The sequence below is a fragment of the Hordeum vulgare genome, chromosome 6H, assembly GCF_904849725.1.
Source record: "Hordeum vulgare subsp. vulgare chromosome 6H, MorexV3_pseudomolecules_assembly, whole genome shotgun sequence".
Classification (NCBI taxonomy): domain Eukaryota; kingdom Viridiplantae; phylum Streptophyta; class Magnoliopsida; order Poales; family Poaceae; genus Hordeum; species Hordeum vulgare.
Genome location: NC_058523.1, coordinates 322,935,084 through 324,088,516, shown reverse-complemented (window position 1 = coordinate 324,088,516; position 1,153,433 = coordinate 322,935,084). Strand labels below are relative to the sequence as shown.

The 1,153,433-nt window shown below is 44.8% G+C and overlaps 6 protein-coding genes across 31 annotated transcripts; 4 read left to right on the top strand and 2 right to left on the bottom strand.

Annotated features, from left to right (window-relative positions):
- Positions 1-76,909: 76,909 nt before the first annotated feature.
- On the top strand, positions 76,910-80,159 carry LOC123402893. The gene is given in 5 exon segments (XM_045096860.1): positions 76,910-77,206; positions 78,613-78,971; positions 79,277-79,611; positions 79,823-79,880; positions 79,883-80,159. Coding segments are annotated over 5 exon segments (879 nt in total). The 5' UTR covers positions 76,910-77,124; the 3' UTR covers positions 79,928-80,159.
- A 321,530-nt stretch (positions 80,160-401,689) lies between these two features.
- Positions 401,690-404,602, bottom strand: LOC123401534 (pentatricopeptide repeat-containing protein At4g14850-like). Its single transcript, XM_045095362.1, has one exon. It carries the CDS (start codon positions 404,497-404,499, stop codon positions 401,860-401,862), a length of 2,640 nt encoding a protein of 879 aa, XP_044951297.1. The 5' UTR covers positions 404,500-404,602; the 3' UTR covers positions 401,690-401,859.
- A 242,718-nt stretch (positions 404,603-647,320) lies between these two features.
- On the bottom strand, positions 647,321-652,387 carry LOC123404120. Of its 23 annotated transcripts, none has more exons than XR_006611648.1 (10): positions 652,060-652,387; positions 651,862-651,977; positions 651,691-651,758; positions 651,113-651,522; positions 650,681-650,766; positions 649,359-650,159; positions 649,150-649,245; positions 648,499-648,589; positions 648,125-648,412; positions 647,321-647,522 (listed from the first exon to the last, which is right to left on the bottom strand). XR_006611648.1 is itself a non-coding variant. In XM_045098044.1 (5 exons), the coding sequence occupies exons 1-4, from the start codon at positions 650,640-650,642 to the stop codon at positions 648,227-648,229; spliced, it is 393 nt and encodes a 130-aa protein (XP_044953979.1). In that variant the 5' UTR covers positions 650,643-650,672; the 3' UTR covers positions 647,321-647,522; position 648,226. The 23 variants fall into 23 exon arrangements, 1 of the variants encoding a protein (XP_044953979.1); XR_006611656.1 differs by having other exon boundaries at positions 651,113-651,306; XR_006611647.1 differs by having other exon boundaries at positions 651,113-651,306; positions 651,386-651,977.
- A 265,452-nt stretch (positions 652,388-917,839) lies between these two features.
- Positions 917,840-920,577, top strand: LOC123404300 (cysteine-rich and transmembrane domain-containing protein WIH2-like). Its single transcript, XM_045098225.1, has 3 exons — positions 917,840-917,974; positions 918,077-918,236; positions 920,283-920,577. The coding sequence occupies exons 1-3, from the start codon at positions 917,923-917,925 to the stop codon at positions 920,326-920,328; spliced, it is 258 nt and encodes an 85-aa protein (XP_044954160.1). The 5' UTR covers positions 917,840-917,922; the 3' UTR covers positions 920,329-920,577.
- A 220,152-nt stretch (positions 920,578-1,140,729) lies between these two features.
- On the top strand, positions 1,140,730-1,147,171 carry LOC123401073 (DNA mismatch repair protein PMS1). Of its 4 annotated transcripts, none has more exons than XM_045094789.1 (12): positions 1,140,732-1,141,074; positions 1,141,183-1,141,506; positions 1,141,633-1,142,856; positions 1,143,458-1,143,702; positions 1,143,785-1,143,911; positions 1,144,509-1,144,577; positions 1,144,695-1,144,768; positions 1,145,010-1,145,075; positions 1,145,842-1,145,945; positions 1,146,029-1,146,210; positions 1,146,404-1,146,503; positions 1,146,726-1,147,171. In XM_045094789.1, the coding sequence occupies exons 1-12, from the start codon at positions 1,140,853-1,140,855 to the stop codon at positions 1,146,734-1,146,736; spliced, it is 2,748 nt and encodes a 915-aa protein (XP_044950724.1). In that variant the 5' UTR covers positions 1,140,732-1,140,852; the 3' UTR covers positions 1,146,737-1,147,171. The 4 variants fall into 4 exon arrangements, with proteins under 4 accessions (XP_044950725.1, XP_044950726.1, XP_044950724.1 ...); XM_045094787.1 differs by having other exon boundaries at positions 1,140,733-1,141,074; positions 1,146,706-1,147,171; XM_045094790.1 differs by lacking the exons at positions 1,145,842-1,145,945; positions 1,146,029-1,146,210; positions 1,146,404-1,146,503; positions 1,146,726-1,147,171 and adding an exon at positions 1,145,532-1,145,819 and having other exon boundaries at positions 1,140,730-1,141,074.
- Positions 1,147,172-1,147,990: 819 nt separating this feature from the next.
- On the top strand, positions 1,147,991-1,149,472 carry LOC123404372 (probable leucine-rich repeat receptor-like protein kinase At1g35710). The gene has a single exon (XM_045098290.1). It carries the CDS (start codon positions 1,148,213-1,148,215, stop codon positions 1,148,765-1,148,767), a length of 555 nt encoding a protein of 184 aa, XP_044954225.1. The 5' UTR covers positions 1,147,991-1,148,212; the 3' UTR covers positions 1,148,768-1,149,472.
- Positions 1,149,473-1,153,433: the final 3,961 nt, after the last annotated feature.

The window sequence follows — 1,153,433 nt, the reverse complement described above, 5'->3', positions numbered from 1 at the left end:
TATATGGTGAATTATATATAAATATATTTCTTGTGTGTTTAGTAGCTAGGCAAGATGAGTGATCGTGCGTGGATGTACACCGATCACCCTAGTCAGAAAGAGATGACGAAAGAATGGTTTCTAAAAACCAAGGAGTTTGTGAAAGCCGCATTTGCAAATGGCCAGGAAACAAAGTGGTGGCCTTGTGCTGGATGCGACAACTATAAAAAGAGGACAGAGGCTGTAATACTTAAACACCTGCAGAGGAGGGGTTTCAAGCCTAACTATACGGTTTGGACATTTCATGCTGAGTCTATACTACGCACCAGAGCTAAGGTGGTTTGTCGTTGCACCGACGAGCATAGTACCGGTATCGAAGACATGGTGCAAGACATTGACGATGCTCGGGATTTGGAAGATGAGATGGAGGAATCTGCAAAGGCCTTCTATGAAATGTTGGAGTCTTCAAAACGTCCTCTCCACGAGCACACCGAGCTTTGTCAGATGGATGCCATTGCACAAGTAATGGCTCTGAAGGCTCAGTTCAACTTGGGAAGAGAATGATATGATGCGATGATGACACTATTTGGACGCTTTCTACCCAAAGGCCATGTCATGCCTACAAACCTGTACCAGTCGGACAAAATACTGCATGTACTTAAGATGCCCTATGAGAAGATAGATGCATGTGAGAAAGGACGTGTCTTATTTACGAAGGAGTATGCACACTTGGACTATTGTCCCAATTGGAGTCTTGCAGGTATCTTGTGGTAGACAACGGTACGGGTGAGAAGAGGCAAACCAAAATCACAGTTAGTGTTCTTTGGTATATGCGAATCATACCAAGGCTTCAACGTCTTTTCATGGTCAAAGAGACAGCCAAACAGATGACATGGCACAAATTGGGCAAAACAACCGAACTAGATGCGGATGGGAATAAGATGGCGGTACACACATCGGATGGGGAAGCATGGAAAAATTTCGATGGATTGCATCAGGATAAAGCGGTAGATCCAAGGAATCCTTGAGTGTGCGTCGCCACGGATGGTTTTAATCCCTTCGGCATGACGGCAACCCAATACAGTTGTTGGCCTGTATTTTTCATTCCACTCAATCTTCCCCCCCCCCCCGGTAGATTATGCAAAGAAAGAACATATTTCTGACATTGATAATTCCAGGGCCCAATTATCCGGGGAAGAATATGAATATGTACATGCAGCTGCTTAAGGATGAATTGCAAGAAGCTTGGGACAATGGTGTCAAGACATACGATGCCACTAGAAAAGAAAACTTCAAAATGCATGTGTGGTACATGTACTCTATGCATGACTTGTCGGCGTATGCACTATTGTCTGGATGGTGTGTGCATGGAAGGTTCCCGTGCCCCACATGCAAGGCAGCTCTTCAGTTTCATTGGTTGCAGGAGGGTCGGAAGTATTCTTGATTTGACTTACATAGGCAGTTCCTGGATCCTGACCATCAGTTCAGAAAAGACAAGAAGAAATTTACCAAAGGTAAAGTTGTCAAAAACTTGGCATCACCTGCGTTGACAGGCCAACATATCCTGGATCAGCTCAACGCCCTCGAGCCTGATCTAGAGTGTCCAGGGTATTTCAAGGGGTATAATTGAAAACACGCCTGGACTCACAAGCCATGCTTGTGGGATCTACCATACTTCAAAGACCTCCTTCTTCCACACAATATCAACATGACGCACACTGAAAAGAATATCGGAGAGGCTAATTTTGGTACATTGTTCGACATAGATGGGAAGACAAAGGATAATACTAAGGCTAGATTCGATCAAGAGACACTATGTCATAGACCGTTACAAAATATGCGAGAAGGCAAAGGAAAGCAGAAGTGGTCGAAGCCAAAGGCCTGGTTCAATCTTGGAAGGCCAGCTATGAGGGAAATTATCTTGTGGGTCAAAATGCACTTGATGTTCCCCGACGGGTATGCAGCAAATCTGAAGAGGGGAGCAAGTCTTGAAAAATTAAAACTTTGGTCTCAAGAGTCATGATTGGCACATATGGCTCGAACGGGTAATGTCGGTGATGTTACGTGGCTTTATTCCTGAGGATGAATGGCTAGTACTAGCGGAGCTGAGCTATTTCTTCCGTGTTCTTTGTGCGAAAGAATTGTCGCCTCGCATGGTAGATGACATAGAGGAGTTTGCACCGGAGTTGCTCTGCAAGTTAGAGAAGATCTTTCCGCCGGGCTTCTTTAATCCAATGCAGCATTTGGTTTTAGATTACCGACCGAGGCAAGATTGGGTGGGCCCGTGCAAAATCGTTGGTGCTATGCAACTCAGAGTATGAGCTTTGAACTGCTCTTATTCCCGGATATTTCATACAGCCGATACGTCGCCAAATTCTTGGATGGAGCGGTGATCCAAAATGATTCCGTCGAAGAGTATGAGCTTCTAACAAAGCATGGAGGCGGCTATCCCAGTTTCATCTCTTGGTTCAAACAAACGGTAATTATAAATAATGGACCATTTCATTTCTTGGTCTAACTTGTGGCTAATGCAACAATCGTTTTGTATTAAACTTGTAGGCTAATTCAGAGTCTATGGAAGCTGAATTGAGACAAGCCGCTAATGGTTTTGACTATAAGGTCCGTTCATTTGAGAAATACAGCATCAACGGGTATCTCTTTCATACCTTTGGCAAAGAGCTAACAATGCCCGACCTGAAATCTACAAACTGTTGTGTCTCTGCTATCGGCGAACGTGGTATCGAGTATTATGGAATAGTTGAAGCAATTTATGAACTTCAATTCTATGGTCAAAACCCACCAGACGTTGTAGTCTTCAAATGTTATTGGTTCCAACCGAAGGAGACTAGAAGGACTCATGAACATATAGGACTAGTCGAAATTAATCCAAACACCTATTTAGATGTTCCCGATGTCTATATTACAGCTCAACACGCGACCCAAGTTTTCTATCTACCGTGGGCATGCCAAACTGATAAGAATCTGGAAGGTTGGTATGTTGTTTATGAAGTGCAGCCACGTGTTAGACCACCTCCCCCAAATGAACAGGATTATGGACCTCACATTAACCTAGACACATATAATGGAGAATTCTTCCAAGAAACACGTCTTTCCAAGAATGTTTCAAGAACCGACGTGCTTCACCCCAGAACATGGAAGTAGACAGCGACAATGAATCCGACTTCATCCCTGAGCCGGAACCAGCAGAGCTGGAACTAGAAGAGGTTACTGATGTGGATGACCTGTTAATGCTTGACCGAATACAGAAAGGCCTTCCACAACTTCATGTCGTTGAACCCGATGAGCACGTCATTCATGAAGACATGCGTGATAGTGATGATGATGATGATGCATTTATTGATGATGATTATTAGTTTGTAAGATTCCCAACTTAAATTATATATGTACATATTATTATTCATGTCAGTTATTTAATTTTTTTATGTTGTACTAATATATTTTAATCTTTATCATGGCAGTTCAGCGGGTGTTGAAAGATGGTGGGCGCGGGTCCAGATCGCTCCTCGGGTTCTTCTTCGGCGGACCGCACGAGGGGTGGTACTTCCATTCCACCCCTATCTCTCCGTAGAGCCTTGGAAGACAGTCTGACGACACCACCCGCGGGTGCTTCTTCATCAGCGGCATTGCCCACTAGGAGAGGTGTTGGTCGGTTAGGGAAGAAGGGGAAGGGTACACAGAGAGGTAGTGACCGCGGAAGATGTAGGCGGACTGTTGCGCCGTCCTCGCCACCACCACCAGCTCATTCACCTGAGCACAGGACTACTATGGTGGACCCGTTTACGGAGGAGTCTACGGGGACTCCGGTCCAGGAGCCTCGGGTGCACGTGCATTCGGCCCATGAGACTCCAGTTCAGGATCAGCCTCGGGTCGAGATGCGTTCAGCCCACGAGACTCCGGTTCCTGAGGCTACGTCCCAGGAGACTCCTGCCACACAGGCTTCGGCCGACGTGGAGACGTTCGGATGGGGTGCTTGGCCGGATCAGACTGAGGTGCCGGATTGGACAGAGGGTCCGGGTGGCTATTCTATTGATGGTGGGGGTGAGTCTACGGATAGTGAGGGCGGCGTGCAGGTGGACGGAGCCACCGTGTACAAGCGTGGTAGTACATGTCTCTCGGTCGTGCCGGCTACCCGCGAGCAGAGGCCGGTGATTAAGCCTAAAGGGGATAGGTAAGTACATTTACTCTTCTTTAGCTTTTGCCTTGAAGTTTCTTCAAATATCTAATGTGTTGACCTTATCATCGTGCACGGGGTGGAAACACCATGGTGGAGTCCGCAAGCCGAACATCATCCTTGGTGTGCTTTGCCGGACAAATTTCCCGGGGTTTGTCACGTTGCCTGGTGAGGGTCAGGTTCCTACACTAGGATTTACCTGGGAGCACTACCAGGCTGCACAGGCCCCGCGGGAGGAGATTATAGATGGTGTCTTGTGCCACACGAGGGCCGAGATGGTGATCAATAGCTTTTGGGTAAATTATCCTTTTACACAATCTAAAATTAACAATATAACTAATTATTGTGCTAATCGATGTTGTCTCGTTAGATTGCAGACCTTGTATAGGTGTGAGGAGGGATATGAGGAGGAGGCGGCCAAGGTTCTCGAGGCCGAGCGTAGGCGGTTATTGTAGAACTTACGCCACGAGGCTCGGCCGCAGGCCATTCGGGACTACTACGACACGCGTGGTATTAAGAAGCAGAAGAAGGAGTGTCACGGAAAGTATCTCAAGAAGGAGCAGTACATGAAGGTAATTACCTATTCTTAAGGCCTTGTACGTAGTTTTCTTGATTTGATTCATAGGCGTTGCACTCAAAATTCTTTCTAATAACTTATAGGTGCCCCCGAGATGGTGTGTGGATAAGATGGATTGTTGGGAGGCGTTGGTGGATGAGTGGTGCACAGGCAACTGGCAAGCCGTCCACGACAATGCGAAGGATGGGCGTAGCAAAATGATTGGTGTGCCACACCATCAAGGCAGCGCCAACTTACTTCAGTTCGGACGAAACTGGGTATGTGGTTTGCTTCATGATTCATGCAATTCATTCTTCATGCTAGCACGAGCCCCTTACTAATACTTTGTTACTCTCTTTTAGGCGCATCACAATAAGACGGAGATGCCAGAGTTGTACGACCTTTATGGCATGGTCCATACTGCCTCCTACAAGAAGGCGAAGGCATTCTCTGAGTTTGACCTCGATGATCCAAATAACTTCACCAACATCTCATCCCACCACAAGCTCGTGAAATACAGGGACGTGGGGAAGGCTTGGAAAGGTGAGAACTTTAACCCGAGCCAGGAACCTTTGGATCCAGAGCTGGTGATGATATCTGGTGGTGGGAGGCCCCATGGATCGATAGCCATTGGAGATGGGATAATACGTTGTCCACTCACTCTCACGGAGATCAAGGCGCGCCAGTCGAGCTCCTGTCTTAAGATAACGCCTCGTCCACGGCCAGTCCATCTTGCCATCGAGGTTAGTTGTACGGACTCAGAAAACTTTCATCCATTTCATTGTGTGTGTGGCCATCGATCATTACTGTCGTAACAAGGAATGGTGTTGCAGGTTGCTCTTGAGAAAGAGAGAGCGGCAAACCAGGCTTCTCTTGAGAAAGAGAGATTGGCAAGCCATGCTGCTCTTCAGGCTGCTCTTGAGGAGAGGGACGGGACCACGGCTCGGTTGATTGAGGAGGAGAGGGCCCGAAATGAGGCGGGTCACCTGGCCATGTACGAGCTTATTATGGTAAGTTTCTTTTTCACATTAGCCAAATCATGTGTGTAATGTCTGTTTCATTACTAACTAATACGACCGACTCTTCAAAGCCAAATGTGCAGTCTATGTGCGAAAAGACCGGTCAAGCCCCTCCGCCGATGCACGTCTTCTCTACGATTGGCACAGTGAGTTTCATTTCAATGGTCATTATAAACTAGTATTAAAAATTGTGTGTCGTCATGCTAACGGAGACATTGCAAAATATCTTTTCTGCAGAATAACTCCCGAGCGGCATTGCATGACCCTTCTCCAGGGCAACCGTCTCCAAACAAAGCCACCGTAAGCAACCCTGGTGATTCTCCTCCTTGATCACCACGACGGTAAGTTTTCTCTAGTTCATTTATGACATAATTAGCTAGTTTAGCTCAAAAAGACATACTTAGCTAATTTAACTCCAAAATGACAAACTTAGCTAGTTTAGCTCTGAAAAGGCATACTTAGCTAATTTAGCTCCAAAATGACATAATTAGTCCATTTAGCTCAAAAAGACATACTTAGCTAATTTAGCTCAAAAAAGGAGTCCTACTTCTCCTCCTTCTTCTCCTTCTTCTTCTCGTTCTTCTTCTCCTCCTCTTTCTTCTCCTCTTTCATATTCTCCTTCCTTATTTTCCCTAACAATGACATAATTAGCCCATTTAGCTGCAACAAGACATACTTAGCTAATTTAGCTCCAAGAAGAGGACAAGAGGAGAATAAAGAGGAAAAATGAGAAGAAGAAGGAAGAAGAAGAAGAAGAGAAGAAGAAGGAGAAGGAGGAGAAGAAGGAGAAGGAGCCCCCCTTCTTCTCCTTCTTCTTCTCTCCACCTTCTTATCCTCCTCCTTCTTCTCCGTCTTCTTCTCTTCTTATTTTCTTCTTCTTCTCCTCATCCTCCTCCTTGTCCTTCTCCTCCTCCTACTCCTCCTCCTCCTTCTTCTTTTTCTTCTCCTTATTCTTGTCTTCTTGCTTCTTCTCTTTCTTCTTGTACGTAGCTTATTTTCCCCAACAAAGACATACTTAGCTAATTATCCTCCAAAATGACATAATTAGCTAAGTTAGGTAAAAACATCATAAGAACCTTGATTAGCTCATAACTTAGCTAATTTAGCTCCAAAATGGCATAAGAACCTTGGTTAGCTCATGAGTTTTATATACAAAGCTTGTTTTCCTCTAAAATGACATAATTAGCCCATTTAGATCCAAAAAGACATACTTAGATAATTTAGCTCCAAGAAGAGGAGAAGAGGAGACATTAAAATAAGGAAGAAGAAGAAGAGAAGAAGAAGGAGAAGGAGAAGGAGAACGAGTCCTACTTCTCCTCCTTCTTCTCCTTCTCCTTCTTATTCTTCTCCTCCTCTTTCTTCTCCTCTTTCATATTCTCATTACTTATTTTCCCCAACAATGACATAATTAGCCCATTTAGCTCCAAAAAGACATACTTAGCTAATTTAGCTCCAATAATAGGACAAGAGGAGAAGAAAGAGGAAAAATGAAAAGGAGAAGGAAGAAGAACAAGATGAGAAGAAGAAGAGAAGAAGAAGGAGAATAAGAACGAGAAGAAGGAAGAGAGAAGAAGAAGGAGAAGAAGGAGGGCTCCTTCTCCTTCTCCTTCTCCTCCTCCTCCTCCACCTTCTTCTTCTTTTTCTTCTCCTTCTTCTTCTCTTCTTTCTTCTTCTATTTATTCTTGTATATAGCTTATTTTCCCCAACAAAGCCATACTTAGCTAATTATCCTCCAAAATGACATAATTAGCTTAGTTAGGTAAAAACATCATAAGAACCTTGGTTATCTCATAACTTAGCTAATTTAGCTCTAAAATGACAAAATAAGCTCAAAATGGCATAAGAACCTTGGTTAGCTCATGAATATGATATACTTAGCTTGTTTTCCTCTAAAATGACATAATTAGCCCATTTAGCTCCAAAAAGACATACTTAGCTAATTTAGCTCCAAGAAGATGAGAAGAGGAGAAATGAAAAGAAGGAAGAAGAAGAAGAGAAGAAGAAGAGAAGAAGAAGGAGAAGAAGAAGGAGAAGGAGTCCTACTTCTCCTCCTCCTTCTTCTCCTTCTTCTTCTGCTCCTCCTCTTTCTTATCCTTTTAAAAATTCTCCTTACCTTATTTTCCCCAACAATGACATAATTAGCCCAATTAGGTCCAAAAATACATACTTAGCTCATTTAGCTCCAAGAAGAGGACAAGAGGAGAAGAAAGAGGAAAAATGAAAGAAGGAAGAAGAAGAAGAAGAGAACAAGGAGGAGAAGAAGGAGAAGGATCCCTCCTTCTTCTCCTTCTTCTTCTATCCTCCTTCTTCTCCTTCTTCTCTTCTTCTTTTCATATTCTCCTCCTCCTACTCCTTATCCTTCTCCTCCTCCTCCTCCTCCTCCTCCTTCTTCTTTTTCTTCTCCTTCTTCTTCTCTTCTTGCTTCTTCTCTTTCTTATTGTATGTATCTTATTTTCCCCAACAAAGACATGCTTAGATAATTATCCTCAAAAATGACATAATTAGCTTAGTTAGGTAAAAACATCATAAGAACCTTGATTAGCTCATAACTTAGCCCATTTAGCTCCAAAAAGACATAATAAGCTCAAAATGGCATAAGAACCTTGGTTAGCTCATGAATATTATATACTTAGCTTGTTTTCCTCTAAAATGACATAATTAGTCCATTTAGCTCCAAAAAGACATACTTAGGTAATTTAGCTCTAAGAAGAGGAGAAGAGGAGAAATGAAAAGAAGGAAGAAGAAGAAGAAGAGAAGAAGAAGGAGAGGAAGAAGGAGAAGGAGGAGAAGAAGGATAAGGAGTCCTACTTCTCCTCCTTCTCCCCCTTCTCCTTCTTCTTCTCCTTATTCTTCTTTTCTTCGTCTTCTTCTTCTCCTCTTTCATATTCTCCTTACCTTATTTTCCCCAACAATAACATAATTAACCCATTTAGCTCCAAAAACACATAATAAGCTCAAAATGGCATAAGAACCTTGGTTAGCTCATGAATATTATATACTTAGCTTGTTTTCCTCTAAAATGACATAATTAGCTTAGTTTGGTAAAAAAAATGGCATAAGAACCTTTGTTACCTCATAAATGTCAGATAGTTAGCTTATTTCCATCGAAATTGACATAATTAGCTTAGTTAGGTCAAAAATGGCATAATAACCTTGGTTAGCTCAAAAAGGTCATATACTTAGCTTATTTTCCTCCACAATGACATAATAAGCTCAAAAACGTCATATGTTGTTGTTGTTCTTCTTCTGACTTTCTTATTCCCATTTTGCAGATTGGATGTACTACATGCATGGAAGCTGGCATTGATGGAGTGCTTTAGTTCTAGTTTTCATTTGAGTTGATGAACAAGGTGGAACTATATGTATATGTATATCTGGATGAACAGTATATGTGGAACTATATGTATATGTATATATGGATGAATAGTATATGTGGAACTATATGTATATGTATATATATGGATGAAACTTTGTATATGTTGGTTCTTTCGATATATGGGATGTACATTGATGAACAAATGGCGTTGATGAACTTTATATCTATATCATATATGTGTTGTGACCTATATATCATATATGTGCTATGAATTATATATATAAGTGTTGTGAAATAACATAAGAAAACAAAACTGTGACAATATGGGCTCTTTGCCGTCTGCTAGCTGATGGCAAAGGCCTTTGCCATTAGGCAGCAGACGGCGAAGGTGCCACGTGGCACCCAACTGTGCAACCTGATGCAGCAACAACTAGCCCATATAGGCTCTTTGTCGTCCGCTACCATGTCTGGTAGACGGCATAGAGCCTGATGGAGGCATACAACATAGATCCTGAGGGAGGCACACGAAACATAGTATGAGGGAGGCATACGCAAAAGAGTGTGAGCAGTCGGCTGGGCAAACTGAGGGTTGGCCCATATAGGCAGATGGCAAAGCTAACGAAGAGAGGCACATGGCAAAGATGATGAGGGAGGCAGATGGCAAAGCCTCCGTTAGCCCTAATGGAGGCGTTGCCTGTCTGCTGCCGTCTAACGATGGTTGCCGTCTGCTCGGTACCAAAGGTTGATGGCAAAGGCCTTTGCCTTCCGCTTACGACAGACAGACAGCAAAGAAGGTGTTATGCCATCGAAAGTAGTCGTAGGAACTTTGCCGACATGAGGCATACGACAAAGACCTTTGCCGTCGGTGGAACACCTCTTTGCCGTTTGTTAGGGAAAACGCTAAAGTGTTTGATTCCTTTAGTGTAGGTATGGTGGACTCTCAAGGCAACAGTGGGTTAAAGGTGTTTGGATGCACAAGTAATATCTCTACTTGGTGCGGAAGTTTTTGGCTAATACGGGGTGGAAGCAAGCGACCCATGTTGAAGGATCTATAACCATATAACTTCTATTTGGAAATAAGCAAACATAACTCATTATGTTGTCTTCCTTCTCCAATATCAACTTCTTAACATATAATATTTTAATGAGTGCTCACAATCATAAAAGATGTCTAAGATAATATATTTATATGTGAACCTCTCTTTCTTTATTACTTCCTTTTAATTGCAACAACGACCAATAGCTTTCTTTGTCAACTCACAACAAATTTCAATCGACATACTTTTTATTTGTGAAGTCATCACTCCCCATAAGATCATTATATATACTCTTATCTTTTATTCTATATTTCTTTCTACTTCTATTTCTTAAGATCATAGCAAGCAAGCAAAGCCCTCAACTCAAAACTACTCTTTATTATATAACTCTTGGACTTGCTTACATAGGGGGAACATAAAGAAAAACTCAAAACTAGATCACACTAAAACTTTATTCTACTAGATCAAGGTATTACCAAAACGATCAAACGAAGAAAACAAAGAAAGTAAAAGATGTGATAGTGATACGATACCGGGGCAACTCCCCCAAGATTGGCACAAGCCAAGGGGAGTGCCCTATACCCATGTGTTCAGTTGTCTTTCTTCAGAGGTGGTGATGTTGGAGTTGTTGGTGGGGTTGGAAGCTTGTCCTCCATCTTCCAAGGCATGGGATCACCATTGTTAAAAAGATGAACGAGTCTCCGGGATCCTCAAATCTGCAGCCAAACTCATTTTTCGTAAATCTGTATTCATACTCACAGTTTTAGTTTTACAGGTCATAGATCTGGGCTTGGAGATGCTCGATTTTCTCGTAAAGCTTGAAGACGTGATCCCAGATGTTCTTGGCATCTAGCTTGCGCTTATGGGTAAACTTCACGGTCATCATGTGATTAGCATTGAGTCCTCGTTCCACCATCCCTTGGCACTTGAAGACTTGTTGCTCCATTGCTTCGAGCCTTGTCTCCACTCTTCCGGTCTTCTTTGTCCCCTCAACATCACGGATGTGCAGCACCCCAGCATGCATCTCAATAGTTTGAGGGTGTTGCAGCACCTCCACAAGGTAGGGGTTGATAACCCTCTCAAAGAACTTGTCCTTCAAAGCACTTGAAGACGTCATGTTGATGTAAATCTGCTGCAGAAACAACTCAAAATGAAAACAAGAGATATTATCGTGATATGAAGGTCAAAACCTTCGGGAGATTGTATAATGAATTTTTACTGCCCCAAAGGAGTACTCCACAAGAAAATGGAGTCTGAAGGGTACACGGGTTGGCCACAAGCCTACAAGGCGCGCCCCCTGGCTTGTCGCCTCTTCGTGAACTCTTCAGACTGCTTTGAATTTTCCTAATTTTTCGTAACACATACCTATTACTTTTTGGAGTTTGAAACTTTCTGATAGGTCTCCCTAATGTACTCCTCCAGAGTTAAGGTATTGATAATATTGGTTTCAACATTTATGGGAGTACCTAAGATATAATGCTTGATTCTTTGCCCATTTACCACCTTTGAATTTGTGCCTTCTGTGTTGTTGATCTTGATGGCACCAGAACGATATACTTCCTCGATAATGTAAGGCCCTTCCCATTTAAAGAGAAGTTTTCCTTCAAAAAATATTAAACGAGAGTTGTATAGCAAGACATGATCACCTACATTGAATTCACTCTTTTGTATCCTTCTATCATGACATCTCTTAACCTTTTCTTTAAACAACTTAGCATTCTCATAGGCTTGGGTTCTCCATTCATCAAGCGAGTTGATGTCAAATAACCTCTTCTCACTAGCAAGTTTGAAATCATAGTTAAGCTCTTTAATTGCCCAATAAGCTTTATGTTCTATCTCTAGAGGTAAATGACATGCTTTACCATAAACCATTCTATACGGAGACATTCCCTTAGGGCTTTTGTAAGCGGTTCTATAAGCCCATAACACGGCATCAAGTTTCTTAGACCAATTCTTTCTAGATCTATTAACGGTCTTTTGCAAGATCAATTTAATTTCCCTATTGCTAAATTATACTTGACCAATAGACTGAGGATGATAAGGAGATGCAATTCTATGATTAACATCATACCTAGCAAGCAATTTACAGAAACACCATGAATAAAGTGTGAACCACCATCTGTCATTCAATATCTAGGGACTCCAAATCTAGGGAAAATAACTTCTTTCGGCATTTTAATAGAAGTGTTATGATCGGCACTACTAGTTGGAATAGCTTCTACCCACTTAGTAACATAATCAACAGCAACTAGAATATGAGTATACCCATTGGACTTTGGAAAAGGTCCCATATAATCAAAACCCCAAACATCAAATGGTTCAATAACAAGAGAGTAATTCATAGGCATTTCCTGACGTCTACTAATATTATGAATTCTTTGACATTCATCAGAATACAAGACAAACTTACGAGCATCCTTGAAGAGAGTAGGCCAATAAAAATCATATTATAATACCTTGTGTGCAATTCTATCTCCAGCGTGGTGTCCTCCGTAGGCCTCGGAGTGACACTTGTGTAGGATCTGTCCGTGTTCATGCTGAGGTACACAATGTCTAATAATACCATGTACTCCTTCTTTATAAAGGTGTGGATCGTCCCAAAATCAATGTCTTAAATCATAGAAGAACTTTTTCTTTTGTTGGTATGTGAAACTAGGCGGTATAAATTTAGCAACAATGCAGTTAGCATAATTAGCATACCAAGGAGCACTGTGTGAAGCATTTATGACAACTAATTATTCATCAGGAAAGCTATCATCAATAGGTAGTGGGTAATCAAGAACATTCTCTAGTCTAGACAAGTTATCAGCTACGGTGTTATCAACAGCCTTTCTATCAATAATATGCAGATCATATTCTTGTAGCAGAAGAACCCATCTAATAAGTCTAGGTTTAGCATCTTTCTTTTCCGTAAGGTATTTAATAGAAGCATGATGAGTGTCAAAAGTTACTTTGGAATCAACAATATAAGGTCTATAACTTATCACAAGCAAACACAACTGCTAAAAATTCATTTTAAGTGGTAGCGTAGTTTCTTTGAGCACTCTCTAGAGTTTTACTAGCATCATAGATGACATTTAATTTCTTATCAACTCTTTGCCCTAGAACAACACCAACAACATAATCATTGGCATCACACATAATTTCAAAGGGTAGGTTCCAATCAAGTGGTTGAACAACAGGTGCAGTGATCAAGGTTCTCTTAAGAATTTCAAATGCTTCTACACAATCATCATCAAAAACGAATGGAACATCCTTTTGCAAAAGATTAGTGAGAGGCTTAGAAATCTTAGAGAAGTCTTTGCTAAACATCCTATAGAAACAAACATGACCAAGGGAACTTCTTATAACTTTGATTCTGTTGTACACGACATTTTTTCAATAGCATCAACTTTAGATTTATCAACTTCAATACCTCTTTCGGAGATTTTGTGTCCCAAGACAATGCCTTCATTAACCATCAAGTGGCACTTCTCCCAATTCAATACAAGATTATTTTCTTCACATCTCTGCAAAACTCAATCAAGGTTGCTCAAGCAATCATCAAAAGAAGTTCCGTAAATGGAAAAATCATCCATGAAAACCTCAACAATCTTTTCATAAAGGCAGAGAATATAGCCATCATACATCTTTGAAAGGTAGAAGGTGCATTGCATAAACCAAAATGCATACGTCTATAAGCAAAGGTACCGAAAGGGCAAGTAAAGGTGGTCTTCTTTTGATCCTCGTTTGAGACATGTATTTGAGAGAAACCAGAATAACCGTCTAGAAAGCAAAAATGTGTAAGTTTGGAGAGTCTTTCTAGCATTTGATCAATAAAAGGTAGCGAGTAGTGATGTTTCCTAGTAGCCTTATTTAATTTACTAAAATCTATTACCATTCTATATTCTATAACAATTCTTTGCTTGGTCAATTCATTTTTATCATTAGGAACAACGGTAATACCTCCCTTTTTAGGGACACAATGAATGGGACTAACCCATCTACTATCAGCAATAGGATAAATTATACCCTCCTCCATAAGCTTTAGTATTTAATTTCTTACCACTTCCTTCATTTTAGGATTTAATCGTCGTTGGTGATAAACAACTGGTGTAGCATCAGGCTCCATATTGATTTTGTGGTGACATAGAGTGGGACTAATGCCCTTAAGATCATCAAGAGTATATCCAATAGCGGCATGATGCTTCCTCAAAGTTTTCAATAATCTCTTTTCTTCATGCTCTGAAAGGATGAAAGCACAATTTCTCCCTAGGGTGGTTTTGATAATTGATCACAACATATGCATCATTGGACTAATGTGTTTTTCAAGTATATTTCAGAAAAGTTCAAAATATGCTATGGCTTAAGGTTTTTGTGGAGATGCCCCCTGATGCAAGAAAGGAATAATATTGGCTCAAGCTTCAAGCTAGAAGACTCTTCATTTTATATTTCTGAGAAATCACTTTTTGAGTCCATAGGAAAGCCAATACTATTAAAAGGGGGTGAGGTAGTAAAATGAACTAATTTCTCAAATGCTCAAAGTTAGCCACCAAAACACTCAGTTATTTTCCCCACATATCCACTCTGTGAAGTTCCACATTCACAAATTTGGTGCCACCAACATTTCCACATCGGACCCACTGTGTTTGAACCTCAGACAGAACCCTAGCTATTCCCACCAAATCGGTGCAACCGAAATTTCATCGGTGCTACCAAGTTTGGGTGAACAACATTCTATTGCCAAGATACTCAAAATCGGAATTTCTGAGTTTGAGTATAGGTGCACCCGAGTTTGGCCATCTCACCGTTAGTCACCTTTTCGGTGCCACCGAGTTGTATATATCGGTCTCATCGAGATTCAAAAGTTCACACCTTTAGTGCTAGTCGGTACCACCGAGTTTCCATCTTCGGTGTCACCGAGTTTGCTCTTTTGTGTGTAACGGTTGGATTTTGGCTGCTGCCTATATATACGCCTTTACCCACCTCTCATTCGTGGGAGAAGCACTCATAACACACACTTCATTTCCAGATCCATTTTCTGAGAGAGAACCACCTACTCATGTGTTGAGACCAAGATATTCCAATCCAATCATTTGAAACTTGACCTCTAGCCTCCGAGAAGTGCTTTTCAAGAAATCAACCTCTCCTAACCATGCATATTATGTGAGAGAGTGATTTGTGTCGAGGATACTATCTTTGGAAGCACAAGAGCAAGGAGTTCATTGATCTACCCCATCTATTACCTTTTGGAGGGTGGTGCCTCCTAGATTGGTTAGGTGTCGCTTGGGAGCCTCCTACTTTGTTCTGTGGAGTTGAACCAAGATGTTTGTAAGGGCAAGGATATCGCCTACTTCGTGAAGATCTACCGTGAGTAAGTCTAGTCCTCCATGGACGGAAGCCATGGTGGGATAGACAAGGCTGCTTCTTTGTGGACCCTCCCTGGACTCTCGCAGCCGTTACCCTCCGTGGGTTGAAGTCTCCACTAACATGGACGTACGATAGCGCCATCTATTGGAACCATGTGAAAAATCACTGTGTCAACCTCATGCGTCTGATCTCCCTACCTTACTCCTCTATTTACACTTGCATGTTTACTTTCCGCTGCTATACTATTAGAACCGCATGTGTAGGGTGTACTTGACTTGTTATAACTGTCGTAGCTGCCTCTCAAGTAAAATTGGGAAAAGGCAAAAAATTATCTTGTCAAGTGGTCTAATCACCCCCTCTAGACATACTTTAGATTCTACAAGTGGTATCAGAGCTATGGTCTCAATTTCATTGGTTTAGCAACCTAGGAGAGTATGGTATCTAGTGAGGGAAATTATCATCATAGAGGTCCTTACTTCGATGGCACTAATTTTTCTAGTTGGAAGCATAAAATGAAAATGCATATACTTGGTGTTAATCCTCATGTTTGGGCTGTTATTCGTGTTGGTGTGCAAGGTAACTTCTTTGGAGATGGGCATGAACTAGATCGTGATGCGATAGCTAATGAACTGAAGATGTTTCAACATAATTCTCAAGCCTGCGAGATCATCTTCAACTGCCTTTGCCCCGAAGAATTCAGCAAAATTAGTCGTCTTGAGAATGCAAAAGAAATTTGGGATACTTTGGTTGATATGCACGAAGGTACTGATTCTGTGAGAGTATCTAAGTTGGATGTGCTTCAAAGTTAACTTGACAAGTTCAAGATGAAGGTTGGCGAAGGAGTCGCTGAAATGTACTCTAGGCTAGCTCTCATCACCAATGAGATTGCCGGCTTAGGAAGCGAAGAGAAGACCGACAAATTCATCATCAAGAAGATACTTAGAGCTCTTGATGGCAAGTATGAAACAGTGTGCACATTGATCCAAATGATGCCAAATTACAAAGATCTCAAGCCAACTAAAGTCATTGGTAGGATTGTTGCTCATGATATGTGATACGTCTCCATCGTATCTACTTTTCCAAACTCTTTTGCCCTTGTTTTGGACTCTAATTTGCATGGTTTGAATGGAACTAACCCGGACTGACGCTGTTTTCACCAGAATTGCCATGGTGTTTTTTTTTTGTGCAGAAATAAAAGTTCTCGAAATAACCTGAAAACTTACGAGGATTTTTTGTGGAATATATAAAAATACTGGGGCAAGAATTACCCAAAGACACGGAGCCACGAGCCCAGGAGACGCGCTCCCCCCTAGGGCGTGCCTGGCAGGCTCGTGGGGCCCACGTGGCTCCGCAGCCTCCAACTCCAACTCTATATAGTCTCTCTCGCCCATAAAAAATCACGAGAGGAGAGTTCATCGCGTTTCACGATACGGAGCCGCCGCCACCACATGTTCTTCCTCGGGATGGCAGATCTGGAGTCCGTTCTGGGCTCCGGAGAGGGGAAATCGACGCTGTCGTCATCATCAACCATCCTCCATCGCCAATTCCATGATGCTCTCCATCGTTCATGAGTAATCTCATCGTAAGCTTGCTGGACGGTGATGGGTTGGATGAGATCTATCATGTAATCGAGTTAGTTTTGATGGGGTTTGATCCCTAGTATCCACTATGTTCTAAGATTGATGTTGCTACTACTTTGTTGTGCTTAATGCTTGTCACTAGGGCCCGAGTGCCATGATTTCAGATCTGAACCTAGTATGTTTTCATCAATATATGTGTGTTCTTGATCCTATCTTGCAAGTTGTAGTCACCTACTATGTGTTATGACCCGGCAACCCCGGAGTCACAATAGCCGGAATCACTCCCGGAGATGACCATAGTATGAGGAGTTCATGTATTCACTATGTGCTAATGCTTTGTTCCGGTTCTCTATTAAAAGGAGACCTTAATATCCCTTAGTTTCCATGAGGACCCCGCTGCCACGGGAGGGATGGACAAAGATGTCATGCAAGTTCTTTTCCATAAGCACGTATGACTAAATACGGAATACATGCCTAGATTACATTGACGAATTGGAGCTAGTTGCATATCACCCTATGTTATAACTGTTACATGATGAATGCCATCCGACATAATTATCCATCACCGATCCAATGCCTACGAGATTTTCCTATACTGGTCCTTGCTAAGTTACTTTACCGCTACTGCTGTCACAATTGCTATAAAAATTACTACTGCTATTGTTACTGTCGCTACTGTTACTATCATACTACTTTGCTACTAAAACTTTGCTGCACATACTAAGTCTTTTAGGTGTGGTTGAATTGACAACTCAACTGCTAATACTCGAGAGTATTCTTTGGCTCCCCTTGTGTCGAATCAATAAATTTGGGTTGAATACTCTACCCTCGAAAACTGTTGCAATCCCCTATACTTGTGAGTTATCAACACCTTTTTCTGGCGCCGTTGCCAGGGAGCATAGCTCTATTCTCTGACTCACTTGGGATTTATATATGTTGATCACTATGAGGAATCTGAGAGATCGAAAAACTAAAGTCTTGCCCTCAACTACGAGGAGAGGTAAGAAACTGCCATCTAGCTCTGCACTTGATTCACGTTCTGTTATGAGTAAATTTGCGACACCACCACCTATTAGTAATTCTGATATGTCGCATGTGCTTGATGATGCTACTTCTTCTATCCATGATGCTTATGATGATGCTTTGCTTGATAATGATATGCCACTGGGTGAATTTCTTGATGCACAAATTGCTAGAGTTACTATTGATTGTGATGATACTTCTGAAACTGATGAAATTATTGAAGTTGAACCTGCTGTGACACCTGTTAGACCTAGCTCTCCTAGAGAAGAATTGACTAATATACCTAGGGGTTATGTTATGGGGGGAGAGGTAGCTGAAGACTTTCTTGCTTGTAAGGATAGCTATGATCTTGAGAATTTATTACGCAAGTGGAAAGAAAAATCTCTGAATGCTAGAATGAAATATGATCCTAAGTTTTCTACTTCACCCATCTTTGTTAATGATACGGATTATGAATTCTCTGTTGATTCTGAGTTAATCACTTTGGTTGAATCTGATCCTTTTCATGGTTATGAATCTGAAACTGTTGTAGCACATCTTACTAAATTGAATGATATAGCCACCCTATTCACTAATGAGGAAAAAATTCGCTATTACTATATCCTTAAGTTGTTTTCTTTCTCACTAAAGGGTGATGCTAAAACTTGGTTTACTTCTCTTGCTCCTGGTTGTCTGGTAGTCCCCAGGATATGATATATCACTTCTCTAAGAAATATTTTCCTGCCCATAAGAAACAAGTTGCCTTGGAGGATATATATAACTTTGTGCAAATTGAAGAAGAGAGTCTCCCACAAGCTTGGGGGAGGCTTGTCGAGCTACTTAATGCTTTGCCTGATCACCCTCTTAAGAAAAATGAAATACTTGATATCTTTTATAATGGACTAACCGATGCTTCTAGGGACCACCTAGATAGTTGTGTTGGTTGTGTTTTCAGGGAACGAACTGTGGAACAAGCTGAAATTCTATTGAATAATATCTTGAGCAATGATAATGCTTGGTCTATTCCTGAACCACCTCCGAAGCCAACTCCGAAGAAAAGAGGTATTCTATTCCTCAGTCCTGAAGATATGCAAGAAGCCAAGAAATCTATGCAAGAGAAAGGTATTAAATCTGAAGATGTTAAGAAGCTACCACCTATTGAAGAAATACATGGTCTTGCTAACCCGAGATAGGGAGTAGAGGATGATGCCATGGCGGTCATCCTTGGAAGACCCTTTTTAAACACTGCAGGGGCTGTTATTGATTGCAACAAAAGCAATGTCACTTTCCATGTTAATGGTAATGAGCACATAGTGCACTTTCCGAACAAACAATATCGAGTTCATTGCATTAATGCTATTGAAAAATCCCCATCAATTATTATTGGAAGCTTTGAATTCCCTATACCTACTGTCAAGATGAAATATGATATACTTGTTATTGGGGATATGCACATCCCCGTTGAGGTAACCTAGTGATTATTCGAAAATTCTCCGGTTTTATGTGATTCGAAAAAAAGTTTGTCAAGGAGAGTTGATCAACCTCATTGACGGATTTCTTTTGATGACCATGAGATGGATGAATCTAGAAGTCACAACCTTCTATTCTCAACTCTTACTTTCTGTTGTTTAGTAGAAAATAATAAATATAGCATTATTTCCCTGTTTTCTACATTATCCGTTCAATAAAAAAATGACCTGAAAATAAAAGTTCTCCAAATGCCCTGAAATTCAAGTATGATTTTTTCTGGAATATTTAAGAATTTGTGAGATAGATAACTAGTCAGGGGGATGCACCAGGGGGCCACAAGCCCAGGAGGCGCGCCCACCCCCCTCGGCACGCCTGGCAGGCTCGTGGGTCCCACGTGGCCTCACTCCACTTATTCGAGCACCCATCTCCTTCGTCTACCTCCAGAAAAAATCATTCCACAACTCAAACCCATGTTCTTGCTCATTTTGCTGCATTTCTCGATCTCCTTGTGCAAAGCCCCATTCACCAAACTGTTTTGGGGAATTGTTCCTTGGTATGTGACTCATCCATTGATCCAATTAGTTTTTGTTCTAGTGCTTTATTCATTGCATATTATTGCTTCCTTGGTTACCCTGTTCTTGAGCTTTGCATATTAATCTTAGTTGGTCCCAAGTAGTTTTGATGCATGATATGGCCTCTAGGCACTTGTAGGAGTAGTTGCTATGAGTTTTGTTAAGCCTTGTTCACTTTCATTTTAAGTCACTAAAAATTTCAGAAATTTTCAGAGAAAGAAAAAGGAAAAAATGAGGAGGTTCCTAAGAGGCTCTTCAAGCCGTGACCCCAAGGAAGATGAAAATGAGAAGAAGAAACCCAAGTATCCGGTCCCCCGAGTTGCAGAAGTTCGAGCATGCGAGTGGCCAAGCGATGTGTTCTTACACGCCACCGGTCTTTATGAGGTTTTTTATTACTTGGTGGAGAACGCAGGCCTTACCGCATTTGTCGAAGATAAGTGTCCACATTACCTCCTCCTCACTAATACTTTCGTGCAAAGCTTTAATTTTTATCCGAGGAAGAGTCCTCCTATGGTTGAGTTCAAGTTATATGATATCCCCGAGCGCATGTCACTTCGGGATTTCTGCAATGTTTGCAATTTACTTATGTTAGGGATATTCATGAACCTCGTCCACGGGACTTGGAGGCTTTCATTGATACTATTGTTGTAGGAGAGGAGAGAGGGGTGTCTGGCGCTAGAGTTGCTAGTGTACATTTTCCCGTGCTTCGATATTTCTCATTATTCATGGGAAATGTTTGATTGGCCGAGGGAAAGCTGGGGCTCTTAGCTCCCTAGATCTTGCGGTTTTGCACGAAGCTCTTTATAATGATAGAACTTATAGCTTGGGCGCTATAGTGGCTCAACGGTTGAACACGAACAATACCAAAGGCGTTGTTTATGAAGGTATCTATGCTACACGTCTTGCTAATCATTTTGAGATACCTATTAGACTGTATGAGGAAGAAGAGATGCTTTTTCCTGAGAGATATTTTGATTATGATAGCATGGTTCGCCATGATTTTCTTGATAAAGATAATGATAAGAGGATGATTTATAACTTGGTATTTAGCCAGTGTACTCGTGAGACTATTACTTTGCCTGCTCCTTCTTTATTCAACCTTCATCTAGGCAGGTACATTATTATGCCCTCGGACATCCATGCATATTGGGGCATGGCGCCACCACACGCGCCCGTGCCCGAGCCACCAGTCCAGTACCAGACGCCAGTTTATCGGTGGGAGCCACAAGAGCTCACCCAGCAGTGGCACCCTCAGTACAGTCCGGAGTACCCCGGAGACGGTTACTTCCCTCCTTGGGAGTAGACCAACTTAGGCCGAAAGCCTAAGCTTGGGGTAGTACGTGTTTCTCACCGACTTTATATTCATGCTCACACATTCACTTTGATAGTCAGTGTTCACACTTTTCCATTGTATCATCCATGCTAGTTTACTTCTTTTTCTTGCATTCTTCTCGTGTGTTTGTTTAAAAATGAGAAAAACAAAAAAAATAGTTGTAAGTTTACTTCCAGCATGCTTAGTGGTAATTAAAAAGAAAACCCAAAAAGATTTCCCGTTCTTCTTTTGCTTGTTGGGAGCTTTCCCGTGTAAATAGTTTTCTTTTTCTTTGGGTCAAGGTAGAAGACCATGATTAAAATGATTAGTGGCTCTCATATGCATTATTGTTTATCTATCAGAGAGCCCGTATTACTTTGTCTTCTCCTCTGAGTTTGCTTGCAGATTCCAGCTTAGTTCAATGCACGAACACTCTTATTATTATTCACATCATTCGGTCATGCAAGTAAAAGGCAGTAATGACGATATATGATGAAGTGACTGAGCCTGGAAAAGCTGGTATGAACTCGACCTATTTTGTTTTTGTAAATATTACTAGCTCATCGTTCCTAATTCAGCATTGTTATGATAAAAACATGTTTGCAATGACAACTTAGAGATCATAGTTTCTGATGCCATGCTTAATTAGGTAGGAGCTTATAATGGTTTGTCTTGGATGCCAACATGAATTTCAAAATGATTATGATGTAGTATGATAGGATGGTATCCTCCTTTGAATGATTCAAGTGGCTTGACTTGGCACATGTTCACGCATGTAGTTGAAACAAAATCAACATAGCCTCTACGATATTCATGTTTATGGTGATTTATATCCTACTCATGCTTGCACTCAACATTGGTTAATTTCAATGCATATTGATGACTGTTGTCGCTCTCTAGTTGGTCGCTTCCCAGTCTTTTGCTATCCTTCACTTGTACTAAGCGGGAATACTGCTTGTGCATCCAGTTCCATAAACCCAAAGTTGTTCCATATGAGTCCACCATACCGACCTATATGCGGTATCTACCTGCCGTTCCAAGTAAATTTGCATGTGCCACTCTCTAAATCTTCAAATAACAGTCTGTTTTGTATGCCCGAACCGCTCATGTGGTGACAAGGGGCGGTCAGTATCTTCCATGCTAGGCATGTTATCCTCGATATGTGTTTATTCACTATCACTCACGAGAAAGGGGTCGGTAATCGAAATGCCCAGTTCCATGCTCAAATCACATCAAAAATATAATTGCAAACAAAACTCCCCCTGGATTGTTGTTGGTATGGATGGCACCCAAGGATTCAGCTAGTCGTGGAGTGTGATTAATCGGTGGTGGGGGAGTCAAAACTTTACTATTCTGTTTGGGAACCGCCTATAATATGTGTAGCATGGAAGATGGTGAAAACTCTTGGTCATCGCATTGACAATGAAAGCATGCCACCAAAATTATTTATCTCTGTTTGGAAAGCTTGAGCTCTGGCACCTCTACAAATCAATGCTTCCCTCTGCGAAGGGCCTATCTATTTACATTACTGTTGAGTCATCCTCTTCTTATAAAAGGCACCAATTAGAGAGCACCTCCGTCATTTTTATGCTTTGCTATTAATTGATATTGAGTATGACTGTGACTGGAACTTCTTTGCCATGAATTACAATGTTCAGTCAGCCCTTGGTCTTTGAAGGTGCTCTGCATTTATGTTTTGCGGTCTCGGAAAGGGCTAGCGAGATACCATTTGTTCATATTGTATCATGATTGTTTTGATTGAAGTGTTCCTGCTTGAAACTTATTATTATTGCTCGCTAGTTGATTATGCCATTGATATGAGTACACCAGGAGACCTAAATGTTATTTCTTATGTGGTTAGCTTATGATCTTGCTGAAAATCCAAATATGAGTTAGACATAATTACAACAACAAGATCAAACAGAGTTCGTCAAAGTTCTTCTTTTGTCTCTTTCAGTTTGTCAACCGAATTGCTTGAGGACAAGAAAGGCTTTAAGCTTGCGGGAGTCGATACGTCTCCATCGTATATACTTTTCCAAACCCTTTTGCCCTTGTTTTGGACTCTAATTTGCATGATTTGAATGGAACTAACCCGGACTGACGTTGTTTTCAGCAGAATTGCCATGGTGTTGTTTTTGTGCAGAAATAGAAGTTCTCGGAATGACCTGGAAACATACGAGGATTTTTTGTGGAATATATAAAAAATACTGGCGCAAGAATTACCCGAAGACACGGAGCCAGGGGCCCACGAGCCCAGGAGGCGCGCCCCCCTAGGGCACGCCTGGCCGACTAGTGGGGCCCACGTGGCTCCGCAGCCTCCAACTCCAACTCTATATAGTCGCTCTCTCCCAGAAAAAACCAGGAGAGGAGAGTTCATCGCATTTCACGATACGGAGCCGCCGCCGCCGCGTGTTCTTCCTCGGGAGGGCAGATCTAGAGTCCGTTCTGGGCTCCGGAGAGGGGAAATCGACGTTGTCGTCATCATCAACCATCCTCCATCGCCAATTCCATGATGCTCTCCATCGTTCGTGAGTAATCTCATCGTAGGCTTGCTGGACGGTGATGGGTTGGATGAGATCTATCATGTAATCGAGTTAGTTTTGATGGGGTTTGATCCCCAGTATCAACTATGTTCTAAGATTGATGTTGCTACTACTTTGCTATGCTTAATGCTTGTCACTAGGGCCCGAGTGCCATGATTTCAGATCTGAACCTATTATGTTTTCATCAATATATGTGTGTTCTTGATCCTATCTTGCAAGTTGTAGTCACCTACTATGTGTTATGACCCGGCAACCCCGGAGTGACAATAGTCGGAACCACTCCCGGAGATGACCATAGTATGAGGAGTTCATGTATTTACTATGTGTTAATGCTTTGTTCCGGTCCTCTATTAAAAGGAGACCTTAATATCCCTTAGTTTCCATTAGGACCCAGCTGCCATGGGAGGGATGGACAAAAGATGTCATGCAAGTTCTTTGCCATAAGCACGTATGACTAAATACGGAATACATGCCTACATTACATTGACGAATTGGAGCTAGATGCATATCACCCTATGTTATAACTGTTACATGATGAATGCCATCCGACATAATTATCCATCACCAATTCAATGCCTAGGAGCTTTTCCTATACTGGTCCTTGCTAAGTTACTTTACCGCTACTGCTGTCACAATTGCTATACAAATTACTACTTCTATTGTTACCACCGCTACCGTTACTATCATACTACTTTGCTACTAAAACTTTGTTGTAGATACTAAGTCTTTCAGATGTGGTTGAATTGACAAATCAACTACTCATACTCGAGAGTATTCTTTGGCCCCCCTTGTGTCGAATCAATAAATTTGGGTTGAATACTCTACCCTCGAAAATTGTTGCGATCCCCTATACTTGTGGGTTATCAATATGTCACTCAAGGACAAAGATGAGCTGCACGAAAAGTCAAGCGGTGCTTATAAAGCTTCATGTGATGCTGCCGCTACTTCAAAAGATAACCTTGTCACCGATGAAGATATAAGCCTCATGCTCAGAAAATTCAACGAGTTCTACAAGAGTAGAGGCAAAGATAGAAGCTCGAGTTCAAGACATGATGAGAAGCGTTCGTCGAGTCATGACCGAAACTGCTACAATTGTGGGAAGCACTACTCAAATGAGTGCTCGGCTCCCTACAAAATAAGAGAAGAGTCACCTCAAAGATGAAGCTCAAGAGATGAGTCACCTCGTAGAGAGAGAAGGAGTAGAAAGATCACTATGAACGAAGACACTCACGGAGAGGCAAGGAATCAAAGAAGAAGGACAAATACACCAAGAGCAGTTCAAGAAGAAGACATCAAGCTCACGTTGGTGAATGGGTCTCTGGATCCGAGTCTGATCACCACTCTGAGAGAAGCTATCACTCCAACTCCGACTATAGTCAAGATGAAGGTGTTGCCGGGATTACGCTTGTTTCCACAAACTCCTACGACTTATTTGATTCACCAAATGAGGGAGTCAGAAACTGCTTCATGGCTAAAGGCCCCAAGGTATTACATCCTGAGTATCTTGATTTCAATAGTGATGAGGATGACTTGTTAGGAGAAGATGACTTGCTTCTAGATAAAACTAGTGAATGCACTGAAAATGAACTTGCTATTTATCATGCTAGTCAAGAGAAATCGAATGATGATTGTCGTGGGTATAAGCCTGACAGTAGATGTGTAGGGTACGAAAAGGATGGGCAGAGCCTTAGCTACGGCGAGGTTGTATGAGTTCAGGCCCCCTCTGCAGTGGAGGTAATAGCCCTACGTCTCAGTGCTCAGGGAGCTTGTTGTCGAGTGGAAATATGGAATACAATGAGTTGCTAACCCCTCTACCAGCGGGGGAGGGTGGCTTATAAAGAATGCGCTACCCTCCACAACGGTTCCGGTACAGGGGTGGAGTAGTGGCGATTGAATGCATATGTTACAGGTAACGTATGCCCTAAATGCTAATAAATGCACCTGGAAACGTACGACCGTTTCCCTCCAGAGAGGTTACGATGTCCCGAGTGGTAGCCAGTCGGTTAGCTTGATATCCTCCGAATGCTAGTCTCCGACTGGATGGTCGAGGACCTGTTACCGACTGGATGATGGGGACTCCTTAATTCAGTCGGAACTGACTAAGGGCCTTGTCCTTTGTGAGGGGTAGTCCTTGGGTAGGACCTACATGACAGGCCTATGACCCTACCCTAGGACTATGACCCCATCATTAGTCCCCAAATGGATTGGGGTTGAAACGACGAAGCGGTGCTTGAAGTTTGGATCCGACAGGAACAGATTTGGCCTGGGCGTTGCTTGCCTCGATCCATTTTATCTTTTCTGACCAGCGATCCGAGTGGAAGTACTCGCGAAACAGACTGTCGGAAGCCGAGTGCTTCAGCGGCATCTTTTGACGCGACCGGTCAACTGACAGCGGCGGATTTTCCGGGATCTCAAATTTCGGGTTCCGCGCGCTCAGCGGGGATGACGCCATCACGCTCGAGTAGCGCCTGACGCCTCGATTCTCGCGCCTTCAACCTCTCCACTAATATCGCCGCGGTGGGTCGGGGGATAAGGTTTCGGGCCTACCTGCCAGCGACCCAGTCAGAACCCTACTTAAATCTCGGCGGCGAGGGTTCTTCGTTACGCTCGCCGAATCTCTTGCCTTCGCCTGCTCCGTCTCTCTCGCCACCTCCAGCGCCTCTACACTCCTCCCTCCTCCTTCCTCCCGCGGGTTCGCAGTTTCCGCCATGACCAAGGGTCAGACCAGCAAGATGGAGGCGAGGAAGAAGAAGGGGAAGGCGGCGGCTCCTGCTCAGCGGCGGCAGCGGCCGCTGCCGGCGGGGTGGATTCAAGGCGACTTCCTCCCCTCCACGGTGACGGAGGGGGATCTGCTGCAGCTGGTTGAGCACGGGATGATCGTGCACAAGTCTTGCAGGCTGCCGGCGGAGAACGAGGTCGAGCCGGCGCCCCGGGAGGGGGAGCGCGTCTTGCTGCTCAGCCACGTCTATCGAGGTTTCTCCTTGCCCCCGCATCCTTTCTTCAAGGGCATCATGAATCACTTAGGGGCACAACTTCACCACTTTCCCCCGAACGCCATTGCCCATCTCTCTACTTTTATAGTTCTGTGTGAGTGTTTCATTGGCTGTCCTCCCCATTGGGGGCTGTTCAAGCACATATTTTCTGCTAGATCCCAAACCATCAAACGACTCAGCCAGTCGGATGATAAAACACATCTTCTCCAGCTCTGCGGGGGCCTAGGTTTCCAGAAAAAGAGTCGGAGCAGTTATCCTGCCCTCCAGCTAAGTGAGTCGGTCAAGAACTGGCAGTCGACGTGGTTCTACTGCCAGGATATCGCCTGTCCGAATGCTTCGACAAGGCTGCCTCCCTTTAGCTTAGATCGGCCCGCCCCACCAAAGCAACTCGCACTCATGAGGGCGGAGAAGAACGACATCCCGCCTCTGGTCGGGGCGCTTGTAGATGTCATCAGGAGGGGGGTCACTGGCATAGACTTGCTGGAGGTCTTCCTCGGTCGGTGTATCCAACCCCTGCAGGCTCGCGACCACGCCATGTGGCATTATACGGGGCCCGAGGATTCCACTCGGACCAACGTTGTGGGCGTGATTGAGGAGAAGGTGACCTCGTGGGTGCTTCAGATCACAGGCCCCTGCGAGAATCCCAAAGGATCTCGGCGAGTGAAGCCTTTCTGCGCGGATAATCCTCCTCCGAATCAGGTGAGTGGCACTTGTCGAGTGCTCCTAACTATCTTAATCTTATCGTTTGCTTGAATCTCTGTGTGACGTCTGATGTCGCCGACTGAATTTTATGCAGGAGTGGACCAACTGGTTTTCTCCCGTCTCGAACGGGAACCCGGCCGAGGAGGAGGAAGGCAGCCAGGAAGGCAGCGTGGAGAGCGTTGAATATGTCTCCGGCAACGGGGAGTCGGAGGAAGAGACTAGCGAGGAAGAGGAGGAAGACGAAGAGCAGGACTCGCCGCCTCCGCAAACAGAGCATCGGACCAAGCACCAACACGAGCCTTCCGTTCCCTCGGCCCCTCCAGCATCTTCGAGTGCTCCGCCCACTGCCCCGGTGGTCCCGAGTGCTCGGAGCACCAAGAGGGTCAGGGATGCTACCGCTGAGCCTGCGGGTTAGGCTTCCTAGGCGGCCAAACCGAGTGGGTCCAAACCTCGGAAGGCTCTGCCGCGGATGAGGGTTGTTGTCCCCGTCACCTCCACGTAAGTGTATCGATCTTCTAATTTCTTCTGATATCCGTGTGAATTCCTGTTCCTTGGTCGAATGGATTTCACTCGACAGAGTCGCTACTTCTGCCACCTCTCCAGCGCGGCAGGAGGATGACCCATGGACACGGACAACGTCGTCTCGTCCCAGCCAGGTGCGTTGTAGTGACTTCGAGTGTTTTATTCTATCATAGGTTCTTCCTTTTTCTTTTTCTGAGATCTTGCGTCGTTCGGTCTATCAGGGGCGATTTGCGTGGACGAGGGCGATTAGGGGAGAGCTGAACAGGCTGCGGAGCCCGTTCTTGAGGCTGCTCCGCATGTTGCTGCTCTCGCCGCCGACGTGCCGCCGACTGAGGCGCTGCCGCTGACTGAACCGGCGCTGGTGGTTGAGGTGCCGACTGGAGCGGACCTTGGGATGCCTCAGGAACTTCCGACGATGCCAGGCTCGTCGAATGTCGAGTTCAACATCCAGCGTCTCCCGGAGGAGCAGGTGGGAGCAGCCAAGGGAGCCATGGTGCAGGCGGAGCTGATGGCTGGAGAAGCCAAGAGGGCCTACGACTCCGTCGCGTCCTTGTACTAGCGGAGCTTGGAGCTGCGGGATGATATCCGAGTAAGTGGGCTAGTAAGTATTTGCTTTTCTCTTGTAACCCACTGGGTGTTTTTGGATAGCATATGTTGTTTGCAATGGGTTCACTCTCAGTGAACCCAGTGGGTGTAGTCCCCGAGACTTCTGTCGAGTGCTTGCACCGGCAGTTGTCTCTATACATATTGTCTTTGTTTTGGTCAGGTCTGTAAATAACATGACTGAGTGCGAGTAGTAGTGGCACTCAGAGTGCACTTACTGTAAGAGTCCCCGAGAGTAATTTGTACTCAGGTCGGGTAGTATTGGCCTCGTAGGCATAGGTGGTAACATGCATCTCAATAGGGCGGGCCTGCTTGAGTTGCATGCGAGTGGGGTCACTCTTAGTGAACCCACTGGGTGTAGTCCCCGAGGCCGCTGTCGACTGCTTGCGTCGGCAGGGGTCTGAAGAACTTAGACTTTTGTTGTTGGATTTTCTTATTGTCCCTTGGTGTTTGCTGGCAGAAAACTTGTGAAATGGGAACAGCCTATGAGACTCTCAGGGCAGAGAAGAATCAGTTAGCTGGTGAGCTTGATGCGGCGCTGCTTGCAATAGCTGGCATGAAGGATGCTCTGGCGGGACGAGAGAAGTCATTGGAGCAGGCGCGTGAAGCGAAAAAGGTGTTGACTGAAGAAGTTGAAAAGATGGGGAAACAAAGGACTGCTCTGATGGGACAAATGGACATGCTGAACAAACGGTGCAGAGCACAGGAGAAATACGTCAGCGACTGGGCTCGGCAGATGATGACGCGTCTGGTTGGTAAGTCCTGCTTTTTCCGAGTGCTTGTGTTATGCGCGTCACACTCGGCGCTTATTGTTTGCTTGTCCTGTTGTCGCAGATTTTTGCTTTGACGCTGAAGCTGAAGCGGCTGATGTGGAGCGGTCGATTCTCGAGAACGTTCCATTCGGCGAGGACGCCAATCGGGATCTGCTCCGTGCGCACATCCGCGTGGGCAAAGTTGGTCCTTTCATCGGTCGACTGAGAGAAGTCGTCGGCCGAATCGACAAGGAGCTTTGGCCAGAAGATGAGTCGCGGCAGGAGATGGAGAACCTGATGACCCGACTGGAGGAGATTCCGAACCGAGTGCAGTCGTGGAAGAAATCTGCAGCTCGTTGTGGTGCAGATGTTGCTCTGTCTCTGGTCCGAGTCCATTGCAAGGAGGTGCGCGAGGAGAAACTGAAGACGTTGAAGGTCGCCAACACGAAGAAACTTCGATTTGAAGACTTCATGGAAACCTTCCTTGAAAGTGCCACCCGCATCGCCGACGGTATTGATCTGGACACGTTCGTAGAGCCCTCCAGTCCTGGTGTTAATCCAGATGATGCGTAAGAACATTTTTATCCTCGGTATGCCGAGTGTTTATCTGTAAGAAACTTTGGCCACTGCTGTTGGCCGTGACATTCTTGTTTTGGTGTGGGTAAGCTTGATCCACACCGAGCCACTATCTTTGGTTGAACTTTGAATCGAATCTTTTGCTCTTCTGTTGCAATTTTGACTCGAGTTTTGGTTTGGCGTTTCTTGGTGAAGCCAAAGGGAAACATTCGGAACATGTCAATTATCTTGACATCTGCATGAGCCTCATTGAGGGTCCGTGGAATTTCCGATTGGATCTGTATTATCACCGAGTTGTATTTCTGGATCGCAGCTAAGTCCCCGAGTGTGACGTTAAGTGTACACTCGGAGAAAGTTAATACTTAGGCGATTCTGAATCGCAACTAAGTCCCCGAGTGTGATGTTAAGTGCACACTCGGAGAAAGTTAATACTTAGGCGATTCTGGATCTAAGCTAAGCCTCCGAGTGTGACGTGAAGTGCACACTCGGAGAAGGTTAATACTTAGGCGATTCTGGATCGCAGCTAAGCCTCCGAGTGTGACGTGAAGTGCACACTCGGAGAAGGTTAATACTTAGGCGATTCTGGATCGCAGCTAAGTCCTCGAGTGTGACGTTAAGTTCATACTCGGAGAAAGTTAAAACTTAGGCGATTCTGGATCGCAGCTAAGCCTCCGAGTGTGACGTGAAGTGCACACTCGAAGAAGGTTAATACTTAGGCGATTATGGATCGCAGCTAAGTCCCCGAGTGTGACGTTAAGTGCACACTCGGAGAAAGTTAATACTTAGGCGATTCTGGATCGCAGCTAAGTCTCCGAGTGTGACGTGAAGTGCACACTCAGAGAAGGTTAATACTTAGGCGATTATGGATCGCATCTAAGTCTCCGAGTGTGACGTTAAGTGCACACTCGGAGAAGGTTAATACTTAGGCGATTCTGGATCACAGCTAAGTCCCCGACTGTGACGTTAAGTGCACACTCGGAGAAAGTTAATACTTAGGTGATTCTGGATCGCAGCTAAGCCTCCGAGTGTGACGTGAAGTTCACACTCGGAGAAGGTTAATACTTAGGCGATTCTGGATCACAGCTAAGTCCCCGAGTGTGACGTTAAGTGCACACTCAGAGAAAGTTAATACTTAGGCGATTCTGGATCGCAGCTAAGCCTCCGAGTGTGACGTGAAGTGCACACTCGGAGAAGGTTAATACTTAGGTGATTCTGGATCGCAGCTAAGCCCCCGAGTGTGACGTTAAGTGCACACTCGGAGAAGGTTAATACTTAGGCGATTCTGGATCGCAGCTAAGCCCCCGAGTGTGACGTGAAGTGCACACTCGGAGAAGGTTAATACTTAGGCGATTCTGGATCGCAGCTAAGCCCCCGAGTGTGACGTGAAGTGCACACTCGGAGAAGGTTAATACTTAGGCGATTCTGGATCGCAGCTAAGCCCCCGAGTGTGACGTGTAGTGCACACTCGGAGAAGGTTAATACTTAGGCGATTCTGGATCGCAGCTAAGTTTTTTTTTTGAGACCGGAGTCTGCGACCGCAAAAGAACTTTGAACCTGCAAAAAACTCAATCTGCTTTATATTATTTCACCAATACTTGTTCTTTACATTGCTTCAGCCGACGGTCACGTGTAGAAGCGTTTCAGGAGATCTCCGTTCCATGCTCGCGGCTCGTCTGTCTCCCTGTCGACGTTGTAGAGTCTGTATGCCCCATTGTTCAGCACCTTGGAGATGATGAAGGGTCCTTCCCAGGCAGGAGCCAACTTATGAGGTCTTTGCTGATCCACTCGGAGCACCAGGTCGCCTGCTTGGAACGTACGACTCCTGACGTGTCGCGCGTGAAAATGCCGCAGATCTTGTTGATAAATGGTTGAGTGAGTTAGTGCCATCTCGTGCTCCTCCTGTAAAAGATCCACTCCGTCTTGCCTTGCTTGTTCTGCTTCAGCTTCGAAGAAGAGTTCGACTCGTGGCGCATTGTGAAGCAAGTCACTCGGAAGGACCGCTTCTGCTCCATAAACAAGGAAGAACGGTGATCGCCCTGTAGGTCTGTTCAGGGTTGTGCGAAGTCCCCAAAGCACTGAAGGTAGCTCGGTAACCCAAGCGCCAGTGGCATGTCCTATGTCTGGCAGAAGTCGGGGCTTCAGACCTTGCAAGATAAGTCCGTTCGCCCGCTCTGCTTGTCCATTGGACTGCGGGTGCGCCACGGAAGCAAAATCCACTCGGATACCTTGGCTTGTACAGAATCCTTTGAATCTGTCCGAATTAAAGTTTGTCCCATTGTCCGTGATTATGCTGTGAGGTACACGGAATCTGAAGATGATGTCCCTGACAAACTTGACGGTTGTTGAGGCGTCGAGCTTCTTGATGGGCTTGGCTTCGATCCATTCCGTGAACTTGTCGACTGCCACCAATAGATATGTGTATCCACCTTGGCATGTCTTGAATGGGCCGACTGTATCTAATCCCCACACTGCAAATGGCCACACAAGAGGGATCGTCTTCAACGCAGACGTTGGCTTGTGGGACTTGTTGGAGTAGAACTGGCAGCCCTCACATCGGTCAACCATATCTTTAGCCATCTCCTTAGCCTGCAGCCAGAAGAAACCAGCCCTGAATGCCTTGGCGACGATTGCTCTCGAAGAAGCATGATGATCGCAGGTCCCCGAGTGAATATCCTCCAGAATCAGCTGCCCCTCCTCTAGGGAGATGCATCGTTGAAGAATGCGTGAGATACTTTCTTTGTACAGTTGGCCATCGATGACAGTGAATGACTTCGACCTTCGGACTATCTGCCTGGCCTGGACTTCGTCTTCTGGTAGTTCCTGCCTCAGGATATATGCAATGATCGGCACAGTCCAATCGGGGACGACAGAAAGAATCTCCATGACCAGATCAACCACAGCAGGTACATCGACTTCAGTCGGATCCGTTGAACTCTTCGGTTGTACCGGCTCCTCTGTAAAAGGATCTTCTTTGACTGAGGGAAGGTGGAGGTGCTCGAGGCAGACGTCACTCGGGACTGGTCTCCGAGTGGATCCGAGTTTTGCCAACTCATCCGCTGCTTGGTTCTTCAGCCTCGGAACATGGTGAAGTTCTAGACCTTCAAACTTCTTCTCAAGCTTCCTCACTGTATTGCAGTATGTAGTCATGGTGGGGTTCCTGACGTCCCACTCTTTCATCACTTGATTGACCACCAAATCCGAATCGCCGTAGACCATCAGGCGACGGACGCCGAGTGAGATGGCCATACTCAACCCGTAGAGGAGAGCTTCATACTCTGCCTCGTTGTTGGAGGAATTGAAGTGTATTTGTAGCACGTACTTGAGCTTGTCACCCTTTGGCGATATGATCACAACGCCAGCACCGGAGCCATTCAACATCTTGGACCCATCGAAGAACATTGTCCAATGGGCCGAGTAGATGTGGGTCGGTTGCTGTTGTTCTACCCATTCTGCTATGAAGTCGGCCAGGGCTTGAGACTTAATAGCCTTCTTGGCCTCGAACTTGATATCACAGTACAACATCTCCATCGCCCACTTCGCCACTCGGCCTGACGCGTCTAGATTGTGAAGAATTTCCGACAATTGAGCATCAGAAACGACACACACCGAGTGGTCTTGGAAATAATGGGCCACCTTCTTCGCAGTCATGTAAATCCCGTAGATAAGTTTCTGATAGTGGGGATACCTCTGCTTGGAAGGAGTCAGTACCTCGGAGACGTAGTACACTGGCCGCTGAACTTTGTATGCTTTGCCTTCTTCTTCTCGTTCAACTGTAAGAACAGTACTGACGACTTGATTTGTAGCTGCGATATACAGAAGAAGGGGCTCTTTACTGAGCGGAGCAGTAAGAACCGGCTGGGTGGAAAGTAGGACTTTGGGGTCGTCGAACGCGACTTGGGCTTCGTCTGTCCACTCGAAGGTATCTGATTTCTTCATGAGTCGATACAGAGGAAGCGCTTTCTCGCCGAGTCGACTGATGAACCTGCTCAAAGCCGCTAGGCAACCTGTGAGCCGTTGAACGTCGTGTATTCTGACTGGCCTCTCCATTCGGATGATGGTCCCGATCTTTTCGGGGTTAACATCGATCCCTCGTTCAGAAACGAAGAAACCGAGTAACTTTCCACTGGGAACGCCGAATGAACATTTGGCGGGGTTGAGCTTGATATCGTACCTATGAAGGTTGGCGAATGTTTCTGCCAAGTCAGTTAGCAGGTCGGAACCTTTGCATGACTTGACTACGATATCATCCATATACGCCTCCACATTCCGACCGATCTGGTCGAGGAGACATTTTTGGATCATGCGCATAAAGGTAGCTCCTGCATTCTTCAAACCGAATGGCATAGTGATGTAGCAGAAACACCCGAATGGGGTGATGAAGGTTGTTTTTAACTCATCGGGACCATGCAGACGGATCTGATGATAGCCCGAGTAGGCATCAAGAAATGACAGACGCTCGCAACCCGCAGTCGAATCGACAATTTGATCTATGCGGGGGAGCGGAAAATGATCTTTCGGGCAGACCTTATTGAGATGCTTGAAGTCGATGCACATTCGGAGCGACTTGTCCTTCTTGGGCACCATGACAACATTGGCGAGCCACTCGGAGTGGTGAACTTCGCGAATGAAGTTGGCCGCCAACAGCTTGGCCACCTCTTCCCCGATTGCCTTTCTCTTGTGCGCGGCGGACCAGCGCAGGCGCTCTCGGACAGGCCGAGCAGTGGAATCCACGTGCAGTCGGTGGTCAGCCAAGTCCCTGGGTACACCCGGCATGTCAGAGGGCTTCCATGCGAAGATGTCCCAGTTCTCACGGAGGAATTGGGTGAGCTCGGCTTCCTATTTAGGATCGAGAGTGGTGGAGATGTTCGTCGGGGTAGCAGTGGCGTCCGTCGGGTGGATGCTGACCTTCTTCGTCTCTCCCGCCGACTGGAATGCAGAATCTGAAGCTGGCTTCTTCGAGCGCATTAGGTCGGCGGGGTCGACTGTTTTCTTGTACTCGTCGAGCTCGAGGACGGCCATCTGCTGGTCGGTGATTCTTGATCCCTGCTGCAGGCACTCTTCGGCCCGCTGCCGATTGCCTGTGATGGTGATCACACCCTTCGGGCCTGGCATCTTCAGCTTCAGGTATACGTAACATGGACGGGCCATGAAACGCGCATACGCCGGGCGACCCAGAATCGCGTGATAAGCGCTCTGGAAGTCGACCACTTCGAACGTCAGCTTTTCCTTGCGGAAGTTCTTGTCGGAGCTGAAAACGACGTCCAACGCGATCTGGCCAAGTGACTTGGCCTTCCGTCCAGGGACGACTCCATGGAACTGCATGCTGCTCTCGTTGAGTTTGGACATCGGGATGCCCATCCCCTTGAGTGTGTCGGCGTACATGATGTTCAAGCCGCTGCCGCCATCCATGAGGACTTTGCGCAGTCGGACTCCTTCTACCACCAGGTCGACGACCAGAGCCTGTCTCCCCGGGGTGGGTACATGTGCTGGATGATCCGACTGGTCAAAGGTGATCGCAGTCTAAGACCATTTGAGGAACTTGGGGCTGGCAGGGGTGGCCATGTTCACCTCTCTGTTCACCAGCTTCAGTCGACTCTTCCTCTCGACGTCAGCAAAAATCATCAGGGTTGCATGGACTTGGGGGAACGGATCCTCCTTATCCTCCGCATCCTGTTCATGGTCCTTCTCACTCGGTTGCCCTTTGCTGAACCCCTGGATCAGGAGGCGACACTGTCGAGTGGTATGCTTCGCATATATGGGGTTGCCCTCTTCGTCCATCTTCGTATGAACCGGACATGGCTGGTCCAGGATGGGGTTATTGAACTGCTTCTTCTTGGGGGTGAACTGAGCCTTCCCTTTGCCCTTGAACTTGGCATTGGTTACGGCTGCAGCTTCTGCTTGCGGAGCTGTCGGAGCTTTCTGCTTCTGCTTCCGAGTGTTGTCCCCGTCTCCTTCAGCGACTATTTTGTGCTTGCTGCTTCGGATGCGGTCCTCTTCTTCGCCATTTCAATAGCGTGTCGCTATCTCCATCATCTTGCTCATGGAGATGTCGCCTGTTCGGCCAAACTTAAGGTATAGATCCCTGTACCGCACGCCTGCCTTGAAGGCGCAGACTGCTTGATGCTCGGTGACGTTCTCCACCGTGTGGTAGAGAGTTGTCCAACACTGGATGAAGTTGCGCAGGGGCTCATTCTGCTTCTGGACGCAGTGCTGGAGCTCCACGAGGCCAGCAGGGCGCTTGCACGTCCCTTCGAAGGTCCTGATGAACACCCGGGCCAGATCTGCCCAGCTGTAGATGCTTGAGGGGGCCAACTGGTTCAGCCACGCTCGCGCCGAGCCGTCGAGCATCAGAGGGAGGTGCTTCATGGCGACATGGTCGTCTCCTCCTCCGATCTGGACTACCACTCGGTAATCATCAAGCCACGTTTATGGCTTGGACTCCCCTGTAAACTTGTTAATTCCCGTCACCAATCTGAAGTTGGGAGGGATGTCAGCCGAACGGATGGCTCGACCGAAACACTCGGGACCAGAAACGATGGCCCTGCTTCCACTCGGACGGTCAATATCGCGACCATCGCGGTAGGCCCGGCCCCTGTCGACCCTCCGCTGGGCGATATGCCCCCTTGCGTCGGGCCTTGGGTCGTAAGTGTCACCGACTGAACGCCGATCATCATGATGTCGGGGCCCGTAGGGCCCACCCCGCGGAGGGGTGCGTGAACGGCGACGATCTTCGTGATTTATGGAACGGCTGCCTCCTCTGTGCCGCTGATGGGAACCTGGGCTGTGAACCGACCGATGCGTATTCGCATGAACAGAACTATTATAGATCCTGTTGTGCGACTGGGAGACCGCCGAATTCTGCTGCTGCGCCGTGTGCAACAGGGCTCGGATCTGCTCGATCCCTCTACCAGCCTCTGAATTAGTCGGCTGGAGGGAATCGGCTATCTTGGCAGCTGCAGCCAAGTTGAGGAGGGGTGTGCGGAACAGCTCCGCGTTGCTCCGCCGAGTGTGCCGACTGGCAGAACGGCGAGGTGGACGACGCGCGTCGGACGCTTCGCCGATCTCGTGCTCGTTCTGGCCAGCTTGACGGGGGTCTTCATGGGAATTGGCCATGTGTACTTCTGCTGCAGGCCCGCGACCCGCGTACTCGGAAGGAAACTCATTCGGAACCGAGCCCGAGCGCTGGGACGGCGGGGCAACCATAACTGACTCTAGAACCGCCACTTGTGAAGACGCGTTCTGGCGCGTCTGGGCATGTTGCACCCAACGCTGGAGCCGCGGACGGCGGGTCCGCTTGACGCGGCGCATGACGGTGGTGTAGGTCGACACCGGAACCGACTGCTGGAGAAGAAGAATGCCGCGGGCGCCGGCACGGAAGTGCGTAGCCCCGCGACGGGAAAGCGCCTCGACGTCGAGGGGCGCATCCCGAAGCCACGCCGAATCATCGACGATGAAGGAGAGAGCGCCAAAGAAGATCTGGTGACCCATGCTCGAATCCCCACCAGACGACATGACGAAAGGAAGTAGTCGCAAACTCGCCGGAAGTCGCTTAGACGCCTGCCCCACGGTGGGCGCCAACTGTCTTTGGTATAAGCCTGACAGTAGATGTGTAGGGTACGAAAAGGATGGGCACAGCCTTAGCTACGGCGAGGTTGTATGAGTTCAGGCCCCTCTGCGGTGGAGGTAATAGCCCTACGTCTCAGTGCTCAGGGAGCTTGTTGTCGAGTGGAAATATGGAATACAATGAGTTGCTAACCCCTCTACCAGCGGGGGAGGGTGGCTTATAAAGAGTGTGCTACCCTCCACAACGGTTTCGGTACAGGGGTGGAGTAGTGGCGTTTGAATGCATACGTTACAGGTAACGTATGCCCTAAATGCTAATAAATGCACCTGGAAACGTACGACCGTTTCCCTCCAGAGATGTTACGATGTACCGAGTGGTAGCCAGTCGGTTAGCTTGATATCCTCCGAATGCTAGTCTCCGACTGGATGGTCAAGGACCTGTTACCGACTGGATGATGGGGACTCCTTAATTCAGTCGGAACTGACTAAGGGCCTTGTCCTTTATGAGGGGTAGTCCTTGGGTAGGACCTACATGACAGGCCTAGGACCCTACCCTAGGACTATGACCCCATCAATGATGATAAGAAATAAATTGAACGACTAACTCAAGAATTAAAAACTCTTAAGTTAGCTCATGAGACTACTCTAGAAGATCATAGAGAGCTTGCAAGAACCCATGAGAAGCTACGCTTCGAGAAGCTCAACTTGGAGCAAGAGCATGAGTTCTTAAAAGCAATCAATGATGATCTTTGGAAGAAGAGTTCTTCTTATCTAGCCAAATGATTACTCTTGTCTAACTTTGTTCCACAAGTTAAACCTAGGAACACTAGTAACAAAGGCAAGAAGGATTCTTCATCTAGTAACAACAATGTTAAAGCTAAATCCAGTAATGTTGTTGCTAGTAACTCTATTGATTCCACTAACGATTCTCTTAGCCAAGTTACACTTGAGGAAGAAAATGATCTATTGAAAGGGATTATAGAGAGAGGTGTCTTCAAGAGTCTTGCCGGAAGTAAGAAATTTGACAAAATTGTGCGCAAGCAAGGAGGACATCGGAAGAAACAAGTCGTTGACTACTCCAACATCAAAGGAGATGTTTGGGAAGAAGATCCATATCCTACTCCTAGGTTTGTTCCCCAAGAAGAGAAGTGTGATTCCACTCCTTCCAAAGGAACGGTCTCACAAGATGGCCTTCTACCACAAGACCACAAAGGCAAGGGAAAGCTTCAAGATGACGTTGACCTTTTTAAAGAAGAACCCCAAGCCAAGGTCAAGTGGATTCCCAAGGATACTACTAGCTCTACCTCAACAAGTGCTACCACAACTCCAAGGATTCCCATCAATTTGGTGTGGATTCCCAAGAGGAAGAACTAGAAGTTCTTGAGGGGTGACTCTGCCAATGAAATTCACTGTTATTCATTTTAGCAAGAACTATATGCAATCAACCTCAACCATATGCATTAGTTCAAGGAGTCACACATTCCCTCAAAGGTAAGCAAGGAACAAGGTAATTAATGCATCTTTGGACATTATCCCATGTGTGGTTCGCTCCATGTTCATAGATATTCTTGCATATGTTCCTTTTGCTTTGGGACTAAACCATGTAGGTGAAAAGAGTATGAAAACAACAAGAATTGCTCCCAACTCAAGATGAACTTCATCAACATTGAGCATCCACCACTACTTCACCTACTGGAAGTCTTCTACGACAAAACCCAAGGTTAGTTGATCCCTCTTAGTGGGGATATCATATCAAGGGGGAGTTGTACTCTAAGACTTGAGTATAAGCATCTCCTAAGGATATGAACACATTAATGCTTATGTAAAAGTGGTAACCCCACTTGTGCTTAATGATGAGTATGACCTATGATCAAATATTCTTACTTGGCTCCTATGTCAATATACTCGTATATAGATGACTTTGTCATCGCCCAAGTGATTGATAGCTTCTAGGATGTTTGTGCATGTTCACCATGTTTTATTCATCATTCTTATTGTGTGAGCATGTTGGTCTGCATGTGTTTGATCATTCAAGGACATCCAATTGTTGTTATTTGGCTTTTGATTTATCTTTTGCCAATTGGATGGACAAGAATGTCTAGGACCCTTCTCTAGCTGTTTATGCAATCTCATCTCAAGTTCTATTCATGCTTCATCACAAAACTTGAACAGACACTTGTCGATCCCTCTGTGTGAAGGTGCACCCGGAGTTCCTATCGTTAAAGGCTGCCTTCCAAAACCTCTTTTAAAAACTCGGTGTGACCAACTCCACAAACTCGGCGCCACCGATTTTTCAAAGTTGATCAAGTTTTCGTATCTCGGTACCACTGAAATCGCCAACTCGGTTACACCGAGTTTCCTTGTCTACTGACAGCTAAGGAACTTGGTGGCACCGATTTTTCCAGCTCGGTGACACCGAGAGCGCACGGGTATATATATATCCGCGGACCGAATCTTTTGATTTCACTTTGTCAAAATGGTTCGTTCGCCAAACCCTCGCTGCCCCCAAGACCCCAGGTCATCGCCTTTGTTTCCCTGAGCGTCGCCGCCTCTGGGATTCACCTCGTCAACGCAATCTACTCCGTCGTCGTCGCCGAATCCGAACCACCACCGAGCTAGGGTATGGTTTGATTTCCTTTGCGTTTCCCCGTACGATTCTCATGCATTGGAATATTTATTCTGCATACCACTGTGTGCAAACCTCCTGTCCACCAGATGAATCCTTAGATTAGTAGAAGTAGGAAATTTCGGATTTTATCTGCCGCAGTATGCAACTCGGTGAGACCGAGTTTGTAAAATCGGTTCCATCGATTCTTGTTTTAGGGTTCCTGAGAAGCAACTCGGTGAGACCGAGCAGCTCTTTTCGGTGCCACGGAAAATGACTGCCATGTTTCTGTTAAGCGAGTAAGCTTTCGCGGTGACTCCGAAGATGCCAACTCGGTGCCACTGATTTACATCCTGCACAAGATCATACCCTAAGTTTCAGACTTCAGATTTTCAAAAATATCTGAATTTTATGATGCTCATCCATTCTGTCTTTCCTATATCCACTTCACAGGTTTTGCTATTTGCTGCTGAGTTTGTGCTTGCCTGTCAGATATGTCTGGTTCAAAAGATAGTCAAAATGACTTCAGAGAGGAGAGCGTAGAGATGGAATCAGGCACTAGTCCAGAGAAGTCTGCTTCAGACCCAAGTTCTCCCAGTTCTCATGGTTTTCCCAAGGCAGCCACCGGGCAAAGGAAGAAGCTGGTTTCTCATGAAGAGGACTCACATTTTATGCCAGAGGAAACTCCAGCTCCTTCAAAGGATCCAAGGAAGACTGTCAGGAAAGTAACTGCTACCCTTGCTGATCTGAGAGCACCTGAATATGCCAGGAAGAGCACAACACTTTCCAAGGATGTACGTGCCAAGAAGGCTGGTGTGAAGAGGCTGAGGAAGAGAACTGTTCATCTTGTTGGGAGAAAGACTTCAATGTATGAAGACCCAGAAGCTTCTGAGGAAGAAGCTCCTGAGGAGATCCGAGTTCCTCCCAGGAAGAAGAAGTTGATGCCTAATGCTATGAAATCTGCTCCTAAGCCTCCTACCAAAGCAAAGAAGGTTGTAGCTCCCAGAAGGAATACCAGAGACATACCTACAGCTGCCAAGAGCAAAGGTCCTGCATCCTGTGCCCATGCTGCAGAGGAGGAAGAAGATGAGAATGTACCAATTCTCAGGAAGCTTAGACCAACCTTGCCTATTCACAACGCTGCTCATCCAATAGCAGAAGATATGAAGAAGAGGAAGGATGTCGGACTAGAAAGTGGAGAGCTAATGATCCATATGCTGTCAGAAGAAGAACTGATGTTGATCCAAGGTTTCACACCAAGGAACAACAAGATTTTTATGAGACTGTCTTGTTTGACAAGAGTCCTGTTGTCAATGATATGAGGTATGTCGACTGGGAATATATCAAGGAAAATGAGAGTTTCTTTCCCCCTGTCCAAGAGAACTTCAAATTAGTGGACACTGAAAAGTTTGTTGGCAAATAGATGACCCCATGGAATGACGAGCTAATCATGCAATTCTATGCAACTGTTCATTTCTATGATGAATCTTTAGTCTGGATGACTCATGATCACAAGTATCAAGCCACAATTGATGAATGGGTTGTTACCATTGGTGCCCCCAAGTAGAAGATCAAGATGTAGATGTGTATGCAGAAGCGAAGCAGAGTCACAACTCAATGTCCAATATGTACAAGACAATTCCACACAAGTACTTGGCTAGTCACAAGATGCGTTCAATGTACTTTCTGCAAGCAGGCAATCCTACAACAAACACTATTTCGAGATACACCCTGATGCCTAAACCAGGAGACGAAAAGATGATTAGAGGACATTCCATCAACTTGCTGCACCTGCTAGACACTCATACTAGATTCAGAGTGATGGATTTGATAGTTGAGACTATCCGGAGAACTGTTGCGTATCAGAAGAGATCCTGTGGATATGCACCTTACATTCAAATGCTTATCAATGCCAAGCTAGGCCAGCATGCATATCTACTTGATTGTCCTTATCTACCTCTTTAGCCTGAATTTGAAGAAAATGATGTTGTCATGGATAACAATGATCCCAACTCAGCTGCAGCAAGAATGGCAGCACAGGAAGCACAGGCTGAAGCTGCTAGAAATAGGCCACCTCTAGTTCTACACCTCAAAACCCCAGGTGAGTGATATGTCCATTTTGCATCATATTTTCACGTTGATATTTATCGCTTCTTGGGCTGTTATTTCACTTCACGGTACAATTCTTATGCCTTTTCTCTCTTATTTTACAAGGTTTACATGAAGAGGGAGAATGCCGGCAACTGGAATTCTGGCCTGAAAGTGGAGCAAAGTTGAGATACCTATTCTGCGCAACTCCAAACGCCATAAAAATCGACGAGGAGTTTTTTCTGGATTTATAAAAATACTGGGCCGAAGAAGTGCCAGAGGGGCGCGTGCAGGTGGCCACAAACCTGCACAGCGCGGCCACCCCCCCCCCCCAGGTCACGTCATGAGGGCTTGTGGGCAGCCTGCTAGCCCACTGGCCCCCTCTTCTTCTATATGAAGGGTTTCGTCCAGAAAAAAATCAGAGAGGAGTTTTTTCATGGATTCGCCGCCGCCACGAGGCGGAACTTGAGCAGAACCAATCTAGAGCTCCGGCAGGACGATCCTGTTGGGGAAACTTCCCTCCCGGAGGGGGAAATCGTCGTCATCGTAATCACCAACACTCCTCTCATCAGAGGGGAATCTTCACCATCAACATCTTCATCAGCACCATCTCATCTCCAAACCCTAGTCCGTCACTTGTAACCAACCTCTGTCTCGCGACTCTGATTGGTACTTGTAAGGTTGCTAGTAGTGTTGATTACTCTTTGTAGTTGATGCTAGTTGGATTACTTGGTGGAAGAGTTTATGTTCAGATCCTTGATGCTACTCATTACCTCTCTGGTCATGAATATGATTATGCTTTGTGAGTAGTTACTTTTGTTCCTGAGGACATGGGATAAGTCATGCTAATAGTAGTCCTGTGAATTTGGTATTCGTTCGGTAATTTGATGTGTTGTATGTTGTTTTTCCTCTAGTGGTGTTATGTGAATGTCGACTACATAACACTTCACCATTATTTGGGCCTAGAGGAAGGCATTGGGAAGTAGTAAGTAGATGATGGGTTGCTAGCGTGACAGAAGCTTAAACCCTAGTTTATGTGTTGCTTCGTAAGGGGCTGATTTGGATCCACTAGTTTAATGCTATGGTTAGACTTTGTCTTAATTCTTCTTTCATAGTTGCGGATGCTTGCGAGAGGGGTTAATCATAAGTGCGATGCTTGTCCAAGTAAGGGCAGCACCCCAGCGCCAGTCCACCCACATATCAAACTATCAAAGTAACGAACGTGAATCATATGGACATTATGAAACTAGCATGACAGAAATTCCCGTGTGTCCTTGGGAGCGCTTTTCCTCCTATAAGACTTTGTCCAGGCTTTTCCCTTGCTACAAAAGGGATTGGGACACTTTGATGCACCGTTGCTACTTTTGTACTTGTTGCTTGCTACAAATCATCTCACTACACAATCACTTGTTACCAATAATTTTAGTGCTTGCAGATATTTCCTTGCTGAAAACCACTCGTCAGATCCTTTTGATCCTCATTGGGTTCGACACTCTTACTTATCGAAAGGACTACGATTGATCACTATACTTGTGGGTCATCAAGACTCGTTTCTAGCGCCGTTGCCGGGGAGTGAAGCGCCTTTGGTAAGTGGAACTTGGTAAGGAAAAATTGATATAGTGTGCTGAAATTTATTGTCACTTGTCACTATGGATACTAATCCTTGGAGGGGCTTGTTCGTGGTATCTTCACCTCGAACAGAAGCACAAAGAGTTTCTCCTCAACCTGCTGCACCTACTGAAAATATTTGCTTTGAATTTCCTTCGGGTATGCTTGAGAAACTGCTGGCTAATCCTTTTACACGAGATGGAACATCACATCGAGACTTGCATCTAATCTATGTAGATGAAGTTTGTGGTTTATTTAAGCTTGCAGGTTTGCCCGAGGATAAGGTCAAGAAGAAGGTCTTTCCTTTATCTTTGAAGGATAAGGCGTTGACATGGTATAGGCTATGTGATGATACTGGATCATGGGACTACAATCGGTTAAAATTGGAATTTCATCAAAAGTTTTATCCGATGCATTTAGTACATCGTGATCGAAATTATATTTATAACTTTTGGCCTCGTGACAGAGAAAGCATCGCTCAAGCTTGGGGGAGGCTTAAATCAATGCTATATTCATGCCCCAATCATGAGCTCTCGAGAGAAATTATCATTCAGAACTTCTACGCTCGGCTCTCTCATGATGATCGCACCATGCTTGATACTTCTTGTACCGGTTCTTTATGAAGAGAGATATTGACTTCAAATGGAATTTATTGGAGAGAATTAAACACAACTCTGAAGATTGGGAGCTTGAAGAAGGTAAGGAGTCAGGTATGAATTTCACGTTTGATTGCATTAAATCCTTTGTTGAGACAAATACTTTTTGTGACTTTAGCGCTAAGTATGGACTTGACTCTGAGATAGTAGCTTCATTGTGTGAATCATTTGCTGCTCATATTGATATCCCCAAAGAGAAGTGGTTTAAATATCATCCTCCTTTAGAAGTCAATGTAGTTAAACCCACTCCAGTTGAAGAGAAAGTCATTGCCTATAATGATCCTGTTGTTCCCAGTGCTTACATTGAGAAACCACCTTTCCCTGTTAGGATAAAGGATCATTCTAAAGCTTCAACTGTGATACGTAGAGGCTATATTAGAACACTTACACCCCCTAAGCAAATTAGAGTTGAACCTAGCATTGCTATTATCAAAGATCTTCTGTCTCACGATGTTGAGGGACATGATATTCACTTCTGTGAAGATGCTGCTAGAATTGCTAAACCTCACGCTAGAGACAAACATAGGCATGTTGTTGGCATGCCTGTGGTTTCTGTTAAGATAGGAGATCATTGTTATCATGGTTTATGTGACGTGGGTGCTAGTGTTAGTGCAATACCTCAATCCTTATACGATCAAATCAAAGACGAGATTGCACTTGTTGAGATAGAACCTATAGATGTCACTATTCAGCTTGCCAATAGAGATACTATCTGCCCTGTGGGAATTGTTAGGGATGTTCAAGTCTTGTGTGGTAAAACAAAGTATCCTGCTGATTTCCTCGTTCTTGCTAACGCACAAGATAGCTTTTGTCCCATCATATTTGGCAGACCCTTTCTCAATACTGTCAATGCTCATATTGATTGTGAGAAGCAAACTGTCACTGTTGGCTTTGAAGGTGTCTCACATGAGTTCAATTTCTCCAAGTTTGGTAGACAACCTCATGAAAAAGAGTTGCCTAGTAGGGATAAAACTATTGCCTTAGCTTCTATTGACGTGCCTCCTACTGATCCCTTAGAGCAATACTTGCTTGAGCATGAAAATGATATGCATATGGATGAAAGGGATGAAATAGATAGAGTTGTCTTAGAACAATATCCTATCCTTAAGAATAATCTGCCTATTGAACTGCTTGGGGATCCACCCCCACCAAAGGGTGATCGTGTGTTCGAGCTTAAACAGTTACCTGATACTCTTAAGTATGCTTATCTTGATGAAAAGGAGATATATCCTGTTATTATTAGTGCTAGCCTCTCAGAGCATGTAGAAAATAAGCTGCTATAGGATATACTCTTGATGATCTTAAGGGCATTAGTCCCACTCTATGCTAGCACAAGATTAAAACCAATCCTGATTTCAAACCAGTTGCTGATCATCAAAGGAGATTGAATCCTAAGATGAAAGAAGTAGTAAGAAAAGAAATACTAAAGCTCCTGGAAGCGGGTATTATCTATCATGTTGCTCATAGCGATTGGGTGAGTCCGGTGCATTGTGTCCCTAAGAAAGGAGGCATTACCGTTGTCCCTAACGATAAGGATAAATTGATCCCACAGAGGATTATTACTGGCTATAGGATGGTGATCGATTTTAGGAAATTGAATAAAGCCACTAGGAAAGATCATTAACCTTTGCCTTTTATCGACCAAATGCTAGAAAGATTGTCTAAACACACACACTTCTGCTTTCTAGACGGTTATTCTGGTTTTTCCCAAATACCAGTTGCACAATCTGATCAGGAGAAAACCACTTTCACCTGTCCTTTCGGTACCTTTGCTTATAGATGTATGCCTTTTGGCTTATGTAATGCACCTGCCACCTTTCAAAGATGTATGATGGCTATATTCTCTGACTTTTGTGAAAAGATTGTTGAGGTTTTCATGGATGACTTTTCCGTTTATGGGTCTTCTTTTGATGATTGCCTCAGCAACCTTGATCAAGTCTTACAGAGATGTAAAGACACCAATCTTGTCTTGAATTGGGAGAAGTGCCACTTTATGGTTAATGAAGGCATCCTCTTAGGACATAAAATTTCCGAAAGAGGTATTGAAGTCGATAAGGCTAAGGTTGATGCAATCGAGAAAATGTCATACCCCACAGATATCGAAGGTATAAGAAGTTTCCTTGGTCATGCTGGTTTCTATAGAAGGTTCATTAAAGACTTCTCTAAGATTTCTAGGCCTCTTACCAATCTCTTACAAAAGGATATTCCTTTTCTTTTTGACGATGATTGTGAGGAAGCCTTCGAAATACTTAAGAGGGCTTTGATAACTGCACCTATTGTTCAACCACCTGATTAGAACCTACCTTTTGAGATCATGTGTGATGCTAGCAATTATGCTGTTAGCGTTGTTCTAGGGCAAAGAGTCGATAAGAAGTTGAATGTTATTCACTACACTAGTAAAACTCTAGACAGTGCCCAGAGAAACTATGCTACTACGGAGAAGGAATTTTTAGCAGTCGTGTTTGCATGTGAAAAGTTCAGGTCTTACATAGTTGATTCCAAAGTCACTATTCACACTGATCATGCTGCTATTAAGTACCTCATGGAGAAGAAGGACGCTAAACCTAGACTTATCAGATTGGTTCTCTTGCTACAAGAATTTGATTTGCACGTTGTCGACAAAAAGGGTGCTAATAACCCAGTAGCAGATAACTTGTCTAGGTTGGAGAATGTTCTTGATGACCCACAACCTATTGATGATAGCTTTCCTGATGAGCAATTGAATGTCATCAATGCTTCACGTAGTGCATCGTGGTATGCTGATTATGCAAACTATATTGTTGCCAAATATATACCACCTAGTTTCACGTACCAGCAAAACAAGAAATTCTTCTTTGGCTTGAGACATTACTTTTGGGATGATCCTCACCTTTATAAGGAAGGAGTAGATGGTGTTATTAGACGTTGTGTTCCTGAACATGAACAGGGACAGATCCTACAGAAGTGTCACTCCGAGGCCTACGGAGGACACCATGCGGGAGATAGAACTGCACACAAGGTATTGCAATCAGGTTTCTATTGGCCCACTCTCTTCAAGGATGCCCGTAAGTTTGTCTTGTCTTGTGAAGAATGTCAAAGAATAGGTAATATTAGCAAACATCGGGAAATGCCTATGAACTATTCACTTGTCATTGAACCATTTGATGTTTGGGGCTTTGATTATATGGGACCTTTTCCAAAATCCAACGGGTATACTCATATCCTAGTTGTTGTTGATTACGTCACTAAGTGGGTAGAAGCTATCCCCACTAGTAGTGCTGATCACAACACCTCTGTCAGGATGCTGAAAGAAGTTATCTTCCCTAGATTTGGAGTCCCTAGATATCTAATGACCGACGGTGGTTCACATTTCATTCATGGTGCTTTCCATAAAACGCTTGCTAAGTACGATGTCAACCATAGAATTGCGTCTCCCTACCACCCTCAGTCGAGTTGTCAAGTAGAGCTAAGCAATAGATAGATTAAACTAATTCTGAAAAAGACTATCAACAGGTCTAGAAAGAATTGGTCTAAGAAGCTCGATTTCAAAGCTTATTGGGCAATCAAAGAGATCAACTTTGATTTCAAACTTGCCGGTGAGAAGAGGTTATTTGACATTATCTCGCTTGATGAATGGAGAACTCAGGCATATGAGAATGCCAAGTTGTTCAAAGAGAAGGTTAAGAGGTGGAATGATAAGAGGATACAAAAGCGTGAGTTCAATGTAGGTGATTATGTCTTGCTATATAACTCTCGTTTAAGATTCTTTGCAGGCAAGCTTCTCTCTAAATGGGAAGGTCCCTATGTTGTTGAGGAAGTATATCGTTCCGGTGCTATCAAGATCAACAACACGGAAGGTAATTGTCCGAGAGTTGTAAATGGTCAGAGAATCAAGCATTATATCTCAGGTACTCCCATAAATGTTGAAAGCAATATTATCAATACCATAACTCCAGAAGAATACCTAAGGGGTATTTATCAACCTGTTTCAGACTCCGAAAACGAAGAGGTATGTGATTCGGTAAGAAAACATAGTCCAAAACTTTTCCAGTAGGAAATTTTCTTCGTTTTGGAATATTTGAAAAAATACAAAAATTGGAAGTAGTCCGGAAAGTGCGCGAGGAGGCGACAAGCCTGCACGGCGCGGGCCCTCCCCCTCGCCGTGCCGTGAGGGCTTGTGGCCAGCTCGTGCGCCTCCCGGACTCCTTTTTTGTGCGGGGTACTCCTTCTGGTCTGAAAAAAATCATTATATATACTCCTGTTTGATCTGACCCCTGCATCACGCACATTTACTCTATTTTTCGTTTCGAGCCTGTTTCTGTTGCAGATCTAGATCGCTATGACTTCCCCAAAAGCTCTGAAGGACAAGATCTTCGAGAAGGTCATCAATCCCTACCTCACGGGAGTGCTGCAACACCCTCAATCCATCGAGCTGCGTGAGGGGATGTTGCACATCCGTGTTGAGGGGCCTAAGAAGACCGGAAGCATGGAGACGAGGCTCAAAGCAATGGAGCAACAAGTCTTCAAGTGCCAAGGGATGCTGGAGCGTGGACTCAACGCCAACCACATGATGATCACGGAGTTCACCAACAAGCACAGGATTGATGCCAATGACATTGGGAAGCACCTCTCCAGGCTCTATGACAGGATTGATCAACTCCAGGCCCAGATGTATGACCTGCAGAACCAAAACTGTGAGTGTGAGTATAGATTTAAATCAATATGGTTGGCTGCAGATTTGAGGATTCTGGAGACTCGTTCATCTTTCCATGATGGAGCACATATGCCTTGGAAGACGGAGGATCAAACTCATGTTGCAACAACTCCTCCACCGTCACCACCAAAGGAAGACAACTGAGCATTGGTATGGGCAATCCCCTTGGCTTGTGCCAAGCTTGGGGGAGTTGCCCGGTATCGTATCACCATCACATATTTTGCCTTTACCTTTGTTTTAGTTTGTTCCTTTTCAGTTTTCTTTTTCTCTAGTAGAATAAAAGTCTTAGTGTTTTAGTCTTGAGTTTTGCTTTGTGTCACCCCCGATGTATTCGATCTCGTGAGCCATATAATAAAGAGTGTCTTAGTTGAAGGGCTTTGCCTCTTTCCATGATCAAAAGAGTAAGAATAGAACAAAAGCATGAAAGATCATGTAATGATCTTATGGGAAGTGATGGCTTCACATATAAAAAGAATGAGGATTGAAACTTGTTGAGGGTAGGCAAACGTATACCTTGGTCATGGTTGCAATTAATAGGAAGTTATAAAGAAGGAGAGGTTCACATATAAATATATCATCTCCGGCACCATTTATGATTGTGAACACTCACTAAACTATAGCATGCCTAGAAGTAGATGTTGGACAAGGAAGACAACATAATGAATTGTGTTTGTTTGGCTCCGGACAATGTTATATGATTAGAGATCCCTTAGCATGTGACGCTTGCTTCCACCTCATATTAGCCAAAACTCCTGCACCAAGTAGAGATACTACTTGTGCATCCATAAACCTTCAAACCAGTTTTGCCATCAGTGTCCACCATACCTACCTATGGATTGAATAAGATCCCTCAAGTAAGTTGTCATCGGTGCAAGCAATAAAAATTGCTCTCTAATATGTATGATCTATTAGTGTGTGGAAAATAAGCTTTGTACGAACCTATGATGAGGAAGACATAAAAGCGACAGACTGCATAATAAAGTTCTTTATCACAGGAGGCAATATAAAGTGACGTTCCTCCACACTAAGAGGACACACATTGTAACGACTAAGATGCGGTCCTTTTCGATTTGGGGAACGAGGCCCCGAATTGGAAAGAAGCGCATCTAAGCATTTCGCAAGCACGGTAACATAGCACATACATAATAATAACTGAATGACAATAAGGGATTCAACTGTCATCACATTAATATATCAGAGTACATCACGCATCCAAACAAGGTAGGTTCTGCTACGGACTACAAAACATGAGAAATGACTATGCTACCCTGCATGATGTCCCATGATCACGACCACGCCTCAGTCTTCTGGATAGTTCACGTACAGGCGGTCGTTCTCCTCATCGTACTGCCACGCCAGCTGCGTGCCGTCGGGATCACCTGTCTCAGGGGTACCTGAACCTGTTGGTGTTGTGAAGGAATCTGTGAGCCACGGGGACTCAGCAATCTATGACCTCGGTGCCAGAACTAGTCAAGTTATTAGGTTGGAAAGGTGGAGTATTTAGGTTGCAGCATTATAAGCTTAATATGGTGGCAAACTTACGTAGAACTTGAATTGAAGGTGGTCTATTCTAGCGGTCGAAGATAGATGATCACTAAGTGATCCTGAACACCTACCTACGTCAATCATAACCCCACCGTGTTCCCGGTCGAAGAGAGATCTTCGAGGGGGACAGTCACGGTTACGCACATAGTTGGCAATTTTATTAGGTTATGTTTAAGTTAGGCACATAGTTGGCCCCTGCTGCAGGTCGACGTAGTGGAAGGAGATCACCGTGGTCGAGGCGATGGCGACCTCCTGGCCGTCGTTGAGGTCGCTCCTCGACCTCAGCGATGGCGGGAATGGAGTGCGGGGTTCTTCCCTGTGCTCCTGGACATGGCAGCCGTGCCGGACGACGTGGATGCAAGGGGGTAGACGCCGGCGATGCTCTCTCCTCTCTCTGATCTGAACTGCAGAGGCTTACCTTGGGGGAGAAGGAAGGAAGGAGGGGGATGGAGAGAGGTGGCGGCGCAGATGGGGAAGAGGGGGAACCCTAGAAGAGGGGGGCACGGACGCCACGTTATCTGGGGGGTGGTCCTCAACGTTTGAGCCCTCACGACGGCAGCACTCTCTCTGCAAGTTGACGGAAAGGAGGCACGCATGCAGACGGCGTCTGAAGGAGGAAGGAGGGACGCAGGAGTGGGCTTGGGGCGGGGAGAGGAGGAGTTGGGCCATGTTGTGCGGCATTAAGCCCAACAGAGGCGCCACATAAGAGGACACAACTTCCGTGGAGCCTTTTCTATTTACAGAAAGAACCAGAGAAGATATAAAGCATAGAAAAATATAGTGGGGATAAAATCAAACAAAAATACCCCCTGGTCATGGAAAAATATGACATATTTAAATAAATTGCAAAAGAAATATTTGGGGCAAATGAATATTTACAAAACAGCATTTGTTGCACTGTTTTGTGAATATTTGCACCACTAGCTCACCTATTTAAAACAGCAATTGCACTTCACAAAATCACCACAACGAAGGGCTAAAACAGGGACATTTTAAAAACAGGGTAGGAAGAAGTGAATCTTGAAGTTGAGAAGAAATTGAGAGGTAGGGAGGATAGTTTGAAACCTATGTAAATTACTATCACATGCATCACTCCACACAAGCTACAGATCACCAGCACATCATCACAAGATCACAAACACCACATGAAATAATATGACCACAATGCAACATCACAAAGACATGGGCATGATATGTTATGTCATGCATGCATGCAAGGAAGAAATACAAGGGATGTCACATGAAATCACATGCATGATAGCTCTCATGTCATTGAGAAGGTGGACCCACATGGGAAGGTTCCAAATAGGGAAGGTTACACACTTGGGGCATTACAAATTCTCCCAGACTACAAAGATCTCGCCTCGAGATCTACACCTGAAAAAATTCCAGAAATTCAGAATGGAGGTGATCCTCGCGTTCCCAAGTAGCCTCTTTATCGGAATGGTCTGACCACTGCACTTTGAGAAATTTGATAGTTGTTGCGGGTCTTGCGCTTAGTCGCCTCGAGAACCGGAACTAGATGCTCACGATAAGATAGGTCAGGCTGAAGGTCGATGTCTTGAAGATGAACAGTGCGCTCGGGGGTCTTGAAGCACCTCCGGAGCTGAGAAACATGGAACACATCATGGACATTTGCAAAGTTTGATGGGAGCTCGAGCTGGTACGCAAGGTCGCCTCTCTTGCCGACCACTCTGAACGGACCAACGAAACAAGGCGCAAGCTTGCCTTTAATGCCAAAGCGCTGCAGACCCTTCATAGGCGACACCTTGAGATAGACGAAGTCATCAAGCTCATAAGACATGTCACGGTGCTTGCAATCATAATAGCTCTTCTGACGGGACTGAGCTGCTCTGAGGTTGTCGCGAATGACCCGACACATCTCCTCAGCTTCTTCTATCAAATCATTCCCAAGGATCTGACGCTCGCTGGTCTCGAACCAGTTGAGCGGGGTACGAAACATCCCGCCATAGAGAATTTCAAACGGAGCCTTGCCAGAACTAGCTTGATAATTGTTGTTATATGAGAACTCCGCAAAAGGCAAACAATCCTCCCACTTCATGCCAAAAGAGATAACACAGGCTCTCAGTATATCCTCAAGGACTTGATTGACTCGCTCCACTTGACCACTAGTCTGAGGATGGAACGTTGTGCTGAAGCGGATCTTCGTGCCCATAGCAGACTGAAAAGAGTCCCAGAACTTGGAAGTGAAGATACTTCCGCGATCCGAAGAGATCATCATAGGCACGCCGTGCAAAGATACAATCCTGGAGGTGTACAACTCTGCAAGTTGCGCTGCTAAAATGGATTCCTTGACTCGAAGAAAATGAGCCACTTTACTCAACTTGTCGATGAGGACGAAGATGGCATCATTACCCTTCTTAGACTTCGGAAACCCGGTGACGAAATCCATCTCAATGTGATCGAACTTCCACTCGGGAATCGGCAAAGGCTGCAAAAGACCTGCTGGACGTTGATGCTCTGCTTTCACCCTTCGACATACATCACATTCATTTACGAACTCAGCAATCTCACGCTTCATACGAGTCCACCAAAAGGTATGTTTCAAGTCCTGGTACATCTTGGAGCTTCCAGGATGAATAGAGAGCAGAGAGTTATGAGCTTCTTCCATGATTACCTTTCTGAGATCACCTTTCGGGATGACAAGACGATCCTCGAAGAACAACGTGTCTCTGGCATCAACACTGAAGCACTTATACTTGGGAAGACTCTTTGCCACGCCAATCTTGCCTTTCTTTGCCATTGCATCAAGAAGTTGTGCTGCTCGGACCTGATCTTCCAAGGTAGGAGAGATCTGAAGGTTTGCAAGAAATCCCTGAGGTACTAACTGAAGGTTGAGCTTCCTGAAAGACTCACAAAGCTCAGGCTGGAGAGGTTGCAGAATCAGACTGTTGCAGTACGCCTTCCTGCTCAAGGCATCTGCCACGACATTAGCTTTGCCTGGCGTGTACTCAACACTTGGATTAAAATCCTGGAGCATTTCCACCCAACGTGTTTGCCGAAGATTCAGGTTAGGCTGAGTGAAGATGTACTTGAGACTCTTGTGATCGGTGAAAACTTCAACCTTACGTTCCAACAGGAGGTGTCTCCAAGTCATCAGAGCGTGTACCACAGCTGCTAGCTCAAGATCATGCACAGGATAGTTCTTCTCCGCTGGCTTCAACTGCCTGGAGGTATAAGCAACCACCTTCTTCTCTTGCATCAGAACTGCACCAAGACCCTGGAGAGAAGCGTCGCAGAACACCTGGTAAGGCTTGGAATCATCCGGAGGAACCAAGACTGGAGTGGACGTAAGCTTCTCTTTGAGTGTGTCGAAGGCCAACTGACACTCTGGAGACCAAGCATACTTAACACCGTTCTGAAGAAGACTTGAGAGCGGCTTCGCAATCTTGGAGAAGTTCTCAACGAACCTTCTGCAATAGCTTGCGAGGCCGAGAAAGCTTCGAAGCTGCTTCACATTCTGCGGAGGCTCGCATTCAACAATGGCCTGCACCTTGGACGGATCAACTTTGATGCCCTCGAGAGAGATAATGTGACCAAGATAGACGACTTCTTTTAGCCAGAACTCACACTTGGAAAACTTGGCATACAACTTTTACTCTCTCAGCTTATCAAGCACCAATCTGAGATGTTCTTCATGTTCTTCCTCAGTTTCAGAAAAGACCAGAATGTCGTCGAGATAGGGAAAGACAAAGTCATTCTTGAACGGAGAGAATATGTACTTCATCAATCGACAGAATGTCGGAGGAGCATTAGCCAGACCAAAAGAGATGACCGTACACTCATACAAGCCAAAACTAGTCCTGAAGGCAGTCTTCGGAATATCTTCTTCGCGAATGCGAATTTGATGATAGCCCATTCTGAGATCAAGCTTGGAGAAGACCTTAGCACCTTTCAACTGTTCGAACAACTCAGTTATGTTCGGAAGTGGATATTTGTTCCGGATTGTCTTCTTGTTCAATGGACGGTAATCGACGCACAGTTGGTCCATGCCATCCTTCTTCTTGACAAATAGAACACCACAGTCCCACGAAGACGAGCTCGGTCTGATCAGACCCAAACGCTTCTGCTCATCGAGTTGCCTCTTAAGTTCCTTCAACTCTTCTGGACCCAATTTGTATGGCCGTTTGCACACAGGCTCAGTGCCTGGCTCCAACTCAATCACAAATTCAACTTCTCAGTGCGGAGGCATGCCTGGCAGCTCTTCAGGAAACACATCTTCATATTCGTAGACCACTGGGACTTGCGAAATAGGATTAATCTCACCCTTTTCATTCAAAGAAAACAGACGGATTGTATCATCACGCGCCGCGAATATAATCACGTCCTCCGAAGAGTGGGTAAGCTTCACTTCTTTAGCTTCACAATCAATTGATGCCTTGTTCATGGCCAGCCAGTCCATACCAAGGATCAAGTCAATGTCGGAATTGCCCAAGACAATAGGAGATGGCAGAAAAGCATAAGCACACATCTTGACAAAAACATCTGAAACAACCCAACGAGAACTCATAAGCATACCCGAAGAAACAATGTCCAAAGACCTAGCCAACTCTTGAAGATGGAAATCATGCTTTGCCGCAAAAGTATATGACAAGAAAGAATGTGATGCCCCATAATCGAATAACACTTTAGCAGGAATATCGTTGACGAGGAGATTACCCATAATCACATCTGACAAGTTTTCTGCCTCAGCCGCTTTCACCATGTTGACTCGAGCTGATCTGGGGTTGAACTTGACAAGAGCATTACTTGGAGGTTTGCCTGGAGGAGGAGGCGGCAGACGGAGCTGAGAAGTACACTTGTTGGCATAATGACCCTTCTGACCACACTTGTGACAAGTAACATCTGTTGGCTGTCGGTACTGAGTCTGAGGAGGTCCTTGCTTCTGATGCTGGAATCTCTGCTGAAAGCCAGGGTTGGGTGGGTGGGAAGAACCACGGCCACCAGAATGCTTGAGCTGCTGCGAGTGCCGAGGAGGAGGAGGAGACACCCAAAACTTATGTTGCTTCTGAACCACCTGAGTAGAGGAAGAGCTGGAATCTCTGAAGTGCTTCTTAGAATTCTCCACCCTGAGCAAGGCTGCTTCTGCCCTGAGAGCAAGGTTGTATAACTTGTCGAACTCCTCAGGATCGTGCAAAGCAAGAGCTAACTGCAAATCTTCTTTCAAGCCACCTCTGAACTGATAAATCTTGCTCTTTTGATCAGGGATATCATGCAAGGTGTATCGGGCTAGCTCGTAGAACTGAATGTTGTACTTGTACACGGAATTGCCACCCTGCTTCAAACGCCTGAACTTCTCACACATCTCCTCCACAAAGCTGGAAGGAATTTAGTCGGACCTAAAGTCACGGCAGAACTCATCCCAAGTGATCACCCTAGCGCCTCTGGAGTCCTTCAGCTGTTGCCACCAGATAGAAGCCTGCCCTTTCAACTGGAATGTTGCAAATTTGACAAAATCCTCAGGACGAACATTGCTACACTCGAAATGCTTGTTCATATCATGGATCCAATCCTCGACATCAAATGGCTGGTCACAGGAAGTGAAAGTCTTCGGTTGATTCGACAGGACTCAGATTAGCAAACTGATTGCCACCATGCTGGAAATTGTCTTGCTGGTGGTTAGCTCTCTCTAACAACAACTGTAGCAGCATCTAAGTGTTTGCATTAGTAGCAGCCATCACCGCTTGCCAAGCCTCAGCAGGAGGAGGCGGCGGTGGAGGAGGATTCTCCGGAGGAGGAGGTGGTGGCGGCACATCCTCACGCCCTGGGTTCTGACGCGTTGGTGGAGCCATCCTGAAGACGGACAACACATTAGCCCACATAATAAATTGAAGATATAGTTGAATCAACATGACAGGAATATCTGAACAGGAATAAAGCAATTGCATTCGAACAAAATAGTAAGAATGCTTCCTGAAAGTGACGGCTGACAAAATTCTGATTAAGACCACTTCAAACAAGTATGAGCTAGAACTGCTCGAAACAAACATATGATCGAGATTTCATCCGATATCTTCATGGATAAAATCGCACGGGCTCGAATTTACAGTAGCCATCCTGTGCAAGGTAGTGCACACGACATACGAAGTATCCCCGAGTCGTAGCGAACTACAAGGACTCTTTAAGACACAACGACAACCGCTGTAAGACGACCGTGAACAAACACACCCACTGAACATCGAATCCCAACCTCAATCATACATCTGTAGGAAGATAGTCCTCTAAGATACTACTTGATATCCCAACTATGAATTCCCGAAATAACTGGTCATGCAATCTGGTACACGGATACAAGGAGTAATATCACACAACTCCTATACTAACCCGTCACCTGTATCACATCCGTCAACACACAACCAACATCTCGGGCCTTCATCTACAACAGATCCTCGTGATCACAACGATACCAAGTATTGCAGTACTCCTGAACAATCTGCACCAGTACTGGGGACATCGGGGTTATCTCGCCACTACCAGTATTGAAGCAATAACGAACGTCCTTCGTTCTTAGATATTCAGAAATCTGAATGATGGCGATGTGTGCAAGAATCCCTTGGAGCTCAACTCCCCGGAAGAAATCAAGGCAGACAGGAGGCCCCAAGACAGAACTCCATCACATCAAAATCATATAGATTTCACAAATACCCGCGTGATCCTAAAAAAAATTTGAGCGAGAAGAGGAGTAGAATTAAGAATTCCTAAGTCGGGAACCTCACCAGAGCGTGGAAGAGGAGAAAAAAGAATCCTACTCTTCGATATAACTAAGACTCAAAACATTTTACTAGACTCGACTCGGCCAAGTACGATCACACAAAGGCTCCTATGGTCGTAAGGCTCTCATTACCAACTTGTAACGACTAAGATGCGGTCCTTTCCGATCTGGGAAACGAGGCCCCGAATTGGAAAGAAGCGCATCTAAGCGTTTCGCAAGCACGGTAACATAGAACATACATAATAATAACTGAATGACAATAAGGTATTCAACTGTCATCACATTAATATATCAGAGTACATCACGCATCCAAACAAGGTAGTTCCGCTACGGACTACAAAACATGAGAAATGACTATGCTACCCTGCATGCTGTCCCATGATCACGACCACGCCTCAGTCTTCTGGATAGTTCACGTACAGGCGGTCGTTCTCCTCATCGTACTGCCACGCCAGCTGCGTGCCGTCGGGATCACCTGTCTCAGGGGTACCTGAACCTGTTGGTGTTGTGAAGGAATCTGTGAGCCACGGGGACTCAGCAATCTATGACCTCGGTGCCAGAACTAGTCAAGTTATTAGGTTGGAAAGGTGGAGTATTTAGGTTGCAGCATTCTAAGCTTAATATGGTGGCTAACTTACGTAGAACTTGAATTGAAGGTGGTCTATTCTAGCGGTCGAAGATAGATGATCACTAAGTGATCCTGAACACCTACCTACGTCAATCATAACCCCACCGTGTTCCCGATCGAAGAGAGATCTTCGAGGGGGACAGTCATGGTTACGCACACAGTTGGCAATTTTATTAGCTTATGTTTAAGTTATCTATTACCGGATGTTAACAAAATATTCCAAGTTGCCACATAACCGCGGGCATGGCTTTCCGAAAGATTAAACCCTGCAGGGGTGCTCCAACTAGTCCATCACAAACGTACACCAATGTTGGGTTGTTGATTAAATTCATCGGGGTAGCTATTCCCTATGCAGATTATTATTAAGTGATTAGAAAATTAACACCAATGTTGGGTCCTGCCAGACAAGTCTTAAAACTACGCATTTTATCGAGGGTGTCCCCATAACAACCCCGAGCGTGTTAGGAGCGATCAATATGGAATCAAACACCGGTAGCCGGTAACTATGGCGGCAATAACGGAACAAAGCTCCCAGCAAAAGGCTAGAACTTCCGTTATTTACCAAGTATATAGGTGCATAATTAAATAACAGATTTAACATAATGATATCAAGCTCATGTTATCACATGAGGCAAAGCACCAGCATCTAGCAACGCTAACATTAGTAGCTGAGCAAAGCCTACTTAGCCATTCAAGATTTGCTAGGAAGGGATAAGTGTTTGGGTTTCATGGCATATCAGGAGGGAATTATTTCAGTGGTAGGCAGCGAGCATATGCCAAGGAAACGTAATCTAGCATAACAAGTCTAGAGATGGAATCAAGGTCATATCATCTTGCCTGTGATATCCTCAGCCTGGAACGGTTCTTGATCGTCCTGCACGTACTCTCCTGAATCCACGTACTCGTTCTCCGATCCCGGTGCTACCCAACATAAGAATAACATCCAATGAACAACTGCACCTCAAGATGCAACAAGCACATGATGCATGAGATGAGTATGAGCATGCATCACTATTTCTTTGACTAGCACAAGCATGAGAAGTAAATTCATGTTCCTGGACAGAAATGCATCCTAAGATATCTTGACATGCATGAGAATGACATGATCAGATGATTCTCGTGAAAACGATGCAAAACCATATAAAGAACATAACAACCGGAGCTACGGATCAACGGAAATCAACAAAACAAGATATGAAGAGCTACGTGTCAGATTCATCACCACACACTCCAATGGCTCAACTCTAGTATTTCCAGGTAGCCAAGACATAAAACAACCCAACATGGATGTGGTGGAGCAAAGAAGAACACCACATCATCAACTAAGCACTCACACTCATCAAAACATCAAAACTACCCAATCTGCCATAAACTGCATCATAACACTTTGTGAGCTACATGCAAAGCACCTAGAGCCACCTAAACATGCCAAATAAGATATGTGGCTATAGCTATCCAAGAGTACTACAAGCACAAGCAAAATCTCACACAAAGGACTTAAACACAGAAAGTGACAAAGCTGCAAACTTGCCCAAAAATATCAGATATCAGGGACTTAGTGAAAATTCCAGATTCTCACTATCTGTTTATGCTCTGAAGCATTTTGACAGCAGCCAAAACAATATCTACAAGACTCCAAATGGAATGAAAATTTATAGGGAGCTAGACAAACATATCAGCTTCAACTTTCCAGTTTAAAGCTAAGCCTGAATCACAACACATTGACCTGCACAACCTCATCTACAAAGAAGAAAATATAAACAGATTCTCAGACTTAGTGGAAATCCCAGATTTTCACTAATCTGGAATTTCAGCCACATGCCTATTTTGATTGGGCACAACTTGCACATATGGATTCCTAAACATGAAATGAAACCAACATGTGGTAGAGGGGGTCACGCTCTGCTACCACAACCAAGAACCAAACACATGGGCACACCACAACTCATGGAACCAAGCTCTAAACATAGAACAAAATGAAATATGTCATCTCCAGAAAATGTTCCAAAGGCAAAAATGGCTTCACCAATGGATTCCTGGGATCTTTCTACCCCAAAAACATATATAAAACATATGCACTTGCTTGGAACAAGTGAGCACAAACTAGGAAGGAAAAACTACATAAAATCACATCTAGTGAATAGTGCATCACCACATGTGCTATTCACTAGAATAAAACCTACATAAGCATACACTCATGACCACAATATCAATGGTGCACATGAGGGGTAGACCTCATGCCTATGTGCCTTGTCACACCACCACATCACCTCAAGGACAAGCACAACTTATAAACACCTACACTAACAAAGAGAGTTTGCACACCCTCACATATGGGCATGTGATGGTGCACACTCACACATGCACCACAAAGGACCACTAATGAGTGCCATGACACCCACAAGGTGCACCCCCACACATGAATCTACACATGCTTACATACAACACCACCTACACATGCTAATATAGCATGCATCACTTGTGCAAACACACACACACCATAACTCTCATAAGATGCACTTACACATGAAACTCTAGTGCATCACACACAACAAAATACTATGCTTGCAATCCTAAAAGTATACAAACAACCTACAAATCCTCCTACCAAGTATATCTACACACACACAAGTGCATCACCAAGGGATCACAAAGCTAGCAAAAACTATAACACTCCCTTGCTGGTCTGAGAAGGAAAAAAATATGCTCTCATGTGCAAGCACACCACAAAGCTACAATGATCAGGGCTGCAAGAAATTAAAACATCAAAGGAAAAAAGAAACAAGGGAAAAAAAGGGGTAGGCACTAGGTTCGAACCCCAGACCTACTGGTTCTGCCCACAGGTGCAAACCACCCTGCTAGTGCCTTTGTGCTCGACAAAACAAAGCAGTCTAACAGGTTAAGTCACTCTGCTGCGCTTAACTACTGACGAAACAGAGAAAATAACAAAAGGGGGTCGAAGGGGAATCGAACCCACGACCTGGGTGCAACACACCTCACTTCTCCGCCACTACGCTATGCATACGGTTACTAACTGAACGGGGAAGTAAATCTAGGTAAACTAGCAACAACACCTGGTGCTCTGCTTGGCACACAAAGTCGCCGGCGACAAAAAGGACACCGGGCATGCACAGTTGCTGCTGCTGCGCCGCGCCAGGGAGACGTGTTGGGGAACGTCGCATGGGAAACAAAAAATTTCCTACGCGCACGAAGACCTATCATGGTGATGTCCATCTACGAGAGGGGATTTGCGATCTACGTACCCTTGTAGATCGCACAGCAAAAGCTTTAGTGTACGCGGTTGATGTAGTGGAACATCCTCACGTCCCTCGATCCGCCCCGCTAACCATCCCACGAACCGTCCCGCGATCCGTCCCACGATCCGCTCCGATCTAGTGTCGAACGGATGACACCTCCGCGTTCAGCACACGTACAGCTCGACGATGATCTCGGCCTTCTTGATCCAGCAAGAGAGACGGAGAGGTAGATGAGTTCTCCGGCAGCATGACGGCGCTCTGGAGGTTGGTGGTGATCTAATCTCAGCAAGGCTCCGCCCGAGCTCCGCAAAAACACGATCTAGAGGAAAAACCGTGGAGGTATGTGGTCGAGCTGCCGTGGCAAAAGTTGTCTCAAATCAACCCTAATAGCTCCATATATATAGGAGGAGGGGAGGGGAGGCTTGCCTTGAGGCTCAAGGAGCCCCAAGGGCTGCGCCACCAAGGATAGGAGGAGTCCTCCTCCAATCCTAGTCCAACTAGGATTGGAAGGTGGAGTCCTTCTCTTCCTTCCCACCTCCTTTTTTTCTTTTCTCTTTGATTTTCTATCTATGGCGCATAGGGCCTTCTTGGGCTGTCCCACCAGCCCACCAAGGGCTGGTGCGCCACCCCAAAGGCCTATGGGCTTCCCCGGGGTGGGCTGCCCCCCTCCGGTGAACATCCGGAACCCATTCGTCATTCCCGGTACATTCCCGGTAACTCCGAAAACCTTCCGGTAATCAAATGAGGTCATCCTATATATCAATATTCGTTTCCGGACCATTCCGGAAACCCTCGTGACGTCCGTGATCTCATCCGGGACTCCGAACAACATTCGGTAACCAACCATATAACTCAAATACGTATAAAACAACGTCGAACCTTAAGTGTGCAGACCCTGAGGGTTCGAGAACTATGTAGACATGACCCGAGTGACTCCTCGGTCAATATCCAATAGCGGGACCTGGATGCCCATATTGGATCCTACATATTCTACGAAGATCTTATCGTTTGAACCTCAGTGCCAAGGTTTCATATAATCCCGTATGTCATTCCCTTTGTCCTTCGGTATGTTACTTGCCCGAGATTCGATCGTCAGTATCCGCATACCTATTTCAATCTCGTTTACCGGCAAGTCTCTTTACTCGTTCCGTAATACAAGATCCCGCAACTTACACTAAGTCACATTGCTTGCAAGGCTTGTGTGTGATGTTGTATTACCGAGTGGGCCCCGAGATATCTCTCCGTCACACGGAGTGACAAATCCCAGTCTCGATCCATACTAACTCAACGAACATCTTCGGAGATACCTGTAGAGCGTCTTTGTAGTCACCCAGTTACGTTGTGACGTTTGATACACACAAAGCATTCCTCCGGTGTCAGTGAGTTATATGATCTCATGGTCATAGGAACAAATACTTGACACGCAGAAAACAGTAGCAACAAAATGACACGATCAACATGCTACGTCTATTAGTTTGGGTCTAGTCCATCACATGATTCTCCTAATGATGTGATCCCGTTATCAAGTGACAACACTTCCCTATGGTCAGGAAACCTTGACCATCTTTGATTAACGAGCTAGTCAACTAGAGGCTTACTAGGGACAGTGTTTTGTCTATGTATCCACACATGCACTGTGTTTCCAATCAATACAATTATAGCATGGATAATAAACAATTATCATGAACAAAGAAATATAATAATAACTAATTTATTATTGCCTCTAGGGCATATTTCCAACAAGACGATCCCCTACTTCTACTACTACGCCTCGCTAGCCTACACGCTGCCGCGCTACTACAGAGCACGCACCCAAGCACACACACAACTCATCACCACGCACGAACTACTTCCTGACAGAGAAAACTCCGGCGAGCCATAGTCGTTTTAGGTGAGGAGAAGGAGGGAGGAAGGAAGGAGGAGTTGTTCCTCACCTAGGGAAGGTAGAGGAGAAGCCGCACGGTGGAGGAGACCAGATCGGAGGGGAAGAAGACGATTGGAGGAAGCCCCTGCTGCAGGTCGACGTAGTGGAAGGAGATCATCGTAGCTGAGGCGATGGTGAGCTCCTGCCGTCGTTGAGGTCGCTCCTCGATGTCGGCAATGGCGGGAATGGAGTGCGGGGTTCTTTCCCGTGCTCCTGGACATGGCGGCCGTGCCGGACGACGTGGATGCAGGGGGGTAGACGCCGTCGATGCTCTCTCCTCTCTCTGATCTGAACTACAGAGGCTTACCTTGGGGGAGAAGGAAGGAAGGAGGGGGATGGAGAGAGGTGGCGGCGCAGATGGCGAAGAGGGGGAACCCTAGAAGAGGGGGCACAGACGCCACGTTATATGAGGGGTTGGTCCTCGACGTTAGAGCCCTCACGGCGGTAGCACTCTCTCTGCAAGTTGACGGAAAGGAGGCACGCGTGCAGACGGCGTCTGAAGGAGGAAGGAGGGACGCGGGAGTGGTCTTAGCGCGGGGAGAGGAGGAGTTGAGCCATGTTGTGCGGGAGTAAGCCCAACAGAGGCGCCACATAAGAGGACACAACTTCCGTGGAGCCTTTTCTATTTACAGAAAGAACCAGAGAAGATATAAAGCACAGAGAAATATACTGGGGATAAAATCAAACAAAAATACCCCTTGGTCATGGAAAAATATAACCTATTTAAATAAATTGCAAAAGGAATATTTGGGGCAAATGAATATTTACAAAACAGCATTTGTTGCACTGTTTTGTGAATATTTGCACCACTAGCTCACCTATTTAAAACAGCAATTGCACTTCACGAAATCACCACAACCAAGGGCTAAAACAGGGACATTTTAAAAATAGGGTAGGAAGAAGTGAATCTTGAAGTTGAGAAGAAATTGAGAGGGAGGGAGGATAATTTTAAACCTATGTAAATTATTATCACATGCATCACTCCACACAAGCCACACATCATCACAAGATCACAAACACCACATGAAATCATATGACCACAATGCAACATCACAAAGACATGGGCATGATATGTTATGTCATGCATGCATGCAAGGAAGAAATACAAGGGACATCACATGAAATCACATGCACGATAGCTCTCATGTCATTGACAAGGTGGACCCACATGGGAAGGTTCCAAATAGGGAAGGTTACACACTTGGGGCATTACACGCATCCAAACCTCAAAAGCGCATGACAACCTCTACTTCCCTCTGCGAAGGGCCTATCTTGTATCTTTACTTTTTGCCCTTGAAAGAGTCATGGTGATCTTCACCAATTCCCTATGTCGCCTTTATCTTGGCTAACGTCATATGCTTGGGAAAGATCTATATTCATATGTCAACTTGGAGGTGAGTATTCATGAATTATTATTGTTGACCTTACCCTTGAGGCAAGCAGTTGGGAGGCAAAACTGTAAGCCCCTATCTTTCTCTGTGTCCAGCTGAAACTTTGATCTCATGAGTACCACGTGAGTTGTAGCAATTGTAGAGAACGAAAGAATGATTGAGTATGTGGATTTTCTTTACAAGCTCTTATTTGACTCTTTCTGATGTTGTGATAAATTGCAATTGCTTCAATGACTAAAGGCTATCGATTGTTACTTCTCGGTAAGGTTCTTGATCCATGCTTTACTTTGTGAAGGAATTATCACTTCAGCATGATAGATTATATGTTGGTATTGTTGTTCTGATCATGATCATGATGCATGCATGTTCGTATCTTGTTTTGTCGACACCTCTCTCCCTAAACATGTGGACATATTTATTGATCTAGGCTTTCGCTTGAGGACAAGCGAGGTCTAAGCTTGGGGGAGTTGATACGTCCATTCTGCATCATGTTTTCATGTTGATATTTATCTCTTCTTGGGCTGTTATTTCACTTCACGGTACAATTCTTATGCCTTTTCTATGTTATTTTACAAGGTTTACATGAAGAGGGAGAATGCCAGCAACTGGAATTCTGGCCTGAAAGTGGAGCAAAGTTGAGATACCTATTCTGCGCAACTCCAAACGCCATAAAAATCAACGAGGATTTTTTTCCGGATTATAAAAAATACTGGGCCGAAGAAGTGCCAGAGGGGCGCGTGCAGGTGGCCACAAGCCTGCACGGCGCGACCACCCCCAGGCCGCGCCATGAGAACTTGTGGGCAACCTGCTGGCCCACTGGCCCCCCTCTTGTGCTATATGAAGGGTTTCGTCCAGAAAAACATCAGAGAGGAGCCTTTTCGTGGATTCGCCACCGCCACGAGGCGGAACTTGAGCAGAACCAATCTAGAGCTCCAGCAGGACGATCCTGCCGGGGAAACTCCCCCCCCCCCCCGGAGAGGGAAACCGTCGCCATCATCATCACCAACACTCCTCTCATTGGAGGGGACTCGTCACCATCAACATCTTCATCAGCACCATCTCATCTCCAAACCCTAGTTCATCACTTGTAACCAATCTCCGTCTCGCGGCCCAATTAGTAGTAAGGTTGCTAGTAGTGTTGATTACTCTTTGTAGTTGATGCTAGTTGGATTACTTGGTGGAAGAGTTTATGTTCAGATCCTTGATGCTACTCATTACCTCTCTGGTCATGAATAAGATTATGCTTTGTGAGTAGTTACTTTTGTTCCCGAGGACATCGGATAAGTCATGCTAGTAGTAGTCATGTGAATTTGGTATTCGTTCGGTAATTTGATGTGTTGTATGTTGTTTTTCCTCTAGTGGTGTTATGTGAACATGGACTACATAACACTTCACCATTATTTGGGCCTAAAGGAAGGCATTGGGAAGTAGTAAGTAGATGATGGGTTGCTAGAGTGACAGAAGATTAAACCCTAGTTTATGTGTTGCTTCGTAAGGGGCTGATTTGGATCCACCAGTTTAATGCTATTGTTAGACTTTGTCTTAATTCTTGTTTCGTAGTTGCGGATGCTTACGAGAGCGGTTAATCATAAGTGGGATGCTTGTCCAATTAAGGGGAGTACCCAAGCGCCGGTCCACCCACATATCAAACTATCAAAGTAACAAACGTGAATCATATGAACATGATGAAACTAGCATGACATAAATTCCCGTGTGTCCCCGGGAGCGCTTTTTCTCCTATAAGACTTTGTCCAGGCTTGTCCATTGCTACAAAAGGGATTGGGACACTTTGGTGCACCGTTGCTACTTTTGTTACTTGTTGCTTGCTACAAATCATCTCACTACACAATCACTTGTTACCAATAATTTTAGTGCTTGCAGATATTTCCTTGCTGAAAACCACTTGTGAGATCCTTCTGCTCCTCGTTGGGTTCGACACTCTTACTTATCGAAAGGACTACGATTGATCCCCTATACTTGTGGGTCATCACTGAGCAAATGACATTTCTGGTGAGCATTGTCCAAGGCATGGAGAAGAACATCCAATAGATCATGCAAAATCAGAAGAGTCTTGAGAGAGTCGTGGAGATATAATTCCACAACATGGATGTGAAGGTAACTGAGTTGACCACCATTTTTAGAACTCTTCAACATGAAGTTGACTCTATGGAGATTTCACGCTCAGAAGATGAATATTAATATGATGATGATGACGAGGATGAGCCTCCTCCTCCCACTACTACTAGGTTCAGCACCGGGCCTCAGTCAGCTGTTGTTCCAGCTCATGAGACAAGTCACACATCTTCAGCACAAGCTTCAGCACCTTTAGCACCAGCTCCATCTCAATCACCTCTAGTATCAACTCCTCCAGCTCTAGGGACATTAGTAGATGACTTCGCAGACGTTGTTCTATCGAATCCATCATCAGCTGCCCAGTGAGACGAGTAGTTATATACTTTTGAACTTTTTGGTAACTTGTTGCCAAAGGGGAAGAAAGGTATAGATCATAGACTTCATGTGAGAGAGAGCTTTTTACTTTATTTCCTCTCATTTGGTATTAAAAACTTTGGTTGTTGGATGACTTTATCCTATGTGTGTGATTGATCATACGCTTTATCCTATGTGATGCTACGATATCATCTCTTAGTTATCCTTGTGATGATCATTCACTTATCTTGTTGGTGTCATGTGCATTGCTATTATTTTCGCGCACCACCAAGATGTATGTCACATGGAAGAGTAACCCATTATCCTAATCGATTGTTCATTTGCATTGAAACGCAAATTTTAAATAATGCACAAATTTAGGGGGAGCTCTTACTTTTCACATACTTCTCAAAGTGTCGATGATAATCATTGATTATATCTTTTGTCGAAGCTTTGATCTATATGTTGTCATCAATTACCAAAAGGGGGAGATTGAAAGCACAATTGTTCCCTAGGGTGGTTTCGATAATTGATCACAACATATGCATCATTGGACTAATGTGTTTTCCAAGTATATTTCAGAAAAGTTCAAAAGATGCTATGGCTTAAGGTTCTTGTGGAGATGCCCCTTGATGCAAGAAAGGAATAATATTGGCTCAAGCTTCAAGCTAGAAGACTCTTCATTTTATATTTGTGAGAAATCACTTATTGAGTCCATAGGAAAGCCAATACAATTAAAAGGGGGTGAGGTAGTAAAATGAACTGATTGCTCAAATGCTCAAAGTTAGCCACCAAAACATTCAGTCATTTTTCCAACATATCCACTCTATCAAGTTCCACATTCACAAATTCGTTGACACCAACATTTCCACATCATACCCATTGAGTTTGAACCTCACACAAAACCCTAGCCATTCCCACCAAATCGGTGCAACCGAAACTGTCGGTGCTACCGAGTTTGGATGACCAACATTTTGTTGCCAAGATACACAAAATCGGAATTTGCGAGTTTGAGTATCGGTGCCACCGAGTTTGGCCATCTGATTGTTAGTCACCTTTTAGGTGCCACCGAGTTTCATATATCGGTCTCACCGAGATACAAAAGTTCACACCTTTAGTGCTAGTCAGTACCACCGAGTTTCCAACTTCGGTGTCACCGAGTTTGCTCTTTTGTGTGTAACGGTTGGACTTTGGCTGCTGCCTATATATACCCCTTCACCCACCTCTCATTGGTGGGAGAAGCACTCAGAACACACACTTCATTTCCAGATCCATTTTCTGAGATAGAACCACCTACTCATGTGTTGAGACCAAGATATTCTAATCCAATCATTTGAAACTTGATCTCTAGCCTCTTCGAAGTGCTTTCCACCAAATCAACCTCTCCTACCCATGCATATTCTGTGAGAGAGTGATTTGTGTTGAGCAGACTATCTTTAGAAGCACAAGAGCAAGGAGTTCATTGATCTACCCCATCTATTACCGTTTGGAGGGTGGTGCCTCCTAGATTGGTTAGGTGTTGCTTGGGAGATGCCTACTTCGCGTTGTGGAGTTGAACCAAGATGTTTGTAAGGGCAAGGAGATCGCCTACTTCGTGAAGATCTACCGTGAGTAAGGCTAGTCCTCCGTGGACGGAAGCCGTGGTGGGATAGACAAGGCCACTTATTTGTGGACCCTCCGTGGGTGGAGCCCACCGTGGACTCTTGCAGCCATTACCCTCCGTGGGTTGAAGTCTCCACTAACATGGACGTACGATAGTGCCACCTATCGGAACCATGCCAAAAATCGCCGTGTCAACCTCATGCGTTTGATCTCCCTACCTTACTCCTCTATTTACACTTGCATGTTTACTTTCCACTGCTATACTATTAGAACTGCATGTGGTAGGGTGTACTTGACTTGTTATAACCTATCGTAGCTGCCTCTCAAGTAAAATTGGGAAAAGGCAAAAATATCTTGTCAAGTAGTCTAATCACCCCCCCTGTAGACATACTTTCGATCCTACAAAGGTTAGCACTAATAATAACAGGATATATCTCTTTTTCATCAAGATAAGCATACTTCAGAGTATCAAGTAATTGTTTAAGCTCAAATACGGGATCGCCCTTGGGCGCAGGAGGATCCCCAAGTATTTCAATAGGAAGGTTGTGTTTTAAAATAGGCTGCTGATCAAACAAAATCTTATCTATTTCATTTCTTTCATTCATATGCATATCATTTTCATGATCTAGCAAATATTGTTCTAAGGGATTAGTAGGAGGCACAACGATAGAAGCGAGACCAATAACTTCATCTTGACTAGGCAATCTTTGTCATGGGGTTGTCTACGAAATTTAGAGAAATTGAACTCATGAGACACATCCCCAAAACTTATAGTAACCGTTTGCTTCTCACAATCAATCTTAGCATTAATAGTAGTCAATAAGGGTCTACCAAATATAATGGGACAAAAATCATCTTGTGGGGAACCAAGAACAAGAAAATCAGTAGGATACTTTATTTTACCACACAAGACTTCAACATCTCTAACAATCCCAATTGGTGCAATAGTATCTCTATTAGCAAGCTTGATGGTAACATCAATTTCTTCTAATTCAGCTCGTGCAATATCATTCATAATTTCTTGGTATAAGGTAAAGGGAATTGCACTCAAACTAGCACACACATCACATAAGTCGTGATAACAATGATCTCTTATTTTAACAGAAACAATAGGCACGCCAACAATATGTCTATATTTACCTTTAGTATCAGGTCTAGCAATTCTAGCAACTTCATCACAGAAATGAATGACATGCCCATCAATATTATCAACCAAGAGATCTTTAACCATAGCAATATTAGGTTCAAATTTAATTTGTTCAGGATGTATAGGTGATCTAGTACAACTCTTATGAACCACAGTTGAAGCTTTGGCATGTTCCTTTATTCTAACAGGAAAGGGTGGTTTCTCAATATAAGCAGTAGGAATAACAGGATTAGCATTATAAATAATAGTTTCTTCTTCAACTTTAATAGGTTCAACCATTTTAACTTCAGTGGGAGGATGATACTTAAACCACTTCTCCTTGGGGAGATCAACATGAGTAGCAAAAGATTCACATAATGAAGCTACTACCTCAGAGTCAAGTCCATATTTAGTGCTAAAATCACGAAAAGCATCGGTGTCTATAAAGGATTTAACACAATCAAACTTAAGGCTTATACCTGACTCATTACCTTCGTCGAGTTCCCAATATTCAGATTTGCGTTTAATTCTTTCCAATAAGTCCCATTTCAATTCAATATCTTTCTTCATAAAGGAACCAACACAAGAAGTATCGAGCATGGATTGATCATTACAAGAGAGCCGAGCATAAAAAAATATGAATAATAATTTCTTGCGGGAGATCATGATTGGGGCATGAATATAAAATTGACTTAAGCCTCCCCCAAGCTTGAGCAATTCTTTCTCCTTCACGAGGCCAAAAATTATATATATAATTCTGATCACAAATAACCACATGCATAGGATAAAACTTTTGATGAAATTTCAATTACAATCGATTGTAGTTCCATGATCTAATATCATCACAAAGCCTATACCACGTCAACACCTTCTCCTTCAAAGACAAAGGAAATACCTTCTTCTTGACATCATCCTCGGGCAGACTTACAAGCTTAAATAATCCACACACTTCATCCACATAGATTAGATGCAAATCAGGATGTAGTGTTACATCTCCTGCATAAGGATTAGCTAGCAGTTTTTCTATCATACCCGAAGGAATGTTATAATAAATATTTTTAGTAGGTGCAGCAGGTTGAGGAGCATCTCTGTGTGCTTCCGGTCGGGGTGAATATAGCCCGAACAAGCCCCTCAAAGGATTATTTTCCATAGTGACAAGTGACTGTCAATTTCAGCACAATATATAAATTTTTCCTTACCAAGTTCCAATCACCAAACGTGCTTCACTCCCCGGCAATGGCGCCAGAAAAGAGTCTTGATGACCACAAGTGTAGGGGATCTATCATAGTCCTTTTGATAAGTAAGAGTGTCAAACCCAACGAGGAGCAGAAGGAAATGACGAGTGGTTTTCAGTAAGGTATTCTCTCCAAGCACTGAAATTATCGGTAACAGGTAGTTTTGTGATAAGGTAATTCATAACGGGTAGCAAGTAACAAATGTAACAATGGTTTAGCAAAGTGGCCCAATCCTTTTGTAGCACAGGACAAGCCTGGACAAACTCTTATATAAAGCAAAGCGCTCTCGAGGACACATGGGAATTTTCGTCGAGCTAGTTTTCATCATGCTCATATGATTTGTGTTCGTTACTTTGATAATTTGGTATGTGTGTGGACTGGTGCTTGGGTACTGTCCTTACTTGGACAAACATCCCACTTATGATTAACATCTCTCGCGAGCATCCGCAACTACGAAAGAAGAATTAAGATAAATCTAACCATAGCATGAAACATATGGATCGAAATCAGCCCCTTACGAAGCAAAGCATAAACTAGGGTTTAAGCTTCTGTCACTCTAGCAACCCATCATCTACTTATTACTTCCCAATGCCTTCCCCTAGGCCCAAATAATGGTGAAGTGTCATGTAGTCAACGTTCACATGACATCACTAGAGGAGAGACAACATACATCTCATCAAAATATCGAACGAATACCAAATTCACATGATTACTTATAGCAAGACTTACCCCATGTCCCCAGGAACAAACGTAATTGCTCACAAAGCATATTCATGTTCATAATCAGAGGAGTATTAACAATCATTAAGGATCTGAACATATGATCTTCCACCAAGTAAACCAACTAGCATCAACTACAAGGAGTAATCAACACTACTAGCAACCCACAGGTACCGATCTGAGGTTTCGAGACAAAGATCGGATACAAGAGATGAACTAGGGTTTGGAGAGGAGATTGTGCTGATGAAGATGTTGATGGAGATTGACCCCTTTAGATGAGAGGATAGTTGGTGATGACGATGGCTTCAATTTCCCCCTCCGGGAGGGAAGTTTCCCCGACAGAATAGCTTCGTCGGAGCTCTAGATTGGTTTTGCCGAAGTTCCGCCTCGAGACAGCGGCGCTCACCCTGAAAGTTCTGATATGATTTTTTCGAGGTCAAAACCCTTCATATAGGAGTAGATGGGCACCGAAGGCCTACCAGGGGCCCACAAGCCTGCAGGGCGCACCCAGGGGGTAGGTTTAGCCCCTGGCTTGTGGCCACCTGGTGGGTCCCCTGATGTATTTCTTTCGCCCAATATTTATTATATATTCCAAAATAACTAGTTGTAAGTTTTCAGGAATTTTGGAGTTGTGCAGAATAGGTCTCCGAGATTTTCTCCTTTTTCGGTCCAGAAATCCATCTCCCGACATTCTCCCTCTTCATGTAAACCTTGTAAAATAAGAGAGAAAAGGCATAAGTATTGTACCATAATGTGTTTTAACAACCCATAGTGCAATAAATGTCGATATAAAAGCATGATGCAAAATGGATGTATCACACCTCCACTTTCTTCTAGCTTGACACTTGGCTTACTCGAACTCCGCTCGGAGACACCTACCCACACCTCTTCTCCCACTCCACATCACCTTATGTCGTGGCATCACAGGTCATGAATAACGGTTTTCTCACTACTCTGTGGAACCGCCTGACCAATGTTGCTTCTATAGAGCTTGCGTCTGTTTTGTCTTTGATGCAAGATGTTGCCACGAATGACGCGCCCGACAACAGGTTCCTCACCCATGGCTCCTCCTCCTTTAGGTGCGCCTACTCGTTGCTCTCCTCTGACCACAAGATCGATCTCAATGATAGCTACATCTGGAGATCCAAGGCACCTATAAAGGTCAAGATCTTCGGCTGGCTTCTCTGTCGGGACATGTTGAGCACGATGGCGAACTTACATCATAAGACCATTACCTCTCATACGGATTGTCCGCGGTGCGCTCTCACTCATGAGGACGCATTACACATCTCCATCCTTTGCCCATACGCGGTTCAGGTGTGGGCACTCCTAGGGCTACAACCCCCTCACTCCATCGACCGCCTTTGGGAGACTAGGACACCTGTCAGCCTCGATATCAACATTTGGCCTACCATTGCCCTCCCTATTCTCTGGAAGTTATGGGACTCCTAGAACGATCGGGTCTTCCGAAACGAGCTACACACACCACAAGTTACTCTTCGTAACATCATTTCAGACTTTTATGCTCTGGGTCTTAAAATTCAAGGACTCTATTAGTAGTGAGGTTGCATGTCTTAGCGCCTATAACTCTCCTCTCGTTGTAATCTATGATGTAACCTGCCCTCGGGCCTTTTGAGTAATATATTCAGGTGGGGACCCTCTCCGCCCTAGTGATTGTTCAAAAAAACAATAGCAGCAAAAATTCTGTTTCAGCACAACAACTAATAAAATTGCTAACTTATCATAGTAAGGGAAACCCTTGGCACATTATTAAGGAAAAACATTAAAAAATATTGGGATCTCGAACCTTATTGACATACAAAATGAAAAAGATAAATTATGGGATGCATCGCATAAGCCCTTTCTTTATAGCCACATGACCAGGCTCTTAATGATTCTTACATAAAATATGGATCGAATCATAAAAAGAGCATATATCAAATATTTAAATCTGACCCACTTATTGTGCTTACACGTCATATAGACAAACAAATTATTAGGATAAGCAATCCCTAGCATAGGCAAGAGAGAATAATACGACTTCAAAACATTCATCATGAAGATAGGTGATTTAGTACCATAGAGATTTCTATAACATTTTTCCTCATAATAAGTACATGTGGATCATAGCCAAACTTAATAATATAGCTATCACCTAAGACATTCTCCTCGTGATCCACATGCACATATATTTTATCACTCTCCAAAATAGGGGAATCGACATTAACTAAAGTCATGACCTCTCCAACCCCATTTTTATCAATATTGCAATCAGATTGAACAATGTCCGGAATATGGGATCACTAATACCTAAGTCATGATCTCTCCAAGCCCATTTTTAATAATATTATAATCATTGTGATCAAATATGGATTCATTGTAAGTCTCAAATAATTTTAAAATCCACAAGAAGTATCATACTTGTTTCGCCAAACATGATCATTATAATAAGTAGTAGGCATAACATATCCATTCTGAATAGTGCATACAGACATAGTGTCACCATGAACACCAAATGTGTCATTATTCAGAGTAACAAAGTATTTTCTCCCTAAGATTTTAGGTACCCACTCAATTTTTTTGAGCCGCAGACCGTAGAACAATTTAGTTACCCACTAAACATAAGAGAGACCATCAACATTTCCTTCGTCACAAAATTCATCATTATTATAAAGTTTACCATGTCTATTCCAACCATATCCTCATATTTTAGTGAACATAACCCAATATATTTTTCATAATTGGTTATTGGTTCTCTGTCGGTAATATTTTTGAAAATTTAGCAACGTTTATCATTTGCTTTCCGTGTGATTCAATAAGGTTGTTATGTGATATTTGGCAAGTGCACATAGTTTAGTTGTCAATTTTTTGAAGCAAGAATATCGATCCCACGTGGAGCACATGAAGTGGTCTTTGCTTCTTATTGAGGTTTATGGAGTTGCGTCTGCAAGTTAATCACTGTTCAAAGCAAGCGGAAATAGGAGTTTGAACACGGTGTGAATGAAAAGTGATTAGAAGCAAAGTGCAAGACAAAAAAGGAGGATAAATGGACACGATGCAATCAATAAAGTGAAGGTTCTTAGGCAGTTTGGATTTCCCACTAGCATGTATCTAAACATATGTGAATGCATTGTTCTATAGGTTCAGATAATTAAATCACCTTGCATCATTTTATAAGTGGGCGGAGCTTGATACAACATATGTGTTACGTGTGTAGCTCCATATCACACACACCACCATCATTCCTCCCTACAGAACATTACACTAATGATGATTAAGGTTCCTTGTGGACCCAATGAATGGTCGGTTCTCCGTTATTCCCTTATCTATTGCTCTAAGAAGGAAGGCAGGCTATTACTGCCACCTCTTTACCTCCACATCCAACCATCACAATAATAGCAATATCCTTCTAGGCGATAAAAGACAAATGATGAGCGGTCGACCTTACATAACATTCATGAAGAACATTAACTTAAAATGCAAAGGTTCATTCTATATCCTATTGGCGCTCAACACCTAAACATATTAGGGTTCCTCTATGTCTCAAAGAATAATGGTTTTACTTAGACATGTAGACAACACACATCAAAGGGATAATGATGGTAATCATGGATGATCAGTAAAAGTAATACACATACGAATTCTTATAGGGTTCAATATTACAAAGAGTTAAATATGGGGCGGTGTCGATGATGGTTGATATCAGGGTCCCTTTGATCGAGTGCATGGCGTAGCGGAGACCTTCTATCTATTTCCCCTCCGAAAATTCACGGCCTGAAGTTCTTGGTTATGGTAGAGTTTTTGATCTCTCTGGAGCTCTCCTTCACGATCTGAAGCTACCATAGTAAATACTCAACCAAGGGGAGGCGACGCCACCATGTACAGGCTGGCGCACTCATACTAGGCATCGTCTTCTCTCGTGGAAGCGCAATTACAGATATGCTTCATTTGATCACTACTTCATATTATAGGTTCAATCATGCCAATCAATGTGATTTGTAGTACGAGTGTTCTCCCTCGTATCAGTAGTCATACCACATGAAAAATTATCCAAAAGGAGTCAACTGTGGGGCTAGAGCTGTTTTTTAACATTGCCCCGCCTCCCTCCCTCCCTCCCTCTCGCTATCTCTATCTCGCTAATCCATCAAAACATCTAATTCCTCACCGGTTTTGTTCATTTGAGTTGAGAAGTCTTCTAGTGAGTAAGTTTCTTTCTAGATCCGTGATTTTTTTATCCATGGATATTTTCTCGCATTTTGGATTTAGGATAGTTTGGTATTTTTTCGATCCCACATTGATTTTAGACATTAGTATTCATAGTTCTCACGTCCAATTGTTCGTTTTTGGATGCATGAACTTTTTTGCCACATAAATTCATGGAATTTCATCGTTTTTCCAGAGAAGATGAATTGGATTTTTTGGCAAGAACAATGGGAAGGGCACCACAGAGGGAGCCTCGTGTGACTACTCCCGCAGCTCGTCCAAGCATCCATTTTTATGCAGGTTTAACCTTTCCAAATATTTTTTTTAAACATGGTTTTGAACATTTTTGAGTACGTGTTAATCATTTTTTTTTGTTGGCACAAAACATATTTTTAAACTATGTGAACAATTTTTACATTGTATAAGCATTTTTTATATGTCACAAACAAATGAAACGCGTGAACATGCTCTAAAGCGTAACATATATATTTAAATTGTATGGAACATTTTTTTAATTACACCACCATTTTTACATTGTATTTTAATTTTCAGAAATGCCACGTACTCCCTTCTTTTCTAAATATAAGTATTTTTAAAAATTTCACTAAAAGACTACATACGGATGTATATAGAGATACTTTAGAGTATGGATTTATTCATTTTGCTTCGTATGTAGTCCTTTAGTGAAATCTCTAAAAAGACTTATATTTAAGAACCGAGGAAGTACATTTTATTGAAATGCATAAAGATTTTTAAAATGTCACAAACCCGACATTTTTCTGATGCCGTGTACTGGGAGCGCTCCACGGGAGGGGGGAGGGGGACGTCATGCGTTATTGGACCGGCCCATCTACGTCGAGGGATTACGCAGAGCTGTTGACTTGGGTGTCTGGTCCGCAGTCCGCTAGCGGATCGATCCGTCCGACCACGGATTGATTCCCCTCCCTGGTCGCCTATCCGCTGACGGATCACGCCGGCTGGCCGCCCGCCCGCCCGCCCGCCGCCGCGAGACCCTGCCGGACTGCCGGTGGGCAGGTTTACTACGATGAGCCCTCCTCCGCCGTTGCGTCCGACTCCCACTTACAGCCTGCTTCTGCTGCTCTTCTTCTCGCTAACCGCATCGGCTGGTACGAGCAATCTCCCGCGCGCCTTCTCGTGATCCCATACGCTTATTCTTCTTTCCTTTGGTGTATTATATGTTGCTGTTAACGATGATATATGTGAGCTTTTTTAGTTATATCGCTGAGTGATTCTTGAATCTTGATGGGTTTTAGTGGATCCTTGGTGTGTTATGCGCTTAGTCGCTGGAATTGTTGTGTAGGTAGTTGGTCTCTCCGAATTTGTAGGTTTAATGAAGTTTGTGAGTTAAATCTTTATATTGCTGGAAAGTGGTTCAGAAATGACCATGATCTATGTGCATTTTAGGGCCGCATTCCCATCCATGACGAGCGATTGTATGAATTATCAGTTCATACAGCATAGGGCTGGAAGATCTGTTATCACCCATGTTTATATAACGTATAAATTTTGGGAAACTCTTACCTTCCACCGGCGGATCCAAATAAACTGTCCACCGCTTCCTCGTCCGTCGGATCTTACTCCATCTAACCCCGCGTCAAACGATTTTTGAAACTGGGGCACAGTTTCTGAAACTGGGCAGTTGTTTCAGAGAAACTGTCCAGTCCGTGCCTCCGCCCCGACGACCTCGCGTCGCCGGCCTGCCCCGCCGTGGTGCGCCGCCGCCGGCCGATCCTGCCGCCACCGGAGCCCCAGCCACCGGCGCTGGAGCCCCCAGCCATCGCCGTCGCGTTCCTGCCGCCGGCCGACTCGCGTCGGCCCTGCCTCCCCGCGCCAGACCGGATCCCGGCTGGGGTAGTGCTTCTGCAACCTGACTTTGTTTGCAAAAAATCCTGAAACTCGACCGTTGTTGCAAAAAATTCTTCCGTAAAAATACCTATGTTACAGATAGACGAAGAAAAAAAATTTCTGCAACAAGCAAATTGTTTCTGAAACTTGACCGTTGTTTCAGGAATTAACGGATTCAAAGTTTATTTCTTGCAACAAAGCGAAAGTTTCTGCAACTCGAGCGTCATTTCAGAAAATAACTACTGACCATGCGGCGGGATGCGGGCACGTTAGATCAAACGGCTGTTAGCTCGGGCATCCAACGGCTAGCTAGGTGACGGATTATTTTTAGAAATCATCCGGCGGACGCGTAACGTTCCCCATAAATTTTACAGTTAGAAGCATTGTTGTCCTATGCTTTACTAACGTCAGTTCTTGGCATTTCTGCTGATCACAAGACAGATGAACAAAGTACTTTCTGTGAACTCAGTAGCTTTAAGTTTTTGCTTGTATATGAGCCCTTTGGTTTTAGATTGAATGGGCGCTTCTTGGTAAGGTAGAATAGGAGGTTCGTCTTTATCTTGGTTGAATGAGGAAATGGGCATGAACCTATGTGATTTGCACCATGGGCAAACATTTCAAATTTATCTGATGTACAACTAATGTTGTTTAATTTCTTGCTCCACAGCACAACCAAAAGGGGTATGTGTTTCACCTGGCGGACGGTTCCCTGCTTTCTCATCTGAAGGCAAGCCTCCTGGAAAAGCGGCAAAGGGGCGCCGAGACCTAGCATTATGTAGGATATTCCGCCAGAACACATGTTGTGACGTTACACAGACATTTCCTGCCCTGCTTTCAGTGAGAAAGCTCTCGTCAACTGGCGAAGGCAGTGGAGAATGCCTTCATTTGTGGGAGTTGCTCGAGTGCTCAGTTTGTGATCCAAGGGTGGGTGTCAGGCCTGGACCTCCTGTTATATGTGCATCATTCTGTGACATGGTTTTCAAAGCTTGTTCGGAGGCATACTTCTCCATTGATATGAAAACACAGGTAAACACCCATTGCTGATGTTATGTGAGCGTGAGTTATGTCTCAACGGAAACTATCTGGATGTCAAAGCATTACTGTTGTGCAAGTACATGTGCAGTTGCCAGATTGAGCTTGATATTTTTCGTAGTCAGATCATAGCTTAGGCACTCATGTTTAATAAATTGCCATTCAGTACATTCTGAAATAGCTATTAATACTGCAGAAATTAGTTTTCCTTGTGTTTTTCGAAATCAGTTGTAGCTAACTTTTTTATCGGTATGATTTCTCAGCTTGATTACTGATATTCTCCCTTACGGTTATCCCAGGCCTTATCTCCTTGTGGTTTAGGTGACATCCTTTGTGGCAAAGCACATAAGTGGGTTTCTAACGGCACAGAGCTATGTCGCCTTGCTGGTTTCTCTGTGCAAGTTTCTGATGCCAGTCTCAGTGAAGTTGACGAAACCTTCTGCTATGGCGGGAAAGCAAGTTTGGATTCCATCTCTGATACATGGACGTCTTCAAAAGATCGACCAGCATTACATGGTATGCCCTCTTGGGATCTTGAAGATTTTCAGAGATGGGCAAAAGAAATGCCTGTTGGTGAAAGAATTTCGTGGGCAGTCGGAGGAATGGTTCTTACAGCAGGCCTTATTTTTATCAGGTATTTTTATATTTCCGTCGCACTTCTAAGTATTCTAGATTTTTTGGCTAGAAATATGTTTTGAAGCATTTTTTGATATGTGGAGAGAAATTAGATTTGTTTGTGCAGTCTTGCAATTTCCTGTCTAGATTGGTGCTGGGGTTCAACTGATTCCTGTTTGACATACCAATTGTTCTATGAACCTAAACTTTTCGTCATCTTTGATGTGCAGCAAAAGAGAGGGCTACAGCCGTCGTCGTAAGCAAGCTTCCGTCGCTCAAACTGTAAGAAAAAAATGGAATCGGGAGCTAACCCGCAGCAACTGAAGCGATGCTAGGAAGACATAGGCACCTGTAGCATTACTAATAGATGATCTCTTGGATTTGTATTTTTGCTGCTCTGTGGTTATATTCTAATCAACTATGAAAGATTGGTTGTTAGACTGTCTCCTCTCTATCCTGGTGCGTAGGCACAACCACCTTTTCTAAATGTTGTGTGAAAGAAAAGCTGGAGAGGTCTATGAATTGTGGTTGAGATTGTTTCTTAATGCAGTTTTTACTTTTGCTTTAGTATCTTTATATACTGTCAGAGTATTCGGAAATGAATTCTGCAGAGGTTACCCACAGATGTCTTTACTGGCGCCTAAATATTTGGCGCAAAGTCTGTCCATCTATTATAAGCACAGTGTTGACCGTAAATTATATAGTCAGTGATTTGTTCTTGTACGTCATGAAGAGTTGTTCATACAGTGTGTATGTGTTCATCAATTAGACAATGACAATGCGTAACGTTCTTTCTCAATGGTAGGCCGGGGGTTCTCTTCCCCTCCGTTTTGAATGGCGGCGGCGTTGACGTTGAGAATAATTGTTCTCCGATCCCAGCCACATCTTGATGGCGTCCTCTGCGACGATGTCGATGGATCGAAGGGATTTGTTTTCAGCCATTACTCATGTGTGGTGGAGGGTTTGTGTCTCATGGTTGACGAATCTGTCGGTCTTCTTCGACAACGTCGCCTGAGTACGACGGTTTCGAGACCTGAAGCATTCGGGGTTGTTCCCCGGCCGATATGCCACATAGATAAGTGTTCCGCTGTTCATGGCGGTCCTTTATTCGGTTCAGAAAGCTTCGATGCGATGTGGCGCCGACGGTCATATGGTTTGGGGCTAATATCTCGTCTACCCGTGACACAGACAATAAGCTTGGATTTAGTTCAGCAATCTCTCCCTTTAAGGACTTTGTTGTAATTTTTATTTTCTTGGGGTGGATATGCTGTTATTTCGGGACGGCTTTCCACTCTGTTCCGGTGCGTGTGCCACGAGCACTGTATGCTGGATATCTGCCTAATAAAAATGTGGTTACACCTCAAAAAAACTCCTTCAACAAACACACAATGATACCCCTTTCGTTCACAAATGTAAGATTTTTGGATATTTCAAGATGGACTACGCACAGACTGAAATGAGCGAACAAACACTAAACATATCTATACACATCCAATTCACAATTTTTTTACATCATCTTATATTTGTGAACGGAAGGAGTACTATATCTCGCGTGAGGAGTAATATTACAAGTATTCAGGTATAGAGGGAGTAGCAAACCAACCTATGGTTGGATGGTTAGAGGGACAACGCTATCCCCAACCTACCAGGGTTTAAGTCCTTGTGCTTGCATTATTCCTGGATTTATTTTAGAGATAATATGTCGGCTTAGTCTCTCGAAGGTGCTCATTAAAGGATCACTAGAAGGGATGTCTAGGGGGGTTTGAATATACTACATGACGAATTAAAGCCCCCTTTTCCAATTTTAATTGTTGACAGATTTTAGCATTTAGAACAAGTCATACACACCCTACACATACTGCAAGTCTACGAGTATAGCATCGGAAAGTAAAGACATGCATATGTAAAGTAAGGAGTAGAGTCTAGGAAGATCAAACGCAAAGATGGACACAGTGATTTTTGGCGTGGTTTCTATAGGTGGTGCTATCGTACGTCCACGTTGATGGAGACTTCAACCCACGGAGGGTAACGGCCGCACGAGTCCACGAAGGTCTCAACCCTAGAAGGGTCTACGGAGAAGCAACCTTGTCTATTCCATCACGTCTTACGTCCATGAAGGACTAGCCTCATTCGGGGTAGATCTTCACGAATTAGGCGATCTCTTTGCGTGTACAAACTTTTTGGTTCAACTCCACAACCGAGACCCAGTACCTACCCTTGGAGTTGTCTCCAAAAGTCACATACCTTTGTGGTCCACGGTTTGGTGTGATCTCATGAAACATGTCTTTATCTCCGGTCATGCGATCGGTGCATCCACTATCGAGTATCCACTCCTTTCCTCCGTCCATGTAGTCTCTAAGGTTCGCCATAAGACTCAGGCTCCTCATGGTCTTCTCATACTCGATGTCAAACTTCTCGTCTTCATCGTAGTAGTCTACTCCACATTGTCATCGTCAAATGGTGCATCTTCGTCCTAAGAATCAAGAGATTCGTTAGAATTTTGACCATAACAATGTTCAAGTTTATGAATGCGAATGACTTCAACAATGATGTTATTGATGGTAATGACATCTCCTTTACTACACATGAGGTCACGAAGCTCAAATAGAGAATTATCAAAGTTAGGACATTGGGCTTCATTTTATGAAAGACAATAGATTTTTGGAAAATGACATTAGTATTTTTCAAGGAGTAGTCGGGATATATTTTCTCCAAATCTTTCCAAAATGAGTAAGCACACTCAAAGTTCTTCATTTGATTAAGCACATTTCTTGGCAGTCCTCTAATGATGAGATTAACAGTTTTAAGATTGCCAAGCATATTAACTTCTTCATCATGATAAGGATGTAAGGGATCAATGGGAGGCACATAGGGATTTTCAACATATTTTCTCAAATGGAATTCATCGAATATAACAAGCATTTCACCTTTCCATTGACCATAGTACTCCCCACTGATAATAAACACTCTACAACTAAGATTCCCCAAACTAGACATATCCATCTTCCTCCAATGGTGATTAAACCAAGGCTATGGAGACAAAAGCACTCATACCAATTGAGGGATCACTAGAAGGGATGTCTAGAGGGGGGAGGGGTGAATAGACTACTTGAAAAATTAAAACCTAGCATTTTCCCAATTTTAATTGCTCGTAGATTTTAGCATTTAGAACAAGTCATACACACCCAAACATGCAAGTCTACAAGTATAACAGTGGAAAGTAAAGACATGCATATGTAAAGTAAGGAGTAGAGTCTAGGAAGATCAAACGCAAAGATGGACACGGTGATTTTTGGCGTGGCTCCGATAGGTGGTGCTATCATACGTTGATGTCGCTTGAACTACGTCGGTATTTCCCCAAAGAGGAAGGGATGATGCAGCACAACTACGGTAGGTATTTCCCTCAGTGATGAGACCAAGATTATCAAACCAGTAGGAGAACCACGCAACACTATGTAAATGGTACCTGCACACAAATAACAAATACTTGCAACCCAACATATAAGAGGGGTTGTCAATCCCTCTCGTGTAAAAAGATAGATGGATTTTTGGTAGATTGGATAAATAGATCTCGATGAAACGTGAAATAAAACAAGTAATAAAAAAGTGCAGCAGGGTATATTTGTGTGTTTGATAATATAGATCTGAAAGTAAAAGTTGCAAATAAAGGAAAAAACAAATAGCAATATAGATATGAAAGTATATGATAGGAAAATAGACTTGGGGACCGTAGATTTCACTAGTGGCTTCTCTCGAGAATAGCAAACGGTGGGTAAACAAATTACTATTGGGCAATTGATAGAAAGAGAATAATCATGACGATATCGAAGACAATGATCATGTATGTAGGCATCACATCCAAGATTAGTAGACCGACTCCTGCCTGCATCTACTACTATTACTCCTCACATCGACCGCTATCGAGCATGCATCTAGTGTATTAAGTTCATGGAAAAACGGAGTAATGCAATAAGAACGATGACAGGATGTAGACAAGATCTATTCATGTAGGAATAGACCCCATCTTTTTACCCTTAATAGCAATGATACATGCGTGCCTTGCTGCCCCTTCTGTCACTGGGAAAGGTGTGACGCCCTCGATTTAATCGTACGCTAATCATACACGCAAATGCATACGATCAAACTCAAGGACTCACAGAAAGATATCACAACACAACTCTAGACACAAATAAAACAATACAAGCTTCATATTACAAGCTTGTGGAAGACTCTCTTCTTGGAGTTGAGCAAAGTTGTATATTTCCTGCAAGGCAGCTTGCTTCTTATGGGCAGGGAAATATTTCTCACACAAGTAATAGACCATCTCCTGGGGAATACGCACACATACAGGAGCAAGAGAGGTGAATCAGGCTTTAGCATTATCCTTTAGAGAGAAAGGAAACAACTTAAGAATATAGTAGTGGCGGATCTTCTCCTCATTAGTGAAAAGGTTGGCTATTTCGGATAGTTTGGCAAGATGGGCTATGACCGTCTCAGACTCATAACCGTGAAAAGGATCAGATTCGACTAGAGAGATTATCTCAGGGTCGACAGAGAATTCATAATCCTTATCGGTGACAAAGATAGGCGAAGTGGCAAACTTCGGATCATTTGTCATCCTAACTTCCCGAGATTTTTCCTTCCACTTGAGAACTAATTTCTCAGCGTCATAGGCATCCTTGCACGCAAGAAAATCCTCAGCTATCTCTCGCTCCATAACGTAACCCTCAGGTATATCAAGCAATTCATATCTAGGAGAGCTAGGTCTAACATGAGCAAAAGCAGGTTCTATCTCAATAGTAACGGCAGTATCAGAAGCATCACGAGCATTGGCAGTAACTCTAGCAATATGAGCATCAAGGAGCGGTCCCAGTGGAACATCAGGCAAAGGAGTATCTCTAGCAGTATCAAGCATAGCATCATCACGCATAATAGTATCTCTAGCATCATCAGGCAAAGCAGTATCAAGCATAGCATCTCTAGCAGTATCAGGCATAGTATCAAGCATAGTATCAGGCATAGCATCATCAGACATAGTATCAAGCATAGCATCTCTAGCAGTATCAGGCATAGTATCAAGCATAACATCTCTAGCAGTAGTATCACAAGCATCATCAAGCACATGCGACATATCAAGATTTCTAGCAGGAGGTGATGTCGCAAACTTACTCATAACTGAAGGTGAATCAAGTGCAGAGCTAGATGGCAATTCCTTACCTCCCCTCATAGTTGAGGGCAAGACTTTGGTCTTCGGATCCTTCAGATTCTTCATAGTGATCAGCAGATATAAATCCCAAGTGACTCAGAGAATATAGCAATACCTCCCCAGAAAAGTGCTGACGTCAGCTGTGCTTCCCTGGCAATAGCTCCAGAAAAGTGCTGATCCTGCAATCTCTAGTGTTAGCTAGACGAATGCTTATAACAATTAACCTTCTCCTGCAACGGCACCAGAAGAATGCTGCTAGCACTCCCCGGCAATGAAACTAGAAGAATGTTGTTGATGGCCCATCAACGCGTGGGTTCGCAGCAGTTTTTGAGGGTAGAGTATTCGACCCAATTTGTAGGTACGCCAGTCAGGAGCTGAGAGTATACTCTCAAGTATTAGCAGATGAATTTGTCAGATTCAACCACACCTGAAAGATTAGTATCTGCAAGCACAATAGTAACAGCGAAGTAGCGGGTATCGGCAGTGTAACAAGCAATAGCAGTGGCAAGGAACATCAGTAGTGACAGCAGTAGCAAGTAGCAACAGTAGCAAGCAACAGTAGTAGCAACAGTAGCAGCAGAGCAAAACAAGTAACAACAGTAGCAGCAGTAGCAGCAGCAGAGCAAGACAAGTAACGACAGTAGCAACAGTAGTAGCAGCACAACAAGACAAGTAACGGAAGTAGCAACAGTAGTAGCAACAGAGCAAGACAAGTAACGACAGTAGCAACAGTAGGACAAACTCGTAGGCATTGGGTCGGTGATTTGTTTGGATGATATTCATCATGCAACATCTATAACACGGAGAGATATGTGGCTAGCTCCCGTTCGTCAATGTGATGTAGGCATGCATTCCGTGTGTCGTCATACGTGCTTAGGGAAAAGAACTTGCATGACATCTATTGTCCATCCCTCCCGTGGCAGCGGGGTCCAAAAGGAAACTACGGGAAATTAAGGTTCTCCTTTTAATAAAGAACCGGACCAACACATTAGCACTTGGTGAACTCATGAACTCCTCAAACTATGGTCATCACCGGGAGTGGTTCCGGTTATTGTCACTCCGGGGTTGCCGGATCATAACACATAGTAGGTAACTACAACTTGCAAGATCGGATCTAAAACACACATATGTTGGTGACAACATAATAATTTCACATCTGAATTCATGGCACTCGGGCCCTAGTGACAAGCATTAAGCATGGCAAAGTAGTAGCAACATCAAATCTCAAAACATAGTGGATACTAGGGATCAATCCCCATCAAAACTAACTCGATTACATGATAGATCTCATCCTACTCATCACCGTCCAGCGAGGCTACAAATAGATTACTCACGAACGATGAAGAGCTTCATGGAATTGGAGAGGGAAGAAGGTTGATGATGACGATAGCGACGATTTCCCCTCTCCGGAGCTCAAGACGGGCTCCAGATCTGCCCTCCAGATGAAGAACAGGTGGTGGTGGCGCCTCCGTATCGAAAACGCAACGAAAACTTCTCTTTTTATTTTTTCTGGGATGAAAGACAACTTATAGAGCTGGAGTTGGGGCCGGCAGAGGCCTGTGGGCCCCACAAGCCTGCCCACCGCCACCAGGGGGTGGTGGCGGAGCAGGGGCTTGTGGCCCATTGGCGCACCCCCTCAGGTGGATTCTGGCGCAGGTATTTTTGATATTTTCCAAAACTACTCCCCGTAAATTTTCAGGCCGTTTGGAGAACTTTGATTTCTGCACAAAAATAACACCAAGGCAATTCTGCTGAAAACAACGTCAGTCCAGGTTAGTTCCATTCAAATCATGCAAATTATAGTCCAAAACAAGGGCAAAAGAGTTTGGAAAAGTAGATACATTGGAGACGTATAAATGGTATACATGATAGGTCATCCAGTACATAACCATTTTGATAAAGAGGCAAGAAGAATCATGATGTTTACCAATACCATGCGGTCTGGATAATTGACCAGGAACAATTTAGCATTGTGCTTCCAATGTTCATGTTGAAATTTGAAGTACCACATCCGTGCTTCGGGGTAGCATCAACATGGTCATCAGGTAAAGGCCGGACCAATGGGTACACAAAGAGGATCCATGAGGAACAAATTATGAAATAAGTCATATAGTTTCCGCATGGTAGAATGGCTAACCTTACATACGAAGAATTTAGAACAATAGGTCCTGCGGCCCGGTGTGCCACACAACTCATCATTGTACCAGGTTACATAAAGACCAAAGTTATAATTATTAGGAAATGTTCCAACCATCATATCTGCCCAAGATTCAGATCTGATTGGTGTTCGGGCACCTCACGCTCAGGAGGTCTGAGAATAAAAAGGGTTCAACAAATTTTTACGAGATGATGATGCAAGATTCACGGGCCATGAACTAATCAAGTATTGGATCATGAGTTGGATTGTAAGACACAAGAACACAATGTCAAGACATTCGTGCCCACGTGGATTTCTTACAATACAATGCAACCGAGTTCTGATTTTGGAACCACCATCAAGGATATTAGGGTCCTTGAGTAAGCCTGGACTAGTTCTTATGAAGGAACTTCTTTTCCTTGATCAAATCAGCTAGTGGCTTGGCGTGCTAAAAGAAGTTATATGAAGTGAAGATAGAAAGTCTTCAAAACATATAACACCTCACACATGTGTGAATGATTTGGCATAACCTGAGAGGAAGCGAAACAAAACTTCCACATATTCACGGCGGCAAGAGTGCACGTGAACTTTGGGAAAAACACTTCTTCTATCAATATATCCTTCATGAGCTAGGCACAAGGATAATGCTTTCAAGAGCTTTATCGTGGAACATGGAGAAGTTGAGGGTGTGGCTGATGGGCTTAACAACAATCCCTCAAGATTTTGGTAGGGATGAATTTCCAATATGGAAAAGAACAAGGAGATAGCATTTGTCAGATCAAATGATATAATGATGTATGCTCAAGGAAACATCAACAATTAAGCATTGATTGAAGGGTGCACTCGGAAATATGGAATGAGTAGCACGACCAATTCTAGAATGGTGAGTCGACAACCAACACACCAAGAATGGAACAATCAGATGTTAGCCGCAAGGCAATAGGGTTGCCAGAAGCATTAGAATCACACATCAAGGTTCACTTGTTGGTATTCCGGTTTGAAACAACACGGGACCAAGAAATGAATGGTGATGGCGAGAAGTATTACTATATCAAGAATTCTTAAGACGTGTGCAATTTGCACGTCATTCTTGACATACCAGATAGTAATACTCCAAGGTAGAAGATAGCATAAGCTGAATTAGCAAGGAACTCAAAGGACAACACAAAACATGATCAAGTTTGTGTTGGAGGGAAGGCAAGAAAGGTTGTTGATGAAAACAAAAATCATCGAGGGGTAAGGATGGTATTTCTCATCATGCATTAGATTGATACCCTGAAGGATCCCAGAACGCTGATGATGATCACCAAACATTTGTCAATAAGTTTGATGAAGATGTAATCGATCAGCGATGACATCAAGCAAAGGAATGGTGAAGGGGAAGGTTGTCAGAACCATAGATAAGACCGCTAGCTTAGAATTGAGATTGCCTTTCAGGACAACCGACACAATGTGGAAATCTTGATGCAAACTCAGTGCACTGTTGGAAATGTGTACCATGGATGAAAGACATATTTAGCATGGTCAAGATTTAGCATGACGACGATGAAGTAGCCTAACAGCTTGGAAATACATGATTGAGTACAACTCATAAGCAAGGAAGATTACTAAGAGTTGTTGGATCGCAATGCGTACTCGATTCAGTTATCGATGTACTCGCGTGTCCAACAACTCAAACACGAGTAAACTGGAATTAATGAAAATACCATAGTTGATGAGGAGCTCACAATAAGTTATATAGCTCCGTGATATCCCCGAGCTACAAGGAATAATACTCGGAGGTAGATCAACATTAAGGCTTGGACCGATGTATTGATTTGAAGAAGACAAGTACTTTAAGTCATTTGAGGATGAAATCAAGGTAGGACAACATGGTCGGAACCACGATTGCAAAGGACAAGATCACATATACCATATTTAAACAACATAATGAATGATTATTGATACGAGAAGTTTCTATGATAGGATCAACATTGTTTCCATGCGCATGAACACAAAGTTCAAGGTCGACTCCCACTTCATCAATGCATCACCTGCCATTTACTCCTCGCCTTTGATCAGGTTGTAGCTTGAAAAGACTATCCATCAAAACACCAGAAGAGTAAGACTTAGGTTGTAGCTTGAAAACTCTTCGGGTCATATTGATTTAGGAAGGCATAGGTTCAACCCGTCGGGGCATCTTAGGAACATATATGAAAGGACGTGGATGGCACATTCAAGGCAAAAGTGAGTCACAATAGATGGTGATGTAGGATCCCTTGAAGCATCATTCAAGGCCACATTTTGTTCCATGGAGTGATGAATTTCCTCTACATTGTTAGCACAACAACTCGAGGAAATATATACATTTTTATCATGGCAACAAGATATAGGAAGCATATCATCATGAGATTTAGACAGGCAGTTTTTACATGATATGCACGGACTATCAACACAAGCATGTGAAACATTTAGAGTGCTCGAAGTGTTAACGCCCAAAGTTGAAGCATTGCAATAATATAGTGATGAAGGATCATCAACAATAAACCCACTATCATTATTGCAATGGTCACCACTACTCACCATATCATTACCTTGTGGCAATCCACATGTAGGTGAAATAGATGAAGTTGAGAAGACCACACGACCGGAGGTGGAGGGAGAACAATAATCCCTACAAATCTTGGACACACCATATTTATCTTGAAGCTTTGTCCACAACTCATGAGCATCCCGGAATGGCATGAGTTGAAATATAACTACATTGCTCAAACCATCAAAAAGCACATTAGAAGCTTGAGCATTGAGATAAGAGTTTTTCTCATCCTCTAAAGATATACTTTGAGAATCCTTTGGAGGAGAAAAACCCATATCTACAATTCGCTCTAAATTTGGGTCCATGACCCTAAAGTGATTAAGCATGCGAATTTCCCAAACATCAAAATTTGTGCCATCGAAACTAAGAGTGTCAGTGAATCCTAAACCCCTAGTCAACATCCTTACTCTCTAGGTGGTTAAACGTAATAAAGAGAGACCTAGCTCTGATACCAATTGAAAGGACGTGGATGTTGCCTAGAGGGGGGTGAATAGGCGCATTAAAATAATTACGGTTTAGGCTTGAACAAATGCGGAATAAAACTAACGTTTAATTTGTCAAGCACAAAACCTACAACAACTAGGCTCATCTATGTGCACCAACAACTTATGCTAAGCAAGATAAACAACTAAGTGATAGCAAGGTATATGACAATAAACAATATGGCTATCACAAAGTAAAGTGCATAAGTAAAGGGTTCGGGTAAGAGATAACCGAGGCACGTGGAGACGATGATGTCTCCCGAAGTTCACACCCTTGCGGATGCTAATACCCGTTGGTGCCGTGTGGAGGCACAATGCTCCCCAAGATGCCACTAAGGCCACCGTAATCTCCTCACACCCTCACACAATGCAAGATGCCGTGATTCCACTAAGGGACCCTTGAGGGCGGTCACCGAACCCGTACAAATGGCAAACCTTGGGGGCGGTCACCAAACCCTTACACGTGGCAACCCTTGGGGGAGGTTACCGGCACCCGTACAAATTGCTCGGGGCAATCTCCACAACATAATTGGAGACCCCGACGTTTGCCCGGAGCTTTACAGCACAATGATTGAGCTCCGAGACACCACCAAGCTTCTAGGACGCCAAAGCATCCACGAAGAACAATATCTAGGGTACGAAGTACCAAAGGTAATAAGCTTCTCAAACTTCACTTCCACGTATCACCGTGGAGAACTCAAACCGATGCAACTAATGCAATGACAAGAACACACGAAGTGGTCAAGTCCCTCACACTCAAATCCCTCCACAACAACAAAAGCTATGGAGAAATATGAGAGAAAGAACAAGGAGCTCACAAAGAACTCCAAGATCTAGATCCAAGGGGTTCCCCTCGCATAGAGGAGAAAGTGATTGGTGGAGATGTGGATCTAGATCTCCTCTCTCTTTTCCCTCAAGAACAAGCAAGAATCATTGGAGAGATTGAGAGTTAGCAAGCTCTAAGAAGGTCAACAATGGAGGTAGAACATGAGCTCAACGGATGGATAAGGCCAAGGGGGAAGAAGACACCCTTTATATAGTGGGGGAAGGAATCAGACCGTTACCCCCACTTACAGCCCGAGTCCAGCGGTACTACCGCTGGCTGCAGCGGTACTACCGCTGAGCCCATGGTAGCGTAGGGATACTACCGGGCCAACCACCGCCAAGAAAGTCTTCGCAAAAAGTCCGACAAAGTACAGCCGCAAAGAAGACGGTACTAAAGTCCTGGAGCGGTACTACCGCTGACCAGGGGCGGTACTACCGCTGGGACAGCGGTACTACCGCCAGCTCTAGCGGTACTACCGCTAGGGCCAGTGGTACTACCGCCAACTCTAGCGGTACTACCGCTAGGGCCAGCGGTACTACCGCTCGCCACTGAAACAACCATAACTTTCGCATACGAGCTCCGAATTGAGCAAACCCAAGCTTGTTGGATTCACGACAACAAGAGTTATCCAAACAGCGACTCTATGAATGAGTCCTCTATGAATGAAGAACCGGAAAAAACTCCAACACCGAAAACATCATAGTAGATGCATATGGACTCCGTTTTCGATGAACTCGAGCTTGTCATGAAGATGACCATAAGCTCTAAAACTCACAAAGAGAAACACCAAACAAGAACCAAGAAGTATGATGCAAGGATGCAAATGGTTTGAGCTCTCAACGAACGATACGATCAAGCTACTCACTTGAGAGCCCCCCTTGACAGTACAACAATCTATCCTAAACAGAAAACCTATCAAGGGCAAACCTATACCTTGCACCTCGTCCTCTTGAGCTAGATGATGATGATCTTGGCTTCCTCAAGATGGACCACCTTTCTTGATTGTGTTGGCTTGATGAAGACTAGTTGATTGCTCCCCCATACTCACTATGGGTGAGCCACTCTTCAGCATATCTTCACAAGTCCATTGTCACCACAATGGACGACAAGCTTCAAGCATGATATCTTCGTGCTGATCCACTTGAACTTGCACACCGCAATCTTGATGACGATCACCACTTGACGTCATCCTTCATGGGTTGTATGAGATCTTCCTCTAGACGCAAGCCCATGGAAACACACCTAACCCCCACATAGAACTCTCACAAAGACCATGGGTTAGTACACAAATACGTACTGGACAATGCTTACCATACCATGGGATCACTTCATCCCTCTCTGTACATCTTGTACGCTTTGTGTGTTGATCATCTTGATTTACTCTTTGTCTCACGATCTTGATCAACCTTGTGTCTCTATGACCATTCTTTGGATAATACCTTGAATACCACCTTGGTCATCATATAAACTCCTTGAACCCAACACATGGACTTCAAGAAGTGCATATGGACAAATCCTATAAATATAACTTAAGGCAACCATTAGTCCATAGGAATTGTCATCAATTACCAAAACCACATATGGAGATATATGCTCTAACAATATACCGCAAACTTCAAGAGTAATTAACACATGTTTGAAGAGCATGGCTGACCAGGGTATAGGTTACAACTTATCAGAAGGAGAAGACATAATTTACCACTGGTCTCATGTGTGAGGGGAAACCTATCACAAGAATTTTTGAAGGTGAAGATGTCGTCGGCTAATAACCCAACAATGTGTGTGACGGTCCACAAAAGATGTGATGTGAGTATCAGTACTCAATGAGGGGGGGGGGTAAAATGCAAGGCATTGGATTATAGAACATCTGAAAAATATGGACACTTAATTACCAAAGGAATTAGGATTCCCAGGTTGGTGTATCATAATCAGGTGGTTTGATCAAATACAAGAAAGTTTAAAGGACTTAGATGGACAACCAACCAAGTTGATTTGTCGAGAACCAACTCTGTTTGAAAGGACGTCTAAGCCGGAAAATAATTTATGAGTATCAACACATGATTGTGTGCATTCACACAAAGGTAGAATCGATAAGATCACAGGAAAATCACAAAGGATTTTAATGAATGGGGCTAGACATATGGATTTAACCATAACACAAGCATGTGAGAAAAGTTAAAAGCAATAGGCTACTGAGGATGCCGAAAGATCGAATAGTAATTTGAAGAACTTTCGAAACCCATGACAACTGATGACGGACGAATCCCCGATAAGATATTTCATTGCCTCTGATAAAACAAGAGCAATTGGAAAAGAAAGTATGGACCACATTTGTATGTCATCATCCATAGGGGTTGACGGAGGAAGGGAAATTGCAGAAGCGATGAGCACAAGTTCTCGAGAGAACATCGGAGAGTAACCTCGAGGTCTTCTGAGGAATCAAGCCATCGTCGGGAATTGTGGGATTCTCCGAGTGGAAGTATTTACGAGAACCTAGAGTTAGAGTTAGTAAAATCTTTAACCTGAAAGAGAAAAGAGAGTAGAACCCAGAGTATAGGAAAGGAGTAAAAGATACTAATACCACCCAATTGAGATGTGGGCCCACAAGCCACAACATCAGTGTTAGTAAAGTTTTTCAAACACTAGACTCAACTTCGGCCAAGGAGTTGGAAAGGGGGATAACTAGAGGCAGCCGGCTCTGATACGAACTTGTGACGCCCTGCTAATCATACACGCAAATGCGTACGATCAAACTCAAGGACTCATGGGAAGATATCGCAACACAACTCTAGACACAAATAAAACAATACAAGCTTCATATTACAAGCCAGGGGCGTGAAGGGCTAGAATACAGAAGCTCGGTAAACACACGAGTCAGCGGAAGCAACAAATATCTGAGTACAGACATTAAACATGGGGTGCCTTAGAGAAGGCTAGCACAAAAGATACAACGATCGAAAGAGGCGAGGCCTCCTGCCTGGGAACCTCCTAACTACTCCTGGTCTTCAGTGGCCTCCATGAAGAAGTCACCATTGGGATGGCAGTCGTCGGCAGGAAACTCCATCTCCTAGGCTCCAACATCTGGTCGGAGCAACGGATCAAGGGGCAAAGGGGGAGCAAAGCAATGGTGAGTACCCATCCAAAGTACTCGCAAGACTTACATCAGAACTATACTAAGTATCCAACAGTATCAAAGAAAGGCGGGTTTATATGTGGACTGTGTGCAGCAATGCGAGAAAGAAAGAGAAGGCCTAGTCCTATCGAAGACTAGCATCTTCAAGGGTCTTGTAGCAATAGACGAGAGTAGAGCAAGGTAACACAAATATAATAGTCATATTGTTGCAACAATATTAATATGAGGTCACGCCCAGAGATCCTTCCTCGACTCCCTGCGAGGAAGCAATCCCGGAGCAAATATTCTAGTTAAGTAACAGTTGTAGTTGTATAAGGTCAGGGCACAACTCCAAGTCATCCTGTAACCGTGGACATGGCTACCCAAATAGTTAATTTTCATCCCTGCAAGGGTGCACCAAATTTCCCGTCATGCTCGATAACACTCTGGCCGAACACACTTTTCTGGGTCATGCCCGGCCTCGGAATATCGACACATCGCAACCCCACCTAAGCTCAACAGAGAGGCCAAACCGCCGGTTTAAATCCTAAGCACAAAGGGGTCATGGGCCCACTTGCCCTCTGTGCTCCTGCACGATGCAAGGGCGGCCGATGTTAGTCCTAGCACCCCTTAATCACAAGCGCGATGCATCTCGTGACCACTCGGGCGCTCGTCGCTCCATTGTTGAGGTCTGAAGAGCTTCGGCTGATACCGTGACGTCGAGTACACATAATTCTTCCCGCGTAGCCGGTTAGTGTGGAAAGGTCTCCGACCAACCCAGATCAAATACCCAAATCCATTATCACTTTAATTATGTCATCGACACAAACACGCGAGAATCCACCCGCCTAACATCTATTCATCAAAGATCCCAGTAACATGGTCAAGTAAATGTGTGGTAGAAACATTAGGGGCAATCCGAGGTATCACCCTCTTTGGATTCCGGACGATGTATCCATCAAGGTGGACCTAGAGGAATCACCCTCGAGGGTCCCGCACTTGAGGGGTTGCCCGACAGAGGCATCATCAGGAATGGTGAAAGAGGAATCACCCTCGATAACCCCGTCCGACTAGCTATACTACAGAGATATTATCAGGAGTACTTCGCGAGGTGTCACCCTCGGTACCCGATAGTATCTCTATAGCGTCGTGCAACTAAGGGGGGGGGGTGTAAGTGCTGTGTCGGATCTGGCTCGTCGATCAGGGATCAAGACTCGATAATTAAGCGGGGCAACTAGACTAAGGGGTCAGAGGGGATGACTGCTCCACCTATACTAAATAGTTTAAAAGTGGGGTACTGAAAGTAGCAGTTCATCAAAATTAGGCTATGCATCAGATATAAGAGCTAACTACAACAGTAGCAAAATTCTAATGCAAGCATGAGGAAGAAAGAATAGGAGATATAGGGATGATCAAGGGGGTTTGCTTGCCTTGTTGCTCTGTGGCAAAGGGCTGGTCGTCAGGAGGGGATGATCTACCCATCAGCAGCGTCAGTCTCGGGGTTTACCGGTAAGAAGACGGGGGAGAAACAATAAATAACAGCAACAGGTGCAACACTAAGCATGACATGGCAATATGCAGACTAGGCATGAGCTAACGCAGTAACATCCGTCATAGATGGGTCGGGAAAATATCAGATGATATTTCCTCGGTCTTAGGCTACTACCGGTCAGACGAAAACGATGGAAAAGTTCCACATTTGCTATGCTAGGGACACGTGACACACAAATGGACGGCGTATCCTGGTTCGTCTCGTTGTGCTGATCAACTTTCATGTTGAATTTTTTTTGATCTGACTTACGGTTTATTTTATATTAATTTTCAAAGTTTATTAATATTTAGGAATTAAAAACAGATTTAATTAATTAGTAAATGCTATTATGACATCAACATGATGTCATGCTGACATCAGCAGTTGACAGGTCAAACTGACGAGTGGGTCCTTCGTGACATTGACACAGTTTATTAATTAAGGTTAAATATTAATTAATCAGATTAATTTAGTGGAGGACCCACGTGTCATACTCTAATAGGATAATTATTTATCTATATTAACAGATTACTAATTTATCTATTTAATTAATTAACTAATTAATTAAACAATATACCTAATTATTTACTTATTTATTTTATTAATAAAAACATATATTTATATTTATATTTATATTTATATTTATTTTTTTAGGAGGGACCCCACGTGTCATTTGGTTGGAGTGGTGGGGCCCTAGTGTCATTGGGACAACGAGCAAATACATTACATCTACACACATAAATTCATACATCCATATTTTCATGTTTACACACTCACATATAAATCTGCATACATTCACATACATATGCTTTCATACATACATATCCTATTTTATTTTATTTTCCTAACTTTCACTTTTCTCTTAACATCACACGAGGCAACTCCTCCTGTTCCTCGTGGTTAGCAGGAGGGAAATGGCGCCGGGGCAAGGTGGAGATCGCCGGAGGCCATGGTACGGGGCGCCGGAACGGAACCGCACGGGGGAAAGAAGGAAGGGGGTGGGAGGAGCCCGAGGAAGGCCTCACCGGCATTGATGGGAAGGCCCGGTGTAACAGGAGTTCCCAGGAAGGGGCGGAGGCGCGTGGTCACGGTGGGGAGGCCGATGCGTTGGTGGTGGTGGCCGGCGGGGTCGACCGGCGCAATGGACGAGGTGGATCCGGTGGCGAGCTGCGGTTGAGGTGGATCCGGTGAGGGGGGGCCGACGGGGTCAGTGGCGCGCGACGGAGGGGCGTGGCCGGCGGAGGGGGCCCCTGGTGGCGGCGGCCGGCGGTTGGGTTTCTGCAGGATGGGCCGCGCGGGGATCTGGCGAGGGAAGGGGTAGCGAGGGAAGGGGAGAGCGGCGGGCTTGGCTAGCGAGGCGAGCGTTGATACATCTCCATCGTATCTACTTTTCCAAACTCTTTTGCCCTTGTTTTGGACTCTAATTTGCATGATTTGAATGGAACTAACCTGGACTGACGCTGTTTTCAGCAGAATTGCCTTGGTGTTGTTTTTTTTGTGCAGAAATGAAAGTTCTCAGAACGTGCTGAAAATTGACGGAGAATATTTCTGGAAAATATGAAAAATACCTGCGCAAAGATCCACCGGAGGAGGTGGGCTAGTGGGCTACAAGCCCTGTAGCCGCCACCCCCTGGTGGCGGATGGCAAGCTTGTGGGGCCCACGTGGCTCTGCCGCCCCTAATCCAGCTCTATAAGTTCACTTTCGTCCCAGAAAAAATCATGAGAGAAGATTTCATCGCGTTTGCGATACGGAGGCGCCACCACTGTCACATCCCTGAAACCCTAACCAAGGTTTAGCATTGTGCTCATATCTTCTTTGCATTGCATCCAAGAAAATTGCAACAATATCAAAGTAAGTGGTGAAGGAAAACTCAAAAACCCTAGCCACTTCTCAAATTCAAAGGAATTATAAACTTATTCAAATCAATCAACCCAAAATGGTCTCAAGAAAAGTTCAACTTTTCTGATAATTCTTGAAAGCAAATAAGGAATGAAGAAAACCATTTTCTTAATACTTTTGGCATTTTAAATAATGCAAAAGACTACTGGTTTCAAGTTTGAAATTTGAATTCAAAATTATATAGCTTTCAAAAATGCTGAAAACTTTATGGGTGATTGGAAATATCCCAACTAACACCCTAGCATTTTTCAAACTATTTATAGTTTGATTGTGAAGCCAAAATAAATGGAAAACAATGTCAATAAATAAAACAGAAACAAAATAGAAGAAATAAGAGAAAGGAAGAGCTTACCTGCTATCTGTCGCCGGCCCAGCCCACGAGGGGCTCCCTGGTCATCTTCCTCCTCGTGCCAGTAGGCAGAGGGGAAGATGAGCACGGCGGCCAGCCCCGGCCACCTCCTGCCTGCCTGCTCGCCGCTGGAGGCCTCCAGGAGCGCCAGCGCGACGCCCCATGCCTTCTTCTCCTCCTCCTCCCCTCTGCCTTAACCCCTCCTCTCTCCCTCTCGTTCCCCTCCCCCTCTCGGATCTCTCTCTCCCAGGAGCTCCGGTCGCCGCCGATTCGTCGCCTCCCGGCCGTCCCCGACCCTGCAGTCAGCCTCAGAAGAACCGCCGTGAGCCCCTCTTCCCATTCCCCCTCTTCCCGAGGCCATTCCCCTCCTCTAACCCCGTTAGCCGCCGGAGCCCGATGGTCCTCGTCGCCGGCCATGTCGTTGCCGTCTTTGTGGTACCTCGTTCGCGAGACCGAGCTCAGAAATGAGCTCCTGGAGCTCTGTAGATGCCGTAGAGCCCCTCTCCCAGCTCGCTAGTGTCCCGCAACGCGACTCCCGACGATGCCCGAGCCGCAGCCGCCGCTGACCTCGTCGCCGGCGTGGATTCCGGTGACCACTAGGTCCAGCTCCTTCCCCCTTGGATGCGGTGCTTCGCTAGCTAGCCGTAGAACTAAACCACGCCCAAAACCGATGCCTGTAACGGGAGTTTGATCAACTCCGGCGAGAACTCGCCACTGTTATGGTCGTCGCCGGCGAAATTCCGGTGAGGTTCGACGTGGTCAGCCTAAATAACCCACTAACACCCCCCTAGCCGCTGACAGTGGGCCCCAGGGTGGGTCAAACCCCAGTTAGGGGCTGGTCAACTCAGGGATTAGCCCCTGGTCACTGACCAGTGGACCCCACTCATCAGGTTTGACCTGGCCCAGCCCCTGTTGACCAGAGACGTCACTATGACGCAATAAAGGATTTTCTAATATAAAAATAATTCCAGAAATGTCTAAAACTTCTAAAAAATCATAGAAAATAATCTGTAAGTCCAATGAAAATAATTTATATATGAAAAAGTATGAGAAAAATTGAAGGAATCTGAATATGTCATTTTCAAACATGTTTGAAAATGTTACTGAACCCAAACACATATATTAATGAATAAGTTAACTCCTATAAATACTTTCGATATGGAATTTGGAAATTATTTAAATTCCACTTCTAATGATATGATCAAACATTGTCCAAGTCACAAACCAGCAACCTAACATGTCATTTCCATGCATGATTAAAAGCAAGTTGATCTGAGCATCAGGTCGAATCAATTAAAATGGTATTCGAGAATACCTCGTTTGAAGTAATATTTGAATTTGATTCAAATCAACTTCAAACCTAATAAATGTTAGCCATAATAGTATACCACTTTGCATCCTCATGCCATGCTCATGCATCATCTTGTTGCATATGATTGTTATTGATTGTTGTCATTTCTTTCGGTAGGCTCCGCTCCTCCGGATTCCACCGAATATCCGACCGACGGATATTGTCCCTCCTCTGAGCAACAAGGCAAGCAACCATTTTGATCATCCCGATAAATCCCATGTTCTCGCTCCTGCACTTACTTATTGCATTAGGATCAAATGCTTCAAATGCTTTTGCCATGTTAGTTGAACCCACTTCCTTTGCATGACCTATCCTTGTCACAGTAAATAGCTGAACCTTGCAACCTAGCATACCTGGTAGTTGCTTGAGCCATGATGTGCCTTATCCTGCTATGCATGCTATGCTTAGAGTTGTGTATTGTCTGTCATCTGGGAGATGAACAGAATTGTGATAATGTGTTCAGTAAGTAAATGTTGTGTGTTGAACCTGATTTGGTAAAGGTACCGGTGAAAGGCTATGTAGGAGTACATGGCGGGTTGTTTCATTGGAACCGTCCTTAGGAACTGAGTTCCGTGTATGTAATCCAAGACGAGATACTACCACATGTTGGGCCCTGAAATATGACCCCGCTCGACTTATTAATCGCTTAGTACTCGGTCCAGGAGTTGCAAGTAGTTTCTGGTGTTTATAGTCATGCTGGAGGCCGTGCATAGCGCTGACCTGAGAGGTGGGCTGTGATGCGGTAGGCAGTGGCACGGTGTACCAAGTGGCACCCGGATGTTGGGCTTAGGAACCCTGCGCACATCATTTGGGGCCGTGGCGGAAACCTCGGCCGGACTTTCGTGCGGGTTACCCTCAGATAGGTGATAGACCTGGACTAGGTACTAGTGTGCTTAACGGTCGTGGCCGACTCCCTTGCTGGGCTTCCGCTTGAAGGTTGCTGAGGTTCATGACGTGCACATGGCGATAAGTGGCGAGGGCGTGTGTGACGAAGTACACCCCTGTAGGGTTACGATCTATTCGAATAGCCGCGTCCGCGGATATGGACTAGTTGGAGACATATGTTGTTCATAGATAACTTCAATGGCTACTCATAAAATTGTCAAGATAAGCGTGAGTGTCGTGGACGGCATTTCCGTATGGAGACAAAATGATTCCACGATGGAGTATTGTTGTGGTGTTAGTGGACTCGTGTGCGAGAAATCAAGTTGTCAAAAATTGTTTTAAAATGCAAGTTGTCTAGCCATGAGTCAAATGCTGGCTTTCTGCATGAAACCCCACAATTCCTTATAGATACATTGCATGAGTAGATAGTTATCCTAAAGTCTTGCTGAGTACCTCCGTACTCATGTTTGTTTAATAATTGTTGCAGAGGTTGTTAATGACCCTAATGGAGGGTTCTTCCTAGACATCGACGACGACAAGTAGCTGGTGTCCCAGGTACGATCTGGCCCTAGGTTGGGTCTGTAGTATAGTCAGGCCATGTGCCTTCTAGTCTCACCTGTCTGTACTTAGACAGTTTAATCACTTCCGCTGGCTTGTAACTGAATGACTGCTATGATGGGTCGTGAGACCCTTACTGTGTAATATTATGTGTGTGGCTCTTCCGAGCCTTTTAAATAAAGCTTGTATGTTTATGGTTATGTTGTGATGCCATCGATGTATCTATACATATCGGTATGCCATGCGTACGTGTGTCGTACTTGATATGTATGGGGTTCCATTACCTAGCCGTAAACTTTAGTAGCACTCCTTACAGGGAAATGCCCCTATGTGATCCAACGAGCCATGGTAGCTCGCTACTGCTCCGGACACATTGGTTGACCGGCGTGTGTCCTTCTTAGCTGCTGTGTCTGTTCCCTTTGGGGAAATGTCACGCGATGTAATGGAGTCCTTGTAGCTTGCTACGACTCGTCTACACACTACAGGAATCAGCTTCTTTGCCGTCTGCCATCACTGACGGCAAAGACAATACCCAGGACGGCAAAGGCAATATCACAGACGGCAAAGATTCTCACGGCCGGCTAAATTTCTGCGTCAGCCTACGACGGCATAGGACCTTCTTTGTCGTCTGCCGCACCAAAGCGGACGACAAAGCTCTTTGCTGTCAGCTTTCCCTAGGAGCAGTCGGCAAAGTGCTCGAGACGGCAGCCAACAGGCGTTGCCTCCGTTATGGGTTAACGGAGGCTTTGCCGTCTGCCTCCCCGTCCATCTTTGCCGTCTGCCTCCCCGTCCATCTTTGCCGTCTGCCTTCTCTTCCCCTCCCCTCCCCCTCCATCTTTGTCGTCTGCCTCCCCGTCCATCTTTGCCGTGTGCCTTCTCTTCCCCCCCTCCCCCCTCCACTCTTTGCCGTCTGCCTCCTCCTCCCCCCTCCCCTGTTCCCTCTTCTTTGCCGTCTGCCCACCCTGGAGGCTGACGGCAAAGAGACTACATAGACACCCCAGAGTGCACAGCTGGGTGCCATGTGGCACCTTTGCCGTCTGCCAGCTGATGGCACAGGTCTTTGCCATCAGCTGGCAGACGGCAAAGAGACCATATAGTTCCTATTTTTTCTGTTTTATATTATTTCACAACATATATATATATATATATATATATATATATTTGACAACACATTTATATAATTCACCACACATATATGATATATAGTTCACCACACATATACTTGCCAACACATATATATAATTCACCACACATATATGATTCACCAATGTACATCCCCATATATCCAAAGAACCAACATACCAAGTATTGCACTTTTTATCCATATATACATATACATATAGTTCGACATTGTTCATCAACTCAAATGAAAACTAGATGATATACATATAAAGTTCATCCATCGACATTGTTCAACTCCATGAATGCCAGCTTCCATGCATGTAGTATAGCCAATCTGCAAAAATGTGAATAAGAAAGTTAGAAGAAGAACAAAATATGATGTTTTTCAGCTAATTATGTCATTTTTAGCGGAAAACAAGCTAAGTATATGTGTGGTGAACTATATATCATTTGTTGGAGCTAAATTACCTAATTATGTCTTTTTTGAGAGAAATGTTCCAATTATGTCAATTTAGAGGAAACAAGCTAAGTATATAATATTACTGAGCGAACCAAGGTTCTTATGCCATTTTGAGCTTATTATGGTATTTTGGAGCTAAATGGGCTAATTATGTCATTGTTGCGGAAATTAAAGCAAGGATAATATGAAAGAGGAGAAGAAAGAGGAGTAGGAGGAGAAGAAGAAGAAATCAAGAAGAAGGAGGAGAAGGAGGAGAAGGAGGAGGAGGAGAAGGACTAGAAGGTCCTTGGCCTTCTCCACCTCCTCCTCCTTCTCCTTCTTCTCTTCTTCTTCTTCTTCTTCTTCTTCTTTCTTTTCATTTTTCCTATTTCTTCTCCTCTTCTCCTCTTGTTGGAGCTAAATTACCAAATTATGTCTTTTTTGAGCTAAATGGGCTAATTATCCCATTTTAGAGGAAAACAAGCTAAGTATATAATATTAATGAGCTAACCAAGGTTCTTATGCCATTTTGAGCTTATTATGGTATTTTGGAGCTAAATGGGCTAATTATGTCATTGTTGGGTTAATTAAAGCAAGGATAATATGAAAGAGGAGAAGAAAGAGGAGGAGGAGGAGAAGAAGAAGAAATCAAAAAGAAGGAGGAGAAGGAGGAGGAGGAGAAGGATAGAAGGTCCTTGGCCTTCTCCTCCTCCTCGTCCTCGTCCTCCTCCTCCTCCTCCTTCTCTTCTACTTCTTCTTCTTCTTCTTTCTTTTCATTTTGCCTATTTCTTCTCATCTTCTCCTCTTGTTGGAGCTAAATTACCTAATTATGTCTTTTTTGAGCTAAATGGGCTAATTATCCCGTTTTAGAGGAAAACAAGCTAAGTATATAATATTAATGAGCTAACCAAGGTTCTTATTCCATTTTGAGCTTATTATGGTATTTTGGAGCTAAATGGGCTAATTATGTCATTGTTGGGTTAAGTAAAGCAAGGATAATATGAAAGAGGAAAAGAAAGAGGAGGAGGAGGAGAAGAAGAAGAAATCAAGAATAATGAGGAGGAGGAGGAGAAGGATAGAAGGTCCTTGGCCTTCTCCTCATCCTCCTCCTCCTCCTCCTCCTCCTTCTCCTTCTTCTCTTCTTCTTCTTCTTCTTCTTCTTCTTCTTTCTTTTCATTTTGCCTATTTCTTGTCCTCTTATGCTCTTGTTGGAGCTAAATTACCTAATTATGTCTTTTTTGAGCTAAATGGGCTAATTATCCCATTTTAGAGGAAAACTAGCTAAGTATATAATATTACTCAGCTAACCAAGGTTCTTATGCCATTTTGAGCTTATTATGGTATTTTGGAGCTAAATGGGCTAATTATGTCATTGTTGCGGTAATTAAAGCAAGGATAATATGAAAGAGGAGAAGGAAGAGGAGGAGGAGGAGAAGAGGAAGAAATCAAGAAGAAGGAGGTGGAGGAGGAGAAGGCCTCCTTGGACTTCTCCTCCTCCTCCTCCTCGAGGCCTTCTCCTCCTCCTCTTCCTCCTCCTTCTTCTCTTCTTCTTCTTCTTCTTCTTCTTCTTCTTCTTCTTTCTTTTCATTTTGCCTATTTCTTCTCCTCTTCTCCTCTTGTTGGAGCTAAATTACCTAATTATGTCTTTTTTGAGCTAAATGGGCTAATTATCCCATTTTAGAGGAAAACAAGCTAAGTATATAATATTAATGAGCTAACCAAGGTTCTTATGCCATTTTGATATTATTATGGTATTTTGGAGCTAAATGGGCTAATTATGTCATTGTTGGGTTAACTAAAGCAAGGATAATATGAAAGAGGAGAAGAACGAGGAGGAGGAGGAGAAGAAGAAGAAATCAAGAAGAAGGAGGAGGAGGAGGAGAAGGAGGAGGAGGAGAAGGATAGAAGGTCCTTGGCCTTCTCCTCCTCCTCCTTCTCCTTCTTCTCTTCTTCTTCTTCTTCTTCTTCTTCTTCTTTCTTTTCATTTTGCCTATTTCTTGTCCGCTTCTTCTCTTGTTGGAGCTAAATTACCTAATTATGTCTTTTTTGAGCTAAATGGGCTAATTATCCCATTTTAGAGGAAAACTAGCTAAGTATATAATATTACTGAGCTAACCAAGGTTCTTATGCCATTTTGAGCTTATTATGGTATTTTGGAGCTAAATGGGCTAATTATGTCATTGTTGCGGTAATTAAAGCAAGGATAATATGAAAGAGGAGAAGGAAGAGGAGGAGGAGGAGAAGAAGAAGAAATCAAGAAGAAGGAGGAGGAGGAGGAGGAGGAGGAGGAGAAGGCCTCCTTGGCCTTCTCCTCCTCCTCCTCCTTCTTCTCTTCTTCTTCTTCTTCTTCTTCTTCTTCTTCTTCTTCTTTCTTTTCATTTTGCGTATTTCTTCTCCTCTTGTTGGAGCTAAATTACCTAATTATGTCTTTCTTGAGCTAAATGGGCTAATTATCCCATTTTAGAGGAAAACAAGCTAAGTATATAATATTACTGAGCTAACCAAGGTTCTTATGCCATTTTGAGCTTATTATTTTATTTTGGAGCTAAATAGGCTAATTATGTCATTGTTGGGTTAATTAAAGCAAGGATAATATGAAAGAGGAGAAGAAAGAGGAGGAGGAGTAGAATAAGAAGAAATCAAGAAGAAGGAGGAGGAGGAGGAGAAGGAGGAGGAGGAGAAGGATAGAAGGTCCTTGGCCTTCTCCTCCTCCTCCTCCTCCTCCTTCTCCTTCTTCTCTTCTTCTTCTTGTTCTTCTTTCTTTTCATTTTGCCTATTTCTTCTCCTCTTCTCCTCTTGTTGGAGCTAAATTACCTAATTATGTCTTTTTTGAGCTAACCAAGGTTCTTATGCCATTTTGAGCTTATTATGGTACTTTGGAGCTAAATGGACTAATTATGTCATTGTTGGGGAAATTAAAGCAAGGATAATATGAAAGAGGAGAAGAAAGAGGATGAGGAGGAGAATAAGAAGAAATCAAGGAGGAGAAGGAGGAGAAGGAGGAGGAGGAGAAGGACTAGAAGGTCCTTGGCCTTCTCCTCCTTCTCTTCCTCCTCCTCCTCCTCCTCCTCCTCCTCCTTCTCCTCCTTCTCCTTCTTCTCTTCTTCTTCTTCTTCTTATTTCTTTTCATTTTTCCTATTTCTTCTCCTCTTGTTGGAGCTAAATTACCTAATTATGTCTTCTTGGAGCTAAATGGGCTAATTATCTCATTTTAGAGGAAAACAAGCTAAGTTTGGAGGAGAAACTTACCGTAGTGGTCATCAAGGAGGAGAAACACCACGGTTGCTCGCGCCGGCTTTGTTTGGAGACGGTTGCCTTGGAGAAGGGTCGTGCGATGCCGCTCGGGAGTTATTCTGCAGAAAAGATATTTTGCAATGTCTCAGTTAGCATGATGACACTCAATTATTAATACTAGTTTATAATGAAACTCATCGTGCCAATCGAAGAGAAGACGGGCATCGGCGGAGGGACTTGACCGCTCTTCTCGCACATACCCTGAAGAGTGGGTCGTATTAGTTCGTATTGAAACAGACATTACACACATGATTTGGCTAATGTGAAAAAAGAACATACCAGAAAAATCTCGTACAGGGCCCGTTGACCCGCCTCATTCCGGGCCCTCTCCTCCTCAAGCAATCGTGTCGTGGTCTGGTCCCTCTCATCAAGAGCAGCCCGAAGAGCAGCCTGGCTTGCCAATCTCTCTTTCTCAAGAGCAGTCTGGTTTGCCGCTCTCTCTTTCTAAAGAGCAGCCTGAAACACCATTCCTCGTTACCACAGTAATGATCTATGGTGACACACATAATGAAATGGATGAAAGTGTTCTTAGTCCGTACAACTAACCTCGATGGCAAGTTCGAATGGCCGTGGACGAGACGTTATCTCAGGACATCTGCTCGACTGGTGCGCCTTGATCTCCGAAAGAGTGAGTGGACAACCTATTATCCCATCTCCAATGGCTATCGAGCCATGGGGCCTCCCGCCACTAGATATCATCACCAGCTCTGGATCCAAAGGTTCCTGGCTAGGGTTAAAGTCATCCCCTTTCGTAGCCTTCCCCGCGTCCCTGTATGCCACGAACTTCTGGTGGGATGATATGTTGGTGAAGTTATTGGGATCATCCAGGTCAGACTCAGAGAATGCCTTCGCCTTCTTGTACGAGGTAGTATGGGCCATGCCATAAAGGTCGTACAAGTGTGGCATCTCAGTCTTATTGTGATGCGCCTAAAAGAGAGGAACAAAATATTAGCATCAAGAATGAATTGCATGAATCATGAAGCAAATCACATACCCAGTTTCGTCCAAACTGAAGTAAGTTGGCGCTGCCTTGATGGTGTGGCACACCAACCATTTGGCGACGCCGATCCTTCACATTCTCGTGGATGGCTCGCCAGCTGCCTGTGCACCACTCATCAACCAACGCCTCCTAACAATCCATCTTATCCGCACACCATCTCGGGGGCACCTGTAAGTTATTAGAAATAATTTTCAGCGCTACGCCTATGAATGAAATCAAGAAAACTACGTAGAAGGACTTAAGAATAGGTAATTACCTTCATGTATTGCTCCTTCTTCAGAAACTTTGCGCGGCAATCCTTCTTCTCCTTCTTAATACCACGCGTGGCGTAGTAATCTCGAATAGCCTGCAGCCGAGCCTCGTGGCGCAAGTTCTGTAGTAACCGCCTACACCCGACCTCGAGAACCCTGGCCGCCTCCTCCTCATATCCATCCTCACACCTATAGAAGGTCTGCAATCAAACGTGAAAACACCGATTAGTACAATAATTAGCTATATTGTTAATTTTAGATTCTGTAAAAGGATAATTTACCCAAAAGCTCTTGATCACCATCTCGGCCCTCGTGTGGCACAAGACACCACCTATAATCTCCTCCGGCGAGGCCTGCGTAGCCTGGTAGTGCTCCCAGGTAAATCCTAGTGTAGGAACCTGACCCTCACCAGGCAACGTGACAAACCCCGGGAAATTTGTCCGGCAAAGCACACCAAGGACGGAGTTCGGCCTGCGGACTCCAAGAGGGTGTACCCATCCCCTGTAGTATGATAAGGTCAGCGCATTAGATATTTTAAAAAACTTGAAGGCAAAAGCTAAAAAAAGGGTAAATGTACTTACCTATCTCCTTCAGGTTTAATCACCGGCCTCTACTCGCGGGTAGCCGGGGCGACCGGGAGACGTGTACTACCACGCTTGTACACGGTGGCCCCGTCCACCTGCACATCGCCCTCACTATCCGTAAGCTCATCCCCGCCATCCCCGCCCCCTGAGCCACCCGAACCCTCGGTCCAATCCGGCAACTCGGTACGATCCGGCCAAGGCTCCCATCCGGGCCTCTCCACGTTAGGTGAAGCCTCCGGAACCGTAGTCTCCTCCGGCTGCTCCTGGGCCGAATGCACCTCGACCCGAGGCTGCTCCTGGACCGGAGTCTCATGGGACGAATGCCCGTGAACACCAGGCTCCTGGACCGGAGTCCCCGTAGCCTCCTCCGCAAACGGGTCAACCATACTAGTCCTATGCTCGGGTGAATGAGCTGGTGGTGGTGGCGAGGACGGCTCAACAGTCCTCCTGGATCTTCCGCGGCCACCACCTCTCCCTGTACCCTTCCCCTTCCTCCCTACCCGACCAACATCTCTCCCAGTGGGCAATGCCGCCGACGAAGAAGAACCCCCGGCTGGTGTCGAAAGACTGTCTGCCAAGGCTCTACGGAGAGATAGGGGTGGAAGGGAAGTACCACCCCTCATGCGGGGCGCCTGGGAAGAACCCGTCGAGCGCTCTGGACCCGCGCCCACCAACTTTCAACACCTGCCATGATAAAGATTAAAAGAAATTAGTACAACATAAAAAAATTGAATGACTAACATGAATAATAATATGTACATGAATAATAAAGATTAAAATATATATAATTTAAGTTGTGAATCTTACAAACTAATAATCATCATCAATAAATGCATCATCATCATCACTATCACGCATGTCTTCATGAATGACGTGCTCATCGGGTTCAACGGCGTGAAGTTGTGAAAGGCCTTCCTTTAATCGTTGAAGCATTGACAGGTCATCCGCATCAGTAACCTCTACGAGTTTTAGGTCTTCTGGTTACGGCTCAGGGCTGGAGTCGGATTCATTGTCGATGTCTACTTCCATGTTCTTGGATGAAGCACGACGGTTCTTGAAACGTTTCTTGGAAAGACGTGTTTCTTGGAAGAATTCTCCATCATATGTGTCTGGGTTAATGTGAGGTTCATAATCCTGTTCATTTGGGAGAGGTGGTCTGACATGTGGCGGCACTTCATAAACAACATACCAACCTTCCAGATTCTTATCCGTTTGGCATGCCCACGGTAGATAGAAAACTTGGGTCGCCTGTTGAGCCGTAATATAGACATCGGGAACATCTAAATGGGTGTTTGGATTGATTTCGACTAGTCCTATATGTTCATGAGTCCTTCTAGTCTTTTTCGGCTGGAACCAATAACATTTGAAGACTACGACGTTCGGTGGGTTTTCACCATAGAATTGAAGCTCATAAATTGCTTCAACTCTTCCATAATACTCGATAACACCTTCGCCGATAGCAGAGACACCACAATTTGTAGATTTCCGGCCAGGCATAGATAGCTCTTTGCCAAAGGTACGAAAGAGATACCCATTGATGTTGTATTTCTCAAATGAACGGACCTTATAGTCAAAACCATTAGCGACTTGTCTCAATTCGGCGTCCATAGACTCTGAATTAGCCTACAAGTTTAATACGAAACGGTTGTTGCATTAGCCGCAAGTTAGACCAAGAATGAAATTGTCCATTATTGATAATTACCGTTTGTTTGAACCAAGAGATGAAACCGGGATAGCCGCCTCCTGTCTTTGACAGAAGCTCATACTCTTCGACGGAATCATTTTCGATCACCGCTCCATCCGAGAATTTGATGACGTAACGGCTGTTTGAAATATCCGGGAATAAGAGCAGTTCAAATGAATTAGAAGTTACGGGAAAATGTGCAAAGAACTCAATCGATGTATGGCCGCACTTCTGTTAGGTTGTTGAAGATATACAACGAAATGTTCCGCCATTCTTCGATATCCAACGTTATTGGTTTTGAAGCACCGGCTAGTGCGAGCTTCCCTTTGAATAGGCTGAGGTTGGACCCACCTTTTTAGGGTCTCCATCATTGTGCCGAGGCTTCAGATTATGCAAATGATGATTTTTGGCTTCATAGTGTGCTGTCACAAAGTTTGCCACCTCCTCAGTAATGAATGCCTCAGCCATCGATGCTTCAATTCTACGCTTATTTTTACATTTAGCTCGAAGGGTCTTCTGCATCCTCTCAGTTGCATAGCACCAATGATCTTGCACGGGCCCACCCAATCTTGCCTCGGTCGGTAGATGTAAAATCAAATGCTGCATTGGATTAAAGAAGCCCGGTGGAAAGATCTTCTCTAACTTGCACAACAACTCCAGTGCAAACTCCTCCATGTCTTCTACCATGCCAGGCGACAATTATTTCGCACAAAGAACACAGAAGAAATTGCTCAGCTCTGCCAGTACTAGCCATTCATCCTCAGGAATAAAGCCACGTAACATCACCGGCATTACCCTCTCTAGCCATATGTGCCAATCATGACTCTTGAGACCAAAGATTTTTAATTTTTCAAGACTCGCTCCCCTCTTTAGATTCGCTGCATACCCATCGGGGAACATCAAGTGCATTTTGACCCACAAGATAATTTCCCTCATAGCTGGCCTTCCAAGATTGAACCAGGCCTTTGGCTTCGACCACTTCTGCTTTCCTTTGCCTTCTCGCATGTTTTGTAACGGTCTATGACATAGTGTCTCTTGATCAACTCTAGCCTTAATATTATCCTTTGTCTTCCCATCTATGTCAAACAATGTACCAAAAATAGCCTCTCCGATATTCTTTTCAGTGTGCATCATGTCGATATTGTGTGGAAGAAGGCAGATCCCAGAAGCATGGCTTGTGAGTCCAGGCGTGTTTTGAATTATACCCCTTGAAATACCCTGGACGCTCTGGGTCAGGCTCGAGGGCGTTTAACTGATCCAGGATCTGTTGGCCTGTGAACGCAGGTGGTGCCAAGTTTTTGACAACTTTACCTTTGGTAAAGTTCTTCTTGTCTTTTTTGAACTGATGGTCAGGATCCAGGAACTGTCTATGCAAGTCAAAGCAAGAATACTTCTGACCCTCCTACAACCAATGAAACTGAAGAGCTGCCTTGCATTGGGGGCACGGGAACCTTCCATGCATACACCATCCAGAGAATAGCGCATACGCCGGCAAGTCATGCATAGAGTACATGTACCACACATGCATTTTGAAGTTTTATATTCTAGCGGCATCGTATGTCTTGACCCCATTTCCCCAAGCTTGTTCCAATTCATCCTTAAGCGGTTGCAGGTACACATTCATATTCTTCCCCGGATAATTGGGCCCTGGAATTATCAACGTCAGAAATATGTTCTTTCTTTGCATAATCTGCTCGGGGGGGGGGGGGGAGATTGAGTGGAATGACAAATACAGGCCAACAACTGTATTGGGTTGCCGTCATGCCGAAGGGATTAAAACCATCCGTGGCGGCACAGACTCGAGGATTCCTTGGATCTGCCGCTTTATCCTGATGCAATCCATCGAAATGTTTCCACGCTTCCCCATCCGATGTGTGTACCATCATCTTATTCCCATCCGCATCTAGTTCGGTTCTTTTGCCCAATTTGTGCCATGTCATCTGTCTAGCTGTCTCTTCGACCATGAAAAGACGTTGAAGTCTTGGTACGATTGGCATATACCGAAGAACACTAACTGCGATTTTGGTCTGCCTCTTCTCACCCATACCGTTGTCTACCACAAGATACCTGCAAGACTCGCAATTGGGACAATAGTCCAAGTGTGCATACTCCTTCCTAAATAAGACACATCCTTTCTCACATGCATCTATCTTCTCATAGGGCATCTTAAGTACACGAAGTATTTTGTCCGACTGGTAGAGGTTTGCAAGCATGACATGGCCTTTGGGTAGGAAATGTCCAAATAGTGTCATCATCGCGTCGTAGCATTCTCTTCCCAAGTTGAACTGAGCCTTCAGAGCCATTACTTGTGCAATTGCATCCAGCTGACAGAGCTCAGTGTGCTCATGGAGAGGACGTTTTGAAGACTCCAACATTTCATAAAAGGCCTTTGCAGATTCCTCCATCTCATCTTCCGAATCCCGAGCATCATCAAAGTCTTGCACCATGTCTTCGATCCCGGTACCGTGCTCGTCCGTGCGACGACGGACCACCTCAGCTCTTGTGCGTTGTATAGACTCACCATGAAATGTCCACACCGTATAATTAGGCTTAAAACCCCTCCTCTGCAGGTGTTTAATCATTACAGCCTCTGTCGTCTTTTTATAGTTGTCGCATCTAGGACAGGGGCAATAGTTTCTTTCCTGGCCATTTGCGAATGCGGCTTTCACAAATTCCTTTGTTTTTAAAAACCATTCTTTCGTCATCTCTTTCTGACTAGGGTGACCGGTATACATCCACGCACGATCACTCATCTTGCGTAGCTACTAAAGACAGAAGAAATATATTTATATATAATTTAGCATTTATATTCATCGGTTAATCAGGTTCGCCATTTTTATTACGTCCAGGCAACCTACACGCTAATAGGTAAAGATAGGTCCTAATCCCACCCGAGTATGTGTAGATTGGGTTCGTTTTCCCATGCTCTGCTCCGGATCCAACACAAAATTTCGGTAGCACCTCCCCGTTGTTCTCCTGATACACGTCTCCGCAATAAACAGAGAGGATGTGCATCCGGAGAACAACAGGGAGGCACTGACGAAATTCTGCATCGGATCCAGAGCACAGCATACGGGAAAACGAACCCAATCTACACATACTCAGGCTGTCCATGGATAATGTTGGACAATTCAAAAGGATGGCGGTTATAAATATGCAAAGACATGCATATTTATAGATGTCGCCCTTTCGAACGGGAGACGCATACTGGTCACACATACTGATTAATTAATTGAATTACCTAAATCTAGAAAGTTTCATCCGGAAACCGAGCCACTGTAAATGAAGGGGCGGGGAGGAGATGAAATTTGTACTGACCCACGAATGCAGGGGCGGAGCTCGTACAACGCACGGGCAGGTCTTCGCACAACAGACCTCACAGCGACGAGACAACTATCACATGTAAATCCACCCGATCAACACAAATATTCCAATTATTTCATTTTAGAGGAAAACAAGCTAAGTATATAATATTACTGAGCTAACCAAGGTTCTTATGCCATTTTGAGATTATTATGGTATTTTGGAGCTAAATGGGCTAATTATTTCATTGTTGTGGAAAGTAAAGCAAGGATAATATGAAAGAGGAGAAGAAAGAGGAGGAGGAGGAGAAGAAGAAGAAGTCAAGAAGAAGGAGGAGAAGGAGGAGAAGGAGGAGGAGGAGAAGGACTAGAAGGTCCTTGGCCTTCTCCTCCTCCTCCTCCTCCTCCTTCTCCTTCTTTTCTTCTTCTTCTTCTTCTTCTTCTTCTTCTTCTTCTTTCTTTTCATTTTGCCTATTTCTTCTCCTCTTCTCCTCTTGTTGGAGCTAAATTACCTAATTATGTCTTTTTTGAGCTAAATGGGCTAATTATCCCATTTTAGAGGAAAACAAGCTAAGTATATAATATTAATGAGCTAACCAAGGTTCTTATGCCATTTTGAGCTTATTATGGTATTTTGGAGCTAAATGGGCTAATTATGTCATTGTTGGGTTAATTAAAGCAAGGATAATATGAAAGAGGAGAAGAAAGAGGAGGAGGAGGAGAAGAAGAAGAAATCAAGAAGAAGGAGGAGGAGGAGGAGAAGGAGGAGGAGGAGAAGGATAGAAGGTCCTTGGCCTTCTCCTCCTCCTCCTCCTCCTCCTCCTTCTCCTTCTTCTCTTCTTCTTCTTCTTCTTCTTCTTTCTTTTCATTTTGCCTATTTCTTCTCCTCTTCTCCTCTTATTGGAGCTAAATTACCTAATTATGTCTTTTTTGAGCTAAATGGGCTAATTATCCCATTTTAGAGGAAAACAAGCTAAATATATAATATTAATGAGCTAACCAAGGTTCTTATGCCATTTTGAGCTTATTATGGTATTTTGGAGCTAAATGGGTTAATTATGTTATTGTTGGGTTAATTACCCTGGTGCATGGACATGCACCTACCACGCAAAGTTCGCAGGTCCAGAAGTTGCCCTTTTGGTCCAGAGGACTTTCCAGGTTACCTATACTACTTTTCAGTTTATATAAAACTTTTCGATATTTTCTACATTTGAGGATGGCAATATTATTTAAGTTGTCCTGTTTTGCTCCGGTACCAATAAATATAGACGATACATTATTTTGACAGACTTGATTTCAACAAAAGAACATGTGATCTTCTTTGAAGTAGTCTTGAACCTAAGCAATAATGATGGGCGAATAAACTAACAGAATCTATCACTAAATCTACTAATTAACTAACAGAATCTACCACTAAAACTACTAATTAATTCCAAAAAACTAAATACCAAACATGTGATCTTCTTTTTGTCTTCTCCTCATCCTATTCTTCTTCTTCTTCTTCTTCTCCTCCTCCTCCTCTTCTCCTCTTCTCCTCCTCCTCCTCTTCTTCTTCTTCCTATTCTTTCTAGTAAGCTAACTAACTAACAAACCTAACAAACCAAGCTAACTACACCTATCGCTAAACCTAGATAGCAGTAGACAGCAAAAAAATAACAAAAACAGAATCTACCACTATAACAAAAACATAATCTACCACTAAGTAACTAAAAAATAATCTAGCTACCACTAAATACCAAACAATAAAAAATCAAATTCTTCTTCTTTTTTCTCTTCTTCTCCTTCTTGTTTTTTTCTTATTCTCTTTTTCTCTTCTTCTTCTCTTCTTCTTTACTTCTTCTCCTTCTTATTTTTTTCTTCTCTTCTTCTTCTTTTTCTTCTTCTTCTCCTTCTTATTTTTTTCTTCTCCTCTTCTTCTTCTTCTTCTTCTTCTTCTTCTTCTTTTTCTTCTCCTCCTCCTCCTCCTCCTACTCCTCTTCTTCTTCTCCTCTTCTTGTCCTCCTCCTCCTCCTCTTCTCCTCTTCTCCTCCTCCACCTAACTAACCAAGCTAACTAACTAACCTAACTAAAACTACTAACCTAACTAAATCTACCAATAAAACTACTAACAATAACAACTACTAAAACTACTAAAAAATAATAAAACTAGTAAAAAATAATGCGGGTGGGGGGTGGGGGTGGGGGTGTGGGGGCTCACCGAGAGGGGCGGCTGTGGAGGGTCCGGGGTGTTGGGGGTGGCGGGGCGGCGCCGAGGGCGCCAGGGACGGCGGCGCGACGGTGGTGGGGCAGCGGCAGCGAGGGCGAGGTGGGGGGAGAGAGAGAGGAGCGGCGGCGGGGGCGATAGGGGCGGCAGTGGGGCGCGACAGGGGCGATAGGGGTGGCGACGCGACGGGGGCGGCGGCGCGACGGTGGTCCTGGCGGCCGTTACAGAGAGAGGAGCGCGCGGGGTGGGGAGAGAGAGCGAGGGGCGCGCGGGGTGAGCCGTTACAGAGAGAGAGAGGGGCGGGGTGGGGGGGGGGGAGGAGCCGTTAATGGAGTTAGCGCTTTGTCGTCTGCCGGCGGACGGCAAAGAGTCTAGACTCTTTGCCGTCTGCCTCCGGACACTTTGCCGTCCGCTAGCAGTCGACAAAAGTCCGACTCCTGTTTGACCTAGCCACCCGGCGGTCAGGTGGGCCTATCTATATCTTTGCCGTGTGCCCCTGCACTATTTGCCGTCCGCTAGCAGACGACAAAGAGGTGACAGATGGCAAAAAGACTGTATGCCATCAGCCAGTACTGTGCCGTCTGTTTTGCTGAAGCTGACGTCAAAGACACTCTTTGCCGTCAGCTAGCAGACGGCAAAGACTAGGCAGATGGCAAAAAACTGTTTTCCAGTAGTGACATTCGCTGGTGACCGACACCTGCTTTGCTGGGTCATGTATGCGTGTCCCTGTGCGGAACTGCCACTTTGGTTTATGACTAGACATGTCGATCCGGGTTCTTTGTCATTGGAATGCTAGCGACACAATTGCATACGTAAGTCAAAAGGCGCAAACGGTCCCGGCTAAGGTAAGGCTACAACCGTGGGGTTAACCGTGCGTGAGACCGCAAAGGGATGCGATGTGTTACAGGCTGGAATCCTATGGCTTAGGATCGGGGTCCCGACAGCGTTGGTATCAGAGCCTGATTGACTGTAGGACTAGTAAGCCAAACTGGTCGAAGTTGAGTCTAGAATTGCTTTAGTTATATATAAGGGAATTGTTTGTGGAAGGGAACGTAAGACTCTTGTTCTCTTCTCAAGTTATTCTATTCTGGTCATGCTCGTCTTTTCTGCGGGAATTAAGGACTAGGTTACTCATCTTCTTCTAGGCTTGTGTTTCTGATCGGTAGATTATAAGACTACGGGTCGAGAGTTATATTGGGTTCCTTTTATCCCTAGGAAAAAGGAAGTAAGTTTGATGATCAGAGGATTGAACTTGATAGTTGAGTGGTTACACTATTCCCTTTTTGGGTTGTCTCAAAATTTGTTTTTGAGCATTTATAGCCGTCATGCTGCCCAATTTTTCATTCAGAGCTCTAATGCTTTTGCATTACTCTCTATTTTCAGATGCCTGACCGTCCTTCTCGTCAGGTGGTACGTCCGACTAGGTGCATTAATGTGCCGGGTCATACGGCCATGCTGGTCAGGGTGATGTCGGTGTGCGGTTACCGCTGGTACCCCAAGTACACAGTGGAAGAACAGTACCGAGACTTCAACCAGAGTCAGTATATCTGCACTGTTAGGGTATTTCCAAACTACCCAGGAGCTGAGGAGACAATCCATTGGTCATATGGATTGGGAGTCACTGTTGATATGGCAGTATAAGATGCTGCCTATTCAATGATGACCATTATGAGGGCGAGACATGCACTGCTGCAGAATTCAGAGTTCTGCTATGTTCCCGCCTCTCAGCCTGGTGAAGAGGGATACCTCAGCGGAGTCTATTTTGATTCCTCTATGGAGGATCCGCTACTACAGTCCACTGCTGAGATGCTAGAGAACAGAGACAGGGATGCTCGTGCTCTCCGCATCGAGCTTTATGCCACACGTGTCCGTCTGTGGACGGCTTTGACGCAGCTGGCACCGGTAGTCCAGACAGGGTACGGAGATATGGAGATGCTGAACCCTGTTAGGACCCATCTTCCGGCCCATGTTGACTGGCCAGCTATAGGATGAGTCACCCCTCTTCGGGGACCCCTACTACCACCAGTCAGGGGACCAAGGCCACATACGTGTCCTTATGGATCCCAGGGATCTCAGGCCAGAGTATTTCCTGATCCACAGGTTGAGCTTCCACGCCATGGAGGTAATCTCTATGAGATGTTCTATGCGGATGCCTGAGCTGTGAGTGGAAGGATAGTATGGTAGTAGCCGTACGTTCACAGTCCTGCGTGACTTATGAAGTATGCTTGAGATGTGGAATGAATTCCGGAGGCCTAGATAAATAATGTATAGGAAGCTTGTAAGCCTCTGATGAGTAGTTCATAATTTTAGTAGTTTGCTCTTTGGTTAAGGTTGTACTGAACTATGTAAGGGTGTGTATGAACCATGGTGTATATATAGCAGTTGCTTGTTACCATGTTGTTCGGATATTCATTTCCGCATTCCATGTGTTCAGTGCATTCTTAATCCATAGCTAGTATTGATAATGATATTGGGCTAAGCTATGAGTTTGTTTGTCAGGATGGTGTTCACCAGGTTGAACCATGCCCCTGCTCATGAGCAAGGCGAGGGTAGTCAAGCGTCGCAGGAAGACTTGCCTCACCCGCCCTCTCTGGCGAAAATTATGCTTGAGGCAGAGAGGACAAAAGGGAGACCAACCGACTGTTAGAGCGCATTGAGCAAAATACGGCTCGTCAGCCTAGGAATGCTGCAGTGTCCCTCAACGACTTTGTGAAGCTAAATCCTCCAAAGTTCCATCACTCCGTCGATCCCCTCGACGCTGATGACTGGCTGTGCAACATCTCACGCAAGATTCGCTCTACGAATGTTGCTGAGGTCTACAAGGTGACCTTCGCGGCGTATTTTCTGGAAGGACCCGCCAATCTCTGGTGGGAGAACTTTGAAGCTACGCGTCCTGCTGAACCAGCAGCCACATGGGCAGACTTCAGTGCAGCCTTCCGTCTGCACCATATTCCAGAGGGCCTGATGGACAGAAAGAGAGAGGAGTTCTGTGCATTCACCCAGGGAAAGTTGACCGTCGATGCCTATAGCCTCGAGTTCGGTAACCTTGCCCGCTATGCAATAGAGGAGGTGTCTACTGACGCCAAGAAGCAAGCAAGATTCCGTAAGGGTCTGAGCCTTGAGCTTCGTCGTGATCTGTGCCTCCACGAGTGTGCAAGCTTCCAAGCCCTGGTCAACAAGGCGATCAGTGCCGAGACTGGCCATACCGACTTTGAAGCCACAAGGAAGCACTCCCGTGACTTTGGCTCGTCATCTGGCTCCGCGTTTCCAAAATGTAGGCTGTGGGTTCCGAACAGTTCTCTGCCGCCAAGATACACTCCGAGGCCATCCTACGTGGCGCCTTGGACGAATCAGACCAACCCTCCAGCAAAAACTTATGGTGGTCTAGCTAGCAATGCTGCACCACATGCCAACCAAGTGATATGCTACAAGTGTGGAGAACCCGGGCACTATTCCCGTGAGTGTCCTCAGAATGTGGGTGCCAAGCAACCCGGAAAGTCCGTCGGGCAAAGCTTACTATGTGAAGCCAACTCCTGCACGTGGCCGTGTGAACTATGTCTCAGCAGAAGAAGCTGCAGAGGATCCCGACGTCATACTGGGTACGCTTCTTGTTAATCATCACCCAGCGTCTGTTCTCTTTGACACTGGGTCTTCTCATTCCTTCATTTCAGAAAGTTATGCACAGTTGCATAACATGTCTTTTTGTGATATGCCAATTCCATTGGTTGTCCAAACTCCTCGTAGTAAATGGCAAACCTCTAGGATAACCTATGACAATGAAATTCTAGTAGACAGGTGTCAGGCCGAAGATGCGACCCTATCCTCAATTTGGCACGAGGACCTCGTCAGGGATAGAAGCGCATCTCGTCGTGTCGCAAGAATGGATATCGTTACAAGTACATGTACTGAAAAGAAGAGACATATATAGAGTTGGCTTACACTCGCCACAAGCTACATCAGAGTCACATCAGTACATTACATAATCATCAAGAGTAAGAGCAGGGTCCGACTACGGACGAAAAAAACGACAAAAGAAGAACGACGTCCATCCTTGCTATCCCAGGCTGCCGGCCTGGAACCCAATCCTAGATCAATGAAGAAGAAGAAGAAGAAGCAAATCCAAATGTACAATCAACGCGCTCACGTCAAGTTACCTTTACATGTACCTGCAACTGGTGTTGTAGTAATCTGTGAGCTACAGGGGACTCAGCAATCTCATTTCCAAAGGTATCAAGACTAGCAAAGCTTATTAGGTGAGGCAAGGATAAGTGGTGAGGTTGCAGGAGCGGCTAAGCATATATTTGGTGGCTAACTTACGAGTATAAGAAATAAGAGGGGGAAGATCTACGCATAACGGACATGAACTATGATGATCAAATGAATGATCCTGAACACCTACCTACGTCAGACATTACCCCACCGTGTCCTCGATCGGAGAAAGAACTCACGAAAGAGACAGTCACGGTTACGCACACAGTTGGCATGTTTTAATTAAGTTAACTTCAAATTATCTAGAACCAGTGTTAAATAAAGTTTCCATGTTGCCACATAACCGTGGGCACGGCTTTCCGAAAGATTTAACCCTGCAGGGGTGCTCCAACTAGTCCATCACAAATTACCACAAGACGCATAGAAATCCTCCATCACGAAGCTCGCAATCTCGTCGGATTCCCTAGTGGAAAACCTCAACTCTCAGATTACCCAAAGCATCACCGGAATCCCGATGCACAAGATATTTCGTCAAAGGTAAAACTAACCCAGCAAGGCCGCCCGACGTGTCAACGATCCCGATAGGAGTCGCGTACCTCGTTCTCAGGACACGGCGGATGAGCTAGACGTCGGGATCGCTAAACCTCCGGGTGACCAGAGGGGCGCCGGACATCGCTCAGGTGGGGCTAACACTCATGAGGAGCACTAGCCCGGGGGTTGATTAAACTATCCTCAGGGCCCGGGAAGTCCCTATGCAATTTTATTTGGTGATTAGGCAAATGTAGTACCAAAGTTGGGCCTTGACAGACCAGCTTTAATCTAAAACGAATTATCAAGGGGGTCCCCATAACAACCCCGATCGTGTTAGGAGCGCTAATTTATGGAACATAACACCGGTAGCCGGAAACTAAGGGGGCAAAGGTGGAACAAAACACCAGGCTAGAAAGGCCGAGCCTTCCACCTTTTACCAAGTATATAGGTGCATTAAATTAAATATCATTTAATATGGTGTTATAACAAGGAACCCATGCTTTCACATGGAAGCATCTGCACCTACAACTAGCAACGCTATCAACAGGGTTAAGCAAGCGGTAACATAGCCAATCAGTGGTTTGCTAGGTTGAACATGTTGAAGGTTAACATGGCATTGTTGAGAGGCTGATATTTAACAGGTGATAGGCAACGAGACATAATCGATAGAAGCGATAAAACTAGCATGGCAATGATAGTAATGGTATCTGGGGAAATGGCCATCTTTCCTGAGATCCCGCTTGGAAGAAGAATGCCTCCGTGAAGCAGACGAACCGACGTAGTCGAACGGGTCCTCACAATCCGACACGCTTGCGGAACTCTATCGAGACGAAGCAAACCGGAAACACAAATCAACACACGGAATTCACCACACGATGCACAACACAAATGATGCATGAGCAGCTGGATACATGCACGTCACGGCATGACAATTCACGCAATCAAACACTACACATTAAGTGAAGTTCAATATGCAACGAGTTGCATATTGACGAAACTCCATGTTAATTATTTAGTTCTATCCCGATTAGGTACTCGACAATATTAAATGTGGTTAAACATGGCAAGTGGTGAAGCGTAATTAATCTACCTATCTAGGCATTTTAAATGAGGTCGGAAATGACATATAGCATCTCCGAGACGACCTCATATGTTAATTTACCATTCTATCCAGATTTTTTCTAATCACATTTTATGTTTGTAAAATGGCAAAACAAAGTGGTTCACGTGATTCTACTCGTCGTTCTGGCCCATTTACATATATGGCAGAACTTCAACGGAGCTACGGACAAATAGTTACAACCTAAACCGTTTCCAACAAGTCGACACGCAAATCTAAGCAAACAGCACACCTAACAGATCTAATTATGCATGAGAGTTGGTTTTTGTGCAACTACCGAAAATTCTAAGCAACTTACAAAATACTAGAGGTGCAAAAGAAAAGAAAAAAAATAATAAACAGAGACAAAATAATTCGGTGTATGGGATTTGACCGGAGGAGCTCTGCGTGGTAGTTTGCTGGGTTAACCAGCTCGGCTAGGCTAGTGCGTGTGCTATAGGCAACTCAATCACAGCTAAAGAAATAGCAACATGGCACACCAACGAGGCAACAAAAAAAATGAAATGAAAAGGTGTGCCCGTTGCGATTTGATCCCAGGGCTCCCAGGTGGAAGGAGAGGGCGCTAGCCACTGCAGTAAGTCATGTCCTCGTGCAGATACCAATGGAAACACTAAATGACATCTACATGGCAGACGAATCTAAGAAAATACCAGAGATTCAACCATGACGGGAGTTGCTTACAGCGGACAAACAAAGAGGCCCACGGCCATGGCGAGGCTGGCTGCGGGTGAAGGGAGTTGGGCCACCACACAGGTCTAGGGAGAGGCGTGAGGGAGAGGCAGAGGCATCATCCTCCTCTGCCCGAAATGCTCCTGAAATCCATGACGGGAGGGGGTTGGTTCATGTACTCAACCTCTGTACAAGATGAAGCACAGCAACGGCGCCATGGGCCTGATGCAGGCCTTCGGCGAGGCTGGGATGCAGAACTGGCGGATCTGGTCGGGGAGAACCCATACCTGGCGACAGGAGCTCGATCCGGTCCATGTCGACGACACGGGAAAAACTGCAGGCGGCGTCCATGACCATGGTGGTCTCTGTGTTGCTCCTGCAGAGACGAGGAGAGAGGTTGAGAGAAAAGGAGAGAAATAACTGGAGGGAAGGAGAGAGCATGGGGAAGGAGAGGGGCGGCCGGGCCTGCTGGAGGTCGTTGCCGGCGTCGAGGGCTCCGGCGAGGGGCGTCCAACGGCGTCCAGCTTTGGGCGCGAGGAGCAGGAGCGGACTCGGGCGGCACTCGGGGTTGGTCGTAGGGCGATGGGCGCTGGCCTGGCGGCGCACTTCTGCTGCTCGGTCTGGCCGAAGTGGTCGAAGGCCGCGGCGCGGCTGGCTGCTACTTCTACCGGTGCGGGCCACTGCGGTGAGCTCCGAGGAGACCGGCCGGCGAGGAGGAGCGAAGCAGTAGGTGCGGTGGGAGCTGGTGATTCGCTGGCTGCGGGGCTACGACTGTGGATAGAGCACTGGAGGCACGCGCGGGTGAGGGATCAAGTGGCTGGCTTGCTGTGGTTGGGCAGCTACGAAAATCAAGGGAGGTGGTCTCGAACTGGTTGGAAGAATGGATCGGGAGGGATCCCGAGGTAGGAGGGGACTGTCGGCGGGCGGATGGGACTTGGTAGGCTAGGGTCTAGGGTTTGCTCGGGCTTCGTATATAAATAGCGGGGTTTACTAGGTTTGAACCCTCCGATCTAAATCGTACGGTCGCGATTAAATAGGTTAGGGTATCCAATGGACAAACCGATGACGGTTTGCGGTAAAACGGGGTTGATCCGGACCCAACGGTCACGAGCGCCCGGTTCGGGTTCTGGGAGGTTTTCGAACTAGGCTGCGCGTATGGTCGGTGCACTGTGTAGAGGGGCTCAGTAGGGATGAGAGGGAAAACGGGAGGCACGGCAACGTGATTTAAAACACCAATATAACCGTTCGACGGTAGACCGAATACGGTGCGCTACGGTTGACTGTTCGGGTACTAGACGGACTCCGATTGCGACGAAACTTGACAGGCGGCCTACCTATATTAAAATAGCATCGCACGACAAATTCCAGCTCAATCGAAGAAAGTTTAACGCACACTTTAAAAACAGGGTTTTGACGGTGCCGCGGGCGCGTGCGTGTGTGAACGGGCTCAGAATGAACAACGACGAGAACCGGCAACTAACAAGGGATGCAAGTTTGAAAACTGGCGGCAACGGAACGCCGATGCAATGCTGATGATGCACATGATGCGATGATGAATGCGACTGACAAACGAACCACACGACGAAAAACGGAATAAAAGGGGAATCTTCTGGAACGTCGGCATCGGGTTGTCACAATAGGCTAGTTTTTCTAGCCTCATTGATAGCCCTGAAATCTTCGGATATAAATATCATCTTGGGTATGGACTGGATGTCAGCTCACTACGCCAAGATTGATACTCATTCTAGAAATGTTCAGCTTACCCATCCCTCGGGTGAGATAGTCAATGTCTCTACTCGAGTTGCCAAATGCCAACTCTATTCCCTAAATGCCAACCCTCGTCCGGAACTTGAAGACATCCCGATTGTCCGTGACTTCCCGGATGTTTTTCCAGAGGAACTGCCAGGAATTCCACCTGACAGAGATGTAGAGTTCGTGATAGATCTTGTTCCGGGAACTGTTCCAATAGCCAGAAGACCATATAAGATGGCACCCCTGGAGCTAGCCGAACTTAAGAAGCAACTAGATGAGGCCTTGAATAAAGGTTTCATTCGTCCTAGCTCTTCTCCTTGGGCTTGCCCCGTCCTCTTCGTCAAGAAGAAAGACGGAACAGATCGGATGGTTGTAGATTACCGACCAGTTAATCTGGTCACCATAAAGAACAAGTATCCGCTCCCCAGGATCAACGACCTGTATGATCAGCTCGCTGGATCCTCAGTCTTCTCAAAAATGGATTTGAGGTTGGGTTACCATCAAATCAAGATCCAGAACGGGGACATTCCAAAAACGGCCTTTGTTACTCGTTATGGCCAATACGAGTACACCGTCATGTCCTTCGGTTTAACCAATGCTCCAGCCACCTTCTCTCGTCTGATGAATTCAATCTTCATGGAGTATTTGGATAAATTCGTCGTGGTATACCTCGATGATATTCTCATTTACTCGAAGAACGAACAAGAACATGCCGAGCATATAAGGCTGGTATTGATGAAACTTCGAGAGCATCACCTTTATGCCAAGTTTTCAAAATGTGAAGTTTGGTTACTAGAAGTGACCTATCTAGGTCACGTAATCTCTGGTAAGGGTATTGCTGTCAATCCCGAGAGAGCTCAAGCCGTCCTTGATTGGACTCAACCTGAATCGGTTAAGCAAGTTAGGAGTTTTCTTGGTTTAGCGAGCTATTGTCGCCGCTTTGTCGAGAATTTCTCCAAGGTTGCAAAGCCTCTAACTGAACTCCTCAAGAAGGACAAAAAGTTCGAGTGGACACCACAGTGTGAGCATAGTTTCCAGGATCTGAAAAGACGCCTGACTTCCCCACCTGTGTTGCTACCACCAGATTTTTCTAAGGACTTTGTTATCTATTGCGACGCCTCGTGACAAGGATTAGGTTGCATTCTCATGCAAGATCGTCATGTGATTGCATACGCATCTCGACAGTTGCGTCCACATGAGGATAATTATCCCACACATGATCTTGAGCTTGCAGCTATAGTCCATGCACTAAAAACCTGGCGACATTACCTTCTGGGTAATCGTTGCGAAATATTCACTGATCACCAAAGTATGAAATATATCTTCACCCAACCGGATTTGAATCTCAGGCAAAGACGATGGGTTGAGTTGATCTCGGATTACGACTTAGGGATAACTTACACCCCGGGGAAGGCCAAATGTTATGGCCGATGCACTAAGTCGTAAATATTATTGTAACAATTTGATGCTACAACAAGGTGAACCACATCTCTATGAGGACTTTCAGAAGTTGAATCTTCATATTGTTCCTCAAGGATTCCTTTCTACCCTGGTGGCGAATCCTACCCTTAAGGATCAAATTATAGCTGGCCAGAAGCGTGACAAGGGTATATCACGGATGAAGGAGAATATTATTAGCGGAAACGCTAAGGAATTTTCCATGAATGATCAAGGTGTTGTGTTCTTCCAGAATCGTCTAGTGGTTCCTAAGAACCTACATCTAAGGCAGTTAATTCTTAAGGAGGCCCATGATTCTCCTCTCACCATTCATCCCGGAAGTACTAAGATGTATCAGGACCTACGGCAGAGGTTTTGGTGGACTAGGATGAAGAGAGAAATTGCTGAGTTCGTTGCTAACTGCGACGTTTGTCGTCGAGTTAAGGCAGAACATCAAAGGCCTCCTAGCACCCTTCAACCTTTAGCTATTCCTAAATGGAAATGGGATAAAGTTAGTATGGATTTCATTACCAGATTTCCCAAGACCAAGAAAGGAAATAATTCTATCTTTGTGGTCATTGACCGTCTCTCCAAAGTAGCTCATTTTCTTCCAGTTCGTGAGAGTATAACAGCTAGCCAGCTAGCAGAGTTATATCTCTCTCGAATAGTGTCTCTTCATGGTGTTCCCCTGGAGATTAACTCAGACCGTGGGAGTATCTTTACTTCTCGCTTCTGGGAAAGTTTTCAGAATGCCATGGGGACTCACTTATCTTTTAGCACTGCTTTCCATCCTCAATCAAGTGGTCAAGTAGAAAGAGTGAATCACATTCTAGAACATATGCTCCGAGCTTGTGTTATATCGTTCGGTATGAATTGGGAGAAGTGCCTTCCATTCGCCGAATTTGCTTATAACAATAGTTATCAATCAAGCTTGGGAAAGCCCCTTCTGAAGTTCTCTATGGACGAAGATGTCGAACACCTCTTAATTGGTCAGAAACCGGAGAGAGGCAACTCTTTGGCCCGGATATGATCCAGGATGCAGAAGAGCAAGTTAGCATTATTCGTGAAAAGTTGAGAACAGCCCAGTCTCGTCAAAAGAGCCAATATGATCGTCATCATAAGGCTGTGACCTTTGAAGTTGACGAGAAGGCTTACCTTCGGGTTACACCTTTGAAGGGTACCCATCGATTCGGTATCAAGGGCAAGTTGGCTCCTCGTTACATTGGTCCTTTTCGCATTCTTGCCAAACGAGGAGAAGTTGCCTACCAGTTGGAACTTCCTCCGCATCTTTCCAAGGTTCATGATGTCTTCCACGTCTCACAACTGAGGCGTTGCTTTTCGGATCCTATCCGTGAAGTGGACCACGAAATGCTTGATCTCCAAGATAACCTTTCTCATCGAGAATACCCTGTTCGTATTCTCGACCAAGCTGAGCGTACTACTAGACGTCGGAACATTAAGTTTCTTAAAGTTCAATGGTCAAATCATTCTGAGAAAGAGGCAACATGGGAAAGAGAGGATCGTCTTCGACAAGAGTATCCCGCGCTATTCCCGACGACTTCTAAATCTCGGGACGAGATTCTTTTGAGTGGGGGTGAGTTGTCACATCCCTGAAACCCTAACCAAGGTTTAGCATTGTGCTCATATCTTCTTTGCATTGCATCCAAGAAAATTGCAACAAGATCAAAGTAAGTGGTGAAGGAAAACTCAAAAACCCTAGCCACTTCTCAAATTCAAAGGAATTATAAACTTATTCAAATCAATGAACCCAAAATGGCCTCAAGAAAAGTTCAACTTTTGTGATAATTCTTGAAAGCAAATAAGCAATGAAGAAACCATTTTCTTAATACTTTTGACATTTTAAATAAATGCAAAAGACTACTGGTTTCAAGTTCTAAATTTGAATTCAAAATTATATAGCTTTCAAAAATGCTGAAAACTTTATGGGTGATTGGAAATATCCCAACTAACACCCCATCATTTTTCAAACTATTTATAGTTTGATTGTGAAGCCAAAATAAATGAAAACAATGTCAATAAATAAAACAGAAACAAAATAGAAGAAATAAGAGAAAGGAAGAGCTTACTTGCTATCTGTCGCCGGCCCAACCCACGAGGGGCTCCCTGGTCATCTTCCTCCTCCTGGCAGTAGGCAGAGGGGAAGATGAGCACGGCGGCCAGCCCCGGCCACCTCCTGCCTGCCTGCTCGCCGCTGGAGGCCTCCAGGAGCGCTAGCGCGACGCCCCGTGCCTTCTTCTCCTCCTCCTCCCCTCTGCATTATCCCCTCCTCTCTTCCTCTCGTTCCCCTCCCCCTCTCGGATCTCTCTCTCCCAGGAGCTCCGGTCGCCGCCGATTCGTCGCATCCCGGCCCTCCCCGACCCTGCCGTCAGCCTCAGAAGAACCGCCGTGAGCCCCTCTTCCCATTCCCCCTCTTCCCGAGGCCATTCCCCTCCTCTAACCCCGTTAGCCGCTGGAGCCTGAAGGTCCTCGTCGCCGGCCATGTCGTTGCCGTCGTTGTGGTACCTCGTTCGCGAGACCGAGCTCAAAAATGAGCTCCTGGAGCTTTGTAGATGCTGTAGAGCCCCTCTCCCAGCTCGCTAGTGTCCCGCAACGCCACTCCCGACGATGCCCGAGCTGCAGCCGCCGCTGACCTCATCGTCGGCGTGTATTCCAGTGACCACTTGGTCCAGCTCCTTCCCCTTTGGATGCTGTGCTTCGCTAGCTAGCCGTAGAACTAAACCACGCCCAAAACCGATGCCTATAACGCGAGTTTGATCAACTCCGGCGAGAACTCGACACTGTTATGGTCGTCGCCGGCGAAATTCCGGTGAGGTCCGACGTGGTCAGCCTAAATAACCCACTAACACCCCCTAGCCGCTGACAGTGGGCCCTAGGGTGGGTCAAACCCCAGTTAGGGGCTGGTCAACTGGGGGATTAGCCCCTGGTCACTGACCAGTGGACCCCAGTGGTCAGGTTTGACCTGGCCCAGCCCCTGTTGACCAGAGACGTCACTGTGACGGAATAAAGAATTTTCTAATAAAAAATAATTCCAAAAATGTCTAAAACTTCTAAAAAATCATAGAAAATAATCTGTAAGTCCAATGAAAATAATTTATATATGAAAAAGTATCAGAAAAATTCAAGGAATCTGAATATGTCATTTTCAAACATGTTTGAAAATGTTACTGAACCCAAACACATAGATTAATGAATAAGTTAACTCTTATAAATACTTTGGATATGGAATTTGGAAATTATTTAAATTCCACTTCAAATGATATGATCAAACATTGTCCAAGTCACAAACCAGCAACCTAACATGTCATTTCCATGCATGGTTAAAAGCAAGTTGATCTGAGCATCAGGTTGAATCAATTAAAATGGTATTCGAGAATACCTCGTTTGAAATGATATTTGAATTTGATTCCAATCAACTTCAAACCTAATAAATGTTAGCCATAATTGTATACCACTTTGCATCCTCATGCCATGCTCATGCATCATCTTGTTGCATATGATTGTTATTGATTGTTGTCATTTCTTTCGGTAGGCTCCGCTCCTCCGGATTCCACCGAATATCCGGCCGACGGATATTGTCCCTCCTCTGAGCAACAAGGCAAGCAACCATTTTGATCATCCCGATAAATCCCATGTTCTCGCTCCTGCACTTACTTATTGCATTAGGATCAAATGCTTCAAATGCTTTTGCCACGTTAGTTGAACCCACTGCCTTTGCATGACCTATCCTTGTCACAGTAAATAGCTCAACCTTGCAACCTAGCATACCTGGTAGTTGCTTGAGCCATGATGTGCCTTATCCTGCTATGCATGCTATGCTTAGAGTTGTGTATGGTCTGTCATATGGGAGATGAACAGAATTGTGAGAATGTGTTCAGTAAGTAAAGGTTGTGTGTTGAACCTGATTTGGTAAAGGTACCGGTGAAAGGCTATGTAGGAGTACATGGCGGGTTGTTTCATTGGAACCGTCCTTAGGAACTGAGTTCCGTGTATGTAATCCAAGACGACATACTACCACATGCCGGGCCTTGAAATATGACCTGCTCGACTTATTAATCGCTTAGTACTCGGTCCAGGAGTTGCAAGTAGTTTCTGGTGTTTATAGACATGCTGGAGGCTGTGCATAGCGCTGACCTGAGAGGTGGGCTGTGATGCGGTAGGCAGTGGCACGGTCTACCAAGTGGCACCCGGATGGTGGGCTTGGGAACCCTGCGCACATCGTTTGGGGCCGTGGCGGAAACCTCGGCCGGACTTTCATGCGGGTTACCCTCAGGTAGGCGATAGACCTGGACTAGGTACTAGTGTGGTTAACGGTCGTGGCCGACTCCCTCGGTGGGCTTTCGCTTGAAGGTTGCCGAGGTGCATGACGTGCACATGGCGATAAGTGGCGAGAGCGTGTATGACAAAGTACACCCCTGCAGGGTTATGATCTATTCGAATAGCCGCGTCCGCGGATACGGACTACTTGGAGACATATGTTGTTCATAGGTAACTTCAATGGCTACTCATAAAATTGTCAAGATAAGCGTGAGTGTCGTGGACGGCATTTCCGTATGGAGACAGAATGATTCCACGATGGAGTATTGTTGTGGTGTTAGTGAACTCGTGTGCGACAAATCAAGTTGTCAAAAATTGTTTTAAAATGCAAGTTGTCTAGCCATGAGTCAAATGCTGGCTTTCCGCATGAAACCCCACAATTCCTTATAGATACATTGCATGAGTAGATAGTTATCCTAAAGTCTTGCTGAGTACCTCCGTACTCATGTTTGTTTATTAATTGTTGCAGAGGTTTTTAATGACCCTAATGGAGGGTTCTTCCTAGACATCGACGACGACGAGTAGCTGGTGTCCCAGCTACGATCTGGCCCTAGGTTGGGTCTGTAGTATAGTCAGGCCATGTGCCTTCTAGTCTCACATGTCTGTACTCAGACAGTTTAATCACTTCTGCTCGCTTGTAACTGAATGACTGCTATGATGGGTCGTGAGACCCTTACTGTGTAATATTATGTGTGTGGCTCTTTCGAGCCTTTTAAATAAAGCTTGTATGTTTATGGTTATGTTGTGATGCCATCGATGTATCTATACATATCGGTATGCCATGCGTACGTGTGTCGTACTTGATATGTATGGGGTTCCATTACCTAGCCGTAAACTTTAGTAGCACTCCTTACAGGGAAATGCCCCTTTGTGATCCAACGAGCCATGGTAGCTCGCTACTGCTCCGGACACATTGATTGACCGGCGTGTGTCCTTCTTAGCTGCTGTGTCTGTCCCCTTTGAGGAAATGTCACGCGATGTAATGGAGTCCTTGTAGCTTGCTACGACTCGTCTACATTCGCTGGTGACCGACACCTGCTTTGCTGGGTCATGTATGCCTGTCCCTGTGCGGAACTGCCACTTTGGTTTATGACTAGACATGTCGATCCGGGTTCTTTGTCATTGGAATGCTAGTGACACAATTGCATACGAGAGTGAAAAGGCGCAAACGGTCCCGGCTAAGGTAAGGCTGCAGCCGTGGGGTTAACCGTGCGTGAGACCGCAAAGGGATGCGATGTGTTACACGCTGGAATCCTATGGCTTAGGATCGGGGTCCCGACAGCCACAACCTGTTCTTCATCTGGAGGGCAGATCTGGAGTCCGTTTTGGGCTCCGGAGAGGGGAAATCGTTGCCATCGTCATCATCAACCTTCTTCCCTCTCCAATTCCATGAAGCTCTTCGTCGTTCGTGAGTAATCTATTCGTAGGCTCGCTGGGCGGTGATGAGTAGGATGAGATCTATCATGTAATCGAGTTAGTTTTGATGGGGATTGATCCCTAGTATCCACTATGTTCTGAGATTGATGTTGCTACTACTTTGCCATGCTTAATGCTTGTCCCTAGGGCCCGAGTGCCATGATTTCAGATGTGAAATTATTATGTTTTCACCAATATATGTGTGTTTTAGATCCGATCTTGCAAGTTGTAGTTACCTACTATGTGTTATGATCCGGCAACCCCGGAGTGACAATAACCGGAACAACTCCCGGTGATGACCATAGTTTGAGGAGTTCATGTGTTCACCAAGTGCTAATGCGTTGGTCTGGTTCTTTATTAAAAGGAGAACCTTAACATCCTGTAGTTTCCTTTTGGACCCTGCTACCACGGGAGGGATGGCCAATAGATGTCATGCAAGTTCTTTTCCCTAAGCACGTATGACGACACACGGAATGCATGCCTACATCACATTGACGAACGGGAGCTAGCCACATATCTCTCCGTGTTATAACTGTTGCATGATGAATATCATCCAAACAAATCACCGACCCATTGCCTACGAGTTTGTCCTACTACTGCTGTTACTTGTCTTGCTCTGCTGCTACTGTTGCTACTACTGTCGCTTGCTACTGTTGCTACTTGCTACTGCTATCACTACTGCTGTTCCTTGACACTGCTATTACTCGTTACACTGCTGCTACCTGCTACAATTTTGATTCTCTGGTCGTTGACGGGAACAGACAATTTCCGTCAACGGAAAACTTGGCGCCATTGATACAATCGTTAGGAATAGTCTGCCATCAACAGATCGTTTCTGACACCGTTGTTATCATACTACTTTGCTGCTGACTCTTTGCTTGTAGATACTAATCTTTTAGGTGTGGTTGAATCTGAGAAATTCAGCTGCTAATACTCGAGAGTATTCTCTCACCTCCTGTTTGGCGATCAACAAATTTGGGTCGAATACTCTACCCTCGAAAACTGCTGTGACCCCACGCGCTGGTGGGCCATCAACAACATTCTTCTAGTTTCGATTGCCGGAGAGTGCTAGTAGCATTCTTCTGGTGCCGTTGCAGGGGAAGGTCTGCTGTCACGGAATCAACATTTTTCTGGCGCCGTTGCCAGGGAGGTATTGCTGTATTCTCTGATACACTTGGGATTTATATTTGCTGATCACTATGAAGAATCTGAAGGATCCAAAAACCAAAGTCTTGCCCTCAACTACGAGGGGAGGTAAGGAACTGCCATCTAGCTCTGCACTTGATTCAGCTTCAGTTATGAGTAAGTTTGCGACATCACCTCCTGCTAGAAATCTTGATATGTCGCATGTGCTTGATGATGCTTATGATACTGCTAGAGATGCTATTTTGCGTGATGATGCTATGCTTGATACCGCTAGAGATGCTATGCTTGATACTATGCCTAATGATGCCATGCTTGATACTGCTAGAGATGCTATGCCTGATGATGCTAGAGATGCTATTATGCCTGATGATGCCATGCTTGATATTGCTAGAGATACTACTTTGCCTGATGTTCCACTAGGGGTATTCCTTGATGCTCATATTGCTAGAGTTACTGCAATGCTCGTGATGCTTCTGAAACTGCCGATACTATTGAGATAGAACCTGCTTTTGCTCCTGTTAGATCTAGCTCTCCTAGATATGAATTGCCTGATATACCTGAGGGTTACGTTATGGAGGGAGAGATAGCTGAGGATTTTCTTGCGTGTAAGGATGCCTATGACGCTGAGAAATTACTTCTCAAGTGGAAGGAAAAATCTCTGAAAGCTAGGATGAAATACGACCCAAAGTTTGCCACTTTACCTATCTTTATCACCGATATGGATTATGAATTCTCTGTCGATCCTGAGATAATCTCTCTAGTCGAATCTGATCCTTTCCACGGTTATGAGTCTGAGACGGTCGTAGCCCATCTTACCAAACTACACGATATAGCCACCCTTTTCACTAGTGAGGAGAAGATCCGCTACTACTATATCCTTATGTTGTTTCCTTTCTCTCTAAAGGATGACGCTAAAGCCTGGTTCACTTCTCTTGCTCCTGGATGTGTGAGTAGTCCCCAGGATATGGTCTATTACTTCCGTGAGAAATATTTCCCTGCCCATAAGAAGCAAGCTGCCTTGCAGGAAATATACAACTTTGCTCAACTCCAAGAAGAGAGTCTCCCACAAGCTTGGGGGAGGCTCGTCCAGCTACAAAATGCTTTTCCTCATCACCCTCTTAAGAAGAACGAGATACTTGATATCTTCTATAACGGACCTACCGATGCCTCTAGAGACCACCTAGATAGTTGTGTCGGTTGTGTTTATAGGGAACGAACTGTAGAACAAGCTGAGACCCTACTGAAAAACATCTTGATCAACGATAATGCTTGGACTATTCCCGAACCACCTCCTAAGCCAACTCCAAAGAAAAGAGGTATTCTATTCCTTAGTCCTAAAGATATGCAAGAAGCCAAGAAATCTATGCAAGAGAAAGGCATTAGATCTGAAGATGTCAAAAATCTACCACCTATCGAAGAGATCCATGGTCTCGATAACCCGATACAAGTAGTAGAAGTGAATTCTCTGCGTAGGTTTGATGAGAGTGATATTCCTTTTGATAAACCTGCTAGCCTATGCTTTGATGAATTAGACAACTTTGTTGCCAAACAACAGAGTTTCAATGACTATGTTAGCATACATTTGGAAAAAAGTACTCGTATGCTTAGCCTTTAAGTGCTTGTGTAGACAGAAATGTCAATGATCTGAAGCTTCTGAGTAAACATGCCTCTATGATTACTACTCAGGTAGAACAAGTACTTAAAGCTCAGAATGACCTACTCAATGAATTAAATGACAACTCTGTCAGAGTCATTACTAGAGGAGGCAAAATGACTCAAGAACCTTTGTATCCTGAAGGTCATCCTAAGAGAGTTGATCAAGATTCTCAAGGAATTTATGCTGATACACCCAGTCATCCTAAGGAGAAGAAGAAGGATGATAGAAACCTACATGCCAGTTCACCAAATACTGTCACACCTGAAGAACCTAATGATATTTCTGCGTCTGATGCGGAAACACAATTTGGTGATGAACATGAACCTGGTGACAATATGGACAGTGATGTTCATAATAATGCTCAACCTAGCAACGATGAGGATGTGGAGATTGAACCTACGGTTAATCCTGATAACCCACAACCTAAGAGATATGATAAGAATGACTTCACTACTAGGAAGCATGGTAAAGAAAGGGAGCCTTGGGTTCAGAGATCTATGCCCTTTCCTCCTAAGCCATCCAAGAAAAAGGATGATGAGGATTTTGAGCGCTTCGTTGAGATGATAAGACCCATGTTTCTGCAGATGCGGTTAACTGATAGGCTCAAAATGTCTCCGTATGCTAAGTATATGAAAGATATCGTGACTAATAAACGGAAGATACCAGATCTTGAGATCTCCACCATGCTTGCCAACTACACTTTCAAAGGTGGAACTCCTAAGAAACTTGGTGATCCCGGAGTGCCCACTATACCTTGCTCCATTAAAGGAAACTACGTAAGAACTGCCTTATGTGACCTTGGAGCCAGTGTTAGTGTTATGTAGCTCTGTCTTTATCGTAGATTTGAATTGTATAAGTTGACACCCACTGGAATTTCTCTACAAATGGCCGACAAATCAACTACTTTCCCTATCGGCATTTGCGAGGATGTGCCTGTTGTGGTTGCTAACACCACTATCTTAACAGACTTTGTTATCTTGGATATTCCCGAGGACGATGCCATGGCTTTCATCCTCGGAAGACCCTTTTTAAAATGGCAGGGGCTGTTATAGATTGCAACAAAGGCAATGTCACTTTCCATGTCAACGGTAATGAGCACATAGTGCAGTTTCCGAAGAAACAATATCAAGTACATTGCATCAATGCTATCAAAAAAACTTCATCGATTCTTATTGGGAGCTTTGAATGCTCTATTCCTCGTGTCAAGATGAAGTATGATTTGCTTGTTGGGGAGATACATATCCCCATTAAGGTGACTTAGTGGCTATTCTAAAATTCTCCGTTCTCTCTTGCGATTCGAGAAGGTTTTGTCATGAGGACTTGATCAACCCCATTGACGGATTTCTTTCGATGACCATGAAATGGATGAATCAAAGAGTCACATACCTCTGTTTTGAGCTTTCATTTTCTATTGCTTAGAAGAAAAATGATAGATTTAGTTTAGTTTTTCCTGTTTTCTGTTTAAGCGTCCCGGAGAAAAATACCTCGAAAATAAAAGTTCTCCGATGGTCCTAAAAATTTAGTATGATTTTTTCTGGAATATTTGAAAATTATTGGGCCTAAGAGCTGGCCTGGGGGCCAGACCAGTGGGCCACAAGCCCTGCCACCGCCACCCCCTTGTGGCGGCTAGCAAGCTTGTGGGGCCCATAGGGACCCCCTCCACTCATTCCAGCACCCATCCTCTTCTTCCACCTCCAGAAAAAATTGTTTCACAGCTCAAACCCATGTTCTTGCTCATTTGGCTGTGATTTTCGATCTCCTTGCTCAAAGCACCATTCTCCGAACCGTTTTGGGGAAATTACTCCTTGGTAAGTGACTCCTCCATTGGTCCAATTAGTTTTTCCTCTAGTGCTTTATCCTTCGCGTATTCTTGCTACCTTGGTGACCCTGTTCTTGAGCTAGAAATGTTGATTTTAGCTGGTCCCAAGTAGTTTTAGCGCGTGATACGGTCTCTAGGAACTAGTAGGAGTAGTTGCTACAAGTTGGGTTAATTCTTACTCACTTTCCTTTCGAAGTCTCTAAAAATTTCAGAATTTTTTAGAGCTAGAAAAAGGAAAAGATGAGGAGGTTCTTGAGAGGCTCTTCAAGCCGTAACCCCAAGGAGGATGAGAAGAACCACCCCAAGTACATAGTCCCTCGAGTCACAGAAGTTCGAGCGTGCGAATGGCCAAGTGATGAATTTTTGCGCGCCGCTAGGCTTCATGAAGACTTTTATTACTTGGTGGAGAACGCAGGTCTTACTGCGTTCGTTGAAGATAAGTGCTCACAATACATCCTCCTCACCAATATTTTCGTTCAAAGCTTCAACTTTTATCCGAGGAAGAATCCTCCCATGGTTGAGTTCATGATGTACGATGTCCCCCAGTGCATGACGCTATAGGATTTTTGCAATGTATGCAAATTACCTTATGTTGGGGATATCCGTGACCCTCGTCCACGGGACTTGGAGGATTTCATTGGTGCTATTGCTGTTGGAGAGGAGAGAGGAGTGTCTCTCGCTAGAATTGCTAGCATACATTTTCCTGTGCTTCGGTACTTCTCACTATTTGTGGGAAAATGTTTGATTGGCTGTGGGAAGGCTGGATCACTTAGTTCTGCAGACCTTGCGGTTTTGCGTGAAGGCCTTTATAACGATAAGAATTATAGCCTAGGTGCTATAGTGGCCCAGCGGTTGAACACCAACCGTTCCAAGGGTGTCGTCTATGGAGGTATCTATGCTACCCGTCTTGCCAGACACTTTGAGATACCCATTAGACTGGGAGAGGAAGGAGAGATGCTTCTCCGTGAGAAATATCTGGATTATGACATCATGTTTCGCCATGATTTTCTGGATATAGATGCTACTAGACGGATGATTTATAACCTGGTATTTAGTCAGGGTACTCGACAGACTATTACTTTGCCTGCTCCTTCTTTGTTCGATCTTCATGCAGGCATGTACACTATTATGCCCTCGGACATCTACGCATATTGGGGCTTGGCCCAACCACAGGCGCCCATGCCCGAGCCGCCAGTCGAGTACCAGACGTCAGTTTATCAGTGGGAGCCAGAGGAGCTCACATAGCAGTGGCATCCATAATCTGCTCCGGAGTATCCTGGTGCTGGTTATTTCCCGCCATGGGAGTAGACCAACCTAGGCCAAAAGCCTAAGCTTGGGGGAGTACGTGTTTCTCACCGACTTTATATTCATGCTTATGCTTTCACTTTGTTAGCCGGTGTTTACACTTTGCCACTGTATTATCCATGCTAGTTTATTTTCGTTTTCTCGTTTTCTTGTTTTGTGTCCTTTTGAGAAACCCCAAAAAGATTTTTCTTTCTTATTTTTTGCTTGTTGGGAGTTTTCCCGTGTGAATAGTTTTCTTTTTTCTTTGGGTCAAGGTAGAAGATATTGGTTACAATGTTTAGTGGTTCTTGCATGCATACCTGTTTAGCTTTCAAAGAGCCATATTACTTTTTCTTCTCCTTTGTGTTTGCCTGCAGATTCAGCTTAGTCCAATGCACGAGTGCTCTTATTATTGTTCACATCGTTCGATCGTGCAAATGAAAGGCAATAATGATGATATATGATGAAGTGACTGAGACTGAAAAGTTGGTATGAACTCTATCTATTTTGTTTTTGTAAATATGGCTGGCTTGTCGATCCAGATTCAGCTTTATTGTGAGAGAACCATGTTTGCAATGACAACTTAGAGATCATAATTTCTGATGCCATGCTTAACTAGCTGAGAGTTTATAATGATTTGTCTTGAATGCCAACATAGATTTTGAGATGACTATGATGTAGTATGATAGGATGGTATTCTCCTTTGAATGATTCAAGTGGCTTGACTTGGCGCATGTTCATGCATGTAGTTGAAACAAAATCAACATAGCCTCTATGATGTTCGTGTTCATGGTGATTTATATCTTGTTCATGCTTGCATTCAATGTTAGTCAAACTCATTGCATCTTGATGACTGTTGTCGCTCTCTAGTTGGTCGCTTCCCAGTCCTTTGCTAGCCTTCACTTGTACTAAGCAGAATACTGCTTGTGCATCCACTTCCATAAACCCAATTTTTTTTCCATGAGAGTCCACCATACCTACCTATTTGCAGTATCTACCTGCCGTTCCAAGTAAATTTGCATGTGCCACTCTCTAAACCTTCAAGAAATAATCTCTTTTGCATGCCCGAACCGCTCATGTGGTGACAGAGGGCTATTGATATCTTTCATGCTAGGAGTGTTATCCTCGACATGTGTTTATTCACTGTCATTCATGAGAAAGGGGCCGGTAATTGGAATGCCCAGTTCCACGCTTAAATCGAAAACATAATTGTAAAACAAGACTCCCCCCGGATTGATGTTAGTATGGACGGTACCCGAGGATTCGGCTAGCCGTGGAGTGTGATTGATTGGTGGTGGGGGAGTTAAAACTTTACTTTTCTGTTTGGGAACCGCCTATAGCATGAGTAGCATGGAATATATTGAGAACTCTTGGTCATTGCGTTGACAATGAAAGCATGCCACCCAAAATTATTATCTCTGTTTTCAAAGCTTGAGCTCTGGCACCTCTGCAAATCAATGCTTCCCTCTGCGAAGGGCCTGTCTATTTATTTTCCCGTCGAGTCATCCTCTTCTTATATAAGCACCAATTAGAGAGCACCTATGTCATTCTTATGCTTTGCTTTTGACTGATATTGAGTATGACTATGACTGAATCTTCGTTGCTATGAATTACAATGTTTAGTGAGCCCTTGATCTTTGAAAGTGCTCTGCATTTATGTTTTGCAGTCTTAGAAAGAGCTAGCGAGATACCACTTATTCATATTGCTTCATGCTTGTTTTGATTGAAGTGTTGGTATCTGAAACTCATTATTATCTGCTCGTTAGCTGATTATGCCATTGATATTAGTTTACCGTGAGACCTTTGTGTCACTTGCTCATGTGCTTAACTTGTGATCTTGCTGAAATTCTGGTTATGAGTTAGACATAGTTGCAACAACAAGATCAAACAGAGTTTGTCAAAGTTTTTCTTTCTCTCTTAGTTTCTCAACTGAGGTTCTTGAGGACAAGCAAGGTTTTAAGCTTGGGGGAGTTGATACGTCTCCATCGTATCTACCTTTCCAAACTCTTTTGCCCTTGTTTTGGACTCTAATTTGCATGCTTTGAATGGAACTAACCTAGACTGACGCTGTTTTCAGCAGAATTGCCTTGGTGTTGTTTTTTTTTGTGAAGAAATGGAAGTTCTCAAAACATCCTGAAAATTTACGGAGAATATTTCTGGAAAATATGAAAAATACCTGCGCAAAGATCCACCGGAGGAGGTGGGCCAGTGGGCTACAAGCCCTGTAGCCGCCACCCACTGGTGGCGGATGGCAAGCTTGTGGGGCCCACGTGGCTCTGCCGCCCCCAATCTCAGCTCTATAAGTTCACTTTCGTCCCAGAAAAAATCAAGAGAGAAGATTTCGTCGCGTTTGCGATACGGAGGCGCCGCCACAACCTGTTCTTCATCTCGAGGGCAGATTTGGAGTCCGTTTTGGGCTCCGGAGAGGGGAAATCATCGCCATCGTCATCATCAACCTTCTTCCCTCTCTAATTCCATGATGTTCTTCGTCGTTCGTGAGTAATCTATTCGTAGGGTCGCTGGGCGGTGATGAGTAGGATGAGATCTATCATGTAATCGAGTTAGTTTTGATGGGGATTGATCCCTAGTATCCACTATGTTCAGAGATTGATGTTGCTACTACTTTGCCATGCTTAATGCTTGTCACTAGGGCCCGAGTGCCATGATTTCAGATCTAAAATTATTATGGTGTCACCAATATATGTGTGTTTTGGATCCGATCTTGCAAGTTGTAGTTACCTACTATGTGTTATGATCCGGCAACCCCGGAGTGACAATAACAGGAACCACTCCCGGTGATGACCATAGTTTGAGGAGTTCATGTGTTCACCAAGTGCTAATGCGTTGGTCCGGTTCTTCATTAAAAGGAGAACCTTAATATCCCATAGTTTCCTTTTGGACCCCGCTGCCACGGGAGGGATGGACAATAGATGTCATGCAAGTTCTTTTCCCTAAGCACGTATGACGACACACGGAATGCATGGCTACATCACATTGACGAACGGGATCTAGCCACATATCTCTCCGTGTTATAACTGTTGCATGATGAATATCATCCAAACAAATCACTGACCCCATTGCCTACGAGTTTGTCCTACTACTGCTGTTACTTGTCTTGCTCTGCTGCTACTGTTGCTACTACTGTCGCTTGCTACTGTTGCTACTTGCTACTGCTGTCACTACTGCTGTTCCTTGCCACTACTATTACTGGTTACACTGCTGCTACCTGCTACAATTTTGATTCGCTGGTCGTTGACGGGAACAGACAATTTCCGTCAACGGGCAACTTGGCGCCATTGTTACAATCGTTATGAATAGTCTGCCATCAACAGATCGTTTCTGACACCGTTGTTATCATACTACTTTGCTGCTGACTCTTTGCTTGTTGATACTAATGTTTCAGGTGTGGTTGGATCTGATAAATTCACCTGCTAATACTCGAGAGTATTCTCTCACCTCCTGTTTGGCGATCAACAAATTTGGGTCGAATACTCTACCCTCAAAAACTGCTGCGATCCCACGCGCTGGTGGGCCGTCAACAACATTCTTCTAGTTTCGATTGCCGGAGAGTGCTAGCAGCATTCTTCTCGTGTCATTGCAGGGGAAGGTCTGCTGTCAAAGAATCAAGCGTCGGTGGGGGGAACCACTCGCGTGGGAGATGGGGACGACGGGATACGGGGAAACGGGAGGAGAGGGTGACTGTACTGGGGCACTAGGGGGTTCGAGCGGGCTCCAGGGAGAGAGCGAGGCGATGGGATCGAGCAGGGGGGCTCGTGGGGGAAACGGACGAGGGGTTGGGTTCCTGCAGGAGGGAGGATGGGAACGAGGGCAGGGGGCCCTGTGGGGTAATGGGGGCGCTGACGAGGGAAAACCCCTTGTGGGTTCTAGCGGTGGTGGGAGGGATCTAGGAGGAGTGGGTGTGGTGATCTAGAGTTGGGGGGATTTTATATATCCCCCCGGTTACTGGGCTGGCGATGGGCCGGTTTAGGTGTGCCGGTCCACGTGGGCGGGGGGGGGGGGGGTCCTTTCTTTTTCTTTTTCTATTTGTTTTAGTTTTATTTTATCGTTTTTTATTTCAGTTTTAGATTTATCTTATTTCAGTGAAATTAAATCCCCTCAAAATTAATAATTCCTAAAGGACAGTTCTCATAGGTAATATCCGACAAACCCAAACATTTTTTTATTTGAAAAGTTTTATCGCTTGACTTTATTTATAATTTGAATTCGAATCGTTTTGAACTAATGCGAAATTAACAAAAGCAACCACTGTGACGTGGCACCATTATCATAGGTCTACTTAGTTTAATTGCCGAGGTTATTGTAGCAACAACTAAGGGTGTCACAAAAGGACACCGAAGATCAAACCCATCACAAAGAACCTCTTGCCATTTCAAGATAAATAGGTCAAGTTAGCCAAACAAAACCCGAATATTGGAGAATAAATACGAGGCTATAATAATCAAGAATGGATACTAAATTAAGGGAAATCTAGTCATAAACTCATAGTTCATCGGATCCCAACAAACACACCGCACAAAGTCATCAGATCAAATAGATCTCCAAGAGACCGTTACATTGAGAAACAAAGAGAGAAGAAGCTATCTAGGTACTGCATACGGACCCTTAGGTCCGAAGTGAACTACTCTCGCATCTTCGTAGAGGAATCAATGAGGATGATGAACCCCTCCGTGATCGTGTTCCCCTCCGTCGGATTGCCAGAAAAGGGCTCTAGATTGAATCTCGTGGTTCTGGAACTTGCGGTGATTGGAATATTTTTTCGTCTACTCCCCAAGGGCTTCTAGAATATCTGGGAATTTTTAGAGCGAAGAGGCGGTGCAGGAGGCCACCGAGGTGGGCATAACCCACGAGGGCGCGCCTGGGCTCCTCGACCCGCCGTGGTGGGTTGTGCTCCCCTCGGAGCACCCCTAGGTACTTCTGTGGCCCATCCTGTGTCTTTTGGCCCGGTAAAATTCTCCAAAAAGTTTTGCTGCATTTGGACTCTATTTGGTACTGATTTTCTGTGAAGTAAAAAACATACAAAAAACAACAACTGGCATTGGACACTATGTCAATATGTTAGTCCCAAAAAATGATATAAAGTTGCTATAAAATTATTGTAAAATATCCAAGAATGATAATATAACAACATGGAACAATAAAAAAAATTATATACATTGGAGACATATCAGCATCCCCAAGCTTAATTCCTGCTCATCCTCGAGTAGGTAAATGATAAAAACAGAATTTGTGATGTGGGATGCTGCCTAACATGTTCATCACATATTCTTCTCTTTATAGCATGGACATTTGGACTTTTATACTGTTCAAAGCAATAGTCTAGTTTTGACATAAAGACTTTAATACTCAATCATGTCATCAAGCAACCATTTCTTTCAAATATCAATACTAAAGCAAGTTATCCCTAGCCCATCATGCTCAATCATTGATCCATTCATGAATGACACTCGCATATTAGCTACAACCAATGCTCAAGTACGATCATAGTGCCCCTTAGTTGGTGCTTTATAAGATAAGATGGAGACTCAAATAAATAAAAATTTCATAAAGTAAATAGAAAGGCTCTTCATAGAGGGAAGTAGGGATTTGTAGAGGTGCCAGAGCTCAAAGCAAAAAATTATAGATAATTTTTTTTGGAGGTATACTTTTCCCGTCAATGAGAACGACTAAGAGTTCCCAATACTTTCCATGCTAGATACGTCATAGGCGGTTCCCAAACAGAAAATAAAGTTTATTCCTTTTTCCACCATTCTTTCACAATGCATGGCTACCTGTATCCATGGGTGCCTTCCATACCAACACTTTCCAAGGAATTTATTATTTGAGAACATAAAATAAATTTCATTCCATTTCGAGACTAGTCATCCCTATTACCGTCGTACTCTCGTGCAATGACAAGTGAATAAACACTCATCTTGAGAATAACACATCTAGCATGAACAAATATAGGCCACCCCTCACTGCCTCATGAGCGGTACAGGCACACAAAATAGGAGTTTATTTTGAATTTTAGAGATGGCACATACTAATTTGCCTAGAACGACAAGGAGATACCGAATATAGGTAGGTATGGTGGACTCATATGGCAAAACTGGGTTTAATGAGTGTGGATGCACAAGTAGTATTTCTACTTAGTACAAGTGAAGGCTAGCAAAAAGATTGAGAAGCAACCAACCAAGAAACGAAAAATCACATAAGCGAGCATTGAGCATAACTAACACCGAATAATGCACCATAAGTAGGATGTAATTTCACTGTATAATTATTGACTTTCGTGCTTGCATAGGGAATCGCAAACCTTAACGCCAATATTCTTACTAAAGCATAATTACTCATCAACATGACTCACATGTCACTATCATCATATCTCAAAACTATTACAAAGAATCATGTTTAATTTGTCCAATGATATTCATGAAGGTTTTTATTATATCCCTCTTGAATATCTATCACCTTGGGACTAGTTTCATATGTTGCAATTATTTTTGACAAGCTCAAACAAATTTAAGTGAAGAACATGAGCATAAAATTTCTATCTCTCAAGATAGTCTAAGTGAAGCATGAGAGAATTTATTCAAAAATAATAAAGCACACCGTGCTTAAAAAGATATAAGTGAAGCACTAGAGCAATTCCATAGCTCTAAAAAAATTAAGTGAAGCATAAAGAGCAATTCTAACAAATCATATCATAATTTTGCCTCTCTCAAATAGGTGTGTCCAGCTAGGATCATTGTGACATGATGGATTGCAATCAATATCAAGAACAATAAAATCTATGGGAACATAGTTCCTATTTGCAAGAATAAGAACATCATTGATTTCTTCTCAAATGCTTTTTAATAGTGGAATCCTCCAAGTGAAAATTAAGAGAACAATCTTCAATATTGGTAAGACCAAGCACATCACAAAGAGATTTAGGAATTGTGGAAACACTAGAACCCAAATCACATAAAGCATTGCACTCATAATTTTTGATCTTGATGTTAATGGAAGGTTCCCATTCACCATATAATTTTCTAGGACTTGAAACTTATAATTCCAACTTTTCTTCTAAAGCTTTCACCATGGCATCAACAATTTGTTAGGAAAAGCGTTGTTCTGATCATAGGCATGAGGTGAATTTATCATGAATTGCAACAAAGAAATACAATTAGTCAAAGATCAATTATCATATTTAAAGTCTTTGTAATCCAAAAGAGTGGGCACATCACTAGTTAAAGTGTTGACCTCTCCAAACCAACTTTGATCAATATTTTAAACAAGATGTTCACCCTCCGAATTATCGGGACGCCTTCTAGCTAAAGTTGATTCTTCTTCATGTTGGGGAATGTAGCATGGGAAACAAAAAATTACCTACGCACATTCAAGATCTATCCATGGTGATGACCATCTACTAGAGGAGAGATCGGAGCCACATACCTTTGTAGATCGCTGCTACCTCTTGAGCTTGTGTTGGTTTCTTCCCTTGAAGAGGAAATGGTGATGCAGCATAGTAGCAGTAAGTATTTCCCTCAGTTTGAGAACCAAGGTATCAATCGAGTAGGAGTATCATGTTGGGGAACGTCGCACGGGAAACAAAAAATTTCCTACGCACACGAAAACCTATCATGGTGATGTTCATCTACGAGGGGGATTTCAGATCTACGTACCCTTGTAGCTCGCACAACAGAAGCGTTAGTAAACGCGGTTGATGTAGTGGAACGTCCTCATGTCCCTCGATTCGCCCCGCGAACCGTCCCACGAACCGTCCAGCGATCCGTCCCACGATCCGCTCCGATCTAGTGCCGAACGGACGACACCTCCGCATTCAGCACACATACAGCTCGACGATGATCTCGGCCTTCTTGATCCAGCAAGAGAGACGGAGAGGTAGATGAGTTCTCCGGCAGCGTGACGGCGCTTCGGAGGTTGGTGGTGATCTAATCTCAGCAGGGCTCCGCCCGAGCTCCGCACAAACGCGATCTAGAGGAAAAACCGTGGAGGTATGTGGTCGGGCTGCCGTGGAAAAGTTGTCTCAAAACAGCCCTAAAACCTCCGTATATATAGGTGGGAGGGGAGGGGCCTTGCCTTTGGGCTCAAGAGGCCCCAAGGGGTTCGGCCGAAGGGGGGAGGAGGATTCCTCCTCCAATCCTAGTCCAACTAGGATTGGAAGGTGGAGTCCTTCCCTTCCTTCCCACTTCCCCCCTTTTTTTTCTTTTCTCTTTGATTTTCTTATCTCCTGCGCACGGGCCTCTCTGAGCTTGCCCACCAGCCCACTAAGGGCTGGTGTGGCACCCCTAAGGCCTATGGGCTTCCCCGGGGAGGGCTGCCCCCCGGTGAACATCCGGAACCCATTTGTCATTCCCGGTACATTCCCGGTAATTCCGAAAACCTTCCAGTAATCAGATGAGGTCATCCTATATATCAATCTTCGTCTTCGGACCATTCCGTAAACCCTCATGACGTCCGTGATCTCATCCGAGACTCCGAACAACATTCGGTAACCAACCATATAACTCAAATACGCATAAAACAACGTCGAACCTTAAGTTTGCAGACCCTGCGGGTTCGAGAACTATGTAGACATGACCCGAGGGACTCCTCGGTCAATATCCAATAGCGGGACCAGGATGCCCATATTGGATCCTACATATTCTACGAAGATCTTATCATTTGAACCTCAGTGCCAAGGATTCATATAATCCCGTATGTCATTCCCTTTGTCCTTCGGTATGTTACTTGCCCGAGATTCGATCGTCAGTATCCGCATACCTATTTCAATCTCGTTTACCGGCAAGTCTCTTTACTTGTTCCGTAATACAAGATTCCGCAACTTACACTAAGTCACATTGCTTGCAAGGCTTGTGTGTGATGTTGTATTACCGAGTGGGCCCCGAGATACCTCTCAGTCACACAGAGTGACAAATCCCAGTCTTTATCCATACTAACTCAACGGACACCTTCGGAGATACCTGTAGAGCATATTTATAGCCACCCAGTTACGTTGTGACGTTCGATACACACAAAGCATTCCTCCGGTGTCAGTGAGTTATATTATCTCATGGTCATAGGAATAAATACTTGACACGCAGAAAACAATAGCAACAAAATGACACGATCAACATGCTACGTCTATTAGTTTGGGTCTAGTCCATCACATGATTCTACCAATGATGTGATCTAGTTATCAAGCAACAACACCTTGTACATAGTCAGAAGACCCTGACTATCCTTGATCAACTGGCTAGCCAACTAGAGGCTTGCTAGGGACAGTGTTTTGTCTATGTATCCACACATGTATCTAAGTCTTCATTCAATACAATTATAGCATGGATAATAAACGATTATCTAGATACAGGAATTATAATAATAACTTATTTATCATTGCCTCTAGGGCATAATTCCAATAGTCTCCCACTTGCACTAGAGTCAATAATCTAGCCCTCACATCACCATGTGAATTACATTGTAATAAATCTAACACCCATACAGTTCTGGTGTTGATCATGCTTTGCCCGTGGAAGAGGTTTAGTAAGCGGGTCTGCTACATTCAGATCCATGTGCACTTTGCATATATTTACGTCCTTCCCTTTGACGTAGTCGCGGATGAGGTTGAAGCGTCGTTTGATGTGTCTGGTCTTCTTGTGAAACCGTGGTTCCTTTGCTAAGGCAATGGCACCAATGTTGTCATAGAACAAGGTTATTGGATTCAGTGCACTTGGCACTACGCCAAGATCCGTCATGAACTGCTTCATCCAGACACCCTCCTTAGCCGCTCCGAGGCAGCCATGTACTCCGCTTCACATGTAGAATCAGCTACAACACTTTGCTTGGAACTGCACCAGCTTACGGCACCCCCATTAAGAATAAATATGTATCCGGTCTGTGACTTAGAGTCGTCCGGATCTGTGTCAAAGCTTGCATCGACGTAACCTTTTACGGTGAGCTCTTCATCACATCCATACACGAGAAACATCTCCTTAGTCCTTTTCAGGTACTTGAGGATATTCTTGACCGCTGTCCAGTGATCCACTCCTGGATTACTCTGGAACCTACCTGCCATACTTATGGCCAGGCTAACGTCCGGTCTAGTGCACACCATGGCATACATGATAGAACCTATGGGTGAAGCATAGGGGACGGTGCTCATATGCTCTCTATCTTTATCAGTTGCTGGGCACTGAGTCTTACTGAATCTCGTACCTTGTAAAACTGGCAAGAAGCCCTTCTTGGACTGTTCCATTGTGAACCTCTTGAAAACTTTATCAAGGTATGTGCTTTGTGAAAGTCCTATCAAGCGTTTTGATCTATCCCTATAGATCTTAATGCCTAGAATGTAAGCAGCTTCTCCTAGGTCCTTCATAGAGAAACTTTTATTCAAGTAATCCTTTATGCTCTCCAAAAACTCCACGTTGTTTCCAATCAGCAATATGTCATCCATATATAATATTAGAAACGCCACAGAGCTCCCACTCACTTTCTTGTAAATACAAGATTCTCCAACCACTTGTATAAACCCAAATGCTTTGATCACCTCATCAAAGCGTTTATTCCAACTCCGAGATGCTTGCACCAGTCCATAAATGTATCGCTGGAGCTTGCATACTTTGTTAGCATTTTTAGGATCGACAAAACCTTCGGGTTGCATCATATACAACTCTTCCTTAAGGAAACCGTTAAGGAATGCCGTTTTGACATCCATCTGCTAGATTTCATAATCGAAAAATGCAGCTATTGCTAACATGATTCTGACTGACTTAAGCATCACTACGAGTGAGAACGTCTCATCGTAGTCAATTCCTTGAACTTGTGAAAAACCCTTTGCCACAAGTCGAGCTTTATAAACGGTCACATTACCGTCAGCGTCACTCTACTTCTCAAAGATCCATTTGTTCTGAATAGCCTTGCGGCCCTCAGGTAGTACTTCCAAAGTCCACACTTTGTTTTCATACATGGATCCTATCTCAGACTTCATGGCCTCCAGCCATTTGTTGGAATCCGGGCCCACCGTTGCTTCTTCATAATTCGCAGACTCACTGTTGTCTAACAACATAATTGATAAGACGGGATTACCGTACCACTCAGGATTAGTACGCGGTCTCGTCGACCTGCGAGGTTCGATAGGAACTTGATCCGGAGTTTCATGATCATCATCATTAACTTCCTCCTCAACCGGCATTGCAACGACAGGGGTTTCCCCTTGCCCTGCGCCACCATCCAGAGGGATGAGAGGTTCGACAACCTCATCAAGTTCTATCTTCCTCCCACTCAATTCTCTCGAGAGAAACTCCTTCTCGAAAAAAGCTCAGTTCTTAGCAACAAACACTTTGCCCTCAGATTTGAGATAGAAGGTGTACCCAACTATCTCTTTCGGGTAACCTATGAAGATGCACTGTTCCGCTTTGGGTTCCAGCTTTCCAGGCTAAAGCTTTTTGACATAAGCATCACATCCCCAAACTTTAAGAAACGACAACTTTGGTCTTTTGCCATACCACAGTTCGTATGGTGTCGTCTCAACGGATTTTGATGGTGCCCTATTTAAAGTGAATGCACCTCTTTCTAATGCATAACCCCAAAACGATAACGGCAGATCGGTAAGAGACATCATAGATCGCACCATCTCTAATAAAGTACGATTACGACGTTCGGACACACCATTACACTGTGGTGTTCCAGGCGGTGTCAACTGTGAAACAATTCCACATTGTCTTAAGTGAGCACCAAACTCGAAACTCAGATATTCACCCCCACGATCAGACCGTAGGAATTTGATCTTCTTGTTACGATGATTTTCAGCTTCACTCTGAAATTTCTTGAACTTTTCGAATGTTTCACACTTGTGCTTCATTAAGTAGACATAACCATATCTAATCAAATCATCACTGAATGTGAGAAAATAACGATATCCGCCGCGTGCCTCCACGCTCATCGGACCACACACATCGGTATGTATGATTTCGAACAAGTCACTTGCATGCTCCATTGTTCCGGAGAATGGAGTTTTAGTCATCTTGCCCATGAGGCATGGTTCGCACGTGTCAAGTGAATCAAAGTCAAGTGACTCCAAAAGTCCATCGTATGGAGTTTCTTCTTGCGCTTTACACCAATATGACCTAAGCGGCAGTGCCACAAAAACATGGCGCTATCATTTTTAACTCTAACTCTTTTGGTCTCAATGTTATGTATATGTGTATTATCACTATCAAGATTCAATATGAACAATCCTCTCACATTGGGTGCATGACCATAAAAGATATTACTCATAAAAATAGGACAACCATTATTCTCTGACTTAAACGAGTAACCGTCTCGCAATAAACAAGATCCGGATATAATGTTCATGCTTAATGTAGGCACTAAATAACAATTATTCAAGTTCATAACTAATCTTGATGGTAACTGAAGTGAAACTGTGCCGACGGCGATTGCATCAACCTTGGAACCATTTCCCACGCACATCGTCACTTCATCTTTCGCCAACCTTCGCCTATTCCGCATTTCCTGTTTCGAGTTGCAAATATGAGCAACAGAACCGGTATCGAATACCCAGGCACTACTACGAGAGCTGGTTAAGTACACATCAATAACATGTATATCAAATATACCTGATATTTCTTTGGCCGCCTTCTTATCATCGAGATACTTGGGGCAGTTGCGCTTCCAGTGACCCATACCCTTGCAATAATAGCACTCCGTTTCAGGCTTAGGTCCAGCTTTGGGTTTCTTCGTCGGATTGGCAACAGGTTTGCCGCTCTTCTTTGAATTACCCTTATTTCCTTTGCCATTTCTCTTGAAACTAGTGGTCTTATTCACCATCAACACTTGATGTTCTTTACGGAGTTCTGACTCTGGGACTTTCAGCATCGCGAACAACTCGCCGGGTGACTTGTTCATCCCTTGCATGTTGTAGTTCAACACTAAGCCCTTATAGCTTGGCGGCAGTGATTGAAGAATTCTGTTAGTGATAGCCTCTTGCGGGAGTTCAATCCCCAGCTCAGCTAGACGGTTTGAGTACCCAGACATTTTGAGCATGTGTTCACTGGCAGACGAATTCTCCTCCATCTTGCAAGCATAGAATTTATTGGAGGTCTCATACTCTCGATCCGGGCGTTCTTCTGAAAGATAAACTTCAACTCCTGGAACATCTCATATGCTACATGACGCTCAAAGCGATGTTGAAGTCCCGGTTCTAAGCCATACAAGACTGCACATTGAACTACTGAGTAGTCCTCCTTACGTGATAACCAAGCGTTCTTAACATCTTGGTCAGCCGTAGCGGGTGGTTCATCTCCTAGCGCAACATCAAGGACATAATCCTTCTTCCCAGCTTGTAGGATCAACTTAAGATTACGAGCCCAGTCTACGAAGTTGCTTCCATCTTCTTTCAACTTAGCTCTCTAGGAACGTATTAAAATTCAGGGTGACTATCGCGTGAGCCATGATCTACAACACAAATATATTCAAATTGGACTTAGACTATGTTCAATATAATTAGAGTTTAACTTAATCAAATTACTTGCTAAACTCCCACTCAAAAAGTACATCTCTCTAGTCATTTGAGTGGTTCATGATCCAATTCCACTAGTTCAAGTCCAATCATCACGTGAGTTGAGGATAGTTTCAGTGGTAAGCATCCCTATGCTAATCATATCAACTATATGATTCATGATCGACCTTTCGGTCTCATGTGTTCCGACGCCATGTCTGCACATGCTAGGCTCGCCAAGCTTAACCCGAGTGTTCCGCATGTGCAACTCTTTTGCACCCGTTGTATGTGAACGTTGAGTCTATCACACCCGATCATCACGTGGTGTCTCGAAACGACGAACTGTAGCAACGGTGCATAGTCGGGGAGAACACAATTTTGTCTTGAAATTTTAGTGAGAGATCACCTCATAATGCTACCGTCGTTCTAAGAAAAATAAGGTGCATAAAAGGATTAACATCACATGCAATTCATAAGTGACATGATATGGCCATCATCACATGCTTCTTGATCTCCATCGCCAAAGCACCGGCACGATCTTCTTTGTCACCGGTGCCACACCATGATCTCCATCAACGTGTCACCATCGGGGTTGTCGTACTACTCATGCTATTACTACTAAAGCTACATCCTAGAAATATAGTAAACGCATCGGCAAGCACAAACGTCAGTTTAAAGAGAACCCTATGGCTCCTGTCGGTTGTCGTACCATCGACGTGCAAGTTGATATTAACTATTACAACATGATCATCTCATACATCCAATATATCATATCACATCGGTGGCCATATCACATCACAAGCATACCCTGCAAAAACAAGTTAGACGTCCTCTAATTGTTGTTGCATGTTTTACGTGGTGACCATGGGTATCTAGTAGGATCGCATCTTACTTACGCAAACACCACAACGGAGATATATGTATTGCTATTTAACCTCATCCAAGGACCTCCTCGGTCAAATCCGATTCAACTAAAGTTGGAGAAACCGACACTCGCTAGTCATCTTTTAGCAACAGAGTTACTCGTAGCGATGAAACCAGTCTCTCGTAAGCGTACGAGTAAAGTCGGTCCGAGCCGCTTCGATCCAACAATACCGCGGAATCAAGAAAATACTAAGGAGAGCAGCAAATCGCACATCACCACCTACAAAACTTTGTGTTCCACTCGAGAAGACATCTACGCATGATACTAGCTCTGATACCACTGTTGGGGAACGTCGCATGGGAAACAAAATTTTTCCTACGCGCACGAAAACCTATCATGGTGATGTTCATCTACGAGGGGGATTTCAGATCTACGTACCCTTGTAGATCTTACAACAGAAGTGTTAGTAAACATGGTTGACGTAGTGGAACGTCCTCACGTCCCTCGATCCGCTCCGTGAACCGTCCCACGAACCGTCCCGCGATCCGTCCCACGATCCGCTCCGATCTAGTGCCGAACGGACGACACCTCCGCGTTCAGCACATGTACAGCTCGACGATGATCTCGGCCTTCTTGATCCAGCAAGAGAGATGGAGAGGTAGATGAGTTCTCTAGCAGCATGACGGCGCTCCGGAGGTTGGTGGTGATCTAATCTTAGCAGGGCTCTGCCCGAGCTCCGCAGAAACGCGATCTAGAGGAAAAACGATGGAGGTATGTGGTCGGGCTGCCGTGGAAAAGTTGTCTCAAATCAGCCCTAAAACCTCCATATATATAGGTGGGAGGGGAGGGGCCTTGCCTTGGGGCTCAAGAGGCCCCAAGGGGTTCGGCCGACTAGGATTGGAAGGTGGAGTCCTTCCCTTCCTTCCCACTTCCCCCTTTTTTTTCTTTTTCTTTTCTCTTTGATTTTCTTATCTACTGCGCACGGGCCTCTCTGGGCTTGATCACCAGACCACTAAGGTCTGGTGCGGCACCCCTAAGGCCTATGGGCTTCTCCGGGGTGGGCTGCCCCCCCGGTGAACATCCGGAACCCATTCGTCATTCCCGGTACATTCCCGGTAATTCCGAAAACCTTCCGTTAATCAAATGAGGTCATCCTATATATCAATCTTTGTCTCCGGACCATTCCAGAAACCCTCGTGACGTCCGTGATCTCATCCGGGACTCCGAACAACATTCGGTAACCAACCATATAACTCAAATACACATAAAACAACGTCGAACCTTAAGTGTGCAGACCCTGCGGGTTCGAGAACTATGTAGACATGACCCGAGGGAATCCTCGGACAATATCCAATAGCGGGACCTGGATGCCCATATTGGATCCTACATATTGTATGAAGATCTTATCCTTTGAACCTCAGTAACAAGGATTCATATAATCCCGTATGTCATTCCCTTTGTCCTTCGGTATGTTACTTGCCCGAGATTCGATCGTCAGTATCCGCATACCTATTTCAATCTCGTTTACCGGCAAGTCTCTTTACTCGTTCCGTAATACAAGATTCCGCAACTTACACTAAGTCACATTGCTTGCAAGGCTTGTGTGTGATGTTGTATTACCGAGTGGGCCCCGAGATACCTCTCCGTCACACGGAGTGACAAATCCCAGTCATCATCCATACTAACTCAACGGACACCTTCGGAGATACCTGTAGAGCATCTTTATAGCCACCGAGTTACGTTGCGACGTTTGATGCACACAAAGCATTCCTCCGGTGTCAGTGAGTTATATGATCTCATGGTCATAGGAATAAATACTTGACACGCAGAAAAAAGTAGCAACAAAATGATAGGATCAACATGCTACGTCTATTAGTTTGGGTCTAGTCCATCACATGATTCTCCCAATGATGTGATCCAGTTATCAAGCAACAACACCTTGTACATAGTCAGAAGACCCTGACTATCCTTGATTAACGGGCAAGCCAACTAGAGGCTTGCTAGGGACAGTGTTTTGTCTATGTATCCACACATGTATCTAAGTCTTGATTCAATACAATTATAGCATGGATAATAAACGATTATCTTGATATAGGAATTATAATAATAACTTATTTTCATTGCCTCTAGGGCATAATTCCAACATATCAAGGACGAAGCACCAATGTACCTGCGCAAAAACAGCAAACTTGCACCCAACGCTACAAAGGGGTTGTCAATCCATTCACGATTGATTGCAAGGTGAGATCTGAAGGCTGAAAATGCAACAAAGTAAAAGTGTAAGGCTGAAAATATGATGTGAAGTAGACCCGGGGGCCATAGTGTTCACTAGAGGCTTCTCTCAAGAAAGCAAATATTACGGTGGGTGAACGAATTACTGTCGAGCAATTGATAGAACCCCGCAAAGTCATGACGATATCTATGACAATGAACATACATATAGGCATAACGTCCGAGACAAGTAGACCGATACTTTCTGCATCTACTACTATTACTCCACACATCGACCGCTATCCAACATGCATCTAGTGTATTGAGTTCATAACGAACAGAGTAACGCCTTAAGCAAGATGACATGACGTAGAGGGATAAATTCATGCAATAGATATAAACCCAATCTTTTTACCCTTGATGGCAACAACACGATGTGTGCCTTGCTACCCCTTCTGTCACTGGGTGAGGTCACCACACGGTATGAACCCAAAACCAAGCACTTCTCCCATTGCAAGAATCATAGATCAAGTTGGCCAAACAAAACCCACAACTCGAAGAGAATTACAAGGATATGAAATCATGCATATAAGAGATCAGAAGAAACTCAAATAAGATTCAAAGACAATCTGATCATAAATCCACAATTCATCGGATCTCGAAAAACACACCGCAAAACAAGATTACATCGGATAGATCTCCATGAAGATTATGGAGAACTTTATATTGAAGATCCAAGAGAGAGAAGAAGCCATCTAGCTACTAGCTATGGACCAGAAGGTCTATGGTGAACTACTCACGCATCATCGGAGAGGCAATGGTGTTGATGAAGAAGCCCTCCGTATCCGAATCCCCCCTCCGGCAGGACACCAGAACGTGCCCCAGATGGGATCTAGCGGAGACAGAACCTTGCGGCGGCAGAAAAATATTTTCATGGATCTCTCCCGTGGTTTTGGATTTTTCGGGGATTTATAGGCGGAAGAAGTAGGGCAGACGAGCCACAGGGGGCTGATACGTCTCAAACGTATCTATAATTTTTGATGGTTTCACGCTGTTATCTTGTCAACTTTAGATGTTTTGTTTACCGTTTATATCTTTTTTGGGACTAACTTATTAATTCACTGCCAAGCGCCAGTTCCTGTTTTTCTGTGTTTTTGACTCTTTTCATATATGATTTTGGAACGGAGTCCAAACGGAATAAAATCCCCGAAATAAATTTTTCCAGAGCGGAAGAAGATCGGGAGGCTTGAGGGACAAGGCAGTGGGCCCACAAGGGGCCCACAAGCCCTGTTGCCGCGGCCTGGTGGGAGGCCGCGGCAACCAAGCTTGTGCCCCCTGGCACTCCCCTGCCCTAGGTCTTTGGCCTATAAATTCCCTAAAAATCCAGAAAAAATGAGGGAATCCAGAAAACACTTTTCCGCCGCCGCAAGCTTCTGTTTCTGCGAGATCTCATCTGGAGACCCTTCCCAGTGCCCTGCCGGAGGGGACTTTGGAGTTGGAGGGCTTCTTCATCAACATCATCGCCCCTCCAATGACTCGTGAGTAGTTCACTTCAGACCTACGGGCCCGTAGTTAGTAGCTAGATGGCTTCTTCCCTCTCTTGGATCTTCAATACAAAGTTCTCCATGATCTTCATGGAGATCTATCCGATGTAATCCTCTTTGGCGGTGTTTGTCGAGATCCGATGAATTGTGGATTTCTGATCAGATTATCTGTGATATATATTTGAGTCTTTGCTGATTTCTTATATGCATGATTTGATATCCTTGTAAGTCTCTCCGAGTCTTGGGTTTTGTTTGGCCAACTAGATCTATGATTCTTGCAATGGGAGAAGTGCTTGATTTTGGGTTCATACCGTGTGGTGACCTTTCCTAGTGACAGAAGGGGAAACAAGGCACACATTGTGTTGTTGGCACCAAGGGTAACAAGATGGGATTTTATCATAGGTATGAGATTGTCCATCTACATCATGTCATCTTGCTTAAGGTGTTACTGTGTTCTTTTGGACTTAATACACTAGATGCATGCTGGATAGCGGTCGACGTGTGGAGTAATAGTAGTAGATGCAGAAAGTGTCGGTCTACTTGTTTTGGACGTGATGCCTATAGATATAATCATTGCCATAGATAACGTCACGACTTTGCGTGGTTCTATCAATTGCTCGTCAGTAATTCGTTCACCCGCCGTCTACTTGCTTTCATCAGAGAAGCCACTAGTGAACACTATGGCCCCCGGGTCTATTCACACCTATCGTTTCCACTTTCTCTTTTACTTTGCTTTGTTTCTTTTTGCTTTCAGTTCTCACTTGGCAAACAATCTATAAGGGATTGACAACCCTGTAAGTGCATCTAGTGCCCCTTAGTGATTTTGGTGGTTTGAAGACTTATAGGTTAAGTATCTAATGTGTTTGTGAGTGTACACAGGATCTATAAGTCATTGAGGAGTTTGAGATATTTGAAGAATATCGACCCCTAAAAATGTATGTCTTCAGTTGAAGAAATTGGTCTGACGCTGAAGAAATGAATCGCGAGGAATCTGCGATGAAATTGATATTCCTCATGAAGATACTGATATCGAGAAGACCGGTGGTTCCTGAAGAAAATCATTGTGAAGAATTTGAAGCATGAAGATTTACACTTTCTGTTTTACCTTCTTCGCATTTGAGTAATAGGAACACCATACTATTAAAGGGGGTCGAAGTTACACTATGGAATGAATTTCCTCATGATGCTCTACCCAAGCCTAATCCTACCAAAAGCCTCAAGTGAGGAATATGAGTGACATGAGGACTCTCACAGTTGACGATTCCGACCGTTTCGATAAACACGCCAAGTCACTGGTCTTATCCACTCCAACGATCATATTATTTAAGGACATTAGTGTCAAATCATGTCGGGATGCTCCCAGGCTATAAATAGACACCCCCACAACCACTAGCTGGTTGGCTGCTCCGTTATAAACTGACACTTGTCAAAAGAGCAACCAAATTCCTCAGAGCCTTCGAGAGTAATTCATCAGTGAGGAAATACACCATACACCGAAACCACAAACCAAACCTAGTGATTGAGCATCACTGAAGAAGTTGTTCCTGTGTGGGACTGAAGCCTTTTACCTTTGAGGACCGTGCATCCTCCAGACGGTTAGGCGTCATGGTCTAGAGCTTTCCAGCAGTCAATTGTGGATCGCTGGGTGACCAAGTTTGTGAGGGTTTGGAAGTCTGCCCTGAAGACTTACCACGAGTGTTGGGCGAGGACTGTGTGTCCTTAGCTCAAGGAGAATACGATAGGGACTGTGTGTCCCGGGACTGGGTGTCCTTTGGTTTTAATACCAAGCCGCTCCAAACTAGATGTACGACTGTCGCAGCAGTTGGAACTGGGTCATCAACGACTGTCTTCACTAAGAAACGGGTTCTAATTCCTCAACTCTTTACTTTCCCCGTATTATGTGTTGATGACTTTCACTGTGAATGTTTGTAGAATTTCCTGAAGACATTCTCTGAATTTCCTCAACCTCAAATTCTTCACGTTATTTATTCCTCATCTGTATTCTGCGTGCCTGCTCACTGTGCAATCTGTTTTCACATTCTTCACTCTGAAAAACGGCTGTTGTGAAACTTTGCACTTCTGATCCTTTACTGCTTCCACTGTAAGTTAGTAATCAGTGAGTAATTTCCTCAAAAGTAATTTCCTCAGTGATGAAATTCTAAAAATCTCCTATTCACCCCCTCTAGTCGATATAACGCACTTTCAATTGGTATCAGAGCAAGGTACTCCCTTGTTCTGTGTGATTTTGGTTTAACCACCTGGAGTTTTAGTTGTGTCGACTGCAGGCATGTTTAAGGTGACTGCAGCATGTCCTACCTACGAAGGAAAGAACTTTCCCTTCTAGAAGAACAAAATGCAAATGCATCTACAAGCTATTGATAATGATCTCTGGTATATTGTGGAACATGGCGTCCCCATCATCTCTGCCAGTGTTTCTGCTGCTGATGTGAAGAAATTCAAGCAACTCGATTCTCAAGCGAAGAACATCATCTGTGGCCATCTGAGCCCAGGCCAGTTTGGTAGAGTAAGTGTTTTGGGCTCTGCAACACTGATCTCGGAGAGACTGTGCAAGGTAAATGAAGGAGTATCAACCCAGCGTGACTCTCGTGTTGATATTCTTCAAAATCTCTTCAATCGCTTCAAGAGACGTGAAAATGAAAGCTGCCAAGACACCTTTGATCGCCTCACTGACATATCAAATGGACTGCAAGTACTGGGAGCTCGAGACATCACTGATCACGAAGTTGTGAAGAAACTGCTGAGATCTTTGGGTTCTTCATTTGATACTTTAGTTCTGATGATTCAAGAAAGACCAGATTACAAGATGCTTGATCCAGCTGATATACTGAAAGGCTAAATACTCATGAATTCCAGCTAGAAGAAAAGAGAGATCTATATGGACCAAGCTATTCCAGACCACGTGCACTGAAGGCTAGAGCAATTTCCTTATCTAAAGACGAAGACACAGATGACAACATTTGTGACCCTGAAGAATTTGGACAGGAGCTTGCAATGCTCGTGAGGAAATTCCAGAGATTTACACAACGTGGCGAGTTCGGTAAATCTTCAAGAAGAGACATGAGGAAATCAGAATCTTCATCTGAGGACTACAAGAAACGAACCTCTCACAAGTGCAAGAAATCAGGTCATTACATTGCTGATTGTCCCCGTTGGGGAAAGGAATCAAAGAAGAAGAAATACAAGGATGACAGTTCTGATGACTCGAAGAAGAAGAAGAAATCTTCAAAATCCTCATCTTCAAAGCCCTCATCACACAAGAAGACTAGTTTCAGAAAGGCTCGGGCACTTATTGGCAAGGAAATGGACTCCGAGGCAGAATCAGAGGAATGTGATGAAGAAGAGGGTTCTGATGAAGACTCAGAATCCGGACAGGCTAGTCTTGCACTGGCAACCACTTTCGTCAGCAAGTCAATCTTCAACCTTGAAGAAAATGATAGCACCATCCGGACTGATGACTATGCTGATAACTTCGCTCCAACTTTTTGCTTCATGGCAAAAGGTTCAAAGGTACCAAATAATGCCTCCTCCTCTGATTCAAGTGACCGTGAACCTGATAATTATAAGAAACCCAGTTACAGTAAACTTGCTATCATTGCCACTAAACAACAAACTGCTCTGGAAAAGCTTCAGAAACTGCTAGATAAAAGTGATGATCTGTTGAATGATGAAATGAATCTTACCCAAATCCTCACAGAAGATGTGAAAAGTCTTCAGTCTAGATTTGATAATCTTCAGGATCGTTATGATACACTCCTCACTTATTATGAGAAGCTTTCCTATGAATTTCTTCAAAGGAAGCTTGACCTTAAGAAGCTGAGGCTGTCTCATGATGATCTTCGTATGGAAAATGATTCATTACTAGCTCAAGAGATCAGCGTTGGTCAAGTTGAATTTATTCCTCCATGTCTTAAATGCATTGAACGCGAAACTGCTAATTCCTCACTAGAATCATCAAATGCTACCATTGCTACAAATTCTTCAACTGCACCTGTTGTGTCTATTTCCTCACTTGAGGAAAACACAAATGTTACTCATGAAAATGCAGGGTTGAAGGAATTGTACGTGACAGGCATGTACAAAAGCCTCAAAGGACATCAAACCCTTTGTGATGTGCTCAAAAAGCAGATCTTGAACAAGAACCCGAGGAAAGAAGGAATTGCCTTTGAGAGGAAAGTAAATGCTGATGGATCTTATTGGAAACCTGAGCAGTATCCCAAAACCTCATGGGTTGCTGCTACTGGGCCTCCTTTTGATCCATCTAATCTAACTGGCTTTTCATGTGAACTATCCTAGTCCTAGGATGAGTCATTTGATTCCAACTATAAACTGTTCGAAAATCAATCTGGTGAAGTATTTGCTCGATATGTTGGAACTAACTGCAGGAATGGCCCTCCTCTGAGGAAAATCTGGGTTCCCAAAAGCTGTCTTGAAAATCTTCAGGTGAATGTCCTCATGACACCACCACTGAAGAATCTGAACCCTAGATCAAATTCCTCAGGAGGACCAAAGTCTTCAAGAGGATCAAAATCCTCAACTGATCAAAACTATGCTCGTACCCGTGCTTATGCTTCTAACATGCAGGGAAACTACAAGGAATATGAATATGAGCGTTACTCCTCAAATCATTATGTTCATAAATGCTCAAACCAGTTCTCTGCATATTCATATGAGTACTTTAATCCCCCTACTGCTAAGAGAAGTGCATTGGCCTCAATGCCACCTTTCTCATATGGTGCTCGCAGGATGATGAACGCTTTGCCACCCCTTCAGATGTGGGTGGTGAAGAAATCGAACTAATCACTTCTGCAAGTCAGGTCTCCAGATGAAAATCATCATTTGAAGAATTTGCTGGAGACCTGAGGAAATGCTTGATAGGACGCAAGCTAATGATTGATGAAATAGAAATATTTCACTCATCCTTACATTTCTGTTATGATGAAATTACTGATCTGATGAAATTAGTATCATATTCTTCAAATCTGAAGCATATGATATGGTAAGCTGTACTAATTCATCTGTAGGATGACAAACCCAAGCATACTGAGTGGGTTCTTGATAGTGGCTGCACACATCACATGACTGGTGATAAAAGCTTACTGATGAATATGCCACTAACTCCATCACCTCTGAAGCAAATCACATATGCTGACGAAGGTAAAAGCAAGGTATTGGGACTTGGCAAAGTGGCTATTTCCAAGGATAGGCATATGGACAAAGTGATGCTTGTTGAATCCCTTGGTTTTAACCTTATGTCAGTCTCAATGCTTTGTGATCTAGATATGATTGTTATCTTTGGTAGATATAGATGTCTAGATATGATTTGTACATTGTCGATTTCTCTACAGGTCCTCAACCAGCCACTTGCTTACTAGCAAAAACCTCAGAAGGATGGCTGTGGCACCAAAGACTAGGTCATGCAGGCATGAGGAATTTGCACACACTTGTGAAGAAGAAGCATGTCATCGACATCGAATCAGTCAAATTCCTGAAGGATCATCTCTGCGGTGCTTGTGAATCTGGGAAAATGACCAGATCCAAGCATCCCTCTAAAACCATCATGACCACTACACGTCCATTCGAATTGCTTCATATGGATTTATTTGGACCTACTCACTACGCCACACTAACCAATGCAGCATCTTTATATGGCTTCGTCATAGTTGATGATTATTCCAGATATACTTGGGTGCATATCATAGTGTATAAAACTGAAGTGCAGGAAATCTTCAAACAATTTTCTTCAAGGGCCTCGACGAACTTTGGCATCAAGATCAAACATATCAGGAGTGATAATGGAACCGAGTTCAAAAACACTGGTCTTGATGATTATCTTGATGAACTTGGTATTACTCACGAATTGTCTGCTCCTTATACTCCTCAGCAGAATGGTGTCGTCGAAAGGAAGAACATGACTCTGGTTGAAATGGCAAGAAATATGCTTGAAGAATATCAAACTCCTCGTCGCTTCTGGCCTGAAGCAATCAACACTGGATGTCATATCATCAACAGGGTATATCTTCACAAATTCCTCAAGAAAACCTCATATGAACTCCTCACTGACAAGAAACCCAATGTAAGTTATTTCAAAGTCTTCGGTGCAAAATGCTGGATTAGAGATCCTCACCATAGCTCAAAATTTGCACCTAAGGCACATGAAGGTTTTATGCTCGGTTATGGAAAGGACTCGCACACCTACAGAGTCTTCAACAACTATCACAACAAAGTTGTTGAGACTGTAGATGTGCGGTTCGATGAAACTAATGGCTCGCAAAGAGAGCAATTGCCTTCTGATCCAGATAAGCTGTCTCCTAAGGAAGCAATAAAGCTCAAGCCTACTGAAGACTTTCTCCCCACTGAGGAAATTGGTGAAGAAACGATTCCCATCGCTGATAAAAACCAAGAAGATGCTCCTGAGGAAATTGCACCAGCACCAATTCCTCAGCCCAGACAAAATCCTCAACCAGCTCATCCGAGGATAGCAAATGAAGTAGAACTTGACAAAATCCTCAACGACATCAACGCGCCAGGTCCTCTCACTCGCTCAAAAGCTTCACACTTAGTTAACTTTTGTGGGCACTTTTCCTTTGTATCCATCATAGAACCCTCAAAAGTTGCTGAGGCTTTTCTGGAACTGGAGTGGATCCAAGCTATGCAAGACGAACTTCTTCAATTCAAGCTGAATGACGTATGGGAGCTCGTCAGACGACCAGATCCTCGGAAGCACAACATCATCGGCACCAAGTGGATTTTCTGAAACAAGCAAGATGAGGACGGTCAAGTGGTGAGGAACAAGGCACGACTTGTAGCCCAAGGCTACACCCAGGTTGAAGGAATATATTTCGATGAAACTTTTGCACCTGTTGCTAGACTTGAAGCTATTTGAATATTACTTGCTTATGCTAATCATCATAACATCACCTTATATCAAATGGATGTGAAAAGTGCATTCCTCAATGGTAAGCTTGAGGAAGAAGTATATGTTGCTCAGCCTCCAGGTTTTGAGGATCCAAAGAATCCAGACAAAGTCTTCAGACTCAAAAAGGCTCTGTATGGCCTCAAGCAAGCCCCTCAGGCATGGTATGATACATTGAAGGAATTCCTCATGAAGAAAGGCTTCAAACCTGGTTCAATCGATCCAACTCTTTTCACAAAATCCTATGATAATGAGCTGTTTGTTTGTCAAATATATGTCGATGATATCATATTTGGCTGTACTGACAAAAGATAGAGTGATGAATTTGCCTACATGATGAGTGAAGAATATCAGATGTCCATGATGGGGGAGCTGAAATTCTTCTTAGGTCTTCAAATTCTTCAACAAAGCAATGGAATCTTCATATCACAGGAGAAATACCTCAAGGATGTTCTAAGGAAATTCGACATGCACGAATGCAAAGGTGCCAAGACTCCGATGCCTACCAACGGCCACCTCGGCACTGATGAAAATGGTAAACATTTCGATCAGCAGGTATACCGTTCTATGATTGGCTCCTTATTGTATCTATGTGCATCTAGGCCAGATATAATGCTTAGTGTTTGCATGTGTGCACGTTTTCAAGCAAAACCGAAGGAATCACACCATAAGGCTGTAAAACATATTCTTCGATACTTAGCTCACACACCAACACTAGGATTATGGTATCCCAAGGGCTCCAATGTTCATCTGGTAGGGTATTCTGATTCAGACTATGCTGGTGACCGTGTGGATCGCAAGTCAACTTTAGGCACATGCCATTTCCTCGGAAGATCACTAGTTTGCTGGTCCTCAAAGAAGCAGAACTGCGTATCACTCTCCACTGCTGAAGCTGAGTACATTGCTGCTGGTTCTTGCTGTGCTCAATTGCTATGGATGAAGCAAACCCTCAAGGACTACGGCATCAACATGAAGAATGTACCTCTCAACTGTGACAATGAGAGTGCTATCAAGATTGCATACAACCCGGTACAACACTCGAAGACCAAGCACATCCAGATTCATCATCATTTTCTTCGGGACCATGTACTCAAGGGCAATATCCTCATCGACTATGTGAAGACTGATGATCAACTGGTAGATATCTTCACTAAGCCCTTGGATGAGAAAAGGTTTTGCAAGTTGCGGTGTGAGCTAAATATCTTAGAATCTTCAAATGTTTTGTAAAAACATGCACACATCCTAACACTTATGCAAAGTTGATGACTTAGATGTGCAACACATGATGAATCGATTTTCTTCAACTTATGAAGAATGTCACCCTGAATGTGAAGAAATTAACGAAGAAATTGATTCTCACGGCCCTACGACAATTGTACACGGCGTCTGTAATCAACATTCTTATATGGTGGGTAACGCCACCGCCCAATGTGAAATTCCTCAAGTTGATTTTCTTCAAATGATCAATTTCCTCACAATGCGTTTTTCTTCAAAATAGCTGTTCTTCATTGTGATGATTTATTACAAAATCTTCAAAAACACTTGATGACTTTCATTTGACTAGATAGACTGTGATTTCTAGTCCTCAACAACATTCTCTTATTGCCATTTCTTCAAGTTGATGTTTCTGCTAAGTGAATGTGATCGGACCCTACTTTCCCTCTATGCTATACTTATCCAGTCTATTCAATTCTTCATATGCGTTCTACTTGAAACTTTGCTCAAAATCCTCAGTGCATCCTTGTCAGCTGATGATTTTGTAAGAAAATCCTCAAATCTTCAAAAATTGTTTCTTTAAAGACACAGTAACTGAACCCCCACTTCCCACGATCGGATAACCACGATCTCCACTATCTCCACCGCATCGTATGGGAGCTACACGTGTCCTGGGGAGACGTAGAGGCAGGGGCTATTTGGTCCGACATTCTCGCGCCAACAGTAAATTTTGGCTATAAATATGTCCTTATCCCCCTCGGCATCCTCTTCTTCGCCTCATCGCTCTCCTGCCACAGCACACTCCACCGAACCCTAGCGCCACAACTGGTAGTCTCGTCACTAGTGAGGAAGAGCTTCACTGCTTCGACTTCTCCATCGTCAGAACCACGCCGGAGTCGGACCATCTTCGTCCGCCGCCGCCGTAGACGTCCTCTGTCGCCGAGTTAGGGTGCATTGAACACTCGAACAAAGAGCCTCTCCACACACAACTTTTTGTGTTCTTCGTGCACACATTCCAGGGTAAATATATCCCATTTTTACAGCAAGTTAGATCTAAAATTTAACATCTTCTATGTGAAATCTGTTTTTCCTCAAGATACGATGCGCACTTGATTACTCAAACACTACCTATCACCACAATCATTGATGAACTATGCTAAGCATCTAAGATTATCACGAGATTCCTCAGTTGTGCAAATTTTCGGATCTGTACAACTCTGGAACCCAAGAACAATATGCTTAGGAAAATTCCTCAACCACTGGTTATATTCCTCAAACTGCCAAACTTTTTCATTTTCTTCAAATCTGAGAACGCATATGACCTCTCCAAATTCCTCGCAACTATACTCTGTTCACAGGTACACACATGTCAGCTGATGAATCTCTCGGTTCTCATCACATTAACTCATTTGCAGCGTTTCTGCAAGAAACTCTTCAAGGCTCATCAGAATCCTCAAGAGTTCAAAATCATCAGCAAAATCCTCAACTGAAGAAAATGGAGGAAGACAGAAAACAGAAGGGAGGAAAGAAACTTGAGAAAAACACAGCTGCTGATATCCCTGAGGACATTTACTTGGACTATTGCACGCCTGATGAAAATGAGACAATGGCCAAGAGAAAGATACGACTGCAGAAGATTGAACGCCGATGGGCGAAGGAATGGAAGAAGTACAGGTTTGTGACTCCCAAATACGCGAAGAAATTCGCTCTGAAGCCTCCTGGCAGAAGGGCCCCACTTGAGGATCATCAAGTAGCACATCCCTCAAGTCTCATGACCATTGATGACTATCCAGATGAAAAAGAAAAGCATCTGGCCAAGCTCAAGAAGCAGACAGAAGCTGCAGTGAGGAAATTTAATGAATCCTCAGCTGCTGCCTCAGGTGCTGCTAATTCCTCAGCTGCAGAAACCTCAGGCTCAGAAATCCCTCAAATGCAGTCCGTGCCATCAAAGCCAAGGGCTCCAAAGCCTCAAGAGAAGTCTGCTCAGGCTTCTGTCACAAAACCCTCAGCACCAAAACCCTCATTACCAAAACCTTCAACACAAAAACCATCAGCGCCAAAACCCCGAGTACCAATCTCCTCAGCACCAAAATCCTCAGCTCCACCTCCAAAGCCTCAAGAGAGACCAGTACAGAAGCAAGTCGTGAAACCTACGACCGCCAGCTCCAGCTCCTCACTCCCAGCTGCAACCAGCTCAGAGACAAAGTCTTCAACACCTCCTGCGAAGACTTTGGCAACTGCTGAATGTGCACCTCTGTCAAGCCCCAGCAAAATCAGCACAGTCCCGTCTGCATCAGAGGGAAGTGATGAATATGATGATGAAACACTGCAAGCCATCATCAGAAACAAGCAAGAAAGAGTAGCTCAAGCATCAGGCAGTGCCATTCCTCTGGCCATGGACCCCAAAGTCCTCCTTGACTACATCAATATCTGGTATGGGGACCCAAACACTCTTATTGATGACTTGAAGCTTCCGCCTGGCATCAGTCACATGGTGACCACTTTCATCAATGAAGCCAAGTGGAAAGAACAGCAGGCCAGGCAGGCCAAAGTTGCAAAGATCAAAAAGGAGAAATTCCTCAGGGAGAATCTCCTCAAATTGACTCCTGATGCACTGGTGACAACACAGGCAGAGCTGCAAAAATTGACTGACAAGTACGCCAAGCTGTCAGATCATAATAGCCTCAAGAGTTATTTCATCAAGCTGGCCACTAGTGCTGTTGATGACTACAACAAGAGAACCGCACCCCCAGCACCAACTCCTCAGCCCTTGATCGAGGAGCCAGCAGATGAATCTCCTCATGAGGAGGAAACTCCTCAAGCTGAGGAAATACACCAAGAGCGCCGTGTTGATGAACCGGCCATTGAAGAAATCATCATGGAAACTCCAACTGATGAACTTACTGCCACTCATGAGACTGCTCCTGTTCTAGCTGCTTCATCAAAGCAGGCTGATGACTCTGTTCCAGCTGGTTCCTCAATACCAGCTGAAGAAACTGTAGAGAGAACACCTTCACTAAAAGCTTCAACGATGAAGAAGATAATTCCGTCTGCATCAAACATGAAGAAAACAAGGGCTGCTGAAAAGTAAGCCAAGAAGAGAAAAGCCTCCTCAGCAGTAGAAAAAACAGAGGCAAACCGCCTCAAAGAAATTGAAGAAACTGTTCCTCTGGACCCGGTGCCCCTCAATGTTGCCCCTTCCTATGAGATGGTCGTCATTGATGACCCAGCTACGAAGGCAGATGAGGAAATGAAGGATGTCGCCCCTGAGGAACACACTGACGAGGAAATTCAGATAGACGATAGTTCTCAACCTCTCATTCCTTAGACAGAGAATGTTCAAGCATCAGCTGCACCAGCTGATGAAACTGCCTCTGCCACAAAGCCAGCTGAGGAAAAACAAGCTGAAAATCCTCAAGCTGATGAAATTCAACACTCTGAGCAGACTCCTCAAGATGAGGAACAGGCTGATCCAACTCCTTCAACTAAGAAAGAAGCAGAAATTCCTCAGCCTGAAGCTCAGCCAGAGCAAGCACCATCTCCTCAGCCTCAAGTATCAGCTGCTGAAATTCCTCACCCTGAGGAAAATGCTGAAGAAAATGCACCCGCCCAAGACACTGCATTCGTTGTGCTCAACCCAGAGACTTCTATTGTTGTCCCCCCCTATTCCTCAGCAAAATCTTCAGCCAGTTCAACGTCAGCCATTCTCCAAGCGTCCAAAGTTTCAGAAAGAAAATTTCTTTGAAGAACGCATGTACTTCATCGGAGAGAACCCTTATGACAAACCTCAAATGAGGCATCTGAAGTTTTGGACGAAACAAGATATTCCAGCACATGCATATTCCTCATGTTGAACTTGAAGCAATACCTTGCCTGGAGCCAGTCCTTAGTGTACTCCACGATGCAGGTTTGCTCCCAATGTGCTCAGACATATCAGACTGGAACAACGAGTTTATTCTTCAGTTATATGCCACTCTTCACATATATGGCAACCCTGAAGACATCAACACTTGGGTGTTTGGCTGGATGTCACAAAACACTCACTACAAGGCTCCTGCTTCTGAACTCCTTAGAGAACTGCCCATACCAATTCCCTCAGATGGGGCTGTGAAGCTTTATGGTGAGCGTGAGCTGCCAAATGGAATGATGGAAGTCCTCATGAAGCCTTTGGCTGAAGGCAAATCTTCAAGAACAACCTTCCTCGTTCACGAGCTCAAGTACACACCCCGGTCTGTCTACAGAATCCTGTGTAGTGTGCTCGCACCAATCAAAGGCCATGACGATGATGAAGATGTTGTAGGCCTCATGAAGAATATCCTCTTCAACATCATTCACGGTATTCCTATCAATATCCATGATTTCTTCTTGAGGACTTTTGCCGACAATGCCATGTGCCCCTTTGATCACAAGATATATGCCCCGTGGATCATGAGATTCATCAGGACAAGGACAGGCATCAACTTCCACGTTGATTTCCAAAACCACATGGGTTATATGCCTCCTATCTGGGTCAACAAGAAGACTTTCGAGCCCATTGAAGGAAAAGGAAAATCTGTGATTGAAGAAGGCAGCAGGCCTCTTGATGGCCAGTTCAAAGAGCCAGAAGCTTATTCTTCATGGGACGATACTGAGACTCGTCCAGCAAGCCCCGTTCCTCCTCGCATGCTGAATACCAGAGAACTCCTCCTCAGTCTTCACCAGAAGGTGGATCGCAACCACAAATGGGTCAAACGCCAGTTTTGTGCCATTGCGAAAACCCTCACTGAAACACAGAACTCTGTGAAGATTAACCATCACTATCTGCAGGAGGTTTTTGACCGCACCTGGGCTACACTTGCACATCTGAAGACTCAGACTGAGCTTGAAGAAATGGACTTTGAGCGAGACTTTGACTGGTCGTGGCCTCCCAAGAAGAAGTTCAGGCCCATTCCAGTGCCAGACCTTGAAAACAGCTCCTTTTCTTCATTCTGCACTGCTGAATCTGATGAAGAACAGCTTGATACTGCTACCGGCCCAAGGAAGAAGACTACTCCCAAGAAGCATCACGACTCTTCCTCAACCGCCAAGAAATGAAGTCTTTCGGGCGTTAGTCCTCAGTTTGTCCTTTTTTGTCACTTGATGACAAAGGGGGAGAAACTCGATAGTTAGTCTTCAAGCGGGATATTTTTGGGGCTTATAAACTATATTTAAGTTACAAACTCTTGGCTCTTCTGAAGTTTTTATGTAATGAGTTGTAACTTAAGCCCGATGGTACTCTGACGCTTTTGAACGTTTTTCTTCGCATGCTTATTCCTCAAGTTTTAATGCACGCATGCTGGAATTCGTCAGATACCATTTTCCATCATGCATCTTCATTTTCTTCATATGATATGTTATATGTATGCATGATTTACAAGACTCGGGGGGAGATCTCCATGATATAAATCATCAATGTGCATTTGCTGTGAAAAGCAAAATCCTCAAGATATGCACATCTTTAGGGGGAGTCTCTCTGAATCTTGTTTTCAAATTCCTCAAATGAGTATTTACACTTCATATTTTTGATCCCTGTTGAAGACTTAACCTAATTGTCATCAACCACCAAAAAGGGGGAGATTGTAAGTGCATCTAGTGCCCCTTAGTGATTTTGGTGGTTTGAAGACTTATAGGTTAAGTATCTAATGTGTTTCTGAGTGTACACAGGATCTATAAGTCATTGAGGAGTTTGAGATATTTGAAGAATATTGACCCCTAAAAATGTATGTCTTCAGTTGAAGAAATTGGTCTGATGCTGAAGAAATGAATCGCGAGGAATCTGCGATGAAATTGATATTCCTCATGAAGATACTGATATTGAGAAGACCGGTGGTTCCTGAAGAAAATCATTGTGAAGAATTTGAAGCATGAAGATTTACACTTTCTGTTCTACCTTCTTCGCATTTGAGTAATAGGAACACCGTACTGTTAAAGGGGGTCGAAGTTACACTATGGAATGAATTTCCTCATGATGCTCTACCCAAGCCTAATCCTACCAAAAGCCTCAAGTGAGGAATATGAGTGACATGAGGACTCTCACAGTTGAGAGATCCGACCGTTTCGATAAACACTCCAAGTCACTGGTCTTATCCACTCCAACGGTCATGTTATTTAAGGGCATTAGTGTCAAATCATGTCGGGATGCTCCCACGTTATAAATAGCCACCCCCACAACCACTAGCTGTTTGGTTGCTCCGTTATAAACTGACACTTGTCATAAGAGCAACCAAATTCCTCAGAGCCTTCGAGAGTAATTCATCAGTGAGGAAATACACCATACACCGAAACCACAAACCAAACCTAGTGATTGAGCATCACTGAAGAAGTTGTTCCTGTGTGGGACTGAAGCCTTTTACCTTTGAGGACTGTGCATCCTCCAGACGGTTAGGCGTCATGGTCTAGAGCTTTCCAGCAGTCAATTGTGGATCGCCGGGTGACCAAGTTTGTGAGGGTTTGGAAGTCTGCCCTGAAGACTTACCATGAGTGTTGGGCGAGGACTATGTGTCCTTAGCTCAAGGAGAATACGGTAGGGACTGTTTGTCCCGGGACTGGGTGTCCTTTGGTTTCAATACCAATCCGCTCCAAACCAGATGTACGACTGTCACAACAGTTGGAACTGGGTCATCAACGACTGTCTTCACTAAGAAACGGGTTCTAATTCCTCAACTCTTTACTTTCCCCGTATTATGTGTTAATGACTTTCACTGTGACTGTTTGTAGAATTTGCTGAAGACTTTCTCTGAATTTCCTCAACCTCAAATTCTTCACGTTAGTTATTCCTCATCTGTATTCTGCGTGCCTGCTCACTGTGCAATCTATTTTCACATTCTTCACTCTGAAAAACTACTGTTGTGAAACTTTGCACTTCTGATCCTTTACTGTTTCCGCTGTAAGTTAGTCATCAGTGAGGAATTTCCTCAGTGATGAAATTCTGAAAATCTCCTATTCACCCCCCTCTAGTCGATATAACACACTTTCAAACCCCTTCATAGCGTTGGGTGCAAGCTCCTTGTGTTTGTGCAGGTACTTGTGATAATCCTTCACTGGATCGATACCTTGGTTCTCAAAACTGAGGGAAATACTTACCACCGCTGTGCTACATCACCCTTTCCGCTTCGAGGGAACACCAACGCAAGGCTCCAAGGCCATGGGGGAATCCTTTGCATATTTGCCAAGGAAGTCCCTAAAGGCGTAGCCGTAGCAGAAGGATTCCTTGTGCCGTTGCTGAGGAGTATCAAGACAAGAATATTCTCTCGTCAGCACGCTTGTTTCTCGCGCCGTTGGAAGGTCTTTTGTTGCAGTAGCATAAGTATTTCTGGCGCCGTTGCCGGGGAAGGACAGATCTATCCAAGTAGGTCTCACAAACTCATCTCTTGCATTTACTTTTTTGCCAGTTGCCTCTCGTTTTCCTCTCCCCACTTCACATTTGCCGTTTTCATTTGCCTTTCTCCTTTGCCATTTTCTTTTGCCTTTTGCCTTTTTGCTATCTTCCTTTCCCGTTCTCTTTTTCCCGCTTCACTCGCTTACTTCCTGCTCGTTTGTGTGTGGGATAGTCCATCAATTGCTAGACCCACTACTCCAAACGATACCCCTGAGAACGAAGTTCTCAATTTCAGGCAAAATGAGGAAGAAAATTTAAAGGACGCTTGGTACCAGATTTGCAATGCTCAGAGTAGATCTACTCGTAATCAATCCACTACCGTTCTTCTTCGCAGTTTTTATGTTGGAATCTCTCCTTGGAATAGGTATATTCTTGATACCATCATAGGCGGGAATTTTTTGGGGAGCCATACTGTTGACTCCTATGGGGCTATCATGTATTTGGTAGGCTCAACCCCGCTCATGGTTAATGGAACTACTTTAACCTTGGAACACGTGATTCAAAGGCTTGACGCTGTTGAAAATAAAATTGCCACAGTTGAACTAATTGAGGGTTTGGATAGAAAGATCCACAATCAAATTACTCAGTACAGATCCAAAGTGGGAAATGTTTCGAAAAATTGAAGGGAGAAGGAACCCATAGTTAATAATTCCTCTAGAATTGGCAAACTAGAGGATGTCATAACCAACTTGGGTTCCGCTTTTGCCGCTGTGCAAAATACTCCAAATCTCACTCTCAAAAAGACCGTCAAGTCTGTTTTTGTTCCTAAAGCTAGTGGTGAATCATCCAATAAAGATGAAGATCTTAAGATGATAAATGATCCCACTACTTATGGTTTGAGCACCAAAGATGACTATACATGATTCCATCACCTTTTGCCTAGCTAAGGGCATTAAACAATAGCGCTTGTTGGGAGGCAACCCAACGAATCTATCCTTTTTCTTTCTGTTTTATGTTTTCCACACTTTCATAATTCTGTTATGATTGTGTTTTTTTGTGTTTCTTTTTGTGTTTGAGCCAAGCAAAGCCTTTATGACTAGTCTTGGTAATGGTTGTTTGATCCTGCTGTAAAAAGACAGAAACTTTTCACTCACGAGATGATTTTTCATTTTTATTCAGAAAGAGATTTTGAGTTGATTATTATTGCTGCTGGTTGATATGCTTTTTGCCTAGGCCGTCGTAAGTTTTCAAATTTTTTTAGGTACCAGAAGTATACGAAGTATATAGATTGCTACAGACTGGTCTGTTTTTGACAGATTCTGTTTTTGTTGAGTTGGTTGCTTGTTTTGATGAAACTATGGTTAGTATCGGGGGGTACTAGCCATGGAAAAGTGAGAATACAGTAGCCCATCATAAATATAGATAGAATTCAAGTTTTCTACAGTACCAAAAGAAGTGGTAGTTTGTTTTCTTGTGCTAATGTTATCATGAGTTTCTATTTAAGTTTTGTGTTGTGAAGTTTTCAAGTTTTGGGTGATGTTCTCATGGACAAAGAGACAAGGAGTGGAAAGAGCTCAAGCTTGGGGATGCCCAAGGCATCCCAAGCCAAATTCAAGGACACCAAAAAGCCTAAGCTTGGGGATGCCCCGGGAAGGCATCCCCTCTTTCGTCTTCAATCCATCGGTAACGTTACTTGGGGCTATATTTTTATTCACCACATGTTATGTGTTTTGCTTGGAGCGTCTTGTATCATAGGAGTCTTTTATTTTTGTTGTGTCACAATCATCCTTGCTGCACACCTAGAGAGAGAGACATGCACTCACCGTGATTTTGTCAAGCTTCACTTATATCCTTTGGTTAGACAATTCACCTCACATGTGCTTCACTTATATCTTTTGAGCTAGTTGATTTTGTTCTATGTGCTTCACTTATATCTTTTAGAGCACGACGGTGCGTGGCTTGGTAGTTTATATATGCTTTGAAAGTAGTCTCAAAAGGGGTAGTTATCCAAAGGGATATGAAAACTTTCACCTTCATGTGCATTGAATAGTTAGAGAAGTTTGATTCATCTCAATTAGTTTTGAGTTGTGGTTGTGGTAATATTGAAGTTATGCTAGTAAGGTGTTGTGGATCTAGAAATACTTGTGTTGAAGTTAGTGATTCCCGTAGCATGCACGTATGGTGAACCGCTGTGTGATGAAGTCTGAGCATGATTAGTCTATTGATTGTCATCCTTTGTGTGGCGGTCGGGATCGGGCGATGGTTTATACTTACCAACCCTTCCCCTAGGAGTATGCGTTGAATGCTTTGTGTCGATTACTAATAAAACTTTTGCAACAAGTATATGAGTTCTTCATGACTAATGTTGAGTCCATGGTTTAGATGCACTTTTCACCTTCCACAATCACTATCTTCTTAGTGCCGTGCAACTTTCGCTGGTGCACTAAACCCACCATTAGCCTCCCTCAAAACAGCCACCATACCTACCTACTATGGCTTTTTCAAAGTCATTCCGAGATATATTGCCATGCAACTACCACCATGACATGTGCCACCACGTGTACATGGTCACTGCATGATCGTAATATAGCTAGCATGATGTTTCCATTAATGTCCATGCCATGCTAGATCATTGTCACGGTACACTACCGAAGGCATTCCATATAGAGTCATCATTGGTCTAAGTTTTGAGTTGTAAGTGTGATGATCATCATTGAGAGATCATTGTCCCATGTGAGGAAATAAAAGAGGCCAGCGAAGCCCATATACAAAAAGAGGCCAAAGATGCCCACCAAAAAAAGAGGCCAAAGAGCCCATCCAAAAAATGAGAGAAAAAGAGAGAAGGGACAATGCTACCACCTTTCCACACTTGTGCATATTAAGCACCATGATCTTCATGATTGAGAGTCTCTCGTTTTTTAACCACCATATAGCTAGTGGGAAATTTTTCATTATATAACTTGGCTTGTATATTCCAATGATAGGCTTCCTCAAATTTGCCTTAGGTCTTCGTGAGCAAGCAAGTTGGATGCACACCCACTAGTTTTCTTTAAGAGCTTTCACATACTCTTAGCTCTAGTGCATCATTTGTATGGCAATCCCTACTCATTCACGTTGATATCTATTGATGAGCATCTCCATAACTCATTGATATGCCTAGTCAATGTGACCATCTTTTCCTTGTTTGTCTTGCAACCTCCACCACACTCCGCACCACTTATAGTGCTAAAACCATGGCTCACGCTCATGTATTGCGTGAGAGTTGAAAAAGTTTGAGAAAGTAAAGGTGTGAAAACAATTACTTGGCCAATACCGGGGTTGTGCATGATTTAAATTCGTTGTGCAATGATGATAGAGCATAGCCAGACTATATGATTTTGTAGGGATAACTTTCTTTTGGCCTTGTTATTTTGAAAGTTCATGATTACCTTGCTAGTTTGCTTGAATTATTATTGTTTCCACGTCAATAGCAAACTATTGTTTTGAATCTAATGGATCTGAACATTCACGTCACATAAGAGGAGTTACCAAGGACATCTATGTTAGGCAGCATGAAAGCATAAAAAATTCATTCTTTATCACTTCCCTACTCGAGGACGAGCAGGAGTTAAGCTTGGGGATGCTTGATACGTCTCAAACGTATCTATAATTTTTGATGGTTTCACGCTATTATCTTGTCAACTTTGGATGTTTTGTTTACCTTTTATATCTTTTTGGGGACTAACTTATTAATTCAGTGCCAAGCGCCAGTTCCTGTTTTTTCTGTGTTTTTGACTCTTTTTAGATCTGATTTTGGAACGGAGTCCAAACGGAATAAAATCCGCGAAATAATTTTTTCTAGAACGGAAGAAGACCGGGAGGCTTGAGGGCCAAGGGAGTGGGCCCACAAGCCCTGTTGCCGCGGCCTGGGGGGAGGCCGCGGCAACCAAGCTTGTGGCCCCCCTCGCACTCCCGTGCCCTAGGTCTTTGGCCTATAAATCCCTAAAAATCCAGAAAAAATGAGGGAATCCACGAAGACACTTTTCCGCTGACGCAAGCTTCCGTTTCCGCGAGATCTCATCTGGAGACCCTTCCCGGTGCCTTGCCGGAGGGGACTTTGGAGTTGGAGGGCTTCTTCATCAACATCATCGCCCCTCCAATGACTCATGAGTAGTTCACTTCAGACCTACGGGTCCGTAGTTAGTAGCTAGATGGCTTCTTCTCTCTCTTGGATCTTCAATACAAAGTTCTCCATGCTCTTTTTGGAGATCTATCCGATGTAATCCTCTTTGGCGGTGTGTTTGTCGAGATCCGATGAATTGTGGATTTGTGATCAGATTATCTATGAGATATATTTGAGTCTTTGCTGATTTCTTATATGCATGATTTGATATCCTTGTAAGTCTCTCCGAGTCTTGGGTTTTGTTTGGCGAACTAGATCTATGATTCTTGAAATGGGAGAAGTGCTGGGTATTGGGTTCATACCGTGTGGTGACCTTTCCCAGTGACAGAAGGGGCAGCAAGGCATGCATCGTGTTGTTGCCATCAAGGGTAACAAGATGGGATTTTATCGTAGATATGAGATTGTCCATCTACATCATGTCATCTTGTTTAAGGCGTTACTCTGTTCTTTTGGACTTAATACACTAGATGCATGCTAGATAGCGGTTGACGTGTGGAGTAACAGTAGTAGATGCATAAAGTATCGGTCTACTTGTTTTGGATGTGATGCCTATAGATATAATCATTGCCATAGACAACGTCACGACTTTGTGCGGTTCTATCAATTGCTCGACAGTAATTCGTTCACCCACCATCTACTTGCTTTCATGAGAGAAGCCACTAGTGAACACTACGGCCCCCGGGTCTATTCACACCTATCGTTTCCACTTCCGCTTTTACTTTGCTTTGTTTATTTTTTGCTTTCAGTTCTCACTTGGCAAACAATCTATAAGGGATTGACAACCCCTTCATAGCGTTGGGGGCAAGCTCTTTGTGTTTGTGCAGGTACTTGTGATAATCCTTCACTGGATCGATACCTTGGTTCTCAAAACTGAGGGAAATACTTACCGCTGCTGTGCTACATCACCCTTTCCGCTTCGAGGGAACACCAGCGCAAGGCTCCAAGGCCACGGGGGAATCCTTTGCATATTTGCCAAGGAAGTCCCTAAAGGCGTAGCCGTAGCAGAAGGATTCCTGGTGCCGTTGCTGAGGAGTACCAAGACAAGAATATTCTCCCGTCAGCACGCTTGTTTCTAGCACCGTTGGTAGGTCTTTTGTTGCAGTAGCAGGGGCCCACAAGCCTGCTAGGCGCGGCCCCCCCTGGCCATGCCTAGGGGGCTTGTAGCCTCCCCTGGTGGCCTCTGCCTTGGTTCTCACGCTCCCTGCGTATCTTCTGTTCCGGAAAAATATTTTCGGAGGTTTTATTCCGTTTGGATTCCGTTCAATATTCTCCTGTGAAAAGGGTCAAAAACACGGAAAATAACAGGAACTGGCACTTGGCACTGAGTTAATAAGTTAGTCCCAAAAAAGATATAAAAGGCATACACAACATCCAAAGTTTGACAAGATAATAGCATGGAACCATCAAAAATTATAGATACGTTGGAGACGTATCAATCGCTAAGCAGGAAGCGTTAAGAAACACGGTTGATGTAGTCTAACGTCTTTGCGATCCAAATCGCAAGCCGTCCCATGAACTTTCCGACCGGGTACCGAACAGACGACACCTCGCGTTCAGCACACGTGTAGCTTGATGACGTCTCCGCCTCCTTGATCCAACAAGAAAGGTCGGAGTGGTAGACGAGTTCCTCGGTAGCACGGCGGCGTGTTGGTGGTGGTGGAGTAGCTCTCCCGGCACGGCTTCGACAAGCTATACCGATAAAACTAGAGGTGGAGACGATCTAGAGGAAGAGGGAGAGGCTGCGCCGTGGCATAGGTGTGTTGCAGCCCTTCCTCTCCTCACATATATATAGGAGGAGGGGTGGAGGCCAACGGCCCATAGGGTTTCCCCTAGGGCTTGGGGTGGCGGCCAAGGTGGCTTGCCACCGAAGGAAATGGTGGCGCCACCCTTGGGTCTGCCCTCCATCTAGCCTTCGGCCGCATGAGCCTTAGTGGGAGGGGTGTCCAGCCCACCAGGGGCTGGTGTGCCTCCTCTCATAGCCCATGGGGCCCTCCAGGGCAGGTGGACCCTCCCGGTGGATCTTCAGAACACTTCCGGCACTCCCTTCACAAAAGCGGTAATACCTCGAAACTTTTCTGGAGCTCGAATACCAACTTCCTATATATCAATATTTACATACGGACCACTCCGGAGCTCCTCGTGACATCCATGACCTCATCCGGGGTCTCCAAACAACTTTCAGTTATCACCACACATCACTCATTAATACCAAATCGCCCCCTAACCTTAAGTGTGCAGACCGTGCGGTTCGAGAACTATGCAGACATGACGGAGGCAGTCTCCAGTCAATAACCAATAGTGGGACCTGGATGTCCATATTGGCTCCTACATATTCTATGAAGTTTTTTCGGTCGAACCACGATGTCAAGGATTCAATCAATCCCGTATTTTGTTTCCTTTGTCCATTGGTATGCTACTTGCCCGTGATTCGATCGTAGGTATCTGCATACCTAGTTCAATCTCGCTACCGGGAAGTCTCTTTACTCGTTACATAATACAAGATCACGTGACTAACTCCTTAGTCACATTGCTTGCAAGCTTCTTTTGATGTCGTATTACCGAGTGGTCCCTAGAGATACCTCTCCGTCATACAGAGTGCCAAATCCTAGTCTCGATCCACGCCAACCCAACAGACACCCTCGGAGATACCTGTAGAGCACCTTTATAGTCACCCAATTACATTGTGACGTTTGATACACACAAGGCATTCCTTTGTTGTTCGGGAGTTGCATGATCTCATGGTCATAGGAACATATACTTGACATGCAGAAAATAATAACAATAATCTGACATGATCATATGCTACGGTTATAGTTTGGGTTTGTCCATCACATTATTCTTCTAATGATGTGATCCCATTATCAAATGACAACTCATGTCTATGGCTAAGAAAACCCTGACCATCTTTGATCAACGAGCTAGTCCTTTAGAGGCTCAGTAGGGACAGTGTGTTGTCTATATATCCACACATGTATTTAGTTTCCAATCAATACAATTCTAGCATGGATAATAAAATATTATCATGAACAAGGAAATATAATAACAACAACTTTATTATTTCCTCTAGGGAATATTTCCAACACTTTAGTCCCTTTTTATTCAATTCTAACTTTACTAAACAAGGAATGAATAGAAGAAACACCAATCATTATAAGATTTTCATCATTTTTATGAAAGCAATCACTAGAAAATGCTTTTTCTAAGAATTCTCTTTTAGCCCTCAGCATAGCGGTTATTTTCTTACTTTCATCCATAGAAACATATAAAGCTTTAATTGATTCGTCAACCTTCGGCACAAAAATTTTCAACTTGCGATTTTCTACATCATTAGAAATTCTAACAATACTACTAGCCATATCATCAATCTTATTCAACTTTTCTTCTGTCGTAGCATTGAAAACCTTTTGAGTATTGATAAATTCTTTAATATTATTTTCAAGATGAGAGGGGTTCCTATTATTATTGTAAGAGGAATTACCATAGGAATTGGCCTAATTATTAGAGGAATTTCCAGGGAAAGGCCTAGGATTTAAATTACCTCTATAAGCATTGTTATTGAAATTTTTTCGCGAGATAAAATTCACATCTATGGCATCACTATTTTTATAAATCAAAGTAGATAAAGGCACATCATTAAGATCAATATGATCATTTTTATTAGCAACCAATTTCATAAGAGCATCAAGTTTTTCACTCAACGTGCTAATTTCTTCAATCGAATTAACTTTTTTACTAGTGGGTGCCCTTTCGGTATGCCGTTGTGAATAATTTGCCATGATATTATCTAGAAATTTAGTATATTCACACAAAGTAATTTCATAAAAGTACCACCTGCGACGGAATCTAAAAGATTTCTAGAAAAAAAATTCAACCCTGCATAAAATTATTGTATGATCATCCAAAGATTTAACCCATGAGTTGGGTAATTCCTTAGCATCAATTTCATTCTTTCCCAAGATTGTGCAATAGGTTCATGCTCAAGTTGCGTGAAATTAATGATCTGAGCTCTAAGGGAAATAATTTACGTGGGCGAAAAATACTTAGTAATAAAAGCATCTTTTCATTTATTCCAAGAACGATACTATTGCGAGGGCAATGATGAAAACCAAATTATAGCATGATCACGCAAATAAAATGAAAATAATTTCAACTTCACAATATCATTGTCCACATCTTTTTTCTTTTGCATATCACACAATTCTATGAATGTGTTTAGATGGGACGGGACATCCTAATTAGGAGTGCCGGAAAATTGCTCTTTCATAACAAGATTCAACAAAGTGGCAGTGATGTCATAAGATTCCGCACAAGCGGCGGGAGGAATTGGCATACTAATAAAATCATTGTTATTAGTATTAGAGATACTACACAACTTTGTGTTCTCTTGGGTCATCGTGACTACGCACTCAAGAACACAAGATAGATCTTACGAGAATACAACGAACGAAAAAGAGGGCGAATAAAACGACAAATTTTTGTGAAATGGGGGAGATGAAAACGAGAGGCAAATGGCAAATAATGTAAATTACAAGAATATGATATTTGTGATTATGAACCAGATAGATGTTGATGATGTCTCCTCGGCAACGGTGCAAGAAATTCCTTTTAATGTCGCTTGAACTACGTCGGTATTTCTCCAAAGAGGAAGCGATGATGCAGCACATCTACGGTAGGTATTTCCCTCAGTGATGAGACCAAGGTTATCAAACCAGTAGGAGAACCACGCAACTCTACGTAAATGGTACGTGCACACAAATAACAAATACTTGCTACCGATGTATAAGAGGGGTTGTCAATCCGTCTTGGGTAAAATGATAGACGGATTTGTGGTAGATTGGATAAATGGATGTCGATAAAACGCAAAATAAAAGAAGTAATAAAAAAGTGCATCAAGGTATTTTTGTGTTTTTGATAATAAAGATCTGAAACTACAAGTTGCAAATAAAGCAAAAAGCAAATAGCAATATAGATATGAAAATATATGATAGGAAAATAGACCCGGGGACTGTAGATTTCACTAGTGGATTCTCTTGAGAAATAGCAAACGATGGGTAAACAAATTACTACTGGGCAATTGATAGAAAAGCGAATAATCATGACGATATCCAAGACAATGATCATGTATGTCGGCATCACGTCCAAGATTAGTACACCGACTCCTGCCTGCATCTACTACTATTATTCCACACATCGACCGATATCCAACATGCATCTAGTGTATTAAATTCATGGAAAAATGGACTAATGCAATAAGAATGATGACATGATGTAGAAAAGATCTATTCATGTAGGGATAGACCCCATATTTTTATCCGTAATAGCAATGATACATGTGTGCCTTGCCGCCCCTTCTGTCACTGGGAAAGGACACCACAAGATCGAACCCATCACAAAGCACCTCTTCCCATTTCAAGATAAATAGATCAAGTTAGCCAAACAAAACCCGAATATCGAAGAAGAAATACGAGGCTATGATACGTCTCCATTGTATCTACTTTTCCGAACTCTTTTTCCCTTGTTTTGGACTCTAATTTGCATGATTTGAATGGAACTAACCTGGACTGACGCTGTTTTCAGCAGAATTGCCATGGTGTTGTTTTTGCGCATAAATAAAAGTTCTCGGAATGACCTGGAAATCTACGAGGAATTTTTCTGGAATATATAAAAAATACTAGCACAAGAATCAACTAGAGGGACGGAGGCAGGAGCTCACAAGCCCACCAGGCCCGCCCCCCTGGCCGGGGCTGGCACCCTTGTGAGCCCCTCGGAGCTCCGCCGGCCCCAATTCCATCTCTATATAACCTCTTTCGTCCGGAAAAAATCAGGGAGAAGAGTTCATCTCATTTTACGATACGGAGGCGCCGCCACCTCCCGTTCTTCATCTGGAGGGCAGATCTGGAGTCCGTTTTGGGCTCCGGAGAGGGGAGATCTTCTCCATCGTCATCATCAACCTTCCTTCATCGCCAATTCCATGATGCTCCTTACCGTTCGTGAGTAATCTCATCGTAGGCTTGCTGGACGGTGATGAGTTGGATGAGATCTATCATGTAATCGAGTTAGTTTTGACGGGGATTGATCCCTAGTATCCATTATGTTCTGAGATTGATGTTGCTACTACTTTGCCATGCTTAATGCTTGTCACTAGGGCCCGAGTGCCATGATTTCAGATCTGAACCTATTATGTTGTCGCCAATATATGTGTGTTTTAGATCCTATCTTGCAAGTTGTAGTCACCTACTATGTGTTATGACCCGGCAACCCCGGAGTGACAATACCCGGAACCACTCATGGAGATGACCATAGTATGAGGAGTTCATGTATTCACCAAGTGTTAATGCATTGGTCCGGTTCTTTATTAAAAGAAGAACCTTAATATCCCGTAGTTTCCATTGGGACCCCTCTGCCACGGGAGGGATGGACAATAGATGTCATGCAAGTTCTTTTCCCTAAGCACGTATGACTACATACAAAATACATGCCTACATTAGATTGACGAACGGGAGCTAGTTACTTATCTCTCTGTGTTATAACTGTTACATGATGAATCACATCCGGCATAATCATCCATCACCAATCCAATGCCTACGAGTTTTTCCTACTAGTCCTTGCTACGTTACTTTTCCGCTACTGTTGTCACTGCTGCTGCTGTTACTTTGTTGCTACTGCTGTTACTTTGCTGTTACTGGTTACTGTTGCTACTGCTTCTATCATACTACCTTGCTACTGATACTTTGCTGCAGACACTAAATCTTTCAGGTGTGGTTGAATTGACAACTCAACTGCTAATACTTGAGAATATTCTTTCGCTTCCCCTTGAGTCAAATCAATAAATTTGGGTTGAATTCTCTACCCTCGAAAACTGTTTTGATCCCCTATACTTGTGGGGTTATCAAGACCTTTTTCTGGCGTCGTTGCCGGGGAAGCACAACTATATTCTCTGAGTCACTTGGGATTTACGTTTGCTGGTCACTATGAGGAATCCGATAGATCCAAGAACTAAAGTATTGCCCTCAACTACGAGGACAGGTAAGGAACTGCCATCTAGCTCTGCACTTGATTCACCTTCAGTTATGAGTAAGTTTGCGACACCACCTCCTGCCAGAAATCTTGATATGTCGTCTGTGCTTGATGATGCTACTTCTGCTGCCCATGATGCTTATGATGATGCTATGCTTGATACTGCTTTGCCTGATGATGCTATGCTTGATACCGCTTTGCCTGATGCTATGCTCGATACTGCTTTCCCACTATGTGCATTCCTTGATGCTCAAATTGCTAGAGTTGCTGCTAGATGTGATGATACTTCTAAAACTGCTGATACTATTGAAGTAGAACCTGCTATTTTGCCTGCTAGAACTAGCTCTCCGATGAATTGCCTGATACGCCTGAGTGTTATGTTATGGAGGGAGAGATAGCTGAGGATTTTCTTGCGTGTAAGGATAGCTATGATGTTGAGAAACTACTACTCAAGTGGAAAGAAAAATCTCTGAACGATAGGATGAAATATGACCCGAAGTTTTCTACTTCGCCTATCTTTGTGACCGATAAGGATTATGACTTCTCTGTCGACCCTGAGTTAATCACTCTGGTCGAATCTGATCCTTTTCACGGTTATGAGTCTGAAACGGTTGTAGCCCATCTTACCAAACTGCATGATATAGCCACCCTATTCACTAGTGAGGAAAAGATCCGCCACTACTATATCCTCAAGCTGTTTCCTTTCTCACTAAAGGATGATGCTAAGACTTGGTTCACTTCTCTTGCTCCTGGTTGTGTGTGTAGCCCCCAGGATATGGTCTATTACTTCTCTGAAAAATATTTCCTTGCCCATAAGAAGCAAGCTGCCTTGTAGGAAATATACAACTTTGCTCAAGCTAGAGAAGAGAGTCTCCCACAAGCTTGGGGGAGGCTTGTCCAGCTACTGAATGCTTTGCCTGATCACCCTCTTGAGAAGAATGAAATACTTGATATCTTCTATAATGGACTTACCGATGCTTCTAAAGACCACCTAGATAGTTGTGCTGGTTGTGTTTTTAGGGAACGGACTGTAGAACAAGCTGAGATCCTATTTAATAACATCTTGTGCAATGAGAACGCTTGGACTATTCCCGAACCACCTCCTAAGCCAACTCCTAAGAAAAGAGGTATTCTATTCCTCAGTCCCGAAGATATGCAAGAAGGTAAGAAATCTATGCGAGAGAAAGGCATTAAATCTGAAGATGTCAAAAATCTACCACCTATCGAAGAGATCCATGGTCTCGATAACCCGATACAGGTAGTAGAAGTAAATTCTCTGCGTAGGTTTGATGAGAGTGATAGTCCTTTTGATAAACCTGCTAGCTTATGCCTGGATGAATTTGATAACTTTGTTGCCAAACAACCGAGTTTCAACGATTATGTTAGCAGACAATTGGAACAGAACGCTCGTATGCTTAGTCATTTAAGTGCTTGTGTGGACAGAAACGTCAATGATCTTAAGCTTCTGATTAAACATGCCTCTATGGTTACTACTCAAGTAGAACAAGTACTTAAAGCTGAGAATGACTTGCTCAATGAGTTGAATGACAATTCTGTCAAAGTCGTCACTAGAGGCGGTAGAATGACGCAGGAACCTTTGTATCCTGAGGGTCATCCGAAGAGAATTGAACAAGATTCTCAAGGAGTTAGCACTGATGCACCTAGTCATCCTAGAAATAAGAAGAAAGATGATAGGAACCTGCACGCTAGCAACCCAGATGCTGCTACACCTAAGAGTCCAAACGATGTCTCTGTTTCTGATGCTGAGACACAATCTGGTGATGAACATGAGCCTAATGATAATATCAATAGTAATGTCCATGTTGATGCTCAACCTAGCAATGATAAGGATGTGGAGATTGAACCTGTTGATCTTGATAACCCACAGCCTAAGAATAGAAGATATGATAAGAATGACTTTGCTGCTAGGAAGCATGGTAAAGAAAGGGAACCATGGGTTCAGAAACCCATGCCCTTTCCTCCCAAACCATTGAAGAAAAAGGATGATGAGGATTTTGAGCGCTTCGTTGAAATGATTAGACCTGTCTTCCTGCAAATGCGTTTGACAGATATGCTCAAAATGTCTCCGTATGCTAAGTACATGAAGGATATTGTGACTAATAAGAGGAGGATACCTGAGGTTGAGATTTGCACCATGCTTGCTAACTATACCTTCAAGGGTGGAACTCCCAAGAAACTAGGTGATCCCGGTGTTCCCACTATACCTTGCTCCATTAAAGGCAACTACGTTAGAACTGCTTTATGCGACCTTGGAGCCGGTGTTAGTGTTATGCCTCTCTCTCTTTATCGTAGACTTGAACTGGATAAGTTGACACCAACTGAAATCTCTCTGCAAATGGCCGACAAATCAACGGCTTTCCCTATCGGCATTTGCGAGGATGTGCCTGTCGTGATTGCCAATGTCACTATCTTAACATACTTTGTTATCTTGGATATTCCCGAGGTCGATGCCATGGCGGTCATCCTCGGAAGACCCTTTTTAAACACTGCAGGGGCTGTTATAGATTGCAACAAAGGCAATGTCACTTTTCATGTCAACGTTAATGAGCATACGGTGCACTTCTCAAAGAAACAATATCGAGTACATTTCATCAACGGTATCAAAAAAACTTCATCGATTCTTATTGGGAGCTTCGAATGCCCTATACCTCCTGTTAAGATGAAGTATGATTTGCTTGTTGGGGAGATACACATCCCCATTGAGGTGACCTAGTGACTATTCGAAAATTCTCAGTTCTCTTTTGCGATTCGAAAAGGTTTGTCGAGGAGACTTGATCAACCTAATTGACGGATTTCTTTCGATGACCATGAGACGGATGAATCGAGGAGTCACAAACCTCTGTTCCAAGATTTCACCTTCAGTTGCTTAGAAGAAAAATGATAGATTTAGTTTAGTTTTCCCTGTTTTCTGTTTTAACGTCCCGTCGAAAAGTACCCCGAAAATAGAAGTTCTCCGAACGTCATGAAAATCAAGTATGATTTTTTGAAAAATACTGAGACGAATAGCTAGTATGGGGGATGCGGTATTGGGTCACAAGCCTAGGAGGCCCGGCCACCCCCCTGGTCGGGGCTGGCAGGCTTGTGGGGCCCACATGCACCCCCTCCACTCATTCTAGCTCTCATCCTTTTCTCCTACCTCCAGAAAAAAATGATTTCGCAGCTCAAACCCGTATTCTTGCTCATCTTGCTGGGATTTTTGATCTCCTTGCTCAAAGCACCATTCTCCGAACTATTTTGGGGAAATTACTCCTTGGTAAGTGACTCCTCCATTGGTCCAATTAGTTTTTGCTCTAGTGCCTTCTACTTCGCGTATTTTTGCTGCCTTGGTGACCATGTTCTTGAGCTTTGCATGCTAATTTTAGCTGGTCCCAAGTAGTTTTGATGCGTAATATGGCCTCTAGGCACTTGTGGGAGTAGTTACTACGAGTTTAGTTGAGCCTTGTTCACTTTTCCTTTGAGTCACTGAAAATTTCACAAAAGGAAGATGTTCAGGAGAAACTATCATGGTGGTTCCCCAAGCAAGAGAGGTCCCCGTCTTGCGATTCGGGAGCCCGATCCTTACCAACCGAGGAACGCACCGGTACAACCATGTGAATGGCCTTCTGATGAATTCATGATTGAGGCAGGTTTCAAAGACGAGTTTGATACACTTGTTCACAATGTCGGACTCGAAGAATTCATCTCCGATAAATGTGAACAGTGTGTTACGCTCACTTCCTCTTTTGTTCGTAGATTCAAAATTTTAGTTGGCCGTAATACATCTGTACTGTTTGATCTCTATGACAATTCGTACACCATGGATTTAGAGGATTTCAATAGAATTTGCAAGATACCTATTTGGGGTAGTCTCAATGATCCTCCTAATTCTTCGGTTAGAGATTTTTTTTTTCTAGTATAACTGTGGGAGAAACTAGAGATATTTCGCAGGCTACCATGGGGAGCATTCATTTTCTTGCCTTGCATTACTTTGCCCTCTTCATAGGCAGATGCATGAATGGAAAGATTGATCATTGTCATCTCTGCGCACCAGACCTTAGTATTCTTAAGAGCGCAGTAACGGGTGATAGAAGCTTCAACGTGGGAGCTATAATAGCAAGGAGGCTGAATAATAATGCTAATGAAGGAGATTTCTTTGGTGGGATCTATGCCACTCGCATAGCGAATTTCCTTGGGTTACCCATCCGCGAAGGAGATCCCCTTCTCTATACAGCTTTCCTTGACCGCGTCGCTTTGACACGCTACTAGTTCCTTGAGAGGGATGATGAATCCCTCCTATACTGTTTAATATTTAACCGGCAACATGTTTTCCATATTACCCTTCCTGCTCCTGCGTTCTTTGACTTTCACGTAAAACAGACATATTACATAACCAGAGGAGTATGAGAGGGAGGCAAAGGCTGCTCGTCTTCGAGAGGCAGCTAATCAGGTAGTGGCTGCAGCGCTCCCTTATAACCCCCATTATGATTTCGGATATCGCTCGGACCATCCATGGGAGTAGACCAACTTAGGCCAAAATCCTAAGCTTGGGGGAGTACGTGTTTCTCACCGACTTTACATTCTTGCTTATGCTTTCACACTTTGCCACTGTATCATCCATGCTAGTTTACTTTATTTTTCTCGTTTTCTTTTCGTGTGTCTGTCTAGTTTCAGAAAACCCAAAAAGATTTTCTTGTTCTTCTTTTGCTTGTTGGGAGCTTTTCGTGTAAATAGTTTTCTTTTTCTTTGGGTCAAGGTAGAAGATCATGGTTACAATGTTTAGTGGCTCTCGCATGCATATCTGCTTACTTGTTAAAGAGCCCTATCATTTTGTCTTCTCCTTTGTGTTTGCCTGCAGATTCCAACGTAGTCCAATGCACGAGCACTCTTATTATTGTTCACATTGTTCGGTCGTGCAAGTGAAAGGCAATAATGACGATATATGATGAAGTGACTGAGCCTGGAAAAGCTGGTATGAACTCGATCTATTTTGTTTTTGTAAATATGACTAGCTCATTGTGCCTGATTCAGCTTTGTTGTGAGAGAAACATGTTTGCAATGACAACTTAGAGATTATAGTTGCTTATGCCATGCTTACTTAGCTAGGAGCTTATAATGGTTTGTCTTAGATGCCCACATGAATTTTGAGATGACTATGATGTAGTATGATAGGATGGTATCCTCCTTTGAATGATTCAAGTGGCTTGACTTGGCGCATGTTCGTGCATGTAGTTGAAACAAAATCAACATAGCCTCTATGATATTCATGTTCTTGGTGATTTATCTCCTACTCATGCTTGCACTCAGTGTTGGTTAATCTCAATGCATTTTGATGATTGTTGTCGCTCTCTAGTTGGTCGCTTCCCAGTCTTTTGCTAGCCTTCACTTGTACTAAGCGGGAATACTTCTTGTGCATCCACTTCCCTAAACCCAAAGTTGTTCCATATGAGTCCACCATACCTATCTATATGCGGTATCTACCTGCCGTTCCAAGTAAATTTCCATGTGCCACTCTCTAAATTTTCAAGAAATAATCTGTTTTGCATGGCCAAACCGCTCATGTGGTGACAGGGGGCTATCAGTATCTTCTATGCTAGGCGTGTTATCCTTGATATGTGTTTATTCACTATCATTCACGAGAAAGAGGGCGGTAATTGGAATGCCCAGTTCCATGCTCAAATCGAAAAGATAATTGCTAACAAAACTCCCCCTGGATTGATGTTGGTATGGACGACACCCGAGTATTCGGCTAGTCGTGGAGTGTGATTGATTGGTGGTGGGGGAGTCAAAACATTACTTTTCTGTTTGGGAACCTCTTATAGCATGTGTAGCGTGGAAGGAGAACTCTTAGTCATTGTGTTGACAATGAAAGAATGCCACCCAAAATTATTATCTCTGTTTTCAAAGCTTGAGCTCTGGCACCTCTGCAAATCAATGCTTCCCTCTGCGAAGGGCCTGTCTATTTATTTTCCTGTTGAGTCATCCTCCTCTTGAAAAAGAACCAATTAGAGAGCACCTCTGTCATTTTTATGCTTTGCTTTTAACTGTGTTGAGTATGAGTGTGACTGGATCTTCTTTGCCATGAATTACAATGTTTAGTCAGCCCTTGGTCTTTGAAGGTGCTGTGCATTTATGTTTTGTGGTCTCAGAAAGAGCTAGCGAGATACCATCTATTTGTGCTGCTTCATGATTGTTTTGATTGAAGTGTTGACATTTGAGGCTTATTATTATTTGCTCGCTAGTTGATTATGCCATTGATATGAGTTTACCGTGAGACCTAGATGTCGTTTGCTTATGTGGTTTAGTTGTGATCGTGCTGAAATTCTGGATATGAGTTAGACATAGTTGCAACAACAAGATCAAACAGAGTTCATCAAAGTTTTTCTTTTGTCTCTTTCAGTTTGTCAACTGAATTGCTTGAGGACAAGCAAGGCTTTAAGCTTGGGGGAGTTGATACGTCTCCGTCCTATCTACTTTTCCGAACTCTTTTGCCCTTGTTTTCGACTCTAATTTGCATGATTTGAATGGAACAAACCCGGACAAATGCTGTTTTCAGCAGAATTGCCATGGTGTTGTTTTTGCGCAGAAATAGAAGTTCTCGGAATGACCTGTTAATCTACGAGGAATTTTTCTGGAATATATAAAAAATACTGGCGCATGAATCAACTGGAGGGACGAAGCCAGGAGCTCACAAGCCCACCAGGCCCGTCCCCCTGGCCGGGGTTGGTAGGCTTGTGAGCCCCTCGGAGCTCCGCCGCCCCCAATTCCAGCTCTATATAAGCTCTTTCGTCCGGAAAAAATCAGGGAGAAGAGTTAATCGCGTTTTACGATACAGAGTTCATCAAAGAGGGGAGATCGTCGCCATCGTCATCATCAACCTTCCTTCATCGCCAATTCCATGATGCTCTTCACCGTTCGTGAGTAATCTCATCGTAGGCTTGCTAGATGGTGATGAGTTGGATGAGATCTATCATGTAATTGAGTTAGTTTTGACGGGGATTGATCCCTAGTATCCACTATGTTTTGAGATTGATGTTGCTACTACTTTGCCATGCTTAATGCTTGTCACTAGGGCCCGAGTGCCATGATTTCAGATCTGAACCTATTATGTTGTCGCTAATATATGTGTGTTTTAGATCCTATCTTGCAAGTTGTAGTCACCTACTATGTGTTATGACCCGGCAACCCCGGAGTGACAATAGCCGGAACCACTCCCGGAGATGACCATAGTATGAGGAGTTCGTGTATTCACCAAGTGTTAATGCATTGGTCCGGTTCTTTATTAAAAGGAGAACCTTAATATCCTGTAGTTTCCATTGGGACCCCACTGCCATGGGAGGGATGGACAATATATGTCATGCAAGTTCTTTTCCCTAAGCACGTATGACTACATACGGAATACATGCCTACATTATATTAACAAATGGGAGCTAGTTACTTATCTCTCTGTGTTATAACTGTTACATGATGAATCACATCCGGCATAATAATCCATCACCGATCCAATGCCTACGAGTTTTTCCTACTGGTCCTTGCTATGTTACTTTGCCGCTACTGCTGTCACTGCTGATGCTGGTACTCTGTTGCTACTGCTGTTACTTTGCTGTTACTGGTTACTATTTCTACTGCTGCTATCATACTACCTTGCTACTGATACTTTGCTGCAGACACTAAATCTTTCAGGTGTGGTTGAATTGACAACTCAACTCCTAATACTTGAGAATATTCTTTCGCTTCCCCTTGAGTCGAATCAATAAATTTGGGTTGAATACTCTACCCTCGAAAATTGTTGCGATCCCCTATACTTTTGGGTTTTCAGGTTATAATAATCAAGAATGGATATTAATTCAAGGCAAATCTGATTATGAACTCATAGTTCATCGGATCCCAACGAACACACCGCACAAAGTCATTACATGAAATAGATCTCCTATAGACCGTTGTATTGAGAAACAAAGAGACAAGAAGCCATTTAGATACTGCCTACGGACCCAGAGATCTGAAGTGAACTACTCACACATCATTGAAGAGGCACCAATCAGGATGATGAACCCCTCCGTGATTGTGTTCCCCTCTGACGGAGTGCCGAAAAGTGGACCTAGATTGGGTCTCGTGGTTTGGGAACTTGCGACGGCTGGAACAATTTTTCGTCTACTCCCCTAGGGTTTCTGGAGTATTTGGGTATTTATAGAGCGAAGAGGCGGTGCGGGAGGCCACTCAGGTGGGCACAACCCATGAGGGCGCGCCCTCATGGGTTGGGCTCCCCTCGGAGCACCCCATGTACTTCTTTGGCCCACCTTGTGTCTTCTGGCCCAGAAAAATTCAGCAAAAAGTTCTGCTGCATTTGGACTCCGTTTGTATTGATTTTGTGGGAAATAAAAAAGAGGCAAAAAACAGCAACTGGCACCGGGCACTATGTCAATAGGTTAGTCCGAAAAAATGATATAAAGTTGCTATAAAATGATAGTAAAACATCCAAGAATGATAATATAATAGCATGGAACAATCAAAAACTATAGATACGTTGGATACGTATCATACGTCCACGTTGATGGATACTTCAAACCATGGAGGGTAACGACCGCGCGAGTCCACTAAGGGCTCAACCCACGACGGGTCCACGGAGAAGCAACCTTGTCTATTCCATCAATGCTTACGTCCACGAAGGACTAGCCTCGTTCGGGGTAGATCTTCACGAAGTAGGCGACCTCCTTACCTATACAAACTTCTTGGTTCAACTCCACAACACGAATTAGGAGGCTCCCAAGCGACACCTAACCAATCTAGGAGGCACCACCCTCCAAAAGCTAATAGATGAGGTAGTACAATGAACTCCTTGCTCTTGTACTTGGAAACATAGTATCCTCAACACTCAATCACTCTCTCATAGATTTGGCTTGGGTAGAAGAGATTAATTGGGTGGAAAGCAACTTGGGGAGGCTAGAGATCAAGTTTCAAATGGTTGGATTGGAATATCTTTATCTCAACACATGAGTAGGTGGATCTCTCTCAAAAACATGGATATGGCAAGTGTATGTGTGTTGTGAGTACTTCATCTATGAATGGGAGGTGCTGAATGGGTATATATAGGCATCCCAAAAATCCAACCATTACAACATTATTTCCCAACTTGGTGAAACTAAGTAAAAATCGGTGCCACCAACTAGTGTAAAATGTGGCAACTTTTGTCTTTTTGGTGAGATCGATATATAAATCTCGGGGGTACCAATATGTGTGACCTAGGGTAGTTTCCAACTCTTAGTGCGACCCATTCCAAAACTCGGAATTTCTGATTCTTGAAAATGGCAAACCACAGAGTTGGTCAATGATTTTGGTGGCGCCGAAAGGAATGTTGGTGGCACCGAGATGCTAGGGTTTGGCATAGGTTGTGTCTCAGATGAAAATTGGTATGGACGAATGGAAAATCTTGGTGGCACCCATTTTGGATATTTAGGCTTTCGACATGTAATTTTGTGGGAGATTGGATGAGTATTTTTCGTTGTTATTTCTAAGTACTTGAGCAACGAGATCATCATAGTTACTTCATCCCCTTTTAATAGTATTGGCTTTCCTATGGAGTCAAATGTGATTTCTCATAAAATATAAAATGCAGAGTCTTGAAGCTTGAAGCTTGGTCAATCCTATTCCTTTCCTTCTTCTTCTTCTTCTTGGAAATTCTCCTCACAATCTTCTACCAACACTTCTTTGTTGACTATATCTGAAATAAGCTAGACAAAACTATTAGTCCAAGAGACAATGTATGTTGTCATGGATTATCAAAACCATCAAGGGAGCATATGCAATTTCAATCATCCCCTTTTTGGTAATTGATGACAACATACAATCAAAGCTTCAAATAGATATGGGCATAATAATATGATAGCTTTGAAAGATACATGACTAATACCAGCTCCCACTAAATGTGTGCAATCCCCTTTCAAGAGATGTTTGCTTTGGATTGCATGGGCACACATATAGTAGAAGGGAGAAGACAAGTCATGTGAATCTTGGCTGTATGCATCAAACATATGTGAATGAAATATTTCCATGATCAAGACTCACTCTTGCAAACAATATGTGCAAGAGACAAGAGATCGTCCTGAACAAGGATATGATGCATATATTTACCTTGAGGTTCTTGAGCATCTTAGAAGTAGGTGTACACTTGAGAAAATAATTGTTATGTAACACAAGAGTATTCTACTGTAAAGATGCAAAGAGCTTCAAAAGTACCAAGACATGGAAGACATATTGAAAATATGATTTGATAATAGATATGTCTCCAAGAATATTTAGAACTTTCTCCCCTAAGTATGAATAAGTAGTATTTCCTCTCCCCCTGAATCATAGCATGTAGATATTGGGAGTAGGTAGGGTGAGACAAGTTCAATCCAAAGTAGGCAATACAAAATGAAAATAAAAACTTTCTCCCCCTTAGGGTAAGCATAAGCTTAAATAACTCTATGATATCTCTCCCCCTAAAGGATTTCTCTTCCTTTTATATCTCTCCCCCTTAATGATATCTCCCCCGTATATGTGTAATATTTGATATATATACCCTTTGGTAGAGAATTTTAGAAGCTTTGATATATCTCCCCCTTTGGCATTAATTTCCAAAAATGTCAGAGGGTTTGGATTCCTTGAGAGTAAGGGGTCTTGGATTATTCTTCCTTTGATAAGTGTTCCTTGATTCTTCTCCCCGTTGAGTATAGATAAAGGTTCCTTGAAATATCTCCCCCTTTGTATGTGGGTAAGGGTTCCTTCAAATTTCCCCCCCTTTCTGTATGGATAAGGGTTCCTTGAAATTTCTCCCCCTTTTTGTTAGGGATAAGGGTTCCTTGAAATTTCTCCCCCTTTTTGTTAGGATAAGGGTTCTTTGAAATTTCTCCCCCTTTTTGTTAGGGATTCTAGATGTTTTCTCCCCCTTTGAGATCTTGAGATCTTTTGATGAAGGAATCCCACTTTGGCAAAAATGGAAATAATCTCTTAAGAACATAGGTAGTACTAAAAGTCAGAGTCTCTGAGGCAAAGTGGTTCGGTAGAACCTACAATGAGTTTTGAGCCTGTTGGATAAATTGGTTAGACCTATTTTTCCAGCTCGGAGAGGCCGGAGTTACAAATAGAAATTTGACTACTTCAGAAAATGGGGTTCCTTGGTAAACAAAATTTCTTTTTGGTCACTTTGTCAATAAAGGTTCTCAGATATTTTTCCAAAGCTCTCAAAGCGTATTCAAATGTTTCTCAAGGAATTTTCAAAAATATTTGCAAAGAATTTTCACATCTAGATGCGGATTGAATGGTTCCAGGAGTGTTTACAAAAAAATGAACCATACAAGACACTTCATCTAGATGTTGGGCCTTGACTAGGTGTAATGCCCTAGGTGAGATCCTATCCTTATTTGGCACGAGGGCCTCGACAGGGATAGAAGCGCATCTCATCGTTTTGCAAGAATGGATATCATTACAAGTACATGTACTGAAATGATGAGTATAAGGAGTTGGCTTACACTCGCCACAAGCTACATCAAGATCCCATCAATACATAAATATCCAGTCATCGTGAAGAAGAGCAGGGTCCATCTACGGACGAAAAGAAAAGATAAAGAACGATGTCCATCCTTGCTATCCCAGGCTGCCGGCCTGGAACCCATCCTAGATCGATGATGAAGAAGAAGAAACTCAAATAAGACAATCAACACGCTCACGTCAAAGTAACTCTTTACCTGTACTTGCAACTAGTGTTGAAGTAATCTGTGAGCTACAGGGGACTCAGCAATCTTATTTCCAAAGGTACCAAGACTAGCAAAGCTTAATGGGTGAGCTATGATAAAGTGGTGAGGCTACAACAAGCAACTAAGCATTTATTTGAGGTGGCTTGCCGGAGCTTGAGGAGGCCGGCTGCTGCCGGGAATGGAGCCCGCTCTACTCGATCCATCCAGCCCCGCCGGTTCCCCCTCGTCCGCGCCTAGATCCGGCAAGCCGCACCGCCTCGGACCCGTTCCCACCTCGCGCCTTTTGCCGGAGCCTCGCCTATGACCAGTCCTGCAACCCCGTCCGCCATGGACATGGTGCCTCAGCACCAGAAGGAGCAACCTGAGTCACAACAACAAAATGTACCGTATGATTTCTTCAATTTTAGATTTGTTCATCCAGCGACATGGTACGATTCTTCTAGCCAAGTACGCATTCTTTTATAGCAATTCAAGCCGTAGCCGAGCTCGCCAGCCATGCTATCACGCACCAGGGAGATCATGGGTTCGAGTCCCATGCACCCCTATTTTTGTTTGTGATATTTTACATATTGCACACATGCTTCACTTCGCAGGCATCCGCTCCTTGTCCACTATAACGGATCTAGGCTAGTGGCCAGCGCCACAGTATGCTACCCAGGCGACCAGGGATCGAATCCGTGGGAACCCTTTTATTTTTTTCGTTGTTTTGATCCTTATGTGGAGAATAGCTCATCCACTGCACATCATAGTTACCCTGCGCCCTTTGGACCTGTTGGACAATGCCCTGTTTCGGCCCGTTGTAGTTTTTTTCTACCACCTATGAATTTATCTTTTTTTGCTTGGAGATGCTTTATTTTAAAACGTTCGTATCTTTTAAACCGTGCGTCGGATCGAAATAAGTTAGATATCCATAATGACTAGAATTTTGCATAGATTAATATTTTCCAACTCTCATTCATATTTAGAACTGTTAGCTTTGCGGTTTGCTTCGTTTTTCCTGATGCCATGCTACTATTGGGGATCATATTAATTTCAAAAAAATTCCTACGCCATACAAGGATCTATCTATATGGAGAAACCAGCAACGAGTGAAGTAGTAGACCATATTCATACCTTTGAAGATCGCTAAGCGGAAGCATTACTATGAACGCGGTTGATGTAGTGGTACTCGCAGCGATTCCGATCGCGGTGGATTCCGATCTATGTGCCGAATCACGACACCTCCGCGTTCAATACACGTTCAGCCCAGTGACGTCTCCTCCTTATTGATCCAGCAAGTAGAGCAGAGAAGTTGAGGGAGAGCTCCGGTAGCATTACGGCGTGATGGCGGTGGAGCTATGTGGTTCCCCGGCAGGGCTTCGCGAAGCACTGCGGAGGAGGAAGAAGAGAGAGGTAGGGCTGCGCCTTGGGAGGGATCAATTGTGTGTCTCAAAAGGGCCAAAACCTGAAGTATATATAGGAGGAGGGAGAGGGATGGCTGCCTTGGCCCCTCCTCCAAGGAGGACGACCTTTGGCTGAACTAGGGGGAGAGTCCTCTTCCCACAAGGGAGGTGGACTCCCTTGGAAGGACTCTTCCTCCTTCCCCTTTAAGTCTTTTTGCCTTATCCCTTTATCCCTATGTGCATGGGACTTTAGGGAAGTCCTTGGACAGCCAAATAAGGGCCGGTACACCTCCTCTAACAGCCCATGAACCTCTTTGCTCGTCAAACCCCTTCCCGGGGGTCCTCCGGCACCATCCCAGCACTCCCGATACACTACCGATGAGCCCGAAACTTTTCCGATGACCAAAACAGGACTTACTATATATCAATATTTACCTCCGGACCATTCTGTAGCTACTCGTGACGTCCGGGATCTCATCCGAGACTACGAACAACCAGTAGAAATCACATACCATTCCCTTTACAACTCTAGCGTCGTTGAACCTTAAGTGTGTAGACCCTATGGGTTCGGGAGACATGCAGACATGACCGAGACATCTCTCCGGCCAATAACCAACATCGGGGTCTGGATATCCATGTTGGTTCCCACATGTTCCACGATGATCTCACCGAATGAACCACGATGTCAAGGATTCAATCAAACCAGTATGCAATTCCCTTTGTCTACCGGTATGATACTTGCCCGAGATTCGATCGTCGGTATCCCTATACCTTGTTCAATCTCGTTATTGGCAAGTCTATTTACTCGTTCCCTAACACATCATCCCGTGACTAACTCCTTAGTCACACTGAGCTCAATATGATGATGGATTACCGAGTGGGCCCACATATACCTCTCCGTCACACGGAGTGACAAATCCCAGTCTCGATTCGTACAACCCAACAGACACTTTCGGAGATACCCGTAGTGCGCCTTTATAATCACTCAGTTATGTTGTGACGTTTGATACACCCAAAGCACTCCTACGGTATCCGGGAGTTGCACAATCTCATGGTCTAAGGAAATGATACTTGACATTAGAAAAGCTTTAGCACACGAACAACACGATCTAGTGTTACGCTTAGGATTGGGTCTTGTCCATCACATCATTCCCCAATGATGCGATCCCGTTATCAACGACATCCAATGTCCATGATCAGGAAACCATGATCATCTATTGATCAACAAGCTAGCCAACTTGAGGCTCACTAGGGACACATTGTGATATATATATTCACACATGTATTACGATTTCCGGTTAATAAAATTATAGCATGTATAATATACAATTATCATGAATTGGAAATATAATAATAACAACTTTATTATTGCCTCTAGGGCATATTTCCAACAGTCTCCCACTTGCATTAGAGTCAATAATCTAGTTACATTGTGATGAATTGAACACGCATAGAGTCCTGATGCTGATCATGTTTTGCTCGTGGAAGAGGTTTAGTCAACGGGTGTGTGACATTAAGATCCGTGTGTACTTTACAAATATCTTTATCTCCATCCTGGATGTATGCACGAATGGAGTTGAAGCGGCGCTTGATGTGCTTGGTCTTCTTGTGAAACCTGGGGTCCTTTGCAATGGCAATAGCTCTAGTGTTGTTATAGAACAGAGTCATCGGGCCCGACACACATGGAATCACTTCTAGGCCGGTGATGAACTCCTTCATCCAGAATCCTTCCTGTGCTGCTTCTGAAGCACCTATGTACTCCGCTTCACATGTAGATGCTGCCATAACGCTTTGCTTGCAACTGCACCAGATAACTGCCACATTAATCAAAATATACATGTATCCGGTTTGTGACTTGGAGCCACCCAGATCTATGTCAAAGCTAGCATCGACGTAACCGTTTACGACGAGTTCTTCGGCACCTCCATAAACGAGAAACATATCTTTAGTACTTTTCAGGTACTTGAGGATGTTCTTGACCGCTTTCCAGTGATCCACTCCTGGATCACTCTGGTACCTCCCTACCAAACTTATGGCAAGGTTCACATCAGGTCTGGTACATAGCATGCCATACATGATAGAGCCTATGGCTGAAGCATAGAGGACGTTACTCATCTTTTCTCTATCTTCCGCCAGGGTCGGTCGTTGAGTCGCACTCAACATCACACCTTGTAATACAGGCAGAAACCCCTTCTTAGCCTTCTCCATATTGAACTTCTTCAATATCTTGTCAAGGTATGTGCTTTGTGAAAGACCTATGAGGCGTCTCGATCTATCTCTATAGATCTTGATGCCTAATATGTAAGCAGCTTCTCCAAGGTCCTTCATTGAAAAACTTTTATTCAAATAGGATCCTTTCCAATAGTTCTATATCATTTCCCATCAACAATATGTCATCCACATATAATATGAGAAATGCTACAGAGCTCCCACTCACTTTCTTGTAAATACAGGCTTCTCCATAAGTCTGTATAAACCCAAACGCTTTGATCACCTCATCAAAGCGAATGTTCCAACTCCGAGATGCTTGCAGCAGCCCATAGATGGAGCGCTGGAGCTTGCATACCTTGTTAGCATTGCTAGGATCGACAAAACCTTCCGGCTGTATCATATACAATTCTTCTTTAAGAAAGCCATTCAGGAATGCTGTTTTGACGTCCATTTGCCAGCTTTCATAATCATAGAATACGACAATTGCTAACATGATTCAAGTCGACTTCAGCATCGCTACGGGCGAGGAGGTCTCATCGTAGTCAATCCCTTGAACTTGTCGATAACCTTAGCGACAAGTCGAGCCTTATAGATGGTCACATTACCATCCGCGTCAGTCGTCTTCTTGAAGAACCATTAATTTTCTATGGCTCGCCGATCATCGGGAAAGTCCACCAAAGTCCATACTTTGTTTTCATACATGGATCCTATCTCGGATTTCATGGCCTCAAGACATTTGTTAGAATCTGGGCCCGCCATTGCTTCTTCATAATTCGAAGGTTCACTGTTGTCTAACAACATGATTTCCATGACAGGGTTGCCGTACCTCTGTGGTGTAGAATGTACCCTTGTCGACCTTCGGGGTTCAATAGCAACTTGATCCGAAGTTTCATGATGATCATCTTTAACTTCATCTCCAGCCGGTGCAGGCGCCTCAGAAACATTTTCTTGCCTTGCGCTACTCTTCTGCTTGAGAGGAGGTACAATTACCTCATCAAATTCTATTTTCCTCCCACTTATTTCTTTCGAGAGAAACTCTTTCTCTAGAAAGGATACGCTCCTAGAAACAAAGATCTTGCCTTCGGATCTAATATAGAAGGTGTACCCAATAGTTTCCTTAGGGTATCCCATGATGACACATTTTACCACTTTGGGTTCGAGCTTCTGTGGTTGAAGTTTCTTCACATAAGAATTAGCCCCAAACTTTCATAAACGACAACTTAGGTTTTCTTCCCAAACCATAATTCATACGGTGTCGTCTCAACGGATTTAGACGGTGCCCTACTTAAAGGGAATGCGGCAGTTTCCAATGCATATCCCCAAAATGATAGCGGTAAATCGGTAAGAGACATCATAGATCGTACCATATCCAATAGAGTGCGATTACGACGTTCAGACACACCGTTACGCTGCGGCGTGAGTTGTGAAACAATTCCACATTTTCTTAGGTGCGTTCCAAACTCGTCACTCAAATATTCTCCTCCACGATCAGATCGTAGAAACATTATTTTCTTGTCACATTGCTCCGCCGCATTCTGAAATTCCTTGAACTTTTCAAAGGTTTCAGACGTGTTCTTCATTAAGTAGACATATCCATATCTACGCAAATCATCAGTGAGGTTGAGAACATAACGATAGCCTCCGCGAGCTTCAACGCTCATTGGAACACATACATCGGTATGTATTATTTCTGATAAGTTGGTTGCTCGCTCCATTATTCCGGAGAATGGTGTCTTGGCTATCTTGCCCATGAGGCATGGCTCGCATGTGTCAAATGATTGAAAATCAAGAGACTCCAAAAGTCCATCAGTATGGAGTTTCTTTATGCGCTTTACACTGATATGACCAAGGCGGCAGTGCCACAAGTATGTGTGACTATCATTATCAACCTTACATCTTTTGGTACTCACACTATGAATATGTGTATCATCACGATCGAGATTCAGCAGGAATAAACCATTTACCAGTGGGGCATGACCATAAAACATACCACTCGTATAAATAGGACAACCATTATTCTCTGATTTAAATGAGTAGCCATCTTGCATCAAGCAAGATCCCGATACAATGTTCATGCTTAAAGCTGGTACTAAATAAAAATTATGAAGGTTTATAACTAATCTCGAAGGTAGATGTAGAGGTAGCATGCCAATGGCGATCACATTGACTTTGGAACCATTCCCGACGCGCATCATCACCTCGTCCTTAGCCAGCCTACGCTTGTTCCGTAGTTCGTGCTTAGAGTTGCAAATGTGAGCAACAACACCGTTATCAAATACCCAGAAGCTACTACGAGCGCTGGTAAGGTACACATCACTAACAAGTATATCACATATACCTTTGACGTTGTCGACCTTCTTGTCCGCTAAGTACTTGGGGAAATTCCAATTCCAGTGACCGGTTCCCTTGCAGTAATAGCACTCAGTCTGAGGCTTGGGTCCTTTCTTCTTTTCCCGGCAACTGGCTTACCGGGCACGGCAACTTCTTTGCCGTATTTCTTGAAGCTTTTCTTAACCTTGCCCTTCTTGAAACTGGTAGTCTTATTGACCATCAACACTTGATGCTCTTTCTTGATTTCTACCTCCGCAGATTTCAGCATTGAATACAACTCGGGAATAGTCTTTTTCATCCCTTGCATCTTGTAATTCATCACAAAGCCTTTATAGCTAGGTGGAAGCAACTGGAGGATTCTGTCCATCACCACATGATCTAGAAGTTCAACTCCCAGCTGTGTCAAGCGGTTGTGCAACCCAGACATTCTGAGTATGTGCTCACTGACAGAACTATTCTCCTCCATCTTACAGCTAAAGAACTTGTCGCAGACTTCATATCTCTCGACCAGGGCATGAGCTTGAAAAACAAGTTTCAGCTCCTTGAACATCTCATATGCTCCGTGATGCTCAAAATGCCTTTGGAGAGTAGTCATCACTCCGCGACTGCCACGCGTTCCTAACGTCTCGGTCTGCTGCGGGAATGGGAGGATCACCTAGCGGTATAGTAAGGACATGTGCCTTCTTGGCAAGATTGAGGATGAGCTTTAAGTTACGAGCCCAATCCGCATAGTTGCTCCCATCATCTTTGAGCTTGCTTTTCTCTAGGAACGCATTGAAGTTGAATGAGACATTTGCGTTGGCCATTTGATCTAAAATATTTGTAAAAACACTATTAGACTAAGTTCAGGATAATTAAGTTCATCTAATAAAATTACTAATGAACACCCACTTAGATTGACATCCCTCTAGTCATTCAAGTAACACATGATCCACGTCGACTAGCCCGTGTCCGATCATCACGTGAGTCGGACTAGAGATCAATGGTGAGCATCTCTATGCTAATCGTATCAAACATACGACTCATGTTCGTCCTTTTGGTCTCCCGTATTCGAGGCCATGTTTGTACATGGTAGGCTCGTCGAGTCAACCTAAGTGTTCTGCGTGTGTAAACTGGCTTACACCCGTTGTATGTGAACATTGGAATCTATCACACCTGATCAACACGTGGTGCTTCGAAACGACGAAACTTCTCAACGGTGCACACTTAGGGGAATACATATCTCGAAATTTTAATGAGGGGTCATCTTATCTTTGCTACCGTCGTTCTAAGCAATAAGATGTAAAACATGATAAACATCACATGCAATCATATAGTGACATGATATGGCCAATATCATCTTGCTCCTTGGATCACCATCTTCGGGGCACCATGATCATCATCGTCTCCGCATGACACCATGATCTCCATCATTGTGTCGTCGCGAAGTCGTCTCGCCAACTGTTACTTATACTACTATGGCTAACCGTTAGCGATAAAGTAAAGTAATCAACATGGCGTTGCATCTCATCCAATAAATTAAGACAACTCCTATGGCTCCTGCTGGTTGTCATACTCATCGACATGCAAGTCGTGAATCCTATTACAAGAACATGATCAATCTCATACATCACATATGTAACATCACATCCTTTTGGCCATATCACATCACATAGCATACCCAGCAAAAACAAGTTCGACGTCCTCTTATTGTTGTTGCAAGTTTTACGTGGCTGGTTAGGGTTTCTAGCAAGAACGTTTCTTACCTGCGTGATGGACACAACGTTGATATGTCAATGCTATTTACCCTTCATAAGGACCCTCTTCATCGAATCCGATCCGACTAAAGTGGGAGAGACAGACACCTGCTAGCCACCTTATGCACCAAGTGCATGTCAGGCAGTGGAACCAGTCTCACGTAAGAGTACGTGTAAAGTCGGTCCGGGCTGCTTCATCCCACGATGCCGCCGAATCAAGATAAGACTAGTAACGACAAGCAAATTGACAAATCAGTGCCCACAGCTTTTGTGTTCTACTCATGCATATAATCTACGCATAGAACCTTGGCTCGGATGCCACTATTGGGGATCATAGTAATTTCAAAAAAAATTCCTACGCCATACAAGCATGTATCTATGGCTCGGCACCCAGCAACGGTTGAAGTAGTGGAGCATATTCATACCTTTGAAGATCGCTAAGCGGAAACATTACTATGAATGCGGTTGATGGAGTCGTACTCGCAGCGATTCAGATTATGGTGGATTCCGATCTATGTGCCGAATCACAGCATCTCCGCGTTCAACACACATTTAGCCTGGTGACGTCTCCTCCTTCTTGATCCAGCAAGGAGAGAGGAGAAGTTTAGGGAGAGCTCCGGCAGCACGACGGCATGCTGGCGGTGGAGCTATGTGGTTCTCCGACAAGGCTTTGCCAAGCGCTGCGGAGGACGAAGAAGAGAGAGGTAGGGCTGCGCATTGGGAGAGAACAATTGTGTGTCTCAAAAGGGCCAAAGCCTCAAGTATATATAGGAGGACGGAGAGGGAGGGCTGCCTTGTGAAAGGATCGATATGGTTGACTAGAGGGGGGGTGAATAGGCAACGACCACTTTTTAATTAATCTCAGCAAGTTAAGGTAAACAACATATGGGTTCACAAATATTTCAACAATGGGGTGAACCCTAATGAAGCTAATAACGAGAGCTACTAAGACAAGTAAGAGATAGACGACAACATAAGCATACACAAAGTAAAGGTTAGAGCTAACCACAAGTGGAACCTATGGAGACGAGGATGTGTTACCGAAGTTACTTCCCTTTGACAGGAAGTACGTCTCCGTTGCAGCGGTGTGGAGGAACAATGCTCCCCAATAAGCCACTAAGGCCACCATATTCTCCTCACGCCCTCGCACGATGCAAGGTATCGTAATTCCACTATAGGTGCCCTTGAAGGCGGCGATCGAACCTTTACAAACAAGGTTGGGGCAAACTCCACACAAATCTTGGAGGCTCCCAACAAGACCAGAAGCTTCACCACAATGGAATGTGGCTTCGAGGTGACCTCAACCGTCTAGGATGCTCAAACACCCAAGAGTAACAAGATACGCAAGGGATTGGTGGGGGAATCAACTTTTCTCTAGGTGGAAGTGTGGATCTAGGCCTTCTCAACCAATCCCTAAAGAATCAACAAGTTTGATTGGCTAGGGAGAGAGATCGGGCACTTTTGAGCTTAGGGAGCAACAATGGAGCTTGGGAGGGTAAGAGATAGAGTTCCAAAGCTAGAAGAACCCTTTATATAGTGGGGGGAAATATCCAACCATTTTTCCCACTCTCAGCCCGAGTCTAGCGGTACTACCGCTGGATGCACAGTGGTAGTACCGCTGGGCCCCTGGTAGTGCATACGCACTACCACCGCCAAGAAAGTCTTCGCAAAAAGGTCCGTCCACGTACAACCGCTAGGCAGGCGGTACTGAGCTCCTGGAGCAGTACTACCGCTGACCAAGGGCGGTACTACCGCTGGCTACAGCAGTACTACCGCTAGGGCTAGCGGTACTACCGCTTGGCCCAGCGGTACTACCGCTTGGCCCAGCGGTACTACCGCTGGGGGACCATTTGCACAGAAGAGGGAAACACAAAGGCGGGAGCCACTCCAAAGATGCTGGCAAGGGGAAAATATGTGGAGTGTGCGCGTGCAAAGATTGATTCCACCCAAACCTTTCCACTACGTTTCCCCTCTTAATAGTACGGCTTTCCTATGACTCAAATAAAGAGAATCGTAGAGAACGCCGGCCTTCTGTTCCACGAACGAGGGGGCGAGTCATCTTGTGTCGTTGACGTGTGTTATCTGAAATCTTATTCACACACGGTTAGTCCTTTGCGGTACTGTCATCAATCACCAAAATTACTTAGGCATAAACTATGCCCCAACAATCTCCCCCTTTTTGGTGGATTGATGACAATACCGGATTTGCATAGAGAATAATATGAGAACTAAAAGATAGAGATATATGACAAAAAGGAGCATATGACTCACATCATATGATGGAAATAAATCTCTCACAAGTTCATGTCTCCCAAAAGATAGCAAAATAGAAGCAAACCAAGTTCGAAGCAAAACACGAAAGATAAGAAAAGCAAAGCAAAGTTCGACTCTCAAAGAAAATCCTAGACTCTCTCCCCTTTTGGCACAAGACACCAAAAAGGGGCACACCTAACGCCACAGGTGGTTACTCATCATTCTCAGCATCGCCAGACTCATCCGTACCCTCCGGATCGTCCTGCTCCTCCTCTTCCTCCTCAGCGCCAGACCACTGGTAACCTTGAGCCCGCATCCAAGTAGCCTCTGGAGTTATGTCGTCCTCTGATCCGCTGGAGATGTCAACTTCAAGAGTCCTTAGGACACGCTTGTGCCTCTGACGGTTCTCCTTCTGAGCCACGTGCGTCTGGTACTGGCCCTTAGCCTGCATACAGAAGAGAGTCTTCATCTTATCCTGCAGTTTGATGGCCCAAGATGGCATGGCAGAAGAGCGGGACTGAGAGGCGGTTCCTGTGTCAGCAACAATCTCTGTGTCAGTGTCCATGTGCTGAGAGGAAGTTGATGGGTTGGCCCATTTATCCTTGACGCGAAGCTTGACAGGATCGTGCACAATGTAGTCAGCCTGAATGTATAGCTCCTCCTGCGGATCGGTGTCTTGCCACTTCTGACGGATATAAGCAAACAGATAGGGCCTGTAGATGGGAACCTTGCGCATCATGATGCAGTTCCAGAGCTCAGTGACCATCACATCAGAAATATCAAGAGGGGCAGACTCCTTAGTCATAGCCTCCTCACAGAGCAGTAGCATCTCAGCCAGAGAGCCATGTACCTCGTCGAAGTTGCCAATGCGAGGAAAGAGGGTGTTGTGGAAGATCCGATGCATAATGTCCAGATGCCTGGGGAGCACACCTTTCTTCACATAGAGTTGCTGCAATCTGTCCTTGGCGGAAGCCCTATCAGTGGGAGCTTCGGGATGAGGACGCAACCCAAGTGGAGTGTCAGCGCCCTGGAAATCAACCTTGAGGAATGCCATGAATTCATGCCAGGTACCGGTCATGTTCTGAGTCCCAGTCATCCACACCATGGAGCGCTCGTCATCAGGCGAGAAGTGAACGGTGACATAGAACTGAGCAACAACATTGGGGTCAAAGTCTGTCTTGAAAGATATGGTATCCTTGATGCCCAGTTTGTCAATCAGAGAAAGAGCATCAAAAAAATAGTCCATGTTCCGCTGAAGGTGAGCCAGGTCAATCCACTAAACGGGGACAAAGTTCTTCTTGAAATGGTTGATGATATCACGGTAGATCCTGCAGTGATCCCTTGTCCACACATGCTCGACATTCTTGATCACAGCCCGCCCTTGGAGATAGTGGTTTTGGGTGCGGAACCGCAGAAAATCCTTAGGGGGCATGGTGCGGACGTTGATCCCCTTATCCTTGTGAGCGATCTTCTTGAATGCCTGCTTTTTGGGTTGCAGACCTGAAGTGGCGGAACCCTCTGGAGCCTCTGGATTGCGAAAATTCTAGGACTGTGTGTCCCGTGGGGGGTTCGAGCAGCGAGCACCACCTATGACACAAAACACACACCGAAAACGAGCGACAAAGAGGAGTCAAGACAATGAACAAGAAAAAACAGAAAAGGAAACACTCATTGCCAAGCACCCGAGAAGAGTACACAGAGAGTGCTCCTGGCGGTAGTACCGCTACCCCTGGCGGTAGTACCGCTGAGGTCCTGGCGGTAGTACCGCTGTGGTCCTAGCGGTAGTACCGCTACCCCTGGCGGTAGTACCGCTGTGGTTTGATTTTCAGATCTGTAATAAAAATAGACCCCATAGATATGGCTACAAGAATTTTACGAGGGACATGGGCTGTGTATGAACATTAAGAACTCCACCACAACCCTAATCACAAGAGGATCACAAGTACCATCTAAATAAGCACATGCCTAGTCAAGAGAGAGCAAGTTTTAGATCTAATCCAAACATAGTTCAAGTGCTTGATCTAAAACATGTAAATCCTAGGGCATGGCAAAATAAACAGCAAAGATTCATAGGACCTACACTCCCCTCAAATATCTCCTTCATGACATCCAAGAACAAGGCACAATATCAAAGACATGGATCCAAACCACCAATGCTCCTAACCCTAGAACAAGAACATCAACCAAGAGAAGAAGGAGAGGAGCTTTACCGGGGTCCATGGCACTTGGAGGAGGAAGGAGAAGTGAAGCAAACCCTCCAACTCAACGGAGAGAAGGAGCTCCACGTATAGAGATCGAAATAGGAGGAGTTCGGGGTTGGGGAGGGAGGAGCCGCGAGGAAGAAGAAAGAGGCAACAAAAAAACGGGCTCCCTCTCCTTTATATAGCCCAAGGGGTACGGGCCAGCGGTAGTACCGATGTGGTCCTGGCGGTAGTACCGCTGGCTGAAGCGGTAGTACCGCTGGGGTCCTGGCGAAAGTACCGCTCCCCCTGGCAGTAGTACCGCTCCCCCTGAGACAGCCCTAAAAATTTCCTAGTTAGGTCGTGGTAGATTGGGATCCTGGCGGTAGTACCGCTATCCCGAGCGGTAGTACCGCTCGGGTCCTGGCGGTAGTACCGCTACCCCTGGCGTAGTACCGCTGGGGTCCTGGCGGTAGTACCGCTACCCCTGGCGGTAGTACCGCTGCAAATGTCACAACGGGACCTAGGAGAAGAGAAGAACGTGGGCAAATGACAAGTAAGTGGAAAAAGAAGATAGCACCAGAAATATATACTGACTTGTCATTTTATGTCCTTTCTCCTATATGAGAGAAAGGTGGGGGGGGGGCGGTGGCCGAGGCCACCTATGTTTGAGACAAAGGTATGACACCGCGAAGAAATATCCTTGGGTTCATGACCAATGCTCGTCTTTGAAGCACAAGTGCCATTTGGCAATGGCTAAAGTGAAAGACTAGATCGATTTATGCATAATGGGGAGAGGAAAAGTTCATTGAGAGAACAACACTCCCCCTATGTCCATGCCTACATCTAGACCAAGATAGAATGCATAGTGAGGTGCAACATGCCTAGCTTCAATCTACATTACTTGAATCAATGATATTTAGCTCATGCCTTAACTCCCAGAACCTTGCTTCATCTAGAGGCTTAGTGAAAATATCTGCAAGTTGCTCTTCAGTGTGGATGAAGTGAACCTCAATATCACCTAGCTTGATATGTTCACGAATGAAGTGATGACGAATATCAATATGCTTGGTTTTGCTATGTTGCACTGGGTTGAGGCAAATCTTGATAGCACTTTGATTGTCACATAGAAGAGGCACATTGTCACAAGTGACACCGTTATCCTTTAAAGTTTGCCTCATCCATAGCAATTGTGCACAACAACTTGTAGCTGCCACATACTCAGCTTCGGTGGATGATAGAGAGACGCAATTCTGCTTCTTTGAAGACCAACTTACCAATGAGCGACCAAGGAATTGGCATCCTCCAGAAGTTGACTTCCTCTCCACACAATCTCCTGCCCAATCTGAGTCAGAATAGCCAACTAGATTGAAGTTTGCTCCTTTGGGATACCAAAGACCAAAGTTTGGGGTATGAGCCAAATATCGAAAGATTCGCTTAAGAACCATATAATGAATTTCTTTTGGTGCGGATTGAAACCGTGCACATATCCCTACACTCAACATAATATCCGATCTAGATGCACAAAGGTAAAGGAGGGATCCAATCATGGAGCGATATACCTTTTGATCCACTTCTTTACCATTGGGATCACTGTCAAGCTTGCATCTTGTTGGCATGGGGAACTTGACCGGTTTGACATCTTCGAGATCGAACCGTTTGAGCATGTCTTGAGTGTACTTGGCTTGTTTGATGAAGGTCCCTTCTAGGCCTTGTTTAATCTCGAACCCGAGGAAGAACTTCAACTCTCCCATCATGGACATCTCAAATTTCTCAGTCATTAGTGCAGCAAATTCTTCATTGAAGGAAATGTTAGGAGAGCCAAAGATAATATCATCAACATATAGTTGGCATATGAACAAATTCCCTTTAACCCTCTTAGTAAAAAGAGTGGGATCTGTCTTCCCAATTTTAAACCCACGATCTTGTAACAACTCAGTAAGATACTCATACCACGCACGTGGGGCTTGTTTAAGGCCATAAAGTGCCTTATTAAGTTTGTACACATGATTGGGGAGCTTGGGATGTTCCAATCTCGGGGGTTGTTTGACATAGACCAATTCATTTAAAGGACCATTAAGAAAGGCACTTTTCACATCCATTTGTTGTAATTTGAAGTTATGATGAGAAGCAAATGCAAGCAACATGCGAATAGATTCTAGACGAGCAACAGGGGCAAAGGTTTCACCGTAGTCGATACCCTCGACTTGGGAGTAGCCTTGAGCCACAAATCTTGCCTTGTTTCGAATCACAATCCCATTGGCATCTTGCTTGTTCTTGAATATCCATTTGGTCCCGATGACATTATGTTCCTCCGTTGGCCTAGGCACTAAATCCCAGACTTGGTTGCGCTCGAAGTTGTTAAGTTCTTCATGCATGGCCATAAGCCAATCCTCATCATCGAGCGCTTCCTATACCTGTTCAGGTTCACAATACGAAACAAACGCGTGATGCTCACAATAATTCCAAATCTGTTGACGGGTGGATACTCCCCTTTTCAAACTGCCAAGTACATTCTTCATAAGATGTGACTTGACTCTCAGCTTGTTTGCAATCTTGGCTGCTCGACGCTCCAAGAGTTCTTCATTGGATAACGGGGGAGCATCGACTTGTTTACTTTGCTTGCCCTCTCGTCTTGAGCCTCCCTTGGCACCGGTTATTGGTGCTGCAGAAGGGAATTGTGAGACAGTATCCTGATCATCTTGTCCTTCGACTTGAGCAGGTTCACTAGTTTGTTCTTGTATTTGTGGTTGCTCTTGATCTTGATCTTGTGCTTCTACTTGGTCTAGATCTCGTGGTTGCACTTGATTTTGATCATGAGCAGGTTCGGAGTCTTGGGAGAGTGCTTTAATATCATGAGACTCATCATCATTGTTGGGCAATTTATCTTGACCTTGAGCTTGTTCATTTTTGTTGAGAGTCTTCTCTTTGTTCATCGGAAGCGTGTGGGGTTTGTGGAGGTGATGGCTCCACTTGAGTAGAGCATTGTCCTTCTCCTTCGGCCACAAGGGGTTCCTCAATGGGAGTATTTGACCAATCCCCATTCTTCTTATGGCTTGGGGAGGAATTTCATCACCTACATCACAAAGACCACTTTGCTCCACTTGGGAGCCATTATTTTCATCAAACTCCACGTTACACGTCTCCTCAATGAGTCCGGTGGACTTGTTGAGGACATGGTAAGCATGAGAGTTTGTAGCATAACCAACAAAGATGCCCTCATGTGCTCTAGAATCAAATTTAGCTAAACGTGCACCATTCTTGAGAATGAAACACTTACAACCGAATACCCGGAAGTACTTGAGATTGGGTTTGTTTCCAGTTATAATCTCATATGGAGTCTTGTTCAAGCCTTTGCGGATATAGAGCCGATTGGATGCATGACATGCTGTGTTGATGGCCTCTGCCCAGAAGTTATATGGAGATTTGAATTCTGCCATCATTGTCCTTGCAGCGTCTATCAAGGTCCGATTCTTCCTTTCTTCCACGCCGTTTTGTTGAGGGGTATATGGTGCAGAATATTGGTGTTTTATTCCCTCATCACCTAGAAACTCATCCAAGGTGAAGTTCTTGAACTCGGTGCCGTTGTCACTTCTAATGATCAAGATCTTTGCTTCATGTTGACGTTGGGCTTCATTAGCAAAGTTGATGACAGTTTGTTGAGTTTCACTCTTCTTTTTGAAGAAATATACCCAGGTATATCTTGAGTATTCGTCAACAATCACCAAGCAATACTTTCTGCCTCCAAGACTATCAAATGATGGAGGGCCAAACAGATCCATATGGAGAAGCTCCAATGGCCTCTTAGTGTAGATAAGAGTCGTTGGACGATGAGCAGTTTCATGAATCTTTCCTTCAATGCAGGCACTGCAAACACGATCTTTAGCAAAACTCACATTTGTTAGTCCACGAATATGGTCCCCTGTGAGAAGACTTTGCAAAAATCTCATATTGACATGAGCTAAACGGCGATGCCAAAGCCAGCCCACATCAACTTTAGCCATTAAACGTGTCGCGGTCTTAGTGGGTCGCTTTGAGAAGTTCACCACATAAAGACCATTTTCGACATATCCAACATAGGCTACTTTAAGAGTCTTGCTCCTTAGGAGGACCACAGTATCAAGATTAAAGAAAGTGGAAAAACCCATAATTGCAAGTTGACGAACCGAAAGTAAATTGTAGGCAAGTGACTCAACAAGCATGACCTTCTCAATAGATAACTCTTGAGAGACGACCACCTTACCAAATCCCAATACCTTTGATGAGGATGCATCAGCGAATTGGACACGGGTGGGCATAGATGGAGAAGGATGCGCATCCACCACTAAGTCCTTGCTTCCGGTCATATGATTTGTTGCTCCACTATCGAGCAACCATGACACCCCACCGGAAGCAAACCCCTGCAATAGATCAAGGCTTGGTTTTAGGTACCCATTTTTTAATGGGTCCTTTCATGTTAGAGACAATGGTCTTAGGAACCCAGATAGCCCATTCAATATACTCATCGTAGGAACCAACAAATCTGGCATAAACATGCCCATCACTAGCACAACATAAGACATAAGAAGAATTGAGTTTGTCGGCTGTGTTAGTAGGAATGGTTTTGCCCTTCTTGAGGTTTCCATAGTCCACCTTGTTCCTGTTCACCTTCTGAGTCCCCTCACCCTCTTTGACAAAGATGTCCATGAGGGTAGGAGATCGTTTTTTCCTGTTCCTCCTTTACCCTTTTGACTTGGAGGTAAGTCCAAGTCCCTCCTTTCCTGCAACACCTTTTTGAGTGCTCAAGAGGTCGTTCAGGCTCTTCTCACCTTGTATGCATGCCACAAGGCCCTTCTAAAGTTTCTCCTTTAACTTGGCATTTTCCTCCACAAGATGTACATGCTCACAACATGGATTAGTTGCACAAGCATTATCAATTAACACAAAGGGAGGACAAGTAGAGATCTCCTTGGTAAGCTTTGCTTGGAGTTGATCATGAGACTCTTTCAGAGAGAAATGAACACCTTTCAAGATCTTGTGGGCCTTGTCGAGTGTGTCAAACTCCTCTTTGAGTCTGTCATGGCCAACCCCAAGAGCATACTTTTCAGACTTAAGCATACGAGTAAGAACAACATCATGATCGAGTTTCTTTTGCATTTTAGTGCAGTCATCATTATATGACTCCTCAAGAGCCAAACGAAGAGTGCGCTCCTTTTCTAGAGCAGTAAATAATTCAGCAATTTCATCGGCATAGTCACGACTGTGTCCCTGAAGCTCGGAGATGGTCTCCTCATGAGACTCAATGAGGTCAGAGGCCTCACCCAGTTGTTCGAAGAGAGCAACAAAGTGCTTCTTGGGTTCTCCCTTAATAGTGCACAGAAACTTGTGAAGATCATGCTCATTAAGTTCCCCAACATCACTATCATCAACACAATTTAACAATGAAGGAGCAGTAGCGATGTTGGTCTTAATGATGGGAGTTACCTGATTGATACCTTTTGCCATGAGGCACTTGGTGATGTGGTTCTCGTTGGGGGCGTTGAAGAGAGACACCTTCTGGGGAGAGGTAGTGGCAATAGCAACAGTTGCCGTTGCCACTGTATCATCATCATCATCATCATCGGAAGGGTACTCTTCAAGGGCCACCATCCCTTTTGGGTGGGGTTTCTTCACAAAGTTGTTCTTGATTGGAAATGATTTGGTTTTGTCTTTACGAATGAACTTGCCCCACAGTTATAACATGTCCTTACTCGTTGTTTGGGTTTGAAACCACTCGAGTTGTTCTTGGTGAAGGTGGGTCTTGAGTTCCTCTTGTTGCCCCAGAATTGCCTTGATGCCAAAGCCATGTGCTCATGATAGGCATACTTTGTGTCTTCAGGGCAGCTCTCCTCTTCCTCATCCTCTTCTTCTTCTTCAAGCATTGCTTTTGCTTTCAACGCAAGGTTGGGTGAAGTTGTCTTTGAGCGAACACGAGCAAGTGTATTGTCGGCTGTTTCATTCATGATTGACATTGCAATGAATTCATCCAACACCTCACTGGAAGACAAGGAGTGGAAGTCTGGCCGCTGGCGAATGACAGATGACATGGCTTTGTTGAAAGGCATGACGTATTTGAGAAACTTGTGCTTGACCCATGTATCATCCACATCCTTGCTCCCATGATCCTTGAGTGCCACAGCAATAGCAGTCACGCTCCGATAGAGATCACGAGGGTCCTTGTCTTCCTTCATCACAAACTCATCGGCCTTATTAAGTATCACTTCATAGTTGGATCGTTGAATGCTTGAGCTTCCCTTTTACAACACCATAATATGCTCCCAACAATCCTTGGCCAATTTGAAGGGACGCAAGTGAGGAAGATCTTCAGGTGGCACTAAGGACTGGAGAATAAACAAAGCGGAGTGATTGTATTGACTGTCTGCATCTTCTCTTGGAGTGAGGTTGCTTGGATCATGGGGATAATATCCTTGCTCGATGATTCTCCACAAGTTTGTTGAGCTGTGATTCAAATGAGACTTAATAGAAAATACCCAGTTAGCAAAGTCACCTTTTACAAGCTTAGGAGGAGGACCAACAGGATTAAGACGCGGTGCGGGAACGGATCCTCCATAGACCATGGGGGTGGAACTGAGGCATATGTTCCAGTCCCATCCTTTTTGTGAGATGAGGAAGGTCGCATACCTTTAGCCGCTTCCTTAGAGGAGTTGGCCTCCGAATCGGTGACAGTGGATTTAACCACTATAGCCGGTTCGGGTGGACTTTAAAAACCCTCAATTAACTCTTTAAGCATGGTCTTGACTTCGTTCGTCAAGGACGTCTTGAGGGCGGCCATAGCCGTATTCAAGTCGTCCCTTGTGACCGAAGTCAAGTCCATGGCCTCGGGTTGCCCATGGTTAATTCCCTCTTCGCCTTCCATACTCTTCGGGTGGTTAAACCCTTAATAAAGAGACGTGGCTCTGATACCAATTGAAAGGATTGATATGGTTGACTAGAGGGGGGTGAATAGGCAACGACCACTTTTTAATTAATCTTAGCAAGTTAAGGTAAACAACATATGGGTTCACAAATATTTCGACAATGGGGTGAACCCTAATGAAGCTAATAACGAGAGCTACTAAGACAAGTAAGAGATAGACGACAACATAAGCATACACAAAGTAAAGGTTAGAGCTAACCACAAGTGGAACCAATGGAGACGAGGATGTGTTACCGAAGTTCCTTCCCTTTGACAGGAAGTACGTCTCCGTTGGAGCGGTGTGGAGGCACAATGCTCCCCAATAAGCCACTAAGGACACCGTATTCTCCTCACGCCCTCGCACGATGCAAGGTACCGTGATTCCACTATAGGTGCCCTTGAAGGCGGCGACCGAACCTTTACAAACAAGTATGGGGCAAAATCCACACAAAGCTTGGAGGCTCCCAACAAGACCATGAAGCTTCACCACAATGGAATATGGCTTCGAGGTGACCACAACCGTCTAGGATGCTCAAACACCCAAGAGTAACAAGATCCGCAAGGGATTGGTGGGGGAATCAACTTTTCTCTTGGTGGAAGTGTGGCTCTAGGCGTTCTCAACCAATCCCTAAAGAATCAACAAGTTTGATTGGCTAGGGAAAGAGATCGGGCACTTGTGAGGTTAGGGAGCAACAATGGAGCTTGGGAGGGTAAGAGATAGAGTTCCACAGCTAGAAGAACCCTTTATATAGTGGGGGGAAAAATCCAAACATTTTTCCCACTCTCAGCCCGACTCTAGCGGTACTACCGCTAGCACTCCAGCGGTACTACCGCTGGCTGCAGCGGTACTACCGCGAGGCCCCTGGTAGTGTATACGCACTACCACCGCCAAGAAAGTCGTCGCAAAAAGGTCCATCCACGTACAACCGCTAGGCAGGCGGTACTGAGCTCCTGGAGCGGTACTACCGCTGACCAGGGGCGGTACTACCGCTGGCTGCAGCGGTACTACCGCTAGGGCTAGCGGTACTACAACTTGGCCCAGCGGTACTACCGCTGGGGGACCATTTGCACAGAAGAGGGAAACACAAAGGCAGGAGCCACTCCAAAGATGCTGGCAAGGGGAAAATATGTGAAGTGTGCGCGTGCAAAGATTGATTCCACCCAAACCTTTCCACTACGGTTCCCCTCTTAATAGTACGGCTTTCCTATGACTCAAATAAAGAGAATCGTAGAGAACGCCGGCCTTCTGTTCCACGAACGAGGGGGCGAGTCGTCTTGTGCCGTTGACGTGTGTTATCTGAAATCTTAATCACACACGGTTAGTCCTTTGCGGTACTGTCATCAATCACCAAAATTACTTAGGCATAAACTATGCCCCAAGACCTTGGCCCCTCCTCCAAGGAGAAGGAGCTTCGGCCGAACTAGGGGGAGAGTCCTCCTACAAGGGAGGTGGACTCCCTTGGAACGACTCTTCCTCCTTCCCCTTTAAGTCTTTTTGCCTTATCCCTTTATCCCTATGCGGATGGGACTTTAGGGAAGTCCTTGGACAGCCCAATAAGGGCTGGTCCACCTTCTATAACATCCCATGAACCTCTTTGGTCGACACACCCCTCCTGGGGGTCCTCCGGCACCCTCCCGGCACTCCCGGTACACTACCGATGAGCCCGAAACTTTTCCAATGACTAAAATAGGACTTCCGATATATCAATCTTTACCTGCGGACCATTCCGAAGCTCCTCGTGACGTCTGGGATCTCATCCGGGACTACTAACAACCTTCGGTCACCACATACCATTCCCTTTACAACTCTAGCATCATCGAACTTAAGTGTGTAGACCCTACGTGTTCAGGAGACATGCAGACATGACCGAGACATCTCTCCGGCCAATAAACAATAGCAGGGTTTGGATATCCATGTTGGTTCCCACATATCCCACGATGATATCATCTCATGAACCACGATGTCAAGAATTCAATCAATCCCATATGCAATTCCCTTTGTCTACCGGTATGATACTTGCCCAAGATTCGATCGTCGATATCCCTATTCCTTGTTCAATCTCATTACCGGCAAGTCTCATTACTCGTTCCGTAAGACATCATCCCATGACTAACTCCTTAGTCACACTAAGCTAAATATGATGATGGATTACCGAGTGGGTGTGGGGACCCCGACTAGCAAGTCGAGTTCGCCGTGCCCAGTGACCCCAAGGATCAATGTTCACTGAACACAGATACTGAATAATAGAGTCTTACATCCAAGTACCGAATTTATTACATCAACGACCAGAAGGTCGGGTTCAAGAGCGAGGCCTAAAGCCAAATTAAACTGATACATCGAGTACCGGAAACTCGTAAGGGCTAAGCGGTGCCCATGCCATCAAGCCTACACCGATAGGCATTCTGACTTGGAAGCATCCTAGATCGCAGGTTCGTCTCCGACGGCGTACTCATCGCCAAACTCTGGTCCTTCCATGTCTGGTCAATAATATAACCAGTGGCAAGCCAATGAGTACTTTGAATGTACTCGCAAACAGCCCATGATATGAACATTGATAGTGAAGAATAATAGTAACATGTATCTATGGTGGAATGCAGTTTGGTGGAATGATCAGGTATATGCAACAAGTTAAAGAACTACTCTTGAAGAACAAGTTACAGATATCAACATATGTGCTAAGGGTTGAACCATCCGGGTTTACCCTATATGCCAAGTCATTGGACTTGTCATATCCTCAATGTATTAATGAGCGCTAAACCATCCGGGTTTACCCTATATGCCAAGTCACCGAACTTGGTCGTATTATTACTCTCATAACAACACCTTTTTCACACCACACACACACACTTACACTTGGTTTATGCGGAAACGCTGGACGTAGATTAAGCAGCACCACCCAACGGTCCTTGACCGTGGACACGCTATTCGAATAGTTTACACTCTGCAGAGGTAGTACACTGGACCCACGAGAAACGGGAAATTTCTGTGTCATCCACAACTCACGGTATATCACATATACCCGAGGTAAGTACCCGATCATCATCTTTCCCCTGACGATACTAGACAAAGAGATCCACTCGATTGGTACCCAGCCCACATGTTGTACGTCTTACGAGCACCGACTCTGGACAGTATCAACCATGCGGGGACCAACAGTGTGCCTGGAACTCATAATAATGGCATAGTCGTCCTACCTGGCATGACCCCATCACGAGAGTGACACCGATCACTCCCGCCACTAGTAATGTGGCTCTTTGCTAGTACCGACCAGAGTAATCAACAAAGCCCCGTCCCATAAAGGGGTATCGTGGTCGTACTGGTAAGGTTGGGACGGTCGACACATCATAAATCTAATCCCATTTCCGAAACCACACTCACACAAAACACCGGTGGATCACTTCACCAAAAGTGATCACCAACTCATCATCACCCTTGGGCATTAGTGGCACCCGACGGGGTTTTCATAAACTCTTTATTTAACTCATCATCATGCTTGTGATAATATGCTCTATCTTTACTTGTCAACATGTATTAGCATGACCCTCAAGGGGTAGGTTCAAGCTCCATGCAATGATCTAACTCTACTAGTCAACATGACAGTAGCATGATCCTCATAAGTGGTAGGGTCAAGCTCATCATGTTTGTGCTCCGAGGAGCCAGATGAATAATATCAACATGCAAGTGCTTCGAAGAAGCCTTCGGTACCATCACATCAATGATGAACCGGCACTGTGATCTCATGCAACGGGAAAATACCAACTATACTAGCATGCAACAATGTTTGTGCTCAAGTCATGGTCAAAGGGCTGCTTGCCTTGGTCCGCTAGGTATCCGGGGTCTTCGAGGTCTTCCGCTCCGGATCCTCCGTCACTCGGTAACTCTACCGTCGAGAAAGGAATAAAAAAATAATAGCTCACACCAAACAGATCACAAGGTGCTTCTAAAAATGTTGCAAAGCTTGAATAAATTCTGTTTATTATTTTGGAAAATGTTTCCTATGGTTTTTATTAGCTAAGCATATATATTTAAAAGAAAACAGGAGAAAACAAATGCTTTTAATATCATTTTATTATACCAAAACAGGTTCTGTTTTTGATAAATGTCAAACTCTACAGAATCGATTACTACACATTTTTAGAAAATTGTTGGTGGAAGAATCATATTTTTCAACTCGCTAAATATTTTTAGAAAAATCAGTTAAGATCCAGGTAAAAAAATAAAAGAAAAAGGCCAGGGGGGAAACCCAGTCGTCCCAGCCAGTAGACCGGCCACCAGGCGCGCGCGGGCCAGGTTCAAACCTGACCTGCAGGCCCCTCGGGTCAGTGTCAGCGGCTGCGCGCGCTGGCTGCCCCAGGACACCGACAGGTGGGCTCCACCTCCAGCCAGAGAGGTGGAGACGGACGCCGGCGAGGCTACCGTTGCCCTCAGGCCAATCTAGGAGCGGGAATTGGTCCCTCGTTCCTCCGCCTACCTGCTCGTGGTCGGGACGTCACCGGAGGTGGTCTGGGTCGCCGGCGACGAGGTGATCGTGGCGGAAAGGTTTCGGGTTGGCGTCGAGCTAGTGGCTAGGGGCACGGATTCCCTCGGGGAAGTTGGGGGAAATGATCCTGGCGTCAAGGGGAGTGCAATGGGAGGTCGGGCGGCGCAGGAGCCGGCGTGTAGCCAGAGATCGACCGGAGCTCCGAGGCGGAGGGGCCTCGGTCGATCTCGAGCACCGGGGCTCTGCGATCTTGATTTGGCGGCTAGGGGGAGTCTAGTGGTTGTGCTGAAACTGCCTGGTGGGTGCTGGGGTGCCAGGGGGACCTATTTATAGGCCAGCGGCGGTGAGCCGACTCGGGCGCGCTAGTGACTCACCGTGGCGTGCGTGCGTGCACAGTGAGGTGCTGGCCGCGAAACCACGGGTTCGGGACGTGGTTTAGGACCTCCTGGTGCATCGGCCGTAGAGGGAAAGCGAGTGGGGTCGAGCCGCAGCGACCGTGCATGCTCGGCCGCGTCGGGCGCGCGCGGGCTCGCGTCGCTTGAGCTCTTGCGTGAGGAGAGGGGGCCCATGATGGTAGATTTGCATAGAATGGGTGCCGGGGAGCGTTTGGACATTACTAGGGGGGGTTGGAACTGGCCGGGGCGACGTCCCCTTGCTGGAGGTTCTCTGTAGCGCGTCCAGAGCGCGGTTTTGGCATGCCACAGCATGTTGGCGCGCTCTGGGGCCCTTTGGACGTGTCCTCCATGTCCTGAGTGTTGCTGGGAGTGTGCCTAGCCATTGTGTGTTAGTGGGAGCACGAGCTGGTCAAAGGAGGCAAGGAACACCAGTGTTGCCAGTACTGGCCTGCGGCTCAAATTGAAGATCTTGACACTAGTGCTTGGAGTTGGGGAGGGGCTGGTTGACTGGGTGCTCAAGGTGTTCTGGGGCTCTAACTCACCAAGTTTGGGGCTTTGACATTGGGTAAAACAGTGGCTAGGAGGGTTTTTAGCTTCCTGTCAGTAGGTGTTCGACCGTGATTTGGGGTGCTTCCACTCCACCACTGGAACTGAAACTTAACAGGTTTGGTCTTGGGGTAAAAACATGGGGTTCCACCAAATTTGAGCTCCATTGAACAAGTTTAGCTTTGTAAACTTGAAAATGCTTCAAAATGACCTGTACTGTCCTTTACAAAGGAAGTGTGGCCAAACAGAGTCTCACAAATCCCATCTTTGGTGTGGAGTCCTCATTTGGGGTGTCAAACACCTCTACAAAGTTTGAGCTCCATTGGAGAAACTTTGCAATGTAGAGTTGTTCCAACTCTTCTCTGGACAGAGAGGGTTTTGGGCTTATTAGGTGCACTTCCCCACCTTGGATCAAGGTGAGATTTATGTGAGCACCTAATATGGCTTGGGAGGGCTCCTGTAATTTTATGGGAATTTATTGAGATCATTTCCTTTGGAAACATCTCAAAAAGCTAAAACAGACAGAAATGGTTTTGAGGGTTTTACTCAAATATTATTAATATAAAATTGGGTTGAAAATCTTATATATGGAAAATATATGTCCTTCCGAGCTTCCATGAATTTACTCAGAATTTTCTAAGGCAGGAATGCAATTTTCCTTGTGGGAATACCATTCCTGGCCTTAGAAACAGACATAAATATAAAATAGGAAAATAATATTTTAAATCACCAATTAATGTTTTTAATGAATGAAAATAATATTTGGATCAGATCACCAAGTTTGGTTGGAAGTGCCACTTGGCTTCATGAGCTCGTAGTGTATCCCAACATGATGAAGGTGATCTTGATATAAAGGAAAAAGGATTTTCGAAGAGAGCAAAATAATAAGTTTTTCATGGGTTTGAGTCATCAAGCAAGCAAGAATTCACTCATACAAGGGCTAACATTGCACTGACAACATTATTTGAAAAAGTTTTAACAAGCTCTGATTTTTGCAACATAAAATACTTGTGATGAAAAACAGGGTGTGACAGACCTATCCCTCTTACAAGAATCTCGTCCCCGAGATTCATAAGCTAAGCGTTAAATAGCTCGGGAAATTCTGATCGGAGATAGTCTTCACGTTCCCACGTGGCTTCTGCTTCGGTATGGTTGCTCCAATGAACATTGAAAAACTTGATGGTGCGGCTTCTGGTGCAACGTTCGGCTTCATCCAAAATGTGGATTGGTTTCTCGCGGTAGGTAAGGTCCGGTTGAAGGTCAATAGCTTGCTGATCAATGTCTTGTAAAGATCGGGACGGTTCGGCACTTGTAAACACTTCCGGAACTTTGACACGTGAAACACGTTGTGCACGCCCGAAAGCTCAGGAGGTAGCTCCAACTGGTAAGCTACTTCCCCGCGCCTTGCCGTGATCTTGAAGGGTCCAATGAACCTGGGAGCTAGCTTCCCCTTGACATGGAAACGCTTGGTCCCCTTGAGAGGCATGACTCGCAAGTACACCTGGTCTCCGGGAACAAACTCCACATCTCTGCGACGAGGGTCCGCATAGCTCTTGTGCCTTGACTTAGCTGCCTCCAATTTCTCTCGGACAAGCTGAACCTTGTCCCTTGCTTCCTCCAGTGCTTCTGGTCTGAAAACTAGTCCTTCACCGGTTTCGGACCAATTGAGCGGGGTGCAGCACTTCCGCCCATATAACGCTTCGAATGGGGCCATCTGAAGACTGGACTGGTAGCTGTTGTTGTAAGAAAACTCAGCAAATGGCATGCAATCTTCCCACTTGGCACCATGAGCCAAAACACAGGCGCGGAGCATGTCCTCAAGTATCTGGTTTACCCTCTCGGTCTGTCCGCCCGTTTGCGGGTGGAAAGCTGTACTGAAGGAGAGTTTGGTTCTGAGAGCTTCTTGAAACTTCTTCCAGAATCTTGAGGTGAATTGCGGGCCGCGGTCGGACACGATCTCCTTGGGAACTCCATGGAGACTCACCACTCGATGAATGTAGAGACTGGCCAGCTGGCTGCCATCGTAGGTGGTGTTAACGTGGATGAAATGGGCCACCTTGGTCAAATAATCGACTATGACCCAAATGGAGTTATGACCCTTATTCGACCGGGGCAACCCGGTGATGAAGTCCATGCCGACTATATTCCACTTCCATTCCGGCACTTGAAGAGGTTGCAGCAATCCAGCAGGTCGCTGGTGTTCAGCCTTGACTCGCTGGCATACATCGCATTTAGCGACATAGGAGCCAATTTCCCTCTTCATGCCATGCCACCAGAATCGTTCTCGGAGGTCTTGGTACATCATGGTACCACCTGGATGGATAGAGTACGGTGTGTCATGAGCCTCTTGCAGGATCAAGTCCTTAAATTCGGCCTTGTTAGGTACGCATAAGCGCTTCCCGTACCACAGTACTCCTAGCTCATCAATCGAGAATCCTGGGGCTTTGCCTTCTCACACCTTCCTCTTGAGGCCTTCGATACTCTTGTGTCCCTTCTGGGCTTCCTTGATGTCATTTGCCAGAGTAGGCTTGACTTCGAGGTTGGCCAGCTATCCTGGTTCAACTATCTCAAGCCCGAAGCCTTCCATCTCTTCATACAAGATGGGTAACCTTTCCTTGAGCGCGACGTTCAAGGAGCCTGCCTTCCGGCTTAAGGCATCGGCTACCACGTTCGCCTTGCCGGGATGATATTGAATGCTGAGGTCGTAATCCTTGATTAACTCAAGCCATCTCCGCTGCTTCATATTCAGCTCCTTTTGGGTGAAGATATATTTCAGACTTTTGTGGTCTGTATATATCTCACATCGCTTCCCCAGAAGGTAATGTCGCCACGTCTTGAGAGCATGCACTACAGCTGCTAGCTCGAGATCATGGGTGGCGTAGTTCTCCTCATGCGGTCGCAGTTGCCGTGACAAGTACGCCACGACCCTGCCATCTTGCATCAGGACTCCACCGAGCCCGGTTCCAGAGGCATCACAATATATTACGAATTCCTTGTTGATGTCTGGGGTAGCCAATACCGGGGCGGTAGATAGCCTCTTCTTCAACTCCTGGAAACTTGCTTCACACACCGGTGTCCACTCAAACTTTCGGCCTTTCTTCAAGAGCTGAGTCATAGGTCGAGCGATGCTAGAGAAACCTTCTACAAACTTGCGGTAGTATCCCGCGAGCCCGAGGAAACTCCTGACATCCTTCATGTCCTTTGGTGATTCCCAGTTGGTCACTGTAGTAATCTTGGACTGATCTACGGCCAAACCGCTTGCCGTCAGGGTATGACCCAGAAATCCAACTTCGTTCAGCCAGAACTGACACTTGCTGAATTTGGCATAAAGCTGGTGCTCTCGAAGCTTTCCCAGAACTAACCTCAATACTGCTCCCGCGGTTTGAATTGCCATCTGTCCACGGAGTAGAGTGGGTTTTAAACCACACTTCTCCGCAAACCTTTGAGTAACAAAAGAATGTGAGGCACCACAATCGAACAACACTGTTGCTGGAGTTGAGTTGACGAGGAACATACCCAGAATGCAGTCCGGGTCTTCCTGCGCCTCTTCTGCAGTGATGTGATTGATCCGGCCCCTGCCATTGAACTGCTGGTTGCGGGGGGGCTGGTTCCTTCCAGGTGCACCTTGACCAGGGTTTGGTGCATTGGGACGCGGTGCGTCGGGCTTCTTGTTGGGGCACTGCCTGGAATAGTGCCTGGTCTGACCACACCCAAAGCAGGTGACCTGCCCCGGAGGGTTGGTCTTGACTCCACCGTTGTTCGGCGGGTTGACTACTGGCTTGGCTTGCTGCTGAGGCTGATAATTCTGGCGGAACACCGGGTGCTTGTACTGCTGCTGCTGAAAGTTGGGTCTTGCAGGTGCTGACTGTCATGGTCTTGGTCTTGCGCTACTGGGTCCTCCACTGCCTATAAGTTTGCGCTTGCGGGTGTCGTCCATCGCACGACGCTTGTCTTCCAGCATAAGCGCCTTGTTAACCAACTCGCTGAAAGTCTGGCAGTTGTAAACTACCAACTAGTATTGCAGGGACTGCTGTAACCCTTCCATGAAGCGTTCCACCTTAGCGGCCTCAGTGTTAACATCTTCGGGCGCGTACCTCGACAAGAGGTTAAACTTCTGGAGGTACTCCTTAACAGTTCCGTTGCCCTGCCTCAAGGCTCGGAATTCTCGCTTCTTAATGGTCATCAGTCCAGGTGGAATGTGAGCCGCGCGAAATCCTTCGTTGAACATCACCCAAGTGATGACTTGCCCTATCCGCATGATCTGGAATCCATCCCACCATGCCCTGGCGGTGCCTCCGAGACAGTGAGAAGCATAAAGGACCTTCTCTTGATCGTTGGTGCACTTGACCAACGCAAGGAGGTCTTCAATGGTGCGGATCCAGTCATCGGCGTCCAGTGGTTCAGTCGTCTCCGTGAATATGGGGGGCGTAGACCGCATGAACTCATAAAGAGTAGAGCGGCCACCGCCATTCCCATTCCGCGGCGGGTTGTCCACCAGGACTTGAGTCAGCTGTTGAATAGCGGCATTGCTGGCTTGACGCTCCTCCCAAAGAGCTTGAAGGAACTGAGCCATCGTCAAGTTCTCAGGAGGAGGTGTTGGCGGAAGGTCTCTAGGCTTCTCGTGGTGACCTCCAGCGTGAGCTTCTCCTTCGGTTCCCTGCGGCGTCCGTGAGGTGCCGAGGTTGCCGAAGGTGCTGTTGCGGGTTGCATTCACCATCCTGTCATAGAAACAGACAGGTCAAAATGCCACCTTGCTCGGGAATACAAGGATTCGTTCCTAGTAAGAAGGGGGGGGTCCAATACGTGCAAGTGCCGAGTTTTCAAAACCAAAGTTTTTGACAAACGGAAATTGCATTCATAAGAACTAGGTGATGTAGTCTCTTACAGGCTGCCTAAGGCAATATGTGACTTACATCATGCACACATACGTAAATTAGAAACGGATACATGGGTACCCTATGCTCGGGGTACTCCTAATTGCCTATGCTAAATCCTACGCGGCGGACTGCTCAGTCTCAAAGGCGGACTCAACAGGATCCTCAGCTTTGTCCTCGTCTTCATCAACATCTTCTTCCTTTATAGGAGTGGAAGAAAGAATCCGCACATCACAGCATCTCTTAGGCGAGGCGGCGAAGATCTCAGTGTACTCTTCCGCTATCAGGCGGCGACTCCGAAGAGGGACTGCCTGGATGGGTAACACACCACCCCTATTAGCAACAGCTGTCCTCCCTTCAGGTGCGCCTGCCTTCTTTACTTTGTGATTCTGCATCTTCTCAGTGTGGAGCAGGCCCTTGACTAGGTGCAGCTCTTGGCGAAGCTTGTCTGACTCCTTAACCAGGAAGTGCGTCAGGGTGTCCGACGAGAGGCTGAAGTAGGTCTGAAACCTTAATGGCATCCCATCCTCCGTGGCTGGGTTGAGTGTCCAACTCCCATCCACTGCTTCCTTAATGAAAGGTAGGTGATGAGTGACAGGCTCATTAGCCATCTCAGGGAGGATGCTGCAGAGACGCACGAGCGCCTCTCGTGCGGCCGTCTCCACTGCCAACATCAGCTCTCCCATCTGTGGTCCTTCGAAGAACCAACTAGACGGGGAGTCATTAGCCTTCACTATCACGTCCACATGATATTCCTTAGTGTCGGTGTTGACCCAGTGCTCGTGGTAGAGGAAGATGGGCGTGCGACGTACGTGGCACTTCTTGAGACAATCCACCAGGAGTAGTGGAAAGCCGGTCTCCAGAAGCGTCTCAGGTACGGCAGCCATCTACAAGGCATAGGAGAGAGGTCAGAAGGTTGTATGTGCAAAAGTTTGTGCAAGGCTGGCGTCCTAACGTTCTCGGCTAACGTCCATGCTATCTAAGGCTTCCTATCATCAGGATGGCTCTGATACCAGTTCTGTGGGGACCGCGACTAGCAAGTCGAGTTCGCCGTGCCAGTGACCCCAAGGATCGATGTTCACTGAACACAGATACTGAATAATAGAGTCTTACATCCAAGTACCGAATTTATTACATCAACGACCAGAAGGTCGGGTTCAAGAGCGAGGCCTAAAGCCAAATTAAACAGATACATCGAGTAGCTGAAACTCGTAAGGGCTAAGCGGTGCCCATGCCATCAAGCCAACACCGACAGGCATTCTGACTTGGAAGCATCCTAGATCGCAGGTTCGTCTCCGACGACGTACTCGTCGCCAAACTCCGGTCCTTCCATGTGTGGTCAATAATATAACCAGTGGCAAGCCAATGAGTACTTTGAATGAACTCGCAAACAGCCCATGATATGAACATTGATAGTGAAGAATAATAGTAACATGTATCTATGGTGGAATGCAATTTGGTGGAATGATCAGGTATATGCAACAAGTTAAAGAACTACTCTTGAAGAACAGGTTACAGATATCAACATATCTGCTAAGGGTTGAACCATCCGGGTTCACCCTATATGCCAAGTCATTGGACTTGTCATATCCTCAATGTATTAATGAGGGCTAAACCATCCTGGTTTACCCTATATGCCAAGTCACCGAACTTTATCGTATTATTACTCTCATAACAACACGTTTTTAACACCACACACACACACTTACACTTGGTTTATGTGGAAACGCTGGATGTAGTTTAAGTAGCACCACCCAACTGTCCTTGACCGTGGACACGACTATTCGAATAGTTTCCACTCTGCAGAGGTAGTACGCTGGACCCACGAGAAACGGGAAACTTCCGTGTCATCCACGACTCGTGGTATATCACATATACCCGAGGTAAGTACCTGATCATCATCTTTCCCCTGACAATACTAGACAAAGAGGTCCACTCGATTGGTACCCAGCCCACATGTTGTACGTCTTACGAGCACCGACTCTAGACAGTATCAACCATGCGGGGACCAACAGTGTGCCTGGAACTCATAATAATGGCATAGTCGTCCTACCTGGCACGACCCCATCACGAGAGTGACACCGATCACTGCCGTCACTAGTAATGTGGCTCTTTGCTAGTACCGACCAGAGTAATCAACAAATCCCCGTCCCATAAAGGGGTATCGTGGTCGTACTGGTAAGCTTGGGACAGTCGACACATCATAAATCTAATCCCATTTCCGAAACCACACTCACACAAAACACCAGTGCATCACTTCACCAAAAGTGATCACTAACTCATCATCACCCTCGGGCATTAGTGGCACCCGACGGGGTTTTCATAAACTCTTTATTTAACTCATCATCATGCTTGTGATAATATGCTCTATCTTTACTTGTCAACATGTATTAGCATGACACTCAAGGGGTAGGTTCAAGCTCCATGCAATGATCTAACTCTACTAGTCAACATGACAGTAGCATGATCCTCATAAGTGGTAGGGTCAAGCTCATCATGTTTGTGCTCCGAGGAGCCACATGAATAACATCAACATGCAAGTGCTTCGAAGAAGCCTTCGGTACCATCACATCAATGATGAACCGGCACTGTGATCTCATGCAACGGGAAAATACCAACTATACTAGCATGCAACAATGTTTGTGCTCAAGTCATGGTCAAAGGGTTGCTTGACTTGGTCAGCTAGGTATCCGGGGTCTTCGAGGTCTACCGCTCCGGATCCTCCGTCACTCGGTAACTCTATCGTCGGGAAAGGAATAAATAAATAATAGCTCACATCAAACAATTCAGAAGGTGCTTTTAAAAATGTTGCAAAGCTTGAATAAATTCAGTTTATTATTTTGGAAATGTTTCCTATGGTTTTTATTAGCTAAGCATATTTATTTAAAAGCAAACATGAGCAAACAAATGCTTTTAATATCATTTTATTATACCAAAACAGATTCTGTTTTTGATAAATGTCAAACTCTACAGAATCAATTACTACACATTTTTAGAAAATTGTTGGTGGAAGAATCATATTTTTCTACTGGCTAAATATTTTTATAAAAATCATTTAAGATGCAGGTAAAAAAAATAAAAGAAAAAGGCCAGGGGGGAGACCCAGTCGGCCCAGCCAGCTGACCGGCCACCAGGCGCGCGCGGGCCAGGTTCAAACCTGACCTGCGGGCCCCTGGGGTCAGTGTCAGCGGCTGCGCGCGCTGGCTGACCCAGGACACCGACAGGTGTGCTCCACCTGTCGGGTCCTTCTCCTACATCCAGCCAGAGAGGTGGAGACGGATGCCGGCGAGGCTACCGTTGCCCTCAGGCCAATCTAGGAGCGGGAATGGGTCCATCGTTCCTCCGCCTACCTGCTCGTGGTCGGGACGTCACTGGAGGTGGTCTGGGTCTCCGGCGATGAGGTGATCGTGGCGGAAAGGTTTCGGGTTGGCTTCGAGCTAGTGGCTAGGGGCACGGATTCGCTCGGGGAAGTTGGGGGAAATGATCCTAGCGTCAAGGGGAGTGCAATGGGAGGTCGGGCGGCGCAGGAGCCGGTGTGTAGCCGGAGATTGACCGGAGCTCCGAGGCGGAGGGGCCTCGGTCGATCTCGTGCACTGGGGCTCTGCGAGCTCGATTGGGCTGCTAGGGGGAGTCTAGTGGTTGTGCTGAAGCTGCCTGGTGGGTGCTGGGGTGCCGGGGGGACCTATTTATAGGCCAGCGGCGGTGAGCCGACTCGGGCGCGCCGGTGACTCAAGCGCGCACAGTGAGGTGCTGGCCGTGAAACCACGGGTTCGGGACGTGGTTTAGGACCTCCTGGTGCAGCGACCGTGCATGCTCGGTCGCGTCGGGCACACGCGGGCACGCGTCGCCTGAGCTCTTGCACGAGGAGAGGGGGCCCCTGATGGTAGCTTTGCATAGAGTGGGTGTCGGGGGAGCGTTTGGACATTACTCGGGGGGTTGGAACTGGCCGGGGCGACGTCCCCTTGCTGGAGGTTCTCTGTAGTGCATCCAGAGCGCGGTTTTGGCATGCCACGGCATGCTGGCGCGTTCTAGGGCCCTTTGGACGTGTCCTCCATGTCCTGAGTGTTGCTGGGAGTGTGCCTAGCCGTTGTGTGTTAGTGGGAGCACGAGCTGGTCAAAGGAGACAAGGAATACGAGTGTTGCCAGTACTGGCCTGCGGCTCAAATTGAAGATCTTGACAATAGTGCTTGGAGTTGGGGAGGGGCTGGTTGACTGGGTGCTCAGGGTGTTCTGGGGCTCTAACTCACCAAGTTTGGGGCTTTGACATTGGGTAAAACAGTGGCTAGGAGGGTTTTTACCTTCCTGTCAGTAGGTGTTCGACAGTGATTTGGGGTGCTTCCACTCCACCACCGGAACTGAAACTTAACAGGTTTGGTCTTGGGGTTAAAACATGGGGTTCCACCAAATTTGAGCTCCATTGAACAAGTTTAGCTTTGTAAACTTGAAAATGCTTCAAAATGACCAGTACTGTCCTTTACAAAGGAAGTGTGGCCAAACAGAGTCTCACAAATCCCTTCTTTGGTGTGGAGTCCTCATTTGGGGTGCCAAACACCTCTGCAAAGTTTCAGCTCCATTGGAGAAACTTTGCAATGTAGAGCTGTTCCAACTCTTCTCTGGACAGAGAGGGTTTTGGGCTCATTAGGTGCACTTCCCCCACCTTGGATCAAGGTGAGATTTTATGTGAGCACCTAATATGGCTTGGGAGGGCTCCTGTAATTTTATGGGAATTTATTGAGATCATTTCCTTTGGAAACATCTAAAAAAGCTAAAACAAACAGAAATGGTTTTCAGGATTTTACTCAAATATTATTAATATAAAATAGGGTTGAAAATCTTATATATGGAAAATATATGTCCTTCTGAGCTTCCATGAATTTACTCAGAATTTTCTAAGGCAGGAAAGCAATTTTCCTTGTGGGAATATCATTCCTGGCCTTAGAAACAGACATAAATATAAAATAGGAAAAAAATATTTTAAATCACCAATTAATGTTTTTAATGAATAAAAATAATATTTGGATCAGATCACCAACTTTGGTTGGAAGTGCCACCTGCTTCATGAGCTGGTAGTGTATCCCAACATGATGAAGGTGATCTTGATATAAAGGAAAAAGGGTTTTTGAAGAGAGCAAAATAATAAGTTTTTCATGGGTTTGAGTCATCAAGCAAGCCAGCATTCACTCATACAAGGGCTGACATTGCACTCACAACATTATTTGAAAAAAATTTAACAAGCTCTGATTTTTGCAACATAAAATACTTGTGATGAAAAACAGGGTGTGATAGTGGGCCCAGAGATACCTCTCCGTCGCACGGAGTGATCCAAGTCTTGATTCGTACAACCCAACAGACACTTTTGGAGATACCCGTAGTGTAACTTTATAATCACCCAGTTACGTTGTGATGTTTGATACACCCAAAGCACTCCTACGGTATCCGGGAGTTGCACAATCTCATGGTCTAAGGAAATGATACTTGACATTAGAAAAACTTTAGCAGACGGACAACACGATCTAGTGCTACGCTTAGGATTGGGTCTTGTCCATCACATCATTCCCCAATGATGTGATCCCGTTATCAACGACATCCAATGTCCATGATCAGGAAACCATGATCATCTATTGATCAACGAGCTAGCCAACTAGAGGCTCACTAGGGACACATTGTGATCTATATATTCACACATGTATTACGGTTTCCGGTTAATACACTTATAGCATGAATAATAGACAATTATCATGAACAGGAAATATAATAATAACAACTTTATTATTGCCTCTAGGGAAAATTTCCAGCAGCTAAAATGGTTTAATTCGTAGCTAGTTAACCGTAGCTCCGTTGGAGATGAGCTATATATGTAAACCGAGTAGAATGTCGTTAAACAAAGTTTCCAAGTTTGCCACATAACCGCGGGCACAATACCCCTGTAGGGTTAACTCTTTTGGAAAGCCGTGCCCGCAGTGATGTCGAAAACTTGGAAACTTTGTTTAACGACATTCTACTCGGTTTACATATATAGCTCATCTCCAACGGAGCTACAGTTAACTAGCTACGAATTAAACCGTTTTAGCATGGCATCACGCAAAACGAAGCAAACTGCAAGGCTAACAGTTTTAAATATGCATGAGAGTTTGAAAATATTAATATACGTGAAATTCTCGTCATTTTACATATCTAACTTATTTCAATCTAACCCACGGTTTAAAATATACGTTCGTTTTAAAATAATGCATCTCCATGAAAAAATAGATAAATTCGTAGGTGGTAGAAAAAAAACTACAACGAGCCGAAACAGGGCACGGTCCAGCAGGTCCAAAGGGCGCATGGTAACGATGATGTGCACTGGGTGAGCTATTCTCCTCATAAAGATCGAAACAAAAAAAGGGCTCCCACGAATTCAATCCCTGGTCGCCTCGGTAGCATAGTGTGGCGCTGACCAGTAGGCTAGATCCGTTATCGCGGCCAAGGAGCGGCACAGGAAAAGTGAAACGTGTGTGCAATATGTAAAATATCACAAACAAAAACAGGGGTGCGTGGGACTCGAACCCAGGATCTCCATGGTGTGGGGTAGCTTGGCTGGCTAGCTGGGCTACGGCTTGAATTGCGATAAAAGAATGCAGGCTTAGCTATAATAAGCATACCCTCTCGCTAGGTGAACAAATCTGAAATCGAAGAAATCAGACGGTACGTTCTGTTGGTGTGACTCACATTGCTCGATCTGGTGCTCAGGAACCATGGCCATGGTGGACGGGGTTGGAGGACTGGTCATAGGCGAGGCTTCAGCAAAGGGCGCAAGGCAGGAACGAGTCCGAGGCGACGCAGCTTGCCGGATCTAGGCATGGACGAGGCGGAACCGGCAGGGCTGGATGGATCCGGCAGAGCGGGCTCCATTCCCGGCGGCGGCCGGCGTGCTGGAGCTTCGGCGAGCCCCAGCCATGGCGGCGCCAGGGTACCTGTGGGTGGGAGAGAGAGACCCGATGAGGTGGAGGGCAGAAGAGAGAGGAAGAGGGTGAGGAGCAGGGGAGCTCTGGTCTGGGGCTGCGGTGGTCCGACGAGCCTCCGATGGCCGGCCGACAGTGTTCCGATGGCTAGCTGGCACGGGCGATCTGGGGAGATCGGGCTCCACCATGGTTGTGGGCGTGGCTGCGATACACCGTGGTCGCCCGGACGTGTCTGGTTTGACCGAGGACATTTCCGGTAGGTGGGGATTTGGGCGATTTTGGTCCTTTGGATGGATATCCAATGGTCCAGATCTGACCCAGAGATGGATTTCGCGAGAGAAAGGAGGTGGAGCTACCAGGTGGGTTCTTTGAGGGGGTTGGCTGCAAATTTGGCTAGGGGAAACCCTAGTGAAATGATGGAGCTCTCTCCATGGGGGTAGTTCTTATATAGGTTTTGGTCTATGGTGGGACGGACCTCGTCCGTCCGATCGCGATCCAACGACCACAAACGGAGTAAGTCGCTAGATGGGTCTAATGGGTTGTGTAGTTGGGCTATGTAGGGATGAGAGGGAAATAGTGCGGCTCGTGACAAAGTTTTTTTAAAACACCGAACGTCTAACAATTAAACCGGCGAAATTTGGCAGGCGGCCTAGCTACATCAAAATAAGACCACACGCCAAGTTTCAACCCAATCCGAGACAATTCTATACACATTTGAAAAAAAGATGAAACGATGTCGTAGGCGCGTGCGTGTGTGTTTGGTCTCAAAATGGTCAACGACGAAAATGGAGAGAACCAACAACTAATAACGGATGCAAGTTTTGAAAATTGGCGGGAACGGAGTGCAGATGCAATGCAGATGATGCGCATGATGCGATGATGAGTACGACAAACAAATAATAACACGGCTATAACGGAATAAAGGTGAATCTTCTGGAGCGTCGGTCTCGGGCTATTACAACTCTCCTACACTAACAAGAGATCTCGCCTCGAGATCTAAGAATGAAGGGGGAAGAGGAAGAGAAAGAAGAGGTAAAACTTATTTGCTTCTGTGGCAAACGAGTGAAACCAACGGTCCTTGAAGGTTGCATGGCATGAAGAATGGCATGAGGCACAAGCAAGAATTCAAACAAAATTTCGACAACATTTCGGTAGGAAATAGAGGCAACAATTTTGATAAGATGGAACGATCTTGAGAAGATTCACAACTAACTAACTAAATTGAATAAGCAAGGAGAGAACATGATCTTGATAGAACAAGATGATAGATTGAAGAGAGCAACATCACCACAACTCCGGAACAAGATAATAGAAACTAGATCTTTGAGAAGAATAGAATGAAGAAGAAGATGACAATTTCCATCACAATTGAATTTGGCAAGCATCCTTGCAGGAAGAATAGAACGGAGTTGTTGGAAAGCCAACAATGAAAAGAACAAGCTTGTAGTGGACTTATGAAAACCATCCCAAAATAATGAGGTGACAGCCACCCACTATCAGAAACAAGAATTGATTGGATGCAGCAAGAAAGGAAAAACTTCTTACACCAAGAGGATATATTGAGAACTTGGATCAATGATAATCACCATAATAGCAACAATCCTTAGGAAAAGCTTTAGGTGAAGTCTAACCCAAGATAGCTAAATGAAGAAACCATGGGTTGAAATATCTCATGATTAAAGAATTAGTAGGTTTAAATATCTCATTCTTGAAACAACTTCTCTTCGAGACTCCTCCACTAACAAGAATGCTATAACACCACCACAAAGGATAAAGGATGAAGAATTGCACTTTTAAATGTAATATAAAGAATACTTGAGGTACTACCACAAGAATCTTGAAGAACACGTGAGAATGAATAGATAATGATCCGCCTAACAAAAAGCTTCAACAAGGCATCGGAATAAACGAAAAAGTTGATGAGGTTGCGCACCTCGAAATAATTGAAAGGTTTGAAAACAAGAAACTTCTGAGATATCTACAACACTCTGGATAGAATAAAGAGGGATGAATAAACAAGAGAGGCTTGAATTGAATCCACCGGAAAAGAGAACAAGAATGAAAAAAAGATGAACTCAGAACTCCTGAGAATCTTCACAATGAATCACCGGATACGACACAGAAGAGAAGATAGCAGAAGCCACCATGAATTAAACTACACTTGGATGAGAATTGAATCACAGAAGAAAAGGGCGGGAGGGCGGGGTAAAACAAAGAAAACTTGGGGCAGATGTGACGAACTTCCGGAAGAAATGAGAGATTGATCTTGCAATGTTGGAGAGGATTGAATTGACTTGAATAGAAGCACACTGGTTGAAAATAATTGGCATGACAACTCTGGTTGACAAGAATTGATAAGACAATTTGATTGTAAAAGAATTAGCATTCCCATACAAATATGGGAACAAATCGTGGAAAGATATGAATTCACCACTTGACATCGAAGCAACTCGAATTACCATACTCCAACAAAACAAAGGATGAGGCTTACTAAACAAGCTAGAACAAAATCATGGCACATATTCCATTCGATATTTTCATGGATAGGATCGCACGGGGTCGACCGTACATTGGATTGTCATATGGAAATGACGCTCGTATATGCTACCTAGGCGTAGCGAACTATAGGGCTTGTCGAAGCATACTGATGACATATATCGAGACTGTCCTCTGTAAAAACGACCGTGAACAAACGAAACCACTAGATGCCGAACCCCAACCTAACATCATGCATCTGTTGGAAGATTGTCCTATAAGTAACTACTTGAATTCCCACCTAAGAACTCCCAAAATTTCTAGTCATGCAATCGAGTCCACGGATACAAGGAGAAAATTTCACTCAACTCCTAGCAATAACACTAACCCGTCCAGTGTATCACATCCGTCAACACATAACCAGAATCTCAGAAACTCATCTATCTCAGACCCTCCTAATCACAACAATACCAAGTATGGTAGTACATCCAAACTCTCTCCACCAGTACTGGGATGCAGGACTCCTCTCGCCACTACTAGTATTGAAGCAATTTAGAACATCTTCCGTCCCGAGATACTAAGAAATCTGAATGATAAAGATGTGCTTAAGAATCCCATGGAGCTCAACTCCCCGAAAGAAATCAAGTCAGACACGAGGCACCAAGACAGAACTCCGTCACATCGACATCATATAGATTCCAAAAATATAAGCGTGATCTAAATTTTTTAAGTGAGAAGAGGAGTAGAATTAAAATTCGTATGTCAAGATACCTCACCAGAGCATAGAAGAGGAGAAAAAGAATCATACTCTCTGATATATAACTAGTCTCAAAGCAGTTTTTCACTAGACTCGACTCAGCCAAGTTCGATCAATCAAGGGTCTCCTAGGTCAGTACTGCTCTGATACCAACTTGTCATGATGAGGTGCATTTCTATCCATGTCGAGGCCCTCACGCCAAAATAAGGATAGGACCACATCTTGGGCGTGACACTAGGTCACCAATATTAGAGTATATTGACTTGAGGAGCCAAGCATGAATGCTTGATCATAGGTCAGACTCACCGTTAAGCACAAAATGGGGTTGCCATTTTTTGTTAAGCATTTTAATGTATTCATATCACTTGAGTTGCTTTGCCTCATGACTTGGTGTAAAGCTTTATCAAGGATATGAGTACATATCTTCGAATGTTGTTGATGACATGGCATGTAGGTGAACTCGTTGTGGATGCTCAATGTTGATGAAGATCATCTTGAGTTAGGAGCTATCTGATAACCCACAAGTATACGTGATCGCGACAGTCTTCACGGGTAATATTTCACCATAATTTATTGATTTGACACAAGGGGGGCCAAAGAATATTTATTGGACTTGAGAGTTGAGTTGTCGATTGAATCGCGCGTGGGATATCTCTCTGCAACAAGGATTTAGTAGCACACCAAGTGATAGTAGTAACAGTAACAATGATAGCAACAATTTTGGTAAGAGTAGTAACAGTAGCAATTGAGTAGGAAGTTACTTAGCAAGATTCAATATATGTAAAGCATAGGCATGTGGATTGGTGATGGATAATGATTTAGATGACATAGATCATGTAACAGTTACACACTAGGGCGGCACAAAACTATCTCCAATTCATCAATATAATATAGGCATGTATTTCGTACATAGTCATACGTGCTTGTGATAAGAACTTGCATGACATCTTTTATCCTACCCTCCCATGGAAGCAGGGTCCTATTGAAAACTTAGGGATATTAAGGCCTCCTTTTAATAGAGAACCGGAACAAAGCATTAACACATAGTGAATACATGAACTCCTCAAACTATCGCAATCACCGGAAAGAATCGCAATTATTGTCACCTTGGGGTATGCGGATGAGAACACATAATATGTAACTCCAACTTGCAAGGTAGGATCCAAATCACTCTTAAGGTTCAGATCTGAAATCATGGCACTCGGGCCGTAGTCACAAGCATTAAGCATAGCAAAGCCATAGCAACATCAATCTGAGAACACAGTGGACACTAGGGTTCAAGCCTTATCAAACTTAAGTCGATTACATGGTTAATCTCATCCAATCCCACCACCATCCAACAATGCTACAAAGGAATTAACCACTCCCAGTGGTGAGCATCATGGTGGTGTTGATGGTGAAGGGTTGGTGATGACAACAACGACGAACCCCCCTCTCCGGAGCGCCAAACGAACACCAGATCAACCCTCCTAAGGAAGAATAGGAAGTGGCTTATGACCCACAAGTATAGGGATAAATCATAGTCCTTTAGATAAGTAAGAGTGTCGAAGCCAAGGAGGATTAGAAGGAAATGACAAGCATTTTCAAGCAAGGTAATTTCTGCATGCACTAAAATAGCGGCAACAAGTTGTTTGATAGCAAGATAATTGTAACAAGTAACGAGTAGTAATAGTAATAGTAAGTGCAGCAAGGTAGCCCAATCCTTTTGTGGAAAAGGACAGACTCGAATAGTTCCTTATATTAGGCAAAATGTTCTTGAGGGCACACGGGAATTTCATCTAGTCACTTTCGTCATGTTGGATTAATTCACGTTCGGTACTCTGATTATTTGATATGTGGGTGGACCTCTGCTTGGATGGAGTTCTTACTTGAAAAAACCTACCACTTACGATTAACCTCCTCGCAAGCATACGCGACTATGAGAAAGGTATTAAGAATAAATTCTAACCATATCTTTAAACATAGGGATCCAAATTAGCCCCTTATGAAATAGCGCATAAACTAGGTTTAAGTTTCTGTCACTCTCGCAACCCATCATCTAATAACTACTCCACAATGCATTCCCTTAGGCCCAAAGATGGTGAACGGTCATGTAGTCGATGTTTAGATCATCTAATAACTACACCACTAAGGGAATCACAACAATCATACCATCAAAGTATCGAACGAATATCAACTTCACATTTGTACTTGCAATATGAGTTGTCCTGTGGCCTCAAGAACAAAAGTAACTACTCACAAGTGATGAAAATGCTCATGATCAGTAGGGTATTAAATAGCATATTGGATCTGAATATACGATCTTCCACCAAATAAACCATAAAGCATGAACTACAAGATGTAATCAACATATTAGTCACCCCGAGTTATGAATCTGGGGTTCTGGTACAAGATTGAGCACAAGAGATGAACGCGGGTTTTGAGAGGAGATGGTGCTGTTGAAGATGTTGATGAATATTAGCCTCCCCAAGATGAGAGGTTTGTTGGTGATGACGATGGCCTCGATTTCCCCCTCCGGGAGGGAAGTTCCCCCGAGGAAATCGCTTCGCCGGAGGGCAAAAGTGCTCCTGCCCAATTTCCACCTCGAGACGACAGTGCTCCGTCCCGAAAGTCCTCTCTTTCTTTGTTCTAGGTTAAAACTGAATATATACGAGAAGACGGTCGTAAGAAGTGGGCCGGGTGGCCCACTACCACCAGGGCGAACTAGGGGGGCTGGCGCACCCTCGCGCCTAGTGGGCACTAGTCTTCCCCCTATCGTACTTCTTTTTTTCCAGTATTTCTTATTCACTCCCAAAATATTCTGTGTGAAGTTTCAGCCCATTTGGAAATGTGCAGAACAGGTATCTCTGATATAGATTTTTCAGGTCCAGAATTGCATCTGCTCGCATTCTCCCTCTTTGTGTAAACCTTGCATATTATCACAGAAAAGGCATTAGAATTACTCCATAAAGTGATATAATGCATAAAAACACTATAAATAACAGTAGCAAAGCATGATGCAAAATGGACGTATCAATGGCGGCGGATCCATCTCGTAAAACACGATGAAAACTTCTCTTTGACTTTTTATCCGAAGATGTGATTTTATAGGACTGGAATTAGGGTCGGTGGAGCCACGTGGGCCCCTCAAGTCATTAGGGCGCGACCTAGGTGTGTCCTGTTGGCTTGTTGAAAGGACATGGATGTCGCCTAGAGGGGGGCGATGAATAGGCGCTTTAAAATAATTAAGGTTTAGGCTTGAACAAATGCGGAATAAAACTAACGTTTAATTTGTCAAGCCCAAAACCTACAAACAACTAGGCTCACCTATGTGCACCAACAACTTATGCTAAGCAAGATAAACAACTAAGTGATAGCAAGATATATTACAATAAACAATATGTCTATCACAAAGTAAAGTGCATAAGTAAAAGGTTCGGGTAAGAGATAGCCGAGGCACGGTGAGACGATGATGTATCTCGAAGTTCACACCCTTGCGGATGCTAATCTCCGTTGGAGCGGTGTGGAGGCACAATGCTCCCCAAGATGCCGCTAAAGCCACCGTAATCTCCTCACGCCCTCGCACAATGCAAGATGCCGTGACTCCACTAAGGGACCCTTGAGGGCGGTCACCGAACCCGTACAAATGGCAGACCTTGGGGACGGTCACCGAACCCGTACACGTGGCAACCCTTGGGGGCGGTTACCGGTACCCGTACAAATTGCTCAGGGCAATCTCCACAACCTAATTGGAGACCCTGACGCTTGCCCGGAGCTTCACACCACAATGATTGAGCTCCGAGACACCACCAAGCTTCTAGGATGCCAAAGCATCCACGAAGAACAATATCTAGGGTACTAAGTACCAAAGGCAATAAGCTTCTCAACTTCTCACTTCCACGTATCACCGTGGAGAACTCAAACCGATGCAACTAATGCAATGGTAAGAACACACGAAGTGGTCAAGTCCCTCACACTCAAATCCCTCCACAACAACGAAAGCTATGGAGAAATATGAGAGGAAGAAAAAGGAGCTCACAAAGAACTCCAAGATCTAGATCCAAGGGGTTCCCCTCACATAGAGGAGAAAGTGATTGGTGGAGATGTGGATCTAGATCTCCTCTCTCTTTTCCCTCAAGAACAAGCAAGAATCATTGGAGGGATTGAGAGTTAGCAAGCTCTAAGAATGTCAACAATGGAGGTAGAACAAGAGCTCAACAGATGGATAAGACCAAGGGGGAAGAAGACCCCCTTTATATAGTGGGGGAAGGAATCAGACCGTTACCCCCACTTATAGCTCGAGCCCAGCGGTACTACCGCTGGCTCCAGCGGTACTACCGCCGACCCTCCATCGGTACTACCGCTGGCTGCAGCGGTACTATCGCTGACTGTCCAGCGGTACAACCGCTGGCTGGAGCGGTACTACCGTTGAGCCCATGGTAGCGCAAAGATACTACCGGGCCAACCACCGCCAAGAAAGTCTTCGCAAAAAGTCTGACGTAGTACAATCGCAAAGATGACGGTACTAAAGTCGTGGAGCGGTACTACCGCTGACCAAAGGTGGTACTACCGCTGGGCCAACGGTACTACCGCCAGCTCTAACGGTACTACCGCTGGGCCAGCGGTACTACCGCCAGCTCTAACGGTACTACCGCTAGGGCCAGCGGTACTACCGCCAGCTCTAGCGGTACTACCGCTAGGGCCAGCGGTACTACCGCTCGCCACTGAAACAGCCATAACTTTCGCATACGAGCTCCGAATCGAGAAAACCCAAGCTTGATGGATTTAGGACGACAAGAGCAATCCTACACCGAATGAAAATGCCAATGATCTAGAGATGTGAGACCTCTATGAATGAAGAACTGGCAAAAACTCCAACATAAAAAACATCATAGTAGTTGCATATGGACTCCATTTTCGATGAACTCGAGCTTGTCATGAAGATGACCATAAGCTCTAAAACTCACAAAGAGAAACACCAAATAAGAACCAAGAAGTATGATGCAAGGATGCAAATGGTTTGAGCTCTCAACGAACGATACGATCAAGCTAATCACTTGAGAGCCCCCCTTGACAGTACAACATTCTATCCTAAACAGAAAACCTATCAAGGGCAAACCTGTACCTTGCACCTCGACCTCTTGAGCTAGATGATGATGATCTTGGCTTCCTCAAGATGGACCACCTTTCTTGATTGCGTTGGCTTGATGAAGACTAGTTGATTGCTCCCCATACTCACTATGGGTGAACCACTCTTAGGCATACCTTCACAAGTACATTGCCACCACAATGGACGACAAGCTTCAAGCACAATATATTCGTGCTGATCCTCTTGAACTTGCACACCGCAATCTTGATGACGATCACCACTTGACGTCATCCTTCATGGGTTGTATGAGATCTTCCTTTTGAAGCAAGGCCATGGAAACACACCTAACCCACACATAGAACTCTCACGAAGACCATGGGTTAGAACACAAACACGTAATGGAAAATGCTTACCATACCATGGGATCACTTGATCCCTCTCGGTACATCTTGTACGCTTTGTCTGTTGATCATCTTGATTTACTCTTTGTATGAGATCTTGATCAACCTTGTGTGTCTATGACCATTCTTTGGATAATACCTTGAATACCATCTTGGTCATCCTATAAACTCCTTGAACCCAACAGATGGACTTCAAGAAGTGCCTATGGACAAATCCTATAAATATAACATAAGGCAACCATTAGTCCATAGGAATTGTCATCAATTACCAAAACCACATATGGAGATATATGCTCTAACACTTGTGCCCCTGGCAACCTTACTCCGATAGATCTTTGCTCCATAATTCATCATAAACCTGAGAAATAATTCAAAAAAGTTTTGTGCAACTCTGAGAACTTTTATTTCTGCACAAAAGTAAAACCTACGCAGTTCTCCTCAAAACAGCGTCAGTCCGGGTTAGTTCATCTAAATCATACAAATTAGAGATCAAAACAATCATGATATAATATGGTGACATGGTACCTCGCTATCCCTTTCTCTGACCGCAAAACATAAATGCAGAGCACCTCTGAGGTTCAAGAAGCGACTAAACATTACAATTCAGAATAGAAAAGGTCCAGTTCATGCTCACATCCAACATTAACTTGACTCAATGTATCAGAACGACAATAGTGCTCTCCGGTCTGGTGCTTTTAGTAAGAGGATGATGACTCAACATAAAAGTAAATAGATAGGCCCTTCGCAGAGGGAAGCACTGATTTGCGGAGGTATCAGAGCTCAAGTTTTAAAGCAGGATTGAAAAGATAGTTTCTGAGTGGGTTTCTTTACTGTCAAGGTTACAACAAAGGTTTTTAGTATCTTCCATGCTAAACTCATTATTGGTGGTCCCCAAACAAAATTGTAAAGTTTATTCCTATCCATCATTCATACACAACCATGGCTAGTCGAATTCATGGGTGCCCTCCAACATATCAACTTTCCCAAGGAGTTTTGTTTTAATTTAATTTTGATTATGCGTGACTGGGCATCCTTTTTACCAACCTCTCTCATGCATTGACAGCGAATAAACGCCCGGTTTGAGAATAAATTACATAGCATGGAAGATATTGATTGCCCCGTCGCTCCATGGGCAGTACGAGTGCACGAAAGAGATGTTTGTTTGAATATTTAGAGGTGGCACATGAAAATTTACTTGGAACGACATGGTAATACCACATATAGGTAGGTATGGTGGACTCAGGTGGAATAACCGGGTTCAGGGTTTTGGATGCACAAGCAACATTTCCGCTTAGTACATGTTAATGCTATCTATAGATTGTGAAGCGACCAGCTAGGGAGCAACAACGGTCATGAACATTCATTGTAAATAGCATGAGTAGGGTACAAACACTCTGAATTTAAATGTCATGAAGGATGCATTAGTTTTGAATCAACTACATGTTTGCACATGGGCCAAGTCAAGCCTCTTGAATTACTCAAAGGGAAATACCATACTACCATACCACATCATAACTATTTTAATGCATGTTCACACACAAGATAAATCATTATCAACTCCTAGCTATTCAAGCATGACATGAAAACTATGATCTCTAATTGTCATCATAAACATGTTCGCTCATGATATACTGAATCAAGATCAAATGGGCCAACATATTTACAAAAATGAAAAACAAGAAGAGTTCATACTCGTTTCCTTTGCCATGATCACTTCATCAAATAACGTCATTATTGCCTTTCACTTCCATGACCGAATGATGTGATAATAATAAAAGTGGAAGGGTGCCGTGGACTAAGTTGGAATCTGTAGGGCAGTTTCATACAAAGTAAAATACAAGGTAATATTGGCCGATTATTATGTTGACGATAAAGCATAGAGGAGCCACTCAACATTCTCATCGTGGTCTTCTCCTTTCATAACTCAACAAAAAGGAAAACAAATTTAGAGAAACACAATGAAATATTTTTGGAGTTTTTGTTTTTCTTAAGCAAGCAAAATTAACTAAGGGAAAACAAGAACAAGAAAACTATTTACATGGGAAAGCTCCCAACATGCAAGAGGAAACCTTTTTTGGTTTTCTTTTTAATATTATAGCTAATTAAACGGAAAAAGAAAACCAAAAAGAAACGAGAAATATTTTTGGGTTTCCAAAGTTTTTCAAACAAACAAGAGGAAAGCAGAAAATTAAAGCTAACATGTTTACACAATTAAAGAGGATGAACACCAATAATTTGTATGAAGTGTGTGAACATGAATGTAATGTCCGTGAGAAATACATACTCCCCAAGCTTAGACATTTGCCTACCTTCGTGACCACTAGGGGTAATAACCATCAGGTCCAGGAAAGTGTTCCTATGGCGTCACCTAAGCATCCTAATCTCGGGCCTCAATGTCTACAGCCGCAAAAATACCACGGTATGCAATTATGTGTTCGGGCATGATGGTATATCCGTTCCTGGCATGGAAGTCAAACAAAGAGGGTGCTGACAACATAATAATATCGCGAGTGTTCTTGATGTATACTAAGTTATAGTGGGTGCCCTGCAATAGCTCAGTTTCCGCAGTGAATTGATGGTCTAACATAGATTGGTGGTCGAGATAAACCTGAGGCAACAAGTAATAAGTAGGTCGTATGGCAAGATAAATAAGCTTTACAAAGCACGTGCCATAAACATCATGATGAATCTTGCCCTTAGTTTGGCTAATATGTAAGCGGTACGCGACAATAGCTCGTAGGTTGTGAGTGTTATCAGTAAAAAGTGTGCAGTGCAAAATAGCCATGGTTGGTGTAGTGAGACTACCACCCTACTCGATAGCAGTTAGGCATTTTCCTATAAACACAGAGAAATAGTGCACAGAAGAAAAATGCAAACTAGTGGACATGGCTTTTGATACGCCCCTAGTTTCCCACACAGTTAAAGTGAGGCGGAAATCCTCAAATTCCTTAGGCTTAGGCTCGTGTATCCCCTATTAGAGGGGAGCAAGAAAATCTCACAAAATTCATCTAAAGGCAATTCAAAGCTTGTTGCATAGAGAGCAAAGCGTACTTTGGGGGCACTAGGTGTGTTTAATAAGTGAAAGTTTTGCAAGAAGGAATTTGTAAGGAGATAGTATTGCTCAACCTCATCCGCGAAGAAGTTGGCCAGCCCGACATTTGCAACAAATTGCATGAATTATTTATAGAAACCAGCTCCACTCATGAAAGGTGTATGTGGCCATTCACAAGGCCTAACATCCACGTTGCGAAAAATGTTGACATCGTGATCTTGAGTCCTCCCAGCAGGTCCCTTGGGGCTACGGCTAGAAGAACCTTTCCTTAATAAATTCATTCTCCTAAGCACAAATTTCTTAAATTTTTGAGCTAGAAATTTATGTCAATAAAACTTTATGATATTGATAGCAACTACTCATATGGATACTTAAAGGCTATATCAAGCATTCATACTACTTGGAACTCAAAGAATCTAACATGCAAGTTCATTTTGTACAGCACCAAGTGAAGCAATTTATAAAAAATATAAAACACTATAGAAAAACTAATTGGAGGGATGGAGGAGTCACATACCAAGGAACAATTTCCTCAAATCAGTTTCGGAAGCGGAGTTCCGAGCAAAGAGATCAAAAATTTCAATCATCGGGATGATCTGAGCTAGAGGAAGAACATGTTAGAGAAATAGCTAAGGAATTTTTCCTGGAGGTAGAGGATAATCTGAGACAAAGGGATAAGGCAAGGGGGCCTATGGACCCCACAAGCCATTACGGCGTGACCTCGGGGGCGCCCTGTTGGCTTGTGGCCCACAGGTGCGTCTCCATGCTGTTATTGTTGTGCCAAAGATTCTAGTTTATTCGAGAAAAAAACATGTTAAGAATTTTGTAACAATCTAGAACTTTTTATTTTTGGGTCATTTTTTATTGCACGGGAAAAATCTATAAACACGAAAAGTCAAACTAATTTCTCTTTCTTAACTATAATAACACAGAACAAACTTGTGATATAGAGATTTGTTAATACTTAATTGATTAATCACATGTCTTTAGAAAAGGATCCATTAATAAGGTTGATCAAGTCTTATTAATAATCATTTCTGGTTAACATGAAACCGGGGAATTTTTTGTATATCACTAGGTTACCTGAGTGGGTAATTAGGATATACCCGGATCTTCTAATTTCTTAGGTATTCCACCATTAAAAGAATAATTAGCAATCATGGTACTGATTCGTCGATTTTGCATCATGTTTCACTATTGTTATTCATAGTGTTTTTATGCATTATACCACTTTATGGAGCAATTCTAATGCCTTTTCTCTCATGTTGTGCAGATCTCCAAATGGGCTGAAACTTAGAGACCTATTGTGCACATCTCCAAATGTTTACACCAAGAGGGAGAATGTCGGCAGATGGAATTCTGGACCTGAAAAAGCTACCTCAAAGACACCTATTGTGCACATCTCCAAATGGGCTGAAACTTCACGAGGAATTTTTATGGAATAAATAATAAATATTGGAAGAAAGAAGTACCAGAGGGGTGCTACCAGCTGCCCACTAGGCACCAGGCCGCGCTAGTCCCCCTAGCATGCCCTCGTGGATAGTGGGCTACCGAGCCCACTTCTGGGGACCATCTTTTGGTATATATTCACGTTTTACCTGAAAAATAAGGAGAGGACTTTCGGGACGGAGCGCCACCTTCTAGAGGTAGAACTAGGACAGGTGCACTTTCGCCCTCTGGTGGAGCGATTCCGCGGGGGAAACTTCCCTCCCGGAGGGGGAAATCAAAGACATCATCATCACCAATAATCCTCTCAACTTGGGGAGGCCAATCTTCATCAACATCTTCAACATCAACATCTCCTCTCAAAACCATAGTTCATCTCTTGTGCTCAATCTTGTACCAAAACCTCAGATTGGTACGTGGGGGTGACTAGTAGTGTTGAATACATATTGTAGTTGATACTTTATGGTTTATTTTGTGGAAGATCATATGTTCTGATCCAATATGCTATTTAATACCTATCTTATCATGAGCATGTTTATCACTTGTGATTAGTTACTTTTGTTCTTGAGGCCAAGGGAGAAGTCATGTTGCTAGTAGTCATCTGAAGTTGATATCCGTTCGATATTTTGTTGGTATGAATGTTGTGATTCCCTTAGTGGTGTTATGTGAACGTTGATTACATAACACTTCACCATATTTGGGACTAAGGAAATGTATTGTGAAGTAGTTATTAGATGATGGGTTGCGAGAGTGACAGAAACTTAAAACCTAGTTTATGCGCTATTACGTAAGGGGCTGATTTGGAACTGTATGTTTAATGCTATGGTTAGAATTTATTCTTAATACTTTTCTCATAGTTGCACATGCTTATGGGAGTTTTAATCATAAGTGGGAGGCTTGTTCAAGTAAGAACGGGATCCTAGCACCAATCCACCACATATCAAATGATCAAAGTACCGAATGCAAATTAACCCGACATGACGAAAGTGATTAGATGAAATTACCATGTGCCCACAAGAACGCTTTGCCTATTATGAGAAACTATTCCAGCCTGTCCTTTGCCACAAAAATCAGGGTGTGCAAAACCGAACCAAAAACCAAAAGCCGAACCAAAAAACCAAACCGAACCAAAATTTCGGGGTTTTCAGGCTCCACGTTCGATTTTAGTTTCCAAATATGGAAACCGTATAAAATTCTTGTTTTTTAGTTAGAAATCGAATAGTTTTCGGTTAAACCAAAATAACCGATGTTTTCTTCACTCTGTGTTAAACAACCAAAGATATGAGCTGTTCGTTCCCATCACCCCTCCTTTTATAGACATCAAGCCATCTCACTGTTGCTTGCTCCGCGAGGTGTGACTAAATGCTCAGCATGGCTAGCGCACGAGGTGGAGGCTGGTGCATGGGCCTGGCTGCGTGGCCCTGGGCTGCCTAGCACTAGTAAGTTGTAGTGCACGACGTGGAGGTCATCGCTTGGAGAGCTCCTATTTAGCCCAAGCTTTTATGCAGTGTTGTATGTATCATGGCATATATTTTTTTCATGTAAAAAAACCTTGAGTCTACCACCTGTGGCACTCTTTCCCTATTGTTTGTCCGCAAAATTTCTAGTCGTACATACATCTCATGCAACGTTTCATCGATCATATATATGCCTCGATCTGGCACATGCATATGGTATACTATATGCCACCAAATCATGTATGGCATATAAGAATTTAATCTACATAAACAATACACAAAAGAAAAAACTAACCTATATACACAGATTAAATCATGCGATAAAAAGGTTATGTGTAGTTCAAAAATTCACGTCAACTTTGGTTATTTTGGTTATTACAAAAACTGAACCGAAATTAAATGGTTACTACCGAAACGAGCTGTATCTATGTATAAAATCGTATAAACCAAAAAACGTATAAACTGAATCAAATAAAACCAAAAAAACCGAATGCACAGGCCGACACAAAAGAATTGGGCTACCTTGCTACACTTAATGTTACTATTGCTACTCGTTACTTGTTACAGTTATCTTGCTATCAAACAACTTGTACCTCTATTTAAGTGCTTGCAGAAATTACCTTGCTGAAAACAGCTTGTCATTTCCTTCTGCTCCTCGTTGGGTTCGACACTCTTACTTATTGAAAGCACTATGATTGATCCCCTATACTTGTGACTCATCAAGACACTTTTCTGGCGCCGTTGCCGGGGAGTGAAGCTCCTTTGGTAAGGCAAAATTTATATTACGTGCTGAAATTTACTATCACTAGTCACTATGGAAAGTAATCCTTTGAGGGGTTTGTTTGGGGTATTTTCACCTTTATTGGAAATACCAAGAGTTGTCCTTCAACCTACTAAACCTACTGAAAATATTTATTATGAAATTCCTTCAGGTATGATAGAGAAACTTCTAGCTAATCCTTACGAAGGAGATCAAACAAAACATCCAGATACGCACCTAATCTATGTGGATGAAGTTTGTGGATTATTTAAGCTTGCAGTTTTATTCGAACATGAAGCCAGGAAGAAGGTTTTCCCTTTATCTTTGGGGGAAGAGCATTGACATGGTATAGGGTATGTGATGACACATGATCTTGGAACTGGAATCGATTGCAATTGGAGTTTCACCAAAGTTTTATCCTATGCATCTTGTTCACCGTGATCAGAATTTTATCTACAATTGTTGTCCTCGTGAAGGAGAAAGTATCGCTCTAGATTGGGGGAGGCTTAAGTCAATGTTATATTAATACCCCTATTATGAGCTCTGAGAGAAATTATTATTCAGAACTTTTATGCTCGATTTCCTCGTAATGATCAACTAATGCTTGGTACTTCTTGTTCTGGTTCTTTTATGAAGAAGACTATTGAAGTAGGTGGGATCTTTTGGAAAGAATTTAATGCAACTCTGAAGATTGGGAACTCGACAAAGGTAAAGAGTCACAGAAAAACTTGAGTTTAATTGTGTCAAATCTTTTACGAATACCGATGCTTTCAATGATTTTAGTACTAAATATGGACTTTACTCTGAGATAGTAGCCTTATTTTGTGAAACCTTTGCTACTCATGTTGATCTCACTAAATAGAAATGGTTTAAATATCATCCACCTTTTAAAGAAGAAAAAATGAAGAACCAATTAAAGTTTAGGATGAGACTACCATTTAGAATGTTGACCTAGTTGTGCCTACTTCTTATATTGAGAAACCACATTTCCATGTTAGAATAAAGGAACATGCTAAAGCTTCAACCATGGCTAACAAAAGTTATGTTAGAACAACCAAACCCTCTTAGCAAATCAAGGTAGAACCTAGTATTGCTATGTTTAAAGATATCTTGGTCGGTAATATTGATGGGCATGTTATTTATTTCTGTGATGAAGTTGCTACAATTGCCAAACCTAACACTAAAGATAAAAATAGACCCGTTGTTGGCATCCATGTTGTCGTAGTCAAAATAGAATATCATTGTTACCATGGTTTATGTTATAAGGGTGCTAATGTTAGGGCTATTCCGTTTACCTTTGTGTCATCCTCGACTTTTGCTACAGTAATGATTGTAATCAAGCGACAATGATCCCGCGCTAATGATGCCACGACATCGTGGATTATATCAGTGTTCTCATGTTCGTCAAAATTCGAGCTTTGAGATTAAGTCAAACGAGAAAAGAATTCGGTTGTGGATTATATCAATGTTCTCATGTTGGTCGAAACCGAATCAAAATTCGAGCTTTGAGATTAAGTCAAACGAGAAAAGAATTCGGTTGTTGAGATAAGAATGTCACGGTAGTTATAAAGATTCCCTAGCGGATTATAATATCAAATCGGGCACTTTTGGAATTATTGATAATCCCAATATATTTAAGAGAGAAGCTTTAAACAAAATAAGTAAAAGAAATATAGTAAATGAAAAGAAATAAATAAAAAGAAAGAATTAAAAGTATAAATAATAAATTATAAAATAAAGTAAATAAAATTAGAATAATAAAATAAATTAGAAATAATATTAAAAACAAAGTATTTAAAAAAAAGACAAAAGGAGAGCCACTAGCCCAACTGGGCCTGGTGGCCTAGCCGGCCAGGCCATAGCCACTCGTGGGGGGGAAACCGTAGCGAACCCCCCCACCCCGCTCCCCAGCTGCCGCCGCCAGGGGCTCCCGCCCCTCGGTCCCCACCAGCCCTCGAGGGGGTCCCTACCCCAGCGCCCCCACGTGTCCCCAAGCCCGACACCTCCCGCTCGGCCCCCCCACCCCACCGATGGCTCCCCACCAAACCCCACCGAGAGGCTCCCTCCCTCTCCTCTCGGTAACCCACCTCCCTGCTCCCCACGACCCCCCCGCCTCCCACCTCTCATTCTCTCCCTCCCGTCTCACCTACCCAGCCCGATCCACCCACCTACCACCGACGCCCCGCGAGCCCCCCAGATCCCCACTCCACCGCCGTCCCTCCCGTCGGGCCCCCTGCCGCCCGTCCCTCCCGTCGGATACCTCTCGCCCGACCCCGGATATTTTCAACATGAAAGTTGATCAGCAGAACAAGACGAACCCGGATACACGGTCCATTCGTGTGTCACGCGTACCTAGCATAGCAAACGTGGAACATTTCCATCATTTCCAGTCTGACCGGTAGTAGCCCGAGACCCGGAAAATATCGTCAGATATTCTTCCGACCCGTCTATGACGGATGTTGCTGCGTTACCTCATGTCTAGCCTGCATCTTGCCATGTCATGCATTGTGTTGCACCGTTGCTATTATTTATTGTTTCTTCCCCCTCTTCTTACCGGTAGACCTCGAGACTGATGCTGCTGCCGGGTACATCTATGACCCTGCGAATCAGTCCTTTGCCGCAGAGCAGCAAGGCAAGCAAACCCCCCTTGATCATTCCTATATCGCCTATGTCTTTCTTCCTACTGCTTGCATTAGTATTTTGCTACTGTTGTAGTTAGCTCCTATATCTGACGCATAGCCTATTTTTGATTAACTGCTACTTTTAGTCGTGTACCTTTAATATGCTTAGTATAGGTGGAGTAGTCATCCCCTCTGACCCCGTAGTCCAGTTGCCCCGCTTGTTTTCAAATCTCGATCCCTGATCGACGAGCCAGACCCGACACATCAGATACACCCCCCTTAGTTGTACGAGCTACAGAGATACTATCGGGTACCGAGGGTGACACCTCGCTAAGTACTCCTGATGATATCTCTGTAGTATAGCTAGTCGGTCGTGGTTACCGAGGTTGATTCCTCTTTCACCATTCCCGACGACGCCTCTGTCGTGCAACCCCTCAAGTGTAGGACCCCCAAGGGTGATTCCTCTAAGCCCACCTTGACGGATACATCGTTCGGAATCCAACGAGGGTGATACCTCGGATTCCCCCGATGTTACAACCACACAATTACTCGACCATGTTACTGGGATCATGGGTGATTAGTTGTAAGACAGGTGGATTCCCGCGAGACTGTGTTGATGGCTTAATTAAAATGTTAATGGACTTGGGTGTTTGATCTGGGTTGGTCAGAGACCTTTTCGCACTAACCGTCTACGTGGGAAGAATTATGGGTACTTGGCGTCGCGGTATCAGCCGAAGCTTTTCAGATGTCAGCAATGTAGTGGCGCGCGCCCGAGTGGTCCCGAGATGCATCGCGCTTGTGATTAAGGGATGCTAGGACTGACGTCGGCCGCCCACACCATGTGCAGGAGCGCGAAGGGGAACTAGGACCACGAACCCTTTGCTCTTAGGAGTTAGGACGGCGGGCTGGCCTCTCTGATTAGTCTTAGGTGGGGCTGCGACGTGTCGATATTCCGAGGCCGGGCAGGACCCAGAAAAGTGTGTCCGGCCAAAGTGTTATCGAGCATGACGGGACATGTGGTGCACCCCTGCAGGGATGAAAATTAACTACTCGAATAGCCGTGTCCACGGTTACAGGACGACTTGGAGTTGTGCCCTAATCTTATAAAACTACAATTGTTACTTAACTGGAATTAGTTTGCCTCGGGATTGCTTCCTTGCAGGGAGTCGAGGGAGGATCTTTGGGCGTGACCTCACTTTAATAATGCTGCAACAATATAAATATTAATATTTTACCTCTGCTGTACTCTCGTCTATTGCTGCAAGACCCTGAAGATGCTAGTGTTCGATAGGACTAGGCCTTCTCTCTCTTTTCTCGCATTGCTGTAGACAGTCCACATATAAACCCCCCCTTCTTTGATACTGATGCATACTTAGAATAGATCTGATGTAAGACTTACGAGTACTTTGGACGAGTACTCACCGCTGCTTTGCTCCCCCCTTGTCCCCTTGATCCGTTTGCTGCGACCAGATGATGGATCCCAGTAGATGGAGGTCCCCGCCGACAACGACTGCTCCCCTGATGGTGCCTACTACTACGTGGAGGCCACTGATGATCAGGAGTAGTTAGGAGGTTCCCAGGCAGGAGGCCTCGCCTCGTTTGATCGTTGTATCTTTTGTGCTAGCCTTCTCTAAGGCACCCCATGTTTTATGTCTGTACTCAGATATTTGTTGCTTCCGCTGACTCGTGTGTTTATCGAGCTTCCGTATTCTAGCCCTCGAGGCCCCTGGCTTGTAATATGAAGCTGATTTTATTTTTGTGTGTCTAGAGTTGTGTTGTGATATCATCCGGTGAGTCCTTGGGTTTGATCGTACGCATTTGCGTGTATGATTAGCGTACGATTAAACCGAGGGCGTCACAACCTTATATCAAGAAATTATGCATGAGATAGCACCCGCTGAAATAGAAGACATAGATGTTACTATTGAACTCGCTAATAAAGACACCATCGCACCACTTGGTATTTTTAGAGATGTTGAAGTCTTGTGTCGAAAAGTAAAATACCCGACTGATTTTCTAGTACTTGGCTCACCACAAGATGATTTTTGTCCCATAATATTTGGTAGACCCTTCTTGAACACAATCAATGCTCAACTAGATTGCAAAAACAAAACTGCTCGTGTTAATTTTGGTGGTATGCCTCGTGAGTTTAATTTCTCTAAGTTCAGTAGGTAACTCCATGATAAAGAATTTCCTAGTAAAGATGAAGTAATTGGTATTGCTTCTAGTGACATGCCTCCTACTGATCCATTAGGACAATATTTGCTAGACCATAAAAATGATATGCATATGCGTGAAAGAAATGAAATAGCTAAAATGTTCTTTGAACAACAACCTATCCTTAAACACAACTTGCCTGTTGAAACTCTAGGAAGTCCTCCTCCTCCAAAGGGTTATCCTATGTTTGAATTAAAGCAATTACCTGACACTTTGAAATATACTTATCTTGATGAAAAGAACATATGTCTTGTTATTATGAGTGCTAACCTTACAGAGCACGAAGAAAAAATATTGTTAAAAACTTTAAGGAAGCTTGGGTATACTCTTGATGATCTTAAGGGCATAAGCCCCACTCTATGTCAGCACAAGATTAGTATGGAACCAGATGCTAAACCCATTGTTGATCACCAATGAAGATTGAATCCCAATATGAAAGAAGTTGTAAGAAATGAAATATTAAAGCTTCTCAAAGTAGGTATAATTTATCCAATAGCTGATAGTAGATGGGTAAGTCCGGTTTATTGTGTTCCTAAGAAAGGAGATACTACAGTTGTTCCTAATGACAAAAATTAAGCTACTAGAAAAGATCAATATCCTTTACCTTTCATAGACCAAATGCTAGAAAGATTATCAAAGCAAACCTATTTTTGTTTTCTAGATGGTTATTCTTGTTTTTCTCGACTACCTGTGTCACGACCTCATCAAGATAAAACCACCTTTACTTGTCATTTTGGAGCCTATACTTATAGACGTACGCCTTTTGGATTATGCAATGCACATACGACCTTTCAAATATGCATGACTGCTATATTCTCTGACTTTTGTGAAAAGATTGTTGAGGGTTTCATGGATGATTTTTCGTTTATGGAATTTATTTTGATGACTATTTAAGCAACCTTGATCGAATTTTGCAGAGACGTGAGCAAACTAACCTTTTCTTGAATTGGGAGAAGTGCCACATTATGGTAATTGAAGGTATTGTCTTGGGTCATAAAATTTCCGAACGAGGTATTGAGGTGGATAAGGCTAAAGTTGATGCAATTAAGAAGATGCCAAGTCCTAAAGATATTAAAGGTACCCGTAATTTCCTTGGTCATGCTGGTTTCTATAGGAGGTTTATTAAAGACTTATCTAAGATTTCTAGATCTCTTACTAATTTATTACAGAAGAATGTTCCTTTCGTATTTGATGATGATTGTGTAGAAGCCTCTGAAACACTTAAGAAAGCCTTAACTTCTACACCTACTGTTCAACTACCTGATTGGAACTTTCCTTTTGAAATTATGTGTGATGCTAGTGATTATGTTTTTGGTGTTGTTCTAGGACGAAGATTTGATAAGAAATTAAATGTTATCCTTTATTCTAGTAAAACTCTAGACATTGCCCAGAGAAATTATGCTACTACTAAAAAAGAATGGATTTTTATTTTTGTGCCCCTCGTTCGTTAGTTCTACTCATTCATCCCCACGCTCTTAACTTTTGCTCACTTTTCCCCCACTCCCTTGCCCGAAACCCTCAGAGTTAGTCACAGCGGACGTTGCCATCGGGTCAATGGCTTGACCGTTAACTCTGACTAGTGGGGACGCATAGGGCGGAGTACACATCTTGACCGTTACATGGTAACCGGTGGGGCCGCAAAACTGACACTCACCTGAATCAGATCCAGTCGCTTCCGCGCCGCCCCATCCGTCGCAGACGTTGTGCCCCCGCCGCCGTCGTGCCGCCTCCGCCGCACTCTTGCCGCCTCCGCCGCAGTTGTGCCGCCTCCACCGCATCTACCCTCTCTGCCCATCTAGGATTAGGAAGCGATGTCGGGGGGCACCCCGTCCGGCCCATCGACCGTGGAGATGATTGGGTCGAATCACAGGCTGATAATTCATGGATTCCACCTGGGTAAGCATCGTTTTCCTCTCAAATTGATTAGGAGATCCGTAAATTTGGCTGTATTTGACCACCGTTGGAGTGAATCAACGCAATTTATCTGAAAATTTTAGGCCTAACTGTGCCCTTTATCTTATTTCAAACGAATAGGGTTGAACCTGCACTTGCTTTTCGGCTGGCGGTTAGAATTGAAACTAGCGAGATGCATGGAACTAAATCGTATGCGACTTCTGGATTTTTCTATCCTAAAGTGGTAGAAACCACCGTTTCGTTCAGAGATTTCCGCGAGGCACTATGTTGTGAGTATCCGTGGAGCCCTGCCGATGCTGTTGAACTGAGATATTTCGATAGTACTAAGCAGAGATTTCTCCCATTAACCTATGATGAGCATCTGAGATTGCTATTTAGTTTGAATGCTGACACCGTTTTAGTAAAATCCATATCGGTGAGCTTCAGGCACGCAAAAAACGTATCTCGAAGGGTGTTCAGACATCATCTGTCTCTGCTAATAGCGAGCTTCTTCGCACTCCTTGTATGTCGAGACCAAGTAAACCTAGTAGTTTTGAGAGCCACAACATGTCGGCTGTCGCTAATTCTGCCAGTTCTCCTCTTCCTTCTACACCTGATGTAGAAGTAGATGCGGAGCTTGACGAGGAAGTGCCTCTAAATGATGATGAGGATGAGATTCTATTCCCTGAACTGGTAGATAGAGTCAGTCAACAGGTAGTGGAAGATGAATATGCAGAGGAGCCTAGCAGCCATGCTAGATTTGATGACACTGATGATGAAGAGAGGGAGGAGAACATCGACTCCTTAGTTTTACAAGAATATGATGGTGACGACATGCCAACAATTGATTGGAATAGGGGGAATCCTGACCTTACTCCAGGAACCGTATTCGAATCGATGGAGGACTATCATAATGCAATGACTACATATTGCATTATCACTGAAAACTCTTATGAGGTTGATAGGAGTGAGCCAGGAAGATTCACTGTTCATTGCCCTTATGATAGGTGTAGGTGGAGGTTGCATGCATCTACTATGCGAAAGAGCAAATTGATCCAAGTAGTACAACTCAATATTAATTGTACAGTTTCTTAATTGTATTTGACATCATTTTCCATTTTGTTTCAGATAAAAAGCAACCCACACGGGCACACTTGCCCACCTGGAGGGGGAGGGGAAAGGCCAAATCTAAGCTTGCAAAGACTAGGTGGGTGGCAGATGCAATCTTGGATTGGGTGAGGGAAACACCAACAATTGGTCCAAAAACACTCCATGGGAAACTATTTGAGAAGTACAAGATTAATGTACAATACATGAAGATTTTCTATGCTAAGGAAAGGGCTCTTGATAGGATTAATGGTCCATGGAATGAGAGTTTTGAGTTTCTTTACACCTTCAAAGCTGAAGTGGAGACGGCTAGTCCAGGTAGTGTTGTAGAGATTGACAAGCATACAGTTAAGTACAAATTAAAAGGGAAGACAATAGAGAAGGAGTGCTTCAGGAGGGCTTTTGTTTGTTTCAAGGCTTGCTGGAAGGGGTTTCTGAATGGTTGTAGGCCCTATTTGGCTATCGATGCGACTGCTTTGAATGGAAGATAGAGAGGCCAGCTAGCAGCAGCTTCTGCAGTTGATGGACACAACTGGCTATTCCCAGTTTCATTTGGTGTGTTGGCGGTAGAGAGTGAGGAGAGTTGGGTCTGGTTTCTGCAGCACTTGCGCAACATTATAGGTACACCCTCAGGTTCAGTTATACACACAGATGCTTGCAAGGGTTTCGAAACTACAGTAGAAATTGTATTCCCTGGAGTGGAACATAGGAATGTATGCGGCACCTAGCGCATAATTTTAAAAAGAAATTCAAAGGTATGATCACATCATACACATGCAGCTTGAGGAAGCATGATCACCATTTGAGAGTGTTGTATGCTCATAACCCTTTGGTGAAGGAGTACATGGATGAACATCATGGAAAGCTGTGGTCAAGAAGCAAATTCAATGAAATCTGCAAAGTAGACTATGTGACCAATAACCTCGTTGATTGTTTCAATGCAAAGTTCAAGTCAGTGAAAGGGCATTTGTTGTGGCAAGCATTTGATAAGATCAGGCAGATGATCATGGTAAAGATGGCTCTTCATAAAAGAATTGCAGAAACACAATAAATTGGCCATCTTATGCTCCCATCTCTGATTAAGGCATTGCATGCCAAGGCAAGAGGACTAAGAATGAAATGCATTCGACCGTCGACATACGAGGCTGAGGTAACATACACTAATAGTAACAATAGGGAATGGAGATATCGAGTGAACCTTGCAACCAATGAATATTTCTCTGTTGCCAAATTTAGGGCTGCTTATGCTGAAAATGTGCCTGCACTCTTGGGAAAAGACCAATGGAACATAGTAGACCCAGGGTTCAAACTCCATTCTCCTGTACTGACTAGACCACCAGGAAGACCAAGGAAAAACATGATAAGAGCTGGTGAAGAGGGTCGTGTAAAAAACAGCGTAAGTGCAAAAGATGTGGTATCTTAGGGCATATTGCTAGGCCTTGTACCAATCCAGTTGATGCATCATTTGGAGAAGAGGCACAATGGACAACAGCAAATGCAGAGGAGAATGCAGCAAGTTTAGAGAATGAAGCAACTCAAGTAGCTATAAGAGAGGAGGAAGTTATTTTGTCTATAAGAGAGAAAAGATCTAGAGAGTAAGAAACTTCGGTTGAACCATTATGTGATGCGGAATTTGAAACCATGGCTTACGAAGGTTTTGAAGCTATAAGAGAGGAGGAAGTTATTTTGTCTGAAGTTCCTTTAAAGATTAGTGAGCCCACAAATGACCGTCAACTGGTCATCACTTGCTCGACCAGTCAAAGCTCAACAAAACCGCCACCACCAGAAGTGAAGATCAAAAGCAACAAGACAAAGCTTTCAAAAGCACAAAATATCCCAGCCAGGGAAACCAGAAGCAAGACGGTTAACCCATCCCAGAACACAAGGAGCAAGGCTCATATGTGTGAAGGTTTTTTCATGAAAATGTCCATAGACAAAGTTTATGATTTTTGGTTGGGAACATGTCACACAAGACAACATTGTGCGCATGTTTCATATCTTTTTGATTTTTTTTAAATTAATAGTGCTCATTTTACCTCGATCGTGCCATTAGGGTTTTTCATGAAAATGACCATAGACCAAGTTTAGTATTTTTCCTCGTTAGTGTGTCTTATGAAACAACGAACGACGAAGGTTTCATATTTTTCCGATTTTTTTTAATTAGTCATGCTCAGTCAAAGCTTTCATAACCCCGTTGACCAGCTCAAAACCCCTCTAAACACCGCGGGGTTTCGCCTAACCCTAGCTCCCAACGTCAGCCGTCCGATCATACCCTAGCTCCAAGCGACAACCCTCATATGTGGTCTTCTAGAAGTAATTTCGAGGGTAGGCTGCGAGCATGCTCCGCGCCGTTGGATCACATGGACGGCTCCACATCGTTGGATCGTGGGGCGATCCGCGGGACTTGTTGGTTGTGCCTCCCCTTTCTTCGGGTACCTCCTCCTCTGCTTCTTCTTCTCCGACGACGAGAGTAGCCACTCCTCTGCTTCTTCCTCTCCGGCGACTTTGGGCGATATGTCGAGCTCCACTTCAGCCACCTGCCCCTTGTGGCCCCAGTATGGTCCACTTCCGTTGGAGCGATGTCCTGACTGCCCACGTAGCGGACCACTGATATGGTTGACTTCGAAGGAGGTCAAGAATGGCAACTATGTGCGCTAGTTCGTGAAATGCGAGAGCAAGCCAGAGGGGCAGGTTAGACCTCATGAGTTTTCTTCTAATTTATTTTTCTATTTGCTTTTAATTCTTTTTCCATCTGGGATTTAGGGTTCATGTTTTCATTTCAGATCGTGAAGAAATGCACACATTTTGAATGGCTGGATGACTACATTAAGCGGATTCAATTCAATGGGGCCCCAACCCGGGAGCTCAATCTGCCGTCGGCAACGACGAATTTGGTCTCTGAAAGTGTTGCTTTGACAGTTGTGGATGCAGACATGACGGGGGAAATAAAGAAGATGAACAAGAACTTGAAGCAGATGATTCAATTGAACAAGCAGGAGAATCTGATAGCTTTAGGATTTTATCCCTTTTATTTTTGTGTAGTTGCTCTACGATTTGCTTACTTGTTGGTCATCACTCGTTAGAGATGTTATTAGTGTGGTGTCATGTGCTCTAGGATTTGGTTAAATTTGTGGATCATGTGCTTTATGCTCTATGTTGCTTAATTTTTGGATCATGTCAGTTTAGGGTACCCGTCAGTTTCCTCACTTTTGTACACTTTCAGTTTCTTCAGTTTCATTGCGTTGAGTGTCATTGCGTCTGGTTGGGCCGTCTCATTGCGTTGAAACTAAGCTCTGGTTGGGCCGTCTTATTGCATTGAGTGTCGAAGGCCCACGCGCTGGCTCTGTTTTTTCCTTGATTATTACCATGGTAAATCCATTTATTTCCATTCCGAACAAAAATAGTGCATGATGGTAAATCGATTTATTGTTGGACTTGCACATGTCAAATTTATTTGTACTCCACATATCATGGCAATTTCCTTTTGTATATTGCCTACGTCACAACAATTTCATTTTTTGACTGCGGGTATTATAAACAAGTTTTTGTTGCAAGAAAAATATTGTATACACGATATTTTTTGTTTTTTATTAAGAACATGTCACACTTAATTATGTAGATCATGATATCCATCTGAAACCATGTCTAAAATAAAGTTCGGTGTCACCATTAGCCAGTGCGTACACCATATCAATTGACCGATATCTCACGTACTCCATAACATAAAAAGTAGCAACCACAGCATACTTATTACAGGGTACCCTAAACTATTCAAAAATTAGCTTGTTTTTGTTCATACAATATAAGGAATAGGGCCACCAACAATTCAAAAAAATTAGCTTTTCTTCTTCTTCTTTTCAACATCAACATGGCTCATTTTTCTAGCTTTAGTTTCCTTTTTGACACTTCAACTACTCAATTATCCGCGCGTTTGAAAACTTGACCCTACTCTAAATGGGCGAAAACTTGCTGCTTTCATTGAGGAATGCAGAAGGGCTCATGTACGACACCATATCCATCTAGCAATTTATCTCATGTCAAATAAGATAGAAATAGCAAGCAAAAACACTGATAACCAATGACATATCAAATAGGGATTGAAATATATAGCAAGCATAACCAAGTTCATGGTACAACCAACGACATAATTAAGTTAAATATATATAAAATATAGAAAGCCCTAACACCCTAGGGCAAGACCGGGACCGTGACTTCATCACCATCTTCACTGCGCCTTCTCTTCACTGCTCCCTCTCCATGTCGTCCTGGCCGATGTAGTAGGGGAGGCTGTGCATACTACCGCGGGTGGGGAAGATGCAGTCGAAGTTTGTGTAGATGTTGTGGGTTGTGAATACGATGAATTCACATCCACAACAAAAAACCTTGCCGAGGAGGTAAGACACATTAAAAATATTGGTGAAGGTGACGGTGAGCCCTATCGGTGGAGTCCTGGAGATTGGACCCACATCGTCGAGTTGAAACATCACCGGCGAGCCCGCTGGGAGGTGGGCGAAGCCCGCACGGAGGAACCACTCGGCAAACCCCCTTGAACCCCTCCAGCGTGAGATCGACCACACGCGGAGCATCCTCTCCACGACGACGCCAGGCGAATACAGTCTATCTAGCACGGTCGGTGGGAGCTCGAAGGTGGGGCCGTTGTACTGCATCCTCGCCTCGCTTTGAGAGTGCTCTGGGTTTGGGGGCGGCGCAAATGGATGTGTGGAGAATAGGTGGAGGGGTGGTGGTTTAAATAGGGAGCGGGGATGGGAAGGGGAGTGGCACCGGCCGTGCTTTGGATTTGCTATGTTCAAACGAGCCGCGTCGATCGAAATGCCACTTTAATTGCCAACAGGTTTTAATTTCCAAGTTGAATAGATGCGAGTGTATCGAAAAGTGTGAAACAATGCTCTCTACATTGAGGAGACATGCATGGGAGATGATACGAACCAGCAGGAGCAACCATCCGTGCGTCCGTGGCGGCTCACGTGAAAAAGAGGCCGGTCAGCGTCCGTGGCGTCTCGTGTGAAAAAGAGGCCAGTCAGCACATCGTGGCGGCGGGCAGCGGTGCATGCAGGTAGGCTAGCAACGTGCATGCATGCAGGCTAGCTGGACATGTCGTGCATGCATAAGAGGCTTCTGTCGTTGCGGCGCGCGCACGACCCAATTCTAACCACGGCTCAACGGGCTAACTGCGGCACCATCCGTCGCGACCCCACTCATCAGGTCCAACGGACGACACAGTCAGCGTGGACCCACTCGTCAGAGTTAACGGTCAAAGCACTGACCCGACGGCATCCACCGTTTGTGACCAGTTGTGAGGGTTTCGGCCAAGGGAGTGAGGAAAAGTGAGCAAAATTTAAGAGCATGGGGATGAATGATTAGAGCTAACGAACCAGGGGCACAGAAATAAAAATCCCCAAAAAGAATTCTTACTAGTTGTATTTGCTTGTGATAAATTCAGATCTTACATTGTTCATTCTAAAGTAATTGTTCACACTGATGATGCTGCTATAAATATCTTATGGAAAAGAAAGATGCGAGACCTAGATTTATTAGGTGGGTTCTTTTGCTACAAGAATTTGATTTGCATATCATTGATAGGAAAGGAGTTGAGAACCCCGTCGTTGATAACTTATCTAGGTTAGGAAATGTTCTTGATGACCCACTATGTATTGACGATAGTTTCCCCAATGAACAACTAGTTGTGGTAAATGTTTCTCATAACACACCGTGGTTTGATGATTATGCTAATTACATTGTTGCTAAATACATAACACCTAGTTTCCCCTATCAGGAAAATAAAAAAATTCTTCTTTGATTTAAGACAGTACTTTTGGGATGACCCACATCTTTATAAAGAGGGAGTAGATGGTGTTATTATACGTTGTATACCTGCACATGAACATGAACAAATCATTCGGAAGTGTCACTCCAAGGTTAATGGAGGACACCATGCGGGAGATAGAACAACACACATGGTATTTCAGTCTGAATTTAATTGGCCTACTCTTTTCAAAGATGCTCGTAAGTATGTCCTTTCTTGTGATGAATCTCAAAGAATTGGTAATATTGGTAGACGTCAAGAAATGCCTATGAATTATTTACTTCTTATTGAACCATTTGATGTTTGGGGATTTGATTATATGAGGACTTCTCCTTCCTCTAATGGGTATACACATATTTTGGTTGCTGTTGATTAAGTCACTAAGTGGGTAGAAGCTATTCCAACGAATAGTGTTGATCATAACACCTCTATTAAAATGCTTAAGGAAGTTATTTTCACACGTTTTGGAGTCCCTAGATACTTAATGAATGGTGGTGGTTCACATTTTATTCATGGTGCTTTTTGTAAGTTGCTTGCTAGATATGATGTTAACCATAGAATTACATGCCCCTATCATCCTCAATCCAGTGGTCAAGTAGAATTAACCAATAGATAAATAAAATCAATATTGCAAAAGACTGTCAATAGGCCCCGAAAGAACTGGTCTAAGAAATTAAATGATGCATTGTGGGCCTACAGTACAGCTTATAAAAATCCTATGGGTATGTATCCTTATAAAATGGTTTATGGAGAAACATGCCATTTACCTCTTGAGTTAGAACATAAAGCTTATTGGGTAATTAAAGAATTCAACTATGATTTCAAACTTGCTGGTGAAAAGAGGTTATTTGATATTAGCTCATTAAATGAATGGAGAACCCAATCTTATGAAAATGCCAAACTATTGAAAGAAAAAGTTAAAAGATGGCATGAAAAAACAATCCGAAAGCTAGAATTCAAAGTTGGTGAATATGTTCTATTGTACAATTCCCATCTTAGATTTTTTGCAGGAAAACTTCTTTCCAAATGGAAAGGACCATATATCATCAAAGAAGTTTATCGGTGTGGAGCTATTAAGATCAATAATCCCAAACGCTTAAAAGAAAGAGGTATGTAGTACTGTAAGTAAAATGACTCCAAAAAATCCGCAAAAATACTTTTTGTTAGTTTTGAAATATTACAAAAATTAGGAAATTGATAAATACACGGGAAGGCAACCCAGGTGCCCACTAGGTACTAGGGCGCGCTAGGTGGGCTCACGCGCCCTCGTGGACAATGTGCCCCTCGGGAACCTTCTTGGCCCCGTTTTATTGTAGGACAAGTATTTCCTTGTATAAAAATTCTTCATATATATCTCCCGATGATTTGACCCCGGTACCACGGAGAAATGCTTTCTTCTTGTTTCATGTTGCTTTTCCAGGCAAATATGAGAATATGTCATCTCAAGATTTAGAGGGAGAGAGTTATGGTGTTGATAACATCGCAAACCCTAAGGTCTACGAAGAGGTAGATCACTACAGCTGGACTATGGAGGAGGAGAAAGACGAAGATATGAAGGAAGCAAATGCAGATAGCTCCAAGGAAGAGTAAGATCGACAACCTCAACCCAGAGATATGCACGTGGAATTCAATGGACAAGCCTTCCGAGCAAGTACAAACCTAAGATCCATATTATCCCTTACCTTTTTCTGCACAAAAGCAAAGCGACATTACGTGAAAATATATTAAAGCTAGAATTGGAGAATGAGGATCTGAGGGAGGATAGCTTTAGCCTCAAACGCAAGTTGGAGAAGAAAAATGCACCACCACCTTCATCTTCCTCACCAAAGGAGGAGACGAGTATGGGCACTCCCCTTGGCTTGTGCCAAACTTGGGGGAAGTGCGCCGGTATCATATCCCCATCACTCTTATTATCTTTATCCATCTTAGTGTGATATTTAGTTATTTTTTGATTTAGTCAAATAAAATTTAGTTCGATCTATCTTTTCGAGTTCTAGTTTCGTGATCTATCTATCTATGTAATCGTGTGAGAGTTATATATCATAGTTTAGTTTGAGTTGTTACTTCTTTACTTTCTTGTTGCAATCAAAATAATGTAAAATGATGAAAAATATGATAATCTAATATTATAGTAAGTAGTGACATCACATAAGGAAAAGCATAAGTGGTAAAATTTGTTAAAGGTTGACAAACATAGGATTGGTCGGTGATGGAAGACGTGAAAGAATTAATAAGGAAGAGAAAATTAACATGAAAAATACACTATCCTTGACGTCTTTTGTGATTGTGAGCCCCCATTAATTATAGTGTGCCAGAACTATTGACGTTGGACAAGGAAGACAATGTAATGATTCATGTTTGTTCACATTCACATAGAAGTTATATTGTTATATATCTTCTAAGATGTGGTGCTTTCCCAATATCTTTGCTAGCCAAAACTCCGCACTAAGTACATATACTACTAGTGCATCCAAAACCTTAAACCCAAATCCATATTTTAAGAGTCCACCATACCTACCGATGGTTTTAGTAAGATCCTTCAAGTAAGTTGTCATCGGTGCACAAGTCAATAAAATTTGCTTCTGAACGTGTTCGATCATTTAGTGTAAGGAAAATTAAGCATTGTACGAACTTGTGATGGCGATAATAAAAGCTATAAAATACGTAATAAAGGTTGCCATTGCTACGTCTCCAACATATCTATAATTTTTGATGGTTCCATGCTATTATCTTGTCAAAGTTTGGAGGTTTTCTATGCCTTTTATATCTTTTTTGGGACTAACTTATTAACTCAGTGCCAAGTGCCAGTTCTAGTTTTTCCTAGTTTTTGACCCTTTTCAGAGGAGAATATTAAACGGAGTCCAAACGGAATAAAACTTCCGAAAAGATTTTTTCCGGAACAGAAGATACGCAAGGGCGTGAGAACCAAGGCAGAGGCCACTAGGGGAGTCCACAAGCCCCCTAGGCGTGGCCAGGGGGCCCCGCGCCTAGAAGGCTTGTGGGCCCCCTGTGGATCGTCTGCCCTACTTCTTGCACCTATAAATCCCCGAAAAATCCAAAAGCACGGGAGAGATCCACGAAAATACTTTTCCGCCGCCACAAGCTTCTGTCTCCGCGAGATCCCATCTGGGCATGCTCTGGTGCCCTGCCGGACCGGGGATTCAAATACAGAGGGCTTCTACATCAACACATTGCCTCTCCGATGATGCGTGAGTAGTTCACCATAGACCTTCGGGTCCATAGCTAGTAGATAGATGGCTTCTTCTCTCTCTTGGATGTTAAATACAAAGTTCTCCATGATCTTCATGGAGATTTATCGGATGTAATCTTCTTTTGCGGTATGTTTGTCGAGATCCGATGAATTGTGGATTTATGATCAGATTATCTATGAATCTTATTTGAGTTTCTTCTAATCTCTTATATGCATAATTTCATATCCTTGTAATTCTCTCCAAGTTTTGGGTTTTGTTTGGCCAACTTCATCTATGATTCTTGTAATGGGAGAATTGCTTGGTTTTGGGTTCATACCGTGCGGTGACCTCACCTAGTGACAGAAGGGGTAGTGAGGCACGCATCGTGGTGTTGCCGTCAAGGTTAAAAAGAAGGGGTTTATATCTATTGCATGAATTTATCCCTCTACATCATGTCATCTTCCTTAAGGCGTTATTCTCTTCGTCATGAACTCAATACACTAGATGCATGTTGGATAGCGGTCAATGTGTGGAGTAATAGTAGTAGATGCGGACAATATTGGTCTACTTGTCTCGGACGTGATGCCTATATGTCTGATCATTGCCTTAGATATCGTCATGACTTTGCACGGTTATATTAATTGCTCGACAGTCGACAGTAATTCGTTCACCCACCGTAATATTTGCTATCTTGAGAGAAGCCTCTAGTGAACACTATGCCCCGTGTCTACTTCACATCATATTTTCAGGCTTACACGTTTACTTTGTTGCACTTTCCACCTTCAGATCTCACCTTGCATTCAGTCTTGAAGGGATTGACAACCCCTTTGTAGCGTTGTGCGCAAGCTCGTTTGTGTTTGCACAGGTACTCTGGACACTTGGCTTGATTCTCCTACTGGATTGATACCTTGGTTCTCAAAACTGAGGGAAATACTTACTCCTACTGTGCTGCATCACCCTTTCCTCTTCAAGGGAAAAACCAACACAAGCTCAAGAGGTAGCAAGAAGAATATATGGCGCCGTTGCAGGGGAGGATCAAGTCAAGAATAGTCTCCCGTCAACGAATCAATTTCTGACACCGGGGATTATTCTAAGTGAAGCTTATCCAAGTAAGTGTCACAAACTCATCTCTTGCTTTTACTTTTTTGCCTCTCGTTTTCCTCTCCCCCACTTCAGAAAAACAAAAATTTACAAAAATATTTGCCTTTTTCATTCGCCGTTTTCTTTCGCTTGCTTTCTGTTCGCTTGTGTGCTTGTCTGCTTGCTGAAGTCACCATGAATGAAAACACTAAACTTTGTGACTTCTCAAAGACTAATAATAATGATTTTATTAGTACTCCGATTGCTCCCGCCACTAGTGCGGAATCATATGAAATCAATGCTGCTTTGCTGAATCTTGTTATGAAAGAGCAATTCTTCGGCCTTCCTAGTGAAGATGCCGCATCCCATCTTAATACCTTCATTGAGCTTTGCGATATGCAAAAGAAGAAATATGTGGATAATGATGTGATTAAATTGAAGCTATTTCCATTCTCATTGCGAGGTCGAGCGAAAACTTGGTTTTCTTCTTTGCCCAAAAATATTATTGATTCTTGGAACAAGTGCAAAGATGCTTATATACCCAAGTATTTTCCGCCGGCTAAGATTATCTCTCTCCGTAATGATATCATTAATTTTAAGAAACTAGATCATGAACATGTTGCACAATCTTGGGAGAGAATGAAATTGACGATTAGAAATTTTCCCGCTCATGGCTTGAGTCTTTGGATGATTATACAAATCTTCTACGGTGGTTTGAATTTCGCTTCTAGAAATATCTTGGACTCCGCCTCCGGTAGAACGTTCATGGAAATCACATTAGGAGAAGCCACAAAACTCCTAGACAATATCATGACAAACTATTCTCAGTGGCACACTGAAAGGTCCTACTAGTAAAAAGGTACACGCTATAGAAGAAATTAACTCATTGAGTGCTAAGATGATGAGTTAATGAAATTTTTTGCTAGTAAAGGTGCTCCTTTAGATCCGAATGATATGCCCTTGTCTTCCTTGATTGAGAGTAGCAATGAGATCTTGGACGTTAATTTTGTTGGTAGGAATAATTTTGGCAACAACAATGCTTTTAGAGGAAACTATATTCCAAGGCCTTTTCCTAATAATCCCTCTAATAACTTTGGCAACTCCTACAACAATGCTCATGGAAATTACAATAAATTACCCTCTGATCTAGAGAGTAATATCAAAGAGTTTATCAACTCGCAAAAGATTTTCAATGTGTCCATAGAGGAAAAACTACTCAAAATTGATGATTTGGCTAGGAGCGTTGATAGAATGTCTATTGATATCGATGCTTTAAAAGCTACATGTGCTCCTCCCAAAATCAACATGGATGAAACTTTGAAAGCTATGCGTGTTTCCATGAATGAGATTAAAGAAATAACCCCCCAAATTCGTGCTAGACATGAATGGCTTAAAAGGTGTGTTCTCGTGATGAGAATCACGAAGATCTTAAAGTGCTTGGTGTGACTCCCATTGAATCCTTGTTTTCTAGTGTCAAACCTAATGATGATAGGGCTTGATATGAATCCACCTTGGTTGAAAAACTCCCCAATGATTCGTAGTCTATCTATCTTGATGCTAAAAGCATTGAAAGTGGAGTAGAAGATATCAAAACTTTGAGTAGTAATGAAACTACTACTTTGGATTTCAAGGAATTCAATTATGATAGTTGCTCCTTGATTGAATGCATTTCCTTGATGCAATCCATGCTAAACTCTCCACACGCTTATAGGCAAAACAAGGCCTTTACCGATCATATCATCGATTCTATGATAAAATCTCTTGAAGAGAAACTTGAGTTGGAAGTTTCTATTCCTAGAAAGCTTCATGATGAGTGGGAACCTACTATCAAAATCAAGATAAAAAACTATGAATGCAATACTTTGTGTGATTTGGGTGCTAGTGTTTCCGCGATTCCAAAGTCTTTATGTGATGTTCTAGGCTTTAATGAGATTGAGGAGTGCTCTCTTAGTTTGCATCTTGCGGATTCTACTGTCAAGAAACCCATGGGAAGGATCGATGATGTTCTTATTATTGCAAATAGGAACTATGTACCCGTAGATTTCATTGTGCTTGATATTGATTGCAATCCTACATGTCCTATCATTCTTGGTAGACCTTTCCTAAGGACTATTGGTGCTATCATCGATATGAAGGAAGGGAATATTAGATTTCAATTTCCTTTAAAGAAGGGCATGGAGCATTTTCCTAGAAAGAAAATAAGATTGCCTTATGAATCCATGATGAGGGCTACTTATGGTTTGAGCACCAAAGACGACGATACGTGATTCTATCACCTTATGCCTAGCTAAGGGCGTTAAATAATAGCACTTGTTGGGAGGCAACCCAATGAATTCATCTTTGCTTTTTGCTTTCTGTTTTGTTGCGTCCACACCATCATAATTCTGTTATTATTGTGTCTTTTGTGTTTCTTTTTGTGTTTGAGCCAAGTAAAACCTTTATGACTAGTTTGGTGATGGTTGTTTGATCCTGCTGGAAAAAGACAGAAACTTTTCGCTCACGAAATTATTTTTCATTTTTATCCAGAAAGAGCTTTTGAGTTGATTCTTTTTGCTGCTGGTTGATATGCCATTTTCCCAAACTTTCGTAATGTTCCAGAATTTTTGAGATACCAGAAGTATACGAAGTGTACAGATTTCTACAAACTGGTATGTTTTTGACAGATTCTGTTTTTGTTGTGTTGATTGCTTGTTTTGATGAAACTATGGATAGTATCGGGGGTACTAGCCATGTAAAAGTGAGAATACAGTAATCTAACACCAATATAAATAGAAATCAAGTTTGCTACAGTACCTCAAGAGGTGGTAGTTTATTTTCTTGTGCTAATGATATCACGAGTTTCTGTTTAAGTTTTGTGTTGTCAAGTTTTCAAGTTTTGGGTGATGTTCTCATGGACAAAGGGATAAAGAGTGGAAAGAGCTCAAGCTTGGGGATGCCCAAGGCATCCCAAGCCAAATTCAAGGACACCAAAAAGCCTAATCTTGGGGATGCCCCGGGAAGGCATCCCCTCCTTCGTCTTCAATCCATCGGCAAGATTACTTGGAGCTATATTTTGATTCACCACATGATATGTGTTTTGCTTGGAGCATCTTGTATCGTAGGAGTCTTTTCTTTTTGTTGTGTCACAATCATCCTTGCTGCACACCTTTTGAGAGAGACATGCACTCATCGTGAATTTGCTAGAATACTCGTTGAGCTTCGCTTATATCTTTTGAGTTAGGCAATTTAGCTCACATGTGCTTCACTTATATCTTTTGAGCTAGAAATTTTTGCTCTTGTGCTTCACTTAGTTCTTTTAGAGCACGACAGTGTCATATTTTGGAGAAATAAGAACTCTCGATCTTCACTTATATCTTTTTGAGAGTGATCTCTCTGAGTAACTTGGTAGTTGGCTTGTGCTATGAAAGTAGTCCCAAAGATGATAGGTACCCAAAGAGGATACAATGAAACTTCCATCTTCATGTGCATTGATTAGAAAGAGAAGTTTGATTCCTCTCAATTAGTTTTGAGACGTGCATTTGGTAATATTAGGAGTTATGTTAGTGGGGTGTTGTGAATCTAGAAATACTTGTGTTGAAGTTAGTGATTCCCGTAACATGCACGTATGGTGAACCGCTATGTTAGGAAGTCGGAGCATAATTGATCTATTGATTGTCATCCTTTGTGTTGCGGTCGGGATCACGTGATGGTTAACACCTACCAACCCTTACCCTAGGAGTATGCGTTTAGCACTTTGTTTCGATTACTAATAAAAACTTTCACAATAAGTATGTGAGTTCTTCATGACTAATGTGAGTCCATGGTATAGATGCACTTTCACCTTCCACCTTTGCTAGCCTCTCTAGTGCCGCGTAGTTTTCGCTGGTGCACAAACCCACCATATGCCATCCTCAAAACAGCCACCATACCTACCTACTATGGCATTTTCATAGCCATTCCAAGATATATTGCCATGCAACTCCCACCATTCCGTCTCATGATATGTGCCCTCACTTTCATATTGCCATTGCATGATCGTAAGATAGCTAGCGAGATGTTTCAATGTCATACGCCAAGCTAGATTGTTGCACATCCCGGTACACTACCAGAGGCATTTCCTACAAGAGTCATCATCGCATTGAGCTGTGAGTAAATTAAAGTGTGATGATCATCACTATTAGAGCATTGTCCCATGTGAGGAAATAGAAAACAAAGGCCAAAGTTGCCCACAAAAAAAATATGGAAAGAGGCCAAAGAGCCCAAACAAAAAAAGAAGAAACAAAGAGATAAAAAGAGAGAACGGACAATGCTATTATCTTTTCCACACTTATGCTTCATAATAGCACCATGTTCTTCATGATTGAGAGCCTCTTGTTTTGTCACCACCGTATGCTAGTGGGAATCTTCATTATATAACTTGGCTTGTATATTCCAATGATGGGCTTCCTCAAAATTGCCCTAGGTCTTCGTGAGCAAGCAAGTTGGATGCACACCCACTAGTTCTCCTTTTGAGCTTTCACATACTTATAGCTCTAAGTGCATCCATTGCATGGTAATCCCTACTCTTTCACATTGATATCTACTGATGGGCATCTCCATACCCCTTTGATACGCCGAGTCGATGTGACCATCTCCTCCTTTTTGTCTCACAACCTCCACCACACTCTATTCCACCTATAGTGTTATATCCATGGCTCACGCTCATGTATTGTGTGAGAGTTGAAAAAGGTTTTGAGAAAGTAAGAGTGCGAAAACAATTACTTGGCAAATACCGGGGTTGTGCATGATTTAAATTAGTTGTGTGGGGATGATGGAGCATAGCCAAACTGTATGATTTTGTAGGGATAACTTTCTTTGGCCTTGTTATTTCGAAAATTCATGATTACCTTGCTAGTTTGCTTGAAGTATTATTGTTTTCATGTCAATAGCAAACTATTGTTTTGAATCTTATAGATCTGAACATTCATGTCACATGAAAGAAGTTACAAAGGACAAATATGCTAGGTAGCATTCCACATCAAAAATTCAGTCTTTATCACTTCCCTACTCGAGGACGAGCAGGAGTTAAGCTTGGGGATGCTTGCTACGTCTCCAACGTATCTATAATTTTTTATGGTTCCATGCTATTATCTTGTCAAACTTTGGATGTTTTGTATGCCTTTTATATCTTTTTTGGGACTAACTTATTAACTCAGTGCCAAGTGCCAGTTCCTGTTTTTTCCGTGTTTTTGACCCTTTTCAGAGGAGAATATTAAACGGAGTCCAAACAGAATAAAACTTCCGAAAAGATTTTTTCCGGAATAGAAGATACGCAGGGGGCGTGAGAACCAAGGCAGAGGCCACCAAGGGAGGCCACAAGCCCCCTAGGCGCGGCTAGGGGGGGCCGCGCTTAGCAGGCTTGTGGGCCCCCTGTGGCCCGTATGCCCTACTTCTTCCGCCTATAAATCCCCGAAAAATCCAAAACCATGGGAGAGATCCACGAAAATACTTTTCCGCCGCCGCAAGCTTCTGTCTCCGCGAGATCCCATCTGGGGCACGTTCTGGTGCCCTGCCGGAGGGGGATTCGGATACGGAGGGCTTCTTCATCAACACCATTGCCTCTCCGATGATGCGTGAGTAGTTTACCATAGACCTTCGGGTCCATAGCTAGTAGCTAGATGGCCTCTTCTCTCTCTTGGATCTTCAATACAAAGTTCTCCCTGATCTTCATGGAGATCTATCTGATGTAATCTTCTTTTGCGGTTTGTTTTTCGAGATCCGACGAATTGTGGATTTATGATCAGATTATCTATGAATCTTATTTGAGTTTCTTCAGATCTCTTATATGCATGATTTCATATCCTTGTAATTCTCTCCGAGTTGTGGGTTTAGTTTGGCCAACTTGATCTATGATTCTTGCAATGGGAGAAGTGCTTGGTTTTGGGCTCATACCGTGCGCTGACCTCACCCAGTGACAGAAGGGGTAGTGAGGCACGCATCGTGTTGTTGCCATCAAGGGTAAAAAGATGAGGTTTATATCTATTGCATGAATTTATCCCTCTACATCATGTCATCTTGCTTAAGGTGTTAATCTGTTCGTCATGAACTCAATACACTAGATGCATGCTGGATAGCGGTCGATGTGTGGAGTAATAGTAGTAGATGGAGACAGTATCGGTCTACTTGTCTCGGACGTGATGCCTATAAATATGATCATTGCCTTAGATATCGTCATGACTTTGCGCGGTTCTATCAATTGCTCGACAATAATTCGTTCACCCACCGTAATATTTGCTATCTTGAGAGAAGCCTCTAGTGAACACTATGGCCCCCGGGTCTACTTCACATCATATTTTCAGCCGTACACGTTTACTTTGTTGCACTTTCCACCTTCAGGTCTCACCTTGAAATCAATCGTGAAGGGATTGACAACCCCTTTGTAGCGTTGGGTGCAAGCTCGTTTGTGTTTGCGCAGGTACTCTGGACACTTGGCTTGATTCTCCTACTGGATTGATACCTTGGTTCTCAAAACTGTGGGAAATACTTACTGCTACTGTGCTGCATCACCCTTTCCTCTTCAAGGGAAAAACCAACGCAAGCTCAAGAGCTAGCAGCCATCATAAGGGTCAATATAACGTAACATTCCTTTGCACTAAGGGATTTGGCATACAACCAAAAAGCGCATGACAATGTCTGCTTCCCTCTGTGAAGGGCCTATCTTTTACTTTTATGTATTTACATTTATGCAAGAGTCAAAGTATTCTTCTCTAGTCCTTTTTATTTTCTCTTTTGCAAGCATCATGTGGTGGGGTAATATCTAGCCATATATATCTAGTTGAATGTGTGTGGTCATGAGTTATTATTGTTGACATCATCCTTAAGGTGCATATGTTGGGAGGCGACACTTTAAGCCCCTATCTTTCTATGTGTCCGGTTGAAACTGTTTGCTCATATGTATGCGATGAGTGTTAGCAATCATAGAAGACTAAATGATGGTTGAATATGTAGACTTGGTTAAAAGCTCCGAAATGTGACCCTTCCTAAAAATGTGATGAATTGTGTTGCAAAGTTGACTGAAAAATAGTTTGTTAGTTTTCAATAGAGTTTATGCTTCATACTTCGATGTTGTCATGAATTGTTACTTCTTTATGATCAAAATTCAGTGATGAAGTATTTTACAAAGTTCATTTGTTTTTATAGTAATGAGCATGGTGATACTATGTCCGTATTTTTTATCGACGCCTCTCTCTCCAAGCATGTGGTCATGATTTTCGTTATCGGCTTTCGCTTGAGGATAAGCGAGGTCTAAGCATGGGGGAGTTGATACGTCCATTTTGCATGTTCTTCTACAGTTATTTATAGTGTTTTTATGCATTATACCACTTTATGGAGTACTTCTAATGCCTTTTCTCTCATAATATGCAAGGTTTACACCAAGAGGGAGAATGCCGGTAGATGGAATTCTGGACCTGGAAAAGCTACGTCGGAGATACCTGTTCTACACATCTCCAAATGAGCTGAAACTTCATGAGGAATGTTTATGGAATAAATAAGAAATAATGGAATAAAGAAGTACCAGAGGGGGGCTGCCTGGTGCCCACTAGGCACCAGGCCGCGCCAGCCACCCTAAAGTGCCCTGGTAGGTAGTGGGCCACCCGGCCACTTCTAGCGACCATCTTCTGGTATATATTCATGTTTGACATGGAAAAATTAAGGAGAGGACTTTCGGGAGAGAGCACCGCCGTCTCGAGGTGGAACTTGGGTAGGAGCACTTCTGCCCTTCGGTAGAGCGATTCCGCCGAGGGAACTTCCCTCCCGGAAGGGGAAATTGAGGCCATCGTCATCACCAAGAACACTCTCATCTTGGGCAGGCCAATCTTCACCAACCTCTTCAACAACACCATCTCCTCTAAAAACCCTAGTTCATCTCTTGTGCTGAATCCTGTACCGGAACCTTGGATTGGTACCTGGGGGTGACTAGTAATGTTTATTACATCTTGTAGTTGATGCTTTATAGTTTGTTTGTTGCAAGATCACATGTTCAGTTCCAATATGCTACTTAATACATCTCTAATCACGAGCATGTTTATCACTTGTGAGTAGTTACTTTTGTTCTTGAGGCCACGGGAGAAGTCATGTTGCAAGTAGTCATGTGAAGTTGATACTCGTTCAATATTTTGATGATATGAATGTTGTGATTCCCTTAATGGTCTTATGTGAACGTTGACTACATAACACTTCACCATCTTTGGGCCTAAGGTAATGCTTTGTGGACTAGTGATTAGATGATTGTAAGTGCATCTAGTGCCCTTAGTCATTTTGATGGTTTGAAGACTTATAGGTTAAGTATCTAAGGTGTTCATGAGTGTACACAGGATCTATAAGTCGCTGAGGAGTTTGAATTATACGATGAACATTGACCCCTAAAAATGTATATCTTCGGCTGAAAATTGGTCCGAAGCTGAAGATTTGGATCGCGAAGAAATTGCGATGAAATTGATATTCCTCATGAAGATATTGAAGATAAGGAATTCGGTGTGTCCTGAAGATAAAACGATCCAAAGACTTTGAAGCGTGAAGATTTATTCTTTCTGTTTCATTTTCTGCACTCTCGAGTCATAGGAACACCGTACTGTTAAAGGCGTCGAGGTAACACTACAGAATGAATTTCCTCATGACGCTCAACCCAAGCCTAATCCTACCAAAATCCTCAAGTGAGGAATATGAGAGACATGAGGACTCTCACAGTTGAGGGTCCCAACCGTTGCCGCAATTCACACCACATCACCGATCTTATCCACACCAACTGTCATAATATTTAAGGGCATTCATGTCAAATCATGTTGGGATGCTCCCAGGATATAAATAGCCGCCCCCACAACCATTAGCTGGTTGGGTGCTCCGCAAGAAACCCAAGTTCTCCACAGAGTTTGAGAGTAAATCATCAGTGAGGAAATACCCCAAACACCAAACCACAAACCAAAAACCAAGTGATTGAGCATCACTTAAGAATTTGTTCCTATGTGGAACTGAAGCCTTTTACCTTTGAGGACTGCATCCTCCAGACGGTTAGGTGTCATGGTCTAGTGCAACCCAGCTATCAATTGTGGATTGCCGGGTGACCAAGTTTGTGAGGGTTTGGAAGTCTGCCCTGAAGACTTACCACGAGTGTTGGGCGAGGACTGTGTGTCCTTAGCTCAAGGAGAATACGGTGGAGATTGTGTGTCACGGGACTCTGTGTCTTTTGGTATCAATACCAAGCCGCTCCAAACCAGACGTACAATTATCACATCAGTTGGAACTAGGTCATCAACCACTGTCTTCACTGTGATACGGGTTCTATTTCTTCAACTCTTTCAATTCCTCAATATTGTATGTTGAAGATTTTCATTGTCACTGTTTGAAGAATTTGCTAAAGACTTTCTTTGAATTTCCTCAACCCCAAGTTCTTTAATCGAGTTAATCCTCACCTGCTTACTCTGTGCCTGCGTACTATGCAAACTGTTTTTCATATTCCTCATCTTGAAAACTGCTGTAATGATACTTTGCACCCCTGATCCTTTGTTGTTTCTGCTGCAAGTTATTCATCAGTGAGTAATTTCATCAAAAGGAATTTCCTCAGTGATGAGATTCTAAAAATCTCCTATTCACCCCGCCTCTAGTCGATGTAATGCACTTTCAATTGGGATCAGAGCAAGGTACTCCCTTGTTCTGTGTGATTTTGGTTCCACGAATCTCAATGACCAAGAAAAGAATTCCTAATTAGTCTGGAAAAGATTCGTAGAATATGAGCATGCGCACCCGACTTCTTCCTTTTATGCTGAAACTAGCCGCCGGGGGAAAAGAACCACCTGGAGTTTTAGTTATGTCGGTTGCAGGCATGATCAAGGTTACTCCAGGATGTCCTACTTTCGAAGGAAAGGACTTTCCCTTCTGGAAGACCAAGATGTCAATGCATCTACAAGCTATTGACAATGATCTCTGGTATATTGTGGAACACGGTGTTCCCTTCATCACTGCTACAATCTCTACCACTGATGTGAAGAAATTCAAGCAACTTGATTCTCAAGCGAAGAATATCATTTGTGGCCATCTGAGCAAAAGTCAGTATGGCAGAGTGAGTGCTTTGGGCTCACCAAAACTAATCTGGGAAAGTTTGTCCAAAGTCAATGAAGGAGTATCAACTCAGCGTGACTCTCGTGTTGATGTTCTTCTCAATCTCTTAAATCGCTTCAAGAGTCTTTACAATGAAAGCTGCCAAGATACCTTTGATCGCCTCACTGACATATCAAATGATCATAAAGAACTGGGGCCTCGAGACATTACTGACCAAGAAGTTGTGAAGAAACTGCTAAGATCTTTGGATTCATCATTTGATACACTCGTTCTGATGATTCAAGAAAGACCAGACTACAAGATGCTTGATCCTGCTGATATACTCGAAAGACTAAATACTCATGAAATCCAACACGAAGAAAAGAGGGATCTATATGGACCAGGCTATTCTAGACCTCATGCACCGAAGGCCAAAGCAATTTCCTCATCTGAAGAAGAAGACTCGGATTGCAGCATTGGTGATCCCGAAGAACTTGGACATGAGCTTGCAATGCTCGTGAGGAAATTCTAGAAGTTTACAAGACATGGTCAGTTTGGTAAATCTTCAAGAAGAGATATGAGGAAACCAGAATCTTCATCAGAGGACTACAAGAAAAGAACCTGCCACAAATGCAAGAAATCAGGTCACTATATTGCGGATTGTCCTCGTTGGATGAAGGAATCAAAGAAGAAGAAATACAAAGATGAAAGTTCTGATGACTCGAAGAAAAATAAGAAATCTTCAAAATCCTCATCCTCAAAGTCCTCATCGCACAAGAAGACTAGTTTCAGAAAGGCTCGGGCACTTATTGGCAAGGAAATGGATTCTGAGGCAGAATCTGAGGAATGTGATGAAGAGGAGGGTTCTGAAGAAGACTCAGAATCTGGTGTGGCTAGTATTGCACTGGCTACCACATTCGTTAGCAAGTCAATCTTAAACCTTGAAGAAAACGACAACGCCATCTACACTGATGACTATGCTGATGACCTCTCTCCAACCTATTGCTTCATGGCAAAAGGTTCAAAGGTACCGAATGACACTTCCTCCTCTGATTCAAGTGACTGTGAACCTGATGATATAAAAAAACCTAGTTACAGTGAACTTGCCAACATTGCAACTAAACAACAAACTGTCCTTGAAAAGCTTCAGAAACTGCTAGACAGAAGCGATGACCTGTTGAACGATGAATTGAATCTTACCCAAATCCTAAGTGAAGATATGAAAAGTCTTCAGTCTAGATTTGATAATCTTCAAGATCGTCATGGCACACTCTTGGCTGATCATGAGAAACTTTCCTATGAATTTCTTCAAAGGAAACTTGATCTTGAGAAGCTGAGGATGTCTCATGATGATCTTCGAATGGAAAATGATTCATTACTTTCTCAATAGATCAATGCTGCTCAGGTTGAATTCATTCCACCATGTCTCAAATGCATCGAACATGAAACTGTCAATTCTTCACCAGAATCATCAAATGCTTCTATTGCTACAAATTCTTCAACTGCTCATGTGGTATCAAATTCCTCACTTGAGGAAACCACAATTGTCATTGACCAAAATGCAGGGCTGAAGGAACTGTATGTGACAGGCATGTACAAAAGTCTCAAGGGCATCAAACCCTTTGCGATGTGCTCAAAAAACAGATTTTGAACAGGAACCCGAGGAAAGAAGGAATGGCCTTTGAAAGGAAAATGAATGCTGATGGATCATACTTGAAACCTGAGCAGTATCCCAAAACCTCATGGGTTGCTGCTAAAGGGCCTCATGTTGATCCATCCAATCTAACAGGCTTTGCATGTGAATTATCCTATTCCTCAGATGAGTCATTTGACTCCAACTATAAACTATTCAGAAATCAATCTGGTGAAGTATTTGCTCAATATGTTGGAACTAATTGCAGGAATGGACCACCCCTGAGGAAAATCTGGGTCCCCAAAAGTTGCCTTGAAAATCTTCACGTGAATGTCCTCATGACACCACCTGTGAAGAATCTGAACCCCAGATCAAATTCCTCAGGAGGACTAATTTCTTCAAGAGGATCAAAATCCTCAACTGGTCAAAACTATGCTCGTACTCATTCTAATGCTTCTCATATGCAGGGAAATTACAAGGGATATGAATATGAGCATTATACCTCAAATCATTATGTTCATAAATCCTCAAAGAACTTCTCTACCTATTCATTTGAGTACTCTAACCCCCCCTACTATGAAGAGAAGTGCATTAGCTTCAATGCCTCCTTTCTCATATGGTTCTCGCAGGATGATGAACTCTTTGCCACCTCTTCAGATGTGGGTGGTGAAGAAATTGAACTAATCACTTCTGCAGGTGAGGTCTCCAGATGAAAATCATCCTCTGAAGAAATTGCTGGAGACCCGACGAAAATGCTTGATTGGACGCAAGCTAACATTGATGAAATGATAAACATTTCACACATCCTCAAATCTAATGTTTATGATGAAATTTCTATCTGATGAAATTGATATCATATTCTTCAAGTCTGAAGCATATGAGATGGTAAGTTGTACTAATTCATATGCAGGATGACAAACCCAAGAGTAGTGAGTGGGTTCTTGATAGTGGCTGCACACACCACATGACTGGTGACAAAAGCTTGTTGATGAATATGCCACTGACTCCATCACCACTGTAGCAAATCACTTATGCTGACAAAGGTAAAAGCAAGGTATTGGTACTTGGCAAAGTGGCTATTTCCAAGGACAGGCACATGGACAAAGTGATGCTTGTTGAATCCCTTGGGTTTAACCTCATGCCAGTCTCAATGCTTTATGATCTTGATATGCTTGTTATCTTTGGAAAATATAGATGTGTTGTCATTATGGAATCTGACAGATCCAAAGTCTTTGAAGGTGTTAGAAGAGGGGATTTGTACATTGTTGATTTCTCTACCGGTCCTCAACCAGCCACTTGCTTATTAGCAAAAACCTCAGAAGGTTGTCAATGGCATCGAAGACTTGGTCATGCAGGCATGAGGAACTTTCACACGTTGGCGAAGAAGAAGCATGTCATTGGCATCGAATCTATCAAATTCCTCAAGGACCACCACTGCGGTGCTTGTGAGTCTAGAAAAATGACCAGATCCAAACACCCCTCGAAGACTACCATGACTACTACTCGTCCATTTGAATTGCTTCACATGGATCTATTTGGACCTACTAAATATGCCACTCTAACAAATTCAGCATCTTTATACGTCTTTGTCATAGTTGATGATGATTCCAGATATACTTGGGTGCATATCATTCTGTATAAAACTGAAGTGCATGAAGTCTTCAAACGAATTTCCTCAAGGGCCTCGACGAACTTCGGCGTCAAGATCAAACACATCACGAGTGGTAATGGGACAGAATTCAAAGACACTGGTCTTGATGAATTTCGTATTACTCACGAATTGTCTGCTCCTTATAGTCCTCAGCAGAATGGCGGTGTCGAAAGAAACAACATGACTCTGGTTGAGATGGCACAAACCATGCTTGAAGAATATCAGACTCCTCGTCGTTTCCGGCCTGAAGCAATCAACACTGCTTGCCATATCATCAATAGGGTATATCTTCACAAATTCTTCAAGAAAACCTCATATGAACTCCTCACTGACAAGAAACCCAATGTAAGTTATTTCAAAGTCTTTGGTGCAAAATGCTGGATTAGAGATCCTCACCATAGCTCAAAGTTTGCACCTAAAGCACATGAGAGTTTTATGCTCGGTTATGGAAAAGACTCGCACACCTACAGAGTCTTCAATAACTATCACAACAAGGTTGTTGAATCTGTAGATGTGTAGTTCGATGAAACTAATGGCTTGCAAAGAGAGCAATTGCCTCCTGATCTAGATAAATTGTCTCCTGGGGAAGCAATCAAGCTCAAATCCAATGAAGACTTTGTTCCCACTCAGGAAATTGCTGAAGAAATCACTCCCAGCACTGATGAAAATCAAGAAGATGCTCCTGAGGAAATTGCTCCAGAACAAATTCCTCAGCCTAGACGAAGTCCTCAACCAGCTCATCCGAGGATTGCAAATGAAGTAGAACTTGAGAAAATCCTCGATGACATCAACGCGCCAGGTCCTCTCACTCACTCAAAAGCTCCACACTTAGTTAACTTTTGTGGGCAGTCTTCTTTTGTGTCTATCATAGAATCTTCAAAAGTTGCTGAGGCCTTCATTGAACCTGAGTGGATTCAAGCCATGCAAGATGAACTTCTTCAATTCAAGCTAAATAATGTATGGGAGCTCGTCAAACGACGAGATCCTGGCAAGCACAATATCATCGGCACCAAGTGGATTTTCCGAAACAAGCAAGCTGAGGATGGTCAAGTGGTGAGGAATAAGGCACGACTTGTAGCCCAAGGCTACACACACGTTTAAGGAATTGATTTCGCTGAAACTTTTGCACCTATTGCTAGACTTGAAGCAATTCGAATACTATTTGCTTATGCTAATCATCATAACATTATCTTATATCAAATGGATGTGAAAAATTCATTGCTCAATGGTAAGCTTGAGGAAGAAGTATATGTTGCTCAGCCCCCAGGTTTTGAGGATCCAAAGAATCTAGACAAAGTCTTCAGACTCAAAAAGGCACTCTATGGCCTCAAGCAAGCCCCTTGGGCATGGTATGATACATTGAATGAATTCCTCATGAAGAAAGGCTTCAAACCTGGTTCACTCGATCCAATTCTTTTCACAAAATCCTATGACAATGAACTATTTGTGTGTCAGATATATGTTGATGACATCATATTTGGCTGTACTGACCAACATTATAGTGATGAATTTGCTTACATGATGAGCGAATAATATTAGATGTCTATGATGGGGGAGTTGAAATTCTACTTAGGTCTTCAAATTCGTCAACAACGCAATGGGATCTTCATATCACAGGAGAAATACCTCAAGGATGTTCTGAGGAAATTTGACATGCATGAGTGCAAAGGCGCCAATACTCCCATGCCTACCAATGGCCACCTCTGCACTAACGAAAATGGTAAAGAATTCGATCAGCATGTATATCGCGCAATGATTGGTCTTTACTGTATTTATGTGCATCTAGGCCAGCTATAATGCTTAGTGTTTGCATGTGTGCATGTTTTCAAGCAAAACCAAAGGAATCACACCATAAGACTGTGAAGCATATTCTTTTATACTTACCTTACACACCAACACTAGGATTATGGTACCCCAAGGGCTCAAATCTTCATCTTGTAGGATATTCTGATTCTGACTACGCTGGTGACCATGTGGATCGCAAGTCAACTTCTCGCACTTGTCATTTCCTCGGAAGATCATTAGTCTGCTGGTCCTCAAAGAAGCAGAACTGCGTTTCTCTCTCCGCTACCGAAGATGAGTACATAGCTGCTGGATCATGTTGTGCTCAATTGTTATGGATGAAGCAAACCCTCAAGGTCTACGACATCAACATGAAGAATGTGGCTCTCTACTGCGACAATGAGAGTGCAATCAAGATTGCATACAACCCAGTACAACAATCGAAGACTAAGCACATCCAGATTCGTCATCATTTTCTTCGGGGTCATGTCCTCAAGGGCAATATCATCATCGACCATGTGAAGACTGACGATCAACTAGCTGATATCTTCACTAAGCCCTTGGATGAGAAAAGGTTTTGCAAGTTGCGGTGTGAGCTAAATATCTTAGAATCTTCAAATGTTTTGTAAAAACATGCACACATCCTAACACTTATGCAAAATTGATAACTTAGATGTGCAACACATGAAGAATCGATTTTCATCAATCAATGAAGAATATCACTCTTAGTGTGAGGAAATCAATGAAGAATCTGGTTCTCACGGCCCTACGACAATTGTATGCGGCGCTTGAAATCATCATTCTTATACGGTGGGTCACGCCACCACCCAACTTTGAAATTCTTCAAGCTGTTCTTCTTCAAAGTTGAAATTCATCAACCTGACGCTTTGTCACAAAATCCTCAAGTTTGTCAAAATCTTCAAAATCCTCACAATACTTGTGATTTTCATTTGCCTATATATATATATATATATATATATATATATATATATATACATACAAGGACTTCAAAGTCCTCAACAACATTCACTTATAGCTATTTCTTCAATTTGATATTTCATCTAAGTGAATGTGATCGGACCCTAATCCCCGCTATGCTATACTCACCCAGTCTATTCAATTCTTCATATGCGTTCTACTCGAAAATTTGTTTAAAATCCTCACTGTGTCCTTGTCAGGTGAGGATTTTGCAATGAAATCCTCAAATTTTCAAAAATGATTTTTATATTGTTAGTTAGTAACTGAACCCCACTTCCCACGATCAGATAAGCACGATCTCCACTGCTTTAATCTCAGGCTACACGTGTCATGCGGAGACGAATGGGCAAGGGTAGTTCGTTCCAAAAGTTACGGCCGGACCATTTTCACCTCAGATATAAATACTTCCTTACCCCTTCTATCCAAACTCTTCGTTCTCTCGACCTTCTCTCCGCCTCAAGAAAAACCTAGCGCCACCTCTAGAAATCTCGTCGCCGGCGAGGAACAGCTTCACTCCCTCGACCTCTCCGTCGCTGGACTCACACTGGAAGTGGAACATTTACATCCGCCGCCGCCGTAGCCGTCTTCTTCCACCAAGTTAGGGTGCAACAGACTCGAACCGAAGAGCATCTTACTGTTACTGTCTCTATTCTTTGTGCTCGCCATATAGGGTAATTAAAACCCTATTTTAGTGTCCCTTTCGATCTACTATTTTACCTTAGATTCGAGAAACCTTTTTTTCCTCAGTGTCTATTAGCTTCGCACACTCTATTCCTCAAAACTCTTGATGAATTTCACTAAGCCACTAAAATTGTTCACGTGATTCCTCAATTGTGCAAATTTTCGAACCTGCACAACTCTGGAACTCAAGATCAGAGTGCTTAGACAAATTCCTCAACTTTTAAAATTTTAATTTCTTCAAATCTAAGAACGCATATGACCTCTCTAAATTCCTCGCACCTATACTCTGTTCACAGGTACAAAATGTCAGCTGATGAATCTCTAGGTTATCATCAACTTAACTCATTTGCAGCATTCCTCGAAGAAACTTTGCGAGTGTGATCAGAATCCTCAAGAGTCCAAATTCCTCAGCAAAAGCCTTAGCTGAAGAAAATGGAAGATGACAGAAAGAAAAAGGGTGGAAAGAAACTTGAACAAAACACTGCAATTGATATCCCTGAGGATATATACCTTGACTATTGTATGCCTGATGAGCAAGAACCTATGGCAAAAAGGAAAATCAAGCTTCAAAGGATATAACGAGGTGGACTAAGGAATGGAAGGAATATCGCTTCGTTACTCCCAAGTATGCAAAGAAATTCGCCTTCAAGCCACCTTGCAAAAGGACTCCTCTTGGTGATCCTCAGGTAGCACATCCCTCAAGCATCAAAACTATTAATGATTACCCTGAGGAGAAAGACAAACACTGTCTAAACTTCAGAAGAAAGCAGAAGCTGCAGTGAGGAAATTCAATGAAGAATCTGCTGCTGCCACTACAACCACCTCTTCTGCTGCTGAAGCTTCTGGTACAACTACTCCTCAAGTAAAGTCTGTGCCAGAGAAACCAAAGGCTTCAAAGCCTAAAGAGCAATTGCCTCAGAAGGCTGCACCTGCGCCAAAACCCTCAACAGCTACACAAGCCTCAAAGCCTAAACACAAGCAGATTGTCAAGCAACAGCTTGCTCACTCCAACTCTTCTGTACCATCTGCCACGAGCTCAGAGACAAAGTCTTCACCAACACCATTGACGACTAAAATGACTACTGAAGGGGCATCAGGCCCAGCCCAAGCATAGTCATCAACGTTCCTTCTGCATTAGAAGGAAGTGATGAATTTGATGATGAAACTTTTCAAGCCATCATCAGAAACAAGCAGGAAAGAGTTGCGCAAGCTTCAGGAAGTGCTATTCATCTTGCCATGGATCCAAAGGTTCTGCTAGACTACATCAATGTCTGGTATGATGATCCAAACACACCCATTGATGACTTGAAGCTTCCCCCAGGTATCAGCCAAATGGTGGCCACATTCATCAATGAGGCCAAATAGAAAGAGACGCAAGCCAACCAAGCAAAGGCTGCAAAACTGAAGAAGGAGAAATTCCTCAGGCAGAATCTCCTCAACTTGACGCCTGAAGATCTTGTGTCTACCCAGGCTGAACTGAAGACTTTGACTCACAAGTACACGAAACTATCTAATCGTCAAAGTCTCAAGTCAAATTTCAAGTTTGCAACTAATGTAGTTGATGAATATAACAAGAAGGCTGCTCCTCCAGCAAAACCAAAGCAGCCTCAGCCCAGCTATTCTGTTCAGCTAACTAAGGAAGATGAAGAAGAAGAACCTCCTGCTGAGGAAATGCCTCAAGATAGTCGAGCTGATGAATCTGTAATTGAGGAAATACCTCAAGACACTCCAGTTGATGAATCTACTCCAGCTGAGGAACCTGCCAGGACTGATACTGTACCAGCTCCTGAAGAGAAAATTCCTTCACCTCAATCCTAAAAGGTGAAGGAGATGGTTCCATCTGCATCAGACGTGAAGAAAACCAAGGATGCTGAGAAAGAAGCAAAGAAAAGAAAAGATTACTTGACCCCAGAATCATCAGAGACCAAGCGCCTCAAGACACTTGATGAAACTGCTCCAGTAGATGTTGTGCCTCTGAAGGTAGCTCCATCATATACATTGATTCCCTTCGGAATTGACTATGTCATTCCTGAAGAAGATGAGGGAATTCTGATTGATGAGGAAATAAAAGATGTTGATTCTGAAGAAACCATGGATGAGGAAATTCAAATTGATGATATTCCTCAGTCCTTCATTCCTCACAAGACGTCTGATGAACCTGCTCAAGGATCAGCTGCAAGAGCTGACGATTTTGCCTCCTCCACCAAGACAATTCCTCAACCCGAGGAAAAATCCTCAACCTGAGCAAAAACCCTCAACCTGAAGAAAGTCCTCAACCTGAGGAACAGGCTGAAGAAAATGCTCTTGCACCCAATACTGAAACTGCTATTGTTGTGGTCAACTCTGAAATAGCAATGATAGTATCTCCTCTAGAAAAGCAGCATAATCTTCAACCAATTTAAAATCAGCCTTTTTCAAAGAGGCCAAAGTTTCAGAAGGAAGAATTCTATGAAGAACGGATTTATTTCATCGGCGACAATCCATATGACAAGCTTCGCATCAGGCATAGGAAGTTTTGGACAAGGACACATCTCAACTACTATGCCTCTGTGATCTGTCGGACAAACAAAATATTTCAGCATAGGCATATTCCTCATGTTGAGATTGAATAAATTCCTTGCTTCACCCCAGTCCCCAATGTTCTTCATGAAGCCGGACTGCTGCCTCTCTGCACTGATATCAGTGATTGGAACAGTGATATAGTTCTTCAATTTTATGCTACTTTGCACATCTCTGGAGACCCGAAGGATATCAACACTTGGGTGCTGAACTGGATCACTCGACACAAATATTACAAATCTCCTGCCACTGAGTTGCTGCGAGTGCTTCCAGTTTCAATTCCTTCAGAACAAGCTGTGCTGATGTATGATGAACGGGAGTTGCCCAACAAGCTGATGGAATCCTCATGAAGCCTTTGGCCAAGGATCAACCTCCAAGAACGACCTTTCTGGTTCAAGACTTGAAGTATTAATCAAGGGCTGTCTACAGGATCCTGTGCAGTGTCACTGCTCCAATCAAAGGCCATGATGATGAAGAAGATGTCATAGGCATCATGAAGAATATCCTCTTCAACATCATCCATGGCATAGCAATAAAACTTCACGACTTCTTCGTGAGGACTCTGGCTGACAATGCTATGTCACCCTTTGACCTGAAGATTTACGCTCCATAGATCATGAGATTCATCAGACGCAGGTCAGGCATCAACTATCATCTTGATTTCAGCAGTCACATTGGATATCTGCCTCCTATTAGAGTCAACAAGAATACTTTTGAGCCTGTTGAAGGAAAAGGAAAATCTGTCATCGATGAAGGAAGTCGGCCACTTCATGGCCAGTTTCGCGATCCAGAAGCATATTCTTCATGGGATGACACTGAAACTCAGGAGCCGCCTAGCCCAGTTGCCCCAAGGATAATGACTAACAGAGAACTAATCCTCAGTCTTCATCAGAAGGTCGATCGGAATAACAAATGGATAAAACGTCAATTCAGTGCCATTGTGAAAACCCTCAACGAGACCCAGAATGAAGTGAAGAAAAATCACTACTATCTTCATGAGGTTTTTGATTGCACCTGGGCCACTCTGGCTCATCTGAAGACTCAAAAAGAACTTGATGAATTGGAGTTTACTCAGGACTTCGACTGGTCGTGGCCTCCCAAGGAGAAATTCAAGCCAATTCCAGCTCCAGACCTTGAGGACAGTTCCTTTTCTTCATTCCGCACTGCAGAATCTGATGAAGAACCAGAAGACACTGCCACTGGCTTAAGGAGGAAGCCCGTCGTCAAGAATCCTCACACGTCTTCTTCATCAGCCAAGAAGTGAAAGTCTACACGGGGCGTTAGTCCTCAGTTTTGTCCCTTTTCGTCACTTGATGACAAAGGGGGAGAAATCTGAGAGTTAGTCTTCACGCGGGATATATTTTGGGGCTTATGAACTTCATTAAGTTACAAACTCTTGGTTCTTCTGAAGTGTTTTATGTAATGAGTTGTAACTTAAGCCCAATGGTACTCTGACGCTTTTGAACATTTTTTCGCATGCTTATTCCTCAAAATATTAATGCACGCATACTGGAATTCGTGAGATACCATTTCTCATCATGCATTCTCAAATTCTTCATTTTATATGTCACATATATGCATGATACAGAGGGAGATTTCCATGATATAAATCATCAATGTGCATTTGTTGTGAAAAGCAAAATCCTCAAAATATGCACATCTTCACGGGGAGTCTGTGAGTATCTTGATTTAAAATTCCTCAAACTGAGTATTTACACTTCATATTTTTATCCTCGTTGAAAACTTAACCTAATTGTCACCAACCACCAAAAAGGGGGAGATTGTAAGTGCATCTAGTGCCCTTAGTGATTTTGGTGGTTTGCAGACTTATAGGTTAAGTATCTAATGTGTTCATGAGTGTACACAGGATCTATAAGTCACTAAGGAGTTTGAATTATACGATGAATATCGACCCCTAGAAATGTATATCTTCGGTTGAAGAAATTGGTCTGATGCTGAAGATTTGGATTGCGAAGAATTTGCGATGAAATTGATATTCCCCATGAAGATATTGAAGATGAGGAATTCGGTGTGTCCTGAAGATAAAACGATCCGAAGACTTTGAAGCGTGAAGATTTATTCTTTCTGTTTCATTTTCTTCACTCTTGAGTCATAGGAACACCATACTGTTAAAGGGGGGCGAGGTAACACTATGGAATGAATTTCCTCATGATGCTCAACCCAAGCCTAATCCTACCAAAAATCCTCAAGTGAGGAATATGAGAGACATGAGGACTCTCACAGTTGAGGGTCCCGACCGTTGCCGCAATTCGCTCCACATCACCGATCTTATCCACACCAATGCTTATAATATTTAAGGGCATTCATGTCAAATCATGTCGGGATGCTCCCAGGCTATAAATAGTCGCCCCCACAACCATTACCTGGTTGGCTGCTCCGCAAGAAACTGACACTTGTCATTTAGAGTAAGCCAAATTCCTGAGAGAGTTCGAGAGTAAATCATCAGTGAGTAAATACCCCCAACACCAAACCACAAACCAAAAACCAAGTGATTGAGCATCACTTAAGAATTTGTTCCTGTGTGGAACTGAAGCCTTTTACCTTTGAGCATTGTGCATCCTCCAGACGGTTAGGCATCATGGTCTAGTGAAATCCAACAGTCAATTGTGGATCGCCGGATGACCAAGTTTGTGAGGGTTTGGAAGTCTGTCCTGAAGACTTCCCACGAGTGTTGGGCGAGGACTGTGTGTCCTTAGCTCAAGGAGAATACGGTAGAGACTGTGTGTCACGGGACTCTGTGTCTTTTGGTATCAATACCAAGCCGCTCCAAACTAGACGTACAACTGTCACAGTAGTTGGAACTTGGTCATCAACCACTGTCTTCACTGTGATACGGGTTCTATTTCTTCAACTCTTTCAATTCCTCAATATTGTATGTTGAAGATTTTCATTGTCACTGTTTGAAGAATTTGCTAAAGACTTTCTATGAATTTCCTCAACCCCAAGTTCTTTATTCGAGTTAATACTCACCTGCATACTCTGTGCCTGTGTATTGTGCAAACTGTTTTTCATATTCCTCATCTTGAAAACTGCTGTAGTGATACTTTGCACCCCTGATCCTTTATTGTTTCCACTGCAAGTTATTCATCAGTGAGGAATCTTCTCAAAAGGAATTTCCTCAATGATGAGATTCTAAAAATCTCCTATTCACCCTGCCTCTAGTCGATATAACGCACTTTCAATTGGTATCACAGCAAGGTACTCCCTTGTTCTGTGTGATTTTGGTTTAACCACCTGGAGTTTTAGTTATGTCGAATGCACGCGTGATGAAGGTTACTGCAGGATGTTCTACTTTCGAAGGAAAGGACTTTCCCTTCTGGAAGACCAATATGCACATGCATCTACAAGCTCTTGACAATGATCTCTGGTATATTGTGGAACATGGTGTTCCCTCCATCACCGCTACTGTCTCTACCGCTGATGTGAAGAAATTCAAGCAACTTGATTCTCAAGCAAAGAATATCATTTGTGTCCATCTGAGAAAAGGTCAGGATGGCAGAGTGAGTGCTTTAGGCTCAGCAAAGGTCAATTGGAACTAGGTCATCAACCACTCTCTTGACCGTGATACGGGTTCTATTTCTTCAACTCTTTCAATTCCTCAATATTGTATGTTGAAGATTTTAATTCTCACTATTTGAAGAATTTGTTGAAGACTTTCTACGAATTTCCTCAACCCTAAATTCTTAACTTGAGTTAATCCTCACCTGCTTACTCTGTGTCTGCGTACTGTGCAAACTGTTTTCATATTCCTCATCTTGAAAATTGTTGTAGTGATACTTTGCACCCCTCATCCTTTGCTTTTTCCGCTGCAAGTTATTCACGAGTGAGGAATTTCCTCAAAAGGAATTTCCTCAGTGATCAAATTCTAAAAATCTCCAATTCACCCCCTCTAGTCGATATAACGCACTTTCAGCGAGTTTGGTAATGCATTGTGGACTAGTTATTAGATGATGGGTTGCGAGAGTGACAGAAACTTAAACCCCAGTTTATGCGCTATTCCGTAAGGGGCTGATTTGGATCCATATGTTTGATGCAATGGTTAGAATTTATTCTTAATACTTTTCTCATAGTTGCGGATCCTTGCGGGAGGGTTATACTTTAGTGGGAGGCTTATTCAATTAAGAACAACACCCAAGCATCGGTCCACCCACATATCAAATTATCAAAACACCGAACGTGAATTAACCCGACATGACGAAAGTGACTAGATGAAATTCCCGTGTGCCCTAAAGAATGTTTTGCCTATTATAAAGAACCGATTTGGCCTATCATTTGCCACAAAAGGATTGGGCTACCTTGCTGCAGGCAATTTTATTATTGCTACTCGTTACTTGTTATAATTATCTTGCTATCAAACAACTTGTTACTGCTATCTCAGTGCTTTAATAAATTACCTTGCTAAAAATTGCTTGTCATTTCCTTCAGCTCCTTGTTCGGTTCGACACTCTGACTGGTCAAAGGATTACGATTGATCCCCTATATTTATGGGTCATCAGGTCGAAATTTCAGTGTCAGGTATATTTCTTTTGTTGGTAATAATATCCTTCATATACATTGCATAGAGAGGCATTTTCATTATATCAATCAAGTGTGTGTGCAAAAAGACAGGTCTAATCATTTCAGCAAAGCATTTAAAATCTTTAGCGTCCCTACTTTCACAAGTCTTTTAAGGTAATGGCATGGGTTTTTGAACCCCTGGTTCTCTTTCCCTCCCAAGTTTTCAAGCAACAAAGTCTCTCTTATCATAACGTTTATTTTTAGGAGGTGGGTTATCAAGACCATCATCAGGTTCTATCTCCACATCATTATTAGGTTCCTTATTACTACCTCGTGGATTTCTACATGAACATCATTACTATCATTATCATTATCACCAAGTTCATGTTCAATACCAGATTGCGTCTCAACATCAGGAATAGAAACATCATTGTGATTCTCAGCAGATTTCTCAATATCTGGTTCACCACGAGCATGCAAAGTCCTATCATTTTTATTTTTATTTTTCTTCCTAGTGGTACTATGTGTATCATCATTAATTCTTTGAGAATCCTATTCTATTCTTTTAGGGTGACCTTCAGGGTAAAGAGGTTCCGGAGTCATTCTACCTCCTCTATTAATTACTCTAAGATCATGATCATTCATATTATTATTATTCATTTCAGCAAGCAAATCATTTTGTTAGTTAGCTACATAATCTTGTTGGGTCTGATCCATAGAGGCATGTTTACCTAGACCTTTCACATCATTAGAAATTCTAAACATCAAGTGACTTAAACGGTCTATCATCATGGCATTATTTCTCAATTGATCCTTAACATAGTTATTGAAGTGCTCTTGCTTAACAATGTAATTGTCAAATTCATCCATGCATTGATCAAGAGTCTTAGCATAAGGTATATCATTTTCAGTAAAGGAACGGAGAGAGTTCACCTCTACTACCTGTGTCGGGGTATCAAGTCCATGTATTTCTTCAATCAGTGGGAATTTCTTGACATCCTCAATTTTAATACCTTTCTCTTTCATAGATGTTTTTGCTTCTTGTGTATTATCATGGTTGAGGAATATAATACCTCTCTTCTTTTGAATAGGTTTCGACAATGGTCCAGGGAGTGTCCAGTCATCGACATTTCGTAATATATTATTTAATAAATCTTCTTCTTGTAGAACGGTTCTTTCCCTGAAAACACAACCAACACAACTATCTTGGAAATCCCTAGAAACATCTATTAGTCCATTATATAAGATATCCAGAATTTCATTCTTCTTAAGAGGACAATTAGGAAAAGCTCTGAGTAACAAGAGAAGCCTCCCGCAAGCTTGAGAGAGATTATCTTCTTTAATTTGCACAAAGTTAAATATTTCTTGTAAAGCATATTGTTTCTTGTGAGCAGGAAAATATATTTCAGAGAAGTAATAAAGCATATCCTCGAGACTACGCATACAACTAGGAGCAAGAGAAATGAACCATTCCTTGGCGTGGCCTTTCAGCGAGAAAGAAAAAATCTTAAGGATATAATAGTAGCGCATCTTTTCATCATTGCTAAACAAGGCAGCAATATCATTCAGTTTCATAAGGTGTTCGAACACAGTTCCATTTTCATAGCCATGGAAAGGATCGTACTCTACTATAGGAATTAGTTTAGGGTCTATAGAGAATTCATAGTCCTTATCAGTGATAAATAGAGGATAAGTAGAAAATTTAGGATCATGTTTCATTTTCTCCATCATAAATTTTTCTTTTAGTTTGCATAGTAATATTTTCACATCATCTCTATTTTCATAGACAAAAAAATCCCTAGCTACTCCACCATCCATAACATAACCTTCAGGTACATAAGGCAATTCATATCTATTAGGAGGACGAGGTGTAGAAGGTGATTCAAAGTTTTCATGAGTTTCAACATATTCAAGTTCTCTAGCTCTAGCAATATGAGCATCAAGTAATTCACCCAGTGGCACAGTTGTAGTTTCAACATGTGTAGGAATAGTATCATGATTAATTTTAGAAGTAGCATCATCAAGTTCATGTGACATATCAGGACAGTAAACGAGTGGTTGTGTAACAAGCTGATTCAAAACAGTAGGTGAATCAAAAGCAGAGCTAGATGGCAGATCCTTACCTCCTTCGTGCGAGAGGGGACGATCTTAGTTTGATTATCTTTTAGATTCCTCATAGTGGCAATTGGATATCCTCAAGTCAACACAATAAATAAAGCTATGCTCCCCGACAACGGCGCGAGAAAAAGGTCTTGGTAACCCACAAGTATAGGGGATCATGACAGTCTTCATGGGTAGCATTTCACCTTAATTATTCATTCGACATAAGGGGAGCCAAATAATATCTACTGGCCTTGCCAGTTGAGTTGTCAATTCAACCGCACCTGTAATATCTCTCTACATCAAGGATTTAGTATCACAACAAACGATAGTAGTAACAGTAAAGTGATAGAAGCAATTTTGGTAATAGTAGTAACAGTAACAATTGAGTAGAAGGTGTGATAGTAGTAGAAACAATAGTAACTTAGAAAGATACAATATATGTAAAGCATATGCGAGTGGATCGGTGATGGATAATGATTTAGATGGCATTGATCATGTAACAGATACACACTAGGGCGACACAGAACTAGCTCCTATTCATCAATATAAGAACTTGAATGACATCTTTTGTCCTACCCTCCCGTGGCAACGGGGTCCTATTGGAAACTTAGGTATATTAAGGTCTCCATTTAATAGAGAACCAGAACAAAGCATTAACATATAGTGAATACATGAACTCCTCAAACTACGACAATCACGTGAAAGAATCCCAATTAATGTCACCTTGGGGCATGCAGATCAAGACACGTAATAGGTAACTACAACTTGTAAGATAGGATTAAAATCACTCTTATATTCACGAAAACATAATAGGTTGAGATATAAAATCATGGCACTCGGGACCTAGTGACAAGCATTAAGCATAGCAAAGTCATAGAAACATTAGTCTCAGAACATAATGGATACTAGGGATCAAGCCCTGTCGAACTTAACTCGGTTACATGGTCAATCTCATCCAATACCACCACCAACTAGCAAGACTACAAAGGAATTACTCACTCCCGGCGGTGAGCATCATGGTGGTGTTGATGGAGAAGGGTTGGTGATGACGACGATGACAAATCCCCATCTCCGGAGCCCCAAATAGACTCCACATCAGCCCTCCGGAGGAAGAACAGGAGGTGGTGATGGCTCCGTCCCGTAGAACATGATGAAAACTTCTCATTGATTTGTTCTCTAAAGATGTGATTTTGTAGGACCAGAATTAGGGTCGGAGGAGCCACATGGGCCCCACAAACCATCACTGCGCGACCTGTGGAGGGGGGTTGTTGGCTTGTGGCCCCCTCGCAACCTTTATCCGGCAGATCTTTGCTCCATAATTCATCATAAATCCCAGAAATAATTCACAAAAAGTTTAGTCCAATTCTGAGAACTTTTATTTATGCACAAAATAACACCAAGGTAGTTCTGCTGAAAACAATGTTAGTCCGGGTTAGTTTCATTCAAATCATGCAAATTAGAGGTGAAAACCAATGTTTGGGAAAGTAGATACGTTGGACACGTATCACTATCCTTGTCATTTTGGTTTACTTTTCACCTACATAGGTGTGACGCTCTCGATTTGATCATACACTAATCGTACACGCAAATGCGTACGACCAAGCTCGAGGATTCACGGGAAGATATCACAACACAGCTCTAGACACAAATAAAACATATAAGCTTCATATTACAAGCCATGGGCCTCGAGGGCTAGAATACAAAAGCTCTATAAACACACGAGTCAGCGGAAGCAACAAATATCTGAGTACAGACATGTAACATGATAATTCCTTAGAGAAGGCTAGCACAAAAGATCCAACGATCGAACGAGGTGAGGCCTCCTGCTTGGGAACCTCCTAAACTATTCTTGATCGTCAGCGGCCTCCACGTAGTAGTAGGCATCATCGGGGTAGAAGTCGTCATCGGCGAGATACGCCATCTCCTGGGTTCCATCATCTGGTCACAACAGTCGTATCAAGGGGAAAAGGGTGAGCAAAGCAACGGTGAGCAAAGTACTCGCGAGACTGAGATCAGAACTATGCTAAGTTTGCATCAATATCAAAGGAAATGGGTTTTATGTGGACTGAGTGCAGCAATGCGAGAATAGAGAGAGGGGACTAGTCCTATCGAAGGCTAGCATCTTCAGGGGTCTTGTAGCAATGGACGAGTGTAGAGAAAGTAACACAGATATAATCATATTGTTGTAGCAATTTTAATATGAGGTCAAGCCCAAAGATCCTTCCTCGACTCCCTGCGAGAAAGTAATCCCAGAGCAAACATTCGAGTTAAGTAATAGTTGTAGTTGTATAAGATCGGGGCACCACTCCAAATCGTCCTGTAACCATGGACACGGCTATTCGAAAAGTTAATTTCCATCCTTGCAGGGGTGCACCACAGTACTCAACACGCTTGATAAAATCTGGCCGGACACACTTTCCTGGGTCATGCCTGGCCTTGGAAACTCAATACGTCGCAACCCTACCTTGGCTCAACAGAGAGGCCAGCCCACCGGTCTAAATCCTAAGCGTGCAAGGTCATGGGCCCATCACCCTTTGCACTCGTGTACGATGTGAGGGCGGTTGATGTCAGTCCTGGTACCTCTTATACAAGAACGATGCTTATTCGGGCCACTCGGGCGCACGCCGCTCCATTGCTAACGTTTGAAGAGCTTCGGCTGATACCACGACGTCGAGTACCCATAACTTCTTCCACGTGAAGGTTAGTGCAAAAAGGTCTCCCGACCAACTCAGATCAAATACCCAAATCCATTAGCATTTTAATTAACTCATTGAAACATTCATGCGGGAATCCACCCGCAACACACCATCCATCAATGTCCCAGTAACAAGGTCAAGTAACTGTCTGGCTATAACATCACAGGAATCCGAGGTATCACCCTCGATGGATTCCGAATTATGTAACCGTCAAGGTGGCCAGGGAGGAATCACCCTCGTTGGACCACTCTTGATGGGTGGTACGACAGAGTCGTTATCGAAGTGGCAAAGGAGGAATCATCCTCCAAGAACGACCGCCGATTAATTACACTACAGAGCTAACATCAGGAGTACGTATCGAGGTGTCACCCTTGGTACTTGATAGTAGCCCTGCAACGTCGTACAACAAGGGGTGTGTGAAGTGATGTGTCGGGTCTTGGCTCATCGATCAGATGATCGAGACTTGACGATAGAGCGGGGGCAACTAGACTAAGAGGGGCAAAGGGGATGATTGCTCCACCTATACTAAATGGTTTAAAGGTGCAGTAAACTAAAGTAGCAGTTTATCAAAAATAGGATATGCATTAGATATAGGAGGTATCTTCAACCATAGCAAAATTCTAATGCAAGCATTAGGGAGAAAAAAATAGGCGATACAGGAATGATCAAGGGGGGGCGATATAGCAAAATTCGGATAAAAGAAAAGGGTTGGCCGCCAGGAGGGTAGTTGTACCCGACAACAGCGTCAGTCTCGAGGTCTATCGATAAGAAGAGGGGGAGAAACAATAAATATAATGCACAGATGCCACACGATGCATGACATGGCAATATGCAGGGCTAGGCATGAGCTAACGCAGTATCATCCGTCACAGACGGATTGAGAAAATATCTAACGATATTTCCCGGGTCTCTGGCTACTAGCTGACACGCGAAACAGAGGGAAAAGTTTCATGTTCGTTATGATAGAGACGTGTGATAGACGAGCGGATATTGTATTCGGGTTCGTCTCATTTTTCTGATCAACTTTCATGTACAAATTATTTTCATACGGATTACGAATTACTTTATATTAATTTTTAAAATTTTATTTATTAAATAAGAATTAACAAATTTAATTAAACTCAACAATTATAAATTACATCAGCATGATTTCACTATGACATCAACAGTCAATAGTCTTGTTGACTGGTCAACTATGACCACTGGGTCCCATTCGTCATACTCACATTTTTAATTAGGGTTAATTAGCATTAATCATATTTAATTAGGCAGGATTGGCCCCACGTGTCATACCCCGCTTTAATCTTAACATACTGTTGATAGTAGCTAATTACTCAAATGAAGTTAGTTAATTAACTAATTAATTGATTGATTGATTGATTGATTTTATATTAATATTTTTATATATTCTTTTTTTGTTATGCATAGGGGCGTGGGGCCCAATGTCATTCTCTCACGGGGGGATTAACCAGTGGGGGGGGTTAATTCCCACTATGAAGGGAGGGTCGGCCGGATCAGGCCGAGGCTAGCCGGGAGCAACCAAGGCCGTGGCTAGTGGCTCCGGGCGAGAACAGAACCGGCGTGGTGCAGCGGCGGTGGCCGTGGGTGGCGTGTGGCGGAGGGCGTTAGCAGGGACAAGCAGGGCGCCGGAGCATGCGCGGGCATGTGGAGCATGCGCGCATGGCGGCTAGAGGAGCCGATGGGGGGCTACCATGCGAGCTGGTGCACGACAGTAGCGGCGGGCGGGGGGTTTGCCGGAGGGGAGAGTGCGGCGAGGGAAAAAGGGAGGAAGGGGGGCCTCAACACCGGTCGCAGGGGATGCCGAGGCTCCGTGGAGCCCGTGAGGTAGAGGAGTGGCCGGCGACGGTGGGGGTGAGAAGGACCAGTGAGGGGGGCGCCGGCGGGGTGGCACCGGCCGGTGCTGGCACGGGCAGCGGGAGGCCATCGGGATGAAGAGGCGCGGGGTGAGGAGGGCGCCATCGGGGAGGGATGAAGACGGTGCGTCGGGGTGGCGACGTCCAACGATGGTCGGTGGGGGCGGCACCGGTTGGAGAGGGGGGCGCCGGCGGTGGAGGTGCAACGGTGGCGAGGGGGCACCAGCGTCGACGGGTCGGCCCCTATCCAATTTGGATCGGGAGGGGAGGGGAGGGGAAAGTGGGGGTGCATGGGGAGTGGGGAGGGAGTGGGGTATCGGTGGGGGGCATAGCCCCGGGGTGGGTGATATGTCCATTTTGCATCATGCTTTCATGTTGATATTTATCGCTTTATGGGCTGTTATTATACTTCGTGGAACCTTACTTATGCCTTTTCTCTCTTATTTTGCAAGGTTTAATTGAAGAGGGAGAATACCGGCAGCTGGAAGTCTGGACTTTAAAAGGAGAAAGTCTGAGTGCTCTATTCTACGCAACTCCAAATGCCCTGAAAATCAACATGGATTTTTTTTGGATTTTATAAAAAATATTGGGCGAAAGAAGTGTCAGAGGGGAGCAACCAGGGGCCCACAAGCCTGGTTGCCGCGGCCTACCCCCTGGCCGCGGCAACAGGGCTTGTGGTTACCCTGGCAGCCCACTGGCCCCCCCTCTTTTTCTATACGAAGGGTTCGTTCCAGAAAAAATCATTGGGGAGCTTTTTCATGGTTTCGCCGCCGCCACGAGGCGGAACTTTAGCAGATCCAATCTAGAGCTCCGGCAGGACGATCCTGCCGGGGAAACTTCCCTCCCGCAGGGGGAAATCATCGCCTTCGTCATCACCAACACACCTCTCGTCGGAGGGGAGGCATCTTCATCAACATCTTCATCAGCACCATCTCCTCTCCAATCCCTAGTTCATCTCTTGTAACTAATCTCCGTCTCTCGACTCCGATTGGTACTTGTAAGGTTGCTAGTAGTGTTGATTACTATTTGTAGTTGATGCTAGTTGGATTACTTGGTGGAAGAGTTTATGTTCAGATCCTTGATGCTATTCATTACACCTCTGATCATGATTATGATTATGCTTTGTGAGTAGTTACTTTTGTTCCTGAGGACATGGGATAGGTCATGCTAATAATAGTCATGTGAGTTTGGTATTCGTTCGGTATTTTGATATGTTGTATGTTGTCTTTTCCTCTAGTGGTGTTATGTGAATGTCGACTAGATAACACTTCACCATATTTGGGCCTAGAGGAAGGCATTGTGGAGTAGTAAGTAGATGATGGGTTGCTGGAGTGACAAAAGCTTAAACCCCAGTCTATGCGTTGCTTCGTAAGGGGCTGATTGGGATCCACTAGTTTAATGCTATGGTTAGACGTTGTCTTAATCCTTCTTTCGTAGTTGAGGATGCTTGCGAGAGGGGTTAATCATAAGTGGGATGCTTGTCCAAGTAAGGGCAGTACCCAAGCGCCGGTCCACCCACATATCAAACTATCAAAGTAACGAACGCGAATCATATGAACATGATGAAACTAGCATGACAGAAATTCCCGTGTTTCCTCGGGAGCGTTTTTCCTCTTATAAGACTTTGTTCAGGCTTGTCCCTTTCTACAAAAGGGACTGGGCCACTTGCTGCACCGTTGCTACTACTTGTTACTTGTTACTTTACGCTTGGTACGTTTCACCTCACTACACCATCACTTGTTACCGCTACTTCCAGTGCTTGCAGTTATTACCTTGCTGAAAACCGTTTATCAGAGCCTTCTCCTCCTCGTTAGGTTCGACACTCTTACTTACCGAAAGGACTACGATTGATCCCCTATACTTGTGGGTCATCAAGACTATTTTCTGGCGCCGTTGCCGGGGAGGTAAGCGCCTTTGGTAAGTGGAATTTGGTAAGGGAACATTCATATACTGTGCTGAAATTTATTGTCACTTGTCACTATGGAAACTGTTCCTTTGAGGAGTTTGTTCGGGGTATCTCCACCACAAACGGAAGCACGAGGAGTTGTTCCTCAACCTGAGGTACCTACTGAAAATATCTTGTATGAAATCCCTTCGGGTATGCTTGAGAAACTGCTGGCTAATCCTTTTACAGGAGATGGATCTTCACATCCAGACTTGCATCTAATCTATGTAGATGAAGTTTGTGGTTTATTTAAGCTTGCAGGTTTGCCCGAGGATGAGGTAAATAAGAAAGTCTTTCCTTTATCTTTGAAGGGTAAGGCGTTGACATGGTATAGGCTATGTGATGATACTGGATCATGGGACTACAATCGGTTGAAATTGGAATTTCATCAAAATTTCTATCCTATGAATTTAGTACATCGTGATCGGAATTATATTTATAACTTTTGGCCTCGTGACAAGGAAACCATAGCTCAAGCTTGGGGAGGCTTAAATCAATGCTATATTCGTGCCCCAATCATGAGCTCTCGAGAGAAATTATCACTCAAAACTTTTATGCTCGGCTTTCTCATGAAGATCGTACCATGCTTGACACTTCTTGTACTGGTTATTTTATGAAGAAGGATATTGACCACAAGTGGAATTTATTGGAAAGAATCAAACGTAACTCTGAAGATTGGGAGCTGGAGGAAGGTAAGGAGTCAGGTATGAATTTCCAGTTTGATTGCGTTAAATCTTTGGTTGAGACAAACACTTCTAGAGATTTTAGCGCTAAGTATGGACTTGACTCTAAGATAGTAGCTTCTCTTTGTGAATATTTTGCTGCTCATGTTAATCTTCCCAAAGAGAAGTGGTTTAAATATCATCCTCCTGTAGAAAGCAACATAGCCAAAACCAATATATTTGAGGAGAAGGTCATTGCTTTTAGTGATCCTGTTGTTCCTTGTGCTTACACTGAGAAACCACCATACCCAGCTAGAATAAAGGATTATTGTAAAGCTCCAACTGTGATACGTAGAGGTTACATTAGACCACTTGCACCCCGTGAGGAAATTAGAGTCGAACCTAGTGTTGCTATTATCAAAGATCTCTTAGCCGAAGACATCGATGGGCATGTTATCAAATTCTGTGAGGACTCCGCTAGAATTGCTAAACCTCACGCAAAAGACAAATACGGACCTTTAGTTGGCTTGCCCGTTGTTTCTGTCAGGATAGGAGACCACTGTTACCACGGTTTATGTGATATGGGTGCTAGTGTTAGTGCAATAACCCGTTCCCTATATGATGAAATCAAAGATGAGATTGCACCTGCTGAGTTAGAACCCATTGATGTCACTATTACGCTAGCTAATAGAGACACTATCTGCCCTGTGGGAATTGTGAGAGACGTAGAAGTCCTGTGTGGTAAGAAGAAGTATCCTACTGATTTCCTCGTCCTTGGTACTACACAAGCTAACTTTTGTCCCATCATATTTGGTAGACCCTTTCTCAACACTGTCAATGCTCACGTTGATTGCATTAAACAGACTGTCACAGTTAGTTTCAAAGGTGTGTCTCATGAATTTAACTTCTCCAAGTTTGGAAGACAACCTCATGAAAAAGAGTCGTCTGGTAGGGATGAAATCATTGATCTTGCCTCTATTGTCGTGCCTCCTACAGATCCTTTAGAGCAATATCTGCTTGAGCATGAAAATGATATGCATATGGAAGAAAGAGATGAGATAGATAAAATTGTCTCAAAATAATATCCTATTCTCAAGAACCAAAGGGTAATCATGTGTTCGAGCTGAAACAGTTACCAGATACTCTTAAGTATGCTTATCTTGATGAGAAGGAGATATATCCTGTTGTTATTAGTGCTCACCTCTCGGATCACGAAGACAAGAAGTTATTAAAAACTTTGAGGAAGCACCGTGAGGCTATTGGATATACTCTTGATGATCTTAAGGGTATCAGTCCCACTCTATGTCAGCACAAGATTAAAACCGATCCTGATTCTAAGCCAGTTGTTGATCATCAACGGAGATTAAATCCGAGGATGAAACAGGTTGTGAGAAAAGAAATATTAAAGCTTCTTGAAGAAGGAATCATCTATCATGTTGCTCATATTGATTGGGTAAGCCCAGTACATTGGGTACCTAAGAAGGGAGGTATTACCGTCGTTCCTAATGATAAGGATGAACTAATCCCGCTGAGGATTATTACTGGCTATAGGATGGTGATAGACTTCCGAAAACTGAACAAGGCAACTAGTAAAGACCATTATCCTTTGCCGTTTATTGACCAGATGCTAGAAAGGCTATCTAAACACACACACTTCTGCTTTCTAGATGGTTATTCAGGTTTGTCGCAAATACGTGTTGCACAATCTGATCAAGAGAAAACCACCTACACATGCCCCTTCGATACCTATGCTTATAGATGCATGCCTTTTGGCTTGTGCAATGCACCAGCCACCTTTCAACGATGTATGATGGCTATATTCTCTGACTTTTGTGAAAAGATTGTTGAGGTTTTCATGGCTCATTTCTCCGTCTATGGTTCTTCCTTTGATGATTGCCTCAGCAACCTTGATCGAGTCTTACAGAGATGCAAAGATACCAACCTTGTCTTGAACCGGGAGAAGTGCCACTTCATGGTTAATGAAGGCATCGTCTTAGGACACAAAATCTCTGAGAAAGGCATTGAAGTTGATAAGGCTAAGGTTGATGCAATTGAGAAAATGCCTTGCCCCACAGATATCAGAGGTATACGAAGTTTCCTAGGTCATGCTGGTTTCTATAGAAGGTTCATTAAAGACTTCTATAAGATTTCTAGGCCTCTTACCAACCTTTTGCAGAAGGATGTTCCTTTTGTTTTTGATGAGAATTGTGAGGAAGCTTTCGAAATACTTAAGAAGGCCTTGATAACCGCACCTATTGTTCAACCACCTGATTGGAATTTGCCCTTTGAAATCATGTGCGATGCTAGTGATTATGCCGTTTGTGCTGTTCTAGGACAAGGAGTTTACAAGAAGTTGAATGTCATTCACTACGCTAGTAAAACTCTAGACAGTGCCCAAAGAAACTATGCCACTACGGAGAAGGAGTTTTTAGCAGTCGTGTTTGCATGTGAAAAGTTCAGATCTTATATAGTTGACTCCAAAGTCACTATTCACTCTGATCATGCTGCTATTAAGTACCTCATGGAGAAGAAGGACGCTAAGCCTAGGCTAATCAAATGGGTTCTCCTACTACAGGAATTTGATCTGCATGTCGTTGACCGAAAGGGTGCTGATAACCCTGTAGCAGATAATTTGTCTAGGCTGGAGAATGTCCTTGATGACCCACGACCTATTGATGATAGCTTTCCTGATGAGCAATTGAATGTCATCCGCACTTCACATAGTGCACCATGGTATTCTGATTAGGCAAACTATATCGTAGCCAAATACATACCACCCAGTTTCACCTACCAGCAAAAGAAGAAATTCTTCCTTGATTTGAGACACTACTTTTGGGATGATCCTCACCTATATAAGGAAGGAGTAGATGGTGTTATTAGACGTTGTGTGCCTAAACATGAACGGGGACAGATCCTGCAGAAGTGTCATTCCGAGGATTACGGAGGACACCATGCTGGAGACAGAACTGCTCATAAGGTATTGTAATCAGGTTTCTATTGGCCCCCTCTCTTCAAGGATGCCCATAAGTTTGTCTTGTCTTGTAACGAATGCCACTGAATAGGGAACATCAGTAAGCGTCAGGAAATGCCAATGAACTGTGCACTTGTCATTGAACCATTTGATGTCTGGGGCTTTGATTATATGGGACCCTTCCCGAGTTCCAATGGGTACACTCACATCTTAGTTGCTGTGGATTATGTCACTAAGTGGGTAGAGGCTATCCCCACTAAGAATTCTGATCACCACACCTCTATTAAGATGCTTAAAGAAGTCATTTTCCCAAGATTTGGAGTCCCTAGATACATGATGACTGATGGCGGTTCACACTTCATTCATGGTGTTTTCCGCAAGATGCTCGCTAAGTACGATGTCAACCATAGAGTTGCATCTCCTTATCATCCTCAGTCTAGTGGTCAAGTGGAGTTGAGTAATAGGGAGATCAAATTGATCTTACAAAAGACCGTCAATAGATCTCGGAAGAATTGGTCTAGCAAACTTGACGATGCGCTATGGGCTTATAGGACTGCTTATAAGAATCGCATGGGCATGTCGTCGTATAAAAAGGTTTACGGTAAGGCATGTCATTTACCTCTTGAGCTGGAACACAAAGCTTATTGGGCAATCAAAGAGCTCAACTTTGATTTCAAACTTGCCGGTGAGAAACGGTTGTTTGATATCAGCTCATTAGATGAATGGAGGGCCCACGCATATGAGAATGCCAAGTTGTTCAAGGAAAAGGTTAAGAGATGGAACGATAAAATAGTACCAAAACGAGAGTTCAATGTAGGTGACTATGTCCTACTATACAATTCTCGTTTGAGATTCTTCGCAGGCAAGCTCCTCTCTAAATGGGAACGTCCCTACGTTGTCGAGGAAGTATATCGTTCGGGTGCCATCAAAATCAATAACACGGGAGGCAATTTTCCTAGAGTGGTAAACGGGCAAAGAATCAAGCATTATATCTCTGGTACTCCCATAAATGTTGAGACCAATATCATAAATATCATAACTCCAGAGGAGTACATAAGGGATGTTTATCAGCCTGTTTCAGACCCTGAAAACCAAGAAGTATCTGTTTCAGGAAGTAATTGGACTCCCAGACTTTTCCAATAGAAAATTTACTCCGTTTTGGAATTTATGGAAAATTAGAAAAATAAAAAGCAATCCGGAGAGCGCACGAGGCGGCCACAAGCTTGGTTGCCGCGGCCTCCCCCTGGCTTGTGGGCAGCTTGTGTGCCTCCCGGACTCCGTTTTCTTGCGGAGCACTCCTTCTGGTCCAGAAAAAATCAATATATATTCGCCCGAAGGTTTTGATCTCCGTATCACGCGGTCTTCCTCTGTTTTCGTTTCGAGCCTGTTTCTGTGGCAGATCTAGATCATCATGACTTCCCCAAACGCTCCTAAAGACAAGATCTTCGAGAAGGTCATCAATCCCTACCTCACGGACGTGCTGAAACACCCCCAATCTATCAAGATGAGCGAGCGGATGTTGCACATACGTGATGTTGAGGGTCCTAAGAAGACCATAAGCATGGAGAAGAGGCTCGAAGCAATGGAGCAACAAGTCTTCAAGTGCCAAGGGATGGTGGAACGTGGACTCAACGCCAACCACACGATGATCACAGAGTTCACCAGCAATCACAAGATGGATACCATTGACATTGGGAAGCACCTCTCCAGGCTCTATGACAGGGTTGATCAACTCCAGGGCCAGATCTATGACCTGCAGAACCAAAACTGTGAGTATAAGTATAGATTTAAATCAATACGGTTGGCTGCAGATTTGTGCATTCCGGCGACTCGTTCATCCTGCCATGATGGAGCACCTATGCCTTGGAAGACAGAGGATCAGACTACTCCAACAACACCACCACCATCACCACCAAAGGAAGACAACTAAAGCATTGGTATGGGCAATCCCCTTGGCTTTTGCCAAGCTTGGGGAGTTGCCCTCGTATCGTATCACCTTTATATCTTTTGCTTTTACCTTTGTTTTAGTTCTTTCCTTTTCAGTTTTATTTCTTCTCTTAGTGGAATAAGTCTTTAGCATTTAGTTTGAGTCTTTTGCCTTGTGTCTCCCCCGATGTATTCGAGCTTGCGATCTATATAATAAAGAGTATCTTAGTCAAGGGCTTTGTTTTGTGCCGTGATCAAAAGTATGAAAAGAACGATAGCATGAAAGATCATGAGATGATCTTATGGGAAGTGATAGCTTCACATATAACAAGTATGATGACTGAAACTTGTTGAGAGTAGACCAACATAGACCTCGGTCATTGTTGCAATTAATAAGAAGTAATAAGGAAAGAGAGGTTCACATATAAATATATCATCTTAGACACTTTCTATAATTGTGAGCACTCACCAAACTATTACATGCCTAGAAGTAGATGTTGGACAAGGAAGACAACATAATGAATTGTATTTGCTTAGTTCCGAACAATGTTATATGATTAAAGATCCCTTAGCATGTGACGATTGCTTCCACCTCATATTAGCCAAAACTCCCGCACCAAGTAGAGATACTACTTGTGCATCCATAAACCTTCAACCCAGTTTTGCCTTGAGTGTCCACCATACCTACTTACGGATTGAATAAGATCCCTCAAGTAAGTTGTCATCGGTGCAAGCAATAAAAAATTGCTCTCTAATATGTATGATATATTAGTGTGTGGAAAATAAGCTTTGTACGAACCTATGATGAGGAAGACATAAAAGCGACAGACTGCATAATAAAGTTCTTTATCATAGGAGGCAATATAAAGTGACGTTCCTCTGCACTAAGAGGACACGCATCCAAACCTCAAAAGCGCATGACAACCTCTGCTTCCCTCTGTGAAGGGCCTATCATGTACCTTTACTTTTTTCCCTTGAAAGAGTCATGGTGATCTTCGCCAATTACTTACTTAGCCTTTTTCTTGGTGAACGTCATATGCTTGCGAAAGATCTATATTCATATATCAACTTGGAGCTGAGTACTTATGCTTTATTATGGTTGACTTACCCTTGAGGTAAATGGTTGGGAGGCAAACTATAAGCCCCTATCTTTCTCTGTGTCCAACAGAAACTTCAATACCATGAGTACCACGTGAGTTGTAGCAATTTTGGAAAACAAAAGAGATGATTGAGTATGTGGATTTGCCTTACAAGCTCTTATTGGACTCTTTCTGATAATATGATAAATTGCAATTGTTTCAATGACTATGGACTGTTGTTGGCTACTTCTTGGTAAGGTTTTTGTTTCATACTTTGCTTTGTGAAGGAATTGTTACTTTCCCATAAGAATTTCTTTGATGCATTGTTGTTCTATGTGTGATCATGATACCCCCTTGTCCGTATTTTGTTTTATCGACACCTTCATCCCAAAACATGTGGACATGTTTTGGGTCTTGGTTTTCGCTTGAGGACAAGCGAGGTCTAAGCTTGGGGGAGTTGATACGTCCATTTTGCATCATGCTTTCATGTTGATATTTATCGCTTTATGGGCTGTTATTATGCTTTGTGGAACCTTACTTATGCCTTTTCTCTCTTATTTTGCAAGGTTTATTTGAAGAGGGAGAATACCGGCACCTCGAATTCTGGACTGAAAAAGGAGCAAGTCTGAGTGCTCAATTCTGCGCAACTCCAAATGCCCTGAAAATCAACGTGGATTTTTTTGGATTTTATAAAAAATATTGGGCGAAAGAAGTGTCGGAGGGGAGCAACCAGGGGCCCACAAGCCTAGTTGCCACGGCCTACCCCTGGCCGCGGCAACAGGGCTTCTGGGCACCCTCGCGGCCCACTGGCCCCCCTCTTTTGCTATATGAAGGGTTTCGTTCCAGAAAAAAATCATTGGGGAGTTGTTTCGTGGTTTCGCCGCCGCCACAAGGCGGAACTTGAGCAAATCCAATCTAGAGCTCTGGCAGGACGATCCTGCCGGGGAAACTGCCCTCCCGGAGGGGGAAATCATCGCCTTCGTCATCACCAACACTCCTCTCGTCGGAGGGGACTCGTCACCATCAACATCTTCATCAGCACCATCTCACCTCCAAGACAAAGGCAAAATAAGGAATTGGTGAAGATCACCATGACTCTTTCAAGGGCGAAAAGTAAAGGTACAAGATAGGCCGTTCGCAGAGGGAAGAAGAGGTTGTCATGCGCTCTTGAGGTTTGGATGCGTGTCCTCTTAGTGTGGAGGAACGTCACTTTGTATTGCCCCCTGTGATAAAGAACTTTATTATGCAGTTTGTCGCTTTTATGTCTTCCTCATCACAGGTTTGTACAAAGCTTATTTTCCACACACTAATAGATCATACATATTAGAGAGCAATTTTTTTTGCTTGCACCGATGACAACTTACTTGAGGGATCTTATTCAATTCATAGGTAGGTATGGTGGACTCTCATGGCTAAACTAGGTTGAAGGTTTATGGATGCACAAGTAGTATCTCTACTTGGTGCGGGAGTTTTGGCTAATATGAGGTGGAAGCAATCGTCACATGCTAATGGATCTCTAATCATATAACATTGTTCGGAGCCAAGCAAACACAATTCATTATGTTGTCTTCCTTGTCCAACATCTACTTCTAGGCATGCAATAGTTTAGTGAGTGTTCACAATCGTAGATGGTGTAAGAGATGATATATTTATATGTGAACCTCTCCTTCTTTATCACTTCCTATTAATTGCAACAATGACCAAGGTCTACGTTTTCCTACCCTCAACAAGTTTCAATCCTCATTCTTTTTATATGTGAAGCCATCACTTCCCATAACATCATTACATGATCTTTCATGCTTTTGTTCTATTCTCACTCTTTTGATCATGGCAAGAGGCAAAGCCCTTCAACTAAGACACTCTTTATTATATGGCTCACGAGCAAGAATACATTGGGGTGACACAAAGCAAAACTCAAGACTAAAACACTAAGACTTTTACTCTACTAGAAAAAGAGAAAACTGAAAAGGAAAACTAAAACAAAGGTAAAGGCAAAAGATGTGATGGTGATACGATACCGGGGAAATCCCCCAACCTTGGCACAAGCCAAGGGGATTGCCCATACCCATGTTTAGTTGTCTTCCTTTGGTGGTTGTGGAGGAGTTGTTGCAACATGAGTTTGATCCTCCACCTTCCAAGGCATAGGTGCTCCATCATGGAAAGATGAACGAGTCTCCGGAATCCTCAAATCTGCAGCCAACCGTATTGATTTAAATCTATACTCATACTCACAGTTTTGGTTCTGCAGGTCATAGATCTGGCCCTGGAGTTGATCAATCCTATCATAGAGCCTAGAGAGGTGCTTCCCAATGTCATTGGCATCAATCCTGTGCTTTATGGTGAACTCCATGATCATCATGTGGTTGGCGTTGAGTCCACGCTCCACCATCCCTGGGCACTTTAAGACTGGTTGCTCCATTGCTTCGAGCCTCGTCTCCATGCTTCCAGTCTTCTTAGGCCCCTCAACATCACGGATGTGCAACATCCCCTCAAGCATCTCGATAGATTGAGGGTGTTGCAGCACTCCCGTGAGGTAGGGATTGATGACCTTCTCGAAGATCTTGTCCTTCGGAGCTTTTGGGGAAGTCATAGCGATCTAGATCTTCAACAGAAACACGCTCGACACGAAAAACAGAGGAAATCTGCGTGATGCAGGGGTCAGACCAAACGGGAGTATATATAATGATTTTTTCCAGACCAGGAGGAGTACCCTGCACGAAAACGGAGTCCGGGAGGCGCATGAGGTGGCCTCAAGCCCTCACGACGCGGCCAGGGGGTGGGCCTGCACCGTGCAGGCTTGTCGCCTCCTCGCGCACTTTCCGGACTACTTCCATTTTTTGTATTTTTTCAAATATTCCAAAACGGAGAAAATTTCCTACTGGAAAAGTTTTGGACTGTGTTTTCTTACCGAATCACATACCTCTTCGTTTTTGGAGTCTGAAACAAGCTGAAAAATATCCCTTCGGTATTCTTCCGGAGTTATGGTATTGATGATATTGCTATCAACATTTATGGGAGTACCTAAAATATAATGCTTGATTCTCTGCCCATTTACAACTCTCGAACAATTACCTTCCGTGTTGTTGATCTTGATAGCACCGGAACGATATACTTCCTCAACAACATAGGGACCTTCCCATTTAGAGAGAAGCGTGCCTGCAAAGAATCTTAAATGAGAGTTATATAGCATGACATAATCACCTACATTGAACTCACGCTTTTGTATCCTCTTATCATGCCACCTCTTAACCTTAGCTTTGAACATCTTGGCATTCTCATATGCCTGAGTTCTCCACTCATCAAGCAAGCTAATGTCAAATAACCTCTTCTCACCGGCAAGTTTGAAATCAAAGTTGAGCTCTTTGATTGCCCAATAAGCTTTATGCTCTAGCTCAAGAGGTAAATGACATGCTTTACCGTACACCATTTTGTACGGAGACATGCCCATGGGATTCTCATAGACAGTTCTATAAGCCCATAGTGCATCATCGAGCTTCTTAGACCAATTCTTTCTAGACCTGTTGACAGTCTTTTGCAGAATTAGTTTAATGTCTCTGTTTCTTAGCTCTACTTGACCACTGGACTGAGGGTGATAGGGAGACACAATTCTATGGTTGACATCGTACTTAGCAAGCGTTTTACGGAAAGCACCATGAATGAAGTGTGATCCACCGTCGGTCATTAGATATCTAGGGACTCCAAATCTAGGGAAGATAACTTCTTTCAGCATCATGATAGAGGTGTTGTGATCAGCACTACTAGTGGGGATAGCTTCTACCCACTTAGTGACGTAATCAACAACAACAAAGATATGTGTATACCCGTTGGATTTTGGAAAAGGTCCCATATAATCAAAGCCCCACACATGAAATGGTTCAATGACAAGTGAATAGTTCATAGGCATTTCCTGACGTTTGCTAATATTACCTATTCTTTGACATTCGTCACAAGACAAGACAAACTTACGGGCATCCTTGAAGAACGTGGGCCAATAGAAACCTAATTGCAATACCTTGTGTGCAGTTCTATCTCCCGCATGGTGTCCTCCGTAGGCCTCGGAGTGACACTTCTGTAGGATCTGTCCCTGTTCATGTTTAGGTACACAACATCTAATAACACCATCCACTCCTTCCTTATAAAGATGAGGATCATCCCAAAAGTAGTGTCTCAAGTCAAAGAAAAATCTCTTCTTTTGCTGGTACGTGAAACTAGGTGGCATGTATTTGGCAATGATATAGTTTGCATAATCAGCATACCACGGTGCACTACGTGAAGCATTGATGACATTCAGTTGCTCATCGGGAAAGCTATCATTAATAGGTTGTGGCTCATCAAGAACGTTCTCCAACCTAGACAAGTTATCTGCTACGGGCTTATCAGCACCCTTTCTATCGACAACGTGCAAATCAAATTCTTTTAGCAAGAGAACCCATCTGATAAGTATAGGTTTAGCGTCCTTCTTCTCCATGAGGTACTTAATAGCAGCATGATCAGTGTGAATAGTGACTTTGGAATCAACTATGTAAGACCTGAACTTTTCACATGCAAACACGACTGCTAAAAATTCCTTCTCCGTAGTTGCATAGTTTCTCTGGGCACTGTCTAGAGTTTTACTAGCATAGTGAATAACATTCAACTTATTATCGACTCTTTGCCCTAGAACAGCACCAACAGCATAATCACTAGCATCACACATGATCTCAAAAGGTAAGTTCCAATCAGGTGGTTGAACAATAGGTGCATTTATCAAAGCCCTCTTAAGTATTTCGAAGGCTTCCTCACAATCGTTGTCAAAAACAAAAGGAATATGCGTTTGCAAGAGATTGGTAAGAGGCCTAGAAATCTTAGAGAGTCTTTAATGAACCTTCTATAGAAACCAGCATGACCAAGGAAACTTCTTATACCTTTGATATCTGTGGGGTATGGCATTTTCTCGATTGCATCAACCTTAGCCTTATCGACTTCAATACCCCTTTCGGAAATTTTATGTCCTAAGACGATGCCTTCATTAACCATAAAGTGGAACTTCTCCCAATTCAAGACAAGATTGGTGTCTTTACATCTCTGCAAGACTCGATCAAGGTTGCTGAGGCAATCATCAAAGGAAGACCCGTAAACGGAGAAGTCATCCATGAAAACCTCGACAATCTTTTCATAAAAGTCAGAGAATATAGCCATCATACATCTTTGAAAAGTGGCAGGTGCATTACATAAGCCAAAAGGCATACGTCTGTAAGCAAAGATACCGAAAGGGCAGGTGAAAGTGGTTTTCTCCTGATCAGATTGTGCAACTGGTATTTGGGAGAAACCAGAATAACCGTCTAGAAAGCAGAAGTGTTTGTATGTGTTTAGACAGCCTTTCTAGCATTTGATCGATAAAAGGCAAAGTGTAATGATCTTTCCTAGTGGCTTTATTCGGCTTTCTAAAATCAAGCATCATCCTATAACCAGTAATAATCCTCTGTGGGATCAATTCATCCTTATCATTAGGGACAACGGTAATGCCTCCCTTCTTAGGGACGCAATGCACCGAACTCACCCAATTGCTATGAGCAACATGATAGATAATACCTTCTTCTAGGAGCTTTAGTATTTATTTTCTTACTACTTCTTTCATCTTAGGATTCAATCTCCTTTGATGATGAGCAACTGGTTTGAAATCAGCATCAGTTTTGATCTTGTGCTGGCATATACTAGGACTAATGCCCTTAAGATCATCAAGAGTATCTCCAATAGCAGCACGGTGCTTCCTCAGAGTTTTTAGTAACTTATTTTCTTCATGCTCTGAGAGGCTAGCACTAATAATGACAGGATATATCTCCTTTTCATCAAGATAGGCATACTTAAGAGTATCAGGCAACTGTTTAAGCTCGAACACAGATCACCCTTTGGTGGAGGTGGATCCCCAAGCAGTTCAACAGGCAGATTGTTCTTAAGGGTAGGATATTGTTCTAAGACAACTCTATCTATCTCATCCCTTTCATCCATATGCATATCATTTTCATGCTCAAGAAAGTATTGCTCTAAGGGATCAGTAGGAGGCACGACAATAGAAGCTAAGGCAATAGTTTCATCCTTACTAGGCAACTCCTTTTCATGAGGTTGTCTACCAAACTTAGAGAAATTGAACTCATGTGACACACCTTCAAAGCCAACAGTGACAGTTTGCTTCTCACAATCAATATGAGCATTGACAGTATTGAGGAAGGGTCTGCCAAATATGACGGGACAAAAGCTATCTTGTGCGGTAGCAAGAATGAGGAAATCAGGAGGATACTTCGTTTTACCACACAAGACTTCAACATCCCTAACAATTCCCACAAGGCAGATAGTATCTCTATTGGCAAGCTGAATAGTGACATCTATAGGTTGTATCTCAACAGGTGCAATCTCATCTTTGATTTCACCGTATAAGGATTGAGGTATTGCACTAACACTAGCACCCACGTCACATAAACCATGATAACAATGATATCCTATCTTAACAGAAACCACAAGCATGCCAACTACAGGCCTATGTTTGTCTCTAACGTGAGGTTTAGCAATTCTAGCAGCATCTTCACAAAAGTGAATATTATGTCCCTCAACTTCTTCAAACAGAAGATCTTTGATAATAGCAATGCTAGGTTCAACTCTAATTTCCTCAGAGGTATTAGGTGTTCTAATGTAGCCTCTACGTATCATAGTTGAAGCTTTAGAATGATCCTTTATCCTAACAGGGAAAGGTGGTTTCTCAATGTAAGCACTGGGAACAACATGATCATTATAGGCAATGAATTTCTCTTCAACTAGAGTGGGTTTAACTACATTGACTTCTAAAGGAGGATGAAATTTAAACCACTTCTCTTTGGGGAGATCAATATGAGCAGCAAAGGATTCACACAATGAAGCTATTATCTCAGAGTCAAGTCCATACTTAGCGCTAAAGTCACAAAAAGTATTTGTCTCAACAAAGGATTTAACGCAATCAAAAGTGAAATTCATACCTGACTCCTTACCTTCTTCAAGCTCCCAATCTTCAGAGTTGCATTTAATTCTCTCTAATAAATTCCATTTGAAGTCAATATCTCTCTTCATAAAAGAACCGGTACAAGAAGTATCAAGCATGGTGCGATCATCATGAGAAAGCCGAGCATAGAAGTTCTGAATGATAATTTCTCTCGAGAGCTCATGATTGGGGCATAAATATAGCATTTATTTAAGACTCCCCCAAGCTTGAGCGATTCCTGCTCTGTGACGAGGCCAAAAATTATAAATATAATTCCGATCACAATGTACTAAATGCATAGGATAAATTTTTTGATGAAATTCCAATTTCAACCGATTGTAGTCCCATGATCCAGTATCACATAGCCCATACCATGTCAACGCCTTATCCTTCAAAGATAAAGGAAAGACCTTATTGTTGACCTCATCCTTGGGCACACCTGCAAGCTTAAATAAACCACAAACTTCATCCACATAGATTATATGCAAGTCTGGATGTGATGTTCCGTCTCCTGTAAAAGGATTAGCTAGCCGTTTCTCAAGCATACCCGAAGGAAATTCAAAGCAAATATTTTTAGTAGGTGCAGCAAGTTGAGGAGCAACTCTTTGTGCTTCCGCTTGAGGTGAAGATACCCCGAACAAGCCCCTCAAAGGATTTGTATCCATAGTGACAAGTGACAACAAATTTTAGCACACCATATGAATGTTTCCTTACCAAGTTCCACTTACCAATGGCGCTTCACTCCCCGACAACGGCGCCAGAAAAGAGTCTTGATGACCCACAAGTATAGGGGAATAATCGTAGTTATTTCGATAAGTCAGAGTGTCGAACCCAACGAGGAGCAGAAGGATCTCACAAGTGGTTTTCGGCAAGGTAAAATATGCAGGCACTCAAATTGTCGGTAACAAGTGATTGTGTGGTGAGATGATTCGTCGCAAGCAACAAGTAACAAAAGTAGCAACGGTGCAGCAAAGTCTCCCAATCCCTTTTGTAGCAAGGGACAAGCCTGGACAAAGTCTTATAGGAGGAAAAACGCTCCCGAGGACACACGGGAATTTATGTCATGCTAGTTTTTATCATGTTCATATGATTCGCGTTCGTTACTTTGATAGTTTGATATGTGGGTGGACCGGCGCTTGGGTACTGCCCTTACTTGGACAAGCATCCCGCTTATGATTAACCCCTCTCGCAAGCATCCGCAACTATGAAAGAAGAATTAAGACAAAGTCTAACCATAGCATTAAACTAGTGGATCCAAATCAGCACCTTACGAAGCAACGCATAAACTAGGGTTTAAGCTTCTGTCACTCTAGCAACCCATCATCTACTTACTACTTCCCAATGCCTTCCTCTAGGCCCAAATAATGGTGAAGTGTTATGTAGTCGACGTTCACATAAAACCACTGGAGGAAAAACAATATACAACATATCAAATTACCGAACGAATACCAAATTCACATGACTACTATTAGCATGACTTATCCCATGTCCTGAGGAACAAAAGTAACTACTCACAAAGCATAATCATAATCATGATCAGAGAGGTAATGAGTAGCATCAAGGATCTGAACATAAACTCTTCCACCAAATAATCCAACTAGCATCACCTACAAAGAGTAATCAACACTACTAGCAACCTTACAAGTACCAACGGAGTCGCGGGATGGAGATTGGTTACATGATATGAACTAGGGTTTGGAGATGAGATGGTGCTGATGAAGATGTTGATGGTGATGAGTCCCCTCCGATGAGAGGAGTGCTGGTAATGACGATGGCGACGATTTCCCCCTCCGGGAGGGAAGTTTCCCCGGGAGGATCATCGTACCGGAGCTCTAGATTGGTTTTGCTCAAGTTCCGCCTCGTGGCGGCGGCGAAACCACGAAAAATCTCGTCCCTGATTTTTTCCTGGACGAAACCCTCCATATAGCAAAAGAGGGGGGGCAGTGCGCCAGTGGGCTGCCCACAAGCCCCCATGGCGCGGCCTGGGGGGTGGCTGCGCCGTGCAGGCTTGTGGGCACCCCCTAGTGCCCCTCCGGCACTTCTTCGGCCCACTATTTTTGATAAATCGGGAAAACAATCCCCATTGATTTTCACGAAGTTTGGAGTTGCGCAGAATAGGTATCTCAACTTTGCTCCACTTTCAGGCCAGAATTCGAGTTGCAGTATTCTCCCTCTTCATGTAAACCTTGCAAAATAAGAGAGAAAAGGCATAAGAATTGTACCGTGAAGTGAAATAACAGCCAAAGAAGCGATAAATATCAACATGAAAACATGATGCAAAATGGACGTATCAATACCATATGCCAAAGTTTGGTGTATGTATGAAGTATCTCACAATTCTTTTCACAACCTTTAGATGACACTCCTTAGGTTTTGCTTGATATCGGGCACACATGCAAACACTCAACATGATATCGAGACGGGTGGTACATATATATAGCAATGAACTGATCATTGATTGATAAAACTTTTGATCAACCAGTTTGTCCTCCTTGGTTAGGTCAACATGTCCACTAGTTGGCATGGGATTTTTCCTACCTTTGCACTCTCACATGTTGAACTTCTTGATTAAGTCCTTGGTATACTTGGTTTGAGAGATAACTGCACCTTCTCTCATTAGTTTGATTTGCAAACCAAGGAAGAATTTCAGCTCACACATCATGGACATCTCATACTTCTGGGACATCAAACTTCCAAACTTCTCTCTAAAATGTGGGTTAGTATATACAAAGATAATATCAACCACATAAATTTGGCACACAAATAGTTCACCATTAACTCTTTTAGTGAATAACGTTGCATCAATTTTACCAATTTCAAAACCCTTTTCAAATAGAAACTTCATTATTCATTTGTATCAAGCTCGAGGGGCTTGTTTAAGACTATATAAAACTTTACAAAGTTTATAAACATGATTAGGTTTCTTAGGGTTCACAAATCCAGGATGTTGTTTGACACAAACTTCTTCCTCAACTTCACCGTTTAGAAGAGCACTTTTGATATCCATTTGGTGAATAGTAATATGATGGTGATTTTCATAAGGGACAAGAATACGAATGGCTTCAAGTCTAGCAATGAGGGCATAAGTCTCACTGTAGGCCATACCATTGACTTGTGTGTAACCTTGATTTAAGAGACGTGCCTTGTTGCATACTACTTGTCCATCTTCATCTTGCTTGTTCCGAAATACCCATTTTGTACCAATGATGTTGTGCTCGTCCTTGAGTTTCCCCACGAGTGCCCAAACTTCATTCCTTCCGAGGTTGTCTAGCTCTTCGTGCATGGCATTCACCCAATCTGGGTCTTAAAGTGCTTCTTCTACCTTCATAGTCTCAATGCTAGAGATAAATTAGTAATGCTCAGAAAAGTTAGCTAAATGAGTTTTAGAGCGAGTGATTCTTACGGTTTGTATGTCACCGAAGATTTGATTCCGCGGATGATTCTTTTACACGTGTGCCCGAACTCCAGACAGAATTTTCCTGTTGGATGGCGGAGCTTCCTCATCATCATCTTATTCTTCATTGTCGTTCAAGGTGTCGTCTCCTTGAGGTGGTGGTGAATAAGGTTGAGGTGGATCATCATGATGTACTTCTTCCTGCTCTTCATCATTTCGTGTACCACTTGTGGATGCCTCCGTGTCTTTTTGTGGTTCGCCTTGCCGTGAAGTAGGAGGTTCCACTTGTGTTGATGAAGTACATTCCTTCACCTCCTTGGGATGAATATTGCCGATGGACACGTCTTGTATGTCTTCTGAAGGATCCTTATCTCCTACATCATTTGGAAATTGTTCGACTTTTGAACCATTAGATTCATCAAACTTCACATCTACCGTCTCTTCAACTTTTTGAGTGAAGTTGTTGTAGACACATAAGTGTGAGAGTTTGATCCGTAACCAATTAGGAAACCTTCATGAGATTTTGGAGCAAATTTAGAATGACGATGCTTATCAAGAATGTAGAACTTTGAGTCGAATACCCGAAAGTATCCAACTTGGGGATTGTTACCGATGAGTAGCTCATATGCCGATTTACCAAGCATCTTGTGTAGGTAGAGTGGTTTGTGGCATGCTAAGATATTTGCACGGCTTCTGCCCAAAAGTGTCTTGGCCTCTTGTATTCGTCAAGCATTGTTCTAGCCATCTCAATGAGAGTTCGGTTCTTCCTCTCAACAAATCCATTTTGTTGAGGTGTGTACGTTGCCGAAAACTCATCTAAGATACCCTCTTCGTCAAGAAAAGTATCCACATTTGTGTTCTTGAACTCTGATCTCTTGTTACTCCAAACTTTCTTGATCTTCACTTCAAACTGATTCTGGGCTTTTCGAGCGAAGTTCTTGAAGATCTTTTGTACCTGTGACTAGTCATCAAGAAAGAATACCCACGTATATCTGTAAAATCATCAACAATAACTATACCAAAAGAATTTCCACCGAGGCTCTTGTAAGCATTAGGACCAAAGAGATCCATGTGAAGCAGCTCGAGTGGACTTCTAGTAGTCATGATGTTCTTCACAGGATGACTTCCACCGACTTGTTTTCCTGCTTGACAAGCACTACAAAGTCTATGTTTGTCAAAGATAACATATTTAACACCTAGAATATGATCACCTTTGATAAGCGTGTCAAGATTACGCATACCAACATATCCTAGCCTTCTATGCCATAACCAAACTTTATAAGATTTCGCAATAAGACATGTACGAGGTTTGGATTTTTTAGTGAAATCAACAATGTATAGATTACCCCTATGAAAACTAGTAAAGACCATGTTATGATTATCTGAATGAAACACTTGGCAATCAACCTCCATAAATATAACATTGATACCAATATATGCTAATTTATATACGGAAAGAATATTGTAGCCAAGGGATTCAACAAGCATGACATTTTGAATGGAACTATCATGAGATATGGCACCTTACCGAGACCAAGTACCTTACCCTTGGAGTTGCCTCCAAAAGTCACATACCTTCGTGGTCCATGGTTTGGTGTAATCTCATGGAACATGTCTTTATCTCCGGTCATGTGATCGGTGCATCCATTGTCGAGAATACACTCCTTTCCTTCGTCCATGTAGTCTCTAAGGTTCGCCATAAGACTCGGCCTCCTCATGGTCTTCTCATACTCGATGTCAACCTTCCCGTCTTCATCATAGTAGCCGTGCTCCACATTGTCATCGTCAAATGGAGTATCCTCATCATAAGAATCAAGATATTCGTTAGAATTTTGACCATAACAATGTTCAAGTTTATGAATGTGTATGTCTTCAACAATAATGTTATTGATCGTAATGACATCTCCTTTAGCGCGCATGAGGTCACGAAGCTCAAATAGACAATTATGATAGTTAGGATCATTATGCTTCATTTTATGAAAGACAATAGATTTTTGGAAAATGGCACAATATTTTTCAAGAAGTAGTCGGGATATCTTTTCTCCAAATCTTTCCACAAAGAGTAAGCACACTCAAAGTTCTTCATTTTCTTAAGCACATTCTTGGCAGTACTCTAATGATGAGATTAACAGTTTTAAGATTGCCAAGGATATTAACTTCTTCATCATGAGAAGGATGTAAGGGGTCAATGGGAGGCACATATGGATTTTCAACATATTTCCTCAAATGGAATTCATCTAATATATCAAGCATTTCACCTTTCCATTGACCAAAGTACTCCCAATTGAGAATATGCACTCTAGAACTAAGATTCCCCAAACTAGACACATCCATCTTTCGTCAATGGTGATTAAACCAAGGCTATGGATACCAACGCCATCATACCAGTTGAGAGATCACTAGAAGTGATGTCTAGAAGTGGGTGAATAGACTACTTGACAAATTAAAACCTATCCTTCAATTTTAATTGTTGGCAGATTTTAGCATTTTGAACAAGCCATACACACCCAACACATGCAAGTCTATGATAAGTCCATTTTGCATCATGTTTTTCTATTCTCATTTATAGTGTTCTTATGCATTATACCACATTATGGAGTAATTCTAATGCCTTTTCTCTCATAATATGCAAGGTTTACACCAAGAGGGAGAATGCCGACAGATGGAATTTTGGACCTGAAAAAGCTACGTCACAAATACTTGTTCTGCACATATCCAAATGGGTTGAAACATCACGATGAATTTTTATGGAATAAATAAGAAATATTGGAGGAAAGAAGTACCATAGGGGGCTACCACATGGCCACTAGGCACTAGGGCGTGCCAGCTCCCGTGGCGCAGCCTTGTGGGTAATGGGCCACCCAGCCCACTTGTCACGACCATCTTCTGGTATATATTCACTGCTGCCATGAAAAATAGTCAGGAGAGGACTTTTGGTATGGAGTGTCGCCGTATGAAGGTGGAACTTGGGCCGGAGCACTTTTTCCCTCCAACCGAGCGATTCCGCTGCGGGAACTTCCCTCCCGGGGGGAATCGATGCCACCGTCATCACCAACAATCCTCTAGTCTTGGGGAGACCAATATTCATCAACATCTTCAACAGCATCGTATCCTCTCAAAACCCTAGTTCATCTCTTGTTCTCAATCTTCTACCGGAACCTCGGATTGGTACCTAGGGGTGACTAGTAGTGTTGATTACATCTTGTAGTTGATGCTTTGTAGTTTATTTGGTGGAAGATCATATGTTCAGATCCAATATGCTATTTAATTCCCCTTTGATCATGAGCATGTTTATCACTTGTGAGTAGTTACTTTTGATATTGAGGCCATGGGGGAAGTCATGTTGCAAGTAGTCATGTGAAGTTAATATTCGTTCGATATGTTGATGATATGAATTGTGTAATTCCCTTAGTGGTGTTATGTGAACGTCGACTATCTTTTGGCCTAAGGGAGTGCATTATGGAGTAGTTATTAGATGATAGGTTGCGAGAGTGACAGAAACTTAAACCTTAGTTTATGCGCTATTTCGTAAGGGGCCGATTTGGATCCCTATGTTTGATGCTATGGTTAGAATGTATTCTTTATACTTTTCTCGTAGTTGTAGATGCTTGCGGGAGGTTTAATTATAAATGGGAGGCTCGTTCAAGTAATAACAACACCCAAGCACCGGTCCACCCACATATCAAATTATCAAAGTACCGAATGAGAATTAACCCGACATGACGAAAGTAAGTGGATGAAATTACCGTGTGCCCTTAAGAACGCCTTGCTGATTATAAGAAACCGTTCCGACCTGTCCTTTGCCACAAAAGGATTGGGCTACCTTGTTGTATTTATTGGTACTATTGTTACTCGTTACTTGTTACAATTATCTTGCTATCAAACAACTTGCTACCGCTATTTCAGTGCTTGTTGCGATTACCTTGCTGAAAACCGCTTGTCATTTCCTTCTGCTCCTTGTTGGGTTCGACACTCTTAATTATCGAAAGGACTATGATTGATTCCCTATTCTTGTGGGTCATCTAGACTCTTTTCTCGTGCCGTTTCCGGGGAGTGAAGCACCTTTCGTAAGCAGAATTTGGTAAGGTAAAATTTATATTACGTGCTGAAACTTAGTGTCACTTGTCACTATGGAAAGTAATCTTTGAGGGGTTTGTTCGGGGTATATCCACCTCGATTGGAAAGACCAAGAGTTGTCCCTCAACCTACTGAACCAACTGAAAATGTTTAGTATTAAATTCCTTCAGGTATGATAGAGAAACTGCTAGCTAATTCTTATCCAGGAGATGGTACAGAACATCCCCATATGCACCTAATATATGTTGATGAAGTTTGTGGATTATTTAAGCTTGCAGTTTTATCAGAGATGAAGTTAAGAAGAAGGTTTTCACTTTAGCTTTGGGGGGAAAAGCATTGACATGGCATAGGCTATGTGATGATACAGGATCTTGGAACTGCAATCGATTGCAATTGGAGTTTAACCAAATTGCTCCTATGCATCTTGTTCATCATGATCATAGTTTTATTTATTATTTTTGGCCTCGTGAATGAGAAAGTATCGCTCTAGCTTGGGTGAGGCTTAATTCAATGTTATATTCGTGCCCCAATGATGAGCTCCAGAGAGAAATTATTATTCAGAATTTTTATGCTCTGCTTTCTCGTAATGATCAAACCATGCTCGATACTTCTTGTTCTAGTTCTTTTACGAAGAAGACTATTTAATTAAGGTGGGAACTTTTGGAAAGAATTAAATGCAACTCTGAAGATTGCGAACTCGACAAAGGTAAAGAGTCAGGTACACAACTTGAGTTTTATTGTGTTAAATCTTTTATGAATACCGACGCTTTCAATGATTCTAGCACTAAATATGGACTTGACCCTGAGATAGTAGCCTCATTTTGTGAAACCTTTGCTACTTATGTTGATCTCCCTAAATAGAAATGGTTTTAATATCATCCACCTATTAAATAAAAATTTGAATAACCAAACAAAATTGAGGATCAAACTATCGTTTACAATGTTGACCCAGTTGTGCCTACTGCTTATATTGAGAAACCACCTTTCCGTGTTAGGATAAAGGAACATTCTAAAGCTTCAAACATGGTCAACAACGTTATGTTAACCAAGCTTCTATTGGTTCTAGTCTTGATGATCTTAAGGGCATTAGTCCCACTCTCTATCAGCATAAGATTAATATGGAACCACATGCAAAACCCGTTATTGATCACCAAAAAAAGACTGAATCCCAAAATGAAAGAAGTGGTAAGAAATGAAATAGTAAAGCTTATGGAAGCAGCTATAATTTATCCCATAGATGATATTAGATGGTTAAATCATGTTCATTGTGTTCCTAAGAAAGGAGGTATTACTGTTGTTCCTAATGATAAAGTTGAACTCATTCCACAAAGAATTGTGACTGGCTATAGAATGGTAATTGATTTCAGAAAATTAAACAAAGATACTATAAAAGATCATTATCCTTTACCTTTCCTAGAACAAATGCTAGAAAGATTATCAAAGCACACACATTTTTGCTTTCTAGATGGTTATTCTGGTTTTTCTCAAATACCTGTGTCACAACCTGATCAAGAGAAAACCACATTTACTTGTCCTTTTGGAACCTATGCTTATAGACGTATGCATTTTGCAATATGCAATGCACGTGCTACTCTTCAAAGATGTATGACTACTATATTCTCTTATTTTGTGAAAATATTGTTGAGGTATTCATGGATGATTTTTCTGTTTATGAAACTTCTTTTTATAACTGCTTAAGCAACCTTGATCGAGTTTTGCACACATGTGAGAAAACTAACCTTGTCTTGAATTGGGAGAAGTTCCACTTTATGGTAAATGAAGGTTTTGTATTGGGTCATAAAATTTCCGGACGATGTATTGTGGTGCATAAAGCTAAAGTTCATGCAATTGAGAAGATGCCATGTCCTAAATATACTAAAGGTATTCGTAGTTTCCTTGGTCATGCTAGTTTCTATAGGAGGTTTATTAAAGACTTCTCTAAAATTTCTACACCACTTACCAATTTATTACAGAAGGATGTTCCTTTTGTTTTTGATGATGATTCCGTAGAAGCCTCTGAAACACATAAGAAAACCTTAACTTCTGCACCTATTGTCTAACCACCTGATTGGAACTTGCCTTTTGAAATTATGTGTGATGCTAGTCATTATGCTGTTGGTGCTTGTCACAACCCTAGAAATTGTTTGCTAATAGTTATTTAGTTGCATCTTTGAGCATCCATGCATCATGATAAGTCCAATTTTATTTGATATGGGGAGGGTCAAACCCTAGAACCGAATAAAAATTCAAATAGGTTCAACCAAAAATGTTTTCAATAAACCAAAGAGGCCTTTAAAAATATTCACCCTCTCTGATAAATGTTGGAAACAACATAACAGGGGTGATCTATTTTTTATCAACCTTTTCTAGAATTTTTTCCAAACTAGCAAACTTGCTGGAAATGAGCAATAACATAGTATAAATATTCTAGTAATTTCAAAAAAAATAGAAATTATTGTGGTGCCTAGATATAATATTTATAAACCCCACAAATTTATTTCAAGATTTTTGCCTTTAGGGTTTTTGCCCAAACAAATAATAACAAAAATAATAAATTGGAAAAGAAAACAAAAAATAAAAAAAGAGAGAAAGGAACCTCACCTATGTTGGGGAACGTCGCATGGGAAACAAAAATTTTCCTACGCGCACGAAGACCTATCATGGTGATGTCCATCTACGAGAGGGGATGAGTGATCTACGTACCCTTGTAGATCGTACAGCAGAAGCGATAAGAGATCGCGGTTGATGTAGTGGAACGTCCTCACGTCCCTCGATCCGCCCCGCGAACAATCCAGCGATCAGTCCCACGATCTAGTACCGAACGGACGGCACCTCCGCGTTCAGCACACGTACAGCTCGACGATGATCTCGGCCTTCTTGATCCAGCAAGAGAGACAGAGAGGTAGAAGAGTTCTCCGGCAGCGTGACGGCGCTCCGGAGGTTGGTGATGATCTTGTCTCAGCAGGGCTCCGCCCGAGCTCCGCAGAAACACGATCTAGAGGAAAAACTATGGAGGTATGTGATCGGGCAGCCGTGAGAAAGTCGTCTCAAATCTGCCCTAAAAGCCCCATATATATAGGAGGAGGGAGGGGGACCTTGCCTTGGGGTCCAAGGGATCCCCAAGGGGTCGGCCGAGCCAGGGGGGAGGACTCTCCCCCCCCAAACCGAGTCCTACTTGGTTTGGTGGGAGGGAGTCCTTCCCCCTTCCCACTTCTTCCTCTTTTTTTTTCTTCCTTTGATTTTTCTTCCTTGGCGCATAGGATTTGGTGGGCTGTCCCACCAGCCCACTAAGGGCTGGTGTGACCCCCCCAAATACCTATGGGCTTCCCCGGAGTGGGTTGCCCCCCTCCGGTGAACTCCTGGAACCCATTCGTCATTCCCGGTACATTCCCAGTAACTCCGAAAAACTTCCGGTAATCAAATGAGGTCATCCTATATATCAATCTTCGTTTCCGGACCATTCCGAAAACCCTCGTGACGTCCGTGATCTCATCCGGGACTCCGAACAACATTCGGTAACCAACCATATAACTCAAATACGCATAAAACAACGTCGAACCTTAAGTGTGCAGACCCTGCGGGTTCGAGAACTATGTAGACATGACCCGAGAGACTCCTCGGTCAATATCCAATAGCGGGACCTGGATGCCCATATTGGATCCTACATATTCTACGAAGATCTTATCGTTTGAACCTCAGTGCCAAGGATTCGTATAATCCCGTATGTCATTCCCTTTGTCCTTCGGTATGTTACTTGCCCGAGATTCGATCGTCAGTATCCGCATACCTATTTCAATCTCGTTTACCGGCAAGTCTCTTTACTCGTTCCGTAATACAAGATCCCGCAACTTACACTAAGTTACATTGCTTGCAAGGCTTATGTGTGATGTTGCATTACCGAGTGGGCCCCGAGATACCTCTCCGTCACACGGAGTGACAAATCCCAGTCTTGATCCATACTAACTCAACCAACACCTTCGGAGATACCTGTAGAGCATCTTTATAGTCACCCAGTTACGTTGCGACGTTTGATACACACAAAGCATTCCTCCGGTGTCAGTGAGTTATATGAGCTCATGGTCATAGGAATAAATACTTGACACGCAGAAAACAGTAGCAACAAAATGACACGATCAACATGCTACGTCTATTAGTTTGGGTCTAGTCCATCACGTGATTCTCCCAATGACGTGATCCAGTTATCAAGCAACAACACCTTGTTCATAATCAGAAGACACTGACTATCATTGATCAACTGGCTAGCCAACTAGAGGCATGCTAGGGACGGTGTTTTGTCTATGTATCCACACATGTAAATGAGTCTTCATTCAATACAATTATAGCATGGATAATAAACTATTATCTTGATACAGGAATTATAATAATAACAATACATTTATTATTGCCTCTAGGGCATAATTCCAACAGTCTCCCACTTGCACTAGAGTCAATAATCTAGCCCTCACATCACCATGTGAATTACATTGTAATAAATCTAACACCCATACAGTTCTGGTGTCGATCATGTTTTGGCCGTGGAAGAGGTTTAGTCAGCGGGTCTGCTACATTCAGATCCGTGTGCACTTTGCATATATTTACGTCCTCCTCCTCGACGTAGTCGCGGATGAGGTTGAAGCGTCGTTTGATGTGTCTGGTCTTCTTGTGAAACCTTGGTTCCTTTGCTAAGGCAATGGCACCAGTGTTGTCACAGAACAAGGTTATTGGATCCAGTGCACTTGGCACCACTCCAAGATCCGTCATGAACTGCTTCATCCAGACACCCTCCTTAGCCGCCTCCGAGGCAGCCATGTACTCCGCTTCACATGTAGAATCTGCTACGATGCTTTGCTTGGAACTGCACCAGCTTACTGCACCCCCATTAAGAATAAATACGTATCCGGTTTGCGACTTAGAGTCGTCCGGATCTGTGTCAAAGCTTGCATCGACGTAACCTTTTACGGCGAGCTCTTCGTCACCTCCATACACGAGAAACATCTCCTTAGTCCTTTTCAGGTACTTTAGGATATTCTTGACCGCTGTCGAGTGATCCACTCCTGGATTACTCTGGAACCTGCCTGCCATACTTATGGCCAGGCTAACATCCGGTCTAGTGCACAGCATCGCATACATGATAGAGCCTATGGCTGAAGCATAGGGGACGGAGCGCATATGCTCTCTATCTTCATCAGTTGCTGGGCACTGAGTCTTACTCAATCTCATACCTTGTAACACTGGCAAGAACCCTTTCTTGGACTGTTCCATTTTGAACCTCTTCAAAACTTTATCAAGGTATGTGCTTTGTGAAAGTCCTATCAGGCGTTTTGATCTATCCCTATAGATCTTAATGCCTAGAATGTAAGCAGCTTCTCCTAGGTCCTTCATAGAGAAACTTTTATTCAAGTAACCTTTTATGCTCTCCAAAAACTCTACGTTGTTTCCAATCAGTAATATGTCATCCACATATAATATTAGAAACGCCACAGAGCTCCCACTCACTTTCTTGTAAATACAAGATTCTCCAACCACTTGTATAAACCCAAATGCTTTGATCACCTCATCAAAGCGTTTGTTCCAACTCCGAGATGCTTGCACCAGTCCATAAATGGATCGCTGGAGCTTGCACACTTTGTCAGCATTTTTAGGATCGACAAAACCTTCGGGTTGCATCATATACAACTCTTCCTTAAGGAAAACCGTTAAGGAACGCCGTTTTGACATCCATCTGCCAAATTTCATAATCGAAAAATGCAGCTATTGCTAACATGATTCTGACGGATTTAAGCATCGCTACGGGAGAGAAAGTCTCATCGTAGTCAATTCCTGGAACTTGTGAAAAACCCTTTGCCACAAGTCGAGCTTTATAAACGGTCACATTACCGTCAGCGTCCGTCTTCTTCTTAAAGATCCATTTGTTCTGAATAGCCTTGCGGCCCTCAGGTAGTATCTCCAAAGTCCATACTTTGTTCTCATACATGGATCCTATCTCGGATTTCATGGCTTCTAGCCATTTGTTGGAATCTGGGCCCACCATTGCTTCTTCATAATTTGCAGGTTCATTGTTGTCTAACAACATGATTGTCAAGACGGGATTACCGTACCACTCTGGAGCAGCGCGTGATCTCGTCGACCTGCGTGGTTCAACAGAAACTTGAACTGGAGTTTCATGATCATCATCATTAACTTCCTCCTCAACCGGCGTCGCAATCACAGGGGTTTCCCCTTGCCCTGCGCCACCATCCAGAGGGATGAGAGGTTCGACAACCTCGTCAAGTTCTATCTTCCTCCCACTCAATTCTCTCGAGAGAAACTCCTTCTCGAGAAAAGTTCCGTTCTTAGCAACAAACACTTTGCCCTCGGATTTGAGATAGAAGGTGTACCCAACTGTCTCTTTTGGGTAGCCTATGAAGACGCACTTTTCCGCTTTGGGTTCCAGCTTTTCAGGCTGAAGCTTTTTGACATAAGCATCACATCCCCAAACTTAAAGAAACGACAACTTTGGCCTTTTGCCATACCACAGTTCGTATGGTGTCGTCTCAACGGATTTCGATGGTGCCCTATTTAAAGTGAATGCAGCTGTATCTAATGCATAACCCCAAAACGATAACGGCAAATCAGTAAGAGACATCATAGATCGCACCATTTCTAATAAAGTACGATTACGACGTTCGGACACACCATTACGCTGTGGTGTTCCAGGCGGTGTTAACTGCGAAACAATTCCACATTGTCTTAAGTGAGTACCAAACTCGAAACTCAGATATTCACCACCACGATCAGACCGTAGGAACTTGATCTTCTTGTTACGATGATTTTCTACTTCACTCTGAAATTGCTTGAACTTTTCAAATGTTTCAGACTTGTGCTTCATTAAGTAGACATAACCATATCTACTCAAATCGTCAGTGAAGGTGAGAAAATAACGATATCCGCCGCGTGCCTCCACGCTCATCGGACCACACACATCGGTATGTATGATTTCCAATAAGTCACTTGCACGCTCCATTGTTCCGGAGAACGGAGTTTTAGTCATCTTGCCCATGAGGCATGGTTCGCAAGTGTCAAGTGAATCAAAGTCAAGTGACTCCAAAAGTCCATTAGTATGGAGTTTCTTCATGCGCTTTACACCAATATGACCCAAGCGGCAGTGCCACAAAAATATGGCGCTATCATTGTTTACTCTAACTCTTTTGGTCTCAATGTTATGTATATGCGTATCGCTATCGAGATTCAATATGAACAATCCTCTCACATTCGGTGCATGACCATAAAAGATGTTACTCATAGAAATAGAACAACCATTATTCTCAGACTTAAAAGAGTAACCGTCTCGCAATAAACAAGATCCAGATATAATGTTCATGCTCAACGCAGGCACTAAATAACAATGATTTAAGTTCATCACTAATCCCGATGGTAGTTGAAGTGACACGGTGCCGACGGCGATTGCATCAACCTTGGAACCGTTTCCTACGCGCATCGTCACTTCGTCTTTCGCCAGCCTCCGTCTATTCCGCAGTTCCTGCTTCGAGTTGCAAATGTGAGCAACAGAACCGGTATCGAATACCCAGGCACTACTACGAGAGCTGGTTAAGTACACATCAATAACATGTATATCAAATATACCTGATTTTTCTTTGCCCGCCTTCTTATCTGCCAGATACTTGGGGCAATTGCGCTTCCAGTGACCCATACCCTTGCAATAGAAGCACTCTGTTTCAGGCTTAGGTCCAGCCTTGGGTTTCTTCGGCGGATTGGCAACAGGCTTGCCGCTCTTCTTCGAATTGCCCTTCTTGCCTTTGCCGTTTCTCTTGAAACTAGTGGTCTTGCTCACCATCAACACTTGATGTTCTTTACGGAGTTCAGACTCTGCGACTTTCAGCATCGCAAACAACTCGCCGGGAGACTTGTTCATCCCTTGCATGTTGTAGTTCAACACAAAGCCTTTATAGCTTGGCGGCAGTGATTGAAGGATTCTGTCAGTGATAGCTTCTTGCGGGAGTTCAATCCCCAGTTCAGCTAGACGGTTTGAGTACCCAGACATTTTGAGCACATGTTCACTGACAGACGAGTTTTCCTCCATCTTGCAAGCATAGAATTTATCGGAGGTCTCATACCTCTCGATCCGGGCGTTCTTCTGAAAAATGAACTTCAACTCCTGGAACATCTCAAATGCTCCATGACGCTCAAAGCGACGTTGAAGTCCCGGTTCTAAGCCATACAAGACTGCACATTGAACTATTGAGTAGTCCTCCTTACGCGCTAACCAAGCGTTCTTAACATCCTGATCAGCCGTAGCGGGTGGTTCATCTCCTAGCGCAGCATTAAGGACATAATCCTTCTTTCCAGCTTGTAAGATTAGCTTAAGATTACGAGCCCAGTCTACAAAGTTGCTTCCATCATCTTTCAACTTAGCTTTCTCTAGGAACGTATTAAAATTCAGGATGACACTTGCGTGAGCCATGATCTACAACACAAATATATTCAAAGTGGATTTAGACTATGTTCAAGATAATTAGAGTTCAACTTAATCAAATTATATGCTAAACTCCCACTCAAAAAGTACATCTCTCTAGTCATTTGAGTGGTTCATGATCCACTTACACTATCCCAAGTCCGATCATCACGTGAGTTGAGAATAGTTTCAGTGGTAAGCATCCCTATGCTAATCATATCGACTATATGATTCATGATCGACCTTTCGGTCTCATGTGTTCTGAGGCCATGTCTGCACATGCTAGGCTCGTCAAGCTTAACCCGAGTGTTCCGCGTGCGCAACTGTTTTGCACCCGTTGTATGTGAACGTTGAGTCTATCACACCCGATCATCACGTGGTGTCTCGAAACGACGAACTGTAGCAACGGTGCACAGTCGGGGAGAACACAATTTCGTCTTGAAATTTTAGTGAGAGATCACCTCATAATGCTACCGCCGTTCTAAGAAAAACAAGGTGCATAAAAGGATTAACATCACATGCAATTCATAAGTGACATGATATGGCCATCATCACGTGCTTCTTGATCTCCATCACCAAAGCACCGGCACGATCTTCTTGTCACCGGCGCCACACCATGATCTCCATCATCATGATCTCCATCAACGTGTCGCCATCGGGGTTGTCGTGCTACTTATGCTATCACTACTAAAGCTACATCCTAGCAAAATAGTAAACGCATCTGCAAGCACATATGTTAGTATAAAGACAACCCTATGGCTCCTGCCGGTTGCCGTACCATCGACGTGCAAGTCGATATTTCTATTACAACATGATCATCTCATACATCCAATATATCATATCACATCATTGGCCATATCACATCACAATCATACCCTGCAAAAACAAGTTAGACGTCCTCTAATTTTGTTCTTGCATGTTTTACGTGGTGACCAAGGGTATCTAGTAGGATCGCATCTTACTTACGCAAACACCACAACTTAGATGTATGAGTTGCTATTTATCCTCATCCAAGGACCTCCTCGGTCAAATCCGATTCAACTAAAGTTGGAGAAACCGTCACTTGCCAGTCATCTTTGAGCAAAGGGGGTTACTCGTAACGATGAAACCAGTCTCTCGTAAGCGTACGAGTAATGTCGGTCCAAGCCGCTTCAATCCAACAATACCGCGGAATCAAGAAAAGACTAAGGAGGGCAGCAAAACGCACATCACCGCCCACAAAACCTTTTGTGTTCTACTCGAGAAGACATCTACGCATGAACCTAGCTCTGATACCACTGTTGGGGAACGTCGCATGGGAAACAAAAATTTTCCTACGCGCACGAAGACCTATCATGGTGATGTCCATCTACGAGAGGGGATGAGTGATCTACGTACCCTTGTAGATCGTACAGCAGAAGCGATAAGAGATCGCGGTTGATGTAGTGGAACGTCCTCACGTCCCTCGATCCGCCCCGCGAACAATCCCGCGATCAGTCCCACGATCTAGTACCGAACGGACGGCACCTCCGCGTTCAGCACACGTACAGCTCGACGATGATCTCGGCCTTCTTGATCCAGCAAGAGAGACGAAGAGGTAGAAGATTTCTCCGGCAGTGTGACGGCGCTCCGGAGGTTGGTGATGATCTTGTCTCAGCAGGCCTCCGCCCGAGCTCCGCAGAAACACGATCTAGAGGAAAAACTATGGAGGTATGTGATCGGGCAGCCGTGAGAAAGTCGTCTCAAATCTGCCCTAAAAGCCCCATATATATAGGAGGAGGGAGGGGGACCTTGCCTTGGGGTCCAAGGGATCCCCAAGGGGTCGGCCGAGCCAGGGGGGAGGACTCTCCCCCCCCAAACCGAGTCCTACTTGGTTTGGTGGGAGGGAGTCCTTCCCCCTTCCCACTTCTTCCTCTTTTTTTTCTTCCTTTGATTTTTCTTCCTTGGCGCATAGGATTTGGTGGGCTGTCCCACCAGCCCACTAAGGGCTGGTGTGACCCCCCCAAATACCTATGGGCTTCCCCGGAGTGGGTTGCCCCCCTCCGGTGAACTCCCGGAACCCATTCGTCATTCCCGGTACATTCCCGGTAACTCCGAAAACCTTCCGGTAATCAAATGAGGTCATCCTATATATCAATCTTCGTTTCCGGACCATTCCGGAAACCCTCGTGACGTCTGTGATCTCATCCGGGACTCCGAACAACATTCGGTAACCAACCATATAACTCAAATACGCATAAAACAACGTCGAACCTTAAGTGTGCAGACCCTGCGGGTTCGAGAACTATGTAGACATGACCCGAGAGACTCCTCGGTCAATATCCAATAGCGGGACCTGGATGCCCATATTGGATCCTACATATTCTACGAAGATCTTATCGTTTGAACCTCAGTGCCAAGGATTCGTATAATCCCGTATGTCATTCCCTTTGTCCTTCGGTATGTTACTTGCCCGAGATTCGATCGTCAGTATCCGCATACCTATTTCAATCTCGTTTACCGGCAAGTCTCTTTACTCGTTCTGTAATACAAGATCCCGCAACTTACACTAAGTTACATTGCTTGCAAGGCTTATGTGTGATGTTGCATTACCGAGTGGGCCCCGAGATACCTCTCCGTCACACGGAGTGACAAATCCCAGTCTTGATCCATACTAACTCAACCAACACCTTCGGAGATACCTGTAGAGCATCTTTATAGTCACCCAGTTACGTTGCGACGTTTGATACACACAAAGCATCTCCGGTGTCAGTGAGTTATATGAGCTCATGGTCATAGGAATAAATACTTGACACGCAGAAAACAGTAGCAACAAAATGACACGATCAACATGCTACGTCTATTAGTTTGGGTCTAGTCCATCACGTGATTCTCCCAATGACGTGATCCAGTTATCAAGCAACAACACCTTGTTCATAATCAGAAGACACTGACTATCATTGATCAACTGGCTAGCCAACTAGAGGCATGCTAGGGACGGTGTTTTGTCTATGTATCCACACATGTAAATGAGTCTTCATTCAATACGATTATAGCATGGATAATAAACTATTATCTTGATACAGGAATTATAATAATAACTATACATTTATTATTGCCTCTAGGGCATAATTCCAACAACCTAGGCTTACCTCAAGTTTCGGCCCAGCCCACTAGGGGCACAAGCATCTTCTTCCTCCTGCGAGAAGGCACATGAGAAGCTCGCCACGGTGTCGAGGCCTCGAGCCACGCCGGCAACAGCCTGTTTGCTTCCCCAAGCCAGCGTGACAGCGGGGATAGACTCCTCACAGCCATTGAGATTGATTTGACCCATCCATTCCTCCCCCTCTTCTCTCTGTCACCCGCTCTCCACCATGGTTGAGCGCCATCATCACCGACGCAATTGCATACGTGGCCACTGTGCTCCCTTCATCCTCTCACCATGTCCAGACGCAGAATCGCATCGTCATAGTCGTCCCCAACGAGCCACCCGAACCTGGACAAGCCGCCATGCCAAATTCATCGTCGTCTTCAACCTCGGGGTCGTCGATCATCCCCGTCAAATTCGTCGGCTCCCGAGCATCCCCGGCCACCCCCTAAGCTCCAGAAGACCCCCCGTCAGCACCTGGTCCTTTTCCCCTTGCATCCCCGTCGATTTCATCCTCTAGGGCATAGGGCAACCATGGCGGGAGACCACCGTCGCTCGGGGTTGACGTCGGCATCACTCCGGTCACCTTTTATCCACCCCCACCGTGCGCAACGACCTCACGGGCGAGCCTAAGTGCTATAGGTGCAAATAAATCATTGATCTAGACACCCGAGCGATGATTCCAATGTCGACCGAACTGCGGTTGGCGCGTTTGTCGTTGACATCGTCGTTCTGGACCACCCCCAGCCGTTCTGTCAGCACCGTTGGATACGGCCAAGCACTAGCTTCCCAACAGCACCAACCGCACCCCAAACGGATGGTCGTAGCGTGTCTGGTGTTGCCGGCGTTGAGCCGTCGGTGGCTTTGACTCTTTTGACCAGGGGTTTGACTCCCTTGAGTCACACACACGTGGGGTTGGCCCTGGTTAATGAAGAAGTTAGCTGTTAGTTTTTATAACTAGCTTAACTAACCTAATGACCCACTGACTAATGGGCCCACGGTCTATTAAATATTAGTTAGTTTAAAATTAATCTTGTTTGTTACCCACACGTCAGGTTTGACCTAGACCCAGCCTGTTGACCTGCTGAGGTCACTCTGCATCATGCTAATGCAATAATGGCTTCCTGGAATTAAAATAAATCAGAAGATGATTTATGAATTTCAGAAAATACTTCAAATTTCTAAAAATCATAGAAAATAAACTATAACTCGGATGAAAATATATTATATATGAAAAATTATCAAACAAATGCAAGGAATCTGTTTATGCCATGTTCATGCGTGTTTGAACAAGTTAACATCACCAAGTAGGGAAAATGATGGTTAGGAAAATTTGATAAATAGTTTGGAGTTGGAATTTGATGCCTATTTGAGTTCCACTTCAATTAATATGACCAAACATTGAGCTAGGTAAATTCAGTATCTTAACATGCCATATCATACATCACGTTTGCTGCATTGCATTGATGTGCTCCTTTCTTGTTTTGTCGGTTTTGCTCCTTGGTAGACAATGGTTCTGATGTTGTGATCGTTGACACCAATGAAGACTCATTGCTATCTTCTGAACCGTCGGGCAAGCAACTCCCACTGGAACGTACTGATATAAATCCACACTCTCGCTCCTGCTCTCTTTTACTGCATTAGGACAACAACGATTCAACTGTTACATGTTCCGGTAGTTGAACCCATTCCTCTGCATGACCTGTTTTTGCCGCAGTAAATAGTTGAAACCACCTAGCATGAGTAGCAACTGCTTGAGCCTTGTTGTGCTTACTCATCCATGCTTGCTTATTGTGCCTGCTATGCTTAGAGTTGTGTCGTGTCTGATCCATGTGGACGATGAATCAGAATGGAACTGGTCATGTCCTACTGTGTGAGAGTGAAGTGTGTGAATCCGATTTGGTAAAGGTAGCGATGAGAGGCCTTGTAGGAGTACATGGAGGATTGTCTCATTGGGACCGTCCTTAAGAACTGAGTTCCATGTATGTTATTCAAGACAAGATACTACCATGCATTGGGACCTGAAATATGACCCCTCTCGGCTTATTAATCGCCTAGATCTGTGTCCAGGAGTCGCAACTAGTTTCTGGTGTTTGTAGGAAAAGTGTTGGCGGCCGTGTTTAGCTCTACTCGATGAGGTAGGCTTCAGAGCGGTAGATACACACTAGCACGGTGTACCAAGTGACACCCGGATGGTGGGCTTGTCGAACCGTGCGCACATCGTTTGAGGCCGTTAAGGAAACTTCGGCCGGACTTCCATGCGGGTTCAGTCTCAAATAGGCAATAAACCTAGACTGGGGTTTTGTGTGGTTAACGGTCGTGGCCGACACTCACGCCAGTGCTTCCGCTTGAAGGTTGCCGAGATGCATGATCTGCACATGGTGATAAGTGGTGAGAGTGTGTGTGAAGAAGTATACCCCTACAGGGTGAATTAATCTGTTTGAATTGCCGCGTCCTCGGATATGGACTACTTGGAAACATTATATGGTACATAGACAACTTGAAATGGATACCCTAAAACATGCAAGATAAGTGTGCGTGCTATGGATGGCCTTCTCGTAGGGAGACGAGAGTGGATCCATAGTGGTGTATCGATTTGGTAAATATGTGGTCTCGTGTGCGCTACCCCACCTCAAAGAAAGTGTTCATGGTCATAGTACAGGTTAGCCAAGAGTCAAAGCTGGCCTGCTGCAATTGAACTCCACAACCCCTTTGTTGACAATGATGCATATGTAGATAGTTCTGATGTAAGTCTTCTTGAGTACCTTTGTAATCACGATTGCTTAATTATGTTTTTGCAGAGGAGACCTTAATCTCATTAAAGGTTTCTACACGATCAGATTGCCGTTGACTGGAATAGCTTGGGAATCCTGGACAGAGGTCTGGCTCCTTTGGCACGTTCATTGTAACTTTTCAGGCTCTTCCAGCTGTTTTGAGTAGATGTCCGTACCCAGACATGATGTGATTCCGCTTGATGCTTGTATGACTTGATTGTTGGGTCATGTAACCCCTGTTTATAATATCACCCTACGTTGACTCTTATGAGTTTTTAATAAATGCTTGAGTCGTAGAGTTGTGTTGTGATGCCATGTTGTATCTACACATATCGTACATATTGTGTGCATGATTTGAAATACATTGTGTGTGTGGGATTTGACACATAGTCGTATGCCTTTAGTAGTTTTTTTTATAGGTAAATGCCTCTTTGTGCTTCCACCGAGCCTTGGTAGCTTGCTACAGCTCCGGACACATTGATTGATCGGCATGTATCATTCTTTGTTGTTGTGTCTGTCCCCTCGGGGAAATTTCACGCGGTGTAATGGAGTCCCTGTAGCTTGCGACAACTCGCCTACACACATTGTTGACTGACACCTGCTTTTCTGGGTTATGTATGCATGTCCATGTACGGATGTGCCACTTGTGTTTATAACTAGTCATGTTGACCCAGGTTCTTTGTCGTTCGAATGCTAGTGACACAACCATGTACGTGAGCCAAAAGACGCAAATGGTCCTGGCCAAGGAAAGGTGGCAGCCGTGGAGTTTACCGTGTGTGAGGCCGCAAAGTGATGTGATGTGTTACATGTTGGGTTCTTATGACTTAGGGTCGGGGTCCCAACAGCTTTGGTATCAAAGCTTGACTGCCTGTAGGACTACCAAGCCAAACTGGTCGATGTTGAGTCTAGAACTGCTTTAGTTATATAAAGGAATTGATTGTGGAAGGGGACGTAAGGCTCTTTTACTCCTTTCCTTGTGTCATTCTTATTCTGAGTCGCCCTCTTCTTTACTCCGCGGGGTTTAAAAATTAGGCTTTCTCATCTATCTATCATGATGACGAGTTACTATGCTAGAGACTTATATGAAAGTTGTGGTATTCCTGGATCGATGTCTCCATAGGAATTCATTATTATGTTGTTAGTTTTCATGAAGGTTGCCTCATATTTCATGCTCGCACAACCATTATGTTGTGTGAATTATCCAAGGGTTATAAAATCTGATGCAATTGCAAATTCTTTCCTCCTATTCTCAATGTCTTTTTGGCCACACAAAGCAGACCAATTTTTGTGTTGAGGTACTTTGGTACCTCGACATATCATTGAAGTATTAGGAAACCATGTTACCTCGGAAAACCACCCAATAGTCTAGTTGTGTTTTCTGTTTCCAGTGTGATAATTCTGGCCTCATTATCGAAAACATCCCTTGATGTTATTTAGTTAGTAGGTATTTTATTTTTGGCCTCGTTCCTTTAGGATGATTAGTAACCTTGTTCTAGTCTTTGAGGTCTGTGGTATATCATTCTTCCAATACCATGAGCTAACATGACAGAAGTTCTTCGTGAACCAAATGATCATAATAAGAGTGCTTCTATTGAGTTCTATATTTCATATTGTGATTCTGCCAATCCAACCTTTCAGCATGGGTGATCCAGACGAATTATGTTGAACTTGTTTGACGTATACCACCTATGCATCTACAACTCAGGAAAAATGAGGTCCTCTTCAGTTGTCCCTATTCAATTGTATACTGACCTTAATCTATCAGTGGATAGTCAAGAGTAGTTCTGCATTCGTGTTCCTCGATGCCTAATATTCTTGTGGTCTGTAGAGCCCTTCTATTTTAGAATGACTCGGAGAAGAAAACTCCAGTACCTCATCCATTTCTTGGATTGGGTCAAAGCAGTTGTATTCCGCAGATCAAAATGCCAATCGAGCTTTTGTTTTGTTCTACCTTGGAGTATTACCCTCTTATGTCAAGAATGTTTTGAGAATTGCACCATCTCTTACAAACTCTTGATGTAGTGATACTTCTCACCATCATTATTCATTCCTCGGTCTCCGTGTTGGTTGTAACCAGAATATCGACAAGTGAAATATGATGTGTGAAATCAATACTTCTAGCAATCCTATTGATTGGAAGTTAATGGACAATAGTTCCATTCTTAGTGTGTTGGTTATTGAATCACCATTCTGAGATTGGTCGTGCTACCTAGTCCAACTTTCATGGTGCACTCTTTGATCAATGAGTTAGGATTGTGTCAATCCTTCAGCGTGTTGATCATATCATCTTGCCCTGCAAAGCGAGATTGTTCTCCAGCTTAATAACATATCGATGGTATGTGATTTTTTCAATATCTTCTCAGAAATATTACCAGGTTATTTCTTGACTGTTATGTTGATCTCGTGATCAAGTTGGTTCTCCTATAAACCACCCCTTCTCCTAGGATTTGTGTTGGATACCCCGAGCTAGTTAGTTAAGCTAAACAACAACTTGGAGAGTTGGAAGATAAAAGCTTTGCCTAACTTAGTTCATTTTAAAGGGATATCTTGTGTGTGATTGTCTGTGTTGAAGAAAGATGATATTCTCATCGATTGATTCTTCTGGTCAGTTGTTGCACCTATCGTCTTGTCAAATCTTTGATTTGAGTGTGGGCTATCGTCAAATCAAAACCAGAACCAAAGATCTTCTTAATGGTGTCTTACTCGTGGTTGTTTTCCTCAAACGTACACTATTATATCTTTTGGTGTGGACAATGCTACCACATTGTTCACGTAGTAGTGAAATTTCCTTTATAAATAGAAACCTTGAGGAACTGTTGTTGAGCCCATCGATAACATTGTTTATCCTCCCCATGATTTGTTGAACATCAAGCTAGTGTTGGAAACTTTCATAGGAACTATTTTTATGTCTAGTACATGAAGTATATGTTAGGTGTAAGAAGTGACTTCCTCTAATTCATGTGCATTTGATGCAAGTTGCCGCCGTGAATTCGAGAAAAGTTATTTTGCTTCCTCTGGAATCATCTCAAGTCATTCACGCACGTGCGAAGTATTCTATGCTTTGATAGACTGATCATCTCCACTCCATATGTAATTCCTAGCACACCAAACCACTGATTGATTTGTTCAAGGAAAATAAGTTAAGTGTTATTCCCAAAGGGCCCAGACGGACTTGCACATGGCTTCGTTATCCGCAATGATGGTTCCCACCCAGAACTCGGTAGTGTTTTATTGTGAGCTCTCCATATGACCACAATTGTCTTGGACACTGTGTTCATGTGGGTCTTGCAATCCATCTCATGTTTTGGAATTGGCTTCCGCAATTCGCTTTCTAAGAATCCTGCAACGTTATCTCGTCGATTGTGTTGCAAACCTTCTCTTTCAGACATGCTGAGTCTGAAACATTCTATCACCAACCAGATCTGAATCTCAGGCAGACATGATGGTTGGAACATTTCCCAGGAATTATAATATCAGTCTGTGTGTAATCCGGTAAAGTGATGTCATGGCTTACACACCTAGCCGAAAGACCTATTGTTATAATATCTTATATCAGCAACCCTAGCCACCTCCCCATGAGGATTTCTTATGACTTAGTTCAGAAGTAGTTCCTCATGGACTCCATTTGAGCCCCAACGTCCGACCTATACTCGATGTTCTAGATATAAAGCATTACCTCTAATTGGGTTGTGCTAGTAAATCAAGGAGAACATTAGAAGCGGAGTGTTAACTGTCTCTCGGTCGATCATCCAGATTTTGTTCCTTGGCATAGTTAAGGTGAAATATGAGCAAGTCATGTCTTCCTTTGCATCTGCATCCTCCATCGCTATTCATCATGGTAGTATGATGTGTTGCTAGGATCCTTGGCAGGGATGTTGGTAAACCTTGATGAATATGGAAATTCTCAAGTTCTTGAGACCATGCTCAGACTGTGAGTTATATCCTCGGTAACAATTGGAATGTTCCTTCCATTTTCCGAGTTGCTCTATAACTCTAACTTTATTTTCCAAGTTGAGTATGTCATATCTCTAAACTCCTTCAAACGATCATTTGTGAATTGCCTTACCCTGGTATGAGGAGTTTCAATGATCTCTGTATGAAAAGTAATTCTTTTTGCCACTTAAGGGAATAACTCTACGAGTCACCTTCCTAAGGTGCCCCGTTATGGTATGAAGGGCAACACAATCCTCGCTACTTTGAAACCTCGTTACCATATACTTAAGCGTGGAATTGTTGCCTACAAATTGAACCTCTGTCAGATGCCTCATTTCCTCATTCATGTCATGTGTTTTGTGTTTCAGCTCAAGGGACATTCATATGTCTCGTTCCATGAGATGATCTTGAGTTGTTCGATCTTCATAAAGATCGATTTCCGTAGAGCTTTATTCCACCTTTGTCGTGGTGTTCTGGTGAAGATCTCAAAGGTAAAGATGTCAAGGCCAACATGATGAAACGAATCAAAATCTTCGAGAAGGGCAATTGGATTGTGAAGATTGTGATGGCTAGTGCCTCCTCCGTCCCCTTACCCTACGCGTGAATCTCGAGAAGAGATTCTCGTTTAGTGGGGGTGAGTTGTCACAGCCCTAGAAATTGTTTGCTAATAGTTATTTAGTTGCATCTTTGAGCATCCATGCATCATGACAAATCCAATTTAATTTGAAATGGGGAGGATCAAACCCAAGAACAAAATAAGAATTCAAATAGGTTCAACCAAAATTGTTTTCAATAAACCAAACATGCCATTAAAAATGTTCACCCTCTCTCATAAATGTTGGAAACAACATAACAGGGTAGACCTATTTTTTATCAACCTTTTCTGGAATTTTTTCCAAACCAACAAAGTTGCTGGAAATGAACAATAACATACTATAAATATTCTAGTTATTTCAAAATTTGTATAAATTCTTGTGGGGCCTAGATATAATATTTATAAACCCCATAAATTTATTTCAGGATTTTTGCCTTTAGGGCTTTTTCCAAATAAATAATAATAGAAATAATAAATTGGAAAAGAAAACAAAACAGAAAAAAGAGAAAAGAACCTCACCTAGGCTTACGTGGAGTTTTGGCCGAGCCCACCAGGGGCACAGGCGTCTTCTTCCTCCTGCCAGAAGGCAGAGGAGAAGCTCGCCATGGTGACGAGGCCTCGAGCCATGCCAGCAGCACCATGTCTGCTTCCCATGTCAGCGTGATGGTGGGGATTGATACGTCCATTTTGCATCATGTTTTCATGTTGATATTTATCGCTTCTTGGGTTGTTATTTCACTTCACGGTACAATTCTTATGCCTTTTCTCTCTTATTTTGCAAGGTTTAGATGAAGAGGGACAATGCCGGCAACTGGAATTTTGGCTTGAAAGTGGAGCAAAGTTGAGATACCTATTCTGCGCAACTCCAAACGCCGTAAAAATCAATGAGGATTTTTTTCCCGATTTATCAAAAATACTGGGCCGAAGAAGTGCCAAAGGGGGGCGTGCAGGTGGCCATAAGCCTACACAGCGCGGCCACCCCCGAGGCCGCGCCATGAGGGCTTGTGGGAACCATGCGGGCCCACTTGCCCCCCTCTTTTGCTATATGAAGGGTTTCGTCCAGAAAAAAAAATCAAGGAGGAGCTTTTTCGTGGTTTCGCCGCCGCCATGAGGCGGAACTTGAGCAGAACCAATCTAGAGCTCCGGCAGGACGATCCTGCCGGGGAAACTTCCCTCGGGGAGGGGGAAATCGTCGCCATCGTCATCACCAACACTCCTCTCGTGGGAGGGGACTCATCACCATCAACATCTTCATCAGCACCATCTCATCTCCAAACCCTAGTTCATCACTTGTAACCAATCTCCGTCTCGCGACTCCGATTGGTACTTGTAAGGTTGCTAGTACTGTTGATAACTCTTTGTAGTTGATGCTAGTTGGATTATTTGGTGGAAGAGTTTATGTTCAGATCCTTGATGCTACTCATTACCTCTATGGTCATGAATATGATTATGCTTTGTGAGTAGTTACTTTTGTTACTGAGGACATGGGATAAGTCATGCTAATAGTAGTCATGTTAATTTGGTATTCGTTCGGTAATTTGATATGTTGTATGTTGTTTTTCCTCTAGTGGTGTTATGTGAACATCGACTACATAACACTTCACCATTATTTGGGCCTAGAGGAAGGCATTGGGAAGTAGTAAGTAGATGATGGGTTGCTTGAGTGACGGAAGCTTAAACCCTAGTTTATGTGTTGCTTCGTAAGGGGCTGATTTGGATCCACTAGTTTAATGCTATGGTTAGACTTTGTCTTAATTCTTCTTTCGTAGTTGCGGATGCTTGCGAGAGGGGTTAATCATAAGTGGGATGCTTGTCCAAGTAAGGGCAGCACCCAAGCGTCGGTCCACCCACATATCAAACTATCAAAGTAACGAACGCGAATCATATGAACATGATGAAAACTAGCATGACAGAAATTCCCGTGTGTCCTCGGGAGTGTTTTTCCTCCTATAAGACTTTGTCCAGGCTTGTCCCTTGCTACAAAAGGGATTGGGACACTTTCCTGCACCGTTGCTACTTTTGTTACTTGTTGCTTGCTACGAATCATCTCACCACACAATCACTTGTTACCGACAATTTCAGTGCCTGCAGATTTTACCTTGCTAAAAACCACTTGTGAGATCCTTCTGCTCCTCGTTGGGTTCGACACTCTTACTTATCGAAAGGACTACGGTTGATCCCCTATACTTGTGGGTCATCAGGGATAGACTCCTCAGAGCCATCCAGGTCGATTTGACCCATCCATTCCTCCCCCTCTTCTGTCTATCGGCCGCTCTCCACCATGGCCGAGCGCCATCGTCGCCGACGTTGTCGCAGCCACGTCCACCGTGCTCCCCTCATCCTCTCTCATGTCCAGATGCAAAACCGCATCGTCATAGTCGTCCACAATGAGCCAGCCAAGCCCAGACAAGACGCCACACCAGATTCATCATCGTCTTCAACCTTGGGTCCGCCGGTCATCCCCGTCAAATTCGTCGGCTCTCGAGCATCCCCGGCCATCCCGTAAGCTCCAGAACACCCCAAGTGAGCACCTGGTCCTTTCCCCCTTGCCTCCCCATCGATTTCATCCTCTAGCGCGTATGCCACCATGGTCAGAGACTACTGTCGCTCGGGGTTGATGTCGGCATCACTCCAGTGACCTTTTGTCCACCCCACCGTGCGCAACAACCTCGCGGGCGACCCTAGGTGCTATAGGTGCAAAGAAAACACCGATCTAGCCACCCCAGGGATTATTCCGACTTCGACCGAACTCCGGTCGCCGGGTTTGTCGTCAACGTCGTCATTCCGGAACACCCCCAGCCGTTCTGTGAGCACCGTTGGATGTGGCCGAGCACCAGCTTCCCAACAGCACAAACCGCGCCCCAAACGGATGGCCGTAGCGATTTTCCGATGAGCTCCGCCGTGTGTGGTGTCTCCGGCGTTGAGCCGCCAGTGGCTTTGACTCTTTTGACCATGGTTTGACTCCCCTGAATCACAAACACGTGGGGTCAGCCCTGGTTAATTAACAAGTTCGCTGTTAGTTTTAATAACTAGATTAACTAACCTAATGACCCACTAACTAATGGGCCCACACTCTATTAAATATTAGTTAGTTTAAAATTAATCTTGTTTGTTACCCTAAGCCACATACATGTGGACCCCACACGTCAGGTTGGACCTGGACCCAGCCTGTTGACCTGCTGAGGTCACCCTGACATCATGCTAACACAATAATGGCTTCCTGGAATTAAAATAAATCACGAAATGATTTATGAATTTCAGAAAATACTTAAAACTTCTAAAATCATAGAAAATAAACTATAACTCGGATGAAAATAAATTATATATGAAAAATTATCAGAAAAATGCAAGTAATCTATTTATGCCATGTTCATGCATGTTTGAACAAGTTAACATCACCCAGTAGGGAAAATGATGGTTAGGACAATTTGATAAATAGTTTGGAGTTGGAATTTGATGCTTATTTGAATTCCACTTCAATTTTTATGACCAAACATTGAGCTAGGTAAATTCAATATCTTAACATGCCATATCATACATCACGTTTGCTGCATTGGATTGAATGTGCTCCTTTCTTGTTTTGTCGGTTTTGCTCCTCGGTAGACGATGGTTCTGATGTTGTGATCATTGACACTAATGAAGACTCATTGCTATCTTCAGAACTGTCACGTGAACAACCCCCCCCCCCTTGAGCATACTGATATAAACCCACACTCTCGCTCTTGCTCTCTTTTACTGCGTTAGGACAACAACGATTCAACGGTTACATGTTATGGTACTTGAACCCATTCCTCTGCATGACCTTTTTTGCCACAGTAAATAGTTGAAACCACTTAGCATGAGTAGCAACTGCTTGAGCCTTGTTGTGTTAATCATACATGCTTGCTTACTGTGCTTACTATGCTTAGAGTTGTGTCGGGTCTAATCCATCTAGACAATGAATCGAAATGGCTATGTTCATGTCCTACTGTGTGAGAGTAAAGTGTGTGAATCCAATTTGGTAAAAGTAGCGATGAGAGGCCATGTAGGAGTACATGGTGGGTTGTCTCATTAGGACCATCCTTAAGAACTGAGTTCCGTGTATGTTATCCAAGACAAGATACTACCATGCATTGGGCCCTGAAATATGACCCCCTCTCGGCTTATTAATGGCCTAGATATCTGCCCAAGAGTCGCAACTAGTTTCTGGTGTTTGTAGGAAAAGTATTGGCAGCCATGTTTAGCACTGCCCGACGGGGTAGGCTTCAGTGCGGTAGATACATGTAACATCCCAATTTTCCTAATTGGGAATGTTTTACATTGTGGCTAAGCATCTATGCATATTGATTGAAATAAAGTTGGCATTTGAATTCTTTCGACTTTTGATTTTGCATTTCCATTTTTCCTCACACGAGAAATGTCGGGAAAATAATCTCTTGCACGCAAGAGAGAGAGAGCGGAGGAAAATGACCCTCCAAAGTGCGGGGCATTTTTGAAATATTTGGAGCCAAGAAATCCAAAGTTTTATCGTGAGAATATTTGCAAAAAGAAATAAAGCATTTAGGGGATTTTCTGAAGAAAAAAAACATTTTTTAAAAGTTTTTATTTTTGCTTTGGAAAAATGTTAATCGAGTAGAGGATATCTTTCTGATTTTTTGGTATATAATACCCCATATTAAAAAAAAATTTGTTTCCTTTTTATTCCTTTTTAATTTCTGTTTTGGAAAAAGACTAAAATAGGAAAGCGTTTTTTTAAAGGAAACCGTCTGGGAAGAAGCAGCCCGGGAAGCCCACTATGAGCACGAACTGGAAGTGAAGGACTTTCTGGAGAGGATCGAGAAGCTGAAGACTCGAGTTGCATACCTGGAGGAGGAAATGGACATGGGCGAGAACCTTCATCCCAAAGGTGACGTAGCCCCCTTGATCAGCAATGACGAGGACTATGAAGAAAGCTCCACCCAAGGACCCATCACCATGCTTTTCTGAGGAGGACACTTAGACTAGACCACCAAATTTATTTTATCGTTAAACGTTTTAGGCCGATGTTTAGGATTATCGAATTTTGTATCCCTGTGTGAACCTTTGTGATGGTATTGAATAAAATGTGTGGTCTGATACTTGTTTGTTGCATTTCATATGGTAGTGTAATTACTCTTAGACCATTGTTCTTTGCTAATCTCACCCCTCTACAAACATCAGATGCCTCCAAGACGCGCCCCTACTTCCAACTTTCCGCCGGAACTCACCCAGTTGATTCAGCAACAGAATACCCTGATGCGGCTGATCATCCAGAACCAGAACAATAACAACAACCGTCATCCACCCCAGGCCGACAATCTCACCCGTTTCCTGAGGTTAAACCCTCCAACTTTCTCCAGCAGCATTGAGCCCATTGTGGCAGATGATTGGCTCCGCAAGATGGAGCGTGAACTTATCACTGCTGGTTGTACTGAAGCTGAGAAGGTGCGCTTTGCCGCGCATCAACTTGAAGGCCCTGCAGCTGCATGGTGGGAGAACTACACCACCACATACCCCATTGCTGGAGTCACTTGGGAGCAGTTCAAGCAAGCCTTCCGTATCGCACATGTCTCAGCTGGTGCTATGAGTCTGAAGAAGCGTGAGTTTCGAAACTTACGCCAGGGGAATCGCTCTGTAGCTCAGTATGTCGATGAATTCAGCATACTCGCCCGTTATGCACCTGGAGATGTGGCCGATGATGCGGCCAAGCAGGAAAAATTCTTGGAAGGACTCAATGATGAGCTGAGCATTCAGCTGACTGTAGCCACCTTCAACAACTACCAGGAGCTGGTGGATAAGGCCCTCATCTTGGAGGGGAAACACCAGCAGATGGAGAACCGCAAGCGGAAGTATGGGATTGGAAAGTTCAACTCCGGCACTCAGCAGAAGCCTCGCTACACCCCTTATTCAGGGAATACCGGGACTGGATCCGGTAAGTTTGGAGGACACGTCCAGCATAACCACCCAGTGCACAACCATGGAGGCCACCACCATGGAGGAAATGGGAACCACCGCAACAACAGCAACTTCAAAAATGGCGGTACTGGCACTCAGCAGCATTCAGCTCCAGCTCAGAAGGATCTGAATCACATCACCTGCTTCAAGTGTCAGAAGACGGGACACTATGCCACTGAATGTCCCCGGAACAAGCAGGGAAATGGGAACGGCAACGACAACTCTGCAGCGAAGAAGCCCAATCTTTTCCTCGAGCTCAGGTGAATCACATTGATGTTGAAGAGGTCTATGATCACCCCGATACTTGGTTGGTATGTTTTTGCTAAATTCACGTCCAGTATTGGTACTTTTTGATTCTGGTGCAACGCCTTCATTCATATCAAGGGTAGTTGTGGAAAAGTATAGTTTGCCAACTAGAACCCTCAGCCAGCCTATTAAGGTAAGTTCCCCAGGAGGCATGATGACAGCCGGGATAGGATGCCATGCTTTGAGTCTCAACATCGGGAACCATAATTTTCCCACCGACCTCATCGTATTAGAGTCCCAGGGATTGGATGTAATCCTAGGCATGGATTGGTTGGCCAAGTATGAAGGGAATATTGATTGTGCCCTTAAGTCTATTTTGCTCACCACCCCCGAGCAGAAGCGGATTAAGTACGTGTCTCAGCGCCCGACACGGAGTAAACGAGTAAACTCTCTCACGGGAGTAGTCCAGGAGGAAGTACCGATTGTACAGGAATACCCAGATGTATTTCCGGAGGAATTGCCGGGCATGCCACCTGATAGAGAGATTGAGTTCTTGATTGAGCTATTACCCAGAACAGCCCCGATATCCAAGAGACCCTATCGGATGCCCGCAAATGACTTGGTAGAAATCAAGAAGAAAATTAAGGAGTTGTTGGACAAAGGGTATATTCGCCCAAGTTCTTCACCTTGGGGAGCCCCAGTGCTCTTGGTTGAAAAGAAGGATAAGTCCTTGAGGATGGTTGTCGATTATCGTGCATTGAACGAGGTGACCATCAAGAACAAGTACCCCTTGCCGATGATCAATGATCTGTTTGATCAGTTAGTTGGAGCCCGAATATTCTCCAAGATCGATCTTCGATCCGGGTATCAGCAGTTGAAGATTCGTGAACAGGATATACCCAAGACAGCCTTCACCACTCGGTACGGCTTGTATGAGTACACAGTCATGTCATTTGGACTGACTAATGCTCCGGCATATTTTATGAATCTGATGAACAAGGTATTTATGGAATACTTGGACAAGTTTGTCGTGGTGTTCATCGATGACATACTGATATTCTCCAAGAACGAAGAGGAACACAAGGAACATCTGCGTCTAGTTCTGGAGAAGCTTCGAGAGCATAAGCTGTATGCCAAGTTTAGCAAATGTGAGTTTTGGTTGAAGGAAGTCGGATTCCTCGGACACGTCATCTCGGGAGAAGGAATAGCAGTGGACCCTGCCAAGGTCGCAGCAGTCACCGAATGGGTAGCACCCACTTCAGTCAAGGAGATCCGCAGTTTCCTCGGACTTGCCGGATATTACCGGAGGTTCATTGAGAATTTCTCAAAGATCGCCAAGCGCATGACAGAGTTGTTGAAGAAGGAATCCAAGTATGTTTGGACTGAGGAATGTGAAATCAGTTTTCAAGAGTTGAAGAAACGTCTGGCTACAGCGCTAGTGCTGATATTGCCGAACATTCGGAAGGATTTCCAGGTTTACTGTAACGCTTCTCGTCTAGGACTCGGAGGAGTGCTCATGCAAGAAGGTAAAGTTGTAGCCTATGCATCCAGACAGCTCAGACCCCATGAGTTGAATTATGCCACGCATGACTTGGAACTAGCAGCCGTAGTGCACGCTCTCAAGACCTGGAGACATTTCCTGATCGGAAATAGTTGTGATGTATACACGGATCACAAGAGGCTGAAATATATCTTCACGCAGAAGGAGTTGAACCTCAGACAGAGGCGATGGCTAGAGTTGATCAAGGACTATGACATGAGATTGCATTATCACCCAGGCAAGGCAAATGTTGTAGCCGATGCGTTGAGCCGCAAGAGTTATGTGAACACACTCATAGCAGGAGGATTACCCCAGGAGTTAGCCGATGACCTCCGAGAGCTCAAATTGGAAATAGTTCCAAGAGGATTTGTTACCACACTGGAAATTCAGTCCACTTTGACAGAAAAGATCCGCGAGGCACAGAAATCAGATAGGGGGATAGCTTTGATTAAGCAGAAAATGACAGACGGGAAGGCTAAAGGTTTTCGTGAGGATGAACACGGAACTTTATGGTTTGAGGATCGCATTTATGTGCCCAATGATCCCGAACTCAGGAAGTTGATACTTCAGGAGGCCCATGATTCCCCGTACTCGATACACCCCGGCAACACCAAGATGTATCTGGATCTGAAAGAAAGTTTCTGGTGGACAGGAATGAAGAAAGACATTGCCGAGTTCGTAGCAATATGCGATGTTTGTCAGCGAGTAAAAGCCAAGCATCAGAAGCCAGCAGGTTTGCTCCAACCTCTGCCGATACCCGAGTGGAAATGGGAAAAGCTTGGTATGGACTTCATCACAGGATTACCCAGGACCCGTTCTGGCTATGATTCTATTTGGGTTGTGGTCGATCGTTTGACCAAGGTAGCTCACTTCATTCCTGTGAAGACTACTTACACGAGTGCCAAGCTGGCCAAGATATATATGACCAGGATCGTATGTCTGCACGGAGTACCAAAGAGAATTGTGTCAGATAGAGGGACTCAGTTCACGTCAAAATTTTGGCACCAACTGCATGAAACCTTGGGAACGAGATTGGAGTTCAATACAGCTTTTCACCCACAGACCGATGGACAGACCGAGAGAGTCAATCAGATTCTGGAGGACATGTTGAGAGCTTGCGCACTAGACTATGGGTCTAGTTGGGATGAAAATTTGCCTTATGCCGAGTTCTCATACAACAACAGCTACCAGACCAGTCTGAAGATGGCCCCTTTCGAAGCTCTATACGGAAGGAGGTGCAGGACACCGTTGATGTGGGATGGATTTGGAGACCGACAACTTTTTGGTCCCGACCTTATCCAAGATTCTGAAGAGAAGGTCAAGCTTATTCGTGACCGACTCTAGATAGCTCAGTCCAGGCAGAAAGGTTATGCTGACAGCAAACGCAAGGAAGTAACGTACGAAGTGGGAGACCGAGCATATCTTCGGGTGTCTCCACTTTGAGGAATCAAGAGATTCGGTGTGAAAGGAAAGTTAGCACCCCGATTCATTGGCCCCAACAAAATTCTTGAGCGTAGAGGCGAAGTTGCATATAAACTAGAACTGCTGGAAGGATTGTCTGGAGTTCATGATGTCTTCCATGTTTCCCAGTTGAAGAAATGCCACGTTGAGATGGCGGATGTTCCGTTGAGAGATACAGTGCCCCTAGAGGCCATACAGCTTGACAGTGATCTGACGTATGAGGAGAAACCCGTCAGGATTGTCGAGACTGCCAACAGAGTTACCCGCAGCAAGATCATCAAGTTCTGCAAGGTGTTGTGGAGCCATCACACCGAGGAAGAAGCCACCTGGGAACGAGAAGAGGATCTTCGTCGAGACCACCCGCACCTATTTTCTAGCCAACCCGAATCTCGAGGGCGAGATTCATCTTAAGGTGGGTAGGTTTGTAACATCCCAATTTTCCTAATTGGGAATGTTCTACATTGTAGCTAAGCATCTATGCATATTGATTGAAATAAAGTTGGCATTTGAATTCTTTCGACTTTTGATTTTGCATTTCCATTTTTCCTCACACGAGAAATGCCGGGAAAATACTCTCTTGCACGCAAGAGAGAGAGCGGAGGAAAATGACCCTCCAAAGTGCGGGGAATTTTTGAATATTTGGAGCCAAGAAATCCAAAGTTTTATCGTGAGAATATTTGCAAAAAGAAATAAAGCATTTAGGGGATTTTCTGGAAAAAAAAACCTTTTTTAAAAGTTTTTATTTTTGCTTTGGAAAAATGTTAATCGAGTAGAGGATATTTTTCTGATTTTTTTGGTATATAATACCCCATATTAAATATTTTATTTGTTTCCTTTTTATTCCTTTTTAATTTCTGTTTTGGAAAAAGACTAAAATAGGAAAGCGTTTTTTTAAAAAGGAAACCGACTGGGCGCATCTTAGCTGTGGGCCGAAATCCCCCAGAGGCCGGGATCCGAGATCCCTAAGGATCGGCCGACCGACCCGAGCGCCTATCTCTCCCTCTCACTGCGAGTGGGGCCCCCCTGGCCGAAACCCACCCCAGCTCAGCCATCTCCTTCCTCCTCTCGCCTCCCCCCTTTCCAAAAATCGAGCCCGAGCCCGAGCCTCCCAGGATCGCCGGGATCTCCCCGGATCCCCCTGTCCCTTCCGCCCCGAGCGCCCCACCCCGCCTATAAGTACTGCCCCGGTCCCCCGCACTCCGTTCCACCCGCCGCCGCAGTGCCCAAGCTCAGCCCCATCGCCCCTTGCTGCCCTCGCCGGAGCACACGAGCCGGCCACCGTTGGCCGCTCACCGCACCACCTCTGGCCACCCCGACACCGCCCCGACGCCACCATCGCGCTCGCCACCCTCGCCCGCACCCTCTGGAGCTCTCGCCGCCGCCGGAGACCCTCTACAGCGCCGTCCCCGTGCACGCCCGAGCCGCCGCCGCCGTCAAGCTCCTGCCGGAGTTTATCTCCACGCCGGTGAGTTTCCCATCCCTCCTCCACCATTGGATCCTACACGTACGTGCTAGATTAGAAGTAGTTACCCTTTCGGTTTAGCTAAGAAAACCGCTCGGTTTTTTTATTTACTTAACTATTAGCCGAAGCGGGTTCTTGATAGGCTTCGGCCATTTGCTCCTAACACCAGCAACACACACCCCGCAGCCATTCACAGAGCGCCACGTGTACCCCCTGTCCGTTAGCAGTTGTTTTCTTTTTTCTGTCTAGTTCCCAAAACAGAATAGTTTCAGTTTTCTTTTGACCATAGCTTTTGATACCGAAGTCCAATGATGTTGATTCTTGTTCCAGTAGATCGAAATTTTTCTGTAGTTTTTAAAAACATGTAATTTGTATATTTTTGAATTTTCAAATTTAAATTAGACCAGATTTAGTTTAAACCTTGTTTTTCCTATTCCAGGAGTTTAAAAAATGATTTTGAGTTGAATCTTTCTGCTACTGCTTCCTAGTGATTATACCTTACTGTGGTAGAAGTTTCAAAAAAATTCAAATAATTTTACTTGGGTTTTTAACAGAAACAAGTTTCTGCCTTAGTAACGTGTTTTGAATTTTTTTCACTTAGGCCATAGCAAACTTTTACTTGTCATGTTATTTTTACTTGTTGTTTGATTGTAGTGCTTATGGTGTGTATTTGTTTGTATCAGTAGATCACCCGGAGTGCGAAGCTTGTTACTTAGAAGCGCTCGATCAAGACAACTATCATCAAGGCAAGTCATTTTGATCATGCTATTTCCTATGTTTTCGATGCATAGTAGTTTCACCTTTCTTTGCCCATTTGCATGCTGCTTAGGTACTTGGAAATTTTAGTATAGTTTGTAGTATCATGTGGTAGGCACAAAACAACCCCGATACTTGGCCCCGGGAAGACAAATTTCTTATTGCTATGCCTGAGTAGACGGGTCTTCGGTTGAGTGCATAACACGAGAGCTGCGAGGTTGATTAAATAATCAAGACCGGTTAAGACAAGATTTTCAAGACCTCGGACGCAAATGCAACTCTGGGTGAAGGACGGTTGATCGGCTCCCTGGAGAACCCAGTGGATGACCCGGGATGCTGGAGAGGCCATGACATCCTGCGGAAAGCTTCACCAAGGCTCGAAGGGACGGACGGAGACTTCAAGACCCAAGGCTTACCTGCACAGCCACAAGTCATTATGGGCTCTGGCTTGGTTGGACAATGCGGCGACTCTGGACAGGCGGTGCTAGCAGATGTAGAAGAACGGTAGGAATGGATGGGCACCGACAGGGATTCAGAGGGACCCGTTGAAAGACCATGTTTTGATCATCCGGTCTTCAAACACCCTGAAGTGCGAGGACATACACGGAGGCGATCAAATCTTGTGGGGAACGTGTGCAAAACTCTGCAGAGTGCCCAACCTAATCGATTAGCCGTGTCCACGGTCATGGACGACTTGAGCCGAAGGCATTGAAATTCCCCTGAACTCTCGACACAACTTAATAATGATGTGGGTGTTAACAACAACTCGGGTACGAGAATTGGTTGGCGGAACCATCTCGTTAACAACAAACAATGTAGTAATATTTTGTTTTCAGCCCCTCTTGTTGTAGGATAAAATTGGCTTTATGCAAAACTTATAGCCCCACCTGCCAAATATGCATGTAGAGATAGTTTATTATTATATTTACCCCTCTCTTTGATGACTTGCCGGCATATTCAATATGCTGACCTACACGGCTGCCACGTATCAGGTTGCAGAGTACTTTTCCGACCAGGAGTGAGGCTACGATCTACGCTCAGCGACATGCCCTGGAGTCGGATGGACTCGTCTACCTGATGCTTACGCTAGTCTTCGTTAGATATCTCATGAGATGGCCTTCAGCCACTTTATTGTAATCCTTTATTGTAATAAAGTACTCATTATGAGATTTCGATTAATAAAGCTGTGTGATTGAACTCTTGATATATTCATTGATGTACTGAGTGTGTACCAGCATGATCTTGGGATGGTACGGAAACACCAGAGGCTTGACTCGTCTTGAGTCGGGACGCTACAGAAATGGTATTAGAGCACACGCTGACCATAGGACGTAACCTCTAGGAATGCTAAAGCCTTAGGAAGAAAACTATTTTCTTATGTCTAAAATCTTCTATTTCCTCTTCTGATCATTTCTGACTTCTCTCCGATTTTCCAATGTTTTAGATGGCCACCTTCATCCCCGTTAAGTTCACGGAGTTTTGCTAGCCCGACGCCACTATGCCTTTCCGAAAGGAGCTGGTACAGATCACCAAGGACTTGAGGATTGCTCTGCCGACTATCACAGGGAAGCCGACTTCGTCTTACCCGGAGGATTCACGCTACAGGATCGAGGTGCACGTTCCCGGAAGGACATTCGAGCCGCGCACTGAGCCGGTGGATTTCAAGTTCATCGCACCCAACTGGATTCTCGGAAGGGACATGGCGGTCCATTGTGCACTCGGACGTATCAAGGAAGTGTACAAAGGCTGCCCTATTTCACCAGACCTATTCACGGTATCCCGGAGAAGCGAAGACGGAGAAATCATCTCAAGCAACACCAAGGACGCTCTCCTGTCTTATGCCCACACCTTGGAGAAGCACAGCGGGACTCTGGAGCACCGTGTGATCAAGGACGCCAGGAAGATCAAGCAACTGTCGCTCCGCGAACTCGAACTTGAAGAAGCAGCCCGGGAAGCCCACTATGAGCACGAACTGGAAGTGAAGGACTTTCTGGAGAGGATCGAGAAGCTGAAGACTCGAGTTGCATACCTGGAGGAGGAACTGGACATGGGCGAGAACCTTCATCCCGAAGGTGACGTAGCCCCCTTGATCAGCAATGACGAGGACTATGAAGAAAGCTCCACCCAAGGACCCATCACCATGCTTTTCTGAGGAGGACACTTAGACTAGACCACCAAATTTATTTTATTGTTAAACGTTTTAGGCCGATGTTTAGGATTATCGAATTTTGTATCCCTGTGTGAACCTTTGTGATGGTATTGAATAAAATGTGTGGTCTGATACTTGTTTGTTGCATTTCATATGGGTAGTGTAGTTACTCTTAGACCATTGTTCTTTGCTAATCTCACCCCTCTACAAACATCAGATACCTCCGAGACGCGCCCCTACTTCCAACTTTCCGCCGGAACTCACCCAGTTGATTCAGCAACAGAATACCCTGATGCAGCTGATCATCCAGAACCAGAACAATAACAACAACCGTCATCCACCCCAGGCCGACAATCTCACCCATTTCCTGAGGTTAAACCCTCCAACTTTCTCCAGCAGCATTGAGCCCATTGTGGCAGATGATTGGCTCCGCAAGATGGAGCGTGAACTTATCACTGCTGGTTGTACTGAAGCTGAGAAGGTGCGCTTTGCCGCGCATCAACTTGAAGGCCCTGCAGCTGCATGGTGGGAGAACTACACCACCACATACCCCATTGCTGGAGTCACTTGGGAGCAGTTCAAGCAAGCCTTCCGTATCGCACATGTCTCAGCTGGTGCTATGAGTCTGAAGAAGCGTGAGTTTCGAAACTTACGCCAGGGGAATCGCTCTGTAGCTCAGTATGTCGATGAATTCAGCATACTCGCCCGTTATGCACCTGGAGATGTGGCCGATGATGCGGCCAAGCAGGAAAAATTCTTGGAAGGACTCAATGATGAGCTGAGCATTCAGCTGACTGTAGCCACCTTCAACAACTACCAGGAGCTGGTGGATAAGGCCCTCATCTTGGAGGGGAAACACCAGCAGATGGAGAACCGCAAACGGAAGTATGGGATTGGAAAGTTCAACTCCGGCACTCAGCAGAAGCCTCGCTACACCCCCTATTCAGGGAATACCGGGACTGGATCCGGTAACTTTGGAGGACACGTCCAGCATAACCACCCAGTGCACAACCATGGAGGCCACCACCATGGAGGAAATGGGAACCACCGCAACAACAGCAACTTCAAGAATGGCGGTACTGGCACTCAGCAGCATTCAGCTCCAGCTCAGAAGGATCTGAATCACATCACCTGCTTCAAGTGTCAGAAGACGGGACACTATGCCACTGAATGTCCCCGGAACAAGCAGGGAAATGGGAACGGCAACGACAACTCTGCAGCGAAGAAGCCCAATCTTTTCCTCGAGCTCAGGTGAATCACATTGATGTTGAAGAGGTCTATGATCACCCCGATACTTGGTTGGTATGTTTTTGCTAAATTCACGTCCAGTATTGGTACTTTTTGATTCTGGTGCAACGCCTTCATTCATATCAAGGGTAGTTGTGGAAAAGTATAGTTTGCCAACTAGAACCCTCAGCCAGCCTATTAAGGTAAGTTCCCCAGGAGGCATGATGACAGCCGGGATAGGATGCCATGCTTTGAGTCTCAACATCGGGAACCATAATTTTCCCACCGACCTCATCGTATTAGAGTCCCAGGGATTGGATGTAATCCTAGGCATGGATTGGTTGGCCAAGTATGAAGGGAATATTGATTGTGCCCTTAAGTCTATTTTGCTCACCACCCCCGAGCAGAAGCGGATTAAGTACGTGTCTCAGCGCCCGACACGGAGTAAACGAGTAAACTCTCTCACGGGAGTAGTCCAGGAGGAAGTACCGATTGTACAGGAATACCCAGATGTATTTCCGGAGGAATTGCCGGGCATGCCACCTGATAGAGAGATTGAGTTCTTGATTGAGCTATTACCCGGAACAGCCCCGATATCCAAGAGACCCTATCGGATGCCCGCAAATGACTTGGTAGAAATCAAGAAGAAAATTAAGGAGTTGTTGGACAAAGGGTATATTCGCCCAAGTTCTTCACCTTGGGGAGCCCCAGTGCTCTTGGTTGAAAAGAAGGATAAGTCCTTGAGGATGGTTGTCGATTATCGTGCATTGAACGAGGTGACCATCAAGAACAAGTACCCCTTGCCGATGATCAATGATCTGTTTGATCAGTTAGTTGGAGCCCGAATATTCTCCAAGATCGATCTTCGATCCGGGTATCAGCAGTTGAAGATTCGTGAACAGGATATACCCAAGACAGCCTTCACCACTCGGTACGGCTTGTATGAGTACACAGTCATGTCATTTGGACTGACTAATGCTCCGGCATATTTTATGAATCTGATGAACAAGGTATTTATGGAATACTTGGACAAGTTTGTCGGGGTGTTCATCGATGACATACTGATATTCTCCAAGAACGAAGAGGAACACAAGGAACATCTGCGTCTAGTTCTGGAGAAGCTTCGAGAGCATAAGCTGTATGCCAAGTTTAGCAAATGTGAGTTTTGGTTGAAGGAAGTCGGATTCCTCGGACACGTCATCTCGGGAGAAGGAATAGCAGTGGACCCTGCCAAGGTCGCAGCAGTCACCGAATGGGTAGCACCCACTTCAGTCAAGGAGATCCGCAGTTTCCTCGGACTTGCCGGATATTACCGGAGGTTCATTGAGTATTTCTCAAAGATCGCCAAGCCCATGACAGAGTTGTTGAAGAAGGAATCCAAGTATGTTTGGACTGAGGAATGTGAAATCAGTTTTCAAGAGTTGAAGAAACGTCTGGCTACAGCGCTAGTGCTGATATTGCCGAACATTCGGAAGGATTTCCAGGTTTACTGTAACGCTTCTCGTCTAGGACTCGGAGGAGTGCTCATGCAAGAAGGTAAAGTTGTAGCCTATGCATCCAGACAGCTCAGACCCCATGAGTTGAATTATGCCACGCATGACTTGGAACTAGCAGCCATAGTGCACGCTCTCAAGACCTGGAGACATTTCCTGATCGGAAATAGTTGTGATGTATACACGGATCACAAGAGGCTGAAATATATCTTCACGCAGAAGGAGTTGAACCTCAGACAGAGGCGATGGCTAGAGTTGATCAAGGACTATGACATGAGATTGCATTATCACCCAGGCAAGGCAAATGTTGTAGCTGATGCGTTGAGCCGCAAGAGTTATGTGAACACACTCATAGCAGGAGGATTACCCCAGGAGTTAGCCGATGACCTCCGAGAGCTCAAATTGGAAATAGTTCCAAGAGGATTTGTTACCACACTGGAAATTCAGTCCACTTGACAGAAAAGATCCGCGAGGCACAGAAATCAGACAGGGGGATAGCTGAGATTAAGCAGAAAATGACAGACGGGAAGGCTAAAGGTTTTCGTGAGGATGAACATGGAACTTTATGGTTTGAGGATCGCATTTATGTGCCCAATGATCCCGAACTCAGGAAGTAGATACTTCAGGAGGCCCATGATTCCCCGTACTCGATACACCCCGGCAACACCAAGATGTATCTGGATCTGAAAGAAAGTTTCTGGTGGACAGGAATGAAGAAAGACATCGCCGAGTTCGTAGCAATATGCGATGTTTGTCAGCGAGTAAAAGCCGAGCATCAGAAGCCAGCAGGTTTGCTCCAACCTCTACCGATACCAGAGTGGAAATGGGAAAAGCTTGGTATGGACTTCATCACAGGATTACCCAGGACCCGTTCTGGCTATGATTCTATTTGGGTTGTGGTCGATCGTTTGACCAAGGTAGCTCACTTCATTCCTGTGAAGACTACTTACACGAGTGCCAAGCTGGCCAAGATATATATGACCAGGATCGTATGTCTGCACGGAGTACCGAAGAGCATTGTGTCAGATAGAGGGACTCAGTTCACGTCAAAATTTTGGCACCAACTTCATGAAACCTTGGGAACGAGATTGGAGTTCAGTAGAGCTTTTCACCCACAGACCGATGGACAGACCGAGAGAGTCAATCAGATTCTGGAGGACATGTTGAGAGCTTGCGCACTAGACTATGGGTCTAGTTGGGATGAAAATTTGCCTTATGCCGAGTTCTCATACAACAACAGCTACCAGACCAGTCTGAAGATGGCCCCTTTCGAAGCTCTATACGGAAGGAGGTGCAGGACACCGTTGATGTGGGATGGAGTTGGAGACCGACAACTTTTTGGTCCCGACCTTATCCAAGATTCTGAAGAGAAGGTCAAGCTTATTCGTGACCGACTCAAGATAGCTCAGTCCAGGCAGAAAGGTTATGCTGACAGCAAACGCAAGGAAGTAACGTACGAAGTGGGAGACCGAGCATATCTTCGGGTGTCTCCACTTCGAGGAATCAAGAGATTCGGTGTGAAAGGAAAGTTAGCACCCCGATTCATTGGCCCCAACAAAATTCTTGAGCGTAGAGGCGAAGTTGCATATAAACTAGAACTGCTGGAAGGATTGTCCGGAGTTCATGATGTCTTCCATGTTTCCCAGTTGAAGAAATGCCACGCTGAGATGGCGGATGTTCCGTTGAGAGATACAGTGCCCCTAGAGGCCATACAGCTTGACAGTGATCTGACGTATGAGGAGAAACCCGTCAGGATTGTCGAGACTGCCAACAGAGTTACCCGCAGCAAGATCATCAAGTTCTGCAAGGTGTTGTGGAGCCATCACACCGAGGAAGAAGCCACCTGGGAACGAGAAGAGGATCTTCGTCGAGACCACCCGCACCTATTTTCTAGCCAACCCGAATCTCGAGGGCGAGATTCATCCTAAGGTGGGTAGGTTTGTAACATCCCAATTTTCCTAATTGGGAATGTTTTACATTGTAGCTAAGCATCTATGCATATTGATTGAAATAAAGTTGGCATTTGAATTCTTTCGACTTTTGATTTTGCATTTCCATTTTTCCTCACACGAGAAATGCCGGGAAAATACTCTCTTGCACGCAAGAGAGAGAGCGGAGGAAAATGACCCTCCAAAGTGCGGGGCATTTTTGAAATATTTGGAGCCAAGAAATCCAAAGTTTTATCGTGAGAATATTTGCAAAAAGAAATAAAGCATTTAGGGGATTTTCTGGAAAAAAAAACCTTTTTTAAAAGTTTTTATTTTTGCTTTGGAAAAATGTTAATCGAGTAGAGGATATTTTTCTGATTTTTTTGGTATATAATACCCCATATTAAATATTTTATTTGTTTCCTTTTTATTCCTTTTTAATTTCTGTTTTGGAAAAAAAATAAAATAGGAAAGCGTTTTTTTAAAAGGAAACCGACTGGGCGCATCTTAGCTGTGGGCTGAAATCCCCCAGAGGCCGGGATCCGAGATCCCTAAGGATCGGCCGACCGACCCGAGCGCCTATCTCTCCCTCTCACTGCGAGCGGGGCCCCCCTGGCTGAAACCCACCCCAGCTCGGCCATCTCCTTCCTCCTCTCGCCTCTCCCCTTTCCAAAAATCGAGCCCGAGCCCGAGCCTCCCAGGATCGCCGGGATCTCCCCGGATCCCCCTGTCCCTTCCGCCCCGAGCGCCCCACCCCGCCTATAAGTACTGCCCCGGTCCCCCGCACTCCGTTCCACCCGCCGCCGCAGCGCCCAAGCTCCGCCCCATCGCCCCTTGCTGCCCTCGCCGGAGCACACGAGCCGGCCACCTTTGGCCGCTCACCGCACCACCTCCGGCCACCCCGACACCGCCCCGACGCCACCATCGCGCTCGCCGCCCTCGCCCGCACCCTGTGGAGCTCTCGCCGCCGCCGGAGACCCTCTGCAGCTCCGTCCCCGCCCATGCCCGAGCCGCCGCCACCGTCAAGCTCCTGCCGGAGTTCATCTCCACGCCGGTGAGTTTCCATCCCTCCTCCACCATTGGATCCTACACGTACGTGCTAGATTAGAAGTAGTTACCCTTTCGGTTTAGCTAAGAAAACCGCTCGGTTTTTTTATTTACTTAACTATTAGCCGAAGCGGGTTCTTGATAGGCTTCGGACGTTTGCTCCTAACACCAGCAACACACACCCCGCAGCCATTCACAGAGCGCCACGTGTACCCCCTGTCCGTTAGCAGTTGTTTTCTTTTTTCTGTCTAGTTCCCAAAACAGAATAGTTTCAGTTTTGTTTTGAACATAGCTTTTGATACCGAAGTCCAATGATGTTGATTCTTGTTCCAGTAGATCCCATATTTTCTGTAGTTTTTAAAAACATGTAATTTGTCTATGTTTGAATTTTCAAATTTAAATTAGACCAGATTTAGTTTAAACCTTGTTTTTCCTATTCCAGGAGTTTAAAAAATGATTTTGAGTTGATTCTTTTTGCTACTGCTTCCTAGTGATTATATCTTACTGCGGTAGAAGTTTCAAAAAAATTCAAATACTTTTACTTGGGTTTTTAACAGAAACAAGTTTCTTCCTTAGTAACGTGTATTGAATTTTTTTCACTTAGGCCATAGCAAACTTTTACTTGTCATGTTATTTTTACTTGTTGTTTGATTGTAGTGCTTATGGTGTGTATTTGTTTGTATCGGTAGATCACCCGGAGTGCGAAGCTTGTTACTTAGAAGCGCTCGATCAAGACAACTATCATCAAGGCAAGTCATTTTGATCATGCTATTTCCTATGTTTTCGATGCATAGTAGTTTCACCTTTCTTTGCCCATTTGCATGCTGCTTAGGTACTTGGAAATTTTAGTATAGTTTGTAGTATCATGTGGTAGGCACAAAACAACCCCGATACTTGGCCCCGGGAAGACAAATTTCTTATTGCTATGCCTGAGTAGACGGGTCTTCGGTTGAGTGCATAACACGAGAGCTGCGAGGTTGATTAAATAATCAAGACCGGTTAAGACAAGATTTTCAAGACCTCGGACGCAAATGCAACTCTGGGTGAAGGACGGTTGATCGGCTCCCTGGAGAACCCAGTGGATGACCCGGGATGCTGGAGAGGCCATGACATCCTGCGGAAAGCTTCACCAAGGCTCGAAGGGACGGACGGAGACTTCAAGACCCAAGGCTTACCTGCACAGCCACAAGTCATTATGGGCTCTGGCTTGGTTGGACAATGCGGCGACTCTGGACAGGCGGTGCTAGCAGAAGAACGGTAGGAATGGATGGGCACCGACAGGGATTCAGAGGGACCCGTTGAAAGACCATGTTTTGATCATCTGGTCTTCAAACACCCTGAAGTGCGAGGACATACACGGAGGCGATCAAATCTTGTGGGGAACGTGTGCAAAACTCTGCAGAGTGCCCAACCTAATCGATTAGCCGTGTCCACGGTCATGGACGACTTGAGCCGAAGGCATTGAAATTCCCCTGAACTCCCGACACAACTTAATAATGATGTGGGTGTTAACAACAACTCGGGTACGAGAATTGGTTGGCGGAACCATCTCGTTAACAACAAACAATGTAGTAATATTTTTCTTTCAGCCCCTCTTGTTGTAGGATAAAATTGGCTTTATGCAAAACTTATAGCCCCACCTGCCAAATATGCATGTAGAGATAGTTTATTATTATTTTTACCCCTCTCTTTGATGACTTGCCGGCATATTCAATATGCTGACCTACACGGCTGCAACGTATCAGGTTGCAGAGTACTTTTCCGACCAGGAGTGAGGCTACGATCTACGCTCAGCGACATGCCCTGGAGTCGGATGGACTCGTCTACCTGATGCTTCCGCTAGTCTTCGTTAGATATGTCATGAGATGGCCTTCAGCCACTTTATTGTAATCCTTTATTGTAATAAAGTACTCATTATGAGATTTCGATTAATAAAGTTGTGTGATTGAACTCTTGATATATTCATTGATGTACTGAGTGTGTGCCAGCATGATCTTGGGATGGTACGGAAACACCAGAGGCTTGACTCGTCTTGAGTCGGGACGCTACAATACACAGTGGCACAGTGTACCAAGTGGCACCCGGATGGTGGGCTTGTGGAACCCTGCGCACATCATTTGAGGCCGTTAGGGAAACTTCGGCTGGACTTCCTTGCGGGTTCAGCCTCAAATAGGCGATAAACCTGGACTAGGGTCTTGTGTAGTTAACGGTCGTGGCCGACACCCATGCCAGTGCTTCCGCTTGAAGGTTGCCAAGATACATGATGTGCACATGGTGATAAGTGGTGAGAGCGTGTGTGAAGAAGTATACCCATGCGGGGTGAATTAATGTGTTTGAATAGCCGCGTCCTCGGATATGGACTACTTGGAAACATTATGTGGTACATAGACAACTTGAAATGGATACTCTAAAACATGCAAGATAAGTGTGAGTGCTATGGATGGCCTTCTCGTAGGGAGACGAGAGTGGATCCATAGTGGTGTATCGATTTGGTGAATGTGTGGACTCGTGTGCGCTACCCCACCTCAAAGAAAGTGTTTGTGGTCGTAGTACAGGTTAGCCAAGAGTAAAATCTGGCTTGCTGCAATTAAACTCCACAACCCATTTGTTGACAATGATGCATATGTAGATAGTTCCGATGTAAGTCTTGCTGAGTACCCTTGTACTCATGGTTGCTGAATTATGTTTTTGCAGAGGAGACCTTAGTCTCATTAAAGGTTTCTATGCGATGAGTTTGTCATTGACCGGAATAGATTGGGAATCCCAGATAGAGGTCTGGCTCCTTTGGTAGGGTCCTTATAGCTTTTCAGGCTCTTCCAGTTGTTTTTAGTAGATGCATGTACTGAGACATGTTGTGCTTCCGCTTGATGCTTGTATGACTTGCGTGTTGGGTCATGTGACCCTTGTTTGTAATATCACGCTACGTTGACTCTTATGAGTGTTCAATAAATGCTTGAGTCGTAGAGTTGTGTTGTGATGCCATGTTGTATCTACACATATCGTGCATGTTGTGTGTATGATTTGAAATACATTGTATGCATTGGATTCGACACCTACCTATATGCCTTTAGTAGCTGTCTTTACGGGAAATGCCTCTTTGTTCTTTCACCAAGCCTTGGTAGCTTCCTACTGCTCCGGACACGTTGATTGTCCGACATGTATCCTTCTTTGTTGCTGTGTGTGTCCCCTTGGGGAAATTTCATGCGGTGTAATGGAGTCCATGTAGCTTGCTACAACTCATCTACACACGTTGTTGACCGACACCTGCTTTGCTGGGTTATGTATGCATGTACCTCTACAGATGTGCCACTTGGGTTTATAACTAGTCATGTCGACCCGGGTTCTTTGTCGTTCGAATGTTAGAGACACAACCATATACGTGAGCCAAAAGATGCGAACGGTCCCGGCCAAGGTAAGGTGGGAGCCGTGGAGTTTACCGTGTGTGAGGCCGCAAAGTGATGTGATGTGCTACATGCTCGGTTCTTATGACTTAGGATCGGGGTCCCGACAGTGTTGTTCTAGGATAAAGAGTTGATAAGAAATTAAATGTTATCCATTATTCTAGTAAAACTCTAGACAATATTGCTACCTCTTGAGCTTGCGTTGGTTTTTCCATGAAGAGGAAAGGGGGATGCAGTGAATTAGATAAGTATTTCCCTCAGTTTGTTGAGAACCAAGGTATCAATCCAGTAGGAGGAACAAGCAAGGCCCCAATAGTAGTTCCTACACAAATAATCAAACACTTGCACCCAATGCTATAAAGGGGTTTTCAATCCCTTCAAAGTTATTTGCAAGGATGAGATGTGATAGAGATAGATATAAAAGATTGCGGAAACAAAAGTAAATAAATTGCAGCAAAGTATTTTTGGTATTTTTGGTTTATGGATCTGAAAATATAATATGGAGAATAGACCCGGAGGCCATAGATTTCACTAGAGGCGTCTCTCATAAAAGAAAATAATATGATGGGTGAACAAATTACTGTCGAGCAATTGATAGAAAAGCAAAGAATTATGAAGATATCTAAGGCAATGATTATGCATATATGCATCACGTCCGTAAAGTCGACCGGAACAGTTCTGCATCTACTACTATTATTCCACACATCAATCGACTCTTGCGTGCATCTAGAGTATTAAGTTCATGAAGAACAAAGTAACACATATAGACGGATAAACTCAAGCAATGTGATGAGAACCCCATCTTTTTATCCTCGATGGAAACAATACAATACGTGCCTCGCTACCCCTACTTTGTCACTGGGTGAGGACACCGCAAGATAGAACCAAAAATTAAACACTTCTCCCATTGCAAGAATTACCAATCTAGTTGGCCAAACCAAACCAATATTTCGAAGAGACTTGCAAAGATATGAAAGCATGCAGATAAGAATTTAGAAGGGACTCAAATAATATTTATATATAATCTAAAAATAAACTCACAATTCATCGGATCTCAACAAACGCACTACAAAATATTATTACATCGGATAGATCTTCATGAAGATCATGAAGAACATGGTATTGAAGATCAGAGAGAGAGGAGAAGCCATCTAGCTACTAGCTATGGACCCGGAGGTCTGTGTTGAACTACTCAAACATCATTGGAGGGGCAATGGAGTTGATGTAGATGCCCTCCGTGATCAATTTCCTCTCAGGCAGATTACCGGAAAAGGCTCCCACTTTGGATCTCTCGGGAAGAGAGGCTCCCGACGGTGTAAAAGTATTTCCGTGGCTCTTTTTGGCGATACGGGGATATTTGGGAATTTATAGGCCAAAGAATAGGGTTAGAAGACCTGCAAGGGGCCCACAAGCCAGGGGCACGGCCACCCCCCACGGCGTGCCCTACAGGCGTGTGGCCTCCCGACAGATGCCCTGCCCCCTACTCCAAGAATCCTAGGTGTCTTCCGGTCCAAGTACAATCTTTCCGGAGATTTTTTTCCATTTGGACTCCGTTTAATATTCCATATCCGCAATACTCAAAAACGTGGAAAAAATAGAAACTGGCACTTGGATCTAGATTAATAGGTTAGTCCCAAAAATAATATAAAACAACATATTAATGCATATAAAGCATCCAAAACAGATAATATAATAGCATGGCACAATCAAAAATTATAGATAGGTTGGAGACGTATCAAGTGCCAAGAGAAATTATGATACCACTAAAAAAAATCTTAGCAGTTGTATTTGCTTGTGATAAATGCAGATGTTACATTGTTGATTCTAAAGTTATTGTTCACAGTGATAATGTTGCTATTAAATATCTTATGGAAAAGAAAGATGCTAAGCCAGACTTATTAGGTGGGCTCTTTTGTTACAAGAATTAGATTTGCATATCATAGATAGGAAAGGAGCTGAGAACCCCGTAGCTGATAATTTGTCTAGGTTAGAAAATGTTCTTGATGACCCACTACCTTTTGATGATAGATTTAGTGATGAACAACTAGATGTGGTCAATATTTCTCAAACACACTGTGGTTTGCTAATTATGCTAATTACATTGTAGCTATAGACATACCACCTAGTTTCACCTATCAGCAAAAGAAAAAAAATTCTTCTTTGATCTAACAAATTAATTTTGGGATGACCCACATCTTTACAAAGAGGGAGTAGATGTTATTATTAGACGTTGTATACGTGAGCATGAACAGGAACAAATCCTTCACAAGTGTCACTCCGAGGCTTATGGAGGACACCATGCGGGAGATAGAACTGCACACAAGGTATTACAGTCTATATTTTATTGGCCTACTCTTTTCAAAGATGCTTGTAAGTGTGTCCTTCCTTGTGATGAATGTCAAAGAATTGGTAATATTAGTAGACGTCAAGAAATTTCTATAAATTATTCACTTATTATTGAACCATTTGATGTTTGGGGATTTGATTATATGGGACTGATATACGTCCATTTTGCATCATGTTTTCCTACTATTATTTATAATGTTTTTATGCATAATAATGCTCTTGGGAGTATTTCTAATGCATTTTATCTCATAATATACAAGGTTTTCACAAAAGGGAGAAATACTGGGAGCTGGAAATCTGGACCTCAAAAAGCTACTAAAGTTACCTTTCTACACAACTCCAAATGAGATGAAACTTGACGGAGATTTTTTGAAGAATATATAAAAATACTAGAGCAAAGAGCTACCGGAGGGGGCCACCTGGTGAGAACAAGACACCAGGGCGCTGGAGGCCCCTCAGGTGTGACCTGGTGGGTGGTGCTCAGCCTGGCCCACCTCCGGTGCCCCCTTCTGGTATATATTTGGTTTTGACCTAAAAATATAGGGGGTGACTTTCGGGAGGATGCACCGTCGTCTCGAGGCGGGACTTGGGAAGGAGCACTTTTGCCCTCCGGCGGAGCGATTTCGCCGGGGGAACTTCCCTCGTGGAGGGGGAAATCATCATTATCGTCATCACCAACAACCCTCTCATTTTTGGGAGGCCAATCGTCATCAACATCTTCAAAAGAACCTTCTCCACTCACACCCTAGTCCATCTGTTCTGTTCAATCTTTGCACCAGACACTTAGCTTCTTGCTTTTGAAGGGCTAGTAGTGTTGATTACATCTGGTAGTTGATTACTATATGGTTTATTTGGTGGAAGACAAAATGTTCATATCCTTTATGAAAATGAATACTCCTCTTATCTTGAGCATGTTTATCTTTTGTGAGTAGTTACTTTTGTTCTTGAGGCCACGGGAGAATTCATGCTGCAAGTACTCATGTGAATGTGATATGTGTTCAATATTTTGATGGTATGTATGTCGTGATTCCCTTAGTGGTGTCATGTGAACATCGACTAAATGACACTTCACCATATCTGGACTAAGAGAATGCATTGTGGAGCAGTTATTATATGATGGGTTGCTAGAGTGGCAGAAGCTTAAACCCTAGTTTGTGCGCTACTTCATAAGGGACCGATTTGGATCCAACAGTTTAATACTATGGTTAGATATTTATCTTAATACTTTTCTCATAGTTGCGGATGCTTGCGAGGGAGTTAATCATAAGTAGGAGGTTTTTTCAAGTAATAACAACACCTAAGTACCGGTCCACCCACATATCAAACTATCAAAGTATCGAACATGAATCTAGCTATCATGGTGAAAGTGACTAGATGAAATTACCGTGTGCCGTCAAGAACGCGTTGCCTATTATAAGAAACCACTTTGGCCTGTCCTTTTCCACAAAAGGTTTGGGCTACCTTGTTGCACTTATTGTTACTCTTGGTACTAGTTACTTGTTACATCTATCTTGCTATCAAACAACTTGTTACCGCTATTTCAGTTCTTGCAAAATTACCTCGTTGAAAACCACTTGTCATTTCCTTCTGCTCCTCGTTGGGTTTGACACTCTTACTTATCAAAAGGACTACGATTGATCCCCTGTACTTGTGGGTCATTACGACTCTTTTTTGGCGCCGTTGACGGGGAGTGAAGCGCCCTTGGTAAGTGGAAATCAGTAAGGAAAATTTATTGCTACCTGCTGAAATTTATTGTCACTTGCTAATATGGAAATTAACCCTTTGAGGGGTTTGTTCAGGGTATCTTCATCTCGACCGGAAGCACAATTAGCTGCACCTGAACCTAGTGCACCTACTGAAAATATTAGTTATGAAATTCCTTCAGGTGTGATAGAACAACTGCTAGCTAATCCTTATGTGGGATATGGAACTGAACATCCTCATAAGCACTTGATATATGTGTATAAAATTTGTGGATTATTTAAGCTTGCAGGTCTACCTGGAGATGATGTTAATAGGAAGGTTTTCCCTTTATCTTTAAAGGGAAAATCATTGGCATGGTATAGGCTATGTAATGATATTTGATCATGGAACTGGAATTGATTTCAAATGGAATTTCATCAAAAAAATTATCCTATGCAACTAGTTCATCGTGATCAAAATTATATATATAATTTTTGGCCTCGTGAAGGAGAAAGTATCACTCTATCACGGGGAGGCTTAAATCAATGTTATATCCATTCCCAAATCATGAGCTCTCTAGAGAAATTATTATTCAAAACTTTTATGCTCAGCTTCCTCGCAATAATCTAACCATGCTCGACGCTTCTTGTACTGGTTCTTTTATGAAGCAGACTATTGAATTCAGGTGGGATCTCTTAGAAAGAATTAAAAGCAACTCTGAATATTGGGAACTCGATAAAGGTAAAGAGTCACATATTAAGCTTAATTATGATTATGTTAAATCTTTTACGAATACCGATGCTTTTCAAAAGATTAGCACTAAGTATGGACTTGACTCTGAGATAGTAGCCTCTTTTTGTGAATCATTTGCTACGCATGTTGATCTCCCTAAGGAGAAGTGGTTTAAATATCATCCCCATATTAAAGAATAAATTAAATAACCAATAATATTCAAAGAATAAACTATCATTTATAATGTTGACCAAGTTGTCCCTACCGCTTACATTGAAAACCCTCCTTTTCGTGTTAAGATAAAAGAACATGTTAACGTTTCAACTGTGGTTCACAAAAGTGATATAAAGCACCTAAACCTTCTGAAAAACTTAAGGTAGAACCTAATGTTGTTATGGTTAAAGATCTCTTGGAAGAAAATATTGATGGGCATGTTTTCTACTTCTGTGGTGAAACTGCTAGAATTGCTAACCCGGATGGGAAAGATAAACATAGACTAGTTGTTGGCATGCCTGTCGTTTCAGTTAATAGGAGTCCATTGTTACAATCGTTTATGTGATATAGGTGCTAGCGTAAGTGTTATTCCCTTTACTTTGTGTCAAAAAACTATGGATGAAATAGCACCCGCTGAAATAGAAGACATAGATGTTACTATTCAACATGCTAACAGAGACACCATCGCACCACTTGGGATTGTTAGAGATGTTGAAGTTTTGTGTGGGAAAACAAAATATCCTACTTATTTTCTTGTTCTTGGTTCCCCAAAAGATGATTTTTGTCCCATTATCTTTCGTAGACCTTTCTTGAACACCGTTACTGCTACTATAGGTTGTCATAAACAAACTGTCGGTGTTAATTTTGGTGGTGATTCTCATGAGTTTAATTTTTTAAAGTTTAATAGAAAACATCATAGAAAAGAATTGCCTAATAACGATGAGATAATTGGTCTTACTTCTATTGTCGTGCCTCCTACTGATCCTTTAGAATAATATTTGCTGGACCATGAAAATGATATGCATATGCATGAAAGAAATGAAATAGATAACTTCTTCTTTGAACAACAACCTCTACTGAAACACAATTTGCCTATTGAAACTCTAGAAGGTCCTCCTCCACTTAAAGGTGATCCTGTGTTTGAATTGAAACAATTGCCTGATACTTTGAAATATGCTTATCTTCATGAAAATAAGATATATCGTGTTATTATTAGTGCTAACCTTTTAGAACATGAAGAAGAAAGATTATTGAAAGTTCTGAAGAAGCACCGAGCTGCTATTGGATATACTCTTGATGACCTTAATGGCATTAGTCCCACTCTTTGTCAGCACAAGATTAATATGGAACCTGATGCTAAACCCGTTGTTGATCACCAACGTCGGTTGAATCCTAAAATGAAAGAACTGGTAAGAACTGAAATATTAAAGACTCCGGAAGCAGGTATAATCTATCCCATAGCTGATAGTAGATGGGTAAGGCCCGTTCATTGTGTCCCTAGGAAAGGAGGTATTACTTTTGTTCCTAATGATAAGAATGAACATATTTCACAAAGAATTGTCACTGTCTATAGAATGGTAATTGATTTCAAAAAATTAAACAAAGCAACTAGAAAGGATCATTACCCTCTACCTTTTATCGATGAAATGCTATAAAGACTCTCTAAGCACACACATTTTTGCTTCCTAGAGGGATATTCGGGTTTCTCTCAAATACCAGTTTCACAATGCCTTTTGGTTTATGCAATGCACGTGCTACCTTTCAAAGATGTATGACTGATTTATTCTCTGATTTTTGTGAAAAGATTGTTGAGGTTTTCATGGATGATTGTTCTGTTTATGGAACTTCTTTTGATGATTGCTTGAGCAACCATGATCGAGTTTTGCAAAGATGTGAGCAAACTAATCTTGTCTTGAATTGGGAGAAGTGCCACTTTATGGTTAATGAAGGTATTCTCTTGGGTCATAAAATTCCGGAATGAGGCATTGGGGTGGATAAAGCTAAAGTTGATGCATTTGAGAAAATGTTGTGTCCTAAAGATATCAAAGGTATTCATAGTTTCCTTGGTCATGCTGGTTTCTATAGGAGGTTTCTTAAAGACTTGTCTAAAATTTCTAAGCCTCTTACAAATCTTTTACAAAAGGATGTTCCATTTGTTTTTTATGATGATTGTGTAGAAGCCTTTGAAACACTTAAGAAAGTCTTGACCACTGCACCCATTGTTCAACCACGTGACTGGAACTTGCCTTTTGAAATTATGTGTGATGCTAGTGACTATTATGTTGATGCTATTCTAGGACAAAGAGTTGATAAAAAATTAGATGTCATCCATTATGCTAGTCAAACTCTAGATAGTGCTCAAAGGAATTGTGCTACCACTCGAAAGGAATTTTCAGCAGTTGTGCTTGTTTCTGATAAATTAAGATCTTATATTGTTGATTCCCAAGTAATTGTTCACACCGATCATGCTGCTGTAAAATATCTTATGAAAAAGAAATATGATAAACCTAGACTCATTAGCTAGGTTCTCTTGCTACAAGAATTTGATTTACACATCACTGATAGGAAAGGAGTTGAGAACCCCGTTGCTGATAACTTTTCTAGGTTAGAAAATGTTCTTGATGACCCACTGCCTATTGATTATAGTTTCCCCGATGAAACATTAGTTGCAATAAATGTTTCTCACAACACACCTTGGTATGCTTATTATGCTAATTTTATTATTGCCAAATATATACCACCTAGTTTCACATACCAACAAAAGAAAAAGTTCTTCTGTGATTTAAGACATTACTTTTGGGATGACCCACATCTTTATAATGAAGGAGTAGATGGTATTATTAGATGTTGTGTACCCAAGCATGAACAGGAAAAAATCCTATGGAAATTTCACTCTGAAGCTTATGGAGGACATCATGCGGGAGATAGAACTGCTCACAAGGTATTGCAATCTGGTTTTTGTTGGCCTACTCTCGTCAAGGATACCCGTAAGTTTGTTTTATCTTCTGACGAATGTCACAGAGTTGGTAATATCGGTAAGGGTTAAGAAATTCCTATGAATTATTCACTTTTTGTTAAACCATTTGATGTTTGCGGTTTTGATTATATGGGACCGTTTCCTTCCTCTAATGGGTATACTCATATTTTGGTTGATGTTGATTATGTTACTAAGTGGGTAGAGGCTATTCCAACTAGTAGTGTTGATCATAGCACTTCCATTAAAATGCTCAAAGAAGTTATTTTCCCTTGGTTTTGAGTCCCTAGATATCTAATGACAAATGGTGGTCCACACTTTATTCATGGTGCCTTCTGTAAAATGCTTGCTAAGTATGATGTTAACCATATAATTGCATCACCCTATCATCCTCAATATAGTGGACAAGTTGAACTTAGCAATAGGGAAATAAAATTGATATTACAAAAAACTATCAATAGGTCTAAAAAATATTTGTCTAAGAAATTAGATGATGCAATTTGGGCCTATAGAAGAGCTTATAAAAATCCTATGGGTATGTCTCCCTATAAAATTCTCTATGGTAAAGCTTGTCATTTGCCTCTTGAGTTAGAACACAAACCATTCTGGGCAATCCAAGAACTCAACTATGATTTCAAACTTGCCGGTGAAAAGAGGTTATTTGATATTAGCTTGCTAGATGAATGGAGAACCCAAGCTTATGAAAATGCCAAACTATTTAAAGAATAAGTTAAAAGATGGCATGATAAAAGAATTCAAAAGCGGGAGTTTAAAGTGGGAGAATATGTTCTTTTTGTACAACTCTGGTTTCAGATTATTTGCAGGAAAACTTCTCTCTAAATGGGAAGGACCTTATATCATCGAAGAAGTTTATCGTTCTGGTGCTATCAAAATAAATAATGTCAGAAGTACTATGTAATAGCCTGGCTTATTAGGAATGATATACTACTTTATATCAATAAGGAATTCCTTCTTTCTCGGGAGCCCATTCGAACAAAACTCCCAGGTTAAGCATGCTCGGCTTGGAGTAGTTCTATGATGGTTGACCGATCGGGAAGTTGATCCCGGGTGTGCATGAGTGAGCACAAAGTGCGCAGAAAAGACTAGTATTGATATGTGGGGCCAATCTACATCCCGCCAGGAGTAACGACCCTCGGCAGCTGTGTCCGGGGCGTTACAAGTTGGTATCAAAGTCGGCCCTCGTGGTTACACGGATGTTTGCGGACAGGTGTGCGGTCTTGTTGTTCATGATGTTTGTGACCCGTCGTGGCACACGACATGGCACATGTAGTGGACTGGATGCACAAACGTTTGTGCCAAGAGGGAACGCTCCTGTGGACCGACGAGGACGTGGTTCCTCTGAGTGGTGGTGTATGTGATAGCCTAGCTTATTAGGAATGATAGACTAGTCATATGAATAAGGAATTCCTTCTTTTCTCGGAGCCCATTCGAACAGAACTCCAGCTTGGAGTAGTTCTAGGATGGGTGACCGGCTGGGAAGTTGATCCTGGGTGCGCATGATGAGTGAGGACAAAGTGCGCACAAAAGACTAGTATTGATATGTGGGGCGAGTCTAGATCCCGCCAGGAATGACGACCGTCGGCGGGTGTGTCCGGGGCGTTACATACTAACCCGAAGGTGGTCAATGGTCAAAGAATTAAATACTATATCTCAGGTATGCCCATTAATCCACAAAAATATATTTTATCAATTTTGGAATATATCTCAGGTACCTGAAGAGGGCACAACACACCAGGGTGCACCAGGCACCTCAGGTGCGCCCAGGTGGGTGGTGCCCACCTCGGACACCGTCCCGACTCCTTTTCCCCCTCGTTATGCTTGTTTATCAAGATAAAAAAATCTATATATGCTCCCCGACCATATTGATCACAATACCGTAAAGAAATCTCCTTTTATTCTTCCTTGCTATTTTCTACCAGATCTAGATCACCATGGCTCCTTCAAGCTCCTCCAAGGACAAGTTCTTCAAGAAGGTCATCAACCTGTATCTGCGGGAGGTGATGTAGCACCCTCAATCCATTGAGATGCGTGAGGGGGTGCTCCACCTCTGAGACGTCCAGGGACCTAAGGGGAAGGGAACCATGGATGATAGACTCGAAGCTATGGAACACGAGATCTTCAAGTGCAAGGGGATGGTGGAACGTGGACTCAATGCTAATCACCTCATGATAGCGGACTTCACCCGTGATCTCAAGGTGGATGGTAAATCCATGAAGGACATCGTCTTCACGTTCAACGAGAAAATCAACTTTCTGCAAGACCAAATCTATGATCTCCAAAACCAAGTCTTTGAATATGAGACAAGGTTCAAAGGTCTGAGTTTGGTTGCTAGGTGCAGGATTCCCGGGACCCTCTCTTCCTCTAATGATGGCGAGCCACTACATGGAAACCGTAGGAAAAACCTACTACCTCATCACCACCACTTTCATCATCTTCACCACCCAAGGAGGATTGAGTATCGGGTATGGGCACTCCCCTTGGCTTGAGCCAAGCTTGGGGGAGGTTCCCCGGTATCGTATAACACCACTATCTTTATTTTTATCTACTTTAGTTTGATCCTTAGTTTTCCTACGATTTAGTTAAATAATTTTTTTAGTTGGATCCTTTCTTTTCGAGTGTTTGCTTAGTGATCTATCTTTGTAATCGTGTGTGAGATATAATAAAGTTAGTTCAAGTTTTGCCTTCTTTAGTTCTATATTGCAATCAAAGTAAAGGAGAGTAAATAAATGAATAAGATCATATACTAGCCTTATGTCGAGTAATGTCATTACATAAGTAAGAGTATAAGTAGTAAAATCTATTGGAGACTGACAAACATAGCATTGATCAATAATCTAACTCATGAAAAATTTAATAAGGGAAGAGAAGATTCACAAGCAAATATACTATCTTAGACATCTTTTATGGTTGTGAGCCCCCATCAAAATATTATATGCCAAAACGGTTGACGTTGGACAAGGAAGACAGCGTAATGATTTATGCTTGCTTATATTCACATAGAATTTATGTTGTCATGGATCCTTTAACATGTGGCGCTTGCTTAATATACTTTCTAGCCAAAAATTCCACACTAAGTAGAGATACTACTTGTGCATCCAAAACCCCTTAAACCCAAATCTTATTCCAAAGAGTCCACCATACCTACATATGGATTGAGTAAGATCCTTCAAGTTAGTTGTCGTCGGTGCAATAAGGCAATAGAAATTGCTTCTAAATGTGTTGGATTGTTTAGTGTAAGATAAAATTGAGTAGTGTACGACCTTGTGATGGCAAAGTAATAAAAGCGATGGACTGCATAATAAAGGTTGCTATCATAAGGGGAAATATAGTGTAATGTTCTTTTGCATTAAGGGATTTAGCATACAAACAAATAAGCGCATGACAACCTCTGCTTCCCTCTACGAAGGGCCTATCTATTATTTTCATGTAAAGAGTAAAGTATTTTCTTCTATTCCTTTTTCTTCTCATATTTTCGCAAGCATCATGTGGTGAGGAAAGATCTAGGCACATATATCCAGTTGAATATGGGTGAGCATGAGTTATTATTGTTGACATCACCCTTGAGGTGAATACATTGGGAGGCGAAACTAAAAGCACCTACCTTTCTATGTATGTGGTTGAAACTTTTTTCTCATGTGTATGTGGTTGATAACCCACAAGTGTAGGGATCGCAACAGTTTTGCGGGTAAGTTAACCCAATTTATTGATTGGACACAAGGGGAGCCAAAGAATATTTATAAGCTTTAACAGTTGAGTTGTCAATTCAACTGCACCTGAAAGATACTTGCTTGGCAACGAAAAATTAGTACCAACGGTGATATGGAAGTGATGGTGGCAACGGAAATAAAAGTGGCAAAGCAACGAAAGTAAAACGGCGAAAGTAAAGCAACTTGTAACTAGCAGTATTAAAACACTGTATGCTAGGGAGATGGATGGTTGGTCATGGATGAGAGATATCATGTATTTCTCTTGGATCAAGGCACATAGAAAAGTAATGATCATATAGGCATATATCAAACATTAGGCATGTATCCCAAGGTAGTCGTGCGTTCTTGCAATAAGAACTTGCACAACATATTTTGTCCTACCATCCCTCTATCAACGGGGCCAAAAGGAACTTATGGAGATTAAGGTGCTCCTGTCAAAGAGCACCGGAACAAAGCATTAACAATCAATGGATACATGGGATCCTCAAATTATAATTTATCCCCTTTGGTGTCCCAAGTTGTCACTATTGGGATCGCCGGTTTCGGACTATAATAGGTGCATACTACTCATAGGTAGGATATATAACACAAATATATTCATGAAAACATAAGGTATTCAGATCTGAAATCATGGCACTTGGGCCCAAAGTGACAAGCATTAAGAGTAACGAGTAGTAGCAAAGATGATAAACACCATAGTAGATGATTAGCATCAAGTAATAACAGCACCTAAGCACCGGTCCACCCACATATCAAACTATCAAAGTATCGAACACGAATCAAGCTATCATGGTGAAAGTGACTAGATGAAATTCCCATGTGCCCTCAAGAATGCTTTGCCTATTATAAGAAACTACTTTGTCTTGTCCTTTTCCACAAAAGTATTTGGCTACCTTGCTGCACTTAATGTTACTCTTGCTACTAGTTACTTGTTACAACTATCTTGCTATCAAACAACTCGTTACCGCTATTTTCGTGCTTGCGGAAATTACCTCGTTGAAAACCACTTGTCATTCCCTTCTGGTCCTCGTTGGGTTCGACACCCTTACTTATCGAAAGGACTACGATTGATCCCCTATACTTGTGGGTCATCAGGGACCTTTTCCTTCCTCTAATGGGTATACATATATGTTGGTTGCAGTTGATTATGTCACTGAGTTGGTAGAAGTTATTCCAACGAGTAGTGCTGATTATAACACCTCTATTAAAATGATTCAGGAAGTTATTTTCCCACATTTTTGGAGTCCCTAGATACTTAATGACTGATGTTGGTTCACATTTTATTCATGCTGCTTTTCGTAAGTTGCTTGCTAGATATGATGTTAACCGTAGAATTGCATCTCCCTATCATCCTCAATCTAGTGGTGAAATAGAATGAACCAATAGAGAAATAAAATTAAATTGCTCTAAGAAATTAGATGATGCATGGTGGTCCTACAGAATAGCTTATAAAAATCCTATGGTTATGTCTCCTTATAAAATGGTTTATGGAAAAGCATATCATTTACCTCTTGAGTTATAACATAAAGCTTATTGGGAAATTAAAGAACTCAACTATGATTTCAAACTTGCCCGTGAAAAGAGATTATTTTATATTAGCTCATTAGATGAATGGAGAACCCAAGCTTATGAAAATGCCAAAATATTCAAATAAAAACTTAAAAGATGGCATGAAAAAAGCATCAAAAAGCGAGAATTAAAAGTTGGTGAATATGTTCTATTGTACAATTCTCCTCTTATATTTTTTGGAGGCAAACTTTCCTCCAAATGGTATGGACCATAAATCATCGAAGAACTTATCGGTCTGGAGCCATTAAGATCAATAATTCCGAATGCACTAACCCGAAGGTGGTCAATGGACAAAGAATAAAGCACTATATTTGAGGTACACCTATTAATGTTGAAACAAATACTATTCAAACCATGACACCAGAGGAATGCATAAACGAGACCTTTCAAAAAACTCCAAAACCCTTAAAATAAAGAGGTATGTGATACGGTAAGTAAATGGACTCCGAAAAATCCGCAAAAATATTTTTTGTTAGTTTTTGAATATTACAAAAATTAGAAAATTGATAAACACACGAGAAGGCAACCCAGGTGCCCACTAGGCACCAGGGCGCGCTAGTCCCACCATACGCACCCTCATGGATAGTGGGCCCCTTGGGGACCTTCCTGGCTCCATTTTCTTGTAGGACAAGTATTTCCCTATATAAAAATTCTTTGTATATATGTCCCGGTGATTTGACCCCAGCACCACGGAGAAATCATCTTCTCTTGTTTCGTGTTGCTTATAAAATTATATCATCTCAAGATTCAGAGGAGAGAGCTATGTCGCTGATTGCATCGCAAACCCTAAGGTCTATGGAGAGGTAGATCACTGCGGCTAGACTACGGAGGAGGAGGAAGATGAAGATATGAAGGAAGCAAAGGAGGATAGCTCCAAGGAAGAGGAAGATCCACAACCTCAACCCGAAGATATGCACGTGGAATTCAAAACGTCAAGCCTCCCTGACAAGTAGAAACCTAAGGTCCAATTAATCCCTTCGAGTTTTCTTCAGGAAAGCAAAGGGGCATTATGTGAAAAGATATTAAAGCTAGAATTGGAGAATGAGGATCTGAGGCAGGATATTTTTAGCCTCAAACGCAAGTTGGAGAAGAAAAATGCACCACCACCTTCATCTTCCTCTGTCAGATCCCTAGCTACCCTTTCATGATTAGCAAGATTGTGCTCATGTTTTATTCTTGCATTAAAAATGAATATAGAAACCAAAGATAAACCCTAGCAATTCCATATTCAACCCAATTCAAAATTGTGATAAATCAATGAACTCAAAATGGCCTTCATAAAAGTCCATCATTTTTTATAAATATTGGAAACAACAATTCAGGGTTGTAACTTATTTTCAAAAAACTTTTGGTATTTTATTTAAAACACAAAAGCCACTGGTACGTGGTTTTAAATATTTCACAAAATCATAAAATGCTGAATCTTTTATATGGGTTTGGATATAATTGAAATAACACCCCAGAATTATTTTCACTATTTTAGGAATAATGTGGAGCCAAAAATAAAATCAAACATATGTCAGAAAGGTTAAAACAGAAATCAGAAAAGAAAGAAAATGGAAAAATGCTTACCTGACGCTCACCTGCCCCAGCCCATCTCCTCCTCCCTGTCGTCTTCCTCGCGCGAGTCGGCAGCAGGAGGTGGCCGCCGCTTCCTCCGGCCCGGCCACGCACCTGAGTGCCTGCCTGGCCTCCCCGTCGCGCTGGCCGCGAAGGGATAAGCCTCCCACATCCATTCCGGCTCTCTCCCTCTCCTCATTCGCCCTCCTGCTCCCCTCTCTCTCGGCCGCCATTAGAGCCGAGCTTGAGCTCGAGTTTGCCGTCGTCTCTGGCCTCCGCAAGCCTCCCTGAGCATGTCGTTCTCTCCGCCTCGTCCAGCACGTTGTCCCCACCAAAGGAAGCGAGCTCTCGAGCCCTGCATCTCCAGGTCGTCCCCGAGCCCGCTCTCGACGTCTCTGCAACCCATGTGAGCTCAAGATGGTTTCCCCCTTCTTTTCCCCATCGATCCCGTGCCCTAGCGCCCGATTCCACCGGAGCCCGATGAGATGCGCCGTAGGAGCTCGTCGCCGGTGATGTTGCGATGATGGGTTGGTCCGTCCGAGACCACCATGAGCTTCAGTGCGTCATGTAGATGCTGTAGGAACCAATCCCCAACCCTATTTGCCTCTGTTTCGATGATCTTGATGTTGCGCAAGCTCCAGCAGCCGCCGAGCTCGTCGTCGGCGTCATCTCCAGCCGTTTCAACCCCTGAGACTAGCAAAAATGGACGCGCGGATGAGTGGTCGTTCTTCCAGTGCCATCCGCCGTCCCTGGAGCCACCGGCGGCTTAACGCCTGTGGGTTTGATCCCCAGCATCGGTGGGTTGACTCACCAAAGCCTATGACAGGTGGGGCCAGCCCCTGGCTAATTAAGTTTTAGTTAATAAAAATAATTAGTTAATTAAAACCCTAATCAGTCACTGACATGTGGGCCAGTCTCTGTTAATTAACTATTTAACTTAAAGTTTAATTAAAATTTAACCAGAGTCACTAACCAGTGGGTCCCACTTGTCAGGTTTGACTTCCAACGGCGAGAATGACCTGCTGATGCCATGCTGATGCAATAATATTATTTCTGTAAATTAAATAATTCCAGAATAAGTGCAAAACTTTGGAAATTCATGGAAAATTAAATATAACTCCAAATTTGACAAATAATATATGCAAATTGATCTGAAAAATTCAATGGACACAATGGTGCTATTTTCATGCATGACAAACAAAGTTATAAAACAGCATCAGGTCAAATCAATTAAATGAATTTGATAAATATATTACTTCAATTAATATTTGAATTTTGAATTCAAATCAGATTCATACTAAGGTTTGATAGCCACACTAGCTCATGCTACATTCCATTTCATACCATGATCATGCATCATATTGTTGCATATGAATGTTATTGATTGTCACTATTATTTCGGTAGGCTCTGCCCCTCCAGATACGTCCGAATATCCGACTCACGGATTTAATCCTTCTGCTAAGCAACAAGGCAAGCACTCTTTTGATCATCCCGATATAATCCCATGTTCTTGCTCCTGCTCCCACTTATTGCATTAAGAAAAATATTTCAAATGCTTTACTTCGGTAGCTGAACCTATTCCTTTGCATGACCTGTCATTGTCACAGTAAATAGCCAAACCTTGCAACCTAGCATACCTGGTAGTTGCTTGAGCCATGATGTGCCTTTTCCTGCTATGCCTAGAGTTGTGTCAGGTCTGTTTCATCTAGGTGATGAACAAGAATGGATGAATGTGTTCTAGTGACTAAGAATAAGTGTGGAACCTGATTTGGTAAAGGTACCGATGAAAGGCTATGTAGGAGTACATGGTGGGTTGTTTCATTAGAACCGTCCTTAGGAACTGAGTTTCGTGTATGTAATCCAAGACTATTTACTACCACATGTTGGGCCCTGAAATATGACCCCGGTCGACTTATTAATTTCCTAGTACTCGGTCCAGGAGTTGCAAGTAGTTTCTAGTGTTTATAGTCATGCTGGAGGCCGTGCATAGTGCTGACCTTAGAGGTAGGCTATGATGCGGTAGGCAGTGGCACGGTGTACCAAGTGGCACCCAGATGGTGGGCTTGGGAACCCTGCGCACATAGTTTGGGGCCGAGGCAGAAACCTCGGTCGGACTTCCGCGCGGGTTCACTCTCAAATAGGTGATAAACCTGGACTAGGTATTAACGTGGTTAACAGTCGTGGCCGACTCCCTCGCTGGGCTTCCGCTTGAATGTTATCGGGGTGCATGGCGTGCACATAGAGATAAGTGGCGAGAGCGTGTGTGAAGAAGTACACCCTTGTAGGGTTATGATCTATTCGAATAGTCGCGTCCGCGGATACGGACTACTTGGAGACATATGTTGTTCATAGATAACTTTAATGGCTACTCATAAAAGTATCAAGATAAGTATGAGTATCATGTATGGCATTTCCGTAGGGAGACGGAACGGAATCCATGATAGTGTATTCTTGTGGTGGTAGTGGACTCGTGTACGACTTACCAAAGTTGTTAAAACCATTTAAAATTATATTTTAGTCTAGCCAAGAGTCAAAGCTGGCTTGCTGCATGTAACCCCACAACCCCCTTTATTGATACATGTGCATGAGTAGATAGATCTGTTGTAAAGTCTTGTTGAATGCTCTTGTACTCATGTTTGCTTAATAAATGTTGCAAAGGATACCCACGAGCCAACATGTGGGTTCTATCTAGACATCGATGATGACGAGTAGCTGGTGTCCCAACTACGACCTGGCCCCTTTCAGAAGGGATCTGTAGATAGTCAGGCTTAATGCCTTTTTTCTTTCAACTGTGTGTACTCAGACAGCTTTAATGCTTCCACTTGGTTTCTTTGACTCTGCTTGTATGACTTGAGTGTCGGGTCATGAGACCCCTACCTGTATGAACATATTATGCAAGACTCTTTCGAGTCTTCTAAATAAATGTTGTGATGTTGTATGGTTATGTTGTGATACCATTGTTGTATCTATGCATATCAAGTATGTCATGCGTACGTGTGATGCACTGTGATATGTATGGGATTCGACACCTAGTTCTATGCCCTTAGTAGCTCTCTATACATAGAAATGCCCCTTTGTGTTTCCACCGAGCCTTGGTAGTTCACTACTACTCCGGACACATTGGTTGACCGGCATGTATCCTTCTTAGTTGTTGTGTCTGTCCCTATGGGGAAATGTCACGCGGTGTAATGGAGTCCTTGTAGCTTGCTACGACTCGTCTACACTCGCTGATGACCGACACCTGCTTTGCTAGGTTATGTATGCCTATCTCTGTACAGTCGAGCCACTTGAGTTTATGACTAGTTATGTCGACCCGGGTTCTTTGACATTGGAATGCTAGCGACACTAATGCATACGTGAGTCAAAAGGCGCAAACGGTCCCGGCTAAGGTAAGGGCAGCCGTGGGGTTAACCGTGCGTGAGACCGCAAAGGGATGCGATGTGTTACAGGCTGGATTCCTATGGCTTAGGATCGGGGTCCCGACATCCTCACCAAAGAAGGAGACTTGAGTACACGGGTATGGGCACTCCCCTTGGCTTGTGCCAAGCTTGGGGAGGTACCCTGGTATCGTATCACCATCACTCTTATTATATTTATCCATCTTAGTTCGATCTTCAGTTATTTCATGATTTAGTCAAATAAAAGTTTAATTCGGTCCATCTTGTTGAGTGCTAGTTTCGTGAGCTATCTATCTTTGTAATCGAGTGAGAGTTATACAAAAATGTTTAGTTTGAGTTTTTACTTCTTTACTTTCTTGTTGCAATCAAAATAAAGGAAAATAATGAAAAAGATCATAGGCTAACCTTATAGTAAGTAGTGACAACACATAAGGAAAAGTATAAGTGGTCAAATTTCTTGAAGGTTGACAAACATAGCATTGGTCGGTGATGCAACACATGAAAGAATTAAAAAGGGAAGAGAAGATTTACATGAAAATACACTATCCTTGACATATTTTGTGATTGTGAGCCCCCATTAATTATAGTGTGCCAAAATTGTTGATGTTGGACAAGGAAGAGAACGTAATGATTTATGTTTATTCATATTCACATAGAAGTAATATTTTTATAGATCCTCTAACTTGTGGTGCTTGCCCAATATCTTTGCTAGCCAAAACACCACACTAAGTAGGGATACTACTTGTGCATCCAAAACCTTAAACCCAAATCCATGTTTTAAGAGTCAACCATACCTACGTATGAATTGAGTAAGATCCTTCACGTAAGTTGTCATCGGTGCACAAGGCAATAAAAATGCTTCTAAACATGTTCGATCATTTAGTGTAAAGGAAATTAAGCATTGTACGAACTTGTGATGGCAATAATAAAACCGATAAAACGCATAATAAAGGCTGCCATCATAAGGGGAAATATAAAGTAGCATTCCTTTTCACTAAGGGATTTGGCATACAACCAAAAAGCGCATGACAACCTTTGCTTCCCTCTGTGAAAGGCCTATCTTTTACTTTTATGTATTCACTTTTATGCAAGATTCAAAGTATTCTTGTCTACTCCTTTTTATTTTATCTTTTGCAAGCATCAGGTGGTGGGGAAAGATCTAGGCATATATATTCAGTTGAATGTGGGTAGTCATGAGTTATTATTGTTGACATCACCCTTGAGGTGAATACGTTGGGAGGTGACACTTTAAGCCTCTATATTTATATGTGGTGAGTGTTAGCAATCATAGAATACTAAATGGTAGTTTAATATGTAGACTCTCTTAAAAGCTCCGATATGTGACACTTTGTGAAAATGTGATGAATTGTGTTGCAAAGTTGACTGAAAACATATTTTGTTAGTTTTGAATGGAGTTTATGCTTCATACTTTGATGTTGTGATGAATTGTTACTGGTTTATGAGAAGTTTTTATGATGAAAGTTATATGATGAAAATGTCGTGATGACGTGTTTCACAAAGTTTTATTTGTTGTTATAATAATGAGCATGATGCTACTATGTTCGTATTTTGTTTTTATTGACACCTCTCTCTCAAAGCATGTGGTCAACATTTTCGTTATCGCCTTTCGCTTCAGGACAAGCAAGATCTAAGCTTGCGGGAGTTGATAAATCCATTTTGCATCATGTTTTGCTATTATTATTTATAGTGTTCTTATGCATTATACCACTTAACGGAGTAATTCTAATGCCTTTTCTCCCAAAACATGCAAGGTTTACACCAAGAGGGAGAATGCCGGCAGATGGAATTCTGGACCTGAAAAAGCTACGTCAAAGATACCTATTCAGTACATCTCCAAAATGGTTTGAAACTTCACGAGGATTATTTTTGGAATAAATAAAAAATATTGGAAGAAACAAGTACCATAGGGGGCTGTCGCGTGGCCACTAGGCACTAGGGCACGCCAGCCCCCCTGGCGCGGCCTGGTGGGTAGTTGGTCACCCAGCGCACTTCTGGCGACCATCCTTTGGTATATATTCACTCTTGACCTGAAATAAATCAGGAGAGCACTATCGGGGAGGAGCGCCACTGTCTCGTGGCGGAACTTGGGCAAGAGCACTTACGCCCTCAAGCGGAGCAATTCCACCGGGGGAACTTCCGTCCTGGAGGGGGAAATCGAGGTCATCGTCATCACCAGCAACCCTCTCATCTTGGGGAGGCTAATATTCATCAACATCTTCAACAACACCATCTCCTCTCAAAACCCTAGTTCATTTCTTGTGCTCAATATTGTACCGGAACCTCAGATTGGTACATGGGGGTGACTAGTAGTGTTGATTACATCTTGTAGTTGATGCTTTGTGGTTTATTTGGTGGAAGAGCATATGTTCAGATCCAATATGCTATTTAGTACCTCTCTAATCATGAGCATGTTTATCACTTGTGAGTAGTTACTTTTGTTCTTGATGCCACGGGAGAAGTCATGTTGCAAGTAGTCATGTGAAGTTGATATTCGTTTGATATTTTGATGATATGAATGTTGTGATTCCCTTAGTGGTGTTATGTGAATGTCGAATACATAACACTTCACCATCTTTGGGCCTAAGGGAATGCATTATGGATTATTTATTAGATGATGGGTTGCGAGAGTGACACAAACTTAAACCCCAGTTTATGCGCTATTCCGTAGGGGGCTGATTTAGATCCATATGTTTAATGCTATGGTTAGAATTTATTCGTAACACTTTTCTCGTAGTTGCAGATGCTTGCGGGAGGGTTAATCATAAGTGGGAGGCTTGTTCAAGTAAGAACAGCACCCAAGCACCGGTCCATCCACATATCAAATTATCAAAGTACCGAACGTGAATTAATCCAACATGACGAAAGTGTCTAGATGAAATTCCCGTGTGCCCTTAAGAATGCCTTGCCTATTATAAGAAACTGTTTCGGTCTGTCCTTTTCCACAAAAGGATTGGGCTACCTTCCTGCACTTATTGTTACTATTGCTACTCGTTACTCGTTACAATTATCTTGCTATCAAACAACTTTCTACCGCTATTTCAGTGCTTGCACAAATTACCTTACTGAAAACCTGTGTCATTTCCTTCTGCTCCTCGTTGGGTTCGACACTCTTACTTACCGGAAGGACTACGATTGATCCCCTATACTTGTGGGTCATCAGTCTACAAGTATAACAGCGGAAAGTAAAGACATGCATATGTAAAGTAAGGACTAGAGTCTAGGAAGATCAAACGCAAATTTGGACACATTGATTTTTGGCGTGGCTCCAATAGATGGTGCTATTGTATGTCCACGTTGAGGGAGGCTTCAACTCATGAAGGGTAATGGCCGCGCGAGTTCACGGAGGGCTCAACCCATGAAGGGTCTATGGAGAATCAACCTTGTCTATTCCATCATGGCTTATGTCCACGAAGGACTTGACTGACTCGGGGTAAATCTTTACGAAGTAGGCGATCTCCTTGCGTGTACAAACTTCTTGGTTCAACTCACAACACGAAGTAGGCGATCTCCTTGCCTGTACAAACTTATTTGTTCAACTCACAACACGAAGTAAGCGATCCCCTTGCTTGTACAAACTTCTTGGTTCAACTCACAACACGAAGTAGGCGATCTCCTTGCCTGTACAAAATTCTTGGTTCAACTCACAACACGAAGTAGGTGATATCCTTGCCTATACAAACTTCTTGGTTCAACTCACAACACGAAGTAGGAGGATCCCAAGCGACACCTAACCAATCCAGGAGGCACCACCCTCCAAAAGGTAATAGATGCGGTAGTACGTTGAACTCCTTGCTCTTGTGCTTCAAAAGATAGTCTCCTCAACACTCAATCACTCTCATAGATTTGGCTTGGGTAGAAGAGATTGATTAGGTGGAAAGCAACTTGAGGTGGCTAGAGATAAAGTTTCAAATGGGTTGATTGGAATATCTTGATATCACCACATGAGTAGGTGTCTCTCTCTCAGAAAACTGGATACGGCAAGTGTATGTGTGTTCTGGGTGCTTCCTCTATGAATGAGAGGTGGCGGATGGATATATATAGGCATCCCCAAAACTCTAACCATTAAAACATTATTGCCCAACTCGGTGAAACCAACGTGAAACTCAGTGGCACCAACTAGTGCAAAATGAGGCAATTTTTGTCTTCTAAGTAAGACTAATATATAAATCTCGGTGGTACCGATATGGGTGACCTACGGAAATTTCCAAATCTTAGTGAGACCGATTCCAAAACTCAGGAATTTCGATTCTTGAAAATGGAAAACGAGGGAGTTGGTCACTAATTTCGGTGGCACCCTAGGGAATGTTGGTGGCACTAATATGCTAGTGTTTGGCATAGGTTCTCTCTTGGATGAAAATCGGTATGGCCGAATGGAGAATCTTGGTGGCACCAATTTTGGATATTTAGGCTTTGCACAGAGAATTTTGTGGGAGATTGGATGAGTATTTTTGGTGCCTATTGTATAGGGGATCAATCGTAGTTCTTTCGATAAGTAAAAGTGTCGAACCCAACGAGGAGCGGAAGGAAATGACAAGCGGTTGTCAGGAAGGTAATTTCAGCAAGCACTAAAACAGTAGTAACAAGTTGTTTGATTGCAAGATGATTTTAACATGTGATAAGTAGAAATAGTAACAATAGGTGGAGCAAGGTAGCCCAATCCTTTTGTGCCAAAGGACAGGCCAGAACAGTTTCTTATAATAGGGTGTCGGTGCACTAAAGACTGGGGTCTCTACTGCCCCAGACTTGTGCACGGGCGCAAAGAGCCCCTGAAGGCAGGACATGGCAGGACCTAGACAAGATGCACCCCCAAGATTACCAAGGCCCCGGCAAGCCTGCCTTGCCGGGAAGATAACCAAGGCCACGCCCATTTAGTGGGCGTGATGAACTCACCAAGTACAAGACCTCGGCAAGCCTCCCTTGCCGGGATGACAACCGAAGCCCCGGCAAGATCCCTTGCCGGGACGAGGACTCGAGGCCCCGGCAAGCCCCCCTTGCCGGGATGATAAGGCCAGGCATTGGAGGGCGACCGCCCTCGCTACAGTGGCACTGCCCCCAAGTTCCAGCGCATTCCGCGTGAGCCAGCACAGTGCCGACGTGTCGAAACACCTGGGCACGTGTCTTCACCAGCACATTGCTGACAAGGACAAGACGTGCATTTAATGCACCTGAGAGCGGTAGATGGATAAGCACCGCTCTAGGTTCACCGTGACTTCTCGTGAACCTACCACCGAGCACTGTAGGTGACCCCTTTGCCTATAAAAGGAGGCCCTTAGCTCATTCACAAGGGGTTAGACTCTTTGGACATTGGCCAGAAGACGGTTATCATCAGTCACTATAACAAACAACAAAACGCTTAATACAACCAGACGAGCATGACGTAGGGTTTTACGCGTAAGCGGTCCGAACCTGGGTAAAAAGGCTTGCCGGGTGTTGATCGTTAGCTCTACTCTTGACGTCGTCTTTTCCCGCCCTACGATCACAAGGGTTTCACGTTGATTCCCATAGGCGTCAACCTAGCATCACCGACATCTTCGGTGCGCCAGGTAGGGGGGAGGAGTTGTGCGTGAATCAGAGCAAGCTCAGCACCGGATTCTTCAAAGTTTGGGTGCTACGCCGCGTTCCCCCGGAAACGGGGTACCGCGGCAGACGCTCTGTTCTGCTACGGCTTCCCAAGGCTTGCGCGAGCGCGTTGCTGTGCAAGCGCAGGGCAGGGAGGCGGAGGCTCTAAGGGCGGCGCCGTCAGGCGGATGGGTCGCTCGGGGCCAACGCGCAGCTGTCGAGGGCATGCCTGGGCGCTTCACAGAGGCCTCGGCGCATATTCCAGCGGACGCACCTCCGTGGAGCGATGCATAGTCGTTGAGGATGCTCCACATGGTCCCGAAGCCCCGGCGCGCACTCCAGCGCGAGCGTTGCGCCCCTAAGAGCGTCGCATCATCGCCCAAAGACGCGCTCAGGGGCTCCCCAAGCACAGCCTAGCAAGATAAAAGCAAAGGGATTACACCCTGGCCGGCTTTTTCTCCAAACGACGATCACGAAGCGTCGGCAAGAAGTCTTTGACAGAGAAAAGGCCACCAGGAGCAGTAATTTCCTGCTTGCCGAGGACTCCGATGCCCCGGCAAAAGATTCAAGTGCCATGCAACCACGGTGTGAACAGATAAGTTTTTAAGTTTAAGATTCAGCTCTGAGGTAGATAGATTCTCTGTTTTTTTTCTTTTGAAAGTTTCCAATCTTTGTGTGCGGAGTTTGCACATATTGGGACTTTCCCAAAGTTCAGTGCACCTTGTCTTTGTTTCGAACTCATTCAAACGACCTGAACGGCCATAGAGCACCTTCAAATAGTTGTGAACCTGATCAACAGAGAAAGCGGCTACGTAGCACCCGATTTTGTCTCAAGTTGTGCTTGGTGATTTCCATGGTTGCACTGAACATGGCAAGGGGCCTTGCCGGTAGTTGCCGGCAAGCTCCCAGATTATGCAAAGGCGAATCATGCAAAGAACGAAATCAGAAAAAGGGGAAACAGTATTTTCATTCATTCGAATGGATACATTTGTCTTCACTTGCAAAGCATCGTTATCCTAACCTAAAGACTCTGTCTTTTGACAAGGATCGACCTACGCACAAGAATTGGAGTTCATGAAGACGAGGTGCATAAGGCCCGCGGTACATCCACGCTGGCTCCCCCAGTGTTGTACCAACGGAAGCGGGTTGGCCTCGTCAAGCCGCGAGAAGGGGGCGACGGATCCGGTTGAGATACCCCCCTCCGGGGCAGGGGAGAGGCGTAACCAGGCTGCATCATTGCAGGAGGCAATCAGTCCCAGCCGGGGGAATCGCCATGCGATTCAATTCCCCCGGGCTTGTGACTAGGCTGGGCACCGTCACCGCCACCTTCCCCTCATTGTCGTCGCTCGAAGCGGAGCTCTCAATGCTGCTCGAGCGACCTTCGCAGCAGCCGAGAAGCACATGTGGGGGCCCCTAAAGCAACATGGAGGACCGCCTCAGGAGCAAGCCCCGAGGAAGGCGGAGGCGTTGGAGTACCGCTCTGCCTCCCCCGGCCTCGGCCTCCACGACGTCTACGGCCCCTCGCCCTTCCTCCACTGTGGGCGCTCGGGCCGTCTTCCGCTGCGGCGCCCCCAGAAGTTGTGGCGTGATCCAAACGGGATACTCTCGCCGCCCTGGCGGCCGACGGTGGCCGACCCCGTCCCCTAACGATGGTTAGGGATGGGTTCCACCTGCAAACAGAAGAAGATTCTGAAGACCAAAGCTGAGGAGTTGGTCGATTCAAGAGGAGTTGGGTGAGCACAACCCCTCGCATACCCTCCCAATTTATAGGACGGGGCGGGGGGCTAGCCTCCCTTAGTCCAGAAGCCACCACCCTTCTCACCCAATCGCCCGAGCTCACGGGCAAACAGAGAACCACCCTAATGCACCAATGCATGCACGGGCGGGCCTAGCCACTACTACGCCTTTCAAGGCCACATATGCCACCTGTCCATTCATAACTATGCATGCCACGCGCATGGCAGAGACGTTTCAGGAGGCGGAGAGGCCAATCCGCGCATGACCTCCCACTTCGCGCATATGATGCACGGTGTGGGGAAAAGCAACTCCCAGCAGATCCAGCCATGAAGACCCGTGCACCTTTTTGGGCCTGGCCCAACAATGCTCCGCACGCGTGTGAGGCCCAGGCCCGGGGGCTCCTGTCGGTGCACTAAAGACTGGGGTCCCTAGTGCCCTAGACTTATGCATGGGCGCAAAGAGCCCCTGACGGCAGGACATAGCAGGACCCAGACAAGATGCACCCCCAAGATTACCAAGGCCTCGGCAAGCCTGCCTTGCCGGGAAGATAACCAAGGCCACGCCCATTTAGTGGGCGTGATGAACTCACCAAGTACAAGACCTCGGCAATCCTCCCTTGTTGGGATAACAACCGAAGCCCCCGACAAGCTCCCTTGCCGGGACGAGGACTCGAGGCCTCGGCAAGCCCCCCCCCCCCCTTGCCGGGATGATAGGGCCAGGCATTGGAGGGCGACCGCCCTTGCTACAGTGCCACCGCCCCCCAAGTTCCAGCGCATTCCGCGTGCGCCAGCGTAGTGCGCAGGTGTCGAAACACCTAGACACGTGTCTTCACCAGCACATTGCTGACAAGGGAAAGACATGCATTAATGCACCTAACAGTGGTAGATGGATAAGCATCGCTCTAGGTTCACTGTAACTTCTCGTGAACCTACCACCGAGCACTGTAGGTGACCCCTTTGCCTATAAAAGGAGGCCCTTAGCTCATTCACAAAGGGTTAGACTCTTTGGACATTGGCCAGAAGACGGTTATCATCAGTCACTGTAAGAAACAACAAAATTCTTAATACAACCAGACGAGCAGGACATAGGGTTTTACGCGTAAGCAGCCCGAACCTGGGTAAAAAGGCTTGTCGGGTGTTGATCGTTAGCTCTGCTCTTGACATCGTCTTTCCCTGCCCTACGATCACAAGGGTTTCACGTTGATTCCCATAGGTGTCGACCTAGCATCGCCAACATAGAGGAAGCGTTCTTGAGGGCACACGGGAATTTCATCTAGTCACTTTCATCATATTGGGTTAATTCACGTTTAGTACTTTGATAATATGATATGTGGGTGGACCGGTGCTTGGGTGTTGTTATTACTTGACCAAACCTCCCACTTATGATTAACCCTCCCTCAAGCATCTGCAACTACGAGAAAAGTATTAAAAATAAATTCTAACCATAGCATTAAACACATGGATCCAAATCAGCCCCTTAAGTAGTGCATAAACTGGGGTTTAAGTTTCCGTAACTCTCGCAACCCACCATCTAATTAATACTCAACAATGCATTCCCTTAGGCCCAAAGATGGTGAAGTGTTATGTAGTCGGTGTTCACATAACACCACTAAGGGAATCATAACATTCATATCATCAAAATATCGAACGAATATCAACTTCACATGACTACCTGCAACATGACTTCTCCCATGGCCTCAAGAACAAAAGTAACTACTCAAAAGTGATAAACATGCTCATGATCACAGAGGTATTAAATAGCATAGTGGATCTGAACATATTATCTTCCACCAAATAAACCATAAAGCATAAAATACAAGATGTAATCAACACTACTAGTCACACCCCAGGTATCAATCTGAGGTTCCGGTACAAGATTGAGCACAAGAGATGAACTAGTGTTTTGAGAGGAGATGGTGCTGATGAAGATGTTGATGAAGATTGGCCTGCCCAAGATGAGAGGGTTGTTGGTGATGATGATGGCCTCGATTTCCCCCTGTGGAATCGCTCCTTCGAATGGTAAAAGTGCTCCTGCCCAGGTTCTGCTTTGATACGGCGGCACTTCGTCCCGAAAGAACCCTCCTAATTTTTTCGGGTTAAAAGGGAATTTATACAAGAAGACGGTCGCCAGAAGTGGGCCAGGGGGCCACTAGACATCAGGTCGCGCCTGGGGGGCTGACGCGCCCTTGTGTTTAGTGGGCGTCCGGTAGCCCCTCCCCCCCCCCTCCCCGCTCCCCCCCCCCCACCCCCGCCCCCGATACTTCTTCCCTCTAGTATTTTTTATTTATTCCAAAATAAATCTCTGTAAAGTTTTAGCCCATTTGGAGATGTGTAGACTAGGTATCTATGACGTAGCTTTTTTAGGTCCATAATTCCATCTGCCGGCATTCTCCCTCTTGATGTAAACCTTGCATATTATGGGAGAAAAGTCCTTATAATTACTCCACCAAGTGGTCAAATGCATAAAAATACTACAAAAAACAGTAACAAAACACGATGCAAAATGGGCGTATCTACTCCCCAAGCTTAGACCTTGCTTGTCCTCAAGCGGAAGTCGATAACGAAAATCATGACCACATGCTTTGAGAGACAAGTGTCGATAAAAACAAAATACAGATATAGCATCATCATGCTCATTATCATAACAACAAACAAAACTTTATAAAATACTTCATCACAGCAATTTCATCATATAACTTTCATCTTAAAAGCTTCTTATAAACAAGTAGCAATTCATCACAATATCGAAGTACGAAGTATAAACTCTATTGAAAACTAAAAAACTATATTTTCAGTCAACTTTGCAATGCAAGTCATCATACTTTCAAGAAGGATCACATAGCAGAGCTTTTAAGCAAGTCTACATACTCAACCATCATTTAGTCTTCTATGCTTGCTAACACTCACTTCATACATATAAGCAAAAGGTTTCAATCGGACACATAGAAAGATAGGGTCTTATACTGTCCCCTCCCAACGTATTCACCTCAAGGGTGATGCCAACAATAATAACTCATGACCACCCACATTGAGCTGGATATATATGTCTAGATCTTTTCCCACCACATGATGCTTGCCAAAGAGGATATAAAAGGAGTAGAGGAAAATACTTTGAATCTTGCAGAAAATAAATACATAAAGGTAAAAGATAGGCCCTTCACAGAGGGAAGCAGAGCTTGTCATGCACTTTTTGGTTGTATGCTAAATCTCTTAGTGCAAAGCAATGTTACGTTATATTGCCCCTTGTGATGGCAACCTTTATTATGGAGTCCGTCACTTTTATTATTGCCATCACCAGTTTGTACAACGCTTAATTTCCCTTACACTAAATGATCAAACATGTTTAGAAGCATTTTTATTGCTTTGTGCACCAATTACAACTTACTTGAAGGATCTTACTCAATCCATAGGTAGGTATTGTGGACTCTTGAAACATGGATTTAGGTTCCAGGTTTTGGATGCACAAGTAGTATATGTACTTAGTGTAGAGTTTTGTCTAGCAAAGGTATTGAGAAAGCACCACATGTTAGAGGATATATAAATATATAACTTCCGTGTGAATGTGAACAAACATAAATCATTACGTCGTCTTCCTTGTCCAATGTCAACAATTTTGGCATATTATAATTAATGGGGGCTCATAATCATAAAAGGTGTCAAGGATAGTGTCTTTGCATGTAAATCTTCTCTTCCCTTATTAATTCTTTCATATGTTGCATCACCGACCAATGCTATGTGTGTCACCCTTCAACAAATTTTACCGCTTATACTTTTCCTTATGTAATGTCACCGCTTACTATAAGATTAGCATATGATCTTTTTCATTATTTTCCTTTATTTTGATTGCAGCAAGAAATTAAAGAAGCAAAACTCTAAATCATATAACTCTCACGTGATTACATAGGTAGATGGATCGATCACGAGACTAGCACTCAAAAGAAAAGGATCAAACTAAACTTTTATTTCACCGAATACAAAATAACTAAAGATCAAACTAAGATGGATAAAGATAATAAGAGTGATGGTGATACGATACTTGGGCACCTTCCCCCAAGCTTGGCACAAGCCAAGAGGAGTGCCATACCCGTGTACTCAGGTCTCTTTTTTGGTTGATGATGATGGTGGTGGAATCTTGGCAATGATGCCCTTCAAGATGTGATATTTCTCCTTGATCTTGTTAACTTGTTGTTTGAGGTCCATTATTTCCGTACATAGCTTTTCGGTGATAGTTAGAGCATCATGCACCCACAGATGTATCCTGGCTGTGGGGAAAAAGCAACACTCCTTTTCAAGTTATTGTAAGAGATGAACTTAGCATTAGGAGGTTTAACAAAATCTGGCAGGACTGAGCTCGTGAATTCCTCGTGCGAGCTATCAGATTGAAGGGGAGAAGCGAATTCCTTCTTGATAGTTTCTTTCGGTTCCTCTCTTTTCAGCTCCATCAATATGAATGAGGCATCTTCTTTTACGCGGTTGGAGGAGGGAGAAAACATGATGCTTGGCTTGATAGTTCTGACAGGAAAAACAACGCGAAAAGAACAGAGGAATTCTCCGTGGTACTAGGGTCAAACAATTGGTAGATATATATAGAGATTTTCTATACAAGCAAATACGTGTCCCATAAGAAAATGGAGCCAGGAAGGTTCCCGAGGGGCCCACTAGACATCACGCCACACCAGAGGGGGGGACTGGCGCACCCTGGTGCCTAGTGGGCACCTGGGTTGCTTTGCAATCTTTTTCTCAATTTCCTATTTTTCTAATATTCCAAAACTGACGGAATATATTTTTGCGGATTTTTCTAAGTCCGTTTACTTACCATATCACATATCTCTTCCTTTTAAGGGTTCTGGAAGGTCTCCTTAATGTGCTCTGATACGTCCATTTTGCATCATGTTTTCCTACTGTTATTTATGTTGTTTTATTGTATACTAATTATTTTTGGAGTAACTCTAATGCCTTTTCTCTCATAATATGCAAGGTATACACAAAGGGGGGGGAATTCTAGCAGCTGGAAATCTGGACCTGAAAAAGCTACGTCGGGCTACCTATTATGCACAACTCCAAATGAGCTGAAACTTTACGAGGAATGTTTATGGAATATTTGAGGAATATTCGAGCAAATAAGTACCAGAGGGGGCCCACTATGTGGGCACAACCCACCTTGGCGAGCCAGGGAGCCCAGGTGCGCCCCGGTGGGTTGTGCTCACCCAGGCCCACCTCTGGTGCCCCTCTTCTGGTATATAAGTCATTTTGACCTAGAAAAAAGGAGGAGAGGACTTTTGGGACGAAGCACCGCCGTCTTGAGGCAAAACTTGGGCAGGAGCACTTCTCCCATCCGGCGGAGCGATTCCTCCGGGGGAACTTCCCTCTCGGAGGGGGAAATCATCGTCATCATCATCACCAACAACTCTCCCATCTTGGGGAGGGCTATCTTCATCAACATCTTTAATAGCACCAACTCCTCTCAAACCCTAGTTCATCTCCTGTGTTCAATCTTTGTACCGGAACTATAGATTGGTGCTTGTGGGTGACTAGTAGTGTTGATTACATCTTGTAGTTGATTACTATATGGTTTATTTGGTGGAAGATTATATGTTCAGATCCATTATGCTATTTAATACCCTCTGATCTTGAGCATGATTATCATTTGTGAGTAGTTACTTTTGTTCTTGAGGTCATGGGAGAAATCATCTTGCAAGTAATCATGTGAACTTGATATGTGTTCGATATTTTGATGATATGTATGTTGTGATTCCCTTAGTGGTGTCATGTGAACGTCGATTACATGACACTTCACCATATTTGTGCCTAAGGGAATTCATTGTGGACTAGTTATTAGATAATGGGTTGCGAGAGTGACAGAAGCTTAAACCCTAGTTTATGCGCTATTCCGTAAGGGACTGATTGAATCCAAAAGTTTAATGCTATGGTTAGAATTTATTCTTAATACTTTTCTCGTAGTTGTGGATGCTTGACATAGGGTTAATCATAAGTAGGAGGTTTGTTCACAAACATCACCTAAGCACCGGTCCACCCACATACCAAATTATCAAAGTAGCGAACACGAATTAAGCCAACATGATGAAAGTGACTAGGTGAAATTCCCGTGTACCATCAAGAACACTTTGCTTATCATAAGAGACCGTTTTGGCCAGTCCTTTGCCTCAAAAGGATTGCGCTACCTTGCTGCACTTTTGTTACTACTATCGTTACTTGCTCGTTACAAATTATCTTGCTATCAAACTACTCCGCTACTTACAATTTTAGCACTCGCACACATTACCTTGCTGAAAACCACTTGTCATTTCCTTCTGCTCCTCGTTGGATTCGATACTCTTATCAAAAAAGGCTACAATTGACCCCAAATACTTGTGAGTCATCATGCTATTCCGGTGTCTTGGTTTGGATAACATTTGTTTCAACATTAATTGGTGTACCTGAAATATAGTGCTTTATTCTTTGTCCATTGGCAACCTTCGGATTAGTGCCTTCGGGGTTGTTGATATTAATAGCTACACACCAATAAACTTCTTCTATAATATATGGCCCTTCCCATTTGGAGAGAAGTTTTCCTACAAGAAATCTAAGATGAGAGTTGTACAATAGAACATATTAACCAACTTTGAATTCTCGCTTCCAGATTATTTTGTCATGCCATCTGCTAACCTTTTCATTTAATAGCTTAGTATTTCCATAAGCTTGGGTCCTCCGTTCATCTAGTGAGCTAATATCAAATAACCTCTTTTCACCAACAAGTTTGAAATCATAGTTGAGTTCTTTAATTGCCCAATAAGCTTTGTGTTCTAACTCAAGAGGAAAATGACATGCTTTTCCATAAACCATTTTATAAGGAGACATAACCATAGGAATTTTATAAGATGTTGTGTAGGCCCACGAGGCATCATCTAATTTCTTAGACCAATTCTTTCGGGACTTATTGACAGTCTTTTACAACATTAATTTTATTTCTCTATTGGTTCATTCTACTTGACCACTAGATTGAGGATGATAGGGAGATGCAATTCTATGGTTAACATCATATCTAGCAAGCAACTTACGAAAGCACCATGAATAAAATGTGAACCAGCATCAGTCATTAAGTATCTAGGGACTCCAAAATTCGGGAAAATAACTTCCTTAATCATTTTAATATAGGTGTTATGATCAACACTATTGGTTGGAATAGCTTCTACCCATTTAGTGACATAATCAACAACAACTAAAATATGTTTATACCCATTAGATGAAGGTAAAGGTCCCATATAATCAAATCCCCAATCATCAAATGGTTCAATAACAAGTGAATAATTCGTAGGGATTTCCTGAGATTACCAATTCTTTGACATTCATCACAAGGGAGGACAAACTTACGAGCATCTTTGAAAAGAGCAGGTCAATAAAATACAGACTGTAATACCTTGTGTGCAGTTCTATCTCACGCATGGTGTCCTCCATAAACCTTGGAGTGACAATTTTGAAGGATTTGTCCCTATTCATGCTCAGGTATACAACGTCTAATAATACCATCTACTCCCTCTTTATATAGATGTGGGTCATCCCAAAGTAATGTCTCGAATCAAAGAAGAATTTTATTTTTCTTTTGGTGATAGGTGAAACTAGGTGGTATGTATTTAGCAACAATGTAATTAGCATAATTAGCAAACCACGATGTGTTCTTAGAAACATTGACCATAGCTAATTGTTCTTAGGGAAACTATCATCAATAGGTAGTGGGTAATGAAGAACATTTTTTAACATAGACAAGTTATCAGCTACGGGGTTCTCATCTCCTTTCCTATCAATGATATGCAAATAAAATTCTTGTAGCAAAACAACCCACCTAATAAGCCTAGGTTTAGCATCTTTCTTTTCCAAAAGATATTTAATAGCAGCATGATCAATGTGAACTATTACTTTAGAATTAGCAATGTAAGATCTGAATTTATTACTAGAAATTACAACTACTAAGAATTCTTTTTCAGTGGTAGCATAATTTTTCTCGGCACTGTCTAGAGTTTTACTAGCATAATGGATACCATTTAATTTCTTATCAACTCTTTGTCCTAGAACAACACCAACATCGTAGTCACTAGCATCACACATAATTTCAAAAGACAAGTTCCAATCAGGTGGTTGAACAATAGGTGCAAAAGTAAAGGATTTTTAAGTGTTTCAAAGGCTTCTACACAATCATCATAAAAACGAAATGAACAGGGTCTAGAAATTTTAGAGAAGTATTTAATAAACCTCATATAGAAACCAGCATCACCAAGGAAACTACGGATACCTTTAATATCTTTAGGACATGGCATCTTCTCAATTGCATCAATTGTAGCCTTATCCACCTCAATACCCCATTCGGAAATTTTATGACCCAAGACAATACCTTAATTTACCATAAAGTGGCACTTCTCCCAATTCAAGACAATGTTAGTTTGCTCACATCTGTGCAAAACTCGATAAAGGTTTCTTAAGCAATCATCAAAAGAAGTTACGTAAATGGAAAAATCATCCATGAAGACCTCAATAATCTTTTCACAAAATCAGAGAATATAATAGTCATACATCTTTGAAAGGTAGCAGGTGGATTGCATAATCCAAAAGGCATACATCTATAAGCATAGCTTCCAAAAGGACAAGTAAAGGTGGTTTTCTCTTGATCAGGTTATGACACGGGTATTTGACAGAAACCAGAATAACCATCTAGAAATAAAAAAAAATGTGTGTGCTTCGATAATCTTTCTAGCATTTGGTCTATGAAAGGTAAAGTATAATGATATTTTATAGTAGCTTTGTTTAATTTTCTAAAATCAATTACCATTCTATAGCCAGTCACAATTCTTTGTGGAATTAGTTCATTTTTATCATTCGGAACAAGGTAAATACCTCCTTTCATAGTAACACAAAGAACGGGACTTACCCATCTACTATCAGCTATGGGATAAATTATACCTGCTTCCAGAAGCTTTCATGTTTCATTTCTTACCACTTCTTTCATTTTGGTGTTCAGTCTTCGTTGCTGATCAACAACGAGTTTAGAATATGGTTCCATATTAATCTTGTGCTGATAGAGAGTAGGACTAATGCCCTTAAGATCATCGAGACTATACCCAATAGCTGCTCGGTGCTTCCTTAAAAAAATTAGTAATCTTTCCTCTTCATGCTTTGTAAGGATAGCATTGATAATAACCTGATATATCTTATTTTCATCAAGATAAGCATATTTCAAAGTGTCGGGTAATTGCTTTAGTTCAAACACAGGATCACCCTTGGGTGGAGGAGGACCTCCTAGAGTTTCAACAAGCAAGTTGTGTTTAAGGATAGGCTTTTGCTCAAGGAACATATCATCTAGTTCATTTCTTTCACGCATATTCATATCGTTTTCATGGTCTAGCAAATATTGCTCTAATGGATTAGTAGGGGGAATGGCAATAGAAGCAAGACCAATTACTTCATCTTTACTATGCAATTCTTTATCATGGGGTTGCTTACTAAACTTGGAGAAATGAAACTCATGAGACATACGACCGAAATTAACACTCAGAGTTTCCTTTTTACAAACTATTTGAGCATTGATTGTGTTCAAGAAGGGTCTACCAATTATTATGGGACAAAAATTATCTTCTCGTGAGCTGAGTAATAGAAAATCAGTAGGGTATTTTACTTTTCCACACAAGACTTCAACATCTCTAACAATCCAAAGTGGTGTGATGTTGTCTCTATTAGCAAATTTGATAGTAACATATATGTCTTCTATTTCAGCGGGTGCTATCTCATGCATAATTTATTGATATAAGGTGAAAGTGATAGCACTAACACTAGCACCCATATCACATAAACCATGGTAGAAATGATCTCCTATTTTGAGTGAAACGACACGCATGCCAACCACAGGTCTATTCTTATCTTTAGTATGAGGTTTGGCAATTCTAGTAGCTTCATTACAGAAATGAAAAGCGTGCCATATTTTCTACCAAGAGATCTTTAACCATAGTAGTACTAGGTTCTACCTTGATTTGCTCAGAGGGTTTGGTTGTTCTAACATAACTTTTGTTAACCATAGTTGAAGCTCTAACATAAGAGGGAATGGTGGTTTCTCAATATAAGTAGTAGGCACAACTAGGTCAACATTGTAAAAGATAGTTTCATCCTCAACTTTAATTGGTTCTTCAACTTTTACTTTAATAGGTGAATGATATTTAAACCATTTATCTTTAGGGAGATCAACATGAGTAGCAAAGGTTTTACGGAATGAGGCTACTATCTCACAGTCAAGTCCATATTTAGTGCTAAAATCATTGAAAGCATCAGTATTCATAAAAGATTTAACACAATCAAACTTAAGTTTTATACCTGATTCTTTACCTTCGTCAAGTTACCAATCTTGAGAGTTAAGTTTAATTCTTTCCAAAATATCCCACCTGAATTCAATAGTCTTCTTCATAAGAGAACCAGAACAAGAAGTATCGAGCATGGTTTGATCATTATGAGAAAGCCGAGCATAGAAGTTCTGAATAATAATTTCTCTTGAGAGCTCATGATTGGGGCATGAATATAACATTGAAGTCAGCCTCCCCCAAGCTAGAGCTATACTTCCTCCTTCATGAGGCCAAAAATTATAGATAAAATTCCAATCACAATGAGCAAGATGCATAAGATAAGTTTTTTGGTGAAACTCCAATTGCAATCGATTCCAGTTCCAAGATCATATATCATCACATAGACTATACCATGTCATGTCTTTCCTCCCAAAGATAAAGGGAAAACCTTATTCTTGACTTCATCTCCAGATAAACCTGCAAGCTTAAATTATCCATAAACTTCATCCACATGGCTTAGACGCACATCCGTATGTTTTGTTCCATCTCCTACATAACGATTAGCTAGCAGTTTCTCTATCATACCCGACGGAATTTCATAATAAATATATTTAGTAGGTTTAGTAAGTTGAGGGAGAACTCTTTGTTTATTCGGTTGAGGTGAAGATACCCCGAACAAACCCCTCAAAGGATTACTTTCCATAGTGACAAGTAACAGCAAATTTCAACACGTAATATAAATTTTCTCATACCAAATTCCGCTAAACAAAGGCGCTTCAATCCCCGGCGACGGCGCCAGAAAAGAGTCTTGATGACCCACAAGTATAGGGGATCAATCATAGTCCTTTCGATAAGTAAGAGTGTCAAACCAAACAAGGAGCGGAAGGAAATGACAAGCGGTTTTTTCCAACGTAATTTCTACAAGCACTGAAACAATGGTAACAAGTTGTTTGATAGCAAGATAATTGTAACATGTGACACATAGCAATAGTAAAAATAGGTGCAGCAAGGTAGCCCAATCCTTTTGTGGAAAAGGACAAGTTGGAACAGTTTCTTATAATAGGCAAAGCGTTCTTGAGGGCACACGGGAATTTCATCTAGTGACTTTCATCATGTTTGCTTAATTCGCGTTCTATACTTTGATAATTTGTTATGTGGGTGGACCGGTGCTTGGGTGCTTTTCTTACTTGAACAAACCTCCCAGTTATGATTAACCCTCCCGCAAGCATCCGCAACTAGGAGAAAAGTATTAAGAATAAAATCTAACCATAACATTAAACATAGGGATCCAAATCAGCCCCTTAAGGAGTAGTGCATAAACTGGGGTTTAAGTTTCTGTCACTCTCGCAACCCACCATCTAATTACTAGTCCACAATGCATTCCCTTAAGCCCAAAGATGGTGAAGTGTTATGTAGTCGACGTTCAGATAACACCACTAAGGGAATCACAACATTCATATCATCAAAATATCAAACGAATATCAACTTCACATGACTACTTGCAACATGACTTCTCTTGTGGCCTCAAGAACAAAAGTAACTACTCACAAGTGATAAACATGATCATGATGAGAGAGGTATTAAATAGCATATTGGATCTGAACATATGAAATTCCACCAAATAAACCATATTCAACTACAAGATGTAATCAACACTACTAGTCACACCCGAGGTACAAATCCGAGGTTCCCGTACAAGATTGAGCACAAGAGATAAACTAGGGTTTTGAGAGGAGATGGTGTTGATGAAGATTGGCCTCCCCAAGATGAGAGAGTTGTTGGTGATGACGATGGAGTTGATTTCCCTCTTCGGGGGGGGATTTATTACAAGAAGATGGTCGCCAAAGGTGGGCGAGGGGGTCCACTAGACATCAGGCCGCGCATGGGGGTGGGGGGGCTGGCGTGCCCTGGTGTCTAGTGGACGCCCGGTAGCCCCTCCCCCTCGTACTTCTTCGCTCCAGTATTATTTTTATTCCAAAATAAATCTTCGTAAAGTTTCATCCCATTTGGCGATGTGCAGAATAGGTATCTCTGACATAGCTTTTTCACGTCCAGAATTCCATTTGCCTACATTCTCCCTCTAGATATAAACCTTGCATATTATGAGAGAAAAGGCATTAGAATTACTCCACCAAGTGGAAAATGCATAAAAACACTATAAAAATAGTAACAAAACGTGATGCAAAATGGACGTATCAGCTATCTCTAAGCACTTAACCAACCAAAACATCATAGTTACTTCATCCCCTTTTAGTACTATTGGCTTTTCTATGGTCTCAAATGTGATTTCTCACAAAATATAAAATACAGAGTCTTGAAGCTTGAAGCTTGCCCAACCCGATTCCTTTCCTTCTTCTTCTTCTTCTTGGAAATTCTCCTCACAATATTTTGCCAACACTTGTGTGTGGACTATATCTGAAATAAGCTAGATAAACTATTAGTCCAAGAGACAATGTATGTTGTCATGGATTATCAAAAACCATCAAGGGAGCATATGTGCTTTCAATCTCTCCTTTTTTGGTAATTGATGACAACATAAAATCAAAGTTTCAAATAGATATGGTCATAAGAATATGACATCTTTGAAAGATACATGACTAATACAAGCTCTCTCTAAATGTGTGCAATCCCAAAATGAGAGGAAAATTAGCCTTTTGACCCCCCCCCACCACCACCATCACAATAGTTTTTGTGTAGCTCCACCACTGCCTAGTACAAGCGTCGTATATCATGAAGAGTTCGTCAAACAGTGTGTGTGTTCATCTTTTTTGGAAATAGCAGTTATCCCGCATTCATTAAGAAGAAAAGAGTTGCTCAACTAATTTGGGAAAATCAAGAGAAAACCAGATTGCCCAATTAATTATGGAGAACACAACGAAAACCATCACAAGCACTCAGCAGCACACATAAAAAAGCCCATGCACACCACTACAAAGAGGGCCTCGACGAGACAGCCCGCACGCGTCATCATCATCACTCCTCCCCTAAAGGCGTCATCGCCATCCCTACACTATGAACAAACGATTCTGACTCCGCCATAGGCGATCGTCAACTCAACCCACACTGTAGCAGACACGTGAAGCTCCATGAAGATCTATGCCAAAATCTCAGCCACCGGCGACCAAACAATGCAACTCCGACTCTGACGAAGAACTCAATAGGACAAAACTAGGTATGGCTGGCGCCACGAGAGATTGCCGAACGACTACGTGCAGCCAGTCATCGTACACCATAGGGCCCTGCTGCCACAACTTTGACTCCATAGCAACAAACAAACAGAGACATTATCCTGGACACGCCGAAGAAGTGCCGACTACGACAACCATTGCCGCGTCACCAACGCCACTCCCACCATCACCGTTGCCACAGAAACTTGGACGCCACAACCGCCATCAACCACCGGTCTCGCTTGCCCATGCCTGGCTCCAAGACGATGCCCCCAAGAGGGGAAACGACACCAAGGTGTCGTCATCATCCGATCATAAGATCAAGGGTTTCCCTCAAGAGGCCGAGATAGCCGAATCCACGTGAAAGGGATGCGTCAGTAAAATAGCGATGCCTTCAGGAAGGTCACGACGGCCACAGCCGCCGCCATCGCTTATCACGGCACAATGCCAAGACAAGGTCTTCACCCAGCTCATAGCCTCACACACCACCTCAGCTGCACATCATCCCTCACCGGCGTTAGTTAAGTAATGGAGCAATCACCACACCTTGTATTCCATCCCTCAAGGGGTATATATACAGTTACAGAGAGGTGAGGGAATCGTGGGGGGAGAGCTACAACGGATGTGAGCCGGGCATGCAGCGCATGCGATCGTGGAGGAGAAGGACTCGGGCAGGCTGTTAGCCACGCCGTGAGGATCCTGATGACGCATTCCAACACCCCCCCCCCCCCCCCCCCGCAGTCCGAACGTGAGGTTCGCGAACGTTAAGACTAGAGCGGAACTCGTCGAAGACGGATGTCGGGAGTCCTTTGGTGAAGACGTCGGAGAACTGAGAGCTCGTGGGAACGTGCTGGACACAAACTTCTCCCAGCGCCACGCGTTCACGAACAAAGTGTAAGTCGATCTCCATGTTCTTCGTCCGCTGGTGCTGCACCGGATTGCGAGACATGTACATGGCGCTGACGTTGTCGCAGTAGACGACGGTGGCGCGCGCAGGAGGCTGATGAAGCTCGCCGAGGAGTTGACGAAGCCAGGCGGACTCAGCAACAACGTTGGCCACAGCACGGTACTCGGCTTCAGCACTTGAGCGAGACACCGTGTTCTGCCGCGTCGAGGACCAAGTGAGCAGGTTGGGGCCGAGGAAGACGCAATGCCCGGACGTGGATTTCCTGGTGTCCGGGCAGCCCGCCCAGTCGGCATCCGAGTAGGCGATGAGCTCAGAGGCGGCGGAGCGGTGGATCAGCAGACCGAGGTGGGTGGTGCCACGAAGGTAGCGCAGGATGCGCTTGACGAGCTGGAAATGGGCGTCGCGGGGCGCATGCATGAACAAGCAGCATTGCTGGATGGCGTAGGAAAGGTCCGGCCGTGTGAGGGTGATGTACTGGAGAGCACCTACCAGGCTGCAGTAGAGCGTCGGGTCGTGGAAGAGGGGGGCGGAGTCGACGGAGAGCTTGGCGAGCATGTCGACCGGCGTGCCGATGGGCTTGGAGTTGAGCATGCCCGCTCGATCAAGGATCTCAAGAGCGTACTGCTCCTGAGAGAGAAAGAGCCCAGCCGACGTGGTCGTAACGTTGATGCCGAGGAAGTGGTGCAAGACGCCGAGATCCGTCATGGAGAACTCCGTGTGAAGCGACGCGTTGATGCGTTGGAGGAGGTCGGCGGAGCTCGCGGTGAGGATGATGTCGTCCACATACAGCAGCAGGTAGGCGAGGTGGTGTCCCTGCCGCAGGATGAACAGCGAGGAGTCCGAGCATGACGCCGTGAAGCCGAGAGCAAGCAGGTAGCTGGTGAAGCGCTAGAACCAGGCTCACGGCGCCTGCTTGAGGCCGTATAGGGAGCGGTTGAGGCGGCACACGCACGAAGGGCTGACGGCGTCGATGAAGTCGGAGGGCTGCTGGCTGTAGACGGTCTCGGCGAGGTGGCCATGAAGAAAGGCGTTCTTCACGTCCAACTGGTGGATGGGCCACGACCGGCCGGCGGTAATGCTCAACACGGTCCGGACCGTGGCCGGCTTGACGACGGGGCTGAAGGTTTCCCCGTAGTCGACGCCAGCCTGTTGTGTGAAGCCGCGAAGAACCCACCGCGCTTTGTAGCGAGCAAGCGTGCCGTCGGTGTTGAACTTATGCCGGAAGATCCATTTTCCGGTAACCACATTAGCACCTGCAGGACGGGACACCAAACACCACGTATCATTCCGCATTAGTGCATCATACTCCTCGCACATGGCGTTGTACCAGTTGGGGTCTTGGAGGGCCACGCGATAAGAGGAGGGAATGGGGCTGATGGTGGAGGCAGTGGTGTGGAGAGAGACGGGTTGTTTGGGTTGGGGCGAACCCTAACTTGGCCCTGGTGCACATGGTGTGGATGTTGGACGGTGGAGCTACCGGAACAGCGCGGGAAGGGAGCGACGTGGGCGCAGGCGGAGGCGGGCCAGCAGGCGGGGGCGGCTGGTGCATGGGGAGCGACGTGCACGCGGGGCTGCATGGGGGTGTAGCAGCGGAACCCGCGAAGGAGGGTGGACTCGGTGGTGGCGTGGGAATCGGGGTGGCGGGCCTGGCACGGGGGCTGGGTGGAAGCGGTCGGCACGGCGTGGTGAAATGCGGAGCGGGCGAGCTGGTTGGTGTGGACCGAGCAGGGCGGGAAGGAGCGGTAGCGGATCCGAGCTGCGCGGATCTCGGAGGGGATGCAGACGAGGTAGGTAGGGCGCGGCGTTCGGGGAGGATATTGGCCCCGGGATTTCCTGCGGCCAAGGGAGTGCGCGCAGGGGGTGTGGCAGGGAAATAGGGGAAAACAGTTTGTCAAACGTGACGTGGCGGGAGATGATGACGCACCGTGTGGAAAGGTCGAGGCAGCGATAGCCCTTATGTTCGAGAGCGTATCCGAGGAAGACACAACGAACGGCACGGGGGGCAAGTTTGTGAGGGCTGGTGGCGTATGTGTTTGGGAAAGAGAGGCACCCGAAGACTCGAAGATGGTCGTAGGTGGGATGGCGGCCGAGCAGGCGGAAAAAAGGTGTTTGGCGCTGGATAGCGGACGAGGGACGACGATTGATGACATGGGTGGCAGCGTGGAGAGCCTCAACCCAGAATTCGGGGGGAGGCGAGCGTGGATGAAGATGACCCGAAGGATGTCGTTTGTCGTACGAAGAAGGCGTTTTGCCTTGCCGTTCTGTGGGGATGTGTGTGGGCAAGAGAGCCAGAAGGAGACGCCATGGGAGGAGAAGAGAGAGCGTAAGGCCGTGGTGAGGAACTCACCCCCGTTGTCACATTGCATGCACTGAATAGTGACGTGAAATTGTGTTTGTACGTAGGCGAAGAAACGGGTGAGAACGGCGGAGGTGTCGGATTTTTGCCATAGGGGAAATGTCCACGAGTAGTGGGAGAAATCGTCGAGGAGCACAAGGTAATATTGAAACCCGAAAAAACTACACACGGGGGAGGTCCACAAATCACAATGAACTAATTGAAACGGTGTAGTGGTGACAGAATGAGAAGAAGAAAAGGGCAGTCGTGGCTGCTTGCCTAATTGACACGAGCTACAAACACGAGGGTTGGACGTGCCATTATTACATGAACGTAAGAAATCTTTAGCTAAAATGGAAATGGAGGCATTGCTAGGGTGGCGAAGGCGAAGGTGCCACAGGTTGCTGACGACGGAGAGAGCGTGTTGGACGCCGGAGTTGCCGAAGAATGGGTACAAGTCGCCATGGCTATTGGACCTCATCATGACGCGCCCCGTCGCTAGGTCCTTCACAGTGAAACCATAGGGGTCAAACTCAATTGTATAGAAGTTGTCAATGGTAAAACGGCAAACAGAAATGAGGTTGTGGATGATGGATGGTGTGACGAGGACGTCATTGAGTGTGAAGGAGGATAGTTTGGCGCGGCCGACATCGGTGATGGGGAGGCGAGACCCATCCCCAACGGTAATGCCCTGGGAGTGATGCACCAAGGGGGAAGAATAAGAGGTGAGGGTGGACGTCTTACCAGCTACGTGGGAGGAGGCGCCGGTGTCGAGGATCCAGTCGGGGGCGCCGCCGGCATGCTGTTGTTGTTGCATCGACAAGTTGTGGAGCGCGGCGTTGAGCTGGTGGTACTGCTCCCAGGAGGGGCCACCCGTGGCAGGCGGCGCGGCGACGGGGTACGCCTGGTGCGGTGGAGGTGGACGAGACCCGAGGACGCCGGCGGCGTTGGGCGCGGACCATGGTGCACGGAGGTGGTGTGGCTGGGGAGGGAATGGAGTGTCCCATGGGGCGAAGTAGCCCAGCCATGGGCGGGCGGGCGGAGCGGCAGCGGGAGCAGGAGCGCCACAGCCGCCCGTGTTGGAGACACCCGAAGAGGAGCCCGAGGAGCCACGGCCACCCCGCGGGTCGCCGGGGGTTGGGGAGGCCGGTGCCTTGCCCTTGTCGTTGGCGGGGGCGCCGGTGCGGTCGCTGCTGGCGTCAGGGGCGTGGCCGATGGTGAGCGCGGTCAGGGAGCCCGTGCCCTGCCCATCCAGGCGGGCCCGCTCGTTGGCAGAGAGCTCCTCCATGAGGAGCCGGGAGCGGGCCTGAATGAAGGACGGGAAGGGGTCCTGCATCGGAAGAAGGGTAGCCATGACCTAGAAACGGCGGCCGAGCCCACGAATGAGTTGGAGGGTGAGGGCGTGGTCGGAGATGGGGGCACCGACGTCACCGAGCGCGTCGATTAGCGCCTTGAGGCGTCGGCTGTACTCGGCGATGGAGAGGTCACCCTCCATCATGTTGCGGAACTCGGCCTCGAGGATGATGGCGCGCCCCGGTTGGTTGTCGTGGAAGAGCAGATGGAGTTGGACCCAGACGTCGCGGGCAGAGCTCTCGGGGGACATCACGACGTCCTGGAGGTCTTCGGCGACCACCTCGTACATCCAGAGGACGATGGTGATGTCGTCGTTGCGCCACACGGCGGTTTGTTGGAGCGGGGACGCAGCGACGTCGAGGTGGTGCTGGACGTTGTGGCGGCAACAGATGAAGTAGAACAGTTGGCGCCACTTGGAGTAGTTGCCGGTCTCCAGCTCGAGCTTGCGGGAAAAATGGTGAGAGATGGAGGCAGGGAGGCTGTTGGCGGTGGAGGGGCCGGCATCGGGTGTGGTGGCGCCTGGGGCGCCGAGGGTGAGGTGCGGGACCAGCTCGCTGCCGGCGGTACGCAAAGCCACCAGGGGAGGGACGAGCTCGCTGCCGGCGGTGCGCAGGGCCACCGCGGGAGGACGAAGGAGGGCGGCGCTGGGGGCTGCGACCGCCCCGAGGGTTGAGGAAGAGGGCTCGGCAAGGGGCTGCTTGCCCCGATCGGTGGTGGGGGGAGCGCGAGCGGGGATGGGGGCTGGAGGGGTGGCGAGACTAGCCGAGCGGGTGGCAGCAGGAGGAGTATGAAGATCAGCCGAGCGAGTGCGGCGCAGAAGATGATTCATGGCGGAAGCGGAGGATCGAAGAATCTGATACCAAGTTAAGTAATGGAGCAATCACCACACCTTGTATTCCATCCCTCAAGGGGTATATATACAGTTACAGAGAGATGAGGGAATCGTGGGGGGAGAGCTACAACGGACGTGAGCCGGGCATGCAGCGCATGCGATCGTGGAGGAGAAGGACTCGGGCAGGCTGTTAGCCACGCCGTGAGGATCCTGATGACGCGTTCCAACAACGTTAACAAGCCCACCAATCACCACCGCCAAACCACCCCGTCGACAAAGAGACTATCGTCATAGCCAACCGCACCTTGTGTAGTTCACCGACGACCAAACTCCTCTACGCCGCCACAGGCCTCTGAGCCGCGCTGACTGCGCTGCCCAGGCCCTCGTAGGAACACACCCAGAAGCAAAGCTATACTCTTTTGTAAAGATGTGAGATGTGACAGTCTGTTCACTTCACTAGTTGCAAGGAAATAGCAATTTCCGCAGCGCATTTGCAAACGGCTGCAACACTGTTTGTTTGGCATCGTAAAATAATTAATAACATGTGTCTGTGTGCATCACTCATACAGAGGCCGAGGGTCATTCCTACTTTTCGAAAAGAAAAAAAAAAACTCCATCTAGGCATGTAACTCCTCTATCCATCAGCCCTTAACAAGCTATAAGAAAAATCATGTGCAGAACCGTTTTTACCAATAATCACCGCAAGAACATGCCCCATCACTGAAATGATGGAACCTGTTGATGTCTCTGATAATAATCTCCCTTGAAACGATCTTTGAAATGAACTTGAACGCAACGTGGCAATCTCTGCATATGCGCAAGTTTTTCTTGACCCTAATGGGCGCCCCAGCTGGGGTGCTGATCAATGCGAACGCAACGGCCAGCCTCTCACTGTGATGAGAAAGAAGCAACTCCTTTTCGCTCTTGTCTACATCATGGAGATCGACCTCTAGATTCGGAACGTAACCAGCTTTGCTCATCAAATCTCCCAGTTCTTCTAGCTTTGCGTATATGTCCCTTGCCCTTGGGTGGCTCTTGTCACCCACAATGAAAGTATGCACCCTGTCCTTCAATTCGACCCAGCTCATGGCAGGCTCCTTCTTGACCTTACTATCTTTCATCAATTTTCTCACCTTCGCCACTTCATCCCACATGCCTGCAGATGCATACGTGTTTGCGAGCAACACATGTGTGCCCGACTTCTCTGGCTCCAGGACGAAGAGCTTTTCAGCTGCCAGCTTTCCCAGTTCTGGATCTCGGTGTACTCTTGAGGCTGCAAGTAGTGCCCCCCAAACTGCAGCATTGGCTTCAAACGGCATGCTGTTGACAAGCTCCATTGCATCATCTAGTTTACCGGCACGCCCAAGAAGATCAATCATGCACGAGTAATGCTCCTCCGTCCTGTCAATTCCAAACATCTCCTTCATTGAACTGAAGTATCCCTTGGCCTCATCAACAAGACCTGCATGGTTACAAGCACAGAGAACACTAGTCAGAGTGATGTGATTTGGAGCAATGCGCTCATCAACCATCCTGCGGAACACGTCTAATGCTCTCTTCCCATGCCCATGCTGTGCTAGCCCTCCGATCATCGCAGACCACGAGACAACTCCCTTGTCTGGCAGTCCGGAGAAGGCCAGATCTGCATCCTCTATGCTCCCGCACTTTGCATATGTGTACACAAGAGCGTTCCCTGCAAACACATCTGTCATGAATTTCCTCTTGATCAGGTGAGCATGCACTTGTTTCCCTTGCTCATATGCTGACAAGCTAGCACAAGCATTCAGGAGGCTACTTAGCACAAAGGGATCTGGCTCGAGACCCTTCCTTAGCATCTCCATGAACAACTTTATTGCATCCTCACCATGGTCACACTGCGAGAGTGCTGTGATCATTGATGTAAAAGCTATGATGTTATCAGAACTGTGTTCTTCAAACACTTTATTTGCATAACGGAGGCAATTGCACTTCCAATACGAATCAATAAGACCATTGACGACATGAGAATCAGAAAGGAATCCAATCTTCTCTGCAAGAGCATGAACCTGCGTTGTGTCACTGATTGCCTCCAAGCTTGCAGTTGACTTGAGAACAGCAGCCAGTGTCGTCCTATTGATGTCAGAACCTTCCTTTCTCATCCTGCAAAACAGAGACAGTGACTCGCCGTGGCATCCTCCATGAGAGCAACCTGAAATCAGTGCATTCCACAAAAGCAAATCCTTTCGAGGGATCCACTCGAACACCTTCCTCGCGTCATCCAAAAGACCATACTTTGCATACATATCCACAAGAGCAACACCGATATAGTCATCTGAATCCGCACAGGCTTTGATCATGAACCCATGAATTTGCCGGCCCAGAGCGAATGCCCCAGCACCAGCACCAGCGCAGGCCTTCAGGATGCTGGACAACGTGAACACGTTAGGCACCAGACCTGAAGACTTCATCTGCAGCAGCAGCTCCAGTGCATGCTGATCATGTCCATGAAGCACACACCCAGAAATGAAAGCATTCCACGAGACCACATCGGTCTTGGGTACCTTCCCAAAAACAAGAGCTGCCATATGGATGTCCCCAAGCTTCGAATACATGTCAACCAACGCATTGGCAGTGAAGACGTCCTTGTCATACCCCGTCCGTACCACCATGGCGTGCACCTTCCTGCCGGCTTCCAGATCCCTAGAGCCAGTGCAGGCATTCACGACACAGGAGAACCCAAACTCGTTCGGCCGTACCCCACTCCATACCATCTCACCAAACAGCTCGACGGCATCACTGCATCGGTCATTCTTGACGAAAGCCGACATCATGCCGTTCCAAGATACGGCGTTCCGGTCGCGGGCGGCCTCGTCGAACACCCTCCTCGCCTCGTCCACAAAGCCAAACCCACCGTACATGGCGACGAGCGCGTTGGCGACGAAGATGTCCCCGCTGAGCCCCGTGGACACGGCGACCGCGTGCACCTGCACGCCGAGCCCGGCGTCCGGCGCGCACTTGAGCACGATGGGGAGCGCGAACTCGTTGCAGCGGACGCCCCGCGCGCGCATGGCCCGGAACGCCGCGAGCGCCTCCCGGGGCAGCGCATTGTTGGAGTAGGCGGTTACGAGCGAGGACCAGGAGACGTGGCACGGGTCCGGGGTTTCGTCGAACACCCTGCGGGCGCTGCCGGGGAGGCGGCACTTAGAATAGAAGGAGAGGAGGTGGTTTCGGAAGGCGTGGAGGAGGCCGGACTTGAGGAGGTGGGCGTGGATGTGGGCTCCCAGGAACAGAGACTGCGTGGCGGCGTAGCGGGTGAGGAGCGGGCTGATGCTCTCCGGGCTTCTCATCGGAAAGGCATTCTGTTCTAACACACAGGGGCGCCGCCGCAGCGGGAAGGTTGAGGCACGGAGGGGGAGGGGTGTTGATGCATTATGGCCCGCGGTAGCAGCAGTCAAGTTCCTGTCTACAAAAGAGTAAAAGAGTAAGAGCAATTCCACCCGTGCTTCCCGAAAACTCGTTTTGTCCAAAATTTTCTGTTTGAATAACAGCAATTCCAACCGCGCTACCCGAAAACTTGTTTTGTCCAAAAATTTCTGTTTGAATTGATCCGGCAGATATTTATGTCTGTTTTTAAAATGGATCGACGTTTGTGTTTAACGTTGTCATGACCCATTTTAAAACAACGTGAAAAAATACACCATAACTATTTTTAAAATAAAAACTTTAATTAAACATTAATATCGATCTCAACGGCCCATGATAGTTCACAAGTCCATCAAATATAAATTAAACATAAAACTAAGGCGCGCTGTCTTAGACGTCCTCCTCCTCGTCGTCATCGGGAACAGTGAGGTCGATTAGCGTCGGCGTCGGGTCAGCCCAAGGGAATGTCGTCTCCCAGGCAGCGACGGCGTAGCCCGCCGCTGGCTGGACTCTGGAGCGGCGCTCCTCCTCCTCCGCCTCGGCCTCGCGCTCCAACTCCTCGAGTCGTCGCCCCTCAAGACCCTCCTTCGCTAGCTGCCATTGCCGCGAGTGCTCCAGGTAGAACTGCTCCTGCGTTGCGTCACCCGCAACCAGATGGGTGGTGCGATCACCCAATCATGCGCCACACCGTCCCACACGTACGTCTCCCCTACGGGAGGCCCGACTCGGACTTGGCTGGGTACGATGGGGCCAACGGAGGCACGACGCAGTCGTCGGTAGTGAAGAGCGTCATGGCCTCCGCAAGCCGCGCCTGGTAAGCCACCGCATCCTCCTTTGCGCCACTTTTCCTCGTCGCTCTCACAGAGGGCAGCCGTCAGCGCCTCCGGGTAGGCGGCCTCCGCCTTCTGGTCCTCGTCACGCACGACGAGGGGCGGCGGGGTGCCAGCCCGCACGTCGCGGACGCCGCGCCGACACTGGTCCTCGTGCTCAAACGCATATAAGACCTCCCAATCGGGAGAGTCTGTTGCATAGGCGGGGTTGAGCCATTTCTCAGGCATCAGCTGGTGCTGTCGGTGCCTCACCTCCTCTCCATGCGCCCACGTCGACCGCGGCACCCCGGCATTGGGATCCTCTCCGTATCCAAGTGCGAGTCATGTGGAAGCATGACGTCGGGGTAAAGGAGGGGGATGTGGTGCTCCCAATGCCACCTCGCCTAGTGCACTGGGACGTTTATCCGCTGCCGAGGCGAGCGGGAAGACGACGACGGGGGGAGAGCGCGCCAAGGGAGGGCGGGGTCCTTGCTGTTGTTGTTGCCCGAGCTTGAGCTTGAACCTACGCTTGAGAAGAACCCCACGGTGGCTAGGGTTTGTCGCCGGCGGGGGAGCACATGGGGTGGCTAGATGGGGATGGGTTCGGGAAGCGGATGAGGACGCCCCCTCCCGCATGCTCGGATTAAAAAAGGACGACCGCGGTCACTATCTGAAAAAAATGCGAGTGGTAGTTGGCCGGCCGCCATGTGGGGTCTCGGCGGGAACCGAGAGGACGCGCGGCGTGTCCGCTTCTTGTCCGCGACAACGCATTTCCACCCCAAATTTGGGCCTAAAATGGGTCCGTGCGGATGCGAAGCGGGCTCATTTTGGGAATGGGTCGGCGCGTTGGGCCATCAATTTTGTTCGCAACGACCCAAACAGATGGTGGCAGACGAAATGGGTTGCCCGGTTGGAGTTGCTCGCGACCCATTTCATTCACGCGCGTCCATTTGGGTCGTCGCGGACAGAAAACATGGCCCAAGGCGCCGATCCAAACGGACGCGCGTCCACTTTTTGTCCGCCCTTGACCCATTCCATGCCTATATTTGGGCCACCTTTGCATCGATGCGGATACACACCTCATCCGCGTGCTCTTTCCAGGGCCTGCCTGTCGGCGGCACAGTCTCTCCCTTTTTATCCCCTTCTCGACCCTTCATCGGCAAGTGCAAAAAACCTAGGCCGACGCCCATATTCCCGACCACCTTGCTCTCCAGCGCCCTCCCTTCTCCACACAACAACACATCCACCGCCGAGGGTGTGATACGTCTCCAACGTATCTATAATTTTTGATGGTTTCATGCTTTTATCTTGTCAAACTTTGGATGTTTTATATGCCTTTTATATCTTTTTGGGGACTAACCTATTAATTCAGTGCCAAGTGCCAGTTCCTGTTCTTTCCGTGTTTTTGACCCTTTTTCAGGCGGAGTCCAAACGGAACAATTCTTTCGCGATGATTTTTTATGGAAAATATCAAAAATACCGGAAGAAAAAGATACCGGAGAGGAGTCCCGAGGAAGCCACAAGCCCTGTCGGCACCCCCCAGGCCGCACCAACCAAGCTTGTGGGCCCCTCAGGGGCCCACTTGACGCAACTCCACCGCCATCTGGTCCTATAAATCCAGAAACCTCCAAAAAGAAACCTAGATCGGGAGTTCCTCCGCCGCAAACCTCTGTAGCCACCAAAAGCAAATCTGGAGCCCGTTCCAGCACCCTGCCGGAGGGGGAATCCATCTCCGGTGGCCATCTTCATCATCCCGGCGATCTCCATGACGAGGAGGGAGTAGTGCTCCCTCGGGGCTGAGGGTATGTACCAGTAGCTATGTGTTTGATCTCTCTCTCGTGTTCTTGAGATGTCTTGACCTCGATGTACCATGGGCTTTGCTACTATAGTTGGATCTTATAATGTTCTTCCCCCTCTCCCTCCTTGTAATGAATTGAGTTTCCCCTTTGGAGTTATCTTATCGGATTGAGTCTTTGAGAACACTTGATGTATGCCTTGCACGTGTCTATCTGCTGTGATCAACTTGCGGGTTTGTGACATTGGGAACCTATGCATATGGGTTAGCACACGTTTGATTCATGTGAGTACTCGATGTATGTTTTGGTGATAAACTTGCGGGTTCGTGACATTGGGAACCTATGCATAGGGGTTGGCACACGTTTTGACAATCCGGTAGAAACTTTGGAGGCACTCTTTGAAGTTCTATGTGTTGGTTGAATAGATGATTCTGAGATTATGTGATGCATATCGTATAATCATGCCCACGGATACTTGAGGTGACAATGGAGTATCTAGGTGACATTAGGGTCTTGGTTGATATGTATCTTAAGGTGTTATTCTAGTACGAACTCTATGATGGATCGAACGGAAAGAATAGCTTCGTGTTATTTTACTACGGACTCTTCAATAGATCGATCAGAAAGAATAACTTTGTGGTGGTTTTGTACCCGACAATAATCTCTTCGTTTGTTCCCCGCTATTAGTGACTTTGGAGTGACTCTTTGTTGCATGTTGAGGGCTAGTTATATGATCCAATTATGTTATCATTGTTGAGAGAACTTCACTAGTGAAAGTATGAACCCTAGGCCTTGTTTCCACGCATTGCAATACCGTTCGTGCTCACTTTTACCATTTGTTGCCTTGCTGTTTTTGTAATTTCAGATTAAAAAAACCTATATCTGCCATCCATATTGCACATGTATAACCATCTCTTCGCCGAACTAGTGCACCTATACAACTTACCATTGTATTAGGTGTGTTGGGGACACAAGAGACTCTTTGTTATTTGGTTGCAGGGTTGCTTGAGAGAGACCATCTTCATCCTACGCCTCCCGCGGATTGATAAACCATAGGTCACCCACTTGAGGGAAAATTGCTACTGTCCTACAACCCTCTGCACTTGGAGGCCCAACAACGTCTACAAGGAGAAGGTTGCGTAGTAGACATCAAGCTCTTTTCTGGCGCCGTTGCCGGGGAGGTTAGCTCTTGAAGGTATATCTTTAGATCTTGCAATCGAATCTTTTTGTTTCTTGTTCTTTCTCTAGATAACTACAAAAAAAATGGAATTGAGGATGCCTCATATGCTCCATCTTTTCAATGTCTTTCGTGAGCATGATGGGAAGGAAAATTGTGCTCAAGTGCTGAAAGAAGAATTACATAGAATGCTTGGCATAGAATATGTGAATGATGAGCATGATTGCAATGTTGTTAGCATGAATTCTTTGAATACCCATGATGCTAATGATATGCAAAGCCACAAGCTTGGGGATGCTATATTTGATAAAGATGATCTTTTTAGTACTTCCACTTTGAATGATCAAAATCATTTTGATGAAAGCATGCCCCCTATCTATGATGATTATTGTGAGGATACTTATGCTTTAAAGAAGAGGGATGATAAAACTTATCATACTCTCGAGAACCCCTTTGCTAAACCTTGCTTTTTCATTGTGGACACAATTTGTAGTGCTCAAGTCTTTTACGATACTCCCACTACTATTCTTGAGAATAGATTTCCTTATGTGGAGAGTAGTAAAATTCCTATGCTTGTAGATCATGAAAAGAAAGCCTTAGGTGCTAGTTATACTGTTGAATTCATTCATGATGCTACTGAAAATTACTATGAGAGAGGATCATATGCTTCTACTTATTGCAATAGTATCAAGCCTCCTCTCCATATGTTGAAATTTTTGAAGCTATGCTTGTTTTACCTTCCTATGCTAGTTGATTCTTGCTCCAATAAATTGTTTGATCACAAAATACCTATGCATAGGAAGTGGGTTAGACTTAAATGTGCTAGCCATTTGCTCCATGATGCTCTCGTTGTGTTTCAATCCATACCTTTTATGTGAGCATCATTGAAATCAATGCCTAGCTAAGGGCGTTAAACGATAGCGCTTGTTGGGAGGCAACCCAATGAATAAATTTTTCTTTGCTTTTTGCTTCCTGTTTTGTTTTCTCCACACCATCATAATTCTGTTATGATTGTGTCTTTTGTATTTCTTTTTGTGTTTGTGCCAAGCAAAACCGTTATGATTAGTCTTGGTGATGATTGTTTGATCATGCTGGAAAAAGACAGAAACTTTATGCTCACGAAAAGAATTTTCATTTTTATTATGTAAGAGCTTTTGAGTTTATTCTTTTTTCTGCTCATTTATATGCAATTTCTTCAGACCGTCGTAATTTTTCAGATTTTTTGAAGTACCAGAAGTATACGAAGTATACAGATTGCTATAGACTGGTCAGCTGTTAACAGATTCTGTTTTTGTTGAGTTGGTTGCTTATTTTGATGAAACTATGGATAGTATCGGAGGGTACTAGCCATGGAAAAATGAAAATACAGCAACCCAACACCAATATAAGTAGAATTTAAGTTTTCTACAGTACCTAAGGAAGTGGTGATTTGCTTTCTTATACTAATGATATCACGAGTTTCTGTTTAAGTTTTGTGTTGTGAAGTTTTCATGTTCTGGGTGAAGTTCTTATGGACAAAGAGATAAAGAGTGGCAAGAGCTCAAGCTTGGGGATGCCCAAGGCACCCCAAGTTGATTCAAGGATGCCGAAAAAGCCTAAGCTTGGGGATGCCCCGGGAATGCATCCCCTCTTTCGTCTTCAATCCATCGGTAATGTTACTTGGAGCTATATTTTTATTCACCACATGATATGTGTTTTGCTTGGAGCGTCTTGTATCGTAAGAGTCTTTTATTTTTTTGTCACAGTATTCCTTGCTGCACACCTAGAGATAGAGACATGCACTCACCGTGATTTTGTCGAGCTTCACTTATATCCTTTGAGTTAGGCAATTCAGCTCACATGTGTTTCACTTATATCTTTAGAGCTAGTTGATTTTGCTCTATGTGCTTCACTTATATCTTTTAGAGCACGGCGGTGCGTGGCTTGGTAGTTGTCTTATGCTATGAAAGTAGTCCCAAAAGTGGTAGTTATCCAAAGGGTTACGAAAACTTCCATCTTCTTGTGCATTGAGTAGAAAGAGAAGCTTGATTCCTCTCAATTAGTTTTGAGATGTGGTTGTGGTAATATTTTAAGTTATGATAGTATGGTGTTGTGAATCTAGAGATACTTGTGTTAAAGTTAGTGATTCCCGTAGCATGTACGTATGGTGAACCGCTATGTGATGAAGTTTGAGCATGATTAGTTTATTGATTGTCATCCTTTGTGTAGCGGTCGGGATCGCGCGATGGTTTATACCTACCAACCCTTCCCCTAGGAGTATGCGTTGAATGCTTTGTTTCGATTACTAATAAAACTTTTGCAACAAATATATGAGTTCTTCTTGACTAATGTTGAGTCCATGGTTTAGATGCACTTTCACCTTCCACCATCACTATCTTCTTTAGTACCGTGCAACTTTCGCCGGTACATAAACCTACCATATAGCCTCCCTCAAAACAGCCACCATACCTACCTACTATGGCATTTTCAAAGCCATTCCGAGATATATTGCCATGAAACTACCACCATGACATGTGCCACCACTTATACATTGCCATTGCATGATCATAAGATAGCTAGCATGATGTTTCCATTGATGTCTATGCCATGCTAGATCATTGTCACGGTACACTACCGAAGGCATTTCATATAGAGTCATCATTGTTCTAAGCTTTGAGCTTTGAGTAAATAAAAGTGTGATGATCATCATTATTAGAGCATTGTCCCATGTGAGGAAAAAAAAGAGGCCAAAGATGCCCACAAAAAAAGAGGCCAAAGAGCCCAAAATTAAAAAAAATGATGAGAGAAAAAGAGAGAAGGGAGAATGCTACTATCTCCTTTTCACACTTGTGCTTCATAATAAGCACCATGTTCTTCATGATTGAGAGCCTCTCATTTTGTCACCACCATATAACTAGTGGGAATTTTTGTTATATAACTTGGCTTGTATATTCCAATGATGGGCTTCCTCAAAATGGCCCTAGGTCTTCGTGAGCAAGCAAGTTGGATGCACACCCACTAGTTCTCCTTTTGAGCTTTCACATACTTATAGCTCTAGTGCATCTTTTGTATGGCATTCCCTACTCATTCACATTGATTTCTATTAAGGGGCATCTCCATAGCCTTTTTAATATGCCTAGTCAATGTGACCATCTTCCCCCTTTTTGTCTCCCAACCTCCACCACTCCAGTACACCTATAGTGCTATAACCATGGCTCACACTCATGTATTGCGTGAGAGTTGAAAAGGTTTGAGAAAGTAAAGGTGTGAAAACAATTACTTGGCCAATACCGAGGTTGTGCATGATTTCAATTCGTTGTGCAAGGATGATAGAGCATAGCTAGACTATATGATTTTGTAGGGATAACTTTCTTTTGGCCTTGTTATTTTGAAAGTTCATGATTACCTTGCTAGTTTGCTTGAAGTATTATTGTCTCCACATCAATAGCAAACTATTGTTTTGAATCTAACGGATCTGAACATTCATGTCACATAAGAGGAGTTACAAAGGACATCTATGCTAGGTAGCATGAAAGCATCAAAAATTCATTCTTTATCACTTCCCTACTCGAGGACGAGCAGGAGTTAAGCTTGGGGATGCTTGATACGTCTCCAACGTATCTATAATTTTTGATGGTTTCATGCTTTTATGTTGTCAAACTTTGGATGTTTTACATGCCTTTATATATTTTTTGGGACTAACCTATTAATTCAGTGCCAAGTACCAGTTCCTGTTCTTTCCGTGTTTTTGACCCTTTTTCAGGCGGAGTCCAGATGGAATAATTCTTTCGTGATGATTTTTTATGGAAAATATCAAAAATACCAGAAGAAAAAGATACCGGAGAGGGGTCCCGAGGAAGCCACAAGCCCTGTCGGCGCCCCCCAGGCCGCACCAACCAAGCTTGGGGGCCCCTCAGGGGCCCACTTGACGCAACTCCACCGCCATCTGGTCCTATAAATCCAGAAACCTCCAGAAAGAAACCTAGATCAGGAGTTCCGCCGCCGCAAGCCTCTGTAGCCACCAAAAACCAATCTGGAGCCTGTTCCAGCACCCTGCCGGAGGGGGAATCCATCTCCGGTGGCCATCTTCATCATCCGGGCGATCTCCATGACGAGGAGGGAGTAGTTCTTCCTCGGGGCTGAGGATATGTACCAGTAGCTATGTGTTTGATCTCTCTCTCGTGTTCTTGAGATGTCTTGATCTCCATGTACCATGGGCTTTGCTACTATAGTTGGATCTTACGATGTTGTTCCCCCTCTCCCTCTTGTAATGAATTGAGTTTCCCCTTTGGAGTTATCTTATCGGATTGAGTATTTGAGAACACTTGATGTATGTCTTGCACGTGTCTATCTGTTGTGATCAACTTGCGGGTTCGTGACATTGGGAACCTATGCATATGGGTTGGCACACGTTTGATTCATGTAAGTACTCGATGTATCTTTTGGTGATAAACTTGTGGGTTCGTGACATTGGGAACCTATGCATAGGGGTTGGCACACGTTTTGACTCTCCGGTAGAAACTTTGGGGGCACTCTTTGAAGTTCTATGTGTTGGTTGAATAGATGATTCTGAGATTATGTGATGCATATCGTATAATCATGCCCACGGATACTTGAGGTGACAATGGAGTATCTAGGTGACATTAGGGTCTTGGTTGATATGTATCTTAAGGTGTTATTCTAGTACGAACTCTATGATGGATCGAACGGAAGGAATAGCTTCGTCTTATTTTACTACGGACTCTTGAATAGATCGGTCAGAAAGAATAACTTTGTGGTGGTTTCGTACCCGACAATAATCTCTTCGTTTGTTCCCCACTATTAGTGACTTTGGAGTGACTCTTTGTTGCATGTTGAGGGCTAGTTATATGATCCAATTATGTTATCATTGTTGAGAGAACTTCACTAGTGAAAGTATGAACCCTAGGCCTTGTTTCCACGCATTGCAATACCGTTCGTGCTCACTTTTACCATTTGTTGCCTTGCTGTTTTTGTAATTTCAGATTACAAAAACCTATATCTGCCATCCATATTGCACTTGTATCACCATCTCTTCGCCGAACTAGTGCACCTATACAACTTACCATTGTATTAGGTGTGTTGGGGACACAAGAGACTCTTTGTTATTTGGTTTCAGGGTTTCTTGAGAGAGACCATCTTCATCCTACGCCTCCCGCGGATTGATAAACCTTAGGTCACCCACTTGAGGGAAAATTGCTACTGTCCTACAACCCTCTGCACTTGGAGGCCCAACAACGTCTACAAGGAGAAGGTTGCGTAGTAGACATCAGGGTGCCACCTTTGTTTGGTACGGAAGGCCTAGTGGTGGATCTGTGATGGCAACGTCGAGATTTGGCGCATCCTGCCGGTGGTATTTGGTGAATTCGGCCGGCGGCGGACTGCGCGTACCATGGATTGGCCGGGTACTAGTACACCTAGTATAGGCAATGGCACGGTGCCACATGCAGCCGCTCAATCCACCTCTAGCGGCCTAGATATGTACCATCGTTGGTCCGCCAGCAAAGCCACGCCCAATCGTTGCCCTTGTCGGCTCGTCGGCTCACCATTGTCATTCATAAAGTGGGATGACTGCTCGATGCAGGTCGTCTGATGCATTTCTTGGACGTCGGAACATCCCGGTTTTTTGTTCCTCACGTGCATCAATGACGAGGTATGGTTTTAGCATGGCCTTTTGCTATTAGAGTCCATGCGATTTTGGTAGCTTACTTGATCAATTTTTTGTGTAGGGCGGATGCAACTTTTGGTATTAAGAAGAAGAATACATCGATCTATGCATCTCATGAAATTTGCTAGATCTTTGTGCACTTCTAGCTAGAATTGAAGGTGCATATGAGAGTAAAGGAAGACCAAAGGGGAAGCAACGTCCAATTCTTTAAAACCAAAGAAGAAAGACGTTGTTAAGCTTCCACATATCAAGAACGAAGTCACAGAAAAGATCTTAGTCCAATTAGTAGGAGCAGTTATGGAAGTTGGACATCTTATAAAATGTCTAATTGTGGTTCTTGTTTTCTTTGGTTTTGTACTTGTAGCGAAGAATTGGTAAGAAAGTATGTATTGAAATGCAATTGGTGAAATAAAAATAACATGCAAATTCCTAAAAAATAATGTGTGATAAAAAATCGATGACGGTCGGTGATACGTCTCCAACGTATCTATAATTTTTTATTGTTCCATGCTACTATATTATCAACATGGGATGTTTTATATGCATTTATATGCTATTTTATATCATTTTTGGGACTAACCTATTAACTCAGTGCCCAGTGCCAGTTTTTGTTTTTTCCGTGTTTTTGACCTTTTTCAGATAAGAATATTAAACAGAGTCCAAACGGAATAAAACCTTCGAGATGATTTTTTCCATAACAGAAGGGATCCAGAAGACTTGAGAACCATGGCAGAGGGCCACAGAGGAGGCCACGAGCACCCTAGGTGCGCCCCCGGGGGGCGCGCCTAGCAGGCTCGTGGGCCCCCCGTGCCTCCTTTGCCCTACCTCTTTCGCCTATAAATTCCCTAAAATCCCCAAACCAACAGAGAGAGCCACGAAAATACTTTTCCGCTCCCGCAAGCTTCTGTTTCCGCGAGATCCCATCTGGGAACCGTTTTGGTGCCCTGCCAGGGGGGGGGGATTCTGACACGGAGGGCTTCTTCATCAACACCATTGCCTCTCCGATGATGCGTGAGTAGTTCACCACAGACCTTTGGGTCCATAGCTAGTAGCTAGATGGCTTCTTCTCTCTCTTGGATCTTCAATAAAAAGTTCTCCATGATCTTCATGGAGATCTATCCGATGTAGCTTTCTTTTGCGGTGTGTTTGTCGAGATCCGATGAATTGTGGATTTATGATCAGATTATCTATGAATATTATTTGATTCTCCTCTGATTTCTTATATGCATGATTTCTTATCCTTGTAATTCTCTTCGAGTTATGGGTTTCGTTTGGCCAACTTGATCTATAATTCTTGCAATGGGAGAAGTGCTTGGTTTTGGGTTCATACCGTGCGGTGTCCTCAACTAGTGACAGAAGGGGTAGCGAGGCACGCATCGTGTTGTTGCCATCAAGGGTAAAAAGATGGGGTTTATATCATATTGCATGAATTTATCCCTCTACATCATGTCATCTTGCTTAAGGCGTTACTCTGTTTGTTATGAACTTAATACACTAGATGCATGTCGGATAGCGGTCGATGTGTGGAGTAATAGTAGTAGATGCAGAAATTATCGGTCTACTTGTCTCGGACGTGATGCATATTTGTATGATGATTGCCTTAGATGTCGTCATGACCTTGCGCGATTCTATCAATTGCTCGACAGTAATTCGTTCACCCACCGTAATACTTGCTATCATGAGAGAAGCCTCTAGTGAACACTATCGCCCCCGGGTCTATTTTACACATTATATATTCAGATCTACATACAAAAATACCAAAAATACCTTGCTGCACTTTTATTTATTTATTTATATTTACCTATTATCTCTATCAGATCTCACTTTGCAAGTAATCGTAAAGGGATTGACAACCCCTTTATCGCGTTGGGTGCAAGTTTGTTTGTCTTTGCGCTGATGCCTTGGTGCCTCATCTTGATACTCCTACTGGATTGATACCTTGGTTTTCAAACTGAGGGAAATACTTATCTCTACTTTACTGCATCACCCTTTCCTCTTCAAGGGAAAAACCAACGCAAGCTCAAGAGGTAACAGGAAGAATTTCTGGCGCCTTTGCCGGGGAGTATTCAAGTGAAGCATATCTACCAAGTACCTATCACAAACTCACCTCTTGCATTTACGTTATTTTCCATTTTCCTCTCGTTTTCCTCTCCCCCACTTCTAAAACAAAATTCACAAAAATATTTCCCGTTCTTTATTTTGCCTTTTTCGTTCGCCCCTTTCTTCCGCTTACTTTCTGTTTGCTTGTGTGAGTTAGTCTCCTTATCCTTATGGCTAGTCCTATCGCTATGATCATTACTCCCGAGAGCGAGGTTCTTAACTTTAAATAAAATGAGGGAGAAAACTTAAAATATGCTTGGTATAGAATTTGCAATTCTCAGAATAGATCTACTCGTAAGCAATCTACTACCATTTTACTTCGCAATTTTTATGTGGGTATTTCCCCTTGTAATAGGTATGTTCTTGACACCATCGTAGGCGGAAATTTCTTGGGTAGCCATACCATTGATTCTTATGGTGCTTTAATGAATTTGGTAGGCTCACCCCCACTCATGGTTAATGGAACTACTTTAACTTTGGAATATGTGATGCGTAGGCTGATATTATTGAAAATAAAGTTGCTATGATAGAACCCATTGAAAATTTGGATAAAAAGATCCACAATCAAATCACTCAATATGGATCCAAGGTGGGAATGACTTTGAAAAATTTAAAGGAGAAGGAACCCATAGTTAACGAAAAACTAGATCATGCTTTTGCTAGAATTGGCAAACTAGAGGATGTTATAACCAACTTGGGTTCCGCTTTTGCTGCTGTTCACAACACTCCAAATTTTGCCCACAATAAGGACACTAAGCTTGTTTATGTTCCTAAAAACAATGGTGAACCATCTAGTAAGAGAGATGAAGATCCTAAAATGTTGAGTGTTCACCCAACCTATCTTGATATCTTAAAAAAACCTATCATGACTAATGATTATCTTTGTTGCCTATCTAGGAGTATAATTATTGATAAAATTAAAGAACTCCCTATTAATGATGATAGTATGAGTGGTTTGAGCACTAAATATGACAATACTTGATTCTATTGCCTTACGCCTAGCTAAGGGGGTTAAACAATAGCGCTTGTTGAGAGGCAACCCAATGAATAAATTTATTTTTGCTTTTTTACTTCCTGTTTTGTCGATTCCACACCATCATGATGTTGGAATTATGACCTAGAGGGAATGATAAATAAGTTATTATTATAATTCCTGTATCAAGATAATCGTTTATTATCCATTCTATAATTGTATTGAATGAAGACTTAGATACATGTGTGGGTACATAGACAAAACACTATCCCTAGCAAGCCTCTAGTTGGCTAGCCAGTTGGTCAAAGATAGTCAGGGTCTTCTGACTATGTACAAGGTGTTGTTGCTTGATAACTGGATCACATCATTGGGAGAATCATGTGATGGACTAGACCCAAACTAATAGATGTAGCATGTTGATCGTGTCATTTTGTTGCTACTGTTTTCTGCGTGTCAAGTATTTATTCCTATGACCATGAGATCATATAACTCACTAACACCGGAGGAATGCTTTGTGTGTATCAAACGTCACAATGTAACTGGGTGACTATAAAGATGCTCTATAGGTATCTCCGAAGGTGTCCGTTGAGTTAGTATGGATCAAGACCGGGATTTGTCACTCCGTGTGACGGAGAGGTATCTCAGGGCCCACTCGGTAATACAACATCACACACAAGCCTTGCAAGCAATGTGACTTATTGTAAGTCACGGGATCTTGTATTACGGAACGAGTAAAGAGATTTGCCGGTAAATGATATTGAAATAGGTATGCGGATACTGACGATCGAATCTCGGGCAAGTAACATACCGAAGGACAAAGGGAATGACATACGTGATTATATGAATCCTTGGCACTGAGGTTCAAAGGATAAGGTCTTCGTAGAATATGTAGGATCCAATATGGGCATCCAGGTCCCGCTATTGGCAATTGACCGAGGAGTCCCTCGGGTCATGTCTGCATAGTTCTCGAACCCGCACGGTCTGCACACTTAAGGTTCAACGTTGTTTTATGCGTATTTGAGTTATATGGTTGGTTACCGAATGTTGTTCGGAGTCCCGGATGAGATCACATACGTCACGAGGGTTTCCGGAATGGTACGGAAATGAAGATTGATATATAGGATGACCGAAAGTTTTCGGCATTACCGGGAATGTACCGGGAGTGACGAATGGGTTCCGCATGTTCACCGGGGGGGGGGGGGGGGGGCAGCCCACCCCGGGGAAGCCCATAGGGCTTAGGGGTGCCACACCAGCCCTTAGTGGGCTGGTGGGCAAGCCCAAGAAGGCCCCTGTGCAGGATAAGAGAAAATCAAAGAGAAAAAAAAGGGGAAGTGGGAAGGAAGGGAAGGACTCCACCTTCCAATGCTAGTTGGACTAGGATTGGAGGAGGATTCCTCCTCCCCCCCTTCGGCCGACCCCCTTGGGGCTCCTTGATCCTCAAGGCAAGGCCCCTCCCCTCCCTCCTATATATACTGAGGTTTTAGGGCTGATTTGAGACAACTTTGCCACGGCAGCCCGACCACATACGTCCACGGTTTTTCCTCTAGATCGCGTTTCTGCGGAGCTTGGGCGGAGCCCTGCTGAGATTAGGTCACCACCAACCTCTGGAGCGCTATAAATCTGCCGGAGAAATCATCTACCTCTCCGTCTCTCTTGCTGGATCAAGAAGGCCGAGATCATCGTCGAGCTGTACGTGTGCTGAATTCGGAGGTGCCGTCCGTTGGGCACTAGATCGGAGCGGATCGTGGGATGGATCGCGGGATGGTTCGTGGGACGGTTCGCGGGGCGGATCGAGGGACGTGAGGACGTTCCACTACATCAACCGCGTTTATTAAACGCTTCTGCTATGCGATCTACAGAGGTACATAGATCGGAAATCCCCCTCGTAGATGGACATCACCATGATAGGTCTTCGTGCGCGTAGGAAATTTTTTGTTTCCCTTGCGATGTTCCCCAACAGTGGCATCATGAGCTAGGTTCATGCGGAGATGTCATCTCGAGTAGAACACAAAAGTTTTTGTGGGCGGTGATGTGCGATTTGCTGTCCTCCTTAGTCTTTTCTTGATTCCGCGGTATTGTTGGATCGAAGCGGCTCGGACCGACATTACTCGTACGCTTACGAGAGACTGGTTTCATCGCTACGAGCAACCCCGTTGCTCAAAGATAACCGGCGAGTGTCGGTTTCTCCAACTTTAGTTGAATCGTATTTGACCGAGGAGGTCCTTGGATGAGGTTAAATAGCAATTCATATATCTCCGTTGTGGTGTTTGCGTAAGTAAGATGCGATCCTACTAGATACCCATGGTCACCACGTAAAACATGCAACAACAATTAGAGGACGTCTAACTTGTTTTTGCAGGGTATGCTTGTGATATGATATGGCCAACGATGTGATGTGATATATTGGATGTAGCGACCCGACTCAAGACGAGTCAAGCCTCTGGTGTTTGTACACTTCCTTGATACGTCCGAGTGCACAATGGACCGCCATGTCCCTTCCGAGAATCCAGTTGGGTGCGATGAACTTGAAATCCACCGGCTCAGTGTGCGGCTCGAATGTCCTTCCGGGAACGTGCACCTCGATCCTGTAGCGTGAATCCTCCGGGTAAGACGAAGTCGGCTTCCCTGTGATAGTCGGCAGAGCAATCCTCAAGTCCTTGGTGATCTGTACCAGCTCCTTTCCGAAAGGCATAGTGGCGTCGGGCTGGCAAAACTCCGTGAACTTAACGGGGATTAAGGTGGCCATCTAAAACATTGGAAAATCGGAGAGAAGTCAGAAATGATCAGAAGAGGAAATAGAAGATTTTAGACATAAGAAAATAGTTTTCTTCCTAAGGCTTTTCCATTCCTAGAGGTTACGTCCTATGGTCAGCGTGTGCTCTGATACCATTTCTCTAGCGTCCCGACTCAAGACGAGTCAAGCCTCTGGTGTTTCCGTACCATCCCAAGATCATGCTGGTACACACTCAGTACATAAATGAATATATCAAGAGTTCAATCACATAGCTTTATTAATCGAAATCTCATAATGAGTACTTTATTACAATAAAGGATTACAATAAAGTGGCTGAAGGCCATCTCATGAGATATCTAACGAAGACTAGCGGAAGCATCAGGTAGACGAGTCCATCCGACTCCAGGGCATGTCGCTGAGCGTAGATCGTAGCCTCACTCCTGGTCGGAAAAGTACTCTGCAACCTGATACGTTGCAGCCGTGTAGGTCAGCATATTGAATATGCTGGCAAGTCATCAAAGAGAGGGGTAAAAATAATAATAAACTATCTCTACATGCATATTTGGCAGGTGGGGCTATAAGTTTTGCATAAAGCCAATTTTATCCTACAACAAGAGGGGATGAAAGCAAAATATTACTATATTGTTTGTTGTTAACGAGATGGTTTCGCCAACCAATTCTCGTACCCGAGTTGTTGTTAACACCCACATCATTATTAAGTTGTGTCGAGAGTTCAGGGGAATTTCAATGCCTTCGGCTCAAGTCGTCCATGACCGTGGACACGGCTAATCGATTAGGTTGGGCACTCTGCAGAGTTTTGCACACGTTCCCCACAAGATTTGATCGCCTCCGTGTATGTCCTCGCACTTCAGGGTGTTTGAAGACCGGATGATCAAAACATGGTCTTTCAACGGGTCCCTCTGAATCCCTGTCGGTGCCCATCCATTCCTACCGTTCTTCTACATCTGCTAGCACCGCCTGTCCAGAGTCGCCGCGATGTCCAACCAAGCCAGAGCCCATAATGACTTGTGGCTGTGCAGGTAAGCCTTGGGTCTTGAAGTCTCCGTCCGTCCCTTCGAGCCTGGGTGAAGCTTTCCGCAGGATGTCATGGCCTCTCCAGCATCCCGGGTCATCCACTGGGTTCTCCAGGGAGCCGATCAACCGTCCTTCACCCAGAGTTGCATTTGCGTCCGAGGTCTTGAAAATCTTGTCTTAACCGGTCTTGATTATTTAATCAACCTCGCATCTCTCGTGTTATGCACTCAACCGAAGACCCGTCTACTCAGGCATAGCAATAAGAAATTTGTCATCCGGGGGCCAAGTATCGGGGTTGTTGTGTGCCTACCACATGATACTACAACCTATACTAAAATTTCCAAGTACCTAAGCAGCATGCAATTGGGCAAACAAAGGTGAAACTACCATGCATCGAAAAACATAGGAAATAGTATGATCAAAATGACTTGCCTTGATGATAGTTGTCTTGATCGAGCGCTTCTAAGTAACAAGCTTCACACTCCGGGTGATCTACCGATACAAACAAATACACACCATAAGCGCTACAATCAAACAACAAGTAAAAATAACATCACAAGTAAATAGTTGCTATGGCCTAAGTGAAAGAATTCACTATACGTCACTAAGGCAGAAACTTGTTTCTGTTAAAACCCCAAGTAAAATTATTTAAAATTTTTTAAAACTTATACCACAGTAAGATATAATCACTAGGAAGCAGTAGCAAAAAGAGTCAAATCAAAATCATTTTTTAAACTCCTGGAATAAGCAAAACAAGGTTTAAACTAAATCTGATCTAATTCAAATTTGGAAATTTCGAACATAGACAAATTATATGTTTTTAAAATCTACAGAAAAATTGGGATCTACTGGAAAAAGAATCAACCTCATTGGACTTCGGGATCAAAAGCTATGGTCAAAACAAAATTGAAACTTTTCTGTTTTTGGAACTAAACAGAAAAAAGAAAAACAGATGCTAACGGACGGGGGGGGGGGGGGGGGGTACACGTGGCGCTCACAGATTGGCTGTGGGGTGTGTGCTGCGGGTGTAAAGAGCAAACGGCCGAAATCTAATATAAACCGCTTCGGCTAAGTACTGTAAATAGAAAACCGAGCGGTTTTCTTAGCTAAACCGAAAGGGTAACTAGGATCTAATCTAGCGCGTACGTACACGATCCAACAGCTAACAGAGGGGTGGGGTGCTCACCGTGGGCTGCTCTACTCCGGCGAGGGCTTGACGGCGGCGGCGACTCGGGTGTGGATGGGGGAAGGCGCTCCAGAGGGTCTACGGCGGCGGAGAAAACTCCAGTCGATGCGGGAGAGGACGGTGGGCGCGTTGGTGGCGTCGGGGAGGTGTGGCGTGGGGCGTCAGGCGAGCAGGGGAAGCTCGGGGCTTCGGGTGGTGGCCAACTTTGGCGGTGCAGCAGGGGCGGCGGGGCGGAGCTTGGGCGGGGCGGCGACGGGGTGGAACGGGGCGTGGAGGGGTTGGGGGCCTCGGGCTTTATAGGGGAGAGGAGGGAGGCGCAGAGGGAAGGAGATCGGGAGGTCCGGCGAACTGGGAAAGAATCGGGCCAGAGAAAACGGAATGAAAGAGAGAAAAGGGAAGGAGGAAGAAGAAAGGTAGGGGCGACCGGCTCGAGGGGGGGGGGTGGTTTCGACCAGTGGGCCCGGGCGGTCAGCGAGAGGGGGGGGGGGCGACTGGGGATCGGTCGGCCGGCTCGAAGGGATTTCGGTCCCTGGTCAGGCGGGATTCGGCCCACAGGGCCTATCTGGCGCCGGCGGCGGTTTCCTTTAAAAAAACGTTTCCTATTTTTTGTCTTTTTCAGAAACATAAACTAAAACAAATAAAAAGGCAACGAACAAAAATAATTAATATAGAGTAATATATACCAATAAAATCAGAAAAATATCCTCTACTCGATTAACATTTTTCCAAGGCAAAAATAAAAACTTTTTAATTTTTTTTTCATGAAAATCCCCTAACTGCTTTATTTTCTTTTTGCAAATATTTTCGCGATAAAACCTTGGCTTTCTTGGCTCCAAATATTTCAGAGATGCCTCACATTTTGGAGGGTCATTTTCCTCCGCTCTCTCTCTTGCGTGCAAGAGATCATTTCCCGGCATTTCTCGTGTGAAAAAAATAGAAATGCAAAAAGGCAAAAGTCGAAAGAATTCAATTGCAAACTTTATTTCAATCAATATGCATAGATGCTTAGCTACAATGTAAAACATTCCCAATTAGGAAAATTGGGATGTTACATTGGATGTATGATATGATCATGTTGTAATAGTTAATATCGACTTGCATGTCGATGGTACGGCAACCTCCAGGAGCCATAGGGTTGTCTTTAAACTAATGTTTGTGCTTGCAGATGCGTTTACTATATTGCTAGGATGTAGCTTTAGTAGTAATAGCATGAGTAGCACGATAACCCCAATGGCGACACGTTCATGGAGATCATGGTGTGGCGCCGGTGACAGAAGATCGTGTCGGTGCTTTGGTGATGGAGATCAAGAAGCACGTGATGATGGCCATATCATGTCACTTATGAATTGCATGTGATGTTAATCCTTTTATGCACCTTATTTTGCTTAGAACGACGGTAGCATTATGAGGTGATCTCTCACGAAAATTTCAAGACGAAATTGTGTTCTCCCCGACTGTGCACCGTTGCTACAGTTCGTCGTTTCGAGACACCACGTGATGATCGGGTGTGATAGACTCAACGTTCACATACAACGGGTGCAAAACAGTTGCACACGCGGAACACTTGGGTTAATCTTGACGAGTCTAGCATGTCCAGACATGGCTCAGAACACATGAGGCCTAAAGGTCGATCATGAATCATATAGTTGATATGATTAGCATAGGGATGCTTACCACTGAAACTATCCTCAACTCACGTGATGATCGGACTTGAGCTAGTGGAATTGGATCATGAACCACTCAAATGACTAGAGAGATGTACTTTATGAGTGGGAGTTTAGCAAGTAATTTGATTAAGTTATACTCTAGTTATCTTGAACATAGTCTAAGTCCACTTTGAATATATTTGTGTTGTAGATCAATGGCTCACGCGACAGTCACCCTGAATTTTAATACGTTCCTAGAGAAAGCTAAGTTGAAAGATGATGGAAGCAACTTTGTAGACTCGGCTCGTAATCTTAAGTTGCTCCTGCAAGCTGGGAAGAAGGATTGTGTCCTTAATGCTGTGCTAGGAGATGAACCACCCGCTACGGCTGACCAAGATGTTAAGAAAGCTTGGTTAACACGTAAGGATGACTACTCAGTAGTTCAATGTGCAGTCTTGTATGGCTTAGAGCCAGGACTTCAACATCGCTTTGAGCATCATGGAGCATATGAGATGTTCCAGGAGTTGAAGTTTATCTTTCAGAAGAACGCCCGGATCGAGAGATATGAGACCTCCGATAAATTTTATGCTTGCAAGATGGAGCAGAATTTGTCTGTCAGTGAACATGTTCTCAAAATGTCTGGGTACTCAAACCGTCTAGCTGAGCTGGGGATTGAACTCCCGCAAGAAGCTATCACTGACAGAATTCTTCAATCACTGCCGCCAAGCTATAAGGGCTTTGTGTTGAACTATAACATGCAAGGGATGAACAAGTCACCTGGCGAGTTATTCGCGATGCTGAAAGTCGCAGAGTCAGAACTCCGTAAAGAGCATCAAGTGTTGATGGTGAATAAGACCACTAGTTTCAAGAGAAACGGCAAAGGAAAGAAGGGTAATTCGAAGAAGAGAGGCAAGCTTGTTGCCAATCCGACGAAGAAACGCAAAGCTGGACCTAAGCCTGAAACGGAGTGCTATTATTGCAAGGGTATGGGTCACTGGAAGCGCAACTGCCCCAAGTATCTGGCTGATAAGAAGGCGGCCAAAGAAAAATCAGGTATATTCGATATACATGTTATTGATGTGTACTTAACCATATCTCGTAGTAGTGCCTGGGTATTCAATACCGGTTCTGTTGCTCATATTTGCAACTCGAAATAGGAATTGCGGAATAAGCGAAGGCTGGCGAAGGATGAAGTGACGATGCGCGTGGGAAATGGTTCCAAGGTTGACGCAATCGCCGTCGGCATAGTTTCACTTCAGTTACCATCAGGATTAGTTATGAACTTAAATAATTGTTATTTAGTGCCTACATTAAGCATGAACATTATATCTAGATCTTGTTTATTGTGAGACGGTTACTCCTTTAACTCAGAGAATAATGGTTGTTCTATTTCTATGAGTAATATCTTTTATGGTCATGCACCCAATGTGAGAGGATTGTTCATATTAAATCTTGATAGTGATAATACACATATGCATAACATTGAGACCAAAGGAGTTAGAGTTAACAATGATAGCGCCATGTTTTTATGGCACTGCCGCTTAGGTCATATTGGTGTAAAGCGCATGAAGAAACTCCATACCGATGGACTTTTGGAGTCAGTTGACTTTGATTCACTTGACACATGCGAACCATGCCTCATGGGCAAGATGACTAAAACTCCGTTCTCCGAAACAATGGAGCGTGCAAGTGACTTGTTGGAAATCATACATACCGATGTGTGTGGTCCGACGAGTGTGGAGGCACGCGGCAGATATCGTTATTTTCTCACCTTCACTGACGATTTGAGTAGATATGGTTATGTCTACTTGATGAAACACAAGTCTGAAACATTTGAAAAGTTCAAACAATTTCAGAGTGAAGTTGAAAATCATCATAACAAGAAGATCAAGTTCCTACGGTCTGATCGTGGGGGTGAATATCTGAGTTTCGAGTTTGGTGCCCACTTAAGACAATGTGGAATTGTTTCACAGTTGACACCGCTTGGAACACCACAGCGTTATGGTGTGTCCGAACATCGTAATCGTACTTTATTAGAGATGGTGCGATCTATGATGTCTCTTACCGATTTGCCGTTATCGTTTTGGGGTTATGCATTAGAAACAACTACATTCACTTTAACTAGGGCACCATCAAATTCCATTGAGACGACACCATACGAACTGTGGTATGGCAAAAGACCAAAGTTGTCATTTCTTAAAGTTTGTGTTGTGATGCTTATGTCAAAAAGCTTCGGCCTGAAAAGTTGGAACCCAAAGCGGAAAAGTGCGTCTTCATAGGTTACCCAAAAGAGACAGTTGGATATACCTTCTATCTCAAATCCGAGGGCAAAGTGTTTGTTGCTAAGAACAAAGATTTTCTCGAGAAGGAGTTTCTCTCGAGAGAATTGAGTGGGAGGAAGATAGAATTTGATGAGGTTGTCGAACCTCTCATCCCTCTGGATGGTGGCGCAGGGCAAGGGGAAACCCCTGTTGTTGCGATGCCGGTTGAGGAGGAAGTTAATGATGATGATCATGAAACTCCATATCAAGTTCCTGTCGAACCTCGCAGGTCGACGAGACCGCGTACTACTCCAGAGTGGTACGGTAATCCCGTCTTATCAATTATGTTGTTGGACAACAATGAGCCTGCGAATTATGAGGAAGCAATGGTGGGCCCGGATTCCAACAAATGGCTGGAGGCTATGAAGTCCGAGATAGGATCTATGTATGAAAACAAAGTGTGGACTTTGGAAGTACTACCTGAAGGCCGCAAGGCTATTTAGAACAAATGGATCTTTAAGAAGAAGACAGACGCTGACGGTAATGTGACCGTTTATAAAGCTTGACTTGTGGCAAAGGGTTTTTCACAAGTTCAAGGGATTGACTACAATGAGACATTCTCACCCGTAGCGATGCTTAAGTCCGTCCGAATCATGTTAGCAATAGCTGCATTTTTCGATTATGAAATCTGGCAGATGGATGTCAAAACGGCGTTCCTTAACGGTTTCCTTAAGGAAGAGTTGTATATGATGCAACCCGAAGGTTTTGTCGATCCTAAAAATGCTAACAAAGTGTGCAAGCTCCAGCGATCCATTTATGGACTGGTGCAAGCATCTCGGAGTTGGAATAAATGCTTTGATGAGGTGATCAAAGCATTTGGGTTTATACAAGTGGTTGGAGAATCTCGTATTTACAAGAAACTGAGTGGGAGCTCTGTGGCGTTCCTAATACTATATGTGGATGACATAGTACTGATTGGAAACGGCGTGGAGTTTTTGGAGAGCATAAAGGATTAATTGAATAAAAGTTTCTTTATGAAGGACCTAGGAGAAGCTGCTTACATTCTAGGCATAAAGATCTATAGGGATAGATCAAAACACCTGATAGGACTTTCACAAAGCACATACCTTGATAAAGTTTTGAAGAGGTTCAAAATGGAACAGTCCAAGAAGGGGTTCTTGCCAGTTTTACAAGGTTCGAGATTGAGTAAGACTCAGTGCCCAACAACTGATAAAGATAGAGAGCATATGAGAACCGCCCCCTATGCTCCAGCCATAGGTTCTATCATGTATTCAATGTTGTGCACTAGACCGGACGTTAGCCTGGCCATAAGTATGGCAGGCAGGTTCCAGAGTAATCCAGGAGTGGATCACTGGCAGCGGTCAATAATATCCTGAAGTACCTGAAAAGGACCAAGGAGATGTTTCTCGTGTATGGAGGTGACGAAGAGCTCGCCGTAAAAGGTTACGTCGATGCAAGCTTTGACACAGATCCGGATGACTCTAAGTCGCAGACCGGATACGTATTTATCCTTAATGGGGGTGCGGTAAGGTGGTGCAGTTCCAAGCAAAGCATCGTAGCTGATTCTATATGTGAAGCGGAGTACATGGCTGCCTCGGAGGCAGCTAAGGAGGGTGTCTGGATGAAGCAGTTCATGACGGATCTTGGAGTGGTGCCGAGCGCATTGAATCTAATAACGTTGTTTTGTGACAACACGGGCGCCATTGCCTTAGCAAAGGAACCATGGTTTCACAAGAAGACCAGACACATCAAATGACGCTTCAACCTCATCCGCGACTACATCGAGGAGGAGGACGTGAATATATGCAAAGTGCACACGGATCTGAATGTAGCAGACCCGCTGACTAAACCTCTTCCACGGGCAAAGCATGATCAACACCAGAACTGTATGGGTGTTAGTTTAATTACAATATAATTTGCATGGTGATGTGAGGGCTAGATTATTGACTCTAGTGCAAGTGGGAGACTATTGGAATTATGCCCTAGAGGCAATGATAAATAAGTTATTATTATAATTCCTATATCAAGATAATCGTTTATTATCCATGCTATAATTGTATTGAATGAAGACTTAGATACATGTGTGGGTACATAGACAAAACACTGTCCTTAGCAAGCCTCTAGTTGGCTAGACAGTTGGTCAAAGATAGTCAGGGTCTTCTAACTTTGTACAAGGTGTCGTCGCTTGATAACTGGATCACATCATTGGGAGAATCATGTGATGGACTAGACCCAAACTAATAGACGTAGCATGTTGATCGTGTCATTTTGTTGCTACTGTTTTCTGCGTGTCAAGTATTTATTCCTATGACTATGAGATCATATAACTCACTGACACCGGAGGAATGCTTTGTGTGTATCAAGCGTCACAACGTAACTGGGTGACTATAAAGATGCTTTACAGGTATCTCCGAAGGTGTCTGTTGATTTAAATATGGATAAAGACTGGGATTTGTCACTCCGTGTGACAGAGAGGTATCTCGGGGCCCACTCGGTAATACAACATCACACACAAGCCTTGCAAGCAATGTGACTTATTGTAAGTCACGGGATCTTGTATTACGGAACGAGTAAAGAGACTTGCCGGTAAACGAGATTGAAATAGGTATGCCGATACTGACGATTGAATCTCGGGCAAGTAACATACCGAAGGACAAAGGGAATGGCATACGGGATTATATGAATCCTTGGCATTGAGGTTCAAACGATAAGATCTTCGTAGAATATGTAGGATCCAATATGGGCATCCAGGTCCCGCTATTGGATATTGACCGAGGAGTCCCTCGGGTCATGTCTGTAAAGTTCTCGAACCCGCAGGGTCTGCACACTTAAGGTTCGACGTTGTTTTATGCGTATTTGAGTTATATGGTTGGTTACCGAATGTTGTTCGTAGTCCCGGATGAGATCACAGACGTCACGAGGGTTTCCGGAATGGTCCGGAAACAAAGATTGATATATAGGATGACCTCATTTGATTACTGGAAAATTTTCGGCATTACCGGGAATGTACCGGGAGTGACGAATGGGTTCCGGATGTTCACCGGGGGGGGGGGGGGCAGCCAACCCCGGGGAAGCCCATAGGCCTTAGGGGTGCCGCACGATCCCTTAGTGGGCTGGTGGGCAAGCCCAAGAAGGCCCCTACGGAGGATAAGAGAAATCAAAGAGAAAAAAAGGGGAAGTGGGAAGGAAGGGAAGGATTCCACCTTCCAATCCTAGTTCGACTAGGATTGGAGGAGGATTCCTCCTCCCCCCCTTCGGCCGACCCCCTTGGGGCTCCTTGAGCCTCAAGGCAAGGCCCCTCCCCTCCCTCCTATATATACTGAGGTTTTAGGGCTGATTTGAGACAACTTTGCCACGGCAGCCCGACCACATACCTCCACGGTTTTTCCTGTAGATCGCGTTTCTGCGGAGCTCGGGCGGAGCCTTGCTGAGATTAGATCACCACCAACCTCCGGAGCACCGTCACGCTGCCGGAGAACTCATCTACCTCTCCGTCTCTCTTGCTGGATCGAGAAGGCCGAGATCATCGTCGAGCTATACGTGTGCTGAACGCGGAGGTGCCGTTCGTTCGGCACCAGATGGGAGCGGATCGTGGGACGGATCGCGGGACGGTTCGTGAGACGGTTCGCGGGGCGGATCGAGGGACGTTCGCGGGGCGGATCGAGGGACGTGAGGACGTTCCACTACATCAACCGCGTTTATTAAACACTTCTGTTGTGCGATCTACAAGGGTACGTAGATCGAAAATCCCCCTCGTAGATGGACATCACCATGATAGGTCTTCGTGCGCGTAGGAAATGTTTTGTTTCCCTTGCGATGTTCCCCAACACATGATTCAGTTATGATTGTGTTTTTATGTTTTAGTTGGTTTTTGTGCCAAGTAGAACCTTTATGATTAGTTTTGGTGATAGTTGTTTAATCATGGTGAAAAAGACAGAAACTTTGTGCTCACGAAATTATTTTTATTTCCTATTCATAAAGAGATTTTGAGTTGATCTTTTTGCTGCTGATTGGTATGAAAATTTCCCTAATTGTCATAATTTTCTCAGAATTGTTGGGATAGCAGAGATATACGAAATATACAAATTTTTACAGACTGTTCTTTTTTTGACAGATTCTGTTTTTGTTGTGTTGATTGCTTATTTTGATGAAACTATGGTTAGTATCGGGGGGTACGAGCCATGGAGAAGTGAGAATACAGTAATATAACATAAATCTAAATGGAAGCTAAGTTTAATACAATACCTAAAAGTTGGTGGTTTGTTTTCTTATGCTAATGATATCACGATTTTCTGTTTAAGTTTTGTGTTGTGAAGTTTTCAAGTTTTGGGTGATGTTCTTATGGACAATGGAATAAAGAGTGGAAAGAGCCTAAGCTTGGGGATTCCCAAGTCATCCCAAGCAAAATTCAAGGACACAAAAAAGCCTAAGCTTGGGGATGCCCCAGGAAGGCATCCCCTCTTTCGGCTTCAATCCATCGGTAACGTTACTTGGAGCTATATTTTTATTTACCACATGATATGTGTTTTGCTTGGAGCGTCGTGTATTATAGGAGTGTTTGCTTTTTGTTTTATCACAATCATCCTTGCTGCACACCTTTTGAGATGGACATGCACTCATTGTGAATTTGTTAGAATACTCAATGAGCTTCACTTATATCTTTTGAGTTAGGCAACTTAGCTCGCATGTGCTTCACTTATATCTTTTGAGCTAGATAATTTTGCTCTAGTGCTTCACTTAAATCTTTGTATAGCATGGCGGTGTCATATTTTGTAGAAATAAAAACTCTCAATCTTCACTTATATCATTTTGAGAGCGCTCTCTCTAAGTAACTTGGTAATTGGTGTGTGTTATGAAATTAGTCCTAAATATGATAGGCATCCAAAGAGGATATAATAAAAACTTTCATATTCAAGTGCATTGATTAGTAAGAGAAGTTTGATTCCTCACAATTAGTTTTGAGATAATATTAGAGTTATGATAGTAGGGTGTTGTGAATCTTGAAATACTTGTGTTAAGGTTAGTGATTCTCGTAGCATGCACGTATGGTGAACCGCTATGTTAGGAAGTTGGAGCATAATTGATTTATTGATTGTCATCGTTTGTGTGGCGGACGGGATCACACAATGGTTAACTCCTACCAACCCTTCCCCTAGGAGTAAGCGTTTAGCACTTTGTTTCGATTGCTAATAAAACTTTCGCAATAAGTATATGAGTTCTTCATGACTAATGTGAGTCCATGGTATAGATGCACTCTCACCCTTCCACCATTGCTAGCCTCTAGTGCTGCATAACTTTCGCCGGTGCACAAAACCACCATATACCTTCCTTAAAACAGCCACCATACCTACCTATTATGGCATTTTCATAGCCATTCCGAGATATATTGCTATGCAACTTCCACCGTTCCGTCTCATGACATGTGCCATCACTTTCATATTGCCATTGCATGATCGTAAGATAGCTAGCGAGATGTTTCAACGTCATACGCTAAGCTAGATCGTTGCACATCCCGGTACACTACCGGAGGCATTTCATATAGAGTCATTATTTTTCGAAGTATCGAGTTGTAAGTAAATAAAAGTGTGATGATCATCATTATTAGAGCATTGTCCCATGTGAGGAAATAATAAAAGAGGCCAGTGAAGCCCAAATAAAAAAAGAGGCCAAAGATGCCCACCAAAAAAATGGAAAAAATGAAATGAAAAAAATAGGCCAAAGAGGCCAAACAAAAAAAAGAGAAAAAGAGAGAAGGGACAATGCTACTATCTTTTTCCACACTTGTGCTTCAAAATAGCACCATGTTCTTCATGATAGAGAGTCTCTTGTTTTGTCATTTTCATATACTAGTGGGAATTTTCATTATATAACTTAGCTTGTATATTCCAATGATGGGCTTCCTCAAAATTTCCCTAGGTCTTCGTGAGCAAGCAAGTTGGGTGCACACCCACTAGTTTTTAGTTTTGAGCTTCCATACACTTATAGCTCTAGTGCATCCGTTGCGTGGAAATCCCTACTCATTCACATTGATATCTATTGATGGGCATCTCCATAACCCATTGATACACCGAGTCGATGTGACCATCTCTTCCTTTTTGCCTCACAGCCTCCACCACACTCTATTCCACCTATAGTTCTATATCTATAGTCACGCTCATGTATTGCATGAGAGTTGAAAAAGTTTGAGAAAGTAAGAGTGAGAAAACAATTACTTTTCCAATGCCGGGGTTGTGCATGATTTAAATTAGTTGTGTGGGGATGATGGAGCATAGCTAGACTATTTGATTTTGTAGGGATAACTTTGTTTGGCCTTGTTATTTCAAAAGTTCATGATTACTTTGCTAGTATGCTTGAAGTATTATTGTTTTCATGTCAATATTAAACTATTGTTTTGAATCTTATGGATCTGAACATTCATGCCACAATAAAGAAGTTACAAAGAACAAATATGTTAGGTAACATTCCACATCAAAAATTCGGTCTTTATCACTTCCCTACTCGAGGACGAGCAGGAGTTAAGCTTGGGGATGCTTGATACGTCTCCAACGTATCTATAATTTTTGATTGTTCCATGCTACTATATTATCAACTTGGGATGTTTTATATGCATTTATATTCTATTTTATATCATTTTTGGGACTAACCTATTAACTCAGTGACCAGTGCGAGTTTCTGTTTTTCCCGTGTTTTTGACCTTTTTCAGATAAGAATATTAAACGGAGTCCAAATGGAATAAAACCTTCAAGATGATTTTTTCCATAACAGAAGGGATCCAGAAGACTTGAGAGCCAAGGCAGAGGGCCACGGAGGAGGCCACAAGCCCCCTAGGCGCGCCCCAGGGGGGCGCCTAGCAGGCTCGTGGGCCCCCCGTGCCTTCTTTGCCCTACCTCTTTTGCCTATAAATTCCCTAAAATCCCCAAACCAACAGAGAGAGCCACGAAAATACTTTTCGCCACCGCAAGCTTCTATTTCCGCGAGATTCCATCTGGGGACCGTTCTGGTGCCCTGCCGGAGGGGGATTCGGACACGGAGGGATTCTTCATCAACATCATTGCCTCTCCGATGATGCGTGAGTAGTTCACCACAGACCTTCGGGTCCATAGCTAGTAGCTAGATGGCTTCTTCTATCTCTTGGATCTTCAATACAAAGTTCTCCATGATCTTCATGGAGATCTATCCGATGTAACTTTCTTTTGCGGTGTGTTTGTCGAGATTCGATGAATTGTGGATTTATGATCAAATTATCTATGAATATTATTTGAGCCTCCTCTGATTTCTTATATGCATGATTTCGTATGCTCGTAATTCTCTTCGAGTTATGGGTTTCGTTTGGCCAACTTGATCTATAATTCTTGCAATGGGAGAAGTGCTTGGTTTTGGGTTCATATCGTGTGGTGTCCTCACCTAGCGACAGAAGGGGTAGCGAGGCACGCATCATGTTGTTGCCATCAAGGGTAAACATATGGGGTTTATATCATATTGCATGAATTTATCCCTCTACATCATGTCATCTTGCTTAAGGCGTTACTCTGTTTGTTATGAACTTAATACACTAGATGCATGCTAGATAGAGATCGATGTGTGGAGTAATAGTAGTAGATGCAGAAAGTATTGGTCTACTTGTCTCGGACGTGATGCCTATATGTATGATCATTGCCTTAGATGTCGTCATGACCTTGCACGATTCTATCAATTGCTCGACAGTAATTCGTTCACCCACCGTAATACTTGCTATCATGAGAGAAGCCTCTAGTGAACACTATGGCCCCCGGGTCTATTTTACACATTATATATTCAGATCTACATACAAAAATTCCAACAATACCTTGCTGCACTTTTATTTATTTATTTATTTATTTATTTATTTATATTTACCTATTATCACTATCGGATCTCAGTTTGCAAGTAATCGTAAAGGGATTGACAACCCCTTGAACGCGTTGGGTGCAAGTTTGTTTGTCTTTGGCAGGTGCCTTGGTGCCTCATTTTGATACTCCTAGTGGATTGATACCTTGGTTCTCAAACTGAGGGAAATACTTATCTCTACTTTGCTGCATCTCCCTTTCCTCTTCAAGGGAAAAACCAACACAAGCTCAAGAAGTAGCAGTCGGCTGCGAGGACAAGATTTGGGTCGGCGTTTTGGGCGCATGGCCGACCCATTTGCAAAAGAGGACGGACATGCCGACGCAAATGGACAAAATGTGGACAAAGCGTGCGTCCATTTGGGTAGCGCGGTTGGAGTAGCTCTAAAATGCATCATAATTACTAAATTTCTTGGGGATGTCAGTTAAGTCTTATAACTTTAAAATTGTAGTTTTGGGTTATAAAACTATAGGAGGCATGTCAGTTTCGTCCTATTACTTTTTTAACACGTTCCCTTAGGGCCCGATTCATTAATTAAGATAAAAGAGAGTTGCCCGGTTAATTAACGAAAACCCAGGCGAAAACCGTCACAACCCCCCCTCACACACACAAGGCACCAACAACACACGCCGACCACGGGGCCACGCACCAGGCGAGCCGCCGGCTCCGTCACTCGCTGCTCTGGCATCCACACCGACCCCGAGACTGTGTACTAGGCGAGTCGCCTACTGTGCGGTCCGAGCAACTAGAGCCGTCACCCTACAACCAACTCCGGAGCCGTCACTCTGACTTACAGACAAAAACCCCACACACCGACCCCGAGGTCATGCCCCATGCGAGCCGCCAACTTCGTCACCCAAGCAACCGAACCAACACCCACCAATCATATCTAGACCTGCTACTCTGACATCAATGCTGACCCTGAGGCCACACATTGGGCTAGTCAACAACACTGCCAGCCACGTGACTAATGTTGCTAGCCCTCCATGACGACAATATCTGGAGCCGCCGCTCCGACTTCCACACCGGCCCCGGGGCCGTGTAGCACCCGATCCGATGGCTCTCCCAAACCAAGAACACTTCAGAATGATGCCTCCAAGAAGGACAGAAACACCAAAGCATCGCCATTGTCCGCTCCAGGAACCTGGAACAAGGGTTTCCCCAAAGTGCATGAGAGGAGGGTGTAGGCCCTCAAACAACGAGGCCTCCAAGAAGGTGTGTGGCGCCCACATGTGTCGTTGTCGTCAACTCTCGTCGGGGCCAGAGCAAGACTTTTGTCTCGAACAACCAAAGAAGCCCCCCTCCCTCAAATTATCACATGAGAGCCACCACCCGTCCGATCCACCACCCTTCATGTGAGCCCAGAGCCCACGGTCAGAACAACCCCGCCTCTGCAACCTGCACCACAGACGAAGCCACCCCATCACCACCGCAGTGCCAGAACTGGCTATGTCTCGTAATATCCGGCACGCCGCACAACAGGAACATCCGACCCACCAGCCAGCACTAAGCGTACCTGGTGAGACCGAGGGCGAACGCACTGCCGTAGAGGACTGACGCCCCGAGCTCCAGCCGTGGCGCTGCCCATATAACCACCATGACCACCAGTGTCGTAGAAGAAGTCCGGGGCTGCCACCCCGATGAATGGGTACCACAACCCTCCAAACACAGGGCTCTAGATCTGCGGCCCTCGAGTAGCACCACACCTCTGCACCATGGCCCGTGGCCGAAGCCTCCATCCATGCCCCATGACGCGCCCGGCCGAGGCATCACCGCTGCCGGAATGGAAGCACCACAGCATACCTCCACCTCACTAAAGCACATGTCCGCCATGAAATGGATCCGAGCGGACCAGCACCTTGCACACCTCCTGCTGTGCATCTCACCTAGCTCTCGAGCCACACCCGCAGCGCCCATGCAGTCGTTCCGCAGGAAGCCACCACGAACACGCTGACGTGTCGCCCCTCCCCTCCCTCCTCAGACCACCGGATCTGCGCCATCCCATGCCGGAGCCAAGTCATCCACTGTGGGATCCGCGCCCGCCTAACCCCGCGTGTCGCCATGCCAGATCTGCCCGCGCGCTGCACAAAGCTATTCCCTGGCACCTCCCTCCTTGGAACCAGGTCGTGATTCGTCGGCGGGCTCCTCGGGCAGCAACAAGGAGGAGCTAGGGGTGGGAGGAAGTGATGGTGGTGGAGGGGACCCCCGAGTCGCGAGAGAGAGGTGACACGGGGGTCGGGCGAGGGTCCTATTACTTTCAAACTGTAGTTTTAGGTCCCAAAATTATTGGAGGTGTGTTAGTGTAACGACTAAGATGCGGTCCTTTCCTATTTAGGGGACGATGCCCCAAAAGGGAAAGAAGCGCATCTAAGCGTTTCGCAAGCGAGATAACATAGCACATACATAATTTAAGACTGACAAATAGGGCATTCATTTGCCATCTCACATTGATAATATCAGAGTTACATCCACACATTTATTCAGACAAGGTAGTTCCGCTACGGACTACATAAAGCAAGGAAAAATCTATGATATCCTGCAAGCTCGCCCACGATCACGACCACGGCCTCAATGTTGGAATTATGCCCTAGAGGCAATAATAAATATAGTTATTATTATAATTCTTGTATCAAGATAATCGTTTATTATCCATGCTATAATTGTATTGAATGAAGACTCATTTACATGTGTGGATACATAGACAAAACACCGTCCCTAGCAAGCCTCTAGTTGGCTAGCAAGTTGATCAAAGATAGTCAGTGTCTTCTGATTATGAACAAGGTGTTGTTGCTTGATAACTGGATCACGTCATTAGGAGAATCACGTGATGGACTAGACCCAAACTAATAGACGTAGCATGTTGATCGTGTCATTTTGTTGCTACTGTTTTCTGCGTGTCAAGTATTTATTCCTATGACCATGAGATCATATAACTCATTGACACCGGAGGAATGCTTTATGTGTATCAAACGTCGCAACGTAACTGGGTGACTATAAAGATGCTCTACAGGTATCTCCAAAGGTGTTAGTTGAGTTAGTATGGATCAAGACTGGGATCTGTCACTCCGTGTGAACGGAGAGGTATCTCGGGGCCCACTCGGTAATACAACATCACACACAAGCCTTGCAAGCAATGTAACTTAGTGTAAGTTGCGGGATCTTGTATTACGGAACGAGTAAAGAGACTTGCCGGTAAACGAGATTGAAATAGGTATACGGATACTGACGATCGAATCTCAGGCAAGTAACATACCGAAGGACAAAGGGAATGACATACGGGATTATATCTGAATCCTTGGCACTGAGGTTCGAACCATAAGATCTTCGTAGAATATGTAGGATCCAATATGGGCATCCAGGTCCCGCTATTGGATATTGATCGAGGAGTCTCTCGGGTCATGTCTACATAGTTCTCGAACCTGCAGGGTCTGCACACTTAAGGTTCGACGTTGTTTTATGCGTATTTGAGTTATATGGTTGGTTACCGAATGTTGTTCGGAGTCCCGAATGAGATCACGGACGTCACGAGGGTTTCCGGAATAGTCCGGAAACGAAGATTGATATATAGGATGACCTCATTTGATTACCGGAAGGTTTTCGGAGTTACCGGGAATGTACCGGGAATGACGAATGGGTTCCGGGAGTTCACCGGGGGGGGGGGGGGGGCAACCCAACCCGGGGAAGCCCATAGGCCTTGAGGGTGGCACACCAGCCCTTAGTGGGCTGGTGGGACAGCCCAAAAGGGCTCTATGCGCCAAGAAGAGAAAATCAAGAGAAAAGAAAAAAACAAGAGGAGGAGGTGGGAAGGAAGGGGGACTCCCTCCCACCAAACCAAGTCCAACTCGGTTTGGGGGGGGAGTCCTCCCCCCTTGGACTCGGCCGACCCCCTTGGGGCTCCTTGAGCCCCAAGGCAAGGTCCCCCCTCTCCCACCTATATATACGGAGGTTTTAGGGCTGATTTGAGACGACTTTTCCACGGCAGCCCGACCACATACCTCCACGGTTTTTCCTCTAGATCGCGTTTCTGCGGAGCTCGGGCGGAGCCCTGCTGAGGCAAGGTCATCACCAACCTCCGGAGCGCCGTCACACTGCCGGAGAAGTCTTCTACCTCTCTGTCTCTCTTTCTGGATCAAGAAGGCCGAGATCATCGTCGAGCTGTACGTGTGCTGAACGCGGAGGTGCCGTCCGTTCGGTACTAGATCGTGGGACTGATCGCGGGATTGTTCGCGGGGCGGATCGAGGGACGTGAGGACGTTCCACTACATCAACCGTGTTCACTAACGCTTCTTCTGTACGATCTACAAGGGTACGTAGATCACTGATCCCCTCTTGTAGATGGACATCACCATGATAGGTCTTCGTGCGCGTAGGAAAATTTTTGTTTCCCATGCGACGTTCCCCAACAGTGGCATCATGAGCTAGGTTCATGCGTAGATGTCTTCTCGAGTAGAACACAAAAGTTTTTGTGGGCGGTGATGTGCGTGTGCGTTTTGCTGCCCTCCTTAGTCTTTTCTTGATTCCGCGGTATTGTTGGATTGAAGCGGCTTGGACCGACATTACTCGTATGCTTACGAGAGACTAGTTTCATCATTACGAGTAACTCCGTTGCTCAAAGATGACTGGCAAGTGTCGGTTTCTCCAACTTTAGTTGAATCGGATTTGACCGAGGAGGTCCTTGGATGAGGTTAAATAGCAACTCATATATCTCCGTTCTGGTGTTTGCGTAAGTAAGATGCGATCCTACTAGATACCCATGGTCACCACGTAAAACATGCAACAACAAAATTAGAGGACGTCTAACTTGTTTTTGCAGGGTATGCTTGTGATGTGATATGGCCAATGATGTGATGTGATATATTGGATGTATGAGATGATCATGTTGTAATAGAAATATCGACTTGCACGTCGATGGTACGGCAACCGGCAGGAGCCATAGGGTTGTCTTTATACTAACGTGTGTGCTTGCAGATGCGTTTACTATTTTGCTAGGATGTAGCTTTAGTAGTAATAGCATGAGTAGCACAACAAGCCCGATGGCAACACGTTGATGGAGATCATGGTGTGGCGCCGGTGACAAGAAGATCGTGCCGGTGCTTTGGTGATGGAGATCAAGAAGCACGTGATGATGGCCATATCATGTCACTTATGAATTGCATGTGATGTTAATCCTTTTATGCACCTTATTTTGCTTAGAACGACGGTAGCATTATGAGGTGATCTCTCACTAAAATTTCAAGATGAAATTGTGTTCTCCCCGACTGTGCACCGTTGCTACAGTTCGTCGTTTCGAGACATCACGTGATGATCGGGTGTGATAGACTCAACGTTCACATACAACGGGTGCAAAACAGTTGCGCACGCGGAACACTCGGGTTAAGCTTGACGAGCCTAGCATGTGCAGACATGGCCTCGGAACACATGAGACCGAAAGGTCGATCATGAATCATATAGATGATATGATTAGCATAGGGATGCTTACCACTGAAACTATACTCAACTCACGTGATGATCGGACTTGAGCTAGTGTAAGTAGATCATGAACCACTCAAATGACTAGAGAGATGTACTTTTTGAGTGGGAGTTTAGCGTATAATTTGATTAAGTTAAACTCTAATTATCTTGAACATTGTCTAAGTCCACTTTGAATATATTTGTGTTGTAGATCATGGCTCACGCGACAGTCATCCTGAATTTTAATACGTTCCTAGAGAAAGCTAAGTTGAAAGATGATGGAAGCAACTTTGTAGACTGCTCTCGTAATCTTAAGCTAATCTTACAAGCTGGGAAGAAGGATTATGTCCTTAATGCTGCGTTAGGAGATGAACCACCCGCTACGGCTGATCAGGATGTTAAGAACGCTTGGTTAGCACGTAAGGAGGACTACTCAATAGTTCAATGTGCAATCTTGTATGGCTTAGAACTGGGACTTCAACGTCGCTTTGAGCGCCATGGAGCATTTGACATGTTCCAGGAGTTGGAGTTTATCTTTCAGAAGAACGCCCGGATCGAGAGGTATGAGACCTCCGATAAATTCTATGCTTGCAAGATGGAGGAAAACTCATCTGTCAGTGAACATGTGCTCAAAATGTCTGGGTACTCAAACCGTCTAGCTGAGCTGGGGATTGAACTCCCGCAAGAAGCTATCACTGACAGAATCCTTCAATCACCGCCGCCAAGCTATAAAGGCTTTGTGTTGAACTACAACATGCAAGGGATGAACAAGTCTCCCGGCGAGTTGTTTGCGATGCTGAAAGTCGCAGAGTCTGAACTCCGTAAAGAGCATCTAGTGTTGATGGTGAATAAGACCACTAGTTTCAAGAGAAACGACAAAGGCAAGAAGGGCAATTCAAAGAAGAGCGGCAAGCCTGTTGCCAATCCGACGAAGAAACCCAAAGCTGGACCTAAGCCGGAAACGGAGTGTTACTATTGCAAGGGTATGGGTCACTGGAAGCGCAATTGCCCCAAGTATGCGGCAGATAAGAAGGCGGGCAAAGAAAAATCAGGTATATTTGATATACATGTTATTGATGTGTACTTAACCGGCTCTCGTAGTAGTGCCTGGGTATTCGATACCGGTTCTGTTGCTCATATTTGCAACTCGAAACAGGAACTGCAGAATAGGCGAAGGCTGGCGAAAGATGAAGTGACGATGCACGTAGGAAATGGTTCCAAGGTTGATGCAATCGCCGTCGGCACAGTGTCACTTTAGTTACCGCCAGGATTAGTGATGAACTTAAATCATTGTTATTTAGTGCCTGCGTTGAGCATGAACATTATATCTGGATCTTGTTTATTGCGAGACGGTTACTCTTTTAAGTCAGAGAATAATGGTTGTTCTATTTCTATGAGTAACATCTTTTATGGTCATGCACCGAATGTGAGAGGATTGTTCATATTGAATCTTGATAGCGATACACATATACATAACATTGAGACCAAAAGAGTTAGAGTTAACAATGATAGCGCCATATTTTGTGGCACTGCCGCTTAGGTCATATTGGTGTAAAGCGCATGAAGAAACTCCATGCTGATGGACTTTTGGAGTCACTTGACTTTGATTCACTTGACACGTGCGAACCATGCCTCATGGGCAAGATGACTAAGACTCCGTTCTCAGGAACAATGGAGCGTGCAAGTGACTTGATGGAAATCATACATACCGATGTGTGTGGTCCGATGAGCGTGGAGGCACGCGGCGGAAATCGTTATTTTCTCACCTTCACTGACGATTTAAGTAGATATGGTTATGTCTACTTGAGGAAGCACAAGTCTGAAACATTTGAAAAGTTCAAGCAATTTCAGAGTGAAGTGGAAAATCATCGTAACAAGAAGATCAAGTTCCTACGGTCTGATCGTGGGGGTGAATATCTGAGTTTCGAGTTTGGTGCTCACTTAAGACAATGTGGAATTTTTTCACAGTTAACACCGCCTGGAACACCACAGCGTAATGGTGTGTCCGAACGTCGTAATCGTACTCTATTAGAGATGATGCGATCTATGATGTCACTTACTGATTTACCGTTATCATTTTGGGGCTATGCATTAGAAACAGCTGCATTCACTTTAAATAGGGCACCATCAAAATCCGTTGAGATGACACCATACGAACTGTGGTATGGCAAAAGGCCAAAGTTGTCGTTTCTTAAAGTTTGGGGATGTGATGCTTATGTCAAAAAGCTTCAGCCTGAAAAGCTGGAACCCAAAGCGGAAAAGTGCGTCTTCATAGGTTACCCAAAAGAGACAGTTGGGTACACCTTCTATCTCAAATCTGAGGGCAAAGTGTTTGTTGCTAAAAACGGAGCTTTTCTCGAGAAGGAGTTTCTCTCGAGAGAATTGAGTGGGAGGAAGATAGAACTTGACGAGGTTGTCGAACCTCTCATCCCTCTGGATGGTGGCGCAGGGCAAGGGGAAACCTGTGTCATTGCGACGCTGGTTGAGGAGGAAGTTAATGATGATGATCATGAAACTCCAGTTCAAGTTTCTGTCGAACCACGCAGGTCGACGAGACCCCGTGCTGCTCCAGAGTGGTACGGTAATCCCGTCTTATCAATCATGTTGTTAGACAACAAAGAACCTGCGAATTATGAAGAAGCAATGGTGGGCCCAGATTCCAACAAATGGCTGGAAGCCATGAAGTCCGAGATAGGATGCATGTATGAGAACAAAGTGTGGACTTTGGAGGTACTGCCTGAGGGCCGCAAGGCCATTCAGAACAAATGGATCTTTAAGAGGAAGACGGACGCTGACGGTAATGTGACCGTTTATAAAGCTCGACTTGTGGCAAAGGGTTTTTCACAAGTTCAAGGAGTTGACTACGATGAGACTTTCTCACCCGTAGCGATGCTTAAGTCCGTCAGAATCATGTTAGCAATAGCTGCATTTTTCGATTATGAAATCTGGCAGATGGATGTCAAAACGGCGTTCCTTAACGGTTTCCTTAAGGAAGAGCTGTATATGATACAACCCAAAGGTTTTGTCGATCCTAAGAATGCTAACAAGGTGTGCAAGCTCCAGCGATCCATTTATGTACTGGTGCAAGCATCTCGGAGTTGGAACAAACGCTTTGATGAGGTGATCAAAGCATTTGGGTTTATACAAGTGGTTGGAGAATCTTGTATTTACAAGAAAGTGAGTGGGAGCTCTGTGGCGTTTCTAATATTATATGTGGATGACATATTACTGATTGGAAACAACGTAGAGTTTTTAGAGAGCATAAAGGATTACTTGAATAAAAGTTTCTCTATGAAGGACCTAGGAGAAGCTGCTTACATTCTAGGCATTAAAATCTATAGGGATAGATCAAACGCCTGATAGGACTTTCACAAAGCACATACCTTGATAAAGTTTTGAAAAGGTTCAAAATGGAACAGTCCAAGAAAGGGTTCTTGCCAGTTCTACAAGGTACGAGATTGAGTAAGACTCAGTGCCCAGCAACTGATGAAGATAGAGAGCATATGCGCTCCGTCCCCTATGCTTCAGCCATAGGTTCTATCATGTATGCGATGCTGTGCACTAGACCGGATGTTAGCCTGGCCATAAGTATGGCAGGTAGGTTCCAGAGTAATCCAGGAGTGGATCACTGGACAGCGGTCAAGAATATCCTGAAGTACCTGAAAAGGACTAAGGAGATGTTTCTCGTGTATGGAGGTGACGAAGAGCTCGCCGTAAAAGGTTATGTCGATGCAAGCTTTGACCCAGATCCGGACGACTCTAAGTCGCAAACCGGATACGTATTTATTCTTAATGGGGGTGCAGTAAGCTGGTGCAGTTCCAAGCAAAGCGTCGTAGCAGATTCTACATGTGAAGCGGAGTACATGGCTGCCTCGGAGGCGGCTAAGGAGGGTGTCTGGATGAAGCAGTTCATGACGGATCTTGGAGTGGTGCCAAGCGCACTGAATCCAATAACCTTGTTCGGTGACAACACTGGTGCCATTGCCTTAGCAAAGGAACCACGGTTTCACAAGAAGACCAAACACATCAAACGACGCTTCAACCTCATCCGCGACTACGTCGAGGGAGAGGACGTGAATATATGCAAAGTGCACACGGATCTGAATGTAGCGGACCCGCTGACTAAACCTCTTCCACGGCCAAAACATGATCAACACCAGAACTGTATGGGTGTTAGATTTATTACAATGTAATTCACATGGTGATGTGAGGGCTAGATTATTGACTCTAGTGCAAGTGGGAGACTGTTGGAATTATGCCCTAGAGGCAATAATAAATATAGTTATTATTATAATTCCTGTATCAAGATAATCGTTTATTATCCATGCTATAATTGTATTGAATGAAGACTCATTTACATGTGTGGATACATAGACAAAACACCGTCCCTAGCAAGCCTCTAGTTGGCTAGCCAGTTGATCAAAGATAGTGAGTGTCTTCTGATTATGAACAAGGTGTTGTTGCTTGATAACTGGATCACGTCATTAGGAGAATCACGTGATGGACTAGACCCAAACTAATAGACGTAGCATGTTGATCGTGTCATTTTGTTGCTACTGTTTTCTGCGTGTCAAGTATTTATTCCTATGACCATGAGATCATATAACTCACTGACACCGGAGGAATGCTTTGTGTGTATCAAACGTCGCAACGTAACTGGGTGACTATAAAGATGCTCTACAGGTATCTCCGAAGGTGTTAGTTGAGTTAGTATGGATCAAGACTGGGATTTGTCACTCCGTGTGAACGGAGAGGTATCTCGGGGCCCACTCGGTAATACAACATCACACACAAGCCATGCAAGCAATGTAACTTAGTGTAAGTTGCGGGATCTTGTATTATGGAACGAGTAAAGAGACTTGCCGGTAAACGAGATTGAAATAGGTATACGGATACTGACGATCGAATCTCGGGCAAGTAACATACCGAAGGACAAAGGGAATGACATACGGGATTATATATGAATCCTTGGCACTGAGGTTCAAACGATAAGATCTTCGTAGAATATGTAGGATCCAATATGGGCATCCAGGTCCCGCTATTGGATATTGACCGAGGAGTCTCTCGGGTCATGTCTACATAGTTCTCGAACCTGCAGGGTCTGCACACTTAAGGTTCGACGTTGTTTTATGCGTATTTGAGTTATATGGTTGGTTACCGAATGTTGTTCGGATTCCCGGATGAGATCACGGACGTCACGAGGGTTTCCGGAATAGTCCGGAAACGAAGATTGATATATAGGATGACCTCATTTGATTACCGAAAGGTTTTCGGAGTTACCGGGAATGTACCGGGAATGACGAATGGGTTCCGGGAGTTCACCGGGGGGGGGGGGGCAACCCACCCCGGGGAAGCCCATAGGCCTTGAGGGTGGCACACCAGCCCTTAGTGGGCTGGTGGGACAGCCCAAAAGGGCTCTATGCGCCAAGAAGAGAAAATCAAGAGAAAAAAAAAGAGGAGGAGGTGGGAAGGAAGGGGGACTCCCTCTCACCAAACCAAGTCCAACTCGGTTTGGGGGGGGAGTCCTCCCCCCTTGGACTCGGCCGCCCCCCTTGGGGCTCCTTGAGCCCCAAGGCAAGGTCCCCCCTCTCCCACCTATATATACGGAGGTTTTAGGGCTGATTTGAGACGACTTTTCCACGGCAGCCCGACCACATACCTCCACGGTTTTTCCTCTAGATCGCGTTTCTGCGGAGCTCGGGCGGAGCCCTGCTGAGACAAGGTCATCACCAACCTCCGGAGCGCGGTCACGCTGCCGGAGAACTCTTCTACCTCTCCGTCTCTTTTGCTGGATCAAGAAGGCCGAGATCATCGTCGAGCTGTACGTGTGCTGAACGCGGAGGTGCCGTCCGTTCGGTACTAGATCGTGGGACTGATCGCGGGATTGTTCGCGGGGCGGATCGAGGGACGTGAGGACGTTCCACTACATCAACCGCGTTCAGTAACGCTTCTGCTGTACAATCTACAAGGGTACGTAGATCACTCATCCCCTCTCGTAGATGGACATCACCATGATAGGTCTTCGTGCGCGTAGGAAAATTTTTGTTTCCCATGCGACGTTCCCCAACACTCAGTCTTCTGGATAGTTCACGTACATGCGGTCGTCTCCTCATCGTACTACCGCGCCAGCTGCGTGCCATCTGGATCACCTGTGTCGGGCGTACCTGTACCTGTTGGGGTGTTGTAGTAAACTGTGAGCCATGGGTACCCAGCAATCGATGACCTTGGTACTGAAACTAGTCAAGTTATTAGGTGAGGAAGGTATAGTGTTTAGGTTGCAACATCCTAAGCCTATATGGTGGCTAACTTACAAAGTTTAGAGTTATAGATGTGGTCTACGCGAGCGGTCGTAGACTAGGTGATCACTAAGTGATCCTGAACACCTACTTACGTCAAACATAACCCCACCATGTTCACGATCGAAGAGAGGTCTTCGAAGGGGACAATCACGGTTACGCACACAGTTGGCAGTTTTATTAGAGTTAGTTCAAGTTATCTATAACCGGATGTTAACAAATTATCCATGTTGCCACATAACCGCGTGCACGGCTTTTCGAAAGATTAAACCCTGTAGGGGTGCTCCAACTAGTCCATCACAAACGGTCACGGGCCGCAAAGTAATCCTCTATCACGAATCTCGTGATCTCGTCGGATTCCTTAGAGGAAAACCTCAACTTTGAGGAGACCCAAAGTTTCACCGGGATTCCTGTACGCAAGATATATCGCTAAGGTAAGACAAGACTAGCAGGACCTCCCGTCGTGTCGACGACCCCGATAAGAGCCACGTATCTCAGTCTCAGGACACGACGGATGAGCTAGACGTCGGGATGGCTAAACCACTAGGTGACCAGGGGGGCCCCGGACATCGCTCAGGTGGGACCAACACTCATGAGGAGCACTGGCCCAGGTTGTTGATTAAAATCCTCGGGGTAGCTATTCCCTATGCAAATTATTATTAGGTGATTAGCAAATTAAAACCAATATTGGGTCCTGCCGGACAAGCCTTAACACTCTACAATTTATCAAGGGGGTCCCCATAACAACCCCGAACGTGTTTGGAGCGATCAGTTATGTAAACAAACACCGGTAGCCGAAACTAAGGCGACAATAACGGAACAATTCACCCGGCAAAATGCTAGGACTTCCGTCATTTACCAAGTATATAGGTGCATTAATTAAATAGCAGTTGAACCATAATGATATCAAAATACTCATGTTATCACACGAGACAGCTGGCACCTGCAACTAGCACAACTATCATTAGAAGCTGAGCAAGCCTGCTTCGCCAAACAACATTAGCTAGGAGGGGAAGATGTTTGGGTTTCATGGAAATTTCAAGAGGCAATTATTTCAAGTGGTAGGAAGCAAGCATATATCGAAGGAAACGTGATTCTAAGCATAACAAAGCTTGATACGGTATCAAGGTCACGGTCATCTTGCCTGTGATGTCTTCAGCATGGAACTGCTCTTGTTCGTCCTGAACGTACTCTCCAGAATCCACGTACTCGCTCTCCGATCCCGGTGCTACCCAAGATAAAATAACAGCCAATGAACACCAACACAACATGATGCAACAAACACATGATGCATGAGATGAGAATGAAGCATGCATCTCTATTCTAGTCACTTGCATATGCATGAGAAGAGAAGATAAACTTCTGGACAAAACTTCACATTAAGCTATCTTGACATGCATGAAGATGGCATGAACAAGTGAATCACGATAAAACGATGCAAAAAACATATAAAGAACGTTGAGAACGGAGCTACGGATCAACCGAAATCTACAAAACAAGATACGGAATCCTACGGTTCAAATTCCACCACAAGCACACTCCAATGGCACTCTTCTGGTATTCCTAGGTTGCCACATGATCAAACAAACAAATATAGGTGGGGTGGTGCTTGGAATCAGACCACACCATCAACTATGCACTCACAAGCTTCAAAACAACAAAACTATGCAATCTGTCCTAAACAACATCATAGCAGTTTGTAAGCAACATGCAAAGTACCTACAACCACCCAAATGTGCCAAACAAGATATGTGGCAAAAGCCATTCAAAATCTCTACAAGCCTGAGCAAGAAGATAATACAAAGGAGTCACACACAAGAAGATCTACAGGCACTAACTTGGACAAAAATAACAGATTTCAGGGACTTAGTGAAAATCTCAGATTATCACCAGCTGCTTATGCTCTGAAGCATTTTGACAGCCTCCAAATTGATATCTACAGGAAGTGAAAGTGCATGAAATTTAACAGAGAGCTAGACAAACACAAAAGCTCCAACTCTCTAGTTGATGGCCTGGGCTGATTCCCAACACATGAGCTTTTGCAACCACTATAACAAGGGAAGAAAATAACAACAGTTTCTCAGACTTAGTGAAAATCCCAGATTTTCACAAAGCTGACAATTTCAGCCACATGTCAACTTTGACAAGGCACAACTTGCACATACAAACTCCTATGCATAAAAACAAGACTCCATGTTGTAGAGGGGTTCACCCACTACTGCCACATCAAGGATTCATCCTCATAGGCCCATCACACCAAATGTCACCAAGCTCTAAACATAACATCAAGACAGAAAAATGACAGTTTATGAAGTTGCTCCAAAGTGAAATCTGATTCCACCGGTGGATTCCGGGGATGATTCTACCCCAAAAGCATATATAATACAAGGGTACTTTCATGGAACAAATAGACACAAAGCTAACTCGAAAATCTACATGAAATCAACATAAGCATATACAATCATCATCACATGTGAAGAACACATATATGGCACCCCTACATCTACCTATGCACACACACAAGACCACACTCCACCAAACACAACTTGGTGGCAAGCATGAGATGTGAGCCCTCATGCTCAAGTTCTCATTTGCACTGATGCCCACACACACACATATGCATGAGCACCTACACACCTACACACATACACAAGAGGTGCACAAGAGGGGTGACCTCTTGCACATGTGCAAATGCCACCACAAGCACACACACACCCTTTCACTTAGGTGCACAAGTCACCCATGTGCACACACAACCATTACCACACATACACTCACTTACACTAGTGGACACACACACAAGCACATGCTCACAAAGTCCATGAGGTTGTGCAACTTGCACAAGTATGTCAGGGGGGGGGGGAGGTAACCACACACACATACACACATGCACAACTAGTGCATGTGCCCTCACACACACATACACACATAAGCACCCACCTACACATGCTTCCACTACACACACACAACACCAAGTACTTGCCCACACACACACATACATCTATACACACACACATATGCACTAGCTAAAAAGGGGGCACTTGCTTGCTGCTCAAGCAATGATCATAGCAACACAACTTAAACAGCCAAAGAAAGAAAATAAATAAAATAAATAAAAGGGGTGGTGCTTGGGATCGAACCCAGAACTCCCTCTTAACACAACCAGCACTGCACCACTACACTACTGCCCTCGGGCTCGACGGAGAGGGGAAGGGGAGCAGGAAATGCTTCCCTGTCGAGCTACTGTGCCACAAAACCAAGAAATAACAAAAGGGGCGCTCTGGTACTCGAACCCACGACCAACTACTGCGCCAAAACACCTCATACCACTCTGCTAGTCGAACGAAGCTTACTAGAGAAGGGGAGGTAACCCTCTTAGGTAAGCTTCTCTGCTACTTCTATAGAACACGGTGGCCGGAACAGGGGAAGATCGCCGGCGATGCTACGGCTCAAATTGAGCCGCGGCCACTCGCGGGGAGGAAGAGGGATGCACCAGGGATCCATTCCTGGCCCAAGCTCACCGAGAGGAGCACCACTCCAACACAATGACGATACTACGGCGGCCGGAACACAGAAGGCGACGACGGCACTGCTACGGTTCTAGCAGGGGCACTACGCGCAGGAATCGGGAAGGAGATCGGGGCTAGCTCACCTAGGAAACGTCGGGGATGCGCTTGTCGACAAAGCAACGGGAAGAAGAGGCGGGGCGGCACGACGACCTCTCCGGCTTGACGGAGCCGCCGCGGAGGGTGCGCCAGAGAGGAAGAACCTCTCTGCTAACGTCGGGAACGGGAAGGAGGTCGACGCTCCATGCCCGAGAACACCTCGGTCGCCACACAGACGCTGCTGGCGACGAGGAGGGAGGCCGGCGACGATCTCTCTAACGAACTGAACCTGACTTACCTGCTCTCTCTCTCTCTCTCTCAGATCTGCTCACAGGGAAGAAGAGGAGGTGGCGGCGGCGGCGAGGAGGAACCCTAGGGGAGGGCACGCACGCCGAGGGATATAAATAGGGGTCGAGGGGGTTTGCCTCGACGTCCGTGAAGCCACGGCATCGCCCTCTCCCTCGCTCTCTCTCTGAAACTCTGACGGAAAGCAGAACATGAGGAAGGAGACGACACCAACAGGAGAGGGACGTGGAAGTGGGCTACCGCGCGAGGGAAAAGCAATGCTGGGCCAGCGACGGGAGAAGGCCCACTCGGGTGGCGACAAATAGAAGAGAAGAAAAACCCTCTGGGTTTTTCCATTTAAACAAGCCACTGCAAAATAAAAACTCCTAGGGAAAACTATGGCTCCAAAAATAAAATAAAAATGACCCTAGTCATAAGGGAATTATGACCTATTTAAATAAAATGAAAAGAGAATTTTGGAGCAATTAAAATAATTACAAAACAAAATTAGTTGCTCTATTTTGTGGTTACAAACCCCATAACAGCAAAGTTTTAAAATTCCTAGACATAGCACCACAACCACCAGAAAATACCCTAAATGATCTACATTTTACAAACAGGTTTAGAGCAAGTAAAACTTGAACTTAAGAAAATAAATAACAAGAAGAGGTTTAGTTGAAACCTAGCTTTTGGATAAATAAGAAAAGTTGGAACCCAAGCTTGGCACATCACTTCACACACCACATACTCATCACAATCACACATAAAGATCAACACCACAACACACAAGCATGGAATGCATGCTATGGATGGCATGATGCAAGGGAAAACATGAAATAAGTCACATGAAATGACAAGTCCATATGCATAACATCAAGGATCCAAACATGGCAAGGTTCCAAATATGGCAATGTTGCACTTGGGGCATTACAGTTAGTTTAGTCTTAACTTCAGAAATGCAGTTTTTGGTCTGAAAACTATGTAAGTTTGTACATCTCAAGTCCAAAGCTTCCATGACGAGCATCCATGGTGCATTTTTTTGAAGGAGGCCCTTATATGTGTTTACTTCCTCAAAAATGGTTCATACATTTCCATGTTGCAGTGTATCTTGCAACCTGCAGGCCAACCAGCTACATGGCAATGAGTTGTAGGGCAGCCTCAGTGCGAGGTTCAACACGATCATCGGGGAAACGCCGAGCTACTCGGCGCGAAGGATGACATCCCTCTCGTAGGCGTGACCGCTGGGGACATCCCTCTCCTCAGTGCGGCCACAGGTGGGTAACAATTGGACATAGTCATTTTGCTACTATTACGTGAGGCAGAGATGACCGGTCTACCGTCCTTGTTGGAGCTCAAACCAACATGCCACTGATGTCCTCCGTACTATCTCCTTTGAACATTTTGTGTGTGGGAGAATACAAGGGCATGACCATGAGGCGAGGCAACACTCTAGGGGTTTCCTTCCATATTTACCTTCCATAAGTTAACCTGGTAGGTCCATTGGGCCAAAGTGGCAAAAACTCGATCATCTCCAAGCGATGAGTCGGTGGTTCAATGTTGGTCGTGCAAGCTTAGGACCTAAGATGAACAAACTTACATAGTTTTATTAACAAAACCAAAATTTTGAAGTTATAGGACTAAATTGACACACATCCAATAGTTTTAGGACCCAAAAATACAGTTTTGAAGTTATAGGACTAACAGACACACCTCCAATAGTTTTAGGACACAAAACTACCATTTTAAAGTTACAAGACTAAAGTGACACACTTCCAATAGTTTTAGGACTTATGATGCATTTTACTCTCTACACAATGCTTGTGTTTTTTAAGGTCCAAAAGCAAGTTTAATCACATAATTTCTTATAAAATTTGAAATCATTTTTTGGTATTTAATACTATTTAAATATAATGACAATTACATTGTTTTATCCGTATAATGGAACTCTCGTCGGTTTTGCTATTTGTCAAGCGCGTGATTTTGTTTGATGCGCCAATCGATTCCGTAGAGTACAAGGTTGAAGGCGAGGACGATGTGAGAAGCGACGACGACGAGCGTCAGCCATGCCAAGGTTGAGCCAGGACCTCGTGGAGCAGGAGACGACGACACGAGCCGCAACAAGTTGTGACGTCTTAGGTTGAGGCGAGGAAGAAACTTAATGGATGGTCGGGGTGTGTAGAGGGTTGATCATCACGTCAGGACTAGACTAATGTCTAGGGCGGTGGCCAGCACGACGATGGAGCAAGGTCGAGTGGGTGATGAGGTAGCAAGGGGGAGGAGGTATGCGGTTAGGCCTGGGTAGCCACAAGGGAGGAGGAGGAACCACCATGAGGAAGGAGGAGGAAGAAGAACATGTGGGAGAAATAAGATGAACAATGGCGGTGCGCTCCTAACCATTCGATATTAATCTGATGGCCTAAAATATAGGTGATTGGCACAATGAGTTTTTTCACGCACGTGGTGCATAGGTGCTCCCAACTTTCATTTTGCGGATACAACACTAGGCTCGTCTCTCCTTGCTTCTCTCCGTGGACACTCCGACCCTGTGCCCACCCTCAATCTCACACGTTGTCACTCCGGCCCTGGTACCCACTCTCTCGCGGTGCCATGTCCCATTCTCTTGTTGACTCCGCCATCTCGGATCTAGTCTCCTCCACCCTATCACAATCGTCATAACATCTGGTTTCCTGGTTAGGTCTCTCTAGTGCTTTGACCTCGCCCTCGTCCTCGACATTCTTCCATCAAGGCATGTCGTCGTCGCCCCTAGCCCAAGAGTTGGCACTTTGGATGGGAGGTGTGGATGGGGGGTTGCTACTTGTGAGTTGCATTGGGTTTTTCCCCGAAGAGGAAGGGTGAAACAATATAGTAGCAGTAAGTATTTACCTTAGTTGAGAACCAAGGTTTATCGAACCAATAGGAGAATCAAGGCAAATTCCCATCGCCAGCACCTACACAGAAAAAACCAAACGCTTGCACTCAATGCGGGCAAGAGGGTTGTCAATCCCCTTGGACTCGTTACTTGCAAGGATTAATTCTGATAGAGATAGATATATAAAAGTAAAAGTAATAAAAGGCATCGAGGTATTTAGGTTTTTAGCAAATTGATTAGGTAGACCTGAGGGCCCCAGTTTTAACTAGAGGTTTCTCTCTCAAAAGCAAAACATACGGTGGGTAGACAAATTACTGTTGGGCAATTGATAGAAAAGCGCATAGTTATGATGTTATTCACGGCAATGATCATGTATATGGACAACACGTTAATAAACATGTAGACCGAAACAATTCTGCATCTACTACTATTACTCCACCAATTGATCACTATTGAGCATGCATCTGTGGTATTAAGTTCATAACAAATGGAGTAATGCTTGGAGCAAGATGTAGACAAAGTAACACAAGCAATATGTTTAGACCGCGTTGTTTTATCATTAGTAGAAGGAAAACAAATATGTGTATAGTACCCTTCAGTCACTGGAATATAGAACACCGCATGATTGAACCTACTACAACACACAACTCGCATAGTAGATAAATAAATCTAGTTGGCCAAACAAAACAGGGTTGGAGAGAAATACGAAGATATAACAATCATGCATAATAGAATTCAGGTAAGACTCAATTACTTTCAATGAATAATCTGATCATAAATCCAGAATTCATCGGATCCCAACAAACACACTGCAAAAGAAGATTACATTGCATAGATCACCGCGAGAATTGTGGAGAACATGGTATTGAAGATCAAACAGAGATAAGGAACCATCTAGCTACTAGCTATTGTCACACCATGTGTTTGTACCACTTGGTATGACTTGAGCTATAAAAATTTGGACCAATTAAAACTTTTTGTGTGCTTGTGATGTTTGATTTGGTGGTTATATGCTTGAGTGCTAGATTGTGTTTTGAATCACAAAAATTCTCCTTCTCTCAAGACTCATCTCCTTGACCCAAACCTTTACCCATTTATCAAGCCATGTGTATAGGACATAAAACTAATTTTATAAAAAATATTATTACCAAAAAGGCATTTATTTAATTTAGGTTTTCAAAACCCCCTGAATTGAGGTTTGTAGTACAAGTCCTCAAATTAGGGAAGTTGTTTTGCCCCAAATATTTTATCTCGGTCCTATTATCAAAAGGACCTCCCCAAACCACAAAATAATTATTTTAAAGTTATTTTCCTATTTTAATTAAATACCTTTTTCTAAGGCCATAAATGGTCTTTTACAAGGGGAAATTATTTTAATGCTTTAAAAATATTTGGGAAAATTGATGGAAACTAAAGTGGACATATATTTTCCATATATAAGAGTTTCAACACATGATCATGTTCAAAATATTGGACAAAACCCTCCAAAACCCATTCTGCCTATTTCAAGCTGTTGAAATATTTCCATAGGAAATATTCTCAAATAATTCCAAGAAGATTCTAGCAAGTCACACATAATATATCAGGTGATCTTGATAAGTTTCATCTCAATACAAATTGATTTGATTCAAATTTTTTTTCCACAACCCTCTGTGTCCAGAACCAAATTTGAGCAACTCTACATTGCCGAGTTCTCCCAATTGATCCCAAACTTTTTGGGCATTCTCTAACCACCAAATAATGCCTCCACACCAAGTTGTGCATTAGGAGGAATGGTTTTGCATGGTTAGATATACAAAAACATGATTCTTTTTAATTTCTAGGGTTTACAAAGTTTACACTTTCAACTTTGCTCAAATGAGCTCAAACCTTGTGGTCCATCTCATTTTTACCCACCATTTAATCATGTTAATTATCACAGTAAGTGGGTAAAACTATCTTGCTAAAATCTACTTCAAACACCTTGTGCCAGATTGGTAAAAACCCACTTTTCACCTCTTCCTCCATTTTCCTTCGGGTGCAAATTTTATCACAGCCCCTACTGGTCACCAACCACCTCCAGTAGAAGCCCCAAGAAGCAGCTCCATGATTGAGGGGGTGGAATCCCCACTTTCACCCCCGTACAACCATCTCCTCTTCCTCTCTGAGCTTTCCCTCTCTCCTAGCCAGCAACCAAGGCATCCTATGGCCTTTTCGAGTAATTTACTCCCTCCTGCAGCTGTTGAACACAAGTGGTCACGCCACAATGCGTTAGTTGCATGCCCATGCCGGCCAAAAAGCCGCTCTAGAGCGTGCTATAGGACATGCCAAGGGTTGACCTCGCACCATGCCCGTGCCCCTGGCCACCTCGAGCCCTTCCCTTGTGCTAGTCGAGGCGCCTCAGCATCCGTGACACGCTGCCGTGTCGGGAGCCACCTCTTCCCCTCTCTCTCACCCTCTGTAGGACACACCCGATGCCGCCACTCTCGACCAATGCACGAGCTCGCATGCGCGCACCCGCCATCTCTCTCCTCTCTTCCCTCGGTCGTAGACCATTCCCAGGTGCACCCCCGGCACGAAGCAGAGCCCTCCCGTGGCTTCCAGCTTTGGCTGCGACCCCGTCGGTGCACGGGTCCATGGTGCACATGTCGTTCCTTATAAAATGGCCTCCCCGAGCTCTCAGTGCCCTCTCGATCCTCTCCCCACCTCCTAATCAAGCGCCAGCACCCTCCATTTTGTCCCAAGATCCCTCGATATCGAGATCGATCTCACTTCCACCGCGTCTGGACCGCCACCGTTCGACCAGTGTGAGCCTCATGTGCCTCCCCTTTCGATCGATCTGGAACCGCGAGAACTCCCTCACCCTTTGATCCATCTCTCCCGCTCGGATTACAACTCCACACGTCCATGATGACCTTGTCCCGATGCTCCTCGCGATGGTTTCTCATCGCCGACAATTCCCTGCCGCTCCCGCGACTCCTCTGACCACCATCCGAGCGGCGACTCCCTCCTAGTTCCATTCCCGTCTTCGGTTGCCCTTGTTATGCCTCCTAGCGTCACCGGTGAGCCCCGCCATCCTGTGGATGGAGGTTGACATCAACCCTGACATAGGCCCCCCCGCCTGTCAGCCTCTACCTTGCCCCGCCTCTCTCTCCCTCTCCGCTGACACCTAGGGTCCACGCGTCAGGTAAAAACTTGGCACGACGCGCGCGCCCGGCTCGGCTGGGTAGCTTCGGCTCTAGGCCGGCCCAGGTGCAGCCAGATTTGGCCCACGACACAGTGGCCCCTTTATTTTTCTTTTACTCACATTATTTCCAAAAATTGTCGAGGTTCAAAAACTTGTCCCAGTTTGATGATTCCAATTTCTAAAAAATTGTAATGTTCCACACTATTTATTGATGCCACTTGTGCATTATTTTGAAAATAATCTATGCGATGCCTTTATTTGAGGTACATTTACATTCCTCCCCCTAACTCTGGCCCGGCCTCATCTTTACCCCTAAAATAAAACAGGGCTCAACTTTGCCCCTCTTACGTCAAGTGCCATTATGGAAATACCCTTTTGTGCCATCTTTGTATGGTCAAACACCCTTGACCATGTTCAGGACGTTATTTGGACAATTTTGCCCGTGTGTGCTTATCTCACTTACCGGTGGGGCCCACCTCGATGAAAATAAAAATGAAAACATAACTCTCTCTCACCTCTCTTTCTTTCACTTACATGTGGGACTAACATATTAAAAATAAAAATAAACACCCTCACCCCTTCACTCCCTCTCCTTATGGATCGAGATTGAGAGAGCCGCTGCCAAGGACCAAACCCGATCCATGGCGTTGCACCCTCGCATGCGCCTCGTCGTCCCTATCCTCACGTCCTTACCAGATCTCCCTCCCACCCATAAGATCTGCATCCCTCGAGCAGGTTGACTTCCTACAGCGTGGCGTAGCCGGCGCGCACCCACGTAAACAGCGTGTGCATGGTAGAAAATGAATAGGGAGTGGCCGGAATGCTGCCTCCCTGACACCTCTAGCAGACGGCCCCTCACGGAGCGTCGAGCTGCCCCGGAACTCCGCCTCCCCCACAACATCAAACCGCACCTCGACCACCTTCGACGCCACCAACCAGCGCTACCGGTCACCGGGGACCATGGTTACCTCCTTGTTGTGCCCCAGGACCTGCAACAGCCCACACATCACCCTCACTTCCGATGGACCCTGTCAAGTGCAACCCCGCCTCGAAACTATACAGCACCACCGCATCTTGTTGCTCGGCTGAGCCGCTGCTACACGCGCCTGTGCCGGGCGCACCTCCGTCCATGGCTAGTACCTCATGCACTCCACTGCACCTACAACACCTGCTTGCCCGACTACACCGAAGTCTTGGCTCACAGCCATGGCGCCGTTAGCTACCGGCCATCCCAACAACAGAGAGAATTTTGCATTTTGCATTTTTACATTTATTTTATGTTTCTTTGTAGGCCCTACAAGTAAGTCAAAGGATAGAGGTGTGAGAGAGTTATGTTTTCATTTTTATTTTCATGGAGGTGGGTCCCACCCGTAAGTGAGATGGGTCACATAGGCAACGAGGGGTAAAAATGTCCACATAACAGCTCACTCACGGTCAAACCCCTTTGACTGGACAGAAACGACGTGGAGGGGTATTTTCACAACGCCATGTAACAGAAGAGAGGTATAGTTGAGCACTGATTTTTTAGGGGTAAATATGAGCTCGGGACAAAGTTAGGGGGGAAATGGAATTGGCCCTTTATTGAAAACACTGTTCTAAATATTAGTTGCGTTTGTTAGAATTCTTTTTTTACTTTTAAAACTTCAAAACCAAAACCTAATAATTTTTACAAAGCTAACATTCACCCTAGTATTTTACAAAAATGGTTTGACATTTTTAGGAGTGATTTATTTTCCATATTTTTGTCGTGGTCTTACTTTTCCCTATTATTATCAGGGCAATAGTTTGTGTTGTTGACAAGGGAGTTGGACAAGAAGACTTTGAAGACCTCAGAGACTTTGTTGAGCTAGGAAAGCAACCCCTTGAGCATGAATTGAAACCATTTTTATGCATGTCATATGGAACTTCACTTTGTTGCATTTTAATCATGTTGAATCACTGACCACTTTGGTGGGTTGTCTCTGATAACTCCTCATTGATACTTGAGCATGATCCTACCTTCCTATGAGGGCTGTGTGGGTGGGAAGTAGTTAGGATGCTATGTAGTTGCTACGCAGATGGGATGGGATTATGCATGGTGATGGAAATAATGATGTTTTCAAAGACTTTTCGAAAACCCGATTGGGTGCCACTAATGCCCGAGGGAGATGATGTCGAGCTAGGTAACCTTGAGAAAGAAGTGGTGTACCAAGGTAAGTGAGTGTTTGGTTTCGAAAACGGGTTAGCTTTAAGATTTGTCGACCGTTCCCAACCTTACATGTACAACCACGATACCCCTTATGGGATGGGGCTTTGCTGATTACTTTGGTTGATACTAGATCAGAGCTTGCATTACTAGTGGCAGGAGTGACGTGGTCACCCTTGATACGGGGTCGTGCCGGAAAGTATAATCATGGGTTGTTTTCACATACACCCGGCACACCGTTGTGTGCCCTCATGGATGATACTTGTGAGGTACATCATGACGGATAGCACCGATGAGTGGACTCTTGGTTAGTATCGTCATGGGAAAGGCATTGTTGGGGTGCTTACCTCGGGTACGAGAAATACCGCGAGATTGACATGGAAGTTTCCCGAGTCTTGTGGGTAAAGTGGGAAACCTCTATAGAGTGTAAAACTATTCGAATAGCCATGTGCATGGTCAAGGACAGTTGGGTGGTGGTACTTAAACGACGTCCATTATTGCAAAACTTGGTGAGTGTGTGTGTGGGTGGGTGTGCAAAAGATGATACGTGAGCTAAGTGAGATCACTTAACTCGATGATTGAATATGAGATGTTCAACCCCTGCTTACATTGATATTTGTAACTTGTTCCTATGGATATGTGCAACCCCATGATGCATGTTTTTTAAAAGTTATATTGATCATGTGATTGCACTAAAATTAGCTTTCTGCAACTTACCTATTTAGTCCTATATCATGCATTGTTATACCATTGTTCCAAAACATGGGTTGCTTGTGAGTACATTCAAAGTACTCTTCGGCTTGCCAGTGGTTATTTAATTGGCCAGGCATGGAAGAACAGTAATATGATAAAGAGTTCATTGGAGACCAACATGCGAACTAGGACGTTTCCCAGTCAGAATGTGTGTAGGGTTAAGGCTCATGGCATGGGTTCACGCTTTTGATCGGGATTTTCTACTGCTAGATTGTGTTGGTGTTTGGCCTTCATGGCCCTATCTATGTAAGACATAGCCATAATGGTCTTTATTTGTGTAAGACGGTATGTATGGATGTAAGACTCTTGTTATTCAACTTTTGTGTGTTCAGTGAGCATTGATCTCTGGGATCACTGTACACGTCCATTCGGTGATCACGACTTATGAGTCGGGGTCCCCATAGAGCTGGCATCAGATCCAAGTTGACTGTAGGAAGCCTTAGTTGGCATGGACATTAGTTACTCTAAAACCCCTTTGAAAAGCTATACCTAGTACCTATACTTAGGAGTTTTTGCACTTCTTACCTCTTCCACTCTATTTTTAAAACTTTACTAAGACCCTCCCCTTAAACCTTGTAGATGGATGTCGTACCCAAAGACCTGTTAGCATCCGGCTTTCCCCTACTCCTTGAGGATAGCTTGGAGAAGTGCGAGTTTCATCGACCACCCGTTTTCCTCTACCACGAGTAGTGGGTCGATGCACCACAAAGGAGTACCACGTTGATGTGGTCATGAAGGAAAACTACTCCCCGACGGGCTGGTTCTTTGAAGGACCACAAATGGAAACACTAGCATTGGCAATCGATATGGATGCATGGAAGACACTCATTCACCTTCGGGACCTCATCCCATAGATGGCCGACGAGCCGACTACTTTTGACCTTACTTTCACGAAGGATGATATTGGCGAGAGTTGGACATTGGTCCCATCCAAGGAGGATGGAACACCACCTAGATTACAGACCTATTTCAGCCTCTCTGCCGACAGTCTGGCTCATAACCTGATTAAGGAGTCCGTAAAGCCCCGAAAGAAACTTCACCACACTCGCGATCTACTTTGACTAGCTAAGACGAAGCCAGACATGATCAAGAAGGATGGAGCCCCAAGGGATGACTAGCTATCGCTTATAGAGGAGGAGTACTCCCAGCTAGACATGCACCCACACGTCATCGTCGCATGAGTGCGAAGGAGTACCATGCACTCTTCACCGACCCATCGATGAAGCATTGTCGGGATGGACCTCGGTTCTACGTCCCCCTCGACCAGAGACGATGCTTGTACACATGATGAGCAGGAGGAAGATCCAGAGGACTGTAAGTACAAGATCGAGCACTCTACCACTTGAGTCCGAGAACCCCTAGAGTAGGATAAGTCATGTCTCCCTCATGCGAAGTCAAATCCATGTAATGGTTCATATGAAACCTTGTGTGCTTGTTGCTTGTTTTATGGTTTGAGTTTTGATGCAAGCCATGCTTTTGCCTTAGGCAACATGTAAGCGACTACATTGCGTATCTTATCTTAATGTTATATGTTTGGTCCTTTGACCTTTGTTTGATCACACATGCACTATACCAACCCCCTTAGACGTGTTTCCTCTTGTTGCTTTTCCCTCTTGCCTATTCTAGTTGTTTGACTTGGCTGCTCCAAACAGGATGGTGACTACAACCCGCACCAGCACTTTTGACAACCCGAGTGCCGTGTAACTCTGGCCAGCAGCTGGGGGATGGTCGGTCTGCTCAAGATGGAGATCACTAGGAGCATCCACAAGGCGACATTCGCCCGCCACCACCTCCACTAGAGAACATGAACATAGCTCAGTTTCTCCAAGTTCTTCGGGAGGAACGCCAAGCCAACTCTGTCGCTATCCAGCAGATGGCTCAAGTCCTTGTGAACAACCAGCAGCAAGGCAGGAACGGTAATGGCGCTCCACTCTTTCGGAGTTCATGAGGAATTTGCCCCCAACCTTCACCGAGGCTGCTGAACCCCTGGATGCTAATGAATGGATGTGCACCATTGAGGACCTCCTTGCATTGGTCAACTGCAATGAGGATCTTGTAGGATCAAAAGTATGTCTAGAGGGGAGGTGATTAGACTACTTGACAAGATAAAAAACTTAGCCTTTTCCCAATTCTAAGTGTGGGCCAGTTCTAGCAACTATGACTAGTCAAGTACATACTACACATGCATACCTAAGAGTATTGCAGCGGAAAGTAAAACATGAAAGTGTAAAGTAGAGAGTAAGGTAGGGAGATCAAACACAAAGGTTGACACGATGTTTTTTGGCATGGTTTCGATAGGTGGCGCTATCGTACATCCATGTTAGTGGAGACTTGAACCCACGGAGGGTAATGGATGCGAGAGTCCATGGAGGGCTCCACCCAAAAGGGATCCACAAAGAAGCGGCCTTGTCTATTCTACCATGGCTTCCGTCCACACAGGATTAGCCTCACTCACGGTAGATCTTCACGAAGTAGTCGATCTCCTTGCCATTGCAAACATCTTGGTTCAACTACACAACATGAAGTAGGAGGCTCCCAAGCGACACCTAACCAATCTAGGAGGCACCACCCTCCAAAGGTAATAGATGTGGTAGAACGATGAACTCCTGGCTCTTGTGCTTCAAAAGATAGTCTCCTCAACACTCGATCACTCTCTCTCAGATTGGCATGGGTAGGAGAGATTGATTTTGTGTAAATCAACTTGGGGAGGCTATAAAGCAAGGTTCAAATGATTGCAGTGGAATCTCTTGATCTCAACACATGAGTAGGTGGCTCTCTCTCTGAGAAAATTGGATCTGGCAAGTGTAAGTGTGTTCTAAGTGCTTCCTATACGAATGAGAGGTAGGTGGAGGGGTATATATAGGCATACCCCAAAATCCAACCATTACAACATTATTTCCCAACTCGATGACACCGATATGAATCTAAGTGGTACCGAGTTGCACTAAATGTGGCAACTTTTGAATTCTCGATGAGACCGATATACGAATCTCGGTGGTACCGATACGATGACCTAGACTGATTTCCGAACTCGGTGAGACCGATTTCAAACTCGGAAATTCCAAAACTTGAAATCATCTCAACAGAATGTTGGTCACCAAATCTCGGTGGTGCCGATAGGAATGTTGGTTGTACGGAGATGCTGGGTTTGGCATATGATCTGTCTAAGTGTAAAATCGGTATGACCGAGTAGGAAATGTTGGTGGCACCGATTTTTCTTATGTGGCTTGGGACAAATATATTTTGTGGGAAAGTGGCTGAGTATTTTGGTGGCTATCTCTAAGCACTTTAGTAACCAATTCGTCATAATACATCATCCCCTTTTAATAGTATTGGTTTTCCTATGGACTCAAAGTGATTTCTCGCAAAGTATAAAATGAAAAGTCTTCTTGCTTGAAGCTTTAGCCAATCATATTCCTTCCTTGCCTCAAAGGGCATCTCCACACAATCCTATAGCCAAAGCATCTTTGAACTTTTTTGAAATGTACTTTAATAAACTCATTAGTCCAATGATGCATATGTTGTGATTAATTACCAAAACCACCTTAGGGAGCACTTGTGCTTTCAATCTCCCCTTTTTTGGTAATTGATGACAACATATAGATCAAAGCTTCAACAAAATATATATTCAATGATTAGCATCTACGCTTTGAGAGGTATGTGAAAAGCAAGAGCTTCCCCTAAATTTTTGCATTATTTTAAATTTGCGTTTGAATGCAAATGCACAATAGATTAGGATTATGGGTTACTCTTCCATGTCACATACAACTCGGTGGTGCACATAAATGATATGAATAAATAGCAATGCACATAACACCAAACAAGTAAGTGAATGATCATCATGTAGATAGCTCAAAGGTAATAACGTGGTAGCATCAAACAATCAAAGCGTATGATCAAACAAAAAGAAACAGATAAAGTCATCCAAAAGACTAAAAGTTTTGAAAAAACAAACGAGAGAAAATAAAGTGCAAAAGCTCTCTCTCTCTCTCTCAGCCCTATTGATCTATACACTTCTCCCCCTTTGGAAACAAGTACAAAATATTCAAAGGTCTAGTCGAAGCATCTCTCTGGGCATGATGTCCTGTGGTAGCAGATGTTGGAGTAGACAAGAGAGCTTTGACAAAGGCGTTGCTAGATGTCACTAGAACTGCAGGTGTAGACAGTGGAGGTGCTGGAGCTGGAGCTGAAGCTTGAGTTGATGATGATGGTCTTTCTTCTGGTAGTAGCACAACTGCTGACCTAGTCTGGGTCATGAACCGAGTGGTAGTATGAAGAGGCCAATCATCATCATCATCATCGTCATCATCATCATGTGAGCATAGAATCTTCACTAAGTCAACTTCATGCTGAAGATGCTCAACAGTGGTGGTCAACTTTGTTACCTTCATGTCCAGGTCATGGAATTTTGTCTCCATGATCCTCTCTAAACTCTTGTGGTTCAGCAAAATCTCTAAAATATTCTTCTCCATCCCTTGGATGGTGCTGACCAAGAAAGACATCTGTGTTGGGGAATGTCGCATGGGAAACAAAAATTTTCCTACGCGCACGAAGACCTATCATGGTGATGTCCATCTACGAGAGGGGATGTGTGATCTACGTACCCTTGTAGGCCGTACAGCAGAAGCGTTAGTGAACATGGTTGATGTAGTGGAACGTCCTCACGTCCCTCGATCCGCTCCGCGAGCCGTCCCGCGATCAGTCCCACGATCTAGTGCCGAACGGACGGCACCTCCGCGTTCAGCACACGTATAGCTCGACGATGATCTCGGCCTTCTTGATCCAGCAAGAGAGACGGAGAGGTAGAAGAGTTCTCCGGCAGCGTGATGGCGCTCCGGAGGTTGGTGATGATCTTGTCTCAGCAGGGCTCCGCCCGAGCTCCGCAGAAACGCGATCTAGAGGAAAAACCGTGGAGGTATGTGGTCGGGCTGCCATGGAAAAATCGTCTCAAATCAGCCCTAAAACCTCCGTATATATAGGGGGAAGAGGGGGAGCCTTGCCTTGGGGCTCAAGGAGCCCCAAGGGTGTCGGCTAAGCCAAGGGGGGAAGGTCTCCCCCCCAAACCGAGTCCAACTTGGTTTGGTGGGTGGAGTCCTTCTTCCCTTTCCCACCTCCTCCTTTTTTTCTTTTTCTTTGATTTTCTTCCTATGGCGCATAGGGCCTTGTTGGGCTGTCCCACCAGCCCACTAAGGGCTGGTGTGCCACCCCCAAGGCCTAAGGGCTTCCCCGGGGTGGGTTGCCCCCCCGGTGAACTCCCGGAACCCATTCGTCATTCCCGGTACATTCCCGGTAACTCCGAAAACCTTCCGGTAATCAAATGAGGTCATCCTATATATCAATCTTCGATTTCGGACCATTCCAGAAACCCTCGTGACGTCCGTGATCTCATCCAGGACTCCGAACAACATTCGGTAACCAACCATATAACTCAAATACGCATAAAACAACGTCGAACCTTAAGTGTGCAGACCCTGCGGGTTCGAGAACTATGTAGACATGACCCGAGAGACTCCTCGGTAATTGTCCAATAGCGGGACCTGGATGCCCATATTGGATCCTACATATTCTACGAAGATCTTATTGTTTGAACCTCAGTGCCAAGGATTCAAATAATCCCGTATGTCATTCCCTTTGTCCTTCGGTATGTTACTTGCCCGAGATTCGATCGTCAGTATCCGCATACCTATTTCAATCTCGTTTACCGACAAGTCTCTTTACTCGTTCCGTAATACAAGATCCCGCAATTTACACTAAGTCACATTGCTTGCAAGGCTTGTGTGTGATGTTGTATTACCGAGTGGGCCCCGAGATACCTCTCCGTCACACGGAGTGACAAATCCCAGTCTTGATCCATACTAACTCAATGAACACCTTCGGAGATACATGTAGAGCATCTTTATAGTCGCCTAGTTACGTTGCGACGTTTGATACACACAAAGTATTCCTCCGGTGTTAGTGAGTTATATGATCTCATGGTCATAGGAACAAATACTTGACACGCAGAAAACAGTAGCAACAAAATGACACGATGAACATGCTACGTCTATTAGTTTGGGTCTAGTCCATCACGTGATTCTCCTAATGACGTGATCCAGTTATCAAGCAACAACACCTTGTTCATAATCAGAAGACACTGACTATCTTTGATCAACTGGCTAGCCAACTAGAGGCTTGCTAGGGACAGTGTTTTGTCTATGTATCCACACATGTAAATGAGTCTTCATTCAATACAATTATAGCATGGATAATAAACGATTATCTTGATACAGGAATTATAATAATAACTATATTTTTTATTGTCACTAGGGCATAATGACAACAGTCTCCCACTTGCACTAGAGTCAATAATCTAGTCCTCACATCATCATGCGAATTACATTGTAATAAATCTAACACCCATACAGTTCTGGTGTTGATCATGCTTTGCCCGTGGAAGAGGTTTAGTCAGCGGGTCTGCTACATTCAGATCCGTGTGCACTTTGCATATATTTACGTCCTCTCCTTCGACGTAGTCGCGGATGAGGTTGAAGCGTCGTTTGATGTGTCTGGACTTCTTGTGAAACCGTGCTTCCTTAGCTAAGGCAATGGCACCCGTGTTGTCACAGAACAAGGTTATTGAATTCAGTGCGCTTGGCACCACTCCAAGATCCGTCATGAATTGCTTCATCCAGACACCCTCCTTAGCCGCCTCCGAGGTAGCCATGTACTCTGCTTCACATGTAGAATCTGCTACGATGCTTTGCTTGGAACTACACCAGCTTACCGCACCCCCATTAAGAATAAATACGTATCCGATTTGCGACTTAGAGTCGTCCGGATCTGTGTCAAAGCTTGCATCGACGTAACCTTTTACGGCGAGCTCTTCGTCACCTCCTTACACGAGAAACATCTCCTTAGTCCTTTTCAGGTACTTCAGGATATTCTTGACCGCTGTCCAGTGATCCACTCCTGGATTACTCTCGAACCTACCTGCCATACTTATGGCCAGGCTAACGTCCGGTCTAGTGCACAACATTGCATACATGATAGAACCTATGGCTGAAGCATAGGGGACGGAGCGCATATGCTCTCTATCCTCATCATTCACTGGGCACTGAGTCTTACTCAATCTCGTACCTTGTAAAACTGGCAAGAACCCTTTCTTGGACTGTTCCATTTTGAACCTCTTCAAAACTTTATCAAGGTATGTGCTTTGTGAAAGTCCTATCAGGCGTTTTGATCTATCCCTATAGATCTTAGTGCCTAGAATGTAAGCAGCTTCTCCTAGGTCCTTCATAGAGAAACTTTTATTCAAGTAATCCTTTATGCTCTCCAAAAACTCTACGCTGTTTCCAATCAGCAATATGTCATCCACATATAATATTAGAAACGCCACAGAGCTCCCACTCACTTTCTTGTAAATACAAGATTCTCCAACCACTTGTATAAACCCAAAAGCTTTGATCACCTCATCAAAGCGTTTGTTCCAACTCCGAGATGCTTGCACCAGTCCATAAATGGATCGCTGGAGCTTGCACACCTTGTTAGCATTCTTAGGATCGACAAAACCTTCGGGTTGCATCATATACAATTCTTCCTTAAGGAAACTGTTAAGGAACACCGTTTTGACATCCATCTGCCAGATTTCATAATCGAAAAATGCAGCTATTGCTAACATGATTCTGACGGACTTAAGCATCGCTAAGGGTGAGAATGTCTCATCGTAGTCAACTCCTTGAACTTGTGAAAAACCCTTTGCCACAAGTCGAGCTTTATAAACGGTCACATTGCCGTCAGCGTCCGTCTTCCTCTTAAAGATCCATTTGTTCTGAATAGCCTTGCGGCCCTCAGGCAGTACTTCCAAAGTCCATACTTTGTTCTCATACATGGATCCTATCTCGGACTTCATGGCTTCTAGCCATTTGTTGGAATCTGGGCCCACCATTGCTTATTCATAATTTCCAGGTTCATTGTTGTCCAACAACATGATTGATAATACGGGATTACCGTACCACTCTGGAGCAGCGCGTGGTCTCGTCGACCTGCGTGGTTCGACAGAAACTTGAACCGGAGTTTCATGATCATCATCATTAACTTCCTCCTCAACCGGCGTCGCAACAACAGAAGTTTCCCCTTGCCCTGCGCCACCATCCAGAGGGATGAGAGGTTTGACAACCTCGTCAAGTTCTATCTTCCTCCCACTCAATTCTCTCGAGAGAAACTCTTTCTCGAGAAAATCTCCGTTCTTAGCAACAAACACTTTGCCCTCGGATTTGAGATAGAAGGTGTACCCAAATGTTTCTTTTGGGTAACCTATGAAGATGCACTTTTCCGCTTTGGGTTCCAGCTTTTCAGGCTGAAGCTTTTTGACATAAGCATCACATCCCCAAACTTTAAGAAACGACAACTTTGGCCTTTTGCCATACCATAGTTCGTATGGTGTCGTCTCAATGGATTTTGATGGTGCCCTATTTAAAGTGAATGCAGCTGTTTCTAATGCATAACCCCAAAACGATAACGACAAATCGGTAAGAGACATCATAGATCGCACCATCTCTAATAAAGTACGATTACGACGTTCGGACACACCATTACGCTGTGGTGTTCCAGGCAGTGTCAACTGTGAAACAATTCCACATTGTCCTAAGTGAGCACCAAACTCGAAACTCAGATATTCACCCCCACGATCACACCGTAGGAACTTGATCTTCTTGTTACGATGATTTTCAACTTCACTCTGAAATTGCTTGAACTTTTCAAATGTTTCAGACTTGTGCTTCATTAAGTAGACATAACCATATCAACTCAAATCGTCAGTGAAGGTGAGAAAATAACGATATCCGCCGCGTGCCTCTACGCTCATCGGACCACACACATCGGCATGTATGATTTCCAACAAGTCACTTGCACGCTCCATTGTTCCGGAGAACGGAGTTTTAGTCATCTTGCCCATGAGGCATGGTTCGCACGTGTCAAGTGAATCAAAGTCAAGTGACTCCAAAATTCCATCGGCATGGAGTTTCTTCATGCGCTTTACACCAATATGACCTAAGCGGCAGTGCCACCAAAATATGGCGCTATCATTGTTAACTCTAACTCTTTTGATATCAATGTTATGTATCTGTGTATCGCTATCAAGATTCAATATGAACAATCCTCTCACATTGGGTGCATGACCATAAAAGATGTTACTCATAAAAATAGAACAACCATTATTCTCTGACTTAAAAGAGTAACCATCTCGCAATAAACAAGATCCAGATATAATGTTCATGCTCAACGCAAGCACTAAATAAAAATGATTCAAGTTCATAACTAATCCTGATGGTAACTGAAGTGAAACTGTGCTGACGGCGATTGCATCAACCTTGGAACCATTTCCTACGCGTATCGTCACTTCATCTTTCGCCAGCCTTCGTCTATTCCACAGTTCCTGTTCCGAGTTGCAAATATGAGCAAAAGAACCGGTATCGAATACCCAGGCACTACTATGAGAGCCGGTTAAGTACACATCAACAACATGTATATCAAATATACCTGATTTTTCTTTGGCCGCCTTCTTATCTGCCAGATACATGGGGTAATTGCGCTTCCAGTGACCCATACCCTTGCAATAGTAACACTCTGTTTCAGGCTTAGGTCCAGCTTTGGGTTTCTTCGTCGGATTGGCAACAGGCTTGCCGCTCTTATTTGAATTACCCTTCTTGCCTTTGCCGTTTCTCTTGAAACTAGTGGTCTTATTCACCATCAACACTTGATGCTCTTTACGGAGTTCAGACTCTGCGACTTTCAGCATCGCAAACAACTCGCTGGGAGACTTGTTCATCCCTTGCATGTTGTAGTTCAACACAAAGACTTTATGCTTGGCGACAGTGATTGAAGGATTCTGTCAGTGATAGCCTCTTGCGGGAGTTCAATCCCCAGCTCAGCTAGACGGTTTGAGTACCCAGACATTTTGAGCACATGTTCACTGACAGACGAGTTCTCCTCCATCTTGCAAGCATAGAATTTATCGGAGGTCTCATACCTCTCGATCCGGGTGTTCTCCTGAAAGATAAACTTCAACTCCGGGAACATCTCAAATGCTCCATGACGCTCAAAGCAACGTTGAAGTCCCGGTTCTAAGTCATACAAGACTGCACATTGAACTACTGAGTAGTCCTCCTTACGTGCTAACCAAGCGTTCTTAACATCCTGATCAGCCGTAGCGGGTGGTTCATCTCCTAGCGCAACATTAAGGACATAATCCTTCTTCCCAGCTTGTAAGATTAGCTTAAGATTACGAGCCCAGTCTACAAAGTTGCTTCCATCATCTTTCAACTTAGCTTTCTCTAGGAACGTATTAAAATTCAGGGTGACTGTCGCGTGAGCCATGATCTACAACACAAATATATTCAAAGTGGACTTATACTATGTTCAAGATAATTAGAGTTTAACTTAATCTAATTATTCGCTAAACTCCCACTCAAAAAGTACATCTCTCTAGTCATTTGAGTGGTTCATGATCCACTTACACTAGCTCAAGTCCGATCATCACATGAGTTGAGTATAGTTTCAGTGGTAAGCATCCCTATGCTAATCATATCATCTATATGATTCATGATCGACCTTTTGGTCTCATGTGTTCCGAGGCCATGTCTGCACATGCTAGGCTCGTCAAGCTTAACCCGAGTGTTCCGCGTGCACAACTGTTTTGCACCCGTTGTATGTGAACGTTCAGTCTATCACACCCGATCATCACGTGGTGTCTCGAAATGACGAACTATAGCAACGGTGCACAGTCGGGGAGAACACAATTTCGTCTTGAAATTTTAGTGAGAGATCACCTCATAATGCTACCGTCGTTCTAAGCAAAATAAGGTGCATAAAAGGATTAACATCACATGCAATTCATAAGTGACATGATATGGCCATCATCACGTGCTCCTGGATCTCCATCACCAAAGCATCGGCACGATCTTCTTGTCACCGGCGCCACACCATGATCTCCATCAACGTGTCGCCATCAGGGTTGTCATGCTACTCATGCTATTACTACTAAAGCTACATCCTAGCAAAATAGTAAACGCATCTGTAAGCATAAACGTTAGTATAAAGACAACCCTATGGCTCCTGCCGGTTGCCGTACCATCGACGTGCAAGTCGATATTATCTATTACAACATGATCATCTCATACATCCAATATATCACATCACATCGTTGGCCATATCACATCACAAGCATACCCTGCAAAAACAAGTTAGACGTCCTCTAATTTTGTTGTTGCATGTTTTACGTGGTGACCATGGGTATCTAGTAGGATCGCATCTTACTTACGCAAACACCACCACGGAGATATATGAGTTGCTATTTAATCTCATCCAAGGACCTCCTCGGTCAAATCCGATTCAACTAAAGTTGGAGAAACTGACACCTGCCAGTCATCTTTGAGCAACGGGGTTACTCGTAACGATGAAACCAGTCTCTCGTAAGCGTACGAGTAATGTCGGTCCAAGCCGCTTCAATCCATCAATACCGCGGAATCAAGAAAAGACTACGGAGGGCAGCAAAACGCACATCACCGCCCACAAAAACTTTTGTGTTCTACTCGAGAAGACATCTACGCATGAACCTAGCTCAGGATGCCACTGTTGGGGAACGTTGCATGGGAAACAAAAATTTTCCTACGCGCACGAAGACCTATCATGGTGATGTCCATCTACGAGAGGGGATGTGTGATCTACGTACCTTTGTAGGCCGTACAGCAGAAGCGTTAGTGAACGCGGTTGATGTAGTGGAACGTCCTCACGTCCCTCGATCCGCCCCGCGAACCGTCCCGCGATCAGTCCCACGATCTAGTGCCGAACGGACGGCACCTCCGCGTTCAGCACACGTATAGCTCGACGATGATCTCGGCCTTCTTGATCCAGCAAGAGAGACGGAGAGATAGAAGAGTTCTCCGGCAGCGTGATGGCGCTCCGGAGGTTGGTGATGATCTTGTCTCAGCAGGGCTCCGCCCGAGCTCCGCAGAAACGCGATCTAGAGGAAAAACCGTGGAGGTATGTGGTCGGGCTGCCGTGGAAAAATCGTCTCAAATCAGCCCTAAAACCTCCGTATATATAGGGGGAAGAGGGGGAGCCTTGCCTTGGGGCTCAAGGAGCCCCAAGGGGGTCGGCCGAGCCAAGGGGGGAAGGTCTCCCCCCCAAACCGAGTTCAACTACGTTTGGTGGGTGGAGTCCTTCTTCCCTTTCCCACCTCCTCCTTTTTTTTACTTTTCTCTTTGATTTTCTTCCTATGGCGCATAGGAACTTGTTGGGCTGTCCCACCAGCCCACTAAGGGCTGGTGTGCCACCCCCAAGGCCTATGGGCTTCCCTGGGGTGGGTTGCCCCCCCGGTGAACTCCCGGAACCCATTCGTCATTCCCGGTAACTCCGAAAACCTTCCGGTAATCAAATGAGGTCATCCTATATATCAATCTTCGTTTCCGGACCATTCCGGAAACCCTCGTGACGTCCGTGATCTCATCCGGGACTCTGAACAACATTCGGTAACCAACCATATAACTCAAATACGCATAAAACAACGTCGAACCTTAAGTGTGCAGACCCTGCGGGTTCGAGAACTATGTAGACATGACCCGAGAGACTCCTCGGTCAATATCCAATAGCGGGACCTGGATGCCCATATTGGATCCTACATATTCTACGAAGATCTTATCATTTGAACCTCAGTGCCAAGGATTCATATAATCCCGTATGTCATTCCCTTTGTCCTTCGATATGTTACTTGCCCGAGATTCGATCGTCAGTATCCGCATACCTATTTCAATCTTGTTTACCAGCAAGTCTCTTTACTCGTTCCGTAATACAAGATCCCACAACTTACACTAAGTCACATTGCTTGCAAGGCTTGTGTGTGATGTTGTATTACCGAGTGGGCCCCGAGATACCTCTCCGTCACACGGAGTGACAAATCCCAGTCTTGATCCATACTAACTCAACGAACACCTTCAGAGATACCTGTAGAGCATCTTTACAGTCACCCAATTACGTTGCGACGTTTGATACACACAAAGTATTCCTCCGGTGTTAGTGAGTTATATGATCTCATGATCATAGGAACAAATACTTGACACGCAGAAAACAGTAGCAACAAAATGACACGATCAACATGCTACGTCTATTAGTTTGGGTCTAGTCCATCACGTGATTCTCCTAATGACGTGATCCAGTTATCAAGCAACAACACCTTGTTCATAATCAGAAGACACTGACTATCTTTGATCAACTGGCTAGCCAACTAGAGGCTTGCTAGGGACAGTGTTTTGTCTATGTATCCACACATGTAAATGAGTCTTCATTCAATACAATTATAGCATGGATAATAAACGATTATCTTGATACAGGAATTATAATAATAACTATATTTATTATTGCCTCTAGGGAATAATGCCAACAATCTGTTCATCTCTAGTTTTGAGCTATGGTGATTGAGCTGGAACATTCCTAGCAGTTTCTGCAACTGCTGCCTCTGCTGCCTCTCTGGTTGTAGCTGAGCTGGGATGGGTATCATCCATCACAACTATATTGTCCTCAAACTATGGCTGAAGTCGCAAATGAGGACAATCAAGCTGATATGCATGATTGCCAATCTTGGCATTAATGAGCATACGAATGTATGAATCATATCTGCATGATCTATTTTGGTCTGCTGCAGTTCTCTTGACAGTCTCAACAATCAAATCTATCACCTTGAAGAGACTGTGGGTGTCTATATGACACCACATGTTGATGGAATAGCCTCTAATCATTTTGTCATCACCTGACTTGGGCATCAGGGTATGTCTCAAGATAGTGTTTGTAGTGGTTATCCCTGCTTGCAAGAAATAGATAGAGCCAAGCTTGTGAGACGGCAGATAGTCATTGGGCATTGGCTTGTACATATTAGCCATGGAGTTGTGATTCATCTTAGGATCTGAATACACATCCAAGTCTTCTTCATGTGCTTTTGGAGCACCAATGATAGTGGCCCATTCTTCAACTGTGGCTTCATATCTATGACCATCCGTCATCTAGACAATTGTGCCATCTGCATAGAAATGAACTATTGAGTAGAATTGCATAATCATCTCATCATTCCATGCAGTCGTATCTCTGCCAACAAACTCTTCAATGTCAACAAGATTAAAGTTTTCTCTCACATGGGGAAAGAAATCTTCATTGGCTTTGATGTATTCCTAGTCGACATATCTCATGTTGCTGACTGCTGAACTCTTGTCAAATAGAACTGTTTCATAGAAATCTTGTTGTTCCCTTGTGTGAAAGTGGGGATCAATGAAAGTTCTTCTCCTCACATCATAGGGATCAATGGCTCTCCACTTCCTCAACCCTTCATCTCTCCTCTTCTTCATGTCTTCAGCAATTGGATGAGCCTCATTGTGCAGTGGCAGATGAGGCCATAGCTTCATGAGAATAGGTGCATCATTTTCTTCTTCCTCTACACCAAAGGCTCTTGAAGCAATGCCTTTCTCTTTAACAACTACAGGTATGTCCTTTGTAGTCCTCTTGGGAGCTACATGCATCTTAGGAGCTTAAGGCTTTGGTGCAGATTCTTGGGCATGGCATCAACCATAAGCTTCTTATTCTTGGGAGGAGGGACCTCAACTGGTATCTCTTCCTCTTCATCATCAACATTAGCAGTTTCTGCTGGATCTTCATAAATGAGGTATGTCTACCAACAACATGAATAACCCTCTTCGTGGTTCTCTTCACACGTGGCTTCTTAGTAAACCTAGCCTCAGAAGGTTTGGTATACTCCTTCGTTAGTACCTTCGTGACAACACACTTCACTTTCTGCTTTTGGGGAGCAGGAACTTCAGGAACAAAATCACAATCTTCTTCATCAGAATTGAGCTTCTTCCTGGACACGGTGGCTTCCTTGCATGCCATGGGAGCTGGGGGTACCTGGATCAGAAGGGGTCCTCTCAGGACTAGTGTATGAATCAGACTCAACATTGGGCTCACTGTGGGGACACCGACTTACGAGTCGAGATCGTCGAATGAACGTGCTCAGTGATCCCACAGATCAATGCTCCCGGGCACACATATGTTGAATATTAATAGTCTTACATCCAAGTACTGAATTATTACAACACATGACCGAAGGGTCAAGTTCACAAGGCAGGCCCTATAAGGCCAAATCACACGGATACAACTAGTAGCGGAAATCCTAGGGCTAAGCGGGTGCCCATGCCATCAGCCTACACCAACAGGCATTCTGACTGGGAAGCGTCCAAGTTCGTAGGGCCGTCTCCGAAGACGTACTCTTCTCCAAACTCCGGTGCTTCCATGTCTGGTCAATAATATAACCAGTGGCAAGCCAATGAGTACTTTGAATGTACTCGCAAATAGCCCATGATATCAACAATGCAGTTGGTAGAATAACAAGTATACGCAGTTTGGTGGATAGCAACTTAACTGTAAATAAACATGATCATGTATGTGCAACATAAGCTAGATGTTATTTAGAAGAACAAGTTATAGATATCAATATATATCTGTTAAGGGCTGAACACTCGAGGTTCACCCGATATGCCAAGTCACCAAACTTGGTCATATCAACTCTTTAATTTTTAACACCATTAAACACACACACATACACACACACACACACTTGGTTTATGCGGAAACGACTGGATGTAGTTTAAGCAGCACCACCCAACTGTCCTTGACCATGGACACGGCTATTCGAATAGTTTTACATTCTGCAGAGGTTGTATGCTGGACCCACGAGATCCGGGAAACTTCCGTGTCAACCACGACTCACGGTATATAGGATACCTGAGATAAGTACTCGATCAATGCCTTTCTCCTGACGATACTAGACAAAGAGGTCCACTCGATTGGTGCCCAACCCACATGTTGTATGTCTTACGAGCATCTACTCTGGACAGTAGAAACCATGCGGGGACCAACAGTTTGCCTCGAACACGTAAAAACGGCATAGTCGCCCTACCTCGCACGACCCCATCACGCGAGTGACCACACATCACTCCCGCCACTAGTAATGTGGCTCTTTGCTAGCACCGGCCAGAGTAATCAACAAAGCCCCGTCCCATAAAGGGGTAACGTGGTTGCACATGTCAGGTTGGGACGGTCAACACATCATAAAACTATTCCCATTTCTGAAACAATACACACACAAAATACCCGGTGCACCACTTCACTAAAATTGGCCACCTAACTCATCATCACCCTCGGGCATTAGTGGCACCCGACGGGGTTTTCATAAACCTCTGATTTATACCAACATCATGCTCATGCTACTATGCTCAGCTCTACTTTTCAACATGATATTAGCATGATCCTCATAGGTGGTAGGGTCATGCTCAAAATGCAAGTGCTCCGGAGGAGCCATCGGCAACATCACTTCAATTATTTACCGATACTTATGATCACATGCAATGGAATATTTGTTCTAAGCATGCAATATGACATATGCTCAGACATGTTCAAAGGACCGCTTGCCTTGATCAGCTAAGTATCCGGGGTCTTCAAGTCCAATTCCTTCATCAAGCGTAGTTTCTATCGTCGTATTTAAATAAAAGCAATAAGTAGCCCACTCAAAAACAGATCACAAAATCACTTTAAAAATGTTGTTAAATTCTGATAAATCCATATTGTTATTTTAAAAATATTTGTCTCTGGCTTTAGTGAAAGGAATATTTTAAAAATCAATTTAACACAAACAAACTATTCCAAATAGCATTTTTAATTATTATAAAACAGGTAAGTTGTCCTAAAAATATGCCTAACAGTTCTATTAAATACTCCTCATTTTTAGAAATATAACAGTGGAAGAAACATTAATTTCCACTGGTTAAATCTTCTTATAAGAAACTTTTAAAACAGTGTTTAAAATAAAAAGGGAAATGGCAACAACCCTGGCCTGGCCCAGCCTGCCCAGGCGCGCGCGGCGTCAGGTTTGAACCTGACGCGCGGGCCCCTGCGGTGAGCGGCCGCGGGGAGCAAGGCACAGGAGGATGGGCTACTGATAGGTGGGGCACACCTGTCGGGGTCGTCTCCTACCTCTGGACAGAGAGGAGGAGGAGCACGCCGGCATGGCTACTGACGTCCTCAGGCCCTAACAACGACGGGAATGTGTCCGGCTCGTCGTCGCCTACCAGCTGGTGGTCGAGTCAACGACGGGGGGGTCCTGGTTTACCGGTGACGAGGTGGCCGTGGCGGATAGGTTTCAGCCAACGGTGGAGGTGGTGGATACGGGCACGAAATCACTCGGGGGGGGGGGGGAGAGGGGGGAAATGATCGCAGGGTCACGGGGAGTGTGTAGGTGGGCAGTGGGACGCGAGAACCGACGTGTAGCCGGAGATTGACCGGAGCTCTGAGGAGGAGGGGCCTCGGTCGATCTCAAGCACCGGGGCTGTGCTTGCTCAATGGGGTTGCTAGCGAGGTGATTGGGGTCTAGGTGGAGTGGAGTGAGGGGTGCTGGAGCGAGGGGGTGGTCTTATATAGGCCCGCGACGGTGCACCGGGCGGGAAGCTTCGGTGGTTTCACCGTGGCGTGGATGAGGGCACACAGAGAGGCTAGGGTCGAAACCCCGGTCTCGGGACGTGGTTTTGGACCTCCGAGCTCACTACGAGAGAGGGGGGAGTGAGGAGTGGCGTGCCTGCATGACCGTGTTCCTCTGGCCGCTACTGGTGCGAGCGGGCACGCGTCGCACCGGCTCTCAGCGCAAGAAAGGAGGGGCCCTGGGGGCTGCCTGATGTAGAGGAGCTGTCGAGGGAGAGGAGAGACACCGCGGGAGGCTGGAACTGGCCGAGGGAGTCGCCTCCACCTTGGTTGCTCTCTGTAGCGCGCATAGTGCATAGCTTTGGCACGCCACGGCATGCTGGCACGCTTTGGGGTGCCTTGGACGCGTTTGGCATATCCTGGGCCCTTGCTTGGAGATGCCTAGCCGTTTGAATCCCGTGGGAGCATCGGCTAGTCAAAGGAGGTGAGGAAACCAGATGTTGTCAGCCTTGGGCTGAAGCTTAGATTCGGGTTTTTGGATTATCTACTTAGAACCAGATAAGAGCCACTTGACTAGAGTTGGGCATTAATGCTGGCCACCTAATCTAGGAGTTTGAGAGCAAGGGAGTGGGTGTAGCTGGGGTTAAGAGGGGTTTTGCCCAACTGTCAGAAGGTGCTCGACATTGGTTTGGGGTGGTTGCACCCCACCTCTGGCTATGCAACTTAACAGGACTAGGTTTGGTGCAAAAACATGAGGCTACACCAAGTTTGGGCTCCATTGGACAAGTTTAGCTATGTAAACTTGAAATCACTCCTAAATGGCCAGATGTGTTGCTTCCAAAGGGAGTGTGGTCAAATCAAGTCCCACAAATCCCATTTTTGGCATGGAGTCCTCATTTGATGTACTAGGCACTCCTGCAATGTTTCAGCTCCATTGGACAAACTTTGCTATGTAGAGTTGCTCTAACTTCATACTGGACAGAAAGGGTTTTGGAATTATTTGGTGACCCTAACCACCTTGGATCAAGGTGAAACTTTATATGGGCACCAAATATGGCTTAGGGAGATCACTGGAATTTTCTAGGAATTTATTGAGAATATTTCCTTTGGAAATATTTCAAAAGCTCAAAACAGACATAATAGGTTTTCACAGTTTTACTCAATTATTTATAATATAAATAGGGGTTGAAAATCTTATGTATGGAAAATATATGTCCTCTGAGTATCTCCAAATTTTCTCCGATTTTTCTAAGACAGAAAAGTATTTTTCCATATAAGAATATCATTTCTGGCCTCAGAAATGGACATGCAAGTAAAATAGGAAAATAATTTATAAAATAATTATTTTATGGTTTTGGTAAACTAAAATAGTTTTAGAACCAAATCACGAACTTTGGGTAAGAGCACTCCTTGCTATCAAGGTCTTGTAGTGCAACCCAAGGCAGGGTTTTGAAATAACCAGAAATGAGGAAAGGGTTTTGAGAATTTTGAAGTTATGAAAAATATGATTTTGCTAATACACAACCAAGCATACAAGCATACAATGACAATCATGGCACTCACATCATTGATTTTGGAAAAGTTTTTATGAACTCAGATTTTTGAATTACAATAAAAGTGCAGTGAAAACAGGGTGTGACACTCAGTGAAGTTGTTCTTACTGTCATCAGAATCTGACATCTTGCAAAGACCATATACACAAGCTAACATACAGACTGACTGCCCCGTGAAAAGATATGAAGAACTTGAATAGATAAGCATCACAAAATTCCAGATATTTTGTCAAATTTGAACTCTCAAAATTTAGTTTTAACTTACAGGAAAATTGGATTTCGGTTCCACCGAGTTAAAAAATTCGGATCCACCGAGACACATGATCTCTTTCACACAAACTAGGCACCCCTTTTCAGTTTCACCTAAAAGAAGAACTTGGTTCCACCGAGACCATTCTCAGCAACCCTAAAACCAAAATCGGTACTACCGATTTTTCAACTCAGTGACACTGAGATTCAATCTCGCAGATTGTTAAACCTAAAATCTTCATTGCTCGCTATACTAAAGGATTTTTCTACTGGATAGAATACTTGCAATCGTGGATTGAAATAGACAGAACTTAATTTGCGCAATAATCAAAAGGGGATCGCAAAAAGTGATTGAATCCATACCCTAACTTGGTGTGGATCTGCTACGGCGGTGAAGACCGTCAGCGGCGAGAACTCCAATGGCGAGGGTGCACGTGAGGATCAAGATTGATGTCCACGGGACTACGACACGGTAGCAAGGGTTGCAGCGAGGCGACATTTGAAAGAATTTTTTCAACAGTCGAGTCCGCTGATATTTATATCCCCTCACTGTGGGTGACACCAAGTTGTAATTTTCGGTGCCACTGAGTTTCATAACTGTCAATTGACACAGAAACTTGGTGAGGCCGAAAAGCAAGAGTTGGTGGTATCGAGATGAATAAAACTGATCAACCCTAGGCTTTGGTGGGACCGGGATTTTGAGGTTGGTCACACTGAGATGTACTTTGGGAGGTTTTGCAATTGAGCCCTTGTCGAGATGGATCTCCGAGTGCTCCTCACACATTGTGTCGTGGTTTTGTCACGGCAGATGTCCTCGTAAAAGGACTTAAAGATGGAGCCATCGCACCTTGGTGGCGACTCAAAGGGGGTGAGCGAAAGCGAGACTCAGATTTACCCAGGTTCGGCCCCTCGTGAGGAGGTAAAAGCCTACGTCCTGCTTTGTGTAGATTAATGGTGGTTTCGATTACAAGGAGGGCGTAACTCGCCTGACCTAGCTCTCGATTCTCTCTAACTCGCTTGACCTTGCCCTGGGACTCGCCTTTATATACAGGTCGAGGCCCTAGGGTTCACAAAGTCCTGCCATCTTACTCTTGGCAACTTTCCTTATCTCTAAGTCGCCGTGTTCCCCACGATCAGGTGCTTCCTTGACGTTCCATCATCCACATGGTCTGTTTGAACCGCCCTACGACTCCTGGGCCACTAGACGCATAATCAAAGGTGAGTCGCCCCTTTGGTGACCCGGCCCATTAAGGGCGGGTTACCCACATGTAATATCCCCAACATTAGGCCCCAGATTGTTGTGAATTCATTCGTGTCAATAAACTCCCAATAATCTTGGGGCGACTCTCCTCATTTTCGGCCTTCGACAAACGTTGAGCCGCCACCCGTGGTACTTAACCTGAGTTGCCATACAGTATTAAAGGTTGTCGCCTCATCTCCTCGGCTCCAGTCCCAAAGCACTGTAACTGTTAGCGAATCTTTCGCCCATAATTGCTTATCCCGAAAATCTAGGCGCCATCATTGCATTTACTGACTTATCACCTCGATCTCCGCCTTGACAACCTCGTTTTCCGCTCCTGCCCTTTAAATAGTAAGAGAAATGGGGGGGGGGAGAGAAACCCCGTCACCAACCCCCATCTCATCTTCGTCTTCGTCTTCGTCTCCGCGCACCGACATCCCGACACTGTCTCCGAGCTCTAGTGCCCCGACGTCGTCCCCGGCTCCCGGAGTTTTTCCCCATCGACCGCGACTCTCCGGGCGCCAAGGAACACGAAGCCCCGGGCCTTCGTCCCCGGCAGTGATCTCCTGTTGATAGGTACACACCTTCCTCCTCTTAGGGCTAGACCAAGAACGCCATGACCGTAGCTTCCTTGCGAGCCAGCTCCATAACACGATGAACACCTCGACCTGTTTCAGATCTGTTCCCTGCTCCAGCGATTAGCTTTAGATGGCAACAAGCGCCGACCATTTTAATCACGTCCTCCTGCCAGTTCAAACCCATGTTCTGTTGAACAACACTGTAGTTGTACTATATGCATAATTCATCGCCATTACTTCAGGCGATATCCTCCTATTTTAATCTGTTCGTAGATCTATAATTTATCGCTTGTCTGTAGAAACATGTTTATTCATCTGTTTAGAATATCTCTAAGGGAAAGAACACTTTTGAGAGTCGCCTTTTAACTTCAGCCTTCATGGCGATTTAGTTTTATTACTGTAGCTAGGATGCTCTTTCTTCTAGTCTGGAGGGCGAGTTAGAACAACCCCCGAAGATATACTCGTAGATCGCCCAAATAACGGGCTGCAATGCACGTCAACTGTTTGGCGAGTTAACAAACCCTTTGCAAACACCATAGGCCCGTACCAGCGAGTTAGAATATTTTGGCGGGTTAACAAAACCTTTGTAAACACCATAGACCCATACCAGCGGGTTAGAATATACTCTAGTCTTTTACTGAGTCGCCCCGTACTCCATTTTTTGTAGTCATGGCTATTACGAGGTGTGATTGGTTGCCAACCAAAGTCAATGATGCCACGCTCGAGAAATACGTCAAGGCGGGTCTCCTTGATATTAAGGAAACTATTGGTTGGAGAACCGCCCCGGGCGAGTTGACTCCCAACCCCGCTCTAGGAGAAGTAGTGATCTTCACCGATTACCTTGAGCATGGATTCAAGGCGCCTGGGTCAAATTTTTTCCGGGATGTCCTGCACTTCCTCAACCTCCATCCTCAAGACCTAGGACCCAATTCCATCAGCAATTTATGCCAGTTCCAGGTCTTCTGTGAAGTGTACTTGCATAGAGAACCCATGATCCCCTTGTTCTGGAACTTCTTTCACCTAAACCGCTAGACCGAGTTCCCCAACGGTCCCAACCACGAGCTTGGAGGAGTTAACATCCAGAGATGCCGCGAGCGTGGATTCCTGACAGTCCTTGTGCCTAGCCATCCCAAAGGATGGGCCGAGTCATGGTTCTACTGCCAAAATACTTCTCCACCAGGCGAGAACCCTCTTCCGGGTTTCAGAGCAGACCGCTTGCCAATGGATTTCAAATTCCCTAACAATCTCACCAAAGAAGAAGAGTCGGAGTTCATCCCACTCTTGTCAGATGTGAAATTCCTGAACAACAACGGGCTCATCGGGATCGACCTGTTCTGCTGCTGGATAGAATGGAATATCCTTCCCTTGAGCCGCCGCGACGGGTTGATGTATGATTATGATGGCACTTTAGAGCATCCACAGCGCGCCAGTCGCCGCCAACTCTCACAGAGCAAAATCATCGGAGTTATTAAGAAACTGGCCGGCGAGTCTCTGGAAGAATGTGCCAAGATCGGCCTTAAAGGCTTCTGTCGTGCCAACCCGGTGCCACCAGTAAGAATCTAAGCCGCCACTTGTCTTGTTTATACTTAACAAACTTTGTGGTTTTAGACCTTCCTCTGTCTATCAGAAAACCGATGTGTTTTGGTGGAGGGGCCCAAAAACTGTCGCCCCAAAGTCCACCAAGGTGCCAACCAAGAAGAAGAAAACGGTGAGCAAGAAGAAAATTGCCACAAAAGATTCATCTTTTGTTGGCGACTCTCATGCAGACGAGGCACATTCTGAGGTAAGGCTTTTTTCCTTGTCCCTTCTTTGTATGTTCCGACTTAGGCTTATGCGATATATCCTTACATGTAGGGCGACGATGATGAGAGCAAGGATGATGCAGTCGAGGTAATTTCCATTTCTTCCGACTCACCTTCTTCTTCCCCTAGACCAGTCAGGCGGATCTGCAGAAAAGTGCCCATGTCTCATCCTCATGCTTATATGGACCCTGATTTCCTTTTGAAGAAAGCAAGATTCACCCCCTCTCGCAAAATCTATAGTCGCTCTGGGGACTTGATCACTGGACTCCCCGAGAAGACAACCAGTCGGAAACGGACCAGTGAGGTACATCTTTGTTTTGTTATATCTTTTGTCGTGTGAAATATAACCCGCCATTGTTGTGAACTTCAAGTCTTTGTCCTGTCAGACTTCTCCTCCCACATCTGGCGACTCATCCATCTCTGCTCTCCCACCGATGATTCGTGTACAAAGGTAAGTGTTCTTTCTTAACCCAAGCTTTCTAAACAATAACATGTGCTTTTAACCTTGGTTCTTTCGTCGCAGGGCATAAGCAAAGAGGAGAAAAGCCGGCGACTCTCCTTCTGCACACCAAACATATGATGCCTTAGGCACGGGCTCCTCTGTTCCTGAGGCTGAAGAGGAGCAAAAGGCGGCTTGCGACATTCCTGCAGGCAATATTCCCGATGCCCGGGATGACTCTCCCATCATTTTGAAGGAGAACGCTGGCCAGAGTAACCCGCCAAGCCCTCTCAAGGCGACCGACGATCCAGACGTCATGGTTACCGGCTTTTCCTACTCTACTCCCCCAACTGCCGTGCTCTCCAAACATACTTCAAAGGCAAGTCGCCTTTCCCCTGATGGCGATGCAGAACCCCTCAAACTCCCTCAATACGAGAAGCTGGAATTCGACTAGCTTTGCTCCGGCTTCACAAGTCACCTGGAGAAGGATTTTGAGCTGAACAAAAGCCTGCTCCGCCTTATGAGGACCAAACACGAGGTATGCAGATGTATCTTCCTATACTCATTAGCCTTCCAAGGGCCGGGTCATCTTTTGGAAGATGAGCTGGGTCTTGCATTAAAAAACTTCAACCTGTAGCCCCCAAGGGCCGGGTCATCTTTTTAGAAGATGAGCCGGGTCTTGCATTAAAAAAACTTCAACCTGTAACCCCCAAGGGCCGGGTCATGTTTTTTGAAGATGAGTCGGGTCTTGCATTAAAATACTTCAACCTGTAGCCCCCAAGGACCGGGTCATCTTTTCAGAAGATGATCCAGGTCTTGTATTAAAAAACTTCAACCTGTAGCCCCTAAGGGCTGGGTCATCTTTTCAGAAGATGAGCCGGGTCTTGTATTAAAAAACTTCAACCTGTAGCCCCCAAGGGCCGGGTCATCTTTTCAGAAGATGACCGGGTCTTGTATGTGGTATCACTTTTTGATAAAAAATCATACATTATCCCCCAAGTGTCAGGAGTATTGCTTGCATAAATTCTGAGACTTGTGTCCCCAAATATTATGTGCAGGAGTCTATGGCCCAGAGTGAGGCGGCAGTAGCCGATTTAAAGAAAAACTTGGCTGGTCAATAGGATGCTTACTCCGAGTTGGAGGCTAAATTCCGCTTGCTGCAGGCCGATTTAGAAAAAATGAAGGCTGACCAGAATTTTTTTGAGAAGAAAGACAATGCCGACCAAGCCACCATACTGAAGCACGCTGAGCAAGCAGAAGAGAAACTAGAAGCCGCCCAATAGGAGCTCACTGGCTTAAAAAAGCATGTTGTCCAATATGACAGTCGCCATGTTTGGTAAGCTTGATCATTGAACTCTTTTGACTAACGAGGTTGGGATGAAAAATTACCAAATACTTATGTCCCCTTTGCAGGTGCCCGAGCTGTCAATCTGCCAGACGACTGCCTGCTTAAATTGAGAGCCATGTACACCTTTGCTGAGCAGCTGTACACCGGAAGCGTGTTATCAATCAAGGCAGTGATGGGCAGTAAGGGACCAATAATGACCATCAAGCAAATGCTTGGCTTCTTGTCCATGTTGCCTCCTCAAATAGAAGAATTAAAGAGATCAGCCGCCCAAACGGGAGTGTTGAACACCGTGAGTAGGTGCCTAGCGTACGCCCCGGAGCTTAAAACCGAGGAAATAGTCGCCGGTTACCCTGAGCTAAAGGTCGATGGGTCAGAATTCACCGATGTGGATTATCAGCGGACCATCGTAGAATCTCACTATGCGGCGACTCAACTGGCGGCCAGTTTGGATCTGAAGAAGTATCAAGCCGCCTATGACGAAAACAAAAAGAAGGTGACGCCTCCTTCATATCAAATTGCTAGCCTGGTTCCCAGCCGCCCGAGGAATCCTTTTGATCTTGACTTGGACCTGTCTCACTTCCTGGCTGAGGAAGACGAGTTCATCGCCTTGTCCAAGTGTAATTGGAAGCTGGGCGACTTACGAATTGAAGGCGGAGAAAGCTCAAGGCAAGGCGACTCGGCGGCGGCCTGACTCGCCCAAGGATCCTTCCTTTGCTGGGGAATGATACCCATTCTCGCCGTGCGAGCCATGTAATTATCTTGCTAGTGTGTGTGTAACACCAATCATGCCGTATTGTCTTTTGGATATAACCATTTGTAGTCCTTGAATCCTATGCATGACTATCCTGCAACTTTTTCATAAACCAAGAAATGGCTCCAAATTTGTCCTGCTATGTTAGGAAAACAGTAGCTAATTTCAGCAAGTGCATGTCCAGGAGTAAACCAACCCCCTGGATCATGGCAAGAGATAAATCAGCCCCCGGGTTATGGGAAAATATGAACCAGGGCGAGTTATAATCAAAACCAGTTCAAAGGAAAAATTTATCGACTCAATGAGTTTCGATAGGATAAGACGAGTCTGCAAAACTCTAGTGCTACCCTTAGGAAGTTTTTTGCAAAAAAGCCTCATAGTTTTAGACCGGCTTATCAGGCACGAGTCAAGCTTCTATGAAGCAGGTTCAATGAACTGATGGTTTCTCTATTTTCCATGCAAGACTCTGGCCGGTACCCTTTATGTTTTAACCAAGACGAGTTCAGGGTCCAAATAACGGATTGACTCGCCTTGAGTACATAGGTCCATGTGGCGACTTGTTTAACACATAGTCCAGTATAACCATTTGTAATGCGGTAATTTTTCGCTAGCCAAGAGGGTATTCAGGCTGAATTCAATGAGTGGAAGCCCCCAAGTGACCTACGGTTTAGGAAGAAACCAGGCATAGGATTACAGAAGCGTATACGCTCTTACTGCAAAACGACTTGTGGACTAGTAGCCCCCAAGTAAACCGGTTTACTTCTCAAAAACCATATAAGGCGCCTATGTTTGAACCGTGCGACGTGGAAACTTTTGTCCTCTTTGGCTTACCAGTATCCAGTTTTGAAATAAGTGCAGCATGGCGAATTATGCTCTTTGATACTGATAGCGTCCATGTTTGGGCGACTTATAGAACAATAAAGACTCATGCTTTCAAAAGCTGAAACGGCAAAGGACCCCGAAATTTGTGGGTGCCGGCTTTATTTCTTTCATAATTAATGGATTACAAAAAACAAGATAAAAGAAAGAGAGGAATCTCATGGCTCTATGTATAGTAAGGCCGCAGATGGGCTATGTTCCAGGGGCGAGTTCTCTCAACCTTCGTGGTTGGCCGATCTGGACGAAGATCCATCAAATAGTATGAGCTGTTCCGAAGATTCTTGCTGACGACGAACGGTCCCTCCCATGGAGGTGACAGCTTGTGCATACCTGTATGATCTTGAATCAAACGGAGCACTAAGTCGCCTTCTTGGAAAGCTCGGCTCTTCACCCGACGGCTATGATAACGGCGTAAGTCCTGTTGGTGAATCACCGACCGTGACGCGGCCAAATCACGTTCCTTCTCCAAGGCGTCCAGCGAGTCTTGTCGCGCCGACTCATTGTCCTACTCCACGTAAGCGGCGACTCGCGGGGAATCATGTTTGATGTCACTTGGTAACACTGCCTCTGCCCCGTAGACCAGAAAGAAAGGAGTAAAACCCGTGGAGTGGTTTGGAGTCGTCCTGATACTCCACAGAACTAATGGCAACTCCTTGACCCAACATCCCGGCGTGCGTTCCAAAGGTACCATGAGTCAAGGCTTAATCCCTCGTAATATTTCCTGATTTGCCCTTTCTGCCTGTCCATTAGACTGGGGGTGCGCCATCGGGGAAACATCAAGTCGGATATGCTCTCGTGAGCAGAACTCTTGCATTGCACCTTTGGATAGGTTAGTACCATTGTCTATAATGATACTATGTGGATATCCGAACCGAAAAATTAGGTTCTTCAAGAATTTGATGGCTGTATCAGCATCACAACTGCTAACAGGTTCTGCTTCCACCCATTTGGTGAATTTGTCAACGGCCACCAACAGATGAGTCTTTTGATTAGAAGACATTTTGAAAGGGCCGACCATATCGAGCCCCCAGACTACAAATGGCCAAGTGATTGGTATCATCCGCAATTCCTGAGCCGGTACATGCATCTGACGTCCAAAGTTTTGGGAGCCATCACATCGGCGGACGATCTCCTCTGCGTATGCGTGAGCCGTCAACCAATAAAACCCATGCCTGAAGGCTTTAGAAACCAATGATCGGGATCCAGCATGATGACCACAGTCGCCCGCATGAATCTCATTGAGGATCATACATCCTTCCTCAGAACAAACACATCTTTGAAATACCTCTGAGGTGCTTCGCTTGTGTAACTCGCCATTGTGTATGACCATAGATTTGCACCGGAGGACAACTTGGCGAGCTAGCAGCTCGTCGGCAGGTAACTCGCCTCTGGTGAGATACGCCATGTAGGGAATCGCCTAGCCCGGAGTAGCGTGAAGAGCCGCCACGAGTTGAGATTCGGGGTCTGGTACCGCCAGGTCTTCTTCTGAAGGCAGTTTTACTGAAGGGTTATATAATATAGCCAAAAAGACATTGGGAGGAACCGGCTTACGCTGCGAACCAAGGCGGGAAAGAGCGCCCGCTGCTTCGTTAAGCCGTCGATCGATGTGATCCACTTGATAGCCACTGAAGTGACCCGCCACATTTGACACAGCCCGCCTGTAAGCCGCCATCAGAGGGTCTCGTGAATCCCAGGTGCCAGAAACCTGCTGCGCCACCAGATCGGAATCGCCCAAGCATCTCACTCTCGTGAGGTTCATCTCCTTGGCGAGTCACAAACCATGAAGCAGAGCTTCGTATTCTGCTGCATTGTTAGTACAGGGGAACATGAGTCGGAGGACATAGCAGAACTTGTCACCGTGAGGCGAAGTTATCACCACGCCAGCCCCCGAGCCTTCCAACTGTCTGGATCCGTCAAAATAGATGGTCCAATATGTAAGATCTGGTCTTTCCTCAGGGATTTGTAACTCTGTCCAATCATTGATGAAGTCCACGAGCGCTTGAGACTTGATAGCTCTCCGAGGCGTATACCGCACCTGATGGGGACCAAGCTTGATGGCCCATTTGGAAATCCGTCCAGTGGCCTCTCGGTTCTGTATGATGTCGCCGAGGGGGGCGGAGCTGACGACCGTGATCGGGTGTTCCTGAAAGTAATTTTTCAACTTTCGACTCGCCATGAATACCCCAAAAACAAATTTTTGCCAATGCGGGTAACGTTGCTTGGAGAGGGTAAGGACCTCGCCGATGAAGTACACCGGTCTTTGGACGGGGTATTCCATCCCTTCCTCCTTTCGCTCGACCACTACTGCCACGCTGACTGCTTTGGAGTTGGCCGCAATGTACAGGAGCATTGGTTCTTTGTCTCCCGGAGCCGCCAGCACTGGCGGGTTAGCTAATTGCCGCTTCAAGGCCTCGAAGGCGTCGTTGGCCTCATCTGTTCATATGAAACGATCGGTCTTCTTGAGCAGCTGGAAGAGAGGGATGGCCTTCTCCTCAAGGGGACTTGTGAAACGGCTCAAGGCCGCGATTTGACCCGCCATGCGCTGTACTTGGTTAATGTTGGCTGGCTTCCCAAGCGAAGTAGTTGCTTCAAGCTTCTCCGGGTTGGCCTCGATTCCTTGTTCTGACACCAAGAAACCCAATAGCTTCCCCGTCGGGACACCAAATACGCACTTGGTGGGGTTAAGCCTCATCTGGTAAACACGTAGGGTGTCGAATGTTTCTTTGAGATCCTCCAAAAGTGACTCCTTGCGGTGAGATCTGACCACGATGTCGTCCACGTAAGCGTGGATGTTACGGCTTATCTGGCTGTGCAAGCAGTTTTGAATGCAGCGATGGTAAGTCGCCCCCGCGCTCTTGAGCCCAAACGGCATGGGCACGTAATAGAAAGCTCCGAACGGGGTGATGAAGGATGTCTTCTCCTGATCCGCCACCGCCATTTTTATCTGGTGGTACCCTGAGTAAGCATCCAAGAAACACAGACGCTCGCAACCCACCGTCGAATCTATAATTTGATCAATGCGAGGAAGGGCGAAGGGATCCTTCGGGCAGGCTCTATTAAGGTCCGTGTAATCAATGCACATGTGGAAAGTGCCATTCTTCTTGAGTACCAGGACCGGGTTAGCTAGCCATTCTGGGTGAAAAACCTCGATGATGAACCCGGCGGCAAGGAGCCGGGCTACTTCTTCTCCAATCGCCTTACGACGTTCTTCGTTAAAACTGTGGAGGTATTGTCGTACCGGTTTAACTTTGGGGTCAGTATTGAGATGGTGCTCAGCAAATTCTCTCGGCACACCCGGCATGTCAGAAGGTTTCCATGCAAAGATGTCCCGATTCTCATAGATGAATTCGATGAGCGTGCTTTCCTATTTGGGGTCAAGACCCGCCCCAATAGTGAATTGCTTGGTGGAGTCGCCCGGCATAAAATCAATGACCTTGGTGTCGTCCGCTGGTTTGAACTTGAGGGGCGGCTCTGAATCGATATTTGGCCTTTTGAGTGGCGTCATGTCTGCCGGGTCGACGTGGGATTGGTGAAATTTAAGCTCCTCGGCCACGCAAGCTGACTCGGCATAGGCCGCATCTCCTTCTTCGCACTCTTGGGCTATTTTCCTGTCGCCGTGGACGGTGATGGGACCCTTGGGTCCAGGCATCTTGAGCTTGAGATAAACATAGCACGGGCAGGCCATGAACTTGGCATAAGCTGGTCGTCCAAACAACGCATGATAGGGGCTCTTGATATTGACTACCTCGTACAAGAGAGACTCGCTCCTGTAGTTCGTTTCCATGCCAAAGGCCACATTAAGCTTGATCCGCCCAATGGGGTACGCCGAGTTACCAGGCACAATACCATGGAAAACCATGGATTATGGCATCAGGTCCTTCTCGAGGAGGTTCATTCACCGGAAAGTGTCGAAGTACAGGATGTTGATGCTGCTACCCCCGTCCATAAGGACTTTGGAGAGGGTGTATCCTCCGACTTGGGGAGCCACGACCAGGACTAAGTCGCCAGGGTTGTCGACTCGGGGTGGATGGTCTTCCTGGCTCCATGTTATGGGTTGCTCTGACTAGTGAAGGTACCGAGGGAGTGCCGGCTCAGCTACGAAAGTTATGTGCTTTACCTTGTGATCCCGTTTACATGTGTTGGTGGTGAACACGTGGTACTGTCCGCTGTTCAACTGTTTGGGGTTATTTTGGAACCCGCCCCGGTCCTCCTGCCACTGGGGGTCTCCTTGCGGGGGGCGGGGGGGGGGGGGGGGGGTTGTTGGAATATTCCCGGTGGGTGGTACTGCTGGTTATGAACTTGGTATTGACCGGCATTGTGTTGCGACCCGCCCTGTGGTCCTTGGTTGGGGAAACCCCCGAATGTGACCTGTCGCGACCTGGACGCGCCGGGTTGCTCCTGCCGCTGGCCCTGCTCGCTGCCTTGACTCCTTTTGAGAGCCTTGGCCCGAAACTCTTGCATCACATAGCAATCCTCTCATGAGCGAGTCTCCTGTCCATCAGTCGTGGCGTGCTGCGGGCACAGGCCTTTAAGCATTTCATGGTAGTTACGCGGTTTCTTCCCACTTAAGCCCCCTTTCTTCTGACGCGGGTTTGCGTTGCCAGTATTAGTATTAGCAACAAATTCCATAGGACCTTCCTGTTGCCGCTTCTTGCCATGCCCGCCATGGTGGTTATTGCCCCGGTTCTGAAACTGGGATTGGCCTTTTTGTAACTCGCCCTTGCGGGCAACTCCAATCTTGTCGTCGCCCTCTCCAGGATCCTTGGTGTCATCCGACTCAGCGTATCTGGTAAGGGCGTCCATCAGTCGCCCATGTCCTGTACCTTTCGCTGAAGTCTCCCTAGTTTCAGCACAAGAGGCTCGTAATGGCAATTTTTCTCCAAGATCAACACCGCTTGAGCCGCCGAAATACCTTCCGTCGAATGAACGACTTCTGCAACTCGCCGGGTCCAGTGGTGAGATGACTCATCCGGCCGCTGAACGCAGTGCTGTAAGTCGACGATAGTCATCGGGTGCTTGCAGGTCCCTCTGAAGTTCTTGATGAAGCGCTCCTTCAGTTTCGCCCAAGTGTTGATGGAGTTGGGCGGTAGGTTTTTCAACCAGGTGTGTGCCGTCCCTTCGAGCATCATGGTGAAGTACTTCACGCAGACCGCCTCGCTAACGTCCAACATATCCATCGCGAGTTCATAGCTCTCGATCCATGACCCGGGCTCGAGATCCGGCGAGTAGTTGGGAACCTTCCTGGGCCCTTTGAAGTCCTTCGGCATGCGCTCGTGTCGCAAAGCCGGCGCGAGACATGATACTCCAATGTGTTTGCCCCCACCGTCCAGGGGCGCGGGCGACGGTGGTATGTAGGCCTGTTAGGCTTGACCCGCCACGACCGTTGGCTCCATGTGCCACGCGGCCCGCGCTACGTCCACAATATTCTGGGCTCGTGTGTCGGGCATCCCAAGCAGATCGTGTTGGGGGAGCCGCTGCGGCCCGCTAGTTACCGCGGGGAAATCCTCGTGGCGACTTCTGATGTGACTTGCCTGAGGCGTAGAGTGGAGCCGATCAAGGCTATGGGAATACTGCGCATGCTGAACCACGGCCGTTTTCAGCATCTCAATGGCATTTCTAGCTTCTATCTCGGCCGAGGTGTTTCCGTAAATCAGAAGAGATTCCAGGTGGCGGGTTGCAGCCAGCATGTTGTCGACGGGGTTTGAGAAGTGACCCCGCGGTGTCTGGAATCGAGTCGCGTGGGCGTCCATGGGCTGGACCAGCGGCAGATTGGGTGGTGGAATCGTTCGTCCCCTCGGGGCAGCTTGCAGAGGCCGATCAGGACCCGCCCCGAGAGTGCGCGGAGTGTCAAAGAGGCGAGTTGGGTGTAAGTCGGCCGAGACGCACCCACCATGTCTCCTTTGATGTACGGCGTCAGACGTGCGCTGCTGTATCCCAAGCCGCCAGCCTTCGGTGTTCAGCCAATCGGTATCTGCGGCGACCGCAGCTCGTTGTGTCTCGATCCTGGCGGCTTCTGCTTCCATGTCGCGTTGTGCTTTGGCCATTGCCTCCCGCAGTTAGGTTAGCTCGGCATTGACCGACTCCTGATTTTCAGATGTAACCGGGGTTGCCATAAGGCTGGCTATCTCCGCTGCTAGTTCCGTCATGGTTTGTGCTGGAGGCTTGGACGTTCCTCCGGTCTCATTGTGGCCAGTCGGATTCTGAGGAGGCTGGGCTGACCCTGCCATGTAGATGGCGATTTGCCGACGAGATCTCTCGAGGACTTCGAGATCCATCTCCAGTGATAGCCCCCCGAGTTGTCCTTCCTCAAGAGGGTGGATCGACGCCGTATCGCCCATGGATGACTCGCCATCGGAATTGACAGGGGTGATCTCCTCGCCCGCCTCTTCGTCTTGCGCGTCGCCTCCCTGCGTAAAGCCGACGAAAACCTGGCGGCTCTTGTTCTGCCATGTAACGGGGTGGACGTACCTGGCCGGCTCGACGATGTCGGTGGAGGCGTCTGGCTCAGGAACATGCGTCCCGATCATGCCGATGAAGATGTTGGTCTTGCCGAAGGGGACTTGATACATCCATTTTGAATCATGCTTTCATGTTGATATTTATCGCTTTATGGACTGTTATTATACTTTGTGGTACCATACTTATGCCTTTTCTCTCTTATTTTGCAAAGTTTATTTGAACAGGGAGAATACCAGTAGCTGGAATTCTAGACTGGAAAAGGAGCAAGTCTGAGTCCTCTATTCTTCGCAACTCCAAATGCCCTGAAAATCAACGTGGAATTTTTTGGGAATATATAAAAAATACTGGGTGAAAGAAGTGTCAGAGGGGAGCTGCCAGGGGCCCACAAGCTTGGTAGCCGCGGCCTACCCCCTGGCCGCGGCAACAGGGCTTGTGGGCACCCTGGTGGCCCACTGCCCCCCTCTTTTGCTATATGAAGGGTTTCGTCCGGAAAAAAATCAGGGTGGAGCTTTTTCATGGATTCTCCGCCGCCATGAGGCGGAACTTGAGCAGAACCAATCTAGAGCTCTGGCAGGACGATCCTGCCGGGGAAACTTCCTTCCCGGAGGGGGAAATCGTCGCCATCGTCATCACCAACACTCCTCTCATCAGAGGGGGAGTCATATTCATCAACATCTTCATCAGCACCATCTCCTCTCCAAACCCTAGTTTATATCTTGTAACCAATCTCCGTCTCGCGACTCCAATTGGTACTTGTAAGGTTGCTAGTAGTGTTGATTACTCTTCGTAGTTGATGCAAGTTGGATTACTTGGTGGAAGAGTTTATGTTCATGTCCTTGATGCTACTCATTACACCTCTGATCATGATTATGATTATGCTTTGTGAGTAGTTACTTTTGTTCCTGAGGACATGGGATAAGTCATGCTAATAGTAGTCATGTGAATTTGGTATTCGTTCGGTATTTTGATATGATGTATGTTGTATTTTCCTCTAGTGGTGTTATGTGAACGTTGACTACATAACACTTCACCATATTTGGGCCTAGAGGAAGACATTGGGGAGTAGTAAGTAGATGATGGGTTTCTAGAGTGACAGAAGCTTAAACCTCAGTCTATGCGTTGCTTCGTAAGGGGCTGATTTGGATCCACTAGTTTAATGCTATGGTTAGACGTTGTCTTAAATCTTCTTTCATAGTTGCGAATGCTTGCGAGAGGGGTTAATCATAAGTGGGATGCTTGTCCAAGTAAGGGCAGTACCCCAGCGCCGGTCCACCCACATATCGCACTATCAAAGTAACGAACGTGAATCATATGAACATGATGAAACTAGCATGACAGAAATTCCCGTGTGTCCTCGGGAGCGTTATTCCTCTTATAAGACTTTGTCCAGGCTTGTCCCTTGCTACAAAAGGGATTGGGCCACTTTTTTGCATTGTTGCTACTACTTGTTACTCATTACTTTTCACTTGCTACGTTTCACCTCACTCCACCATCACTTGTTACCGCTACTTTCAGTGCTTGCAGTTATTACCTTGGTGAAAACCGTTTATCAGAGCCTTCTGGTCCTCGTTGGGTTCGGCACTCTTACGTATCGAAAGGACTACGATTGATACCCTATAGTTGTGGGTCATCAAGACTCTGTTCTGGCGCCGTTGCCGGGGAGTGAAGCGCATTTGGTAAGTGGAATTTGGTAAGGAAACATTTATATACTATGCTGAAAATTATTGTCACTTGTGACTATGGAAACTGTTCCTTTGAGGAATTTGTTCGGGGTGTCTTCACCACGAACGGAAGCACGAGGGGTTGCTCCTCAACCTGAGGTACCTACCATAAATATCTTTTATGAAATTCCTTCGGGTATGCTTAAGAAACTGCTCGCTAATCCTTTTATAGGAGATGGATCATCACATCGAGACTTGCATCTAATCTATGTAGATGAAGTTTGTGGTTTATTTAAGCTTGCAGGTTTGCCTGAGGATGAGGTAAAGAAGAAAGTCTTTCCTTTATCTTTGAAGGATAAGGCGTTGACATGGTATAGGCTATGTGATGATACTGGATCATGGGACTACAATCGGTTGAAATTGGAATTTCATCAAAAGTTTTATCCTATGCATTTAGTACATCGTGATCGGAATTATATTTATAACTTTTGGCCTCGTGACAGGGAAAGAATAGCTCAATCTTGGGGGAGGCTTAAATCAATGCTATATTCATGCCCCAATCATGAGCTCTCGACAGAAATTATCACTCAAAACTTTTATCCTCGGCTTTCTCATGAACATCGTACCATGCTTGACACTTCTTGTACCGGTCCTTTTATGAAGAAGGATATTGACCACAAGTGGAATTTATTGGAATGAATCAAACGTAACTCTGAATATTGGGAGCTTGAAGAAGGTAAGGATTCAGGTATGAATTTCCAGTTTGATTGCGTTAAATCTTTTGTTGAAACAAACACTTCTAGAGATTTTAGCACTAAGTATGAACTTGACTCTGAGATAGTAGCTTCTCTATGTGAATCTTTTGCTGCTCATATTGATCTTCCCAAAGAGAAGTGGTTTAAGTATCATCCTCCTGTAGAAGTCAACATAGTTAAACCCAATCTAGTTGAAGAGAAAGTCATTGCCTTTAGTGATCCTATTGTTCCTTGTGCCTACGCTGAGAAACCATCTTACCCTGCTAGGAAAAAGGATTATTCTAAAGCTCCAACTGTGATATGTAGGGGTTACATTAGACCACTTGCACCCCCTGAGGAAATTAGAGTTGAACCTAGTGTTGCTATTATCAAAGATCTCTTAACCGAAGACATAGACGGGCATGTTATCAAATTCTGTGAGGACTCCGCTAGAATTGCTAAACCTCACGCGAAAGACAAATACGGACCTGTAGTTGGCCTGCCCATTGTTTCTGTCAAGATAGGAGATCACTGTTATCATGGTTTATGGGATATGGGTGCTAGTGTTAGTGCAATACCCCGGTCCCTATATGATGAAATCAAAGATGAGATTGCACCTGCTGAGTTAGAACCAGTGATGTCACTATTACGCTAGCTAATACAGACACTATCTGCCCTGTGGGAATTGTGAGAGACGTAGAAGTCCTGTGTGGTAAGACGAAGTATCCTACTGATTTCCCCGTCCTTGCTACTGCACAAGATAGCTTTTGTCCCATCATATTTGGTAGACCCTTTCTCAACACTGTCAATGCTCATATTGATTGCGTTGAACAAATTGTCACTGTTAGTTTCGAGGGTGTGTCTCATGAATTTAACTTCTCCAAGTTTGGAAGACAACCTCATGAAAAAGAGTCGTCTGGTAGGGATGAAATCATTGCTCTTGCCTCTATTGTCGTACCTCCTACGGATCCTTTAGAGCAATATCTACTTGAGCATGAAAATGATATGCATATGGATGAAAGAGATGAGATAGATAAAATTGTTTTAGAACAATATCCTATTCTCAAGAATAATCTGCCTGTTGAACTGCTTGGGGATCCTCCTCCACCAAAGGGTGATCCTGTGTTCGAGCTAAAACAGTTACTAGATACTCTTAAGTATGCCTATCTTGATGAGAAGGAGATATATCCTATTATTATTAGTGCTCACCTCTCGAATCACGAAGAGAAGAAGTTATTAAAAACTTTGAGGAAGCACCGTGCTGCTATTGGATATACTCTTGATGATCTTAAGGGTATTAGTCCCACTCTATGTCAGCACAAGATTAAAACCGATCCTGATTCTAAGCCAGTTGCTGATCATCAACGGAGATTAAATCCCAGGATGAAAGAGGTCGTGAGAAAAGAAATATTAAAGCTTCAGGAAGCAGGAATCATTTATCCTGTTGCTCATAGTGATTGGGTAGGTCCAGTACATTGTGTACCTAAGAAAGGAGGTATCACCGTCGTTCCTAATGATAAGAATGAACTAATACCACAGAGGATTATTACTGGCTATAGGATCGTGATAGACTTCCGGAAACTGAACAAGGCAACCAGGAAAGACCATTATCCTTTGTCGTTTATCGACCAAATGCTAGAAAGGCTATCTAAACACACACACTTCTACTTTCTAGACGGTTATTCAGGTTTCTCGCAAATACCTGCTGCACAATCTGATAAGGAGAAAACCACTTTCACCTGCCCCTTCAGTACCTTTGCTTATAGATGTATGCCTTTTGGCTTATGCAATGCACCTGCCACCTTTCAAAGATGTATGATGGCAATATTCTCTGACTTTTGTGAAAATATTGTTGAGGTTTTCATGGATGATTTCTTCGTTTATGGTTCTTCCTTTGACGATTGCCTCAGCAACCTTGATCGAGTCTTACAGAGATGCAAAGATACCAACCTCATCTTGAACTGGGAGAAGTGCCACTTCATGGTTAATGAAGTCATCGTCTTACGAGACAGAATCTCTGAGAAAGGCATTGAAGTTGACAAGGCTAAGGTTGATGCAATTGATAAAATGCCTTGCCCCACAGATATCAGAGGTATACGAAGTTTCCTCGGTCATGCTGGTTTCTATAGAAGGTTCATTAAAGACTTCTCTTAGATTTCTAGGCCTCTTACCAACCTCTTGCAGAAGGATGTTCCTTTTGTTTTTGATGAGGATTGTGAGGAAGCTTTCGAAATACTTAAGAAGGCCTTGATAGCCGCACCTATTGTTCAACCACCTGATTGGAACTTACCCTTTGAAATCATGTGCGATGCTAGTGATTACGCTGTTGGTGTTGTTCTAGGACAAAGAGTTGACAAGAAGTTGAATGTTATTCACTACGCTAGTAAAACTCTAGACAGTGCCCAGAGAAATTATGCTACTACGGAGAAGGAATTTTTAGAAGTCGTGTTTGCATGTGAAAAGTTCAGGTCTTATATAGTTGACTCCAAAGTCATTATTCACTCTGATCATGCTGCTATTAAGTACCTTATGGAGAAGAAGGACGCTAAACCTAGGCTAATTAGATGGGTTCTCCTGCTACAGGAATTTGATTTGCATGTTGTTGACCGAAAGGGTGCTGATAAGCCTGTAGCAGATAACTTGTCTAGGCTAGAGAATGTCCTTGATGACCCACGACCTATTGATGACACTTTCCTGATGAGCAACTGAATGTCATCCGTACTTCACATAGTGTACCGTGGTATGCTGATTACGCAAACTATACCGTAGCCAAATACATACCACCGAGTTTCACCTACCAGCAGAAGAAGAAATTCTTCTTTGATTTAAGACACTACTTTTGGGATGATCCTCACCTTTATAAGGAAGGAGTAGATGGTGTCATTAGACATTGTGTGCCTGAAAATGAACAGGGACAGATCCTGCAGAAGTGTCATTCCGAGGCCTACGGAGGACACCATGCTGGAGACAGAACTGCTCATAAGGTATTGCAATCAGGTTTCTATTGGGCCACTCTCTTCAAGGATGCCCGTAAGTTTGTCTTGTCTTGTGATGAATGCCAAAGAATAGGGAACATCAGTAAGTGTCAGGAAATGCCTATGAACTATTCACTTGTCACTGAACCATTTGATGTCTAGGGCTTTGATTATATGGGACCTTTCCCGAGTTCCAATGGGTACACTCATGATACATCTCAACCTTATCTATATTTTTTGATGGTTTCACGCTGTTATCTTGTCTTCTCTGTATGTTTTATGTACCTTTTTATATCTTTTTGGGGACTAATTTATTGATTCAGTGTCAAGTGTCAGTTCCTGTTTTTCCGTGTTTTTGACTCTTTTCAGATCTGATTTTGGAACGGAGTCCAAACGGAATTAAATCGCTGAAATGATTTTTTTCCCGAACGAAAGAAGACCAGGGAGCCTTTGGGCCAAGCCAGGTGGGCCCCAGGGAGCCCACAAGCTTGCACCACGCCACCAGGGGGGAGGCGGTGGTGGGCAAGCTTGTGGCTTCCCTGGCCACCTCCTGACCTAGGTTTTGCGCCTATATATTCCCAAATATTCCGCAAAAAATTAGGGGTGCCTCGAAAATACTTTTCCGCCGCCGCAAACTTCCGTTTCCGTGAGATCTCATCTGGAGACCCTTCCCGGCGCCCTGCCGGAGGGGCCTTTGGAGGTGGAGGGCTTCTTCATCATCATCATCGCCCCTCCAATGACTCGTGAGTAGTTCACTTCAGACCTACGGGTCCGTAGTTAGTAGCTAGATGGCTTCTTCTCTCTCTTGGATCTTCAATACCAAGTTCTCCATGATCTTCATGGAGATCTATCCGATGTAATCTTCTTTGGCTGTGTGTTTGTCGAGATCCGATGAATTGTGGACTTGTGATCATATTATCTATGATATATATTTGAGTCTTTGCTGGTTTCTTATATGCATGATTTGATATCCTTGTAAGTCTCTCCGAGTCTTGGGTTTTGTTTGGCCAACTAGATCTATGAATCTTGCAATGGGAGAAGTGCTTGGTTTTGGGTTCTGCCATGTGGTGACCTTTCCCAGTGACAGTAGGGGCAGCAAGGCACACATCAAGCAGTTGCCATCAAGGGTAAAAAGTTGGGGTTTTTATCATTGGTTTGAGAGTATCCCTCTACATCATGTCATCTTGCTTAAGGCGTTACTCTGTTCTTATGGACTTAATACACTAGATGCATGCTGGATAGCAGTCGACGTGTGGAGTAATAGTAGTAGATGCAGACAGTATCGGTCTACTTGTTTCGTACGTGATGCCTATAGAAATAATCATTGCATAGATATCGTCACGACTCTGCACAGTTCTATCAATTGCTCGAGAGTAATTTGTTCACCCACCGTCTACTTGCTTTCATGAGAGAAGCCACTAGTAAACACTATGGCCCCCGGGTCTATTCACATCCATCGTTTAAACCTCCGCTTTTACTTTGCTTTGTTACTTTGTTGATTTTAGTTCTCACTTGGCAAACAATCTATAAGGGATTGACAACCCCTTCATAGCGTTGGGTGCAAGCTTTTGTGTTTGTGCAAGATCTTGAGATACTCTTCCGCCGGATTGATACCTTGGTTCTCAAACTGAGGGAAATACTTACCGTCGCTGTGCTACATCACCCTTTCCGCTTCGAGGGAACACCAACGCATGGCTCCAAGGCCACGGGGGAAATCCTTTGCATACTTGTCTAGGAAGTCCCTTATGGCGTAGTCGCAGCTGAAGAATTCCTGGTGCCGTTGCTGAGGAGTATCAAGCAACACTCCTATTTCTGGCGCCGTTGGAAGGTCTTTTGTTGCAGTAGCAGAAGTATTTCTGGAGCCGTTGCCGGGGATACACAACAAACATCAGAAGTATTTCTGGCGCCGTTGCGGGGGAGGAGAAATCAAGATCTATCCAAGTAGGTCTCACAAACTCTTCTCTTGCATTTACTTTTGTTGCCAGTTGCCTCTCGTTTTCCTCTCCCCCACTTCACATTTGCCGTTTTCATTCGCCTTTCTCCTTCGTCGTTTTCTTTTGCCTTTTTGCCGTTTCCTTTTGCCGGTTTCCTTGCTTTCTTGTGTGCTTGTTTGTTTGTTGAAGACATCATGTCTGAAAACACCAAACTTTGCGACTTCTTGAGCACTAATAATAATGATTTTATTAGTACTCCGATTGCTCCCGCCACTAGTGCGGAATCGTATGAAATCAACGCAGCTTTGCTGAATCTTGTTTTGAAAGAGCAATTCTCTGGCCTTCCTAGCGAAGATGCCGCATCCCATATCAATACCTTCATTGAGCTTTGTGATATGCAAAAGAAAAGAGATGTGGATAATGACGTGATTAAGTTGAAACTTTTTCCTTTCTCGTTGCGAGATCGCGCAAAAACTTGGTTTTCTTCTTTGCCTAAAAATAGTATCGATTCTTGGGATAGGTGCAAAGATGCTTACATATCCAAGTATTTTCCGCCGGCTAAGATCATCTCCTTACGTAACGATATCATGAATTTCAGGCAACTTGATCATGAACACGTTGCACAATCTTTGGAGAGGATGAAGCTTATGATTAGAAATTGTCCCGCTCATGGCTTGAGTTTGTGGATGATTATACAAATCTTTTACGCTGGCTTGAATTTCGCTTCTCGCAATATCTTGGACTCCGCCTCAGGTGGAACGTTCATGGAAATCATGTTAGGAGATGCTACAAAACTCCTAGACAATATCATGACCAATTGCTCTCAGTGACACACTGAACGGTCGCCTGCTAGCAAAAAGGTGCACGCTATAGAAGAGATTAACTCGCTTAGCGCTAAGATGGACGAGTTGATGAATTTGCTTTCTAGTAGAAATGGTACCGTAGATCCTAATGACATGCCACTATCTTCTTTGATTGAGAGTCGCAATGCTAGTTTGGACGTGAATTTTGTTGGTAGGAACAAGGCAACAACAATGCTTTTAGAGGAAACTATGTTCCTAGGCCTTTTCCTAGTAAGTCCTCTAACACTTATGGCAATTCCTACGGCAACACTTATGGAAATCATAACAAATTACCCTCTGATCTAGAGAGTAATATCAAGGAGTTCATCAACTCTCAAAAGATTTTCAATGCGTCCATAGAGGAAAAACTACTCAAAATAGACGATTTGGCTAAGAGCCTTGATAGGATGTCTTGTGATATTGATGCTTTGAAAGTTAGATGCGCTCCTCCCAAGATCAACTTGGATGAAACTTTGAAAGCTATGCGTATCTCCATGAATGAGAGCAAAGAAAGAACCACCCAAATTCGTCCTAGACATGAATGGTTTAAAAGGGTGCGTTCTAGTGATGCCAATCACGAAGATCTTAAAGTGCTTGGTGTGTCTCATCTTGAATCTTTGTTTTCGCGTGTCAAACCTACTTAAGGAAGGTCTAGATATGAATCCACTTTGGTTGAAAAACGCCCCGATGATTCGGAGTCCACCTATCTTGATGATAAAGGTGTGGAGAGTGGAGTAGAAGAAGTCAAAATTTTGAGTAGTAATGAAACTCCCACTTTGGTTTCATGGAATTCAATTATGATAATTCCTCCTTGTTTGAATGCATTTATTTGATGCAATCCATTGCAAACTCTCCACATGCTTATAGCCAAAGCAAAGCCTTTACCGCGCATATCGTAGATGCTATGATGAAATATCTTGAAGAGAAGCTCGAACTAGAAGTCTCGATTCCTAGAAAACTTCATGATGAGTGGGAACCTACTATCAAAATCAAGATAAAAAACTATGAGTGCAATGCTTTGTGTGATTTGGGTGCTAGTGTTTCCGCGATTCCAAAGTCTTTATGTGATATTCTTGGTTTTCATGAGGTTGAAGTGTGTTCTCTTAATTTGCATCTTGCGGATTCTACTGTCAAGAAACCCACGGGAAGGATCGATGAAGTTCTTATTGTTGCAAATAAGAACTATGTACCCGTGGATTTCATTGTACGTGACATAGATTGCAATCCTTCATGTCCCATTATTCTTGGTAGACCTTTCCTAAGGACTATTGGTGCTATCATCGATATGAAGGAAGGGAATAATAGATTTCAATTTCCCTTAAAGAAGGGCATGGAGCACTTTCCTAGAAATAAAATAAGATTGCCTTATGAATCTATGATGAGGGCTACCTATGGTTTGAGCACCAAAGATGACTATACGTGATTCCATCACTTTCGCCTAGCTAAGGGCGTTAAAACAAAAACGCTTGTTGGGAGGCAACCCAACGAATCTATCCTTTTTCTTTCTGTTTTGTGTTTTCCACACTTTCATAATTCTGTTATGATTGTGTTTTTTGTGTTTCTTTTTACGTTTGTGCCAAGCAAAACCGTTATGATTAGTCTTGAGGATGATCGTTTGGTCATGCTGGGAAAGACAGAAACTTTCTGCTCACAAAAAGAATTTTCATTTTTTTTCTGTAAGAGATTCTGAGTTGATTCTTTTTGCTGATGATTTCTACGTAAAATCTTCAGACTTCCGTAATTTGTCAGAAACTTTGAAGTACTAGAGGTATACCAAACATACAGATTGCTACAGACTGGTCTTCTGTTAAAATATTCTGTTTTTGTTGTGTTGGTTGCTTATTTTGATGAAACTATGGATAGTATCGGGGGGTATTAGCCATGGAAGATTTAAAGTACAGTAACCCAACATCAGCACAAGTAGAATTTAAGTTTGCTACAGTACCTAAGGAAGTGGTGGTTTGCTTTCCTGTACTAATGTTATCACGAGTTTCTGTTTAAGTTTCGTGTTGTGAAGTTTTCAAGTTTTGGGTGAAGTTCTTATGGACAAAAATATAAAGAGTGGCAAGAGCTCAAGCTTGGGGATGCCCAAGGCACCCCAAGATATTCAAGGATGCCGTAAAAGCCTAAGCTTGGGGATGCCCCGGGAAGACATCCCCTCTTTCATCTTCAATCCATCGGTAACGTTACTTGGGGCTATATTTTTATTCACCACATGTTATGTGTTTTTGCTTGGAGCGTCTTGTATCATAGGAGTATTTTATTTTTGTTGTGTCACAATCATCCTTGCTGCACACCTAGAGAGAGAGACATGTACACGCCGTGATTTTGTCGATCTTCACTTATATCTTTTGGTAGACAATTCAGCTCACTTGTGCTTCACTTATATCTTTTGAGCTAGATACTTTTGCTCTTTGTGATTCACTTATATATTTTAGAGCACAGAGGTGCGTGGCTTGGTAGCTGATCTATGCTTTGAAAGTAGTCTCAAAAGGGGTAGTTATCCAAAGGGATACGAAAACTTCCTCCTTCATGTGCATTGAATAGTTAGAGAAGTTTGATTCATCTCAATTAGTTTTGAGTTGTGGTTATGGTAATATTGAAATCATGCTAGTAAGGTGTTGTGGATCTAGAAATACTTGTGTTGAAGTTAGTGATTCCCGTAGCATCCACGTATGGTGAACCACTATGTGCTGAAATCTGAGCATGATTAGTCTATTGATTGTCATCCTTTGCGTGACGGTCGGGATCGCACGATGGTTTATACCTACCAACCCTTCCCCTAGGAGTATGCGTTGAATGCTTTGTTTCGATTACTAATACAACTTTTGCAACAAGTATATGAGTTCTTCATGAGTAATGTTCATTCCATGGTTTAGATGCACTTTCGCCTTCCACCATCACTATCTTCTTAGTGCCGTGCAACTTTTGTCGGTGCACAAACCCACCATTAGCCTCCCTCAAAACAGCCACCATACCTACCTACTATGGCTTTTTCAAAGTCATTCCGAGATATATTGCCATGCAACTACTACCATGACATGTGCCACAACGTCTACATTGCCATTGCATGATCGTAAGATAGCTAGCATGATGTTTCCATTGATGTCTATGCCATGCTAGATCATCGCCACGGTACACTACCGAAGGCATTCCATATAAAGTCATAATTGCTCTAAGTTTTGAGTTGAAAGTTTGATGATCATCATTATTGGAGCATTGTCCCATGTGAGGAAATAAAAGAGGCCAAAGAAGCCCATAAAAAAGAGGCCAAAGAGCCCACCAAAAGAAAAGAGATAAAAAGAGAGAAGGGACAATGCTACCACTTTTTCCACACTTGTGCATATTAAAGCACCATGATCTTCATGATTGAGAGTCTCTCGTTTTGTCACCACCATATAGCTGGTGGGAAATTCTCATTATATAACTTGGCTTGTATATTCCAATGATAGGCTTCCTCAAAATTGCCTTAGGTCTTCGTGAGCAAGCAAGTTGGATGCACACCCACTAGTTTTCTTTAAGAGCTTTCACATACTTGTAGCTCTAGTGCATCATTTGTATGGAAATACCTACTCATTCATATTGATATCTATTGATGAGCATCTCCACAACTCATTGATACACCTTGTTAATGTGACTATCTTCTCCTTTTTGTCTTGCAACCACCACCACATTCCACACCATCTATAGTGCTATAACCATGGCTCACGCTCATGTATTGCGTGAGAGTTGAAAATGTTTGAGAAAGTAAAGGTGTGAAACAATAACTTGGCCAATACCGGGGTTGTGCATGATTTAAATTTGTCGTGCAATGATGATAGAGCATAGCCAGACTATATGCTTTTGTAGGGATAACTTTATTTTGGCCTAGTTATTTTCAAAGTTCATGATTACCTTGCTAGTTTACTTGAATTATTATTGTTTCCACGTCAATAACAAACTATTGTTTTGAATCTAATGGATCTGAACAATCATGTCACATAAGAGGAATTACAAAGGACACATATTCTAGGTAGCATGAAAGCATCAAAAATTCATTCTTATCACTTCCCTACTCGAGGACGAGCAGGAGTTAAGCTTGGGGATGCTTGATACGTCTCAAACGTATCTATAATTTTTGATGGTTTCAAGCTCTTATCTTGTCTTCTTTGTATGTTTTATGTACCTTTTTATATCTTTCTGGGGACTAACTTATTGATTCAATGCCAAGTGCCAGTTCCTGTTTTTCCGTGTTTTTGACTCTTTTCAGATCTGATTTTGGAACGGAGTCCAAACAGAATAAAATCCCCGAAATGATTTTTTCCCGAACGAAAGAAGACCAGGGAGCCTTTGGGCCAATCCAGGTGGGCCCTAGGGAGCCCACAAGCTTGCACAACGCCACCAGGGGGGAGGCGGCGGTGGGCAAGCTTGTGGCTTCCTTGGCCGCCTCCTGACCTAAGTTTTGCGCCTATATATTCCCAAATATTCCGCAAAAAATTAGGGGAGCCTCGAAAATACTTTTCCGCCGCCGCAAGATTCCGTTTCCGCGAAATCTCATCTGGAGACCCTTCCCGGCGCCCTGCCGGAGGGGACTTTGGAGGTGGAGGGCTTCTTCATCATCATCATCGCCCCTCCAATGACTCGTGAGTAGTTCACTTCAGACCTACGGGTCTGTAGTTAGTAGTTGGATGGCTTCTTCTCTCTCTTGGATCTTCAATACAAAGTTCTCCATGATCTTCATGGAGATCTATCCGATGTAATCTTCTTTGGCGGTGTGTTTGTCGAGATCCGATGAATTGTTGACTTGTGATCGGATTATCTATGATATATATTTGAGTCTTTGCTGATTTCTTATATGCATGATTTTATATCCTTGTAAGTCTCTCCGAGTCTTGGGTTTTGTTTGGCCAACTAGAACTATGATTCTTGCAATGGGAGAAGTGCTTGGTTTTGGGTTCTGCCATGTGGTGACCTTCCCCAATGACAGTAGGGGCAGCAAGGGACACATCAAGCAGTTGCCATCAAGGGTAAAAAGATGGGGTTTTTATCATTGGTTTGAGATTATGCCTCTACATCATGTCATCTTGCTTAAGGCGTTACTCTGTTCTTATGGATTTAATACACTAGATGCATGCTGGATAGCGGTCGACGTGTGGAGTAATAGTAGTAGATGCAGACAGTATCGGTCTACTTGTTTCGGAAGTGATGCCTATAGAAATAATCATTGCATAGATATCGTCACGACTCTGCATATTTCTATGAATTGCTCGATAGTAATTTGTTCACCCACCGTCTACTTGCTTTCATGAGAGAAGCCACTAGTACACACTACGGCCCCCGGGTCTATTCACATCCATCGTTTACACCTCCGCTTTTACTTTGCTTTGTTACTTTGTTGCTTTCAGTACTCACGTGGCAAACAATCTGTAAGGGGTTGACAACCCCTTCATTGCGTTGGGTGCAAGCTTTTGTGTTTGTGCAGGATCTTGAGATACTCTTCCGCTGGATTGATACCTTGGTTCTCAAACTGAGGGAAATACTTACCGTCTCTGTGCTACATCACCCTTTCCGCTTCGAGGGAACACCAACGCAAGGCTCCAAGGCCACGGGGGAAATCCTTTGCATACTTGCCTAGGAAGTCCCTTCAGGCGTAGCCGCATCTGAAGAATTCCTGGTGCCGTTGCTGAGGAGTATCAAGCAACACTCCTATTTCTGGCGCCGTTGGAAGGTCTTTTCTTGCAGTAGCAGAAGTATTTCTGGCGCCGTTGCTGGGGATACACAGCAAACATCAACTCACATCTTAGTTGCTGTGGATTACGTCACTAAGTGGGTAGAATCTATCCCCACTAGAAATGTTGATCAGCACACCTCTATTAAGATGCTTAAAGAAGTCATTTTCCCAAGATTTGGAGTCCCTAGATATCTGATGACTAATGGCGGTTCACACTTCATTCATGGTGTTTTCCGCAAGATGCTCGCTAAGTATGATGTAAACCATAGAGTTGCATCTCCTTATCATCCTCAGTCTAGTGGTCAAGTGAAGTTGAGTAATAGGGAGATCAAGTTGATCTAACAAAAGACTATCAATAGATCTCGAAAGAATTGGTCTAGCAAACTTGATGATGCACTATGGGCTTATAGGATTGCTTATAAGAATCCCATGGGCATGTCGCCGTATAAAATGGTTTACGGTAAGGCCTGTCATTTACCTCTTGAGCTGGAACACAAAGCTTATTGGGCAATCAAAGAGCTCAACTTCGATTTCAAACTTGCCGGTGAGAAGCGGTTGTTTGATATCAGCTCATTAGATGAATGGAGGGCCCAGACATATGAGAATGCCAAGTTGTTCAAGGAAAAGGTTAAGAGATGGCACGATAAAAGAATACAAAAATGAGAGTTCAATGTAGGTGATTATGTCCTGCTATACAATTCTCGCTTAAGATTCTTCGCAGGCAAGCTTCTCTCTAAATGGGAAGGTCCCTACGTTGTCGAGGAAGTATATCGTTCCGGTGCCATCAAAATCAATAACACGGAAGGTAATTTTCCTAGAGTGGTAAATGGGAAAAGAATCAAGCATTATATCTCTGGTACTCCCATAAATGTTGAGACCAATATCATCAATATCATAACTTCAGAGGAGTACATAAGGGATGTTTATCAGCCTGTTTCAGACCTTGAAAATGAAGAAGTATGTGTTTCGGTAAGTAATTGGACTCCGAAACTTTTCCAGTAGGAATTTTTCTCCGTTTTGGAATTTATGGAAAATAGAAAAATAAAAAGCAATCCGGAGAGCGCACGAGGCGGCCACAAGCTTGGTTGCCGCGGCCTCCCCCCTGGCCGCGGCAATAGGGCTTCTGGGCACCTCGTGTGCCTCCCGGACTCCGTTTTCTTGCGGAGCAATCCTTCTAGTCCAGAAAAAATCATTATATATACGCCCGAGGGTTTGGATCTCCGTATCACGTAGTTTTCCTCTGTTTTTGTTTCGAGCCTGTTTTCTGCCGCAGATCTAGGTCAAGATGCCTTCTCAGGATTCAGAGGGGGAGAGCTATGTGGCTGATTACCTTGCTAACCCCAAGGTCTATGGGGACATGGAACCATATGGCTGGACCATTGACGAGGAAGAGGACTATGATCCCAAGGGGAAGGAACAAACGAGTTCCGATGAAGAGGAGGCTCCTCTACCTCAACCTGGACGCACTCATGTGGAGTTCAAGAAGTCAAGCCTCCCTGACCAAAGGAAGAAGCCTAAGACCTTGTTTATCCCTTCTCCTTTCTTGCAGGAGAGTAAGCAGGAACTTTTCCATAGAGTGTTGAAGCTTGAGGAGGAAAATGACGATCTAAGGGAGGAGAACTTTATGCTCAAGTGGAAATTAGACAAGCTCAAGACTGCTTCAACAACTCCACCACCATCACCACCAAAGGGACACAACTAAGCATTGGTATGGGCAATCCCCTTGGCTTTTGCCAAGCTTGGGGGAGTTGCCCTGGTATCGTATCACCTTTATATCTTTTGCTTTTACCTTTGTTTTAGTTCTTTCCTTTTCAGTTTTTATTTCTTCTCTTAGTGGAATAAGTCTTTAGTGTTTAGTTTGAGTCTTTTGCCTTTTGTCTCCCCCGATGTATTCGAGCTTGCGAGCTATATAATAAAGAGTATCTTAGTCAAGGGCTTTGTTTTGTGCCGTGATCAAAAGTATGAAAAGAATCATAGCATGAAAGATCATGAGATGATCTTATGGAAAGTGATAGCTTCACATATAACAAGTATGATGATTGAAACTTGTTGAGAATAGACCAACATAGACCCCAGTCATTGTTGCAATTAATAAGAAGTAATAAGGAAAGAGAGGTTCACATATAAATATACCATGTTAGACACTTTCTATAATTGTGAGCACTCACCAAACTATTACATGCTTAGAAGTAGATGTTGGACAAGGAAGACAACATAATGAATTATGTTTTCTTGATTCCAAACAATGCTATATGAATAGAGATCCCTTAGCATGTGACGATTGCTTCCACCTCATATTAGCCAAAACTCCCGCACCAAGTAGAGATACTACTTGTGCATCATTAAACCTTCAACCCAGTTTTGCCATGAGTGTCCACCATACCTACCTATGGATTGAATAAGATCCCTCAAGTAAGTTGTCATCGGTGCAAGCAGTAAAAATTGCTCTCTAATATGTATGATCTATTAGTGTGTGGAAAATAAGCTTTATACGAACCTGTGACGAGGAATACATAAAAGTGACAAACTGCATAATAAAGTTCTTTATCACAGGAGGCAATATAAAGTGACGTTCCTCTGCACTAAGAGGACACGCATCCAAACCTCAAAAGCGCATGACAACCTCTGCTTCCCTCTACGAAGGGCCTATCTTGTACCTTTACTTTTTGCCCTTGAAAGAGTCATGGTGATCTTCACCAGTTCCCTCTTTTGCCTTTGTCTTGACTACCGTCATATGTTTGGGAAAGATCTATATTCATATGTCAACTTGGAGCTAAGTATTCAAGATTTATTATTGTTGACTTTACCCTTGAGGTAAATGGTTGGGAGGCAAAATTATAAGCCCCTATCTTTCTCTGTGTCCAACTGAAACTTTGATACCATGAGTACCACGTGAGTTGTAACAATTGTGGAAAACAAAAGAGATGATTGAGTATGTGGATTTCCTTTACAAGCTCTTATTTGACTCTTTCTGATGATATGATAATTTGCAATTGCTTCAATGACTATGGACTGTTGTTGGCTACTTCTCGGTAAGGTTTTTGTTTCATGCTTTGCTTTGTGAAGGAATTGTTACTTTCCCATAAGGATCTTTTTGATGTATTGCTGTTCTACGTGTGATCAGGATGCCCTCATGTCCGTAATATGTTTTATTGACACCTTCATCCCTAAACATGTGGACATGTTATGGGTCTTGGTTTTCGCTTGAGGACAAACGAGGTCTAAGCTTGGGGGAGTTGATACGTCCATTTTGCATCATGCTTTCATGTTGATATTTATCGCTTTATGGACTGTTATTATACTTTGTGGTACCATACTTATGCCTTTTCTCTCTTATTTTGCAAGGTTTATTTGAAGAGGGAGAATACCGGCAGCTGGAATTCTGGACTGGAAAAGGAGCAATTCTGAGTCCTGTATTCTGTGCAACTCCAAATGCCCTGAAAATCAACGTGGAATTTTTTGGGAATATATAAAAAATACTGGGCGAAAGAAGTGTCAGAGGGGAGCTGCCAGGGGCCCACAAGCCTGGTGGCCGCGGCCTACCCCCCTGGCCGTGGCAACATGGATTGTTGGCACCCTGGTGGCCCACTGGCCCCCCTCTATTGCTATACGAAGGGTTTTGTCCGGAAAAAATCAGGGTGGAGCTTTTTCGTGGATTCTCCGCCGCCACGAGGCGGAACTTGAGCAGAACCAATCTAGAGCTCCGGCAGGACGATCCTGCTGGGGAAACTTCCCTCCCGGAGGGGGAAATCATCGCCATCGTCATCACCAACACTCCTCTCGTTGGAGGGGAGTCATCTCCATCAACATATTCATCAGCACCATCTCGTCTCCAAACCCTAGTTCATCTTTTGTAACCAATCTCCGTCTCGCGACTCCAACTGGTACTTGTAAGGTTGCTAGTAGTGTTGATTACTGTTTGTAGTTGATGCTAGTTGGATTACTTGGTGGAAGAGTTTATGTTCAGATCCTTGATGCTACTCATTACACCTCTGATCATGATTATCATTATGCTTTTTTGAGTAGTTACTTTTGTTCCTGAGGACATGGTATAAGTCATGCTAATAGTAGTCATGTGAATTTGGTATTCGTTCGGTATTTTGATATGTTGTATGTTGTGTTTTCCTCTAGTGGTGTTATATGAACGTCGACTACATAACACTTCACCATATTTTGGCCTAGAGGAAGGCATTGAGGAGTAGTAAGTAGATGATGGGTTTCTAGAGTGACAGAAGCTTAAACCCCAGTCTATGCATTGCTTCGTAAGGGGCTGATTTGGATCCACTAGTTTAATGCTATGGTTAGACATTGTCTTAATTCTTATTTGTAGTTGCGGATGCTTGCGAGAGGGGTTAATCATAAGTGGGATGCTTGTCCAAGTAAGGGCAGTAACCAAGCGCCGGTCCACCCACATATCAAACTATCAAAGTAACGAACGCGAATCATATGAACATGATGAAACTAGCATGACAGAAATTCCCGTGTGTCCTCGGGAGCGTTTTTCCTCTTATAAGACTTTGTTCAGGCTTGTCCCTTGCTACAAAAGGGATTGGGCCACTTTGCTGCACCGTTGCTACTACTTTTTACTCGTTACTTTTCACTTGCTACGTTTCACCTCACTACACCATCACTTGTTACCGCTACTTTCAGTGCTTGCAGTTATTACCTTGCTGAAAACCGTTTATCAGAGCCTTCTGCTCCTCGTTGGGTTCGACACTCTTACTTACCGAAAGGACTACGATTGATCCCCTATACTTGTGGGTCATCAAGACTCGGTAGCCAGATTCGATGGAGTCGGCCTCAGATTCCCATAGCGAGTTGTCGACGTAGTACTTCCCGCAGCGGCTCTTAGTCATCATGCCGACCTCATAGCTTTCTAACCCTGATAGGACTCCCTTTGAGAACTCAACTCCACCATGCGCAAGCCCCAAGGTGGGCGCCAACTGTCGTGGTTTTGTCACGGCAGATGTCCTCATGAAAGGACTTAAAGATGGCGCCATCACACCTTGGTGGCGACTCAAAGGGGGTGAGCGAAAGCGAGACTCATATTTACCCAGGTTCGTCCACTCGTGAGGATGTAAAAGCCTACGTCCTGCTTTGTGTAGATTAATGGTGGTTTCGATTACAAGGAGGGCGTAACTCGCCTGACCTAGCTCTCGATTCTCTCTAACTCGCCTGACCTTTCCCTGGGACTCGCCTTTATATACAGGTCGAGGCCCTAGGGTTTACAAAGTCTCGCCATCCTACTCTTGGCAGCTTTCCTTATCTCTAAGTCACCGTGTTCCCCATGATCAGGTGCTTCCTTGACGTTCCATCATCCACATGGTCTGTTTGAACCACCCTACGACTCCTGGGCCACTAGACGCATAATCAAAGGTGAGTCGCGGCTTTGGTGACCCGGCCCACTAAGGGCAGGTTACCCACAGGTAATATCCCCAACACATTGTGTCCCTAAAGTGCTTGCTCAAATTTTGTGATGTAGCATGAATAGAATTTGAGAGGAGAAAGCAAAGATAGCTAGAGAAGGGTACTTTGTCATTCTTTTATATCCAATTGGCCAAATAGAAATGAAAGCCAAATAACAACAATTGGATATCCTCGAATGAGAAAAAATATGCATACCAACATGCTGGCACAATAAGATGTCAAACAAAACATGGTGAACATGCACAAACATTCTAGTATCGATCAAGCACTTTGGCAATGACGAAGTCATCTATATATGAGTATATTGACTTAGGAGCCAAGTAAGAAACTTGATCATAGGTCATTGATACGTCTCAAACGTATCTATAATTTTTGATGGTTTCACGCTGTTATCTTGTCTTCTTTGTATGTTTTATGTATCTTTTTATATCTTTTTTAGGGACTAACTTATTGATTCAGTGCCAAGTGCCAGTTCCTGTTTTTCCGTGTTTTTGACTCTTTTCAGATCTAATTTTGGAATGGAGTCCAAACGGAATAAAATCCCCGAAATGATTTTTTCCCAAACGAAAGAAGACCTTGGAGCCTTTGGGCCAAGCCAGGTGGGCCCCAGGGAGCCCACAAGCTTGCACCACGCCACCAGGGAGGGAGGAGTCGGTGGGCAAGCTTGTGGCTTCCCGGGCCACCTCCTGACCTAGGTTTTGCGCCTATATATTCCCAAATATTCCGCAAAAAATCAGGGGAGGCTCGAAAATACTTTTCTGCCGTCGCAAGCTTCCGTTTCCGTGAGATCTCATCTGGAGACCCTTCCCGGCGCCCTGCTGGAGGGGACTTTGGAGGTGGAGTGCTTCTTCATCATCATCATCGCCCCTCCAATGACTCGTGAGTAGTTCACTTCAGACCTACGGGTCCGTAGTTAGTAGCTAGATGGCTTCTTCTCTCTCTTGGATCTTCAATACAAAGTTCTCCATGATCTTCATGGAGATCTATCCGATGTAATCTTCTTTGGCGGTGTGTTTGTCGAGATCCGATGAATTGTGGACTTGTGATCTGATTATCTATGATATATATATGAGTGTTTGTTGATTTCTTATATGCATGATTTGATATCCTTGTAAGTTTCTCCGAGTCTTGGGTTTTGTTCGGCCAACTAGATCTATGATTCTTGCAATGGGAGAAGTGCTTTGTTTTGGGTTCTGCCATGTGGTGACCTTTCCCAGGGACAGTAGGGGCAGCAAGGAACACATCAAGCAGTTGCCATCAAGGGTAAAAAGATGGGGTTTTTATCATTGGTTTGAGATTATCCCTCTACATCATGTCATCTTGCTTAAGGCGTTACTCTGTTCTTATGGACTTAATACACTAGATGCATGCTGGATAGCGGTCGACGTGTGGAGTAATAGTAGTAGATGAAGAAAGTATCGGTCTACTTGTTTCGGACGTGATGCCTCTAGAAATAATCATTGCATAGATATTGTCACGACTCTGCACAGTTCTATCAATTGCTCGACACTAATTTGTTCACCCACCGTCTACTTGCTTTCATGAGAGAAGCCACTAGTAAACACTACGGCCCCCGGGTCTATTCACATCCATCGTTTACACCTCCGCTTTTACTTTGCTTTGTTACTTTGTTGCTTTCAGTTCTCACTTGGTAAACAATCTATAAGGGATTGACAACCCCTTCATAGCGTTGGGTGCAAGCTTTTGTGTTTGTGCAGGATCTTGAGATACTCTTCCGCCGGATTGATACCTTGGTTCTCACACTGAGGGAAATACTTACCGTCGCTGTGCTACATCACCCTTTTTGCTTCGAGGGAACACCAACGCAAGGCTCCAAGGCCATGGGGGAAATCCTTTGCATACTTGCCTAGGAAGTCCCTTAAGGCGTAGCCGCAGCTGAAAAATTCCTGGTGCCGTTGTTGAGAAGTATCAAGCAACACTCCTATTTCTGGCACCGTTGGAAGGTCTTTTGTTGCAGTAGCAGAAGTATTTCTAGTGCCGTTGCCGGGGATACACAGCAAACATCAGAAGTATTTCTGGCGCCGTTGCCGGGGAGGAGAAATCAAGATCTATCCAAGTGGGTCTCACAAAGTCTTCTCTTCCATTTACTTTTGTTGCCGGTTGCCTCTGTTTTGATCTCCCCCACTTCACATTTGCCTTTCTCGTTTGCCTTTTTCGTTTGCCTTTTTCGTTTTCCTTTTCGTTCTCCCTTTTCTCTCGCTTGATTTCTGTTCGCTTGTGTGCCATGTGCCTTCAATATGCTTGCATCTTCGCTTGCTGAAAATCTAGTGATATGGATCCTCATCCACTTGCTAGTCTCTTTATGAGACCCACTCGTGTGGAACAAATTGCTATTGAGTTGAGGGCAATTGACTATTTCTTTGGAGTTTTGCGTAAGATGCGTGAATCTAAAAATTGTGAGGAAGAAATTCATGAAGTGATTCACGAGGGCTCCTTGGATGAAAAGCATAATTGCAATGATTTCACTATAAATCCTATTAGTGAAAATCATGCTAAAATTATGCAAAACCCCAAGCTTGGGGATGCTAGTTTTGCATTGTCCACTACTTGTTGCAATAATCATGATTGGGGTGATGATCTTTCTTATTATCTTGAAAATTTGTTCAAACCTCATGATGAATATGATATTTGCAACAATACTGAAAGTGAGATTGGAGAAGTCGTGACTTTATTTGATGATAATCCCACTATTTTCGAAGAGCGTCAACTTTGCATGCATGTGGATCATGAAAAGAATATCCTATGGGATAGCTATATTGTTGAATTTGAATATGATCCCACATGTAATTTCTATGAGAGAGGAAAATATTTTGGTAGAAACTTTCATGTTACCAAATCACCTCTCGTGATGTTGAGATTGTTGTTGTCTCTTTCTTCTTCCTTGCATATGGCAACTATTGGTTGTCTTGACAATTTATTTTCCTATAAAATGCCTATGCATAGGAAGTATGTTAGATTTAGATGTGATTTTCACATGCTTTATGATGCTCTCGTTGTGCTTCAATGCTTGTCTTTTGCGTGAGCATCATTGAATGCCTAGCTAAGGGCGTTAAACAAAAGCTCTTGTTGGGAGGCAACCCAACGAATCTATCCTTTTTCCTTCTGTTTTGTGTTTTCCACACTTTCATAATTCTGTTATGATTGTGTTTTTTTGTGTTTCTTTTTCCGTTTGTGCCAAGCAAAACCGTTATGATTAGTCTTGAGGATGATCGTTTGGTCATGCTGGGAAAGACAGAAACTTTCTGCTCACGAAAGGAATTTTCATTTATTTTCTGTAAGAGATTTTGAGTTGATTCTTTTTGCTTCTGATTTATACACAAATTCTTCAGACGGTCACAATTTTTCAGAATTGTTGAAGTACCAGAGGTATACGAAACATACAGATTGCTACAGACTAGTCTGCTGTTAACAGATTCTGTTTTTGTTGTGTTGGTTGCTTATTTTGATGAAACTATGGACAGTATCGGCGGGTATTAGCCATGGAAGATTGAAAGTAAAGTAACCCAAAATCAGCACAAGTAGAATTTAAGTTTGCTACAGTACCTAAGGAAGTGGTGGATTGCTTTCTTGTACTAATGTTATCACGAGTTTCTGTTTAAGTTTCGTGTTGTGAAGTTTTCATGTTTTGGGTGAAGTTCTTATGGACAAAAAGATAAAGAGTGGCAAGAGCTCAAGCTTGGATATGCCCAAGGAACCCCAAGAGATTCAAGGGTGCCGTAAAAGCCAAAGCTTGGGGATGCCCCGGGAAGGCATCCCCTCTCTCGTCTTCAATCCATCGGTAATGTTACTTGGGGCTATATTTTTATTCACCACATGTTATGTGTTTTTTATTGGAGTGTCTTGTATCGTAGGAGTCTTTTATTTTTGTTGTGTCACAATCATCCTTGCTGCACACCTAGAGAGAGAGACATGCACACGCCGTGATTTTGTCGAGCTTCACTTATATCTTTTGGTAGACAATTCAGCTCACATGTGCTTCACTTATATCTTTTGAGCTAGATACTTTTTCTCTATGTGCTTCACTTCTATCTTTTAGAGCGCAGCGGTGCGTGGCTTGGTAGTTGATCTATGCTTTGAAAGTAGTCTCAAAAGGGGTAGTTATCCAAAGGGATACGAAAACTTCCTCCTTCATGTGCATTGAATAGTTAGAGAAGTTTGATTCATCTCAATTAGTTTTGAGTTGTGATTATGGTAATATTGAAATCATGCTAGTAAGGTGTTGTGGATCTAGAAATACTTGTGTTGAAGTTAGCGATTCCTGTAGCATGCATGTATGGTGAACCGCTATGTGATGAAATCTGAGCATGATTAGTCTGTTGATTGTCATCCTTTGCGTGGCGGTCGGGATCACGCGATGGTTTATACCTACCAACCCTTCCCCTAGGAGTATGTGTTGAATGCTTTGTTTCGATTACTAATAAAACTTTTTGCAACAAGTATATGAGTTCTTCATGACTAATGTTGAGTCCATGGTTTAGATGCACTTTCACCTTCCACCATCACTATCTTCTTAGCCTCCCTCAAAACAGCCACCATACCTACCTACTATGGCTTTTTCAAAGTCATTCCGAGATATATTGCCATGCAACTACCACCATGACGTGTGCCACCACGTCTATATTTCCATTGCATGATCGTAAGATAGCTAGCATGATGTTTCCATTGATGTCTATGCCATGCTAGATCATTGTCACGGTACACTACCGAAGGCATTCCATATAGAGTCATAATTGCTCTAAGTTTTGAGTTGAAAGTGTGATGATCATCATTATTGTAGCATTGTCCCATGTGAGGAAATAAAAGAGGCCAAAGAAGCCCATAAAAAGAGGCCAAAGATCCCACCAAAAAAAAGAGAGAAAAAGAGAGAAGGGACAATGCTACCACTTTTTCCACACTTGTGCATATTAAGCACCATGATCTTCATGATTGAGAGTCTCTCGTTTTGTCACCACCATATAGCTAGTGGGAAATTCTCATTATATAACTTGGCTTGTATATTCCAATGATAGGCTTCCTCAAAATTGCCTTAGGTCTTCATGAGCAAGCAAGTTGGATGCACACCCACTAGTTTTCTTTAAGAGCTTTCACATACTTGTAGCTCTACAATACAGGAATCACCTTCTTTGCCGTCTGCCATCACAAACGGCAAAGACAAATACCCGGACGGCAACGACAATCCCACAGACGGCAAAGATTGTCACGGCCGGCAAATTTTCTGCGTCAGCCTACGACGGCATAGGACCTTCTTTGCCGTCTGCCCCCCCAAAGCGGACGGCAAAGCTCTTTGCCGTCAGCTTTCCTGAGGAGCAGTCAGCAAAGAGTTTGGGACGGCAGCCGAGAGGCGTTCCCTCTGTTAGGGGTTAACGGAGCCTTTGTCGTCTGCCCTCTTGACTATCTTTGCCGTCTGCCCTCTTGACTATCTTTGCCGTCTGCCTCCTCGGCAATCTTTGCCGTCCGCCCCCTTGACTATCTTTGTCGTCTGTCGTGTCCTCCCCTCTCTCCACTTTTGTCTTCTGCCCCCTCCTCTGTGCCCTCTTCTTTGTCGTCTGCCCACCCAGCAGGCAGACGGCAAAGAGACTATATGGCCAGCTGCTACTGCCCAGGTTGCACAGCTGGGCGCCACGTGGCACCTTTGCCATCATCTGGCAGACGGCAAAGACCCTATATTGTCCCATTTTTATTTATTTTTTCTATTTCACATCACATATACATATAATTCAGAGCACATATATCATAAATAGATCACAACACATATATGATATACATATAAAGCTCATCAATGCCATTTGTTCATCAACGTACATCCCATATATAAAAAGAACCAACACATACGAAGTTTCATCCATATATACATACATATAGTTGCACATATATTGTTCATCAACACATTGTTCATCAACACATACAAAGAACCAACACATTGTTCATCAACTCAAATAAAAACGGAAACTAAAGCACTCCAACGCCAGCTTCCATGCATGTAGTACATCCAATCTGCAAATTGGGAATAAGAAAGTAAGTAGAAGAAGAACAACAACATATATATGACAAATAAGCTAAATTGAAGAAGAAAGAGAAGAAGCAATAAGAGAACAAGGAGAAGAAAAACAATAAGGAGGAGGAGGAGGAGGGGAAGGGGAAGGAGAAGGAGGAGGAGGAGAAGAAGAAAAAAGAAGAGAAGAAGAAGGAGAAGAAGGTGGAGAAGAAGGAGAGAAAAAGAAGGAGAAGAAGGAGGGCTCCTTCTCCTTCTCCTTCTTCTTCTCCTCCTTCTTCTCTTCTTCTCCTCCTCCTTCTTCTTCTTCTCCTCCTCCTCCTTATTCCTCTCCTTCTCCTTCTATTCTTCTTCTCTTCTTCTTCTTCTTCTTCTTCCTTCTCCTTCTTTTTGAGCTAAATATTCCAATTTTGTCATTTTAGAGGAAAACAAGCTAAGTATATAATATTCATGAGCTAACCAAGGTTCTTATGCCATTTTGAGCTTATTATGGTATTTTGGAGCTAAATGGGCTAATTATGTCATTGTTGGGTTAATTAAAGCAAGGATAATATGAAAGAGGAGAAGAAAGAGGAGGAGGAGGAGAAGAAGAAGAAATCAAGAAGAAGGAGGAGGAGGAGGAGAAGGAAGAGGAGGAGAAGGATAGAAGGTCCTTGGCCTTCTCCTCCTCCCCCTCCTCCTCCTCCTCCTCCTCCTCCTCCTCCTTCTTCTCTTCTTCTTCATCTCTTCTTCTTCTTTCTTTTCATTTTGCCTATTTCTTCTCCTCTTCTCCTCTTGTTGGAGCTAAATTACCTAATTATGTCTTTTTTGAGCTAAATGGGCTAATTATGTCATTTTAGAGAAAAACAAGCTAAGTATATAATATTCATGAGCTAACCAAGGTTCTTATGCCATTTTGAGCTTATTATGGTATTTTGGAGCTAAATGGGCTAATTATGTCATTGTTGGGTTAATTAAAGCAAGGATAATATGAAAGAGGAGAAGAAAGAGGAGGAGGAGGAGAACAAGAAGAAATCAAGAAGAAGGAGGAGGAGGAGGAGAAGGAGGAGGAGGAGAAGGATAGAAGGTCCTTGGCCTTCTCCTCCTCCTCCTCCTCCTTCTCTTCTTCTTCATCTCTTCTTCTTCTTTCTTTTCATTTTGCCTATTTCTTCTCCTCTTCTCCTCTTGTTGGAGCTAAATTACCTAATTATGTCTTTTTTGAGCTAAATGGGCTAATTATGTCATTTTAGAGAAAAACAAGCTAAGTATATAATATTCATGAGCTAACCAAGGTTCTTATGCCATTTTGAGCTTATTATGGTATTTTGGAGCTAAATGGGCTAATTATGTCATTGTTGGGTTAATTAAAGCAAGGATAATATGAAAGAGGAGAAGAAAGAGGAGGAGGAGGAGAAGAAGAAGAAATCAAGAAGAAGGAGGAGGAGGAGGAGAAGGAGGAGGAGGAGAAGGATAGAAGGTCCTTGGCCTTCTCCTCCTCCTCCTCCTCCTCCTCCTTCTTCTCTTCTTCTTCATCTCTTCTTCTTCTTTCTTTTCATTTTGCCTATTTCTTCTCCTCTTCTCCTCTTGTTGGAGCTAAATTACCTAATTATGTCTTTTTTGAGCTAAATGGGCTAATTATGTCATTTTAGAGAAAAACAAGCTAAGTATATAATATTTATGAGCTAACCAAGGTTCTTATGCCATTTTGAGCTTATTATGGTATTTTGGAGCAAAATGGGCTAATTATGTCATTGTTGGGTTAATTAAAGCAAGGATAATATGAAAGAGGAGAAGAAAGAGGAGGAGGAGGAGAAGAAGAAGAAATCAAGAAGGATGAGGAGGAGGAGGAGAAGGAGGAGGAGCAGAAGGATAGAAGGAGGAGGAGGAGAAGGATATTATCTTCTGTTGCCCGGCTCTCCAAGGAGCCGGAACCCTAGCCTCCGCCGCACCTAACCCTAGCCGCGACGGCGCCATCTCGCCGACGCGTCCGCTCCAGCCCTCGCTCCCCTGCTCCCTGCCCTTACAACCTACGCCGGAGGCCCGGTAGGAACCCTAGTCCTACCAATTTGGTATCCAGAGATTCCAGGCTGATCATGTCGCTACCTCCACCACCGCTGCCGCTCAACACCACCACCGCCCCACTGCCGCAAACCACCACCACCGCCCCGCCGCCGCTGCCGCTCACGTCCGGGACCGCTCCCTCGCCATTGTCGATCATCACCGTGGAGGAGCCGCTCCCCATACTCTCGCCCGAGGCGATATCGGGCACCCTGCGGGAGCTTGTCCAAGCGGTCCGAGGCATCAGCCTCTACCTCGCTGGGACCCAACCCCCGCCGCCGAGCGTCGCCCCCACTACCTAGGGGCCGCCGTCGCTGCCGTGGGCCACCCCGGCCTTCCAGCCACTCCACGGAGGGGCGCCGCCGCCACCGCCGCAGCTGCTGCTGCAGCACTACCACGCCGTGGGCACTCCCTGGCCGGTGTGGCCGGCCACCACCGCGCCGCTGGGGGGGCTGCCCCACCAGCGCTACCGGCCACCACGGCGCAGGCTCCGGCGCCGCACCAGCAGCCGTCGCCGCCATCGACAGCAGCACCTCCAGCGCCCAGAACCACCGGTCGGCCCCTGCACCAGGTGCAGTTCCCGTCATCGCCATCGCCAATTCCCGCTGTGGGCAGCCGGATCATCTTCGGGTCCGATCAATACCCCGGCACCGGAACACCCGGCGCCCTCTCTGTCGTTCGAGCGGTCCTCCAGCTCGGCGCCCTACGGCCCGGAGTTTCCCGACCCGGCATACGCGAGGCCACCGACATCCGCGGCTCCCGGACACGGCGGGCCGACATCTCCTCGGTTCGCTAAGCTGAACTTCACCACTTACGACGGTGCGGAAGACCCCCTCAACTGGCTCAACTAGTGCGAGAAGTTCTTTCGGGGGCAGCGGACGCTCGCGTCGGATCGCACCTGGCTCACGTCCTATCATCTCTGTGGTACTGCCCAGACTTGGTACTACGCCCTCGAGCAGGACGAGGGCGGCACGCAACCGTGGGACCGCTTTCGCAAGCTCTGCCTTCTCCGGTTTGGCCCCCCCATCTATGGCAGCCGACTGGCAGCCCTCGGCCGCTTACCGTTTACCTCAACGGTCCAGGACTACGCCAACCGATTCCAAGCCCTGGCATGCCACGCGCCAGGCATATCCGGGACTTCGACGCCTTCACGATGACATTCTGGCGGCTGGGACGCCAAATTGGCCTTGGCCTCCTCGTCCTCCTCCTCCTCCTCCTCCTCTTTATGTCTTTTTTGAGCTAAATTACCTAATTATGTCTTTTTTGAGCTAAATTACCTAATTATGTCTTCTTGGAGCTAAATTGGCTAATTATCTCATTTTAGAGGAAAACAAGCTAAGTTTGGAGGAGAAACTTACCGTAGTGGTCATCAAGGAGGAGAAACACCACGGTTGCTCGCGCCGGCTTCGTTTGGAGACGGTTGCCCTGGAGAAGGGTCGTGCGATGCCGCTCGGGAGTTATTCTGCAGAAAAGATATTTTGCAATGTCTCAGTTAGCATGATGACACTCAATTATTAATACTAGTTTATAATGAAACTCACCGTGCCAATCGAAGAGAAGACGGGCATCGGCGGAGGGACTTGACCGCTCTTCTCGCACAGACCCTAAAGAGTGGGTCGTATTAGTTAGTATTGAAACAGACATTACACACATGATTTGGCTAACGTGAAAAAAAAACATACCACAAAAAGCTCGTACAGGGCCCGTTGACCCGCCTCATTCCGGGCCCTCTCCTCCTCAAGCAATCGTGCCGTGCTCTGGTCCCTCTCATCAAGAGCAGCCTGAAGAGCAGCCTGGCTTGCCAATCTCTCTTTCTCAAGAGCAGCCTGGTTTGCCGCTCTCTCTTTCTGAAGAGCAGCCTGAAAAACCATTCCTCGTTACCACAGTAATGATCTATGGTGACACACATAACGAAATGGATGAAAGTGTTCTTAGTCCGTACAACTAACCTCGATGGCAAGTTCGACTGGCCGTGGAGGACGCGTTATCTTAGGACAGTTGCTCGACTGGCGCGCCTTGATCTCCGGAAGAGTGAGTGGACAACGTATTATCCCATCTCCAATGGCTATCGAGCCATGGGGCCTCCTGCCACGAGATATCATCACCAACTCTGGATCCAAAGGTTCCTGGCTAGGGTTAAAGTCATCCCCTTTCTTAGCCTTCCCCGCGTCCCTGTATGCCACGAGCTTCTGGTGGGATGATATGTTGGTGAAGTTACTGGGATCATCCAGGTCAGACTCAGAGAATGCCTTCGCCTTCTTGTACGAGGCAGTATGGGCCATGCCATAAACGTCGTACAAGTGTGGCATCTCAGTCTTATTATGACGCGCCTAAAAGAGAGGAACAAAATATTAGCATAAGAATGAATTGCATGAATCATGAAGCAAAGATCATACCCAGTTTCGTCCAAACTGAAGTAAGTTGGCGCTGCCTTGATGGTGTGGCACACCAACAATTTGGCTACGCCGATCCTTCGCATTATCGTGGACGGCTCGCCAGCTGCCTGTGCACCACTCATCAACCAACGCCTCCCAACAATCTATCTTATCCGCACACCATCTCGGGGGCACCTGTAAGTTATTAGAAAGAATTTTCAGTGCTACGCCTATGAATGAAATCAAGAAAACTACGTAGAAGGACTTAAGAATAGGTAATTACATTCATGTATTGCTCCTTCTTCAGAAACTTTCCGCGGCAATCCTTCTTCTCCTTCTTAATACCACGCGTGGCGTAGTAATTTCGAATAGCCTGTGGCCGAGCCTCGTGGCGCAAGTTCTGTAGTAACCGCCTACACTCGACCTCGAGAACCTTGGCCGCCGCCTCCTCATATCCATCCTCACACCTATAGAAGGTCTGCAATCAAACGTGAAAACACCGATTAGTACAATAATTAGGTATATGCTTAATTTTAGATTCTGTAAAAGGATAATTTACCCAAAAGCTCCTGATCACCATCTCGGCCCTCGTGTGGCACAAGACACCATCTATAATCTCCTCCTGCGGGGCCTGCGCAGCCTGGTAGTGCTCCCAGGTAAATCCTAGTGTAGGAACCTGACCCTCACCAGGCAACGTGACAAACCCCGGGAAATTTGTCCGGCAAAGCACATCAAGGACGGAGTTCGGCCTGCGGAATCCAAGAGGGTGTACCCATCCCCTGCAGTATGATAAGGTCAGCGCATTAGATATTTGAATAAACTTGAAGGCAAAAGCTAAAAAAAGGGTAAATGTACTTACCTATCTCCTTCAGGTTTAATCACCGGCCTCTGCTCGCGGGTAGCCGGGGCGACCGGGAGACGTGTACTACCACGCTTGTACACGGTAGCCGGGGTCCCGTCCACCTACACATCGCCCTCGCTATCCGTAAGCTCATCCCCGCCATCCCCGCCCCCTGAGCCACCCGGACCCTCGGTCCAATTCGGCAACTCGATACGATCCGGCCAAGGCTCCCATCCGGACCTCTCCACGTCGGGTGAAGCCTCTGGAACCGTAGTCTCCTCCGGCTGCTCCTGGGCCGAATGCACCTCGACCCGAGGCTGCTCCTGGACCGGAGTCTCATGGGACGAATGCCCGTGAACACCAGGCTCCTGGACCGGAGTCCCCGTAGCCTCCTCCACAAACGGGTCGACCATACTAGTCCTATGCTCGGGTGAATGAGCTGGTGGTGGTGGCGAGGACGGCTCAATAGTCCTCCTGGATCTTCCGCGGCCACCACCTCTCCCTGTACCCTTCCCCTTCTTCCCTACCCGACCAGCACCTCTACCAGCGGGCAATGCCGCCGACGAAGAAGAACCCCCGGCTGGTGTCGAAAGACTGTCTGCCAAGGCTCTACGGAGAGATAGGGGTGGAAGGGAAGTACCACCCCTCGTGCGGGGCGCCTGGGAAGAACCCGTCGAGCGCTCTCGACCCGCGCCCACCATCTTTCAACACCTGCCATGATAAAGATTAAAAGAAATTAGTACAACATAAAAAAAATTGAATGACTGACATGAATAATAATATGTACATGAATAATAAATATTAAAATATATATAATTTAAGTTGTGAATCTTACAAACTAATAATCATCATCAATAAATGCATCATCATCATCACTATCACGCATGTCTTCATGAATGACGTGCTCATCGGGTTCAACGGCGTGAAGTTGTGAAAGGCCTTCCTTTAATCGTTGAAGCATTGACAGGTCATCCACATCAGTAACCTCTACGAGTTCCAGGTCTTCTGGTTCCGGCTCAGGGCTGGAGTCGGATTCATTGTCGCTGTCTACTTCCATGTTCTTGGATGAAGCACGGCGGTTCTTGAAACGTTTCTTGGAAAGACGTGCTTCTTGGAAGAATTCTCCATCATATGTGTCTGGGTTAATGTGAGGTTCATAATCCTGTTCATTTGGGAGAGGTGGTCTGACATGTGGCGGCACTTCATAAACAACATACCAACCTTCCAGATTCTTATCCGTTTGGCATGCCCACGGTAGGTAGAAAACTTGGGTCGCCTGTTGAGCCGTAATATAGACATCGGGAACATCTAAATGGGTGTTTGGATTGATTTCGACTAGTCCTATATGTTCATGAGTCCTTCTAGTCTCCTTCGGCTGGAACCAATAACATTTGAAGACTACGACGTTCGGTGGGTTTTCACCATAGAATTGAAGTTCATAAATTGCTTCAACTCTTCCATAATACTCGATAACACCTTCGCCGATAGCAGAGACACCACAATTTTTAGATTTCCGGTCGGGCATAGATAGCTCTTTGCCAAAGGTAAGAAAGAGATACCCGTTGATGTTGTATTTCTCAAATGAACGGACCTTATAGTCAAAACCATTAGCTTCGACCACTTCTGCTTTCCTTTGCCTTCTCGCATGTTTTGTAACGGTCTATGACATAGTGTCTCTTGATCGACTCTAGCCTTAATATTATCCTTTGTCTTCCCATCTATGTCGAACAATGTACCAAAAATAGCCTCTCCGATATTCTTTTCAGTGTGCATCATGTCGATATTGTGTGGAAGAAGGAGGTCTTTGAAGTACGGCAGATCCCAGAAGCATGGCTTGTGAGTCCAGGCGTGTTTTGAATTATACCCCTTGAAATACCCTAGACCCTCTGGATCAGGCTCGAGGGCGTTTAACTGATCCAGGATCTGTTGGCCTGTGAACGCATGTGGTGCCATGTTTTTGACAACTTTACCTTTGGTAAAGTTCTTCTTGTCTTTTCTGAACTGATGGTCAGGATCCAGGAACTGTCTATGCAAGTCAAAGCAAGAATACTTCCGACCCTCCTTCAACCAATGAAACTGAAGAGCTGCCTTGCATTGGGGGCACGGGAACCTTCCATGCACACACCATCTAGAGAATAGCGCATACGCTTGCAAGTCATGCATAGAGTACATGTACCACACATGCATTTTGAAGTTTTCTTTTCTAGCGGCATCGTATGTCTTGACCCCATTTTCCCAAGCTTCTTCCAATTCATCCTTAAGCGGTTGCAGGTACACATTCATATTCTTCCCCGGATAATTGGGCCCTGGAATTATCAATGTCAGAAATATGTTCTTTCTTTGCATAATCTGCCCGGGGGGGAGATTCAGTGGAATGACAAATACAGGCCAACAACTGTATTGGGTTGCCGTCATGCCGAAGGGATTAAAACCATCCGTGGCGGCGTAGACTCGAGGATTCCTTGGATCTGCCGCTTTATCCTGATGCAATCCATCGAAATGTTTCCATGCTTCCCCATCCAATGTGTGTACCATCATCTTATTCCCATCTGCATCTAGTTCGGTTCTTTTGCCCAATTTGTGCCATGTCATCTGTCTGGCTCTCTCTTCGACCATGAAAAGACGTTGAAGTCTTGGTACGATTGGCATATACCGAAGAACACTAACTGCGATTTTGGTCTGCCTCTTCTCACCCATACCGTTGTCTACCACAGGATACCTGCAAGACTCGCAATTGGGACAATAGTCCAAGTGTGCATACTCCTTCCTAAATAAGACACATCCTTTCTCACATGCATCTATCTTCTCATAGGGCATCTTAAGTACACGAAGTATTTTGTCCGACTAGTACAGGTTTGCAGGCATGACATGGCCTTTGGGTAGGAAACGTCCAAATAGTGTCATCATCGCGTCGTAGCATTCTCTTCCCAAGTTGAACTGAGCCTTCAGAGCCATTACTTGTGGAATTGCATCCAGCTGACAGAGCTCGGTGTGCTCATGGAGAGGACGTTTTGAAGACTCCAACATTTCATAAAAGGCCTTTGCAGATTCCTCAATCTCATCTTCCGAATCCCGAGCATGATCAAAGTCTTGCACCATGTCTTCGATCCCAGTACCATGCTCGTCCGTGCGACGACGGACCACCTCAGCTCTTGTGCGTTGTATAGACTCACCATGAAATGTCCACACCGTATAATTAGGCTTAAAACCCCTCCTCTGCAGGTGTTTAATCATTACAGCCTCTGTCGTCTTTTTATAGTTGTCGCATCCAGGACAAGGGCAATAGTTTCTTTCCTGGCCATTTGCGAATGCGGCTTTCACAAATTCCTTTGTTTTTAAAAACCATTCTTTTGTCATCTCTTTCTGACTAGGGTGACCGGTATACATCCACGCACGATCACTCATCTTGCGTAGCTACTAAAGACAGAAGAAATATATTTATATATAATTTAGCATTTATATTCATCTTTCACCATTTTTATTATGTCCAGGCAACCTACACGCTAATAGGTAAAGATAGGTCCTAATCCCACCCGAGTATGTGTAGATTGGGTTCGTTTTCCCATGCTCTGCTCCGGATCCAACGCAAAATTTCGGCAGCACCTCCCCGCTGTTCTCCTGATACACGTCTCCGCAATAAACAGAGAGGATGTGCATCCGGAGAACAACAGGGAGGCACTGACGAAATTCCGCATCAGATCCAGAGCACATCATACGGGAAAACGAACCCAATCTAAAAATACTCGGGCTGTCTATGGATAATGTTGGACAATTCGAAAGGATGGCGGTTATAAATATGCAAAGACATGCATATTTATAGATGTCGCCCTTTCGAACGGGAGACGCATACTGGTCACGCATACTGATAAATTAATTGAATTACCTAAATCTAGAAAGTTGCATCCGGAAACCGAGCCACAGTAAATGAAGGGGCGGGGAGGAGATGAAATTTGTACTGACCCAGGAATGCAGGGGCGGAGCTTGTATAACGCACGGGCAGGTCTTCGCACAGCAGACCTCACAGCGACGAGACAACTATCACATGTAAATCCACCCGATCAACACAAATATTCCAATTATGTCATTTTAGAGGAAAACAAGCAAAGTATATAATATTCATGAGCTAACCAAGGTTCTTATGCCATTTTGAGCTTATTATGGTATTTTGGAGCTAAATGGGCTAATTATGTCATTGTTGGGTTAATTAAAGCAAGGATAATATGAAAGAGGAGTAGAAAGAGGAGGAGGAGGAGAAGAAGAAGAAATCAAGAAGGAGGAGGAGGAGGAGAAGGAGGAGGAGGAGAAGGATAGAAGGTCCTTGGCCTTCTCCTCCTCCTCCACCTCCTCCTACTCCTCTGTTATGACCGGCTTGGCCTATGGCCGGCGTAGGCCCATTGGGCGTTAATATTAGCGGCTTGGCCCGCAAGTTATCTTAGGTAAATTACTTTAGGAAAGTTATCTTACGCTCGATTATAAATACTAGTTGTAAGACATCAATTGAGATCAAGCAATAAAGATATTATCTTCTGTTTCCCGGCTCTCCAAGGAGCCGGAACCCTAGCCTCCGCCGCACCTAACCCTAGCCGCGACGGCGCCATCTCGCCGGCGCGTCCACTCCAGCCCTCGCTCCCCTCCTCCCTGCCCTTACAACCTACGCCGGAGGCCCGGTAGGAACCCTAGTCCTACCAATTTGGTATCCAGAGATTCCAGGCTGATCATGTCGCTCCCTCCACCACCGCCGCCGCTCAACACCACCACCGCCCCACTGCCGCAAACCACCGCCACCGCCCCGCTGGGACCCAACCCCCGCCGCCGAGCGTCGCCCCCACTACCTACGGGCCGCCGTCGCTGCCGTGGGCCACCCCGGCCTTCCAGCCACTCCACGGAGGGGCGCCGCCGCCGCAGCTGCTGCTGCAGCACTACCACGCCGCGGGCACTCCCTGGTCGGTGTGGCCGGCCACCACCGCGCCACTGGGGGGGCTGCCCCACCAGTCGCTACCGGCCACCACGGCGCAGGCTCCGGCGCCGCACCAGCAGCCGCCGCCGCCATCGACAGCAGCACCTCCAGTGCCCCGAACCACCGGTCGGCCCCTGCACCAGGTGCAGTTCCCGTCATCGCCATCGCCAATTCCCGCGTGGGCAGCCGGATCATCTTCGGGTCCGATCTATACCCAGGCACAGGCACTGCAGCAACCGCCCGGACGGGGCGGCCGCCAGCTCAGTCGACCCGTGCCGACCCTTCCAGCACCGGGCCGGCCTCCGCCAGCCGCAACAGCCGCACCTCCGGCCGCCACACGGACCTTCCACAGGTTGTCCCCGGCCGAGCAGCAGGAGCGTCGACGTCAGGGTCTCTGCTTTAACTGCGATGAGCCCTACACGCCGACACATGTCTGCCCCCGCCTCTTCTACTTGGAGACGGTCGACTACACCGAGGCGGACGAGACGAACGACGCACCAGACCCGGCCGCAGATTCTACGGCGACGGCCTGCATCGTCTCTCTCCACGCCCTCGCCGGCATCCGCCATGAGCGGACCATGTTGCTGCCCGTGACGATCCATGGCGAGCAGCTGGTCGCCCTGCTGGATACGGGCTCCACTCTTCTTATTCTTTTCTTATTTTCCTTTTGCCTTTTCCTTTTATTCCTTCTTATTTTCCTTCTTCTTCTTCTTCTTTTTATTCTTCTTCTCCTCCTCCTCCTCCTCTAGCTCTTCTTCTTCTTCTTCTCCTTTTTTCTTCTTCTACTTATTCTTCTTCTTCTACTTTTTCTTATTTTCTTCTACTAAACAGGAAACTAACCTAAGACTAAACATAAACCTAAGACTAAACATAAACCTAAACTAAAACTAAATCTAAACCTAAACCTAAACCTAAACTAAAACAAGATTGTGGTGGCAGAAACTAATTAAGGGATATGCAACACATAACAAGTTTCTGTCCAGTCCACTAGTACTTATCCAAAGTCAAAAAACATTGGTAGAAATCCATTGTTGGAGCTCACCTTGTGATTTGGGCGAGAGGAATCGGTCGAAGGGTTGCTGCTCCTGGCTCCGATGCTGGTCTCGGGAGTCAATGGCGTCCGGGTGACCTCGTCATTGCCATGGAGTTGCTGCTCCAAGCCGGTGGAGGGAGGAGTGCCGCTGAGCGAGGAGGGGGTCTGGCCGGTGATGGGAGGGCGAGGGCGGAGGGAGGACGGCGAGGAGGGCGAGGGCGAGGGTGCGGGCGGAGGGAGGACGGCGAGGAGGGCGAGGGCGAGGGTGCGGGCGGAGGGTGACGACGAGGGAGGCGGCAGCGCTCGCAGAGAGAGGGGGTGAGGTGGGGTGGGGGTGGCGTCGGCGGCGGCGGCGGTGGGGCGGCGGCGGCGCTGGGGGCCGGGGGCTGCTGCGACGGCGCTGAGGGGCTGAGGTGGCGCTGAGGGGAGAGCAGTGAGAGAGAGTGCGTGGGAGAGAGGAGAGAGGTGGGGCGCGCGGCGACCGTTAACGTTTGGGGGGTCCATCCCCTTTGTCGTCTGCCACTGATCCCCTTTGCCGTCTGCCACGGACGGCAAAGCTAGTTAGGCAGACGACAAAGGGGTGGGTGGGGCCGGGGTGGGATGGGGAGAGAGGAGGGGTGGGGTGGGATAGCTTTGCCGTCTGCCATCCCTACCTTTGCCGTCTTATTTTGCCATCAGCCTCGTCTTTACCGTCTGTTTTTTGCCAACACACGGTAAAGAGGTTCTTCGCCGTCTGCTGGCTGATGGCAAAGATTTGGCAGACGACAAATATAGGAATTCCAGTAGTGACTCCATTGCTATATTGGTACTGCATAGAGATTACCATTCATGCATAACTATGTGGGGACCCTTATCCGAAGTCAAAAAACATTGGTAGAAATCCATTGTTGGAGCTCACCTTGTGATTTGGGCGAGAGGAATCGGTCGAAGGGCTGCTGCTCCTGGCTCCGACGCTGGTCTCGGGAGTCAATGGCGTCCGGGTGACCTCGTCATTGCCATGGGGTTGCTGCTCCAAGACGGTGGAGGGAGGAGTGCCGCTGAGCAAGGAGGGGGTCTGGCCGGTGATGGGAGGGCGAGGGCGGAGGGAGGACGGCGAGGAGGGCGAGGGCGAGGGTGCGGGCGGAGGGAGGACAGCGAGGAGGGCGAGGGCGAGGGTGCGGGCGCAGGGTGACGACGAGGGAGGCAGCGGCGCTCGCAGAGAGAGGGGTGAGGTGGGGTGGGGGTGGCGTCGGCGGTGGGGCGGCGGCAGCGGTGGGGCGGCGGCGGCGCTGAGGGGCTGCGGCGACGCTGAGGGGAGAGCAGTGAGAGAGAGTGCGTGGGAGAGAGGAGAGAGGTGGGGCGCGCGGCGACCGTTAACGTTTGGGGGGTCCATCCCCTTTGCCGTCTGCCACTGATCCCCTTTGCCGTCTGCCACGGACGGCAAAGCTAGCCAGGCAGACGGCAAAGGGGTGGGTGGGGCCGGGGTGGGATGGGGAGAGAGGAGGGGTGGGGTGGGATAGCTTTGCCGTCTGCCATCCCTACCTTTGCCGTGTGTTGACAGACGACAAAGAGGTGGCTGATGGCAAATATGTATTTTGCCATCAGCCTCGTCTTTACCGTCTGTTTTTTGCCAACACATGGTAAAGAGGTTCTTCGCCGTCTGCTGGCTGATGGCAAAGATTTGGTAGACGACAAATATAGGAATTCCAGTAGTGCTAGTGCATCATTTCTATGGCAATCCCTACTCATTCACATTGATATCTATTGATGAGCATGTCCACAGCTCATTGATATTCCTAGTTAATGTGACTATCTTCTCCTTTTTGTCTTGCAACCACCACCACATTCCACACGATCTATAGTGCCATAACCATGGCTCACGCTCATGTATTGCGTGAGAGTTGAAAATGTTTGAGGAAGTAAAGGTGTGAAACAATTACTTGGCCAATACCGGGGTTGTGCATGATTTAAATTTGTCGTGCAATGACGATAGAGCATAGCCAGACTATATGCTTTTGTAGGGATAACTTTCTTTTGGCCTAGTTATTTTGAAAGTTCATGATTACCTTGCTAGTTTGCTTGAATTATTATTGTTTCCACATCAATAGCAAACTATTGTTTTGAATCTAATGGATCTGAACATTCACGTCACATAAGAGGAATTACAAAGGACACCTATGCTAGGTAGCATGAAAGCATCAAAAATTCATTCTTATCACTTCTCTACTTGAGGACGAGCAGGAGTTAAGCTTGGGGATGCTTGATACGTCTCAAACGTATCTATAACTTTTGATGGTTTCATGCTGTTATCTTGTCTTCTTTGTATGTTTTATGTATCTTTTAATATCTTTTTTGGGGACTAACTTATTGATTCAGTACCAAGTGCCAGTTCTGTTTTTCCGTGTTTTTGACTCTTTTCGGATCTGATTTTGGAACAGAGTCCAAATAGAATAAAATCCCCAAAATGATTTTTTTCCCGAACGAAAGAAGACCAGGGAGCCTTTGGGCCAAGCCAGCTGGGCCCCAGGGAGCCCACAAGCTTGCACCACGCCACCAGGGAGAGGCAGCGGTGGGCAATATTGTGGCTTCCTTGCCTGCCTCCTGGCCTAGGTTTTGCGCCTATATATTCCCAAATATTCCACAAAAAATCAGGGGAGCCTCGAAAATACTTTTCCGCCGCCGCAAGCTTCCGTTTCTGCGAGATCTCATCTGGAGACCCTTCCCGGCGCCCTGCCGGAGGGGCCTTTGGAGGTGGAGGGCTTCTTCATCATCATCATCGCCCCTCCAATGACTCGTGAGTAGTTCACTTCAGACCTACGGGTCCGTAGTTAGTAGCTAGATGGCTTCTTCTCTCTCTTGGATCTTCAATACAATGTTCTCCATGATCTTCATGGAGATCTATCCAATGTAATCTTCTTTGGCAGTGTGTTTGTTGAGATCCGATGAATTGTGGACTCGTGATCAGATTATCTATGATATATATTTGAGTCTTCGCTGATTTCTTATATGCATGATTTGATATCCTCGTAAGTCTCTCCGAGTCTTGGGTTTTGTTTGGCCAACTAGATCTATGATTCTTGCAATGGGAGAAGTGGTTGGTTTTGGATTCTGCCATGTGGTTTCCTTTCCCAGTGACAGTAGAGGCAGCAAGGCACATATCAAGCAGTTGCCATCAAGGGTAAGAAAATGGGGTTTTTATCATGGGTTTGAGATTATCCCTCTACATCATGTCATCTTGCTTAAGGTGTTACTCTATTCTTATGGACTTAATACACTAGATGCATGCTGGATAGCGGTCGACGTGTGGAGTAATAGTAGTAGATGCAGAAAGTATCGGTCTACTTGTTTCGGAGGTGATGCCTATAGAATAATCATTGCATAGATATCGTCACGACTCTGCACAGTTCTATCAATTGCTCGACAGTAATATGTTCACCCACCGTCTACTTGCTTTCATGAGAGAAGCCACTAGTAAACACTACGGCCCCCGGGTCTATTCACATCCATCGTTTACGCCTCCGCTTTTACTTTGCTTTGTTACTTTGTTGCTTTCAGTCCTCACTTGGCAAACAATCTATAAGGGATTGACAACCCCTTCATAGCGTTGGGTGCAAGCTTTTGTGTTTGTGCAGGATCTTGAGATACTCTTCCGCCGGATTGATACCTTGGTTCTCAAACTGAGGGAAATACTTACCATCGATGTGCTACATCACCCTTTCCGCTTCGAGGGAACACCAACGCAAGGCTCCAAGTCCACAGGGGAAATCCTTTGCATACTTGCCTAGGAAGTCCCTTAAGGCGTAGCCGCAGCTGAAGAATTGCTGGTGCCATTGATGAGGAGTATCAAGCAACACTCCTATTTCTGGCGCCATTGGAAGGTCTTTTGTTGCAGTAGCACAAGTATTTCTGGCGCCGTTGCCGGGGATACACAGCAAACATCAGTCATACTCATCAATTAAGCACAAGTGGGGTTACCACTTTTACATAATGCATTAATTTGTGCATATCTTTAAGAGACACTTGTACTCAAGTCTTATAGTAAAGATCCCCATAGATGTGACATCCCCCCTAAGAGGGATCAACTAACCTTGGGTTTTGTCGTAGGAGACTTCAAGTAGGTGAAGTAGTGGTGGATGCTCATTGTTGATGAAGATCATCCTGAGTTGGGAGGAATCCTTGTTGTTTCTTACTCTTTTCACCTACATGGCCTAGTCCCAAAGCAAAAGGAACAAATGCAAAGATATCTATGGATATGGAGTGAAATACATGGGAGGTGATGTTCAAAGATGCATTCATTACCTTGTCCCTTGCTCACCTTTGAGGGAATGTGTGACTCCTTGAACTAATGCATATTGTTGTACTTGATTGCATGTAGTTCTTGCCAAAATGAATAAGAGCGAATTTCATTGGCGGGGTCACCCCTCAAGAACTTTCTAGTTCTTCCTCTTGGGTATCCATATCAACTTAATGGGAATCCTTGGAGTTGTGGTAGCACTAGATGAGGTAGTACTAGAAGTGTCCTTGGGAACCCACTCGACCTTGGCTTGGGGTTCTTCCTCAAATGAGTCAATCTCCTCTTGAAGATTTCCCTTGCCCTTGTGGTCTTGTGGTAGAAGTCCATCTTGAGAGCTTGTTCCTTGGGAGGAGTAGGATCATACTTCTCCTCTTGAGGAACAAACTTGGGAATGGGATATGGACCTTATTCCCAAACATCTCCGTTGACGTTGAAGTAGACAATACCTTGCTCCTTTCGATGTCCTCCTTGCTGGCGCACAATTTCCTCGAATTGCTTACTACCGGCAAGACTCTTGAAGACACCTCTCTCTATAATTCCTTTCAATAAATTGTTTTCTTGCTCAAGTATAACTTGGCTACGAGAATCATTAGTGGAATGAAGAGAGCTACTAGCAACAATATCATTTGATCTTTTTTAAGCATTGTTATTACTAGATGAAGAAACTTTCTTGCCTTTGTTACTAGTGTTATTAGGTTTAACTTGTGGAACAAAAGTAGACAAGAGTAGTCAGTTGCCTAGATAAGAGGAACTCTTCTTTCGAAGATCATCATTGATTTCTTTTAGGAACTCATGCTCTTGCTCTAAATTTAGCTTCTCGAAGTGTAGCTTCTCATGAGTTCTTGCAAGCTCTCTATGATCTTCTAGAGTAGTTTCATGAGCTAACTTGAGAGTCTTTAATTCTTTAGTTAGTTGTTCAATCTCTTTCTTATCATCATCATTCGATTTATCTTGACTAGCATGATAGTTAGCAAGTTCATTTTGAGTGTTATCTCTAGTCTTATTAAAGAACAAGTCATCTTCTCCTAACAAGTCATCCTCATCACTATCGAAGTCAAAACACTCGGGGTGTGATACCTTGGGGACTTTTGCCATGAAGCAGTTTCCAATCCCTTCATTTGGTGAATCAAATAAGTCGTTGGAGTTGGAGGAAACAAGTGCAATGCCGGCAACACCTTCATCTTGACTGTAGTCAGAGTTGGAGTGTTAACTTCTCTCGGATTTGTTATGAGACTTGGATCCAGAAACCCATTTGCCAACACTAGCTTGATGTCTTATTCTTGAACTGCTCTTGGTGTACTTGTCCTTCTTCTCCAATTCTTTGCCTCTACGCTAGTGTCTTTGTTCATAATGATCTTCTCTACTCCTTCTCTCTCTGCGAGGTGACTCATATCTTGAGCTTCGTCTTATAGCTGAGTCTTCTCTTCGTTTGTGGGGAGCCGAGCACTATTGGAAAATTGCCCGGGATTTCCACAGTTGTAGTAGTTTCGGTCACGACTAGACGAACGCTTCTTATCATATCTTGATCTTGCGCTTCTCTCTTTGCATCTACTCTTGTAGAACTAGTTGAATTTTCTGACCATGAGGCTGATCTCTTCATTGGAAACAAGGTTGTCACTTGAAGTAGCGGGAGCATCGACTGAAGCTTTGCAAGCACCGCTTGACTTGTTGTGCAACTCATCTTTGTCCTTGAGTGACATTTCATGAGCAATAATCATTTTAGTGACTTTAGTAGGCTTGAGATCCTTGTAGTTTGACATTATTTGGATTAATGTGCACACGGTGTCGTATCATCCATCCAAAGTTGTAAGTATCTTCTTGATGATGAATTTGTCGGTCATCTCTTTGCTTCCTAAGCCGGAAATCTAATTTGTGATGAGAGCTAGCCTAGAATACATCCCAGCGACTCCTTTACCATCCTGCATCTTGAACTTGTCAAGCTAACTTTGAAGCACATCCAACTTAGATTCTGTGACAGAATCGGTACCTTTGTGCATATCAATCAAAGTATCCCAAATTTCCTTTGCATTCTCAAGGCGACTGATTTTGTTGAATTCTTCGGGACACACGCAGTTGAACAGGATATCATAGGCTTGAGCATTGAATTGCAACATCTTCAGTTCTTCTGATGTGGCATCATGATCCGGTTCTCTTCCTTCTCCAAAGAAATCACCTTGCACACCAACACGAACAACAACCCAAACGGGTGGATTATGACCAAGAATATGCATTTTCATTTTATGCTTCCAACTAGCAAAATTAGTGTCATCGAAATATGGACCTCTACGGTGATAATTTTCCACACTAGACGTCATACTTTCCTAGGTTGTGAAACCAATGCAATGGATACCAAAGCTCTGATACTACTTGTAGGATCGAAATTATGTCTAGAGGGGGGAGGAGGTGATTAGACTACTTGACAAGATAAAAAACTTAGTCTTTTCCCAATTTAATGTGTGGGCCAATTTTAGCAACTATGACTAGTCAAGTACACCCTACACATGCATATCTAAGAGTATTGCAGCGAAAAGTAAAACATGCAAGTGTAAAGTAGAGGGTAAGGTAGGGAGATCAAATGCAAAGGTTGACACCGCGATTTTTGGCATGGTTACGATAGGTGGCGCTATCATACGTCCATGTTAGTGGAAACTTGAACCCATGGAGGGTAACGGCTGCGAGAGTCCACTGAGGACTCCACCCACAAGGGGTCCATGAAGAAGCGGCCTTGTCTATTCCACCACGGCTTCCGTCCACACACGACTAGCCTCACTCACAGTAGATCTTCAGGAAGTAGACAATTTCCTTGCCCTTACAAACATCTGGGTTCAACTCCACAACACGAAGTAGGTGGCTCCCAAACGACAACTAACCAATCTAGGAGGCACCACCCTTCAAAAGGTAATAGATGTGGTAGAATGATTACTCCTTGCTCTAGTGCTTCAAAAGATAGTCTCCTCAACACTTAATCACACTCTCTCAGATTTGGCATGGGTAGGAGAGATTGATTTTGTGGAAAGCAACTTGGGAAGTCTAGAAATCAAGGTTCAAATGATTGAAATGGAATATCTTGATCTCAACACATGAGTAGGTGGCTTTCTTTCAGAAAAAATGGATCTGGAAGTGTAAGTGTGTTCTCTGTCCTTCCTCTACAAATAAGAGGTAGGTGGAGGGGTATATATAGGCATCCCCAAAATCCAACCGTTACAACATTATTTTCCAACTCAGTGATACCGAAATGAATTCTCTGTGAGACCGATATACGAATCTCGGTGGTACCGATACGATGACCTAGACTGGTTTCCAAACTCGATGAGACCGATTTCAAACTTGGAAGTTCCGAAACTAGAAATCATCTCAACAGAATGTTGGTCACCAAATCTCGGTGGCACCGATTGGAATGTTGGTTGTTCTGAGATGGTGGGTTTGGCATAGGATCTGTCTAAGTGTAAAATTGGTATGGCCGAGTAGGAAATGTTGGTGGCACCGATTTTGCTTATGTGGCTTGGGACAGCTATATTTTGTGGGAAAGTGGCTGAGTATTTTTGGTGGCTATCTCTAAGCACTTGAGCAACCAATTCATCATAATACCTCATCACCTTTTAATAGTATTGGCTTTCCTATGGACTCAAAGTGATTTCTCACAAAGTATAAAATCAAGAGTTTTCTTGCTTGAAGCTTTAGCCAATCTTATTCCTTCCTTGCATCAAAGGGGCATCTCCACACAATCCTATAACCAAAGCATCTTTGAATTTTTCTGAAATGTACTTGAATAAACTCATTAGTCCAATGATGTATATGTTGTGATTAATTACCAAAACCACCTTGGGGAGCAATATTGATTTCAGATTGTGATAAGGTTCTCTATGCCTCTCAATGCCTTGGCGGTACCGTCACTGCTTGGTTGGATGGATTCAAGGTCATGCAATGCAATCATGTGATCACCTGGGTGGATTTCAAGGAAGGATTCTGCACGACCCACATTCCTTCTGGGATTATGGCTCTCCGGAAGCAGGAATTTTGAGCGCTGAAGCAAGGAAGTGGCTCAGTCAAGGAGTACATGCAAAAGTGCAACCTCGTGCCGAGGTATGCACCTAAAGATGTTAGCACTGAGGCAGCCAAGATAGAATGCTTCATGGAAGGACTCGAGCAAGCCCTGCAATATCAGTGCTTGGTGTTCCTAATCCGTTGGTTTTCCCTCCAAGTGTAAAGTGTGATGTAGCAAAGCGATGGCAAGAATTCCCTCAGTTTGGAACAAAGGTATCCAACCAGTAGGAAGGTCGACGAGACTACGTAAGCAGTACCTGCACACAAATAACAAATCCTCGCAACCAAATGCGCGTAGGGGTTGTCAATCCCTCGTAGGTGTAGGATCAAAAGTATGTCTAGAAGGGCGGGTGAATAGACTACTTGACCAAATAAAAACTTAGCCTTTCCCAATATTAGATGTGGGCCAGTTTTAGCAATTATCATTAGTCAGCTCACCCTAAACATGCATGTCTTAGAGTATAGCACAAGAATGGAAAGACATGCAAATGTAATGTAGAGGGTAGGGAAGGAAGATCAAACGCAAAGGTTGACACGACGAGTTTTGGCGTGGTTCCAATAGGTGGCGCTATCTTACATCCACTTTCGTGGAAACTTCAACGCACGCAGGGTAATGGCTGCGAGAGTCCACGGAGGGCTCCACCCACAAGGGGTCCACGAAGAAGAGGCCTTGTCTATTCCACCATGGCTTACGTCCACACAGGACTAGACTCACTCACGGTAGATCTTCATGAAGTAGGAGATCTCCTTGCCCGTACAAAATCTTTGTTCAACTTCACAACACGAAGTAGGAGGCTCACAAGCCACACCTAGCCAATCTAGGCGGCACCACCCTCCAAAAGGTAATAGATGCGGTAGAACGATGATCTTCTTGCTCTTGTGCTTCAAAAGATAGTCTCCTCAACACCCAATCATTCTCTCACAGATTTGGCATGGGTAGGAGAGATTGTTTTTGTGGAAAGCAACCTGGGGAGGCTCAAGATCAAGTTTCAAATGGTTGGATTGGAATCTCTTGATCACAACACATGAGTAGGTGTCTCTCTCTCAGAAAAATGGATCTCGCAAGCGTTTGTGTGTTCTGAGTGCTTGGTCTGTGAATGAGAGGAGGAGGAGGAGGGGTATATATAGGCATCCCCCAAAATCCAATCGTTACAACATTATTGTCCATCTCGGTGACACTCAAATGAATTTTGGTGGTACTGAGTTGCACTAAATATGGCAAATTTTGAATTCTTGGTGAGACCGATATATGAATCTTGGTGGTACCGATACGATGACCTAAGGAAGTTTCCAAATCTCGATGAGAATGATTTCAAACTCGTAAATTCCGATTATTCAAATCTGCTCAACATAAAGTTTCTCACATGCTTTCTATGGCACCGATGTGAAACTTGGTGGTACCCAGAGATTAGGGTTTGGCAAAGGATCTGTCAGTAGGAAAATCGGTAGGGACGAGTGGGAAAACTTGGTGGCACCGATTTTGCTGTTCAGGCTTGGGATAGAGATACTTGTGAGAGGAATGGTGAGTATTTTTGGTGGCTATCTCTAAGCACTTGATCAACCAATTCATCATAATACCTCACCCTTTTAATAGTATTGGCTTTCCTATGGAATCAAAAGTGATTTCACACAAATGTAAAATGTAGAGTCCTGTTGGTTGAAGCTTGAGGAAATCCTATTCATTTCCTTGCATCAAGGGGTTTATCCTCATAATCCTTTAGCCAATGCATCATTGAACTTTTCTAAAATATACTTTGATAAGATCGTTAGTTCAATGATACATATGTTGTTATTAATTACCAAAACCACCTTAGAGAGCAATTGTACTTTCAATCTCCTCCTTTTTGGTAATTGATGACAACATACACATCAAAGCTTTGATAAAAGATATAATCAATGATTAGCATCGTCGCTTTGAGAAGTATGTGAAAATCAAGAGCTCCCCCTGAATTTGTGCATTATTTTAATTTTCATTTGAATGCAAATGCACAATCGATTGGGATCATGGGTCACTCTTCCATGTCACATACATCTTGGTGGTGCGCATAAATGATATGAATGAATAGTAATACACATGACACCAAACAAATAAGTGAATGATCATCATGTAGATAGATCAAAGGTATAACATAGTATCATAAACAATCAAAGTGTATGATCAAAGAGAAAAGTTGAAAGTCAACCAAAAGACCAAATTTTTTGTAAAACAAAATGAGAGCAAATAAAATGCAAATCTCTCTCTCTCTCTCTCTCTCTCGAAGCCCTAATTGATCTATACACTTCTCCCCCTTTGACAACAAATTACCAGAAAGTGCAAAGGTCTATAATTAAGTGTCACTCTGGGCTCGATCTCCTCTAGTGGCATTCGATGGTGTGGATAGGAGAGCATCGCCGAAGGCTTCTTCAGATGTCCCTCGAGCTAGAGGTGCACACACTAGAGGTGAAGGAGCTGGAGCTAAAGCTCAAGGTGCTGATGCTTGACCTGATGAAGTTGGTCTTGCTTCCGCATTGGCACAATTGCTAACCTAGACTACATCGTGAACTGAGTAGTTGTAGGAAGAGGCGGCTCTTCATCATCACTGCTGGAATGGGGAATCTGCATAGAATCAACTTCATGCTCGAGCTGCCAACAATGGTAGTCAACTCCGTCACTTTGACATCCACGTCATGGAATTTTGTTTCCGTGATCCTCTCAAGGTTCTTCTGGTTCAGCAAGATCTATGAGATTTTCTTCTCCATCCCTTGGATGATGATGACAAGAAAATACATCTTCTCCGTTATAGTTATGAGATGTGGATCTGGAACATCTCTGGCTGCCTCTGCTGCCTCACGCACTCAAGCTGAGCTGGGATGGCTGGGGTCCATCACAACTACATTGTCCTTGAAGTTTGGCTGAAGTGGCAGGTGCGGACGATCAAATTGATATGCATGCTTGCCAATCTTGGCATTAATAAGCATCTAAATATATGGTGCATACCCACAAGATGTCTTCTGAGCTGCAGCAGTCCTCCTAACAGTCCCTACTATCATGTCCATCATCTTATGATCCCCTGACTTAGCCATCAGGGTGTATCTCATAATGGTGTTTGTTGTAGGTAGTCTTGCTTGCAGAAAACAGTCATAGCCAAATTTGTGTGTCTTCACATACTGATGGGGCACTAGATTGTATATGTTTTCCATTGTGTTGTGATTCATCTTGGATTCTGAGTACACATCCAAATCTCCCTCTTGTGTCTTTGGGGCCCACTCATCTACGGTAGACTCATACCGGTAAACTTGCGTCATCCATACTATCCTTTCATTGGGATAAAAACGAGTAGTTGAAAAAAATTGCATGATCATCTCATCGTTTCAGGTTGTCATCTCTCTGCCAACAAAATCCTCAATGTCAACAAGGCTGAAATTCTCTCTCACATGAGGAAAGTAGTCCTCATTGGCCTTGATATAATCCTAATCAACATATCTCATGTCACTGACTGCTGGACTCTTGTCTAGCAACACTGTCTCATAAAAATCTTGTCGCTCCTTAGTGTGAAAACGAGGATCAACAACAGTTCTCCTCGTGATAGCATATGGATATATAGTCTTGCACTGCCTCAAACCTTGATCCCTTCTCTTCTCCATGTCTTCAACAATAGAATGAGAATCATTGTGAAATGGCAAGTGAGCTCTCAGTTTCATCAGCACAGATGCATCTTCTTCCTTCTATTGGGGAACGTTGCATGGGAAATAAAAAAATTCCTATCCTCACCAAGATGTATCTAGGATATGCACATCTACGAGAGGAGAGATTGAATCTACATACCCTTGTAGATCTCTAAGCGTAAGCGTTCAAGAAAGCGGTTGATGTAGTGGTACATCTTCGCGATCCGATCATGATCTGTCCCACGAAATCTCGATCAATTGCTGAAGGACGACACCTCCGCGTTCAACACACGTACAACTTGATGAATCCTTAACCTCCTCGATCTAGTGAGAGATGGTGAAGTAGCAGCCCGAGTCCTCTGATAGCACGACGACGTGGTGAGGAAATGGTGGTGACAGCTCAGCAGGGCTTCGTCGCATGAAGTTTAGAGGATAAGAACTACGAGGGAGAGGAGGAGCAGCGCCGTGGCAAGTTGTGGTATGGCTGCCCTCTCTACCCCTCTCTATATATAGGGAGGAGGGAGGAGGGAAGGCGACCTAGGGTTTCCCCTAGGGGCCGGCGTCCAAGGTGAGGCGGCGGTTAAGGTTGCGCTGGCCCCTCCTGAAAGCACAATTGCTCCCTAAGGTGGTTCTGGTAATTAATCACAACATATGCATCATTGGACTAATGAGTTTATTCAAATATATTTCAAAAAAATTCAAAGATGCTTTGTCTATAGGATTGTGTGGAGATGCACCTTCGATGCAAGGAAGGAATAGGATTGGCTCAAGCTTCAAGCAAGAACCCTACAGATTTTACACTTAGACTCATCCTATGCCAAACCCACCATCTCGGTACAACCAACATTCCTATTAGTTCCACCGAGATTGTGTGACCAACTTTCTATTGAGGAGATTTCTCGGGAATTCCGAGTTTGAAATCGGTCTCACCGAGATTTGGAAACCAGTCTAGGTCATCGTATCGGTACCACCAAGATTCCTATATTGGTCTCACCGATAATTCAAAAGTTGATGAATTAAGTGTAACTCAGTACCAGAGAGATTCATTTCGGTGTCACCGAGTTGGGAAACAATGTTGTAACAAATGTATTTTGGGGGATGCCTATATATACCCATTCACCTACCTCTCACTCGTAGGGAAGCGCTCGTAACACACTTAGACTTGCGAGATCCACTTTTCTGAGAGAGAGCCACCTACTCTTGTGTTGACATCAAGAGATTCCATTCCAACCATTGAACCTTGATTTCTAGCCTCCCCAAGTTGCTTTACACTAGATCAATCTCTCTTACCCTGCCATATGTGAGAGATAGTGATTGAGTATGAGGAGACTATCTTTTGAAGCACAATAGCAAGGAGTTCATCATTCTACCACATCTATTACCTTTTGGAGGGTGGTGCCTTCTAGATTGGTTAGGTGTCGCTTCAGAGCCTCCTACTTCGTGTTGTGGAGTTGAACCAAGATGTTTGTAAGGGCAAGGAGATCGCCTACTTCATCAAGATCTATCGTGAGTGAGGATAGTCCTGTGTGGATGGAAGCCGTGGTGGAATAGACAATGCCGCTTGTTTGTGGACCCCTTGTGGGTGGACCGTCCATGGATTCTCGCATCCGTTATCCTCCGTGGGTTGAAGTCTCCACTAACATGGACTTACAATAGCACCACCTATCGGAACCATGCCAAAAATTACCGTGTCAACCTTTGCATTTGATGTCCCTACCTTACCCTCTACTTTACAATTGCATGTTTTACTTTCCGCTGCTATACTCTTAGATGTGCGTGTGTAGGGTGTACTTGACTAGTCATAGTTGCTAAAACTGGCACACACTTAAAATTGCGAAAATGCTAAGTTTTATCTTGTGAAGTAGTCTAATCACCGCCCTCTAGACATACTTTGGATCCTACACGTCCCACTTGGGTGCCTTGCCACCCAAGTTGGGCTTGCCGATGCCCTAGGGTGAGGCCCCCTCCCTTTAGCCGAAGTGGGCTGAGGTTCCCCCTCTGCTTGGCCCATGAGGCCCCCAACAATTGCCGGAGCCTCTCGAAACTCCTTTCAGTATTCCAACACTTCCTCGACGTGCCCCGGAACACTTCCGGAGTCCGATGACTTTCATCCTATATATCAATCTTCACCTTCGGACCATTTAGGAGTTCCTTGCCACATCCGGGATCTCATCTGGGACTCTGAACAACCTCAGGTCACTATCACAATAACTCAATTATGCATATATTGTCACCGAACCTTAATTGTGTAGACCCTACGGGTTCGAGAACTATGTAGACATGAACGAGACACTGTCCGGTTAATAACCAATAGCGGGACCTGGATGCCCACATTAGTTCCTACATATTGTACGAAGATCTATATCGGTCGAACCTCGATGTCAAGGATTCAATCAATCATGTATACAATTCCTTTTGTCCATCGGAATGTTACTTGCCGGAGATTCGACCGTTGGTATCTCCATACCTAGTTCAATCTCGTTACCGACAAGTCTCTTTACTCATTACATAATACAAGATCCCATGACTAACTCATTAGTAACATTTCTTGCAAGCTTGTTGTGATGTTGTATTACCGAGTGGGCCCTGAGATACATCTTCGTCACACGGAGTGACAAATCCCAGTCTTGATCCATGCCAACTCAACATACACCCTCAAAGATACCTGTAGAGCACCTTTATAGTCACCCAGTTACGTTGCGACGTTTGATACACACAAGGAACTCCTCCGGTGTCAGTGAGTTGTATGATCTCATGGTCATAGGAATATATACTTGACATGGAGAATACAATAACAATAAACTGCCACGATCAAATGCTACATTCATAGTTTGGGTCTTGTGCATCACATCATTCTCCTAATGATGTGATCCCGTTATCAAATGAGAACTCATGTCTATGGCCAGGAAACCTTGACCATCTTTGATCAACGATCTAGTCCATTAGATACTCACTAGGGACAATGTGTTGTCTATGTATCCACACATGTATTTGAGTTTCCATTCAATACAACTCTAGCATGGATAATAAACGATTATCATCAATAAGGAAATATAATAATAACTACTTTATTATTGCCTCTAGGGCATATTTCCATTAGTCTCCCACTTGCACTAGAGTCAATAATCTAGATCACATCACTATGTGATTTACATTGTAATAAATCTAACACCCATACAGTTCTGGTGTTGATCATGCTTTGCTCGTGGAAGAGGATTAGTCACGGGACTGCAATATTCAGATCCGTGTGCACTTTGCAAATATTTATGTCCTCCTCCTTGATGTAATCGCGGATGGAATTGAAGCATCCCTTTATGTGTCTGGTCCTCTTGTGAAACCTTGGTTCCTTGGCTAGAGCAATGGCACTAGTGTTGTCACAGAACAGAGTCATTGGATCCAGTGCACTGGGCACAACTCCAAGATCTGTCATGGGTTCCTTCATCCACACATATTCTTTAGCCGCCTCCGAGGCAGCTATGTACTCCGCTTCACATCTAGAATCTGCTACCAGACTTTGCTTGGAACTGCACCAGCTTACTGCTCCCCCATTGAGAATAAATATGTATCCAGTTTGAGATTTAGAGTCATCCTGATCGGTGTCAAAGCTTGCATCGATGTAACCCTTTATGACGAGCTCTTGATCACCTCCATACATGAGAAACATTTCCTTAGTACTTTTCAGGTACTTCAGAATTTTCTTGACAGTTGTCCAGTGTTACATTCGTGGATCACTTTGAAACCTTGCCGCCATACTTATGGCAAGGCTGACATCAGGTCTTGTGCACAACATTGCATACATGATAGAGCCTATGACATAAGCATAGGGGACGACACTCATCTTTTCTCTATCTTCTGCAGTTATTGGACACTGAGTCTTACTCAACTTCACACCTTGCAATACATGAAAGAACCCTTTCTTGGTCTGATCCATTTTGAACTTGTTCAAAACTTTATGAAGGTACGTGCTGTGTGAAAGTCCTATCAAGCGTCTTGATCTATCTCTATAGACCTTGATGCCTAATATGAAAGAAGCTTCTCCTAGGTCCTTCATTGAAAAACTCTTATTCAATTCTTTTATGCTTCCCAAAAATTCTATATTGTTTCCAGTCAGCAATTTGTCATCCACATATAATATAAGAAACACTATAGATCTCCCATTCACTTTCTTGTAAATACAAGCTTCTAAATAAACTTGTGTAAACCCAAATGCCTTGATAACCTCATTACAACATTGATTCCAACTCCGAGATGCTTGCACCAGCCCATAAATGGGCCACTAGATCTTGCACAGCTTGTCAGCATTCTATGGATTGGCCAAACCTTCCGATTACATCATATACAACTCTTACTTAAGGAAACCATGAAGGAACGCTGATTTGACATCCATCTCCCAAATTTCATAATAAAAAATGCAGTTATTGCTAACATGATTCTGACGGATGTAAGCATCACTATGGGTGAGAAGTCTTATCATAGTCAATCCTTGAACTTGTGAAAAACCCTTTGCCACAAGTCGAGCTTTATAGACGGTGACATTACCGTTCGCGTCCGTCTTCTTCTTAAAGTTTCGTTTATTCTGAATGGCCTTTCGCCCTTTAGGTGATACTTCCAAAGTCCATACTTTGTTTTCATACATGGATCCTATCTCGGATTTCATGGCCTCTAACCATTTGTTTGAATCCGGGCCCACCATCGCTTCTCCATAGCTCGTAGGTTCATTGTTGTGCAACAACATGACTCTTAAGGCAGGGTTACCATACCGTTGAGGTGCAGTGCGTGCCCTTGTCGACCTATGAGGTTCGATTGCAACTTTATCCGAAGCTCCATGATCATCATCATTAGCTTCCTCTTCAATTGATGTAGGCTCAATAGAAACATTTTCTGTGTTGCTCTACTCTCTAGTTGAAGTAAAGGTTCAACAACCTCATCAAGTTCTATCTTCCTCCCACTGAATTCTTTTAAGAGAAACTCATTCTCAAGAAATGTTTTGTTCTTAGTGAGAAACACTTTGCCTTCGGATCTGAGATAGAAGGTATTGTAAGTGCATCTAGTGCCCCTTAGTGATTTTGGTGGTTTGAAGACTTATATGTTAAGTATCTAATGTGTTCTCGAGTGTACACAGGATCTATAAGTCGCTGAGGAGTTTGAAATATTCGATGAATATCGACCCCTAAAAATGTATATCTTCGGTTGAATAAATTGGTCTGAAGCTGAAGAATTGAATCGCGAAGAATCTACGATGAAATTGATATTCCTCATGAAGATATTGAAATTGAGGAATTTGGTCTGTCCTGAAGAAAATCATTCTAAAGACTGTGAAGCATGAAGATTTACTCTTTCTGTTTTGTTTTCTTCACACTTGAGTAATAGGAACACCGTACTGTTAAAGGGGGTCAAGGTAACACATTGGAATGAATTTCCTCATGATGCTCAACTCAAGCCTAATCCTACCAAAAGCCTCAAGTGAGGAATATGAGTGACATGAGGACTCTCACAGTTGAGGGTTCCGACCGTTTTGATAGCCACGCCACATCATTGGTCTTATCCACACCAACAATCATATTATTTAAGGGCATTAGTGTCAAATCATGTCGAGATGCTCCCAGACAATAAATAGCCGCCCCACAACCATTAGCTGGTTGGCTGCTCCGTTAGAAACTGACACTTGTCATAAGAGCAACCCAATTCCTCAGAGTCTTCGAGAGTAATTCATCAGTGAGGAAATACCTAAACACCAAACCACAAACCGAGAACCAAGTGATTGAGCATCACTTAAGAAGTTGTTCCTGTGTGGGACTGAATCCTTTTACCTTTGAGGACTGTGCATCCTCCAGACGGTTAGGCGTCATGGTCTAGAGCAATCCAGCAGTCAATTGTGGATCGCCGGGTGACCAAGTTTGTGAGGGTTTGGAAGTCTGCCCTGAAGACTTACCACGAGTGTTGGGCGAGGACTGTGTGTTCTTAGCCCAAGGAGAATACGGTAGGGACTGTGTGTCCCGAGACTGTGTGTCTTTTGGTTTCAATACCAAACCGCTCCAAACGAGATGTACAACTGTCACAACAGTTGGAACTGGATCATCAACTACTGTCTTTGCTGTGAAACGGGTTCTAATTCCTCAACTCTTTAGATTCCTCAGATTATGTGTTGATGATTTCCACTGTCACTGTTTGAAGAATTTGTTGAAGACTTTCTCTGAAATTCCTCAACCCCAAATTCTTCACGCTAGTTAATCCTCATCTGTTTTCTGTGTGCCTGCTTACTGTGCAATCTGCTTTCACATTCCTCATACTGAAAAACTGCTGTAGTGAAACTTTGCTCTCCTGATCCTTTACTGTTTCCACTGTAAGTTAGTCATCAGTGAGGAATTTCCTCAAAAATAATTTCCTCAGTGATGAAATTCTAAAAATCTCTTATTCACCCTCCCCCCTCTAGTCCATATAACGCACTTTCAATTGGTATCAGAGCAAGGTACTCCCTTGTTCTGTGTGATTTTGGTTTAACCACCTGGAGTTTTAGCTATGTCGACTGCAGGCATGATTAAGGTTACTGCAGCATGTCCTACTTTCAAAGGAAAGAACTTTCCCTTCTGGAAGACCAAGATGCAGATGCATCTACAAGCTATTGACAATGATCTCTGGTATATTGTGGAACATGGCGTCCCCATCATCTCTGCTAGTGTCTCTGCTATTGATGTGAAGAAATTCAAGCAACTTGATTCTCAAGCAAAGAATATCATCTGTGGCCATCTGAGCCCAGGCCAGTTTGGAAGAGCGAGTGCTTTGGGCTCAGCGACACTTATCTGGGAGAGACTGTGCATAGTAAATGAAGAAGTATCAACCCAACGTGATTCTCGTGTTGATGTTCTTTGCAATCTCTTCAATCGCTTCAAGAGGCTTGACAATGAAAGCTGCCAAGATACCTTTGATCGCCTCACTAACATATCAAATGAACTGCAAGCACTGGGACCTCGAGAAATTACTGATCACGAAGTTGTGAAGAAACTGCTAAGATCTTAGGATTCTTCATTTGATACTTTAGTCCTGATGATTCAAGAAAGACCAGACTACAAGATTCTTGATCCAGATGATATACTCGAAAGACTCAATACTCATGAATTCTAGCAAGAAGAAAAGAAAGATCTATATGGACCAAGCTATTCTAGACCACGTGCCCTGCAGGCTAGAGCAATTTCCTCATCTGAAGAAGAAGACTCGGATGATAGCATTGGTGACCCTGAAGAATTTGGACAGGAGCTTGCAATGCTCATGAGGAAATTCCAGAGGTTTACATGATGTGGCCAGTTCGGTAAATCTTCAAGAAGAGATACGAGGAAATCAGAATCTTCATCTGAGGACTACAAGAAAAGAACCTGCCACAAATGCAAGAAATCAGGTCACTACATTGCTGATTGTCCCCGTTGGGGAAAGGAATCAAAGAAGAAGAAATACAAGGATGACAGTTTTGATGACTCGAAGAAGAAGAAGAAATCTTCAAAATCCTCATCTTCAAAGCCCTCATCGCACAAGAAGACTAGTTTCAGTAAGGCTCGGGCACTTATTGGCAAGGAAATGGATTCCGAGGCAAAATCAGAGGAATGCGATGAAGAGGAGGGTTCTAATGAAGACTCAGAATTTGGTCAGGCCAGTCTTGCACTTGCAACCACTTTCGTCAGCAAGTCAATCTTCAACCTTGAAGAAGATGATAACACCATCCACACTGATGACTATGCTGATGACTTCGCTCCAACCTATTGCTTCATGCCAAAAGGTTCAAAGGTACCGAATGATTCTTCCTCCTCTGATTCAAGTGACTGTGAACCTGATGATTATAAAAAACCCAGTTACAGTAAACTTTCTATCATTGCCACTAAACAACAAACTGCCCTGGAAAAGCTTCAGAAACTGCTAGATAGAAGCGAAGATCTGTTGTATGATGAAATGAATCTTACCCAAATCCTCACTGAAGATGTGAAAAGTCTTCAGTCTAGATTTGATAGTCTTCAAGATCGTCATGATACACTCCTCGCTAATCATAAGAAACTTTCCTATGAATTTCTTTAAAGGAAGCTTGATCTAGAGAAGTTGAGGATTTCTCATGATGATCTTCGTATGGAAAATGATTCATTACTAGCTCAACAGATCAGCGCTGCTCAAGCTGAATACATTCCTCCATGCCTTAAATGCATTGAACGTGAAACTGCTAATTCTTCACCAGAATCATCAAATGCTTCTATTGCTACAAATTCTTCAACTGCTCCTGTAGTGTCAAATTCCTCACTTGAGGAAAACACACATGTCACTCATGAAAATGAAGGGCTGAAGGAATTGTATGTGACAGGCATATACAAAAGTCTTAAAGTACATAAAACCCTTTGTGATGTGCTCAAAAAGCAGATCTTGAACAGGAACCCGAGGAAAGAAGGAATTGCCTTTGAGAGGAAATTGAATGCTGATGGATCTTATTGGAAACCTGAGCAGTATCCCAAAACCTCATGGGTTGCTGCTACTGGGCCTCCTTTTGATCCACCCAATCTAACTGGTTTTTCATGTGAATTATCCTATCCCTCAGATGAGTCATTTGACTCCAACTATAAACAGTTCAAAAATCAAGCTGGTGAAGTATTTGCTCGATATGTTGGAACTAACTGCAGGAATTGCCCTCCCCTGAGGAAAATCTGGGTTCCCCAAAGTTGTCTTGAAAATCTTCAGGTGAATGTCCTCATGACACCACCAATGAAGAATTTGAACCCCAGATCAAATTCCTCAGGAGGACCAAAATCTTCAAGAGGATCAAAATCTTCAACTGGTCAAAACTATGCTCGTACCCGTACTAATGCTTCTAACATGCAGGGAAACTACAAGGAATATGAATATGAGCGTTACTCTTCAAATCATTATGTTCATAAATCCTCAAACTAGTTCTCTGCATATTCATATGAGTACTTTAGCCCCCCTACTGCTAAGAGAAGTGCGTTAGCTTCAATGCCTCCTTTCTCATATGGTGCTCGCAGGATGATGAATGCTTTACCACCCCTTCAGATGTGGGTGGTGAAGAAATTGAACTAATCACTTCTGCAGGACAGGTCTCCAGATGAAAATCATCATCTGAAGAATTTGCTGGAGACCTAAGGAAATGCTTGATAAGACGCAAGCTAATATTGATGACATAGAAATATTTCACACGTCCTTATAATCTTGGTATGATGATATTCCTATCTGATGAAATTGATATCATATTCTTCAAGTTTGAAGCATATGAGATGGTAAACTGTACTAATTCATCTGCAGGATGACAAACCCAAGAGTACTGAGTGGGGTCTTGATAGTGGCTGCACACATCACATGACTGGTGATAAAAGCCTGCTGATGAATATGCCACTAATTCCATCACCTCTGAAGCAAATCAAATATGCTGACAAAGGTAAAAGCAAGGTATTGGGACTTGGCAAAGTGGCTATTTCCAAGGATAGGCATATGAACAAAGTGATGCTTGTTGAATCCCTTGGATTTAACCTCATGCCAGTCTCGATGCTTTGTGATCTTGATATGATTGTTATCTTTGGTAGATATAGATGTGTTGTGATCATGGAATCTAACAAATCCAAAGTCTTCGAAGGTGTAAGAAGACGGGATTTGTACATTGTTGATTTCTCTACAGGTCCTCAACCAACCACTTGCTTACTAGCAAAAACCTCAGAAGGATGGCTGTGGCACAGAAGACTAGGTCATGCAGGCATGAGGAATTTGCACACGCTCACGAAGAAGAAGCATGTCATCGGCATCGAATCAGTCAAATTCCTCAAGGATCATCTCTGCGGTGCATGTGAATCTGGGAAAATGACCAGATCCAAGCATCCCTCGAAGATTATCATGACCACTACTCGTCCCTTTGAATTGCTTCATATGGATCTATTTGGACCTACTCACTATGACACACTAACAAATGCAGCATCTTTATATGGCTTCATCATAGTTGATGATTATTCCAGATATACATGTGTGCATATAATCTTATATAAAACTGAAGTGCAGGAAATCTTCAAACAATTTTCTTCAAGGGCCTCGACGAACTTCGGCATCAAGATGAAACATATCAGGAGTGATAATGGAACAGAGTTCAAAAACACTGGTCTTGATGATTATCTTGATGAACTTGGTATTACTCACGAATTATCTGCTCCTTATACTCCTCAACAGAACGGTGTCGTCGAAAGGAAGAACAGGACTCTGGTTGAGATGGCAAGAACCATGCTTGAAGAATATCTGACTCCTCGTTGCTTTTGGCCTGAAGCAATCAACACTGCATGCCATATCATCAACAGGGTATATCTTCACAAAATCCTCAAGAAAACCTCATATGAACTCCTCACTGATAAGAAACCCAATGTAAGTTATTTCAAAGTCTTCGGTGCAAAATGTTGGATTAGAGATCCTCACCATAGCTCAAAATTTGCACCTAAGGCACATGAGGGTTTTATGCTCGGTTATGGAAAGGACTCGCACACCTACAGAGTCTTCAACAACTATCACAACAAAGTTGTTGAGACTCTAGATGTGCGGTTCGATGAAACTAATGGCTCGCAAAGAGAGTAATTGCCTTCTGATCCAGATAAGTTGTCTCCTGCGGAAGCAATAAAGCTCAAACCTACTGAAGACATTGTTCTCATTGAGGACATTGATGAAGAAACCATCCCCATCACTGATGAAAATCAAGAAGGTGCTCCTGAGGAAATTGCTCTAGAACCACTTCCTCAGCCCAGACGATATCGTCAACCAGCTCATCCGAGGATTGCAAATGAAGTAGAACTTGACAAAATCCTCAATGACATCAACGGGCGAGGTCCTCTCACTCGCTCAAAAGCTTCACACTTAGTTAACTTTTGTGGGCATTTCTCATTTGTATCTATCACAGAACCCTCAAAAGTTGTTGAGGCTTTCCTGGAACCGGAGTGGATCCAAGCTATGCAAGACGAACTTCTTCAATTCAAGTTGAATGACGTATGGGAGCTCGTCAAACGACCAGATCCTCGCAAGCACAATATCATCGGAACCAAGTGGATTTTCCAAAACAAGCAAGATGAGGATGGTCAAGTGGTGAGGAATAAGGCACGACTTGTAGCCCAAGGCTACACTCAGGTTGAAGGAATAGATTTCGATGAAACTTTTGCACTTGTTGCTAGACTTGAAGCTATTCGAATACTACTTGCTTATGCTAATCATCATAACATCACCTTATATCAAATGGATGTGAAAAGTGCATTCCTCGATGGTAAGCTTGAGGAAGAAGTATATGTTGCTCAGCCCCCAGTTTTAACGATCCAAAGAATCCAGACAAAGTCTTCAGACTCAAAAAGGCGCTCTATGGTCTCAAGCAAGCCCCTCGGGCATGGTATGATACATTGAAGGAATTCCTCATGAAGAAAGGCTTCAAACCTGGTTCACTCGATCCAACTCTTTTCACTAAATCCTATGATAATGAGCTATTTGTGTGCCAGATATATGTCGATGATATTATATTTGGTTGTACTGACAAACGATACAGTGATGAATTTGCTTACATGCTGAGTGAAGAATATCATATGTCTATGATGGGGGAGCTGAAATTCTTCTTAGGTCTTCAAATTTGTCAACAACGCAATGGAATCTTCATATCCCAGGAGAAATACCTCAAGGATGTTCTGAGTAAATTCGACATGCATGAATGCAAAGGTGCCAAGACTCCAATGCCTACCAATGGCCATCTCTGCACTGACGAAAATGGTAAAGAATCCGATCAGCAGGTATATCGCTGATTGGCTCTTTATTGTATCTATGTGCATCTAGGCCAGATATAATGCTTAGTGTTTGCATGTGTGCACGTTTTCAAGAAAAACCGAAGGAATCACACCATAAGGCTGTGAAGCATATTCTTCGATACTTAGCTCACACAGCAACACTAGGATTATGGTACCCCAAGGGCTCAAATCTTCATCTGGTAGGGTATTCTGATTCTGACTATGCTGGTGACCGTGTGGATCGCAAGTCAACATCTGGCACATGCCATTTCCTCGGAAGATCACTAGTTTGCTGGTCCTCAAAGAAGCAGAACTGCGTATCACTCTCCACTACCAAAGCTGAGTACATTGTTGCTGGTTCATGTTGTGCTCAATTGTTGTGGATGATGCAAACCTTCAAGGACTACAGCATCAACATGAAGAACGTGCCTCTCTACTACGACAATGATAGTGCAATCAAGATTGCATACAACCCAGTACAGCACTCGAAGACCAAGCACATCCAGATTCGTCATCATTTTCTTTGGGACCATGTCCTCAAGGGCAATATCCTCATCGACCACGTGAAGACTGATGATCAACTGGCAGATATCTTCACTAAGCCCTTGGATGAGAGAAGGTTTTGCAAGTTGCGGTGTGAGCTAAATATCTTAGAATCTTCAAATGTTTTGTAAAAACATGCACACATCCTAACACTTATGCAAAATTGATGACTTAGATGTGCAACACACGGTGAATCGTTTTTGTTCAACTAATGAAGAATATCACTCTGAGTGTGAAGAAATCAACGAAGAAATTGATTCTCAGGGTCCTATGATAATTGTATGCGGCGTCTGTAATCAACATTCTTATATGGTGGGTCACGCCACCGCCCAACGTGAAATTCTTCAAGTTGATTTTCTTCAAAGTTCCATTTTCTCAAAATTTTATTTTCTTCAAAACAGTTGTTCTTCAAAATCATTTTTCTTCAAAACTGAATTTCATCATTGTGACGATTTATCACAAAAATCCTCAAGTTAGTCAAATCTTCAAAAACACTTGATGACTTTCCTTTACCTAGATAGACTGTGATTTCAAGTCCTCAACAACATTTTCTTATAGTTATTTCTTCAAGTTAATATTTCATCTAAGTGAATGTGATCGGACCCTACTTTCCCTCTATGCTATTCTCATCCAGTCTATTCAATTCTTCATATGCGTTCTACTTGAAACTTTGTTCGAAATCCTCACTGCGTCCTTGTGAGGTGATGATTTTGTAACAAAATCCTCAAATCTTCAAAAATATTTTTTTAACAGTAATTGAACCACACTTTCCTCATTCGGATAACCACGATCTCCACCGCTTTGCTCGTAAGCTACACGTGTCCTGCGGAGACGTAGAGGCAGGGGCTATTTGGTCCGATTTCTTCGCGCCAACAGTAACTACCTGGCTATAAATATGTCCCCATCCCCCTCGGTAAACACTTCTTCGCTCCATCGCTCTCCTGCTACAGCAAAGCTCCGAACCCTAGCGCCACCGCTGGAAGTCTCGACGCCGGCGAAGAAGAGCTTCACTGCCTTGACTTTTCCGTCGCCGAAACCACACCGGAGTCGGACCATCCTCGTCCGCCGCCGCCGTAGACGTCCTCTGCTGCCGGGTTAGGGCGCATTGGACACGCACCGAAAGAGCTTCTCCCTGCTACTCTTCTCTGTTCTTCATGCGCGCCATCTAGGGTAAAAAAAACCCTATTTTTACAGCAAGTTTGATCTACTATTTTACCTCTGTGATGTGAAATCTGTTTTTCTTCAAGAATCCATCCATTTCTTTTCCTCAAACACTGCCTATCACCACACTATTGAGGAACTTTACTAAGCTTCTAAGATTTTCACGAGATTCCTCAGTTGTGCGCATTTTCGACTCTGTACAACCCTGGAACCCAAGAACAGTATGCTTAGGCAAATTCCTCAACTACTGGTCAAATTCCTCAACTGTCAATTTTTTTCATTTTCTTCAAATCTAAGAACGCATATGACCTCTCCACATTCCTCGCAACTATACTCTGTTCACACGTACACACATGTCAGCTGATGAATCTCTCGGTTCTCATAAAATTAACTCATTTGCAGTGTTTCTTGAAGAAAATCTTCAAGTCTCATCAGAGTCCTCAAGAGTTCAATCTCATCAGCAAAATCCTCAGCTGAAGAAAATGGAGGATGACAGGAAGCAAAAGGGAGGCAAGAAACTTGAGCAGAATACAACCGTAGATATCCCTGAGGATCTATACCTGGATTACTACACTCTTGATGAAAATGAAACTATGCCCAAGAGAAAGATTCGGCTTCAGAAGATAGAACGCCGATGGGCTAAGGAGTGGAAGGAGTACAGATTTGTCACTCCCAAATATGCGAAGAAATTCGCTGTGAAGCCTCCTGACAAACGGGCTCCACTTGAGGATTATCAAGAAGCACATCCCTCAAGCCTCAAGATGCTTGATGATTATCCTGATGAAAAGGAAAAACACTTGGCAAAGCTCAAGAAGCAGGCAGAGGCTGCTGTGAGGAAATTCAACGAATCATCTGCTGTTGCATCAACTGCATCTACTTCCTCTGTTGCTGAGACCTCTCGTACGGCCATTCATCAACAAAAGTCTGTGCCACCAAAACCAAAGGCTACAAAGCCTCAAGAGAAACCAGCTCCGGCTCCAAAACCATCTGCGCGAAAACAATCAGCACCAAAATCCTCAGCACCACCACAGGCTTCAAAATATGAACAGAAGCCGGTAGTGAAGCCACTGCCCGCTACCTCCAGCTCCTCACTCCCAGCTACAACAAGCTCGGAGACAAAGTCTTCACCAACTCCTGTGAAGACTAAGGTGACTGCTGGGAGAGGAACAAGAACCAGCCCAAGCAAAATCATCACGGTCCCTTCTGCATCAGAGGGTGGTGATGAATTTGATGATGAAACTCTGCAAGCAATGATCATAAACAAGCAAGAGAGGGTAGCTCAAGCATCTGGCAGCTCCATTCCTCTGGCCATGGACCCGAAAGTCCTCCTCGACTACATCAATATCTGGTATGAGGACCCCAACAGTCCACTTGATGATTTGAAACTTCCCCCAGGCATCAGCCACATGGTGGCCACATTCATGAACGAGGCCAAGTGGAAGGAGCAGCAAGCTAAACATGCCAAGGTGGCTAAGCTCAAGAAGGAGAAATTCCTCAAGCAGAATCTCCTTAATCTGACGCCTGATGATCTTGTGTCAACACAGGCAGAGTTGAAGACTTTGACAGATAAGTACTCCAAGCTTTCTGACCGTCGAAGTCTCAAAAGCAATTTCATCAAACTTGCTACTGAAGCTGTTAATTACTACAACAAGAAAGCTGCCCCTCCAGTACCAACTCCTCAGCCTCTGATTGAAGAACCAGCTGATGAAAACTGCTCAAGCTGAGGAAATTCCTCAAGAAAGCCGTGTGGATGAACCGGCAATTGAGGAAATCATGACTGAAAATCCAGCTGATGAATCTGCTACAGCTGGTGAGACACACCCAGCTCCAGCCGCTGCTTCCAAGCCAGCTGATGAATCCCTTCCAGCTGCTGCTTCAAAGCCAACTGATGACTCTGCTCCAGCTGGTTCCTCAAAGCCAGCTGATCAATCTGCCGAGAAAACACCTTCACCAAAAGTTTCAAAGGTGAAGAAGATGACTCCGTCTGCATCAGACGTGAATAAGACAAGAGCTGCTGAAAAGGAAACCAAGAAGAGAAAGGCCTCTTCAGCAGAAGAACACACTGAGGCCAAGCGCCTCAAAGCACTTGAAGAAAATGCTCCACTGGATCCTGTACCACTCAACAACTCTCCGTCTTATGAAATGTTTACCTTCGCAAGCGAAGACCAGGAGCAAGGGCCTGATGAGGAAATGAAGGACGCTGCATCTGAGGAACATACTGATGAAGAAATTCGCATTGACGACAGTCCTCAGCCCTCCATTTCTCATGTAGAAACTGCACAAGGATCAGCTGCACCAGCTGATGAATCCGGCTCTGTCACCAAGCATGCTGAGGAAGAACAAAGTGAAAATCCTCAAGCTGATGAAATTCAGAGTCCTGAGCAAAATCCTCAACCTGAGGATCAGGCTGACCCAACTCCTCCTCCTGAGAAAGATCCTCAAACTGAGGCTCAGGATGAACCCATTCCTCCTCCGGAGCAAAATCCTCAACAGGATGCTCCAGTTGACGACATTCCTCAGCCTGAGGCTCAGCCAGATCACATTCCACAGCCTGAAGATCAGCCAGATCCCATTCCTCAGCCTGAAGCACAACAAGAGCATGTTCCTGAGCCTGAAGGTCAAGATGATGAAATTCCTCACCCTGAGGACCATGCTGAGGAAAATGCACCAGACCAGGACAATGCCTTCATCGTCCTCAATCCAGAGTCTGCAATTGTTGTCTCCCCTCAGGTCCAACAGCCAAACCTTCAGCCAATGCAGCGTCAGCCGCACTCAAGATGGCCAAAGTTTCAAAAGGAGGCCTTCTTTGAAGAACGCATTTTCTTCATCGGAGAAAATCCCTATGACAAGCCTCGCATCAGGTATCTGAAGTTTTGTGTGGAAGAAACAAGATTTTCCAACACAAGCATGTTCCTCATGTTGAGCTTGAAGAAATACCATGCCTGGTTCCAGTCCTCAACGTCCTTCATGAAGCTAGACTCCTCCCAATGTGCTCAGATATATGTGACTGGAACAGTGAGCTTATTCTTCAATTTTATGCCACTCTTCACGTATCTGGATATCCTGCAGATATCAACACCTGGGTGTTTGACTGGATGACGCAAAACACACACTACAAGGCTCCAGCCATTGAGCTCCTGCGTGAACTGCCAGTGTCAATTCCCTCAGAACAAGCCGTGAACCTTTATGATGAGCGTGAGCTGCGCAACGGGATGATGGAAGTCCTCATGAAGCCTTTGGCTAAAGGGCAACCACCGAGAAAAACCTTCCTCATCCATGAGCTCAAAAATGAACCAAGGACTGTTCACAGAATCCTCTGTAGCGTTCTTGCCCCGATCAAGGGACATGATGATGAAGAAGATGTCGTAGCCCTCATGAAGAATATCCTCTTCAACATCATTCATGGTATTCCTATCAACATCCATGATTTCTTCTTGAGGACTTTGGTCGACAATGCAATGTGTCCTTTTGACCACAAGATATATGCTCCATGGATCATGAGATTCATCACGACAAGGACAGGCATCAACTTTCCCGCTGATTGCAACAACCATGTTGGTTATATGCCTCCTATCAGGGTCAACAAGAAAACTTTCGAGCCTGTTGATGGAAAAGGCAAGTCTGTCATTGATGAAGGCCGTAGGTCCCTTGATGGCCAGTTCAGAGAGCCTGAACCATATTCTTCATGGGATGACACTGAGACTCTTCCTCCTAGCCTTGTTGCTCCTCGTGTGCTGAATACCAGAGAGCTTCTTCTCAGTCTTCACTAGAAGGTGGATCGAAATCACAAGTGGGTCAAACGCCAGTTCGGCGCCATTGTGAAAACCCACAATGAAATGCAGAATGCTGTGAAGCTCAACCATCATTATCTTCATGAGGTTTTTGATTGCACCTGGGCTACACTTGCTCATCTAAAGACTCCAGCTGAACTTGAAGAATTGGAGTTTGTGCGAGACTTTGACTGGTTGTGGCCACCAAAGAAGAAATTCAGACCAATTCCAGTTCCAGACCTTGAGGAAAGTTCTTTTTCTTCATTCCGCACTTCTGAATCTGATGAAGAACAACAAGACACTGCCACCGGTCCAAGTAAGAAGACTGCTCCCAAGAATCATCACGCATCTTCATCAACTGCCAAGGAGTGAAGTCTTCACGGGCGTTAGTCCTCAGTTTTTCCCTTTTTGTCACTTGATGACAAAGGGGGAGAAACTTGAGAGTTAGTCTTCAAGCGGGATATTTTGGGGCTTATGAACTATATTGAAGTTACAAACTCTTGGCTCTTCTGAAGTGTTTATGTAATGAGTTGTAACTTAAGCCCGATGGTACTCTGACGCTTTTGAACGTTTTTTCTTCGCATGCTTATTCCTCAAAACAATTCCCTTCGACCCGACGAGGGTCGAAGCCACTGATCGAGGGAAGGTGCCCTTCCCATAGAGCTCTAAAATTGGACAAAAGTAAAAAAAAATCAATTTTTTCGGAACCTTTCTAACGAAAGGAACTACTCTATCCCGAACAACGGTCGGTCGGTTTGGAAACCTCGACCTCCCTCTCTTCACACATTGTGCTCGTGGTATTTTAATGCACGCATGCTGGAATTCATCAGATACCATTTGTCATCATGCATCTTCAATTTCTCCATACTATATGTCATATGTATGCATGATTTACAAGACTCAGGGGGAGATCTCCATGATATAAATCATCAATGTGCATTCGCTGTGAAAAGAAAAATCCTCAAGATATGCACATCTTTAGGGGGAGTCTCTTTGAATCTTGTTTTCAAATTCCTCAAATGAGTATTTACACTTCATATTTTTATCCCTGTTGAAGATTTAACCTAATTGTCATCAACCACCAAAAAGGGGGAGATTGTAAGTGCATCTAGTGCCCCTTAGTGATTTTGGTGGTTTGAAGACTTATAGGTTAAGTATCTAATGTGTTCTCGAGTGTACAGAAGATTTATAAGTCGCTGAGGAGTTTGAAATATTCGATGAATATCGACCACTAAAAATGTATATCTTCGGTTGAAGAAATTGGTCTGAAGCTGAAGAATCGAATCGCGAAGAATCTGCAATGAAATTGATATTCCTCATGAAGATACTGAAATTGAGACATTCGGTGTGTCCTGAAGAAAATCATTCTGAAGACTGTGAAGCATGAAGATTTACTCTTTCTGTTTTGTTTTCTTCACACTTGAGTAATAGGAACACCGTACTGTTAAAGGGGGTCGAGGTAACACATTGGAATGAATTTCCTCATGATGCTCAACCCAAGCCTAATCCTACCAAAAGACTCAAGTGATGAATATGAGTGACATGAGGACTCTCATAGTTGAGGGTTCCGACAGTTTTGATAGCCACGCCACATCATTGGTCTTATCCACACCAACGGTCATATTATTTAAGGGCATTAGTGTCAAATCGTGTCGGGATGCTCCCATGCTATAAATAGCCTCCCCACAACCATTAGCTGGTTGGCTGCTCCGTTAGAAACTGACACTTGTCATAAGAGCAACCAAATTCCTCAGAGTCTTCAAGAGTAATTCATCAGTGAGGAAATACCCCAAACACCAAACCACAAACCGAGAACCAAGTGATCGAGCATCACTGAAGAAGTTGTTCCTGTGTGGGACTGAAGCCTTTTACCTTTGAGGACCGTGCATCCTCCAGACGGTTAGGCGTCATGGTCTAGAGCAATCCAGCAGTCAATTGTGGATCGCCAGGTGACCAAGTTTGTGAGGGTTTGGAAGTCTGCCCTGAAGACTTACCACGAGTGTTGGGCGAGGACTGTGTGTTCTTAGCCCAAGGAGAATACGGTAGGGACTTTGTGTCCCGAGACTGTGTGTCTTTTGGTTTCAATACCAAGCCGCTCCAAACCAGATGTACAACTGTCACAACAGTTGGAACTGGGTCATCAACTACTGCCTTCGCTGTGAAACGGGTTCTAATTCCTCAACTCTTTATATTCCTCAGATTATGTGTTGATGATTTCCACTGTCACTGTTTGAAGAATTTGCTGAAGACTTTCTCTGAAATTCCTCAACCCCAAATTCTTCACGCTAGTTAATCCTCATCTGTTTTCTGCGTGCCTGCTTACTGTGCAATCTGTTTTCACATTCCTCATACTGAAAAACTGCTGTAGTGAAACTTTGCACTCCCGATCCTTTACTGTTTCCGCTGTAAGTTAGTCATCAGTGAGGAATTTCCTCAAAAGGAATTTCCTCAGTGATGAAATTCTAAAAAACTCCTATTCACCCCCCTCTAGTCGATATAACGCACTTTCAGGTATACCCAATTGTCTCTTTTGGGTATGCTATGAAGATGCATTTCTTCGCTTTGGGTTCCAGCTTTTCTGGCTAAATCTTTTTGACATAAGCATTGCATCCCCAAACTTTAAGAAACGACAACTTTTATTTCTTGCCAAACTACACTTCATATGGTGTCGTCTCAACAGATTTAGATGGTGCCCTATTTAAATTGAATGCAACTGTCTCTAATGCATAACCCCAAAATGATAACGGCAAATCGGCAAGAGACATCATAGAATGCACCATATCCAATAAAGTATGATTACGATGTTCGGACACACCATTACATTGTGGTGTTCGAGGCGGTGTCAACTGTGAAACAATTCCACATTGTCTTAGTCGAGTGCCAAACTGATAAGTCAGATATTCTCCTCCTCGATCAGATTGTAGGAATCTAATCCTTTTGCTACGATGATTCTCAACTTCACTTTGAAATTGCTTGAAATTTCAAACATCCCAGACTTGTGTTTTATTAATTAAATATACCCATATCTACTTAAATCATCAGTGAAGGTGAGAAAATAACGATATCCTCCGCGTGCCTTAATGCTCATCAGACCGCACACATCAATATGTATGATTTCCAATAAGTCACTTGCCCGCTCCATTATTCCGGAAAACGGGGTCTTAGTCATCTTGCCCACGAGGCATGGTTCACATGTGTCATGTGATTAAAAATCAAGTGACTCCAGAAATCCATTAACATGGAGCTTCTTCATGCGTTTTACACCAATATGACCTAAGCGGAAGTGCCACAAGAAATTGGTACTATCATTATTAACTTTACATATTTTGGCATCAGTGTTATGAACATATGTGCTATCACCATCGAGATTCAACAAGAATAGACCCATCACATTGGGTGCATGACCATAAAATATATTACTCATATAAATAGAACAACCATTATTCTGTGATTTAAATGAGTAACTATCTTACAATAAACAAGATCCAATATAATGTTCATTCTCAACGCAAGCACTAAATAACAATTATTCAAGTTCATCACTAATCCCGATGGTAATCGAAGAGCGAGCGTGTCGACGGCGATCGCATCAAACCTTGGAACCATTTCCCATGTGCATCGTCACTTCGTCCTTCGCCAACCTCCATCTATTTCGTAGTTCCTACTTTCAGTTGCAAATGTGAGCAACCAAACCTGTAACATCCCAAATTTTGGAAAGTTAAAATAATTATTAGATTGTTTGTTTGTTTGCTTGAGTGTTTGAAACTTGTGTGAAATTTGAAACTTTTCAAAAACTTTTGAATGAGAGGGAATAAAATGACTTTCCCCATCTCCGATGAATTCAAATTCAATCTTTTAAAAGAAAAGAGAGAAGATGACATGACTTCTTCAACTATAAAGAATTTGAACGGAGTTTGCATTTGAATCCTTTCAAAATATTTGCCCTTGCTTCTATATTTTTCTTCCCCGAGAAAATGCCCCGACAAAATTCTTGCACGCAAGAAAGAGCGGAGGAAAATGACCCCCAAAAAACCAGGGCCATTCATTGAAATATTTTGAGCCAAGAAAAAACCAAAATTTAATTTGAGAAAATAATTGCAAAAAGAAATAATGCTTTTAGGGATTTTTTGGAAAAACATTTTTTTTAAGTTTTTATTTGGGCCATGGAAAAATGCCCATCATTTAGATTTTATATTTCTGATAATTTTAGTATATAGAAGCTCTATATTCCGAATTGATTTGATTTCCCTTTTATCATTTTAGTTTCCTGGTTTTGAAAAAGGAAAGAAATCGTGTTTAAATGGAAATAAATGGTGGCCCATTAAGACCTTTCCAAAAACTAGCCCAACAGGATCTTCTTGTTCCTCACGTTCTCCTTCCTCACATGAAACTTCCATAGCCATGGTGAGAGGAATCTCCACCTTCCCGATCTCCTTGATTCTTCCTTCTCCGAGCACCCCGAGCCCCTATAAATACTCCCCTCAACCTCCTCTCCCCATTTTCCCCATAGCCCAGCCCCTCCCCTCGTCGGAACGCAGCCCCCACCTCGCCGGAGTTCGCCTCCAACAGGAACTCGCCGGAGCTCCTACTGCTCCCTCCCGTCGCCCCCACGCCCCGCCGACGCCACCAACCTTCCGCCCGGGCCCTCCTCCATCACCTGGACCCCTCCACCGCCTCGGCCGGCCACCGGAGCAACCTTCCCGCCGTCTTCTCCAACTCCGGTGACTAACTCCGGTGAGATCCACGAAATCCCGTATGCAGTTTTTTCAGAAAATTGCAATCTTAGAAAATTCATATCTATTAGTGTGTAACTCCAAATTAGATGATTATTTTTGCGTTAGATCACAAATTTTATGCAGTTTATGTAGATATATGATTGGCCTATGTTTGGATTTATAAATATTGAGTTAGATCAGATTTGAATTAAAGCTTGTTTTACTTATTCCGGGAGTTTAAAAATAGCTTTTAATTTGATTCTTTTTGCTGCTGCTTCCTATTGATCATATCTTTCAGTAGTTTAAGTTTCAATTTTTTTAAAATATTTTTAATTGAGGTTTTTACCAAAACAGATTCTGTTTTAGTTCTTTTAGGATTATAGCTATTTCTTTTTCTATATTTGTTTTTAAATTAGTTTCTTTTATATTTGAGAAAGTTTATATTTGGTTTTCTGTTAGATAACAGTAGGTTCTCAACAAGTTTTTATTTTTATTTTATTTGTTATCATGAAATCAATTCTAGTTCCCTAATAACTTGCAATTGGTTTCTCCACTGTTTCAAATACCGTTTGGAAATACTTTCAAATAGTTTTGTGAAAAAAATACTTTATTTTATCTTAGTTAAATTTATATCTTAGTTCCTTGTTATTATTTTCTGTTAGACAAAAACTATTTAGTGTTTGACGTAGTAGAAGACTCCCTAGTCTTATTTAAAGTTTCTTTCGGATTCCTATTCGCTCTCTCTTTTGTTTTGATTGCTAGAATGATTGCTAGTATGAGTGCTTATCTGAATGATATGTTTGTTATATAGATTTCATCGGAGAGTGACGAGTAGTCTATCAAGTTATTTCTTGAGAAATTCTTCTTCGTCAACATCACCAGGCAAGTCACTTTGATCATACTATCACCTATGTTTTATGCATCGTAGTTCTACCATCCTATGCCCAAATTGCATGCTGCTTAGCTACTTGGAAATTTTAGTATAGATTGTAGTATCATGTGGTAGGCACACAACAACCCCGTTACTTGGCCCCGGGACGACAAATTTCATATTGCTATGCTTGAGTAGACGGGATTTCGGTTGAGTGCATAACACGAGTGATGCGAGGTTGATTAAATAATCAAGACCGGTTAAGACAAGATTTTCAAGACCTCGCACGCAATGCAACTCTGGGTGAAGGACAGTTGATCGGCTCCCTGGAGAACCCAGTGGATGACCCGGGATGCTGGAGAGGCCAAGACATCCTGCGGAAAGCTTCACCCAGGCTCAAAGAGACGGACGGATATTTTCAAGACCCAAGGCTTACCTGCACAACCACAAGTCATTATGGGCTCTGGCTTGGTTGGGCAACGTGGCGACTCTGGACAGGCGGTGCTAGCAGATGTAGAAGAACGGTAGGAATGGATGGGCACCGACAGGGATTCAAAGGGACCCGTTGAAAGACCATGTTTTGATCATCCGGTCTTCAAACACCCTGAAGTGCGAGGACATACTCGGAGACGATCAAATCTTGTGGGGAACGTGTGCAAAACTCTGCAGAGTACTCAAACCTAATCGATTAGCCGTGTCCACGGTCATGGACAACTTGAGCCAAAGGAACTGAAGTTATCTGGAATTCTCAACACCATTATAAATATTTGATGTGGGTATTATTGATAACCTGGGTATGGGAACTGGTTGGCGGAACCATCTCATTAACAACCAACAGCGTAGTAATATTTTGCTTTTAGCCCCTCTTGTTGTAGGAGAAAATTTGCTTTACGCTAAAACTTACAACACCACCTGCCATATATGCATGTAGAGATAGATGATTATATTTCCCCCCCCCCCTCTCATATGTGACTTGCCGGCATATTCAATATGCTGACCTACACGGCTGCAACGTCTTATGTTGCAGATATTTTTCTTCGACGAGTAAGAGTATGATTCAGGGTTACGGTCTACACTCAACTTGCCGTTGGTGTTTATTGGGACACCACTCCCTTGACTGCTTCCGCTGAAATATTTAAGGTATATATCAGTTTTACACTATTTACATGTGATTGCACTTTGATATATACATTGATGTACTGTGTGTGCTAGCATACTGATCCAGGGATGGCACAGAAACACACAGGCTTGACTCGTTTTGAGTCGGGTCGCTACAAAAATGGTATCAGAGCACATGTTGACTGTAGGACGTGACCCTAAAAACTGGAATTTCTTAGGATAGGATCTCTAAAAAAAATCTTATTTTCGAGAACACCTTTCACTTCTCATCTCTTCTGATTTCATCAAATGTTCCCTCTCACCTCAAATAGTTATACAATGCCCTTACCCCTTTGACCTCATGAAGAATCAACGGAGTTCTACTTCAAAGTAAAGAGGATTTCACCATGCATTTGATGAAATTGAGGCTACACCCATTGAAGACTCTCAAGACCCGAGGAACTCGAAGACCCTGAAGTGTTCGAATAATTATATGACCATTAGTAGTCCAAACCCCTGTTATATACCCACGTTAGATACGATGATTTGTGAGCCATCATTGGTGTGTGTTTTTCGACAGCCACAAATAAAACCTAGTCTCAAAAATATTGTTTGTATTGTGTGTATCTCCCTCTTTCCCTCTCTCTCTTACTCATCTCATCCCAAAAACGTTGGACCCAATAGATGGCATATGAAGCTAGACTTGTAATCTCTGGACCAATGACCCAGCTGGAAGTTGAAATATGCATTCAGAACATGGAGAACTACTTCGAGAGTAATTTCATTTCCAGGAAGTATGAAGTTGCACACGCTCTTCAGTACTTTACCCGAAGTGCTGCTATCTGGTGGAAAATGCATCATGCCATACAAGGATTTAGTGGAGCAGAAACCTGGGACGAATTCAAGAAGACTTTGTTAAGATCCTGACTTATTCAGAAGTGCTATGATAAGCCCGACGAAGAAGCCTTGTGTATGCAAGATCTATGGAGAAATAGGACACACCCAGGAAGAACAGAAGGATGGATGCCCTCATTGTGAAGAAAATCACCCAGCTGAGGAATGACCAACTAGTCAGGTGACTTGTTTCTTGTGTGAAGGAACCACCCACTACCCAGCTCAATGACACATTTACCCCAAGGTACAACAAGTTGTCCAGCAGCAGAAAGAAGCAATGAAGGAAACACTCAAGAAGAAGATTCTAGAAGAACCGGTGATGAACGAAAATATTGAAGACCCTGATGGACAAGGTCTAACCAGATTTTTCTCCAATGCATGCTACTCATGTGGAGAAGAAGGACATTATTCACAGGATTGCACGAAGGGAAGCCAAGGGTATCTGGGAAACCTCCCGACGGAAACAGTGGAGTTTGATCCACTTGAGATAGAAGAACTGGCCAAAATGAAGGAGTCCGGAAAGAAGAAAAAATACCCTCGGAAGAGCCAAATCTCTGCAGATATAGACCTGAGTCATGTCAGATGTTACAAGTGTATGGAATTTGGCCACCACAAATACATGTGCTCAGGAAGGAAGCCGGAAATCCAAGGAGCAAAAGCAAAAGCTAAGAAGCCTCGAGACTTGTCAGAACTCATTTGCTTTCGTTGCAAGGAAGCAGGACATTTTGCTAGCGATTATCCGCAAAGGAAGAAAGCTAGAATGGAGTAGTTAAGTTTTGACCAGGGCAATAAGTGTGATCCGAATCACTCTTGTTTTTCATGAGATCATGGAGTGAAATTTTTGTAACAGAAGTCCCTGAGATTGTAATAACATCATGAATAAATGGAATTTATTGTCTCATGATTGCCTATGTTGAAACTGTATGCGTTGTTTCTCTACGAGCAAAGATCTCTGAACATTATGAGGATATGAGAAAATATGGTCTATGCAGGCATGAGTATAATTCATTTTAAGTGTGGTAGTAATCGGTAAACCCACAGGATCCACTGAGTAGGAATGTACCATGATTACCAAGGAGACATATACATTCCTCTGAGTACCTATTTAGTCACACCTGCAGATGACAACTCTCTACGAGTCATTCCTCAAGGGCCCAGAAACGATCATGACCCTGACCAGTGATCATGATTACCCGAAAATCCTGAAGGACATGATGAAGCACATTCATCTTGAAGGAGATGTAGTCTACAAAGGCTACCCATTCATGGAAAGTGGAGTAGAACTTTGGTATGGGGAAGTACACCTCCACCATGTGAAAGGAGTTTGTCCAAAGACTATGGGGCAATACTTTTTCATTTCGCGTGTACCACGAGCAACCTTCTTTGATGTTGTTTGTGAAGCTGCCATGGAAGCCATACGTCAGATTGGAGAAATACTTGAACCAAGACTCCGTCATACCCAGGAATACCTGAGTGAGGTACGTGCGGAGATGATGGAGATGAAGCTCATGACCACCATGGTGAAGCAAAAGATGGATGATTTCAAGGAGCACCTCGGAAAGTTCGAGTGGAACTAAAGTACCTCCAAGAGAGACAGATGAATAAAGTTGGCAAAAATGTTTGACCATACCGAACAATGTGGATGGCAGCATTTGTAATAAATTACTTTTGAGTTAGAATTTTGAAGGAAGCAAGGATGTAATAAAGGATTGATTATGAAAGGAATATGATTTCTGGAAGAAGCTATGATGGATCAGCAAACGTTTTCTTAGGAGCATACGAAAACCTAAGAGTTGTGAAGATATGATAGATGTTTCGTTCAGGTTGCAGAACCAATGGATTATCCGAACTTCATTCGTGGACAAGAAAAATTCTGCAACGCTTGTGAGGATGCCCAAGTGTTAGAATGCGAGATTCGCTAAACCTTATACAGGGAAATGATTTGGGTGCGGAATGGATTGATCACCATGAAGACTTACTCTTATCATTTATCTTGCTATTCGGAATGGTAAATCTGAGAGACTTACCCATATTGAGAGACGACGCTCTTTGAAGCTTTTGTTTAAGCCTTAGAATGGTATGATGAAAGCCCCATGTACATGGCATTTGTTGTCATGCGTAGGAAATTTTACGGTGAGAATGAAACCAAGACCCCTCTCTCTGCAGGATAACCACAAATGGTAGACCACCATGAGAATCATCGATAGGTTATTTAGAATTGATCACGAGACTGTCAGTTAAGAAGACCAAGTAAAGGAACAAGCTTATATCAACAGAAGGACCCTCGTTTTAATGGAAACGTTATGAATATAGCGGAAGATATGAAGACTGTGAGGAGTCAGATGCAAAAAACACCAGAGGTTCGTTAAAATCTTAAGGGACTAGTAGCACTCATTTTAAATGTGGTAGCATCCCACTTTGCCGGAAGTTGGATTTGTTAGAAAACCCCCAAACCCTAACCTTTCTTTCTAGCCTCTTCGAATCTCGAGGACGAGATTCATTTTAAGTGTGGTAGGTTTGTAACATCCCAAATTTTGGAATGTTAAAATAATTATTAGATTGTTTGTTTGTTTGCTTGAGTGATTGAAACTTGTGTGAAATTTGAAACTTTTCAAAAACTTTTGAATGAGAGGGAATAAAATGACTTTCCCCATCTCCGATGAATTCAAATTCAATCTTTTAAAAGAAAAGAGAGAAGATGACATGACTTCTTCAACTATAAAGAATTTGAACGGAGTTTGCATTTGAATCCTTTCAAAATATTTGCCCTTGCTTCTATATTTTTCTTCCCCGAGAAAATGCCCCGACAAAATTTCTTGCACGCAAGAAAGAGCGGAGGAAAATGACCCCCCAAAAACCAGGGCCATTCATTGAAATATTTTGAGCCAAGAAAAAACCAAAATTTAATTTGAGAAAATAATTGCAAAAAGAAATAATGCTTTTAGGGATTTTTTGGAAAAACATTTTTTTTAAGTTTTTATTTGGGCCATGGAAAAATGCCCATCATTTAGATTTTATATTTCTGATAATTTTAGTATATAGAAACTCTATATTCCGAATTGATTTGATTTCCCTTTTATCATTTTAGTTTCCTAGTTTTGAAAAAGGAAAGAAATCGTGTTTAAATGGAAATAAATGGTGGCCCATTAAGACCTTTCCAAAAACTAGCCCAACAGGATCTTCTTGTTCCTCACGTTCTCCTTCCTCACATGAAACTTCCATAGCCATGGTGAGAGGAATCTCCACCTTCCCGATCTCCTTGCTTCTTCCTTCTACGAGCACCCCGAGCCCCTATAAATACTCCCCTCAACCTCCTCTCCCCATTTTCCCCATAGCCCAGCCCCTCCCCTCGTCGGAACGCAGCCCCCACCTCGCCGGAGTTCGCCTCCAACAGGAACTCGCCGGAGCTCCTGCTGCTCCCTCCCGTCGCCCCCACGCCCGCCGACGCCACCAACCTTCCGCCTGAGCCCTCCTCCATCACCTGGACCCCTCCACCGCCTCGGCCGGCCACCGGAGCAACCTTCCCGCCGTCTTCTCCAACTCCGGCGACTAACTCCGGTGAGATCCACGAAATCCCGTATTGCAGTTTTTTCAGAAAATTGCAATCTAGAAAATTCATATCTATTAGTGTGTAACTCCAAATTAGATGATTCTTTTTGCGTTGGATCACAAATTTTATGCAGTTTCTGTAGATATATAATTTGTCTATGTTTGGATTTATAAATATTGAGTTAGATCAGATTTGAATTACAGCTTGTTTTACTTATTCCGGGAGTTTAAAAATAGCTTTTAATTTGATTCTTTTTGCTGCTGCTTCCAATTGATCATATCTTTCAGTAGTTTAAGTTTCAATTTTTTTAAAATATTTTTATTTGGGGTTTTTACCAAAACAGATTCTGTTTTAGTTCTTTTAGGATTATAGCTATTTCTTTTTCTATATTTGTTTTTAAATTAGTTTCTTTTGTATTTGAGAAAGTTTATATTTGGTTTTATGTTAGATAACAGTAGGTTCTCAACAAGTTTTTATTTTTATTTTATTTGTTATCATGAAATCAATTCTAGTTCCCTAATAACTTGCAATTGGTTTCTCCACTGTTTCAAATACCGTTTGGAAATACTTTCAAATAGTTTTGTGAAGAAAAAAATACTTTATTTTATCTTAGTTAAATTTATATGTTAGTTCCTTGTTATTATTTTCTGTTAGACAAAAACTATTTAGTGTTTGACGTAGTAGAAGACTCCCTAGTCTTATTTAAAGTTTCTTTCGGATTCCTATTCGCTCTCTCTTTTGTTTTGATTGCTAGAATGATTGCTAGTATGAGTGCTTATGTGAATGATATGTTTGTTATATAGATTTCATCGGAGAGTGACGAGTAGTCTATCAAGTTATTTCTCGAGAAATTCTTCTTCGTCAACATCACCAGGCAAGTCACTTTGATCATACTATCACCTATGTTTTATGCATCGTAGTTCTACCATCCTATGCCCAAATTGCATGCTGCTTAGGTACTTGGAAATTTTAGTATAGATTGTAGTATCATGTGGTAGGCACAAAACAACCCCGTTACTTGGCCCCGGGACGACAAATTTCATATTGCTATGCTTGAGTAGACGGGATTTCAGTTGAGTGCATAACACGAGTGATGCAAGGTTGATTAAATAATCAAGACCGGTTAAGACAAGATTTTCAAGACCTCGCACGCAATGCAACTCTGGGTGAAGGACGGTTGATCGGCTCCCTGGAGAACCCAGTGGATGACCCGGGATGCTGGAGAGGCCATGACATCCTGCGGAAAGCTTCACCCAGGCTCAAAGAGACGGACGGATATTTTCAAGACCCAAGGCTTACCTGCACAGCCACAAGTCATTATGGGCTCTGGCTTGGTTGGACAACGTGGCGACTCTGGACAGGCGGTGCTAGCAGATGTAGAAGAACGGTAGGAATGGATGGGCACCGACAGGGATTCAGAGGGACCCGTTGAAAGACCATGTTTTGATCATCCAGTCTTCAAACACCCTAAAGTGCGAGGACATACTCGGAGGCGATCAAATCTTGTGGGGAACGTGTGCAAATCTTTGCAGAGTACTCAGACCTAATCGATTAGCCGTGTCCACGGTCATGGACAACTTAAGCCAAAGGAACTGAAGTTATCTAGAATTCTCAACACCATTATATATATTTGATGTGGGTATTATTGATAACCTGGGTATGAGAACTGGTTGGCGGAACCATCTCATTAACAACCAACAGCATAGTAATATTTTGCTTTTAGCCCCTCTTGTTGTAGGAGAAAATTTGCTTTACGCTAAAACTTACAACACCACCTGCCATATATGCATGTAGAGATAGATGATTATATTTTTCCCCCTCTCATATGTGACTTGCCGGCATATTCAATATGCTGACCTACACGGCTGCAACGTCTTATGTTGCAGATCTTTTTCTTCGACGAGTAAGAGTACGATTCAGGGTTACGGTCTACACTCAACTTGTCGTTGGTGTTTATTGGGACTCCACTCCCTTGACTGCTTCCGCTGAAATATTTAAGGTATATATCAGTTTTACACTATTTACATATGATTGCACTTTGATATATACATTGATGTAATGTGTGTGCCAGCATACTGATCCAGGGATGGCACAGAAACACAGAGGCTTGACTCGTTTTGAGTCGGGTCGCTACAAAACCGGTATCAAATACCCACGCACTACAGCGAGAGTTGGTAAGGTACACATCAATAACATGTATATCATATATACCTTGTTTGGTGTTGGCTGCCTTCTTGTCGGCCAGATACTTGGGGCAGTTCCGCTTCCAGTGACCAGTCCCCTTGCAATGAAAGCACTCAATTTCTGGCTTGGGTCCAGCCTTGGGTTTCTTCACGGGAGGGGCAACTACTTTGCCACTCTTCTTGGAATTACCCTTCTGACAGTTGCCATTTTTGCTGAAATTAGTGGTTTTATTGGCCATCAACACTTGATGCTCCTTTTGAATTTTTGACTCGGCGACTTTCAGCACCGCAAACAGCTCGGTGACTGATTTATTGATCCCTTGCATGTTATAGTTCTTCACAAAGCTTTTGTAGCTAGGCGGCACTAATTGAAGAACTCTGTCAATGATCGCCTCTGGCAGGAGAACAATTCCCAACTCAGCGAGACGGTTGGAATACCCACAGATTTTGAGTATCGGCTCACTGACAAACCTCTTCTCCTCCATCTTGCAAGCATAGAACTTATTGGAGGTTTCATACCTCTCGATCCGGGCATTCGTTTCAAAGATAAACTTAACCTCTTGGAACATCTCATATGCTCCATGATGTTCAAAACGTCTTTGAATTCCCGGTTCTAAGCCATACAAGATTGCACAGTGAACTATTGAGTAGTTATCCGAACGCGCCTGCCATACGTTCATAACGTCTTCAATCGCCGAGAGGATAGGTGCATCACCAAGTGGTGCATCAAGGACATAAGCCTTTTGGGAAACCGTGAGGACAATCCTCAGATTATGGGCCCAAACTACAAAGCTACTTCCGTCATCTTTCAACTTCGCTTTCTGAAAGTGCGTTATATCGACTACAGGGGGGTGAATAGGAGATTTTTAGAATTTCATCACTGAGGAAATTTGTTTTGACGAAATTCCTCACTAATGACTAACTTGTAGCGGAAACAGCAAAGGATCAGGGGTGCAAAGTATCACTACAACAGTTTTCAAGATGAGGAATATGTAAAACAGTTTGCATAGTACGCACGCACAGAGAAAGCAGGTGAGTATTAACTCGCGTGAAGAATTTGAGGTTGAGGAATTTTAGAGAAAGTCTTCAGCAAATTCTTCAAACAGTGACAACGAAAATCTTCAACATACAATATTGAGGAATTTAAAGAGTTGAAGATATAGAACCCGTATCATAGTGAAGACAATGGTTGATGACCCAGTTCCAACTGTTGTGATAGTTATACATCTGGTTTGGAGCAACTTGGTATTGAAACCAAAGGACACACAGTCCCGGGACACACAATCCCGGGACACACAGTCCCTATCATATTATCCTTGAGCTAAGGACACACAGTCCTCGCCCAACACTCGTGGAAAGTCTTCAGGGCAGACTTCCAAACCATCACAAACTTGGTCACCCGATGATCCACAATTGACTGCTGGATTGCTCTAGACCATGATGCCTAATCATTTGGAGGATGCACAATCCTCAAAGGTAAAAGTCTTCAGTCCCACACATGAACAAATTCTTCAGTGATGCTCAATCACTTGGTTTTTGGTTTGTGGTTTGGTGTTTGGGGTATTTCCTCACTGATGAATTACTATGAAAGACTCTGAGGAATTTGGGTTGCTCTAAATGACAAGTGTCAGTTTCTTGTGGAGCAGCCAACCCGCAAATGGTTGTGGGCGGCGGCTATTTATAGCCTGGGAGCATCCCGACATGATTTGACATTAATGCCCTTAAATAATATGACCGTTGGTGTGGACAAGATCGATGATGTGGCGCGAATTGCGACAACGGTCGGGACCCTCAACTGTGAGAGTCCTCATGTCTCTCTTATTCCTCACTTTAGGCTTTTGGTAGGATTAGGCTTGGGTTGAGCATCATGAGGAAATTCATTCCGAAGTGCTACCTCGACCCCCTTTAACAGTACGGTGTTCCTATGACTCAAGAGTGAAGAAAATGAAATAGAAAGAATGAATCTTCACGCTTCAAAGTCTTCAGACCGTTTTCCTTCAGGACACACCGTATTCCTCATCTTCAATATCTTTAGCCGAAGATATACATTTTTAGGGGTCGATATTCATCGTATATTTCAAACTCCTCAGCGACTTATAGATCATGTGTATACTCATGAACACATTAGATACTTAACCTATAAGTCTTCAAACCACCAAAATCACTAAGGGGCACTAGATGCTCTTACAATCTCCCCCTTTTTGGTGGTTTATGGCAATTAGGTCAAGGCTTAGACGGGGATAAAATGTGAAGTGTAAATACTCATTTGAGGAATTTTAAATCAAGATACATAGAGACTCCCCCTGAAGATGTGCATATCTTGAGGATTTTGCTTTTCACAGCAAAGGCAGATTGATGATTTATATCATGGATATCTCCCCCTCAGTCTTGTTAATCATGCATACATATGAAATATAACATGAAGAATAAGAATGCTTGATGAGAAATGGTATCTGATGAATTTCAGCATGCGTGCATTAATATTTTGAGGAATAAGCATGTGAAGAAAAACGTTCAAAAGCGTCAGAGTACCAACGGGCTTAAGTTACAACTCATTACATAAAAAACTTCCGAAGTACCAAGAGTTTGTAACTTAATAAATTCATAAGCCCAAAAATATATCCCACGTGAAGACTAACTCTTAGATTTCTCCCCCTTTGTCATCAAGTGATGAAAAGGAAAAAAATTGAGGACTAACGCCCCTTGAAGACTTTCACTTCTTGGCTGATGAAGAAGACGCGTGAGGATTCTAGGTGACGGGCATCCTCCTTGGGCCAGTGGTAGTGTCTTATTGTTCTTCATCAATTTCTGCAGTGCGGAATGTAGAAAAGGAGCTGTCCTCAAGATCTGGAACTGGAATTGGCTTGAATTTTCTCTTTGGAGGCCACGACCAGTTGAAGTCCTGAGTAAATTCCAATTCATCAAGTTCTTCTTGAGTCTTCAAATGAGCCAAAGTGGCCGAGGTGCGATCAAAAACCTCATGAAGATAGTAGTGATTTTTCTTCACTGCATTCTGAGTCTCATTGAGGGTTTGCACAATGGCACTGAATTGATGTTTGACCCATTTGTGATTACGATCGACCTTCTGATGAAGACTGAGGAGTAGTTCTCTGTTAGTCATCACCCTTGGGGCAACTGGGCTAGGCGACTCCTGAGTTTTAGTATCATCCCATGAAGAATACGCATGTGGTTCACGAAACTGGCCATCAAGGGGCCGACTACCTTCATAGATGACATATTTTCCTTTTCCATCAACAGGCTCAAAAGTTTTCTTGTTGACTCTGATAGGAGGCATATATCCAACGTGGTTGTTGAAATCAGCATGATAGTTGATGCTTGACCTGCGTCTGATGAATCTCATGATCCATGGAGCGTAAATCTTCAGGTCGAAGGGTGACATGGCATTGTCAGCCAGAGTCCTAAGGAAGAAGTCGTGATGGTTTATTGGGATGTCATGGATGATGTTGAAGAGGATATTCTTCATGATGCCTACAACATTTTCTTCATCATCATGGCCCTTGATTGGAGCGATGACACTGCACAGAATCCTGTAGACTGTCCTAGGTTCATACTTCAAGTCTTGAACCAGAAAAGTTGTTCTTGGAGATTGATCCTTGGCCAAAGGCTTCATGAGGACTTCCATCAGTTTGTTGGGCAACTCCCGTTCATCATACATCATCACAACATGTTCTGAGGGAATTGAGACCGGAAGCACTCGCAGCAGCTTAGTAGCAGGGGCTTTGTAATGTGTGTGCTGAGTCATCCAGTCCAGCACCCAAGTGTTGATATCATTCGGGTCTCCAGAGATGTGCAAAGTTGCATAAAATTGAAGAATGATATCACTGTTCCAATCACATATATTAGTGTAGAGAGGCAGCAGTCCGGCTTCATGAAGAACGTCGAGGACTGGGGCAAAGCAAGGAATTTCTTCCAACTCAACATGAGGAATATGCTTGTGCTGAAATATTTTGTTTCTTCCACACAGCACAGAGGCATAGTAGTTGAGCTAAGTCCTTGTCCAAAACTTCCTGTGCGTGTGCGAAGCTTGTCATATGGATTGTCGCTGATGAAATACATCTGTTCTTCATAGAATGCTTCCTTCTGAAACTTTGGCCTCTTTGAAAACGGCTGATTTTGCACTGGCTGAAGGTTATGCTGCTTTTGTTGAGGAGATACTATTATTGTTTTTTCAGTGTTGCCACAACAATAACAATTTTAGTATTGGGTGCAGGAGCATTTTCCTCAGGTTGAGGATTTTCTTCAGGATGAGGATATTCATGTGGTTTAGGATTTTCCTCAAGTAGAGGGTTTTGCTCCGGTTGAGGATTTTCCTCATGTTGAGGGTTTTGCTCTGGTTGAGGATTTTCCTCAGGTTGAGGATTTTCCTTGGGTTGAGCATGTTCCTCAACTTGAGGAATTTGCTTGGTGGAGGAGGCAAAATCTTCAGTTGTTGCAGTTGATCCTTAAGCATGTTCATCAGGCGTCTTGTGAGGAATGAAGGACCGAGGAATATCAACAATTTGAATTTCCTCATCCATGCTTTCATCTGAATCAGCGTCTTCCATTTCCTCATCAATCAGAATCTCCTCATCTTCTTCTGGAATGACATAGTCAATTCCGAAGGGGATCATAGTGTATGATGGAGCTATCTTCAGAGGCACAACATCTAGTGGAGCAGTTTCATCAAGTGTTTTGAGGCGCTTGTCCTCTGATGATTCTAGGGTTAAAGAAGCTTTTCTTTTCTTTGCTTCTTTCTCAGCAGTATTGGTTTTCTTCACGTCTCATGCAAATGGAACTATTTTCTTCACCTTTGAGGATTGAGGTGAAGGAATTCCCTTCAGGAGTTGGTGCAGTATCAGTCTTGGCAGTTTCCTTAGCTGAAGCATTTTCTTCGGCTGGAGCAGATTCATCACGTGGCACAAATTCATCACCTGGAATGTCCTTAGGTATTTCCTCAATTACCGGTTCATTAGCACGACTTTCTTGAGGCATTTCCTCAGCACGGGGTTCTTCTTCTTCATCTTCCTCAGTGAGCTGAACAGAATAGCTTGGCTCAGGCTGCTTTGGTTTTGCTGGAGGAGCAGCCTTCTTGTTGTATTCATCAACTGCATTAGTTGCAAACTTGATGAAATTGGACTTGTGACTTTGACGATCATATAGTTTGGTATACTTGTCGGTCAAAGTTTTCAGTTCAGCCTGGGTTGACACAAGATCATCAGGCGACAGGTTGAGGAGATTTCGCTTGAGGAATTTCTCCTTCTTCAGCTTTGGAGCCTTTGCTTGCTTGGCTTGCGTCTCTTTCCATTTGGCCTCATTTCTGAATGTGGCCACCATATGGCTGATACTAGGGGGAATCTTCAAGTCAATAATGGGTGTGTTAGGGTCATCATACCAGACATTGATGTAGTCCAACAGGACCTTTGGGTCCATGGCAAGAGGAATAGCGCTGCCTGAAGCTTGCACGACGCGTTCCATCTTGTTTGTGATGATGGCTTGAAGAATTTCATCATCAAATTCATCACTTCCTTCTGATGCAGAAGGGACTTTGATGACTTTGCTATGGCTGGGTCTGATGCCTCTTCCAGCAGTCATTTTTGTCTTCAATGGTGTTGGTGAACACTTTGTCTCTCAGCTCGTGGCAGATGGTACAGAGGAGCTGGAGTGAGCAAGCTGTTGCTTGAAAATCTGCTTGTGTTCAGGCTTTGAAGCCTGTGTAGCTGTTGAGGGTTTTGGCATAGGCGCAACCTTCTGAAGCAATTGCTATTTAGGCTTTGAAGCCTTTGGTTTCTGTGGCACAGACTTCACTTGCGGAATAGCTGTACCAGAAGCTTCAACAGTAGAAGAGGTGGCTGCAGTGGCAGCAACAGATTCCTCATTGAATTTCCTCACTGCAGCTTCTGCTTTCTTCTGGAGCTTAGACAAGTGTTTGTATTTCTCCTTAGGATAATCATCAATAGTTTTGATGCTTGAAGGATGTGCCACCTGATGATCCTCGAGAGGAGGCCTTTTGCCAGGTGGCTTGAGGGTGAATTTCTTTGCATAGTTTAGAGTGACGAAGCGATATTCCTTCCACTCTTTAGCCCACCTGCGTTCTATCTTTTGAACCCTGATTTTCCTTTTCGCCATAGGTTCTTGCTCATCTGGCGTACAATAGTCAAGGTATATATACTCAGGGATATCAATCACAATGTTTTGTTCAAGTTTGCTTTCTGTCATCTTCCATTTTCGTCAGCTGAGGCTTTTGCTGAGGAATTTGTACTCTTGAGGATTCTGATGACACTGGCAAAGTTTCTTCGAGGAATGCTGCAAATGAGTTAATTTGATGAGAACCTAGAGATTCATTAGCTGACATTTTTGTACGTATGAACAGAGGTCATATGCGTTCTCAGATTTGAAGAAATTGAATTTTTAAAAGTTGATGAATTTGACCAGTGGGTTGAGGAATTCGTCTAAGCACTCTGATCTTGGGTTCCAGAGTTGTACAGATTCGAAAATTAGCACAATTGAGGAATCACGTGAAGAATTTTCGTGGCTTAGTGAAATTCATCAAGTGTTTGAGGAATAGAGTGTGCGAAGCTGATAGATACTAAGGAAAAACGGTTTTCTCGAATCTAAGGTAAAATAGTAGATCGAAAGGGACAGTAAAAATAGGATTTTATTTACCCTATATGGCAAGCACGAAGAACAGAGAGAACAACACTAGATGCTCTTCGGTTCGAGTCCACTGCGCCCTAACTTGGCGGCAGAAGACGGCTACGACGGCGGCAGATGAAGATGGTCCGCGTCTGACGTGAGCTCGGCGATGGAGAGGCCGAGGCAGTGAAGCTGTTCCTCGCCGGCGACGAGATTTCTAGCGGTGGCGCTAGGTTTTTCTTGTGGTGGAGAGAAGGTCAAGAGAGAACGAAGAGTTTGGACAGAAGGGGTAAGGGCGTATTTATAGCTAAGGTGAAAACTGTCAGGCCGATACTTTCGGACCGAACTGCCCTTGCCCATTCGTCTCCACATGACACGTGTAACCAGAGTTTAAAGCGATGGAGATCGTGCTTATGTGATCGTGGGAAGTGGGGTTTAGTTATTGTGTAACAATATAAAAATCATTTTTGAAGATTTGAGGATTTCGTTGCAAAATCATCAGCTGACAAGGACACAGTGAGGATTTTCAACAAAGTTTCAAGTAGAACGCATATGAAGAACTGAATATACTGGGTGAGAATAGCATAGAGGGAAGTAGGGTCCGATCACATTCACTTATATGAAATATCAAATTGAAGAAATAGCTATAAGTGAATATTGTTGACGACTTTGAAATCACAGTCTATATATATATATATAGGCAAATGAAAATCATCAAGTGTTATGAAGATTTTGAAAAACTTGAGGATTTTGTGACAAACCGTCAGGTTGATGAATTTCAACTTTGAAGAAAAATAACTTGAGGTATTTCAAAGTTGGGTGGTGGCGTGACCCACCATATAAGAATGATGATTTCAGGCGCCAAGTATAATTGTCGTAGAGCTCTCAGAACCAAATTCTTCATTGATTTCCTCACACTAAGAGTGATATTCTTCGCTGGTTGAAGAAAATCGATTCTTCGTGTGTTGCACATCTAAGTCATCAATTTTGCATAAGTGTTAGGATGTGTGCATGTTTTTACAAAACATTTGAGGATTCTAAGATATTTATTTCACACCGCAACTTGCAAAACCTTTTCTCATCCAAGGGCTTAGTGAAGATATCAGCTAGTTGATCGTCAGTCTTCACATGGTCGATGATGATATTGCCCTTGAGGACATGGTCCCGAAGAAAATGATGATGAATCTGGATGTGCTTAGTCTTCAAGTGTTGTACTGGGTTGTATGCAATCTTGATTGCACTCTCATTGTCGCAATAGAGAGGCACATTCTTCATGTTGATGTCGTAGTCCTTGAGGGTTTGCTTCATCCATAGAAATTGAGCACAGCATGATCCAACAACAATGTACTCAGCTTTGGCAGTAGAGAGAGAAACACAGTTCTGCTTCTTTGAGGACCACCAGACTAATGATCTTAAAGGAAATGACAAGTGCCAGAAGTTGACTTACGATCCACATGGTCACCAGCATAGTCAGAATCAGAATATCCCACAAGATGAACATTTGAGCCCTTGGGGTACCATAATCCTAGTGTTGGTGTGTGAGCTAAGTATCGAAGAATATGCTTCACAACCTTATGGTGTGATTCCTTCGGATTTGCTTGAAAACCTGCACACATGCAAACACTAAGCATTATATCTGGCCTAGATGCACATAAATACAGTAAAGAGCCAATCATTGAGCGATATACCTACTGATCAAATTCTTTACCATTTTCGTCAGTGCACAGGTGGCCGTTGGTAGGCATGGGAGTCTTGGCGCCTTTGCATTCATGCATGTCAAATTTCCTTAGAACATCCTTGAGGTATTTCTCCTGTGATATGAATATGACATTGCATTGTTGACGAATTTGAAGACCTAAGAAGAATTTCAGCTCCCCCATCATAAACATATGATATTCTTCAATCATCATGTAAGAAAATTCATCACTGTAACTTTTGTCAGTACATCCAAATATGATGTTATCGGCACATATTTTGCACACAAATAGTTCATTGTCATAGGATTTTGTGAAAAGAGTTGGATCGAGTGAACCAGGTTTGAAGTCTTTTTTCATGAGGAATTCCTTCAATGTATCGTACCATGCCCGAGGGGCTTGCTTGAGACCATAGAGCGCCTTTTTGAGTCTGAAGACTTTGTGTGGATTCTTCAGATCCTCAAAACCTGGGGGCTGAGCAACATATACTTCATCCTCAAGCTTACCATTGAGGAATGCACTTTTCACATCCATTTGATATAAGCTAATGTTATGATGATTAGCATAAGCAAGTAGTATTCGAATAGCTTCAAGTCTAGCAATAGGTACAAAAGTTTCATCGAAATCAATTCCTTCAACCTGTGTGTAGCCTTGGGCTACAAGTCATGCCTTATTACTGACCACTTGGCCATCCTCATCTTGCTTGTTTCAGAAAATCCACTTGGTGTCGAGGATATTGTGCTTCCGAGGATCTGGTCGTTTGACGAGCTCCCACACGTCATTTAGCTTGAATCGAAGAAGTTCGTCTTGCATGGCTTGAATCCACTCAGGTTCCATGAAAGCCTCAGCAAGTTTTGAAGGTTCTATGATAGACACAAAAGAAGAATGCCCACAAAAGTTAACTAAGTGTGAAGCTTTTGAGCGAGTGAGAGGACCTCGCGCGTTGATGTCATCGAGGATTTTGTCAAGTTCTACTTCAGTTGCAATCCTTGGATGAGCTGGTTGAGGATTTCATCTGGGCTGAGGAATTTGTTCTGGAGCAATTTCCTCGGGAGCATCTTCTTGATTTTCATCAGTATTGGGAGTGATTTCTTCAGCAATTTCCTCAGTAGGAACAATGTCTTCAGTAGCTTTGTGCTTGATTGCTTTCTCAGGAGACAGCTTATCTGGATCAGGAGGCAATTGCTCTCTTTGCGAGCCATTAGTTTCATCAAACCGCACATCTATAGTTTCAACAACCTTGTTGTGATAGGTGTTGAAGACTCTGTAGGTGTGCGAGTCCTTTCCGTAACCAAGCATAAAACCCTCATGTGCCTTAGGTGCAAACTTTGAGCTTTGGTGAGGATCTCTAATCCAACATTTTGCACCGAAGACTTTGAGATAACTTACATTGCGTTTCTTGTCAATGAGGAATTCATATGAGGTTTTCTTGAGGAATTTGTGAAGATATACCCTGTTGATGATATGGCAAGCAGTGTTGATTGCTTCAGGCTAGAAACGACGAGGAGTCTGATATTCTTCAAGCATGGTCCGTGCCATTTCAACCAGGGTCCTGTTCTTTCTTTCGACGACGCCATTCTGCTGTGGAGTATAAGGAGCACACAATTCGTGAGTAATACCAAGTTCATCAAGATAATCATCAAGACGAGTGTTTTTGAATCATGTTCCACTATCACTCTTGATGTGTTTGATCTTGACGCCGAAGTTCGTCGAGGCCCTTGAGGAAAATCGTTTGAAGACTTCCTGCACTTCAGTTTTATACAGAATGATGTGCACCGAAGTGTATCTAGAATAATCATCAACTATGACAAAGCCATACAAATATGCTACATTTTTTAGAGTGGCATAATGAGTAGGTCCAAATAGATCCATGTGAAGCAATTCAAATGGACGAGTAGTCGTCATGATAGTCTTTGAGGGGTGTTTGGATCTGGTCATTTTTCCAGACTCACAAGCACCACAGAGGTGGTCCTTGAGGAATTTGACTGATTCGATGCTATATACATGCTTCTTCTTCGCCAACGTGTGCAAATTCCTCATGCCTGCATGACCAAGTCTTCGATGCCATAGCCACCCTTCTGAGGTTTTTGCTAGTAAGCATGTGGCTGGTTGAGGACCTGTAGAGAAATTAACAATGTACAAATCCCCTCTTCTAACAACTTCGAAGACTTTGGATCTGTTAGATTCCATGATGACAACACATCTATATTTTCCAAAGATAACAACCATATCAAGATCACAAAGCATTCAGACTGACATGAGGTTAAACCGAAGGGATTTAACAAGCATCACTTTGTCCATGTGCTTGTCCTTGGAAATAGCCACTTTGCCAAGTCCCAATACCTTGCTTTTACCTTTGTGAGCATAAGTGATTTGCTTCAGGGGTGATAAAGTCAGTGCCATATTCATCAGCAAGCTTTTGTAACCAGTCATGTGGTGTGTGTAGCCACTATCAAGAACCCACTCAGTACTCTTGGGTTTGTCATCCTGCAGAAGAATTAGTACAACTTACCATCTCATATGCTTCAGACTTGAAGAATATGATATCAATTTCATCAGATAGGAATTTCATCATAAACAGTAATTTTGTGGACGTGTGAAATGTTCTCATTTCATCAATGTTAGCTTGCGTCCTATCAAGCATTTTCCTCAGGTCTCCAGCAAATTCTTCAGATGATGATTTTCATCTGGAGACTTGTCCTGCGGAAGTGATTAGTTCAATTTCTTCACCACCCACATCTTAAGGGGTGGTAAAGAATTCATCATCCCGTGAGCACCATATGAGAAAGGGGGCATTGAAGCTAATACACTTCTCTTCACAGTAGGGGGTTAGAGTACTCAAATGAATAGGTAGAGAAGTTCTTTGAGGATTTATGAACATAATTATTTTAGGAATAATGCTCATATTCATATCCCTTGTAATTTCCCTGCATATCAGTAGCATTAGCACGAGTACGAGCATAGTTTTGACTAGTTGATGATTTTGATCCTCTTGAAGACTTTGGTCCTCCTGAGGAATTTGATTTGGGGTTCATATTCTTCATAGGTGGTTTCATGAGGACATTCACCTGAAGATTTTCAAGGCAACTTTTGGGGACCCAGATTTTCCTCAGGGGTGGTCCATTCCTGCAGTTAGTTCCAACATATCGAGCAAATACTTCACTAGATTGATTTTTGAACATTTTATAGTTGGAGTCAAATGACTCATCAAAGGAATAGGATAATTCGCATGAAAAGCCTGTTAGATTGGATGGATCAACAGGAGGCCCTTTAGCAGCAACCCATGAGGTTTTGGGATACTGCTCAGGTTTCCAGTATGATCCATTAGCATTCAATTTCCTCTCAAAGGCAATTCCTTCTTTCCTTGGGTTCCTATTCAAAATCTTCTTTTTGAGCACATCGCAAAGGGTTTGGTGCCCTTTGATACTTTTGTTCATGCCTCTTACATACAATTCCTTCAGTCCTGCATTTTCATGAGTAACATTTGTGGTTTCCTCAAGTGAGGAATTTGATACCACATGAGCAGTTGAAGAATTTGTAGCAATAGAAGCATTTGATGATTCTCGTGAAGAATTGGCAGATTCACGTTCGATGCATTTAAGACATGCAGGAATGAATTCAACATGAGTAGCACTGATCTGTTGAGCGAGTAATGAATCTTTTTCTATTCGAAGATCATTTATGAGACATCCTCAGCTTCTCAAGATCAATTTTCCTTCGAAGGAATTCATAGGAAAGTTTCTCATGGTCAGCGAGGAGTGTGCCATGAAGATCTTGAAGATTATGAAATCTGGACTAAAGACTTTTCATATCTTCAGTGAGCATTAGGGTAAGATTCATTTCATCATTCAACAGGTCATCACTTCTGTATAGCAGTTTCTGAAGCTGTTCAAGGGCAATTTGTTGTTTAGTTGCAATGATAGCAAGTTTACTGTAACTGGGTTTTTTTAATAATCATCAGGTTCACAGTCACTTGAATGAGAGGAGGAATCATCATTCGGTACCTTTGAACCTTTTTCCATGAAGCAATAGGTTGGAGCGATGTCATCAACATAGTCATCAGTGTGGATGGCGTTGTCATTTTCTTCAAGGTTGAAGATTGACTTGGTGACGAATGTGGTTGCTAGTGCAAGATTAGCCTGTCCAGATTCTGAGTCTTCTTGAGAACCCTCCTCTTCATCACATTCCTCAGATTCTGCCTTACAATCCATTTGCTTGCCAATAAGTGCCCGATCCTTTCTGAAACTTGTCTTCTTGTGCGATGAGGACTTTGAGGATGAGGATTTTGAAGATTTCTTCTTTTTCTTCGAGTTATCAGAACTTTCATCCTTGTATTTCTTCTTCTTAGATTCCGTCACCCAACGAGGATAGTCAGCAATATAGGGACCTGATTTTTTGCATTTGTGGTAGGTTCTTTTCTTGTAGTCGTCAGATGAAGATTTTGATTTCCTCATATCTCTTCTTGAAGATTTACCAAACTGGCCACGTCTTGGAAGCTTCTGGAATTTACTCACGAGCATTGCAAGCTCCTGTCCAAGTTCTTCAGGATCACTAATGCTGCAATCTGAGTCTTCTTCTTCAGATGAGGAAATTGCGTTCGCCTTCAGTGCACGACGTCTAGAATAGCTTGGTCCATATAGATCCCTCTTTTCTTCTTGTTGGAATTCATGAGTATTGAGTCTTTTGAGTATATCAGCAGGATGAAGCATCTTGTAGTCTGGTCTTTCTTGAATCATCAGAACCAAAGTATCAAATGAAGAATCCAAAGATCTTAGCAGTTTCTTCACAACTTCATGGTCAATAATGTCTCGAGCTCCCAGTGCTGGCAGTTCATTTGATATGTCAATGAGGCGATCGAAGGTATCTTGGTAGATTTCATTGTCAAGCCTCTTGAAGCGATTGAAGAGATTGCGAAGAACATCAGCACGAGAGTAACGCTTAGTTGTTACTCCTTCATTGACTTTGGACAACCTTTCCCAGATTAGTTTTGCTGAGCCCAAAGCACTCACTCTGCCATAGTGACCTTTTCTCAGATGGCCACAAATGATATTCTTCGCTTGAGAATCAAGTTGCTAGAATTTCTGCACATCAGCGGCACAGACAGTAGCAGTGATGAGAGGAACACCATGTTCCATAATATACCAGAGATCATTGTCAATAGCTTGTCGATGTATCTGCATCTTGGTCTTCCAGAAGGGAAAGTCCTTTCCTTGGAATGTAGGACATCCTGTAGTAACCTTGATCATGCTTGCATTCGACATAACTAAAACTCCAGGTGGTTAAACCAAAATCACACAGAACAAGGGAGTACCTTGCTCTGATACCAATTGAAAGTGCGTTATATTGCCTAGAGGGGGGTGAATAGGAGATTTTTAGAATTTCATCACTGAGGAAATTCCTTTTGAGGAAATTCCTCACTGGTAACTAACTTGCAGCGGACACAACAAAGGATAAGGGGTGAGAAGTATCACTACAACAATTTTCAAGATGAGGAATATGAAAAACAGTTTGCACAGTATGCAAGCACAAAGAAAGCAGGTGAGGATTAACTCGTGTGAAGAATTTGAGGTTGAGGAATTTCAGAGAAAGTCTTCAGCAAATTCTTCAAACAGTGACAATGAAAATCTTCAACATACAATATTGAGGAATTGAAAGAGTTGAAGAAATAGAACCCGTATCACAGTGAAGACAATGGTTGATGACCCAGTTCCAACTGCTGTGACAGTTGTACGTCTGGTTTGGAGCGGCTTGGTATTGAAACCAAAGGACACAAAGTCCCTACCGTATTATCCTTGAGCTAAGAACACACAGTCCTTGCCAAACACTCGTGGTAAGTCTTCAGGGCAGACTTCCAAACCCTCACAAACTTGGTCACCCGACAATCCACAATTGACTGCTGGATTGCTGTAGACCATGACGCCTAACCGTCTGGAGGATGCACAGTCCTCAAAGATAAAAGGCTTCAGTCCCACACAGGAACAAATTCTTCAGTGATGCTCAATCACTTGGTTTTTGGTTTGTGGTTTGGTGTTTGGGGTACTTCCTCACTGATGATTTACTCTAGAAGACTCTAAGGAATTTGGGTTGCTCTAAATGACAAGTGTCAGTTTCTCGCGGAGCAGCCAACCCACTAATGGTTGTGGGGGCGGCTATTTATAGCCTGGGAGCATCCCGACATGATTTGACATTAATGCCCTTAAATAATATGACCGTTGGTGTGGATAAGATCGGTGATGTGGCGCGAATTGCGGCAACGGTTGGGACCCTCAACTATGAGAGTCCTCATGCTTCTCTTATTCCTCACTTGAGGCTTTTGGTAGGATTAGGCTTGGGTTGAGAATCATGAGGAAATTCATTCCGAAGTGTTACCTCGACCCCCTTTAACAGTACGGTGTTCCTATGACTCAAGAGTACAGAAAATTGAACAGAAAGAATGAATATTCGCGCTTCAAAGTCTTCAGATCGTTTTTCTTCAGGACACACCAAATTCCTCATCTTCAATATCTTCATGAGGAATATCAATTTCATCACAATTTCTTCGCGATCAAAGTCTTCAGCAGAAGACCAATTTCTTCAGCCGAAGATATACATTTTTAGGGGTCGATATTCATCGTACATTTCAAACTCCTTAGCGACTTATAGATCATGTGTACACTCATGAACACATTAGATACTTAACCTATAAGTCTTAAAACCACCAAAATCACTAAGGGGCACTAGATGCACTTAAACTTTCTCTAGGAATGCATTAAAGTTTAGGGGTGCTACTGCGCGAGCCATTGATCTACAACATAAATTTGCAAAGATTACTTAGACTATTGTTCAAGGTAATGAGTTTAGTTAATCATATTACTAAAGAATCCCACTCAAATTGACATCCCTCTAGTCATTCGAGTGATACATGATCCAAATTCACCAACCCAAGTCCGATCATCACGTGAGATGAGGTGGTTTCAATGGTGAACATCTTCATGTTGATCATATCTACTATATGACTGATATTCGACTTTTCGGTCTCTTATGTTCCGAGGCCATGTCTGTACATGCTAGGCTCGTCAAGTTTAATCCAAGTGTTCCGCATGTGTAAAACTCTATTGCACCCGTTGTATGTGAGCGTAGAGTCTATCACACCCGATCATCGCGTGGTGCTTCGAAATGACGAACTTCCGCAATGGTACACACTAGGGGAGAACACAATTTTATCGTGCAATTTTTGTGAGGGTTCACCTTATAATGCTACCGTCGTCCTAAGCTAAACAAGGTGCATAAAAGGATTAACATCACATGCAAATCATAAGTGACATGATATGGCGATGATCTTGTGCTTTTGATCTCCATCTCCAAAGCAGCGGCATGATCACCATCGTCACCGGCACAACACCATGATATCCATCATCGTGTTGCCATCAAGGTTGTCGCGCCAACCATGCTTGTAATACTATTGCTACTGTTTAGTGATAAACTAAAGCATTACATAGAGCTTAATGATTGACACGCACGTCATACAATAATTAAAGACAACCCTATGGATCCTGCTGGTTGCTGTAGCATCGACAAGCAAGTCGATATTAACTATTAGAACATGATTATCTCATACATAAAATATATATCATCATGTATTTGTCCATATCATATCACATCATACCCTGCAAAAACAAGTTAGACGTCCTCTAATTTGTTGTTGCATGTTTTACGTGGCTGCTATGGGTATCTAGCAAGAGCGCTTCTTACCTAGGCAAAACCACAACGGTGATACGCAAGTTGTTATTTAACCTTCTAAAAGGACCGCCTTTGTCGAATCCAATTCAACTAAGATGGGAGAGACAGACACCCTCCAGCCATCTTATGCAACAAATTTACATGCCAGTCGATGGAACCGGTCTCTCGTATGTGGACGAGTAAAGTTGGCCTGGGCCGCTTCATCCCATAATACCGTTGAATCAAGAAAAGACTAAGGAGGGAATCAATCTGAATATCAAGGCCCACAAACTCCTTTATGTTCTACGCGTGATGTAATCTATGCATAGACCTAGCTCATGATGCCACTATTGGGGAACATTGCATGGGAAACAAAAAATTTCCTACGCTCACCAAGATCGATCTAGGAGATGCAAATCTACGAGAGGAGAGATTGATTCTACATACCCTTGTAGATTGCTAAGAACAAGCGTTCAAGAACGAGGTTGATGTAGTGGTACGTCTTCGTGATCCGATCACAATCCATCCCACGAACTCCTGATGAAGTGCCGAACGGATGCCACCTCCGTGTTCAACACACGTACATCTTGATGACGCCTTCACCTCCTTGATCCAACGAGCGATGGTGAAGTAGAAGCCTGAGTCCTCCGACACCACGACGACGTGGTGAGGTGATGGTGGTTGCAGCTCAACAAGGCTTCATCGTGGGATGTTTAGAGCACAAGAACTACGAGGGAGAGGAGGAGTGGTGCCGTGGCAAGTTGTGGTATGGCTAACCTCTCTCTCCAGCTCTATATATAGGGGGAATGGGGGAAGAGAGGCGCCCTAGGGTTTCCCCTAGGGGCCGATGGCCAAGGTGGGGTGGCGACTAGGGTTGGGGTGGCCGCTCCCACTTGGGTGCCTTGCCACCGAAGTTGGGCTGGCCGGCGCCCTAGGTTGAGGCCCCCTCCCTTCGACCAAAGTGTGCTGCAGTGCCCCCTCTACTTGGCCCATGAGCCCCCCGAACAATTGTCGGGGCCTCCCGAAACTCCTTCCCGCATTCCATCACTTCCTCGGTGTGCCCTAGAACACTCCCAGACTCCGATGACCTTCATCCTATATATCAATCTGCACCTCCGGAGCATTACGAAGTTCCACATCATGTATAGGATCTCATGTGGGACTCCGAACAACCTCTGGTCACCAACACAATGACTCAATTATGCTTATATCGTCACTAAACCTTAAGTGTGTATACCCTACGAGTTCTAGAACTATGTCGACATGACCGAGACACTCTTCGGTCAATAACCAATAGCGGGACCTGGATGCCCATATTGGTTCCTACAAATTCTATGAAGATCTATATCGGTCAAACCTCGATGTCAAGGATTCAATCAATCTCGTATACAATTCCCTTTGTCCATCGATATGTTACTTGCCCGAGATTGAATCCGTGGTATCTCCATACCTAGTTCAATCTCGTTATCGGAAAGTCTCTTTACTCGTTACGTAATACAAGATCCCATGACTAACTCTTTAGTCACATTGCTTGCAAGCTTGTTGTGATGTTGTATTACCGAGTGGGCCCTTAGATACCTCTCCATCACACGGAGTGATAAATCTCAGTCTTGATCCATGCCAACTCAACAGACACCCTTGGATATACCTGTAGAGCACCTTTATAGTCACCCAATTACGTTGCGACGTTTGATACACACAAGGTACTCCTACGGTGTCACCGATTTGTATGTTCTCATGGTCATAGGAATAGATACTTGACATCTAGAAACCAAAAGCAATAAACTGACATGATCATAGGCTACGTTCATAGTTTTGGGCTTGTACATCACATCATTCTCCTAATGATATGACCCCATTATCAAATCAGAACTCATGTCTATGGCCAGGAAACCTTGAGTATCTTTGATCAACGAGCTAGTCCATTAGAGGCTTACTAGGGACAAAGTGTTATCTATGTATCCACACATGTATTTGAGTTTCCATTCAATACAATTCTAGCATGGATAATAAACGATTATCACGAACAAGGAAATATAATAATAACTACTTTATTATTGCCTCTAGGGCATATTTCCAACACCTCCTCTACAACAAAGTCTCTTGACTCCAAGCCTTTGTTCTTCTCTACTGCAAGTGTATCCTTAGTAGTACTCCTGGGAGCTACTGGCTTCTTATGTGCTGAAGGTTTGGGTGCAGACTTCCTTGGCATAGCATCTTACATGAGGTTCTTCTTCTTAGCAGGAGGGGTGATGACCCACAAGTATAGGGGATCTATTATAGTCCTTTCGATAAGTAAGAGTGTTGAACCCAACGAGGAGCAGAAGGATCTGACAAGTGGTTTTCAGCAAGGTAATCTCTGCAAGCACTAAAATTATCGGTAATAGATAGTTGTGTGAAAAGATGATTCACAGCAAGTAGCAAGTAACAATAGTAACAACGGTGCAGCAAAGTGGCCCAATCCCTTTTGTAGCAAGGGACAAGCCTGGACACACTCTCATAGGAGAGCGCTCCCGAGGACACACATGGGAATTTCTGTCAAGCTAGTTTTCATCATGTTCATATGATTCGCGTTCGCTACTTTGATAGTTTGATATGTACATGGACATGTGATTGGGTCCTGCCCTTACGTGGACGAACATCCCACTTATGATTAACCCCTCTCGCAAGCATCCGCAACTATGAAAGAAGAATTAAGACAAAGTCTAACCATAGCATTAAACTAGTGGATCCAAATCAGCCCCTTACGAAGCAATGCATAAACTAGGGTTTAAGCTTCTGTCACTCTAGCAACCCATCATCTACTTACTACTTCCCAATGCCTTCCTCTAGGCCCAAATAATGGTGAGGTGTTATGTATTGGACCTTCACATAACACCACTAGAGGAAAAACAACATACAACGCATCAAAATATCGAACGAATACCAAATTCACATGACTACTTATAGCATGACTTATCCCATGTCGTCAGGAACAAAAGTGACTACTCACAAAGCATAATCATATTCATGACCAGATAGGTAATGAGCAGCATCAAGGATCTGAACATATAATCTTCCAGCAAGTAATCCAACTAGCATCCACTACAAAGAGTGATTAACACTACTAGCAACCTTACAAGTACCAATCGGATTCGCGAGACGGAGATTGGTTACAAGAGATGAACTAGGGTTTGGACATGAGATAGTGCTGATGAAGATGTTGATGGTGATGAGTCCCCTTCGATGAGAGGAGTGTTGGTGATGACGATGGCGATGATTTCCCCCTCCGGGAGGGAAGTTTCCCCGGCAGGACGACCCTGTCGGAGCTCTAGATTGGTTCTGCTCAAGTTCCGCCACGTGGCGGCGGTGATTCCTCCCGAGTAGAGTCAATGATTTGATCAATACAAGGGAGAGCGAAAGGGTCTTTTGGGCAGGCCTTGTTAAGGTGAGTGTAGTCAATGCACATGCGAAATGTGCCATTCTTCTTGAGGACCAAGACCGGGTTGGCCAACCACTCAGGGTGAAAAACCTCCACAGTGAACCCAACAGCCAAGAGCCGAGCTACCACTACCCCAATTGCTTTGCACCTCTCCTCGTTGAAAGGACAGAGGTACCGCCGAACCGTCTTCATCTTGGGATCTATATTAAGGTCGTGCTCAGCGAATTCTCTCGGTACACCTAGCATGTCAGAAGGTTTCCATGCAAAGATGTCCCAATTCTCACAGATGAATTCGATGAGCGCGATTTCCTATTTGGGATCCAGACCCATCCCAATAGTGAATTGCTTGGAAGAGTCGCCAGGTGTGAAATCAACCAGCTTAGTGTCATCTGTAGGTTTAAACTTAAGGAATACTGTCTATTGCAACATAATTTCTTTCAATACAGAAATGTGGGATCGAAAGTGATATAGATCGACCGTCTGATCAACCCATCCCATTTGTACTCATGTTTCAAGGCAATAGTATAAACTAGTAGTTTTAAAGTGAGGGTTGCATGAGGTTTCTCCGAGTCGTAATTTAAAACCGACCAATTTTTTGCTGCTTTGATGAACAATTCACCAAAGCACAATTATTTGACATATCTCAAGTTTTTTTCATGATAACTAGGAAGTAACCAAATATACACAATTATAGATCTGTGATGAAAAAACGGGTTTCTAACATTCAAAATTTCAAAACTAATTTGGTCTCGTTGTTAATTTAAATAGTTGAATCTTTATGGTTTTCATTTAAACAAAAGCGACATAATTATGTTGGACTGACTCTAGCGCGGTGGAACCCTTCATGGATTGTCTTTGAGCTCCTCGTCCTGGCGGCGGTGCTCCGCCTCCTCGCGCAAGCTCCGTTCGGCAATGGCGGCGTCGACCGCGTCGACATCGTCGCTCGCGTATTCTTCGGGACCGACGACGCCTCGTGCCGATGGTCGTACTTGTCCGTCTCGCAAACCCGTGGCGGCGGCAGGGGGATAGGGTTTCAACCCGTATCTGCCTCGTAAACCCGTAAATATACGGCTTTGAGGCTGAGGTTTGCGGGCCATGGTAAAAAAAATTATGGGTCGGACGAGCATACGGGCTCTGTTCTGGCCAGAAAATTGAATCGAGCCCATATACACACCGGAATTATACGGGTTCGTACATTATACCGTGTCACCCGTCCATGATTCTCGGATTTGGTGTTTTTTCACAACGATATAACTTTTTACAAAAAATAGTATTCCTTGTGTATCAACATAGATTTCTTAACCCTAAAAAAATAGGTTTCTCAGATTTATCAAAATATGGATGTAGCTGAACTAGAACATTCCCTCTAAAAATTATTACTTTTTTCAAAACAATAAAATTACTTTACCACCACTTAATTTAGGGCTTCCGCTATAACTTTTTAGTGTAGTTTGCGCCCAAAAAAATTAGCTTCCGCTAAAAGTTCCCACCAAACAAATAGCCTATATTTAACCCTCCCGCTAAATACCTTCCTAACAGATTATTACCCCGATTATTATTCTAAACCGCGTCTTACTGGGCGATTCGATCTGAGCTCTCCTCCGACGGCGTCATGACGGTGTCAACACAGTGAACCACGTTGGAGTCAACCGCAGGGGGAATGTCTCAGGTTGTTCTTTCCCCCGATCTCCTCCCATTCTAGAACAGAAATCTTTTGTGCGTCGCCCAGCGACAGCCAGCGCGTGCGGTTGCCATCGACGAGGAAGAATTCAATCACCTCTATCTCCGCCTCCACCACCGCGTGAGAGACATCAGAAATCCCCATCTCCTCCTCCCGAGTAGCAGCAGTATATGAATGGCTCCCATCCCCACATGATCCCCTCCACTCCACCAATCCAATTTCTCCTTCGCCTTGGGGGAGTAGGCAACAACAGAGAAATCCAACACGGGGGAGTAGCTATGGCAGCAATTTCTCTGCTCCATTAAAAATCCATCCCGTAGCTGCTTGTCCCTTTCCTCTGTCCAATTTCTCTGCTCCCTTACACCAGGTGGATTCTGCCTCACCCTCCCTCTCCTCGGCGCCCGCCGACGTAAACCATGTTTTCGTGTCCTCGGCCATGCTGCCGGCGGCAACGATGCAGTCTGCCGTCGGTGTCGGTGGAGTTTCCTTCTAGGCTGCAGGTGGGCGGCCGCCTTCCTAGCTCCAGCCGTCGCGGCCCTCGTCAACCGCTGAATTCAGTGGTCGGGAGTCACGGGAGAGATGGTGAGCACGCAACTTGAGAATGGATGTTCTGGTGCGTGGTGTTGAGGGTGATGACTACTTGGACCTGTTGACAGAGGTGTTCTGATGCTTTCCTCTGTTTTTTCCTGTGCTACATCTGAGGTTCAGTTGCTTTCCTCTCCATTTCTGGTGACTTGGTTATTTGATGAATATCCCTGATGGGATTTGTTATAGACTATCTCCAATATAGCAATAGCAGGATTGAGGTGCTTCATGTTTTAATTACTAGCAAATCGATGAACCTATTTATATTTGTTTCCCAGCTGCAGCAGCTGGTCGATGAACCTATTTATATACTAGCAAATGGTACATCCTTCGCATGTGAGAATGTACTCAATTTGCTAACTGATGATCTGCTCCATGCTCAGCTTCTAAGATACATGATCCTTAGTTATTAAAGAAAACTTATTACAACGACAAAAGCAACAGAAATTTTTACATACAGGAAGCCGCATCTTGCTGACTAAAAGTAATATGCAGCTGCACTGCTCAGGGAGACCATTTGGCAGAGGCACAATGCCAGTATTGTTCTAGAAGATAGCGGAAAAGGCATCGACTACTTTAGACTGTAGAAGTATAGATATTTATATACACGAAACAAACGGATTGTTTGTAGTACGTCTTAATCAGGCGGACGTAGCGTCAACGTGGATTGCTGTGTAGATTATGCAAGCTAGCATCTAGGATCAAAAGAAGACCATCGTAGATATTTTTTTGGTCATTTTTTATGCATACTTTAAGTATTGTGTTTCTTTCGATATTTTTTCAAATTATGATATTGCCTACAGAATGAGATAATGATGAATTCAACACAAGATCCTGCTGGTAGGAGATCGAGTACAATACAACGACAACTTGGTAATAACATTTATATTCACTTCAATTTATGCCATATCAGAGTAGGTAATTAACATTTTGTATGAACATGCAGTTAGGGATGCATCAGGTAATGTTCACACTTCAGATGAAAGAGATGATGCACATGACTCCTTTCTGCAAGGTACACGGCATCCTTAATTCTTAATCACTTATCTGAATGGTGCACATTGATAATGCTAAGTCCCTTAATTTTTTTGTGTTCAGTGAAGAAAGGATCTGTTCTACTAACAAGGATGGAAATTATAACAACTTATAAAAACCAACATGGACATCGGAGATCCGGTAAAAAGTTTATGGCATTTAGGCTATCTGTAACATTTGCTACAATGCAAAAAATCCTGGATTGCTTAATCTTGAAAAATATTAAACATTATACAGGAACTCAAGACCAATCTGACACTCCAGTGTCTGCTAATGACATGTGTGCACTAGAATAATGGCCATCCCATGCTTGCTGCAACCGTGCGCAACTACAGGATGGTACTTGCTTTAGTTTATATTTGTGTCATCATTTCTTACAATCTACTACCCAGTAATACAATAGTTCTTGTATGATGTGGGATGTAGAAGTTGGTGGACAGAAGAAGAAAGGGCGAGGTGTTCTAAAAGGTTTTAAAGCATCTAAGAAGCGTTTTGCCAATGGATCTGCAAAGCTAAATATTGCATTCTCTGAAAAATTGGGTGGTACAGTAGGAAAGAACTATCGTTCATTCAAGGATGACGTGGTAGTCATAGTGAAAAGAAAGTTACCACTCATTGGAGTAAGGAGGTGGTCGGAAATTCACCCTACCATACATCGACTCATTGTTGCAGATATGATAGTGCGTACAATCTTTTTCACATGTGTTATCTTACTTTACTATCTATAATGTAGTGCTTATGTATGTTCATTTGTTGTATGCTTTACAGGATAGATGGGATCTGGAAGATACACCTGACACAAAAGAAAAGGTACTCACAATTGCGAAAGAGCGATACAGAGGCTGGTGATCAACTCTAAGCTCCACTTACGAGGCATACAAAACAGATGCAGCTAGATTGGCTAATCTACCGGAAGATTTACAACCAGAAGAATGGGAATGGATGATTGAGTATTTTGGCACTGATTTAAAATTCCAGGTTATCTCTAAGAACACATTTTTTCTACTATGTGTTAAGATGAAATGGCTTTTTTGACTCGTTATATTTGGTTTTCATGAATTGATAGGAATGCAGCCAAAAGAACACCGATAACCGTAAGAAAGAGAAGACAGAACACAGAATTGGATCAAAATCTTACTCGCAAGTAAGTTTTGAGAAGGTATGAGTCTAACTAATTATTTATGCCTCGTTGCTAAACATGGTTTCATGATTCAATCTTCTCATTGTTATATCACTTGCAGAGAAACACGGAAACTGGAGAAGAGCCAGATTGTATTACTCTGTGGGAACTCACCCACACGAAGAATGGAACATGGTCTAACACAGAGTCACAAGATGTTTATGTGAGTACACTGACTTTTGATATTCTATAGATATTTAATGATGTGCATTCGACATGCTTCATCATCAGCTGGGGTTATTCATGTGTTGGATCGTGTTATTCTTGTTTCATCTTTTATAATGTTAAAATAATGCCATATTTATAATTGTTCTTTCCATTTTCAGGATAAAGCATGTGAAGAGGTTAAAAACAAAGAGACTGAAACTCAAGGTCCACTTTCAGATGAGCAAAGACACAATATTTTCCATACCACATACAAAGGCACTCTGCAATGCAAGTCATCATAGCCTCGTCGGTACGGATACATGGCCAAACCGTCAACTGGTTCTGAAAGGATTCATATCCATATTGAAGAGCAAGCTCGTGCTACAGCAGCCTTCTAGCAGCGAAACTCTGAGCTCAGCCACCAGATCAATGATTTACAATATCAACTACAAGCTGAGCGTGCAAACACATAAGAGATTATTAACTTGGAGCGCTCTGAGAGAGAACAACTTGAGGGGAAGTTAAAAGAAGAGCGTGCTGAAAGGGAAAGATTGTTGGAAGCGGAGCGAACATCAAGATTGAAATTTGAAAAAAACATGACAGCAAAGTTTGAAGAATTCAGCAAACAGATGGGAACCCAACAGGTGATTACATGCATATGCTTCAAACCGCTTAAGATTTATGTTGGTTACTTGCATTGTTAAAAGTGCACTTCTATTTACAGGTGTTTACGAACAGGATTGACAAAGAAAATAGTAATCCAAACTTCCAAAATACTCTTTTACAGAGACCTAGTCCTAATAAGGCTGGAGTTGCAAGGCCAACTGTTATTTCTTCAAATGCGCTCATACATGCTTGAACAAGAAATTCTCGAATGTTTAAAGCAATTGTAAGTCACAACTTTGCTTTCTCTTCATTTTCACCTACATTTTATACGTCATTGACCTTCATAATTATGTAGCTTCTTCTTGTTTTTTACCATGTGTTGTTGTTGCATCGAGTCACAACTTGATCAAAAACCGAATATGTGCTAGGTAGGACATGAACTTAACTAAAATTATACAATGAGTCACAACTTAAATAAATAGTGGAAGCCATACACTCTAGCGGAACACTCTCAGGAACGCAGTAACCCGAGTACCTTGTCTACTGGCCACATGGAAACTGGGACGCAGCTGTAGAATCAACCGTTTTTTTCTGCAGTTTGACTATCTGGTACAGTTACATGTGTAGGGTGGTCTCCTAAGTTCTGGAGTAAATATTCTTAGTCTTCCACCATTAGAAAATATAACCACACATCCCCTGCTATTTCGTACACACAAGTAAATATACAGTGTGATATATATAGGTAACTACTAATTGTATTTTGCCAGATTGTTTAATCAATACATCTGTCTCCACGGTTCACATATAATTGCAAATAAGATCTTGCAATATCTAAACATTACTTCACTGTGCAAGCAATTATATCAATTCGTGGAGATTCTGCTCATCGTCTTACCTCGATGATGCATGAAGAAATAGGATTCCCAATCTTCATAGAAACTAATGGTTACTTCAAGTCAACACCTTAATCAAGAATTAAATAGATAGTCAGGGCAGAAAGGAGACGTCGGAATTTTAATCATGGTCCACTAAAAAAGCATGTGAAAATAGGAATTTCAGGATCAAAATATGCTTATTAAAATTCATATATTTATCCTAACCTTGTCGGAAGAGATTCAGATTCAACAAGTAAGAAGCGAGAGGAATCAGATGAAGGAGTGCTACACGAGGCTTTTTTAGGGAGAGGTGTACGTAAATTTTTTTGTTTGACAAAAGAGGTAGGTACAACTATTCATACATGGAGTTATGCTACAGGTCTCTTGTCGTTGAAAAAGTAGACTTCCAGAACGATTGAGTGGTTTGATTGATACAACGTTATTAAGATTAACCAAGTGGACTCATAGTGTCCCCATCTCCTACTCCATCAAACGGATGTAGTTTAGTTCAGGTTTGAGCCTTGTCACATGTATTTTGAGTCTTTTTTTCCACCATGAGAGTAACATAAATTGTCGGGTTAAGATTGATCAATTATATAGATCAATGTTGTAATTAATTTTAGTGATGTCGGTTATTGTGGAGAGTCGTATGGTGCATCCAATTAGTAAATAGGAGATTTTGCATTATTGCAGTACCATCGATATGATTTTTGAGGTATGTTATACTAGGCTCATTAACTGGATTTTTTTTTTGATTTCTTGATTGCAGGGTCCAAATAATTAGCTGGACTGGAATCGAGATGACGGAGGATCCAAAAAACTACCTGGAGTAGACTCGAGACCACGCACAATTTAGTCTATGGCTGGGCCAGTTTCATTTGATGGTTTGCTATGAGAATTATGAGTTTTATGAATCTATTATATGTACGGTTTTGAATAGTGTAATTGAATGCCATATTTATTTTATGGTTGCAATTGGATATTACCACGACCCATTTTTGGTTGCCACATGTTTGCACAACGAATATTGAATGCCATATAGTGTTGTAATAGAGCACTTTATATTGTCGCAATAGCTTTGGCACCACAATTTTTCCCCATGATGCAATAACTGTGTGGCGCGACAAAGGCAAGTTTTGTTGAAATAGAGTATCACCACGAAAAGTTTACATTGTCGCAGTAGCTTGTTGCTACACACATGTTGACGGTGCGATAACTATTTGGTGCCACCAAGCTAAGTTTTGTTGAAATCCAGTATCATCACGAAATGTGTAAATTGTCGCAATAGTTTCTCGCTGCAAACATTTCATCCGCTGTGATACCTTTTTATCACCACCAACATGATTTTGTTGCAATTTCCTCTTACGACGAATGGAATATTTGTTGGGATATGTTAATGCCACAAGTGTAGTGGTTCGTGGCAAAATTCCTAACGCCACGAAAATAAGGATTGTTGCCATAGTTTGTTGCCACAATTTACTATTGCCACGAAAGAGTATGCGCCACGAAATGATCGTCGTTGTTATAGGTTCTTGCCACAAATGTCTATCGCCACGAACTATCAGGCGCGACAATGTTTGGCATGTTGCATTAAATCTATCTCCACAAATCAAATTGTGGCATCAGGTGAGTATTGCGACGGGGGAACATGTGGCAACTTCCCGCAATGGATGTTGCAATAGAACACTTTATTGCCACTATTGAGTTTTTGTGGCAATAACCTATTACCATGCGTCGAGTCGCAATACCAACGAATGTCGTTTTGTGGCAATAGGTACTTATCGCCACAAATCATCATGTATTGCGATGAACGATTTCTTTGCAATAGACCGAAATCCTTGTAGTGTGGGCTTCTTGAGCAGGGTCATGTCTGACGGGTCAACGTTGGCCTGATGAAACTTGAGTTCCTCAGCGACGCAAGCCGACTCAGCATAAGCGGCATGTCCTTCTTCGCACTCCTGAGCTATCTTCCGATCTCCACTTATCGTGATGATTCCCCTAGGGCCTGGCATCTTGAGCTTAAGGTAGACATAACACGGCCGGGCCCTGAAGCGGGCGTAAGCTGGCCAACCAAGGAGCGCATGATAAGGGCTCTTGATCTTGACCACCTCGAACATGAGAGACTCGCTCCTATAGTTAGACTCGGTGCCAAAAGCCACATTGAGTTTAATCCGTTCAACAGGATATGCTGACTTACCCGGGACGATGCCGTGGAAGACCATGGAGGAAGGCATCAAGTCACTTTCACAGAAATTTATTATTTGAAAGGTGTCATAGTATAGGATGTTGATACTGCTGCCACCATCCGTGAGGACTTTGGAGAGGGTATAGCCCCCACCTGTGATGCCACAACCAATGCCAATTTACTAGGGTTTTCGACCTGGGGCGGGTGGTCCTCTCTGCTTGAGGTAACTGGCTGCTCGGACCAGTTGAGATACCTGGGAAGCGCCGGCTCAGCTATGCTGAGGGTTCTATGCTTAACCTTCTTGTTGCTCTTGCAAGCATTGGTGGTAAACATGTGGTACTGCCCGCTATTCAACTCCTTGGGGTTGTTCTGGAAGCCACCGTTATCGTTTTGCTGCTGAGAGCCGCTCGGGTGAAGCTGCTGCTGAAAACCTCCCTACGTGTTATATTGGTGGCTACTCTGGACTGGGTACTTCCCACCGTTGGAGTGTGAACCGCCTTGTGGACCAGGGTTGGGAAAGCCACCAAATGGATTCCTGTGTGAGCCGCCCGATCCGAATTGGTCCAGGTGTCCACCACTACTCCCTCCTTGGTTGTTCTTGAGTGCCGCGGCATGAAACTCCTGCATCATATAGCAGTCTTCCCAAGAATGAGTGGCTGGACCCTCCGCTGTGGTATGTTGTGGGCAGGGGCCCTCGAGCATCTCGTGATAGTTGCTTGCCTTTTTCCCACTGAAGCCCTTTTCTTCTGATGCCGATTCCCGGTCCCGGTGTTAGTATTGGTGACGAAATCAGTGGCACCTTCCTACTGCCTCTTCTTACCTTGACTCGCGGGGTTGTAGTTACTTCGTCCCTGGGCCTGAGACTGGCTTTTGGATGATTCCCCTCTCCTGACATTGCCGATTTTCTCATCGTCCTCCTCGAGATCTTTGGTATCGTCTGGCTCAGCGTATATGGTTAGGATGTCCATCAACTCGCCCATATCCTGCACCTTCCGCTTGAGTCGACCAAACTTCAACACCAAGGGCTGGTAGTGACAATTTTTCTCCAAGATCAGCATGACCTGAGCCGCCGTGATACCATCGGATGAATGGATTACGTCTGCAACCCACCGCGTCCAATGATGGGCCGACTCATCTGCATGTTGGACACATTGCTGTAAGTCGACGATAGTCATTGGGCGCTTGCAGGTTGCTCTGAAGTTCTTGACAAAGAGTTCCTTCAACTCAGCCCAGGTGTTGATGGAGTTGGGCGGCAGATTCTTCAGCCAAGTGTGTGCTGTCCCTTCGAGCATCATTGTAAAGTACTTGGCACACACCGCGTCGCTAATATCGAGCATGTCCATCGCAAGCTCCTAAGTCTCAAACCACGCTCCTGACTCAAGGTCCGGCGTGTAGTTGGGAACCTTGCGCGGACCCTTAAAGTCCTTGGGCATACGTTCATTGCGGAGGGCGGGTGACAGACAAGGTATCCCTAGGTTCCTGCCTCCCGACTCACCGTGCACGGGGGAAGGCGGCACATAAGCCGGATAGCCTTGACCCACCGCGGCCACCACCTCCGTCAGGCGGGCGGCTCGTGCTGCATCCACGAGGTCCTGGGCACGGGTGTCTCGTAGCCCAGGCGGGTTTGGTATCTGGGTGTCGACACCGTTCACTGTTTCACACCGCGGGCGGGTCATCATGGCGACTCCTGGTATGACTTGCAAGAGGCGCGGAGTGCAGCCGATCACGACTATAAGAGTACTGCGCGTGTTGGACCACCGCCATTTTCAACATCTCGATGGCGTTCCTTGCCTCCACCTCAGCTAGAGAGTTTTCGTGGATGGGAAGAGACTCTAGGTTGCGGGTTGCAGCCAACACATTGTCAACGGGGTTAGAAAAGTGACCCTGCTGCGTCTGGAAGCGTGGTGGTTGGGCCGGCATCAGCTGAGGCGACTGTAGATTGGGCGGCAGCTGAGCTAGGTCGACCTTTTGCGTGACTCGCCATGGCTAGTTAGGTTCCATCCCAGGGGTATGTGTGTTGTCGAAGAGTCGAGTAAGGTTTAGATCAGCCGGTAGACGATTGCGATGCCTCCTCTGGTGGACCGCATCGGAAGTGCGCTGTTGTCGTTCAAGCCGCCATCCTTGAACCCTTAGCCGTTCTATCTCCGCGGCGATTTAGGCCTGTTGGCTCGCCATCCTAGTTGCCTCGACTTCGATCTCGTGCTGGATCTTGGCCATCTCCTCTCTCACTTTGCCAATTTGGTGTTGATCTCTTTCTGGTTCTTCGTGGTCACGACAACCGTTGTGAGTTTAGACATCTCTATCACTAGATCCGCCATGGCTTGAGCCGGAGTCTTTCCTAATCCGCTCGCTCCATTGTTGCCCGCGGCAGTCCGCTGAGCCGCCGCCGCTCCTGCCATGTAGATGTCGACTTGGCGATGGGGTTCTTGGAAATCCTCGGAAATCGCTGCCTCGGGCAATCCCGCAAGCCGCCCCGTGTGGACAGGGTAGATTGAATCTGTGTCACCGATGGACGACTCATCGTCCGAGTTGACAGGGGTGTTCCCCTGGATCACTGGCTCAATCGGTAGGTCGATCCCCTGCGTAAAACAAACAAAGGCGTGATGTGTCCTGACCTGACGTTTGGCGGGTTGGGCGAACCGGGCCGGCTCAACGATGTCGGTGAAGGTGTCCGGCTCAGGTACGGGAACCCCAAACTTGCCGATGATGACGTGGATCTTCCCGAAGGGGACCCTGTACCCATATTCGATTGAATCAGCGTCAGGCCCCTACTAGGAGTTGTCAATGTAGCATTTCCCGCGGCGACTCTTAGTCATGAGGCCGACTGAATACTCCCAAACCCTGGAAGGGATCCCTTTGAGAACTCAACTCCACCGCGTGCTAGCCTCACGGTGGGCACCAACTGTCGTGGTTTTGTCACGGCAGATGTCCTCGTGAAAGGACTTAGAGATGGAGCCATCGCACCTTGGTGGCGACTCAAAGGGGTTGAGCGGAAGCAAGACTCAGGTTTACCCAGGTTCGGCCCCTCCGATGGAGGTAAAAGCCTACGTCCTTCTTTGTGTATATTGATGGTGGAATCGATTACAAGGGTGTGTAACTCGCTTGACCTAGCCCTCTATGGATTGTAACTTAATCTTTCTACCCTAGAGACTCGCCTTTATATACAGGTTGAGGCCCTAGGTTTACAAGACTCCAGGTCACATCATAAACTGTGACATGATATATCTCTAAACCGTCGTGTCCCCCAAGTAAGGAAACTGTCTGGCTTGTCTCCCTCTTCATGGACCTTGAGTCGCCATCCGGGATCTTAGGCTCGGCCGGCTCTCTGCTGGAGATTGATACGTCTCCAACGTATCTATAAATTTTTAGGGTTCCATGCTATTATCTTGTCAAACTTTGGATGTTTTGTATGCCTTTTATATCTTTTTTGGGACTAACTTATTAACTCAGTGCCAAGTGCTAGTTCCTGTTTTTTCCGTGTTTTTGTCCCTTTTCACAGGAGGATTTTAAACAGTGTCCAAATGGAATAAAACTTCTGAAAAGATTTTTTCCGGAACAGAAGATACGCACCAGACTTGAGAACCAAGGAAGGGGCCCGCGCCTAGCAGGCTTGTGGGCCCCCCGTGGCTCATCTGCCCTACCTCTTCCGCCTATAAATTCATAAAAATTCCAAAACCGCGAGAGAGATCCACAAAAATACTTTTCCGCCACCGCAAGCTTCTGTCTCCGCAAGATCCCATCTGGGGCACATTCTGGTGCCCTGCCGGAGGGGGGATTCGGATACGGAGGGCTTCTTCATCAACACCATGACCTCTCCGATGATGCGTGAGTAGTTCACCATAGACCTTCGGGTCCATAGCTAGTAGCTAGATGGCTTCTTCTCTCTCTTGGATCTTCAATACAAAGTTCTCCATGATCTTCATGGAGATCTATCCGATGTAATCTTCTTTTGCGGTCTGTTTGTCGAGATCTGATGAATTGTGGATTTACGATCAGATTATCTATGAATCTTATTTGAGTTTCTTCTGATCTCTTATATGCATGATTTCATATCCTTGTAATTCTCTTCGAGTTGTGGGTTTTGTTTGCCCAACTTGATCTATGATTCTTGCAATGGGAGAAGTGCTTGGTTTTGGGTTCATACCGTGCGGTGACCTCACCCAGTGATAGAAGGGGTAGCGAGGCACGCATCGTGTTGTTGCCATCAAGGGTAAAAAGATGGGGTTTTCATCATTGGTTTGAGTTTATCCCTCTACATCATGTCATCTTGCTTAAGGCGTTACTCTGTTCGTCATGAACTCAATACACTAGATGCATGCTGGATAGCGGTCGATGTGTGGAGTAATAGTAGTAGATGCAGAAAGTATCGGTCTACTTGTCTCGGACGTGATGCCTATATGTATGATCATCGCCTTAGATATCGTCATAACTTTGTGCGGTTCTATCAATTTCTCGACAGTAATTTGTTCACCCACCGTATTATTTGCTATTTTGAGAGAAGCCTCTAGTGAACACTATGGCCCCCGGGTGTACTTCACACCATATTTTCAGCCTTACACTTTTACTTCGTTGCACTTTCCGCCTTCAGATCTCACTTTGCAATCAATCTTGAAGGGATTGACAACCCCTTTATAGCGTTAGGTGCAAGCTCTTTTGTGTTTGCGCAGGTACTCTGGACTTGGCACGATTCTCCTACTAGATTGATACCTTGGTTCTCAAACTAAGGGAAATACTTACTGCTCCTGTGCTGCATCACCCTTTCCTCTTCAAGGGAAAAACCAACGCAAGCTCAAGAGGCAGCACAAGGATTTCTAGCGTCGTTGCCGGGGAGTATCAAGTCAAGAAGCTCATCCAAGTAAGTGTCGCAAACTCATCTCTTGCATTTACTTTTTTTGCCTCTCGTTTGCCTCTTCCCCACATCTTAAAAACAAAAATTTACAAAAATATTTGCCTTTTTCATTTGCCCTTTTCTTTCGCTTGCTTTCTGTTTGCTTGTGTGCTATGTGCCTTCAATATGCTCGCATCTTCGCTTGCTGAAAATCTAGTGATATGGATCCTCACCCACTTGCTAATCTCTTTAAGAGATCCACTTATGTGGAACCAATTGCTAGTTAGTTGAGTGCACTTGACTTTATCTATGGAGTTTTGCTTGAGATGCGTGAATCTGAAAATCGTGATGAAGAAATTTATGAAATGATTCACGAGGGCTCCTTGCATTAAAAGCATGATTGCAATAATTTCATTATAAATTCTATTAATGACAATCATGCTAAAAATATGCAAAACCCTAAGCTTGGGGATATTAGTTTTGCTATGTCCACTACTTGTTGCAATGATCGTGATTGGGGTGATAATTTTTCTTATGATCTTGAAAATTTCTTTAAGCCTCATGATGAATTTCATATTTGCAATAATATTGAAAGTGGGATTCGAGAAGTCATGACTTTGGTTGATGATAATCCCACTATTTTTGAAGAGCGTCAACATTGCATATATGTGGATCAAGAAAATAATATCCTTTGTGATAGCTATATTGTTGAATTTGATTTTGATCCCACATGTAATTGCTATGAGAGAGGAAAATATTGTGGTAGAAACTTTCATGTTACCAAATTACCTCTCGTTATGTGAAGATTGCTATTGTCTCTTTCTTCTTCCTTGCATATGGTAACTATTGGTTGTCTTGACAATCTATTTTCCTATAAAATGCCTATGCATAGGAAGTATGTTAGACTTAGATGTGATTTTCACATGCTTTATGATGCTCTCGTTGTGCTTCAATTCTTGTCTTTTGTGTGAGCATCATTAAATTATCAATGCCTAACTAAGGGCGTTAAACAATAGCGCTTGTTGGGAGGCAACCCAATGAATTTATCTTTTTCTTTTTGTTTTGTTGCGTCCACACCATCATAATTCTGTTATGATTGTGTCTTTTATGTTTCTTTTTGTGTTTGAGCCAAGCAAAACCTTTATGAATATTCTTGGTGATGGTTGTTAGATCCTGCTGGAAAAAGACGGAAACTTTTCACTCACGAGATTATTTTTCATTTTTATTAAGAAAGAGCTTTTGAGTTGATTCTTTTTTCTGCTGGTTTATGTGCCTTTTGCCCAGGAATTCGTAATTTGTCAGAATTGTTGAGATACCATAAGTATACGAAGTATACAGATTGCTACAGACTGGTCTGTTTTTGACAGATTCTATTTTTTGTTGAGTTGGTTGCTTGTTTTGATGAAACTATGGATAGTATCGGGGGGTACTAGCCATGGAAAAGTGAGAATACAGTAATATAATACCAATATAAATAGAAATCAAGATTTCTACAGTACCTAAAGAGGTGGTAGTTTGTTTTCTTGTGCTAATGATATCACGAGTTTCTGTTTAAGTTTTGTGTTGTGAAGTTTTCAAGTTATGGGTGATGTTCTCATGGACAAAGGGATAAAGAGTGGAAAGAGCTCAAGCTTGGGGATGCCCAAGGAATCCCAAGCCAAATTCAAGGACACCAAAAATCCTAAGCTTGGGGATGCCCCGGGAAGGCATCCCCTCTTTCGTCTTCAATCCATCGGTAACATTACTTGGAGCTATATTTTTATTCACCACATGATATGTGTTTTGCTTGGAGCGTTTTGTATCGTATGAGTCTTTTATTTTTGTTGTGTCACAATCATCCTTGCTTCACACCTTTTGAGAGAGCCATGCACTCGTCGTGATTTTGCTGGAATGTTCATCGTGCTTCACTTATATCTTTGGAGCTAGATAATTTTTCTCTATGTGCTTCACTTAGATCTTTTAGAGCCCGGCGGTGCCTGACTTGGTAGTTGGTTTGTGCTATGAAAGTAGTCCCAAAGATGATAGGTACCCAAAGGGGATACAAAAACTTCCATCTTCATGTGCATTGAGTAGAAAGAGAAGTTTGATTCCTCTCAATCAGTTTTGAGACATGGATTTGGTAATATTAAGAGTTATGTTAGTAGGGTGTTGTGAATCTAGAAATACTTGTGTTGAAGTTAGTGATTCCCGTAAAATTCACGTATGGTGAACCGCTATGTTAGGAAGTCGGAGCATAATTGATCTATTGATTGTCATCCTTTGTGTTGCGGTAGGGATCGCGCGATGGTTAACACCTACCAACCCTTCCCCTAGGAGTATGCGTTTAACACTTTGTTTTGATTACTAATAAAAACTTTCGCAACAAGTGTGTGAGTTCTTCATGACTAATGTGAGTCCATGGTATAGATGCACTTTCACCTTCCACCATTGGTAGCCTCTCTAGTACCACGCAATTTTTGCCGGTGCACAAACCCACCATATGCCTTCCTCAAAACAACCACCATACCTACCTACTATGGAATTTTCATAGCCATTCCGAGATAATATTGCCATGCAACTCCCACCGTTCCGTCTCATGACTTGTGCCGTCACTCTTATATTGCCATTGCATGATCGTAAGATAGCTAGCGAGATGTTTCAACTTCATACGCTAAGCTAGATCGTTGCACATCCCGGTACATTGCCAGAGGCATTTCCTATAGAGTCATCATCGTTCTAAGCTTTGAGCTTTGAGTAAATAAAAGTGTGATGATCGTCATTATTAGAGCATTGTCCCATGTGAGGAAATTAAAAAAAAAAGCCAAAGTTGCCAAAAACAAGAGAGAAAAAGAGGCCCAAGATCCCAAACAAAAAAAAGAGAGAGAAAAAGAGAGAAGGGACAATGCTACTATGTCCTTTCCACACTTGTGCTTCATAATAAGCACCATGTTCTTCATTATTGAGAGCCTCTCGTTTTGTCACCACCATATACTAGTGGGAATCTTTATTTTATAACTTGGCTTGTAGATTCCAATGATGGGCTTCCTCAAAATTTCCCTAGGTCTTCGTGAGCAAGCAATTTGGATGCACACCCACTATTTCACCTTTTGAGCTTTCACATACTTATAGCGCTAGTGCATCCTTTGTATGGCAATCCCTACTCATTCACATTGATATCTATTAATGGGCATCTCCAAAGCCCTATGATACGCCGAGTCAATGTGACCATCTCCTCCTTTTTGTCTCACAACCACCACCACACTCTATTCCACCTATAGTGTTATATACATGGCTCACGCTCATGTATTGCGTGAGAGTTCAAAAAGGTTTGAGAAAGTAAGTGTGCGAAAACAATTACTTGGCCAATACCGGGGTTGTGCATGATTTAAATTAGTTGTGTGAGGATGATGGAGCATAGCCAGACTATATGATTTTGTAGGGATAACTTTCTTTGGCCTTGTTATTTCGAAAGTTCTTCATTACCTTGCTAATTTGCTTGAAGTATTATTGTTTTTATGTCAATAGCAAACTATTGTTTTGAATCTTACGGATCTGAACATTCATGTCACATGAAAGAAGTTACAAAGGACAACTATGCTAGGTAGAATTCCACATCAAAAATTCAGTCTTTATCACTTCCCTACTCGAGGACGAGCAGGAGTTAAGCTTGGGGATGCTTGATACGTCTCCAACCTATCTATAATTTTTCATGGTTCCATGCTATTATCTTGTCAAACTTTGGATGTTTTGTATGCCTTTTATATCTTTTTTGGGACTAACTAATTAACTTAGTGCCAAGTGCCAGTTCCTGTTTTTATCGTGTTTTTGACCCTTTTTAGAGGAGGATTTTAAACTGTGTCCAAACGGAATAAAACTTCTGAAAAGATTTTTTCCGGAACAAAAGATATGCACCGGACTTGAGAACGAAGGCAGGGGCCACCAGGGGACCCCACAAGCCCCCTAGGCGCGGCCATGGGGCCCGTGCCTAGCAGGCTTTTGGGCCCCCTCTAGCTCGTCTGCCCTACCTCTTCCGCCTATAAATTCAGAAAAAATCCAAAACTGCGAGAGAGATTAACGAAAATACATTTCCGCCGCCGCAAGCTTCTGTCTCCTCAAGATCCCATCCGGGGCATGTTCTGGTGCCCTGCCGAAGGGGGGATTCGGATACGGAGGGCTCCTTCATCAACACCATGACCTCTCCGATGATGCGTGAGTAGTTCACCATAGACCTTCGGGTCCATAGCTAGTAGCTAGATGGCTTCTTCTCTCTCTTGGATCTTCAATACAATGTTCTCCATGATCTTCATGGAGATCTATCCGATGTAATCTTCTTTTGCGGTGTGTTTGTCGAGATCCGATGAATTGTGGATTTATGATGAGATTATCTATGAATCTTATTTGAGTTTCTTCTAATCTCTTATATGCATGATTTCATATCCTTGTAATTCTCTTTGAGTTGTGGGTTTTGTTTAGCCAACTTGATCTATGATTCTTGCGATGGGAGAAGTGCTTGGTTTTGGGTTCATACCGTGCGGTGACCTCGCCCAATGACAGAAGGGGTAGCGAGGCACGCATCGTGTTGTTGCCATCAAGGGTAAAAAGATGGGGTTTTCATCATTGGTTTGAGTTTATCCCTCTACATCATGTCATCTTGCTTAAGGCATTACTCTATTCGTCATGAACTCAATACACTAGATGCATGCTGGATAGCGGTCGATGTGTGGAGTAATAGTAGTAGATGCAGAAAGTATTGGTCTACTTGTCTCGGACGTGATGCCTATATGTATGATCATTGCCTTCGATATCGTCATAACTTTGCGTGGTTCTATCAATTGCTCGACAGTAATTTGTTCACCCACCGTATCATTTGTTATTTTGAGAGAAGCCTCTAGTGAACACTATGGCCCCCGAATCTTCTTCACACCATATTTTCAGCCTTACACTTTTACTTCGTTGCACTTTCCGCCTTCAGATCTCACTTTGCAATCAATCTTGAAGGGATTGGCAACCCCTTTATAGCGTTGGGTGCAAGCTCTTTTGTGTTTGCGCAGGTACTCTGGACTTGGCGCGATTCTCCTACTGGAGTGATACCTTGGTCCTCAAACTGAGGGAAATACTTGTTGCTCCTGTGCTGCATCCCCTTTCCTCTTCAAGGGAAAAACAAACGCAAGCTCAAGCGGAAGCAGAGATCACCTCACCCCTTCTGGGTCCTGGGTCTAAGCCCAAGTTGATCATGATTGATGAGTCGCCATGAACATGACCCGACCCAATTGGGCGGGTTATACAGCGGGTAATATCCCCAACATGCCCCATCACTCGCAGGCCTACGGTCTTGAAGAAGAGTGGGGTGGGATGGTCTTCTGGGCGATGGCGATAACCTCCATGATGTGGTCTTCCCAGGTGTCGAAATCCCCTTGCGTCGATCGATGGCGGAGCATCTCGCTCGCCATCTGCAGCACGTCATGCGTGTCGAGGTCCCCCAAGTTGATGCAGCGCGTCGTGGATGCCGGGGGTGCCGCCCATCCGTCATGCGCCTATGTGGCGTGGGTGGTTGGGACGGTGGTGACGATGTTGACAATCTTTTATGAGTCGCCTCGTACCACAACACCAGTACACGCGCTTTTGGCCGCTATGGTATCTCGGTTGGAAGCCAGCTCGACGAGGCTCGAAGAAGCTTGTTGGGCGCCGGTCATCGGAACAACGGGGCTTAGGAATTTTGAAGCTCGGAGAAGACGTTGACACGCCCCCTACCTGGCGCGCCAAATGTTGGATTTTGGGCTCCGCAAAACCCTAGAAATTCGAACTCAGGGGCGTGTACGAAGATCTCTCGCGGGCTCGCCTTACCTAACTTGCTACTCGCTAGGGATGGTAGAGAACTCACTCGATGGTGAGGAAGACACATAACACAACAGTTTACCCAGGTTCGGGCCGCTGAGAAGCGTAATACCCTACTCCTGCTTTGGTGGATTTCCTCTCGTGGAGGTTGGTGGATGAACTGGTACCGTGTTCGAGGGCCTCCGGAGGCTGGGTGGCCTTTGTGTGGTGCCAGTGGGCGAATGAATGGATCCCCCCTATGAAGTAACCTACTCTCTATATATATAGTGGTGGCCCCGATCCTCTTGCCTTATCGTTTCGGGGGGAAGGGATCCCATAACGGCCAATTTACAAGGGGGACAGGGGAACATGCTTCCCCTGTCCAAAAGTAGTCTTCGCCTGTAAAGTGGTTACCAGTGCTGCAGGGACGGGTCCACGGATGACGCCTATCCTGCTGGCGGGAGGCGATGGCCTTGTTGCACCAGAAAGGAAACCTTTTGAAGATGCCTTGGGAACCCCGGTTCGTCCTTTCCCCCTTTGCATTAAAGGGGAAACTGCTCCGTCCTACTATGAGCTGCTCGCATGTCCTTTCTCGACGTCATCCTTGACTCCTAAGGTTGGGTCTCGCCTCGGAATATCCGCCGCTCCGGAGGGATCCTGATGGGGCCCCCTGCGGGTCTTCATGTTGTTCCTCCTCGTGAGGCTTTGCCCCTCACGAGGACCTTTCCTTAAGTGGTGTCGCACCCGATTGTGCATGCTTGATGAAGTGGGAAGCCATGGGCCGCAGGTAGGCAGGTCTGGATACCCCCATTCCCAGAACGCCGACATCTGAATACACATCCAAGTCTCCTTCTTGTGCTTTAGGAGCACCAATGATATTGGCCCCTTCGTCAACTGTGGCTTCACAATGGTGACCCTCAGTCATCCAAACAATTCTTCCATGAGAATAGAAGTGAGCGGTGGAATAGAATTGCATGATCATCTCATCATTCCATGGAGTCATCTCTTTGCCAACAAGATCTTCGATATCGACCATCCTGAAATTTTCTCTCACACGAGGAAAATAATCTTCATTGGATTTGATGTATTCCCTATCGACATATCTCATGTCGCTGAGTAGAGGACTCTTATCAAGAAAAATAGTCTCATAGAAAGCATGTTGCTCTTTTGTGTGAAAGCGGGGATCAACATCAGTTCTCCTTCTCACAGTATATGGATCAACAGATCTCCACTTCCTCAAACCTACATCCCTTCTCTTCTTCATGTCTTCAGTAGTTGGATGAGCCTCATTGTGGGATGGAAAATGAGGTCTCATCTTCATAAGAACAGGGGCATCCTCATCTTCTTCTGCAGCAAATTCGTTGGATGCAGAGCTTTTGTTTTTCTCACCTATGAGAATACCCCTTGTAGTCCCCTTGGGACCTACAAAATTCTTAGCCTCAGGTGTTGAAGGCTTTGGGGCAGACTTCTTAGGCATAGCATCAACCATCAGCTTTTTCTTCTTGGGAGAAGGAACCTCAGCTCGAATTTCTTCCTCCTCGTCGTCAACAGCTTCTGCTGGATCTGCATACATTGAGGTTGGACTCCCAACAACATTGATAGTTCTTTTTCTGGCTCTCTTCTAACCTGGTTTCTTTGCAAGCCTAGCTTCGGGAGCTCTAGTGTTAGAAGGTCTGGCATACTCCTTCCTCACAGTCTTCCTAACTGTGGTCTTTTCCTTCTGCTTTTGGGGAGCAGATTCTTTAGGGATGAAGTCACCATCTTGTTCATCAGAATTGATCTTCCTTCTGGACCTAGTAGCTGCCTTGGGCATGCCATGGGAGCTAGGAGTACCTGCATCAGAAGGTGTCCTCTCAGGACTAGTGCCTGAGTCCATTTCACAACTGTGCTCACTGAAGTTGTTCTCACTATCCTCTGAACCTGACATTCTGACAAGAACAAGCACACAAATAGACCAGCAGACAAGCACAAAAGCACACCCTGTAAAAAGATATAGCAGAGCTCGAATGGATAAGCATCACCAAATTGCAGAAGTTTTGTCAAATTTGAACTATGAAAAAGTTAATTTTAACATTGAGCAAAAGAAGATTTCGGTTCCACCGACTCATAAATTTCGAGCCACACAGATAGATATTCTGATTAACAAATACTAGGCACCCTTTTCGGTTACACCAAAAAGGAGAACTCGGTTCCATCGAGAACATTCTCAGTAACCCTAAAACCAAAATCGGTAACACCGAATCTTACAACTCGGTGACACCGAGATTCAATTTTGTGGACTGTTAACCCTACAAATTTCTTTACTCGCTAATCTAATCGAATTTTCAGCTAGGTAGAATCAGTGCAATAGTGGATAGAGAATTTCAGGATCTATTTGTGCAAGAATCAGGTTTGGAGTGCAAAAGGTATAGAATCCATACCCTAACTCGGTGAGGATTCACTACGGCGGCGACGCCAGTGAACATCCCGTCGGCGGCGAGGACTTAGGTGGCGAGGGCGCATGGGAGGATCAAGAAGACGTCGAGGGGACTAGGGCATGGCAGCGAGGAGGTGTGGTTGTTTGACGTTTGAAGTGATTTTCAATCTTTGGGTTCCGCGGATATATATATTTCCTTGCTGTCGATGACACCGATACGATATTTTCTGTGCCACTGAGTTCCACAACTATCAGCTCGGAGTGAAACTCGGCGAGGCCAAAAAGAAAAACTCGGTTGCACCGAGATGATAAAACTTGATCAACCCTTGGCTTCGGTGGGACCGATATTTTGAGGTTGGTCACACCGAAATGCACTTTTGGAGGTTTCGGAATTCTGCCCTCGTCATGACGGATCTCCGAGTGCTCCTCACAGAGAGTGTTCCTAAAGTGCTTGCTCAATTTTTTTGAAGAAGCATGAATAGAATTTGAGACGAGAAAGCACAGATAGCTAGAAAAAGCTAGTTAGGCATTCTTGTATATCCAATTGGACATATAAAATAGAAAGCCAAATAACAACAATTGGATATCCTCGAATGAGCAAAATATGCATACCAACAAGCTCACACAATAAGATGTCAAATAAATATGGTGGACATGCACAAACATTCTAGCATCTAGCAAGCAATTTGGCAATGATGAAGTCATCTATATATGAGTATATTGACTTAGGAGCCAAGTTAGAATAATTGATCATAGGTCATACTCATCAATTAAGCACAAGTGGGGTTACCACTTTTACATAATGCATTGATGTGTTCACATCATTTAGGAGATGCTTATACTCAAGTCTTTGAGGAAACCTCCCCCTAGATGTGACATCCCCCCTAAGACGGATCAACTAACCTTGGGTTTTGTTGTAGAACACTTCAAGTAGGTGTAGTAGTGGTGGATGCTCATTGTTGATGAAGATCATCTTGAATTGGGAGAAAGCCTTGTTGTTTCTTACTCTTCTCACCTATATGGGTTAGTCCAAAGATGCATTAATGCATCTTTGGACATACATGGGAGATGATGTCCAAAGATGCATTAATTACCTTGTCTCTTGCTCACCTTTGAGGGAAAATGTGACTCCTTGAACTGATGCATATGCTTGGAGTTGATTGCATATAGTTCTTGCCAAAATGAATAAGAGTGATTTTCATTGGCAGAGTCACCCCTCAAGAACTTTCTAGTTCTTCCTCTTGGGGACCCACATCACCTTGATGGGCATCCTTGGAGTTTTGGTAGCACTAGATGAGGTAGCACTATAAGTGTCCTTGGGAACCCACTCGACCTTGGCTTGAGGTTCTTCCTGAAATAAGTCAATCTCCTCTTGAATCTTTCCCTTGCCTTTTTGGTCTTGTGGTAGAAGGCCATCTTGAGAGCTTGTTCCCTTGGGAGGAATAGGATCATATTTCTCCTCTTGAGGAACAAAATTTGGAATGGGTATGGACCTTCTCACCAAACATCTCCGTTAACATTGAAGTAACCAACACCTTGCTTCTTCTGATGTCCTCCTTTCTTGCGCACAATTTCTTTGAATTGCTTAATTCTGACAAGACTCTTGAAGACACCTCTCTCTATAATCCCTTTCAATAAATCATTTTCCTGCTCAAGTGTAACTTGGATAAGAGAATCATTAGTGGAATCAAGAGAGCTACTAGCAACAACATCATTTGATCTAGCTTTATCATTGTTGTTACTATATGAAGAAACTTTCTTGCCTTTGTTACTAGTGTTCTTAGGTTTAACTTGTGGAAAAAAGTAGATAAGAGTAATCGGTTGGCTAGATAAGAAGATCTCTTCTTTCGAAGAGCATCATAGATTGCTTTTAGGAACTCATGCTCTTGATCTAATTTTAGCTTCTCGAAGAGTAGCTTCTCATGAGTTCTTGCAAGCTCTCTATGATCTTCTAGAGTAGTTTCATGAGCTAACATAAGACTATTTAATTCTTTAGTTAGTCGTTCAATCTCTTTCTTATCATCATCATTCGATTTCTCTTGACTAGCATGATTATTTTCAAGTTCATTTTCAATGTTATCACTAGTCTTATCAAAGAGAAAATCATCTTCCCTAACAAGTCATCCTCATCACTATCAAAGTCAAAGTACTCAGGGTGTGATAACTTGGGGCCTTTTATGATGAAGCAGTTTCCAATCCATTCATTTGGTGAATCAAATAAGTCACAGGAGTCGGAGGAAACGAGTGCAAGACCAGCAACACCTTCATCTTGATCGTAGTCGGAGTTGGAGTGATAACTTCTCTCAAATTGTTTGTCAGACTCGGAGCCGAAAACCCATTCACCAACGTGAGCTTCAGGTCTTCTTCTTGAGCTGCTCTTGGTATACTTGTCCTTCTTCACCGATTCTTTGCCTCTCCGGGAGTGTCTTCGTTCATAATGATCTTCTCTACTCGTTCTTTCTCTGAGAGGTCACTCATCTCTTGAGCTTCGTCTACTAGGTGACTCTTCTCTTCATTTGTGGGGGAGCCAAGCACTCTTTGGAATAGTGTCTGGGCTTTCCACAATTGTAGCAGTGTCCGTCACGACTAGACGAATCCTTCTCATTATATCTTGAGCTTGAGATTCTCTCTTTTCCTCTGCTCTTGTGAACTTGTTGAATTTTCTAACAATGTGGCTGATCTCTTAATAGGTAACAAGGTTGTCACTTGAAGTAGCGGGAGTGTCACTTGAAGCTTTGTAAGCACCACTTGACTTGTTGTGCAACTCATCTTTGTCCTTGAGTGACCTTTCATGAGCAACAATCCTTCCAATGACTTCAGTTGGCTTGAGATCCTTGTAGTTTGGCATCATTTGGATTAATGTGCACATGGTGTTGTATCTTCCATCCAAGACTCTAAGTATCTTCTTGATGATGAATTTGTCTATCATCTCGTCTCTTCCTAAGTTGGCAATCTCATTTGTGATGAGAGCTAGCCTAGAACACATCTCAGCAACTCCTTCACCATCCTTCATCTTGAACTTGTCAAGCTGACTCTGAAGCACATACAACTTAGATTCCCTTACAGAATCAGTACCTTCGTGCATATCAATCAAAATATCCCAAATTTCCTATGCATTCTCAAGGCGACTGATTTTCTTGAATTCTTAGGGACACAAGTAGTTGAATAGCATATCATAGGCTTGAGAATTGTATTGCAACATTTTCAGCTCATCCGTTGTAGCATCACGATCCGGTTCTTTTCCTTCTCCGAAGAAATCACCTTGCACACCAACACGAACAACAGCCCAAATGGCAGGATTATGACAAAGAATATGCATTTTCATCTTATGCTTCCAACTAGCAAAATTAGTGCCATCGAAATATGGACCTCTATGGTGATAATTTCCCTCACTAGACGACATACTCTCCTAGGTTGTGAAACAAATGCAATGGAGTCCAAAGCTCTGATACCACTTGTAATATCAAAAGTATGTCTAAAGGGGGGGGGTGATTAGACTACGTCACCAAATAAAAACTTAGCCTTTTAACAATTTTAGTTGTGGGTGAATTTTAGCAATTATAACTAGTCAAGTTCACACTACACATGCATATCTAAGAGTATAGTAGCAGAATGTAAAGACATGCAAATGTAATGTTGAGGGTAGGGAAGGAAGATCAAATGCAAAGGTTGACACGGTGCTTTTTGGCATGGTTCCGATAGGTGGCGCTATCGTACGTCCACATTAGTGGAGACTTCAACCCACAGAGAGTAAAGTCTGCGATAGTCCATGGAGGGCTCCACCACAAGAGGTCCACGAAGAAGCAACCTTGACTATTCCACCATGGCTTATGTCCACATATGATATCCACACTCATGGTAGATCTTCGAGAAATAGGAGATCTCCTTGGTCATACAAACTTCTTGGTTCAACTCGACTACACGAAGTAGGAAGGTCCCAAGTGACACTTAACCAATCTAGGAGGCACCACCCTCCAAAAGGTAATAGATGCGGTAGAACAATGAACTTCTTGCTCTTGTGCTTCAAAACATAGTCTCCTCAACACTCAATCACTCTCTCACAGATCTGTCATGGGTAGGACATATTGATTTTGTGGAAAGCAAATTTTGGAGGCTAGAAATCAAGTTTCAAATGGTTGGATTGGAATCTTTTGATCTCAACACATGAGTAGGTGGTTGTCTCTCAGAAAAATGGATCTAGCAAGTGTGTGTGTGTGTGTATTCTAAGTGCTTCCTCTGCGAATGAGAGGAGGTGGAGGGGTATATATTGGCATCCACCAAAATCCAACCGTTACAAAATTATTGCCCAACTCGGTGACACTAAAATGAATCTCGGTGGTTCCGAGTTCCACTAAATGTGGCAACTTTTGAACTCTCGGTGAGACCAATATAGGAATCTCGGTGGTACCGATACAATGACCTAGTGGAGTTTCCAAATCTCGGTGAGACCGGTTTCAAACTCAGATATTCTCGTTCTTGAAATATGCTCCACAGAAAGTTGGTCGCATGCTTTATGTGGCCCCGATGTGAAACTTGGTGCTACCCATAAATTAAGGTTAGGCAAAGGGTTTGTCAGTGGGAAAATCGGTATGGACGAGTGGGAAAACTTGGTGGTACCGATTTTGCTGTTTTGGCTTGGGACAAAGCTACTTGTGAGACAAATGTTGAGTATCTTTGGTGGTTATCTCGAAGCACTTGAGCAACCAATCCATCATAATACCTCACCCCTTTTTAATAATATTGGCTTTCCTATGGACTCTATAGTGATTTCTCACAAATTTAAAATGTAGAGTCATGTTGCTTGAAGCTTGATCCAATCCTATTCCTTTCCTTGCATCAAGGAGTTTCTCCTCACAACCCTTTAGCCAATGCATCTTTGAAATTTTTTCAAATATAATTGGATAATATCATTAGTTCAATGATACATATATTGTTATTAATTACCAAAACCACCTTACACTACCGGAATCAACTTCTTTGTCATGTGCCATAGCGGACGACAAAGGGCCACTCCACGAACGGCAAAGCCCTTTGTCGTCCGCTGGCAGACTAATAAATTTTTACCACTGCTTGCGTCGGTAAAGCACCTTCTTTCCCGTCTGCTAGCTTGCAGCGGATGGTAAAGAGCTTTGCCATCTGTCTTACATGACAAGCAGACGACAAAGTATTTAGACAGAAGCCGACTGGAACCTACTCCATTAGGTGGATAATGGAGTATTTGCCATCTACCCTTCATGGGGTCTTTGCCATCTGCCGTCGGGCCGCCCTTTGCCATTTTCCTTGTTGGGGATTTGTTGTCTACCTGGCGGAACTTTGCTGCCTGCTAGGTGGCCTCTCTTTGCTGTCTGCCAGGCGGCGGCCCTTTGTCGTCTACCGTGGGCTGTAGCAGAAGGAAAAGTGACCATATAGGTCACATGGCTGCCCCCAGGTTGCACAGGTAGGTGCCATGTGGCGCCTTTGCCGTCCACTAGCAGACGACAAAGCCCTTTGCCATCCAGTCGCAGAAGGCAAAATGCCTATATTGCCACTGTTTTGTTTGCTTTTTGTTATTTCCTTTCATTTTTAGAATACACATATGATATATATAATATCAAACATCATATAAAAAATACAACAAATAGGCTAGAATCACATTGTTCATCCATATATACACATAGTTTCAATCCTCATTTTGGAGAAGATGATTACAATACTTATCTTATCTCCATACATACACATACTTTTCACACTGTTCATCAATACAAATCAAAACAAAAAGTAAACAGTAGCAATCCATCAATGCTGGCTTCCATGAATGGCATTTTCCATGAAATGAATCAAATCTGCAAAATGGGAATAAGAAAGTTATAAGAAGAAGAATAATAAAACTAGAAGAAGAAGAAGAAGACTAGAAGAAGAAGAAGAAGAAGAAGAAGAGGAAGAGTAAGAAGATGATGATGATGAAGAAGAAGAAGAAGAAGAAGAAGGGGAAGAAGAAGAAGAAAGAGGAGAAGAAGAAGAAGAAGAAGAAGAAGAAGAAGAAGAAGAAGAAGGAGAAGAAGAAGAAGGAGAAGAAGGAGAAGAAGAAGGAGAAGAAGAGGGAGGAGGAGGATAAGGAGAATAAGAAAGAGGAGAAGAAGAAGGATGAGAAGAAGAAGGAGAAGAAGTAGTAGGAGGAGGAGAAGAAGAAGGAGGAGGAGGAGAAGAAAAAGGAGGATAAGAGGGAGAAGAAGAAGGATAATAAGAAGGAGGAGAAGAAGAAGAAGAAGAAGAAAGAGAAGATGATTACAATACTTATCTTATTTTGAGCTTATTATGTTATTTTAGAGGAATATAAGCTAAGTTATGAGCTAACCAAGGTTCTTGTGATATTTTTGACCTAACGAAGCTAATTATGCCATAAGTGAACTAAGTAAGCTAATTATGTCATTTTGGAGGATAATTATCTAAGTATGTATTTCTTGGGGGGAAATAGGCTAAGTATGCCGCACAACACTAGAGAAAACTTACCGGCGTTGTCATCCAGGATGTGAATCACCGGGGTTGCTCGGGGCGGGTTCACTTGGAGAAGGTTGCCTTGGAGAAGGGTTGTGCGCTGTGGCTCAAGAGTTATTCTGCACCAAATATATTTTGCAATGTCTCATCAGCATGATGCCACTCAAACGTTTATACTAGTACTAATGACCATTGAAATGAAACTCACCGTTCCAACCGCAGAACTGTCCGGCATCGACGGAGGGGTCTGACCGTTCTAGTGGCACATATACTGCACATTTGATTTTGAAGAGTCGGTCATATTAGTTAGTAAGGAAAAGAAAATTACTTGCATGATTTTTCTAAGGTAAAAAAGAAACTTACCACAAGGAGATCATACATGGCCCATTTAGCCGCCTCATTTCGTTCCCTCTCCTCCTCCAACAACCGAGTCGTGTTCTGCTCCGCGACACGAGCCGTCTCCGCTGCCACCTGACCCCTCTCCTCCAGAAGCTCCTGAATAGTACCATGGGTTGTCGCTCTCTCTTTGTGGAGTGGCCTACAAGACCACTCCTCGTTAGCATTGTAATCATCTATGGACACACATAGAATGAATGGATGAACATTTTCCGAGTCTGTATAACTAACCTCGATGGCGAGATTGACTAGCCGTGGACGAGGTCTTATCTCAGGACAGGAGCTTGTCTGGCGCGCCTTGATCTCCGGGAGATTGAGAGGACAATGTATCAGACCATCTCCAATGGCTATCGAGCCATGGGGCCTCCCTCCACCAGATATCATCACCAGCTCTAGATCCAAAAGTTCCTGGCTCGGGTTAAATTCCTCCTCTTCCCTCACCTTCCCCTCCTCAATGTATCTCATGAGCTTGTTGTGGGAGTTGATGTTGGTGAACTTCTCTGGATGATTGAGGTCAGACTCAGAGAATTCCTTGGCCTTTTGTAGGAGGCACTATGGGCCATGCCATAGAGGTCATACAACTCTAGCACCTTCATGTTATTGTGATGCGCCTAAAAGAGAGGAACAAATTATTAGTAAAGGGCTCAAGCTAGCATGAAGAATGAATTGCATGAATCATGAAGCAAACCACATACGAAGTTCTGTCTTAATTGAAATAAGTTAGCGTTGCCTTGATGGTGTGGCATACCAACCATTTGGGCATGCCGGTCCTTCGCATTGCCGTGGACGGCTCGCCATTGGCGTGTGCACCACTCATCCACGAACGCCTCCCAACAATCCATATTATCCAAACACACCATCTTAGGGGCACCTATAAGTTAGTAAGGAGAAATTTTAGTGCTACACCTACGAATCAAATCAAGAAAACTACGTACAAGGCCTTAAGAATAGGTAATTACCTTCATGTACTGCTCCTTCTTCAGATACTTCCGCGGCACAATTTATTGTCCTTATTAATACCAAGCATGGCATAGTAGTCTCAAATGTTGTGCGGCCGAGCCTCGTGTCATAAGTTCTCTAATATCCGCTTGCACTCAGCCTCGATAACCTTGCCTGCCGCCTCCTCATATCCCTCCTCACACCTGTAGAAGGTCTGCAATCAAACAAGACAACACCGATTAGTACAATAACTAGATATATTTTTAATTTTAGATTGTGTACAAGGAAAATTAACCAAAGCTGTTGATCACCATGTCGGCCCTGATGTGGCACAAGACACCATCAATAATCTCCTCCGACGGGGCCTGGGAAGACTGTAGTTCTCCCAGGTAAATCCTAGTGTAGGATCTCACCCTCACCGGGAAACATGAAAAACCCCAGGAAATTTGCCGGCAAATCACACCAAGGACGGTGTTCGCCTTGTGGACTCCAAGGGGGTGGTTCCAACCCCTGCAGTATGAAAAGGTCAACACATTAGATATTTGATGAAACTTGACGGCAAAAGGTACAAAAAGAGTAAATGCACTTACTTGTCCCCTTCAGGCTTAATCACTAGCCTCTGCTCACGGGTCGCCCGCACGAGCAGGAGACGTGTACTACCACATTGGTACACAATGACCCCCTCAACCACCTCGCCCCCACTATCAGTACACTCATCCCCGCCACCATCAGAATGGCCACCCGGTCCCTCGGTCTGATCTGGCCAGGTACCCCATCCATGTGGGCCGAAGCCTCAGGAACCGGAGTCTCATGGGCCGAATGCCCGTCGATCCGAGGCTCCTGGACCAGGGGATACATCATGGCCTCGAGTGAATGAGGTAGGGGTGGCAGCGAGGATAGCGTAGCAGTCTGCCTACCTCTCCCACGGCCACGTCCTGTAAGCTTTGCCTTCTTCCCTGCCCGACCTCCTCTCCTGGTGGGCAACGACACCGATAAAGAAGCAACCGCAGGTGTCCCCAGACTGTCTTCCAAGACTCTACAGAGAGATAGGGGTAGAATGGAAGTACCCCTCACGCGGGCTGCTGACAAAGAAATACTCGCCGAGCGATCTGGACCCGCGCCCACCATCTTTCAACACCTGCCATGATAAAGAGTAAAAGAAATTAGTACAACATAAAAAAAAATTGAATACCTCACATGAATAATAATATGTACATATATAATTTAAGTTGGGATGCATACAAATGAATAATAGTCGGGATCAATAAATGCATCATCATCATCACTATCACGCGCATCTTCACGAATGACCTGCTCATCGGGTTCACCAACGTCAACTTGTAGAAGGGCCTTCTGTAATCGGTCAAGCATTGATAGGTCATCCGCGACAGTAACCTCTTCTAGTTCGGGCTCTGCTAGTTCCGGCTCAGGGTGAAGTCGGATTCACTGTCGCTATCTACTTCCATGTTCTAGGGTGAAGTACAACGGTTCTTGAAACGTTTCTTGGAAAGACGTGTTTACTGGAAGAATTCTCCGTCATATGTGTCTGGGTTAATGTGAGGTTCATAATGCTCTTCATCTCGGGGTGGTCGTCTAGCATGTGGCGGCACTTCATAAACAACATCCCAACGATTCAGATTCTTATTAGTTTGGCAGGCCCACGGTAGATAGAAAACTTGGGTCGCCTGTTGAGCCATAATATAGACATCGGGAACATCTAAATGGGTGCTTTGATTGATTTCGACTAGCCCTATATGTTCATGATACTTTCTAGTCTCCTTCGGCTGGAACCAATAACATTTGAAGACTATGACATTTGTTGGGTTTTAACCATAGAATTGAAGTTCATAAATTGCTTCAACTCTTCCATAATACTTGGTACCTCCTTCGACGATAGCAGAGACACCAAAATTTATAGATGTCCAGTCAGGCATAGATAGCTCTTTGCCAAAGATATGAAAGCGATACCCGTTGATGTTGTATTTCTCAAATGAACAGACCTTATAATGAAAACCATTAGCGGCTTGTCTCAATTCAGCGTCCAGATACACTGAAATAGCCTACAAGTTTCATATGAAATTAGTGCTGCATTATCCGCAAATTTGACCATGAAATGTAATGGTTCATTATTGATAATCACCGTTTATTTGAACCAAGAGATGAAACGGGGATAGCCGCCTCCGTGCTTTGACAGAATCTCATACTCTTCGACGGAATCATTTTAGATCACTGCTCCATCCGAGAATTTGGCAATGTATCGATTGTATCAAATATCCGAGAATATGAGCAGTTCAAAGGAATTAGAATTTTTGGAAAAAAAAGTACCAAGAACTTACTCGATGTACGGCCGCACTTGTGTTAGGTTGTTGAAGATATACAATGAAATGGTCCGCCATTCTTTGACATACAACATTATTTGTTTCGAAGCACCGGCTAGTGTGAGCTTCCCTTTGAATAGGGTGAGGTTGGATCCACCTTTTTTAGGGTCACCATCATTGTACCGAGGCTTCGGATTATGCAAATGACGATTTTTGGCTTCGTAGTGTGCTGTCATGAAGTTTGCCACCTCCTCGATAATGAATGCCTCGGCCATCGATGCTTCAATTCTACGTTTATTTTTATATTTAGCTGAAAGCGTCTTCTTCATCCTCTCAGTTGCAAAGCACCAACGATTTTGCATGGCCCCACCCAATCTTGCCTCGGTTGGGAGATGTAAAATCAAATGCTGCATTGGATTAAAGAAGCCCGATGGAAAGATCTTCTCTAACTTGCAGAGCAACTCCAGCGCCAACTCCTCCATGTCATCTACCACACCACGCGACAGTTCTTTCGCACAAAGAACACAGAAGAAATAGCTTAGCTCTGCTAGTACTAGCCATTCATCCTCAGGAATAAAGCCACGTAACATCACCGACATTACCCGCTCAAGCCATATGTGCCAATCATAGCTCTTGAGACCAAGTATTTTCAATTTTTCAAGACTCGCTCCCCTCTTTAGATTCGTTGCATACCCATCGGGGAACAACAAGTGCATTTTGACCCACAAGATAATTTCCCTCATAGCTGGCCATCCAAGATTTAACCAGGCCTTTGGCTTCGACCAGTTCTGCTTTCGTTTCGATTGCCGCATGATTTGTAATGGTCTACGAAATATAGTCTCTTGATCGACTCTAGCCTTAGGATTATCATTTGACTTCCCTTTTATGTCGAACAATGTACCAAAATGCCTCTCCGATATTCTTTTCAGTGTGCATGATGTCGATGTTGTGTGGCAGAAGGAGATCTTTGAAGTAACACAAACCCCACAAGCATGTCCTGTGAGTCCAGGCATGTTCTCAATTATACCCCTTGAAATACCCCGGGTGCTCTGGATCAGGCTCTCGAGAGCATTTAAGCAATCCAGGATCTTTTGGCCTGTCAACGCACGTAGCGCCGAGTTTATGACAACTTTACCTTTGGTAAAGTTCTTCTTATCTTTTATGAACTGATGGTGAGGATCCAGGAATTGTCTATGCAAGATAAAGCAAGAATACTTCTGACCCGCCTGCAACCAATGAAATTGAAGAGGTGCCTTGCATGTGGGGCATGAGAACCTTCCATGCACACACCATCCAGGGAATAGTGCATAAGCATGCAAGTCATGCATCGAGTACATGTACCAAACATGCATTTTGAAATTTTCTTTTCTAGCGGTGTCGTATGTCTTGAACCCATTATCCCAAGCTTCTTGCAATTCATCCTTAAGTGGCTGCATGTAAACATTCATATTCTTCCCCTGATAGTTGGGCCCAGGAATTATCAACATCAGGAATATGTTCTTTCTTTGCATAATCTGTCCGGGCGGGAGATTGATTGGAATGAAAAATACAGGCCAAAAACTATATTGGGTTGGCGTCATACCAAAGGGATTGAACCCATCTGTGGCGACGCAGACTCGAGGATGCCTTGGATCTGCCGCTTTATCCGGATGTAATGCATCAAAGTCCTTCCATGCTTCCCCATCCGATGTGTGTACCGCCATCTTATTCCCATCTGCATCTAGTTCGGTTCTTTTTCACAATTTGTGCCATGTCATCTGTCTGGCTGTCTCTTTGACTATGAGAAGACGTTGAAGCATTGGTATGATTGGCATATACCAAAGAACATTAATTGATATTTGGTCTGGCTCTTCTCACCCGTACTGTTGTCTACCACAACATACGTGGAAGACTTGCAAATGGGACAATAGTTCAAGTCCGCACACTCAAGCCTCAATAAGGCACATCCTTTCTCACATGCATGTATCTTCTCATAAGGCATCTTATGTACACAAAGTATTTAGTCCGACTGGTACATGGCTGCACACATGACATGGCCTTTGGGTAGAAACCGTGCAAATAGTGTCATCGTCGTGTCGTAGCATTCCCTTCCCAAGTTGAATTGAGCCTTCAGAGCCATTACTTGTGCAATGGCATCCAGCTCACAAAGCTCAGTGCGCTCGTGGAGAGGACGTTTTGAAGACTCCAACATTTCATAGAAGGCCTTTGCAGATTCCTCAATCTCATCTTCCAAATCCCGAACATCATCAAAGTCTTGCACCATGTCTTCGATCCCGATACCAGCTCGTCGGTGCGACGACGAACCACCTCAGCTCTGGTGCGTTGGGAAGAATCACCATGAAACATCCACACCGTATAATCAGACTTAAAACCCCTCCTTCGCAGGTGTTTAATCATTATAGTCTATGTCCTCTTTGTATAGTTGTCGCACAAAGGACAGGGGCACCAGTTTGTTGTGTGGCCATTTGCAAATAAAGCTTTCAAAAACTCCTTGGTTTCTATAAACGATTTTTGGTCATCTCTTTCTGACTTGTGTGACCGATCTACATCCATACACGATCACTCATCTTGCCTAACTGCTAAGCATGTATGTTCATCAGTTAATCTAGTTTGCCAATTTTATTACGTCCATGCAACCTACACGCTAATAGGTAAAAATAGGTCCTAATCTCACCTGAGTATGTGTAGAGTGAGTATGTTCTCCTTGCTCTACCCCATTCGGAGATGAAATTTCGGCAACACCTCCATGCTGTTCTCCAAATACACGTCTCGGAAAAAAGGCGAGAGAATGTACATCCGGAGAACAACGGGGAGGCCCTGCCGAAATTTTGTCTTGGAATGGGGTAGAGCATGGAGAACATTTCCAATCTACACATCATCGGGCTGTCCATGGAAATTGTTGGACAATCCGATTGAGTTACGGTGATAAATATGCAACTGAATGCATATTTACCGATTCAACCCTTTCAAACGGGAGACGCCTAGGTTACGCGACTTAGCATGAAAATGAAATCTACTAACATGATTAATAGAGCGTAGGAGGTGAAGGTGGATTTGTAGCTCACCCTCAGCTGTAGAGGAAGTAGTCGAACAATGGCGAATCACGGGCCAACAACTTTGATGACGACGATGACTCCAAGAACAAGAAATAGCACAAAGCCGGCAAATTTTACCGCGGGAAATTTTTTAGGACATCACATCACATAAAGAACTGACAGTTCAAAATATGAAAAAAATCATATTGCTAATGACATCTCCTCCTCTTCTTCTTCTGCTGCTGCTTCTGCTTCTTCTTTCCTTCTCTTCTTCTTCTTCTTCTTTTTCTTCTCTTCTTCTTCTTCTTCTTCTTCTTTCCTTCTCATATTCTTCTTCTTCTTCTTCTTCTTCTTCTTCTTCTTACTCTTCTTTCTTCTCCTCTCCTCCTCCTCCTCTTCTTCTGCTCCCCCTCCTCCTCCTCCTCCTCCTCTTCTTCTTCTTCTTCTTCTTCTTCTTCTTCTTTTCCTTCTTCTACTTATTCTTATTTTCTTCTTCCTCTTTTTCTACTTCTTTTAATTATGACTAATTAATTAAACCTATCACTAATCTAACCTAATCTAATCTAATATAATCTAGCACAAAACCTAGCACTAAACTGCATATATAGTCTAACCTAACAATTAAACAGAAAAAAAGAAGAAAAACAAAAAAACTCACCTGAGGGCAGTGTGGCGCCGGAGCGGAAGGGTGCGGAGGTCGGGGCAGTGGGGGGGCCGGGGCGGTGGGGCGCCGGGCTGGCAGGGCGCGGGGGCGTCGGGGTAGCGCGGGCGACGGGGGCGCCAGGTCCGGCAAGGTGGTGTCGGTCGGGGCAAGGGCGCCGGTTGAGGGGAGGGGTGTCTGCGAGGAGGGGTGGCCGCGGGGAGGATGGCTGGCACAGGGAGGAGGTTCGGCGAGGGGTGGCCGGCTGCAGGGATCTACGATGGTGGTGGAGGAGAAGGGGATCTGTGGTGGTGGCGAGGGAGAGGTTGTGCGCACGGTGTGTGGTTGGAGAGCGAGGGGGAGAGTGGGGAGAGAGAGGGGGTGGGGCCAGGGGGAAACAGCCGTTAGAGGTAGCATCCTCTTTGCCGTCCGCTAGGCACGGCAAAGGATGTCGTCCTCTTTATCGTCAGTCTACCAGTTCTTTGCCGTCAGCTGGAGGACGACAAAGAACTGGCTGATGGTAAACATAATATTTTCTATAAGGCAGTTCTTTGTCGTCTCCCTTTCGGGTCTTTGCCGTCAGCTGGCTAATGAAAAAGAACACGCTAATGGAAAAGATAAGCTTTGCCATCAGCCAGTTCTTTGTCGTCTGTTTTTTCGAAGCTGATGGCAAAGACCTTCTTTGCCGTCAGCTGGCAGACGACAAAGAAATGCCGATGGAAAATCTCTCATTCCACTAGTGTTAGGGAGCAATTGTGCTTCAATGGGTAAGATAAAACGGAAAATAGATAGATTGATAGATGCAAATAAAGCAATGACAAATAACACACAACAACATATTTTCGGGTTTTTGAAAATACAGATCTAAAAATTAAAGAGAAAATCAATTGGAAACGCGAATAGCAAAATAGATCTTACAAATAGATTATGAGAAATAGGCTCAAGGGCCATAGGTTTCACTAGTGGCTTCTCTCGAGAAAATGCCATACAGTGAGTAAGCAAATTACTATTGGGCAATTGGTAGAAGAACAAATAATTATGACCATACCCAAGACAATGATCATGTGTATAGGCATCACGTACAAGACAAGTAGACCGACTCCTACGTGCATCTAGTACTATTACTCCACACATTGATCGCTATCCAACATGCATCTAGTGTATTAAGTTCATGGAGAAATCAAGTAATGCTATAAGAATGATGACATGATGTAGACAATATCTATTTATGTAGGAAAAGACCCCATTGTTTTCTCCTTAATAGAAATGATACATGTGTGTCATGTATCCTTCTGTCACCGAGATTGGGCACCGCAAGATCGAACTCATCAGAAAGCACCTCTTCCCATTGCAAGATAAAAAAGATTAAGATGGCCAAACAACACCCATATATCGAGGAAGAAATATGAGGCTATAATAATCAAGTATGGATATAATTTCATAGATCTGATCATAAACTCGCAGTTCATCGGATCCCAACATACACACCGCAAAAGAAAGAGTTACATCAAATATATCTCCAAGAGACTATTGTATTGAGAAGCAAACCGATAGAGAAAGCCATCTAGCTACCGCCTACAGACCCGGAGGTATTATACGAACTACTCACACATCATCGAAGGATCACCAATGAGGAGGATGAACCCCTTCGAGATCGTGTTCCCCTCCGGCAGGGTGCCATAAAGGTCTCTAGATTGGATTTCGGGGCTTCTGGAACTTGCGGCGGCTGAAATATTTTTTCATAAACTCCTCTCGAGTTTCTGGAATATGTGAGTATTTATGGAGTCAAGAGGCAGTGGGGGAGGTGCCCGAGGCCCCCACTACCCACCAGGGCGAGTCAGGGGCCCAGGGCGTGCCCTGGTGCCTAGTGGGCCACCTGGGCCTCCCCTGGTGAGCTTCCTTGGTTCTCATGTTTACTTCTTGTCCAAACAATGTCCAAAAACTTTTGTGGTATTTGGACTTCACCTCGTATTGATTTTCTACAAAGGAAAAAACAAGAAAAAAATAGCAACTAACACTGGGCACTATGTCAATAGGTTAGTCCCAAAAGATGATATAAAGTTGCTATAAAATGATTGTAAAACATCCAAGAATGATAATATGACAGCATGGAACAATCAAAAACTATAGATACGTTGGAGATGTATCAGCATCACCAAGCTTAATTCTTGCTCGTCCCCGAGTAGGTAAATGATAAAAACAGAATTTTTGATGTGGAATACTGCCTAATATGTTCATCATATTCTTTTCTTTATTGCATGGACATATGGACTTGTGGATATTTCAAAGCAATAGTATATAATTTTATATGATAACTTTAATACTCAAGTATATCAACAAGCAACCAAGTATTTCAAAATATCAACGCTAAAGAACACTATTCGTAGCCCATCATGCTCCATCATTGATCCATTCATGCAACACACGCAAATATTAGCTACATCCAATGTTCAAGTATGATAACAGTGTTCCATAGTTGGTGATTTATAAGAGAATATGGAGACTCCGATAAAAATAAAAACTGCATAAAGTAAACAGATAGGCCCTTCGCAGAGGGAAGCAGAGATTGTAGCGGTGCTAGAGCCCAAAACGAAAAAATTAAGAGATAAAATATTTTTGGTGGCATGCTTTTCCGGTCAATAAAAACGACTAAGAGTTCCCAATATCATTCATGCTAAACAAATCATAGGCAGTTCCCAAACGGAAAATAAAGTTTATTCCTTTTTCCACCATTCTTTCACACTCCACGGCTAGCCGCATCCGCGGGTACCGTCCATACCAACACATTCCAATGAATTTATAATTTGACATCATAAAATAAATTTTCTTTGCATTTTGGGACTGGGCATCCCAATTACCTCCATACTCTCGTCAAATGACAAGTGAATAAACACTCATCTTGAGAATGACCTATTTAACATGGAAGATACCAACCACCCCTTGCCGCTAAATGAGCGGTACTGGCACACAAAACATAAGCTTTTTTGAATATTAGGATTGGCACATACAAATTTACTTAGAACAACACGACACGACACTGAAATACCACATATAGGTAGGTTCGGTGGACCCATTTGGCACAACTTTGGGTTTAGGATTTGGATGCACAAGAAGAATTCCCGCTTAGTACAAGTGAACGCTAGCGAATAAAATGAGGAACGAAAACAATCATAAGCGAATATTAAAAATAACTAACACCAAATGATGCAACACAAGTAGGATGTAATTTCAAAGCATAATTATTGACTTCATGTGCATGCATCGGGAATCACAAACATTAACACCAATATTCTTAATAAAGCATAATTGCTTATCAATACAACTCACATATCACTATCTTCATATCGCAAAAATATTGCAAAATATCAAGTTTAACATCCAATGATCTTCGTGAAAGTTTTTGTTATATCTCCCCTGGATATCTATCACTTTGGTACCAATTTCATTTAAAGCAATTTTCCGTTTCTAATAACAAGCTCTCAAACAAATATAAGTGAAGAACGAGAGCACAAGTTTCTTTAAAATTTTCAAATCACAAGATAATATAAGTGAAGAAAGAGAGGATTTCTTTAAAGTTTCTACTAACTCCCAAAATAATCTAAGTGAAGCATGAGACAATATTTCTTCAAAATAAAAGCACCACCGTGCTCAAAAATATATAAGTGAAGCACTAGAGCAATTCCATGGCTCTAAAAAAATTGAAGTGAAGATAGAGAGCGATTCTAACAAATCATAGCATCATTTATCTCTCTCAAATAGGTGTCTCTAACAAGTATTATTATATAAAACTAACAAGAAAATAAAGGAAAGACTCATATAATACAAGACACTTCCAGCAAAATTCATGACATGTGACGAATAAAAATATAGCTCCAAGTAAAATTATCAATGGTCGATAGAAGAAAGAGGGCATGACTTCCTGGGATATCCAAACCTAGTTTCTTGTACTCTTTGGATATTACCTTGGGGTGCCATGGCTTATCCCCAAGCTTAGACTTTGTCACTCCTTATTCCTCCATTCATCGTGATCTCAGCCAAAACTTGAAAACTTCAATCACAGAAAACTCAACAAAACCTTTGTGTGATCCGTTATTATATAAAACCAATCTTAGCTATAAGTACTCTTGAAAACCCATTACAATTTTGTTTTTGCATTATACCTACTGTATTCTAAATTTACCGTGGCTTATGCCACCCAATACAATCCATACAGTCATCAAAATAAGCACATAACGCAAAGAAAACAGAATCTATAAAAAACAAAACAATTTGTGAAGACTCGAATTTTACTCATACTTCTATAACTCAAAAAATTCTAACCATTAGTAAAACATAGGAAATTTATATACAAATCTTGTGTAAGAAACTCAGACACTTTCGTCGCTTATGTGATTTTTTAAAATTCCCCTACTAGACGCAAAAGTTTTTGTTTTCCAACAAGATCAAAGCAACTATCACCCAACATGATCCTAAAGGCTTTACTTGGCACAAACACTAATTAAAACATGAAAACCATAATCATAACAGTAGAGTAATTTTGTAAACACTCAAGAATATAAAGAAAAAGTGAAAAATAAATTGTATTCATTGGGTTGCCTCCGAACAAGCTCTTTCTTTATAGCCATTAAGATAGGCTTGAGATTTTATTGATACTCACATGAAAGATAGTAGTTGAAACACAAAGAGAGCATGATGTAGCATAATACAAACACATTTATGTCTAACATACTTCCTATGAAGAGGCATTTAATACTAAAATATATTATAAAGAAAATAAATATCTAATATATGCATGGAAGAAGAAAGAAACAATAGCAATCTCAACATGAAGAGAGATAATTTACTATATTGATTATTACTATAACCATATTTCCCTCTCTCATAATAATTGTATGTAGGATCATATTCAAATTCAACAATATAGCTATGACATAAAATATTCTCTTCATGATCGACATGCATAAAAGTCTGATAATCTTCCAAGGTAGTGGGATTATCATTAACTAAAGTCATGACCACTCCAAACCCACTTTTACCAAAAATCTCACGAGATAGATAATTCTCCCAAATAGTGGGATCATTATTACCTAAAGTTGACACTCTCCCAAATCCACTTTCAATACTATTGCAAACATTATTATCAATATCATATTCATTAGGAGGATTAAATAAATTTTCAAGATAAGAAGAAGCATCACCCCCGTGATCATCTGGGTGAGTAGCGGACATGACAAAATTGTCATCCCATATCTTGTAGTTTTGCATATTATTAGCACAATTGACATTAATAGAGTTTATAATAACTTTATTGCAATCACGCTCTTCATTCAAGGAGATATCATGAATCACTTAATAAATTTATTATTTTAATACTTCATCACAATAATCACATTCACGATTTTTATGAAAAACTTCACAAAAACAATCAAGAGCACCCAATTCACTAGCAATTGGTTCAAGATAATTAGATCTTTTGAAAATATTAGCAATTTGATGAGGATCCATATGTCTTTACTTTTCCTGGTTATTTTTCTGTTTTCGAGTGTTGACATGAAGGCAATAGAAGCAAGCAAGCAAGGAAAAGGCAAACGAAAAGAAGTCAAAATAAAAAGGCAAACTTTGTGAAGTGGGGCAGAGGAAACCGAGAGGCACATGGCAAATAAAGTAATTTCAAGGAGATGAGATTTATGTGTAGGAACCTGATAGACCTTGACTTGATCTTCCCCGGCAACGGCGCGAGAAATCATGACTCCTCGTAGGTGTGTTGGTTCTCCCTCCAAGCTTAAAGGGTGATGTAGCACAACGACCACTAGTATTTCTCTCACTTAAGAAACCAATGTATCAACCTGGTAGGAAGGTAGACAAGACTATGTAAGCAACACTTGCACACAAATAGCAAATCCTCGCAACCCAATGCGTAGAGGGGTTGTCAATCCCTCATGGGAAAAGTAAGGATAGATTGATAAATGCAAATAAGAGTGATAGAAAGTAGAATGCAACAAGGTATTTTTGGGTTTTTGATAATATAGTGTGAAACTAGAAGAGCAAATAAAGTAGAGATTGCAAATAGATGATGTGAAGTAGATCCAGGGGCCGTAGGTTTCACTAGTGGCTTCTCTCGAGAAAATAGCAAATGATGGGTAAACAAATTACTGTCGGGCAATTGATTGAAGAGCAAATAATTATGACAATATTCAAGACAATCATCATGTATATAGGCATCATGTCCAAGACAAGTAGACTGACTTCTGCGTGCATGTACTTCTATTACTCCACACATAGACATCTATCCAACACCGCATCTAGTGTATTGAGTTCATGGTGAAGAGGAGTATTGCCTTAAGAATGATGACATGATGTAGACAAGATCTATTCATGTACGAATAGACCCCATCGTTTAATCCTTGATAGCAACAATACATGCTTGTCATGTCTCTTTTTCACACTTAGATTGAGCACCGCAAGATAGGACCCATCACAAAGAATCTCTTTCCATTGCAACATAAAATATCAAGTTGGCTAGACAAAACTAAATATCAGAGAAGAAATACGAGTCTATAATAATCAAGGATGAATATGTTTTCATAGATCTGATCATAAATTCACAATTCATCGGATCCCAACAAACACACCGCAAAAGAAACAATTACATCATATGGATCTCCAAGAGACCATTGTATTAAGAAAATAAACGAGAGAGAAAGCCATCTAGCTACTGCCTACGGACCGGTAGATCTGATATGAACTACTCACGCATCATGAGAGGATGGTGAACCCCTCCGTGATCGTGTTCCTTTTCGGAACAAAATCAATATTGGATTTCTTAGCTCAGGAACTTGCGGCGGCTGAAATGATTTTTCGTCGACTCCTCTAGGGTTTTCTGAATATTGGGGTATTTATAGAGCTCTAAGGTGGTGGAGAAGCTTCCTGCTGGCCCCATTAGACACAACGCCGCACGAGGATCCTCTAGCGCGCCCTGATGTCTAGTGGCCCCCTAGGCCTCGTCTGCTGCTCATTCTTGATTCCCAAGGTTCCTTTTGGTCCAAAAAAATCTCCGTAAAGTTTCATGGCAATTGGACGTCATTTGATATGGATATTCTGCGAAGGAAAACAACAACAAAAAACAACAACTCGCAGTAGGCACTATGTCAATAGGTTATTCCCAAAAGAATGATATATAATTGCTGTAAAATTATTAGAAAACATCCAAGAATGATAATATAACAACATTGAAGAATCAAAAATTATAGATACATTTAAGACATATCAGCATCCCCACGCTTAATTCCTACTCGTCCTTGAGTCGGTAAATGATATAAAGATAATTTTTGATTGTGTAATGCTCCCTCACATGTTCATCATATTCTTTTTCTTTCAACAAGGACATATATATGGACTTATAGATGAAGCAATGCAATAGTATATAATTTGATATGAATATTTGAATACTCAAGCATATCAACAAGCAACCAAGTATTTCAAAATATCAACGCTAAAGAACTTTATCCCTAGCCGATCATGCTCTAACATTGATTCATTCATGCAACACACTCAAATATTAACTACATCCAATGTTCAAGTGTGATAATGGTGTTCCTTAGTTGGGTCTTTATATGAGGAGATGTAGACTCAAATTAAAAATAAAAATTGCAAAAGTAAATATATAGGCTCTTCGCACAAGGAAGCATGGATTTGTAGAGGTGCCATAGCTCAAAGTGAAAAACTTAGAGATAACTTTTTTAGGGTGGCATGACTTTCCTATCAACGAGAACGACTAAGAGTTTCCAATATCCTCCATGATAAACAAATTATAGGCGGTTCCCAAACTTAAAGTAAAGTTTATTCCTTTTCCACAATTCTTTCACATTCCACGGCTAGCCGTATCAACGGGTGCCATCCATACCAACACTTTCCACGGAATTTATTATTTGACAACATAAAATATTTTTTCCTTTTGGGACTCGACATCCCAATTACTGCCATACTCTCATGCAATGAAAAGTGAATAAACACTCATCTTGAGAATAACCTATTTAACATGGAAGATACGGCCACCCCTCGCTGCTTCATGAGCGGTACAGGCACACAAAATAGAATTTTATTTTAAATATTAGAGTTGGCACTTGTAAATTTACTTGGAACGACGCTGAAATACCGCATATAGGTAGTTATCGTGGAATCATGTCGCACAACTTTGGGTTTAGGATTTGGATGCATAAGCAGTATTCCCGCTTAGTACAAATGAAGGCTAGCAAATCGATTGAGAAGCGCGCAACCAAGGAACAAAAATCATCATAAGTGAACATTAAACATAACTAATGTCGAATAATGCAACACAAGTAGGATGTAATTTCCTAGCATAATTATTGACTTCATGTGCATGCGTAGGGAATCACAAACCTTACTAATTTCATATCAACATAACTCACAACATAACTCACAATTATTCTTACTAAAGCACAATTACTCATCAACGTAACTCACATATTACTAATTTCATATCACAAAACTATTGCAAAGAATCAAGCTTAATATCCAATGATATTAATTAAAGTTTTTATTATATCTTTCGTGTACATTCATCACTTTGGAACTAATTTTTATTTAAAGCAAATTGCCAATGTATATAACAAGCTCTCAAACAAGTATAAGACAAGCACGAGAGCATATGTTTTTTAAAATTTTGAACTCTCAAAATTATATAACTAAAGCAAGAGAGGATTTATTCAAAATTTCAGCAACTCTCAAAATAATTTAAGTGAAGCATGAGAGTACATTTCTTCAAAATAAAAGCACCACCATGCTGAAAAAGATATAAGAGAAGTACTTGAGCAATTCAATGCCTCAAAAAAATTAAGTGAAGCATTAACAGCGATTCTAACAAATCATAGCTTAATTTAGCTCTCTCGAATGGGTGTGTCTAGTAAGGTTTGTTATGACAAACTAAATAGAAAATAAAGAAAATACACAAAGGATACAAGACTCTCCAAGAAAAACTAATGACATGTGACGAATAAATATCTTCCTCCAAGTAAAACTATCGATGGTTTCTAGAAGAAAGAGGGTATGCCTTCCGGGGCATCCCCAAGCTTAGCTGTTTGATACTCCTTAGATATTGCCTTGGGGTGCCATGGGGATTCCCCAAGCTCAGGGTTTTATCACTCCTTATTCAATCATCCATCGTGATCTCACTCAAAACTTGAAAAATTCAATCACACAAAACTCAACAAAAATTCGTGAGATCCATTAGTATAAGAAAAACTAAACTTTACTATAGGTACTGTTGAAAACCCATTCCAATTTTGTTTTTGCATTATATCTACTATATTCTAACTTCACCATGGCTTATGCCCCCCCCCCCCGATATACAACAAAATAGTATGTAAAGATTCAAAATTAACTTATACTTATGTAACTCCAAAAATTCTGAAAAATTAGCACAACATAGGGAATTTGTATATTAATCTTTTGTAAGAAAATTCAAAAACTTTTGACATTTCTGTTTTTTTAGGATTTTTTCTACTCGACACAAAAGTTTATGTTTTACAACACGATTAAAGCAACTATTACCCCACATGATCCCAAAGGATTTTCTTGATACAAACACTAAATAAAACACAAAAAAACACAATTATAATAGTAGCATAATTGTGTAAACACTCAAGAACCGAAAACGAAAGTGAAATTAAATTTAATTCATTGGGTTGCCTCACAACAAGCTCTTTCTTTATAGCCATTAAGATAGGTTGACATTTTATTGATGCTCACGTGAAAGATAGTAGTTGAAACACAAAGGGGGCATCATAGGAAACACACATTTAAGTATAACCTACTTACTATGCATAGGTATCTCAAAAGCAAAAAAATTATCAAGACAAGAAATATCTAACATATGCATGGAAGAAGAAACGAACAATGGCAATCTCAACATGAACAGAGATAATTTAGTAACATGGATATTTATATAACCGTATTCCCCTCTCTCATCATAATTACATGTAGGATCATATTCAAATTCAACAATACAGCTAACACATAAAATATTCTCTTCATGATCTACATGCATAGAAGTCTTACAATCTTCCAAGATAGTGGGATTAACATTAAATAAAGTCACGACCTCTCCAAACCCACTTTTATTGAAATAGTCACGAGATAGACAATTCTTAGAAATAATGGGATCATGATTAACTAAATTTTACACTCTTCCAAACCCACTTTCAATACTATTGCAAACATTATTATCAATATCATATTCATCATGGGGATTGAATAAATTTTCAAGATCACAAGAACCATCACCCCAATCATGATGACTACAATGAGTAGTGGACATGACAAACTTTCCATCCCCAAGCTTGTAGTTTTTCATATTATAAGCACAATTCACATTAATAGAATTATAATAACATCATTGCAATCAAGCTTTTCATTCAAGGAGGTATCATGAATAACTTTATAAATTTCTTCTTTTAACACTCAATCAGAATATTCAGATTCATGATTTTCTAGCAAAACTTCACAAAAATAATCAAGAGCACCCAACTCACTAGCAATTGGTTCAAGATAATTAGATCTTTTGAAAACATTAACAAGTGGATGAGGATCCATACATCTTTACTTTTCCTGGTTTTTTTCAGTTTTCGAGTGTTGACATGAAGGCAATATAAGGAAGCAAGCAAGAAATAGGCAAATGGAAAGAAGGTAAAAGATAAAAGAAAAATTTTGTGAAGTGGGGGAGAGGAAAAGGAGAGGCAACTGGCAAATAATGTAATTGCAAGGAGATGAGATCTATGTGTAGGAACCTCATAGATCTTGACTTGATCTTCCCCGTAAAACGGCGCGAGAAATCTTGACCCCTCACAGATGCGTTGGTTCTCCCTCCAGGCTTAAAGGGTGATGTAGCATAGAGACTACAAGTATTTCCCTCAGTTAAGAAACCAAGGTATGAATCCAGTAGGAAGCTCCACAAGACTATGTAAGCAACACGTGCACACAAATAAGAAATCCTCGCAACCCAACGCGTAGAGGGGTTGTCAATCCCTCGTGGGTAAGGTAACGATAGATTGAGAGATGCAAATAACTGTGATGTAGAAAATAGAACACATCATGCTATTTTCTGTTTTTTGATAATATAGATCCGAAAACAAAAGAGCAAATAAAGTAGAAACGCAAATAGCAAAGTTTCATGGCCCCATTAGACACGAGGCCACGCGAGGGGCCTCTTGTGCGCCTTGATGTCTAGTGGGCCCCTTGGGCCTCGTCTGCTGCTCATTCTTGATTCCCAAGTTTTCTTCTGTTCCAAAAAATATCCGTAAAGTTTCGTGGCAATTGGACCTCATTTGATATGGATTTTCTGTGAAGGAAAAAACAGCAGAAAACAACAACTGGCAGTAGGCACTATGTTAATAGGTTAGTCCCAAAAGAATGATATATAATTGTTGTAAAAGTATTATAAAACATTCAAGAATGATAATGTAACAACATGGAACAATCAAAAATTATAGATACATTGGATATATATTACATATAGGATTACATGTAGGATCATTTCTGTGATTTTTTATCGTATTAACATAGTAAAGTCTTGTATAGGATAATTTATTAACATGGATATTTATATAACCATATTTCCCTCTCTCGTAATAATTACATGTAAGATCATATTCAAATTTAACAATACAGGTAACAAATAAAATATTCTCTTCATGATCCCCATGCATAGAAGTCTACAATCTTCCCAGATAGTGGGATTAACATTAAATAAAGTCGCGACCTCTCCAAACCCAGTTTTATTGAAAAAATCACAAGATAGATAATTCTCAGAAATAAAGGGGGCATGATTACCTAAATTTGACACTCTTCCAAACCCACTTTCAATACTATTAGAAACATTATTATCAAAATCGTATTAACCATGAGGATTAAATAATTTTTCAAGATCACAAGAAGCATCACCCCAATCATGATGATTGCAATGAGTAGTGGACATGACAATCTTTCCATCCCCATGCTTGTAGTTTTTCATTTTATTAGCACAATTGACATTAGTTGAATTCATAATAACATCAGTGCAATCAAGATTTTCTTTCAAGGAGATATCATGAATAACTTTATAAATTTAGTCTTTTAACACTCCATCACAATATTCACATTCACGATTTTCTAGCAAAACTTCAAAGAAATAACCAAGAGCACCCAGCTCACTAGCAATTTGTTCAAGATAATTAGATCTTTTGAAAACATTAACAAGTGGATGAGGATCTATACATCTTTACGTTTCCTGTTTATTTTTCTATTTTCGAGTGTTGACATGAAGGCAACATAAGAAAACAAGCAAGAAAAATGCAAACGGAAAGAAGGAAAAATAAAAAGGAAAATTTTGTGAAGTTGGGGAGAGGAAAACGAGGGGCAAATGGCAAATAATGTAATTCCAAGGAGATGCGATTTATGTGTAGGAACCTCATAGATCTTGACTTGATCTTCCCCGGCAACGGCGCGAGAAATCTTGACTCCTCGCAGGTGTGTTGGTTCTCTTTCCATGCTTAAAGGGTGATGTAGCACAGCGCGCCAAGTATTTCCCTCAGTTATGAAACCAAAGTATCAATCGAGTAGGAAGATCCACAAGACTATGTAAGCAACACCTGCACACAAATAATAAATCCTCGCAACCCAACGCGTAGAGGGGTTGTCAATCCCTCTTGGGTAAAGTAAGGATAGATTGATAGATGCAAATAAGAGTGATATAGAAAATAGAACGCATCATGTTATTTTTGGGTTTTTTAGATAATATAGATCTGAAATCAAAAGAGCAAATAAAGTAGAACGGAAAATAGCAAAGCTGACATTGCAAATAGATGTTGTGAAGTAGACCCGAGGGCCATTGGTTTCACTAGTGACTTCTCTCGAGAAAATAGCAAACGATGGGTAGACAAATTACTATTGGGTAATTGATAGAAGGGAAAATAATTATGACGATACTAAAGACAATTATCATGTATATAGGCATCACGTCCAAGACAAGTAGACCGACTTCTGCCTGCATCTACTTCTATTACTCCACATCGACTGCTATGCAACATGCAGCTAGTGTATTGAGTTCATGGAGAAACGGAGTAATGCCTTAAGAACGATGACATGATGAAGACAAGATCTATTCATGTAGGAATAGACCCCATCATTTTATCCTTGATAGCAACGATACATGCATGTCATGTCTCTTTTTGTCACTAAGATTGAGCACTCCAAGATCGAACGCATCACAAACCACCTCTCCCGTTGCAAGATAAAAGATCAAGTTGGCCACACACATAAAACATATATTGGAGAAGAAATACGAGGCTATAATACTAAAGCATGAATATGTTTTCATAGACTAGATCATAAACTCACAATTCATCGGATCCCAACAAACACACCGCAAAAGAAAGAGTTACATCATATGGATCTCCAAGAGACCATTGTATTGAGAAACAAAACGAGAGACAAAGCCATATAGCTAATGCATATGGACCCGTAGGTCTGATATGAACTACTCGCGCATCATCGGAGGAGGACCAATGAGGATGTTGAACCCCTCCGTGATCGTGTGCCTCTTCGGACGGGCTCTAGATTGGATTTCGTGGCTCTGGAACTTGCAGCGGCTGAAACGATTTTTCATCGACTTCTCTAGGGTTTTCTGAATATTGGGGTGTTTATAGAGCTCACATGCGGTGGAGATGCTTTCTGAGGGCCCCACTAGACACCAGGCCACGCCAGGAGCCTCTAGCTCGCCTTGATGTCTAGTGGGACCCATGGACCTCGTATGTTACTCATTCCTGATTCCCAAGTTTCCTTATGGTCCAAAAAAATCTCCATAAAGTTTCGTGGCAATTGGACCTCCTTTGATATGGATTTTCTGCGAAGGAAAAAAACAGCGAAAAACAGCAACTAGCACTAGGCACTGTGTCAATAGTTTAGTCCTGAAAAATGATATAAAATTGCTATAAAATGATTATAAAACATCCAAGAATGATAATATAACAACATGGAACAACCAACAATTTTAGATACGTTGGAGACGTATCACTCCACCCTGGAACCAAGCTCCCTGCAACTAGCCCAACAATGGCAAAAGTCGTATGAATCACGTCACCTCTGAGGAAGCCCAAGAAGACCCGGATGTCATACTGGATATGTTCCTTGTGAACTCAACCCGAGCAACAGTTATGTTTGATTGTGGTGCTTCACATTCTTTTGTTACCCAAGAATTTGCACTAGAAAGTGGTATGAAGCCTACACCCCTCGGTAGTCATTTGATTGTGGTGCTTCACATTATGTTGTTACCCAAGAATTTGCACTAGAAAGTGGTATGAAGCCTATACCCCTCGGTAGTCATTTGATTGTACAAACCCCGGGTGCAGTATTAAGGTCCAAGATAGGATGTAAAGGAGTTAGGATTAACATCAACAGGGTAGACTTCCTAGTAGATATTATCATCATGAAGTTGCAAGGCTTGGATGTGACCCTTGGCATGGATTGGTTGACCAAGCACCAAGGCTTGCTAGACTGTGCCAATCGAAGTGTTACTGTGACCAATAGCTAGGGAGTTGAAGTCAAGTATGTTCCCAACCCTACCTCCGCTCAAACCCCGCAGGTCAATTGTTTGGCGGGAATTAAGTTGGATCAAGTGCCAGTGGTATGCGAATACTCAGATGTCTATCCTGATGAGCTGCCCGGAATGCCTCCTGACCATGAAATTGAGTTCATTATTCAGCTAATGCCCGGAGAAGGACCCATCTATAAGAAGCCCAATAGAATGGGATCCAAAGAGTTGGTTGAACTGAAGAAGCAACTAGCTGAGCAGCTCAGAAAAGGATTTATTTGCCCTACTGGCTCTCCTTGGGGATCACCTATTCTAGTTGTGTCAAAGAGGGACGAAACTATCCGACTCTATGTCGATAACTGTTCTGTCAATGAGGTCACAATAATGAACAAGTACCCACTCTGTCAGGCCCCTGCGACCGAGGGTACCCAGGCCCGTCGGCCTGTGGCCCCGAATGCGGCACAGCGGGATAAGCCTGGTTCGGCCCATCGACGAGCTTGCCAAGGAGGACCCTAGCGAGGTGAGCGTTTGAAGATCGTCACCTAGGACCTAGGGAGGGCACCCATCGTGAGGTTTTGCCCTGAGGCCCCCATGGAGCGAGCCCGCCGAAAGCGACTTGGCCGGGTCCCATGACCTAGGTCCTTCACGTGGGTGAGGAAGGCCATGCAGGTGGTACAGGCGTGGTTCCGAAGATTGCATACGGGAGGTTTTCCCCTTCCGTGCTAAGTAAGCTGGGACAGCTAGCATGCTCCCGAAGCAACCCCAAGGGTTTCCCGCTTGGTGCAAGGAGACTAAAGCCGGAGGCTCCACACGACGGAGGTCACCCATGAGCCCACCAGCGTATCATGAAGAGAAGCTTTTGCAGGCAAAGACCACCTTTGTCAGAGTGGACTGCAGTCCTGTCTCCTTTCAGAATCGTCGTTGTGCCAACCCTTCCAGCCAATGTTTTTCGAGGGAAGAGGACTATGACCAATATATAGGAGAGGCCCGACCTGCATAGAGGGGATCCAACCTCATCCTCGGGCTAGGGAAAGAACCCACATTTATACATGTCTTCCACCTCAAGCAATCCAAACACAATGAGGAGTAGGGTTTTACACCGCAAGGTGGCCCGAACCAGGGTACCTACCGTGTGATTTCAGTTCTTCTCCCTAGCTCGCGCTACCATAGAGCCGCTGTGAAGCCGTGAGGTAGAACAGGGTAGAAGAGCAAGTGCACCCCAGTGTTCAAACCTTTCCTTGGGACTGTGGAGCCCCGATTACGACATTTTTGCACGCCAGGTAGGGATGCATCGCCGCTCTCCCACTCCAGCTTCGACCCGGCTTTGCACGCTCCATGGTCGACACACGCTACGCGAGCCCCGGGGGTTTGGCGTCGGGTGGCCGCTACTGGCCCGCTGGCGTCGTGACCACCGCCACTGGCGACGCCTACGGGTAGCAAGGCCCGCTATGGCCCTGGGTGCGGCGGAACGGCTGCTCTACCGCGTCCCCCGCGGCGGACGCTGCGGCCGGTGTTTGCGTGGGAGATCTGAATGCCTCATGAAGAGTACGACGCTTGGATGGACCGCATCGCCGGGCACGTCGTCGTTGCGAGCAGGGCCTTGGCGCTCTTTGCCCCGGTTCCTCTCCTAGCGCCAGAAGCGGGGGGTCGTCCAGGAGCCGGGCAACCCTCACCACCCCATAGCAACCTGCATTGGTCTCAGCTAGGGAGGCTCGATCAAGACGCATCTGGCGTCGTGCTCTTGCTCCTCTAGGTTCCGGGTGGCCAGCTTGGGGCCCTGCCAGGCCCTGGCGTGGGCGCGACCGGAAAGGATAGCAGGGAGCTCTACGCTCATCACGATTGGCAAGCCCAAGACATCGGGAAGTGCTAAATGGGCGAACCTGCCCGAGAGATGCGTGCAGCCCGGCATCGGTCCCATGATTGCCTCCAAGGGCGAGGAAAACCCGCGGCAGGTGCTGGCGCCGCACGCCTCGCACCATCGACCAGCACGCGCTTCCCTCCGGCATAAGAGACCATGCCCGATGCTGTCGTCATGCCGGGCACGGGGGCTCCCGCCTGGGGACCGCCTGACCCACATGGAGGACCACCTCAAACCGCGAGCACGGAGCAGGATGCCGGGGGCATAGGGGATCATCGTTCCAGGCGTGGTGAATAGTAGACCATGAGAACGCAGGCGCTCCCGAGGGGTCGGGCCCCCGTGGGCCCTCGGTGCCTCACGAGTCGTCCTCGCGAGGTGCTGCATCTTTAGGGGCTAGTTTCCCTCCCCTTCCATCGAGGCAGGCCTCGACAATGCGCATCGTCAAGCGGCCCAATGCGTCCGCGGCAGCGTGACCGCCAGATGAGTTTTTGGGTTGCTTGACTTGGGCGGTACCTTGTACTTTGTCTCACCTCAAGTGAGCGTTTATCGAATATATAAAGGCTCAATTAACCTTCACTTGAGATTCTATAGTTTGTTTCGACTTCAAGCTTTCATGCTCCGACGCCACCGGGGGATGACGCGCTGCTACGACCTCCAGAGGAAGGATTGGTGGTGATGGACAAGACACGGCGTGTGTGCAGGATTCGTCCTCATAACACCGATAAATATAAGTGACTGAGCTCAGGCTCACGGGTTGTCCACCCGTGTTAGCCATCTCGCCAAGGTCCTTAGTGCCGCGCCCTCTCGACAAGTCGTCATGCGCGAGGCGAAGAAGACGCGACTTGGAGCTGGACTTGACCATTGTGGCTCCGCACGATGACCCTCTTGATGACGTGCTCCCTCGAGTACGTTGGGTGTGAATGATACTCATGCTTGGGCCTTGGGGACATGCAACTACGTTCCTAGGGGTACGTGGGGTGTGTACGACACTCATGTGAGTGCCTGAGGAGCACACCTGAAGATCGGGTTAGGAACTCCTGAGCCTTGTGCCTGGGGGGTCCGCTCGCTATCGTTGCTCGTGACCCTCTCACAAAAGAACGAGGGGGATGTAAAGGCTTGGGCCTCCTATGTGTAACCCCACGACGAGCCACGTCGTGGCCACGGTGGAGGGCCCTCCCACGTCCAAGTAGAAGTCCCTATGCTCCGCGCTAGCGGAATGACTGTTGAACCGCGCCTATGCCCACGTGTGGGGACCCCGACTTATGAGTCGTGATCACCAAATGAACGTGCTCAGTGATCCCAAAGATCAATGCTCACCGAACACACAAAAACTGAATAACAAGAGTCTTACATCCATACATACCATTTGATACAATAAATGACCATTGCGGTCAAGTCTTACATATATAGGGCCTTGAAGTCCAGCACACCAAACTTGACCAATAGCGGAGATATTGGTCGAAAGCGTGAACCCATGACATCAGCCTTAACCTACATGCATTCTGACTAGGAAGCATCCAAGCTCGCAGGAACGTCACCAAGTTACTCTTCACAATTTCCTATTCTCTCATACCTGGTCAAGAAATAACCAATGGCAAGCCAATGAGTACTTTGAATGTACTCGCAAACAGCCCATGATATCGACAATGCAGTTGGTACGATAATAAAATAATATGTAGGCCTTGCGGAAATCAAGCCTTAATTGAAACATGTGTATGGTCAAATTCTTGTATGGAAATGTATCATAAGCTAGATGGTCATCAAAAAACAGGTTACAGATATCAACATATCTGCAGAGGGCTGAACACTTCGGGTTCACCCTATACGCCAAGTCACCGAACTTGACCTTATCACCTCTTTCAGATAACACTTATGAACACACACACACACACACACACACTTGGTTTATGCAGAAACGACTGGATGTAGTTTAAGAAGGATTACCCTGGTGTCCTTGACCGCGGACACGGATATTTGAATAGTTTTACACTCTGCAGAGGTTGTACGATGTACCCACGAGATCCGGGAAACTTCCGTGTCATCCACGACTTGCGCTATATAACATACCCGAGGTAAGTTCCCGATCATTGGCTTTCCCCTGACGACACTAGACAAAGAGTCCACTCGATTGGTACCCAGCCCACATGATGTACGTCTTTTGAGCACCGACTCTAGACGTATAATCCATGCGGGGACCAACGGTGTGCCCGGAACACGTAAAAACGGCATAGTCCACCTACCTGGTATGACCCCGTCACGAGAGTCACCACATATCACTCCCGCCACTAGTAATGCAGGCTCTTTGCTAGCACCGACCAAAGTAATCAACAAAGCCCCGTCCCATAAAGGGGTATCATGGTCGCACATGTAAGGTTGGGACAGTCGACACATCATAAATCTAATCCCATTTCCGAAAGCACTCACACAAAACATTCGCGGTACACCACTTCTTTCACAAGTTGTCTCCTAACTCAACATCACCACCCTCAGGAATTAGTTGCACTCGACCGGGTTTTCGTAAAGCTTTTGATATCAACTATGTGTTACCATCATTATGCACATGCTCTTACTACGCGTAGGACTACTGTCTACTTGTCAACATATTATCAGTGTGACTCGCATTAATGATAGGGTCATTCTCAATGCAAGTGCTCTAGAGGAGCTATCGGAAACACCATGTTGGGTGCACCGATTAATCTTAACTATATGCATCGGAGTAGAGTAACCAATGTGTCATTCATAGAAGTATTTTCTTAGACATGGTCAAAGGGCTGCTTGCCTTTGCTCACATAAGTCCTCGGGGTCTTTGAGGTCTTGCAGTCCAACTTTGAGTACTCCGTCTACTCCATCAACTATCGTCGGAAACAAACACAGTAAGGCACACAACAAGCAAAAACAAAAGTGCTATATAAATAGGAGTTTTATTTTTCTTGGACCACTTTGGTCATAAGAAAAATACCTGAAGCTTCCTATAGGAGATTTGGACCATCGGGGATTTTTGAATGGATGAAAGGAGGAATAGGTGATTCTTTATGAAGCCTATAGAAAATATTCTGCTAAAAATGAGTGGAGGCACTCATTTTACAGAGCATGAATTTAGAAACATTTAGGAAGTTGTTTCACTCGATTTGGCTTCGGTATGAATATTCTAGGGATTTTGCAATATGGAATAAATAGGAATAGGCACTATTTACTTAATGCAACAGAAACAAGGCAGAGAAAAATGTTCACCTAGGCTAGGATATTAGGGAATGATTTAATATGTTTCTGGAAATTGGAATAAATCCATTTGGAGTTGATTTGAATCCTCTATAATTTTTGAAAGGTGGTGTTTAAAATATTCAAATGGGCATTTGAATATTAACCCCATTGAAAAGTCTTTTGAAAAAACGTGAATGCACATATACAGATAGGTCTTGATTTTAGGATCCTGTAGAAATTTGAATCATTAGTTTTGGAATATAAATGAATTGTTTATGGACTTTTGAAGTTTTTGATAAAAGAAAAAGAATGAAAAGAGGTTTACAAGGGGCTTATAGTGCGCACGGGCGCAGGAAACTCCTGGGTCGGGCCAGTGGCTCGGGCTGGCCAGGGAACGGCCAAGCCGAAGGTGCCCCTACTGGAATGCGTCTTGAGCGCTGGGAGGCACAAAATGCCGAAGGGCGCGTCCAGTTAAGTGGCGCGACCCACCTGGCTGCCTCATCGACCAGCTGACAAGTGGCGCCTGCTGGCCCTCTCCCTCTCCTTCCCTCTTCTTCCTTCTCTCGCCAGGAGCAGGAGAGCTCTGACCGTCGCGGGTTTCGGCGGCTCCGCGGCGCCGGCCGGTGAGCTGGGGGTTCCGGGAGGACACCCCACTGCGTGCCGCACCTAGGGACAGCCGAGAGGCCAAGGGGGCACCCCGAGCAAGCTGGACGACGGCAGGGGTAAGGGCGGCGCGGTTCCACTGGTGAGCTTGGATCGGTCATGGGAAAGAGCCCCTTATCTTTCCATGGCGTTGGGGGAGTCAAGGGGTCCCTTCGGAGGGGAGAGCCGAGGTGAGGGGGGCTGGCAAGCCCAGTTGCAGGGGAGGCCGAGGCGGCTCCATGGCGGCCATGGGAGGGAGGAGAGAGCTTGGGAGGAGAGCAGAGGCTTGAAGGGGAGGCCGTGAAGGTTGCTATGAGGGAGGAGAGAGTGAGGTTGAGCACGAGAGGGCTCGGGGGAAGGAGATATACGAGGGGAATGGTAGGAGAGCTCAGGAGAGCTTTGGATGCTCTGGGCACGGGAGAGCACGTGTGCCAGGGGGAGTTTGGAGGCGAGCTCGCGGCGGGGAGGGGGAGGACTAGTCAAAGGAGGCCCAACGGCACGCTGAGACATGCTGCAACAGCCGGACACGGCTTGGAGGAAGAATACAAGGTGCAGAGCACCATTTCTGCTCGCCAGGGAGGTGCTCACCACCCCACTACGTGTCCTTAGGCGTCCGTTGGCCAGGCCAAGGTGTGAGACATGCAGGGCATGCGTGTAGGAAGCTGATGATGGAGTTTGGCCTCGAATGGAGCTGATTTGAATTGGCTTTGACTGCAATTATTTTGCAAAAACAAACTTAAGGCTAACAATGAGGGGACTTACTAGAGATATGATGGGGTGAAACCATGTCCAGCACTCATAGGCATGGAAGGACTACAGTTCTGCAAAGTTTCACCTCACGGGGATGAGTTTCGCTAGTAGTTGCAGTTCAAAGCTACCATTCTACCATAAATCAAGTTTGAGATGTCTTGCTCATTTTTCCCACGTTAGCATGCTATATCTTGGTTTGAAATGGTGCATTAGCATGCTAGAGATGCCCTGGAAGAAAGTGGGGACTTTGGCTTAAGCAGAAGTATAGCAAGAGGGGTAAAAATGGTGCCGCGAAGGTAAAAATGAGAGATAGCAACATGGAGTCACACTCCAATAATTGACCAGTGGACCTGGCAAGGTTACTGGAGGTAAAAAGTAACTATAGAAAGTTGTGGTAAAAGTTTAAGCTCAAGGGAAATAGCGGAAGAGGCCAAAGTAGCAACTTTGGTAAATGCACACAAGGTGTTTGATGGATGTTAGGGCTACCAGATGGATTCCAATTGTTATGAAACTTAACAGGATCACATAATAGAAGAAAATAATCCAGAACACCAAATTTGGGATTTTTTGGAGAAAGTTTCCAATGTAGACTTGAAAAACCCATGAATTGGCCAGAAATGACTTTCTACCTACAAATCCAGAACTTGGTGTGGGCATTATTTGAGAACTAAAGCATGCCCAAAAAGTTTGTGATCAATTGGAGAAACTTTATAACACTACTAGGAAAAGGCCTGCTAGTGGCGCACTTGTTTTGGCTACTAATGGCGCACTACAGGTGCGCCACTAGCATCACGCCATTAGATATTTTTACTAATGGCGCACCACACGTACGCCATTTGTATCTGGTATACTAATGACGCACCAGGCAGTGCTCCATTAGTATAGCTCATGGTGCGCCATTAGTATGCCTCCCAGGGGGCCATATTTACCCATGTGCTCTGGCTTACTAATGGCGCACTAGTTGACGATGCGCCACTATTGTGCTTTTTGCAGTGCGCCACTAAAGTGCTGAGTGGTGCGCCACTAGTATGAATATCAGGTATTATTATTTTTTTCTTTTCTAATATTTGCACAGGTTACAAAACATATTACTGCACAGGTACACCATATCTACGCCAACATATAGTCTATCAAGGTACACCATACCTATGCGGACATATATTTACTTTGTCGATAGTTAAATTGTTGGTAAAATGATGTGCAGTCAAAACAATATATACTACCAGCTCTAAAAATATTCAACTATTATCCTCACACCCACAAGAAGGTTCAAGACAAACACATATTACACCATAATGAAAATATGTTTATAAACATGCACATACATTGAACGCAAGTTAACAAACAAATTAACCAAGAGGAAGCATAGTTTTGACCATCTTAACAATCATCTAGAACACACAAGTCACAAAAAGATAAGGACTATTGGTTACTATGAGAGACTTCAGATGGTCCAGAACACACAAGTTTGTATCTACATGCACAAAGTGCAAGCTCCAAAACACTCGAAACACCAAATGGTCTACAAGACAATAAGGTCCATGATTACAGGTTGGTTTGTCCATAAACGCTAGAGAGTCATCATGTCCATGTGCATCAATAGGTTGAGTACCTGAAAACATTTTGCACAAATTTGTCAAAAAAGTGGAACCAGATCAAGTTGTTAAAATCTCATATGCGTATTAAAAATATTCGATCAAAATATTATCATGATATCATAGTTAACAATATAGTTTCTGTAAAAGTTATAATCATCTCACATGCTATTATATAGAACTATGTTCTAGTGCTTGTAGTTTTATCAACAACTAGAGGACTCGTTGCGCCAATGGCGCAAAGGCTGAGTGTAATACAATTATTAGAAGAGTGTGCATTAACATATTGTTGTTCGAAAAGCACAGCTTATGATACTATATGCAGCAAGCAGGATTGTCATGGTTTCTTTTACATAAGATCGAAAATGATGCACTAAATCATGTAGGAAAGGATTCTTGTGATCTGTTTAGATTGGATAGACAATCATGCAGAGGCTTTTTGACGTGCACTTGAAGAGGAAATCATATACTTCTTTTATCATGGCCGTTTCAAAAGCATACCACACAACAGTCTAAGCAGCAAATAACCGATAGCTAAATGCACAGGATGGTCTTCGGTAATTACGTAAGATCTAAACGGATGAGAAATGCAGAATTCTTGGTAGGCATTTATACTAACATTAAGTTGTATAACAAGGGGCTTATGCAACTTTCTTATATTGAGTAGACGATCAGGTGCAGTCCTTGGAAGTCCATTTGAAGGCGAAAGTATATGCTTGCCCTATTTCATGTGTGCCTGACGGAAGAAGTTGCTCCAGCCTGTAGTGATGGTGGCCCTTTTGTCAACACCCTTGATAAAGCGGGATGTGACAGCGGTAGTTCCATCTCCAGTAGTGATTGGCAGTTCACCACGGCCAGGATCCATGTGTGGGAAAAGGGAACCCGTAGAAAAGGGAACGCTATTGTACTGAAAAAAATAGTTACGGTTAGTTACTGTATCATTTTATACCATGCTATTGTATGAAATTGGACAGAGTAATTGTAAAGGATTACCATTCTTTTGCCATCTATTTCAAATGTTTCTGTCATGTGGCACACGTAGTAGTGATCACGCATGGTGGTGTTGCGGATGATCTTTTGCAGTCTACAAACATTATGGTTGTAGAGCTTAACTGTGTTGCCCACACAATGTGGTGACTAAACTCATCTAAGTAGTGGATGCAAGGCTCACCTATGTTAAATTGTATAAAGTTATATCTTTTAGCAGTTTTGGCAATGGCAACCATTGTTTAGAATTATGGTATCAATAAGCATTCTATATGCACAAAGATAATTTCATTATTGGCCAAAGAGAAAACAAATATGTTTAAAATAGCATCCAGTATGACATGAACCATTTTGAATAACCTGGAGGCAAATATATCTAAACAAACAACATCCACCTTGATGACCTGATGCATAAGAAATGGCCTCTCAGAACCAATATCCATTCACACCAAATTCGTGTCACCTAATCTTTTTCTCACTTTTAACTTCAAACCAACACCGAAAACAATAATAGTCTAAAGAAAAATTAAATCAGACTCATTTGTTCATCGACACAGAAGTAAATAATTGACCTAATACTATATCTAACTAAAAGGACTAACTGTAATTAATTGTCTAGGCTGCTCATCAAAAGAAAGCTCTGCATAAGAAGCAGACCTTGCAAAAACTTGGGATTAATCAGGTGGATCTAAAACAAAACATGTCCTCATCTCCTCCTATAGTCCTGCTCCAACCCCTCGTGTATCTCGGCACCTACTTACGTTAAGATTACGCATTGCCTAAATAAGAATTTATATCACATACTGAATTAAGAATAAAAAGGACAAAAAAGGAAAAGGGAAGGTGATGTACATGAATGGACTCACCTACATGATTGTCGGTAGACCTTAATGGAGGCCGCTTGTTTACTTTTAAATTGAAGAATGACCATCATCACACCACACATATAACTAAAAAATCAGAATCAATACGCTTCAGCCTGTGCATTATATCCAACATTAAACGGAAGAGAGGGCCATGAAGAAACACAATAAAGGCAAATTAAATAGGAGAGGTTCTACTCTATGTGCATGGACAGTAAACGCAGTTCGAAAAACACAACATGTTGCAAAGTTCGTAACTAATGTCATACTGAAAGGCAACACTATTCCATTAGAACAAATTAGTACGGTGTGTATGAGAAAAACTGAAAGGCTACAACTTTCATAACTAATGTTTAATGCGACAAAGAACAGTTGGATCAAATCAAATAAATTTCTAGGTACTTATGTAGAAGCTTAAAAGTAATATGAGTGTTTAATTCATGCAATGACACTTGGACAGTGAACATAGCTTGCAACGCATAACACACCGCAAATTTCACTTGTTATCTGCCTCCTATAAGAGAGTAAATGAGAAATATGCATTGAATATTTGGGAAGAGAGTCATATTCCTTTTTATCTGTGTGCATTAGTACATTTTTCTATACATAATGGTCTCTAGTTCTCGCAATCAAGCAAAAGTGAGAAAATAACACAATGGAAGAAGCAGATAGGCTACCGCCTATGATTTTTTGGGTGTGGCTATTGTGAAAAAGGTTTTCAAAAATCATGTAGCTTTGACATTCAGTTGTTTTAGTGATGCCCAAAGTATATGATATAAAGTTTTGTGAATATCCAGTCCAACCCTGCAAGCGTTTTTAGGAACATGAGTTAGCTCGAAATGACATAATTTGATAAGGGATCTTACAATCCTCAAGTAATTCATTTACATGGTTTCCAAAATCGTGGGGTATTTCTAAAATACAGTCAATTAGAGCAGCTCACAGGCATCAATAACATCTATGTGTTGGCATCAGAAGCTATTTTAATGGGCAAAAAAATCACATGGACAAAGAAAAGCTATTTTCATACGGTAATGTAGAAGTTCTTATGAGACGAGGTCACAGAAGATTGGGCGTGTACATTCAAGCCAAGAGAAGTAACAAAAATACAGGAATATATTCATGTTAAATTCATGGCAGACACATAGATGATTAAATATGTCGAAGGCAGAAATAGATAGTAAACATCATAATATGCGTGTGTGGATAAAGCTGAACTAATTTGAGAGTGGCATTCCATGAAAAATAGACAAACCAGAGGTGCAGTAAATGAGGCTCGAATTCCATTACCAAATCAGCATACAAACGTAGAGAGGTTCTCTCACCTTAGAGAAACCAAACAAAGGTGCAGCAAAGGTTTGATGGCATTGTTGGAAATAAATAATCCACATGAGCACAACCAAGTTGATTTCTGTATAATATTCAAGAATAGAGTATTTACTCATTATCCATTAGCTTCAGAATCATCTTAATAAATATTCAAAAAAATCCTGGTAGGCAAACAATTTTAAGATTCAACATCTTTGTGTTGAGGCCAATAGGATATGAAAATTCCAATAATTTTTGGGAAATGGAAGATCAATGACTAAATTGACCAGAACAAATAATAGCCAGACAGGAACACGATTCCAAGAAAACACCAAGCTGTAGAAATTCCTTGGAGAATAACATAAGATACTGATTTGTTGCTCGGTATTGCCAAGGTAAAGTTAGATAGCAGTTAAATTCAAGTGCAGGAACTAAAGTAAAGCATTTACCTGAACTTCCTTTAGCTTATCGGCCAGGTTTGCTTCTAATGGATCACCATTTCACCACTAAGAAGAGAAAGTGTAGATAAAACATCCAGCCTCGACATATCAAATAGGATGGGTGCATGGGTTGTGCATGGGGTGCAATATATTTGAAAATATTAGCAGCGAGATGTTAAGCTCAACCGTTCTATATTATACAGCTGTAGAGAGAAAAATAAGTTAGTTTTACATGAGCACCGAGGAGTATAACTCGTCCACGAGATATCTTGATGGCAACACCTGCAGTACAATGCTTTGCCGCTTTGATTTCCTCACAAACAAACAAATAACCTCAGAGCTAGCTCCAACAGATTTACACTATGAAGAAAGCACACACACAAACTTCCTACTGACATCATTTGCAAAGACATGGACATCTGCATCAGGTTTAGCTTGACATTAAGTTAGACAAAGGTAACAAGTTAATTTCCAAACCAATATAACATCTAAGATATACACACTAAATCTAAACCATCTGTTCATCACAAAAAAATTAGGAGCCAGTAGCAAGGATGTCGACCATATCATCTACAGCGGCAACTCACAAGAGTCGGAGACACCTGTGCTAACAAGTTGAGAGGGGATTCCTCATGAACTTGAGGAACTTGCTCTCCTATCACCGACATCACACATGCATAAAAAATAAACGAAGAAGCATCAATGAGTGGCAAAGTGCAGGTAACAACAGTTAATGTAGAGTAGAAGCAAAACCAAACCTCCTTATATCCTAGGGCCGAAGATTTGGAGGGCTGCATCTCAGGTTCTCAAACAGAGAACAAAAGCAAGTAGAAACCAATCCAACCCAATCAATCCTCCCGCAGTAGAGAAGGAGCTGCCCGAAACCGAACACAAATCAGAGGAACAAATCCAATAGAGGGACAAATGCATGGAGGATAAGAGGGACGAGGGGGCACCTTGACGAGCTACGTGGCATCGGCGTCCCGAGAAGAAGCACATGGCTCCCTTGACGCGAACGCGAGGATCTTGTCGAGCAGGGCCGCCGCCTGGATCATCACTCCCCACCGTCGTCCTCTCCTTCGCTGCCACAAGACACCTCTCGCCTTTTTCCATTCCCCTCCGTTGGTCCGTGTCACCGGCCTCCTCCGCCATTCGCCCGAGATCCGCCATCTTCGCCTCGAACCGCCACTCGATCCAGCACGAGAGTCAGGGAAGAGAGAGAGGGCACGGAGGGGGAGCACCTGCATTTGAATGGGAGGTTGACCTTGTCGACGAGGAGGTCAGGAGAGGTGGCATCCTCCCCACCACTCATGGTCCTGCGAGGCGACAGGCAGATCTCCTCATGGTCCGCCCAAAGCGAAGGGGGAAGGGGATGTGCGGATGTGGATGCGGCGGCTAGCGTTTACCTTGAGGTCGAGGGGCTCCCCGGCACGCTTGAAGTAGACCTTGACGAGGAGGAGGCCCTCATCGTGCTTGCACACGACGGACTTGAGGAAGCGGCCGCGGCCGACGGGGTCGAGCAGCACGAGGTTGTAGGTGGAGGGAAGGTCGTGCAGGTAGTACTCCGTCGCCGACACCTGCGTCGTCCGCGTGATCTTGTTCCCCATAAGAGTCAGCCCCCTCTTCTCCCCGCCCGCGTCATCGCCGCGGGGGAGGGGCTCGCCGCTCGCTGGCGCGGGGGTTTTGCTTTTGCGGGCATCCTAGAGAGGTGCCCCATTAGTAACCCTGGTTACTAATCGCGCACCAGCTGGTGGTGCGTCATTAGTAGTTTTGCAAAAAAAATTATAGTAGTGGCGCACTAGGTGAGTGGTGCGCCATTACTAGTTAAACTAGTAATGGCACACTCTGCCCCGGTGCGCCATTAGTACTTTTGGAAGAAAAAAAAGTTTGTTAGTAGTGGCGCACCGAGTGTGTGGTGCGCCATTAGTGTCCATCACACTAATGGCGCTCCTGCACATGGTGCGCCACTGCTATATAGTAGTGGCGCACTACTTGTCTGGTGCGCCATCAGTGTCTATATTATATATAGTCCTTTTCCTAGTAGTGTAATGTAAAGTTTTCCAAAGTTAGAAATCACCACAGAAGGTCTTGAGGGGTTTGGGACAAGTTCTTCTATTCTCCTTTATGCACCACTTGGTGTGGATTCATTATTGGAGTATTAGAACATGTCCATCAAATTTGAGCACAAATGGAGACACTTGGCAATGTAGAGTTGCTCAAATTTGGATCTGGACAGATAGGGTTTTAGAATAATTAAGTGAATCAAATCAACTTGGATTGAGATGAAACTTGGCAAGATCATCACATATATCATATGTGACATGCTAGAATTTTACAGGAATTTATTAAGAATATTTCTTATAGAAGCATTTCAAAATCTTGAAATAGGCACGAAGGGTTTTGAATTGTGAACATGACCATGTGCTGAAACTCTTATATATGGAATATATATGTCCACTGAATTTCTGTAAATTTTCTCAAATATTTTGAAAGCAATAAAAATCACTTTCCTTCATTGGCCTCAGAGAAAGGTATTTAAATAAAATAGTAAATTAACTTTTAAAATAATAACACATGGCTTTTGGGAAGCCATTTTGATAATGGGATTTAAATAAATTATTTGATGCAATATAACTTCCCTAATTTGAGGACTTGTAGTACAAATCCCAACTCAGGGGTTTTGGAAAGCTTAAATCAAGGAAATGCTTTTTGGTGGAAATAATATTTGGTAAAAATAGTTTATGGTCCTATTCACATGGCATAATCATTAAGCAGGAGTTTTGGGCTAAGGAGGTAAGTCTGGAGAGTAACAGGAACATTGGATTCAAACAGAAGCAATAGACAAGCAAGCAACCATCACAAGCAATAAAAAAAATTGGTCCTAATTTTTGAGAAAAGCTAATTAGTCAGGGGAGTTAAAACACAGGGTGTTACAGACCTTACCCCCTTAATGAAATCTCGTCCTCGACATTTGTAGGCTAGGCATTGGAGAGATATAGAATTTTAAGTTGGAGGCAGTCTTCACATCACCATGTTGTTGTTCTAGGTCTTGAGGCTCTTGATGATACAAATTCGAATGCTCTGCTCGCCTTTGCCTGACCGTGAGCGGGTCCTGGCAATAAGTTAGGCTTGACTGAGGGTCGAGGGATTTGTGAACTAAGTTCGTGTAAGGTTCTGGCTTGCAAGTGCATTCCAAAGTCGGAATACGTAGCAAGATAGTGTGTCTGGGTTCTGCCTCAGGTTGCGCACATTGGTTAGTGACACCTGCATGTCTCGTGTTAGAACATAAGGTTCAAGGTCTTCGTGTAGCTCCCTGCCGATGGGGAATTCCTTGACTCCCTTAAGGCAGATCAGCTATGCTCGCATGTGGTCTTCATCCTCGAGGGTGTTGGAGTAGGTATTCGAAGGCTTCTCGTAAAAGGGTGTGGGTTGGGTCTTGCCCATGTGTCTAAGCTCCGAGACTCAGTGTTCGGAACAGGTTTCTCCACCTGGGAAGGTTTGAGAGGGGAACTAGGGCTCGGCAGGTGGGTGATTCACCTTTAGCAGGTTTTTACTATGATCCGCTTAGGACTATCGTCCTTGATTTGGACCAAGAAAAGGCTCAGTGGTTTCTCTTGTTGTCTAAAGGTTTCATCGTCTTGAATCGTCAAGGCTTCTTTACATCGTTGATGTAGTCGGTGCAGGATCGGTAGTTGACTTCTACTACTTTTCCTTCATTGTCGTGGTTTCCCTAACCATTGCGATTCTTCGTCTTGTGTTGGATAGGATAGTCTTCTGTCGGATTTCGGGATCCGCAAAACCCTAAAGATTCGAACTTAGGGGCGTGTACGAAGATCTCTCGCGGGATCGCCTCACCTAACTCGCTACTCGCTGGGGATGGCCGAGAACTCACTCGATGGTGAGGAAGACACAGAACACGGCAGTTTACCCAGGTTCAGGCCGCTGAGAAGTGTAATACCATACTCATGCTTTGGTGGATAGCCTCTCGTGGAGGTTGGTGGATGAACTAGTACAGTGTTCGAGGGACTCCGGAAGCCGGGTGGCCTTTGTGTGGTGCCACTGGGCGAATGAATGAATCCGACCCTATGAAGTAACCTACTCTCTCTATATATAGTGGTGTCCCTGGTCCTCTTACCTTATAGCTTCGGCGAGAAGGGATCCCACAACGACCCATTTTTTAGGGGGGGGGACAGGGAACATGCTTCGCCTGTCGACAAGTAGTCTTCTCCTGCAAAGTTGTTGTCAGCGCTGCAGGGACGGGTCCAGGGATCACGTCTGTCCAGTTGGCGGGCGGTGATGGCCTTGTTGCGCCAGAATGGAAACCTTTGGATGATGTCTTGGGAACCCGCGATCGTCCTTTCTCCCTTTCACTACTGGAATCCAGTAATTTGCCATCAGCCAGTTCTTTATCGTCTGCTGGCTGATGGCAAAGAAGATCTTTGCCGTCAGCTGACCTAAAGCGGACGGTAAAGGGCTCACTGATGGTAAACAGAATGTTTGCCATCGGCTAGGGCTTTGTCGTCTTCCTGCGGACGACAAAGAGACCTAGGGCAGACGGCAAAGAGGGCAGATGGGTCCCACTAGACCTTGGGCTTGGCCAGGTCCAACGGACGGGCTCTTTGCCGTCCGCTTGGCCTTTGCCATCCGCCGTGGGGCCCTTTGCCGTCCGGGGGCAGACGGCAAAGCTGACGTCCCTATAACGGTCGTCTCCCCCTAGCCCCTCGCTCCACTACCCCATTCCCCACTCTGTCTCTCTCTCCACCGTCCTGCGCGCCTCCCTCCTGCACCACCGGCGGCCGGCCACCCCTGCGCCGCCCCCTACGCCGACCCCTGCGCCACCCCCTGCGCCGCCCCCTCCCCTCACCTGCCCCGGCACCGCCCACTCCCCTCACCGGCTCCCTGCGCCACCCCCTGCGCCGCCCCCTCCCCTCACCTGCCCCGGCGCCGCCCCCTCCCCTCACCGGCTCCCTGCGCAGGCCCCTCCCCTCACCAGTTCCCGGCGACGCCCCTCCTCTCACCGGCCGTCCCCAACTTCGGTGAGTGCCTCCGGTACTCTATTTTTTCTGTTTTTTCTTTTAAATTAGATAGTTAATTTAGATAGTTAGTTTATTAGGTTACTACTAGTTTAGGTTAATTCGGTTAGTGAAAGATGAGAATAAAATGAATAAGAAGAGGAGGAGGAGAAGAAGAAAAGAAGAAGAAGAAGAAGAAGAAGAAGAAGAGGAATAAAAGGAAGAAGAAGAAGAAGAAGAAGAAGAAGAAGAGAAAGAAGAAGAAGAAGAAAAAGAGAAGAGTAGTAGAGGAGAGGAGGAGGAGGAGAAGAAGAAGAAGAAGAGGAGGAGGAGGAGGAGAAGAAAGAAGAGGAGAAAGGAAAAGAAGGAGCTATATTTTAGTTACTTAGTGATATAGATTCTGTTTTTGTTATTTTTTTGCTGTTTAGTGCTATATAGGTTTAGCGATAGGTTTAGTTAGCTTGGTTAGTTAGGTTAGTTAGTTAGTTAGCTTAATAGAAAGAAGAGGAAGAAGAAGAAGAGGAGGAGGAGGAGCAGAGGAGAAGAGGAGGAGGAGGAGGAGGAGGAGAAGAAGAAGAAGAAGAAGAAGAAGAAGAAGAAGAAGAAGAAGAAGAAGAAGAAGAAGACAATAATAAGGAGAAGAAGATAAGAAGAAGATAAGAAGAGAAGAAGAAGAGAAGAAGAAGAAGAGAAGAAGAGAAGAAGACATAATTAGCCCATTTAGCTCAAAAATGCCATAATAAGCTCAAAATGGCATAAGAACCTTGGTTAGCTCATGAATATTATATTCTTAGCTTGTTTTCCTCTAAAATGGCATAATTAGCCCATATAGCTCCAAAAAAACATAATTAGATCATTTAGCTCCAACAAGAGGAGAAGAGGAGAAGAAATAGGAAAAATGAAACAAAAGAAGAAGAAGAAGAAGAAGAGAAGAAGAGAAGAAAAATACCTTCTCCTCCTTCTTCTTGATTTCTTCTTCTTCTCCTCTTTCATATTATCCTTGCTTTAATTTCCCCAACAATGACATAATTAGCCCATTTATCTCCAAAATGCCATAGTAACCTCAAAATGGCATAAGAACCTTGGTTAGCTCATGAATATTATATACATAGTTTGTTTTCCTCTAAAATAACATAATTGGAATATTTGTGTTGATCGGGTGGATTTACATGTGATAGTTGTCTCGTTGCTGTGAGGTCTGCTGTGCGAAGACCTAGCCGTGCGTTGTACGAGCTCTGCCCCTGCATTCGTGGGTCAGTACAAATTTCATCTCCTCCCCGCCCCTTCATTTACCGTGGCTCGGTTTCCGGATGAAACTTTCTAGATTTAGGTAATTAAATTAATTTATCAGTATGCGTGACCAGTATGCGTCTCCCGTTAGAAAGGGCGACATCTATAAATATGCATGTCTTTGCATATTTGTAACCGCCATCCTTTCGAATTGTCCAACATTATCCATGGACAGCCCGAGTATGTGTAGATTGGGTTCGTTTTCCCGTATGTTGTGCTCTGGATCCGATGCGGAATTTCGTCAGTGCCTCCCTGTTGTTCTCCGGATGCACATCGTCTCTGTTTATTGCGGAGACGTGTATCAAGAGAACAGCGGGGAGGTGCTGCCGAAATTTTACGTTAGATCCGGAGGAGAGCATGGGAAAACGAACCCAATCTACACATACTCGGGTGGGATTAGGACCTATCTTTACCTATTAGCGTGTAGGTTGCCTGGACGTAATAAAAATGGCGAACCTGATTAACCAATGAATATAAATGATAAATTATATATAAATATATTTCTCCTATTTTTAGTAGCTATGCAAGATGAGTGATCGTGCGTGGATGTATACCGGTCACCCTAGTCAGAAAGAGATGATGAAAGAATGGTTTGTAAAAACAAAGGAATTTGTGAAAGCTGCATTCGCAAATGGCCAGGAAAGAAACTATTGCCCCTGTCCTGGATGCGACAACTATAAAAAGACGACAGAGGCTATAATGATTAAACACCTGCAGAGGAGGGGTTTTAAGCCTAATTATACTGTGTGGACATTTCATGGTGAGTCTATACAACGCACAAGAGCTGAGGTGGTCCGTCGTCGCATGGACGAGCATGGTACCGGGATCGAAGACATGGTGCAAGACTTTGATGATGCTTGGGATTCGGAAGATGAGATGGAGGAATTTGCAAAGGCCTTTTATGAAATGTTGGAGTCTTCAAAACGTCCTCTCCATGAGCACACTGAGCTCTGTCAGCTGGATGCAATTGCACAAGTAATGGCTCTGAAGGCTCAGTTCAACTTGGGAATAGAATGCTACGATGCGATGATGACACTATTTGGACGCTTCCTACCCAAATGCCATGTCATGCCTACAAACCTGTACGAGTCGGACAAAATACTTCGTGTATTTAAGATGCCCTATGAGAAGATAGATGCATGTGAGAAAGGATGTGTCTTATTTAGGAAGGAGTATGCACACTTGGACTATTGTCCCAATTGCGAGTCTTGCAGGTATCTTGTGGTAGACAACGGTTTGGGTGAGAAGAGGCAGACCAAAATCACAGTTAGTATTCTTCGGTATATGCCAATCGTACCAAGACTTCAACGTCTTTTCATGGTCGAAGAGACAGCCAGACAGATGACATGGCACAAATTGGGCAAAAGAACCGAACTAGATGTGGATGGGAATAAGATGATGGTACACACATCGGATGGGGAAGCGTGGAAACATTTTGATGGATTGCATCAGGATAAAGCGGCAGATCCAAGGAATCCTCGAGTCTACGCCGCCACGGATGGTTTTAATCCCTTCGGCATGAAGGCAACCAAATACAGTTGTTGACCTGTATTTGTCATTCCACTCAATCTCCCCCCCGGGCAGATTATGCAAAGAAAGAACATATTTTTGACGTTGATAATTCTAGGGCCCAATTATCCGGGGAAGAATATGAATGTGTACCTGCAACCGCTTAAGGATGAATTGGAAGAAGCTTGGGATAATGGGGTCAAGACATACGATGCCCCTAGAAAAGAAAACATCAAAATGCATGTGTGGTACATGTACTCTATGCATGACTTTCCAGCGTATGCGCTATTCTCTGGATGGTGTGTGCATGGAAGGTTCCCGTGCCCCCAATGCAAGGCAGCTCTTCAGTTTCATTGGTTGCAGGAGGGTCGGAAGTATTCTTGCTTTGACTTGCATAGACAGTTCCTGGACCCTGACCATCAGTTCAGAAAAGACAAGAAGAACTTTACCAAAGGTAAAGTTGTCAAAAACTTGGCACCACCTGCGTTCACAGGCCAACAGATCCTGGATCAGTTAAACGCCCTCGAGCCTGATCCAGAGCGTCCAGGGTATTTCAAGGGGTATAATTCAAAACACGCCTGGACTCACAAGACATGCTTCTGGGATCTGCCTTACTTCAAAGACCTCCTTCTTCCACACAATATCGACATGATGCACACTGAAAAGAATATCGGAGAGGCTATTTTTGGTACATCGTTTGAAATAGATGGGAAGACAAAGGATAATATTAAGGCTAGAGTCGATCAAGAGACACTATGTCATAGACCGTTACAAAACATGCGAGAAGGCAAAGGAAAGCAGAAGTGGTCGAAGCCAAAGGCCTGGTTCAATCTTGGAAGGACAGCTATGAGGGTATGCAGCGAATCTAAAGAGGGGAGCGAGTCTTGAAAAATTAAAAATCTTTAGTCTCAAGAGTCATGATTGGCACATATGGCTAGAGAGGGGTAATGCTGGTGATGTTACGTGGCTTTATTCCTGAGGATGAATGGCTAGTACTGGCAGAGCTGAGCTATTTCTTCCATGTTCTTTGTGCGAAATAATTGTTGCCTGGCGTGGTAGAAGACATGGAGGAGTTTGCACCGGAGTTGTTGTGCAAGTTAGAGAAGATCTTTCCACCGGGCTTCTTTAATCCAATGCAGCATTTGATTTTACATCTACCGACCGAGTTAAGATTGGGTGGGCCCGTGCAAGATCGTTGGTGCTATGCAACTGAGAGGATGCAGAAGACCCTTCGAGCTAAATGTAAAAATAAGCATAGAATTGAAGCATCGATGGCTGAGGCATTCATTACCGAGGAGGTGGCAAACTTTCTGACAGCACACTACGAAGCCAAAAATCATCATTTGCATAATCCGAAGCCTCGGCACGATGATGCAGACCCTAAAAAAGGTGGGTCCAACCTCAGCCTATTCAAAGGGAAGCTCGCACCAGCTGGTGCTTCAAAACCAATAACGTTGGATGTCGAAGAATGGCGGAACATTTCGTTGTATATCTTCAACAACCTAACAGAAGTGCAACCATACATCGAGTGAGTTCCCGGATATTTTCCCGTCCTCCTCTTTCTTCTTGATTTCTTCTTCTTCTCCTTGTCCTCCTCTTTCTTCTCCTCTTTCATATTATCCTTGCTTTAATTTCCCCAACAATGACATAATTAACCCATTTAGCTCCAAAATGCCATAATAAGCTAAAAATGGCATAAGAACCTTGGTTAGCTCATGTATATTATATTCTTAGCTTGTTTTCCGCTAAAATGACATAATTAGCTCAAAAACATCATATTTTGTTCCTCTTCTGACTTTCTTATTCACAATTTTGCAGATTGGATATACTACATGCATGGAAGCTGGCATTCATGGAGTTGAACAATGTCGATGGATGAACTTTATATGTATATCATCTAGTTTTCATTTGAGTTGATGAACAATGTCGAACTATATGTATATGTATATATGGATAAACAGTGCAATACTTTGTATGTTGGTTCTTTCGATATATGGGGATGTACATTGATTTATATGTATATCTTATATGTGTGGTGAATTATATATATGTGTTGGCAAGTATATGTGTGGTGAATTATATATCATATATGTGTGGTGAATTATATAAATGTGTTGTCAAATATATATATATATATGTGTGTGTGTGTGTGTGTGTGTGTGTGTGTGTGGTGTGAAATAATATAAAACAAAAAAACAGGTACTATATGGGCTCTTTGCCGTCTGCCAGCTGATGGCAAAGACCTGTGCCATCAGCTGGCAGATGGCAAAGGTGCCACATGGCACCCAACTGTGCATCCTGGGGTGTCTATATAGGCTCTTTGCCGTCTGCCTCCAGGGTGGGCAGACGGCAAAGAAGAGGGCACAGAGGAGGGGGGAGGAGGAGGCAGACGGCAAAGAGTGGAGGGGGGAGGAGGAGGAGGCAGACGACAAAGAATAAGGGGGAGGCTAACGACAAAGAATAAGGGGGAGGCAGACGGCAAAGAATAAGGGGGAGGCAGACGGCAAAGCCTCCGTTAACCCCTAACGGAGGCAACGCCTGTCGGCTGCCGTCTAGAGCACTTTGCCGACTGCTCCTATGGATAGCTGACGGCAAAGAGCTTTTCCGTCCGCTTTGGGGGGGTAGACGACAAAGAAGGTACGATGTCGTCGTAGGCTGACGCAGAAATTTTGCCGGCCGTGAGAATCTTTGCCGTCTGTGGTAATAAATTTGCCGCCGGGATTTAGTCTTTGCCGTCTGTGATGGCAGATGGCAAAGAAGCTGATTCCTGTAGTGTTTGCAATAAAGGGGAAACTGCACTGTCCTGATGTCTGCTGCTCGCCTGTCCTTCCTCCGCATCATCCTTGACTCCTAAGGCCGGGTCTCGCCTCGGAATATCCGCCGCTCCGGAGGGGTCCCGGTGAGGCCCCCTGCGGGTATTGATGCTGCTCCCCCTTGCGAGGCTTGGCCCCTCACGAGGACCTTGCCTTGAGTGGTGTCGTGCCCGATTGTGCTTGCTTGATGAAGTGGGCCAACCCTGGGCCACAGGCAGGCAGGTCTGGGTACCTCCATTCCCAGAACACCGACAACTTCCATTGTCTTGAGGTCACTTCGAGAAACCCTTCCTCTTGAGGAAACACCTTATTCCCGAGAGGCATACAGATCGGTGTTCCTGGGGCTCATCCAAACATGAATAAAGTTCTCCTCCTCTTATTGGGTGGATAAGTATGTCATCCATGAGGATAATAACATACTTCCCCAAGCATCACATAAGCATAGTGCTCATGAGACGGTGAGGAGAACAGAAACTTGCTATGGGTGGTCACTGGCCAAGAGGTTCATGGTCCAACATGATCTTGTCTTTCATGCCCATGTTCATCATAGACACGATGGGTGGTGGTCGGGTGGAGTACTGGCCATATTCCTATGACTTAGAGCCATTTCCTATGGTCATAATCCGGTCATCTTATGGCTCGGTGAAGCTTTGGGGTTCCAAGGAACTTTGGATGTGAGTGAACATACACCATCTTATTTCTAAGCACACTCCTTAGATGCCAATAGTCTGACCTCTATCTCCAGACAATATCACCCTACATCATCGAAGGTACCAACTCACACAAGTTAACTCCACAATACTGATGCTAGTCAACTCCGGGGTCTGAGGGAAATGACCTTAACCTAATTCTCATAGGTAGGTATAACTAAGTTGCACATGCACCCCTACATAAAAAATCCTTCGGAGAGCATACAAGCTTCTATGCTTGAATTAAGACACCACAAATCCAAGTGCTCAGCTAGATCACCTAATGGGCAGGGTACTGCATTTCTATATTAAGGAAACATTTAGTATACCAATCCAAGGTCTTGTTTCCTTCCTACAAATCCAATCAAGTGGTTCATCATTCCACCAATATTCAGTTGACCCATCGCTCCTACAAATCCCATGTTGATGGGGTTCTACATAATCACTTAGAGTCCTCATAATCCATATTTTACTACAAGGACTACATCACAGTATATCCATCAACTTCCGATATCATGGTCAACTAATCTCCAAGGCCATGCTTATATCGGTTCGTAAATCAATTTGATGACTCCAAGTACTTGTACTTGTTATCCACCGAGGAACATGGTATCATAATCGTTATCGTCGGGCTAAATCTGATTTACTCCGATCCATGTGGTGTGTCATCATTGATACTCTATTGAGATTACCTATTTAAATACAAACTCAAGTCGAATAAGAACTTCTACTCGTCACTCCAAGTCTTTATGGTAAAATCATCAACCATGTCAACTACTTGATAAAGTCAATTATACCACCAAGAATTATTGCTCGTGATCATAATCGTCCTACTGAATCCAAACTAACTCGAGGAACATGTAGGTTATGCTACTTATCAACTTGTTCCATCAAGTTCACCTATCTTTATAAGGGTCTTAAGATCCACCAAGATAGTCTAGCTATATCCCCGAGACACCTATCATCGTCACAACAAACCATAGTATGCAATTCATATATCCGAGAATGATCACTCCTATGGCATCCGGGTTCTTGTGCTAGCTTTAAGAATGATGGATAGTTGTTCACTGTGATCGTTTGTTCCATAAGGAACCTGGCGCTAAGCAGGAGTTACTGGTGCTCAACGGTGTTCTGCCAAATCCATGTATTAGACACGTGACCAGAAATTTGAGATGGGAAGCTTGTGAGGGTTAGGTTGGTCTAGGGACGGTTTTCCAATCTTGAGGGGGAGCATCACTTCTACACGTCACGTCTGGTGGAGCACGTCATAGTTAGCGTCTTCAGTGTCAGTTGCTCGTCGAAGTGGATCTTTGGTGCATCTTGTCTTGCTAGTCCCTGATACGTCTCCAACGTATCTATAATTTTTATGGTTCCATGCTATTATCTTGTCAACTTTGGATTATATCTTTTTTGGGACTAACATATTAACTCAGTGCCAAGTGTCAGTTTCTGTTTTTTCCGTTTTTTTGGCCCATTTTCAAACGGAGTCCAAATGGAATGAAACTTTACGATGATTTTTTTTGGACCAAAAGAGACCCCCGAAGCTTTGAAAGAAGGCCAGAAGAGCCACGAGGGAGTCACAAGCCCTCTCACCGCCACCACCACCCCCCGGTGGTGGCGAGTAGGCTTGTGACCTCCTCGTGGGCCCAACTGACGCAATTCCACCGCCATAAATTCCTATAAATTCAAAAAACCCCAGAAAGAAACCTAGATCGGGAGTTCCACCGCCACAAGCCTCTGTAGCCACCAAAAACCAATCTGGAGCCCGTTTGATCTCTCTCTCTCTCGTGTTCTTGAGATGTCTTGATCTCGATGTACCATGGGCTTTGCTACTATAGTTGGATCTTATGCTGTTCTTCCCCCTCTCCCTCTTGTAAAGAATTGAATTTCCTCTTTAGAGTTATCTTATCGGATTGAGTCTTTGAGAACACTTGATGTATGTCTTGCACGTGTCTATCTGCTGTGATCAACTTGCGGGTTGGCACACGTGGATTCATGTGAGTACTTGATGTATGTTTTGGTGATCAACTTGACGGTTCGTGACATTGGGAACCTATGCATAGGGGTTGGCACACGTTTTGACTCTCTGGTAGAAACTTTGGGGCACTCTTTGAATTTCTATGTGTTGGTTGAATAGATGATTCTGAGATTGTGTGATGCATATCATATAATCATACCCACGGATACTTGAGGTGACAATGGAGTATCTAGGTGACATTAGGGTCTTGGTTGATATGTATCTTAAGGTGTTATTCTAGTACGAACTCTTGAATAGATCGTCAGAAAGAATAACTTTGTGGTGGTTTTGTACCCGACAATAATCTCTTCGTTTGTTCCCCGCTATTAGTGACTTTGGAGTGACTCTTTGTTGCATGTTGAGGGCTAGTTATATAATCCAATTTGGTTATCATTGTTGGGAGAACTTCACTAGTGAAAGTATGAACCCTAGGCCTTGTTTCCACGCATTGCAATACCGTTCGTGCTCACTTTTACCATTTGTTACCTTGCTGTTTTTGTAATTTCAGATTACAAAAACCTATATCTACCATCCATATTGCACTTGTTTCACCATCTCTTCGCTGAACTAGTGCACCTATACAATTTACCATTGTATTGGGTGTGTTGGGGACACAAGAGACTCTTTGTTATTTGGGTGCAGGGTTGCTTGAGAGAGACCATCTTCATATTACACCTCCCGCGGATTGATAAACCTTAGGTCACCCACTTGAGGGAAAATTGCTAATGTCCTACAACCCTCTGCACTTGGAGGCCCAACAACGTCTACAAGGAGAAGGTTGCGTAGTAGACATCAAGCTCTTTTCTGGCGCCGTTGCCGGGGAGGTTAGCGCTTGAAGGTACATCTTTAGATCTTGCAATCGAATCTTCTTGTTTCTTGTTCTTTCGCTAGAAAACTACAAAAAAATGGAATTGAGGATGCCTCATATGCTCCATCTTTTCAATGTCTTTCGTGAGCATGATGGGAAGGAAAATTATGCTCAAGTGGTGAAAGAAGAATTACATTGAATGCTTGGCATAGAATATGTGAATTATGAGCATGATTGCAATGTTCTTAGCATGAATTCTTTGAATACCCATGATGCTAATAATATGCAAAGCCACAAGCTTTGGGATGCTATATTTGAAAATTATGATCTTTTTAGTTCTTCCACTTTGAATGATCAAAATCATTTTGATGAAAGCATGCCCCCTATCTATGATGATTATTGTGAGGATACTTATGCTTTAAAGAAGAGGGATGATAAAACTTGTCATACTTTCGAAAACCCCTTTGCTAAACCTTGCTTTTTCATTGTGGACACAATTTGTAGTGCTCAAGTCTTTTACGATACTCCCACTACTATTTTGAGAATAAATTTCCTTATGTGGAGAGTAGTAAAATTTATATGCTTGTAGATCATGAAAAGAATGCTTTAGGTGCTGGTTATATTGTTGAATTCATTCATGATTCTACTGAAAATTACTATGAGAGAGGATCATATGCTTCTACTTATTGCAATAGTATCAAGCTTCCTCTCCATATGTTGAAATTTTTGAAGCTATGCTTGTTTTGCCTTCCTATGCTAGTTGCTTCTTGCTCCAATAAATTGTTTGATCACAAAATCCCTATGCATAGGAAGTGGGTTAGACTTAAATGTGCTAGCCATTTGCTCCATGATGCTCTCGTTGTGTTTCAATCCTTACCTTTTATGTGAGCATCATTGAAATCAATGCCTAGCTAAGGGCGTTAAAGATAGCGCTTGTTGGGAGGCAACCCAATGAATAAAATTTTATTTGCTTTTTGCTTCCTATTTTGTTTTCTCCACACAATCATAATTCTGTTATGGTTGTGTCTTTTGTGTTTCTTTTTGTGTTTGTGCCAAGCAAAACCGTTATGATTAGTCTTGGTGATGATTGTTTGACCATGCTGGAAAAAGACAGAAACTTTATGCTCACGAAAAGAATTTTTGTTTTTATTCTGTAAGATATTTTGAGTTGATTCTTTTTGCTGCTGATTTCTATGCAATTTCGTCAGACTGTCGTAATTTTTCAGAATTATTTAAGTACCAGAGGTATACGAAATATACAGATTGCTACAGATTGGTCTGCTGTTAACAGATTCTGTTTTTGTTGTGTTGGTTGCTTATTTTGATGAAACTATGGATAGTATCGGAGGGTATTAGCCATGGAAGATTGAAAATACAGTAACCCAACATCAGCATAAGTAGAATTTAAGTTTTCTATAGTACCTAAGGAAGTGGTAGTTTGCTTTCTCATACTAATGTTATCACGAGTTTCTGTTTAAGTTTCGTGTTGTGAAGTTTTCAAGTTTTGGGTGAAGTTCTTATGGACAAAGAGATAAAGAGTGGCAAGAGATCAATCTAGGGGATGCCCAAGGCACCCCAAGAGATTCAAGGATGCCGTAAAAGCCTAAGCTTGGGAATGCCCCGGGAAGGCATCCCCTCTCTCGTCTTCAATCCATCGGTAACGTTACTTGGGGCCATATTTTTATTCACCACATGTTATGTGTTTTTGCTTGGAGCGTCTTGTATCGTAGGAGTATTTTTTTTGTTGTGTCACAGTCATCCTTGCTGCACACCTAGAGAGAGAGACATGCACTCACCGTGACTTTGTCGTGCTTCACTTATATATTTTGAGCTAGATACTTTTGCTCTATGTGCTTCACTTATATCTTTTAGAGCACAGCGGTGCGTGGCTTGGTAGTTGATCTATGCTTTGAAAGTAGTCTCAAAAGGGGTAGTTATCCAAAGGGATACGAAAACTTCCACCTTCATGTGCATTGAATAGTTAGAGAAGTTTGATTCCTCTCAATTAGTTTTGAGATATGGTTGTGGTAATATTGAAGTTATGCTAGTAAGGTGTTGTGGATCTATAAATACTTGTGTTGAAGTTAGTGATTCCCGTAGCATGCACGTATGGTGAACCGCTATGTGATGAAGTCTGAGCATGATTAGTCTTTTGATTGTTATCCTTTGCGTGGCAGTCGGGATCGTGCGATGGTTTATACCTACCAACCCTTCCCCTAGGAGTATGTGTTGAATGCTTTGTTTCGATTACTAATAAAACTTTTGCAACAAGTATATGAGTTCTTCATGACTAATTTTGAGTCCACGGTTTATATGCACTTTAACCTTCCACCATCACTATCTTCTTAGTGCCGTGCAACTTTCGCTGGTGCACAAAACGCACCATTAGCCTCCCTCAAAACAGCCACCATACATACCTACTATGGCTTTTTCAAAGTCATTCCGAGATATATTGCCATGCAACTACCACCATGACATGTGCCACCACGTCTACATTGCCATTGCATGATCGTAATATAGCTAGCATGATGTTTCCATTAATGTCTATGCCATGCTACATCATTGTCACGGTACACTACCGAAGTTATTCCATATAGAGTCATCGTTGCTCTAAGTTTTGATTTGAAAGTGTGATGATCATCATTGATGGAGCATTGTCCCATGTGAGCAAATAAAAGAGGCCAAAGAAGCCCACCAAAATAAAAAAAAATAAAAAAAGAGGCCATAGAGCCCACCAAAAAAATGAGAGAAAAGGAGAGAAGGGACAATGTTACCACTTTTCCACACTTGTGCATATTAAGCACCATGATCTTCATGATTGAGAGTCTCTCGTTTTTTCACCACCATATAGCTAGTGGGAAATTTTCATTATATAACTTGGCTTGTATATTCCAATGATAGGCTTCCTCAAAATTGCCTTAGGTCTTCGCGAGCAAGCAAGTTGGATGCACACCCACTAGTTTTCTTTAAGAGCTTTCACATACTCTTAGCTCTAGTGCATCATTTGTATGTCAATCCCTACTCATTCACATTGATATCTATTAATGAGAATCTCCAAAGCCTATTGATATGCCTAGTTAATGTGATCATCTTCTCCTTGTTTGCCTTGCAACCTCCACCACACTCCACACCACTTATAGTGCTAAAACCATGGCTCACGCTCATGTATTGCATGAGAGTCGAAAAAGTTTGAGAAAGTAAAGGTGTGAAAATAATTACTTGGCCAATGCCGGGGTTGTGCATGATTTAAATTCGTTGTGCAAGGATGATAGAGCATATCCAGACTATATGCTTTTGTAGGGATAACTTTCTTTTGGCCTTGTTATTTTGAAAGTTCATGATTACCTTGCTAGTTTGCTTGAATTATTATTGTTTCCACGTCAATAGAAACTATTGTTTTGAATCCAACGGATCTGAACATTTATGTCACGTGAGAGAAGTTACAAAGGACAACTATGTTAGGTAGCATCCAACATAAAAATTTCATTCTTTATCACTTCCCTACTCCAGGACGAGCGGGAGTTAAGCTTGGGGATGCTTGATACGTCTCCAACGTATCTATACTTTTTGATGGTTCCATGCTATTATCTTGTCAACTTTGGATGTTTTATATGCATGAATATGCTATTTTATATCTTTTTTGGGACTAACCTATTAACTCAGTGCCAAGTGCCGGTTTCTATTTTTTCTGTGTTTTTGGCCTATTTTCAGACGGAGTCCAAATGGAATGAAACTTTACGATGATTTTTTTGGACCAAAAGAGACCCCCGAAGCTTTGAAAGAAGGCCAGAAGAGCCATGAGGGAGTCACAAGCCCTCACGTCGCCACCACCCCCCCCGATGGTGGCGAGCAGGCTTGTGACCTCCTCGTGGGCCCAACTGACGCAATTCCACCGCCATAAATTCCTATTAATTCAGAAACCCCAAGAAAGAAACCTAGATCGGGAGTTCCGCCGCCGCAAGCCTCTGTAGCCACCAAAAACCAATCTGGAGCCCGTTCTGGCACCCTGCCGGAGGGGGAATCCATCTCCGGTGGCCATCTTCATCATCCCGGCGATCTCCATGACGAGGAGGGAGTAGTTCTCCCTCGGGGCTGAGGGTATGTACCAGTAGCTATGTGTTTGATCTCTCTCTCTCTCGTGTTCTTGAGATGTCTTGATCTCGATGTACCACGGGCTTTGCTACTATAGTTGGATCTTATGATGTTTTTCCCCCTCTCCCTCTTGTAATGAGTTGAATTTCCTCTTTGGAGTTATCTTATTGGATTGAGTCTTTGAGAACACTTGATGTATGTCTTGCACGTGTCTATCTGGTGTGATCAACTTGCGGGTTTGTGACAATTGAGAACCTATGCCTATGGGTTGGCACACGTGGATTCATGTGAGTACTTGATGTATGTTTTGGTGATCAACTTGCGGGTTCGTGACATTGGGAACCTATGCACAGGGGTTGGCACACGTTTTGACTCTCTGGTAGAAACTTTGGGGCACTCTTTGAAGTTCTATGTGTTGGTTGAATAGATGATTCTGAGATTATGTGATGCATATCGTATAATCATACCCACGAATACTTGAGGTGACAATGGAGTATCTAGGTGACATTAGGGTCTTGGTTGATATGTATCTTCAGGTGTTATTCTAGTACGAACTCTTGAATAGATCGATCAGAAAGAATAACTTTGTGGTGGTTTCGTACACGACAATAATCTCTTCGTTTGTTCCCTGCTATTAGTGACTTTGGAGTGACTCTTTGTTGCATGTTGAGGGCTAATTATATGATCCAATTATGTTATCATTGTTGAGAGAACTTCACTAGTGAAAGTATGAACCCTAGGCCTTGTTTCCACGCATTGCAATACCATTCGTGCTCACTTTTACCATTTGTTACCTTGCTGTTTTTGTAATTTCAGATTACAAAAACCTATATCTACCATCCATATTGCACTTGTTTCACCATCTCTTCGCTGAACTAGTGCATCTATACAATTTACCATTGTATTGGGTGTGTTGGGGACACAAGAGACTCTTTGTTATTTGGTTGCAGGGTTGCTTGAGAGAGACCATCTTCATCCTACGCCTCCTGTGGATTTATAAACCTTAGGTCACCCACTTGAGGGAAAATTGCTACTGTCCTACAACTCTGCACTTGGAGGCCCAACAACGTCTACAAGGAGAAGGTTGCATAGTAGACATCAGTCCGTAGTTGTCGAGAAAGGTGAGAGAAAGAACAGAAGCACAGTGGGGAGTGCCGAACGGGTGTTATAGTGTAGTGCAATGAAACAACTGTCAAAAAGTCAACTCAAACAGCTAGATGACGCAAGTAATATAATCGCATACTCGGTGCCTGAGGCAAAAGTGCGACTTATATCAAAGCACAATAAAACAAAACAAGCAACACACAACATGGTCCCATCCGAACCATTTCACGGACTCGACTTAGTATAAGGGATTTACGACTCATCCTACCCTAGGGTTCTCGACCTCGATAGTCATGAGTGCTTTGTATCTTGGAGAGGAGTCCGGTCGGTCTTATGGGTCTTCTTATGGTGTCGCCATGTCTCTTGTTATTGTTTGCCGAAACAACTTGGGTTGAGCTGAAAAGAATTCTTGACGACTTCTCGTGTAGTGAGCTGCTGACGAAGGTGGTTCCTCATGGCAGTCATTGACACGGTCTTCTGTGACTTTACAGTCTGGTCATTATCTTGCCTTCTAAGGCTTAGAGAGTTCCAAGTGGACAACCTTCATGCAATGACATTGGCAAGGCATGATAGAGTTCCGACCCGTCAGTCATGTTGATCACAATTTTGACATGCGGGGATGAAGAGAACTATTTTCCTGCTCACTGAGGTGAGGCGGACCAATTGGCGAAGTTCTCATCCACCGGTGGTGGTCGACACAACCTTGATATTGACAGGGTCATTCTATTAGCGATGAAGATCTTGTTCTTGCACATATTACGTCCTGGTTATCGTAGGTGAAGGTGGCATCACTCAGGAACAGTGTCGAGGGAGTCGCCATCTTCTGGGTCTCGATGTCCTTGTTCCTCGTGGAGGTACTTCTGTTGGTGTCGTATGGTCGTAGCGTTGTCATCCTTGTCCGCCAAGTGCGTGGGCGGTCGCTTGGAAATGTTGCTTCCTTCCAAGTTACACACGAGGATTTCTAATAGTCCCGTGATCAGAGGGCATAAGGGTGCTAGCGACCATTTGCAAGTTTTGAAGAAGCAGACGAGGAGTGTCAAGAGAATAAGAGTGAAGAGCCAAGGCAAAAACCTTGCTTCCTTTGAAAATTTAGGAGAGGTGAGAAAGATACAGGTTTTGCAAGTACTTTTGAAGGGTCTGGAAAACAACTTTTTCCTTACTAACGTCCGTGCTAACTAAGGGCTTCCTATAGTCAGGATGGCTCTTATACCAGCTCTACGGGGACCCCGACTTACGAGTCGTGATCACCGAATGAACGTGCTCAGTGATCCCAGAAATCAATGCTCATCGAACACACAGAAACAGAATAACAAGAGTCTTAGATCCATATATACCTTTTGATACAATAAGTGACCATTGCGGTCAAGTTTTACATACATAGGACCTTGAAGGCCAGCACACCAAGCTTGACCAATAGCGGAGATATTGGTTGAACGCGTGAATCCATGCCATCAGCCTTAACCTATAGGCATTCTGACAAGGAAGATTCCTAGCTCGCAGGAGCGTCACCAAGCTACTCTTCACCATTTTCTGTTCTCTCATACCTAGTCAATGAAATAACCAGTGGCAAGCCAATGAGTACTTTGAATGTACTCGCAAACAGCCCATGATATGGACAATGCAGTTGGTACGATAATAAAATAATATGCATCCTTTGCGGAAAGCAAGCCTTAATTGAAACATTTGTATGGTCAAATTCTTGTATGGAAATGCATCATAAGCTAGATGGTCATCAAAGAACAGGTTATAGATATGAACATATCTGCCAAGGGTTGAACACTTCGGTTCACCCTATACGCCAAATCACCAAACTTGACCTTATCACCTCTTTAAGATAACACTTATGAACACACACACACACACACACACACACACCTGGTTTATGAGGAAACGACTAGACGTAGTTTAAGCAGGATTACCCAACTATCCTTGACCGTGGACACGGCTATTCAAATAGTTTTACACTCTGCAGAGGTTGTACGATGTACCCACGAGTTCCGGAAACTTTCGTGTCATCCATGACTCGTGGTATATAACATACTGTAAGTGCATCTAGTGCCCCTTAGTGATTTTGGTGGTTTGAATAACCTCTGTTAAGTATCTAATGTGTTCATAAGTGTACACATGATATATAAGTAACTAAGGAGTTTGAAATATTCGATGAATATCGACCCCTAAAAATGTATATCATCGACTGAAGAAATTGGTCTGAATCTGAAGAATTGAATCGCGAAGAAATTGCGATGAAATTGATATTCCTCATAAAGATTTTGAAGATGAGGAATTCGGTGTGTCGTGAAGAAAATCAATCTGAAGACTTTGAAGCAGGAAGATTTATTCTTTATGTGTTATTTTCTTCACTCTTCAGTAATAAGAACACCGTACTGTTAAAGGGGGTCGAGGTAACACTTCGGAATGAATTTCCTCATGATGCTCAACCCAAGCCTAATCCTACCAAAAGCCTCAAGCGAGGAATAAAAGAGACATGAGGACTCTCAGAATTGAGGGTCCCGACCGTTGCCGCAATATGCGCCACATCACCAATCTTATCCACACCAATGGTCATATTATTTAAGGGCATTAATGTAAAATCATGTCGGGATGCTCCCAGGCTATAAATAGCTGCCCCACAGCCATTAGCTGGTTGGCTGCTCCGTAAGAAACTGACACTTGTCATAAGAGAAACCCAAATTCCTCAAGGTCTTCGAGAGTAAATCATCAGTGAGGAAATACCCCAAACACCAAACCACAAATCAAAAACCAAGTGATTGAGCATCACTGAAGAATTTGTTCGTATGTGGAACCGAAGCCTTTTACCTTTGAGGACTGTGCATCCTCCAGACGGTTAGGCGTCATGGTCTAGAGCAATCCAGCAGTCAATTGTGGATCGCCGGGTGACCAAGTTTGTGAGGGTTTGAAAGTCTGCCCTGAAGACTTACCACGAGTGTTGGGCGAGGACTGTGTGTTCTTAGCTCCAGGAGAATACGGTAGGGACTGTGTGTCCCTGGACTGTGTGTCTTTTAGTTTCAATACCAATTCGCTCCAAACCAGATGTACAACTTTCACATCAGCTGGAACTGGGTCATCAACCATTGTCTTTACTGAGAAACGGGTTCTATTTCTTCAACTCTTTCAATTCCTCATATTGTATGTCGAAGATTTTCATTGTCACTGTTTGAAGAATTTGCTTAAGACTTCTCTCAAATTTCTCAACCCCAAATTCTTCACGCGAGTTAATCCTCACCTGCTTTCTCTGTGCCTACATACTGTGCAAACTACTTTTCATATTCTTCACCTTGAAAACTGTTGTAGTGATACTTTGCACCCCAGATCCTTTGTTGTTTCCGCTGTGCAAAGTTAGTCATTAGTGACGAATTTCCTCAAAAGGAATTTCCTCAGTGATGTAATTCTAAAAATCTCTTATTCGCCCCCCTCTAGTGGATATAACGCACTATCAATTGGTATCAGAGCAAGGTACTCCCTTGTTCTGTGTGATTTTGGTTTGACCACCTGGAGTTTTAGTTATGTCGACTGCAGGCATGACCAAGGTTACTGCAGGACGTCCTACTTTCGAAGGAAAGGACTTTCCCTTCTGGAAGACCAAGATGCAGATGCATCTACAAGCTATTGAGAATGATCTCTGGTATATTGTGGAACATGGCGTCCCTATCATCACTGCTACTGTCTCTGCCGCTGATGTGAAGAAATTCAAGCAACTTGATTCTCAAGCGAAGAATATCATTTGTGGCCATCTGAGCAAAGGTCAGTATGGCAGAGTGAGTGCTTTGGGCTCAGCAAAACTAATCTGGGAAAGGCTGTCCAAAGTAAATAAAGGAGTATCAACCCAGCGTGATTCTCGTGTTGATGTTCTTCGCAATCTCTTCAATTGCTTCAAGTGGCTTGACAATGAAAGCTAACAAGATACCTTTGATCGCCTCACTGACATATCAAATGAACTGCAAGCACTGGGAGCTCGAGACATTACTGACCATGAAGTTGTGAAGAAACTGCTAAGATCTTTCGATTCTTCATTTGATATTTTGGTTCTGATGATTCAAGAAAGACCAGACTACAAGATGCTTGATCCTGCTGATATACTCGAAAGACTAAATACTCCTGAATTCCAACAAGAAGAAAAGAGAGATCTGTATGGACCAAGCTATTCTAGACCTGGTGCACTGAAGCCCAAAGCAATTTCCTCATCTGAAGAAGAAGACTCAGATGGCAGCATTGGTGATCTTGAAGAATTGGGACAGGAGCTTGCAATGCTCGTGAGGAAATTCCAAAAGTTTACAAGACGTGGTCACTTTGGTAAATATTCAAGAAGAGATATGAGGAAATCAGAATCTTCATCTGAGGACTACAAGAAAAGAACCTACCACAAATGCAAAAAATCAGGTCACTACATTGCTGATTGTCCTCGTTGAGTGAAGGAATCAAAGAAGAAGAAATACAAGGATTAAAGTTCTGATGACTCGAAGAAAACAAAGAAATCTTCAAAATCCTCATCCTCAAAGTCCCCATTGCACAAGAAGACTAGTTTCAGAAAAGCTCGGGCACTTATTGGCAAAGAAATGGATTCTGAGGCAGAATCCGAGGAATGTGGTGAAGAGGAGGGTTTCGATGAAGACTCGGAATCTGGACAGGCTAGTTTTGCACTTGCCACCACATTCGTCAGCAAGTCAATCTTCAACCTTGAAGAAAATGATAACACCATCCACACTGATGACTATGCTAATGACTTCGCTCCAACCTATTGCTTCATGGCAAAAGGTTCAAAGGTACCGAATGATGCTTCCTCCTCTGATTCAAGTGACTGTGAACCTGATGATTATAAAAAAACCCAGTTACAGTAAACTTGCTATCATTGCTACTAAACAACAAACTGCCCTAGAAAAGCTTTAGAAACTGCTAGACAGAAGCGATGATCTGTTGAATGATGAAATGAATCTTACCCAAATCCTCACTGAAGATGTGAAAAGTCTTCAGTCCAGATTTGATAATCTTCAAGATCGTCATGTCACACTCCTCGCTGATCATGAGAAACTTTCCTATGAATTTCTTCAAAGGAAACTTGATCTTGAGAAGATGAGGATTTCTCATGATGATCTTCGTATGGAAAATGATTCATTACTCGCTCAACAGATCAATGCCGCTCAGGCTGAATTCATTACTCCATGTCTTAAATGCATCGAATGTGAAACTGCTAATTCTTCACCAGAATCATCAAATGCTTCTCTTGCTACAAATTCTTGAACTGCACCTGTGGTATCAAATTCCTCACTTGAGGAAACCACAAATGTCACTGATGAAAATGCAGGGTTGAAGGAATTGTATGTGACAGGCATGTACAAAAGTCTAACTGGAACCCAAACCCTTGGCGATGTGCTCAAAAAGCAGATTTTGAACAGGAACCCTAGGAAAGATGGAATTGCCTTTGATAGGAAATTGAATGTTGATGGATCATACTGGATACCTGAGCAGTATCCCAAAACCTCATGGGTTGCTGCTAAAGGGCCTCCTATTGATCCATACAATCTAACAGGCTTTGCATGTGAATTATCCTATTCCTCAGATGAGTCATTTGACTCAAACTAGAAACTGTTCCAAAATCAATCTGGTGAAGTATTTGCTCGATATGTTGGGACTAACTACAGGTATGGACCACCCCCGAGGAAAATCTGGGTCCCCAAAAGTTGCCTTGAAAATCTTCACATGAATGTCCTCATGACACCACCTGTGAAGAATTTGAACCCATATCAAATTCCTTAGCAGGACCAAAGTCTTCAAGAGGATCAAAATCCTCAACTGGTCAAAAGTATGCTCGTACCCGTGCTAATGCTTCTATCATGCAGGGAAAGTACAAGGAATATGAATATGAGCATTATTCTTCAAATCATTATGTTCATAATCCTCAAAGAAAGTCTCTGCATATTTGTTTGAGTACTTTAACCCCCCTACTATAAAGAGAAGTGCATTAGCTTCAATGCCCCCTTTCTTATATGGTGCTCGCAGGATGATGAACTCTTTACGTCCCCTTCAGATGTGGGTGGTGAAGAAATTGAACTAATCACTTCTGCAGGTCAGGTCTCCAGATGAAAATCATCATCTGAAGAATTTGCTGGAGACCTGAGGAAAATGCTTGATAGGATGCAAGCTAACATTGATGAAATGAAAAACATTTCACACGTCCTCGTAATTACTATTTATGATGAAATTCCTATCTGATGAAATTGATATCATATTCCTCAAGTCTAAAGCATATGAGATGGTAAGATGTACTAATTCATCTATAGGATGACAAACCCAAGAGTACTGAGTGGGTTCTTGATAGAGGTTGCACACATCACATGACTGGTGACAAAGGTAAAAGCAAGGTATTGGGACTTGGCAAAGTGGCTATTTCCAAGGACAAGCACATGGACAAAGTGATTCTGGTTGAATCCCTTGGGTTTAACCTCATGTCAGTCTCAATGCTTTGTGATCTTGATATGGTTGTTATCTTTGGAAGATATAGATGTGTTGTCATCATGGAATCTGACTGATCCAAAGTCTTTGAAGGTTTTAGAAGAGGGGATATGTACATTGTTGATTTCTCTACAGGTCCTCAACCAGCCATTTCCTTACTAGCAAAAACCTGAGAAGGGTGGCTATGGCATCGAAGACTTGGTCATGCAGGCATGAGGAACTTGCACACACTGGCGAAGAAGAAGCATGTCATTGGCATCGAATCAGTCAAATTCCTCAAGGACCACCTCTGTGCTGCTTGTGAGTCTGCGAAAATGACCAGATCCAAGCACCCCTCGAAGACTATAATGACCACTACTCGTCCATTTGAATTGCTTCACATGGATCTATCTGGACATACTCATTATGCCACTCTAACAAATGCAGCATCTTTATATGGATTTTTTATAGTTGATGATTATTCCAGATACACTTGGGTGCATATCATTCTGTATAAAACTGAAGTGCAGGAAGTCTTCAAACGATTTTCCTCAAGGGCCTCGACGAACTTCGGCGTCAAGATAAAACATATCAGGAGTGATAATGGAGTAGAATTCGAAAACACTGGTCTTGATAATTATCTTGATGAACTTGGTATTACTCACGAATTGTCTGATCCTTATACTCCTCAACAGAATGGCGTCGTCGAAAGAAAGAACAGGACTCTAGTTGAGATGGCACGAACCATGCATGAAGAATATTAGACTCCTCGTCGTTTCTGGCCTGAAGCAATCAACACTACTTGCCATATCATTAACAGGGTATATCTTCACAAATTCCTCAAGAAATCCTCATATGAACTCCTCACTGACAAGAAACCCAATGTAAGTTATTTCAAAGTCTTCGGTGCAAAATGATGGATTAGAGATCCTCACCATAGCTAAAAGTTTGCACCTAAGGCACATGAGGGTTTTATGCTTGGTTACAGAAAGGACTCGCACACGTACAGAGTCTTCAGCACCTATCACAACAAGGTTGTTGAGACTGTACATGTGCGGTTCGATGAAACTAATGGCTTGCAAAGAGAGAAATTCCCTACTGATCCACATAAGTTTTCTCCTAAGGAAGCCATAAATCTCAAAGCAACTAAAGACATTGTTCCTACTGAGGAAATTGCTGAAGAAATCATTCCCAGCACTAATGAAAATCAAGGAGATGCTCCTGAGGAAATTGCTCCAGAACAAATTCCTCAGCCCAGACAAAATCCTCAACCAGCTCATCCGAGGATTGCAAATGAAGTAGAACTTGACAAAATCCTCGATGACATCAACGCGTGAGGTCCTCTCACTAGCTCAAAAGCTTCACACTTAGTTAAGTTTTGTGGGCATTCTTCTTTTGTGTCTATCACGGAACCTTCAAAAGTTGCCGAGGCTTTCATGGAACCGGAGTGGATTTAAGCCATGCAAGATGAACTTCTTCAATTCAAGCTGAATGACGTATGGGAGCTCGTCAAACGACCAGATCCTCACAAGCACAATATCATCGACACCAAGTGGATTTTCCGAAACAAGCAAGATGAGGATGGTCAAGTGGTGAGGAGTAAGGAACGACTTGTAGCCCAAGGCTACACACAGGTTGAAGGAATTGATCTTGATGAAACTTTTGCACCTGTTGCTAGATTTGAAGCTATTCGAATACTACTTGCTTATGCTAATCATCATAACATTACCTTATATCAAATGGATGTGAAATGTGCATTCCTCAATGGTAAGCTTGAGGAAGAAGTGTATGTTGCTCAGCCCCTAGGTTTTGAGGATCCAAAGAATCCAGACAAAGTCTTCAAACTCAAGAAGGCTCTCTATGGTCTCAAGCAAGCCCCTCAGGCGTGGTACGATACATTGAAGGAATTCCTCATGAAGAAAGGTTTCAAACCTGGTTCACTCGATCCAACTCTTTTCACAAAATCCTATGATAATGAACTATTTGTGTGCGACATATATGTGGCTGACATCATATTTGGCTTTTCTGACAAACATTACAGTGATGAACTTGCTTACATGATAAGTGAAGAATATCAGATGTCTATGACGGGGGAGCTGAAATTCTTCTTAGGTCTTAAAATTCGTCAACAACGCAATGGGATCTTCATATCACATGAGAAATACTTCAAGGATGTTCTGAGGAAATTCGAAATGCATGAATGCAAAGGTGCCAAGACTCCAATGCCTACGAATGGACACCTCTGCACTGACGAAAATGGTAAAGAATTCGATCAACAGGTATATCGCTCCATGATTGGCTCTTTACTGTATTTGTGTGCATCTAGGCCAGATACAATGCTTAGTGTTTGCATGTGTGCACATTTTCAAGCGAAACCGAAGGAATCACACCATAAGGCTGTGAAGCATATTCTTCGATACTTAGCTCACACACCAACACTAGGATTATGGTACCCCAAGGGCTCAAATCTTCATCTTGTGGGATATTCTGATTCTGACTGTGCTGGTGACCGTGTGGATCGCAAGTCAACTTGTGGCACATGTCATTTCCTCGGAAGATCACTAGTCTGCTGGTCCTCAAAGAAGCAGAACTGCATTTCTCTCTCCACTTCTGAAGCTGAGTACATTGCTGCTGGTTAATGCTGTGCTCAATTCTATGGATGAAGCAAACCCTCAAGGACTACGGCATCAACATGAAGAATGTGCCTCTCTACTGCGACAATGAGAGTGCAATCAAGATTGCATACAACCTTGTACAACACTCGAAGATTAAGCACATCCAGATTCGTCATCATTTTCTTCGGGACCATGTACTCAAGGGCAATATCCTCATCGACCATCTGAAGACTGAAGATCAACTAGCAGATATCTTCACTAAGCCCTTGGATGAGAAAAGGTTTTGCAAGTTGTGGTGTGAGCTAAATATCTTAGAATCTTCAAATGTTTTGTAAAAACATGCACACATCCTAACACTTATGCAAAATTGATGACTAAGATGTGCAACACACGAAGAATCGATTTTCTTCAACCAATGAAGAATATCACTCTTAGTGTGACGAAATTAATGAAGAATTTCGTTCTGAGGGCCCTAAGACAGTTGTACGCGCAGTCTGAAATCATCATTCTTATACGGTCGGTCACGCCACCACCCAACTTTGAAATTCCTCAAGTTGAATTTCTTCAAAGTTGTTTTTCCTCAAAGTTGATTTTCTTCAAAGTTGTTGTTCTTCCAAGTTGATTTTCTTCAAACTTGTTTTTATTCAAAGCTAAATTTCATCAACATGACGCTTTGTCACAAAATCCTCAAGTTAATCAAAATGTTCAAAAACACTTGATGATTTTCATTTGCCTAGATATATATAAATAGGCTATGATTTCAAAGTCCTCAACAGCATTCACTTATTGCTATTTCTTCAACTTGATATTTCATCTAAGTGAATGTGATCGGACCCTACTTCCCCTCTATGCTATACTCACCCAGTCTATTCAATTCTTCATATGCGTTCTACTTGAAACTTTGTTCAAAATCCTCATTGTGTCCTTGTCAGCTGATGATTTTGTCACAAAATCCTCAAATCCTCAAAAATGTTTTTTATTGTTACACAGTAACTGAACCCCACTTCCTACGATCAGGTAAGCACGATCTCCACAGCTTTAAATGGTTGCTACACATGTCCTGCGGAGACGAAAGTGCAGGGGTAGTTCGGTCCGAAAGAATCGGCCGGACAGTTTTCACCCGAGCTATAAATATGTCCTTACACCCTCCGGTCAAAAGTCTTCGTTCTCTCTCGACCTCCTCTCTGCTACAGCAAAGACCTAGCGACACCGCTGGAAGCTTCATCGCCGACGAGGAACGGCTTCACTGCCTCGACTTCTCCGCCGCCGAAATCACGCCGGAATCGAAACGTCTTCGTCCGCGGCCGCCGTAGCCGTCCTCTGTAGCCAAGTTAGGGCGCAGTGGACTCGCACCAAAGAGAATCTACTGCTACTTCTTGTGTTCTTCATGCGTGCTAAATAGGGTAAATAAAATCCTATTTTTATAGTCCCTTTCAATCTACTATTTTACCTTAGATTCGTGGAATCTTTTTTTCCTCAGTATCTATCAGTCTCTATTCCTCAAACATTGCTTATTCCTCAAACACTTGATGAATTTCACTAAGAAACTAAAATTCTTCACGTGATTCCTCAATTGTGCAAATTTTCGAATCTGTACAACTCTCGAACCCAAGATCACAGTGCTTAGCCAAATTCCTCAACCCACTGGTCAAATTCCTCAACTTTAATTTTTTTTCAATTTCTTAAAATCTGAGAACGCATATGACCTCTCCAAATTCGTCGCAACTATACTCTGTTCACAGGTACAAAAAATTTCAGCTGATGAATCTCTAGGTTCTCATCAACTTAACTCATTTGCAACCTTTCTTGAAGAAAATCTGCCAATGTCATGAGAATCCTCTAGAGTTCAATTTCCTCAGCAAAAGCCTCAACTGAAGAAAATGGAATATGACAGGAAGCAAAAAGGTGGCAAGAAGCTCGAACAAAAAGCTGCCATTTATATCCCTGAGGATATATATACTTGGAATATTGCACACTAGATGAGCAATAAACAATGCCCAAGAGGAAAATAAGGCTCCAAAAGATAGAACGCAGGTGGGCTAAGGAGTGGAAGGAATGCCAATTCGTCACTCCAAAGTACGCGAAGAAATTCGCTCTTAAGCCACCTGGCAAAAGGCCTCCTATCGGGGATCATCAGGATGCCCATCATTCAAGCCTCAAGACAATTGATGATTATCCTGAGGAAAAGACCAAACACTTGTCAAAGCTTTAGAAGCAAGCAGAAGCCGTTGTGAGGAAATTCAATGAAGAATATGCAGCTACTACTGCCGCAGCCACCTCCTCGTCTACTGAAACTTCTGGCATGCCATTCCTCAAGTGAAGCCCGTGCCACAGAAATCAAAGGCTTCAAAGCCTCAGGAGAAATTGCTTCAGAAGGCTGCGCCTGCGTCTGCACCAAAACCCTCAACAACCAAACAAGCCTAAAAGCCTGAATACAAGAAGATTGTGAAGCAACTACCTACTGTCTCCAGCTCCTTTGTTCCTTCTGCAACAAGCTCAGAGACAAAGTCTTCGCCAACTCCATTGAAGACTAAGATGACTGCTGGAAGAGGAACCAGACCCAGCCCAAGCAATGTCATCAAAGTCCCTTCTGCATCAGAAGGAAGAGATGAATATGATGATGAGACACTGCAAGCAATCATCAAAAACAAGCAGGAGCGGGTCTCTCAAGCTTCAGGCAGCGCCATTCTTCTGGCCATGGATCCAAAAGTCCTATTGCACTACATCAATGTTTGGTATGATGACCCCAACCCACCCATTGATGACTTGAAGTTTCCCCCGGGCATCAACCATTTGGTGGCCACATTCATCAATGCGGCCAAGTGGAAGGAGACGCAAGCCAAACAAGCAAAGGCTGCAAAGCTGAAGAAGGAGAAATTCCTCAGACAAAATCTCCTCAGCCTGACGGCCGATGCTCTTGTGTCAACCTAGGCAGAACTGAAGACTTTGACACGCAAGTATACCAAGCTATCTGATCGTCAAAGTCTCAAGAACAATTTCCTCAAGTTTGCAACCAGCGCAGTTGATGATTACAACAAAAAGGCTGCCCCTCCAGCAAAACCTCGGCAACCTGAGGTAGAGGAAGAACAAGCAACCCCTACTGAGGAAATGCCTCAAGAAAGTCGTGCCGATGCACCGGCTATTGAGGAAATAGCTAAGGAAATTCCAGCAGATGCATCGAAGCTAGCTGATGAATCTGCTCCAGCTGAGGAAACCGCCAGGACAGATACGGCTCTGCCTCCTGAAGAGAAAATGCCTTCACCAAAATCCTCAAAGGTGAAGAAATGACTCCGTCTGCATCAGACGTGAAGAAAACCAGGGCTACAAAAAAGGAACCGAAGAAAAGAAAAGCATCTTCAACAGCAGAATCGATAGAGGCCAAGCGCCTCAAATCTCTTGATGAAAATGCTCCTTTGGATGTTGTGCCTCTCAAGATTGCTCCATCATATGCCATGATTCCCTTCGAGAGCAAAGATAAGGAGCATCTGACTGATGAGGAAATGAAGACTGCTGAGTCTGAGGAACACAATGATGAGGATATTCAAATTGATGAAAGTCCTCAGACATTCATTCCTCCTGAAGAACCTGCTCAAGGATCAGCTGCAACAGCTGAAGAGTTTGGCTCCACCTCCAAGCAAATTCCTCAAGCTGAGGAAAACCAAGGAGAAGATCCTCAGCCCGAGGAAAATCCAAATCATGAGCAAAACCCTCAACCTGAGGCTCATCATGAATGGATTCCTCATCCTGAGCAAAAACCTCAACCTCAGGCTCAGGCTGAAGAAAATCCTCACCCGGAGCAAAATCCTCAACCTGAGGCACAGGCAGATGAAATTCCACATCCTGAGGAACATGCTGAAGAAAATGCCCCTGCGCCAAATACAAAAACTGCTATTGTGGTTGTCAATCCGGAGACTGCCATGATCATCTCTCCTCAAGGAAAGCAGCAAAATCTTCAGCCTATGCAGCATCAACCCTTCTCCAAGAGGCCAAAGTTTCAGAAGGAAGCGCTCTATGAAGAACGCATGTATTTCATCGGAGAAAATCCTTATGAAAAGCCTCGCATCAGGCACATGAAGTATTGGACAAGGACACAACTCAACTATTATGCATTTGTGCTCTGTGGAAGAAGCAAAATATTTCAGCACAGGCATATTCCTCATGTTGATCTTGAAGAAATTCCTTGCTTCGCTCCAGTCCTCAACGTTCTTCATGAAGCAGGACTGCTGCCACTTTGCACTGATATCTGTGATTGGAACAGCGACATCGTTCTTCAATTCTATGCAACTTTGCACATCTGTGGAGATCCAACATATATAGACACATGCGTGCTGAATTGGATGACGCAGCACACACACTTCGAGGCCCCTGCAAATGAGCTGTTGCTAGTACTTCCTGTGTCAGTTCCTTCAGAAAATGCCGTGAAGATGGATGATGAACGGGAGCTGCCCAATAAGCTGATGGAAGTCCTCATGAAGCCTTTAGCCAAGGATCAACCACCAAGAATGACTTTCCTGGTCCAAGATCTAAAGTATGAACCTAGGACTGTCTACAAGATTCTGTGTAGTGTTCTTGCACCAATCAAGGGCCATGATGATGAAGAATATGTTGTAGGCATCATGAAGAGTATCCTATTCAACATCATCCATGGCATGCCCATAAACCTTCACGATTTCTTCTTGAGGACTCTGGCTGACAATGCTATGTCACCTTTTGATCTGAAGATTTATGCTCCATGGATCATGAGATGCATCAGACACAGGTTAGGCATCAACTACCATGCTGATTTCAATAATCACCTTGGATATATGCCTCCAATCAGAGTCAACAAGAAGACTTTCGAGCCAGTTGAAGGAAAAGGAAAATCAGTGATCAATGAAGGTAGTCGTCCCCTTGATGGCCAGTTTCATGAACCAGATGCATATTCTTCATGGGATGATACTGAAACACAGCCATGAAGTCCAGTTGCCCCAATAGTGATGAATAATAGAGAGCTACTCCTCAGTCTTCATCAGAAGGTCAATCGCAATCACAAATGGGTCAAACGCCAATTCGGCGCCATTGTGAAAACCCTCAATGAGACTCAGAATGCAGTGAAGATTAATCATCACTATATTCATGAGGTTTTTGATCGCACCTGGGCCACACTATCTCATTTGAAGACTCCATCTGAACTTGAAGAATTGGAGTTTGCACAGGACTTTGACTGGTCATGGCCACCAAAGAAGAAGTTCAAGCCAATTCCAGTTCCAGACCTTGAGGACAGTTCCTTTTCTTCATTCTGCACTACAGAACCTGATGAAGACCAAGAAGACACTGCCACTGGTCCAAGGAGGAAGCCTGCTCCCAAGAATCCACACGCGTCTGCCTCAACTGCCAAGAAGTCGAAGTCTTCTAGGGGCGTTAGTCCTCAGGTTTGACCCTTTTCGTCATTTGATGACAAATGATGAGAAATCTGAGATTTATTCTTTACGCGGGATATATTTTCGGGCTTATGAACTTTATTAAGTTACAAACTCTTGGTTCTTCTGAAGTGTTTTATGTAATGAGTTGTAACTTAAGCCCGATGGTACTCTGACGCTTTTGAACGTTTTTCATCGTATGCTTATTCCTCAAAATATTAATGCACGCATGCTAGAATTCGTTAGATACCATTTTTCATCATGCATTCTCAAATTCCTTTTATTATATGTCATATGTATGTATGATTTACAAGACTCAGGGGGAGATCTCCATGATATAAATCATCAATGTGCATTTGTTGTGAAAAGCAAAATCCCCAAGATATGCACATCTTCATGGGGAGTCTCTCTGTATCTTGATTTCAAATTCCTCAAATGAGTATTTACACTTCATATTTTTATCCCCGTTGAAGACTTAACCTAATTGTCATCAACCACCAAAAAGGGGGAGATTGTAAGTGCATCTAGTGCCCCTTAGTGATTTTGGTGGTTTGAAGACTTATAGGTTAAGTATCTAATGTGTTCATAAGTGTACACATGATCTATAAGTCGCCGAGGAGTTTGAAATATTCGATGAATATCGACCCCTAAAAATGTATATCGTCGACTGAAGAAATTGGTCTGAAGCTGAAGAACTGAATCGCGAAGAAATTGCGATGAAATTGATATTCCTCATGAAGATATGCAAGATGAGGAATTCGGTGTGTCCTGAGGAAAATCAACCTGAAGACTTTGAAGCATGAAGATTTATTCTTTCTGTTTTATTTTCTTCACTCTTGAGTAATAGGAACACCGTACTGTTAAAGGGGGTCGAGGTAACACTTCGGAATGAATTTCCTCATGATGCTCAACCCAATCCTAATCCTACCAAAAGCCTCAAGTGAGGAATAAGAGAGACATGAGGACTCTCACAGTTGAGGGTCCCGACCGTTGCCGCAATACGCACCACATCACCGATCTTATCCACACCAACAGTCATATTATTGAAGAGCATTAATGTCAAATCATGTCGGGATGCTCCCAGGCTATAAATAGCTGCCCCCACAACCATTAGCTGGTTGGTTGCTCCGTAAGAAACTAACACTTGTCATAAGAGCAACCAAAATTCTTGAGAGTCTTCGAGAGTAGATCATCAGTGAGGAAATACCCCAAACACCAAACCACAAACCAAAAACCAAGTGATTGAGCATCACTGAAGAATTTGTTCCTGTGTGGAACCAAAGCCTTTTCCCTTTGAGGATAGTGCATCCTCCAGACGGTTAGGCATCATGGTCTAGAGCAATCCAGCAGTCAATTGTGGATCTTCAGGTGACCAAGTTTGTGACGGTTTGGAAGTCTGCGCTGAAGACTTACCTCCAGTGTTGGGCGAGGACTGTGTGTTCTTAGCTCAAGTAGAATACGGTAGGGACTGTGTGTCCCGGGACTGTGTGTCTTTTGGTTTCAGTACCAAGCCGCTCCAAACCAGATGTACAACTGTCACAGTAGTTGGAACTGGGTCATCAACCATTGTCTTTACTGAGAAACGGGTTCTATTTCTTCAACTCCTTCAGTTCCTCATATTGTATGTTGAAGATTTTCATTGTCACTATTTGAAGAACTTGTAGAAGACTTTCTCTGAAATTCCTCAACCCCAAATTCTTCACGCGAGTTAATCCTCACCTTCTTTCTCTGTGCCTGCATACTGTGCAAACTGCTTTTCAGATTCTTCACCTTGAAAACTGTTGTAGTGATACTTTGCACCCCTGGTCCTTTGTTGTTTCTGCTGCAAGTTAGTCATCAGTGAGGAATTTCCTCAAAAGGAATTTCCTCAGTTACGAAATTCTAAAAATCTCCTATTCACCCCCCTCTAGTCGATATAACGCACTTTCACATACCCGAGGTAAGTACCCGATCATTGCCTTTCCCCTGACGACACTAGACAACCACTAGATTGGTACCCATCCCATATGATGTACGTCTTACAAGCATCGACTCTAGACTGTATCATCCATGCGGGGATCAACGGTGTGCCCGGAACACATAAAAATGGCATAGTTGACCTACCTGGTACGACCCCGTCATCAGAGTGACCACTTATCACTCCCGCCATTTGTCATGCGGGCTCTTTGCTAGCACCGACCAAAGTAATCAACAAAGCCCCGAACAATAAAGGGGTATCGTGGTCGCACATGTAAGGTTGGGATGGTCGACACATCATAAATCTAATTCCATTTCCGAAACCACTCACACAAAACAGTCTCGGTGCACCACTTCTTTCACAAGTGGTCACGTAACTCAACATCATCACCCTCGGGCATTAGTGGCACCCGACGGGGTTTTCGTAAAGCCTTTGATATCAACTCTGTGTTACCATCATTATGCACATGCTCTTAGTATGCGTAGCACTATTGTCTACTTGTCAACATATTATCAGTGTGACTCTCATAGATGATAGGGTCATGCTCAATGCAAGTGCTCCAAAGGAGCTATCGGAAACACCATGCTGGGTGCACTGATTAATCTTAACTATATGCATCGGAGTAGAGTAATCAATGTGTCTTGCATAGAAGTATTTTCTTAGACATGGTCGAAGGGTTGCTTGCCTTTGCTCACATAAGTCCTCGGGGTCTTCCAGGTCTTCCAGTCCAACTCTGAGTACTCCGTCTACTCCGTCAACTATCATCGGAAACAAACACAGTAAGCCGCACAACAAGCACAAACAAAAGTGCTATATAAATAGTAGTTTTATTTTTCTTGGACCTCTCTAGTCATAAAAAAATACCTGAAGCTTGCTATAGGAGATTTGGACCATCAGTGATTTTTGAATGGATGAAAGGAGGAATAGGTGATCCTTTATGAAGCATACAGAAAATATTCTGCTAAAAATGAGTGGAGGCACTCATTTGAGAGATCATGAATGTAGAAACATTTAGGAAGTTGTTTCACTGGATTTGGGTTGGTATGAATATTCTAGGGATTTTACAATATGGAATAAATAGGAATAGACACTATTTATTTAATGCAACAAAAACAAGGCACAGAAAAATGTTCACTTAGGCTAGGATATTAGGGAATGATTTAATATGTCTCTCGAAATTGTAATGACTCCATTTGGAGTCGATTTGAATCCTCTAGAATTTTTGAAAGGTGGCGTTTGAAATATTCAAATTGGCATTTGACTATTAACCCCACAGAAAAGTCTTTTGGAAAAAATGTGCAATGCACATATATGAATAAGTCTTGATTTTAGGAGACTGTAGAAATTTGAATCATCAGATTTGGAACAAAAATGAATTGTTTATGGACTTTTGAAGTTTCTAATAAAAGAAAAAGAATGAAAAGAGGTTTACCAGGGGCTTATAGTGCGCACGAGCGCAAGATAACTCCTGGGCCGGCCCAAGTGGCTCGGGTTGGCCAAGGAACAACCACGCCGAAGGCGCCCCTACAGGAATGCGTCTTCAGCGCTGGGAGGTGCAAAACGCCGAAGGGTGCGTCCACTTAAGTGGCGCGGCCCACCTGGCTGCCTCACCAGCCAGCTAACACGTGGGGCCCGCTGGCCCTCTCCCTCTCCTGCCCTCTTTTTCCTCCTATCGCGAGGAGTAGGAGATCTCCGACCGTCGTGAGTTACGGCCGCTCCGCGACACCGGCCGGTGAGCTGGGGGTTCTGAGCAGACACCCCACTACGCGCTGCACCTAGGGGCGCCCGAGAGGCCGTGAGGGCACCCCGAGTAGGACGGACAGTGGCAGGGGAAACGGCGGCGCGGCTCCACTTGTGAGCTTGGCTCGGCCATGCGGAAGGAGCCCTTGGCTGTCCAAGGCGTTGGGGGAGTCAAGGGGGTCCCTTCGGAGCGGAGAGGCGAGGCGAGGGAGGACTAGCTAGCTCGGTTTCAAGGGAGGCCGAGGCGGCGCCATGGCAGCCATGGGAGGGAGGAAATATCTCCGCAGGAGAGCAGGGGCTCGAAGGGGAGGCCCCAGAGGTTGCTAGGAGGAAGGAGGGAGTGAGGGTGAGCACGAGAGTACTCGAGGGATGGAGATATATAAGGGGAATGGCAGGGAGAGCTTGGGAGATCTTTGGATGTTCTGGGCACGGGAGAGAACGCGTGCCAGGGGGAGTTTGGAGGCGAGCTGGCATCAGGGAGGGGGAGGTTTGGTCAAAGGAGGCCCAACGGCGTGCTGACACATGATGCAATAGCCGGACACGACCTGGAGGAAGAAGACAAGGTGCACAACACCATTTCTACATGCCAGGTAGGTGGTCACCACTCCACTATGTGTCCATAGGCGTCCGTTAGCCAGGCCATGGTGTCAAACATGCACGACATGCGTGCAGGAAGATGATGGTGGAGTTTGGCCTTGAATGGAGCTCATTTGAATTGGCTTTGACTGCGTTTCAGTTTACAGCAGCAAACTTAAGGGTATCAATGAGGGCACTTATTGGAGACATGATGGGGTGAAACCATGTCTAGCAGTCATAGGCATGGAAGGACTACAGTTCTGTAAAGTTTTAGCTCAGGGGGATGAGTTTAGCTAGTATTTGCAGTTCAAAGCTACTATTCTGCCAAAAATCAAGTTTCAGATGTGCTGCTCATTTTTTCCACGTGAGCATGCTAGAGATGCCCTGGAAGAAACTGGGGACTTTGTCTTAAGTAGAAGTATAGCAAGAGGGGTAAAAATGGTGCTACCAAGGTAAAAATGAGAGATAGCTACACGAAGTTACTCTCCAATAATTGACCAGAGGACCTGGCAAGGTTAGTCAAGGTAAAAGTTAACTATAGAGAGTTGTGGTAAAAGTTTAAGCTCAAGGGAAATAGTGGAAGAGGCCAAAGTAGCAACTTTGGTAAATGCACACAAGGTGTTTGATGGATGTTAGTGCTACTAGATGGATTCCAATTGATATGAAACTTAACAGGATCACATAATAGATGAAAATAAGCCTGGACACCAAATTTCGGATTTGGTGGAGAAAGTTTCCAATGTAGACTTGAAAAACCTATGAATTCGGCAGAAATGACTTTTTGCCTACAAACCGTGCAAATCAATTCCCACAAATCCACAACTTGGTTTGGGGGCATTATTTGAGAATTAAAGCATGCCCAAAAAGTTTGGGATCAATTGGAGGAACTTTTACAATGTAAAGTTTCCCAAAGTTAGAAATCAACACAGAAGGTTTTGAGGGGTTTGGGACAAGTTCTTCTATTCTCCTTGATGTACCACTAGGTGTGGATGCATTATTGGAGTATGAGAACATGTCCACCATATATGAGCCCAAATGGAGACACTTGGCAATGTAGAGTTGCTCAAATTTGGATCTGGACAGATAGGGTTCTAGAATAATTAAGTGAATCAAATCAACTTGGATTGAGATTACACTTTGCAAGATCATCACATATATCATATGTGACATGCTAGAATTTTACAGAAATTTATTGAGAATATTTCTTATAGAAATATTTCAAAAGCTTGAAATAGGCAGGAAGGGATTTGAATTGTTTTACCCAATATTTTGAACATGACCATGTGTTGAAACTCTTATACATGGAATATATATGTCCACTGAGTTTGTGTAAATTTTCTCAAATATTATGAAAGCAATAAAAATAACTTTCCTTCATAAGGGACTATTTCCGGCCTTAGAGGAAGGTATTTAAATAAAATAGTAATATAACTTTTAAAATAATAATATAGGGCTTTTGGGAAGCCATTTTGATAATGGGATTTAAAAAATATTTGATGCAAAATAACTTTAGGGTGGGTTGGGTCTCGCCCATGAGTCTAAGCTCGGAGACTCAGTGTTCGGAACAGGTTCGTCCACCTCGGAAGGTTTGAGAGGGGAACTAGGGCTCGACAGGCGGGTGATTCACCTTTAGCACATTTTCACCATGATCTACTTAGGACTCTCGTCCTTGATTTGGACCAAGAAGAGACTCACTGATTTCTCATGCTGTCCAAAGGTTTCGTCGACTTAAATCATCGAGGCTTCTTGACATCGTTGTTGTAGTCGGCGCAGGATCGGTGGTTGACTTCTACTGCTTCTTCTTCATCGTTGTGGTTTCCCTAACCACTGGGTTCTTCGTCTTTTGTTGGATAGTATGGACTTCCGCTGTCTTGAGGTCGCTTCGAGAAACCCATCCTCTTGAGATAACACCTTATTCCCGAGAGGCATAGCGGTCGGTCTTCCTAGGGCTCGTCCAAACATGACTGAAGTGTTCCTCCTATTCTTGGGTGGATAAGTATGTCATCCATGAGGATAACAACATACTTCCCCAAGCATACGACAACTGTTTTCATTCGCCTTTCTTTTCGACCTGCGAGCGAGCCCGTCGGACTAATCCGTGTTGATGCGACAGTCGCATCGCCTTTTTGGGCTCGTAAAAAAGTTAATTAGCCTCGAGTTTTTAATGAAGTTTAGATCTTTGGGTTTTTCGCAATTCCTTTTATTCTCCTTTCCCTTGCCGCGACCGTGCCCAATGAAGGCCCCATACCTCATTTGACGACGACCAGTCACCAGGCCATTACACCACGCGCATGCCTGCCCGCCTCGAACCTCGCGCTCGTGGGGTTCAAGCATGGCGCCTCGGCCTGAGGTCACCGTGACAACGTAGGGGGATTGGGGCATGGGCCCCAGCTTGCGGGCACAACCCGTGCACACACCACATCATCAAGGTAATGGGATGTACCCCCAACGCGACGACCAGTCACGAGGAGGCGGACGTGCACCATCACATCAAGTCCTTCCCCCACATGGTTCCCCATGAGGCCTCATGAGGCGGGCCCCGTGCCTCATGGACCGCAGTGCCTGCACTCAGGGGCTAGATCCGTAATTAGTGGAAAATTCCAGGGAGAAGTTTATTTTAATCAAAATAGACTCCGAACTGAGGTTTTGGATACATAATCTTACTTACACGCCCCGCAGGGCCAGCGTGTTGCATTGCACGAAAGGGGGTGGCATAAGAAAATGAAGGACGGACCCTGAAAGCACCTAGGCTGGAGTCTCCGGCACCGGCGGCATGCGCGCGCTTAGTTGGAGTATGCCTCCTCCTTCATGTGGGCGCCCAGGGGGCATCGGAGTCGCTGTCACCCCCGCTGCTACCGAAGAAAGGGGCTCTGCCGCTGTTGCGAGTGTTGCAGGAGCCTCTAGTGCCGCCATTGCTGTCCCCCATGCAGCAACCTAGGATTGTTCTGGTGCTCACGAGGACCTTCACGAATTGTCTGGCGGCCCCGTAAATTTTGAATTGGAGGACGTGTCTGTCCCGCGAGCCTTGAGTGAGGGCGAACAACTTCTACCCGCGCCTCAGGAATAAGAAGCCGAGGGAGTTGAACTCCGTCGCCACCTAGCTGGGCATGTTGCAACACCTGTCTAGTTGCAGACACAGGCCCAATGGCGCAAGATCCTCCATCTCCTACACAAAGAAGTACGGAAGCCGGACTCAAGTGTAGGGCCTACCCTCCACCCGCACGATGGACTCATGGGCCGCATCAGCAGAGTGACCTCGCAACTTGGGTGGTCAAATGCCTGTGCCGCTATGTCGGCCCCGTCCACGACCACCACGTATGCCGTGCCCGCAGACGGCTCCCCTCCCGTGGATGCTGAGGGTGACACGGACCATGGGAAGGGAGCACCCGCACCCCTAGGAGGCCCCTCGACTGTGGCAAGAGGCGCGTGAGGGTGTCCCGCCTCCACCATCAACCGTAGCGCATCCGCTCCTCTGTTTGCTACCATCTTCCTCTCAGTGGCGAGGGACCTTTTTGCTGGCGCCATCACCGTAGTTACAGTGAGAAGGTGTGGGAAGCGAGGATAAGAAGGTTGGGGCGGGGGGTCCCTCCCAGTCGCCCTTATATGGTGCCACCAAGCAGGCAGTTGGTCTACGCTGCTTTGCACGTGCCCTATTGGTGGAGGACTAACAGGGGCAATAATGACCCAGCACCGCCTGTAGGCTTTAAGGCGGTGCCCAATGAATGCCAAGGTGGTGTGGGAACTGGGAGTGTCTGACGCCCGCCACTTGCCACGTGTAACGCATGACACTTCGGTGGGGAAGGCCCGCGCCGCTCCGTTCCTCACTGCGAAATAAAACGCATCGATGCATGCACCCCGCGAGCTGAGCCGTTGGGCCCGAGGGCCTGGGGAAGCCCTGGGGCACCAATTGTGGCCTCGCGGTGTAGGACACGGCCTGGGGTCGGGCCGTCACTATGCCTCGAGAGGGCACCGGCCTCGCGAGGCTCATGCCCGCGGCCAACACCATAGATTTCGAGGCACACTCCTGGGGCGGTCGCGAGAGCCGCTTCGGGGGATGCACGAGAAGGACGACTGAGGCTACACGGAGTGGCAACCTGGTCAGGCAGGGATGAGCACTATGGAGCGCTCGGGGTCCACCCTCCAAGGCCTCGTTGCCTAGTAGGAAGGGTACACTCACGCGCGGTGCCTCTGAGACTCTCGGTGGGGACTATGGAAACACGCAAGAGCTCTAGAAGGCCTCACGACAGGGGCAGGGGCACATTAAGCATGACAGACTGGAATTCTAAAAAAAAAGTATATTACACATTTGATGCCCCATGATGACCCACAAGTGTTTGGGATCTATCGTAGTCCTTTCGATAAGAGTGTCAAACCCAACGAGGAGCAGAAGGAACTGACAAGTGGTTTTCAGCAAGGTATTCTCTGCAAGAACTGAAATTATCGGTAATAGATAGTTGTGTGATAAGATAATTCATAGGGAGTAGCAAGTAACAATAGTAACAAAGGTGCAACAAGATGGCCCAATCCCTTTTGTAGCAAGGGACAAGCCTGGACGAACTCTTATATGAGGTAAAGCGCTGCCGAGGACACATGGGGATTTCTATCAAGCTAGTTTTCATCATGTTCATATGATTCGCGTTCGCTACTTTGATAGTTTGATATGTGGGTGGACCGGTGCTTGGGTGCTTCCCTTACTTGGACAAACATCCCACTTATGATTAACCCCTCTCGCAAGCATCCGCAACTACGAAAGAAGAATTAAGACTAAGTCTAACCATAGCATTAAACTAGTGGATCCAAATCAGCCCGTTACGAAGCAACGCATAAACTAGGGTTTAAGATTCTGTAACTCTAGCAACCCATCATCTACTTATTACTTCCCAAAGCCTTCCTCTAGGCCCAAATAATGGTTAAGTGTTATGTAGTCGATGTTCGCATAACACCACTAGAGGAAAGACAACATACAACGCATCAAAATATCGAATGAATACCAAATTCACATGACTACTTATAGCAAGACTGACCCCATCTCCTCAGGAACAAAAGTGACTACTCACAAAGCATAATTATATTCATGACCGGAGAGGTATTGAATAGCATTAAGGATCTGAACATATAATCTTCCACCGAGTAATCCAACTAGCATCAACTACAAAGAGTAATCAACACTACTAGACTCCTTACAAGTACCAATCGGAGTCGCGAGACGGAGATTGGTTACAAGAGATGAACTAGGGTTTGGAGATGAGATGGTGCTGATGAAGATGTTGATGGAGATGTGTCCCCTCCGATGAGAGAAGTGTTGGTGATGACGATGGCGACGATTTCCTCCTCCGGAAGGGAAGTTTCCCCGGCAGGACGGCCCTGTCGGAGCTCTAGATTGGTTCTGCTCAAGTTCCGCCTCGTGGCGCTGGCGATTCCTCCCGAAAGCCTCCTCCTGATTTTTTTCTGGGACGAAACCCTCCTTATAGAAAAATATGGGAGCCGGAGGGGCAACAGGGGGCCCACAAGCCACCCAGGCCCTGTCAGGGGGTAGGTCGGGCCTGGCAGGCTTGTGGCCTCCTAGTGGCTCCCATCTGGTACTTCTTCCGCCCAGTATTTTTTATAAAATCCCAAATAATTGCTCGTTGATTTTCACGACTTTTGGAGTTGCGCAGAATAGGTGTCTCAAACTTGCTCCTTTTTCAGACCACAATTCCAGCTGTCGGCATTCTCCCTCTTCATGTAAACCTTATAAAATAAGATACAAAAGGCATAAGTATTGTACTGTAAAGTGTAATAACAGCCCATAAATACATAAATATCAACATAAAAGCATGATGCAAAATGGACGTATCAACTCCCCAAGCTTAGACCTAGCTTGTCCTCAAGCAGAAGCAGAGATCAATAAATATGCCCACATGTTTAGAGATAGAGGTGTCGAAAAAAACAAAATACGGACATGGAGGCATCAAGATCATAATTAGAACAACAATATCGTCATATAATCTCTTATGCTAAAGTGACAATTCCTTCACAAAGTAAAGTATGGATCAAGAACCTTATTGAGAATTAACAACCAATAGCCTTTAATCATTGAAGCAATTGCAATTTATCATAGCATCGGAAAGAGTCAAATAAGAGCTTGTAAAGCAGATCCACATACTCAATCATCCTTTCGTCTTCTACAATTGCTAAAACTCACGTGGTACTCATGAGATCAAAGTTTCCGTTGGACACAGAGAAAGACAGGGGCTTATAGTTTCGCCTCCCAACTACTTACCTCAAGGGTAATGTCAACAATAATAATTCACGAGTACTTACTTCCAAGTTGACATATGAACATAGATCTTTCCCTAGCACATGACGTTAGCCAAGATAAAGGCGAAATAAGGAATTGGTGTCGATCACCATGACTCTTTTAAGGATAAAAAGTAAAGGTACAAGATAGGCCCTTCGCAGAGGGAAGCAGAGGTTGTCATGCGCTTTTGAGGTTTGGATGTGTGATCTCTTAGTGTGGAGGAACGTCACTTTATATTGCCTCCTGTGATAAAGAACTTTATTATGAAGTCTGTCGCTTTTATGTCTTCCTCATCACATGTTCTTACAAAGCTTATTTTCCACACACTAATAGATCATACATATTTAGGCACCAAGTTTTATTGCTTGCACGGATGACAACTTACTTGAGGGATCTTATTCAATCCATTGGTAGGTATGGTGGACTCTCATGGCAAAACTGGGTTGAAGGTTTATGGATGCACAAGTAGTATCTCTACTTAGTGCAGAAGTTTTGGCTGATATGAGGTGGAAGCAAGCGTCACATGCTAAGGGATCTCTAATCATATAACATTGTTCGGAACCAAGCAAACATAATTCATTATGTTGTCTTCCTTGTCCAACATCTACTTCTAAGCATGTAATAGTTTAATGAGTGTTCACAATTATAGATGGTGCCCAAGATGATATATTTATATGTGAACCTCTCTTTCTTTATTACTTCCTATTAATTGCAACAATGACCACAGTCTACGTTTGTCCACCCACAACAAGTTTCAATCAACATTCTTTTTATAGGTGAAGTCATCACTTCCCATAAGATCATTACATGATCTTTCATGCTTTCGTTCTTTTATTATCCTTTTCTTTAGATCATGGCATGAGGAAAGGCCCTTAACTTAAACACTCTTTATTATATGACTCACGAACATGATTACATTGGGGGTGACACAAAGCAAAACTCAAACCTAGATCATACTAAGAGCTTTATTCTACTAGAAAAAAATATAAAATAAAAAAGGATCGAACTAAGAAGAAGGTAAAGGCAAAAGATGTGATGGTGATATGATACCGGGGCAACTCCCACAAGCTTGGCACAAGCCAAGGGAAGTGCCCATACCCGTGCTTAATTGTCTTCCCTCGAAGGTGATGGTGGTGGAGTTGTTGTAGTCTGGGGTTGATTCTCCGTCTTCCAGGGCATAGGTGCTCCATCATGGAAAGATGATCGAGTCTCCGGAATCCTCAAATCTGCAGCCAACCGTATTGATTTAAATCTATACTCATACTCACAGTTTTGGTTCTGGATGTCGTAGATCTGGGCTTGGAGGTGATCAATTATGTCATAGAGCCTGGAGAGGTGCTTCCCAATGTCATTGGCATCGATCTTGTGCTTGTTGGTGAACTCGGTGATCATCATGTGGTTGGCGTTGAGTCCGTGTTCCACCATCCCTTGGCACTTGAAGACTTGCTGCTCCATTGCTTCGAGCCTTGCCTCCATGCTTCCGCTCTTCTTAGGCCCCTCAACATCACGGATGTGTAGCACCCCCTCATGCATCTCGATAGATTGAGGGTGTTGCAGCACTCCCGCGAGGTAGGGATTGATGACCTTCTCGAAGAACTTGTCCTTCAGAACTTTTGAGGATGCCATAGCGATCTAGATCTGTCTGCACAACAGCTCGAAATGAAAACAGAGGATATTTGCGTGATATGAGGGTTAGACCTTTCAGGAGAATATATAATGATTTTTTGCCGACCAAAAGGAGTATTCCACCAGAAAACGGAGTCCGGGAGGCACACGAGGTGCCCACAAGCCACCCAGGCCCGGCCAGGGGGGGTAGGCCGGGCCTGGCAGGCTTGTCGCCTCCTCGTGCGCTTTTCGGACTACTTTAAATTTTTCTAATTTTCTAAAAAATCCAAAACAGAGAAAAATGGTAACTGAAAAAGTTTTGGAGTCGGTTTACTTACCGAATCACCTACCTCTTCATTTTTGGAGTCTGTAACAGGCTGATAAATATCCCTTATGTACTCCTCCGGAGTTATGGTATTAATACTATTGCTTTCAACATTTATGGGAGTACCTGAGACATAATGCTTGATTCTTTCCCATTTACAACTCTCGGAAAATTACCTTCCGTGTTGTTGATCTTTATGGCACCGGAACGATATACTTCCTCAACAATGTAAGGACCTTCCCATTTAGAGAGAAGCTTGCGTGCAAAAAATCTTAAATGAGAATTGTATAGAAAGACATAATCGCCTACATTGAACTCACATTTTTGTATCCTTTTATCATGCCACCTCTTAACTTTTTCTTTAAACAACTTGGCATTTTCATATGCGTGAGTTCTCCATTCATCAAGTGAGCTAATGTCAAATAACCTATTCTCATCAGCAAATTTGAAATCAAAGTTGAGCTCTTTATTTTCCCAATAAGCCTTATGCTCTAGCTCAAGAGGTAAATGACATGCTTTACCATAAACCATTTTGTATGGAGACATGCCCATGGGATTCTTATAAGCAGTTCTATAAGCCCACAGTGCATCATCAAGCTTCTTAGACCAATTCTTTCTAGACCTATTAACAGTCTTTTGCAGAATTAGTTTAATCTCTCTATTACTTAGCTCTACTTGACCACTGGACTGGGGATGATAGGGCGATGCAATTCTATGGTTGACATCATACTTAGCAAGCGTTTTACGGAAAGCACCATGAATAAAACGTGAACCACCATCAGTCATTAAATATCTAGGGACTCCAAATCTAGGGAAAATAACTTTTTTAAGCATCCTGATTGTCGGGACCCCGATCCTAAGCCATAGGAATCCAGCCTGTAACACATCGCACCCCTTTGTGGTCTCACGCACGGTTAACTCCACGGCTGCAGCCTTACCTTAGCCGGGACCGTTTGCGTCTTTTGACTCACGTATGCGATAGTGTCGCTAGCAAACCAATGTCAAAGAACCCGGATCGACATGTCTAGTCATAAACCAAAGTGGCAGTTCTGCACAAGGACAGGCATACATGACCCAACAAAGCAGGTGTCGGTCATCAACGAACGTAGACGAGTCGTAGCAAGCTACAAGGACTCCATTACGTCGCGTGACATTTCCCCAAATGGGACAGACACAGCAGCTAAGAAGGACACATGCCGGTCAACCAATGTGTCCGGAGCAGTAGCGAACTACCAAGGCTCGTTGGATCACAAAGGGGCATTTCCTTGTAAGGAGTGCTACTAAAGTTCACGACTAGGTATTCGAACCCCATACATATCAAGTAAGACACACGTACGCATGGCATACCGATATGTATAGATACATCGATGGCATCACAACATAACCATAACCATACAAGCTTTATTTAAGAGGCTCGGAAGAGCCACAGACATAATATTACACATTAAGGGTCTCACGACCCATAATAGCAGTCATACAATACAAGCCAACGGAAGAGTTATAAACTGTCTGGGTACAGACAAGGCAACTAGTAGGCATGTGGCCTGACTATACTACAGAGCCGACGTAGGGCCAGATCGTAGCTGGGACACCAGCTACTCGTCGTCGTCGATGTCTACGAAGAACCCTCCATTAGGGTCATTAGCAACCTCTGCAACATTTATTAAGCAAACATGAGTACGAAGGTACTCAGCAAGACTTTAGGAGAACTAACTACTCATGCAAGGTATCAAAAGGTATTGTGGGGTTTCATGCGGAAAGCCAGCATTTGACTCGTGGCTAGACAACTTGCATTTTGAAATTAGTTTTGACAACTTGATTTCTCACACACGAGTCCACTAACACCACAACAATACACTATCGTGGAATCATTCCGTCTCCATACGGAAATGCCGTCCACGACACTCACGCTTATCTTGACAATTTTATGAGTAGCCATTGAAGTTATCTATGAACAACATATGTCTCCAAGTAGTCCATATCCGCGGACGAGGCTATTCGAATAGATCATAACCCTGCAGGGGTGTACTTCGTCACACACGCTCTCGCCACTTATCGCTATGTGCACGTCATGCACCTCGGCAACCTTCAAGCGGAAGCCCAGCGAGGGAGTCGGCCACGACCGTTAACCACACTAGTACCTAGTCCAGGTTTATCGCCTATCTGAGAGTAACCCGTACGGAAGTCCGGCCGAGGTTTCCGCCACGGCCTCAAACGATGTGCGCAGGGTTCCCAAGCCCACCATCCGGGTGCCACTTGGTACACCGTGCCACTGCCTACCGCATCATGGTCCACCTCTCAGGTCAGCACCATGCACGGCCTCCAGCATTACTATAAACACCAGAAACTACTTGCAACTCCTGGACCGAGTACTACGCGATTAATAGGCCGAGCGGGGTCATATTTCAGGGCCCAGCATGTGGTAGTATCTATTCTTTGATTACATACACGGAACTCAGTTCCTAAGGACGGTTCCAATGAAACAACCCGCCATGTACTCCTACACAGCCTTTCACCGGTACCTTTACCAAATCAAGTTCAACACACGTCCTTTGCTCACCGAACACATTCCACATTTCTGTTCATCTCCTAGATGACAGACCATACACAACTCTAAGCATAGCATGCATAGCAGGATAAGGCACATCATAGCTCAAGCAACTACCAGGTATGCTAGGTTGCAAGGTTCGGCTATTTACTGTGACAAGGTTAAGTCATGCAAAGGAAGTGGGTCCAACTATCGTGGCAAAAGCAGTTGAAGCATTTGATCCTAATGCAATAAATAGGTGCAGGAGCAAGAACATAGGAGTTATCGTGATGATCAAAAGGGTTGCTTGCCTTGTTGCTCAGAGGAGGAACGATATCCGTCAGACGGATATTCGGTGGAATCCGGGGGTGCGGAGCCTACCGAAATGAATGGCAACATTCAATAACAATCATATGCAATCAAAATGATGCATGAGCATGGCATGAGAATGCAAAGTGATAAGTTATTATAATCAAGATGTTTTAGGTTTAGAGTTGATTTGAATCACATTCGAATAGCAATTCAAACGGGTATTCTCGGATACCGGTTCAATTGATTCGACCTGATGCTCAGATCAACCTAATGTTAACATGCATGAAATGTCATGTTATGGTACTGATTTATATCTAGGGCAGTGTGTGATCATTGTATTTATAATGAAATTTGGATATTTTTGCAAATTCCATTTATAAAGTGATAGAATTGAATTATTCCTTATTTCACAATTTAGGGTCCTGTAACTTTTTCAAACATAGTTGAAAATAGTATAATCAGAATCCTTGAATTTTTCTGATACTTTTTCATATATAATTTATTTTCATTGGAGTTACAGATTAATTTCTATGATTTTTGCAATTTTTAGCAATTTCCTGAATTAGTTTTAAACTGGAAATTCCATTTATTGCATCAGGCTGACGTCAGCAGGTCAGCCGACCTGTTCAGGTCAAACCTGATAGGGGGGCCCCACTGGTGAGCCTCTCTGGGACTAATCCCGCGCTGACCAGCCCTAATTGAGGTTTGACTTGGCCTTGGGCCCACTTGTCAGCGAGTAATTAAGTCACTAATCGGCTGGGTTAGCTTGCCACGTCGACCTCCACTGGCGGCGAGGTCGTCCTCGCCGGCGGGGAGCCTCCGACGACCACCAGCACGGCGGAGGGGCTCGGAAACGGCGCACAGGGGGCCAAATGCTGCGCGGAGAGCACCAGAGGAACGACACGTCTCCCGCAGCTTCATTTCTGCGCCTAGCCGGGGCTGATCTGGCCGGAGATGACGCCGGCGACGAGCTTGGCGGCGGCCAAGGCTCGGGCGTCATCGGGGTCTTTGCAACAGGGGGATCTACGCTCGGTTCTTAGCTGAGACGGCATCTACGCGTCGTCCTGGAGCTGCTGGTGCTCTCGAGAGGACGAGCTGGACATCGGAGGGCTACCGGCGACGAGCGGCAGCGGCGGTCCTCGTCGGGCTCCGCTGAAACTAGGGCTAGAAGAGGGGATCGAGGGGGAAAACTTAGGGGAAACGACCGCATGCTCACGGGGAGTGCAGAGCAGAGCTCAGACGGCTCGGGGAAGGCCTGGGGGCGACGAATCGACGGGAGAGGTCCGGCGGCCGGAGGTGGAAGACGACGGCTTTGCGGGCGTTGCAGGGCTCGAGGAAGCTTCGGCTTCTGCAGAGATGACCAGGGCGACGAGGCGGAGCTGATGGCGTGCTCTGGGAGGGGATCCTATGGCCAGGGGCACGGCCAGCTCGAGCTCGAGCTCGGCTCTAATGGCGGCAGCAGGGAGAAGGAGGGGATCCGGGAGGAGGAGGAGAACCGAGGCGGGGAATGGATAGGGGAAGCTCTGGGGAGCTTATCCCCGTTGTCGCCAGCGCGAACCGGCGGCCAGGCACGCACGCAGGTGCGTGGCCGCGCCGGAGGAGGCGGCGGCCACCTCCTGCTGCCTACTGGCGCGAGGGAGGGGACGAGCGGGGAGATGGGCCGGGCCTGGCTTGGGCGACAGGTAAGTCTTTTTCCATTTCCTCTGTTTTTGTTTTTCTGTTTTGCTATTTATTGCTTTGCTAATTATTTCAGCTCCAAAACGAAAAGTAAAAACAATTTTAGACCTCCTGTAATATTTGTTATAATATCCCCACTCATTTCCAAGACTTTCAACATTTTTGGAAAATTATAGTTTCTGATTTCAAATTTTAAATTTGAAACCAGTGGCTTTTGCATTTATTTAAAATGCTTAAAGTGTCAAGAAAATAGTTTTCTCCAATGCTCATTTACTTTCATGATTTATCAGAAAGTTTGAACATTTCTTGAGGCCATTTTGGGTTCATTGATTTTGAACTAGTTGAAATTTCCTTTAATTGAAATGGTGGCTAGGGTTTTGAGTTTTTCCTTTGCCACTTTGTTGTTTTTGTTGAAACTTCTTCGATGCAAATGCAAAGAAGACATGAGCACAATGCTATCTTGGTTAAGGGTTAGGGATGTGACAACTCACCCCCACTCAAAAGAATCTCGTTCCGAGATTTAGAAGTCGTCGGGAATAATGCAGGATATTCGAGTCGGAGACGATCCTCTCTTTCCCAGGTTGCCTCCTTTTCAGAATGATTTGACCATTGAACTTTAAAAAACTTGAGGTTTCGACGTCGAGTGGTACGCTCAGCTTGATCAAGAATACGCACGGGGTATTCTCGGTAAGAAAGGTTATCTTGTAGATCAAGTGTTTCGTGGTCCACTTCACGGATAGGATCCGAAAAGCAACGCCTGAGTTGCGAGACGTGGAAAACATCATGAACCTTGGAAAGATGCGGAGGAAGTTCCAACTGGTAGGCAACTTCTCCTCGTTTGGCAAGAATGCGAAAAGGTCCAATGTAACGAGGAGCCAATTTGCCCTTGATACCGAATCGACGGGTACCCTTCAAAGGTGTAACCCGAAGGTAAGCCTTCTCGTCAACTTCAAAGGTCACAGCCTTATGATGACGATCATATTGGCTCTTTTGACGAGACTGGGCTGTTTTCAACTTTTCACGAATAATGCGAACCTGCTCTTCTGCATCCTGGATCATGTGCGGGCCAAAGAGTTGCCTCTCTCCGGTTTCTGACCAATTAAGAGGTGTTCGACATCTTCGTCCATAGAGAACTTCAAAAGGGGCTTTGCCCAAGCTTGATTGATAACTGTTGTTATAAGCGAATTCGGCGAATGGGAGACACTTCTCCCAATTCATACCGAACGATATAACACAAGCTCGGAGCATATCTTCTAGAATTTGATTCACTCTTTCTACTTGACCACTTGATTGGGGATGGAAAGCAGTGCTAAAAGATAAGTGAGTCCCCATGGCATTCTGAAAACTTTCCCAGAAGCGAGAAGTAAAGATACTTCCACGTTCCGAGTTAATTTCTAGGGGAACACCATGAAGAGACACTATTCGAGAGATATATAACTCTGCTAGCTGGCTAGCTGTTATACTCTCACGAACAGGAAGAAAATGAGCCACTTTGGAAAGACGGTCAATGACCACAAAGATAGCATTATTTCCTTTCTTGGTCTTGGGAAATCCGGTAATGAAATCCATGCTAACTTTATCCCATTTCCATTCAGGAATAGCTAAAGGTTGAAGGGTGCCAGCAGGCCTTTGATGTTTTGCCTTAACTCGACGACAAACATCGCAGTTAGCAACGAACTCAGCAATTTCTCTCTTCATCCTAGTCCACCAGAACCTCTGGCGTAGGTCCTGATACATCTTAGTACTACCGGGATGAATGGTGAGAGGGGAATCATGAGCCTCCTTAAGGATTAACTGCCTTAGATGTGGGTTCTTAGGAACCACTAAACGATTCTGGAAGAACACCACACCTTGATCATTCATGGAAAATTCTTTAGCGTTTCCGCTAAAAATATTCTCCTTGATCCGTGATATACCCTTGTCACGCTTTTGGCCAGCTATAATTTGATCCTTAAGAGTAGGCTTCGCCACCAGGGTAGAAAGGAATCCTTGAGGAACAATATGAAGATTCAACTTCCGAAAGTCCTCATGGAGAAGTGGTTGACCTTGTTGTAGCATCAAATTGTTACAATAAGATTTACGACTTAGTGCATCGGCCATAACATTGGCCTTCCCCGGGGTGTAAGTTATCCCTAAGTCGTAATCCAAGATCAACTCAACCCACCGTCTTTGCCTGAGATTCAAATCCGGCTGGGTGAAGATATATTTCAGACTTTGGTGATCAGTGAATATTTCGCAACGATTACCCAGAAGGTAATGTCGCCAGGTTTTTAGTGCATGGACGACAGCTGCAAGCTCAAGGTCATGTGTGGGATAATTATCCTCATGTGGACGCAACTGTCGAGATGCGTATGCGATCACATGACGATCTTGCATGAGAATGCAACCTAATCCTTGTCGCGAGGCGTCGCAATAGATAACAAAGTCCTTAGAAAAATCTGGTGGTAGCAACACAGGTGCGGAAGTCAGGCGTCTTTTTAGTTCCTGAAAACTATGCTCACACTGTGGTGTCCACTCGAACTTTTTATCCTTCTTGAGGAGTTCAGTCAGAGGCTTTGCAACCTTGGAGAAATTCTCGACGAAGCGGCGACAATAGCTCGCTAGACCAAGAAAACTCCTAACTTGCTTAACCGATTCAGGTTGAGTCCAATCAAGGATAGCTTGAACTCTCTCGGGATTGACAGCAATACCCTTACCAGAGATTACATGGCCTAGATAGGTCACTTCTGGTAACCAGAATTCACATTTTGAAAATTTGGCATAAAGGCGATGCTCTCGAAGTTTCATCAATACCAGCCTTAGATGCTCGGCATGTTCTTGTTCATTCTTTGAGTAGATGAGAATATCATCGAGGTATACTACGACGAATTTATCCAAATACTCCATAAAGATTGAATTCATCAGCCGAGAGAAGGTGGCTGGGGCATTGGTTAAACCGAAGGACATAACGGTGTACTCATATTGGCCATAACGAGTAACAAAGGCCGTTTTTGGAATGTCCCCGTTCTTAATCTTGATTTGATGGTATCCCAACCTCAAATCCATTTTGGAGAAGACTGAGGATCCAGCGAGCTGATCGTACAGATCGTTGATCCTGGGGAGCGGATACTTGTTCTTTATGGTGACCAGGTTAACTGGTCGGTAATCTACAACCATCCGATCCGTTCCGTCTTTCTTCTTGACGAAGAGGACGGGACAAGCCCAAGGAGAAGAGCTAGGACGAATGAAACCCTTGTTCAAGGCCTCATCTAATTGCTTCTTAAGTTCGGCTAGCTCCAGGGGTGCCATCTTGTAAGGTCTTCTGGCTATTGGGACAGTTCCCGGAACAAGATCTATCACAAACTCTACATCTCTGTCAGGTGGAATTCCTGGCAGTTCCTCTGGAAAAACATCCGGGAAGTCACGGACTATCGAAATGTCTTCAAGTTCCGGAAGAGGGTTGGCATTTAGGGAATAGAGCTGGCATTTGGCAACTCGAGTAGAGACATTTACTATCTCACCCGAGGGATGGGTAAGCTGGACATTTCTAGAGTGAGTATCAATCTTGGCATAGTGAGCTGACATCCAGTCCATGCCCAAGATGATATTAATATCCGAAGATTTCAATGCTATCAATGAGGCTAGAAAAACTAGCCTGTCTACTAGAATTTCATTATCATAGGTTATCCTAGAGGTTTTCCATTTACTACCAGGGGTTTGGACAACCAATGGGATTGGCATATCACAAAATGACATGTTATGCAACTGTGCATAACTTTCTGAAATGAAGGAATGAGAAGACCCAGTGTCAAAGAGAACGGACGCTGGGTGATGATTAACAAGAAGCGTACCCAGCATGACATCGGGATCCTCTGCAGCTTCTTCTGCTGACACATAATTCACACGGCCACGTGCAGGAGTTGGCTTCACATAAAACGATTTGCCTGACTTGGCCTGCCCGACGGACTTTCCGGGTTGCTTGGCACCCACATTCTGAGGACACTCACGGGAATAATGCCCTCGTTCTCCACACTTATAGCATATCACCTGGTTGGCACGTGGTGTAGCATTGCTAGCTGGACCACCATAAGCTTTTGCTGGAGGGTTGGCCTGATTCGTCTGAGGCGCCACGTAGGATGGCCTCGGAGTGTATCTTGGCGGCAGAGAACTGTTTGGAACCCACAACCTGCGTTTTGGAAACGCGGAACCAGAAGACGAGCCAAAGTCACGGGAGTGCTTCCTTGTGGCTTCGAAGTCAGTATGACCAGTCTCCGCACTGATCGCTTTGTTGACCAGGGCTTGAAAGCTTGCACACTCATGGAGGCGCAGATCACGACGGAGCTCAGGGCTCAGACCCTTACGGAATCTTGCTTGCTTCTTGGCATCAGTAGACACCTCCTCTGTTGCATAGCGGGCGAGGTTACCGAACTCGCAGCTATAGGCATCCACAGACAACTTGCCCTGAGTGAAGGCACATAACTCCTCTCTCTTTCTGTCCATCAGGCCCTCTGGAATATGGTGCAGACGGAAAGCTGCGCTGAAGTCTGCCCATGTTGCCACTGGTTCAGCGGGATGCATAGCTTCAAAATTCTCCCACCACAGATTGGCGGGTCCCTCCAGGAAATACGCCGCAAAGGTCACCTTGTCGGCCTCATACACATTCGCAGAGCGAATCTTGCGCGAGATGCTGCACAACCAGTCATTAGCGTCGAGGGGATCGATGGAATGATGAAACTTTGGAGGATTCAGCTTCACAAAGTCATTGAGGGACACTGCAGCATTCCTAGGCTGTCGAGCCGTATTCTGCTCGATACGCTCTAGCAGTCGGTTGGTCTCCCTTTTGTTTCTTTCTGCCTCAAGCATCACTTCTACCAGAGAAGGTGGGTGAGGCAGGTCTTCCTGCGACGCTTGACTACCCTCACCTTGCTCATGAGCAGGGGCACGGTTCAACCTGGTGAACACCATCCTGACAAACAAACTCATAGCTTAGACCAATATCATATCAATACTAACTATGGATTAAGAATGTACTGAACACACGGAATGCGGAAATGAATATCCGAACAACATGGTAACAAGCAACTGCTATATATACACCATGGTTCATACACACCCTTACATAGTTCAGTACAAACTTACTCGAAGAGCAAACTACTGAAATGGTGGAACTACTCATCAGAGGCTTACAAGCTTCCTATACATTATTTATCTAGGCCTCCGGAATTCGTTTCACATTATTACCATACTCCACAAGTCACGCAGAACTGTGAACATACGGCTACTACCATACTATCCTTCCGCTCATAGCTCAGGCATCCGCATAGAACATCTCATAGAGATTACCTCCATGACCCGGAAGCTCAACCTGCGGATCAGGAAACACTCTAGCCTGAGATCCCTGGGATCCATAAGGACACGGATGTGGCCTTGGTCCCCTGATTGGTGGTAAGAGGGGTCCCCGAAGAGGTGTGACTCCTCCTATAGCTGGCCAGTCAACGTGGGCCGGAAGATGGTTCCTAACAGGGTTCAGCATCTCCATCTCTCCATACCCTGTCTGGACTACCGGTGCCAGCTGCGTCAAAGCTGTCCACAGACGGGCACGGGTAGCATAAAGCTCCATGCGGAGAGCACGAGCATCCTTGTCTCTGTTCTCTAGCATCTCAACAGTGGACTGCAGAAGTGGATCCTCCATAGAAGAATCAAAATAGACTCCACTGAGGTATCCCTCTTCACCAGACTGAGAGGCCGGAACATAGTAGAACTCTGAATTCTGCAGCAGTGCATGTCTCGCTCTCATAATAGTCAGCATTGAATAGGCAGCATCTTGTACTGCCATGTCAACAGTGACTCCCAACCCATAGGACCAATGGATTGGCTTCTCCGCTCCAGGGTAGTCTGGAAATACCCTAACAGTGCAGATGTACTGGCTCTGGTTGAAGTCTCGGTACTGTTCCTCTACCGTGTACTCGGGGTACCAGCGGTAACCGCACACCGACATCACCCTGACCAGCATGGCCGTATGACCCGGTACATCAATGCACCTGGTCAAATGTACCACCTGACGAGAAGGACGGCCAGGCATCTGTACATAGAGAGTAATGCAAAAGCATTAGAGCTCTGAATGCAAAATTGGGTAGCATAACGGCTGTAAATGCTCAAAACAAATTTGAGACAACCCGAAGTGGAATAACATAACCACTCAACTATCAAGTTCAACTCTCTGGTCACCAAACTTACTTCCTGCTTCCTAGGAACAAAAGAAACCCAATATCTCTCGACCCGTAGTCCTATAATCTACCGATCAGAAATACGAGCCTAGGAGAAGATGAGTAACCTAGTCCTTAATTCCCACAGAAAAGACGAGGATGACCAGAATAGAATAACTTGAGAAGAGAAAAAGAATCTTACGTTCCCTTCCACAAACAATTCCCTTATATATAACTAAAGCAATTCTAGACTCAACTTCGACCAGTTTGGCTTAGTAATCCTACAGTCAGTCAGGCTCTGATACCAACGCTGTCGGGACCCCGATCCTAAGCCATAGGAATCCAGCCTGTAACACATCACATCCCTTTGTGGTCTCACGCACGGTTAACTCCACGGCTGCAGCCTTACCTTAGCCGGGACCGTTTGCGTCTTTTGACTCACGTATGCGATAGTGTCGCTAGCAAACCAATGTCAAAGAACCCGGATCGACATGTCTAGTCATAAACCAAAGTGGCAGTTCCGCACAAGGACATGCATACATGACCCAACAAAGCAGGTGTCGGTCATCAACGAACGTAGACGAGTCGTAGCAAGCTACAAGGACTCCATTACGTCGCGTGACATTTCCCCAAATGGGACAGACACATCAGCTAAGAAGGACACATGCCGGTCAACCAATGTGTCCGGAGCAGTAGCGAACTACCAAGGCTCGTTGGATCACAAAGGGGCATTTCCTTGTAAGGAGTGCTACTAAAGTTCACGACTAGGTATTCGAACCCCATACATATCAAGTAAGACACACGTACGCATGGCATACCGATATGTATAGATACATCGAAGGCATCACAACATAACCATAACCATACAAGCTTTATTTAAGAGGCTCGGAAGAGCCACACACATAATATTACACATTAAGGGTCTCACGACCCATAATAGCAGTCATACAATACAAGCCAGCGGAAGAGTTATAAACTGTCTGGGTACAGACAGGGCAACTAGTAGGCATGTGGCCTGACTATACTACAGAGCCGACGTAGGGCCAGATCGTAGCTGGGACACCAGCTACTCGTCGTCGTCGATGTCTACGAAGAACCCTCCATTAGGGTCATTAGCAACCTCTGCAACATTTATTAAGCAAACATGAGTACGAAGGTACTCAGCAAGACTTTAGGAGAACTAACTACTCATGCAAGGTATCAAAAGGTATTGTGGGGTTTCATGCGGAAAGCCAGCATTTGACTCGTGGCTAGACAACTTGCATTTTGAAATTAGTTTTGACAACTTGATTTCTCGCACACGAGTCCACTAACACCACAACAATACACTATCGTGGAATCATTCCGTCTCCATACGGAAATGCCGTCCACGACACTCACGCTTATCTTGACAATTTTATTAGTAGCCATTGAAGTTATCTATGAACAACATATGTCTCCAAGTAGTCCATATCCGCGGACGCGGCTATTCGAATAGATCATAACCCTGCAGGGGTGTACTTCGTCACACACGCTCTCGCCACTTATCGCTATGTGCACGTCATGCACCTCGGCAACCTTCAAGCGGAAGCCCAGCGAGGGAGTCGGCCACGACCGTTAACCACACTAGTACCTAGTCCAGGTTTATCGCCTATCTGAGAGTAACCCGTACGGAAGTCCGGCCGAGGTTTCCGCCACGGCCTCAAACGATGTGCGCAGGGTTCCCAAGCCCACCATCCGGGTGCCACTTGGGACACCGTGCCACTGCCTACCGCATCATGGTCCACCTCTCAGGTCAGCACCATGCACGGCCTCTAGCATTACTATAAACACCAGAAACTACTTGCAACTCCTGGACCGAGTACTACGCGATTAATAGGCCGAGCGGGGTCATATTTCAGGGCCCAGCATGTGGTAGTATCTATTCTTTGATTACATACACGGAACTCAGTTCCTAAGGACGGTTCCAATGAAACAACCCGCCATGTACTCCTACACAGCCTTTCACCGGTACCTTTACCAAATCAAGTTCAACACACGTCCTTTGCTCACCGAACACATTCCACATTTCTGTTCATCTCCTAGATGACAGACCATACACAACTCTAAGCATAGCATGCATAGCAGGATAAGGCACATCATAGCTCAAGCAACTACCAGGTATGCTAGGTTGCAAGGTTCGGCTATTTACTGTGACAAGGTTAAGTCATGCAAAGGAAGTGGGTCCAACTATCGTGGCAAAAGCAGTTGAAGCATTTGATCCTAATGCAATAAATAGGTGCAGGAGCAAGAACATAGGAGTTATCGTGATGATCAAAAGGGTTGCTTGCCTTGTTGCTCAGAGGAGGAACGATATCCGTCAGACGGATATTCGGTGGAATCCGGGGGTGCGGAGCCTACCGAAATGAATGGCAACATTCAATAACAATCATATGCAATCAAAATGATGCATGAGCATGGCATGAGAATGCAAAGTGATAAGTTATTATAATCAAGATGTTTTAGGTTTAGAGTTGATTTGAATCACATTCGAATAGCAATTCAAACGGGTATTCTCGGATACCGGTTCAATTGATTCGACCTGATGCTCAGATCAACCTAATGTTAACATGCATGAAATGTCATGTTATGGTACTGATTTATATCTAGGGCAGTGTGTGATCATTGTATTTATAATGAAATTTGGATATTTTTGCAAATTCCATTTATAAAGTGATTAAAGAATTGAATTATTCCTTATTTCACAATTTAGGGTCCTGTAACTTTTTCAAACATAGTTGAAAATAGCATAATCAGAATCCTTGAATTTTTCTGATACTTTTTCATATATAATTTATTTTCATTGGAGTTACAGATTAATTTCTATGATTTTTGCAATTTTTAGCAATTTCCTGAATTAGTTTTAAACTGGAAATTCCATTTATTGCATCAGGCTGACGTCAGCAGGTCAGCCGACCTGTTCAGGTCAAACCTGACAGGGGGGCCCCACTGGTCAGCCTCTCTGGGACTAATCCCGCGCTGACCAGCCCTAACTGAGGTTTGACTTGGCCTTGGGCCCACTTGTCAGCGAGTAATTAAGTCACTAATCGGCTGGGTTAGCTTGCCACGTCGACCTCCACCGGCGGCGAGGTCGTCCTCGCCGGCGGGGAGCCTCCGGCGACCACCAGCATGGCGGAGGGGTTCGGAAACGGCGCACAGGGGGCCAAATGCTGCGCGGAGAGCACCAGAGGAACGACACGTCTCCCGCAGCTTCATTTCTGCGCCTAGCCGGGGCTGATCTGGCCGGAGATGACGCCGGCGACGAGCTTGGCGGCGGCCAAGGCTCGGGCGTCATCGGGGTCTTTGCAACAGGGGGATCTACGCTCGGTTCTTAGCTGAGACGGCATCTACGCGTCGTCCTGGAGCTACTGGTGCTCTCGGGAGGACGAGCTGGACATCGGAGGGCTACCGACGAAACTAGGGCTAGAAGAGGGGATCGAGGGGGAAAACTTAGGGGAAACGACCGCATGCTCACGGGGAGTGCAGAGCAGAGCTCAGACGGCTCGGGGAAGGCTTGGGGGCGACGAATCGACGGGAGAGGTCCGGCGGCCGGAGGTGGAAGACGACGGCGTTGCGGGCGTTGCAGGGCTCGAGGAAGCTTCGGCTTCTGCAGAGATGACCAGGGCGACGAGACGGAGCTGATGGCGTGCTCTGGGAGGGGATCCTATGGCCAGGGGCACGGCCAGCTCGAGCTCGAGCTCGGCTCTAATGGCGGCAGTAGGGAGAAGGAGGGGATCCGGGAGGAGGAGGAGAACCGAGGCGGGGAATGGATAGGGGAAGCTCTGGGAGCTTATCCCCGTCGTCGCCAGCGCGAACCGGCGGCCAGGCAGGCACGCAGGTGCGTGGCCGCGTCGGAGGAGGCGGCGGCCACCTCCTGCTGCCTACTGGCGCGAGGGAGGGGACGAGCGGGGAGATGGGCCGGGCCTGGCTTGGGCGACAGGTATGTCTTTTTCCATTTCCTCTGTTTTTGTTTTTCTGTTTTGCTATTTATTGCTTTGCTAATTATTTCAGCTCCAAAACAAAAAGTAAAAACTATTTTAGACCTCCTGTAATATTTGTTATAATATCCCCACTCATTTCCAAGACTTTCAACATTTTTGGAAAATTATAGTTTCTGATTTCAAATTTTAAATTTGAAACCAGTGGCTTTTGCATTTATTTAAAATGCTTAAAGTGTAAAGAAAATAGTTTTCTCCAATGCTCATTTACTTTCATGATTTATCAGAAAGTTTGAACATTTCTTGAGGCCATTTTGGGTTCATTGATTTTGAACTAGTTGAAATTTCCTTTAATTGAAATGGTGGCTAGGGTTTTGAGTTTTTCCTTTGCCACTTTGTTGTTTTTGTTGAAACTTCTTGGATGCAAATGCAAAGAAGACATGAGCACAATGCTATCTTGGTTAAGGGTTAGGGATGTGACACTGATAGAGGTGTCATGATCAGCACTACTAGTTGGGACAGCTTCTACCCACTTAGTAACGTAATCAACATCAACTAGGATATGCGTATACCTGTTGGACTTTGGAAAGGGTCCCATATAATCAAAACCACAAACATCAAATGGTTCAATGACAAGTGAATAATTCATAGGCATTTCCTGAAGTTTACTGATATTACCTATTCTTTGACATTCATCACAATACAAGACAAACTTACGGGCATCCTTGAAGAGGATAGGCCAATAGAAACTGGATTGCAATACCTTGTGTGCAGTTCTATCTCCCGCATGGTTTCCTTCATAAGCCTCAGAGTGACACTTCTGTAGGATCTGTCCCTGTTCTTGCTCAGGTACACAACGTCTAATAACACCATCCACTCCTTCTTTATAAAGGTGAGGATCATCCCAAAAGTAATGTCTCAAATCAAAGAACAATTTCTTCTTTTGCTAGTATGTGAAACTAGGTGGTACATATTTGGCAACAATATAATTTGCATAATCAGCATACCACGGTGTGATACGTGAAGCATTCATGACATTCAGTTGCTCATCAGGAAAGCTATCATCAATAGGTTGTGGGTCATCAAGAACATTCTCCAACCTAGACAAGTTATCTGCTACACGGTTCTCAGCACCCTTCCTATCAACAACATGCAAATCAAATTCTTGTAGGAAGAGGACCCATCTGATAAGTCTAGGTTTAGCATCTTTTTTTTCCATGAGATACTTAATAGCAGCATGATTAGTGTGCATAGTAACTTTGAAATCAATAATGTAAGATCTGAACTTTTCACATGCAAACACAACTCCTAAAAATTCCTTTTCAGTAGTAGCATAGTTTCTTTGGGCACTGTCTAGAGTTTTACTAGCATAATGAATAACATTCAATTTCTTATCAACTCTTTGTCCTAGAACAGCACCAACACCATAATCACTAGCATCAAACATAATTTCAAAAGGTAGGTTCCAATCAGGTGGTTGAACAATAGGTGCAGTTATCCAGGCCTTCTTAAGTATTTCAAATGCTTCCTCACAATCATCACCAAAAACAAATGGAATATCCTTCCGCAAGAGATTGGTGAGAGGCCTAGAAATCTTAGAGAAGTCTTTAATGAACCTTCTATAGAAACCAACATGACCAAGGAAACTTCTTATACCTTTGATGTCTGTAGGGCATGGCATTTTCTCGATCGCATCAACCTTAGCCTTATCGACTTCAATATCTCTTTCAGAAATTTTATGTCCTAATACGATGCCTTCATTAACCATAAAGTGGCACTTCTCCCAATTCAAGACAAGGTTGGTATCTTTACATCTCTGCAAAACTCGATCAAGGTTGCTGAGGCAATCATCAAAAGAAGACCCGTAAATGGAGAAGTCATCCATGAAAACCTCAATAATCTTTTCACAAAAGTCAGAGAATATAGCCATCATACATCTTTCAAAGGTAGCAGGTGCATTACATAAGCCAAAAGGCATACGTCTATAAGCAAAGGTACCGAAAGGGCAGGTAAAAGTGGTTTTCTCCTTATCAGATTGCGCAACAGGTATTTGGGAGAAACGAGAATAACCATCTAGAAAGCAGAAGTGTGTGTGTTTAGACAATCTTTCTAGCATTTGGTCTATAAAAGGAATAGGATAATGATCTTTCCTAGTGGCTTTATTCAATTTCCAAAAATAAATTACCATCCTATATCCACTAATAATTCTCTGTGGGATCAATTCATCTTTATCATTAGGGACAACGGTAATACCTCCCTTCTTAGGGACGCAATGCACCGGACTTACCCAATCACTATGAGCAACAAGATAGATAATACCTGCTTCCAGGAGCTTTAGTATTTCTTTTCTTACTACCTCTTTCATCTTAGGATTTAATCTCCGTTGATGATCAGCAACTGGTTTGGAATCAGGATCGGTTTTAATTTTATGTTGGCATAGAGTGGGACTAATGCCCTTAAGATCATCAAGAGTATATCCAATAGCAGCACGGTGCTTCCTCAGAGTTTTCAATGATTTCTTTTCTTCATGCTCTAAAAGGCTAGCACTAATAATAACATGATATATCTCTTTTTCATCAAGATAAGCATACTTAAGAGTATCAGGTAACTGTTTAAGCTCAAACACAGGATCACCCTTTGGTGGGGGTGGATCTCCAAGCAGCTCAACAGGCAAATTATTCTTAAGAATAGGATGTTGTTCAAAGATAACTCAATCTATCTCATTCCTTTCATCCATATGCATATCATTTTCATGCTCAAGCAAGTATTGCTCTAAAGGATCAGTAGGAGGCATAGAAATAGAAGCTAGGGCAATAATTTCATCGTTACTAGACAATTCTTTTTCATGAGGTTGTCTACCAAACTTGGAGAAATTGAATTCATGTGATACACCTTCAAATCCAACAGTGACAGTTTGCTTCTCACAGTCAATATGAGCATTGACAGTATTGAGCAAAGGTCTGCCAAATATGATGGGACAAAAGCTATCTTGTGTGGTAGCAAGAATGAGAAAATCAGCAGGATACTTAGTTTTAACACACAAGACTTCAACATCTCTGACAATTCCCAAGGGGCAGATAGTATCTCTATTGGCCAGCTGAATAGTAACATCAATAGGTTCCATCTCGACAGGTGCAATCTCGTCTTCAATTTCATCATATAATGATCGAGGTATTGCACTAACACTAGCACCCACATCACATAAACCATGATAACAATGATCTCCTATATTAATAGAAGGAACAGGCATGCCAACATCAGGCCTATGTTTGTCTCTACTATGAGGTTTAGCAATTCTAGCAGCATCTTCACAGAAGTGCATATCATGCCCATCAACATTCGGACAGGAGATCTTTGATAATAGCATTGCTTGGTTCAACTTTAATTTTCTCAGGGGGTGTAGGTGTTCTAATGTAGCCCCTACGTATCACAGTTGAAGCTTTAGAATGATCCTTTATTCTAACAGGGAAAGGTGGTTTCTCAATGTAAGCACTAGGAACAATAGGATTATTATAAGCAATGACTTTCGCTTCAACTGGATTGGGTTTAACCACATTGACTTCCAAGGGAGGATGATATTTAAACCACTTCTCTTTACGGAGATTAATATGAGCAGCAAATGATTCACAAAATGAAGCTACTATCTCAGAGTCAAGTCCATGTTTAGCGCTAAAATCACAAAAAGTATTTGTTTCAACGAAGGATTTAACGCAATAGAACTTAAGATTCATACCTGACTCCTTACCTTCCTCAAACTCCCAATCTTCAGAGTTGTGTTTAATTCTTTCCAATAAATTCCATTTGAAGTCAATATCTCTCTTCATAAAAGAACCGGTACAAGAAGTGTCAAGCATGGTGCGATTTTCATGGGAAAGCCGAGCATAAAAGTTCTGAATAATAATTTCTCTCGAGAGCTCATGGTTGGGGCATGAATATAACATTGATTTAAGCCTCCCCCAAGATTGAGAGATACTTTCTCTATCAAGAGGCCAAAAATTATAGATATAATTCCGATCACGATGTACCAAATGCATAGGATAAAACTTTTGATGAAATTCCAATTTCAATCGGTTGTAGTTCCATGATCCAGTATCATCACATAGCTTATGCCATGTCAATGCTTTATCCCTCAAAGATAAGGGAAAGAACTTCTTCTTGACCTCATTCTCGGGCAAACCTGCAAGCTTAAATAAACCACAAACTTCATCTACATAGATTAGATGCAAGTCGGGATGTGATGTTCCATCTCCTGAAAATGATTAGCCAACAGTTTCTCTAGCATACCCGAAGGAATTTCATAACAAATATTTTAAGTAGGTGCAGTAGGTTGAGGAGAAACTCCTTGTGCTTCCGTTCGAGGTGAAGATACCCCAAACAAGCTCCTCAAAGGATTAGTTTCCATAGTGACAAGTGACAATAAATTTCAGCACACTATATAAATGTTTCCTTACCAAGTTCCACTTACCAAAGGCGCTTCACTCCCCGGCAACGGCGCCAGAAAAGAGTCTTGATGACCCACAAGTGTAGGGGATCTATAATAGTCCTCTCGATAAGTAAGAGTGTCGAACCCAACGAGGAGCAGAAGTAACTCACAAGTGGTTTTCAGGAAGGTATTCTCTGCAAGCACTGAAATTATCGGTAACATATAGTTGTGTGATAAGATAATTCGTAGCGAGTAGCAAGTAACAATAGTAACAAAGGTGCAGCAAGATGGCCAATCTCTTTTGTAGCGAGGGACAAGCTTGGACGAACTCTTATATGAGGTAAAGCGCTCCCGAGGACACATGGGGATTTTTGTCAAGCTAGTTTTCATCATATTCATATGATTCGCGTTCGCTACTTTGATAGTTTTATATGTGGGTGGACCGGTTCTTGGGTGCTGCCCTTACTTGGAAAAACATCCCACTTATGATTAACCCCTCTCTCAAGCATCCGCAACTACGAAAGAAGAATTAAGACTAAGTCTAACCATAGCATTAAACTAGTCGAGCCAAATCAGCCCCTTATGAAGCATCACATAAACTAGGGTTTAAGCTTCTGTCACTCTAGCAACCCATCATCTACTTATTACTTTCCAATGCCTTCCTCTAGGCCCAAATAATGGTGAAGTGTTATGTAGTCGACGTTCACATAACACCACTATAGGAAAGACAACATACAATGCATCAAAATATCGAACGAATACCAAATTCACATGACTTCTTATAGCAAGACTTATCCCATGTCCTCAGGAACAAAAGTGACTACTCACAAAGCATAATTATGTTAATGACCAGAGAGGTATTGAATAGCATTAAGGATCTGAACATATAATCTTCCACCGAGTAATCCAACTAGCATCAACTCCAAAGAGTAATTAACACTACTAGCAACCTTACAAGTACCAATCGGAGTCACGAGACGGAGATTGGTTACAAGAGATGAACTAGGGTTCGGAGATGAGATGGTGCTGATGAAGATGTTGATGGAGATGAGTCCCCTCCAATGAGAGGAGTGTTGGTGATGAAGATGGCGACGATTTCCCCCTTCGGGAGGGAAGTTTCCCCGGCAGGACGGCCCTGCCACAGCTCTAGATTGGTTGTCCTCAAGTTCCGCCTTGTGGCGGCGGCGATTTCTCCTGAAAGCCTCCTCCTGATTTTTTCTGGGACGAAACCCTCCTTATAGCAAAAGATGGGAGCCGGAGGGGAACAGGGGGCCCACAAGCCACCCAAGCCCGGCCAGGGGGGTAGGCCGGGCCTGGCAGGCTTGTGGCGTCTTGGTGGCTCCCCACCGGTACTTCTTCCGCCCAGTATTTTTTATAAAATCCAAAATAATGCCTCGTTTATTTTCACGACTTTTGGAGTTGCGCAGAATAGGTATCTCAAACTTGCTCCTTTTTCAGACCAGAATTCCAGGTGCCGGCATTCTCCCTCTTCATGTAAACCTTATAAAATAAGAGAGAAAAGGCATGAGTATTGTACCATAAAGTGTAATAACAGCCCATAAAGCGATAAATATCAACATAAAAGCTTGATGCAAAATGGACGTACCACCCCACACGGGGCGGGGGGATTTTGAGTGCAATAGGAAAGGGGAAGCCTAGGCGGAGGAGGCGTTGTCTTCATCATAGCCCTCGAGGGCCCCGATGTCAGGGATGCCGCTCGCTTTGGGGGTATCTGCTCGGACGGACCGCTCCACCAGGGACTCCACGTCCTCACGCACTTCGTCCTTGAGGGGGTGCCGGAAGTTCTCGGGCACCAGCCCCATCAAGAGGGTAAGGTCGAACGCAGGATCATAGCGGCACAGGTTTGAGAAGACCCGCATCAGCGCCTTGCCAGAAGGTCATGCGTGCTGGAGTAGATGTTGTCGTCCACCTTGGAGACGCCTGATTCTGGTTCCTCCACCACCTTGGTGAAGAAGTCGAGGTACCCCCATCGCCGTGCGCGCCAGGCAGCGGCGGAGCATCTCCGATGAAGTGATGCAGCGCGCCGTTTGTGCGCAGGGCGAGCTCCAGGAACTCCTTGGCGCGTTGCGCCTCCATCATCCACGCATATGGTGCGTCGCTCTTGGTATCTTGCATGGCGTCGGCGGTTCCTTCAATCTGGGCCTGGAGGGTGGCCAGCTCCTCCTTGGCGCTCTCCTCGCCCCTCAGGGCATCCTGGAGCGCGGCCTGGGCATCCCGCAGCTGGGCCATGAGCGCACCCATCACCCCCTGGAGTGCTTCACATCTGAACCACTGTCGTTCCTCCTACCGAGCAGGTTTGCTGCAGTCCGAGGCCACCTTGCGCCTAGTGCCCCGAGGGGCAGGCATGGCAGGTTGGGTCTTCCACTCCTAGGGCCCAACCGGCGCCCTTGCAGGGGCTGTGGGTCCCACCGGCCTCATCGGGCCATGCGAGGAGGAGGAGGCCTCACAGAAGGCGGTGTGCGGGATGCCCCAGGGGGCTCACGCGGCGCCTCTGGGGCGCGGCCGCCCTGAAAAGTCCAGCAGTGAGGATTCATCAGGCCAAGCAAGAAATGCCAGAAGAAGCAACAACAGCGGTGTACTTACTCGTCACTGGCGGCCAAGCGTCGTCGTGGTGCGGCCAACCGCGGCCCTGAAGACTCCACGCGCGCCTCTTCGCTAGGGGTACGCCTTCCGGTCGCATTGAACGAGAAGGGGCAGAAAGGAGGCGGCGTTCGCACAAGGATGGAGGAACTGCCCGGGGGTAGGAAGAAGGAAGGAGATATGTGGTGGCATACCCCAGGTGTGCTTTTCTTTTAGCCATGATCACGGCACTCGAGGCGTCGTGGGAGTAGTGGCGACGTTCACCCATCGTGCACCGAGTGCCGCGGTTGGCCCATGGGCGGTTACGGCTTGTGTCGCCTCGTTTCCCCCAACTGGTTGTCTTCGTGGGAAAAAGAGCGCGGATGGATGGCATGGATCAGGAGCAATGATGGTGGGCACGGCACACATGCTCCGCCCCTGCCCGCTTGGGGTGTTTCCCGGAGCATCGCAGGAAGGAAGGTCCCCTCGTCGCGTCGGATGCCGCGCGTCGAGCCTGGCCCGCAGACAGTTGGGGCTCACGTCGCCTCGCCGCTCCCATTGGGAGGAGTCATGCCCAATGTGGGCACGGGGGCTACTATCGGGCCCCTCGGACCGGGGGTACCCAGGCCTGTCGGTGTGCAACCCCGGATGCGGTGCGGTGGGAGAAGCTTGACTCGGCCCATCGGCAAGCCCGACAAGGAGGAACCGCGAGGTGAGCGTTTGAAGATCATCGCCAAGGGCCACGGGAGGGCACCCATTGCGAGGTTTTCCCCTGAGGCCCCCACGGAGTGAGCCCACCGGAGCCGACTTGGCCGGGTCCCATGACCCAGCTCCTTCATGTGGGTGAGGCAGGCCGCGCACGCGGCGCATGAGCGGTCCGAGCGATTGCGTACAGGAAGTTTTCCCCTTGTTTGGTAAGTAAGTCGGGACGACTAGTCTGCTCCCGAAGCTACCCCAAGGGTTTCCCATTCAGTGCAAAGAGACTAAATCTAGAGGCCCCACGGGACGGAGGTCATCCCCGAGCCCACCAGGCCTCCATGAAGAGAAGCTTTTGCACGCGAAGACCACCTTTGTCAGGGCGGACTGCAGTCGTGTCCCCTTTCAAAATGGTCATTGTGGGAACCCTTCCCGCTAATGTTTTTTAGGGGAAGAGGACCAAGGCCAATATATAGGAGATGCCCGGGCTCCATTGAGGGGATCCAACCTCATCCCCGGGCTAGGGCAATAACCCAACTTTCTACCTGTCTTCCACCTCAAACAATCCCAACACAAGCAGGAGTAGGGTTTTACATCACGAGGTGGCCCGAACCTCGGTAACTGCCATATGTTTCCAGTTCGTCTCCCTGGCTCGCGATACCATAGAGCAAGTGCATCCTAGTGTTCGAACCTTTCCTTGGGTCCGTGGAACACCAATTCTGACATTTTGTCCGCCAGGTAGGGGACCTGTGACCGGGGGTACCCAGGCCTATCGGCGTGCGGCCCGGGACGTGCCGCGGCAGGATAAGCCTTGGTCGGCCCATCGCCGAGCTTGGCAAGTAGGACCCTCGCAAGGGCCTGTGCCTCGTGAGGTGAGCGTTTGAAGATCATCGCCAAGGGCCTAGGGAGGGCACCTTCATGAGGTTTTCCCTTGAGGCCCCCATGGAGCGATCCCATGGAAGGTGACTTGGTCGGGTCCCACAACCTAGCTACTTCACGTGGGTGAGGCAGGCCGCGCAGGCGACGCGGGAGCGGTCCCTATGATTGCGTATGGGAGGTTTTCCCCTTCTATGCTAAGTAAGTCGGGACGGCTGGCGTGCTACCTTAGCGAGCCCCAAGGGTTTCTCATTTGGTGCAAGGAGACTAAAGCTGGAGGCCCCGCAGGACATAGGTCCCCGAGCCCACCAGCGCATTATGAAGAGAAGCTTTTGCACGCGAAGACCACCTTTGTCAGGGCGGACTATAGTCCATTCCCCTTTCGAAATGTCCGTTGTGGCAACCCTTCCTGCCAATGTTTTTTTGGAGGAAGAGGACCAAGGCCAATATATAGGAGAGGCCAGCCTCCATAGAGGGCATCCAACCTCATCCCCGGGCTAGGGCAAGAACCCACCTTTGTACCTGTCTTCCACCACAAGCAATCCTAACACAAGGAGGAGTAGGTTTTTACACCACGAGGTGGCCCGGACGTGGGTAACTGCCGTGTTTTTTCAGTTCATCTCCCTAGCTCGTGCTACCGTAGAGCCACCGTTAAGCCCTGATGTAGAACAGGGTAGAACAGTGAGTGCATGCCAGTGTTCGAACCTTTCCTTGGGTCCGCGGAGCCCCGATTTCAACACACTCCGCAAGACTGAAGACATGTTCGATCAGCTGAATGGAGCCAAGGTGTTTTCCAAGATCAATCTCATATGTGGCTTCTACGAGTTGGATATCAGACCCCAAGATATTCTGAAGACGACATTTTTGACCTGGTATGGCCTGTATGAGTACACGGTCATGTCATTTGGGTTAACCAATGCCCCAGCCTACTTCATGTACCTCATGAACAAAGTCTTCATGGAGTATTTAGACAAGTTTCTCGTTGTCTTCATTGATGACATAATCGTCTTCTCCTATTCTGAAGAGGAGCATGAGCAACACTTGAGGATGGTCTTGGATAACTTCGAGAGCACAAGCTTTATGCCAAATTCAGTAAGTGTGAATTCTAGTTGCATGAAGTTGGATTCTTGGGCCATGTGTTGACAATAGAAGCATTGTTAGTGGATCCTGCCAAGATTGAAGCGGTGACTGAATGGTAATCTCCAAGCAATGTGAAGGAAGTCAGATGCTTCCACGGACTCGCTGGATATTACGACAAGTTCGTTGAAGGGTTTTCAAGCATCTACCGACCCATGACCCAACTCTTGAAGAAGGATAAGAAGTTCGAATGGATGCTGAAGTGTGAAGAAAGCTTCCAAGAGCTCGAGAAGATGCCGACAACAGCCCCAATTTTGGCCACCCAAATATTCACAAGGATTTTGTGATATATTGTGATGCATCAAGAACCAGTCTTGGTGGTGTTCTGATGCAAGAAGTCAGAGTCATATCATATCTATCCTGAGAGCTACGTCCTCATGAAAAGAACCACACCACTCACGATCTTGAGTTGGTAGATGTGGTTCATGTCTTGAAGACATGGCGACATTACCTTCTGGGAAAGCGGTGTGATATATACACAGACCACAAGAGTTTGAAGTATATTTTCACTCAAAAAGGAATTCAACATGAGGCAACACAGATGGTTGGAGTTGATCAAAGATTATGACCTCAGTGTTCAATACCACCATGGAAAGGCCAATGTGGCAGCAGATGCCTTGAGAAGAAAGGCTTGTTCCTTGAATGATATGATAAAGGAAAGGCTACCCGCCTTGTATGAAGAACTCAAAAGCTTCAGATTGGAATAATTGCACCAGGATATCTAGCCAACCTCGAAGCAAAGCCTAGATTGATGGATGATATCAAGGAAGCCCACAAGGGACATGAGAGCATCGAAGGCATCGTGAAGAAGATCAAGAAAGGTAAGGCCCCAGGATTCTAAGTGGATGAACAAGGAGTCATGTGTTTTGGGAGTCGCATCTGCGTACCCAACAAAGTTGAGCTCAAGAACATGATCTTGCAAGAAGCCCATCACACTCGGTATTCCATCCATCCTGGAGGAACTAAGATGTACCAAGACCTCAAAGCAAGATTGTGGTGTCATGTGAAGAGAGAGATAGCCATATATGTCGCCAAGTGTGACATATGCCAGAGAGTCAAAGCTGAGCATCAACGACCCGCTGGATTGCTACAACCTCTCAAAGTGCCTGAGTGGAAGTGGGACAAATTTGGGATGGACTTCATCACCGGATTTCCCAGATCAAGCAAGGGACATGATTCCATTTGGGTCATCATCGACCACCTCACCAAGGTTGCCCACTTCATTCCCGTCAATACATATGATCAAAGCTAGTTAGCCAATCTCTACATCAACCACATCGTGATCCGCCATGGATTTCCTAAGGAGATCATGTCAGATCGAGGTACTTAGTTCACCTCGAGGTTGTGTAAGAAGTTTCAAGAAGCTACGGGAACCTTTCCATCTTTCAGCACTGCTTTCCACCCTCGGGCCAGGCGACAAACATAACAAGTAAACCATTCTCGAAGATATGCTATGTGCTTGTGTTCTTGCATATGGAGCCAGGTGGGAAGATTGCTTACCATTCACCGATTTATCCTACAATAACAACTACCAGTCCATTCTTAAGATGGCACCATTTGAGGTGTTGTATGGACGCAAGTGCTGCACTCCCCTTAACTAGTGAGAAACTGGAGAAGGACTAATCTTTCGACTAGATGTCCTCCGTGAAGCTGAAGAGCAAGTTCAACTCGTTAGAGAACGCCTAGAGACCGACAAGTCAAGCTAGAAGAGAACAACCGATTCCCGCCGCTGAGAAGTGAGTTTCCACAACGGAGACCATGTATGTCTCAGAGTCACGCTGCTCAAAAGAACCAAGCTTTTCCATGTCAAGGGAAAACCTGCACCAAGATAGATAGTATAATGCCTCGGAAACACCCGCCGGCGGTCGTTACTTCTAGTGAGATCTAGGTTGGCCACACATATCAATACTAGTGTTTTCTGCGGACTTTGTCCTCACTCATGCGCACCCGGGATCAACTTCACGGTCGGTCACCCATCCTAGAGCTAATCCAAGCTGAGCACGCTTAACCTGCGAGTTCTGTTCGAATGGGCTCCCGAAAAAGAAGGAATTCCTTATTTATACAAGTAGTCTATCATTCCTAATATGCCATGCTATCACATACACCACCACTCACAGGAACCGACGTCCTCGTCGGGCCAGAGGAGCGTTCCCTCTTGGCACAAATGTATGTGCATCCAGTCCAGTACATGTACCATGTCGTGTGCCACGACACGTCAAAACGTCATAAACAACATGACCGCACACCTGTCCACAAACATCCTTGTAACCGCGAGGGTCGGCTCTGATACCAACTTGTAACGCCCCGGACAGACCCGCCGGTGGTCGTTACTCCTGGCGGGATCTATACTGGACCCACATATCAATACTAGTCTTTTCTGCGCACTTTGTCCTCACTCATGTGCACCCGGGATCAACTTCCCGGTCTGGACCCACATATGAATACTAGTCTCTTCTGCGCACTTTGTCCTCACTCATGTGCACCCGGGATCAACTTCCCGATCGATCACCCATCCTAGAACTAATCCAAGATGCGCACGCTTAACCTGGGAGTTCTGTTCGAATGGGCTCCCGGAAAAGAAGGAATTCCTTATTGATATGAGTAGTATATCATCCCTAATATGCCAGGCTATCGCACATAGGCCCCTTCAAAATCACCACAAGACGTGGAGAAGTTGCCTACCAGCTAGAGGTACTCTTTGAGATTTCGGATGTGTACAATGTTTTCCATGTGTCACAACTCCAGAAGTGCCTCCAAGTTGCCAACCACACCGATCTCTACAAGGACATCGATCATCAAGCCATCGACCTTCAGCCAGACCTCACTTATCGTGAGATACCCATTCGCATATTGGATGAAGCCGAGCATTGCACCTATCAAGTACTTCAAGGTCCAGTGGAGCAAACACACTCAAGCAAAAGCAACATGGGAGCGTGAAGAATACCTTAGATGAGAGTCCCCTTATCTCTTTACCGATTAGCCTAGGAATCTCGGGGACGAGATTCTTGTTAGTGGGGTAGGTATGTCACACCATGTGTTTGTAACACTTTCTATGACTTGAGCTATAAAAATTTGGACCAATTAAAACTTTTTGTGTGGTTGTGATGTTTGATTTGCTAGCTATATCCTTGAGTGCTTGATTCTGTTTTAAATCACAAAAATTCTCCTTCTTTCAAGACTCATCTCCTTGACCCCAAAACTTTGCCCAATGATCATTCCATGTGTATAGGACTTAAAACTATTTTTATAAAATATTATTTTTTACCAAAAAGGCATTTATTTAATTTAAGTTTTCAAAAACACCTTAACTGAGGCTTGTACAACAAGTCCTCAAATTAGGGAAGTTGTTTTGCCCAAAATATTTTATTCGGATCCTATTATAAAAAAGAGTTCCCAAAACTACCAAATAATTATTTTTAAGTTATTTTCCCATTTTATTTTAAATAAATTTTCTAAGGACATAAATGGTCTTTTATAGGGAAAAGTTATTTTAATGCTTTCAAAATATTTGGGAAAATTTATGGAAACTCACTCGACATATAGTTTCCATATATGAGAGTTTCATAACATGGTCATATTCACCATATTGGACAAAACCTACAAAATTCTAGCAAGTCACACATAATATATATGGTGATATTTCCAAGTTTCATCGCAATCCAAATTGATTTGATTCACCAAAATATTCCAAAACCCTCTCTGTCCATAACCAAATTTGAGCAACTCTACATTGCCAAGTTTTCCCAATTGACCCCAAATTTTTGGGCATTCTCTAATCGTCAAATAATGCCTCCATACCAAATTGTGCATTAGGAAGAATTGTTTTGCATGGTTGATATAGAGAAACTTGATTATGTTAATTTCTAGGGTTTACAAGGTTAAAGTGTCAACTTTTCTCCAATGAGCTCAAACCTTGTGATCCATCTCATTTTTACCAACCATGTAATCCTGATAATTATCAAAGTAAGTGGATAAAACTATCTGCGACACGCTGTTGTGTCGGGAGCCACCTCTCCCCTCTCTCTCACCCTCTTCGGCGCTAAAAGCACAACTTCTCCCTAAAGTGGTTTCGTTAATTAATAACAACATATGTGTCATTGAACTAATGATATTATCTAAATATATTTCAGAAAATTTCAAAGATGCATTGGCTAAGGATTGTGAGGAGTAGCCCTGGACACAAGGAAATGAGTATAATTGTCCAAGCTTCAATTTACAAGAATCTACATGTTATATTTGTGAGAAATCACATTTGAGTCAATAGGAAAACCAATACTATTAAAAGCGGATGAGGTAACTAGGATGATCTGGTTGCTCAAGTGTTTAGAGATAGCCACAAAAACTACTAATCCATTCTCCAACAAAACTCGTTCTCCAAAGCCTAAACATCAAAATCGGTGCCACCAAGAATTTCCATTCGGTCATATCGATTTTCCACCAGACAAAACCTATACCAAACCCTAGCATCTCGGTTCCACCCAAATTCCTTTTGGTGCCACTGAAATGAGTGACCAAGTTTCTCGTATGTCAGATTCAAGAATTGGAAATACCGAGTTTTGGAATAGGTCTCACTAAGATTTGGAAACTACCCTAGGTCACCCATATCGGTACCATCGAGATTCCTATATGTGTCTCACCAAGAATACAACAATTGCCACATATTTTACAAGTCAGTGCCACCGAGTTTCACTTCGGGTTCACAGAGTTGGACAATAATGGTGTAATAGTTTGATTTTTGGAGATGCCTATATATACCCATCCACCACCTCTCATTCGCAGAGGAAGCACTCAGAACACACATACACTTGCCATATACATTTTTCTCAGAGAGAGCCACCTACTCATGTGTTGAAATCATGTCGGGACCCCGATCCTAAGCCATAGGAATCTAGCCTGTAACACATCGCATCCCTTTGTGGTCTCACGCACGGTTAACTCCACGGCTGCAGCCTTACCTTAGCCGGGACCGTTTGCGTCTTTTGACTCATGTATGCGATAGTGTCGCTAGCAATCCAATGTCAAAGAACCCGGATCGACATGTCTAGTCATAAACCAAAGTGGCAGTTCTGCACAAGGACAGGCATACATGACCCAACAAAGCAGGTATCGGTCATCAACGAACGTAGACGAGTCGTAGCAAGCTACAAGGACTCCATTACGTCGCGTGACATTTCCCCAAATGGGACAGACACAGCAGCTAAGAAGGACACATGCCGGTCAACCAATGTGTCCGGAGCAGTAGCGAACTACCAAGGCTCGTTGGATCACAAAGGGGCATTTCCTTGTAAGGAGTGCTACTAAAGTTCACGACTAGGTATTCGAACCCCATACATATCAAGTAAGACATACGTACGCATGGAAAACCGATATGTATAGATACATCGATGGCATCACAACATAACCATAACCATACAAGCTTTATTTAAGAGGCTCGGAAGAGCCACACACATAATATTACACATTAAGGGTCTCACGACCCATAATAGCAGTCATACAATACAAGCCAGCGGAAGAGTTATAAACTGTCTGGGTACAGACAGGGCAACTAGTAGGCATGTGGCCTGACTATACTACAGAGCCGACGTAGGGCCAGATCGTAGCTGGGACACCAGCTACTCGTCGTCGTCGATGTCTATGAAGAACCCTCCGTTAGGGTCATTAGCAACCTCTGCAACATTTATTAAGCAAACATGATTACGAAGGTACTCAGCAAGACTTTAGGAGAACTAACTACTCATGCAAGGTATCAAAAGGTATTGTGGGGTTTCAGGCGGAAAGCCAGCATTTGACTCGTGGCTAGACAACTTGCACTTTGAAATTAGTTTTGACAACTTGATTTCTCGCACACGAGTCCACTAACACCACAACAATACACTATCGTGGAATCATTCCGTCTCCATATGGAAATGCCGTCCACAACACTCACGCTTATCTTGACAAATTTTATGAGTAACCATTGAAGTTATCTATGAACAACATATGTCTCCAAGTAGTCCATATCCGCGGACGCGGCTATTCGAATAGATCATAACCCTGCAGGGGTGTACTTCGTCACACACGCTCTCGCCACTTATCGCTATGTGCACGTCATGCACCTCGGCAACCTTCAAGCGGAAGCCCAGCGAGGGAGTCGGCCACGACCGTTAACCACACTAGTACCTAGTCCAGGTTTATCGCCTATCTGAGAGTAACCCGTACGGAAGTCCGGCCGAGGTTTCCGCCACGGCCTCAAACGATGTGCGCAGGGTTCCCAAGCCCACCATCCGGGTGCCACTTGGGACACCGTGCCACTGCCTACCGCATCATGGTCCACCTCTCAGGTCAGCACCATGCACGGCCTCTAGCATTACTATAAACACCAGAAACTACTTGCAACTCCTGGACCGAGTACTACGCGATTAATAGGCCGAGCGGGGTCATATTTCAGGGCCCAGCATGTGGTAGTATCTATTCTTTGATTACATACACGGAACTCAGTTCCTAAGGACGGTTCCAATGAAACAACCCGCCATGTACTCCTACACAGCCTTTCACCGGTACCTTTACCAAATCAAGTTCAACACACAACCTTTGCTCACCGAACACATTCCACATTTCTGTTCATCTCCCAGATGACAGACCATACACAACTCTAAGCATAGCATGCATAGCAGGATAAGGCACATCATAGCTCAAGCAACTACCAGGTATGCTAGGTTGCAAGGTTCGGCTATTTACTGTGACAAGGTTAAGTCATGCAAAGGAAGTGGGTCCAACTATCGTGGCAAAAGCAGTTGAAGCATTTGATCCTAATGCAATAAATAGGTGCAGGAGCAAGAACATAGGAGTTATCGGGATGATCAAAAGGGTTGCTTGCCTTGTTGCTCAGAGGAGGAACAATATCCGTCAGACGGATATTCGGTGGAATCCGGGGGTGCGGAGCCTACCGAAATGAATGGCAACATTCAATAACAATCATATGCACTCAAAATGATGCATGAGCATGGCATGAGAATGCAAGGTGATAAGTTATTATTTTCAACATGTAATAGGTTTAGAGTTGATTTGAATCACATTCGAATAGCAATTCAAACGGTATTCTCGGATATCGGTTTAATTGATTCGACCTGATGCTCGGTTCATCTTGATGTTAACATGCATGAATTGTCATGTTATGATACTGATTTGTACTTAGGGCAGTGTGTGATCATTGCATATATAATGAAATTTGAATATTTTTGCAAATTCCATTTATAAGGTGATTAAAAGAATTGAATTATTCCTTATTTCACAATTTAGGATTATGTAACTTTTTCAAACATAGTTGAAAATAGCATAATCAGAATCCTTGAATTTTTCTGATACTTTTTCATATATAAATTATTTTCATTGGAGTTACAGATTAATTTCTATGATTTTTTACAACTTTTAGCAATTTCCTGAATTAGTTTTAAACTGGAAATTCTATTTATTGCATCAGGCTGACGTCAGCAGGTCAGCCGACCTGTGCAGGTCACACCTGACAGGGGGGCCCCACTGGTCAGCCTCTCTGGGACTAATCCCGCGCTGACCAGCCCCTAATTGGGGTTTGACCAGGCGTGGGGCCCTCTGGCAGCGACTGAGGGGAGGGCGATTACGCCCTAATGGTCGGCCACGTCGACGGCCACCGGAGGGTGGTCGCCGGCGACCAGACCCGCGGCGGAGGGCTCGCAGGAGGCGACCTAGACGGCGCTGCACAGCACCAAATCGCACGCGAATGGCAGCTACAGCATGCTCGCGAAGTGGCTGATCTGGAAGGACCAACTGGGAGGCTAGGGTCGCCGGAAGAGGCGTCGGCGACGAGCCGGAGCAGCGGCCGAAGCTCGGGCGTCATCGGGACCTTTGAATCAGGGGGATCTACGCTCGGTTCTTAGCTGCTACGGCATCTACGCGTCGTCCTGGAGCTGCTGGTGCCCTCGGAAGGACGAGCTGATGATCGGAGGGCTACCGGCGACGAGCGGTAGCGGCGGTCCTCGTCGGGCTCCGGTGAAACTAGCACTAGAGGAGGGGATCGACGGGGGAAACTTAGGGGAAACGACCGCATGCTCACGGGGAGTGCAGAGCAGAGCTTAGACGGCTCGGGGAAGGCCTGGGGGCGATGAATCGACGGGAGAGGTCTGGCGGCCGGAGGTGGAAGACGATGGCGTTCCGGGCGTTGCAGGGCTCGAGGAAGCTTCGGCTTCTGCAGAGACGACCAGGGCGACGAGGCGGAGCTAATGGCGTGCTCTGGGAGGGGATCCTATGGCCAGGGGCACGGGCAGCTCGAGCTCGAGCTCGGCTCTAATGGCGGCAGCAAGGAGGAGGAGGAGATCCGGGAGGAGGAGGAGAACCGAGGCGGGGAATGGATAGGGGAGGCTCTGGGGAGCTTATCCCCGTCGTCGCCAGCGTGAACCGGCGGCCAGGCAGGCACGCAGGTGCGTGGCCGCGCCGGAGGAGGCGGCGGCCACCTCCTGCTGCCTACTGGCGCGAGGGAGGGGACGAGCGGGGAGATGGGCCGGGCCAGGCTTGGGCGACAGGTAAGCTTTTTCCCATTTTCTCTGTTTTTGTTTTTCTGTTTTGCTAATTATTGTATTGCTAATTAATTCAGCTCCAAAACAAAAATTAAAAACTATTTTAGACCTCCTGAAATATTTGTTATAATATCCCCACTCATTTCCAAGGTTTTCAACATTTTTGGAAAATTATAGTTTTTGATTTCAATTTTTAAATTTGAAACCAGTGGCTTTTGCATTTATTTAAAATGCTTAAAGTGTCAAGAAAATAGTTTTCTCCAATGCTCATTTACTTTCATGATTTATCAGAAAGTTTGAACATTTCTTGAGGCCATTTTGGGTTCATTGATTTTGAACTAGTTTGAGATATCCTTTAATTGAAATGGTGGCTAGGGTTTTGAGTTTTTCCTTTGCCACTTTGTTGTTTTTGTTGAAACTTCTTAGATGCAAATGCAAAGAAGACATGAGCACAATGCTATCTTGCTTAAGGGTTAGGGATGTGACAAATCAAGATATTCCAATCCATCCATTTGAAACTTGATATCTACCCTCCCCAAGTTGTTTCCACCCAATCAATCTCTTCTACCGATGCCAAATCTATGAGGGAGTGATTGTGTGTTGAAGAGACTATCTTTTGAATCACAAGAGAAAGGAGTTCATGATACTACCGCATCTATTACCTTTTGGAGGATGGTGCCTCCTAGGTTGGTTAGGTGTGTTTTGGGAGCCTCCTACCTCGTGTTGTGGAGTTGAACCAAGAAGTTTGTAAGGGCAAGGAGATCGCCTACTTCATGAAGATGTACCCTGAGTGAGGCTAGTCCTTCGAGGACGCAAGCCGTGATGGAATAGACAAGGTTGCTTCTTCATGTACCCTTCGTGGGTTGAGCCCTCCGTGGATACGCGCGGCCGTTACCCTCAATGGGTTGAAGACTCCATCAACGTGGACGTACGATACCACCACCTATTGGAACCACGCCAAAAATCATCATATCAACCTTTTCGTGTTATGTTACTATACCTACCCTCTATTTACATATGTATCTCTTTACTTCCCACTGCTATACTCTTATACTTGCATGTGTAGGGTGTGCTTGACTTCCTACAATTGCTAAATCTTGCCCACAACTAAAACTGAGAAAACGATAAGTTATCATTTGGTCAAGGAGTCTAATCACCCCACTCTAGACATACTTTGGATCCTACAAGTGGTATCAGAGCTTTGGTTTCCATTGCATTTGTTTCACAACCTAGGAGAGTATGGCATCTAGTGTTGGAAATTACCACTATAGAAGTCTATACTCGGATCGCACAAACTTTGCTAGTTGGAAGCATAAGATGAAAATGCATATTATTGGTCATAACCCAGCCGTTTGGGCTGTTGTTCGTGTTGGTTTGCAAGGTGAATTCTTTGGTGATGGAAGGGAACCGGATCGTGAAGCGACTGTGGAAAAAATGAAGATGTTGCAATACAACGCACAAGCATGCAACATTCTATTCAATTATCTATGCCCCGAATAGTTCAACAAGATTAGGCATCTTGAGAATGCAAGGAAATTTGGGACGCCTTATTTTATATGCATGAAGTTACCGAATCCATGAGGGAATCTAAGTTGGATGTGCAACAAAGTGAGGTTGACAAGTTCAAGATGAAGGATGGTGAAGGAGTCGCTCAGATGTACTCAAGGCTTGCTCTCATCACAAATGAGATTGCCGGCTTAGAAAGCGAAGAGATGACTGACACATTCATCATCAAGAAGATACTTGGAGACATGGATGGGAAGTATGGCAATATGTTAAAATTGATCAAAATGATGCCAAACTACAAAGATCTCAAGTGAATGGAAGTCATTGGTAGGATTATTGATCATGAAATGTCACTCCAGGACAAAGAACAACTACAAAACAAGTCAATCGGTGCTTACAAATCTTCAAGTGATACTCTCACTACAAATTACAACCTTGTCACAAATGAAGAGATAAGCCCCATGGTCAAGAAATTCAACAAGTTCTACAAGATTAGAGGCAAGAGAGAAGCTCCAACTCAAGATATGAAGAGAAGCGTTTCTCTAGTCATGACCGAAACTGCTACAATCGTGGAAGGCCCAGACACTACTCCAATGAGTGTCCCCCCACCACAAAAGAAAATAAGGGTCACCTAGAAGACGAAGCTCAAAAGAAGAGTCACCACAAAGAGAGAGGAGTAGACAAGATCGTTAGGAACGAAGACCCTCCCAGAGAAGAAAGGAATCGGAGAAGAAGGACAAGTACACCAAGAGCCACTCGATAAGAAGAAATCAAGATCATGTTCGTGAATGGGTATCCGACTCCGAGTCTGAAATCTGATCTGAGAGAAGTTACCACTCCATCTCCGACTATAGTCAAGATGAAGGGGTTGCCGGTCTTGCACTCGTATCTTCCAACTCCTATGATATATTTGATTCACCAAATGAAGGGATTGGAAACTGCTTGATGGCTAAAGGCCCCAAGGTATCACACCCCGAGTACTTTGACTTTAATAGTGATGAGGGTAACTTACTTGGACATGATGATTGGTTCTTTGATAAAACTAGTGATAGCAATGAAAATGAACTTGATGATAATCATGCTAGTCAAGATAAGTCGTGCGATGATGATAAGAAGGAGATTGAGAATTTAACTAAAGAATTAAACACTCTTAAATGAGCCAATGAATCTACTCTAGAAGATCATAGAAATCTTGCAAGAACTCATGAGAAGCTATGCTTCGAGAAGCTAAATTAAGAGCAAGAGCATGAGTTTCCAAAATCAATCAATGATCATGTTCGAAAGAAGAGTTCTTCTTATCTAGCCAAATTATTACTCTTATCTACTTTTGTTCCACCAGTTAAACCTAAGCATGATAGTAAGAAAGGCAAGAAAGTTTCTTCATCTAGTAACAACAACACTAATGCTAAACTAAATAATGTTTTTGCTAGTAGTTCTCTTGATACCACTAATGATTCTCTCAGCCAAGTTACACTTGATAAACAAAAACAACTTATTGAAAGGAATTATACATAGAGTTGTCTTCAAGAGTCTTACCGGATATAAGCAATTCGATGGGATTTTACGCAAGCAAGGAGGACATCGAAAGAAACAAGGCACTGGCTACTTCAATGCTAATGGAGTTGAATGGGAAGAAGGTCAATACCCCAACACGACGTTTTGCTCCCCGAACGGAGAAGTATGATTTCATACGTCACCAACGTATCTATAATTTTTTATTGTTCCATGGTCATAAATTATCATTCTAGGACACTTTTGGGGTATTTATTTACCAGTTTATATTATTTTTTAGCACTAACCTATTGACCCAGTGCCGAGTGCCACTTGTTGTTTTCTCCATGTTTTTCATGTTTTGGTTTTGCAATACCGAACGAAATTGAGTTGACCTCAAACTTTTTGGAGATTTTTTATGCACCAAGAGAAGACCAATTAGTACCGAAAGAAGGCTCGGGGCCACCCGAGGGCCCCACAATTCAACACAGTGCACTCTATGGGTCGCCCTGATGGCTTGTGGGTCCCTTGAGGCTCTCCTGACTCCATTTTCTTGCTTATGAATTCTTATATATCTCACAAATTACCGAAACACTTTCTATGCCGCCGCAACTCTCTATTCCGATGGGAGGCCATCTGGAGCTCCATTCCGGCACCCTGTCAGAGGGGGGATCAATTACGGAGGGCCTCTTCATCAACCTTTCTACCCACATGATGATGTGTGAGTAGTTTACCATATACCTACGGGTCCTTGGCTAGTACCTATATGGCAATCTCTCTCTCCCTCTCTCTCTCTTGATATTCAATACAATCATCATCGCACCTTTGCATTGATCCATATGATGTAATCCTTTTGTGCACTGTGTTTGTTGGGATAAGATGAATTGTTGGTTTATTTTCAGATTATTGATTATAAATATTTGAGTCTTCTCTAAATTCTAATATGATTCTTATGTTCTTGATTATGATAGCTTCATAATTCTCTCTAATCTATTGAAATGGTTTGGCCAACTAGATTGATATTTCATCGATGAGAGAGGCGTATTGTTGAAAGCGCAATTGCTACCTAAGATGGTTTTGGTAATTAATCACAACATATGAATCATTGTACTAATGAGTTTATTCAAGTATATTTCAGAAAATTACAAAGATGCTTTGGCTATAGGATTGTGAGGAGATTCCCCTTGATGAAAGGAAGGAATACGATTGCCTGAAGCTTCAAGCAAGAAGACTCTACATTTACTTTGTGAGAAATCACTTTGAGTCCATAGGAAAGCCAATACTATTAAAAGGGGGTGATGTATTATGATGAATTGGTTGTTCAAGTGCTTAGATGTAGCCACCAAATATACTCAGCCACTCTTCCACAAAATATCTCTGTCCAAACCCAAACCAGCAAAATCGGTGCCACCAATAATTTCCATTCGACCCTACCGATTCTACACTTGACAGAACCTATGCCAAACCCAACCATCTCGGTACCACCAACAATCCTATCGGTGCCACCAAGATTGTGTGACCAACTTTCTGTTGAGAAGATTTCAAGTTTCAGAATTTTCAAGTTTAAAATCGGACTCACCGAGATTTGGAAACCAGTCTAGGTCATTCTATCGGTACCATCGAGATTCCTATACCGGTCTCACCGATAATTCAAAAGTTGCCACATTTAGTGCAACTCGGTACCCTCGGGATTTATTTCGGTGTCACCGAGTTGGGAAATAATATTGTAACAGTTGGATTTTGGGGGATGTCTATATTTACACCTCCACCTACCTCTTATTCATAGAGGAAGCACTCAGAACACACACCCACACACACACTTGCCAGATCCATGTGTTGAGATCAAGACATTCCATTCCAACCATTAGAACCTTGATTTGTAGCCTCCCCAAGTTGCTTTCCACAAGATCAATCTCACCTACGCTTGCCAAATATGAGAGAAAGTGATTAAGTGTTGAGGAGACCAGCTTTAGAAGCACAAGAGAAAGGAGTTCATCGTTCTATCACATCTATTACCTTTTGGAGGGTGGTGCCTCCTAGATTGTTTAGGTGTCTCTTGGGAGCCTTCTAATTCATGTTGTGGAGTTGAACCAAGATGTTTGTCAGGGCAAGGAGATCGCCTACTTCGTGAAGATCTACCGTGAGTGAGGCTAGTCAAGTGTGGGCGGTAGCCATGGTGGAATAGACAAGGCCGCTTATTTGTCGACCCCTTGTGGGTGGAGCCCTTCGTGGACTCTCGCAGCCGTTACCCTCTGTGGGTTGAAGTATCCACTAAATTTGGGAAAAGTCTAAGTTTTTATCTTGTAAAGTTGTCTAATCACACCCCTCTAGACATACCTTCGATCCTACAAGTGGTATCAGAGGTTTGGTCTCTATTGCATTGGTTTCACAACCTGGGATAGTATGACATCTAGTGAGGGAAATTATCACCGTAGAGGTCCATATTTCGATGGCACTAATTTTGCTAGTAGCAAGCATAAGAAGAAAATGCATATTCTTGGTCATAATCCTGCCATTTGGGTTGTTGTTCGTGTCGGTGTGCAAGGTGATTTCTTTGGAGAGGAAAAGAACCGGATCGTGATGCCACAGTGGATGAGCTTAAAATGTTTTAATCCCATGCTCAAGCCTGTGATATCTTATTCAACTACTTGTGTCCCTAAGAAGTCAATAAAATCAGTCGCCTTGAGAATGCAAAGGAAATTTGGGAAACATTGATTGATATGCACGAAGGAACTAATTCTGTCAAAGAATCCAAGTTGGATGTGCTTCAAAGTTAGCTTGACAAGTTCAATATGAAGGATGGTGAAGGAGTTGCTAAGATGTACTCTAGGCCAGATGTCATCACAAATGAGACTGACGACTTAGGAAGTGAAGAGATGACCGACAAATTCATCATCAAGAAGATACTTAGAGCATTGGATGGAAGATACGACACCATGTGCACATTAAGACAAATGATGCCAAACTATAAGCATCTCAAGCCAACTGAAGTCTTCGGAACGATTGTTGCTCATGAAATGTCTCTCAAGGACAAATATGAGCTGCACAACTAGTCAAGCGGTGCTTCCAAAGCTCCAGTCGATGCTCCCGCTACTTCGTGTGACAACCTTGTTACCAATGAAGAGATCAGCCTCATGGTTAGAAAATTCAACAAGTTTTACAAGAGTAGAGGCAAAGAGAGAAGCTCAAGCTCAAGATATGATGAGAAACGTTCGTCTAGTTGTGACCGAAACTACTACAACTATGGAAAGCCCGCACACCTTTCCAATGAATGCACGGCTCCCTACAAACAAAGATAAGAGTCACCTAGAAGACGAAGCTCAAGAGACGAGTCACCTCGCCGAGAGAGAAGGAGTAGAGATGATCATTATGAATGAAGACACTCCCGGAGAGGCAAAGAATCGGACAAGAAGGACAAGTACACCAAGAGCAGTTCAAGAAAAAGAAATCAAGCTCACGTTGGTAAATGGGTTTCTGGCTCCGAGTCTCACAACCAATCCGAGAGAAGCTGTCACTCCAACTCCGACTATAGTCAAGATGAAGGTGTTGCCGTCACTGCACTTGTTTTCTCCAACTCCTATGACTTATTTTATTCACCAAATGTAGGGGTTGGAAACTGCTTCATGGCAAAAGGCCCCAAGGTATCACACCCCGAGTACTTTGACTTAGATAGTGATGAGGATGACTTGTTAGGAGATGATAACTTGCTCTTTAATAAGACTAGTGATAATATTAAAATGAACTTGAAAATATTCATGCTAGTCAAGAGGAATTGGTTGATGATGATAAGAACAAGATTGAATGACTAACTAAAGAGTTAAACACTCTTAAGTTAGCTGATGAAACTGCTCTAGAAGATCAAAGAGAACTTGCAAGAACTCATGAGAAGTTATGCTTCGAGAAGCTAAATTTAGAGAAAGAGCATGAGTTTCTAAAAGCAATCAATGATGAATTTTGAAAAAAGAGTTCTTCTTCTCTAGCCAAACGATTACTCTTGTCTTTTTTGATTCCACAAGTTAAACCTAAGAACATTGGTAACAAAGGCAAGAAAGCTACTTCGTATAGTAACAACAATGCAAAAGCTAGATCAAATGATGTTGTTGCTAGTAGCTCTCTTGATTCCACTAATGATTTTCTTGGCCAAGTTACACTTGAGCAAGAGGACGATTTATTGAAAGGGATTATATAGAGAGGTGTATTCAAGAGTTTTGTCAGAAGTAAGCAATTTGAGGAAATTGTGCGCAAGAAAGGAGGACATCGGAAGAAACAAGGTGTTGGCTACTTCAACGTCAATGGAGATGTTTGGGAAGAAGGTCCATATCCCATTCCCAAGTTTGTTCCTCAAGAGGCGAAGTATTACCCTACTCCTCCCAATGGAACAAGCTCTCAAGATGTCCTTCTACCACAAGACCACAAAGGCAAGAGAAAGCTTCAAGAGGAGATTAACTCATTTGAGGAAGAACCCCAAGCCATGGTTGAGTGGGTTCCCAAGGACACTTCTTGTACTACCTCATCTAGTGCTACCACAACTCCAAGCATCCCCGTGAAAGTGATCTGGGTCCCCAAGAGTAAGAACTAGAAAGTTCTTTAGGGGTAACTCCGCCAGTGAAATTCATTCTACAAGAACTATATGCAATCAACTCCAACCACATGCATTAGTTCAAGGAGTAACACATTCCCTCAAAGGTGAGCAAGGGACAAAGTACTTAATGCATCTTTGGACATCACCTCCCCTGTATTTCACTCCATGTCCATAGATATTCTTGCATTTGTCCCTTTTGCTTTGGGACTAACCCATGTAGGTCAGAAGAGCAAGAAACAACAAGGATTGCTCCCACCTCAAGATGATCTTCATCACCAATGAGCATCCACCACTACTTCACCTACTTGAAGTGTTCTATGACAAAACCCAAGGTTATTTATCCCTCTTAGGGGGATGTCACATCTAGAGGGAGCTTTACTCTAAGACTTGAGTACAAGCGTGTCCTAAATGATGTGAACACATTAATGCATTATGTAAAAGTGGTAACCCTACTTGTTCTTAATCGATGAGTGTGACCTATGATCAAGTATTCTTACTGGGCTCCTAAGTCAATATACTCATATATAGATGACTTTGTCATCACCAAAGTGCTTGATAGATCCTAGAATGTTTGTGCATGTTCACCATGTTTTATTTGACGTATTATTGTGTGAGCATGTTGGTATGCATGTTTCTCTCACTCGAGGATATCCAATTGTAGTTATTTGGATTTCTATTTCTTTTGGCCAACTGGATATACCAAAATGTCTAAGTACCCTCCTCTAGCTATGTATGCTTTCTCATCTCCAATTCTATTCATGCTTCATCACAAAATTTGAGCAAGCACTTTATGGACACTCTGTGTGAGAAGCACTCGGAGACCTTTCTCGACAAGGGCTGAATTCCAAAACCTCCCAAAGTGCATCTCGGTGTGACCAACCTCAAAATATCGGTCCCATTGAAGCCTAGGGTTGATCAGTTTTATCATCTCGGTGTAACCGAGTTTGGCTTTTTGGCCTCATCAAGTTTCTCTCTCACCTGACAGTTGTAGAACTCGGTGGCACCAAAAATCTCAACTCGGTTTGACTAACAGTGAAGGTATATATATATATGTATCAACGGACCCGACGGTTGGAAATTTCTTCAAACATCGACATGTTGTACCCCTTTGTTGTCGCGCCCTAGTCCCCGCACATCTACTCGTTTTCTCCCGTGCGCCTTCGCCAGGAGTCCTCGCCGTCGACGGGATCTTCACCATCGTCGTTGTCGTACGGCATCCAGGCCGAGTTAGGGTATGGATTTGAATTCCCTTTGTGCTCCAATCTGATTGTTGTGCAAAAGGTTATGCCAATATCTGTCCACAATTGTTATAAGTTCAATCCGGTAGAAAAATTCCTTAGGTTAGTGAGCAAAGAAGAATTTAGGTTTAACGGTCCGCCAGATTGAATCAGTGTCACCGAGTTGCAAAAGTTGGTAGTACCGATTTTGGTTTTAGGGTTACTGAGATTGTTCTCGGTGGAACCGAGTTCTTTGTTTCGTTGAAACCGAAACGGGTGCCAAGTTTCTGTTAAAGAGAACACGTGTATCGGTGGCTCCGAAATTTCTATCTCGGTGGAACCAAAACCCAATTTTGCTGAAAGTTGAAACTAAGTTTTTCAAAGATCAAATTTGACAAAACTCTTGCAATTTTGTGATGCTTATCTTTTCAAGCTCTTCTATATATTTTCACAGGGTCTGCTTTTGTGCTTGTCTGCCAGTCTACTTGACTTCCTGGTCTTGCAAAATGTCAGGTTCCGATGACAGTGAGAACAACTTCAGAGAGCCCCATGTTGAATCTGACGCAAGCACTAGTCCTGAAAGGACTCCTTCTGATCCAATACTCCCATTTCTCATAGCTTCCCAAGGCAGCCACCAGGACCAGAAGGAAGCTCAATTCTAATGAAGAAGATGTCGATTTCATCCCTGAGGAATCTGCTCCCCAGAAGCACAAGGAGGAGAACACAGGTAGGAGGATTGTGAGGAAAGAGTATGATAATCCTTCAAACACTAGAGCTCCAGAGGCTAGGCTTAACAAGAAGCCGGGTGTGAAGAGAGCCAGGAAGAGGATAGTCCATGTTGTTGGAAGGCAAACCTACATGTATGAATATCAACAAGAAACTGCTGAAGCTGATGATGAGGAGGAAAATCCAGCTGAGGTTCCTCCTCAAAAGAAGACTAAGTTGATGGCTTATGCTATGCCAAAGAAGCTTCTTATCCCAAGAAGTCTTCTGCCCCTAAGAAGCATGTAGCTCCCAAGAGGACTACAAACAATATTACTACAGTTGAGAAAAACAAAGGCTCTGTATCAATAGATTTTGTTCCTCAGGAAGATGAGGATGACCATGTCCTTATGAAGATGAGACCTCATCTGCCAACTCATGATGCGTCTCACCTTGTTTCTAAGGACATGAAGAAGAGGAATGATGCAAGACTGATAAAGTGGAGATGCATTGATCCATATGTTGTGAGAAGGAGAACCATTGTTGATCCCCGCTTTCACACAAGGGAACAACAATATTTCTATCAGACAGTCTTGCTCGAGAAGAATCCTGTAGTCAGTGACATGAGATATGTCGATCGGGAATACATCAAGGACAATGAACACTATTGTCCTCATGTGAGAGAAAAATTCTGGATGGTTGACATTGAAGATTTTGTTGGCAAGGAGATGACTACATGGAATGATGAAATGATCATGCAATTCTATTCCATCGCTCATTTCTATTCAGATAAAAGAATTGTTTGGATGACTGAGGGTCACCAGTATGAAGCCACAGTTGATGAATGGGACACTATCATTGGGCTCCTAAAGCACGAGAAGAGGACTTGGATGTGTATTCCCAGATCAAAATGAATCACAACTCCATGGAAAACATGTACAAGGTTGTGCCCAATGATTATCTGGCATCTCACAAATTTGGCTCTGTCTATTTCCTGCAAGCTAGAATACCCACTACAAACACTATCATGAGACACACCATCATGCCCAAGTCAGGTGATGACAAGATGATCAAAGGCTATTCCATCAACATGCTGCACCATCTAGACACCCACACCCAGTTCCGGGTGATGAACTTGAAAGTTGAGAATGTCAAGAGGACTGCATTTGATCAGAAGAGATCTTGTGGATATGCTCCATACATTCATATGCTCATCCATGCCACGATTGGCAAGCATGCATATCAACTTGATCGTCCCCACCTGCCCCTTCGGCCTGATTTTGAAGATTATGAAGTTGTGATGGATGATACCCATCCTAGCTCAGCTACTACTAGAGAAGCAACAGAGGCAGCAGCTGTAGAGGTCGCAAGGAATTCTCCAGCTCAACCCTCATAGCTCAAAACTAGAGATGAGAATATGTCTTTCTTGGTCAGCACCATCCAAGGGATGGAGAAGTAATTTTCTGAGATCTTGATGAACCAGAAGAGCCTAGATATGATCGTGGAGATACAATTCCATGATCTGGATGTCAAGGTGACGGAGTTGACCACCACTATTCAGCAACTTTAGCATGAAGTTGACTCAGTGAAGATTCCATGCACCAGGAGTGATAATGATGATCATGGTTCACCTCTTCCTACTACCACTCAGTTTAGGACCCAGGCTAGGTCAGCAGTTGTGCCAGTACCGGAAGCAAGACCATCTTCGTTAGCTCAAGCTTCAGCTCCTGCTCCATTACCTCCAGTGTCTACACCTCCAGCTCAAGTCACATGTGTAGAAGCCTGGGTCGATGCTCTCTCGTCTACTCCATCTTCAACTACCGGAGGAGATCGTGCCGACAAAGACGCTTAGTTCTAGAGCTTTGAACTTTTGGTAACTTGTTGACAAAGGGGGTGAGTGTCTAGACCAAATAGGGCTTCGAGAGGGAGATCTTTGCATTTTATTTGCTCTCATTTGTTTTTTTTAACTTTTGATCTTTTGGATGACTTTATCCGTTTAGAGGTCTGTTTGATCATACACTATGGTTCTTTCATGCCACCACGTCATTACTTTTGAGATATCTGCATGATGATCATTCACTTATAACACCAAAAAAGATATGTGTTATGTGCATTACTTTTCATTCATATCATTTATGCGCACCACCAAGTTGTATGTGACATGAAGAGTAACCCATGATCATAATCGATTGTGTTGCATTGAAACGCAAGTTTAAAACAATGCACAAATTTAGGGGGAGCTCGCTTTTCACATACTTCTTAAAGCATCGATGCTAATCATTGATTATATATTTTGTCGAAGCTTTTATCTATATGTTGTCACCAATTACCAAAAAGGGGGAGATTGAAAGCACAATTGCTCCCTAAGGTGGATTTGGTAATTAATCACAACATATGCATCATTGGACTAACGAGTTTATTCAAGTATATTTCAGAAAAGTTCAAAGATGCTTTGGCTATAGGATTGTGAGGAGATGCCCCTTGATGCAAGGAAGGAATAGGATTGGCTCAAGATTCAAGCAAGAAGACTCTACATCTCACTTTGTGAGAAATCACTTTGAGTCCATAGGAAAGCCAATAGTATTAAAAGTGGATGACGTATTATGATGAATTGGTTGCTTAAGTGCTTAGCGATGGCCACCAAAAATACTCAGCCATTCTCCCGCAAAATATCTCTGTCCAAACACAAACCAGCAAAATCGGTGCCACCAACAATTTCCATTCGGCCCTACTGATTCTACACTTGACAGAACCTATGCCAAACCCTACCATCTTGGTATCACCAACATTCCTATCGGTGCCATCGAGATTGTGTGACCAACTTACTATTGAGAAGATTTCAAGTTTTGGAGTCTCCGAATTTTGAAATCGAACTCCCTGATATTTCGAAACTAGTCTAGATCATCGGATCGGTACCACCGAGATTCCTATATCGGTCTCATCGAAAATTCAAAACTTGCCACATTTAGTGCAACTCGGTACCGTCGAGATTCATTTCAGTGTCGCCGAGTTGGGCAAAAAACTTGTAACGGTTGGATTTTGGGAGATTCGTATATATACCCCTCCACCTACCTATCGTGCATAGCGGAAGCAATCATAAGACACACACACACTTGCTAGATCCATTTTTCTGAGACAGAACCACCTACTCATGTGTTGAGATCAAGAGATTCCATTCCAACCATTTGAACCTGGATTTCTAGCCTCCCCAAGTTGCTTTCCACAAGATCAATCTCTCTTACACCTGCAAAATCTGAGAGAGAGTTATTGAGTGTTGAGGAGACTATCTTTAGAAGCACAAGAGCAAGGAGTTCATCGTTCTACCACATATATTACCTTTTGGAGGGTGGTGCCTCCTAGATTGTTTAGGTGTCGCTTGGGAGCCTCCTACTTCATGTTGTGGAGTTGAACCAATAAGTTTGCAAGGGCAAGGAGATAGCCTACTTCATGAAGATCTACCATGAGTGAGGCTAGTCTTGTGTGGACGGCAGGTGTGGTGGAACATACAAGGTCGCTTGTTCGTAGACCCCTTATGGGTGGAGCCCTCCGTGGACTCTCGCGACAGTTACCCTCTGTGGGTTGAAGTCTCCACTAACATGGATGTACGATAGCACCACCTATCGGAACCATGCCAAAAATCGCCATGTCAACCTTTACATTTGATCTCCCTACCTTACCCTCTACTTTAAACTTGCATGTTTTATTTTCCGCTGCTATAGTCTTAGATGTGCATGTATAGGGTGTACTTGACTAGTCATAGTTTCTAAAAATGGCCCACACTTAAAATGGGGAAAAGGCTAAGTTTTTAACTTGTCAAGTAGTCTAGTCACCCCCCTCCTTCTAGACATACTTTCGATCATGTAGTTGTAGTAGGCTCAACATGGCGAGTTTCTATATCCGAGTGACAAAAGGGGACAAGATGCGTCTTTGTGTTGTTGCTACTAAGGATCACATGATGGGTTTTATTCATATTGCTAGAGTTTACTTTGTCTACATCATGTTGTCTTTCTCCATGCATTACTCTATTTTATCTAATACTCTAGATGCATGCTGGATAGCGGTCGATGAGTCGAGTAATAGAATTGGTGCAAGCAGGAGTTGGCCTATTTGTTTATGGATGTGATTCCTATATACACATGATCATCGCCATGAATATCGCATAACCATCCACTTTTCTATCAATTGCCCAACGGTAATTTGTATACCCACCGTATGTTGTTCTCATGAGAGATGCTACTAGGGAAACTATGGCCCCCAGGTCTATTCACCATGTATTTACAAAACCTTCAATACCTTGCTGCCATTTACTAGTTTTCATTTTATTTTGCAATTTACAATTATCTACACATCTTATTTGCTGGTATATTAGCTTGGTCTCACTAATATTGAAGAGTGTTCCCTAAAATTGCATCTTACGGATTATACCATTAAGAAACCCTTAGGTAGCATTAATGATGTCTTATCATTGCAATAAAAATTATGTTCCTATAGATTTTATTGTGCTTGATATTGATTGCAATCCTACTTATGCCATTATACTTGCAAGACCCTTCCTACGAACTATAGGTGCAATCATTGACATGAAAGAGTGAAACATAAGGTTCCAATTTGCATTAAAGAAAGTAATGGAACACTTCCCTAGAAATATAATATGGCCACCTAATAAATCAATCATGAGAGCTACTTGTGGGTTTGTTGAAACTATGCAATATGCCTAGCTAGGGGCGTAAAACAATAGCGCTTATTGGGAGGCAACCCAATAGTTATCTTAATTTTTGCTTTTAATTGATGTTTGTTTGTGATAAAATGATTGTTTCTACTATAATGATTGTGTTTTATGTTTTAGTTAGTGTTTGTGCCAAGTAAATCCTTTGGTATGATTTGTATGATGAGTAGAATTGATCGGGTGTAAAAACAGAAACTTTGATGTCGAGTGGAGAATTTCTCTGATTTTACTGGAATGTCCTTTTATGCTGAATTTGTTACATAGTACTGGTATACAAATTCTTAAGGTCGTCCTAATTTTTAAGAATTGTCTGAGTTATAGAAATTTGGCAATTAAATGTATCTTTACAGACTGCTCTATTTTAGGCAGATTCTGTTTTTCGCTTGCATAGTTTGCTTGTTTTGATTATGCTATGGATTGTATCAGGGGATATAAGCCATGGAGAAGTTATAATACATTACCTTATGCCAAAATAAAATAAGAATGAACTTGTAACAGTACCTAAAGTATTTCATATGTTGCTTATACTAACGGATCTCACGAAGTTTTATTGAGCTTTATGTGATTGAAGTTTTCAAGTTTTGGGTACCATCTCGATGGACAAAGGAATGAGGAGCAGCAAAAGCTTGAGCTTGGGGATGACCAAGTCATACAAAGGTAATATTCTAGTAAGAATCAAGTTTCTAAGCTTAGGGATTTCCCGGAAGGCATCCCCTCTTTCGTCTCAATCCATTGGTATGTCACTTGGAGCTACATTTTTATTCATGACATGATATGAGTTTTGCTTGAAGCGTCATTTGCTTTTGTTTACTTCTACTTTCAGTTTTCTACAATCATCCTTTTCTATAGACAGCTATTTGATAGAGACACACCACCATCACAAATTGTTAGAATACTCTATGTCATTCACTTATATCTGTTAAACTTAGCAGTTGCTCTATTACTTCACGTTATATCTTTTCTGTAGACAGCTATGTGTTGATTTTAGAAATATTATGCTCTCATTCCTCACTTATATTTGTTTGAGGGTTAAATAAATAGTTATGGTAATTTGCATGGGTCATAAGACTAGACCAAAAATAATAGTTGTTCAATGAGTGATAATTAAAACCATCATGTAGCACATATAGAGAAATTGTGGGTTAATGATATTGATGTGGTGATATGAAAAAGGTGTGAGTGCATTAGTATTAATTCAGAGAGGTGCCGATATTAAGAGACGTTAACTTCTTTTTCGTCTAAAAATTAAAAAGGATAGTGATGATGTATGAGCATTTATATTCCTTGTTGAAATCGTAGTGTTGTTTCAGGTTTGGGGCGCGCGATGGTTAACTCCTACCAACCTCCTCCCTCGGGGTATGCGAGTAGTACTTTGATTTGTGATAAAACTAATAAAACATTGCAATAAGTATATGAGTTCTTTATGACTAATGTGATACCATGGACATACGCAATCTCACCTCCTCATATTTGATAGCCTCTTCGGTATCGTGCATTGCCCATTCTCACCTTGAGGATCGGTGCAACTTTCGACGGTGCATCCAAACCCCGTGACATGACACACTCAGTTGCACATAAGCCACATTATACCTTCCTCAAAATAGTCACCATACCTACCTATCATGGCATTTTCATAGCCATTTCGAGATATATTGCCATGGAAATTGCTTCTTCACTTCACATGACTAGTTTTTTCATCATCATATTGCTTTGCACGATCATATAGAGCTGACATAGTATTTGTAGCAAAGCCATTGTTCATAATATTTTTGATACATGTCATGCTAGATCTTTGCACATCCTGGTACATTGCGAGAGTCATTTATACAAAGTCATACCATCCTAGTAGTCTTCATATTGAGTGATAAGTAAATAAAAGTGTGATGATCATCATTATTAGAGCGTTGTTCCACTAAGAAAACAAAAATGAGGGAGGCCAAATGATACCACCATAATAAAAAATAAAAAAATGAATGAGAGAAAAAGAGAGAAGGGACTTTGCTACTATCATTTACCACACATGTGCCTTAAAGTGTCACCTTGTTCTTCATATAGAGAGTCTCATGTTATACCATTCATATGCTAGTGGGAATCACTTTTTCATAAACTTGGCTTGTATATTCCGATGACGGGCTTCCTCAAATGCCCGAGGTCTTCATGAGCAAGCAAGTTGGATGCACACCACACTTAGCTTCAATTGAGCTTTCATACACTTATATCTCTAGTACATTATTTGCATGTCAATCCATACTTCTTGCATTGATATCTAACGACGGGCATCTCCATAGCCCGTTGGTATGCCTAGTTGCTGTGATACTATCCTCTCCACTTTTTACCCTTTTTGATACCTACCACCATATTATATTCCACATATATGCTATTTCCAATGGTTCACGCTCATGTATTGCGTGAAGAATAAAAAGTTGATGCATGTTCAAAAAGTACGATCCAATTGCCTGACATGGGCACCGTGGTGCTTGACATTTGTATTAATATGGTGAAGATGGAGCCATGCCTTGCTAATATAATAAGATGAATGAGGGTAAAACAATCTTTGAGGATCATATACTTTGAAAGGTTAATGATTTTGTTCCTTAATTATACTTATAAATATTGTCATGTTAATGTTTGTTAATTCATCGTTTCTAAATGAGCATACATACATAAGGTTACATAATGGCTAGCATGTCACATCAAAAGTTCTATTTTTATCATTTACCTAGTCGAGGAAGAGGGGGAATTAAGCTTGGGGATGCTTGATAATTCTCCAACGTAGGTATAATTTTTTGTTGTACCATGCTGATTTATTATCATTCTAGTATACTTTTGGGTATATATTACCCAATTTATATTATTTTTGAGCATTAACCTATTGACCCAGTTCCCAGTGCCACTTGTTGTTTTCTGCATGTTTTCACTTCTCAGGGTTTCAATACCAAACAAAATCCAATTGACCTCAATATTTTTGGATTTTTTTTCTAGACCAAAATAAGACCAATGAGAATCGGAAGAAGGCTGGGGGCCACCTCAGGTTCCCACAAGCCAACATGGAGCAGCGTGGGGAGCGCACTGATGCCTTTCGGACCAACGAGGGCTTCCCGACTCCGTTCTCTAGCTTATAAATTCTCATATATCCCAAAAACCATAGAGGCAGTGCCGAAACACTTTATACGCTGCTACAAGTCCCTTTCTGATGGGAGGTTATCTGGAGCTCCATTCCGGCAACCTGTCGGAGGGGGGGGGGTCGATCATGGAGGGCCTCTTTATTAACCTTGATGTCCTCAGGATGATGTGTGAGTAGTTCACCACAGACCCACGGGTCCATGGCTAGTACCTAGAAGGCAATCTATCTCTCTCTCTTGATCTTGATCTTGATCTTCAATACAATGATCATCGCATCTTCGCTTTGATCCATATGATGTAATACTTTTGTGCAGTGCGTTTGTTGGGATCCGATGAATTGTGGATTTATGTTCATATTATTCATGATAAATATTTGAGTCATCTCTAAATTCTAATATGATTCTTATGTGCATAATTATGATAGCTTTGCAATTCTCTCCGATTTATAGAAATAGTTTGGCCAACTAGATTGATATTTCTTCGACGAGAAAGGTGCGTCGTAGTAGGCTCAACCTGGCGAGTTTAGTTTCTATATCCTAGTGATAGAAGGGAACGAGATGTGTATTTGTGTTGCTTCTACTAAGGATAACACGATGGGGTTTATTCATATTGCTTGAGTTTATTTTGTCTACATCATTCTCCATGCATTACTCTGTTTTACTTAATACTCTAGATGCATGCATGATGGCGGTCGACGAGTGGAGTAATAGTAACAGGTGCAGACAGGAGTTGACCTATTTGTTTATGGACATGATGCCTATATACACATGAACATTGTCGTGAGTATCGCATAACTATCCGCCTTTCTATCAATTGCCCAACAGTAACTTGTTTACCCACCATATGTTGTTGTCATGAGAGATGCCACTAGGGAAAACTATGCGCCACGGTTCTATACACCATGTATTTACAAAACCCTCAATACCTTGCTGCGATTTACTTGTTTTCATTTTATTTTGCAATTTAAAATTATCTACAATTATCTACACATCTCACTTGCTTACAAATAACGAGACCAAGGGGATTGACAACCCTCTTGCCTGTGTTGGGTGCAAGTTGTTTGTTCTTTTGTGTTTATCTACTGAAGATGGTTGTTGTTGATATTACTACTGGTTGAATAAACCTTGGTTTCATAACTGAGGGAAATACTTACCCACATTATGTTGCGATAACCCGTTCCTCTTCACGGAAAACCCAACGTAGATCACATGTATCATGATCCAACTCTCCCCAAGGGAAAAAATGCTCAAGACGACCTTCCACCACAAGACCACACGCTCAATGGCAAGCACAGGCTTCAAGAGGAGATTGACTCATCTGAAGAAGAATCCCAAGCCATGATCAACTGGATTCCCAAGGCCACCACTAGATCTACTTTATCGAATGCTACCTCAACTCCAAGGATCCCCATTAAGTTGATGTCGGTCACTAAGAATAAGAACTACAGAAGTTCCTGAGGGGTCACTCCGCTAATGAAATTCACTCTTATTCATTTTGGCAAGAACTATATGCAATGAACTCCAACCTTATGTATTAGATCGAGGAGTCACACATTCCCTTAATGTATCAGTGGACATCATCTCATATGTACTTCATTCCATGTCCAAAGATATTCTTGTATTTGTTCCTTGTGTGGGACTAACCCATGTAGGTGAGAAGAGTAGGAAACAACAAGGATTGCTCCCAACTGAAGATGATCTTCATCATTAATGAGCATCCACCACTACTACACCTACATGACGTATTCTATGAAAAAACCCAAGGTTAGTTTATCCCTCTTAGGGGGATGTCACATCAAGGGGAGCTTTACTCTAAGACTTGAGTTAAAGCATCTCTTAAGGTGTGAACACATTGAAAGCTTTATGTAAAAGTAGCAACCCCACTAGTGCTTATACGATGAGTAGGATCTATGATCAAGTATTCTTGCTTGGCTCCTATGTCAATATAGTCATATATAGATGGCTTCATCATCGCCAAAGTGCTTGGTAGATACTAGAGTGGTTGTGCATGTTTTCCATGGTTTACTTGACGTCTTATTTTGTGAGCATGTTGATATGCATATTTTTGCTCAATCGAGGATATCCAATTGTTTTTATTTGGCTTTTCATTTTCTTTGGCCAATTGGGTATACAAGAATGCCTAAGTACCATTCTATAGCTATCTATGCTTTCTCATCTCAAATTCTATTCTTGCTACATCACAAAATTTGAGAAAGCACTTTAGGGACACTCTTTGTGAGGACCACTCGGAGTTCCTTCTCGACAAGAGATAACTTCGAAAAACTCCCATGTCCCACTCGATGTGACCAACTCCAAAATATCGGTCCCACCAAAGCACTAGGGTTGATCTGGTTTTAAGAACCTCGGTACCACCGATTCATAAATCTCGGACTCACCGAGTTTCGGTGTCACATGACAGTTATGAAACTCGGTGGCATCGATATTTTCGAATTGATGTCACCGACCACTACAGGGTATATATACTTAGCGGACTCGATATTGAAAATTACTTCATCTCCTTGGCTTTCCGTACCCTTGTGATGTCGCCGCCCTTGTCTGCGGACTTCCATCTTCTCTCTAATGCGCCTTCACCACCGGATTCCACCGCCGCTGTCATTGTAGCGAAACTTCGCCGAAATAGGGTAAAGTTCCAGACCCTCTTGCACTCATTGTTCTAATTCTTGCGCATGAGTTTTCGCCCATTATCTTGCCACAGGTTGCAATAACTCCAACCACAAAACAAATCCCTTAGCATAGACAAATGAAAGAATTTAGGGTTAGGTCTCCTCTTTTTGTGTCTAGGAGTTACCGAGGTGAACTAGATCAGTGTCACTTATTCATGTATTAGGGCTTCTAATAACCATCTCGGTGAGACCAAGTCTCACTTTTCGGTGCTACCGAAAAGTGTGGCCAAGTTTGTGTTAAGCAGATGGCTAGCCTCGGAGGCACCGATTTTTTCATCTCGGTGGAACCAAAACACACAAAGCTGGTAATTAAGACTAAAATTTTGACTTCATATTTTTGAAAATGTTTGTGTTTTGTGATGCTCATCCATTCCTGCTGTTCTATAACTATTCACAGGGTTAGCTTGTTTGCTTGTCATCTTGTCACCACGTCAAGGTCTGAAGATAGTCAGAATGCTTACATAGAGCAGATCATGGAAGTAGACTCACGCACTAGTCTTGAGAAGATAGATACTGATCCAGGTACTCCAAGCTCTCATGATATGCCCAAGGCTGCTACTAGGTCCAAAAAAATATTGAACTCAGATGAGGAGGATGTTGATTTCATTCCTGAATAAAACATTCCTCACAAGAATAAGGAGAGGGTCACAGTCAAGAAAACTCTGAGAAAGGAGTATGCGAGCTCAAATATTGTAACAGCTCCGGAGACTGCCAAGAAAGGGATGAAACTCACCCTTGAGAATCCTACCTCCAATCTCACCAAGAAGCCAAGCCAAAATAGATCCAGAAAGAGAGTTGTACATGTTTTTGGAAGACCAACATCTATGTATGAAGATCAAGCAGAAGCTGCTGGGGAAGAATAGGAAGAGGTACCAGCTAATCCACCTCCTTCTGAGAAGAAAAAGTTGATGGCAGATGCTATGCCCAATAAAACTGCAACAAATACAAAGTCTACTGTTCCCATGGCTAAAAATCCTATAGATACTAAGCCCAAGAGGACTACACGGAGTATTCCTGCAGTAGAGAATAACAAAGGCTCTGCCTCCATAAATGTTGCTATAGAAGAAGTAGAAGAAAATGCTATTTTGAGGATGTTGAGACCTCACCTGCGACAGCAGAATGATGCTCATCCTATTGCAGAGGACATGAACAAGAGGAGTGATCAAGGACTGAGATTGTGGAGAGAAGCGGATCCCTATGCTTCCAGGAGGAGGACAGTTGTCGATGGTCGCTTTCACACCAAAGAGCAGCGGGATTTTTATGAGACTGTGCTATTGGACAAGAGTCGTGCTGTGAGAGATATGAGATATGTAGACTGGGAATACATTAAGTAGCATGAGGACTACTTCCCACATTTGTGAGAAAACTTTTCATCCATTGATATTGAAGATTTTGTTGGCAAGGAAATGACCGCATGGAACGATGAAATCATCATGAAATTCTACACCATGATACTTGTGATCTTCGTTCAGTTTTCCATCAAGAGGAAGGGGTTATCGCAGAACAATGTGGGTAAGAATTTCCCTGAGTTATGAAACCAAGGTTTATTGAACCAATAGGAATATCAACAACAATCGTCTTGAGCGGCTGCACACAAAAGAACAAACAACTTGCACCCAACGCGGGCAAGAGGGTTGACAATCCCCTTCGTCTCGTTATTTGCAAGCAAGTGATATGTGTAGATAATTGTAAATTGCAAAATAAAATGAAAACTAGTAAATGATAGCAAGGTATTGAAGGTTTTCTAAATAAATGGTGAATAGCCGCGGGGGCCATAGTTTTCCCTAGTGGCATCTCTCATGACAACACCATATGGGGGGTAAACAAATTACTGTTGGGCAATTGATAGAAAAGCGGATAGTTATGCGATATTCACGGCAATGATCATGTGTATATACGCATCACGTCCATAAACAAATAGGCCAACTCCTGCCTGCACCTATTCTATTACTCCACTCATCGACCGCTATTCAGCATGCATCTAGAGTATTAGATAAAATAGAGTAATGCATGGAGAAAGACGACATGATGTAGTCAAAGAAAACTCAAGCAATATGAATAAAACCCATCGTGTGATCCTTAGTAGCAGCAACACAAAGACACAACTTGTCCCCTTCTGTCACTCGGATATGGAAAATCGCCACGTTGAACCTACTACAACGCACCTCTCTCACCGAAGAAATATCAATATAGTTTGCAAAACTATTTCAATAGATCGGAGAGAATTACGAAGCTATCATAATCATGCACATAAGAATCATATTAGAATTCACAGAAGACTCACATATTTACCATGAATAATCTATACATAAACGCACAATTCAGTTGATCCCAAGAAACGCACCGCATAAAATGATTACATCAGATGGATCAAAGCGAAGATGCAATGATCATTTTATTGATGATCAAGAGAGAGAGAGATTTCCATCTAGGTACTAGCCATGGATCCGTAGATCTGTGGTGAACTACTCACACATCATCATGAGGGTAGCTAGGTTGATGAAGAGGCCCTCCGTGACTGATCCCCCTCCGAGAGGGTGCCGGAATGGAGCTCCAGATGGCCTCCTGTCACAACACAGACTTACGGTAGTGTAAAAGTGTTTCGGGACTGCCCCTAGGGTTTTTGGGATATATGAGAATTTATAAGACAAATAATAGAGTCGAGAGAGCCTCGAGGGCCCCACAAGCCATCAGGGTGCCCTCAGGGCGCGTCGTGTTGTCTTGTGGGGCCCTCGGGTGGTCCCCAACCATCTTCCAACATTCATTGGTCTTCTTTTGGTCCAAAAAATTCTCCAAAATTTTTCAAGTTAATTGGACTTTGTTTGGTATTGGAAACTTGAAAAGTGAAAAGCATGCAGAAAATAGCAACTGGCACTCGACACTTGGTCAATAGGTTAGTGCTCAAAAATAAATAAATTGGTAAATAAATACCCAAAAATATCCTAGAATGATAATATATCAGCATGGAACAATCAAGAATTATAGATATCTTGGAGACATATCAAGCATCGCTAAGCTTAATTCCTGCTCGTTCTCGAGTAGGTAAATGATAAAACAGGATTTTTGATGTGACATGCTACCTATTATGTAACCTTATGCATGTATGCTCATTGAGAAACGATGAATTAACAAACATTAACATAGCAATACTTATAAGTATAATAAACAAAATCATTAATCTTTGAAAGTATACAATCCTCAAAGATTGTTTTACCCTCATTCATCTTATTACATTGTATTACCCTCAGTATGCATCAACATTTTATTCTTCATGCAATACATGGGCGTGAACCATTGGACGTAGCATATAGGTAGAATAGAATATGGTGGTAGCTATCAAATGTCGGGACCTCGATCCTAATCCATACAATTCCAGCTTGTAACACATCATATCACTTTGTGGCCTCACGCACGGTAATCACCACGGTTGCCATCTTACCATGGTCGAGACCATTTGCGCCTTTTGGCTCACGTAGTCCGGAAGAGGTCGGGGTACTCAAGCCAAAGACGATCTTCGCACTCCCAGGTTGCTTCATCCTCAGAATGATGAGAGCACTGAACCTTGAGAAACTTGATGTTGCGATGTTGAGTGTTGCGCTCGGTTTCATCGTGAATACGAACAAGATATTCTTGATATGAGAAGACATCTTGGAGATCAAGCGTTACATGGTCCACTTCACCGATAGGATCCTTGAAGCAACGCCCGAGTTGATAAACGTGGAACACATTAGGAACTTTAGAAAGTTGCACGGGTAGTTCCAATTTGTAGGCAACGTCTCCTTGTTTAGAGAGAATGCGAAAAGGACCAATGTAATGAGGAGACAATTTTCCTTTGATACCGAAATGATGGGTACCCTTGAGAGGTGAAACCCAAAGGTAAGCCCTCTCATCAATTTCATAAATTACTTCCTTATGACAACGGTCATATTGGCTCTTTTGACGAGATTGGGCAGTTTTAAAAATTTCACGAATAATGCGAACTTGCTCTTCTGCATCCTGGATCATATATGTTCCAAAGAATAGTCTTTCACCGGTTTCTGGCCAGTCTAATGGAATTCGGCATCTTCATCCATACAGAACTTGGAAAGGAGCTTTTCCCAGACTAGACTGGAAACTGTTGTTATAAGCAAACTCCACGAATGGAAGACATTTCTCCCAGTTCATTCCGAATGAAATAACACAGGCTCTAACATTATCCTCGAGAATTTGATTGACTCTTTCTACTTGACCCCTTGACTGAGGGTGATAAGCAGTGCTAAAAGAGAGATGGGTTCCCATAGTGTCGTGGTTTTGTCACGGAAGATGTCCTCATGAAAGGACTTAGTGATGGAGCCATCGCACCTTGGTGGCAACTCAAAGAGGGTGAGCGGAAACGAGACTCAGGTTTACCCAGGTTCGGTCCCTCCGGTGGAGGTAAAAGCCTACGTCCTACTTTGTGTATATTGATGGTGGATTCAATTACAAGGAGGACGTAACTCTCCTGACCTAGCTCTCGATGGATTATAACTTAACCTATCTGCCCTAGAGACTCGCCTTTATATAAAGGCCGAGGCCCTAGGGTTTACAAAGTTCTGGCCACTTACAAACCATGCCTTTCCATATCTCTAAGTCGCTGTGTCTTCCAAGCTAGGAAACCTCCTTGGTGACTTATCTTCTCTCTTAATCTTGAACCGCCATCCAGCTCCTGGGCCCTGACAGCCCTTTGTCAAGGTCTTCTGGCCCATCTCAGACCCTGGGCCAAGGCTTATCTTGATCGTGACTGTAGAGTCACCGTTTACCTCAACCGACCCAATAGGGCGGGTCTTACCGTAGGTAATATCCCCAACATTAGGCCCCAGATTGACTTGAATTTGTTCACACCAATAAACCTTCACGCTTATCTTTGGCGACTCATACCCCATCTCTGACTTTTCGTCAATAAGTGATGAGCCGTCAAACCTTATGAATTGTCTGAGTCGCCAGGTCATTTATTGGTGATTTCATCTTCTCTAGTATTCCTGGTATCTTGATGACATCACTTCCAACGGATGTTTTGTCTTATCCTGTCATCCAAGAAATCTAGGCACCATCATTTCCGATTTTCAATGTGGCTCCTCGATTCCCACGCCCGCCATTTCGATTATGCCCTAGGTCTTTAAATAGCCGCAAGGGGAGGGGGGCATCCCACCTACCTCTATTCCATATCCTTAGCTGCGTCTTCTTCGTCGAGCTCGTGCCACGAACAACACGCCATCACTGAACCCTGGTGCGGACCAGGCGCTCCTCGGGTTGATCGAGGGCGCGGTCTTCGAAGCAAACCTCTGCAACCTTCTTCCTTCTCGTCTTCCCTCTGCAGGTAAACTTCGTCTTCTTCATTAGACCTAGATCTCGAACCCCCAAAACTCTTAGGGTAGCACCGAAACTCCATGGATGTCAGTTTATCGCGCCATTGACCCATATAGGTACGGTCCTTATGTCACAGCCCAAGTTTGCCTTGCTTGCCATTGCATTTCATGCATGCATTCAAATTTCATTGAATCTGGAAATGGAAGTGATCAAGCCAAATGAGTTGAAATTGACAAAAAGGCAATAAAAATATTACCTTAAAAGGAACCAGAAAAATGTTCCAAACATTTGGGAAAATAGTGACAGGGAATAAATTTGTCAAACCAAATTTCTAAGTCACAGGAACTTATGAACATGAATTTTGATTGGATTAAATAACTGTTTCGAATGGAGTTTTTTTGTTTTTCTTTTAAAATAAAAGTTTCAAAAATGTTGAAACTATTTTGTGGCATTGATTATTTTTATTACTGTCACATAATACTATTTTAGGATTTTATAAAATGATTAAATGTTTTATTAAAATCCTAAATCTAAATGCCAGAAAGAAAATAAAACAAAAATAGAAAAAAAAGAGAGAGAAACTTACCTAGTGCCTACCTGCTGGCCCAGCCCACCAGGGGGGTCTCCCGTGTCGTCTTCCTCCTCGTGCCAGAAGGCAGAGGAGAAGGAAGGCACGGCGCCCCCTCGCCACCTCCTGCTTCGCCGTGGAGCCTTCTCCTGCCTCCACCGCGTCAGCACGAGGCTCTCCTCTCCCTTATCTCCTCCCCTCTCTCCATTCCCCTCCTCTTCTCCGTGTTTCCTCTCCTCTCTCGCCGTCGTTGCCGAGCACTGCTCAAGTTCGTCGCCGTCGACCCCGGCCACCGCTTGCTTCCCTGTCGCGCCCTACACCTCCGCCTCGATGAGCTGCTTCTCTCCATCAACAACCCCGAGCTCCAAGGCCTCCGCAGCGTCGCATCGCCGTCTTCCCCATCTCCGGCCGCCGGCAACCTCGAGGCCGATTCGCCCTGCCCCGAGCTTCTCCTCCATCGCTGTTGCCCCCTTCGGAACCGTCGTGAGCTCCTGCGCCTCCTCCTATGCTCTCCCCCTCCATTCCTGCCCTCTAGCGCCAACCCCCACCATGGCCGACTCCGGCCACCGCCCGAGGTCGTCGCCGGCCTCGCTCCGGCCACCTCCTGGCCCGTGGCTTGGTCGGAACGGATGCTGCGTTTCCTCAGCAAGCCGTAGAGCCAAACCGCGACAAAAATGGATGCCCGTAGGGATTTTCCGATGACCTCCGCCGCGCCTGTAGTCGCCGGCGTTGAGCCGCCGGTGGTTCTGGCCCCTTGACCACGGGTTTGACCTCCCTTGGTTCACCTACACGTGGGGCCTGGCCCCTGTCAAATTAGAATATTTTCGGAAATAAGTTAAACAAGATAATTAACCTAATGACCCACTGACAATGGGCCCAAACCCTAATTAGAAATAAAAGTTTAAAATTAAACCTTTTTTAACACTTGTGTCACTGACTAGTGGGCCCTGGCTGTCAGGTTTGACCTGGCCGGCCAGTTGACCTGCTGACATCAGTGCTGATGCAATAATAGTATTTCTGTTTATAAAATAAATCCAGAAAATGTCTAAAACTTCTAAAAATCATAGAAAATAATCTGTAAGTCCAATGAAAATAATTTATATATGAAAAAAGATCAAAAAATCCAAAGAATGTGATTATGGCATTTTCATGCATGTTTGAAAAAGTTAACAACACCAAATAGGCAATATGATGAATAGGGTAAATTTAATAAATAGTTTGGAGTTGGAATTTGATACTTATTTGAATTCCACTTCAATTGTTATGACCAAACATTGGTCAATGCAAATCAGTACCTCAAAATACTAACCCCATGCATATTCGAACAATTTGTTATGAGCATCAGGTCGAATCAATTATAAGGGTACTTGGAAAGATACCCGGCTTGAAGTGATGTTTGAATCCTAATTCAAACCAACTTCGACATAAGAAATGATAGCCACATTAGCCCTGCCACTTTTCATTTCATGACTTGAGCATGCATCATAGTGTTGCATTTCCGTGAAGTAATGTTGTTCTTTCTTGTTTGCCGGTGTTATTCCCTCTCGGTAAACGATGTTTCCGACGATGTGATCGTTGACATTGATGAAGACTCATTGCTATCTTCAGACGTGTCAGGCAAGCAAACCCCCCTTGAGCATATTGAAATAAACCCACTCTCTCGCTCCTGCTCTCTTTTACTGCATTAGGACAAACACGATTCAACTGTACATGTTATCGGTAGTTGAACCCATTCCTTTGCATGACCTGATTTTGTCACAGTAAATAGTTGAAACCACTTAGCATGAGTAGCAACTGCTTGAGCCTTGATGTGCTTACTCATCCATGCTTGTTTACAATGCCTGCTATGCTTAGAGTCGTGTCGGGTCTGATCCGTCTGGATGATTAATCGGAATGGTTGTGTTCATGTCCTACAGTGTGAGAGTAAAGGTGTGAATATGATTTGGTAAAGGTAGCGATGAGAGGCCATGTAGGAGTACATGGCGGGTTGTCTCATTGGGACCATCCTTAAGAACCGAGTTCTGTGTATGTTATCCAAGACAAGATACTACCATGCATTGGCCCTGAAATATGACCCCGCTCGGCTTATTAATTGCCTAGATCTCTGTCCAGGAGTTGCAATTAGTTTCTGGTGTTTGTAGGAAAAGTGTTGGCGGCCGTGTTTAGCTCTGCCCGACGGGGTAGGCTTCACTACGGTAGATACACAGTGGCACGGTGTACCATGTGGCACCCGGATGGTGGGCTTGGGAACCCTGCGCACATCGTTTTGGGCCGTAGGGGAAACCTCGGCTGGACTTCCTTGCGGGTTCAGTCTCAAATAGGCGATAAACCTGGACTAGGGTCTTGTGTGGTTAACGGTCGTGGCCGACACCCACGCCAGTGCTTCCGCTTGAAGGTTGCCGAGATGCATGACGTGCATGTGGTGCTAAGTGGTGAGAGCATGTGTGAAGAAGTATACCCCTGGAGGGTGATTTAATCTGTTTGAATAGCCGCGTCCTCGGTTATGGACTACTTGGAAACATTACGTGGTACATAGACAATGTAAATGGATACTCTAAAACATGCAAGATAAGTGTGAGTGCTATGGAAGGCCTTCTCGTAGGGAGACGAGAGTGGATCCATAGTGGTGTATTGAATTGGTGAATATGTGGACTCGTGTGCGTTAGCCCACCTCAAAGAAAGAACTTGTAGTCGTAGTACAGGTTAGCCAAGAGTCAAAGCTGGCTTGCTGCAATCAAACCCCACAATCCTTTCATTGAAACTTGCATATGTAGATAGTTCTGATACAAGACTTGCTGAGTACCTTTGTACTCATGGTTGCCTTATTTACGTTTTTGCAGAGAAGACTTAGACTCATTAAAAGGTTCTACGCGATGTGTTCGATGTTGACCGGAATAGCTTGTGAATCCCAGACAGAGGTCTGGCTTCTTTGGTAGGGTCGTAGTTGCTTTTCAGGCTCTTCCAGCCACTTTATGTAGATGTCTGTACCCTGATATGATTTGCTTCCGCTTGTTGTTTGTATGATTTGAGTGTCGGGTCACGAGACCCCTGCTTGTAATATCATACTATGTTGACTCTTATGAGTCTTAAATAAATGCTTGAGTCATAGAGTTATGTTGTGATGCCATGTTATATCTACACATATCGTGCATAATGTGTGTATGTTTGAAATGCATTATATGTGTGGGATTCGACACATAGTTGTTTGCCTTTAGTAGTACTCTTTACAGGGAAATGCCTCTTTGTGATTCCATCGAGCCTTGGTAGTTTGCTACTACTCGGAACACATTGATTGACCGACATGTATCCTTCTTTGCTGCTGTGTCTGTCCCCTCGGGGAAATGTCACGCGGTGTAATGGAGTCCTTGTAGCTTGGTACGACTCGTCTACACACGCTGATGACCGACACCTGCTTTGCTGGGTTATGTATGTCTGTCCCTGTACGGTTGTACCGCTGGGGTTTATAACTAGTCATGTAGACCCGGGTTCTTTGTCGTTTGAATGCTAGCAACATATTCATATACGTGAGCCAAAAGACGCAAACGGTCCCGGCCAAGGTAAGGTGGCAGCCGTGGAGTTTACCGTGTGTGAGGCCGCAAAGTGATGTGATGTGTTACAGGCTAGGTTCTTATGACTCAGGATCGGGGTCCCGACACCTTAGATCTTTCCCTTTGGCAATAAACTGCGATAGTCCCATCACAATCCTCAGCAAAATTATTTTTCTCCATTGTTCTATAGGACCACCACACTGTTTCCACAGTACTTTTGTGTTCTTAGCACCTGAATTTTGGCAAGCGTTATTTTCCTCAATAGAATTACCCATAGATCGGTAAATTATCCCTTGGCATTGTAAACATGTTTGTCCTTGATTAAGAATATCCTAAGGAAATTTTTAGAATCGCAACCCGCCCTCAATGTTGTGGCGAGTCGCAACCCCCCTTTAGACATGCATTCCGCCACAGGCTGGCGATTTACCATTTCGTAGGTCCTGATGACCCGCCAATCCTTTTTATGCAGACCTTCAACCCTCTCTTTTTAGACTCGTAATCATGAGTTCCATCTCCAAATGTAACTGGCTGCCAACTGAAGTCAATGACTCCTATCTTGCGAATTTTGTGAAAATGGGCAATCTCGCGCCCAAAGAAACGATCGGCTGGCGAACCGCCTTTGGAGAGCAACGCCCACAACCCGCCGAAGGGGAAGTAGTCATTTTTGCTGATCATCTCGAATGAGGCTTCACACCGCCCGGCTCAAATTCTTCAGGGATGCCATGCATTTCTTCAAACTCCACCCCCAAGACTTAGGGCCGAACTCCATCAGTAACTTTGCCAGTTCTAAGTGTTCTGCGAAGCTTATCTGCAAACAGAGCCTGCTGTTCTCTTATTCAGGAAGTTCTTTTATCTGAACCGCCAAACAGAGTTTGCTAACGGGCCCTGCGTAGAACTTGGGGGAGTCAACATCCGGCGGCGGCGAGAATGCGGGTTTCCAGCTGTTACATTGCCCATTCACCCCAAGGGTTGGGCAAAGACTTGGTTCTACTGCCACGCCACTTCTCCACCCAATGAGAACCCATTACTAGGTTTCAAGGAGGAACGTCTGCCCATGGATTTCAAGTTTCCTAAGAAGCTAACCGAAGTAGAGGAAGCTACATTTGTCCCTGTCTTCGCAAAGCTCACGGCTCTCACTGTCAATGGTCTTACTGGGATCGCTCCGATCCGCTGCTGGGTGGAGTGGAGAATCCTGCCTTTGAGCCACCGGAATGGCTTGATGTGTGAATTCAATGGAGACTTAGACCACCCCCAATGCTTCTATAGAGTGAGGCTTAAATAAGAAGACGTTGTTGATATTGTGAAGAAGCTAAGTGGCGAGCCTGTTGAGAACTGCGCCAAAATTGGGCTTAAACCTTTGTGCGTTTTTAACCCGGCTCTAGAGGTAAAACATCCCAAGTCGCCTTTCTAGCTTTTTAATATACTCATGCTTGTTTCTGATCTGAGCTTTAATCCTGTCAATCAGAGGAACTCGGCCTTTTGGAACCGAAGGCCCAAGACTATCGTCAAGAAAACAACCAAACCCGCCGCGAAGAAGAAGAAAAACAAAGTAAATGCCCCTGCAAAGGAGTCATCCATTGTGGGAGAGTCTCGGGCAGCCGAAGGACAATCATAGGTAATGCTCTGTTGTTTTTACTGCTGTAATTTGACTTGTACTCATGCTTTGCTACCTATGTTTATAGGATGATGAATTGGAGAGCCAAGATGAAGATGGCGAGGTAATTACCATTTCTTCCAACTCAAACTCTTCTCCTTCCAACTCAAACTCTGTAGGAAAGTTCCCCTATCTCACCCGGATGCTTATCTGGATCCCAATTTCCTTTTGAAGAAGGCGAGATTTACGCCCAAGCGTCATACTCGAAGCAACTCTGGGGACCTCTTATCCGGCTTGCCCGAGAAAACAACTAGTCGCAAACGTCAAAGCAAGGTACGTTGCTATAAACATCTTTCTTCATGTGCAAACTGTTCTCGTGATTTACCAAATTTTTGAATCCTTTACCCAACAGGGTTCACCTCCTTCATCTGGTGACTCAGCCGCCTCAACTCTTCCCCCATTGATCCGTCTTTAGGGGTAGGTTCCTCCATTAACATATTTCTTCGGGTGTCAATGTTTCTGTTTTAACATTGGTACCATCGTTCCTTAGGGCTCAAGCAAAAAAGCGAAAAAACCGGCGAGTCGTCTTCTATTCCCAAAGCGGCTGAAGTGTTTGGCATGAGTACCTCCATCCCAGAGGCTCAAGAAGAACCAGGTGAGACTCATGACGATATCTTTGATGATTTTCCTGACATCTGGGTCAACCTTACAAGCCCTCAAAAGGAAGTAACTAAAGACATCAACCCGCCCAGTCCTCATAGGGCGCCTGAAGACCCGGATTCAGTCGTCGTCACTGGTACCGGTTATTCTAAGCCTGCAACCGCGGTTTTAACCAAACACACACCAAAAGATGCCCAAGTATTTGCAAAAAAACAAATCACCATGCTGAAACTCCCCAATTATGAAAAATTGGAGTTTGATGAACTGTACTCTGGTTTTGTGAGCCGTCTGGAGACGAGCCATGAGATGGAAAAGAGCTTGGCCAAGATGATGCGAATAAAACATGAGGTATGATGCCTTTTAACCTTCTTGACATGTCCTCCCATTAGCCCTCCAAAGGATGAGTCATCCATGAGAAATCGTGTGTTTGTGTAATCTTTCAAAATGTAGCCCCCAAGGGCCGGGTCATCTTTCTAAAGATGAGTCGGGTCTTTAATTTATAACTTGGAATAAAAGCTTCAACCTGTAGCCCCCAAGGGCTAGGTCATCTTTTTAAAGATGATCCGGGTCTTTAAGTTTATAACCTGAAGAAAAGCTTCAGCCTGTAGCCCCCAAGGGCGGGTCATCTTTTTAAAGATGAGCCGGGTCTTTTAGTTTATAACCTGAATAAAAGCTTCAACCTGTAGCCCCCAAGGGTCGGGTGATATTTTTAAAGATGAGCCAGGTCTTTTAGTTTATAACCGGGAAAAAAGCATCAACCTGTAGCCCCCAAGGGCTGGGTCATCTTTTTAAAGATGAACCGGGTCTTTCAGTTTAGGAAAAATGAATCATACATTAGCCCCCAAGTGTCAGGGATGTTGCTTGCAATGGTCCTGAAACTTGCTTTCCTTGATGTTTTTGCCAGAATCATTGACTCGAGCCGACTCAACTGTGGTCGGCTTGGAACAAAGCCTGGCTGAACAGCAGGATGCCCGGGCTAGATTTGAAGACATGGAAAAAATGAAGGCAGAGCACAAAAAATGAAGGCAGAGCACAAAAAAATGAAGACAAAGCCCATGCTGAACAAGTTGCCGTTCTGAAAAGGACGGAACAAGCCGAAGAAAAACTGAAAGCCGCCGTGCAAGAGCTCTCCGAATTAAAACATCATATCTCAAAGATGGCTCACGCTGTGTTTGGTAAGTATCAATAGCCTCCTTTTGAAAGTGTGTTGTACGACCTTGGAGCGACTTATGATCCTGCTTCTTTCCTGCAGGTCCTCGATCCGCCACTCTTCAGAATGATTCTATTTTGAAGCTGAAGGCGATCTATACTTTGACGGAGCAGCTGTACACTAGTGGTGTGATGACTATGAAGGCCATCATGGCAACAAAGAGCCCGTAAAATCCATCAAGCATATGTTGGGGTGTTTCTCAGCACTTCCACCCCAGATAGAGCAGCTGAAGAGGTCAGTCGCCCGCAAAGGAACGCTAACTGTCATAAGTCGGTGCTTGGCCTATGCTCTAGAGCTTAAGCCGGAAGAAGTAACTAGGCTATTTTCGGAGCTGAAAGACGACGGGTCAGGGTTCACCGAAGAGGATTACCACCGCTGTGTAAAAGAATCTCGCTTTGCGGCAAGTCAACTAGCGGTCGGCCTGGATTTAGGCAAATATCAAGTGGCTTATGATGAACACAGAAAACGGGTTACTCCTCCTTCGTATGAAATCATCATCCTGACTCTGCAGTTCTGTAAGCATCCTTTGGACTCTGATGCCGATCTATCCACCAACTTCACTGACGAGGACGAGTTCCACGCCTTGACCAATTGCAATTGGAAATTGGGCGACTTATAGATCGAAGATCACCCGCGGAGATCACTTTGATCATCTACGGTCGGCTTATGTCTCCTGGTATGGCCTTTTGAGCCATGTAATAGTCTAGAATTTTGAAAAAAATATTATAACTGTACCTTGTGACGGCGTTAAAGTCTCACCCTTTATTAATGTGAATCGCCTTGCCAAGTGCTTTGCCATGTTTGACAAGAAAAACACTTTCCTTGTTTATCAGAGGAAAAATAAGCCGGCTCAATGAGTCGCGCCAGTTTATAATGGAGTTTTTATGAAACTCTTGGGCTATGTTACAAAGATACTTTGTAATCATAAAGTTTGTCGGCTCAATGAGTTACGACAGGGTAGGATGATTTTGCAAGACTCTAGTGCTACCCCAGGAAGGCTTTTGCAACTGCCTGAGTTGTTTAGACCGACTGCTCAAGCGCGAGTCAAGCTTCAGTGAAGCAGGTTCAGTGAACCCATGGTTTCTCTGTTTTCCTTATGCCGGATCCCGCTAGCACCCTTCATGTTTTAACCTAGGAAAGTTCAGGGTCCAAAAAGTGGATTGACAAGCCAACAGTACATTGGACCATAGGGTGAGTCGCCAAACACACAGTCCAGTATAACCATTGTAATGCGTTAATATTTTGCTAGCCAAGAGGGTATTTGATACGTCTCCAACGTATCTATAATTTTTGATGGTTTCATGCTATTATCTTGTCAAACTTTGGATGTTTTGTATGCCTTTAATATCTTTTTTGGGACTAACTTATTAACTCAGTGCCAAGTGCCAGTTCCTGTTTTCCGTGTTTTTGACCCTTTTCAGAGGAGGATTTTAAACGGAGTCCAAACGGAACGAAACTTCCAAAAAGATTTTTTCCGGAATAGAAGAAGATCGAGAAGCTTGAGAACCAAGGCAGGGGGTCTCCAGGAACCCCACAAGCCCCCTAGCCGCGGCCAGGGGGGCCGCGCCTCCTAGGCTTGTGGGCTCCCTGAGCCTCCCCTGCCCTAGGTCTTTCGCCTATATATTCTCATAAATTCCAGAAAAAATCAGGAGATCATCGAAAGTACTTTTCCGTCGCCGCAAGCTTCTGTCTCCGCAAGATCCCATCTAAGGCACGTTCTGGTGCCCTGCCGGAGGGGGATTCAAATACGGAGGGCTTCTTCATCAACACCATGACCTCTCTGATGATGCGTGAGTAGTTCACCATAGACCTACGGGTCCATAGTTAGTAGCTAGATGGCTTCTTCTCTCTCTTGGGTCTTCAATACAATGTTCTCCATGATCTTCATGGAGATCTATCCGATGTAATCTTCTTTTGTGGTGTGTTTGTTGAGATCCAATGAATTGTGGATTTATGATCAGATTATCTATGAATCTTATTTGAGTTTCTTTTGATCTCTCTTATGCATGATTTCATATCCTTGTAATTCTCTTTGAGTTGTGGGTTTTGTTTTGCCAAATAGATCTATGGTTCTTGCAATGGGAGAAGTGCTTGGTTTTGGGTTCATACCATGCGGTGACCTCACCCAGTGACAGAAGGGGTAGCGAGGCACGCATCGTGTTGTTGCCATCAAGGGTAAAAAGATTGGGTTTTCATCATTGGTTTGAGTTTATCCCTCTACATCATGTCATCTTGCTTAAAGCGTTACTCTGTTTGTCATGAACTCAATACACTAGATGCATGCTGGATAGCGATCGATGTATGGAGTAATAGTAGTAGATGCAGAAAGTATCGGTCTACTTGTCTCGGACGTGATGGCTATATGTATGATCATTGCCTTAGATATCATCATGACTTTGCGCGGTTCTGTCAATTGCTCGATAGTAATTTGTTCACCCACCGTAATATTTGCTATTTTGAGAGAAGCCTCTAGTGAACACTATGCCCCCCAGGTCTACTCCACACCATATTTTCAGCCTTATCTTTTACTTCGTTGCACTTTCCGCCTTCAGATCTCACTTTGCAATCAACCTTGAAGGGATTGACAACCCCTTTATAGCATTGGGTGCAAGCTCGTTTGTGATTTCGCATGTACTCTGGACTTGACGAGATTCTCCTACTGGATTGATACATTGGTTCTCAAACTGAGGGAAATACTTACTGCTCCTGTGCTGCACCACCCTTTCCTCTTCGGGGGAAAAACCAACGCAAGCCCAGCCTCCGTCAACGTGTCAATCTCTGGCACTATTGTCTGTTTCCGCAGCAGAAGAATTTCTGGCGCCGTTGCCGGGGAGGATCAAGTCAAGAACTCATCCAAGTAAGTGTCGCAAACTCATCTCTTGCATTTACTTTTTTGCCTCTCGTTTTCCTCTCCCCCACTTCTGAAAACACAAAAATTTACAAAAAAATATTTGCCTTTTTCGTTTGTCTTTTCGTTCGCCCTTTTCTCTCGCTTGCTCTTTGTTCGCTTTCGTGCTTGCTTGCTTGCTGAAGTCACCATGACTGAAAACACCAAACTTTGTGACTTCTCGAATACTAATAATAATGATTTTATTAGTACTCCGATTTCTCCCGCCACTAGTGCGGAGTCATATGAAATCAATGCCGCTTTGCTGAATCTTGTTATGGAAGAGCAATGCTCCGGCCTTCCTAGTGAAGATGCGCATCCCATCTTAACACCTTCATTGAGCTTTGCGATATCCAAAAGAAGAAAGATGTGGATAATGATGTGATTAAATTGAAGCTTTTTTCCTTTCTCGTTGCGAGATCGAGCAAAAACTTGGTTTTCGTCTTTGCCCAAAAATAGTATCTATTCTTGGGATAAGTGCAGAGATGCTTATATATCCAAGTATTTTCTGCCGGCTAAGATTATCTCTCTTTGTAATGATATCATGAATTTTAAGCATCTTGATCATGAACATGTTGCACAATCTTGGGAGAGAATGAAATTGTTGATTAGAAAGTCTCCCGCTCATGGCTTGAGTCTTTGGATGATTATACAAATCTTCTACGATGGCCTGAATTTCGCTTCTAGAAATATCTTGGACTCCGCCTCAGGTGGAACGTTCCTGGAGATCACGTTAGGAGAAGCCACAAAACTCCTAGACAATATCATGACGAACTACTCTCAGTGGCACACTGAAAGGTCACCTACTAGTAAGAAGGTACACGCTATAGAAGAAATTAACTCATTGAGTGCTAAGATGGATGAGTTAATGAATTTGGTTGCTAGTAGAAGTGCTCCTTTAGATCCTAATGATATGCCCTTGTCTTTCTTGATTGAGAGTAGCAACGCTAGCTTGGACATTAATTTTGTTGGTAGGAATAATTTTGGCAACAACAATGCTTTTAGAGGAAACTATGTTCCTAGGCCTTTTCCTAGTAACTCCTCTAATAACTTTGGCAACTCCTACAACAATACTCATGGAAATTACAATATATTACCGTCTGATCTAGAGAGTAATATCAAAGAGTTTATCAACTCGCAAAAGATTTTCAATGCGTCCATAGAGGAAAAACGACTCAAAATTGACGATTTGGCTAAGAGCGTTGATAGAATTTCTGGTAATATTGATGCTTTGAAAGTTAGATGTGCTCCTCCCACGATCAATATGGATGAAACTTTCAAATCTATGTGTATTTCTATGAGTGAGAGCAAAGAAAGAACCGCCCAAATTCATGCTAGACATGAATGGCTTAAAAAGGCGTGTTCTCGTGATAAGAATCACGAAGATCATAAAGTGCTTGGTATGACTCCCATTGAATCTTTGTTTTCTTGTGTCAAACCTAATGATGATGGGGCTGGATATGAATCCACTTTTTTTTAAAACGCCCCAATGATTCGGAGTCCATCTATCTTGATGCTAAAAGCATTGAAAGTGCGAGATATTAAAACTTTGAGTAGTAATGAAATTACTACTTTGGATTTCAAGGAATTCAATTATGATAGTTGCTCCTTGATTGAATGCATTTCCTTGATGCAATCCATGCTGAACTCTCCACACGCTTATAGCCAAAACAAGGCCTTTACTGATCATATCGTCGAAGCTATGATAAAATCTCTTGAAGAGAAACTTGAATTGGAAGTCTCTATCCCTAGAAAACTTCAGGATCAGTGGGAACCTACTATCAAAATCAAAATAAAAAACTATGAATGCAATGCTTTGTGTGATTTGGGTGCTAGTGTTTCCGCGATTCCAAAGTCTTTATGTGATGTTCTGGGTTTTAATGAGATTGAAGAGTGTTCTCTTAATTTGCATCTTGCAGATTCTACTGTCAAGAAACCGATGGGAAGGATCAATGATGTTCTTATTATTGCAAATATGAACTATGTACCCGTGGATTTCATTGTTCTTGACATTGATTGCAATCCTACATGCCCTATTATTCTTGGTAGACCTTTCCTAAGGACCATTGGTGCTATCATCGATATGAAGGAAGGGAATATTAGATTTCAATTCCCTTTAAAGAAGGGCATGGATCACTTTCCTAGAAAGAAAATAAGATTGCCTTATGAATCCATGATGAGGGCTACTTATGGTTTGAGCTCCAAAGACGACGATACGTGATTTTATCGCATTATGCCTAGCTAGGGGCGTTAAACAATAGCGCTTGTTGGGAGGCAACCCAATGAATTTATCTTTTTCTTTCTGTTTTGTTGCGTCCACACCATCATAATTATGTTGTGATTGTGTTTTTTGTGTTTGAGCCAAGCAAAACCTTTATGACTAGTCTTGGTGAAGGTTGTTTGATCCTACTGGAAAAAGACAAAAACGTTTCGCTCACGAGATGATTTTTCATTTTTATTCAGAAAGAGCTTTTGAGTTGATTCTTTTTGCTGCTGGTTGATATATCTTTTTCCCACGCAGTCGTAATTGTTCAGAATTTTTGAGGTACCAGAAGTATACAAATTGCTACAGACTCGTCTGTTTTTGACAGATTCTTTTTTTGTTGAGTTGGTTGCTTGTTTTGATGAAACTATCTATAGTATCGGGGGGTACTAGCCATGGAAAAGTGAGAATACATTAGCCCAACACCAATATAAATAGAAATCAAGATTGCTACAGTACCTAAAGGGGTGGTAGTTTGTTTTCTTGTGCAAATGATATCACGAGTTTCTGTTTAAGTTTTGTGTTTTGAAGTTTTCAAGTTTTGGGTGATGTTCTCATGGACAAAGAGATAAGGAGTGGAAAGAGCTCAAGCTTGGGGATGCCTAAGCCATCCCAAGCCAAATTCAAGGACACCAAAAAGCCTAAGCTTGGGGATGCCCCAGAAAGGCATCCCCTCTTTCGTTTCCAATCCATCGGTAAAATTACTTGGAGCTATATTTTTATTCACCACATGATATGTGTTTTGCTTGGAGCATCTTGTATCATAGGAGTCTTTTATTTTTGTTGTATCACAATCATCCTTGCTGCACACCTTTTGAGAGAGACATGCACTCATCGTGATTTTGCTAGAATGCTCATCGTGCTTCACTTATATCTTTTGAGCTAGATAATTTTGCTCTATGTGCTTCACTTAGATCTTTTAGAGCACGGCGGTGCGTTACTTGGTAGTTGGCTTATGCTATGAAAGTAGTCCCAAAGGTGATAGGTACCCAAAGAGGATACAAAAACCTCCATCTTCATGTGCATTTAGTAGAAAGAGAAGTCTTGATTCCTCTCAATCAAGTTTTGAGACATGGATTTGGTAATATTAAGAGTCATGTTAGTAGGGTGTTGTGAATCTAGAAATACTTGAATTGAAGTTATTGATTCCCGTAGCATGCACGTATGGTGAACCGCTATGCTAGGAAGTCGGAGCATAATTGATCTATTGATTGTCATCCTTTGTGTTGAGGTCGGGATCGCGCGATGGTTAACACCTACCAACCCGTCCCCTAGGAGTATGCGCTTAGCACTTTGTTTTGATTACTTGTAAAAACTTTCGCAACAAGTATGTGAGTTCTTCATGACTAATGTGAGTCCATGGTATAGTTGCACTTTCACCTTCCACCATTGCTAGCCTCTCTAGTGCTGCGCAATTTTCACCGGTGCACAAACCCACCATATGCCTTCATCAAAATAGCCACCATACCTACCTACTATGGCATTTTCATAGACATTCCAAGATATATTGCCATGAAACTCCCACCGTTCCGTATCATGACTTTTTCCGTCACTCTCATATTTCCATTGCATGATCGTAAGATAGCTATCGAGATGTTTCAACGTCATACGCCAAGCTAGATCATTGCACATCCCGGTACACTGCCGGAGGCATTTCCTATAGAGTCATCATCGTTCTAAGCTTTGAGCTGTGAGTAAATAAAAGTGTGATGATCATCATTATTGGAGCATTGTCCCATGTGAGGAAAAAAAAGGCCAAACAGCCCAAATAAAAAAAGAGAGAAAAAGAGGCCGAAGTGCCCAAAAAAAGAGAAGAGAGAAAAAGAGAGAAGGGACAATGCTACTATCTTTTTACACACTTCTGCTTCATAATAGCACCATGTTCTTCATGATTGAGAGCTTCTTGCTTTGTCACTACCATATGCTAGTGGGAATCTTCAATATATAACTTGGCTTGTATATTCCAATGATGGGCTTCCTCAAAATTGCCCTAGATCTTCGTGAGCAAGCAAGTTGGATGCACACCCACTAGTTCTCCTCTTGATCTTTCACATACTTAATAGCTCTAGTGCATTCTTTGTATGGAAATCCCTACTCATTCACATTGATATCTATTAATGGGCATCTCCATAGCCCTTTGATATGTCGAGTCAATGTGACCATCTCCCCCTTTTTGTCTCACAACCACCACCACACTCTATTCCACGTATAGTGCTATATCCATGGCTCATGCTCATGTATTGCGTGATAGTTATAAAAAGTTTGAGAAAATAAGAGTGCGAAAACAATTACTTGGCCAATACCGGGGTTGTGCATGATCTACGTTAGTTGTGTGAGGATGATGGAGCATAGCCAGACTATATGATTTTGTAGGGATAACTTTCCTTGGCCTTGTTATTTTGAAAGTTCATTATTACCTTGCTAGTTTGCTTGAAGTATTATTGTTTTCATGTCAATAGCACAATATTGTTTTGAATCTTACGGATCTGAACATTCATGTCACATGAAAGAAGTTGCAAAGGACAACTATGCTAGGTAGCATTCCACATCAAAAATTCAGTCTTTATCACTTCCCTACTCGAGGACGAGCAGGAGTTAAGCTTGGGGATGCTTGATACGTCTCCAACGTATCTATAATTTTTGATGGTTTCTTGCTATTATCTTGTCAAACTTTGGATGTTTCGTAAGCCTTTTATATCTTTTTTGGGACTAACTTATTAACTCAGTGCCAAGTGCCAGTTCCTGTTTTTTCCGTGTTTTTGACCCTTTTCAGAGGAGGATTTTAAACGGAGTCCAAACGGAACGAAACTTCCAAAAATATTTTTTTCCGAAACAGAAGAAGATCGGGAAGCTTGAGAACCAAGGCAGGGGGTCTCGAGGGACCCCACAAGCCCCCTAGCCGCGGCCAGGGGGGCCCACGCCTCCCAGGCTTGTAGACACCCTAGGCCTCCCCTGCCCTAGGTCTTTCGCCTATATATTCCCATAAATTCCAGAAAAAAATCAGGATATCATTGAAAGTACTTTTCCGCCGCCGCAAGCTTCTGTCTCCGCAAGATCCCATCTGGGGCACGTTCTGGTGCCTTGCCGGAGGGGGATTCGGATACGGAGGGCTTCTTCATCAACACCATGACCTCTTCGATGATGCGTGAGTAGTTCACCATAGACCTATGGGTCCATAGCTAGTAGCTAGATGGCTTCTTCTCTCTTTTGGATCTTCAATACAAAGTTCTCCATGATCTTCATGGAGATCTATCCGATGTAATCTTCTTTTGTGGTGTGTTTGTCGAGATCCGATGAATTCTGGATTTATGATTAGATTATCTATGAATCTTATTTGAGTTTCTTCTGATCTCTCTTATGCATGATTTCATATCCTTGTAATTTTCTTTGAGTTGTCGGTTTTGTTTGCCCAACTAGATTTATGATTCTTGCAATGGGAGAAGTGCTTGGTTTTGGGTTCATACCGTGTGGTGACCTCACCCAGTGACAGAAGGGGTAGCGAGGCACGCATCGCGTTGTTGCCATCAAGGGTAAAAGGATGGGGTTTTCATCATTGGTTTGAGTTTATGCCTCTACATCATGTCATCTTGCTTAAAGCGTTACTCTGTTCGTCATGAACTCAATACACTAGATGCATGCTAGATAGCGGTCGATGTGTGGACTAATAGTAGTAGATGCAAGAAGTATCGGTCTACTTGTCTCGGACGTGATGCCTATATGTATGATCATTGCCTTAGATATCGTCATGACTTTGCGCGGTTCTATCAATTGCTCGACAGTAATTTGTTCACCCACCATAATATTTGCTATTTTGAGAGAAGCCTCTAGTGAACAATATGGCCCCCGGGTCTACTCCGGACCATATTTTCAGCCTTACTCTTTTACTTCGTTGCACTTTCCGCCTTCAGATCTCACTTTGCAATCAATCTTGAAGGGATTGACAACCCCTTTATAGCATTGGGTGCAAGCTTGTTTGTGTTTGCGCAGGTACTCTAGACTTGACGAGATTCTCCAACTGGATTGATACCTTGGTTCTCAAACTGAGGGAAATACTTATTGGTCCTGTGCTGCACCACCCTTTCCTCTTCAAGGGAAAAACCAACGCAAGCCCAGCCTCCGTCAACGTGTAAATCTCTCGCAATGTTGTCTGTTGCCGTAGCAGTATTCAGGCTGAACTCAATGAGCAGAAGCCCCCAATTGACCTATGATTAGGGAAAAGCCAGACATAGGATTACAGAAGCGTGTACGCTCTTACTTCAAAACGACTTGGGAACTAGTAGCCCCCAAGTAAGCCGTCTTAATTCTCAAAACCATATAGGGTGCCTATGTTTGAACTGTGCAACGTGGCAACTCTGGTCCTCTTTGGCGTACCAGCATCAAGTTTTGAAATAAGCGCAACATGGCGACTTGTGCTCTTTGATGCTGATAGTGTCCATGCTTGGACGACTTATGAAACAATAAAGACTCATGCTCTCAAGAAGCTGAAATGGCAGAAACCCCAAAGTTCATGGGCGCCGACTTTATTTCTTTATATATATGAAAAGAGATTACAATGACTAAATTATGTACACAGATAAGGAGCGAGTGTCTCTAAGTATAGTAAGGTCGTAAGAGGGAAATGTTCCACGGCCGGGTTGTCTCGACCTCCGTTGTTGGGCTATCTAGGCGGAGATCCACCAGGTAGTAGGAACCATTGTGAAGATTCTTGCTGACGACAAAAGGTCATTCCCACGGAGGGGATAACTTATGCATACTAGTATGACCGTGAATCAACCGGAGCACTAAGTCGCCCTCCTGAAAGACTCTGATTTTGACTCGACGGCTATGATAGCATCTCATGTCTTGTTGATAAATCACTGACTGTGATGCCGCCAAGTCGCTTTCCTCCTCCAAAGCGTCCAAAGAATCTTGACACGCCAGCTCATTGTCTTGCTCTACATAAGCGGCGACTCGTGGTGAGTCGTGCCTAATGTCACTTGGTAACACCGCCTCAGCTCCATAGACCAAGAAGAAGGGTGTGTAACTAGTAGACCGATTTGGGGTAGTCCTGATGCTCCATAAAACCGAAGGAAGCTCTTCAACCCAACATCCTGGAGTACGTTCCAGAGGTACCATAAGCTGGGCCTTGATCCCCTGCAACATTTCTTAATTCGCCCTCTCCGCCTGTCCGTTAGATTGGGGTGTGCAACTGCAAAAACATGAAGCCGGATGTGCTCCTTCTCGCAAAATTCTTGCATGGCCCCTTTGGATAAATTAGTACCATTATCAGTAATAATACTATGAGGATAGCCGAAGCAAAAAATCAATTTCTTGAGGAATTTGACAGCCATGTCTGTGTCGCAACTGCTGACCGGCTCTGCTTCGATCCACTTGGTAAACTTGTCAACCGCCACCAATAGGTGGGTTTTCTTGTTAGATGACATATAAAAGGGGCCAACCATGCCCAGTCCCCAAGCCGCAAAAGGCCATGTAATTGGGAACATCTGCAATTCCTGAGCCGACACATGCATCTGATGCCCAAATTTTTGGCATCCCTCACATCTGCGCACTATGTCCTCAGCGTCTGCATGGGCCATTAACCAGTAAAATCCATGCCTAAAGGCTTTGCATACCAAAGAGTGTGACCCGACGTGATGACCACAATCACTCATGTGTATTTCGTTAAGAATTGCACATCCTTCTTCAGATGAAACACACCTTTGAAAGATTCCAGAAGTGCTACGCTTGTCCAACTCGCCTTTTTGTAGCACCATGGATTTGCATCGCCGGATAATTTGGCGGGCCAACAACTCATCCGCAGGTAACTCGCCGGGTGCTAGATATGTCATGTAAGGGACCAGCCAATCCGGGGTAGCGCGGAGAGCCGCCACAAGTTGAGAATCTGGGTCAGGAACTGCTAATTCCTCTTCTGAAGGAAATTTCACTAACGGGTTATGCAACACATCCAAAAAGACTTTAGGGGGAACCGGCTTACGCTGTGATCCGAGTGATGACAGAGCATCAGCTACCTCGTTGAGTCGACGATCAATATGATCAACCTGATAATCATGAAAGTGACCCGCCACGTGTGATACGGCACGCCTGTAAGCCGCCATCAACGGGTCTCTGGAATACCACATGCTAGAGACTTGCTGTGCCACCAGATCTGAGTCGCCCAAGCATCTGACTCGACTAAGATTCATCTCTTTGGCGATTCTAAGCCCATGGAGAAAAGCCTCATATTCCGCCGCATTGTTGGTACATGATAACATGAGTCACAAGACATAGAAAAACTTGTCACCTTGAGGTGAGGTTAATACCACGCCAGCCCCTGAGCCTTCCAGCTATCTAGACCCGTCGAAATAGATAGTCCAATACGTATGGTCACGATTGTCTTCTGGAATTTGCAACTCGGTCCAATTGTTGATGAAGTCCACTAAGGCCTAAGATTTAATGGACGTGTGAGGGGTATATTTCACATGATGGGGACCAAGCTCAATGGCCCATTTAGCAATTTGCCCAGTTGCTTCACGATTTTGTATAATATCACCGAGCAGCGCAGAACTGACCACCGTGATTGGATGCTCCTGAAAGTAGTGCTTTAATTTCCGACTCGCCATGAAGATCCCAAGAACTTACTTCTGTCACTGTAGATAATGTTGTTTGGAGAGGGTTAGGACTTCACTGACAAAGTAGATCGGTCTTTGAACCGGGTATTCCGTCCCTTCTTCTTTGCTCTCGACGACCACTGCTACGCTTACTGCTTTAGAGTTGGCAGCAACGTAGAGGAGCATAGGCTCTTTGTCAACTGGAGCAGCTAAGACAGGCGGCTCAGCCAGTTGTTTCTTCAAGGCCTCGAAAGCTTCATTGGCTTCATCCGTCCAAACAAAACGATCAGTTTTCTTGAGCAGCTGATAAAGATGGATGGCCTTCTCTCCAAGGCGACTTATGAAACGGCTTAGAGTCGTAATATGCCCCGCCATGCGCTGAACTTGGTTGACATTGGCCGGCTTGCCAAGTAAAGTAATTGCTTTGATTTTGTCCGGGTTAACCTCGATGCCTCATTCTGACACCAAGAATCCCAATAACTTTCCTGCAGGAACACACATAGTCAGGTTAAGCCCCATCTGATACACACGCAAATTGTCAAAGGTCTCCTTGAGGTCCTCCAAGACTGACTCTTTCTTCTGGGATTTTACCACTATGTCATCAACATAGGCATGAACATTGCGCCCAATTTGACTGTGCAGGAAATTCTGGATGCAGCGTCGATAATTCGCCCCCGCGCTCTTGAGCCCGAACGGCATAGACACATAGCAAAAGGCTCCAAAGGGAGTTATAACGACGTCTTCTCCTGATCTTCCAAAGCCATCTTGATATGGTGATATCTTGTGTAAGCATCTGGGAAACACAGTCGCTCACAATCCTCCGTAGAGTCAATGATTTGATCAATACGAGGGAGGGCGAAAGGATCCTTTGGGCAGGTCCTGTTGAGGTCGGTGTAGTCAATGCACATACAGAAGGTGCCGTTCTTCTTGAGTACCTGAACCGGATTGGCCAACCGCTCGGGATGAAAAACCTCGATAATGAATCCAGCGGCCAAGAGTCGGGCGCCTTCTCCCCAATCACTTTACGCCTCTCTTCATTAAACCGGCGAAGATACTGTCGAACCGGCTTCATCTTAGGATCAATGTTAAGGTGGTGCTTAACGAATTATCTCGGTACACCGGCATGTCAGAAGGTTTCCATGCGAAGGTGTCCCGATTCTCACTGATGAAATTTATGAGCACGCTTTCCTATTTAGGATCCAAACCCGTCCCAATGGTGAATTGCTTGGAGGAGTCGTCGGGCACGAAATCTACCAACTTTGTGTCATACGTCGGCTTAAACTTGAGGGGTGGATCTGTGTTGATTGTGGGATTTTTGAGCGGTGTTATATCCACCGGGTCAATATTAGCGTGATGAAGTTTGAGTTCCTCAGCTGCGCAAGCCAACTCAGCATAAGCTGTGTCTCCCTCTTTGCATTCTTGAGATATCTGCCGGTCTAAGTTGATGGTGATAGTTCCTTTAGGACTCGGCATCTTGAGCTTAAGGCAGACATAACATGGGCGGGCCATGAAACGGGCGTAAGCCGGCCGACCGAACAACGCGTGGTAAGGACTCTTGATCTTGACCACCTCAAACATGAGGGACTCGCTCGTGTAGTTAGACTATGTGCCAAAGGCCACATTAAGATTAATCCGTCCAACAGGGTACGCCGACTTACCCGGGGCAATGTCGTGGAAGACCTTGGAGGATGGCATCAAATCGCCTTCCGAGAAATTCATCTGTCAAAAAGTATCAAAATATAAGATGTTGATGTTACCATAAGGACTTTGGAGAGGGTATAGCCCCCAACCTGGGGCGCCACGACCAAAGCTAAGTCGCCAGGGTTATCAATCCGGGTCGGGTGATCCTCCCTACTCCAAACAATGGGTTGCTCAGACCAGTTGAGGTACCTCGGGACGCCGGCTCGATAACGCTAAAGGCTCCGTGCCTCACCTTTTGGTCCCTTTTGCAAGTACTGGTGGTGAACACATGATATTGCCCGCCATTTAACTGCTTAGGATTATTCTGGAAGCCGTCATTGTCATTCTGCTGCTGGGAGCCGCCTTGCGGAGGCTGCTGCTGAAAAACACCCTCTGCATTATATTACTGACAGTTCTGGACCTGATACTGCCCGGCATTCGCCTGTGACCCTTCCTGCGTGCCCGGGTTAGGAAATCCACCGAACGGGTTTCTGTGTGAGCCGCCCGAACCGAATTGATCCGGGTGTCCGCCATGGTTGCCTCCTTGCCCGTTTTTGAGTGCTTCAACATGGAACTCCTGCATCACATAACAATCTTCCCAAGAATGGGTAGATGGACATTCCGCGGTAGCGTGCTGTGGGCAGGGGCCATTGAGCTTCTCATGATAGTTGCGTGGCTTTTTCCCGCTGAAGCCCATTTTCTTCTGACGCTGGTTCCCGTTCCCAGCATTAGTATTGGCAACGAAATCGGTGACGCCTTCCTGCTGCCTCTTTTTCCCTTGTCCCGCGAGGTTGTGGTTGCCTCGCCCCTGGAACTGAGGGTGGCCTTTGGATGACTCGCCCCTCCTGGCGGTGCTGAATTTGTCGCCATCCTCCCCGAGATCTTTGGTATCATCTGATTCGACATACCTAGTCAAAGTGTCCATCAATTCCCCCATGACCTGCACCTTACGTTTGAGTCGCTGAAGTTTCAACACCAAAGGCTCGTAGTGACAGTTTTTCTCCAAGATCAACACGTCATGAGCCGTCGAGATGCCATCTGACGAATGGATCACTTTTGCGACTCGCCGCGTCCAGTGGTGGGCCGACGCATCTGGGCGCTGGACAAAGTGTTGTAAGTCGACGATGGTCAAAGGGTGCTTGCAAGTCCCTCTGAAATTTTTAACGAAACGTTCCTTCAACTCAGCCCAGGTGTTGATGGAGTTGGGTGGCAGGTTCTTCAGCCAAGTGTGCACTGTCCCTTCAAGCATCATTGTGAAATACTTGGCGCAGACCACCTCACTCATATCGAGCATATCCATCGCAAGCTCGTAGCTTTCAATCCATGCCCCTAGCTCTAGATCTGGCGTGTAATTGGGAACTTTACGTGGGCCTTTGAAATCTTTCGGCATACGCTCGTTGCGGAGGGCGGGTGTTAGACAAGGTATCCCAATGTTCCTGCCACCTGTCTCGGCCCGTGCGGTGGAAGGCAAGGCATAAGCTGGGTAACCTTGACCCGCCGCGACCGCCATCTCCATCAGGCGGGCGGCTCATGCTGCATCCACGAGTTCTTGAGCCCGTGTGTCGGGTATTCCGAGCGGATTGATCTGTGGTAGCCGTTGTCGTTCACTGGACACTACGAGGGGGGTCATCATGACGACTCCTGGTGTGACTTGCGTGGGGCGTGGAGTGGTAGCCGCTCGCGGCTATATGAGTATTGTGCATGTTTGACTACTGTTGTTTTCAACATCTCAATGACGTTCCTTGCCTCTACCTCAGCCGGAGAGTTTCCGTCAACGGGGAGAGATTCAAGGTTGCGGGTTGCTGCTAACACGTTGTCAACGGGGTTTGAGAAGTGACCCCGCGGCGTATGGAAGCAGGGCGCATGAGCCGCCGTCGGCTGAGGCGCCTGTGGGTTAGGCGGTGGCTGAGCCGGATCACCCCACGGGGTGACATGCCATGGCCGGTTGGGCTCCATCCCATGGGTATGTGGACTGTCAAAGAGTCTAGTTGGGTTCATATCGTCCGGTAGACAGTTGTGATGCCTTCTCTCATGAATCGCATCGGAGGCGCATTGTTGTCGTTCAAGCCGCCATCTCTCAGCATTCAGCCGTTCTGTCTCCGAGTGATCTGGGCCCACTGTGTTGCCATCCTGGCGGCTTCTCTTTCTATGTCGCACTGGATTTTGTCCATCTCCTCACTTAGTTTTGCTAACTCGGCGTTGACCTCTTCCTGATTCTCTGTCGTCACAGTGATCGCCGTGAGTTTGACCATCTCTGCTACCAGATCCTCCATAGCTTGAGCCGGAGTCTTCCCTGATCCGCTGGTTTCATTGTTACCAGCTGCGTTTGGCTGAGGGGCCGCTGCTCCTGCCATGTAGATGGTGACTTGATGGTGGGGTCCTTCAAAATCCTCGGAGATCATTGCTTTGGGCAACCCCCCGAGCTTCCCTTCGTGGAGAGGGTAGATTGAATCTGTGTCGCCCATGGATGACTCGTCGTCCAAGTTGACAGGGGTGATCTCCTGGATCACAGGCTCGTCTGGTAGGTCGGTTCCTTGCGTAAAACCAATGAAAGCATGGTGTTTCCTGACCTGATCTTTGGCAAGATGGATGCACCGGGCCGGCTCGACGATGTCGGTGAAGGTGTCCGGCTCAGGTACGGGAGTCCCAATCTTGCCAATGAAGACGTGAATCTTGCCGAAGGGGACCCTGCATCAAGATTCGATTGAATTGACCTCAGGCCCCCACCGAGAGTTGTCGATGTAGTACTTCCCACGGCGGCTCTTCCTCATGATGCAGAATGCATAGCTACCTAGCCCTGGAAGGGCTCCCTTTGAGAACTCAACTCCACCATGCGCATGCCCCACGGTGGGCGCCAACTGTCATGGTTTTGTCACGGCAGATGTCCTCGTGAAAGGACTTAGTGATGGAGCCATCACACCTTGGTGGCGACTCAAAGAGGGTGAGCGGAAGCGAGACTCAGGTTTACCCAGGTTCGGCCCCTTCGGTGGAGGTAAAAGTATACGTCCTCCTTTTTGTATATTGATGGTGGATTCGATTACAAGGAGGGCGTTCACCCTGGACGTTTGGGTACCCGAACCGAACCGAATTACCCGAATTGTCGGGTAATTCAGGTATCGGGTAAGGGTTCGGTTCTCATTTCTTGACTATTCGATTTTTGGGTTTGGGTTCGCGTTCTAGTGTGGAAAACCCGAAAAACCCATACTACCCAAATTATTCATACTGTCCAAAATTTTCATGCTATTATTACACTAAGTTGTTACCCATACTAACTAAAATACCCATATTACCAAAAATACCCATAATATACGAGTTATTCATATCAAAAGTTGATGTATGCTTGATACGTCCATTTTGCATCATGTTTTCATGTTGTTATTTATCGCTTCTTGGGTTGTTATTTCACTTCATGGTACAATTCTTATGCCTTTTCTCTCTTATTTTGCAAGGTTTACATGAAGAGGGAGAATACCGGCAGCTGGAATTCTGGTCTGAAAGTGGAGCAAAGTTGAGAAATCTATTCTGTGCAACTCCAAACATCGTAAAAGTCAGCGAGGATTTTTTTCCGGATTTATAAAAAATACTGGGCCGAAGAAGCGCCATAGGGGCGCCAGGGGGTGGCCACAAGCCTGCACGGTGCGGCCACCCCCCCCAGGCTGCGCCATGAGGGCTTGTGGGCAGCATGCTGGCCCACTGGCCCCCCTCTTCTGCTATATGAAGAGTTTCGTCTAGAAAAAAATCAAGGAGGAGCTTTTTCGTGGTTCCGCCGCCGCCACGAGGCGGAACTTGAGAAGAACTAATCTAGAGCTCCGGCAGGACGATCCTGCCGGGGAAACTTCCCTCCCGGAGGGGGAAATCGTCGCCAGCATCATCACCAACACTCCTCTCGTCGGAGGGGACTCGTCACCATCAACATCTTCATGAGCACCATCTCATCTCCAAACCCTAGTTCATCATTTGTAACCAATCTCCGTCTCGCGACTCCGATTGGTACTTGTAAGGTTGCTAGTAGTGTTGATTACTCTTCGTAGTTGATGCTAGTTGGATTACTTGGTGGAAGAGTTTATGTCCAAATCCTTGATGCTACTCATTACCTCTCTGGTCATGAATATGATTATGCTTTGTGAGTAGTTACTTTTGTTCCTGAGGACATGGGATAAGTCATGCTAATAGTAGTCATGTGAATTTGGTATTCGTTTAGTAATTTGATGTGTTGTATGTTGTTTTTCTTCTAGTGGTGTTATCTGAACGTCGACTACATAACACTTCACCATTATTTGGGCCTAGCGGAAGGCATTGGGAATTAGTAAGTAGATGATGGGTTGCTAGAGTGACAGAAGTTGAAACCCTAGTTTATGCTTTGCTTCGTAAGGGGCTGATTTGGATCCACTAGTTTAATGCTATGGTTAGACTTTGTATTAATTCCTCTTTCATAGTTGAGGATGCTTGCGAGAGGGGTTAATCATAAGTGGGATGCTTGTCCAAGTAAGGGCAGTACCCAAGCGCCAGTCCACCCACATATCAAACTATCAAAGTAACAAACGTGAATCATATGAACATGATGAAAACTAGCATGACAAAAATTCACGTGTGTCCTTGGGAGCGTTTTTTCTCCTAGAAGACTTTGTCCAGGCTTGTCCCTTGCTACAAAAGGGCTTGGGCCACTTTGCCGCATTGTTGCTACTTTTGTTACTTGTTGCTTGCTACGAATCATCTCACCACACAATCACTTGTTACTGAGAATTTCAGTGCGTGCAGATTTTACGTGGCTGAAAACCACTTGTCAGATCCTTCTGCTCCTCGTTGGGTTTGACACTCTTACTTATCAAAAGGACTACGATTGATCCCCTATACTTGTGGGTCATCAAGACTCTTTTCCGGCGCCGTGGCCAGGGCGTGAAGCGCCTTTTGTAAGTGGAACTTGGTAAGGAAACATTCATATAGTGTGATGAAATTTATTGTCACATGTCATTATGGATACTAATCCTTTGAGGGGTTCGTTCGGGGTATCTTCACCTCGAACGGAAGCACAAATTGTTGCTCCTCAACCTTCTGCACCTATGAAAATATTTGCTTTGAATTTCCTTCGTGTATCCTTGAGAAACTGCTGGCTAATCCTTTTACAGGAGATGGAACATCACATCCAGACTTGCATCTAATCTATGTAGATGAAGTTTGTGGTTTATTTAAGCTTGCAGGTTTTCCCGAGGATGAGGTCAAGAAGAAGGGCTTTCCTTTATCTTTGAAGGATAAGGCGTTGACATGGTATAGGCTATGTGATGATACTGGATCATGGGACTACAATCAGTTGAAATTGGAATTTCATCAAAAGTTTTATCCTATGCATTTAGTACATCGTGATCCGAATTATATTTATAATTTTTGGCGTCATGACAGAGAAAGCATCGATCAAGCTTGGGGAGGCTTAAATCAATGTTATATTCATGCCCCAATCATGACCTCTCGAGAGATATTATCATTCAGAACTTCTATGCTCGGCTTTCTCATGATGATCGCACCATGCTTGATACTTCTTGTACCGGTTCTTTTATGAAGAGAGATATTGACTTCAAATGGAATTTATTGGAGAGAATTAAACGCAACTCTGAAGATTGGGAGCTTGAAGAAGGTAAGGATTCAGGTATGAATTTCACGTTTGATTGCGTTAAATCCTTTGTTGAGACAAATACTTTTTGTGACTTTAGCGCAATGTATGGACTTGACTCTGAGATAGTAGCTTCACTGTGTGAATCATTTGCTGCTCATATTGATCTCCCCAAAGAGAAGTGGTTTAAATATCATCCTCCTTTATAAGTCAATGTAGTTAAACCCACTCCTGTTGAAGAGAAAGTCATTGCCTATAATGATACTGTTGTTCTCAGTGCTTACATGGAGAAACCACCTTTCCCTGTTAGGATAAAGGATCATTCTAAAGCTTCAACTGTGATACGTAGAGGCTACATTAGAACACCTACACCCCCTAAGCAAATTAGAGTTGAACCTAGCATTGCTATTATCAAAGATCTTCTGTCCTACGATGTTGAGGGCCATAATATTCAGTTATGTGAAGATGCTGCTAGAATTGCTAAACCTCATGCTAGAGACAAACATAGGACTGTTGTTGGCATGCCTATGGTTTATGTTAAGATAGGAGATCATTGTTATCATGGTTTATGTGACGTGGGTGCTAGTGTTAGTGCAATACCTCAATCCTTATATGATGAAATCAAAGATGAGATTGCACCTATTGAGATAGAGCCTATTGATGTCACTATTCAGCTTGCCAATAGAGATACTATTTGCCCTGTGGGAATTGTTAGGGATGTTGAAGTCTTGTGTGGTAAAACGAAGTATCCTGCTGATTTCCTCGTTCTTGCTAATGCACAAGATAGCTTTTGTCCCATCATATTTGGCAGACCCTTCCTCAATACCGTCAATGCTCATATTGATTCTCAGAAGCAAACTGTCACTATTGGCTTTGAAGGTGTGTCACATGAGTTCAATTTCTCCAAGTTTGGTAGACAACCTCATGAAAAAGAGTTGCCTAGTAAGGATGAAACTATTGCCTTAGCTTCTATTGCCGTGCCTACTACTAATCCCTTAGAGAAATACTTGCTTGAGCATGAAAATGATATGCACATGGATGAAAGGGATGAGATAGATAGAGTTGTCTTAGAACAATATCCTATCCTTACGAATAATCTGCCTGTTGAACTGCTTGGGGATCCACCTCCACCAAAGGGTGATCCCGTGTTCGAGCTTAAACAGTTGCCTGATACTCTTAAGTATGCTTATGTGATGAAAAAGTGATGTATCCTGTTATTATTAGTGCTAGCCTCTCGGAGCATGAAGAAAATAAGTTACTAATAACTCTGAGGAAGCATCGTGCTTCTATTGGATATACTCTTGATGATCTTAAGGGCATTAGTCCCACTCTATGCCAGCACAAGATTAAAACCGATCCTGATTTCAAACCAGTTGTTGATCATCAAAGGAGAGTAAATCCTAAGATGAAAGAAGTAGTAAGAATAGAAATACTAAAGCTCTTGGAAGCGGGTATTATCTATCTTGTTGCTCATAGCGATTGGGTGAGTCCGGTGAATTGCGTCCCTAAGAAGGGAGGCATTACCGTTGTCCCTAATGATAAGGATGAATTGATCCCACAGAGGATTATTACTGGCTATAGGATGGTGATCAATTTTAGGAAATTGAATAAAGCCACTAGGAAAGATCATTACCTCTCCCTTTTATCGACCAAATGCTAGAAAGACTGTCTAAACACACACACTTTTGCTTTCTAGACGGTTATTCTGTTTTCTCCCAAATACTAGTTGCACAATCTGATCAGGAGAAAACCACTTTCACGTGCCCTTTCGGTACCTTTGCTTATAGACGTATGCCTTTTGGCTTATGTAATGCACCTGCCACCTTTCAAAGATGTATGATGGCTATATTCTCTGACTTTTGTGAAAATATTGTCGAGGTTTTCATGGATTACTTTTCCGTTTATGGGTCTTCCTTTGATGATTGCCTCAGCAACCTTGATCGAGTCTTACAGAGATGTAAAGACACCAATCTTGTCTTGAACTGGGAGAAGTGCCACTTTATGGTTAATGAAGGCATCGTCTTAGGACATAAAATTTTTGTAAGGGGTATTGAAGTTGATAAAGCTAAGGTTGATTCAATTGAGAAAATGCCATACCCCACAGATATCAAAGGTATAAGAAGTATCCTTGGTCATGCCGGTTTCTATAGAAGGTTCATTAAAGACTTCTCTAAGATTTCTAGGCCTCTTACCAATCTCTTTCAAAAGGATATTCCTTTTGTTTTTAACGATGATTGTGAGGAAGCCTTCAAAATACTTAAGTGGGATTTGATAACTGCACCTATTGTTCAACCACCTGATTGGAACCTACCCTTTGAGATCATGGGTGATGCTAGCGATTATGTTGTTGGTCCTGTCCTAGGGCAAAGAGTTGACAAGAAGTTGAATGTTATTCAATACTCTAGTAGAACTCTAGACATTCCCGAGAGAAACTATGCTACTACGGAGAAGGAATTTTTACGAGTCGTGTTTGCATGTGAAAAGTTCAGGTCTTACATAGTTGATTCCAAAGTCACTATTCACACTGATCATGCTGCTTTTAAGTACCTCATGGAGAAGAAGGACGCTAAACCTAGACTTGTCAGATGGGTTCTCTTGCTACAAGAATTTGATTTGCACGTTGTCGACAGGAAGGGTGCTGATAACCTAGTAGCAGATAACTTGTCTAGGTTGGAGAACGTTCTTGATGACCCACAACCTATTGATGATAGCTTTCCCGATGAGCAACTAAATGTCATCAATGCTTCACGTAGTGCACCGTGGTATGCTGATTATGCAAACTATATCGTTGCCAAATATATACCACCTAGTTTCACGTACCAACAAAAGAAGAAATTCTTCTTTGACTTGAGACATTTCTTTTGGGATGATCCTCACCTTTATAAGGAAGGAGTAGATGGTGTTATTAGATGTTGTGTACCTGAACATGAACAGAAACAGATCCTATAGAAGTGTCACTCTGAGGCCTACGAAGGACACCATGCGGGAGATAGAATTGCACACAAGGTATTGCAATCACGTTTCTATTGTCCCACTCTCTTGAAGGATGCCCGTAAGATTGTCTTGTCTTGTGACGAATGTCAAAGATTAGGTAATATTAGCAAACGTCAGGAAATGCCTATGAACTATTCACTTGTCATTGAACCATTTGATGTCTAGGGCTTTGATTATCTGGGTCCTTTTCCAAAATCCAACGGGTATACTCATATCCTAGTCGTTGTTGATTACGTCACTAAGTGGGTAGAAGCTATCCCCACTAGTAGTGCTGATCACAACACTTCTATCAGGATGCTTAAAGAGGTTATTTTCCCGAGATCTGGAGTCCCTAGATATCTAATGACTGACGATGGTTCACACTTCATTCATGGTGCCTTCCGTAAAATGCTTTCTAAGTACAATGTGAACCATAGAATTGCGTCTCCCTACCATCCTCAGTCTAGTGGTTAGGTAGAGCTAAGCAACAGAGAGATTAAACTGATTCTGTAAAAGACTGTCAACAGGTCTAGAAAGAATTGGTCTAAGAAGCTCGATGATGCGTGTGGGCTTATAGAACTGCCTATAAGAATCCCATGGGCATGTCTCCGTACAAAATGGTGTACGGTAAAGCATGCCATCTACCACTTGAGCTAGAGCATAAAGCTTATTGGGCAATCAAAGGGCTCAACTTTGATTTCAATCTTGCCGGTGAGAAGAGGTTATTTGATATTAGCTCGCGTGATGAATGGAGAACTCAGGCATATGAGAATGCCAAGTTGTTCAAAGAGAAGGTTAATAGGTGGCATGATAAGAGGATACAAAAGCGTGAGTTTAATGTAGGTGACTATGTCTTCCTATACAACTCTCGTTTAAGAGTCTTTGCAGGCAAGCTTCTCTCTAAATTGGAAGGTCCCTATGTTGTTGAGGAAGTATATCGTTCCGGTGCTATCAAGATCAACAACACGGAAGGTAATTGTCCGAGAGTTGTAAATGGGTAGAGAATCAAGCATTATATCTCAGGTACTCCCATAAATGTTGAAAGCAATATTATCAATACCATAACTCCGGAAGAATACCTAAGGGACATTTCTCAGCCTGTTTCAGACTCCGAAGACGAAGAGGTATGTGATTCGGTAAGAAAACAGAGTCCAAAACTTTTCCAGTAGGAAATTTTCTCCGTTTTGGAATATTTGAAAAAATACAAAAATTGGAAGTAGTCCGAAAAGTGTGCGAGGAGGCGACAAGCCTGCACGGTGTGGGCCCACCCCCTGGCCTTGTCGTGAGGGCTTGTGGCCACCTCGTGCGCCTACCGGACTCCGTTTTCGTGTGGGGTACTCCTTCTGGTCTAAAAAAATCATTATATATACTCCCATTGGTCTGACCCATGTCGTCTCAGGAATCTGTGGGGGAGAACAATCTCCTTCAAGTCTATGGAGAAGTACATGCTGATGTGAAAAGGATGGAGGTCATGGAGGCTAAGGAAGGGCTACCCAAAGAAACCAAGGGCAAAGCTAAGGAGAAGAATCAGGCATGGGATGAAGTGCAATCTGTGATCAACAAGGAAGAAGTTGAAGAACTGGATTTCCTCCAACCCTACCTCCACCTACTGTCTCCATCCTTGATTGAACTCTTGAGGTTTTGTGAAACAACTCGTGCTCGCAATACTTGTCTCACTCGTGAAGTTGTTTTGCTGGAAAAACATATCGCAGATCTCCAAGGTATAAATCAAAGATTAATGGCCCTCTTGGAGTCAAAGATTGCAACAACTCCACCACCATCACCACCAAAGGAAGACAACTAAACATGGGTATGGGCAATCCCCTTGGCTTATGCCAAGCTTGGGGGAGTTGCCCCGGTATCGTATCACCATCACATCTTTTTCCTTTACCTTTGTTTTAGTTTTCCTTTTCAGTTTTCTCTTTCTCTAGTAGATTAAAAGTCTTAGTGTTTTAGTCTTGAGTTTTGCTTTGTGTCACCCCCGATGTATTCGAGCTCGTGAGCCATATAATAAAGAGTGTCTTAGTTGAAGGGCTTTGTCTCTTGCCATGATCAAAAGAGTGAGAATAGAACAAAAGCATGAAAGATCATGTAATGATCTTATGGGAAGTGATGGCTTCACATATAAAAAGAATGAGGATTGAAACTTGTTGAGGGTAGGCAAACGTAGACCTTGGTCATCGTTGCAATTAATAGGAAGTGATAAAGGAGGAGAGGTTCACATATAAATATATCATCTCTGACACCATCTACGATTGTGAACACTCACTAAACTATTACATGCTTAGAAGTAGATGTTGGACAAGGAAGACAACATAATGAATTGTGTTTGCTTGGTTCCGAACAATGTTATATGATTAGAGATCCCTTAGCATGTGATGATTGCTTCCACCTCATATTAGCCAAAACTCCCACACCAAGTAGAGATACTACTTGTGCATCCATAAACCTTCAACCCAGTTTTGCCATGTGAGTCCACCATACCTACCTATGGATTGAATAAGATCCCTCAAGTAAGTTGTTATCGGTGCAAGCAATAAAAATTGCTCTGTAATATGTATGATCTATTAGTGTGTGGAAAATAATCTTTGTACGAACCTGTGATGAGGAAGACATAAAAGCGACAGACTGCATAATAAAGTTCTTTATCACAGGAGGTCCGCATCCAAACCTCAAAAGCGCATGACAACCTCTGCTTCTATGGGGACCCCGACTGGTAAGTCGAGATCGCCGTGCCCATTGATCCCACGGATCAATGCTCACTGAACACAGATACTGAATAATAGAGTCTTACATCCATACATACCGTTTGATACAATAAATGACCACTTCGGTCGAGTCTTACATACATAGGGCCTTAAAGGCCAAAGCACCAAACTAGACCAATAGCGGAATTATTGGTTGAAAGCGTGAACCCATGCCATCAGCCTTAACCTACAGGCATTCTGACTGGGAAGCATCCTAGCTCGCAAGAACGTCACCGAGTTAATCTTCACCATATCCTATCTTTCATACCTGGTCAATGAAATAACCAGTGGCAAGCCAATGAGTACTTTGAATGTACTCGCAAACAGCCCATGATATGAACAATAAAAATGATGGATAACAATACCATGCATTTCTAGTATAACTCATCTGGGTGGAATGATCATGAATATGCATCAAGTTAAAGAACTACTCTTGAAGAACAGGTTACAGATATCGACATATCGGACAAGGGTTGAACACACCGGGTTCACCCTATATGCCAAGTCACCGAACTTGGTCATATCAATTCCTCAAGTAACTTCGGTTATTAACACCATTCACCGAACTCACACACACACACTTGGTTCATGCGGAAACGCTGGACGTAGTTTAAGCAGCACCACCCAACTGTCCTTGACCGTGGACACGGCTATTCGAATAGTTTGACACTCTGCAGAGGTAGTACGCTGGACCCACGAGAAACGGGAAACTTCCGTGTCATCCACGACTCGCGGTATATCACATATACCCGAGGTAAGTACCCGATCATCATCTTTCCCCTGACGATACTAGACAAAGAGGTCCACTCGATTGGTACCCAGCCCACATGTTGTACGTCTTACGAGCACCGACTCTGGACAGTATCAACCATGCGGGGACCAACGGTGTGCCTGGAACTCATAATAATGGCATAGTCGTCCTACCTGGCACGACCCCATCACGAGAGTGACGACAATCACTCTCGCCACTAGTAATGTGGCTCTTTGCTAGCACCGACCAGAGTAATCAACAAAGCCCCGTCCCATAAAGGGGTATCGTGGTCGTACTGGTAAGGTTGGGACGGTCGACACATCATAAACCTAATCCCATTTCCGAAACCATACTCACACAACAACACCGGTGCATCACTTCACCAAAAGTTATCACCAACTCGTCATCACCCTCGGGCATTAGTGGCACCCGACGGGGTTTTCATAAACTTTTATATGAACTCATCATTATGCTCATGACAATATGCTCTATCTTTACTTGTCAACATGGTATTAGCATGACCCTTAAGGGGTAGGGTCAAGCTCAGTGCCATGATCCTATAACTTTACTAGTCAACATGACAGTAGCATGATCCTCATAGATGGTAGGGTCAAGCTCATCATGCTTGTGCTCCGAGGAGCCATATGAATAACATCACTATCATGCAAGTGCTTTGAAGAAGCCTTCGGTACCATCACACCAATGATGAACCGGCACTGTGATCTCATGCAACGAAAAAGTACTTGCTATTCTAGCATGCATCAATGTATGTGCTCAAGTCATGGTCTAAGGGCTGCTTGCCTTGCTCACGTAAGTTCTCAGGGTCTTCGAGGTCTTCCGCTCCAACTCCGAATACTCCGTCTACCGTCAACTATCGTCGGAAACAACTATAGTAAGCCATATAACAAGCAGAATAAAAGTGTTCTATAAATAGAAGTTTTATTTTTCTTGGACCTCTCTGGTCATCAGAAAAATACCTGAAGCTTGACATCGGATATTTAGGTCATCAAGGATTTTTGAATGGATGGAACGAGCAATAGGTGATTATTGAAGGAGTCAATATAAATCATTCTGTTAAAAATGAGTGGAGGCACCCATTTAACAGAGAATGATTTTAGAAATATTTAGGAAGTGGTTTCACTGGATTTGGAGATGGTATGAATATTCTAGAGATTTTACAATGAGGAATAAATAGCAATAGGAGCTATTTATTTATCGCAACAGAAGTAAGTCACACAAAAATGTTGACCAGGGTTCTAAAAATAGAGAAGGATTTTAGAAGTCTCTAGAAGTCTGAATCACTCCAATTGGAGTTGAGTTGAGGCCTATGGGATTTTTGAAAGATGGGGCTAATACTATTCAGAGTTGGATTGTTAATAAAACTCCACATAAACATGTCTTGGAAAAATGTGCAAAGCACAGATCTTGATAGGCCTTGATTTTAGAAACCTGCAGAATTTTGAATCAACATTTTTGGAGTTATAATGAATTTATGGGAGATTTTTGAAGTTTGCAGATAAATGAAAAAGACAATAGGGGTCTCCAGACTTGGCTATCTTGCGCACTGGGCGCTTGGTAGGCCTCTAGGCCGGCCCACAGGCTTGGCTTGGCCAGCCGAGCCACGCAGGAGGCGCCCTAGCGCGAAATGCGCCTTCCACGCAGGGAGACGACAAGGGTGGGGGTGCTGCCACTTAAGTGGCGCGGCCCACCTGGTGGATGCACCCACCGGACGATGCATGGGGCCCATGGGCCCTTCTTCAACCTCCCGCCTGGCTGACTGGAGGTGAGCCCTGGGATCCCGACGCCGATGGGGACGGCTCTCTGCACGGCGCTCGACGAGGCCCGGCCTCCCGGAGTGCCATGGAGGGGCGGCGACCCGGGGAGAAGAGGGCCCCAAGCCCTAGGGGATCCTGGGCGCGGCCTGCTCCTGCCGCGGCAGATGTGGCTCGCGGCCACGGAGGCGCGGCGCCATGACCATCGGAGGAAATAAGGGAAGCGTCGGGGTGGATCAAGTCGGCGAGGGGGGCCCTGCAGAGTGCATCAGAAGAGGAGGGGAGGCTCTAGCATGCTAGACCGAGCGAAGGCCGGAGCTCTACCCCTCGGCCATGGGGAGAGGAGAGAGCTCAGGAAGAGAGGAAGGCGTGGGAGGGAATGGGGAGTTCGAGGGGGCTCCATGGTGAGAGGGAGAGCTGCCCTCTGCTGCTAATGTTCAAGGGGAGGAGGAGATGGTTGAGGGAAAGGAGGGAGAGAGCTGAGGGCTCTCTGGAGCTCTGAGAGCACGGGGTAGACAAGCATGCCAGAAGGGTTTTGGAGGCAAGCTGGCGTCGGGGAGACGTTGGACTGGTCAAATGGAGGTATGTGGCATCCTGAGACATATTGAAATGGCCACACACAGCCTGCAGGAGGAAGACAAGGTGCAGGGCACCAGTTCTGCATGCCCAGAAGGTGGTCACCAGGGCCACTCACGCCCACAAGTTTGCAATGACCAGCAAAACATGTCCAGCACGCAAGGCACACATGCAGGAAGGTAACTCTCGAGTTTGGCAACTAGTGGAGGTGGTTTGAACAGGTTTGGGCTCTGGTTTAGTTTGCAGCAGCAAACTAGGGGCTGGCATGAGTGGTTTGCACATGGTTTTAATTGAGGTAAAACCATGTCCAGCACTCTTATTTATAGAAGGACTACAAGACTGCAAAGTTTCAGCTCAAGAAAACAAGTGTAGCTAGTACTTGCTGTACAAAGCCACATTTCAGCCAAAAATGAAGTTGAAGAGGTGCTGCTCATTTTTCCTACATGAGCAGGACATCTACTGGTTTGAAATGAAGCTTTGGCATACTAGAGATTCTATGGAAAGAATTGGGGGTGATAGCTTAAGCATAATAATGGAAAGAAGGTAAAACAGTGTTGCCAAGGGTGAAAATGAGAGAAAGTTACAAAGGAACCTTCTCCAATAATTTACCACTGGCCATGGGAAAGTTACTGGAGGTGAAATATAACTATGTGAGGCTGTGGTAAAAAGTTGAGCTCAAGGAATAAAGTGGAAGGGGCAAAAGAAGCCAAATTAGTGAGTGCACACAGGGTGTTTGATCTGTGGTTAGGCTACCAGATGGATTCCAATGGCTATGAAACTTAGCAGGGTCAAATAATATAGGAAAATAGACTTGAAAACCCAATTTGGGATTTGCTGGAGTAGTTTTCCAATGTAGACTTGAAAAACCCTAGAAAGGGGCAGAAATGGGTTTCTGCTTAGAACCCTATTCAAATGAATTCCCACAAATCCAATATTTGGTGTAGGGGCATTATTTGAGCATTAAGGCATGCACAAAAAGTTTGAGGATAATTGGGGAAACTTTATAATGTAATGTTTACCAAAGTCAGAAATCAACAGAGAGGGTTTTGAGGGTCTTAGGACAAGTTCTTGCATTCTCCTTGGTGTACCACTTGGTGTGGATCCCTTATTGGAGTATTAGAACATGTCCACCAAATTTGAGCACAATTGGAGACACTTCACAATGTAGAGTTACTCAAATTTGATTCTGGATAGATAGGATTTTAGAGTGATTAGGGGAGTCAAATCAACTTGGATTGAAATGAAACTTGGCAATATCATCAAGAATATCATAGATGACATGCTAGAATTTTACTGGAATTTATTGAGAATATTTCTAATAGAAATATTTCAAAAGCTTGAAATAGGAAGGAATGGTTTTGGAGGGGTTTGCCCAATATTTTGAACATGACCATGTGTTGAAACTCATAAATATGGAATAAATATATCCACTGAGTTTCCCTAAATTTTCTTAAATATTTTGAAGGCAATAAAAATAACTTTCCTTCATAGGAGACCATTTCTGGCCTCACAGAAAGGCTTTTAAATAAAATAATAAAATAACTTTTAAAATAATAATATGGTGGTTTTTGGAAGTCATTTTGACAATGGTTTTATATAAAACAATTGGTGCAAAAGAAACTCCCTAATTTGAGGACTTGTAGTACAAACCTCATCTCAGGGGTTTGAGAGTTTAATTCAAAGAAATGCTTTTTGGTGAAAAATAATATTTGGTAAAAATAGATATTTGTTCTAAACACATGGCATGATCATTAGGCAAGAGATCATGGAGTGAGGAGGTGATTAGGAGGATGGCAAGAATTAATGGGGATCAATCACATGCAATTAAACAAACAGGCAGACAATAGTCACTCCAAGCATCACAAGCATTCACAAAAATTTTAATTGGTCCTAAATTTTGAAATAAGTTAATTAGTCAGGGAAGCCAAAAACAGGGTGTTACAGACCTTACCCCCTTAAGAAAATCTCGTCCCCGAGATTTCTAGGCTAGGGGTTGGTGAGATACAAAATCTTGAGTCGGAGGTAGTCTTCATGTCTCCATGTTGCTGTGGTGGTCTTGAGGTGGTTGATGGTACAACTTTGAATGTTCACAAGTCCTCGACTGATCGTGAGCGGAATCTGGCAATAAGTTATGCTTGACCGAGGTCAAGGGCTTGGTGAGCTAAGTCTGTGCAAGGTTCTGGCGTGCGAGTGTATTCCAAAGACAGAATACGAGGCAAGATGGTGTGTCTGGGATCTGGTCCTGGGGTTTCGCATGCCGGTTAGTGACATCAAGATGTCTCGTGTTAGAACGCACTGCCAAAGTCTTCGCATGGCTTCCTGCTTACGGGGAAGTCCTTGACTTCCTTTCAGCAGTCAAGCTATGGTTGCAAATAGTCTTCGTAGGCTTCTCGTGAAAGGGTCCGGGTTGGGTCTCACCTACGAGCCTAAGCTCGGAGGCTCAGTGTTCAGAATAGGTCCTGCCATCTGGGAGGATTAGCGAGGGGTTCTAGACGAGCTGGCTACCCCAGAGTTTAGACAAGCCATCCATTCCCAAGGTTTGCGACTTGGCGGGCGGAAATCACCTTTAGCAGGTTTCCACCACGACCTACTAGTACTTGCGTCCTTAATATGGACCAAGGAGAGGTCGTCTGATCCTTTCGCTTGTCGAAGGGCTTCATCATCTTGAATTGTCGAGGTTTCTTGACGTCATTGATGTGGTCGGTGCGTGGTCGGTGGTTGACTTCTGGTTGCTTCTTTGTCCTTGTCGGGCTTCCTCGTCATGGCGGTTCTTCGTCTTGACTTGAGTAGGATAGACTTCCGTCGTCTTGGGACTGCTTCGAGAAGCTCACCTTCTCGAGATATCACCGTACCCTCGAGAGGCATAACAATTGGCGTTCCTGGGTTCGTCTAAACAGGACTAAGGTGTGTTCTTCCTCTTACCGATGAGTAAGTACATCATCAGTGAGGATGACATCATACCTTCCCCAAACATGACATAAGCACAGTGCTCATGGGTTAGGCGAGGAGAACGGGGACATGCTATGGGCGGGTACTGGCCACATTTTAACGACTTAGAGTCGTCTTCTATGGTCGTAATCCGTCCATCTTGTGGCTCAACGAAGCTTTAGGGTCTCAAGGAACTTAGGATGTGGGTGAACAGTTATCATCTTATCTCTAAGCACATTCCTTAGATGCCAGTAGTTCGACTGCTAACTTGAGACAACATCACCTCATCTCATCAAGGATATCATCCCACGTGGGTCAACTCCACACCACTCATGCTAGTCAACTTCGGGTTGAAGGAAGAACTAAACCCAAATACTACAAGTATGGCGTAGCCCCAAATGCACATGCATTATTATGCAAGGACCTTGGGGAGACATACAGCTACCATGATTGAATCTGAGGCACAACAAATCCAATTGTCCACCTAAGTCATCCAATGGACAGAGTACTACACTACTATATTAAGGAAACACGTAGTAGACCAATCCAATATTTTGTTTCCTTCCTATGAATCCGATCAAGTGATCCATCAATCCGACCAGCCATGACTAGACTCACCACTCCTACAAATTCAACATTGACGAGGTTCTACATAATCTCTTAGGGTTCTCATAACTCACATATTACTGCAAGAATTACATCGTAGTATATCCACCAACTTCAATAAACATGGCCATCTAATCTCCAAGGCCAACTACATAGGTTGTAAATCTATTTGACAACTCCAAGTATACGCACTCTATATCCACCGAGAAACATGGTATCATGATCGAGCTTAACGAGCTAAATCCAATTTACTCTGAACCATGTGGTCTTTGTCATGCTCAATACTCTATTAAGATTACCTATTTAAATCCAAGACTCAAATCCAATAAGAAGTCTACTTGATACTCCAAGTCATCATAATAATTATCTCCAAACCATGCCATCTACTTGCTAAAGTCATGTATACCACCAAGAATAAAGTTCATGATCATAATCGTCCTACTAAATCCAATCTTACTCCATATTATGTAGGTCATGCTACTATATCAATTTGTTCCACCGATTTCACCTACTTTTATAAGGGTCTCACGATCCACCAGAATAATCTAGCTATATCCTCAAGACACATATCATCATCACCATGACAATCTTTAGTCTATACTCTATACCCGAGAACGATCCTCTTATGGCATCAGGGTTACAGTGCTAGCCTAAGTTTGAAGAATACTTGTTCGCTGTGATCACTCGTTCCATTAAGAACCCGGTGCTTAGCGGGTTTATCGGGGACCTACATGTGTTCTGGCGAGTCTGTGCACTAGACACGTGACCAGACTATTTGAGCCGGAAAGGCTTGTGGAGGTTAGTCTGGTCTAGTGTGGTTTTCCAATCTCGAGGAAAAAAAGACACTCCTACTGGTTGCGTGTGGTTAAGAGTACCACAGTCAGTGTCTTCAACGTCAGCCATCCTTCGAAGGGGATCCTTGGCGCATCTGCCTTGCCGTCTTCAGTTGTCGAGAGGGGTGAGAGAGAGAGAGAGAGCACCAAGGGCAATGTCTAAGGGTCTTAGTGCAATCAAAGAAGCGTTGAAAAATGAACTCAAACAAGTGCAAAAATTATTTTGAACATCAAAATAAGGCAAGTGATATAACCGCATGCTTGTTGCCTAAGCAAAAGCGCGACTCATATCAAAGCACAAACAACAAAAACAAACAACACAGAACATGGTCCATCCGAACCATTTCACGGAATCGACTTCGCATAGGGGATTCACGACGCATCCTATCCTAAGTTCTGGGACTCGACAGTCATGCTTGCTTCTTGCTCTAGACAGGAGTCCGCTAATTCTTCCGGACCTTCTGATGGTGTTGTCACGCCTCTGGTTGTCGCTTGCTGAAGCAATTCGCTTGAGTTATAAAGAACTTTGGTTGTCTTCTCGTCTGGGAAGTCGCTGACGAAGGTAGTTCTTCATTGCTGTCATTGACAGGATCTTCCTTGTCTTCATGATCTTGTCATCGTCTTCTTGTCTTCTGAGGCTTCGAGGGTCTCAAGTGGACACCTTCATGCACCGATATTTGCAAAGACATGATAGAGTTCTGATCTATCAATCATACTAATTGCGATATCGACACCTAGAGCGGGGGGTGAAGAGAACCGTTTTCCTGCTCACTAAGGTGCGGCGGACCAAATGGCAAGGTTCTCATCCACCGGTGGTGGTCGACACAATTACTTATAACTGACAGGGTCGCTCTACTAGTGACGCAGATCAAGGTTTGCATATATTATGTCCATATTATCGTAGGCGAAAGTGGCATCACTCTGGAACAGTGCCCAGGGTTGCACCATCTTCTAAGCCTCGATGTCCTCGTTCCTCTTAGAGGTACTTCTATTGTTGTCGTCTGGTCGTAGAGTTGTCTTCTCTGTCCTTCAGCACAGGTGTTTGCCTGGAAAGGTTACTTCCTTCCGGGCTGCCCACGAGGATTTCAATTTATCCCGTGGTCAGAAGGGCATAAGGTTCTAGCGACCATTAGCAAGTTTTGAAAATGTAGACGAGGAGTGTCAAGAAAATAAGAGTGGAAGGCTAGAGCATAACCTTCAATTTCTTTGAAGTTTTAGGAGAGTTGATAAAATATATAAGTTTTGTAAGTATTGTGAAGGGTCCAGAAAGCAGTTTTATCCTAACTAACGAGCATGCTAACTAAGGGCTTCCTACAGTCAGGATGGCTCTGATACCAGCTCTATGGGGACCCCGACTGGTAAGTCAAGATCGCCGTGCCCAGTGATCCCAAGGATCAATGCTCACCGAACACAGATACTGAATAATAGAGTCTTACATCCATACATACCGTTTGATACAATAAATGACCACTTCGGTCGAGTCTTACATACATAGGGCCTTAAAGGCCAAAGCACCAAACTAGACAAATAGTGGAATTATTGGTTGAAAGCGTGAACCCATGCCATCAGCCTTAACCTACAGTCATTCTGATTGGGAAGTATCCTAGCTCGCAAGAATGTCACCGAGTTAATATTTACCATATCCTATCTTTCATACCTGGTCAATGAAATAACTAGTGGCAAGCCAATGAGTACTTTGAATGTACTCGCAAACAGCCCATGATATGAACAATAAAAATGATGGATAACAATATCATGCATTTCTAGTATAACTCATCTGGGTGGAATGATCATGAATATGCATCAAGTTAAAGAACTACTCTTGAAGAACAGGTTACAGATATCGACATATCTGACAAGGTTTGAACACACCGGGTTCACCCTATATGCCAAGTCACCGAACTTGGTCATATCAATTCCTCAATTAACTCCGGTTATTAACACCATTCACCGAACTCACACACACACACTTGGTTTATGCGGAAACGCTGGACGTGGTTTAAGCAGCACCACCCAACTGTGCTTGACCGTGGACACGGCTATTCGAATAGTTTGACACTCTGCAGAGGTAGTACGCTGGACCCACGAGAAACGGGAAACTTCCGTGTCATCCACGACTCGCGGTATATCACATATACCCGAGGTAAGTACCCGATCATCATCTTTCCCCTGACGATACTAGACAAAGAGGTCCACTCGATTGGTACCCAGCCACATGTTGTACGTCCTACGAGCACCGACTCTGGACAGTATCAACCATGCAGGGACCAACGGTGTGCCTGGAACTCATAATAATGGCATAGTCGTCCTACCTGGCACGACCCCATCACGAGAGTGACGACAATCACTCTCGCCACTAGTAATGTGGCTCTTTGCTAGCACCGACCAGAGTAATCAACAAAGCCCCATCCCATAAAGGGGTATCGTGGTCGTACTGGTAAGGTTGGGACGGTTGACACATCATAAATCTAATCCCATTTCCGAAACCATGCTCACACAAAAACACCGGTGCATCACTTCACCAAAAGTGATCACCAACTCATCATCACCCTCGGGCATTAGTGGCACCCGACGGGGTTTTCATAAACTTTTATTTGAACTCATCATTATGCTCATGAAATATGCTCTATCTTTACTTGTCAACATGGTATTAGCATGACCCTCAAGGGGTAGGGTCAAGCTCAGTGCAATGATCCTATAACATTACTAGTCAACATGACAGTAGCATGATCCTCATAGATGGTAGGGTCAAGCTCATCATGCTTGTGCTCCAAGGAGCCATATGAATAACATCACTATCATGCAAGTGCTTCGAAGAAGCCTTCGGTACCATCACACCAATGATGAACCGGCACTCTGATCTCATGCAACGATAAAGTACTTGCTATTCTAGCATGCATCAATGTATGTGCTCAAGTCATGGTCAAAGGGCTGCTTGCCTTGCTCACGTAAGTTCTTGGGTCTTCGAGGTCTTCCGCTCCAACTCCGAATACTCCGTCTACCGTCAACTATCGTCGGAAACAACTATAGTAAGCCATATAGCAAGCAGAATAAAAGTGTTCTATAAATAGAAGTTTTATTTTTCTTGGACCTCTCTGGTCATAAGAAAAATACCTGAAGCTTGATATAGGATATTTGGGTCATCAAGGATTTTTGAATGGATGGAAAGAGCAATAGGTGATTATTGAAGGAGTCAACAGAAATCATTCTGTTAAAAATGAGTGGAGGCACCCATTTAACAGAGAATGAGAGGCGCCCTCTGCTGCTAATGTTCAAGGGGAGGAGGAGATGGTTGAGGGAAAGGAGGTTGAGAGCTCAGGGCTCTCTGGAGCTCTAAGAGCTCTGGGTAGACAAGAATGCCAGAAGGGTTTTGGAGGCAAGCTGGCGTCGTGGAGACGTTGGACTGGTCAAATGGAGGTATGTGGCGTGTTGAGACATGTTGAAATGGCCACACACAGCCTGCAGGAGGAAGACAAGGTGCAGGGCACCAGTTCTGCATGCCCAGAAGGTGGTCACCAGGGCCACTCACGCCCACAGGTTTGCAATGACCAGCAAAACATGTCCAGCACGCAAGGCACACATGCAGGAAGGTAACTCTGGAGTTTCGCAACTAGTGGAGGTGGTTTGAACAGGTTTGGGCTCTGGTTTAGTTTGCAGCAGCAAACTAGGGGCTGGCATGAGTGGTTTGCACATGGTTTTAATTGAGGTAAAACCATGTCCAACACTCTTATTTATAGAAGGACTACAAGACTGCAAAGTTTCAGCTCAAGAAAACAAGTGTAGCTAGTACTTGTTGTACAAAGCCACATTTCAGCCAAAAATGAACTTGAAGAGGTGCTGCTCATTTTTCCTACATGAGCAGGCCATCTACTGGTTTGAAATGAAGCTTTGGCATACTAGAGATTCCATGGAAAGAATTGGGGGTGATAGCTTAAGCATAATAATGGAAAAGAGGGTAAAACAGTGTTGCCAAGGGTGAAAATGAGAGAAAGTTACAAAGGAACCTTCTCCAATAATTTACCACTGGCCATGGGAAAGTTACTGGAGGTGAAATGTAACTATGTGAGGCTGTGGTAGAAAGTTGATCTCAAGGAATAAAGTGGAAGGGGCAAAAGAAGCCAAATTAGTGAGTGCACACAGGGTGTTTGATCTGTGGTTAGGCTACCAGATGGATTCCAATGGCTATGAAACTTAGCAGGGTCAAATAATATAGGAAAATAGACTTGAACACCAAATTTGGGATTTGCTGGAGTAGTTTTCCAATGTAGACTTGAAAAACCCTAGAAAGGGGCAGAAATGGGTTTCTGCTTAGAACCCTATTCAAATGAATTCCCACAAATCCAATATTTGGTGTAGGGGCATTATTTGAGCATTAAGGCATGCACAAAAAGTTTGAGGATAATTGGGGAAACTTTATAATGTAAAGTTTACCATAGTCAGAAATCAACAGAGAGGGTTTTGAGGGTCTTAGGACAAGTTCTTGCATTCTCCTTGGTGTACCACTTGGTGTGGATCCCTTATTGGAGTATTAGAACATGTCCACCAAATTTGAGCACAATTGGAGACACTTCACAATGTAGAGTTACTAAAATTTGATTCTGGATAGATAGGGTTTTAGAGTGATTAGGGGAGTCAAATCAACTTGGATTGAAATGAAACTTGGCAAGATCATCAAGAATATCATAGATGAGATGCTAGAATTTTACTGGAATTTATTGAGAATATTTCTAACAGAAATATTTCAAAAGCTTGAAATAGGCAGGAATGGTTTTGGAGGGGTTTGCCCAATATTTTGAACATGACCATGTGTTGAAACTCATAAATATGGAATAAATATATCCACTGAGTTTCCCTAAATTTTCTTAAATATTTTGAAGGCAATAAAAATAACTTTCCTTCATAGGAGACCATTTCTGGCCTCACAGAAAGGCTTTTAAATAAAATAATAAAATAACTTTTAAAATAATAATATGGTGGTTTTTGGAAGTCATTTTGACAATGGTTTTAAATAAAACAATTGGTGCAAAAGAAACTCCCTAATTTGAGGACTTGTAGTACAAACCTCATCTCAGGGGTTTGAGAGTTTAATTCAAAGAAATGCTTTTTGGTGAAAAATAATATTTGGTAAAAATAGATATTTGTTCTAAACACATGGCATGATCATTAGGCAGGAGATCATGGAGTGAGCAGGTGATTAGGAGGATGGCAAGAATTAATGGGGATCAATCACATGCAATTAAACAAACAGGCAGACAATAGTCACTCCAAGCATCACAAGCATTCACAAAATTTTTAATTGGGCCTAAATTTTGAAATAAGTTAATTAGTCAGGGAAGCCAAAAACAGGGTGTTACAGCTTCCCTCTGCGAAGGGGCCTATCTTGTACCTTTAATTTTTGCCCTTGAAAGAGTCATGGTGATCTTCACCAATTCCCTATTTCGCCTTTATCTTGGCTAACGTCATATGATTGCGAAAGATCTATATTGATATGTCAACTTGGAGGTAAGTATTCGTGAATTATTATTGTTGACATTGCCCTTGAGGTAAGTAGTTGGGAGGCAAAACTATAAGCCCGTATCTTTCTCTGTGTCCAGCTGAAACTTTGATCTCATGAGTACCACGTGAGTTGTAGCAATTATGGAGAACGAAAGAATGATTGAGTATGTGGATTTGCTTTACAAGCTCTCATTTGACTCTTTCTGATGTTGTGATAAATTGCAATTGCTTCAATGACTAAAGGCTATCGGTTGTTACTTCTCGGTAATGTTATCGATCCATGCTTTACTTTGTGAAGGAATTATCACTTTAGCATGAGAGATTATATGTTGGTATTGCTGTTCTGATCATGATCATGATGCATGCATGTTCGTATCTTGTTTTGTCGGCACCTCTCTCCCTAAACATGTGGACATATTTATTGAGCTAGGCTTTCGCTTGAGGACAAGAGAGGTCTAAGCTTGGGGGAGTTGATACATCCATTTTACATCATGTTTTCTTGTTGTTAATTATCGCTTCTTGGGCTGTTATTTCACTTCACGGTACAATTCTTATGCCTTTTCTCTCTTATTTTGAAAGGTTTACAAGAAGAGGGAGAATACCGGCAGCTGGAATTCTGGTATGAAATTGGAGCAAAGTTGCGAAACCTATTCTACGCAACTCGAAACGCCGTAAAAATCAACGAGGATTTTTTCCGGATTTATAAAAAATACTGGGCCGAAGAAGCGCCAGAGGGGCACCACGGGGTGGCCACAAGCCTGTACGGTGCGGCCACCCCCCGAGGCCGCACCATGAGGGCTTGTGGGCAGCCTGCTGGCCCACTGGCCCCCCTCTTCTGCTATATGAAGGGTTTCATCTGGAAAAAATCAAGGAGGATCTTTTTCCTGGTTTCGCTGCCGCCACGAGGCGGAACTTGAGCAAACCCAATCTAGAGCTCCGACAGGACGATCGTGTAGGGGGAAACTTCCCTCCCGAAGGGGGAAATCGTCGCAATCGTCATCACCAGCACTCCTTTCATCGGAGGGGACTCGTCACCATCAACATCTTCATCAACACCATCTCATCTCCAAACCCTAGTTCATCACTTGTAACCAATCTCCGTCCCGCGACTTCGATTGGTACTTGTAAGGTTGCTAGTAGTGTTGATTACTCTTTGTAGTTGATGCTAGTTGGATAACTTGGTGGAAGAATTTATGTTCAGATCCTTGATGCTACTCATTACCTCTCTGGTCATGAATATGATTATGCTTTGTGAGTAGTTACTTTTGTTCCTGAGGACATGGGATAAGTCATGCTAATAATAGTAATGTGAATTTGGTATTCGTTCGGTAATTTGATTTGTTGTATGTTGTTTTTTCTCTAGTGGTGTTATGTTAACGTTAACTACATAAAACTTCACCATTATTTGGGCCTAGAGGAAGGCATTGGGAAGTAGTAAGTAGATGATGGGTTGCTAGAGTGACAGAAGCTTAAACCCTAGTTTATGCGTTGCTTCGTAAGGGGCTGATTTGGATCCACTAGTTTAATGCTATGGTTAGACTTTGTCTTAATTCTTATTTCGTAGTTGCGGATGCTTGCGAGAGGGGTTAATCATAAGTGGGATTCTTGTACAAGTAAGGGCAGTACCCATGTGCCGGTCCACCCACATATCAAATTATCAAAGTAACGAACGCGAATCATATGAACATGATGAAAACTAGCATGACAGAAATTCTCGTGTGTCCTCGGGAGCGTTTTCCTCCTAGAAGACTTTGTCCAGGCTTGTCCCTTGCTAGAAAAGGGATTGGGCCACTTTGCTGCACCGTTGCTACGTTTGTTACTTGTTGCTTGCTACGAATCATCTCACCACACAATCACTTGTTACCGACAATTTCTGTGCTTGTAGATTTTACCTTGTTGAAAACCACTTGTCAGATCCTTCTGCTCCTCGTTGGGTTCGACACTCTTACTTATAGAAAGGACTACGATTGATCCCCTATACTTGTGGATCATCAATTCTCCGAATATTTTGGGTATTTTGGGTACAGGAATTACCCGAACCGAAATTTTGGGTAATTTGGGTTCGGGTATTTTTTTGACACAAACAATTTTGGTTCCCATTTTCGAATACCCGAATTACCCATAAACCAAACTACCCGAACCGAAATAACCCAAATACCCAAACGCCCAGGCTGAGAGGGCGTAACTCGCCTGACCTAGCTCTCGATGGATTCTAACTTAATCTATCTTCCCTAGAGACTCGCCTTTATATACAGGTCGAGGCCCTATGGTTTACAAAGTCCTGGCCACGTTACAAACCATGGCTTTCCATATCTCTAAGTCGTCGTGTCTTCCAAGCTAGGAAATCTCCTTGGCGAATTATCTTCTCTCTTAATCTTGAACCGCCATCCAGCTCATGGGCCCTGGCAGCCCTTTGTCAAGTTCTTCTGGCGCATCTCAGACCCTGGGGCAAGGCTTATCTTGATCGTGAATCTAGAGTCGCCGTTTACCGGACCCGGCCCAATAGGGCGGGTCATACCGTAGGTAATATCCCCCAACACATAGCATTCTAGAAACTTTCCCAAAATCGAGAGGTGAAAAAACTTCCACGGTCTGAATTGATTTACAGAGGAACACCATGAAGAGAAACTATTCGAGAAATATATAGGTCTGCTAACTGACTAGTAGCTATACTCTGTCGAACTGGAAGGAAATGAACAACTTTCGAAAGACGATCGATGACCATGAAGATGGCATCATTCCCTTTCTTAGTCTTCGGAAAGACTGTGATGAAATCCATACCGACCTTGTACCATTTCCACTCGGGAATAGCCAAGGGCTGAAGGGTGCCAGCAGGCCTTTGATGATCTGCCTTAACTAGACAACTAACGTCGTAGTTAGCAATGAATTGAGCAATTTCTCTCTTCATCCGGGTCCACCAGAACCTCTGGCGCAGGTCCTGATACATCTTCATACTACTGGGATGAATCGTGAAAGGAGATTCATGAGATTCCTTGAGAATCAGCTCTCGCAGATTTTGCTTCCAGGGAACCACCAAGCGGTTCTCAAAAACACGACACCTTTATCATTTACCAAGAAATGACCAGCAACTCCTTTGGCAATGCTGCTCTTGATCTGTGAAATCCCCGTATCATGCTTCTGAGCTTCTATGATCCGATCCTCAGGAGTCGGTTTCGCCACCAAGGTAGAAAGGAATCCTTGAGGAACAATGTGAAGATTAAGCCTACGAAATTCCTAATGGAGAAGTGGTTGACTTTGTAGCAACATGAGGTTGTTACAATAGGATTTACGACTTAGTGCATCAACCATGACATTTGCTTTGCCTGGGGTGTAGGATATTCGTAAGTCGTAGTGCGTGATCAACTCAACCCAACGTATTTGCATGAGATTCAAATCCGGTTGGGTGCATATATACTTGAGACTCTGGTGATCAGTGTATATTTTGCAACGATTACCCAAAAGGTAATGTCGCCAGGTTAATAGTGCATAAACTACAGCAGCAAGTTCCAGATCGTGTGTTGGATAATTCTCCTCATATGGACGCAACTGTCGAGAAGCGTAGGCAATCACATGTCGATCCTGCATAAGAATGCATCCAAGTCCTTGACGCGAGGCATCACGGTAGATAATAAAGTCCTTTGTGAAATCCGGAGGCACAAGTACCGGGGCAGTAGTCAGTCGTTTTTTCAACTCCTGAAAACTTTCCTGACATTGTGGAGTCCACTCGAACTTCTTATCTTTCTTGAGGAGTTCAGTTAGAGGTTTGGAAACTTTGGAGAAGTTCTCAACGAAGCGGCGACAATAGCTTGCTAAGGCAAGGGAAGTCCTAACTTGCTTCAGCGATTCAGGTGGAGTCCAATCAAGAACGGCCTGAACTCTCTCAGGATTGACAGCAATACCTTTCCCAGAAATGACGTGACCTAGATAGGTCACTTCTAGCAACTAGAATTCACATTTAGATAATTGGACGTAAAGGCGATGCTCTCGAAGTTTCATCAATACCAACCTAAGATGCTCTGCATGTTTTTCTTCGTTCTTCGACTAGATCAAGATAACATGGGGGTAAACCACGACGAATTTATCCACATACTACATGAAGATCGAATTCATTAAGCGGGAGAAGGTGGCTGGGGCATTGGTTAGACCGAAGGACATGACGGTGTACTCGTATTTGCCATAACGAGTGACAAAGGTCATCATAGGAATGTCCCGGTTCGTGATTTTGATTTGATGATATCCTAATCTCAAATCCATCTTGGAAAAGACTGTAGATCCAGCGATCTGATCATACAGATCGTTGATCCTGGGAAGCAGATAATTGTTCTTTGTCGTGACTAAATTAACCGGTCGATAATCTACAACCATCTGATTCGTACCATCCCTCTTCTTGACGAAGAGGATAGGGCAAGTCCAAGGAGAAGAACTAGGAAGGATGAAATTTTCTTGAAAGATTCATTGAGTTGGATCTTACACTCAGCTAATTCTTGAGGAGACATCTTATAGGGTCTCCTAGTAATTGGAGCGGTTCCTGGAATAAGTTCTATGACAAATTCTACTTCTCTGTCAGGTGGAACACCTGGCAGCTCTTGTGGAAAGACAACTTGGAAGTCACGGGCTACCGGGTTGTTTTCAAGGTCTGGAGGAGGATTGGCATTGAGAGCATAAATCTTGCATTTTGAAATACCAGCTGCAACATTGACTATCTAGCCACAAGGATGAGTAAGCTGAACAATCCTAGAGAAACAATCAATTTTGGCATCATGAGCTGTCATCCAGTCCATCCCCAAAATGATATTGATGTCTGAAGTCTTGAGGGCTATCAGGGAAGCAAGGAATACTAAACCATCGACAACGATTTGGTTCCCATGGCTTACTGCATTAGTTTGCCATTTGGAACTTGGAGCCTGAATTACTAATGGAGTGGGCGTATCCACAAAAGCAATTTTATGCAAGGAGGCATACCGTTCGGAAATGAAGAAGTGGGATGCTCCAGAGTCAAATAGAACAGAAGCTAGATGAGAATTGATAAGAAGCGTCTTAAGCACGACATCAGCATCAACTTGAGCTTCTTCTGCAGATACATGGTGCACACATCCACGAGTTGGAGCAACTAACCTTTCATTAAACTTTTTTGTTGGCAGCTTGCAACGAACAACACCCATTCCTGAAAGAGGTGGAACATAACAACGCATAGGACAATCCCTTGAGTAGTGTCCTCGCTGGCTACACTTGAAGCATGCTCCAATAATAATACGTGGATCTGGGCTGAACACTTAGTTGATGAGGTTCTTCTAGGGAACACTTGGCATCAGAAAATGATGCGCCACATAGGCTGGCCTCGGTACATAACTCAGAGGAAGAGCTGCATTCGGGCTCCATATCCTACGCTTCTCGGACATAGAAATTGAAGATCATCCAACATCACGATTGTGTGTTGTGCTTGTGAGATTCCTTGTAGGTCATTCTACTTGTTTCTGCTTGGATGGCTTTGTTCACAAGAACCTCGAAACTGATGAACTCATGCAGACTGAGATCATGACGAAGCCTTGGGTTAAGACCTTTCCTGAATCTATCTTGCTTCTTGGCATCTGTGGATACTTTTCTGGTGCATAATGTGCAAGGCCTCCAAACTCACGACTATAAGCAACCACATCCACCTTGTCTTGAGTCAAATTGCAAAACTCCGCTTGCTTCCGATCTATCAGGGCCTGCGCAATATGATGCTCATGAAAATCTTCACAGAACTCCTTCCATGAAGTAACTTGGCCTACAAGACGCAAGGCCTCAAAGTTCTCCCACCATAGGCTAGCAGAACCTTCAAGGTGATATGTGGCATAAGTAACCTTGTCTCCTTCACCACGTTTGCATAACGCAGCTTGTTGTTGACACTTCTGAGCCAATCATCTCTGTCTAGTGGCTCAATGGAATGATGGAAGGTGGGCGGATTCAATTTGATGAAGTCTCTAATGGATACTAGCTCATCGTGCTGATGGGTTGTATTCCGCTCAAGGTGCTCCAATAGACGGTTGGTGGCACGCTTGTTCCTCACAATTTCTAACATAACCTCTGCCAACAAAGGCGTATCGAGAGGAACTTCTTCATCTCTACCATCTCCATGGTTCCGACCATGACCAGCAGAATTCCGGATTACTTGTGACATCCTGAAGGAAACAACCAGGGTTCAGAAACAGGGAAGAAAAACTAAAACACCACAATCCTAGGGAAAATCGGACAGCATAACGGCTGCACCGTCATGAAAAATGGGGTAACGTGCAAGAGATTTGAGCAACAAATGACAACTCAACATCATGGGTCAAGGTGCAACAAGAACATAGGCAGCACTTCTCACAGTTCTGGTGGAAATAGGATTGACACACAACCATCCTATAAGTCTATGGTCTTGTAACTCGTCATCCTAGAAGATAGGTAAGAAGCCTAGTTCTTAATCCCCGTAGAAGATAAGAGAGTGACTCAGAATAAAGTGACTTGACGAAAGGAGTAAAAAGAATCTACGTTCCCTTTCCACAATCAATTCCCTTATATAACTATAGCATTTCTAGACTTAACATCGACTAGTTTGGCTTTGTAATCCTACACACAGTCAAGCTCTGATACCAACGCTGTCGGGACCCCGATCCTAAGCCATACAATTCCAGCTTGTAAGACATCATATCACTTTGTGGCCTCACGCGCGGTAATCACCACTGCTGCCACCTTACCTTGGTCGGGACCGTTTGCGCCTTTTGGCTCACGTATATGACTATGTCGCCAGCAATCATATGTCAGAGAACTCGGGTCAACATGGCTAGTTATAAACCCAAGTGGCACATCCATACAGGGACATGCATACATAACTCAACAAAGCAGGTGTCGGTCAACAGCGTGTGTAGACGAGTCGTAGCAAGCTACAAGGACTCCTTTACACCGCTTGACATTTCCCCGAGGGGACAGACACAACAACAAAGAAGGATACATGTCGGTCAATCAATGTGTCAGGAGTAGTAGCAAGCTACCAAGGCTCGGTGGAAGCATAGAGAGGCATTTCCCCGTAAAGAGTACTACTAAAGGCACACAACAAGGTGTTGAATCCCACACATATCAATGCACTTTAAACATACACACAATATGCACAATATGTGTAGATACAACATGGCATCACAACATAACTATACAACATATCATTTATTTAATAGACTTCGGAGAGCCAACATAGTATTATTTTACAAACAGAAGGGGGTCACATGACCCAACATTCAGAGCATACAAACATCAAGCGAAAGTTACATGTCTGGGTACAGACATCCATTAAAAGCGACTCGAAGAGCCTGAAAAGCTACAACGACCTTCCCATAGGAGCCAGACCCCTATCTGGTTTCCCAAGCTATTCCATCGATGTTAACGTCAACAGGAAAATGTAGAGAGAACAACGTCTATCTCTGCAAAAATGAAAATAAGCAACAGTGAGTACGAAGATACGCAACAAGACTTACATCAGAACTAACTACATATGCATCATGTATCAATGAACGGGGTTGTGGGGTTTACTGCAGAAATTCCATCTTTGACCTTTGGCTAACCTAAAGTACAACAATGTCTCATACCTCTCTCGTCTCCCTATGAGAGAGCGCACACGAGTCCACATATCTACCACATCAATACACCACCATGGATCCTCTCTCGTCATCCTAGGAGAAGGCCATCCATAGCACTCACACTTATGTGGACCATTTTAGAGTATCTATTAAAATTATCTATGAACCAAGGAAGTATCTGATACGTCTCCAACGTATCCATAATTTTTTATGGTTCCATGCTATTATCTTTTCAAACTTTGGATGTTTTGCATGCCTTTTATATATTTTTTGGGACTAACTTATTAACTCAGTGCCAAGTGCCAGTTTCTGTTTTTTCCATGTTTTTGACCCCTTTCAAAGGAGGATTTTGAACGCAGTCCAAATGGAATGAAACTGCCAAAAAGATTTTTTCCGGAACAGAAAAAGATCGGGGAGCCGAAGAATCAGGGCAGGGGGCCACCAGGGACACCACAAGCCCTCATGGCGCAGCAAGGGGGCCCGCGTCCCCCTGGCTTGTGGGCTCCCTGAGGCTAATTTCACCTAGGTTTTGTGCCTATATATTCCCTAAAATTCCATAATAAATTAGGAGATCATCGAAAGTACTTTTCCGCCACCGCAAGCTTCTGTCTCCGCAAGATCCCATCCGGGGCACGTTCTGGTGCCCTGCCGGAGGGGGGATTCGGATACGGAGGGCTTCTTCATCAACACCATGACCTCTCCGACGATGCATGAGTAGTTCACCATAGACCTACGGGTCCATAGCTAGTAACTAGATGGCTTGTTCTCTCTCTTGGATCTTCAATACAAAGTTCTCCATGATCTTCATGGAGATCTATCCGATGTAATCTTCTTTTGCGGTGTGTTTGTCGAGATCCGATGAATTGTGGATTTATGATCAGATTATGTATGAATCTTATTTGAGTTTCTTCTGATCTCTCTTATGCATGATTTCATATCCTTGTAATTCTCTTCGAGTTGTGGGTTTTGTTTGGCCAACTAGATCTATGATTCTTGCAATGGGAGAAGTGCTTAGTTTTGGGTTCATACCGTGCGGTGACCTCACCCAGTGACAGAAGGGGTAGCGAGGCACGCATCATGTTGTTGCCATCAAGGGTAAAAAGATGGGGTTTTCATCATTGGTTTGAGTTTATCCCTCTACATCATATCATCTTGCTTAAGGCGTTACTCTGTTCGTCACGAACTCAATACACTAGATGCATGCTGGATAGCGGTCGATGTGTGGAGTAATAGTAGTAGATGCAGAAAGTATCGGTCTACTTGTATCGGACGTGATGCCTATATGTATGATCATTGCCTTAGATATCATCATGACTTTGCGCGGTTCTATCAATTGCTCGACAGTAATTTGTTCACCGACCGTAATACTTGCTATTTTGAGAGAAGCCTCTAGTGAACACTATGGCCCCGGGTCTACTCCACACCATATTTTGAGCATTACACTTTTTACTTCGTTGCACTTTCCGCCTTCAGATCTCACTTTGCAAACAATCTTGAAGGGATTGACAACCCCTTTGAAGCGTTGGGTGCAAGATCTTTTGTGTTTGCGCAGGTACTCTAGACTTGACTAGATTCTCCTACTGGATTGATACCTTGGTTCTCAAACTGAGGGAAATACTTACTGCTCCTGTGCTGCATCACCCTTTCCTCTTCAAGGGAAAAACCAACGCAAGCTCAAGAGACGACAAAAGGATCTCTGGCACCATTGTCGGGGAAGGACTTTTGTTGCCGTACCAGAAGGATTTCTGGCGCTGTTGCCGGGGAGGATCAAGTCAAGAACTCATCCAAGTAGGTGTCGCAAACTCATCTCTTGCTTGTACTTTGTTTGCCAGTTGCCTCTCGTTTTACACTCTCCCACTTCACAATTTGCCCTTTTTCCGTTTGCCTTTTCCGTTCGCCTTTTCGTTTGCCCTTTTCTCTCGCTTGTTTTCTGTTCGTCTGTGTGGGGTAGTCTAACTATCCTCATGGCTAGATCCACCACTTCAAACGATACTCCCGAGAGCGAAGTTCTCAATTTCAAACAAATTGAGGAAGAAAACTTAAAGGACGCTTGGTATAGGATTTTCAATGCTGAGAGTAGATCTACTCATAAGCAATCCACTACCGTCCTGCTTCACAATTTTTATGTGGGTGTTTCTCCTCAGAATAGGTATATTATTGACACCATCATAGGTGGGAATTGCTTGGGTAGCCATACAGTTGATTCTTACGGCGCTTTAATAAATTTGGTAGGCTCACCCCCACTCATGGTTAATGGAACTACCTTAACTCTAGAACATGTGATGCGTAGGCTGGACGTCATTGAAAATAAAGTTGCTACGATCGAACTTATTGAGAATTTGGATAAAAAGATCCACAATCAAATCACTCAGTACGGATCCAAGGTGGGAACGGTTTTTAAAAATTGAAAGGAGAAGGAACCCACAAGTAACGAAAAATTAGGGCATGATTCCGCTAGGATTGGCAAACTAGAGGATGTTATAACCAACTTGGGTTCCGCTTTTGCCGTTGTGCAGAATACTCCAAATTTTGCCCACAATAAGGTCACCAAGTCTGTTTTCGTTCCTAAAAATAGTGGTGAATCATCTAGTAAAAAAGATGAAGATCTTAAGATGATGAGTGATCACGCCACTTATGGTTTGAGCACCAAAGTCGATGATACGTGATTCTATCGCCTTATGCCTAACTAAGGGCGTTAAACAATAGCGCTTGTTGGGAGGCAACCCAATGAATTTATCTTTTTCTTTCTGTTTTTTTGCACCCATTCTGTTGTGATTGTGTTTTTTGTGTTTCTTTTTGTGTTTGAGCCAAGCAAAACATTTATGACTAGTCTTGGTAATGGTTGTTTGATCCTGCTGGAAAAAAGACAGAAACTTTTCGCTCACGAGATGATTTTTCATTTTTATTCAGAAAGAGATTTTGAGTTTATTATTTTTCTACTGGTTGATACGCCTTTTTCCCAGGCAGTCGTAATTTTTCAGAATTTGTGAGGTACCAGAAGTATACGAAGGATACAAATTGCTACAGACTGGTCTGTTTTTGGCAGATTCTGTTTTTGTTGAGTTGGTTGCTTGTTTTGATGAAACTATGGTTAGTATCGGGGTGTACTAGCCATGGAAAAGTGAGAATATAGTAGACCAACACCAATATAGATAGAATTCAAGTTTTCTACAGTAGCAAAAGAAGCGGTAGTTTGTTTTCTTCTGCTAATGTTATCACGAGTTTCTGTTTAAGTTTTGTGTTGTGAAGTTTTCAAGATTTGGGTGATGTTCTCATGGACAAAGAGATCAGGAGTGGAAAGAGCTCAAGCTTGGGGATGCCCAAGGTATGCCAAGCCAAATTCAAGGACACCAAAAATCCTAAGCTTGGGGATGCCCCGGGAAGGCATCCCCTCTTTCCTCTTCAATCCATCGGTAACATTACTTGGAGCTATATTTTTATTCACCACATGATATGTGTTTTGCTTGGAGCATCTTGTATCATACGATTCTTTTTTTGTTGTTGTATCACAATCATCCTTGCTGCACACCTTTTTGAGAGAGAGAGACATCCACTCATCGTGATTTTGCTAGAATGCTCATAGTGCTTCACTTATATCTTTTGAGCTAGATAATTTTGCTCTATGTGCTTCACTTATATCTTTTAGAGCACAGCGGTGCGTGACTTGGTAGTTGGATTATGCTATGAAAGTAGTCCCAAAGGTCATAGGTACCCAAAGAGGATACAAAACTTCCATCTTCATGTGCATTGAGTAGAAAGAGAAGTCTTGATTCCTCTCAATTAGTTTTGAGACGTGGATTCGGTAATAATAAGAGCTATGTTAGTAGGGTGTTGTAAATCTAGAAATACTTGTGTTGAAGTTAGTGATTCCCGTAGCATGCACGTATGGTGAACCGCTATGTTAGGAAGTCGGAGCATAATTGATCTATTGATTGTCATCCTTTGTGTTGAGATCGGGATCGCGCGATGGTTAACACCTACCAACCCTTCCCCTAGGAGTATGCGTTTAGCACTTTGTTTCGATTACTAATAAAAACTTTCGCAACAAGTACGTGAGTTCTTCATGACTAATGTGAGTGCATGGTATAGATGCACTTTCACCTTTCACCTTTGTTAGCCTCTCTAGTGCCGCGCAACTTTCGCCGATGCACAAACCCACCATAAGCCTTCCTCAAAACAGCCACCATACCTACCTACTATGGCATTTTCATAGCCATTCCGAGATATATTGCCATGCAACTCCCACCGTTCCGTCTCATGACTTGTGCCGTAACTCTCATAATTGCCATTGCATGATCATAAGATAGCTAGCGAGATGTTTTCAACGTCATACGCCATGCTAGATCGTTGCACATCCCGGTACACTGCCGGAGGCATTTCCTATAGAGTCATCATCGTTCTAAGCTTTGAGCTGTGAGTAAATAAAAGTGTGATGATCATCACTATTAGAGCATTGTCCCATGTGAGGAAATAAAAAAAAGAGCACAAAAAAAGAGAAAAAAAGAGAGGCCTAAGAGCCCAAATAAAAAAAGAGAAAAAGAGAGAAGGGACAATGCTACTATCTTTTTCCACACTTGTCCTTTATAATAGCACCATGTTCTTCATGATTGAAAGCTTCTTGCTTTGTCACTTCCACATGCTAGTGGGAATCTTTATCATATAACTTGGCTTGTATATTCCAATGATGGGCTTCCTCAAATTGCCCTAGGTCTTCGTGAGCAAGCAAGTTGGATGCACACCCACTAGTTTTCCTTTTGAGCTTTCACATACTTATAGCTCTAGTGCATCCCTTGTATGACAATCCCTACTCATTCACATTGATATCTATTAATGGGCATCTCCATAGCCCTTTGATACGCCGAGTCAATGTGACCATCTCCTCCTTTTTGTCTCACAACCACAACCACACTCTATTCCACCTATAGTGCTATATCCATGGCTCACGCTCATGTATTGCGTGATTGTTATAAAAGGTTTGAGAAAGAAAGAGTGCGAAACCAAGTACTTGGCCAATACCGGGGTTGTGCATGATTTACATTACTTTTGTGAGGATGATGGAGCATAGCCAGACTATATGATTTTGTAGGGATAACTTTTCTTGGCCTTGTTATTTTGAAAGTTCATGATTACCTTGCTAGTTTGCTTGAAGTATTATTGTTTTCATGTCAATAGCAAACTATTGTTTCAAATCTTACGGATCTGAACATTCATGTCACTTGAAATAAGTTGCAAAGGAAAACTATGCTAGGTAGCATTCCACATCAAAAATTCAGTCTTTATCACTTCCCTACTCGAGGACGAGCAGGAGTTAAGCTTGGGGATGCTTGATACGTCTCCAACGTATCTATCATTTTTGATGGTTCCATACTATTATCTTGTCAAACTTTGGATGTTTTGCATGCCTTTTATATATTTTTTGGGACTAACTTATTAACTCAGTGCCAAGTGCCAGTTCCTGTTTTTTCCATGTTTTTGACCCCTTTCAGATGAGGATTTTGAACGGAGTCCAAACGGAATGAAACTGCCAAAAAGATTTTTTCTGGAACAGAAAAAGATCGGGGAGCCAGAGAATCAGGGCAGGGGGTACCAGGGACCCCACAAGCCTTCATGGTGCGGCCAGGGGGGCCTCGGCCCCCTGGCTTGTGGGCTCCCTGAGGCTCCTTTGCCGTAGGTTTTGCGCCTATATATTCCCTAAAATTCCATAAAAAACAGGAGATCATCGAAAGTACCTATCCGCCGCCGCAAGCTTCTATCTCCGCAAGATCCCATCTGTTGCACATTCTGGTGCCCTGCCGGAGGGGGGATTCGGATGCAGAGGGCTTCTTCATCAACACCATGACCTCTATGATGATGCGTGAGTAGTTCACCATAGACCTACGGGTCCATAGCTAGTAACTAGATGGCTTCTTCTCTCTCTTGGATCTTCAATACAAAGTTCTCCATGATCTTCATGGAGATCTATCCGATGTAATCTTCTTTTGCGTTGTGTTTGTCGAGATCCGATGAATTGTGGATTCATGATCAGATTATCTATGAATCTTATTAAAGTTTCTTCTGACCTCTCTTATGCATGATTTCATATCCTTGTAATTCTCTTCGAGTTGTGGGTTTTGTTTGGCCAACTAGATCTATGATTCCTGCAATGGGATAAGTGCTTGGTTTTGGGCTCATACCGTGCGGTGACCTCACCCAGTGACAGAAGGGGTAGGGAGGCACGCATCCTGTTGTTTCCATCAAGGGTAAAAAGATGGGATTTTCATCATTGGTTTGAGTTTATCCCTCTACAGTGTGTCATCTTGCTTAAGGCGTTACTCGGTTCGTCATGAACTCAATTCACTAGATGCATGCTGGATAGCGGTCGATGTGTGGAGTAATAGTAGTAGATGCAGAAAGTATAGGTCTACTTGTCTCGGACATGATGCCTATGTGTATGATCATTGCCTTAGATATAGTCATGACTTTGCGCGGTTCTATCAATTGCTCGACAGTAATTTGTTCACCCACCGTAATACTTGCTATTTTGAGAGAAGCCTTGATACGTCCATTTTGCATCATGTTTTCATGTTGATATTTATCGCTTCTTGGGCTGTTATTTCACTTCACGGTACAATTCTTATGCCTTCTTCAGCTGTTATTTCACTTCACGATACAACTCTTATTTTGCAAGGTTTATATGAAGAGGGAGAATGCCGGCAACTGGAATTCTGGCCTGAAAGTGGGGCAAAGTTGAGATACCTATTCTGTGCAACTCCAAACAGCCGTAAAAATCAACGAGGATTTTTTCCCGATTTTTCGAAAATACTGGGCCGAAGAAGTGCCAGAGGGGCACCAGGGGGTGCCCACAAGCCTGCATGGCACGGCCACCCCCTAGGCCGCGCCATGAGGGCTTGTGGGCAGCCCACTGGCCCACTTGCTGCGCTCTTTTGCTATATGGAGGGTTTTGTCCAGGAAAAAATCAAGGAGGAGTTTTTTCATGGTTTCGCCGTCGCCACGAGGCGGAACTTGAGCAGAACCAATCTAGAGCTCCGGCAGGACGATCCTACCGGGGAAACTTCCATCTCGGAGGAGGAAATCATCGCCATCGTCATCACCAGCACTCCTCTCATTAGAGGGGACTCGTCACCATCAACATCTTCATCAGCACCATCTCATCTCCAAACCCTAGTTCATCACTTGTAACCAATCTCCGTCTCGCGAATCCGATTGGTACTTGTAAGGTTGCTACTAGTGTTGATTACTCTTCGTAGTTGATGCTAGTTGGATTACTTGGTGGAAGATTTTATGTTCAGATCCTTGATGCTACTCATTACCTCTCTGGTCATAAATATGATTATGCTTTGTGAGTAGTTACTTTTGTTCCGGAGGACATGGGATCAGTCATGTTAATAATAGTCATCTGAATTTGGTATTCGTTCGGGATTTTGATGTGTTGTATGTTGTTTTTCCTCTAGTGGTGTTATGTGAACATTGACTACATAACACTTCACCATTATTTGGGCCTAGAGGAAGGCATTGGGAAGCAGTAAGTAGATGATGGGTTGCTAGAGTGACAAAAGCTTAAACCCTAGTTTATGCGTTGCTTCGTAAGGGGCTGATTTGGATCCACTAGTTTAATGCTATGGTTAGACTTTGTCTTAATTCTTCTTTCGTAGTTGCGGATGCTTGCGAGAGGGGTTAATCATAAGTGGGATGCTTGTCTAAGTAAGGGCAGTAACCAAGCGCCGTCCACCAACATATCAAACTATCAAAGTAACGAACGCGAATCATATGAACATGATGAAAACTAGCATGACAGAGATTCTCGTGTGTCCTCGGGAGCGTTTTTCCTCCTATAAGACTTTGTCCAGGCCTGTCCCTTGCTACAAAAAGGGGTTGGGCCACTTTTCTGCACCGTTGCTACTTTTGTTACTTGTTTCTTGCTACTAATCATCTCACCACACAATCACTTGTTACCGACAATTTCAGTGCCTGCAGATTTTACCTTGCTGAAAACCACTTGTCAGATCCTTCTGCTCCTCGTTGGGTTCGACACTCTTACTTATCGAAAGGACTATGATTGATCCCCTATACTTGTGGGTCATCAAGCCTCTAGTGAACATATGCCCCCCGGGTCTACTTCACACCATATTTTCAGCCTTACACTTTTTACTTCGTTGCACTTTCCGCCTTCAGATCTCACTTTGCAAACAATCTTGAAGGGATTGACAACCCCTTTAAAGCGTTGGGTGCAAGATCTTTTGTGTTTGCGCATGTACTCTGGACTTGACGAGATTGTCCTACTGGATTGATACCTTGGTTCTCAAACTGAGGGAAATACTTACTACTCCTGTGCTGCATCACCCTTTCGTCTTCAAGGGAAAAAACAACGCAAGCTCAAGAGATGACATAAGGATCTCTGGCACCATTGCCGGGGAAGGACTTTTGTTGCCGTAGCAGTATCCAAGTAGTCCATATCCGAGGACGTGGCTATTCGAATAGATAATTACCATGCAGAGGTGTACTTCTTCACACATGCTCCCACCACTTATCGCCATGTGCACATAAAACAAGCACCTCGGCAACCTTCAAGCGCAAGCCCAAAGAGGGAGTCGGCCACGGACGTTAACCTACAATGACTCACGTCCAAGGCAGTCTCCTATCTGAGTTGGAACCCATAATGGAAGTCCGGCCGAGGTTTCCAACATGGCCTCAAACGATGTGAGGAGGACCGCAAGGTGGTCCCGATTGGGCCGTTCATCCACTTAGCAGGCCATGCCACAACCTATTAACTTTTTGAACTAGTGCGACTCCTGGACTGAGAATAGAGTAGTTAATAGGGCGAGCGGGGTCGAGTTACGGGAACCTAGTGTGCGGTAGTAGCTAGTCTTCGAACACCAACACAAGATCACAAGTCCTAAGTGCGGCATCAATGAGACAACCCACCATGTACTCCTAGATGGCCTCTCATTGCTACCTTTACCAAAATTGGTTCACATACTTAACTCTCATAAGTAGGACATGATCATTCCAATTCATCATCCAGATGATCAGACCGGCTCAACTCTAAGCATAGCAAGCATAACAGGGTAATGGCACAACATGGCTCAAGAATCTACGAGGTATGCTAGGTTGCTTGGTTTAGCTATTTACTTTGACAATGACAGGTCATGCAAAGGAATGGGTTCATCTACCGTAACACAAGTAATAGTTGAATTATCTTGTCCTAATGCATTGAAATGAGAGCAAGAGCGATAGAGTGGGATTGTATCAGAATGCTCAAGGGGGTTTGCTTGCCTGTTGATCAGAAGAACTCAACTATTCTTTGATGTCGGTGATAACTACATCTCGCAATTCTATCAACAAGATCAAACAAGGAACAATTTAGGCACGACAAATACTTCACAATGATGCATGAGTATGGCATGTTAACATGATGTTGGTTTTATCTAATGAAGTGATCATAGATTAAATGGAAGTTATTTGATACATATAGATCAATTCTAAACGCCACATATAGCATTTAAATGCCTTTAATGAAATTGTCCTATTCAGTAAGTTTCAGTTGTTCAAACATGCATGAAAATGCCACCATCATATTCCTTGCATTTTCTCATAATTTTTCATATATAATTAATTTTCATCCGAGTTATATTTTAATTTCTATGTTTTTCAAAGTTTTTACTATTTTCTGGAATTTCCTGATTTATTTTTAATCCAGAAAAACTATTATTGTGTCACAATGATGTCATCCCTACGTCAACAGGTCAACTAGTCGGGCCAGGTCAAACCTGACTAGTGGGGTCCACTGGTCAGTGACCCACGAGCTAAACCCGCGCTGACCAGGGGTTTGTCCCACACCGGGGCCCTCTGTCAGTGGCTAATGGCGGGGTTAGTGGGTGCTAACAGCCGGCCAGATCAGCACTGGCTGGGGCGAGACCGCCAGCGACCATCCAACGCGGCGGAGACTCACCGGAATCCGCTACGGGCATCGGTTCAAGGGAGTGAGAGCCCAGGATCGGCCTGATCCCAGGGAAGATGCGACTGGTCGCGGAGACACTGGAAAAGGCGTCGACGACGAGGCGCGCGCCAACAGCGGCGCAGGCTTGGCGGCAACTTCAATTAGGGGCACGGGAGGACCACTCGGAGATGTGGAATGGGATCTGCGGCTCACCATGAGGAGGATGGAAGCAACAACGGGTTCGGGGAGGTCCAGTAGCCGGCGAATCGACGACGCAAGCTCCGGTGACTGGCGACGGAGTTGGGGACGACGGCGATGCTGCGGGGGCCTCCGGCTCGATTCCTTCTACGTGGAGGACGAGCTCGAGGAGGCGGAGGCGATCGGCTGCTCGGGGAGGCGATGCTGGCTAAGCAGAGGCCGTCGACGAGCTCGAGCAGAGCTCGGCAATGGTGAAAGAGAAGAGAGCAGGGGAGAGGAAGAGGGTACAGGGGGAAATTGGCTCGGGGAGAGTCCTCGAGGCTGCCTGGGGGGATAGGGATGCAGGGGAAGCCGCCAGCGTGAAGCAGGAGCTGGAGCGGTAGCTCGCCGTGCTCATCTTCCTCTGTGCCTACTTGCAGAGGTGGAAGATGACCCTGCCCCTGGGTTGGGCCGCTTCCCATATGGGCCAGGAAGGTAGGTTTTCTTCTTCTTCCTTTTTGTTATTTGATTTTCTTTTCTAACATTTGTTGTGGCTTTAATAAAATATATAGCCATTTTTAAATATCCTAAAAATGATCATGTGGGCTTAGTGGATTTTCCGAGTGCCACATTAAAAGTTTCAAGATAATTGGAATTGTATTTTATATATAACCAATATAATTCCATTCCAAATAATAGTTCGTTTAATTCAAAACTCCAATATAGGATGATTATGTGTTTTCGAAATATTGGTTCGCAAATTTACCAAATATTGGTTGGCAAATTTACCTCATCACAATATTCTCACAGAATATTTGGATCATTTTGAAGCAGTTTTTATATTGCCTTTTTGACAAAAAAAATTGAATTGTGAGGCTTGATCACTTCCTCATTTCAAGTTCAAAATAAAAAAAAATAAAAATGCATGCATGAATGCTTTGCAAGAAGGGTTAACTAGGGTTGCGACATCAAAAGGGGTAAAAAGTGGAGAGGATAGTCTCATATCAACTAGGCGTACCATTAGGCTATGGAAATGCCCGTCGATATATATCGATGCAAGGAGTAGGGATTGCCATGCAAATAATGTACTAGAGATATAAGCGTATGAAAGCTAAACTGAAGCGAAGTGGGGTGTGCATCCAACTTGCTTGCTCATGAAGACCTCGAGCATTTGAGGAAGACCGTCATCGAAATATACAAGCCAAGTTTATGAAAAAGTGATTGCCACTAGCATATGAATGGTATAACATGACTCTCTATATGAAGAACAAGGTTCCACTTTAAGGCACAAGTGTGGTAAAGGATAGTAGAAAAGTCCCTTCTCTCTTCTTCTCTCATACATTTTTTATTTTTTTATTATGTTGGGCTCATTTGGCCTCCCCCATTTTTATTTTCTCACTGGGACAATGCTCTAATAATGATGATCATCACACTTTTATTTACTTACAACTCAATATAAAGACCGATAGGACGGTATGAGTTTGTATGAATGCCTATGGCTGTGTACCAGGATGTGAAATGATCTAGCGTGACATGTATCAAAAATATGATGAACTGTGGCTTTGCCACAAATACAATGTGAGCTCTTTATGATCATGCAAAGTATTATGATGATGAACCAACTAGTGACAATGGAAGTTTGCATGGCAATATATCTCGGAATAGCTATGGAAATGCCATGATAGGTAGGTATGGTGGCTGTTTTGAGGAAGATATAAGAAGCCTTATGTGCAACACAATGTGTCATATCATGGGGTTCGGATGCACGAGTGAAAGTTGCACCGATCCTCAAGGTGAGAATGGGCAATGCACAGTACCGAAGAGGATAGCAAATATGAGGAGGTGAGATTGCGTGTGTCCATGGTGTCACATTAGTCATAAATAATTCATAAACTTATTGCAATGTTTTATTAGTTTTAGCACAAATCAAAGTACTACTCGCATGCCCCGCGGGAGGGGGTTGGTAGGATTTAACCATCGCGTCCCACGCGCGGACCCGAAATAACACTAAGATTTCAACAAGGAATAGAAGTGCTCACACATCATCACCAAGCCTTTTTAATTTTTAGACGAACAAGAAGTTAGCATCTCTTAATATCGACACATCTCTGAATTAATAATAATGCGCTCACACCTTTTTCATATCACCACATCAATATAATTAACCCATAATTTCTCTATATGTGCTACATGATTGTTTGAATTATAATTCACTGAACACCTATTACTTTCGGTCTAGTCTTATGAAACATGCAAATTACCAGCCCTGTTTATTTAACTCTCAAATAATTATAAGTGAAGACAGAGAGCATAATATTTCTATAAAATCTACAGGCCACTGTGCTCAAAAAGATATAAGTGAAGTACTAGAGCAACTGCTAAGCTCAAAAGATATAAGTGAAGCACATAGAGTATTCTAACAAATTATGATTATGGTGTGTCTCTCTAAAATAGGTGTGTCCAAAAAATGATGATTGTGACAACCTGAAACTAAAACTAAACAAAAGCAAACGACGCCCCAAGCAAAACTCGTATCATGTGATGAATAAAAATGTAACTCCAAGTGACATACCGATGGATTGAGACGAAAGAGGAGATGCCTTTCGGGGCATCTCCGAGCTTAGACGCTTGAGTCTTCCTAGAATATTACTTTGGAGTGCCTTGGGAATCCCCAAGCATATGCTTTTGGTGCTTCGTATTCCTTTGTCCACCAGGATAATACCCAAAACGTCAAAAACTTCAATCACATAAAACTCAACAAAACTTCCTGAGATCCGTTTGTATAAGCAACATATCAAATAATTTAGGCACTGTTATAAGTTGATCATTATTTTATTTTAGCATAAGGTACTGTATTCTGACATCTCCATGGATTATACTCCCCGATAGAATCCTCAGCGTAATCAAAACAAGCAAACTATACAAGCAAAAACAGAATCTGCCTAAAACATAACAGTTTGTAAAGGTACATTCAATTGCCATACTTATGTAACTAAAAAATTCTGAAAAATTAGGACGATCTGAAGAATATGTATATCAGTACTATGTAAAAAATTCATCTTAAAATATGTTCTAGTAAAATTAGAAAAAGTCTGCACTCGACGTCAAGGTTCATGTTTTTGCACCATATCAATTCTACTCTTCATACAAACCATCACAAAGGCTTTACTTGGCACAATCACTAACTAAAACATAAAAACACGAATATTACAGTAGAAACAATCATGTTATCGCAAACAAATAGAAACTAAAAGCAAAAATAAATATAACTATTGTGTTGCATCCCAACAAGCGCTATTGTTTTACGCCCCTAGCTAGGCATATTGCATAGTTTTGAGTGTTGTCATCTTTGACATCAAGCTCCTTAATAACACAACTATGGATAATAGGAACAATAGGGGGCCTAAGAATAGGATCTTTTATTAGGTTTGTAAAGTTAGAGTGGACGGTAACAGTTTTGAGATCATTGTTTCTTTTGGTAGGAGTTGTTGTGAGATCGATAGAAGAGGTGTCTAGAGGGGGGCTGAATAGACTACTTGCGGAAATTAAAACCCTAGCCGTTTCCCAATTTAATAGTTGGCAGATTTTAGCGATTCTAACAAGTTTAGTGCACCCTACACATGCTAGTCAACAAATATGGCAGCGGAAAGTAAAGACTTTGCACATGTGGTAAGGAGTAGCGTTTAGGAAGATCAAACGCGAAGAAGTTGACACGGTGATTTTTGGCATGGTTCCAATAGGTGGCTCTATCGTACATCCATGTTAGTGGATACTTCAACCCACAAAGGGTAATGGCTGCGAGAGTCCATGGGGGGCTCCACCCACAAGGGGTCCACGAAGAAGCGGACTTGTCTATTCCACCACGGCTTCGGTCCACACAGGACTAGCCGCACTCACGGTAGATCTTCACGAAGTAGGCAATCTCCTTACCTTACAAACATCTTGGTTCAACTCCACAACATGAAGTAGGAGGCTCCCAAGAGACACCTAACCAATCTAGGAGGCACCACCCTACAAAAGGTAATAGATGTGGTAGAATGATGAACTCCTTGCTCTTGTGCTTCTAAACATAGTCTCCTCAACACTCAATCACTCTCTCTCAGATTTGGTAGGGGTAGGAGAGATTGATCTTGTAGAAAGAAACTTGTTGAGGCTAGAAATCAAGGTTCAAATGGTTGTAGTGGAATATCTTGATCTCAACACATAGTCGGAATAGCCAACAAGATAAAAAGAAGATCCCGCGGGATACCATATGCCAAAGTTTGGTGTGTATTAGGTATCTCACGATTCTTTTCAAAGCCAATAGATGACACACCTTAGGTGACGCTTGATATCGGAAACATATGCAAACACTCAACATGATATCAGGACGGGAGGCACATATATATAGCAAAGAACCAATCATTGATCTATAAACTCTTTGATCGACCGATTTGTCCTCCTTAGTGAGGTCAATATGTCCATTAGTAGGCATGGGGGTTCTCATACCTTTGCACTCTTGCATACTGAACTTTCTAATTAAGTGCTTGGTGTACTTGGTTTGATAAATAAATGTACCTTCTCTCGATTTTTTTATTTGCAATCGAAGGAACAATTTCAGCTCGCACATCATTGATATCTCATATTTCTCTCACATCAACCTTCCAAATTTCTCACTAAAATGTGGGTTAGTTGAAACAAAGATAATATCATACACATATATTTATCACACAAATAGTTCTCCGTTAACTCTTGTTAGTGAAAATGGTTTCATCAATTTTACCAATTTCAAAACCCTTTTCTATGATAAACTTCGTTAGGCATTTGTACCAAGCTCTAGGGGCTTGTTTAAGACCATATAATGTTTTACAAAGTTTGTAGGAATGATTAGCTTTCTTGGGGTTTACAAAGCCAGGAAGTTGTTTGACATAAACCTCCTCCTCAATTTCACCATTTAGAAAAGCATTTTTGATATCCATTTGGTAAAGAGTAATGTCATGGTGATTGGCATAAGCGAGAAGAATGCGAATGGCTTCTAGTGTAGCAACGGGGGCATAAGTCTCACCATAGTCCATACCTTCGACTTGCGTGTATCCTTGGGCTACGAGACGCGCCATGTTGCGTACAACTTGTCCATCTTCATCTTGCTTGTTACGAAACATCCATCTTGTAAATATGATGTTGTGCTCGTCCTTGGGCTTTTCAACAAGTGTCCACACTTGATTCCTCTCGAAGTTGTGTAGCTCTTCGTGCATGGCATTAACCCAACCCGGGTCTTGAAGGGCTTCTTCTACCTTCATAGGCTCAATGCTAGAGATAAATGAATAATGCTCGCAAAAGTAGCTAAACGAGATTTAGAGCGAGTGAGTCTCCCGGTTTGTATGTCACCGAAGATTTGATTCAGCAGATCATCTTTGTCCAATCTTGCTCGAAATCGTGACAGCTTCTTCTTGTTGGACGGTGGAGCTTCTTCACCATCATTTACTTGCACGTTGTCATTGACAATGTCAACTCCTTGAGGTGGTGGTGTGGAAGGTTGAGGTGGATCATCATGATGTACTTCTTCCTCTTCTTCTTCATGTCTTGTACCGCTTGTGGATGCCTCCGTGTTGTTTTGTGGTTCGCCCTGATGTGAAGTAGGAACTTCCACTTGATTTGATGAAGTACTTTCATTCGCCTCCATGGGACGAATCTTGCCGATAGGTATATCTTGGATGGCTTCCGAAGGTTCCTTATCTCATACATCATTTGGAAATTGTTTGACATGCGAACCGTTAGGTTCATCAAACTTCACATCTACCGTGTCTTCAACTTTTCAAGTGAAGCTCTTGTATACATGGTAAGTGTGAGAGTTTGATCCGTAACCGAGTAGGAAAGCGTCATGAGATTTAGGGGCAAATTTAGTGCGATGATGATTATCAAGAATGTCGCACTTAGAGTTGAATAATCGAAAGTATCCAACTTGGGGTTTGGTGCCGATGAGTAGCTTGTATAACGTTTTACCAAGAAGCTTGTGTAAGTAGATTCAGTTTATGCCGTGACAAGTTGTTTCCACGGCTTCTGCCAAAAAGTGTCTTGGCGTCTTGTATTCATCAAGCATCGTTCTGGCCATCTCTATGAGTGTTCGGTTCTTCCTCTCAACAACTCCATTTTGTTGAGGTGTGTATGTCCCCGAGAACTCATGTGAGATACCTTCTTTGTCAATAAAAGTATCCACGTTAGTGTTCTTGAACTTTGTTCCGTTGTCACTCCGAACTTTCTTGATCTTCACTTCAAACTGATTTTGGGCTTCCCAAGCAAAGTTCTTGAAGATCTTTTGTACCTGCGACTTATCAAGAAAGAGTACCCACGTAAATCTGGAAAAATCATCAACAATGACTAAACCATAAGAATTTCCACCAAGGCTCTTGTAAGCATTGGGACCGAAAAGATCCATGTGTAGTAGCTCGAGTGGCCTTCTTGTAGTCATGATATTCTTCACTGGATGACTTCCACCGACTTGCTTTCCTTCGTCACAAGCGCTACAAAGTCTATCTTTGTCAAAGATAACATCTTCAACACCAAGAATATGATCACCTTTGATAAGCCTGACAAGGTTACGCATACCTACATGTCCTAACCTTTTATGCCAAAACCAACCTTTAGAAGATTTTGCAATAAGACATGTACTAGGTTTGGATTTTTTTAGTGAAATCGACAATGTATAGATCACCTCTATAGAAAATAGTAAATACCATGTTATAATTGTCACTACTAAACACTTGGTAGTTAACTTTCATAAATAGCACATTGAAACCTAAGTCTGCTAGTCTAGATACGGAAAGAAGATTGTAGTCGAGGGTTTCAATAAGCGTGACATTTTGAATGAAACTATCATGAGATATGGCCACCTTACCAAGACCAAGTACCTTACCCATAGGGTTGTCTCCAAAGGTTACATATCTTTGAGGTCCATGGTTTGGTGTGATCTCATGGAACATGACTTTATCTTCGGTCATGTGATCGGTGCATCCACTGTCAAGAACCCAGTCCTTTCTTCCAGCCATGTAATCTCTAAGGTTCGCCATAAGACTAAGGTTCCTCATGGTCTTCTCATACTCGATGTCACACTCTTCATCTTCATCATGGTAGCCATGCTCCACATTGTCATTGTCGGATGAAATATCCTTGTCATAGGAAACAAGAATTTCATCAGAATTTAGACTATGACAATGTTCATATTTATGCATGTGAATGGCTTCAACAATGACATTGTTACTGGTAATGACATCTCCTTTAGCACGAATGAGGTCACGAAGCTCAAAAAGGCATTTATCAAAATTAGGATCGGTTGGCTTCATTTTTTGAAAGGAAATGCATTTATGAAAAATGATCTCAAGATTTTTCAGTGAATAGTCGGGATATCTTTTCTTTAAGTCTTTCCACAAAGTTTGAGCACACTAAATTTTTTGCAATTGATTAAGCACATTTCTTGGCAGTCCTCTAATGATTAGATTTACAGATTTAAGATTACCAAGCATGTCAAGTTCTTCATCATGAGAAGGATGCAAAGGATCAATGGGAGGCTCATAGGGATATTCAACATACTTGCGCAAATGGACTTTATCAAATATATCAAGTATTTGATATTTCCATTGTCTAAAATACTCCCCATCAAGAATAGGCACTCTACAACTAATATTCCCCAAACTAGGCACATCCATCTTCCTCCAACGGTGTTTAAACCAAGGTTTTGCAGACCTTGTTGTGATACCAATTGTGAGATTGGTAGAAGAGGTGTCTAGAGGGAGTGAATAGAGTACTTGCATAAATTCAAGTCCTAGCCTTTTCCCAATTTAATCGTTGGCAGATTTTAGCGATTCTAACAAGTCTAGTGCACCCTACACATGCTAGTCAACAAATATTGCAGCGGAAAATAAAGACATTGCACTTGTAGTAAGGAGAAGAGTGTAGGAAGATCAAATGCGAAGAAGTTGAGACGGCGATTTTTGGCATTGTTCCGATAGGTGGCGCTATTGTACTTCCATGTTAGTGGAGACTTCAACCCACGGAGGGTAACATTGGGAGAGTCTGCGAAGGGCTCGACCCACAAGGGATCCACGAAGAAGCGGTCTTGTCTATTCCACCACGGCTTCCATCCACACAGGACTAGCCTCACTCACGGTAGATCTTCATCAAGTAGGTGATCTCGTTGCCCTTACAAACATCTTGGTTCAACTCCACAACACGAAGTAGGAGGCTCCCAAGCGACACCTAACCAATCTAGGAGGCACCACCCTCCAAAAGGTAATAGATGTGGTAGAACGATGAACTCCTTGCTCTTGTGCTTCTAAAGATAGTCTCCTCTACACTCAGTCACCCACTCTCTCTCTCAGATTTGGCAGCGGTAGGAGAGATTGATCTTGTAGAAAGCAACTTGGGTAGTCTAGAAGTCAAGTTTCAAATGGTTGGAGTGGAATCTCTTGATCTCAACACATGAGTAGGTGGTTCTTCTCTCTCAGAAAGATGGATCTGGCAAGTGTATGTGTGTTCTGAGTGCTTCCTCTACAAATGAGATGTTGGTGGAGGGGTATATATGGGAATCTCCCAAAATCCAACTATTACAACATTATTTCTTAACTCGGTGATATCGAAATGAATCTCGGTGCTACCGACTTGCAGTAAATGCGGCAACTTTTGAATTCTCGGTGAGACTGATATAGGAATCTTGGTGGTGCCAATACGATGACCTAGGATGGTTTCCAAATCTCGATGAGACCGATTTCAAACTCGGAAGTTCCAATTTGTGAAATCTCCTCAACAGAAAGTTTGTTACTCAATATCGGTGGCACCGATAGGAATGTTCGTTGTGCTGAGATGGTAGGTTTTGGCATAGGTTCTGTCAAGTGTAGAATCGGTAGGGTCGAATGGAAATTGTTGGCTGCACCGATTTTGTTGGTTTGGGTTTGGACAGAGATATTTTGTGGGAGAATGGTTGAGTATTTTTGGTGGCTATTTCTAATCACTTTAGCAACCAATTCATCATAATACCGCATCCCCTTTTAATAGTATCGGCTTTCCTATGGATTCAAAGTGATTTCTCACAAAGTAATATGAAGAGGCTTCTTCCTTTAAGCTTGAGCCAATCCTATTTCTTCCTTGCATCAAGAGACAATGTATGTTGTCATGAATTATCAAATCCACCAAGGGAGCATATGTGATTTCAGGTGTACTAATGCTCTTAGGAATATATATGAACTTCAGACTTTTGTTTCGAGAGGTACTAGCATTAGTTTTAGATGGTGTCAAGGCACAACCCACTTTGTCAATCACCTCCTCCATTTTAGCAATTCCACTTAAACCTCGTTCTACCCTCTCATCAATAATAGTATCCTTTGCCTATAAAGTTTTCAAAGTAATTCCTACACGTGGCCTAAGTTGAGTGATATGGTTATGAAGTTTTTTATCTAACTCCTCAATTGGTTCATTAGTAATCATTTTCCCTTCAATGACATCAATCCTTTGCATGACATGTTCCAAGGTGAAATTGGTTTCATTAATGATAATAGGTGGTGTTCCAACAAGATTTTCAATCGCATTATAGGCATCCAAAGTGTGACACATTAAAAAGTTCCCACCGGTGATGTTGTCGGTGTCAAAATCGGTTGATCTTGAGTAGGGGATACGAACTTTGGATCTAGGGTCGATGGGTAACAAGAGACAAAGAAGACTGTGTTTTACCCAGGTTCGGGCGCTCTTGATGGAGGTAATACCCTACGTCCTGCTCTTGTTGTTACTGATGGAATAGTACATAGTACAGAGTTGATCTACTACGAGATCTGATGTTGTGGTCCAAACCCTAATCGTAATGAGCTGAATGTGTCCTACAAACTATGTTCCTCTGGCTTATATAGATGTCAAGGGTACTACGATTACACAAGATCGGTTACAAATGAGAAGGAATATGCCGATTACTACATTGCCTTGGATCATGCACCAAGTCTTCAGAAGAGTCCATCTTGAGTCTGATACTTCTATCGACGGTCGAACAGGCCCAAGAGTCTGGCCCATGAGAATAGGCAGACGACCCAAGGACCCTCTAATCTCAAACTCCCTCAGTAGCTCCCGAACTGGCCTCTAATGCTGAAATCATTTGTTTGACCACTTCATATGGGCTCTGGCATGCGAGGCGTGTTCCTATCTTCCTTTAACCGATGATAGCTCGGCTTCCGATGACTTCCCCTCCAAATGCATAGACAAAGATATATATATATATAAATTTTAATTTCCAGGCCGACCATTTGGCAATGAATAGCGTCCTTCCTTATTTGAAAGGTCGTCGTTGGTCAAGGCATGTAGCCTTTTATGAAAGATGGTCCGAGATCAATTTACTAACACGTTTTATAATGGAGATTCTGCCCCTCTTTTACGAGGATAAGGTTTATGGTTTGGGTTTATCCCACACGCCCATAATCGCACAATTTTATTGTGAAGTGGTGGAGTTTACGACGCAATGGCGGGGCCTTCGGTATTCTGGCGAGCCATAAAACGTAACAAACCATTACCTCAACCCTTTCACGCACCTCAGATATCGCAATACCATCTCCATTCCCTGCTCCCGTAGATCCAGCGCCCAGGCTTCCCTTCTCCTTCCTTACTTTTGAGTCCCTTCATCAATCCAGCAATGGCAAGCGCCAGTTCCAAGGGCAAGTGGGAGGTCTCATCGGTCACTGACAAGGACATTCTAGAGCTGAAAAGCTCTGGCTATATGGTGAAGAACATAGAGCACCGTGCTCCAAAGAAGGACGAAGTCATCCCCACAAGCAAAGATGGGGAAAGGGTAGTTTTTATACCTCATTTTATTCGGGGCTTAAGCTTTCGCCTCCATCCATTCTTTCAAGGAGTCATGTTCTACTATGGGCTTGACTTCCATGACCCCAACCCCCCCCCCCCCCGAACTCCACCAGCCACCTCTCAGCCTTTATCAGTGTGTGTGAGGTGTTCTTGCGGGTCCAAACCCACTTCAGCCTCTAGCTGAAGGTTCTCAATGTCAAACCAAAGGTTGTCAACACCGACTAGGGAAACTGCGGAGGGTCGATGATCAGCAGACTCAGTGGGGCCACATGGCCGAAGGGCACATTCATTGATACCATCAAGTCGTGGAAAAAGGAGTGCTTCTATATCACTGAGCCGCGCAACACGGGCGAGGTATCTCCTCCTGCATTTAGATATGGCCCTTCCACCCGTCTCGTGTCTTGGATAGAAAAGGCACCAGATTGGGGGGAGGCAGCGGAGGTGAAGGAGCTCGCGAAGAAGATCTCCAATCTATTGGAGAAAATCAAGCTCGCCAACATGTTCCAGGTGATGCTGCATCACCGCCTTCTCCCCTATTAGCGCCGGCACGTCCCAATGTGGGACTTCAATCTGGAGGATCTAGATAGTGTGGCCGGCCCTGTGCTGAGATTTTTCTACACTACTCGTGAGAAGTTGTGGAAGGCGCTCTTTAAGCCACAAAATACTTGGCCCGTCGAGGAGGAAGATGAAGGACTCTCCCTCCTCAACCCTTCGGGGCCGGTAAGGTTTTCCCATATTCTTTAGATTCCATCCCTTCCTTTTTTGACAAGGTGCTTACTTCATCCTTCCCCTTGCTTGTACATCTGAGTGAAAAAGTCTGAGCAGATTAACTTTCCGGCACTCCTGCCCAAAGACGAAATGACCCCACTGCTGGTGGCCATGTTATCCGAGTAGCCGTACATGGCTCTGAGGGGGAAGGAGGAGCAGAATAAGGGGAAGAAGAAGATCCGGGAGGATCTTCGATCGAAGGGTCCCCTAGAAACCAAGCCCGAAGAGACATGGGCTCCCTCCAACCTGGAGGGAGAGGAATAAGAATATGAGGAGGAGGTGAGTGACTCCTCCGATACAAAAAAAGAGCGGTGTGCGAAGATGTCGAAGGACATTAAGCTCTCATTGCAACACAGAAGCAATGTAGGGCCCCCATGTCCCTATTTGAGGATATTTCGGACTCATACGAGGAGTGCGAGGATGAAGCACTGGTCCCCCGAACGGCCTCAAGGGTGAAATCTCGAGCAGAAAAGTAGTTATTGAAATCCTAATACCTCTTTCCTCTAGGTGTCGTGGTTCTAACTAGGCTCATTTTCCATATTGCAGCCCGCAGCGTGACTTCCTCACCGATCATATTTCGGAGGGGGATTCCTTGCCACCCAATCTGGCTAAAAGTAGGACCGGCTCTCCCCACACACCTCCGTGCAACAGAGGAGAGCGGGGAGGTGGTCTCCATGCTGCCCCCCCCCCCCGCCGCATGCCGGATACTATAGCCGGGGGTGACGACATTATGGCCGAGCGTTAACACTTCGGCCACAAAGGATCAGGAGTATGAACTCCTCCAGGAGAGAAAGGTAGGAGAGTCTGAACCTTCTGGGTCCCCTCGGAAGACAACTCCGGAGGTTCCTCCCTCTCTGGCACCGTCAGTAGTAGTCTCTCCATGAAGGGAGACTGCTACAGCGCACCCGGAGCCATCCACGACGGGCAACTCCGAACTAGATGGCCTATCTTATGGGAGGAAGGTCTCAATGATCTTTCCATTCCTGAAGAATGTCGCACTCAGCTGAGTGTTGTATTGCAAAGCATTCAATCCATTAGCAACTCTCTGAAAGAAGCTTTCGATGTGTTGTTGGCAGGCATCAATGTAATCCACATACTTTTCCTTTTGTAATTAGACATTGTCTAAAAGCAATACTATGCTTAGTAGCCCCCGAGCCCTGTATGAGTTTTAAAAACTCATGCAGGGTTCAGAATAGTTCGGAAAAAGTAGTGTATTGCACCGAAGGCTCTGGTGGGTTGATGAGAAATACCCTGTCAAGGGATTTCAAAAAAATCTAAAAACTTATAGAACTTTCAAAAATGCTCTTTTGTAGGCTTCTACATTAGCCGTGGCCCCCAACTCTCTGGAGTTGGTGGAAATGAACGGGAAACTAAAGGTTTCCAAAGAGGAGGTGGATCTCATCAACAAGCATTTTGATGATGCTCAAAGTAAGTGTGCAAGCCTTAGATCTCTTACTGAATTGTTTGCTATCTTTGTCCCTAAGTGTAATTTGTCTGAATGACTACCACGGATGTTGGTGCTGACGTCGATCGGCTTGAAGTAGAGCTGGGCAAGGCCAAGCAAGAGGTCGTCGAACAAAGGGCGGCAGACACACATGCCAAAGCCGCTAGCGATAACTCGGAAGCCCGGGTCAGTGAACGTCAGCAAGAGCTGAAGGAGGCCATCACGAAGAATGAGGCCCTCGAGCAGAAAGACAAAGAAAAAACATCCAAACTAACATTGGTACCACTGCACTCCAAGAAGCGCGGAAGGAAGCACACAATCTTCGGAAACAGGTCCATCAGATCAAACGGATCGCAAATGGTAGGTGATATTTACTTTAGTGTACATTTGGCGGATGAAGATTTGCATTGCTTACTCGAATACAGAGTTCTCCAGGTGCGATTGCAGATCTTCCAAAGAGTGCGGCAGAAGCTGAGAAGTATTGTGCTTCTCAGGAGGGCATGATGCAGCAAAGGCTATTCTGGGCACAATTCCAAAATTTGAGCATCCTCAGCTAGTGTCCGATCATTTGAAACAACTGATGAACCTACACAAGATGACCAAGCCAGCCGTGAAATACTTGTGCATCAGTCTATGGACGATCGAGCCACTTCTCAATAGCTACTTCGGCATGGTGCAAAAGTTGATTGTTGTTTCGCCTCAAATCTATCTCATGGAGTGTTCGGTATGCATCGAGGGGGCTCGGATGGCCTTTGCGAGGACAATGATGCACTGGCCTAAGGTAGAGACCTTGAAGATGGCCACCGTGCATCCACCGCTCAAGAAGGAGCACAGACACCATGACTGATATTTCTCGACTACCATGGAAGGTTCACGAGCTATAGAAGCAAAATACTCTAAAGACTTGGTCTTTGAGTAAAAAATAATATCCTATAAAAGTGGTTGTATCATATAATTCCCTTGATTTTTCGCATGGTAAACCATGTCTTTATAATTGCAACTATTTTTTTGGTTGTCCTGATATTGAAAGTTTCGAGTCATCGGCTTTAGCCCCTCACCAGATACTAGCGGGGTAGGTTTCGGCTTCCACATTGTTACGCTTAGACAATGTCATTGCGCCCTAAGGCGGTAATGTGGGAGAAAACTAGGCAATCGGACTATTCGGCTTTAATACTTTCATTTAACCATGAGAGCTAGACTGTAGGTGCTATGTAGAATCCTTTTGTAAATGGTCATATTCGGCTTATATCGTGGTGTAAAAAAATGTAATACCTTTGTGTGAATGATTTCAAACCTTTCATAGAATGAGATGAATCCCGAGCGGTTCTTTAGTTCAATACTTGTCTTTGGGTCGCAGACCAGTTCTCGCTTATCATGCGAGTCAATTTTTGGCTTTCTCCACTAAGGTACTTAACCAGACTAGCTGGAAATACAATCGCAGTGGTTCTTACTTTACCCTTTTATCCAAACTAGAAGAATGTAAGTGGGTAAACACGGGAGCGGTGCAACCCAACATTTGTCCGGAGACATAATTCAGAACCGATGCATATAATGCAATCCAAGACTCTGCACACGTGAAATGCCAAATAGTATTGTAATGGTTCGAAGGAGTGGTCGTGACGGCCAGGCCCCCTATCAATTCGGCCAATATGAGAGATGTGCACGAAAACAAGCTTGTATATGTATTCAAGAAACAGTTCGGGAAAAGCAGGAGGAAAAAGTCATTGCAAAGCTCGTAAATCTCAAAGAGCGTTCCTTACTTTGAATTTTTTTGAATTGTATAATTCAAACTCAACAAGAAGTTGTATATATATAGATGAACAAAAGTGTATAAAGTAGAGGTTTACAGACGGTTTGATATAACTAGCTTGATGTCGCTATAACCACCCTGTTGCACGTCTGTGCCTTCACTCTTCGGAGAATAATCATTGGAAAGGGGAGAATTTCAACGGACAGCTCATGTGAACAACGGTGGTCTTGAGAGGCCGCATATGTATGGGTTTCCTTAACATAGAGATCGGTCCTTGATGGTACCTATATATGTCCAAAGACTATATTAGCCATGGTTCGATTTATCCTAACAATAAGTTGTATATTATCAATCCCTATAGCTTCCCATGGTATCTTGAGTGCAAAGTTGTGTCTTGGAGGTACATACTTTGCAAGAGGCAAGGTGCTGCAATGGGGGCGTATCCCAATTTAGCTATTGTGATATGTGACTATGGCGGGACACGAGCCCGTTTATGCTCCTTGATGGATACCTTTAGCCTGGGAGTCATATCACCGGCCTGTACTTCGTCTGCCAAAGTTGTAGTGTGTTCTTCAGTCCGGACGGATCGCTCAGTGTTACCATTGATTGTAATAACACCCTTAGGTCTCGACATCTTCACCTTGAGGTATGCACAATGGGGGACGGCATTAAAGCGAGCGAACGTTGTACGACCGAGGAGTGCGTGATATCCACTATAGATTGGGACAATGTCGAAGATCAATTCTTCACTGCAAAAGTTATCGGGTGAGCCAAACACTACCTCTAGGTTTATCATGCCCGAACAGCGAGCCTTGATGCTAGGAATTAGTCCTTTGAATGTGGTTTTGCTGGGTTTGATTCTTGATGGATCAATGCCCATTTTCCGCACTGTATCCTCTTAGATGAGATTAAGGCTGCTACTTCCATCCATGAGGACTCATGTGAGATGGTACCCATCAATGATGGGATCGAGTACCAAAGCCGCTGACCCCCCCCCTGTGCTGAATGCTGGTAGGGTGGTCCGTGAGATCATAGGTGATCGCGCATGCCGACCATGGGTTGTACTTCAGGGCTACTCGATCTATTGCATATACGTCCCAAAGCGCATGATTCCTCTCCTTTTTGGTCAAGTGGGTGACGTAGATCATGTTCACTATTTTTACTTGAGGGGGAACTGCTTTTGGCCCCCGTTGTTTGGGAGACAAAGTTCTTCATTGTCCTTGCTGCGGGGGCTCTTGGCCTGGTCTTTGGTCATGCTTTTGCTCGCCGCCTTGCTCGCCCAATAGTTATGGTTGGTGTGAGTAGCGGGCTTGTTCCGAGTGCCATGTATCTAACACGGCCTCTCGAGTATTTTGTCCAACACGGTTGGCCCATCCCAATTTCCTTTGAAATATTTTTTCTTGGGTCCAAGCCTATAGTTGTTTAATCCGCCATTGACCACTGTGTCATCAGCCTCGCTACTGTTGTTCTCACGCTTATACTTGTTATGTCGTGGCTTTCCATTATTGTCCCATACGATAGAAGTGTTGGGGTTTGAGGGAAGGTTACTTCGATGAGCCAGCCAAGTATCCTCACCCGCGCAATGGCGAGTCATGAGGGAAGTGTGGGCAGCCATTGTCCCCGGCCTTTCTTGTCCAGGCGTTCGGGCTAGCCATTTGTCTCGTATGTTGTTGCGGAAGCAAGATAGTGCCTTAGAACCGAACAATCAACAATCTGATTTTTCTTGGTGAGGAATATGTTCCAGAATTGCCGAGATGACTCATCAGGCTGCTAGATTATGTGGCTTAAGTCATCGGACCTGGGTGGCGAACATAAGTGCCTTGAAAGTTGTCTCGAAAAGCGTCTTCAAGATCCTCCCAATTCCCAATGGAGTTTTTTGGGAGGCTGTTCAGCCAGTGCCTTGCCGGTCCTTTGAGCTTAATTGGTAAGTATTTGATGGCGTGGAGACCATCTCCATGGTCCATGCGAATGTGGAGGAGGAAATCTTCGATCCATACGGCTGGATCTGTTGTCCCGTCATACTGCTCAATATTTATGGGTTTAAACAATATGGGGAACTGGTGCCGCATCACTTCATGTGTGAAGCACCTTGGGTGAGTGGTTCCCCTTATCCGAGTTGTGTCATGTTGGAGAACGGACGAGGTCCTATTGCGCTTCTTATCCCGGACTCCATCATTCTGGTTGGGTTGAGCTTGATATCTGTCGTGTCTCATGGGAGTACGAGTACGACTTCTGGATTCGTAGATGGATCTGGTTTGTCCTGCTTTAGACTTAATGGTCTGCTGCAGATCCTATCAGTCTTCACATTGACGTGGTTCCTTTCTCTTGTCCCGTCCTCGTGGAGGACAGACTGGTTGATCGTCTCGTGCGAATTTGGGTGGTGCGGGCTCCAAGGCCTCGTCTTCGGATTCTGGCAATAAGCGCCGATGTGGGTAACTTTTGGTTTGCCCCTGTCTCTCCTCTCCATACCCCTCTTCGACGGCCAAGAGCTTTGTCCATCTTTCATTGATGGAGTCCTATTCGGCTTTAAGTTGTCTCTGTTTTAGTTTCATACTCCAAGCAGTGGCTATGAGCTGCCGCCTGAATACTTCCTGATCCAGTGGGTCTTCGGGGACGATGAAATCCTCGTCTCCCAAGATCTCCTCCTCCTCGATCGGAGGGACATAGTTGGTGTCTTCGGAATCGCCGAGATATCCAGGTTGGTCTGTATCCATGTATCCTGGTACGCCGGGGTCATATCCGGGGTCTGTAGGTTATGGGGATTCGGCTGCATTTTCTGTATCCTCGGGGTTTAAATTATCCCAGTGCTCGCGTTGCTTTCCTTGCCCTTACGAGTTTTAGGCTTCTTGCGCTGGCGACAACACTTAACGGGCTCATAGTTGTTGTCTTTTGTCGGGGTGTCATCATCGCTTTTCCCCGTGGCGCCCTCATCGAGTTTTATTCAATGGTGGCGATGAAGTGGGTGATGGGTGGGGAATGAAGTTCCCTGCACCTAGTTCCAGGGCCGGAAGGGTCCTAGATCGGGTCAGCCCGTCCGAACAGTCATCAGTTTGTGCTCGGGTCATCATGTCATTTGACCATGAGAGATTTGCCGGACTAGTCCTCACGACCCTAGGAGAGCTGCACTCTGGAGCTTCAATGTAGGAATTCTGTTCAGGTGGGATTACCCTCGGGCCCCCGAACACCATGGTAAGATCTTGGCTCGAGGCCGAATGAGGGTTACAATCTATTCCTGACTCAAGGTCGGGAAGAGGACCCAAAGTTAAGGCTTCAGAATTTTCGAGCTCTTCGCCCAAGGCCGAGACCTCACAGAGGATCACGTCGCTTCGGGTGTTGGCGATGAATTCCAACTCGCGAACTTAAATTCCTAACCCGGGGGGGCATCAAACTGGTGATGAACCACCTTAGGGTGCGGGGTGGCACTGCAAAAAGCGGGGGATTGGTCAGAGATGAATATATCCCCGGTCTTGACATTGTCGTTGGTGACCAAGCAAGCCATCGATCCTTTTGCGATCTCACATCGGAGCTCTCAATGAAAGCACCAATGCCAGCGTCAAAACCAGATGATCTCTAGTAGGGGGTCCGAACTATGGATCTAGGGTCGATGGGTAACAAGAGACAAAGAAGATGGTGTTTTACCTAGGTTTGGGCCCTCTTGATGGAGGTAATATCCTACGTCCTCCTCTTGGTGTTATTGATGGAATAGTATAGTGTACAGAGTTGATCTATTGTGAGATCATATTTGTGGTCTAAACCCTAATTGAATTGAGCTTAATGTATCCTACGAACTATGGCCCTCTGTCTTATATGGATGCCAGGGGTACTAGGGTTACACAAGGTCTCTTAAAATGAAGAAGGAATGTGTGGATTACTACATCATTTTCGATTGTGCGCCAAGTCTTCAAAAAAGTCCATCTTGAGTCCAATACTTGCACCGATGGTGGAACACGCATGGTAGTCCGACCCATGAGAATAAGCACACGGCCCAAGGACCCCCTAATCCCAGACTCCATCAGTAGCCCCCGAACTGGCCTCCAACGCTGAAAACCATCCTTTGATCACCTCATAGGGTCTCTGGCTTGCAAGGCGAGTTCCTATCTTCCTTTAACCGATGATAGCTCGGCTGAAAATGACTTACCCTCCTTCAAATGCATAGATAAAGATGTATATATACAAATTTTAATTTCCAAGCCGACCGTTCGGCAATGAGTAGCGTCCTTCCTTATTCGAAAGGCCGCGGTTGGTCAAGGCATGTAGCCTTTTATGAAAGAGAGGTTCGAGTCCATTTTACTGACACGTTCCATCATAGAGATCGTGCCCCTCTTTTCGAAGGATATGGTTTATGGTTTGGGTTTATCCCACGGACCCATAATCGCATGATTTTATTCGAAAGTGCCAGAGTTTATGGCACAGTGGCTGGGCCTTCAGTATTCTGGCAAGCCATAAAAGGTAAAAACCGTCACCTCAGCCCCTTCACACACATCAGATCTCGCAACACCATCGCCATTCCCTGCTCCCAAAGCTCCACTGCGCAGGCTTACCTTCTCATACCTTCCTTTCGAGACCCTTCATTAATCCGTCAATGGAAAGCACCTGTTCCAAGGGAAAGTTGGAGGTCTCCTTCGTCACTGAGAAGGACATTCTAGAGTTGAAAATCTTCTGCTATCTTCCGAAGAACATAGTGCACCGTGCTCTGGAGAAGGACCAGGTCATCCCCACACCCGAAGATGGGGAAAGGGTAGTTTTTATCCCTCATTTTATTCGGGGCTTAATCTTTCCCCTCCATCCATTCATTCGAGGAGTCATGTCCTACTATGGGCTTGACTTCGATGACCTCCCCCCCCCCCCGAACTCCATCACCCACCTCAAGCGTTTTTCACTGTCTGTGAGGCGTTCTTGCAGGTCCAACCCCACTATGGCCTTTGGCCGAAGGTTCTCAATGTCAAGCCGAAGGTCGTCAACGACGACCAGGTGGACTGCATAGGGTCAATGATCAGCAAGCTCAATGGGGCCACATGGCCAAAGGGCACATTCATTTATACCATCAAGTCATGGCCGAACGAATGGTTCTATATCACCAAACCACCCAACGCACACGCGGTAGCTCCTCCTGCATTTAGATCTGGCCCTCCCACCCGTCTCGTGTCTTGGACGGAAAGTCCCTAGATTGGGGGGAGGCCGCGGAGGTGAAGGAGCTCACGAAGAAGATCTCCAATCTATTGGAAAAAATCGAGTTCACCAACGTGATCCAGATGATGCTGCATCTCCCCCTTCTCCCCTGCCAAGGATGGCCCGTCCCAATGTCTGACTTCAATCGGGAGGATTCGCATAGTGCGGCGGCCCGTGTGCGAAGATTTTTCCGCACTACTCACAAGAAGCTGCGGAAGGTTCTCTTTAAGCCACAAAAGACTTGGCCTATCGAGGAGGAAGATGAAGGCCTCTCCCTCCTCAATCCTTCGAGGCCGGTAAGGTTTTCCCCAAAATTTTTAGATTCCATCCCTTCCTTTTTTGACAAGGAGCTTCCTTCATCCTTACCCCATGCTTGCACACATCTGGCTGAAAAGTTCCGAGCAGATTAACTGTCCGCACCCCTACCCAAAGACGAAATGACCCCACTGATGGCGACCATGTTAGTGGATAGGCCGTACACGGCTCTAAGGGAGAAGGAGGAGGAGAAGAAGGGGGGAAGAAGATCCAGGAGGGTCTTCGATCAAAGGGTCCCCCGGATACCAAGTCCGAAGAGACACTGGCTCCCTCCAACCTGGAGGGAGAGGAAGAAGAGGATGAGGAGTAGGTGAGTGACTCCTCCAATACAAACAAAAGAGCGGTGTCCAAAGATGCCGAGGGAGAACAAGCTCCCATTGCTCCAAAGAATAAACGTAGGGCCCCCATGGCCCTATTTGAGGATATTCCGGACTCGGACGAGGAGTGTGAGGATGAAGCACTAGTCCCCCTAAGAACCCTTACAAAAGACCATGCTCTAATAAATATATGTGAATCAAAAGAGCATTCTACAAATAACGTTTTTCTATATGTAGAGAAACAAGCAATCCAAACTTCAAATGATATAAGTCAAGCACATGAAGCATTCTACAAAGCCATACTCAAAAGATATAAGCGAAGTGAGATGAGCATTCTATAAATCAACCATGGACTATCTCATACCAGCATAGTGCATAAAATAAAAGTGAAAACTAAACACAAAAGACGCACCAAGATTTACGCATATCACGTGAACGAAATCAAGACAAAAACATAGTGATACTTGTCGAAGAAAGATGGGACGCCTTCTGGGGCATCCCCAAGCTTAGACGCTTGAGCCTCCTTGGATGTTTACTTGGGGTGCCTTGGGCATCCCCAAGCTTTAAGTCTTGCCTCTCCCCCTTCTCCACATATCTAGACCTCCCCGATCTTTGAACACTTCATCCACACAAAACTTAACTCAAAACTCATGAGATTCGTTAGTATAATAATGAAAATTACTACCTTAAGTATTGTTGAAAACTCATTCATATTTTGGTTTTTGAATTATATCTAATTTAATATAACTTCTCCATGGCTTATACCACTGATATAATTGATAGTTTCATCAAAACAAGCAAAAGAATGCATAAAAAACAGAATGTGTCAAAAACAGGATAGTTTGTAGTAATCTGAACATTGACCATACTTATGTAACTTTCAAAATTCTGAAAATTTAGGAAGAAATAAAAAAATTCATAGCATTACTGTGTAAAAAATTCATAAACTTTCGACGTTCCAGTAAAAATGTAAATTCACGCACCACAACCAAAGTTTCTCTTTTTGCACCGCACATACCAATAGGCAATATAATCGTCCTAAAGGCAAATCTTGGCACATTGTTTTTATAATACAATGGCTTTGTAAAAGTTGATAATTATCTTTGTTTAAAAGTTTCTATACTGGAGATTCACAAAGTTTCCATGGGCATAAACAAATTCAAGGACGCCCCCACTTTAACAGTGTTCGTCTTTCTCACTTTCATTTTCCTTTTTGAAAAGTGTAGGTTCCCCTCTATATTTTTTTGTTTTTAAACTTTATAAAAGCAAACAATATAAATAAATGACTCTTCAAGACTTCTAGCTTGTCTCCTTGGTAACACTTTATTTAAAACCATTAAGTTAGGCATAAAGTGCTCAAGTAATGGACCCACCCAGATCCCAAGGTATATCAAAGCCAATTTTAATTAACAATGATTTGTAATTTAGTAGTGAGCACAAAGCAACATATATCATGCAAATATGATGTATAACTCTGTTCCTATGCATTAGCATGTCATAAAATAACAATTCGTGCACATCAATTAAAGGCCTATACATAGGATAAGCAGTTCCTTGCAATTTTATCGTGTTGGAAACATAAAGAGGTGGAGATGTAGCTTCTCTCTCATAATAATTGCAAATAGGAGCAGAAAGAAAATGCATATCATATCCATCAAAATAATCATGTGTAATGTTAAAAAGCAACCCATTAATATAATCCTTAATAAGAGCAAACTTCTCCAAAATAGTGTAGTTGGGAGAATTCAAAAAGATAATAAGACTATCATGTGTGGGTGCAATAGAAACAACTTCATTCTTAACATATGGGACTATAGAAAGTTCATCTTCACAAGCATAATTCATATTGGCATCTTGGCGACAAGCATAGCAAGCATCAATTTCATCAAAAAGGGATATTTGAACAGAATCAACGAGATCATAGCAGTTACCATAGCATTGATCCTTCGGTAAGCACGAAGGGAAATTAAACAATGTATGAGTTGAAGAGTTACTCTCATTAGAAGTTGTGCACGGGTAGCTAATCTGCTCTTCCTACTTTCGTTCTTCACTCTCTTCATCATCTTTTTCACCCAATCAGCTCACACTTTCATCAATTTATTCTTCCATAGACTCCTGCAAAATATTAATATCTTCTTGGACAGCACAGGAGTCCTCAATATATAGTTTAACATAAGCATTAGAAGCATAGTTTTTATAGCAATATTTAAGTATGGCAAAATTTTAAGATTTGTGAAGAGTAGCATCATACTTTTCAATCAAAGAAGCAATTTCATAAGCACCCTTAGAAGCAACAAATTCTTCAATTTGTTCAACATCATAATAACTATAAACACCTTTAGCATAAGAAGATAATATTCGATTATCACTAAACTCACATTGGTAGGGTAGGTGTTTCTTAGGGTCTTGAGAACAACAAGTAAAATAACATATTTCACATAAATTCCAAGCATAGCAATGAAAAGTATTAATATGATGCCATAAAAGTTTCCCTTTTTGAGATAAGCGGTGTCGCACATAATAAGCATGCTCATCTAATTATTTTCCCTCAACTAAACTAGTTGGGGTTTCAGCACGAGCACATAGGGATCGAAGATGATCCAAGTAAAAAAGCTTCAGCAGTATGATATATTTTGGGTGACTCTTCAACCATTCGTTTGGTAGGTACAACTAATGTTTTTGGTATTTTGTGTTTGCTACCCATAACTAAAGATAGAAAACAAGAACAAAATAAAAACTACTTAGTGATAAAGCAAACAAGCACACCCAAGAATATTCACCCCACGCTATCGCTCCCAAACAATGGTACCAGAAAAAGGTCTTGATAACCCAAAAGTATAGGGGGTCATTTGTAGCCATTTTCGAGACATAAGAGCGTTAAACCCAACGAGGAGCTAAAGGTAGAACAAATATTCCCTCAAGTTCTATCGACCATCGATACAACTCTACACACACTTAATGTTTGCTTTACCTAAAACAACAATAAAACTAGAATTACTTTGCGAGAATAAAACTAGAAATAAATTACAAGATAATAAATATAGTAGTATAGTTGCTAGCTTTTTGTAAGACAAGACAAGGATTTGTCCCTAGGCAGTTGACTACATTACTAGACCGATAGCAAGTTTTTATGTGGGAGAGGCCACTACTAGCATGTCATCCCTTACTTGGAATTCTATGCACTTATGATTGGAACAATTAGCAAGCATGTGCAACTACTAACGTTCATTGAGGCAAAACACAACCATAGCATTAAGATATATATTGCCCCCTTCAATTCCTTATGCATCAATTTCTATGTTAGGAAGACGTATTTTCTCACTCTTGTCCTCCAATGCATAGTCCTATCAACATACAACTAACCCTATGGTCTGATCCACACGCCCGCTCATATGATGGGCACCAAAGGACAGCAACATATCCACAAGCAAATTAAACCAATTATAGCAATTTCACCAATTATCCCACAGGACAAAATGGATCTACTCAAACATCATAGGATAGCCACGGAACATTGGGAAAAGAGGTGTTACACCGCTGCATAGAGGGGAGAGAGTTGGTGTTGACGGCGGCAAGATTGTTGATGTAGATCGTCGTCACGCTCCTTACCCCAGCGGCACTCCAGCGCCACTGGGAGACACGGGGAGAGATTCTCCCTCCTTATTCTTCTTATGTGTCCTCCCCCCTAGATGGGAGGAGAGTCCGTCCTCTGATCCATGGCCTCCATGGCGGCCGAGGGGCAGGAGCCCCTCCGAGATTGGATCGTCCTCACTGTTCTCTTGTGTTTCACCTTCCTATTTTCTGGCCCTTCACCGTTTCTTAAATTCCAGGAGATACGTAACTCCGATCGAGCTGACATTTTTACACGATTTTTTTCCATAAATATCTTTCTTGCGCCCGAAGTAGAGCACCAACCGACTTACGGGGTGGCCGCTAACCACCACCGTGCGTTAGGGGGTATGGGTCACGCCCTGGTATCGAGTGGAGGCCGTGGGCCTCCATTGACGTTGATTCCAACTCCCAGAAATCACATATATTGCAAAATAATTCTTCATAAATTTTTATCGTGTTTGGACCTCGTTTGATATGGACATTGTGCAAAACATGCAACAAAAAGGAACTGACACTTAGCACTCGATCAATATTTTAGTCCAAGAAATCATATAAAATGTTGCCAAAAATATGTGTAAGTTGTATAATATTGTCATGGAACAATAAAAAAATTAGATACGATGGAGACGTATCAATGCTAATCATTGGTTATATATTTTATCGAAGCTTTGGTCTATATGTTGCATCAATTACCAAAAGGGGGAGATTGAAAGCAAAACTTCTCCCTAAGGTGGTTTTGGTAATTAATAACAACATATTTGTCATTGAGCTAATGATCTTATCTACGTTTATTTCAGAAAAGTTCAAAGATGCATTGGCTGAGGATTGTGAGGAGAACCACTGGATGCAAGGAAAGGAATAGGATTGGACAAGCTTCAATATACAAGACTACATTTTATATCTGTGAGAAATCACATTTGAGTCCTTAGGAAAGCCGATACTAAAAGGGGATGAGGTAACTATGATGATCTGGTTGCTCAAGTGCTTAGAGACAGCCACCAAAAGTACTCATCCATTCTCTGTCCAAAGCCTAAATATCAAAATCGGTGCCACCAAGAATTTCCATTCGATCATACCGATTTCCACCACACGGAACCTATGCCAGACCCTCACATCTCGGTGCCACCGAAATCAGTGACCAAGTTTCTGGTATGTCGTTTTCAAGAATCGGAAATTCAGTGTTTTGGAATCTGTCTCACCGAGATTTGGAAACTGCCCTAGGTCACCCATATCAGTACCACCAAGATTCCAATATCGGTCTCATCGAGAATACAAAAGTTGCCATATTTCGTAGAAGTGAGTGCCACTGAGTTTTGGTTCGGTTTCATCGAGTTGGGCAATATTGTTGCAATGATTAGATTTTTGGAGATGCCTATATATACCCATCCACCGCCTCTCATTCATAGAAGAAGCACTCAAAACACACATACACTAGCCATATCCATTTTTCTGAGAGACAGCCACCTACTCATGTGTTGAGATCAAGATATTCCAAACCATCCATTTGAAACTTGATCTCTAGCCTCCCCACGTTTCTTTCCACCCAATCAATCTCTTCTACCCATGTCAAATAGGTGAGAGAGTGATTGAGTGTTGAGGAGACTATCTTTTGAAGCATAAGAGCAAGGAGTTCATCATACTACCGCATATATTACCTTTTGGAGGGTGGTGCCTCCTAGATTGGTTAGGTGTTGCTTGGGAGCGTGCTACTTCGTGCTGTGAAATTGAACCAAGAAGTTTGTAAGGGCAAAGAGATCGCCTACTTCATGAAGATCTACCTCGAGTGAGGCTAGTCCTTCGTGGACGCAAGTTGTGATCTAATAGACAAGGTTGATTCTCCATGGACCCTTTGTGGGTTTAGCCGTTAGTGGACTCACGTGGCTGTTACCCTCTCTGGGATCAACATGGATGTATGATAGCACCACCTATTGGAACCACACCAAAAATTGTCGTGTCAACCTTTGCGTTTAATCTTCCTATCCCTAACCTCCATTTACATGTGCATGTCTTTACTTCCCGTTGCTATATACTCTTAGACTTGCATGTGTAAGGTGTGTTTGAATTACTACAATTGCTAAAACTTGCCCACAACTAAAACTAGGAAAAGTCTAAGTTTTTATTTGGTCAAGTAGTCTAACCACCCCCTCTAAACATACTTCGGATCCTACAAGCGCGCGCCCGATGCCGCCCCTCATGGGCAATGCACGAGCTCGCACGCGCGCAACTCCCCTCTCTTCTCCTCCCTCGATTGTAGACCATCCTGAGGTGCACCCCCAGCACAAAGCCGAGCCCTCCCATGTCCTTTAGCTTCGGCTGCGACCCCGCCGGCACATGGGTCCATGGTGCACCCGTCGTTCCCTATAAAATGGCCTCCTTCGAGCTCTCCCTCCCCTCTGGATCCTCTCCCCGCTTCCTAATCGAGCGCCAGCACACTCCATTTGCTCCCTACAACCCTCGAGCTTGAGATCGAGCTCAGGTCCACAACATCGGGATCGCCACCGTCCGGCTAGTGTGAGCCTCCTTCGCCTCCCCTTTTGCTCAATCCGGAACCATAGGAACCCCCTGACCCTTTTTCCCATCTATCCAGCTCGTATTGCAGCTCCATGCGTCAATCACGACTTCCTCCCAAAGCTCCTCCATCACGGTTGCTTGTCGCTAGTGACTCCCTGCGCTCCGGCGACTCCTCCAACCACCATCCGAGTGGAGACTCCCTCCTAGTTCCATTCCTGTCGTTGGTTGCCATCGTCGTGCCTCCTAGCATAACCGGTGAGCCCCGCTATCCTCAGGACGGAGGTTGACAGCAACCCTGACATAGGGGGCCCACCAGTCAGCCTCTGCCTCGCCCCCACCTCTCTCTCCCTTTCGCAGACACCTGATGCCCACGCGTCAGGTTTAAACCTGGCGTCGCGCGCACTCCTGGCTCGGCTGGGTTGCTTCAACTCTAGGTCGGCCGAGCTACGACCACATCTGGCCAGTGCACAGTGGCCCTTTCCTTTTTATTTTTCTGACATTATTTCCAAAAATTCCTCAAGTTGAAAAACATGTCCGAATTTGATGATTCCAATTTCTAAAAATTTATAATATTCCACACTATTTATTGATGCCACTTATGCATTATTTTGAAAATAATCTATATGATGCTTTTATTTAAAACAGTCTTTTAAATATTAGTAGCTCATGTTAAAATTATGTTTGTTACTTTTGACACTTCAAAACCAAAACCTAATAATTTTTACAAAGCTAATATTCACCCTAGTATTTTACAAAAAATGTTTGACATTTTTAGGAGTGATTTATTTTTCCATGTTTTTGATGTGGTCTTATTTTCCCCCGCTATTATCACGGCGATAAATTGCGTTGTTGATGAGGGAGTGGGACGAGAAGACTTTGGAGACCCCAGAGACTTTGTTGAGCCAGGAAAGCCTCCCCTTGACCATGACTTGAAACCATTTTTGTGCATGTCATATGGTACTTTACTTTGTACCATTTGAATCATGTTCAAGCAGTGACCACCTTGGTGGGTTGTCTCCGATAACTCATCATTGATACTTGCATTGAGCATGACCCAACCTTCCTATGAGGGCTATGTGGGTGGGAAGTAGTTAGGATGCTATGTAGTTGCTAACGCAAATGGGATGGGATTATTCATGGTGTTGGAAACAATGGTGTTTTCAAAGATTTTTCAAAAACCCCGTTGGGTGCCACTAATAACCGAGGGAGATGATGTTGAGCTAGGTAACCACTTGAGAAAGAAGGGGTGTACTGAGGCAAGTGAGTGTGTGGTTTCGAAGATGGATTAGATTTAAGATTTGTAGACCGTTCCCAACCTTACATGTACAACCACGATACCCCTTATGGGACGGGGCTTTGTTGATTACTGTGGTCGGTACTAGCTGAGAGCCTGCATTACTAGTGGCAGGAGTGACGTGGTCACTCTTGATACGGGGTTGTGACGGAAAGGATGACCATGGGCTATTTTCACATACATGGGGCACACTGTTGCGTGCCCTCATGGATGATACTTGTGAGGTACATCACAAGGGATGGTACCAACGAGTGGACTCTTGGTTAGTACCGTCATGGGAAAGGCATTGTTCGGGTACTTACCTCGGGTACGAAAAATACCGCGAGTCGTCGATTGACACGGAATTTTCCCAAGTCTTGTGGGTAAAGTTGCAACTGTCGGATTACGGGCTCCTCAAAACCCTAAGGATTTGAACACAGGGGCGTGTACGATGATCTCTCCCAGCTCAACCTTACCTAGCCCGCTACTCGATGTAAACGACGAAGGACTCACTCGATGGCGAGGGTAGCACAGAACACAACAGTTTACCCAGGTATGGGCCTGTGAAGCGTAAAACCCTACTCCTGCTTTTGGTGGATTGCCTCTCGCGGAGGTGGTGGATGAACTAGTATAGTGCTCTCGAGCCTCCGGAGGCCAAGTGTCTAGATGTATTGCCGTGTGGTTGCAATCCACCCCCCTACCAAGTGTTCTACCCTTTCTATTTATAGCGGAGGCCCGGGTCCTCTTCCCTCATAGCTTCAGCGGGAAGGGATCCCACAGTGGCCAATTTTGAAGGGGAACATGGGAACATGCTCCCCTGCCCAAAGGTGGTCTTCGCCTGCAAAGTAACTACCCGCGTTGCAGGGAAGGGCCCGAGGATGACGTTTTCCTCCTGTCGGGCGGCGGCGGCTTCGTTGCATCAAAAGGGAAACCTTTGGAACTCGTTCACGCTCCTGCCTCCTTTGCACCAAAGGGGAAACAACCCCGTCCTGCCATCTGTTGCCCGCCTGTCCTTTCCTGGCGTCATCCTTGACTCCCGAGACCCGCCCTTGCCTCGGTACATCCGCCGCTCCGGAGGGGTCCTGAGGAGATCCCTCGCGGGTCTTGATGATGTTCCTCCTCCCGAGGCTTGGCCTCTCACGAGGGCCTCGTCCCGGGTGATGTCGCTCCAGTTGATCTTGGGTCGGTGAGGTAGGCCGGCCCTGGGCCGCAAGCAGGCAGGTCTGGGTACCCTAATTCCCAGAACGCCGACAGTAGCCCTCGGGCCCAAGGCACGCCTGGGTTGGCTTCTTGGCGGAGCCTTGAGGGTGGCCCGAAGCGTCGCGGGCCTTAAACGCATGCGGTCCGGGCCTTTAAAATGGTGAGCACATCCTTTTTGCGCAGCATCTCCGGACCTGCGTCTGCCGACCGTCTCCGCCCCCTATCCATTCTGCCGCTGGCTCTTCCTTCTGTCGATCCGGCTGCCGGTTCTTCCTATGACCCACACGTGTCACGTCGTCTTTGCCTTGTTCTCTCCGCCATACCTCAGAAAGGGGGGAAATATGGAGGCTCATGGGGCCCAGCCGTCCTGGCGGCGCCTCGGCCCGTGCTGGAATGGTCGATGGTGGTGAACCTCGAGGGGTTGAAGAAGGTTCGTCTGGTAGTTGCTTCCGACTCCAATGAGTGGGGGCCCACCCAGATATGTCCGGGCTCAAGGCCTCGGAGGGAGTGGGTGTCACCCGCAGTTCCTCTCCATTTCCACACCCTCCTTTCTGGTGTACTGCCACCATTCTCGGGCTTGCTCAACGCAGTGCTTTCACATTACGAGATTCATGCACTCCATCTTGACCCCCGTTCTTTGGTCCTCATCTCTGCCTTCGCGTTCTTGTGCGAGGCTTTTGTTGGCGTTACTCCTTCCGTGGCATTGCTCCGCCATTTCTTCTCCCTTGAGATGATTTCCGAGGTGCGGTGCTTTGCGTGTGCGTCCTTGAGAACTATCGATGCAACAGCCCCCGGAGTCCTATACACTGAGCTCCTCCCCAAAGCGGAAGGGTTCCTACGGCAGTGGGTGCAGGTTGAGGCTGCCGAGGCCGGAGCTCTGTTCCAACCTCCGCCGACCCCCGCGACACCGAACCAGGGGTGGGAGCGCGAAGAGCTCGGCAAACCCCGCCTTGCGCCAGTCTTGATCCGACTGGAAAAGTTGAGGCGCGCGGGGGTGTCGATGGCGATGGTGATGTGCGAGTTCATCTGTCGGTGGATTGCTCCCCTTCAGCGCCACTCCCACCCCATGTGGGCCTATACAAGGCCTAGCGACTCGATGAGGACCCAAGTCGTCCCCTTTTCCCCTGATTTCCTGCGTGAGCTGCTTCGCCAGCTGACCAGCGACAATCCTGACGAGCTCCCCCCAAAAGGCGTGCCATTGTAGAGCTTCAAGGCCCCAGGAGCTCTCGCCGTGGAGATGGCTCTCTTCGATTAATGGGGGCTCCTTCGTGAGGGGGAAAGCATTTCCCGGAGGCCGCGCCCCCCGGGGTTCAGCCCCGCAAAGACCCTGGTTGTGCGGTTACCCCCGTGACCATGGCGGGCGGTGCGCCGCCGCCCGTCCTCCCGGCTCTGGCTTAGCGTCAAGCCGGGGTTGGTGGTGGCGATCGGTCGATGGTGGAAAGCGCTTCCCCCATTTACGAGCCTCGCTCGAGAGCCGCCGAGTCCCCCCACTGGGGCGCCCCTGTCGGCCGGAAGAGGAGGTTGTCCGAGGGCGGCCGACCCCTGACGCGGCGGGCTCCGGCGAGGAAGAAGTGGATGGCCATTGACGACTAAGCGCCCGTATTCCCCTTCGTGCTCCTTTATGCGCCTATCATCTGAACCCTTGTTCTTTAGGTTCCTCTTCGGCGGACGGGGAGGTGGATCAGCGCCGCCTGCTCCGGAGGTTCCCGTGGCCTCTTCTCTCGCACTCCTCAGGGTACGGTCTCCTGAGCCTCATGCACGTGAACCGCTCGCGGTCTTATTCTTTGGAAAACTCCTGTACTTCGGGGGGATGCCTCTTCCCTCTCTTGTCGCCCCTCCTAGGGCCATGCCACGCCTTTTGATATGTCTCAAATGTATCTATAATTTTTGATGGTTTCATGATGTTATCTTGTCAACTTTGGATGTTTTAAATACCTTTTATATCTTTTTTGGGACTAACTTATTAATTCAGTGCCAAGTGCCAGTTCATGTTTTTTCTGTGTTTTTGACTCTTTTCAGATCTGATTTTGGAACGGAGTCCAAACGGAATAAAATCCCCGAAATGAATTTTTCCAGAACAGAAAAAGATCAGGGGACTTGAGGGCCAAGGTAGGAGGCCCACAGGGAGCCCACAAGCCCTGACGCCGTAGCCAGGGGGGCTCGCGGCGACCAGGCTTGTGGCCTCCCTGGCGCTCCCCTGCCCTAGCTCTTTCTCCTATATATTCCCCAAAATCCCAGAAAAAATCAGAGCATCCACGAAAACGCTTTTCCGCCGACGCAAGCTTCCGTTTCCGTGAGATCTCATCTCGAGACCCTTCCCGGTGCCCTGCCGGAGGGGACTTTGGAGCTGGAGGGCTTCTACATCAACATCATCGCCTCTCCAATAACTCGTGAGTAGTCCACTTCAGACCTACGGGTCCGTAGTTAGTAGCTAGATGGCTTCTTCTCTCGCTTCGATCTTCAATACAAAGTTCTCCATGATCTTCATGGAGATCTATCCGATGTAATCCTCTTTGCGGTGTGTTTGTCGAGATCCGATAAATTGTGGATTTGTGATCAGATTATCAATGAATTATATTTGAGTCTTTGCTGATTTCTTATTTGCATGATATTATATCCTTGTAAGTCTCTCCGAGTCTTGGGTTTCGTTTGGCCAACTAGATCTATGATTCTTGCAATGGGAGAAGTGCATGGTATTCGGTTCAAAACATGCGGTGACCTTTCCCAGTGACAGAAGGGGCAGCAAGGCACGCATCATGTTGTTGCCATCAAGGGTAACAAGATAGGCTTTCATCATAGATTTGAGATTGTCCATCTACATCATGTCATCTTGTTTAAGGTGTTACTCTGTTCTTATGAACTCAATACACTAGATGCATGTTCGATAGCAGTTGACGTGTGGAGTAATAGTAGTAGATGCAGAATCGGTCTACTTGTTTTGGACGTGATGCCTATAGATATGATCATTTCCATAGATAACGTCATGACTTTGCGCGGTTCTATCAATTGCTCGACAGTAATTCGTTCACCCACCGTCTACTTGCTTTCATGAGAGAAGCCACTAGTGAACACTACGGCCCCGGGGTCTATTCACAACTATCGTCTCCACTTTTACTTTTACTTTGCTTTGTTTACTTTTTATTTTCAGTTCTAACTTTGCAAACAATCTATAAGGGATTGACAACACCTTCATAGCGTTGGGTGCAAGCTCTTTGTGTTTGTGCAGGTACTTGTGACTTGACGTGCTCCTCCTACTGGATTGATACCTTGGTTCTCAAACTGAGGGAAATACATACCGCCGCTGTGCTACATCACCCTTTCCTCTTCAAGGGAAGACCAACGCAAGGCTCCAAGGCCGCGGGGGAATCCTTTGCATATTAGCCAAGGAAGTCCCTATAGGCGTAGCCCGTAGCAGAAGGAATCCTGGCGCCGTTGCCAGGGAAGGTCTTTTGTTGCCATAGCAGAAGTATTTCTGGCGCCGTAGCCGGGGAGAGATCATGTCAAGATCTATCCAAGTAAGTGTCACAAACTCATCTCTTGCTTTTACCTTTTTTGCTAGTTGCCTCTCATTTTCCTCTCCCCCACTTCACATTTGCCGTTTTCATTTGCCTTTCTCCTTTGCCGTTTTCTTTTGCCTTTTTGCCATTCTCTTTTGCCCGTTTCACTCGCTTACTTCCTGCTCGTTTGTGTGTGGGATAGTCCTTCAATGTATAGACCCACCACTCCAAACGATACCCCTGAGAACGAAGTTCTCAATTTCAAGCAGAATGAGGAAGAAAATTTAAAGGATGCTTGGTACAGGATTTGCAATGATCAAAGTAGATCTACTCGTAAGCAATCCACTACCGTTCTTCTTCGCAGTTTTTATGTTGGAATCTCTCCTTGGAATAGGTATATTCTTGATACCATCGTCGGCGCGAAATTTTTGGGGAGCCATACTGTTGACTCCTATGGATCTATCATGAATTTGGTAGGCTCACCCCCACTCATGGTTAATGGAACTACCTTGACCTTGGAACTCGTGATGCAAAGGCTTGACGCCATTGAAAACAAATTTCCACAATTGAACTTATTGAGAATTTGGATAGAAAGATCCACAATCAAATTACTCAGTACGGATCCAAAGTGAGAATGGTTTTGAAAAATTTAAGGGAGAGGGAACCTATAGTTAATGATTCCTCTAGAATTGGCAAACTAGAAGATGTCATAACCAACTTGGGTTCCGCTTTTGCCGCTGTGCAAAATAATCCAAATCCCAGTCTCAAAAAGACCGTCAAGTCTGTTTTTCTTCCTAGAGCTAGTGGTGAGTCATCCAATAAAGATGAAGATCTTAAGATGATAAATGATCACACTACTTATGGTTTGAGCACCAAAGATGACTATACGTGATTCCATCACCTTATGCCTAGCTAAGGGCGTTAAACAATAGCGTGTGCTGGGAGGCAACCCAACGAATCTATCCTTTTTCTTTCTGTTTTGTGTTTTCCACACTTTCATAATTCTGTTATGATTGTGTTTTTTTGTGTGTTTCTTTTGCGTTTGAGCCAAGTGAAACCGTTATGATTAGTCTTGGGGATGATCGTTTGATCGTGCTGGAAAAGACAGAAACTTTCTGCTCACGAAAAGAATTTTAATTTTTTTATGTAAGAGCTTTGGAGTTGATTCTTTTTGCTGATGATTGCTACACAAATGATTCAGACTGTCGCAATGTTTCAGAATTTTTGAAGTAACAGAAGTATAGGGAGTATACAGATTGCTACAGATTGGTCTGCTGTTAACAGATTCTGTTTTTGTTGAGTTGGTTGCTTATTTTAATGAAACTATGGATAGTATCGGGGGGTATTAGCCATGGAAGTGTAGCGACCCGACTCAAAACAAGTCAAGCCTCTGTGTATCTGTGCCATCCCTGGATCAGTATGCTGGCACACACAGTACATCAATGTATATATCAAAGTGCAATCACATGTAAATGGTGTAAAACTGATATATACCTTAAATATGTCAGCGGAAGCAGTCAAGGGAGTGGAGTCCCAATAAACACCAACGGCAAGTTGAGTGTAGACCGTAACCCTGAATCGTACTCTTACTCGTCGAAGTAAAAATATCTGCAACATAAGACGTTGCAGCCATGTAGGTCAGCATATTGAATATGCCGGCAAGTCACATAAGAGAGGGGTGAAAAGTAATCATCTATACTATATGCATATATGGCAGGTGGGGCTATAAGTTTTTAGCGAAAAGCAAGTTTTCTCCTACATCAAGAGAGGCAAAAAGCAAAATATTACTACGCTGTGGGTTGTTAATGAGATGGTTCCGCCAACCAGTTCTCATACCCAAGTTATCAATATTACCCTCATCAAGTATTTATAATGGTGTTGAGAATTTCAGATAACTTCAGTTCCTTTGGCTCAAGTTGTCCATGACCGTGGACACGGCTAATCGATTAGGTTTGAGTACTCTGCAGAGTTTTGCACACGTTCCCCACAAGATTTGATCGCCTTCGTGTATGTCCTCGCACTTCAGGGTGTTTGAAGACCGGATGATCAAAACATGGTCTTTCAACGGGTCCCTCTGAATCCCTGTCGGTGCCCATCCATTCCTACCGTTCTTCTACATCTGCTAGCACCGCCTGTCCAGAGTCGCCGCGTTGTCCAACCAAGCCAGAGCCCATAATGACTTGTGGTTGTGCAGGTAAGCCTTGGGTCTTGAAAATATTCGTCCGTCCCTTTGAGCCTGGGTGAAGCTTTCCGCAGGATATCATGGCCTCTCCAGCATCCCGGGTCATCCACTGGGTTCTCTGGGGAGCCGATCAACCGTCCTTCATCCAGAGTTGCATTGCGTCCGAGGTCTTGAAAATCTTGTCTTAACCGGTCTTGATTATTTAATCAACCTCGCATCACTCGTGTTATGCACTCAACCAAAATTCCGTCTACTCAAGCATAGCAATATGAAATTTGTCATCCCGGGGCCAAGTATCGGGGTTGTTGTGTGCCTACCACATGATACTACAATCTATACTAAAATTTCCAAGTACCTAAGCAGCATGCAATTGGGCATAGGATGGTAGAACTACGATGCATACAACATAGGTGATAGTATGATCAAAGTGACTTGGCTGGTGATGTTGACGAAGAAGAATTTCTCATGAAATAACTTGATAGACTACTCATCACTCTCCGATGAAATCTATATAACAAACATATCATTCACATAAGCACTCATACTAGCAATCAAAACAAAAGAGAGAGCGAATAGGAATCTGAAGGAAACTTCAAATAAGACTAGGGAGTCTTCTACTACGTCAAACACTAAATAGTTTTTGTCTAACTAAAAGTAATAACAAGGAACTAAGATATAAATTTAACTAAGATAAAATAGAGTATTTTTTTCACAAAACTTTTTCAAAGTATTTCCAAACGGGATTTTGAAACAGTGGAGGAACCAATTGCAAGTTATTAAGGAACTAGAATTGATTTCATGAAAACAAATAAAAATAAAATAAAAACTTGTTGCAAACTAATGTTTAACTAACATAAACAAAACAATAATCTTTCTGAAATAATAAAGAAAATATTTTAAAAGCAATTATAGAAAAGAAATAGCCCTAATCCTAAAAGAGGTGAAACAGAAATTGTTTCACAAGAAACCATAAGCTAAAATACTCAAACAAATCTGAAATTTCTACCAGTGATAAATAACATCACTAGTGATCAGTAGCAAAAAGAATCAAATTAAAAGCTATTTTTAAACTCCTGGAATAAGCAAAACAAGGTTTAAACTAAATCTGATCTAATTCAAATTTGAAAATTTCAAACATAGGCAAATTATATGTTTTTAAACACTACAGAAAAATTGTGATCTACTGGAAAAAGAATCAACTCTATTGGACTTATGGATCAAAAGCTATGGCCAAAACAAAACTGAAACTTTTCTGTTTTTGGAACTAAACAGAGAAATAAAACAATTGCTAACAGACTACGTGGCAGTCCCTGATTGGTTAAGGGGGTGAGTGTAGCGTAGCTAATCCAACGAACGTTCGCAAGGTAAAGAAAACTGCTCGGCTAACTAATACTAATAGAAAACCGAACGGTTTTCTTAACAAAACCGAAGGGTTACCTACTTCTAATCTAGCGCGTAGGTGTAGGATCCAACGGTGGAGGAGGGTGGGGGTGCTCACAGGGGGTGGTGATGCTCCGGCGAGGTCGCCGGCGAGGCCGAGGTGGCGCGGTTGACGGGGGGCGGCGGATCCGGGGCCTCCGGCGAGGTCCGAGGGGTCAGGGAGACGGCGGCGGTCCTCCTCCTTCGGGTGGTGGCGTCGGATGGGCAAGGGAGGCGCCGGGGTGAGCTGCGGGGCTCGGGGAGCTTTGGGTGGAGCTCGGCTCCGGTGAGGGTGACGGGGCGGCGGGGGGTGGCGAGGGGCTCGAACTGGGGTGAGGAATGGGTTGCGGTGGTGCTCCCGCGTCAAGCGGTGGCTGCGGCGAGGCGAAGCGGGGCCGGGGTGAGCTGCGGGGCGTCGGGGAGCTTCGGCTCCGGCGAGGTTGGCGGCGGTGTTGGCGGCGTTTGGGCAGGGGCGGTGAGGAGGGGGAACGGGGCAAGGAGAGGTCGGGGGCCTCGGGCTTTATAGGGGGAGGAGGGAGGCGCGGAGGGAAGGAGATCGGGGAGATGGATGGAAGGTTCGGCCATGGTGGCTCGGGGTGGAGAGAGGAAGGAAAGGGGAGAGAGGAAAGGAAGGGGTGACCGGCAGGGGTGTAGGGGCAGGCGCGGGGCCCACTGGCAGAGAGAGAGAGGGGGTCGGGGTAGGCACGGTCGGCCGGATCCTAAGGGATTCGGTCCCGGGCTAAAAGGCATGGGCCGATTCGGCTATAAAGCGCCCAGGGCGCTTTCCTAATAAAAAAGATATCCTTCCCGATTTTGTATTTTTTTCAAAAAGAGAAAGTAAAGATACAAAAAATAAAATAAAATAAAATCCAAATATAGGGGTATTATATACCAAAATTTTCAGAAAACAAATCTCTACACGATTAACATTTTTCCACGGCAAAAATAAAAACTTCAGAAAAAATTATTTTCACAAAATTGCCTAAAAGATTTATTTTCTTTTGCAAATAATTTTCAAATGACCCTCTAAGTTTTAGGGTTCAAATAACTTTCAAATTGCCCGTGTGTTTGAGGGTCATGTTCCTCCTCTCTTTTCTGTTTGACAGAATGTATTTCCCGGCATTTCTTGCACGAAGAAAAAAAATAGAAATGCAAAAGAATTCAAATGCAAATATCTCTGTTCAAATACTTTATAGTTGAAGAAGTCATGTCATCCTCTCTCTTTGCTTTTAAAAGACTGAATTTGAATTCACCGGAGAAGGGGAAAGTCATTTTATTCCCTCTCATTCAAAAGTTTTGAAAAGTTTCAAATTTCCACTCAAGTTTCAATCATTCAAGCAAACAAACAAACTAATAATCATTTTAACATTCCAAAATTTGGGATGTTACAGGAAGATTGAAAATAAAGTAACCCAACATCAACATAAGTAGAATTTAAGTTTGCGATAGTACCTAAGGAAGTGGAGATTTTCTTTCTTATACTAATGTTATCACGAGTTTTTGTTTAAGTTTCGTGTTGTGAAGTTATCAAGTTTTGGGTGAAGTTCTTATGGACAAAGAGATAAAGAGTGGCAAGATATCATTATTGGGGATGCCCAAGGCACCCCAAGTTGATTCAAGGATGTCGTAAAAGCCTAAGCTTGGGGATGCCCCGGGAAGGCATCCCCTCTTTCGTCTTCAATCCATCGGTAACGTTACTTGGGGCTATATTTTTATTCACCACATGTTATTGTTTTGCTTGGAGCATCTTGTATCGTAGGAGTCTTTTATTTTTGTTGTGTCACAATATTCCTTGCTGCACACCTAGAGAGAGATACATGCACTCACCGTGATTTTGTCGAGCTTCACTTATATCCTTTGGTTAGATAATTCAGCTCACATGTGTTTCACTTATATCTTTTGAGCTAGTTCATTTTTATCTATGTGTTTCACTTCTATCTTTTAGAGTACGGAAGCGCGTGGCATGGTAGTTGATCTATTCTATGAAAGTAGTCTCAAAAGGGGTAGTTATCCAAAGGGATGTGAAAACTTCCACATTCATGTGCATTGAATAGTTAGAGAAGTTTGATTCATCTCAATTAGTTTTGAGTTGTGGTTGTGGTAATATTGAAGTTATATTAGAAAGGTGTTGTGGATCTAGAAATACTTGTGTTGAAGTTAGTGATTCCCGTAGCATGCACGTATGGTGAACCGCTATGTGATGAAGTCTGAGCATGATTAGTTTATTGATTGTCATCCTTTGTGTGGCGGTCGGGATCGCGTGATGGTTTATACCTACAACCCTTCCCCTAGGAGTATGCGTTGAATGCTTTGTTTCGATTACTACTAAAACTTTTGCAACAAGTATATGAGTTCTTCATGACTAATGTTGAGTCCATGGTTTAGATGCACTTTCACCTTCCACCATCATCATCTTCTTTAGTGCCGTGCAACTTTCGCCGGCGCACAAAACCCACCATTAGCCTCCCTCAAAACAGCCACCATACCTACCTACTATGGCTTTTTCAAAGCCATTCCTAGATATATTTCCATGCAACTACCACCATGACATGTGCCACCACTTCTAAATTGCCATTGCATGATCATAAGATAGCTAGCATGATGTTTACATTGATGTCTATGCCATGCTAGATCATTGTCACGGTACACTACCGAAGGCATTTCGTATAGAGTCATCATTGCTCTAAGTTTTGAGTTGTAAGTGTGATGATCATCATTGATGGATCATTGTCCCATGTGAGGAAATAAAAGAGGCCAGCGAAGCCCATTTACAAAAAGAGGCCAAAGATGCCCACAAAAAAAAGAGGCCAAAGAGCCCAGCAAAAAATGAGAGAAAAAGAGAGAAGGGACAATGCTACTATCTCCTTTCCACACTTGTGCTTATTAAGCACGATGATCTTCATGATTGAGAATCTCTCGTTTTGTCACCACCATATAGCTAGTGGGAAATTTTCATTATATAACTTGGCTTGTATATTCCAATGATAGGCTTCCTCAAAATTGCCTTAGGTCTTCGTGAGCAAGCAAGTTGGATGCACACCCACTAGTTTTCTTTAAGAGCTTTCACATACTCTTAGCTCTAGTGCATCATTTGTATGGCAATCTCTACTCATTCACATTGATATCTATTGATGAGCATCTCCGTAGCTCATTGATATGCCTAGTCAATGTGACCATCTTCTCCTTGTTTGCCTTGCAACCTCCACCACACTCCACTCCACTTATAGTGCTAAAACCATGGCTCACGCTCATGTATTGCGTGAGAGTTGAAACAGTTTGAGAAAGTAAAGGTGAGAAAACAATTACTTGGCCAATACCGAGGTTGTGCATGATTTAAATTTGTTGTGCAAGGATGATAGAGCATAGACGGACTATATAATTTTGTAGGGATAACTTTCTTTTGGCCTTGTTATTTTGAAAGTTCATGATTACCTTGCTAGTTTGCTTGAAGTATTATTGTCTCCACGTCAATAGCAAACTATTGTTTTGAATCTAACGGATCTGAACATTCACATCACATAAGAGGAGTTACAAAGTACATCTATGCTAGGTAGCATGAAAGCATCAAAAATTCATTCTTTATCACTTCCCTACTCGAGGACTAGCAGGAGTTAAGCTTGGGGATGCTTGATATGTCTCAAATGTATCTATAATTTTTTATGGTTTCATGCTGTTATCTTGTCAACTTTGGATGTTTTATATACCTTTTATATCTTTTTTGGGACTAACTTATTAACTCAGTGCCAAGTGCCAGTTCCTGTTTTTCTGTGTTTTTGACTCTTTTCATATCTGATTTTGGAACGGAGTCCAAACGGAATAAAATCCCCGAAATAATTTTTTCCAGAACAGAAGAAGATTGGGGGACTTGAGGACCAAGGCAGGAGGCCCACACGGAGCCCACAAGCCCTGACGCCGTGGCCAGGGGGCCCCGCGGCGATCAGGCTTGTGGCCTCCCTGGAGCTCCCCTGCCCTAGCTCTTTTGCCTATATATTCCCTAAAATCACAGAAAAAATCAGGGCATCCACGAAAACACTTTTCCGCCACCGCAAGCTTCCGTTTCCGCGAAATCTCATCTGGAGACCCTTCCCGGTGCCTTGCCGGAGGGGACTTTGGAGTTGGAGGGCTTCTTCATCAACATCATCGCCCCTCCAATGACTCGTGAGTAGTTCACTTCAGACCTATGGGTCCGTAGTTAGTAGCTAGATGGCTTCTTCTCTCTCTTGGATCTTCAATACAAAGTCCTCCATGATCTTCACGGAGATCTATTTGACGTAACCCTCTTTGGCCGTGTGTTTGTCGAGATCCGATGAATTGTGGATTTGTGATCAGATTATCTATGATATATATTTGGGTCTTTGCAGATTTCTTATTTGCATGATTTCATATCCTTGTAAGTCTCTCCGAGTCTTGGGTTTTGTTTGGCCAACTAGATCTATGATTCTTGCAATGGGAGAAGTGCTTGGTTTTGGGTTCATACTGTGCGGTGACCTTTCTGAGTGACCGAAGGGGCAGCAAGGCACGCATCGTGTTGTTGCCATCAAGGGTAACAAGATGGGCTTTCATCATAGATTTGAGATTGTCCATCTACATCATGTCATCTTGCTTAAGGCGTTACTCCGTTCTTATGAACTCAATATACTAGATGCATGCTGGATAGCGATCGACGTGTGGAGTAATAGTAGTAGATGCAGAAAGTATTGGTCTACTTGTTTTGTACGTGATGCCTATAGATATGATCATTGACATAGATAACGTCATTACTTTGCACGGTTCTATCAATTTCTCGACAGTAATTCATTCACCCACCGTCTACTTGCTTTCATGAGAGAAGCCACTAGTGAACACTACGGCCCCCGGGTCTATTCACAACTATCATCTCCACTTTTACTTTTACTTTGCTTTGTTTACTTTTTTATTTCAGTTCTCACTTTGCAAACAATCTATAAGGGATTGACAACCCCTCCATAGCGTTGGGTGCAAGCTCTTTGTGTTTGTGCAGGTACTTGTGACTTGACGTGATCCTCCTACTGGATTGATACCTTAGTTCTCAAACTGAGGGAAATACTTACCATCGCTGTGCTACATCACCCTTTCCTCTTCAAGGGAACACCAACACAAGGCTCCAAGGCCGCGGGGGAATCCTTTGCATATTTGCCAAGGAAGTCCCTATAGGCGTAGCCCGCAGTAGAAGGATTCCTGGCGCCGTTGCCAGGGAAGGTCTTTTGTTGCCGTAGCACCTTCCCCTTGGACCCCTCCAGCATGGTGATGAGGGGCCTCATGGGGCGCTTAATGTCGATGAAACGGCCGCACAGGAGCCCCCAGCCATCGGGCATGGACTCGGGTGGGGTGATCCCTTGCGCGCTTCTCATGTTTGTTGTACGAGAGGAGAGGACGCCTACTGGCCTCTGGATGTTGGGGAACGTTGCATGGGAAACAAAAAAATTCCTACGCACACAAAGACCTATCATGGTGATGTCCATCTGCGAGTGGAGATTAGATCTAAATACCCTTCTAGATCGCACACGGGAAGAGTTAAGAAACGCGGTTGATGTAGTGGAACGTCTTCACGTCACCGTCCCACCATCCCACGAACCGTCTCGCGATCCGTCCCACAATCCGTTCTGATCTAGTGCCAAACGAACGGCACCTCCGCGTTCAGCACATGTACGGCTCGACGATGATCTCGGCCTTCTTGATCCAGCAAGCAAGACGGAGAAGTAGATGAGTTCTCCGGCAGAGTGACGATGCTCCGGTGGTGTGATGATCTACACCTCGAGGGCTCCGCCCGAGCTCTGTAGAAATCCGATTTAGAGGTAAGACTATGTGGAATAGGCTAGAATTGCACGTGGCAAAGTTGTGTCTCAAAAATCCCCAAACCACCACTATATATAGGAGGAGGGGAGGCGAAAGCCTTGAGGCACAAGGGCCTCAAGGTGCACCGGCCGCCAGGAGGAGGAGGACTCCTCCTCCAATTCGGTTTGGGAAGGAGGAGTCCTCCTCTTCCTTCCCACCTCCCTCTTTCCTTTTTTTTCTTCTTTTCTTTTGATATTTTCTTATGTGGCACCATAGCCCTCTTGGGCTGACTCCACCAGACCAATAAGGACTTGGTGCGCCACCGTAGGGCCTTGGGGTCACTCCCGGGTGGGTGGGCCCTTCCCAGTAACACCCGGAACCCATTCGTCACTCCTGGTACACTTCAGGAATTACCCGAAACTTTCCGGTGACCAAATGAAACCATCATATATATAAATCTTCGCTTCCGGACCATTCCTGAAACCCTCGTGACGTCCGTGATCTCATCCGACCGGTACTCCGAACAACATTCGGTAACCACACATATAACTCAACTATACTAAAACATCATTGAACCTTAAGTGTGTACACCCTGCGGGTTCGAGAACTATGTAGACATGACCCGAGGCACTCCTTGGTCAATATCCAATAACGGGACCTGGATGCCCATATTGGATCCTAAATATTCTACGAAGATCTTATGGGTTGAACCTCAGTGCCAAGGATTCATATAATCTCGTATGTCATTCCCTTTGTCCTTCGGTATGTTACTTGCCCGAGATAAGATCGTCGGTATCCGCATACCTATTTCAATCTTGTTACCGACAAGTCTCTTTACTCATTTTGTAATACAAGATCTCGTGACTTACACTTAGTCACATTGCTTGCAAGGCTTGTTTGTGATGTTGTATTATCGAGTGGGCCCCGAGATACCTCTCCATCACACGGAGTGAGAAATCCTAGTCTTGATCCATACTAACTCAACGGACACCTTAGGAGATACATGTAGAGCACCTTTATAGTCACCCAGTTACGTTGCGACGTCTGATACACACAAGGTATTCCTCCGGTGCCAGTGAGTTATATGATCTCATGGTCATAGGAATAAATACTTGACACGCAGAAAACAATAGCAACAAAATGACACGATCACATGCTACGTTTATAATTTGGGTCTTGTCCATCACATGATTCCCCTAATGATGTGATCCCATTATCAAGTGACAACACTTGTCTATGGTTAGGAAACCTTGACCATCTTTGATCAATGAGGGGGACAATGTTTTGTCTATGTATCCACACATGTATTTATGTTTCCAATCAATACAATTATAGCATGGATAATAAAAGATTATCATGAACAAAGAAATATAATAATAACTAATTTATTATTGCCTCTAGGGCATATTTCCAACAGTATCCCACTTGCACTAGAGTCAATAACCTAGTTCACATCACCATGTGATTTTAACGAATCCAACACCCATACAGTTCTGGGGTTTGATCACGTCTTGCTCATGAGAGAGGTTTTAGTCAACGGTTCTGAATCTTTCAGATCCGTGTGTGATTTACAAATCTTTATGTCATCTTTATAGATGCTGCTACTACGTGCGATTCGGAAATACTCCAAATATCTACTCTACTATACGAATCCGTTTTTACTACTTAGAGTTATTCGGATTAGTGTCAAAGCTTGCATCGACGTAACCCTTTACGACGAACTCTTTAATCACCTCCATAATCGAGAAAAATTCCTTAGTCCACTAGTTACTAAGGATAACTTTGACCGCTGTTTTAGTGATTCAATCCTGGATCACCTTTTGTACCCCTTGACAGACTCATGGCAAGGCACACATCAGGTGTCGTACACAGCTTGGCATACTTTAGAGCCTACGGTTAAGGCATAGGGGATGACCTTCATCCTTTCTCTTTCTGCTGTTGTGGTCGGGCTTTGAGTCTTACTCAAATTCACACTTTACAACACAACCAAGAACTCTTTCTTTGTTGATCTATTTTGAACTCCTTCAAAAACTTGTCAAGGCATGCATTTTATTGAAAGTTCTATTAAGAGTTTTGATCTATCTTTATAGATCTTGATGCTCAATGTTCAAGTAGCTCTATCCAGGTTTTCCTTTGAAAAACTCCATTCAAACAACCCTTTATGCTTCACAGAAATTCTACATTACTTCCGATCTACAATATTTCAACCACATATACTTATCAGAAATTCCATAGTGCTCCCACTCACTTCTTTGGAAATACAAGTTTCTCATAAACCTTGTACAAACCCAAAATCTTTGATCATCTCATCAAAGCATATATTCCAACTCCGAGATGCTTGAACCAGTCCATAGAAGGATCGCTGGAGCTTGCATATTTGTTAGCATCCTTAGGATTGACAAAACCTTCTGGTTGTATCACATACAATCTTTCCTCAAGGAAACCGTCGAGGAAATAATGTTTTGACATCCTATGTGCAATATTTCACAAACAATGTAGCAATTCCTGACATAATTCCAATAGATTTTTAGCATCTCTACGAGTGAGAAAGTCTCATCATAGTCAATTCTTTGAACTTGCCAGAAACATCTTTGCGATAAGTCGAGCTTTTCTTAGTGGTGACTTTTCACCATCCTTGTTTGTCTTCCTTTTAAAGATCCATCTTTACTTAATAATCCTACCACCATCAAGTAGTTCTTCCAAAGTCTACACTTTGTTTACATCCATGGATCCTCTCTCGTATTTCATGGCCTCCAGCCATTTCTCGGAATCCGGGCCCACCATTGATTCTCCATAGCTCGTAGGTTCATTGTTGTTCAACAACATGACCTCCAGGACAGGGTTACCGTACCACTCTGTAGTAGTATGCACCCTTGTCGACCTACGAGGTTTGTAGTAACCTGATCCGAAGCTTAATGATCACCATCATCAGTTTCCACTTCAATTGGTGTAGGCGCCACAGGAACAACTTCCTGCGCCCTGCTACACACTGGTTGAAGTGATGGTTCAATAACCTCATCAAGTTCCACCACCCTCCCACTCATTTCTTTCGAGAGAAACCTGTGCTCGAGAAAGGACCCGTTTCTAGAAACAAACACTTTGCTTCCGGACCTCAGATAGGAGATGTACCCAACTGTTTTAGATATCCTATGAAGATGCATTTATCGGCTTTGGGTTTGAGCTTATCAGACTGAAACTTTTTCACATAAGCGTCGCAGCCCCAAACTTTCAAGAAACGACAGCTTAGGTTTCTCCAAACCATAGTTCATACTGTGTCATCTCAACAGAAATACGTGGTGCCATATTTAAAGTGAATGCAGCTGTCTCTAATGCATAACCCATAAACGATAGTGGTAATTCGATAAGAGACATCATAGTATGCACCATATCAAATAGGGCGCGGCTATGACGTTTGGACACACCATCACACTATGGTGTTCTAAGTGGCATGAACTGCGAAACAATTTCCACATTGTCTTAACTGTGTACCAAAACTCGCAACTCAGATATTCATCTCTATGATCATATCGTAGATAGTTTATCCTCTTGTCACGATGATGTTCACTCTGAAATAGCTTTGAACTTTTCAATATTTCATACTTGTGATTCATCAAGTAAATACTCATGTATCTACTCAAATCATTAGTGAAGTAAGAACATAACGATATCCACTACGTGCCTCAGCACTCATTGGACTACACACATCAAAAATGTATTGCATCCAACAAGTTACTTTCTTGTTCCATGTGTTATGATTTTGCATGTCTCAAGTGATTCAAAATCAAGTGAGTCCAAATGATCCATCTGCATGGAGTTTCTTCATGCGTTTATACCAACAGGTATGTTTGCATGTCTCAAACGTTTCAAAAATGATTGAGTACAAAGATCCATCATCATGGACCTTCTTGATGCATTTTACACCAACATGACTCAAGCGGCAGTGCCACAAGTAAGTGGTACTATCATTATTACTTTGTATCTTTTGGCACCAATATTATAAACATGTGTAACACTACGATCGAGATTCAATAAACCATTGAAGGTAATTATTCAAGCAAATAGAATAACCATTATTCTCTTTAAATAAATAATCGTATTGCAATAAACACGATACAATCATGTTCATGCTCAACACAAACACCAAATAACAATTATTTAGGTTGAACATCAATCCCGATGGTAGAAGGACCGTTCGATGTTTGACCACATCAACCTTGGAAACACTTCCAACACTTATCGTCACCTCGCCTTTAGCTAGTCTCCATTTATTTCGTAGCTTTTATTTCGAGTTACTAATCACTTAGCAATCGAACCGGTATCTAATAACCTCGTGCTACTAGGAGTACTAGTAAAGTACACATCAATATCATGTATCTCAAATATACTTCTGTCGATTTTTCAAACCTTCTTATCTACCAAGTGATACGTCTCCGTCGTATCTACTTTTCCAAACTCTTTTGCCCTTGTTTTGGACTCTAATTTGCATGATTTGAATGGAACTAACCCGGACTAACGTTGTTTTCATCAGAATTGCCATGGTGTTGTTTTTGCTCAAAAATAAAAGTTCTCGGAATGACCTGAAAATTTACGGAGAATTTTGGTGGAATATATAAAAAATACTGGGACAAGAATCAATGGAGGAAGTGGAGCGTGGAGCCCACAAGCCCACCAGGCGCGGCCCCCCTGGCCATGCCTGGTAGGCTTGTGGGGCCCACAAAACTCCACCGCCTCCAATCTCAGGTCTATTTAGTCTCTTTCGTCCTAAAAAAATCAAGGAGAAGAGTTCATCGCGTTTTACGATACGGAGGTGCCGCCACCTCCTGTCCTTCCTCTGGAGGGCAGATTTGGAGTCCGTTCTGGGCTCCGGAGAGGGGAGATCGTCGCCATCGTCATCACCAACCTTCCTTCATTGTCAATTCCATGATGCTCTTTACCGTTCATGAGTAATCTCATCGTAGGCTTGTTGGACGGTGATGGGTTGGATGAGATCTATCATGTAATCGAGTTAGTTTTGATGGGGATTGATCCCTAGTATCCACTATGTTCTGAGATTGACGTTGCTACTACTTTGCCATGCTTAATGCTTGTCACTAGGGCCCGACTGCCATGATTTCTGATCTGAACATATTATGTTGTCGCCAATATATGTGTGTTCTTGATCCTATCTTGCAAGTTGTAGTCACCTACTATGTGTTATAACCCGGCAACCCCGGAGTGACAATAGGCGAAACCAATCCCGGAGATGACTATAGTATGAGGAGTTCATGTATTCACCAAGTGTTAATGCGTTTGTCCGGTTCTTTATTAAAAGGAGAACCTTAATATCCCGTAGTTTCCATTAGGACCCCGCTGCCACGGGAGGGATGGATAATAGATGTCATGCAAGTTCTTTCCCCTAAGCATGTATGACTACATACGGAATACATGCCTACATTACAGTGACGAACTGGAGCTAGTTACTTATCTCTCCGTGTTATAACTGTTACATGATGAATAACATCCGACATAATCATCCATCACCGATCCATTGCCTACGAGTTTTTCCTACTGGTCCTTGCTACGTTACTCTGCTGCTACAGTTACTTTGCTGCTACTGCTGTCACTACTGCTACTGTTACTCTGTTGCTACTGTTATCACTTTGCTGCTACTGGTTACTGTTGCTACTGTTGCTATCACACTACCTTGCTACTGATACTTTGCTACAGATACTAAATCTTTCAGGTGTGGTTGAATTGACAACTCAGCTGCTAATACTTGAGAATATTCTTTGGCTTCCCCTTGAGTCGAATCAATAAATTTGGGTTGAATACTCTACCCTTGAAAACTGTTGCGATCCCCTATAGTTGTGGGTTATCAAGACTATTTTCTGGCGCCGTTGTCGGGGAGGCACAGCAATATTCTCTGAGTCACTTGGGATTTACGTCTGCTGATCGCTATTTGGAATCCGAGAGACCCAAAAACTGAAGTCTTGTCCTCAACTACGAGGACAAGTAAGGAACTACCATCTAGCTCTGCACTTGATTCACCTTCAGTTATGAGTAAGTTTGCGACACCACCTCCTACTAGAAATATTGATATGTCGCCTGTGCTTGATGATGCTACTTCTGCTGCCCATGATGCTTATGATGATGCTATGCTTGATACTACTTTGCCACTAGGTGCCCTTGATGCACAAATTGCTAGAGTTGCTGCTAGATGTGATGATACTTCTGAAACTGTTGATAGTATTGAAGTAGAACCTGCTATTTTGCCTGTTAGAACTAGCTCTCCTAGATATGAATTGCCTGTTATGCCTGAGGGTTATATTATGGAGGGAGAGATGGCTGAGGACTTTCTTGCTTGTAAGGATAGCTATGATGTTGAGAAATTACCGCGCAAGTGGAAAGAAAAATCTTTGAACGCTAGGATGAAATACGACCCGAAGTTTGCTACTTCGCCTAACTTTGTGACCGATAAGGATTATGAATTCTCTGTCGACCCTGAGTTAATCACTCTGGTCGAATCTGATCCTTTTCACGGTTATCAGTCTGAAACAATTGTAGCCCATCTTACCAAACTGCACGATATAGCCACCCTATTCACGAGTGAGGAAAAGATCCGCCACTACTATATACTCAAGCTGTTTCCTTTCTTGCTAAAGGATGACGCTAAGACTTGGTTCACTTCTCTTGCTCCTAGTTGTGTGCGTAGCCCTGGGATATGGTCTACTACTTCTCTGAAAAATATTTCCCTACCCATAAGAAGCAAGCTGCCTTGCAGGAAATATACAGCTTTGCTGAAGCTGAAGAAGAGAGTCTCCCACAAGCTTGGGGGAGGCTTGTCCAGCTACTGAATGCTTTGCCTGATCACCCTCTTGAGAAGAATGAAATACTTGATATCTTCTATAATGGACTTATCGATGCTTCTAGAGACCACCTAGATAGCTGTGCTGGTTGTGTTTTTAGGGAACGAACTGTAGAACAAGCTGAGATCCTATTGAATAATATCTTGTGCAATGAGAATGCCTGGACTATTCCCGAACCACTTCCTAAGCCAACTCCCAAGAAAAGAGGTATTCTATTCCTCAGTCCTAAAGATATGCAAGAAGCTAAGAAATCTATGAAAGAGAAAGGCATTAAATCTGAAGATGTCAAAAATCTACCACCTATCGAAGATATCCATAGTCTTGATAACCCGATACAGGTAGTAGAAGTAAATTCTCTGCGTAGGTTTGATGAGAGTGATATTCCTTTTGATAAACCTGCTGGCCTATGCCTGGATGAATTTGATAACTTTGTTGCCAAACAACAAAGTTTCAATGATTATGTTAGCAGACAATTGGAACAGAGTTCCCGTATGCTTAGTCATTTAAGTGCTTGTGTGGACAGAAATGTCAATGATCTTAAGCTTCTGAGTAAACATGCCTCTATGGTTACCACTCAAGTAGAACAAGTACTTAAGGCTTAGAATGACTTTCTCAATGAGTTGAATGACAATTTTGTTAGAGTCGTCACTAGAGGCGGTAGAATGACTCAGGAACCTTTGTATCGTGAGGGTCATCCTAAGAGAATTGAACAAGGTTCTCAAGGAGTTAGCACTGATGCACCTAGTCATCCTAGGAAGAAGAAGAAAGATGATAGGGATTTGCATGCTAGCAACCTTGTTGCTGCTACACCTGAGAGTCCAAACGATGTCTCTGTCTCTGATGCTGAAACGCAATATGGTGATGAACATGAGCCTAATGATAATATCGATAGTGATGTTCATGATGATGCTCAACCTAGCAATGATAAGGATTTGGAGTTTGAACATGCTGATCTTGATAACCCACAGCCTAAGAAAAGAAGATACGATAAGAATGACTTTGCTGCTAGGAAGCATGGTGAAGAAAGGGAACCATGGGTTCATAAACCCATGTCCTTTCCTCCCAAACCATCCAAGAAAAAGGATGATGAGGATTTTGAGCGATTTGTTGAAATGATTAGACCTGTCTTTCTGCAAATGCATTTGACAGATATGCTCAAAATGTCTCCTTATGCTAAGTACATGAAGGATATTGTGACTAATAAAAGGATGATACCTGAGGTTGAGATTTACACCATGCTCGCTAATTATACCTTCAAGGGTGGAACTCCTAAGAAACTAGGTGATCCCGGAGTGCCCACTATACATTGCTCCATTAAAGGTAACTATGTTAGAACTGCTTTATGCGACCTTGGAGCCGGTGTTAGTGTTATGCCTCTCTCTCTTCATCGTAGACTTGAGCTGGATAAGTTGACACCCACTAAAATCTCTCTGCAAATGGCCGACAAATCAACTGCTTTCCCTATCGGCATTTGCGAGGATGTGCCTGTTGTGGTTGCTAACGTTACTATCTTAACGGACTTTGTTATTCTGGATATTCCCGAGGATGATGCCATGGCGGTCATCCTTGGAAGACCCTTTTTAAACACCGCAGGGGCTGTTATAGATTGCAACAAAGGCAATGTCACTTTCCATGTCAACGGTAATGAGCATACGGTGCACTTTCCGAAAAAACAATATCGAGTACATTGCATCAATGCTATCGAAAAAACTTCATCGATTCTTATTGGGAGCTTTGAATGCCCTACACCTCCTGTCAAGATGAAGTATGATTTGATTGTCGGGGATATGCACATCCCCATTGAGGTGACCTAGTGACTATTCGAAAATTCTCCGTTCTCTTTTGCAATTCGAAAAAGTTTGTCAAGGAGACTTGATCAACCTCATTGACGGATTTCTTTCGATGACCATGAGATGGATGAATCGAGGAGTCACGAACCTCTGTTCCAAGCTTTCACCTTCGGTTTCTTAGAAGAAAAATGATAGGTTTAGTTTATTTGTCCCTGTTTTCTGTTTTAGCGTCCCGTAGAAAAGTACCCCGAAAATAAAAGTTCTCCGAACGTCCTGAAAATCAAGTATGATTTTTTGTGGATTTTTTGAAAAATACTGAGACGAAGAGCTAGTCTAGGGGCTGCACCAGTGGGCCACAAGCCGTGGAGGCGCGGGCACCCCCTGGCCGTGCCACCCAGGCTTGTGGGGCCCACGTGCACCCCCTTCACTTATTCTAGCTCCCATCTACTTCTCCTACCTCCAGAAAAAATGGTTTCGCAGCTCAAACCCGTGTTCTTGCTCTTCTTGCTGGGATTTTCGATCTCCTTCTGCAAAGCACCATTCACCAAACTGTTTTGGGGAAATTGCTCCTTGGTAAGTGACGCCTCCATTGCTCCAATTAGTTTTTTCTCTAGTGCCTTATACATCGCGTATTTTTGCTGCCTTGGTGACCATGTTCTTGAGCTTTGCATGCTAATTTTAGCTGGTCCCAAGTAGTTTTGATGCGTAATATGGCCTCTAGGCACTTGTGGGAGTAGTTAATACGAGTTAGTTGAGCCTTGTTCACTTTTCATTAGAGTCACTAAAATTTCAGAAATTTTCAGATATAGAAAATGGAAAATATGAGGAGGTTCTTAAGAGGCTCTTCAAGCCGTGACCCCAAGGATGATGGAAGTGAGAAGAACAAACCCAAGTATCCGGTCCCTCGAGTTGCACAAGTTCGAGCGTGCGAGTGGCCAAGCGATGTGTTCTTACGCACCGCCGGACTTTATGAGGACTTTTATTACTTGGTGGAGAACGCAGGCCTTACCGCCTTTGTTGAAGATAAGTGTCTGCAATACCTCCTCCTCACTAATATCCTCGTACAAAGCTTTAACTTCTATCCAAGGAAGAATCCTCCTATGGTTGAGTTCAAATTATATGATATCCCCCAGCGCATGTCACTCCAGGATTTTTGCAATGTTTGCAAGTTACCTTATGTTGGGGATATTCATGAACCTCGTCCACGAGACTTGGAAGCTTTCATCGATACTATTATCGTAGGAGAAGAGAGAGGAGTGTATTGCGCTAGAGCTGCTAGCATACATTTTCCCGTGCTTCGGTACTTCTCATTATTTTTGGGAAAATGTTTGATTGGCCGTGGTTAAGCTAGGTCCCTTAGCTCCCCAGATCTTGCGGTCTTGCGCGAAGCCCTTTATAATGATAAAACTTATAGCTTGGGTGCTATAGTAGCTCAACGGCTGAACACGAACCGTTCTAAAGGTGTTGTCTATGGACGTATCTATGCTACTCGTCTTGGTAGAAATTTTGAGATACCTATTAGACTGGACGAGGAAGAAGAGATTCTTCTGCCCGAGATATATTTAGATTATGATAGCATGGTTCGCCATGACTTTCTTGATAGAGATATAAATAGAAGGATGATTTCTAACCTATTATTTAGTCTGGGTACTCGTGAGACTATTACTTTGCCTGCTCCTTCTTTGTTCAATCTTCATGCAGGCAGGTACATTATTATTCCCTCGGACATCTACACATATTGGGGCATAGCCCAACCACAGGTGCCCGTGCCCGAGCCACAAGTCGAGTACCAGACGCCAGTTTATCAGTGGGAGCAAGAGGAGCTCACACAATAGTGGCATCCTGAGTCCACTCCGGAGTACCCCGGAGCTGGTTATTTCCCTCCTTGGGAGTAGACCAACTTAGGCCAAAAGCCTAATCTTGGGGGAGTACGTGTTTCTCACCGACTTTATATTCTCGCTTATGCTTTCACCTTGTTTGTCGGTGTTCACACTTTGCCACTGTATCATCCATGCTAGTTTATTTATTTTTCTCGCTTTCTTCTCGTGTGTTTGCCTAGTTTGAGAAAACCCAAAAAGATTTTCTTGTTCTTCTTTTGCTTGTTGGGAGTTTTCCCGTGTAAATAATTTTCTTTTTCTTTGGGTCGAGGTAGAAGACCATGGTTACAATGTTTAGTGGCTCTCACATGCATATCTGTTTATCTGTCAAAGAGCCATATTACTTTGTCTTCTCCTTTGTGTTTGCTTGCAGATTCCAGCTTTACAATGCACGAGCACTCTTATTATTGTTCACATCATTCTATCGTGCAAGTGAAAGGCAATAATGACGATATATGATGAAGTGACTGAGCCTGGAAAAGTTGGTATGAACTCGATCTATTTTGTATTTGTAAATATGACTAGCTCATCGTTCCTAGTTTAGCTTTGTTGTTAGAGAAACATGTTTGCAATGACAACTTAGAGATCATAGTTTCTGATGCCATGCTCAATTAGCTAGGAGCTTATAATGGTTTGTCTTGGATGCCAACATGAATTTTGAGATGACTATGATGTAGTATGATAGGATGGTATCCTCCTTTGAATGATTCAAGTGGCTTGACTTGGCGCATGTTTATGCATGTAGTTGAAACAAAATCAACATAGCCTCTATGATATTCATGTTCATGGTGATTTATGTCCTACTCATGCTTGCACTCAATGTTAGTTAATCTCAATGCATTTTGATGACTGTTGTCGCTCTCTAGTTGGTCGCTTCCCAGTCTTTTGCTAGCCTTCACTTGTACTAAGCGGGAATACTGCTTGTGCATCCACTTCCATAAACCCAAAGTTGTTCCATATGAGTCCACCATACCTACCTATATGCGGTATCTACCTACCGTTCCAAGTAAATTTGCATGTGCCACTCTCTAAACCTTCAAGAAATAATCTGTTTTGCATGCCCGAACCGCTCATGTGGTGACAGGGGGCTATCAGTATCTTCCATGCTAGGCATGTTATCCTCGATATTTGTTTATTCACTATCATTCATGAGAAAGGGGCTGGCAATTGGAATGCCCAGTTCCATGCTCAAATCGAAAAGATAATTGCAAACAAAACTCCCCCTGGATTGATGTTGGTATGGACGGCACCCGAGTATTCGGCTAGTCGTGGAGTGTGATTGATCGGTGGTGGGGGAGTCAAAACTTTACTTTTCTGTTTGGGAACCGCCTATAGCATGTGTATCATGGAAGATGGTGAGAACTCTTAGTCATTGCGTTGACAATGAAAGCATGCCACCCAAAATTATTATCTTTGTTTTAAAAGCTTGAGCTCTGGCACCTCTGCAAATCAATGCTTCCCTCTGCGAAGGGCCTGTCTATTTATGTTCATGTTGAGTCATCCTCTTCTTATAAAAGCACCAATTAGAGAGCACCTCTGTCGTTTTTATGCTTTGCTTTTAACTGTGATTGAGTATGACTGTGACTGGATCTTCTTTGCCATGAATTACAATGTTTAGTCAGCCCTTGGTCTTTGAAGGTGCTCTGCATTTATGTTTTGCGGTCTGAGAAAGAGCTAGCGAGATACCATATGTTCGTACTGCTTAATGATTGTTTTGATTGAAGTGTTGACGTTTGAAACTTATTATTATTTGCTCGCTAGTTGATTATGCGATTGATATGAGTTTACCGTGAGACCTAGATGTCATTTGCTTATGTGGTTAGCTTGTGACCTTGCTGAAATTCTGGTTATGAGTTAGACATAGTTGCAACAACAAGATCAAACACAGTTCATAAAAGTTTTTCTTTTGTCTCTTTCAATTTGTCAACTGAATTGCTTGAGGACAAGCAAGGTTTTAAGCTTGGGGGAGTTGATACGTCTCCGTCGTATCTACTTTTCCAAACTCTTTTGCCCTTGTTTTGAACTCTAATTTGCACGATTTGAATGGAACTAACCCGGACTAACGTTGTTTTCAGTAGAATTGCCATGGTGTTGTTTTTGCGCAGAAATAAAAGTTCTCGGAATGACCTGAAAATTTACGGAGAATTTTTGTGGAATATATAAAAAATACTGGCGCAAGAATCAACGGAGGAAGTGGAGCGTGGAGCCCAGAAGCCCACCAGGCGCCCCCCCCCCCCCTGGCCGCGCCTCGCAGGCTTGTGGGGCCCACAAAACTCCACCGCCTCCAATTCAGGTCTATTTAGTCCCTTTCACCGGGAAAAAAATCAAGGAGAAGAGTTCATCGCGTTTTACGATACGGAGGCGCCGCCACCTCCTGTTCTTCCTCTAGAGGGCAGATCTGGAGTCCGTTCTGGGCTCTGGAGAGGGGAGATTGTCGCCATCATCATCACCAACCTTCCTTCATCGCCAATTCCATGATGCTCTTCACCGTTCGTGAGTAATCTCATCGTAGGCTTGCTGGACGGTGATGGGTTGGATGAGATCTATCATGTAATCGAGATAGTTTTGATGGGGATTGATCCCTAGTATCCACTATGTTCTGAGATTGATGTTGCTACTACTTTTCCATGCTTAATGCTTGTCACTAGGGCCCGAGTGCCATGATTTCAGATCTGAACCTATTATGTTGTCGCCAATATATGTGTGTTCTTGATCCTATCTTGCAAGTTGTAGTCACCTACTATGTTTTATGACCCGGCAACCCCGGAGTGAGAATAGCCAGAACCATTCCCGGAGATGACCATAGTATGAGGAGTTGATGTATTCACCAAGTGTTAATGTGTTGGTTCGGTTCTTTATTAAAAGGAGAACCTTAATATCCCGTAGTTTCCATTAGGACCCCGCTGTCACAGGAGGGTTGGACAATAGATCTAATGCAAGTTCTTTTCCCTAAGCATGTATGACTACATACGGAATACATGCCTATATTACATTGACGAACTGGCGCTAGTTACTTATCTCTCTGTGTTATAACTGTTGCATGATGAATAACATCCGACATAATCATCCATCACCGATCCATTGCCTACGATTTTTTCCTACTGGTCCTTGCTACGTTACTCTGCTGCTATTGTTACTTTGCTGCTACTGTTGTCACTGCTGCTATTGTTACTCTGTTGCTACTGATGTCACTTTGTTGCTACTAGTTACTGCTAATACTGCTGCTTTCACACTACCTTGCTACAGATACTTCGCTGCAGATACTAAATCTTTCAGGCGTGGTTGAATTGACAACTCAACTGCTAATACTTGAGAATATTCTTTGGCTTCCCCTTGAGTCGAATCAATAAATTTGGGTTGAATACTCTACCCTCGAAAACTGTTGCGATACCCTATACTTGTGGGTTATCACCAAGTATCTAGGGTAGCTCCGCCTCAGTGACCGTTCCCCTCATAACAGAAGCACTAACTCTCGGGTTTGGGTTCAATCTTTGGTTTCTTAATTAGAGCAGCAATTGATTTGTCATTTCATGAAGTATCCCTTCTATCCCTTGCCCTTCTGGAAACTAGTGGTTTTTCTAACCATCAACAATTGACGCTCGTTCTTGATTTCTACTTTTGCAGTGTCAAACATTGTGAATCGCTCAAGGATCATCATATCTATCCTTGATATGTTATACTTCATCACGAAGCTCTAGCAGCTTAGTGTCAGTGCCTTTGGAGAACCATCACTATCTCATCTGGAAGATAAACTCCCACTTGATTCAAGTGATTGTTGTACTCACACAATCTGCGAACATGCTCAATGATTTGAGCTTTTCTCCTTTACTTTGTAGACAAAGAATCTTGTCGGAGGTCACATACCTCTCAACAAGGGAACGAGCATGAAATCTCAATTTCATCTCTTAGAACATCTTCTTATGTTCTGTGATGTTTTAAAATGTCTTCAGCGCCTTGCTTCTAAGCCATTAAGTATTATGCACTGAACTATCACGTAGTCATCAAAAACGTGTATGTCAGATGTTCGCGACATCCAGAGACGATGCTCGAGGTGCAGCACACCGAGTGGTACATTAAGGACATAAGCCTTCTGCGCAGCAATGAGGACAATCCTCAGTTTTACGGACTGAGTCCGCAAAGTTGCTACTATCATCTTTCAACTAAATTTTCTCTAGGAACATATAAAAAACAGTAGAGCTATAGCACAAGCTACATCATAATTCGTAAAGACCTTTTGACTATGTTCATGAAAATTAGAGTCTAACTAATCAAATTACTTAATAAAGTCCCACTCAAAAATTACATCTCTCTAGTCATTTGAGTGGTGCATGATCCAAATCCACTAACTCAAGTCCGATCATCACGTGAGTTCAGAATAGTTTCAGTGGTAAGAATCTCCATGCTAATCATATCAACTATACGATTCATGCTCGACCTTTCGGTCTCATGTGTTCCGAGGCCATGTCTGCACATGCTAGGCTCGTCAAGTTTAAACCGAGTGTTCCGCGTGTGCAACTGTTTTGCACCCGTTGTATGTGAACGTTGAGTCTATCACACCCGATCATCACGTGGTGTCTCGAAACGGCGAACTGTCGCAACAGTGCACAGTCGGGGATAACACAATTTCATCTTGAAATTTTAGTGAGAGATCACCTTATAATGCCACCGTCGTTCTAAGAAAAATAAGGTGCATAAAAGGATTAACATCACATGCAATTCATAAGTGACATGATATGGCCATCATCTTGTGCTTCCTGATCTCCATCACCAAAGCACCGGCATGATCTTCTTGTCACCGGCACCACACCAAGATCTCCATCATCGTGCCGCCATCGAGGTTGTCATGCTATCTATGCTATTACTACTAAAGCTACGACCTAGCAATATAGTAAAGGCATCTGCAAACACAAATGTTAGTTTAAAGACAACCCTATGGCTCCTGCCGGTTGTCGTACTATCGACGTGCAAGTCGATATTAACTATTACAACATGATTATCGCATACATCCAATATATCACATCACGTCATTGGACATATCATATCACAAGCATACCCTGCAAAAACAAGTTAGACGTCCTCTAATTTGTTGTTGCATGTTTTACGTGGCTGATATGGGTATCTAGTATGATCGCATCTTACTTACGCAAAAACCACAACGGAGATGTGCAAATTGCTATTTAACCTGTCCAAGGAACGCCTCAGTCAAAACCAATTCTACTAAAGTTGAAGAAACAGGCACTCGCCAGTCATCTTTATGCAACGAGGTTGCATGTCAATCGATGAAACCAGTCTCTTGTAAGCGTACGAGTTATGTCAGTCCGGGCCGCTTCAAGCCAACAATACCGCCGAATCGAGAAAAGACTAAGGAGGGAAGCAAATCGAACATCACCGTCCACAAAATCTTTTGTCTTCTACTCGAGATAACATCTACGCATGAACCTAGCTCTGATACCACTGTTGAGGAATGTTGCATGGGAAACAAAAAAATTCCTACGCACACGAAGACCTATCATGGTGATGTCCATCTGCGAGTGGAGATTAGATCTACATACCCTTGTAGATCGCTCAGTGGGAAGTGTTAAGAAACGCGGTTGATGTAGTGGAACGTCTTCACGTCCCTTGAACCGTCCCACGAACCGTCCCACGAACCGTCTCGCGATTCGTCCCACAATCCGTTCCGATCTAGCACGAACGGACGGCACCTCCGCGTTCAGCACACGTACAGCTCATTGATGATCTCGGCCTTGTTGATCCAGCAAGCAAGACAGAGAAGAAGATGAGTTCTCCGGCAACGTGACGGCGCTCCGATGGTGGTGATGATCTACTCCTGCAAGGCTCCACCCGAGCTCCGTAGAAATCCGATCTAGAGGTAAGACTATGTGGAATAGGCTAGAATTGCACGTGGAAAAGTTGTGTCTCAAAAAGCCTTAAACCACCACTATATATAGGAGGAGGGGAGGGGCAAGCCTTGAGGCACAAGGGCCTCAAGGTGCGCCGGCCGCCAGGAGGAGGAGGACTCCTCCTCCAATTCGGTTTGGGAAGGAGGAGTCCTCCTCTTCCTTCCCACCTCCCTCTTTCCTTTTTCCTTTTTTCTTTTGGTATATTCTTATGTGGGGCCATAGCCCTCTTGGGATGACTCCACCAGCCCAATAAGGACTTGGTGCACCACCCTAGAGCCTTGGGCTCACTCCTAGGTGGGTGGGCCCCTCCCGGTAAACACCCGGAACCCATTTGTCACTCCCGGTACACTGCCGGAATTGCCCAAAACTTTCCAGTGACCAAATCAAACCATCCTATATATCAATCTTCGTTTCCGGACCATTCCGGAAAGCCTCGTGATGTCCGTGATCTCATCCGGGACTCTGAACAACATTCGGTAACCACACATATAACTCAACTATACTAAAACATCACCGAACCTTAAGTGTGCAGACCTTGCAGGTTCGAGAACTATGTAGACATGACCCAAGGCACTCCTCGGTCAATATCCAATAGCGGGACCTTGATGCCCATATTGGATCCTACATATTCTATGAAGATATTATCGGTTGAACCTCAGTGCCAATGATTCATATAATCATGTATGGCATTCCCTTTGTCCTTCGGTATGTTACTTTCCCGAGATTTGATCGTTGGTATCCGCATACCTATTTCAATCTCGTTACCGGCAAGTCTGTTTACTCGTTTTGTAATACAAGATCCCGTGACTTACACTTAGTCACATTGCTTGCAAGGCTTGTTTGTGATGTTGTATTACCGAGTGGGCCACGAGATACCTCTCCGTCACACGGAGTGACAAATCCCAGTCTTGATCCATACTAACTCAACGGACACCTTCGGAGATACATGTAGAGCACCTTTATAGTCACCAGTTACGTTGCGACGTTTCATACACACAAGGTATTCCTCCGGTGCCAGTGAGTTATATGATCTTATGGTCATAGGAATAAATACTTGACACGTAGAAAACAATAGCAACAAAATGACACGATCACATACTACGTTTATAATTTGGGTCTTGTCCATCACATGATTCTCCTAATGATGTGATCCCGTTATCAAGTGACAACACTTGTCTATGGTCGGGAAACCTTGACCATCTTTAATCAACAAGCTAGTCAACTAGAGGCTTACTAGGGACAATGTTTTGTCTATGTATCCACACATGTATTTGGGTTACCAATCAATACAATTATAGCATGGATAATAAACGATTATCATGAACAAAGAAATATAATAATAACTAATTTATTATTGCCTCTAGGGCATATTTCCAACACTGGAGCATGTCGCGGGTTCTCCCGCCCCACCATGGGGCTTGCTTCGCACCGCTGCGGACGCGCTTCAACGTCTGGGGTGGGGCTTGCCAGTCATGAGTCCAACCGGGAAGGTGAGCGCATGTACCTTGCGTCTGGGTGGCGCCAGCTTCAGGTCTCCGTGAACCTAGGCCGTCTGCAGCAGGAGCGTGCTCGCGCAGAGGCGGAGGCATCCCTTGGTGTGGCGGTAGAAGCCTGCGAGTGCACCCTCGTTGAGGCTCATGAGGCTGATTGTTGGTGCACGGCCTCCGAAGACCGCCATAGGGTGTGATACGTCTCCAACATATCTATAATTTTTATGGTTTCATGGTATTATCTTGTCAAACTTTGGATGTTTTGTATGCCTTTTTTATCTTTTTTGGGACTAACTTATTAACTCAGTGCCAAGTGCCAGTTCCTGTTTTTTCCATGTTTTTACCCTTTTCATAGGAGGATTTTGAACGGAGTCCAAACGGAATAAAACTTCCGAAAAGATTTTTTCCGAAACAGAAGACGATCGGGAGACTTGAGAACCAAGGCAAAGGGTCACCAGGGACCCCACAAGCCCTCATGGCGCGGCCAGGGGGGCCGCGCCTCCCAGGCTTGTGGGCTCCCTAGGCCTCCTCTGCCCTAGCTCCTTCGCCTATATATTCCCTAAAATCCCAGAAAAAATCAGGAGATCATTGAAAGTACATTTCCGCCGCCGCAAGCTTTTGTCTCCGCAAGATCCCATCTCTGGCATGTTCTGGTGCCCTGCTGGAGGGGGATTCGGATACAGAGGGATTCTTCATCAACACCATGACCTCTCCGATGATGTGTAAGTACTTCACCATAGACCTATGGGTCCATAGCTAGTAGCTAGATTGCTTCTTCTCTCTCTTGGATCTTCAATACAAAGTTCTCCATGATCTTCATGGAGATCGATCCGATGTAATCTTCTTTTGCGGTGTGTTTATCGAGATCCGATGAATTGTGGATTTATGATCAGATTATCTATGAATCTTATTTGAGTTTCTTCTGATCTCTTATATGCATGATATCATATCCTTGTAATTCTCTTCGAGTTGTGGGTTTTGTTTGGCCAAATTGATCTATGATTCTTGCAATGGGAGAAGTGCTTGGTTTTGGGTTCATACCGTGCGGTGACCTCACCAAGTGACAGAAGAGGTAGCGAGGCACGCATCGTGTTGTTGCCATCAAGGGTAAAAAGCTGGGGTTTTCATCATTGGTTTGAGTTTATCCCTCTACATCATGTCATCTTGCTTAAGGCGTTACTCTGTTCGTCATGAACTCAATACATTTGATGCATGCTGGATAGCGGTCGATGTGTGGAGTAATAGTAGGAGATGCAGAAAGTATCGGTCTACTTGTCTCGGACGTGATGCCTATATATAAGATCATTGCCTTAGATATCGTCATGACTTTGCGCGGTTCTATCAATTGCTCGACGGTAATTTGTTCACCCACCGTAATATTTGCTATTTTGAGAGAAGCCTCTAGTGAACACTATGGCCCCGGGGTCTACTTCACACCATATTTTCAGCCTTACTCCTTTACTTTGTTGCACTTTCCGCCTTCAGATCTCACTTTGCGATCAATCTTGAAGGGATTGACAACCCCTTTATAGCGTTGGGTGTATGCTCTTTTGTGTTTGTGCAGGTACTTTGTACTTGACGCGATTCTCCTACTGGATTGATACCTTGGTTCTCAAACTGAGGGAAATACTTACTGCTGCTGCGCTACATCACCCTTTCCTCTTCAAGGGAAAAACCAACGCAAGCTCAAGAGACGACAGAAGGTTTCTGTCGACGTAGCAGAAGGATTTCATGCGCCGTTGCCGGGGAGGATCAAGTCAAGAACTCATCCAAGTAAGTGTCGCAAACTCATTTCTTGCATTTACTTTTTTGCCTCTCGTTTTCCTCTCCCTCGCTTCTGAAAAAAACAAAAAAATACAAAAATATTTGCCTTTTTCGTTTGCCTTTTTCATTCGCCCTTTTCTCTCGCTTGCTTTCTGTTCGCTTGTCTGCCTGCTAAGACCTGTATGGCCCAACCAAGGGATTTGGATGCTCACTATGCGAGGTTGGAAGAGATTGAAACCAGTGTTAAAGGCTTCATGTCTACACAGTTTGAATACAACAGTTACTTCCGTAGAGAAATGAAGGAGCAAAATTCTTTTTTGGCTTTTATGAATAAAGAAGTTGATGATATGGCCAAAGAATTCCTTGCGCTAAATTCTCAGTTTGCTCGTCTTGAAAAATTGGTAGGCCAGATTTCTGATAAACATGCTACTTTAGTCAATAAAATGGCTGCTAAACCTGAGAATCACGAAGATCTTAAAGTGCTTGGTATGACTCCGATTGAATCTTTGTTTTCTTGTGTCAAACCTAATGATGATGGGGCTGGATATGAATCCACTTTGGTTGAAAAATGCCCCAATTATTAGGAGTCCATCTATCTTGATGCTAAAAGCATTGAAAGTGGAGTGGAAGATATTAAAACCTTGAGTATTAATGAAATTACTACTTTGGATTTCAAGGAAATCAATTATGATAGTTGCTCCTTGATTGAATGCATTTCTTTGATGCAATCCATGCTAAACTCTCCACACGCTTATAGCCAAAACAAGGCCTTTACCGATCATATCGTCGAAGCTATGATAAAATCTCTTGAAGAGAAACTTGAATTGGAAGTCTTTATCCCTATAAAGCTTCATGATGAGTGGGAACCTACTATCAAAATCTAAATAAAAACTATGAATGCAATGCCTTGTGTGATTTGGGTGCTAGTGTTTCCGCGATTCCAAAGTCTTTATGCGATGTTCTGGGTTTTAATGAGATTGAGGAGTGTTCTCTTAATTTGCATCTTGCGGACTCTACTATCAAGAAACCCATGGGAAGGATCAATGATGTTCTTATTATTCCAAATAGGAACTATGTACCCATGGATTTCATTGTGCTTGACATCGATTGCAATCCTACATGCCCTATTATTCTTGGTAGACCTTTCCTAAGGACTATCGGTGCTATCATCGATATGAAGGAAGGGAATTTTGGATTCCAATTTCCTTTAAAAAGGGCATGGAGCCTTTTCCTAGAAAGAAAATAAGATTGCCTTATGAATCCATGATGAGGGATACTTATGGTTTGAGCACCAAAGACGACGATACGTGATTCCATCGCTTTATGCCTAGCTAAGAGTGTTAAACGATAGCACTTGTTGGGAGGCAACCCAATGAATTTACCTTTTTCTTTCTGTTTTCTTGCGTCCACACCATCATAATTCTGTTATGATTGTGTTTTTTTGTTTCTTTTTGTGTTTGAGCCAAGCAAAACCTTTATGACTAGTCTTGGTGATGGTTGTTTGATCCTGCTGGAAAAAGACAGAAACTTTTCTCTTACGAGATTATTTTTTATTTTTATTCAGAAAGAGCTTTTGAGTTGATTATTTTTTCTGCTGATTGATATGCCTTTTGCCCAAGCAGTCATAACTGTTCATAATTTTGGAGGTAAAAGAAATATACGAAGTATACAGATTGCTACATACTAGTCTGTTTTTGACAGATTCTGTTTTTGTTGAGTTGGTTGCTTGTTTTGATGAAACTATGGATAGTATCGGGGGGTACTAGCCATGGAAAAGTGAGAATACAGTAATATCACACCAATATAAATAGAAATCAAGATTGCTACAGTACCTAAAGAGGTGGTAGTTTGTTTTCTTGTGCTAATGATATCACGAGTTTCTGTTTAAGTTTTGTGTTGTAAAGTTTTCAAGTTTTGGGTGATGTTCTCATGGACAAAGGGATAAAGAGTGCAAAGAGCTCAAGCTTGGGGATGCCCAAGGCATCCCAAGCCAAAATCAAGGACACCAAAAAACCTAAGCTCGGGGATGACCCGGGAAGGCATCCTCTCTTTCGTCTTCAATCCATCGGTAACATTACATGGAGCTATATTTTTATTCACCACATGATATGTGTTTTGCTTGAAGCGTCCTGTATCGTAGGAGTCTTTTCTTTTTGTTGTGTCACAATCATCCATGCTGCACACCTTTTGAGAGAGACGTGTACTCATCGTGATTTTGCTAGAATGCTCATCGTGCTTCACTTATATTTTTTGAGCTAGATAATTTTGCTCTATGTGCTTCACTTAGATCTTTTAGAGCACGGCAGTGCGTGACTTGGTAGTTGGTTTGTGCTATGAAAGTAGTCCCAAAGGTTATAGGTACCCAAAGAGGATACAAAAACTTCCATCTTCATGTGCATTGTGTAGAAAGAGAAGTCTGATTCCTCTCAATTAGTTTTGAGACGTGGATTTGGTAATATTAAGAGTTATGTTAGTATGGTGTTGTGAATCTAGAAATACTTGTGTTGAAGTTAGTGATTCCCGTAACATGCACGTATGGTGAACCGCTATGTTAGGAAGTCGGAGCATAATTGATCTATTGATTGTCATCCTTTATGTTGCCGTCGGGATCACGCGATGGTTAACACCTACCAACCCTTCCCCTAGGAGTATGCGTTTAGCACTTTGTTTCGATCACTAATAAAAACTTTCACAACAAGTATGTGAGTTCTTCATGACTAATGTGAGTCCATGGTATAGATGCACTTTCACCTTCCACCATTGCTAGCCTCTCTAGTACCGCGCAATTCTCGCCGGTGCACAAACCCACCATATGCCTTCCTCAAAACAGCCACCATACCTACCTACTATGGCATTTTCATAGCCATTCCGAGATATATTGCCATGCAACTCCCACCGTTCTGCCTCATGACTTGTGCCATCACTCTCATATTGCCATTGCGTGATCGTAAGATAGCTAGAGAGATGTTTCAACGTCATATGCTAAGCTAGATCGTTGCACATCCCGGTACACTACCGGAGGCATTTCCTATAGAGTCATCATCGTTCTAAGATTTGAGTTGTGAGTAAATAAAAGTGTGATGATCATCATTATTAGAGAATTGTCCCATGTGAGGAAATGAAAAAATAGGCCAAAGTTGCCCACATAAAAAAAAGGGGGCCAAAGAGCCCAAATAAAAAAAGAGAGAGAGAAAAAGAGAGAAGGGACAATGCTACTATCTCTTTCCACACTTGTTCTTCATAATAGCACCATGTTCTTCATGATTGAGAGCCTCTCGTTTCGTCACCACCACATGCTAGTGGGAGTCTTTATTATATAACTTGGCTTGTATATTCCAATGATGGGCTTCCTCAAATTGCCCTAGGTCTTCATGAGCAAGCAAGTTGGATGCACACCCACTAGTTCTTCTTTTGAGATTTCACATACTGATAACTCTAGTGCATCGTTTGTATGGCAATCCCTACTCATTCACATTGATAGCTATTAATGGGCATCTCCATAGCCCTTTTATACACCGAGTCAATGTGACCATCTCCTCCTTTTTTGTCTCACAACCACCACCACACTCTATTCCACCTATAGTGCTATATCCATGGCTCACGCTCATGTATTGCGTGATAGTTATAAAAAGTTTGAGAAAGTAAGAGTGGAAAAACAATTACTTGGCCAATACCGGGGTTGTGCATGATTTAAATTAGTTGTGTGGGGATGACGGAGCACAGCCAGACTATACGATTTTATAGGGAGAACTTTCTTTGGCCTTGTTATTTCGAAAGCTCATGATTACCTTGCTAGTTTGCTTGAAGTATTATTGTTTTAATGTCAATAGCAAACTATTGTTTTGAATCTTACGGATCTGAACATTATTGTCACATGAAATAAGTTACAAAGGACAACTATGCTAGGTAGCATTCCACATCAAAAATTTAGTCTTTATCACTTCCCTACTCGAGGACGGGCAGGAGTTAAGCTTGGGGATGCTTGATACATCTCCAACGTATCTATAATTTTTTATGGTTTCATGCTATTATCTTGTCACGCCCAAGATGCGACCCTATCCTCAATTTGGCACGAAGGCCTCGTCAGGGATAGAAATGCATCTCGTCGTGTCACAAGAATGGATACCGTTACAAGTACATGTACTCAAAAGAAGAGATATATATACAGAGTTGGCTTACACTCGCCACAAGCTAAATCAGAGTCACATTAGTACATTACATAATCATCAAGAGTAAGAGCAGGGTCCGACTACGGATGAAAACAAACGAGAAAATAAGAACGACGTCCATCCTTGCTATCCCAGGCTGCCGGCCTGGAACCCATCCTAAATCGATGAAGAAGAAGAAGAAGAAGAAGAAGAAGAAGAAGAAGAAGCAACTCCAAATGAACAATAAACGCGCTCGCATCAAATAACCTTTACATGTACCTGCAACTGGTGTTGTAGTAATCTGTGAGCCACAGGGAACTCAGCAATCTCATTTCCAAAGGTATCAAGACTAGCAAAGCTTAATGGGTGAGGTATGGATAAGTGGTGAGGTTGCAGCAGCGGCTAAGCATGTATTTGGTGGCTAACTTACGAGTACAAGAAATAAGAGGGGGAAGATCTACGCATAACGGACGTGACTACTGGTGGTCAAATGAATGATCCTGAACACCGACCTACGTCAGACATAACCCCACCGTGTCCTCGATCGGAGAAGGAACTCACGAAAGAGACAGTCACGGTTACGCACACAGTTGGCATATTCTAATTAAGTTAACTTCAAGTTATCTAGAACCAGTGTTAAACAATGTTTCCACGTTGCCACATAACTGCGGGCACGGCTTTCCGAAAATACTTAACCCTGCAGGGGTGCTCCAACTAGTCCATCACAAATTACCACAAGCCGCATAGAAATCCTCAATCACGAAGCTCGCGATCTCGTCGGATTCCGTGGTGGAAAACCTCAACTCTGAGATTACTCAAAGCATCACCGGAATCCTGATGCACAAGATATCTCGTCAAAGGTAAAACTAATCCAGCAAGGCCGCCCGGCGTGTCGACGATCCCGATAGGAGCCGCGTATCTCGTTTTCAGGACACGACGGATAAGCGACGCGTACGAATGCCAAACCTCGAGTTTCCTCGCGGTGCCCGCAAAGTGCTCTGTTTTGGACCAGCACCATCAGCACTAGCCCTACTTGTATTATGTGGAATTACTCCTCGGGTAGCGCTAACTCCCTATGCATTTCAGTATTATCAAATTATTATGTTGGGCAAATAGTACCAATGTTGGGCCTTGCCAGACCAGCTTTAATCTAAAACGAATTTTCAAGGGGGTCCCCATAACAACCCCGATCGTGTTAGGAGCGCTCAATTATGGAACATAACACCGGTAGCCGAAACTAAGGGGGCAAAGGTGGAACAAAACACCAGGCTAGAAAGGCCGAGCCTTCCACCTTTTACCAAGTATATAGGTGCATTAAATTAAATAGCATTAATATGGTGATAAGACAAGGGACCCATGTTATCACATGGAAGCAACTGCACCTGCAACTAGCAACGCTAACAACATGGTTAAGCAAGCAGTAACATAGCCAATCAGTGGTTTGCTAGGTCAAACAGGTTGAAGGTTTCATGGCATTGTTGAGAGGCTAATATGTAACAGGTGGTAGGCAACGAGACATAATCGATAGAAACGGTAAAACTAGCATGGCAATGATAGTAATGGTATCTGGGGAAATGATCATCTTGCCTGAGATCCCGCTTGGAATAAGAATGACTCCGTGAAGCAGACGAACCGATGTAGTCGAACAGTCCTCACATCCGACACGCTTGCGGAACTCTATCGAGACGGAGGAAACCCGAAACAAGCATCAACACACGATATACACCACACGATGCAAGACACACATGATGCATGAACGGTCTAATGCACGGCATGACAATCACAACAATCAAACACTACACATTAAGTGAAGCTCGATATGCAATGAGTTGTATATCGACGAAGCTCCACGTTTAATTATTTAGTTCATTCTCGTTTATTAACACGGCAATATTAAAATATTGTTAACATGACACGGGGTGAAGCACAAATTAATCTACCTAGCTAGGCATTTTCAATGAGACCGGAAACAACATATAGTACCTCCGAAATGACCCCACGTGTTAAATCCTAATTCTGTCCAGATTTGTCCTAAACACATTTTAGGTTTGTTAAACGGCAAAACAAAGTGGTTCACGTGATTCTACTCGTCGTTCTGGTCCATTTACATATATGGCACATCTCCAACGGAGCTACGGTAAAATAGATACGACCTAAACCGTTTTCAACACTTCGACATGCAAACCAATGCAAACAGCACACTAAACAGTTCTAATTATGCATGAGAGTTGGAAAAAATATTACCCTACGCAAAATTCTAGACAAGTTACATAACTAACTTGTTGTGACCCGACATACGGATCTAAAACTATGAGCGTTTTAAAATATGCCGCTTTTTCTAAAATACCTCGTAATTGGAAAGCAAACTGGAAGACGTTAAAAAAACTACAATGGGCTCATTTGCACCATAGTGCAGCAGCCCAATGACCATGTGCAGCACCGAAAAGAAAACAAAGACAGAAAATAAAATGATGCTGGAATGGGATTCGATCCGAGGACCTCAGTGGTGCAGACGAAGGCTCCAACCAGTGTGCTGCTACAATACTTGTGGAAAAACCAGGAACGGTTTACTATTGATGGATGTCCCTACGCAGAGTGCAAAACACGCAAAAAATTATATTGGCAAAGATAGGATTCGAACACCAGTCCTGTGGGAAGAAACCCAGCGTTGCTAGCCGACTCGGTTCTGCTTGTCGATTGGAACTAGGAGTAGAGCAGAACCACAATACTAATGATGTTGTAGTTTTTACTTCTACACGAACGCACAGAGGCATACGCGGTGGAAACAATGGCTACGGACCTGCAACAAACGGGGGTTCGCGGAGGGTGGCACGGGCGGAGGAAATCAAAGGCCAGCAGGTCCACGGCGGTGCTGGATTCGCCGGATCCGGCTGAGGGACTAGGGATCCGGCTGCAGATCGCTGGATCGGGAGCGGGGCGACGGGGAGCTCCGGCGAACGGGGGCTGCAGGGGCTCATCCATGGCGTTGCAGAAGTCTGAAAATAGAACAGGAGAAGAGAGAATTCAGAGAGAGGGAAATTAGCAGAAGGGGAGAAGAAAGAGAGAGAGAGGACAGGGGCCTGGCGTCGCACTTGCTGCCCCGGATATCGGTGGCACGTAGCTCCTCCCGTGTTGTTGCCTGCCGGCGTCTCGCCGGCCAGCGCCAGGTCAGAGAGGCAGGCGCGCAGGTGCCGGGTGGGGGAAGGCAAAGAGGCGACGAGCAGGAGGGACAGCGCACCATGGAATTCCTTCGAAGCTGTTGATCCTGTAGAAAGAGAAGGTGAGAGACGAGGGGAGAACCAGAGAGAGGGGAACAGAGGAGAGGGAGGAAGAAGAAGAGAGGCAAGGGGAGGCGTGGCTCTGCACACCAGCAGAAGGACGAGGCGGGGTTCCCGAGGTCGGGAGTGAGAGACGGCATGGATCCGATCATTGGCGAGTCAGCGGGCGGGTCAGCGAGCTTGCTGCTGCAGAAGACATGGCGTTGCAGGCGAGCGCTCTGGTTGGCCCGGTGGGGAAAGCGAGGTGGTTGGCGGCGGCGAGTAAACAGGGGTAGGATCCCTAAAAACTAGGCTTTGGTCTGATTGGACTGGATGGACCTATATATAGGGAAATGAATCTAGCTCAAGACCTTCCGATCGTAATCGAACGGTCGCGGATAAATAGGTTAGGGTTTCAATGGACAAACCGATGACGGTTTGCGGTTAAACGGGGTTGATCCGGACCCAACAGTTACGAGCACCTGGTTCGGATCCGGGGAAGGTTTTCGGACTAGGTTGCGTGTAGGGTCGGTGCACTGTGCAGAGGGGCTAGGCGGAGATGGGAGGGAAAACGGGCAGCCCGGCAACTAGATTTAAAATACCTGAAAACGTCCGACGATAGACCGAATACGGTGCCGCTACGGTCGACCGTTCGGGTACCAGACGGACTCCGATCGCGACGAAATTCGACAGGCGGCCTAGCTATATCTGATAACTACCGCACGTCAAATTCCAACCCAATCAAAGAAAAATTTCAACACACTTTTAAAACAGGGTTTTGACGATGCCGCGGCCGCGTGCGAGTGCCGCCGGGCTCAGAACGGACAACGACGAGAATCGGCAACTAACAATGGATGCAAGTTTTGAAAACTGGCAGCAACGGGGTGCCGATGCAATGCTGATGATGCGCATGATGCGATGATGGTGCGACAAAAGAAAATAGACACACGACGAAAACGGAATAGAAGGGGAATCTTCTGGCACGTCGGCATCGGGATGTCACAACTCTCCTACACTACAAGAGGATCTAGCCCCGAGATCCAAGAATGAAAGGGGGAGAGGATGAGAAAACAAGAGGTAAAACTTAATCGCTTATTTGACAAACGAGTGAAATCAACGATCCTTGAAAGTTGCAAGGCGATGAGGAATGATATGAGAAAGAAGCAAGAATTCACGGAAAATTTCGGCAGCACTTCGGTAGGAAAAAGGGACAAAAAATTCGATAAGAAGAGAGAATTACACAATATACATAACAAACAACTAAATAGAGCAAGGGAACACCATGATCTTGGTAGAACAACATAATAGACCCAAAAGAGCAACATCACAAAGCCTCCGGAACAAGAGAATATGAACTAGCTCATACGGAAGAAGAGAATGAAGAGAGAATGACAACTACTAACTCTAATGAACTTGGCAAGCATCCTTGCAAGAAGAATTGGACGAAGTTGTTGGAAAAACAACAACGAAAAGAACAAGATAGTAGTGGGCTTATGAAAATCATCTCAACAAATATGAGGTGACAACCAACCACTAACAGAAACAAGGATTGATTGGGAGAAACAAGATATGAACAATTACTTACCCCAAGAGGATACATTGACCTTGGATTAATGGCAAGCACCATGATAGCAACAATCCATAGGAAAAGATTTAGGTGAAATCCAAACCAAGATAGCTCAATGAAGAAATCATGGGTTGAAAATATCTCATGATCATAGAATTGGTGGGTTTAATTATCTTATTCTTGAAAGGAAATCTCTTCGAGGCTCCTACACTACAAGAATGCTATAATACCACCTCAAAGGATAAAGAAAGAACAAATGCTCATAGAAATGCAAGAGAAAGGATACTTGAGGTTCTCCAACAAGAATCTTGAAGAACACTTGAGAATGGATTGAAACCTTGATGAACCACCAAGAAGGACCTCCGTATAAAAAATGAATGATGCAACGACATGAAGGTAGAAAAGAATAAGATTATGAACTTTCCAAAATTAAGATGAAGCCTCACAAAGAGATTCTTGAGAGAACTTGGAACTCCGGAAAAGAAAAGATAATAACAGTTGAGAAAAAGGAATTGATATCATGAGCCACTCCGAAAGAAGAATTCAAAATACTACGAACTAGAATAAGAATTATGTTATGCTTATCCTTCATCAAGTTTAATTGATGACAAGCAACGGATTTAGCAACAACTTATTACTCTTGAAAGAAACTTGAAGAGAAAGATAGGTATGCACCACATGACGCATAATTGACGGGAGCACCGGTGAGAATTCACAACTGAATGGGAATACCAAGAGTTAATGGATATACATGAGAATGAAGAGATCATGATGTACCTGAAAGAAAACTTGAACAAAGCACCGGATAATCGAGAGATGAACGAAGAGACAACAATTGAGAAGATTTGAGGATGAAAGCTGAAAGCCGAGAACGAAGAATCTTCTAAAATGATGGCCTCCGGATGAACGAGAAATAAAAACAACTCAGAAATGCACCGGATGGCAAGAAATGAATCACTCATGAAATAAACAATTGAGAGGATAACACGAAGCTGAGATGACAATCTTCACAAGAAGGGAGCAAGATTTGAGAGAAACACTCCTTCGAATTTGCAAGCTGAGAATGATGACAAGGAACAACACCAAGAATAATGAGGCACTCCAGAATAATGAAGAATGAAAGGTTGCGCCAAATATGAGAATTAATTCAAATTGATCTTGAAGAAGGGGTATGACTGATGAAATTCATACTTACGTCGTAGTTGAAAAGAATTAAAGATCTCCAGAAAATATTACAAGAGCCAGGTAAGATCCTGGGAAAGAACCTGTGGGTTATGGGCCCACTCAAAGAAACCACCGTTAGAAAGATTGCTTAGAAGAGAGATATTGCACCGGTATAAATGACAACTAGATGAGGCTGGGCACCTTGAAATAAATGCAAGAATTGAAAACAAGAATTTCTGAGATAACTTCAACGCTCCGGATAGAATAGAGATAACTGAATAAACAAGATAGACTGATAAGAATCTCCAACATAGGAAAGAATTACAAGGATGAATAGGATATAATGAACACGAATAATTAAATTGAATTCACCGGGAAAGATGACGAGATTGAATAACGATGAACACGAAGTTCCTGAGAATCTTCACAATGAATCAACGAATACGACACGGAAGAAAAGATAGCAGAAGCATCACTGAATATAAAGGCACTAGGATGATGACTGAAACATTGAAGAAAAGGGCGGGGAAAAACAAAAAACAACTTGAGGCCGATGAGACAAACTCCGGTAAGAATTGAGAGAATGATCAGCAACAATTGGAGAGGATTGAGTTCACTTAAGAGAAGCACACCGGTTGAAGAGACTTGACATAACAACTCCGGTTGACAAAATTGATAAGACAATTGATTGAGCAAAAGGATTAGCATTCACATAAAAAAAATTATGAGAACACCTCTTGGAAAGATCTGAAATCACCGCTTGACATCGAAGCAACTTGAATTACCATATTCCAACAAAACAAAGGGTGCGGCTTGCAATTAGCCAGAACAAACTCATGAGAAAGATTTCGTCCGATATTTTCGCGGACAGGAATCCACTAGATGTCGAACCCCAACCTAACATCATGTATTTGTTGGAAGATTGTCCTATAAGCAACTACTTGAATTCCCATCTATGAATTCCTGAAATTTTTGGTCATGCAATCTGGTACACGGATACAAGGAGTAATAACACACAACTCCTATACTAACCCGTCACTTGTATCACATCCGTCAACACACAACCAGAATCTCGGACCTTCATCTACAACAGACCCTCGTGATCACAACGATACAAAGTATGGCAGTACTCCCGAACAATCTACACCAGTACTGGGGACATCGGGGTTATCTCGCCACTACTAGTATTGAAGCAATTACAAACATCCTTCGTCCTGAGATACTAAGAAATCTGAATGATAACGATGTGCTCAAGAATCCCCTGGAGCTCAACTCCCCTGAGACTTAGAGCAGATAGGAGGCACCAAGACAGAACTTCGTCACATCGGCATCATATAGATTCCAAAACTATCTGCATGATCCTAAAAAAAATTTGAGTGAGAAGAGGAGTAGAATTAAATTATTACGTCAAGATTCCTCAACAGAGCATAGAAGAGGAGAAAAAAGAATCCTACTCTCCGATATATAACTAGACTCAAAGCAGTTTTTCACTAGACTCGACTCGGCCAAGTTCGATCAATCAAGAGGGCTCCTAGGTCGGTACTGCTCTGATACCAACTTGTCACGCCCAAGATGCGACCCTATCCTCAATTTGGCACGAAGGCCTCGTCAGGGATAGAAACGCATCTCGTCGTGTCGCAAGAATGGATATCGTTACAAGTACATGTACTGAAAAAGAAGAGATATATATACAGAGTTGGCTTACACTCGCTCAAGCTACATCAGAGTCACATTAGTACATTACATAATCATCAAGAGTAAGAGCAGGGTCCGACTACGGACGAAAACAAACGAGAAAATAAGAACGACGTCCATCCTTGCTATCCCAGGCTGCCGGCCTGGAACCCATCCTAGATCGATGAAGAAGAAGAAGAAGAAGCAACTCCAAATGAACAATCAACGCGCTCGCGTCAAGTAACCTGTACCTGTACCTGCAACTGGTGTTGTAGTAATCTGTGAGCCACTGGGAACTCAGCGATCTCATTTCAAAGGTATCAAGACTAGCAAAGCTTAATGGGTGAGGTATGGATAAGTAGTGAGGTTGCAGCAGCGGCTAAGCATGTATTTGGTGGCTAACTTACGAGTACAAGAAATAAGAGGGGGAAGATCTACGCATAACGGGCGTGACTACTCGTGGTCAAATGAATGATCCTGAACACCTACCTACGTCAGACATAACCCCACCGTGTCCTCGATCGGAGAAGGAACTCACGAAAGAGACAGTCACGGTTACGCACACAGTTGGCATATTTTAATTAAGTTAACTTCAAGTTATCTAGAACCAGTGTTAAACAAAGTTTCCACGTTGCCACATAACCGCGGGCACGGCTTTCCGAAAAGATTTAACCCTGCAGGGGTGCTCCAACTAGTCCATCACAAATTACCACAAGCCGCATAGAAATCCTCAATCACGAAGCTCGCGATCTCGTCGGATTCCCTAGTGGAAAACCTCAACTCTGAGATTACTCAAAGCATCACCGGAATCCCGATGCACAAGATATCTCGTAAAAGGTAAAACTACTCCAGCAAGGCCGCCCGGCATGTCGACGATCCTGATAGGAGCCGCGTATGTCATTCTCGGGACACGACGGATAAGCGACGCGTACGAATGCCAAACCTCGAGTTTCCTCGCGGTGGCCCCGCACAGTGCTCTGTTTTGGACCAGCACCATCAGCACTGGCCCTACCTGTATTATGTGGAATTACTCCTCAGGTAGCACTAACTCCCTATGCATTTCAGTATTATCAAATTATTATGTTGGGCAAATAGTACCAATGTTGGGCCTTGCCAGACCAGCTTTAATCTAAAACGAATTATCAAGGGGGTCCCCATAACAACCCCGATCGTGTTAGGAGCGCTCAATTATGGAACATAACACCGGTAGCTGAAACTAAGGGGGCAAAGGTGGAACAAAACACCAGGCTAGAAAGGCCGAGCCTTCCACCTTTTACGAAGTATATAGGTGCATTAAATTAAATAGCATTAATATGGTGATAAGACAAGGGACCCATGTTATCACATGGAATCAACTGCACCTGCAACTAGCAACGCTAACAACATGGTTAAGCAAGCAATAACATAGCCAATCAGTGGTTTGCTAGGTCGAACAGGTTGAAAGTTTCATGGCATTGTTGACAGGCTAATATGTAATAGGTGGTAGGCAACGAGACATAATCGATAGAAACGGTAAAACTAGCATGGCAATGATAGTAATGGTATCTGGGGAAATGATCATCTTGCCTTAGATCCCGCTTGGAATAAAAATGACTCCGTGAAGCAGACGAACCGACGTAGTCGAACGGTCCTCACATCCGACACGCTTGCAGAACTTTATCGAGACGGAGGAAACCGGAAACAAGCATCAACACACGATATACACCACACGATGCAAGACACACATGATGCATGAACGGTCTAATGCACGGCATGACAATCACAACAATCAAACACTACACATTAAGTGAAGCTCGATATGCAACGAGTTGTATATCGACGAATCTCCACGTTTAATTATTTAGTTCGTTCCCGTTTATTAACACGGCAATATTAAAATGTTGTTAACATGACACGGGGTGAAGCACAAATTAATCTACCTAGCTAGGCATTTTAAATGAGACCGGAAACAACATATAGTATCTCCGAAATGACCCCACGTGTTAAATCCTAATTCTGTCCAGATCTGTCCTAAACACATTTTAGGTTTGTTAAACGGCAAAAAAAAGTGGTTCACGTGATTCTACTCATCGTTCTGGTCCATTTACATATATGGCACATCTCCAACGGAGCTATGGACAAATAGATATGACCTAAACCGTTTTCAACACTTCGACACGCAAACCAATGCAAACAACACACTAAACAGTTCTAATTATGCATGAGAGTTGGAAAAAATATTACCCTACGCAAAATTCTAGACAAGTTACATAACTAACTTGTTGTGACCCTACATACGGATCTAAAACTACGAGCGTTTTAAAATATGCCACTTTTTTCTAAAATACCTCGTAATTGGAAAGCAAACTGGAAGACGTTAAAAAAACTACAATGGGGTCATTTGCACCATAGTGCAGCAGCCCAATGACCATGTGCAGCACCGAAAAGAAAACATAGAAAGAAAATAAAATGATGCTGGAATGGGATTCGATCCGAGGACGTCAGTGGTGGAGATGAAGGCTCCAACCAGTGTGCTGCTACACTACTTGTGGAAAAACCAGGAACGGTTTACTATTGATGGATGTCCCTACGCAGAGTGCAAAACACGCAAAAAATTATATTGGCAAAGCTAGGATTCGAACACCAGTCCTGTGGGAAGAAACCCAGCGTTGCTAGCCGACTCGGTTGTGCTTGTCGATTGGAACTAGGAGTAGAGCAGAACCACAATACTAATGATGCTGCAGTTTTTACTTCTACACGAACGCACAGAGGCATACGCGGTGGAAACAATGGCTACAGACCTGCAACGAACGGGGGTTCGCGGGGGGTGGCACGGGAGGAGGAAATCAAAGGCCAGTAGGTCCACGGCGGTGCCGGATCGGCCGGATCCGGCTGCAGATCGCCGGATTGGCAGCGGGGCGACGGGGAGCTCCGGCGAACGGGGGCTGCAGGGGCTCGTCCATGGCGTTGCAGAAGTCTGAAAATAGAACAGGAGAAGAGAGAATTCAGAGAGAGGGAGGACTAGCAGAAGGGGAGAAGAAAGAGAGAGAGAGGACAGGGGCCTGGCGTCACACTTGCTGCCCCGGATATCGGTGGCACGTAGCTCCTCCCGTGCCGTTGCCTGCCGGCGGCTCGCCGGCCAGCGGCAGGTCAGAGAGGCAGGCACGCAGGTGCCGGGTGGGGGAAGGCAAAGAGGCGACGAGCACGAGGGATAGCGCACCATGGAGTTCCTTTGAAGCTGTTGATCCTGTAGAAAGAGAAGGTGAGAGACGAGGGGAGAACCAGAGAGAGGGGAACAGAGGAGAGGGAGGAAGAAGAAGAGAGGCAAGGGGAGGCGTGGCTCTGCTCACCAGCAGAAGGACGAGGCGGGGTTCCCGAGGTCGGGAGTGAGAGACGGCATGGATCCGATCATTGGCGAGTCAGCGGGCGGGTCAGCGAGCTTGCTGCTGGAGAAGACATGGCGTTGGAGGCGAGCGCTTTGGTTGGCCCGGTGGGGAAAGTGAGGTGGCTGGCGGCGGCGAGTAAACAGGGGTAGGATCCCTAAAAACTAGGCTTTGGTCTGATTGGACTGGATGGACCTATATATAGGGAAATGAAACTACTCAAGACCTTCCGATCGTAATCGAACGGTCGCGGATAAATATGTTAGGGTTTCAATGGACAAACCGATGACGGTTTGCGGTTAAACGGGGTTGATCCGGACCCAACGGTTACGAGCACCTGGTTCGGATCCGGGGAAGGTTTTCGGACTAGGTAACGAGATTTAAAATACCGGAAAACGTCCGACGATAGATCGAATACGGTGCTGCTACGGTTGACCGTTCGGGTACCAGACGGACTCCGATGGCGACGAAATTTGACAGGCGGCCTAGCTATATCTGATAACGACCGCATGTCAAATTCCAACCCAATCAGAGAAAATTTTCAACACACTTTTAAAACAGGGTTTTGACGATGCCGCGGGCGCGTGCGAGTGCGGTCGGGCTCAGAATGGACAACGACGAGAACCGGCAACTAACAACGGATGCAAGTTTTGAAAACTGGCGGCAACGGGGTGCCGATGCAATGCTGATGATGCGCATGATGCGATGAGGATGCGAGAAAATAAAATAGACACACGACGAAAACGGAATAGAAGGGGAATCTTCTGGGACGTCGGCATCGGGCTGTCACATATCTTGTCAAACTTTGGATGTTTTCTATGCCTTTTTTATCTTTTTTGGGACTAACATATTAACTCAGTGCCAAGTGCCAGTTCCTGTTTTTTCCATGTTTTTGACCCTTTTCAGAGGAGGATTTTGAACGGAGTCCAAATGGAATAAAACTTCTGAAAAGATTTTTCCGAAACAGAAGGCGATCGGGAGACTTGGGAACCAAAGTAGAGGGTCACCAGGGACCCCACAAGCCCTCATGGCGCGGCCAAGGGTCCGTGCCTCCCAGGATTGTGGGCTCCCTGGGCCTCCTCTGCCCTAGCTCCTTCGCCTATATATTCCCTAAAATCCTAGAAAAAATCAGGAGATCATCGAAAATACTTTTCCGCCGCCGCAAGCTTCTGTCTCCGCAAGATCCCATGTGGGGCACATTCTGGTGCCCTGCCGGAGGGGGGATTCGGATATGGAGGGCTTCTTCATCAACACCATGACCTCTCCGATGATGCGTGAGTAGTTCATCATAGACCTTCGGGTCCATAGCTAGTAGCTAGATGGCTTCTTCTCTCTCTTGGATCTTCAATACAAAGTTCTCCATGATCTTCATGGAGACCTATCTGATGTAATCTTATTTTGCGGTGTGTTTGTCGAGATCTGATGAATTGTGGATTTATGATCAGATTATCTATGAATCTTATTTGAGTTTATTCTGATCTCTTATATGCATGATTTCATATCCTTGTAATTCTCCTCGAGTTGCGGGTTTTGTTTGGCCAACTTGATCTATGATTCTTGCAATGGGAGAAGTGCTTGGTTTTGGGTTCATACCGTGCGGTGACCTCGCCCAGTGACAGAAGGGGTAGCGAGGCACGCATCGTGTTGTTTCCATCAAGGGTAAAAAGATGGGGTTTTCATCATTGGTTTGAGTTTATCCTTCTACATCATGTCATCTTGCTTAAGGCGTTACTCTGTTCGTCATGAACTCAATACACTAGATGCATGCTGGATAGCGGTCGATGTGTGGAGTAATAGTAGTAGATGCAGAAAGTATCGGTCTACTTGTCTCGGACGTGATGCCTATATGTAAGATCATTGCCTTAGATATCGTCATGACTTTGCGCGGTTCTACCAATTGCTCGACAGTAATTTCTTCACCCACCGTAATATTTGCTATTTTGAGAGAAGCCTCTAGTGAACACTATGGCCCCCGGGTCTACTTCACACCATATTTTTAACCTTACTCTTTTACTTCGTTGCACTTTCCGCCTTGAGATCTCACTTTGCAATCAATCTTGAAGGGATTGACAACCCCTTTACAGCGTTGGGTGCAAGCTCTTTTGTGTTTGTGCAGGTACTTTGGACTTGACGCGATTCTCCTACTGGATTGATACCTCTGTTCTCAAACTGAGGGAAATACTTACTGCTCTTGTGCTGCATCGCCCTTTCCTCTTCAAGGGGAAAACCAACGCAAGCTCAAGAGACGACAGAAGGTTTCTGTCGACATAGCAGGGAGCTTTGCACCCTCATCGCCCGTCTTGAAGAGAAAGCTCCACTGAGGGCCTCCCTGGGGGCCCGCCGACGGAGTCCTTCCTCGCCAGTCCTCGAGCATCCGCCGACTCGATGGTGCTTGTAGAGGTGGAGCAGTGCGTGGAGCAGGAGCGTCTCGAGACGTGGGAGTGCCAGTTCTCGCTTGCTGAGGAATCCCTTGCCTCTCGTGAAGCGAAGCTTCTGTAGGAGATAGACAAGGGGGTGGCGGAGGCTCGACGTTCGCTTCTTCTCGATTATTGTGCAAAGTTGAGGCTCTAGGAGTCCCGCTTCCTCAATCACCATGGTTAGATCAGGAAGTGGAAAGCTGACAAGCCGCGCTGGATGCACAAGCCACTGCCGAGGGTAAGCTATCTAATATCTGCAAACAAGTGAAAGGCGCGGCTTCCCTGGTTGGAGAGGCTTCCGAAGAGGCAACCCGCGCTCGCAACCTTCAACTTGAGCGCTCCAGGATGTTCCGGTCCCTCGAGCGGAGGGCTTCCCACGCTCTGAGCGACATCTGTGGAGAAGGCGTTTCCGGTCCCCTGATTCCCGACGACTCCGGGTACTTGGGCTTTTTCTATCGCGTCTTAGAGCATCTTGAGGCGGGCGCCGAGAAGGCCCTTGCGCTTGCGGAGGAGAAGAGCCGCGACCTTTTGGGTCAGGCCGCCTCGGACGTCTTCAGCCACCTCCTTCGCCCTGACCCCGACTTTGACTTTGCTTCGATGATGGATCCGGTGCCAGAGTTGATACACGCCGCCCTTTTAACGTGTTCCCTGATGACGAGGTTTGCGCGACGCTTCCATACTGGCCGCGGTTGTTGCCAGCATCTGATGTCGCCATGCTAATGATTTGTCCTGCGAGCGTGGGCTCGTTCATGGTGTCTCCTTCCTGCTTTTGGGGCGGTTTTAGGACCCTTTCGGCACTCTGTGTCTGCAGGTCCTGGTCCTGCACATTTCCCTGTCGTCGTGCGGCGTAACCCATTACCAAGGTTGCTCCTCACGAGGCAAAGCACCGGCGCCCTGGGGGGCGAGTGGCATTATGACCAGTGAGGCCCCTAAGGCGTGCTGCTCAGGAGCCCCCTTTGACACTCAAGCCACTCTACGTCGCCAGGCCCCAGTCCCGCACATTTCCCTGCCGCCGCGGAGCTAGCGCTTCACAGGGCGGGGCCCCGCCACTCTCGACGCCGACTGGATCTCCCGGACGTCGCCAACAGTGGCGAGTTGCATTATGACCGGTAAGGCTCCTGAGGCGGAGCCCAAGAACCCCCCCTTTCTAGTGCTCGAGCGATTCCACACTTCGCCCCTTTTTGCGATTAACTCGGGAGGGCCGAAGACCTCCTGAGGTTCCCGCGAAACACCAATCGGAGCAAAGGGGGAAAGAGAACACGAGTTCGGCAAAGCGAGAGAACACAGAAACGAGATCCCCACCCTTCTTTTCTTTTCAAAACATGAAGTAGAGAAACCTGCGAGCCCTCGACAGCTCAGGATACAGTAGCAAGGGAAAGTCCCTAGTGGGCCTCGACTTAAAACGCAATGAAGAAACGAGAAAAATCTGCGTCTGGCATCCTAGCTATTCACCGCCTCCGTCTCCCCCTGGTGCTGAGCATAGGGCTTCCACTAGGCGTGGGGTGGACCCCTTCCACGTCCTCGGGGGGGGGGGGGGGGCTGGCATATATAGCCTCCGCTCGTTATTACGTGAGAGTGTCACAGTGGGGGTGTATATGGGAGGTCGCGAGGACACTTTGGCCTCGCGAGTGTCCCTACCCCCGAGGCATTAGGCACCTGATTCCGGAAGTCATTGGGGGACCGTGTTGAATCCTCCTTCTTCTCCATTAGGCGTGGTGTGGACCCCTTCCGCGTCCTCAGGGGGCCCTGAGCGTATACTGCCTCGGCTCGTTATTACGTGAGAGTGTCACGGGATGAAGTAGGTTCCAAAAGAATTGAAGGACGATGCAGGGTCGATACAGAGGTGGCGCCGGGGCGTCGTGGGGGTGGTGTCGGGGCATCGTGGGGGCGGCGCCGAGGTGTTACGGGTTGATACGGGGCCCGGGGATTCTTCGAGGGCTCCATGCCCCATGGGAGTGTGACGTCAGTTGTGCTTCTCTGGCAATGGCTCCAGAAAAGTGTTGATCCTGCAATCTCTAGTGTTAGTTAGACGAATGCTTATAACAACTAACCTTCTCCTGCAACGGCACCAGAAGAATGCTGATAGCACTCCCTGGCAATGAAACTAGAAAAATGTTGTTGATGGCCCACCAGCGCGTGGGTTCGCAACAGTTTTCGAGGGTAGAGTATTCGACCCAATTTGTAGGTAAGCCAGTCAAGAGGTGAGAGTATACTCTCAAGTATTAGCAGCTGAATTTGTCAGATTCAACCACACCTGAAAGATTAGTATCTGCAAGCACAATAGTAACAACGAAGTAGTAACAGCGAAGTAACGGGTATCGGCAGTGTAACTGGCAATAGCAGTGGCAAGGAACAGCAGTAGTGACAGCAGTAGAAAGTAGCAATAGTAGCAAGCGACAGTAGTACCAACAGTAGCAGCAGAGCAAAGCAAGTAACAGCAGTAGCAACAGTAGTAGCAACAGCAGAGCAAGACAAGTAACAGCAGTAGCAACAGTAGTAGCAGCAGAGCAAGACAAGTAAAGGCAATAGCAACAGTAGTAGCAGCAGAGCAAGACAAGTAACGGGAGTAGCAACAGTAGTACAAACTCGTAGGCATTGGGTCGGTGATTTGTTTGGATGATATTCATCATGCAACAACTATAACACGAAGAGATATGTGGCTAGCTCCCGTTTGTTAATGTGATGTAGGCATGCATTTCGTGTGTCATCATACGTGCTTAGGGAAAAGAACTTGCATGACATCTATTGTCCATCCCTCCCGTGGCAGCGGGGTCCAAAAGGAAACTACGGGATATTAGGGTTCTCCTTTTAATAAAGAACCGGACCAACGCATTAGCACTTGGTGAACACATGAACTCCTCAAACTATGGTCATCACCGGGAGTGCTTCCGGTTATTGTCACTCCGGGGTTGCCGGATCATAACACATAGTAGGTAACTACAACTTGCAAGATCGGATCCAAAACACACATATATTGGTGACAACATAATAATTTCAGATCTGAAATCATGGCACTTGGGCCCTAGTGACAAGCATTAAGCATGGAAAATTAGTAGCAACATCAAATCTCATAACATAGTGGTAGTAGGGATCAATCCCCATCAAAACTAACTCGATTACATGATAGATCTCATCCTACTCATCACCGTCCAGCGAGCCTACGAATAGATTACTCATGAACGACGAAGAGCTTCATGGAATTGGAGAGGGAAGAAGGTTGATGATGACGATGGCGACGATTTCCCCTCTCCGGAGCCCAAGACGGACTCCAGATCTGCCCTCCAGATGAAGAACAGGTGGTGGCGGCGCCTCCGTATCGAAAACGCGACGAAAACTTCTCTTTTTATTTTTTTTGGAATGAAAGACAACTTATAGAGTTGGAATTAGGGGCGGCAGGTGCCTGTGGGCCCCACAAGCCTGCCCACCGCCACCAGGGGGTGGTGGCGGAGCCAGGGCTTGTGGCCCACTGGCCCACCCCCTCAGGTGGAACTTGGCGCAGATATTTTTTATATTTTCCAAAACTGCTCCCCGTAGATTTTCAGGACGTTTGGAGAACTTTGATTTCTGCAAAAAATAACACCAAGGCAATTCTACTGAAAACAGCGTCAGTCCAGGTTAGTTCCATTCAAATCATGCAAATTAGAGTCCAAAACAAGGGCAAAAGAGTTTGGAAAAGTAGATACGATGGAGACGTATCAACTCCCCCAAGCTTAAAACCTTGCTTGTCCTCAAGCAACTCAATTGACAAATTGAGAGAGAAATAAAAACTTGACAAACTCTATTTGATCTTGTTGTTGCAACTATGTCTAACTCATAACCAGAATTTCAACAAGATCACAAGTTAACTACATAAGCAAGTGACACAAAGGTCTCACGGTAAACTAATATGAATGGCATAATCAGCTAACGAGCAAATAATAATGAGTTTCAAATACCAACACTTCAATCAAAACAAGCATGAAGCAATATGAATAGGTGGTATCTCGCTAGCTCTTTCTGAGACCGCAAAACATAAATGCAGAGCACTTTCAAAGATCAAGGGCTAACTAAACATTGTAATTCATAGCAACGAAGATCCAGTCATAGTCATACTCAATATCAATCAAAAGCAAAGCATAAAAATGACCGAGGTGCTCTCTAATTGGTGCTTACAAAAGAGGAGGATGACTCGAGAGGAAAATAAATAGACAGGCCCTTCGCAGAGGGAAGCATTGATTTGCAGAGGTGCCAGAGCTCAAGCTTTGAAAACAGAGATAATAATTTTGGGTGGCATGCTTTCATTGTCAACGCAATGACCAAGAGTTCTCAATATCTTCCATGCTACTCGTGCTATAGGCGGTTCCCAAACAGAAAAGTAAAGTTTTAACTCCCCCACCACCAATCAATCACACTCCACAGCTAGCCGAATCCTCGGGTACCGTCCATACTAACATCAATCCGGGGGGGAGTCTTGTTTTACAGTTATGTTTTCGATTTAAGCATGGAACTAGGCATCCCAAATACCGGCCCCTTTCTCGTGAATGACTGTGAATAAACACATGTCGAGGATAACACTCCTAGCATGGAAGACACGAATAGACCTCTGTCACCACATGAGCGGTTCGGGCATGCAAAACAGATTTATTTCTTGAAGGTTTAGAGAATGGCACATGCAAATTTACTTGGAACGGCAGGTAGATACCGCAAAAAGGTAGGTATGGTGGACTCTCATGGAAAAACTTTTGGGTTTATGGAAGTGGATGCACAAGCAGCATTCCCGCTTAGTACAAGTGAAGGCTAGCAAAAGACTGGGAAGCGACCAACTAGAGAGCGACAATGGTCATCAAGATGCAATGAGTTTGACTAACATTGAATGCAAGCATGAACAGGATATAAATCACCATGAACACGAACATCATAGAGGCTATGTTGATTTTGTTTCTACTACATGCATGAACATGCGCCAAGTCAAGCCACTTGAAACATTCAAAGGAGAATACCATCCTATCATACTACATCATAGTCATCTCAAAATCTATGTTGGCAATCAAGACAAACCATTATAAGCTCTCAGCTAAATAAGCATGACATCAGAAACTACGATCTCTAAGTTGTCATTGCAAATATGGTTCTCTCACAACAAAGCTAAATCTGGGTTGACAAGCTAGTCATATTTACAAAAACAAAATAGATAGAGTTCATACCAGCTTTTCAGTCTCAGTCACTTCATCATATATCATCATTGTTGCCTTTCATTTGCACGATCGAACGATGAAAACGATAATAAGCGCATTGGACTAAGCTGAATCTGCAGGCAAACACAAAGGAGAAGACAAAATAATATGGCTCTTTGAAAGCTAAACAGGTAAGCATGTAAGAACCACTAAGAATTGTAGCCAATATATTCTACCTTGACACAAAGAAAAAGAAAGCTATTTACACGGGAAAGATCCCAACAAGCAAAAGAAGAAGGAAAAATCTTTTTTGGTTTTCTCAAAAGGTTACAAAACAAGAAAACAAGAAAAGGAAAATAAACTAGCATGGATAATACAGTGGCAAAGTGTAAACACCGGCTAACAAAGCGAAAGCATAAGAATGAATGTAAAGTCGGTGAGAACACGTACTCCCCCAAGCTTAGGCTTTTGGCCTAGCTTGGTCTACTCCCATGGATGATCCTGGCGAAACCCAAAGTCATAATGAGTGTTATACGGGAGTGTTGCGGCCACTGCCTGAATAGCTATCTCGTGAAGTCGAGCAGCCGTCGCCTCCCTCTCATACTCCTTTGCTTCTCCTATGGTTATGCAGTATCTTCGTTTAACCTGAAAGTCAAAGAAAGCAGGAGCAGGAAGGGTAATATGGAAAACACGATGTCGGTTAAATATCAAGCGGTATAGAAGAGATCCATGATCTCTCTCAAGGAACTGGTAGCGTGTTAGAGCGACACGATCAAGGTAGGCTGTACGGAGAGGAGGGTCTTCTGGATGGATGGATACTCCCAGAAAATTTGCTAAGCGTGTAGCATAAACTCCGCCAAAGAAATCCCCCTCACTGGCATTTTTATTCAGCCTCCTTGCTATAATGCCTCCCATATTAAAGTTGCTGTCACCTGTCACTGCGCTCTTAAGGATACTAAGGTCGGAAGCGCATAGGTGACAATGTGCACCATTGCCGTTAATGCACCTACCTATGAAGAGGGCAAGGTAGTGCAAGGCAGGGAAATGGATGCTTCCTATGATGGCTTGCAAGATATCTGTGGTTTCTCCAATAGTTATACTGGAGACAAAGTCTCTGACCGAAGACTTAGGAGGATCAATAACACTACCTCCACCGGGTATCTTGCAAATCCTATTGAAATCTTCCAGACCCACGATGTAGGATTTATCATACAGATCAAACAGTATGGATGACTCATGGCCAGCTAAAAATTTAAATCTACGCACGAAAGCGGCAGTCAGCATAGCATACTGTTCACACTTATCTGAGAGGAATTCTTCTAACCCGGCATTGCGGACAAGTGCATCAAACTCATCCTTGAAGCCTGCTTCGATCATGAACTCATCGGAATGCCATTCACATGGTTGCACCGGCGCATCCCTTAGTTGAAAAGGTTCGGGCTCCCGAAAGGAGAGACCAGGACCCTTCTTACTTGAGGAACCACCATGAAACTTCCTCCTGAACATAATTTCCTTTTGCTGAAATTTTTGAAGTTCAAGAGAAAAGTGAATGAGGACCAACCATACCTTGTAGCAACTACTCCTACTAGTGCCTAGAGACTGTATCACGCGCTAAAACTACTTGGGACCAGCTAAAATCAACATTTCTAGCTCAAGAACAGGGTCACCAAGGTAGCAAAAATTCGCGACGGATAAAGCACTAGAGCAAAAACTAATTGGACCAATGGAGGAGTCACTTACCAAGGAGTAATTTCCCCAAAACAGTTCGGAGAATGGTGCTTTGAGCAAGGAGATCAAAAATCACAGCCAAATGAGCAAGAACACGGGTTTGAGCTGCGAAACAATTTTTTCTGGAGGTGGAAGAAGAGGCTGAGAGCTGGAATGAGTGGAGGGGATGCCTGTGGGCCCCAAAAGCTTGCACCCCGCCACCAGGGGGGTAGGTGGCGGCGGGGAGGCTTGTGGCCCACTGGTCAGGCACCCTGACCAGCTCCGAGGCTCAGAAATTTTCAAAAATTCCATAAAAAATCATACTAAATTTTCAGGACCATCGGAGAACTTTTATTTTCGAGGTATTTTTATCCGAGACGCTAAAACAGAAAACAGGAAAATCTAAACTAATTCCATCATTTTTCTTCTAAGCAACAGAAAATGAAGACTCAAAACAGAGGTATGTGACTCTCTGATTCATCCGTTTCATGGTCATTGGAAGAAATTCATCAATGGGGTTGATCAAGTCCTTATGACAAAACCTTCTGGAATCGCAAGAGAGAACGGAGAATTTTCAAATAGCCACTAAGTCACCTCAATGGGGATATGTATCTCCCCGACAAGCAAATCATGCTTCATCTTGACACGAGGAATAGGGCATTCAAAGCTCCCAATAAGAATCGATGAAGTCTTTTCGATAGCATTGATGCAATGTACTGGATATCGTTGCTTCGGAAAGTGCATTGTGTGCTCATTACCGTTGACATGGAAAGTGACATTGCCTTTGTTGCAATCTATAACAGCCCCTGCGGTGTTTAAAAAGGGTCTTCCGAGGATGATAGCCATGGCATCGTCCTCGGGGATATCCAAGATAACAAAGTCTGTTAAGATAGTGGTATTAGCAACCACAACAGGCACATCATCGCAAATGCCGATAGGGAAAGCAGTTGATTTGTCGGCCATTTGCAGAGAAATTTCAGTGGGTGTCAACTTATCCAACTCAAGTCTACGATAAAGAGAGAGCGGCATAACACTAACACCGGCTCCAAGGTCAGATAAGGCAGTTCTTATGTAGTTTCCTTTAATGGAGCAAGGTATAGTGGGCACTCCGGGGTCACCAAGTTTCTTAGGAGTTCCACCTTCGAAAGTGTAATTGGCAAGCATGGTGGAGATCTCAAGATCTGGTATCTTCCATTTATTAGTCATGATATATTTCATGTACTTGGCATACGGAGACATCTTGAGCATATCAGTTAACCGCATCTGTAGAAAGACGGGTCTTATCATCTCAACGAAGCGCTCAAAATCATCATCATCCTTTTTCTTGGATGGCTTAGGAGGAAAGGGCATAGGTCTCTGAACCCATGGCTCTCTTTCTTTACCATGCTTCCTAGCAGTAAAGTCATTCTTGTCGTATCTCTTAGGTTGTGTATTATCAGGATTAACCGTAGGTTCAATCTCCACATCCTCATCATGGCTAGGTTGAGCATTATTATGAACATCACTGTCCACATTGTCACTAGGTTCATGTTCATCACCTGATTGTGTTTCTGCATCAGACGCAGAAATATCATTAGGTTCTTCATGTGTGACAGTATTTGGTGAACTGGCGTGCAGGCTTCTATCATCTTCTTCTTCTCCTTAGGATGACTAGGTGTATCAGCATTGATTCCTTGAGAATCTTGATCAATCCTCTTAGGATGACCTTCAGGATACAAAGGTTCCTGAGTCATTTTGCCTCCTCTAGTAATGACTCTGGCAGAGTTGTCATTTAATTCATTGAGCAGGTCATTCTGAGCTTTAAGTACTTGTTCTACCTGAGTACTAATCATAGAGGCATGTTTACTCAGAAGCTTCAGAGCATTGACATTTATGTCTACACAAGCACTTAAATGGCTAAGCATACGAGCACTTTGTTCCAAATGTCCGCTAACATAATCATTGAAACTCTGTTGTTTGGCAACAAAGTTGTCAAATTCATCAAAGCATAGGCTAGCAGGTTTATCAAAAGGAATATCACTCTGATCAAACCTACGCAGAGAATTCACTTCTACTACCTGTATCGGGTTGTCGAGACCATGGATCTCTCCGATAGGTGGTAGATTTTTGACATCTTCAGCTCTAATGCCTTTCTCTTGCATAGATTTCTTGGCTTCTTGCATATCTTTGGGACTGAGGAATAGAATACCTCTTTTTTTAGGAGTTGGCTTAGGAGGTGGTTCGGGAATAGTCCAAGCATTATCATTGATCAAGAGGTTATTCAGTAGGGTCTCAGCTTGTTCTACAGTTTGTTCCCTAAAAACACAACCGGCACAACTATCTAGGTGGTCTCTAGAGGCATCGATAAGTTCGTTATAGAGGATATCAAGTATCTCGTTCTTCTTTAGAGGGTGATCAGGCAAAGCATTCTGTAGCTGGACGAGCCTCCCCAAGCTTGTGGAAGACCCTCTTCTTGGAGTTGGGCAAAGTTGTATATTTCCTGCAAGGCAGCTTGCTTCTTATGGGCAGGGAAATATTTCTCACAGAAGTAATAGACCATCTCCTGGGGACTACGCACACATCCAGGAGCAAGAGAGGTGAACCAGGCTTTAGCATCATCCTTTAGAGAGAAAGGAAACAGCTTAAGGATATAGTAGTGGCGGATCTTCTCCTCATTAGTGAAAAGGTTGGCTATTTCAGATAGTTTGGCAAGATAGGCTATGACCGTCTCAGACTCATAACCGTGAAAAGGAGCATATTCGACTAGAGAGATTATCTCAGGGTCGACAGAGAATTCATAATCCTTATCGGTGAAAAAGATAAGCAAAGTGGCAAACTTCGGATCATTTTTCATCCTAACTTCCCGAGATTTTTCCTTCCACTTGAGAACTAATTTCTCAGCGTCATAGGCATCCTTACACGCAAGAAAATCCTCAGCTATCTCTTCCTCCATAACGTAACCCTCAGGTATATCAGGCAATTCATATCTAGGAGAGCTAGATCTAGCAGGAGCAAAAGCAGGTTCTATCTCAATAGCATCGGCAGTATCAGAAGCATCACGAGAATTGGCAGTAACTCTAGCAATATGAGCATCAAGGAACGCTCCCAGTGGAACATCAGGCAAAGGAGTATCTCTAGCAGTATCAAGCATAGCATCATCAGGCATAGTAGTGTCTCTAGCATCATCAGGCAAAGCAGTATCAAGCATAGCATCTCTAGCAGTAGTATCACAAGCATCATCAAGCACAGGCGACATATCAAGATTTCTAGCAGGAGGTGATGTCGCAAACTTACTCATAACTGAAGGTGAATCAAGTGCAAATCTAGATGGCAATTCCTTACCTCCCCTCGTAGTTGAGGGCAAGACTTTGGTCTTCGGATCCTTCAGATTCTTCATAGTGATCAGCAGATATAAATCCCAAGTAACTCACAGAATATAGCAATACCTCCCCGGCAACGGCGCCAGAAAAATGCTTACGTCGGCTGTGCTTCTCTGGCAATGGCTCCAGAAAAGTGTTGATCCTGCAATCTCTAGTGTTAGCTAGACGAATGCTTATAACAACTAACCTTCTCCTGCAACGGCACCAGAAGAATGCTGATAGCACTCCCCGGCAATGAAACTGGAAGAATGTTGTTGATGGCCCACCAGCGCGTGGGTTCGCAGCAGTTTTCGAGGGTAGAGTATTCGACCCAATTTGTAGGTACGCCAGTCAGGAGGTGAGAGTATACTCTCAAGTATTAGCAGCTGAATTTGTCAGATTCAACCACACCTGAAAGATTAGTATCTGCAAGCACAATAGTAACATCGAAGTAGTAACAGCGAAGTAGCAGGTATCGGCAGTGTAACGAGCAATAGCAGTGGAAAGGAACAGCAGTAGTGACAGTAGTAGCAAGTAGCAACAGTAGCAAGCAACAGTAGTACCAACAGTAGCAGCAGAGCAAAGCAAGTAACAGCAGTAGCAACAGTAGTAGCAGCAGCAGAGCAAGACAAGTAACAGCAGTAGCAACAGTAGTAGCAGCAGAGCAAGACAAGTAACGGTAGTAGCAACAGTAATAGCAGCAGAGCAAGACAAGTAACGGCAGTAGCAACAGTAGTACAAACTCGTAGGCATTGGGTCGGTGATTTGTTTGGATGATATTCATCATGCAACAGCTATAACACGGAGAGATATGTGGCTAGCTCCCGTTCGTTAATGTGATGTAGGCATGCATTCCATTTGTCGTCATACGTGCTTAGGGAAAAAAACTTGCATGACATCTATTGTCCATCCCTCCCGTGGCAGCGGGGTCCAAAAGGAAACTACGGGATATTAAGGTTCTCCTTTTAATAAAGAACTGGACCAACGCATTAGCACTTGGTGAACACATGAACTCCTCAAACTATGGTCATCTCCGGGAGTTGTTCTGGCTATTGTCACTCCGGGGTTGCCGGATCATAACACATAGTAGGTAACTACAACTTGCAAGATCGGATCTAAAACACACATATATTGGTGACAACATAATAATTTCAGATCTGAAATCATGGCACTCGGGCCCTAGTGACAAGAATTAAGCATGGAAAAGTAGTAGCAACATCAAATCTCAGAACATAGTGGATACTAGGGATCAATCCCCATCAAAACTAACTCGATTACATGATAGATCTCATCCTACTCATCACCGTCCAGCGAGCCTACGAATAGATTACTCACGAACGACGAAGAGCTTCATGGAATTGGAGAGGGAAGAAGGTTGATGATGACGATGGCGACGATTTCCCCTCTCCAGAGCCCAAGACGGACTCCAGATCTGCCCTCCAGATGAAAACAGGTGGTGGCGGCGCCTCCGTATCGAAAACGCGACAAAAACTTCTCTTTTTATTTTTTCTGGGACGAAAGACAACTTATAGAGCTGGAATTGGGGGCGGCAGGTGCCTGTGGGCCCCATAAGCCTACCCACCGCCACCAGGGGGGTGGTGGCGGAGCCAGGGCTTGTGGCCCACTGGCCCACCCTCTAAGGTGGAACTTGGCGCAGATATTTTTTATATTTTCCAAAACTGCTCCCCGTAGATTTTCAGGACGTTTGGAGAACTTTGATTTCTGCACAAAAATAACACCAAGGCAATTCTGCTGAAAACAACGTCAGTCCAGGTTATTACCATTCAAATCATGCAAATTAGAGTCCAAAACAAGGGAAAAGAGTTTGGAAAAGTAGATACGATGGAGACGTATCAGCGTGCGCCCCGCTCGTGGTCTCCATGCTTGCAGCGGCGTGGCGTGGCCCGCCCTGAGCGAGGGGGGAGCTCCCCGTGCCCACCGGCCAGAAGGCTTGCCCAGGTGGAGGGTGCGGAATCCCCGGGGCGATGCCCCAGCGTGCCTCACTCGCCGCCCCCGGGTTCCCTGACTGGTACCCTGGGTCGCGCCCCCAGGCCTGGGCTAGCCCACCCTAAGGGCAGCGACGGGTACCCGAACACCTGATGGTAACCGAACGAAGCCTGCACTCGTGACATGGGCGTGTGTTCCACCCTCCGTCCCCAAGTGGGCGTCACGCGCCCTGGTGGCGGGGGCCGGTATACCACCCCCAACCCCCAGGATGGGATCGTCAGGCTCGGGAACATGGGCGTATGCTCCACCCTCAATCCCCATGCTCGGGCCTTCGACCTGGACATGAGGGTGCTTCCACCCTGTCCAAGGCAAGAGGTCTCCGGTCCCCAGACCCAGACGTCTGCCTAGAGCAGATCCCAACTAGCAGGTGCGCCCCGCGAGTGCACCCGCGCTGGGCGTCCTCGCGAAGCCACCCCCTCGGATCACCCCCATGGCGTTATTCAATTATGTTCGCGTGGGGGCTGTCCGTGGGGTTGCGCTCGTGCCTCCTGTTGTGGTGACGTTTCGCGTGGTCTCCTCCATGGCCCGTAGGTGTGCCGATATGGTTGTCGTCGGACCGTGCGAGCCCCCGGGGGTTGATGTAGTCGAGCCTCCGGTATTCCCTCCCCGCTCCGTGAAGTGTGCTCGGGAACGCTAGGTGACGCCCTCCCAGCGGGGCCGAGTCTTGCACCCCCATCTGCTCCCGTCGGATCTCCAATAGGGGTGAGCCCAGGTGGAGGTTTGGGGGGTGCCGGATCTCCGTTGCAAGTCCTGGCGAAGCGGGATGACGGACACAGCTCGCGCGGGAACGAGGTCGGGCTTCGCCGGCGCCGAAGAGCCTGAGGTGGCACGCGTGACCTCCGACGCGGCGGTGACGTGCGATGCGCTCGCGCCTGAGCTCGTACGCCACCAACAGCGTGACATGCCTGTGCGTCGAGTGCTGATAAGATCGGACGAGGGAAGAGGCCAGCGGGACGCGTGGAAGGGCCGGAGCGACGCGGGGATGTTGTATGGTTGGTGAAGATGGCAACCCTCGATGCCCGCTGGAAGCCTGTCCAACATGGACGTCGGCCGTCAAGGTGGCGGGATGCAGCTGGGCGTCGTGGACCGCCCGCGTCGTCCGCGCCATGCGGGTAGCCCGCCTCTCCGCGTGGACTCGTCGTTTCCCCGCCATGGGCGCAGTCAGTTTCGGTGAGCCGAACCTTGGGAAATACCTTGACACGTCCCCTACCTGGCTAGCCAAATGTTGGATTTCGGGCTCCGCAAAACCATAAGCATTCGAACACAAGGGCGTGTACTACGATCTCTCTCGGCTCAACCTTACCTAGCTCGCTGCTCGATGGAAACGACGAAGGACTCACTCGATGGCGAGGGTAGCATAGAACACAACAGTTTACCCAGGTTCGGGCCGCTGCGAAGCGTAAAACCCTACTCCTGCTTTTGGTGGATTACCTCTCGCGGAGGTGGTGGATGAACTAGTACAGTGCTCTCGAGCCTCCGGAGGCCAAGTGGCTAGGTGTATTGCCCTGTGGTTGGAATCCACCCCCCTACCAAGTGTTCTACCCTTTCTATTTATAGCGGAGTCCCGGGTCCTCTTCCCTCATAGCTTCAGCAGGAAGGGATCCCAAAGCGGCCAATTTTGAAGGCGAACACGGGAACATGCTCCCCTACCCAAAGGTGGTCTTCGCCTACAAAGTAACTGCCCACGCTGCAGGGATGGGACCGATGATGATGTTTGCCCTACTGGCGGGCGGTGGCGATTCGTTGCACCAAAAAGGAAACCTTTGTAAGATGCCTTTGGAACCCCTTCATGCTCCCGCCTCCTTTGCACCAAAGGGGAAACTGCCATGTCCTGCCATCTGCTGCTCGCCTGTCCTTTCCTGGCGTCATCCTTGACTCCCGAGGCCCGGCCTTGCCTCGGAATATCCGCCGCTCCGGAGGGGTCCTGAGGAGGTCCCTGGCGGGTCCTAATGTTGTTCCTCCTCGCGAGGCTTGGCCTCTCGCGAGGGCCTTGTCCCGGGTGATGTCGGTCCAGTTGATCTTGGGTCGATGAGGTGGGCCGGCCCCGGGCCGAAGGCAGGCAGGTGTGGTCACCCCCATTCCCATAACGCCGACAGGAACCTCTGGAGAGTGTAAAACTATTCGAATGGCCATGTCCACGATAAAGTACAGTTGGGTGGTGCTTCTTAAACTACATCCACTATTGCAAAACTTGGTGCATGTGTATGTGTGTGAAAAAGATGATAACTGAGTTAAGTCACAACTTAACTCGATGATTGAACATGAGATGTTCAACCCCCTCTTACATTGATATATGTAAATTGTTCCTATGGATATCTGCAACCCCATGATGCATGTTTTTACAAGTTATATTGACCATCTCATTGCACTAAAATTAGCTTTCTGCAAATTACCTATTTAGTGATATATCATGCATTGTTATACCATTGTTCCAAAACATGGGTTGTTTGTGAGTACATTCAAAGTACTCATTGGTTTTCCACAAGTTATTTAGTTATCCAGGTATGGAAGAACAAGAGTATGACGAATTGGACTCAGGAATGCCCATCTGCTTCATGGTGCCAACATAGATGATGTTTGTCCTTGTGCCTCCATCCACGAGTACCTTATGAAGCCGGAACCGCTCACCTACGAATCCAAGACGAGGGCATGCGTGCTCGGAAGCGACCATGGTGTGGCTTTCTCAAAGCAGTATACACTATAAAATTTGCTCTCTTTTGCGATGTTTCATTTTGTTCTACCTAAAACCCTTTTCCGTTACGAAAAATACCACAACGATGTTTTTCGGCCGTCACCCTGACAATCACTGAAGCGTCGTCATAAAAAAGTAAAATCTTGACAGCACCACTTCCTTCGTCATGCGAGATCGCATCTTAGGCGGTAAAGCAAAAAATCGTCCTCGAAACTCCATTCTACAACGGTCATAAGATGTCACTAGAACCGCACCATTTCTGACATGCGGGCCCATAATATGCTGATGTGGTACCTTACAACTCGACCCGACCAAGTTTTTATCACTGACGATGCCCCGTTAGTAATAATAATATTTGAACGGCCAAAGATCCTGACATGTGGACCCATGGGATGCTAACGTGGCTACTTACATGTAGGTGTGGAAGCTGGTGACAACACACATTTCCATCACTATTACCGTCACAGTTTGTGTGTTGTTGTAACTGCCAACCAAATTTAAATTTGAATTTGAATTTGGTAAGATTTCAAGAATTATAATGAAATGAGTTTTGTTAACGCTGAAAACAGAAATACTTAACACAATTATAATAATGATCAACCAAGTGAGGAAGTATCACACACTACATAAAACGAACACATAGAGTACCACACATTACAAAATATAGTAAGGGAAGACCAAAAGTTTCTGGACGAAGAAGACCACCATTAGGTATGCGACATGCTGTTGTTAGAGCCCCCCAAAATGGCATGTGACATGTTGTTGTTACAACCCCGCTAAAGTAGGCTACCACATGCTTTTATCAGATCCACCATGCATCCTTCAGAAAAAACCTAAAGTTCCTTCCAGTTGTGATTGCTTCTTTTCCATATAAGAAATTATCTCATCTTGTTCCTTCTTAAGATCTACAATTTCATCTAGCTGCTTTGGTTTCATCTCTTTGATTACATGTTGTTGCGCTACCATTCTTGCATTTAGCTCTTATTGGTACCTATCAGGTGTTGATCTCGTAGCTGGCTTCAGAGTTGCAAGCCTCTCTTCAAGATCTCTCATGCATTCATGAGAAGTCGTCTTCTGCATGGAGGCAGACGACTCTCCCATGCTTGCAAGGGACGTTCTATGCTTGGAAACGCCCTTAACAACCTCTGCAACAATTTGCACATCTGTTTTTGGATCTTCCCCTTCTGCTCGACTTGCGCCTTGATTTTCCTTCATATCCTTCTACAATATGGTTGAAGCGCTACTCGTACGGTGTTACAAAAAAATAATATTTTGGCTGGCAATTACATGTGAAATCCAGAAAATTGGAGAATGCTTATGATTGTCGTTGTTGCAATCTCACTCATCACCTCATCCTTCTTTCTAGTTTGGGTAGCTTCAAAAAATTAAACTGGTGTAGGTTTCTGGTTTTTCTCATTACACTAGTACATCAAACAGAACATGATGACATTATTTCCGCATGCCATTTACTTATGAAAACTATATGATAATTTTCATGTACGAAGTTGGAGTGCTAAACATATTGTGATAAGCTACAATGTAGCGTCTGGAGCCAGCTTTATGGTGGAGCTTCACCCCACTTCGGTTTGCTTTATTCTTGGCACAAATATCTTAGGAATTGAAGAATAAATTTAATTTTGACCATATGGTATAGTAAAAATTTAATATGTTAGATTAAGCACAAATTACATATTTCCACTGTTTTACTAGATCTATCCAATCTTTATGTGTAATAATCACTGGATTACTATGATGCTTGCTCCTCAGTAAGATTTTTAACCTTACTATAAATTTTGCATTGAGTCTGTGCCTATGTGACCGCACGCTTTTTTGAATGACACATTCAGTCACTGCTTTGGACAATGCAGCGTTCTGAAAAACTCAAACTTTTGTTGTGGACATCATACACACATGCATTTTACAACATTTAGAGCGTGGAGATAGAAAGATGTGGTATGTCACAATTGCTAAAGAGATTCATTTGATGGATGACCTGTAATGACCGTAAAACATGAGGAAGCATATGCTTGTTCTACTCTACATTGTACACATTCCACTTGGTTTTTATGGAAATCTTAGTTCTGCATGATAACCAACCTTTGAACTGAGTTTTGCTGCTTGCAGAGGGTCAATAGGCATATTTTGTCCATCCATGAAGTCAAACTTCATCCTATTTCCGGCTCTTTTATATCTCTCTCTCTATATATATACCATGCGATAAAGTAGGTTAGCGTGCACCACGGCTCTTCTTCTCCTTGTTCGCGCTCACCTCACCTCTCTTTCTCGTTTCGTATTCAATACAATGATCTCTTCGAAGACCTATTCGATATAATATTTGTTGTGTGTTTGTTGGGATCCGATGAATTATGAGTTTATGGTCAGATTATTCATTGAAAGTGTTTTCATATAGCTATGTATTCTTTCTGATCTACAAATTTACTCTAGCCAAGTTGATGAGTAGAACTTCACAGGAAGTGGTGCATAGTAGTAGGTTCAATCTTGCGGTTTCCTCATTCTGTGACAGGAGGGCTATCGAGGCACATATTTTTATTATTGCTACTAAGGATAAAATAACGAGGCTTGAACATATTGATTGTTCTTACTTTATCTACATTATGTCATCATGCTCCAAGCATTACTCCATTTATTATGAACTTAATATCATAGATGCATGTTGGATAGTGGTCGATTGATGGAGTAATAGTTATAGACGAAGAATCATCTCGGTCTACTTGTCACGGGCGTAATGCATATATATTAATCTTGTCGTGAATAATATCATAAGCACTTATTTTTCTATCAATAGTCCAACAATAATTCGTTCATCGATCAATACTATGCTCATGAGTGAGATGCCTGTGGTGAACGCTATGGCCCGGGGTCCATTTACCTATTATATTTATTATATATATATGGTGTAATTTATTATCTTATTATTTATAATTGTCTATCATGCACTAGCCGAATTAATTCTTGCAATTAACGAGTACAAGGGATTGATAACTTGTTTGCCCCCGTTGGATGCAAGTATTCATTTGTGTGTGTGTGTAGGTATTGTAGATTGTTCCTTTGCGTGGTTTCCTATTATTTCGATACACCTTCGTTCTTAACTCAAGAAATACTTATTACTACTTTACTACATCACCCTTCCTCTTCGGAGACAATTCCAACACCATCAAAAGTAAAAGTGACCTTCCCAGAAGCAGCTGGAGCAAAGTCCAAAAAGATTTTTCGGGCCCTTGGAGTGAACAAGCAACGGGGCGAAGGCCGAGAAGATGCATCCTCCTCCTATGGGCGATTCGGAGCGCGGCGACGCCTTCATCGAGCTTACATGAGGGAACTAGGTTGACCCCTGATACGCCTCCAACGTATCTACAATTTTTTATTGTTTCATGCTACTACATTATCAATCTCGGATACTTTATATGCAATAACATGTTATTTTATTTTATTTTTGGAAACTAACCTATTAATCTAGTGCCTAGTGTCAGTTCTCGTTTTTGCGTATTTTTGACTTTTACAGAAAATCAATACCAAACAGAGTCCAAATACGATGAATTTTTCTGGATCAAAAAAGATCCAGGGAACCTCGGGAGAAGACCTGAGGAGCCACGAGGTGGCGACGAGTCTGGGGGCGCCCAAGGAGGTAGGGCGCGCCACATGAGCTCGCGGGCCCCTCGTGGCACCTCCTCACCTGATTTCGCCGTCGCAAGTCTTTGTTTCGTCGTGATCCCATTTTAAGACCTTTTTTGGTACCCTGTCGGAGGAGAATTGATCACGGAGGCTTTCTACATCAACCTTACTGCCTCTATGATGATGTGTGAGTAGTTCACCAGAGAGCTACGAGTCCATGGCTGTGGGGATCCGGACTCATAAGTCGTGATCACCGAATGCACGTGTTCAACGCTCACCAAATATATAAAAGCTGAATAACAAGAGTTTTACGTCCATACATACTGTCTTACACAAATAAAAACCATTACGACCAAGTCTTACATAGATAAGACCATGAAGGCCGAACACCAACACAATCTAGCAGCGAAAAATCCTGATAAAAAACGTGAACCCATATCATCAGTCTTAATCCTACGTGCACCACGTTATTCCACGGGATTGCATTCCATGCATTTTGCATGAACCTAACAATTGATTCAAGCGAACACGACACATTTCACAATAAAATCCTTTGTTTGCAGAATTTGGCATATGTTTCTGAAGAAATTGTCCTGTAATGAAATAATTTGTCATAAAAACGAATATCACTCTCCTAGGAAACGTTCGCTGGCTATTGAGGTTCTTGAATAATCCCTCCTACTCTGTTATTAGTAAAAAAAAAAATCAATTACTGTGCTCCGTGCCCGCCAAAAAGAAGAAGAAAACAATTACCGTTGCTCGGTCAAACCTGCCAGCAACATGCGCATCCCTCGGCACGATCGATGCGTGCTTCTTCTTGTTTTTGCGATTTAATATGCAGCTCCATCAAGAAGCTAAAAAGAAACTCCCAAAACAGGTGAGTAACGCTCGTCAAATCAACTGTGCTAGGTCAACTCTGTCACCGAAACTCCATTTATCTGTTGAGCTCCAGAAGCAAACGTGACCGGCGGTAATAAGTTTGTTAGGTGCCTCGTTTAAAAAGAAATTGATAGGTACCACTACCAAGAAAATCCGGATCTTATGAGCAAATCCATACATATTTTTTCATAGCTAAATAATTTTAGTTGGAAAAAACTATTCGAAGTATATAGTAGCTCGTTTATTACCTAAAAAAAGCTCGTTTATGTACACTCAAGAAAGAAAAAAAGCTCGTTTGTTATGTGTGTTGTCACCTAACTTAGTCGTGGTCGTCGTTTACAGTCTCAGCAGCCACCAGCCAGGCAGGTACGTACACGGCCAGCGACAAGTCCACCCCGAACGCTCGAGGCTAGATGGCCCCGCCAGCCAGGTCAGTCATGTTCCCCCCGCGTTTTATAAAACCACTCGGCCTAGGCAGCAACCCGTAGCCCTGCACAGCGCGAGAGACCAACCAGAACCAACCCCCCCCCCCCCCCCCCCCCCCCCCCCCCCCCCCCCCCCCGCCGGAAGGAGATGAGCTACTACGGCCAGCAGCAGGCGCCCGTCGGCGCCCCGCCGCAGCAAGGTATGTCAGCCTCCTTCCATTCCATCAACCTCTCCTTCTACCTTTTCCCCGACGGTTCAACGGAATTGACCTTGCGTGGTGCGTGAACCTTCAATTCTCCAGGTTACCCGCCGCAAGGGTACCCTCCGGCCGGCTACCCGCCGCCGCAGCAGGGCTACCCGCCGGCCGGATACGGCCAGCAGGGCTACCCACCTCAACAGGGCTACCCGCCCCAGCAGCAGCAGCAGCAGCAGAACAGCGGGCCTTCCTTCATGCAAGGATGGTACGTCCTCTGTCTTAATTTCGATCCAACTGCATAGATACTAGATAGGAATAGGATTAATTAAAGACAGCTTGTTCAAAGAGTTAGGAACTTAATTTGGTGGCTGGGCAAAGATCAGCCCGGGTCGTCGCCGGTGAATTAGCTAGATAGACTTCGTTGCGCGCACGTTTGGTTTCTATGGGTAGGGACGGCGACTTGACGCGTGAGCTACCCTGGAAACGGCGAGACCTCGACGACTTGTCAACCGCAAATTAATGGTAAAGACCGCGCCTATGATCAACCTCGGTCAAACGGGACGTACGAATCCTACCTGTTCCTATCTCTGATATTCATACCCGGAGATTTCATTGATGAAATCAAGAACCGTATCTCGTAGTGATATTTTACAACCGAGATTACGGCCCTGTTTGATAACAAAGTAGTAAAAAAACTAAAGTATTAAAAACTGCAGTAATTTTACGTGTAGATAGAAAATACCATGGTTTTAATATAACAATATTTTTTGCAGTATTCACAATATAGAGAAACCGTTTGATTACGCCACATATTACTATAAAATTTACCAGCTAGCCGTTGATGGTGCATGCATTCGTAGCTAGCTAGCTAGCTGCCTTCTCTGTTTTTTAAAAAGAGGTCTGGGGTTCTTTTTTTATGCAGAGAAAAAACCACAGTTTTTCTAATATTGCAGTTTTAAAATCACAATTCTTAGAGGCAACCAAACACCTCACTGTAAATAAAACTATGATAATCTCCAAGACTGCAGTATTCTAAAAATACTACGAAAATTCTTCGTTATCAAACAGGGCCTACATCGGCATACATATCATGACGATCAAAACATACGATCTTGATGATATAAATCTTCTCCGGGCGGACGGACAAGATGCAAAAGCTGGAAATCGTCCAAATTCGTTTGCTGCCAAGTGTTCTCAAGTGTTAGTATAAAATTCAGCGTTTCACATGCGACCATGTGTTGGTGTTAAGATAATTGGTTCTCTTCACGTTACTACTTGGAATATGCCCACCTCTTCCCACATGCCGAATATCCGGTGTTTTGTGTAAGACGACACCCGCCGGCACCAATGCATTATTAGAAAAATCCTTGTTATTAGCTCAGGTAATATATGTACAATTAATATTTAGCAGTAGCGCGGCTCTGGCTCACGCTACAGCTAAATAGCAGCAGCGTCGGTCTCTGCCTACTAATCATACGTATTTTTTATATATTTATATATAATTATATATATTAATATAAAAACAATAAAAATATAGAAGAAACAATATTTAGATTTAACCATAGCGTTTTTTTACAAGGCGTGCTACTAATAAATCTCTATCTATAAGATTTTTTCTATTAATGATGTCGTCTCGGGTACATACCAATATGTCGAGTATAATTAGTTTTTTTATACAAAAAAGTATAATTAGTTGGAATTTATATACTCTGTATCTATATATGTATATACTAATATAATAAAGAGTGAATTACAGAGATTCAACAAATCATATCCGTTCAACCACATCTATCCAATGGTTTAAGTTGCTTGGTGTTTAGCATTAAACATGTTCAGCACCCTCCAATAATTAATATCATGTCTATTAGATGTCAGTATTAACCAAATAATATATCCTATCAACTGTTAACATGTAATTTATATCTTGTCTAATATTGATGTACAATAAAATTAATATCTTTTATAATATCAATATCAGCATTAACCAAGTAATTATATCCAACATAATATTAATATATAACTTATATCTTGCCTCTACTATTATGCAACAATATTAATATCTTGCCTAACACTAACGTGCATTTCATGTACATAGTTACCGGTCTTTACAAAAATGAACAAGAATGTGAGATGGAACGAACCATTCTTAGCTATATACAACATTCATATTGTACAAATATTGTCAATATTTTGGATATGTGATTATAGTACTCCGTATTAATTGTCAGTTTTCTCGCTTTTTCTTTATTTGTTGAAAAATTCGCCTTCAAGGTTATATCTCGTGATTCTCTTATATTATTTGTTCCAACAGCCTGGCCGCACTTTGTTGTTGTTGTCTCCTGGATGCCTGCTTCTGAGAGTAGCGACCACAGTTCCATCCTCGTGCCCGGGGAAATCGGACTGATCAATTGTGCCTTGTTACCAAAATGCTACTAGCCTCCATGTTTTGGGCCCTATCACATTTTTCTACTACTTGGTTTGTAAACCTCCACATTGGGATTAATTATTTGGTTGGTTTGGATGTGATGACTACCTTTCTAATTGTTACTGATCTATCTTTATTTTCTCCTTGCTTGAGAAATAAAAAAAGATACGATTAAATTGCACCGCTGATATGAGATTAGACGTGTATGTATAATCTTGGCTTAGAGCATGGCTATAAGTCAATTGTTGGTTATAAGATGTTGCCATGTTATTTATAGCCAATCTAATATCAAATATAATTATAAGTTCACTATAATAAGTACTTCCTCAGTCATGATTCACTGGTCCCCTCGTATTTTGATCATGATTTTAACTAATGAAATATAAGTTATATGTATAAAAATAATATTATTGAAAACTATACTCAAATACGAATTCAAGAAAGATATTTTTTGATGACATGCATTAATAAATTCTTAATCAAATATGTGGTCAAATTTTGACCCAACATATGATGAGAACTAATAAACGCCCAGAGAGATAGTACTACTTTGTTAAGCCATAGCTCACCTCACACTCTTGTAAAGTTTCTTGAAATCTCTGTTACAACTGACTCTTAATATACAATCTACTTCTTTTCACTTTTGTATTATCTTTCTTTCAAATCAATAAAAATATAATATTTAAATCTTTATAGCTCGTTTACGTCAGCTTATTATACTCACTCTTAAACTCAACTGACTCACTAAGGCACTAAAAGCTACAATATCTCCACAATTTTAGCGATCAATGTATCTAGGTTCAACTAACATCACGTGTATACTCATTAAATACACTAACCACTTAATGATTTGTACTTAATCATCAAAAAACAATAGGAAGGTCCCCCGCAAAAAAAAGGAAGGACTAGATGCACTTTCAGGGGGGGAAATCTAAATCGTATTTTCACGCACTTTTATTTCCAGCTTATTTATATTGAAAATACAGGATACCTCAAACCATATTATCTACTTCCTCTGTCCTGATTTAACTGACGTTTGTATACGAATTTGTACTAACTCACATCTGCCTCTGTGTCGAAGGGTAGAGTACTAAGGCCATGTTTATTTAAAAACTCTTAGGACTTTTTTTAGTCTCAACTAAAAAGTTCCTAGTCACTATATCTGTTTGTTTCCAGGGACTAAACAGGGACTAGAGGTCATTAAATGACATGTAAAAGACCATGTTACCCCTGACCATATTATTAAATAACACTTGTTCATAAGCAAATATTACAGAAGCAAAGAACACTTGTTCATAACAACCGAAATAATATATCATTGTTGTTTCAACGACCACAACCCATCAGCGACCCAATCTCTAAATTGATTCATAGCAGCACTATTCGTCTCATTGGTTGAATCATTTCTTGGAGTAGTCGTTAGCACAGACAATGGTACATAATTTTCATCTTGATCACACAAGTCAAAATCTATATCGGCTAGTTGACTTTGTCTAATAAAATTGTGCAATGCAATGCAAACCACAATGATTTTTCTTTGTTTCTGTTGTGGATAACTAGGTAAGTGAAACAAAATCCTCCACTTGTTCTTCAAGACTCCAAAACACCTCTCAATGACATTTCTAAGTGAAGAATGGCTGAAATTGAAGTGTTCCTTTTTTCCTCTAGGCATTGTGCCATCACGGTACTCTTGGAAATGATAGATTAAACCCTTGTATGGTGCAAGATAACCAGGTTTGTTTGGGTATCCCGAGTCGACAAGATAGAACTTTCGAGGTGGTGGTTTTGGAAACTTTTCACCAAATCTGGATTGGGCATCATTGAAGACCCTCATGTCATGCACTGATCCTGGCCAACCGGCTAGGAGAAATGTGAATCTGATATCAAAGTCACACACACACATCACATTCTGACTCTTCTCCTTATGTATATTCCTATGATGGATAGAAGTGGCAACTGGTACCACAACTTGTATGTGTGTCCCATCTATTGCTCCAATGCAATTGTCCATAAATGGTGAATATTTAGTACATCTTAGTTTGGAATGCACAGTTTTGAATTGAGGATATGTTGGTTTGATGATCTCTTTTGATAGCTTGATTATAGATGCCAAAACCTTATCAAACTTCCTTACAATTGTGTCGAGTGACCTAACAAATCTATTTTCTGCTTGTCTTAAAGATTGAGGGGAACCTACTATCCACAGAAACAGGCCTAGAGACTCAACTGATGACATTCTTTTGCTGGACTTCAACCATACGAATCAACAAGCACACTATGCAATTTCTCAAACACTGGTGTGTGCATTCTAAACATGTTGTAACTGGAGGTTTTGTTGGCTAGTGTTGTCATAACCCAATCATGCCTAGACTGTATTGCTACTCTTTTAGGTCCTTTGTTACAGTAATAGTCCAAGTAGTACATACCAACCATGCAAGCCATCTACAACATTCTTCTCTTCCTTTTTTGGTGCATCAACAACATCGGTGCTTCATCATCACTACTGCTCTCATCAGCGATGCTGCCATCATCTGCACTGCTGCCATCATCCTGAAACATGCAAACATTAGTACAACTTTCTTTATCATGCACCACCTCTTCACCCAACAAACATTATGAAACACACAAAATGCAATGATCATTTAACAAGGTCACACGCTACAGGTCCATTACATAGTTATATTAGAAAAAGAACACTAGTACACTAGTACAACTTCTTCATCATGCACCACCTCTTCAACCAAGTCAGTCTAGCCTCACTACTTGAAATGTTCTGAAATATGACTCTGTTTTCCTCATCTGCAAACAGTTGAGTTGCCATGAAATACTCAACACTTGTTTCATCTGCACCACATTGAACTACCAACAATTCACAATGAGCAATAAATTATTTAATGTTGTTTGATTTCTTCTCTTTTGCCTTGTCCTTTGCTTCCTGCCTTTTGTTTGCATATTCAGTGATCATGTCATAAGTGTTCTCACTCTTCATATTATTGATCAGCCCTGTCATTAGTTTCACTATTGGGCTCTTGTGTTTCTTGCCTGGGCTTGATGCTAACTGTTCAGCGCCGCTGCTTCCCCTCTTCCTGCTGGTGGTGCTCATTGGACTCTCCTCATGTGCATCATCGGTAGCAACATACTCTTCTTCCTCCTCTTCATCTATGGGCACATAAGTTGATGATCCATCAACTGCCACACCTTGGAATAGCTCTATAAGCATATCCAAATAATCAGGATTGCCACCCTTGAATTTTCTGACATATGGTCTCTCTTGTAGCATTAGTTAGGTAATTAGGACAAGGATAAATGTAGGAGTGTGAGCAATGCAACTGTAATTTGCAGAATAATATACCTTAATTTTTTGTTCCACCACTCAGTTGAGGTTGTTATAACTCTGTCTCTAGTTCGACCACAACCTGTTTGCTGCCCCAACCACACCCAAGCACTATATTAGTTTTTCAGTTTAGTTAAACAATTTTTGAATTGCTTGGTACTATGGAGGAGTCCAGTGTGATGATAAAATTTTGTCTTCATATTCTTTTAGGCTTTAGTTGTCCAAGTACCATTCACACAGTGCCCATCCCTATCTTCCTCACAGGCAATGTTACAAAAAAACAATAACATTCTTGTCTATCCAATCAGCCTTGGCAATGATTTTCTAAACAAAAAGAAGATGAATTTGCACAACTCTTTTCCTTGTAGACAGAAAGCTGAATATGCATACGAACGAGAAATTTATACCTCTCCCATAGCCGTTGTCGTCTCCATCTTCAAAGCCTTCGCTGTCGTCCGCATCTTCTGAAGGCGTAGGAGATGACGATGCTCGTTGCCGGCTTGCAACCTGAGAGATGGAAAAGCCCCGACGTGCGACGAGTCGAATGCCGGTCGATGAGGCACCACGGGCTCGGCCTACACCGCATCCAGTGCCCTGGGACACGGACCTCCCACGCCCTCTGACGCCTCCGCCAATGGCAGTTGCGCCCGGGGGCGACGAATGGACGCATGTGAGCGGCTCACAGACCAGGTCAGGCCTCCTCTTCCCTGGGAAACAGACCTCCCACGACCAGGCCCAATCGGAGGAGAATCATGAACGTCCGGCTCGTCAAGGAGGAGCTGCTGGTACGAGCCCAGCTCGGGGAAGTCGTCGATGTTGATGTTGAGATCCAAAAAACCAATTCCCCTCCCCAGATTTCCGCCGGTGGATGAGCTCTGGGATGCCCGTTGATGCGAGGGAAACTGAGAGAAGAACTGCGTCTCGTTGTCTTCATCTGTGGCCATGACGGCAGCGGCTTCTCAGGACACTGGCGGTGGGGGAGGGGAGGAGCGAGCGACTGGGAGGGAGGAGCGAACGGATGGGAGGGAGGAGCGAGCGAGCCAATGGGCATGGACGAGCGAGCGGACGGATAAGGTGCGGTGCGGGGCACGGTGGGAAAAAGTCCCAAAAAGACCCTCCCACGTGGACTTCTTCCTTTAGTCCCAAATACCCCCTTTTAGTCCCTAAAAGTCCCTCATGTTTGTTTCGCATGGGACTAAAAGAGACTTTTTTTAGTCCCTACACCAAAAAGTCCATGTAAACAAACACCCCCTAATTGCAGTACTGCTTGCTTGAGACTTGAGGTCTTATCTCTATGGACTGATACACTGTGTCTCGCCTTGGGAGAAAGTTATCACTTCATGCAAATTATCATGCTTTAATGCCCAATGACTGACTACCAATCAAACACTAATGATAAGTTAGTCAAAAGTAGATCCATGTTAATAGGTTTCAACTATCTTTTTCCCATGAAAACCTGAAAAAACAAAACCCCATATAGCAGACTCCGGAAGTACGGTTGCGATTTTTGACTTTTTTAAAAGGACATGTTGTGTTTTCTTTACTTCTTTAAGTAAGCACACGTTATGCTTCTCGCGAAAGCATGGTTTTGCTTCTCGTAGAATCACAGTAGTTATTTTCCCTTTTCGAGTACAATAATGTCACCCTCAATGCCGACCTTTGGGAGGGATGATTCGTCCACATTAAATCCCCCCCCCAATTTCATCGTGTGGGCCTGCCCATTAAGTTTAATTCCGACCCTCCAACCATGCTCATCCCGTAATGATTACATAAAGTATATGTAGGTGTAGCAAAGCTCTTTCAAGTAAAAGCAGAGTTATACTTCTCATGAAAGCAAATCTATGTTTTCACAAGAAACACAATCGTCCTTCTTGTAGAAACATTTTTCCAAAAACCTAGAGGAAATCACACAAAAACTGGAGACGTAAAAAATCCTTCTAAAACCTGAAAACATGTACAACAAATATACATTAAACCCCCCCCCCCCCCCCCGCCCCACACACACACAACCGCCCGGGGGCCCCAAAAGGGGTAACTGCTGGTTAGTGACTCTCGGTTTTCTTCTCTTTGATTTTTATTCATACTGCACATGGTATGATCTATTTTAGCGAAAATGTGATTTGCCCTGTGTTAGGTAGCAATAGTGTATACGTTGGCATTAATAAAAATATCTTTCCCCGTTTAAGGTTTTTAGTGTCCTTGGGTTCGAAAATCACTTGTATTTTCCATGCTTCTTTCAAAAAATCACATATTTATTTGTGAAATATCTGTTAAACAAAAACAAATCCTAGGATATTTTTACAGCATTGCATATTTAAAAATATATGCATCAGGATTTTTTTAGACAATTGTCATGTAATTTCAAAAATGTTTATGATTTTGAAAACTATTTATGAATTTCAAAAAGTCTACTAATTAAATGATTGTCTGTGAATTTGTAAATATTTCCAACATTTTAGAAATATACATATATTCTAAAAATCTTGACCATGGGTTTTTTAAAAAATCACCTCATGTTTGAAAAATGTTCAACATGTGTTTAAAAAATATTCACATTAGTTTCAAAATTGTTCATGTATTTTTTTTAGAAAACATTCAACATGTATCTAAAATAAAAAAAGGAATACAAACAAACAAACAAAAAATGAAAAAAGAATAATGAATGAGAATACATAATATAAACTAGTTAGATAAAATGCACGTATTTTCCAAAACTAGGCAAAGTTTGTAAAACCGGACGGACAATTGTTCGTAAGGGTTAGGGCATCTCCACCAGCATCCCCAACACGCCTCCCAAGCCCCTTTTTTTACGCCGGCGCAAAAAACGATTTGTTGTATCGCGCGTTTTGGGCCAAAATTGACACCGACGGAACTATGCCGAACCCAGCGCGCGGGGACACCAGGGGAAAGAAATTTGGCGCGAAAACAATGCGCCAAATCCCTCCCGCGTGGACCCGTCGAGTTAGCGAGATTGGCGTCGTCTAGAACGTTCGTCCACCTCGTCGCCTTGGCTCACACATCGATTCAATGCGCTGGATTCAAAGGTGTGGCGGCGAGTGATGGCACACCGCTCCCGCTCCTTCCCCGCTATAAAAGCCGTGTGTCGCCGCCGCTCACTGCACACTCGCCCCACCATCCTCTTCTCCAATCTCTCTCGTCTCCGTCGTCAGTTTTCTTCCTGAAACCATGGCAAAGCGATTCCCCGGCGATGGAGCAGCCGCCAACAGCTCCGGTCGTCGGTCGCTGCACAAATGGGAGGCGTGAGTCCTCCACAAGGCCAACTACCCGACGCCGCCAAACATGCATGTGCCGGGCGCCTAGAGGTCGAGCGCCGGAGGAGTTCCCATGCCCCCTTCACCATACGCCGCAGAACGCCGTGGCGAGATGGCACGCATCCGCGCCTCTTTGTCGGAGCATGCATGACACAAAGAAAGGTACGCAGCCGACAACCTCCCTCTCTGGACGACGTACTTTCACGGCTGCCTCGCCGACCAGCTTGCCACCACCAACGGGTTTTCGGTGCCAAGGGGGTGCCATGACTCTGACGGTTGCCGTGAGTGATGGGGCATCCCCGGGCGCACGTTCCACGCTGTCCTCGAGCACATCGAGGGCGTCAATGAGCCACCGTCGGAGTACCCGGCGTAGTCATACTCGCGCCAGAGCGGCATCTCATGACTGCGAAGGCGAATGGCGGGGTCCTCCACCTCGTCCTCCTCTCGCTTCTCCGGCACGACACCGTCGCTCACCATCGTGAAGGCTGAGCCCCAGGAGACGTCGGAGCAACGTCGCAACCGTGGCAGCAACCTCATCATAAACGAGGGCCATCGCCAACCTTCGCCTTCCTGCGGCCACCTTCGACTGGTCAAGCCAAAGAAGGAGAAGGGGCCGGCGACGCCGCTAGTGGCCTTCAAGCAGGAGCACATCGAGATGGCCGTCGACCTGGACACTGGCCTGAAGTGATCGCACGACGACTACGTTCGGGAGGAAATGGAGCGCTAGCGCTACGCTGTGGAGGAGATTGCCACATGGCACTGCGTTCAAGAAAAGGGCGGCGTCATCGTCCTCGACGACAATGATGAAGAAACGCCAGCGCAGACCGCCCTCGTTCGAAGCGGCGATCCAGGGCAAGGCTGAAGCAAGGACATCGCAGGATGGTGGCGCAAAGGACGACGACGACGGCAGCGGTGACTACACCGCCTTCTACCAGCTCCTCGGCATGAACTAGACTAGCGGCTCGGCAGCGACAGTTTTTTATGTTTTCATGTTTTTTTAGTTTTGTAGAAATTTTAATGAAATCATCTAAATTTCATCCAAAATCACCCAAATTACTTCGAATTTGGTCTGATTTCGATTTGAAAATTGGCGTATGGGGGCGGCCTTGGGGGAGCGGTTGGAAACCCGAGCGCCCTAAGCCGATTTTAGCATCGGTTCGCTCCCGAACGGTGCTATTTCAGCCCTTGAGGGGGCAAATGGCGGGATATGCCCTTAGGGCATGTACAATGGTGATATCTTATGAGTGCCACATAGGATAAATGATGAGGTGGAGGAGAGAGAACTCATAAGAAAAGTTTTTTCTTCTCTTATTTAAGAGAAGAAATGAGATGATCTCTTAGCACAATATGTCTCGCCTCATTTTTAGGAATGACTAGTTATTGAAGATAAGGCTAAGGGATGACCCATTGTAGACACTCTTTTTTTGTCATCTCTAAATTACATGCAAGACTTAAGATAAGACCATCGTATCAACCATTGTACATGCCCTTAGGGTTTACATGGCTCGTTAAATCGCTCGGGCCGACCTAGATCATAGCTTGTAATTAGCAAGAACTATTATATCACTCTCAATGAAAGATGTACGAGCGGTCGTAATGGGCGCGACGGCGAGATGGGTCGGCCGAGCTGCCTTTGCTATGTTTTTTTTGAGACAACCTCGCGAAACTTTATTCAAACCGTCACAATGTTTACACGAACGAATGGAATACCATTCGGCTGGCCTGACCAAACATGGCGACCAGGTCCCAACCTTAGAGCATGTTTCACTAAGTTGTGAGACTCAACATTCGAGGTCCTAAATTCATGAACTAGATTACAAGAAGTAGAGGTAGGTAGTTGTTTCTTGATCTCCTGGCTAATAGCTCCATAGTTGGATCCACTCCCGTGCTTGATTTCCTGCACAACTCCTTCGCAATCAGAGGCCATGTGGATATGTGTTAGATTTAGGTCCATAGACAGCGCTAGGCCTTCGCGTATAGCTAAGGCCTCTAAAGTCGCAGGATCATCAATGCAGAAAACCATAGCAAGCGCGCCAAGAAAAATTCCGGAGTAGCTCCTGCAAACGATGCTAATCGCACCTAAATGCCTCACAGGTCTGACTATAGTGTCCACATTGAGCGTTGCATGATTCTCAGCTCGCGCTAACCAGCTAGAAGGCTGAGCCTCCGCCTCGTTCCAGGCCGGTGTTGAATGGATGATTGCTTGTAACTCCACCAAGTAACTGATGATGAAGCTATGGACATTATATGGTGTCTTGTGGACATCTTCATAGATTGCTTTCCTGCGTGCTCCCTATATGGCCCAAAGGGATGCTGAAAACTTGACGAACTCATGAGTAGACAAAGTTGTCAGCATAGCAATAATCCATGTCTTTGCGCATTCTTGTTCGTGAGAGCTTAGTTGATCAATGATCCCATCAGAGGATAGGGCCCAAGTGTTGTGCACCATTGGGCAGTCCATGAGAGCATGCCTCCAAGTATATTGCTCCCCGCTGTAAGGGCATTCTCCAGCTTAAGTGTTTTGGTGATGATGACAACTCACTATGTTATCTAATCGGATGTCAAGTATGTAGGTATCATATGCTAGACACAAGACGGTTAGATATTCCCTCGAAACGGAAAAGATCGAAGATGTTTTCCCTACGTATTTATTCTCTTTGGTCGTAGGGATCTCGTACTATTAAGAGGGAATACACATTGGAAGTCTATGGGTGAATCAATTCTTCTCACACACTTTTTGCACCCATCTCGTTCCATCGCGTCATTGAGAGAGAGTCCCCTGGTTTTCTAACTGACCGGTCATACCGCCGCCATGGGCGGTTGTACCGCTCAACACCTGGGCGGTTGTACCATCCCTGCACCGGTCCACAACTAGTCACGACTTTGTTTCACTGTGGTTGTTGGGCGGTGGTAGCCCGGTTGTACCGCTATATTAATTATAGCCGGTACTACCGGTGTTCGAAGAGGTTGTACCGCTTGGGACTTAGTCACGCCTAGCGGTCGTGGCTGGTGGAACCTCAGGGCCAACTTTCTGTTTTCACCCGGTTGTTGGGCGGTGGTTGGCTGGTTGTCCCGCTAATATAGGAAGACCGGTTGTACTGGCCTGGCAACTGGTTGTACCGGCCAATGTAAAATGGTTGTAACGCTTAGAAATCTAGGGGGGGGGGCTATATAAGGAGAGCTTTCTTCCTCCTCCCCAAGGAAAATCGATTGAAGGAGGACACCTAGATCTACACTTCTACCAAAGGAAAATCGATTTCCCCAAGTTCTTGTGTGGATTTTGTGACTCTTGGGTGTTTGAGCACCCTAGATGGAAGAGGTCACCTCGGAGCCACATTCCATTGTGGTGAAGCTCCGTGGTTTTGTTGGGAGCCTTCAATTGAGTTGTGGAGAGAGCCCAACCTTGTTGTAAAGGTTCAGTTGCCACCTTCAAGGGCACCACTTAGTGGAATCATGACACTTTGCATTGTGTGAGGGCGTGGAGAGAATACGATGGCCTTAGTGGCATCTTGGGGAGCATTGTGCCTCCACACCGCTCCAACGGAGACGTACTTCCCCTCAAAGGGAAAGAACTTCGAGAACACATCCTCGTCTTCATCGGTTCCACTTGTGGTTATTTCTTACCTTTACTTGTATTTACTTATTGCTTATTATTGTTGTTGTTAGCATCATATAGGTTTCTCACCTAGTTGCATATCTAGACAACCTATTTGTTGCTAAACCTAATTTGTTTAAAGAAAACTTAAAATTTGTTAGTTTCCTATTCACCCCCTCTAGTCAACCATATCAATCCTTTCAATTGGTATCAGATCCAGGTTTCTTTATTAAGGGTTTCACCACCCAAAGAGTATGGTTGACGACGGGGAATGGATTGAGGAGGTGCCCGAGGGAGCTGCTGCAAACTCGGTCACCCAAGAAGAATTAAATGAGGTCATATCCACATTTAAATCCTCAATGGCTATCGAAGTAAAAAAACATGCTTAAGGATTTCCTTGATATTTACAAACCGCCCACTGACCCGTTGTTGGTGTCTCCCACAACTTCAGATTCGGGGGGCAATTCCGAAAAGGAAAATGCTAGTAGTGGAAAGGATAAAACGCCTCAAGGAACAAGTGGGGCAAATGCATTTGCGTGTGTTCCTCCTCCCATGGTCTATGGAGGGCCGGTCCACCTGTCGGATTTTGGGCTCCGCAAAACCCTAGAGATTCGAACTCAGGGGCGTGTACGAAGATCTCTCACTGATTCGCCTCACCTAGCTCGCTACTCGCTTCGGATGGCTAGAATATCACACGATGGTGAGGAAACACCGAAAACGATAGTTTACCCAGGTTTGGGCTGTTGCGAAGCATAAAACCCTACTCCTGCTTTAGTGGATTGCCTCTCGTGGAGGTCGGTGGATGAACAAGTACAGTGCTTGGGCATCTCCAGAGGCTGGATGACCTTGCGGAGCGCTAATGGGTGAATGAATGGTTCGGGAATCGGATCCCCCCTGCGAAGCAACCTATCCTCTATTTATAGTGGCGGCCCCGGTCCTCTTCCCTTATGGTGGACCCCTCCGTGACTCCTGAGAAGGGCTTGTTGGCAGGAGTTGTGCGTATGGCAGCTGGAGTTTCTCGAAGGTCTCGACCGAGAGGACGTTGAGCCTCGCTCCACTGTCAATAAGGGTTTTGGTTACGAGGATGTTGCTGATGGTCGGGGTGCACATCATGGGGAGACTGCCGGCCATGAACGAGGACCTAAGCTGATCGATGGGATCGAAGGCGATGGTGATCTGGGACTAGTTGAGGGGGCGCATCGGTTCACGCTTCGGGAAAGCGGCATTCACCTCCCGTGCGAACTGCTTGAAGGCGCGATTGGAGGCTGGGGTCTGGGCGCCGCCCAAGATGGAGGCCACCGCCCTGACCTCCTTGAAGCCCCAGCCGCTTCGTCCTGCCTATCTTCATCTCTCCTCTAGGGTGGCGGAGGCAGAGGAGGCAGCCCAGCCTCACGAGGGCGGACCTCATGAGGCTGGCCGCGTTGTTGTCACTCCTGAGGGTCGTCATGCGAGCGGTCCTCGTGAGCCTGGCCATGGCAACAGTCCTCATGGGGTTGCTCGTGCCACCCCTGACGCGTCTCTCGGTCGTCCCAGCGGCCTCCTTCGCAGCCTCCGTCGTGGGCGGGGCTTCTGTCTCCCCGCCTAGGGCGCCTACTGAAATGCATTGCACGGGCCAGCCGGAGCTCTTGGCACTCAGATCTGTCATGGACGCTAGTGCCATGGAAGATGCACATTGGCCCCCTCCTGACGGGTGCTCTCCTCCTCGGCCGTACTTTGCCTCAGGCTCGACTGCGAGCACCACAGGGGCCTTGCGCTTCATCTCCTTGGTCTTGGCCTTCTTCTCCTTTGGTTCCGCCGCCTGAGGCACGAGGAGAGACAGGTGACCTTCCTCAGCCCTCGCGCACTTGTTTGCCAGGTTGAACATCTCTAGTGCGGTGCTCATTTCGTCACTTATGGCGAGCTCCTCCTTCATCTTGAGGTCGGTGACTCCGTCAAAGACGGCTGAGATGACGGCCTCGTTCGACGCCTTAGGGATCTTGAGGCGCATGATCTGTTGGGTAACGTAGCATAAATTCAAAATTTTCCTACGCCATATTCAGATCTTCCTATGGAGAGACCAACAATGAGAGAGGGGCGAGGGCATCTTCATACCTTTGAAGATCGCTAAGCGGAAACGTTGCTAGAACACGGTTGATGGAGTCGTACTCGCGGCGATTCAGATCGCGGTGTGATTCCGATCTTGTGCCGAACCACGACACCTCCGCGTTCAACACACGTGCAGCCCGGTGACGTCTCCCGCACCTTGATCCAGCAAGGAGGAAGGAGAGGTTGGGGAAGATCTCCGGCAGCACGACGGCGTGGTGTCGATGGAGAGACGAGGTCTCCCGGCAGGGCTTCGCCAAGCACTGGCAGAGAGGAGGAGAAAGAGGAGCAGGGCTGCGCCGAGGGAGATGGAAGATTGGTTTTCTCCAACAGCCCAAAGTGCCCACTATATATAGGGGAAGGGAGGGGCTGCGCCCCCTTGAGGGTTTCCCTCTCCTGGGAGGGGCAGCAGCCCTAGATGGGGAGGAGGTGTGGCGGCCAGGAGGGGAGGAGGGGTGGCGCACCCTTCTAGTGGGCCTTAGGCCCACCTGCGCTAGGGTCCCCCCTGTCCCCTCTTCTTGCACCATGGGCTGAGTGTGGGGGCGCACCAGCCCACCTAGGGGCTGGTTCCCTCCCGCACTTGGACCATCTAGTCTCCCGGGGTCGTGGCCCCCTTCCGGTGGACCCCCGCGGCCACTTCCAATGGTCCCGGTGGTCCCGGTACGTTACCGTGACCCCCGAAACACTTCCGGTGTCCAAAACCATCCGTCCTATATATCAATCTTTACCTACGGACCATTCCGGACCTCCTCGTGACGTCCGGGATCTCATCCGGGACTCCAAACAACTTTCTATAAACTCGTATAACAATTCCCTATAACCCTAGCGTCATCGAACCTTAAGTGTGTAGACCCTACGGGTTCGGGAGACAGGCAGACATGACCGAGACACCTCTCCGGCCAATAACCATCAGTGGGGTCTGGATACCCATGGTGGCTCCCACTTTCTCCACGATGATCTCATTGGATGAACCACGATGTCAAGGATTCAATCAATCCCGTATACAATTCCCTTTGTCTGTCGGTGTAGAACTTGCCCGAGATTCGATCGTCGGTATACCTATACCTTGTTCAATCTCGTTACCGGTAAGTCTCTTTACTCGTTCCGTAGCACGTCATCGTGTGACTAACTCCTTAGTCACACTGAGCTCATGATGATGTTCTACCGAGTGGGCCCAGAGATACCTCTCCGTCACACGGAGTGACAAATCCCGATCTCGATTCGTACCAACCCAACAGACACTTTCAGAGGTACCCGTAGTGCACCTTTATAGTCACCCAGTTACGTTGTGACGTTTGATACACCCAACGCACTCCTACGGTATTCGGGAGTTGCACAATCTCATGGTCGAAGGAAAATACACTTGACATTAGAAAAGCTTTAGCATACGAACAATACGATCTAATGTTATGCTTAGGATTGGGTCTTGTCCATCACATCATTCTCCTAATGATGTGATCCCGTTATCAATGACATCTAATGCCCATGACCAGGAAACCATGATCATCTATTGACCAACGAGCTAGCCAACTAGAGGCTTGATAGGGACACATTGTGATCTATTTATTCACACATGTATTACTGTTTCCTGTTAATACAATTATAGCATGAACAATAGATGATTATCATGAACAAGGAAATATGATAATAACCATTTTATTATTGCCTCTAGGGCATATTTACAACAGTCTCCCACTTGCACTAGAGTCAATAATCTAGTTACATTGTGATGTATCGAACACCCATAGCATTATGGTGTTGATCATGTTTTGCTCGTGGAAGAGGTTTAGTCAACGGGTGTGCAACATTCAGATCCGTGTGTACTTTACAAATCTCTGTTACTCCACTCTGGACATGGTCCTGGATGGAGTTATAGCGGCGTTTGATGTGCTTCATCTTCCGGTGCAACCTGGGCTCCTTGGCTATGGCAATGGCCCCAGTGTAATCACAGAAGAGTGTCATTGGACCCGACACGCTTGGAACCACTCCAAGGTCGGTGATGAGCTCCTTCATCCAAATTCCTTCATGAGCCGCTTCTGAAGCAGTTATGTACTCCGCTTCACATGTAGATGCTGCCACGACTTCTTGCTTGCTGCTGCACCAGCTCACTGCCCCACCATTCAAAACATATACGTATCTGGTCTGTGACTTAGAGTCATCCGGATCTATGTGGAAGCTAGCGTCGATGTAACCCTTTACGACGAGCTCTTCATCACCTCCATAAACGAGAAACATTTCCTTAGTCCTTTTCATGTACTTAAGGATATTCTTGACCGCTGTCCAGTGTTCCATACCGGGATCACTTTGGTACCTCCCTACCAAACTTATGGCAAGGTTTATATCAGGTCTGGTACACAACATGGCATACATAAGAGAGCCTACGGCTGAAGCGTAGGGGACAGAACTCATCTTCTCTCTATCTGTTGCCATGGTCGGTGACTCAGTCTTACTCAATCTCATACCTTGCAAAACTAGCAAGAACCCTTTCTTTGAGTTTTCCATATTGAACTTCTTCAATATCTTGTCAAGGTATGTACTTTGTGAAAGACCTATGAGGCGTCTCGATCTATCTCTATAGATCTTGATGCCTAATATGTATGCAGCTTCTCCAAGGTCCTTCATTGAAAAACTCTTGTTAAAATAGGCCTTTATGCTCCCCAACATCTCTATATTATTCCCCATCAATAATATGTCATCCACATACAGTATGAGGAAAGCTACAGAGCTCCCACTCACTTTCTTGTACAGACAGGCTTCTCTATAAACCTGTATGAACCCAAATGCTTTAATCACCTCATTAAAGCAAATGTTCCAACTCCGAGATGCTTGCACCAGCCCATAGATGGAGCGCTGGAGCTTGCACACTTTGTTAGCACCCTTAGGGTTGACAAAACCTTCTGGTTGCATCGTATACAACTCTTCCTTAAGGTTCCCGTTAAGGAACGCTGTTTTGACGTCCATTTGCCAAATTTTATAATCATAAAAGGCGGCAATTGCTAACATGATTCGAACTGATTTCAGCTTCGCTACGGGAGAGAAAGTCTCTTCGTAGTCAATTCCTTGAATTTGTCGAAAACCCTTTGCGACAAGTCGAGCTTTATAAACGGTTACATTACCGTTTGCGTCAGTCTTCTTCTTGAAGATCCATTTATTTTCTATGGCTCGCCAGTCATTGGGCAAGTCCACCAAAGTCAATACTTTGTTCCCATACATGGATCCTATCTCGGATTTCATAGCTTCAAGCCATTTGTTGGAATCCGGGCCCGCCATTGCTTCTTCATAGTTCGAAGGTTCACCGTTGTCTAACAACATGATTTCCATCACAGGGTTGCCGTACCACTCTGGTGCGGACCGTGCCCTTGTGGACCTTCGCGGTTCAGTAGTAACTTGATCCAAAGCTTCATGATCATTATCATTAACTTCCTCTTCAGTTGGTGCAGGCGCCACAGGAACAATTTCCCGCGCTGCGCTACTATCCTGTTTGAGAGGGGGTGTAATTACCTCATCAAGTTCTACCTTCCTCCCACTTACTTCTTTCGAGAGAAACTCTTTCTCTAGAAAGGATCCGTTCTTGGCAACAAAGGTTTTACCTCCGGATCTAAGATAGAAGGTATACCCAATAGTTTCCTTAGGGTATCCTATGAATACGCATTTCTCCTCTTTGGGTTCGAGCTTTTCCGGTTGAAGTTTCTTCACATAAGCATCGCAGCCCTAAACTTTAAGAAATGATAACTTAGGTTTCTTGCCAAACCATAGTTCATACGGTGTCGTCTCAACGGATTTAGACGGTGCCCTATTTAAAGTGAATGCTGCAGTTTCTAATGTGTATCCCCAAAATGAGAGTGGTAAGTCAGTAAGAGACATCATAGATCGTACCATATCTAATAAAGTGCGATTACGATGTTCAGACACTCCGTTGCGTTGCGGTGTGCCAGGCGGCGTCAGTTGTGAAACGATTCCACACTTCCTTAGGTGTGTGCCAAACTCGTGACTCAAATATTCTCCTCCACAATCAGATCGTAGACATTTAATTTTCTGTCACGTTGATTCTCAACCTCACTCTAAAATTCCTGAAACTTTTCAAATGTCTCAGATTTGTGCTTCATCAAGTAGATATACCCATACCTACTCAAATCATCGGTGAGAGTGAGAACATAACGATAGCCACCGCGAGCTTCAACGTTCATTGGACCACACACATCAATATGTATTATTTCCAATAAGTCGGTTGCTCTCTCCATTATTCCTGAGAATGGAGTCTTAGTCATCTTGCCCATGAGGCACGGTTCGCATGTGTCAAATGATTCAAAGTCAAGAGACTCTAATAGTCCATCAGTATGGAGCTTCTTCATGCGCTTAACGCCGATATGACCAAGGCGGTAGTGCCACAAGTATGTGGGACTATCATTATCAACTTTACATCTTTTGATACTCACACTATGAATATGCGTAACATCACGATCGAGATTCATCAAGAATAAACCATTCACCAGTGGAGCATGACCATAAAACATATCACTCATATAAATAGAACAACCATTATTCTCTGACTTAAATGAGTAGTCGTCTCGCATTAAGCAAGACCCTGATACAATATTCATGCTCAAAGCTGGTACTAAATAACAATTATTAAGGTTTAAAACTAATCCGACGGTAGATGTAGAGGTAGCGTGCCGACGGTGATCACATCGACCTTGGAGCCATTCCCGACGTGCATTGTCACCTCGTCCTTGGCCAGTCTCCACTTATTCCGCAGTTCCTGCTTTGAGTTGCAAATGTGAGCAACAACACTGGTATCAAATACCCAGGAGCTACTACGAGTGCTGGTAAGGTACACATCAATAACATGTATATCACATATACCTTTAACGTTGCCGGCCTTCTTGTCCGCTAAGTATTTGGGGCAGTTCCGCTTCCAGTGACCCTTTCCCTTGCAATAGAAGCACTCAGTCTCAGGCTTGGGTCCATTCTTTTTCTTCTTCCCGGCATCTGGCTTACCGGACGCGGCAATGGCTTTGCCGTATTTCTTGAAGTTCTTCTTACCCTTGCCCTTCTTGAAACTAGTGGTTTTGTTGACCATCAACACTTGGTGCTCTTTCTTGATTTCTAGTTCTGTAGACTTGAGCATCGAGTACAAGTTAGGAATGGTCTTCTCCATCCCTTGCATGTTGTAGTTCAGCACAAAACCTTTGTAGCTTGGTGGGAGAGACTGGAGGATTCTGTCAATTATAGCATCATCCGGAAGTTTGACTCCAAGTGAAGTCAGACGATCGTGTAACCCAGACATTTTGAGTATGTGCTCACTGACAGAACTGTTCTCCTCCATCTTACAACTAAAGAACTTGTCGGAGACTTCATATCTCTCGACACGGGCATGAGCTTGAAAAACTAGCTTCAGCTCTCGACCCAGGATCTATTTATGCACACATGTATTACTGTTTCCTGTTAATACAATTGTAGCATGAACAATAGACGATTATCATGAACAAGGAAATATGATAATAACCATTTTATTATTACATCTAGGGCATATTTCCAACATGATCCTGAAGCGATGTATGAACTTGAGCAAGGTCTCCCCCTCTTGCTGCTTGATGCACGACAGGTCGTTCACTATGGGGCGCGGTCGCGAGTGCCTTGGAAGTTGGCGATGAAGCACTCGCTCAGGCTATCCCACGAGGTGATGGACACCTTTGGGAGGTTGAGGAGCCAAGAGAGTGCGCCACCCTTGAGCGCCATGCGGAACCAACACGCCATGACCTTGTCGCCTCCTCCTGCCACCCTGATTCTCAGCGTGTAAAGTTGCAGGAACTCTGTTGGGTCCACGGTGCCATCGTAGCGCGGGGGTAGATCGGGCTTGAACTTGCAGGGCCACGCAGTTGGGTAGAGTTCAGGGGCGATGGCGAGGCATCCCACTGGCCCGATGGGTGCGACGCGCGCGGGAGCAGCCGGATCTTGTTGATCCATCGGGTTTGCTTCGAGCGGGGTGTGCTCACGATGTGGGGGTTGTGGCGCTAGGGGAGCGGGCGCGTCGGCGCGAGGCCGAGGGACCACCTGACAGCTGGCTTCATCTTCTGGCCCCGCCCTAGGCTCGCGAGGTTGGCCGCGGGGACGCGCTTCCTGTCTGGGCTCGGGGCGCACGTCTTGCCTTGGTGGTGGGGGCAGTGCATCATGTTCTTCGTTGTTTTCTTGGGACGGTTGGGGTCGAAACAAACAGGAGAGTGCCGCAGAGCCACCGGCGGCAGTGACGAGCTCCTCGATGCGCTGGAGCCGGACGTGGTGGCGGTCAGGAGCGGGCCGGTAACGAAGCAGCTCGGTGGCCATGGCGAGCGCGCGCCGGTCATGCGGCATCTCCGGTCGGGCATGCGAGGTCGCCCCGGAGCCCCGGACGAGCGATGGAGTGGCGGTGCGGCCGTTGCAGTGCTCAGTAACCGGCTGGGAGGAGCCCTGTTGTTCTTGAGCGTCGGGTCCCGTAGTGGCGTTCATCACGGGAGATGGTGACCGGCGTGCGCCGGCGGGGCCTGCGGGCGCCTTCTGAGCGACGCAAGCGACACGACGTTCAGCGCGAGCCCTGCGAGCGTCAACCATCGGACCGGCGAAGCTTGGTGGAGACGCAACCTGGAGAAGATCTTGACACGCCCCCTACTTGGCGCACCAAATGTCGGATTTCGGGCTCCGCAAAACCCTAGAGATTCGAACTCAGGGGCGTGTACGAAGATCTCTCACTGATTTGCCTCACCTAGCCTGCTAGTTGCTTCGGATGGCTAGAATCTCACACGATGGTGAAGGAAACACCGAACACGACAGATTACCCAGGTTCAGGCCGCTACAAAGCGTAAAACCCTACCCCTGCTTTAGTGGATTGCCTCTCGTGGAGGTTGGTGGATGAACTAGTACAATGCTTGGGCGCCTCCGGAGGCTGGATGACCTCTTGGGGCGCTAATGGGTGAATGGATGGTTCGGGAATCGAATCCCCCCTGTGAAGCATCCTATCCTCTATTTATAGTGGCGGCCCGGTCCTCTTCCCCTATCGTTTCGGCGGGAAGGGATACGCAGTGGCCAATTTTGAAGGGGAACACGGGAACATGCTCCCCTGCCCAAAAGTGGTCTTCGCCTGCAAAGTGGCTGCCGACGCTGCAGGGATGGGACCGGGGATGACGTGTGTCGTGCTGGCGGTTGGCGATGAACTTGTTGCACCAGAAGGGAAACCTTTGGAAGATGCCTTCGGGGCCCCGGTCCGTCCTTGCCCCCTTTGCACTAAAGGGGAAACTGCACCGCCTTGTTGTCTACTGCTCGCCTGTCCTTCCCTTGCGTCACCCTTGACTCCTGAGGCCGGGCCTTGCCTTGGAATATCTGCCGCTCCAGAGGGGGCCTGAGGAGGCCCCCTGCGGGTCTTGATGATGCTCCTCCTCGTGAGGCTTGGCCCCTCACGAGGGCCTTGCCTTGAGTGATGTCGAGCCGGTTGGCTTGCTTGATGAAGTGGGCCGGCCCTGGGCCACATGTAGGTAGGTCTGGGTACCCCCATTCCTAGAACGCCGACAACAACTCCCGGGTCCACGACGCGCTCGGGTTGGCTTGTAACACCATGGATTTTGCCTCTTTCGTTTTCCTTCGATTTGGTATGGTTTTGCTTTTCTGTGGCTTAATAGTTTTGAAACCTAAAGGGATCATCCTTGATTCCTCTTCCCTAGTGGCTTGCCAACCTCCAAACCATCCCAAGACCTGGTCATTTCCATCTTGAGCCAATCCCAATAATCTTTTTCGTGGAAATATTCCTTTTTCCTATTAAAGGAATAACCTTGTTGCTCTGGGTTGTGAAGCAACCCCCATTTCTTGCATTCCAAAAATTCCCAAATAATTGTCATAAATCTCTTGGGTCATATCTTCCTCAGATATGACAAAATCTTTCCTTGCCATGTTCAAAAATATTTCTCAAAAATTCCTTTTCTGATTCTGCCCTATTTGTCAAGTTGTGAACCAAGTACCCTTTATATTTGCTTGCTTGCTCCCAAAATTTGTGGGCACTCTTTCCTATCCATATCATTGCATCATGCCAAAATCCAACTCCATTTGGATACTAAATAATTCTTGGCAATTTCCAAAGTTTCTCATCCAGACGCAGTTTTGTGAAGCAAGTGCTAGCTAGGAGTGTTCAAATTAGTTGAAACTTTGCCAACACCTCAATATGCTCAAATAATTCCTCTCCACTAAATTTGAGCATCACTCCTTCAACCATGTGACCATAGCATCAAATCTTTGTCTCTCGTCATTAATTTGGATTGTGAAGCAACTATATTTTATGTTACTCCATAAATTCTGAAATTTTACCAGGACATTCTCCTACCTATAAAACATCTCTCAACCAATTTTGAGCTCATTTTATTTAGCCAATTATTCCTAGTAATTCTCCTAAGATTCTGTCCAGCAGGATGCTGTGTGAACAAAGTACGGGATTGTTGGTGACTAGTGTCTTACCCACTAGTTGATACCATGATGTTGAGATTACTGTCTATGATTACTTTGAGTTGCATCCGACAGTTTGTGGATATGAGTCAAAAGTAGTAGCATGAGCTTGTTGGTTTATTATGATACCAGAGTGTCACCTATGATAGAGATAGTATTCGGGAATAAGCTACTTAGTTGGTTGATCGAGAGTCACCTGTCTGAGCTTATCCGTGCAGCCACATTTGCTGATATGGGGCGGCCTTGACTTGGTCTCATTGCATGCTCTTTCACCGGTACCTCCAAAGAGGGGGGGGGGGGTTATGCACATGTGCTACCTTGGCCCTGTAGGCGGTGATAACCCCGTGAGCCAGTTGAGTTGTTTTGTGCGCACGTCTCCGTTTGGGACAGTTTAGTTTGGCCACGACGGTGGCAGGTGTCATGAGGACACAGGGCCACCCAGGGCAGGACTCCGGGGGAGGATGACTGCCGGTGGTACGATGAAAGAGTCACGGATCAGACAAGTTTCGTCGGAGCAACACTGGTCCACCCTAATGGGATCACGAGCTCAGTACTCCATGATGTGGGTAAAGTGTGCAACCTCTGGAGAGTGTCAAATCTATTCGAATAGCCACGTCCCATTATTGGACAGCCCGTCCAGACCTCAGTAGGTGGTCAACCGTAAATATGATATTAATGATGGAAGAACTCGTCTGAGTATGGTAACAGTTGGGCATCATGCCGGTGACAAGTTTTGGTGTCCGTCTTGAGGATATTTCCTAAAGGTTCTCAGTAAGATCACAAGAGTTGGTATGATGAGAGTACGGTGAGAGTAGCCTGGTATAGTTATTTTTCAACTACCCGTGTAGTGATAACAAATCTTTACCTAATCATGATTGATATGATGTTGTCTTGCCCTAATGTTGATGTTTGTTGTGAGCTTGCGATTACATTCAAAGTACTCACCTGGCATGTCATTTCAGCTTCCAGGTCATGCCATGATTGCTTGTCGAGGATTCCGAGTTGCGAGCTAGGATGCGCGTTCCAACCAGAGTCCCTGCGGAGTGGTGTTCATCACATTGGTCGTTGTTCCGCTGCTAGTGTAGAAATTACCGTAGGCAGGTGTTGTATCACCAAGGCGATGTAATCCATGTATCCTTGTAATATTTTCCATAGTAATAAAGAGCTGATTTGTTCTATGCCAACGGTGTCGTATTCCAGAAGACGTGTCCCTGGGTTGGAATACGGGGCATTCTGGTTTCCTCTGAGCCGGGGTGCCACAAGAGTTGGTAACAGAGCAGGTCTGGCCGTAGGACGCCCTAGACCGTGCGAACGTTAGTAACCGGTAGTATAGGGTCTAGTTGGATTGTTGCACTTGTTTGTTGCATTTGATTGAGCATAGCATGCATATAGACTAGATATTTTATTACTAGCGATGAATCTGGTGAGTGTCGGTGGCATCGGTTTCGATTAACCACATGCACTCTCTTGCTTGCATTCTTGTTCCTTGGTGTGGTGTTATATCCATCCTAGCGGAGTGATGCCAAGGTGCCTGGTGGTGTATATTCCTTGTCAGATTAATGCACCGGTACCACACCAACTCATTCTCTTCAGCCGCCCTATTGTTTTGGTGATAGATATGACTCTATCCCAGACCTTGCCCATCCCTCTAGCCGTGTCGGCAACCCTTACTGATCTTGCTTATCACGAAAGGGCAATGCTCGCAAGCCTTATTTTCATCGTTATCCCGCCCTGCCATCCATTCTCTGGACGAGTACGGTTTTCTCCGTACGCTTGATGATGACGTGGTCGAGACCCCTGTGCTCAGACCCACGATCACCAAGTTCGCCCTTGCCACCGTGTCCGTCCAGACGGAACCAGCGTAAGCCCTTGTTTGGTGTAGCTTTGTTTACACCAACTTCCTTCCACACATTGATTCACATTCGTGCACACCGCCACAGCATGTTAGACCGTAGTACCGGAGTTCTTGCGAGATTTTTGTGCCTAAGTAGGAATGCATATCGTTGCTGTGAATAGTTGTAGAATATGATATTGCATGTGTGTGATCTTGCTGCTTTATGTGTTTGTCGTTTGCTTCTTTCTTTGGGCCCTTGGTGTTACCTTATTTCCCCTTATGGAAGTTGCTCACCGACATTGGACTCAAAGAATCAGTGAAGAAATAGTCATTTGGAAGCTCAGTTCAGCAATATAGAATTATGGCAGACTGCGTTATACCGGGAATATCAGACCTCAGTAAAAATGATATCCTAACTGGATGAGTTATCAACATCGAGGATGCATCGGTGCAACCTTCACAACAACAATCACCGAATCAGCAAGAAGGCAAGGATGTGTACAATTCGAGTCAAAGGTATTATTCGTATACACGGTTGAGTCTGTTATGAATACAATTGGAAACCTGCTATACTACGGAAGGAAGCCAGAAGGAACTATGAACCTAGTGTTCAGCAAGAAGGATAGCTGAATACCCTGTTGCATACAACAAGTAACCTACAACAGGAACGTTAAGGATATATACATGCACCTAGCTTGCATATGGCAAAAATAAAGCTTCGGGTATAAGCAACCCAGTCTTTCCCCGCAAGCTTATGACACAAGGTTTCTGTGACTTCCTCAATATGACACACGGATATTTGCCATACAAGACATCCCTGCTTCTCCAGTAAGTTATCATGGCAAGCTTCTGGCATAAGGTACCAAGTCTTACCCAGCAAGTCTTCAAGGAAGGAAAGCATTTGAGATATGGTACCCAATCTTCTTCAGAAGCTACCCCGATAGAAGCATCGAGCACAAGATACTTGATCTTCCTTGACATGATACTCTTGATGACATACAAGACGAACTAAGTAACCCTGTTGGGAAGGCATCACATTCTCACTGGTACAAGTTATTCCACCGACAGTTGGTAGCATATGACCATGCATCTCAAGGATCGAATCCGCAACAGTTGGTCAGAAGGCAAAATAGCCAGTCAAGACACAAGCGTGCTTTAGGAATCAAGCGCTCATCCGCATATACTCAATATATATGGTGGACATCCTACCAAGGCCATATGAGTCCATCATACAACAATATCAGCCCGGTGGGAATCCGACTATTGCATGAGCTATATAAGAAGAAGAAGGATGCCAGTTATACACTTCAGTGAGATGACCAACAACCTATGGGTAAGCTGTATGGGACACGGATGAACCCTTGCCCATCTTTCTTTGGTGACGGCACCACGCCTGTGTTCTAAGCTGTTTTTGGCCGTCTGGGGTGGATGCCAACTTTTATTTCTCTTGTCAGCAATTGGCCCGTGTTCTGAGTTGCTTTTCGGCCGTCTCGGACAGTTGTTGATTTTCTTTCCGTAGTAGTGACCCTATGCTCTGCGTTGTTTCTCGACCGTCTTAGGGAACTGCTACTTTCTTCTTATCGACACTGTCTCATGCTCTGAGCTGCTTTTCAGCCGTCTTGAGTCTTGGTTGAATTACTCCAGTAATGTCCTAGATCTGAGTTGTAAAGACCGTTCTAGTGGCTACTGGTTTATTTGCCACTTTTATCCAAGGGTTCAAACGGTTGTTACCCTACAACTACAACTTGTGAAGTAATATGCCTGCCGGAATATGGTACCTGGCAGCACCCATGGCCATCCAAAGAATAAAGAACACATCAGGCCAAGCTCTTTCAACTAAGGATCCAGGCAAATAGAATCATACTAAAAGAGCAAGATTGCCCATACAGGTATGATAATGGTTGCAAGATCAACATGGTACATATGCTCAAAACAGTCTGGTTCGATATGAATCACCATGGGAACACACCCATGAGGTCTATTCCATTTGCAAGGACCCTATATCGAGTCAACTCGCTCAGCCCAACCAGATATGCTCAAAATAGTCAAAAGAGGGTATTCAAATCTGTGAGGATGACTCAATAGTTAGATTGCAGCAACAGTGCTAAAGCGTTACACGGCCTACTATTCAATTAAAGATGTCGACAAACAGAATGACCAGAATGTTGGACAATAACCTCGGAGCATGTGTCCTCACATATGGGAATCAGTCAAAGGATAGCCTGTCGTGAACAAGATCTTTCTGCCAGGACCTCCGTCCATCAAGTCAGCATACATAAACGGATGGAAGTTAGAGTAACATATGAGGATCCAGTGAAACAAACCACCCCGAAGCCACACAACAGTCAGTTGATACCGAGAGCATTATACTAAGGTAAAAAAGGAAATCTGAGTTGGAAACGGTTTACTCAAGTGAGATATTCATGCCTGAGCCCTGAGCAACCAAATCTCGAGGACGAGATTTCTTTAAGGGGGGTAGGTTTGTAACACCATGGATTTTGCCTATTTCTTTTTTCCTTTGATTTTGGTCTAGTTTTGCTTTTCTGTGGCTTAATAGTTTTGAAACCTAAAGGGATCATCCTTGATTCCTCTTCCCTAGTGGCTTGCCAACCTCCAAACCATCCCAAGACCTGGTCATTTCCATCTTGAGCCAATCCCAATAATCTTTTTCCTGGAAATATTCCTTTTTTCCTATTAAAGGAATAATCATGTTGCTCTGGGTTGTGAATCAACCCCCATTTCTAGCATTCCACAAATTCCCAAATAATTCCCATAAATCTCTTGGGTCATATCTTCCTCAGATATGACAGAATCTTTCCTCGGCCATGTTCAAAAATATTTCCCAAAAATTCCTTTTCCGATTCTGCCCTATCTGTCAAGTTGTGAAGCAAGTACCCTTCATATTTTCTTGCTTGCTCTCAAAATTTGTGGGCACTCTTTCCTATCCATATCATTGCCTCATGCCAAAATCCAACTCCATTTGGATAGTAAATAATTCTGGGCAAATTTCCAAAGTTTCTGATCCAGAGAGAGCTTTGTAAAGCAAGTGCTAGCTAGGAGTGTTCAAATGAGTTGAAACTTTGCGAGCATCTCAATATGCTCAAATAATGCCTCTCCACCAAATTTGAGCATCACTCCTTCAACCATGTTACCATAACATCAAATCTTTGTCTCTGGTCATTATTTTGGATTGTGAAGCAACTATATTTTATGTTGCTCCATAAATTTTGAAATTTTACGAGGACATTCTCCTACCTATAAAACATCTCTCAACCTATTTTGAGCTCATTTTATTTAGCCAATTATTCCCAGTAATTCTCCTAGGATTTTGTCCAGCAGGATGTTGTGTGAAGGAAGTATCACTTTGGTTTATCCAGATGATATGAAATTTATACAACATCTTTATAATCCTAAATAACTCATCTCGTCCAAAATTGACCTTAGTCCAAGAAAGTATGTGAGTGCCACTTCATACTTTGCAATTTTGTCCAGTAGAGTCCTTTGTACTGCAAGTGCTATTTATATTCATTCAAATGAGCTGAAAATTTGTAGAAATAATCATCGTAGTATGTGATCACCCTCAGCCAAAAACTAGAGCTTTCCCCAGCTGGATCTCCCCCACCCCACTCAAAACAGCTTGTTGTTAAATCCTATTTGAGCATCTTTCTTCCTCCCCATAGCCCTCTAGTTGATTCTACCCTCGCCTCTTATCCATTTGAGCAGTGTGGGGTTTGTTTGACATGGAGTGAGGAGCAGTAGCACGCCAGAGCACGTAGTGCACGTGGTGACCACGTGGAGAGCAGGCCAAAATCGTTTTCTGTGCATTAGCGACGACAGGAGCGCCTCTCCAGCAAGCTCAAGCTTGTCCGCGAGCTCCGGAGAGCTCCCCACCGCACACGTGTGCCCTCCGGAGCCTTCTCCCCCTCGTCGCCTAGCCCGTGGTCGGGCCCGACGCCCTGTTGCGACGCGGTCGCGAAGCCGCCGTCTCGGAGCTTCGGCTACCGTCGCGCAGCTTCTCCTCGGGCCTATATAAGGCGTGCCCCGAAGCCCTCCTCCAATGAGCAACCTCCCAACCCCCTCCCCTGAGCTCCCGAAGCCCTTATGCTCTCCAATCGACGCCATGGTCGCCGGCCTTCTCCTCCTAAATTGGCCTGCAGCAGAGCCCCTCTCACCCTCCCACCACCATCCAAGGAGCCCCTGAACTCCGACGAAGCCCCTCCACCCTCCCTTCTTTCCTCTCCCTGACCTCGGCGAGCTCCCCATGCTCCACCCGCAGCCATGCCCCGCCTCCCTCTTAACCGAGCTTCCCCGAGCCTCCCTGCTGCCGCCGCGAGTACCCATGGGCGCGGGATGGAGCGGCACATCCATCCCCGATGGCGCCTAAGCCCACCGTGGCCTCTCATCACTGGTGACGGCGAGGCCGGAGCCCTTTATGGACGCGTCGGGTAAGAGGCAGGAGGAAGAAGAAGGAGGGAGGAGAGAGAGAGAGAGTCCTGACAGGTGGGCCCCGACCCCACCTATCGATGAGAAGAGGTGCCGCCAGCTGGATATGTGGAAACGCATCGGGCGTATTTACGTTTTCCTCACGGGAAAGCGTATTTCCCGGAGTGCGCGACTAAACAGGCTGTCAGGGACTCGATGGCAATTATTTATTTTGCAGATTAGTCCTTGACAGAAAATGCATCATATCTTTTTTATCTATAACTGCGATTGAGGTGATTCCAAAGCCCACGTCTTCGTCTCGTCGAGCCCCTCAAGATGGTACCATTTTCACTATGTGATCACACGGTGGAAATGACCATGTTGCCCTCGCCCGTAAACAACTTCTCCGAGGGAGAGCTGTTTCCTACGATTCCTTCCGCGTGCTTCTCGCACTTCTTTCCGGTGGATCCGTCGTCCCAAGCAAACCACAACTATCATTTGCATAATTACAATGCAATATCATAGTTTAACCTACTACTCTAATCACAATTATAATTATTCGTGATATGGATTAGGTCATGCAATGTTTGAGTAAACTCTCGAATAGATGACTACTATGTTGAGTACGGGATTGTTGGTGACTAGTGTCTTACCCACTAGTTGATACCATGATGTTGAGATTACTGTCTATGATTACTTTGAGTTGAATCCGGCAGTTTGTGGATATGAGTCAATAGTAGTAGCATGAGCTTATTGGTTTATTATGATATCGGAGTGTCAGCTATGACAGAGATATTATTGGGGGATAAGCTACTTAGTTGGTTGATCGAGAGTCACCTGTCCGGGCTTATCCGTGCAACCACATTTGCCGATATGGGACGGCCTTGACTTGGTCTGATTGCATGCTCTTTTACCGGTACCTCCAAAGAAGGAGGGTTATGCACGCGTGCTACCTTGGCCCGATAGGCGGTGATAACCCTGTGAGCCAGTTGAGTTGTTTTGTGAGCACGTCCCCATTTGGGACAGTTTAGTTTGGCCATGACGGTGGCAGGTGTCATGAGGACACAGGGCCACCCACGGCAGGACTCTGGGGGAGGATATTTGCCGGTGGTACGATGAAAGAGTCACGGATCAGACAAGTTTCGTTGGAGCAACACTGGTCCACCCGAATGGGATCACAAGGTCAGTACTCCATGATGTGGGTAAAGTGTGCAACCTCTGCACAGTGTCAAATCTATTCGAATAGCCGCGTCCACGGTATTGGACAGTCCGTCCAGACCTCAGTAGGTGGTCAACCGTAACTTGATATTAATGATGGAAGAACTCGTCTGAGTATGGTAACAGTTGGACATCATGCCGGTGACAAGTCTTGGTGTCCTTCTTGGGGATATTTGCTAAAGGTTCTGAGTAAGATCACAAGAGTTGGTATGACCAGAGTAAGGTGAGAGTAGCCTCGTATAGTTATTTTTCAACTACCCCTGTAGTGATAACAAATCTTTACCTAATCATGATTGCTATGATGTTGTCTTCCCTAGTGCTGATGTTTGTTGTTAGATCGCGAGAACATTCAAAGTACTCACCTGGCGTGTCCTGCCAGCTTGCAGGTCATGCCATGAATGCTTGTTGAGGATTCCGAGTTGCGAGCTAGGATGCACGTTCCAACCAGGGTCCCTGCGGAGTGGAGTTCATCACATTGGTCATTGTTCCGCTTCTAGTGTAGAAATTACCGTAGGCATGTGTAGTATCGCCAAGGCGATGTAATCCATGTATCCTTGTAATCTTTTCCATAGTATCAAAGAGCGGATTTGTTCTATGACAACGGTGCCCTATTCCAAAAGACTTGTCCTTGGGCTGGAATACGGGGTGTTCCGGTTTCCTCTGAGCGGAGGTGCCACATTGCTTCTAGGCGAACACCCTCGGACGACCTGAGACACCACATGCCCTAAACGCTTATGGGCCAAGCCGGCACGCATCACGCGGCTGGCGTTGAGTCTTCATTGTCTTCAGTCTATGGCCGTGTTATTAGGAGCCTTGCTTGTTGCGCCGGTGCATTATTGCTTTCCTTATCCCATGCTCGCCCTTCTTTCTTGGTCTCCAACTCCAACCGCCATCCCCAGATCTTGCGTCACACCGCTCCTTTGCCAGTCCAGCGATGGCGCCTGATACGTCTCCAACGTATCTATAATTTTTGATGGTTTCATGCTATTATCTTGTCAAACATTGGATGTTTTGTATGCCTTTTATATCTTTTTTTGGACTAACTTATTAACTCGGTGCCAAGTTCCAGTTCCTGTTTTTTCCATGTTTTTGACCCCTTTCAGAGGAGAATTTTAAATGGAGTCCAAACGGATCGGAACTTCCAAAAAGATTTTTTCCGAAACAGAAGAAGATCGGGAAGCTTGAGAACCAAGGTAGGGGGCCACCAGGGACCCCACAAGCCCCCTAGCCACAGCCAGGGGGCCCCGCGCCTCCCAGGCTTGTGGGCTCCCCGGGCCACCTCTGCCCTAGGTCTTTCACCTATATATTCCCTAAAATACCAGAAAAATCAGGAGATCATCGAAAGTACTTTTCCGCCGCCGCAAGCTTCTGTCTCCGCAAGATCCCATCTGGGGCACGTTCTGGTGCCCTACCGGAGGGGAGATTTGGATATGGAGGGATTGTGCATTAACACCATGAACTCTCCGATGATGCGTGAGTAGTTCACCATAGACCTACGGGTCCATAGCTAGTAGCTAGATGGCTTCTTCTCTCTCTTGGATCTTCAATACAAAGTTCTCCATGATCTTCATGGAGATCTATCCGATGTAATCTTCTTTTGTGGTTTCTTTGTCGAGATCCGATGAATTGTGGATTTATGATCAGATCATCTATGAATCTTATTTGAGTTTCTTCTGATCTCTCTTATGCATGATTTCATATCCTTGTAATTCTCTTCGAGTTGTGGGTTTTGTTTGGCCAACTAGATCTATGATTCTTGCAATGGGAGAAGTGCTTGGTTTTGGGTTCATACCATACGGTGACCTCACCCAGTGACAGAAGGGGTAGCGAGGCACGCATCGTGTTGTTGCCATCAAGGTAAAAGGATGGGGTTTTCATCATTGGTTTGAGTTTATCCCTCTACATCATGTCATCTTGCTTAAGGCGTTACTCTGTTCGTCATGAACTCAATACACTAGATGCATGCTGGATAGCAGTCGATGTGTGGAGTAATAGTAGTAGATGCAGAAAGTATCGGTCTACTTGTCTTGGTCGTGATGACTATATGTATGATCATTGCCTTAGATATCGTCATGACTTTGCGTAGTTCTATCAATTGCTCGACAGTAATTTGTTCACCCACCGTAATATTTACTATTTTGAGAGAAGCCTCTAGTGAACACTATGGCCCCGGGGTCTACTCCACACCATATTTTCAGCCTTATTCTTTTTCTTTGTTGCACTTTCCGCCTTCAGATCTCACTTTGCAATCAATCCTGAAGGGATTGATAACCCCTTTATAGCGTTGGGTGCAAGCTCTTTTGTGTTTGTGCAGGTACTCTGGATTTGACGAGATTCTCCTACTGGATTGATACCTTGGTTCTCAAACTGAGGGAAATACTTACTGCTCATGTGCCGCATCACCCTTTCCTCTTCAAGGGAAAAACCAACGCAAGCAAGTCTCCATTAACGTGTCAAGTTCTGGCACTGTTGTTTGAGAAGTAGCAGCGCCCGCTAGCAAGCAGAAGCCAGAGACGCAAGGCCCAACCCCAGCTTCTCCGCTCTTGTAGTGCGTCCTTTCCAAGGATGTGGATCTTGCCCCCATGCTTCCCTGGACTGGGGCCGAGTCCAACGAGTATGGACAGACCCAATCTGGCGTGGTGCCATAGAGGAGCGGCCCGCGTCGAAGGCGGTGTACCCCTTCTTCCTACACAACGTCTTTGTCGGGCTGGTGCTGCCTTTCTCTTCGTTCTTCACCGCCATATTGAACCACTACGGGATCCAGGCTCTTCATCTCCAGCCCAACTCTGTCTTGCTCCTGTCCGTCTTTGCTTTCTACTGTGAGGCTTTCGTAGGAGTGCAGCCCTCGGTGGCCCTCTTCTGCCACTTCTTTAGCCTGCATCTGCATGACGGCGCCCATTTATCAGCGTGTGTCTCCTTCATGGCGACCCAGAGCGGCAACCTTCTCCTGAAGGCCGGGAAGAAGGTGGAAAACTTCAAGCAATGCTGGGTTCTTATGGGCCTCAAGGGCGCCAACCCTCGGCTGGAGGAGCCAAAGGGGTTGCCGGAGAAGACCTTCGCATGGATCTCGGAGAAGCTTTCCGACCCTCGGGCCGCACCCATCCTGGAATGCTTCTCCCGTGACATCAGTGCCAAGAGGCTGACTGGTGGCATGATAGTGAAGGATTTCTTGGCGCAATACCTGGTGCCCCTTCAAGCCCACTCAAGGCCCCTGTTGGACTACCGCGCTCGTGATGACGAGTTCAGGCTCTGGTCCCAAGAGCTCCCTACTAATGAGCTGAGCAGGGTCGTGGCGATCTTGCTGGGCGGCGACCCTGGTGACTTGCCTGAGGCCCTGGGCCCACTATTGCGTCTTGACGACCGGGTCGTCGTGGTCGTCGGGCTACCTGTCTTCGATGAGCGTGGGCTCCTCCCGGTAGAGGTGTCGTCCGGCGACACATCCGGAGAGGGGAACTCAGAGAAGTCCGTCGAGGACTGCCTGATGAGCGCGCCCCTCCCGTCACAGGTTGTCCTTCTGCGTGAGCTCGCGGATGATGATGCCACCGGTGGGGTCTTTGCGGGGGTTCCCTCGCGCCCGATCCGGACCTCCCGGGGACCCACATCGACCCCGTGTACTACATGGTCTACGTGCGTGCCCGCCCCCCAGATGTGCAAGGCTGGGTCATCCTTGGCACATCCCGCCTCCACCGGTAGAAAACTTGAGGCCCCGGGCTCGCCCCCTCTCGTGGTTTTGTCACGGCAGATGTCCTCGTGAAAGGACTTAGTGTTGGAGCCATCGCACCTTGGTGGCGACTCAAAGGGGTTATACGGGAGCGAGACAGAGATTTACCGAGGTTCGGCCCCTCGTGAGGAGGTAAAGGCCTACGTCCTGCTTGGTGTTTGTATTGATGGTGTCTCGATTACAAGGGGGCGTAACTCGCGTGACCTAGCACTCGATGATTTCTAACCTGCCCTCTCCTTCCCTGGGACTCGCCTTTATATACAGGTCGAGCCCTTTAGGGTTTACAAGAGTCCTTACCTTTACATAAATCGTGATTCTTCCTATCTCTAAGTCGCCATCTTTCCAAGACTTGGAGATCTTCCCAACAATGGATTCTTCCCGAAGGTCCCGAACCGCCATCCGGCTCCCGGCCTCGCTGGGCCAAAGCCGGAACCACTTGAGGATGAGTCGCCAACTTTGATGACCCGGCCCAACTAGGGCGGGTTACCCAACAGATAATATGCCCAACATTAGGCCCCAGATTGACTTGAATTTTTTTCATGCCAATATCCTCACCCAGTTAGGGGTGACTCATCTCACTCGTTTTATGCACCATGCACTTAAACCGCCATCTGTTGCGGAAATACCCAAGTCGCCGAACCACTTGTTGTTGGCATCTTCTTATCCCTTTAATCTCGGAAGAGATAATGACGTAATCCCCAGCGGATCCTTCGGCATTGATATCCCGAAAATTTTGGGCGCCATCATGGCGAATCTTTATCCTTTTTGGCAGTTCCTGCTCGTGGCTCCTCGATCCCACCGCCTGACCTGATAAATAGGCGGGAGGAGGGGACAGGGCACATTTCCACCTACCCGTCTTGTCGCCCCCTTCTTCCTCGCCACCGCACCGAGAGCTTCGTCGCCGTCTGAAGACCTTCGTTTCCGACCGCCGCATCCAACGCACTTCGATGCCCGCTGAACGTGCGACACTCACCGCGGATCTTTCCTCGGTCGCCTCCAGCTGCCATTACCAGGTTAGTCTCCCGCCATTAGAGGCAGATCTTAGCTTCTCGAGGCTCATGTCCGCCATTTCCTTAGAACACCATGAACAACTCTGTAATCGCCGGTGAATTCATGATGACGACAGTGAGCACAGCAACATTCTCCATACCCTTAGTTGTCTAGCCTTGGTTTGAAGATCTAGAAAGGGTTTCGCCAGATCAACTGTATTGTTTTCACCCTAGCCATAGGCTGTTTTATCCAGGCTTTTCTCATTCATTTTTTCCTGCTCTGCAAATCCATATATTATTGCCTGTCGTATGAAAACCTGTTTGTAGATCCATATTTCACCACTTTAGCGAACACCTCTGAAGCTCTGAACCATATTTCTTTAAGTAGTAAGAAATTCATAAGTCGCCCTGGTATTCTGACTCGGCCCTTTACCGGCGAGTCAATAAACTCCCTTAGCTATCAGGCAAATTTTTTGGCGAGTCAATGGATCTGTTTTACCATTTAGTAAGTGCTTGGCGAGTTAATTTACCCGTAATTTCTCCCTTTGTAGCATGGGTACCGTTTTCAAAAATGATTGGCTCCCGACCAAGGTTGATGAAACTCTTCTCAACAACTGTGTGAAAACGGGGAATCTGGACCCCAAAGAAGTTATCGGTTGGCGTTCCGGGTTGGGAGAAGAGATCCCCATCCCGAAGCAAGGGGAAATAGTTGTTTTTCTTGAGCGCCTCGAATGGGGTTTTAAACCGCCCGGATCAAAATTCCTCAGAGACGCCATGACCTTCATGAATGTCCGCCTACAATACTTAGGGCCTAACTCGATGAGCAACCTATGTCAGTTCCAAGTGTTCTGTGAGGCCTACTTGCGGATGGAACCTTCAGTTCCTTTATTCTGGTACTTCTTTCATTTGAATCGCCAAACAGAATTTTCCAACGGCCCTAGCTTGGAACTTGGAGGCGTCAATGTTCAACGCCGCAGGGACAGTCCATTCCCGTCACTCGCCATGCCAAGCCATCCTAAAGGCTGGGGCGAGTCTTGGTTTTACTGCCAGGGAACTCCTCCTGAGGGTGAGAACAAGCTCCTTGGCTATAGGGAGGAGCGCCTTCCAACAAACTTCAAACTCCCAGAAAAGCTTACCGAAGAAGAGGAGTCAGATCTCATCCCAGTACTGTCCGAGTTAAGATCTCTAACAAACAACGGCCTTACTGGGGTCGACTTAATCCGCTGCTGGGTTGAATGGCGCATCCTCCCCTTAAGTCGCCGGGATGGATTAATGTGTGAGTTCTATGGCACATTGGACCATCCCCAGTGTTATTTCCACACAACATTGACAGAAAACGACATCGTCTCTATCATCAAGAAATTGACCGGCGAGCCCTTGGCCAAGTGTGGCCAAATAGGTCTTAAGCTGTTTTGCAAGATCAACCCGGCACCAAAGGTAATAACTTAACCCGCCTTTACTTTATTCCTCCCGACTTATTTGAGCTATGATTCTCATAATAAAAACGCCATTTCAAAAGGGCGACAAATTCTAGTCCAGGAGGCCAAAAAATATGGCCCTGAAACAAGCCAGGCCACCCCCGAAGAAGAAATCCAAGGGTAAAGGCAAAGCCGCTGTTACCGAGACATGTGACGCCGACGAATCCCAAGTCGGCGACGTACTTTCAGAGGTAAAAATCCATCTTCTTTAACTCGCCATTTATTGTTATAATTTTGTGTTTACACCTCCGTATCTCTTGTGTAGAACGAGGACCACGAAAGCCAGGAAGACTCCGTAGAGGTAATTTATGTTTCCTCTGACTCATGTTCTCCTCCACCTAAGCCGGCCAGGAGGATTTGTGGGAAAGTTCCGTTCTCTCACCCAAATGCTTGTTTGGATCCTAATTTCCTTTTGAAGAAAGCGCAACATGCTTCCAATCGGAAAACTCGGAGTCGTTCTGGAGAGTTGGTGTCCGGGTTACCAACGAAAACCAAGAAAAGGCAAAATGAGGTACCTTTTTAATAGCATCTTTTTTTCATTTACTTTTGGATCATATTTATAACTCGCTCATATCTTGAAGTGTTACTTTTGCAGAATTCTCCTCCTTCATCAGGCGGCTCAGTGATGTCAGTGATTACGCCGATGATCCGCGTTCCAGGGTAAGTCCTTTATAATACTTACATTATCCTGATGATAATAATGTCTGTTTCTTAAGTGCACCCCCTTTTCCTTTTAGGGCTCAAGCGAAGAAGAGGAAAACTGGCGGGTCAACTCCCATTACAACTTCAGAGCCTTTTGAAAGATCTGCGCCGATTCAGGATAACTCGGCCAAAGATAAGCCTGAATATCAAGTGGATCTCCCGAACTCGCCCAAGGAAACCATGGAAACGCCTAATCCTCCAAGTCTATTGAGAACGGCAGAAGATTCAGATGCTGTGCTAATCACTGGTACTCGCTTTTCTAAGCAGGCCTCAGCAGTTCTGTCGAAGCATGTATCATCATCGACTCAACCTTCTATTGAGTATGAACTTTCCAAGGCTAAGCTCTCCCAGTATGAGAATCTTGAATTCAGAGAACTTTGCTCCGGCTTTGCAAGTCGCCTGGAGGCGAGTTACGAAATGGAAAAGAGTCTGCTCCTCATGATGAAAAACAGACATGAGGTACGCCTTACTGCATACTGTATTATCCTCATTAACCCCCAAGGGCCGGGTTATCTACGAAAAGATGAGCCGGGTCTTTGATAATTTGAAGAAAACTTTCGACCTGTAACCCCCAAGGGCCGGTTCATCTGTAAAAAGATGAGATGGGTCTTGATAATCTGAAGAAAACTTTCGACCTGTAACCCCCAAGGGCCGGGTCATCTGTAAAAAGATGAGCCGGGTCTTGATAATCTGAATAAAACTTTCGACCTGTAACCCCCAAGGGCCGGGTCATCTGTAAAAAGATGAGCCGGGTCTTGATACTATATAATTTTGTCTAAAAAATTATACATTAGCCCCCAAGTGTCAGGGATGTTGCTTGCAATAATTCTGAGACTTGCCCCTTGATAATATATTATGACAGGAATCACTTACCCAAGCTGAATCAACATTTGGCGATTTAAAGAAAAATTTAGCCGATCAACAAGATGCACGGGCAAAATCAGAAGAAAAATGTCAAATGATCTTATCTAAGATGGAGAAGCTAAAAGCCGACTTAAAAAAGGCTCAAGTTGATCAAGATGCCCTGGTAAAGCGAGCAGAAAAAGCTGAAGCTAAGTTGGATACCCTGCAACAAGAGCTGGCCGGCTTAAAGCGACATATCTCCAACATGGCACAAGCTGTTTTTGGTAAAAAACGAAACCCTGACCTTGCACTTTGTAAATCAATAACTTAGTATGAAGAAATTACTGACCATCATTATTCCTTATGTAGGTCCGGGATCCGCCAATCTTCAGAACGACTGTGTCCTAATGCTGAAGGCGATTTACACGTTAATGGAGCAGTTGTATACTGGAAGTGTGCTGACCGTGAAAGCAGTGATGGGTGCTAAGGAACCCATAACATCAATAAAGAAGATGATTGGCTGCTTATCTACTCTTCCTCCTCAGATCGGTGAGCTAACCCGGCCAGCTGCCCGAAAAGGGGCACTGACTACGCTGAGTCGGTGTCTGGCGTATGCTCCAGAATTAAAACCTGAAGAAGTAGCGGCAGGCTTTCCCCAGCTCAAGGATGACGGGTCAGAATTTTCTCAAGAGGATTACCAGCGTGTTGTCAAAGAATCCTGTTTGGCGACGACTCAGCTTGTAGCAAGCTTGGATTTATCAAAATATTAAGCCGCCTATGACGACAAGAACAAGAAAATTAATCCGCCAACCTTTGTGACAACCAGCTTAACTCCGCGTTGAGTCAAGAACCCTTTTTACTTGGAGGTGGATCTCTCATCAGTGTTGAACGATGAAGATGAGTTCGCCTCATTATCCAAGTGTAACTGGGTACTGGGCGACTTGCAAATTGAAGTCGGCCAAAACTCGAAGCAGGCTGACCCGAGGACATCAGTAGAATAATCCTTCATGGATTTGGCCATAAGAGCCATGTAATAAGTCTTTAATACAGATCAAACTGCTTCTGTGATGTCTTGAAAACCCTTATGTCGCCCTTAGGGTGCCTTATAATGCTTGACTCGCCCTCAGGTCGTTTTTATGATGCTTGACCCGTCGTGGCTATAATGATTTTGATCATCAACCTGTTAGGCTTAAAAACATATATCAAACCATCTCAGTGAGTAATGGATGATAATAAACAATAACCGACTCAAGATGTTAAGGCAAGTCAGAAAAACATAAAAATCTTGTGGCAGTGCCAGGAAGGTAAAAACAACAATTTTGTCGGCTCATCAGGTCGGGACAGGATAGGACCAGTTATATAAACTCAAGTGCTACCCGAGGGAGACATTTGTATAAAAAGCTCAAGTATTTAGACCGGCTGATCAGGCACGAGTCAAGCTTCAGTGAAGCGGGTTCAGTGAACCAATGGTTTCTCTATTTTCCATGTGGGGCGCTAGCCGGTACCAGACATGTTTTAACCAAGGCGAGTTCAGGGTCCATAAAGCGGAGTAACTCACCAAGAGTTCATGGGTCCATATGGCGATTCGGCCAACACACAGTCTAGTATAACCATTTGTAATGCGGTAATTTTTCGCAGGCCAAATGGGTAGTAAGGCCGATCTCAGTGAGAGGAAGCCCCCAAGTGACCTATGATTAAGGGAAAGACCGGTCATAGGATTGTAGAAGCATATACGCTATTACCACAAAACGACTTGAGAACAAACTGTCCCCAAGTAAGCCGGCCTAATCCACAGAATCATATAAGGTGCCCATGTTTGAATCACGCGCCATGTAGCGACTTCGATCCTCTTTGGCTTATCGATACCCAGTTTTGTAATAAGCGCATCATGGCGACTTATGCTCTTTGGTATGGATAGCGTCCATGCTTGGGCGACTTGTTGAAGAGCAAAATAAAGATCCACACTTTCAATAATATGAAAAAGTAGGAAAGCCCCCATGCTTGGTGGCATCAATTTTATTGCTTCATAAAAAATGAAAAAACTTACAAAAAGCAGAGCTAACAGCTCAAGTGTAGTAAGGCCGCAAGTGGGCTATGTTCTAGGGGCGGGTTGACTCAGCCTCCGTGGTTGTCCGATCAGGCCGTAGATCCACCAGATAGTATGACCTGTTGCGAAGGCTTTTGCTGACGACGAACGGTCCTTCCCATGGTGGTGATAACTTATGCATGCGAGTGCGATCTTGTATCAATCGAAGCACTAAGTCGCCCTCCTGAAAGGTTCGGCTCTTGACCCGGCGGCTGTGATAACGCCGCAAGTCCTGCTGATAAATTGCCGGTCAAGCGGCAGCCAAATCGCGTGCTTCCTCCAAAGCATCCAAAGAATCTTGACGCACCAACTCGTTGTCCTGTTCCACATAAGCGGCAATTCTGGGCGAGTCATGCCTAATGTCAGTGGGAAGAACAACTTCTGCTCCATATACCAGAAAAAAGGGAGTAAAACCCGTAGAACGGTTTGGGGTGGTCCGGATGCTCCATAGCACTGAAGGCAACTCCTCAACCCAATACCGTGGGGTGCGTTCCAGGGGAACCATGAGTCGGGGTTTGATTCCTCGCAGCACTTCCTGATTCGCCATTCGGCCTGCCCATTAGATTGTGGATGAGCCACTGCAGATATATCAAGCCGGATGTGCTCACGATGACAAAACTCCTGCATTGCCCCTTGTGATAGATTTGTACCATTATCAGTAATAATGTTGTGTGGATATCTGAACCGGAAGATCAACTTTTTCAAGAATTTGACCGTTGTCTCCGCATCACAAGCACCAACAGGTTCTGCTTCGACCCACTTGGTAAATTTATCAACCGCCACTAGCAGATGAGTTTTTTTGTTGGACGACATTTTAAAGGGGCCAACCATGTCTAACCCCCAGACTGCAAAAGGCCAAGTAATAGGTAACATCCTTAGTTCTTGAGCCGGCACATGAGCCTGTCGTCCATAACGCGGGCAACCGTCACATCGACGAACTATCTCCTCTGCATCTGCATGAGCCGTCAACCAAAACAAACCATGACGGAAAGCCTTTGAAACCAATGAGCGTGACCCGACATGATGCCCACAATCTCCGGAATGGATGTCGTTTAGAATCACGCATCCTTCTTCAGAGGAAACGCATCGTTGGAATACCCCGGAAGTTCTCCGTTTATATAATTCGCCATTGATGATGACCATGGATTTGCTTCGACGAACTATTTGGCGAGCCAATACTTCATCCGAAGGTAACTTGCCTCGGGTGAGATATGCCAGATACGGGAGAACCCAATCCGGCATAACATGGAGAGACGCCACAAACTGAGAATCAGGGTTTGGTATTGCCAACTCCTCTTTTGAGGGTAACCTTACGGAAGGATTATGCAAAGTATCCAGAAAGACATTGGGGGGAACCGGCTTACGTTGCGAACCGAGACGCGAAAGGGCATCAACTGCTTCGTTAAGGCGTCGGTCGATATGATCAACCTGATAGCCATGGAAGTGACCCGCCACATCGGAGACAGCCCTCCTGTAAGCCGCCATCAGGGGGTCACGAGAATCCCAAGTACCTGAAACTTGCTGAGCCACCAGATCCGAATCGCCAAAACATCTGACCCGCGTGAGGTTCATCTCCTTAGCGATTCGCAAACCATGAAGCAATGCCTCGTACTGTGCAGCGTTGTTGGTGCATGGAAACATGAGTCGGAGAACATAGCAAAACTTGTCTCCTTGGGGCGAAATCAGCACCACGCCAGCCCCCGAGCCTTCCAATTGCCTAGATCCGTCAAAATAAATAGTCCAGTAGGTAAGGTCGGGCCTGTCTTCCGGGATCTGTAACTCGGTCCAATCATTGACAAAATCAACCAAGGCCTGAGACTTGATAGCCGTGCGAGGGGTGTATCGCACGTGGTGTGGCCCAAGTTCGATCGCCCACTTGGCGATTCGCCCTGTCGCTTCTCGTTTCTAGATGATGTCTCCGAGGGGAGCGGAGCTAACCACCGTGATGGGATGCTCTTGGAAATAGTGTTTGAGCTTTCGACTTGCCATAAAGACTCCATAGACCAACTTATGCCAGTGTGGGTATCGTTGCTTGGAAAGAGTTAGCACCTCGCTAATGAAGTACACCGGGCGTTGCACCGGATATTCCTTCCCTTCTTCCTTCCTTTCAACGACCACTGCCACGCTTATTGCCTTGGAATTTGCCGCATATACAGAAGCATAGGCTCCTTTTCAGTCGGGGCGGCCAGAACCGGCGGGTTGACCACCTGCTGCTTCAAGGCTTCAAAAGCTTCGTTGGCTTCGTCTGTCCAAACAAAATGGTCAGATTTCTTAAGCAATTGATAAAGGGGAATAGCCTTTTCTCCTAGACGGCTTATGAAGCGACTTAAAGCTGCGATAGGACCTGCCATCCGTTGAACTTGATTGATATTCGCTGGTTTCCCAAGTGAAGTAACCGCCCAATTTTGTCCGGGTTAGCTTCAATGCCGCGCTCAGATACCAGGAAACCCAACAATTTTCCTACAGGAACGCCAAAGACACACTTGGTGGGATTAAGCTTCATTTGGTATACCCGCAGATTGTCAAAAGTTTCTTTTAGATCTCCCAAGAGCATCTCCTTCCTATGAGTTTTGACCACAATGTCGTCGACATAAGCGTGGACGTTGCGCCCGATTTGGCCACGGAGACAATTCTGGATGCAACGCTAGTAAGTCGCCCCCGCGCTTTTGAGTCCAAACGGCATGGACACATAGCAAAAGGCCCCAAAGGGGGTTATAAAAGTTGTTTTCTCCTGATCTTCCACAGCCGTCTTGATTTGGGGATACCCGGAATAAGCGTCCAGGAAGCACAAACGCTCGCATCCCGCCACTGAATCAATAATTTGATCGATACGGGGAAGGGCAAAAGGATCCTTTGGACAAGCTCTGTTAAGATCTGTGTAATCAATGCACATGCGGAAGGTACCGTTCTTCTTGAGCACCAGGACCGGGTTAGCCAACCATTTTGGGTGGAAGACCTCTACGATGAATCCGGCAGCCAAAAGACGGGCAACTTCTTCCCCGGTTGCCTTGCATCGTTCCTCATTGAACCTGCGAAGATACTGCTGAATTGGTTTTCCTTTTGGGTCAACATTAAGGTGGTGCTCAGCGAATTCTCTCGGCACACTAGGCATGTCAGAAGGTTTCCATGCGAAGATGTCCCGATTCTCACGGATGAATTCGATGAGCGCGCTTTCCTATTTGGGGTCTAGACCCGCCCCGATAGTGAACTGCTTGGTTGAGTCGCCAGGGACGAAATCCACTATCTTAGTGTTGTCTGTTGGTTTGAACTTGAGGGGCAGCTCAACGTTTGTCGTTGGCTTCTTTAGAGGTGACATGTCAGCCGGATAAACATTGGCCTGGTGATATTTGAGCTCTTCCGCAGCACATGCTACTTCTGCGTAAGCCGCATCTCCTTCTTCCCATTCTCTCGCAATCCTCCTGTCACCATGAACCGTGATGGGTCCCTTAGGACCGGGCATCTTGAGTTTAAGGTAAACATAGCAAGGGCGAGCCATGAAACGGGCGTAAGCCGGTCGCCCAAACAACGCATGATAGGGCCTTTTCAGTTTGACCACCTCAAACATAAGCGACTCACTCCTGTAGTTGGATGCTGTCCCAAACGCAACTGTGAGCCTAACTCGGCCTATGGGGTATGCCGATTTACCTGGGACAATTCCGTGGAATACCGTGGTTGAAGGCATTAAATCTTTCTCCAACAGGTTCATTCTTCAAAAAGTGTCGAAGTATAATATGTTGATGCTGCTACCACCATCCATTAGTACCTTCGATAAGGTATATCCCCCGAGTTGAGGAGCCACGACCAACGCTAAGTCGCCGGGGTTGTCGAATCTGGGCGGGTGATACTCCCTACTCCATGATATAATCTGCTCGGACCAGTGGAGATACCTAGGAAGTGCCGGCTCAGATACACTGTACGCTCGGTGATTCACCTTTTTATCACGCGTGCAGGCGGTGGTGAAGACATGGTATTGCCCATTGCTTAATTGTTTGGGATTGTTGCGGAAGCCACCATTATCATCCTGGCCCTGCGGAGCCCCCTGTGGTGGTGGCTGTTGAAAAACTCCGGGCGGGTTATACTACCGTTGGTTATGCACTGGATACTGGCCACTGCTTGGCTGCGAGCCGCCCTGAGCCCTCGGTTCGGGGAAGCCACCGAACGGGTTTTGGCGTTGATTAGGTGCTCCGAAATGTTCCTGCCGCTGGTCCGAGTCACCGCTTTGCCCTTTTTTGATTGCCTCCGCCCGAAACTCGCGCATCACGTAGCAGTCCTCCCAGGAATGAGTCGCCGGTCCATCTGCCATGGCGTGGTGCGGGTAGGGGCCCTTGAGTATCTCGTTATAATTGCGCGGCTTTTTGCCACTGTAACCCCTCTTCTTCTAGAGCTGGTTGCCATTGTTGGCGTTGGTGTTGGCGACTAAGTCCGAAGACTCTTCCTGCTGCCTTCTTTTGTCGTTCCCTCCGTGGTTATTGCGGGTGCGTCCCTGACACTGGGTATGATTTTTGGAGGACTCGCCCTTTCTCGGCGAGTTGGCCTTACCGCCATCCTCTCCTGGGTCTTTGGTGTCGTCCGCCTCAGCGTACCTAGTGAGGGTGTCCATTAATTCCCCCATATCTTGGACTTTCCGCTTGAGTCGCCCCAACTTCTGTACCAGGGGCTCATATTGGCAGTTTTGCTCCAAGATCAGCACGGCCTGAGCCGCCGTGATACCGTCCGATGAATGAATGATCTCCGTGACCCGCCGTGTCCAATGGCGGGCCGACTCATCAGGGCGCTGAACGCAGTGTTGTAAATCAACTATTGTCATCGGGCGCTTGCATGTCCCCCTGAAGTTTTCGACGAAACGCTCTTTCAATTCAGCCCAAGTCTGGATGGAATTGGGAGGCAAGTTTTTAACCAAGTACGTGTCGTTCCCTCGAGCATCATTGTGAAGTACCTGGCGCAGACCGCTTCACTTACATCGAGCATGTCCATGGCGATTTCGTAACTCTCGACCCATGACGCCGGCTCAAGGTCCGGGGTGTAATTAGGCACCTTTCTTGGTCCTTTAAAATCCTTCGGCATTCTCTCATTGCGAAGGGCGGGGGCCAAGCATGGCACTCCCACCTGTCTGCCACCTCCAACAAGTGGTGTTGGGCCAGTTTGGATGTTCGAGTGGTCCCGACCCGGCGGGTCCCGATGATTAGGCGAGTTGACCTGGGGAAAAGGTCGCGGTCCGCTGGTTATGGCGGTCTGGTTGTCTGGCCGACTCCTGGTGCGGCTCGCCTGGGGGTGGAGTGTAGCCGATCGAAGCTGTGCGAGAACCGGGCGTTTTGAACCACTGTCGTCTTCAACATCTCAATGGCGTTCCTTGCTTCTATCTCAGCCGGGGTGTTACCATGAATCGGAAGGGACTCCAAATGGCGAGTCGCTGCGAGGACGTTGTCCATCGGATTGGAAAAGTGACCTCGAGGTGTCTGGAACCGAGGGACGCAATCAACAGTGGGCTGAAACGGCGGGTTTGGTGGCTGGGCCGACCCTCCTCCCGGAGCGTCTCCAGCCCCGGGAGTTTGTGGAGTGTCGAATAGGCGGGTCGGGTTGAGATCCGGGGGTAAACGCCCCTGGTGCCTCCGCTGATGGACTGCGTCAGATGCAAGTTGATGCCTATCGAGCCGCCAATTTTCGGTGTTCAGGCGAGCTGCCTCGGCGGTAATTTGAGCCTGTCGGGTCTCGATCCTGGCGGCTTCTACCTCAGCGTCTCGTTGAGCCTTTGCCACCCCATCTCTTCGCTTTGTCAATTCGGCGTTTATCATGTCCTGGTTTTCTGATGTTATAGGGGTCGCCGTGAGCCTTGTTATCTCGGCTGCCAACTCCACCAAGATTGCAGCTGGGCTTCTGGATGTTTCGCCAGCCCCGTCATTGCCTGTCGGGTTTGGTGAGGGCTGAGTCGCCCCTTCCATGTAAACGGCGATCTGACGGCGGGTTCGGTCAAGAACCTCGGGGTCCATTGCTAGTGACAAATCTCCGAGGCAGCCCCCATGTAGAGACTGAATTGAATCTGAGTCGCCCATGGATGACTCGTCATCAGTGTTGACCGGCGTGGTATCCGGAGTCGCCGATCATTCTGGCTCCTCAGATCCCTGTGTGAAACCAACAAAAACCGGGCGGGCTAGGTTTGGCGTTGTGACACGACGAACGTACCTGGCCGACTCGATGATGTCGGTGAAGATGTCCGGCTCAGGCGTAGGCGATCCGACCATGCCGACAAAAACGTTGATCTTGCCGAAGGGGATTCTGTAGCCGGATTTGATTGAATCGGCCTCGGGCCCCCAGAGGAAGTTGTCGATGTAGTACTTCCCGCGGCGGCTCCGAGTCATCAGCCCCGCCGCGTAGTTCCCAAACCCTGGTGGGGCTTCCTTTGAGAACTCAACTCCACCGTGCGTAGGCCCCACGGTGGGCACCAACTGTCGTGGTTTTGTCACGGCAGATGTCCTCGTGAAAGGACTTAGTGTTGGAGCCATCGCACCTTGGTGGTGACTCAAAGGGGTTATACGGGAGCGAGACAGAGATTTACCCAGGTTCTGCCCCTCGTGAGGAGGTAAAGGCCTTTGTCCTGCTTGGTGTTTGTATTGATGGTGTCTCGATTACATGGGGTCGTAACTCGCGTGACCTAGCACTCGATGATTTCTAACCTGCCCTCTCCTTCCCTGGGACTCGCCTTTATATACAGGTCGAGCCCTTTAGGGTTTACAAGAGTCCTTACCTTTACATAAATCGTGATTCTTCCTATCTCTAAGTCGCCATCTTTCCAAGACTTGGAGATCTTCCCAACAATGGATTCTTCTCGAAGGTCCCGAACCGCCATCCGGCTCCCGGCCTCGCTGGGCCAAAGCCGGAACCACTTGAGGATGAGTCGCCAACTTTGATGACCCGACCCAACTAGGGCGGGTTACCCAATAGATAATATCCCCAACACCCCCCTCCGTGGAGGGTCGTGTTGCTCCCGCCGGCGTGGGGGTGGTGAAGATGAAGAGGTGGATCGACCCCGAGGAGTAAGTCACTTGTCTTGGCACACTATGTGCATTCGAAGTCCGTGCTTGGCTGATTCTCCGTTTTTCCTGATGCCCAGGGACGTCGTCTTGCTGAAGGCGAGGAGGAAGAAGCCTGGCGTCAAGCCGAAGGCGGCTCCTGATGCACCGCCAGTTCTCTGCAACGCGTCGTCGCGTGCCGAGGGAGAGGAGGATGCTCGCAAGGCAACCTCCCAGGCCTTGATCATCACGCCCCCGAGCCCCCGAAGCGCCCTGAGGAGGTCGTGGTGACGTCGTTGCATGAGGGGCAGGCTCTGGAGGGCCCGTGGCCTACTGATGCACCATCGCCTGCAACCTCCAGGCAGCCTCCAGAGCCCCCTGTTCTTCGTGACACTACCTCCCCGATGGCACCGCCCGCAACGGTATTGGAGGCTCTCTAGGAGGAGGTCGGGAGGACCTCGGTATTCGCCCAGGACATTCTGAATGCTGCCTTCACTGCCCTGGGCAAGGTCGCAGTCGAGATGGGGAAGGCCGAGAGGGAAGCCAAGGCTGCTCGCGCACCGCATGAGGAGGCGCTGGAGGGAGCCTAGGCGACGGCCGAACGCTGCGAAGAGGTGGAAGTCCGCCTGCAGGCCCTTCGAGGGGAGCATGCCAAGCTAGCCGAGCAACGTCGCCTGCTCGAGGAGGAGCTTAAGGCCCGCGAAGCCAAGCTTGCCGCCCGGGAGGAAAAGCTGTCCTAGGAGGCGAGTTGCTTGGAAGAGCAGGAGAAGGAGGCCGTGTAATGCCCCAAGAGTGTATCTTTCCCTTTTTAGAACCTTCTCTATGTCGGTCCACTTGTCATTGATATGAGAGCTATCCTATGCATATGAGTTCATGTGATGTCACTTTGATTACTCTTCCTTTGCATGCATGCATGCCATATCATTTCATGTCCTTGTCTTGTGTTGGTGCCTTGTGAATATATGTTGTATGTGCATTGATGATTATGTCTTGTGATGTTAGTGTGTGTAGAGTTGGAGTGGTGCATTGCTAGTAGTAATGCTATGTGGTTGCTCTAGGGTTTAAAACTCCCCCCCTCTCTTTATCCTAAGCTCTACTTTCACTTGTCTCTTCCTTGTTTTTAAAATGCCCAAGCTTTAGCATATTTTGTGGTGGATTGGAGATGTGATTTTGCTAATTTGAATAGGTGTGCAAATGGTGCAAATAGTTACAAAACAGATCCAATAATTCTGCTTTGTAAATATTTAGTTGCTCCAAATATTCATTTTATAATTTATTCAAATAGGTCATAATTTATCATGACCAGGGGCATTTTTTTGTTTTTAACCCCAATAGTTTTGCCTGGCTTTCTTTTTCTTTCTCTGTTTATTTTTATATTGGAAACCCCCAGAGATTTATTTCTCTCTATCTGGCGCCACTAGTGGGCTTACTCTCACTAGCAGGCCCATCTCTCCCCTCCTCTCTTTTCCTTCGCAGCCCAGCTGCCTCCTTCTCCTGTAGACGTCGTCATGTCCCCCCCTTCCTCCGTCAGTTCTTCTTCAGAGATGTAGGGACACAACGACGGCAACAGACGCCGTCACGGACGTTGAGGCGCGTCCCTCGCCCCTCCTCCTCCATAAAAAGACCCCCCTTGGCGTCTGTGCAGGGCAAGGTTTCCCTCTCGCGCCGCCACCACCATTCCCTCGCCTTCTCCCTCTCTGTCGACGAACTCCACGTAAGGGGATCAACTCCTCCGCCATGGCCGTGACATGAGGAGCTCCTCGCCGTCGCGCACGTACCTCTTCTTCCCCTTCGACGCCTCGGCGAGCATGCGAGATCCTCTAGGAATCCATTCCCGCAGCTAGGACGTCAAGATCTGCTCTGCTTCCTCTCCTCCACGACGGTGGCTTTCTTCCCCGATCGACTACTTCCTACTTCTTCCTCTACTTCCTCTCCGGCCGAAGCTTCCACCTCGTCCCGTAGGTGATGTAGATCCATCTCCCCTTCCTCCATGTCCTAGATCTCGAGCAGCAGGCCATAGGGTCGTCGGCGTTTCTTCTTTGTCGCCGGAGCCGCCGCGTTACGTCGAGCCGTCGATAAACAGCCTCTCGGGCAGAGATAGGAGTAGAAATGGAACCGTGGGAACTAGTTCTCCCTTCCATCTAGGGGTCATAGTTGGATTTGCAGTATATCACCGGCGAGCACATCCCCTGTTCCGGCCACCGTCGGGCAGAGGAGTTGCTGAGAGGGGTTACTCAAAAGAGTAAACTCCCCTCTCGTGTTAAGCTCCGAAGTAGTAGCAGAGTGGTAGGGTGGTTTTGGTGCTAGTTGGAGGTTGTGGGTTCGACTCCCCCCTCGGCACCCTTTTGCATTTTAATTTTGTCGGCACAGTAGCTTAGCAGAGAGCACGTCCTAGTCTCTTCTCTATATCTGTCGAACTAGGGCATCTCAGCCCAGTGGCATTGTTGCAGTGTTGGATCCAGGAGGTCTAGGCTTCGATTCCTACCCCCTCCTGTTATTTATTTTTCTTTTGCTTTCTTGTGCACTTTTCCCTTTGGCTTGTTGTAGATTTTTCTGTGGTGTGCTTACACCATGGGGGAATTTTATCTCCCCACAAAACAACATGTGGTGCATAGAGATTTTGCTAGTTTGTGAATACATGATGGTGTAGGCTTGTGTGGGTGTGTAGGTTTACTTGGTAGAAGAGCATGTGTGGGTTGTTTTGCATACATGTAAGTATTGTGTCATGTGTGTGTGTGCACCTTGTGGGCTTTGCACTAGCCTAGTGTTGTGTGTGTGTGAGCGGCTCATCCTCTTGGTGATGAGTTGATGCACTAGTGAGTGCAAGTGTGGTGATGTGTATGTGTGGGTTCCCCCACATACCTTGTGTGTGTGTGTGTTCTATGTAGATGCTTTGGTGTTGTGTGTGTGATGTTGGTGTGTGTGTGACCACATACTTTTCCAAAGCATGGAGATCCTTGTTGAGCTCATGAGCATGCTTATATAGTAGGGGAGTAGAATATATGGAGTCAACTAGTGTGTGTGTCCTCAATATCATGTGTAGGTGTTTTACTATGTTGTGCTTGATACATGTGATGGTGTGGTGGTGTGCTAAGGCACAAGAGCATGAGGTATACCCCTCATGTGCACCATTGAACTTGTGAGAGTGTGCAATAGCTTGTGTAGGTGTAGATCTAGTGAATAGCACATGTGATGATGCACTATTCACTATATGTGATTCTATGTAGTTTTTCTTTTCTAGTTTGTGCTCTTTTGTTCCATGTGTGTGCAGGGGTTTTATATATGTTTTTAGGGTAGAATCATCCCAGGAATCCATTGGTGAAGTCAGTTTTTCCTTTGGAATACTTTCTGGAAATGACATATTTCAGATTTGTTCTATGTTTGGAGCTTGGTTCCATGAGATGTGGTGTGCACAAGAGGTTGATTCCTTGTTGTGGCATTAGAGGGTAACCCCCTCTATGGCATGTTGGTTTTGTTTCATGTTTAGGGACTCATATGTGCAAGTTGTGCCAATCAAAGTAGGCATGTGGCTAAAATTCCAGTTTAGTGAAAATCTATGATTTTCACAAAGTCTGAGAATGTGTTTATATTTTCTTCTCCTGTTGTTGAGCTTGTGGAGGTCCATGTGTTGTGATTCAGCCTTAGCTATCAACTGGGAAGTTGTAGATTTTGTGTTTGTCTAGCTCTTTGTAAATTTTCATTCCATTTGGAGTCCTGTAGATATTGTTTTGGGTGTTGTCAAAATGCTTCAGAGCATAAACAACTAGTGAGAATCTGGAATTTTCACTAAGTCCCTGAAAACTGATATTTTAGGCCAGGGTAGCAGATGTGTGACTTTGTGTGTGAACTCCTTTGCATTATCTTTTGGCTTGTGCTTGTAGTACTCTTGGATAGCTTCTGCCACATATCTTACTTGGCATGTTTGGGTGGGTGTAGGTGCCTTGCATGTAGCTCTCAAAGTGTTATGATGTTGTTTATGGCAGATTGTGTAGTTTTGGTGATTTGATGATTGTGAGTGCATAGATGATGGTGTGGTGATATTCCTTGCACAAACCCATCCATGTTGGTTTGTTTTATGTCTTGGCAACCTGGAAACACCAGAGTTATGCCATTGGAGTGTGTTGTGATGTATTTGGCACGTAGCACTTCATTTCTTGTTTCGTTGTTTCCCGTTGATCCGTAGCTCCGTTTTTAATGTTCTTTATATGCTTTTGCATCATTTTCACGTGACTCATCTGATCGTGGCATACTCATGCATGTAAAGATAGCTTAGAGTGCATTTATGTCCAGGAACTTGTATTTACTTCTCATGCATCATGTGCTTGTTGCATCTTGAGGTGCCGTTGTTCATTGGATGCTATTTTTATGTTGGGTAGCACCGGGATCAGAGAACGAGTACGTGGATTCGGGAGAGTACGTGTAGGACGAACAAGAGCAGTTCCAAGCTAAGGATATCACAGGCAAGATAATATGACCTTGATTCCATCTCTAGACTTGTTATGCTAGATTGCGTTTCCTTTGTCGTATGCTCGCTGCCTACCACTAAAATAATTGCCTCCTGAATTGCCATGAAACCCAAACACTTATCCCTTCCTAGCAAATCTTGAATGGCTAAGTAGGCTTTGCTCAGCTACTAATGTTAGCATTGCTAGTTGCAGGTGCAACTGTCTCATGTGATAACATGCGTTTGATATCATTATGCTAAATCTGTTATTTAATTAATGCACCTATATACTTGGTAAATAATGGAAGGCCTAGCCTTTTGCCGGGTGTTTTGTTCCGTTATTGCCGCCATAGTTACCGGCTACCGGTGTTTGATTCCATAATGATCGCTCCTAACACGTTCGGGGTTGTTATGGGGACCCCCTTGATAAATCACGTAGTGTTAAGGCTTGTCCGGCACGACCCAACATTGGTGTTAATCTGCTAATTACTTAATAATAATTTGCATAGGGAATAGCTACCCCGAGGAATTTAATCAACAACCCGGGCCAGTGATCCTCATGAGTGTTGGTCCAACCCAGAGCAGCTTATTACGCTCCCCGAGGCAACTCGGTGTTTTGGCGTGGTAACCATCGCTCATCCGGCGTGTCCTGAGACTGAGATACGCGGCTCTTATCAGGGTCGTCGACACGTCGAGAGGTCCTGCTAGTCTTGTCTTACCTTAGCAATATATCTTGCGTATAGGAATCCCGGTGAAGCTTTGGTTCTCCCCAGAGTTGAGGTTTTCCTCTAAGGAATCCGACGAGATCACGAGATTCGTGATAGAGGATTACTTTGCGGCTCGTGTACATTTGTGATGGACTAGTTGGAGCACCCCTGCAGGGTTTAATCTTTCGGAAAGCCGTGCCCGCGATTATGTGGCAACTTGGAATATTTGTTAACATCCGGTTATAGATAACTTGAACATAACTCTAATAAAATTGCCAACTGTGTGTGTAACCGTGACTGTCCCCTTCGAAGACCTCTCTTCGATCTGGAACACGGTGGAGTTATGATTGACGTAAGTAGGTGTTCAGGATCACTTAGTGATCATCTATCGTCGACCGCTAGTATAGACCACCATCAATACATGTTCTACGTAAGTTAGCCACCATATATGCTTAGGATGCTGCAACCTAAATACTCCACCTTCCTCCCCTAATAACTTGACTAGTTCTGGCACCGAGGTCATAGATTGCTGAGTCCCCGTGGCTCACAGATTCCTTCACAACACTAACAGGTTCAGGTACCCCCAAGACAGGTGATCCCGATGACATGCAGCTCGCATGGCAGTACGATGAGGAGAACGACCGCCTGTACGTGAACTATCCAAAAGACTGAGGCGTGGTCGTGATCATGGGCAAGCATGCAGGGTAGCATAGTCATTTCTCATGTTTTGTAGTCCGTAGCGGAACTACCTTGTTTGGATACGTGATGTAACTCTGATATATTTATGATATGGAAGTTGAATCCCTTATTGTCGTTCTTCTTTTATTATGTATGTGCTATGTTACCGTGCTTGCGAAACGCTTAGATGCGCTTCTTTCCAATTCGGGGCCTCGTTCCCCAAATCGGAAAGGACCGCATCTTAGTCGTTACAGGCCGCCTGGATGAAGGCCCCCCTTGATGCCCAGGAGAAAACCCTCGCCGCGACTGAGGAGAAGAAGGCCACGAAACTGGCCTGCCTTCCTGACGTTGAGCTTGAGCTTCGCATGGCGGTCCGCTCCCTCTGCCGGGACGGGTTCGGCGGACCTCTAGCTACCCCGAAGGACGGATTTGCATCACTCGCGAAGAAGCTCGTCGTAGCGCTGGAAGGCGCCGCCATGCAGGTGGACAAGATCTTGGACGGCGAGTGTCGCGACCTTTTCTTCGCGGCTGCGACTCGCGTCTTCAGCCACCTTCATTTTCACGAGCCAGGATTTGATCTCGACTCCGTGATCTTTCCAGTCCGTGCCGAGGCCCACGACCGCGCCGCGGAGCCGGTGAAGGGATCCGTGGAGGCATTGGTGAGGAGGTTCGCCCGCGTCGCAGCTCCTTCATTTCCAAGAGTCGCTGAAGTCGACGGCGGGGAAGACGATGCTTCTGATGTCGACGACTAGCCCCCTGCGGAGGGGGCAACATGCGGCGGCTCCTCCTGATTTCTTATCCATGTATTTTCCCTGCAATGCACATCATGCCTCGCAGAGGCGTTAAACTTATTTGCATTTTCATGAACTTATCTAGGCTTATAATAACTGAATGCTTGAATGTTCTCTTCGCCTCATTCCTGTCATGTTTGTCGTTTTAATTTGCATCGGCAGGGCCCGCCCGGTGCGTACCTCCCCGCGATTGGACCGAACAGAAACCAATGACGTCCCAAAGGGGGAAGGGGCTACGAGCGCAGTTAGGCCCCTGAGTCGTGGTGCTCAGGAGTCCCACTTGATGCACGAGCTGCCCTCATGAGGAGAACACGACGAGGATTGTAAAACTTTAGAACACTTTCAGCACTCCGCGTCGGCAGGGCCCGCCCAGCGCGTACCTCCTCGCGATTGAACCGACCGGAAACCAAGGACGACCCAAAGGGGGGAGGGGCTACGAGCACAGCTCGGCCCCTGAGTCGCGATGCTTAGGGGTCCCCCTTGACGTTCAAGCGATTCCAATGTCCCTCCTAAGTGACCTGTGGTGGCTTGTCGGCAGGTCCCGCCCGTGCGTACCTCCCTGCGATTGAACCGGCCGGAAACCAAGGACGACCCAAAGGGGGAAGCGGTTACGGGCGCAGTTAGGCCCGTGAGTCGCGATGCTCAGGGGTCCCCCTTGATGTACGAGTGGCTCCATACCTTTAGATGTTTGTCCCACGCACTGGGTGTGGGCGTAGTTGATACGTCTCCAACGTATCTATAATTTTTGATGGTTTCATGCTATTATCTTGTCAAACTTTGGATGTTTTGTATGCCTTTTATATCTTTTTTGGGACTAACTTATTAACTCAGTGCCAAGTGCCAGTTCTTGTTTTTTCCATGTTTTTGACCCCTTTCAGAGGAGGATTTTAAACGGAGTCCAAACGGAACAAAACTTCCAAAAAGGTTTTTTCTGAAACAAAAGAAGATCCGGAAGCTTGAGAACCAAGGCACGGGGCCACCAGGGACCCCACAAGCCCCCTAGCCGCGGCCAGGGGGCCCGCGCCTCCCAGGCTTGTGGGCTCCCTGGGCCACCTCTGCCCTAGGTCTTCTGCCTATATATTCCCTAAAATCCCAGAAAAAATCAAGATATCATCGAAAGTACTTTTCCGCCACCGCAAACTTCTGTCTCTGCAAGATCCCATCTGGGGCACGTTCTGGTGCCCTGCCGGAGGGGAGATTCGGATATGGAGGGCTTCTTCATCAACACCATGACCTCTCCGATGATGCGTGAGTAGTTCACCATAGACCTACGGGTCTATAGCTAGTAGCTAGATGGCTTCTTCTCTTTCTTGGATCTTCATGGAGATCTATTCGATGTAATCTTCTTTTGCGGTGTGTTTGTCGAGATCCGATGAATTGTGGATTTATGATCAGATTATCTATGAATCTTACTTAAGTTTCTACTGATCTCTCTTATGCATGATTTCATATCCTTGTAATTCTCTTCGAGTTGTGGGTTTTGTTTGGCCAACTAGATCTATGATTCTTGCAATGGGAGAAGTGCTTGGTTTTGGATTCATACCATGCGGTGACCTCACCAAGTGACAGAAGGGGTAGCGAGGCACACATCATGTTGTTGCCATCAAGGGTAAAAAGATGGGGTTTTCATCATTGGTTTGAGTTTATCCCTCTACATCATGTCATCTTGCTTAAGGCATTACTCTGTTCGTCATGAACTCAATACACTAGATGCATGCTAGATAGCGGTCGATGTGTGGAGTAATAGTAGTAGATGCAGAAAGTATCGGTCTACTTGTCTCGGACGTGATGCCTATATGCATGGTCATTGCCTTAGATATCGTCATGACTTTGCGCGGTTCTATCAATTGCTCGACAGTAATTTGATCACCCACCGTAATATTTGCTATTTTGAGAGAAGCCTCTAGTGAAAACTATGGCCCCGGGGTCTACTCCACACCATATTTTCAGCCTTACTCTTGTTCTTCATTGCAGTTTCTGCCTTCAGATCTCACTTTGCAATCAATCTTGAAGGGATTGACAACCCCTTTAAAGCGTTGGGTGCAAGCTATTTTGTGTTTGTGCAGGTACTCTGGACTTGACGAGATTCTCCTACTGGATTGATACCTTGGCTCTCAAACTAAGGGAAATACTTACTGCTCCTGTGCTGCATCACCCTTTCCTCTTCAAGGGAAAAACCCAACGCAAGCAAGTCTCCGTCAACGTGTCAAATTCTGGCACTTTTGTTTGAGAAGTAGCAGAAGGATTTTTGGCGCCGTTGCCGGGGAGGATCAAGTCAAGAACTCATCCAAGTAAGTGTCGCAAACTCATCTCTTGCATTTCTTTTTTGCCTCTTGGTTTCCTCTCCCCCACTTCTGAAAAACAAAAATTTACAAAAAAAATTTGCCGTTTGCCTTTTTCGTTTGCCTTTCCTTTGCTTGTGTGCTATGTGCCTTCAATATGCTTGCATCTTCGCTTGCTGAAAATCTAGTGATATGGATCCTCATCCACTTGCTAATCTCTTTAAGAGATCCAATTATGTTGATCCAATTGCTAGAGAGTTGAGTGCACTTGGCTTTCTCTATGGAGTTTTGCTTCAGATGCGTGAATCTGAAAAATCATGATGAGGAAATTTATGAAGTGATTCACGAGGGCTCCTTGAATGAAAAGCATGATTGCAATGGTTTCACTATAAATTCTATTAGTTACAATCATGCTAAAAATATGCAAAACCCTAAGCTTGGGGATGCTAGTTTTGCTATGTCCACTACTTGTTGCAATGATCATGATTGGGGTAATGATTTTTCTTATGATCTTGAAAATTTGTTTAAGACTCATGATGAATATAATGTTTGCAATAAGATTGAAAGTGGGTTTGGAGAAGTCATGACTTTAGTTGATGATAATCCCACTATTTTTTAAGAGCGTCAACTTTGCATGCATGTGGATCATGAAAAGAATATCCTTTGTGATAGCTATATTGTTGAATTTGAATATGATCCCACATGTAATTGCTATGAGAGAGGAAAATATTGTGGTAGAAACTTTCATGTTACCAAATTACCTCTCGTTATGTTGAGATTGCTATTGTCTCTTTCTTCTTCCTTGCATATGGTAATTATTGGTTGTCTTGACAATCTGTTTTCCTATAAAATGCCTATGCATAGGAAGTATGTTAGACTTAGATGTGATTTTCACATGCTTTATGATGCTCTCGTTGTGCTTCAATTCTTGCCTTTTGTGTGAGCATCATTGAATTATCAATGTCTAGCTAAGGGCGTTAAACGATAGCGCTTGTTGGGAGGCAACCCAATGAATATATTTCTTTTTCTTTATGTTTTGTTGCGTCCACACCATCATAATTCTGTTATGATTGTGTATTTTGTGTTTCTTTTTGCGTTTGAGCCAAGCAAAACCTTTATGACTAGTCTTGGTGATGGTTGTTTGATCCTACTGGAAAAAGACAGAAACTTTTTGCTCACGAGATGATTTTTCATTTTTATTCAGAAAGAGATTTTGAGTTGATTCTTTTTGCTGCTGGTTGATATGTCTTTTTCCCAGGAAGTCGTAAGTTTTCAGAACTTTTGAGGTATCAGAAGTATATGAAGTATACAGATTGCTACAGACTTCTCTGTTTTTGACAGATTCTGTTTTTGTTGAGTTGGTTGCTTGTTTTGATGAAACTATGGATAGTATCGGGGGGTACTAGCCATGGAAAAGTGAGAATACAGTAATCTAGCACCAATATAAATAGAAATCAAGATTGCTACAGTACCTAAAGAAGTGGTAGTTTGTTTTCTTGTGCTAATGTTATCACGAGTTTTTGTTTAAGTTTTGTGTTGTGAAGTTTTCAAGTTTTGGGTGATGTTCTCATGGACAAAGAGATAAGGAGTGGAAAGAGCTCAAGCTTGGGGATGCCCAAGGCATCCCAAGCCAAATTCAAGGACACCAAAAAGCCTAAGCTTGGGGATGCCCCGGGAAGGCATCCCCTCTTTTGTCTTCAATCCATCGGTAACATTACTTGGAGCTATATTTTATTCACCACATGATATGTGTTTTGTTTGGAGCGTCTTGTATCGTAGGAGTCTTTTCTTTTTGTTGTGTCACAATCATCCTTGCTGCACACCTTTTGAGAGAGACATGCACTGATCGTGATTTTGCTAGAATGTTCATCGTGCTTCACTTATATCTTTTTGAGCTAGATAATTGTGCTCTATGTGCTTCACTTTGATCTTTTAGAGAACGGCGGTGTGTGACTTGGTAGTTGACTTATGCAATGAAAGTAGTCCCAAAGGTGATAGGTACCCAAAAAGGATACAAAAACCTCCATCTTCATGTGCATTGAATAGAAAGAGAAGTCTTGATTCCTCTCAATTAGTTTTGAGACGTGGATTTGGTAATATTAAAAGTTATGTTAGTAGGGTGTTGTGAATGTAGAAATACTTGTGTTTAAGTTAGAGATTCCCGTAGCATGCACATATGGTGAACCGCTATGTTAGGAAGTCGGAGCATAATTGATCTATTGATTGTCATCCTTTGTGTTGAGGTCGGGATTGCGCGATGGTTAACACCTACCAACCCTTCCCCTAGGAGTATGCGTTTACCACTTTGTTTCGATTACTAATAAAAACTTTCGGAACAAGTATGTGAGTTCTTCATGACTAATGTGAGCCCATGGTATATATGCACTTTCACCTTCCACCATTGCTAACCTCTCTAGTGCCGCGCAATTCTCGCCGGTACACAAACCCACCATATGCCTTCCTCAAAATAGCCACCATACCTACCTACTATGGCATTTTCATAGCCATTCCGAGATATATTGCCATGCAACTCCCACCGTTTCGTCTCATGACTTGTGTCGTCACTCTCATATTGGCATTGCATGATCATAAGATAGCTAGCGAGATGTTTCAATGTCATACGCCAAGCTAGATCGTTGCACATCCCAGTACACTCCCGGAGGAATTTCCTATAGAGTCATCATCGTTCTAAGCTTTGAGCTGTGAGTAAATAAAAGGGTGATGATCATCATTATTAGAGCATTGTCCCATGTAAGGAAATAAAAAAGAGAGGCCAAAGAGCCAAAAAAAAAGAGGCCCAAGTGTGACAGCCCGATGTCGACGTTCCAGAAGATTCCCTTTCCTTTCCATTTTCGTCGTGTGTCTATTTTATTTTGTCGCATCATCATCGCATCATTCGCATCGTCTGCATTGCATCGGCATCTCCGTTGCTGCCGTTTTCAAAACTTGCATCGTTAGTTGCCGGTTAACGTCGTTGTTCGTTCGGAGCCCGACCGCACACGCACGCGCGTGCGGCACTGTCGTAACCCTATTTTTAAAGTGTGCGTAAAACTTTCTCTGGTCGAGGTGAAACTTGACACGCGGTCGTGATTAGATATAGCTAGGCCGCCTGTCGAATTTCGTCGCGATCGGAGTCCGTCTGGTACCCGAACGGTCGACCGTAGCGACACCGTATTCGGTCTACCGTCGGACGTCTGTCGGTGTTTTAAAATTCGTTGCCGCGCCGCCCGTTCTCCCTCTCATCTCCGGTAAACCACCCTACACGGCCGCGTATCCATACCCGTGTTCGGAATCGTCCGAATCCGACCCTGCGGTTGGATCCGGAACAAAATTCCGGTAAACCTAGCCCCCCTTTTTGTCTATAAATAGACCCCCGGGTATTTTAGACAGCCCCCTCTCCTCCTACATCGGGATCCGCGCCACCTAACCCTAGGCTCCCACCTCTCTCTCCCCAGCCCCAGCCGCCGCAGGCCCGCAAGCCCAGATTGGGCCCGCCGGGCCCGGAACCATCGCGCCGCCGTCTGCCCGAGCAGCACAGCCACGAGCGCCTCGAGCCGACCGTGCACCGCGCCTCGAGCCGCCGGTCACCGCCGGCCTTCCCTGCCCCGTGCCTACCGCCGGCGCCCCTCTCCTCGCCGAGCCTCTCCCCGTTGCGCTCCCTCACCGGAGTCCTTCCGCGCCTCCCCGTCGGATCCCCTCGGCCGCCGCGGTGCTGCCTCGCCCCGGCCGGAGTTTCCCCGCCGGTCGTCTCCCTGCAGCCGCGCCTTGCTGCCTCGCCCCGCCGGCGAACGGATCCGACCAGATCCGCCGCTCCCGACCCTCCTCGCCTCTGCCTCGACTGCCTCCATGCTCGCCGCCGCCCTCGTTGCTTGCGCCGGCGCCGCCAGGCCCCGTGCCAACGGGCACGGGAGGAGACCGAACGAGGAGCGTTGCCTGCTCCCGCAACCGCCCGTCGCCCGCTGTGGGCCGGCCCAGCAAGCCCCGGTCTGCCAGCCCCAGCGCAGCAGGTCTCCCCAAGGCCCACCTCAGGCCGGCCCAAGTGGCCGAGGTGAGAACCTCCTCCCTGCCCTCCTATTCCACGCCTGGTTGCATTTTATTTTTGCTGCGCCCAGGTCTTGTGGCCCTTTTAATATTTAGATTAGGCCCGGTAGAATTTTTCCTTTTAGGGTATTCTTTTTTCGGGATTTAATTAAATTCCAGAAAAATAACGTATATTCGAAAGCCCGTAGTTTAATAACCGTAAGTCGGAACGACGCGTATTATATATGGTTTTGTGGTAGTTTCGCGCGTAGAATACGAATTTGAGACATGCATAATTGTTTGACGTCGTTTGGCGTGCCGGATGCCTACAATAACGTGTTGTTTTAATAGGATATGTCCCGTATTTATTTTTCGCGCAAGTCCAGTTAGTTCGAATGTCGTATAATAAATGCCCATGATTTAGGAACCTATTTTTCCATGTATTTTAGAGCGGTCACTCGTATTTTTGCGTGTAGGGTTTGCCTCTAGTTTATTTTCCCGTATTTATGTTTTTTTCCAACATTAATGTGTGGCATTATTTTGTGTTGCAAACCCCACATATTTTATATGTTCCTGGGGTAGAAAAATCCCATGGATTTTTCTGTGAAATTAGTTTTAGCTTTTGAGGAAGTTAGTTCGTGCGATATTTTGCCGTGATGCCCTTTTGTTTAATTCGTAGGATTTATTCCGTGCCTCGTTTGGATTAGATGTCAACTAGTGAGTTGATCTTGGATGTTTTGTTTAGCCCCTGGTATTTTTAGTTGCAATAGAAATGCATGTTTAGGTGTGTTTTGCTTGCTCTCAAGTTGCTAGAAATAGTGCTGTTTTGGACGTGCTGAAATATTTCTAAGTCTGGAATCTGTTATATTTTGTTGCTGTCTTGTCTTGCTTGCATCTTGTGATCTGTAGCTCTTTTGAGGTTGGTCCAAAGGAGTTAGTTCTACCCCTTGTGTTTCTCTAGCTTTCTGTAAATTTTCATGCCATTTCGAGCCCTGTAGCTATAGGTTTTTCTGCTGTCAATATTGCTTCAGATCGAAAACTGCACTTTCATGAGGTGTAATTTTTACTAAGTCTGAAATAGTGTGTGAGATGCCGTTTTCTGTCTTCTTGTCCTAGTGCTCCTTGCTGCCATGATAGTGGTTGTTAGTTGTTTGTAGTAGAGCGTCTTGCCCTCTTTCGTGCCATGCCTTGCTTGAGTTTATCGGAGTTGTGTAGCCGTAGTTGTGGGGCGTAGAAAGTGCTATGTGGCTGATTTTGGCAGATTGTAGTCAGTTCTTGTTTTGCTCGTAGTTGTTGAACCGTAGCTCCGATTTGAACGTGTCCTACATGAAACTTGCTTAGAATCTCGTGTAGTTTCATTTTATATTGCTGGTTGTATGTTTTGAAGTGCTCGTAGCCATCGTTGCACACATATTGCATTCATGCCATCATGTCTTGCGGTGCTTGTATCTTTTGATCCATACCTCCGTTGGAGATGTTCTTTACGTGTAGATTGCTTGTCCTGACGCGTAGAATCACGTGAACCTATTTGTTTTGCTGTTTAACAACTAATTAAATGCATTAGCTCCGATCTGGACAGAATTGTAAATTAACATGTGAGGTCGCTTCGGAGGTGCTATATGACATTTCCGACCTCATTTAAAATGCCTAGATAGGTAGTTTAATTGCGCTTCATATCTTGCCATGTTTAACCATATTTAATATTGCCGTGTATCTAATCGGGATAGAACTAAATAATAAACGTGGAGTTTCGTCAATATGCAACTCGTTGCACATATTGAACTTCACTTAATGTGTAGTGTTTGATTGTGTGAATTGTCATGCCGTGACTTGCATGTTTTCAGCTGCTCATGCATCATTTGTGTTGTGAATCGTGTGGTGAATTCCGTGTGATGATTTGTGTTTCCAGTTTTCCCCGTCTCGATAGAGTTCCGCAAGCGTGTCGGATATGAGGACCTGTTCGACTACGTCGGTTCGTCTGCTTCACGGAGGCATTCTTCTTCCAAGCGGGATCTCAGGCAAGATGATCATTTCCCCAGATACCATTACTATAATTTCCATGCTAGTTTTACTGTTTCTATCGTTATGTCCCGTTGCCTACCACATGTTAAATATCAGCCTCTCAACAATGCCATGATTACCTTCAACCTGTTCGACCTAGCAAACCACTGATTGGCTATGTTACCGCTTGCTTAACCATGTTGATAGCGTTGCTAGTTGCAGGTGAAGTTGCTTCCATGTGGAACATGGGTTCCTTGTTATAACACCATATTAATTGCTATTTAATTTAATGCACCTATATAATTGGTAAAAGGTGGAAGGCTCGGCCTTTCTAGCCTGGTGTTTTGTTCCACCTTTGCCCCCTTAGTTTTCGGCTACCGGTGTTATGTTCCATAAATGAGCGCTCCTAACACGATCGGGGTTGTTATGGGGACCCCCATGATAATTCGTTTTAGATTAAAGCTGGTCTGGCAAGGCCCAACTTTGGTACTACATTTGCCTAATCACCTAATAAAATTGCATAGGGACTTCCCGGGCCCCGAGGATAATTTAATCAACCCCCGGGCCAGAGCTCCTCATGAGTGTTGGCCCCACCTGAGCGATGTACGGCGCCCCTCTGGTCACCCGGAGGTTTAGCGATCCCGATGTCTAGCTCATCCGCCGTGTCCTGAGAACGAGGTACGCGACTCCTATCGGGATCGTCGACACGTCGGGCGGCCTTGCTGGATTAGTTTTACCTTTGACGAGATATCTTGTGCATCGGGATTCCGGTGATGCTTTGGGTAATCTCAGAGTTGAGGTTTTCCACTAGGGAATCCGACGAGATCGCGAGCTTCGTGATTGAGGATTTCTATGCGGCTTGTGGTAATTTGTGATGGACTAGTTGGAGCACCCCTGCAGGGTTAAATCTGTCGGAAAGCCGTGCCCGCGGTTTTGTGGCAACGTGGAAGCTTTGTTTAACACTAGTTCTAGATAACTTGAAGTTAACTTAATTAAAACTTGCCAACTGTGTGCATAACCGTGACTGGCTCTTTCGTGAGTTCTTTCTCCGATCGAGGACACGGTGGGGTTATGTCTGACGTAGATATGTGTTCAGGATCATTCATTTGATCATCAGTAGTTCTCGTCCGTTACGCTTAGACCTTCTCCCTCTTATTTCTTGTACTCGTAAGTTTAGCCACCAAACATATGCTTAGCTGCTGCTGCAACCTCACCACTTAACCTCGCCTCACCTATTAAGCTTTGCTAGTCTTGATACCTTTGGAAATGAGATTGCTGAGTCCCCTGTGGCTCACAGATTACTACAACACCAGTTGCAGGTACAGGTAAAGATTACTTGACACGAGCGCGTTGATTGTTCATTTGGAGTTGCTTCTTCTTCTTCTTCTTCATCGATCTAGGATGGGTTCCAGGCCGACAGCCTGGGATAGCAAGGATGGACGTTGTTACATTTTCTCCTTTGTTTTCGTCCATAGTCGGACCCTGCTCTTACTCTTGATGATTATGTAATGTACTGATGTGACTCTGATGTAGCTTGTGGCGAGTGTAAGCCAACTCTTTATATATCTCTTCTTTTCAGTACATGTACTTGTGACGATATCCATTCTTGCGACACGACGAGATGCGCTTCTATCCCTGACGAGGCCCTCGTGCCAAATTGAGGATAGGGTCGCATCTTGGGCGTGACAAGTTGGTATCAGACCAGTACGGACCTAGGAGCCCCCTTGATTGATCGAACTTGGCCGAGTCGAGTCTAGTGAAAAAATACTTTGAATCTAGTTATATATCGGAGAGTAGGATTCTTTTTTCTCCTCTTCTATGCTCTGGTCAGGAATCTTGACGTAATAATTTAATTCTACTTCTCTTCTCACTCAAAAAAAAAATTTGGATCACGCGGATATTTTTGGAATCTATATGATGCCGATGTGACAGAGTTCTGTCTTGGTGCCTCCTGTCTGACTTGATTTTCTTCCGGGGAGTTGAGCTCCAGGGGATTCTCGAGCACATCGTTATCATTCAGATTTCTTAGTATCTCAGGACGAAGGATGTTCGTAATTGCTTCAATACTAGTAGTGGCGAGATAACCCCGATGTCCCCAGTACTGGTGCAGATTGTTCGGGAGTACTGCCATACTTTGTATTGTTGTGATCACGAGGGTGTGTTGTAGATGAAGGTCCGAGATTCTGGTCGTGTGTTGACGGATGTGATACAAGTGACATGTTAGTATAGGAGTTGTGTGATTATTACTCCTTGTATCCGTGTACCAGATTGCAGGACCAGATATTTCGGGAATTCATAGGTGGGAATTCTAGTAGTTGCTTATAGGACAATCTTCCAACAAATGCATGATGTTAGGTTGGGGTTCGACATCTAGTGGATTCGTTTGTTCACGGTCGACTTACAGCGGTACACGTTGTGTCTTAAAGAGTCCTTGTAGCTTGCTACGACTCGGGGACACTTCGTATGTCTGGTGCACTGCCTTGCACTTGATGGCTACTGTAAATCGTGCCCGTGCGATCCTGTCCACGAAAATATCGGACGAAATCTTTTTCATGAGTTTGTTCTGGCTTGTTTCGTAAGTCTCACCCGTTGTTTCGTTGGAATTTGGTAATTCGTGTTGCTTCGATGTCAAGTGGTGATTTCGGATCTTTCCTAAGAGGTGTTCTCATATTTTTATGTGAGAATGCAAATTCTTTTGCTCAAATCAATTCTCTTGTTAATTCTTGTCAACCGGAGTCATCATGTTAATTCTTTTCCAACCGGTGTGCTTCTCTTCAAGTGTAGTCTATCCTCTCTAATTTTGCAAGATCGTTCTCTCATTTCATCCGGAGTTCGTCTCATCTGTCCCAAGTTGTCTTTGTTTTTCCCCACCCTCCCACCCTTTTCTTCACTGATTCAATTTTCATCCAAGATTTTTCTTTTCATTGTTGCTTCTGCTATCTTTTATTCCGTGTCCTATCCACTGATTCATTGTGAAGATTCTCAGGAGCTTCGTGTTCATCCTCAGTCACTCTTGTTATTTTTTCCGGTGAATTCAATTTAGTTGTCCGTGTCATCTTATCCATTTATCCTCGTAATTCTTTTTCATGTTGGAGATTCTTTCAGCCTATCTTGGTTATTCATTCCTCTCTTTTCATCCGAAGTATTGAAGATATCTCGGAAGTTTCGTGTTTTCGATTCTTTTAATTATTTAGGGGTGCTAACCTCATCTAGTTTTCTTATTCCGGTGCAATATCTCTCGGTCTAGCAATCTTTTCAACGGTGATTTTCTTTGAGTGGGCCCATAACCCACATGTTTTCCTAGGATCTTACCTAGCGCTTTAGTCTTTTCCGGAGATCCTTAATTCTTTTCAACTATGACGTAAGTATGATTTCATCAGTCATATTCCTTCTTCAAGATCTATTTGAGTTAAGTCTCATATTTGTCTCAACCTTTCATTCTTCTTTATTCCGGGGTGTCTCAGCTATTCTTGGTGTGTTCCTCGTCATCATTCTCAGCTTGCAATTCGAAGGAGTGTTTCTCTCAAACTTGGCCTATTCTCTTGGATATTCGTCATTTCAGCTTCGTGTTATCATCTTGAATTTGTTTTCAATCATGAGTAATCCCTTTCCTGCTATCCGGTGCTTCTCTGAGTTATTTTTATTTCTCGTTCCTCCGAAGGCCATCATTTTAGAAGACTTCTTCTTTCTCAGCTTTCAGCTTTCGTCCTTAATTCTTCTCCATTGTTGTCTCTTCGTTCGTCTCTCGGTTATTCCGACGCTTTGCTCAAGTTTTCTCTCAGGTGGTTCATGATCTCTTCATTCTCTTGCATCTCCATTAATTCTTGGTTGCCTCATTTATTTCAATTCTCACCGGTGCCTCTTTCAAGATTTCTTCTAGTTTGTGCTTATATCTCTCCTTAATCATTTCAAGAAGAATAAGTCATATGCTAAATCCGTTGCTTGTCATCAATTTAACTTGATGAAGGATAAGCATAATATAATTCTTATTCTTGTTCTTCCTTCTTCCAAGAGATTTCAATTCTTCTTCCGGAGTGGCTCATGATATTGATTCGTTCCTCTTGTGCTTGTCTTTCTTTTCGGAGTTCCAAGTTCTTTTAAGTATCTCTTTGTGAAGCTTCATCTAAATCTTGGCAAGGTCTTAATATTTCATCCTTCTTATCTTTGCTTCATCCTTTTCATACGGAGGCTCGTCATGCTGATTCTTCAAGGATGTGATTCATTCTCATGTGTTCTTCAAGATTTCTGTTGGAGAACCTCAAGTTTTCATTCTCTTGCATCTCCAGTGCATTTGTTCTTCCTTTATCCTTTGAGGTGGTATTATAGCATTCTTGTTAGTGTAGGAGTCTCGAAGAGATTTTATTTCAAGAATGAGATAATTAAACCCACCAATTCTTTAATCATGAGTTATTTCAACCCATGATTTCTTCTTTGAGCTATCCTGGTTTGGATTTCACCTAAAGCTTTTCCTATGGGTTGTTGCTATCACGGTGCTTGTCATTAATCCAAGTTCTCAATTTATCCTCTTGGTGTAAGAATTGTTCATGTCTTGTTTCTCTCAATCTATCTTTGTTTCATTTAGTGGTTGGTTTTCCAACTACTAAGTCAATTCTCTGTCTGGAGGCTCGTCAATTCTATTGTGATGATAGTTGTCATTCTTTTGCTTCATTCTCTTCTTTCGTATGAGCTAGTTCCTATTCTTTTGTTCCGGAGGCATTGTGATATTGCTCTTTTGGGGCTAGCTTCTTGTTCTGTCAAGATCATGGTGTTCCCTTGTTCTATTTAGTTGTGTGTTATGAATATTGTCTAATTCTACCATCTTTTCGAATTTTTTGTCCCATTTTCCTACCGAAGTGCTGCCGAAATTTTTCGTGAATTCTTGCTTCTTTCTCATGTCAGTCTTCATCTCTTTCCAACCTTCAAGGATCGTTGGTTTCACTCGTTTGTCAAAGAAGCGACTAAAATTTTACCTCTTGTTCTTTCTCATCCTCTCCCCGCTTTCATTCTTGGATCTCGGGGCGAGATCCTCTTGTAGTGTAGGAGAGTTGTGACAGCCCGATGCCGACATTCCAGAAGATTCCCTTTCCTTTCCGTTTTCGTCGTGTGTCTATTTTATTTTGTCGCATCATCTACATTGCATCGGCATCTCCGTTGCCGCCCGTTTTCAAAACTTGCATCATTAGTTGCCGGTTAACGTCCTTGTTCGTTCTGAGCCCGACCGCACACGCACACGCCCGCGGCACCGTCGTAACCCTGTTTTTAAAGTGTGCGTAAAACTTTCTCTGATCGAGGTGAAACTTGACACACGGTCGTGATTAGATATAGCTAGGCCGCCTGTCGAATTTCGTCGCGATCGGAGTCCGTCTGGTACCCGAACGGTCGACCGTAGCGGCACCGTATTCGGTCTACCGTCGGACGTTTGTCGGTGTTTTAAAATTCGTTGCCGCGCCGCCCGTTCTCCCTCTCATCTCTGGTAAACCACCCTACACGGCCGCGTACCCATACCCGCATTCGGAATCGTCCAAATCCGACCCCGCGGTTGGATCCGGAACGAAATTCCGGTAAACCTAGCCCCCCTTTTTGTCTATAAATAGACCCCCGGGTATTTTAGACAGCCCCCTCTCCTCCTACATCGGGATCCGCACCACCTAACCCTAGCCTCCCACCTCTCTCTCCCCAGCCCCACCCGCCGCGGGCCCGCAAGCCCAGATTGGGCCCGCCGGGCCCGGAACCGTCGCGCCGCCGTCTGCCCGAGCAGCACAGCCACGAGCGCCTCCAGCCGACCGTGCACCGAGCCTCTAGCCGCCGGTCGCCGCCGGCCTTCCCTGCCCCGTGCCTACCGCCGGCGCCCCTCTCCTCGCCGAGCCTCTCCCCGTTGCGCTCCCTCACCGGAGTCCTCTCCGCGCCTCCCCGTCGGAGCCCCTCGGCCGCCGCGGTGCTGCCTCGCCCCGGCTGGAGTTTCCCCGCCGGCCGTCTCCCTGCAGCCGCGCCTTGCTGCCTCTAGTTTATTTTCCCGTATTTATGTTTTTTTCCCGCATTAATGTGTGGCATTATTTTGTGTTGCAAACCCCACATATTTTATATGTTCCCGGGGTGGAAAAATCCCATGGATTTTTCTGTGCAATTAGTTTTAGCTTTTGAGGTAGTTAGTTCGCGCGATATTTTGCCGTGATGCCCTTTTGTTTAATTCGTAGGATTTATTCCGTGCCTCGTTTGAATTAGATGTCAACTAGTGAGTTGATCTTGGATGTTTTGGTTAGCCCCTGGTATTTTTAGTTGCAATAGAAATGCATGTTTAGGTGTGTTTTGCTTGCTCTCAAGTTGCTAGAAATAGTGTTGTTTTGGACGTACTGAAATATTTCTAAGTCTGGAAATTGTTATATTTCGTTGATGTCTTGTCTTGCTTGCATCTTGTGATCTGTAGCTCTTTTGAGGTTGGTCCAAAGGAGTTAGTTGTACCCGTTGTGTTTCTCTAGCTTGCTGTAAATTTTCATGCCATCTGGAGCCTTGTAGCTATAGGTTTTGCTGCTGTCAATATTGCTTCAGATCGAAAACTGCACTTTCATGAGGTGTAATTTTCACTAAGTCTGAAATTGTGTGTGAGATGCCGTTTTGTGTCTTGTTGTCCTAGTGCTCCTTCCTCCCATGATAGTGGTTGTTAGTTGTTTGTAGTAGAGCGTCTTGCCCTCTTTCGTGCCATGCCTTGCTTGAGTTTATCGGAGTTGTGTAGCCGTAGTTGTGGGGCGTAGAAAGTGCTATGTGGCTGATTTTGGCAGATTGTAGTCGGTTCTTGTTTTGCTCGTAGTTGTTGAACCGTAGCTCCGATTTGAACGTGTCCTACATGAAACTTGCTTAGAATCTCGTGTAGTTTCATTTTATCTTGCTGGTTGTATGTTTTGAAGTGCTCGTAGCCATCGTTGCACACATATTGCATTCATGCCATCATGTCTTGCGGTGCTTGTATATTTTGATCCGTAGCTCCGTTGGAGATGTTCTTTACGTGTAGATTGCTTGCCCTGACGCGTAGAATCACATGAACCTATTTGTTTTTCTGTTTAACAACTAATTAAATGCATTAGTTCAGATCTGGACAGAATTGTAAATTAACATGTGAGGTCGTTTCGTAGGTGCTATATGACATTTCCGACCTCATTTAAAATGCCTAGATAGGTAGTTTAATTGCGCTTCATCTCTTGCCATGTTTAACCACATTTAATGTTGCCGTGTATCTAATCGGGATAGAACTAAATAATAAACGTGGAGTTTCGTCAATATGCAACTCGTTGCATATTGAACTTCACTTAATGTGTAGTGTTTGATTGTGTGAATTGTCATGCTGTGACTTGCATGTTTTCAGCTGCTCATGCATCATTTGTGTTGTGAATCGTGTGGTGAATTCCGTGTGATGATTTGTGTTCCAGTTTTCCCCGTCTCGATAGAGTTCCGCAAGCGTGTCGGATGTGAGGACCCGTTCGACTACGTCGGTTCGTCTGCTTCACGGAGGCATTCTTCTTCCAAGCGGGATCTCAGGCAAGATGATCATTTCCCCAGATACCATTACTATCATTGCCATGCTAGTTTTACCGTTTCTATCGTTATATCTCGTTGCCTACCACATGTTAAATATCAGCCTCTCAACAATGCCATGATTACCTTCAACCTGTTCGACCTAGCAATCCACTGATTGGCTATGTTACCGCTTGCTTAACCTTGTTGATAGCGTTGCTAGTTGCAGGTGCAGTTGCTTCCATGTGGAACATGGGTTCCTTGTTATAACACCATATTAATTGCTATTTAATTTAATGCACCTATATACTTGGTAAAAGGTGGAAGGCTCGGCATTTCTAGCCTGGTGTTTTGTTCCACCTTTGCCCCCTTAGTTTCCGGCTACCTGTGTTATGTTCCATAAATGAGCGCTCCTAACACGATCGGGGTTGTTATGGGGACCCCCTTGATAATTCGTTTTAGATTAAAGCTGGTCTGGCAAGGCCCAACTTTGGTACTACATTTGCCTAATCACCTAATAAAATTTCATAGGGACTTCCCGGGCCCCGAGGATAATTTAATCAACCCCCGGGCCAGTGCTCCTCATGAGTGTTAGCCCCACCTGAGCGATGTACATCACCCCTCTGGTCACCCGGAGGTTTAGCGATCCCGACGTCTAGCTCATCCGCCGTGTCCACCAGACGGAGAACGAGGTACGCGACTCCTATCGGGATCGTCGACACGTCGGGCGGCCTTGCTGGATTAGTTTTACCTTTGACGAGATATCTTGTGCATCGGGATTCCGGTGATGCTTTGGGTAATCTCAGAGTTGAGGTTTTCCACTAGGGAATCCGACGAGATCGCGAGCTTCGTGATTGAGGATTTCTATGCGGCTTGTGGTAATTTGTGATGGACTAGTTGGAGCACCCCTGCAGGGTTAAATCTTTCGGAAAGCCGTGCCCGTGGTTATGTGGCAACGTGGAAGCTTTGTTTAATACTGGTTCTAGATAACTTGAAGTTAACTTAATTAAAACTTGCCAACTGTGTGCGTAACCGTGACTGGCTCTTTCGTGAGTTCTTTCTCCGATCGAGGACACGGTGGGGTTATGTCTGACGTAGATAGGTGTTCAGGATCATTCATTTGATCATCAGTAGTTCACGTCCGTTACGCGTAGACCTTCTCCCTCTTATTTCTTGTACTCGTAAGTTTAGCCAGCAAATATATGCTTAGCCGCTGCTGCAACCTCACCACTTAACCTCGCCTCACCTATTAAGCTTTGCTAGTCTTGATACCTTTGGAAATGAGATTGCTGAGTCCCCTGTGGCTCACAGATTACTACAACACCAGTTGCAGGTATAGGTAAAGATTACTTGACGCGAGCGCGTTGATTGTTCATTTGGAGTTGCTTCTTCTTCTTCTTCTTCATCGATCTAGGATGGGTTCCAGGCCGGCAGCCTGGGATAGCAAGGATGGACGTCGTTTCATTTTCTCGTTTGTTTTCGTCCGTAGTCGGACCCTGCTCTTACTCTTGATGATTATGTAATGTACTGATGTGACTCTGATGTAGCTTGTGGCGAGTGTAAGCCAACTCTTTATATATATCTTCTTTTCAGTACATGTACTTGTGACGATATCCATGCTTGCGACACGACGAGATGCGATTCTATCCCTGACGAGGCCCTCGTGCCAAATTGAGGATAGGGTCGCATCTTGGGCGTGACTCCAAGAGCCCAAATAAAAAAAGAGAGAAAAGGAGAGAAGGGACAATGCTACTATCTTTTTCCACACTTGTGCTTCATAATAGCGCCATGTTCTTCATGATTGAGAGCCTCTCGTTTCGTCACCACCATATGCTAATGGGAATCTTCATTATATAACTTGGCTTGTATATTCCAATGATGAGCTTCCTCAAAATTGCCCTAGGTCTTCATGAGCAAGCAAGTTGGATGCACACCCATTAGTTTTCCTTTGGAGCTTTCACATACTTATAGCTCTAGTGCATCCTTTGTATGGCAATCCCTACTCATTCAATTGATATCTATGAATGGGCATCTCCATAGCCCTTTGACATGCCGAGTCAATGTGACCATCTCCTCCTTTTTTGTCTCACAACCACCACCACACTCTATTCCACCTATAGTGCTATATCCATGGCTCATGCTCATGTATTGCGTGATAGTTATAAAAAGTTTTGAGAAAGTAAGAGTGCGAAAACAATAACTTGGCCAATACCGGGGTTGTGCATGATTTGAATTAGTTGTGTGAGGATGATGGAGCATAGCCAGACTATATGATTTTGTAGGGATAACTTTCCTTGGCCTTGTTATTTTGAAAGTTCATGATTACCTTGCTAGTTTGCTTGAAGTATTATTGTTTTCATGTAAATAAGCAAACTATTGTTTTGAATCTAACGGATCTGAGCATTCATGTCACATGAAAGAAGTTACAAAGGACAACTATGCTAGGTAGCATTCCACATCAAAAATTCAGTCTTTATCACTTCCCTACTCAAGGACGAGCAAGAGTTAAGCTTGGGGATGCTTGATACGTCTCCAACGTATCTATAATATTTGATGATTTCATGCTATTATTTTGACAAATTTTGGATGTTTTGTATGCCTTTTATATATTTTTTGGGACTAACTTATTAACTCAGTGCCAAGTGACAGTTCCTATTTTTTCCATGTTTTTGACCCCTTTCAAAGGAGGATTTTGAACGGAGTCCAAACGGAACGAAACTTCCAAAAAGATTTTTTTCCGAAACAAAAGAAGATCGGGAAGCTTGAGAACCAAGGCAGGGGGCCACCAGGGACCCCACAAGCCCCCTAGCCGTGGCCAGGGGGCCCGCGCCTCCTAGGTTTGTGGGCTCCCTAGGCCACCTCTGCCCTAGGTCTTCCGCCTATATATTCCGTAAAATCCTAGAAAAAATCAAGAGATCATCGAAAGTACTTTTCCGCCGCCGCAAGCTTCTGTCTCCGCAAGATCCCATCTGGGGTACGTTCTGGTGCCCTGCCAGAGGGGTGATTCGGATACGAAGGGCTTCTTTATCAACACCATGACCTCTCCGATGATGCGTGAGTAGTTCACCATAGACCTACGGGTCCATAGCTAGTAGCTAATGGCTTCTTCTTTCTCTTGGATCTTCAATACAAAGTTCTCCATGATCTTCATGGAGATCTATCTGATGTAATATTCTTTTGCGGTGTGTTTGTCGAGATCCGATGAATTGTGGATTTATGATCAGATTATCTTTGAATTTTATTTGAGTTTCTTCTGATCTCTCTTATGCATGATTTCATATCCTTGTAATTCTCTTCGAGTTGTGGGTTTTGTTTGGCCAACTAGATCTATGATTCTTGCAATGGGAAAAGTTCTTGGTTTTGGGTTCATACCGTGCAGTGATCTCACCCAGTGACAGAAGGGTTAGCGAGGCACGCATCGTGTTGTTGCCATCAAGGGTAAAAAATGGGGTTTTCATCATTGGTCTGAGTTTATCCCTCTACATCATGTCATCTTGCTTAAGGCGTTACTTTGTTCGTCATGAGCTCAATACACTAGATGCATGCTGGATAGTGGTCGATGTATGGAGTAATAGTAGTAGATGTAGAAAGTATCGGTCTACTTGTCTCGGACGTGATTCCTATATGTATGATCATTGCCTTAGATATCGTCATGACTTTGCGCGGTTCTATTAATTGCTCGACAGTAATTGGTTCACCCACGGTAATGTTTTCTATTTTGAGAGAAGCCTCTAGTGAACACTATGGCCCCCGGGTCTACTCCACACCATATTTTCAGCCTTAATCTTTTTCTTTGTTGCACTTTCCGCCTTCAGATCTCACTTTGCAATCAATCTTGAAGGGATTAACAACCCCTTTATAGCGTTGGGTGCAAGCTCTTTTGTGTTTGTGCAAGTACTCTGGACTTGACGAGATTCTCCTACTGGATTGATACCTTGGTTCTCAAACTGAGGGAAATACTTACTGCTCGTGTGCTGCATGACCCTTTCCTCTTCAAGGGAAAAACCAACGCAAGAAAGTCTTCGTCAACGTGTCAAATTCTGGCAGTGTTGTTTGAGAAGTAGCAGTAGTCATGGGTGGACGGTGTTGATCTCCTTGCGGGCTGTGGGTGTAGCCATTGACGGGTTGTGTTGGTGCCAGCTGGGGGCACAATCATTGGCGGACTACGTTGGTGCCAGCTGAGGGCATAGTCTTTGGCGGACTGTGTTGATTGCCTCCATCTGTACCCAGCATGAAGCATAGGTCTTCCACCAGGCGTGGGGTGGACCACTCCGCGTCCTCGGGGGGACCTAGGCGTATATGGGAGGTCGCGATGACGCTTTGAGCTCGCGAGTGTCCCTACCCCCGAGTCATTGGTGGACTGAGCTTCTCCCCAGTGTGGAGCATAGGGCTGCCACTAGGCGTGGGATGGACCCCTCCGCATCCTCGGGGGGGCTTGGTGTATACAACCTCGGCTCGTTATTACGTGAGAGTGTCACGGTGGGGGTGTATCTGGGAGGTCGCGAGGACGCTTTGGCCTCGCGAGTGTCCCTACCCCCGAGTCATTGTTGGACCGAGCTTCTTTTGGGTCATTAGTAAGCCCTGTTGATTTCTTTTCTTTGGGAGTGAGATTGGGTGTTTGATGTCTGAGGCGGCCTGCAAGGATAAGCTCCGACCGGAGCCCCCATGCGGGGGTCGACCGCCCAAAGACATAAGCAATGTAGAACGTTAGGGTTCGAGGCGGGTGGTGTAAAAACAACAGCAAGACGCTTAAATGAAAGTAGCGGCTGGGAGTGCCCTGAGATCCTGGAGACCGCATGGCCTTGGGGGCGTCCTTGGAAGGGGAGATCCAAAAAAAAGTCACATGGCGGCCATGTCGTTGAAGTGTCGAGAGTGTCGTCGTTGTCCGATCTCCTGCCTCCGCGGTCGCGACCCTCACACGTCCGCCATCTCCCGAGGCTCGGGGCCTTCGCTCGGCTCGAGCGCCTCCTTCTCCTCCTCGACACGCCTAGTGTGCCGGGCATGAGCATGGCCCGCTGGAGCCGCTGATAAGTGGCAGCCATGTTTTCCAGCCCGAAGGGCATGTGTACGTCGGCGCGCTGGTACACCCACCGGTTCTGAGTTGGTGCGGTCTAGAAAAGGGCCTTGGGATGCGACCCTGTCGATTGCGAGCGTGTTGATGCAGACGCAAGGCCGGTCGACCGTGTCGCCTACAGTGACTGTAATAGGTGGTGCAGGGCAGCCCCGCCTCGCACGGCTTCGGTCTCTCGAAGTTCTTGGATTGCTCTGATGACGGACTCGCGAGAGCTGAGCTGACGTCGTGTCGAAGCTTGCACTTGAGTTGTGCTCGAGCACCTCCCTTGCCTCACTAGTCTTGCCGGGGGTCTCCCTGATGGGATCCCCCAGGCCCGACCCAAGGGGGCGCCAAGCAAGCCTTCCTATGTGATGGGGGGCAGGGCCCCGTCCCCCGGCACGGAGCTCGTAGCCCCCGGGCGCTCCATGGGGAGGAGTTCCTTCTTCTTCTTATGTGGGTCCTCGCGAGCCAGTTCATCTTCTTCATCGTCCGGGCGCTCTGCTACCACAGCACGGTAAGCGCGCTCGAGTGCACAGACGACATCCTTCTCATCGCAAGCAATGGTGATGACGCCGCCACTCCCAGGCATCTTGAGGACGTTGTAGCCATGGTGGGTTACTGCCATGAACTTGGCGAGAGCCGGGTACCCAAGGATCGCATTGTACGGCAGGTGGATGTGCGCGGCGTCGATAACGATGATCTCAGTATGGTAGTTCTTGCGCTCGCCAAACGTGACTGGGATATGCACCTCCCGATAGGCATGGTGGACCCCTCCGTGACTCCTGAGAAGGGCTTGGTCGGCAGGAGTTGTGCGTACGACAGCTGGAGTTTCTCGAAGGTCTCGACTGAGAGGACGTTGAGCCCCGCTCCACTGTCAATAAGGGTTTTGGTGACGAGGACGTTGTTGATGGTCGGGGTGCACATCATGGGGAGCAAGCCGGCCATGAACGAGCACCTAAGCTGATCGCTGGGATCGAAGGCGATGGTGGTCTCATACCAGTTGAGGGGGCGCATCACTTCAGGCTTGGGGAGAGCGACATTCACCTCCCGTGCGAATTGCTTGAAGGCGCGGTTGGAGTCTGGGGTCTGGGCACCGCCCTGACCTCCTGGAAGCCCCCAGCCCCTTCGTCCTGCCTGTCTTCATCACTCCTCTAGGTGGCGGAGGCAGAGAAAGCAGCCCACCCTCATGAGGCTGACCGTGTGGTTGCCCCTCCTGAGGGTCGTCGCGCCAGCGGTCCTCCGGAGGCTGGCCATGCCAACGGTCCTCATGGGGCTGCTCGCGCCACCCCTGACGCGGCTCTCCATCATCCAGGCGGTCTCCACCATGGGCGGGGCTTCTATCTCCCCGCCCAGGGCGCCTGCTAAAATGCTCTACACGGGCCAGCCAGAGCTCTTGGCACTCAGATGTGTCATGGCCGCTAGTGCCATGGAAGATGCACATTGGCCCCCCTCTTGACGGGTGCTCTCCTCCTCGGCCGTACTTTGCCTCAGGCTCGGCTGCGAGCACCGCAAGGGCCTTGCGCTTCACCTCCTTGGCCTTGGCCTTCTTCTCCTCTGGTTCCGCCGCCTGAGGTCCAAGGGGAGACATGCGACCTTCCTCAGCCCTGGCGCACTTGTTTGCCAGGTTGAACATCTCCAGTGCAGTGCTCATTTCGTCACTCATGGCGAGCTCCTCCTTCATCTTGAGGTGGGTGACTCCGTCAGAGAAGGTCGAGATGACGGCCTCGTCCAACGCCTTAGGGATCTTGAGGCGCATGATCGTGAAGCGTTGTATGAACTTGTGCAGGGTCTCCCCCTCTTGCTGCTTGATGCGCCGCAGGTCGTTCACTGTGGGGGCGCGGTCGTGAGTGCCCTGGAAGTTGGTGATGAAGCGCTCGCGCAGGCTGTCCCACGATGTGATGGACATCTTCTGGAGGTTGAGGAGCCAAGAGAGCGCGCCTCCCTTGAGCGCCATGGAGAACCAACACGCCATGACCTTGTCGCCTCCTCCTGCGGCCCTGATGCTCAATGTGTAAAGCTGCAGGGACTCTGCCGGGTCCAGGGTGCCATCGTAGAATGGGGGTAGGTCGTGTTGGGGAACGTCGCATGGGAAATAAAAATTTTCCTACGCGCACGAATACCTATCATGGTGATGTCCATCTACGAGAGGGGATATTTGATCTACGTACCCTTGTAGATCGCACAGCAGAAGCGTTAGTGAACGCGGTTGATGTAGTGGAACGTCCTCACGTCCCTCGATCCGCCCTGCGAACCGTCCCGCGATCAGTCCCACGATATAGTGCCGAACGGACGGCACCTCCGCGTTCAGCACACGTACAACTCGATGATGATCTCGGCCTGCTTGATCCAGCAAGAGAGACGGAGAGGTAGATGAGTTCTCCGACAGCGTGAGGGCGCTCCGGAGGTTGGTGGTGATCTAATCTCAGCAGGGCTCCGCCCGAGCTCCGCAGAAACGCGATCTAGAGGTAAAACCGTGGAGATATGTGGTCGGGCAGCCGTGGCAAAGTTGTCTCAAATCAGCCCTAAAACCTTCGTATATATAGGGGGAAGAGGGGGAGCCTTGCCTTGGGGTCCAAGGACCCCCAAGGTGGTCGGCCGAGCCAAGGGGGGAGTCCTCCCCTTCCAAACCGAATCCAACTAGGTTTGGAAGGAGGAGTCCTTCCCCTTTTTCCCACCTCCTCTTTTTTTTTCTTTTCTCTTTGATTTTCTTCCTATGGCGCATAGGGCCTTCTTGGGCTGTCCCACCAGCCCACTAAGGGCTGGTGCGCCACCCCCAAGGCCTATGGGCTTCCCCGGGGTAGGTTGCCCCCCCCCCCCCCCGGTGAACACCCGGAACCCATTCGTCATTCCCGGTACATTCCCGGTAACTCCGAAAACCTTCCGGTAATCAAATGAGGTCATCCTATATATTAATTACGTTTCCGGACCATTCCGGAAACCCTCGTGACGTCTGTGATCTCATCCGGGACTCCGAACAACATTCGTTAACCAACCATATAACTCAAATACGCATAAAACAACGCCGAACCTTAAGTGTGCACACCGTGCGGGTTCGAGAACTATGTAGACATGACCCGAGTGACTCCTCGGTCAATATCCAATAGCGGAACCTGCATGCCCATATTGGATCCCACGTATTCTACGAAGATCTTATCGTTTGAACCTCAGTGCCAAGGATTCATATAATCCCGTATGTCATTCCCTTTGTCCTTCGGTATGTTACTTGCCCGAGATTCGATCGTCAGTATCCGCATACCTATTTGAATCTCGTTTACCGGCAAGTCTCTTTACTCGTTCCGTAATACAAGATCCCGCAACTTACACTAAGTCACATTGCTTGCAAGTCTTGTGTGTGATGTTGTATTACCGAGTGGGCCCCGAGATACCTCTCCATCACGCGGAGTGACAAATCCCAGTCTCGATCCATACTAACTCAACGAACACCTTCGGAGATACCTGTAGAGCATCTTTATAGTCACCCAGTTACGTTGCGACGTTTGATACACACAAAGCATTCCTCCGGTGTCAGTGAGTTATATGATCTCATGGTCATAGGAACAAATACTTGACACGCAGAAAACAGTAGCAACAAAATGACACGATCAATATGCTACGTCTATTTGTTTGGGTCTAGTCCATCACTTGATTCTCCTAATGACGTGATCCAGTTATCAAGCAACAACACCTTGTTCATAATCAGAAGACCCTGACTATCTTTGATCAACTGGCTAGCCAACTAGAGGCTTGCTAGGGACAGTGTTTTGTCTATGTATCCACACATGTATATAAGTCTTCATTCAATACAATTATAGCATGGATAATAAATGATTATCTTGATACAGGAATTATAATAATAACTATATTTATTATTGCCTCTAGGGCATAATTGCAACAGTCTCCCACTTGCACTAGAGTCAATAATCTAGCCCTCACATCATCATGCGAATTACATTGTAATAAATCTAACACCCATACAGTTCTGGTGTTGATCATGCTTTGCCCGTGGAAGAGGTTTAGTCAGCGGGTCTGCTACATTCAGATCCGTGTGCACTTTGCATATATTTACGTCCTCCCCTTCGACGTAGTCGCGGATGAGGTTGAAGCGTCGTTTGATGTGTCTGGACTTCTTGTGAAACCGTGGTTCCTTTGCTAGGGCAATGGCACCCGTGTTGTCACAGAACAAGGTTATTGGATTCAGTGCGCTTGGCACTACTCCAAGATCTGTCATGAACTGCTTCATCCAGACACCCTCCTTAGCCGCCTCCAAGGCAGCCATGTACTCCACTTCACATGTAGAATCTGCTTCGACGCTTTGCTTGGAACTGCACCAGCTTACCGCACCCCCATTAAGAATAAATACGTATCCGGTCTGCGACTTAGAGTCGTCCGGATCTGTGTCAAAGCTTTCATCAACGTAACCCTTTACGGCGAGCTCTTCGTCACCTCCATACACAAGAAACATCTCCTTAGTCCTTTTCAGGTACTTCAGGATATTCTTGACCGCCGTCTAGTGATCCACTCCTGGATACTCTGGAACCTGCCTGCCATACTTATGGCCAAGCTAACGTCCGGTCTAGTGCACAACATTGCATACATGATAGAACCTATGGCTGAAGCATAGGGGACGGTGCTCATATGCTCTCTATCCTCATCAGTTGCTGGGCACTGAGTCTTACTCAATCTCGTACCTTGTAAAACTGGCAAGAACCCTTTCTTGGACTGTTCCATTTTGAACCTCTTCAAAACTTTATCAAGGTATGTGCTTTGTGAAAGTCCTATCAGGCGTTTTGATCTATCCCTGTAGATCTTAATGCCTAAAATGTAAGCAGCTTCTCCTAGGTCCTTCATAGAGAAACTTTTATTCAAGTAATCCTTTATGCTCTCCAAAAACTCTACGTTGTTTCCAATCAGCAATATGTCATCCACATATAATATTAGAAACGCCACAGAGCTCCCACTCACTTTCTTGTAAATACAAGATTCTCCAACCACTTGTATAAACCAAAAAGCTTTGATCACCTCATCAAAGCGTTTGTTCCAACTCCGAGATGCTTGCACCAGCCCATAAATGGATCGCTGGAGCTTGCACACCTTGTTAGCATTCTTAGGATCGACAAAACCTTCGGGTTGCACCATATACAACTCTTCCTTAAGGAAACCGTTAAGGAACGCCGTTTTGACATCCATCTGCCAGATTTCATAATCAAAAAATGCAGCTATTGCTAACATGATTCTGACGGATTTAAGCATCGCCACGGGTCATAATGTCTCATCGTAGTCAACTCCTTGAACTTGTGAAAAACCATTTGCCACAAGTCGAGCTTTATAAACGGTCACATTGCCGTCACCGTCCGTCTTCTTCTTAAAGATCCATTTGTTCTGAATAGCCTTGCGGCCCTCAGGTAGTACTTCCAAAGTCCATACTTTGTTCTCATACATGGATCCTATCTCGGACTTCATGGCCTCTAGCAATTTGTTGGAATCTGGGCCCACCATTGCTTCTTCATAATTTGCAGGTTCATTGTTGTCTAACAACATAATTGACATGACGGGATTACCGTACCACTCTGGAGCAGCACGTGGTCTCGTCGACCTGCGTGGTTCGACAGGAACTTGAACCGGAGTTTCATGATCATCATCATTAACTTCCTCCTCAACCGGCGTCGCAATGACAGAGGTTTCCCCTTGCCCTGCGCCACCATCTAGAGGGATGAGAGGTTCGACAACCTCATCAAGTTCTATCTTCCTCCCACTCAATTCTCTCGAGAGGAACTCCTTCTCGAGAAAAGCTCCGTTTTTAGCAACAAACACTTTGCCCTCGGATTTGAGATAGAAGGTGTACCCAACTGTCTCTTTTGGGTAACCTATGAAGATGCACTTTTCCGCTTTGGGTTCCAGCTTTTCAGGCTGAAGCTTTTTGACATAAGCATCACATCCCCAAACTTTAAGAAACGACAACTTTGGCCATTTTCCATACCACAGTTTGTATGGTGTCGTCTCAACGGATTTTGATGGTGCCCTATTTAAAGTGAATGCAGCTGTGTCTAATGCATAACCCCAAAACGATAACGGCAAATCGGTAAGAGACATCATAGATCGCACCATCTCTAATAAAGTATGATTACGACGTTCGGACACACCATTACGCTGTGGTGTTCCAGGCGGTGTCAACTGCGAAACAATTCCACATTGTCTTAAGTGAGCACCAAACTCGAAACTCAGATATTCACCCCCACGATCAGACCGTAGGAACTTGATCTTCTTGTTACGATGATTTTCAATTTCACTCTGAAATTGCTTGAACTTTTCAAATGTTTCAGACTTGTGCTTCATTAAGTAGATATAACCATATCTACTCAAATCGTCAGTGAAGGTGAGAAAATAACGATATCCGCCACGTGCCTCTACGCTCATCGGACCGCACACATCGGTATGTATGATTTCCAACAAGTCACTTGCATGCTCCATTGTTCCGGAGAACGGAGTTTTAGTCATATTGCCCATGAGGCATGGTTCGCACGTGTCAAGTGAATCAAAGTCAAGTGACTCCAAAAGTCCATCGGCATGGAGTTTCTTCATGCGCTTTACACCAATATGACCTAAGCGGCAGTGCCACAAAAATATGGCGCTATCATTGTTAACTCTAACTCTTTTGGTCTCAATGTTATGTATGTGTGTATCACTATCAAGATTCAATATGAACAATCCTCTCACATTGGGTGCATGACCATAAAAGATGTTACTCATAGAAATAGAACAACCATTATTCTCTGACTTAAAAGAGTAACCTTCTCGCAATAAACAAGATCCAGATATAATGTTCATGCTCAACGCAGGCACTAAATAACAATGATTCAAGTTCATAACTAATCCTGATGGTAACTGAAGTGAAACTGTGCCGACGGCGATTGCATCAACCTTGGAACCATTTCCTACGCGCATCGTCACTTCATCTTTCGCCAGCCTTCGTCTATTCCGTTGTTCCTGTTTCGAGTTGCAAATATGAGCAACAGAACCGGTATCGAATACCCAGGCACTACTACGAGAGCCGGTTAAGTACACATCAATAACATGTATATCAAATATACCTGATTTTTCTTTGGTCGCCTTCTTATCAGACAGATACTTGGGGCAGTTGCGCTTCCAGTGACCCATACCCTTGCAATAGTAACACTCTGTTTCAGGCTTAGGTCCAGCTTTGGGTTTCTTCGTCAGATTGGCAACAGGCTTGCCGCTCTTCTTTGAATTATCCTTCTTTCCTTTGTCTTTTCTCTTGAAACTAGTGGTCTTATTCACCATCAACCCTTGATGCTCTTTACGGAGTTCAGACTCTACGACTTTCAGCATCACAAACAACTCGCCGGGTGACTTGTTCATCCCTTGCATGTTGTAGTTCAACACAAAGCCTTTATAGCTTGGCGGCAGTGATTGAAGGATTCTGTCAGTGATAGCCTCTTGCGGGAGTTCAATCCCCAGCTCAGCTAGACGGTTTGAGTACCCACACATTTTGAGCACATGTTCACTGACAGATGAGTTCTCCTCCATCTTGCAAGCATAGAATTTATCGGAGGTCTCATACCTCTCGATCCGGGCGTTCTTCTGAAACATGAACTTCAACTCCTGGAACATCTCAAATGCTCCATGACGCTCAAAGCAACGTTGAAGTCCCGGTTCTAAGCCATACAAGACTGCACATTGAACTACTGAGTAGTCCTCCTTACGTGTTAACCAAGCGTTCTTAACATCCTGGTCAGCCGTAGCGGGTGGTTCATCTCCTAGCGCAGCATTAAGGACATAATCCTTCTTCCCAGCTTGTAAGATTAGCTTAAGATTACGAGCCCAGTCTACAAAGTTGCTTCCATCATCTTTCAACTTAGCTTTCTCTAGGAACGTATTAAAATTCAGGGTGACTGTCGCGTGAGCCATGATCTACAACACAAATATATTCAAAGTGGACTTAGACTATGTTCAAGATAATTAGAGTTTAACTTAATGAAATTACTCGCTAAACTCCCACTCAAAAAGTACATCTCTCTAGTCATTTGAGTGGTTCATGATCCACTTACACTAGCTCAAGTCTGATCATCACGTGAGTTGAGTATAGTTTCAGTGGTAAGCATCCCTATGCTAATCATATCATCTATATGATTTATGATCGACCTTTCGGTCTCATGTGTTCTGAGGCCATGTCTGCACATGCTAGGCTCGTCAAGCCTAACCCGAGTGTTCCGCGTGTGCAACTGTTTTGCATCCGTTGTATGTGAACGTTGAGTCTATCACACCCGATCATCACCTGGTGTCTCGAAACGATGAACTGTAGCAACGGTGCACAATCGGGGAGAACACAATTTCGTCTTGAAATTTTAGTGAGAGATCACCTCATAATGCTACCGTCGTTCTAACAAAAATAAGGTCCATAAAAGGATTAACATCACATGCAATTCATAAGTGACATGATATGGCCATCATCACGTGCGCCTTGATCTCCATCACCAAAGCACCGGCACGATCTTCTTGTCACCGGCGCCACACCATGATCTCCATCAACGTGTCGCCATCGGGGTTGTCGTGCTACTCATGCTATTACTACTAAAGCTACATCCTAGCAAAATAGTAAACGCATCTGCAAGCACAAACGTTAGTTTAAAGACAACCCTATGGCTCCTGCCGGTTGCCGTACCATCGACGTGCAAGTCGATATTATCTATTACAACATGATCATCTCATACATCCAATATATCACATCACATCGTTGGCCATATCACATCACAAGCATACCCTGCAAAAACAAGTTAGACGTCCTCTAATTTTGTTGCTGCATGTTTTACGTGGTGACCATGGGCATCTAGTAGGATCGCATCTTACTTACGCAAACACCACAACGGAGATATATGAATTGCTATTTAACCTTATACAAGGACCTCCTCGGTCAAATCCGATTCAACTAAAGTTGGAGAAACTGACACTTGCCAGTCATCTTTGAGCAACGGGGTTACTCGTAGCGATGAAACCAGTCTCTCGTAAGCGTACGAGTAATGTCGGTCCAAGCCGCTTCAATCCAACAATACCGCGGAATCAAGAAAAGACTAAGGAGGGTAGCAAAATGCACATCACCGCCCACAAAAACTTTTGTGTTCTACTCGAGAAGACATCTACGCATGAACCTAGCTCTGATACCACTGTTGGGAATGTCGCATGGGAAACAAAAAATTTCCTACGCGCACGAAGACCTATCATGGTGATGTCCATCTACGAGAGGGGATATTCGATCTACGTACCCTTGTAGATCGCACAGCAGAAGCGTTAGTGAACGCAGTTGATGTAGTGCAACGTCCTCACGTCCCTCGATCCGCCCCGCGAACCATCCCGCGATCAGTCCCACGATCTTGTGCCGAACGGACGGCACCTCCGCGTTCAGCACACGTACAACTCGATGATGATCTCGGCCTTCTTGATCCAGCAAGAGAGACGGAGAGGTAGATGAGTTCTCCGATAGTGTGACGGCGCTCCGGAGGTTGGTGGTGATCTAATCTCAGCAGGGCTCCGCCCGAGCTCCGCAGAAACGCGATCTAGAGGTAAAACCGTGGAGATATGTGGTCGGGCTGCCGTGGCAAAGTTGTCTCAAATCAGCCCAAAAATCTCCGTATATATAGGGGGAAGAGGGGGAGCCTTGCCTTGGGGTCCAAGGACCCCCAAGGGGGTCGGCCGAGCCAAGAGGGGGAGTCCTCCCCTTCCAAACCGAATCCAACTAGGTTTGGAAGGAGGAGTCCTTCCCCTTTTTCCCACCTCCTCTTTTTTTTCTCTTTGATTTTCTTCCTATGGCGCATAGGGCCTTCTTGGGCTGTCCCACCAGCCCACTAAGGGCTGGTGCGCCACCCCAAGGCCTATGGGCTTCCCCGGGGTGGGTTGCCCCCCCCCCTGGTGAACACCCGGAACCCATTCGTCATTCCCGGTACATTCCCGGTAACTACGAAAACCTTCCGGTAATCAAATGAGGTCATCCTATATATCAATATTCATTTCCGGACCATTCCGGAAACCCTCGTGACGTCCATGATCTCATCCGGACTCCGAACAACATTCGGTAACCAACCATATAACTCAAATACGCATAAAACAACGTTGAACCTTAAGTGTGCAGACCCTGCGGGTTCGAGAACTATGTAGACATGACCCGAGTGACTCCTCAGTCCATATCCAATAGCGGGACCTGGATGACCATATTGGATCCCACATATTCTACGAAGATCTTATCGTTTGAACCTCAGTGCCAAGGATTCAGATATAATCCCGTATGTCATTCCCTTTGTCCTTCGGTATGTTACTTGCCCGAGATTCGATCGTCAGTATCCACACACCTATTTCAATCTCGTTTACCGACAAGTCTCTTTACTCGTTCCGTAATACAAGATCCCGCAACTTACACTAAGTCACATTGCTTGCAGGGCTTGTGTGTGATGTTGTATTACCGAGTGGGCCCCGAGATACCTCTCCGTCACACGGAGTGACAAATCCCAGTCTCGATCCATACTAACTGAACGAACACCTTCGGAGATACCTGTAGAGCATCTTTATAGTCACCCAGTTACGTTGCGGCGTTTGATACACACAAAGCATTCCTCCGGTGTCAGTGAGTTATATGATCTCATGGTCATAGGAACAAATACATGACACGGAGAAAACAGTAGCAACAAAATGACACGATCAATATGCTACGTCTATTTGTTTGGGTCTAGTCCATCACGTGATTCTCCTAATGACGTGATCCAGTTATCAAGCAACAACACCTTGTTCATAATCAGAAGACCCTGACTATATTTGATCAACTAGCTACCCAACTAGAGGCTTGCTAGGGACAGTGTTTTGCCTATGTATCCACACATGTATATAAGTCTTCATTCAATACAATTATAGCATGGATAATAAATGATTATCTTGATACAGGAATTATAATAATAACTATATTTATTATTGCCTCTAGGGCATAATTCCAACAGGTCGGGCTTGAACTTGCAGGGCCATGCAGTTGGGTAGAGTTCAGGGGCGATGGCGAGGCATCCCACTGGCCCGACGGGTGCGACGCGCGCGAGAGAGACCGGATCTTGTTGCTCCACCGGGTCTGCTTCAAGCGGGGCGTGCTCATGACGCACGGGTTACTGCGCTAGGAGCACGGGCGCGTCGGCGCGGGGCCGAGGGACCACCTGTCAGCTGGCTTCATATCCTGGCCTGCCCTGGGCTCGCGACGTTGGGCACTGGGACGCGCTTCCTGTATGGGCTCTGGGCACACGCCTCGCCTTTGTGGTGGGAGTGGCGCTTTCTGTTCTTTGTCGTTTGCTTGGGACGGTTGGGGTCAAAACAAACAGGAGAGTGACGTGGAGTCGCCGGCAGCAGCAACGTGCTCCTCGATGCGCTGGAGCCAGTCGTGGTGGTGGTCAGGAGCGGGCCGGTAGCGGAGCAGCTCAGTGGCCATGGCGAGCACGCGCCGGCCGTGCGACATATCCGCTCGGGCGTGCAAGGTCGCCCTGGATCCCCGAACGAGCGACGGAGTGGCGGTACGGCTGTAGCGGTGCTCAGTAACCGGTAGGGAGGAGCCCTGTTGTTCTTGAGCGTCGAGGCCCGTGGCGGCGTTCATCACGGGTGATGGCGACCGGTGTGCGCCGGCGGGGCCTGCGGGCGCCGTCTGAGCGATGCGGGCGGCGCGACGTTCAGCACGAGCCCGGCAAGCGTCAGCCATCAGAGCGATGAAGCTTGGTCGAGATGGAACCTGGAGAAGATCTTGACACGCCTCCTACCTGGCGCGCCAAATGTCGGATTTCGAGCTCCGCAAAACCCTAGAGATTCGAACTCAGGGTCATGTACTAAGATCTCTCACATATTCGCCTCACCTAGCTCGCTACTCGCTTCGGATGGCTAGAATCTCACACGATGGTGAAGGAAATACCGAACACGACAGTTTACCCAGGTTCGGGCCGCTTCAAAGCGTAAAAACCTACTCCTGCTTTAGTGGATTGCCTCTCGTGGAGGTTGGTGGATGAACTAGTACAGTGCTTGGGTGCCTCCGGAGGCTGGATGACTTTGCGGGGTGCTAATGGGTGAATGAATGGTCGAGAATCGGACCCCCCCTATGAAGCAACCTATCCTCTATTTATAGTGGTGGCCCTGCTCCTCTTCCCTTATTGTTTTGGCGGGAAGGGATCCCCGAGTGGCCAATTTTGAAGGGGAACAGGGGAACATGCTCCCCTGCCCAAAGGTGGTGTAACACCCCAAATTTTTGCCATAATTTTAATTATTAAGTTTGGCCAGGATTATTTTGAAAATTTTATTCCTTGGTTTTCTGCTGATTTCAGAACCTTCTTATTCTTGGTTTTATGAAAAATTCTTTCTCTAGTTAGACCTTTTGAAAATTTCATTGTGACTTGGGTGTTGGCTCAAATATTTTAACCTTTCATGGACTATTCAAATGAAGGCCTTTTTCTATGAATTTCCTTTCGAGTTTCATTTATTCAAAACTGGTTTTAATTTCTTAACGACCTAGTTTTGAACTACAACCATCTGATAACTTATTTTATAACTTGGTGATAACCTCATATGTTTTGGGATCACTTTTATGCAATAATCTAGCTGAGTGTTTTGGAAAAATCTAGGTTCTTATCTTCTTCTCTATTGTGGTCCAAGCTGGTGTTTTGTACTACAACCCCTTAATAAAAGTCTTAAAAATTTGTAATGGTCAAGAGGTTTATATAAATGAGTTTTATGCAAAAATATATGTTGGTCTTTTGGAAAATTTGAGCACCTCATCTTGTTTTATGTTCTGGACCAAATTGGCATTTTACACTACAACCCCACTATTTCCTTTACCAATGACCTTGGAAAACTTTGTGCTTGTAGTAGACCTTGGAAAACCCTTAAGTACCAAATTTCAGCCCGATTTAACTTGTTTCAGGCCCTCTTGTTTCATCACCTTGTTTCTGTCCAGAAATGGACTTTTGCTATAGTTGCATTATGAAGTTGTTGGGTTGCTAAATCTAAGTAGGCCAGCATTGTTTGCACCCAATGAGACATCTATCTAGTAATTTTGGTGGCTATTTAACATCTCAAGATACACTGGGCATTCTGTCGAACACGTGGCATCTAGAACAAGATTTGGCTTGTGTTTTGTTTATGTGGATAAGTTGCTCATATAGCCAAACCTGCATGTCCTCTACTCTTTTCCCACCCCCATCTATGGGTGTGGAGACTTTGGGCTCCAACCCTTGGCCATGGCAAGCTCTGGCGTTTTGTCGAGCACCTGGCAGGCATGCCAGGACCGTGCTCTCGAGCGCGCACTTTGCAGCCAGCGCACCCGAGTCGCCGCGTCTCAACCCTGCTGCCCCCTTTGCTATCCGAAGAGGCCAAGACGCGTGAGGGTTCCGCACGTGTTCTTCGTGGGCTCATGCTGCCCCTGCTGCCCCCTCAAGCACCGCAGCTGCGCCATCCGTCGATGGCTACAGCAGTTGCGCAGCGTTGCAGCGCCGCCCAAGCAGCCCCCGAGCGCCACCTGCCCCTCAAAACCACCCTCTCTGCGATGAGCCCATTGCTTCCCAGCCCTATTGTCGCCTCAGCTTCCCCTCTGCCACCGTCAGGTGATGTCTCCGCCGTTCTTATCCATCTCCACCATGGGAACCGACCCTCCGGGGCTATAAATGGGACCCCAGTAGCCATAGCGTAAACCAGGATCTCCCTCGAAGCCGTAGCAAGCCTCCACCAGCTCCAATTTGGACCGAGACCCCCTCTTCCCCAGCTCCGGTGACCCCAATCACCGTCGCGCCTCAGATCGATTCGGCCTAGATGAAGCATCCTCGCCCCACTTGAGCCTACCAGTCGACTCCCCTCAACACCACAGAGCTACCCCACCTCTCAGCCTCGACCTAGGCACACCCTAGCACCCACCCTGGTTCAACCCGAAGCCTCTCCGCCATGGATGAAGGGTCGCTCGCCCTAGAACTCCGCGGCCTCGCTAGACCCCAAAAATGGATGTGCCAGGTCTTCCCGAGAAGATGCATAGCTGGGGCGCGTCGAATGGCATAGTGAGTCACCGGCAATCGTCGCCGGAGTCAGCTCCCATGCCCTGTGTCAGTGTACGCGGGAGGTGAGGGATAAACCCGACAGATGGGTCCCATCTGTCGGCGAGTGGCCCGGTCTCCTTAGCCGCGTCCACGCGTGAGTATGTCTTCCCCTAGGGAAGACGCCGCCAGCCTGGTACGCCTACTTTTTGCGAAAGCGGCTTTGTCTCGAAACGTTTTCTTTCTTGTTTGTCCTTAAAAACAGATTCAAATTAAAATTTGTTTTGGCCACAACTTTTTTTATAACTCCAAATCCATTGATTCTTTTTCCTACCTGTTTAAAATTCCATCTAGTTTATTTTAAGATGTATTCAAAAAAATTCAAACAACTTTTGTGTTCTGTTACATGTTTGTGTGTTAATTCAAATAATTTAAAAAATAGGCTATGAAGAGAGGAGTCAAAACTTGCAAAAGTTTTGAGGTGAAACCCTGCCTCTCTACACTTGGAAGGGAAGCATTCTGAACCTAAATCTACATTGGTTATGTGTAGGTTGTTTGATGAGAATAACTTATGGTTATGTCGAGTATGTGGTGTTATTTCATGTGACAATCATGCATGTGGTTTCATGATGTAGAAGTAAAGATTGTTGCATTGTGGTGCATGGACAGTGGTTACACCTTCCTACCCTACATGTCTACCGGATGGGATTTGGTAAAAGTCGGTGTCTTGTGGAGACACGATCGTGGGACTGACATCTCGTGGGACGAGAGTGGTCAGCAAGGAATGTTAGGGAAGGTAGTGACCCCGTCTGCAAATTGTTGGTGCTAATCATGCAGGTAATACCTAAACCTCCTGAGTCGATTGTAGATCGAGTCTTGTCAATATGTCACCTTACTCTTCGTGCTACCATAGCTTCCAGGATAATGGATTCGGTATAGTCAGTTGCAGACCTATTATCAGACACACACCAGTAGAGGGGCGGAATGAAGGTATCCACGACCGTGAACTAAATCCAGTCATACGGTCAGGGGACATGGGTGTTTCCGGTCTAGGACCAGAAGGGAGGGCACTCCCCGTTAGCGCGCGGTATAAATTTTTGATCCTATGCTAGTCGAGGTCGGAGCCTCCCCGTCTTATGGTTTTGCCTTGGCAGCGTAGTCCGGGTGAAGCCGGGCTTCGCAGAGGTAAAATGGGTGTGTGCTAATTCTGAGTGTCTGCTTCTAAGGTACTTTACGCGGGATTAGTCTTGTTGACTATCGGAAACCGTGAGCTATGGGTAAAGAGTACACCCTCTGCAGAGTTTAAACTATTCGAGTAGCCGTGTCCTCGGTCAAGGATGACTGGTTGACTAGTCAAGTGTCGGTCTTCGGAGGCAGTTAGTAGAGGATGAGACTAAACTAGAAATATGGTGGACGATTATAAACATTATTTTATTTGGACTAACCGCTATGATTATGACTGGTGAATATCCCTGGGATGGTTCTACCTCCTGGATATTCTTTATGATTTCTTATAAGCCCTTTATGTGGTGTCGCTCAAAAGCTCGACTGTGGCATGTTTATTATTTCATATAAGCCCTTTATGTGGTGTCGCTCAGACGCCCGACTGTGGCAGGTTTTATATCCTATCAGTTAACTTTAATCTTATTGGTTGCTTACTAATTTGTCGGTATGGTTGTATTTTAGTACTTGAGTAGTACTTCTAGATTGACAAAGTATGGTGGTATTATTGCAACTATATATTAACCATGCCAATTTATGTTTGTTTCATGATGTTTGCGTGTACATTCAAAGTACTCACTGGCTTGTCCCTGGCTATTGTCTTGGCCACATTACGTGTTTGGAGAGGAGGAGCTTGACGATAAGCCCAGGCCCGAAGACAACAATCATGCGAGATAGGAATTATCTAGGTTAGCTATTCTTGTGGGAAATGGAGTCCCAAAGACGCTGGAGGTCCATGAACCGCTTCTGCCATCAACCACTAGAAACCCTTTTGATGTACGCATTAGACCTCCCTGGTCTTGTACCTCAATTTGTATTATTTTTTTGCTTGGACATTTGTATCAAGGAAAGGTATGCCAGCTAACAGTATTCCCGGGGCTGGTATACTTATGGGTCATTTAAAGGGAAATTAAAATCCCCTAAAATCTGGTCCCCACAGGTGGTCTTCGCCTGCAAAGTGGTTGCCCGCGCTGCAGGGACGGGCCCGGGGATGACGTATGTCTTTCTGGCGAGCGGCGACAGCCTTGTTGCGCCAGAAGGGAAACCTTTGGAAGATGCCTTCGGGGCCCCGGTCCGTCTTTGCCCTCTTTGCACTAAAGGGGAAACTGCACCGCCCTGCTGTCTGTTGCTCGCGTGTCCTTCCCTTGCGTCACCCTTCACTCCTGAGGCCGGGCCTCACCTCGGAATATCCGCCGCTCTAGAGAGGTCCTAAGGAGGCCCCATGCGGATATTGATGCTCCTCCTCCTCGTGAGGCCTGGCCCCTCACAAGGGCCATCCTTGACTGACGCCGAGCCGGTTGGCTTGCTTGGCGAAGTGTGTCGGCGTTCTGGGAAAGGGGGTACCCAGACCTGCCAGCTTGTGGCCCAGGGCAGGTTCACCTCACCGAAACAAACCGACGGGCCCGGCGCTGTTCAGAGTAAGGCCCTCATGAGGGCCCGAGCCTCATGAGGAGGAGCAGCGTCAATACCCATAGGGGGCCTCCTCAGGACCCCTCCGGAGCGACGGACATTCCGAGGCAAGGCCGGGCCTTGGGACTCAAGGGTGACACCAGGAAAGGACAGGCGAGCAACAGATGGCAAGACGAGGTAGTTTCCCCTTTGGTGAAAAGGGGGCGGGAGCATACAGGGGTTCCAAAGGCATCTTCCAAAGATTTCCCTTCTGGTGCAACGAAGCCGACGTCGCCCTCAAGTAGGACAAACGTCATCCTCGGGCCCGTCCCTGCAGCGCGGGAAGTTACTTTGCAGGCGAAGACCACCTTTGGGCAGGGGAGCATGTTCCTCTGTTCCCCTTCAAAATTGGCCGTTGTGGGATCCCTTCCCGCAGAAGCTATGAGGGAAGAGGACCCGGGCCTCCACTATAAATAAAAAGGGTAGAACACTTGGTAGGGAGATCGGTTCATTCTGACCCTAGAGCAATACACCAAGCCAATTGGCCTTCGAAGGCTCGAGAGCACTATACTAGTCCATCCACCAACCTCTGCGAGAGGCAATCTACCAAAAGCAGGAGTAGGGTTTTACACTTCGCAGCGGCCTGAACCTGGGTAAACTGTTGTGTTCTGTGCTACCCGATCATCTAGTGAGCCCTTCGTCGTTTCCATCGAGTAGCGGGCTAGGTGAGGCTGAGCCGGGAGAGATCGTCGTACACGCCCCTGTGTTCGAAACCTTAGGGTTTTGCAGAGCCCGAAATCCGACATTTGGCGCGCTAGGTAGGGGCGTGTCGAGGTTTCCTCCAAGCTCCGTCTTCCCCAAGCTCCACCGCTCTGATGGCTGACGCTCGCCGGGTTCACGCAGAGCGTCGTGCCACCCGCGTTGCCCAGACCATGCCCATCGGTGCCGCTGGCGTGCGCCGGTCACCGTCACCCGTGATGAACGCTGCCACCGGCCCCGAAGTTCAAGAGCAACAGGGTTCCTCCCAGCTGGTGACCGAGCAGGCCAATGGCCGCACCGCCACTCTGTCGCTAGCCAGGCCTTCACGATCGGCATCGCGCGCCCGTCCAGAGATGCCCCACGGCCGGCGCGCGCTTGCCATGGCCACCGAGCTGCTCCGCTATCGGCCTGCTCCTGACCGCCACGACGAGTGGCTCCAACGCATCGAGGAGCTCATCATCGCCGTCGGTGACTCAACGGCCCTCTCCTGCTCGCTCCAACCCTAGTCGTCCCTGGCAAACGATGAGGAGAAATACGTGCCACCCCCACCCCTGCGGTGTGTCACGGACCCCGAGCCCAGGAAGGAAGCGTGACCCCGCACCCGGCCTCGTGAACCCATGGCAGGACCCGGACATGAAGCAAGCTGCCAGATGGTCCCCGCGCCAACGTAGCGCACCCCAGGCGCTGCAAATTCCGCATCTTGAGCATGCCCCGCTCGAAGCAGACCCCGTGGAGCGACAAGACCCGGCGACTCCCACGCGTACCGTACCCGTTGGTCCGGTGGGGTGCCTCGCTATCGCCCCCGAACTCTACCCCGCTACGTGTCCCTGCAAGTTCAAGGCCGACCTGCCCCAGCGTTACGATGGCACCCAAGACCCGGCTGAGTTCCTGAAACTTTACATGCTCAACATCAGGGCGGTGGGAGGAGGCGACAAATTCATGACGTGTTGGTTCCCCATGGCGCTCAAGGGCGGCGCACTCTCATGTCTCCTCAACCTCCCGAAGGCATCCATCACCTCTTGGGACGGCCTGCGCGAGTGCTTCATCGTCAACTTCTAGGGCACCCGCGACCGTGCTCTGATATGTCTCCGTCGTATCTACTTTTCCTAACTCTTTTTCCCTTGTTTTGGACTCTAATTTGCATGATTTGAATGGAACTAACCCGGACTAACGTTGTTTTCAGCAGAATTGCCATGGTGTTGTTTTTGTGCAGAAATAATAGTTCTCGGAATGACCTGAAAATTTACGGAGAATTTTTCTGGAATTAATGAAAAATACATGTGCAAAGATCCACCGGAGGAGGTGAGCCAGTGGGCCACAAGCCCAGGGGGCGCGACCACCCCCCCCCCTGGCAGCGCCTGGCAGGCTTGTGGGGCCCACGTGGCTCTACCGCCTCCAAACTCAGCTCTATATATTCTGTTTCGCCCGAAAAAAATCAGAGAGAAGGATTCATCGCGTTTTACGATACGGAGACGCCGCCACCTCATGTTCATCATCTGGAGGGCAGATCTAGAGTCCCTTCCGGGCTCCGGAGCGGGGAAATTGTCTCCATCGTCATCATCAACCTTCCTCCATCGCCAATTCCATGATGCTCTTCACCGTTCGTGAGTAATCTCATCGTAGGCTTGCTGGACGGTGATGAGTTGGATTAAATCTATCAGGTAATCGAGTTAGTTTTGACGGGGATTGATCCTTAGTATCCACTATGTTCTGAGATTGATGTTGCTACTACTTTGCCATGCTTAATGCTTGTCACTAGGGCCCGAGTGCCATGATTTCATATCTAAAACTATGATTTTGTCACCAATATATGTGTGTTCTTGATCCTATCTTGCAAGCTGTAGTCACCTACTATGTGTTATGACCCGGCAACCCCGGAGTGACAATAGCCGGAACCACTCCCGGAGATGACCATAGTATGAGGAGTTCATGTATTCACCAAGTGTTAATGCGTTGGTCCGGTTCTTTATTAAAAGGAGAACCTTAATATCCCGTAGTTTCCATTAGGACCCCGCTGCCACGGGAGGGATGGACAATAGATGTCATGCAAGTTCTTTTCCATAAGCACGTATGACTACATACGGAATACATGCCTACATTAGATTGACGAACGGGAGCTAGTTACTTATCTCTCCGTGTTATAGTTGTTACATGATGAATCACATCTGGCATAATCATCCATCACCGATCCAATGCCTACGAGTCTTTTACTACTGGTCCTTGCTATGTTACTTTGTCGCTATTGTTGTTACTTGCTACTATTGTCACTACTGTTGTTACTTGCTACTGTTGTCACTACTTATGTTACTTGTTACTTTGTTGTTACCTGCAGCAAGACCTTTTTCTGGCGCCATTGATACAACAAGTCAGGAATAGTCTGCCATCAACAGACCTTTTTCTGGCACCGTTGCTATCATACCACTTTGCTACTGATACTTTGCTTGCAGATACTAATCTTTTAGGTGTGGTTGAATTGACAACTCAGCTGCTAATACTTGAGAATATTCTTTCGCTTCCCCTTGAGTCGAATCAATAAATTTGGGTTGAATACTCTACCCTCGAAAACTATTGTGATCCCCTATACTTGTGGGTTATGAAGACTATTTTCTGGCGCCGTTGCCAGGGAGGCACAGCTTACGTCTGCTGGTCACTATGAGGAATCCTATAGATCGAAGAACTAAAGTCTTGCCTTCCACTACGAGGACAGGTAAGGAACTGCCATCTAGCTCTGCACTTGATTCACCTTCAGTTATGCGTAAGTTTGCGACATCACCTCCTGCTAGAAATCTTGATATGTCGCATGTGCTTGATGATGCTACTTCTGCTGCCCATGATGCTCATGATGATGCCATGCTTGATACTATGCCTGATGATGCTATGCTTGATACTATGCCTGATGATGCTATGCTTGATACTATGCCTCATGATGATATGCTTGATACTATGCATGATGATGCTATGCTTGATACTATGCCTGATGATGCTATGCTTGATACTGCTTTGCCACTAGGTGCATTCCTTGATGCACAAATTGCTAGAGTCGCTGCTAGAAGTGATGATACTTCTGAAACTGCTGATGCCATTAAAGTAGAACCTGCTATTTTGCATGCTGGAACTAGCTCTCCTGATATGCCTGAATTGCCTGTTATGCCTGAGCGTTATGTTATGGAGGGAGAGATAGCTGAGGATTTTCTTGCGTGTAAGGATAGCTATGATGTTCAGAAATTACTGTGCAAGTGGAAAGAAAAATCTCTGAACGCTAGGATGAAATACGACCCGAAGTTTGCTACTTCGCCTATCTTTGTGACCGACAAGGATTATGAATTCTCTGTCGACCCTGAGTTAATCAATCTGGTCGAATCTAATCCTTTTCACGGTTATGAGTCTGAAACGGTTGTAGCCCATCTTACCAAACTGCACGATATAGCCACCCTATTTACTAGTGAGGAAAAGATCCGCCACTACTATATCCTCAAGTTGTTTCCTTTCTCGCTAAAGGATGATGCTAAGACCTGGTTCACTTCTCTTGCTCCTGGTTGTCTGTGTAGCCCCCGGGATATGGTCTACTACTTCTCTGAAAAATATTTCCCTGCCATAAGAAGCAAGCTGCCTTGCAGGAAATATACAACTTTGCTCAAGCTGAAGAAGAGAGTCTCCCACAAGCTTGGGGGAGGCTTATCCAGCTGCTGAATGCTTTGCCTGATCACCCTCTTGAGAAGAATGAAATACTTGATATCTTCTATAATGGACTTACTGATGCTTCCAAAGACCACCTAGATAGTTGTGCGGGTTGTGTTTTTAGGGAACGAACTTTTGAACAAGTTGAGATCCTATTGAATAATATCTTGTGCAATGAGAATGCTTGGAGTATTTCCGAACCACCTCCTAAGCCAACTCCAAAGAAAAGAGGTATTGTATTCCTCAGTCCTGAAGATATGCAAGAAGCCAAGAAATCTATGCGAGAGAAAGGAATTAAATCTGAAGATGTCAAAAATCTACCACCTATCGAAGAGATCCATGGTCTCGATAACCCGATACAGGTAGTAAAAGTAAATTCTCTGCGTAGGTTTGATGAGAGTGATATCCCTTTTGATAAACCTGCTAGCATATGCCTCGGTGAATTTGATAGCTTTGTTGCCAAACAACAGAGTTTCAATGATTATGTTAGCAGACAATTGGAATAGAATGCTCGTATGCTTAGTCATTTAAGTGCTTGTGTAGACAGAAACGTCAATGATCTTAAGCTTCTGAGTAAACATGCCTCTATGGTTACTACTCAGGTAGAACAAGTACTTAAAGCTCAAAATGACTTGCTCAATGAGTTGAATGACAATTCTGTCAGAGTCGTCAGTAGAGGCGGTAGAATGACCCAGGAACCTTTGTATCCTGAGGGTCATCCGAAGAGAATTGAACAAGATTCTCAAGGAGTTAGCACTGATGCACCTAGTCATCCTATAAAGAAGAAGAAAGATGATAGGAACCTGCACGCTAGCAACCCTGTTGCTGCTACACCTGAGAGTCCAAATGATGTTTGTGTCTCTGATGCAGAAACACAATCTGGTGATGAACACGAGCCAAATGATAATATCAACAGTAATGTTCATGATGATGCTCAACCTAGCAATGATAAGTATGTGGAGATTGAAACAGTTGATCTTGATAACCCACAGCCTAAGAATAGAAGATACGATAAGAATGACTTTGCTACTAGGAAGCATGGTAAAGAAAGGGAACCATGGGTTCAGAAACCCATGCCCTTTCCTTCCAAACCATCCAAGAAAAAGGATGATGAGGATTTTGAGCGCTTCGTTGAAATGATCAGACCTGTCTTTCTGCAAATGCGTTTGACAGATATGCTCAAAATATCTCCATATGCTAAGTACATGAAAGATATTGTGACTAATAAGAGAAGGATACCTGAGGTTGATATTTCCAACATGCTCGCTAATTATACCTTCAAGGGTGGAACTCTAAGAAACTAGGTGATCCCGGTGTACCCACTATACCTTGCTCCATTAAAGGCAACTACGTTAGAACTGCTTTGTGCGACCTTGGAGCCGGTGTTAGTGTTTTGCCTCTCTCTCTTTATCGTAGGCTTGAACTGGATAAGTTGACACCCACTAAAATCTCTGTGCAAATGGCCTACAAATCAACTACTTTCCCTATCGACATTTGCGAGGATGTGCCTGTTGTGGTTGCAAACGTCACTATCTTAACAGACTTTGTTATTCTAGATATTCCCGAGGACGATGCCATTGCGTTCATCCTCGGAAGACCCTTTTTAAACACTGCAGGGGCTGTTATAGATTGCAACAAAGGCAATGTCACGTTCCATGTCAACGGTAACGAGCATACGTTGCACTTTCCGAAGAAACAATATCGAGTACACTGCATCAATGCTATCGAAAAAACTTCATCGATTCTTATTGGGACCTTTGAATGCCCTATTCCTCCTGTTAAGATGAAGTATGATTTGCTTGTTGGGGAGATTCACATCCCCATTGAGGTAACCTAGTGACTATTCGAAAATTCTCCGTTCACTTTTGCGATTCGAAAAGGTTTGTCAAGGAGACTTGATCAAGCTCATTGACAGATTTCTTTCGATGACCATGAGATGGATGAATCGAGGAGTCACAAACCTCTGTCCAAGCTTTCACCTTCGGTTGCTTAGAAGAAAAATGATAGATTTAGTTTAGTTTTCCCTGTTTTCTATCTTAGCATCCCGTGGGAAAGTACCCCAAAAATAAAAGTTCTCCGAACGTCCTGAAAATCAAGTATGATTTTTTCTGGATTTTTTGAAAAATACTGAGACGGAGAGCTTGTTTGGGGGCTACACCAGTGGGCCACAAGCCCAGGGGGCGTGGGCACCCCCTGGCCGCGCCACCCAGGCTTGTGGGGCCCACAGGTACCCCCTCCACTCATTCTTGCTCTCATCTGGTTCTCCTACCTCCAGAAAAAATCGTTTCGCAGCTCAAACCCGTGTTCTTGCTCCTCTTGCTGGGATTTTCGATCTCTTAACTCAAAGCACCATTCTCCGAACTGTTTTGGGGACATTACTCCTTGGTAAGTGACTCCTCCATTGGTCCAATTAGTTTTTTCTCTAGTGCCTTATACTTCGCGTATTTTTGCTGCCTTGGTGACCCTGTTCTTGAGCTTTGCATGCTAATTTTAGCTGGTCCCAAGTAGTTTTGATGCGTAATATCGCCTCTAGGCACTTGTGGGAGTAGTTGCTACTAGTTTAGTTGAGCCTTGTTCATTTTTCTTTGGACACTCAAAATTTCAGAGAAGGAAGATGTTCAAGAGAAACTATCATGGTGGTTCCTCAAGCAAGAGAGGCCCTTGTCTTGCGATTCGGGAGCCTGATCCTTGCCAACCAAGGGACGCGCAGGTACAACCATGTGAATGGCCATATGATGAATTTATGATTGAGGCAGGTTTCAAAGACGAGTATGATGCACTTGTTCGCAACATCGGACTCGAACAATTCATCTCCAATAAATGTGAACAGTATGTTGCTCTCACTGCCTCTTTTGTTCGTAGATTCAAATTTCCAGTTGCCCGTGACACTTCGGTACTGTTTGATCTCTATGATAAATCGTATACCATGGATTTAGAGGATTTTAATAGAATTTGCAAAATACCTATTTGGGGTAGCCTCAATGATCCTCCTAAATCTTCGGTTAGAGATTTTTTTTTCTCTGGTATTACTGTTGGAGAAACTAGAGACATTACACAAGCTACCATGGGGAGTATTCATTTTCCTGCCTTGCATTACTTTGCCCTCTTCATAGGCAGATGCATTAATGGCAAGATTGAGCATTGTCACCTCTGCGCACCCGACCTTAGTATCCTTAAGAGCGCAGTGACGGGTGACAAGAGTTTCAACATGGGAGCTATAATAGCAAGGATGCTGAATAAGAATGCTAATGAAGGGGATTTCTTTGGTGGGATCTACGCCACCTGCATAGCAAATTTTATTGGAGTACCCATCCGCGAAGGAGATCCCCCGCTCCATACAGCTTTCCTTGACCACGTCGCTTTGACACACTACCAGTTCCTTGAGAGGGATGATGAATCCCTCCTATACCGTTTGATATTTAACCGGCAGCGTGTTTTCCATATTACCCTTCCTCCTCTTGCTTTCTTTGACTTTGAGGTAAAACGGATATATTACATAACCAGAGGAGAGGTAGAGGAGTATGAGAGGGAGGCAAAGGCTGCTCGTCTCCGTGAGGCAGCTATTCAGGCAGTAGCTGCAGCGCTCCCGTATAACCCCCATTATGATTTTGGGTGTCGCCAGGACCATCCTTCGGAGTACACCAACTTAGGCCAAAAGCCTAAGCTTGGGGGAGTACGTGTTTCTCACCGACTTTACATTCTTGCTTATGCTTTCACTTTGTTCGTTGGTGTTCACACTTTGCCACTATATCATCCATGTTAGTTTTATTTTCTTTTTCTCGTTTTCTATACGTGTGTCTGTCTAGTTTGAGAAAAAACAAAAAGATTTTATTTTCTTCTTTTGCTTGTTGGGAGCTTTCCCGTGTAAATAGGTTTGTTTTTATTTGGGTCAAGTTAGAAGCCCATGGTTACAATGTTTAGTGGCTCTTGCATGCATGCCTGTTTAGCTTTCAAAGAGCCATATTACTTTGTCTTCTCCTTTGTGTTTGCCTGCAGATTCCAGCTTTAGTCCAATGCACGAGCACTCCTATTATTGTTCATATCATTCGGTCGTGCAAGTGAAAGGCAATAATGACGTATATGATGAAGTGACTGAGCCTGGAAAAGCTGGTATGAACTCGATCTATTTTGTTTTTGTAAATATGACTAGCTCATCATTCCTGATTCAGCTTTGTTATGAGAGAAACATGTTTGCAATGACAACTTATAGATCATAGTTGCTTATGCCATGCTTACTTAGCTAGGAGCTTATAATGGTTTGTCTTGGTTGCCACCATGAATGTTAATATGACTATGATGTAGTATGATAGGATGGTATCCTCCTTTGAATGATTCAAGTGGCTTGACTTGGCGCATGTTTACGCATGTAGTTGAAACAAAATCAACATAGCCTCTATGATATTCATGTTCATGGTGATTTATGTCCTACTCATGCTTGCACTCAATGTTAGTTAATCTCAATGCATTTTGATGACCGTTGTCGCTCTCTAGTTGGTCGCTTCCCAGTCTTTTGCTAGCCTTCACTTGTACTAAGCGGGAATACTGCTTGTGCATACACTTCCATAAACCCAAAGTTGTTCCATATGAGTCCACCATACCTGCCTATGTGCGGTATCTACCTGCCGTTCCAAGTAAATTTGCATGTGCCACTCTCTAAACCTTCAAGAAATAATCTGTTTTGCATGCCCGAACCGCTCATGTAGTGGCAGGGGGCTATTAGTATCTTCCATGCCAGGCGTGTTATCCTCGATATGTGTTTATTCACTATCATTCACGAGAAAGGGGGCGGTAATTGGAATTCCTAGTTCCATGCTCAAATCGAAAAGATAATTGCAAACAAAACTCCCCCAGGATTGATGTTGGTATGGACGATACCCAAGGATTCGGCTAGCCGTGGAGTGTGATTGATTGGTGGTGGGGGAGTCAAAACTTTACTTTTCTGTTTGGGAACCGCCTATAGCATGTGTAGCGTGGAAGATGTTGAGAACTCTTAGTCATTGCGTTGACAATGAAAGAATGCCACTCAAAATTATTATCTCTATTTTCAAAGCTTGAGCTCTCGCACCTGTGCAAATCAATGCTTCCCTCTCCGAAGGTCTTGTCTATTTATGTTCCTGTTGAGTCATCCTCCTCTTATAAAAGAACCAATTAGAGAGCACCTCTGTCATTTTTATGCTTTGCTTTTAACTGTTTTGAGTATGACTGTGACTGGATCTTCTTTGCCATGAATTACAATGTTTAGTCAGCCCTTGGTCTTTGAAGGGGCTCTGAATTTATGTTTTGCGGTCTCAGAAAGAGCTAGCGAGATACCATCTGTTCGCACTGCTTCATGTTGTTTTGATTGAAGTGTTGACATTTGAGGCTTATTATTATTTGCTCGCTAGTTGATTATGCCATTGATATGAATTTACCGTGAGACCTAGATGTTATTAGCTTGTGTGGTTTGCTTGTGATCTTGCTGAAATTCTGGATATGAGTTAGACATAGTTGCAACAACAAGATCAAACAGAGTTCGTCAAAGTTTTTCTGTTGTCTCTTTCAGTTTGTCAACTGAATTGCTTGAGGACAAGCAAGGCTTTAAGCTTGGGGGGGTTGATACGTCTCCATCGTATCTACTTTTCCGAACTCTTTTGCCCTTGTTTTGGACTCTAATTTGCATGATTTGAACGGAACTAACCCGGACTAACGCTATTTTCAGCAGAATTACCATGGTGTTTTGTGCAGAAATAAAAGTTCTCGGAATGACCTGAAAATTTACGGAAAATTTTTCTGGAATTAATGAAAAATAGCTGCGCAAAGATCCACCGGAGGAGGTGAGCCAGTGGGCCACAAGCCCAGGGGGCGCGGCCACCCCCCTGGCCGCGCGTGGCAGGCTTGTGGGGCCCACGTGGCTCCACCGCCTCCAAACTCAGCTCTATATATTTTGTTTCGCCCGGAAAAAAATCAGAGAGAAGGATTCATCGTGTTTTATGATACGTAGGCGCCGCCACCTCCTGTTCTTCATCTCGAGGGCAGATCTGGAGTCCGTTCTGGGCTCCGGAGAGGGGAAATCATCGCCATCGTCATCATCAACCTTCCTCCATCGCCAATTCCATGATGCTCTTCACCGTTCGTGAGTAATCTCATCGTAGGCTTGCTGGACGGTGATGAGTTGGATTAAATCTATCAGGTAATCGAGTTAGTTTTGACGGGGATTGATCCTTAGTATCCACTATGTTCTGAGATTGATGTTGCTACTACTTTGCCATGCTTAATGCTTGTCACTAGGGCCCGAGTGCCATGATTTCATATCTAAAACTATGATTTTGTCACCAATATATGTGTGTTCTTGATCCTATCTTGCAAGCTGTAGTCACCTACTATGTGTTATGACCCGGCAACCCCGGAGTGACAATAGCCGGAACCACTCCCGGAGATGACCATAGTATGAGGAGTTCATGTATTCACCAAGTGTTAATGGGTTGGTCCGGTTCTTTATTAAAAGGAGAACCTTAATATCCCGTAGTTTCCATTAGGACCCCGCTGCCACGGGAGGGATGGACAATAGATGTCATGCAAGTTCTTTTCCATAAGCACATATGACTACATACGGAATACATGCCTACATTAGATTGACGAACGGGAGCTAGTTACTTATCTCTCCGTGTTATAGCTGTTACATGATGAATCACATCTGGCATAATCATCCATCACCGATCCAATGCCTACGAGTCTTTTACTACTGGTCCTTGCTATGTTACTTTGCCGCTACTTCTGTTACTTGTTACTGTTGTCACTACTGCTGTTACTTGCTACTACTGTCACTACTAATGTTACTTGTTACTTTGTTGTTACATGCTGCAAGACCTTTTTCTGGCGCCATTGATACAACAAGTCAGGAATAGTCTGCCGTCAACAGACCTTTTTCTGGCACCGTTGCTATCATACCACTTTTCTACTGATACTTTGCTTGCAGATACTAATCTTTCAGGTGTGGTTGAATTGACAACTCAGCTGCTAATACTTGAGAATATTCTTTTGCTTCCCCTTGAGTCGAATCAATAAATTTGGGTTGAATACTCTACCCTCGAAAACTGTTGCGATCCCCTACAATTGTGGGTTATCATGCTCCCACCATGAACAACCTGCGGTGCGTCAAGCAGCAGGAGTGAGAGACCCTGCACAAGTTCATACATCGCTTCACGGTCATGCGCCTCAAGATCCCCAAGGCGTCGCACGAAGCCGTCATCTCAGCTTTCTCCGATGAAGTCACCGACTTCAAGATGAAGGAGGAGCTCGCCATGAACGATGAAATGAGAACCGCATTGGAGAAGTTCAACTTGGCAAGCAAATGCGCCAATGCTGAAGAAGGACGTCTGTTGCTCCTCGGGCCCCACGCAGCGGACCCAGAAGAGAAGAAAGCCAAGGCCAAGGAGGTGAAGCGCAAGGCCCCGGTGGTGCTTGCCGCCGATCCCGAGGCGAAGCATGTCCGAGGGGGAGAGCGCCCGTCGGGAGGGGGGGACGTGCATATTCCATGGCACCAGCAGCCATGATACCTCCAAATGTCAAGAACTCCGTCTTGTTCGTGCCGAACACTTCAACAGGCACCCGGGAAGGTTCGACAGAAGCCCCACGCGCGGAGGAGGCCGCAATAGGGGCCGCTGGGATAACCGTGAGCCGCGTCAGGGGTGGCGTTAACAGCCTCAGGAGGACCCCTGGCGTGGCCAGCCTAAGGAGGACCGCTGTCGTGATAACCCTCAGGAGGGGCAACGACGCGGTCAGCCTCGTGTGGTTTGCCCTCGGGACGCCGGGCTGCCCCCGTTGCCTCGGCCACCCAGGAGGAGGGATGAATACAGGCAGGACGATGGGGTTGGGGGCTTCTAGGAGGCTAGGGCGGTGGCCTCCATCCTGGGCGGCACCCAGACCCCAACCTCCAACCGCGCCTTCAAGCAGTTTGCCCTGGAGGTGAATGCCGCCATCCCAAGGCCAGAAGCAATGCGCCCCTCAACTGGTCCCAGACCACCACCGCCTTCTACCCAAGCGACCATCTCACGTACTCGTTCATGGCTGGCAAACTCTCAATGATGTGCACCACGACCATCAGCAACATCCTCATCACCAAGACTCTCATTGACAATGGAGCAGGGCTCAACGTCCTCTCAGTTGAGACCTTCGAGAAACTCCAGTTACCGTACGAACAGCTCATGCCGACCAAGCCCTTCTCAGGGTAATAGAAGGGTCCACCATGCCCATTGGGCAAGTGCATCTGCCCGTCACCTTCGGCGAGCGCAAGAACTACCACACTGAGATCACCGTCTTCGACGTCGCGCACATTCACCTGCCATACAACGCAATCCTCGGATACCCGGCGCTCGCCAAGTTCATGGCAGTGATCCACCATGGTTACAATGTCCTCAAGATGCCAGAGAGCGGCGACGTCATCACCATCCCCTGTGACGAGAAGGATGCCGTCTATAACTAGAGCGCGCCTACCGCGCGGCGGCGGTAGAGTGCTCGGACGACATAGAAGACGAGATGCCTCGCGAGGACCCACGCAAGAAGAAGAAGGAGCTCCTCCGCACGGAGCGCCTCGGTGCTTCGGGCTCCCTACCAGGGGACGGGGACATGCCCCCCATCGCATAGGAATGCGCTCTCGGTGCCCCCTTGGGTCAGGGTTGGGGGCTCCCACCGGGGAGGTCCCTGGTCTCACCAGTGAGGCGGGGGCGGCATTCGAGCACATCCCAAGGACGCGCTCCAGAGCACGTCCATCCAGCTCCCATGAATCCGTCATCAGAGCAATCCGAGAACTTCAAGAAGCCCAGGCCATGCGACGTGGTGACTGCCCTGCACCACCAATCACACGCGCCGTCGTCGGCATGGTTGACCGGCCCCGCATGTGCATCAACACGCTCGCAACCAACATAGTCGCGGCTTACGGCCCCTTCTGGCCTATGCTGGTTGGCTACCGGTGGGAGTACCCCAGACGCCAATGCCTTCGTGCCCTTCGGGCAGGGGAACACGGCCGCCACCTACCAGAGGGTCCAGCGGGCCATGTTTGCACCCCGCTTGCTATGGCGCCGCGAGGAAGAGGAGACGATGCTCAGGCCAGGCGAGGGCCCCGAGCCTCGGGAGACGACGGACAAGTGAGGGTCGCGACCATGGAGATAGGAGATCAAGCGATGACGGCGCGTATGGTACTTCATCGGCACGGCCGCGAGGTGAATTTTTGTTGGCTGCTGCCAGGTAACTTTTTGGCTCACCCCGTCTTAGGGCGCCCCCAGGGCCATGCGGCCTCCCCGAGCTCAGGACACTCCCCGGCTGCTACTTTCATTTATGCATCTTTTGGTTGTTCAATTTCACCCATTCAGAATCCTAACGTTCTACCTTGCTTATATTGTCGGGCGGTCGGCCCCCCGTTTGGGGGCCCCGGTCAAAGTTTGTCCATGCAGATACGCAGCCTCGCTCCCAAAGAAGAAGTCAGCAGGATTTAGCAATGACCCAAAAAAAATCAACTCAGTCCACCAATGACTCGGGGGTAGGGACACTCGCGAGGCCATAGCGTCCCCACGACCTCCCATATACACCCCCGCCATGACACTCTCACGTAATAACGAGCCAAGGCTGTATACGACGAGGGCCCCCCGAGGACGCGGAGGGGTCCATCCCACACCTAGTGAAAGCCCTATGCTCCACTCTGGGGAGAATCTGAGTCCACCAATGACTCGGGGGAAGGGACACTCGCGAGGCCAAACGTCCTCGCGACCTTCCATATACACCCCCGCCATGACACTCTCACGTAATAACGAGTCGAGGCTGTATACGCCCAGGGCCGCCCGAGGACGCGGGGGGTCCATCCCATGCCTAGTGGAAGACCTATCCTCCACGCTTGGTACGGATAGGGGCAATCAACATAGTCTGCCAATGACTACGCCCTCAGCTGGCACCAATGCAGTCCGCCAATGATTGTGCCCACAGCTGGCACCAACACAGCCCATCAGTGGCTACACCCTCGGCCCGCAAGGAGACCAGCATAGTCCACCCGTGACTTCGCCCACGCCCAGTGTGTGGGGCAAACAGCTGAAGGTACGGAGTTGCTCGCACGTCAAGGGGGACCCCTGAGCATCGTGACTCAGGGGCCTAACTGCACTCGTAGCCCCTTCCCCCTTTGGGCCGTCCTTGATTCCGGTCGGTTCAATCGCGGGGAGGTACGCGCGGGGCGGGCCCTGCCGACGCGAAGTGTTGAAGATGTTCCAAGTTTCAAAATCTTTGCCGCGTTCTCCTCATGAGGGTAGCTCGCGCATCAAGGGGGGCTCCTGAGCACCGCGACTCAGGAGCCTAACTGCGCTCGTAGCCCCTTCCCCCTTTGGGCCGTCCTTGGTTTCCGGTTGGTTCAATCACGGGAAGGTACTTACGGGGCGGGCCCTGTCAATGTAGAGTAACAGAGCAAACATGACAGGAACAAGGCGGGGAAAACATTCAAGCATTCAGTTATTACAAACCGTGACCAAGTTCATAAAAACGCAAATAAGTTTAACGCCTCCACGAGGCACGATGCGCATTGCAGGAAAATAACAGGGAGAAGAAATCAGGAGGAGCCGCCATCGGTCGCCCACTCCACAGGCGGCTGGTCGTCGACGTCAGAGGCATCGTCTTCCCCATCGTCGGCTTCAGCGGCACCTGGAAACGACAAAGCTACAACACGGGCGAACCTCTTCACCAACGCCTTCACGTGGCCCTTCACCCCCTCCGCGGTGCGGTCGCGGGCCTCGGCAAGGACCAACAGTACCACAGAGCTTAGATCGAATCCCAGCTCATGAAGATGAAGGTGGTTGAAGACGCGAGTCGCACCAGCGAAGAAGAGGTCACGGCACTCGTTGTCCAAGATCTTGTCCACCTGCACGACGGCGATCTCCAGCGCCGTGACGAGCCCCTTCTCAAGTGCGGCAAAGCCATCCTCCGGGGTAGCCAGAGGCTCATCAAACCCGTCCCGGCAGAGGGAGCGTAGAGCCGTGCGAAGCCTAAGCTCAACGACAGGGAAGCATGCCAACTCCACAGCTTTCCTCTCCTCGGCCGCAGCGAGAGCTTTCTCCTGGGAGTCAAAGAGGGCCTTCCTCGAGGCGGCCACCTTCTCCTGCTCTTCCAAGCGTGCCTGCTTCATGCTCAGGCTACTCGCCTCCTGAGACAGCTCTCCCTCCCGGGCGGCGAGCTTGGTCTTGCGGGACTTAAGTTCCTCCCCCTGCAGGCGACACTGCTCGGCCAGCTTGGCTTGTTCTCCTCAGAGGACGTTCAGGAGGGCTTCCACCTCTTCATAACGTTCGACAGCCGCCTTGTCTTCCTTTAACGCCTTCTCACGCGTGGCACGGGTGGCCTTGGCCTCCCTCTTGGCCTTCCCCATCTCGACTGCGACATTGCTCAAGGCGAAGAGGGTCACATACAAGACACCTTGGGTGAACACCGAGGTCTTCTGGACCTCCTCCTGAAGAGTCTCCAGCATAGGCGCGGTTGGTGCTGCCGGAGGGGCAGCGCCGTGAAGAACAGGGGGCCCCGAAGACTGCTCAGTGATCGCGAGCATTGACGCCTTAGGAGCCTGAGGGCCATCGTGGGCCTGCCCCCATGCAACAACGTCCACATGGTCGCTTGAGGATGCTTCGGGGGCTCGGGGGGCTCGACGACCAAGGCCATGGAGACCGCCCCACGAGCCTCCTCTTCCCCTCCTGCAGACAGCGACGCGCCGACGAGAACACGCAGGGCGTCGGGAGTCGCCTTCGGCTTGACGACCGTCTTTTTCCTTCTCGCCCCCGGCGAGACGACATCCCTCGACGTCGAGTAAAAAGGGTAGAATCAGCCAAGCATGGATAATAGACGTGCAAGGCGTGCCCAAGCAGGTAACATACTCTTCAACATCGCGCCACCTCTTCCTCCTCTCCGCCCCGGCGACAACAGAGGTGACAGGGCCCCCCACGGAGGGGGCAAGCTTGACGCCTTGGGGCCCCCACCGGCAGAAGTGGGATGCGTTAGAGACGGTTCGGCTCTGAGCTTCTAAGAAGCAAGCACGCACGCAGACCGCGTGGTGCGCGGGGTCGACACGGGTCCCCTGGAAGCCCTGGCCAGGCACAAGAAGGTCCCGACGGGGGTATCACCGGTGGCATCATCATCCTCGAGCTCGCGCAGAAGGATGGATTGCGACAGGAGAGGCACGCTCGTCGGGGGGTCGTCGACGGTCTTCTTCGAGTCCCCTTCATCGAAGGTGTCGCCAGATGACACCTCCACCGGACCGGAGCCCTCAGCTGGGAGGAGCCCCCGCTCGTTAAAGACAGGCATCACAGCGACCAGGTCGACCCGGTCGTCGCGACGGTATAACGGACCCAGGGCCTCGGGAAGGTCGCAAGGGTCGTCGCCCACCAAGATCACCACGGCCCTACTCATGTCCTTAGTGGGGAGGTCCCTGGACGAGAGCCGGAGCTCGTCATCACCAGCCCGGTACTCCCATAGGGGCCTGGAGTGTGCATGGAGAGGCACCAGGCGCTGCGCCAGGAACTCCTTCACTATCATGCCCCCGGTCAGCCTCTTGGCACCAATGTTGCGGGAAAAGCGCTCCAGCACGGGCGCGGCCCGGGGGTCGGAGAGCTTTGCCGAGCTCCACGCAGAAGTCTTCTCTCGCAACCCCTTCGGCTCCTCCAGCCGAGGGTTGGTGTCCTTGAGACTCGGGAGTACCCAAGGGTGCCTGAAGTTCTCCACCTTCTTTCCGGCCTTCAAGAGAACATTGCCACTCTGGGCCACCATGAAGGAGACACACGCCGACAAATGGGCGCCGTCGTGTAGGCGCAGGCTGAAGAAATGGCGGAGGAGGGCAACCAAAGGCTACACGCCCACAAAAGCCTCGCAGTAGAAAGCAAAGACGGACAGAAGCAAGATGGAGTTGGGCTGGAGATGAAGGGCTTGGATACCATGGTGGTCCAAGATGGCGGCGAAAAACTAGGAGAAAGGCGGCACCAACCCGGCATAAATACTGTGAAGGAAGAAGTGGTATACCGCCCCCGACGCGGGCCGCTCCTCTACGGTGCCAGGCCAGATCAGGGTTCACCCATGCTCGTTGGACTCAGCCGCGGTCCATGGAAGCACGGGGACGAGATCCGCGTCCTTGGAGAGGGCGCACTGCAGGAGCGGAGAAGCCGGGGTCGGACCATGCCCCTCTGGCTTCTGCTTGCCGGCAGGCGCCATTGCTGAACTGGCAAGGAACGATGCAGCGCTGGATCTGGGGGACGCCGGTTGGAGTCAGAGACCAAAGAGGAAGGGCGAGCAGGGAAGAAGGAAAGCAGTAAGGCACCGAAGCTACAAGCAGGGCACCTAATAATGGGGGCAGGGATAGAAGACAAGGAGGACTCAACACCAGCCACGTGACACGCATGGGCCTGGCCCACAGGCATTTGAGGGCCCACGACGCCTCATGCTGCCCCCCGAGGCTCCGCCTCGAAGCCAACCCGACCACTCTGCGGGCCCGAGGGCTACTATCGGCATTCTGGGAATGGGCGTACCCAGACCTGCCAGCCTGTGGCCGAGGGCAAGCTCACCTCACCGAAACAAACCGACGGGACCTACGCCGTTCAGAGTAAGGCCCTCGTGAGGGGTCGAGCCTCACGAAGAGGAGGAGCGTCAAGACCCGCAGGGGGGCTCCTCAAGACCCCTCTAGAGCGGCGGACATTGCGAGGCAAGGCCGGGCCTCGGGAGTCAAGGGTGACGCCACGAAAGGACAGGCGAGCAGCAGATGGCAGGACGGGGCAGTTTCCCCTTTGGTGCAAAGGAGGCGGGAGCGTATAGGGGTTCCAAAGGCATCTTCCAAAGGTTTCCCTTCCGGTGCAACGAAGCCGTCGCCGCCCGCCAGTAGGGAAAACGTCATCCCGGGCCCGTCCCTGTAGAGCGGGCAGTTACTTTGCAGGCGAAGACCACCTTTGAATAGGGGAGCATGTTCCCCTGTTCCCCTTCAAAATTGGCTGATGTGGGATCCCTTCCTGCCGAAGCTATGAGGGAAGAGGACCCAGGCCTCCGCTATAAATAGAAAGGGTAGAACACTTGGTAGGGGGATCACTTCATTCTAACCCTAGAGCAACACACCAAGCCACTTGGCCTCCTGAGGCTCGAGAGCACTGTACTAGTCCATCCACCAACCTCCGCGAGAGGCAATCCACAAAAAGCAGGAGTAGGGTCTTACGCTTCGCAATGGCTCGAACCTGGGTAAACTATTGTGTTCTGTGCTAACCTCATCATCGAGTGAGCCCTTCGTCGTTTCCATCGAGTAGTGGGCTAGGTGAGGCTGAGCCGGGAGAGATTGTCGTACACGCCCCTGTGTTCGAATCCTTAGGGTTTTTGGGAGCCCAAAATCTGACGAAGTGGGTCGGCCCTGGGCCACATGCAGGTAGGTCTGGGTACCCCCATTCCCAAAACACCGACACCACCCACCGCATATTTTTAATCTAGGTCCTCCACCAAAGCTTGTTAAGAATGATTTTGCTAACTGGGTTTTTCGTGTCAAGACTCATTTGAACCAGAGCTCAACACAACTTTGGAGAATCATTATGCAAGGGTACTACCCTCATGATGCAAGCAACTTCACGCCAAGAAAAGAGGCCGACAATCAGCTCAATCGCTCCACCTTGTTCATTCTTCAATCAGTTGTTCCTGTTGAAGATCTTCCTCACTTGCGTCCCTTCACTCGTGCCAAAGATTGTTGGGAGCACATCATCTCCATGTACAAGGGAAGCTCTAGCATTCAACGGTCCAACTATGAAGTGGTTCTTGATGCGGTTGATGAATTTGCTATGATCAAGGATGTGGATCCTCGTGAGCTATATCGAAGAGTTACAACTCTTGTTGTTGCTCTTCGGGATCATGGAAGCAAAGATGTGGATGACACTTGGATTAAGCGCAAGTTTCTCAAGGCCATCATGCCTTTCAACAATTCCATGTCCTTTATCATCCATAAAAGGCCGAACTTTCATTCCTTGTCCTCAAGTGATGTGTTGGATGAGTTTATTGCCATGAACATTTTGAACAACAACGCTGACAATGCTCTAGCTCGAGTTCAACGGTTAAGAAAAGACTCCCCCAACCTTGCTTTGAAGGCCAAGGCTGCTGTGGAGGAAGATGAGGAAGACGAATAAGAATCTTGACCTGAAGACACCAAGTATGCTTACCACGAGCACATGGCTCTTGCATCAAGGCATTTTTGGGGCAACAAGAAAAACTCAAGGCCCAACTTCTCCAAGAACAACTCAAGCAGGTCTAAGGGAAAGCAATGTGTGAGAACTTGCTACAATTGTGGCAATGTGAGTCACTTTGTGGCAGATTGTCCCTATGAGCACGGGGAAGACAATTGTGGCAAGCTCATTCACAAAGACAAGACCAAGTCTTTCCCAAACAAGAACAACTTCCCCAAGAAGATCCCCCCTAAGGGGTTGGTGGCTCAAGAAGAGTTCCTCCCCGATGAGGATGATGATGATGACACAAGTAGTCAAGCAATGGGAATGGGTGGCCATTGCATCTTCTTCTCCAAGCAAGGTGTCTCTCTTCAAGGCCCCCAACGAGAATCGCGTTGCCAAGTGTGTGATGGCCAAGGCATCCAACAAGGTAACATCTAACGCTCAAACTTCCAACATCAAAGCTACCATTTTCGCTATCGTGGATAGCAGAGATGAAAATAAAGAGGTAGAGGACGAGGAAAACTCCTTTGCTAAATTCTTGAGAAATCTCAACGATAAATCCAAGAAGCATGTTGTTGCTCTCATGGAACAACTCGGTGACGCTAATGACCTTATTGAATCTCATGAAGATACTATCTCTACGCTACAAGGTCATAGTCGTGACTATGCTGATGAGATTGTAGATCTTTCCATTGCTCTTGAAAAAGAGCAAGGAATTCGTTTGATTCTTGAGGAGTCACCTAACGATGACTTTGCTAAGTTAAAGAAAGATCTTGATCATGCTCTTGTTCTTACCCGTGTGCTTCAATTCGAAAAGAGTGCACTTTTGCTTGATCATGATAGACTCAAGAAAGATCTTGCAACACTTGACAAGGCTCACAAGACCTTGAAGAGTGCTCATGTCTATTTAAAAGAGTCTCATTCTCAACTCCAAGTAAAACTCACTAAGGAAATAGCCATTTGCTCTCCATTTATTTTAATTGATAATGTCCATGCTACTAACCCCTGTTGTGAGCATGCACATCTTATGGAGGAGAACTCCAAATAAAAAGAGCAGCTTGAGAAAGGCCTTGTGACATGCATCCAAGGTGAAAAGAATCTTAATGGCCTTCTTGAGCAGTCAAAAGGAAGTGGTTGCAAAGTAAGGAGTTATGTTTGCACCCAAGTCCAAGAAGAAGAAGACCAAGAAACCTCCCCAGCTTATGGAAACCTTTGTTAAATCAGGGGAGGGTACTCATGGGAAGAAAAAGGACCAAGCTAAGGATGGTAATGTCGTGAAGGGCAATACCCCTCTACCCAACACAGCGGACGACTTTAATCCCTCCTATGTGTTGTGTCGTGCCACTGATGGAAACATTTTTACTAAGTTTGTTAGTTCTTATGATGAGTACATTGCGGTCCATTTGGGTTCCTAAGACCCTTGTTACTGACATAAGAGGACCCATTAAAGAATGGGTACCTAAATCCAAGTATTGATCTTATGCAGGAGTTTGCTTCTGGTGGGGTGTCATGGTTGCTTGATAGCAGAGCAACAAATCATATGAACGGAAGCAAGGACTTGGTGGTGGACGTTCATCCTGACCCATCCATTGCCACCCAAGTATCCTTTGGTGATGATGCGATTTCAAAGGTATTGGGTCTCGTCAAGGTGGTAATTTTTCCGGAACTTACCATTGAAAAGGTTATGCTTGTTGAGACCCTCGCATACAATTTACTCTCTGTTCATCAACTTGCACTTATGGGTTTTAGTACTTTATTTGGCATTGCCTGTGTGGTTTTGTGGAGCAAGACTCTTAAAGTAGCCTTTGTTGAGCATGTCGAGAAAGGTCTCTATGTGGTTAACTTTTTGGAGCGACCCATTAAGGTCGCGACTTGCCAAATGGCTAAAGTTGATGTGGGGTGGTTTTGGCATCGCCGGCTAGCCCATGTCAATATGAGATATTTGCAAAGTATCCTCAAAGGGGATCACGTTCTCGGACTAACCAATGTGAGTTTTGCGGGAGATCGTGCTTGGAGTGCATGTATTGAAGGAAAGATTCATGGGACAGCTCACCGCCCCACGACTATCATCTACACAAAAAAGACCTTGGAACTCCTTCACATGGATCTCTTTGGTCCTCCATCTTATGATAGCCTTGGGGGAAGAAAATATTTCTTGGTGATAGTGGATGATTACTCAAGATATACCTGGGTATACTTTTCAAGAGAAAGACTGAGACTCAACAAATTGTCATCGACTTTGCTAACAAAGCTCAATGCCAACATAATGCAAAGATATTGATGATTAGAAGTGACAATGGCACCTAGTTTAATAACTACACCCTAAATGAATTTCTAAGTGATGAAGGAATCAAGCATCAATAATGTGCTCCTTACACTCCTCAACAAAATGGTGTGGCGGAAAGGATGAACCGGACGTTGATGGATGCGGCAAGAACCATGATGGCGGAGTTTAAATCTCTGTATAACTTTTGGATCGAATCCATCAACACCGCATGTCATGCATCCAATCGGCTCTACCTTCGCAAAGACTTGAACAAGACTCCATATTAAATTCTTACCGGCAAAAAGCCAAACCTCAAGTACTTTCGGGTGTTTGGTTGTAAGTGTTTCATTCTTAAGAAATGTGCTCATTTGTCTAAATTTGAACCTAGAGCTCAAGAGAGCATATTTGTTGGTTATGCTACAAACTCTCGTGCTTACCGTGTCCTCAACAAGTCCTCGGGACTCATTGAGGAGACGTGTAATGTGGAGTTTGACGAGAATAATGGCTCCCAAGTGGAGCAAAGTGGCCTTTGTGATGTAGGTGATGAAATTCCTCCCTAGGCCATAAGAAGAATGGGTGTGGGATACTTCCTTCCCGTTGAGAATCCCTTGTGGCTGAATGAGAAGGACAATGTTCCACTCATGTGGAACCATCATCGACACAAGACCCACATGCTTCCGAAGATCGCTCTGAAGGCCCTCATCCCCGTGATCCCGATCAAGGAGAAGATCGACCTCAAGATGGTGTTGCACCAAATGATGTCCTTGATCCTGCTCACCCCTCTGAGGATGCTCGAGATCAAGAGAAAGCTCAAGATCAAGACCAAGTTCAAGATCGTGAGCAAGCGCATGAACAAAATCAAGCTCAATATCAAGGGCAAACTCAAAAAGACTGTAAAAGTCTCAAACAGGCTTCTCATCTCACCCCTGAGGAGATTCAAGAAAGACGCGCTGCCAAGGCTGCCAAAACACTCAAAAATCTTTGTCATGTGTTGGAGAATGTCTATGGCGGCTTACAGAGAGGGGTAACCACACGTCATCAATTATCAAACTTTAGTGTCCATCATGCGTTTGTTTCTTGCATTGAACCACTAAAGGTACAAGAGGATCTCGAAGACATGGATTGGGTTGAAGCCATGTATGAAGAACTCAATAACTTCGAGCACAATAAAGTGTGGCGACTAGCGCCAAGAACAAAGGAGAACCACAATGTCGTTGGGACAAAGTGGATCTTTAATAACAAGCAAGATGCAAATGGTGTCATCACTCTGAACAAGGCAAGATTGGTAGCACAAGACTACTCCCAAGTCGAGGGTATTGACTATGGTCGAACCTTTGCTCCTGTCACTCGCCTTGAATCTATTCGCATGCTGCTTGCATTATCTTCTCATCATAACTTCAAATTATACCAAATGGATGTGCAGAGTGCATTTCTTAATCTTCCCCTTAAGGAGTTGGTTTATGTCAAGCAACCCCCAGGGTTCGAGGATCCCAAGTTCCCTAATCATGTGTATGTTCTCGATAAGGCACTCTATGGACTTAAACAAGCCCCACATGTGTGGTATAAGCACCTTACCGAGATGTTACATGATCATGGATTTGAAGTTGGGAAAATTGACCCCACTCTTTTTACTAAGAAGGTCAAAGGGAACTTTTTCATATGCTAACTATATGTTGATGATATTATCTTTGGTTCCCCTAACAACGCTTTTAATGAAGAATTTCATGCACTAATGACTAAAGAGTTTGAGATGTCTATGATGGGAGAGTTGAAGTTTTTCCTTGGATTCGAAGTCAAGCAACAAAGTCAAGGAACCTTCATCAATCAAGCAAAATACACTCAAGACATGCTCAAAAGTTTCAAGATGGATGGTCTCAAACCAGCCAAGGCCAACACTCCCATGCCTCTCAACTACCATCTTGACCTCAATCCCAATGGTAAAGTTGTGGATCAAAAGGTATATCTCTCTATGATCGGATCTCTGCTTTACCTTTGTGCATCTAGACCGGATATTATGTTGAGTGTGGGAATTTGTGCAGGATTTCAATCCGCACCTAAGGAAATTCACTATGGGGCGGTCAAGCGAATCTTTTGATATTTGGCTCATACCCCAAATGTTGGCTTATGGTATCCCAAAGCGGCTTCATTTGATCTCACAGGATATTCGGATTTGGATTGGGTGGGAGACCATGTGGATAGGAAGTCAAATTCCGAAGGTTGCCAATTCCTTGGCTGCCTTGTGGTAAGTTCGTCTTCCAAGAAACAAAATTTTGTTTCTCTCGTCCACCGAGGCTGAACATGTAGCTGCTGCAAGTTGCTCTGCTCAGTTGCTATGGATGAGGCAAATTTTAAAGGATTACCGTGTCACTTGTGACAAACTGCCTCTTTACTGTGATAATATTAGTGCCATCTCAATCTCCAATGCCCCGTTCAACATTGCAATACGAAGCACATCAGTATTTGTCACCACTTCATCCGGGAGCATATCAAGCATGGGGAGATTGATCTCATTTACCTCAACACTAATGAATAGCTTGCAGTTATCTTCACAAAGCCTTTGAACGAAGCGAGATTTCACGAGTTAAGGCATGAGCCAAATATCATTGATTTTAGCAATGTACATTGAAATCAGGCACATCCCACCACTGTCATCGTTATATACTCTTTAGATGTAGGCATGAATTTAGGGGGGGTAGTTCTATCAATGAACTATCACTCCTCCTATTATGCATAAAACAATCAATTCTTTCACATTCGCCATTTTTTGATTGTATTTATGTCACAAAGACGAGTTTTGGTCATGGGCCCAAGGTTAAAATCTTCGCGGTGCCATACCAGTTCACTCAAAGATAGGTGCCCTTGGCCACCGCCCTCTCTTAGTGCAGTATTTGCCTTTGGTGCTTCTTTTAGTTGCATCTTTTTTGGTTCTTCTTTCTGCTTCTTGTTTGCCTAAGTTTTAGGTGTGGTATCCTTCAAGGTTTGTATTCCTTTTGTGGTTCTTCTTGATCTCCTTGGAGCTTACCCCACCATACTCCCTTGCATGTTCTCTGTCCCAAGCCCTCCTCACCCGAAACCCTCTCATTTCCAAATTGTATGCATTGATTCCTCGTGGTGGTGACTGCGGCAGGGAGGTACAACCGGTGGCAACAACGGTACAACCACTACTCACCGTTGTCTCACCCCGTTGGTAAAATCGGTTCGAATTTGCGGTTCTACCGCTAATTCCCAAGTTGTCCTCGTCTGGTACAACCGCTCTTCGGTACGGTACAACCAGCGCCTAAAAAGAGGGGCAGGCCGAAGGGGTACTCAGTTCCCCTTTGTGCCCAACTCTTCCTCTCGGTGCCCTAGTCGCCTGCCGCCGTCACCACCACGCCAGAGTGCCTCCGGCACTCCAGATCTGGTGCCTCCCCTCGGATTCGCTCCGTGGAGGCCCTTCCTCCCCTGAGCTCCTCCAATGGACACTGGTAATTCCATCCTTCCTTCTTGTTCTCAGATCCTCTTCTTTCGATCAACTTTTTCGTAGGGCATTGCTAGGATTCAGCGTTTTTGGTAAAAATATTGACAGGCGGAGGTCCTATTTATGATTCTGTTGGGTAACGTAGCATAAATTCAAAATTTTCCTACGCATATTCAGATCTTCCTATGGAGAGACCAGCAAAGAGATAGGGGTAAGAGCATCTTCATACCTTTGAAGATCGCTAAGCGGAAGCGTTTCTAGAACGCGGTTGATGGAGTCGTACTCGCAGCGATTCGGATCGCGGTGTGATTCCGATCTAGTGCCGAACTACGGCACCTCCGCGTTCAACACACGTGCAGCCCGGTGACGTCTCCCGCACCTTGATCCAGCAAGGAGGAGGGAGAGGTTGGGGAAGAACTCCAGCAGCACGACGGCGTGGTGTCGATGGAGAGACGAGGTCTCCCGGCAGGGCTTCGCCAAGCACCGGCATAGAGGATGAGAAAGAAGGGCAGGGCTGCGCCGAGGGAGAGGGAGAAGTCTGTCTCCCAAGGGCCAAAACCCCTCTCTATTTATAGGAGGAGGGGGAGGGGTGCGCCACCCCTAGGGTTCCCCCCTAGGTGGTGCGGCAGCCACCAGATGGGAAAGGAGGCGGCGGCTAGGGTGGGAGGGGGTGGCGCACCACCTGGTGGGCCTAAGGCCCACCTGTGCCTAGGGTTTGCCCCCCCTTCCCTCTCCCCCGCGCATTGGCCTGAGTGGGGAGGTGCACCAGCCCACCTAGGGGCTGGTTCCCTCCCCCACTTGGCCCACCTTACCTCCTGGGGTCGTTGCCCCCCTTCGGTGGACCCCCAGGGCCACCTCCGGTGGTCCCAGTGGTCCCAGTACGTTACCCGTGATGCTCGAAACACTTCCGGTATCCGAAACCATCCGTCCTATATATCAATCTTTAACTATGGACCATTCCGGAGCTCCTCGTGACATACGGGATCTCATCCACGACTCCGAATAACTTTTGGTAACCTCGTATAACAATTCCCTATAACCCTAGCGTCATCGAACCTTAAGTGTGTAGACCCTACGGGTTCGGGAGACAGACAGACATGACCGAGACGCCTCTCCGGCCAATATCCATCAGCGGGGTCTGGAAACCCATGGTGGATCCCACTTGCTCCATGATGATCTCATCGGATGAACCACGATGTCAAGGATTCAATTAATCCCATATACGATTCCCTTTGTCTGTCGGTATAGAACTTGCCCGAGATTCGATCGTCGGTATACCTATACCTTGTTCAATCTCGTTACCGGTAAGTCTCTTTACTCGTTCCGTAGCACGTCATCGTGTGACTAACTCCTTAGTCACATTGAGCTCATGACGATATTCTACCGAGTGGGCCCAGAGATACCTCTCCGTCACACGGAGTGACAAATCCCGATCTCGATTCGTACCAACCCAACAGACACTTTCGGAGGTACCCGTAGTGCACGTTTATAGTCACCCAGTTACGTTGTGACGTTTGATACACCCAAGGCACTCCTACGATATCCGGGAGTTGCACAATCTCACAGTTGAAGGAAAAGATACTTGACATTAGAAAAGCTTTAGCATACGAACAATACGATCTAGTGCTATGCTTAGGATTGGGTCTTGTCCATCACATCATTCTCCCAATGATGTGATCCTGTTATCAATGACATCTAATGCCCATGATCAGGAAACCATGATCATCTATTGACTAACGAGCTAGCCAACTAGAGGCTTGCTAGGGACACATTGTGATCTATTTATTCACACATGTATTACCGTTTCCTGTTAATACAATTATAGCATGAACAATAGACGATTATCATGAACAAGGAAATATGATAATAACCATTTTATTATTGCCTCTAGGGCATATTTCTAACAGTCTCCCACTTGCACTAGAGTCAATAATCTAGTTACATTGTGATGTATCGAACACCCATAGCATTATGGTGTTGATCACGTCTTGCTCGTGGAAGAGGTTTAGTCAACGGGTCTGCAATATTCAGATCCGTGTGTACTTTACAAATATCTATCACTCCACTATGGACATGGTCCTGGATGGAGTTGTAGCGGCGTTTGATGTGCTTCGTCTTCCGTTGAAACCTGTGCTCCTTGGCTATGGCAATGGCCCCAGTTTTATCACAGAAGAGTGTCATTGGACCCGACGCGCTTGGAACCACTCCAAGGTCGGTGATGAGCTCCTTCATCCAAATTCCTTCATGAGCTGCTTCTGAAGCAGCTATGTACTCCGCTTCACATGTAGATGCTGCCACGACTTCTTGCTTGCTGCTGCACCAGCTCACTGCCCCACCATTCAACACATATACGTATCCGGTCTGTGACTTAGAGTCATCCGGATCTGTGTCGAAGCTAGCGTCGACGTAACCCTTTACGACGAGCTCTTCCTCACCTCCATAAACGAGAAACATTTCCTTAGTCCTTTTCAGGTACTTAAGGATATTCTTGACCGTTGTCCAGTGTTCCATACCGGGATCACTTTGGTACCTCCCTACCAAACTTATGGCAAGGTTTATATCAGGTCTGATACACAGCATGGCATACATTAGAGAGCCCACGGCTGAAGCATAGGGGACATAACTCATCTTCTCTCTATCTGCTGTCGTGGTCGGCGACTGAGTCTTACTCAATCTCATACCTTGCAAAACTGGCAAGAACCCTTTCTTTGAGTTTTCCATATTGAACTTCTTCAATATCTTGTCAAGGTACGTACTTTGCAAAATACCTATGAGGCGTCTTGATCTATCTCTATAGATCTTGATGCCTAATATGTATGCAGCTTCTCCAAGGTCCTTCATTGAAAAACTTTTGTTCAAATAGGCCTTTATGCTCTCCAACATCTCTATATTATTTCCCATCAATAATATGTCATCCACATACAGTATGAGGAAAGCTACAGAGCTCCCACTCACTTTCTTGTACAGACAGGCTTCTCCGTAAACCTGTATGAACCCAAACGCTTTAATCACCTCATTAAAGCGAATGCTCCAACTCCGAGATGCTTGCACCAGCCCATAGATGGAGCGCTGGAGCTTGCACACTTTGTTAGCACCCTTAGGGTCGACAAAACCTTCTGGTTGGATCATATACAACTCTTCCTTAAGGTTCCCGTTAAGGAACGCTGTTTTGACGTCCATTTGTCAAATTTCATAATCATAAAAGGCGGCAATTGCTAACATGATTCGGACTGATTTCAGCTTCGCTGCGGGAGAGAAAGTCTCTTCGTAGTCAACTCCTTGAATTTGTCGAAAACCCTTTGCGACAAGTCGAGCTTTGTAAACGGTTACATTACCGTTTGCATCAGTCTTCTTCTTGAAGAACCATTTATTTTCTATGGCTCGCCGGTCATCGGGCTAGTCCACCAAAGTCCATAATTTGTTCTCATACATGGATCCTATCTCAGATTTCACAGCCTCAAGCCATTTGTTGGAATCCGGGCCCTCCATTGCTTCTTCATAGTTTGAAGGTTCATCGTTGTCTAACAACATGATTTCCATCACAGGGTTGCCGTACCACTCTGGTGCGGAGCGTGCCCTTGTGGACCTTCGCAGTTGAGTAGTAACTTGATCTGAAGCTTCATGATCATCATCATTAACTTCCTCTTCAGTTGGTGTAGATGCCACAGGAACAACTTCCCGCGCTGCGCTACTATCCTGTTCGAGAGGGTGTAATTACCTCATCAAGTTCTACCTTCCTCCCACTTACTTCTTTCGAGAGAAACTCTTTCTCTAGAAAGGATCCGTTCTTGGCAACAAAGGTCTTACCTTCGGATCTAAGATAGAAGGTATACCCAATAGTTTCCTTAGGGTATCCTATGAATACGCATTTCTCCGCTTTGGGTTCGAGCTTTTCTCGTTGAAGTTTCTTCACATAAGCATCGCAGCCCCAAACTTTAAGAAACGACAACTTAGGTTTCTTGCCAAACCATAGTTCATACGGTGTCGTCTCAACGGATTTAGACGGTGCCCTATTTAAAGTGAATGTTGCAGTTTCTAATGCGTATCCCCAAAATGATAGCGGTAGGTCGGTAAGAGACATCATAGATCATACCATATCTAATAAAGTGCGATTACGACGTTCAAACACTCCGTTGCGTTGCGGTGTGCCAGGCGGCGTCAGTTGTGAAACGATTCCACACTTCCTTAGGTGTGTGCCAAACTCGTGACTCAAATATTCTCCTCCACGATCAGATCGCAGACATTTAATTTTTCTGTCACGTTGATTCTCAACCTCACTCTGAAATTCCTTGAACTTTTCAAACGTCTCAGATTTGTGCTTCATCAAGTAGATATACCCATACCTACTCAAATCATCGGTGAGAGTGAGAACATAACGATAGCCACTGCGAGCTTCAACGTTCATTGGACCACATACATCATTATGTATTATTTCCAATAAGTTGGTTGCTCTCTTCATTATTCCTGAGAATGGAGTCTTAGTCATCTTGCCCATGAGGCACGGTTCGCATGTGTCAAATGATTCAAAGTCAAGAGACTCTAATAGTCCATCAGCATGGAGCTTCTTCATGCGCTTAACACCGATATGACCAAGGCGGCAGTGCCACGAGTATGTGGGACTATCATTATCAACTATACATCTTTGGTACTCACACTATGAATATGTGTAACATCACGATCGAGATTAATCACGACTAAACCATTCACCAGCGGAGCATGACCATAAAACATATCACTCATATAAATAAAACAACCATTATTCTCTGACTTAAATGAGTAGCCGTCTCGCATTAAGCAAGACCTTGATACAATGTTCATGCTTAAAGCTGGTACTAAATAACAATTATTAAGGTTTAAGACTAATCCCGACGGTAGATGTAGAGGTAGCGTGCCGACGGCGATCACATCGACTTTGGAACCATTCCCCACGCGCATCGTCACCTCGTCCTTGGCCAGTCTCCGCTTATTCCGCAGTTCCTGCTTTGAGTTGCAGATGTGAGCAACAGCACCGGTATCAAATACCCAGGAGCTACTACAAGCGTTGGTAAGATACACATCAATAACATGTATATCACATATACCTTTAACGTTGCCGGCCTTCTTGTCCGCTAAGTATTTGGGGCAGTTCCGCTTCCAGTGACCTTTTCCCTTGCAATAGAAGCACTCAGTCTCAGGCTTGGGTCCATTCTTTTTCTTCTTCCCGGCATCTGGCTAACAGGCGCGGCAACATCTTTGCCGTCTTTCTTTAAGTTCTTCTTACCCTTGCCTTTCTTGAAACTAGTGGTCTTGTTGACCATCAACACTTGATGCTCTTTCTTGATTTCTACTTCTGTAGACTTGAGCATCGAGTACAACTCGGGAATGGTCTTTTCCATCCCTTGCATGTTGTAGTTAAGCACAAAGCCTTTGTAGCTTGGTGGGAGAGACTGGAGGATTCTGTCGATTATAGCATCATCCGGAAGTTCGAGTCCAAGTGAAGTCAGACGACCGTGTAACCCAGACATTTTGAGTATGTGCTCACTGACAGAACTGTTCTCCTCCATCTTACAGCTAAAGAACTTGTCGGAGACTTCATATCTCTCGACACGGGCATGAGCTTCAAAAACTAGCTTCAGCTCCTGGAACATCTCATATGCCCCGTGTTGCTCAAAACGCCTTTGGAGCCCCATTTCTAAATTGTATAACATGCCACACCTAACGAGAGAGTAGTCATCACTCTGTGTTTGCCAGACGTTCAGAATGTCCTGGGCTGCTGCGGGAGCGGGAGGGTCACCTAGCGGCGCATCAAGGACATAAGCCTTTTTAGCTGCTTCAAGGATGAGCTTCAAGTTGTGAACCCAGTCCGCATAGTTGCTACCATCATCTTTCAGCTTGTTTTTCTCTAGGAATGCGTTGAAATTGAGGTTGACGTTGGCCATCTACAATATTTATAAAGACAACTTTTAGACTAAGTTCATGACAATTAAGTTCATTTAATCAAATTAAGTATGAACTCCCACTTAAATCGACATCCCTCTAGTCATCTAAGTGATACATGATCCATGTTGACTAACCCATGTCCGATCATCACGTGAGACGGACTAGTCACCATGGTGAGCAACTTCATGTTGATCGTATTCAACCATACGACTCATGTTCGACCTTTCAGTCTCTTGTATTCGAGGTCATGTCTGTACATGCTAAGCTCGTCGAGTCAACCTAGGTGTTTCGCGTGTGTAATTCTGGCTTACACCCGTTGTATGCGAACGTTAGAATCTATCACACCCGATCATCACGTGATGCTTTGAGAAAACGAACCTTCACAACGGTGCACACTTAGAGGAATACGTTCTCGAAATTTTAAGAGGGATCATCTTATTATGCTACCGTCGTTCTAAGCAATAAGATGTAAAACATGATAAACATCACAATGCAATCATATAGTGATATGATATGGCCATTATCATCTTCGCCCTTTTGATCTCCATCTTCGGGCATCGCATGATCATCATCGTCACCGGCGTGTCACCATGATCTCCATCATCATGATCTCCATCATCGTGTCTCCGTGAAGTCATCACGCCAACTACTACTATCACTACTACTATAGCTAACCGTTAGCAATGAAGTAAAAGTAGTAAGCACATGGCGTTGCATCTCATACAATAAATTAAGACAACTCCTATGGCTCCTGCCGGTTGTCATACTCATCGACATGCAAGTCGTGAAACCTATTACAATAACATGATCATCTCATACATCATACATGCAACATCACAACTTTGTCCATATCACATCACATGTCAAACCCTGCAAAAACAAGTTAGACGTCCTCTAATTGTTGTTGCAAGTTTTACGTGGCTGATTTGGGTTTCTAGCAAGAATGCCTTCTTACCTACGTGACAGCCACAATGATGATATGCCAAAGCTATTTACCCTTCATAAGGACCCTTTTTATCCAATCCAATATGACTAGAGTAGGAGAGACAAACACCCGCTAGCCACCTTTATGCACGGTGTGCATGTCTGTCGGTGGAACCAGTCTCACGTAAGCGTACGTGTAAAGTCGGTCCGGGCCGGTTCATCCCACAATACCACCGGAAAAGAATAAGACTAGTAGCGACAAGCAAATTGACACATCATCCCCCACAACTTTTGTGTTCTACTCGTGCATAGAATCTACGCATAGAAAACCTAGCTCGGATGCCACTGTTGGGTAACGTAGCATAAATTCAAAATTTTCCTACGCATATTCAGATATTCCGATGGAGAGACCAGCAACGAGAGAGGGTTAAGAGCATCTTCATACCTTTGAAGATCGCTAAGCGGAAGCGTTTCTAGAACGCGGTTGATGGAGTCGTACTCGCAGCGATTCGGATCGCGGTGTGATTCCGGTCTAGTGTCGAACTACGGCACCTCCGCGTTCAACACACGTGCAGCCCGGTGACATCTCCCGCACCTTGATCTAGCAAGGAGGAGGGAGAGGATGGGGAAGAACTCCAGCAGCACGACGGCGTGGTGTCGATGGAGAGATGAGGTCTCCCGGCAGGGCTTCGCCAAGCACCGGCAGAGAGGAGGAGAAAGAAGGGCAGGGCTGCGCCGAGGCAGAGGGAGAAGTGTGTCTCCCAAGGGCCAAAACCCCTCTCTATTTATAGGAGGAGGGAGGGGGGTGCGCCACCCCTAGGGTTCCCCCCTAGGTGGTGCGGCAGCCACCAGATGGGAAAGGAGGCGGCGGCTAGGGTGGGAGGGGGTGGCGCACCACCTGGTGGGCCTAAGGCCCACCTGTGCCTAGGGTTTGCCCCGCCTTCCCTCTCCCCTACGCATTGGGCTGAGTGGGGAGGCGCACCAGCCCACCTACGGGCTGGTTCCCTCCCCCACTTGGCCCACCTTACCTCCCGGGGTCGTTGGCCCCCTTCGGTAGACCCCTGGGGCCACCCCCGGTGGTCCCGGTACGTTACCGGTGATGCCCGAAACACTTCCGGTATCCGAAACCATCCGTCCTATATATCAATCTTTACCTCCGGACCATTCCAGAGCTCCTCGTGACGTCCGGGATCTCATCCGGGACTCCGGACAACTTTAGGTAACCTCGTATAACAATTCCCTATAACCCTAGCGTCATCGAACCTTAAGTGTGTAGACCCTACGGGTTCGGGAGACAGGCAGACATGACCGAGATGCCTCTCCAGCCAATAACCATCAGCGAGGTCTGGAAACCCATGGTGGCTCCCACTTTCTCCACGATGACCTCATCGGATGAACCAGGATGTCAAGGATTCAATTAATCCCGTATACGATTCCCTTTGTCTGTCGGTATAGAACTTGCCCGAGATTCGACCGCCGGTATACCTATACCTTGTTCAATCTCGTTACCGGTAAGTCTCTTTACTCGTTCCATAGCACATCATCGTGTGACTAACTCCTTAGTCACATTGAGCTCATGACGATGTTCTACCGAGTGGGCCCAAAGATACCTCTCCGTCACACGGAGTGACAAATCCCGATCTCGATTCGTACCAACCCAACAGACACTTTCGGAGGTACCCGTAGTGCACCTTTATAGTCACCCAGTTACGTTGTGACGTTTGATACACCCAAAGCACTCCTACGGTATCCGGGAGTTGCACAATCTCACGGTCGAAGGAAAAGATACTTGACATTAGAAAAGCTTTAGCATACGAACAATACGATCTAGTGCTATGCTTAGGATTGGGTCTTATCCATCACATCATTCTCCCAATGATGTGATCCCGTTATCAATGACATCTAATGCCCATGATCAGGAAACCATGATCTTCTATTGACTAACAAGCTAGCCAACTAGAGGCTTGCTAGGGACACATTGTGATCTATTTATTCACACAAGTATTACTGTTTCCTGTTAATAAAATTATAGCATGAACAATAGACGATTATCATGAACAAGGAAATGATAATAACCATTTTATTATTGCCTCTAGGGCATATTTCCAACAGAGTCTTACCGGTTATGCTGTAGTACCTAGAATCACTCGCATATGCCTCAAATCTAGACGTACCGGTCTCCCTAAAACAGCGGTACAACCGCTTGCATCTGTAGTACAACCGCTCCGATGACCAATACAACCGGTCTGCCTGGTTCCTATGCCACAACTTCTTTGTTCTACTATGCATACGTGATCTATTTGTTTGTTTACTTTCAATCCTCTCATCTTTTTGGGTTTCTTTCTGTGTGCTTTTCTGGTGTGTGTCTACAGGAGGCTCTAGTTCTCGCTCTGCTCCTCGGAAGAACACCAGGAAGCGTGTTCATAGGTGTAGGCTCCCGGATGACTCTGAGCACGAGGAATTTGTCATCCCCACCAATCCCTCTCGCATGTGCAAAAGCCTTGGCCGCCAAGCAGTAATCTGCCAAGCCAATGCACTCATGGAAGCAAAATGATTGGGAGTAGGTTCATTTTCAGAATCCGTATTAGGTACCTGTTGCTCCCACCTGGACCACCCCTCAGTTCCGGAATGCACTTCAGATGCGCATTGTGCATGAGCTCTATGAACATCACAAGAACAAGTTTGCCAAGTAGTGGACTATTGACATTGAGCACTGGAAGAACAACATGGACTACTTTGGAGAAGCATATACTCTATCTGACAAATTTGATTTTCTCAAGCTCATGATACTCAAATGTCCCTTTGATGTGCAGCTCATTCACCAGTTCTATGCCACTGTTCACTTTGGCTCGGATGACGCTCGCACCCTTACCTTCATGTGTCATGATAAGCTTTTCGAGGTCCCGTGGCATGCCTTCTGCAATGCTCTTGGGTATGATGATACCGGTCTCTCTGGGAAGGGTGGCATTCGTCCACATGATTGGGCTCATCCTATGGATAAGGTGAAGCTTTCCCCCTTGTACATTCCTGGGCGTGGGGTTCCTGGCTCTTCTAAGGACCTGTTGCCAGTTTATGATATTCTACACCATGTTTTCTGGAATGTTCTCTTGCCCAAGGTGGGCAATCAAGATGAGATTCATGGTTACTTCGTTGATCTGCTTGTTGCCATGGGGGAGAAAGCTAGCACTCGGGCTACATTTGATGCTTATAAATGGTTATGGGAGGAGCTCTACTCCACGGTCTTCTACAAGTTGGTCCCCGCGTATGCTCCGTTCATTATGTGCTTCCTCAACTCTCTGTGGGCAGTTCATAGGCCTAGTGAGCATCTCTCTTCTCCTTAGAATCTCACTGAGCAGGAGGTCAAACAACTCCAGAAGAAGAAGCATGCTGCTCCTCGCTTCCCCGAGGATGCACCTCAGGATGTTTTTGCTACTTCCAGTGACAGTGACTTTGAGCTTCCGGTGGCTGCCAAGTCCTCTCGGGTCTCCAAGTTCTTTGATAAGTTTGAGAAGACCTTCTGCCTCCAAGCTCATGTTCACCAGAAGCTCTATGAATCCCATGTCAACGAGAAGCTTGCTCGGTGCAGACAGATTCAGATTATGCAGGCTCTCAAGTTTGAGGTAGCCAGTGGTTCAGAGAAGTCAATAACCCATGAGGAGAAGTGGATCTATGTTCATAGCACTTGGACTGATGAGGAGGTCTCGGGTCAGCCTACTACCTCCTATGCTACTGCTGCTCAGGATGTGTCTGATAGCGATGATGGTGATGGTGATGATGATCTACTAGCGGTGATTCCGAGGAGTCTGACGGATCTGACGAGCTCTACTGAGCACCAGGGCGATAGCATCGCTCTTTTCCTTTTTGGTTTCGTGATGCCAAAGGGGGAGAGAGCTATATCATGATGGGATTTGCATGGGGGCTCTCACTATCATTTCGTTGTATCTTTCGTTTTGATTTCAAGTTGGACTCTTATTTTCTTGTTAGTTGGTATTTGAACTTGTTAGTTGGTCCTGAACCTATCTTTTGGAGACTAGTGGAGATTCAATGGAGAAAATGTTTATTATTACCCGTATCATTTACAGCTCTACTTGTTATCTCGTACATATGCTCCTTAATATTAATTCCTCTATGTACCCTGTGGATGGTCTCTAAAACCAAGAGGGAGCTCCAATTCTTGTTTCTGTCTCATCTGGGGCACACAGCGAGGGGGAGCTCCGCTTCTACTTTAGAGACCATCTATGCAAATCGTGTTGTTGTCATCATCCACCAAAAAGGGGGAGATTGTAAGTGCATTCTCCAACTTAAGTGTTTTGGTGATGATGACAACTGACTATGTTATCTAACCGGGTGTCAAGTATGCATGTATCATATGTTAGACACAAGACGGTTAGGTACTCCCTCCAAAAGGAAAAGATCGAAGACGTGTTCCCTACGTGTTTATTATCTTTAGTCGTAGGGATCCCGTACTATTAAGAGGGAATACACATGGGAAGTCTAAGGGTGAATCAATTCTTATCACACACTTTTCGCACCCATCTCGTTTTGTCACATCATTGAGAGAGAGCCGATGGTTTTCTAACTGACTGGTTGTACCGCTGCCATGGGCGGTTGTACCGCTCAACACCTAGGCAGTTGCACCAGCCCTGCACCGGTCCACAACCGGTCGCGGCTCTGTTTCACTATGATTGTTGGGCGGTGGTCGCCTGGTTGTACCGCTATATTAATTATAGCCGATTCTACCGGTGTTCCAAGCGGTTGTACCGCTTGGGACTTAGCCACGCCCAACGGCCGTGGCTGGTGGGACACCAGGGCTAACTTTCTATTTTGGCCCGGTTGTTAGGCGGTGGTTGGCCGGTTGTTCTGCTAATATAGGAAGACCTGTTGTACCGGCCTGGCAACCGGTTGTACCGCCCAGTGTAAAATGGTTGTAACGGTTAGAAATCTATTGGGCTATATAAGGAGGGCTTTCTTCCTCCCTCTTATATCTTACCTCTCTCTCTCCACCATTGATGCACTCAAGCTTTATTGCCCGATCTCTCTACCTAACCACCCAAACTTGTTATCTTGCTAGGGATTGAAGGAGGAGACTTAGATCTACACTTCCACCAAAGGAAAATTGATTCCCCCAAGTTCTTGTGTGGATTTTGTTACTCTTGGGTGTTTGAGCACCCTAGACAGAAGAGGTCACCTCGGAGCCACATTCCATTGTGGTGAAGCTCCATGGTTTTGTTGGGAGCCTCCAATTGAGTTGTAGAGAGAGCCCCGACCTTGTTGTAAAGGTCTGGTTGCCACCTTCAAGGGCACCACTTAGTGGAATCATGACACTTCACATTGTGTGAGAGCGTGAGGAGAATATGGTGGCCTTAGTGGCATCTTGGGGAGCATTGTGCCTCCACACTGCTCCAATGGAGACGTACTTCCCTTCAAAGGGAAAGAACTTCGGGAACACATCCTCGTCTTCATCGGTTCCACTTGTGGTTATTTCTTACATTTACTTGTATTTACTTATGGCTTATTATTGTTGTTGTTAGCATCATATAGGTTGCTCACCTAGTTGCATATCTAAACAACCTATTTGTTGTTAAACCTATTTTTTAAAGAAAAGCTTTAAATTTCTTAGTTGCATATCCCCCCCTTAGTCAACCATATCGATCCTTTCACCCGCAAAGATGGCACGCAGAAGAAGTTGCCATATGCCTCCCGTGCAGCAGCTCACCCGCCGACACTGAGTGCCTCGCCAGACGCCTTAGGAAAACTCTTATTTGCGACGGTAGCTACAACTTCCATAGAGAATTCCACTCCCGTCCTTCTGCTTCACTATTTGATGGTTTCTTCGGGCCTTCGAACCAACTCTCCCAGTTAAGTTTGGTGTGAACCAACATGCAATATGCAGAACTGACCGTGAATAGACCGCGCCGATCCTCTCCCCACACCCAAAAATCATCCCTTCTCGTTCATAAATCGATTCGGAGAATAGTTTCGGCATCAAAAGGGGTGAACACCGATCGAACCAGTCCTCCTCTCCAAGAAGCAGTCGTTGTCTCAATGAGTTGACACACTTTCACTGGCAGGGACTGAATCAGAGAAGTGGTGGGCCTCTTATAGTTGTCCCGGGGTAGCCAATTATGATCTCGGGCATGTGTCGTCCTGCCATCTCCAATGTGACAGATGATCCCCTGGGCCAATATGACTCTGCCATCAAGTAAAACTCGCCAAATTTGTGATGGATGGGACCCTAATTCTGCTTCCAAAATTGAGCATTCCGGATGATAGATGGACTTCAAAATCCTGGCGCTCAAAGAAGAAGACTCGTTCAATAACTGCCAAGCTTGCTTGGCAAGGAGAGCTAAATTAAATAACTCAAGGTCCCGGGACCCTAGCCCTCCAAGATGTTTTGGCCTTGTCATGACGTCCCAAGCGACCTAAGTCAGTTTGAGTTTTCCTCCTTCGCTGCCCCACCAAAACTGTGTGACGATGGAAATAACATTGTCACACAAACCTCTAGACAGTGTGAAACATGACATGAAATACACTCAAATCGCTTGAGCTACAGACATAAGTTTCTCCATCCATCCTTTCACCTTCTCCCACACCCTATCTCGCAAATATTTGAACGTATCATTCTTTTAGTGACCCACATCTGTTGGCATGCCCAAATAACGCTCGCTAAGGGATTCACCGTGAACATGGAGATTATTTTTAACTCCGTCCCAAATAGCTTGCGAACAACCCTTGCTGAAAAAGATGGATGATTTTCATTGTTTATTTTCTGCCCAAACACAATGCCATATGTTTCAAGAAGATTTGATACTCTTTCTGCTCCCTCCACACTTGCCCTGAAAAGCAGCATGTTGTAGTGTGCAAATAGAAGATTGTTAACGGAGGGAGCCATTGGTGTCACCTTAATACCTGCTAACACAGAAGACTAAGAATTGGATTTTAGTAGGCATGAAAGGCCCTCTACAGCAATCAAGAAAAGTTAAGGGGAGATAGGATCTCCCTGCCGAATTCCTCTTGTTGGCCTAAAGCTTTGAAGTCTCTCCCCACTGAACATAACTGAAAATCAAACTCAAGACACCATGGCCATCACTGTATCAGTACATGACTGTGCAAAGCCCAGATTCACCACAATGGCCCTCAAATAAGGAAACTCCAACCTGTCGTAGGCCTTCATCATATCCAATTTTAACGCACAATAACTGTTACTCTTGGACCTGTTTCATTTCATAAAGTGTAGGCACTCATAGTCACAAATAATATTATTCGTAATTAACCTACCAGACACGAAAGCAGATTGCTCCTCAGAGATAATATGTGGTAAAACAAGCTTCAATCTATTTTCCGCCACCTTCGATGCAATTTTGTATAAAACATTGCAAAGACCGATAGGCTTGAACTGTGTAAGTAAAGTGGGGGACGTCACCTTCGTGATTAGAACAAGTATGGTATCGTTGATGCATTTCGGGATCTCCGCCCCTCTGACAATCTTGAGAACAATATTAGTGGCGTCCTAGTGTTTTTGATAAAACTAGGTAGGGAAACCATCATAACCTGGCGCTTTTGTTGGGCTCGTCTGAAAAAGAGCCACCTTGACCTCATCATGTGTATATGGAGCACACAAGCTAGCGTTCATGGATGGGGTGACCCTGCAAGGGACATGTTCCAGGACCCTATCCACACCTTGAACTCCCTCGGAAGAGTAAAGTTCATTATAAAAAGAGTTAGCCAAAGCCCTCATATCCACCGGATCCTCTGTCAAAACTCCCATAGTATTCTGCAATGTGCGTGACATATTCTTCTTCCTACTAATGCTAGCTCATAGATGGAAAACTTTAGTGTTCTTGTCACCAAAGGACAGCCACTTAATCCTTGCCCTTTGCCTCCACATAATCTCCTCTCAGTAGTATAGTTCCATGAGGCTGTCATTTATTTTCAACTCTGCATGGGACGGGGTTGTACGAAGAGGATTTCCTTGTAGTTCGTCCATTTTTGGCTTCATCTCCTTGATTTCACGACGAACACTCCCAAAAGTCTCTTTGCTCCACTTGATGAAACCCTTTGAGACGTTCTTCAACTTCTTATGCAACTCCTTGACACTTGTACATGGACCCCAGCCGTCCACTATGAAAGTATCGTCACTCCGAATTCATCATGTTTCTCCCACATTGCCTCATAGCGGAAGGGTCGCCTCCCAATTCTCACTTGGTTACGCCCCAGATCGAGGAGAATAGGCCCATGGTCAGATGTTGCTGCTGAATGGTGATGCACACAAGCAGATGGGAAGAGATTCATCCATTTGACATTAACCAGAGCACGGTCCAACCTACACCTTGTGTATGTCCCCCTCGCGACCTTCTTCTCCCAAGTCCAGAATCGACCCGTATAACCAATATCAAGCAACCTACAGATGTCGACGACCTCTCAGAAAGCTTGCGTTTGGGCATTGCTGCGTATACCAATCCCCTGATGTTAGTTCAGGTGTAAGACTTCATTAAAGTTGCTCAAAGTGCTAATGTTCTTCAGAACAGTCCAAGTCTGATGCCTTTGGTGAGTATGGGCCTCACCGTAGACACATGTAAATCTCCATTTATTACAAGTAGCTTCCTCAACAGACATGTCCAGATGATAACAAGAGTAACCCAAAATATCAACTTCTATTTCATTGTTCGAAAAGATCCCTAGACCACCGCTTCTACCTTGACTATCAACAGGGAAAGAACTATCATAACCCAAAGTGTTAGCTAAATCTTCTACCCTAGAACCTTCTATTTGTGTTTCAATGATGCACAAAAGGGTAGGGGTAAACTTCCTCACGAAATCGCGAAGTTCTTAGACTATCGCGGCGTTGCCCACTCCATGACACTTCCAGCACAGAGCACTCATTGCGATGGGGGCGCTCTTCGAAGGAACCCGCCAAGTTTTTCACTATGTTGTTCTGCCCCAACTTCTCTTCTTCCCCAATTCTGGTCTGTTTTGAGTCTCTAATAGGTGAAGGGCTAACAACGCCATCACCTCCCTGAAACACAACTAGTTCATCGCCCCTTGACTAAGTCACTTGCTTGCCTCGATCAGTTTCAGAGATATCCCCTAGGCTAGGCCTCTCCGTCCTCTTCCTGCTTGGATCTTCCATGTTCATGTCCTTTGGACCCGTATCCTCATCTTCCTTATAGGTCTCATGATCACCCCTGGCTTGGCCTCCCCTTCTGCCTCCACGGTGCCCATAGGAACTGACGGGGGATAACTCTGGGGTACGGCAAACGTAAGGACTCCTCCAGCGCCCTTTGAAAAACATATGCAGGACAGCCGACTCCCTCATAGGTCGGCTGCGTCTAGTCGGCTACCCCTCGCCGGCTACGTTGGTCCGGCCCGACTGTGCCCCGCTAGCCGCGGGTCATCCCCAGTCACATCGCGCTAACGAACCACGTCACGGCCATCATTACTAAAGGTACGACTACAATGCTGCAGGTACCGCTGACTAGACCGAGGCGAGTCTACAGTGGATGGGACGTGCCACTGATCATTGCCGACTGCGACCAGCCAAGACGGCATAGTGACGAGCACGCCCCCGTCCACTCCATTACTTGCCCCAGCATGGGTGAAAGGATCGATATGGTTGACTAGAGGGGGGGTGAATAGGCAAATACCAATTTTTAGCTCTTCTTAACAAATTAGAGTTAGCAACAAAAGGTTCTCTAGATGAACAACTAGGTGAGCAACCTATATGATGCTAACAACAAAGAAAACTAGTGCAAGCAAGGAATACACCACAACAATAATAAGTACAAAGTAAAGGTAAGAGATAACCGCAAGTGGAATCGGTGGAGACGAGGATGTGTTATCGAAGTTCCTTCCTTTTGACAAAAAGTACGTCTCCGTTGGAGCGGTGTAGAGGCACAATGCTCCCCAAGAAGCCACTAGGGCCACCATATTCTCCTCGCGCCTTCACACAATGTGAGATGTTGTGATTCCACTATTGGTGCCCTTGAAGGCAGCGACCTGGCCTTTACAAACAAGGTTGGGGCAATCTCCACGCAAAGCTTGGAGGCTCCCAACAAGACCACGAAGCTTCACCACAATGGAATGTGGCTCCGAGGTGAGCTCAACTGTCTAGGGTGCTCAAACACCCAAGAGTAACAAGATCCGCAAGGGATTAGTGGGGGGAATCAAATATCTCTTGGTGGAAGTGTAGAATAGGGCCTTCCCAACCGGAAATCAACAAGTTTGATTTGCTAGGGAGAGAGATCGGGCAAGAATGATCTTTGGAGCAACAATGGATCTTGGGGAGGTGAGAGGTGGTCTTCTCAGGGAAGAAGACACCTTTATATAGTGGGGGGAACAATCCAAGCGTTACCCCCCCCCCCCACTCAGAGCACTAGCAGAGCGGTACTACCGCTGCTAGGAGCGGTACTACCGCTGCTAGGAGCGGTACTACCGCACGGTAGTTCACCAACCAGGGTGGTAAGAAAATACTACCGTGCCTACCACTACTGAGGCAAAACGATGTGCAAAAAGTCCGACATAGTGGTAGTAAAAACTACTACCACCAAGAGAGCGGTAGTAAAAAAACTACTGCCGACCAGAGGGTGGTACTACCGCTGTGCCTGCGGTACTACCGCTGGCCCTTTTGCACATACAGGGAAAAAGCATATTGGAGCTCCATTGAAGCAAGGGAAAGGTGGTGCAATAGAAATGTGTACGAGTTGATTCCACCCAAACCTTTATGAAGCGGACCCCCTGTTAATAGTACGGCTTTCCTACGACTCAAATCCACCAAAGAGAAACATAAAAAAGCAATCGTGTTTGAAAGACCTCGAGGGGCACCGAATCGTCTTGTGCCTAGTCATGAATTATTTGAAATGCTCGGTGCAAACGATTAGTCCGCTCATGCATTGTCATCAGTCACCAAAACCACTTAGGGAGAAATATGCCCTAACAATCTCCCCCTTTTTGGTGGATTGATGACAGTACAAGATTTGCACTAAAGGATATAAAAATAACATATGCAAACCCAAAATCTACAAAGTAGAGCCAGGCTCCCCCTGGATGTGTGCACACTTTAGAGAAAGGATATGGACTATCCAGCACATAACCAAAGAAAAGCACTCCCCCTAGATTTTATAGACGAGGCATTCCTTGCAACAAACTGAATAAACACTAAGCATGGAAGCAAGGCATAGCATGTGAGCATGAAGATAAGGGCACATAATAATTAGACTCACAAGCTACAAATATACTGGATAATAATGAGACAATAAAGGTAGAGGAGTGATAGCATATGTCTCACACCATATGATATAGTATGACATCTACTGGTCTCACACACAAAGCAAAATTGACCAAAGTAGCAACAAAAGTTCAACAAACAAAGCAACATAGAAAACGAAGAAACTCGCAAATCCTACACTCTCTCCCCCTTTGGAATCGGGACACCAAAAAGGCAGAGAGGACACCAATGACACAGGTGGTAGCTCAAAATGAAGAGGACCCAACCATTGGACTCCTCAACATAGTCCTCATTAGTCTCGTCTTCTGTCTCCTCATCAGACTCCTTGTCAGACCCAGCCCACTGAAGATTCTTATTTTTCATCCAAGAAACTTCAGAGTGGTGTCTTGCTCAGACCCACTGGATACTTGCATGTCAGCTTCCTCATAATCAGCTTGTCGCGTTGACGGCTCTCCTTCTGAGCAACATGAGTCATGTGTTGCCCCTTCACCTGCATGCAGAACATGGTATTCATCTGGTCTGTGAGCTTCTTGGCCCATGATGGCTCGGCAGAGGAAGGCACATGTGACTCCGGAATGCCCTCATCCACAGCCGCAACCCCATCCTCATCAGTATCCACAGTGGTTGTAGCAGGTGTGGTGGTGGTGTTGGCCCTCTTGTTCTTCTGTCGCAGCTTAATAGGCTCATGACGAATCCACCCGGGAGCATGGAATTCAATAGGTGGGAAGGCCTCCGCCCACTTGGGGACCTTACGGTGAAATACTGCCAACTGAAGTTCACTCCACATGACGTGAGACACATCAAGTGGTCCAGAGGTACGAGTCCACCCCTTTTGGCACATCAAGAGCATATCCACCAGGTATGAATGCACCTGGTCCTTGTTGCCAACGTGCAAAAAAAGAGTGTTGCGAAAGATACGGTGCATGACATCAAGGAATGGGTTCAGCACGTGAGAGGCATCACCAGATGGGGACACCTTCTCAATAAAGTAGGGCATAAACTTCTCCTTAGGTGTAGCAGATGGCTTAGCGTGTGGGCGCAAACCAACTGGGTGCTCAAGCCCCTCATCACGGACGTTAAGCAAATCCATAAACTCCTTCCAAGTAGCAGACAACCTCTCCCCATTGGTCATCCAAGTCATAGTGCACTCCTCATCAGAGTGGAAGTGGACAAAAACAAAGAACCGAGCCACTATCTTAGGATCAAAGTCAAGGTGAAATGTGATGAGCTCCGCAATCCCAAGATGTTCCACCACGGTGAGAGGTTCACCAAAGTACGTCGGGTCCTTCTTGAGATGTTCCATGTCTATCCACTGAACTACCACATAGATATTCTTCTTGGTCTTGATCACATATTCATAAATGAGAGCCTCCTTCTTAGACCAAAATAGTTCACATCCGGGGAGCTGAACCCTATCGTTGTCGTAGGGTTTGATCTTCCGGCGAAGCTGAAACTCAGCTTGTGGCATAGCATCCCAATCGACAGTGTTTTCCTTATTCTTATGAGTGGGCCGCTTGAAATTGCGCTTCGGAGCCTTGGACCCCTCGGGTGCATCTGAAATGCGAGGGCGCTTGGAACTGGCATCCCGAGGAGGGTTCAAACGCCTGGAGCCACCACCTATGACACGCAACGCAAACACAATAAAACGACAAAAGAAGTCAAGGCAAAGATCAAAGCAAACCAGAAAATCCTAGAGAAGGAGAACTAGGAGGACAAAACATGTTTATTCAGGGAACATCGGTAGTACCGCCATGACAGCGGTAGTACCGCTGCTCAAGCGGTAGTAAAAAAATACTACCGCTCTTACAGCGGTAGTACCGCTCCACTAGGGTAGTACCGCTCGAGGAGGAGCGGTAGTACCGCACGGGCGAAAAGTCCCAGATCTAACATGGAAACCTTCAGATCCGATACTACCAGAGACCCAAACCCACATGTTATATCCTACTCAGTAAAATTTCTACCACGCAAGCACTCTCGACCCTCTTTGCATGAAAAGATTGTGCCACGAAACGATGAACTAACACATATGCCCCCAACCCTAGATTCAACAAGAACGAAGCAAAGAGAAGGGAACAAGGGCAATACCAAGGTCCATGGCACAAGGAAGAGGAGGGAGACGATCCCACCAAACGGAATCGGAGGAGAGTGGCCGAAGGAGGAGATCCGACGAGTCCCTCGGGCACCGTTTTGTGAGAAGAGAGAGAGAAAGAGAGAGATCCACGAGATGAATGGGTATGGTGGGAGAAAGAACTGCCCCCTTCCCTAATATAAACCCCCGTGGCCCTGGCGGCGCGGTAGTACCATGGTCATTGCGGTAGTACCACTTGGCCAGCGGTAGTAAAAAAAATCTACCGCTCAGCGGTAGTACCGCTCGTCCACCGGCAGTAAAATTTTATTGTCGTGCCTCGAGTGGTAGTACCGTACCCACATCAAAAGATACACTTTGAACTGTGCCAGAACAATAGAAAAGGCAGGAAAAACCCAAGGGAATATAAGAAAAGTGAAATAAGCACGAAACCCAAACATTGAACCGAATCTTCTGACGAAGAGAGGGCGGTGGCCGGAGCCACCAATGTTTCAGACAAATGGTATGACACCGCAAAGAATTATCCTTCGGTTCATGACCAAAGCTCGGCCTTCAAGCACAAGTGCCAGCAACAATGGCTAATGTGAAAGACGTGATCAATTTATGCATTATGGGGGAGGGAAAGTTCATTGAGAGAACAACACTTCCCCTATGTCCATTCCTACACCTAGAGCAAAATATAATGATGAGTGAGGTGTGGTGTGCCTAGTTTCAATCCACATTTCTTGAATCAATGATCTTTAGCTCACACCTTAACACACGAAACCTTGATTCATCTAGAGGTTTGGTGCAAATATTCGCAAGTTCCTCTTGAGTGTTGATGAAGAGGACCTCAATATCTCCTTGGTTGATATGATCTCGAATGAAATGATGACGGATATCAATATGCTTGGTCTTGCTATGTTGCACTAGATTGAGAGATATCTTGATGGCACTTTCATTGTCACAAAGAAGAGGCACTTTGTCACAAGTGACACTGTAATCCTTTAAAGTTTGCCTCATCCATAATAATGGAGCACAACAACTTGCGGCAGCTACATACTCGGCCTCGGTGGAAGAAAGTGACACACAGTTTTGCTTCTTCGAAGACCAACTTACCAAAGAGCGACCAAGGAATTGGCATCCTCCAGAAGTTGGCTTCCTTCCAACACAGCCTCCAGCCCAATCTGAGTCAGAGTAACCTACTAGACTAAAGCATACTCCTTTGGGGTACCATAAGCCAAAGTTTGGGGTATGAGCCAAATATCTAAAGATTCGTTTGATTGCCGCATAGTGGCTTTCCTTTGGTGCGGATTGAAACCGTGCACAAATTCCCACACTCAACATGGTATCTGGTCTAGATGCACAAAGGTAAAGCAAGGATCCAATCATGGAGCGATATACCTTTCGATCCACTTCTTCACCATTGGGATCATTGTCAAGCTTGCATTTGGTTGGCATGGGAAATTTGACCGGCTTCACGTCCTCGAGCTCGAACCTCTTGAGCATGTCTTGAGTGTACTTGGATTGTTTGATGAGTGTTCCTTCTCTTCCTTGTTTGATTTCAAACCCGAGAAATAACTTCAACTCTCCCATCATAGGCATCTCAAACTTCTCGGTCATTAGTGCAGCAAACTCTTCATTGAAAGATTCGTTAGGAGAACCAAATATAATATCATCAACATATAGTTGTCATATGAACAAATCCCCTTTGACCTTTTTGGTAAAAAGGGTGGGATCAATTTTCCCAATCTCAAACCCACGATCTTGCAACAACTCGGTAAGGTACTCATGCCACACACGTGGGGGCTTGTTTAAGGCCATAGAGCACCTTCTTGAGTTTGTATACATGAGCGGGGAGCTTGGGATCCTGGAATCCCGGGGGTTATTTCACATATACCAACTCATTTAAGGGACCATTAAGAAAAAACACACTTCACATCCATTTGTTGCAATTTAAAATCATGATGACAAGCAAATGAAAGTAACATGCGAACAGATTCAAGACGAGCAACAGGGGCAAAGGTTTCACCGTAGTCGATACCCTCGACTTGGTAGTATCCTTGAGACACCAATCTTGCCTTGTTTCGAATGACAACACCATTTGCATCCTGATTGTTCTTAAAGATCCATTTGGTTTTAATGACATTATGTTCCTCCATTGGCCTTGGCACTAATTCCCAAACTTGATTGTGCTCGAAGTTGTTAAGTTCATCATGCATGGCTTCAAGCCAATCCTCGTCATCGAGCGCAACATGTACCTTTTGGGGTTCAACACACGAAACAAATGCTTGATGCAAACAAAAGTTTGATAATTGTTGACGAGTAGTTACCCCCTTAGTGAAGCTTCCAAGGACATTCTTGAAGATATGTTGTCGAACCCGGAGCCTATTAGCTATCTTGGCAGCGCGGCGTGCAAAGACTTCCTTACAAGGTAATTTAGGAGTGTCTTCTTGAACATCTTGAGAACCATCTTGAGCTTGCTCACTAGTTTTCCCTTGATCTTGTGGTTGCACTTGATCTTGAGCAAACTCAGAGTCTTGAGCATGATCTTGGACATCATTTGGTGCAACACCATCTTCATGAGGTTGATCTTGTCCTTGATCTTGTTCATCGGGTTGAGGGCCTTCACTTTGTTCTTCGGAAGCGTGTGGGTCTATCGAGGGTGATGGCTCCACTTGAGTAGAGCATTGTCCTTCTCCTTCGGCCACAAGGGGTTCGTCAATGGGGAATATTTGACCAATCCCCATTCTTCTTATGGCTTGAGCAGGAATTTCATCACCTACATCACAAAGACCACTTTGCTCCACTTGGGAGCCATTATTTTCATCAAACTCTACGTTACATGTCTCCTCAATTAGTTCGGTGGACTTGTTGAGAACATGGTAAGCATGAGAGTTTGTAGCATAACCAAAAAATATGCCCTCATGGGCTCTAGCTTTGAATTTAGGCAAACGAACACCTTTCTTGAGTATGAAACACTTACAACCAAACACCCGGAAATACTTGAGGTTGGGCTTGTTCCCGGTAAGAATCTCATATGGAGTCTTGTTCAAGCCTTTGCGGAGGTAGAGCCGATTGGATGCATGACATGCGGTGTTAATGGCTTCAGCCCAGAAGTTGTACGGATATTTGAATTCTGCCATCATGGTTTGTGCCGCGTCCATCAACGTCCGGTTCTTCCTTTCTGCCACCCCATTTTATTGAGGGGCATAGGGTGTTGAATATTGGTGCTTGATCCCCTCATCACTAAGGAACTCATTCAAGGTGTAGTTCTCGAACTTGGTGTCGTTGTCACTTATAATCATCAATATATTTGCTTCATGTTGATGTTGAGCTTCATTAGCAAAGTCGATAACGGTTTGTTGAGTCTCACTCTTCCTCTTGAATAAGTATACCCAAGTGTATCTTGAGTAGTCATACATAATCACCAAGCAATACTTTCTTCCCCCAAGACTATCAAAAGATGGAGGACCAAAGGGATCCATGTGAAGGAGGTCCAAGGGCCTTTTCGAGTAGATGATAGTTGTGGGACGGTGAGCCAATCCACGAACATGGTCCCCTTTGAGGAGACTTTGCAAAGATCTCATATTGACATGAGCTAGTCGGCGATGCCAAAGCCAACCCACATCAACTTTAGCCATTAGAAAGTCGCGATCTTAATAGGTCGCTCCGAAAAGTTCACCACATAGAGACTGTTCTTGACACGTCCAAGAAAGGCTACTTTAAGAGTCTTGCTCCACAAAAGGGCCACGATATCAAGATTAAATAATGTGGCAAAGCCCATAGTTGCAAGTTGACGAACGGAAAGCAAATTGAATGCAAGGGACAGCATGACCTTCTCTATAGATAAATCTTGAGAGATGACTGATAACCCACAAGTATAGGGGATCGCAACAGTTTTCAAGGGTAGAGTATTCAACCCAAATTTATTGATTCGACACAAGGGGAAGCCAAAGAATATTTTCAAGTATTAGCAGTTGAGTTGTCAATTCAACCACACCTGAAAGGTATAGTATCTGCAGCAAAGTATCAGTAGCAAGGTAGTGTGATAGCAACAGTAGCAATAGTAACCAGTAGCAACAAAGTGACAGCAGTAGCAGCAGAGTAACACTAACAGCAGCAGAGTAACAGTAGCATCAGTGACAGTAGTAGCAGCAAAGTAACATAGCAAGGAACAGTAGGAAAAGACTTGTAGGCATTGTATCGGTGATGGATGATTATGCTGGATGCTATTCATCATGCAACAGTTATAACACGGAGAGATATGTAACTATCTCTAGTTCGTCAATGTAATGTAGGCATGTATTCCGTATGTAGTCATACATGCTTAGGGAAAAGAACTTGCATCACATCTATTGTCCATCCCTCTCGTGGCAGCGGGGTCCTAATGGAAACTACGGGATATTAAGGTAATCCTTTTAATAAAGAACCGGACCAACGCATTAACACTTGGTGAATATATGAACTCCTCATACTATGGTCATCTCCGGGAGTGGTTTCGGCTATTCTCAATCCGGGGTTGCCGGGTCATAACACATAGTAGGTGACTACAACTTGCAAGATAGGATCAAGAACACACATATATTGGCGACAACATAATAGGTTCAGATCTGAAATCATGGCACTCGGGCCCTAGTGACAAGCATTAAGCATGGCAAAGTAGTAGCAACATCAATCTCAGAACATAGTGGATACTAGGGAACAATCCCCGTCAAAACTAACTCGATTACATGATAGATCTCATACAACCCATCACCGTCCAGCAAGCCTACGATGAGATTACTCACGAACGATGAAGAGCATCATGGAGTTGGCGATGAAGGAAGGTTGGTGATGACGATGGCGACGATTTCCCCTCTCCGGAGCCCAGAACGGACTCCAGATCTGCCCTCCAGAGGAAGAACAGGAGGTGGCGGCGCCTCCGTATCGTAAAACGCGATGAACTCTTCTCCTTTATTTTTTTCCGGACGAAAGGGACTAAATAGAGCTGAGATTGGAGGCGGTGGAGCTTCGTGGGCCCCACAAGCCTGCCAGGCGCGGCCAGGGGGGCCACGCCTGGTGGGCTTGTGGGCTCCACGCTCCACTTCCTCTGCTGATTCTTGCGCCATTATTTTTATATATTCCACAAAAAATCCCTGTAAATTTCCAAGTCATTCCGAGAACTTTTATTTCTGCGCAAAAACAACACCATGGCAATTCTGCTGAAAACAGCGTTAGTCCGGGTTAGTTCCATTCAAATCATGCAAATTAGAGTCCGAAACAAGGGCAAAAGAGTTAGGAAAAGTAGATACGACGGAGATGTATCAACTCCCCCAAGCTTAAAACCTTGCTTGTCCTCAAGCAATTCAGTTGACAAACTGAAAGAGACGAAAGAAAAACTTTTACGAACTCTGTTTGATCTTGTTGTTGCAACTATGTCTAACTCATATCAAGAATTTCAGCAAGATCACAAGCTAACCACATAAGCAAATGACATCTAGGTCTCACGGTAAACTCATATCAATGGCATAATCAACTAGCGAGCAAATAATGACAAGTTTCAAACGTCAACACTTCAATCAAAACAATCATGAAGCAGTATGAACAGAAGGTATCTCGCTAGCTCTTTCTGAGACCGCAAAACATAAATGCAGAGCACCTTGAAAGACCAAGGGCTGACTAAACATTGTAATTCATGGCAAAGAAGATCCAGTCACAGTCATAGTCAACATTAGTCAAAAGCAAAGCATAAAAATGACAGAGGTGCTCTCTAATTGGTGCTTTTATAAGAAGAGGATGACTCAATAGGAACATAAATAGATAGGCCCTTCGCAGAGGGAAGCACTGATTTGCAGAGGTGCCAGAGCTCAAGCTTTTAAAACATAGATAATAATTTTGGGTGGCATGCTTTCATTGTCAACGCAATGACCAAGAGTTTTCACCATCTTCCACGCTACACATGATATAGGCGGTTCCCAAACAGAAAACTAAAGTTTTGACTCCCCCACCACCGATCAATCATACTCCACGACTAGCCGAATACTCGGGTGCCGTCCATACCAACATCAATCTAGGGGGAGTTTTGTTTGCAATTATCTTTTCGATTTGAGCATGGAACTGGGCATTCTAATTACCGGCCCCTTTCTCGTGAATGATAGTGAATAAACACATATCGAGGATAACACGCCTAGCATGGAAGATACTGATAGCCCTCTGTCACCACATGAGCGGTTCGGGCATGCAAAACCGATTATTTCTTGAAGATTTAGAGAGTGGCACATGCAAATTTACTTGGAATGGCAGGTAGATACCGCATATAGGTAGGTATGGTGGACTCATATGGAACAACTTTGGGTTTTTGGAAGTGGATGCACAAGCAGTATTCCCGCTTAGTACAAGTGAAGGCTAGCAAAAGACTGGGAAGCGACCAACTAGAGAGCGACAACAGTCATCAAAATGCATTGAGATTAACCAACATTGAGTGCAAGCATGAGTAGGACATAAATGACCATGAACATGAATATCATACAGGCTATGTTGATTTTGTTTCAACTACATGTGTGAACATGCGCCAAGTCAAGCCACTTGAATCATTCAAAGGAGGATACCATCCTATTATACTACATCATAGTCATCTCAAAATTCATGTTGGCGTCCAAGACAAACCATTATAAGCTCCTAGCTAATTAAGCATGATATCAGAAACTATGATCTCTAAGTTGTCATTGCAAACATGTTTCTCTCACAACAAAGCTGAATCAGGAACGATGAGCTAGTCATATTTACAAAAACAAAATAGATCGAGTTCATACCAGCTTTTCCAGGCTCAGTCACTTCATCATATATCGTCATTATTGCCTTTCACTTGCACGACCGACTGATGTGAACAATAATAAGAATGCTTGTGCATTGGACTAAGCTGGAATCTGCAAGTAAAGACAAAGGAGAAGACAAAGTAATATGGCTCTTTGACAGATAAACAGATATGCATGTGAGAGCCACTAAACATTGTAACCATGGTCTTCTACCTTGACCCAAAGAAAAAGAAAACTATTTACACGGGAAAGCTCCCAACAAGCAAAAGAAGAACAAGAAAATATTTTTGGGTTTTTCTCAAACTAGACAAACACACGAAAAGAAAATGAGAAAAAGAAATAAACTAGCATGGATGATACACTGGCAAAGTGTGAACACCGACTAACAAAGTGAAAGTGTAAGCAAGAATATAAAGTCGGTGAGAAACACGTATTCCCCCAAGCTTAGGCTTTTGGCCTAAGTTGGTCTACTACCAAGGAGGGAAATAACCAGCTCCGGGGTACTCCGGAGTGTACTGGGGGTGCCACTGCTGTGTGAGCTCCTGTGGCTCCCACTGATAAACTGGCGTCTGGTACTCGACTGGTGGCTCGGGCACGTGCACCTGTGGTTGGGCTATGCCCCAATATGTGTAGATGTTCGAGGGCATAATAATGTACCTACCTGCATGAAGATTGAACAAAGAAGGAGCAGGCAAAGTAATAGTCTCACGAGTACCCTGACTAAATAACAGGTAATAAATCATCCTTCTATTTATATCTCTATCAAGAAAGTCATGGCGAACCATGCTATCATAATCTAGATATCTCTCGGGAAGAAGAATCTATTCTTCCTCGTCCAGTCTAATAGGTATCTCAAAATGTCTAGCAAGACGAGTAGCATAGATACCTCCATAGACAACGCCTTTAGAATGGTCCGTGTTCAACCGTTGAGCTACTATAGCACCCAAGCTATAAGTTTTATCATTATAAAGGGCTTCGTGCAAGACCGCAAGATCTGTGGAGCTAAGGGACCCAGCTTTCCCACGGCCAATCAAACATTTTCCCACGAATAATGAGAAGTACCGAAGCACGGGAAAATGTATGCTAGCAACTCTAGCGCAAGACACTCCTCTCTCCTCTCCTAGAGCAATAGTATATATGAAAGCCTCCAAGTCCCGTGGACGAGGTTCATGAATATCCCCAACATAAGGTAATTTGCAAACATTGCAAAAATCCTGAAGTGACATGTGCTGGGGGATATCATATAATTTGAACTCAACCATAGGAGGATTCTTCCTTGGATAGAAATTAAAGCTTTTCACGAAAATATTAGTGAGGAGGAGGTATTGCGGACACTTATCTTCAATGAAGGCGCTAAGGCCTGCGTTCTCCACCAAGTAATAAAAGTCTTCATAAAGTCCGCGGCGCGTAAGAACACATCGCTTGGCCACTCGCACGCTCGAACTTCTGCAACTCGGGGGGACCGGATACTTAGGTTTCTTCTTCTCATTCCCATCATCCTTGGGGTCATGGCTTGAAGAGCCTCTTAAGAACCTCCTCATCTTTTCCCTTTTCTATCTCTGAAATTTTCTGAAATTTTTAGTGACTCCAAGGAAAAGTGAACAAGGCCCAACAAAACTCGTAGCAACTACTCCCACAAGTGCCTCAAGGCCATGTTAGGCATCAAAACTACTTGGGACCACCTAAAATTAGCATGCAAAGCTCAAGAACAGGGTCACCAAGGCAGCAAAAATACGCGAAGTATAAGGCACTAGAGCAAAAACTAATTGGACCAATGGAGGAGTCACATACCAAGGAGCAATTTCCCCAAAACAGCTTGGTGAATGGTGCTTTGCACACGGAGATCGAAAATCCCAGCAAGAAGAGCAAGAACACGGGTTTGAGCTGCAAAACTTTTCTGGAGGTAGGAGAAGCAGATGGGAGCTAGAATGAGTGGAGGGGGTGCACGTGGGCCCCACAAGCCAGGTAGGCGCAGCCGGGGGGTGCCCGCGCCTCCAAGGCTTGTGGACAACTGGTGCAGCCCCCTGACTAGCTCTTCGTCTCAGTATTTTTCGAAAATTCCAGAAAAAATCATACTTGATTTTCAGGACATTCAGAGAACTTTTATTTTCGGGGTACTTTTCTACGGGACGCTAAAAGCAGAAAACAGGAAAAACTAAGGCTAAATCTATCATTTTTCTCCTAAGCAACCGAAGGTGAAAGCTTGGAACAGAGGTTTGTGACTCCTCGATTCATCCATCCCATGGTCATCGAAAGAAATCCGTCAATGAGGTTGATCAAGTCTCCTTGACAAACTTTTTCGAATCGCAAAAGGAAACGGAGAATTTTCGAATAGTCACTAGGTTACCTCAATGGGGATGTGGATATCCCCAACAAGCAAATCATACTTCATCTTGACACTAGGTATAGGGCATTCAAAGCTCCCAATAAGAATCGATGAAATTTTTTCGATAGTATTGATGCAATGTACTCGATATTGTTTCTTCGGAAAGTGCACCGTATGCTCATTACCGTTGACATGGAAAGTGACATTGCCTTTGTTGCAATCTATAACAGCCCCTGCAGTGTTTAAAAAGGGTCTTCCGAGGATGACCGCCATGGCATCGACCTCGGGAATATCCAGAATAACAAAGTCTATTAAGATAGTGACGTTCGCAACCACAACAGGCACATCCTCGCAAATGCCGATAGGGAAAGAAGTTGATTTGTCGGCCATTTGCAGAGAGATTTCAGTGGGTGTCAACTTATCCAGTTCAATTCTACGATAAAAAGAAAGAGGCATAGCACTAACACCGGCTCCAAGGTCGCATAAAGCAGTTCTAACATAGTTGCCTTTAATGGAGCAAGGTATAGTGGGCACTCCGGGATCACCTAGTTTCTTAGGAGTTCCACCCTTGAAGGTATAATTATCGAGCATGGTGGAAATCTTAACCTCAGGTATCCTCCTCTTATTGGTCACAATATCCTTCATGTACTTAGCATACGGAGACATTTTGAGCATATCTGTCAAATGCATTTGCAGGAAGACAGGTCTAATCATTTTGACAAATCGCTCAAAATCCTCATCATCCTTTTTCTTGGATGGTTTGGGAGGAAAGGGCATGGGTTTCTGAACCCATGGTTCCCTTTCTTTACCATGCTTCCTAGCAGCGAAATCGTTCTTATCGTTTCTCTTATTCTTAGGCTCTGGGTTATCAAGATCAACAGGTTCAATCTCCACATCCTTATCATTTCTAGGTTGAGCATCATCATGAACATCACTATTGATATTATCATTAGGTTCATGTTCATCACCAGATTGTGTTTCGGCATCAGAAACAGAGACATCGTTTGGATTCTCAGGTGTAACACGGTTGCTAGCATGCAAGTTCCTATCATCTTTCTTCTTCTTCCTAGGGTGACTAGGTGCATCAGTGCTAACTCCTTGAGAATCTTGTTCAATTCTCTTCGGGTGACCCTCAGGATACAAAGGTTCCTGGGTCATTCTACCGCCTCTAGTGATGACTCTGCAGAATTGTCATTCATCTCATAGAGCAAGTCATTTTGAGCCTTAAGTACTTGTTCTACCTGAGTAGTAACCATAGAGGCATGTTTACTGAGAAGCTTAAGATCATTGATGTTTCTGTCCACACAAGCACTTAAATGACTAAGCATACGAGCATTATGTTCCAATTGTCTGCTAACATAATCATTGAAACTCTGTTGTTTGGCAACAAAGTTATCAAATTCATCCAGGCATAAGCTAGCAGGTTTATCAAAAGGAATATCACTCTCATCGTACCTGCGAAGAGAATTTAATTCTACTACCTGTATCGGGTTATCACGACCATGGATCTCTTTGATAGGTGGTAGATTTTTGACATCTTCAGATTTGATGCCTTTCTCTTTCATAGATTTCTTAGCTTCTTGCATATCTTCAGGACTGAGGAATAGAATACCTCTTTTCTTAGGAGTTGGCTTAGGAGGTGGTTCGGGAATAGTCCAAGCATTCTCATTGCACAAGATATTATTCAATAGGATCTCAGCTTGTTCTACAGTTCGTTCCCTAAAAACACAACCATCACAACTATCTAGGTGGTCTCTAGAAGCATTGGTAAGTCCATTATAGAAGATATCAAGTATTTCATTCTTCTCAAGAGGGTGATCAGGCAAAGCATTTAGTAGCTGGACAAGCCTCCCCCAAGCTTGTGGGAGACTCTCTTCTTCAACTTGCGCAAAGTTGTATATTTCCTGCAAGGCAGCTTGCTTCTTATGGGCAGGGAAATATTTTTCAGAGAAGTAGTAGATCATATCCTGGGGGCTACGCACACAACCAGGAGCAAGAGAAGTGAACCAGGTCTTAGCATCATCCTTTAGCGAGAAAGGAAACAGCTTGAGGATATAGTAGTGGCGGATCTTTTCCTCACTCGTGAATAGGGTGGCTATATCGTGCAGTTTGGTAAGATGGGCTACAACCGTTTCATACTCATAACCGTGAAAAGGATCAGATTCGACTAAAGTGATTAACTCAGGGTCGACAGAGAATTCATAATCCTTATCGGTCACAAAGATAGGCAAAGTAGCAAACTTCGGGGCGTATTTCATCCTAGCTTTCAGAGATTTTTCTTTCCACTTATGCAGTAAATTATGAACATCATAGCTATCCTTACAAGCAAGAAAGACCTCAGCTATCTCTCCCTCCATAACATAACACTCAGGCATATCAGGCAATTCATATCTAGGAGAGCTAGTTCTAACAGGCAAAATAGCAGGTTCTACTTCAATAGTATCAGCAGTTTCAGAAGTATCATCACATCTAGCAGCAGCTCTAGCAATTTGTGCATCAAGGAATGCACCTAGTGGAAAAGCAGTATAAAGCATAGCATCATCATAAGCATCATGGGCAGCAGAAGTAGCATCATCAAGCACAGGCGACATATCAAGATTTCTTGCAGGAGGTGGTGTCGCAAACTTACTCATAACTGAAGGTGAATCAAGTGCAGAGCTAGATGTCAGTTCCTTACCTGTCCTCGTAGTTGCGGGCAAGACTTTCGTTCTTGGATTTTTGGATTCCTCATAGTGACCAGCACACGTAAATCCCAAGTGACTCAGAGAATATAGCTGTGCTTCCCCGGCAATGGCGCGAGAAAATAGTCTTGATAACCCACAAGTATAGGGGATCGCAACAGTTTTCGAGGGTAGAGTATTCAACCCAAATTTATTGATTCAACACAAGGGGAAGCCAAAGAATATTCTCAAGTATTAGCTGTTGAGTTGTCAATTCAACCACACCTGAAAGATTTAGTGTCTGCAGCAAAGTATCAGTAGCAAGGTAGTGTGATAGCAACAGTAGCAACAGTAACCAGTAGCAGCAAAGTGACAGCAGTAGCAGCAGAGTAATAGTAACAATAGCAGAGTAACAGTAGCAGGAGTGACAGCAGTAGCAGCAAAGTAACGTAGCAAGGACCAGTAGGAAAAGACTTGTAGGCATTGGATCAGTGATGGATGATTATGCCGGATGCTATTCATCATGCAACAGTTATAACACGAAGAGATATGTAACTAGCTCCAGTTCGTCAATGTAATGTAGGCATGTATTCCGTATGTAGTCATACGTGCTTAGGGAAAAGAACTTGCATGACATCTATTGTCCATCCCTCCCGTGGCAGCGGGGTCCTAATGGAAACTACGGGATATTAAGGTTCTCCTTTTAATAAAGAACCGGACCAACCCATTAACACTTGGTGAATACATGAACTCCTCATACTATGGTCATCTCCGGTAGTGGTTCCGGCTATTGTCACTCCGGGGTTGCCAGGTCATAACACATAGTAGGTCACTACAACTTGCAAGATAGGATCAAGAACACACATATATTGGCGACAACATAACAGTTTCAGATCTGAAATCATGGCACTCGGGCCCTAGTGACAAGCATTAAGCATGGCAAAGTAGTAGCAACATCAATCTCAGAACATAGTGGATACTAGGGATCAATCCCCGTAAAAACTAACTCGATTACATGATAGATCTCATCCAACCCATCACCGTCCAGCAAGCCTACGATGAGATTACTCACGAACGATGAAGAGCATCATGGAATTGAAGATGAAGGAAGGTTGGTGATGGCGATGGCGACGATTTCCCCTCTCCGGAGCCCAGAACGGACTCCAGATCTGCCCTCTAGAGGAAGAGCAGGAGGTGGCGGTGCCTCCGTATCGTAAAACACGATGAACTCTTCTCCTTTATTTTTTTCGGACGAAAGGGACTAAATAGAGCTGAGATTGGTGGCGGTAGAGCTTCGTGGACCCCACAAGCGTGCCAGGCGCGGCCAGGGGGGCCCTCGCCTGGTGGGCTTGTGGGCTCCATGCTCCACTTCCTTCGTTGATTCTTGCGCTACTATTTTTTATATATTCCACAAAAAATCCCCGTAAATTTCCAGGTCATTCCGAGAACTTTTATTTCTACGCAAAAACAACACCATGGCAATTCTGTTGAAAACAACGTTAGTCTGGGTTAGTTCCATTCAAATCATGCAAATTAGAGTCCAAAACAAGGGCAAAAGAGTTTGGAAAAGTAGATACGACGGAGACGTATCAATGACCACCTTGCCAAATCCCATTACCTTAGATGTTGAGGCATCAGCAAATTGGACATGGGTGGGCATAGATGGAATTGGATGCACATCCACCACCAAGTCCTTGCTCCCGGTCATATGATTTGTGGCTCCACTGTCGAGCAACCATGAAATTCCACCGGAAGCAAACTCCTACCAGAGATCAATGCTTGGATATAGGTACCCATTCTTGAATGGGTCCTTTGATGTTATAAACAAGGGTCTTAGGAACCCAACTAGCCCATTCAATGTACTCATAATAAGAACCAACAAATTTAGCATAAACATGCCCATCACTAGCACGGCATAAAACATAAGTGGGGTTAAAGTCGCCGACTTTGTTGGTAGAGGTGGTTTTGCCCTTCTTGGCATTATCACCCCCTTCCTTGTTCTTCATCTTATTATGAGTACTCTCACCCTCTTTGACAAAAATGTCCTTGAGAGGGGAAGATAGCTTGGTTTTGTTCTTATTTTTCTTCTTAGACTTGGATGCAAACCCAAGTCCCTTCTTTCCTACAACTTCCTTTTGATTACTCAAAAGGTCATTTAGGTTTTTCTCGCCTTGGATGCATGTCACAAGGCCCTTTTCGAGTTGTTCTTTCAACTTATCATTCTCCTCCACAATATGCACATGCTCACAACAAAGGTTAGTAGCACAAGCATTATCAATTAGAACAAAAGCAGGACAAGTAGAAATCTCCTTCGTTAGTTTTACTTGGAGTTGATCATGAGACTCCTTAAGAGAGGAATGAACAACTTTCAAGACCTTGTGGGCCTTGTCAAGTGTGTCAAATTCTTCCTTGAGTCTATCATGGCCAAGCCCAAGTGCAACTTTCTCGGAATTAAGCACATCGGTAAGAACACGAGCATGATCAAGATATTTTTGCAATTGAGCATGATCAACATTGTGTGACTCCTCAAGAGCCAAACGAAGACCACACTCTTCTTTTAGAGCAATGGAAAGTTCCGATGTCTCATTGGCGTAATCACGACTATGTCCCACCAACTTGGAGATAGTCTCCTCATGAGTCTCAATGAGATCATTGGCCTCACCAAGTTGTTCCAAAAGAGCAACAAAGTGCTTTTTGGTTTCACCTTTAATCTTACACAGGAATTTGTCAAACTCATTCTCATCAAGATCCACTACTTCACTATTATCAACACAGTCTAACAATGAAGGAGATGTAGTGTTAGTGATCTTGATGTTGGCCATGAGGCACTTGGCGATGCGGTTCTCATTGGTGGCGCCGAAGAGAGACACCTTGGAGGAGGAAGTGGCAATGGCCACGGTAGGCATTGCCATCCCCTCACGGCCTGTATCATCATTGTCATCATTAGAGGTGTACTCTTCATGGACCACCAAATGCATTGGAGGAGTCTTCTTGGTGAAGATGTTCTTGCTTTGGAAATACTTGGCTTTGTCCTTGCGAATGAGCTTGCCCTCGTTGTCTTCCCTCTTCTCATAAGGACAATCTGCCACAAAGTGAGTCACATTGTCGTAGTTGTAGCATGTCCGTACTCGTTGCTTGTTCTTGGACCCACTTGGGTTGTTCTTGGAGAAGTTGGGCTTTGAGTTTCTCTTGTTGCCCCAAAATTTCCTTGATGCAAGAGCCATTTGCTCGTGATAAGCATACTTTGTGTCTTCAGGGCAGCCATCTTCTTCCTCTTCTTCGTCTTCCTTAGCAATGACCTTGGCTCTCAAGGCAAGGTTGGGTGAGGCTATCTTCGACCGGACACGAGCAAGAGCATTGTAGGCGGTCTTGTTCATGATATTCATGGCAAAAAACTCATCCAACACTTCACTTGAGGTCAAGATGTGGAAATCTGGCCTTTGACGAATGATGGAGGACATGGCTTTGTTGAATGGCATGATGGCCTTGAGAAACTGGCGCTTGATCCAAGTGTCATCTGTATCCTTTCTCCCATGATCCTGAAGAGCAACAGCAAGAGCAGTCACCCTCCGGTAGAGATCACAGGGGTCCTCATCTTCTAGCATCACAAACTCATCGGCCTCATCCAGGACCACTTCAAAGTTGGACCGTTGAATGCTCGAGCTCCCCTTGTACAACACCATGATGTGCTCCCAACAATCCTTTGCACAGGTGAAGGGGTGCAAGTGAGATAGATCTTCAGGAGGAACGGCTGATTGAAGGATGAACAAAGGGAATGATTGTATTGATTGTTCACCTCTTATCTTGGAGTGAGGTTGTTTGTATCATGTGGGTAAAAGCCTTGTTCAATGATTCTCCAAAGATTTGTTGAGTTGGGATTCAAATGAGACTTGATGCAAAAGACCCAATTAGTGAAATCACCTTTAACAAGTTTAGGAGGAGGACCAAGGTTATTAATATGCGGTGTAGGGACCGGTCCTCCATAGACAGGGGGAGGAGGAACCCAGGAAAAGTTCCCGTCCCATTCTTGCCAAGAAGGGAAGAAGTTTGAGTACCTTTAGCCGTTTCCTTACCGGAATTGGCATCCGACTCTGATGTGGTGGGTATAACCACAAGCAACGGGTCAGGAGAATTCTTCATCCCCTCAAGTAATTCTTTAAGCATGGACTTGACTTCGGTCGTCATGGACGTCTTCAGTGAGGCCATAGCCTTATTCAGGTCGTCCCGCGTGATCGAACTCAACTCCACGCCTCGGGTACTTCGGGCCCAACCCCACCGCCATCAACCATACTCTTCGGGTGGTGAAACCCTTAATAAAGAGACGTGGCTCCGATACAATTGAAAGGATCGATATGGTTGTCTAGAGGGGGTGAATAGGAAACTACCAATTTTTAGCTATTCTTAACAAATTAGGGTTAGCAACAAATGGATCTCTAGATGAACAAGTAGGTGAGCAGCCTATATGATGCTAACAACAAAGACAACTAGTGCAAGCAAGGAATACACCACAACAATAATAAGTATAAAGTAAAGGTAAGAGATAACCGCAAGTGGAACCGGTGGAGACGAGGATATGTTACCGAAGTTCCTTCCTTTTGACAGGAAGTACGTCTTCGTTGGAGCGGTGTGGAGGCACAATGCTCTCCAAGAAGCCACCAGGGCCACCGTATTCTCCTCACGCCCTCACACAATGCAAGATGCCATGATTCCACTATTAGTGCCCTTGAAGGCGGCGACCGGATCTTTACAAACAAGGTTGGGGCAATCTCAACACAAAGCTTGGAGGCTCCCAACAAGACCACGAAGCTTCACCACAATGGAATGTGGCTCCGAGGTGACCTCAACGTCTAGGGTGCTCAAACACCCAAGAGTAACAAGATCCGCAAGGGATTAGTGGGGGTATCAAATATCTCTTGGTGGAAGTGTAGATTAGGGCCTTCTCAACCAATCCCTAGGAAATCAACAAGTTTGATTGGCTAGGGAGAGAGATCAGGCAAGAATGAGCTTTGGAGCAACAATGGAGGTTGGGGAGGTAAGAGGTGGTCTTCTCAGGGAAGAAGACACCTTTATATAGTGGGGGAAACAATCCAACCGTTACCATCCCCCCACTCACAGCACTAGCAGAGCGGTACTACCGCTGCTAGGAGCGGTACTATCACAGAGTAGTTCACCAACCACTGTAGTAAGAAAATACTACCGTGCCTACCACTGTCGAGGCAAAAGGATGCGCAAAAAGTCCGACGGGGCGGTAGTAAAAAACTACTACCATCCCGAGAGCGGTAATAAAAAACTACTACCGACCAGAGGGTGGTACTACCGCTGTCCCTGCTTTACTACCGTTGGCACCATTTGCACATACAGGGAAAAAGCATATTGGAGCTATTGGGGATCGTAGTAATTTCAAAAAATTACTACGCCATACAAGGATCTATATATGGAGAAACCAGCAACAAGAGAGGTTGTAGAGTATCTTCATACCTTCGAAGATCGCTAAGGGGAAGCATTACTATGAATGCAGTTGATGGAGTCGTACTCGCGGCGATTTAGATCTCGGTGGATTCCAATCTATGTGCCGAACTACGGCACCTCCGCGTTCAACACACGTGCAGGCCGGTGACGTCTCTAACACCTTGAACCAACAAGGAGGAAGGAGAGGTTGCGGGAGAGAGCTCCGGCAGCACGACGGCGTGGTGGCAATGGAGCTACGTGGTTCTGCGGCAGAGCTTCGCTAAGCTATGCGGAGGACGAGGATAGAGAGAGGAAGGGCTGCGCCGAGAGAGAGCGAGTTTTCGTTTCTCAAATCAGCCCCAACACCTTGGGTATTTATAGGAGGGAGGGAGAGAGGGTGCGCACCCTGAGGGTTCCCTCCTTAGGGGTGGTGGCTGTTGGGGAACGTCGCATGGGAAACAAAAATTTTCCTACGCGCACGAAGACCTATCATGGTGATGTCCATCTACGAGAGGGGATGAGTGATCTACGTACCCTCGTAGACCGTACAGCAGAAGCGTTAGAGAACGTGGTTGATGTAGTGGAACGTCCTCACGTCCCTCGATCCGCCCCGCGAACAATCCCGCGATCAGTCCCACGATCTAGTACCGAACGGACGGCACCTCCGCGTTCAGCACACGTACAGCTCGACGATGATCTCGGCCTTCTTGATCCAGCAAGAGAGACGGAGAGGTAGAAGAGTTCTCCGGCAGCGTGACGGCGCTCCGGAGGTTGGTGATGACCTTGTCTCAGCAGGGCTCCGCCCGAGCTCCGCAGAAACGCGATCTAGAGGAAAAACTATGGAGGTATGTGGTCGGGCAGCCGTGAGAAAGTCGTCTCAAATCAGCCCTAAAACCTCCGTATATATAGGTGGGAGGGAGGGGAGGAGGCAGCCTCAAAACCTAAAGGTTTGGCCGAAATTGGAGGTGGAGGAGTCCTACTCCAATCCTACTTGGAGTAGGATTCCACCTTCCCACTTGGAAACTCTTTCCACCTTGTGTTTTTTCCTTCTCAAACCTTATGGGCCTTAGTGGGAACTTATTCCAGCCCTCTAGGGGCTGGTTTATCTCTTCCCATAGCCCATGAGACCCCTTGGGGCGTGACACCCCTCCTGATGGTCCCCGGCACCCCTCCCGGCACTCCCGGTACACTACCGATGAGCCCGAAACTTTTCCGGTAATGCCCGGAAACTTTCCGGTAACCAAATGAGGTCATCCTATATATCAATCTTCGTCTCCGGGCCATTCCGGAAACCCTCGTGACGTCCGTGATCCCATCCGGGACTCCGAACAACATTCGGTAACCAACCATATAACTCAAATACGCATAAAACATCGTCGAACCTTAAGTGTGCAGACCCTGCGGGTTCGAGAACTATGTAGACATGACCCGAGAGACTCCTCGGTCAATATCCAATAGCGGGACCTGGATGCCCATATTGGATCCTACATATTCTACGAAGATCTTATCGTTTGAACCTCAGTGCCAAGGATTCGTATAATCCCGTATGTCATTCCCTTTGTCCTTCGGTATGTTACTTGCCCGAGATTCGATCGTCAGTATCCGTATACCTATTTCAACCTCGTTTACTGGCAAGTCTCTTTACTCGTTCCGTAATACAAGATCCCGCAACTTACACTAAGTTACATTGCTTGCAAGGCTTATGTGTGATGTTGTATTACCGAGTGGGCCCCGAGATACCTCTCCGTCACACGGAGTGACAAATCCCAGTCTTGATCCATACTAACTCAACTAACACCTTCGGAGATACCTGTAGAGCATCTTTATAGTCACCCAGTTACGTTGCGACGTTTGATACACACAAAGCATTCCTCCGGTGTCAGTGAGTTATATGATCTCATGGTCATAGGAATAAATACTTGACACGCAGAAAACAGTAGCAACAAAATGACACGATCAACATGCTACGTCTATTAGTTTGGGTCCAGTCCATCACATGATTCTCCTAATGATGTGATCCCGTTATCAAGTGACAACACTTGCCTATGGCCAGGAAACCTTGACCATCTTTGATCAACGAGCTAGTCAACTAGAGGCTTACTAGGGACAGTGTTTTGTCTATGTATCCACACAAGTATTGTGTTTCCAATCAATACAATTATAGCATGGATAATAAACGATTGTCATGAACTAAGAAATATAATAATAACTAATTTATTATTGCCTCTAGGGCATATTTCCAACAGTCTCCCACTTGCACTAGAGTCAATAATCTAGTTCACATCACCATGTGATTCCAACGAATCCAACACCCATATAGTTATGGGGTCTGATCACGTCTTGCTCGTGAGAGAGGTTTTAGTCAACGGTTCTGAAACTTTCAGATCCGTGCGTTCTTTACAAATCTTTATGTCATCTTATAGATGCTGCTACTACGTGCTATTCGGAAATACTCCAAATATCTACTCTACTATACGAATCCGTTTCACTACTCATAGTTATTCGGATTAGTGTCAAAGCTTGCATCGACGTAACCCTTTACGACGAACTCTTTAACCACCTCCATAATCGAGAAAAATTCCTTAGTCCATTAGTTACTAAGGATAAATTTCGACCGCTGCTAGTGATTCAATCATGGATCACTCTCTGTACCTCTCAACATACTTTGAGTCAAGGCACACTTCAGGTGCGGTACACAGTATGGCATACTTTAGATTCTACGGCTAAGGCATAGAAGACGACCTTCGTCTATTCTCTTTATTCTGCCGTGGTCGGGTTTTGAGTCTTACTCAAATTCACACCTCACAACGCAACCAAGAACTCCTTCTTTGTTGGTCTATTTTGAACTCTTTCAAAAACTTGTCAAGGCATGCATCTTGTTGAAACTTCTATTAAGCGCTTTCGATCTATCACCATAGATCTTTGATGCTCAACGTTCAAGTAGCGTAATCCAGGTACTCCTTTGAAAACTTCTTTCAAACAACCTTGTATGCTTTACAGAAATTCTACATTACTTCTGATCCACAATATGTCAACCACATATACCTATCAGAAATTCTATAGTGCTCCCACTCACTTCTTTGGAAATACAAGTTTCTCATAAACCTTGTACAAACCCAAAATCTTTGATCATCTCATCAAAGTGTATATTCCAACTCCGAGATGCTTGCACCAGTCCATTGAAGGATCACTGGAGCTTGCATACTTGTTAGTATCTTTAGGATCGTCAAAACCTTCTGGTTGTATCACATACAATGTTTGCTCAAGGAAACCGTCGAGAAAACAATGTTTTGACATCCTACGTGCAATATTTCATAAATAATGCATCAACAACTAACATAATTCCAACAGACCTTTAGCATCGCTACGAGTGAGAAAGTCTCATCATAGTCAACTGTTTGATCTTGTCGAAAACATCTTTGCGACAAGTCGAGCTTTTCTTAATAGTGACTTATCACCATCATCGTCTGTCTTCTTTTAAAGATCCATCTTTACTCAATAGTCTTATGACCATCAAGTAGTTCTTTCAAAGTCTACACTTTGTTTTATACATGGATCCTCTCTCGGATTTCATGGCTTCCAGCCATTTGTCAGAATCTGGGCCCACCATCGCTTTCTCCATAACTCGTAGGTTCACTGTTGCTCAACAACATGACCTCCAAGACAGGGTTACCGTACCACTCTGTAGTAGTATGCGACCTTGTCAACCTACGAGGCTTGTACTAACTTGATCCGATGCTTGATGATCACCATCATCTGCTTCCACTTCAATTGGTGTAGGCGCCACAGGAACAACTTCCTGCACCCTGCTACACACTGGTTGAAGTGATGGTTCAATAACCTCATCAAGTTCTACTACCCTCCCACTCAATTCTTTCGAGAGAAACCTTTCCTCGAGAAAGGATCCGTTTCTAGAAACAAACACTTTGCTTTCGGATCTGAGATAGGAGATGTACCCAACTGTTTTGGATATCCTATGAAGATGCATTTATCCGCTTTGGGTTCGAGCTTATCAGACTGAAACTTTTTCACATAAGTGTCGAAGCCCCAAACTTTCAAGAAACGACAGTTTAGATTTCTCTAAACCTCAGTCTATACTGTGTAATCTCAACGGAAATACGCGGTGCCCTATTTAAAGTGAGTGCGGTTGTCTCTAATGCATAACCCATAAACGATAGTGGTAATTCGATAAGAGACATCATAGTATGCACCATACCAAATAGTGCGTGGCTATGACGTTCAGACACATCATCACACTATGATGTTCCAGGTGGCATGAACTGCGAAACAATTTCCACATTGTCTTAACTGCGTACCAAAACTCATAACTCAGATATTCATTTCCATGATCATATCGTAGACAGTTTATCCTCTTGTTACGACGAACTTCACTCTGAAACGGAATTGAACTTTTCAACATTTCAGACTTGTGATTCATTAAGTAAATACTCCTGTATCTACTCAAATCGTCAGTGAAGTAAGAACATAATGATATCCACTACGTGCCTCAGCACCCATTGGACTGCATACATCAAAATGTATCACTTTCAACAAGTTACTATCTTATTTCATCTCAATGAAAACAAGGCCTTGCTCATGTGGTATTATTTGCATGTCACTAGTGATTCGAAATCAGGTGAGTACAAAGATCCATCAGCATGGAGCCTCTTCATGCAATTTATACTAACATGACTTAAGCGGCAGTGCCACAAGTAAGTGGTACTATCATCATCAACTCGTATCTTTTGGCACCAATATCATGAACATGTGTAACACTACGATCGAGATTCAATAAACCATTGAAGGTGATTATTCAAGAAAATAGAGTAACCATTATTCTCTTTAAATGAATAATCGTATTGCAATAAACACGATCCAATCATGTTCATGTTTAACGCAAGCACGAAATAACAATTATTTAGGTTTAACACCAATCCCGATGATAGAGGGAGCGTGCGACGTTTGATCATATCAATCTTGGAAACACTTCCAACACGTATCGTCACCTCGCCTTTAGCTAGTCTCCGTTTATGCCGTAGCTTTCATTTCGCGTCACTAATCACTTAGCAACTGAACTGGTATCCAATACCCTCGTGCTACTAGGAGTACTAGTAAAGTACACATCAACATCATGTATATCAAATACACTTCTTTCGACTTTTGCCAGCCATCTTATCTACCAAGTATCTTGAGTTGCTCCGCCTCAGTGATTGTTCCCCTCATTACGGAAGCACTTAGTCTCGGGTTTGGGTTTAACATTGGGTCTCTTCATTAGTGCAGCAACTGTTTTGCCGTTTCACGAAGTATCCCTTCTAGCCCTTGCCTTTCTTGAAACTTAGTGGTTTTACAAACCATCAACTATTGACGCTCCTTCTTGATTTCTACTTTCGCAGTGTCAAACATCACGAATCGCTCAAGGATCATTGTATCTATCCTCAATATGTTATAGTTCATCACGAAGCTCTCACAGCTTGGTGGCAGTGTCTTTTGGAGAACCATCACCATCTCATCTGGAAGATTAACTCCCACTTGATTCAAGTGATTGTCGTACTCAAACAATCTGAGCACACGCTCATCGATTGAGCTTTTCTCTTTTACTTTGTGGACAAAGAATCTTGTTGGAGGTCTCGTACCTCTTAACAAGGGCACAAGCATGAAATCACAATTTCATCTCTTTAGAACATCACTTATGTTCCGTGACGTTTTACAACGTTTTCGGCGCCTTGCTTCTAAGCCATTAAGTATCTTGCACTGAACTATTGTGTAGTAATCAGAAACGTGTATGTCGGATGTTCACAGCATCCACAGACGACGCTCGAGGTGCAGCACACCGAGTGGTGCATTAAGGACATAAGCCTTCTGTGCAGCAACGAGGACAATCCTCGGTTTTACAGACTCAGTCTGCAAAGTTTGCTACTATCAACTTTCAACTAAATTTTCTCTAGGAACATATAAAAACAGTAGAGCTATAGCGCAAGCTACATCGTAATTCGCAAATACCATTAGACTATGTTCATGACAATTAGTTCAATTAATCATATTACTTAAGAACTTCCACTCAAAAAGTACATCTCTCTAGTCATTTGAGTGGTACATGATCCAAATCCACTATCTCAAGTCCGATCATCACGTGAGTCGAGAATAGTTTCAGTGGTAAGCATCTCTATGCTAATCATATCAACTATACAATTCATGCTCGACCTTTCGGTCTCATGTGTTCCGAGGCCATGTCTGCACATGCTAGGCTCGTCAAGCTTAACCCGAGTGTTCCGCGTGCGCAACTGTTTTGCACCCGTTGTATGTGAACGTTGAGTCTATCACACCCGATCATCACGTGGTGTCTCGAAACGAAGAACTGTAGCAACGGTGCACAGTCGGGGAGAACACAATTTCGTCTTGAAATTTTAGTGAGAGATCACCTCATAATGCTACCGTCGTTCTAAGCAAAATAAGGTGCATAAAAGGATTAACATCACATGCAATTCATAAGTGACATGATATGGCCATCATCACGTGCTTCTTGATCTCCATCACCAAAACACCGGCACGATCTTCTTGTCACCGGCGTCACACCATGATTTCCATCATCATGATCTCCATCAACGTGTCGCCATCGGGGTTGTCGTGCTACTCATGCTATTACTACTAAAGCTACGTCCTAGCAAAATAGTAAACGCATCTGCAAGCACAAACGTTAGTTATAAAGACAACCCTATGGCTCCTGCCGGTTGCCGTACCATCGACGTGCAAGTCGATATTTCTATTACAACATGATCATCTCATACATCCAATATATCACATCACATCGTTGGCCATATCACATCACAAGCATACCCTGCAAAAACAAGTTAGACGTCCTCTAATTTTGTTGTTGCAAGTTTTACGTGGTGACCGGGGGTATCTAGTAGGATCGCATCTTACTTACGCAAACACCACAACGGAGATATATGAGTTGCTATTTAACCTCATCCAAGGACCTCCTTGGTCAAATCCGATTCAACTAAAGTTGGAGAAACCGTCACTTGCCAGTCATCTTTGAGCAAAGGGGGTTACTCGTAACGATGAAACCAGTCTCTCGTAAGCGTACGAGTAATGTCGGTCCAAGCCGCTTCAATCCAACAATACCGCGGAATCAAGAAAAGACTAAGGAGGGCAGCAAAACGCACATCACCGCCCACAAAACCTTTTGTGTTCTACTCGAGAAAACATCTACGCATGAACCTAGCTCATGATGCCACTGTTGGGGAACGTCGCATGGGAAACAAAAATTTTCCTACGCGCACGAAGACCTATCATGGTGATGTCCATCTACGAGAGGGGATGAGTGATCTACGTACCCTCGTAGACCGTACAGCAGAAGCGTTAGAGAACGCGGTTGATGTAGTGGAACGTCCTCACGTCCCTCGATCCGCCCCGCGAACAATCCCGCGATCAGTCCCACGATCTAGTACCGAACGGACGGCACCTCCGCGTTCAGCACACGTACAGCTCGACGATGATCTCGGCCTTCTTGATCCAGCAAGAGAGACGGAGAGGTAGAAGAGTTCTCCGGCAGCGTGACGGCGCTCCGGAGGTTGGTGATGACCTTGTCTCAGCAGGGCTCCGCCCGAGCTCCGCAGAAACGCGATCTAGAGGAAAAACTATGGAGGTATGTGGTCGGGCAGCCGTGAGAAAGTCGTCTCAAATCAGCCCTAAAACCTCCGTATATATAGGTGGGAGGGAGGGGAGGAGGCAGCCTCAAAACCTAAAGGTTTGGCCGAAATTGGAGGTGGAGGAGTCCTACTCCAATCCTACTTGGAGTAGGATTCCACCTTCCCACTTGGAAACTCTTTCCACCTTGTGTTTTTTCCTTCTCAAACCTTATGGGCCTTAGTGGGAACTTATTCCAGCCCACTAGGGGCTGGTTTATCTCTTCCCATAGCCCATGAGACCCCTTGGGGCGTGACACCCCTCCCGATGGTCCCCGGCACCCCTCCCGGCACTCCCGGTACACTACCGATGAGCCCGAAACTTTTCCGGTAATGCCCGGAAACTTTCCGGTAACCAAATGAGGTCATCCTATATATCAATCTTCGTCTCCGGGCCATTCCGGAAACCCTCGTGACGTCCGTGATCCCATCCGGGACTCCGAACAACATTCGGTAACCAACCATATAACTCAAATACGCATAAAACATCGTCGAACCTTAAGTGTGCAGACCCTGCGGGTTCGAGAACTATGTAGACATGACCCGAGAGACTCCTCGGTCAATATCCAATAGCGGGACCTGGATGCCCATATTGGATCCTACATATTCTACGAAGATCTTATCGTTTGAACCTCAGTGCCAAGGATTCGTATAATCCCGTATGTCATTCCCTTTGTCCTTCGGTATGTTACTTGCCCGAGATTCGATCGTCAGTATACGTATACCTATTTCAACCTCGTTTACTGGCAAGTCTCTTTACTCGTTCCGTAATACAAGATCCCGCAACTTACACTAAGTTACATTGCTTGCAAGGCTTATGTGTGATGTTGTATTACCGAGTGGGCCCCGAGATACCTCTCCGTCACACGGAGTGACAAATCCCAGTCTTGATCCATACTAACTCAACTAACACCTTCGGAGATACCTGTAGAGCATCTTTATAGTCACCCAGTTACGTTGCGACGTTTGATACACACAAAGCATTCCTCCGGTGTCAGTGAGTTATATGATCTCATGGTCATAGGAATAAATACTTGACACGCAGAAAACAGTAGCAACAAAATGACACGATCAACATGCTACGTCTATTAGTTTGGGTCCAGTCCATCACATGATTCTCCTAATGATGTGATCCCGTTATCAAGTGACAACACTTGCCTATGGCCAGGAAACCTTGACCATCTTTGATCAACGAGCTAGTCAACTAGAGGCTTACTAGGGACAGTGTTTTGTCTATGTATCCACACAAGTATTGTGTTTCCAATCAATACAATTATAGCATGGATAATAAACGATTGTCATGAACTAAGAAATATAATAATAACTAATTTATTATTGCCTCTAGGGCATATTTCCAACAGTGGCAGCCCTAGATGGCCAGGGAGGGCAGCGGCCAGGGTGGAGAAGAGGGTTGCGCCCTAGGTGGGCCTTGGGCCCCTCCTGCGTCTAGGGTTTGCCCCCTCCACCTCTCCTTGCGCCTTGGGATGAGAGGGGAGAGTGCACCAGACCACTTTGGGCTGGTCCCCTTCCACCTTTTGGCCCATGAAGCCTCTTGGAGCTGGTGTCCCCTCCCGGTGGACCCTCGGAACCCTTCCAGTGGTCCCGGTACATTACCGGTGACGCCCGAAACACTTCCGGTGTCCAAAACCTCACATCCTATATATCAATATTTACCTCCGGACCATTCCGGAGCTCCTCATGACGTCCGGGACGTCATCCGGGACTCCGAACAACCTTCAGTAACCACGTACACTATTTCCCTATAACCCTGGCGTCATCGAACCTTAAGTGTGTAGACCCTACGGGTTTGGGAGACATGCATACATGACCGAGAGATCTCTCCGGCCAGTAACCAATAGCGGGGTCGGGATATCCATGTTGGTTCCCACATGTTCCACGATGATCTCATCGGATGAACCACGATGTCAAGGATTCAATCAATCTCGTATGCAATTCCCTTTGTCTATCGGTATGATACTTGCCCGAGATTCGATCATCGGTATCCCTATACCTTGTTCAATCTCGTTACCGGCAAGTCTCTTTACTCATTCCGTAGCACATCATCTCGTGGCTAACCCCTTAGTCACACTGAGCTCAATATGATGATGGATTACCGAGTGGGCCCAGAGATACCTCTCCGTCACACGGAGTGACAAATCCCGGGCTCGATTCGTACAACTCAACAGACACTTTCGGAGATACTCGTAGTGCACCTTTATAATCACCCACTTACGTTGTGACGTTTGGTACACCCAAAGCACTCCTATGGTATCCGGGAGTTGCACAATCTAACGGTCTATGGAAATGATACTTGAATTAGAAAAGCTTTAGCAGACGAACAACACGATCTAGTGCTATGCTTAGGATTGGGTCTTGTCCATCACATCATTCCCCAATGATGTGATCCCATTATCAATGACATCCAATGACCATGATCAAGAAACCATGATCATCTATTGATCAATGAGCTAGCCAAATAGAGGCTCACTAGGGACACATTGTGATCTATATATTCACACATGTATTACGGTTTCTGGTTAATACAATTATAGCATGAATAATTGACAATTATCATAAACTGCAAATATGATAATAACAACTTCATTATTGCCTCTAGGGCATATTTCCAAGAGGAGCTCCACTGAAGCAAGGGAAAGGTGGTGCAATAGAAATGTGTACGAGTTGATTCCACCCAAACCTTTCCAAAGCGGACCCCCTCTTAATAGTACGACTTTCCTACGACTCAAATCCACCAAAGAGAAACGTAGAAACCAACCATCTTTGAAAGACCTCGAGGGGCACCGAATCATCTTGTGCCTAGTCATGAATTGTCCGAGATGCTCAATGCACACGATTAGTCCGCACATGCATTGTCACCAATCACCAAAGCCACTTAGGGAGAAATATGCTCTAACAGTGGGCAACAGTGCAGTCGACTGTACGATGAACGAAGCTGGTTACGCAAGGCGACGCGCATAATGCGGCGCATGCCACTTTGTAGCGAGCACGCACCAATGGCGATGCCCGGCCGGCGGGCCCCAGCGCCAGGCGGGCCCCCACTTGAGACAAGACTTCTCCAACCGGTGGGACCCCGATGGCTCGAGAGGCTGCCGCCGGGTCCCACCGAGTACCTTCTATTCCTATTGTAAGCTAGGGTTGGCCTATAAAACCCTGTGGCACCCCCCCCCCCATGCAAGGGTTGTCCGATCACACACTCACTCACACATACGAGGGGAGAGAGAGCTCCCACCTCCTTCTTCTTCCTCCAGCATACACCTCTAGGAGCATATGCTATCCCCAGTCGGATCATCAACCAACTCAAGCAAGACTAGGGGTGTTACGTCCCATGGAGGGCCCAGAACCTGGGTACTTCATATGTCTCGCACCGCTCGTTCCCAATCCCGTTTCCGTAGCCCAGCGACGTCCTTTCGGTCCCAACCACGTACGATTAGCCACCCCATGGCATCTATCATGAGAAAACGACGACAGTTGGTGCCCACCATGGGGCCGTGTGCGGCGCCGGCCGGAGTGATGCTCCGGGCAGGACCCTTCACCAACTCCGTCAGACGCACCATGTCCAGGCTGATCAGCACGCCCATGGAGCTTTCCCTCGCGGAAGCTTCTGCGGCATTGATCTCCCGTTCTGCCTGCTGCGCAGGCTTCGCTGCCACTCCCCTCTACGAGACGAGCCATAGCCTCGCCTCGTCCGACGTCGATGCTCTCTGCAAGCTCTTTAGCAAGCTATGGCTCAACGACGCGCCTGCGCTCGATGAGTACCCCAGCGACGTGTTGGACTGCTCCAACCCACCATCGTTCGCAGGAACAACAGCCTCAAGCGATGCATGTGGCTTTCGCGCCCTTGCAGAGGTGATGGTCCCCAGCTACACCACGAGCTCTGTCCACACCAGGGCCGAGGCGCGCGCTACTGCCACCTCGGCTCGCCTTGGCCCTTCTGATCCTCTCCGCACTAAACTACACGGGTTGAGCACCCCTATCACACCAACAGCTAACCCAGCCACGACTACAGCCGAGCTGGAGGCGGCTCGCCAACAGATGCTCATGGAGGCCAACACTCTCGCGTCTGCTAAACGCTAGATGAAGGTTGCGCAGCGCGAGTACAACTCCGCCTACGGCCTCACCCCGGCTGGCGATGGGCCCGGTCGGTGTGGTGCGGTTCGGAGCTACGGACGCGTAGTCGCCGATATCCTTGGCAGCAAGCTTGCCACTTACGACAACCCTATGGCCAACATGAGGGCCGCCCAGGTGGTCCACGAGGAGCTGGCCAACATGGAGGGCGAGCAGTGTGTGCAGCAAGAAAAGCACAACCGCGACCTCCTTGCTACTGCCAACTCGCAGCACGCTCGCTTCGAGCCGGATTGCGCCTGCGACGAGTCGCCTTCGCCAGGAGGCGAGGACCTGCGGGCGGCCTCCGTCCGCCAGCCGGCCTAGCACTCTTCATCCCCCATGGCTCTGGCCGACGCACTGATGGGATTCGCGGCGGATGCACCCGGCGCATGGCCGAGCAGCTGGCGTTACGACGCCAGCGTGGGTGACGACTGTTAGGCTTGCGATCACACCCCGCCTCCGAGGCGATAGAGAGCACTCCCGCCGGCTCCTTCCATTCGGTCCGAGCTCATTCACCGGCTCGGCCCACGCGTCCCTCGAAGCGAGAATCACGCTCTCAACCGGATTGACCAGCTGGCCCAATCGACACTTCTCGAGGAGGAGGGTCCGATTGGCACGGCGTGCTTCAGTCCCCGGATCCGCGACGTGCCGTTTCCCATTGGTTTCACCCTTCCTCGCGACACCCTGAAGTACAATGGGATGGCCAAGCCAGAAGATTGGCAGATTGACTACACCACCGCAGTCGGCATCGCGCAGGGTAACAAGCGCGTTGCGGTGCGTTACGTCCCGCTCATGCTAGCGGGCTCGGCGCGTACTTGGCTTAACAGCCTACCTGTCGGGAGCATCAACGCATGGGTGGACTTCAAAGATGCCTTCGTCCACAACTTCATCGGCACCTACAAGCGCCCTGGTCGCCCTCGCGAGCTGGCCATGTGCGTCCAGGCGAAGCAGGAGCCTCTCCGCGACTACCTCACTCGCTGGACCAAGTTGCGCAACTCTTGCGAAGGAGTGAGTGAGGTCCAGGCCACCCAATACTTCATAGATGGCTGCCAACACGACACTCTCCTCAAGCACAAGCTTACGTGCCCAGAGCCGGCCACACTTGCCGAGCTCATGGCCAAGGCGGAAAAGTATGCCACGACCGACTCCGCGATGCGGATCAAGGTCACTTCAACCGGCAAGGCCGCCGCGGACGGCTGCTGACGCCAGGGGGCACCAGCACAACAAGCGCAAATCCGATCAGCCGGATCCCTGGTATGGAGCAAGCAGGTCGCCACCATGGAGGGAAGAGCAGCCGGCTGCTCAGGCCGCCAGCCAGCACTAGCATGTCGGCAAAGGCACCTGGCATCCCAAACTCACCTTCGAGCAGATGCTCGACGCCCTGTGCAAGATGCACACCAGGGCGAAGTCGGCTACGCATACGCTCCGGCAATGCAGCTTCTCCGAGCGGCTAGCCCGAGGCGAGGGCCTTTCTGGTCCTCCACCTCCGGCTCCGCCCCCCCCCCCAATGATGTCGCCTCCATGATTCGTTTCCCTATCAGGATGGGGCGTATGTCGTCTTCACCAACGAAGGTGATGACAAGCACAGCCAGTGCCAGCGCTGGCATGAGGTGAATGCCACCATGCCCTCAGTCCCATAGTTCATGCATTGCTCGGAGAATCCGGTTACCTGGAGCCGGACTGACATCTGGCCGTGATGTTGAATCCCGGCAACTACGCCCTTGTCCGCGACCCACCATCACCTCCAAGAGGCTCACATGCCGGTTCTCACGGGTGATGGTTGATGGTGGCAGCAGCATCAACATCCTCTACTGCAACACACTATTCAAGCTAGGTGTTAGAGCATACATCTCCATATGTGGTTTTGGTAATTGATGACAATTCCTATGGACTAATGGTTGCCTTAAGTTACATTTATAGGATTTGTCCATAGGCACTTTTTGAAGTCCATCTGTTGGGTTCAAGGAGTTTATATGATGACCAAGATGGTATTCAAGGTATTATCCAAAGAATGGTCATAGAGACACATGGTTGATCAAGATCTCAGACAAAGAGTAAATCAAGATGATCAACACACAAAGCGTACAAGATGTACCGAGAGGGATCAAGTGATCCCATGGTATGGTAAGCATTGTCCATTACGTGTTTGTGTACTAACCCATGGTCTTCGTGAGAGTTCTATGTGGGGGTTAGGTGTGTTTCCATGGGCTTGCGTCAAAGGGAAGATCTCATACAACCCATGAAGTATGATGTCAAGTTGTGATCGTCATCAAGATTGCGATGTGCAAGTTCAAGTGGATCAGCACGAAGATATCATGCTTGAAGCTTGTCGTCCATTGTGGTGGCAATGGACTTGTGAAGATATGCTGAAGAGTGGCTCACCCATAGTGAGTATGGGGGAGCAATCAACTAGTCTTCATCAAGCCAACGCAATCAAGAAAGGTGGTCCATCTTGAGGAAGCCAAGATCATCATCATCTAGCTCAAGAGGACGAGGTGCAAGGTATAGGTTTGCCCTTGATAGGTTTTCTGTTTAGGATAGATTGTTGTACTATCAAGGGGGGCTCTCAAGTGAGTAGCTTGATCGTATCGTTCGTTGAGAGCTCAAACCATTTGCATCCTAGCATCATACTTCTTGGTTCTTGTTTGGTGTTTCTCTTTGTGAGTTTTAGAGCTTATGGTCATCTTCGTGACAAGCTCGAGTTCATCGAAAACGGAGTCCATATGCATCTACTATGATGTTTTCGGCGTTGGAGTTTTTGCCGGTTCTTCATTCATAGAGGAATCACATCTCTATATCATTGGCATTTTCATATCTGCATGGTATTAAGATTTCATATCGCTGTTTGGATAGCTCTTGTCGTCCTGAATCCAACAAGCTTGGGTTTGCTCGATTCGGAGCTCGTATGCGAAAGTTATGGCTGTTTCAGTGGCGAGCGGTAGTACCGCTAGAGTTGGCGGTAGTACCGCTGGCCCTAGCGGTAGTACCGCTAGAGCTGGCGGTAGTACCGTTGTCCCAGCGGTAGTACCGCCCCTGGCCAGCGGTAGTACCGCTCCAAGTTTTTAGTACCGTCATGTTTGCGGTTGTACTACGTCGGACATTTTTGTGAAGACTTTCTTGGCGGTGGTTGGCTCGGTAGTATCTTTGCGCTACCATGGGCTCAGCGGTAGTACCGCTGGAGGGTCAGCGGTAGTACCGCTGCAGCCAGCGGTAGTACCGCTGGGCTCGGGCTGTAAGTGGGGGTAACGGTCTGATTCCTTCCCCCACTATATAAAGGGGGTCTTCTTCCCCCTTAGCCTTATCTATCCGTTGAGCTCTAGTTCTACCTCCATTGTTGACATTCTTAGAGCTTGCTTACTCTCAATCCCTCCAATGATTCTTGCTTGTTCTTGAGGGAAAAAAGAGAGGAGATCTAGATCCACATCTCCACCAATCACTTTCTCCTCTATGTGAGGGAAACCCCTTGGATCTAGATCTTGGAGTTCTTTGTGAGCTCCTTGTTCTTCCTCTCATATTTCTCCATAGCTTTCGTTGTTGTGGAGGGATTTGAGTGTGAGGGACTTGACCACTTCGTGTGTTCTTGCCATTGCATTGGTTGCATCGGTTTGAGTTCTCCACGGTGATACGTGGAAGTGAAGTTTGAGAAGCTTATTACCTTTGGTACTTAGTACCCTAGATATTGTTCTTCGTGGATGCTTTGGCGTCCTAGAATCTTGGTGGTGTCTTAGAGCTCAATCATTGTGGTGTGAAGCTCCGGGCAAGCGTCGGGGTCTCCAATTAGGTTTTGGAGATTGCCCCGAGCAATTTGTACGGGTACCGGTAACCGCCCCCAAGGGTTGCCACGTGTACGGGTTCAGTGACCGCCCCCAAGGTTTGCCATTTGTACGGGTTCGGTGACCGCCCTCAAGGGTCCCTTAGTGGAATCACGGCATATTGCATTGTGCGAGGGCGTGAGGAGATTACGGTGGCCTTAGTGGCATCTTGGGGAGCATTGTGCCTCCACACTGCTCCAACGGAGATTAGCATCCGCAAGGGTGTGAACTTCGGGATACATCATCGTCTCCGTGTACCTCGGTTATCTCTTACCCGAACCCTTTACTTATGCACTTTATTTTGTGATAGCCATATTGTCTCTTGTCATATATCTTGCTATCACTTAGTTGTTTATCTTTCTTAGCATAAGTTGTTGGTGCACATAGGTGAGCCTAGTTGTTTGAGGTTTTGTGCTTGACATATTAAACGTTAGTTTTATTCCGCATTTGTTCAAGCCTAAAACTTTATTATTTTAAAGCGCCTATTCACCCCCCCCCCTCTAGGCGACATCCACGTCCTTTCACTAGAGCTCAAAGAGAAAGACCTGCAGCCGACTCGAACGGTGTTCCACGACATCGTGTCGGGGCAATCCTCTCCCCCATCGGGAAGATCCAACTCGACGTCCTCTTCGGCGACAAGGCTCACTTCCACCATGAGCCAGTGTGTTTCGAGGTGGTGGATCTCCAAAGCCCCTATCATGCGCTCCTGGGCAGGCCGACGCTTGCCAAATTCATGGTGATCCCGCACTATGCTTACCTCAAGATGAAGATACTGGGTCCCAAAGGCATCATCACGATTGCCGGTGACTACAGGAAGTCAATCGAGTCCGCCCGCGACGGCAGCCAGCTGGCCGAGGCAATGGTGATTGCGGAGGAAAAGCTTTAGCTCGACCGGCTCATGGCTCAAGCCACTGAGCAGCCTGCCGTGTTGACTCCTCCATCCCAGCTAGCCAACGAGGCAACTTTTCAGCCATCCAAAGACACCAAGCAAGTGCCACTCGACCCGGGCAACCCGAAGCAGTGCGTCACCATTGGCGCCACCCTCAGTAGCAAATAGGAAGGCGAGCTCGTCGACTTCCTTCATGAGAATCGGGACATTTTCGCATGGTCCCCCAAGGACATGCTTGGTGTTCCTAGGAAGTTCGTCGAGCACAAGCTTCATGTGCGACCGTATGCGAAGCCGGTCAAGCAACCCTTGCGTCATTCCTCCAAAGAGAAACGGTGCACCATTGGAGAGGAAATTGCCCGGCTGCTCGTAGCCGAATTCATCATGAAAGTTTTCCACCCAGAATGGTTGGCCAATCCAGTCCTGGTGCTGAAGAAAAACAAGGCCTGGCGCATGTGTATCGACTACACAAGCCTAAATAAGGCATGTCCAAAGGATGCATTCGCCCTGCCCCAGATCGATCAAGTAATCGACACCACGGCCGACTGCAATTTGCTATCCTTCTTGGATGCCTATTCCGGCTACCACCAGATCAAGTTGGATCCGGTGGATCATCTGAAGACCTCCTTCATCACCTCCTTTGGAGCCTGCTGCTACATCATCATGTCATTCGGCCTGAAGAATTCATGCGCCACCTTCCCGCGCTGCATGCAGAAGTGTCTCCTTCCCCAAATCGGCAGGAACGTGCATGTCTATGTTGACGACATCGTCGTCAAAACAAAGAAACACTTCAGCCTCCTCGACGATCTCAAGGAGACATTCGCCAACTTGCAAGAGTTCCAAATCCGGCTCAACCCGGAGAAGTGCACCTTCGGTGTGCCAGCTGGTCGGCTCCTCGGTTACTTCGTGTCCGCCCGCGGCATTAAATCCAACCCAGAGAAGATAAGGGCCATCAAGCGCATGTGCAAGCCGGCAGAGCTCCACGACGTCCAGAAGTTCGCGGGCTGCCTCGCCTCGCTTAGCCGGTTCGCCTGCCGGCTCGACGAGAAGGCGCTGCCACTCTACCAGCTCATGAAGAAGACGACAAAGCTCGAGTGGACCGACCAGGCAGACTAGGCCTTTCGCGACCTGAAGCGCGTCCTCTCGAGCACGCCCGTCCTGGGCGTGCTGACTGAGAAGGAGCCCATGCTCGCATACATCGCGGCAACCACATTAGTGGTCAGCGTCGTTCTGGTGGTGGAGAGGCATGAGGAAGGCAAGACGCTGCTGGTTCAGCGCCCCGTCTACTACGTGAGCGAGGCCCTCTCCGCCTCCAAGCAGAACTACCCCCATTACTAGAAGATGTGCTATTGCATACACTTCGCCGCCAAGAAGCTGAAGCAATACTTCCAGGAGAACACCATCACCGTGGTGAGCACGGCTTCGCTCTCAGAGATCATGGGAAACCGGGACACAATCGGCCGGATCGCCAAGTGGACCATCACCACGGCCGACCATGACATCCATTATGAGCCACGCACGACCATCAAGTTCGAGGTGGTGGCCGACTTCCTCGTCGAATCGACGAAGACCCAGTTCACGCCGCCGCCTTAAGACTCCATGCATTGACGCATGCACTTCGACGACTCCAAAATGCAAACTAGTTTGGGAGCTGGCATTGTTTTGTCTTCCCCGAAAGGGGATCAACTCAAATATGCTCTCAAAATCCACTTCGCCGCCTCCAACAATGTAGTGGAATATGAGGCGGTCGTCCATGGCCTCCGGCTCACCAAGGAGATTGGCATCCGCCGGATCCTCTACTTTGGCGACTCAGACCTCGTGATGCACCAGGTCTCTGGCGAATGGGATGCTAGGGACGCCAACATGGCCAGCTACCACTTCCTCGTCAAACAGCTCACCGGCTGCTTCGAGGTTTGTGAGTTCCATCATGACCACCGGGCAGACAACAAGGTCGCGGATGCATTGGCAAAGATCGGCTCCACCCGGCACGCGCTCCCAGCCGGTGTCTCCCTCGAGCAACTGCGCAAGCCTTCAATCAAGCCTTCTCCGGAGTTGGCGTCCATCTTCGTGCCGGCCGACCCATCTAATCCCGCCCCGAACCCGGAGGATCCTCCAGCTGCATCCGCGGTGTCGGCTCTGGATGGGCCCGTGGCGGCCGACTCCGGATCCGTAGCCATCATGGAGATGGAAGACGTGTCTGGCTCCGCCATAGTACTGGGGGCTGACAGATCCGCCTCGGGGACTCCAATCGGAGACCCGGGGGCTCCGCCTCCTCCGGTCCCCTAGCTCGAGCGGCTCCAACTCCGATATCAGCCCCAACTTGGGCCCAACCCCGCCTATCTCATGGGAGGCATGCGCCCACCATATGAAGCCGAATCCCGGCAGATCCAGCGCTACTTCACAGCCTACGCCATCGTCAATCGCGAGCTGGTTCACCGCAGCGTGACATGCGTTTTTGAGCGCTGCTCGAATCAGAAAAGGGACACGAGATCCTCAAAGACATCCACCAAGGCGAGTGCGGGCACCACGCCGCCTCGAGGACCCTAGTGGCCAAGGCCTTTCGCCACGGGTTCTACTGTCCCACAGCCTTGGAGGAGGCAAAGCAACTCGTCGACAAGTGCGAGGGCTGCCAACGCTTCAGCATGCACATCGACCTACCGGCTACGGCCCTCAAGACCATTACCCTCTCATGGCCTTTTGCCATTTGGGGACTTGACATGGTGGGACCATTCAAGACCGCTAGAGGCGGCATGAGGCACCTCCCGGTAGCCGTCAACAAGTTCACCAAGTGGATCGAGGCAAGGCCCATCAAGAAGCTGGACGGGGCCATGGCCGTCCGATTTGTCAAAGACATCACCATCCGCTATGGGGCCCCCATAGAATCATCACCGACAATGGCACCAACTTCACAAGGGCGCGATGGCAATTTTATGCTCCAAGGAAGGCATCCGGGTCGACCTCACATCGGTGGCCCATCCGCAGTCGAACAAAGAGGCCGAAAGAGCAAACGGCTTGATCCTAGCCGGCATCAAGCCGTGGTTCGTGACACCATTGGTCTGGTCGGCTGACTGCTAGATTAAAGAGTTGCCAGCCATCCTGTGGAGTCTTCGCACCATGCCCAACCGATCAACAGGTTTCACTCTGTTCTTCCTCATGTATGGGTCCGAGGCGCTCATCCCCACGGACATCAAATTTGACTCGCCTCGGGTCGCCCTGTATACGGAGACGGATGCAATGGAGGCAAGAGAAGACGGCGTCGACCTGCTCGAGGAAGCACACAAGCTGGCTCTGAGCCAGACAGACATCTACTAGCAGAAGCTTCGCAGCTACCATAGCAGAGAGAAGCCTCCGGCAAGGAGTTGGAGCGTCCATGGAACGCGACACTTCTACACCCGTTCTACTGCTAAGAGAGAAAGAACAAATGTTTGTACATATCCCCTACCCTTTTGGGCTTATGAATGCAGCGGGTTCCCCAAGCCGATGTTTGGGGCATACCTTTTCGATTCCATCAATCATGTCATTTCTCGAGCAAACTCCCCGCACCAGCTCCTCAGACCCGGGGGCTCGCTGACCGGTCCGAGTCCTCTATCCAGTTCATAGCCGGCTAAGTAGTGTGGGCCAAGCAAAAAACCTACCTGTCCGCCTAGTTACATACCGGCTCCCGGGTGTCTGGCTAGCGAGACTCCGGGACAGAAAAGTTTAGCACGCATCGACGCCGACTACGAAGGAGCGGCCGGCTCGGGCTAGCCGAACCCTCTGCGGTTATTTTCTAGACGGCCTCTGCCAAGATCGCCCTAATTTAAACGTTCTTGTGACTCCAAAGATCCACGACCAACCCTCCCCAAAGACAGAAGCCCCGTCCCAGTCACAGACCGGCTCCCGGCTGTCGGGATATCAAGGTGGAAGCCAAAGGAGGGCACAGTTTTGGAAGAAGAGAAGCCAAAGGAACAAGAAAATGAGGGACGAGTGGGCAAGCACAAACTTTGCAAACAAAGCATGGATATATTGCAAGCAAGCATAAACGGCCTGCGGCCACAAGTTCAGTATGTTACACCCCCAGTGGGTGGAATTGCAGACTTAACAAAATGCGGGGAAAGAAAAAAATCTATTCGACGATGGCTCCGTCCTTGGCTCTGGCATCGCCTGCGGGAGCTGAGGCGGACACCTCGTCGACGGCTCCGTCTCCTCCCGCGACAGCCATGGCGGACGCCTTGTCGGCGGCTCTGGACCCTCCTGCGGCACCCGATGTGGACGCTCCATCTCTGGCTCCGGCGCCTCCCACGTCGCCCATCGCGGCCGTGTCCTCCTCCATTTCGGGGTCGGCGTACGCGGCACTGCTGGAGTCGATGAGCTTGAGCTCTGTCTCAACGATGCTGCCTTCAGCATATTGGAGGGCCAACCGGTACTGGGGCTCTAGAATCGCGCTGCCGTTGGCCCTCCGTTCAGCGACGTACTCGTCCCACGGGGCAAACGATGCCAGGTCGCTGGCCCGCAGGAGCAGCTACTCGTCGACTGCCGCCAGCTCCGCCTCCGTGCTGGTGCATTGTGCTACAAGCAGGACCTAGTCGAGGTCCGAGTACCATGACTTGGCAATCTGAAGCGCCTTGTACGCGCCGGCTATCGCCGCCGAGGCCCGCCGGTCGCCCAGCCAGGCGGTTCCCACCTCCATCCACCTCACCAGCCGGCTCATGGACTCCGGCTGCACTGCGCTCGGCCAGAGCACATGAACCATGGCCAGCCCGGCCTCCTGGAGCCTCGCCAGGGCCTGTTCCAGCCCCGTCAGGGGGCCTAGGCGGCGATCTCTAACTCCTCCACGCTCCAGCCGGTGAACGCCTCAATATGGATGCCCGCGTCCCGCTGCTCCTAGTGGTGGAACACAATCACCGTCTCCAAAGCATCATGCGTCCTCGGAAAGGGGTTTGGGAAGGAAAGCGGACGCATGACATAAGAGAGAAGAAGAAGAGATAAAACTCAAATCAGCACCAAGAAAGAAAAACAAGACGAAGAGGGCTTACTGAAAAGGAGGGCGTCCATCTCGTGCGCCTCCTCCTCGAGCTCGCGCTCCCTGGTTGCGTATGCCTTGAGCTGGTCGGCAAGCGCGGCCTGCGCCACCCGCTTCGCCTCGTCCTCCTCCGCCAGACGATCGTCCTTGGCCTTCATGGCTGCCTCGCAAGGAGCTTTCAGCTGCTCCTTCTCATTGAGATGGACCTGCTCCAGCCGCTCCAGCTCTGCAGTGTGGGTCGCCTTCAACTTCTCCAAGGCCTAGCGGTGGGCCGTGTCCCGCTGCTCCACCTCCATGAGCCGAGCCGTCTCACGGTCTTTCCTCTCCGTCTAGAGAAGTTCCACCATCTAGCGGAGCCGGACGTACTCCGCCTGAAGAGCATCACGCTGCTAGCCGGCTTGGTCCAGCCGGCTCTGAAGATCGGCCAGCTAGCTCTGAAGATCGGTCAGCTGGCTCACCACCTCCTTATGTCGTCCCAGCAACGCATTGTGGGCAGTCACCCCTCAGTCATGATAATCCCGCAAAGTAAAAAAAAAGCCCGATGCGAATAAGATTCGACCCGGCTGGCTCCCAACCGGCCTGACTCTCGGGGGTTACACCAAGTGGGTGCGCTCGCGCGCCCCCACTGAAAGCAAAAGACAAAGGCTCGCGTGCGAGTTGGACTCGACCCGGCTGATTCCCAGCCGGCCCGAGTCCCGGGGTCTACATCCAGTGGGTGTGCTAGGGCGCCCCCACTGAAGGAAGAAGCAGAAGAAAAAATTTCAACAAAGAAGAATAGAGAGGCAAAGAACGCACCCCGACCGACTGCTTAAGGTGAAGCAGCCGCTCCCGCGTCGCATCGGCCACCTACTCTATGTAGCGGCGGCATTGGCCGAACTCCACGATCAGCATGGGGACCCCGCTCACCTGCGTGCCAGGGGCTCCCCTCGTAGAGCACCCGCCGGTTGCGCCCCAGGTCTCCATCGGCCGGCTCCCAGCGCCGGAAACGGCCCCGGAGGCGGTTGGGTCGCGCCCCGACACGACCATGGCGCCGACTTCACGCAGACCACCCCCGGACGGCTCCGCACCTCCAGCCGGCTCCACCAATGAGTCGGCCCGGCGAGGCTCTGTCCCCGCACGGACCTCAACTCCCGGGGCCTCGCTTCCCTCCTTCACCGTTGGATCCCCGACGGAATCCACCTCGCCACCCGTGGCCTCCATCCTTGGCGCTGGGGCCTCAACCTTTTGCGCCTCTGGCGTGACTTCGGGAGCCTCTGGCGCGGTTTCGACATCCGGCGGGGGGGCCTCCGGCCCCTCCGGCGCGGCATCGGGCCCCTGCGGGTCCGTCCCGCGTGCCTCCGAAGTACCATCAGACCCTTGCTCGGGTCCTTTGGTTGCCTCCGCCGTGTTTGCATCCGGGCGCTGCATCTCCCGCTCCCGCGTGGGGTCGTGCGACCGCTTGGATAGCTTCTCCCTAGTCAGCGGTGGCTCCACAACAAAGTCGTTCGGTTGCGGCTACCCCCGACCGCCATCTTCTGGGCCGCCTCCTCCCACGGGGGCCGCTCCTGGTCGGTTAGCGCCCGCTGCGCCGCCTCCAATTCGGCCCAGCCGGCGTGCTCCCTCTCGAAGCTTCACCCGTCCTCCGTCATCGCTGTTCGGGCCGACTTTGTCAGGGCGCCAGGGGCCCTGCTCGTCTCCTTCGGATGAGCACGGAAGATTTGCAAATAAAAGCAAAGGAGAAAAGAAGACTTGCCTTGTGTTTACAGGAACCGGTCGTCCAGAAGGCCCAGACGGCACGATCCGCCGTCTCTTCCCGCCGCCTCTGCGACCACCAACCGGAGGCCCACCAGCGCCACGCTTAGGAGCCGGACGTGCCCCTGCCCGCAGCTTGCCTCGCCTCTTGGCCTCTGTCGCGTCTCCGGTTGGGCCACGGCCGGCTCGGCACCCCTCCTCCTCGGCACGCCGGGGACGTCGTCAGGGCTCTCGGAATCCTCTGCGGCGGCTACATTGCACGAATCTGATGACTCGGCATCATCATCAGGCCAAGTCGGCAACACAGACTTAAGGGACACACCAGTTGGCTCGGATGTGTCTGATACTGTCGCGTCTCCCTCTCACGCCGCATCTCCGGCACAAGCCACCATGTTTGGCTCCACCTCGTCGGCGTCCTCGATGTCCTCCAGATCCGACCCCGACGGGTCGGCGGCCGACAGGCCGTAGTCCTGGAGCCGAGGAAACAACTGCCACCACATACGACATCTGACATCAAGCCCGAAGCACAACAAGAACATCAAGCAAGAGGCGAGCCGGTGCATCACTTACCGTCGGAGTCGGATGGTCCCGGTCGTAGGGCATCTTACCCCAGCTCCAGTTGTCCTCGTCCATCGGATTGGCAGCGATGAGGTTCACCCGTTGGGCCACCCGATGGGCCCGTAGCTCCTTCGTCGAGAGCTGTCGCAGGTCGTACCGGCCACTCATCTGGTAGATAAGATGCGGCCTGTGTTGCAACGGATGGATCCAGCGCGACACCATGGTGGCTAGCAGACCTACCACTGTGAGGCCCTCCACGGCGAACATGTGCTCTAGACGGCCGTAGATCTCATCCACCTCATCGGCCGCAGGCGGTAGCTCTGCCTTCTAGTTCAGCCTCTCCACTGGCGTCGCGTCGAAAAAGGCCGAAAGGTTAACACGCTCGCGCGCCGGATCGAGGTAGAACCCGCTATGCCAGTTTTTCACGGATCGTGCAGGGGGAGCTACGGTAAACCGGTGCGATGGTGCACGAGCGCCGCCCCGCAAGCGGTCATCCGCATCCCGTCGGTGAAGGCCGGTGGCCGGATCCTTCACCGATGATTGCTTGAATAAGAAGACCTCACGCCACAGGTCCAGGCGGGCTCAATCCCCAAGAAGCCCTCGCAAAGGGTAACGAACGCCGTTAGCTGAAGGACGTCATTGGGGGTGAGGTGATGCGGCTGCACGTTGTAGTGCTTCTGGAAGCCGGAGAAGAACTCGCTCGCCGACAACCCGAGTCCTCAAGCGAAGTGCTTGGCGAACACCACCACCTCACCTTCCTCCGAGACCGGAGAGTTCTCTGGGCCCGGGACGCGCGTGGCAATGAGCTCGTCCAACGGAAGCTTGCGGCGGTGGCGGAGAACCTCGATGTGCTCCTCGACGATGTCGCTACCGTCCCAGGCCCCGCGAGTTGTTGACATCTCCGGCGGCAGTTCGACATGTGAGGCTGAAGGCAAGAAGGGCTCGGCGAAGCGCACCGGGAAAACGGCGGTGACGGGCCCACAACTAGTGTCTCTCTCTAGCGGGAAGGGGAGGAGTCGGAGAAGACAGGGGCGAGAGAAGGAGAGCAAATGGCTCCCTCGGCCTCTCCTCCTGCCCATTTAAACCCCGCGGGGGTAGTGGGGAGGGGATCCGACGCCCACGCCCCCACTATCTCCGCGCCACGCGGGCGGCGTAATTGTGCCTCAGGAGCTGATGACCCACAAGTATAGGGGATCAATCGTAGTCCTTTCGCTAAGTAAGAGTGTCAAACCCAACGAGGAGCAGAAGGATCTAACAAGTGGTTTTCAGCAAGGTAAAATCTGCACGCACTGAAATTGTCGGTAACAAGTGATTGTGTGGTGCGATGATTCATAGCAAGCAACAAGTAACAAAAGTAGCAACAGTGCAGCAAAGTGGCCCAATCCCTTTTGTAGCAAGGGACAATCCTGGAAAAGGTCTTATAGGAGGAAAAACGCTCCCGAGGACACACGGGAATTTCTGTCATGCTAGTTTCATCATGTTCATATGATTCGCGTTTGTTATTTTGATAGTTTGATATGTGGGTGGACCGGCGCTTGGGTACTGCCCTTACTTGGACAAGCATCCCACTTATGATTAACCCCTCTCGCAAGCATCCGCAACTACGAAAGAAGAATTAAGACAAAGTCTAACCATAGCATTAAACTAGTGGATCCAAATCAGCCCCTTACGAAGCAACGCATAAACTAGGGTTTAAGCTTCTGTCACACTAGCAACCCATCATCTACTTACTACTTCCCAATGTCTTCCTCTAGGCCCAAATAATGGTGAAGTGTTATGTAGTCGACGTTCACATAACACCACTAGAGGAAAAACAACATACAACATATCAAATTACCGAACGAATACCAAATTCACATGACTACTATTAGCATGACTTATCCCATGTCCTCAGGAACAAAAGTAACTACTCACAAAGCATAACCATATTCATGACCAGATAGGTAATGAGTAGCATCAAGGATCTGAACATAAACTCTTCCACCAAGTAATCCAACTAGCATCAACTACAAAGAGTAATCAACACTACTAGCAACCTTACAAGTACCAATCGGAGTCGCGAGACGGAGATTGGTTACAACTGATGAACTAGGGTTTGGAGATGAGATGGTGCTGATGTAGATGTTGATGGTGACGAGTCTCCTCTGATGAGAGGGGTGTTGGTGATGACGATGGTGTTGGGGAACGTCGCATGGGAAACAAAAAAATTCCTACGCGCACGAAGACCTATCATGGTGATGTCCATCTACGAGAGGGGATGAGTGAAATACGTACCCTTGTAGACCGTACAGCAGAAGCGTTAGTGAACGCGGTTGATGTAGTGGAACGTCCTCACGTCCCTCGATCCGCCCCGCGAACAATCCCGCGATCAGTCCCACGATCTAGTACCGAACGGATGGCACCTCCGCGTTCAGCACACGTACAGCTCGACGATGATCTCGGCCTTCTTGATCCAGCAAGAGAGACGGGGAGGTAGAAGAGTTCTCCGGCAGCGTGACGGCGCTCCGGAGGTTGGTGATGATCTCGTCTCGGCAGGGCTCCGCCCGAGCTCCGCAGAAACGCGATCTAGAGGAAAAACCGTGGAGGTATGTGGTCGGGCTGCTGTGGAAAAGTCGTCTCAAATCAGCCCTAAAACCTCCGTATATATAGGTGGGAGAGGGGGGGCCTTGCCTTGGGGCTCAAGGAGCCCCAAGGGAGTCGGCCGAGCCAAGGGGGAAGGTCTCCCCCCCTCCCCAAACCGAGTTGGACTTGGTTTGGTGGGTGGGAGTCCTTCCTTCCCTTCCCACCTCCTCTTTTTTTTCTCTTCGATTTTTTCTTCCAATGCACATAGGGCCCTTTTGGGTTGTCCCACCAGCCCACTAAGGGCTGGTGCGCCACCCTCAAGGCCTATGGGCTTCCCCGGGGTGGGTTGCCCCCCCCCCCCCCCCGGTGAACTCCCGGAACCCATTCGTCATTCTCGGTAACTCTGAAAACCTTCCGATAATCAAATGAGGTCATCCTATATATCAATCTTCGTTTCCGGACCATTCCGGAAACCCTCGTGACATCCGTGATCTCATCCGGGACTCCGAACAACATTCAGTAACCAACCATATAACTCAAATATGCATAAAACAACGTCGAACCTTAAGTGTGCAGACCCTGCGGGTTCGAGAACTATGTAGACATGACCCGAGAGACTCCTCGGTCAATATCCAATAGCGGGACCTGGATGCCCATATTGGATCCTACATATTCTACGAAGAACTTATCGTTTGAACCTCAGTGTCAAGGATTCATATAATCCCGTATGTCATTCCCTTTGTCCTTCGGTATGTTACTTGCCCGAGATTCGATCGTCAGTATCCGCATACCTATTTCAATCTCGTTTACCAGCAAGTCTCTTTACTCGTTCCGTAATACAAGATCCCGCAACTTACACTAAGTCACATTGCTTGCAAGGCTTGTGTGTGATGTTGTATTACCGAGTGGGCCCCGAGATACCTCTCCGTCACACGGAGTGACAAATCCCAGTCTCGATCCATACTAACTCAACTAACACCTTCGGAGATACCTGTAGAGCATCTTTATAGTCACCGAGTTACGTTGCGACGTTTGATACACACAAAGTATTCCTCCGGTGTCAGTGAGTTATATGATCTCATGGTCATAGGAACAAATACTTGACATGCAGAAAACAGTAGCAACAAAATGACACGATCAACATGCTACGTCTATTAGTTTGGGTCTAGTCCATCACGTGATTCTCCTAATGACGTGATCCAGTTATCAAGCAACAACACCTTGTTCATAATCAGAAGACACTGACTATCTTTGATCAACTGGCTAGCCAACTAGAGGCTTGCTAGGGACAGTGTTTTGTCTATGTATCCACACATGTAAATGAGTCTTCATTCAATACAATTACAGCATGGATAATAAACGATTATCTTGATACAGGAATTATAATAATAACTATATTTATTATTGCCTCTAGGGAATAATTCCAACAGTCTCCCACTTGGACTAGAGTCAATAATCTAGCCCTCACATCATCATGCGAATTACATTGTAATAAATCTAACACCCATACAGTTCTGGTGTTGATCATGCTTTGGCCGTGGAAGAGGTTTAGTCAGCGGGTCTGCTACATTCAGATCCGTGTGCACTTTGCATATACTCACGTCATCCCCTTCGATGTAGTCGCGGATGAGGTTGAAGCGTCGTTTGATGTGTCTGGACTTCTTGTGAAACCGTGGTTCCTTTCCTAAGGCAATGGCACCCGTGTTGTCACAGAACAAGGTTATTGGATTCAGTGCGCTTGGCACCACTCCAAGATCCGTCATGAATTGCTTCATCCAGACACCCTCCTTAGCCACCTCCGAGGCAGCCATGTACTCCGCTTCACATGTAGAATCTGCTACGACGCTTTGCTTGGAACTGCACCAGCTTACCGCACCCTCATTAAGAATAAATACGTATCCGATTTGTGACTGAGAGTCGTCCGGATCTGTGCCAAAGCTTGCATCGACGTAACCTTTTACGGCGAGCTCTTCGTCACCTCCATATACGAGAAACATCTCCTTAGTCCTTTTCAGGTACTTCAGGATATTCTTGACCGCCGTCCAGTGATCCACTCCTGGATTACTCTGGAATCTACCTGCCATACTTATGGCCAGGCTAACATCCGGTCTAGTGCACAACATTGCATACATGATAGAACCTATGGCTGAAGCATAGGGGACGTAGCGCATATGCTCTCTATTTTCATCAATTGCTGGGCACTGAGTCTTACTCAATCTCGTACCTTGTAAAACTGGCAAGAACCCTTTCTTGGACTGTTCCATTTCGAACCTCTTCAAAACTTTATCAAGGTATGTGCTTTGTGAAAGTCCGATCAGGCGTTTTGATCTATCCCTATAGATCTCAATGCCTAGAATGTAAGCAGCTTCTCCTAGGTCCTTCATAGAGAAACTTTTATTCAAGTAATCCTTTATGCTCTCCAAAAACTCTACGTTGTTTCCAATCAGCAATATGTCATCCACATATAATATTAGAAACGCCACAGAGCTCCCACTCACTTTCTTGTAAATACAAGATTCTCCAACCACTTGTATAAACCCAAATGCTTTGATCACCTCATCAAAGCGTTTTTTCCAACTCCGAGATGCTTGCACCAGTTCATAAATGGATCGCTGGAGCTTGCACACCTTGTTAGCATTCTTAGGATCGACAAAACCTTCGGGTTGCATCATATACAATTCTTCCTTCAGGAAACCGTTAAGGAACACCGTTTTGACATCCATCTGCCAGATTTCATAATCGAAAAATGCAGCTATTGCTAACATGATTCTGACGGACTTAAGCATCGCTACGGGTGAGAATGTCTCATCGTAGTCAACTCCTTGAACTTGTGAAAAACCCTTTGCCACAAGTCGAGCTTTATAAACAGTCACATTGTCGTCAGCGTCCGTCTTCCTCTTAAAGATCCATTTGTTCTGAATAGCCTTGCGGCCTTCAGGCAGTACCTCCAAAGTCCACACGTTGTTCTCATACATGGATCCTATCTCGGACTTCATGGCTTCTAGCCATTTGTTGGAATCTGGGCCCACCATTGCTTCTTCATAATTTGCAGGTTCATTGTTGTCCAACAACATGATTGACAAGACGGGATTACCGTACCACTCTGGAGCAGCACGTGGTCTCGTTGACCTGTGTGGTTCTACAGAAACTTGAACCGGAGTTTCATGATCATCATCATTAACTTCCTCCTCAACCGGCGTCGCAACGACAGAGGTTTCCCCTTGCCCTGCGCCACCATCCAGAGGGATGAGAGGTTCGACAACCTCGTCAAGTTCTATCTTCCTCCCACTCAATTCTCTTGAGAGAAACTCCTTCTCGAGAAAAGCTCCGTTTTTAGCAACAAACACTTTGCCCTCGGATTTGAGATAGAAGGTGTACCCAACTGTCTCTTTTGGGTAACCTATGAAGACGCACTTTTCCACTTTGGGTTCCAGCTTTTCAGGCTGAAGCTTTTTGACATAAGCATCACATCCCCAAACTTTAAGAAACGACAACTTTGGCCTTTTGCCATACCACAGCTTGTATGGTGTCGTCTCAATGGATTTTGATGGTGCCCTATTTAAAGTGAATGCAGCTGTTCCTAATGCATAACCCCAAAACGATAACGGCAAATCGGTAAGAGACATCATAGATCGCACCATCTCTAATAAAGTACGATTACGACGTTCGGACACACCATTACGCTGTGGTGTTCCAGGCGGTGTTAACTGTGAAACAATTCCACATTGTCTTAAGTGAGTACCAAACTCGAAACTCAGATATTCACCCCCACGATCAGATCGTAGGAACTTGATCTTCTTGTTACGATGATTTTCAACTTGACTCTGAAATTGCTTGAACTTTTCAAATGTTTCAGACTTGTGCTTCATTAAGTAGACATAACCATATCTACTCAAATCGTCAGTGAAGGTGAGAAAATAAGGATATCCGCCGCGTGCCTCTACGCTCATCGGACCACACACATCGGTATGTATGATTTCCAACAAGTCACTTGCACGCTCCATTGTTCCGGAGAACGGAGTTTTAGTCATCTTGCCCATGAGGCATGGTTCGCACGTGTCAAGTGAATCAAAGTCAAGTGACTCCAAAAGTCCATCGGCATGGAGTTTCTTCATGCGCTTTACACCAATATGACCTAAGCGGCAGTGCCACAAAAATATGGCGCTATCATTGTTAACTCTAACTCTTTTGGTCTCAATGTTATGTATGTGTGTATCGCTATCAAGATTCAATATGAACAATCCTCTCACATTGGGTGCATGACCATAAAAGATGTTACTCATAGAAATAGAACAACCATTATTCTCTGATTTAAAAGAGTAACCGTCTCGCAATAAACAAGATCCAGATATAATGTTCATGCTCAACGCAGGCACTAAATAACAATGATTTAAGTTCATAACTAATCCTGATGGTAACTGAAGTGAAACTGTGCCGACGGCGATTGCATCAACCTTGGAACCATTTCCTACGTGCATCGTAACTTCATCTTTCGCCAGCCTTTGTCTATTCCGCAGTTCCTGTTTCGAGTTGCAAATATGAGCAACAGAACCGGTATCGAATACCCAGGCACTACTACAAGAGCCGGTTAAGTACACATCAATAACTTGTATATCAAATATACCTGATTTTTCTTTGGCCGCCTTCTTATCTGCCAGATACTTGGGGCAATTGCGCTTCCAGTGACCCATACCCTTGCAATAGTAACACTCTGTTTCAGGCTTAGGTCCAGCTTTGGGTTTCTTCGTCGGATTGGCAACAGGCTTGCCGCTCTTCCTTGAATTGCCCTTCTTGCCTTTGCCGTTTCTCTTGAAACTAGTGGTCTTATTCACCATCAACACTTGATGCTCTTTACGGAGTTCAGACTCTGCGACTTTCAGCATCGCAAACAACTCGCCGGGAGACTTGTTCATCCCTTGCATGTTGTAGTTCAACACAAAGCCTTTATAGCTTGGCGGCAGTGATTGAAGGATTCTGTCAGTGATAGCCTCTTGCGGGAGTTCAATCCCCAGCTCAGCTAGACGGTTTGAGTACCCAGACATTTTGAGCACATGTTCATTGACAGACGAGTTTTCCTCCATCTTGCAAGCATAGAATTTATCGGAGGTCTCATACCTCTCGATCCGGGCGTTCTTCTGAAAGATAAACTTCAACTCCTGGAACATCTCAAATGCTCCATGACGCTCAAAGCGACGTTGAAGTCCCGGTTATAAGCCATACAAGACTGCACATTGAACTACTGAGTAGTCCTCCTTACGTGCTAACCAAGCGTTCTTAACATCCTGATCAGCCGTAGAGGGTGGTTCATCTCCTAGCGCAGCATTAAGGACATAATCCTTCTTCCCAACTTGTAAGATTAGCTTAAGATTACGAGCCCGGTCTACAAAGTTGCTTCCATCATCTTTCAACTTAGCTTTCTCTAGGAACGTATTAAAATTCAGGGTGACTGTCGCGTGAGCCATGATCTACAACACAAATATATTCAAAGTGGACTTAGACTATGTTCAAGATAATTAGAGTTTAACTTAATCAAATTATTCGCTAAACTCCCACTCAAAAAGTACATCTCTCTAGTCATTTGAGTGGTTCATGATCCACTTACACTAGCTCAAGTCCGATCATCACGTGAGTTGAGTATAGTTTCAGTGGTAAGCATCCCTATGTTAATCATATCATCTATATGATTCATGATCGACCTTTCGGTCTCATGTGTTCCGAGGCCATGTCTGCACATGCTAGGCTCGTCAAGCTTAACCCGAGTGTTCCGCGTGCGCAACTGTATTGCACCCGTTGTATGTGAACGTTGAGTCTATCACACCCGATCATCACGTGGTGTCTCGAAACGACGAACTGTAGCAACGGTGCACAGTCGGGGAGAACACAATTTCGTCTTGAAATTTTAGTGAGAGATCACCTCATAATGCTACCGTCGTTCTAAGCAAAATAAGGTGCATAAAAGGATTAACATCACATGCAATTCATAAGTGACATGATATGGCCATCATCACGTGCTTCTTGATCTCCATCACCAAAGCACCGGCACGATCTTCTTGTCACCGGCGCCACACCATGATCTCCATCAACGTGTTGCCATCGAGGTTGTCATGCTACTCATGCTATTACTACTAAAGCTACATCCTAGCAAAATAGTAAACGCATCTGCAAGCACAAACATTATTATAAAGACAACCCTATGGCTCCTGCCGGTTGCCGTACCATCGACGTGCAAGTCGATATTATCTATTACAACATGATCATCTCATACATCCAATATATCACATCACATCGTTGGCCATATCACATCACAATCATACCCTGCAAAAACAAGTTAGACGTCCTCTAATTTTGTTGTTGCATGTTTTACGTGGTGACCATGGGTATCTAGTAGGATCGCATCTTACTTACGCAAACAAACACCACAACGGAGATATATGAGTTGCTATTTAACCTCATCCAAGGACCTCCTCGGTCAAATCCGATTCAACTAAAGTTGGAGAAACCGACACTTGCCAGTCATCTTTGAGCAACGGGGTTACTCGTAGCGATGAAACCAGTCTCTCGTAAGCGTACGAGTAATGTCGGTCCAAGCCGCTTCAATCCAACAATACCGCGGAATCAAGAAAAGACTAAGGAGGGCAGCAAAACGCACATCACCGCCCACAAAAAATTTTGTGTTCTACTCGAAAAGACATCTACACATGAACCTAGCTCATGATGCCACTGTTGGGGAACGCCGCATGGGAAACAAAAATTTTCCTACGCGCACGAAGACCTATCATGGTGATGTCCATCTACGAGAGGGGATGAGTGATCTACGTACCCTTGTAGACCGTACAGCAGAAGCATTAGTGAACGCAGTTGATGTAGTGGAACGTCCTCACGTCCCTCGATCCGCCCCGCGAACAATCCCACGATCAGTCCCACGATCTAGTACCGAACGGACGGCACCTCCGCGTTCAGCACACGTACAGCTCGACGATGATCTCGGCCTTCTTGATCCAGCAAGAGAGACGGAGAGGTAGAAGAGTTCTCCGGCAGCGTGACGGCGCTCCGGAGGTTGGTGATGATCTCGTCTCAGCAGGGCTCCGCCCGAGCTCCGCAGAAACGCGATCTAGAGGAAAAACCGTGGAGGTATGTGGTCGGGCTGCCGTGGAAAAGTCGTCTCAAATCAGCCCTAAAACCTCTGTATATATAGGTGGGAGAGGGGGGCTTGCCTTGGGGCTCAAGGAGCCCCAAGGGGGTCGGCCGAGCCAAGGGGGAAGGTCTCCCCCCCCCCCCCAAACCGAGTTGGACTTGGTTTGGTGGGTGGGAGTCCTTCCTTCCCTTCCCACCTCCTCTTTTTTTTGTCTTTGATTTTTTCTTCCAATGCGCATAGGGCCCTTTTGGGCTGTCCCACCAACCCACTAAGGGCTGGTGCGCCACCCTCAAGGCCTATGGGCTTCCCCAGGGTGGGTTGCCCCCCCCCCCCCCCGGTGAACTCCCGGAACCCATTCGTCATTCCCGGTACATTCCCGGTAACTCCGAAAACCTTCCGGAATCAAATGAGGTCATCCTATATATCAATCTTCGTTTTCGGACCATTCCGGAAACCCCCGTGACGTTCCTGATCTCATCCGGGACTCCGAACAACATTCGGTAACCAACCATATAACTCAAATACGCATAAAACAACGTCGAACCTTAAGTGTGCAGACCCTGCGGGTTCGAGAACTATGTAGACATGACCCGAGAGACTCCTCGGTCAATATCCAATAGCGGGACCTGGATGCCCATATTGGATCCTACATATTCTACGAAGAACTTATCGTTTGAACCTCAGTGTCAAGGATTCATATAATCCCGTATGTCATTCCCTTTGTCCTTCGGTATGTTACTTGCCCGAGATTCGATCGTCAGTATCCGCATACCTATTTCAATCTCGTTTACCAGCAAGTCTCTTTACTCGTTCCGTAATACAAGATCCCGCAACTTACACTAAGTCACATTGCTTGCAAGGCTTGTGTGTGATGTTGTATTACCGAGTGGGCCCCGAGATACCTCTCCGTCACACGGAGTGACAAATCCCAGTCTCGATCCATACTAACTCAACTAACACCTTCGGAGATACCTGTAGAGCATCTTTATAGTCACCGAGTTACGTTGCGACGTTTGATACACACAAAGTATTCCTCCGGTGTCAGTGAGTTATATGATCTCATGGTCATAGGAACAAATACTTGACATGCAGAAAACAGTAGCAACAAAATGACACGATCAACATGCTACGTCTATTAGTTTGGGTCTAGTCCATCACGTGATTCTCCTAATGACGTGATCCAGTTATCAAGCAACAACACCTTGTTCATAATCAGAAGACACTGACTATCTTTGATCAACTGGCTAGCCAACTAGAGGCTTGCTAGGGACAGTGTTTTGTCTATGTATCCACACATGTATATAAGTCTTCATTCAATACAATTATAGCATGAATAATAAACGATTATCTTGATACAGGAATTATAATAATAACTATATTTATTATTGCCTCTAGGGAATAATTCCAACAGATGGCGATGATTTCCCCCTCCGGGAGGGAAGTTTCCCCGACAGGATCGTCCTGCCGGAGCTCTAGATTGGTTCTGCTCAAGTTCTGCCTCGTGGCGGCGGCGAAACCACGAAAAAGCTCCTCCCTGATTTTTTTCCTGGACGAAACCCTTCATATAGCAAAAGAGGGGGGCAAGTGGGCCTGCAGGGTGCCCACAAGCCCTCATGGCGCGGCTTGGGGGGGTGGGCGCACCGTGCAGGCTTGTGGCCACCTGCACGCCCCCTCTGGCACTTCTTTGGCCCAGTATTTTTGATAAATCAGGAAAAAAATCCTCGTTGCTTTTACGGCGTTTGGAGTTGCGCAGAATAGTATCTCAACTTTGCTCCACTTTCAGGCCAGAATTCCAGTTGTCGGCATTCTCGCTCTTGATGTAAACCTTGCAAAATAAGAGAGAAAAGGCATAAGAATAGTACCATGAAGTGAAATAACAGCCAAAGAAGCGATAAATATCAACATGAAAACATGATGCAAAATGGACGTATCAACTCCCCCAAGCTTAGACCTCGCTTGTCCTCAAGCGAAAGCCTAGCTCAATAAATATGTCCACATGTTTAGGGAGAGAGGTGTCTACAAAACAAGATACGAACATGCATGCATCATAATCATGACCAGAACAGCAATACCAACATATAATCTCTCATGCTAAAGTGATAATTCCTTCACAAAGTAAAGAATGGATCAAGAACCTTACCGAGAAGTAACAACCGATAGCCTTTAGTCATTGAAGCAATTGCAATTTATCACAACATCAGAAAGAGTCAAATAAGAGCTTGTAAAGCAAATCCACATACTCAATCATTCTTTCGTTCTCTACAATTGCTACAACTCACGTGGTACTCATGAGATCAAAGTTTCAGCTGGACACAGAGAAAGATAGGGGCTTATAGTTTTGCCTCCCAACTGCTTACCTCAAGGGTAATGTCAACAATAATAATTCATGAATGCCTACCTCCAAGTTGACATATGAATATAGATCTTTCCCAAGCATATGACGTTATCCAAGATAAAGGAGAAATAAGGAATTGGTGAAGATCACCATGACTCTTTCAAGGGCAAAAAGTAAAGGTACAAGATAGGCCCTTCGCAGAGGGAAGTAGAGGTTGTCATGCGCTTTTGAGGTTTGGATGTGTGTCCTCTTAGTGCGGAGGAACGTCACTTTATATTGCCTCCTGTGATAAAGAACTTTATTATGCAGTCTGTCGCTTTTATGTCTTCCTCATCACAGGTTCGTATAAAGCTTATTTTCCACACACTAATAGATCATACATATTAGAGAGCAATTTTTATTGCTTGCACCGATGACAACTTACTTGTGGGATCTTATTCAATCCATAGGTAGGTATGGTGGACACTCATGGCAAAACTGGTTTGAAGGTTTATGGATGCACAAGTAGTATCTCTACTTGGTGCGGGAGTTTTGGCTAATATGAGGTGGAAGCAATCATCACATGCTAAGGGATCTCTAATCATATAACATTGTTCGGAACCAAGCAAACACAATTCATTATGTTGTCTTCCTTGTCCAACATCTACTTCTAGGCATGTAATAGTTTAGTGAGTGTTCACAATCATAGATAGTGTCAGAGATGATATATTTATATGTGAACCTCTCCTTCTTTATCACTTCCTATTAATTGCAACAATGACCAAGGTCTACGTTTGCCTACCCTCAACAAGTTTCAATCCTCATTCTTTTTATATGTGAAGCCATCACTTCCCACAAGACCATCACATGATCTTTCATGCTTTTGTTCTATTCTCACTCTTTTGATCATGGGAAGAGGCAAAGCCCTTCAACTAAGACACTCTTTATTATATGGCTACGAGCAAGAATACATCGGGGGTGACACAAAGCAAAACTCAAGACTAAAACACTAAGACTTTTAATCTACTGGAGAAAGAGAAAACTGAAAAGGAAAACTAAAACAAAGGTAAAGGCAAAAGATGTGACGGTGATACGATACCGGGGCAACTCCCCCAAGCTTGGCACAAGCCAAGGGGATTGCCCATACCAATGCTCAGTTGTGTTCCTTTTGTGGTGATGGTGGTGGAGTTGTTGAAGAGGTCTTGAGCTTGTTTAATTTCCACTTGAGCATAAAATTCTGCTCCCTCAGATCATCATTTTCCTCTTCAAGCTTCAACACCCTTTGGCACAATTCCTGCTTACTCTCCTGTAAGAAACGGGAAGGGATAAACAAAGTCTTAGGCTTCTTCCTTGAGTCAGGGAGGCTCGACTTCTTGAACTCCACATGCGTGTGTCCAGGTTGAGGTAGAGGAGCCTCCTCTTCATTGAAACTTGTTTGTTCATTCCCCTTTGGATCATAATATTCTTCCTCGTTAGTGGTCCAACCATAAGGATCCACGTCCCCATAGACCTTGGGATTAGCAAGGTAATCAGCCACATAGCTCTCCCCCTCTGAATCCTGAGAAGACATCTTGACCTAGATCTGCGGCAGAAAACAGGCTCGAAATGAAAAACAAAGGAAATCTGCGTGATGCAGGGGTCAGACCAAACGGAAGTATATATAATGATTTTTTTTCAGACCGGAAAGAGTACCCTGCACTAAAACGGAGTCCGGGAGGCACACGAGGTGGCCACAAGCCCTCATGGCGTGGCCAGGGGGTGGGCCCGCGCCGTGCAGGCTTGTCGCCTCCTCGCGCGCTTTTTGGACTACTTCCAATTTTTGTATTTTTTCAAATATTCCAAAACGGAGAAAAATTCCTACTGGAAAAGTTTTGGACTCTGTTTTCTTACCGAATCACATACCTCTTCGTTTTCGGAGTCTGAAACAGGCTGTTAAATGTCCCTTAGGTATTCTTCCAGAGTTATGGTATTGATGATATTGCTTTCAACATTTATGGGAGTACCTGAGATATAATGCTTGATTCTCTGCCCATTTACCATTCTCGGACAATTACCTTCAGTGTTGTTGATCTTGATAGCACCGTAACGATATACTTCCTCAACAACATAGGGACCTTCCCATTTAGAGAGAAGCTTGCCTGCAAAGAATCTTAAACGAGAGTTATATAGCAAGACATAATCACCTACATTGAACTCACGCTTTTGTATCCTCTTATCATGCCACCTCTTAACCTTCTCTTTGAACAGCTTGGCATTCTCATATGCCTGAGTTCTCCACTCATCAAGCGAGCTAATATCAAATAACATCTTCTCACCGGCAAGTTTGAAATCAAAGTTGAGCTCTTTGATTGCCCAATAAGATTTATGCTCTAGCTCAAGAGGTAAGTGACATGCTTTCCCATACACCATTTTGTACGGAGACATGCCCATGGGATTCTTATAGGCAGTTCTATAAGCCCACAGTGCATCATCGAGCTTTTTAGACCAATTCTTTCTAGACCTGTTGACAGTCTTTTACAGAATTAGTTTAATCTCTCTGTTACTTAGCTCTACTTGACCACTGGACTGAGGGTGATAGGGAGACGCAATTATATGATTAACATCGTACTTAGCAAGCGTTTTACGGAAAGCACCATGAATGAAGTGTGAACCATCGTCGGTCATTAGATATCTAGGGACTCCAAATCTAGGGAAGATAACTTCTTTCAGCATCTTGATAGAGGTGTTGTGATCAGCACTACTAGTGGGGATAGCTTCTACCCACTTAGTGACGTAATCAACAGCAACTAGGATATGAGTATACCCGTTGGACTTGGGAAAAGGTCCCATATAATCAAAGCCCCAAACATCGAATGGTTCAATGACAAGTGAATAGTTCATAGGCATTTCCTGACGTTTGCTAATATTACCTATTCTTTGACATTCGTCACAAGACAAGACAAACTTACGGGCATCCTTGAAGAGAGTGGGCCAATAGAAACCTGATTGCAATACCTTGTGTGCAGTTCTATCTCCTGCATGGTGTCCTCCGTAGGCCTCGGAGTGACACTTCTGTAGGATCTGTCTCTGTTCATGTTCAGGTACACAACGTCTAATAACACCATCTACTCCTTCCTTATAAAGGTGAGGATCATCCCAAAAGTAGTGTCTCAAGTCAAAGAAGAATTTCTTCTTTTGCTGGTACGTGAAACTAGGTGGTATATATTTGGCAACGATATAGTTTGCATAATCAGCATACCACGGTGCACTACGTGAAGCATTGATGACATTCAATTGCTCACCGGGAAAGCTATCATCAATAGCTTGTGGGTCATCAAGAATGTTCTCCAACCTAGACAAGTTATCGGGGTTATCAGCACCCTTTCTGTCGACAACTTGCAAATCAAATTCTTGTAGCAAGAGAACCCATCTGATAAGTCTAGGTTTAGCGTCCTTCTTCTCCATGAGGTACTTAATAGAAGCGTGATCAATGTGAATAGTGACTTTGGAATCAACTATTTAAGACCTGAACTTTTCACATGCAAACACGACTGCTAAAAATTCCTTCTCCGTAGTGGCATAGTTTCTTTGGGCACTGTCTAGAGTTTTACTAGCATAGTGAATAACATTCAACTTTTTATCAACTCTTTGCCCTAGAAAAGCACCAACAGCATAATCGCTAGCATCACACATGATTTCAAACGGCAAGTTCCAATCAGGTGGTTGAACAATAGGTGCGGTTATCAAAGCCCTCTTAAGTATTTCGAGGGCTTCCTCACAATCCTCGTTAAAGACAAAAGGAATATCCTTTTGCAAGAGATTGATAAGAGGCCTAGAAATCTTAGAGAAGTCTTTAATGAACCTTCTATAGAAACCAGCATGACCAAGGAAACTTCTTATCCCTTTGATATCTGTGGGGTATGGCATTTTCTCGATTGCATCAACCTTAGCCTTATCGACTTCAATACCTCTTTCAGAAATTTTATGTCCTAAGACGATGCCTTCATTAACCATAAAGTGGCACTTCTCCTAATTCAAGACAAGATTGGTGTCTTTACATCTCTGCAAGACTCGATCAAGGTTGCTGAGGCAATCATCAAAGGAAGACCCGTAAACGGAGAAGTCATCCATGAAAACCTCAACAATCTTTTCACAAAAGTCAGAGAATATAGCCATCATGCATCTTTGAAAAGTGGTAGGTGCATTACATAAGCCAAAAGGCATACGTCTATAAGCAAAGGTACCGAAAGGACAGGTGAAAGTGGTTTTCTCCTGATCAGATTGTGCAACTGGTATTTGGGAGAAACCAGAATATCTGTCTAGAAAGCAGAAGTGTGTGTGTTTGGACAACCTTTCTAGCATTTGGTCGATAAAAGGCAAAGGGTAATGATCTTTCCTAGTGGCTTTATTCAATTTCCTAAAATCGATCACCATCCTATAGCCAGTAATAATCCTCTGTGGGATCAATTCATCCTTATTATTAGGGACAACGGTAATACCTCCCTGTTGGGGAACGTCGCATGGGAAACAAAAATTTTCCTACGCGCACGAAGACCTATCATGGTGATGTCCATCTACGAGAGGGGATGAGTGATCTACGTACCCTTGTAGATCGTACAGCAGAAGCGTTAGAGAACGCGGTTGATGTAGTGGAACGTCCTCACGTCCCTCGATCCGCCCCGCGAACAATCCCGCGATCAGTCCCACGATCTAGTACCGAACGGACGGCACCTCCGCGTTCAGCACACGTACAGCTCGACGATGATCTCGGCCTTCTTGATCCAGCAAGAGAGACGGAGAGGTAGAAGAGTTCTCCGGCAGCGTGACGGCGCTCCGGAGGTTGGTGATGATCTTGTCTCAGCAGGGCTCCGCCCGAGCTCCGCAGAAACACGATCTAGAGGAAAAACTATGGAGGTATGTGGTCGGGCAGCCGTGAGAAAGTCGTCTCAAATCAGCCCTAAAACCTCCGTATATATAGGTGGGAGGGAGGGGAGGAGGAAGCCTCAAAACCTAAAGGTTTAGCCGAAATTGGAGGTGGAGGAGTCCTACTCCAATCCTACTTGGAGTAGGATTCCACCTTCCCACTTGGAAACTCTTTCCACCTTGTGTTTTTTCCTTCTCAAACCTTATGGGCCTTAGTGGGAACTTATTCCAGCCCACTAGGGGCTGGTTTATCTCTTCCCATAGCCCATGAGACCCCTTGGGGCGTGACACCCCTCCCGATGGTCCCCGGCACCCCTCCCAGCACTCCCGGTACACTACCGATGAGCCCGAAACTTTTCCGGTAATGCACGGAAACCTTCCGGTAACCAAATGAGGTCATCCTATATATCAATCTTCGTTTCCGGACCATTCCGGAAACCCTCGTGACGTCCGTGATCTCATCCGGGACTCCGAACAACATTCGGTAACCAACCATATAACTCAAATACGCATAAAACAACGTCGAACCTTAAGTGTGCAGACCCTGCGGGTTCGAGAACTATGTAGACATGACCCGAGAGACTCCTCGGTCAATATCCAATAGCGGGACCTGGATGCCCATATTGGATCCTACATATTCTACGAAGATCTTATCGTTTGAACCTCAGTGCCAAGGATTCATATAATCCCGTATGTCATTCCCTTTGTCCTTCGGTATGTTACTTGCCCGAGATTCGATCGTTAGTATCCGCATACCTATTTCAATCTCGTTTACCGGCAAGTCTCTTTACTCGTTCCGTAATACAAGATCCCGCAACTTACATTAAGTTACATTGCTTGCAAGGCTTGTGTGTGATGTTGTATTACCGAGTGGGCCCCGAGATACCTCTCCGTCACACGGAGTGACAAATCCCAGTCTTGATCCATACTAACTCAACTAACACCTTCGGAGATACCTGTAGAGCATCTTTATAGTCACCCAGTTACGTTGCGACGTTTGATACACACAAAGCATTCCTCCGGTGTGAGTGAGTTATATGATCTCATGGTCATAGGAATAAATACTTGACACGCAGAAAACAGTAGCAACAAAATGACACGATCAACATGCTACGTCTATTAGTTTGGGTCTAGTCCATCACATGATTCTCCTAATGATGTGATCCCGTTATCAAGTGACAACACTTGCCTATGGCCAGGAAACCTTGACCATCTTTGATCAACGAGCTAGTCAACTAGAGGCTTACTAGGGACAGTGTTTTGTCTATGTATCCACACAAGTATTGTGTTTCCAACTAATACAATTATAGCATGGATAATAAACGATTATCATGAACTAAGAAATATAATAATAACTAATTTATTATTGCCTCTAGGGCATATTTCCAACAGTCTCCCACTTGCACTAGAGTCAATAATCTAGTTCACATCACCATGTGATTCCAACGAATCCAACACCCGTATAGTTATGGGGTCTGATCACGTCTTGCTCGTGAGAGAGGTTTTTAGTCAACGGCTCTGAAACTTTCAGATCCGTGCGTTCTTTACAAATCTTTATGTCATCTTATAGATGCTGCTACTACGTGCTATTCGGAAATGCTCCAAATATCTACTCTACTGTATGAATCCGTTTCACTACCCATAGTTATTCAGATTAGTGTCAAAGCTTGCATCAACGTAACCCTTTACGACGAACTCTTTAACCACCTCCATAATCGAGAAAAATTCCTCAGTCCATTTGTTACCAAGGATAAATTTTGACCGCTGCTAGTGATTCAATCATGGATCACTCTCTGTACCTCTCAACAGACTTTGAGTCAAGGCACACATCAGGTGCGGTACACAGCATGGCATACTTTAGATTCTACGGCTAAGGCATAGAAGACAACCTTCGTCTATTCTCTTTATTCTGCCGTGGTCGGGTTTTGAGTCTTACTCAAATTCACACCTTACAACGCAACCAAGAACTCCTTCTTTGTTGATCTATTTTCAACTCCTTCAAAACTTGTCAAGGCATGCATCTTGTTGAAACTTCCATTAAGCGCTTTCGATCTATCTCCATAGATCCTTGATGCTCAACGTTCAAGTAGCTCAATCCAGGTATTCCTTTGAAAACTCCTTTCAAACAACCTTGTATGCTTTACAGAAATTCTACATTACTTCTGATCCACAATATGTCAACCACATATACTTATCAGAAATTCTATAGTGCTCCCACTCACTTCTTTGGAAATACAAGTTTCTCACAAACTTTGTACAAACCCAAAATCTTTGATCATCTCATCAAAGTGTATATTCCAACTCCGAGATGCTTGCACCAGTCCATTGAAGGATCGCTGGAGCTTGCATACTTGCTAGTATCTTTAGGATCGACAAAACCTTCTGGTTGTATCACATACAATGTTTGCTCAAGGAAACCGTCGAGAAAACAATGTTTTGATATCCTACGTGCAATATTTCATAAATAATGCATCAACAACTAACATAATTCTAACAGACCTTTAGCATCGCTACGAGTGAGAAAGTCTCATCACAGTCAACTGTTTGATCTTGTCGAAAACATCTTTGCGACAAGTCGAGCTTTTCTTAATAGTGACTTATCACCATCATCGTCTGTCTTCCTTTAAAGATCCATTTTACTCAATAGTCCTATGACCATCAAGTAGTTCTACCAAAGTCTTCACTTTGTTTTCACACATGGATCCTCTCTCGGATTTCATGGCTTCCAGCCATTTGTCGGAATCTGGGCCCACCATCGCTTTCTCCATAACTCGTAGGTTCACTGTTGCTCAACAACATGACCTCCAAGACAGGGTTACCGTACTACTCTGCAGCAGTATGCGACCTTGTCGACCTACGAGGTTTGTAGTAACTTGATTCGAAGCTCAATGATCACCATCATCAGCTTCTACTTCAATTGGTGTAGGCGCCACAGGAACAACTTCCTACGCCCTGCTACACACTAGTTGAAGTGATGGTTCAATAACCTCATCAAGTTCTACTACCCTCCCACTCAATTCTTTCGAGAGAAACCTTTCCTCGAGAAAGGATCCGTTTCTAGAAACAAACACTTTGCTTTCGGATCTGAGATAGGAGATGTACCCAACTGTTTTGGATATCCTATGAAGATGCATTTATCCGCTTTGGGTTCGAGCTTATCAGACTGAAACCTTTTCACATAAGTGTCGAAACCCCAAACTTTCAAGAAACGACAGTTTAGATTTCTCTAAACCTCAGTCTATACTGTGTCATCTCAACGGAAATACGCGGTGCCCTATTTAAAGTGAGTGCGGTTGTCTCTAATGCATAACCCATAAACGATAGTGGTAATTCGATAAGAGACATCACAGTATGCACCATACTAAATAGTGCGTGGCTATGATGTTCAGACACATCATCACACTATGATGTTCCAGGTGGCATGAACTGTGAAACAATTTCCACATTGTCTTAACTGTGTACCAAAAACTCGTAACTCAGATATTCATTTCTATGATCACATCGTAGACAGTTCATCTTCTTGTTACGACGAACTTCACTCTGAAACAGAATTGAACTTTTCAATATTTCAGTTTTGTGATTCATTAAGTAAATACTTCTGTATCTACTCAAGTCGTCAGTGAAGTAAGAACATAATGATATCCACTGCGTGCCTCAGCACTCACTGGACTGCATACATCAAAATGTATCACTTTCCAACAAGCTACTATCTTGTTTCATCTCAACGAAAACAAGGCCTTGCTCATGTGGTATGATTTGCATGTCACTAGTGATTCGAAATCAGGTGAGTACAAAGATCCATCAGCATGGAGCCTCTTCATGCAATTTATACTAACATGACTCAAGCGGCAGTGCCACAAGTAAGTGGTACTATCATTATTAACTCGTATCTTTTGGCACCAATGTGTAACACTACAATCGAGATTCAGTAAACCATTGAAGGTGATTATTCAAGCAAATAGAGTAACCATTATTCTCTTTGAATGAATAATCTTATTGCAATAAACACGATCCAATCATGTTCACGCTTAACGCAAACACCAAATAACAATTATTTAGGTTCAACACCAATCCCGATGGTAGAGGGAGCGTGCGACGTTTGATTATATCAACCTTGGAAACACTTCCAACACATATCGTCACCTCGCCTTTAGCTAGTCTCCGTTTATGCCGTAGCTTTCATTTCGCGTTACTAATCACTTAGCAACCGAACCGGTATCCAATACCCTCGTGCTACTAGGAGTACTAGTAAAGTACACATCAACATTATGTATATCACATATATACTTCTCTCGACTTTTGCCAGCCTTCTTATCCACCAAGTATCTAGAGTTGCTCCGCCTCAGTGACTGTTCCCCTTATTACAGAAGCACTTAGTCTCGGGTTTGGGTTTAATCTTGGGTCTCTTCATTAGTGCAGCAACTGTTTTGCCGTTTCACGAAGTATCCCTTCTAGCCCTTGCCTTTCTTGAAACTTAGTGGTTTTACTAACCATCAACTATTGATGCTCCTTCTTGATTTCTACTTTCGCAGTGTCAAACATCGCGAATCACTCAAAAGATCATAGTATCTATCCTTGATATGTTATAGTTCATCACGAAGCTCTCATAGCTTGGTGGCAGTGACTTTGGAGAACCATCACTATCTCATCTGGAAGATTAACTCCCACTTGATTCAAGCGATTGTCGTACTCAGACAATCTGAGCACACGCTCAATGATTGAGCTTTTCTCCTTTACTTTGTGGACAAAGAATCTTGTTTGGAGGTCTCGAACCTCTTAACAAGGGCACAAGCATGAAATCACAATTTCATCTCTTTGGAACATCACTTATGTTCCGTGACGTTTTACAACGTTTTCGGCGCCTTGCTTCTAAGCCATCAAGTATCTTGCACTGAACTATCGTGTAGTCATCAGTAACGTGTATGTCGGATGTTCATAGCATCCACAGACGACGCTCGAGGTGCAGCACACCGAGTGGTGCATTAAGGACATAAGCCTTCTGCGTAGCAACGAGGACAATCCTCGGTTTTACAGACTCAGTCTGCAAAGGTTGCTACTATCAATTTTCAACTAAATTTTCTCTAGGATCATGTAAAAACAGTAGAGCTATAGCGCAAGCTACATCGTAATTCGCAAAGACCATTAGACTATGTTCATGACAATTAGTTCAATTAATCATATTACTTAAGAACTCCTACTCAAAAAGTACATCTCTCTAGTCATTTGAGTGGTACACGATCCAAATCCGCTATCTCAAGTCCGATCATCACGTGAGTCGAGAATAGTTTCAGTGGTAAGCATCCCTATGCTAATCATATCAACTATACGATTCATGCTCGACCTTTCGGTCTCATGTGTTCCGAGGCCATGTCTGCACATTCTAGGCTCGTCAAGCTTAACCCGAGTGTTCCGCGTGTGCAACTGTTTTGCACCCGTTGTATGTGAACGTTGAGTCTATCACACCCGATCATCACGTGGTGTCTCGAAACGAAGAACTGTCGCAACGGTGCACAGTCGGGGAGAACACAATTTCGTCTTGAAATTTTAGTGAGAGATCACCTCATAATGCTACCGTCGTTCTAAGCAAAATAAGGTGCATAAAAGGATTAACATCACATGCAATTCATAAGTGACATGATATGGCCATCATCACGTGCTTCTTGATCTCCATCACCAAAGCACCGGCACGATCTTCTTGTCACCGGTGCCACACCATGATCATCCATCAACGTGTTGCCATCGGGGTTGTCGTGCTACTTATGCTATTACTACTAAAGCTACATCCTAGCAAAATAGTAAACGCATCTGCAAGCACATATGTTAGTATAAAGACAACCCTATGGCTCCTGCCGGTTGCCGTACCATCGACGTGCAAGTCGATATTTCTATTACAACATGATCATCTCATACATCCAATATATCACATCACATCATTGGCCATATCACATCACAATCATACCCTGCAAAAACAAGTTAGACGTCCTCTAATTTTGTTGTTGCATGTTTTACGTGGTGACCAAGGGTATCTAGTAGGATCGCATCTTACTTACGCAAACACCACAACGGAGATATATGAATTGCTATTTAACCTCATCCAAGGACCTCCTCGGTCAAATCCGATTCAACTAAAGTTGGAGAAACCGTCACTTGCCAGTCATCTTTGAGCAAAGGGGGTTACTCGTAATGATGAAACCAGTCTCTCGTAAGCGTACGAGTAATGTCGGTCCAAGCCGCTTCAATCCAACAATACCCCGGAATCAAGAAAAGACTAAGGAGGGCAGCAAAACGCACATCACCGCCCACAAAACCTTTTGTGTTCTACTCGAGAAGACATCTACGCATGAACCTAGCTCATGATGCCACTGTTGGGGAACGTCGCATGGGAAACAAAAATTTTCCTACGCGCACGAAGACCTATCATGGTGATGTCCATCTACGAGAGGGGATGAGTGATCTACGTACCCTTGTAGATCGTACAGCAGAAGCGTTAGAGAACGCGGTTGATGTAGTGGAACGTCCTCACGTCCCTCGATCCGCCCCGCGAACAATCCCGCGATCAGTCCCACGATCTAGTACCGAACGGACGGCACCTCCGCGTTCAGCACACGTACAGCTCGACGATGATCTCGGCCTTCTTGATCCAGCAAGAGAGACGGAGAGGTAGAAGAGTTCTCCGGCAGCGTGACGGCGCTCCGGAGGTTGGTGATGATCTTGTCTCAGCAGGGCTCCGCCCGAGCTCCGCAGAAACACGATCTAGAGGAAAAACTATGGAGGTATGTGGTCGGGCAGCCGTGAGAAAGTCGTCTCAAATCAGCCCTAAAACCTCCGTATATATAGGTGGGAGGGAGGGGAGGAGGAAGCCTCAAAACCTAAAGGTTTAGCCGAAATTGGAGGTGGAGGAGTCCTACTCCAATCCTACTTGGAGTAGGATTCCACCTTCCCACTTGGAAACTCTTTCCACCTTGTGTTTTTTCCTTCTCAAACCTTATGGGCCTTAGTGGGAACTTATTCCAGCCCACTAGGGGCTGGTTTATCTCTTCCCATAGCCCATGAGACCCCTTGGGGCGTGACACCCCTCCCGATGGTCCCCGGCACCCCTCCCGGCACTCCCGGTACACTACCGATGAGCCCGAAACTTTTCCGGTAATGCACGGAAACCTTCCGGTAACCAAATGAGGTCATCCTATATATCAATCTTCGTTTCCGGACCATTCCGGAAACCCTCGTGACGTCCGTGATCTCATCCGGGACTCCGAACAACATTCGGTAACCAACCATATAACTCAAATACGCATAAAACAACGTCGAACCTTAAGTGTGCAGACCCTGCGGGTTCGAGAACTATGTAGACATGACCCGAGAGACTCCTCGGTCAATATCCAATAGCGGGACCTGGATGCCCATATTGGATCCTACATATTCTACGAAGATCTTATCGTTTGAACCTCAGTGCCAAGGATTCATATAATCCCGTATGTCATTCCCTTTGTCCTTCGGTATGTTACTTGCCCGAGATTCGATCGTTAGTATCCGCATACCTATTTCAATCTCGTTTACCGGCAAGTCTCTTTACTCGTTCCGTAATACAAGATCCCGCAACTTACATTAAGTTACATTGCTTGCAAGGCTTGTGTGTGATGTTGTATTACCGAGTGGGCCCCGAGATACCTCTCCGTCACACGGAGTGACAAATCCCAGTCTTGATCCATACTAACTCAACTAACACCTTCGGAGATACCTGTAGAGCATCTTTATAGTCACCCAGTTACGTTGCGACGTTTGATACACACAAAGCATTCCTCCGGTGTGAGTGAGTTATATGATCTCATGGTCATAGGAATAAATACTTGACACGCAGAAAACAGTAGCAACAAAATGACACGATCAACATGCTACGTCTATTAGTTTGGGTCTAGTCCATCACATGATTCTCCTAATGATGTGATCCCGTTATCAAGTGACAACACTTGCCTATGGCCAGGAAACCTTGACCATCTTTGATCAACGAGCTAGTCAACTAGAGGCTTACTAGGGACAGTGTTTTGTCTATGTATCCACACAAGTATTGTGTTTCCAACTAATACAATTATAGCATGGATAATAAACGATTATCATGAACTAAGAAATATAATAATAACTAATTTATTATTGCCTCTAGGGCATATTTCCAACACTCCCTTCTTAGGGACGCAATGCACCGGACTCACCCAATCGTTATGAGCAACAGGATAGATAATACCCGCTTCCAGGAGCTTTAGTATTTCTTTTCTTACTACTTATTTCATCTTAGGATTCAATCTCCTTTGATGATCAGCAACTGGTTTGAAATCAGGAACAGTTTTAATCTTGTGCTGGCATAGGGTAGGACTAATGCCCTTAAGATCATCAAGAGTATATCCAATAGCAGCACGGTGCTTCCTCAGAGTTTTTAGCAACTTCTTTTCTTCATGCTCTGAGAGGCTAGCACTAATAATGACAGGATATATCTCCTTTTCATCAAGATAGGCATACTTAAGAGTATCAGGCAACTATTTAAGCTCAAACACAGGATCACCCTTTGGTGGGGGTGGATCCCCAAGCAGTTCAACAGGCAAGTTATTCTTAAGGATAGGATATTGTTCTAAGACAACTCTATCTATCTCATCCCTTTCATCCATATGCATATCATTTTCATGCTCAAGCAAGTATTGCTCTAAGGGATCAGTAGGAGGCATGACAATAGAGGCTAAGGCAATAGTTTCATCCCTACAAGGCAACTCCTTTTCATGAGGTTGTCTACCAAACTTAGAGAAATTGAACTCATGTGACACACCTTCAAAGCCAACAGTGATAGTTTGCTTCTCACAATCAATATGAGCATTGACGGTATTGAGAAAAGGTCTGCCAAATATGATGGGACAAAAGCTATCTTGTGCAGTAGCAAGAACGAGGAAATCAGTAGGATACTTCGTTTTACCACACAAGACTTCAACATCCCTTACAATTCCCACATGGCAGATAGTATCTCTATTGGCAAGCTGAATAGTGACATCAATAGGCTCTATCTCAACAGGTGCAATCTCGTCTTTGATTTCATCATCTAAGGATTGAGGTATTGCACTAACACTAGCACCCACGTCAGATAAGCCATGATAACAATGATCTCCTATCTTAACAGAAACAACAGGCATGCCAACAACAGGCCTATGTTTGTCTCTAACGTGAGGTTTAGCAATTCTAGCAGCATCTTCACAGAAGTGAATATTATGTCCCTCAACATTATCGGACAGAAGATCTTTGATAATAGCAATGCTAGGTTCAACTCTAATTTGCTCAGGGGGTGTAGGTTTTCTAATGTAGCCTCTACGTATCACAGTTGAAGCTTTAGAATGATCCTTTATCCTAACAGGGAAAGGTGGTTTCTCAATGTAAGCACTGGGAACAACAGGATCATTATAGGCAATGACTTTCTCTACAACTGGAGTGGGTTTAACAACATTGACTTCTAAAGGAGGATGATATTTAAACCACTTCTCTTTGGGGAGATCAATATGAGTAGAAAATGATTCACACAATGAAGCTACTATCTCAGAGTCAAGTCCATACTTAGCGCTAAAATCACAAAAAGTATTTGTCTCAACAAAGGATTTAACGCAATCAAACGTGAAATTCATACCTGACTCCTTAACTTCTTCAAGCTCCCAATCTTCAGAGTTGCGTTTAATTCTCTCCAATAAATTCCATTTGAAGTCAATATCTCTCTTCATAAAAGAACCGGTACAAGAAGTGTCAAGCATGGTGCGATCATCATGAGAAAGCCGAGCATAGAAGTTCTGAATGATAATTTCTCTCGAGAGCTCATGATTGGGGCATGAATATAGCATTGATTTAAGCCTCCCCCAAGCTTGAGCGATGATTTCTCTGTCACGAGGCCAAAAATTGTAAATATAATTCCGATCACGATGTACTAAATGCATAGGATAAAACTTTTGATGAAATTCCAATTTCAACCGATTGTAGTCCCATGATCCCGTATCATCACATAGCCTATACCATGTCAATGCCTTATCCTTCAAAGATAAAGGAAATACCTTCTTCTTGACCTCATCCTCGGGCACACCTGCAAGCTTAAATAAACCACAAACTTCATCTACATAGATTAGATGCAAGTCTGGATGTGATGTTCCATCTCCTGTAAAAGGATTAGCCAGCAGTTTCTCAATCATACCCGAAGGAAATTCAAAGCAAATATTTTCAGTAGGTGCAGAAGGTTGAGGAGCAACTATTTGTGCTTCCGCTCGAGGTGAAGATACCCCGAACAAGCCCCTCAAAGGATTAGTATCCATAGTGACAAGTGACAATAAATTTCAGCACACTATATGAATGTTTCCTTACCAAGTTCCACTTACCAAAGGCACTTCACTCCCCGGCAACGGCACCAGAAAAGAGTCTTGATGACCCACAAGTATAGGGGATCAATCTTAGTCCTTTCGATAAGTAAGAGTGTCGAACCCAATGAGGAGCAAAAGGATCTGACAAGTGGTTTTCAGCAAGGTAAAATCTGCACGCACTGAAATTGTCGGTAACAAGTGATTGTGTGGTGAGATGATCCGTAGCAATCAACAAGTAACAAAAGTAGCAACGGTGCAGCAAAGTGGCCCAATCCATTTTGTAGCAAGGGACAAGCCTGGACAAAGTCTTATAGGAGGAAAAACGCTCCCGAGGACACACAAGAATTTCTGTCATGCTAGTTTCATCATGTTCATATGATTCGCGTTCGTTACATTGATAGTTTGGTATGTGGGTGGACCGACGCTTAGGTGCTGCCCTTACTTGGATAAGCATCCCACTTATGATTAACCCCTCTCGCAAGCATCCACAACTACGAAAGAAGAATTAATACAAAGTCTAACCATAGCATTAAACTAGTGGATCCAAATCAGCCCCTTACGAAGCAACGCATAAACTAGGGTTTAAGCTTCTGTCACTCTAGCAACCCATCATCTACTTACTACTTCCCAATGCCTTCATCTAGGCCCAAATAATGGTGAAGTGTTATGTAGTCAACGTTCACATAACACCACTAGAGGAAAAACAACATACAACATATCAAATTACCGAACGAATACCAAATTCACATGACTACTATTAGCATGACTTATCCCATGTCCTCAGGAACAAAAGTAACTACTCACAAAGCATAATCATATTCATGACCAGAGAGGTAATGAGTAGCATCAAGGATATGAACATAAACTCTTCCACCAAGTAATCCAACTAGCATCAACTACAAAGAGTAATCAACACTACTAGCAACCTTACAAGTACCAATCGGAGTCGCGAGACAGAGATTGGTTACAAGTGATGAACTAGGGTTTGGAGATGAGATGGTGCTGATGAAGATGTTGATGGTGACGAGTCCCCTCCGATGAGAGGAGTGTTGGTGATGACGATGGCGACGATTTCCCCCTCCGGGAGGGAAGTTTCCCCGGCAGGATCGTCCTGCCGGAGCTCTAGATTGGTTCTGCTCAAGTTCCGCCTCGTGGCGGCGGCGAAACCAGGAAAAAGCTCCTCCCTGATTTTTTCCTGGACGAAACCCTTCATATAGCAAAAGAGGGGGGCAAGTGGGCCTGCAGGGTGCCCACAAGCCCTCATGGCGCGGCCTGGGGGGTGGTCGCGTCGTGCATGCTTGTGGCCACCTGCACGCCCCCCTCTGGCACTTCTTCGGCCCAGTATTTTTGATAATTCGGAAAAAAATCCTCGTTGATTTTTACGGCATTTGGAGTTGCGCAGAATAGGTATCTCAACTTTGCGCCACTTCCAGGCCAGAATTCCAGTTGCCGACATTCTCCCTCTTCATGTAAACCTTGCAAGATAAGAGAGAAAAGGCATAAGAATAGTACCATGAAGTGAAATAATAGCCAAAGAAGCGATAAATATCAACATGAAAACATGATGCAAAATGGACGTATCAGGAGCGTCAACCGACGCTCCTGAATCCACACAAGATCTATGTGCGTGAGCCGAGGTGGTCGTCGGGCTGGCCCCGCTACGCGGCCTAGTCTTGTCACGCACATGGCCTGTCAGGCCTAGGCCTGTGGGGCGCCACACGTGGCACCCTCCCTCTGCACACCCTAGGAGCTCGAGGTGGCTCGCGCGTCGACCGACTATGACCCAGACCGACGCCTGTAACATCCCAAATTTTGGAATGTTAAAATAATTATTAGTTGTTTGTTTGTTTGCTTGTGTGATTGAAACTTGAGTGGAAATTTGAAACTTTTCAAAACTTTTGAATGAGAGGGAATAAAATGACTTTCCCCTTCTCCGATGAATTCAAATTCAATCTTTTAAAAGCAACGAGAGAAGATGACATGACTTCTTCAACTATAAATAATTTAAACGGAGATATTTGCATTTGAATTCTTTTGCATTTCCATTCGTTTTCTTCGTGCGAGAAATGCCGGGAAATACATTCTAAAGAGCGGAGGAACATGACCCTCCAAAGTGCGGGCAATTTCTGAAATATTTGAGCCAAGAAAATAGAAAGTTTATTGCAAAAATATTTACAAAAAGAAATAAAGCAAATTTGAGGAATTTCTGAAAAAAACATTTTTTAAAAGTTTTTATTTTTGCTTTGGAAAAATGTTATTCGGGTAGAGGATATTTTTGTGATTTTTTTGGTATATAATACCCTATATTAAATATTTTTATTTATTTCCTTTTATTCGCGTTTATTTTCTGATTCGGAAAAAGATTTAAATTTAGGAAAATCTCTTTTCCTTTGGAAGCCGCCGCCCCGAACGCTTTTTAGGCCATGGGCCGAATACCCCGCCGCCAGGGATGAATCCCTTAATAGCCGGCCGACCTTTCCCTGCCCCGCCCACTCTCTCTCTATGCCGCTGGGCCCCACTGGCCGAGCCACACCCCCCGTCGGCCACCTTCTTCTTCCTCCTTCCAAATTTCCAGCCCGAGACCGAGCCCCCCAGAACTTCGGGATTCCTTCCCCGATCCTCTCTCCCCCTTCCTTTCCTCTCCCCTCCGGGCCTATAAATACCACCGCCACCGGCCGCCCCGTTCCCACCGCCTCGCCGAGCCGCCGCCGCCCCGGAGCCTCCCCTGCCGCAGCCCACCAGCAGCCGAGCTGCACCTTCGGCCGCCCCCCTGGAGCATCACCCGAGCCGCCCCCGCTCCGCCCGACGCCCCTCCTCGCCGGAGGACTGCCACCGCCGCCGCCCCGTCTCCTCCACCGCCCCCTGGAGCCCCCTCACCCTCGCCGGCGACGCCACCTCGCCGGAGTAGCTCCCACAGCCACGGTAGACCCTTCTCCTCTCTGTTGTTCTTCTTTTTCTTTTGTAGCCGTTGGATCTAAGAGGTGTGGTGTAGATTAGATCCTAGTTTACCCTTTCGGTTTAGAGTAGAAAACCAACGGTTTTTAATTCACTTATTCAATTAGCCAGCAAGTTTTACTAGCCCTCGGCCGTTTCCTCCAAACCTTGCAACAAAACACACCCCGCAGCCTATCGTAGCGCGCCACGTCTACCCCCTATTTGTTAGCTAGTCAACTTCAGTTTTTCTGTCTAAATTGCAAAAAACAGAAAGTTTCTGTTTTGTTTTGGCCACAACTTTTGATCCCGAAGTTCAATGACATTGATTATTATTCCAGTAGACTCCAAATTTCCTGTAGTTTTTAAAAACATATAATTTGTCTATGTTTGAAATTTTCAAATATAAGTTAGATCAGATTTAGTTTAAACCTTGTTTTGCCTATTCCAGGAGTTTAAAAAATGATTTTGAGTTGATTCTTTTTGCTACTGCTTCCTAGTGATTAAATCTTACTGTGGTAGAAGTTTCAATAATTTTAAAGTATTTTTACTGGTGTTTTCAACAGAAAACAAGTTTCTGCCATACCGACGCGTGTTGAATTCTTTTACTTAGGCTTTAGCAAATCCTTACTTGCGATGTTATTTTTACTTGTGGTTTGATTGAAGTGCTTATGGTGTGTTTTGTGTTTGTATCGATAGATCATCCGGAGTGTGAAGCGTGTTACTTAGAAGCGCTCGAGCAAGACAACTATCATCAAGGCAAGTCACTTTGATCATACTATCACCTATGTTTTATGCATCATAGTTCTACCATCCTATGCCCAATTGCATGCTGCTTAGGTACTTGGAAATTTTAGTATAGATTGTAGTATCATGTGGTAGGCACACAACAACCCCGATACTTGGCCCCGGGACGACAAACTTCATATTGCTATGCTTGAGTAGACGGGATTTCGGTTGAGTGCATAACACGAGTGATGCGAGGTTGATTAAATAATCAAGACCGGTTAAGACAAGATTTTCAAGACCTCGGACGCAATGCAACTCTGGGTGAAGGACGGTTGATCGGCTCCCTGGAGAACCCAGTGGATGCCCGGGATGCTGGGGACGGCCATGACATCCTGCGGAAAGCTTCACCCAGGCTCAAAGAGACGGACGGATATTTTCAAGACCCAAGGCTTACCTGCACAGCCACAAGTCATTATGGGCTCTGGCTTGGTTGGACAACGCGGCGACTCTGGACAGGCGCTGCTAGCAGATGTAGAAGAACGGTAGGAATGGATGGGCACCGACAGGGATTCAGTGGGACCCGTTGAAAGACCATGTTTTGATCATCCGGTCTTCAAACACATTGAAGTGCGAGGACATACACGGAGGCGATCAAATCTTGTGGGGAACGTGTGCAAAACTCTGCAGAGTACTCAAACCTAATCGATTAGCCGTGTCCACGGTCATGAAAATCTTGAGCCAAAGGAACTGAAGTTATCTGAAATTCTCAACACAAATAATAATATTGATGTGGGTATTATTGACAACATGGGTACGAGAATTGGTTGGTGGAACCATCTCGTTAACAACCAACAATGTAGTAACATTTTGCTTTTAACACTCTCTTGATGTAGGAGAAAACTTGCTTTTCGCTAAAAACTTATAGCCCCACCTGCCATATATGCATATAGTATAGATGATTATTTTTCACCCCTCTCTTATGTGACTTGCCGGCATATTCAATATGCTGACCTACACGGCTGCAACGTCTTATGTTGCAGATATTTTTCTTCGACGAGTAAGAGTATGATTCAGGGTTACGGTCTACACTCAACTTGCCATTGGTGTTTATTGGGACTCCACTCCCTTGACCGCTTCCGCTGAGATATTTAAGGTATATATCAGTTTTACGCTATTTACATGTGATTGCACTTTGATATATACATTGATGTACTGTGTGTGCCAGCATACTGATCCAGGGATGACATAGATACACAGAGGCTTGACTCGTCTTGAGTCGGGTCGCTACAGAAATGGTATCAGAGCACATGTTGACTGTAGGACGTGACCCTAGAAACTGGAAATCCCTTAGGGAAGAATCTCTCAAAAAAATTATTTTCAAGAACATCCTTTACTTCTCATCCCTTCTGATTTAATCAAACGTTCTCTCTCACCTCCACTAGTTATACAATCCCCTTACCCCTTTGACCTCATGAAGAATCAACGGAGCTCTACTTCAAAGTAAAGAGGATTTGAACATGCATTTGAAGAATTGAAGGTGCACCAATTGAAGACTCTCAAGACCCGAAGAACTCGAAGACCCCGAAGCGTTCGAATATTTATATGACCATTAGAAGTCCAAACCCCTGTTATATACCCACGTTAGATACGATGATTTGTGAGCCGTCATTGGTGTGTGTTTTCCGACGGCCACAAATAAAACCTATTCTCAAAAATATTGTTTGTATTGTGTGTACCTCCCTCTCTTACCCGTCTCATCCCCAAAACCTCAACCCTACCAGATGGAGTATGAAGCTGGACTTGTAGTCTCTGGACCAATGACCCAACTGGAAGCTGAGATATGGATTCAGAACATGGAGAACCACTTCGGGAGCAACTTGATCTCAAGGAAGTATGAAGTGGAACACGCTCTTCAGTACTTTACACAAAGTGCTGCAATCTGGTGGAAAATGCATCATGCCATACAAGGATTTAGTGGAGCAGAAAGTTGGGAAGAATTCAAGAAGACTCTGTTAAGATACCGTCTCATTCAGAAGGGCTATGATAATCCGAAGGAGAAGACTTGTGCATGCAAGATCTATGCAGAAATAGGACACACTCAGGAAGAACACAAGCATGGATGCACTCATTGTGAAGAAAATCAACGAGCTGAGGAGTGCCCAAGTAGTCAGGTGACTTGTTTCTTGTGTGAAGGAACCACCCACTACCCAGCTCAGTGTCACATTTACCCCAAGGTGCAACAAGTTGTCAAGCAGCAGAAAGATGCAGTGAAGGAAACACTCAAGAAGAAGATTCTAGAAGAACCGGTGATGAACGAAAATATTGAAGACCCTGATGGACAAGGTCTGACCAGATTTTTCTCCAATGCATGCTACTCATGTGGAGAAGAAGGACATTATTCACAGGACTACATGAAGAGAAGCCAAGAATATCTGGGAAACTTCCCGACGGAAGAAGTGGAGTTTGATCCACTTGAAATAGAAGAACGGGCCAAAATAAAGGAGTCCGGAAAGAAGAAAAAGTACCCTCGGAAGAACCAAATCTCTGTAGACAAAGACCTGAGTCATCTCAGATTTTACAAGTGTATGAAATTTGGCCACCACAAATACATGTGCTCAGGAAGGAAGCCGGGAACCCACAGAGCAAATGCAAACACTAAGACGCCTCGAGACTTGTCAGAACTCATTTGCTTTTGTTGCAAGGAAGCAGGACATTTTGCTAGCGATTGTCCACAAAGGAAGAAAGCTAGAATGGAGTAGTTAAGTTCTGACCATGGCAATAAGTGTAATCTGAAGAACTCTTGTTTTTCATGAGATCATGGAGTGAAATTTTTTGTAACAGAAGTCCCTGAGATTGTAATAACATCATGAATAAAAGGAATTTATTGTCTCATGATTGCCTATGTTGAAACTGTATGCGTTGTTTCTCTTCGAACAAAGATCTCTAAACATTATGAGGATATGAGAAAATATGGTCTATGCAGGCATGAGTATAATTCATTCAAGTGTGGTAGTAATCGGTAAAACCCCACAGGATCCACTGAGAAGGAATGTACCATGATTACCAAGGAGACATATACATTCCTCTGAGTACCTATTTACTGACACCTGCAGATGACAACTCTCTACGAGTCATTCCTCAAGGGCCCAGAAACGATCATGACCCTGACCAGTGATCATGATTACCCGAAAATCATGAAGGACATGATGAAGCACATTCACATTGAAGGAGATGCAGTCTACAAAGGCTACCCATTCATGGAAAATGGAGTGGAACTTTGGTACGTGGAAGTACACCTCCACCATGTGAAAGGAGTTTGTCCAAAGACTATGGGGCAATACTTTTTTCATTTCACGTGTACCACGAGCAACCTTCTTTGATCTTGTTCGTGAAGCTGCCATGGAAGCCATCCGTCAGATCGGAGAAATACTTGAAGCAAGACTTCGCCATACCCAGGAATACCTGAGTGAAGTACGTGCGGAGATGATGGAGATGAAGCTCATGACCACCATGATGAAGCAAAAGATGGATGATTTCAAGGAGCACATCAGAAAGTTCGAGTGGAACTAAGTACCTCCAAGAGAGGCAGATGGATAAAGTTGGCAGAAATGCTTGACCATACCGAACCATGTGGATGGCAGCATTTGTATTAAAGTACTTTTGAATTGGAATTTTTGATAAGAAATTAAGGATGTAATAAAGGATTGATTATGAAATGAATATGATTTATGGAAGAAGCTATGATGGATCAGCAAACGTTTTCTTAGGAGCATATGAAAACCTGAGAGTTGTAAAGATATGATAGATGTTTCGTTCAGCTTGCAGAACCAATGGATTACCCGAACTTCGTTCGTGGACAAGAGAAATTCTGCAACGCTTGTGAGGATGCCCAAGTGTTAGAATGCGAGATTCGCTAAACCTTATACAGAGAAATGATTTGGGTGCGGAATGGATTGATCACCATGACGACTTACTCTTATCATCTATCTTGCTATTCGGAATGGTAAATCTGAGAGACTTACCCATAAAGAGAGACGACGCTCTTTGAAGCTTTTGTTTAAGCCTTAGAATGGTACTAGGAAAGCCCCACGTACATGGCATTTGTTGTCACGCGTAGGAAATTTTACGGTGAGGATGAAGACAAGACCCCTTTCTCTGCAGGATAACCACAAATGGTAGACCACCATGAGAACCATCGATATGTTATTTAGAATTGATCACGAGACTGTCAGTTAAGAAGACCCAGTGACGGAAGAAGCTTATATCAACGGGAGAGCATCACCAAAGGATTTAATATGAAGACTGTGCGATGTTAGTTGCCAAAACCCCAGAGGATCGTTAAAACATTTTGAGGGACCGGTAACCTTCATTTTAAGGGTGGTAGCATCCCACTTTGTCGGAGGATGGATTTGTTAGAAGACCACCAAACCTTAACCTTTCTTTCTAGCCTCTTCGAATCTCGAGGACGAGATTCATTTTAAGTGTGGTAGATTTGTAACATCCCAAATTTTGGAATGTTAAAATAATTATTAGTTGTTTGTTTGTCTGCTTGTGTGATTGAAACTTGAGTGGAAATTTGAAACTTTTCAAAACTTTTGAATGAGAGGGAATAAAATGACTTTCCCCTTCTCCGATGAATTCAAATTCAATCTTTTAAAAGCAACGAGAGAAGATGACATGACTTCTTCAACTATAAATAATTTGAACGGAGATATTTGCATTTGAATTCTTTTGCATTTCCATTCGTTTTCTTCGTGCGAGAAATGCCGGGAAATACATTCTAAAGAGCGGAGGAACATTACCCTCCAAAGTGCGGGAAATTTCTGAAATATTTGAGCCAAGAAAATACAAAGTTTATTGCAAAAATATTTACAAAAAGAAATAAAGCAAATTTGAGGAACTTCTGAAAAAAACATTTTTTAAAAGTTCTTATTTTTGTTTTGGAAAAATGTTATTCGGGTAGAGGATATTTTTGTGATTTTTTTGGTATATAATACCCTATATTAAATATTTTTATTTATTTCCTTTTATTCGCGTTTATTTTCTGATTCGGAAAAAGATTTAAATTTAGGGAAATCTCTTTTCCTTTGGAAACCGCCGCCCCGAGCGCTTTTTAGGCCATGGGCCGAATCCCCCGCCGCCAGGGATGAATCCCTTAATAGCCGGCCGACCTTTCCCTGCCCCGCCCCCTCTCTCTCTCTATGCCGCTGGGCCCCACTGGCCGAGCCACACCCCCCGTCGGCCACCTTCTTCTTCCTCCTTCCAAATTTCCAGCCCGAGACCGAGCCCCCCAGAACTTCGGGATTCCTTCCCCGATCCTCTCTCCCCCTTCCTTTCCTCTCCCCTCCGGGCCTATAAATACCACCGCCACCGGCCGCCCCGTTCCCACCGCCTCGCCGAGCTGCCGCCGCCCCGGAGCCTCCCCAGCCGCAGCCCACCAGCAGCCGAGCTGCACCTTCAGCCGCCCCCTGGAGCATCACCCGAGCCGCCCCCGCTCCGCCCGACGCCCCTCCTCGCCGGAGGACTGCCACCGCCGCCACCCCGTCTCCTCCACCGCCCCCCGGAGCCCCCTCACCCTCGCCGGCGATGCCACCTCGCCGGAGTATCTCCCACAGCCACGGTAGACTCCTTCTCCTCTCTGTTGTTCTTCTTTTTCTTTTGTAGCCGTTGGATCTAAGAGGTGTGGTGTAGATTAGACCCTAGTTTACCCTTTCGGTTTAGAGTAGAAAACCAACGGTTTTTAATTCACTTATTCAATTAGCCAGCAAGTTTTACTAGCCCTCGGCCGTTTCCTCCAAACCTTGCAACAAAACACACCCCGCAGCCTATCGTAGCGCGCCACGTCTACCCCCTATTTGTTAGCTAGTCAACTTCAGTTTTTCTGTCTAAATTGCAAAAAACAGAAAGTTTCTGTTTTGTTTTGGCCACAACTTTTGATCCCGAAGTCCAATGACATTGATTCTTGTTCCAGTAGACTCCAAATTTCCTGTAGTTTTTAAAACATATAATTTGTCTATGTTTGAAATTTTCAAATATAAGTTAGATCAGATTTAGTTTAAACCTTGTTTTTCCTATTCCAGGAGTTTAAAAAATGATTTTGAGTTGATTCTTTTTGCTACTGCTTCCTAGTGATTAAATCTTACTGTGGTAGAAGTTTCAATAATTTTAAAGTATTTTTACTGGTGTTTTCAACAGAAAACAAGTTTCTGCCATACCGACGCGTGTTGAATTCTTTTACTTAGGCTTTAGCAAATCCTTACTTGCGATGTTATTTTTACTTGTGGTTTGATTGAAGTGCTTATGGTGTGTTTTGTGTTTGTATCGGTAGATCATCCGGAGTGTGAAGCGTGTTACTTAGAAGCGCTCGAGCAAGACAACTATCATCAAGGCAAGTCACTTTGATCATACTATCACCTATGTTTTATGCATCATAGTTCTACCATCCTATGCCCAATTGCATGCTGCTTAGGTACTTGGAAATTTTAGTATAGATTGTAGTATCATGTGGTAGGCACACAACAACCCCGATACTTGGCCCCGGGACGACAAACTTCATATTGCTATGCTTGAGTAGACGGGATTTCGGTTGAGTGCATAACACGAGTGATGCGAGGTTGATTAAATAATCAAGACCGGTTAAGACAAGATTTTCAAGACCTCGGACGCAATGCAACTCTGGGTGAAGGACGGTTGATCGGCTCCCTGGAGAACCCAGTGGATGCCCGGGATGCTGGGGACGGCCATGACATCCTGCGGAAAGCTTCACCCAGGCTCAAAGAGACGGACGGATATTTTCAAGACCCAAGGCTTACCTGCACAGCCACAAGTCATTATGGGCTCTGGCTTGGTTGGACAACGCGGCGACTCTGGACAGGCGCTGCTAGCAGATGTAGAAGAACGGTAGGAATGGATGGGCACCGACAGGGATTCAGTGGGACCCGTTGAAAGACCATGTTTTGATCATCCGGTCTTCAAACACATTGAAGTGCGAGGACATACACGGAGGCGATCAAATCTTGTGGGGAACGTGTGCAAAACTCTGCAGAGTACTCAAACCTAATCGATTAGCCGTGTCCACGGTCATGAAAATCTTGAGCCAAAGGAACTGAAGTTATGTGAAATTCTCAACACAAATAATAATATTGATGTGGGTATTATTGATAACATGGGTATGAGAATTGGTTGGTGGAACCATCTCGTTAACAACCAACAATGTAGTAACATTTTGCTTTTAGCCCTCTCTTGATGTAGGAGAAAACTTGCTTTTCGCTAAAAACTTATAGCCCCACCTGCCATATATGCATATAGTATAGATGATTATTTTTCACCCCTCTCTTATGTGACTTGCCGGCATATTCAATATGCTGACCTACACGGCTGCAACGTCTTATGCTGCAGATATTTTTCTTCGACGAGTAAGAGTACGATTCAGGGTTACGGTCTACACTCAACTTGCCGTTGGTGTTTATTGGGACTCCACTCCCTTGACCGCTTCCGCTGAGATATTTAAGGTATATATCAGTTTTACGCTATTTACATGTGATTGCACTTTGATATATACATTGATGTACTGTGTGTGCCAGCATACTGATCCAGGGATGACATGGATACATAGAGGCTTGACTCGTCTTGAGCCGGGTCGCTACAACGCCGGCGTGTCGGCAATCTCGCTGCAACCCCGTGCCACGGGAGAAACAAAGATTAAGCCGGCGAGGTCCGTCGCTTTGGGCTGGCGGGCCTCCTCTGCTTTGAGGACTACCAATGGGGGGATAACCCTGGGGTAGGCCAAGCGCAAAGACTCCTCCAGTGCCCTTTGAAAAACATACGCAGGACAGCCGTGTAACACCCAAGATGCGGTCCTATCCTTATTTTTGGCGCGAGGGCCTCGATAATTATAGAAACGCATCTCATCGTTTCGCAAGAATGGATATCGTTACAAGTACATGTACTGAAAAAGATGAGAATAAGGAGTTGCCTTACACTCCCCACAAGCTACATCAAGATCATAGCAATACAACAATATCCAGTCATCATGAAGAAGAGCGGGGTCCGACTAAGGACGAAAACAAACGGTAAAAGAACGACGTCCATCCTTGCTATCCCAGGTTGCCACCCTAGAAGTCATCCTAGATCGACGAAGAAGAAGAAGGAACTCCAAATAGCACAATCAGCGCGCTCACGTCAAAGTAACCCTTTACCTGTACGTGCAACTGGTGTTGTAGTACTCTATGAGCCACAGGGACTCAGCAATCTCATTTCCAAAGGTATCAAGACTAGCAAATCTTAATGGGTGAGGTATGGTTAAGTGGTGAGGCTGCAGCAAGTGACTAAGCATTTATTTGAGGTGGCTAACTTACGAGTACAAGAATAAGAGGGGGGTTATCTACGCATAACGGACGTGAACCACTGATGATCAAATGAATGATCCTGAACACCTACTTACGTCACACATAACCCCACCGTGTCCTCGATCGGAGAAGGAGCTCACGAAAGAGACAATCACGGTTAAGCACTTAGTTGGTAAGTTTTAATTAAGTTTACTTCAAGTTATCTAGAATTGGATGTTAAACAAGTTTGCCACAGAACCGTGGGCACGGCTTTACGAAAGATTTAACCCTGCAGGGGTGCTCCAACTAGTCCATCACAAACTACCACACGCTGCACCGGAATGACCTCGATCAGGGAAAACCCGTGATATCCTCGGGTTCCTATTGGAAAATCTCAACCTCGAGATAGCCCAAAGTATCCTCAGAATCCCTCGCACAAGACGCTCGAGAAAGGTAAAACAAGTCCAGCAAGGAAGCCTGACGTGTCGACGATCCTGATAGGAGCCGCGTATCTCGTTCTTAGGACACGACGGATAAGCTAGTGTACATGGCCTGATAGACATCACCCGAGTTGCCTCGGGTTGGCCCCGCACAGTGCTCTATTTAGGACCAGCACCATCAACACTGGCCCTCCCTATATTATGTTGAATTACTCCTTGGTTCATGACGCCCTATATTTTCCAGTATTAGCAGAATTATTATGTTGGGCAAATATAGTACCAATGTTGGGCCTTGCCAGACGAGTTTTATCCCAAAACGAGAATCTAGGGGGTCCCCATAACACCCCCAAGCATGTTAGGAGCACTCATTTATGGAACATAACACCGGTAGCTGAAACTAAGGCGACAAAGATGGAAAAAAACACCAGGCTAGAAGGACAAGCCTTCCACCTTTTACCAAGTATATAGGTGCATTAAATTAGTTAACAATAATACGGTGATATGACAAGGAACCCATGTTATCACATGGAAGCAACTGCACCTGCAACTAGCAACGTTATCTAAAGGCCGAGCAAGCAGTAACATAGCCAAACAAGGCTTGCTGGGTAGTGGAAAGATTAGAGGTTTTCATGACAATGTTGGGAGACTGATATTTAACAGGTGGTAGGCAACAAGACATATCAAAAGAAACGAGACAACTAGCATGGCAATGATATTAATGGTATCTAGGGAAATGATCATCTTGCCAATGATCCCGCTTGGAAGAAGAACGACTCCGTGAAGCTGACGAACCAACGTAGTAGAACGGATCCACACATTCCGACACGCTTGCGGAACTCTATCGAGACGAAGCAAACCGGAAATAAGAATAAACACAAAATACTCACCACGGCACATGCACGATATGATGCACACCCTAATATGATGCATGAACGGTTCAATTATGCAAGGCATGTCATGCCAAAGCACAACAATCAAACACTACACCTTAAGTGAAGATCAATATGCAACGAGTTGCATATTTACGAAACTCCACATTTGAATTACTTAGTTCACTCCTGTTTAGGTACACATCAATATTAAGTGTTGTTAAACAAGGCAGGAGGTGAAGCACAAATAGACTACCTATCTAGGCATTTAAAATGAGGCCGGAAATGACATATAGCAATTCTGAAACGACCCCACGCATTAACTTCAAAATCTATCCAGATTTGACATAATCACATTTTATGTTTGTTAAACGGCAAAACAAAGTGGTTCACGTGATTCTACTCGTCGTTCTAGTCCATTTACATATATGACTCATCTCCAACGGAGCTACGATTAATTAACTACGAACTAAACCGTTTTATCATGTTGTCATGCAAACCAATGCAAAAAACAAGGTTAACAGCTTTAAATATGCATGAGAGCTGGAAAATATTACTTTACGCGAAATTCTACACGTTCCACATATATAACTTAATCCGATCCGATGCACGGTTGGAAAGTTATGAACGTTTTAAAATCATGCATTTTCCTGAAAAAGAATAAATTGCTGGTTAATAGGAGAAATCTACTCGGGCCGAATCTAGGCATAATGGGCCTAACAGAGCGTGGCACATAATAACTAAATGGCGCCGGGCGGGCGAATTGAAGCGGCTGCTCACCTCGCGGCTCTTGGCCCGGCCTGGAGGAGGAGGCGGAGCTGGGCCGGCTCCGAGGCTTGGCAGGCCGAGATGGATCTCACCAGGCTGGGCCTTGGGCGCATGGAGCAGGCCGGCTGCTGGGCCCATGCGAGGAGGCCGGCCCAGGAGTGGTGGCTGCTGGCGGGGCTCTGCCCCTTGCTCGACAGGAGCCATGGCGCTGCAACCGCCAACGAAGGCAAGGCACCAGGGCGGCATCCCGGCGAGGGGGCGGCTGCACGCGGCGAGGGAGGTCGAGGGCGGTGGGATCCGGTCTGAATTTGGCCCGAGGCGGCGGTAGGAGGGAGATCGGCAACGGAGGAGCTTCGGCGGCATCCATGGTTGTACTACACAGGAGGGAGACTGGAGAGGTTAGAGGAAGGAGGAGAAGGTCAGGCTCGCCCTTGGCCACCGGCACCAGGGTGCTCACCCGCGGGAGGAGGGGCTCCAGCACGGCCCCGCGGTGGTACATCGGGAAGAGGCGGCGGCACCACGCAGGGGCGACCTGCTCATCCCCGAGCTCACCACGAGAGCTCGTGGTGGCCGCTGCGGATCCGGGCCCAGATGGGCTTCCAGGGCCCGCGAGAGGAGAGAGAGGTGGGAGAGAGAGTCGGCTAGGGTTAGGGTTTTGGTGGGCACAGATCTGGTTGTCTACTTATAGATAGGGGGTAGGGTTAGTGGATTTAGCCTGTTTTGGAGCCGTATGATCTCGATCAGACGGCTCCGGACGTGGGGGTGGTGTTAATGGGCTAGGTGGTTTGTGTAACCATGATGGGCTGAGAGAAGAGAGGGGTTTTGCGGCCCGACAACGAGATTTTGAAACACCAAAAAATGTCCGACGATAAACCGAAGACGATGCCGCAACGGTCGACCGTTCGGGTATCAAACAGACTCCGATTGCGGCGAAAATTGGATGGCGGCCTACCTACACTATAACAAGACCGCACGCCAAGTTTTAACCCAATCCGATAAAGTTTAAAACAAGATAAATGATGTCGCGGGCGCGTGCGTGTGTGGTTGGTCTCAAAATGGTCAACGACAAAACGGAGAGAACCGACAACTAATAGTGGATGCAAGTTTTGAAAACTGACGGCAACAGAGTGCCGATGCAATGCGGATGATGCGAATGATGCCATGATAAATGCAACTACCAAATAAATCACACGGCGGCAACAGAATAAAAGGGGAATCTTCTGAAGCGTCGGTCTCGGGTTGTTACAAGCCGACTCCCCAGTAGGCCAGCTGCGCCTTGCCGGCTACCCCTGGCCAGCTACGCTTGGCCTGCTACGTTGGTCCGACCCGACTGCGCCCCACTAGCCGGCGGGTCAGCCCCAGTCACATCGCCCCGACGAACCACATCAAGGCCATCATCACCAAAGGTACGCCTACAGTGCTGCAGGTACGGCTGACCAGACCGAAGCGAGTCTACAATGGAGGGGACATGTCACTGATCATCGCCGATTGCGACCAGTCGAGACGGCATAGTGATGAGCGCGCCCCAGCCCACTCCATTACCTAACCCGGCGTGGGCAACAGTGCAGTCGGCCGTATGATGACCGAAGCCGGCTACGCAAAGCGACGCGCATAATGCGGCGCACGCCACTGCATAACGAGCACGCACGAATGGCGATGCCCGACCGGTGGGCCCCCAGCGCCACGCAGGACCTTGCAGCTGGTGGGACCCCACTTGAGACAAGACTTCTCTAGCCGGTGGGACCCCTGGCCGGCTCCAGAGGCCGCCAGTCGGGTCCCACCCAGTACCTTCTATTCCTATTGTAAGCCAGGGGGTTGGCCTGTAAACCCCCTGGCACCCCCATGCAGGGGTCGGCCGATCACACACTCACACACACATACGAGGGGAAAAGACAGCTCCCAGCTCCTTCTTCCTCCAGCATACAACTCCAGGAGCTTATGGTATCCCCAGCCGGATCATCAACCAACTCAAGCAGGACTAGGGATGTTACCTCCCAGGGAGGGCCACGAACCTGGGTACTTCATGTGTCTCGCACCGCTCGTTTCCAATCCTGTTTCCGGAGCCCGTCGGCGTCCTTTCGGTCCCAACCACGTACGATTAGCCACCCCATGACATCTGTCGTGAGAAAACGACGACATAAACCTCTTGGCCCTTGATCCTCACGCATGGCCCAAGATGCTCGGAGATCCTTGAAGACTAATGCAGTTTTTGGGTGAATCCCATTACCATGCTCTTTAAACACATGATCCAGGTGCCCACAGACAGCGCACCAATCTGGAAGACGCTCGTATTTCACCCTGTAGATTTGTCTATTCGAGTCTCTGATCAAAGACACAACGTTCTTCAGCGGTTTGTGGACGTTGATTCGGACCTAGACACGGTAAAAGTTTCCCGTGAAATCAAAGGATGCACGCTCTGAGAACAGAACTTCTCCCATCTTTGAGGCTAAGGTGGGTACCAGGTGTGCATAGAGGCTCAAGACATCATGAATCTAGATCCATATGTCCAAGCTATCAAGCTTAACCTTAAATGGTCGAGTTACACCATCATATGGGGTGATTATGACTGCATTACCACGAAACTTTCAAGGTCCTTCCTGCATGACTCGCTCCCAATTGCCCACGCAATGGAGTTGAAGTGTATACAGGTTCTCCTCCAGCGGCTTGAAGTTGACCGGGTGCGCAAGGCTCCATGCCGCACGCATGTTTCTGAAAAACCATCCCTAGGTGTAAGGTTTATCAATGTGGACTCGCGTCACCGCACGCCATAGAGCAGCATCCCGCAGCACCTCGGACTTGTCCACCACCACGTCATCCATGTCGGCTTCCTGAAGACCAAGCTCCGCCATCACTTCCTCAATCTCCGATGCGATAAAAGAGCTGCCGGCCGCAGCCAGGCCCCCTTTTCTTTTCGCAACCATAGTTCAGCAAAACATAACCCGATCTATCGTAACCGGGTATATGAAGATGGGAAAAACTAACCCAGGCCGACCCCAATAGAGGAGTTCGTAACCGAAAAGGAAACGAAGCCCTCATCCGATCGAAGGAAAGGAATAAAGTTTTCCGACTCAACGGTGACGAGATCGCCATCGAGAGAACGAAACCCTAGCTAGAGTGAACGCTTGCGGTCGGAAGGAACGCAGCTGCCTTCGCTATGTGCGTGCATTTGCTCGGCATTCTGCCGCGGCGAGCGGCAAGGAGTTCACGTGAAGCCCACACATAGGCCCAACTGAGAGGCAGACGGACGGCTGTGGTGGTATGGCCCAGCCCGTCTCTGCCTATAACGCGCAGCAGAAGCGAGGAGGGGAGATTTCTTGAAGGAAAAAAAAAACGAGGAGGAGGGAGAGAGAGAGGGAGGAACGAAACCCTCGTGGCCTCGACTGGAGGTCGAGCTGCGGTAGCCGGTAGGGCTTACTGGTTTAGTGGGGATGGGAGGAGCCTCGCCGGCGATAAAGCCTATCGGCAAATCAGCGGTGCACCGGATTTGCTCCGGCCAAGTCATCTTCGACCTCTCGTCCGCAGTGAAGGAGCTCGTGGAGAACAGCCTCGACGCCGGCGCCACCACCGTCGAGGTCGGCCTCAAGGCCTACGGTGAGGAGTGGTTCAAGGTCGCCGATAACGGCAGCGGCATCTCGCCCAGCAATTTCCAGGCACGCACAAACGCAACCCCTCATTCCTAATCTCTGCATCTTTTGTCGTTTCTCCGGCCTGTCATTGGTTGCTGACCGTGCCATGCCGTCGTGCCGTCACCTTGTTAGGCGCTTGCTCTAAAGCATCACACGTCCAAGATATCGGATTTCTCCGATCTCAACTCCGTGGTCACCTTCGGGTTCCGGGGGGAGGCGTTGAGCTCCCTCTGTGCATTGGGGAAACTGACGGTCGAGACAAGGACTAAAGATGAGTTGGTCGGCACACATTTGGAGTTTGAGCATTCGGGTGTGGTCAGCAGTGAGAGGAAGATTGCACGGCAAGTCGGGACCACCGTAACCATCGAGAAACTCTTCTCCACCTTGCCGGTTCGGGGCAAGGAGTTTAGCAGGAATATCAAGAAGGAGTACGGGAAAGTGATCTCCTTGCTACATGTGAGTTTCACATCTTGCTTTCTGTATTTATTTTTACATCCTGTTTTATTACGATAGATGCTCAAACTTCTTTTCTCCTGTTGTTATAATGTCCCATTACTAATTGTCTGGTCTTACCTGCTTTAGGCTTATGCCTTAATTGCCAAAGGGGTCAGATTACTTTGCACAAATACTGTTGGCAAGAATTCTAAAATGGTGGTGGTTAAAACTCAAGGAAGCAGTTCGCTGAAGGACAATATCGTTACGGTCTTTGGCTTGAACACTTTAAAATGCCTGGAGCCCTTCAACCTGGCCCTCTCTGAAGGCTGCCAGGTAGAAGGTTTTCTTTCCAAGCCTGGACCAGGCACCGGCCGCAATTCAGGAGATAGACAATTCTTCTATGTAAATGGCAGACCCGTCGACATGCCAAAGGTAACCAAACTTGTTAATGAACTGTACAGGAGTTCCAATTCCAGGCAATACCCTCTGGCTGTCCTAAATTTTTGCATCCCAACCACATCTTATGATGTCAATGTCGCACCTGATAAGAGGAAAATTTTCTTCTCATCCGAGGATACTATTTTGTTATCTTTACGGGAGGCTATTGAAAGCCTGTACAACCCTCAACAGTGCAGTTTTTCCATCAATCACATTGAAGATCCTGAAAAGGTCAATCACACTGAAGATCCTGTAAAGGAAGATGACCCTACGATTGATGAACCTATTAAAAGCACATATTTAATGGACAAGGAGAATGTTTCATCGCCTGAAAATGATAACTGCAAGGAAGACACTGATAGTGATGATCAGGACCCACCGAAGGATCAGAAAGTGTTTTCTTCTGCGACAAGGGTAGCCACTGGAGCTGCATGTAGAGACATGAGCCCCTGGACAAGAAGCCCAGACACTGAGGTTGATAGACCCCCTTGGTTTTCAGCCTTGCGATATGAGCAGCCAAAAAGACCCCGTGCTGATTGTAAAAGTAATCCAGTAAGAGAAAATCATGTTAGGACAGGACTTGCTGCTCAATCCTCCCCTTCAACTATTGTTCAGTCTTCTCTTATGAACTTCCTATCACTAAACAAGAGGAAGCATGAAGACAGTTGCAATCTTATTACTGAAGCTCAAGTGCTGAGAAGGGGTACATGCTCAGGGCAAGTGAGAAGAACAAGTTTAGAAGCAAATGCACCGGGTATTTCAGATGCCATCTCACTTCAGGAAATTAGTCTGTGGGATCATTCTCCACAACCTTTTGTACCTAAGAGGACAGAAGTTCCATTACAGAATTCTGAACCACCTAATCTTGTGTCTCGTAGTACTGAACCGCATCTCCTTAAGCCCTGTGACCTCAACAGTACAGAGTTTGATGTGGTAAGGCTGATTTAATTTTGCAGTGAAACAGTTCTGTCAGTCAGATTTCTGGAGATTAGACTACTGCTGCCAATACTGTTTTATTTTTGTTTCTCTTCTTCCACTTCTTGCCTTTAACTGTTTGTTTTGTAGCACTCTTCTTAAGTATCTCTGCCCCTTAACATTGTATTTTGAAGAAGTTCATAGTGAATTTCTCAACTGTTCATTTTTTGAAATATATTGCACACCTCTCCCCATCAGCTTAAGCTTTTGGGTGAAATGGTTAGGTGCATGCAATTCAATATGGTAATCGGAGCCAAGAGATCTTGAGTTCAAGACCCGGCCAATAAGCTATTAATTAAAACAGTTGCAGCCTACCTCGATACCATGTCGACATAAGGAAATATATTGCCCTCTTTTCCCCACCAGTTTAAGCTTTTGGGTGAACTGATTAGGTTCATGCAGTTCAATAATCATGAATCTACCTCTGGCATTTTCCACAACTCCTATGTTTCTCTGATGAGCTAAGCTGTGTTTTGGCGCAAAACAGTTGTTTTTGAAAAAATAAATTTTGATGTGGTCATTGGGATAGATTATATAATGAATGCTGCAATCACTGCAGGATGAACGGAATGATCGATGCCTTCCAAATTTTGATGCTTCCGACCAATGTTTGAAGGATACTGAAGCCCAAAATACACCGTCCAATATTCCTTTACTTGATGGTCATGATAATGACACTTCAGTGTGCTCTACATCAGTATCTTATTCAGTGCAGTTTACAATTGATGAGCTTAGGAGAAGAAGAAAACACAGTTTTATTGTATCACATGTAAACAGAGCCCATTGTTCTGAGAAAACTGCAAGGTAACACGTATGCTGTTGTTATAAACAAGTTCTGTTCTCATCAGGAGTTTGGTCTTTGACTAGTTTAATTGTCCTCACCTAGGTGTTATAAAGCCGCAACCCTGGATAATTATGTACCAAATGACGAAGAGGGAAAATCTAATTATTTAGCTGCAGCCACCAATGAGTTGGACAGGTTTTTCAGCAAAGATAATTTTGGAGAAATGAAGGTTCTTGAAATAGCTCCATATTCTTAATATTCTCATTTTCTTTCAGTGGTTCCATATAACATTATATTTATTAAACCATTTGCCTGATGAACAAGAGTCCTAGGTGAATGGTGATGACTCTGCCTAATTGCCTTTTTTTTACGGGACTCTGCCTAGTTGCCTTGCAAGATTAGTTTCTCTTTTCTGAAATGACATGCTAAAACAGTTCTGATACACTCAGTAATTGGGAGGGAGCATAATGAACGTTAGCAATCATGATTTATAAAATTGGTATTATGTCCAATCGGTGCTTTTGGAGTGGTCACATATAGAATTTTCCATACATTGTGTATTTAGAGAGAACTTGATCTATTGGAATTGTAGTATGTTGTGTTCAAGGCAACTGTCAAGTACCATAGGGTCATGTTGCTGTTACAATTTTACAAGCACCTTGCAGATGCGGACTGTACTTGTCAATATTTTTTCAGAAATATGTTGTTCTGACCTTGTTGTTTATTTGCTCGAATGTGATAGTCGTTCTCGTAAAACAAATGGCAACATTCAAAATATTGTGTTATATGCAGTTATTTCTTAGGATACTAATTATCTCATCTTCAGGTTGTTGGGCAGTTTAATCTCGGTTTTATCATCGGAAAGCTAGAACAAGACCTATTTATTGTAGATCAGGTACATCTACATATTTTTTCAGTGTAACAGTGACACCATTATGCAAATCCCAAGATATACGAGTAGCACCCCTCAAGGGACCTCATATCGGTAATTATTGTTTTCTTTTGTTCTCAGCATGCTGCTGATGAGAAGTACAACTTTGAGAGCCTGTCACAGTCAACAACGTTAAACATACAGCCTCTTCTTCAGTGAGTATGCAAGCCCCATTATTTTTCATGTGTTATTCTGTACATGGAACTTCTCAATACCAATTGGTCCCCCAAGGGGGTCCTTGCCTTGGCAAAAATAACGCCAACTTGTGTATGGTGATGGTAGGGTGGTTCAAGGAATGACTTTACAATGTCCACATTTGGTTTATCCATACCTTCTGTAGCAAAAAAATCAATCTCTTGCATTGGAGGAGGGTTTCTGATTGTGTTCTAACGCCAGGCCACTGAGACTTGAACTTTCACCGGAGGAAGAAGTTATCGTATCTATGCACATGAACACTATCAGGTACATTTCCTTTTGTCCTACTACCTCGATTCAGACTGCTCAAAAAGTGGATCTAAGTATCTAACAACTTAATACTGAAATGTGTAGTCTTTAATGCAGTAACCATCAGTTGCCTGTTTGATCAGATGTTTGGTTATAGCTACATTCAGTATGTGGTTCTCCAAAGAACATGTGAAGTGCTGTTTTCTTCCCCAAAAGCTGTTATTTTGTACATGCGCATGGTCTTCAAATTACAAATTTGACCACTAATTTCTATCAACACTATTGTTATGAAACCCGTTAAAAGTTGTATCCATGATTCAAAATTGCCTTGCCAGGCTACATGAAACAGATTTCTGGACATCCATAGTAAAAGTACATTCAGCAAAAGCACTTGCTGAGACTAATATATACATGTGCTTTCAAGTATCTGATCCAAGTATTTTTGTTTGACTTTACCCATGTCCAAAACGACAGCTAATACTTAACCGGAGGGAGTAACGCATAACCTATGATATCCATACATCTGTTGTTGTTTTGTTCTTCACGGGGAAGTTTTCTGCTTATATCTGTTTTTTGAAAATCTCAATTCATGCATGATAAATTATTAATTGCACCAGCTAGGTGTATTTTGGCCGGTCAATGTATAGCCTTCTTTTCAATAAGGGCATGCCATCTTGATTCTTGAATCATACATGGTCCTTCATCTTTCTAGTTTTATTAACAGGGTTTGGAGGTGATTAAATTCTAGGTAGCTCACATTCTTTCTTCTGTTACCTTGTTTCAGAAAAAATGGTTTTGTTTTAGCAGAAGATTTGCATGCTTCTCCTGGAAGTCATTATCTTTTGAAAGCTGTGCCGTTTAGTAAGAATATTACGTTTGGTGTTCAAGGTAATTACTTATTCGTGTACTTTGTCTGATTTTACGCTCTTAAACTCAATACTGTAGACTTACTTTCATTTCCCTTAATTTAGATGTGAAGGAGCTGATTTGCATGCTTTCTGACAGTCAAGGTGACTGTTCAATAATTAGTAGCTATAAGATGGATAAAACTGATTCTGTTTGCCCTTCGAGGGTCCGTGCTATGTTTGCTTCGAGGGCTTGCCGAATGTCTACTATGATTGGTGATCCGCTGACGAAAACCGAAATGAAGAAGGTAACTACAAAAATTCGGTTGCGGTGGACCTAGAGAATCATTCCTGAAAAATACACGTATTACTTTAGTTTTTATGCGACTTATGTGTTTTCAGAAGCATAATGCAATACTTTAGTCCATTTGTGCCGTCACATACTATCCAGAAAGAAGTATCACTTCAAACAATGAATTAATGTTAGCTTTTGCACTTCAGATACTGAAAAATCTAACAGGGCTAAGGTCCCCTTGGAATTGCCCGCACGGGAGGCCAACAATGCGGCATCTTGCAGATCTGACTAGTATGAAGTCCAAAGGTAAAGGATTGAGCAGTCCACTGTAGCATCCGTTTCTATTACATGGTGGTGGTTTATTGCAATGCCAAGTGGTTAGCCAGTAGTATAAAGCCCGAATGTGTGGTTGTAAGTTCCAAACATTCTGGACTCACATCTTTTACTTGTACATGACTACAACCGCCCATATTTACCGCTCTTTTGTTTATATCTAATATGTATGAAGGACATCTCATGCTTTCACAGAAGCAAATTGAAGCAGTGCTGAGAAGTTCCATGGCACAAAAGGAAGCAACATCCATTGACGCTCATGAGGATTTTATCGACAACTCCTTGGGTTTGCGGGAATAAGGGGTGACGTTTTGACAACTGTTCAAGTGACCGGCGGTTGCGTGGCTTGTTTTCACTGCTACTGAATGGTAGAAGGTTTCCTGCTCCCTGGCGAGTAGTTTGTATTTTTTGAGCCTGCTAAGTTTGCAGCGTACGTTGCCGAACACAGGCTCACGCTCTGTGTATGTGTGTATCTCAGGCTGTAGTCCCTTGGTTTTAAATCGACTGTTACCAGGGGGATGTGGTAAATGGACGACATGTTGATACCCCCTCGGGTCGCGGTCGGGTTGGGGTTTACAAGCCTCGCATGTATTTCATTGAAAAGTTTGGCCGTTAATTTTTCAACAAAATATTAGTTACTACCTCCGTTCTTAAATATAAGACCTTCTAGGTATTTTATTAGAAGACTACATACGAAACAAGATGAATGAATCTATATTTTAAAATATGTCTATATACATATGTATGTATTTTATAATGATGTACGGAGGAAATACATGTGAAAAAAGTATGTCATTGGATTCATGATTCAAGAGGAGTGGTGTACTTCCTCCGTTTCATGTTAGTTGTTGCCGATTTAGCATTCTCTCCGTTCCATAGTATAAGACCCTTTTTAACTAGTGTCAAAAAAGATCTTACGTTATAAGATGGAAGGATTACCTTTTATGGCATGAAGCTCATGTTTTGTTAATCAATTAATGGTTGAAGTCTTTCCTGATACTAGTACAAATGCCCGTGCGGGCTAGAAAAAGTTACAAAACCTATTTATTTTATCATTAAATGTTAAATCATCTTGTCCTTTTTTAAATAAAAGAACATTCTTGATCAGTTATCACACAGGATGGTTTCATAGATACACCTCATTGCAAGCAATGTCCATCATGATCTATCTATTCAGTTCATATAAAAAGAAAAAAGAAAAAAGAAAAAAAAAAGATCTATCAATTCTTCAGGTAAGGTCGCATTTCTAACATTACGTTCCTATGCTGTAATTCAAACTTTGTACATGTACGTACATGTTAGATTAGACACAAGCGCACATTTTTCTTACAAGAATCTGATGATCTAAAACATCTTGTCCAAGATTCTCACTGTAGAACAACAAAAAATTAGCGAGTGCGAGATGCAGAGTAGTGTAATTAACATGGCTGGATGGGGGGGGGGGGGGGGGGGGTGCAGGGTGGAGCCACGACAACGGCGAGCTGCTGCTGGTGTACGAGTACATGTCGAACGGTAGCCTGGACCAGCACCTGTTCAGCTCGGCGCCGGGGTCTCGGCCGTGGCAGGCCCTCGGGTGAGAGCTCCGGTACAACATCGTGCAGGGCGTGGCGTCGGCGCTGCACTACCTGCACGACCAGTTCGACCAGCGCGTGGTGCACCGCGACCTCAAGGCCTCCAACATCATGCTCGACGTCGCCTTCACCGCGCGCCTCGACGACTTCGGCCTGGCCCGCGCCATCGAGACGGACAAGACCTCCTACATGGAGGAGGCCGACGGCGGCGTGCACGGCACCGTCGGCTACATCGCCCCCGAGTGCTTCCACACCGAGAAGGCCACGCGCGAGTCCGACGTCTACGCCTTCGGCGCCGTCATCCTCGAGGTGGTCTGCGGTCGCCGCCCGCGCCGCGACATCGATGGCTTCACTTCCTCGTCGACTGGGTGTGGCGCCTCCAGCGCGACGGCCGCGCGCTCGAGGCCGTCGACCCCGGCCTCGACGACGCCTTCGACGAGGATGACGCCGAGCGCCTGCTCATGCTGGGCCTGGCATGCAGCCACCCGACGCCCGCGGAGCGGCCCAAGGCGCAGATCCTGCTGCGCTCCATGCCCACGCCGCGGTGCCGCCGTTCAAGCCATCCTTTGTGTGGCCGGCGACAGACGGAGGGTTCAACACCATGTCGAGGACGGTGGGGTCGACGTCGAGCACGGTTGTGACATCCACGTCCACGTGGAGCGGTAACTTCGCGAGGGGCAGCCAGAACCACGCACCGGGGCCGGAGCAGGGCGTGAACTACAGGTGCGTGGAGAAGAGGAAGGGGGTCTGGCGTGATGTGTTTGTCTAATGGACTGTGGGTTGAATTCCAAAAACTACAGGGGCGTTTTTACAAAAACAAAACATTTTTCTGTTTGTACCACTTAAAAACATACCGCGGGTTGAATATCGAAAAATCAAATGATGCTTTTGTAAAAATGCCGCGACGGACGACATAAGCGCTGCGCGCTTTATTATTAAGGGAGATGTGTGGACGGATTCGGAGAGTATATGTTTGGTAGTTATTTCCTTACAATTTCTTTTTCTTTTTTGTAGACCTACTTTTCATTATTTTGTGGGATCTGCTCCTGCAGATGGTTTATTATATTTACGATTTTGTAGAATAATAATTTGTCAAGAGGCAAACCAATCTTTACGGGGACTTCGTAAATCTCAAGATGATATACTGGCATAGTCTCTCGAAAATGCTTATAGGATAGTGTGTACATATATGCGTTCATAGGGGTGAGTGAATGCGCGTGTATATGGACGCTTGCGTTTGTACTATGTTTAAAAAAAACTTGTCAAGAGAGGGGTCATTTGGAGGGGTGGAGATGGCTCACTAATCAGAACCTAGATCTCGTGTGGACCATCCTTTCCGCCAACTAAGCTGAAGTGCAATTTTTGTTTTAATTAGGTGATAGATTTTCTGAATGAGCATGGTGCTTAACACTTATTTTTGGCCCATGGATGTTCCACGAATTTATGAAAATATGTACATTGTCAAGACGATGCTCAGAATTTTTTTGCTTGGTTGACGGAAAAGGAGTCAATTTACCATGAAGACTCCGTACATGATTGCAACCTTAGATCTGTTAGAGTTTAATTAATTTGCGTTAATTATGGGGTAATCCCCTTTGTAACTGCCATCTTCCCGGACAGATACCTCTTCGTTGCATCTCTTCTCCTTGTATATATATCTATAATCATCTAATGAAAAAGGAGGAAGGATTCACTTGTAACACGTTATCAACCCTTTTGCTCTCGGATCAGAGAAGTAGGCCATCTCCAAGCAGCGGTTAAGCACACCTGAAGCGCCCGCCCGGTGGAACTCGGTGCCTCGAGAACCACGGCCCTCAAACAACATCAGCGATCGGCCATGCTTGTCCCAGAGGTGTGGCTTCTGGCTACACAGCCGCCTAGGTGCTGCAGCCCAGCGCATGGCGCAGGCTCGCGGCGCAGTGGCCAGATCCGAGCGGCCGGCGTTCCTCACGCGTAGAGTCCGGCAACGACCTATGACAAGTCAACCGACAACTATTGCGTACAGAGGGGAATTTGTCCAACGATTCCTTGTTTGGTCTTATCTGTCTGTGATCAATCAATGATCCAATAATTGATTCCTTTTGTTCTGAACGTCTTTGCACTCACAAGCATGTGGGCATGATGAGATGAAATGATTGCTGAAGCATCAACCGAAGAAATTCATGGATCAAAGAAGAGAAGGGTTGAATCAAGATTGCATCAACGAGTCATGCAAAAGGGAGAGTACCAAGTCATTTTCTATTCTCCCTTGCCCTGCTAGTACCGGCCGGTGCCGCTCGTCGCCTCGTCATTACTGCAGCAACAACATCCTCGTGGAAGAGGCATGCAGTAGCAGCAGTCCTCCCGTCGCGGTGGAGACTACAGCCATGCCGCTCCTCCGAGCGGCCGTCGGCCCGACTCGCGGCAGCCCAGCCGCATCACGCGGCAGAGGAGGCCCCACGCTCAAGTCTGAGCACCTGCGGCTGTCGGCGTAACCCTGGCGCACAACACTGCGCGTCTACGCGGGACCTTAACGACGTCGAGCGCGCACGCGCATGGCGCGCGCGATGCCTTTCCAAGTGATGGCATCTACAGTAGTCAGCAGTGCGAGCGCTGTAGCGCCCTCAACATGGTCTGAGCGACCTCCTCTCAACGACGGAGCACCCGACGCTCCTTGACCGTCGGCCCGCTGCTGGCCCTGCACGCGCGGTGCTTGTGCCCGCGCCCGTTGACTCATGGCGGCCAACGACCATGGCCACCCACGGAGTGGCGCGTTGCCTGACCCACGGCGACTCACGTGTGTGGCGTTGCATTCCACTGGAGCACGCGATGCAACTCTCGCCATGGTGCAGCCCTCACCGACCTCCCACGGCGGTGCGCGATAGCACCGACGCCCTCAGAGCGCGGAGGCTGTGCCCAGCGATGCGGTGCGCCCTCTGCGGCAGCGAAGCACGCGGTCATGGAGTGGCCCTCGGCCACGACCCGGATCTCGGTCCAAGGAGAGTCATGGCTCCTCCTCCTTCCCCAGCGAGGCCCCTCTCGCGACGTGCTTACCGACGGCAGTTACTCCCGTGAGGAACCGCTCGAGAGAGAATTTAGGGAAAATGTATCCCTTTGCCATTTTGCATTAAAGATCTTGTGTTAACAGGAATTTGCAAAAGGCCCAAAGAGTAGTCTAGTCTAGTTTGCCAGAATACCCTTCTTTTTATGGGATTTCGCAAATTGGGTGTGTTAGAATACTATTTACTAGTATTCACATATTTTAGACCCTGTTATATCCAATATTTATCTTAAATACTGTGTTTTTGTAGAGTACCTTGTATTCCAGAACATATATTTGATGTAATATATTTCCATGTCCTACATGTTGAAATTTACATCCACCATTTGCAATTGAGAGACTTTTAATTTCTTGCAAAGAAAAATCAATTCATCTTAATTGAGCCTTTGGCTTGATACAAGCAAGAATTGATATGCAAAATTTCAAGTGTTGTTTTTCAAATTGATGTTTTGGGATCACAAGGTAGTGTGTAGATCTACTGCTTTGCAGATAATCACCACTACTGTTAAGGCCTACATTTTGTCATCTTGACATTATGATTGCTTTACAAAGTGATATCCCACATATTTCTCATGACATAAGGCATTACGAGTGAGTATCTACTGATTTCATGAGATTATACTCCCTAGTGCTGAGAGATCTACTCCATTTTGGAGATTATCTTCAAGGTGTCATATTTAGCAATTTGAGATTCACAATGATGGTTTCAAGATAACTTCTTGAAATATCCATTAATTTTGCTAAGTTCATTACAACATCAACCATGATGGTCTTTAATTTACTGAATGTAAATTAATTATCTCTGGTAACTGATGGCTAGAGAACTTGAGGCATTCGCCCTCAATGGCCACCACTGCCCTATCTGGGCCAAGGACATCATGATCACTCTCGTGTCTTGTGGGATAATGTGTGAAGTCCAAGACCGTAAGATTCATCTCTGGTCAGGATCACACCGCTAACAGAAAAATGGTGTCTTATACATTATAAGGCATTAGATTCAGATCTTAGCATTTGGTTATTCTGTATCAGCAATTCCTGGGATACAATGAACCTCAAGGGCAAAGGTTTGAAGCTCACTCCAACCTTTAACCTGACATCACTAATGATGACGGGACCCTATGGACACGGAGAACGTGATGGTTGAATATGCCTCAACCGACATGTTTGGAGACTATGAATAGTCTCTCAATCTCTTTAGTGATCAATATTTATTCATGTCCATTTATGATGTTGTAGTAACAACATAAGTATTGTTGTCATCATATATTGTATATCACAATATATTGTATCAGCACTTCAGTACAAATACATTTATATGTATTCTATATTCTGACAGTGATTTTCATATTGAGAATCTTCATGTCTATGTAGATATTTCTACGGGTGTTCAATCTGATGAAAGATGATATGTTCCTTGTGAACATATGCACCACAAACTATATACTCAGGGAAGTGAAATTTTTCCACTCTCGTTGAGATAAAGGAGATATTTTAAAATCTCTAGACGCGAAGAGGTATTTGTTGGCTCAACTCGAGTCATATTTACTATCCTTGTGGGTACTCGAGTAATGTCAATATGCTTTATTGCTTCTCGGGTGAACTCATACCCTACTAAACTATAGAGGTATCCGTCAAAACAGTTTCCATAGCGAAACTTATGATGACAACAAAGAGAAATAACTTCTCTTTACCATATGCAACGGATATGGAAAGCACATTCTCTATGTATCATGTGGATTGTACTACACATTCGACACAACCCGTAGCACATGTTGCGTTCGAGATAGTTTTCTAGAGTGAAAAACTTGGCATTCTTGTCTTGGTCATCGAGACATTGGGTTATAAGCGAAACTATCAACAATTCCAATATTTTATGATTATTATAATGCTAAATTCTAACGGTATTTGGATTTTGTGTGCGATGCATGTGACATAGGGAAGCTAATTTTAAGGCTTGTGCACCTTAAAGTCTACGCTAAACCACTCAGACTCCTTGAATGCATCAAGTCAAGGTAAGTGGCTCTTTCCATCCATTGACTAGACTATTCAGGTGTTCAAAGGTTCTAAAAGGCACATCTACATGATGGTCTTAAGTGTGTGCTTTATTCACATGAAAACCATTGGCTCATTATCCTGACATCTATTTCAAGCAAATTGAATGGACAAGTTGCAAAATTCTCCATGTGTGCCTTCACTTTGGCCCTATGATTGAAGTTTAGCACTTTGTCCTAATTGTCTAGACTAAAAATGGTTTGGTAGAATCCTATCCAAAGAATTAAGCTCATTGCATGA

Bases quoted from the DNA above. Each gene is read 5' to 3' on its own strand.
- LOC123401534 (XM_045095362.1), bottom strand. From the start codon at position 404,499: ATGAGAAGCCCGGAGAGCATCAGCCCGCTCCTCACCCGCTACGCCGCC.
- LOC123404120 (XM_045098044.1), bottom strand. From the start codon at position 650,642: ATGGAATTCGAGCCTCATTTACTGCACCTCTG. The intron at 648,590-649,358 runs GTGAGTCCATTC...TAATGTTTGTAG, and splicing joins GTCTACCGACAATCATGTAG to ACTGCAAAAGATCATCCGCA. The intron at 648,413-648,498 runs GTAATCCTTTAC...TATTTTTTTCAG, and splicing joins AAATAGATGGCAAAAGAATG to TACAATAGCGTTCCCTTTTC.
- LOC123404300 (XM_045098225.1), top strand. From the start codon at position 917,923: ATGAGCTACTACGGCCAGCAGCAGGCGCCCGTCGGCGCCCCGCCGCAG. The intron at 917,975-918,076 runs GTATGTCAGCCT...TCAATTCTCCAG, and splicing joins CGGCGCCCCGCCGCAGCAAG to GTTACCCGCCGCAAGGGTAC. The intron at 918,237-920,282 runs GTACGTCCTCTG...TTGTTCCAACAG, and splicing joins CCTTCCTTCATGCAAGGATG to CCTGGCCGCACTTTGTTGTT.
- LOC123401073 (XM_045094787.1), top strand. From the start codon at position 1,140,853: ATGGGAGGAGCCTCGCCGGCGATAAAGCCTATCGGCAAATCAGCGGTG. The intron at 1,143,703-1,143,784 runs GTAACACGTATG...GTCCTCACCTAG, and splicing joins TGTTCTGAGAAAACTGCAAG to GTGTTATAAAGCCGCAACCC. The intron at 1,144,769-1,145,009 runs GTGAGTATGCAA...TTCTAACGCCAG, and splicing joins AACATACAGCCTCTTCTTCA to GCCACTGAGACTTGAACTTT.
- LOC123404372 (XM_045098290.1), top strand. From the start codon at position 1,148,213: ATGCTCGACGTCGCCTTCACCGCGCGCCTCGACGACTTCGGCCTGGCC.